This window comes from Sus scrofa, chromosome X, assembly GCF_054392235.1.
Source record: "Sus scrofa isolate SSC_HxYL_T2T_F1_AM1 chromosome X, Sscrofa_HxYL_maternal_Yorkshire_Landrace_v2.0, whole genome shotgun sequence".
In the NCBI taxonomy this organism is placed as follows: domain Eukaryota; kingdom Metazoa; phylum Chordata; class Mammalia; order Artiodactyla; family Suidae; genus Sus; species Sus scrofa.
Genome location: NC_139401.1, coordinates 84,511,563 through 85,664,995, shown reverse-complemented (window position 1 = coordinate 85,664,995; position 1,153,433 = coordinate 84,511,563). Strand labels below are relative to the sequence as shown.

The 1,153,433-nt window shown below is 34.9% G+C and overlaps 3 protein-coding genes and 1 non-coding gene across 56 annotated transcripts; 3 read left to right on the top strand and 1 right to left on the bottom strand.

Moving 5' to 3' along the window:
* The first annotated feature begins 72,600 nt into the window (after positions 1–72,600).
* On the top strand, positions 72,601–72,707 carry LOC146394693 (U6 spliceosomal RNA). Its single transcript, XR_014835980.1, has one exon. It is a non-coding gene; the product is annotated as a U6 spliceosomal RNA (small nuclear RNA).
* A 248,730-nt stretch (positions 72,708–321,437) lies between these two features.
* On the bottom strand, positions 321,438–1,050,033 carry PCDH11X (protocadherin 11 X-linked). Of its 50 annotated transcripts, XM_085006452.1 has the most exons (10): positions 1,047,925–1,048,021; positions 1,047,328–1,047,607; positions 1,046,698–1,046,856; positions 1,002,545–1,003,128; positions 972,267–974,762; positions 728,958–729,038; positions 680,074–680,103; positions 545,045–545,243; positions 447,805–447,828; positions 321,438–326,310 (listed from the first exon to the last, which is right to left on the bottom strand). In XM_085006452.1, the coding sequence occupies exons 4-10, from the start codon at positions 1,003,082–1,003,084 to the stop codon at positions 325,628–325,630; spliced, it is 4,053 nt and encodes a 1,350-aa protein (XP_084862578.1). In that variant the 5' UTR covers positions 1,003,085–1,003,128; positions 1,046,698–1,046,856; positions 1,047,328–1,047,607; positions 1,047,925–1,048,021; the 3' UTR covers positions 321,438–325,627. The 50 variants fall into 50 exon arrangements, with proteins under 50 accessions (XP_084862578.1, XP_084862596.1, XP_020936070.1 ...); XM_085006470.1 differs by lacking the exons at positions 1,047,328–1,047,607; positions 1,047,925–1,048,021 and adding an exon at positions 1,049,724–1,050,033 and having other exon boundaries at positions 680,066–680,103; positions 1,046,698–1,046,914; XM_021080411.2 differs by lacking the exons at positions 1,047,328–1,047,607; positions 1,047,925–1,048,021 and adding an exon at positions 1,049,724–1,050,033 and having other exon boundaries at positions 1,046,698–1,046,914.
* LOC146394692 (endogenous retrovirus group 3 member 1 Env polyprotein-like) lies at positions 589,272–600,630 on the top strand. Of its 4 annotated transcripts, none has more exons than XM_085006492.1 (3): positions 589,272–589,546; positions 592,206–592,446; positions 597,937–600,630. In XM_085006492.1, exon 3 carries the CDS (start codon positions 598,330–598,332, stop codon positions 599,494–599,496), a length of 1,167 nt encoding a protein of 388 aa, XP_084862618.1. In that variant the 5' UTR covers positions 589,272–589,546; positions 592,206–592,446; positions 597,937–598,329; the 3' UTR covers positions 599,497–600,630. The 4 variants fall into 4 exon arrangements, with proteins under 4 accessions (XP_084862618.1, XP_084862620.1, XP_084862617.1 ...); XM_085006494.1 differs by having other exon boundaries at positions 589,455–589,546; positions 597,971–600,630; XM_085006491.1 differs by lacking the exon at positions 589,272–589,546 and having other exon boundaries at positions 591,976–592,446.
* LOC146394691 (uncharacterized) lies at positions 1,049,311–1,060,124 on the top strand. The gene is made up of 3 exons (XM_085006978.1): positions 1,049,311–1,049,466; positions 1,049,556–1,050,309; positions 1,055,273–1,060,124. The coding sequence occupies exons 1-2, from the start codon at positions 1,049,311–1,049,313 to the stop codon at positions 1,050,270–1,050,272; spliced, it is 873 nt and encodes a 290-aa protein (XP_084863104.1). The 3' UTR covers positions 1,050,273–1,050,309; positions 1,055,273–1,060,124.
* Positions 1,060,125–1,153,433: the final 93,309 nt, after the last annotated feature.

Sequence of the window (1,153,433 nt, the reverse complement as noted above, 5' to 3'; positions counted from 1 at the left end):
TGTCTTGCCCACATGGTCCACTTGCAATTGGATACTACTTCCTGAAAATGTGTAAAGGGATAGTTTCCATTGTGGCTCAGTAGAAACAAACCCAACTAGTATCCACAAGGATGTGGGCTGGATCCCTGGCCTCACTCAGTGGGTTAAGAATTTGGTTTTGCCACAAACTGTGGTGTAGGTTGCAGATGCAACTTGGATCTGGAATTGCTGTGGCTGTGGTGAAGGCTCACAGCTGCAGCTCCAATATGATCCCTAGCCTGGGAACTTCCACATGTTGCTGATGCAGACCTAAAAAGAAAAAAAAAAAAGGAATTCCCATCATGGCTCAGTGGTTAACAAACCCGACTAGTATCCATGGGGATGTGCGTTCGATCCCTGGCCTCACTCAGTGGGTTAAGGAACTGGCATTGCTGTGTGCTGTGGTATAGGTTGCAGATGTGGCTTGGATCCCGACTTGCTGTGGCTGTGGTGTAGGCCAGCAGCTACAGCTCTGATTCAACCCCTAGCCTGGGAACATCCATATGCTGTGGGTGCAGTTCCTAAAAAGACAAAAAAGACAAAAGACAAAAAAAAATGTAAGGGGAAAACTGAGGATAGAGTCAATCATTCTTTACTTAATTCTTCATTCTTATTCCTTTTAATCCAGGAAAGGAATCAACAGGTTAGACAAAGCATTGCATACATTCAGCAGAGCAGAAGTCAGGAGTTAGATAAAATGTTATCTAGTGATCACACTTTTATAATCAAGGTTTAAGGGGGAAAGAAATAAGGCGAAAGAACTGCTTACAAATCCCCACTTGTCAGACATCATTCCATTTCTATGGGATTAAGGGTGAAGGTCCATCTTCTGTAAATTCTTCATGCTGACATATGGCATCATAGTCTCAGAGTAGAAGATGTCACCCTGGATCTGTAACATATCTTTGCTGACAACTTTAGTTGCCCACTTACATTATGGGCAGAGCAAGCTATAATCATTTTGATGCCCACAGAGATATAGATTATTATGAGCAATAATATTAATCTCATTTTCTCGAGGCCAATTCTTGGAATTGTGCTAGCTATAGAATCAGTACTGCTCAAAATGGAGCAGCGTATGTCATTGCTACACTCTGGTCATAACGCAGCTAGCTTTTTCCCTCTGGTGGCAGTTACAGTATCTTTAAAATAACTCAGGAATGTGCATCAGACACTGAGTCTTTGACTCTATTGCTCTAATCGTTAACTTCCTGAGCTTACTCTTTTGTGACCCTGGGAGACCTCAGCTTTTCTACAAACAAGAGGCAGGAAACATGGAGAGGCCTTGTACTTGGGGCAGAGGGGGATGAGGCGCACAGCGTTCTGCCCAGTTTCAACACTACAGCTGGTAAACCAATACTATAGGCAGATAGGGTAAGAGGTCCCCAGGGGAAGAAAACCAGGCATAGCTTTCTTAAGGTAAGAGAAGTCATTTTAGGCCTAGGCCATTTTGTGATCTAAGCCTGGCCACAATGCTTGCTCATAAAAAAGAACAGGTCTCAGTAGTGATGATTTTAAGGGAACTAAAGAATGTGGGAAAATATTTCTGTGCCAGGCCAGAGAAATATCAGTGTCAATAAATCAGTCACTAAGACTCCCAGTTCTGACACACATTGTTGAACTGTTTTGCAGAGTCCAAACTCCCTCTAACAGTTGGCCACCAGACTAACTGGAGCTAGAGAATTTATGATGCTGACTTTGCTGGCCCTTGTGACTTCAACTGGCTAGAACCTAGATTCTACCAAACTTTTCCCCAATTCTATGTTAAATTCCTCTTTGCACAAGTCTCTTCATGAATAACCATGCTCCCTTAGCTTTTTCCTATTGGGAAAGATCCCTGGTCGTCTCTTTATCTGTTATAAATAATAAATCCTTCCTTCTCCCACTCCGACTTGGTTGTGTATTTTTGTTCAACAGCCACCAAGATGTGAACCTAGTTTTGGGGTAACAATATCCCAACTAATGGAATAAGGTTCACCAAAAAGTGGAATATGTTGAAAAACTTTGATGCCGAGATTAGTTTAATGTAAAATCCAAAAACATTAACATGAAAATGATAATACCATAAGTGTTTACCTGAAATATCAGATCAAAGACTGCCAGAGATTTTTAAAGTGTATAAAATGATTGTTTTTCTCCTCTTGAGTTTAGCAAAGAGATTATACCTAATCTTCCTCTGACTATAAAAATAATAAAATATTTGATAATATCCTCAAAGAAATAAATGATATCTAGAATCAATAAGAGGGCTTTGGTAAACTGTTGTACAACCAGGTCCTATAGCATTAATAACCTCTTTAGCACCTTGCTTATCTAGGTATGTCTAGATGTGAAAGCAGTCATTAGCAACCACACAAAAGCAGCCACAAGATATTAGGATATTGAAAGTAATTTTCAGGATTATATCATTAACAAAGATGGGGAAAGTGACATAGAAAATGTATTCAGTAATTTGAAATAGGGGAATAAGGTAATTTGCATGACTTACATTGTGTTACCCTTTTAAAAAAGGAGAGCTAATCCCCTCCATAATATTTTCTTTTCTTAAGAACAAGATATGAAAAAATGCATCTTTTTACTTTCACCTTGAATCTTCTTAGCTAATCTTGACAAATTTGAAGATATGAATTGTATCAGTAACTCATGTTTCCAGAAAAAAAGTTAAAACAAGGACCATACAAAACTTAAGAAAAAAAAAGTTTGACTATTACCATAACTTAGACATTTTTGATATGTATTGAGCATTTGTTGTGCTCCAGATAATGTAATAAAGGCTTTATTTATCATATTTATTTATCTTTTTAACCTTGGAAATAATCCTATGAGATGGCATTAGTAATTCCAATTTTCAGATAATGAAACAGAAAGTTTACATACTTTCCTAAATTGATGTCAGTACTATAACCCATTGGTACTGAGCTTCAGAGCCAGGCCTCATAAATACTATGTGATATAAGAGGCTAAGCCTTTCTTAAGATGACACATGTTTAAAAGTGCAGTTGAACCAACTGCTATTTCAAGGACATTTCTAGATTTTCTAGTAGGGATGCCTACTTGAAATTTTAATTAATTTACTTATTTTGATGGTGATTATGGTAGAAGATTTAGAAAAAAATTCTGTTTTGGGATAAATAGTGTAATGGCCTCCCATTTATTTTAATGCAAAGTCAAAATCCTGTCCTAGAATGAGGAACTTAATTACTTGAGTCATTAACTACCTAAGTACCTGCTTTCTAGTTAAGACCTTAATTTTTGAGTAGAGTAATGTAAAAATGTCTAGTGTGACCTGAATTGCTGCTTTAAGAAGTGGGCAGATATTGTTTACTGAAGGTAGAGAAGAATTTCCTTTTCTCCTGAAGGGGGGCGGGCAGGGAAGGAGATTGAATGTGAGGATTCTGGAAGGAGAAGACAGGGTTAAGGCAAATCCAGGAAGTGAGTTTAAATAACTCTTCCTTGCACAAGGAAACAAGTGAGGAAAGGCAGACTGAAATAACCAATTGGAAAGGTTCCTGTGGTAGGCACTAGCCAATAAATATGAGATAAAATATAACATGCACTTCTTGGTGATTTTTCTCCTCTTTGCCATTTTTATTATTTTGTTCCCAAACCTCTATATGAACAATATTGTGAAATAAAATTCATATTTTATGGCAAGACAAGAAAAATGTAAACATAAAAAATTTTCTCTGCCAATTCGTACCCAAGAACTGTGTTCACCTTTTGGCAGACAATAAGCCAAGAGACACAACCAAACTGAAGATGAGGAGAAGGAAGTATTTATTATTTTCAGCAAATAAGGAGAACACCAGGGATCTTTCCCCAAGCAGTGTCTACCTGAAAAGCAAAATTTGTGAGGTTTTAAGCTAAGGGTACATAAATATTCATGAAGGGACTTGAGCAGAGGAGAATTCAGCATAGAATTGGGGCAAATGTTGACAGAGTCCAAGTTTTAGTTGTTTGAAGTCACAAAGGTCAACATCATCATCATTCCATCCTCCACCTGGGTAGGAGCCTTAGTTCCCACAGAACTCAAAGACCTGTCTCTGATTGTTAAGTATATCCCCTAAGGAGGAACAAGGACATTTTTATCACTGAACTATTGTTTCTCTGACTGCTTTTGCTTTGTTACTGCATTCCCTCACTTCCCTTAAGATCATTGATTACTGAGACCTGTTCAAGGGCAAGCATTGTGGCCACAAAATGGCTTAGTTGAAAATAGCTTCTATGTGTGATTGGGTCATTTTGCTGCACCACAGAAATAGGCACAACATTGTAAATTAACAATACTTTAATTAAAAATAAAGTAAAATAACTTATGAAAAAAAATTTCCCCTGAAAGAAAGAAAGAAAATGGCTTCTCTTATGGCAAGAAATCCATGCCTGGTTCTCTTTCTCTGGTGACCCTCAAATCTATCTGCTTACATTTTGACCTCTTGTTTCCCCTCTATTGTGCATTATGTATCTACATTCTGCATTGACCAAACCTTCCCCATTGGCAGAAATACCTACTCAACCATAAAGAGCAACATTCCTACAGCATTCACAAGACAACTCCTTAAAAGATAGCATTCCTTTTTTGATCTTGTAAGGGGCTACTGACGCTTAGGTATGGATTGTGTAAACTGTTAATAGTACATCATTTTATGTACTCTGTCTCAAAAAACTTATATAACTGTGCCTTGACTTCTAATGAGTAGAATAATTCTCAGAGCTTTCTGAGATGCTGTTTCCGGGTTATAATCCTCACAATTTAGCTCAAATAAAATTTTCCATTGTTTTCTTGGATTGATTAATTAATTTTTTTCATCAACAATACTTATATATCACTTACTGTGTATAACCACTGTTCTTAATGCTCACTTAGGATTAGCCCACTTAATTGTCGAGGCAGGGCTATGATACAGATACTAGTGTCTTCTTCATTTTACAATAAGGAAAATAAGGCACAAAGAGTTCCCTCAAGTTTCACAGCTCATAAGTGGCCAAGCTGGGATTAGAAATAATCTGTTGTTACTGAACTCAGATTTGACTGCTCCCCTCTCAAAATCCTGTAATCTGAGAGGCAAGTGTCAATAGAAAGGAAAGACACTTTAATCAGAAAAGCCAGCCATCTGGGGAGAAGGCAGACTCATGTCTGAGGCCAACTCCCAAGATTCTTCTTAGCCATGGCAGTTTCGAAAGGGAAAATGGTTGGGGGAAGAATCTCAGTGAATCAAGGCAGAAGGTTGGATTCTGCATCATTTTCCACTGAGTGCAGACCGGCTGACTCTCTCTTAAGATCTTATCTTGCCCATGTGATTTGCCTGCAGGATCCCTGAGGCAGGTGTTGGGGGTGAAGAGCTAGTCATTCTTTAGCTACTTAATTCTTCTTTTACTTCTTTTTATCTAGGAAAAGAATCAATAGGTTAATTAGGTTCTTTCAAAGTTAGAGGGGAAAATAAATGGGCAAACAAGAAAGAAGCAAAAGAGCTGTTTTCACTGTCAGTACCCACATGCTTAAACAGAATGCTTCAGTAATTCTCAAAGAAATTTGCTATCTTCTACATCTTAGAATTACCCAAGATTAAGGACAGTAAGGGTGAGGCACTTTTCCACACTGGAGTGAAGTGGCACTGGAAAAGAAAAAGGACCCTGGAAAAAAGAAGCCTAGAGCAACTGTCTAGAGGAAAATATAAGTGACAACCAGGGTGAATTTGATAAACATATAAATATTTCCCAGGAATGATCAGAAATCCTGGGGAAATAATGCCATAGAGGACAACTTCTTATAGTCTGGTAAAGTGGAGAATGGGGTTAATTTGGGTATATACTAAAGGGAATTTCTAAGGACTAGAGAACTTGGAACTTGGCAGCATTCCAAAAACATAAATTTAATTTATTAGGTTTTTTTTTTACCTTCTGAAGGGTGCTTGGCTGGGCAATGTCAAGTTTTGCTGGGCACCTCTATTTTTTGGGGGGAGGGGTTTCTGCTTTAAGCCTTCCCTCTACCCCACACACATACCGCACCACCATGGCTTGCATGTCTTGGATATTGCAAATAGTACTTCAGTGAACATTGGCGTGCAGCACATGTGAGTTTTATGTCCTGTTTTGGGGAAAAGGGCAAGCACTGTTCACTTGGAATTAGACCATTTAATCATTAGGGGAGGCCTATGAGATAGGTATTTTCTGCTCCTTTCTCAAACTTCTTCAGCCTAACATAGTATGCCATAGTGCCATATTTTGGAGTAACATGTTCTGAACCCTGTCAGTTGGCATGTATATCAATCCTTTGGCATATTAAGTGTTAATATTAAGAGAATTTATTGAACAGTTTTCGTATTGAGATCCTAGTGCCGTGTAGCTGTGTATCTGTACATCTTGCTTACCAGTTCAATATGTATTTTTTTTGGCTGCATCCATGGCTCATGGAAGTTCCTGGGTCAGGGATTGAATCTGAAACATAGCTGTGACCTATGCTGTGGCAATGCTGAATCCTTTAACCCACTGCACTGGGCCAGGGATTAAACCCATGCTCCACAGTGACCCAAGAAGCTGCAATCAGATTCTCCACAAACTTTGCCACAGCAGGAGCTCCCCCTTTCAATTTTTGTCTGCAATGTCTCCAAGAATTCAGAGCATATATTTTTAAACAGCTTCTTAATTAATTATTTGTCGAAACACAAAATTCAACTGAGTAAATTTTTGCATTGAAGTACAGTTGATTTACAATGTGTCAATTTCTGCTGTATATCAAAGTGATTCAGTTATACATATATATATATACTATTTTATATTTTTCCCATTATGATTTATCACAGTATATTGAATATAGTTCCCTGTGCTATACCATAGCACCTTGTTTATGGATTCTATACACAATAGTTTGCATATGCTAACCTTAAATTTCCACTCCATCCCTCTCTCCCACCCCTGGCAACCACAAGCCTGTTTTCTATGTCTGTGAGTCTGTTTTTGTTTAGTAAGTTCATTTGTGTCACATTTAAGATTCCCCATGTAAGTGATATCATATATTTGTCTTTTTCTGTCTGACTTACCTCACCTAGTATAATACTCTCTATGTCCATCAATGTTGCTGCAAATGCTATTATTTCATTCTGGGTTTTTATTTATTTATTTATTTTTTTGTCTTTTTAGGGTTGCACCCATGGCATATGGAGGTTTCCAGGCTAGTGGTCCAATCGGAACTACAGCTTCTGGCCTATGCCACAGCCACAGCAACCAGGATCTGAGCCACATCTGCAAACTACACGATAGATCATGGCAACGCTAGATCCTTAACCCACTAGAAAGGTCAGGGATCGAACCCTCAACCTCATGGTTCCTAGTCAGATTTGTTCCTGCTTCACCACAATGGGAACTCCTTCTTTCATATTTTTTATGGCTGAGTGATATTCCATCCTATACATGTACTACAACTCTGTCCAGGATGTACCATCCTCTAACCATGGACATTTAGGTTGCTTCCAAATCGTGACTATTGTAAATAGTGTTGCAATGAATATTGGGGTGCATCTTTTCAAATTATGTTTTTCTCCAGAAATATGCTCAGATGGTTCTATATTTAGTTTTCTGAGGTACCTCCGTACTGTTTTCCACAGTGGTTGGAAAACACTCCTGCCATCGAAGATTAGGGTTAGGGGTTAGGGTTCTTTTTCTATGCATCCTCTTCAGCATTTTCAACTGAGTAAATTTTAAAGATTTTATTGGCTTTATTGAACAATTCATGAATCAAGCAGTATCCAATGTAGCAGATAGAAAGAACTCCAAGAACATGCACAAAATGAAAGATTTTTATAGGTAGAAAGGAGCAGGAACAAGGAAATTATACTAGACAAAAAAAAGCTGGTTGCGTATTTCAAGGTCAATTTCTTTTAAGGGGTGACAAGGGTTTATCAGGCAGATTGTTTCTCTAAAGCTGACTAGGCAATTTCTGATTGACTAGTCTAAGATTCCATTTCTGGGAGAGCTGAAACTATAATTTAATTGGTTTGATGACATGGGGCTTAGCATAAACAACTCCATTTTGGACCTGTTTTCTTATTTTTAACATCATCTTTTATTCTAACCAACATCAAACAAATTTTTCTATTTGCTACACAGTCTTTCTGGTATCTGTTTCATCAGATTTGCCTACTCTTCATCTTCTTTAGCTACCACCTTATAGTTCCTGGGTGGATTCAGATAACATCATAAGAGTGTAACATCTCTGTTGGCACTCTTCCTTTAGTACTACATTAAGACCATTTAGTCAATATCCACACCTGACTTGCTCTGTGATCAATTACACCTTTTTTCTGTTTGCTTTGTATTTCTGATACTTTCTGATGTTATAGTACTTATGACTCTAAATAGGTATCCTCTCAGTGAGAGAAGTTTCATTTATTAGATTGTATAATTTATATAAACTTCTTTCCTTATGCTTGTCAAGCAAAGTAAAAACGAACAATAAACCAAAAAATCCTTGTTAATCCCTGTACAAAGAAACTATTTGCAGAAAGAGAATGCAAGTTTTTAATTTAAGATTTAACTTATTAATTCAATATTTATTACACACTTATTACATACAGGCAGTTTAAACTACATGATCCCCAGTTTCATGGAACATATTTTCTAGTGGTAATAACCTCATTTATGCATTCACACTTACAATTTGTCTAAAACTGTACTGCACTGGAGGCACAGAAAGAAGTAAATAAGAAATTTAAAGATCTTGCCCTCCTGAAATTATATTCTAGCAAGGGAAGACATATGATAAGTAGGAGACCAACAAATTAAAAATATTTCACAGGTTATAAGTGCTATGCAAAGACAAAGCAGGGTGAGTGCTTTTCTTTTCTTTTTTTTTTGTCTTTTTGCTATTTCTTTGGGCCGCTCCCGCGGCATATGGAGGTTCCCAGGCTAGGGGTCTAATCCGAGCTGTGGCTGCCAGCCTACGCCAGAGCCACAGCAACGCGGGATCCGAGGCGCGTCTGCAACCTATACCACAGCTCATGGCAACGCCTGATCCTTAACTCACTGAGCAAGGTCAGGGACCGCAACCTCATGGTTCCTAGTCGGATTCGTTAACCACTGAGCCACGATGGGAACTCCCCCCCCTTTTTTTTTTCTATGAGTGCTTTACAAATAAACATATGTGATATAAGCAAAGTTTTATTGACTTATTTCCAAAGAGGGAACACTACATTGGAAATTCTAAAATATCATCTCCTTAAAGAAAGTGAGTGCATGGTACTTTTGCTCATAGCTTGAGTTAGGAAGCTTTTAGATTGAGATATGAGAGGCCAGGCTAAGCTCTGGATTGACTGATTTCCTAAGACAAAGGTAGATGCAACAGAGTCAATGAAAATGTTATGAGACAAAAGACATCCTGTGATTAGATTTCTTGGTGAAAGTGGGGCTGTTCTAATCCCTCAACCCCTTTGGCCATCCTGTCCAGACCATAAGGTTAGCCACAGAATAATTCTTACTGCAGTTCTACACTAGTTCTACACAGATATTACTAGATAAGGTCATTGCTTCAGAAACAACAGTCCAGAGTTGGACTGGAATTTGACCTTTATGCTCTTTATGAGTCGTTGGATCATTTGATATGATATTAGTGGCACAGCATCATGCAAAACTCTTGAGTACTCACCTGCCAATAACAACACACATAAAGACTAACAGGAAAGTAAGGGTAAAATTTACATGGACTGTTATGAGTCCATGATGCAAATGAATAAACCCAGGGGAAGAAAACAAGCTCCCAAGTAGCCAGGTCCTTTAATTTAGAGATTGATTGTTATAATAATTTGACACTAATACATATCTGAATGCAACGCTAGGCACCATCTTGGCTAATAGAGAAGCTAAAATTATTCACTTGTCCATTATCTCTTGGAGCAAAAGAATTAGATGTGTTTTGAGCCTTGAGAGCTATGGAAATAACATTTGCAACTGCAGCTACAGTTGTTGATAATTGTCTGACCATTCTATAAATCACTATTTGGATGATGGGCATAAAGGTGAAATAGTGAATTTTTTGTGTAATTTTCTACAGAAGCCTTTATTTTTTATGTTACTGGGCTCATACCTCACTGAGAAATGGTCCATATGGTATATATTGGTCTGGAATATATAAAGTCTCTGACAATCATCCCATATATATGTCAGGTGTATATGTGGTAAACAAAGAAAGAGCTTGGTGCACATAAAACATAGTCTGCTTGTGGGGTATATATTCTACTATGGGTTAATGTGTTGTTTAACATGACAGGAGTGCTGCAGGTAACTTCCTAGGTGATGCCAAATAATTTCTATAAAGCAGGTTGGATTCTTTCTGAAGAAAACAAGTAGACTACTATAGAAAAAATACAATTAATATTTAATCCTACTCCTGTTGTATTTCTGGCCCCTATGGACAGTGCTGTAATTATTTTTGCAGCAGTTTTATGGTCCATGATCAGGGTCCAATTTTTATATGACTGGATGCTGAAGTTAATAAAGCGAGGATATTTCTAATTGCAGAAGTGTCCAGCAAAAGAAATATGAGTCTAACATGTTTATGGGAATGCCAATTAGATAGTTTAAGCTCTTAAAAGAGTAAAATTTCTATATATAGAAATGAATACAAGCAAACAGATCAATGCATTTTAAAAAACGTAACACATTCATATAACCGGCATCTAGATATAGAAGCAGAATATACAGCAGCATCCTAGAATTTCTGCTTATGTGCTCTTTCAGTCACCATTCCCCCTCCAGGATAACATCATCTTAGATAATTACTATAAAGTAAATAGCCTTATACCCACCATCCAGGTCAAGGGCTAGAATTTTGCCCTTCCATTTGCCCCATTTCAACCACAGTCATTTCCTCCTATCATATAGTCATCGTTTTTTTTTCTCTCTCTCTTTTTTTTTTTTTTGGCTGAGCCAATGGCATGAGGAAGTTCCCAAGTCAGGATTGAACCAACGCCTCAGTGCCAGAGCAGTAACCAGAGCCACAGAAGTGATAATACTTGATCCTTAATCTGCTAAGCCAACAGGGAATTTCATTTCTTTCATGTTTTTAAAGGTTTTATCACCCAAGGGTGCAACTGTAGCTGACACTATAGCTTAATCTTCTCCAATTAAAGGACATTCAGTATAGCTTTTAAGTCACTTTTACTCAATAGATGCCCCCTCTACAGATTTTACTTTCTTAAAATTTATGTAAGAACATAGGTTTGAGTTGCCAGTGTTTCCAGTCTAGAATTTTCTGCTTGTGTCATCATAAAGCAGTTCAGCAAGTTTCCTTGTATTTTCTGCAAATAGGCAGCTGGATTCTGAGGTATGATCAGAGTCAGATGCAATCCCTGTGACAAGGCTATTAGTGGTGTTTTGTTGTTTCATTGGGAGGCACATGCCTATTTTTCACACTTTTTTTTTTTTTTTTTTTAACATTAGCAGCTTTTGATCCTCAATGCCTAGATCCATTGGGGGTTGCAAATGGCAATATTCTAATTTTATCATTTTGTTTGCTTTTATACTCTAAAATAATTTTATAAGAAAGCATTCCTGTTCATCTAATGTTTGGTTATTCAGCGGTACAGTTTATGCAGTTTATGTAGGAAAGGCAGGGTAAATGCATGATTCTTTCATTTTATTTACAGAGTTTTCAGATAATGAATTTGTGCTCTGTCATTTTCAAAAGATAAAAAATTATTTTTAAAATTCTTATAAAATCATAGATTTAAACTTATTTAATAGTTTTTAATCCATTTCAATCTTATCCTTTTTGAGATACAACCTATATATTGTTTGGCCAATGGAGTCTCTTCAAGTTGGCACTTTGGTCTTTTTGACATGACCTTCATAGTCTTTGGTACCTTCCTTACTATCTGACAGGTCAAAGGGCTCCAGACTCATCTTGTACATTCTCTGATCCAGAACATGAATTAACCATTTCTCTAAGAAGTTTCCTTTATAGTACATGCACTTTCTGTAATGGAGCAAGACCCTATGGGGCCTTCCCAGCACAGACACCTCCCCCACATCCTCTGCTTTACCTCCTCTCTGAAGATAAAAGTATCTGATGCACATTTCCTGAATTGCTTTACAAATGCGAACATCCGGAACATCCACTACCACCACCACCACCAAATGGAATATGTTAACTACTTGATGACCATGGGCACATAGCTCCCAGGCCTCCTGATGCTTAAGGACTGATAACATTAACCCTTGTGATACCTCCCCATTACCTCACCATCAGCCAATGAAAAAATTGCACAGAAGCTGATCACTTACCCTGTGACTCCCCTCCCTCACCTGGCTTAAAAAAGTGCTTTACAGGAGTTTCAGTTGTGGCTCAGCACGTTACAAACCCAACTAGTATCCATGAGGATGTGGGTCTGATCCCTGGCCTCTCTCAGTGGGTTTAAGGATCTTCCATTTCTATGAGCTGTGGCATAGGCTGCAAATGCAGCTCAGATCCTGAGTTTCTGTGACTGTGGCTATGGCCAGCAGCTGCAGTTCTGATTCAACACCTAGCCTGGGAACTTCCATATGCTGCAGGTGCAGCCCTTAAAAAAGGCAAAAAAAAAAAAAAAAAAACCTTTACAATTTTGTTCTTGGAGTTCAAGGATTTTGGGAGAGTAACACGTGCCACCCATCTCCTTACAGTACCTGCAATAAAACTTTCTCTGTTCCAAACTCCAGCATTTCAGTTTGTTTGGCTTTACTGTGCTTTGGGGACTTAAACTTGTGTTAACATTTCTGGTACATGAAATGGGAATTAACTTCATGGTCTGGGCACTAGGAATGCTCATTGCTAATAGGTTGTTCATTGTTTCTAGGCATTTTCATACAAAGGAGTTGTAGTAAGGTCAATAAATTCTGCTATCTGAGATAATTTAGTTCATGTTAAAGAATCACCTTCTAAGGGTGGAATGAAATCTACAATATTGCCAGTCTGATTTTTTTTTTTTTTGTCTTTTTGCTATTTCTTGGGCTGCTCCCGCGGCATATGGAGGTTCCCAAGCTAGGGCTCTGATCGGAGCTGTAGCCACCGGCCTACGCCAGAGCCACAGCAACGCGGGATCCCAGCCACATCTGCGACCCACACCACAGCTCACAGCAACGCCGGATCCTTAACCCACTGAGCGAGGCCAGGGATCGAACCTGCAACCTCATGGTTCCTAGTCGGATTTGTCAACTACTGAGCCACGACGGGAACTCCCTGATAATTTGTTTGTTTCTATTTGTGGTTGTTATTATTGTTTGGTTCATTTTTTTGTGTTTATGGAATATTTTATATATAATGACTTCTACTTTTTTCCATTATAGCTGGTTTACAGTGTTCCATCAATTTTCCACTGTACAGCATGGTGAGCTAATCACACATACATGTATACATTCTTTTTTCTCACACTGTCATGCTCCATCACCAGTGATCAGACACAGTCCCCAGTGCTACACAGCAGGATCCCACTGCCAATCCATTCCAAAGGCAATAGTCTGTATCCATCAACCAAAAAGAAAATCATGGACTTGGAGAATAGACTTGTTTTTTTCTTTTTTCTTTCTTTTTTTTTTTTTGAATGTCCCCTTAATAGAGTGTATGGGCTGTCTAAAGGAATTTTCTAGTAAGTATACATGAGAAATAGGCTATTTTCAGACAGAATATAGACAACATGTTTTACTGAGAATAGCAGTATTAAAAGTTGTATAGTAAAGAATAATAATATATGAAGACGAAAATGTAAATGTCTCATGAGATGTAAGCTGGCTTTCTAAGAAAGTATTGTTTTTTCGTTTTGTTTTGTTTTTGTTTTTTGCTTTTTTTTCCCTTCTGTAAATAGCAAAGAGGGACTGTTAGTTTGAAGGAAGAGCCCAAAAGTATGTTAATAGAGGCCACCAGAAATTTGTTGCAGCTGCCATAGTCTTAAGGTAACTGGGGTATCAAGAAAAAGACTGTAGTAAGCTATGAGTCTTTGGTGGTTTCTATTTGTTTTAGATAGAACACCAGAGGCCTGATCAGCTTATTCCTGAATAGGGTGAAAGGCTTGCAGTAGTAAGGAAGACCTGGGGGAAGGGCTTGTTGAAAAGCCAACTTTAGTTTGCAAAGTTCTTGTTCACGTTTGGGATCCAAATGGAGGACTTTTTCAATGAGATTTAGCTAGGTGATAAAAAGAAAAGTAATGAAAAATGTTGGAACCTCTATCTATAATAGCCAAGAAGATCTAGACATGCTCTGAGCTGTCTTTGAGTAACTGGCTTAGGAAAGCTTTGGATAGCTTATAGTTGATCACAGATAAGAGACTGACTCCTCTGGGTAGATAATGCTCCAAATAATGAACATTTTGCTGACAAAATTGTAATTTTTCTTTGGCAATTTCTATTGTTTATGGGCTAAGAGTTCGAAAGTACATAGAACACATTTTAGATACTTTATTTTTGGAGCTTAGTAAAATATCATCAACATATTGTATGAGGGGAAAGTTATAAAACAAACAAAAAACCTTGTGATTCTTGACATCCTGATTAAGAACCTATAAAAATAAGTAAGAATCTCAGTGAATCCCGAGAACATGAGATATAATGTTCCTCCCAAGTGAAGGAAAACAAATATTCACTGTCTGAAAAAATTAGGACATTAAAAAAAGGCAGAAAATATTTCCTCAACTGTAAAATAAATGGCCTTGGCTGGATCATGAAAAGAGTAGCATTTCTCTTTAGCACTATTGGAAAGCAGGCTGTAGCCATTCTTGCGATAGCCTTAGGACCTTGAATGCATCTGAACTCTTGTTTATTGAGTTTCTTAACAGACAGGTCAGGATTATTATATGTGCTTGTGCAAACTATGGGTCTTATTTTGTTTAGCCCATCTATTGTAGGCCTTAGTCCTTCTTTTCCCTAGAGTATTTTATACATGTTGTGGTATTGGTATGGATGGGTGAAACTGAACATTGATGGGCTTAGTATCATCAATTCTGCCAATATACATAGAATTTTTAATCCATCTGAAACAGTTTTATCCTGGAAATCTTCAAATTTGATCTGACTTAAGCACAAGGATACCAGTAAGCCTGGGTCCAAATTAGCTATGGTATGATTATGACTTGAAAAATCTCTGGGAATTTCAGGTAGCCTATCAAATTAATTTGATTGGTTTGATGTCACAAAAGATACCTGTTTCTCAGTCAAAAGACCAAGGGTAATTTGCTGGGAAATAGGAATTGGCTGATATTTCTTGTGATGGTTCTACTTGGCAAAATTGACTCTAAGGAAGATGAACGTGTTTAGGGAACCATTGAGTGAAACTTCCAGGCATGATAAAAACTGCTCACCTGAGTTGTCTCACAACAGAAGACCCCTACAAGGAACATGGTGCTCTCCTGAAGACTAACTAGGAGAATTTGAAAGGGGCCAATAGGAAGTAGGAGACAACCAACCTCCCAGAATCCTTGGCACTGGAATCTTGGCTGAGAAATACCTGTGCCACCAGGAAGGACCCTGGGTCAGACCAAATATGGGCCAAGCAAGATGAATGGCTAGAGAGAACTCAGAAACTAAACCCATTTCCATAAAACCTGAGACTGTGAGCCATGGGACAGAAAAGTTCTGGGTTCTCTCACACTGCTGCTCTCTGCTTGGGCACCCTTCCCAATAAAGTCTTTTGCTTTGTCAGCATATGTGTCTCCTCAGATGGACAATTAATTTCTGAGTGCGGGACAAAAGCCCATGCTGGGGCCCTGGAAGGGGTTTCCCTTCCTGCTACAATTGTACATAGTATAGGTTTATTGTGCAAAATGTGGGAACTGTAACTATAAGTGAACTTAGCCATCAATAGTTAATGACAAATCTTGTAACTTTAAGGGAAAAATTGGAATGTTGGTGCTACATCCTTTTTTTATGGTACCTTATTTTTATCAGATTTGTCCTTGCCTATTAATTTTTGGCCAGTGCTGGGAAGTTCTTTGTTTAGTATTCATTTGATTTATAGTAATAGCAAGCATCCTAATCAGTGGAGATTTTGTGGAAGAAAACGAGAGGACATGGAACCCTTCTATTGTTTTATTTGTAAACCTATTATCTTATTTTGCATTTTTCTCAAAACAAGTTTGTTTTTTTCATAAGACCTTTTCAGAAATATCTAAATGCTATAGATATGTTAGGTGGTCTATTTCCCTATTTTTAGCTTAAAACTTGAAAGGAAATAAAATATACCACCCCAAAATATGTCTCTAACATAAGTTTTATCGTGAGATGATTATTTTTAAGAAACAGCACTCAAAAGAGGAGGATTGAAAACCAAGTAGGTTTTACTTTCTGAAAGAGACATTTACATTTATAAGGGAAATCTCCATTTGTAAAGGTATTTCCTTCACTGTACCTGGAAGAGGAGGATGATTAAATCTCTAAAAATTCTTATCAAATGGGGAAGACAGCAACTTAGATATGCATAACAACCTTACTGCTGTTTGCTGTACTTTTCCTGGTAATGCCCATAACTGGCTCCTCTAGCTTCTTACCCAACATCTTCTTTTGTCTTTAGCTAAAGTTTGTATTTAAGGTGTGATGACTTGGGTCTTTTCAAGAAGTTACTCAGTTTTCCTGGGTATCTCCCAGTTTATACAGGAGATACACGTCTTAGTAAACTTCTGTTTATTTTTTTTTCTCCTGTTGATCCCTTTTATTACAGGGGGTTTCATCCAGTAACTTAGAAGGGTAGAGGGAAAATTATTTTTCCTCTCCTATAGACTGTTCACAACAATAACAACAATAATAACAGTGTAGCATAAGCATCTGACTCTCTATCTATCCTGAAATGTTACCTGAAGACATTGAAAAGACATTCATTAAAATCTTGGATGGATTTGATAGAATTTGTACCAGAATGATAGAATTGCATTGTTTCCTTGGTCCCTGCCCCACTGCAGCAAAACATTGAAACAGTAGGCATGTTAAAATTTTATTAAAGTGAAAGTACATTTTCAGAGAGAGAGAGAGAGAGAGTGTGAGAGAGTTTGTGCGGGCTGCCCCACCTTTCTTTACAATTATTTTTATATCCCCATGCTGTGGACTTGAGTGGGGACCTGATTATTCCCACCTTGGACCACTTATTCTTCCCGGCCCAGCACACTCTCTGTGCTGTAAGAGCTGAGTGTTTGTTGATCTCTGTATGCGGGTGCTTTTTGACACTCTGACTGGTTTCAGGCAGGTTGCCTCATCTGCATGGGCAACAAGTGATATAGAGGTGGAGTGAGGAGTCCACATACCTTTCCTAGTTGTGATTAGAAAGGAACAGACAGGTTGCTTGAGGTGGGTGAGAGGGCATTACAATGAGACGTGATAAGGGTCTGGTAATTCTTGTCTTGGCCAGAGGCTTTTGGTTTAATCTCCTTGAATGGGACTTGAAGCCTATAACGGATTTGTCTATTTGTTTTTTGTTTGCTTGCAAGACTGGAATACTGTCTACTCTTTTTTTTTTTTCCTTCTGTCAATTGAATTAAAATTTATTTAATAGGGAAATGAACAGATCATAAAATATTTTATGACTTTTAACAAATGTATACACTCAAGTAACCAACACCTCAATCAGATATAATTTTTTTCCAAAACTACAGAACTCTTTCTTAGGCCTCATTCCAGTCAGTTCTCATCCAACACTGCTCTGATTCCTATTGCCAAATACTATTTTTACCTCTTCTTTAAAATAAAATAGGTGAAATTACATGAGTTCACACCATTTTGTGTCTGGGTTCTTTTACTCAGTATGTTTTTGAATTTTATCTGTTTTTCTGCCGAAATCATTAATTTTGCATTTTATCTATTTTTTTCTGCCTGAATCATTAATGGAATCTCTTTAACCCTGAATAATATTCCATTGTATGGATATACCATGATGTGTTTATCCATGTTTATCCATTCTTCTGTTGATAAACATCTGGATTGTTTGCATTTTTGAATTAATAAAAATACAGCTGCTTTAAACATTCTTATACAGGGCATTTTATATATGTATATTGTCTACTAAATAGTGGAAACACAAGTATAATTTTCAGAAAGGACTGTCACATATCTTATGTTTTCTCTAGTATCTGTTCTGTTCAGTGGACCTCAGAAAATAGCTAAATTCTTTGCAAGGTCCTTCCAATTTACTTTGTTGAGCCAGGTTTTTTGTATGAATGTCCTACTAACATATGTACTAGTTGTTAAAGGCCAAAGGAAGCTGAGGTTTTAGATTCCCAATATTATTTAAATTCTCCAATAAATACCTTTCTTTGCTCTTAGCATTGAAGAAAATCCTTGATTATTTCTCTTAACTCAGACTGAGGCAGAAGTCTAAAATCTACCTGAAAAAGTTTACCTTTGTGTTTTAGCATTCTTACTATTAAAGAAAATTGTGGTTTGAGTACAGTATCAGAGATGGAAGATGATTAGAGATGGGGAAGTCAGGGGAAAAGGGATGAGAATTTGGATGAAATGGAGGAGAAAGTTCACTTGAGACTGGGGAAGTGTAAAAGGAGGAAGAAATTTTATTTGATAAGGGCAATGACTAGATGAACAGGGTTACAATGGATCCAAAAGTCAGATTGTTTTAATGTTTTTACATTTTCATTAACAGTGATGAAATAATCCTTTGATGAAACTGAAGCCAGAGATATATGGTTCCCAGGCTGAGCAACTGAAATCTATTCCCTGTGAATAGATACTACAAGATAAAGATTATAGCAGTAGCAAGGAGGAGCTGCATCCTGCTTGGATAAAAGATAGAGACCACCTATATATCATTCTTGAGGTCAAGACCCCCAGAAATATACAATAAAACTTACAGAAAGATTCCTCAGGAGTCAGAGAAAGGAGTGGCACCAGATCATGGTACATCCTGTCAACTTCCAGAAATCCTTGCGCTAGACTCCATCTTGGCTAAAGATGCACAAACACATTAGGCCAAATGTGGGTTCCAGGCCAGATGAAGCAAGATGATTGCCCAGAGGAAGCCCAGAAGGACTGCCCCCATTTAAGTGGTTTAAACAACTTCCAAAGCATGTGTTGCTCTCTTCCTCTTTTGCTCTTTCTGTCTCTGCCCCCCTCCCCAACAGAGCCTGCCTGTGCTCTCTCCACACCTATCTCCTCTCTCTTCTGTCTTAATAAAGACTTATTTGCTTCACTACTCTCAATCTCCTTGCCAAATTCTTTCTCCAGAAGGACAAGTACTGGGGACCTATATAAAGTGGTTAGGGTTCAACAATTTCATTCCACAGCCACCTTAGAACAAAACTATTTTTTTTATCAGAATTTCATTTAGAGTATTTTTTATACAAATTTTAAAAAGTAGACCATTGAATGGAGTATATAGTTTGGACTAAAATGACTCAAAGTATGTTGATAATGGTTAGTTGGATGTATTACTTCTGCATCTTATATCTTGGGTTCCTTACCAGCAGCTAGCCATCTCTAGCCACAGACCTAATAACATATGTACTCTGAAAGATCTAGTGTTTGATGGTTTTGTCACAGAAATGAGTTGAAGAAAAAAAAAAGACCTTTTAATGCTTTTGGATGGTGACACAAGGCATACATCCTCCACTAAAAGACAATTGCCTGGCAAAATCTTGAACTTGTCAGCCCTCAGAACAAGTTTTTGGTCAATTATTTACAGGCTTATGTGGGTTTACCTTCCTATCATCTTTTTTAACCTAATAGGTAAATGGTGTTCATGACAAGGAAAGACAAATTTGAGATTAGATGAAAAACACAATTTCTAGGTAGACAAATATGATGAGAACAACAATGAATTTAATGAGTGACATCAAATTTTCCTGGAATAAAATGAAATCCAGTTCTCAAGACCTTCAGCAAAATTGTTTCTTATAGCCATATTGGGGCTCCTTTATTTGAGTTGAGTTGGGATCTTCATGTGGAAGAGGTACAAAAGGCTTGAATATATACACAGAGATGGTATGGATCAAGAGCTCTACTCTAAGGCAGGGGTCTTGTAGTGGAAACTTGGTCATACATAGTATGGGCATCCCCATTCTCAAAGTAATAGTTATGTAATGAAATGAGAAAATTGAGTTTTATTGGCTTACTTTTTTTTTTTTTTTTTAATAAGGCTGCTTCTGCAACATATGGAAGTTCCGGGGCTAAGGGTCAAATCAGAGCTGCAGCTGCCAGCCTATGCCGCAGCCATAGCAACACCAGATCTGAGCCACATATGTGAGCTACCCTGTAGCTTGTGGCAATGCCAATCCTTAAGCCACTGAGTGAGGTCAGGGATTGAACCCACATCCTCACAGACACGATGTCAGTCTCTTAACGCACTAAGCCATAACGAGAACTCCTTGGCTTCCTTCAGTAAGAGAACATCATACTGATAATTTTGAGATGATGTTTTTAGAAAGTGAGCATTTCTTGCTTATGGATTTTCAGTCTTCATTAGTTTGGCCAGAGAATTTTTAAGTAAAGATATTTCATAAAAGTCTTTAGAGAATGATGTCAAATTCAGTGTGAGTCTTTGGATTGGGTGACTTCATAATGTAAAGATTGATATAAGTGTGGACAAGTTCTGGGATAAGTCCTGCCTTAGACTGTGGCACCTGAATGATTTGATTAGCTCAGGCTGTAAACAGGGCATTGATAAAGGAAGCTAGCCTGGGTGAGAGTATCTTATGTGTAGTCTAAACTTTGATGAATCTGTAAATAGAAAATAGAGTTCCTTGCTTTCTATATAAATAATGGTCCATGGGAGTTCCCATCATGGTGCAGTGGAAGCAAATCTGACTAGGAACCATGAGGTTGCGAGATCAATCCCTGGCCTCGCTCAGTGGGTTAAGGATCCAGCTTTGCAATGAGCTGTGGTATAGGTCACAGATGCAGCTTGGATCTGGCATTGCTGTGGCTGTGGTATTGGCTGGCAGCTACAGCTCTGATTAGACCCCTAGCCTGGGAACCTCCATATGCCATGGGTGCAGCCCTGAAAAGACAAAAAAAAAAAAAAGATTGATCCATGAATACATACACAAACACAAAACACACACACTCATACATGACAAAGACAAAGATGAATTTCTGGAAGTATTATACAAGTTACAGGACATTCTGCTGTTGTAATTGCACAAATGATAGGGATGTCTATTTGATTCATCCAGAGTTAGAAATTGAAGTAATCAGGGGGAATCTATGGACTATTTTGGATAGTTGCTTATGGAAGTCCTCTGAGAAAGTGAAATTTGAGCAGACACCTAAATATTTTGAAGGAGGGAGACTTTCACATATCTGTTGTAAGAATATTCTAGGCATATTAACCCAGTGAAGATCAGAGTGGCTATAGTGAGCAAGGGATAGAGTAGTAGCAGATGAGGTCAATGTTAGACAGAAGCTCAGTCCAGCAGGGTCTTGTCAGCCATGGTAAAGACTTTCAATTTTACTCTGATATTAGTGGGGAAATTACCAGAATGTTTTGAGAAGAGGACTGATGTGATCTGCCTTACATGATTTATTTATTTATTTATTTTATAATTTATTTATTTTTCTGCTGTACAGCATGGGAACAAGATACGCTTACATGTATACATTTTTTTTCCCACCCTTCGTTCTGTTACAATATAAGTATCTAGACATAGTTCTCAATGCTATTCAGCAGGATCTCATTGTAAATCCATTCTAAGTTGTATCAGATAACCCCAAGCTCCCGATCCCTCCCACTCCCTCCTTCTCCTCCTGGCAGGCCACAAGTCTATTCTCCACATCCATGATTTTCTTTTCTGTGGAAATGTTCATTTGTGCTGGATATTAGATTCCAGTTATAAGTGAAATCAGGGAGTTCCCGTCGTGGCGCAGTGGTTAACGAATCCGACTAGGAACCATGAGGTTGCGGGTTCAGTCCCTGCCCTTGCTCAGTGGGTTAACGATCCGGCGTTGCCGTGAGCTGTGGTGTAGGTTGCAGACGCGGCTCGGATCCCGCATTGCTGTGGCTCTGGCGTAGGCAGGTGGCTACAGCTCCGATTCAACCCCCTAGCCTGGGAACCTCCATATGCCGTGGGAGCGGCCCAAGAAATAGCAACAACAACAACAACAACAACAACAACAAAAATAAGTGAAATCATATGGCATTTGTCTTTTTCTTTCTGACTTATTTCACTCAGTATGAGAGTTTCTAGTTCCACCCATGTTGCTACAAATGTTATTATGTCGTTCTTTTTTATGGCTGAGTAGTATTCTATTGTGTATATATACCACCTCTTCAGAATCCAATCATCTGTCAATGGACATCTGTCCATGTCTTGGCTATTATGAATAGTGCTGCAATGAACATGTGGGTGCATGTGTCTCTTTTAAGTAGAGTTTTGTCCGGATAGATGCCCAAGAGTGGGATTGCAGGGTCAAATGGAAGTTCTATGTATAGATTTATAAGGTATCTCCAAACTGTTCTCCATAGTGGCTGTACCAGTTTACATTCCCACCAACAGTGCAGGAGGGTTCCCTTTTCTCCACAGCCCCTCCAGCACTTGTTATTTGTGGATTTATTAATGATGGCCATTCTGACTGGTGTGAGGTGGTATCTCATGGTAGTTTTGATTTGCATTTCTCTAATAATCAGGGATGTTGAGCATTTTTTCATGTGTTTGCTGGCCATCTGTATATCTTCCTTGGAGAACAGTCTATTCAGGTCTTTTGCCCATTTTTACATTGGTTGATTGGCTTTTTTGCTGTTGAGTGATATAAGTTGCTTGTATATTCTAGAGATTAAGCCCTTGTCAGTTGCATCGTTCAAAACTATTTTCTCCCATTCTGAAGGTTGTCTTTTTGTTTTCTTTTGGGTTTCCTTTGCTGTGCAAAAGCTTTTCAGTTTCATTAGGTCCCACTGGTTTATTTTCGTTCTGATTTCTGTCGCTTTGGGAGACTGACCTGAGAAAATATTCATGATGTTGATGTCAGAGAGTGTTTTGCCTATGTTCTCTTCTAGGAGTTTGATGGTGTCTTGGCTTATATTTAAGTCTTTCAGCCATTTGGAGTTTATTTTTGTGCATGGTGTGAGGGTGTGTTCTAGTTTCATTGCTTTGCATGCAGCTGTCCAGGTTTCCCAGCAATGCTTGCTGAATAGACTTTCCCTTTCCCATTTGATGTTCTTGCCTCCTTTGTCAAAGATTAATTGACCATAGGTGTCAGGGTTTATTTCCGGGTTCTCTGTTCTGTTCCATTGTTCTGTCTGTCTGTTTTGATACCAGTACCACACTGTCTTGATGACTGTGGCTTTGTCATATTGCTTGAAGTCTGGGAGAGTTATGCCCCCTGCTTGGTTTTTGTTTCTCAGTATTTCTGTGGCAATTCTGGGTCTTTGGTGGTTCCATATGAATTTTTGGATTGTTTGTTCTAGTTCTGTGAAAAATGTCCTGGGTAATTTGATAGGGACTGCATTGAATCTGTAGATTGCTTTGGGTAGTATGGCCATTTTTACAATATTGATTTTTCCAATCCATGAACATGGAATATCTTTCCATTTCATTACATCTTCTTTAATTTCTTTGATTAAAGTTTTATAGTTCTCGGCATATAGGTCCTTTACCTCCTTGGTCAGGTGTATTCTGAGGTATTTGATTTTTTGAGGTGCAATTTTAAAAGGTATTGTATTTTCGTATTCCTTTTCTAATATTTCATTGTTGGTATACAGAAATGTGACTGATTTCTGAATGTTAATCTTATATCCTGCTATTTTGCTGAATTTATTAATCAGTTCAAGTAGTTTTGGGGTTGAGTCCTTGGGGTTTTCTATGTATAGTATCATGTCATCTGCATACAGTAACAGTTTTATCTCTTCTCTTCCTATTTGAATGCCTTTTATTTCTTTTGTTTTTCTGATTGCTGTGGCTAGGACTTCCAGTATGATGTTGAATAACAGTGGTGAGAGTGGGCATCCTTGTCTTGTTCCAGATTTTAGTGGGAAGGCTTTCAGTTTTTCTCCATTGAGTATTATACTTGCTGTGGGTTTGTCATAAATGGCTTTGATTATGTTCAGGAATGTTCCCTCTATACCAACCTTGGCAAGAGTCTTGATCATGCATGGATGTTGGACTTTGTCAGATGCTTTTTCTGCATATATTGAGATGATCATATGGTTTTTGACTTTTCTTTTGTTAATGTTGTGTATGACGTTGATTGATTTGCGTATGTATGTTGAACCATCCTTGTGAACCTGGGATGAACCCTACCTGGTCATGGTGTATGATCTTTTTGATATATTGTTGGATTTGGTTGGCTAAAATTTTGTTGAGAATTTTTTCATCTATATTCATCAAAGATATTGGCCGATAGTTTTCTTTTTTGGTGTTATCTTTGTCTGGTTTTGGAATTAGGGTGATTATGGGGAGCCGAAAAGATGCAAAGAGCTGAGGAAGGGAGCTTGTCTGAATGGTACAAAACCGAGGGCAGGCTCCTAATCAGAAAAAAGGACCTTGCCTGATGGCAAAAAAACCCGAAGGCAGGTTCCTAACCAAGGAAGAGGGCTCACCTGAACAGTACATGCTGAAGGTGGGCTTCTGGTCAGGATAAAAGCCTGCCTCTACGGTACAAGCCAAGGGCAGGCCTCAGGTTACACGGCTCTCATGTTGATATCGATGGGAAATAATTGGGGCTTTCCTGGGAAAACAATTTCCATGTTTGTGCCGGAGAACATGGATTGTTTCTCGGGTGACCTAGTCTTTCCTGTTGTTTTATTTGTTATTCAGTTTTCCTCAGTCTTTCCTGATTATTTGCTTATTATTCTTATTTCCCATTCTTATTTTCCTGTGGTGATTTGTGATTTAACAAAATTACAATAATAATATAATAAGAATTTCATCCTGAAGGACTTTCCCCTATTTAAATCCAACTTAATTAAAAACATAGTGTTCATCTACTAACCAGTTATACAGTAAACTTTAGAGTTAGGGTTTTAATGAGATTCATAGAAGTTAGACATATATTATTCTTGATCAAAAGAAACCCAGCTGTGAGATTTGTCCTTGATTTTAGAAACTTTTAATGGTAGCTAGCTAAGTTGATTTGTATTTTCTCACACTGTCTCCCTGCCAAGGACATTTTGAAGATAGACACTAGTCTAAAAATGAGATTTTTTTGTTTGTGACTTCTTCAGCTTGTGGGAATTGGCTGGCCATGAGATGATTTGTGCTGGGTCTCCTCTTTCCCATATTATATGTTCATGTCTTTTTGTCCTTGAATTGTACTCACTAAATTTAGTTAAACTGAAGATTTTAAAACATGACATATTGCTACTGTACCATGTGATCAAAAAACAAAGCCTAATAGTTAACCAATGTACTTTTAACACTATGATGCAATCTGTAGTTAAAAAAAACTGTCTATATAATCAACCACTTATGCCAATAAAATTTGAGCAGTCCAGCGCCCTGAAAGAAGGGACAAAGAAGCTGTCTCCGTCTCTTTTGCCAACACTGTCCATCTCCTATAGGGATGTATACACCCTGGCTGACAAACCTGGTTGTTGGAGCTGGCATCATAGAATGTCTTTGGGAGTATTCCTCTTCTTCAACCTTTTGAAAAAGTTTATGGAGGATGGGTACCAGATCCTCTTTATACGTTTGGTAGAATTCACCTGTGAAGCCTTCTCGTCCTGGACTTTTATTTGTAGGGAGTGTTTTTATGACGTCTTCAATTTCATTTTTAGTGATCGGTCTGTTCAGTTGGTCTGTTTCTTCTTGATTCAGTTTTGGCAGGCTGTAAGATTCTAGAAAATTGTCCATTTCTTCCAGATTGTCAAATTTGTTGGCATATAGTTGTTCATAGCATTCTCTTATGGTATTTTTATTTCTGCAGAATCCGTTGTGATTTCTCCTTTTTCCTTTCTAATTTTGTTTATTTGGGTTCTTTCTCTCCTCTTCTTAGTGAGTCTAGCCAGGGGTTTGTCAATTTTGTTTACCTTTGCAAAGAACAAGCTCTTGGTTTTATTAATTTTCTATATTGTTTTTTGAATCTCTATTTTATTGATTTCCTCTTTGATCTTTATAATTTCCTTCCTTCTGTTGACTTTAGGTCTTTTCTGTTCTTCTTTTTCTAATTCATTTAGGTGGAGGGTTAAGTTGTCGATTTGGGATCTTTCTTCTTTTTTGAGAAAGGCCTGCATTGCTACAAATTTCCCTCTGAGCACTGCTTTTGCAGCGTCCCATAGATTTTGAGAGGTTGTGTCTTCATTATCATTTGTCTCCAGGTATTTTTTAATTTCCTTTTTGATTTCCTCATAGACCCATTGGTTTTTTAGTAGCATATTGTTTAGTCTCCATGTAGTAGGTTTTCTCATTTCTTTTCCTGTGGTTGATTTCTAGTTTCATGCCATTGTGGTCAGAGAAGACACTTGAAATAACTTCTGTGCTTCTAAATTTGTTGAGGTTAGCTTTGTGTCCCAATATGTGGTCAATTCTTGAGAATGTTCCATGTTCACTTGAGAAGAATGTGTATTCTGATTGTTTTGGATGTAGTGTCCTGAAGATATCAATTAAGTCTAACTTTTCTATTGTTTTCTTTAGGATCTCTGTTGCTTTATTGGTTTTCTGTCTAGAGGATCTGTCCATTGATGTGAGGGGGGTATTAGGGTCTCCTACTCTGATTGTATTCTCATCAATATCTCCCTTTATGTCTGTTAATATTTGTTGTATGTCAATTTCTGCCTTTATGTCTGTTAATATTTGTTGTATGTATCTGGGTGCTCCTGTATTTGGGGCATATATGTTGACAATAGTAATATCCTCTTCTTGGATGGATCCCTGAATCATTAAATACTGCCCTACTTTGTCTTTCTTTATGTCTTTTGTTTTAAAGTCTACTTTGTCTTATATGAGTATGGCAACTCCTGCTTTCCTGTCATGTCTATTGCCAAGATATATTTTTACACACCCCTTCACTTTGAATCTATATGTGTCCTTTGTCCTAAGGTGTGTTTCTTGCAGGCAGCACACGGAAGGTTTTTGCTTTTTTATCCACTCAGCCACTCTGTGTCTTTTGATTGGAGCATTCAGTCCATTGACATTTAAGGTGTTAATTGATAGATGATTATTTATTGCAGTTTTAATCCTCGTGTTCCAGTTGATTCTATGATCTCAATTCTTCCTTTCTTTTTTTGGTTAGATGGTCTCCAATTATTTTCTGCTTGAGTGTTTTTCTTTTCTTTTCTTTTCTTTTTTTGCCGTTTCTTGGGCCACTCCCGCAGCATATGGAGATTCCCAGGCTAGGGGTCTAATCAGAGCTGTAGCTGCCAGCCTACGCCAGAGCCACAGCAATGCAGGATCTGAGCCACATCTGCGACCTACACCACAGCTCACAGCAATGCCAGATCGTTAACCCACTGAGCAAGGGCAGGGACCGAACCTGCAACCTCACGGTTCCTAGTTGGATTCGTTAACCACTGTACCATGACGGGAACTCCCTGTTTTTCTTGTCACTATTTGCAAATGCAATGTTTGGTTTTGATTTGTGGTTTCCCTGTTTTTAAAGAATGCTAACCCCTTCCTGTAATTATATCTTCTAGCCTGATGGTCCTGTAGGTTCAAACACTTCATTACTATACTAAAATTAAGAAGAGAAACAGACAAAAAGAAAAATAAATAAATAAAAGAAAAAAAATTTTAAAAAGAGAATTTATTTCCTCACATCCCTTGACCACATTTTATGATTTTGATGACTCTTTTTTTTAAATTTTATTTTGTTTTAAAAATGTTCATGATTGAATCCATATGCTGGCGTATCTGAGTGACTGCTCCCTGATTGTGGCTTCCTCAATCCTTTCTTTTTGGTTTAGAGAAGCCCTTTCAATATTTCTTTTAGCCTGTGTTTTGTATTGCTGTATTCTTTTAGCTTTTGTTTGTTGGAAAAAAAATTTTATTTCTCCTTCTATTTTAAATGATATTCTTGCTGGATAGAGTATTCTAGGTTGCATTTTTTTTTCCTTTTAGCACTTTAAATATCTCTTGCCATTCCCTCCTGGCCTGTAGAGTTTCTGTAGAGAAATCAGCTGATAACCTTATGGGGGTTCCCTTATAGATAACATTTTGCTTTTCTCTTGCTGCCTTTAGGATCCTCTCTTTATCATTAACTTTTGCCATTTTTATTATGATGTATCTTGGTGTGGGTCTATTTGGGTTCAACTTGTTTGGGGCCCTCTGTGCTTCCTGTATCTTAACTCAGTATCCTTTAGATTTGGGAGGTTTCCAGCGATAATTTCTTCAAATATATTTTCTATCCCCTTATCTTTTTCTGCTCCTTCTGGAATTCCTTTTATGCATAGATTGGCCTGCTTTATATTATCCCATAGGTCTCTTATATTGATTTCATGTTTTTTCATTTGGTTTTCTGTCTGCTGTCCTATTTGGGTGATTTCTATTATTCTATCTTCCACATCACTAATTTGTTCTTCTGCATTATTTATTCTGGTTTTTACTGCCCTTAGTTCAATCTGTATCTCTGCCAATGAATTTTCTAATTTTTCTTGGCTCCTCCTATATTTTCTAGTTCCTTTCTGAGGGAGTCTGAATTACTGTTCATATTGTCTCTTAATTCCTTCAGTATTTTCACTCTTTCCCTTTTGAACTCCAAGTCTGTCAGACTGCAGAGGTCTGTTTTCATTGTTGGCTGTTTTAGGTGATATCTCCTGTTGGTTAACTGGGGGTGGATTCTCAGCTTCTTCATCTTGCTTGTTGTTTTCTTTTTCTTGGTTGAGTTGTACTCCCCGTGGCCAGGCAGCATTTGCCTTGGTACTGCTGTGGAATGTTTCCTGGGGGCTGGCATTGTTGGTCATCTTCTTTGAGGCAGTGTGGGTTTTCTTGGGGGTGGGCAGGGCTGACAGGGTCTCTCTGAAGCAAAGGAGGACTTCCTGAGGGCAGATAGGACTAGGAGGTCTGCACTGCGATGGAAGCAGATTTCATGTGGCTGGGCAGAGCTTGCTCTGGTGTTACTGGGCTGTGGGGCTCTTCTAGGGGGCTGGTGGTGCTGGTAAGCTGTTCCACGGTAGTGCAGCACCCCCCAAGGGCAGGAGCAGCCAGCTGGGCCGCTGAGAACCCACAGGGCTTTTCCCCAGGGCAGCAGGGATTGGCAGGATCACATGGCAATGGAGGAAGATTTGCATGGCCAGGCCGAGCTTGTACTAGCTTTTCTGGGCTGCAGGCCTTTTCCTGGGGGCTGGTGGTGCTGGGTGCTGCTCTACGGGCGTGTAGCCCCTCCAGAAGGCAGGCAGGCCAGGGCAGGGAAAGCCCCTGCAGTGGTCAGCTTCCTGCAAATGGTGAGGCCAGGCCGCCAGAATGGCAGGCAGCCTCAGGTCCGGCATGTGCGCACAGGGTAGGGGGAGGGGGGATGCACTGGGAAGCACAGCTTTCTGGTAGCTGGTAGGCCAGTGAGCTCACTGTGGTGTGGGGAGTATTCTATGGTGGCCCACCCATCTTCCTCCCCACTCCCCAACACTGGCACCTTGTCTCTCCTGCAGTTCTAGCTCTTCTCCCAGGTTCCATCTGATGTGGATTTCCACCCCCCAGCCCTTAGTGTATTGCACCATGCACCTGCAACACTCAGCTTCCTAGTCTCCCAGGCAGTCTCTGCCCTGAGAACTGGACAGACCGGTTCCTTATCACCCAAGCAGTCTCAGCACCACACACCCCAGCCCATTCCCAGGGACTAACCTCCAGAGCCGAGGTCTCGGTGCCCAGCCCCACCCAAGAGTCTTGGCTTTTGGTGACTGGGCCAGTAGTTCAGATGATCTGTTTAGTTCTCACTCTGCTCTTCGGAGCTCAGACTTACTACTGCACTCTTCTCTGCATCTGGAGATCTCTCCGATTCAGTTGATCTTTCCGTTGAGTAGGTGACTTTCCAGGGTGTGGGATCCTTTTCTCCTCCACAGTTCCCTTTTGGGAGTGCCCATCCAGCCCCAATTCCCCTTCTCTCACTCTCCTCTTTTCTCTTGTTTTACCCAGTTATGTCATGAGATTCTTGTCATTATTGGAGTTTAGGTTCTTCTGTTAGCAATTAATTGCTGTTCTGTGCAAGTTGTTTAACCTGTAGATGTTTTTTTTTTGTTGTTGTTGTGTTTGTGGGAGAGGGCAAACGTGTCCCCCTACTCTTCTGCCATCTTGCCTCATCCAAGTTCTGCCTTACATGTTAAATAGACGACTCTGTTGTATTAAGAACGATTCTTAAGAGAATCGTTAAGATGTGTACATATCAGAGTGTCAACTGGAAAACCATGGCATGATCTAAGAGTTCATTGCAGAGATTACTGGGGTATGGATAAGGTTAGGGAAACAAAAATGAGTTGATGAAACATCCACCAAACATCAGTAGTAGAAAAACATTACCTACCACTCTGTGCTGAATAGTATACATTTGTCACTTCTGATTCACTCTTCTCCCCACAACTTTGTGTTCTAAGGACCTGATCTATATAAACTGCAGTCAACAGCCTATCTTGTCATATAGCCTCTCATTAGGTTTGGCAGATGGGTGGCAATGGTTAAGAAGCCCAAGAAACAAGCATAAGAGTATTCATGCTCCTCAGCCAATTCCACTTTCCACCACCCTCACCCTCAACCCCAACAACCTTTACTGGGGCAAATTTTAGCAGTGGTTGCATTTCTCTAGGATCACAGCTATTTCAGATAGCTCTTTATATAGCTACTTCTTCTGGTTACCCTCTCTTACTAGCTCAGTGGTTTTGCTTCATCCCTTGTTAATTTCCACATACCCTAACCACAACTTTGTGAATAGTAATAATGCCATTATTAAACTGCCATCAAATTCCCAATTTGAATGTGCCCTTTCCTGATGAGACCAATGCATCCCAGCCCTGAAGTGACAATGTTGGAAAGTGTTACTGGACCCCAAAGAGTTACAACTGATAGGAGCTGTAATCCTAGAGGAACGTAGCCTTTGCTAAAATGTTGAAATGGTAGAAAAGGAGAGAAGGCCATATACCTCCTGACTTTTCTCTATTTCTACCATCCAATCTCTTGTTAATGCCTCCCATTGGTGGAATCCAACTTGAAGTTCAAGGGTAAGACAGCCCAGGTTATGCTGTCAATATAAGTCAGCCCCCAATATAGCAAACTGCAATCATAAAGGTAGAGAATGATTCTGCAAGAGACAAAGGGAAATTAATCATCTAAGGAAACTATTATAATAACCTAGATATAAAATATACAATATAATTACAAATTGTGATAGGAACTATGATGCAAATAAATCTGGTGATGATACAGAATAACAGAAGGAACCTATTTTTTTTTTTAAAGTTAGAGAAAGCTTTTTTGAAAGGTAGCATTTGGGTCAAGACTTGAATAATAAGATTGAGCTAGTTTTGCATAGAGCTTGAAGAAGAATATTCTAGGCAGAGGAAACTGGAAAGGCAAAGACCTGGTGGTTGCAAATGAATTGAAACATTTATGGAACAGTCCTAAATTTTTCTGGAGCTTAGAATAAGGAATGAGGATATAGTTTCTATCTATAAAACACCTATGTTCTCTGTAAAAAGAAATCTGCCATTGAGCCTTGGTAATCTCACAGAATCATTTCTACCATAGTCACAGTACTCCTTATTGTAAAGAGAAAGGAATGCTTCTCTCAATGGGGGAAGAGTCAATGCCACATTATAAGAAGAGCATACAAGATGAGAAATTTTGTTACAACCCATCCTGGGAAACACAATCTACCTCAGTTTGCCAGCTAATGGTAAAGAATGTTACTGCATTTGCTATGAGAATTAAATATAAGATTCTTGGAACATTATAAGTATCCAACAAATATCAATTACCCTTTAAAAAAAGATAGGAATCCAACTTTGAATTGTGGCACAAGTTAAAATTCTGTTCCTTACAGCTTATTTTGATACATTAAAATTTATGTCTTATTTCATCACCAAGTTACCTTTGATGGTCTTTTTTTTTTTTTTTTTTTTTTTTTGTCTTTTTGCCATTTCTAGGGCCGCTTCCACGGCATATGGAGATTCCCAGGCTAGGGGTCTAATCGGAGCCGTAGCCACTGGCCTACGCCAGAGCCACAGCAATGCGGAATTCGAGCCGTATCTGCTACCTACACCACAGCTCACGGCAATGCCAGATCATTAACCCACTGAGCAAGGCCAGGGATCGAACCCGCAACCTCATGGTTCCTAGTCGGATTCGTTAACCATTGCACCACGATGGGAACTCCACCTTTGATTTTTTTTCTCTTCTCTTTAAAATGTTAATGTTACTGCAGAAACTCGGATGCAAGAATTTTTTTTTCTAGTTAGAATAATTTTTGATCTGGCAATGGAAAATTACCATGTCTTAATTTCTCCTCTTAAATAGAAAGAATACATGCACTTGATGCTAACTGAATATTTTTCAAACTTTTAATAGGAGATACAGCAGAAACAATCATACCTAGAGCTAATTGTTGTGGAAAGCAGCCATGGTGTGACCTGCCGTCCTTCCTCAGGATCACCCGATTAGTTTCCTGGGCCTAGAACACTGCCCTCTTTGGAAGTCAGATGCTGAGCTGTCACTTGGCCCCAGATTCTTCTTATTATTAGGAGAAATCTTTCTCTTACTCTTGGTATTCAGCAAACTTCCTTATACTACCATGTCATATGGCAGCTAACCAGCCCCACCAGTACATCTGCCCCTTGTAGAAAGGGAACAGTATTTGGCTGCAAGCACCAGAAGGGTGTATGCAGTCCATTGCCCTGTGTGGGCTACTAGGAGGAATCCACCGGCCATGGGAGACTAGCAAATATACAGATACTGATCTTGCTGTGTATCTTCTCCTTTTATGAGTAAATAATTTTTCCAACAAGCACCAATACATTTTCTTATATGTAGAACTCTGAATAAGCCAATTTAAGAGAAAAGTTTTTGCATGGATATCAAAAAATGCAACTAATGAAAAGAATAGTACACTTGTTTGTTATATATTTGTCATTTATTATACAAATATTTATTAAGTATCTACTATATGCTAGGTCTATTCTGGGTCCTTGGGATGAGTGGTAACAAAACAAAGGACTTACCTTCATGGAGTTTAATTTCTAATGAGGATGACAGACAATAAGCAATAAAGAGATTAATATCTAGTAAAGTGTCAAACAGTAATGAGTGCTATGAGTAAAGGTAAAACAGAGCAGAGTATATGTTTGACTAATTTAGGGTTGTTGGGGTGGCTTTTCTTAAAAGACTACATTTGAGTAAATTATAACATTAGGTACAAGTTCAATTAAAGTTACCAAAACTAGCCACCACCATAAATATAGAGATCAGAAATTGTGTAAAAAATACAATCCAAAAACAAAGAGCTTGCTGTTAGAAATGCAACTGATCAAAGCTTTTCTTATTACTCCAAAGGAGTTAGAACAGTGGTTCTCAGTTGGCTGCACATTTGAATCACCTGGGGAGCTTTAAAATTTACAGATGTCTGAATCTCACCCCTAGAAATTGATTTCATTGGACTAGGGAGCAGCCTGTGAATTAAAGTTTTTAAAAGCTCCCCAGTTGATTATAACGTGCAGCCAAGGTTGAGAACCATTGAATTCTAGTGTTCTAGAAACTACACCTGAAATTGATATATTTAACTTTAATCACTTCTACCCATTCCCATCTGCTTTCTGATGAAGATACTAATCATCAGTAAAGTGGACAAAATGTAGGCAAAGTCTGTAGAAGGATATAAGGATGCTTAGGTCATTATCTTGAAACATTCAACATTAGCTACACTGCAAACTTGCTTTTTTCCAATACAGAAGCAATAACATTGAAGCAGAATCTAACACTTTAGATTGCTTCCACATGTCTAGAATATCCTAAATTATGTCTGCTTCATTTTATTCAGATACAAAAGACCAAAACAATAAACTTATCCATCTTACTATTATCATTGTTCTTCCTCTTGAGTTTAGCTCAAGGGTTTTAAGGACATAGTATTCATTCAGATCTTTGAAAAATTTTGCACCAGTCTAAAAATCCAAAAGTCTGTAGTCTCAAAAAGGTCATTTTTTTTCTTTCTGTTTTTGGCCACCATTGCAGCATATGGAAGTTCCCGGGCCAGGGTTTGGTCCTGTGCCATAGCAGCAAATGGGTGGCTGCAGTGACAATGTAAGATCCTAAACCACTGTACCACCAGGGAATTCCAGTTTTTTTTTTTTTTTTCTCCCAAGGAAAATAATGAAGCTGTTCTTATTCACCTACGATCAAAACTCTAGAGCCCACATGGCTAAAGTATCATTGCAGACAAGTCATCTGCCACACTTAAAGCTTGCGCAGTTTTCAAAATCTGTATTCACATGTTTGAGAAAAGTGGCTTGAAGAGAGGCAGCACCTGGTTTAAACTTGCATCATTAGCTCTAACTTTCTGAGTAATCATTTCAATCAGGCATAGGATAGAAACCAAATTAACTCTAATATTCCAGTGGGTGGGAGGAAAATATAGATAACAGCTGTTTTTTCTATAGTCTTCTTGAACAAAGAGATTCACTGAAAGCTTTTTGGTATTCTAGAAACATGTCCAGAGTATACTATAAACTAAATAAATGAGGCAGTCTCTTATTAGCATCTCTATTCAACTAAATGTGTGCTGCCAAGAAAGTAACAGAAAACCATATTTTAAAGTATACCATGAATACATCTTATAGGATATTTTTTGGATAGATCATATGATTATTTTGAATAAAAAGAAAACCTTATCTCTACAAATGTGCTTTGGTGTCAAAAGAAGTGAAGTTAAAAATGTAAACATATAATCATTTCTAATAGTACCCATCATGGTCTTTAAAATGTCATACATAGACTGTACTTATTTTTAAACCAATTAATAACCTTTCATTTTCAACTAGTTAATTCAAAGTAAGTCCTTTTTTTTTTTTTTTTTTTTTAAGACTATTTTGAGCTTAGTTAGTAAAGTGCTAGGAAGTTCCTTTGCTATTCTGACTGTATCCCTCTCCTGGTGTGCAAACAAGACATTTTGCAGCTAAGCAACTGGATTCTCTAGATTCTTTCTTCCCATCTCTTTACCTGGGAACTAAAGTTTTCCAAATTCATTACCTATAAAACATATTCAGAACATTAACTAAAAACTGTAGCCTTTTCCAAACCAAAATATAATACTCTAGAAAATTTTTTCTTCTACTATGAGTTGACAGTAATAGCAGCATCTGGATGAGAAAATTAACAATTATTGATCACCTATTCATTTTATTATTTTTATAACATAGGTGAGGAAACTAAGACTCAGAAATTTAGCTTGTCTAAGGTCACATAGTCTGTAAGTGATGGAAATAATATTCAAACCCAGGTCATTCTGACTCTGAGGCCAAAATTCATGCTCCTTCATCTGTAACACATTATCTTTGGATCTATTTTTAATTTTTTTTTAATTAAAGTATAGTTGATTTACAATTTTGGGTTAGTTTCAGGTGTATAGCAAAGTGATTCAGCTATATGTGTGTGTGTGTGTGTGTGTGTGTGTGTGTATTCTTTTTCAGATTCTTTTCATTATAGGTTTATTACAAGATAGTGAATATCCTTCCCTGTGCTATACAGTAGGTCCTTGTTGTTTATCTATATTATATATAATATGGTGTATATGTTAATCCCAACCTCCTAATTTATCCCCCCCCACAATCTTTCCCCTTTTGTAATCATAAATTCATTTTGTATGTCTGTGAGTATATTTCTGGTTTGTAAATAAGTTCATTTGTGTCATTCCTTTTTTTTTTTTAGATTCCACACGTAATTGATATCATATGATATTTGTCTTTCTTTGTCTGATCTACTTCAGTTAATATAATAATTTCTATGTCCATCCAAGTTTCTGCAAATAAGATCTGTTTTTAACCTCACTGACAAGGCTAGAGGTGGAGTGGGAGGGAAGAAGTGGGGACATAAACACACATCACCTTTGGAATTTCAAAACTGGTTCTATTTTATCCCCCATCAATCCTGTTATGTCCTCATATGTAAGTTAAAGTGTGCTGTGAGAGACCATTTTCTTCACCTTGGATTCCAGTTTTGTCTACTGCATCTTTAAGAACAAAAATCTTTGATCCTTTACTTTTTTCTCAGCATTGCTTCCACAAAATTGAGGTCTAACTTATTTCAAATATCATTAGTGATAGTTCTTTTTGTTAGGTACAGATATTAGAGCAAGTAATGAAGTATTTGAAGCCTGTGCATACATACTCACAGGATTTCTCTCAAATTTGAGTGAAGCCAGTAGGATTATATTAAGAGAAGTAATCATCAGTAGATGAAACTACATCTAGGCATTCTTTTCCCTGAATCATTGACTGAAACTTTCCATAGGAAGTAAAAAGAAATAGTTCAATATATTTTATTTTTTATTAAAATATAGTTGGTTTACAGTACAATTTTCTACTGTACAGCAAAGTGACCTAGTTGCATATATATATATGTATGTGTATACACACACACACACACACACACACACACACACACACACACACATTCTTTTTCTCACATTATCCTCTACCATGCTCCATCACAGGTGACTAGATATGGTTCCCAGTGCTATACAGCAGAATCTCATTGCTTATCCATTCCAAAGCAATAGTTTGCATCTATTAACCCCAGATTCTCAGTCCATCCCACTCCTTCCCTCTTGGCAACCACAAGTCTGTTCTCCAAGTCCATGAATTTCTTTTCTGTGGAAAGGTTTATTTGTGCCATATATTAGATTCCAGATACAACTGATATCATATGGTATTTGTGTTTCTCTTTCTGACTTACTTCACCTAGTATGAGAGTCTCTAGTTCCATCCCTGTTGCTGCAAATGGCATTATTTTGTTCTTTTTTATGGCTAAGTAGTATTCCATTATGTATATTCACATCTTCTTAATCTATTCATCCATTGATTGACATTCAGGTTGTTTCCATGTCTTGGCTATTGTGAATAGTGCTTCAATGAACATATAGGTGCATGTATCTTATTATGGAAAGTTTTGTCTGGATATATGCCCAAGAGTGGGATTTCTGAGTCATGTGGTAGTTCTATATTTAGTTTTCTGAGGTACCTCCATACTGTTTTCCATAGTGGTTGTACAAATTTATATTCCCACCAACAGTGCAGGAGGGTTCCCTTTTCTCCACTATCATGTTTGATCACAAGTTATTGTATATAATTCCCTGAGCTATGCAGCAGAACCTCATTGTGTTCAATATATTTTCTATGAATTCCAAGAACATAACTGAATACAATTATATGAATTACTAAGAAATTAGTATTCTGTGTTATATAAATATATTAAAAATGCATTAACCAGTAAAATGTTCTAATAATATAAAGGGCCTAAATTTAATACCTCTGTGTCAAGTTTTTCCTTTTCAAATACAAATTTTTTTTTGGCATGAATAAGTTAGAGTGAATAAGATTAAACATTTGACTAGATTAATAAAAACATTTAGTTACAAAATATGTTGCTGTGTTTTATAAATAAAAGTCAAAACACTTCCAATGAAATAATGCAAATATTCACACGGCAAGCTTCTAAAGTGGTGCATATGCTGACCTTTCAAATTAAATTTTATTATAAACAAAGCTGAAACCATATTAACTTGTAGCAATGGTGACTAGGAGACACATTCTCATCTTATCCTTTATTTAGTATGATAATTTTTTTCTGTAATTCAATAAAATCACCCTAGGTTTTAAGTTTTTTTTCTTTCACATTTTTTCAAGTTGCTGTGAATTTACTCTCTCTGGAACTGTAAAACCACACAGCCAATTTTATCTTTTTAATATGAATAGCACACTCACATGTTTCAAAATTCAAAACATGAAAAGATGTATAATGATAATTTTCTGCTTCTGTCCCTGGCTGCCCATATTATTATTATTTGGTTTATGTCTTTCTGGGCATATTTTTTTTAAAAAAAGTTCATGCATAAATACCTAATCTCACTCCTCTTTCTTTTACACAAATAGTAGTATACTAATCACACTCTTCTATATCTAGTTTTCCACTTATAATTTGGAGATCTTTCTAGATCCACATATAAAATACTCCTTCATTCTATTTTATGGATATGCAAAGTTCCATTTTACAAATATATCCTATACTGATAATTTATTTATTACTTTCTTGATGATTGCAAGTAGGCCTTTAATACATGTATAACTATGTCTGTAGAATAAATTTCTTGAAGGAAATTGCTAGGTATATTGTTAAATGCAATTATAACTTGCTAACTTGGTTTTCACAGAAGTTGTCTCAATTAATGCCCTCTCTAATAATGTATGTGGTATTCCTCACCCTGAATCCAACATGTCTTTACCAGTCTTATAACTAATTCCTTTGGCTGCTCATCTCAAATTCTGGCATCATCTTTGACAACTCCTTTCACTTATACACCACATCAAATTCATCAGGCACTCTTGTTGGCTCTACCGTCACACACTGTATAGACAATCTGACCACTTTTTATACCTCCACCCTGGTCCAATCCACAACGAACTCTCATTTGGATAACTGCAGTTGACTTATTACTGGCTTTCCTATATCAGTCTCAAGCCCCTACATTCTCCTCTCCTTAGAACATCTGAGAGATCTTTTAAAAACTTAAGCCTAATCATTATACATTCCTTGCTAAGAAAACCTTCACTTGCTTGCAGTATGACTCAGAACAATTACCAAAAACTTTAAAATGTGACTCTTTATGATTTGACTATTTATATGAGACAAATCTAGCTATTGTACAGTCTTGGGACATTTGATCTTTTATCTCAGTTTATCTTTAACATCTGCTTCTTTCTGCTATTTCTCTATGCAGATCTATGGCCTAATAAGTAATGTCCTGGTTATCAATGTTTATGGCCTAAAAAGTAATGTCCTGGTTTATTTTTAAGATTCTCAAATTAGCAGTCTACAAACGTATTAATTTAAATTATAAGGAAAGAATCCTATTGGTTTGCCTATAATGGGGAGGGGCTATGGATTTGGCATAAGCAATCTCTCAGCCTGGGATATGAAGCCTATTTCCAAAGGAAGGATCCTGGATGTGGCAGATATACCTAACATATCTACCATAGCCTGAAACATACTAGCAAATAATGTTCACTCCTGTAATTTTTTTTCAATTAAAACTTTCACATATTTTTATAGAGTTCTCTCAGAAAACCTTTGCATTTTAATATGCCTTTATCTCAAAAGAGCAAATGTCAGAAAAATAAGGCTTTGAAACATTTAGGAAAAAGAGAAATAGCCTTAAGGATAGAGAAGTTTCATTTAATTTTTTATAAACTCCATTGACTCTATGAATTGATAGCCACTAAAATGAAAAAAATATGCTATGTGTTTGATTTTCACAAAAATATACAAGGCTCTCATTGGCTTTTGCAGTGTGGTTTTGGTTTAATGTTGCCTAGAAGTAGGGGAATGAAAGGAGATGATCTTTTAGAGTAATTTCTGATCCCAATGCTTTAGATGTAATTTAAAATATGTATTGTAAAATATTTGTTATCCAAAAGCATAAACAATGATAAAATACACCTCCACTTACTAGCTTAAAAAATAAAATTCCACTAATACAGTTGAAAGCCCCTTTGTTCTCTTATATGATTACTTGCCCCTTCAATTCTCCACACTTGCCCTTATCTTGACATCAGGGTAACCCCTATTCTGAATTTCTTTTCATTATACATTTTTTAGGGAAAAAAAGACAACTACTCATCATTATAGATTTGTTTTCTTCTGCATCAGTGTATTTTATCAGAATATATTTATCTTCCTTTCTCTTTTAATTAAAAAACATGTTTTTAAATTAGCTTTACTCACTTCTTACCATTAAAAAAAACTTTTTTATAAAACAAAAATGTGACAATGACTCTCAAAGAAACATAAAATCATCTATTGGTTATTGTTCCTTTTTTGGTTCCAGCTTAAATGAAAGTAGGATAGACCAAAGCAGTTTATTGGACTGACTGAGATTTATCTTTTCCACTTATTGGGTGAGATGTGATAACTCAGGAGAGGCAATAAGAGGAGTTGGTAATTGAAATTTTGTCTGTCCTGTGAGATAAATGAAATTTCTTATTCCAACACCCCCATACAAATATCATTTTTTTTTTCATAATATAAGGACTTGGCTCTCATTTGTCTTTATTCTTTTGGTAAAAGTTTTATTTTTGGTTCTGTTTTGTTTTAAGATTTATAATCAGTAAAAGTAAATTGTTTTACATAAATATGTTGTACTTTTCAAATCTTTGATTGCTGGTTTAGCATAGAGAACATTTTTTAGTATTATTTCTGGTATTATTATTTTTTAAATCCCAAACTCATTAACTTACTGAACTGCTTCATTCATGTTGCCATTGTTTCCTTGGCTTGGGCAAAGAAATCAGATTTCTGTTTTTAGTGACAAATAGTTAAGAGTAACAAAAATATTAAAAGAGAGGCAAAATATGTGCTTTACAGATATGAAGAGGTTTTTAAAATTATTACTATAGTTATGTCTTGTGAAAGGCTTTAACCAAGATATACCAAAGACATTCTAAATTGGGATTTTCACATAAACAAGACCTCATTTTCTTTTGCAAGTTTTTTTTTCAGCTTCCAAGAAAAAATGTCCAATTTTTCTGCTATTTGGAATGTCTATTTTTAACATACAATTTTCATTTTTGATCATATGGATAAACTTTAAGTTTGTCAAAGATAAGTTTCCAGTTTGGCACATAAGGAGCTTAGAATTCACAACTAATCTAACAAGTAAACAGCTGACCAAACTGAAAAATCGATAACTCTCCTTAGATCTCTCAGAGAAGTGAGGTTACAGAGCAAACTGCTGTCCCCAAAATTGGAGAGCCAGATAAGCAGATAGAGAAAATCACAATTTAAAAGAGTGGAAACTTGCAAGCAGAAACCTCCATAGGAATTAATATCAGGAAAGGAAAACTTGAGCTGTAATTGAATTGCTGCAGGCTTGGTGTGGACAATTCTGAGAATTAAAAGCTCCAGGGGAACCCAGTCATAGGTAGTGTCCCCACACTTTTGTGAGTTTTACCTCTGAGAACTCTACCAAGACTTCACAGTGAATATTAGAGAAAAATGTATGCTTGTGGTAGGTGTAGACAAACAGCCATTTTGAAATATGCCATAGCATTCTGTTCTTCCAAATAAAGCCTGCACTCAGAAGAAATTATTTTACCAAAATTTAACCTGCTGGATTTTACCAAAAGCTAATCTAACAAGAAGAAAAGAAATATCCAACTGTAACTTCCCTTAGCCTTTCATGTGGGGAGAGGGGAATGCCCAATTCCAGCCCCCTTTAGCTATCCTATTCCACATAAGAGGGGGAAAAAATAAAATTAGAAGCATTGTTGAAGTTCATAGTCCAGGGCACAGGCTCAACAAAAGACAGACCTAATCATAGGACTATACAATGTTTCTCTTATCGATACACCTTACTGCTATATTACTAAAAGAATATTTACATTTATTTACATCTTTTACCAAGTACATCATGACCATATTTTAAAAAAAAAAAAGATATACAGAAGGCATAAGGCATAGTTTGTAGAGACTTATAAATAAGCCTCAGAGTCAGATATAGAAGTGATGCCAGAATGATCAGATTAGGAATTTTAAAAAATAATATGTTAAATGCTTTAATGTAAAAAGTAGACAATATGCAAGAACAGATGGATAATGTAAAGAGAGAAATGAAAATTCTAAAAAAGAATCATAAAGAAACACTGGAGACCAAAAACACTGTAACAGAAATGAAGACTATCTTTTATGGGGTCATTCGTACACTAGACATGACTAGGGGAAGAATCTCTGAGCTTGAGAATGGAAACTTACAAAACTGAGAAGCATAGAAGAAAAGAAAAGACTGAAAAAAAAAAAACCAGAATGGAATATACAAAAACGATGTGACAACAACAAAATGAGTAACACGTGTAGTTGGAATATAAGGAGAAGAAAGAAGGGAACACAAGAAATATTTCAAAAGGTAATTATTGAGTATTTCCTCAAAATAATGTCAGATATGAAACCACAGCTTCAGGAACATTAGAGACCACCAAGCAGGATAAATGTAAACAAACAAACAAACAAAAAACAGTACCTAGGCATATCATATTAAAAATTTCAAAATTCAAAGATAAAGAGAAATATTGAAAGATGCTAGATGAAAAAAAACACCATATTTATAAAAGAGCAAAGATAAGAATTATATCCAGCTTCTCAGACACCATACAAACAAGAAGGTATTTAAAGTATTGAGTGAAATATTTGAAAGGTTGAGAGATAAAAACCCAACAACCTAGAATTCTGTCTCCCGCAAAGTTTATCCTTAAAAGTGAAGAAATTAAAATTTTCTCAGACAAACGAACATTGAGGGAATTGTTGCCATTACACATGCTTTTTGAGAAATATTGAATGAAAGTCTTCAGAGGAAAGGAAAATGGCATAGGTCAGAAACAGAATCTACTACATAAAGAAATAAAGAACTTTATGTAGTATTTCTATATAAAGAAATGAATAAATGAAGGTAAAACTAAAAAGTTTTTTTTTTTGTCTTTTTAAGGCTGCACCTGTGGCATATGGAGGTTCCCAGGCAAGGGTCCAGTTTCCAGTTGGAGCTGTAGCTGCTGGCCTACACCATAGCCACAGCATCACAGGACAAGAAAATTAAAAAAATTTTAAATTTATTATATATATTCTTATGTATACCTAGGTATAAGTGGAGTGAATGACAGGAATAATACAAGGCAAGGGAGATAGGTATTACAAATATTTTGTTACTATATGATATTTTCACTACACATGAAGTGGTATTAGTATTATTTAAAGTGGACTTGGATTGATTGTAAATGTAAATTACAAACTCTAGGTCATCCAATGAAAAAAGGTAGTGTTGGCAATGGTTTTTTGAGTATGACATCTAAACACAAGCAACAAAGCAAAAAAATAAATAAAATAAACAAGTGGAACTACATCAAACAAAAATGCTTCTACACAGCAAGAGAATAAATTGACAAAACTAAAAGATAACCTACAGAATAAGAAAAAAATATTTGCAAACTGTATATTTGATAAAGTGTTAATATCCAAAATATATAAAGAAGTCATACAACCCAATAGCAAAAGGGCCCAAATAATTCAATTTAAAAAGGACAAATGGGAGTTCCTGTCATGGTGCAGTGGTTAATAAATCCGACTAGGAACCATGAGGTTGCCAGTTTGATCCCTGGCCTCATTCAGTGGGTTAAGGATCTGGTGTTGCCATGAGCTGTGGTGTAGGTTGAAGACACAGCTTGGATCTAGCATTGCTGTGGCTGTGGCATAGGCTGGCAGCTACAGCTCCGATCAGACCCCTAGCCTGGGAACCTCCATATGCTGTGGGCACAGACCTAGAAGAGACAAAAAAAAAAAAAAAAAAAAAAAGGACAAATGATCTAAATAGGCATTTCTTCCAAAGACTATATATGAATGGCCAAGAGGTACATGGATACATGCTCAACATCACTAGCTAGTAGGGAAATGCAAATCAAAACCACAATGAACTATCACTTCACACCTGTCAGAATGGCCATGATGAAAAAGGCAAGAGTTATGGATATGGAGAAAAGGGAACCCATGTGCGCAGTTGGGATTGTAAACTGGTACAGCCACTATCAAAAATAGTATGGAAGATCATTTTTAAGATTAAAAATAGAACTGCCATATGATCCAGCAATTCCTCTTCTGGGAATATATCCAAAGGAAACAAAAACACTAGAAAAGATATCTCCATGCCCATGTTCATAGCAGCATTTAAAAAACATAGAAATTCTGCCATTTGCAACAAAGTGGAGGGAACTTGAGAGAATTATACTAAGTCAAACAGTAAAAAACAAATACTGTATGAGCTCACCTGTATGTAGATTCTAAAACAAAAAAAGTATATGAAACTCATAGAAAAGGAGATCAGGTGTGTGGTTACTAAAGTTGAGAGTTATGGAGAGAGAGAATTGGAGGAAAGTGGTCAAAAAGTACAAACTTCCAGTTGTAAGATAAATAAGTACTAGGAATGTAAAGCTGTTGAGAGACTAAATCCTAAGAGTTCTCATCAAAAGGAAAGATTTTTTTTTCTTCTTGCTTAGCTTTTTCTTCTTACTGTATCTATATGAGATGATGAATGCTAACTAAATATATTGTGGTAATAATTTAACAATATATGTAAGTCAAACAATTATGCTGTTACACCTTAAACTTATACAGTGGTATATATGCCATTTATATCTCAATAAAACTGGGGAAAAGTTTTAAAAAGTAGTATGATTGAAATGGTAAAAAAATGAGAGAAAGTGGAACCATACAAAGTAATTAAAACCACAAAAATCAGAGAAATTGTGGAATATAAAAATGGAGCAAAGGACAAAGGCAACAACTAGGAAACTGTAATGAATGTTGTAAATATAAATCCACTATCATAGTTGGAAACTTTAGCAATCTTCTATCAGACTACCTACCAATAGTCACCCGAAGTGTTAGTGGTTTAAATATACCAATTAAAGGACAAAGATCATGGCAGTGGACCAAAAAATAAGACCTAAATTCCAAAAAAAAAAAAACCTTTAATTTTTTTTTGTGTGTGTCTTTTGTCCTTTTAGGGCTGCACCCATGGCACATGGAGGTTCCCAGGCTAGGGGTCCAATTGGAGCTGTAGTTGCCAGCCTACACCAGAGCCACAGCAACTCCAGATCCGAGCCGTATCTGCGACCTACACCAACAGCTCATGGCAACGCCAGATCCTTAACCCACTGAGTGAGGCCAGGAATCAAACCTGCAACTTCATGGTTCCTAGTGGGATTTGTTTCTGCTGTGCCACAACGGGAACTCCTAAATTTTAAATATATATATATATATATAAATATATATATATATCTGTGTGTTATATATGTTTTTTGTGTATATATATATATATATAATATAAATGTTAAAATTAAAGAGATGAAGAAAAACATACCATGATAACGCTAATCAAAATAAGCCAGTATTAGTTATATTCATTTCATACATAACAGACTTCAAATCAAGAAAAACTATCAGGGGTAAAGAGGAGTATTGCTTAATAACAAAGAAGTCAATACTCTAAGAAGACATATCAATTCTTAATATGTATGCACCTAACAGCAGAACATCAAAGTACATGAGGCAAAAACTGACAGAATTGCAAGGAGAAATAAATGAATCCACTATCATAGTTGGAAACTTTAGCACTCTTCTATCAGATATGGACAGAATGAGCAAACAGAAAATTAGTAAGGACATGACTGCTCACCAGCACAATCAAGTGGAAATAATTGACATCTATAGACCACTTCATCCAATAGCAGCAGATTATATGTTCTTCTCAAGCTCATATGGAACATACCTTAGGATGGACCACATTCTGGGCCACAAAAAAAACCTTACCAAATTTAAAAGAATGGAAATCATACAATGAATACTCTCAGAGCACAGTGAAATTAAACTGGAAGTTAATATGAGAATGATGGCTGGAAAATCCCCTAATACTTGGAGATTAAATAGCATACTTCTAAATAACATATGGGTAAAAGAAGATCTCAAATTTTGAAATATTTTGAATTAAAAGAAGATGAAAATGAAATGTTAGCAAGTTATTTGGTGCATTTTGACCAAGTGATGCTAAAGTTTATATGGAGAGGCAAAAGATTCAGAATAGCCAATTCAATACTGAAGGAGAAGAACAAAGTCAGAGGACTGACAGTACTTGACTTCAAGACTTGCTATAAAACTGTGTTTATCAAGACAATACAGTATTGGTGATAAATAGACAAATATGTTAATGGAACAGAATAGAGAGCCCAGAAAAAGATACAAACAAATATAGTCAACTTATTTTTGGCAAAGGAGCAAAAACGATATAATGGAGCAAAGATAGTCTTTTCAGTTGTGCTGGGACAATTAGACATTCACATGATCCATACACACACACCCCAAAAGAAGAATGTAGACACAGACTTTAAACTCTTCACAAAAATAACTCAAAATGTTTACAGACTTAAATGTAAAGTGCAGAACTATAGAACTCCTAGATATTGGAGAAAACCTATATGACCTTGGGTATGGTGATGACTTTTTAGATATGACACCAAAGGATAGATCTGTGATATAAATAACTGATAAGCCAAACTTCATTAAAATTAAAAACTTCTGCTCTGTGAAAGACAATGCCAAAAGAATGAGAAGACAAGCCACAGAGGGAAAAGTTATAGCAAAAGATACATCTGTTAAAGAACTGCTATCCAAAATATAAAAGGACTGGTAATACTTAGTAATAGGAAAATGAACATTCAAAGTTAAAAAAAATGGGCAAAAGACCTTAATAGACACTTTGCCAAAGATGAAACACAAAAAGATAAACACATAAAAAGATATTCAACATCATATGTCATTAGAGAATTCCAAATTAAAACAACAGCAAGATCAGACCTATTGGAATAGCCAAGATCTGAAACACTGAAACCACCATTGAAAATGAAACTTTTTTTAAAAACAAGACAAATATATATATATATATATATTTTTTTTTTTTTAATTTTTTGTTGTTATTTCTCCAATACATTTTTTTTTCTACTGTACAGCATGGTGACCCAGTTACATATACATGTATACACTGTTTTTTTCTCCCAAACCCATACTCCTATCATATGATCCAGCAGTCATGCTCTTTGGTATTTACCCAAATGAACTGAAAATTATGTCAACACAAAAACCTGCCCACATATATTCATTCAACTTTATTCGTAATCACAAAATTTTAGAAATAATGATGATATCCTTTAGTAGGTTAGTGGATTAATAAACTGTTGTACATCCAAACAAAGGAATATTATTTCTTGCTAAGGGAAATGGGCTATTAAGCCATGAAAAGCCATGGAGAAAGCTTAAATACATATTACTAATTGAAAGAAGCCAGTCTGAAAAGGCTACATACTGTATGATTTCAATTATATGACATTCTGGAAAAGGCAAAACTATGGAGACAGTGGTTGTCAGAGATTAGGTAGGACTGAAGGATTACTAGTCAGAGTAGAGAGGATTTTTAGGGCAGTGAAAATCCTTTGTATGATACCATGATGGATTTATGTCCTTATACATTTGTCAAAACCCATAGAATCTACACCAGCAGTAAACTCTAATGTAATCTATGGACTTTGGGTGATAATGACATGCCAATATAGGTTCATTGATTGTAACAAATCCACCACTCTAGTGTGTAAGGAAGATTGTGTAGGCACAGGGGAGAAATGAGAACTCTATGTACTTTCCACTCAATTCCTCTTTGAACATAGAACTACTCTAAAATAAAGTTTACTAATTAAAAACATTATCAAAGGAAAATAAGTCCACCTCAATTCCTTATTTCTAAAACAAGAAGAGATAGAATTATCGCACTTATCAGAAGATGATGTTTACAGCAATAACTTTGTTATTCATGCTGTAATTAAAATTCTGCCTGTCAGTTATTTTGGCCATGATTTATCTACAAACTTTCAGATTCATGATCCATTTTCTAAAACTTGGCTAATCAAAAACTCAATAATTGAAGCCCAGCTGGCAGTGGACACTTGGATGATAAGTGCTTCTATAATATGACCCCAAAGGAATTGTTATGTCATTTAACTGTTCAGGCAACACTAGTATCTACCATTCAAAATGGCCATCACCATTGGATTAAGTGGCATGTAGAGAATATGGCCCTCTGATTATTAGCAAGAGATGTGATGTAGCATAATCAGCCAATGGTTATACTTAAGGTGAATTCAGAAGTCAGAAACAAGAATAGTTCAAAATCAGTTTAATCTTACCTCAACAAAAATAATTGCAAAAATATAATAAAAGATATTTGAGATACACACAGAAACATCAGCTAGAAAGAGAGTTATTTTAGATAGAAATGCTTCCTTTGTTTTCAGAGAGAAACATTCTCTCTATCTGTGTTTTTAGGAAATAGAATGATTTCTCTGTCCTGTCCATGAAAAGGACAATGTATAGATGCAAAAGTATATAGAAACAAAAGGCCAAGATTTTTTGTGTCAATATGGCATTAAGACCTGAAACAACCTGCTTAGATCACTATATAGAAACATACACATTACCTCAAAGTATTTTGGCAAAAGTTCAGTTGCAGAGAATGAAATCAATTTGCCCACTTTAAGCAGAAAAGGATTTATTAAAGGGTGTGACTTTCAGACTTATTAGGAAGGTTGAAAAACTAGAATTTAGATTAAGCTTTCAGGAAAAATTTCAAGAGGGATATTGTAGAACTAAACCACCAAGGAAGAATAAGAATAAGAAACCTCCTGTTAAGTTTTCACTGCATGAGTTATGGACCTGCTTCCCAGTAAAACTGGTGAAAATTATATATATTTTTAATCTTTAGAAATGATCTTAAGGGCACACAGAAAATGGAGAAACATTTATTCAAGAAAACCTACTAAAGCACAGTAAGAACAGCAAATGTCTGTGTCATTTCAACTATAACACACTCCCTCTCAACTCAGCATAGCAAGAACTCTACTCAAGACAAGCATAATCAAGAATAGGGCTTGATCTCCCTCTTAGCTACCAGGTGGAGAGCTGTGGTACCTTCCCAGAAGGGGACAGGACATCAACATTTCTCATCATACTCTTTAGGTACTTGTCACAAAGATTAAGCTTTTGGATAGTACAGCTGAAAAGTGAAGGTTTTCTTCTTCCATTCATCTGCCACTCATAGGAAAGAAGCTCTATATTGAGCACAGTGTACTAAAAATACTAGAGCCTCACTTGACCTTTCCCAGCTCAATCATATAGTGGAGATTCTTCACCTGGAGAGGCATACTGAGAAGAACAGAGGCTACAACCAACCCTCTCTTCTGAGTACCTACCTCTAAGTGCAGGAATGTCATTCAGAGACAAAGTACCCTACCCACACCATTGTGATCCCAAAGTGCACAAACCCAAGGCTGCAATTTCTGAAGACAAACATAAATGGCTTCACATCAAGGGGGGCATAGCCATCACTAAAATAATTCAGACAATAATTCAGACAATAACTCAGCAAATAAAGAATCAACTAGCAATAACAAACCCTGAACACAGGGAGAGTCTAGTACCCAGAGTTGCCACAATATACTACCTAAAATGTCCAGTTTCCCACAAGAAGTTATGAGACATGCAAAAATCAGGAAAGTCTGACCCAAATATTAGGGGAAAAAAGCAAGGACAGAAACTGCCTGTAAGAGTAACCAGGTTTCAGTTTCACAGAGACATATTTCAAAGCAGCCACTGTATATATGTTCAAAGTAAAGGAAATCATGCTTAAAGAAGTATAACAATATATGATCCCAATGTTTTATCAAATGGAGAATATAAAGAGATAGAAGTTATCTTTCAATTATTTTTTTTCCATCTTAACCATGAGGTCTCTGTTCTAATATTACCTTCTTCACTGGTCTTGCCTGAACACCCAGTAAAAAATAGCACCCTACTATCCACTCTCTCCTTTATACCGGCTTTCTTTTTCTTCATACGACCTGTTACCATCTCACATGTTATATGATTACTTCTTTATTTATATAATTTATCCATCATTGGATTATAGGGATTTTTGTTTTTCAGCACCCTGTACTGTTTGCTATACAGTGCCTGGAACATGGTCAGCACTCAACATATATTTCTCAAATGTATGAAATAATTCCTCACTAAAATTGGAGAAAAGGCTGAGTGCAGAACAGAAATTCTTACTTAGAGAGGGCAAAGGGAATCCCCTAAAGTGGACCAGATTAATACACAAAATATTGAAATTAATTACTTGACTTCAAAACACAATTGTAGCATTTCACCTATGTGGGTAAACCAGTTTGGGTGAAAATTAGCCATGTCATTTTTCTCTATCATGTAGTAACCTCCGCCACATGAATCCAGAGAAACTTACAAGAACTACAAAATTACTTCTGGGAATTTCAGAGGAGCCAGACCTGCAGACCTTCATATTTGAGCTATTTCTGTCCATGTAACTGATGACCATGTTTGGAAACCTGTTCATCATTGTGGCTACTATCTCTGATTCCCAGGCCCACATTCTCTTACAAGATGCTCTCCAACTAGTCCTTCACATGCTCTCCAATTAGTCCTTTGTAGACATCTGTTTCACGCATACCACCATCCCAAAGATGCTACTGAATATCTAGACACAGAGAAAAGTCATAGCCTATGCTGGTTGCATCACAAAGGTTTATCTTTGCCATATTCTTAGCAGGGTTGGATGACTTTCTCTTGACCATGATGGCCTATGACTACTTCATGGCCATCTACCACCCCCTGCAAGACACGGTCATCATGGACCCCCATCTGGTTCTGCATTCTTTGTTTTGTTTTGTTTTTAATATTAACTTATTAACTCACCTCTACCCTTCTACTATAGTTCAGTTTATTGTACATTGCCTAAGTCTGCTTTGACTATACAGGGCACCTACATCTGACAATATGCTGCCACAAGCTATCCTCTTACCCAATTCATAGTCTCTCCATTTATCCAAACAAGTCAATTCTCTAATATTTCTTCTACATGAACAAAACAAGAAAAAATAATAATAAGGAACTCGTGCCATTGTACCACACTTTTCAACAGAAGCTTTGAACATCTTCCCGCTCCTTTCCTTTCACGCCACAAATCAAAATGAGATAGCATTCTAGCTTACTTTAAAATGTGTCACCTCTTCCTGGAGTCCCCGTCGTGGCTCAGTGGTTAAGGAAACCGACTAGGAACCATGAGGTTGCAGGTTCGATCCTTGGCCTTGCTCAGTGGGTTAAAGATCCAGCGTTGCCGTGAGCTGTGGTGTAGGTCGCAGACGTAGCTCGGATCCCACATTGCTGTGCCTCTGGGGTAGGCTGGCCGCTACAGCTCCAACTCGACCCCTAGCCTGGGAACCTCCATATGCCGTGGGTGCTGCCCAAGAAATGGCAAAAAAAAAAAAAAAAAAGATAAAATTTGTCACCTCTTCCAGCTGTTGCTTCATCTTCCTAACCTGAAACTACTTATCTCCAGCTATAACTTCATGAACTCCCGATTGAAAGCAACTTACCAATGCTTTTGAATAAAATATTTATCTTTTCAAATGTTTGTGATGGGCAAGATGATGCTTATATAATGTCTAGGTTAATTGGACAGAGTCTTTACAGAGAACTAATGTTTGGGACAAAATTTAACCTCCAATTTAGCAGGTTTTGTCAAAAGATCACAGTTAAAATTTCGACTCCACATACAAGAAAGATCATACAGTATTTGTCTATCTCTGTCTGACACTTAGAATAATGCCCTCAAGATCCACCCATGTGGCCATATTTGACAAGATTTCCTTCTTTTATAGCTGAATAATAAATATCCTATTCTATATATAAACCAAACTTCCTTTATCCATTCATCCATTGATAGACACTTAGGTTGTACAGATACCTTGGCTATTGTAAATAATACTACAATGAACATGGGAGTGAGAATATCTTGTCAATTAAATGTCTTCATTTTCTTCAGATAAATGCCCAGAAATGAAATTGTTGTATATGATTGTAGTTCTAGTGTTTTTTTTTTTTTTTTGTCTTTTGTTGTTGTTGTTGTTGTTGTTGTTGTTGCTATTTCTTGGGCCGCTTCCGCGGCATATGGAGGTTCCCAGGCTACGGGTTGAATCGGAGCTGTAGCCACCAGCCTACGCCAGAGCCACAGCAACTCGGGATCCGAGCCGCGTCTGCAACTACACCACAGCTCACGGCAACGCCGGATCATTAACCCACTGAGCAAGGGCAGGGATCGAACCCGCAACCTCATGGTTCCTAGTCGGATTCGTTAACCACTGCGCCACGACGGGAACTCCTGTAGTTCTAGTTTTAATTTTTTGAGGGATCCCCATCATGTGTTCTATAGTGGCTATACCAAATTAAATTCCCACCAACAGTGCACAACAGTTCCCTTTTCTTCACATCTTTACCAACTTTTATTATTTCTTGTCTTTTCGATAATAGCCAACTAACACATATGGTCTGTGGTTGGTTGAATCCATGCATGTGGAGGAACTGCATATACAAAGGGCCAACTATAAATTATAGGCTGATTTAACCCTCGAGATGTTTAAGGGTCAATTGTCCAATAGAAAATGGGCTCAGAGTCTTAAACACCATTTATTGCAGCATTACTCACTAGAGCCAATATGTAGAACCAAGACAAGTGTCCATCAACAAATAAATGGATTGTTGTCTATACACACAATGGGATATTATTCAGCTATAGATATTTGGGGTTATTTATTTCTGGACTATAAAATTTTATTTCATTGATATATATATCTATCTATATATATCTATCCTCATACCAGCACCACACTGTTTTGATTGTTGTAGCTTTATAAGTTTTTTCTTTTTTTTCTTTTTATTCCTTTTTTTTATATTTATTTCCCCAATACAATTTTTTTTCTTCTACCCAGTTACACATACATGTACACATTCTATTTATTTTTTTCTTTTTAAATTAAGATATGACATACATAAAATTCACTATTTTAATGTGTACAAGTCAATGATTTTTACTATATCACAAAATGTGCAATTGTCACAGTTACCTAAACCCAGAATGTTTTTGCCACTCCAAAAATATACCTCAAAAACACTCACAGTCATTCCCATTCCCACCTTTTCCTACTCCTGGCAACCACTCACCTGGCAACTGCTTTCTATTTCTATGTATTTACCTATTCTGGACATTTCATGTAAATAGCAATCATATAATATGCAACCTTCTGTCTGGTTTCTTTCAAATAGTATAATATTTGGGGAGTTCATTCACATTGCAGCATGTGCGAGTAGTTCATTCCCTATTATTTTTTAATAATATCCTATTATATGGATATATCCAGTTTATCCATTATCAGTTCATATACATTTGAGTATTATTTAGCTTTTATGAATACGGCTGCTGAAAACATTTGTGTATGAAATTTTGCATGAACGTAATTTTTAAATTTAGGGAATTTTACCTCAGAGTAGTATTGTTGGTTCATTTTGTAACACTACCCCTAAATTTTTGAGGATTACTTATCACTTTCACAAATGGTGTGCCTTTTTACATTCACTCCGGCATATATAATGGTTCTACTTTCTCTGGTTCTTGCCAATATATTTTGTGGTCTGTCTTTCTGATTATAGCCATCTTACTTTGTGAAGTGACATCTTATTATAATTTTTCCATTGCATTTCCTTCATGACTAATGATGTTGAGCATCATCATTTGTGTTTGAGTCATTTGTATCTTTTTTGAAGAAATGTCTATTCAAATATTAGCCCATTTTAAAAATATTTTTTTGGTTTTTTGTTTGCCTTTGTTGAGTCATGTGTTTTTTTAAAAAAATACATAAATTTTCAGTACAAGTCCCTTATTTCATATATGATTTGCAAATATTTTCTCCCATTTTGTGGACTGTCTTTTTACTTTCTTGATTGTATCCTTGGATCTACAAATGTTTTTAATTTTGATGAAGTCCAATTGGTCTATTTTTTATTTGGTTACTTGTATTTTAGGCGTTATATCAAAGAAACCACTGCCAAATACAAGGTCACAGAGATTTGTTTCTATGATTTTTATGTTCTGTAGTTTTATCTCTTAAATGTTGGTCTTTGATCCATGTTGTGGTAATCATTGTGTATGGTAATATGCACCAATACAACTTCATTATTTTGCACATGGATATCCAGGTGTCCCAGCACCATTTCTTTGAAAGACTAATCTTTCTCCTTTAAATTATCTTGGCACCCTCGTTAAGTAGCAATTGACCATAGATTTATTGGTTTATTTCTGGAATCTCAATTTGATTCCATTGATATATACATCTATTCTTATTCTAGCACCACATTATCCTGATTATTATAGTTAATTAGAAATCAGGAAGTATAAATCTTCCAGCCTTGCTCTTATTTTTCAAGATTATTATGCATATTCTGGGTCCCATGTATTTCCACATGAATTTTTAGTATCAGTTTATCAATTTCTACAAAGAAAAAAAAGTTGGGATTCTAATTGTACTTGCCTTGACTCTTTAGTTAAGTTTGGGAAGTACTGCCATCTGATCAGTAATAACTGTACTGATCCATGTACATGAGCTCTCTTTCCATTTATTTAGATATTTTACAATTTCTTTCAAAAGTATTTTGTATTTTTCACTGTATAACACTTCTGCCCCTTCTTTGAATTTATTCCTGTGTTTGTTATTCTTTTTGATACTTGTAAGTGGAATTGCTTTTTTAATTTTATTTTCAGATGATTTATTACTACAGTATAGAAACACAATTGATTTTTATATTGATCTTGTATCCTGCAATGCTAATTAATTTTTTATTAGCTCTTAACAATATTCTTTTTTTTTCAGATTCCAAGGAATTTTCTGGGTACAAGACTTTATCATCTGAAAATACTGATAGTATAAATTTTCCACTTCTAATCTGGATACTTTTAATTTTCTTTTCCTGCCAAAATGTCCTGACTAGAACCCCTAAAGGCAATGTTAAACAGAAGTGGTTAGAGTAAACATCCTCTTGTCTTGTTTTTTAATTTTAGAGGAAAGTATCATATCCTTCAACATTATATATGATTCCAGCTGTGGGGTTTCATAGGTCTTTCTCAGGTTGAGGAAGTTCCCTTCTATTCTTAGTTTGTTGAGTGTTTTTTTTAAACTATTTTACTAAGACATGATTGACATGGAAAAAGCTGTATATATTTAATATGTATAACTTGTTAAGTTTGGAGATAAGCATATAGCCATAAAACTATCACCACCATCAAGGTCATAGACATATCCATCACTCTTCAAAATTTCCTCCAAATTTCTTCATTATTTTGTGTATGTGGTAAGAAAACTTATCTTTCCATAAGAAAGATTTTAAGTATAAATGCAATATTGGATATGGGCATTAGGCTATATAACAGATCTCCAGAATTTATCTTGCACAACTGAAATTTTGTGCCCTTTGATCATCACCTCCTATTTCCCCCTCCTCCCAGCCTCTGGAAACCACCTTTGTACAATGTGATTTTATGAGTTTGACATTTTATATTTTACATAAGTGAGACCATGTCTGGTTTATTTTAATTAGTATAGTGTCCTCTAGCTTTATACATGCTGTTGCAAATGGTAGGTAGGATTTACTTCTGTCTCATGGCTGAATAATATTCCATTGTATGGACATATTACATTTTCTTTATCAAATAATCTGTTGATGGACATTTAGGTTGTTTCCATATCTTAACTATTGTGAATAATGTACTAGTAAACATGGAGTGCGGGCATCTCTTTGAAATATTGATTTCAATTCCTTTGGATAAATATATAGAACTGGAATTGCCAGATCATATGGTAGTACTATTTTTAATTTTTTGAGGAAACTCCATACATTCCATGGTAGCTGCACTATTTTCAGTCCCACCAATAGTATGCAAAGGTTCCATTTCCTCTGTATCCTCACCAACACTTGTCATATATATTTTAATATATTTTATATGTATAAAATAGCTATTCAAGCACATGTGAAGTGGTATCCCATCACTGTGGTTTTGATTTGCATTTCCCTGATGATTAGTAACATTAAAAATTTTTCATATACCTTTGGCCATTTTTATGTCTCCTTTGGAGATATATCTATTCAAATTATTAACCCATTTTTTAATCTGATTATTGGTTATTTTTCCTATCAAGCTGTAGGCATTCCTTATATATTTTGGAGATTAATCCCTTATCAGCTATATGGTATGTAAATACTTTGTTCTGTTCTATCGATTGCCTTTTCACTCTTTTTATTTTTTTTTTGTTTGGTATTTTGGGGTTATTTTGGTGGTGTTGTTTTTTGTTGTGCAGAAACTTTTTACTTTGAGGTAGTCCAATTGTTTATTTTTGTTTTAATTGCCCATGCTTTTGGTATCATAGCCATGATATCATTGTCAAGACCATTGTCATGAAACTTTCCCATATGTTTTCTTTGAGGAGTTGTATATTTTCAGGTCTTATATTTATCTTACATATATCTTTCATATATTCTAAGTTGATTTCTTTTTTTTTTTTTTTTTTTGTATTGTGTATGTTAGGGTTCAATAGCTTTCAATGGATATCCAGTTTTTCCAACATTATTCATTGAAGTCTGTTATTTCCCTATTGTGTATCTTGGCATATTTGTCAAAGACCAGGCGATCATATATGTAGGTATTTATTTCTGGAGTCTCAAATCTGTTCTATTGATATATGTGTCTATCTTTATGCCAGTACCATGCAGTTTTGAGTAATATAGTTTTGTAATATACTTTGCAATATACTTTGAAATAAGATGTATAATACCTCCAGCTGTGTTCCTTTTATCAAGATTGCTTCAGCTGTTAATGATCTTATATTTCCATATGAATTTTAGATTTTTTTCTAATTATGTTAAAATGAATTGGGGATTTCTATGGGGATTATATTGGATCATAGATCCCTTTGGGTAGTCTGGACATTTTAATAATTTTAAGTCTTGTATTTCATTAACACTGAATGTCTTTCAATGTGTATCTTGTTTAAATTCTTTCATCAATGTTTTGTAGTTTTCAGTATACGAGTCTTTCACTTCCCTAGTTATATTTATTTCCAAGTATTTTATTGTGGTTGGTGCTATTGTAAATGGAATTGTTTTCATAATTTTCTTTTCAGATAATTTTTGTTACTATATGGAAATAAAACTGATTTTTTTGTTTTATTTTGTTTTTTAGGGCTGCACCATGGCATTTGGAAGTTCCCAGGCTAGGGGTTGAATCAGAGGTATAGCTGCTGGCCTACACCACAGCCACAGCAATGCCAGATCCAAGCCCCATCTGTGACCTACACCACAGATCATGGGAATGACTGATCCTTTTCTTTTTTTTTTGTCTTTTTTTTTTTTTTTTTTTTTTGCTATTTCTTGGGCCGCTCCCACGGCATATGGAGGTTCCCAGGCTAGGGGTCTAATCAGAGCCATAGCCACTGGCCTATGCCAGAGCCGCAGCAATGCGGGATCCGAGCCGCATCTGCAACCTACACCACAGCTCACAGCAACGCAGGATCGTTAACCCACTGAGCAAGGGCAGGGACTGAACCCACAACCTCGTGGTTCCTAGTCAAATTCGTTAACCACTGCGCCACGACGGGAACTCCAGGATGACTGATCCTTAACCCACTGCATGGGCCAGGGATCAAACCCTTGTTCTCATGGATACTAATCTGGTTCATTACCACTGAGCCACAAAAGGAAGTCCCAAAATTGATTTTTAAATATTAATTTTATATCTTGCCACTTTTCTGAATTGATTTAATATTTATTTATTTATTATTTATTTATTAATTGATTTATTAATAAAATTTAATTTATAAAGTCTAAGATTTTTTACATAAATATTTTATTTTAATAATTACAATCTAGAAAAGTTAAAAGTAGCCAATAGAAGATAAAAATCATCTATAATTCCCTCACTCAAATTCAATTATTGATAGCATTTGGGAGGAAATTTTATTCTTATATTCCTATCTTTCATTCTTATAAATATTTTTACTTGATAGTGGTTATAATTTACATCTTTATTTTTTCAATTTACTTTAAATTATAAGCATTTCACAATGATATTCCATTATCTTAAAAACAATGACTATATAATATTCTGTAAAGTAAATGAACCTCTATTTATTTAACCATTCCTCTCCACACATTATTTTACTGTTTTCATCAATTTTTTACCATTATTAAAAATGTTGTAATAATCCCACCCATGCCCATAAATTGTTTTTTGTAATTTTTTCCCTTGGGATAGATTCTTTTTTTTTTTTAATCTTCCAAATGTTATTTTATTTAACATTTATTACAGTCATTGTTTTAATACCTACATCTGTTCTTTTTTTATTTTATTTTTATTTTTAAAATTTTTTTTTTTAATTTTATTTTTTCCTGCTGTCCAGCATGGGGATCAAGTTTTTTCCCCCACCCTTTGTTCTGTTGCAATATGAATATCTAGACATAGTTCTCAATGCTACTCAGCAGGATCTCCTTGTAAATCTATTCTAAGTTGTGTCCCATAACCCCAAGCTCCCGATCCCTCCCACTCCCTCCCTCTAATGGAATGTGCTGAGTCTGAGAGCTTATAATTTATTTAAAATTATTAATTATTTAAAATTATATATATATATTTAAATTTATATTTATTTAGATTTTTTTTTTAATTTGGACATATGTTTGGCTTTTTTAACAATTTTTTTTCCTTGACAGCGATCTCTGGACAGAGATGCTCTGTCTAACAGAGACCGTTAGCCACATGTACCTATTTAAATATAAACTAAAATTAAATGAAATTAAAAAATACAGTTCTTTAGATACATCACTTTCATTTCATTTGCTCAAAAAACTGTTTTTTAAGTGAAAAACTAGGAGTTACTCTATTGGACAGCACAAATATATAACATTCTCATCATTGCAGAAAGTTCTATTTGACAGCTTTTCTCCAATAAATAGTGTGGTTATAGAAACAATCCTAAAATCTTCTTGGCTTTTACAAATACATCATCACATAGATTCTAGAACAGGGAAAATCAATATTAAATGTGTCACATGAATGAAATATTAGAATAGTTACACAGTTATAAAATCCCCCTTTCCGCTATTTGGAGAGAGAGGAGAGAAACATCCATCAAATAACCACACAAACAAAACTAAAATAAACTGTCAAGTTCTATGAAGGAGAAATACATATTAATACAGAATCACTAATAAAATTATTTAATCTAATCAATAAGATCAAGGAAAATTTCAATGAGGAATTGATGATTAAATAGAGTTTGTATATCAGTGGGGGAGGGTTGGTTTGGGAGATTTCTAGGCAGAGAGAAAAGCATCTGTAAATGCTGGTGGCATATATGAAAAATTGAAAGAAAACCAGCATTATCTGAGCAAGGATACTAGGGAAGAATGTGATGCAAGGAGAGGTAAAGGCTAGACTATATACAATCTGTGGCCAATGTTAATTTTTTTCCCCTAAGAGAATTAGGAGTCATTGTAATGTTTTTAGCAACTGGGTGACAATAAAATTTGCATTTTGCATTTTGTAACACTCTTTCCAGGTACAGAGTAGAAAATATATTGGAGAGGGAAAAGAGTAGGTGGGATTTTATCAGTCATTAGTCCTGCTGGGAAAAGATAATAGCTTGGAAATATTTTACAATTGGAGATGTGTAAAAGTTGACCTATTTGAGATATTTAGGATGCAAAATCTACAGAACTTGATGGTGGTTTGGAGAGGAAAAATGAGGAGGAGGAAGATTGTCAAGGCTGATCCAATGCTTAAAACTTTGCCCAGTGAAAGTATAGTGCAACAAAATAAGAAAAACTATATTTGGATTGCATAGAGATAGATCATAAGTTCAGTGTGGATATAATGAATTCACGTGACTTTGAGACGACTTAAGAGGAGATACAGAGTAGGTAGTTTACATCTAATATTTATTTATCACTTAAACTGAAAAAGGGCTTCAGGCCACTTATAAGATAATAATACATTTTTATTTTATATATATTATATATATATATGAAAGAGAGATAAAGAAAACAATAGAAAAATTCAATAAAACTAAAAGCTGGTTCTTTGAAGAGATAAATAAAGTTGATAAACCATTCATAAACCTTTAACCAGACTCACCAAGAAAAAAAATGGAAAGGGCTTACATCAATAAAATTAGAAATGAAAAAGGAGAAGTTACAACTGATGCCATGGAAATACAAAGGATCATAAGAGACTACTACAAGCAGCTATATATCAATGAAATGTACAGTTTAGAAGAAATGGCCAAATTCTTAGAAATCTTCCAAGACTTAGCAAGGAAAAAATAGAAAATATGAACACCAATTACAAATATTAAAATTGAAACTGTGATTTAAAAAATTCCAACGAACAAAAGCCCAGGATCAGATGGCTTCACAGGCAAATAATAGCGAACAAAGAGTTAACACCTATCCTTCTGAAACTATTGCAAAAAATTACAGACAAACACTCACAAATTCATTCTATGAGGATACCATCATTCAGACAAATATACCAAATATACCAAAAAAAAAAGAAAATACAAAAAAAGCTGAGAAAATTAAAGCCAATATCACTGATGAACATATATGCACAAATCTTCAACAAAATACTAGCAAACCAAATGCAACAATACATTAAAAAGATCATGATCAATCGAAATTTATCCCAAGGATACAAGGATTCTTCGATATCCACAAATCATTCAGTGTGATACACTGTGTTAACAAACTGAAGAATAAAAACCACAAGGTCATCACAATAGATGAAGGAAAAACTTTTGACAGAATTTAACACCTATTTATGATTAAAAAAAAAAAAGAAATTAAGCACAAAGGGAACTTACCTCAACATAATAAAGGCCATATACGACAAATCCACAGCTAACACCATACTCAATAGTAAAAAGTTGAAAGTATTTCTGCTAAGATCAGGAACAAAACAAGGATGTCCATCCTCACCACTGTACCTCAATGTAGTTTTGGAAGTACTAGCCACAACACTCAGAGAAGAAAAAGAAATAAAAGGAATCCAAATTTGAAAAGGAGTAACACTGTCACTGTTTGTAGATGACATGATATTGTACATAGAAAACCTTAAAGATGCTACCAGAAAACTACAAGGGCTCATCAGTGAATTTAATAAAGTTTCAGGATATGAAATTAATATACAGAGATCTCTTGCATTATTACACACTTACAATGAAAGATCAGAAATGGAAATCAAGGAAACAATCCCATTTACCATGACATCAAAAAGAATAAACTAAGGAGGCAAAAAAACTACGCTGAAAAATATAAGATACTAGTGAAAGATGACACAAATTGGAAAATATATCATATATCAATTGGAAGAATTAGTTTTGTCAAAATGACTATACTATCAAAGGCAATCTACAGATTCAAAGCAATCTCTATCAAATTACCAATAGCATTTTATATAGAACTAGAACAAAAATTTTTAAATCTGTATGGAAACACAAAAGACCCTGAATAGCCAAAGCAATCCTGGGGAGAAAAATGAAGCTGGAGGCATCAGGCTCCTTGACTTCACACTCTACTACAAAGTTACAGTCTTCAAAACAGAATGGTACTGGTACAAGAACAGTCATACAGATCAGTGGAACAGGATAGAAAGCTCAGAAATAAGCCCACACAATTATGGTCAATTAATCTTTGACAAAGTAGGCAAAATATACAGTGGAGAAAAGACAGTCTCTTCAACAAATGGTGCTGGGAAAACTGCACAGCTACCTGTAAAAGAATGAAATTAGAACATTCTCTAACACCATACAAAAAAAAAAAACAACCTCCAAATTGATTAAAGACCTAAATGTAAGACCAGATAATGTGCAACACTTAGAGGGAAACATCAGCAGAACACTCTTTAACAGCAATATATTTTTGGACCTATCTGATAGAATAATGAAAATAAAAATAAAAATAAATGATTGGGACCTAATTAAACTTAAAAGATTTTTAACAAGGAAAACCACAAACAAAATGAAAATACAAGACACAGAATGAAAAAAAAACTGTCAAATGATGCAATGGACAAGGAATTAATCTTCAAAATATACTAACACATGCAACTTAATATCAAAAGCAATAAACAAACAACCCAATCAAAAAATGGGCTAAGATCTAAATAGACATTTCTCCAAAGAAGACATACATATGGTCAAAAAACACATGAAAAGGAGTTCCCGTCATGGCACAGTGGTTAATGAATCCGACTAGGAACCATGAGGTAGCTGGTTCGATCCCTGGCCTTGCCCAGTGGGTTAAGGATCCAGCATTGCCATGAGCTGTGGTGTAGGTCACAGATGCGGCTCAGATTCCTGCATTGCTGTGGCTGTGGTGTAGGCCAGCTCTACATCTCTGATTCGACCCCTAGCCTGGGAATCTCCATATGCCACAGGAGCGGCCCAAGAAATGGCAAAAAGACAAAAAAAAAAAACAAAACAAACAAAAAAAAACATATGAAAAGATGCTCAACATTATTAATTATTAGACAAATGTAAATGTAACCTAAAATGAGGCATCACCTCATACTGGTCAGAATGGACATCATCAAAAAGTCTACAAACAATAAATGCTGGAGAGGGTGTATAGAAGAGGGAACCCCCTTACACTTTTGGTAGGAATGTAAACTGGTACAACCACTATGGAGAAGAGTATGGAGGTACCTCTGAAAACTAAATATAGAACTACTATATGACCCAGCAATCCCACTCCTGGGCATATAACCAAATAAAACTCTCATTGAAAAATATACAATAACCAAGACAGTGTGATACTGGCATAAGAAGAGACATATAGATGAATGGAATAGAATTGGAAGTCCATAAACAAACCATACATCTATGCTAAATTGACTTTTGACAGAGTGCCAAAACCATTCAATAGAAAGGAATAATAGTCTTTTCCAAATACTGATGCTAAGACAACTGGATGTTCTTGAGAAAAAGAATGAATTTGGATCCTTACATTACACCCTATACAAAAAACTAACTCAAAGTGCATCAAAGACCTAAATGTAAGGGCTAACACTACATTTAAATGCAGTGTTAAATGTAAGGGTTAAAACCTTAGAAGAAAGCTAAGGAGTAAAGTCTTTGTGACCCTATATTAGGTAATAGTTTCTGAGATATGATGCCTAAAATCTTGAGAAAGAGAATAGGTATATTGAACCTCATTAAAATTAAAAATATAATGTATGCTTTAAAGGACACTATCAAGAAAAAGACATCCCAGAAAATGGAAATAACATTTGAAATCATATATCTGGTAAGGGTCTAGCAGTTCAGAATGTACATAAGATGCTGTCTGTTCAATAATGAAAAGATGACCCAATTAATAAATGGGAAAATAATTTAAGTAGATATTTCTCCAGATACGTAAATGGCCCATAAATGCATGAAAATGCGACCAACATCATTACCAATCAGAAAAATGCAAATCAAACAATGAGTTAATATTTCACACCCACTAGGGTAGGTATAATATAAAAATGGAAATAACAAGTGTTGAAGAGGATGTGGAGAAAATGGAACCCTCATATATTACTGGTGGGAAAGTAAAGTAGTGCAAGCACTGCAGAAAAACAGTTTTGCCGTTTCTTAAATAATCAAACATAAGGTTACTACATGACCACCGATTCACAGATGACTTTTACCTGATTGTAGTTTCTTACATTCTATCCTATGTTATGCTGATTTTTTTTAATTGAAAGGATTTTGAATTTTGTTAAATGCTTTTTCTGCAGCGATTGGGATGATCATGTGGTTTTTATCCTTTATCAGTTTGGTATGTTATGTTAATTTCAGATGCTAAACAGTCTTAATTCCTGGTATAAATTCCACTTGATTGTTGCATATGTTCTATTTTATAGGCTGCTGGATTTATTTTGCTAGTATTTTCTCCAGATATTAGGGTAACACTGGCTTCATAGACATTATTGAAAACTCTTCCCTACACCTCTAATTTTTTGGAACAGCTTGTGAAAAATTGGTGTTAATTTTTTTTGATGTTTGGTAGAATTCAACAGTGAAGCCATTTGCCCCAGGATTTTCTGTGTGGAACTTTAAAAAAATCAATGATTTGATAAATAATTTGATCTCTTTTGTGTGATTTCATATCTGTTTTATTTTGGTATTTTGTGTATATCTAGGGATTTGTCCATTTTATGTTGGCATAAGATTGTTCATAGTATTCCCATATAACCTTTGATTTTTATAAGATTGTTACATCCCTTCTTTCATGTCTGATTTTATTAATTTTATTTTATCTTTTTCTCTTAGTCAGTCTAGGTAAAATGTTGTCCATTTTGATGATGTTTTCCAAAAAATCAATTTTTTTTTTGGCTGCGCCTCTGTCATGTGGAACTTTCTGGACCAGGTATTGAACTCACACCAGACCAGCAACACTATCCTCTGCAGTGACAACATGGGATCCTTAACCTACTGTGCCATAAGGTAACACCCTCAGAAACCCAACTTTTAATTTCACTGTTGGGTTTTATTTCTTTAATTTCTGCTCTATTTTAAAATATTCTTCTGTTTCCTTTTCATTTGGTTTGCTCTTCTTTCTTCTAGTTCATTAAGGTGTGAGACTAGGCTATTTCCTTATTTACTTTATGTCTAATTCTTTGATCCATTATTGAATGTGGGATATTGAGGTTTATAAGTATTATTTTTAAGCTGATTATTTCCTCCTTTGATTATGACAGTTTTTGATTCATGTATTTTGGGCCTCTGTTGTTAGGTGCATATATTATTAAAATTACCTTCTATTCGTGTTCAACTGATCCTTTTATTAATATGAAATGTCCTTCTTTACAGCAAAAAAAAATTTGTCTTAAAGATAATTTTTGTCAATATTAATTTAGCCATTGCAAATCTCTTTTGCCAACTGTTTAAATAGTGTATATTTTTTTAGCCTTTTACATTCAAGCTAGTTGTGTTCTTGTTTCTAAAGTGTTTCTGTACACAGGATATAATTAGATAACGTTTTTGTAACAATTCTTCCAATTACTGCCATTTGGTTGGAGAGTTAGTCCACTTACATTAAGTGTAATTACTGAAAATAAAACATTTGAAATAAATGGGAGAGTGCTAATGAGTTCCTATTTAAGAGCAAAATAAAATCAGAGTAAGTAGGAGGACAGCTATATTAAAATAAGCACAGGTAGTTCCCATCATGGCTTAGTGGTAATAAAACCAACTAGTATCCATGAAGACATGGGTTCAACCCCAGCCTTGCTCAGTGGGTTTAAGTCTCCTGCATTGCCATGAGCTATGGTGTAGGTTGCAGACACAGCTCAGTTCTGATGTAGGCCTGCAGCTACAGCACAGATTTGCCCCCTAGCCTGGAACTTTCATATGCTGGCCCTAAAAAGACAAAAAAAAAGGCACAGTTATCAATGAATTTGGAAAAAACAAAGCAATGAGAAAATTAATAAAATGTAAAGCTGGGTCTTTGATAAAAATCAATAAAATTGATGAATGTCTGCAATATTGACAAAAATAAGTGAGACAAAACACAGACCAATAATATCGTCAATGTAATAGAAGATTTCACTAGAGAGCCTACAACTATTAGAAGGATAAAAAGGGAAATATTATGAAAATTCAGGATAGTTAAGTCAAAAACTCAGAAGAACTAGACCACTTTCTCAAAAATCACAGACTGCTAAAACACAACCAAGATGGATCACATAGTGTAAATGTTTCATAACATTTAAAGAATGAAATTGGTAATTATAGCGTTCCTACAAAATAGATTTTTAGGCCCATATGGTTTCATTGGAGAATATCACCAAATATTTTAAGCAGAATTAATACCAAAATTACACAATCTCTTGCAGAGGATATTGAAGAGGATGGAACATTTCCCTACTCATTTTATATACTACAACAATATTGAATTAAACAAAATATGATAAAATTCTAGACCAATATCTGTCATTAAAGTAGATTTAAAACTCTTCAACTAAATAACAGTAAACTGAATCCAGCTGTGTATAAAAAGACTCACACCATAACCAAGTGGGATTTATTTTAGTTATGCAAGGCTTTCATTATAATTGATATCAATTATATCAATCATTATAAAAATATAATCTGACATATCAACAGACTAAAGAAGAAATATCATAAAATCATATAAATTGATGCATAAAAAGCATTAGACATAATCCAATACCCACTCATGTTAAACACTTTCAACACATCAGGACAATGCAATAGCCTCAACTTATAAGAATTTATGACTGGGGGACTTCCTGAGCTGGGGATTAAGATGGAATAGAAGGACAGGAGCTCAACTTCTCTCATAAAAACAACAAAACTACAACCAAATCCTGAACAACCTTCAAACGAATGGACTGGAAACTTTCAAAAAAATATCCTATTCCAGAAGAAAAATGGGAGGCCACATCAAGAGGTAGGAGGGGTGAATATGCAATATAAGCAACCCCATACCTGACAGGTAGGAAGCCTACAGATTGGAAAGTAACTGTATCACAGAGACTCACCTACAGGAGAGTTCTGAGTCTCACATCAAGTCCCTGTGCCTGGGGAATCTGACACAGGGAGAAAGAGCCCCAAGAGCATCTGCCATTGAAGGCCAGTGGGACTTGTACAGGATCTCCATGGGACTGGGGGAAACAGAGACCCTGTTCTTGAAAGGCACACACAGGCTTTCATGTGCACTGGGTCCCAGGGCAAAGCAGAGGCTCCATAGGAATCTGGGTTGGACCAGACTGCAGTTCTTGGAGGATCTTCTGGGAAAACAGGGGGTTACTGTGGCTCATTATGGGGGAAGGACATTGGAGGCAAAACTCTCAGGAATATTCATTAGTGTGTGTTTCTGTACAGGTGGCTATTTTGGGAAAATCTGGCCCCACCCATCAGAGCTGAGAAGCCCCAGGCCAAACAATAATCCATGTGGGATCACAGCCCCACCCATCAGTAAACAGGCTGCCTAAAGACACCCCAGCCACACAGCTGCCTCTAATCTCACCCAGAGACAAAGCCCAACCCTCCAGAGGGATAAGAATCTTCCCCACCTACCAGTGGGCAGATACCAATGCCTACAGCAAGCCCTCCTACCAACTTCAGCCACAAGGGAGGCAGACATCAGAAGTAAGAGAAGCTACAACTCTATTGTCTGCAAAAAGGACACCAAACCAAAACCTATAAAAATGAAAAGGCAGAGAACTATAACTCAGATAAGGGAGAGAGAAAAAAAAAACATAAAAAAGCTAAGTGATCTGGAGATTATCAGCCTCCAGGAAAAAGACTTTAGACTGATGATGCTAAAGATGATGGAAGATTTTGGAAATAAACTGGAGACAGACTGATAATTTACAGCAAACACTAAGCAAAGAAATACAAGATTTAAAACTTAAGCAAGCAAAATACAATAACTGAAATAAAAAAATTCATTAGAAGCAACTAACAGCAGAATATAGGAGGCAGAAGAACGAATAAGCGAGGTGGAGAACAGATTAGTGGAAATAACTGATGTGGAACAGAAAAGAAAAGAGAAAAAGATTGAAAACAAATGAAGAGAGTCTCAGAGAACTCTGGGACAATGTCAAATGCACCAACACCATATCATAGGGGTGCCAGAAGGAGAAGAGAGAGAGAAAGGGACAGAAAAAAATATTGGAAGAGATAATAGCTGAAAATTTCCCTAGCATGGGAAAGGAACTACTTGCTCAAATCCAAGAAGCACAATGAGTACCATATAAAATAAAGCAAAGGAGGAACACCCCAAGACACATATTACTCAACCTGACCAAAATTAAAGACAAAGAGAAAATCTTGAAAGCAGCTAGGGAAAAGAAACAAATAACATACAAGGGAGCCCTGATAATGTCATTGGCAGATTTTTTTTCAGCAGAAGCTCTGCAGGCCAGAAGGGAATGGCATGATATACCTAACATGATGAAAGGAAAAAACCTCCAACCAAGATTTCTTTACCCAGCAAGGTTCTCATTCAAATTTGAAGGAGGACTCAAAACTTTTACAGATAAGCAAAAGCTAAGAGAATTCAGCAACATAAAACCAGCTTTGCAACAAATACTAAAGGAACTTCATTAGGCAGAAAAGAAAAGGTAACAACTAGAAACAAAAATACCACAAATGACAAGACTCATCAGTAAAGGCAAATATACAGTAAAGATAGGAAATCACCCACACACAATTATGATACCAAAACCATAAATCATGAGAAGAGGAGTGTATAAATGCAGGACAATAGAGATGCACTTGCAATTAAGAGACCAACAAATTAAAACAATCTCTTATATATATAGATTCCTATATCAAAACTTCAGAGTAACTGCAAACCAAAAATATGCAATTGATACACACATAAATAAGGAAAAATCAACTCAAATACAATACTAAATGTAATCATCAAAACACAAGAGAAGAAAACAAGAGAAGAAGGGAAGAAAAAAGAGCAACAAAAACAAATCCAAGACAGTTAATACAATGGCAATGAAAAACATACTTATCCATAATTACCTTAAACGTAAATGGACTAAATGCCCCAACCGAAAGACAGACTGGCTGAATGGATACAAAAACAAGATCCATATATATGCTGTCTTCAAGAGACCCACTAAGGACACATAGAAATTGAAAGTGAGAGGATGGAAGAAAATATTCCATGCAAATGGGAATCAAAAGAAAGCTGGAGTAGCAACACTCATATCAAACAAAATAGACCTTAAAATAAAGGAAGGACATTACTTCATGATCAAAGGATCACTCCAAGAAGATATAACAACTGAAAATATATATGCACCCAACATAGGATCAGCACAATTTATAAGGCAACTGATAACAGCCTTAAATGGAGAAATTGACAATAACAAAATAATAGTGATTTTAACACCCCATTTACAGCAATGGACAGATCATCCAGACAGAAAATCAATAAGGAAACACAGGTCCTGAATGAAGCATTAGACCAGATGGACTTAATAGATATTTATAGGACATTCCATCACAAATCAGCAGAATACACATTCTTCTCAGGTGCACACAGAACATTCTCTAGGATTGATAACATTCTGGGCCATAAATCAAGCCTCAGGCACTTTAAGAAAATTTGAAATCATATCAAACATCTTTTCCTACCACAATGCTTACGTGACTGGAAATCAAAAACAAGAAAAAAACTGCAAAAAACACAAACACGTGGAGACTAAACAACATGCTACTAAACAACCAATGGATCACTGAAGAAATCAAAGAGGAAATAAAAAATACCTAGAAGCAAATGACAACAAAGATATGACACTCAAAAACCTGTGGGAATCATCAAAAGCTGTTCTAAGAGGGAAGTTTATAGCAATACAAGCCTACCTCAGGAAATAAGAAAAAGCTCAAATAAACTACCTAACTTTACATCTAAATCAGCTAGAGGGAGAAGAACAGGCAAGACCTAAAGTTAGTAGAAGAAAAGAAATCATAAAGATCAGAGCAGAAATCAATGAACTAGAAATGAAGAAAACAATAGAAAAGATCAAGGAAACGAAAAGCTGGTTCTTTGAGAAGATCAACAAATTTGATAAACCCTTAGCCAGAATATCAAGAAAAAAGAGAGGACTCAAATCAATAAAACTAGAAATGAAAAAGAAGATACAATGGACATCACAAAAATACAAAGGACCATAAGAGACTACTACACACAACTATATGCCAATAAAATGGAAAACCTAGAAGAAATGGACAAATTCTTAGAAAAGTACAAGCTTCCAAGACTAAATCAAGACAAAACAGAAAAGATAAGAGACCAATCACAAGTACCAAAATTGACACTGTGATTTTATAACTTCCAACAAACAAAAGTCCAGGACCAGATGGCTTCACAAGAGAATGCTATCAATCAGAGAAGAGTTAAGACATATTCTTCTGAAATTATTTCAAAAAAATTGCAGAGAAAGGAACACTCCCAAACTCATTCTATGAGGCCATCATCACCCTGATACCGAAACCAGACAAAGACACCACAAAAAAAGAAAATTACAGGCCAATTTCACATAGATGCAAACATCCTCAACAAAATACTAGCAAAACGAATCCAACAATACATTAAAAGGACTGTACATCATGATCAAGTGGGATTTATCCCAGGGATGCAAGTGTTCTTCAATATCCACAAATCCATCAGTGTGATATACCACATTAACAAACTGAAGAATAAAAACCATAAGGTCCTCTTAATAGACTCAGAAAAAGCCTTTGACAAAATCCAAAACCCATTTCTGATAAAAACCCTTCAGAAAGTGGGCATGGAGGGAACCTACTTCAACATCATAAAGGCCATATACAACAAACACGAAGCAAACATTATTCTCAATGGGAAAAGCTGAAAGAATTCCCATTGAGATCAGGAACAAGGCAAGGATGTCCACTCCCACCACTACAATTGCACAGAGATTTGGAAGTCCCTGCCATGGCAATCAGAGAAGTTAAAAGAAATAAAAGGAATCCAAATTGGAAAAGAAGAAATAAAACTATCACTATTTGCAGATGACATGATACTATACCTAGAAAACCCTAAAGACTCTACCAGAAAACTGTTGGAGCTCATCAATGAATTTGGCAAAATTTTAGGATATAAAGTTACTACACAGAAATTGACTGCATTTCTATATACTAATAATGAAAGATAAGAAAGAGAAATTTGGGAAACAATCCCAATTACCATCACATCAGAAAGAATAGAATACTTAGGAATAAACCTACCTAAAGAGACAAATGACCTGTTCTCTGAAAACAATAAGATGCTGATGAAAGAAATCAAAGATGACACAAACAAATGGAAAGACATACTATGCTCTTGGATTGTAAGAATCAATATTATCAAAATGACTATACTACCCAAGGCAATCTACAAATTCAATGCAATCCCTATCAAATTACCAAGGACATTTTTCACAGAACTCGCACAAAATATTTTAAGTCTTGGAAACACAAAAGATCCGGAATAGCCAAATAGCCACACTGAGAAAGAAAAATGGAGCTGGTGGAATCAGGCCCCCTGACTTCAGATTATACTACAAAGCTACAGTAATCAAAATTATATGGTACTGGCACAAAGACAGTAATATAGATCAGTAGAAGAGGATAGAAAGCCCGGAATTAAACCCATGTACCTACAGTCAACTAGTCTATGACAAAGGAAACCAGAACATAAAATGGAGAAAAGACAACTTCTTCAATGAGTGGTGCTGGGAAAACTGGACATCCACATGTAAAAGAATGAAATTAGAACACTTCCTAACATCATACACAAAAATAAACTCAAAATGGATTAAAGACCTAAACATAAGACAAGATACTATAAAACTCTTAGAGGAAAACAGGCCAAACACTCTCTGACAGAAACCAGAGAAACATCTCAGATCCACCTCCTAATGATAATAAAAAAGTAAATAAATAAACAAATGGAACTTAATTAAACTTAAAAGTTTCTTCACAGCAAAGTAAAACCTAAACAAAACAAAAAGACAACCCACAGAATGGGAGAAAATAGTTGCAAATGAAGTGACTGACAAGAGATTAATCTCCAAAATTTATAACACCTTCTGCAGCTTAATACCAATATAAAAACAATACCATCGAAAAATGAGCAGAAGATCTAAACAGACAATTCTCCAAAGAAGACATACAGATGGCCAAAAAAACACATGAAAAGATGTCAACATCACTCATCATTAGAGGAATGCAAATCAAAACCACTCTGAGGTACCACCTTACACCAGCCAGAATGGCCATCATCAAAATGTCTACAAACAATAAGTGCTGGAGAGGGTGTGGAGTCAAGGGAACCCTATTACCCTGTTGGTGGGGATGTAAATTGTTACAACCTCTGTGGAAAATAATATGGAGATTCCTCAGAAAACTAAACATAGAATTACCATTTGATCTAGCAATCCCACTCCTGGGCATCTATCCAGAGAAACCATGACTCGAAAAGATACATGAACTCCAATGTTCATTGCAGCAATATATACAATAGCCAAGACCTGGAAACAACCTAAATGTCCATCCACAGGGGAGTGGATAAATAAGATGTGGTACATATACACAATGGAATATTATTAAGCCATTGAAAGGAAAGAAATAATAGCATTTTCAGCAATATGGATGGACCTAAAAATTATCATGCTAAGTGAAGTCAGTCAGACGGTGAGACCCCAACATCAAGTGCTATCACTTAACACGTGGAATCTAAAAAAAGGACACAATGAACTTTGCAGAACAGATACTGACTCAAAGACTTTGAAAAACTTATGGTTTCCAAATGACACAGGTTGTGGTGTGGGAGGATGCACTGAGGGTTTGGGATGGAAATGCTATAAAATTTGTTTGTGATGATAGTTGTACAACTATAAATGTAATAAAATTCATTGAGTAAAAAAGAACTTATGACTGTATATGTAACTAACATCTGCTTATGGTGACATACTAAACACCCTCAAAATCAGAATAGAAGCCAAAGATATCAATCTCATTACTCATATTTAATATATTACTGGAAGTTTTAGCTACTACAAAAAGGCAAGAAAAAGATGGGAAATAGAGATAAAACTTCCTATTGCAGATGAGATGATTATTTACATTAAAAAATCACAAAGAACTAACAACAGAAAAATACAAAAAAAAAAAGTCCCAGAGCAACATATAAGATCAACAGACAGGAGTTCCCATCATGGCTCAGCAGAAATTAATCTGACTAGCATCTATTCGGACTCAGGTTCAATCTCTGTCCTCCCTCAGTGGGTTAAGGATCTGGCACTGCCTTGAGCTGTGGTGTAGGCCACAGACACAGCTTGGATCTGGCGTTGTTGTGGCTGTGATGTAGGCCAGTGGCTGCAGCTCTGATTCATCCATATTCCACAAATGCAGCCCTTAAAAAAAAAATCAACATGCAAAAATCAATTGCTGTTCTCACTTCAGCCGCACATATACTAACATTGGGACAATGCAGAAAAGATTAGCATGTCCCTTTTGCAAGGGTGTAACACAAAGTCATGAAGATTTCCCTATTTAAAGAAAAATATATCAACTGCTTATACACTAGCAATACATAAATACTTATACATTAACTTAGGTAGTTAACACTAAAAATGTAAAAATGCTTATGCACTTAAAATGAATGTGAGCAAACCAAAATTTAAAACATAATAGAGTTTACAATTTTCTCCCCAAGTTTAAATACTTATGTATACCCTTAACAAAACATGTAAGGGATCTGTATTCTAAAAATTATAAAATTTTGCTGAATAAAATCAAATAAATGGAGAAACATACCCTGTTCATGGATCAGAAGACTCAACATAGTAAAGATATCATTTCTTTCCAATTGGCCCCCAAATACAGCCATTCCATGCACAAAAATGCTTAATTTTTTTTTTAGGCATTGTATAGTATCCTATAATAGTAGCTATTATTATTTTTTAGAATTTTCTCCTTTCTTATTAACATTTTTATTGGGACAAACAATGTTTCATCCCCTTTTTGTACATATAATTTTTCACATATACACCTGTATATCTCTATCAGAGATAACTAGAATAAGAATTGCTTGCCCAGAAAGTGTGCCCATTTAAAATCCTGATAGATACTGCAAAATTATCCTCCAGAAAATTGTGTAAGACTGTACATTTGTCCAAACTATAACAAACTTTAATATTAAAGATTTTTAACACTGTTAAATGATGAATTTAAAATGGTATCTCATCCTTTTCATTTTCATTCCCCTAATTACTGTATGGTTGAGCATTTTCATGTTTATCGGCCATATGTATTTTCTCTTCTCTGAAATGCCTGTTGACTTTAAGACTTTTTTTCTTTTGAATGTTTTGGTAGAATTCTCCATATATTTTGAATACTAATCCCTTATTTGTTATATAAGCTGGGAATATTTTCTTAGTCTTGTACTTACCTTTTAATTTGTGTATAGTGTATTTTGGCATACAGATTATTTTGTTTCTTTTAATTCTACATAGTTAACCTTGTCCTTCATTCTTTTATATGTCCTTTGTTTTGTGTTTTGCTTAGTTATACCTTCTATCAGAAGACTATAATGATTTTTCCTAAATATTGTTTGAATAACTTTATATGCTTTTAAATGAAGCTTTGATCTTTATTCTATCTACAATTAGTTGTGAATTTTGGAAAGTAGGCTCTATGGCAGGGACTACAAAATTGTTGCAGTAAAGACTATCTTATCCAGTGCCAATGAAAAATAAGTGGAAGTTGTTGGTTTGGGCTTCCTTTAAAGCTCCTTACAGTAGGAATTAGTGTCTTGTCTTTTATGAGCATCTTTTCCTCTTCTTCTACTTCCTCCTTCCTGCCTTAAATCCCATCTGGGACTATGAAGTACACTTGAAGATCAATGCTAGAGTTATGGTAGTAGAACAGAGTGATAGCTGGAGTTTGAGTCCTGGGTAATTGTAAAGGCACCATATCAGCCAAGAGCAGCCTGTCTCTGAACTTGAGAAATAATTAGTTTATATAAGTCACTGCTATTTTATATTTTTTTACATACATAAACAAATTCTATCTGATATAGATTTTGGCATTTGTAAATGGAATGCAGCAAGTAACAGAACTTAAACACAGAACTGGCTCAATAGAAGAAATGTGGAGCTGTATATTAAAGAACTCAGATTTAGCAGTCTTATAAACTGGAAAGTCCTATAAGGAAGTGACAAAAACATTTGGTTGATAGGTTCCCTGCTTTTCCTTGGGAAGTAGACCATGTGACAACTGAAATTTTAGTATTAGACAGGATAGTAAGAAAAATGTGTAGTTTGCATATGCCATGCTCTTTTATGACACTTTTAGCAAAGCCCTTTCCTGACATAGATGAATTCCTACTAGAGCTAGACATGCTGGCATTTCTGTTAAGAGGGAAGCTCTACTAAAGGAGGAAACTCTTGCTGAAGTGAATGATGTCAGTTCACAAGAGTCTTGTGATTAGAAATTTTGCTGGTTTGAAAAAGCCAATTGAGCATTTTTTCATGTGCTCGTTGGCCATCTGTACATCTTCCTTGGAAAAATGTCTATTCAGGTCTTTTGCCCATTTTTCTATTGGGTTGTCGGCTTTTTTGCTGTTGAGTTGTATAAGTTTGCTTGTATATTCTAGAGATTAAGCCCTTGTCGGTTGCATCATTTGAAAATATTTCTCCCATTCCGTAAGTTGTCTTTTTGTTTTCTTTTTGGTTTCCTTTGCTATGCAAAAGCTTGTCAGTTTGATTAGGTCCCATTGGTGTATTTTTGCTCTTATTTCTGTTGCTTTGGGAGACTGACCTAAGAAAATATTCATGAGGTTGATGTCAGAGAGTGTTTTGCCTATGTTCTCTTCTAGGAGTTTGATGGTGTCTTGGCTTATATTTAAGTCTTTCAGCCATTTGGAGTTTATTTTTGTACATGGTGTGAGGGTGTGTTCTAGTTTCATTGCTTTGCATGCAGCTGTCCAGGTTTCCCAGCAATACTTACTGAAAAGACTGTCTTTTCCCCATCTTATGTTCTTGTCTCCTTTGTCAAAGATGAATTGACCATAAGTGTCTGGGTTTATTTCTGGGTCCTCTATTCTGTTCCATTGATCTGTATGTCTGTATTGGTACAAGTACCACACTATCTTGATGACCATGGCTTTGTAACATTGCCTGAAGTCTGGGAGAGTTTTGCCTCCTGATTGGCTTTTGTTCCTCAGAATTGTTTTGGCATTCTGGGTCTTTTGTGGTTCCATATGAATTTTTGGATTGTTTGTTCTAGTTCTGAGAAAAATGTCATGGGTAATTTGATAGGGATTGCATTGAATCTGTAGATCACTTTGGGTAGTATGGTCACTTTCACAATATTAATTTTTCCAACCCAGCAGCATGGAATATCTTTCCATTTCTTTACATCTTCTTTAATTTCCTTGAATAATGTTTTACAGTTCTCAGCATATAGGTCCTTTGCCTCCTTGGTCAGGTGTATTCCCAGGTATTTGATTTTTGGGGGTGCAATTTTAAAAGGTATTTTTGTATTCCTTTTCTAATATTTCATTTTTAGTATACAGAAATGTGACTGATTTCTGAATGTTAATTTTATATTCTGCTACATTGCTGAATTTGTTGATCATTTCAAGTAATTTTTGGGTTGAATCCTTAGGGTTTTCAATATATAGTATCATGTCATCTGCATACAGTGACAGTTTTACCTCTTCTCTTCCAATTTGGATGCCTTTTATATCTTTTGTTTGTCTGATTGCTGTGGCTAGGACTTCCAATACTATGTTGAATAACAGTGGTGTGAGTGGGCATGCCTGTCTTCTTCCAGATTTGAGTGGGAAGGCTTTCAGCTTTTCTCCATTGAGTATTATATCAGCTGTGGATTTGTCATAAATGTCTCGATATCACTGATTATTAGAGAAATGCAAATCAAAACTACCACAAGATACCACCTCATACCAGTCAGAATGGCCGTCATTAATAAATTCATAAATAACAAATGCTGGAGGGTGCGTGGAGAAAAGGGAACCCTCCTGCACTGTTGGATGGAATGTAAGCTGGTACAACCACTATGGAGAACAGTATGGATGTACCTTGGAAATCTACACATAGAAGTGACATATAACCCAGCAATACCACTCTTGGACATATATCTGGACAAAACGTTCCATAAAATAGACACACACACCCACATGTTCATTGCAGCACTATTCACAATAACCAAGACATGGAAACAACTCAAATGTCCATTGAGAGATGATTAGATTAGGAAGATGTGATATATATACACAATGGAATACTATTCAGCCATAAAACAAAAATGAAATAATGCCATTTGCAGCAACGTGGATGCAACTAGAGACTCTCATACTGAGTGAAGTAAGTCAGAAAGAGAAATACAAATACCATATGATATCACTTATATCTGGAATCTAATATAGCGCACAAATGAACCTTTCCACAGAAAAGAAAATCATGGACTGGGAGAATAGACTTGTGGTTGCCAAGGGGTATGGGGAAGGAGTGGGGTGGATTGGAAGGTTGGGGTTAATGGATGCAAACTATTGCCTTTGAAATGGATTGGCAATGAGATACTGCTGTGTAGCACTGGGAACTATGTCTAGTCACTTATGATGGAGCATGATAATGCAAGAAAATAGAGTGTACACATGTATGTATAACTGTGTCACCATGCTGTACAGTAGAAAAAAAATGTATTGAGGAAATAATTTTAAAAAATTAAATTAAAAAAAATCTTGGAGTTCCCATCGTGTCGCAGTGGTTAACGAATCCGACTAGGAACCATGAGGTTGCAGGTTCGGTCCCTGCCCTTGCTCAGTGGTTTAACGATCCAGTGTTGCCGTGAGCTGTGGTGTAGGTTGCAGACGCGGCTTGGATCCCACGTTGCTGTGGCTCTGGCGTAGGCTGGCAGCCACAGCTTGGATTAGACCCCTAGCCTGGGAACCTCCATATGCCGCGGGAGTGGCCCAAGAAATAGCAAAAAGACAAAAAAAAAAAAAAAAAAACTTATTAAAAAATAAACCCAATTGTATTTGTACCACAAAATAAAAGAGCTTTAAGATGGTGCCTACCAAACAGTATCCTTATCAGGAGATGAGATTGAGGCACTAAACTTTAAGGCACCTTCTGTTACATGTTGTCTAGAAGAAAGTAAGTCTAGCAGCAAATATCAGAATAATGTTTTATTTCTGATGCAAATACTATCTAATGTAAGTAGTTTTGTTTCAGTAAAATTTTAATTGGGCAGTTCCCATTGTGGCTCAGTGGTTATAGAATCTGACGAAGAACCATGAGGTTGTGGGTTCGATCCCTGACCTTGCTCAGTGGGTTAAAGATCCAACGTTGCTGTGAGCTGTGGTATAGGTCACAGATGTGGCTCCGATCCCGCATTGCTGTGACTGTGGCATAGGTCGGTGGCTACAGCTCTGATTAGACTCCTAGCCTGGGAACCTCCATATGCTGCAGGTTTGGCCCTAAAAAGACAGAAAAAAAAAAGAAAAAAATTTAACTGGTTTATTCTTTTGTTTGTTTTGTTTTTGTTTAAATTTTTTATTATAGTTGATTTACTGTGTTCTGTCAATTTCTGCTGTCCAGCAAAGTTACACAGTTATACTACATATATATATACATTCTTTTCCTCATAATGTCTTCCTATATGTTAGCATTGTATCCAGCCAGATCATTTCTTTCTTTGTCTCTTTTCTTGTTGTCTTCAATATACTCTTTGTTTATTTGTTTAACCAAGAGTAGTTAGTAATCATCTTAAAATTGTGTGTGTGTGCAAAGTGTGTTTTATTGGTCATTCAGATGCTACAATTTTGTGTAATTTTTAGATTTATTGGGTTTTGGTCAGATACTGTGACCTGTTAAGATATTTTATTTTTTGGAATATTCTGAGTTTTTTTTTTTTTTTTTTTTTTGCTTTGTTCATTCATCAAAAAAATTTATTGAGATACTAACTTATGCCAGTTATTGTATAAGATGTTAGGAAAATAAGGATGAGTATTACATGGTTGCCAGTGCTCCCTTCTGCCTCATGTAGTCTACATTTCACCCTTCCCCTGTGTCTGTGTGGAGAACTCTCATTCTTTAAAATTTGTGTAAATTTGAGAGTACATTCTTCCAGACAAAATCCAATAATAATGTTTCAATCTTTGGAGTCTTATGACACTTTAAAATACTTGTACATTATTATATTCATTTTTAACTCTTGAATGTATAGTAAATGCTTGTCAAAAGAGGATAAACATTATTTAAAATATGTCTGATCACATTTTAGCAAGGGGACCAATGCTTAAACAACCAATTTAAATGTGTTAAGTGCTAAAACCACAGCACATGCAATGTGCTATGGAAATATAGATGGGCATGAGATTAGGATTGATTCTTCTTGATTGGCGAGGACATAGAATAGTTTCCTAGAGAAGGTAGTGTCTAGGCTATTAATTCCTAAGTGGAGTAGGGATATATTCTCTGCCAAGGGAATGGAATGGCCAAAAGTAAGGGTATGTTCTAGTGTTTAAGGGGGATAAGGTGATGGGGAAAAAAGGTGCATTTGAGAGATGCTTAAAAGGGAGTCTCGGCCAAGTGTTTAAAAGTTTTGCTGGGGAATTTGAAGTTGATCCTATAAACAAAATAGAACCATCAAAATTGTTCTAGATTTGTTAAAGTTTAGTTGTGAAACTAAATAGACAAAGGAATACTCATTATTTAAAGTTTATTACATCAGCATACCTGATTTTACAATGAAACTTCTACAAAGTATGACACTCATGTTTTTCCCTCAAAGTATAGCAGAATTCTGTTGTTTCTGTTTAAAGTCTTAATTTACTCTTGGGCATAACAAATTGAATTTCATACCAGGCCTTAACTTTAGCAATGACAGAAACAAAGGAGATTAATATTCAAAAGTGATAGCTTACTAAAGATTGTTCAACTGAATAATTTAAGGATTAGAAAATACCTATGGATTATTTTGTGTCTGGCCAAACATTTTAGAGGTTGAATAGCTTATATATTCCCATTTTATTCTAAAATTGCAAATGTATCTTGAAGTATATCACATGGAAATATATAGTGACCATATGTGTGTTGTTGGTTTGAATCTAACCATCTTTCACCTTTTATTCAAGACTCCTATCTACTGATCCCCCATCTCCCTACCTTTACTCCTTATCCAATTTCCATATACTTCTAACCTCATACAATTCTACAAAAATATAACACAAAGTTCCTGCTGTGGCTCAGTGGATTAAGGATCTAGAATTGTTTCTGAGATGATGTAGATTCAATCCTCAGCTGGGCACAGTGGGTTAAGGATCTGTCATTGCCACAGCTATGGCATAGGTCCCAGCTGCAGCTTGAATTCCATCCCTTGCCCAGGAACTTCCAGATGCCATGGACACAGCTGGAAAAAAAGAAAAAAAAAAAAAGAAAAGAAATTTAATGCTTAAAGGTACCTTGAGAAGTTAAGTCACATAGTGTTTAGAGGCAGGCTGTTGTGATTAATGATTGCCCAATACAAACTACCCTTCAATCCAGTGTTGCTTGTCACTTTACAACCAATCCATGGGACTTGAAGATCGCTGGCAATAATGAGCCAGAAGTGAATTCATAACACAAGCTCTGGTAATTTCTTAGGAAAAAGTTTGATATCAATTTTTTTCTTTTGAGTAGGTAGTTGTGAAATAATGTATGGAAAACAATGATTCTCAAATACTTTCTCTTCCTTGAAGATAAATAGGTATGCCTGAGAATAGAAATACTGCTATTGTAGGCACTTTAATAAATGAAAAAAGCCATTTATACACAGAACTATTGACATTAGTTTGTTAAAAAGAGTTTAAGTGAGCTCCTCTGCCAGTTTAAATTCTTATCAACTATGTATTTGTGGGATTAGTATTCATCTGGGTATTCTCTTCAAAATACACCCATATACCTAGAATGAACATGCTGTAATTATACACTCAGATAATAGAAAATAAGATAATACCATGAATAAGGCTTCAAAAGCCACAACTAAATTATACAAACAGTTCCTCTAGGCCTATGCTCCTCCAAATATAATCTGGGACATAACTTTTCCTTGCTACATTCCAAATCATCTCACATGTGCTATTGTAAAAATTTGAATAATTAGGTCACTGGAAGCCCAAAGGGAGGCCGGATATTAGAGACAAGTTTGTCTTGCACTCTGTACGTTTTGGGAAAAGAAAAGCCCCTCATTTTTCTTTTAATTCAGTAAAATATTTCAGTTTGGGTCACATGACTGCACTAAAGTGGATTTCAGTGTTGTATGTACTCTTCTCTGGGGAGCCATTCATAAAATGCTTTTTTGGTTCTTCTTTCCTCTTTCCACAATACAAACTAGTGAAGTGCATTTTTAAAATCAAAACATCAGACTGCAAAGAATATGTGCTCTGAAACAAATGTGTCTGAGGAAAACAATTTAAAACATTCTTTCTCTACCATCTGGGCTGGCGTCCTGCCAAAACAGGAAATAGGTGATTTACCCTTAATGCCTTCCTATCTGCAGATGCCTACTGATATTTCAGAACTTTCAAAAAAAAAATCTTCATGTTCTGGACTTTACCCTAATTCTGTTTCCTATTACCTTTCATAAAAGCTCCTTTTGCTATGATCAGTCCTCTTCCATCCTACTATGCAATGGTGAATGTTAGTCTCTGCAGACATGATACATTATGTATTAGGATGCATTCAATAACAAGAACAGACAATCCAACCTAAAGAATAATCTCTCATAACCAAAGGTTCAGAGTCAGGAAGGATTTCAAGGTATGCTCAATGTTGTCATTGGGGATCCAGGTTATAACTCTCTTTTGGCTTTGTTACGTTATGAGTAGTATTTGTAGTGCAGTAGTATTATGTCAGCTTAGCTAAACTAAAATTATGTGTCTCAGAATTTCCTCCCCTGCATAGTTATGAGTTAGGGAGAGTCACAAGTCCTTTTGTGTGAGATTTAGAAGGCTGAAATATAGTAGCAGCCAAAGGACTTTTATGTTTGGAAGATTGATGCATAGACACCAGGTGTTGTTGCAATTCGCACATGTTGCTTATCTACTAACTAATCATTTGGCAGGGGGCAGGGGTAGGCCTTCAACCATTTCTCCTCCCTCTGGACTCTTAAGGTTCTGTGACCACTGAGCCAGATGAATACTCCCTTGATGGAAGGGAACCAGTTACTTCTGCATGATGCCCACATCATTGAGATGAGCAGCAGTTGAGAGACCCACATGAGATCCTATCCATCTTCATGGGTTCCAGCTTCCCCTTGCTCTTTCTCACTTCATATTCATCCCCTTCTCAGCTGCCTTCCCTCCATATTTCAAGCTCCAGCACCTAATATAAACTTAACAGACTTAAAGAGACTGTTTAATAAGGTTCCATAATTGCATATGCATAAGGTCAAATATATATATATATATATATATATATATATACACACACACACACACATATACATATATATATGTGTGTGTGTATTCTTGGTATTTATTGTTGGTATATTCTTGGGCTGTACCCCACAAGTCTAGAAGGCCTGTATTTGCCCAGACTCAAGACCACAGAAAGAGCCTGGAGTCAGCAACAGAGATATCAGTAAGGGGAACTTACTCTTCTGAAGCAAGGTCCTGTAACAACACCCCATTATTTAAAGCTGACAGTGGGCAGGACTAGGTGGAAGTCTTTGCTCCCAGAAGGAATAGGGAGACCACCAATTATGGGGGGAATTGAAGTCAGATTGGCTCATCAGTTACAGCCCTCTTACCCCTTCTTAGCCTGGCTAACTACCTTATTGGGGGCCAGGTATTCCCTTTGTTAAACTATCAAAGGGGAGCCATTCTGATCTAAAGCAGAGAAGCCCCCCCCATCACGCTTTTGATAAGCTATCTAAAGACTAGAACAATACTAGCTGGGGCCTGGGGCATATATGTAGACATTTACTGATTAGGCTCTATGATTAAGAGGGAAGGCCAGTTGTGTGAGTAAGTGTATGCTAATCAGGGATTGGTTGAGCTGGGGATGGACAGAGCCAGAGAACAGCCATTTTAAGTGGCCTGAACACTTGAATATATATATAAATGTATAAATGTATGTAAAAGCACTTCCTGATGGTGGTTCAGTTTCTCTGATAAAATGCTGACTAATACAGCCTTGCTTTTATTGTAGGATGATTGTAATTGTATGTACAAGTGAAAAAAGAACAGATGTGGCACAAGATTTCATAAACTGGAAAATATGAAAGTCCAGGATGTTGATAAACATACAATAAACATTTTGTTGTTCTTGCAAGGGCTTAAAAGACACTGCTATGAACTAAAAATGTTTGAAGTAAAAACTGTAGAAGGACTCTATGGTAAAAGAGCAGGTGCAGTGAAAGAGAAGCAGTGTAGTGTAGTGGCTAACTCATCAGCTCTTGCATCAGATTTCTTGGGTCTAAACTCTGGCTCCAACCCTTACTGGCTATGTTACCTTAGACACATTATTGAACATTTCTGAGTCTTTCTTTTCTCAGTTTTAATATGCATGTAATGATAGTATCTTTATTGGATTGTTGTAAAGATGAGATAATATGCACGATGCAGAGAAAGCATTCAATAGATACTAGCTATAATAATCATAATGATGATAATAACCATAATAACTTTTATCCATTATTATATTACCTTGAGCAACCCTAAATAGTGTGAGGAAGGGGAGCTTCCCAGTATTACTAAAAATCAAAGAAAAATAAAACCCACAATTTCACAATAAGAATATAAATTAAATACTGTGTTTTCAAAAAAAGCTCATTTTATTTTAGACTGTATCAACACCCTACCTTCTTCCCAAGCAATGATCTGATATAAATCATGTATAACTCAGAATGTAGGCACAATTGGTATGACATGATATGTGCAAATAAATTCATCGTTCAGGTCATTAAAGATAATTGACTTCATTGTCCTGGCATTTAAAAATTTCTACAGAAAATGCATTTCCTTATTGTCTACATTGGAGATGGACTTCCACAATTCTACCTTGGTGTGCTCCTGCTATCTATTGTTAAGGAACTTACAGTCTTGTTGGAGTATGCATTAAAAGTTACAAAGCATTACAAGATAATACATTATCGCATGCCAATTGAAAAATAAAAGTTGCATTTTAATCACTTAAAAAAGAGGAACCAGTTGTGAACTTAAGTTGTTAGGGAAAGGTATTTAATGGTGATGAAATTGCAGCAAGTGTTAAAGTCCAAGTTGGATATGGACAGGTGAGGGATCATATAAAATAAAGTTTTGGAAATTGAATGCACTTCACATAATCTGAAAACACATTGTTTAATGTTGAACACAGGGAAGACAAAGTTTCATTTCTATGACCTACATTCTAGGAAAATAAAGCATTTCAAAATAGACAGTAGCTTTTTGAATTTGAGAGAGACAAGAAATAAATGATGTGAAATACTAAAGAAAGGAGCAACAAACTTGATGTCAGCAGGTTTTGGCTCAAGACCATGTTCTGGCACTTGACTACCAATAACGTTAAGGAAAGTTATCTAGTATTTGCAAGCCACTGTTTGCTTAACTGTGAAATAAAGGGACAACAATAGCTTCTTCATAAGGTTGCTGAGAGGGTCATATGAGCAAATGTGTGTAAACAGCAAGCACTGTAATTATGCAAGCTGCAAAGTTAAATTAATATTGTCTATTTCCTTCCCACAAGCTGTTGCTGCTGAGACAACCTTCTACAATTAGACTTTCCTATGTAAGTGGCACAAACCAATCAATCCAAGATATAATTCTAGTAATCTGGATGCACAAACACAAGAAAGGTGCTTTATCCAACTACAAAACAAGTAGAAGTAAGTTTGAGGATTTGTTTTAAAGAGATGATGGGTTTGTTAAGCCTTTCTCACATGTGTTCCCAAATTGCCCTTGGGCTCAATACTAGATACTTGGCATGGATTAGGAATATGGAATATTTTCATGAAGAGAGGTTTCCCTATGGAAACCAATTGGACCGTAAGAGTTCTGAATTGCAACTTTGGTTTATTAGCACTGTGCTGCAACCTGTTGAGGGAAGATGGAAGTTGGCAGAAAGAATATAGGACAAACATGTTTGATACCTATGGGATGGAAAAAGATAGCTCTTTATAGACTGAAATCTCACTGTAGAAACTTTGAAGTTGACATCTTCTGTCTGAGTTGTAACATGAGGGAATAAGTAGCTAATACTCTTCTCTAGGTTTCCAAAGATAATAATCTATTCCTTAAGTATACTTAGATTTCAGTAAAAACCAAAACAAACAAACAAAAAACTACTCTACCAGTATTGTAAGGAGGAAGGCTCCTGGCACATAGTATGAGCCCCTTTTGAGGCTTTATTTGTTCAATTAATAAATTATGCAATTGGGAGATACTGAATATAAATAAGTGAGTTTGGCTAGAGGGATGAAGAAAGGATTCTTGTGGTTGAAAGAGAGGACATTGGTGGGTTGTTTCTTCCCTTTCCTGCATTAGTCCTCAGCTTATCTTTTAATATCTTCTTTGAACTAAGGGGTATTTAGTAGTTGGTGGTTTACTATCTAAATACTTGGGGAGTTTCCAGATAAGTTTTTGTTATGCATTAGTTTGGGTAATTTTTATTGCCTTATAGTCAAGTTTCTTCTGTTACATATAATCTGTTACTAAGTTTACCCAGTTATTTTTTCCAGTCAAATATTGAATATTTTAGCCTTAGAGGCTCCATTTGGTACTTTTCATGGTTTTAATTTCTTCACTGAGTGTCCCTATTTATAGTCTCATTATGTTCAAGTTTTCTTTTAAACCTTTGAACAAATTCATGATAGCTATTTTAAAGTCTTTATCTGCTAATTCCATCATCTCTGGCATTTCTGGGTCACTTTATTTTGATCAATTTTTCTTGTAATAGGTCACTTTTTTTTCTGCATTTTTGCTTATCAATAATTTTTTTGTGTTGAACATTATGGCTGTTACATAGATGAGTGTTGAATGTCTGCATTTTATTATCTTCATTAACAGAATGTTAAATTTGTTTTGGCATAAAGTTCACTTATTTGAGGATGAGCTTTACCCTTTTGAGGCTTGTTTTTTAAGCTATTTTAGGGTGAGCCTAAGGTGGCCTTTAATCTATAACTAAATTAGCTGTATTCATAAAGTATGGCCTTTTGAGGTCGCTACTGAACTATCATGTGTTCAAAAATGTCTCTCCATCCTTAATGGTCAACAATCACACATTCCCCAGCCCTTTGGGAGCTCTGGTAATTGCTCACCTCATAGTTCCCAGGTGGTTATATTTCTTCACATAGCTGCTCTTTCCTCAGTTGGTATTCTTGTTCAGCCTGGAAGACTCACTGTGCTCCTTCAAATACACAATTTAGTATTTGGCCAAAAAACAAAACAACAACAGAAGAATTGGCCAGGAACTCAATGTGTCTCCTGTGCAGATTTATAGAGCTCTTTCTGTGTATAGCTCTCCTCTCAGATACTCTGCCCTGTAAATTCCAGTCACTTCAGTAGTCCAGAGTTCTAATCCCTGTCTCTTTATATCTTTAAGATAACAGTGCTCTCTTGGGGCTTCTTTTTCCTGTACTATCATCTAGAGAGTGTACAAAAACTAAAAGCTGGAGAGATCATGGGATTTACCTTGATTCCCTTCTTTCAGGGTTCACTGTCCTTTGCCAGCTGCTGTCCAATATCTGGAAAAGTTATTTCATATATTTCTTTCTGTTTCATTGTTGTTTAAAGGGAGAAGACTATTTCAGAACTAGCTGCTCTATCACAGCCAGAAATGGAAGTTTGAATCACTCCTCAAAATAAATATTTTAAGTTCAGTATTAATGTGACAACTTAAATCAGTGAGGAAAATGTAGATATACAATAAGTGATGTTGAGACAACTGTGCTGCCATCTGGAACAAAAAGTCAAATTGTATCCTTCCTTCAATTCTCATGTCAAAATAAATTTCTGATGGATCAAAATTGAAATGTAAATAAATGGAATTTTTTAAATTTGCAAAAATGGAAGAATTAAAGATACTTCATGTTGGGATGTACTTTTCTTCTAGAAGATATTTAACTATGAAAAATTTTAAAATACAAAAAAATTGAGAGGATAGTATAATGACTCACCGGGCACCTATATCCCAGCTTCAACAATTTACCACCCAGGGCCAGTTTTGTTTCAGCTATATTCAGCATTTCCAATCCCCACCATTCCCCCTACCACACACACAGAAGAGATTATACTGAAGCAAATTTAGACACCACATAATTTTAACCATAAATATTCCAGTGTGTGTATGTCAAAGATAAGGCCTCATTAAAAATACAAACTTTGAAATTTTATCATACCTAAAAATTTAAATGTCTCATTGTGATAAAAATTTTCATTGTCTAATTTTTTTTCCTTTTATTATTTCTTCAAATCAGGATCCAAAGGTCATTTGTTTTATAGGTTTCTATTTTTCCCCTCCTTATTTTTTTTTTCCCTTGGCATTTATTTGTTGAACCAACCAGGTAATTTGCCCTATAGCACTTCCCCCCATTCTGGATTTTACGTTGCATTCCTCTGATGTTATTTAACTGGTGCTTCTGTCCTTTGCATTATAAACAGGTGGTTAGTTCTAGAGGCCTTAATCAAATTCAGGTTCAAAATTTTGGCAAGAAGAGGTTTTAGATTTTATAGACTTCATCAGAATAAAAAGAATGCCTAGATGTCTTTAGGGATGAGATTGATCTACGGATTGAAACATTGTTGGTTTGATCCACCCAATATGAAGTCACTCATCAGGATCGCCCACTGCTTTAACAGCCATTATCATAATTGCCTAGGTGTAAAAATGATGATATCTATAATTGCTTCATTTATTAGCTAGAAAGTCTCTGTGAAGGAAAATTTCCCTCATCAACTAGAGTTGATGGTACTGTTTGTGTTGTGGATGTGGGATAAATTCTTGATTTTCCCACCTTTTTCAGGTGTCAGAATAAGATTAATTCCCTAGCATCCTCCAAAGGTGGTCAATGAGATTGTTACACTACCATGGACTCATACATTTTAATATATTTGATGTGTTTCAATGGTTGCAGTCATTTTTCTTTTTGATGCTCAAATTTTACCATATTTATCCAGTTGAGAGTCCTTTCAAATTGGTTAGAGCTCCTGATTCATGTTGCCATCACCCCAGTAGTGTTTAATGGTTTCCTTGCTTACTTATTATGAGAAAGTGTTTTAAGTACATTTTATACATTTCCTACAGCATACGAATTAGCCATTTTCCAAAGACCGTGCTTCATTTAAGTGGAAAATGGTATTTAGAGAACACAATCTATGAGATTATTGATATTGAGTTGGTTAAGGTTTCTGGGTTTTTTCCTCATTGGATAGAGTTGAGAAATGTGCATCATTTAAGAGAAAATATATTATTACAAAAGTGTTAGATATAGTGATAACTCATTCAAATATAGGATCACAGTTTTCTCTTTTTTTTATTTTTTGGTCTTTTTGCCATTTCTTGGGCCGCTCCTGTGGCATATGGAAGTTCCCAGGCTAGGGATCTAATCCGAGCTGTGGCTGCCGGCCTATGCCAGAGCCACAGCAACGCAGGATCCGAGCCGCGTCTGCAACCTACACCACAGCTCGCGGCAACGCCAGATTGTTAACCCACTGAGCAAGGGCAGGGACAGAACCCGCAACCTCATGGTTCCTAGTCGGATTCGTTAACCACTGTGCCACGACGGGAACTCCAGTTTTCTCTTTTTTTTAACTGAACTTCTTTGATTCTACTTTTGTCTAATTTTCCCCCTTAAGCTGAAAGTCCTAACAACATTGCTTTTTTACTTTAAAATGTTGTCTGATATTTTCAGAATGAAATACTATTGCTTTAAAAATTATGGTTTATTTGTAGTTATTTTGTCATTAATACATGTCCCAGTTATATAGTCAAAATTCTCTATTATAAACTTAGATATTTCTTTCTAGTGTACTTAAATCACCAACTCTACACAGTTTAGTTCATTTTTATTTCAATTAAAGAAACACTAAGCTCTATTTAGAGCCTGTGTTTTTATAAAATTTTGATTATGTTTTGCTTTTTAATTATGCAAAATATATTCCAGGATCCTCAAATCAAATTCACAACACTAGGTGTATTCAGAGAATTCTAGCATCTATCCTATCACTTTCCCTTTCTTTCACTCTGGCTAATATGTGTATTTTTTTTTGATTATCTTACATTAAAAAATTGTTGCTTTTTAATATATGTATGTGAATCCATACTTTACTTTTATTTGAAATATTAACATATAATACACAATTTTCTCTTCCTTGCTTTTCTTCACTTAGTAATTCCTAGAAATCACTGCATTGTAGTAGAGATGATTCTCTTTTATTTTTTCTAATTGAGATATAACATTATCATTTCAGGTGTAACATGATGCTCTGATATTTGTGTATACTTGAAATGATCACCGCAATAAGTCTAGTTAACCTCCATCACCAATATAGTTACAAAGTTTTTCTTGTGATGAGAAATTGTAAGAATTACTCTTTTAGCAAATTTTAAATATGCAGTAGGGTATTATTAACTACAGTCACCATGCTGTACATTATATTCCCATGACGTATTTATTTTATAACTGAAAGTTTGTACTTTTGTCTCTCTTAACACATTTCCCACAACCCCACCCCCACTTCTGGTAACCACCAATCATTTCTCTGTATCTATGAACCTTTTTTGTGTGTATTAAGGATTCCACATATAAGTGAGATCATTATTTCTGTTTCTCTGACTTATTTCACTAAACCTAATGTTCTCAATGTCCATTCATGTTGTGAAAAATGGTGAGATTTTGTCCTTTTTAATGTCTGAATAATCTTCCATTTTGTGTCAGTGTGTCTGAGTGTGTGTTATAAATTTCTTTATTCATTCATCCATAGATGATCACATAGGTTATTTCTATGTATTGACTACTGTAAATAATGCTGCTATAATGAAAATTGGAGTACTTACATCTTTTTTTTTTGGCTGTGCCATAGCAGTGACAACACTGGATCCTTAATCTGCTGAGCCATCAGGGAAATCCAGGACTGCTTATATCTTTTTGAGTTAATGTGATCTCCATATGATTTTGTCCTTTTATGGCAGAATAGTATTCCTTTGTGTGTGTGTGTGTGTGTGTGTGTGTGTGTGTATGTCACATCTTAATCCATTCATTTGTCTTGGCTACTGTGAATAGTGCCCCAATGAACATATGGGTGCATATATTTTTTCCAATGAGTTCTGTCTAAATATATGCCCAGGAGTAGGATTGCTGGGTGGTATGGTTGTTCTATATTTAGTTTTCTGAAGTATTTCTATACTGTTTTCCATGGCAGTTGTACCAATTTACATTCCCACCAACAGTGAAGGAGGATTCACTTCTCTCCACATCCTCTACAGCATTTGTTGTTTGTTGATTTGTTAATGATGTCCACTCAAACTGGTGTGAGGTAGTACCTCATTGTTCTTTTGATTTGCATTTCTCTAATTTTTTTAATGATATTGAGCATTTTTTCATGTGCCTACTGGCCATCTGTATGTCTTCTTTGGAGAAATGTCTATTCAGGCCTTCTGCCCAATTTTCAGTTGGGTTGTTTGTTTTTTGTTGTCGAGTTGTATGAGTTGTTTGCATATTTTGGAGATTAAACCTTTGTCAGTTGAATAATTTGGAAAATGTTCTTCCATTCTGTGGGTTGTCTTTTTTTAAAAAATGGTTTCTGCTGGGAGCCATTCGTAAAGGTCTGCCTACTGACAAAGTCCAGGAGACTGAGGACCCCAGACTGCACAGCACGTCTGGGAAAGCGACAGTCCTGCTTCTTCTTGTCTGCCTGCTTATGCTGTTAATAAAAGCTGTGAGAGCTGGGAAATTGCTGTCAAATAAAGTTCCCCAAAAAAAAGATCCCAGGGGGGTAAACGTCGGGGCCTAGTGCTTACCCACAAATTCTTACTGTCCCCTTGTTCTGTGATCATCATCCACTTCTGAGTTTCCCCCTTTTTTCTATAGAGACCCTAATAGAATGCTTTCATATTTACACTGTTACTGTTTAACCTGTGGAAAACCCTGGAGACAAAAGAGAGGCTTGAGGCACAGATCTCTTCATGGTCCAGCAGGTAGTTCTTTTCTTTGCTAGGGACTAGTTGATGAATAGGGTAGATATTGGGCCTTAGTTATAGAAAAACTTGTGCGGTTTGCACCATGTAATTGAATACAGGTCAGGAAATTACCTACTTTCAGTCAATTGTATATTGCTATGCCTGGCCTGTTGGTCCAAACTTAAGGAGTGTCAATGCTATGGCTTCTAGTTCTTTGAGAATCAAATAACCTTTGATATATATGATTAACTTTACTAATAGAATACAGTTTGGCCTTAGGTTTTAGACATATAAAAATATGTTTAATTATAAAATTAATAAGTTTGTGCTTTTAATACCCACAAAGTTAGATCATTAACATGAGTACATTTAATTCTAAAAAGTCAAGTAGAAAGTACAAAAAAGAGCATTGTTTGTGTTCCCAAATGTACCTGGTCATGTACTGGGTCATAAGGTAACATTTGACAGAGTGGAAAGTTAAAAAATATCACCAGATGTATAACGCATGACTTGGGTTTATTTCTGGGCTTTCTATCCTGTTACATTGATCTATATTTCTGTTTTTGTGCCAGTACCATTCTGTTTTGTTTTTGTTTTTGTTTTTTGCCTTTTTCTCTTTTTTCAGTGCTGGGAGACAAGTTTCAAGAATGGAATCCACCTGATGACAAAATCCAGGGGATTCAGAAGACGGGAGTCCACCTGATAACAAAGTCCAGGGGACTCTGAAGAAAGGAATCTGCCTGATGACAAAGTCCAGGAGATTCTGAAGAAGGCTCTGCAAAACGGCATATCCACCAGGCCTTGAAACCCCCACCAGGCATTAGAGACCAGTGCCTGGAGATACATACCTTTGGCTTCTGTTTTTTGGTTTTAATAATTGATCCATGCCTTGCTTACTGTGCCTTAACTCTGTGTTCTTTTTGCCTTAAGAAAGGAATTTATTATTCGCCATTTAAGCTTCAACCTATTTTTGTTTGTTAGCCTTTAGTTTATCTTTGGAGCTATGGCTCCGTGCTGTCTACTTCCAAAATAATAGCTTCTGGGGAGTTTCTGTTTTTTCATATGAAGATTTTAGATAATATTGGCATGCTTTATTTAGGCAGCACAATTATTTAGTTTTTACAATATAGTATGTAGGCATTAGGAATTGACGATTATTACTACTTTATTGTATAAGTATAAAAATCTATCATAATGTTAGAAGTTAAAGTAAGATTGTTGCTAGGTAGTAAACAGACATTTGTGTTAAAGGACAATGAGGTGTACGTGACATTTACAAGGTTGTTTGTGACCTGTCTGTGCCTCTAGCTTTCTGCTTGTTTACTCTTTAATGGGTTTATGGTGTACTTTCCCCGATCCAGGTGACTTTTTCTATATTTACACTTAATCTGTAATCCTGGAACAGTTATGAGATATTGATCTTTTTTGCTGATGTAAGTTTTAAGTTTTTTCCCTATATAAGCTGCTGCTGTTCACCAATAAATTTGAGACTGCTTGAGCACTACTCGAGAGTGTGCGCATCTCTGTTATTCCTGCACCTGCCACCCCTCCTCTTTGGGAAATCCCCTGACCACCAGGGCAGAACCCTGGGATTTCAGGGCTGCACCGTCAGCATATGGAGGTTCCCAGGCTAGGGGTCAAATCGGAGCTGTAGCCTCTGGCATATGACATAGCCACAGCAACACAGAATCCAAGCCTCGTCTGTGACCCATACCACAGCTTACAGCGACCCCAGATCCTTAACCCACTGAGCAAGGCCAGGGATCCAACCTGCCACCTCATGGATGCTAGTTGGGTTCATTAACCACTGAGCCATGACAGGAACTCCAGTACCATTCTGTTTTGATGACTGTAGCTTTGTAGTAGAGTTTGAAGTCAGGGAGCCTGATTCCTCCCTTTCTGTTTTTTCTTTTCAGTATGCTTTGGCTATTCAAGGGCTCTTGTGTTTCCATACAGATTTTAAAATATTTTGTTCTATTTCTTTAAAGAATGTCATTCATAATTTGATAAGTATTGCATTGAGTCTGTAAATTGCTTTATGTAGTATTGCATTTTGACTATACCGATTCTTCCAATCCAAGAGCATGGTATTTTTCTCCATCTATTTGTGTCTTTGATTTCTTTCATCAATGTCTTACAGTTTTCAGAGTACAAGTCTTTTGTCTCTTTAGGTAGGTTTATTCCTAGGTATTTTATTCTTTTTAATGCAATGGTAATGGGGCAGTTTCCATAATTTCTGTTTCTGATATTTCATTATTAGTATGTAGTAACACAATCAATTTCTATGTATTAATTTTTTATCCTGATACTTTACCAAATTAATTGATGAGCTCTAATAGTTTTCTGCTAGTGCCTTTAGGATTTTCTAGGTATAGAATCATGACATCTACAAATAGTAGAAACTTCTTTTCTAATTTGGATTCCTTTTACTTATTTTTCTTCTACAAACATCTAGAAACTTATTTTCTAATTTGGATTCCTTTTACTTATTTTTCTTCTCTGATTGCTATGGCTAGGTCTTCCAAGACTAGGTTGAATAACATTGGTGAAATAGGAAATCCTTGTCTTGTTCCTGATCTTAGTGAAAATTCTCTCAGTTTTTTACCATTGAGAATGATGTTAGCTGTGGGTTTGTCATAAATGGCTTTTATTATATTGAGGTAGTTCCCCTCTATGCCAACACTCTGGAGAGTTTTGATCAGGAATGGGTGTTGAATTTTGTCAAAAGCTTTTTCTGCATCTATTGAGATGATCATATGGTTTTTATTTTTCAGTTTGTTGATGTGGTTTATCACATTGATAAGTTTGTAGATATTGAAGAATCCTTGCATCCCTGGAATAAATCCCACTTGATCATGGCATATGATCTTTTTAATGTATATTTGTGTGTGGTTTGATAATATTTTGTTGAGGATTTTTGCACCTATGTTTGTTCATCAGTGATATTGGTCTGCAATTTTCTTTTTTGTGGTATCTTTGTCTGATTTTGGTATCAGGGAATTGGTGGCTTCATAGAATGAGCTTGGGAGTGTTCCTTCCTCTGCAATTTTTTGGAAGTTTCAGAAGAGGTGTTAATTCTTCTCTGAATGTTTGGTAGAACTCAGCTGAGGTGCCATCAGGTCCTGGACTTTTGTTTTTTGAAGGTTTTTTAATCACATTTTCAATTTCAGTACTTGTGATTGGTTTATACATATTTTCTGTTTCTTCCCAGAAAAGCTTTTGACCTCCCCATCGAATCTGAATGAGAGCTTTGCTGGATAAAGTATTCTTGGTTATAGGTTCCTCCCTTTCGTTATCTCAAATATATTTTGCCACTCCCTCTGTCCTGTAGAGTTTCTGCTGAAATATCAGCTGTTATAATTATGGAGTTTCCCTTATATGTGATTTGTTTCTTTTCCCTCATGGCTTTTAATATTTTTTCTTTGAACTTAATTTCTGTCAGTTTGATTAGTATGTGTCTTGCTGTGTTTATTCTTGAATTCTATGTTCTTCCACTTGAGTGAGTGTTTTCTTTCTCATATTTAGGAAATTTTCAGTTATAATCTCTTCAAGTATTTCCTATGGCCCTTTCTCTATCTCTTCTCCTTCTGGAACCCCTATGATGTGAATGTTGTTATGTTTAATGTTGTCCCAGAGGTCTTTTAGACTCTCCTTGGTTTTTTCATTCTTTTTTCTTTCTTCTTTTCTGCAGCAGTGATTGCCACCACTCTGTTTTCCACCTCACGTATTCTTTCTTCTGCTTCCATTAATCTGATATTGGTTCCTTCTTGATTATTTTTCATTTCAGCTATTGTGCTAGTCATCTTTCTCTTAAAATCCTCTAGCTCTTTGTTAAACATTGCTTTTCAGTTCTCCATCTGTGTTTCCATTCTTTTTACAAGATCTTGGATCATCTTTACTATCATCACTCTGAATTCTTTTTCAGGTAAATTGACTATCTCCTCATCATTTAGTGGCTTCTGTGTGATTTTGTCTTATTCCTTTGTCTGAAAATTGCTTCTTTATTGTTTCACAGTGTCTACTTTCTGTTTATCATCCCCTTGAGAGTTGATATATAGATGTTTAAGCAGGTGCCCAGTCTTGGAGTTCTCAGGGGTGGTAGCTTTTTACATGTACCTAGAGCATGTATTGGGAGCACTTGTATCACACTTCTCCTGTAGCTGGGTGGCTGATAGGGATAGTGTCTGTGAGGCAGGTGGCAGTGATTCACCATACTGAGGATGGCTTTTGTAGCTCACAGGGTCTCTTAGGGCCCCTCCTGCTAGCAGGTAGCTTTCAGGGCTATTTTTTTGTATCTTGCAATGTCAGCAGTTTCTCTTGCCACCCCTCCCTTTGCTGGGAAGTTTGTAAGGACTTCTCTCTGTAGGTATAAGAGCAGGTGCCACTGTTCTGCTCATACTCCCCTTGCTTGGCCACTCTAGGGATCTCTTTCTAAAGTCCAGGGTCAGGGGGCTTCTCCCTAATTGTTGCTCAAAAGTTGTCTCTGTAGCACAGGATGTGTGTTTCTAGCATTCCTTCCCCCTGCCTTGCTGCTGGTAAGAGTGCTCTCTGTAGCCAACGTGGATCAGAATGTGGGTTAATGGCCTCCCCTGGCTCCCTTGGTGTGGAACAAGTGCCACTGATGTAGGCTTTCACAGGGCCACTGGCAGGGGCCCTGTATCTTGTGCCTTACACCAGTTGGACAGTCTGTAGCACCATCAGGCAGCAGGCACCAGCAGCCCTCTCATGGCAATGACACTGTCACCAGCCTCTCTTCTACTGCTGATTGGGTGCTGCTGGTGCAAGCCTCTATAGATTCTCTGGGCAGGGCCAAGATGCCTGTGTTTTCCCTGATTTCAAAGGGGATGGGCACCATTACCAGCAGCTCTTCTGGCACAGGTTGGGCTCAACTAGTTGGGGAGCCACCAGAAGGAACCAGAAACTTGTGTTATTCCTCCAGGTAGTTACTCCACCTGCTCTAAGAGGTTTGTAGCCCTAAGGGTAGGACTGCTTCCCAGCCATTGCTAGGCAGCCACTGCAGCTAAGTCATTCCCTGAGCTGAAGCAGGCAGTGTCCTTCAGTTTGAGAAAGTGGGTTCAGGGAACAAGGCTGTAGTGGTGGATCCTGCCACTTCCTTCCAGCACCCCCAAACAATGGCATCTAGTCTCTAAGCCTGACTGGGTTACCTCCACTTAGATGCTCTTCATTATGGTTGCCCTATACTCTAGTCCTTCCAGGCTGTTTCTGCACAGCCAACCCTGTTTTTTTTCTCCACATAGCCAGCCCCACTTCTTTCTTTGGGTCTGATCTTTAAGACCAAATTTTAGTTCCCAACATCCTCTGGCACCTGCCTATGGTTGCCCATTGCCCGTAGCACTGACCATTTGTGGAGGACTGATACTTTTTAACTGCTTCACACCATTTGTCTAGAGTTCTTCTTCCATTTTTGGCTAATCTTGCTGGTGGGGGAACTTCCTGGGGTGCTGGAGCTACTCCTTTTCCTAGCTCCCTCCTGGGAGAGTAGGTCTGATCTCATTTCCTTTTGCTTCTTTTTCTCTTGTTCTTTCTTCTTTCTTTTGTCCTATCTGGTTTTATAACGTTTTTCTTGTTATATCATAATATTGAAGTTTTCTGTCAGCTTTTTGTAAATTTCTTGTGCAAATATTTCCACATGTAGTTGTATTTTCAATGTATTTGTGGGAGTAGGTGAGCCTTATGTTCTGTTTATCTGCCGTCTTAGACCCTCCTCTAGCAAAAACTTTCAATACTAGTTTTTCTTCAGTATTTCACCGTTTTTTTGTTTAATTTAAATTACTCTATACTTAATGCTCTTTTCCTTTAAAAAAAATCACTTTTATCTGATAATTCATATTTCCACAATAGCTTTTCAAAAAATCACCTTTATCTTTACCCATCCTTTCATTTAAAAATGTATTTGCGGAGTTCCCGTCGTGGCGCAGTGGTTGACGAATCCGACTAGGAACCATGAGGTTGCGGGTTCGGTCCCTGCCCTTGCTCAGTGGGTTAACGATCCGGCGTTGCCGTGAGCTGTGGTGTAGGTTGCAGACGCGGCTCGGATCCCGCGTTGCTGTGGCTCTGGCGTAGGCCGGTGCTACAGCTCCGATTCAACCCCTAGCCTGGGAACCTCCATATGCCGCGGGAGCGGGCCAAGAAATAGCAACAACAACAGCAACAAACAACAAACGACAAAAGACAAAAAAAAAAAAAAAAAATGTATTTGCTTTTACTATACCATTGGATCTGAGTTTTATGTCTTGAAAAATTAAACTATAGAAAGTGTTTTCTGTTTGTTTTTAGTTACTGTCAATTTCTCCCATTGAGATAATTGTGTAGCACAGTTAGGTCCTTCTTGAGTTATGAAAATTAACAGAATATACACTTTTTGTTGTAAACTACACTATAAAGTTCACCAAGAAGCCAACCAGTAGCCAGTTCAATCTATTAAACTGTCAGTCTTATATGAGCTAAAAAAAATACCTCAAGGAATATGCAAGTTAAAGGTTATAGTAAAACCCTCATAGAAAAGCTAATTTAAAACTATGAAATTGTTTGCTTTTTCATTATCACTTGGCCATGTTTTCTTGTAATATGTACTTTGGTGGAACTGTTTACCAGACACTCTGGCCTGTGATAGTTGTCTGCCACATTGTTTGTGCAACTGATGTGAACTGATTTGACCAGAAATGTATTTTAATCTTAAGTATTCAGTGAAAATATTCAAGTTCATAAAATAGATATTTGATTGTTAACAGAAGCTATCACTGGGAGATGGGATTATAGGTGAATTTAATTTTCTTCCTTACATTATTATATATTCTTCATATTTTCTATCAGGTACATGAATCACATAAGAAATTTTTTGAAAATTCACCCACAGCAATAAATGTTTTATTTTAAAAAAATTAAAGCCTTCTAATGTAATCTGAAACTTATTTTCTCACTCAGAGGCAGATAACTCAGAAAACTTTGTTATCTGAATGAGAATCTAATTAAGTAGATAACTGTTTTGTATACCCCACCACTGTCTGACTTGGAATGGATTTCTGCAGTAGCTGGAGCATTTGATGGGGAATAACATCTGCATTGGAAGAATAACCTATCATTTGGTGTAAGGGTCCTATGTGCCAAGCAAGCTATTACCCAGAAGTGCATGCAAGTTTACCTCCAATTTCATATTTGAAAGGGGACTATGCCAGCTGCTGTTAACAAATATCCTAATACATGGATGCATGTACACTTTTTGTTGATCAAGCAACCCATTTTTATTTTTTTGTTTGTTTAGCACCTGCTTTTTAAAACTAACTCTTAAAAGATGCAATGACTTACAATAAACTGTACATATTTAAAGTATACAGTTTGGTGTTTGGACATATCAATGTACCTGTGGAACTATCACCACAATCAACATAGTAAAAATATACATCACCCACAAAATTTCCCTCATGTCCCCATAGAATCCCTCATTTTTAACCTTCCTCATCTTCTCCTACTCAAGGTAGCCAGTAGTCTTCTTTCTACAACTATAGGTTAGTTTGCATTTACCAGAATTTTACATAAATGCAATCAAATAATATGTATTATTTTGCTGTTTTCTGGTTTATTCCACTTAGCATAATTATTTTGAGATTAATCCATGTTCCTGTGTGCTTTTGATCATGGTCTGAAAGGATATTTTCCATGACTTGAAGCCTTTTAAGTTTGTTTTGATTTGGTTTATGACCCTTAATGTGATCTATCTTGGTAAATGCTCCATGCATGTATTCTATTTTTGTTGCATTGAGGGTTTGTTAAATGCCAACTCTATCAAATTAGTTGATTATACTGTTGAAATCTACTATCTTGTTGATTTTATGTTTTCTCATTCTATCAATTAATATGAAGCTTATCTTTCTTTGTTAACTCTTACTTCATGTGGAGACTTTCTAAAGCAAACAGCAGCACAGGTATTCTGGAGATCTTATTTTAACTTTCTAGGCTTATATATTTTTCTAAGAACTAGAACTAAAAGTACATATTCTCTAGTTAATCTAAATATGACTACAGGAACATAGACGTTCAAGAAACAATTCATCAAGGTTATACAGTTGACCCTTTAAAAATATGGTTTTGAACTGCATGGGTCCACTTGTATGTGGATTTCTTTAATGAAATATCTGCTACAGTACTACACAATCTGTGATTGGTTGACTCTGCAGATGCAGAACCACTTATATAGAGGGCTGACTGTAAGTTATATGTGGAATTTTGACTGTATGGAAGGCTTGCCATCTCTAACCCCCACATTATTCAAGGGTCTACTACAGTTTTCAAACAAATATAACAAAATACTCTTAAATTTGACTGTTTATGACTTGGAGAAAATAAGCTATTTTCAAATAACTATTTTAGATGACAGGTTCAAACCACTATTTTGATTATATTTTTCCTCTGACAAATAAAATTTACAGTGTCATTTTTTGATATGTATACATTTTTCACAGGAATGTCTTATATTTAATAAGGAAACTCCTCAACCACTTAGGCTTCTCCCCAACACCTGCTCTGAATCCTTCCATCTCTTATCCTCCCAATTTCCTATTTCCTATTCCTATTCCAAGCCTACTTTTGAACACTGATGAAATGATGGCACATAGAGAAACAAGGAGCTAGAAATTATGGAAGGGTTTAGCCAAAGAAGTAATCTACAAAATGAAAGTCAGAAAAAGAGGTAAAGAATTGAGGGAATGGGGGGGAATTCCAAATAGAATTAAAGAGATAAACATTTTTGAGTTTTTCACAAAGTTCTTGGTCTTTTTTCTACAACTTTATTCTTTTCCAGTGAACTAAAAAATGACAGACTGAATAAAATTAATTTATATTAAATTATATGATTATTTTACCATTTTAAAAATTCGTCCATTTAGCAAAAATTATCAAGCATCAGTGACATCAGCAAAATGTCAGACTAGTAAATTCTAGACCTTCATTCTCACATGAGAACAATTACAATGTGAAAAAGCAGAGTTTCCATTGTGGCTCAGAGGGTTAAGAACCCAACATAGTGTCCATGAAGATGTGAGTTCCACCCTTGACCATGCTCAGTGGGTTAAGGATCTGGAGTTGCCACAAGCTGTGGTGTAGGTCATAGATGCAGCTCAGATCTAGTGTTGCTATGGCTGTGGTGTAGGCCTGCAGCTACAGCTCTGATTTGACCTCTACCCTGGGAACTTACATATGCTGCAGGTGCAGCCCAAAAAGAAAAAAAATAAATAAAAAATATTGACTAGCTAAAGTAACTTCATAGGAGCTCTAGAGAAAAGTCAAAGATCTACAGCAACCAAAAAAAGGCCCAATAAAGACAAAACCACATTCAAAATGATAGAAAATTTCTTAATGTTTTATGTTGCCCCACACCTTCCTCTACATGGCTTGCTCTTGGTCTGCAGATGTCAACCAATTCTGAATTAATATATAGATGAAGTATAAGACAGAAAAACTAAGTTTCAATAAATTTTAAAAGGCTGATGGGGTTCCCATTGTGGTGTGGTTCTGAATCCAACTAGGAACCATGAGGTTGCAGGTTCAATCCCTGGCCTTGCTCAGTGGGTTAAGGATCTGGTGTGGCCATGAGCTGTGGTGTAGGTGGCAGACATGGCTCAGATGTGGCATTGCTGTGGCTCTTGAGTAGGCCAGCAGCAACAGCTCCGATTAGACCCCTAGCCTGAGAACCTCCATATGCTGCAGGTGCGGCCCTAAAAAGACAAAAGACAAAAAAAAAAAAGGCTGAAAACATACAAAGTGTAGTTTATAATCATAGTGAAATAAATGCATACACAAATAACAGAGAAACTGGAAAATTCAAAAATATGTAGAAAATAAAAATCACACACTTAAATAACCAGTGGGTTAAATAAAAATCACAGGCTATATTAGAAAATAATTTGTTACAATTCTAAATGAAAACACAACATACCAAAATTTACAGAATGCAGTAAAAATGGTGCTGAGAGGGAAATTTATAGATAGAAACACAAGAACAAAAAAAGAGAAAAATCTTAAATTGACAACCTAATTTTATGACCTGTGAATTGAAAAAGAACTTCAAACTAAACCTACAACTAGCATAAGATAGAAAATAATAAAGATTGGAGTAGAAAAAAACAAAATAGAAAAAAATAGGGAAATTTAACAAAACCAAAATTTTGTCCTTCAAAATGATCCACAAAATTGTTAAAACTAACAACATTGACTAAGAAAAAAATAAATAATAATTTACTAAAACCAGAAAGAAAAGTGGGGATATTTCTAGCAAATCATCACAAACAAAAAGGATCATAAAAAAGTACTATGAACAGCTGTGCACCAACAAATTTGATCATGCATATGAATTGGACAAACTCCTATAAACATACAATTTACCAAAAGCAAGATCATAAAGAAATAGAAAAGTTGAGAAGACCTATAAGTAGTATGGAAGTTCATCAGTAATCAAAAACCATGCAGCAACAACAAAGAGTGGATTAGATGACTTCATTGATGAATTCTTTAAAAAAATTTAAAAAGTTTATATAAAGCCTTCTCAAACTCTTCCCCAAAATTGAAGGGGATTACTTCTTAACTCATTCTATGAGGCCAGCAATACCATGACACCAAATCCAGACAAAGACATTACATAAAAGAAAACTATAGACCAATGTACGTTTTGAATATATATGAAAAAGTTCTCAACAGAATACAAGCAAATCAAATTCTGCAGTATATTAAAAAGACTATACACCATGGCCACATGATAGTTTTGCCTGGACTGCTAGCATGGTATAACATACAGAAATCAATCAATGTAATTCACCACATTAAGAGAATGAAGTGGGGAAAATTATCATCTCAAAGGATGACCAAAAAAAAGAATTTGACAAAATTCAATACACTTTCATGATAAAAAAAATGGACAAACTATGAAAGGAAGGAAACTACATCAAGATAATTATAGTCCATATATGAAAAACCCACAGCAAACCCATCATTCTCAGTGGTAAAAGACTGGAAACTTTTCCTGTAAGATCAGAAACAAGACAAAAATGGCTGCATTTACCACTTCTATTCAATATAGTGTTAAGGAGAACCCATTGTGGCTAAGAGGATTAGGAATCTGAATAGCATCCATGATGATGCAGGTTTGATCCCTTGGCTTTGCTCAGTGGGTTAGGGATCTGGCATTGCCGTGAGCTGTGGTGTAGGTCACAGATGTGGCCCAGATCCTGCCTGCTATGGCTGTGGCATAGTCTGGCAGCTGCTGCTCCAATTCAACTGCTAGTATAGGAACTTCTATATGCCTCAGGTGTGGCCCTAAAATCAAAAACAAACAAACAAAAACAAAAACGATGTAGTGTTGGAATTTCTAACAAGAGCAATAATCAACAAAAAGAATGAAAAAACATCAAAGTTGAAAAGGAAGAAGAAAAAATATTTTTGTTTTCAGATGACATGATATTATATGTAGAAAACAATAAATGTTCCATAAAATACTATTGGATCCAATTATGAATTCAGCAACATTTCTGGGTACAAAATCAAAGCAAAAAGTAAGTTGTATTTCTGTACATTAAAAAATGGTGGACAAAGTGAAAAAGAAATTTAAAAATTCTATTTTCAATAGCATCAAAAATTATAAAATAGAAATAAACTTAACCAAGGAAGCAAAAGACTTGTACACTGAAAACTGCAAAACATGGCTGAAATAAATTTGAAAAGACATAAATATATGAAGCAATAGCCCATATCAGATCTATGGGTTGGAAGGCATAATTTTAAGATGTCAATACTCCATGAAGCAATCTACATACTCCACTCAAAGCAAAACTTACCACAGTCCTGCTATCTTTTTGCCAAAATAGAAAAAAAAAAAACTATCCAAAAATTCATAGGGAATCTCAAAGATATCAGAAATAAAATTATTGAAACAATCAATAAAGAGAAACAAATTTGCAGGATTCACACCTCCTGATTTCAAAATGTGCTACAAAGCTACAGTAATCATACAGTGCGGTACTGGAAAAAAGACACATAGACCAATGGGATAGAATAGAAAGCCCAGAAATAAACCCTCACATATATAGTGAAATGATTTTTGACAAGATGCCAAAATCATTCAGCAGGAGAAAGAATAGTCTTTTCAAGAATGGTTCCAGGAAAACTGTATATCCGTATGAAAAGAATGACTTGGACCCTTACATTACACCATATAAAAATTTAATTTGAAATGGACCAAAGAGCTAAACAAAGATCTAAAAGTATAAAACTATTGACAAAAACATAGGAGGAGTACTTCATGGCAGTGCATTTGGCAAGATTTATTGGTGATAACACTAAAGCAAGGCAATAAAAAAAAATAATGGATTTCATCAAAATGGAAAACTTTTTGGAAGTTCCTGTGTGGTGCAGCAGATTAAGGATCTGGTGTGGCACAGGTCACGACTGTGGTTTGGTTTTGATCCCTGGCCCAGTACCCACATGCCCCAGGTGCAGCCAAAAAACAAAAAAACAAAACAAAACAAAAATACCTTTGTACATAAAAGGAAAATATCAAGGAAATGACAAGGCAACCCAAGGTGGCAGAAAATATGTGTAGCTCATATATCTGATAAGGAATAATTAGCCAGAATATGTAAAGAACTTCTACCCCTTAACAATAATAAAACAACCTAATTTAAAATAGGGGAGTGGGCTCAAATAGACAGTTCTCTAAAGATACACAGTAGTTAATAAGCATATGAAAAGATGCTGAACATCGTCATAACTAGGGAAATGGTCATCAGAACAAGATATCTCTCAACACATATTATTATTATTTTTAAAACAATGATAATTAAAAACAGCTGTTGACAAGGATGTGGAGAAATGGGAAACCTTGGCCTTGTGGATGGGAATGTAAAATTATACTGAAATACAGTATGATAGTTCCTCGAAAACTTAAACATCAAATTACCATATAATCCATATAATCCATCAATTCTGCTTCTTGGTATATAACCCAAAGAACTGAAAGCAGAGACTCAAACAAATATTTGTACAACAGTGTTCATAGCAGAAATATTCCCAATTATCAGCACAATTACCAACAGCCCAAAGTGAAAACAATCCAAGCTCCCACAGATGAATGGGTAGTTAATATTTGCTGTGCATCTATACACGATGGGATATTTCTCTGGGGCAAAAAAATAATGCATTAATGATTCACCCAATAATATGGATAAATTTCAAAACCTTATGCTGAGAAAAGAAAGCCAAACACAGAAGAGTACCTACTGTGTGATTTCATTTATTTGAATTTCAAGAAGAGGAAGAATTAATAATAAATGATAGAAATGAAGACGGGGTGGAGTGGGAATTGACAGGGATGTGGGAAATTTTGAATACTAATATTCATAGCAACATTATGCATAACAGCCATATGTGGAAAAAACCCAAATGTCCATTTTGGACGATGGATAATCAACATTTGGCATACACATATAATGCAATATTATTCTGTCTTAAAAAGAAATGAAATTCTGATACATGCTAAATGAATCTTGAAAATATTATGCTAAGTGAAATAATTCATCCATAAAAGGACAAATATTGTATGATTCCACTCACATGAGGCACATAGAAGAGTCAAATTCATAGAGACAGAAAGTAGAATGGTGGTTATTACAATGGGGCTAGTGAGAGAGGGAAATGGGTAATTATTTTTTAATGGGTATGTTTGGGATGATGAGAAAGACCTCAAAATGGGTAGTGGTTAATACTTGCACAATAGTGTGAATTTACTTAATACTGCTTAGCTGTTACACTTAAAATGGTTTAAAGTTAAATTTTATGCTATACGTATCTTACCATATTAAAAAATTATAAAATACTTACTATACTCTGTATCATATATTTTATTGGGCACTGGACCCAAAGAGGTCACAGTCTTTTGGGTAAAATGGAACTATATGCCTCTATATACATATTATATATATGATATTACACTATATTTTTCTCATGGTATCTTCTTGACAAGAAATTTACATTAAGAAAGGGATAAAAAAAGAATACATCAATTTGATCATTTCCTATTTCCTATTCATAAAATCTATCCCAAGGAAAAATTTTATGATTGGCTGATCATTCATTTACCATCAAGTTCATAGTTGTGTGGTACTAAATTGCTTTCTTATAAGAGAGATTCTTACTCTGCATTATCTGTAAATGTTTCTCTAGGGAAATAGTACCACAGGAAAAACAGAATAAATTTAGGATCAAACAACAAAATATATAGGTGCCTTTACTGCACATGGACCCAGGATATATATGCAGGTATATAATATTATGTTAAAACAATTCTTTCTGAAATGTATTTGACATCATTCAAACTGATGCAAACATGTTGTGAAACTGCAACATTAAATTTTCAAGACAGAACACTTACCAGCTGACATGTTAACACTATTTCAACAATTAAATATTTTAATCAAACATTGCACTTTAACAACTTAAAACAAATAGTTATTAGGGCTAAAATTGTTGCCAAATACAGAAAGGATGGGTCTTAGGAAAAGTAATTCTTTGCATTATACCCAATTAAATTGATAAATTTATGTAGTCCTCCAAAATGTGAATGGATCAACACCTTAGAGTATGAATTATCTGACTTGGCCATCGACAGTGATCAAATTAATCACTATAGTCAGTGTAGACAAAGTCAATAACTCCTGCTCCAAGAGGAAAGAACTTAATCTCCCGATGCCACCAAACGTTCATAAATCCACCTGAATCCAGTAGATGAAAGGTAAAACGACAGAAGAGAATATATTGCCAACATATTATATCATCCAGGGAATCATAGAAGCTTTTCAGGACTCACCAAGAGGATTTGCAAAACATAAGGCTCTGCCCTCTGATTTGTAACTACAAGCAGTATTACAATACTGTAGTCATTTTTTTCCTATAGTCTTATATTTCATGAATTAAAAGATGTAGTCTTTTAATGTAGTCTAATAAATGATGAATTTGATGAGTGTAAATATGCAGAAGCACATTTTTTATTTTGCAATTCCTAGTGCTGCACATTCATAACTTTTACTTGTGATTTCATAAATATGTATAGCTCTATAGAGATGGAGCTAACAGATAACACTTGGTCCTGGTATATTCATAAACATAAACATATGACATCACTTCTCCATTGAACATTCAATATCATTTTTTTATGTCTCTGGTTATAAAGTACTTTGTTATTTACATGCCAAGATTTAAATTATCCTTCAAGTAATAGTATGTAAATATTATGATACATGAATGTGTAACAGAAAGTTTTTTCTTGATGAAGTATTTTCCCCAACTTGGTAGTTTTTGAAGTTTTTTTAAAAAGAATCTTTAGCTCAAATTTCATTCTTCGGCCCAGAGATTCTTTTCTTTAGGAGAGAATCACTTTGTCATGCTATAGGCCTATTTTTTTCTTAATACATAAGGATAAAATAATGCAAGCAGTGCATAAGGTTTACCACGGAAATAAAGTCTGCCCTATACCCTGACCTTCAGTCTCTTGGCTTCTTGTGTATTTTTTCAAGATATTCTATGCCTATACAAACATATTAGCATGTAGCTCCTTCTGTTTTACTCAAATTGCTGCATATTATACATGTTGTTCTACATCTGGCTTTTAAATGGAGCACAAATTTCTTGGAAGTCTTTCCATATGTAAATATAGGTCTCCCTCATTACTTATAATAGCAAATGAAAAATCTATTATATGTTTACCACAATTTATTTAACAATTTCTGTACCACTGTTTGCCAATAGTTAGTTAATTTGGTACGTTATATCAACAGAGGAAGACATGACACAAAAATGAGTCATTGGATTTAGTGTCAAACATTGTCTAGTAACTGTGACTTTGGAAATGTCCCTATGTAGTTATAGAGATAAGAAAGTGTTGGACATAATCCCTGCCCTCAAGCACCTCATAAACCATTCAGAAGGAAAGATATAGATATATGAAATTGAAAATAATATAATACTGGATGGCTAAGTAATAAATAAACTATATTAAATTGTTCCTACCATGTTAATAAAACAATAGAGATGCTATGTGTGGTTAAGAAATATTATCACTGTTAGCTAAATTTATTTTTCCTTAGGGAGATAAGTTTTGAGATGGTACTTAAAATGGACCTCAAGCATGAGGGCTTTAAATAGACACAGAAGAGGGAAAGGACACTCACTCTGGGAGGGATAATCAATTATTTACCATATTTCATATCATGATATTTGAGGAATTTACATTATTAATTGCAGCCTCTCACTTTTTAAAAAATAATTTTCTCTTCAAATTTTATTTGCACGTGGAATATGTTTTCAGTGTTTGACTCAGAAACAGATTATTACCAACTCCTTTCCCCCTCTATTAATCCCCACAAATTTCCTTATTTGAGACAGCAATCAAGTAATAATTTTTATATTTTATTTTATTTTATTTTATTTTATTTTATTTTATTTTATTTTATTTTATTTTATTTTATTTTATTTTATTTTGTCTTTTTAGGGCCACACCTGTGGCATATGGAGGTTCCTAGCAACAGCTGCCAGTCTGCACCACAGCCACAGCAATGTGGGATCTGAGCCATGTCTGCGACCTACACCATAGCTCACAGCAATGCTGGATCCTTAATCCCCTGAGTGAGGCCAGGGATCGAACCCGCAACCTCATGGTTCCTAGTTGGATTCGTTTCCACTGTGCCATGACAGGAGTTCCTACTCCTAAGCAATAATTTTTAAATTCAACAAGAAAAAGTTTACAAATATTCTTTACTGTTATAAGAATCACACTATCTTAAGCACAAATGTTATAATGAAAATACCTTCATAACAAGTATTCAGTTTAAGTAACAGGATACGTATATATTGGATTAAAGGAAACATCTGTGATGACTTAATTCTAATGTAGTTATCTACTTAAATTCAACTATTAGTGATACTAGAAATTACATTTCAAGGCTACTATAGACTTTTTCCCCAAATCACAACCTCTTTCTTTCTCTTTTACAGATTATAGTTACATATGTAGTGAATCAAAAATGAACCTAAACATGCAGGTTTTTATGTTTTTTATAGTTATGTTCAGAATGGTATTTGTTTCTACGAGGAATTGAATTTTTATTATACACTTTGAAGAAGTAAATATCAAATGCAGCTTTTGTATGAACCATATACCTGAAAAACAGTTTTCAGCTCAAAAATTTTGGGAAATTTGGGGGTAAAGTTAAAGAGTATTTTTTAATTCAATTATTTATTTTGAGATACAAGTTACTAGCAGTTGTAAGATATAATATGGAGATATGTAATGTACCCTTTACCCAGTTTTCCCCAATGATAATGTCTTGCAAAACTACAGTACAGGAGTTCCCATTGTGGTGCAGCAGAAACAAATCCGTCTAGTACCCATGAGGATGCAGGTTCAATCCCTAGCCTAGCTCAGTGGGTTGGAGGGGATCCGGCATTTCCATGAGCTGTGGTGTAGGTCACAAATGCAGTTTGGATCTGACATTGCTGTGGCTGTGGCGTAGGCCGGCAGCTGTAGCTCCGATTAGACCCCTAGTCTGGGAACCTCCATATGCTGTGGTTGTGGCCCTAAAAAGCAAAATAATAATAGTAATAATAATAATAATAATAAATGGGATTATATAGCATGTGACTTCATGGGATTGCCCTTTTTTTCACTCAGTATACTTCCTTGGAGATTCATCTAAGTAGTTGTGTGTATCATCAATATTTTGTTCCTTCTTTTTATTGCTGAATAATAGTTTGTCATATAGATGTAGAATGATTTGTTTAACCATTCACCCACTGAAAGACATTTCATTGATTGCAAATTGGGGCTATTATGAATAAAACAGTGATAAACATTCTTGTATAAATTTTTGTGTAAACAAAGTGATCTTCATGTCTCTGGGATAAATGCCCCAGAGGAAAATTGCTGAGTGATCTGGTACTTTCATGTTTGATATATATATATATATATATATATATATTTTTTTTTTTTTAAAGAAACTACCATACTATTTGTTAGAGTGACTGTACCATATTACATTGCTACCAGCCATGTATGATTAGTGCAGTTTCTCATCTTTACCAGCCTTTAGTGGTGCCATTATTTTTGTAAATTTTAACTTCTCTCATAGATTTGTGATAATATTTCACTGTAGTTTCAATTTGCTTTTTCCTAATGGCTAATGGTGTTGATATTTTATCATGTGCTAATCTGCAATTTGTATGTTTCTTTGGGAAAATGTCTCTTCATGTAGTTTGTCAATTTTCTAATACATTGTTTTTCAATATTACATTGTATTACATAGTCTAGATATTTGTCCTTTGTTGGATATATGGATTGCAAATATTTTCTCCCAATCTGTAGTTTGTCTTGTCATCCTCATCAAGAGATTTGCAAAGCAAAAGTTTGAGCAAGTTCGTTATTAGCATAAAGGAATATCGTTGATTATATATAGTGTGTTGATCTTGAATTCTGAAACCTGATAGAAATGCTGTTTTTATTAATAAAAATTCCTTGTGGTTTTCTATGTAGACAATCATGTTGTCTCCAAAGAAGGAAAGTTTATTAACTCTAATAGATTTTTTCTATATACCTAATCATGTTATTGCCATATATAACTTTTTCTTCTTTTTCAATCTGGGTGTCTTTTATTTATTTTTCTTACTTTGTTACAGTGGCTAGAACTTCCAGTTCTATTTTGAACAAAAGTTAAAAGTATGGACACTTAATATTTTCCTGATCTTAGGGGGAAAGAATTACATTTTTCAGCATTAAATATTATGATAGCTATAGGTGTTTTCTAGATGCTCTTTATCAAGTTGAGAAAATTTACCCTTATGGTCCTAGTTTGCCAGGAATTACCATTATACATGGCATAGGTTTTGTTAAATGACTTTTTGGTGTGTATCAATCGTTACGATCATGTTTTCCTTTTGTAGCCTATTGATATGGTGGATTATATGGAAACAGCTTTGACTACCTGAAATAAATTCTATTTTGTCATAGTATATAATTCTTTTTATATATTGCTGGATTCAATTTGATAAAATTTTGTTGAGGACTTTGCATCTATATGAGATATTGGTTTATAAATTTCCTTTTTTCTTTTTTTTCTTGTTTTTGGGGGATACTAACTTTTGTTTTGATAAAAGAATGATACCAGCCTCATTAAGTAAGAAAATATTCCCTCCTCTTCTATTTTCTAGAAGATATTAGTGTACAATTGGTGTTAATGTTAATACTTCTTAAAATGTTTGGAAGAATTACACATTGAAATCATCTGGACATTAAGATTTCCTTTGGGGAAATTTTAATTACAAATTTAATTTATTTAAATGTTATAGGCCTATTCAGATTATCTATTTTGTCTCATCTGAGCTTGGGTAATTTATGGTTTTTAAGAAATTTGTTCATTTCTTCTAAGTTGTCCAACTTAGGAACTTAAAATTTTTCATAGTTTCCTCATATTATCTTTTTAATGGGTCTATAGTCACATCCCTATCTCATTCATAATATTTGTGATTTGCATTTTTCTTATCTTTTTATTAGAAATTTATTAAAGTTAATTATTTTATTGAATCATTTAGTCAATCATAAAATTGAATAATTTTATTAAGTATCTTTAATAATAGTTGCTTTCTTCTACTAGCTTTAGGTCTATTTTTCTCTTTCTTTTTCTAGTTTCTTAAGATACAAACTTGAATTATTATTTTGAGACGTTTCTTCTTTTCTACTGAAAGAATTTAGCACTATAAAATTTCCTCCCAGCACTTACTAAACTGTATTCCACAAACTTTAATTTTTATGCTTTCATTTTCATTAAGTTCAATCAATTTTTTTCTTACAAATACATACGTAATATTTATTTATTTATTTATTTATATTTTTCCACTGTACAGCATGGGGACCAAGTTACTCATACATGTATACATACTTTTTTCCACAATCTATTTTTTTATAGTTTTACCTGTAGCGTATGGAAGTTCCCAGGCCAGGGATTGAATCTGAGCCACAGCTATGACCTATGCTGCAGCTGCAGCAACATTGAATTCTTTAACCCACTGCACCAGGCTGGGGCTCAAACCCACACCTCTACCATGACCTGAGTGCAGATGAAAGATTTTTAATAAAATGAATAATGAAGAGCAGCATAAGGAAACAATGAGGTAATTATTGTCTAATAATTACCTCAATTAATTATTGTCTAATTACCTCATTTTTTTCTTATGCTGCTCTTCATATTCTCTTTATTTACCAAGTACTTGCCTCTTAGCAATTGGAAAATTATTAAAAGTAAACCTGTAAAAAGTTTCCAACCTGGATAAAAAAATACGTGGTCAATATTTTAAAATTTTTTCCTCGTTTAAATATTGACATATTTCATTAAAACCTGAAATTTTACCCCCTTTGCCCTATTCTTTAAAAAGTCATAGCATCTCAATATCATTCATTTACAAATCATGAATTATCTTCTGAAGCATATGAGTTACATTTGAGATAACAATGTACCTATTAAGTTTTATCTCCAAACATATATTTTATATTCACCTTTACTTAGCGTTCTCTGTTAAATGCCATTTATGTTATTTCTCTCATTTATTTATTCTAAACAGAGTAATTTTGTTACTTCCAAATCTTTGTCCATAGCATTCTTTTTACATAGAATTCCTATACTTATCTTCTGGGTCAATCCATGTCAAATTCTTTCTTCAAGTTCAAGCTAAGATAACACAACTTCTGGGATGTGTTTATCATTAAGCATGTACTCACTTTATCCATTAATTTGACTGTATTTGTACAATATTTAGGATGAAAGTAATATTCACCAAGCACTTTGTTTTATGTTTTAATATATTCCTCTTGTGTTGAACTCATCTCCAGTATCCATGTTTTATCTCATTGACTATAAAATTTTTCAAAGAATAGTAAAGAATGTTTCTATTTTAATGACATGTGATTCATTTCTCACTTTTCAGTTAATGCTAATGACACCATCATTTACCATTTCTTCCAAGATTAAAAAAAGTTACTTCCTCTTTTACTCTCATTCTCCTTATCCACTCAGCAGAATCATATTTTATCATTGACTCTGCAGATGAAATATATTTAATTACTACTATTTTCCTGAAAGAATCTCTTTCCTCTTAGATTCTGAGACACTATTCTTCTGGTTCTCCTCTTACTTTATTAGTTACCTTTTCTCAGTCATGTCCACTGACACCTTTTAACCTTCTAGACCACTGTACATTGCATAAAATAAGGTTCAATTCTCTTACTCTTCTTTTTCCCAGATTCCCTACCTAGATCAATGACTTTGAAACTTTTTATTGGAGTTCCCATCGTGGCACAGTGGTTAACAAATCCGACTAGGAAACATGAGGTTGAGGGTTCGATCCCTGCCCTTGCTCAGTGGGTTAAGAGTCTGGCGTTGCCGTGAGCTGTGGTGTAGGTTGCAGACATGGCTTGGATCCCATGTTGCTGTGACTTTGGTGTAGGCCAGCGGCTACAGCTCTGATTTAACCCCTAGCCTGGGAACCTCCATATACCACGGGAGCGGCCCAAGAAATGGCAAAAAGACAAAAAATAAAAAATAAAATGAAACTTTTTACTGTAGCCTACACTAAAAAATACATTTTCCATTGGGTAGTTGGCTTTTTTTGCTGTTGAGTTGTGTAAGTTGCTTGTATATTCTAGAGATTAAGCCCTTGTCCATTGCATCATTTGAAAATATTTTCACCCATTCTGTAAGTTGTCTTTTTGTTTTCTTTTTAGTTTCCTTTGCTGTGCAAAAGCTTGTCAGTTTGATTAGGTCCCATTGGTTTATTTTTGCTCTGATTTCTGTTGCCTTGGGCGACTGACCTGAGAAAATATTCATGAGGTTGATGTCAGAGAGTGTTTTGCCTATGTTCTCTTCCAAGAGCTTGATGGTGTCTTGACTTATATTTGAGTCTTTCAGCCATTTTGAGTTTATTTTTGTGCATGGTGTGAGGGTGTGTTCTAATTTCATGGCTTTGCATGCAGCTGCCCAGGTTTCCCAGCAATGCTTGCTGAATAGACTTTCTTTTTCCCATTTTATGTTCTTGCCTCCTTTGTCAAAGATTAATTGACCATAGGTGTCAGGAGTGAAATAAGTCAGAAAGACAAAGACAAATATCATATGACATCACTTATAACTGGAATCTAATATCCAGCACAAATGAACATTTCCACAGAAAAGAAAATCATGGACTTGGAGAATAGACTTGTGGCTGCCCAGGAGGATAGGGAGGGAGTGGGAGGGATTGGGAGTTTGGGGTTATCAGATGCAAACTATTGCTCTTGGAATGGATTTACAATGAGATCCTGCTGTGTAGCACTGAGAACCATGTCTAGATACTTACATCACAAAAGAACAATGGAAGGAAAAAAATGTTTACATGTATGTGTAACTTGGTCCCCATGATGTACAGCGGAAAAAATAAATAAAAAATAAAATAAAAGAAAAAAAGAAAAAAATACATTTTATGTCCTGATGGAGCATATATATACATACACAATCATAAAGTATAATTTCAGTAAACCATACTTATCCATACAAAGGATGCTGAACTCTAATCTTTTCTATACTATTTTTTATTCTATTGTATTTTATTTTAAAAAACTATTGTCACAAGTCACTCAATTTATTTATCAATGTTGCTACTCACAATACCCCAGGAATTAGCATCTGTTTTCATGATTTTATATATACCATAATATACTATCTATACGTCAGTGATTCCCTAACTTACCTGTCCTAGAACAACCTATCACCAAGCCCCAGATTGATTTATCTAGTTTCATTCTTGACTTTCAACCTGAAATTCTACTAGAGCATCTCAAAATTAAAATATCCAAAATGCAGTTCTTGATTTCTCTGTTACCTCCACTAACTCATTCATCCTGAATATGACACAACAAAACATTAGCACTAATCCTACCAGCTTAAACCCCAAATTTAGCATTATTTGATTTTATTCTTTTCTTTACAACCCCCCATATTTCCTTAATTATGTCTTGCCCACCATTCTTAAAAATGTATTAGAAAACAATCCACTTCCCCGATTCCAATATTGAAATGATTTGTCAATATACTATCATCTTTCATAAAGACTACTGCAATAAAATTTCAACTAATCTTCCTACTGACATCATTGTGCTCCACAATCTATAGCATCTAAAGAGAGCTTTTAAAAATGTAAATTGGGTTATGTTACTTATCTACTTAAAACATATCCTTTTGCAATTAAAATTCTATTTGCTTACCAGGTGTTTTACTTTCAGTTCCCTAGAAAAGAGAACATGAGACAAAATCTTATTTATTAGCAATTTACCTGGGAGTGCAATCCCAGGGAAACACAAGTGAAGCAGAAGTGATACAGGGAAGAAGCAAAAGCAGGTATGAGGGTGTGCATTACCAAACTAGCCAAAGTTTTCTAACAAGTGAAGCAGATTTCTCTGCTAACAATAGTCTTGCTCAGTCTCTTAAAACATCTTTGCAAAGGTTGCATGAACCTACTGTGTGTCATAAAGGTCCATCTTGGGAGAAGAAGAATTTATTTTCCATTTTTTAAACTTTTATCAATGAGGTATGAACTCACCCCACTTATAGTTTGCATCCTCTAAGTTCACTAGAAACCTGCAAGAGAAGACAAAAACTCCACAGGTTCATTCCAGCCAACGAACAGGCAAATATTCCTGTTTTACCAGTTAATGTCATGATTGGTGATGTTTGACCTGCAGCAGTAGAAACAGTGGCTACAGTAAGTTGGCTATATATGGGAACAGTACAAGCCCTTGCTAGGCCTGCTCCAGTCAGAAAGCAAGACCAAGTCATAGATCTGGGATAATCCTTAAATTAAGGCACTAACACATGGTTTATAAGGGTTTTTATTAGCAGTAGAAGTAGTCAAGTGTAGTTGATTTACGATGTTTCTTCAGGTTCTATTGTACAGCAAAGTGGCCCAATCATACCCATTTCCATGTGCTGCACAGTGGGGTCCCATTGCCTATCCATTCCAAATATAATAGCTTACATTCAAAACACCCCCAAAATTCCCATCCAGCATACTTCCTCCCCTTCCCCCATGGGAACCCCAAGTTTTCTTTCCTGGGCCATGCTCTGTTTCTGTTTTATTAGATAGGATCATCTGTTCCATATTTTAGATTCCACAAATAAGTGATATCCTATGGTATTTGTCTTTTTCTTTCTGACTTATTTCACTTAGTATGAGAGGCTCTAGTTCCATCCATGTTGCTGCAAATGGCATTAGTTGGGTTGCCATTGTGTTATGTCACTTAAGAATGAGTAATATTCCATTCCATTCCATATATATGTACCACATCTTCTTAATCCATTAATCTGTTGATGGACATTTAGGTTGTTTCCATGTCTTGGCTATTGCGAATAGGGCTGCTATGAACATAGGGGTGCATGTATTTTTTTGAATGAAAGTTTTGTCCAGATATATGCCCAGCAGTGGATTTACTAGATCATATGGTAGTTCTATATTTGGTTTTCTGATGCACCTTCATACTGTTTTCCATAGTGGTTGTACCAATTTACATTCCCACCAACAGTGGAGGAAGGTACCTTCTTCTCCACACCCTCTCCAGCATTTGTTATTTATTGATTTGTTAGTGATGACCATTCTGACTGGTGTGAGGTGGTACCTCATTGTAGTTTTGATTTGCATTTCTCTAATAATTAGTGATATTGAGCATTTTTTCATATGCCAGTTGGCTATCCATATGTCTTCTTTGGAGAAATGTTTATTTAGGTCTTCTGCCCATTTTTCAATTGGTCTTTGTTATATTTTTATTTTTTTGCTATTGAGTTGCATTAGTTGTTTGTATATTTTGGAAATTAGGCCTTTGTCTGTTGCATCATTGGCAAAGATTTTTCTCCCATTCTGTAGGTTGTCTTTTCAGTTTTAGGTCCCATTGGTTTATTTGTGTCTTTATTGTCATTATTCTAGGAGGTGGATCAAATGAGATGTTGCTGTGATTTATGTCAAAGTGTTTTGTCTATGTTTTTCTCTAGGAGATTTATAGTGTCTGGTCTTATATTTAGGTCTTTAATCCATTTTGAGTTTATTTTTGTATGGTGTTAGATAGTGTTCTACTTTCATTCTTTTCAATGTAGCTTTCCAGTTTTCCCAGCATTATTATAGAAGATACTTTTTTCCACTCTACGTTCTTTCCTCCTTTGTGAATTGATAAGGTCTTAATTGATGTAATTTTTGCCTTTTTCTTGACTTTCATCTTTACCACAGTTCCTCTCATGCACTATTCTTTGGCTACACCGTCCCTCAAGGTAGCAGAATTTGTACATGCTGTAGAATATTTTCACTTCCTTTTTGCTCTGTGGAGAATATTTACCAAGTATTTGCATGGTTAGCACCATCTTGTCGCTTATAACTCAATTCAACACCATCTCCTCAAAGACCATTCTAGATTCCAAAGATAAAAATCGCTTACTGGGAGTTCCTGTCGTGGTGCAGTGGTTAACGAATCCGACTAGGAACCATGGGGTTGCAAGTTCGGTCCCTGCCCTTTGCTCAGTGAATTGACGATCCGCGTTGCTGTGAGCTGTGGTGTGGGTTGCAGACGCAGCTCGGATCCCGTGTTGCTGTGGCTCTGGCATAGACTGGCCTCTACAGCTCCAATAGGACCCCTAGCCTGGGAACCTCCCATATGCCACGGGAGCAGCCCAAGAAATGGCAAAAAGACAAAAAGACAAAAAAAAAAAAAAACAAAACGCTTACTAGTAACTTCCCAAAATGTTACCTTGATTTATTTTCTCTAAGGCATTTATCACAATCTTGTTTATTTATGTGTTTGTTTATTTTTGTTTCTTCTACCCCTAGAACACAACTCTATGCAAATAATGATATTATTTTTCCTGTTTACTGCTGCATTCATAGTACTTATATCATATCTGTCATGTAGTAGTTATTATCATAAACCTCTATATTTTAAGTGGTATTAATGTTTTTCTAGTGGATACATGGTAGGGCCCTTAGATTCCCTCTCATGACCAAGGCATTCTTTCTTTCATCTGCTGGGAATGTTGGCACTGATTACTTATTTTGAGCCCTGCCCTGTTAATTGCTCTTTGCTAAAGGAAGATGTCTCACCAAGGTCATATCTCCTCCCTAAAGGTAGCCTGCATCCCATCACAGGTTAATGCAGGAGTAAAAAGACCTGGCCCTATTGTCTCACTGCAAGTTTGTAAGGGGGCGGTGCCATTCCAAGTTCAGCTTTTCTCCTAAGATTGGATGTGGCCTCTGCTGCTACCATATCACAGTTATATTTCTTCCTCTACCCTGACTTGCTTCCTACATTCTGTTTCAAGGTTGTTTCCAAGAGCATTTCGCAATAAACCTCCTCAATGTAATACTCTGTCTGAGTCTGTTTCCTAGGGTACTTGACATAAGGCAGCTACTTCGGAAATATTTTTAAAAATCTAGATTGTCCGTTTCAACTACCATTGTCCTAGTCTAAGTTTTATCACTTTCCACTTTGATTATTTCAACAGCCTCCAAATTGTTCTTTTGTCATATACCTTGTCTCCACCATGAACCTCTTACTGCTTCCAAAATTTTATTGGGTCCTGGAACCCTCTGCAAATATGATAAAGTTCTTTTCTGGTCCACAACCCCACCATATCAAATAAGTATATTTTGCATCTATATATACGTTGTTAAATACAATTTTCTTGGCCTAGGACCTCCAAAAAGTCATCTATGGAACCTAACTTAAGAACTTTTGTTCAAAAGGTGAAATTAGAGTACCTGGCAAAATATGCAATTACTTAAGCACTCTATTTTCTAAGATAAACAGAGCAGTAAAATTATTTTCTATATTTATTTATTTACTCTCTTTTTTGTTTACTTGTTTTTCTTTGGCTATCTGATCGACACTGAAAATCATCCAAGGAAAAGAACAGAATGCCATGATAAAAGAAGGAAGATAACTTCAAAAGGTGAGAAAAGGAAGTAATGCCCTTGGCCAAAAAAAAGGGGGGTGGGAATTCCCTTAGAAAAATATTTAATTTTTAAAAATTAAGATATAGTTGATGTATGCATTATATTCATTTCAGGTGTATAACATAATGATTTGATATATGTATACATTGCAAAATGATCACCACAAAAACCCTGGTTAATACCCATTACCTCACATAATTACAATTTTTTCCTTAGGATGAGTTTTTTTTGTTTGTTTTTTTTTTTTTTTTTTTTTTTTTTGGCTGCATCCATGGTATACGGAAGTTCTTGGGCCAGGGACTGAACCCACAACACAGGTGTGACCTATACCACAGCTGCAGAAACACCAGATATTTAACCTGCTGTGCCACAATGATAATTTTTTTTTTTTTTTTTTGTCTTTTTGCTATTTCTTGGGCAGCTCCCGTGGCATATGGAGGTTCCCAGGCTAGGGGTCTAATTGGAGCTGTAGCCGCCGGCCCACGCTAGAGCCACAGCAATGCAGGATCCGAGCCACGTCTGCAACCTACATCACAGCTCACGGCAACGCCAGGTGGTTAATCCACTGAGCAAGGGCAGGGATCGAACCCGCAACCTCATGGTTCCTAGTCAGATTCGTTAACCACTGCGACACGACGGCAACTCCCACAATGATAAATTTTGAGATCTACTTTCTTAGCAATTTTTGAATATACAATAAAGTATTATTAACTGTAGTTATCATGCTGTACATTACATTCCCAGTACTTATTTTATAACTGGAAGTTTGTACCTTTAGACCCCTTCACCCATTTCACCATTTTTCCCCAAACCTCCAAATCTGACAACCAGCAATCTCTTCTCTATGAGTTCAGTTTTTTGCTTTTGTTTCTGTTTTTAAGATTCCACTATAAGTGAGATCATGAAGTATTTGGTATTTGTCTTTTTCTGATTGACATATTTCACTTAGCATAATGCCCTTAGGGTCCAACCATGTTGTCACATGGATTTACCCTTATAAATCCTTCTAGGTTTTTCTTTTAAGAGGATATTTCTCTCTGAAAGAGATTGATAATACAATAGATATCCTAATTTTTCTTTTTTTTGGTTGTGCCCACAGGGCCAGGGATTGAACCATAGCAGTGACCTGCACCACAGCAGTGACAACTGAGCAGTGACAATACTGGATCCTTAACCTGCTGAGCCACCAGGGAACTCCAATTCTAATTAAATTTAAAATCCTTTTAAATCAGTAAATAATTTGTCTCCTAGAAATTATGTATAATGTAAAATCAAGAGAATTCTGTGAATGCAGGTGAACATTTAAAATACCTAATCAAATTAGTTAAAATCAATATAGTTACAATAAACATAACAGGCCAGGTTTGCTTACCAAGAATGAGAAGGCAGAACAATTTACTCATTAAAGTTAATACAGTGGTATGTTGAGCACTGAAGTATATGGATGATTGATTCATAGTCATTGACTATCAATGAAAATCTTCTGATTATTATATAAGGATATTGAGACCTAATTTAGTTTTTACTATGAAGATCAACTCTTTAGATACCAAATTCATTACAAAATTACTCAAGTCCATCCTTTTTAATTTTTAACATGTTGAGAAATTTTGTAAATAATGCACATCTTAATAATAACTTCATACATTTATTATACTTTCATTAGGCATTGGGAAGTTTGCTATATATTTAAATCAATTATCCCATTTAATCTTCACAACTACCCTGAAAAGTAGTTTTATACCCCATATTACTGTTGAAGAAAGGCTTAGTGATTATGCAATTTGCCTAAAATCACACAGGGAGTAAGTGAAGAGCCAAGGATCAAGCTCAAGGCTATTGTATATCACATAAAAAATCCTTTAAAATAATCTACACACACATTCAATTGCTTATAACATACATTTTATGATCCTTATGTCAGTTAACCATTGCTTATAATGAAAAACTTCAAAACTTAGTGGCTTAAAATAAAAATCATTTATTTGTTCACAATGCTGAGAACTAGAAATTTGCACTAGACTCAACCATGGTAGCTTATCTCTGCTCTATGAGCTATTGGTTGGACTCAATACTAAGTGCAGGGCCACAAGTGGTATAGTTGGAATGACTGATTTTACTGGCTCTCTATTCCCACATAGTCTGTCATCATTCAACTGATGAGCTTGGTTTTGGTCAAATGGTGACAGCATTCCTAGAGGGAGAAAATGGCAGTTCTAAGGCCTTCTGAAGCCTAAGCTTAAAATGAGCACCACATTAGTTCTGTCTCATTCAATTAGTCAAAACAAGTCACAAAGCCAGAGCAAATCCACAGGGCTTAGAAATAGATTCTGTCTTTATGGAAGGAGATGAAACTAATTTGTGATCATTTGTTATTTACTAAATTACTGTTAGCAATAATGAGAAATACCTTTTAATAATTACTTGATATTTAATGTAGTAATCAAAATAAAGATTCTTGAAATGATCACTATGAAAAAATAGCTAAGAAATGCTAAAATTGGTGAATTTTAGATTGGTGAATGTAGACATAAATGTAATTATTTTGTTCAGCAGAAGCAATAAAGGGTTCTTAGGAATATACGCTCTAGCAAAGTACTTTTTTTAAAATTTTAGTCTTATTTTTGAAGCAATTTGTGAAAATACATCTTTTATTATTAGCTTCTAGTACTCAAGAAAAAAGCCATAGGATTTCAAATTTATCACTGCTTTCTGATAGAGTTGTAAATTATTTAAAATTTTTTCACCCTCAGAATGCCCAATTGAATGCATTGAGGGAATACATTCAGGGATAAAAACAGAAAGTTTCAACAACTGATGCAATTATCTTACCAAGTTAAAGAGAATCATGGCTTTCTCTAAACATTTTAAACTTAGGAGTTTCACTTTTTAAATTCTCCAGTAGGTCAAAACAGAGCAGCTGACAAAAATCAGTGTTAAAAAATATAACTCATTTTCTTCACAGAATGTAAAAAATGCATAAAATGTTAATGTAGAAATATTGCCAGACTTTTTATTTCCCTTTTAGAAATAGTTTTCTGCTAAAATAAATGAAAACATTTGGTACTAAGTAACTTAGCAGTTGGCAAGACAATATTGCTTTGTTTGTTTTCCAATAATTAAGACTAGGCATTCAGATTTCTATTAGAATTCTCTTCCTGGGGTTAAAAAAGAACTTTGTTTATAAAGTCAAATACCGAGCTTTCTTTTCAGCCTGAGTATTGACTTCTTCCTTTGTCTAACAGAGCACAGTAACTTTTACATCAGGAGAAAAATACCAAGCAAAGGATAATCAAACTGATAAATTGCTGTACTTGTTCTTTATTTATTGACTATCAGAGTCTAGTCAAGATCCAATTAAAGCCCAAAATAAAAGAGGAAAATAGCAATAGATCAGCAAATACACAAAACTTCTTCTGGAGTCTAAAGAGAGAGCTTTTGTTGTGGTACCTTATGCTTAACCATTTGTGAAAAATATATATGTTACCTTCTCACTCTACCTAATGAACAGATTTTACTTTGTTGAATATCTTAAACTCGATTAATGTTAGTAATTTCCAACTGACATTAGCCATGCCCACAATATGTGTCCTTTCCGGTGGCAGATACTCTGATCACTTACCTTGGTTTTTGTTACCTAGAATAGTTAGTACCAAGAGCATAGAAGAGCTATGTGAAAACTCTTGATGAAAAATTTTTGTTTTTTTCAGGGAACATAATTTACTAAAAAACATCAAGCATTTTGCAAACTTAGGCTGGATAACAATCACATTGTAAGAGTAATACAATTAATATTCGTAGAATACAGGCCTTATACTGGGAACTGGGAGCTGGGAATATATATATTAGAATATACATATTGTCACATTTTAATTTAATCCTCCCATTCCTCCAATCCTCCCAGTTCCTCTAATCTTTGTACTTTCCTATATTTTTGTCTTTGTGTGTGTGTGTTGATCTCTTTTGATGGGGCAAAGAATTTCATTAACTATGAGTGAAGCATGCATAGGGAAAATAAAGTGACTGTGATGAGAATCAGATATTTCTAAATTTTTAAATTATTTAATTAAAGATGTCCTATCTTTGTATTACTTGCATTTGATTAATATATTGATTCAAATAGCTCTTCAAGATTAAAAAGGAGAGAAAGAAAATATTTCCTGACATATCCAGATAATAATGTGGTAAAAGGTCTTTTAAAAGCTATAATCACCTGGAGTTCCCATCGTGGCTCAGCAGTAACAAACCTAACTATTATCTACTAGGATGTGGGTTCCATCCCTGGCCCCACTCAGTGGGTTAAGGATTTGGTGTTGCCGTAGCCACAGTGTAGGCTGCAACAGTGGCTCAGATCCGTTATTGTTGTGGCTGTGGCATAGGCTGGCAGCTACAGCTCCAGTTGCACACCTAGCCTGGGAACTTCTATATACCAAAGGTGCAGCCCTAAAAAAAAAAAATTATAGTCAATATTCTTTGTTCACTACTGTAAACACATATTAGTGTAGATTATATTAAGCATACAATTCCACTTATAAATTATTACTTATTTTATGGCTTTTCTCAAAACACATATAATTCTAAATGCCAACTTTACATATAGAACCTGCTTCAATAGCACGTACACTTTGATATTTTAAATGTCAGCAGCCCATTTTTGATGAGCAGCTAAACAATTCTAAAACAGCATGTACATTTAAAAAAACAGAAAAAATCTGTGTGCAAAGTCCCCTTAACATTTCATTTGACTGCATAAAAAGTGGCTTTTGTTAAAAATAGTAAGTTGAAAAAGAGCTAGCCAGTATCCCTTTCAAATCTATAATGTACTAGTAAATTTTACCATAATATATTTTAACTACTAAAGACTCACTTATGCCCAAACACAAAAAGAATATTAATGTGAACACTGGAAGATTGAATATGAGCATCAGAATGATGTTCTTTTCCTGTAGATATTATATCATATGAACAGATGGCCTGCCTTTTTTTTTTTTTTTTTTTGCAGAAGAGCATTTCTATTGCCACACAAAGTACTCATAACTGAAAAGTACTCATGGTATAACTGGAGCCAGAGGGAGAAGATCTGAGTTGTAGTTTGAACTACTTCTTCATTTTACATGTTTGACCTACGGTGAGTTAGGGTTAGAAACTGAAGAAATTTGGGAAGTGTGGATAACACCACATTAGAGGATCTTTAAATTGATTAAGTGAACCATAATGAACATTTTTTAAAGAAATAAATAAGAATACAGCAAAGTAAGAAATATTGAGATGCCCCACACATAGCAAGTATACATACTGTGTGAAAGTATTGCTTCAGTTATATAGATGTCTTGTGGTTTGCCAGCGTGTAGGATCAACCTTTCTCCAAAAAACAATTTGGTTCAAGTGTTGAGACATCAAGAAGATATATGAAAAGTTTTATTATTCACATAGAGGGGCTTTCTGTGAATAGAAAGACAGATACCCAAGTGTATCCAAAATGGCTTGAGTGAAAGGATGGGCAAGTGTCTTTGTCTTTAATTGTGATTTGGGGGTGGGGTTAAGAGTGAGGAAAATTTGCACTTCCCTCTGTCATCAAAGAGAATGTGCATACTTTTTCAATCAGCCTTCCCAGATTTTTGGAAGAAGAAAAATGGGAGTAGTTGGGCTTTCAAGTTCTTATGGTCGAACATCAAAATGGTGAGAATTTTTATTATAATGGATACATATGTGTATACCTGGCCATTTCTTATTGACATGTGCTATCAAAAATATGCACATGTAACTTCTATTATTATGCAGTTTTCACCACATGATATTCAGAAAAATAAGGCCAATATAATGTTTACATATTTGAACTCTGGAAGGATGTTGTGTGGGTAGAGTTCCAATGCCAATCCTTTGTCTTTTTTTTTGTCTTTTGTATTTTTAGGTCCACACCCATGGCATATGGAGGTTCCCAGGCTAGGGATCGCATATAAGGTATAGCCGCTGGCCTATGCCACAGCCACAGCAAAACTAGATCCGAGCCGCATCTGCAGCCTACACCACAGCTACATGTGCATATTTTTGATAGCACTTGTCAATAAGAAATGGACAGATATACACATATGTATCCATCATGGCAACACTGGATCCTTAACCCATGGAGAAATACCAGGGATCGAACCCTCATCCTCATGGATACTAGTAGGGTTTGTTAACCACTGAGCCAGGACGGGAACTCAACCATTCCTTTGTCTTTAATCTTATAGGTTCATACATTTCCAAAGTTACTCAGGTCAGCAACTTCCCACACCCTCTTCAGTCAGGTTATGTTAGATTTTGTTGTCACAGTTACATTTCATCCTGTCCTTCAAGTTGGTATTTTAAAATGTGCACATGTTAGGGTTTACTCTTTGTGCTATAAAGTTATATGGACCTGATAAGTGGATAATGTCATGTATCTACCACTAGATACATGATAATATCAACACCTTAAAAAAAATTCTCCTATGGTTTACTTAGTCCCTCTCCTCCACCTCAAATCTTGGACAACCAGTGATCAGTTAACCATCTCTATAGTTTTTGTTGTTGTCGTTGTTGTTTTGTTTTCTAGAGTGCTATGTAAATAGAATCATACGGTATGTAGCCTTCTCATGCTGGATTCTTTTACTGAGCAATAGACATTTAGAATTCATCCATGTTGGAGAGTGGGTTAATAGCTTGTTCCTTTTAAACATTGAAGTATAACATAGCATGCATGTACTAGTTTGTTTATCTATTCATCTATTGAAGAACATTTTGGGTGCTCCCAGTTTTTGGTGATCATGAATAAACACTATAAACATTTATGTGCAAGTTTTTATGTGGACATAAGTTTTCAAATCAGTTGGGTAAGTATCTAAGAGTTCACTTACTAGATTGCATGGTAAGACTATGTTTAGCTTTGTAAAAAACTGCTTAACTGTTTTCCAAAGTAGCTGTATCATTTTACATTCAAACCAGAAATGAGTGAGAGTTACTGTTGCTCCACATCCTTGCCAGCAATTAATATTTTCAGATATTTGGTATTTAAATCATTTAAATGGGTGTATAGTGATGTCTCCTTGCTTTAATTTTAATTTCCTTAATGGCAAATGATGTTGAGCATTTTTTATGTGTTTATATCCCAACTTTACTATTTTTTTACTTATTTATTTATTTTTGAAGTATAGATGATGTACAATATTATATAATTCACAGACATACAATATAGTGATTCACAATTTTTAAAGGTTATACTCCATTCGTAGTTATAAAATATTGGCTATATTCTCTGCATTGTACAATATATCTTTGTAGCTTATTTTGTACATAATAGTTTGTAGCTATTAATCCTCCACCCCTCCTTTTTGCCCCTCTCTGCTTCCCTCTCCCCACTAGTAACCACCAGTTTGTTCTTTATATCTGTGAGTCTGCTTTTTTTGTTATATTCACTAGTTTGTGGTAGTTTTTAAGATTCCAAACCACATATAAATGATACCATACAATATTTGTCTTTGACTTATTTCAATTAGCATAATGCTTTCCAAATCCATCCATGTTGCTGCAAATGGCAAATGTCATTCTTTTTTATGGTTGAGTAGTATACCATTGTGTGTATAAACTACATTGATCTTAGGATGCTTCCATATCTTGGTGATTGTAAATAATGCTGCTATTTACATTGGGGTGCATGTATCCTTTTAAATTAGAATTTTTGTGTTTTTTTCCAGATCTATACCCAGGAGTGAAATTGCTGGATCATGTAGTAGTTCTATTTTAAATTGTTTGAGAAACCTTGATACTGTTTTCTGAGTGGCTATACCAATTTACATCCACACCAAAAGTGTATGAGGGTTCCCATTATTCCACATCTTTACCAATATTTATAAACTCAAAATGGATTAAAGACCTAAATATAAGACTGGATACTATAAAGTCTACATATCTTCTTTTGTGAATTGTTCAGGTGTTCTGACTTTTTTTCATTTTTTTTTTTCTGCTTTTTAGGGCCACACCACCAGCACATGGAAGTTCCCAGGATAGGGGTTGAATTGGAGCTGCAGCTGCTGGCCTACACCACAGCCACAGCAATGCCAGATCTCTGAGCCTCATCTGCAACCTACACCTCAGTTCACAGCAACACCAGATCCTTAACCCACTGAGTGAAGCCAGGGATCAAACCTACATCCTCATGGATACTAGTTGGGTTAATTACCACTGAACCACAATGGGAACTCCATGTTCCCCATTTTTAAATGGGTTATTTGCTTCCTTGTTGTTGAGTTTTAACAGTTTTTTATATATTTTGGATCTAAGTCCCTTATCAGATCTATGTTTTACAAATCATTTCTCCTTGTCTGTGGCTTGTTTTTTCATTCTCTAAAGGTATCTTTCATAGAGCAGAAATTTTCATTTTAATAAAGTCCAACTTAGCAATTTGTTGTGTTGTTGTTGTTGTTGTTGTTTTGTTTTTTGCTTTTTAGGGCTGCACCCATGACATATGGAAGTTCCCGGGCTAGGAGTCTAATCAGAGCTACAGCTGCCAGCTTACACCACAGCCAGAGCAATGCCAGATCCAAGTCGTGTCTGTGACCTACACCACAGCTCTCCACAATGCCGGATCCTTAACCCACTGAGTGAGGCCAGGGATCAAACCCACAAACTCATGGTTCCTAGTCGGATTCATTTCTGCTGTGCCATAATGGGAACTCCCAGCAATTTGTTCTTTTATGTGTCATGCTTTTAGTATTATATATGAATACTTATCACTAAAGCCAAAGTCACACAGATTTTATCCTATATTTTCATTTAGAAACTTTATAGTTTTGCATTTACCTTTAGATCTGTGAAAAGTGCATGCTAAGCTGGTATTCCAACACTGCATGGATGCTTTCTATTCAATATTTGAAAATCCTCATTTTAAAGTCTTTGACCAGTCTATCACAAGGACTGTTTTCTTAATACTTCGTTCTACATGTATCATAAGCTCAAACCATTTTCCTAGCTCCTCTCTCTCTTTTTTTATGTTCATTTATAGCATCTAAAAGCTATAGACCACTTATCATGTGCTAATAACTGCTAGAAGTACTTTCTAAGTAGTAACAATTTTGATTCTTACTAAATCCTATGTATTAATTGCTATTGTTCTTCTCATTTTACCAAGGTAGAAATTGAAGCACAAAGAATTTAAGCAACCTTGCCATGGCTATATATTGAATTAATGGTAAAGTTAGAGTTTAAACCTAGTCCTGTTTTTCTTAACTAGTCTAGTATAATAAAAATTATGCTATGATAACATAATAAAGTAATAACATTTTAAGGTGGCTAATATAAATGATATATAATTTCAAATATAATGATTTAAGATAAACTTTTTCAGTGAATAAATGTGCCAGGTATTAAATATACGTTTTCTGTTCATATGCAACGTTCATAAGAATTGACCATATTCTAGATCATAAAGCAAGTTTCAACAATTTTCTTCTTTTTTTTTTTTTTTTTTTTTTTTTGGTCTTTTTGTCTTTTGGGAGCTGCACTAGTGGCATATGGAGGTTCCCAGGCTAGGGGTCCAGTTGGAGCTGTAGCTGCTGGCCTACACTGCAGCCACAGCAACATGGGATCTGACCCACATCTGTGACCTACACTACAGCTCATGGCAATGCTGGATCCTTAACCCACCAAATGAGGCCAGGAATTGAACTCACATCCTCATTGATACTAGTCAGGTTTGTTAACCACTGCACCATGACAGGAACTCCAAGTTTCAACAATTTTCAAAGACTCAAATCTTACAGCAATATGTTCTTTGACCACAGTAAATTTAAACTATAACCCTGTAACAAGAAGCTAAATACAAATTTCCCTTTTGGTTTTAACATAAGCACTATACTTCTAAAGGACCCCATGGATAATGGAAACAATCACAATGTGGATTATAAGATACCTTAACCTGGATGATAATAGATATATGACTTCTAAAATCTTGTGGAATAGAGTTAAAAGTTTGAATAGGAGGAATTTTAAAACATTAAATATATATTTTAGAAATTGATAAAGCTGAAAATCAGTTTTCTAAGCACCTATCACAAGGAGTTATAAAAATAACAAAATTAATCCAAAATCAAGTAAAATAAAACAAAAAGTTAAAGAGCAGATATTGGTGAAACAGAAAACAAAAGAAAAATGACGCTGAAAGCTGTATCTTTGGAGAAATTTATTGAAAGTTCTAGTGAGCTAGTCAGGGGGAGAAAACAGAAAGCACAAATAAAATCAGAAATGAAAAAAATATATCACTACAGAATAAACATACCTTGAAAATATCATAAATTGTGGACTTCATGTCAATTAATTAAAAAGTTAACCTAAAAAATGCAAATTCTTGGATAGCACAGCTTTCCATGCTGGGTACAAGAAGGAATAGAGAATACTAAAGGAATTGAAACTGTAATTAAACCATTATCATGAAGAAAACGCCTAGCCCAAATTGTTCCACTAGTGAATTATAAAATATTACAAGAAATAACACCAATCACAAACTCTTCCTAAGAACAAGAAAACCAGAAACACTACCTAACCCAGACTGTTTTATTAAACCCTGTTGATATCAAAACACTTTAGGAAATTTACATAATAGGACAATTAACAACACAAATAAGATATACAGTAATGAATAACAATACAGAAAATAATACAACCACCACCTCACAAAGTAGAAATTACAGGCAATACAAGTAAGAATAGAACACATTAATAATAGCTAATTTTAGTGCATCTCTCAAAGTGAGGACAAATCAAGTTGACAAAAATAAAGAATTTGGAAGAATTAAACAATAAAACAAATAAAATAGATTTTATAGGTATATATCAAACAATATACTTGAGCAGTAGCAGATATATCTTTTCCTATAGTTCACATAGAATATTTACATAAATCGACAATATATTAGGTCAGAAAGAATGTCTCCATAAATTCCACAAATGAAAAGCCATACAAATTATATTCTCTGGTCACAATGCAATAAAGTTAGAAATTTATGACAAAAAAAAAGAGCCCTGGAGTTCCCGTCATGGTGCAGTGGTTAACAAACCCGACTAGGAACCATGAGGTTGCGGGTTCGGTCCCTGCCCTTGCTCAGTGGGTTAACCATCCAGCGTTGCCGTGAGCTTTGGTGTAGGTTGCAGACACGGCTCAGATCCCACGTTGCTGTGGCTCTGGTGAAGGCTGGTGGCTACAGCTCCGATTAGACCCCTAGCCCGGGAACCTCCACATGTGACAGGAAGCGGCCCTAGAAAAGGCAAAAAGATTAAAAAAAAAAAAAAAAAAAAAGCCCTTCCAGTTCAAAAATATATAAATGTGTGAGTGAAAATAACTTTTGAGTAAAATATGAAATACAGCCCAAAACTACCTGTTCAAAGGGACAATCAGAATGTATTACAGGAAACGAACTATATACGTTAAAAGGACATGGATTATTTGGAAGAAAGAAATGGAGAAGAGATACTGAACAAATATTAACTGAAAGGAAGTTGATGAGTTATATTAATATTGTATTAAAGTGAATTGAGACAGAATATTGTATTAGAAAAAATGATGAGAGGAACAATTCACCAGAGAGAGTTCAATTTTAATCTTATATGCAGCTGATAAAAAATAGACTATAAAAATATGACGCAAACTATAGTATTACAAAGAAAAATTGAAAAATCCACAATTATAAAGATTTTAACATATTTCTTTCAGAAATTGATAGATCAAGCAGATGAAAAATGGGTATGAATTTAAAAGATTTGAATATTATTTGGCATGCTTGACTTTGATATGTAAAAGTCATTAAACCCACAAACAATGATTCCATCAATGTGAAGCGTCTTTTATTAAATAGTTATGACCTCTCTTACCACTTTCCTCACTCTTCCCAAGGTGAGACCATTTGATATCTGATTATTGACTTTGTGTAAAGACCTATGTAAGCATTGTCCAGACTTTTACTTTATTTACCTTTTGGGACCCAAAATGTGTCCAGAGGACACACATTTTCTGCTCCTCTGCCCACACAGGGTAGGGACTGAAGTGTTATATTATTGCTTTATCCTGAATGGGGTAAGCATTAGGAAGCTCACTTTGCCCCAGTCATTAGCCATATTCTCCTATGTCATGTTTACCAATATCAGAAGTTATAATTTATTAATGACAATTTTTTTCTCTGTATTTTAAGGGAAGAACACATGCTATATATTGGACCTTCCCAAGATCCTAATAATAACATTGAGAAAATATACAATGGTTTCAAAACAAATATAATTTACTGAAATACATGACCTTGAACAAGATCACAAAGTCTAGATTTGCTATTATACAAACGTTATAGTCTAGCTGTACTGGAGTTAACTTAGAAACCAAGTACAAAATGATTTTTTTTTAACTTCCTTATACATCTGGAGCAAAGAAATAAGAAAATATAGATTTTATGTATCTTATAGGTCATAAAAGAAATATCAATGCAAGTTAGAAAAATATGTAGAATAACTATAAAAAATTTATTCCTGATGGAATGCCGCTAATGCAGCATATTGGACAATTTATATATTTCCTTTTTACATTATAAAAAGAAAGAAAATTTGAAAATCAGTAAATTAATCATCCTATTTCAGGAAGTTAGGAATAGGAAAATTGACTAAACCTAAGCAGATAAAAGAAAGAGGATAATGCAAGAGAATAAATTAACAAAACAGATGAATAAAAAAATTATCCCCAGATAAATAATTCAAATTGAATTCATAATTACACAATATGATATGAAACTTTAAATGTCAACTTTTTGTTTCCAATTAAATCAAAATTAGTAAGTATTCCCACTTTGAAATATATGTCTTTATATTTGTAATCTCCATTATCAAACATTCTTGCATTACAATACCTGCTTATATTTTACATTAGTGAAGAAAGTATGTGAAAGTTGATTAAAAAATATATATCCAGATTTCCTTTTGTGGCTCAGAAGGTTAAGAACCTGACTTTTTTCTTTTACTCTAAATATATTTATTTATATATTTTTTAATGTAATGATTTTATTTTTTTTTTTCCATTATAGCTGGTTTAGAGTATTCTATCAATTTTGTTCATTGAGCACTATTCACAATAGCCAAGACATGGAAACAACCCAAGTGTCCATTTGACAGATGATTGGATTAGGAAGATGTGGTATATATACACAATGGAATGAATACTACTCAGCCATTAAAAAGTACAAAATAATGCCATTTGCAGCAACATGGATGGAACTAGAGACTCTCATCCTGAGTGAAGTAAGTCAGAAAGAGAAAGACAAATACCATATGATATCACATATCTGGAATCTAATATATGGCAAAAATGAACCTTTCTACAGAAAAGAACCTGACTCATCCATGAGGATGTGGGTTTGATCCCTGGCCTTGGTCAGCAGGTTAAGAATCTGGCATTGTTGTGGCTGTGGCATATGCTGGCAGCTACAGCTCTGACTCAACCCCTAGCCCTGGAATTTCCATATGCCATGAGTTTGGCCCTAAAAACAAAAACAAACAAACAAACAAAAAATCTATCCTCTTAGTGTGCTTGTTAGGCTTTCTTGTCCCCTTTCCACCTGGAATTTGAAACCATGAAAATCTCCTTTAGATTGAGTTAAAAATGTTCCTGGGAAAATGAGATTTGAAGCAATTAATTGCCAAAATGAAATAAACTTGACTCTATTTTTACTTAAGGAGTGTAAAGAGAATCATATTGATCTGTTTCCCTGTGGAAATATTATATGAAAACAGATCTCCAAACAGAAAACACCAATATCATATATAAAGGCCACACAATGTAAAGATGCACAGTATGTTTTTTTAGATTGGGTCCCCTAAAACAGAACTGAAATGCAAGATTGTTTTCTTTCTTTCTTCCTTTTTCTTTCTTTCTTCCTTTCTTTCTTTCTTTCTTTTTCTTTCTGTCTGTCTGTCTTTCTGTCTGTCTGTCTGTCTGTCTGTCTGTCTTTCTTTCTTTCTTTCTTTCTTTCTTTCTTTCTTTCTCTTCTTCTCCTTCTCCTTCTTCCTCTTCCTCTTCCTCTTCTTCTCCTTCTTCTTCTTCTTGAGTTCATGCTAGGGCTACATGTAAGGTAATGAGGGAAGTGGGATAAGGAAAGAAAAGAGCTATACAAAGATGTCCTTTTAGATGAAGTTTTGCCTCAATCTGATCCTGTGGGGTCATCTATAATTCAAATTTCACCACAGACTCATGCCGCCCCTGCTTGAGGCAAGAGAGTGAAGCTTTTACAGGCCTATGCCATTAACTAAGTGTTGACCTGGGTAAAGAATATAACATAGGCTCCTCTGCTGGAACTGGCTCCATTCTTTCAAGGCCAAACTTCCAGTTAAGGTTTTAGGTAAAAGCTGTTATCACAGGCAGCAGATGGTAAAAGAGATCTCCAGGCCATCAACAAAATCTGTGTAAAAGTTAAAGATAATACAGTAAAGGGAAAACATATTTTTGAAATGTTCAATTTTACAAGAAAAAAAATGGAATTAAGGTGATAATGCAGTAACTCCAGTTTTTACCAATTATATAAGCATACTTTTTTTTTTTTTTTGCTTTTCCAGGCCACACCTGAAGTGTATGCAAGTTCCCAGGCTAGGGGTCGAATTGGAGCTGGGAGCTACACCTATCAGCCATAGCCACAGCAACAGTGGGATCCAAGGCACATCTGTGACCTGCAACACAGCTCATGGCAATGCTGGGTCCTTAACCTACTGAGAGAGAGCAGGGATATAACCCACATCCTCATGGATGGTAGTCAGGTTTGTAACCCACAGAGCCACAGCAGGAACTCCCAGGAATTACTTTTTAATAATGCAAAAGAGGAGTTCCAGCTGTGGCACAGTGGGTTAAGGATACTGCATTTTCTCTGGCTGTGCAGATTCGATCCCTGGCCTCTTGCCTGGCACACTAGGTTAAGGATCTGGCTTTGCTGCAACTGATGTGTAGGTGGCAGTTGTGGCTTGGATTCGACCCCTGACCTGGGCATTTCCATTTGCTATACGGTGTGGCTAAAAAAGGAAAGAAAAAGAAAAAAAGATTCTTAGATGTTTAATAACCTGCACTATTCAGAGCTAGATTAAAGCTTTGTTCATAACACCTTCTCAAAATTAGTTATTTAAATCAAGTTTTGTGTAAGTGTAGTGCTGAATGGTAGTGAGAAGCAAGGTCTTTCTAGGTCCAACCTAACACTTAGGGAGTTCTCACTCCTCTGAGTGTTCCCATTACTCTCTTAGAGTACTTTTATTCATTTAACCATCCCAAAACACTTCTACAACTCTACTATATGCAACATACTATGATCACTGTGAGAAATATGAGGAAAAAGTAAGAGGGATTATACTGGTTAGGAACTCACAGATCAGTGAAGGAAAAACAACTAAAATGGACTGAATGCCAGAATAGAAATAGGACTAAGTATTACTGGAACAAAGAGAAAAAAAGCCACAATTCTTAGATATCACATTTCTGAATATCTGTGATATCTGTTATTCAGTGTGTCCATCATTGCAGTTTTCTGGTACAGCAATTCTTTAGGGTGTCTCTTGCTTGGCAATTCTATGAGTGTATGACTCAGTAAATAGGTTTTGTAAGCTGAGAAATTCTAATTCTTTCTTTCACTTCATAATTTTCAAGTTAAATTGACTCCTTTCCCCCCCAGTATTCTGTAACTACTACAGATGATTCTAACTCTATTTGGGTTTCTTAAAAATACTTGTTCTCTTTCTATGAATATCTCCCTTGAAATGGCATAAAGATACTTTTAGACTAATACCAACTGAAAAACAGACACAAAAAGAACACCTCTATATCAGGTATGTTTTTTTGTTTATAAGCAATAGGAAGTTCAATACAAAATAATTTTTAAAAGTAAATGGTATATATGGCAGTGTTGTCAAACCCAAGAAACATGACCAATCTACTAACAGTGAGCATTCCTAGCACTGAGACTATGAAGTTGAAATCCCATTTCACATACTAGAAATGTGTACCTGACACAAGTGAGGCCAAACAAACTGAAAAACTCAGATTTTGGAGCAGAGAAAGGTTTATTGCAAGGGTCTTGAAAGAACAGACGGCTTATGCTCTAAAGACCAGAACTCCACAAGGGTTTCAGGGAAGTTTTTGAAGGAAGAACTAGGGGCAGGGGAGGGCTTCAAAATGTGTAACCTTCCTCTGATTGGTTGGTGGTGAGGTCATAGGGTGGCGTTCCAGGAATCTCAATCATAAGCCTTCTGGTTCCAAAAATTCTGGGGTCAAGTGCCTGTGTTCAGCCTGGAGTTTTCATCCACATCTGGGTGGAGGCCTTAGTTCCTTTAGAAGAACTCCAGAACAGGTATCAGATTGTTATGCACATTCCTGAAGAGGAACCAGGCTTTTATTGTTTCTTTCTGCATTTCCTCCCTTCCCTGATTAGCAACTATTTGAATCTGCCCTTTGGAACTCAGGGAAGGTCTAGAAGGCTGAAAACCTTTTTCCTACAAAGAAAACAGAGGACCTGCAAAGGCTTTTGTGCACAGGAGGGCCTCCCAGTGTCCTGCTTGTTTTCAGGGTTAGAGAGGGTGGGCCGCAGGGTTGGTTAGATCCAGTGATTTATGATGCCATGAGGATTACAGCTGTAATTTCCTGTAATTATCTCGGCTATTCCATTCTGTTATGTTGGCTTTATTTTCAGGCTGGCTACTTTCATTGTAGCTGAGTGGCTGACAACTGCTCCCAGATTTACATGCTTCATTTTTTTCCTCAAGAGGGAAAGAAGCATGTCTCCTCTAAATATTGAATGAAAGCCCTAGATTCACCTCTCACCATACTCTTGCTGAAACTCAGCCTCTGTCCACCCATCTCAAATAGAAATGCTGAGACAGAGTTTTGGGTGAAGGAGAAAAATATACTTTATTGCTTTGCTAGGCAAAGGAGGATACAGCTGGCTAATGCCTAAAAGACCTTGCCCTCCTTTGGGAGAGAATAGGAGATGGTCTTCTAGTTTGGAAGTGAAAAATAGGGCCACAGATAAGAATCATGGTAGGTGCAAGTTTGCATTCTTCAAAGCTGTTGTTTAGTGGCCCTGTGACTGGTTCTGGTGGTCCTCCTTCTTTGTAGAATGAAGAATGCTTCATCAAGTAGTTAACATCTTCCATTTGCTGGGTTTTAATTCAGAATAACTCAAAGATATTGTTATGTGTATCCCTTGAGGGGGAACCAGGACCCTTCCCCAAATCTATACTATTTTTTCTTGATTGCTCCACCCTTGTCTTGTCTCAGCATTCACTCCCTTCCCTGATTTGCAACTGTTTAAACCTACCCTTTGGAACTCAGGGAAAGTCATGGAGGCTGAATCTTATTCCATAAAAACAAGAAATGGGAGACATGAAGGCTTTCATGCCCAGGAACCATACAGGGCCCTGCTCAGTTTGAATACTTCATAGTCATATGCCCACACTAAACAAATGATATTTGCAAAGTAATTAACAAAAAAAATCAAATTCCTTTGCTGGAACTAGGTGTAGGGTTAATCTCACCTAAATCAAACAGCTTCAACAAAATGAAAAGGGATAAAGTGCACATTAAAGCAGTGACCAATCTGCTGAATACAATGTGACATAGTATCTCATACATACTAAGTACTCAACAAATTTGTTTTACTTTATTTAATTTACCTTACAAATCTAAAGCTTTCAACATTAAGGAGAAAACAAATTCATTCAGGGGTTTTTATGCCAGGAAAAAAAAAATCTTCAAAGGGAATAAAATCCTTTATAATTATAAAATGCTGCATAAATGCAAACTATGGATTAAAAATTCTGTGATTTGATTTATGAACCTAGTGTTCTCCTTGTGTTTTGATGCCAATTCATTTCAAGTGTAGGAGGAAAAAACATTCTGAAGACAGGTGGGTGTCTTGGTGGGTGGCATGGCATGGTATTTCCCAATGGAACATATTTTTAGTCTCTGATTCTCTACATTACCCATCAGTGTGGAGAATCTTCTTCTGAGTAGGCATTTTCAATTTCCTTTTCAATCTGTGCCCTTAACCGATACTTTTGCTCCTTATGACATGATATTGAGCTTTGACATTTTGTAGTTCTTGTGTTAAATATTTTATAATATTGTATCATGGTCAGTAGAGTCAAGTGAAGGCTCTGATGCACCATACAAATGCCGGGAAATTCTGTTTTATGTGAGAATGCTTATAATACCATATCGTTACTCAACACTCATTTCCCTGAAGTTTCCTGCTGATTTATTCTGAAATCATTAAGAAAGGAGTAGTCATTAGATTGTACTTTTATTTTCTTTATATAATTGCTTAAATGTGTCACTTATGATTTGCTTAAGGGTAAAATCAAACATAGTAATTTTTCCTGACAACCCAAGTTTGAAAACTTCAAGTCAATGCAAATAGAGTATTTATAACAAATTATTTTAGGCAAGCACCTTCTGAAGAAGATTCAATGAATTTCAGCCTTTAGGAATTTTGAGCTATTAGGAAGTCTGGAATAGCACCAATAAAACACAAACACTTATAGTCAAATCTTATTTCCGATGCTGCTAAATGGGAACTTACAGCTTAACATAATAGGCAATTCAGCATATAAATGTGTCCCATAAAAGCAAGATGTTTGGCAGTTCAAAACAGTAAATGTTAACCTTCGGGCAGGCTGTTACTGAGGTGTTAAAGGCCCCTGAAATTTTAATGAAGTTGTTTATGCTAAGAATTTCCTGCACTAAGTATCTTGGCTGAGTTTACCCACTCCCAATCTCATTCCAAACAACAGAAGGAGACATTCAAAAAGTTAGGCCTGAAGTAACTGACCTTTTCATTGGATTTCAGCAAAAGTTTTATTGTCAACCTTTTCCCTTAACTTTTATGTTTATGTCTGTCATCTGTTCTGGTAACTCTCAAAGCACATTTTAGCGGCAGTCTATTCCCCAGGACGAAGAGGAGGAATGAGGACTGAAATGTCTCTCTTAACCTGGAGAGCCATTTTCAATGCAAGTACATCGCAACTTTTTTTTTTTTTTTTTTTTTTTTTAAGAATCTAAATAATACAGATATGGCTTTATTTCTTTCTCATTTTTCTAAGCAGATTCAGACCATGGTCACATATACCCAAGAGACCTCTGCCAGTTGCTCTAACCCTCAGGAGAGATAGAACTATCTTGACAGTGGAATTCATTGAAAGGGGAACCCAATTTAAATTGGCTGAATCAGGTCTCCAGAGAAGATTCTTCCATGTGGATAGAAATTCTTAAAAACTTCATAATACCAAGCAAAAAATGTCCAGACTCTCTGAAGCCATTTATACTGTTTACAGGCCATTTCTCATCAAATTTTGTCTTGTTTATCTGAGTCCTCACTGGCCTATTAGTTCTCTTAATGACATCAAGCAGGACCCTATGGGGCTCCTGGGCACCAAATCCTTTCTGGGTCTCCCATTTCTTATTTTTAGGAAATGGGCTTCATTCAGCCTCCATGGCCTTCCGTGAGTTTTAAGGAAGGGGATGCAAAGACAAGGGAGGAACAGTCAAGAAACAATAGTACAGATTTGGGGCAGGATCCTCGTTGCCTCTCAAGGGATACACATAATGATGTAGGCATCTTATACACCTAAAAGAAAAGTTATATTCCTTATGCTCCTTTTAGAAATGAATAGTTTAAAAATTGAACAGCTTGGAGCCCTTGTGCTTCTCCCTCATTTGACCACACCCTAAACACAATCACCTGTAAACTAAAGAATAGGGACCCTGAGCACAATTGACTATGGGTTAAAGATTATTAGCACATGTGTTTTAGGAACATTCTCAGTTATAATATCTGATCAATATGTCCTTTTCACAAGTACTGTTATTCTAGGCAATAACACAGAAGACCATGACCAGGGTAATTCCGAGATCTCCTGATGCCATTTTTGATGACTAAGATTCCCCTGAAGAAAGAAGTGTACATTTTTGCCCTAACACTGATTTTTATCCAGAACCCTGTTTTTCACCTTTTTACTATAAAACTACCTGCAATTCTTCCCTGAAAGAGGGCACAGTCTTTAGGGCATTAGCCTGCTGTGGCCTCCTTTGCCTGACAAAGTAATAAAAGCTATTTTTTTCTCCTTCACCCAAAACTCTTTCTCCACATTTCTATTTGGCAATAGTAGACAGAGACTGAGTTTCAGCAACATTAACAATCTTACTGATCTTTTTCTCTATCTTTAGCTGGCTCCTCTTATCTTAAATTTAGACATTCTCTCAATTTTGCCCTAGTCCCTCTTTGCCTTTGTTTTTTCTTTCTTTGTCCATTTATTCCATTTTCTCCCAGAGTTTCAGTTATACATATCAAAATTGACCCCCCCAAATATGTGTATTAACCCTCACTTGAGTTCAGATATAATCTACAGCTTTCACTGCTTCTCACTACTTATATAGGTTATTACTAAATTTAATTATTCCAAAACTTAACATACCACTTTTCTTTGAAAGACAGCATTATGAGAAAGCCATGAGCCTCAAATGATGTCATTTCTGCTAAAGCCCATGATACTGAAAGGATGAAAATGCAACCTGACCCTCCCAGAACCCAGGAAGTTAATAAGAAGCTCTAAATGCCCTTGAATTCCAGACCCTGTTCCCTATAGGTAAAAGATCATACTTCTTGCTGTTTTAGGGCTTGCTTTCTGTACAAAACTATGTGGAAGGGGAAAAACAGGCCCCTGAGTACATGCCTCTAGGCATGAAACTTCTTGAAACTGCTTGAGATAACAGGGAAAAGGGTTCCTAACTGCTTGTTTGGCTTCTGTAAAGCTGCTTGCATAAGATAAAAGGAGGAGAAGTTAATCGCTAAACCAACCCCAGTAAGATCGGCTGCGCCATAAAATGTTGAAAATCCTGGTAAACATATCTTGGCGACAATATGTCTCCCCCGCCCAGGAACAAGCCCAAACACGTAACTCCAGAACAATTTAAAACTAATTGGTCCACGAAGCACGGGCTCGCGAAGTTTTAAAATGATTGGTTTGTGATATTTTGAAATGATTGGTTTGTGAAGCGCGGGCTTTGTTGTGAATCCCATAAAAACTGTCCTGACTCCGCACTCGGGGCCGCAGTCCTCTACCCCTGCGTGGCGTACGACTGTGGGCCCCAGCGCGCTTGGAATAAAAATCCTCTTGCTGTTTGCATCAAGACCGCTTCTCGTGAGTGATTTGGGGTGTCGCCTCCTCCGAGTCCGGATGAGGGGGATTTTCACTCGACTGGCCTTTTCAATACCAAACCTAGATTTAATGCCTGATCTAATTGCAGTTTTTCCCTCTCCTAGAAATGTAATCTTAATGGACCAGTCTGGAATTTTCTGTCATCTACCAGTAAGGTCATCTGTCACATGCTTCTCCATCCCCCAGAGGAAGAAGTAGCAATCTGCATGATGAATCCCTTTCTTTCCTTCCATTTCCCCCCAAAAAAGATGTACTAGCCTAAAAATAACCCTTTCTTTCATTTTGTTAATACCATCTTGTCCACCCTCTTTCTGACTATAACAATTTCCCATTTCTAACTCAGAAATCTCTTAGAGTTGCTAGATGTGATGTTTCCCAACTCTTGAATCATTAATACAGCCAATTAGATCTTCACATCTTAAGATTTAATAAATTGAAATATATATATATATATTTGCCTTTTATGGCTGCACTCATGGCATATGGAGGTTCCTATACTAGGGGTCAAATTGGATCTGTAGCTGCTGGCCTACACCACAACAGCAATGCAGGATCTGAGCCACATCTGTGACCTACAACAGAGGTTATAGCAACACCGGATCCTTAACCCACTGAGTAAGGCCAGGTATCAAACCCACAATCTCATGGATGCTAGTCAGATTTGTTAACTGCTGAGGCATGACAGGAACTCCTCTTTTTTTTTGAATTTTATTTTTTTAAACACTAGTAAATAATAAGAAAATAACTGCTATTGTTCTATGCTTTATGTAAAATAAAGCATTAAACTATTACAACATTTTGAAGAAGGTACTATTTTTACCATCATTCCCATTTTACAGATAAGGAAACTGAGGCAAAGAAATTTTCAATGACTACCTATGGCCATACAGCTGGTAAATAGTAGAGTCAGGATTTGAACTTGAAAAATCTAACACTAGGGTCCTTGTTGTTAACTACTGTTTTGTTGTATTGCATGATTTCCCTTACCATTTTCTACTGATTTTACCTCTGTTCCCCTCACATCAAACCTTGTAATCATTTTTTACTTTTTCTTATCACTCCCTAGCTCTCTTCTCACATCAGATCTATTCCTAAATGAGCAATTCTTGTATTTCTCCACTTCAGGATTGTTTTTATTTTATGTTAGAGAGTGAACTCAGTTTATTTGCCTGATTCCAGCCTTTCTCCATTCAAATTCAGGAGTGGGGAGATTAATTTTCCTACAGCACAGCTCTAATAGAATTTCTAATAGTTTCTTTCTACTTAAGAAAAAAGAAAAACAGGAACAAAACAGACTCCTCCAGCTGAAATTCATAGCATCCCCAAAATGTGGCTCCAACCTGCATTTCTAAGCATATTTATTATGTTTCCAGTGCATGAGATCCATGCTTCAGCCATGTTGGACTGCTCATTCCTGTTTTTGGTAACCTCCTCATCTAATTCTATCCCTAATTTCATAGGTGTTAATTTTGTAGTCTTTACACACAACAAATATAACCTGTCTGTTAGAACTACCTTTCCTAATTACAACTCAGCTGCTAGCACTATTGAGCTCCAATACATAGGCTCAATCCTGTCCATTTTAGGGGCCAGAACAAAACAATCCTATTGATATATGAAGATTGCTATTTTGTGGTAAAAATATAAACAGACAATAACTAACTATGAAAAGAGATATGAATGGCCATTAACAAATAAAATATCCAGTATTGTTTGTGGTGAAAATTAATATTGAGGGAGTTCCCATTATGGCTCAGCAGTAACAAACTTGACTAGTATCCATGAGGATGCAGATTTGATCCCTGGCATCACTCAGGGGTTAAATGATCTGGCATTGCCATGAGCTGTGGTGAAGTTCACAGACATGGCTTGGATCTGGCATTTCTGTGGCTGTGGTATAGGCTAATAGCTATATCTCCAATTCATCCCCTAGCCTGGGAACTTCCATATGCCACAGGAGCAACCCTAAAAGAAAAAAATATATATATTAATATTGAAACCATAGCCAACATTATATGAGATGGTCAGCTTCATAAACTTGTGATGGGAATTGTATGTATATTTTTTAATGTGTCACTACAAATTTTATTCAGAAACACATCTTTGTTGCCTTTGTTGTTTAAAAAATTCCCATTAAGAGCTAGTCTGATCAATCAACTACACTTTCTAGCAGACAGAGTAAAATGGGTTGGGACATAAGAATATATGCACAATATTCATTTAATATTCACTTGTCAGTGTCAGGCACTGTGTTAGACACCAGAGATATAAACTACAACATTATTTATATAACAATATATTATAAACATTTACATACTACTTTCAAAGCACCATATGGATATACCAAAATTTATTTATTTAACATTGCACTAATATTGGACCTTAGAGTTACCACAATATAATTTATACATATATTTACATACATTTTGTGTATTTCCTGATTACATACACAAAATATTCTCCTATAATAAGATAAACCACAACAAAGCATTTTAAAATATAATTTTAATATCAAAAGGTTTTTTGGTATATTTTTGTGTCAATAAATATAACCATAAAAATAAAGAGTACAGGGTATTTTATTTGTATACCTTGATACAAATATGGTTCTCATCATTTTGCAACCTTTCCTTTTCAATTTTCAATATATCTTAAAGAGCTTTCTATCTCTGCACATATAAATCTGAATAATTTCAATAGAATGGATATGCCATATTTAACTTAGTGATTGTTATTGTAATTAATATATTTTTTGTTTTCCATTATAGGCTTTTGTTTTAAATTGATCAATTGCTTTCTCCAAATGTTGTGTCCATTTAAATTCCTTTCATAGAAGGTCAGCTGTACAGCAGCAATGTTCAAGAGGGCAATGGTCCAGTCAAATTATTGTGCAAGTGAGAACCTCTCTCTCCATATTTGGTACCAAGATAGTATGCATACTCAGATTTTAGAAGGATGTTGACTAAAAATTCAACAGTGATTTTTTTTATGGGTTGGGACATAAGAATATTTTACATATCACACCATGCTCATACTTCTTCCACAAATGGCTGTTTGTTGAGGTAGAATGACTAAAAGTTCCCCAAATATGTCCATGTTGTAATTCCTAGAACTGGTGTGTATGCTAACTATGTGGCAAAAGGGACTATACAGAAGTAATTAAGGTTAGGATATTAAGGTAAAGAGATTATCCCAAATTATCTGGGTGGTCCCCACCTAATCAAATGAATTTTTAAAAGGAGATAACATGAGTTTCTATTGCTGCTCAGTAGAAACGAACCTGACTAGTATCCATGAGGATTCTGGTTCCATCTCTGGCCCTGCACAATGTGTTAAGGATCCTGTTTGTCATGAGATGTGGTGTAGGTCACAGATGTGGCTAGTATCTAGCATTGCTGTGGCTGAGTGTAGGCCAGCAGCTGCAGTTCTGATTCGACGCCTGGCCTGGGAACTTCCATATGCCACGCATGCGGCCCTAAAAAAATTAAATGATATAAAATAAATAAATAAAAGGAAAGAACACTTCCCACCTGTGTTCAAAGGGAGATGTGCAATAATACAAGATTTGACATTAATGGTTTTTAATATGGGAGAGGGGGAGCACACATCAAGGAAGTGAATAACCTTCAGAAGCTGGAAGAGAGTTCTCTCCTAGAGCCTCTGGAAAGGAATGCAACCTTGCTGACACCTTGATTTCAGTTGAGTGAGATCCATGTTAGATTTATGACTCATAGAACTATAAGATGATAAATTTGTGTTATTTTAAGCTAGTAAGTTTGTGGTTATTTGTTATGGCTGCAATAGGAAAAATATATTTGTTGAATATAAATTCAAAGTATAGATACACAAAAAGAAATAAAAAATCAATTTTAATTTCACACTCAGATATAACTACCATTATATATCTATGTGTGTGTGTGTATATGTTATACACATATGTGTATATGTATAAAGCATTTTCCTTTATAAATATAATATATAATAATAACATAAATAATACCTGGTCCAAGCTACCATTAGCTCTCATTTGAATTGTATTTTGATAATCTCTAAATTTTCTCCCTGCATCCATATTTGCCCTGCTAGTATATTCACCATAGAGCAGGCAGAATTATCCTTTACAAATATATATCAGTCATCATATAAAGATATCCTCTTTCTTTCAGAATAAAAGATAAATTCCTGGAGTTCCCATCATGTCCCAGCAGTTAATGAACTGGGCTAGTATCCATGAGGTCACAGGTTCAATCTCAGGCCTTGCTCAGTAAGTTAAGGATCCAGTGTTTCCGTGAGCTGTAGTGTAGGTCATAGATGAGATTTGGATGTGGCATTGCTGTGGCTGTGTCATAGGTCAGCCACTATAGCTCCTATTTGACCCCTAGCTGGGGAACTTGTATATGTCATGGGTGTAGCCCTAAAAAAGAAAAAAAAAATAACAAAAACAGCTAAATTCCTCACAGTTTTTTCTTAGTCTCTAGAAAGATGTGGCCCTTGGCTGCTTCTCTGATCTCATTTCCTATTGCTATTTGTCTCAGTCATTCCACTCCAGCCATAATAACCTCCATGTGTTTTTTTTTTTTTCCCCAATACCAATCATGTTCATAAAACTGGACCTTTCCATTCTCTGATTCTTTTGCCTAGGACGTTTTTCCTAAAGAGGTCTTTATGGTTCTATTTCATTCCCCTTAGGCTCCTACTCAAACATCATCTAGTCCAGTAGCTGTCCATGACCTCCCTCTATAAAATAACACTGTTTTCCCCATATTATCTATCCCCTTACCCTGCTTTATTTCTCATAGTGGCAGACCGTGTTAAAAGAATAGTGTTCCAATGCATTTCAAAATGATCATTTTTCTACTCCTCCTGCCAGAAGCACAAAGGAATTTTCCCTCTAATATTTACTATGAAAAACTGGTGGAGCTCCTAGAAGTAAATACTACAAAAATTTGGGGCCCCCACCTCTAATGACTCAGTCCCCTTGAATTTTTCACTCTCAGAGTGTCCACTGAGCCTCCAGCAACTCATCAATTACAGTACAGGTTTTCTACCCCAGCACTGCTTTCCTTTTTGACTTCAGGTCATGAGCCTCTGTGCTGATAAGCTGTGACTCTTGTATTCACTTGTCTGTCTCTCCTATTTAGGGGGCGGCAGTTTGCCCTGTGTCCTACTTTTGCTTATAGATACAAGAAGAGTTATTGATTTTTCAGGCTGTTAGCCCAGAGGGTCAACTTCTAAGTGCCTTACATGTGGAGCTGGAAATCAGAAGTCAATAAAGGGTTTTGAAATCCAAGCCAATTGCTTTATATTTCAATATCCTCTTCTGTGAGTTTTTTAAAAAATTGTCTTTCAAAAAAAATTGTCTTTCAATAACATGAAATTGATCAAGAATTTATTTTTTTCACAGAGAGTACATGGGTTAAACAATCTTTAGTGTATGTATTTCCAATAAGCCCTTTTGGATATCTTCACACATGAATGAAGACTTATTGGGGTATAAAATTCAAGTGTGATAACTTTCACTCATCAAAACTCTGTAAACCTTGTTTTGTGAATCAAATATTTTTATCATTTTTAAATGATCTATTTGTATAATTTTATAACAATGCTATACTGTTTTGATGATAATGGCTTTATGATACATTTAATAGCATTTTTTAATTATTTTATTGAATATACTAGGGCATGTATTATGTTATATAATCTTTTAAATTATTTTAAACTAAATTTAAAAATTCCAGCCACAAACAATTTTATTCTAAATGAAAAAGCATTAAATTCGTAAAGTAATTATCAGAATTAATATTTTCATTGTATTTACTTCCTTTGTAAAAACATGGCACTCTTTTCTTTTTGTTCTGATATGATTTTGTGTTCTTCAATTTTATTTTTTGTTAACATTTTTATTGAGATACAATTCACATCCCATACAACTTATCCATTTAAGTTACAATTTAATGACTTTTAGTATATTCACAGGGTTGTGCAACCACTACCACAATCAATTTTAGAATATTTTATTTATCTCCCAAAGAAGCATTATACACTTTAGCTACCTTCCTACAATCCTCCCATCTACCCTAGACTCAGGGAACCATTAATACTCTGTCTCTATGGGTTTACCTATTCTGGTTATTCAATATAAATGGAATTATATGATGTATGTTCTTTTGTGACAGTTTTTTTTCTCTTAATATAATGTTTTCAATGTTCAAAGGAGTTGTAGTATGTATCAGTATTTCATTTTTCTTATTGCTGATCAATATTCCATTGTATAGACATGCCACAATTTGGTTATACATTCATCATTTGTTGGATGTTTGGACTGTTTTCACTCTTTGGTTATTATGAATATTATGACATCCATGCGGAAATTTTCATGTGGTCATATGTTATCATCTTTCTTGAGTACATAACTAGGAGAAAAATTGTTGAGCCTTATGGTACATCTATGTTTACACTTTTGAAGAACTGCCAGACTGCCAAAGTGTCTGCATCATTTTATCATTTTACATTCCCACCAGGAGTACATAAGGGTTCTAGTTTTTCCACATCCTTGTCAACACTTAGATTTTTTTTTTTTTTTTTTTGGCTGTGCCCACAGTATGTGGAAGTTCCCAGGCCAGGGATTGAATCCACAACACAGCAGGGACCTGAGCCACAGCAGCGACAATTCCAGATCCTTAACCTGGGAATTCCCAACACTTTTTCCTTTTTTTCTTCTTTTTACGTTTGCACCTGTGGCACATGGAAGTTCCCAGGCAAGGGGTCAAATTGGAGGTGCAGCAGAGGCCTATACCACAGCCATGACAACACTAGATCTGAGCTGCATCTGTGAGCTATGCTGCAGTCTGTGGCAATGCTGGATCCTTAACTGACTGAGCAAGGCCAGGGGTTGTACCTGCATTCTCACAGTGTTAGGTTCTTAAAACACTGAGCCACTGAGCCACATAGGAACTCCTATTTTTTTTATTATAGCAATTCTATTGGTTGTGAAGTGGTTTTGATTTGCATTATCCTAGTAATTATTGATATTGAGAATCAATAGGTTGCCTTTTTGGATTTTTTCATGATTTCCTTTGCTGTGCAAAAGCTTATAAGTTTGATTAGGTCCCATGGGTTTATTCTTGTTTTTATTTCTGTTGCCTTGGGAGACTGACCTATGAAAACATTTGTCCAGTTGATGTCATAAAATATTTTACCTATGTTCTCTTCTAGGAGTTTTAAGGTGTCTTATCTTATGTTTATATCTTTAAGCCATGTCGAGTTTATTTTTATGCATGGAGTGAGGGTGTGTTCTAGTTTCACTTATTTACATGCAATTGTCCAGTTTTCCCAGCACCACTTTCTGAAGAGATTTTTTTCCCATTTTATATACTTGCCTCCTTGGTCAAAGATAATTGAAGTAAAATTGTCAGTATATGCAGATGAAATGATACTATAAATAGAAAACCCTAAGATTCCACACAAAAACTACTTGAACTGATCAATGAATTGATCAAAGTAGCAGGATACAAGATTAACAATCAGATATTGGCTGCATTTCTGTATACTGACAATTCAATGTTAGAAAGGAAGACAAAAATACAATAATTTAAAATAACACCCCCCAAAATTAAATACAGAGGAATAAACCTGACCAAGGAGGTGAAAGTCTTATATGCAGAGAACTACAAAACATTAATCAAGGAATTTAAAGAGGATTCAAAGAAATGGAAAGATATTCCGTGCTCCTGAATTGGAAGAATTATAATGTTAAAATGGCCATACTATCCAAAGCAATTTACAGATTTAATGCAATCCCTATCAAATACCCCATGACAGAACTTGAACAAACAATCAAAAAATTTGTATGGAACCATGAAAGACCCAGAATTGCCAAAGGAATCCAGAGGGGGAAAAAACCAATTAGGAGGCAGAACTGTCCCAGACCTCAGACAATATTACAAAGCTACAGTGATCAAGACAATATGGTACTGGTTCAAAAATAGACAATACAGAGGAATGGAGCAGAATAGAGAGCCCTGAAATAAATCCATACATCTATGGTCAATTAATCTCTGTATTTATTGAAGCCACTGAACCACAGCCCAGATTCTCATTGTATTTTTGTTTGTTTAGCCCTGCCACTCTTCCAGATATAAGATTTGTTTATATAGATGTTCCATAAATTATTTACCATTATTTAGATTGACCTATGGCTGTGATAGATTTCCCATACCTATGGAAATTTCATTCAACAAACTATTCTAGTAAGAACATGACGACTGCATAATTGAACTTTATACAGTGATGTTCTACATATTTATTTGCAATAATCAGCTCATTGTAGCTTATTCAGATGAAGGGCATACGAAAAATGTTTATTGAATGGGTTTCTAACTGCATTTTTCCTGAAAGAAATTTCTTCATTATTGGTTGCTGACTATTCTCACTCACTCTCATTGTTATTATTCCTTCCTAATGTGCAAATTTTCCTATCTTTGGTTAGTGTGAACCTCTTCAAGTTGACTTTTGACGGTTTATTTTTTGACATAATCCTAATAGTTTTTGATAGTTTACTAGCTTTCAAACATGAAATCCTAAGGTCATTTTGTACATTTCCTAATCCATACTGGAAATAGCTATTTCTCTAAGAATCTCTTCTTTTAGTAGAACATGATAATTATAGACTACTCTCTTGATGCTAGGAGTCCTCACTGAAAGTGAGTTGGTTGTTTCTTCCATTTCACTACATAAGACCTTTATACAATATTAAATAACAGGTCTGAAAAATGATGAACTTTGTTTTGTCTCTGACTTTAATGGTAATGTTTTAAAGTGGTAGCATTAATTAGGTGAAATGCTTGCTGCCTATTTCTTTTTTTTTTTTTTTTTTGTCTTTTTGCTATTTCTTGGACCGCTCCCACGGCATATGGAGGTTCCCAGTCTAGGGGTCCAATCTGAGCTGTAGCCACCGGCCTTCACCAGAGCCACAGCAATGCGGGATCCAAGCCACGTCTGCAACCTACACCACAGTTCACGGCAACGCTGGATCAGTAACCCACTGAGCAAGGGCAGGGATTGAACCAGCAACCTCATGGTTCCTAGTGGGATTCGTTAACCACTGTGCCACGACGGGAACTCCATTGCCTTTATCAGGTTAATGGAGTTCCTTGCATACACATTTTGGTAGATAACCTTTATCAGATTAGTCGAAGTTGCTTTCTGTGTTTATGTTGTGGAAACAAATTTTTACCTTGAATATGTATCAAATCTTAACTGAATGCTTATATCTATTATTACAATCATAGATTCTTCAGAAGTCACTTTATATGCTTTATTGGATTAATATATTTTCTGACCTTAAAAGATCTTTGCTTTTTGGAAAAAAACTTTGATAAATATATTTTAACCTGCTGGAAAATTATATTTCTTCATCTTTTGTGTAGAATTTCCATATCTATATTCATAATTGACATTTGCCTATAATTGTCTTTCTTATACTAATTTTCCTCCCAAATATATTAGAGATGTATTTTTCTACTTCTGAAATTTTTTTTTAATATGGGGATTATTATTCTTTTTTGTCTAGTAAAAATAATCTGGAAATTTTATGTTTCTGCTTTCAATTATTGATTAAATTCTATTTATCTTGTTTCATTTTTGGTCAAGTTTACTAATTTGTTTTTTGAGATTTTCATCTCATTTCATTTCAAATATTGGATAAATTTGTTCCTAGTAGTATCTAATAAACTATTTTTTTTTCTTTTAGGGCCACCTCTGGTGGCATATGGAGGTTCCCAGGATAGGGGTCAAAGCAGAGCTACAGCTCCCAGCCTACACCACAGCCCAGAGCAGGATCTGAGCCATGCTATGGCCTACACCACAACCCAGAGCAACTCTGGATCCTTAACCCACTGAGCGAGGCCAGGGATCAAACCCACAACCTCATGATTACTGGTTGGATTCTTTTCTGCTGTGCCACAATGGGAACTCCTCTAATGAACTTTTGATATCTATACTGCCCTTCCCATTACACTCCCCTTTTTTCTTTAATTCTATGTATTTATATCTTCTATTTCTTAATTATCGGTGTCTATTTTTAATATTTTCAAAGAATAAGGTTTTTCTTTGTTGATATTTATTTTAAATTAATTATTATTTTTACCTTTGTTGTTTTTCTTTTTCTTCTCTATTTACATCTAGTTTCCATATTTATGTCTCTAAGTTGAATGTTTTAATCATGTATTTTCAAAATTTCTTTTTTTAAAAAATTTAATTTGTCTATAAATTGTCCTCTAAATAGCAATTTAGTGGATCCACTAGATTTTTTGTGGTGCTCATTAGCATTCAGATCTAAATATTGTGTAATTTCTAACATAATTTCCCCTTTAATTCATTATTTATTTATAAGGGCATTTTAAAGTTTCCAAATATTTTTCAACTATCATCATATTTTGTTTACTTGCATTGTGGTCAGAGGATGTTATTTGTATTATGTAAATTTTATAACTTGTACTTCCTTTGGACAATTATGTGTTTTCATTCATGATCCCCGTGTACTGTAGTTGAAATATATATTCTGTATTTGGAAGGTCTGAATATATATACATGTATTCTTTTTCATATTTCCTTCCATTATAGTTTATTACAAAATATTGTATATAGTTCCCTTTGGCACACAGTAATTCCTTGTTATTTATCTATTTTATATATAGTAGTTTTGTAATTTGTACCTGCTAATCCCAAACTCCTAATTTATCCCTCCCTTCCCTCGCTTTTCCCTTTTATAATAATTAATTAATTTGTTTTTGAAGTTAGTACATACATTTCCTTTTTTTTTTTTTTTTTTCTTTTTATAGTCTAAACTGAGGCATATGGAAGTTCCCCAGCTAGTGGTCAAATTGGAGCCACAGCTATAAGCTTACACTGTAGCCAGAGCAACACAGGATCTGAATCACATCTGCAACTGATGCTACAGCTTATGGAAACACCAGACCCTTATCCCACTGAAAAAAGCCAGGGATCAAGCCAAATCCTCACAGACACCATGTCAGTTTATTAACCCACTGAGCCACAATGGGAACTTGTCTGTTTCTGTTTTGTAAATAGGCTCATTTGTATCATATTTTAGATCCTACATATAAGTGATATCATATGATATTCATCTTTTTCTGTCTGACTTGTTTCACTTAGTATGATAATCCATCCATGTTGCTGCAAATGGCATTATTTCATTCTTTTTTATGGCTGAGTAATATTCATATATATATACACACACACACACCACATCTTCTTTATCCATTCATCGGTTGATAGATATTTATGTTGCTTCCATGTCCTGGCTATTGTAAATATTTCTACAGTGAACATTGGTATGTATGTATCTCCTCAAATTGGAGTTTTCTCCAGATATGTGCCTTGGAATGGGATTGATGGATCAAATGATAAGTCCATTTTTAGTTTTTTGAGGAACCTCCATACTGATTTTCATACTGGCTGCACCAATTTACATTCCAATCAGCAATGTAGGAGAGTTCCCTTTTCTCCACACCCTCCCCAGCATTTATTGTTTGTAGATTTTTTTTTTTTTTTTTTGATCAGGGCTATTCTGACTGGTATGAGGTGATAGTTCATTGTAGCTTTGATTTGCATTTCTCTAACAATTAGTGATGCTGAGCATCCTTTCATGTGCCTACATCTGTATGTGATTTTTGAAATGTCTCTTTAGGTCTTCTACCCATTTTTATTTTTTTTTTAAATATTTTAAATTAAAAAAATTTTAGCTATGCCTGTGGCATTAAGAATTTCCCAGGCCAGGCTGCACCACAGCAGTGACCCAAGCCACTGCAGTGACAATGCTGGTTCCCTAACCTGCTGAGCCACAAGATAACTCTTCTGTCCATTTTTTAATTAGGTTGCTTTTTGTTGTTGTTGTTACTGAGTTGTACAAGCTGTTTGTGTATCTTGGAAATTAAGTGCTTGTCCCTCGCATCATTTGCAAATACTTTCTCCCAGTCTGTTGTTCATGGTCTCCTTTGCTGTGCAAAATTTTATAAATTTGGTTAGATCCCATTTGTTTATTTTTGCTTTTATTTCTATTGCCTTGAGAGACTGACCTAAGAAAACAATGCCACAATTTATGTTAGAGAATGTTTTGCCTACATTCCCTTCTAGGAGTTTTATGGTACCATGTCATGTATTTAAGTCTTTGGTCCATTTTGAGTTTATTTTGTGTACTATATAGGGAATGTTCTAACTTCATTGATTTCCATGTGATTGTACAGTTTTCCCAACACCACTTGCTGAAGAAACTGTCTTCTTTTTTGTAATTGACCATAGTTGTGTGGGTAAGCCAATACCCTTTTGTCCTATGACAAATATGTTTTCAATTCATTATCTCACATTAAGGTAAATGTATCTATACCTGCTTAAACTGTTACCAATTCAATAATATTTATATGTTAATAAAAATCAAACCCCAATGTTTAGAGGTAAAAATATAGAATTTGAAGCATTATCCCCTATAAGCCTTCATCTTCTTTGAATTATTTTATTCAAAGTCATCACTTACAAAGTTTAGAGACAAAACCATCCCTCTGAAATGAAAGGGCATCTTCAATTGCCATTAAAATTCTTCTTTCTGTACTCTGTTTTTGGTTGCTTCATATTTCATCACCAAAGATTACTTCTTTTGCCTTCCATTATCAATTCCATATAAAATATCTCTCTTTACAGAACTATAAAAAATAATAAACAGTAACCCCTCTTAAATAGAAGATGAGAATGGGGAGGATAGTAGAGCCCAAGAAGAAGAAGACTCCTCTTCTTTCCTGGCAACAACTTAGCCAATGAAAAGCCATAGATTCTTTGCCTACTCTAACCCTCCTAGCTTCCTTTTTCCCTCCATAAAAACTTTTCTCCCTTGATGTATGGGGACTTGCATGTGGCTTACCATGAATTGCAATTCTTAGCTAATCCTGAATAAACACATTTTGCTGGAGGAATAACTGGCAGTCTACTTGTTTTAGGTCAACCGAATTGAGGAGCTTAGTTTCTGGGTTAGTAGGTAAATATGTATTATAGGTATTTACTATAGATGAACCTATATTATTACCGTTTGCTCATGGAAGTTGCAGAAAAACTGTTGAGGAGAATAAGAATATTATATGTAGTCTAATTTAGTGAGTACCAGCTTGGGTATTGAAATTAGACAGACCTAGATGAAAGGTACAAGCATTTCTCAGCGATAGTGTGGGCTCAGTTCCAAACTACTACAATAAAAGGAATATCAGAGTAAAGTGAGTAATATGAACTTTTTTGCTTCCCAATACACACAAAAGTAATGTTTATACTGTACTGTAGTCTATACTAAGTATGAAATGGCATTATGTCCTTAAAAAAATGTACATACCTAATATTAAAAATGGTTTGTTGTTAAAAGACGCTAACCACCGTCTGAGCCTTAAGCAAACCATAATGTCTTGGCTGGTGTAGGGTCTTGTCTCCATATTGATAGCTACTGACTGATTACAGTGGTGGTTGTTGAGGTTGGAGAGGCTGTGGCAATTTCTTAAAATAAGACAACACTGAACTTTGCTGCCCCGATCAACTCTTCCTTTCACAAACAATTTCTATGTACCACGCCACATTGTTTGATAGGATTTTATCCACAGCAGAACTTCTTTAAAAATTGGACTCACTCCTCTCAAACCCTGCTGCTACTTTCCACTAAGTTTACATAATATTCTAAATCCTTTGTTGTCATTTCAGTCATCTTCATGGCATCTTCACCTGTAGTAGATTCCACTTCCAGAAACCACTTTCTTTGTTACATAAGAAGCAACTCCTCATCTGTTAAAGTTTTATATTTATAACAAACATAGATAAGACATTGAAAGTTAGCAATATGTGGCACAGACATATGAATTGAGGAAATACTGTTGGAAAAATTGTGCCAATTGACCTGCAACACACCTTAAATTTGAAAACCCTTCAGTATCTTCACAGTGCAATAACATATCCTTTTTAGAGGTATGATGTTGAGCAAATCTTTTTAACACTCTTATCTCATAGGAGTGTTAAATAAAATAATGTATGCACAGTACTGGGCAAATAGTAAGAACACAGTAAATGTTAACCAAAACAAAACAAAAAAATGATTCCAATGAAAACTGTAGAGTGCACCTGAATTCTGTAGTATTAGATTGGGTCTTTAATCACTTGAACTTTATTTTCCATAGCTAAAATAATTTATTTGTAAACTATTCTTTCAGATGAAAAAATTAAGTAATGTCTACAATACCTCAGACCCTCAAGCAAAATTCCCTTGATTTTATGTGCTTGAATTTTTCATATAAACTCTGTGTCAGAACTCTGCCAATGGTGAAGTTACATGCTGGCCTTCTTGGTTCAGTTTTGCATTCTTGTTCATATATTCAATAAATAACAATTTATCTAATATTTACTCTGTCCCATGACTGTATGATTTGTGACTACTAAAAAGTTGTCCCTGCTTTCAAGGTATGCGCAGGTTTAGTAGAGAAGGCAGATGAGTAAACAACTAATGATAACAAAATTTATGTGTATGCAAATAACTTGTTATAGAAAGTGCAAGTGACAAATATAAAAGATTTTGACCCAAGTCATGATAATAATTAATGTGGGATAGTAAGATTCATAAACTTTGTCTTATGTACAGTAGTAGGATGATAGAGTAAAACATAGGGAGAAGGGTGCCAACTTGACCTCTTACCCACAATGGAATATGACAGAGCCAAACTATTTTGTCACTATTAGCTGTGTGATTATAAGCCCTACTTTCCCTTCTGTAAATTGGGAGAATACAATTTTCATTTTAATAGACTTATTCTTTCACCAAACAAATATTTATTAAATCCATATTCTGCTAGGTGGTGTGGTAGGTGGTAAATTAAATAATACACTTGATATGTAGCAGGCCCTGTATAAAAGACAATGATGTAAGCAGGACCTTGAGTGGTAATAATCAGATAACAATAATAATAGTTATAATTTATTGAATATTATCTATGTGATTAGTTGCATCACTTTTGGATACTGACAATGACCAATGGAAATAGTTAGATGTATTTGAAGTGCTAGTCTAGTATTTACCTTCATTATTTGGAAATATTTCCCACAATTCCCAGTATCAATGTTAATAATAGTATTCATAATATTATTATAAAAATTATAGAAGCTGTATATTATATTTAACTACATTCTTATGGATTAATATAAATTCAATATTAACCATATTAATGCTATTTGATACATTAAATAACATAATGTTTATATTATAAGTATTAATATTTCCCTTATATAAGTGAGTTAACAGAAAAGTGAGCCTTTCTCCCTAAAGAAATACTGCTTTGCTGAAGCTGATCCTGACATTTCTTCTAATGGAACATGTTGCTTTTGATAAAAATTTTAGCCTCTTAACTAAAGACATAAATTCAAATCTATTTTTTTTTTTTAGGGCTACAGTTGCAGCATATAGATGTTCCTGAGCTAATGGTTGAATCAGAGCTATAGCTATCAGCCTACACCACTGCCACAGCAATGCCAGATCTGAGCCACATCTGTGACCTACACCACAGCTCATGACAACTCCTGATCCTTAACCCACTGAGTGAGGTCAAGGATTGAACCCATATACTCATAGATACTAGTCAGGTTCATTTCCTCTGAGCCATAATTGGAACTCTTCAAGTCTGAAATTTAATTTCATTTTAAGGAGCATAATATTTGGGATAGTTGTTAGTGGTTGCAGATTCCTACCCAATTTCCCTGAATTTGTCATTTAAATGGATAATCTGGAGGAAAAGGAACTGGAAAATATTATAACCCTATCTAGCATTTTCATTGTTTTTAGCCAATATTGTATATTTTATTGGTCTGTTCACTTTTCTACATATTTTTCAAGTAAGAAATTTTAATTCTAAACATAATAGAGGCTAACATTTTAGAAGGAATTATCTCTTTTTGAAATCCTTATCCTCAAGTATACTGCTACAAATCTTTTCACATGTAAGTAAATCAAAGCCTTTTATACAATATGTATATTTTTTTAAAAATACAAAATTCTGTGCAAGATATTCACACTGAGTTATATAAAGATAATTTTAGATTATGATTTCAAGATAAATGAAAGAATGTGTCAATATGAAATATTTGCACAAGCAAAATTAAAGAACTTCCAGGATCTCTGAAGATTTTTCCTTTATTATTAAAACACACTCTACTGGAAATAAATTATTGTCAAAGGTTTTCCGACTTTATTGTGGTTCCTGAAAAATCCATTGCTGTTGAGTGGTTGTAATATTTAAGGAATCTAAATTAAATGATAACACCAGATTACTATTAAATCCCAATTACTATAAAAACAAAAATAATTATCAGAAATCAACTTCCTTTACCAAAATTTAAATGTCTTCACATTTATTTGATTATGAATAATAAAAACTTTATTTAGAGCATAAATTTGCAAACATTGTGAAGAATCTGTTTTAGGCTTTGGGGAATTCATAGTCTCTTTGCCAAGCTACTATTCACCCCTACCACTGTAGTGTTAAGTAACCAGACAAAATACATATGCAAATGAGCATGGATGTGTTCTAATAAAGCTTTATCAACACTGAAATTTGAATTTCATATAATTTTTGTCTTAAAATATTAAAATTTTTTCAAACAATTGGTGTAAAGATATTGTCATGATATATCTATACCTATAAGTGCTGTTGATACAGATATAGATATATAATTTCTGCTCACATTTCATTGGCCAAACCAGGCATGTGACTATACAAAACTTAAGAAATTTGGGAAAATGCAATTTTAATGTGTCCCTGGAAAGGAGTCTGAGATAGGTAGTGTAGAACACTAAGGATTACTGTGAATTATTTATGGGGATATCTGAAGCCAAAATATCAAAGTAAAAAAAGGAAAGTCTCAATGACTTTTTTTTTCTTTTTAAGGCCACACCTGCAGCATGTGGAAGATCCTGGGCAAGGGATTGAATCAGAGCTGAAGCTGGGGCCTTCACCACAGCCACTGCAATACCAAATCTGAGCCACATCTGTGAATTATGCAGCAACTTGTGTCAATGCAAGTTCATTAACCCACTGAGTCAGGGCAGGGATTGAACCCACAACCTCATGGAGACAACATTGGGTCTTTAACCCACTGAGCCTCAATGGGAATTCCCTGTTTTGTTTTGTTTTTTTTTTTTTAATTCCCTAAAAAACAGACTTCACTTTTCAGACTTTGAGTACATCCAATCTTTTGATCAGACCACAATAAGAGATAAGTTTATTTCATTATATAAACTCAGTCACAGGTGCATTTGGCACAGCATTTTCTATCCTAAATATTAGAGGTAGTACAGACAAAAGATAAAGAGTTGTGGTGATTACAACAAAGGAAATGGTAAGTTTAGAGTACATCATAAATTCATTTTTTATGTTTAGAAGAACCTCATATTTTCCTCTTCTTTGCTTTAATATATCTTGTTTACATTTCACAATTTTCAAACTTTATAAAACATAACACTGTGCATAAAAATCACCTAAGGGACATTCCACTTGTGGTGCAGCAGAAAGGAATCCAACTAGTATGCATGAAGATGTGGTTCAATTCCCAGCTTCTCTCAGTGGGTCAGGGATCTGGCATTGCAATGAGCTGTGGTGTAGGTTGCAGTTGAGGCTCAGATCCTGCATTGCTGTAGCTGTGGCATAGGCCAACAGCTGTAGCTCCAATTTGACTCCTAGCCTAGGAACTTCCATGTGCTGTGGGTGCAGCCCTAAATAGCAAAAATAAAAATAATCAGCTCAGGTCCTTATTATGTATGCAGCTACTGGGCCCTACTCTATTAAATCTGTGGTGGGTCTCAGAAATCTATACTTTTAATAAGCTTTCCTGATTATTCTGAAGTGGGTGTTCTATGCAAACCCCATTTATAAATGAAGAAAAATGGAGTAACTAGATTCAAAGTAATCCCAGTATTTCTGAATTATTTTGCAGTGAAAACCTTTATTAATAATAAAATTCATATCCCACATACATAAATAAATAACTTATAAGACATAGCATAATTCATCTTAAAACAGCAGTTATGAGTAAAAATTATTTACTAGAAAAATGGATCACATTTTGGATCTAATATATTAGCTGTTGAATTAAATGTATCACCTTCTGTGTAAGATATATCATGTATTGGATAAGTTATAGAATCTGCTGAATTAGATATTCTGCTTGAATCTGTTACATCACCTCTTGAACCAGAAACACTACCTTCTAAATTAGATACACAACTTGCTGAATCTAATCTATAATTCACTAAATCAAAGTTAACACCCACTGATTCATAAGTATTGAAATGAATCTATTCTCAGGTTTCGTGTATGTTTAAAGAACTAATGAATGCCCTACATCATTCTTCTTTCAGGTTTTACTTGAAGAAGCCCCTAGAGACATTCATTTTGTTTTAATGCTTTAAGAATTTCATCAATTTACTTCTACTTGGTGTATTTAAGGCCACCAGTTATCTGGAGAAAGAGAAGGTATATCTTTGAATGAATTATGGAAATATATATTATTAGTTAAGGAATCTAAACAAATACACTATATGGTAAGTTCTATTTACTCTTGCTACTTTTGTGCTATGCAAAGATCATATTTAAAATGTAGGAAATGAGCAGAAACTTACATGCTATATCACTTATATTTAAACAAGTGATATTTTGATCTGTAGAGACCCTCTAGATAGGGTTGTGACTAGTTTAAAATTCAGATTGAATGAGGTAAATTTGATCAATATGTTTAAATATTGGAAATGTTTTTAATGTGGTGAAAATCACATTTGAAATAAATATGATTATAAATTCAGACCTATTGCATTTGGCTAAAATGAAATCTACTTACAAAATCTATTGGCCCCTGCATAACATGTATAATGGTCTTCTAATTATTGTAGACTACTTAGACTTAGCATAAATCTCAATAACATCCTGTAATTTTTGTGTGATTTTTTGTAGAATATAATAATTAATTGATGGGAGTTCCCTGGCAGTTTAGTGGGTTAAGGATCTAGTGTTGTCACTGCTGAGGCTCAGGTCACTGCTATGCTGTAAATTCAATCCTTGGTTAGAGAATTTCCACAAGAATTAATTGATGTATTTAAGTAAAATGATTATAATAAATATTTCCTCAAATATATCACTTGCTATATAATTATTCTGTCATAGTCAATGTTTAATAATTTGCTTTTTTTTTTGAACTATTTTAAAACATCATTCTCTAATGACAAAATCTAGGGTTATCCTACTTTCTAAAATTTATACATGACCTTCAAACATCATTTTAAACAGGAAACATGAACAACTTTATGATTAAAATATAATTTTAAAGAAAGCAAAATAATTTCACCTTGTTATACTCCCTTTTCATTTTTGTTATAAATTATTTTTCTAGAAAAAGTGAAAACACAAATAAGCCACTTTAAAATAGAATCATGAAAAGTCTCATGACTCAGAGATTACTATTTTCATTACTCAGATATATCCTATGAAAATATATACATTGAAAATATTCTTGAAGTCATTTTAACAGGCATCACAATCTGAGATTTATTTGACATGTTAAAACTTTTCATGTCTATACTTTGTAACTTAGTTACTTCTCATGGCATCTTGTGAGTTAGGACAGGAAAGTCTGATATTACCTCTCCCATTTTATATATGCAGAAAAGATAAAGACATTTTTCATGTTGACATATTGGAAATATCTTAAGTAGGCTGCTTGATCTGTTAAAAAAACTCATTATATAATTAAAGTATAAAAAGTCAAAAATGAATCATTCTTATTTTTTGAGACAAATACTCTTCTTTCTTCATCAGGTTTGTGCTTTTTAAAAAATATTCTACTTAGTTTATTTACAAGTGTGAGGATAACAACTTTCTCCTTATATTTCCCGAATTAATTTCATAAATCAACCTTAATTTTACTATAACTCAATCTCACCTTCTAAAAATTCCCTTCCAACTTGCAGGTTCTCTGAAATCCTCTTATATTCACTGAGAAATGTAGTACTGGATCTATATCATGATTGGGGAAATCCAGAGGCATAAGAGATTAGAATCCAAAGTACTAGCAGATATATTCATCCACTCTGGTGAGTTTTTTCAACAGGAATGTCCAAAGATTAAGTACTATATAATCTATCTAAATTGTGAAAAAAACTACAGAAGAAGACTGATAGAGTGGAAGTGAATTAGTCAAATCTAGGATAAAGTCAATATCAGATCCATACTGCCAATTCTTTCTTCTGATAACATTCCTTTTGGAAGAAAATTACCTATTTTTATTTAATTAATTACTTTCTTATCCCATTCTTTAACACTCAAGTTTAACATTGAAATTGCACATCAACTGAGTGTTTAAAAAATCCTTGTATTCCCAGGAGATAAAATACTAGGAAATACTTAAGCATAATGATAGGTCAGATAGAGTATTCAAATAAAAGTTAGAAAACCTGGTTCCCAATGCTTAACTTATAACCATATAATTTCAAGGAGGTCACCTCACATTTCCAGGCTTCATCTACTAAATAGAATTAAGTATTTAATCCTCCTGAACATTGTAAGATATTATGAAGATTAATTACATCCCATTAAGCAAAGATTTTGAAGTTCTTATAATAGAAGGGAGGAGATATATAAGTATAAGGACTACTTTTAAAAGTTACATGGCAGAAATAATAAAAACCCATCACAATAATAAAAAAATCAGATTTTCACAAATTCTATTATTCTGTTGTTCTGAATTATTGTAAAATTCTTATCTTAATTTATAATGGATGAAGTATTTATTGAGAGACTGAATAACCACTTGAGTGACTAGTGCTCAGAGGCAAAGGAGATGTATGATAAAAGACAAGTCTGGAGAAAGAAAGACCAATCAAAGTCTTGGACGCCATGATGACAACATTGTTCTTTAGCCTAAGAAGCACTTGAAAGTTTTTTAGCAGAAAAAAATAAATAAATCAGATTTGCATTCAATAAATTTTATTCTGTCTTCAGTGTGGAAAATTGATTTCTGGTAGACAAGAGTAGATACAGTGAAATTAATTTGGAAATCACAGAAGGCATTTCAGTGAGAGGTGATGGGGAACTTTTCTTAAATCGTATTAATAGAAATGATGAGAAGTGGATCAAATACTAGATTTCTTGAGTGAAGGATGTCAGGGTGATCAGATGATCATAAAGATAAATATCAATTATAAAATGTTCAGATTAGTTTGAATAGATGGTTCATGTGTATTCATGATAATGTAAATAAGCAAATAAATTAAGAGAGTAATACATGGGCCATTTCTGATAGATTTTCATGAAGCAAATATTCAGTCTGATGTTGCTTAAAAGTACATAAAATTTTGAAGTTCCCCTATGGTGCAGTGGGTTAAGGATCTGGCATTGTCACAGCAGTAGCTCAAATAGTTGCTGTAGCATAGGTTTTATCCCTGGCCTGGGAACTTCCAAATCCTATATGTGTGGTTAAAAAGTACATAGAATACTTGAAAATAGAGGAAAGGAAAGGGAAACAATCTCTAGAATCTCCCTATCAAAGGGAGGGAGTGCAGGATCAACTGCTGATGTTGACAATCACAGGAAATAGTCCTGAGAGCTCCCTGGAGAAAGAGGAATGGCAGGAGCCAGTCATGACCCCCACCATGACCACCACCAAGAAAGCAATCCTGTGAACTGTGAATCACTACCAAGATTCACACAAACCCTATCAACAACAACCACCCAGCCTCAAGGGAGATAATGCAGTACCACTGCTCCCATCACATGCTCTAGATACACATGAGCCACTAACACCTCTGCAAACTTCAAGACAAGGCAACAATCATGGCATCTACATACCTGTCAGCAAGGGGACAGTAAGTATAGAAGGTTCAAAATTATGAGATGACAAAGAAATAAACTTCAGACAAAGGAAGAAGACAAAAACACACAAAAACAAAAAATGAAGAGGAGATAGGTACTCTACTGAAAAAGAATTCAGAGTGATGATAGTAAAGATGATCTAAGACTTTGGAAAAAAGATGGAGATACAGAGAAGTTATGATAAGTTTTTAACAAAGAGCTACAGGACCTAAAGAACAAGCAAACTAAGATGGATAGCATAATATCTGAAATGAAGAATACACGAGAAGGAATCAACAACAGGATAACAGAGACAGAAAATCGAATAAGTGATGTAGAAGACAGAATGGTGGAGATCACTGCCACAGAAAAAAATAAAGAGAAAATGATGAAAAGAACTGAGGAGAGCCTAAGAGATCTATGGGACAATATTAAATGTACCAACATTTGCGTCATAGGGGTTCCAGAAGAAGAAGAGAGAAAAAAATGCCCAACAAAATTTCTGAAGAGATTATAGCTGAAAATTTCCCTAATATGGGAAAGGAGACACTCATTCAAGTTGAGGAAACACAGAGGATTCCACACAGGATGAACCCAAATAGAAACACAGCAAGACACATACTATTCAAATTGACAAAAATTAAATACAAAGAAAAAATATTAAAGCAACAAGGGAAGAGAAAAAACACATATAAAGGAACCCCCATAAGGATAACAGCCAATCTTTCAGCAGAGACTCTGCAAGCTAGAAGGGAGTAGCAAGATATATTTAAGGTGATGAAGTAGAGGAACCTAGAACCAAGAATACTATAACCAGCAAGGCTCTCATTAGAGGAGATTTGAAGGAGAGATCAAAAGATTTTTAGACAAACAAAATCTAAAAAAATTCTGAAACTCCAAAACAGATCTCCAGCAACTACCAAAGGAACTTCACTAAACAGAAAAGAAAAAGCCACAACTAGAAACAAGAAAATTTAAAAAGAGAAAAATCAGTGGTAAAGAAAAAGATAATATAAAGGAAGAAAATAACACTTCAGCAAAAAATGATATCAAAACTAGCGGACATGAGAAGAGGAGAAGACAAATGCAGAACATCAAAAATACATTGGAAAATAGGAGAACCTTGAACCAGAATAATAAGTACAATAGATACACAGATAAAAAAAAAAAAATCCAAACATGACACTAAAGAGAGTCATCAAACCACAAGAGAAGACAAAAGAAAGGAAGTGGAAAAAAAGGCCCAAAGTAACAATTCAAAGCAATTAACAAAATGGCAATAAATATTTACTTATCCATAATTACACTGAATGTAAATGAATTAAATGATCCAACCAAAAGACATAGACTGGCTAAATGGTTACAAAAACAAGACCTATATATATGCTGTTTACAAAAGACCCACTTCAGACCCAAGGACAGACACATAGAAACTGAAAGTGAGAGGATGGAAGAAGATATTACATGCAAATGGAAATCAAAGGAAAGCAGGAGTAGCAATACTCATATCAGACAAAATAGACTTTAAAATAAAGAAAATCACAAGAGACAAAGACGAACACTACCTAATAATTAAAAGATCAATCCAAGAAGAAGAAGAAGTAACAATTTAAATATATATGCACCTAACATAGGATCACCTCAATATATAAGGCAACTGGTGATAGCCATAACAAGAGAAATCAACAGCAACACAATAATAGCAGGGGACTTTAACACCCCACTTACATCAAGACACAAATCATCCAGACAGAGAATCAACAAGGAAACATAGGCCTTAAATGACACTCTAGACTGGTTAGATTTAACTGATATTTATAGAACATTCCATCCCAAAGCAACGGAATATATAGTCTTCTCAAGTGCACATGGAACATTCTCCATGTTAGAACACACTTTGCACCACAGATCAAGCCTTGCTAAATTTTAAAAAGTTGAAATTATCCCATGCATTTTATCCAACCATAATTCTATGAGACTAGAAATCTACAAGAAAAAAATAGCAAAAACACAAACTCCTTGAAGCTAAAAAATATGCTACTGATCCTAAAATACCTATATGGATCATTGAAGAAATCAAAGAGGAAATCAAAAGATACTTAGAGACAAAAGACATTGAAGATACAATAACCCAAACCTATGGGACACAGTAAAAGCAGTTCTGGGAGGAAAGGTTAGAGCAATAAAATCTTACCTCAAGAAAGAAGAAAAAGCTCAAATAAACAACATAACCTTGCACCTAAAACAATTAGAAAAGGAAGAAGAGACAAAGCCCAAAATTAGTAGAAGGAAAGATATCATAAAGATCAGAGCAGAAATAAATGTAATAGAGGCAAAGAAAACAATAGAGAAGATCAATGAAACCAAAATTTGATTCTTTGAAAAGACCAACAAAATTGATAACCCTTTAACCAGACTAATCAAGAAAAAAAGGGAGAGAGCTAAAATCAATAAAATTAGAAATGAAAAAGGAGAAATTGCAACTGTCTACACAGAAATACAAAGGATCATAATATACTATTATAACGAACTATATGCCAATAAACTGGACAAGCTAGAAGAAATGGGACAGATTCTTACAAAGGTACAACCTACTAAGGCTGAACCAGGAAGCAATTGAAAATATGAACAAATCAATTGCAAGTACCAAAATTGAATATGTGATTATAAACCTTCCAAAACACAAAAGTCCAGGAATTGATGGCTGCACAGGTGAATTCTATCAAGAATTCAGAGATGAGTTAACACCTATTCTTCTGAAATTCTTTCAAAAAATAGCAGAGGAAGATATACTCCCAAGCTCATTCTATGAGGCCACGATCACCCTGATACCAAAACCAAAAATACTACAAAAAAGAAAATTATAGACCAATATCACTAATGAACATAGACGCAAAAATCCTCAGCAAAATACTAGCAAACTGAATCCAAGTATATATTAAAAGGATACACCAATGAACAAGTAGGATGAAGGATTATTTGATATCTGCAAATCTATCAATGTGATACACCACATCAACAAACTGAAGAATAAAAACCAAATGATCATCTCAATAGATGCAGAAAAGTCTTTTGACAATATTCAACACTTGTTTCTGATAAAAATGCTCCAGAGTGTGGGGATAGAGGGAACCTATCTAAAAATAATACAAAATATATATGAAAAACCAACAGCTAACATCATTCTCAATGGTGAAAAATTGAAAACATTCCCACGAAGATCAAGAACAAGACAAGGATGTCCATTTCACCATTATTATTCAACATAATTTTGGAAGTTCTAGACACAGCAATCAGAGAAGAAAAGGTAATAGAAGGAATCCAAATTGGAAAAGAAGTAAAACTACCACTGTTTGTAGATGATATGATGCTATACTTAGAAAAACCTGAAGACAGAATCAGAAAACTCTTAGAACTCATCAATGAATTTGGCAAAGCTGCAGGCTACAAAATTAATACACAGAAATCAATTGCATTTCTTTATACAAATAATGAAAGATCAGAAAGAGAAATCAGCAGTTCCCATTGTGGCTCAGTGGAAACAAATCTGATTAGCATCCATGATGACACAGGTTCACTTCCTGACCTTGCTCAGTGGGTTAAGTATCCAGCCTTACCTTGAGCTGTGGTGTAGTTTGCAGTTGCAGCTTGGATTTGGTGTTGCTATGGCTATGGCATAGGCTGGTGGCTGCAGCTCGAATTCAACCCCTAGCCTGGGAACCTCCATATGCTGCAGGTACAGCCCTTAAAAAGATAAAAAAAAAAAGAAAGAAAGAAAGAAAGAAAGAAAGAAAGAAAGAAAGAAAAATCAGAGAAAAAATGCCATGTACAATGACATCAAAATGAATAAAGTATCTAGAAAAAAAGACAAAAAGACATATACCTAAAGAGATAAAAGAACTATACTCTAAAAACTATAAAACATTGATGAAAGAAATCAAAGACAACATGAACAGCTGGAAGATTACACTATGTTCTTGGATCAATATTATCAAAATGACTATACTACTCAATGCAATCTACAGATTCAATGCATCCCTATCAAATTACCAAAGACATTCTTCACAGAACTAGAATATTTTAAAACTTATATGGAATCATGAGACCCCGAAAAGCCAAAGCAACATTGAAAAAGAAAAACAAGGGGAGAGCAAGGCTTAGGAACTTTCTGGGCTCTGTCACTCATTAGATGTGTGACTTTGAGGAAAGCCATTTTACCTTCCTGAGCTTTAGTTTCTGGAGTTCCCATCATGGCTCAGTGCTTAATGAATCCAACTAGGAACCATGAGATTACTGGTTCAATCCCTGGCCTCACTCACTGGGTTAAGGATCCGGCATTGCCATGAGCTGTGGTGTAGGTTGCAGTCATGGCTCAGATCCCACTTTGCTGTGGCTCTGGCATAGGCCAGTGGTTACAGCTCCAATTGGACCCCTAGTTGGGATCCTCCATATGCCATGGGTGCAGCCCTAGAAAAGACAAAAGAGAAAGAAAGAAAGAAAGAAAGAAAGAAAGAAAGAAAGAAAGAAAGAAAGAAAGAAAGAAAGAAAGAAGAAAGAAAAGAAGGGAAGAATCAAGCTTCATGCCTTTAGACAATACTACAAAGGTACAGCCATCTGAACAATATGGTACTGGTACAAAAACAGAAATATAGTCAATGGAACAGAACAGAAAGGCTAGACATAAACCCAGGTAGCTATGGACAACTAATGACAAAGGAGGAAAGAACACACAGTGCCAGAAAGATAGCCACTTCAATAAATGGTGCTGTGGACCTGGAAAGCTACACTGAAAATAATGAAAGTAGAACACTATATACCACCATATCCAAAAATAAACTCAAAATAGATTAAAGACCTAAATATAAGGCCAGACACTATAAATCTCCTAGAGGAAAACATAGGCAAAATGCTCTTTGACATAAATCACAGCAATATCTTGTTTGATCCACCTCCTAGAATAATGACAAAACACAAATAAACCAATGGGACCTAACCAAACTCAAATGCTTTTGCACAGTAAAAGAAACCATTAAAAAACTGAAAAGACAATCCACAGAATCGGAGAAAATCTTTGCCAATGATGCAACAGACAAGGGCCTAATCTCCAAAATATACAAAAAACTCATGCAACTAAACAACAAAAACCAAAACCTAATTGAAAAATGGGCAGAAGACCTAAATAGACATTTTTCCAAAGAAGACATATGGATGGCCAACTGGCATATGAAAAAATGCTCAATATCACTAATTATTAGAGAAGTGCAAATCAAAACTACGAGGTACCACCTCACACCTGTCAGAATGGCCATAATTAATAAATCCACAAATAACAAATGCTGGAGAGGGTATGGAGAAAAATGTACCTTCCTCCACAGCTGGTGGGAATGTAAATTGGTACAATCATTATGGGAAACAGTATGGAGGTGTCTCAGAAAACTATAGAACTACCATATGAACTAGCAATCCCACTCCTGAGCATATATCTGGACAAAACTTTCATTGAAAAAGACACATGCACCCCTATGTTCATAGCAGCCCTTTTCACAATAGCCAAGACATGGAAACAACCTAAATGTCCATCAACAGATGAATGGATTAAGAAGATGTGGTACATATGTACAATGGAATATTAGTCATAAAAAGACAAACTAATGCCATTTGCAGGAACATGGATGGATCTAGAGTCTCAATACTAAGTGAAGTAAGCCAGAAAGAAAAAAGACAATTACCATATGATATCACTTATTTGTGGAATCTAAAATATGGAACAGATGATCTTATCTAAAAATAACAAACAAACCAGCAAACAAATAAGAGAAAGAGATCATGGCCAAGAAGAGCAGACTTGGGTTCCAGGTGGGGGGGGAGGGGAGGGAGTGGGATGGATAGGCATTTGGGCAGTTTTGGGGATGCAAACTGTTATATTTGGCATGGAAGGGCAATGAGAATCTACTGTATAGCACAGGGAAATGTGTGTGATTGGGTCACTTTGTTGTACAACAGAACTTGATGAAACATTGTTAATCATCTATACTTTAATACTGAAGTAGATAAAAATAAAGCACATAAAAATATGACAAAAGAAGTAAAAAAGTACATAAAAATATGACCAAGAAAATTCAAGATGGGTTATTACATAGCTGAAAAAATAGAATTTAATAAAAAGCATAAAGCATAGGAATTATGATAAAAGGAACAATTGAACAGGAAGATATATCTATTATAAGCTCATGCCCCTAACAGTGCAGTCTATAAACTTTCACTAAACAGTGACAGAACTTTAGAGAAACAGCTAAATCAACAATTTAAATGTAGAATTTGACACATCTTTGTAGAAACCCTAAAAATAAATCTGTTTTATATGTACTCTGTGGGTGTGTTTGTATGTGTGTGTACACATATAACCTTCCCGAGATGAAAATATTTTCAAGCATACACAGAATATTTAAAATAATAGAATACATATTATTGTCATATAAAAAGCCTCCATGAATCCCTAAAGATAAGTGTGATAACATTAAAATCAATAATAATGAAGGCATAGCTTAATATCACAAGTTAGAAACTGATAATAACATATTCATAAATAACCTATGGCTTGAAAAGGGAATCAAAATAGTCAAGAAATATTTTTGCTGAGACCAGCTCAGTAGGTGAGGGCTGAAGAACCAGTGCTGTGAAATTTAAGAAAAAGTTAACATAAAATATGACACAGAGATATTTATCTTAATTAAAGGTGGGAACCAACCAGAGATTCTCAGTCTCAGGGACCAAGAGTGCTGCCTCAAGAAACCACACTGCTTTTATTGTGCTCTTTAGGATTACATCAAGTGAGGAGGTGGTTGTAGGTGCAGGTTTAGCTCTTTTATTATTTTTAAAAGTTCTTTTATTATTTTAAAAGTCATATAGCTGGTAGATGGTTAAGCTTTTATTCTGACCTTTAGGCATTTAACAATCATTAGCATTGAGGAAGCTTGGCCTTACCTGTTTATGGGTAGCATCTAGAGAATCATCATTGTGCTTCAGCAAAGGGCATGCCTATCTGTGGCAACAAGGAGTGCCTAAGTTTGCAACTCATTCTCCTTGCTGATGCATATTCTGCTAATGACCACTCATAAACACCCTGAGACCATGAGGTTCTTCTTTCTCTTATTTAATCATGCTGTGCAAACGGCATGCCAGTCTGCACAGACCAAGGCATTATGTCCTCATTCAGCTGACCACATGAATAACTTATACCTTTTGGTCTTTGTTCTTAAGCTTAAGTTATTTACTGACACTATGACTGTTTTTCAAGCAGGAATATGGGGTAAAGTAAAGCAGGACAAGGTGGAGTTTTCAGCATAGAAAATAGAAGCAAAGAGGCTGAGAAAATATTGTAGAAACATGTCTCCCGACATATTTTAAACTGAGTGATAATGAAAACACTAATTGTCAAAATTTGTATCTCAGAGCTAAGCAATTGTTAGAGAAAACATTGTACTGTAGGAGAAAATGTCTCAATAAAAATGTAGAAAGGTGAGACCCTGGCCATGATGACCAAGCAAAGTCTAGCCAACTGTCCCAACCACCCCTCCCCCACACATCTGCTTCTGTAAATTTGTTTCTGCATCTACTACCTTGCCTGATGTCACTCCGGTCCTACTAGCCGAGCATGGACCCAGAAGAAGTAGCCCATAAAAGCCTTGTGAAACCCTTCTTCTGGGCTCAGACTCTGGAGATCGATCTCCTCTGAGCCCGCCGGCATAATAAACCTGAGTTCTCCAACTCTCCAAGTGCTCGCTTGGTTTCTCGCTGGGTAAAAGAGCTGAGCCACTGCAGACACAGAGCTGCTGGAGCTGGTACACTACAGCCACAGGGCTGTTGCCAGAGCTGATACGCTGCAGTGCAGGGCTGCTGGGTAGCTGCTGTAACATTTCTGCTTATATTTTATAAAGAAGCAAAGATGGCTGTCACATCCCGCTGCTGATAAGAGGTCAAGTTGACACCTTTCTCCCTATATTTCACTGTATCATCCTAATATTATACATAAGATAATGTTTATGAATCTTACTACTCCACACTAATTATCATGTCTTAGGTCAACATTTTTTTATAATATTTATCAAGAACATTATCTCCACCTATTCTTTTTTCCCCTTGAAATCTTTTTCTTCCCTTGGGGGGAAAAAAAATTCCGACCTTTTAAACAAACTGCCCCCCACTTCTTATCACCTTTTTCCCCACTTGTTGAAAGGCCAAAGGGAATTTCTAATCTCAATCTACCCAAATGTCCCTCTTGTATGGACTCTCTTTCAAACTGTGCCATATTCCTAGTAATACTTACTATCTTTTCAACAATTCAAGGACAAACCCAGCACCTCTTCATACCAGTCTTCCAAATCCTGACCACATTAACAAATCAATCTTATTGCTGGTTATGTCAACATTGTGCCTGTATACAAAGCCCTGTCCAACAAGGAGAAGCTTGGACATTGCTTAGTAAAAAATGAGCTTCTATGTAAATCAAATAGGACCAATGGTGTCTAATTTATACCTGTTAAAGGAGAACATTAATACTTTCCATCAGATAAATCAGCTTTATTGGACTACTCTATTCCCAGGATTTGGAGATTGGTTTTTAACAGGATATACACAAGTGTGCTTACATTTGTTCTCTTCTGCTTATTCATCCTTTTCTAATTAATATTCTCTTCTGTTGCAGATCTCATACCACTCAGCTATTAAGCTGTATCTTCTCTTCACTGTCATCAACTCTACTTTTAATATTTAAAATTTCCTGTAAAATTTTATACAGGGGAAATGGAGGTGATCAGAGTATGCCACCCCAAAATATGCCACATTGGTACAATTATTTTGAGCTGAAGGGAAATGAAAATAGGAAGACACAGGAAAAATTCTCTTCCTACTGTCTTAAAACAGGTATAAAGATTTTTCTTGAATATTTATTATACTTCCAGATACTCCAGTATAACTATATCATGGGTCAACTGCAGTCCAAAGGCCTAATCCAGTTTATTGACTGATTTTGTGATTAAAACTTATAGGAACAGAGCCACACACATTCATTGATTTTATATTAAAAAAGCAGAGCGGACAGAGTTGAGCAGTTTCAGTAAAGCCTCAAATATTTACTATCTGGCCTTTTAAGGAAAACTTTCCCAATTTCTTTACTAGATCATCAGAATTTCTAAAGAAGAAACCCTATTGATGGTGTGGAAAGTAACATAATGTCTCTTCTATCAAAGGAAATCTTGGTTACTCCATTTTGCTCCAGTTTCATATGAATCAACCCTGTGACCCCCTTCCTCTTTACCTCTTTTCCCAGTAACAATTTGTTTCAAATTAGCCAACCAGGAAGAATGTGCACCCTGACCTGACCAATGGGAAGGGGACAGGTAAATCACCTTAATTAGGGATAAATAGGGGAGGGTCCTTTGTTCGGTGTGTGTGCTTTTTGGAGTACCGCACCCTTCTACAGAAGTAAAGAGCCTTGTTGAGATCTCCCCATGTTCATGCGTCTCATTTTTCAACACTGATGATCCAAGCCATGTCCCCAACAATGGGAAAGCTTATAAAATCTCTATTGATAATATTATTTGACCTCTTTCTATTCATTGGCAGAAAAATAATTTATTCAAACATAATGGAATGAAATTGAAAAATAAAATTTAACATACATCTTCAAAAGTTTCTAATCTACACATATATATATAACAAATAGACAAACCTGCAAATAAACAATTGCTTGTACATAAGAACAATGTTTGTGTCAATCTAGTAAAAAAATAGCTTACCTTTGTGAGCTGATAACCAAAAAAAAACATAGACTATATTGCAAGTTGGTCTAAACAATATATTTTTTGCTCTAATGTCCTTATTAATTTCAAGTTTATAATCTGTTCAAAAATTTGAAGTTTTATCAACTTTCATAGCCTTCTCAGGAATCTCTCAAGGGATTCTCTTAGCCTTTTTTTGGAGAATTGTGATTCCAATATCAAAGTTTTGTCTAATACCAATTTATTCTATTTCTCTTTTCTCATTTTGACCTTAATTAGATTGTTTGTTTTTAATTATCTCCTCTAAGCCACACAACAAAATTTACATTTTTTTTTTTGGTTTTAATCATGCATATTTTGATGTCTTCCTAAGCTTGTCTGAAAGTTGTTCTGAGGACCCATGCTTATCTTTTAACATATATTTAATAAAAATTGTGTGAGTTGAGTTTACTCTTCAAAATAAACATTACTATTTTGGCTTCTAGGAGTCTTAACATCCTTATCAAGGACATAAGGCCTAAATCTTAGGGTCTCTGTCAAATTTTTTAGCCTTAGTTCCTATCACTTTTATGTAGAATTTGTTATTAGACTCAATATGTCTGTCCTTGGGGTGCTTAGCAAATGAACACAGAAAGCACTTTTAATTAAAACAGAAGAGATGGAGTGGGAAGTTGGGGTTAAGAGATGTAAGCTCTTATACATGGAGAGGATAAACAGGTCCTACTGTATAGCACAGAGAACTATAGTCAGTATTCTATGATAAACCATAATGGAAAAGAATATTTTGTAAAAATAGTGTATGTATACGTATGACTGAATCACTTTGTGGTACAACAGAAATAAATACAACATTGTGAATCAAGTATACTTCGATTAAAAAAAAGAAAACATGAGTTCCTGTCATGACTCAGTGGTTAATGAATCCAATTACGAACCACAAGGTTGCGGCCTTGCTCATTTGGTTAAGGATCCGGCATTGCCGTGAGCTGTGATGTAGGTCACAGACGTGGCTTAGATCCTGTGTTGCTGTGGCTCTGGCATCGGCCAGCAGCTACAGTTCCAATTGGACCCCTAGCTTGGGAACCTCCATATGCCATGGGAGCAGCCCTAGAAAAGGCAAAAAGACAAAAAAAGAAAAAAGAAAACAATGAACATTTCTTACTTGTAATGGGCAAGGTGACAGAGAGATAGCTTTCAAAGCACTGTCTATCCGAACATCAAAATCATGGAAGTTTTAAGCTAAGAGTTTATGCATATTCATGAAAGGGCAGGTGTAAACTTGCATGTAGAGGTGGAGTTCCAGATGTGTTGCACTGTGCAAAAATATGCTCAAACATATGTTCAAAAATGGCAGCAAACCACACCCTGGGGGCAAAGATTTTAGCCTTAAAATGAGGCAAATTTTACTTACTCTAGGTTGACAAAATCCAGGCACCCAGTTGATTGAAGTCACAAGGGTCAGCAAATTTCAGAATCATTATTCCTTAGTCTCCCATTAGATAGTTATGAAACAGGAGGAAAGAAGAAAGGACACAACCCTTAAGAATGACATTGCCATTGGGGATATGACAAGAACTGATTAGCACTAACTAGGGCCAAGATGGCAGATGATTTGAATTCCAGTAGAACTTGAGCCACATTAGAAGATAGTTGTAATACATTAGTGTGCTAAATTACATGCCACAGGTACCATGGTAGTTTCAAGGCCAACCATAAAAGGCCATAAAAGTGGGCAGTGGCCCAATTCCTGGAAATCCACTCTTTCCCCTTATATAGTTGGAATAATCCTCCCACTAATTATCCTATGTAATTACCAAGGCCATTAAAAATTTACCACCCAATATTTTAGGCTGCTCATTTGCCTTTTGAGATTGACCACTTTCTGTCTATGGGATGTGGATCTTCAAGGCTGCTCTCACCTGCTGAGATGGCCTACACTCTATCATCAATAAAGCTACTGCTTATCTATCACTTTGCTTCTTCCTGGATTCCTTCTGTACTAAGACATGAAGAAACTTAACTTCAGTAAGTCTTGAGACCAAGTGTGTGATTTTAATTAAAGGACAGTGGGTTCAAGTCCCAGTCTAGGTTTTGGCTGTGTTAGAGTCCCAGAGCATGGGTCTGAGTCCCAATCTGGGTTGTGTGGTTTCATTTGATTGCTCAAGGCAGTTTGTATCCTAGAAAACAACTCCAGAAGCACCTCAAGTACTTCAGGCTGATGTTTATTTTTGAGTCAGAACTGAGAGAATTTATGACTGATTTATTATCTTAGCTATGGTTACTTCTCTTACCTGAACAGTTGTTTGTTGCTTCATTCTTTGTTCTTTTTAAAATCATTAATCATAGAAACCTATTCTTGTTCCAAATGAAGACCAAGGAGGCCACAGTTCACCTTTTTCCCAATCATCATTAAAGGGAACACAAAAGGGTTCTGAAATTCATATTCCAGTTCTCAATATTTTTGCCCATCACATGTTACAATTTATCTAATCGTCAGATATTTGACTTCTGCAAGATGTCTCTGGTTTAAACCCATCCCTTCATTATTACTGTCTCACTAACAAATTTATATTCCAGGCATTTGAAGTATTTGCAGGTTTTGGTCTCACAACAACTCTTTCATACTCTTTGACTGTTCTCTCTGCTATGAAAGTATTTCCTTTTCTGCTTCTCTTACTCTTCCCCTTATCAAATTCCTAGCCTGAATTCTAACCTTTCTCCATGAAGCTCTCTTTGACCAGGCCCCCACTACCCACAAGTCAGAGTTGGAATGTACATCTTTGTGATGTTCACATATATCATAGTACTAATTAATCCATATTTTAAAAGATAATGATGTCTAGTACTTAGTACTAATGCACCAGGCACTACTCTAATTTCTATGTAGTAATTCATTTATCTTCATAAATCCACAATGAACTAGATACCTTTATTTATTTACTTATTTTAATTTTATTTATTTATTTATTTTTTTAGGTAAGGAAACTGCAACACAGACAGCTTAATTAATTTTCCCAAGATCAAAGAACTAGTTAGTAGCAGAGCTCCAAATGGACCTAAGGAGCCTTAACTCAAGGTCCTTGTTTTTAATAATTTTCTACACTATTGTGCTTGTCTATCTTCCCCTCCAAAAGATAAGGGTATCAGTTTTGTTACTTTTATCACAATCCACTATAGATACTGTGTAAAAAATAAAAGACCAGTAAATATTTTTTTAACTAATCAATGGATGGGTGGATATTTGTGAGGTTTAAGGACATATCTGTCTTGAATCTTATACTATTATTATAAAAATAAATTATCTTCATGGATATCTCCCCTTAACTAATGGGGCCTGGTTTTGTTTTGAGAGACATAGCAGAGTTTAACCAAAGAAAGCATGGCAATATAGATGCACAAGAACTGTAAAAGATTCCATCATGCTCTTGTATATGGCTTTTGTGAATATGAACAGAAAATCTTCCAAATGCTAAATACCCCATTGATCCAACTTAAATTATTGCTTCATGGAAATGCATGCATCACACACACACACATGAGTGTGCACACAGAGACTATTCATATTACCCTTGTTCCTCTGGGGTATATCATACTTTAGACAAGCAGTGGTCTGGCTAGAAGATGGAATTATTCTGAAATCCAATATGATTCTGGGCTCTGAAGTAATTATATTCCTTGCTTTTTCTAGATCCTAAGTCATTCATATTTATTTTCAATTTTGCCATTTCTTTCATCAGTTGATGTAATAGTTGCCTTTGTTATGACTGAAAATATACTAGTGTCCCTAATGCTGACCATATTCCACTTCATCTCTCCCATCAACACTGCCACATAGAGTCTGGCCCCACTGTTGCTTTAATAATAGTTCATGATCATTTCTCCTTACTTATTTCACTACTACCACAATGATTATCCAAATTATAATTGTCCCTCTGTGATTAGAGATTTTGTGTTTTCTCAAAAGTGAACATGTGCTTCTAGTTTTACAAATACTTCTCAAGAGACTTTGAACAAGACACATTGGGATGGGACTTCAACAAGTGATTCTCAAATTGATTCTGGTTCAAGTAGCCTGTGGGTCATACTTTGAGGAACATTTGAATAAAGCATATTTGAAAAGCATTATCTGGCATAAGCTCCTTCTTTACTGTTTGGTCAAAGACTAAATTAGGTTTAGGAACAGAATTCCTGGCTCTTTTCTACATCCTGGGGAGTTTACTTCATACTCAAATTACCCACTTTATAATTTGGTAATACTATATGTCTCTTAAATTTATTTAAAAGACTTTGGTGTTTGATAAGTGTCCAGTTCAGTCCAACAAGCTCTTTGTCTGATCATATTTTAAAGACTGGAAGATATGATGTGGTGGCCCTGAAAAAGCTAGTACCATAAGTCCAATTTCAATTCCTCCATAAATTTCTTAATGCTTAATAACATAACTGCTTTCGACTTGTGCACAATCTACAGTTCATGAACTTGAGGGACAAAACCAAATACATATAAACTGTAAAACTCAGCAGTCAAATGGAAGAATTTAGACAGAGAAAATATAAATCCAAGGCAATAAGAACCTTAGAATTATTTAACTTTGATGACCATTTCCATTCTTATTACAGAATAGTGTTAAAGTACATTTAATCTGTTTTATTTATGACTATTCTACCAAATTAGTGTTTCTATTTTGTTCACTGTATTTTTTTTTAGATTGATAAACACTTTTTTTTTTTTTTTATTTTTGGTCAACATTCCCTTTCATCTCCCTTCTTCCTTCTGAGTTCAACTTCCTTTTTCCTGAGGGATATGGGTCTATGGGTCTGTAGGTCATTAACTAATGATCTGTGAGTAGTAAACTATCTCAGTTTTTGTTTAGCTGGGTTTAGAGTTTAAGTTAAACTTATTTTCCCTGTAGGTATTATTTTATGTTTATCTGGACTCTACTTCCTCAGTTGAAAATTTTGTTCTCATTTTAGTTGTTTTACCTGTGTGTATTCAGTGATCTCCAACCTGATATTTAAACTATGCCTCTGTTCCCATAAATCCTCCATACCAGATGAAATAGAAACCAGTACTTTGGGTAGATCCAAGACAAGTCAGTTCTTTGCAAAGAAACTCCATTCTTTTTCTTCACTCCTGAGGGAGTAAGCCGGAATTGGGGGACTTGCTCCCAACCAAGCTACATTATGCTTGGGACAGGATGGGTTGTGAACAAATAGTTGCTCTGTTTGTAATAACATGACCTCTCATTGCACAAAACACCCTCTGGCATTCCACCAACTGTATTTAGAATGTAATTTGAAATTTTCTCATTTTTGATTCTGTTCAAAATATTGTACTATAATTGAGGAATATTAATATAAATTTCTCTATACATTCATTGGCAAAAATGTATTATATAGATCCATATATTCTCTGTGTCCAAAAAGTTTTAGTATTTAAAAAAAAAACAACTCTATACATTATTTTAAGAATGTTAACCAGGGATAAATTCTGCAGACTATTAGTATTTTTTGAAATCTTTTTCAGATTCTTATGGGAATATGGTATAATTGTATTTCACTTTTAGTTGATCTCTCTTTTCACTGTGACTGCTTTTAAGTTCTAATCTTTATGCTTGCACTTTTATAGTTTCACTAAAATAATTTTGAGTGAATTCTTTATTTTTTTAGTGTACATTGCTCTTCTTATTTCTAAGGATTTATTCATTTGTTTAACAAACACATATTACATACCTAATTCTTTCTAGGTTGAGTTCTACATGCTGGTGATACAGTAATAACCAAAACAGACAAAAACACATTTCTCTTTTGGAGTTTCAATTATTCATGTGTTTGATCATTTCTGGAAAATTTTCAATGATGATATTTTCAAATATGGACTCCCATTAATTGTCTCAGATCTGTCTTTTTGAGTCTCTGATTAAAAATATTTTAAATTCTCTTATTTTTTCACATGTATTATATTCTCTTTCATGTTTTGTCATTCTTTGACACTTGGTATTGCATTATGACTATGTCTTCAGATCTTGTTGCGGAAACCACAAAAACCGTGGCAACGGAAGGAGACAAACAGCACTCGGAGATATGGAAAAGCAAGGTTTATTCAGCACCGGTGCAGGCTCAGAGGAGTCACCTCCAGAGTCTGAGTACCAGGTCTTTGTTCTCAGTAACTTTTATACACTACAAGGTCTTGATTTTCCCATGTAAGCATCCCGGACCTCCCCCATCCCCAAGCAGACAGTGTTCCTCCCTAAGAAACTGAGCAAGCAAGGTTACAGAAGCAGAACTGATAAGCAATGCTGGGTACCTGATTAGCAGGGCTGCTGGCTTGGACAGAGAGCGCACAGTTGTTACATTATTACAAGAAGTGTGGCATAGTGATTAGCACAGCTGGAAAGACTTGCAGCTGCCTTCTTAGCTGGGGGGGTTGTTCTTTAGTTAAAACTCCATTTCAATCTAACTTATGATTCAGCAATATTTTATTCAACTATATTTAATCAACTTTTAAACAGATCCTTTCAGTTTGATATTTTTATTTTATATTTTTATTTTAAATTTTATTATTTCACATTGTTTTACTGAAATAAAATTTACATACAAAAAATGCATAGATCTTAATTGTTTATTTGTATAAACTTTTACAGTTGACTTCATCTGTAGAATCCCCTCCCAAAGTAAGTTGAAGAAAATTCCCATGTTTTAGAAAATTCCTTTATACTCCTTCCTGGTAGACATTGGCATGGATTAGTCTTATCTGTTCTTGTACTTTACATAAATATAATGGTACTGTGTGTATGTGGGGGAGGGTAGTTTGGGAGAAGAGAGTGTACTTTTTTTTCTTTTTATTCCTGCACCTGTGGTATATGGGCATATGGAATTTTATGGGCTAGGGTTTTAATTGCAGCTATAGTTGCCAGCCTATGCCACAGACACATCAACACCAGTTCCTAGGCAAATATACCACCTATGCTGCAGCCTGTAATAACATCAGGTCCTTAACCCTCTGCATGAGGCCAGGGATTGAACCCTCATCCTTACACACACTATGTTGGGTTCTTAACCTGCTGAGCCACAGAGGGCATGGAGGACAGACTTATTGTTGCCAAGGGGGAGGGGGAGGGAATGGGATGGGCTGGGAATTTGGGGTTAATAGATGCAAAGTATTGCCTTTGGAATGGATAAGCAATGATATCTTGCTCTATTAGCACTGGCAACTATATCTAGTCACATATGATGGCGCATGATACTGTGAGAAAAAAAGAATGTATACATATTATGTGTAATTGGGTCACTTGCTGTATAATAGAAAATTGACAGAACACTGTAAACCAGCTATAATGGAAAAAATAAAAATCATTATAAAAATATAAAAACCACAAAGATTTGAAAAAAAAAAAAAAAGTCAATGGATTAGGCTTTGAATCATATCTGAAAAATCCCTTCATGGCAACACCTAGATAAATCTTTGATGAAATAACTAGAAAAAGGTGTGTATATGCAAATAGATGGCAATGCCCTCCCTTCCACCCTTCAAATCTTATGAGAATATCTTTTGTAGTCTTTCCTAAATGAAATCAAACTAGAACCGGGGGTTGTTGGAGCTGTAGTTCAGCTTAGCCAAGTTGACACATCAAAAAGCCTATGCAACTCCTTATCATTTGGTCTCTGCCATTTCTTTTCTGCGGTAGTGTACTGGCCAAGTAAGTTGCAGGGCCAAACTATATAGAAGTGGAGGTGTACTAGTTTTATCTAATGATAGAGAGGAGTGAAAAAGTACCTGTGGACTTTTTAATTACCATATTCTTTCTTCAGGTCATGAATTATTTATATCCACATCAAAAGGAGACTATCCTGGGAGGGACTGACATATATCAGTTAAAAATCCTTTAAAACTGTTAATATGCCTCCTATATGAGGGAGATTCCAGACAGTGAGTCTGAAATTGCTCTCTCTTTCCCTTGGACCTTCTGTACTGACTGCCACTAGTGGACAAAAAGCTTCAGTTCATGTCAATGGGCTTTCATGCTGAGCATGACTGTCCCTTCTTGACCACCTGTCTGACAGACTTTGGACTTGCTTAGCTAACTTCCACAGGCACATCAGATTCCTTGTAACAAATAAATAAGTATGCATATATGATCTTTTAGCAGTTCTATTTCTCTAGTTCCAACCTGACTGATAGAGAATTTGGGCAGCAATAGGTAGCTAATACAGATTTTTGTTTGTGTAGTGGAATGCTACCATAAGAAGTACCTAAAATTGTAAGAATATCTTTGAATAGTTCAATAGCCAGAGGCTGGGGGACTTTTTAAGAACACAATAGGAGTTCCCGTTGTGGCTCAGTGGTTAACGAATCCGACTAGGAACCATGAGGTTGCGGGTTTGATCCCTGGTCTTGCTCAGTGGGTTAAGGATTGGGCGTTGCCGTGAGCAGTGGTGTAGGTTGCAGACTCGGCTTGGATCCCGTGTTGCTGTGGCCGTGGTGTAGGCGGTCGGCTACAGCTCTGATTAGACCCCTAGCCTGAGAACCTCCATATGCCATGGGAGTGGCCCAAGAAATGGCCAAAAAAAAAAAAAAAAAAAAAGAACACAATAAAGCCTAAATCGCGATAAACAGACATTTAGAAATCTAGACTTGGAGGACAGTACTGGTAAGGACTCAGAAAAAAGAGAGGAACATAATATTAGAAAGTAGAGGAAGGCAAGACTGGTGTTTTATAGTAGCAAGAGCTTAGCAGAATTGTGACTTTGAATTATGTGGAAAAACTTTTAAGTGGTAATTAGTTTTTGACTGAAAAAAAGTTGGAATTATATTTTATTTGGGGACCTTACTGAGGAATATAACCTCGGAGACAGCCTCTCAGATAGTTTTAAGGAAGAATTCAATATGTGAGGGAGGAGCTAGGATATATGGGAGTTTCTGCTGGAAAAAAAAAAAAGTAGTTGAACATCAAAATATTACTGCTAATCACAAAAAATAGGCATCTCAAGTTAATGATTTTAATGCTTTTCTACATATAGGAAGATGCAAGAGTCTGGAATCATTGAAAATATTCCTTAGATACGCATCTTAGCTATCCAGGGCCAGTATCCTTTTTCTCTTCATCCTGAATCCCCTCAAGGTGCACTGTTGGTAGGCAGCTGCACTGCCCAGTGGACTGATGGCAGACAACATTTGTTTTTTACAGAAATGACAGGCAACATTTTTTTGCCCACATAGTTAAGAAGATTTCCAAATAAAGTGTTGAAGACACAGCATGATTTTTCTTATTGCTTAGAGTAAAATGTAAGAGAAAGGAGGTAAATCAAGGGAAGAACTGTTATACCAAAAGGAATCAGGATTTGATGATTTTGGAAAGTTCAGCCAATGGAGATGGCACTAAATTAAGACACTAAATTAAGAGAAAGTGTACTCCAGAGAAAAGGCTGAGGATAAATCTATAACCCTTTCCTGAAACCCAAGACAGATCTAACATCAGAGTATTTAATCATACAAAAGCTTCTTTAACGAGATTAAGGGTGTGCCTCACAGATCCCTTCAACTATCTGAGAGGACTTCTTGGAAGTTTAAGGCCATTCTCTCCCATCCATCTCAACAGGAGTCAGAATTAGGGAAGGGATTATCCTGAAAAAAGCTGCCAGTTTTTCTTTGGTATAATGGAATGAATCCTTATGAAATACATGGAATGCTCACAAAGTTCCTAGGAAATTAATTTAGCAGAAACACTGCCAGCTTATAATAAAAGAGACAGGGACAATTAAAAATGGGGGGAAAAAAAGTATCTCTTGGACCCCTAAAATTCTACTGGAGGAGCACAGACTGCACTACAAATAAATGGTACTTCACATGAAAAAGGAAGGATGATTCAGAAATACCCCTCTTTCTCTTCCCCCAAGAAGAGAGCCAAGAGCCACAATGGATTAGTCCTTGAACCTGATGAAGGAACTTTGGCTGAGTTTGTCTGGATTACATAACTGCCTTGGAGCAATGACTGTTTTCATCTTCTCTTTGCCCCTCATTAGAACTGGGATATCTATTACTGTTATTCTTTGTTTTTCCCACTACTGAAGTTTGGGTATTGTATTAGTCTGGGTTCCCCAGAGGAAAAAATAGAACCATTAACATTAGTATATATATAGTATATCAATATATGTATCTATAAGGATATAGATGTATACTATATGTATAAATATAGTATGCATATATATGTGCATGTGTATATACATATATATACATATACATATATATATATATCTCCTCATGGCCCAGTCTAGTTAGCATATAAAATTAACCATCATAGGATCATCATAGATGCATGGAGGACAGATAATTTGTCTCACATTTCCACAAGACGGAGGGTAAATTTTCTCAGAAACAAAATCTATGAGCCTTATTTACACTTGGTTTAGATTTATATGATGAGTTTTTGAACTTTGACTTAATGCAATGGTATGAAACTTTTGGTGCTCTTGGAATGAGGTGAACATATTTTGTATGTGAGAGACATAAATCATTGGAGATCAGAGAGTGGGCTTTGGCAAGGCTATACTAAGAAAACCTCTAATGATTGATGCCTTATAAAATGCCCTTCCCTTAAGTGTGGCAAAACTTCTGACTTGCTTCTAGCCAATAGAATATGGCAAACATGATGTGGAAGTCACCAAGACATGATAATATTATGTTATATTATATTATATTATTATATCATAGAGTGCCTTAGCTGAGTGAAAAAGAGATTCTCTCTCTGACTTGAAGTAGAGGAGTAATTTGGTACATAGCAACAGATTACTGATATTTTGATAAACATATAGATTTTTTTTCAGTTTCTACATTTATCCAGATATTTAATCTTTCTCTTGTTCTTCATTCCTTCCTGCAGTTCTGGAATTCCCTGTTTCCATCTGTATCTTCAGCCAAAAAAACTTCTTTTATTATTTCTTATAGGACAGATCTTGCTGCAGACAAATTGTTCTATATTTCATCTGACTCAAAATGTCTTTAACTTCTCTTTCATTAAGAAATTTACTATTGAGGTATAATTTCATACAATAAAATACATATATTTAATTATACAGTTCAATTAATTTAACATGTGCATACAACCATTTAATGTATCACCATAAGCATGATATAATACCTTTTCATCATGCCAAAAGTTTTCCATTTGCCCCTTTCCATTAAATCTCTGCTTCCCATCCCAGGAAGCAGGTCTACCTTCTATCAATGGATTAGAATCATCTTTCTTAGAGTTTTTTTTTTTTTTTCCTATTTAAAGCCACATAGCATATGGAAATTCCCAGACTAGATGCCGTATTGGACCTGCAGCTGAGAGCCTATGCCATAGTCACAGCAATGCAGGATCCGAGCAGCATCTGTGAACTACACCACAGCTTGCAGCTATGACAGATACTTAACCCACTGAGCAAGGCCTGGGATTGAAACTACATACTCATGGATACTAGTCAGGTTCTTAACCCACTGAGCCAGAAAAGGAACTCCCATTCCTAGAGTTTTATATAAATTAAACCTTGCAGCATATTCCCTCTTGTGCTTGGTAAATTGTGATCCTGAGGGCCATAAATGTTGTATATATCAGAAGTTTGCTCATTATTACTGAGTAGCTTTCTTTTTTTGTGGATATTACATAATTTATCTATTCTCTTGTTGATGGATGTTTTGGTAGTTTCCAGTTTTTCCCTATTAGGACTAAAACTACTATTCACATTCATGAATAAGTCTACCATGGATTTATATTTTATATATCTTGAGTAAATACCTAAGAATAGAGTTACTGAGTCATAGTGAGTATGTTTAAATTAAGAGATGAGTAGGATATTTCCCAAAATGTTGTACTATATTCTATTCCCATAAGCATTATTATGAGAAACATCATAGCTTATCCTTGTTAACACAAAGTATTTTCTGGTATATTTTATTTTAATTTTTCTAATGGGTGTATAGTATCATGTCATTTTAGTTTTAATTTACATTTCCCTGATGACTAATAACATTAACCACTGTGGTAGGCAGAATAATATTCCAAAAATATCTACATCCTAATCCCTGGAGCTAGAATATTTACCTTACATTGCAAAAGGGACTGTACATGTGTGATTAAGGATTAAGGAACTTCAGGAGTTCCTCGGTGGCTCAGCAGTTAAGGATCTGGCATTGTCACTGCTGTGGTATGAGTTCAGTCCCTGGCCCAGGGATTTCTCTATGTCCCAGGCACATCCCCCTCCCCCAAAAAAAAGAAAAAGAAAGAATTAAGGACCTTGAGATGAGTTTATTTTCGATTAGCTGAGTGGGTCCAATCTAATTATATGAATCCTTAAAAATGGAGACTCTTTCCTAGCTGAGGTCAGGATCAGAGGGAGATAATGGCTACAGAAGGATGATTAAAGAGATAGGCTACTGACTTTGAAAATGGAAAAGGGGGCCATGCATCAAGGAATGTGGAAGTCTTTAGAAGCTGAAAAAAGAAGTCTAGGATGTAGTGCAGCCTTGTGTATATATATTAATTTTAGTCCAAGTAGACCCATGTAGATTTCTAACCTACATAACTATAAGATAATAAATTTCTGTTGCTTTAAACTGCTAAATTTATGGCCAATTAGCATATCAGTAATAGGAAATTAATGCAAGCATGTTTTATTATGATGCTTATTTGCCAACCATATATCTTCTTTGGTCAAGTGTCTATTTAAATATTTTATCCAAATATTAAGTTGTTTGAATTTTTATAACTGGGTTTTATAATTACTGGACACAAGTCCTTTGTTAAACACATTGTGTTTGTTTCCTATTGCTAAACAAATTATAAATTTCCAACTTATATCGACACAAATGTACTATCTCACAATGTCCACAGGCCAGGAATTTCTGAAGGGCTTAAGTGGGTCTGCTTTTCAAGCTATAATTAAAGGTGTTGGCTGGGACTGTGATTCTCATCAAAGGATCAATGTTATCTTCCATGCTCACTGGTTGTTGGAAAAAAATCATTTCCTTGTGGGTATATGACTGTAGTCCCTATTTTCTTGCTAGCTGTCTTCCAGAGACCATCCATAGCCTCCACAGACAATTTAAAACATATATGTGTTCTTTCTTTCAGGCCAGCAAGAGAATGTCTGCTTCTGTTTTTTGTTTCTTTTAAAGGTTCACCCACTTTATTACATCAGACCTTCCCAGGATATCCTTCCTTTTGTTTAATTCAAAATGAACTGATTGGTAACCTAACTATAGAAATGATGCCCTTTCATATACATTTGTCTTCTCTACACATAAGGGAAGGTAATTATACAAGATGTGTACCACAGGGGGTGAGGATGGAAGGTGCAGCATCAGAGAATTCTGCCTATCCTACATAAATATTGCAAAGACTTCCTCTCCAGCTCTGACTTCTCTTTTCATTTTAAAATAGTTTCTTCAGAGTTCCCTTCGTGGCTCAGGGGAAATGAATTTGACTATTATCCACGAGGATGCAAGTTCGATCCCTGACCTCACTCAGTGGGTTAAGGATCCAGCATGCTGTGAGCTGTGGTGTAGGTCGCAGATATGGCTCAGATCTGACATTGCTGTGGCTGTGGCTGTGGCGTATGTCAGCAACTACAGCTCTGATTCAACCCCTAGCCTGAGAACTTCCATATGCCATGGGTACGGACCTAAAGATTATTAAAAAAAAAAAAGTTTCTTCAAAGAGCATTTTTTTTCTTATTATTGAGGCATATTAATACATATTAATTTCAGATGTAAAATATAATGATTTATATTTGCATATATTGTTAAGTGATGACAACAAAACATCTAGTTAACTTTCATCACCATTACAGGGCTTTTCTTTCTCATGATGAGAATTTTTAAGATATATTGGTGACTTTCAAAAATTTGATACAGTATTATTTACCATAGTCACCACATTGTACATTACATTCCCATGACTTGTTTATATTATAAATAGAAGTTTCTACAATTTGATTCCCTTGGACATATTTCTCCCATCCCCCAACCTCCCCACCACCAGAAAACACCAATCTATTAACAGTATATATAAGTATTCTAAAAAAATGATTAGATTCCACATATAACTGAGATCATGACAATGTTTTTCACAGTTTGATTTATTTAACTTAGGATAATGCCCTTGAGGTCCATTAACACTGTGAATTGCAAAATATCCTCTCGTTTAAGGCTAAATAATGTTGCATTGTGTATGTATGTTTGTGTGTGCATGCCATATTTTTTTATTCATTAATTTTCTTTTTTGATATTTAATTTTATTTCTTTTTTGTTTTAATGATTTTTATTTTTTCCATTACAGCTGGTTTACAGTGTTCTGTCAGTTTTCAACTGTATAGCAAGGTGACCCAGTCACACATACATGTATACATTCTTTTTTCTCACATTATCCTGCTCCATCATAAGTGACTAGATACAGTTGCAAGTGCTATACAGGAGGATCTCATTGTTTATCCATTCCAAAGGCATTAGTTTGGATCTATTAACCCCAAATTCCCAGTCCACCCCACTCTCTCCTTCACCCCCTTAGTAACCACAAGTCTACTCTCCATGTTCATGATTTTCTTTCCTGTGGAAAGTTTCATTTATGCCATATATTAGATTTCAGATATAAGTGATATCATATGGTATTTGTCTCTATCTTTCTGACTTACTTCATTTAGAATGAGAGTCTCTAGTTTATTCCATGTTGGTGCAAATAGCATTATTTTGTTCTTTTTATGGCTGAGTAGCATTCCATTGTGTATATATACATCTTCTTAATCCATTCATCAATTGATGGACATTTAGGTGGTTTCCATGTCTTGGCTATTCTGAATAGTGCTGCAATGAATATACGGGTGCATGTGTCTTTTTCAAAGAAAGTTTTGTCTGGATATATGCCAAAGAGTGGGATGGCTGGGTCATATGATAGTTCTCTATATAGTTTTCTAAGGTACTGCCATACTTTTTTCCATAGTGGTTGTACGAATTTACATTCCCACCAACAGTTCAGGAGGGTTCCCTTTTCTCCATAACCCCTCCAGCATTTATTTGTGAACTTATTAATGATGACCATTCTGACTAGTGTGAAATGGTACCTCATAGTGGTTTTGATGTGCATTTCTCTACTAATCAGGGATGTTGAGCATATTTTTATGTGCTGATTGGCCATCTGTATATCTCCTTTAGAGAAATGTCTATTCAGGTCTTTTGCCCATTTTTCAATTAGGTTGTTGGTTTCTTTTGCTGTTGAGTCGTATAAGTTGTTTGTTTATTTTAGAGATTAAGCTCTTATCAGTTGCATCATTTGAAACTATTTTCTCCCATTCTGTAAGTTGTCTTCTTCTTCTTTTTTTTTTTATGGTTTCCTTTGGTGTGCAAAAGCTTGTCAGTTTTATTAGGTCCCATTGCTTTATTTTTGCTTTTATGTCTGTTGCCTTGGGAGACTGGCCTGAGAAAACATTTGTAAGGTTGATGTCACAGAATGTTTTGCCTGTGTTCTCTTCCAGGAGTTTGATGGTGTCTTGTCTTATATTTAAGTCTTTCAGCCATTTTGAGTTTCTTTTTGTACATAATGTGAGGGTGTGCTCCAGTTTCATTCATTTACATGTAGCTGTCCAGGTTTCCCAGCACCACTTGTTGAAAAGATTGTCTTTTTCCCATTTTATATTCCTGCCTCCTTTGTCAAAGATTAATTGGCCATAGGTGTCTGGGTTTATTTCTGGGTTCTCTATTCTGTTCCATTGGTTTGTATGTCTGTTTTGGTACCAGTACCACACACTCTTGATGACCGTGGCTGTGGAATATTGCCTGAAGTCTGAGAGAGTTATGCCTCCTGCTCGGTTTTTGTCCCTCAGGATTTCTTTTGCAATTCTGAGTCTTTTGTTCTTCCATATAAATGTTTGGATTGTTTGTTCAAGTTCTGTGAAAAATGTCATGGGTAATTTGATAGTGATTGCATTGAATCTGTAGATAGCTTTGGGGAGTATGGCCATTTTTACAATATCAATTGTTCCAACCCAGGAGCATGGAATATCTTTCCATTTCTTTACATATTCTTTAATTTCCTTGATTAATGTTTTGTAGTTCTTGGCATATAAGTCCTTTACCTCCTTGGTCAGGTGTGTTCCCAGGTATTTGAATTTTTGGCGGGATATTTTAAAATGTGTTGTGTTTTTGTATTCCTTTTCTAATATTTCATTGTTTGTATACAGAAGTGTGACTTCTGAATGTTAATCTTGTATCCTGCTACATTGCTGAATTTTTGGATCAGTTTGGGTAGTTTTCGGGTTGAGTCCTTAGGGTTTTCTATGTATAGTATCATGTCATCTGCATACAGTGATAGTTTTACCTCTTCTCTTCCAATTTGAATACATTTTATTTCTTTTGTTTGTCTGATTGCTATGGCTAAGTCTTCCAATACTGTGTTGAATAGCAGTGGTGAGAGTGGACATCCTTGTCTTGTTCCAGATTTTAATGGGAAATCTGTCAGCTTTTCTCCATTGAGTATTACATTTGCTGTGGGTTTGTCATAAATGACTTTTACGATGTTAAGGTATGTTCCTTCTATACCCACTTTGGTAAGAGTTTTTATCATGAATGGATGTTGGACTTTGCCAAATGCTCTTTCTGCATTTATTGAGATGTTCATGTGTTTTTTCACTTTTCTTCTGTTAATGTGGTGTATGACGTTGATTGATTTGCATATGTTGAACCATCCTTGTGCACCTGGGGTGAATCCCACCTGATCATGGCATATGATCTTTTTTATATGTTGTTGGATTCAGTAGGCTAAAATTTTGTTGAGAATTTTTTCATCTATATTCATCAAAGATATTGGCCTATAGTTTTCTTTTTTGGTAGCATATTTGTCTGGTTTGGGGATTAGGGTGATGGTGGCATCATAGAATGTCTTTGGGAGTGCTCCTTCTTCTTAAACCTTTTGAAAAAGTTTAAGGAGGATGGGTATAAGTTCCTCTTTGTATGTTTGGTAGAATTCTCCTGTGAAGCCATCTGGCCCCAGACTTTTATTTGTAGGGAATATTTTTATGACATAGTCAATGTCATTTCTAGTGATCAGTGTGTTCAGTTGATCTATTTCTTCTTGATTCAGTGTTGGCAGGCTGTAACTCTCTAGAAAGTTGTCCATTTCTTCTAGGTTGTCAAATATGTTGGCATACAATTGTTCATAGTATTCTCTCATGGTTTTTTGTATTCCTGCAGTATCCGTTTGACTTCTCCTTTTTAATTTCTTCTTTTGTTTATTTGGGTTCTTCCTCTCCTCTTTTTGGTGAGTCTGGCCAGAAGTTTGTCAATTTTGTTTACCTTTTCAAAGAACCAGCTCTTGATTTTAATGATCATTTCTATTGTTTTTTGAATCTCTATTTTATTGATTCCTCTCTGAGCTTTATGATTTCTTTCCTTCTTCTGACTTTATGTTTTATTTGTTCTTCTTTTTCTAATTCATTTAGGTGGTGGGTTAAGTTGTCAGTTTGAGAATTTTCTTCTTTTTTGAAGAAGGCCTGTATTGCTATCAATTTCCCTCTGACCACTGCTTTCATGACATCCCATAGATTTTGAATGGTTGTGTCTTCATTATCATTTGTCTCAAGGTATTTTTTTAAATTTCCTTCTTGATTTCCTCATTGACCCATTGGTTATTTAGTAGCATGTTGTTTAGTCTCCATGTGGTTAGTTTTTTTCTCATTTCTTTTCCTGTGGTTGATTTCTAGTTTCATACCATTGTGGTCAGAGAAGATACTTGAAATAATTTCTACACTCTTAAATTTGTTGAGGTTAGCTTTTTATCCCAGTATGAGATTGATCCTTGAGAATGTGCCATCTACAATTGAGAAGAACGTATATTCTGATTTTTTTGGATGTAATGCCCTGAAAATGTCAATGAAGGCTAACTTTTCTATAGTGTCATTTAGGATCTCCAATGCCTTAATGATTTTCTGTCTAGAGAATCTGTCCATGGATGTGAGTGATATGTTAAAATCTCCTACTATGACTGTATTCCCATCTATTTTTCCTTTTATGTCTGTTAGTATTTGTTGTAAGTATCTGGGTGCTCCTATATTTGGGGCATATATGTAGACAATTGTAATATCCTCTTCTTGAATGGATCCTTTTACCTTTAAATAGTGTCCTTCTTTGTCTTTCCATGAGGCCTTCATTTTAAAGTCTATTTTGTCTGATATGAGTACTGCAACTCCTGCTTTCCTGTCTTGTCCATTGGTCTGAAATGTCTTTTCCCATGGCTTCACTTTCAATCTATATGTGTCTTTTGCCCTAAGGTAAGTCTCTTGTTGACAGCAGATTGTAGGTTTTTGCTTTTTTAGCCAATCTGCCACTACGTGCATTTTGGTTGGAGCATTTAGTCCATTGACATTTAAGGTAATTATTGATAGTTATGTAGTGATTAACATTTTAAATCTTGTTTTCCAGTTGATTCTGTTTCTCCTTGCTTCCTTTCTTTTTTTGGTTGGATGATTTCCATTTATTTTATCCCTGTCCACTTTTCTTTTTAGTTTTTGTGAATGTATTGTTTGGTTTTGATTTGTGGTTGCCCTGTTTTTTAAGTATGTTAACCCCTTCCTGTATCTGCTGCTTTTGCCTGATAGTCATATAGGCTCAAATGCATTATCAAAAAAATAAATAAAGTCTCAATTTTCTTACTTTCCTTCCCCACATTCTATGATTTTGAAGTCCTTTTTTAACATTCTATTTGTCCTTTGGTATTCCTTGTGTTTATCATCACTTTTACAGTAGTTTTTTTTTTTTTTTTTTTTTTTTTCCACTTTTGGATCCATATGCTGGCTTATTTAAGTGATTGCTTGCCAATTGTGGTTTCCTCCATCCTATTTCTTCTTACTTCTTTTTTTTTTTTTTTAAGATAAGCCCTTTCAGTATTTCTTTTAGAATGGGTTTAGTACTGCTTTAGTCTTTTAGCTTTTGTTTGTTGGAAAAATTCTTTATTTCCCCTTCTATTTTAAATGATATTCTTGCTGGCTAGAGTATTCTAGACTGCAAGTTTTTTCCTTTCAGTACTTTGAAGATATTGTGCCACTCTCTTCTGGCTTGTAGAATTTTTGTAGAGAAATCAGCTGATAGCCTTATGTGGGTTTCATTATAATTAATGTTTAGTTTTTCTCTTGCTGCCTTTAGAATCCTCTCTTTGTCTTTAAATTTGCTGTTTTTATTATAATATGTCTTGGTGTGGGCCTATTTGGGTTCAACTTGTTTGGGGCTTTCTGTGCTTCCTGTACCTTTATATCATTTTCTTCTAGATTTGAAAAGTTTTCAGACATAATTACTTCAAATGTATTTTCAATACCTTCTTTATCTTCTCCTTCTTGAATTCCTATTCTGCATAGACTGGCCTGCTTTATATTACCCCATAGATCTCTTATAGTGCTTTTGTGTTTTTTTCATTTGGTTTTCTGTCTGTTGTCCTGACTGGATGATTTCCATTATTCTGTCTTCCAAGTCACAAGTTCATTCTTCTGCATTATTCATTCTGATATTTAGTTCTTCACTCAGTTTGCATCTCTGCAAAATGAATTTTCTAATTTTCCTATGTTCCTTCTCATATTTTCTAGTTCCTTTCTAAAGAAATTTTCATTACTGTTCATATCCACTCTTAATTCCTTAATATCCAGCCTTAATTCCTTCAGTATATTCACTATTTCCCTTTGGAACTCAATTTCTGTCAGACTGCAAAGGTCTGTTTCATTGTTTGCTGCTTCACGTGAATTCTCCTGTTCTTTTAACTGGGAATGGTTTCTGAACTTCTTTATCTTGCTTATTTATTTATTTGTTTATTTTATCTGCAGGTTTAGAGAAGCCAAACTATAGTCTTGGAGGGCTACTTCCATTCAAGTGCATCCCTTTATATTTTGTGGTGAGTTGCTATTTATTTTTTGGAATGGGAGTTTGGATATTTGCTGTCTCTTTCTTCAGTGTGAGCAGGCTGTTATCCCCAGGGTGCTGAGTGTGTTTCAAGGGGAAGAAGGCAATGGGTAGGGCTACTAATCAGATCCAGGTTGCTCATCTCTTAACAGCAGTAAGGACCTGCAGGAAGGTGGCACAGGCTATTCCTAGTTGCAGGGCTCTGGGAAGTGGTAATGAGCTTAGACAGATTTGCTAGGTGCCCAGAGCATTTGGCAGTGGCAGTAGCAGGGTGAGTTCCAAGGGGAGTGAGAGCAACAACAGGTGGTATTTGTTTGCAATGCCCTCCTCTGAGGTGATTGGGGCCACAAGTCATACCTGTTCACAGACCCCTAGTGGTAGCAGGCCATGCCCACCTCTGGAGTCAGTCATAATTGTGTTGATTTGCCCCCCACCAACTGTAGACCATGCAAGAAGCACCCTGTCCTAATTAGCCCCCCACAGGAGGTGCTGCAAAGGCTGCTCCTAATTGTAGGATCCTGGAATGTGACAGTTATCAAGCATGTGGGTATTGCCCAGAGCATTTGGCAATGGCAGCACCAGGGCAGGTATGCTACCAGAAGAGTGAGAGCATAAACAGGTGATGTTCAGTCACAATACCTTCTTCTGTGGTGGCCTCTGAGGTGGTTGGGACTGCAAGTGGTGCCTCTTCATGGACCCCTAGTGGTGGCAGGCCATGCCCACCTCTGGAGTCAGAGACAACTGACTTTGCCCCTTCCACCTGTGAACCATGCAAGAAGAACCCCATCCTGCTTAGCCCATGCAGGAGGTTCTGCACAGGCTGTTCCTAGTTGCAGGGTCTTGGGAAGGGACAGTGATCAAGTGTCTGGGCACTGTCCAGAGTGTTTGGCAGTGTCAGCACCAGGGTGGATGCGTTCCCAGGGGGATGAGAGCAACAGTGGGTGGTGCTAGGTTGTAGTGCTGTTTTTTTTCCAACCCCTGATGTGACTGGGGCTGCAGGTGGAGCCCACTCACAGGCCCTCATTGGTGGCAGGCCATGCCTCTCTCTGGCCTCTGAGACAACCATTGAGGTGTGTCCCTGCCTCTTGTAGATCACAGAAGAGGCACTGTGTCACAATTATCCCCCACTCTTTAGCCCACACAAGAGTTGCCTGGCCACCCTAGCCCGCACAAGAAGCTCCCAGTCTCCTGTAGACTAAACAAGTGGCTTCTCACCATCTGTAGCCTGTGCCAGAGGTGCCCCACCCTCTGAAAACCCATGTGCATGTGCACAGAGATTCCTATGGCAATCCACCCCTCTTCCTCTCACCCTCCCCAACAATGGTGCCTTGCTTCTCCTATGGGCCCAGACCTCCTCCCAGGTTCTCTCATCTGTGGTGTTACACTCTCCAGCCCATAGCTCTCTGCTCTTCAGCCTGTGGTATGCTCCTTAGCTCCTCAGGCTGTCCCCACACAGCCAACCCTAGCCCTCTCCCCAGAACTGACCTCCAGATCCTGAGTCTCCGCACCTAGCCCCACAGCATCTCAGGCTGTGGTGTCTGGGGCTGTGGTGCAGATGATCTGTGAGGCTCTCACTCTACTTTGCCTTCCTCAGTCCAGCTGCTGCACTTTTCTCAGCAACTTTAAGGTCCCTCCATCTTGGCTGATCTCCAGGTCGGTCGGTTAGGTGGCTTCCCAGGGTGTGGGTTCCTTTTCTCTTTCACAGCTCCCTTTCAAGAATGCTAATCCCATCCTGTTTCATTTCTTTCTCTGTCTCTCTTTTTTTCTTTTATTCTATGCCATTATATCAAGAGTTTCTTGCCCTTTTTGGAGGTTTAAGTTCCTTTGCCTGGGTTCAGTAGATGTTCTGTGCAAATAGTTTTACATGTAGATTTTTTTTTAATGTGTTTGTGGGAGAAGATGAGTGCAAAGTCTTACTCCTCTGTCATCTTGATCCTTCCTATTCATTCATTTTCAATAGACACAAATCGTTTCCCTATCTTGGCTATTGTAAACAATGTGGCAATATTCATGTGAGTTCATATAGCCCATATAGGTTTTTGAGTTAGTGTTCATTTTTTTTTTTTGGATAAATACTTGTATGTAAAATTGCTGGATAATATGATAGTTCCATTTTTATTTTATTTTATTTTATTTTATTTTATTTTATTTTATTTTATTTTATTTATTTTATTTTTTGGCTGCACCCACAGCATATGGAAGTTCCTGGGTCAGGGTTTGAACCCATGGTATAGCAGTGACCCAAGTTGCTGTAATGACAACACTGGATCCTTAACCTGATGCACAAAGAACACCTTGTCTTTTTGATTATTTCTATAATAATTGTACTAATATACGTTCCTACCAACAGTTGTCCACATCCTCATCAATACTTGTTATCTTTTGTCTTTTTCATAATAGTCATTCTAACAAGTGTGAAGTGATATCTCATTGTGGTTTTGACATACTGTTCTCTGATAATTATTGCTGTTGAGTACCTTTTCATAGACCTGTTGACTCTGTGTATGTTTTCTTTTTTTCAAAGAATGAGCTTTCAGTTTCATTGATCTTTTCCAGTGTTTTTCAGTTTCTTATTTATTTCTGGTCTAATCTTTACAATTATTTTCCATGTACTAACCTTGGGTTTTGCTGGTTCTTTTTATATATAATTCTTTTAGATGTATCTCATTGTGGTTTTGACTTGAATTTATTGATTATTAGTGATGTTGAACACATTGTCATGTACTGTTAGCAGTCTATATGTCTTCTTTGGAAAAATTCCTATTTGGATTCTTTTCTCATTTTTAATTTCTTTTTTTATTGCTATTGAGTTGTATGAGTTCTTTATGTATTTTGTATAATAATCCCTTATAAATATATTATTTTATTTTATTTTATTTTATTTATTTTTATTTTTATTTGTCTTTTCTAGGGCTGTACCCATGGCATATGGAGTTTCCCAGGTTAGGGGTCAAATTGGAACTGTTTCTGCCTGCCTATGCCACAGCCACAAAAACACAGGATCTGTGCCATGTTTGTGACCTACACCACAGCTCACAGCAACACTGAATCCTTAATGCACTGAGCGAGGACAGGGATCGAACCTGCAACATCATGTTCCTAGTTGGATTCATTAACCACTGAGCAACAATGGGAATGCCTAGATGTATGATTTTAAAATATTTTTTTCCATTCAGTAGTTTGTCTTTTCATTTTGTTGCTGGTTTCCTTTGCTCTCCAGAAGCTTTTAACTTACTGTAGCTCCATTAATTTATTTTTGCTTTTGATGCCTTTCCTTTTGGTGTTAGGTCCAAAAAAATCATTGCCAATACCAATGTCAAGAACCTTATTGCCTAAGTTTTATTCTAAGAGGTTTAAGGTTTAGGGTCGATATTAAAATCTGAAATCCATTTTGAGTTAATTTTTGTGTATAGTGTTATATAGATAGATAGTTCATTTTTATTTTATTGCATGTGTCTGGTTTTCCAAACACAATTTGTTGAAGAAAATGTCCTTTACCCATTGTATATTCTTTCCTCCCTTGTCGTAAATTAATTGGCATATTTTCATGATGTTGTTTCTGGCTTCTCTATTATGTTCTATTTATCTATGTATCTATTTTTATGCCAATATCATACCATTTTAATTAATATGGTTTTGAATATACAGATTTTTAACCTCCTTGGTTGAATTTATGCCAGGGTATTTTATTCCTTTCGGTGTAGTGTATAGAATCACAAAAGATTTACGTATACTGCTTTTGTATCCTAAAACTTTTCGAATTCATTTATTAGTATAATAGGTGTTTTTGGAGTCTTTAAGATTCTCTCTCTGTAATATCATGCAATTTCCAAATAGTGACAGTTTTAGTTCTTCCTTTCCAATTTGGATGCATTTTATTTCTTTTTCTTGCATAATTGCTCTAAGACTTCCAATTTTACATTGAATAAATGTAGTAAGAGTATACCACTGGCACAGTGGTGCAAGTGTAGTGTCTGGTTCCTGACCTTAGAGGAAAATCTTTCAGTTTTTCAGCATTGAGTGTGTTAACTGTGGGCTTGTTGTATATGGCTTTTATTATTATTATTTTATGTTCAGACATGTTCCTTCTATTACCACTTTGTTGAGTGTTTTTCATAAATGGATGTTCAATTTTGTCAAGTTAATTTCTACATCTTATGAGATGATCATAAGATTTGTATCCTTCATTTTGTTAAAATGGTGTATACTGTTGATTGATGTAAGAATATTGAATCATCTATGTATACTTGAAGTAAATCTCACTTGATCATGGTGTATGATATTTTAGTTTATTGTTGAATTTGGTTTGCTAATATTTTTGAGGATTTTTGCATGTATCTTCTTCAGAATTTTTGACCTATAATTTCCTTTTCTTATGTTGTGCTTGTCTGGTTTTAACAGGGTAATGCTGGCTTCATAGAATTAACTTGGAAATATTTCCTTCACTTCTATTTTTGGAAGAGTTTGAGAATGAATGGTATTAATCCTTATTGAATGTTTGGTGGAATTCACCAGTGAAGCCATCTGGCCCCAGACATTTGTTTGTTGGAAGTTTTTGGTTCAATCTTCTTACTAGTGATCTGTCTATTCAAATTTTTAATTTTATATTTCTTCATAATTTTGATTAGTTTCACACAATTAATTTATCCATTTCTTCTAAGTTGTCTAATTTGTTAGTGTATAATTGTTCATAGTAGCCTTTTTTGATTATATTTTTGTGATATCAGTTGAGGCATCTTCTCTTTCATTTCTGACTTTATTTTTTTGGGTCCTTTCTATTTTTCTTGGTGAGTCTAGCTAAGTTTTATCAATTTTGTTTATCTTTTTATGAAAGCAGCTCTTGGTTTCTTTGATCTTTTTTCTTTTTTTTTTATGTGTGTGTATGTGTGTATTTTACTGTTTATCTGAGATTTTTTTTTCTTTCTTGTGGTAGGCATTTGTAGCTATGAACTTTCCTCTTAGAATGGCTTTTTCTGGATCATATAAGTTTTGGTATGTTGCATGTCCAGTTTAATTTTTCATAAGAGCTTTTTTAAATTCTCTTTTGATTTCTTTGTTGACCTACTGGTTGTTCAGAAGCATGTAGGTTAATCTCCACATATTTGTAATTGATTTCCAGCTTCATACCATTGTGGTTGGAAGAGATTGTTGGTATATTTTCAATCTTCTTAAATTTTAAAAACTTGTTTTGTGACCTAATATGTTATCTAACCAGGAGAATGTTTCATGTGCACCTGATAATATGTATTCTGTTACTTTTGGATGAAATGTTTTGTATACATATGTTAAGCCTATCCAGTCTAATGTGTTTTTTAAAACCAATGTTTCCTTTTTGGTTTTCTGTCTGGACGATCTATCCATTGATATAAGTAGGGTCTTAAACTCCTCCACTATTATCGTACTATTGTCTATTTCTCCTTTACGTCTGTTAATATTTTCTTTACATATTTAAGTGCTTTTATGTTGAGAGCATAAATATTTACAAATGCTATGTCTTTTTGTTGTTTTGACCCCTTTAGGATTATGTAATGCCTTTCTTTGTCTCTTATGACTGTCTTTGTTTTAAAGTCTATTTTGTCTGATATAACTACCCCATCTTTCTTTAGGTTTCTATTTTAATATAAAATATTTTTCCATCCCTTACATCTGGAGTGGTTCTTTTATAGACAGCATATAGCTCGGTCTTGTTTATTTAATCTATTCAGCCACTCCATGTTTCTTGATTGGAGAAATCAATCTGCTTACATTTAAAAAAAATATGGAATGATATGTATTTATTGCTATTGTGTTTTTTCTGGCTGTTTTATATTTCCTTTGCTCCTTTCACCTTCTCTTTCTCACCTTCTTTGTAATCTAAAGACTTCCTTTCATGTATGCTTAGATTCCCTTCTCATTATCTTTTTGAATCTGCTATATATTTTTGCTTTATTATTACCATGAGGCTTACATAGAGCAGCTCATATTTATAACAGTCTATTTTAAGTTGATATCATCTTAATTTTGAATGCATTCTAAAGTTCTATATTTTTACTCTTGCCCCCTGCAATATTTTATGTCTTTGGTATAAAAGACACACTTTACATCATTTTTTTGGGGGAAATTCTTTAACTACTTATTGTAGTATCAATTATTTTTACTGCTTTTTGCTTCTAACCTTCATAGTAGCTTTTTAAGTGATTAATCAACTACTTTTACCATGTATTTACCTTTACAAGTGAGGTTTATAATTTTATGTTTTCTTGTTACTAATTAATGCTTTTTTCAACTTAAAGAAGTCCCATTAACATATCTTGCAAGCCAGTTTACTGGTGATGAATTCCTTTAACTTTTGCTTGTCTGGAAAACTCTTTATCTCTCCTTCAATTTTAAATAAATTTGCTGAGTAGAGTATGCTGTGTTGGAAATTATTTTCTTGTAGCACTTTGAATATATTGTGCTACCTCCTTCTGGCCTGCAAAATTTCTCCTGGAAAATCCTCTCATTGTCTAATGAGAGGGCCCTGTACATGATGAGCTGTTTCTCTCTTGCTGTTTTTAAGACTCTTTTCTCTTCTTTAACTTTTGACATTTTAATTATAATGTATCTTTCTGTGAGTTTCTTTGGGTTTATGTATGTAAGTATGTATGTATGTATGTATGTATGTATGTATGTATATATTTTGATATTTCTGGGCTTTCTGGGTCTGTATGTTTCCTTCTTTAGGTTAGGAAATTTTTCAGCCATTATTTCTTCAAATAAGTTTGCTGCCCCTTTCTTTCTCTCTTCTCATTATGTAACCCTTATAATATAATGTGAATTTTAGTTTGCTTGATAATTTATGTAGGTTCCTTAAGCTATATTCTATTTTTGTCATTCTTTTTCTAACTTTACTGCTGTGATTCCATGAGTCCCTTTGCCCTATCTTTAAGTTCACTGATCCTTTCTTCTACTTCATCTGGTCATCTATTGAACCCCTCTAGTGTATTTTCAGTTCAGTTCATCAGAGCCAGGTGATCAAGGAAATATCCTCTGGGCAGCAATTGCAAAAAATCAGTGTAGCGGATTTAAAAACTGGGGCACCATACACATTTAAAATCCCCTCTCTTGAGTAATCTGGTGCTCTGAAGCATGACAGAAGGGAAAGTGCAAAGAGTGCCCACTCTCCAAGGTCTCAGGAAAGCCTTCGGATATGTGTTTAATTAAAAGTCTGTACCTAGGGCTGCAGCTATGAAGATAAACCAATAAGCTTCTATTACAGAAAGGTTGAACACCTGAGTTTGCTTCCTCTTGCTGTGTCCTGGTGGTTATAGCTGTTTAAGAACTCTTTCTCCATTGGTTACAGTCCTGTAAAACTTGCAAGCATAAGTCCCACTGACCACCAGAACCAGGTAATGTAGAAATACCCACTGGTAGCAGCTAGAATAATCAAGACAGAGAGAAGGGTATAAGCTTCTTTTTGGAAGATACCATAGAACTGGAGTGATGTGGAATGAAAATGCAAAGATTGTCCCCATTAGACTCCATTCCCTGAAGGCACCTTCTTAAGCCCCTATAAGTTTACCAAATCAGAAGCCTTTCTCTCAGGTCAAAGCTCATAGATAAACAAATAAGCTTCATTATTAGAAAGATTTAGCATTTCAGTCACTATCTTCAGTTCCCTGAGAGTGATAGTCTCGTAAGAACTGTCCCTCCAATTATTATATTCCCAGGAATATAAGCCCTCTTGGCCTCCAGATCCAAGTAATAAAACATCATCTTTAGGTGGAAGCCACAAAAACAAGGTCATCAGATGTAAAACCCAGGGCACCAAATCTGTGTAGAAGCTCATATGTACTGGCACCGTAAAATGTAGAAGTGGGAGAGCATGAAGATGGTTCCCACTGGCTGGAAAGAACAGTGAGGGAGTGCAAAAATGGCTTCTACTGCAAAAAGAAAAAAAAAAGAAAAGAAAAAAGTGCAAGTAGAATATAAATTAAAAAAAAAAAAAAAGGGTGGTACCACCGGCTTTAACAAGGCAGAGGGAAAGCAGTAAAATGTGTCCCCAACAGCCTCTGTCATCAGAGAATATCCCAGAAGGCTTCTGTTCATCAAAACAATGCTTTAAATTTAACAAATGAGTCTCTTTCAGATAATGTCTAGCACCTTTTAAAGTGTTGCTTCTGTGCTAGGCCCTGGATCATGCGATTCTGTGCACAAATCCTTCACAAGCCATTTCTCAGTTCACTACAGGCCCAAAGGTCTTATAGATATAAGTCCCATTGGTCTTCAAAGCTAGCTGTTTGGGGTACTTGTCTCTCAGGTGCTGTTATTAAAAGTTAGGATATCCTAACTGTAACTGCAATGTATACATCTAAGGATGACCTGACCCCCTTGCTGTACAGTGGGAAAATAATAAAAAAAAAAAAAAAAAAAAAAAGTTAGGATATCCAATGTGTGGTTCAAACCCTTTGCTCCTCAGAAAGAAGTTCAAGGTTTTGAGTTCCCTCCCAATTGTTAGTTACAATGTCAGGGCTGGGGTTTATGATGAGGTTATGTCTCAGCCTTTCCTACCTAATTCAGTGTGTTTTCTCTCTCATTAGCCCAATGTAAAGGGGTCAATTCACCAGTTTTTAGGCTTTTATTTCAGAGGAAATTGTTCTATATATAGCTGTAGATTTGGTGTGTCTGTGGGAGGAGGTCATTCCAGGATCTTCTTACCTCACCATCTTGAACCAGAGTTTTAGATTATATAGAGAAGATTTTCCTAATTTTTGTAAAAGGCTTCTTTTTTTTTTTTAACACTTATGGTTTTGCTTTTGTATATAACTTGTAAAATCTTTATTTATCCAAATTCATAAATATTTGCCTTATTTTTCTAAAAATCTCAGTATTTTAATATTTTATTTAGATCTATGAATTATTTAAAGTTCTTTTTCCTTGCATGGTGTGAATTAAAGGTTGATGTAGAATAAAAATATGGTTAACCAGTAATTCCAACACCACTTATTAAAAATATCATTTCCACATTAAATTACCTGTATTCCTCTAAAAAAATTAAATTGATCTTATTTGAATACTAAGCAAAAGAACCCAAGCTGAAAAGGCTACATACTGTATAGTTCCATTTATGTGACATTCTCAAAAAGGAAAAACTAGGAAGATAGTGAAAAATCAGGTATAGCCAGGGGCTCAGGTGGTGGGAGGGAAGGAAGAATGAATAGGTCTAGGTTGAGCACAGGGGAGTTTTAGGGCATTAAAAATATTCTTATGATCCTACAATGGTAAATGTATGTGTATTAACAATGTGTTTCTAATGCTTTGATATCTGGGACCTAGCTGACACTGGAAAGATTGGCTCTCCCAAGGCTAACCAATTCTCAGAGATAGAAAGTGATCCTCCTGTGAGCATATGTTTCACATGGAAACAAATCAATCCATAGCCCATACTCCAACTTCCTTATTTATCATGCTTTCATAGGGCTCTCACACTCTTGGCCACTACCTATTTGCCCTTATCACCACAGGGGCAAATACCAGACAATTAAAAACATCCTTTATACCACAAAGTTGGCTGAAATTATCCAAACCAGCCAATTCTAAAGTGTCTTACTCTGTCTCATCAGTTCCTTCCCATGGAAATTATAATAAAGGCTCTTGCCCATGTTTTTCCCTATTCCTTTTGCCTTCTGACTCACCCTGGTGCTTCTCTGTGTGACCTCTTTTGGTAATATGTGCCACTTCTGCTTGGGAACTATGAGTTACAAATTGTCTTTTCAATGAAAGTTGTCTCCTGGTCTACTGGCCCATACCATACCCAAATAAAAACAAAACATACATTTTAAAACACATATTGTACATTTGTCAAAACTCATATGTACAACATAGAGTGAACTCTAATGGAGAGAGTTTAGTTAATAATACTTGTCAATGGAGTTCCCGTCGTGGCGCAGTGGTTAACGAATCCGACTAGGAACCATGAGGTTGCGGGTTCGGTCCCTGCCCTTGCTCAGTGGGTTAACGATCCGGCGTTGCCGTGAGCTGTGGTGTAGGTCGCAGACGCGGCTCGGATCCCGCGTTGCTGTGGCTCTGGCGTAGGCCGGTGGCTACAGCTCCGATTTGACCCCTAGCCTGGGAACCTCCATATGCCGCGGGAGCGGCCCGAGAAATAGCAACAACAACAACAAAAAGACAAAAGACAAAAAAAAAAAAAATAAACCAAAAAAAAAAACAAAAAAAAAAACTTGTCAATAGTACTAGCTCATCAATAGTAATAAAGACACTATAGTAATGCAACATGTAAATAATAGGGGAAAACATGTATGTTGGGGTGGTTGAGGGAATATATATATAAAGTATATGGATATACTTTCCGCTCAATTTTTAGTAAACCTAAACTCAGAAATAAAATCCATTAATTGTAAAAAAAGAGTTTACTTCAAGATTCTTGCATTGGTTCTATTGAAATATATGTATACCTGCTATTTGACTTTAAGTCAATATTTTTCACTTCGTTTCCTAAAGTAAAAATGCCAAAGAAATAGTTGGCCTGTGACTTTCCTCATTTTTTTTTAGCATTTTAAACTAAATGATAAAATGAAAGTAGAAAGAGCAGCAAACCAGTTGTACTTTAGTTCCAAATGTGCTGAATTTGGCCCAAATACTTTAGAGAAATAAAACTCGAGAAATAAATCCAGCAAGTTTAAGGCAATTGGGATTACCAAAGGAAAAATGGACCAATTCTGCCTACACAATTGTGTGTCTTATTGAAAGAAACCAAATGTAATTATATAACTATGTATGTCTCTGTAGTTTTCCATTACTAACATACATTCCTATTATACCAGAAAATTCATCATCATAAGTACTTTCATTGGGTCAACCTGGTGCATGTAAATATTTGGAAAACATGAATAAACTGGGATTTAAAAATTCTAAACATCTTATATAATATATTCCTCCATTTATGTTCTCTGTTAATTCCTTTTTCTATCCACTTCCTAGAACCTTCTTCCACAGTAATCATTGTTATTTCCTCACATATATTTCTTTTTTAGAGAGAAGGGATTCTTCTTAGAATTTATAGAAACCAATGATTTCTGCCATTGTTTTTTATGCTCATTTCATACTTCCAAGAAAATAGGGTCGAGGAAGAATTTAAAGAAAAAGAGACTTATTGTTTGCTGTTAAGAGTGCTCGACTTTGTATGTCTCCTCTTTCTGGCTATATAACTTCATATTGTAGTAATATTCCCTTAGATATGGTTGTATTTCTTTGGAAAGTCTTCAGGACTGTTATAAGATATGTATTTTATCTACATGATGCAAGTGGTATAAAGAAGTTAACTAACATTTTTCTAATATGGAGTATTCAGTGAAACTGAATATCTAGATATCAAATTATTACACATTGTTGAGATGTAGCTCTAGTACAATGAGTATAGATAAATGGAAATATTTCAGAACCATGAAATGAAACAATTTATGACTTTGTAAAGAAGGTTTTTTAATTCTTGGATAACTAGCAATATGAATAAATTTAATTATTGGTAAATAAAATTGTTTCTGGAAATATGTAAATAAACATCCTTGATGAAGCACTATAATTAAAAAATATAGCATGACATTTGGTTAAGCTTATTTTAAGGACATAAAGCTTTATGTAAAACATATAAATTGAAAAGCAAGAACAATTTTCAGGCATGGGGACAGGTTGGACATAATGTTTGATGATATGTTTTCCCATAGATGTCCTAACATAGAACTAATACTCACTATGTGGATAGGAGTCTTTTCTTTACAAACTCAGCTCCTGTCCTAGGGTAGAATTGAAGTGTGGGACAGAAACCTTAACTCAAGAGCCAGCAATCTGTCTCAAAGAAACATTGGAAGAACATAATGCAATTTGACATTAGGAAATCTTGCTTTGCACTACTCATGTTAGTTGTACAAAAGAAGGCTGGATAAAGAACAGGGAGAAGACAAATTCATCCCACCCCTGATTTATACACATGGAGGATTCTTTCTACATTTCTCTAATACACTTTTTTAGTAATAGTGTTTTAGGGCAAAATCAGCCCATTCTTATAGCAGAGAAAACTTGTTGTTTACCAATACCCATTCTCTTCTTCCTTTAACAAAGAAAACTCGCAACTTTTATTTTGACACATACTCAGGTGAAGAACATATTTCCTAGCTTCCTTTGTATTTTGGTGTTTTCAAGTGACAATGTTATGCTATTTCTGGGACATGCACTTAAAAAGAAATGGATTTGCCTCCCTTGACCCTTACATTTTCTGTAAGCTGGAGTGCAAGCATGACAGGAAGTCATGGATTCCACCTTGTGGTTTAACATGATTCCTTCAAGACTTCCTAAAATACACATGGGATATCTTCCACCTAAAAAAAATCTGCATGGTGAAAGAAATTTGGAAAATGTTGGATCAAAGTTAATATGAATACACATACAAACACACGTATACACATATATTTATAAAAACAGCTTTCATCATGCTAATATGAATTGTAATTCTCCGATACAGGGATGTAGTATGCTGTGCATTTAAAATTTCATAAAACGTGGAACCATATTTTTAGAGAATTTTAAAATTTGGAGAAAACTAGCAAAATACTGCTCAAAAAAGATATAGTAGAACCACTCCATTTGGCAGGCATATTGTCTGTCCATCACAGAACTGAAGAGAAAATTTCAATGGTATTCCAAGGAAAAAGAAAGATAGATATTCTCAGAGTAGCTACGATAACGCTCTACCAAATAGTTAAATATTCAGTTTATTGGACTTAGGGGGAATAATATTTGCAATACACTGGACACCATACAAAAAAGTATATATAAATCTATATCTATATATATACATACACACTCACACATAGTAGGTACATACTTTTGTATAAATATAAACACATGTATACACAAATATAGATATAGATAGTGTCTGCCTGTACTTATAAAACTTCTTTAAAGTAGGCCTTATTGAACCCATTTTATAGCTGAGAAAACTAATTCTCATTTAATGACATTAAAATGATATGGGTAACATCACTAGCAGGAATGAAAAGAGACAATATTATGCATATTATTAAAGTCCCTCTAGCAAACTCTTAAATATATCTGACCTGCCTTTCACTGAGTGAATTATGTAAAATTGTGAGCCCCTGGAACCTAGCAATAGATACCTTCTTGGATCACTACTATAATAGATAATAAAGGGGGATTTAGAGGAAGGAAAATGAGGCAAAGCAGTTCTGATGGCAAAATACTATAGCAGATGGAGGTGGTGGTTAAGGTCTTGGTAAACAAGATCCCAGCCATTGGATCCTAGAAAACAAGGAAGTACATAAAACACAATTTTGCTTTAGATGAGTCCAAATAGTTGCCAGTCCCTATGTACAAACAAAATCCCAGCAAACTGTTAATCCCATTTTTGATTTTTCATACTTGCTTCTTTTTTAAGAATATTCATTTAGTTAAATAATAGACCATTTGGTGACTTTAAGATACCTAGTTTGTTAATTAAGCATATTGATCTGTTTCCTGAGTTTATGGGTTTGTGAAAAATTGATTTGTGTGACACATACATGGGTCCTCTTGGCAGTTTAATTATTTTCTGTATGAAACCTATTGATGTACAATTAAAGAGTACTTCTTGGAGTATGTATTATGCAGTGATTACACTTTCAGTTAGTATCTTGTAACTTGCCTTATTCACTTGTAAAATGTACATGAATATTCAAATAAACACTCACATATACCCACACACGTTTCAGTTTAAATTAGTGCATCCATTCAAAAAGAACTCACTACCTTGTTATACATTATGAAGACAGAATTAAAGTCCAGTCTTTGTTCCCAAAGTATACCTGGGGAGTAATCATGTAAACTCATAACTATAGAATAAATAAAACCTTCTATAATAGAAATATATCACATGGTATGTGAGAGGGAACAATTGTTCCTCACTGGGAAGGATTTAGGAAAGAAGTAATATTTGAACTGGATGATTAGCATTTCAACAAAATTTAAAGGTCATCTAAATAGAGGAAAGAGTGTTGTAGGTCTATGTTTGTAAAACTACAAAAAATCTGATGAATCTAGTGATATAATTAAACTTTACATTCTTAAACATGAGTAATTTTGAATCAAAAAATCTTTAGATCACAGTCATGAATGCTAATTTTTTCTTCATAATATTTTGACTCCTTGGTTAAAATATAGCATCATATAATGAAACAATAGAAGTGTCACACTTAGTTAATATATTGTGTTGCCCATTCATTATATTATACTATCCTTTGAATTTGAGATCTAGAAATAATGCCTTGTACATTTACAATTTGATTTAATCAATACAAATATTTATTGTGGTTCAGTTATGCATTCAGAACTGAGCAAGATATGATAAAGAAAGAAAACTTAATACATGTTCTCAGCATTGATTATCTTACTATCTATTTGTTGGAAGCAAACTTAACATATATGTAATAATCAGAGAATATAAAGCCCTAATCCAATAGTTAACATTCATAGCTGCTACTTTCAAGACTTAGATTAAATTGCAAGATATTTTGGAGAAGAAAAACCATGATATAATGGAAAGAACACTGGACCAAACATCAAAAACTCAGATCCAGCCTTAGTTTTTTTACTAAATTATTGTGTGACCTTGGAAATTTGTTTAGATGATCTTTAATTCTCTTCCAGATATAATATTCTAATACAGACAAAATTTTAGTTCAGTTGTTGAATGTACCAATACTGATAAAATATTGATTTGTTTTAAAGTCAGTACTATAGGGTGCTAAACCATGGGTGCTCTTGGCCAACTGAGGAAATAAACTTAACAATCAGAGATTAGGAAGATGCATGTCATTTGTGTGGAACACAATGGAGTTTGTGTTATGACCAAAGGTAAGATAAGGTTATAAAATTGGTCTAGACTCAGAAAATACATACTAATATTAATACTAATCAGATAGGGCAGTATTTAGGTTGTATTTGGGGCAGAGATGCCAGACACAGAGAGACTAACTAGAATGAAATTGTGCTAATCTAGGAAGGAGCTACTGAGATTCTGGACTAGAGCACAAGCAGGGGAAGTAGAGAAAAATAGGTGAATTTGAGATATCTTTTGGAGAAAATGGACAAGGCAAGACTTAAAGGTAAGTGAAAAATCAATAGTCATCTTGAGATTTCTAGTTTGAGATGCTAAGGAATAGAGGCATTGCTGACAAAATAGGATAATTAAACAGCATGAAAGGAGACATAAAGTGTGCCTTCATACTTATGGGGTTTGAGGTAATGATATAAAAAACCAAAAAGGAGAAGCAGGCAGTTGAAAATATGGGCATGGTACACAAATGAGAAAGAAATCAGGGCTAGAAATATAAATTGGAGATCCATAAAGTCATCAGAATAAAAATCATTATTGAGGTATAAATTGTTAAGTTCACCAATAATAACAGTAGCTAACATGTACTGAAGATACTGGTTTTAGCATCTCATGTGTATTAAAACTCACACATGAGTTTAAACTTCATTTAAACCTTACAGCTCATTTAAACCTCACAATGAACCTATAAGTTAGATATTATTACAAACCACTTTAGAGAAGAGAAAACCGAGACAAAGAGAAGTTGATTAGCTTGTCCCAGGTCACAGCTGGGCCATATGATCCAGAGTCTATACTATTAAGTATGTGAGAGTGAATAAAGTTTGAAAAGAGGAGGAAGATTGAGAACTACCACAATTATAGAACAAGAGGAATGAATAATCCAAGGGAGTAGGAAGAGATTAGGAAACGTGCTGTATCAAGAATTCTGCTATTAAGTTGTATGAGTTCCTTATATATTTTGTGCATATATATGATGGGGTAAAAGACCTGAATATATTATTTCTGAAAAAAAGAAAACATACACAGAGTCAACAGGTCTATGAAAAGGTACTCAACAGCAATAATTATCAGAGAACAGTATGTCAAAACCACAATGAGATATCACTTCACACTTGTTAGAATGACTATTATGAAAAAGACAAAAGATAACAAGTATTGATGAGGATGTGGACAACTGTTGGTAGGAATGTATATTAGTACAATTATTATAGAAAACAGCATAAAAGTTCCTCGAAAAATTAAAAATAGAGAATATCCTTCAGTAATTCTGCATATGAAGATATATCAAAAGTAAATTAAATCTGAGTCTTGAAACCATAAGTGTCAGCATTATTTGTAATGACTAAGATATGGTAACAACCTAAGAAGCAGACATTAAGAATAGTAGTTGTTTTTCTTTTCTGTGGAAAGGTTCATTTGTGCCATATATTAGATACCAGATATAAGTGATATCATATGGTATTTGTCTTTCTCTTTCTGACTTACTTCACTCAGTATGAGATTCTCTAGACCCTGATGTGTAGCACTGGGAACTATGTCTAGTCACTTATGATGGAGCATGATAATGTGAGGAAAAAAAGAAAGTATACATGTATGTGTAACTTGATCACCATGTTGTACAGTAGAAAAAAAAATAATGTATTGGGGAGTTCCCGTCGTGGAGCAGTGGTTAACGAATCCGACTAGGAACCATGAGGTTGCAGGTTCGATCCCTGCCCTTGCTCAGTGGGTTAACGATGCAGCATTGCTGTGAGCTGTGGTGTAGGTTGCAGATGCGGCTCGGATCCCGTGTTGCTGTGGCTCTGGTGTAGTCCAGCAGCTTCAGCTCTGATTAGACCCCTAGCCTGGGAACCTCCATATGCTGTGGGAGCGGCCCAAGAAATGGCAAAAAGACAAAAAAAGACAAAAAAAAAATAATGTATTAGGGATATAAAAAATAAATAAAAAGAATAGTAGTTGGAAGGAACAGTGGGGAGGGAGAACTGAGGACATGTTGGTCAAAAAATACAAACTTTTAGCTATGCAGGGCTAATAATATCTAGAAATCTAATGTACAGCATGGTAACTATAGTTAACAATAGTATATTGCATGCTTGCTTATTAAGACGGAAGATCTTAAATGTTTTCACCACAGACATACACACAAAGAAAAATAATAATCATGTGTGGTGATGGATATATGTTAGCTTGATTTCAGTGATCATTCCACAATATATTCATACAGCAAAACATCAAGTTGCATACCTTAAACATACACAATTCCTATTTGTCAATTATACCTCAATTAATTTGGGAGGAAAGGGATGCTGCAGTTAATTCGGGATAGGGGACAGAAATGTACAAATCTGTATGTATGGTAAGTTGCATTTCCCAAAGTACTGATACAGATAAGAAGTACTAAAGAATAACAAAGATGGAGAAATTCTTTATGAGCTAAATTGTAAACAGAAAAGTATTAAGAGGGAGAATTATATTGAGCCTTGTAAAATGAGTGTCTGAGAGATGTCTAAATGATTGATGAAAAATGAAAAGACTATGAACTAAAGTACAAATGTAATATATCAGTTAACTATTGACATAATAATGGTGTTTAACAAAGCACTTCGAGAGTCAGTAGCCTAAAACAGCAATCATTTATTCTCACTCATGCATTTGTGGATCAACTAGAAGTTGGCTGTTTTCCCCAAAGTTTGGCTGGCCTTGGCCATGAGCTGCATCTTCCTTGTACCAGCAGGAGAACCAAAATATCAGGGTGACAGTAGAAACACAGGAGGAAATGCCTGACCTTGCAAGTACACTTCAAGCCTTTGCTCATATGATGTCTGCTTGTGTCAAATCTTCTAACATCACCTGGATAAAGCAGGTTAATGGCCAAGTTCAAAGTCAAATGGTGGATGAATTATAAGGAACTAGAAAATTATGTTAAAAGAGTATGGATTCAAGACAGCTGAAGATTAAAGACAATAATTCAATCTACTACAATAAGAATGCACAAGCCATTTGTAGGCCTGTGATTTTCAGGCCACTTTGAATGATTCAAAAGATTCTTAGAAAAATCATTTAGAATGATAAATTGGGGCCACACAGTGGAAATCAATGAATGTCAGGCTGAGCAATTTGTGTCTTATGGAGAACCATAAAATTTGTGTCTTATGGAGAACAATATTTGTGTCTTATGGAGAACCAGTTAAGATTGATGAGCATTGTAAGGGCTTTACGAGAGTGATATTTTATGAAGATTGTCCTAGAAGTGTTATTTAAACATGATGAGAATGGAGAAAAACTATGGTATGGGAAACCAGATAGGGAACAGAAACTCTAATCATAAGAAAGCTGAAATGGTTATACTGATATCTAAGAAAGTAGAATTCAGGACAATGTATACTAAAACAGAGAAAGAGAAATATTTCACCATAGCAAAAGAGTCAATTTATCAAGACATCCTTAACATATATTTAATATATGCAATTAACAAATAACAATTTCAAATATGAAATAAAGTATAATTGAAGTATTGGGAGAAATAAACTTAATTATATTTGAATATTCCCACATTCTTATTCCAGGAATTGATAGAACAGGTAAATAGAAAATCATGATGTAGAAGACTTGAACTAGACTGTCAGCCATTTTAAACTAATTTCCATAGATATAATAATAAATCCAACAAAAGAAAATCATTCTTTTCAAGAACAAATGGAAAATCCACTAAGGTATACAATATCATTTGACATAAACAAGCCTCATTTTAAGAAGTTGAAATCATGTAGGCTATGTTCTCTGGCCAAAATTCAACTAAATTAGAAATCAAAATGGATAAGCAATGAAATCCTTCTGTATAGCACTGGGAATTATATCTAGTCACTTGTGAGGGAGCATGATGGAGGATACATGAGGAAAAGAATGTATATACATATATATATATATATATATGTATATACATATGTGACTGGGTCACTTTGCTGTACAGTAGAAAATTGACAAAACACTTTAAATCAACTATAGTGGAAAAAATAAAAATTATTTAAGAAATGAAAAATGAAATCACAAAAAAAGGTATATGGAAAATATTAATATTTTGAAATTAAGCAACATACTTGCAAATAACCCATGTATCAAAGATGAAATTAAAAGAAAATTGAGAAATTTTTTTGACTTAAATGATATTGAAAATTACATATCAAAATGTGCAGGATGCAGCTGGAGGAATAATTACAGGAAAATATATAGCTCTACATGCTTACATTAGAAACAATATTTAAAAAAATAAATGATTTGTAGATACTTGCTTGTGAATAAGATGTGGTAAAAGGTAACGGATTTGTTCTCCCAACTAAAACAACAACAAAAAGTCAGCCCAAAATATATGACTTGTGCTTGTTTCCATCTGCCTGACTGAAAAACCTCACTATTCACAGGGAATTGGGTATGGGCCGGCCTACCCAAATACTAACAGAAAATAAGTGCAGGAAATGTATTCAATTCCACTGATCACCACAGGAAGGTAAATTAAAACCACAATAATATTTAGAATGCTTAAAATAAAAAAGAATGACAACATTAAATGTTGGCAAATATGCAGAACAACTAGAGCTATCATAGATTGAAGATGGGAGTGTAAATTGTTTAACTAAATTGGAAAGTCAGCTGTCAATTTCTCCTAAAGTTGGACATAATGCTACCTTATGACTCAGAAGTTCTTCCAGGTATTTACTCAAGAGAAATTTAAAAAAATATATGTACACAAAAACACTTGTACAAGACTGTTTATAGCAACTTTATACCTTAATAGCCCCCAATAAGAGACAACTCAAATAACCATCAACAGAGGAATAAATTTAAAAACTGTGGCCCATGCATACAATGAAATGCCCCTCAGTAATGAAAAGCAATAAATTATTGTTACATACAAAATACAGGTGACTGAGAAACATCAGGCTGAAAAAAAGCTGTACAAAGAAAAGTACACACTGTATGATTCCATTTATCTAAACTTTTGGAACATAAAAAAACTTATCTGTAGTAAAAACAAAAAAAATCAAAACAGGAGTTTTCTAGGAGTGGGACTGAGTTTGGAAAGGGTGAAAATAATCTTTCTTGGGTGATGGAAATGTTCAATGATAATTATTCAACTGTAAAAATCATACTATACCTGCAAGATCTATCATTTTCTCACATACGTAAACTATACTTCAATTAAAAAATACTTTATTTCTTTTTTTAGCCCCACCCATGGCATGCAGAAGTACCAGGAACACAGATTGAACCCATGCCATAGCAGTAACCCAAGCTACTGCAGTGACAATGCCAGGTCCTTAACCTGCTGAGCCACAAGGGAATTCCAAAAAATAGTTTTAAAATGATTGACAAAATCTCTTTCAGAAAGGTGGTATTTGAAAAATTGATAGGGAGTCTTTTCTTTTTGTGAAAAGAAAGTCAGAATTAAATATAACAAAGTTGGAATATTCAGGAGTGTCAAATACCTCACCATTGACATCACCAAATGAACACCTTAGAATAACTGGCTTTCTGAGGGTAGAATTTTTATCTGTCCTATTTTATTTAGTTTTGGTGCAGGACTTGATGTATAGTCATTGCTCAATAAATATATATTGAGTGAATTAATGCCATTGAAGTTGAAGCAGATAGCATATGAAGAAAAGTCACTGGATTTCCAAAAGCCAGTAACCAATATATTTTGAAAGAACAATTTAAATAGAATGATGGACTTGAAATAAATCTATTCTTTAATAAACAAATATTGTATATTGAATCTACATAGGAAAGATGTGTAACATTTGAATTTCAAGTAACATGGAGAGAAATGTTCCATATTTTACTAAGATGTTCACTTGGTAAATCAAATTAAACTTGACATTGAGTAAAAGAAAAATGATTATGTCACCTATATGAAGTTATAGAATGAATGAAATGTATATGTTCATACATATAAATTACTATAGTAGATTGTATGTGCAGTTTGGACTGCAATTTTGACAGTTGTAAATCTCTGGTTACAAAACTGGTCCCACTGAAGGGACCTTGTAGAGATCCTTTAATGCTAAATTGATTCTGGAGCAAGAATGCGTAGTACTAAATTTAAGAACAGTCCCATCTGAAGGAAGAGGCAGTTGTGAGTTATCTTGATGTCCATTTTACAAACATAAGAAATAATGTTACTTAAAAACTATGTACTTGTTAAGATTTTACAATTCCAACTGGCCACTTATAAGAATAAAAGATAAAATGTAAATGAAGTATAAGTAATTCAACTACTTGGTGCTTGCAGATCTAAAAAAAATTAGTGGGAGAGATGGTTAAAATCAAGGTTTGATACAACTGCTGATTTCAATTATATATGATATAATTGGAACTCATTGAGTTATTAATGCATTTCTTTAAGAATAAATGAATTAATCTCTGAACTCTACCAGAGGGAGAAGAAAAAACTGGCTGCTACGAAATAGGAAGAAACATTCTTGTCACCATTGTTTTGGAAAGAGCATTTCCCACCCAACAAAAAGTGATGACTTTGGGAAATTATCATGGGTTTAAACTCTGCAATATATGCAAAACTGATCATAAAAAATCCGACAGCAGTCATCTGTCAAAATCTGAGCCACGCTAAGAATGGTGAAAGGGAGAGTAGGATGGTAGGGATTGAGAAAGTTGTTTCTCAAGACTTTGTGCAGTTTTTGTGGGCCTGAATTAAGAAATCATGAAAAAGTAAATAAAGAGGAATTGGAATATTGTTACTATGAGTCTAGCACACTACAATTTATTTACATTTTGCAGTGATTTTGACAATATTAAGATGAAATATATTCATTTCCCTTAGGAAGAAGAATACAGATACGGTCTCCAAATATTTTTGGAATACAAGAAAAAGAATTAACTCTCTGCAAAAGGCTTTTTCTTGATTTGAAGAATAATTTGCTGATTGTCATTTGTATTTTATGATCCCTAAGCATAATTATAAGATAGGTACTCTGTATGCATATAGCTTTTGATATACCTTTGTTGTATGCAAGGATGGTGTTTATTCACACACATCAGAAATCCACCATAAAGTTTATTTCTGATGGGATGAAACTTGAAATAATTGCTTTCATTTCTTTCAAAAATTGCTGGAAAAGTCCAGGTTCATCTCACCATTTACTGTTTTAAAGCAGTGACAAGAAAAATGGTATGTTCCTGGAGAGAAATATATCATCAATGATAAATAATCCCAAACTCAGTCAAGCAAGTAATGCATTACAGGTCAAAAACTACACCCCTGACGAAACTGGACATGCAGGTAATACACCACATGTCATATTTGAAGGAAGGAATGCTTTTTCTACTACTATATTCTCAACAAATTGTAGTACTTGCTGACATAGAGATATGAAGGATTTGCAGAGATAGAGGAATGCATTTACAGGTAATATGAAATGTAGCACAACAAAAAAGGAATGCAATTAGCATTCCAAACTCATGAGGAACATTAGCCAAACAATAAATCATGGTGGAATTTAATTATAAATGATAGTAAATGTTCACCATAACCAAAGATTTTCCTATGGGCAGAAAAGACTCCAAATTCAATGTCAATAAACTTGCATTTGATATTGGTTGAAAGGACAGGGAGAGGAGATTCTTCATTTTTTATTTAAACTCATTGCATTTCTCCTCTATCTATTTGACTATAGATGAATTCATTATGGATATAATAATATACTCCTATTCTCACTCTACTCAACTAATATAGCTGCAAAAGTAATGGTGAGGATATTACTTTTAGTATTTAATTGTTTAAACAAATAGAGCTAAGGTACTGAATAAAAAGATCTAGATATAGAGGTTATCTATAACAGTTCTCTTTCCAACCAAAAACTCATTGTATTTCACTGAATAGATTGGTGAACAAGATGATTCTATTTTTTTTTTCCATGCAAAGCCTAGAATACAGCCGTATGGAATAATTTCACAGATTTGAGGCATACCAGATGTTTCTGCTAATCTGTTTTGGCAGAATCACCTTGTAAATCACTAGTCATATTTCCACATTTTTAGAAACCATATGATTGATATGTTTTATCATCTAAAAAATCTGGAAATAAATGGGAAAGATGGCTTCTGCAGAATTTATGCACTTTCCCTGCAGAAAATTCCTAGAACCACCTGCAAAACTGAGAGAGGCTTAGAATTAAGTGTTAAATTATGCTTGCCTGTTATTACTGAAAAAAGCAAAATGTAGAAGCAACAGGAATGCAGAACTTTTATAACTAACCCATAGACAGTTTTTGCCCCTAAACAGGGTTTTAAATATACAACATAACTAATGTCATCCTAAAAACAGGACTATGGAATTAATACTAAGTTACAAAAGAGGGATCTTAAGCATAGATAGGTTAAAGCCATGATTAGAAGCTAGAAAAACCTGGTTCCAGTATCTGTATTCTTAACCTTTATACTACACTATTAGAAGTTAAAATACTGAGGAAGTTAAAGTACAGGAGAAATAAAATACAGGAGACAGTAAGAGAGAAATGTCAGTAGAGACTGATTCACCACTCTAAGAGCAGTTAACACCACATGGTGCAAAAGCCACTAGGGTTTCACTGTATTACCTCCTGGAAATAATGGGGCAACAACAGTGGTTTGTTGGGCTCCAAGTACACTACAGATGCTTTCACAAAGCGATTTATTTCATGAAATCTGTATAGTCCCACAAAGTGGGTTAAGACCTTGCCAGTAATGCAAATAAATGAATTTGAATCTGGGACCATTTGACATCAAAAAACATTATAACTTCTCATAGATAATGCTGATCAGTGAAATAAATGCTTTTCACTGTTTTCTCTCTCCATGAATGGCCATGGGTGCTCAAAAGAAAATGAAATTTTTTACTGTGTTAATGAAGATAGGATATGCATAAAAGCAGTTTATATAGTTTTTCCTAATACCCCAGAACCTGATTTAACCTAATTTAATTCAACAAGTATTTACCGATGTCTTATATAATTAAGATACCAAATTAAATTTTTCAGCAGAAATAAAAACTGGACAGCCTATCTTCAGAAAGCTTATAATTTATTGAAGGAGTTAAGACAACTGTGCAAAAAAAAAAAGCTACATAAGAGGATAGATATTTTCAAAATAAAGTGAAAAATGTCATGAGGATACATCTGGATTTAGAATGACAGAATGAAGAGATTTCTCTATCTTTATTCTCTGATAATCACTCCCAAATGAGAAAATGAAAACACAGACTCCATATTTGATGAAATCCGGATCAAACTCCATCAAACCCCAACATATGAAGGTGGAAAGTAGAAGAGAGATTGTAATTGACTCAGCAATGCTAATAAAAATCCACATACTTGTCTTCTGGATGAAAAACAGATCCAGAGATGGGAAGAGAAAGGGGTCAGTCTAGGCTAAGAGCTTTTATTTGTATTTTTGCCTCTGGCCTTGAAATCCTAAAGGTGAACCTGAGTTGAATTACATGGAATATTATTGTATTTGGGACAAGTTTAAAGGTGTAGAAAGACTGAATAATAGCTACAAAAAACACTAATCAAGTGAAATATGATATATTATTTGAAGAAGTAAACATTCACTTAGTAGCAAAAATATAAGTGAAATGTTTATATTGGACTCAATTCACACATTTGGTGACTTTCTCTGTGACTAGGGAATAAGAAGAGGAAAAAAAAAAAACAAATGTAAATTGAGGATTAGCCAAAATACACTCTAAAATATAGCTTAAAAGAGCACATTTTTAGCTTATGCAGTTTCTTTCTTATATATATTTTTTTACTATTTATGTGGAATATGTAAACTGAATATAATTGATTTTTATTAATGCACTCATATTCTTAACAATGTATTTTGAATGTTTTCTCATATTGCTAAATACTCTTCTTTTTTTTTCTTTTTAGGGCCACACCTGCAATATATGGAAGTTCCCAGGTTAGCAGTTGAATAGGAGCTACAGCTGCTGGCCTATGCCACAGCAACAGCAACTTGGGATCCAAGCTGCATTTGTTACCTACACCTTGACTCACACCATGTTAAATATTCTTATGTGTTAAGGTATAATTTATGTAAAAACCCATATAACTGATGTGTTATGAGTTTCGACAATTGTATACACCTATGTAAGAGCTAACCACACGAAGTTATAGTACAGTTTCATGGCCCCAGAAAGTTCCCTCCAGTCACTTTCCACTTCACTCACCTCGTCCTCACCTGAGCAACCATTTCCTAATTTTTTTGTGTGTTTTTAGAGCTGCATCCATGGCATATGGAAGTTCCCAGGCTAGGGGTCAAATTGGAGCTGTAGCCACTGGCCTGCTCCACAGACATAGCAACACCACGTCTGAGCCGCATCTGTGATCTACACCACAGCTCACAACAACACCAGATCCCTAACCCACTAACCGAGGCCAGGGATCAAATATATGTCCTCATGGATACTAGTAAGATTCATTTCCGCTGAGCCATGACAGGAACTCTAACCATTTTCTAATTTTTATGACCACAGTTCAGCTATGCCTGTTCTTGTATTTAATATAAATTGAATCATACAATGTGTACTCCTGAGTCTGGCATCTTTTACTCAATATCAGTTTTCTAAGACTCGCCCATACTCTTTCATGTAACTGTAATTTTTTTTTCTACTTTTTATTACTGAATAGTATTCTTTTGTATGACTACATCCAGTTTGATCTCCCACATTTTTTTTTTTTTGGACATATGCACACAATTCTTTTTTGTTTTTTCTTTTTAAGGCCACTTCCTAGGCTAGGGGGTTGAATCATAGCTGCAGCTGCTGGCCTATGCTACAGCTTGCTGCAGTGCTGGATCCTTAACCCACTGAGTGAGGCCAGGGATCAAACCTGCATCCTCATGGGTACTAGTTGGACTCTTAACCAGCTGAGCCACAATGGGAACTCCCACGTAATTCTTATTTCTATCATAAACTTTAAGAGCAGAAAGTGTCAGCATTGTCTATCCCAGCACATAACACCTCATGCCTACTTTCATATTGACTATTATGTTTTTCTTTTTCCAGAGTATGAAAATATGACTAATTAGGAAGTCTACATATTTGCTGCTAAAATGATTAAAATAAAATCTGTGTTATGAATACAGTTAAATCAACATAAACCCAAATGTTCCATGATAATCTCCTGTATTAAATTGAATTTTGCTTGTTTTGAAACTAGACCAAAAAATATATATGAAAATAAGTTTTTAATATATATTTTACTGTTTAAAAATTTTAGCTTAATATTATCATTTGGTGAAATTGACTACTTTTTGTTTAGTGCACATTTCTATGAATTTTAAGACATGTAGAGGTTTATGTAACTAGCACCACAATCAGATTAGAGAACATTTACCTCTATCATCCCGCAAATTTGTATCTTGCTACCTCTTTATAGCCTACTCTTCCTCCACCTCTAACCCATGAAAAGCAGTAATCTGTTCTTTATCACTCTAATTTTGTCATTTCAAGTATGTTATATAAGTGGAAACCTACAGTTCATAACCTTTGAAAACTAGTTATTTCACTCAGCATAATGCCTTTGAGATTCATCCAAGTCATTCTGTGTATTATTGGTTTGTTCCTTTGTATTGAGTAGTGTTCAATTGTATGATTGTAACAAACTTTATCCATTCACTTGTTGAAGGACATTGGGGCTGCTCCCAGCTTTTGGCTGTTTGAATAAAGCTACTATAAAATATACTAGGAACTTTGGACAATTCTTTATCTTGTCTGAGTATCAGTTCCCTCATCTATAAAATAGAGATAATATTAGTAATCACCTCTCAAGTTCCCATCATGGCACAGCAGAAATGAATCCAACTAGGAACCATGAGGTTGCGGGTTCAATCCCTGGCCTTGCCCAGTGGGTTAAGGATCCTGTGTTGATGTGAGCTGTGGTGTAGGTCACAGATGTGGCTCAGATCTGGCATTGCTGTGTCTGTGACATAGGCCAGCAGCTGTAGCTCTGATTTGACCCTGAGCCTGGGAACCTCCATATATTGCAGGTGCAGCCCTAAAAAGCAATAAATAAATAAATAAATAATCAAATTATAGTGAATATAAAGCATACTATGAATTTTAAAAATTCAAATAATTACTAATAAAAATATATGACAATGCAAAATTGAACTGCAAATCGGGTGTCCCTTATTTTCTACTTTTGCAGCTGACTTTTTAAAATGACTATTGCAAAACATTACATATATCCTTATTTATGTCATTTCATTAGTTTCTGTCTCTCAGTAGATAAGTTCCAGTTTTTTCATCCTGCAGCATTAGTTACCAATCCATAAGTTGAGCCATCTAAAAAGTTGATAAATATTCATTTAATACTTTCAATATGTTACACAAGGCACAAAATTAATGAGCACTATGGAAAAGAATGGATAAATTTGAGAGAAATTGCAAATAAGTAAAAGGACTTGGAAAGTTTTTGCATATAAGGGGTGACAATCAAAAAGGAATAAAATGAGGTTTTGAGTCTAATAATTGAAAAATCATAGATATAGATAGGTCAGAAATGAGGGGTTGATAAAGAGAAGGTAATCAGAGGTGATCACATTAGGTGTAAAAACCACTAATTCACAAAAGTAGTCAGCAAGAGAGAGTATAAAAGGAAATAAAAAAGAACAAGAAGCCAGTTAATAAGATGGCATTATTAAGTTCTTATGTATCAATAATTACCTATAAATGTAAATTATTTTAATTCCTCAATCAAAAGGCACAGAGTGACTGAATGGATTTAAAAAAAAAAAAAGACCCAAATGTATGCTGCCTACAAAAGACTTACCTCAGCTTTAAGGACTCACACAGATTCAAAGTAAGAGATGGTAAATAATGATATTTCATGCAAGTAGAAATCCAAAAGAAGCTATACTTATATCAGACAAAATGGAATTTAATGCAAAAATGGTAAAAATATCATTATATAATGATAAGGCATAAACTCATTAAGAAGGAATAATAATCACAAATATATATGCACCCAGCATCAGAGCAACTAAATATATTAAGCAAATACTAGCAAATCCGAAGGGAGAGATAGATGACAACACAACAATCATAGGACACTTTAATACCCATTTTCAGCAATAGATAAGTCATCCAGACAGAAAGTCAACATGGAAATGTTGGACTTGAACCATACTTTCAGATAAAATGGACCTAATAACTATATAGAGGGCACTTCAACCAACAGCAGCAGAATATATATTCCTCTTAGAGGGAATGTAAATTGGTGCAGCCACTGTAGTAAACAGTATGAAAGGTCATAAAAAATTAAAAATAGACATACCATACAATCTGGCAATCCCACTTCTGGATATATATCCAAAAAATTGAAATAGGATATCAAAAATGTATCTGCACCTCCATGATTATTGCAGCATTATTCACAGTAGCCCAGATATGGAGATAACCAAAGCATCCATCAATAGATGAAAGGATAAAAAAATGTGGTATGTGTGTGAATAACTGGGATATCATTCAGCTATAAGAAAAAAGAACATCCTGTATTTTGCAATTACATGGATAGATCTTGAGGACGTTACACTGAGATGTCACAGAAAGAAAAATGCTGTATGCTCTTATTTATATGTGGAATCTAAAAAATCCAAACTCATATAAGCAGAGAGTAAAATAGTAGTTACCAGGGGCTGGGGAGTTGGACAACTGGGGAGAAGTGGGACAAAGAGTACAAACTTGCAGTTAGAAAATGAATAAATTCTGGAGATGTAATACAGAGTATTGTGATTATAATTAACAATATTGTATCATATGCTATCAAATTACTAAGAGACTAGATTTTAAATACTCATACCATAAAAAAGAAATGATAATTATGTGACATGATGGAAATATTAGCTAACACTACAATGGTATTCATATTGCAATATATAAATGTATCAAATCAACTCATTGTACACCTTAATCTTAGACAATGTTATATATTAATTATATCTTAATTAAAAATTTTTCTAATGAGGATCAAGTTGTCAGATTTATCAAATAAAATGCATGATGACCAGTTAAATTAGAGTCAGATAAACTGATTTTTAGAATGGGGCATATATTTACTAATTTGTATGAAATATATTTATACTAAAAATTATTCATGAGTTATAAAACTCAAATATAACTAAGCACCTTTTGTTTAACCTGGAAACCCTGGAGTATTACGAAATTTGTTCAGCCCTGGGTGTCTCCAAAAGTTTAAGCAATATTAGATTATCTTACTAATCTAAGATAAAGTAAGAACTGGAAGAGAAACAGAGTAGAAGAAAGGGTAAAAATGAGCAATGGATTTGAAAAAAATGTAAAATATGAAAAAAATAAAGTCTGAGATAAATAAAATGACATATGTGGTTGGTATACATCATCATTAACCTGGGAGAGGACCTTATGGGATTCACTCAACAAATGTTTGTTAAGCAGTCTTAAGATGGCTAGTACCTGGTTAGTTCTCAGGGAGACTTTACAAGGGTGAGATACTTGTCATGGAGAATTATTTACAAGTTATAGACTGCAGATATCAAACTAAATAAATATATACAGTATTTGCCTCAGTTTACCTACGGAATAAATATACTGGTCAATGTTAAAGATGAAAATACTGAATAGCTGAGATAACGCCTAAACACATATAGTGCCCCAACTCATACATAGTGAAACTAGACCATAGGTTTCCTGATTGCAACTTTTTTTAACCTAGACTTTGATACTTCAGTAATTGATGGAGGGAAAAAAAAAATCAAAGAACAGAAGGAGAGAATTTGATATCTCCATCACGTAGATGAGATACAACATGATCTTCAGAGTTTAATTTCTGGTGGCAGGATATAAATAGTCTGAGAAAAACAATTAAGCCAGGATAATGATTATCCGGTAAGCTTCACCAAATAGAAATCATGCTTCAATTCAATTTTTTATCCTCAGAACTGAGTATAAAACCTTGCACTTACTAGTTGCTCAATACATACTCACTGAAATAAAACAAGTAATATTTTCCTTATTTATAGTAGATACTATGGAGAAAGCCATAATTCAAAAACTACATGCATGCCAATGTTCATTGCAGTACTATTTACAGTAGCAAAGACAAGGAAGCAACCTAAATGCCCATCAACAGAGGAATGGATAAAGATGTGATATATATACCAAATGGAATTTACTCAATGGAATTACTCAGCCATAAAAAAGAATGAAATAATGACATTTGCAGCAACATGGATGGACCTAGAGATTATCACACTAAAAGAAGTAAAAGACAAATATCATATATCATTTATATGTGGTATCTAAAAAAAGATGTTATAAAAGAACTTTTTTATTTTTTAATTTTTATTTATTTATTTATTGCTTTTTGGGACTACACATGTGGCATATGGAAGTTCCCAGGCTAAGGGGTTGAATCAGAGCTACAGCTGATGGCCTACGCCATAGCCACAACCACAGCAATGCATAATTGAGCCGTGTCTGTGACCTACACCACAGGTCATAGCAACATCAGATCCTTAACCCACTGAGCAAGGCCAGGGATCTAACTTGCATCCTCATGGATACTGGTTGGATTCCTTTCCCCTGTGCTACAATGGGAACTCCCAAAAGAGCTTGTTTATAAACCAGAAACAGACTCAGATTTAGAAATCAAACTTGTGTTATCAAAGGGGAAACATGGGAGGGAAGAATAAATTAAGAAGTTTTAATTAACACATACACACTATTATATATAAAATAGATGATAATGGCCTACTATATAGCACAGGCACAGGGAATTATACTCAATATTTTATAACCTATATGGGAAAAGAATCTCAAAAAGAGTGCATATATGTATATGTATAGCTGATTCACTTTGCTGTCCACCTGAAACTAACACAAAACTGTAAATCAACTCTACCCCAATAAAATTTTAAAAAATTAAAATAAAAAGGACATGAAAAAAGTTCCCATCAACATAATCAGACATTTTGCAGTACTAACAACTAGCTCAATAAAAAACACAAAAAGCTCTGAAAGATAAATTTAAATTTAAATATATATATATGTGTATCAGCTATGAAAGATTCATGGTCCTCAGACCAAAAGGCAGACATTTAACAATTAAATAGGACTTCTGAAGCTATTTTGAGTAAACGTATTATTTTGAAAATAAACACATCTAAAAGATTTTTTAAAAATCAAATCCAGGAGTTCCCGTCGTGGCACAGTGGTTAATGAATCCGACTAGGAACCATAAGGTTGCGGGTTCGGTCCCTGCCCTTGCTCAGTGGGTTAACGATCTGGCGTTGCTGTGAGCTGTGGTGTAGGTTGCAGACGCGGCTCGGATCCCGTGTTGCTGTGGCTCTGGTGTAGGCTGGTGGCTACAGCTCCAATTAGACCCCTAGCCTGGGAATCTCCATATGCCACAGGAGCGGCCTAAGAAATAGCAAAAAGACAAAAAAAAAAAAAAAAAAAAATCAAATCCAAAAGAAGGTATACAAACTGTTGAGACATCAAGCATATACCTTCTTTCTTATTTTATCTATGAGATACATAAGGTTTTATCCAAAACTGGAGGGATAAAGTATGCTTTGGCTGGAAAGGGTGACAGTTCCATTTACAATAATGAACAGCTGTTTGAAAATTTAAGTATGTCCTTATTATGTCTGAAGCCAAAGAAAGACCTGAAGGCAGTCTGAATCCTCATTTGTCAGACTCAAGAGGTAATTCCATTAATGACTTTAAGTCCAAACTTTATACCATGTGTTTTAAGGATCACTTGGTCAGACAATTTCCTAAGGACAACAGAGAAAAAAATGGCTAAGTGCAAGTGAAAATGACATTAGCATCAACCCTCCTCTACAGTGAATCTAGCAGTATCTTTTCCTGGTGGACCATTTCTTTTGTGAGCACTGGCTAATCAACAACTACCTCAAAAGAGTAGTCTTGATTAGCACCGAATTCTAGTCTACAAAAGGTAAAAAAGGTAACAGTAACCATTGGAAAATTTCTTGCCATTTTTGTAACATAGCATTTGGTTTATTTCAGCTTCTAACCTGAAAAGTTTTGATGATGTAGGAAGTATGAGAAAACTTGAATCATTTCTTACAGGCCTGTAGCTGTGGCAGAAACCTAGAAGAATCTTGGGCAAGAATACAGCAGATGTTGCTTTTGCAAAGACCATGATAATCTCATTTACTTGAGAAACATAATTACAGTTCCAAAGATCAAATATTGATTATTTTACTTCACAGATGTATTATGTATATGGCATTGAAGACACAGTTGCATCTAGTTACTAAAATCCCTCCCTTATTGCACATAGAAGGAAACACACATCTTTGGGAACACTCTTTGTTGCTAATGTTATTAATATGGGACAGGCTATTCAACAAATGACCATCGAGAAACTCCACTCCTAGCAGGGAACTAATGATGCTTCAATACTGGGCAACACTATTTGTTAGAAACAGCTGTTCAGTATGGAATTTCTCATGTGGAAGTTAAGACTATTCTACACTATACACAAAAGATTCCACCAATTAGGGCTTCTTCACTGCCACACAAGCAAAATGAGAAACAGATTTAGAATGTAGTTGTTTAAATGTGTGCATGAAGACTGCCAGATTTCAAATCCCAGCCTTACTATTTAATGGCTGCATAAGTTTGCACCTCTCACTGTCTCAATTTCTTCATTGTAAGTGGAAATAATATTAAATCTATTTCATAGATCTATAGTGAGAACTAAGTGAGATAATTTACGTGAAATTCTCAGCACAGTGAAGCTCAATTCATGTTAGCTTTCATCATTATTGTTATTATCATTATAAAACACCTATGTGCCACACGTCATGCTAAGCATTTTACATTTCTTAATTTTTTCAATACTCACAAACACCTCATCAGACCAATATTATTCATTGTTTTGCCAAATAAGTCCTTTGCTCTCAAGCCAAAAATATCGACTTTGTTTAACACACACACCTGCAAAATGTGTAGGAAACAGGATGATTCCAGTGATCAACATAGCAGACATACCATGCTGCTTCTGCTGGGATGAATCAAATATAACCTTTTTTTCTTTTTTTTTTTTTTTCATATTTTGATCACACTGCTCAAGAGAGACTTCAATTAGTTAAGCTTGGATTTTTACCACAATTTGCCTAAGGAAGGGATGGGAGCCCTGATCAACATTCCCATAAAGGAGTTCCCATTGTGTCTCAGGGGTTAAAAACTCAACATAGTGTCCATGAGGATATGGGTTTGATCCCTGGCCTCGCTCAGTGGGTTATGAATCTGGTGCTGCCACAACCTGTGGTGTAGGTCAAAGATGTAGCTCTGATCTGGTGGTGTTGTGGCTGTAGCGAAGGCCTCAGCTGAAGCTCCAATTCAACCCCAGCCCTGGGAACTTCCATATGCCACAGGTGTGACCATAAAAAGAAAAAAGAAGAAAAAAATATTCCCATTAAAAACTAATCACAATGGGGAACAAGTAATTAAAGGAAGTCATGGGGATGTTACTTGAAGAAGACAAAGGATGATAGATAGCCACTGAGAGAAAGTTTTTAGGAACCATATTCCAAAAGAATTTTGTGTTTTCACCTTTAAGGAGTGCCAAGATCAGCTCAGCAGGATGGGTCTGAAGAATGGGTGCTGTGAAACTAAAGGAAAAAAGTTAACATAAAACAAGACACAGAGACATTTATCTTAAGTAAAGGTGGGAACCGGGGGACTCAAGGTCTCAGGGACCAAGAGCCCTGTCTCAAGAAACCACACAGCTTTTATTGTGTTTTTCAGGATTATGTCAAGTGAGAAGGGGGTTGTAGGTGCAGGATATAGGTTTTTTTTAAGTTATTTTAAAAGTCACATAGTTGGTTGCTGATTAAGCTATTATTCTGACCTTTAGGCATTTAACAATCATTAGCATTTGAGGAAGCTTGGCATCAGCTATCTATGCATAGCATTCTAGAGAATCACCATTGTTCTTCTTCTGCATATCTATCTGCAGCAACCCAGAGTGCCTAGGTTTGCACCTTGGTTCTCCTTGCTAATGCATATCCTGCTAATGACCCCTCATAAACCCCTTGGGACCATGGGGCTCCTCTTTTATTCTTAAGAGGACATATCATGCTGTGCAAATGGCTTGCCAATATGCACAGGTCTGGAGTGCCTAGACCAATGCATTAAGTCCTCATTCAGCTGACCCTATGAATAACTTATGCCTTTAGGTCTTTGTTCTTAAGCTTAAGTCATTTACCAGCACTATGACTATTTTCCAAGCAGGAAGATGGGGTAAAGTGAAGCAGGACAAGATGGAGTTTTCAGCAAAAGGGCTAAGAAAATATTGTAGAAACATGTCTCACGACAAAGGAGCGAATAAAGTGTTGAATAAAAGAAGATGCCACAATAGACAGTGTGCAAGTCCAGGCTAGTCAGTAGTGTCAGTGATATGTGAGAATCCACTGTGAGAGATTTCTCTTGGAAATTCTGAATTTTCTGAAATTCTGATAAATTCCTTTAACATTTCTTCTGGAGAATGAAAAATCTCCAGTGAAGATTTTATAAATTTGCCTTTAGTTTGCGTGAATAGAGGTATATTGTTATAGACTTCTCACAATATCTTAGAGGCTGTGCAAACAAAAATCTTGATAGGAACAATTTTTTTTTTTATTGGAGTATACTTGATTTACAATGTTGTGTTTGATAGGACCAATTTTTTATGGAGATTATAGATGAGGTTTCTTACCCTTTAAAACATTAATTTTCCTAGTACTTTCAAATGGCATTTAATTGTTCCTGTAACTAATCATGAACCTAAGATGAAAAGCTATCAAATTGCCAATTTCTTAAAATACCAAAATCCAAAATCACTAGTGGAAGTGATAGTAACAGAAATTGTCTAAATATACAAACACCTAATAATAAGTTTCTAACTTTATTGAAGGTATCTATTGATAAACATCAAAATATTACATATAAAATTATGTGCATGATTTAGTCAATTTGCATGAAATACTGCCCACTCTCTTTGAGAGGAGATAGAGACTAGGCCAACTGAACAATAAAACTTTCATAAAATAACCAGAACTTCAGTAGGAACTGGTTTGGGGCATTTTTTTTCTTATTACTTTTTTTCTTTTTCTGGTAAAGTAATTGAAGCAAGTTTTCTTTCAAAGCCATATTTTTTGACTATTGAAATGCTTTGCAGTATCATTTTTTTATTGTGGGTTTTTCTCATTGCTTGGCATTTCATTCCAGTCTTTTAGAATGTGTTGCGGCACCCATCTTAAGTTAACAGTACATCTAGTATAATAGGGAAGTCTTATGACAACATTTAGTTTCCACAAACTCAAAGACTGCTGTAACTCTATCTTTTGCACCTGCTTGGAGAGAAATGAAAGGTAACTTTATTCAGCTCTGAGGAAGGGACAATTTCCTCTAAAGGAAAGTTTCATCTATTTCAATAGCACTTACTCTAAATAGTCATAAAGGAGGAATGATTTTACAGTTATATAATATAGTGTCACTTTAAGCCAGACACAGATGTTTTAAATTAAAGTGGTCCATTTATAGAAGCACAAAACTAAAGAAAGCTTTTAAATGATAGGGTGACAGACAATGTACTTATCAATAAGCCCACTTCAGAAACCTTAGGTGCATTCCCACTATAAAAGACAAACCTTTTACAATGTATACACATCATAATATTTCTAAAAATGTGGGGTTCAAAACTGCTAGCACTTAAGACCACTTGCTTCCAGAAATAAAGCCTTGGTTGTTCAATAAACCTCCTCTGAGCACTGTATTTCAGTCCTGCTCATAATTTGGATTTAAAAACATCAAAATGGGAAAAATCATGAAATAGTACCATTATCAGCGTAATGAAATTGTCCAGTAAAAAAGATCCATTTACATTTGTATTAAGTGAGGAGGTCAGGCATCCTCCATAGTCAATAATATTTATCAAACTGGCCTTGTCAGAAATTTCTACCATTAGCCAATTCCTTATGTTAAAGCATTATTATCTGAGAGGAAGCAGAACATTCAGCCGTTAAATGTAAACCTTAGACTGGTTTAAAGAAATTATACACAACTCAGGTGTATTTTCTTTTTATTAAGATGCTATTAATATAAAATGAAACTGACCATCTTAAAGTGAATAATTTAATGACATGTAGTATATTTACAGTGTTGTGCAACTACAACCTCTACCTAGTTCCAAATATTTTCATCACCCCAGATTAACATCCAACACACATTAAACAGTTCCCTATTCTCCCTTTCTCTAACCTCAGGAGCCACCAACTTGATTTTGATATCCATGGATATACCCAGTCTTGGTATTTCATATAAATTGAATTGCGCATTATGTAACCTTTTGCTTTTGGCCTCTTTCACTTAGGATAAATATTTTCAAGGTTATGGAATGTAACAGTACTTCTTTCTTTTTAAGATTGAATATTTTATATTTTAGGTATATATCACAATTTCTTTCTCCATTCAACCATTTATGGACATTTGAGTTGCTTCAAACTTTTGTCTGTTGTGAATAATGCTATTGTGATCGTTTGTGTACAAGTATTTTTTGAGTACATATTTTCAATTCTTTTGAATATACACCTAGAAGGAGAATTGCTGAGTCATATGGTATTTATATTTTAATTTTTGAGAATCTCCAAACTTCACCATAGCAACTAAACAGTTTTACAGTATAATTGGCAATGTAAGAGGTAGTTGCAGTTTGTCTAAATCATTGGCAACATTAGTAATTTTTGCATTAAAAAATATATTACAGCCATCCTAGTGGGAGTGGTGTCTCACTCTGGTTTTGATTTCCATTTACCTAATGACTAATGATGTTGAATATCTTTTCATGTATTTGTTTGTCATTTGCAGATCTTTGGAAAAATATCTATCAAGCCCTTAAATGGTTATCTTATGTTGTTTGGTTTTTGTTTTATTGAACTATGAGTTTAAATTGAGTTGTTCAACATTTGTAATTGAGTTATAAGAATTCTTTATATATCTAGACACTAGACTCTTATTAGATACAAGATTTGCAAATAATTTCTCCCCTTCTGTAGGTTGTCTTTCACTTTCTTGATAATATCCTCTGATGCACAAAATGTTTTTAATTTTGAGGAAGTCATTTACTTATTTTTTATTTTGTTGTGTTTTTGGCATCATGTCTAAGAATTAATTGTCATATCCAAGGTAATGAAAAGCATGAAAACCTCTATTTTCTTTTAGAGGTTTTAGAGTATTAGCTTCTATATTTAGGTCTTTGATCAATTTTGAGTTATTTTTGTTTATGAGAGATGTCGCTCCAACTTCATTATTTTGCATGTGAATATCAGGTTGTTTGAGCAACATTTGTTAAAGAGACAGTTCTTTCTTCACTGAATGATCTTGGCAGGAATGTTGAAAATCAATTTATCAGGTATATATGAGATTATTTCTGGCTTCCCAATCTTATTCTATTGGTCCCTATGTCTGTCTTTAGGCCAGTACCATACTGTTTTGATTACTGCAGCTTTGTAGTCAGTTTTGAAATCAGGAAGTGTGGGTTCTCCAACTTTGTTCTTTTTCATGATTTTTCTTTTTTTTGGATTTGAGATCCCTTCTAATTACATATGGTTTTGATGAATGGGTTTTCCATTTCTTTTTTCTTTTCTTTTTTTTTTTTTTTGTCTTTTTGCCATTTTTAGGGCTGTTCCTGCTGCATATAGAAGTTACCAGGCTAGGGGTCTAATCAGAGCTGTAGCTGCCAGCACACACCAGAGCCACAGCAATGTGGTAATCCAAGCCACATCTGCAACCTACACCACAGCTCACCACAATGTCAGATCCTTAACCCACTGAGCAAGGCCAGGGATCAAACCTGTAACCTCATGGTTCCTATTTGGATTTGTTAACCACTGAGCCATGATGGGAACTCCAACTTTTCCATTTCTGAAAAAAAAGTCTTTTAAAACTTTGTTGGGGATTGTATTGAATCCTTACCTCATTTTGGGTAGTATTACCATCTGAATACCATTAAATCTTCTACTCCATTAACACAGGATGTTTTTCCATTTATTTTTCTCTTTAATTTCTTAAGCTAAGTTTTGGAATTTTCCATGTTCAAGGCTCTCACCTCCTCAGTTGAATTTATTCCTAGTTATTTTATTTCATACATGTATTATAAATGGAATTATTTTCTTAATTTCTTTTTCAGAGTGTTCATTGCTTATTGGCATATAAAAAGAGAAATGATATTTATATGTTGACCTTTTATCCAGGAACTTTTCTGAATTCATTATTAACTCTAGTGACTTTGTAGATCTTATGAGATTTTCAATATATGGGATCACATTATCTGTGAGTCAGTTAAGATTTGATAGGAGCCTGAAAAGTAAAACAAGGAAGAAAATGTCTACAAAATAGAGGTACAGAGATGTTAGCCTTATGCGGGATGCCACAATTAGAATAGAATAAGGAGATTAAGAAGGCAGAAATAAAACATTAGACATCTAAAAAGTGTACAGAAAACAAAGAGTAAAAAAAAAAGAAGACTAAAGTAATTTGAAAAGTCTGTTTTTTATACTTCACAATCTATTCAATATCCAGGTTTATTCACAGCAGAAAAGAAAGACCTCATTTAATCAAAATTATTGTAAGGATGATGCTTAGAAAAATGTTTTTATTGTAACAAAGACTTCATTTTCTGAGGGTCAACCAAGTCAAATTCTTAAATTTTGCCTGCATATATTTTATAGCCTTAAACATATAGATTACTATGTTTTATTTCAGTTGTTATTTCAATTCAATCTTTCCAAGCTGCCTCATGGAAAGCAATATGGAATTAAAATATGCCTACATTTTGAAGAATTTTGTGATAGATAGTATTTTAAAATTTTCCCACCAATTCAATTTCAAAAGTTTCAACTGTTTCTATTTTGATACTCATGAAAAGAAATCCAAGGCTATAATCCTCAGTTTCAGAAGTGCTTTTATTTTTTAGTCATGTCTGAAAAATGAGGAGCAGGAAATGATCCAAGCATAGGTCATTCTAATCTACCACTCAATTTCAACCTCATCATAAATGAATGTTGGTAGATGAAATAAATTGCCATTTTGATCATTGGATTTTCACCTGCCAGACTGATTATATTGATTTTCCTTTTTAATCCTGTTCTTTAATGTACTTAGTTACTACATCAAGTACTGCTTGAACTAGAAGTATAGTTTCTTTCTGGACATCTTAATCTCAGTCTTAACCCACATCTAATCTATCACCAAGTCCTGCAATTTCCACTTTCAAAATATACTCCATAAGTCCATTTCTTTATCTTCTACAGTCACCAGCCTAGGACAGGCCACCCTCATCTCTCGGCTAGATTTTTAAATAGCCTCAAATTTGATCTTTCTGCATCCAAATCCCCTTGTCTTCCAATTCCATTCTCAATGCAACCATTAGAGTAATCTTTCAAAAATGTAAATCAGATAATTCCACTGTCCCCTTTAATCCACAATACCTTTCCCCTTCACACTTAGAATTTAACATCCAAACATCTTACTACAATTTATAAACTCTGCATGATCTGAACCTTCACTGACTTTATCATATTTTCTCCTACTACTTCCTCCCTCACACTAAATGAATAGGTAAACTTGTTCAACCCATCTGTTAAGGTCTCAGCTCTAATTCAACTTCCTAAAGCAGAACTTCCTTGACAATCTGATCAAAATTGGTCTCCTAATCCATTTCTCCGCCATGTTATTCTTTTTTTAAATATTATCCTGTTCTTTTCCATAGAAGTTTTATCACAATATTTATTTATTTATAAATACTAGATTGTATGTGCTATGAAAGCAAAACCCTCTATTGATTAATCATCACTCTACAATCTGTAAACAGGTATATTTTAAATTGCCCACTGTATAAATAACTTTTATTTTGTTAATGAAAAAGTGTCATCTTAACTTTATTTCCTCCCATTTAATTCCTATTTTCTTCCATAAATATTATCCTTTCTCTTGAATGTTTAATATCATCTACTCAACTATTCCTTTCCCCTCTGTAGTGCATAGGCTTAGATAACCTTTAGCAACACAAAATTGAAATCTTATCCCTTCTTGTCAAGACTTGCCTTTATTTCTCAGCCTCTGCTTTATCTGCTCTTCTCAGCTAGATACTTTCAATCTGCAAGCTTGATATCAGTGACCTTAGCTTAGCTTCTGGTAATGCAAATAGTAATAGCTATTCATAAATATGTTGCTTCCCCTCTCCCACATCTTACTTCCAAACAACCTAGAAACAGGCTCATTGATGGATACTCTTGGATTCATTGATTGCCCTGAATTCACAGTTAGATTGTCCATCCCCATGTTAATTCATTCAATACATCTCGGTCTCTGCCTTGGCCTATGTTTGTTAATTCTCACAGATGATTTTTTTTTCTGTCAACTTCTTATTCTAGTACTGGGGTCCTACCACATCTTTTGTTAACTGACTTGTCTCCTTGCTATTCCCACTCACTTGTACCCTAGCTTTACTAGAACTAGAGACTTATACATTTGCTCAAAGGCCTAGGGAATGAAGATTTTTTGGTCTTTTACTTTTCATGAAAAAATATTCTGGATAAGAGCTGGCCACTCCTTAATAGTCCTACATTTGAGATACTTTTGTTTGAGTGATTTCCTCAGGACCAATTTCAAAAATCATTATTGAGACTTCAGTGGGTGGCACAATTAATCTCACCACCAAGCCCATTAATCCTGTTATAAAGTTCTTCCTGTCTCTGGCTTACTGTTCATCCAAAGTTCTTTAAAATAATATGTAATCATCCCCTCTACTTTGGTGACATCAATCCATTCAAAGTATTTGTAATCTGATTCCTTCCTCCATCTCAATACTAAAACTATTCTCTGGAATGATCTCTAAATGATAAAACCAAATAATTAGTTCTCATTAAAATTGATTTCCCTGCAGTAGTGGACTAACCAAACCATTTTTATTGAAGTGCTCGTAAACTTTATTTGTGACCATTCCTTACTATTTTTTCTTCTCACCTTTTCAACTGAGCTTTTGTTGCTTTTCTAATAACTCATTTTTTTCTCCTGCTCCCTAAATCATTATTTTATCACAGTTTCCTTAGAAATTTATCTTAATTATCCCATTTATGTGAGGTCAATGTATTTAGTTAAAACCTTGCTGGGACATTTTTCTAATATTTCTCTTCGATAGCTGATTATTCGTATTTTGATGTTCCACCAAGACCTCATTCTCAATTTCAAAGAGTTTAATCCATAATCTTATGCCCCAAATCTCAATTCTGTTAATGGTTACCATTCCGTTTTTCAGTTTTGAAACTTTAGAAGTATTTATATCTTTCTTCATTACTCCAAACATCCAACTATTCAATAAGCATTATTACAATGTTTCTCATATAATACTCTAAATCCAGAGTACATTCCAGAAACCTGGTTCAATCTTTCATAATACATGCATTGTCTACATAAATATCTACTAATAGTTTCCTTCATTTCAATAATATTTGCTCTAGGGCAGTCATCTCCCAATTACTCAAAATAACCCACAAGATTTCTAGAGAGAAAATCAGAGATTTGATTTATATTAATTTGATATCTTAAAAATAAGAAAGAAATTTATTTTGTATCAATATTTAACATCTGTATTGACACAGGCCTCCAAGTCAATTCATATGTACATGTTTATTTGACAATGCCAGGAGGCATGTTATATCAAAGGAGAAGTACCACAATTTAGAGAGGTTGATGCCTTCACTCTTCATTTTTCTTCAGCTTTTATTGGATATTGTGGTATACTCATTCCAGTTCAGTGGATTTAAATATTATATCATCTATTTTTAATGATATGAATAATCAAACATTGGCCAAGGGCCTAAAAATGTTGGGAGGATGAAATTGAGGATTTAAAATTATATTAATATTTCAAATACAATGGATAATATGAAAATGCAGCAGACACTTCTAGAAGCAGCACTACTGCAGTCTCATTAAAAGGTAAAAATGACAATAACTGGACAAATATAAGAAGTAATAGAAAATTTGCTAATGTAGCAAAAACATTTAAATATATATTTATGTCCATTACTGTTAATGATGAACCTTTCCCTAGATGTGTATGTGCTTTGAGATAGTGGTTAGTGCTAATACAAAGAATCACAGTTAAGAAATAAATGTTATAGAAGTATTTATATCATTTAAATTTCATCCTTCTTAAATTTTTATTTTTGAGTTGCTTTATAATATGCATAAGTAGTACAACAGGAAATACACATACTTTATAACCAAATAATTATCTGTATTTCAGAAAGAACATAATCAAATAGTTTTTACTGATAAGAGTACATGACCAAAAAAAAAAAAAAAATAGATACCACTGTTCTAGTGTATCTTTCATATCATGAATTGATTATTCTTTCTGAAACACTATTTAAGTCCTTCTATTTCCATGTTAAAAGTGTCCAAAATTTTCCCATTTTTTATCAAATAAAGTATAACACTTGAGAAAGGCTTCTAGTGTCTAGTTCCAGTTAATATTTCAACTTTTTAAACATTTTCTATCAATAGATAATTTGATGCATGTTAGAAGTCACCAACTATTGGGTTAAGACCCAGCATAGTGTCCATCAGGATGTGGGTTTGATCCCTGGCCTCGCTCAGTGTGTTAAGGATCTGGTATTCCTGCAAGCTGTGACACAGGTTGCAGATTTGGCCTGGATCTGGCATTGCCTTGGCTGTGCCATATACTGGCAGCTGCAGCTCAGTTTCGACCCCTGGCACCAGGAACTTCCATATACTGCAGCTGTGGCTGTAAAAAGAAAAAAAAAAATAAAAGAAATCACAAACTATGAAGCCAAATCTGCCCCCATAGACCTTGATAATTTGATACTCACATTATTGAGTTACACAGGATTATTTAAAAATTACTTTATTTCATTGCCTAAAGTCATATTGTTCAGAAACACCTGAATTTTTGGCTTGTTTTAAATATCAAAAATGTGCCAATAGTGGGCTTTTATTCGTGAATTGCAGCAGGAAGCTGAAGCTGAGCAGCAGATGTTCCCTTTGAACAAAACATGTAATCTCTAAGACATCAAATTTGCAATGTCTCTCCTTTATCTCCGTAACTCTAAGGCCAAGTATCAATTGATATTTCTTACCATGTTTTTGCTATGGTAAAATAAATATTGGCAAAGATTGTAATGTCTTAAGAGAATAGGAAGAGAGTAAGTACATATGCATATGGATGAGAAGAATTTTCTCAGTAATCTAGGCATTTTTATATCCTAACCTCTATTCTAGATGAAGAGACAGCTCAACATTCTAGAAATAAAGTTTAGACTTCTCATTCTTGTGTTTTTATTCATGCTGATTTCTCTACCCAGGGAAATTTCTTCTTTATCTTTAATAGTTATGTAATGTTTCTGTTTTTTCACTATAGATGTTTGGACCTTCCATGTGAGCTTTCAGTTCTATAACAATTAAAACTTTGCAAGGTATTAGTTGTGAGATATTGAACGCCCCACAGAAGGTATAGAATGGTCCCAAGTAGTCCTCACCCTTAAAGAAGAAAACAGGAGATCATCAGCTAGGACAGAACTCTGGTCCATCTAGAGGCAAAAGCATAGAAGGGTTGGAGATGCCTGAGGCCGAGTTGCTATCTGAAAACTGATCTCTAGGCTGCATGGTAAAAGATAATCTTGGACTTAAACTCTAAGGTGAGACCCTATAGGGAAGGCTTATTGGTCCTAGTTCAATGGTCTATATAACTTCTAGAAATAGAGTAAGAAGCAAATCATTTCTAGAGGAATGGTTCCCCATCTCCATTTAGAACTACAATTTACAAGTAGTAAAGTCTTATCAATTAAATATAATGCATTAAAAAAAAACAAACCACTATTACAGAAAGTAAGTAGAGGGAAAAGAGAAACTAACAGATTTAGAGCCCTAATGACTTCAGTTATTGGATTGTAGATACAGAATATAGATCAGCTATGCATATAATGGTTAAAAAAATAAAGAAAATAATCACAAAAGTCACCAATCAACTCTAAAGTATGAGATGGACATACAACTTCAAAGCACAAATGGAACTTCTGTATATGAAAGACAATATAATACTCAAAAAAAAAAAATACATCATCTGACAGGAGAAAGTGTAGGCTAGATAACTAAAAACAATTAAGTAGAAGATGTACCAGTAGAAGTTACCCAAATAACAGCTCATAAAAATAAGGATATGGCAAATTTTTTATAAAAAATGTGAAAATATTTGGAGATTTGAATTTAAATATCTTGCATAAGTCTAATAAAAATCACAAAATGAGAGATATGGATAATTACAGGAGAGGCAAGATTTAAGGAGATAATGGCTAAATTTCCAGAACTGATGAAAACAAGAATCCATAAGTCCAGAAATCACATCATATCCAAGCATCCAGAAAGGACAGAACATCTAAAAAGGAACAATAATTATAATTGCAACAGCATCTTGAAATATTCAAGCTAGAATATAGCTAAATCATATCTTCAAAGTTCTGAGAAAGAATAACTCAATCTAGACTATCATACCATATTAGATTTCCAGTAATTGCTCTAAATGATTTTTTTCCTTCCTATAACTATTTTTTTGTATAGCCCTCTCATACATTAACTCTAGAGTTGATCTTGTGAACTGTTTTGACCAATAAGACATTGTCAAATCTAAGGATTAAAAGCCATTGGTAATTGAAGCTTTGCCTTTTGCTTCTGGGAACTCAACATCTAATCATATGAGGAAGTCTAGGATAGCTTACTAAAAGATCAAACTATGTGGACTCATTCCAAGTAAGGTCCTCCTAGACCTATTGTGGCAAAGTAATACCCTTCCACCTCCAGCAATGATATTCACATCCTAAACTATGGAATATGTGAATATGCTACCTTACAAAGGAAAAATGACTTTGCATACAGATATGATTAAGATAAAGGCCTTGAGATGGAGATATTATCCTGGTTTATCTGAGTGGATCTAATGTCATTACAAGGTTCCTTAAAAGAGTCAAAGAAGAAATGAGAAAAGAAAAGAAGAGATTAGATAGATAGGTAGATAGAAAGAGAGAGAGAGAGAGAGACATTTGAAGATCCTATACTGCTATAATACTGGCTTTGAAGACAGAAGAAGGGGCCACAAGTCAAGGAAAGCAAGCAGCCTCCAGAAGCTAGAAAAGGCAAGGAAATAGATTTTTCCCTAGAGCCTCCAGAAGGCTCTGCTAACACATTGATTTTAGCCCAGTAGGATCCACTTTGGACTTCTGAGCTCCAAATCTGTGAGGTAATAAATTTGGGTTATTTAAAATTACTAAGTTTGTGGGTGTTCCCATTTGGCACAGCAGAAATGCATCTGACTAGTATCCATGAGGATGTGGGTTCAATCCCTGGTCTCACTCACTGGGTCAGGGATCTGGTATTGCTGCAAGCTGTGATGCCCCTGGTGTGGCCCTAAAAAACTAAAAAAAAAAGAAAAACAAAATGAAAAAAAGAAACTACTAACATGTATTAATTTTTACAGTAACAATGAGAGACTAATACATAAGTGTTTCTCAAACAGGGATAATTTTCCTTCCCAGGGGACATTTGTCTGCAGACACTTTTGGTTGTCACAACTTTGGAAGTTCCATTGTCATCTAAAAAATAGAAGCAATGTATACTTCTCAACATCTTATAATACATATGAAAGTCCCTCCAGACACAGAACTATCCTATTCAAAAAGTCAATACTGTTGTGGTTTGTTAATCCTACCCTAGACCAACAAGCTCATACTGATCAATAAGCTAAATGTAGCTATATAAATGAGCCCCAGATAGGATTAACAGAAGAAACTTCTGGCTGAACACAGCCCAAATTTGAGACTTAGAAACAACACCAAATAAAATAAATGGTGTTTTGCTATATAGCAGTAGATAACTTATACACACACCCAGGAAATCAATATATTAAATATATGGGTAGAAAAAGACACTTTTAGATGAACAAAAAAGTGAGCTTACCAACAAGAGACCTGTACTAAATTAACTACTTAAGAATGAGCAAATGACGTCAGAAGAATAGTCTGAGGTTCATAATAGTGATCAAATAAATAAAATGATAAACAGGTATATAAATCCAAAGGTTATAAATTAATAAAATTATTTATAAAATAATAAAAAAAGTATCATGTGGATCAGGATCACAGATATTTGAGGATAAAGTATTCTAAGTTCTTTGTATTGTTCAGAAAGTGATATAAAGTAAATATACCTTTTTATATCTATTTTGTTCTACAATGCTAAGAGGAAAATTTATGGCTATAAATATTTACAATAAAAAGGAAGATAGGTCTCAGATGAGCAAACTTACTTTACATTTTAATGAAAGAGAAAAGAACAAAATTAACCCAAAGCCAGCAGAGGGAAAAATATGAAAGATACAGATAGAAATAAACAAAATAGACAATGGAAAAACGAGAAAAATAAATATTTGGTTCATAGAAGATATCAACAAAATTGAGAAATCTTTAGCAAGAGTAAGTTAGAAAAAAAGGACAAATCTCAAATAGCTAAAATTGCAAATAAAAGTGGGAAAACTATACCTATGGAAATTAAAAGGATTATAAGAAAGTACCATGAACAACTATGCAAAATATTGGATAACCTAGATGAAATGGACAAAATCTAGGAATATACTACATACCAAAGCTGAATCATGAAGACAGAAAATCTGAACTAACCTATAACTAGCAGGGGCATTGAGTCCATAATCAAAAACTTCTCTGAAAAGAAAACCTCAGGATCAGATGGTTTAACTGGTGAATTCTAACACGTATTTAAAGAATAATTACCACCATTCCTACTTAAACTCTTCCCAAAAAATGAGGAGAAGGGAACAAGTCCAAAATTATCCTAATAGTCCAACATTACCCTGATACCAAAGCAAAAGACACTGCAAGAAAAGGAAATTATAGGTCAATATCTCTGTGATATGATATTAGAAAAGTCCTTAATAAAATACTAGCAATCAGAATTCAACAGCAAGTTAAAAAGAATATCCACTGTGCCCAAGTGGGATTTTGTCCAGGAATGCAAAGGTGGCCCAATATAAGTAAATCAAACAATACACTAGTTATCAGAATAAAGAGGAAAAAAAAAAAAACCCATGTGATCGTGTCAATTGATGCAGAAATAGCATTTGACAAAACTCTATACATTTGCATTATAATACAAAAAAAACCATACAAGGAATAGAAAATATTACAACATAATAAAGGCTGTATATAAAAAGTCCACATTTCTCATAATACTGAAGATGAAATACTGAAATCTTGCTTCTAAGATCAGGAACAAAACAAGGATGGCTGCTTTTGCCACTTCTGTTCAATAGTACAGTAATCTCAGAGTGAGCAATTTGGAAAAAACAAAAAACAAATGAAAGACATCAAAAATGGAAACAAAGAAGTGAAATTATCTCTGCAGATGATATGATCTTATATTCAGATTCCTAAAGACGTCACAGAAAAACTATTAGAAGTGATAAATTCAGCAAAGTTTCAGGATACAAAATCAACAGACAAAAATCAATTTCATTCTTATGCACTAAAAATTTACAATAAAAAAAGAAATTAAGAGGGCAATTCACTTCTCAGTAGCATAAAAAAAGCATCAAAAAGTATGTACTAGCATAAAAACAGATGTATAGATTGGTGGAATAGAATACTGAGCACAGAAATAAAACATCACTTATAAGATCAAATAGTTTTCAGAAAAAGTGCCAAGATGATTCAGTGGGGGAAAGAATAGTAATTTCCACAAATGGATATTACATGCAAAGTATGAATTTATACTTGTACATTATACCTAAGAGAAAAATTAACTCAAACTGGATCAAAGACTTAAACATAAGAGCTAAATCTATAAAATTCTAAAAAGACAACTCTATTAGTTGCTAGGGCTGCCATAAAAAAATACCATTGACTGGATGGCTGTTATGACAGAAATTAATTTTCTTATAGTTCTGGAGGCCAGAAGCCCAAGATCAAGGTGTTAGCAGGTTTGGTTTTTACTGAGGTCTCTTTCCGTTGTTTGAAGATGGCTGCCACTTTGCTATGTCCTGATATTGTCAGTCCTCTGATTTGTTCTATTCTGTATGCAAGCACAACATTGGTATGCTCTTGGAATACCCTAATCTCCTCTTCTTGTAAGGATACAAGTAAGATTGGATTAGGGCCAAGCCTTAAGGCTGAATTTTACTTAGTTACTTCTTTAAAGTCTGTCTCCAAATGCAGTCACATTCTAAAAGTGCAAGAGTTGAGGGCTTCAAGATATGACTTCTAGGGGTAAAAAAAAGTTCATAACAAAAACATTGAGGAAAAGATTCATAGCATTGGATTTGGCAATGATTTTTTTGGATGAAACATCAAAAGCATATGCAATAAAAGAAAAAATATGTAAATTGGACCACATCAAAATGGAAAACCTTTGTCTATCAAAGGATTCAATCAACAAAGTGAAAAAACAACCCAGGAATAGGAGATAGTGTTTGTAAATGATGTATTTGATAAGCTCTTACTATCTTGAACATATAAAAAACTCCTACAAGTCAACAATGTCAAAAACAAAACAACTAAGTTAAAAAATGAACAAGGTATTTGAACAGAGAGTTTTCCAAGGAAGATACACAAATTCCCAATACACACAGAAAAGGATGTTCAACAGGAGTAACTGTTAGGGAAATGCAAACCAAAACCACAATAAGATATCACCTCCTACATATTAGAATGATTACTATAAAAAAAACACAAGGGTTGGAGAGGATGTAGGGAAATTGGAATACATGTGCTGTTAATGGGAACGTAAAGTGGTGCAATCATTTTGGAAAACAATATGCTATGGAATGAATATTTGGGTCCCCATAAAATTTACATGTTAAAACCCTAATTCATGGTGTAATGGTATCCAGAGATGGAGCATTTGAGAGATAATTAGGTCATGAGAGTGAAGCCCTCATAATAGAATCAGTGCCCTTATAAGAAGAGATAAGATAGAGCTTGTTTCCCTCCTTCTCTCTCTGCTATGTGAAGATACAAGAAGACATTCCTTAGCAAACCAGAAATAGGACCCCTCTAGAAATTGAATTGGCTGGCACCTTATCTTGGACTTCCCAGCTTTCGTAAATATGAGAAATAAATATTTGGGTTTTTAGCCACCCAGTCTATAGAATTTTTGTAGAGCAACCCAAGCTAAGTAAGGCATGGTTGTTCCTCAAAAAATTAAAGATAGAATTATCATACAATCTAGCAATTCCATTTCTGGGTATATACTCAAAAGAATTGAAAGCAAGGTCTTAAAGAGGATGTTTGTATAGCCATAACATTGGTAGCATCATTCACAGTAACCAAATGTGGAAGTAGTCCATATATGAATGAATGGGCAGATGAATGAGATATGACATATAAATTCAATTACAAATTGGATATATGTATAAAAGAAAAAAGATCTAAATAAATGAAAATATATTCATTGTTCATGGACATGGAAACTCAATTTTATCAAGATGTCAATTATTACTGCTTCAACTATAGGTTCAATTCAATCCCAGTCAAAAACCCAGCTATTTATTGTGTTGATATCCACAAACTGATTCCAAAGTTTATATAGAAAGGCAAAAGACCCAGAATGGCCAACACAGTATTGAGGAAGAACAAAATCAGAGGAATGAAATTATGCAACTTCAGGACTTACTATAAAGCTATAGTAATCAAGACAATGTGGTATTGGTGAAAGAACAGACCAATAGATCAATGGAACAGAATAGACAATCCAGAAATAGAGCAACACAAATATAATCAACTGACTTTTGACAAAGTTGCAAAGGCAATAAAATGAAGAAAAGATTGTCTTTTCATTTGTCTAACAAATGGTATTAGAACAACTGGACACCCACCTGCAAGAAAAATAATAATTATAAAAATTTACTCAAAATAGATAATAGGCCTAAATGCCAAGTGCAAAATTATAAAACTCCTCAAAGGCAACATAGGAGATAATTTAGATGACCTTGAGTTTGCCAATGACTTTTTAGATACAAAACCAACACAGTTCATTAAAAGAAATAACTGAAAAGCTGGACTTCATTAAAATTAAAAACTTATGTTCTGTGAAAGAAATTGTCAAAAGAATGAGAAAACAAGTCACAGTCTTGTCTTCGCACATCCAATAAGACAAGTATTTTAGTACTTTAATAATTTATTGCTTAGTTCAAGTCTATGTTTCTGACTTTAATAGATTTCTCATTAAAATTAGTTTGGAGTATGGAAAACAAAAAAATTAATAAATTATAATTATTACTACTTAGTGAATATTAAGTATTTCATTGTATTCTAAGTAAATGTCACAAATAATATAAATGCCATTTGAAAATGAATTCATCAAATCTTTCTAGGCTTGGAAGATATATCATCCTTAGTAGTGATTCTGCCAGTTAACGAGGTACTGAGGGGCAGATTCACTAGTCATATGACACTGAAAACCTACCTGCCACTCAAATATGACTATCTTTGGAGTCCATAGTTGATTCCAGAGATTATACAGAAAGATTGAGTTAAACCTGAGAAAATTTTAGAAAAGCCATGCTGTCCCCAGAGATTTTGTGATGGTGGTTTTGGAGCTGATATGAAAGCCCTAATAATCCAGATGTGCCTCAAGTATTTGGATTTCCTTTGATAATTTTTATAGTGTAGACAGAATTCTTGATTTTATGATGACTTTATAAAGTGTAGACCATTCTGTACTTATGGAATAGGGGATTAGTGTTTTTGCAGTTATTGTATATAACCTAGTACCAACTTAAACTATGCAATAATGAATAATCAGTTGAGGCCGTAATTCCAAGTAGCACATTTTAATGTCTTTCTATATTTTGGTATCATCACATTCCTCTTGTGTCCTAAAGAAGTTGTACTGGCCATAGATATGTCTATTTAAAATATTTTTGTTTTTCCATTTACCCACCTGCATTTGTTCTAGCAGAAAGAATGATTAATTTTAGATACATGTGAAAATTACTTAAATCAAAGCTGACTTTATTAAATCAAAAGCTTATGCTCTATAAAAGATAATGTCAAAAGGATTAGAAGACAAGCCATATATGGGAGAAATATTTGTAAAAGACATTTCTTACAAAGGATTTGTATCCATAATTATACCAACTCTTAATACTTAACAAAAAGAAAATGAAAAACTCAATTAAAAATTGGGCAAAATATCAGAACAGACAGCTTACAAAGGAACTATACAGATGAAAAATATGAATGTGAAAAGCTGCTCCACATCATGTCACCAAAGATTTGAAAATATAACATGAGATCATAACACACCTATTAAAACGGCCCAAATCCAAAGTAATAACAATACCAAATGCTGGTGAGGATGTGCAGTTACAGGAACTCTCACTCATTGCTGATGGGAATGTAAAATGGTACAAACACTTTGGAAGACAGTTTAGCAGATTCTTACAAAATTAAACATTCTCTTCCCATATGATTCAGCAATCATGCTCATTGGTCTTTACCCAAATGATTGAAAACTTAGGCTAATTTAAAAACCTGTAAATGAATATTTAGAGCCAAAAGCATTTGGCATTTAATTGCCAAAGCTTGGAACCCACCAAGATGTCCTTCAGTGAGTAAATGAAAAAAATGTGGTGCACCTAAACAATGGAGTATCATTCAGTGCTATAAAGATGAGCTATCAAGACATACAAAGACATAAAGGAAAATTAAATACATATTATTAAGTTAAGAAAGCCATTTTTAAAGGGCTAAGTACTGTGTAACTCCAACTATATTTTGGAAAACAAAAACCTATGGGACAATAAAAAGTTCAGTGGTTGCCGAGGGTAAGGGGTGAATGAACAGGCAGAACAAAGAAAAATTTAAGGCAGAAAAACTTATTCTGTATAATACTGCAATGGTGTGTAATTATCATCGTTCTTTTGTCCACATTCATAGAATGTATACCAAGAATGAACCCTAATGAAACTGTGAACTTTGGCTAATAATGGCATGTCAATGTAGATTCATTAATTGTAATAACTGTACCACTCTGGTATGGTATGTTGATAGTAGGAGAGGCTATGTGTGTTGGGGGTTGAGGGAGTCTATGGGGGAGTTCTGTGTACTTTCTAAGTTTTACTATGAACCTAAAACTTCTCTAAATTAAAGTATACTAAAGTGGAACAAACATAAAATAACTCATGTGCCATTAATAAATATGTTGTTTAATCTTCAAATTTTTGAGGATTTTCCGTCTATTTGTTATTGTTATAGTTTCATTCCTTTGTGGTATGAGCATATACAGTGTATGATTTCTATTCTTTTAAATTTTTTGTTCTGGCCAATAATGTCATCTATCTTGGTGAATATTCTATATGAACTTGAGAAGAATATATATTCTGACATTGTTGGATGGAGTGTTCTATAAGTGTCAATTTGTTTAAGCTGATTGACAGTAACATTCAAGCCAACTGTATCTTTACTGATATCCTGTCTACTTGGTATATCAATTACAAAAGGAGGTATTAAAGTCTCCAACCATAATAGGGGATTTGTCTATATACCTTTTAGTCTTTCTGCAGGTTGTGCAGGCAACCATCACCTTGGTAGGAAGTGGGATTGGAGATGGACCAGCTAGGGGTAGAGCCAGGTGTAAGGTCAGGTTTCCTTTCTGCTCAGTGGCTGTCAGCATCCTTTTGTGGGTGGGGTTGTATCCCAAGTTGCTGAAGCAGAAGCCCTGAGGGTCAGGTCCAAGCTTCCTTTGTTCCCTTTAAGTATAGGGTTTTACTTCTCCCAGCACCGGAAGGCCTGCTCCAGAGAGGAGCAGTGCTGAAGCAAGAGGAGCTGGTGTGGGCACTCATCATAGTTCAGGGCATGAGCTGCTGCGGCTGCTCAGCTGTCGTCAGAGATTGGGGCTCCTTCTGATGCACTGCCTGTATAAACATTAATTACTTTAAATTACTTCCTATTTATTTATTTTGACAGAAGAAATAATTTTTCCTTCATTAAAACATAGAAGTTGTTTTTTTTTTTTTAAATATTGGAACCCGTAAATAAAGATTTGTGATAGTTATTAAGAAGTTTAACTAACAAATTCTGCTGCAAGGAGCCAGGAAGCTGTCACAGGCAATTCTCAGATGCCTGCGTCATGGTTGGAGAACAGTGTTTCTTTTCACACCCCTCCCTCAGTATTACATCACCAAAAGCAGCTCCTACAGGTCAGTTTCCCAGTATGAGGCAAGCAGTCCTTGCCGCAAATGGGATTTAGCAACCTCACAATCTAGGTGAGCACATTAAAAAAAAAAAAAGAGGCGGAGTTCCCGTCGTGTTGCAGTGGAAATGAATCTGACTAGGAACCATGAGGTTGCAGGTTGGATCCTTGGCCTCGCTCAGTGGGTTAAGGATCCAGCATTTCCATGAGCTGTGGTATAAGGTCACAGACGTGGCTAGGATCCTGCGTTGCTGTGGCTGTGGTGTAGGTGGCTGGCTACAGCTCTGAACAATTTCCTAGCATGGGAACCTCAATATGCCACAGGTACGGCCCTAAAAAAAAAAAAAAAAAAAAGGTGGCCAAAAATTCATAGAGACTTTGTCCACCTTGAACTCCTCAAGAAGTTCTTTTATCTTATCGGGACATACTGCCTATCCTCATCTTCCTATTTGGCATTAGCATTTATAGTTCTGGTAGATTATCTCAAGCTTTTGAAGACAAGCTGTTATATATGTGGTAATGACATATTTTTTAAAAGGATATGAAACCAAAACATCAATAAGGAAAATCTGAAGTACATTTGATGTAACTACTTCTAATTGAGAACCACCAGGGTTCAGGGTTCACAGTGAGATGGTAAATGTTGATACAACTATGCCAGTTGTTCTTGACCACTATCTCTTCTGAATGACTGGACATCTGTTCCTATTAGTTGGTGTGCCTGTCATACCTTTTGATAAATATATAGTATATCATCCTTATATATATGCAAACTGAAAGAAGAACACTTAACTTCATTTTTTTTCATTGTATTTTGGACCAGAAAGTGTTTCAAAGGCTGCATTTTTGCTTTCCTGCACAAAATCTGGGAATCCAGAAGATGCTTGATCACATATTCATTTGATAAGTGTCTCCTGTTATTTGGAGTTGCTAGCATCCTGCTATAGTATGACATAGTTAGCTAGCTTCTGAAGGATTGAAATGTAACTGAAATACAAGGTTTTCATTCTTTCACTATATGAATCGGTCTTATAATAATAATTTCTCCTTTTTCAGCAACTGTTGCAGGTATAAAGCTTAGGAGATTAAAGTATCAAAGTCACATCTTCTGTTTCTAATACCATTTGATAGACAGCTTTCTGAAAATCTGTCAGAGAACAATACACCATCCAGTCTTCCTTCTTAGGCAATTGATCCTGGATTAGCATATGAGATACCATCCAGACATCTTACTTTGCAAGCTTTTGCATAGCCCTTCACCAGTACATTACAATGTTCTGTCAATTTCTGCAAAAAATTTCTTATTGTAAATCAACTATAATAAAAAATATTTTAAAATTTCTGCTATAGAGCAAAATGACCTTGTTATACATATATATATATATAAAATACATATATATATGTATATTCTTTTTCTCACATATCCTGCATCATGTTTCATCACAAGTGACTTGATATAGTTCCCTGTGCCATACAGCAGGACCTCACTGCTAATCCATTCCAAATGCAATAGTTTACATCTACTAAGCCCAAACTCCCAGATCATCCCACTCCCTCCCCCTCCCCCTTGGCAACCATAAGTCTATTCTCTATGTCCATGAGTTTGTTTCTGTTCTGTAGATAGGTTCATTTGTGCCATACATTAGATTCCAGATATAAGTGATATCATACAGTATTTGTCTTTCTATTTCTGACTTACTTCACTTAGTATGAGAAACTCTATTTCAATCTATGTTGCTGCAAATGGCATTAGTTTGTGTTTGTTCTTTTTTATTGTGCCAGGGGTAGGGTTTATGTTGAAAGTGTTCCTTTGTCTTTCCTAACCATTTTGATAGGTGTGTTCTCTGGTTTTCCTGGTGTGTAGTAGTTGTTCAGCTTGCTTCAGGATTTCTTTTAGTGGTATTGTTCTGTGTGTAGCTATACATTCACTGTGGCCATGGGAGGAGGTGAGTTCAAGAGCCTCCTGTGTTGCCATCTCCCTCTACTCCCCTCCTATAGCCTTTTTTGATTTAAATTCCATATTGTTTAATATTTGTTTAGCCCCCTTCCTCTTTTCCTTACTATTTGCATGGAATATATTTTTCCATCATTTCACTTTCAATTTATTTGTGTATTTGGAACTAAAGTGAGTGTGGATTTTGTAGAATTGGTTCAGTTGTTTTAATCCATGTTGTCAATCTTCATCTTTTGACTGGAAATTTTGTCTTTTGTCTTTTTGTTGTTGTTGTTGTTGTTGTTGTTGTTGTTGTTGTTGCTATTTCTTGGGCCGCTCCCGCTGCATATGGAGGTTCCCAGGCTAGGGGTTGAATCGGAGCTGTAGCCACCAGCCTACGCCAGAGCCACAGCAACGCGGGATCCGAGCCGCATCTGCAACCTACACCACAGCTCACAGAAACGCCGGATCATTAACCCACTGAGCAAGGGCAGGGACCGAACCCGCAACCTCATGGTTCCTAGTCGGATTCGTTAACCACTGCACCACGACGGGAACTCCTTGACTGGAAATTTTAATCCATTTACCTGAAAGTATTTACTAATAAGGAGGGATTTCTGCAGTTTTTCTATTTTTTAGTATGTGCTTGTAGCTTTTTTGTGCCTCATTTTCTGCATTATTGTCTTTCACTGTTAGTTGATATATTTTTTTTGTAGTCAACATTTAAATTCCCTTCCCATTTCTTTTTTGTGTATTCTATAGATGTTTTCTTTTTGGTTAGTATGGGGATAATATTTTACATCCTTAAATTATAAAACTATAATTTATTTTTTTAGCAGGTTAACTTCAATTATATGCAAAAACACTGCTTCTACCCATATTGCTCCATCTCCACTCCCTTTCAGTTATTAATGACATAAAAATATATCTTTATACATTATGTGTCTTAAAGTAAACTAATAATTACTTTTACACATTAGTCTCCTAAGTAGAAAACAAAAAGTGGGAGTTACAAAGCAAAGTACAATAACTTTAACTTTTATAATTTTCTATGTCTTTATCAGATGTCTTCATGTCTTCATATGTCTAATCCCCTGTTATTTCAATCTGAAGGACTCCCCTTAGCATTTCTTGCAGGGTTGGTCCAATGGTAATGAACTCCTTCAGCTTTCGTTTATCTGAAATATCTTAACTATTGTCTCATTTTTGAAGGATAATTTTACCGGATAAAAAAATTCTTGGTTGAATTTTTTTGCCTCAGTTTTTATATGTTTCAGTTCTAAAATTACCATCTGGTTCTTCTTTATAACTTCTATTTCTTTCCTGAAATTTTCAATTTTTTATTTGTTTTGAGCATATTTGTAATTGCTTGTTGATACATTTTTTGATGACTGATTTAAAATATTTGTCAGATAATTCTAACATGTCTTTCATCTCGGTATTCACATGTTTTGATTATTTTTCCATTTAAGTTGAGATTTTTCTGGTTCTTGTTATATTGTGTGAATTTCAAATGAAGCTTGAATATTTGGGGTATCATGTTATGAGATTCTAGATCTTATTTCAACTTTGTTTTACCTAGGTTTCTCTACACACGCCAACTGAAGAATAGCAGGGGAGCTAGCCCTTGGAAGTAGAAGTCCAGTTTCCTTACCTGGTTTCCATTGACAGCCAAAGGGCAAAGGTCTCCCTGTTATAGCTGTGTAGGATTTGGTATTCTGGCTACCCTCATATGTTCCACTGATATATCTCTCCATGTGAAAGGCAGGATTGTCTTGTTACCACTCCCCAGATGGCTTCTACCGACACAGGTGAGAGGGTGGCCTTGTTAATTTTGGGCCAATATAAATATCCTGACTCTCTAATAAGACATCACTCTGACACCACTCCAGTACAGAGGGGTAGGAGTGTCTTTTTTTTCTGCATCTATTGGCATTTCTGAGTTCCAGGTTTCTTAAACTCTAAATATTGGATATAAGAGATAAAAAGAAATCCAAGAACTGACCACCATGTCTTTCTTTGGGTTTTAAGATCCCCAACCAGTCTGACCTTCTCTATTTTTTATTTGTTTTGTATAAATTCTTAGTATATTTGTGCTTACTGAAAGACTAAGGAAAAGAAGGTCTAGTGTATTGTCCTAGAAGCATTTTTTTAATCTATCAAGATCTTCATACATTATTTGTCCTCCTTTTCTCTTAATCTGTTAAATGACCTTTATTGATTTTTTTAAATGTTAATTTTTTGTATTCTTTGAATAAACCCTATGTGGTTTTATATTAGTATCATTTTAATATATTTTGTATTCAATATTCTAATATTTTGTTGCAGATATTTTAATCTCTATTTTTAGAAGAGATTGATTTACATTTCTCCATTTTTGGAAATCTTCTTGGCATGTTTTAGTATCTAGGATACTTTGACCTCTTAAAAATTAGTAAAAACAAGCTCTCTTTTTTAATATTTTGTGGAAGAATTTATGTATGAGTACTGTAATTTCATTCTTAATTTTACGATATAGCAATTTGGACCTGAAGTTTACTGTGTAAGAAAGTTTTTAATAATGGAAACAATATTTACTTTTAGGGACTTTTAGATCATGTTTTTATCAGTTTTAATAAGTTTTATTTTTTAAAACTGTTCATAATATCTTACTGAAATTTGTAGGGTCTTTTGTTATGTCTCATTTCATTTATTATGTTTGTAATTAGTAACTCTTTTAGAAAAAAATTTATGATGTTTAATTTTGTATGCCTTGTGTTAGTGTTCTTTTACTTTCTGTTATGTACTGCTTGTTTGTATCCCTGCCTCAAATTCATTTGTTGAAGTATTAACCCTCAATTTGGCTGTATTTGGGGATGGGGCTTCCAAGAAACTAATTAAGATTAAATAATATCATAAGAGTGGGGCCTAGATACAATAGGATTATTGCCCTTGTAAGAAGAGGTCCCAGAGAGCTTTCTCTCTCTGAACCAAGCACAAAGAGGTGATGCAAGCACACAATGAGAAGGCAGCTGTCAAGAAACCAGAAAGAGCCCTCACAAGAGGTTAAAAATCTTCTGGACCTTGATCTTGGACTTTACAGCCTTCAGTACTGTAAGAAAATTAATTCCTATTGTTCAATCCATGCAGTCTGTGATATTTTGTTAGGGAAGCATGGACAGACTAAGACACTGTCATAAAATTACTAAAAAGGTAGCAGCTTAAAACAATACAAATCTATTTTTTCACACTTCTTTAAATCAGAAGTCTGGGTGGACTTTACTGTTTTGTTTTCTTTTACTCTTGGTATCACATGGCTAAAATTAGGGATAGAGGTTCTTTGTTTTACACCAGTAGCAATAAAAAAATAATCTAATATATTTTCTCAGTTCCAAAAGGGTATTATACTATAAAAAAAAAATCTAAAAATGTGAGAACAGCTTCGTAAAAGGTTTGAGTAGAGCCTGGATGATTTTTTTAAGGACTTTATAAAAAATGTCTAAATTCCTTTGAGCAGATTGTTTGTCAAACTGTTCTCCAAATTGGTTCTACCATTATACATTCCTACCCAAAATATATGAACATTGTAATTAGCCTTCTATGTTTTTTATGATGTTTTTAAAATATGGCTCCTTGTTTTCTGAAACCTGGTGGATCTCATTGGCTCCCTCACTTTGGGGCTTTGTCTTAGAAGGGAAATTTTGTTGGTAAGTTCATATGGCCCTCCTGCTCCATGATCTAACTATAATTTCTTTGTGCTTACCTCTGAATGTCCTATATAATGAAATTCCTATACATGCTAAAAAGTAAAAACAAGACAAAATAAAAACTGTTTGTAGACACTAATCATTTATCAATTCTATAAGGGGAACTAAGGTATGTTTCTGACATATTATAATTGAGCATTATAAAAACACCAAATAAATATATATTAAATTATATACCTGAAAAAAAGTGTTTATTATCCATGTGACAATAAACATGCAACATTTATGCTACCTTTTCTAAAAAGGAAATCCTTTATTTATTACATTTTAATAAACTATAAATCTCATTGTTAAATCATCATGTAAACATGAGAAGACATTTTTCAGGGCTTTGTCTTTTGACATATTATAGCACATTTGCTTAAATCTCTTAGGAACAATTTTCCTTTGGTATTGACCCTATAAAATATGTGATATAGGCACTTTAAAGTAACACACAAAAGAGAAAAGGAGAATGTTCAGCAAAATTTCTGAACATTTGCCCTGAACTTGTTAAAATATTAATAAATACATTAAATCTATAACAATTAGGTTGGGAGTTTTTTTTCCATTTGGAAAGTTTTATTTAGAAGGATTCAGAGGCATACAACATTAATGTTTGTGGCTGTGGAAGCAGTTAAGGATTTTATTATAGAGATTACTTCCCATAATCAGCTGCATGCATACTCCAAATAATGAGCAACTACACTTTTCCATTAGGTCAGTCAAAATTAGGATACATTTCTGAATTTTATCTTATAAATAGTAATTTCTATATGTTATCCCAGACCCACTGTTTAAACATAGAAAAATATATGACTTATCATTAATGTTATTTACTAAAGAATGTTATCAGCCACTTTCAACTCCTGGAGATAAGGAAAACTCTACTGATTGGATTCATTCTTATTTTCTAAAATGTGTGCCAAAACTCTCTGATTTCAGTAGCAGAGAATAGTCTAGAAAATGATTATTCTTTTCCAAATAAGTCTATCCTTTTATCACATTGAAAACATCGTTTCAAACATTTGGGACACTCTCTTAAATTGATAGCTAACATTTATTATAAACACATCATATTTATCTTCAAAAATTAAAACTCCTTGAGGTCAGGAAGCATGTTTTTTACTTGTTTTTCTTATTCAGCATATGGAAAAACATTGTTTATTAGTTCCTCCCCCCCAAAAGTGTTGGACTTGCTATATGCTAAAGACAAGGAAATTATCCTATTTTTGTAAAAGCATACTCTGACATGAGAGCATAGTCACATGTGTCCTAAAGGTACAGTACAACTGATGAAATAATTTTAAAAATTGTTTCCATATCATATAAGTATGAGGGTAATTTAAATCTGATTGTTGAATCTAAAAAGAGATACCTCTTGTATGGCAATAATGGTGAATTAACACTTAACTACTGCCAGGGGAAATGATAGGTATTTTTCAAGTATACTTTGAGGCACACATAATTATCCCCACTTTATTTTATTTATTTATTTATTTTTATTATTATTTTTTTTTCTTTTTAGGGCTGAACCTATGGCATATGGAAGTTCCCAGGCTAGGGGTTGAATCAGAGCTGTAGCTGCCCATCTATGCCACAGCTACAGCAATGCCAGAGCTGTGTCTGTGACCCACACCACATCTTAACAGATTGAACCTGCATCCTCATGGATACTAGTCAGATTCATTCCACTGAACCACCACAGGAACTCCTATCTTCACATTACAAGTTAAAAAATCAGGTAGAGACGTTATGAAACTTTTAAAAATCTTTCAGCCAGTCAGTGGCAGAAATTGACTTCAAATCCAGATAATTTTCTGGCTTCAATGTGAACTCTTTTAATCTCCATACTGCACTGCCATCTCACTGAATGAGATGAACTCAGACCATACAATTGGACTGATTATGAAGAACTGGAGTCTTACACAATAGCACAATAACCTGATTCCTCAAGTACCAAATTTACTCAATATTCTGTCACATATCTAGCAGAAGAACCTATTTTATAACTCTCTATCAAAGAGTGACTATAATTTAGTATGTTACTAAAACAATACCTGGTACTAATTTAGTACCTTACTAAAATAATATCTTTTTCAATAGGCAAAGGAATGCAATTCGTTAAAACTCTATGGTCCAAGGACCAACTTTAACCCTAAGAAAGTATAACTCAGTATCAATTGCCTGTGTTCCACTTTGCCACATTCATCTGATTCTTACTTGAGATTCCATCTGCAGAAACTTGACATCTGTTTCTTTGTAGCTACAAAGAAAATGTATCCACATGTTCATATAAACAATTTGGAGTGGGAATAATTTATCACAGTGAGCACAAGCTGTGACTTCAGCCATGGCATCCATAAGAATGTGTGAAATAAAAATAACTCTCTGATTTCCCAATAGAATTTGACAATTTTATTGCTATCATTTATTTTCAAAATTTTTCATATAGATTAACTTAAATCATATTCTTGACAAAGAATCACTGATGCTGACAAGTCAGTACCAAAGAACATGAGAATCATTTCAAATTTAAGGCATTAAAAAAATTAAAATTCATAGTACAGTGAGGACTAAGTAAATGCAAATAAAATATATTGTGCAAAGAGCTAAGTAGGATTATCCTTTGGTTTAGGCCATATAGCAACTATATGCTTATCTTACATATCTATATTAATTCCATGAAATCTTTCATTTGATGAAAGAAACAGGTGTGTGTGGGATTCACAAATGACACTAATATCAGGATAGAAACTTAAAATTCTGCTAACATGAGAAGTAACTGAAAATAGTCTTTATTATTTGATAATCTTTATTTTAACTTAAAAGGAACAATCTGAGTCCTCTTAAATATGTCTAGGTAGATTCCATATGACATGTATTACTGATAATTAAAAATCTCCACTAGAAGTTTCAGGATTAACTAAGCACCAAAGGGCATTGGAAGAAAAATCCCTTCCCCGGTTTTGGGAGGGAATTGAGGTGGGAGTAGCATGTGAACCAGAGAAAACATCAGGAATTCTGATACCTTTTGAGGTTGCTATTTAGATCCATTATGGGAATAAGTATAACATAAGTGCACTGATGTATAATACAGTTACACAAGACTTGAAAGAAATCATGTTCTGGGACAGATTTCTTAAATATCATCATGACTGCCAGCAGAAGTGCTACAGTTCTTTAAGCTATGATTCCACACTGCCAGGTATGCCATTATTATAACATTGATCTCATAATATTAGTATGTTGGATAGGGTAGGAGAAGTTTATTAAAATTATAAAAGCTAGTTGATACTTCCTCAGGTTTAAAATACAGTCTACTGTTACTGGTTTAGCACAAATGCAAGGACACTTTATTGGACAGATGCTATAATAAGAATTTGAGGCTATTTAGCCTGCAGAGTCTTACAAAGCCTATGAAGTATAAGGATCTAGAGTATTTTCAATACAGAAATAACCCCCATGGCCATAGAGTCATCAAAGTCTTCAACCATATTAGAATACTTACGGTAACTGGTGAGCAGAGGGGAATTTCACTGGGCACACAAGCTGGGTGGTGGTGAGGCTGAATGGTATAGAGCAGGAGAAGGGGAATAGGGAGAAGATAGAATAAGGAGAGAGTCATGTGAATGATAGGTGTATATAAGAAATGTGGGGCCATTTTCATAAGAGTCCAAATTTGAATAGAATAAAAAATATACAGAGAAAATGTCTGCCATGTGGTATAAAACTCCTTAAAGAAACTTTAAAGATCAACATATTTTCTAAGGTTGTTGGACAGAGGCATTTATAAGTTTTTGTATAAGGGAGAGCATGCTTGGAAGTGGGACCAAGCAGATGGACAGATGGAGCCTGCTTCATTGGTACATGGGAGAGAGCACACATTAAAAAAAAATGCCAGTCCTTGGCAACTTTCCTCATATACATCATGTCTTGATTTAATGGTGTTTTACCTAAGGTTTATAAGCAAAATCTTAAGAGTCACTTAACATATTTTAAAATTGTTAAAAATGCTATATAATTTACTCAGTGAGAGGGAACATGTCCCACTTCCTCCCAGCTAACCATAAGCTCCCACTGTTCTGCAAGTTCTAGCTGTACACACAGCCCAGAATTGTTCTCTTAGATAATTAAACAGGGTGAAATGACAGGTGGGACTTGGATGGACTTTGAACTTACAGCTGAAACTCTAGGACTCTATACCAGCTGAATAATGTACATAAGTAATTTACTTAACTTTCCAATAATGTGACCCCCCCAACAATCTTAGCTGTTAAATATTTTGCATCTCATATAACATCATTGTAGGAGGTTTTTGCTCAAGTATTACATCTCTATTCCCAAACCACCACATGCACACTCACACACATGCACATACACATGCATGTACATACTGAGGACTGTGCTAAGAGGTTTGTGTTTAACTTTCCAAGCTGAGATTGACAAAAATCATCTACAGAATTGCGTCCTATTAATGGCTGAATTACAACACAAGTTTAACTCCCAGCCTCACAAGGCATCTGCTCTTAAAGTGAAATAATTGATTGGGAAGGAATAGAATTCAGATAGTTGGAATGTGATGTGTATTAAGACCCCGATGAAGCTAGGGACATTGAGCCCCTAAATCCTGATGAGTCTTCTTTGTCAGTAGAGTCAGTCTTTCCAGCCTCAGTGAAAAAGGCCTCTCCACCTCTAGTGGAAAGAGCCTCCCCAGCATTTTCTAAGGAGATTAACCATGCATTGCCTGAGTATTCTAAAATTCTCACCTGAGATAGTTGCCATGCAAGACAATGCTGATTCCCCTTAGAACCTACTGCCACCATCGCTCTTTGCTTCTAGGTCTATAACTATATTCAGGTCCCAAGGACCCATAAAGGGCAGGTATGAAGTATGATCCATGATGGGATGCATGACCCTTCAAAAGAACTACTTGATTTTTCTAATTTTAACAAACATAAATCCAGAGAACTTATATGGAAATAGATACTAAGAGTTGACATAATTTTGGAAGGAACATAATCATGGAAGACTGAATTTATGGAAATGGATTCACTAGGAAGAGATACTACATTCAATATTGTAGCTTGGGGAATTAGAGTGGACCCTATTAGTTTGGCTATTTAGCTAAAACATGGGCTAAAACCTGGTTGGAACAGTGAATTGGAAATGCCACACCACCCTTAGTTTAATGTAGAAGAAGGGATTCAGAAGCTTAGGGAGATTAGAATGTTAGAGTAGATTTGTCATTTAAAACTTATTCACCTCTCTGGAAAGATCCAGAAGAAATACAATTCATCATCACTGCGAAAAACAAATTTATGTCATGAGCTTTGACAGCCTTGAAGAGCTTCATAATCATTCTTCTCTGTAGGCCAGAACTTACAGTGAGAATTGTGGTCCCTGAATTGGGAAACTTAAATGCAATAGGAGTGATAGACTTGTGGGTTGGCAGAGGCTTAAGTGGAAGCACTCAAATTCTAAAGTCAAGGTGGGCATGGTTACCAGAATGGGCAGCAGATTTAAAGCATCAATTAGAATAGTCCTATTCATGCAGACGTATGGTATTGGCTAATTGGTAATGGTGTCCTAAAAGTAAAATAGATAGATAGAATGCCTACTAAATTCTTTCTTGACCTGTATACAGAAAACTTCTAGATTGAGCAAACAAAATCTAACTTGAATCATAGAGAGTCATGGCCCATCAATTAATTCTCAGACTTGAGCTAGTTTACATACCTAAAGACCTTTGAATGAAGTGGGAGGCAGATCCCCTTGAGGATGGACCTAGGTAGACTGCCAACACTGTTAAACTTTATCCCAGCATTTCTCCAAAGGACTGACAGTCTTTTACCAGGATAACTGTGAATTGGGAGGAAAAATAATCAGAACTTAGATGCTGACTCTGACCTGACATTGATTCCAGGAAGTCAATATCACTGTGGTCCACCAGTCAGAGTAGAAGCTCATGTAGGTCAGGGGATCAATGGAGTTTTAGCTCAGGTCAATCCCATGGTGGGCCAAATGAGTTTCCTGACCAAACTTGTAATTATCTCCCCAGTTCCAGAATTCATCATTGGAATAGGCATAGTTAACACTTGGCAGAATCCCTGCAATGGTTCCCTGACCTATGAAATGAGGGCTACGATGGTGTAAAAGGCCAACTGGAAGCCACTAGAACTGCTTCTACCTAGAAAATAGTAAACCAAAATCAAAACCACATTTGTGGAGGAATTTCAGAGATTAGTGTCACTGTCAAGAACTTGAAGGATACAGGGTTGGTGATTCCCACCACATCCCCATTCAATTTGCCTATTTAGCCTGTAGAGATGACAGATAGATCTTAGAAAAAGACAGTGAATTATCATAAGTTTAACCAGCTAGTAATTCCCATTGCAGCTGCTGTACCAGATGTGGTTTCATTGCCTGAATAGATTAACACATCCCCTCATAACTGATATGCAGCTGTTGATTTGTTAAAGGCTTTTTCTCCATACATATTAATAAAGATGACCAGATGCAATTTTCTTTCAGCTGGCAAGGCCAGAAATATATATTTACTGCCCTATTTTAGAGGTATATCAACTCTCTGGTCCTATATCATTATTTAGTTCATATGGATCTTAGTCTCCTTTCCCTTCTGTAAGTTATCACATTGCTCCATTACATATAAAATTATGCTGATTGAATGTAGTAAACACGAAGCAACAACCTACTTATTAGCAAGAGATTTGCAATGGAGAGGATTAAGACGGCAGAATAGAAGGACTGGAGCTCAATTTCTCTCCTAAAAATGACAAAATTCACAACTAAAGACTGAGCAATCTCCATCCAAATGGCCTGGAAACCTTAAAAAAGATACCCTACTCCAGAAGAAAAAGAGGAGGCCACATCAAGAGGTAGAAGGGGTGATTTCATGATATAAACAACCCCATACCTCCTGGGTGGGAAGCTCCACAGACTGAAAACTAACTGGTTCACAGAAACTCACCTACAGGAGTGAGAGTTCTTAGCCCCACATCAAACCCTCACCTGTGGGGATCTGGCACTGGAAGAAAGAGCCCCCAAAGCATCTGGCATTGAAGGCCAGTGGGGCTTGTGCACAACAGCTCCACAGGACTGGGGGAAACAGAGACCCCAGTCTTAAAAGGTGCACATGGACTTTCACGTGCACTGGATCCCAGGGCAGAGCGAGGTCTCCATAGGAATCTGGGTTAAACCTGACTGCAGTTCTTGGAGGTCATCCAGAGAAAACAGGGGTGAATGTGGCTTGTTGTGAGGGAGGGACATTGAAGGCAAAGCTCTCGGGAATATTCAGCAGCATGCCTTTCTCTGGAGGTGGCCATTTTGGGAAAATCTGGCCCACCCATCAGTCATCCAGAGAAGCCCCAGGGCAAACAACAATCCAGGTGGGATCACAGCTCCACCCCTCAGTAAACAGGCTATCCAAAGACCCCTCAGGCACACAGCTGCCTCTAATCCAATCTAGAGACTAAGTTCCACTGACCAGAGGGATTAGAATCAGCTCCATCTACCAGTGGGCAGGCATCAGCCCCTCCCATCAGGAATCCTACAGCAAGCCCCCAGACCAACTTCAGCCACAAGGGGGGCGACACCAGAAGTAAGAGAGGCTACAGCTCTATTATCTATAAAAAGTTCACCACACCAAAAAACAATAAAAATGAAAAGACAGAGAACTATAACTCAGATGAGGGAAAAAGGAAAAACCCCAAAAAAACAGCTAAGTGAGGAGGAGATTCTTAGCCTCCAGGAAAAAGACTTTAGACTGTTGATGCTGAAGATGATGCAAGACATTGGAAATAAGCTGGAGGCAGAGATGGATAACTTACAGGAAACACTGACCAAAGGGATACAAGATATAAAACTGAAACAAGAAGAGATGCAAAATACAACAACTGAAATAAAAAACTCACTAGAAGCAGCTAACAGCAGACTACAGGAGGCAGAAGAACAAATAAGCAAGGTGGAGGACAGATTAGTGGAAATTATGGATGTGGAACAGAAAAGAGAAAAAAGATTGAAAACAAATGAAGAGAGTCTCAGAGAACTCTGGGACAATGCTAAACACACCAACATCCATGTTATTGGGGTGCCAGAAGGAGAAGAGAGAGAGAAGGGGACAGAAAAAATATTCGAAGAGATAATAGCTGAAAACTTCCCTCACATGGGGAAGGAATCACTCACTCAAATCCAGGAAGCACAAGTAGCATATAAAATAAACCCAAGGAGGAACACCCCGAGACACATATTAATCAAACTGACCAAAATTAAAGACAAAGAGAACACATTGAAAGCAGCTAGGGAAAAGAAACAAGTAACATACAAGGGAACCCCAATAAGGTTATCAGCAGATTTTTTGGCAGAAACTCTGCAGGCCAGAAGGGAGTGGCATGATACACTTAACGTGATGAAAGGAAAAAACCTCCAACCAAGATTACTTCACTCAGATTTGAAGGAGAAATCAAAAGCTTCACAGATAAGCAAAAGTTGAGAGAATTCAGCAACACTAAACCAGCCTTACAACAAATACTAAAGGAACTTCTCTAGGCAGAAAAGAAAAGACAGCAACAGGAAACAAAAATTCCACACATGACAAGGCTCACCAGTAAAGGTATATATATAGTAAAGATATGAAATCATCCATGCACAATTATACCACCAAAATCAGAAATCATGAGAAGAGGTGGATACAAATGCAGGATACTGGAGATGAACTTGCAATTACGAGAACAACAACTTAAAACAATCTCATATACACATAAACTCATATCAAACTAAAAATCTACAATTGATACACAAACAAGGAATCTGGAGAAGAAATATATCTCATAGTAAATAAGTGCATAATCCACCATGAAGGGGGTCATTTGACATCATTCTTGGAATGCTGAAGTCTCCTTAGGTCTGATTCTGATTTCCTCTCCATCAAAGAATTTATGATAATTATAATTAAATAATGCAACTGTACAATTAAATAATATGGTTCTACAATTGTATTATTAATAACCATTTTTCTCCATGGTACAATGTAAGGTCTATAATGTCTTGTTTATCACATCACTTAGAATGGTGTAATGCCTATATTGAAGAATCAATAAGATGTAACAAATTGTGAGGAGGTATTTATATAGTTACACTGTTTTTTAACCAATTTATGCATTTTATATTTTACTTATTTTCAGAGGGTGTATTATTTTTGTTATTCTTACCAGTTGTTATTCTTTTTATTATGCTATATAAAATATTTAATGGTATATATGGCTTTCTTTATAAATTTTAGTTGCATAATGTGACAATTTTAATATAATGCTAATTTTTAAAGAAAAAAATTGAAATGTAATAGATAATACTAAATAGTAAGGATGAAAGCCATACAAAATGGGATAAATTGTAGAATAAATTTCCTATTTGTCTCAGCATATTTTTCATTCCACTTCTCCAGAGGAAGTCACTTAATCTGTTTCTTAAGATCCATGATACGATAATCTGTGTGAATGTAATTGTGTTTAAAATACATACAAATTGTATGTATTTTATTCTGTAAAAAATAAAAATAAAATTTCAGAATAAAAAAAGAGATTTGCTTGTCAGATGATGGGAAATTAAGAAAAATCTTAGAGGTTGTCTATTTCAGTGAAATTTCTAAGAGTCCCATGTTGTGGGGTATGTTGAACTGTCTCTTTAAAGATGATGAATGAGGAATTCCTGCTGTGGTGCAATGGGTTAAAAATTTGATTTCAGCAGCTTGGCTCAGGGCTGAGGTATGGATTTGATTCCAGCCTAACACAGTGGTTTAAAGGATCTAGCTTGCCGCAGCTATGGCATTAGCTGCAGCTGTGGCTATAATTCAATCCCTGTTTAGAGATTTTGAGACACCCCTATAGGTTAATTTTAGTGTAGGCCCTTAGGATTTTGTAACAAAGTTGTGCCATCCTCCCATCCTCTTCAAGTAAGCATTCTTCTTTTGAGAATTTTTGTGTATGTACCTGCTACTGGGCCTTAATAGAGGCTGAATGCAATCATGGGCCACCAAGTTACCATGTGATCTGAGCTTTCCATCATGAACTGGGTGCTATTTGATTCACCAAGATGTACAATTGTGCATGCACAGGAGAACTCTGTTATCAAATGGAAATGGTTTATAAGTAATTGGGCCAGAGCAAGTCCTAAGGTTATAAATTACATAAAGAAGTGGCTCAGATGCCCATGGTCCCCACTCCTGCTACACTGCTATCTCTCTCCCAGTCTATACCTCTGGCCTCATGGGAAGGTCACTACCAACAGTTGACAGAGGAAGAAAAGACTCAGGACTGGTTTACAGAGGGTTGTGCATGAAATTTAGGTATTATCCCCAAGTGGACAGCTACAGTATTACAGCTCCTTTCTGGGATATCCTTGAAGGGTAGTGGTAAAGAAAAATTATGCTAGTGGACAGATATTTGAGTAGTGTTTTCCTTGGAAGGATATATGGCTATATATGCAATTATATATTGATTTCTGGGTTATGGCCAATGTTTGGCTGGATGGTCTGGGACTTGGAAGGAGCATGATTGGAAAATTGATGACAAAGAAATTTGAGAAAGAGGTATGTATATAGATGTCTCTGAATAGACAAAAAATGTGAAGATAATTTTGTCCCTTGTGAATGCTTATCACAAGGTGATCTCACTAGAGACAGATTTTAATAATCAAGTGAATAGGACAACCTATTTTGCGGGTATCAGTCAGGCTTTTTCCCCAGATACTGCTGTCATCACCCAATAGGATCATGAACAAATTGGCTGTTATGGAAGAAATGGAAGGTATGCATGTGCTCAGCAACATGAAATTCAACTCAGCAAGGATGACCTGTGTATAGCCACTGCCGAGTCCCCAATCTGTCAGTACAGAGACCAACAATGAATCTCCTGTATGACAGAAACCTTGAGAGTAATCAGCCAGCCAGTTACCTGGGCCAGGTTGATTACATTGGACCACTTCCATTATGAAAGGGGCAATGTTTTGTTCTTATTGGAATAGATACTCTGAATATAGATTTGCCTTCCATGCATGCAATACCTTTGTCAAAACTACCATATGAGGACTTACAGAATGTCTTGTCCACTATCAGGTCATTCTACACACCATTGCTTCTGATCAAGGAACTCACTTCACAGTAAGTAAAGTGTGACAATGGGTCCATGCTCATGGAATTCACTGGTCTTACCATGTTCTTCACTTATCCTGAGGAAGATGGCCTGATAGAGTGGTGGAATAGCCTTTTGAAGACTGAGTGACAGTGCCAGCTAAGTGGAAATACCTTGAAGGGCTGGAGAAAGATTCTCTAGAAGGCTGCATGTGCTACAAATTGCATCCAATATATGGTGTTTCTCTCACAGCCAGGTTTCACAGGTCCAGGAATAAAGGAGTGGAACTGACATTAGACACTACTACCCTATTGACCTACTGGCAAAATTTTTGCTTCCTCTGCCTGTCTCCTTCTGCTTTTCAGGAATAGTGGTTTTAGTTCCGAAGAGAGAAATGCTTTCAGCATGAAGTACATCAATGACTCCATTGAACTAAAAGTTAAAACTGACTCTCAGCCACTCTGGGATTCTTATTGCTCTGAAAGAACAGGTAAAGTACAACATTATAGTGTTGGCTAGAGTGATTGATCCTGATTACCAAAGGGATATTGGACTACTATTTCGGGTGGAGGTAAATTGTGTTTCCAATACAGGGGCTCTCACCACATCTCTTAGCATTACTGTGCTCTTTGATTAAGATAAATTCAGAACTACAGCAATCCAATCTAGGTAGGATTACTAATGGCTCAGACCCTTCAGGAATAAAGTTTGGCTCACCCACCAGGTGAAGAACCACAACCAGCTGAAGTGCTTGCTGAAGGCAAAGGGAATACATACAGATAGTGGGAAAAGATAGTTATAAATACCAGTTATAATCACAAGACCAGTAACAGAAATGAACACTGTGATTGTCACGAATATTTTCTTCTTATTTTGTTATGAATATCTTTGTGTGTGTATGTGTATATATATGTAAAGTCTTTGTTACTTCTCTGTTATTTACTTATGTATCATAAAATATATAGAATTGAAATCATATTTAAGTGTTGTTAATCTTACATCATATTATAGATGTCAAGGACTTTACCTTCTTTTCTGAGAAAGGGGTTAGTGCATTCTTGGTCATAAAGCATAGTTGTATCATGTTAAGCAGAATTATAACATTGTTATTGTCCCTTTTTTGACATTAACTATAGTTTAAAAAGACAAATATTGGTGCCAAGTCAACAGGGGTTGTCTTGTGATGTTCAAGTTTATATGTCAACATTACTTGGCCACAGCCTCGCCAGAAATTTGATCAAACATTTTGGGTATGCTTGTGAAGGCATTTCTGAATCCAATCAGTTGAAGACATCAATAAAACTAAAATCCTGACTTTCCTTTGAGTAAGAGGATACTCCTTTTGCCTGACTGCTTTCAAGCTGTGACATGGTTTTTATTCAGCCTTCAGACCAGAACTAAAACATCAGTTCTTCCTAGGTCTCAAAACTTTCTGGTTTTTGGACTGAAAGTATGCCATTGGTTTCCCTGGTTTTCAAGCATTTGGACTTGAACTGGAACTACACCATTGACTCTTGTGGGTCTCCAGCTTGCCTGCTAAAGATTTGGGGACTATCATGCTTACATTTTATATATATATATATATCCATTATATCTATTTACCTATATCTATCTCTCTACCTACCTACGTACCTACCTATCAATCTTATTTGTTTTGTTTCTTTGGAGAACCCTGACTAATACAAGGACAATTGTTATTTTGTGACTATCCATTATCTATATATCTTATTTTTCTAATGGAATCTAAATTTTTCTTTCAAAAACCACCCTTACCCTTCTCTCATTTGTATGGCTGTAGTCAAGATGATGCCGTCTCCCACTGTAGAATAGTGCACTAACTCATGCTTAGCTAATCAGATGCTCATAGTAATTGGTTCAGGAATGAGAACTCGACCCAGTTTAGACTGGTTATAGTCATGCCTGGGACTTTTTTAGAAACAGTGAAAAAAAAGTGGCTCTCTTTCCACTGAGATGCTAATTTCTTTTTTTCTTTTTTTTATTTATTATTATTTTTTTTTCCCACTGTACAGCAAGGGGATCAAGTTATCCTTACATGTATACATTACAATTACATTTTTTTCCCCACCCTTTGTTCTGTTGCAACATGAGTATCTAGACAAAGTTCTCAATGCTATTCAGCAGGATCACCTTGTAAATCTATTCTAAGTTGTGTCTGATAAGCCCAAGCTCCCAATCCCTCCCACTCCCTCCCCCTCCCATCAGGCAGCCACAGGCCATATATGACAAACCCACAGCAAACATCATTCTCAATGGTGAAAAGCTGAAAGAAATTCCTGCTGAGATCAGGAACAAGACAAGGATGTCTGTTCTCACCACTACTCCTCAACATAGTTCTGGAAGTCATAGCCACAGCAATCAGAGAAGTAAAAGAAATAAAAGGAATCTAAATGGGAAAGGAAGAAGCAAAACTATCACTATTTGCAGATGACATGATACTACACCTAGAGAATCCTAAAGACTCTACCAGAAAACTGTTAGAGCTCATCCATGAAATTGGCAAAGTCGCAGGATACAAAATCAATACACAGAAATGGATGGCATTTCTATACACTAACAATGAAAGGGCAGAAAAGGAAATTAGGGAAGCAATCCTGTTTACCATCATATCCGAAAGAATAAAATACCCAGGAGTAAACCTACCTAAAGAGACAAAAGACCTGGACTCTGAAAACTCTAAGACACTGATGAAAGAAATCAAAGATGACACAAATAGATGGAAAGATATCCTATGCTCATGGATTGGAAGAGTTAATATTATCAAAATGACTATACTACCTAAGGCAATCTGCAGATTCAATGAAATCCCTATCAAAGTACCAAGGACATTTTTCACAGAACTCGAACAAAATATTTTAAAGTTTGTTTAGAAGCACAAAAGACCCAGAATAGCCAAAGATATCTTGAAAAAGAAAAGTGGAGCTGGAGGAATCAGGCTCCTGGACTTCAGACTATACTACAAAGCAGCAATCCTCAAAACCATAGGGTATTGGCACGAAGACATACATATAGATCAGTGGAACAAGAGAGAAGGCCCAGCATTAAACCCACACTCCTACAGCCAACTATCTATGACAAAGGTGGCAAGAATATACAATGGAGAAAGGACAGCTTCTTCAATAAGTGGTGCTGGGAAAACTGGACAGCCACATGGCAAAGAATGAAATTAGAACACTCCCTAACACCATACACAAAAATAAACTCCAAATGGATTGAAGACCTAGATATAAGACCAGACACTATAAACCTCTTAGAGGAAAACATAGGCCAAACACAGTCTGACATAAACCAAGCAACATCTCAGATCCACCAATCAGAGTATTGACAACAAAAACAAAAATAAACAAATGGTACCTAATCAAACTTAAAAGTTTCTGCACAGCAAAGGAAACCTGAAACAACACGAAAAGACAAAAGGACAACCCACAGAATGGGAGTGAATCAACTGACAAGGGATTAATCTCCAAAATTTACAAACAACTTCTGCAGCTCCATACCAAAAAAACAAACAACCCCATCCAAAAATGGGCAGAAGATCTAAACAGACAGTTCTCCAAAGAAGACATACAGATGGCCAACAAACACATGAAAAGATGTTCAACATCACTCATTATTAGAGAGATGCCAATCAAAACCACTCTGAGGTACCACCTTGTACCAGCCAGAAAGGCCATCATCCAAAAGTCTACAAACAATAAGTGCTGGAGAGGGTGTGGAGAAAAAGGAACCCTAGTACACTGTTGGCGGGATTGTAAATTGGTGCAATCACTGTGGAAAGCAGTATGGAGATTCCTCAGAAAACTAAACATAGAACTACCATTTGATCCAGCAATCCCACTCCTGGGCATCTATCTAAAGAAAACCATGACTAGCAAGGACACATGTACTCCGATGTTCATTGCAGCACTCTTTTCAATAGCCAAGACATGGAAACAACCTAAATGTCCATTGACAGAGAAGTGGATCAAGAAGAAGTGGTACATATACACAATGGAATATGACTCAGCCATTAAAAGGAATGAAATACCGGCATTTTTTGCAACATGGATGGACCTAGAAACTATCATGCTGAGTGAAGTCAGCCATACAATGAGGCACCAACATCAAATGCTTTCACTGACATGTGGAGTTTGAAAAAAGGACAGACTGACATTCTTTGCACAAGAGATGCTGACTCACAGACATTGAAAAACGTATGGTCTCTGGAGGAGACAGTTTGGGAGGTAGGGGGATGTGCTTGGGCTGTGGGATGGAAATCCTGTGAAATCAGATTGTGATGATCATTACACAACTACAGATGTGGTAAATTTATTTAAGTAATAAAAAAAAGAATTCACTCAGTAGAGAGATTAATAAATGGAACATGGTACAAAGAACAGACAAATAGAGCTCCCTTATTTTGTAGTTGTCTTTTCTAGTTGCAGGGGACGCATTCTTCCTCAGAAGAGCTCAAGTTATTGGCATTAATATGAGGAAAAATATGGAAAATTTGGGATAGGGCTTCCATTGAAAACCAAAAGATGAGCAGAAGTATTGTCAGATTTAACAGACTGAACTATAACATTGTCCCTATGTTATGGACTGTCAAGGCTTTTGGGAACCCCTGTAGCAGTTGCCCATGGATTTTCAGTTTGGTGTTCTTCCATTAAAGGGACACAGCTATTCTTTTGCTTCTTGATGTTTTCTTTGTTTCTTATTTTCCTCCTTCTCTGCATTGGCTATCTTAATATCTGTTCAGCATATTTTCTCCCCTGATGTTAACCAGATATACTATGCATAACTCACCATATTTCATAATTCTAAATTTATCTTATATAATTTTTTAAAAAACTGTGTGTAACATGATCATCCTAAAACAATCTCCTACTTACACAAATTTTTTGCTTACTTATAATTTTGACCAACGCATGAACTTTAGTTGAATGATTTTTTTTCATGGTCCTTCTTGCCTCTTCATCCCCCTGTACATGCTTTTAGCCTCAGCTCTCTCTATTGACTGTGCCATCATCCTGAGAGTTCTGGTTTATATTTTTTAAAAAGAGAATGTTACTGGTCTGGTTTATCCAGACTAGTCGTGTTTTGTCACCTCATAGGCTTCTGGTAAGTTTAGAGAATGACTTGTAAAAATCAAATGACTACTCATAATCTAATACCTAATAACTAAGTGATAGTTTTGTAGAAGTATAAAGTGGACATCATGTGACCTGAACATAATAAAGAAAAAACTGGGGGTCACCTCCCCTAGCAGGGGAAAGACTTAGACCTAGTAGGTACTGTGATTGACTAACCGAGGGCACTTATGATTTAAATAAATTAACACAGATAACCCAACTTTATTTCTGAAATGACTCTCAGTTATTTCCATTTTCATTCTAATCAATAGTGTCTTAGTTTACACCTTCTTATCATCTCTTATCTGGGCCTTCTCTAACTTGTATATTGCCTCTGGTCTCTTCTCCATTCCAAACTATCTTCCACATTGATTTAGGGCTTTCCTTTCTAAAATCCATGTTAAATTACATAAGTATCTTGTACAGTACATTTAATGACAATAAAAGCTAGTATTTTAAAGTGCTATATATACCCTATTCATTTAATATGCAGAGTTTTTTTATCCTTTTAAAGTAATAGATTACTATTATTATCCTCACCTACATATAAATATATTGATGCTCAGAAATGTTAATATGTTCAACAAAATGAAGTTAATTAATAGTGAAACTAGGATATAAGCTTGTTTTTATTAATCACAGTATCATTTCAATATTTATAATTTATACTCTGTCTTATAGAAATTCTCAACAGCTGCAGAAATAAGTTCAAAATCCTCATACACTCATTCATAGTTCTTCATAACTTTCCTCAGCTGACATTGAGAGGTTTGTTTTTTTCCTTTTTCCTCATGTGCCTGCCCTTCATTTAACAATACTGAACTTCTTGCAGTTTCCTAAATATGTTCCTTTTAAAAAGTATTCCTGTTCATTACCTATATCTTGGGCTGAATATGTTTAAATGACACAATTCTGAGTTCCTTCTAGCATGAATTTTAGTACTAGTTAAAAAATAAATATCCAGAACTCTCTTGTGCCTGGAATATGGAGCCTGTGATAGACATGATTCTAACTCACCCTTTCAGCCCTAAGATTCCCATACTCTGGTTATTCAATTAAATATTAACCTAGATATGACTGTGTACAGCTGTACTTAAAATCTCAAGTCAGTTATTTTAATAAACAGAGGTTATCTGGGATACCTGAACCAAACAAGTCCTTTATCTATTTATTAGGGCCACACTCACAGTATATGTAAGTTCCCAGGCTAGGGATCTAATCAAAGCCACAGCTGCTGGCCTATGCCCCAGCCATGGCAACACAAGAACTAAGCCACATCTGTGACCTATGCTCAGCTTGTGGCAATGCTGGATCCTTAACCCACTGATCCAGGCCAGGGATCAAACCCACATCCTCATGGTGATAATGTTGGGTCCTTAACCCACAGAGCCACAAAGGGAACTCCCGATCAAGTTCTTTAAAAGCAGAACATTTTCTCCAGCTGATGGCAGAATGACTTCACAGTTTTCAAGCAGGAGGATTTAATGGGCCTGATGTTGCTGGCTTAGAAGATGAAGGGGACAATATGGAAGGATCAGAGATTGGTTTCTAGGACAAAGAGTGACCCCAGACTAACAGCCTTTAAGGAAGTGGGAACCTCAGTCCTAAAACTCCATGGAGTTAAATTTTGCCAACAAGTTGAATGAGCTATAGGCAGATATTTTCTCTGACCATCTAGATCATAACTCAGCATTGATAACACTTTGATTCCAATCTTGTTATCACAAGCGGAGCAGAGAACCCAATGGTGCCATGTCAGACTTCTGAACTAGACAATTGTGAGCTAAAAAATAATGGATGCTGTTTTAAACTGCTAAGTTTGTGGTAACATGCTATGCAGCAGTAGAAAACAACTACAGAGTTGAATTGAGTTTTGCTAATGAGTTGTATTCAGGTAAGATTTAGAAGGCAGAAATCAGGCATAGGCCCTCTAAAATGGCTTTTCAGTTTTCTGGTTGGCAAAAATTGACTGTAGAGATGTCATTGCTCAATTTCCAGTTTCATTTAAGTGTCATTTAGCACAATAATAATGGCTAGGCTCAATATTTCTAAATCATCATTAGCATTGAGACAAATAGTGGCTGTCATAATTTCTAGATTCTATATTTCAGTGTCCAGACAGATGCAGCATTTGTAGCAAGAATCATAGTTTCCTGAACAGTCTTCCTTATCCCTGGATCATAGCTACAATGGAGTTACATTAAAGTTCATAACTTAAGGAATCACCTCCTGATTCTCCACCTTTCTATTTATGATTAAAAAAAAATATTAGTGCTTCTAATATGTCTGTTCCGAGGAGTACGAGGTGCCATTACTGATGGTCCAGTCTTGAGCTTCAACCTCCAAATCTTGCAATAACCTTATAAATACTTAATTTACTATATTAAGCCCCTTTTTACTTAAAATATTTGGGACAGTTTCTATTACCTAATACAAGCCCTAACAGATAAACTGTTTTGTACTAGAAGTAACTGCAAGCAATAAAACTTCAAGATTGGGAATTTGGGATTGGTTATCTGACCTGATTGGTTATAAAAGCAGTGATAATTGTGTTACTATTAGAGAATGCATCACTGTTAGTTCATAGCAAACAGTGGCAAATCATTATGTAAATTTTCACTGGCGACTGTAATAAGGAGGTATTAATGATACACTGTTATTGTTGGAATGAGGGATATAAGGTTTGTAGATTATATGTCTATTTCTGACTGTACCTGAGGGCTTAAGGAAATAAAATGGCAAGTTCAGGCTTATATATTCTTGGTTTGGGAATTCTACTTTCAGCTAAAATCTCCATAGGGGCCTGAGATACCATAGGATAAAGGATTCCCACTGGCTACTAGCAGAAGCCTACATAAATCCTATTTATAGAACAGCTCCCTTATGTTATAGCCACAAGGTAAGTTCAGATTAACAGTAAGCATGGGTATACAACAAACTCACTTTAAATATAAAGACACATACAGATAAAGAGTAAATGGATGAAGAAAATAATACTATCGTAACATTTATCAAATAAAGTGGAATAGATAAATTCATTTTTGACAGAGAATATTTCACAGGAAGGAGTTATTAGGGATAAAGAAGGGCATTAAATAATAATTATGGAGTTGATTGTCCAAGAAGACATAACAACACAAAGTGTTAGCACCTGTGTTAGAGCTCCCCAAAGAAACAAGTTTGGGGTTAGTAGATACAAGCTATTACATTTAGAATGGACAAGCAATGAGATCCTACTTTATAGTGCAGGGAACTATATGTAGTCCCTTGGGATAGACCATGATGGAAGATAATTTAAGAAAGGAAATGTATATATATGTATGACTGAGTCACTTTGCTCTACAGCAGAAAGTGGCACAACTTTGTAAATCAACTATACTTCAATAAAAGTTTAAAAAATGAAAAAAAAATAGAATGAAATAGTGGTGTAATTCCAGTCTGAGTTTAAAAGCTTTAGAACTAAGGGAGCTGATCTTATAAATCCCAGTCCAAGAGCAGAAAAAAAACAAAGACAAAAACAAAAAACCCATAGTCTTAAATCAAACAGGTAGGCAGAAAGAACAAGAAATGAATTCTTCCTTCTTCCTTTTGCTTTATTCAGGCCCTCAATGTATTGAATGATGCCCACTCACATTGTGAAGGGCATTCTACTTTATTGAGTCCACCATATAAATGCTACTCTCATGTGGAAAAAACCTTTGCAGACACACTCACAAATAATATTTAATCTGAGGACTCCTTGGCCCAGTTACTGATTGTCAGTTTGGCAGCCATATGCATCTCCTTAAACCATATTTAATCTCCAAATAAAGACAGCAATGAGGTCATAATGCCACCTAACATGATACAACTATTCTTCTGTCCACAGAAAATGAAAAACTGTCCTTGAGTGATATTAATTCTTCTCCTTGATATCTTGTAACAAAAATATTATAATGTAAAATTAAAAATATTTAAACATTATCATACATAATCATTATGTCTTGTTACATAACATGGGATTAAGAAAAGGAAGAAAACAAAGATAATTGTTATACAAGCATATTAATAACAAAAGAATGCTAAGCACCCTTTTGACAAAAATAGAATGAAATTAGAAATTAATAACAAAAAGAAAATTGGAAAAGTAAAAATTAAGCAACACAGACCTGAGCAAAAAAAGGGTCAAAGAAGAAATTGAAGGGATATCATAAAATATTACAAAAAAATTAAAACAAACACTGCAAAATTTATGAGATGCTATAAAAGCAGTACTAGGAGGAAAGTTTATAGTTATAAATGCCTACACTAAAAGAGAAAAATATGAAACAATCAAAGTTAATTCTTCAAGTAGCTAGTAAAAGAAGAACATATTAAGCCCAAAATTAGCAGAAAGAAGGAATAATAAAGACTATAGTAGAAGTAAATTAAATAGAGAACAGGAAAAAAATAGACAAAAGCCAATGAGCCAAAAGTCGATTTTTAGAAAAGTAAATTAAAATTGACCAATATTCAGCTAGAATAACTGAGGGAAAAGAAGAGGAAAACTCAAATAAAATCAAGAATGAAAGAAGAGACATCAAATCGATACCACAGAAATATCAAGGGTTATGATAATATTGTAAACAATTATAAGCCAACAAATGAGTAACCTGGAAGAAATGGATAAATTATTTGCAGTATATAGCCTACTAAAACTGGATCATGAAAAATAAAAAAAAAAAATCTTAATGACAAATAACAAGTAAAGACATTGAATTAGTAATCCAAACCTCCCAACAAAGAAAATCCAAGACCAGAGAGCTTTACTTGTGAATGCTAACAAACATTTAAAGAGGAATTATTGGGAGTTCCCATTGGCTCAGCAGAAACAAATCTGACTAGCATCCATGAGAATGCAGGTTTGATCCCTGACGTTGCTCAGTGGGTTAAATGTTCTGGCACTGCCCTAAGCTGTGGTATAGGTTGCAGGCACGGCTTGGATCTGGTGTTGCAGTGGCTGTGGTGTAGGCCAGCGGCTAGAGCTCCAAGTTGACCCTTAGCCTGGGAACCTCCATAAGCCATGAGCACAGCCCTAAAAAGACAAAAAAAAAGAGAGAGAAAATTATTGAAAATCCTTCTCAAACCATTCAAAAAAATGATGAGGAGGAAACACATCGAAACATTATATGAGGCTGTCGCGAGACATGTTTTTCCAATCTTCTTGCTTGATTATCCACCCATAGCCCCTTATCATGTGATCTCATCGAAAGAGTAAAATAAAAGCGGTGTAGTTCCTTGAGGTAGGGCTCTTGGTTCTAGAGACCTTGAGTCCCCCGGGTTCCCACCTTTACTATCTCTGTGTTTTGTTTTGTGTTGGCTCTTTCCTTAAGTTCCACAGCACAGCTGGTCTCAGTATGTGGCTATCATTACCCTGATACAAAACCAGATAAAGAAAATGACCGACCAATATTGTTGATGAGTATATACGTGAAAGTCCTCAACAAAATATTAGCAAGCCAATTTCAATAGCACATTAGAAAGATAATAAAACATAATCAAGTGTGATTCATCTCTAGGGTGCAAAGGTGGTTCAATATATGCAAATCAATTAATATGATAGCATGACTATCTCAATGAATACAGAAAAATATTAGATAAAATTTAACACATATGTTAAAATCTTTTAACAGACTAGGTATAGAAGATCTGTATCTCAACCAAATAAAGGACATATATAACAAACCCACAGTTAACATCATATCAAATGGTGAATAACTGAACCATTTCCTCTAAGATCTGGAATAAGACATAGATGTATAGTCTCACCACCTTTATTCAAAATAGTGCTGGAAGTCATAGAGCATTTAAGCAAGAAAAATAAGTAAAAGACCTCCGGATTGGAATGGAAGAAGTAAAATTATCTCTGTTTAGAGATGACATGATCTTATATATAGAAAATTCTATAGGTTTCACAAAAAAACATCTCTAGAATGAATTGTGTAGTTTCAGGATAAACCAAATCAATACAAAAAAATTAGTTGCATTTCTACACATTAACAATGAAGTATCCAAAAAAGAAATCAAGAAAACCATCTCACTTATAATAACACCAAAAAGAATAAAACACTTATGAATAAACTTAACTAAGGAAGTGCAAAACTTGTACACTGAAAACTACAGAACATTGATAAAAGAAATTAAAGAAGGCATAAATAAGTGGAAAGATATCCCATGTTCATAGATTGAAAGACTCAATATTTCCATACTAGCCAATGTGATCTACAGAGTCAATGCTATCCCCAACAAATTTCCAGTGGCATTTTTATAGAAATACAAAAAAATTTACTAAAATCCATATGTAACTGTAAAAGACTGTTACTAGCCAAAGCAATCTGAGAAAGAAAAAACCCTGGAGAGATCAAACTTCCTTATTTGAAAATATAACACAAATATTGACATAATCAAAATTACAGAATAAGAGTTTTCTTTGACCACCCCAACATCAATAATTTTGAAATCACCCATATGCCTTTGTGGAAGTCTGAGAGGCCAGCAGAGAAGCTCTAGCACATGGCTGAAAAAAAAAATCTGCTCCTTGTGGCACAGTGGGTTAAGGATCTGGCATTTTCACTGCAGTGGCTTATGTTTGATCACTGGCCCAGGAAATTTCACGTGCTGTGAGTATGCTCCCCCCCCCACCACACACACACAAAAATCTGAGATTGAACACATTGACGAGAGTAAACGGAATAGTTTCATTTTACCCATGTCACACTCTTCCCCAAGCTGATAAAGCTCAGTGCAAATAGAAACTTTTGGCCTGTGATTTCCAACATTGGGGATAGAAAAATGTGTGAGTGAATGTCCAGCTTCCCCAGCCATTGAGAACTTTGATACCTTACTTTCAACAGTGGCTAGATTGTCCACATAGAAAATCAATAGGGAAAAATGAACCTGTAAAAACACTATAGATCAAATTAACTAACAGAGATAAACAGAAGCAAAATATGCATCCTTCTCAAGTATATATAGAATATTCTCCAGGAAAATTATATGTTAGTTCACAAAACAAATTATAGGAATTTTAAGAAGATGAAATCATACCAAGTATCTTTCCAACTGCAGTGGTATGAAACTAGAAATCAATGGCATAAGAAAAACTGAAAAATTCATAATTGTGTGGAAATTAAATAATACAATCCTGAAAAACTAATGGGTCAAAAAAATCAAAAGGGAAATCAAGAAATATCTTGAAACGAATAAAGCTATAAACACAACACACCAAAATTTATGAGATGCAGCAAAAGCATCTAAGTGGGAAGTTTACAGTGATAAATGTGTAACATTAAGAAAAGAAAGATCTGAAATAATCAACCTAACTTTTGAAACCATCTGGTCCTGGGCCTTTCTTTTTTGGGAGGTTTTTGATTACTGGCTTAATCTCCTTACTCATTATTATTTTGTTCTGATTTTCTATTTCTCTGTGATTCGGTTTTGTTCAGTTTTATGTTTCTAGGAATTTATCCATTTCTTCAAGTTCATCCAATTTGTTGGTGTATAACTAACTGCTCATACTAGTCTCTTCTGATCCTATGCATTTCTGCAGTATCAGTTGTATTCTCTCCTCTTTCATGTCTGATTTTATTTATTTGAGTCTTTTCTTGGTCTGGTCAAAGGTTTGTCAGTTTTGTCTATCTTTTCAAAAAAACAGCTCTTGTTTCATTTGTCTTTTTAATATTTTTTATTCATTTCTATTTTATTTTTCTTCATCTTTGTTATTTCCTTTCTTCTGCTAAATTGGACTAAGTTTCTTCTTATTTTTCTAGTTCCTTGAGGTGTTAAGTTAGTTAACTCCAAAGTTACAGTAATGAAGTTAGTGTGATACTTATATAAGACTATACATAAAGATCAATTGAATAGAATTAAGAGATCAGAAATAAATCCACATATACATGATTAATTGATTTATAGTAAGGTGCCAAGACCATTCAATGTGGAAAAAAGTATGCAATAAATGGTGCTGGTAAAAAATGGATATCTAAATGCAAAAGAATGAAATTGAATCCTTACTTTACACCACATACAAAAAAAACCCACAAAACCTCAAGGAGTTCCATTGTTTCTCAGAGAGTTTAGAACACAACTAGTATCCATGAGGATGTGGGTTCAATCCTTGGCCTCACACAATGGGTTTAAGGACACAGAATTGCTGTGAGCTGTAGTGTAGATCACAGATGTGGCTCAGATCTGCCATTGCTATGGCTGTGGCATAGGTCAGCAGCTGCAGCTCTGATTAGAACCTTAGCCTGGGAACTTCCATATGCTGCAGGTGCAACCCTAAAAAAAAATAAATAAATAAAATAAAATAATTTAAAAATTAAAAGAAACAAAAAAAAACTCAAAATGAATTAAAGACCTAATTGTAAGAGCTGGACACTAAACTCTTAGAGGAAATCACAGGGAGCAAGTCATGATGACTTTTTATTTAGCAATGATTTCTTAAATATGACATTTAGAACAGAAGTAATAAAAGAAAAATAAATAAATTGTCTTCACTAAAATTAAGAAATTTTAGAACAAATCATACTATCAAGAGAGGGGAAAAAACCCAAACAATGGGAGAAAATATTTATAAATAATATATCTGATAATGAATTAATATCCAGAATATATAGAAACTAAACACAAAAACAAAAAAGTAAATTAAAGAATGAGCAAAGGACTTCAGCAGACATTTTTCTAAACAATATATACAAAAGACTTATAAGTACAACTCAACAGCAAAAAAATCCAACAACCCAATTAAAAAAATGAGCAGAAGATCTGAATAATCATTTTTCCAAAGAACATATACAGATGGCCAACAGGCACATGAAAAAAGTTCTCTACATAATTAATTTTTAGGGAAATGCAAAACAAAATTACAATGAAGCACCATCTCACACCAGTCAGAATGGCCATCATTAACAAGACAACAAATAACAAATGCAGGAGAGGGTGTGAAGAAAAGGGTACCCTCCTGCACTGTTGGTGGAAATGTGTAAATTGGTACAACAACTATGGAAAACAGTATGGAGGTACCTCAGAAAACTAAATATAGAACTACCATATGACCAAACAATCCCACTCTTGGGCATATATCCAGACAAAACTTGAAAAAGATACATTCACCCCCAATGTTCATTGCAGCACTATTCACAATAGCCAAGACATGGAAACAACCCAAATGTCCATCTACAGATGAATGGATTAGAGGATGTGGTGCATATATACAATGGAATATTACTCAGCCACAAAAAGAACAAAATAATGCCATTTGCAGCAACATGAATGGAACTAGCAACTCTCATACTAAGTGAAATAAGTCAGAAATAGAAAGACAAATACCATATGACATTGGTTATATCTGGAATCTAATATATAACACAAATGAAACTACCTACAGAAAAGAAACAAATTCATGGACTTGGGAACAGACTTGTGGTTGCCAAGGGGGAGAGGGAGAGTGTGGGATGGATGGGAAGTTTGGGGTTAATAGATGCAAACTATTGCATTTGGAGTGGATAAGCATTCAGATCCTGCTGCATAGCACAGGGAACTATATCTAATCACTTGTGATGGAACATGATGGAGGATAATGTGAGAAAAAGAATGCATGTGTGTGTGTGTGTGTGTGTGTGTGTATAAATCTATATATGACTGGGTCACTTTGCTGTACTGCAGAAATTGACAGAACATTGTAAATCAACTAATTGAAAAAATAAAAATCTTAAAAAGTAAAATAAAATAAAATTAGAATAAAAGACTTATAAGCACATGAAAATATACTTAATATTATTAGTCATTAGGGAATACAAACAAAAGCTTCAATGCACTATAGCAATCAGATAAAAGAAATAAAAGGAATCCAAATTGGCAAGGAAGAAGTAAAACCATCACTTTTTGCAAACAGCATGCTCTTATACATAGAAAATATTACTATTTTCTACGCCACCAAAAAACTCCTAGACACATATTTAGCAATATTCCAGAAATACCCTCAAATATGTAACTCCAATGTCATTTCTTTATTATATATAACAGATTTGATTTTTTCTGGCAGAAAAAAAAATAGAAATTAACGCTTTTTCAAAATTGGGTTAAAACCTGTAAACTCATTTCACTCCAATAACTTACATGGTCTCTTTAGGCAATTCAGTCAGTCTCTATTTATAATACTCAAATATCTGTTTTAATTTTTAGTGTTCTACCTTCTTCCTTTTGCTCTTTTCTCATACAGCTATTGTATATGTTTGGAAGGAAGTTAGACAGGGCACTAAAATTTTATATGATTTCTTGCACCTTTAAGGAGCCCTTTGGATACACATTGGCCTCTCTGGATCTTTGTTTATCTGAGATGCTTCCTAGATTTGTGAGTGCTGAAATGAAACTGGTCTAATCCGCCTTCCCAGAGGTTATGTGCTGCACCTACTTGTGAAGCTCATATTCTTGGACATTGACCCTTGATCTCTAAGCCTCTCTTCATTGCAATCCCAAGTGCCCAAAGTGCTCCATTAACCTTAAGTAACACCCTTGATGGGTCACAGTGGAACATCTGTTCAAGCTACAGGGAACTGGGGATTTTGCCACAGACTTAGCAAATTGTTTGCCTAATAATTACACCTCAATATTTCAGGTTAAAATTTGTGTTGATACTAGGGGAATGTGGAGATTATTCTAGAGGTTTGTAGTCTCTTCCCAGTGTGCCAGTAGTTCTAATCTTTTCATCCCATCTGATTTTTCCATCCCTATCTATTTGTCCTAGTAGGAGTAATGAAAATCCTAGCATCTGATCTCCTATTTCTCCTTTCTCAGTTTTCTTCCCCAGAATTTACTGGAACCTGAATGAGCTGGCTTTCTTCTTCTTCTTTTTTTTTTTTTTTCATCTTGAGCTACTGTTACATAAAACTCTATAGTCAAGTCAACTGTCTGCCTCTTGATTTCTTAAATGGGAGCTAAAGTTGTTTAAACAATCCTTTCATCCTTACTGATCTTCAACAACCCTTATCTTGCTACATAATTTGAGAATGTCAATTTTGACATTCTGGTTGATCAAAGAAATTGATTATGTTGTTTAAGGAAATTTCCTTCCTGAAAGACTAGGAGTTGGAAGGCTGCAAATTGACAGTGTTCAAAGGAAGAAAGAATGAATTTAATTAGTTTAATTTTTCTAAAATACAATTCAGAGGATACTGAGAAATACTCCTGCATGAAAAAAAATGGGCAGATATGAACAGCGCCAAATCACACAGATTTATATGATTCAAAGAAAAAAGTACATTATGAGTGATTTCAGTTTTTGTTACTTGTTATAAATCACATCATATTAAACTATGATTACTTTATTGATATGATATATTTTTCAATGATGGGGAAGGCAGATGAATAAGACAAGCACATAGGCTTAACTAATCTCAGGACCTGAAGTAATCTCACTTTTAGCATAAGGCAGATGGTTCAGGTCATTCCAAAACATTGAATGCTGTTTATTATTTGTGCCCTAATGAGACCTGGGTGACTCAGGAGTCCTAGTAGGATACTGATGTAAAGTTATACTAGTGGGTAGGGATAGGTAGAGTTTTATTGTAGAAAGAGAAGAAATGAAAATTAAATATGGAAAGAATGAATTTAGAAGAAAAATGGGAAGATGTAGCATTTTAGAAAAACAGTAGAGAACTGAAAACAAAGATCATATCATTCTACCAGGTACCAGATGAAATTCTAACTTATAAACACACCAATCAATTTAGCTGAATTCTTGGCACCAATTTTTCTGATTCAATGATATCCAAAATGATATGTAAACACTTAGTTTTCTATTCAATAGCTTACCAGCTGGCTAAATTTTCCAAAGTTAAGTCTTCTGTTTTGTTCATTTTTCTGCTAGTGCCTTCTATTTCCACACCCATTCTAAGTATTTTGAATTATTGCCTTACCATGGGTTTTCTGTACTGCACAATATTTCTGATTTTAAATTATCACCTTCAATTTGAACTGGTAATTCCAACATCACTTTATTTGGCCTTCTCACTAATAAATTGATCCCATCCACCTGTCAGATCTGGCACAATAGCAAAACGATGATGAGCCAAAAATTCATCCTGATTACTATGGATCTAATTACTGGCATTATACAGCCTAAAAAGATATAGCAATTAAGATAATGTGGCATTTTTTAATAAGAATAGATCAGTGAAATAGAATAAAGGATCTAGAGTCCAGAAAAAGACCCATAGAAAGTCATCTGATTTACTTCAAAGATAATACATTAGAATAATGGGGTATGAATCTTCCTTTCAACAGATTGAGCCACCTGAGTATTAAAAAATGGCAGCCTTTTTTTGATCAGAATGGGAGGACAGATATGATAAAGTCAGCTGTGGTTAGAAGGAAATATTTTCTCTTCCAATGTTATACAATAACTGTAACATGCCCTAAGGATCACTTCTTTGAGACACTACTACTTTCTCACTATTGACACCCCGAGGCCAGATTTTCTATTTTTTGTTAGTAGAGAAACCCAAATGCTAATCTTTTCTCACCGCTTGCCAGTAACAAAATCCTTATTAAACTGTGCTGCTTCTAATCTAACCTCAGATACAGCAGCCACTCTAAAACTGATACATGCTTCCTTTAGACTGAACTCAGAATCCTTCAGCAGTAAACCAAACTATACAAAAAAAAAACACTTTCCTCTACCATCTTGTTAAATGACATTCTACAGGTTTTCTAAAATGCCCTTCCTTTGTGGTGAGTCAATAAACCTGACTTTGTCAGGCTGTTGGCTTGTTTCTACTGATCTTTAACAGGACTTTGTAAGCTCTAAATGTGAAATGTAGAACTAAAAATCATTTAGAATATAACATGGAAAAATATCTTAATGTATTTATAAAATGGAAAAATGGCACTAGTCATAAAGGAAATCATTAACAGTCTGAAGTACATTAAAATGAACTTATTTTAATCAAAACATGCCATTAAGAGAAAGAAAAATGCAAGCCAGAGTATGACTGAATATTTGAAATACATTTAATTAATAATATATGTTATAGACAAAGGTGCTTATGTCAATAATACATAAAAATTTTCTAGAAATTAATGACAGACATACAACCTAATAGGAAAATGGGAAATAGACTTATGGAAGCTAATTGTAAAGAGAATATTTACATTTTAAAACTGTTCATGTCATGAGGTTGCAGGTTTGATCCCTGGCCTTGCTCAATGGGTTAAGGATCTGGTGTTGCTGTGAGCTGTGGTGTAGGTTACAGACATGGCTCAGATCTGGTATCACTGTGGCTTTGATTTGGGCCAACAGCTACAGCTTCGATTCAACCCATAGCCTGGGAACCTCTATATGCCATGGGTGCAGCCCTAAAAGTAATAATAATAATAAAAATAATAAAACTGTTTATAAGCTTCTATTAAAACTGACTATATGCATAACCTTTGAACAGCAGCTCCACTCCTGAGTATATGACCAACAGAAATGAATGCATATAAGCACCAGATGGAAAATGCAAATATGTCCATAGCACAATTGTTAATAATATCTAGAAACTAGATAGGACCCTAATGTCCATTAAGAGTGGAATGAGCCAACAAGAAGTTTTACTGGCAGAAGATAGATACAATGGAATACAATGAAGAATTTAAAAAGGACAAAATGTCCCCAAATGCAACAACATGGATGAACTTCACAAATATAATGGCAAACCAAAAAAGTGAGTAATAAGAAAATACATACTTTATGATTCAATTGATAAAAATTACAAAAAGATGCAAAATAAGACTTCAGTGTTAAAAAGAAAATGGGAATAATGATAGGTATGAGACATAAAGAAGGCTCAGATACTGGAAGTAATCCAATGTTTATTGGCTTAGTCAATTCATTCACCTGCACAATTATAATTTAGTAAACTTACTATATATATGTTATTCTTTGTTCTGATACCTGTTTTAAAAAGAGGAAGGGCAGTTAGTTACAGAGAGGAGGTAATTCACAACTCCAGTCAGGAAACGGTGAAGACAATAATGAGTCTGTAAAATTGAGAGAGAGAGAGATTCTCAGTTCCCAAGATGCATCTCACAATTTCTTTCACTGTCAGTTGTACAAAACAAGACTGAAATGAGAGGGTTTATCTGGGAAGTGACAGGAGAATTGAGGTTTTTCTGGGCGATTTCTCAGTCATTACTGGGTTACTAGGACATTTGGAGTGAATTGGCAGAGCATGAAAAGAATAAATTGCACAGAATTTCCCATGGTTTGAACCTAATCTGGTATGCTTGAGTTGGGGTTTCTGCAAGGTTATCATCTGGACAAACCACCCAAAAAGAGTAGATGACATCAAGTCTCTGATTGATTTGAATATGTGAATTCCTACCCCACAGCAGAAAAATTTGCAGACAATGATCAGGAGAGGGATGGGACCTATGTCAAATGCGAAAAAAAAATGTGTAGAAACTAAGTACCTCTATTGTTCTGTTACGGCTGCCAAAACAATATTACACACTTGGTAGTTTAAATAACAAAGTTTACATTTTTTCTCTTTCTTTTTTTTTGGGGTGTGTGTGGGGTGTGCAAACCCTTGGCAATATGGAAGTTACTGGGCCAGGGATTGAACACAGGCCACAACTGCAACCTATGCCACAGTTGCAGTGATGTTGGATACTTAACCCACTGCACTGGGCCAGGAATCAAACCTGCACCTCCACAGAGACCCACACCCTGCAGTTGGATCTTTAACCCTCTGTGCCATAGTGGAAACTCCAGACATTCATTTTCTGAAAAGAAGCCTGAGCTAAAGTTGTTGGCAGGGTTGTTTATATATGAAGGCTTTCTTCTTTGCATATAGATGGCTTTCTTTTCCATGTGTTCAGAGTTGATATTCCCTCTGTGTGTGGCTGTGTCCTAATTTCCTTTTCTTATAAAGATGCAAGTCATTGGATTAAAGCCCAACCCAATGTCATCATTTAACTTGAATGACCTCTTTAAAGTCTCTGTCTCCAAAGAGTCTCATTCTGAAATATAGTGTTAGGACTTTTTGTTCTTTAATTTATTTTTTATTTTTAGGGCCATACTTGTGGAAGTTCCCAGGCTAGTGGTCAAATCGGAGCTAAAGCTACTGGCTATGCCACAGTCACAGCAATGCAGGATCCAAGCCATACCTGCAACCTACACCACAGCTCACAGCAGTGCTGGATACTTAACCCACTGAGTGAGGCCAGGGATCAAACCTGCATCCTCATGGATACTAGTTGGAGCAGTTATCATTGAGCCACAATGGGAACTCCCAGTATTAGGACTTTAACATACAAATTTGAGGGGAAAGGACACAATTTAGTATGTAACACTATGTTTGTTCATTAAGTAATTAATGTAAAAATCCGTATAATTATTTAAAAATTAACTTTAACATTAATCGTGTAGTTATGCCCATGAAAATGTCAACCATCATGTTAAAACAAAGGAACTGACACAAACCTAAGTGAGTACAGACATTTGAAACCTGTTTAGTTACTCTTATGGACTGAATTGTGTCCCATCAAAAATCATATGTTCAAATTCTAAACCCAATATGACTGTATTTGGAGACAATGCCTTTAAAAAGGTGATTAAGAGGTTGACAAAGATAACATCTAATTTGGAATAATGCAAGTTTGCTTCAAAACGCCCCCACTCTGGGCAAGTCTTTCCATGTGCAGAGAAGGGAAAACATACACTTAACGGGAATGAAGCCACCATGGGCCTGAACCCCAGGGCTTCTGCTCCAGAAACTTGGGATCAGACCCCTCCCCCAATAGACTGGTGATGGCCACTGAGCAGAGGGTAAGTCCTGCCTCACCCCCAGAGTCAGCTCTAGCCTTTCCATCTCCAGGCCCATACACTGCCAAGGTGACAGCTGGCAGCATATCCTGAGGAAATATGTGACTTGCATCCATGTCAAATCCATCTATCCCACAAAAATATTGGGCACACACAGTCTGTATAAAAATGCTCTCACATAAGAATACCTCCTCAAGAATACAATAGGTAACTGTTTCTCCTAAATTCATAGGGGCAGAGAAAGGAAAAGAAAGCAAAGTAAGCAAAGAAAGCAAAATAAAAAGGCAGAGCAACTACTCTCGATTGAAAGAACAAGAGAAAAATCCCTGAGGAAAAATAATGAAACAGAAAGAAATAATTTACCAAATGAAGGATTCAAAGTATTGGTAATAGGAGTTCTTTCTGTGGCACAACATGATCAGCAGAGTCTCTGGAGCACTGGGATGCAGGTTCAATCCCTAGTCCAGCACAGTGGGTTAAGGATTTGGTGTTGCTACAATCGTGACACAAGTCACAACTGGAGCTTGGATTTTATTCCTGGCCTGAGAACTCCATATGATACAGGGTGGGAAAAAACGAAAACAACAACAACAACAACATAGTGATAATAAAAATGTTAATTGAATTAGAGAAAGAATTGATATAAATAATGAAAACTTCGACAACAAAGTAGAAAATATAAAGAAGATCCATTCAGAAATGAATAATTTAATAGATGGAATAAAAAAATACACTAGAAGGAATGAATAATATACTAAGTGACACAGAAGAATGCATAAGTGATCTGAAAGATAGGATAATTGAAATTAACTAATCAAAATATCAAAAAGAGAGACAAATTTTAGAAACTGAAAGCAATTTAATAAATCTCTAGAATAACATTAATCATATCAACATTCACATTACAGTGACCCAAGGAGAAAAAGAGAGAGTGAAGGGAACTGAAAAAAATATTTGAGGAAATTCTGAATGAAAACTTCCCAAACGTGAAGAACAAAACATATATCTAGATACAGGAAGCAAAGAAGGTCCCAGTCAAGGTGAAACAGACTTATACCAAGACATACCATAATGAAAATGGCAAAATTTATATATAAAGAGAATTCTAAAGGTGTCAAGAGAACTGTCAGTTACAAGGGAATTCTCATAAGGCTTTCAGCTCTCTTGTCTTGGGAAATTTTGCAGGCAAGAATGAAGTGGCATGATATAGTCAAAGTGCTGAAAAAGAAAAGCCTATAGCTCAGCATACTCTACCTAGAAAGTTTATCAACTAGAGCAGAAAGAAAAATAAAGAAATTCTCAGACAAGTAAAAAATAATAATTTATCAATATTAAACCTACCCCTAAAAAAGGTTGAATGGCATTCTCTAAGTGGAGAAGGAAGAATCTATAGGAAAGGCAAATATATAGTAAGAACTGAGGATCAGCCACTTAAATAAGTCAATATAAAGATTAAAAGACAAAAAATTATAGGAAAACTATAACTACAATAATGATTTAAAGAATAAACATGAAGATGTAAAACATGACATCAAAAACAAGAATCATGGGGAAGGGTTGTAAAAAGTATAGATCTTCAAGAATATATTTGAGCCTAAATGATTATTGGTTTAAAACAAATAGGTATAGGTCTATATATATGAACCCCATGCTAACTCAAAATCAAAACTTTTCAATAGATATGCAAAAACTAAAAAGAAAGGAACATAAGCATACTAGTAAAGAAAAACATCAACCCAAAATAGAAGAAACATAAAGAATGAGAACTGAATGGAGAACTACAAAAACAACTGTAAATCAAGTAACAAAATACATACTTATTAATAATTACATTGACAATAATGTCAATGGCCTAAATTCTCCAATCAAAAAAAATAGGGTAGCTGATTAGATAAATCAACAAGACCCTTCTATATGCTGCTTAGAAGAGACTGACTTCAGAGCTAAGCAAACATACAGAATGAAAGTGCAGGGATAGAAACATATTTCTTGCAGAGAGAAGTGACAAGAAAGTGAGGGTAGCAATACTCACATCAAATAAAATAGACTTTAAAACAAAGACTATAATGAAAGACATAGAAGGGCATTATATAATGCTAAAGGGATCAACAACACAAGAGGGGGAAAGTTTTGCACATTAACATATATTCACCAAATAGAGGAGCACCTACATATATACAGCACATATGAACAGACATAAAAGGAGGTATAGAAAATAATACGGTAATAGTAGGAGACTTTAACACTACACTTACATCAATGTATGTCACTTATAGACATAAAATTGATAAGACAACAGTGATCTCAAATCACACAATAGATTAGTTGGATTTATAGATATCTGTAGGACATTACATCCAAAACCAGCAGAATCTAGCTTCTTTTCAAGTGCACATTGAATGTTCTCCAGGATTGGTCACATGCTAGGCCACAAAACAAGTTGCAACAAATTTAAGGGAATAGAAATGATATCAAACAATTTTTTGACCAGAACAATGTGAAAAATAAATTATAGGAAGGACAATGGGAAAATAACAAACATGTGGAAACTAAACTGCATGCTACTAAAAAACCAATGGGTCAATGAAAGAAATCAATGATGAAATAAGAAAATACAAATGAAGACAATTGAAAATGGAAAAACAATACTCCAAAATCTACAGGAGGATGGATAAAAATCTATGGGAGGATGGAGCAAAAACTAGAAGAAAATTTAGGGCAATACAGGCCTACTCAAGAAACAAGGAAAATCTTGATTAAACAACCTAAAGTACCACCAAAAGGAAATAGAAAAGGAGAGCAAAGCCCAAAGTCAGCAGAAGGAAGGAAATAAAAAAGATCAGAGAGGAAATAAACAAAATAGAGATTAAAAATAACAATATCAATAAAACCAATAGCTAATTTTCTGAAAAGATAAACTAAATTGATATACTTTTAGCCAGGCTCATGAAGAATAAAAGAGAATATAAATAAACAAAATAAGAAATGAAATAAAAGAAATTAAAAACTGATACCACAGAGATACAAAAAATCATGAGAGGGGTTCCCATTGTGGCAAAGCAGAAACAAATCCGACTAGTAACCATGAGGTTGCAGGTTCAATCCCTGGCCTCACTCAGTGGGTTAAGGATCTGGTGTTTTGTGAACTGTGGTGTAGATCACAGACACAGATCAGATCCTGCGTTCCTGTGGCTGTGGTGTATGCTGGCAGCTGTGGCTCCAATTTGACCACTAACCTGAAAAAAAATCATGAGAGAATATTACAGTTATATGCAAACGAATCGGAACCTAGAAGAAATTGACAAATTACTAGAAACATACAATCCTCTATAAAAGTGAATCAAGAAGAAAGAATTTGAAGAGACCAAACACTAGTAATTTAAGAAATGCCTAACATGCAAAGTTCATGATCAGAGAGCTTCATAGGGGAATTCTACCAATCATATAAAGAACTATGACATATCCCTTTCAAATTATTCAAAAAAAAATTAAACAAGAGGAACACTTCCAAATTCATTCTATCAGGCCACCATTATTACCCTGATACCAAAACCAGACAAAGACACTATAAAAAAATAAAATTACAAGCCAATACCATTGATGGGTATAGATGCAAAAGTCTTCAAAATATATTAGCAAACAAAATCAAACAATATATAGAAAGGATAATACTTCATAATCAAGTTCCAGTAATGCAAGTTTCAATATTCACAAATAAATTAATATGAAGCATCACATTAACAAAAGGGAGGACAAAAATCACATGCTCATCTCCATAGATGCAGAAAAAGCATTTGACAAAATTCAACATCCATTCATAATAAAAATTCTCATCAAAGTGAGTATAGAAGCAACGTATCTCAATATAGTAAAGGCCATTTATGAAACTGCTAATATCATATTCAATGGTGACAAGATGAAAGCACTTCCTCTAAGTTTAGGAACAAGACAAAGATTCCTACTCTTGCCACTACTATATAACATAAAATTCAAAGTTCTAGCCACAGTAGTAAGATAAGAAAAGGAAAAAAAAGACATCCAAATTGGAAGGGGAAAAGTAAAACTGTCACTGTTTGCAGACAAGATACTTTATATAGAAAATCTTAAGGTCTCCACACAAAAACTATTGGAGCTAAAAAATAAATTCAGCAAATTTGCAGGATGAAAGGTTAATATATGGAAATCTGTGATTTTCCTATACATTAATATTGAACTATCAGAAAGAGATAATAAAATGTCCTGTTTGTAATCACATCAAAACGAATAAAATATCTAGGAATAAGCTTAACAAATGTGGTGGAAAATATGTACATACTCTTTAAACTATAAAACATTGGAGCACCTGTCATGGCTTAGCAGTAATGAACCTAATTTGTATCCAGGAGGATGTGGGTTTTATCCCTGGGTCTGCTCAGTGGGTTAAGGATCTGGCATTGCTGTGAGCTGTGGTGTAGGTCACAAATGTGGCTTGGATCCTGCATGCTGTGGCTGTGGCTGTGGCATAGACTGGCAACCTTAGCTCTGGTTCAGCCCCTAGCCTGGGAACTTCCATATGCTGTGGGTGCAGCTCTAAAAAAGGAAAAAAAAAAACAAAAAAACTATAAAACATTGATAAAGAAAAATGAAGATAATACAAAAATGGAAAAATATCCTGTGTTTTTGCATTGGATTGGAAGAAGTAATATTGTCAAAATGATGTAATACTGAAGGAAATCTACAGACTTAACATAATCCTTATCAAAATACACATGAACTAGAACAAATAATCCTAAAATTCATGTGGAACCACAGAAGACCCAAATAACAATGCCAATCTTGAGAAAGAACACAGCTGGATGTATCACCCTCTTAGTTTTCATATTGTACTACAAAGTTACAGTAATTAAAACAGCATGGTAATGGCACAAAAAAGACACATAGGTCAATGAATAATAGAAAGCCCAGAAATTAACCCATGCACCTATGGCCAATTAATCTATGATAAAGGAGGCAGGAATATACCAATGGAAAGAAGATAGTCTCTTCAATAAATAGTGGTGGGAAAACTACAGCTACATGTAAAAGGATGAAATTAGAACACTCTCTAACACCATACATAAAATAAACTCAAAATTGATTAAAGACCTTAATGTGTGATGTTAAACCATAAAACTCCTAGAAGAGAACATAGAACACTTACATAAATTATAGTAATATTTATTTGGATTTGTCCCTAGGGCAAAAGAAATAAAAGCAAAAATAAATAAATGGGACCTATTTAAACTTAAAAGCTTCTGCACAGCAAAGAATACCATCAGCAAAATGAAAAGACAACCTATGGAATAGGGGAAAATATTTGCCAATGATATTACCAACAAGAGTTTAATATCCAAAATATATAAACAGCTCATACAACTCAATATCAAAAAAAAAAAAAAAGTTGAAAAATGGGCAAAAGACCTGATTACACATTTTCCAAAAAAGACATAAAGATGGCTAACAGGCACATGAAAAGATGCTCAAAATCATTATTTATTAGAAAAATGCAAATTAAAACACTAATGAGCTATCATCTCACATCAGTCAGAATGGCTATTTTCAAGAAATTTCCAAATAATAAGTGTTGACGAAGATATGAAAAAAATAACTCTCAAGAACTGTTGGTGGGAATGCCAATCAGTGCAGTTACTATGGAAAACAGTATAGAGGTTCTTCAAAAAGCTAAAAATAGAAATACCATATGATCAGAGTTCCCATCCTGGTGCAGCGGAAATGAATCTGACCAGGAACCATGAGGTTGTGGATTCGATTCCTGGCCTCGCTCAGTAGGTTGAGGATCTCGTGTTGCCATGAGCTGTGGTGTAGTTCGCATATGTGGCTAAGATCTAGCATTGCTATAGCTCTGGCGTAGGCCAGCAGCTGTAGCTCCAATTGGACCCCTAGCCTGGGAACCTCCATATGCCACAGGTGCGGCCCTAAAAAAACACAAAAGACAAAAAGACCAAAAAAAAAAAAAATACCATATAATCTAGAAATTCCACTCCTGGTTATATATCCAGAAGAAAAATTAAAGCTCTAATTTCAAAAGACACATGCATCCTCAATGTTCATGGCAGCAAAATATAGAAGCAATGCAAGGGTCTGTCCATTAGCAGATGATTTGATAAAAATATGGTGTACACACACACACAGACACACACACACAGACACACACAGGAACATTACATAGCCCTAAAAAAAGAATTAAATTCTGCCATTGACAGCAATGTGGATGGACTTAGGGAATAACATACTTAGTGAAGTGAGTCAGGTAGAGAAAGATTAATACTGTATACCACTCATATGTAGAATCTAAAAATTAAAAGAAACAAATTTATACAGCAAAGAAACAGACTCATAGATATAGAAAAAAAAAACCAGTGGACATCATTAGTAGGGAGAGGAAATGAGGGAGGAGCAAGATAGGGGTATGGGATTAAAAGATTCAAACTACTATGCATAAAGCAAATAAGTAACCAAGATATGTTGTATAGCACAGGGAATTTTAGCTATTATCTTATTATAACATTTAATGGAAAATTTTCTGTAAAAATACTGAATCACTATGCTGCACATCTAAAATTAATATAATATTTAAATCAACTATAATTCAATTGAAAAAAGAAGAACTTAAGGTTAAGTGAGAGTATAAGGATGAGACCCTAATCCAATAGGACTGATGTCCTTATAAGAAGAGGCATAGGGGTTTATACACAAAAGGCCATTTGAGGACGTAGTGAGAAGATGGTCATTGCAAAGCAAAGGAAAGAGCATACATGAAAAAATGACTCTACCAACAATGTGATCTTGGACTTAAAGTCTTTAGAACTGTGAGAAACTAATTTTCTGTTGTTTAAAGCACCCAATATTTTGTTGTGGCAAACCTAGAGGACTAATTCAATTAGCCAAATATATTCAATTTACATTTCACAGGGGATCATGAAAAGCAAATGCTTAAATAAGAAACAGAATTGGAAAGTAAGTTCTAGGGATATCAGAGTTTTCCAGCTCATAATTGGATATTGTTGCCTTGACTTTTTTGATCAAAGTGGCTATACTTGGGTTAAAACACCTGCAAATTCTCTCTCTGGACAAACCCACAACAAATCATTGAAATTCAGCCCTCTGTTTAGTTCAAGGTAGTGAATCTCAACCTCATGAACAATGAGTTGCTGCACTTTATACCTCTTTCAGTAAGAAATATACACAATTTTTGTTGGATTTTAAAAAATTTAGGCAATATAGTGTGTATTTGCATTTACTTCTACCTGTTTATCTATCAAGTGACCAATAATGCTGCCCTCTTTGATGAAAGCCCAGAAATAAAACCTCCCTACAGTGACAAGTTTTAAAGTGAGAAACTTCTGCCACTCGGGCTTTAGCATCCACTCAACAGATCCAACTTTTCTTTAAACATCACAGTGCTTCCTGAGATACTCCCTATAACCCACTCACTGAGAAAAAAAAATAATAATTGAGCCTACTTAGCAGATTGTTCTACATGATATGCTGTCATCAGCAGAATGTAGCACTGAAGAAGATAACGGAAGGAACCAAGCCACTTCTCCCACCTCTACCCCACTCCCACCTCACCCCCAACCGAGAGGGCAGAATTTTAGCAGTACTTTAAGTATTTTATTCTACATAAAAGTTGGACAAAGACATGGATATACACTGATTCATAAGTTGTAGTTAATGATTTTGCTGTACTAGGGATTCGAAGATTCTAATAGAGAAGGTTTAATTTATCCTATGATGTTTTTGCAGAAAACTGAAAGCAGTAAGTGTGTCAATCAAGTGGCTATTTGATGAAAGAACATACCAAAGTCAATGTGTATAATTCATAAGATGTTTCCTTAAGGAGGGCTCCCTTCCAATGAGATAAATGGGGGACTGAAATCTAGCCTGTACTTTCCTCACTAAGCTAATCTTCTGATAAAGAGCTGCATAATGCTGAAGGAAGCACGACTTTTCTAATTTGTCTTCCTTTTTGTAATTTTTTCACCCAGAAGGGGAACTTCTTTGAAATAGGTTTCTATAGAAACACAATGAGAAAAGGATTTGAGTGCAAATAGTTTATTTAGAAGATGATTTAAGTAACAGCAGCAGGGAGGGGGAAAAGTAAGACAGAAGAAAAGTAAACCGCTAAAGTTAACATTACCAAACCTGTCATTGGTGTGGTAATTGCAGTTTAATCCCACTGAGGATCTCTGAGACAGTGAGGAATGCACTTCTTAGTTACACCAACTGAGGAGTGAGAGACCTGGGATATTTATCCACTAACTTCCATTTCCATATTGAAGAACTGCTTTTAAATAACTAAGATAAACACAGATCCCTTGCTCACCTGCATATACATGCACTATGAGTATGAAATAAATCTTTTCCATTTTAGGAATTTAAAATGTGCACGTGGTTATATTAATTAATTGTCATTGATATAGTATTTTAATGTGTAATTAAAGCACATATTATTTGTACACACTACTATTGACAGATATTTATATACTTTCCAGATTTGGGCCATTATGAAAAGTGCTGTAACTTGCAGTTAGATGTTAAGATTTTGCCTTCATTCATGATGATTTGCAGTCTATTATGTACCTAATGTATACTTTAGAAAATAATGCTTTCATTCACTATTTGGTATGATTTTTCAAGCTTATGACTCATGTCTTCAATTCTAATAAAATATGACTACTATCTCTTCAAAAATGCTGTTATGTCATTTCCTCCATTCTCTATATTAGGAATGTCTTTCAGCCATAAAATTGATCTCAAACTATTCTCTGCTTCTTAGTTTATTTTTCATAGTTTAAATAAATGTATTGTCCCATAATGTATTCTTTTCTAATTCTTCAGTACTGTCTTCTAATCCTTTATTCATCTGAGTTCTAAATATATCAGCTCTAATTTTATTTTGTTTTTTAACTAAAATGTTTATTACCATAGATAGCTATTTTTGATTTATAACCTTTCTTTTTTGTTTAATGATTTATTGATATTTTTTGAATATCAACTTTTCCATTTTCCATGATAGATAATAAATATATTCATTTTAAAGTCATTTTCAGATTGTTTTATTTCTGTTTCCTCAGAAGTGAATTCTTCTGATTCTGGTTTGTTTTCTATTACACATGCTGTTAGTTTCACTTTTGTGTGTTGATATTTTAGGGCTTTTTTTTCCTTTTAACAGTTGTACCTGTGGCATATGGAAGTTCCTAGGCTAGGGGTTGAATTGGAGCTGCAGCTACTGGCCTATGCCACAGCCATGGCAATGCAAGATTCAAGCCACATCAGCAACCTATGCTGCAACGTTCAGCAACACTGGATCCTTAACCCACTGAGCAAGGCCATGGATCCACATCCTCACAGACACTACGTCCGTCAGGTTCTTAACCCATTAAGACACAATGGGAACTCCCTGGGTATTGATTTTTTTTAAAAAAAGAGTCATTTTGAGTGGGAATTTCTTCTTGTCTCATAGTTTTATAGTTGATTATATCTAGTCTATGCGGGTACAGCATAAGAAATAAGTTATATATTGACAGAAATTTTTTTCCTGACAAAGAACATAAACACTAAGCCCAGGACAACAGGCACATTGTCCTGATTCCAGGCTCTCTGCTTTCGCCTACATCCTTAGAAGAGAAGTTTAATATTATCTGAAGATATAGAAAGTGGTAGCAGATTTTTAAATTTATTCATGCTCTACTTGGCCCAAAGTGTCATACAATGAGCTTACTATATGGGTATGATTTTATTCAAATTAACACATGGGAATTTAGTTTTCAGATTTTTCTTTCTTCTATTCTTCTGTCCAGGTGACCTGAAGTATCAGCCTCTATTATCCTGTGTCTGTTGGAGGGGGGTGAGGGAAGGTTGTTATTATTTCTCTTCAATAGGCATCTTAAATTAATATTGAATATTGCTAGGTTTTTGATATGTTACAAATCCATTCTCTATCATATTTATGGAGTGTAAATATAAGGACTTGAAAGAGAACTAGTATCATCTAGGCTTAAATCATTACTCTATGTTTAATCTTTAGTTCTCTTCAATGTTTGAATTACAGAAGTTGAAACAATCTCTACCTACTGTACAATGTATGTATCTAGTTTTATAAAGCAACTATTCAAAACAAATTTGTTATAACATTTTTACCTGAATCTTGCAATCTGCGCTGATAGCTATTTCGGTAACATGTTGTTACCAAAAGGTGAATATCAATTGTGAGTATGTACATTTATGCACATATAAAAGATGAACTGTTTGGACTTATCTTTTGCAGATTTCAAAGGAAAGTTCTCTTCCCTCCTTTCTAAGACACACACACACACATACATACATACACACACTCCTACTTTTCATGTGGCTAACTGTCCTGTCACCATCACTATATGTGCTCACTAGGCTATGAGGGAATCAATATATTTTTGGAAGACCATAATTATTTTATGCTGACTTCCTCCACTTAGCATCATAGGATTTGTTTAGAATGCTCTATAGAAATAGAATTTATGTGCTCTGATTCACATCAACATGAGTTCCATATTTTTCCTTTTTTAATTGGAAATACTTTTTGTTAAATACTTCTAGTTTTGTACCATGCAAAAAGAAAAGAGTATACCAGAGCAAGATGAAATTGTATATCAGAGCAAGATAAATAGCAAGATATATATATATAAAAAAATCTTAGTAATCAGATGTTGTCTTTGCAGTCAGCATGTGGCATGAACAATAAGAAAGAGCAACTTTAAATATAGTTATTTAGTAGAGCAAGATATGAAAAATGTATGAAAAACTTGCTTAAAAATTTAAGTGACAGAAACCCTATATTAGGCCATTTTGTTAGTTATAAAGAATGCAAAATGATGAAACTATTAATCTGTGTTACTATGATAATTATCAGTGGCTGCTTTTAAAATAGTGGAAGAATTGTCAACATTGGCCTATGTATTTGAATGGCAATAATTGACTGGGGCCGAGTAGCAGTTGTACTGTCAGGGCGAAACATGTGCTCTCTAGCTTATCATAATCTTCCCTACTCCTTGCAATTTTGTCACCGAGGGTAAGATTTTAAATTACCTTTTGACATATTACCTTGATTCAAATAGGGTAATAATATGCTACTCATGAGTTAAATAAACATTTCGAGGATGAAAGAGTTATCAGGAAAATAACCAATCCGAAGTCTCCATAAGGAAAAAATAATGTACAAAAGTAGTAGCTAATTTTTAAGGTAGTAATATATTTTACAAAAATATAAAATTTTTAAAAATAATCTTTCCATTCATAATTTGTGATTAAGTTTAATAATCATGTGATCTATTCATTTATGAATCTTCAGAGGTCAGTGACAATTTCAAATAATGTTTCTAGATTATAGAATCATTAAGGATATATTGTGCTCATAAAGGACTTGCACCCTTCCATTGGGGTAATAATTATAGGAATGTTCAGCTATTTGTCTATTGAGTGGACTGGCCAGTCCAGTTTGGGTTCCTCTTTGTCCCTCAAGCAAAGACTTTTCAATAATTTCTACCTCTTTTGATCCATATGTAAATCATTTTTCTCAGATAAGAGGCATGATGAATCCTACATTATGCAGGAGATAAGTTTTAGAATATTTTGAGTTGTTAATAACTCACCCATGTTCCTTAACATTGGTGATCTCTTTTAATGATCCTGGAGAGGATAGCCAGGATAGTAGTAAAATGAAAATTGGCCACTTACTAATAGCATAGATGGTGAAACTCATGGTTAAAATGATTATCCATGGAGTTTAAATTGTGTGCTCTCCCTGGACATAATTACTGTAGGTAATCAAAATCCTGCTGTGTGACTTCCTTAGCCTAAGTACTATATACAACTTTTTAATCATGTTGTCAACATCAATTTATTTCTTGCTCTTAGAAAAAAAGCATATATAAAAGCTTTGTTATAATGTAATAACTCACTTTGGTTGTCTCAGTGTGTTTTTAAGATGTAAATTTTTTTCAGATGATTTCTGAAGCCAGGTAACTCAAAAGTAGATTTTTATAATACCCTGTCAAAATTACTTAATGTCTACTTTAGATCAGAACATACTGCATCTTATTTGTAGAAAAAAAATATTTTTGAAATAACAAAATATTAGATCTGTGTATCTAAAAGGATAGCTTGAGCACATTTTTTTTTTTAACTTTAGAAGTATATGTGAGAACTTACAAAAAAGCTACCTTTCTTCTAAAGTTTGAGTACTATTTGGCTATGTAGTCTTTTACAAATTACAAAGTGTCCTTGGATCAGCAAGATTTAACGGCAGCTTCCTTGTACTACACTCACTTTAAGGGATAGAATCTCCTCAAAATATAGAACTTGGGAATGCTATTCAATCATGTTCCCTAAAATATAGCTATCAATTGATGAACTCAGATGTCACTCATAACATCAGCATTTTGAATACCCTCAAATAGAATGGAAAATATGAAATAAATACAAGGGTCATCAATACACAAAAATTCTGATATAGGATAGAGCTGACTTGGGGTTGAAGAATATGCCTTAGTTAAGCTCAACTTCTGCTCTTTTGTCAGTCATTCTCCATAGTGCTGGCCTTAAACTCTGGAATATTCCCCATTTGCAATTTCCTTCTTGGTTCTATGTGAAATGAGTGCTGGGGAATATGTTCTTCCCAGCCTTCTTTCTAAATATCGATGGTTCAAAGTACATTTTAAAACTCAAAAAATAGATATTTTAGTGCTAATTTCTGACATCTTTAGTACTAAACGTCCTAAAAAATTAGTGATGTTTTCTGGTCTGTATAGGAAGAATCAACATCATACATGTCAAGCCACATGTAAAAGAATGAAATTAGAACACTTCCTAACACCAGAAACAAAAATAAATGGATTAAAAACCTAAATATAAGACAAGATACTATAAAACACTTAGAGGAAAACATAGGCCAAAGACTCTCCAACATAAACCACAGCAACATCTTCTCAGATCCACCTCCTAGAGAATGACAATAAAAACAAAAAATAAACAAATGGGACTTAATTAAAGGTAAAAGTTTCTGCATAGCAAAGGAAACCCTAAACAAAATAAAAGGACAAACCACAGAATGGGAGAAAATATTTGCAAATGAAGTGACTGACAAGGGATTAATCTCCAAAATTTATAAACACTGTCTGCAGCTCCATACCAAAAAAACAAACAACCCCATCCAAAAATGGGCAGAAGATCTAAACAGACAGTTCTCCAAAGAAGACATACCAATGGCTAAAAAAACACATGAAAAGATATTCAACATCACTAGTTATTAGAGAAATATAAATCAAAACCACTATTAGGTACCACCTTACACTGGCCAGAATAGTGTCAAAATGTCTACAAACAATAAATGTTGGAGAGGATGTGGAGAAAAGTGAACCCTACTACACTATTGCTGAGAATGTAAATTGGTGCAACCTCTGTGGAAAACAGTGTGGAGATTCCTCAGAAAACTACAAAAAGTATTACCATTTGCTCTAGCAATTCCACTCCTGGGCATCTATCCAGAGAAAACCATGACTCGAAAAGATACATGTACTCTAATGTTCATTGCAGCACTTATACGATATCTAAGACATGGAAACAACCTAAATGTCCATTGACAGAGGAGTGGATAAATAAGTGGTACATATACACAATGGAATATTACTCAGCCATTAAAAGGAAACAAGTAATGACATTTGCAGCAATATGGATGGACCTAGAAATTATCATGCTAAGTGAAGTTAGTCAGACAGTGAGACACCAACATCAAATGCTATCACTTACATGTGGAATCTGAAAAAAGGACACGATGAACTTCTTTGCAGAACAGATATTGACTCACAGACTCTGAAAAATTTGTGGTTTCCAAAGGAGACGTTTTGGGGGGTGGGGGAATGCACTGGGGGTTTGGGATGGAAATGCTATAAAATTAGGCTTTGATGATTTGCACAAATATAAATGCAATAAAATTCATTGAGTAATATAAAAAAATCATACATGTCAATTTTCATTAGTTATTTACATTAAAGTATCCCAATAAAAGTACCATTAGGTATTGTTCTGAAACTAGAGTTCATTTGGTCAAACCAAAAAGTAAAAATCACCTGGAAAACCTAGACAAAAAGAATTGTTGACAGGAGAGCAAATTTTACCAAATGTAAAGTTACCATGTTTCATTAAATGTGTGACATTGGCATATAAATAGATACTTGGATCAATGGAAGAAATTTCTTACGAAATAAAAAATGGAAATGATGTGACCTAAAACAAATAGATTGCCATGTTTTTCTTCAGTAAAAATTGGCTCATAAGCATGCAGCAGAGAATTGCAATGCAGAGTCTGCCACCATGGCAAGCCATGGGCAAGATCCTGCATTGTAAATGAAGGAGAAAGCTTTTATAGAGAGTAAAAGGAAGCAAGGAGGGCTATAGGAAACCAAGAGCCCATAGCTTTTCATTGGCTGAAAATAATCAATACTACTCATTGTATAAAGCATTTTAATGTGTTTTTTTTTTTCATTATGTGTAGCTAAAATTATGTTAGCTGATATAGAAGGCTTACTTCTGGGTGAAATAACTGAAATTCCTGCCCTGACTTATTTCAGTGATTTAGTTATAATAAATTAAATCTTAGAAGAAATTGGGAAAGATTGTTGGCATATTGATTTTGTAAGATGCTTTAACTTTTGGGGGGGTAAATGGGTAGAACTCATTTTAAAGATGAGAAAACTGAGGCTCAGAGAAGTTAGGTTACTTGTCTCTGGTTACACAATTGTTAGGTAAGATTATGGGATTGGGAGCAAGATTTCTGGCAATTAGTCCAGCACCTACTACATTTTACTGTATTTGATTCAGGTGGTCATTAACACATACTTATTAAATACCTATTTTATGCTAGCACAGGCCTAAGTGCTTAAGAAACAACAATAAAAGAGAGAGGATTTATACCCTCAAGGAGACCAGAGTCTAGAGGAAAAGATAATTAGTAGAAAATTGAAATGCTGTGTGACATGTGCATTAAAAACAATAGTATAAAAAAACAAGAAGAGTATATAAGCATGAATGGGTTAGGATGGGGATGTGAATGTAAGAAATCAGGAAAGGCTTCCTCAAGAACCTGACACTTCAATTGAGTCTTGAGTAACCAGTAAAAATAATCTGAGTGGGAAAACAGAAGAATAATCATTGAAGGAAATATCACTGGCAAAAACATACAGACAAGAAAGACATATACACAGGAAAATTCAAATTGTTATGGGTATGTAGCCAGAGATAAGAGTGGTGGAAAAAACAGGAGTTATCCCACTATACTTTGTATACTTTGTTGAATCATTATCCTGAGGATGGTATAAAGGATGAAAAATTACCCATCTGTGATTTTCTAAAAAGAGTAATTTAATAGCAGGCAAGGGTTAGGACTGGAAATAGAATTATCAGAAAGCAAACAATTTTTTTAAAAAAAGTGATGAACATTGACTTAAGGCAGTTACAATGAAGATGGCAAAAATGAGGTCTGAGGAATTTTTATGAATTAGATTTCACAGGATTTCATGGCAGAATGGATGCAGGTGATGAGGAAAATGGAAGCATCTAGAATGAATCACAGGGTCTTGGAAACATGAGTGGATTGTGCCACTCATGTTTGTGCCACTATTGATATGGGGGGAAATCAAGGAGCTATGGTGATAAAATGCCAAGTTCACTTTTTAATTTAACAGCTTGAAAATTATTCTCTTTTAGAAATAGACTTTATTTCTTAGGAAAATTTTGGATTCATAGTGAAATTGGGCATAAATTATAAAGATTTTTCATAACCCTCTGCTTCCACACGGAACAACTTCTGCAATTATCAACATCCTTCATCAGAGTGGTACCTTTGTTACAATTGATGAACCTACAGTTTACGTTAGGATTCATTCTTGAAATTGTAAATTCTATGGGTTTGGACAAGTATAATAATGTTTCCACTATTATGGTATCATACAGATTAGTCCCACTGCTCTAAAAATCCTCTGTGTTTTATCTATTCTTCCTTTTTCACCTCCAAACCGCTTATTTTTTTTAAAGTATTGCCTTAGTTTTGCCTTTTCAAAATGTCATATCATTGGAATTATGTAGTATATAACCCTTGCAGATTTACTTATTTCACCCAGCAATGTGCATTCATGTTTCCTTCATGTTTTTCATGACTCAGTAGCTCTTATTTTTTTAGAGTTGAATAAAATTCCATTTTCTAAATGTACCAGAATTTATCTATTTATCTACTTAAGTACATCTTGGTTTCTTCCAAGTTGTGGCAATTATGAATAAAACAACTATAAATATCCATGGTTTTATGTGAATGTTTTCATATCCTTTGATAAGTACCATGGAGTGTGATTATGGCTGATAAGAATATATTTATTTTTGTAAGAAACTGTCAAATTATCTTCCAAAGTCGCTGTATCATTTTGCATTTCCACCCAGTCATTAGCAATTGGTGGTGTCAGTGGTCTGGATTTTGACCATTCTAATAGGTGGATAGTGGTATCTCATTGTTGCTTTAAAGTGCATTTCTCTGATGACATAGAATACAGTGCATTTTTTCAATGTTTATTTGACATCTGAATATCTTCTTTGGTGAATATCTTCTTTTGGTGAAGTGTCTATTAAGGTCTTTGGCTCATTTCTTAATCAGGTTGTTTGTTTACTTACTGTTGAGTTTTGACTGTTCTTTGAGTATTTTGGATACATGTCCTTTATCACGAGTCTTTTGCAAATATTTTCTCCGTCTGTAACATATATTTTTATTCTCCTGACAGTGTCATTGCAAAGCAGGAATTTGTATTTTTAATGAATTCCTTCTTATTGATTCTTTCTTTCAAGGATCATGCCTTTGGTGTTTCTTCTAAAAAATCATTGCCAACCTCGAGGTCATCGAGATTTTTTTTCTTATGTTCACTTTTCAGAGTTTTATAATTTTTCATTTAAATTTAGGTCTGGGATCCATCCTAGGTTAATTTTTTGTGAGGGGGTGGAAGATCTGTGCTTAGATTCTTTTTCTTTTTTTTTTTTTTTTTGGAAATTTCTGTGTCAAATTGTTCTAGTACAAAACTTTTAAAAAGCTATTTTTTTTCCTCCATTGTATAGCCTTTGCTCTTTTGTCAAAAGTAAGTTGATTATATTTATGTGGGTCTATTTCTGAGCTCTCTATTATATTCCATTGATCTCTTTGTCACTTCTTAAACCTGAACCACACTATATTTATTATTATTTTTTAATAGTTATTTCCCAATACAATTTTTTTCCTACTGTACAACATGGTGACCCAATTATACATTCATATACACATTCTGTTTTCGCACATTATAATGCTCTATCATAAGTGACTAGATATAGTTCCCAGTGCTACACAGCAGGATATCACTGCTAATCCATTACAAAGGCAATAGTTTGTATCTATTAACCACAAGCTCCCCAACCACCCCATTCCCTCCCACTCTGCCTTGGCAACCACAAGTCTATTCTCCTAGTCCATGATTTTCTTTTCTGTGGAAAGGTACATTTGTGCCTTATATTAGATTCCAGATAGAAGCGATATCATATGGTATTTGTCTTTCCCTTTCTGACTGACTTCACTCAGTATGAGAGTCTCTAGTTCCATCCGTGTTGCTGCAAGTGGCATTATTTTGTTCATGATTATGGCTGAGTAGTATTCCATCTTCCTAATCCAATCATCTGTGAATGGACATTTGGGTTGTTTCCATGTCTTGGCTATTGTGAATAGTGCTGCAATGAACATGCCGGTGCATGTGTCTTTTTTAAGGAACGTTTTGTCCGGATATATGCCCAAGAGTGGAATTTCTGGGTCATATGGTAGTTCTAGGTATAGATTTCTAAAGTATCTCCACAGTGGTTGTACCAGCTTGCATTCCCACCAACAGTGCAGGGGGGTTCCCTTTTCTCCACACTCCCTCCAGCTTTTGTTACTTCTGGAATTATGAATGATGGCCATTCTGACTGGTGTGAGGTGGTATCTCATGGTAGTTTTGATTTGCATTTCTCTAATAATCAGGGGTGTTGAGCATTTTTTCATGCTTTTTGGCCATCTGTATATCTTCCTTGGAAAAATGTCTATTCAGGTCTTTTGTCCATTTTTCCATCAGGTTGTTGGCTTTTTTGCTGTTGAGTTGTATAAGTTGCTTGTATATTCTAGGGATTAAGCCCTTGTCAGTTGCATCATTTGAAAATATTACTCCCATTCTGTAAGTTGTCTTTTTGTTTTCTTTTTGGTTTCTTTTGCTATGCAAAATCTTGTCACCTTGATTAGGTCCCATTGGTATATTTTTGTTTTTATTTCTGTTGCTTTGGGAGGCTGACCTGAGAAAATATTTTTAAGGTTGATGTCAGAGAATGTTTTTCCTATGTTCTCTTCCAGGAGTTTGATGGTGTCTTATCTTCTATTTAAGTCTTTCAGCCATTTAGAGTTTATTTTCATGCATGGTGTGAGGGTGTGCTCTAGTTTCATTGATTTGCATGCAGCTGTCCAGGTTTCCAAACAATACTTGCTGAAAAGATTGTCTATTTCCCATTTTATGTTCTTGCCTCCTTTGTCCAAAATTAATTGACCATAGGTGTCTGTGTTTATTTCTGGGTTCTCTATTCTGTTCCATTGGTTTGTACATCTGTTTTAGTATCAGTACCACACTGTCTTGATGACTGTACCTTTGTAATATTGCCTGTAGTCTGGGAGAGTCATGCCTCCTGCTTGGTTTTTGTTCCTCAGAATTGCTTTGGCATATAAATGTTTGAATTGTTTGTTCTAGTTCTGTGAAAAATGTCATGGGTAATTTGATAGGGATTGCATTGAATCTGTAGATTGCTTTGGGGAGTATGGCCATTTTTACAATATTAATTGTTCCGACCCAACAGCATGGAATATCCATTTCTTTCTTTACATCTTCCTTAATTTCCTTGATTAATGTTTTACTATATAAGCATATAAGTCCTTTACCTCCTTGGTCAGGTGTATACCCCCATATTTGATTTTTTGGGGTGCAATTTTAAAAGGTGTATTTTTATATTCATTTTCTAATATTTCATTGTTAGTATACAGGAATGTAACTGATTTCTGAATGAAAATTGTATATCCTGCTAGTTTGCTGAATTTGTGAATCCGTTCAAGTAGTTTTTGGGTTGCGTCTTTAGGGTTTTCTGTGTGTATTAAGAATCATGTCATCTGTATAGAGTGACAGTTTTACATCTTCTCTTCCTATTGGATGACTTTTATTTATTTATTTATTTTGTTTGTTTGTTTGTTTGTTTGTCTGATTGCTGTGGCTAGGACTTCCAGTACTGTGTTGAATAACAGCAGTAATAGTGGGCATCCTTGTCTTGTTCCAGATTTTAGTGGGAAGGCTTTCAGCTTTTCTCCATTGAGTATTATATTTGCTGTGGGTTTGCCATAAAAATGGTTTTGATTATGTTAAGGTATGTTCCCTCCATACCCACTTTGGTAAGAGTTTTTATCATGAATGGATGTTGGACTTTGTCTAATGCTTTCTCTGCATCTATTGAGGTGATCATGTGGTTTTTTACTTTTCTTTTGTTAATGTGGTGTATGACGTTGATTGATTTGCATATGTTGAACCATCCTTGTGCACCTGGGGTGAATCCTACCTGGTCGTGGTGTATGATCTTTTTTATATGTTGTTGGATTCAGTTGGCTAAAATTTTGTTGAGAATTTCTGCGTGTATATTCACCAAAGATATTGGCCTATAATTTTCTTTTTTGATAGTATCTTTGGCTTTGATATTAGAGTGATGGTGGCTTCTTAGAGTATCTTTGGGTTTATTCCTTCTTCCTCAATCTTTTGCAAAAGTTTAAGGAGGATGGATATAATTTCCTCTTTGTTTGTTTGGTATATTTTGCCTGTAAAGCCATCTGGCCCTGGACTCTTATTTGCAGGGAGTATTTTTATACACATTCAATTTCATTTCTAGTGATCAGTGTGTTCAGTTGATCTATTTCTTCTTGATTCAGTGTTGGCAGGCTGTAGGTCTCTAGAAAGTGTCCATTTCTTCTAGGTTGTCAAATTTGTTGTCATACAATTGTTCATAGTATTCTCATGATTTTTTGTATTTCTGTAGTATCAGTTGCGACTTCTCCTTTTTCATTTCTTCTTTTGTTTATTTGGGTTTTTTCTCTCCTCTTCCTGGTGAGTCTAGCCAGAGGTTTGTCAATTTTGCATACCTTTACAAAGAACAAGCTCTTGGTTTTATTGATTGTCTTTTTAATCTCTATTTTATTGATTTCCTCTTTGATCTTTATGATTTCCTTCCTTCAGCTGATTTAGGTTTTGTTTGTTCTTTTTCTACTTCATTTAGTTGGTGGGTTAAGTTGTTAGTTCGAGATTTTTCTTCTTTTTGGAGGAAGGCCTGTATTGCTATCAATTTCCCTCTGACCACTGCTTTCATGGCATCCCATATATTTTGAATGGATATGTCTTCCTTATCATTTGTCTCAAGGTATTTTTTAATTTCCTTCTTGATTTCCTCATTGACCCATTGGTTTTTTAGTAGCATGTTGTTTAGTCCCCATGTAGTAAGTTTTTTTCTCATTTCTTTTCCTGTGGTTGATTTCTAGTTTCATACCATTGTGGTCAGAGAAGATACTTGAAATAACTTCTATACTCTTAAATATGTTGAGGTTAGCTTTTTGTCCCAGTATGAGATTGATCCTTGAGATGTTCCATCTACACTTGAGAAGAATATATATTCTGATTTTTTTTTTGGGGGGGTGTAATGTCCTGAAAATGTCAATGAAGTCTAACTTTTCTATTGTGTCCTTTAGGATCTCCGTTGCCTTATTGATTTTCTGTCTAGAGGATCTGTCCATGGATATAAGTGGGGTGTTAATGTCTCCTAGTATGACTGTATTCCCATCAATTTCTCCTTTTATGTCTGTTAATATTCGGTTTGTAGGTATCTGGGTGCTCCTATATTAGAGACATATATATTAACGATTGTATTATCCTCTTCTTGAATGGATCTTGTAACCATTAAATCGTGCCCTACTTTGTCTTTACGGCCTTCGTTTTTTAAAGTCTGCTTTGTCTGATATGAGTATTGCAACTCCTGCTTTCCTGTCCCCTCACTTTCAATCTACATGTGTCCTTTACCCTGAGGTGAGTTTCTTGTAGGCAGCAAATTGAAAGTTTTTTCTTTTTATTCAATCTGCCACTCTCTGTCTCTTGATTGGAGGATTCAGTCCATTGACATTTAAGCTGATTATTGATAGATACATATTTATTGCCATTTTAAAACTTGTTTTCCAGTTGATTCTGTGTTTCTCTTATCTTTTCTTTTTTTAGTTGGATGGTTTCCATTTATTTTATGCTTGAGTACTTTTTGTTTCAGTTTTTGTGAATGTATTTTTTGGTTTTGATTAGTGGTTGCCCTGTTTTTAAAGCACATTAAGCCCTTCCTATATCTGCTTGCTTCTGCCTGATAGTCATATAGACTCAGATATCATTAAAATAAAAAACAAGAATCTATATTTTCTTACTTTTCTTCCCCACATTGTATGATTTTGATGTCTTTTTTTTTTTAAGATCTTCATGTTTAGATCTGTATGTTGCCTTATTTAAGTGACTGCTTTGCAATTGTGGCTTCCTCCATCCTAATTCCTCTTTTCTCTCTCTTTTTTAATTTAGAGAAGCTCTGCTGGGGCCAGCTCAGCAGGATGGGGCTGAAGAACGGGTGCTGTGGAACTTAAGGAAAAATAGTTAACATAAAACAAGACACAGAGACATCCATCTTAAGTAGAGGTGGGAGCCGGGGACTCAAGGTCTCAGGGACCAAGAGCGCCCTGCCTCAAGAAACCACACTGCTTTTATTGTGAGATCAAGTGAGGAGTGGCTATGGGTGGATGATACAGGGTTTGTTTACTATTATATAAGTTCTTTTACTATTTAAAAAGCCACTTAGGTGGTAAAGGGTTAAGCTCTTACTCTGACCTCTAGGAACATAACAGTTCTTAAGCTTAAGTCACTTATGCCTTTAGGTCTTTGCTCTTAAGCTTAAGTCATTTACCAGCACTGTGACTGTTTTTCCAAGAAGGAAGATGGGATAAAGTAAGACAAGAAGATGGGATAAAGTAAAGAAGGACAAGATGGAGTTTTCAAGGAAACATGTCTTGCAACATCTCCCCCTTTTTGTTTTTGTGGGAAGACAAAAATAGGTCTTGAAACTTTTTTCATTTCTTCTTGAATTATTCGCTTAGACAGAACATAGTCCAAGTTAAGTCTCAGAGTTCAAGTTTTAAGTCTCACATGGAACTCCTCGGGCTTCTGCTGTGCATAGACTGACCAGCTTCCACGGGCAGCCAGAGCAGGGCTTAGCACTCTGATGATGGCAAAGGGAGTCTCTGGAACTTGACCATGAAGATTCTCAAGGTGCTGTACAGCCTCCCCGGTGTCCATGTCAGCAGCAGATGCAACCTTCTTCACTCTGATGTGATGGATCCATGGGGCAATACCCACAACCTTTATAGCAGTTGGGCTTGCTATGCGACCCTCAGTTTACAAATTTTAATAAATAGCCACAAAGAATGTATCAAAGCCCATATCCCTACACCGACTACCTGAGTTAAAAATCTGCCTTAATTCCCTCCTTTGAGTTGGAGACTCTAACTGTGGGAAAAGGGGTGATGACCGCTCTAACTTCTTCCTGCTGAAAAGGGGCATCGTTAGGGAAAGGAGTTAGGTCTCCACTCATGGAATGGTCAAGTGGGCTTTGATACATTGCTTTGGATACCTCAAAGAAATATTTTCACCAGGAGGAGGAGGTCAGCGGGTTCCACAGGGCAGCTCCAAAAGCTGGAGCTGGATTGGACAGCTCATGAATCTATTGATGATGATCTAGCAGGGAATTAGACACATTCTGTGAACAATCAGGAATACAACATTTAGATTTTATAATAGCACAGGTAACTCATGATTCTTCTGATTTCTCTGGCTGGTTATGAAACATTTGTATGCCTTGGTCAGCATGCAATGGAAAGCTACCTTATGTCCTTTTGAACAGTATGATTTATGGCACCACCTTACTTTTAAAGTTAACTTACTCAAATATATTCTAAACAGTCCCCACCATGTTCAAAATTCTCTTCTCAATGTCCACTTGCCACACACCTTGTATCACTTTCTGTATCCGTATTAGTCTGTCCCTTATTTTCCAACCAGAGCAATCAGCTGAAGACAGACTATCTTTCTTTTGCCTTAATAAGATGCAATTCCATTCCTCATTCCTTCTATATTGAAAACACACTCATTCTAATTTTCTAAAACAACCATGGACTTTCCTTTATAATTTCTAAAAACAAGTTTTTCTTATAGAGACCATTTCAGGGTGGCACTGATCATATTGGTTAATCATTCTAAAGACCTTTAGTTTCTGTTTAGTAACTGATGTTTCAGTGTCTCATTTGACTTCTGTTAAACCTAGGTATGATAAGATATTATACCTAATGTTGATAACTGTAACAACGTGTATGTAGTTACCTTCCATATTTTAAGAATTTCTAAAAGAGGAGTTGGACTCTGAAACAATCGGAAAGGTATTGAGAAAAGAAAACAGATTCCCAGTCACAACTCAAAGGTTGTGTAAAGAATGTTTGTAACCGGCTTGCCAGAAATATAAATGTGGCAGATTCATGAGGGAGGGGCCCAGGACTGGAGAGGAGGACTGAAAAGTGGCTCTGTATTCCTACATTTAGAGTCACCCAGGGCTGAATGGTGATAAGGACAGGAGCCATTATGGAAATGTTCTATCAGTCTTGATCCTAGCCTGAGGGGTCAATCACAGAGACCTTCGTCTTCAGGGGCAATCCCTCTTCCAGTATCTGAGTCTTGGAGCATTCCCATTTAAAGGGTCCCTCTTTTCCTCAGAGGAAACAGACTCTGGGCATAGGTCTCTGCCCTAGTCCTCTCACCTTGGAAACTCCCAGGTTGACTCCCTGTAGCGCCATAACTAGAGCCTCAGCCTTTTCTCAGTCTCTCTTCTTGTTCTCCTTTCATTCTTCCTGGCCCCAATTATAACATACTCTGAGGAGGTGCTCCAGATCCTGATCAGGGCCAAAAGCCAATTTTTGGAGCTTTCTCCATATATCTGGCACCGACTGAGCTATGAATTTATCCTTAAGAATTATTTGGCCCTCCATTGTTTCTGGGTTCCTTTGTATGTTTTCTCAATGCCCTTCTGAGTCTTGCTAAGAAAGCTGATGGACTATCTTGTTAAACCTTCAATAGTTTTTAATGGGTTTTACTCATGAGGCTTTTAATCCCTGTACTATACAGGTAATAAAATGATTTCTATGCCAGTTGTGAGAATAATCACTGTGATGGAGAGCTAGGTTTCAGCTTCTCAGGTTAGATGTTTGATTTGACCTCAAGTGGGAAGATGAGCCCTTATCATCTCCTTCTGGTGTCTAGAGTCGAGGGATGCTTCACAAGCTTGCTCATGATATGGTTTGATTCTTCTATATGGCCCTTCTCTAATTGTTCTTGGACAAGATCACTTAAAACCTTTAATTTTTCTGAAGAAAGAGGCCACTGCTCAACCCAAACTGGTTTTTCTGTAGTCCATTTCAGTCGACTAGGTTCAGGAGAAACATAATTATTTTTATAAGCAGTGGCCGCTAATGAAAAGGCCGATATCCCAAACCAGATTTGTCCATTTTAATCTCAGAGTCAATAGGTTCCACTCTCCCCTGATGATGTCTTCCTAATCCCAATACAGGAATGTAACCCTGTTTCTGCAACATTTTTTGGCTTTGATGACTATATTGATCTACTGGCGGTAAGTAAATTTCTGCATGCCACTGTTGTAATAAATCTCTTCCCCATAGATTGATAGGGAGTTGAGCAACATAAGGTTTCAATCTAGCTGGCTGCCCATCTGGTCCTTCACAATTAAGCCATTGGGCACTCTTTTTGAGACCCTCTGCTTTTCCTAACCCAGTGACTTCAATATCAGCTGGCTGAAGAGGCCAGGTGTCTGGCCAATGTAAATGGCTAATGATTGAAACATCAGCACCAGTATCAATCAATCCTCTAAAAGACTTCCCATTTATGATAACTTGACAAGTGGGTCGTTCCTCTAGGACCTTTTCTGATAAAAACACTCCTGCCCCTCCTGTGATATTGAATCTCTTCTGTCTAAAATTATTCCTGTCTTTTTTCTTCTGGACTCTAGGTAAAATTAAGAGTTGAGCAATCCCATCCCCTTTTGTAATTTTCCAAGGAATTGCAGTGGAAACCATCACTTGTACTTTATCATCCCCACTATTATCCAATATCCTGGTATGAACTTGAATTCCTTGTTCTGTTAGCTCTGCCCTTCCTATTATCAATCCTATTGTATCTGATGGTAATGGATTTTCCAATTTGGTTGTAATAGAAGTAGGAGTTTCACTAGGAAGGAGAATTAAATCCTGTAAACTAGGGAGATCTACTGTGATGTTGAACTCTGGTGCAGAGCGTAGTTCCAGGGAGTCTGGCTCTTGTTCTGAATGGGGAATGCTTCCTTGGTTGACGGGGCTGGAAGATTGCCCCAAGGGTAGTTTCCCAACAAGGGGGTTCCATCTTTATGAAAGATGGACTGGCACTGGTTAGCCCAGTGATTTCCTTTATTACATCTTGGACATAGTCTGGGCTATTTATTATTGTTACTAGAAGGTGCTGAAGCTCCATGAAAGAAAAGTCGGGCTCGTGGAAGAGCACGACATTGTTTTTTAATATGTCCTGTCTTGCCACAATTAAAACATTTTCCTGAAAATTTGTCTTTAACTTTTAAATTAGCCATTGCTTGGGCTAGCATTGAGGCCTTAAAGGACTCTGTCCCCACTTCCTGACAGGCTTTAATATTGGGCGCCACTTGCCGGGGCCAGCTCAGCAGGATCGGGCTGAAGAATGGGTGCTGTGAAACTTAAGGAAAAAGAGTTAACATAAAACAAGACACAGAGACATTTATCTTAAGTAAAGATGGGAACCGGGGACTTAAGGTCTCAGGGACCAAGAGCCCCCTGCCTCAAGAAACCACACTGCTTTTATTGTGAGATTAAGTGAGGAGTGGTTATGGGTGGATGATACAGGGTTTGTTTACTATTATATAAGTTCTTTTACTATTTAAAAAGCCACTTAGGTGGTAAAGGGTTAAGCTCTTACTCTGACCTCTAGGAACATAACAGTTCTTAAGCTTAAGTCACTTATGCCTTTAGGTCTTTGCTCTTAAGCTTAAGTCATTTACCAGCACTGTGACTGTTTTTCCAAGAAGGAAGATGGGATAAAGTAAGACAAGAAGATGGGATAAAGTAAAGAAGGACAAGATGGAGTTTTCAAGGAAACATGTCTTGCAACAACATCCCATCCCTTTTGCCATATTCTATTGGTTAAAATCAAGTCACAGGTACTGCCAGTAATTAAGAACAGGGAATTCCATCAAAGAATAAACAATAGGTGGTGGAGGTCACAGAGTCTACCATAAATTCTATTACACTAGGGAGTTTGTTAGGAATGCAATTTTAGAGGCTGAATCCCAGAACTTCTGAATCAGAAAATCTGGGGATAAGACCTAGGTATCTGTATTGAAATAATCCTTGTAGATTATTCTGATGCATGCTCAAGTTTGAGAATCATTGAAATGACCTATCTCACCCTCACTGAATTGAAATTCTAACCTTGTCATATATTTTTTAGAAATAGCTCATTGTCTATCAATCTGTTTTCCCCTTCCTCTATAGTTATATATCCTCCACTTTTCAATTAGGCACATGGCTATCAAAAGTAAATATTTTTCATCTTTTGACTTACTTTGTACTTGGTGTGACTAGGTTACTACTTTCTGAGTAGAAGTTGTGTTTGTGACTTTTCAGAAAATAAAGGAAGGATTTTTTTCCCCCCTTATTTTCTCCTTTCCTCTTTCTTACTGAGTGGAATCCAGGTTGAATGACGAGCTGAAGTCACTACATTGGATCAAAAATGACCTTGAAAATGAAGACTGAATAAGAGAAGACAGAAGTCAGTATCACTAACACAGTGGCATTGCATACCAGCATTGAATTTTTTCCACCGGACAAATGAGAGAAGTTAAATTGCCTCTTTTTGAACCACTGATGTTTTGGATTTCTTGCAGTTTAACTTAATCCTAGCCAACATTATGTATGTACTTGGGTCTATTTCTGGACCCTCTAATCTTTCCCTTTCAGAGATTTATTTTTCTATTTCTGTCTTAGAGTCATATCTTAAGGAGTAAATAGTAAATTTTAACATCTGGTGAGGCAAGTCACTCTCCTTATTACTCTTCTTTTTCAAAAATACTTACTTGAACTTTAAAATAATTTGATGTAGATTCTCAAAATAATAACACCATTGGGATTATTACTTGATGACTAAAGAAATGTATTGACTTATGAAGTAATGATATTTTGATGGTATTATATCTTCCCATCTGAGAATATGGCTTTTGTGTCCACTTACAGATTTGGTTTTATGATTTTCTTTGAAACTTTAAAGATTTATTCATATAGACCCTGCTTTATTCCTATTAAATTTATTCCAGTATATTTTGTGGTGATATTATTGTGAATAAGTTTTTTTTCTACTTTTAATTGAGTAGTCTACAGAAAAGCTATTGACCTTTAAAAAATATTTTTTACTCTTTAATTTGATTTCAAGTATGTCAAGTTGTCTTACTATTTTCACTATTTTTCAGAAGAGTGTAAATTCCTAGAACATTTAATAAATAACAATTTTTCAATATTTATTGAAAATAAGTTTTTCTTTAATTTTTTAAGATTTATACTAAAACTTTCATTTTATCATCTTATTGCACTATATAAAATCTCCAAAAATGTTGAATAATAGTGATGATAGCATGTATTTGTCTTTTTCTGACAATAATGGAAATTAGTATTTCATTATTATTTATGTCTGTTGTTAGTTTTATTATAAAATGTATTCCATATTTTGTAGTTCCTTTAATTTCCATTTATCTACATTTTTATTTGAGTTGGCTGTTTAATTTCAATATCTATTGATATATTCATATATTTTCCTCTTTAATTTATTGGCAAAGTGAATTCTGTTGATAGGTTTTCTAAAGAAAAGCCAAATTTTACATATACAGTGTAAAATATACTCTGTCATCATGGTATATTTGTACATTGTTCTCCTCATTTATTGCTTAATTTGAAAGACTAAATATTTTTTAGATTTTTTTACTTTATGTATAATTTAAATTTGTTTAACATTTTCTCCTTTTGTGTTACTTTGGAGCTTTAATATTTAAGTAGCCAAGTTTTGTTAGTTTCATAAACTGGATTATGGATATTTTTTTTACAGATGGTGTAGGGGAGCAAAAGTTTGCATCACCAAAATGTATCTTTGGCATGAAGATTCATTTAGGTTTATTATTTTAAGGTGCAAAAGGCTCAGGAAGAAACTTTGAGCTTCTCCTTAACTGCTTAAAAGAATGTAGATTGAAGACATATTTTAAGAAGTGTGCTATCATCATAGATAATTATAGTATGAACTGGGTGTGTAGACATGGAGGAAACTAGCAAAATCCATTTGTTAAAATTCCTTTCTGTGTCCCATTGTCTCTGCCCGGTCTAGTAAACATTAGTTTACCAAACATTTGCTTTTCCATCTCCATGTGATTTGCCTTCTTCCCTTTGAAGACCCAAAACACTATTGTCAACAAAATTCAGCTTCTGTCTGTGGTGCCACATTGAAACCCAGAGACAGAGTTTTGGGTAAAGGAGAAAAGTATACCTTTATTGCTTTGCCAGGCAAGGGGAGCCACAGTAGGCTAATGCCTTAAAGACTGTGCCCCCTTTGGAAGGGGTTAGGGGGTGGTTTTATAGTATGGGGAGTAGAATAAGGATCAGGGTAGAGGAAAGCTTGCTTTGTCTTTCAAAGCTGGTGTTTAGCGTCCCCAGGACTGGTTCTGGGGGGGTCCTCCTTCTTCCCCAATGAAGAATGTTTCATCAAGTAGTTCTTTGTTGGATGTTTTAGTTCTATGAAAGGCTCAAAGATATTGTTATGTATATTCATTGAGGAGAAACCAGAACCTGTCCCAAGGCTGCACTGCTCCTCCCTGGTCTCTGCATCCCCTCCCTTCCCTGATTAGCAACTGCCCCTTGGAACTCAAGGAAGGTCATGGAGGCTGAGATTTATTCCCTAAAAACAAGAAATGTAGGACACAGAAATGCTTGTGTGCCTAGGAACCACACAGGGCACTAGCTTGGTTACACTATCCCCAATATCCTCCTTTGTCTTTAGTTGAAAATGATATTTAAGAGTTTCAGCCATTTTGGTGAATTACTCAGTTTTCCTGCATTGTTCCCATGTATATATGTTATTATACTTTTGTTAGATATTCTCCTCTTAATCTGTCTCATATCAATTTAATTCTTACAGCAACCAGAAGAACCTAGAAGCATAAAGGAAAATATTTTCCTCCTTAGCAATGGAATGAGTTTCAAAAAATTAGGAGTTTTATATGTCTTAAAAGTTATATATAGTTGAAAGGGAAAACATCTATGTCTAGTCACTTTTTCAATAGGTTGGTCTTTAATTTCCTCTCTTCTGTATTATGAGATTACTTTTATTTCTAGGTATTGTACATTTCTTTGGTCAATTTTGGTAATTTACATTTACAATGAAATAATTTATTTCCTTCAGATTTTAAAATTATTGTAGTAGTGTTCCACATTAAAATTTTTAATAACTTCCATATCCATGATTATATATTTTCTTATTTCTTATGTGATATATTGCTACTTTATTATCCTTACTAATTTTAGATAGAGTGCTATCTTCTTTATTTGTTTTATTTAAGAATTAACCTTTGATTTCATTTGCCATTTCTTCAATTTTTAAGATTAAATTTTAGGGAAATGGATTCCAGGATAGCATTGTGAGGAGCTTGCTCCAATAAAACAACCATAATTGGTAAAAAGTCATTAAAAAGTAAAAGCAACCATATAAAGTCTCTGGAAATTGTTCTAAGTGTGATAGAGCCACAGTTTCATCAGTCCCTGTCTCACTATAGCAAAACGTTGGAATGGCAGACATTTTACAAATTTATTAAAGTGAAAGTACATTTTCAGAGAGAGGAAGAACTAATGTTCACAGAAGTTAAAAAAGAGAACCTGTCTTACTCTGCAATTGTCTTTGTACCCCACAATGTGGACCTGAGTAGAGACCCAATTTCTCCTGCCCCAGCCCCTAATGCCATGCATAAGAGCTGAGTGTTTTTTTTTATCTTGTGTGGGCCATATTTGATCTTCTGATGGTCTTGGGTGGGATACCTTATTTGCGTGGGAACAAGTTATATAGAGGCAGGGTGAGGAATGGCTGACATTCCTTCTCTAGTAGGCAGTGAGCAGCCCAGTTTGGTCAAGGTGGGGGAAGGGGCATTACAATGAGATATGGCCAGGGGCTTTGGGGTTTAGTCTCCTTGAAGGGGACTCAAAGCCTATAACATACCCCCCTCTTTTTCTTGAGGGCCAAGTCTTCTTCCCCTTTGAATACTCTGCTCATGTCTAACTACCTGCCTATTTCCCTCTATGGCATTTGGGAACTCAGACTATAAGGGAAAGGGGCCAATAACTGCTCTAGCTGCTTCCTGCTGAACAGGGGCATTGTAGGGCTCTGGTTTCCCTCTGCCTGTTCTCTGTCAGGGCATTTCTGAAGAGGGAGGTGTGGCTTCTTGGGATGGCTTGTTCCAATGTTGTTGAGGTGTTTACTGGTTGATATCCCCATTGAATTATCCTTTGGAGACTTGCTTGTTGTATTCTAGAAGAAACAAACCTAACAAGCAGATTAAAAGTCGAGGCCAAATATAAGCAAGGGAATTATTGTAAAGTAATGAAGCCACTTAATGCAGTTATATATTTAATGTAGGTGTAACAGACACAGTCAGAAACAACTGGAGAAGTCACGGTTTGAATGTTAATAGACAAAAGAAATTTCATTTTTTGAACAGGCATGAAACATAATTTGGACCTGGCATTTTGGGGATAAACGTTTCTAGGTAGTTAGTTGTCTACTTTTATCTAAGTAGATTTAGACTTTAACCATCAATATGGTATTGACTAATAAATAACACGAGCTATTTGTCATCATATGTTTTTATCTTTTCATTATTACAAGAGGGGCCCTTGAAAATGTAAGGTCACATCTCCCAGCTGCCAGCTGATGTTGCTTTGAGAATGGCTAGTGACATCAAGTGTGTATAAACCTTAAGTTCTTAGCAATACAAGCATTTGTCTAAAATTACTCCCAAAATAGTATCTGATATTACCTTGGATGTCTGAAACACAGCTATTTCATTTTGTCTTAATTTTATTTTTCTCCTAAATGGCTAAAGCAGATGTCACTGTTAATGATTTTATTGTTTTCCTAGACATGAGAAGAAGCAAGAATTTGGGCTCATAAAAATCTTTACCTGAAAATATCTATATTGTTCCATCAGTTTTTCCAGAGCATAGAGTACCTCATTTTTGAACTCCACCCTGAATTCCTTTCAGGGGGTGTTGAGGGAGCAGCTACAGTGGTTCATGATTTAATCCATGTAGAGGCATGTGGCAAGTGTCAATCTCCAGTTCACAGGGATCCCACTGGTCACAAGTTTGACCATGATTTTGGGAGACATTTCATGACCATTTTGTCCCACAGTGCTAGGAATGCTCACTCCCAGGTCAGGTGAAGATTTCATTGGCAGGTCACTCAATGTGCTGTTAATGGACTAGGCCTTATTAACAGTATCCAAAATTCTCTGGACCACCTATTTTACTAGTCTGTTATGGTCAAGGAAATTATACCCTCTTGTTGCATTTTCTCATATCTAGAGTTACACTGATCTCATATGAAACTGTATATTATTTCAGAGACTCAATTATAAATTTGGCTATGTAAGAAATAACAGTTTTGTAAATACAGTTACTAGAAAATAGTATAGTTGGTAGTATTAGTAAAATTATAAATAGAAATTTAAGTCAAGAGCTTTTACCAAATGCAGGCCAGTATATCCCAGTTCACCTGGCTTTGTCTGTTCTTTCTTTTTAAGGGAAATTATATATTGGCTTTGTCCATAGTAATATGAATAGTGGCCTGAACAAAATTATATTTTTCCTAGAATAAATTACCAAAGGGCTGACTAATAACAGCCATGCAGAGAAGAAACCCACCAAAGTAAATCATAAGTACTAGCTGTGAGTAATTGACTGCAAACCAAACAATTAGATTGATTTTTAAAACTCACATAGGATCATGCCCATGATAGAAAGCATTTGATTTGTGTATAAAACAAAAAGAAACCAAGAAGAAAAGTAACCATATGGTCATGTCTGGCAGTCTTGGGATAGCTGTCTATTTCTGAGGTAGTCTTTATTGTCCTGGCATTTGCATTTTTCTTTTTCTTATTTGAACATTATTTTGAGTTTGGAGTTCACTGTATAGACCAGTCCAAAGCAAGGCCCTTCTTAAGAGAGAAATATAAATTTGAGTTAATTTTTCAATTTCTTTGTGCATGAGGCCCTTAAGAATACCTAAAAAGAAACCTTTTATCTCACTTGGAGACAGTCTTTCAAATGATACCCTTCCCAGTACATATAGGGCATCTGATATAGATTATAGCAATCAGCTTCAAAAACACACCTAGAATATTTTCTTTAAAATTCAATTAAATTTTACAGTAATGTAACATAGAAACAAAGAACTATCCAGGGTGAGTTTCTAGACACTAAACAGTAAACTCAGTAACCTTAGAAGAAAATTCATGGTCAAGGTCAGAGCAGATAATATTTACATTTCAGGAGACAGTTTTTATTTACCTAATACAGCTGAAGAACCCAGAGGACTTGAATTTTTGGAGGGACCAGGCAATGAAAAAGGAATTCTTTTTTTCTTTTCTTTAGGGCCATATCTGTGGCATATGGAAGTTCCCAGGCTAGAGGTCAAACCAGAGCTTCTGCTGCTGGCCTACACCACATCCACAGCAATGCAAGATCCAAGCCATGTCTGTGACCTACACCACAGCTCACAGAAACACAGGATCCTTAACCCATTGAATAAGGCCAGGGATAAAACCCACATTCTCTCCAGCATCCTCATGAATACTAGTTGGATTCATTCCCGCTGAGCCACAGTGGGAACTCTAAGGAAAAATTTTTTAATTTTACCCACAGATGTAAATAGACAAATTGTTGCTCTTCATTAAGTAACTCAAAAGGAAAAGTTTCTTCTTTTTTTTTTTGTCTTTTGTCTTTTTAGGACTGCATCCTTGAAACATTGAAGTTCCCAGGCTAGGGGTCAAATCAGAATTATAGCTGCTGGCCTACACCATAGCCACAGCATCTTGGGATCCAAACCACATCTGCAACCTACACTACAGCTCATGGCAATGCTGGATCCTTAACCCACTGAGCAAGGTCAGGGACTTAACCCACATCCTCATGGATACTGGTCAGATTCGTTAACTGCTGGGACAAAACGGGAACTCCAGAAAGGTTTCTTATATCTGAAAAACAAAGATCAAAAGCCAGTGATATGTTAAACAAAAGTCACAAAATTATAATCATACTTAGCTGTTTTTATCCCACTTGTTAATTTTGTTCCGTACAACTCCATTTTTTTTATTAGTTTTGTTGATATTGCCTGATGATTGAGGACAATAGTAACTGATAATTTTAAGAAGTCTGTGAGGAAAAAAAATTTGTCTTATATTACTTGTCCAGAAAAACAGGTGTCTTGATTCCTGGAAATTATAGAAAGTATACCCCAAATGGAAAACACATTTTTAATCATTTTTGTGGGGGCCTCAGCCCTATAGCTAGGGCCTGGCCCACACTGCAGCATCAGCAGCATGGGGTGGGTGGTTCCCAGGAGTGGGTGCTAGCGCACCCACCAAGGCCCAGTCCCCAGTCATTTGTCCTGCTGCATGCTCACCTCAGGCTGCCATGGCTTGGTGAGTGAGGTGGACAATGCGGTAGCAGCAGCAAGAAAAAGTTCAGTACCTCCCATTTATACATCCCCCCATGAATAGCCAGTCTTAGGTGGAAGATGGAGAGCAAACCCTCTAGGGAGGAGGGATTCCTGTCTTGATCTGGGTATAGAGCACCATTAATATGTTAGAGTCATGGTTTTCTCAGTCCCTGTCTCACTGTAGCAAAGCATTGGAACAGTGGACATTTTACACATGTATTAAAGTAAAAATACATCTCAGAGAGAGAGAACTTGCATGCAGGTTAAAAAAGAGGGCCTGACTTGCCCTGAAATTGTCTTTATATCCATAATGTGGACCTGAGTGGAGACCCATTTCTCCTGCCCCAGCCCCCTTTGCCATGCGTAAGAGCTGAGTGTTTATGATCTTATGTGGGCCATATTAGATCTTCTGATTGGTCTTGGGTGGGATACCTTATTTGCATGGGGAACAGATTATATAGAGACAGGGTGAGGAATAGGTCACATTCCTTCCCTAGTAGGGAGTGAGCAGCATAGTTTGATCAAGGTGGGGGGAAGGGCATTAAAATGAGACGTGTCCAGGGGCTTTGGGGTTTAATCTCCTTGAAGGGGACTTGAAGCCTATAACAAGGGCATATAATAATTTTTTTTCAAGAAAATCTACTAAATCTTGATAAGAGCAGAATGTATATGTGGAATTTGAGCCACAACCCACACCCTGTCTCCAACTTCAGCTCATCATGTTGGGAGATACACTCATAGTGGAATCAGCCAAGAATACAGGATTCTCTACCCATCATCAACTTCCAGTCTTGTGTTACAAGGTCTTCCAGGGATGGAAGGGCTACAAGTATGTCTTACCTATCTTTGTTCTGTGTTGCAGAAGCTCTATTCAAGGCAAGACTAATTTTGGGAATCCCTTCCTCCACCCAGGCCTCACTCATGGGGTGTTAGCTCTTCTCTTGGTATGGTAGGTCAAGAATACTGGGATTTATTTACCTTCACTTCAGATTACTTATAATGTTGGAATTCTTTAGTAAGGAGGCAAACTGAGAAATCCAGAAGCTGCCATCCACTTTGAGCATGAAACAGGAATGTCTGAAAGTAATAAGCTACTATCAGCATCACAAAGTCTGGAGCAATGGCTGAAAGATTTTACACAATGATAGAGACAAGTTGTTAAGAACAGAAAATTCTGAATCTCACCCCTTTATCAGGCTATATTTAGAAGAGATTGTGGGGATGTTTAAGCCTAGGAAATGCATTGAAGACAATGCAAATTTTGGTGATAAGCAATTCTGAGGACACTGCTAGACCCATGAGAACAAAAAGACAAACCATAGACCAGCTGGAACTTTAGCAGAGACAATCAGAGAAAGAGACAGCCATAAAGACACTTCTGGGGTTAAAATAAGAGAGAAGGACCACTGTATGGACACAGACGCAGTTAGTTGGAAATAGGAATTGGTGGTAGGAGCTTGTGGAAATTTTGTTTGAGTTGATCACTTTTTCCTGTTAAAATAAGGAGCAATATTGTCAGTCAAGGATGAAAGTTAGTCATTTAGAAGAGTAGAAGAAAAATATACACTAATATGATACAGCTGTTGGGCAGCATTAAGGTCCACTTGAGGTAAAAGTACAGTAACTTAAAGTTCTGACATTTAACAGTCAAACATTTCTTTTTTTGATACTGTTTTCTTCTTTTACTTCCCCCAAACTACTCTTGCTGTTTTTTCTATTATCTCTACTTTGCTGTATTAATTCATTATATTGTTGCCTCTTTTATTTGTATCTCATCTCACCTCAAATATCTTCTCAAAGACACCTTCTAAGATTGTTGAGAATTTGGCTAAACTACCATGATAATGCTGCCTCAGCATTTTCACATGGCTAATTGGGCTACAGGGGCCTTGAACTGACACTAGACTCACTAACAAGTGCATGCCATAGATAATGGCCTTCGGATTCACAAGGAAGTATAAATTCTTTCTTCTCAATGGTCTCTTCTGACTCCCAACTCCTTCTTCTTATGCACCTCTTAGGTAAGACCTAAAATCCACTTTTTTTTTGGTTCGAATTGACATATCTTACCTTAGTTCAGGAACCTGAGAAGCATTCCAACCATGAACTTTACCAAAGGCAAATGTCCCAAGTCCTGGTGCTCACTCTCTGACTGTACCCTGACTTGAGCTTCCCATGTGGACTCTGAGATGTGCTTGCTACATCTTCCTGGGCCTGTGAGTAATAACCTCATCTATTTCACTTTCACTTGTGGTTTTTGTTGAACTGGTAGCTCACCATCAGACATCACAAGGCTTTACCTAACAAATGTAATTTGAACAAAAATCACAAAAAACTAGTTCTGTGTCTGACTAAATCAAACCTATTCCATCTAGCCTAATTTATTCATCACAACTCCATTCACTTTAACAGTGATTGTTTCATTAGGGACATGTGACCTTGTTTTGACCCAGAAAATAGTCAGCTAGGAGGTACCTGAGAAAGATTTTTCTCATTCCTGAAATATCTCCTTTTCTTTCTGTGGATGTTGCTATGTCTACATGTGACAATAAAATGGCAGCCATCTTCTTATTCCCAGCCTGAAGATAAAGCCAACAAAAAATAGTAGGTAAAACAAAGAGAATTAACAAAGAAGCAAAGTTAGAGCCTGGATGTACCGTATCTGAAACTCACTTGCCTTAGGATATGGTGTTAAGTTGAATAATGAAATTTCTCATTTTGAAGTTATTTGAGTCAGGGTTTTCTATTATATGAAGCTAAAAGCATCTTAATTAATACACATCCTAGGTAAAGGGTCAGCCTCTGTCACATTACCTTGTTTGGTTTTCCTCACTTATAACTACCAGACATTCTCTAATAAATGTATGTGTATTCTTATGTATTGCCTGTCTCCTACATATCATTTGTTCCCAAGCTCCATAAGAGCAGAAACCTTTTTTCATCTCATAATTGTATCTTCTGTGCCTAGAACAGTGCTTTCTATCTCATAGGCACTGATTAAATACCTACTGAATTATGAATTCTCTTTCAAGCGTGTTTTTCTTATTTCCTTCCCTGCCTCACTACCTCATTCTCTAAATATTTGTTTCTCTAAGTTCTTCCCTTTACTGCTTTCTTCTTCACTAATAATGTCATAGGCGTAAAACTTTAGTCATAATATAATGGCCATGATCAGGTTAGGTGTTTGAAAATACCCGTCAACATTTCCTCAATTCCAATGGGATGAGAGACCCTTGTATTCTTCAGGTGACTAAAAACTTCACTTCATCAGGTGGTTAGATTTCAAGGATCTCAGGGCTGAGAAACCCTCTCTAGGGCAGAGAAGGGTTAACTAGTCCATTCTTCTTTATTGTGCTTCCCCATTGAATAGAAAGAAGTAATAGCCTAGTGAGGTGAATTTTATATGTGTTACTCCAGAGGAAAAATTTTTTACTTCGTTTCTTTATCATTTAGCTTCTCCCTTCTTCAGCCAAATTTCTCAAGTCACATATTGCCATGATTCTACAAAATTTACCTATATTAACCCCATTTCAAAAATTAGAAAATGGAGGCTTAAAAATTATCCCATGGAGGAGATCCCATGGGGCTCAGCTGGTTAAGGATCCAGTGTTGTCACTGCAGTGGCTTGGGTCACTGCTCTGGCATAGGTTCGATCACTGGCCTGAGAACTTCTGCATGCTGTGGGTGCCACCAAAAAAAAAATTGCCCCATAGTAAGTAATCTAGATTTTAAGCAGAATTTGTATGGTTTTAGAATATAACCACTAAATAAATACTGGAGGCATAATTCTAGATAAGCTCACCTACACATCAAAAGAAACATCTTTCAAAACCTAAATATGGAATGGAATGGCACTTCATCAGGCCTAATCTTGTATGATGATCTTAGGTAAGGTATTTTTTTTGAAGTTAAAATCTATATTAGAGTTCTCCAGAACTCTATATGGAGAGACAGAGACAGACAGACAGAGATAGAGACAGACACAGAGAGGGTGCTTTTAAGAAATTGGTTCACATAGTTGTGGAGGCTGGAAAGTTCAAAATCTGAAGGTACCATGGCAGGCTGGAGACCCAAGGAAGCATTGATGTTATAGCTCAAATCTGAAGGCAGTCTGCTAACAGAATTCCCCCTTTCTTAGAGAAAAGTCAGTAGATTTTCTCTTAGGGCCTTCAACTGTTTGTATGAGGCTGACCCACATTATAGAGGATAATCTGCATTATCCAAAGTTTTCTTATTTAAAAGTTTATCTTATATAAAAAGTGCCTTGACAATAACATCTAGACCAATGTTTGACCAAATATCTTGCAAGATGACCTACCAAAGTTGACACATAAAATCAACTATCACAGAATATCAGTACTCTGCCTTCGTTTCCTACCAAATTTAATTGCTGGAACTGACTTTGTTGTAAAATCAGGTGTGACTTTTTTTTTTTCTCTTTTATGGTGGCACCTGCAGCATATGGAAGTTCCCAGGCTAGGGGTCAAATTGGACCTGCAGCTACAGGCCTATACCACAGCCACAGAAACACCAGATATAAGCAATATCTGTGACCTACGCTGCTGCTTGCAACAACCCTTGATCCTTAATATACAGACCGAGACCAGTGATGGAACCCATATCCTCACAGAGACAATGTCAGATCTTTAACCCACTGAGTCACAAAAGGAATTCCCTACTGTGACTTTTTTTAACCAGAGACACAGACAATGAGATTTTCTAAATAGAGTGCATTTCCTGGATTTTTCCACTTGCTCAGTAATACTGAAGATAAGCATATTAGGATGATTGGATACTTTTTCTAATTGGATTGATGGCAAGACAAGTACTTTGTATCCTTACTATTTATGTTTAAAGTTCAGCTTCTTTCAATGTCATTCTCGGTTAAGAAACAGATGTGTGTAGGAAAATCTTTCTTGACATGCTACTGGACACACTAGTTAATTATATGAGGACTTGATGCCTAATCTTTAAATGAATGCTCCCTTCTAGGCATGTGACTGAAATGTAACATGTAGGACAATAACTTTAAGTACTGGAAATGGGCAGTGTATGACTTAGCCCCTTAGTTTCATTGCATTTGACCATATGAATGCTTTCATAGAAAATATATAGTGACACACATTATCATCTTTGTGCCTAAAAGGCAATCAAGTGTCATCCAGTAATTGATTTTTTTTCTCTTCCTATGAATAAAGAATGTAGTGGAAAAAATTTACCTTGGGCTATCACAGTGTAATTTGCTCTATAAATTTGAAATGTTCTTATGGAAGCATTCTAAATTGAAAGCAGCAACTTTTTCCCTTTAGTTCATGAAAAATCACTTCACTCTCCCACTTTGAGTGTATTGTTTGGTAATAAATTTTTCTAACTTCCAGATATATGGTGCCAAAGAGCCAATTGGTTTATGCGTAAAATTTAAAAAGACTTAAGAAAAGGGCTAACAGTTTTCTTTCATTAGATAGATCTTTGATAGCATTTTTCCCTTGACAATATCTGGTGAATATCCCCTAGTAGATAAGCTTAAGCTTCAAAGCACCAATCTATCACATAATAATAAATTTATCTATACTTCTTCACAACTCCAAGACAAGTAAGACAAATTAGAATCCAGTAATTCTTGTTCCCAACCCTAGAAACAGGGTATATTTTCTTATCGTATTTGTTCTCTGTGTGTTTAGGTGCTCAGTGTCTTCTTCTACTTGCCATTATAAAAGGAAACACCTGTTTTCCACCTCCTTCTGTGTTTTTTCTTTTCTTGTGTGTCTCCTTTACTTTTCACACAGAGTACTTCACCTCTTATACTTTTAGTCACAGAATGTGTGCAAGGTTTTGTCCACACCAAGCAATTCTCTACTACACCAGCTGGGTGTGCTACAATTCAACTCAATCCTGATACTATCTATCCAGAGATAGCATCAGATTCCATATGTTAAGTCTTCAGTCCTACAAGACTGTCCCACCCACCTCCAACTTTAGACACCAATGGTAAGCATAGACTGTTACCTGTGCTTCTGACTGACCAGCTACAGATTGGAGGTGCCTATTCCTCAGGTTCCATTAATTTGCTGCAGTGGCTCACAGAACTCAGATTTGAAAAATGATTTAAAGTAAAATAAAACCTTTAACTGTTGAATTAGCATGCACATACAATAAATAATTACATTTATTTTTCATACCTTTATTAATACCTATATTAATGAATAGGAAAGCATGCAATACAGAATGTGATATTGAACAATTAATACATATTTGCCACTGGACTACATACTGCCACTCTCGGCCATACAATATCCAACCTTCTTACTTTCAAAGCATGGCTTGAGCTGCTTTGGAAAGCTGTTCACTTTCAGATGCTCTATGATGTCACAGAGGAGGAATCTTCTCAAAATACAAACATAAATACATATTTCATTAAATTCCAAGTATTTTAAGCAGAGATAGCATAAATTTCACATATTTTATTTGTAAAAGTATCACATACAGTCACTAAAAAAAATTGCCTTCATTTCTCTTTTCATTTGTGCACACACATTTTTCTGAGTGGCATTTTCATTGCTACTTCTACTCATGTCAACTTGCACTGCTTTTAAAAACCATATTTACTGAAAGCACATGGATGGTTAGTGTAAGAAAGCCACTATAAATGAATATTTTAAGGCCTCTGCCTAAAATTGCTCTGGTGTGGTAATTGGCACGTTAGTGTAAGAAGGTTCCTATCCAAATATAGTTCAGCTTCTCTTGCTCCCATGTTTTCCAGGGCAATTGTGCCAGTTGGAAATAGCCAAAATAGTGTCTGATGATTGCAAGAAAAAGTTTATCTAAAAATAACTTATAAAACTTTGTTTAGAACAAATATGATAGAAGATGAGAAATGATAACCATAGTAGAAAACATATATCAGAAGAATATAAAAAAAAAGCTCAAACAGATGTTCATAAATGTGGATTAGAAGATATATGCACATTCAGCCTTAATATAAACAGCAAAAAAACCCTAATGTCAAAATATTCATGTGGATAAATCAATTTTCCCATCACTGAAAAGGACTTTTTTTTTTAATGAGTGACATGATTCCATTTTAAGGACCGCAGAATTTGTGACTTTTTAGTCTATTTTTCTCCACTTTAATAAAAGTGTGTGACAAATATTAGTTTGAGAAGGCAGAGGCTCTTCATAATTGTCACAATACACGATAGCACTAATTGTTTAACAATCATTTATTTCTAACCAAATTTACATTATCAGAAATAAAATGTTAAATAATTAAATGAGACTACACAAAATGTACTCTCTAATTTATCACATTGTTGTACCATATGTAAGTTTGTTTTTAATACACTGACACAGTATTAGCTAAAACTTGAGGATAAAGTTCAAGGAAAAAATATGTATGCACTTAGCACATAAGATACAGTGTTTCAATACATACTTATAGATGTGGTATATTTATGTTATAACTAGTAAATTAATAATCACATGTAATTGAATATGGCCACAATATAGAATCAGTCTGACTGAATGTCTTATTATCATGCTTGTCATTTAATTCAAAGTTCTTATTTCCAACTAAATCAAATGCTACTTTTTTCAAGGGAAATATTTTTTGACTGGTGGTAAAATAAGACTGTTTGGAGTACTGGGACTAAATTTTTTGTACATTAAAAAAGCCACCTGTGAGCTTTGTCAACCTCCAGCTCTATCCATCCATTCAAAGAAAGAATTTGCAATGTGATGAGAAATATCTCATCAGTCTGAAACCTTGGAAGTTACAGGTTGCCAAGGCCAGACCTAGAGGAAGCTTAAGAAGAGAATGCATAGGGGACAATAACTGGGCTCACACCCCTTGCCTCTTTGGCTTCTTTGAGCCTGCTTCCAATCAAAGCCTCTCTGGTACAGACCCAGAAGAGGGTGCCCAGTCATTTAATATTCTAAACACAATCTAAGTCTGACTAATCAGAATTAGAAAGGGCAATAAAAGCATATTTGTTCATTCCTATAACTCTAGGAAAGGTATCAAAACTTCACAAATTTCTACATATGAGGATTTAAAAGCCAGCCATATAACTCAATAAATCACACTATGGGGAAAAAAAAATCTAACTTTGGATTCTAGTCTGATTTTCATTAACATAGATAGTAACTGTTCATGCTGCAGACATATTTAATAGACTTTTCAGTTTCTCCTTTTTATCTCCTTTTTTATTTGTTTCCTTGTGTGTGTATATCTTTACCAATAATGTGGAGAGAAAAATATGTGGAAATGACTAAAATTGAAGAAAAACTTCTCACATTATCTTTGCAAGTTTTAGAGAAAGAAAAAATTTCTAAAATCTACCGGAAGCATTGATTTTGTCATTCTGGGTTTCTTTATCTTCCCCAGGTCTAAAATCTTCATCACCAACCATAGCAGCAATAATACCAACACATATACATGGTTTTATCTCAATCAACTTTCAAACAGCATAAGTCCTTCCAGATTTACATGCAACTTGAATACCAGGATGCTCCAGGTTCTTTTGAACATTAACAAACACAAAGGAGGAAAAAAATCAATAATTCTAATTAATTTGAAATTTTGGTAATTAAACTCTAGTAGTTAAAAGTTAAGAAGTTCTACACACCAAATCAGACTTGATTTAAAGAGCTTCGTAATGGGAACAATATATTCTCAAAACGTTACGTGACCTGCTGGGGACATGAAGAGAAGCTTTTACAACATTCAGTAGAAACTTTCACCAATGAAATTATGTGAAATTTACCACAGTTAATAATACAACATTTACACACAATTTAATCATAAATTACATATCTTCAAGTTGCACATTACAAAGTCTACATCTAATTTAATCAAGAAGAAATATTCACCACCCCCCAAAATCCAGCAAAAACATCAATTGTCTGTTGGTTTAGTGTAATACTGAAACAAGACATTTTCTCAGTTTTGCTATGGGGGAAAACTAAGTTGATGGTGTTTCTGTAAATTGATGAAATGTGCACACAGAAGATCACAGCCAGTGAAGAGGATAAAGAATAAAATAAAGAACAATAACAGAAGGAAGTTAATATTCCCTAGGAATACTCATGTATTCTTTGTTTAGAATGACATATTTTGTTTCATATGTGAGATTTTGTTAGTTGTGTGTGTGTGTGTGTGTGTGTGTGTGTGTTATTGGGGTATTTATTATCTACCCCAAGAGCCAGTCATGAACCTCATTTCTCCCTCTGCACATTTCTTTAAAATTCTATACAGTAACATGTTTGATGTAGATTTATAGTTATATCCCTTGAAAAGTTCCTTCCTGACTTTCATGTTGTTATCAGTGGTTTTCTTCAGTAGGTTGAGCTAGAATGACAAAAATCCCTTAGTCTTATAAGTGTAGTATGTGATTTTATCTACAGGTATATTTATTTGAATTAGGTGTTGAATATATCCACCTTCTTTGTGATTTTATAGGCTGTTATATACAAATTTCAGAAGATCAAGACCCAATTAATAGTGGAATATAGACTTAAGATGACAGATGCAACATGATTTCTGATGCACTACATACTAAACTACAAAGACAAATTAATTAAAAAAAGAAAGGGGCCCTTTTTAGCAAATAATTGCCTAATTTGGGCACAGTTATTGCACTTCAATGTCTCGAACTCTACTAAAGAGTAGAGAAATAGGTTATAGACATAAATCTATAAAATTTGTATATGATCTTTACTGAGAATATATATAGAAATTATATCAACAATATATTATTAAAATAAAGGTAGAAAACATAAAAAAAGAGACAAAAAATAAGAGATATTTACATTCCCTACTGTTCATTTTTGTAGAAAAACTAATAAAAAGTAAAGACAACAACAAATACAAACAAAAATACAAACAAAAATGCTACCTTACTTATACCTTCTAATGCTTTTTAAACAAAAGTTTAGATGGAATAACGGTACTGTTGGAAAATCAGATGTTGCTAGTTTTCCATTAGCTATGTACTGGGTCCACAAAAACCAGAATGGAAAAAATTCAGTAATATTGCACATGTTGGTAAAAATAAATGAAAAATTACAGCGCATCAGAAACAATATATACTATATATTGACATCTGTCATGATAAGCCTTTCTGTACAAAGTTGTGTGTCTTTTTTCTTTCTTCTTAAATACACATTCTGAATTAATAAAATTATAAATTTATTTATTTTTTTTAGTTTTGACTAAGGGCCTAGCTCTAGACTTGATTCTGGTATAGGTTCTATTTACACAGCTATTTACAAATCTAACAATTTTAAGTAGTCATTGAAATTGGATCTTAAACTTTGATTATATACAACTTGGAAAATGTGAAGTAGCTGTTTTAGTTTTATAAGGGATGTTCTTCCATAATGGGGGACTCACCCCTAGAGGGTCTGGCCTGTTGGCCTGGAGTGAAGGTTGTCAAAGGAATGACTTTAATTGAATCATCACTAGGATGAAGTCTTTCAGACATGGTGTAAAACTGAGATCTTGCACTACCTTGTAATCCCTGGTTGAGAGAATTAAGTCCATCAGGGCTAGCACCTTGCCCCCAACCTTGCTGCAGACCCATTTGTGGTTGTGCAGGACTGCGATGGAGGGCAGCAGCCTGTGGCAGAGGAGGGCTGTGCTGGATGGCCACAGCCTGTGCCAGGGTAGGGCTGTAGTGCAGGGCTGAGGCCTGTGCTGGTGGGGGACTGTGGCGAAGAGGAGTAGCCTTGGCTAGAGGTGGACTGTGGTGGAGAGCAGAAGTGTGTGCCAATGGAGGGCTGTGGCACAGAGTGATAGTCTGGGTCACAGGAGGGCTGTGGCAGAGGGCAACGGTCTGTGTCACTGGAGGGCTGCGGTGGCGAAGAGTGGTCTGTGTCATGGGCGGGCTGTGGCATAGACCAGAGGCCTGTGTCTGTTGAGGGCTGGAGTGGGTCAGAGAAGCTGGCATCCAGCAGGCATCAGAGTGCCCCAAGATGAGACATTCTTGAGTGCAGTTGTCAGAGGCCTCTTCCACAGTTGGTTCAACAGTTATCTCTGCCCCTGTTAGGGTGGGAAACAAATGATAAAATTTATATTTCAAAGGTATATTTTGATGAGCTACTTGAAAATGTCAGATTGTTACAGGAAAATTTAATAACCTATATAAAAATGCACCAGAGACTTCCAATAGTTTCACAATTAGTATTAAATTGTCAAGAAATAGTTCTTACAGTAATATAAATAACCAGGAGTAAGAGGATGTGTCTCCTTTTTATAATTAGGATATTTTGACCTTGTCTCCCAAATGTAGATATTTTAAATAGTTTGTGACTATGAATGGAAACTTTGGTCTTTGATGTTTACACACAGGTCAGGTGAAATATGGTCCTAACCAACACAGAGAGCATGAGTGAAATTAATGGAGAAACCAGTCAGAGAAACATGTAATGATCTAACCAATTATAGTGAATGGTTTTGCTTAAAAATCTAATTAATTAATCTGAGAATAAATCTAAGAATAAATTAGGTTAATTTGGAAACATATTTTATTGGACTCTAAGATATGCCTTTTAGTTTCAGGAGTGAAATATAGCTATAATTATCTCAAAGACAATTGATTTCTGTATTCCACATTTTCTGAAATCATGATAAATCTGAGTTTAGCAGCATAATAAATTGCAGAGCCAAAATACTTAGCTTTAAATTATAATACTTTTTAAAACTCCTTTATAAGGTTTCTGTAAAGTTTTCAAATGCCAGTAGTAAAATACATAAGTATACTATATAAAGACAAGTAGAAATAGCTATATCAATATAAAAGTTGACTTTAGAGCAAGGCATGTTATTAGCTATAATTAAAACATGATTTAAAAAAATAATTTCTCTAAGACACGACAATCATAAAATTTAAAAATAAATCCTCAATAGGATATGGATTCCAGGTGCTATCATTATCATATCACACTTAAAACCAAAGAATAGGATGTATCAGGAGAGATTCTAGGTGGGACTAATTTTCTCCATTAGATAACCGTTTACCTTTCTGCATTTACAAGACACTTGAAAACTCCCTATGAAATTAACACTTAAAATATTTTATATTTTTGCACAATTACATTTGAGAAGTAGTTGAGAAGGTAGAATTTTATGTATTTTGTGTGATATTAAATCATAAAGGTATGCATGGAAATATATAAACACACAAAAACTATATTTAAAAAAATTTAATTTCCTCACCATCAGAAAAGCACATGATCTGGCAGTCTTAAATTTTATAGCAAAAGAATATATCACAGTTTCAAGATTGAGTTATTTGCCCCTTTTTGATGAGGAAATTTTCTTCCATAGACTTGCCCATTCTAAATATGTAATATAAATAGAATCTTTTAAATGTAGTCTTTTGTGACTGACCTATTTCTTTTAGCATAATGTTCTTAAAGGTTCTTCCATGTTGTAGCATGGGTCAGCACTTCAATTCTTTTTTTATTGCTCATAAGTTTACTTTGGATAATTATACCACATTTTATCTATCTACTCATCAGTTCATGGACATTTGGGTTGTTTACAATTTTTGCCTATCATGACTAATGCTGTTATGAACATTTGTGTAAAAATTGTTGGGTAAACACATTCATTTCTCTTAAGAATGTACATATTGTGGAGTTGCTGAGTCATTTGGCAACTTTATGTTTAATTTTGAGGAACTACCAAACTGTTTTCCAAATTGACTGCACAATTTTACATTACCACCAGACATATATGACAGTTCCAATTCCTCTACTCACTTTCTACAGAAACTCAGTTTAGACTTTGCAGATTTTTATAGGGGTTGTATTTAATCTAAAGATCAATTTGTTGCATATTGCACTTTAACAGTATCATCTTCCTACCTTTGAACATGAGATGTCTTTCCACTCACCTATATATTTAATTTCTTTGAGTAGTTATATCAAATTTTTCAAAGTAAAAACCTTGAACTCCTTTTGTTAAATTTGCTAATTACTTTATTCCATTGTATGGGATTGTTTTCTTAATTTCCCTTTTGGAATGTTTATTGCTAGAATATGGAAATATACTTGATTTTTATATATTTCTCTTAAAGCCTATATAACACTGCTGAGCTTGATTAATAGTTTTAACAGGTTTTTGGTGATATAGAGATAGTTTTGCTTCATTCTTTGCAATATTAATGCCTTTTATATATTTTCTTGTCTAATTGTCCTGGCTCAAACCTCCAGTATAATGTTTAATAGCTGTGATGAAAGCATACATCCTATATTTGTTCTTGATCTCAGGGGAAAATATAGAGTATTTCATGATTAAAGTGATTTAATGATGTAATTCTTTTTTTTTTTTTTTTTTTTTTTTTGTCTTTTGTTGTTGTTATTTCTTGGGCCGCTCCCTCGGCATATGGAGGTTCCCAGGCTAGGGGTCTAATCGGAGCTGTAGCCACCGGCCTACGCCAGAGCTACAGCAACGCGGGATCCGAGCCGCGTCTGCAACCTACACCACAGCTCACGGCAACGCCGGACCGTTAACCCACTGAGCAAGGGCAGGGACCGAACCCGCAACCTCATGGTTCCTAGTCGGATTCGTTAACCACTGCGCCACGACGGGAACTCCCTAATGATGTAATTCTTTTAATAATTCTTCTTGTGATTATTTTCCTTGAGCAATTGATTATCTAAGAGCATGTGGTTTAAGTTTCCCATACATGGTAATTTTCCAAATTTGTCTGTGTTATTTATTTCTAATTTCATCCCATTGTGGTCAGAGAATATACTCTGCATGAATATAATTCTTTCAATTCATCAAAGCATATTTTATAGCATTCTATCCTGTAGAATGGTACATGTGTACTTAAAGAGACTATATAGTCTGCTCTTATTCGATAGTGTTCTATTGATGTCTGTTAGGTCTAATAGAGTACTGCTAACTTCTATTTCTTCTGTAGTTTCCTACATTGTTGTTCTATTACAGAAAGTGGTACTTTTTTATAATTTGGAAGCTTATTTTATTCTTTATTAATTAAAAAAATATAGTTTATTTATAATGTGCCAATTTCTGCTGTTCAGCAAAGTGATGCAGTTATACATATATACATTCTTTTTTAATATTCTTGCCATCATGGTCTATCCTAGAAGATTGGATATAGTTTCCTGGGCTATATGGTAGAACCTTGTTTGTCCTTTCTAAATGTAATAGTTTGTATCTAGAAAGTAGGATATTTAAATCTCCAACAGTTATTACTGAATTGTCTATTTTGTCCCTTCAATTCTGACAGTTTTTGCTTCATGAGTCTTAGAGCACTGTTGTTAGATGCATATATGTTTATAATTATTATATGTTCTTGATAACTTGGCTCTTTTATCATGATAAAATATCCCTCTTTATCTCTAGTAACATTAATAACATTTTTAAAGTGTATTTAATTTAAATAAGTCTGATATTAATGTAGTTACTCTATCATGATTTCTGTGTGCATGATATAACTTTTTCTGTCATTTCCTTTTATTTATTTATTTATTTGTCTTTTTGCCTTTTCTAGGGCTGCTCCTGTGGCATATGGAGTTTCCCAGGCTAGGGGTCCAATCAGAGCTAGAGCTGCCGCCCTACACCAGAGCCACAGCAACACGGGATCCAAGCCACGTCTGCGACCTACACCACAGCCCACAGCAACGCTGGATCCTGAGCAAGGCCAGGGATCAAACCCACAACTTCATGGTTCCTAGTTGGATTCATTAACCACTGAGCCACAATGGGAACTCCATTCTGTCAATTCATATTTAACCTATTGTAGCTTTGAAACCAAGGTCTGCAACCTGTAGGCATATATTTAGATTTGATTTTTTTTTATTCAGTCTTACAATTCCTGCCTTGTTTGCCCTGGTTAATCCATTCATTTTTCACTGTTATTATTGATACAGTAAATTTAGATCTACCATATTGCTTTTTGCTTGCTATGTGTTTCATGCCTTTTTTTGTTACTCTATTTTTCCTTTATAGCTTTTTTTTGCATTAAGTGAATAATTTCTAGTGTAATGTTGTAATTATTTTAATGATTTTTCCACTATATGTGTACATATAATTAGAATGTATATAATGTTATATGTAAATATGTATACATATACACAAATATGCATGTGTTTGAGTGTGCGTTTGCATATGCTATTCTCTTATATGTCTAGGTCTTGTGGTATTAACTTATTAGAATTACTTCAGATTTATTATGAGTTAATTTCAGTGAGATAAAAATATTACTCCTGTATACCTGTATTCATTCTTCTTTTTATTATTCATTTATATATGTATATATACTATACATATATCACATAGTTATGTATGTAGAAGAAGCTCAATGTATTCTTATAATGATTACTTTATGTGTTTTTTTATTTTAGTGAAACTGAAGCAAGCATGGGAGTGTAAGTACCTAATTTTAAATTATTTTTTATTAAACTTCTCACTTGCCATTTCTAGTTATCTTCACTTGTTTTCTTGTTCCTGTGTATTTTGAGTTACCATCTCGTGTTGTTTTGTTTCTCCAATTCAATTTTGCTCCTACCCACCTCTTTTATACTGGTATTGTGTGTGTGTATATATGTATTAATTCTATATATATATAGAATTTTAATAATGCTGTTATAAACATGGGCATACAAATATCTTTGTACCCTGCTTTCACTTGTTTGTATACCCAAAGATGAAATTGCTATGTTATATGGTAATTCTATATATAATTTTTTTGGGGAATCACCATATATTTTATAGAGCAGTTGCACCATTTTATATTACCACTAGCAATACACAAGGGTTCTAGTTGCTTTCTATTTCAATGAATGTCACTAAAATATTGTTTTTTTATGGCCACACCCATTGTATATGGAATTTCCCTAGCCAATTACCCTGAAACTTATTATTTTCTTTTGTTTTTAATAACAGACATCCTAATATGTATTAAGTGGCATCTCATTGTGGTTTTGATTAGAACTTCCTTAATGACTAGGGATGTGCAGAATGTTTTCATTTTCTTATTTTCCATTTGTATATTGTGTTTAGAGAAATGTCTATCAAATTCTTTGTCCATTTTTTAAATGGGTTGTTTGGGTATTTGTTTGTTTTGGTGTGTGCCAAAACCTTTTCACAAGCTACAACAAATTGTAAGCATATACCCTGAGCTACTAAATGTAATTCTTATACTCAATTAAATGGACAGATTTTTCACAATACTGTGTGTACAGTTTATGAAAATACTGTTTTTAGTTAAATTTTTTTAATCTCAGAATTCAAGATACCTTGGTGAAAATCCTAGTTTTAATTAAATCGTTTTATAATAAGCTTTATTTTTATATAAGTACAAAAAAATTCACTACTAGTGAATCAATATTAGATAAATACACAAAAACAGAAGTGTATTTAATATTTTAAGACTTTTTATTTCAATGAATGCCACTAAAATATTCTTTTTTTAGTGGCCACATCCATTGTATATGAAATTTCCTGGGCCAGTGATTGAATCTGAGCTGCAGCTTCAAACCTTAACCCACTACATGGGGCCAGGAATCAAACCCATACCTCCACAGTGACCCAAGCTGCTACAGTCAGATTCTTAATGCACTGCACCACAGTGGGAACTCCACTAAAATATTCTTTTAAATGTATTTCCTTCAGTGGAATATACTATCTTCCTTAATATTATTGACACCATTTACTTAGCTTAACAGATTATTTCCCAAAGAAGATAGTACAAGACATGCACAGATTAACTCAATGCAAGTTCAAAATAACATACATTGTGAATTAGTAGCATTCAAATTAATTACACTCAAAACAGCATTCTCTGAGGGCTTTTGTAACTCATTAAGAACATTTAACTTTGAAGACATAAATATTTTTCCTAGGGAAATATATTATCTTTGAATAGCACCAAAATACACTGTGGATATCACTGTAGTCTTCTATGGGGAAAATGTGATGTAGTCATATTGTTAATCATTTTATTATGTTGAAAAGTCAATTTGAACTAACGTTATGATTCAAGTGATGGCTAAAATTTTAGCCAATATGCACAGTATTGGGAAAATGAAATATACAACAGGGTAATAAAAATACTTATCTACAAAGAATATATTGCACAGAAGATTGACCCAATATCTCTCTTTGGAAATCATTTACAAGAGAACTGTTACCATCTGCATTTGTTGACAAGGAGTGAGGAAAATGTCAGTATACTGAAATATATTTTTAGCACAATGAAATGAAGATCACCATTAATGGGTAATTCATCTGTTTTGTCTCGGAAAGAAAATGTGCTCTTACGAGGTTAAATAAATTCATTTGGATAATCTTTTCCTTCATTCTAAATGCTTATACTTATTTGACCTTTAAATTGCTTTAGAGTACTATCTATTAACATGTATTTATTTAATCAGCTGATATATGTGTTTTAAGAAACAGAGGAATAAATTCCAATCTTTCAAAATTCAGATAAGTTAATAGATGTGATTAAATGTGCTCTTGTGATGCTCCCTATCATTCTCTAACCTTTATCAATTTGAAGACAAATAATATTTTATAGACATTTTCCTAAGTGCTATTCCAAAACTGAATTGAATCTTCATTATAAAGAAATCTCCAATCAAAATGTTCCATTTAATGTATCTGCTAATCTCTCAGACTAAATTGCACATGATAGGTTTTGCAGGTCCCTGCTACCTGAGTGCCCTGCAGGCCCCAGGTTTGCCACCCGAGTGGTTGTTGCTGCCACCACCAGGCCCATGCTGCTGGAGGCCCACCAAGGAGCTGCCACTGCTGCCAGGGATGGAGCCTAGATCTTGAATTGAGCACAGCAACGTGCAGCACCTCTGCACAGGGCCACCTAGCAAGCTGAGGTGTCCACATAGTTGCTTCAAATGAGGAACACAGGCCTCAAATGCAGGGAGTGAGGCCTCTGCATGCGACCCCCTATAAGTGCGTGAAACCAGACTAAATGTCAAGGAAAAAAAGGGTGGAATAACGTCATATTGGGATTGTAAAAAATATATTCAACTATCAGGATTTTAAAATTTTCTTTGAGATGGGATTAAGATGGCAGAATAGGACTGGAGCTCAACTTCTCTCCTAAAAATGACAAAATTCACAACTAAAGACTGAGCAGTCTTCACTCAAATGGACCAGAAACCTTAAAAAAGATATCCTACTCCAGAAGAAAAAGAGGAGGCTACATCAAGAGGTAGAAGGGATGATTTCATGATATAAACAACCCAATACCTCCTGGGTGGGAAGCCCAAAGACTGGAAACTAACTGGTTCACAGAAACTCACCTACAGGAGTGAGTTTTGAGCCCCACATCAAACTCTCATGTGTGGGGATCTGGCACTGGGAAAAAGAGCCCCCAAAGCATCTGGCATTGAAGGCCAGTGGGGCTTGTGCACAACAGTTCCACAGGACTGGGGGAAACAGAGACCCCAGTCTTAAAAGGCGCACACAGACTTTCACATGCACTGGGTACCAGGGCAGAGCGAGGTCTCCTTGGGAATCTGGGTCAAACCTGACTGCAGTTCTTGGAGGACATCCTGGGAAAACAGGGGTGAACCTGGCTTGTTGTGAGAGAGGGACATTGAAGGCAAAGCTCTCGGGAATATTCAGCAGCATGCCTTTCTCTGGAGGTGGCCATTTTGGGAAAATCTGGCCCACCCATCAGTCAGCACTGAGAAGCCCCAGGGCAAACAACAATCCAGGTGGGACCACAGCCCTGCCTCTCAGTAAACAGGCTGCCTAAAGACCCCTCAGGCACACAGCTGCCTCCAATCCCATCCAGATACTAAGCCCCACCCACCAGAGGGATTAGAATCAGCACCATGTACCAGTGGGCAGGCATCAGCCCCTCCTATCAGGAAGCCTACAGCAAGCCCCCAGACCAAATTCAGCCACAAGGGGGGCAGACACATGAAGTATAGGGGCTACAACTCTTGTATAGATAAAAAGGTCACCACACCAAAAACCTGTAACAATGAAAAGACAGAGAACTATAATTCAGATGAGGGAGAAAGGAAAAACCCTAGAAAAACAGCTAAGTGAGGAGGAGATTCTTAGCCTCCAGGAAAAAGACTTTAGACTGTTGATGCTGAAGATGATGTAAGACATTGGAAATAAACTGGAGGCAAAGATGGATAACTTACAGGAAACACTGACCAAAGGGATACAAGATATAAAACTGAAACAAGAAGAGATGCAATATACAACAACTGAAATAAAAAACTCACTAGAAGCAGCTAACAGCAGACTACAGGAGGCAGAAGAACGAATAAGCAAGGTGGAGGACAGATTAGTGGAAATTATGGATGTGGAACAGAAAAGAGAAAAAAGATTGAAAACAAATGAAGAGAGTCTCAGAGAACTCTGGGACAATGTGAAACGCACCAACATCTGTATTATAGGGGTGCCAGAAGGAGAAGAGAAAGAGAAGGGGACAGAAAAAATATTCGAAGAGATAATAGCTGAAAATTTCCCTCACATGGGGAAGGAATCACTCCCTCAAATCCAGGAAGCACAACAAGGACCATATAAAATAAACCCAAGGAGGAATACCCTGAGACACATATTAATCAAACTGACCAAAATTAAAGGCAAAGAGAAAATCTTGAAAGCAACTAGGGAAAAGAAACAAATAATATACAAGGGAATCCTGATAAGGTTATCAGCAGATTTTTTGGCAGAAACTCTGCAGGTCAGAAGGGAGTGGCATGATATACTTAACGTGATGAAAGGAAAAAACCTCCAACCAAGACTGCTTTACCCAGCAAGGCTCTCATTCAGATTTGAAGGAGAAATCAAAAGCTTGACAGATAAGCAAAAGTTGAGAGAATTCAGCAACACTAAACCAGCCTTACCACAAATACTAAAGGAACTTCTCTAGGCAGAAAAGAAAAGAAGCAACAGGAAACAAAAATACCACAAATGAAGAGGCTCAACCAATAAAGGTATATATAAAGAAAAGATAAGAAATAATCCATGCACAATTATACCACCAAAATCAGAAATCATGAGAAGAGGAGTGTACAAATGCAGGACACTAGAGATGAATTTGCAATTAAGAGAACAAGAACTTAAAAATCTCATGTATATATAGACTCTTATATCAAAATTCCAGAATAACTGCATACCAAAAATCTACAATTGATAAACAAACTAAGAAAAATCACCTCAAGTACAATGCTAAAGATAGTCATCAAACCAGAAGAGGAGAGAACAAGAGAAGAAGGGAAGAAAAAAGAGAAACAAAAACAAATACAAAGCAATTAATAAAATGGCAACAAGAACATACATATAAATAATTACCTTAAATATTAATGGACTAAATGCTCCAACCAAAAGACATAGACTGGCTCAATGGATACAAAAACAAGATCCATATATATGCTGTCTTCAAGAGAGCCACTTCACTGCCAGGGACACATACAAATTGAAAGTGAGAGGATGGAAGAAAATACTCCATGCAAATGGGGATCAAAAGAAAGCTGGAGTAGCAATACTCATATCAGACAAAAAAGACTTTAAAATGAAGACTATTTTTAGGCACAAGGAAGGGCATTACATAATGATCAATGTATCAATCCAAGAAGAAGATATAACAATTTTAAATATCTACATACCCAACATAGGTTCACCACAACATATAAGGCAACTGCTAACAACATTAAAAGGACAAATCAACAATAACACAATCATAGTGGGGGACTTTAACATCCCACTTACATAAATGGACAGATCAACCAGACAGAAAATCAACAAGGAAACATAGGCCCTGAATGAAGCATTAAACCAGATGGACTTAATAGATATTTATAGGACATTCCATTACAAATCAGCAAAATACACATTCTTCTCAAGTGCACATGGAACATTCTTTAAGATCGATCACATCCTGGGCTACAAATCCAACCTCGGTAACTTTAAGAAAATTGAAATCATATCAAGCATCTTTACCAACCACAATGCTAAATGACTGGATTATATCAACCACAAGAAAAAAAACTGCAAAAACCACAAACACGTGGAGACTAAACAACATGCTACTAAACAACCAATGGATCACTGAAGAAATCAAAGAGGAAATTAGAAAATACCTAGAAGCAAATGGCAACAAAGATACAACACTCCAAAACCTATGGGATGCAACAAAAGCAGTTCTAAGAAGAAAGATTATAGCAATACAAGCCCACCTCAGGAAATAAGAAAAAGCTCAAATAAACAAGCTAACTTCACATCGAAAGCAGCTGGAGAGAGAAAAACAGACAAGACCTAAAGTTAGTAGAAAGAAAGAAATCATAAAGATCAGAGCAGAAATCAATGAAATAGAAACAAAGAAAACCATAGAAAAGGTCAATGAAATGAAAAGCTGGTTCTTTGAAAAGATCAATAAAATTGATAAACCCCTAGCCAGACTTATCAAGCAAAAAGGAGAGAAGACTCAAATCAATAAAATTAGAAATGAAAAAGGAGAAGTAACAACAGGACATCACAGAAATGCAAAGCATCATAAGAAACTACTATATGCAACTATATGCCAATAAAACAGAAAATCTAGAAGAAATGGACAAATTCTTAGAAAAGTACAATCTTCCAAGACTAAGCCAAGACAAAATAGAAAAGATGAAGGGACCAATCACAAGTACTGAAATTGAAACTGTGATTAAAAAACTTCCAACAAACAAAAGTCCAGGACCAGATGGCTTCACTGGCAAATTCTATCAAACATTTAGAGAAGAGCTAACACCTCTCCTTCTGAAACTATTTCAAAAAATTGCAGAGGAAGGGGTACTCCCAAACTCACTTTATGAGGCCACCATCACCCTGATACCAAAACCAGACAAAGATACCACAAAAAAAGAAAACTACAGGCCAATTTCACTGACGAACACCAATGCAAAAATCTTCAACAAAATCCTAGCACACTGCATCCAACAATACATTAAAAGGACTGTACATCATGATCTGGTGGGATTTATCCCAAGCATACAAATGTTCTTTGATATCTGCAAATCCATCAGTATGATACACCACATTAACAAACTGAAGAATAAATACCATATGATCCTCTCAATAGATGCAGAAAAAGCCTTTGACAAAATCCAACACCCATTTCTGATAAAAACCCTTCAGAAAGTGGGCATAGAGGGAACCTACCTCAACATGATAAAGGCCATATATGACAAACCCACAGCAAACATCATTCTCAATGGTGAAAAGCTGAAAGAATTCCTGCTGAGATCAGGAACAAGACAAGGATGTCCACTCTTGCCACTACTATTCAGCATAGCTTTGGAAGTCCTAGCCATAGCAATCAGAGAAGTAAAAGAAATAAAAGGAATCCAAATGGGAAAGGAAGAAGTAAAACTATCCCTACTTGCAGATGACATGATACTATACCTAGAGAATCCTAAAGACTCTACCAGAAAACTGTTAGAGCTCATCCATGAATTTGGCAAAGTCGCAGGATACAAAATCAATACACAGAAATGGATGGCAATTCTATACACTAACAATGAAAGAGCAGAAAAGGAAATTAGGGAAGCAATTCTGTTTACCATCACATCTGAAAGAATCAAATCCCTAGGAGTAAACCTACCTAAAGAGACAATAGACCTGCACTCTGAAAACTATAAGCCACTGATGAAAGAAATCAAAGATGACACAAATAGATGGAACAATATACCATGCTTGTGGATTGGAAGAGTTAATATTATCAAAATGATGATACTACCTAAGGCAAGCTACAGATTCAGTGCAATCCCTATCAAATTACCCATGACATTTTTCACAGAACTCAATCAAAATATCTTAAGGTTTGTTTGGAAGTACAAAAGACCCAGAATAGCCAAAGACATCCTGAAAAAGAAAAATGGAGCTGGAGGAATCAGGCTCCCGGACCTCAGACTATACTACAAAGCAACAATCATCAAAACCGTATGGTACTGGCACAAAGACAGACATATAGATCAGTGGAACAAGAGAGAAGGCCCAGCATTAAACCCACACTTCTACAGCCAACTATCTATGACAAAGGTGGCAAGAATATACAATGGAGAAATGACAGTTTGTTCAATAAGTGGTGCTGGGAAAACTGGACAGCTACATGGAAAAGAATGAAATTAGAACACTCCATAACACCATACACAAAAATAAACTCCAAATGGATTAAAGACCTAGGTATAAGACTAGACACTATAAAACTCTTAGAGGAAAACATAGGCCAAACACACTCTGACATAAATGACAACATCTTCTCTGATCCGCCTCTTAGAGCATTGATGATAAAAACAAAAATAAACAAATGGTACTTAATCAAACTTAAAAGTTTCTGCACAGCAAAGGAAAACCCTAAACAAAACAAAAAGACAACCCACAGAATGGGAGAAAATCTTTGCAAATGAATATACTGAGAAGGGATTATCTCCAAAATTTATGAACACCTTCTGCAACTCCATACCAAAAAAACAAACAACCCCATCCAAAAATGGGCAGAAGATCTAAACAGACAGTTCTCCAAAGAAGACTTGCAGATGACCAAAAAACACATGAAAAGATGTTCAACATCACTCATTATTAGAGAAATGCAAATTAAAACTACTTGGAGGTACCACCTTACACCAACTAGAATGGCCATCATTCAAAAGTCTACAAACAATAAGTGCTGGAGAGGGTGTGGAGAAAAAGGAACCCTAGTACACTGTTGGCGGGATTGTAAATTGGTGCAATCACTGTGGAAAGCAGTATGGAGATTCCTCAGAAAACTAAACATAGAACTACCATTTGATCCAGCAATCCCACTCCTGGGCATCTATCTAAAGAAAACCATGACTAGCAAGGACACATGTACTCCGATGTTCATTGCAGCACTCTTTTCAATAGCCAAGACATGGAAACAACCTAAATGTCCATTGACAGAGAAGTGGATCAAGAAGAAGTGGTACATATACACAATGGAATATGACTCAGCCATTAAAAGGAATGAAATACCGGCATTTTTTGCAACATGGATGGACCTAGAAACTATCATGCTAAATGAAGTCAGCCATACAATGAGTCACCAACATCAAATGCTTTCACTGGCATGTGGAATCTGAAAAAAGGACTGACTGAACTTCTTTGTAGAACAGATGCTGAGTCACAGACATTGAAAAACGTATGGTCTCTGGAGGAGACAGTTTGGGAGGTAGGGGGATGTGCTTGGGCTGTGGGATGGAAATCCTTTGAAACTGGATTGTTATTATCATTATACAACTACAGATATGATAAATTCATTTCAGTAATAAATAAATAAATTGCACATGATATATTTCTTATACAGGTCATTTGATTAGTTTTCAAGGCTGAAATTCTCATATAAAAAATGAGATGTTGTAAATTTGTTTTGATAGTTTATTCCCTTACTCTTTCAGTAGCTTCTCAATTGTACTACTAAATAGTTTCAATGTCATGTTTTAGGGAAAATGAGGTTGTAATTGATATATTTATTTCAGCAAAAAAAATTACTGTCCTCAATAGTTCATCATTTGGTCTTCCCAAGTGAATAACTGAATAATTTACAACTTGTCTAATGGGACAACAGTTCAGTGTTGAGTTTAATGTGGTCCATAGTAAAGGAATTTGAAACATCCAACCCAGATTTTCACTTTTTTTTTTTTGCTTCTTACGGCCACACCGGTAACATATCAAAGTTCCCAGGCTAGGGGTCAAATAGGAGCTACAGATGCTGGCCTATGCCACAGCCACAGCCACATGGGATCCAAACCACATCTGTAAACTACACCACAGCTTGTGGCAATGCCTGATCCTTAACCCACTGAAGAAGGCCAGGAATCGAACTCACATCCTCATGGATACTAGGCAGGTTCATAACCCACTGAACCACAGTAGGAATCCTCAGATTTTCACTTTTTATTTAGAGTTTTGTGTGACTTAGTTTCCACTAATAATGCTGAAGATAATCTATTGCAAATCGATACCTTCAACCTATTCATGTAAGTGAATTTAGCCAGAGTAGTAAAAGGATACACTAGAAACAAATATCACTAGATAAGTGACCTTATTTTCACCTGGCATCTCTCCAATATCCACTGAGACTTGTTGAGAACACATTGAGTGAAGTTACCATCACCAAGATAATAACTGGGGACCATAAGAGTAAGCAAATATCAGAGTTCCCATCGTGGCTCAGTGGATAACGAATCCAACTAGGAACCATTAGGTTGAGGGTTCGATCCCTGGCCTTGCTCAGTGGGTTAAGGATCTGGCGTTGCCGTGAGCTGTGGTGTAGGTTGCAGATGTGACTCAGATCCTGCGTTGCTGTGGCTCTGGCATAAGCCGGCGGCTACAGCTCCGATTAGACCCCTAGCCTGGAACCTCCATATGCTGTGGCAGCGGCCCTAGAAATGGCAAAAAAAAAAAAGAATAAGCAAATATCTCGAAATTGTCAAGGTTGGAAAGCTTACTATGAAAATATCATTAGATTTGGCTACCTTACAACTATAATACAGTTATACTCTATACTTTATGACACTAAATTGTTTATTCTACACCAGACCTTTAATCAATCCAGGGTTCCATAATCACATGTTTCAAATTTAGACTCCCCAGTGTTTTATTCTTATATAACTTAAAGTCTAAATGAAATAAGTTACCTAGCTTAACAAAGAGCGGGTTTTAAATTAAGCAAATATTTAATATTAAAACCTAAGATTGCATTTAGAATAAAATGATGAAAGAAGCAATATTTTTTACAAAATGAAACAGTCTATAATTGCAAAGATATTTTTCTCATTTCAAAATACTGCACAAACATGACCACATAGCTCGTGATGTCAACAACCATGAAACAATGAAAATTGACTTTCATTTGCTATAGCATTTCTGATTAATCAACAAATCTAGCAGTTTTTATATTATCAGGTTATTAGGACCTCAGCAAAATGATGGTGACAATCTTATACTGGTTCAGTTAACAATATACACCAAGATATCTCCATTTTCCCTTTAAAAGTGCTATTTGATGAAAATAGCAATTCAAGCCTGGTATGAAAAGAAAATCCTCTAAATTGCAGCAGCAACCAAAAATAACCCCATGTATAATATCATTGAAAAAATTTGTTTGTGGTTATCTGCAATACTTTGAAAGAATTAAAACTGATTTGTTAACATAAATTGACACACTGTAATAAAATGACTTGTAATATCTCTTATTTCAAAATTCTGTGATATATTCTGCATCAAGTGACTGCAAAATATTTTGAACATGCAAATCTATCCAAAACTAAGACGGAATGCACATAAATTTCACATTTTTAATTACTTTATTCCTTTATATTTTATCATTTTATTAAAATAGTGCAGGAGTTCCAGTCATGGCACAGTGGTTAAGGAATCTGACCAGGAACCATAAGGTTGTGGGTTCGATCCATGGCATCACTCAGTAGGTTAAGGATCCGGCATTGCTGTGAGCTGTGGTGTAGGTCGCAGATGTGACTTGGATCTGGCATTGCTGTGGCTCTGGCATAGGCCAGCTGCTAAGTCTCTGATTAGACCCTTAGCCTGGGAACCTCCATATGCCCAAGGTGCAGCCCTCAAAAGACAAAAAAAAAAAAAATAGTGCACACGTACTTGTTGAAGGGGCAATGACATTTTGGTGCAAGATGTTATCAAGTTGGGAGTGTTGTAATGCAAAGTATATCCAAAAAGCATTATTTGTATTTGGCTTTTGTAATTGGGAAGAGAAACATTTTGTTTTCTGGAGGGTTAGGGGAGAATTTTTTATTACTCTTTAGGAGTTTGATTGATAGCCTGAACTTAGTATCTACCCAAGTTCAAAGCAAACAAGGCCATTGCCTTGGTATGACTTTTAATATTTTTTTAGTTTAATGAAGAATCTATCCGACTTGTAGATTTTCCTTTTAGAAGATGGAAAAAGTGGCTTTTGGTCAATCGCTACAGATGTATCAAAGATATAGAAAATTATTAGTGATCAATAAGTGTAGCCTATACTATTCATCCAATAAACTTGGTCTATTTGTGCTAATGAAGTGGGCTTGGTAAAAAAACTATTGCTTATTCTATAAAGCAGGAAGCCTGTGTTTACTTAGATTAGGAAAACTGGGACACAGCTGCCTTGTGTAAGAACTCATTTGGCAAAATCTTCACACTTCAGTTTCAATCCATTTTTTGAATATATCTTATAAGAAATAGAAATTGTTCTCCATTTAAAAATTAATAATGCCACCATTATAAACTTCCCTTATTCTAAACTCTGAGAATTTCTTGCAAGCACATTACATTCTTCGAATAATGAGTTGTTTTAGAATACCAAATCATTAATAATAAATTCTGTCAGTATATTTATTAGCAATGGCTACAATAGTTAAACATATTAATATATATTATTTCTGAAACTCAGGGGTGACTATTAACATAAAACCAACCATTCATGACATTTTAGTGATATTTGGGGAAATATTTGTTCAAGTATTTTCTATTATTTATTCAAGAATTATTTTTGCAAAAGCAAGAGTTAATATTAGTGAGTAAAGAGATATATAATCAATTGATATTTTAAAATGCAATTGATATTTTTAAAAACATGCCATTTAAATACGCCTTTCAACATAATCTACAGTATTGGTATCTTTGGCATCGATATAAAGAGTAAGAAGTACAAGAAAAAATATACTGAAAAGTATATTTTAAAGATACTGAAAAAGCACCATTTCATGCTTATTAAAAAACAAGTGCTGTCTGTCATATATAATACTATCAAACATTACTTAAAGATATATGTAGAAAGAAAACTCAGATATCTAAATGCCTTTGGACATTCCATTTAAATAGTTTTATTTCTATAAAATTGATTTTTATACTGAAAATATATACATGTACAACAGAGGAAATGTGAGCTATTACTATCATCATTGCTAACCATTTATGATCTGAAGAAAGCAAAGGATGTCTTCCTCTAATGATGCTCTTTGAATAAGGCAGTAATAAAACTCAGGATAAACAGTCATGGCACCATATTTTCCCACTGCTGGGATCACCTCTAGGTTATTCTGGGTTAGGATTTGGAAATGTCAAAGTATATAATGAAACAAATGTGAAAATATTTATCCTAAAGTAAATTTGAATAAATTGATTTAAATTTCTCTAGGGGCAATATTCTTACTCCTGTTACAATGATGAACTATTTTCCATAATAGTTGGGTATGAGTTAACCATTTGGTATTAAATATTACATATTATTTGAATGCAGTTTTCAATGAATTCTGATTTACCTTGGCCAAATATTCTGCATGTGAGCATTTATTCGGTATTTTGTATTTTAATTAGCTAAGTTCATTATGTTCCTGATGTCAATATGTTGATTGCACTTGAGTGAGAGAAATAAAATGTTAGTTTTCTCTTTGGAAGCAGAGAATGCCTAGTACCTGGTTTGCTATTTGTGCTTGTACTGAGTTGCATATATTTTAGAGGTAGGTCTTTGAAAAAATAATGCTTTATATAATTTTGAACTAATAATGTTTGTACACTTTAATTGGTCAGGAGGTAAGTCTAATTGCTTGCTTTTACTAATGCAGACGTCATAACTGTACTGGAAGTGTCACAGGAAGCATTTTGTTTCAAACTGTTTTTTCAAAAATGGCAACTGGTGTTCCAGTTGTATTATACATATAGACTCAATACACTATCTGAAGTTCTATAATGAAGAGCATTAGAATGTTTGTACAGATGTAAGAAGGGCAAGCAATGAATCAAATTTAGTCTAACGAACTATAACTTTGATGTTTGCACTGCAGACAACTTGCTTTCGAATTACTCTGTACAAGATTTCAAAGGCAAGGTGTGTGCCATAAAAACATATAGAGAAGCATGGAGATAGTCTTCATTCAAATGACACTCTTCCTTCACAGAAACTGAAATTTAATTAACCATGTAGATAAACTGTTCTAATGTAACAGACTAATCATATTTCTTACAAAATGGCTGAAGAGATAGAAAAAATTAGATTACCTTAAAATGTACCTGATCCAAATATATGCATGTAATTTATAAATGACAGCCAATTTAACTACTTTATTTAACAGGAAGATGGTAAATAAGTTATGGGTTGAGTTAACAAAATCAAAGACGGTGTGCGTGTGTGTGTGTGTGTGTGTGTTCGTAAAATAGAGAAGATGTGATTGTAGTTGTCATGGAAGAGAGCACAGTATCCATAGAGGTCTTGGGGTGATGGAAATAAGTGAAGGAAAGGACAGAAATAGGTACAGAGAGATTGGTAGTGAGCTGGTGTGAATAGTCCTCTGGATAGTTAATTGGAATGTAAAGTGAAGGGAAAGGTTCCCAAGGCAGTATTCTTTCTCGATTGAGGAAAATGCACCAAAAATTATCATGAAAATAGACGGAACATGTGAATTGTATATATGATGGCAGATTAAGATAGAATATAAAGCAACACTCCCTGAATTAAGCAGCATACTTAATTCAATACATTTTTTTCCTGAAATTGTTTTTCCTCACTATAAACATGTATCTTCCTTTCCAAATATGGATTTTACTGTAATACATACATACACAACTTAAGCACAATTAAGTACATACACATGAACTTTCTTTTAGTAAGTAAAGGAGGAAGGATTAACCCCATATTTTAAACTGTCATTAACTCACTAAATTCTCTAGGGATTCAGTTGTACAAAGGCTATAAAGATGGACCTGCATTTACTCACTATAGCAACAAAACTTTGGTCTCAAAATAATCGTTAAGAAACCAGGTTCATGATAATGCTTTTATTCCTACCATCAGACGCTAAGGTGCTATGCTTATTATGTTAACTGGGGTATGGCATATTATTTCTTTATTAAAACAAAGAAAATTAATATTGGAGAGGAAGAAAGTTATTTGATAAAAACTGTTCTGATAATTGAATAAAGAAAATCTGAAAGATATTAATTATATTTATAATTTAAATCAAATATTTAAAATGTCTATATTTTCTCTTTACCACTTTTCTGGGAAGCTTAAGCAATGATCCAATAATAATCATGATATTAAACCCTGCAGGCACATTATAAGACAGACATTATAATGTTATTATAATTAATATAAATATCACAGTTAACAGAGAGTATTTCAAGACCATGTTCTTATATTTAATCCAAAGGATTTTAAGAGTGCTTCTTAACTAAGGCTGACAGATTTGACAAATAAAAGTACAAGATCCCCAGTAAAACTTGAATTTCGTATAAAATACAACTAATTTGCTAGTTTAAGTATGCCTCATGCAATATTTAGACCTACTTATACTAAAAAATATTGTTTATCTGAAGTACAAATTTATCTGAACATCCTGTATTTTATCTGACAGTCTAATTCTTGATATAATGCTCTAATGTGTCCATGAGTTTTTTGTAAGCACATAATAACCACAAACAACATTAATGGTATTTTACTTTCAATTACATGTTAAAAAGATGACTTAACCCCTGTATATGCATAGTAGGCAAATTTTTAAATAATAATGTTACAATACATTTCTTATATACATCCTAACATTATAAACCACATATTTTATGGGGAAAGAGAAGAACTGCCTTCTTAATATTAAATGCTCCAATTAAATCACAGGTCTTGATAAACACTTTCTTTTTTTAACTTATTAAATCAGACCAGCCCCTTCCCTACTCTCAGAAAAATTTGTTCCATTTTCCAGGGAATATATTATATTATTCCAGCAAAGACATATTGAATAATGAGTATTTATTTAGTTCTAATATTTCTGATACTGATGGAGACTAGACCACAGAGAACATACTGGTAAATCTGTTGCTTTTCATTTTGTGGTGCAATCTATTTTAGCAAGTGAGTTAAAAAAAAAAAAAAAAAGAGATGTTTAAGGAAATACATGTAGTTATTCTGGTCATCTTAATATTAACTAATAGGAATTCCTGTAGTGGCACAGTGGAGATGAATCCAACTAGGAACCACGAGGTTGTGGGTTTGATCCCTGGATTCACTCAGTGGGTTAAGGATCTGGCATTGCCATGAGCTGTGGTGTAGGTCACAGATGCGGCTGGGATCTGGTGTTGCTGTGGCTCTGGCATAAGCTGATAGCTGTAGCTCCAATTAGACCCCTAGTCTGGGAACTTCAATATGCCGCAGGTGTGGCCCTAAAAAAAGACAAAAAAAATTAACTAATAAATGATGATTCATGTATGAATATTACTGTACTATTCAAAGTTAGCAGGGGAGAAGATTTGAGAGCCTTGTTGAAGAAAGTCATGGATTTATACTGAGATAGTCATACTTCTTGCTTGGCCCTGCCTGTGACCAAGGATCAACATTCATAAGAAAGACAAACCAAATTTTGAACGTTTATCACACGAGGTACAAGAAGATTTTTGAGCTATTGTAAAATGAAAATGTGTTATAAACATAAGTGATAATAAGTACCTATATTATTTATTTTTACCAATGATATTAAAAATAAAATTGTATCTGAACAAAACAGTAAGTATAAAGTATGGTTATATTTTTGTATTCATCCAAAAATTGTTGCAATTTAAACCCGGAATACATTTTTCCCAAGTTTTGAATCATCTACGGATTTCACAGAGCAATAATTATATAATAGAAATATAATGGATTTTTGAAGTAGACATTTCATGATATTGTGTGGTTTCATAACTTGTAAAATAAAACTCACTATTAAAACTATAATATTTTATCAAATCGATTTGACATAGTCAATACTATACTATTATAGAACTCTTGAAAATATGCTTTATACTTTAATGATTACATATTAAAAAGTTTTTATAGCTCTGTGGTGATTCATGCTATTTACTTAGGAAAAAAAATATATATTTTCAAAACCTAAATTGCTCTACAATATTACACCTCTAGGAACAATACAATGCAGGCAGTTTTCAATACTCCGCTACTGAGTATATTCCCAGCTAGTGTCATCAATTATTTATAATATCATAGAGTTAGTAAAATATAATTGAAATCAATTTTATGTCTCTTAACTGAGCACATTTTGGATATCATATAATTTAGAAAACTTTATTAGATTCCATTAGTCATGTTCCAAAGAATACAAACACAACTAACATGGAAAATATATCTTAACATTTATACCACCAGTGTTTCACATTTACTCCATTCAAAATAATGGTGAAATAGATATCATACATATATATTTAAATACATGCATATGTATGCCCACAATTAATTATATTTTGAAGTTACTATCTTATTGGCATTTTAAAATTTATTTTATGTACATTTAACTGCATATATTATCAAATATAATAATTACTTCCTTTCATTTAAAAACAAGTATTCTTTATTGCTCATTGAAAATTTAGATCAGGAGATCCCGTCGTGGCTCAGTGGTTAACGAATCCAGCTATGAACCATGCGGTTGAGGGTTCAATCCCTGGCCTCACTCAGTGGGTTAAGGATCTGGCGTTGCTGTGAGCTGTGGTGTAGGTCACAGACGTGGCTCGGATCCCACGTTGCTGTGGCTCTGGAGTAGGCTGGCGGCTATAGCTCCCATTAGACCCCTAGCCTGGGAACCTCCATGTGCTGCAGGAAGCAGCCCTAGAAAAGGCAAAAAGACAAAAAAAAAGAAACAAAGAACAACAAAAAAGAAAATTTAGATCAATCTCATCAAAATTAAAAGTCATCAAAATGATGGAAGTTTATTTATTTACCCAAGTGAGTATAAAGAGGTGTAGGTAGATATGAATGTTTTAAAATATATGGTAATGACTTATACAATAAAAAGGGTAAAAAAAAGTGACATACTTTTATTATTAGTTGCACCAAAAGTATAGACATAAAATGAAACATTCTTTGAAAGAAAAATTTAGTATTTTAAATGAAGAGGGAATGCCTAGGCAAACTGATAAAGAGAAATAATATGAACACTACAATTTTCACATCAATCTGAGGAAAAAAATGTTTTGAATTACAGATATTTTAATCCTCTTTGATAAAGAAAATTATTTCAAATATGTAATAATGCTAAATAGTACAATCCAGATTTCATAGTGCCCTTACCCAATCTAACAGTGTACAAGTGTGTTTCTGTATATTGTCCAATGTTTCTGAAAAACAGTTTAGATGTTTTGTATTAGAAAAGTGCATTGTATCTCATTGGTTTATTTTTGCTTTTAGTTGTGTTGCTTTGGGAGACTGACCTGAGAAAACCTTTGTAAGGTTGATGTCAGAGAATGTTTTGCCTATGTTCTCTTCTAGGAGTTTAATGGTGTTTTGTCTTATGTTTAAGTCTTTAAGCCATTTTAAGTTTATTTTTGTGGATGGTGTGAGGGCGTGTTCTAGTTTCATTGATTTACATACAGCAGCCGGTTTTCCTAGCACCACTGAAAAGATGATTTTTTCCCATTTTATATTCTTGCTTCCTTTGTTGAAGATTAATTGACCATGGGTGTCCAGGTTTATTTCTGGGTTCTCTATTCTGTTCCATTGGTCTGTCTGTTTTGGTACCAGTACCACACTATCTTGATGACTGTGGCTTTGTAATAGTGCCTGAAGTCTGGGAGAGTTATGCCTCCTGCTTGGTTTTGTTCCTCAGAATTGCTTTGGCAATTCTGGGCCTTTTGTGATTCCATATAAATTTTTGGGTTGTTTGTTTGAGTGCTGTGAAAAATGTCATTGGTAATTTGATAGGGATTGCATTGAATCTGTAGATTGCTTTGTGTAGTATGGCAATTTTTATGATATTAATTCTTCCAATCCAGGAGCATAGAATATCTTTCCATTTCTTTACATCTTCTTTAATTTCCTTGATTAATGTTTTATAGTTCTCAGCATATAAGTCTTTCACCTCCTTGGTCAGGTTTATCCCAAGGTATTTAATTTTTGGGGGTGCAATATTTAAAGGTATTGTTTCTTGTATTCCTTTTCTAATATTTCATTGTTAGTATACAGAAATGTGATCAATTTCTGATTGTTAATAATCAAACTGATGAGATTTTGCACAGCAAAGGAAACCTTAAAAAAAAAACACGGAGTTCCCGTCGTGGCGCAGTGGTTAACGAATCCGACTAGGAACCATGAGGTTGCGGGTTCGGTCCCTGCCCTTGCTCAGTGGGTTAACGATCCGGCGTTGCCGTGAGCTGTGGTGTAGGTTGCAGACGCGGCTCGGATCCTGCATTGCTGTGCCTCTGGCGTAGGCCGGTGGCTACAGCTCCGATTCGACCCCTAGCCTGGGAACCTCCATATGCCGCGAGAGCGGCCCAAGAAATAGCAACAACAAGAACAACAACAACTAAAGACAAAAAGACAAAAAAAAAAAAAAAAAAAAAAAAAAAACACAACTTACAGAATGGGAGAAAATAGTTTCAAATGATGCAACTGGCAGGGCTTAATCTCTAAAATATACAAACAATTTATACAAGTCAACAGCAAAAAAACCAACAACCCAATGGAAAAATGGGCAAAAGACCTGAATAGACATTTCTCCAAAGAAGATATACAGATTGCCAACAAGCACATGAAAAAATGCTCAACATCCCTGATTATTAGAGAAATGCAAATCAAAACTACCATGAGATACCACCTCACACCAGTCAGAATGGCCATCATTAATAAGTCCATGAATAACAAGTGCTGGAAATGGTGTGGAGAAAAGGAAACCCTCCTACACTGGTGGTGGGAATGTAAATTGGTAAAACCATAGTGGAAAACAGTACAGAGGTACCTGAGAAAACTAAACATAGAACTACCATATGACCCAGCAATCCCACTCTTGGGCGTATATCTGGACAAAACTTTGAAAAAGACACATGCACCTGCATGTTCATTGCAGCTCTATTCCCAATAGTCAAGACATGGAACAACCTCAATGTCCATTGACAGGTGAATAGATTAAGAAGATGTAGTGTGTATATACACAATGGAATACTACTCAGCCATAAAAAAGAATGAAATGATGCCATTTGCAGCAACATGGATGGAAATAAAAACTCTCATACTAAGTGAAGTAAGTCGGAAAGAGAGAGGCAAATACCATACGATATCACTTATATCTGGTATCTAATATATGGCACAAATGAACCTTTCCACAGAAAAGAAACTCATGGACTTGGAAAACAAACTTGGGGTTGCCAAGGGGGAGGGGGAGGGAGTGGGATGGACTGGGAATCTGGGGTTAATAAATGCAAACTATTGCCTTTGGACTGGATAAGCAATGAGATCCTGCTCTATAGCATTGGGAACTATACCTAGTCACTTATGATGGGGCATGATGAGAAAAATAATGTATGTATGTTGTAAGACTGGGTCACTTTGCTGTACAATAAAGAATTGACAGAACATTGTAAGCCAGAATAATGGAAAAAATAAAAATCATTTTTAAAAAAGTGGATTGTATTGTATTTTTAGTTGGTTACATCCTTAAAGTGAAGCTTTGAAGAGTAAAAGTAACTTTTCATGAGAGAGTCATCACTTAACACTTTGAAAATAGTTCACCAGTTATAAGAGTTAAACATTTATTCATATGGATGTGAAAATACTATAGGTACTAGGTGTAAAAAATATACATTGTAATATGACAAAATACACAATAATAGCAAACACAGAAGATAAAGGTATTTCTGACATTCTAAAATGTATAAAAAGAGAGAGATTGCACTTGTATATGCAATGGCAGAAGTTGATCAAAATTACTCAGGCAATCTACAAAACTTCCTTCCAGGGAGATCAACTAGTTTATGTCAGTGCATGATACTTATAATCACAGGGGCACTATGTATAAAAATGAGGAGTCAAGATTAAGAATTCTGCATCAAATAGGACCAAAAAGACAAAATTTACTTTTGAGGGCTCTTTGCTTCTTTACCACACAGATACTAGTTAATCACCCAGAGGAGGATTATTTCCTAATTCTGCTCTGAACATACATCTGAAGGAATTTGTTGAGGGGGTTGTTATTAAATGAACACTGTAAAAATATAAATTGTATTTAGGCTAGAAGTACAATGACATCGTTCATTTCAGTCAACTCTACATAAGCATAATAGTAGATATCAGTTTTCTGAATAGCAAGACATTAGTAATGAAACTATGGTAATACATTACTCTATAAAATCAATTGTATCCTAAGATGAAAGAAGGAAATGAAGGCTGCCAAAAAGTCCACTTTTCATATCACTTTTTTAATAAATTATATTTCTTTCATTTTAAAAAATAGTTAAAAATTAAAAGCAAAACCTAAAAAGTGTTAAAATGTTTTGGTGGCAGCAACAATGGAAGTATAAATTCTAAAAGATAATATAAGAGAAAATATAGCCTATAATACAGTCAATTTGGCATGGATAAGATAGTTTAAGTAAATTATATATGAAATCTTCAAATTATGAATTCTTTTATTAACATAAAAATATATCTATGTGTAGGAGAAAATGTCCCAATAAAAAGGTAGAAAGGAGAGACTCCAGCCATTTTGACTAAGCAAAGTCCAGCCAACTGCCCTAACCACACCTCCCTCACACATCTGCTTCTGTAAATTTGTTTCCACATCTACTACTTTGCCTGACATCAGTCCGGTCCAACTAGCCAAGCATGGACCCAGAAGAAGTAGCCCATAAAAGCCTTGTGAAACCGTTCTTCAGGGCTCAGACTCTGGAGAGCTATCTCCTCTGAACCCGCCGGCATAATAAACCTGAGTTCTCCAACTCTCCGAGTGCTTGCTTGGTTTCTTGCCAGGTAAAAGAGCTGATACACTGCAGCCACAGAGCTGCTGGAGTTAGTACACTACAGCCACAGGGCTGTCACTAGAGCTGGTACGCTGTGGTACAGCGCTGCTGGGTAGCTGCTGTAACATATGTATTCATATATAATTATTTTTCATTGTGCATAAGTCCAAATTTAAGCAACTTGAAATGTAAATAGATATAATGCTTGATTATTTGTAATAAGCAAGCTAAATAAAATGATGAACTGTTGAAAAACTGAAGGTCTGCCTTTCTTATATTTTCAGAATTCTGGAATATTTAATTTGTCTAAAATACCAAAAAATGTACTTTTGCACTTATATTAAAAGTATGACCATATGCTTGAAGACATTTTTCTCAATAGTCTCCCAGTTTCCAAGTAAATATTCATATTAGCTGGCTCAACCAAACTTCTAAGGGGTAAGAAAAATAACTGTTTAACCAAATACAGGATAATTTTATAAATAATCTTCAAATATTGACAACCTCCCTATCCAGGCATCTAATATGAAAAGACTACCTGTCAAAAGTATAAACTTTTTAAATTTAAAAAGAGTCACTGAAATAATTTAAACAAATATTTAGCTCAGTAGTTAGTCAATCTAATCACTTAATGCCTATGCCTATGCACTTGATATGGGGAAAAGAACAACTAAGTCAATTAATTCCACTAGATGATGATATTAAAAGACTTGAAGGGCATTTTCAATAGTTGAAAATTAACTGAAAGGTTTACTATATTACTTTGAGAGAATGAATTAATGATTTCTTCTATATATTCTATTCATGAGTCAAGAATATGAGAGGATCTTAAAAGCATAATTTGAATTTTGGCTAAGTATTTTCATATTCCCACTCCATGAAACCCAATATTCCCACCTTAATTATCTCAGCACTTGGGTATTATCAGGTTGAGTTAATGCATCATGATGAAGACATTTCATGTTTATTGGTCTTGGTAAATTGAATATAAATCATCATAGTGAAAAGCTTCTATGTTATATAAAGAAAATGTAACTATTTCTCTCTAAAATAACTTGGAGGTGAAATAGTCAGACCACCACTCACTAATTTCACTTAAACTTTCAGTGCTGAATTTAAGAAAAAGCACTTCATTTTGAATATAACAGTGTAGTTAATAGCTTTGAAAATTTACTTCCTAGGGCATGACAAGAATGCTTTTAGCACATGAAAGTGAATGTTTTTTTCCAAAGAAAATAGAAACCAATTTACCTTAACTCTCCATATTATGATGCAAATAATTTAGAAGTTATTCCTATCCTTCAAAGTTGGTATGCATTGCACTATATTTACAGTATGGGAAAGGATTTATGCATTCTAAATACTATAAGTATATCAGGAAGAGACATACAAAGTCTTAAATGGGACACACAAATTACACCTAACAACACTCATATATTAAACTGTAGTTTTTCCTTTGGAATATGGAATGCTCAATTTTAACCAAGATAATCTGTGTAAAAGTGGCCTAATTTGTATTCTGCGACTATTTCTATTATTCTCCTCTTAAGCACATATTTATCATCATGGAAAATATAGCCAATTTTCCTCATATTAGAATCCTACAAATCTTTACCTTATTCTCTTATTACATTGATTGTTATTATTTCCAAGGAATTGACAAAATTTAGAGATAAAATGGGTTTTGTGTGAAATAGATATGTCAGTTCTATGTAACTGAATTTACTGAAAGGAGTTTGATGAAAATGTCTTGACTTCTTAACAAGCATGAATAAAAACTTCAGTTCATTTTTAAGTGTATTGTGATGTAAATTATTATCACTGTTACATTATAAATGCTTCATATGGTTCACTACATGTTGAATGAATATCCTTCCAGACCTCAAGGATGAGCACATCAATTTTTAGTAGACCCTATAGAGGGAATGAGACTGAATAATGACACTTTTTCTGTATTATTTTATTTTATTAAGGATTGTTCAATAAAAGCCAGATTGATTACTTTTACTCCAACCCCAATTCCCTTAAATAAAATGATTTATTTCTTCTTTTGTAAAGAATTGAAGATACCTTGAAGATTATGTTGTCTAATTGCAGAATAGGAAACCAAGGCAAAGAAAAGTTAAATGTACTGCCAATAGTCACAGATCTAATTAGTGATAGTGTTCTGGGGGCTGCTGGGGCAGCTGCCCCGCGGCCGCAGTGTATCAGCTCTAGCGACAGCCCTGTGGCTATAGTGTACCAGCTCCAGCAGCTCAGCAGAGCTGGTACACTACCTATAGTTTGCAATAGGAAGTTTAATGGTATCAGCTCTTTTACTTGGCAAGAAACCAAGCAAGCACTCAGAGAGTTGGAGAACTCAGGTTTATTATGCTGGCGGGCTCAGAGGAGATAGCTCTCCAGAGTCTGAGCCCTGAAGAAGGGTTTCACAAGGCTTTTATGGGCTACCTCTTCCAGATCATGCTTGGCAAACTGGAGTGAGGTCAGGCAAGGTAGTAGATGTGGAAGCAAATTTACAGAAGCAGATGTGTGGGGGAGGGGTGGTTAGGGGCAATTGGCTTAGGGGTGGTTAGGGGACTTTGCTTAGTCATCATGGCCAGGGTCTCTCCTTTCTACCTTTTTATTGGGACATTTTCTCCTACAATAGAGATAGGCCTAAAAGTTTATTCTCATTATTCTCAATTCATCATTTTTTATTTATTTATTTATTTATTTTTTTGGTCTTTTTGCCATTTCTTTGGGCGGCTCCCACGGCATATGGAGGTTCCCAGGCTAGGGGTCCAATTGGAGCTGTAGCCACTGGCCTACACCAGAGCCACAGCAACGCAGGATCCGAGCCGCGTCTGCAACCTACACCACAGCTCAAGACAACGCCGGATCGTTAACCCACTGAGCAAGGGCAGGGACCGAACCCGCAACCTCATGGTTCCTAGTCGGATTCGTTAACCACTGCGCCATGAAGGGAACTCCTATTGTTTATTTATTTATTTATTTATTTATTTTTTCCATCATTTTTTAATTACCTTTAGTTCTTGTGGGGTAGTGAGCACAACATGTAATGAGCAATATTCTCTATTCAAAAGCATTAAAATTCACATTTTAAAAGGTAGAATCATTTTTTTAGCATTCACATTAGAATACAATGTTTCAGAAGTACATCACAGTCTGTGTTCTTATTCTTTCTGGAAAATAATGTGAATTCATTTTCTTAATTCTTGAACTTCATTTTTAAAATCTGCATTCTATTTCCCTAATTTACTTTCACTCTTCTATAAGAGATTACATAATTGTGATACAAATAAAATAGTAACAATATTTAAATCTCTGGAAGAAAAAAAAACCACTCCTAAATTTTAGGCATAAAATCATAAAATTGAATAAGTCTTGAGATCAGAATATAGACAGTCAAGCATTTCATCACTTCCTTTTCCTCTCTTTGGAACATAAGGCACAAGCAGCCAATTATTAGCTGTATTTGATACTTCTCTATAGCTCATGGATGTCATGTAACAGGTGCCTGTTAAGAACTGCTCTTAATTAACTCTCATAAAAATCAAAGAATATGGAAAACACGCTTCTGATTTATAGTTTGCAATAGAAGTTTAATGGTAAGAAGAATTAGTTTTTAAGCTATCAATTATTTTAACTTTATTTCAACTATATCAACTATTGTTACATAGTGACAATTGTCTATTTACCTCCATTAGAATGTTGAGGGTGGCTATTTAAGTCTAATTTTGAAGACTTATTTACATATAAACTCTAAATTTTATCTACATGAACATAATGAAAATTAAAGTCTTAATTTAGTTATTTTTTCACACGGTGTCAAATACCATTTAACTGAGAATTTTATATTCACTGTTCTTTTGCTTGATGTTATGGTTTCCAAATATTATTTTAACTTAACCTATTTATACTGGTCCCATTCCATATTTCTCCAACCTCTCTGCTCAGCCTAGTTATAAGGACTTAAAACAAAAAGTGGCTGGTGGTGGTGGTGGATGAGTTTAAGCCTTCAAGGAATACAGATAATTTCTCAGTAGTGACTCCTATTAAAACCTAGCTTAAATCAAATGAAATTACCAGATCATATATAATGTTATTTTTCTACTAGAATAGGCATTGCTGTGACTCATCATAGCAATTCTTATATATAGCGCCTCTCATAAGTCAATAATATTTACAATGACAAGTAGTTAATTAAGAAGACAGATTGCTCTCTTCATAAGGAAAAAGAAGGCATTGTACATAAGATTTTGAGTTATAGTTCAAGTGACTCTAGATAATTTTACTGCATCTTATTGTACCAAATATCAACTCCACACTCCTCCATTAAATAATTTTTCTTTACACTAATTTAATATTTAATTATTATTATTTTTTAAATTTTCATTTATTTTGAAATGAATTACATTTTAATTTACTAAAATATTAATTTAATAATCATTAAATATTTAATGGAGAATAATAACTATGTTTGTGTGTTCTGACCTTAAAACTAAACAGAGAAGTTGCACACTGCTTTTTATAATACATATATGGAAATTGTAAGCATCTGCTCAAAATCCTCCCAGAAAGAACAGTCAAGGAAGTAAATAGGAACTAACATCTCATCCTCATTTTGAGCTTCACATGGTATATGTGCCTGGGAATAAAAGCAATGATGAGTTCTATTTTTATAAAACCTTTAAATTAACTCTGCCATTTATTTGAAAAATGTGAGGTAATAAATGTAAGTTCTGAAAATTTGCCAAATATGTTCTTTATTATATTTAGTATTCAATTAGTATGTGCCAATTAAAACAAAGAGGTCTTGTAAGGAGTGTGAAATATCTGTCTGTTTATTATTTGTTCTCTGCTCTTATTTATTTTCTAACCTGCTTTCTCAAGAAAATGCTATTTATATTCTATACTTAATCATTATAGCCCACTACTTTCATTCTAGTTCATGTTAGCAGAATATATTCATCAAAAATGATCAGATTTGAAAAGATAGGTGTAGATTCTTACAGGGAATAATTTATCATAGCTATGAACAAGCTTCCCACCAATTGGGCTATTTGAGAGTTGAAGGATGAAAATGTAATTTTGGAGTACTCTGTGGTAGGATGATTAGAAAATGGAGAAAAATGAAGTTAAGGTTTCCCAATATTGATTTGATTACATTTTAAAACCCTTCCCTCTCTGCTTCCATGAGGCTATAATGATCAGTAAGTTCACTGAATTTATTTTGCATGCAGTGAAGAACTGTAGTTTAATAATGGCACCTCAAAGGGGTAAACTTGATTGACAGTGAGTAATTTAGCTGTTCAGAAATACCATTGCTTCACAAGGGGATTACAAGCTATTAATCAATAGACTAACACAGTCAAGTGATTCATGTTAGACAATACATTTTTTTCTCTCTCAATATACTATTTATAATTATATTTAATAAAATAAGAATTAATATATTTCCAAGATATGGAAATGATAATCATTAACTAAGTTTTTCTAGAAAGGAATGCAATAAGAATGTGCATGTAAAATTCAATGGAGAAATATTTTTTATTGCATATATTAAATTTAAACTACATGATTTTAAAACAGTATACAAATGTAAGTTGAATGATACATTTGAGTTTTTGCAAAACTTAAATGATTACTTCTCGAGTTAAATTGGTGTCAAACATGTAAAATAGCATAATACATTGTGCTATATTTCAATGAATATGTGATTTCAAGTGTTAATTTATTCAAAAGGAATAAAAATATAATGGAGGGCATTCAATACAATAGAGCTACTAAAAATAAAATTTCAGAGAATGGTTAATGACATCGGAAGAGCTAATGGTAAAATATTAAGTTTAAAAAATAAAGACATCAAGTTTATGATCCCAATGTTTTAAAACCAAATAAACAACAATATTGATATTTAAAAAAAGGATTGGAATAAATCAAAGTGTCACATCAACATTTTAACAGTAGTTATGCCTAAGTGATTTTTATTTGCAAAGTTTTAAGGTTTTTCTACATGTTTAGTATTTTCTACAATTTATAAGCATTTATTGATGTATGGACAAAATAAAATTTAAAACACACATACATGTATGTTTTTGTGTGTTGCTGCATGACACAGTACTCAACTGATAGTTTGATCCTCAATACAAGATTAATAACATTTATTAAAAACCAAGTTCATGCTAAATGCAGTTTCTGATATATTTCATGTGATATTTTATTTAGCTATTATTGTCAACCTATAAAAGTAGGTAAGTTTTTTTTATTGTATCAGATGAGGAAACTAAAAATGAAGAGGTTAAATAAAATTGAAAGGCCAGACAACTAATTAAGTGACTAAAACATGTTTTAAAATACATTGCCTAAGGCTCAAAATCTTATGCACTTTCCATTTTGGCATAATGCCTCTGCAGGGATTACTGAGTGAATTGTATTAGGAATATGTAACATTTCATCACTTCTTTCCTTTGAAACTGAAGACCAATAATGAACAAGGAAGAGAGATTTTAACTAATGCAAATTCCATGAGCAAATTTGAAGGAAGGGTTAAAATATGCTATTTTCATTATTTTCTAACATGAAAGTATTGAGAATCATTGAAAATTAAAGACAATTCAATTCAATAATCATATGATATTGTCATTTAAAATGAGAAAAATATTTAAGTTTTACTTTGCTTCAGACTGGGAATTTAGACATTCATAACTAGCCAGAAATATATTTAAAAGACATGTAAATAATCTGTCCTATAACTGGCCAGGTTTTTTTTGAATGTTTCATTTTTGACCCTTTCTCACTTTCATTTTAAAATATTTTGTGCAATTACAATGCTTTAGGTTGTATGCTCTTTTCAAAATTCAGAATAAAGTGGTGCTAGTCATAATGAAATCTTATTTAAAGATTCTGGTGTTTTAATATAGTTTTTAAAAAGTTTCAGAGATAAGTTTTAATATGTCACTCATAAAAGGCAGCTCTTCTTGTGACAGACCTATAGTTTTACTCTGCTATTCTTCATGGATATTTCTTAGCATTGGTAAAGGGTGATTTCCAAGTCTAGCTTCAAGAATATCTTAGAGTAATTCCAATAATATTTAAAACATCATTGAAATCTACAAAATACTCAGCACTTTAAGAAACACAAATAAATCAATATCAGTGGGATACAAGAATTCAAAAAAAGTTGAAAATATTTTTAAATGGTTTAAAAAGGGGGAATAGGAGTTCCCATCATGGCTCAGTGCTTAACAAATCCAACTAGGAACCATGAGTTTGCAGGTTCTATCCCTGGCCTTGCTCAGTGGGTTAAGGATCTGGCATTGCTGTGAGCTGTGGTGTAGGTTGCAGACATGGATTGTATCCTGTGTTGCTGTGGCTCTGGTATAGGCCAGTGGCTACAGCTCTGATCTGACCCCTAGCCTGGGAATCTCCATGTGCCATGGGGAGGGGCTCTAGAAAAGGCAAAAAGACAAAAAAAGTGGGGGGGACTATTTAAGTTTAAATGAAAATTAAAAGCTCAATTTTGTTAAAATATTTACTTTTAAAATACTTAAAAATGAAGTGAAAGTACTTATTTTAACTTTTTATATAGTAGAAATATAGGCATGTTTTAGAAGGAGGAATAAGTAACATCAATGCATTAGTTTGACCTCATTCCTCTGGGTAACAATGTATATTCATTCAGGTTGCTCTTCAGAGCTTATATTTCTAAATTTGGATTTAATTAATCTATGCTTAAACAGATATGTATGCATGTTTGCTTAAATAACAACATTTATTTGTCATTCTATTTTTCATTTCTTTCTATGTTAATTGCAATTCTAGAAGAGCTCATGTTAACTCACTTTTTCAATGAAATTTTAATAGAACAAATTGATTCGTTATGCTTTCACTGACATTTGGCCCTTGCACATTCTCAAATATATTTCACTTCACTATGTAAAGTTTAAATGATATAAAATATAGTAAATAACTCCATATTCTACTTTCTTCTATCTTCTAGAGTACATATATAATATTGGATTAATGTTTTGATTAATCAGTTTGGATTTTGTATAGCTGATTACTAAGTAATATTTAGACCAAAATAACAGCAATAACCTTGTTTTGGGGTAGAAAATTTCCTGTCAATTTCATTTGGATATAAACATTGTATACAAAATAACACTCAACAGAGTAACTTTTCCAAAGATCTCTGGTACATCTGAAATGTAGATTTATTCTTGTTTAAAGTAAGCTAAGCATATTATTTGTATTTTTAAAATGGCACATTTAACAAACAGCAATACCAATTAGTCATAAACAATTAGGAACATACATTACATTATGTAGTATTTCAATTCCTTTTTCTTAATTCTGCAAATAATTTTTTCTCATACATTTTCCAAAGCACTCATCACAATGAATATAATTTTCAGAAATTTTGTTAACATTTCTTTTTCCATGCAAAGCCTCTGAGTTATTTGCAAAACATCCAAAAGTCTTCACACACATCTCCAAGTTCCTACTGATTACTTTGAATTAATGACAACTAAAATAAACTACCTGCTGAATGGAAAATTTGGCAAAAATTATCCAATTTGGATTTTAGTTATTACCCTAAAATTAAATTATAATGTGTTCACATAGCCTATATTAAAAAAATTATATGATTCATAATTTCTCAAAAATTTAATGCTGCAAATAAGCTAAAAACCTAGCAAGGGTAATTATATTTGACTGTTGTTTAACATGACAACTAACTAAAAAGTGCATGTGACTAACTAATCAAGAACTATTAATCAAGATAAGATAACACCAACTTCTCCTTGTGGAAAGTTAACATAATGTCTTTTCTCTCAAAGGAAAACTTGGTTGCTCCATTTTGCTCTGGTTTCAACTGAAACATCTTCCTGTGACCCCCCTCCTCTTTCTCTCTTCTCCCAGTAACAATTTGTTTCAAATTAGCCAACTGGGAAGAATGTGCACCCTGACCTGACCAATGGGAAGGGGACAGGTACATCACCTGTGTAAGGGATAAATAGGGGAGTGTCCTTGGTTCAGCGCAGGTGCTTTTTGGAGTACCCGTGACCTTCTGCAGAAGTAAAGAGCCTTGTCAAGATCTCCCCATGTTCATGTGTCTCATTTTTTGATGTTGATGATCTGAGCCTTGTCCCCAACATCCTGAAGCTAGCTATAATTCTTTAACTACTAAAACAAGTATAAGTAAAACACAGGTCTATAGGATGGCAAATGTATTTTAATAGGAAGTTAATCATCTCAAATTGGTTCTCACCTTTTCTACATACATTTTAAAATAACACTTTTCTCATGAGTATCAGTATCATTTGTGATACATTAAAAGTTATTTATCTTATCACCTGGGTCCAGTAAAGCATGCCAAGTCACCCAAAGTTGAGTGCAATGGTGGATGGACTTAATTTGTTTTCTTGTTTCCATTCAGTACTTCAAATACTTAATAAGTCTTGGTCTAATTTACCCTTAACTTGTCCCTTCCCCATGAACTATATATTTCCAGATAGTTAGAAAAATATTTGATACATTCTTTCATATTATGGTGTTAGTAACATTGTATCAACTCTTCTAAGAGCATGTGATTTTTTAAAAGATGATTCATCTCTTCAATTCAGCAAATTGATATAATTTCTAAAAAAAGTCTGTGAAACAAAATACAGAACTCATAAGAAAATGGGCATGTAGGAGAAAATGTCCCAATAAAATGTAGAAAGGAGAGACCCCAGCCATGATGACTAAGCAAAGTCTAGCCAACTGCCCCAACCAGTCCTCCCCCATGCATCTGCTTCTGTAAATTTGTTTCTGTATCTACTACCTTGCCTGACGTCACTCCAGTCCAACTAGCCAAGCTTGGACCCAGAAGACATAGCCCATAAAAGCCTTGTGAAACCCTTCTTCAGGGCTCAGACTCTGGAGAGCTATCTCCTCTGAGCCTGCTGGCGTAATAAACCTGAGTTCTCCAACTCTCCGAGTGCTCGCTTGGTTTCTTGCCGGGTAAGAGAGCTGATCCACTACAGCCACAAAGCTGCCGGAGCTGGTACATTACAGCCACAGGGCTGTCGCCAGAGCTGATATGCTGCAGCGCAGGGCTGATGGGTATCTGCCGTAACAGGCAGGAAAGAAAAGATGGAATGAATGTTATGATAGAAGCATGTACAAGGAAAGGGCACTGCCAAGATTAAAGTGTGATATTTCAAATACAGAGTCACCTGAGAAACACACATGTATTTAGGTAAAGGGACTTTCTAGGATCCGCTAATACACTATCTTATGAATTAAGACTTCTTAATGATCATTTACCTGTGTCAAAGACAGAACCTTGCTAAAATTGACTGGTATGGTAATGCAAATGTTATGCAAAGAGTAAGTAGTGGTTTTGAAATAAGAGTTTTAACTAAAGAACAACCCCCCTTGGCTAAAAAGGCAGCTGCAAGCCTTTCCAGCAATGCTCATCGCTATACCACTCTTCTTGTAATAATGTAACAACTGTGTGCCCTATGTCCAAGCTAGCAGCCCTGCTAATCATGTACCCAGCATTGCTTAACAGTTCTGCTTCTGTAACCTTGCTTGCTCAGTTTCTTAGGGAGGAAAACTGTCTGCTTGGGGAAGGGGGCGGAGGTCCGGAATGCTTACATAGGAAAATCAAGACCTTGTAATGTATAAAAGTTACTGAGAACAAAGACCTGGTGCTCAGACTCTGGAGGTGACTCCTCTGAGCTTGCACTGGTGCTGAATAAACCTTGCTTTTCCATATCTCCGTGTGCTGTTTGTCTCCTTCCACTGCCACGGTTTTTGCGGTTTCCGCAACAGTTTTGCAAGAGAAATTATGTCTATGGAAATGCAGTAGTGCTACTTATAAAAAGTGATTTTTATTTAAAGTCCTCAGTCTTCTCCAAACCTCAAGTACTAAGTGAATTTTCAAATATTCTGCTGAAGTCTTTAACCTATAAATTCATGTTTTTGGTTACATCAAAATCATAGTACTATCATGTGCAAAAAACATTAAGCATTTTTCTGCTAAAATTTCAAATCAATCAGGAAAAGGTGAAGTTAAAAAATAATTTTCATCATAAACCTAATTTTTTTATCACAATGCCTGGATGGCATCATAATAGATCCTATATAATTATCTAAAACACATGCTAAAGGTCAAATATTTCTTTCACATCTAAAACTTACTCTTGAAAGAACCCTGCCACACCAAACAAAGCCTCAGAGATATAACCTTGGTAAATCTTTTCTGCTGTTTGGGCCACAATTTTCCTTTCTTTAAAAATGCAAATGTAGAACTAGATGATCTCTAAGTTCCTTTGTTATGCTAATATAATTTAATGAAGTTTTTAAAACCTTATGAGGCACCTATCTTGAGTTGGGTATTGTTCTAGGCATTGTAGAAACAAAGATAAATGTCACAGGAATCCTGCCATTAAGGCCCTGATATTCTAATGGAGAACACAAGTATGTAAGCTAATAATTACATTCAACGATTCTAATTCAAGAACTGACAGAACATTGAAAATCAATTATAATAAAAAATTAAATTAAAAAAAGAAGTATTTTTAAGGGCTAAGGGAACAAAGAGAGGTCTAATACAGAGTGAAAGGTTTTGTGTGAAATGCAATATTAGCAATGGGAAGGGCTGGCCTGTAGAAAGGCACACAGGCATGAAAGTAAATCTCCTTTGTAGGACTGTTCATAGTTTGTAGTTGGAGGAGAAAAGGGCATGCAGGAAGAGATGAGGAGATTACTCTGACAGAATGCAAGGGACAAATTATAAGATACTTGAAGTATTTCAGTCATTTTATTATAGGCTTCAAATCCCCTTGAAAGAGATTAAACCCCAAAACCTCTGGCCAAGACAAGAATTACCAGACACTTATCATCCCACATGTCTTATTGTAATGCCCCTTCCCCCATCTTGAGCAACATGGACTACTTCTTCCTACTCTCTACTAGGAAAGGTATGTGGCCCGTTCCTCACCTCGCCTTGTATATAACCTGTTCCCCATGAAAATAAGGTATCCTGCCTGAGATCAATCAGAAGATCAAATATTCCCACATACAATGACCAGTCAACACTCAGCTCTTACACAATCACAGTGGGCCCAGGTGGGAAGAATCAGTGGGCCGGGGTAGAAAGAACCAGATCCCCACTCAGGTCCACAGTATGGGGATATAAGAAAAACCTATTCGTAAAATTGGGCCAGTCCCTGCTTGCAGGGTGGCCTGCTCTCTTTGAGGGCATAAATAAATTTGCTGTACACTTTGTTCCTGCAAACTTGATTCATCTTGATTGCAGTCTCCAAGGCAACCTACAGTGGCAGCGTTTTCATTCTGGTGAAGGCAAATCAAGGGATGGCCCCTTAAAGCATGTAATGAGAGCTCTAAATTTTGACCTGAGATGCTGTTGTTTTAAGAGGATTCCCTTCAGCTCTGACCAGCTGCCATTTGGATCCCAATGGAATGCTCCAGCTTAGAAAGACTTCCTGCCTCTATTCCTAATGCCACTTCAAGAGGGTTCCCTTTGGTACTGACGCAGCCCGACCAATGCCTCTATCCCAGCACCAGCTCTGCTGCAGCACTTCACAGCTGGAACGCTCCAACCTAAAGAGTTTGTTTACATCCCTAAAGCCTGCAGCCTCAATTCCTTGCTTCCAGTGGGCAAGAACCAAAAGAAATAGCCCAGAAATGTAACAATTTCATGTAGGCATTAAGAGAAGTGATATTAAATTGAAAAATTAGGTGCAGAAAAGTGCTATAGGATAAAGAATAGCTGATTTGTCTGAAATGGAAGATTATTGAAGGGGTGATAGTTGAATATGCATGTTTGAACTGTGTAATTGATATATATACCCTTTTAATTCTAAAGGTTTATAATTTTTGAGCTAGGCTAAGCTCAGACTAGAGAGCCTTGAATGCCAAGCTAAATTGAAGCATTTATTTACTTATTGAAGTATTGACTTACAATATTATGTTAGTTTGAGGTGCACAACATACTGATTTGATATTTTTATACATTATAAAATGATCACTATGGTAAATCTAGCTACCATCTGTCACCATGCAAAATTATTACAATATTATTAACTATATTCCTTATGCTGTACATTATTTACTTTATAAATGGAAGTTTGTGCCTCCCTATCTCCCTCACTAATTTCACTCATTTTCCCCCCATGTCCTCCCTTCTGGTGACCACCAGTTCTCTGTATTTTTACCTCTGTTTCTGTTTGGTTATGTTTGTTCATTTTTTTTCTATTTTAGATTCCACATATAAATGAAATCATATGATGTTTGACTTACTTTAAAGTCGAGTATTTTTATTTATTTATTTTATTTTTATTTTTTGACCACAATCAAGGCATGTGGAAGTTCCTGTGCCAAGGATCAAACCCAAGCCTAGGCAGTAACAGCACTGAATCCTTAACTGCTAGGCTACTGGGACACTACTAAAGTAGAGCATTTAAATTGAGAAATAAAATATTTCCTATTATATAAGTAAACAAAGGATGTTGCAGCCATCAAGGCCTCACATTACAGCCACCCTGACAGTAAGCCCTGAGGGAACTCAAGATGGAGAATTACAGGCTGCCCACTGCAAAGCGCATCCAGCAATCAGCCACTGCAGACCCCCACCCTACCCCCACCTGCTCCCCCACCATGGTGCACCCTGAGGAAACTCAGGTAAAGAAAACACAGGATACTGGCCCCAGATATCTGAGTTGTATATCAAAGGAATGATTTCAGTGAGCCCAGTCTCTTGCATCTTCCCATATACAGAAAAGTGCTTAACTTGATATATCTGGGTTTTTTAAATTAACAGTAATCCTTTGATGTTCTGACTACCTGTGTTTTTGTTGCAAAAACTTCTATATATATCCAAGCTCCCTGCCCCTTGACTCTTCAGAATAGTTTTCTGAGCCTGTCCTGGGCTTGAAGTCCTCAGAAAGTCCACCAAATAAAACATAACTCTCAACTTTTAGGTTATACTTTTTTTTTTCAGTCAACAAGATGTAAATAATGCAAAGACTTTAGCTATTTCTAATTTAAGGACAAAGGAGTAAAAAAAAGTAAAAGCAATTAAAAAACTGCTTTTATTTTCCTTAATATGTAAAAATACATTGAGGAGTGGAATGCAAAATGTTCTTGAATTGCAACAATTAAAACATAATATATGATGTATACATGTAAGGATAACCTGACCCCCTTGCTGTACAGTGGGAAAATTAAAAAAAAAAAAAAAACCCTAAAGACCAAAAAAAAAAAATAAAATAAAATAATATATGTTTTATGGAACTCACAGGTCATCTGAATAGCCAGTTCACTTTGCTACACTGATGGGGGCACTTTGGTGGAAAATGCTGAGAAGAATCAGGATAGCTGATGTTTAAGGTATATTCTGCTTCTAAAATAGATTGTTGTATGATTGCAAGACTGTTCTTTGTTTTGTAACAGTGAGGACCTAATACTCATTGCATGGGAATAAAATTTACTCTGGATGAAGAGGGAAATATTTCCAGTAATGATAAACTGAGATGATAAATATATTGAACTCACACACCTTATTCTCTGTTACTTCTGCAATTCATCCATAGTCTCAATTTTGAATAATATAAAAGGTTGTTTGCAGGTTTATTTAGCATTCCAAAAATGTATACAATTCTGGTCATGCCTCTTATTTGTAACTACATAAAACAGAAAAGAAATCTAGATATTAAAAAAAGTTTACTACATTACAACAGAAAAAAAGTCAACCCTTTATTTAATAGTACATTTAATTCTTTTAAAAATTACCATTTTTTTATTTATTCAAAAGGATATATGTTCTTTATTCTCTTTTGCCATCATAAAAAGAATGTCAGGGAAAGATTAAATAAATCATTAAAGTTGGGTTCAGAACAGATAAACCACAGAAAATAGGTGCTAATAAGTGTGATAAATATATATTTTTCTAAAGGAGGATTTCACAAAGGAACTTAAGAAACCTGAATTCAGATATCACAAATTTGAAAATGTTCATCAGTTTACATAACTTCTAATTTTATCATTCCAGAACTAATTTGCATACACTAAGAAAATGGGTTGAAACTCAAAATAAACACCAGAGAGAGACACTTAATTTCAGATTGGACAGTATTTCCTAGCATTGAACCCAAATCAAAATATTGTCTAAGTAAGCAGCAAATGAAATAAAATGAAAATTCACTTCATGTTCAAAATGAAAGAAGTAATGTATATGAAAGTCTTTATAAACTATAAATGACTGCTCTAAAATAAGGCAATGTAACATATTAAATTAAAATTTAAATTAGGGAAGCAAAGTCTAATTATAAATATGTAGTTTCTGAATTGAATATTGGTTTGAGATTTGGCAATTACACCTTAGTATTCCTCATAATGTTCTGAAGGCAGGGTTTTGGACCTCTGTGTCACTTTACTTTGTGAGAATATAGGAGTTTTAATTTTTTTTATTGTATCTAGCTCTATTGTGGTCAGATTATATGGTGCCTATTTTAAAATATTGAATGGCAAAACAAAAAGGCTGACTACTTAATTGGAGAATATATTTGCAAATGATATATCTGATAAGGGTTTAATATACAAAATATACAATTAACCCATATAATTCAATATAAAAAAACTTGATTAAAAAATTGACAGAGGGGGAGTTCTCGTCGTGGTGCAGTGGTTAACGAATCCGACTAGGAACCATGAAGTTGTGGGTTCGGTCCCTGCCCTTGCTCAGTGGGTTAACGATCTGGCGTTGCCGTGAGCTATGGTGTAGGTTGCAGACACAGCTTGGATCCCGCGTTGCTGTGGCTCTGGCGAAGGCTGGTGGCTACAGCTCCAATTGGACCCCTAGCCTGGGAACCTCCATATGCCAAGGGAGCGGCCCAAGAAATGGCAAAAAAAAAAAAAGACAAAAAAAAAAATTGACAGAGGGCCTGAATATACATTTTTTTCCAAAGAGGACATAGAGATGGTCAACAGACAAATGAAAAGATGTTCAACATCACTAATCATCAGGGAGTTGCAAATTAAAAGCACAATGAGATATCAGCCCACACCTATTAAAATGGATATAATGAAAAGGACAACAAATAGCAAGTATTGGCCAGAATGTGAAGAAAAAGGACCACTCTTGCACTGTTGGTGAGAATGTAAATTGATACAGCCACTCTGGAAAACAGTATGGAGGTTCCTTGAAAAATTAAAAATAGGACTACCATATAATCCAGAAATTTCATTATTGATATTTCAAAAACAGTAATTCAAAAAGATATATGCACAACAGTATTCACTGCAGCATTTATTTATAATAGCTGATATGAAAGCAACCTAAGTGTCCATCTGTAGATGAATGGATAAAGAAGATAGATATATAATGGAATATTAGTCATAGAAAAATGAAATATTGCCAATAAAGACAACAACAAAACATAGATCTATCTAGGGCATATCAGACTAAGTGAAATAAGTCAGACAGAGCAAGACAAATACTATATGAAATCACTTATATGAAGAATCTAAAAAACAAAACAAGCAAACAAAACAAAACAAAACAAAACAGGTTCATAGATACAGAGAACAAATGGGTGGTTACCAGAGGGTAGGGGAATATGGTGTTGAAACAAGTGAAAGGATTAAGAGTTACAAACCTTCAGTTACAAAATAAATAAGCCAGGGGATGTGATATACAGCATAATGAATATGGTCAATAATATTGTAATAACTTTGGGGACAGATGGTTACTAGACTTATGCTGTTGATCATTTCATAATGTATGCAAATGTCAAATCGCTCTTTAGTACACCTGCAACTAATATAATGTACATCAACTATATTTCCATCGAGCAATAAAATATTGAGTGGTACACTTTAAACCTTATTTGAATAAATGACAATTACATTCTCTTTCCACACATTAATGATATGGATTAGACATTTCTTAAGATATTCTCACCTTTTGGTTTATTTTGTGACTGTTGCTTCATTTAAAGTGGGTATAGAGGGAACATTCCTGAATATAATCAAAGCCATTTATGATAAACCCACAGCAAATATAATCCTCAATGGGGAAAAACTGAAAGCCTTCTCACTCAAATCTGGAACAAGACAGGGATGCCCACTCTCACCACTGCTCTTCAACATCGTTTTGGAAGTCTTAGCCACAGCAATTAGACAAACAAAAGAAATAAAAGGCATCCATATAGGAAGAGAAGAGATCAAACTGTCACTGTATGCAGATGACATGATACGATACATAGAAAACCCTAAGGACTCAACCCCAAAACTACTTGAACCGATTAATAAATTCAGCAAAGTAGCAGGATATAAGATGAACATTCAGAAGTCAGTTGCATTTCTGTATACCAGCAATGAAACATTAGAAAAGGAATACAAAAACACAATACCTTTTAAAATTGCACCTCACAAAATCAAATACCTCGGAATACACCTGACCAAGGAGGTAAAGGACCTATATGCCGAGAACTATAAAACTTCAATCAAAGAAATCAAAGAAGATGCAAAGAAATGGAAAGATATTCCTTGTTCCTGGATTGGGAAAATCAATATTGTGAAAATGGCCATACTACCCAAAGCAATCTACACATTCAATGCAATCCCTATCAAATTACCCATGACATTTTGCACAGAACTAGAACAAACAATCCAAACATTTATATGCAACCACAAAAGACCCAGAATCGCCAAAGCAATCCTGAGAAACAAAAACCAAGCAGGAGGCATAACTCTCCCAGACTTCAAGAAATACTACAAAGCCACAGGCATCAAAACACTGTGGTACTGGTATCAAAACAGACAGACAGACCAATGGACCCGAATAGAGAACCCGGAAATAATCCCGGACACCTATGGTCAATTAATCTTTGACAAGGGAGGCAGGAACATCAAATGGGAAAAGGAAAGTCTATTCAGCAAGCATTGCTGGGAAACCTGGACAGCTGTATGCAAAGCAATGAAACTAGAACACACCCTCACACCATGCACAAAAATAAACTCAAAATGGCTGAAAGACTTAAATATATGACAGGACACCATCAAACTCCTAGAAGAAAACATAGGCAAAACACTCTCTGACATCAACATCATGAATATTTTCTCAGGTCAGTCTCCCAAAGCAATAGAAAGTAGAGCAAAAATAATCCCATGGGACCTCATCAAACTGAAAAGCTTTTGCACAGCAAAGGAAACCAAAAAGAAAACAAAAAGACAACCTTCAGAATGGGAGAAAATAGTTTCAAATGATGCTACTGACAAGGGCTTAATCTCTAGAATATATAAGCAACTTATACAACCCAACAGCAAAAAAGCCAATCAATCAATGGAAAAATGGGCAAAAGAACTGAATAGACATTTCTCCAAAGAAGATATACAGATGGCCAACAAACACATGAAAAAATGCTCAACATCGCTGATTATAAGAGAAATGCAAATCAAAACTACCATGAGATACCACCTCACACCAGTCAGAATGGCCATCATTAATAAATCCACAAATAACAAGTGCTGGAGGGGCTGTGGAGAAAAGGGAACCCTCCTGCACTGTTGGTGGGAATGTAAACTGGTACAGCCACTATGGAGAACAGTTTGGAGATACCTTAGAAATCTATACATAGAACTTCCATACGACCCCGCAATCCCACTCTTGGGCATCTATCCGGACAAAACTCTACTTAAAAGAGACACGTGCACCCGCATGTTCATTGCAGCACTATTCACAATAGCCAGGACATGGAAACAACCCAAATGTCCATCGACAGAGGATTGGATTTGGAAGAGGTTGTATACATACACAATGGAATACTACTCAGCCATAAAAAAGAATGACATAATGCCATTTGCAGCAACATGGATGGAACTAGAGAATCTCATACTGAGTGAAATGAGCCAGAAAGACAAAGACAAATACCATATGATATCACTTATAACTGGAATCTAATATCCAGCACAAATGAACATCACCTCAGAAAAGAAAATCATGGACTTGGAGAAGAGACTTGTGGCTGCCTGATGGGAGGGGGAGGGAGTGGGAGGGATCAGGGGCTTGGGCTTATCAGACACAACTTAGAATAGATTTACAAGGAGATCCTGCTGAATAGCATTGAGAACTATGTCTAGATACTCATGTTGCAACAGAAGAAAGGCTGGGGGAAAAACTGTAATTGTAATGTATACATGTAAGGATAACCTGACCCCCTTGCTGTACAGTGGGAAAGTAAAAAAAAAAAAAAAGGAAACATGACTCTTTCAAATATTTGTAGAAATCAGATACTCTCACTAGTTCTTCATATTCTGAATGAAAAAAAAAATGCGGGAGTGGTTTTATAATCCAGACCTAAAAAATATTTTTTTTTGAATGATGAAATAATGTGCTGAGGAATTTTGATATCTTTCGATGAGTAATCATGTTCAGGATCATTACTAACAGAATTAGTTGAAAATTTTCATTTTTCTTCTGTACCAAGAAGTATCTAGAAAGATGGCTCTCCAGATAGTAAAATGATATTTGCTTTATTGCATTTTTAAAGATCATGTGTTCTTTTTTTGAGAACTGCATTGAACTTTGTAGATTTCTGACACTCAAGAAGCTTTAATTATTTTATATAGAATACTAGTCACCAGAAAAAAGTGACAATCTTTTTTTAAATGGTGAAAGGATTCTATTTGTTGATTTTATTTTGTATACTTTCACAGAAAGTAACATTCATCTAAAAGGAGAATGTTAGGTATCTCATATAAATTGGTTTCAAATGATTCTCTTACAGATTATTTTTAAGAAGCATATGTAGAGCCACAAGATTTTGACTCATTATGATCTCTTATGAAAAAATTATAAAAAAATTATAATGTTATTTTCATTATAATTTTATTAAAATTCATGGACCCTTTAAAAGGTGCCATGAGGTTGCAGATTTCATCCCAGGCCTCAGTCAGTGGGTTAAGGATCTGGCATTGCTGTGAGCTGTTGTGTAGGTTGCAAATGTGGCTCAGATCTGGCATTGCTGCAACTGTGGTATAGCCTGGCAGCTGTAGCTCCGATTTGACCCCTAGCCTGGGAACCTCCATATACCACAGGTGTGGCCCTAAGAAAACAAAAAAGAAAAAGAAAATTTGAAGCAGTAGAGATTGGTTCAGGAGGTTTAAGGAAAGAAGCCATCTCAATAACATCAAAGAGCAAGGTGAAGCAGCAAATCCTAATATGGAAGCTGTAGCAAGATATTCAGAAGATCTAGCTAATTAATGAAGATGTCTACATAAACATTAGATTTTCAATGCAGACAAAATAGACTTCTAATGGAAAAAGATGCCATCTAGGACTTTCATAGCTAGAAAGAATTCAATACCTGAACTTCAAAGTTTCGAAGGACAGGCTCACTCTCTTGATGAGAGCTAATTTAACCGAGCAAGGCCCTGTGGGGCTCCTGGGCACTTTTTGTGTCTCCCATGTCTTGTTTTTAGGAAATGGGCCTAATTCAGCCTCCATGGCCTTCCCTGAGTTTCAAGGGACAGGTTCAGACAGTTGCTGATCAGGGAAGGAAGGGGCTGCAAAGACAAGGGAGGAACAGTAAAGAAACAATAGTTCAGCTTTGGGGCAGGACTCTGGTTCCCTCTCAAGGGATACACATAATGATGTAGGCATCTTATATACCTAAGAGAAAAGTTATATTCCTTATGCTTCTTTAGAAATTAATACTTTACAATTGAACAGCTTAGAGTCCTTCCTTGTCCTTCTCCCTGGCTTAATTGCACCCTAAACACATTCACCTGTAAACTAAAGATTAGGCACTCTGAGCACAATTGCCTGTGGGTTAAAGATTATTACCACATGATATTTTTCAGGAACTTTCCTAGTTTGTTCTAATTTCTGATCAATATGCCCTTTTTGTAAGTACTGTTATTCTAGGCAATAACCCAGAAGACCACCATCATGAACATCTCCTGGCTCCAGCTTTGATGACTAAGATTCCCCCAAAGGAAGAAGAATGCATGTTTGTCTCAATCCTGATTCCTATCTGAAAACCTGTTTCTCTCCTTTTTACTATAAAATTCCCCACAATTCTTCCCAAATGGAGGGCACAGTCTTTAAGGCATTAGCCTGTTGTGCTTCCTTTGCCCGGCAAAGCAATAAAAATTATCTTTTTCTCCTTTACCCATAACTCTCTGTGTTTCAATCTGGTACTGGTAAACAGAGGCCAAATTTTGGCAACTCTAATGCAGTTGGTGACTAAGTTGAAGTCAGTGTTAATTCACCACTCTGAAAATCTGTTGCAAGACATGTTTTTATAATATTTTCTTAGCCTCTTGGCTGAAAACTCCATCTTGTCCTTCCTTACTTTGTCCCGTCTTCCTGCTTGAGAAACAGTCACGGTGATGGTAAATGACTTAAGCTTAAGAACAAAGACCTAAAGGCATGGGTTATTCATGGGGTCAGCTGAATGAGGACATAATACATTGGTCTAGGCATGCCAGACCTGTGCATATTGGCATGCCATTTGCACAAGCATGATATGTCCTCTAAAGAATAAGAGAAAGAGGAACCTCATGGCCAAGTGGTTTATGAGTTGTAGTTAGCAGAATATGCATTAGCAAAGAGAACCAAGGTGCAAACCTAGGCTCACAGGGTTGCTGCAAATAGGCATGCCCTTTGCGGAAGCACAGTGAGGATTCTCTCTGAGTATAGATAGCTAACTCAAATGCTAATGATTCCTAAATGCCTAAAGTTTAGAGTAAAAGTTTAACCATCTACCAGCTAAGTGACTTTTAAAATAATAAAAGAACTTATAAAATAATTAAAAAAAACACCTATATCCTGCACCTACAACCCCCTTTTCACTTGATGTAATCCTCAAGAGCACAATAAAAGCAGTGTGGTTTCTTGAGGCAGGGCTCTTGGTCCCTGAGACCTTGAGTCCCCTGGTTCCCACCTTTACTTAAGATAAATGTCTCTGTGTCTTGTTTTATGTTAACTTTTTTTCCCTTAAGTTCCACAGCACCCGTTCTTTAGCCCCATCCTGCTGAGCTGGTCTCGGCAAAAATCCTTAAAAATTATGCTGAATCTACTCTGCTCATGCTCTATAAATGGAAAACAAAGCCTGGATGACAGTGTATCTGTTTAACCATGGTTAACTGAATATTTAAACTGACTATTGAGACCTCCTACTCAGAAAAAAAATGATTCCTGGAGTTCCTGTCATGGCTCAGTGGTTATTGAATCCAACTAGGAACCACGAGTTTGTGGGTTCGATCCCTGGTCTTGCTCAGTGCGTTAAGGATCTGGCATTGCCATGAGCTGTGGTGGAGGTCACAGATGTGGCTCGGATCCCACATTGCTGTGGCTCTGGCATAAGCTGGTGGTTACAGCTCTGATTAGACCCCTAGCCTGGGAACCTCCATATGCCACGGGAGCGGCTCTGGAAAAGGCAAAAAGAAATAAAAAAGAAAAAAATGATTCCTTTCAAAATATTACTACTGATTGACAATGCACCTGTTCACCCAAGAGCTCTGATGAAGATAGACAATGAGGTTAATATTCTTTTCATGCCTGCTAACATAACATCCAGGAGTGATTTCAACTTTCAAGTCATTATTTAATAAATACATTTCATAAGGCCATAGCTTCCATATATAGTGATTCTTCAGATGGAACTGGGCAAAGCAGATTGAAAGCCTTCTGAAAAGGATTCACCATTCTAGATACCATTAAGAACATTCATAATTTATGGAGGATGTCAAAGTATCAGCAGTAACAGGAGTTTGGAAGAAGCTGATACCAACTCTCATGGTTGACTTTGAAGGGTTCAAAATTTACGTAAGTGGAGAAAATAACTGCAGGTGAGGTGGAAATAGCAAGATAACTTGAATAAGAAGTGTGACCTGAAGATGTGACTAAATTGCTGCAGTCTCATGGTAAAACTTTAAAGGATGAGGAGATGCTTCTTATGGAGCAAAAAAAGTGGGTCTGGAGATGGAAACTGTTCCTGCTGAAGATGCTATAAAGATTTTTGAGGAGTTCCCATTGTGCCACGGTAGAAACGAATCTGACTAGGAACCATGAGGTTGCGGGGTAGATCCCTGGCCTCACTCAGGGGGTCGAGGAGACAGCATTGCTGTGAGCTGTGGTGTAGTCACAGACATGGCTCAGATCTGGTGTTGTTGTGGCTGTGGCATAGGCCAGTGGCTACAGCTCCAATTAGACCCCTAGCCTGTGTCCCTCTATATGCCATGAGTACAGCCCTAAAAAGACAAAAAGACAAAAAAAAAAAAAAAAGAAAAAAAAAAGATTTTTGAAATGACAAAGGATTTTGAATATTACATAAACTTAGTTGATAAAGTAGGGACAGGGTTTGAGAGGATCGACTCCAATTTTGAAAGAAGTTCTACTGTGCGTAAAATGGTATCAAACAACACTGCATTGTTTTTTTTTTTTAATAGACTTATCAGTCCCTAAATAATTTAGAAATAAAAATAGATCTAAATTGGATTTTCTCATGTAATCAAATATTAGTCAATTAGAAATTGAAGCAAAAATAGGAATATTAACATGTAGTACAATATGATACCAGTAAGGATACATATTTGAAAACACGACTTTACGTAGAATGATCTTAAGTTAACGAATATATCTTCTCAAGTCTTTCCTAGCCTAGAACTGTTTTGCACAGAATTGACAAAAGCTTTTGCCTTTTAAAAGGTGTCATATTGGCTAGGTGAATAAGAAATGTCTCAGAGGTCCATCCTTTCAACTTGATATTAAATCATTATAAAGTATTTTGTTTTATAGGGTTTGATATGCTGTTTCTCTGGTGAGTTTGTCCTTCCCATAATCTTTTTTATGTTAACATTTCAATCTCCCCAGAAAAGTTTTATCTGTATGGATCTCACTGGTAATGAAGTTAAGGTAGATGTTTCACATTTTTTTTAATATAGAAAAATAGACTACGATGGCTTAGTAGTTTTAACAAGGATTTGTGTAGCCTCAAAATTATTTCATTTCAATAGCAGTACTTAATTTTTTTCTGAAATTATCTGAACAAATAAAAATATTTACATATCACTATTTATTAAAGATTCTTAATATGATTTGGTGTTAATATTAACAAATCACACTCCTCCCACAATCTATCTGGTACATATGTTGAAACCATGGCAACTATTATTATATAAATCTTTATATTTGAAAAAAAATGAGTCTCATTAGGATTAGTCACTAAAATTTTCAATATTTATAATCTTCTGGCTTTGCTATATAGCTTAGTGAGGCAATGATTAGTGTTTGTTTCTATAGTCTTTTGACTAAAGATACACAGTAGCAGTTAATAAATTTCTCATAAGGAATACCTAGTTGTACCAGCTAAAATTTTACTCTTGAAACATTACTGTTCTACAAAATACCATATAAGAAGCTTGTACAATCTTTACAAGCTTATATTATGGAGACTATTACACTACATGTCTTAAGGAGCTTCTAAGAAGTTCAGGAAAGCTTAAGAATATAGTGTGAATATCTTTGTTTAAAAATTGGTTATAAAAGTTCTAAAGCCAGAGTCTGATAATTTATTATAATTTCAAAAGTCTTCTAAAATACACATAAGTATAATTTTTCTTTTCTCCTACTATAGATTATAAAAGTATTCACACTACATGGTAAGCTTTGGTTACATAGACCACAGAAATGTTACATTTACATAATGTAATTAGTGACTATTGTCATCTGCTTCAGGTCTTATAAAATCATAACCTTTTCAAGATTTCTACCTAGACAGGCCCATTTGAAATACAATCTGACCTACCCCTAAAAGTCAACTTGCAAAATCTCTACCTCTGCTCTATATTTTCCATAGCTCTTGTCACCTTCTAACATATTACAAAATTATTTCTTAAGCTTATTGTTTATTTTTTCTCTTTCACTACTAAAATATAAGTTCATAGAGGGCAGTACATTTTCTTTTCTGTTTTGTCCTCTGATAGAATCCAGTCACCAGGAATAGGGCCTGGTATAGCGCATCCCAATAATCCTTATTAAAGAAATTTTTATTATAAATATAAAATTATGTTATCGCATCACAAGTATTAGGGCTATATTTTGTATTATTCCTCTTTTTAATTTTCCCTCTCAAAGGCATTTTAGTATCATTCTATCTTGACTATGATGTCCTTCTCAAGGATTCCAAACAAACTTCTCATTCCTTTCTAAATAGTTTTTAATGTTTAAAATTTTAAAAGCAGCAGACATTTCCTTGCTAAATATATTACTCCTCAACTTACTCCCAGTCTCTTTTAATATATTCTTAAATCTCACTGTATCCTAACGTGAACATCTTTTCATGTTCTATGTTGTATCTTACTTGAACCTGATTTGTATCTTTTATTCCATTTCTGCTATTTCCTGATTTATTTTCCTCCATCCAACTAATCACTTCTTGCCTCTACTCTCTACTCCCATAAATATCTAAGTACAACATAGCTTTATTTGGTGATAATTATAGTATGGTCTGTGTTAGTATACTCTATTTAGTAAACAATATTTTTTTTAAATGAAAGTTAGAGCTACTTCTCATATTTGAATAGTAAAGATATCATTAAGTCTAATTTCTTTAGGATAAAAAAATTGTAACTGAATTTATTTAATCATTTCAGTTTGCAAAGAGTTTCTTTTTTTTGTTTGTTTTTGTCTTTTGTCTTTTTAGGGCACACCTGCAGCATATGGAGATTCCCAGGCTAGGGGTCTAATCAGAGCTGTTGCTAATGGCCTACGCCAGAGCCATAGTAATGCCAGATCAGAGCCACTTCTGCAACATGTACTACAGCTCATGGCAATGCCGGATCCTTAACCTGCTGAGTGAGGCCAAGGATTGAACCCACAACCTCATGGTTCCTAGTTGGATTTGTTTCCACTGTGCCATGACGGGAACTCCTCAGTCTGCAAAGAGTTTCTTATTGATGTCCTCATTCCCCTTTTATTGAACATTTTGGGAGAATGCACACTATATTTATCAATAGCCAAGCTTTATGGACAGTAGCTAAATAATGGAAAATGAAATATAAAAGGACAGACCAGATACTCTCAAGTTACTCTAGGGTCTATCAAAATTAAACTATATTTCTATAGGTATATCTTTCTTTCATGAAATTCCATATACTAGACCTTGTTTTCCCCAGTGTCTACTTTGTCCCTGTACTAGGTGCCTCTGTGGTATCATTACTAGTACATTACTGCAGTGTGACAGAAAATCTCATTTATCCTTAGAATACCTGTGAAAAATAGGTATATGTTATCCACATTAGTTAAATTAATGAACACAAAGAACTTTTCTTTTCCCATCCCTCAGGCACATTGTTAGGCCATGGTCTTTAATGCTTTCCTCTCTGAAAAAGATAATTGACTTTATTTTTTTGACAATATAAAACTCTCGCTAAACTCAGAAAAGCTCACAGCTAAGAATGATTACATAAGTGGGTCATTTGCTTAATATTAATACCTTCAAGTCAAGTTCTCTGATCTATCAGGTATTCTCAAATGTGCTTTTTTTCAGTCTCAGAATAAATATTTACCTGCTTATTTAATATATTCATGAAAACCCTCAATTTTTCATAAAATCTTGTTGAGCAGATTTTCAGAGCATGACATATGTTAATAACAGATAAGCCAGCTTAAGAAAATAATATGTAGGAACATATTTATGAATCAAACAAATTCACTAAAGATATGCATACAAAGTTCATATCTTCTTTAGAAAATATCGCATTTCTGTTAGTGATTTATATCACAGAAAATTATGGAGAATGTAACTTTGCCATCTAAAGTTAAAAAAAAATGAGATCACTGAAATTCTGATAAAGTCATAGCTTTGGCATTTTGATAATACCTGTGGATGTCTTACCCTTTGTTTTTGGTACACCAGGGATAGAGTTTTATTTATAGAGTTAATTTTAAGACATTATGTTTAGTCCTAAATCCTCAAAAGAAAACTCAGAGGAGTTCAATTAAGACCCTGTGTGTGTCTACACATTTTTAAATTGGCATTTTATTTTATTTTATTTTTTGTCTTTTCTAGGGCCACACCCGTGGCACATGGAAGTTCCCAGGCTAGGGGTATAATCGGAGCTGTAGCTGCCGGCCTGCACCAGAGCCACAGCAACACAGGATCCAAGCTGCATCTGTGACCTACACCACAGCTCACAGCAACACTGGATCCTTAACCCACTGAGCAAAGTCAGGGATTGAACTCACAACCTCATGGTTCCTAGTCGGATTACCTAACCACTGAGCCATGATGGGAACTCCTAAATTGGCATTTAATTCTACTAAATTTATCTTTATATCATCCATCTATCTATTTTTAGTCTCAAGGAAACTTCTCCATTTCTAGTGTTTTTCTCACATGTGAAAGTGTCACAGATGTGTTCTCCCAACATAATAGTTTTGGGGATAATGTGTTAACTTGAGAATTTTAAAAAATACATTTTACTTCTGCTTTTGCTACCAATATACTTTTAAGACCAATTGAAATTGGTACTATATATTACTTTCCATCCATAAAAGAATAATTTAAAATGCTTTACTTAGAACAAAAAAAAAAAAAAAAAAAAAGAAAGAAAGAAAAGAGAAAATGAGCTAAAAATAGTTGATTCACATATTCAAAACCTAAGTGATATCATATTCTATCTTTAGGTTATTTGAGGCCGAGAAATGCCTGGTAGACCTTTCTAAAATTCTGCAATCTTAGTCTTTAAGCATGGAATCATTGTGAAGCCTGAATGTGACTTAAGTATTAAGAGACCATATGGTCTTTGAAAAGGATACACATGACATAGTATTAGAAAAGTAGCATTATTAGCACCCATCTTTGGGATATCTCCTGTGTGATAGCTATACATTTTATCTATTACAGGAGAAAGGCTTAATGTTCTTTTTAGTTAGTATATTGACAACAATCCGGGGTCTGTTCTGGTGGGAGTAGGTGTTCTTTCCCAGCCTTCTCAAGAGGGTTTGCCTTTGTACATGTCATAGGTAAAAGGAGAAGTCAAGCTAATTTTTCAAAATAGTCAATAGTTGAATGATTTTGCACCTTATTGAAATAACTTCTATTTCCCCCATAGATGAAGACTAGTTAGGAGTTCTAATATATACCTTGATTTGGGGGTTCAAAGAATAATAAAGAAAAAAATTTTAATCTTAAATTTTAATCTTTAATTTAATCTTAATTTTTTTTCTTTTTGTCTGGATTGAAAGCTAATTTTCAGGAGTTACCATCGTGGCTCAGTGGTTAACAAATCCAGCTAATATCCATGAGGATGTGGGTTTGATCCCTGGCCTCGCTCAGTGGGTTAAGGATCTGGCATTGCCATAAGCTGTGGTGTAGGTTGCAGATATGGCTTGGATCTGGCATTGCTCTGGCTGTGGCATAGGCCGGTGGCTAGAGCTCTGATTCAACCCCTAGCCTGGGAAACTCCATATGCCATGAGTGCCGTCCTAAAAAAAAAGAAAGAAAGAAAGCTAATTTTCAGGTTCAAAAGTTTCTTTCCTTTTCCTTTTTTTTTTTTTTTTTTTTTTTTAAGAGGAAAATGTGGTGGTGGAATATTTCAATCAAATCACTTGTTTTAATATCCTTAAGTCTATTATATATATTTTATTTACAAAACCAAGTTTCACAAAAAAGATAGTCCTTGCTAAAGCACAGTATCTTGTAGAGAAGTCTTTTGACTATATATTCCCAATAAATCCTTATATAATTTTCAATTATTATTTCTACAAAAAATCAATTATTGTTTCTACGAAATCCAGAAAAGATTGATCAACAATGATGGACGCCATTATTGGATCAAGTTATATATACTTCGTTTTCTTTTTTCATTCATGAACAGATCACAGAACCTGTATTTATTTACTTTTACTTCTTCAAAAAATATCTCTTCATTGGCATTCCATAGTACATAGTTTAAAAAATGTTGATCACTACTTATACACCCTTGAGTGGGCTAATTCTAATTTCCTTTTCTTCAACCAATGAATCCCAGAAAAAGGATGTATGATCTGTTTTGGCTACTTATATCTAATTATTCACTATTTTAAATTTGTTAATCCTATACATATTCATTGCCATCCCGATGCTACTCTGGGCAAGAGTCTAGACTGACTATTGCTTCCTTAGTTGTTCTTTTTACTATGGTATAAGGGCTGTACTGCATTACCAAGATTCATGAACACAAATAACAGAGAAATAAAAATCTGTTAAGCTCTAATAGTGGTAATGGCACTAAAACATATAGATTGAATGGACTGTGATTAGCATTTCTCTGAAAGGTATCACAGCACATTCTGCTGTTTGAACAACACTTGCAGCCTGGAATAAATTTAAATTAATGCTGGAAACCCTGACTAATGCATTTAGTATGAATAACCCATCAAAAAAACAAGCAATGTTGTTTTGCTCGTTACATCAACACAGATTGCACACTAATCACTGCCTGTTCTGTAAACATCAATCCAACTGTGTTCCTTTCTCCTGATTTCTTTAAAAAAAATTCATCTGATAAACACATAAAAAGGGCAGCTTTCCACAATGTTTAGTATAATGCTTCAGGAAAAAGTGGTGTATTGAGTTCTACCCATTAATCCAGCCAGCAATCTAAATGTAACATAGGACTTCATTTTTTTTAAGGTATGTGGATCTGATTATTGCATCATTCAGTGATTCCCTCTGTGACCTTTATCAATCCTGTACTAATCTTTCATCAGTTAATAATGTAAAAAATGTTAAGGCTTAAACTGGGCATAATTTCCTAAGTCTCGATGATGATGCTCTTACTTTATCACCCAAGTTACATATATCTTTATAGGTAGTGGGTTTAAGGATAAAGACTGTTTTTCTTTGACCCTCAAAATTGTACAAACATTACTTCCTCTTTTCTTAGAGATCTTAAAATAAAAATTCAAATTCTTATTAAAACACGGATAGATACAGTCTTTTCAGAGGTATATGAAAATGGGTTGAACAAGAATTTAACTAAGAATTCCTGTCACAATTTAGGACTCATTAAATGTGTGTGAATTGTGCATGCATGTGTATGTCTGTCTGTGTCTGTGGGTGTGTAATTTTAATTGTCTTAAAAGGAAACTTTAATTTTGTTAGATGCTTTTTGTGACCCTTTGTTCTTGGAAAAACAATCAAATTCCTTTCACTAATGAAAGAGACCTCCTTTTTGTTTTATTTTCTCTTGTTTTTGTTTTTTGGCCACACCCATGGCATGCAGAAGTTCTTGAGCCTGGGATTTAATCCACACTACAGCACCAACCAGAGTCACAGCAGTGAGAATGCCTGACCCTTAACCTGCTGAGCCACCAGGGAAAAGGAGGTCCCTAAAGACACTTGATTTTACCACTAGTTTCATAATCATCAATCTCATTCCTCTTTTGATTAGTATCTAGGGCTAGGAGAACATTTAGAGGTAGTCCTCACACTCTCCTTTCACTTTCACCTATTCATCTGGGAATAGGGAATGGCTTTCAAGCTTGAAGACCCATCAGGAAAACTGTCAGATTATGGTTCATTCCATTCACTTATGCATTCTTACATTCATTCAAAATAAATCAGTGATTGATTTTTAAATATGCTTGACATTACTGACTAAAAGAAGGGAATCTTGTTTTATAAATGAAGTACAATACAGATAATTGGGTTAAAAATTTACTTGGATCTTAAAGGAATGAATGAATGTCATTCCAAAGACATGGTCAATTTTATTAGATAACTTCTCTTGGGCAGGATTCTTGAGTAGATGAATATATTTTGCATATTGATCTTTTTAAAAGTGTTTGCTTTTTAAGTGTAGTGATAAGTTTTTTTAAAGTAAATTAACTTTAGAGTTAATTTTCCAGCCTGTATTAAATAGCTCTAGTCAGTTTGTCAAAATGTCCAGCATTTTAAAATAGGTTCTAAGCTTTCTAAAGATATTGGAGTCATACTACATGTAATTTAAAAAGAAAAAAAATGTGTCCAGTGATTCCAAATATCTTTTATGGGAAATTGTACTCATTAATACTTTCAAAAGAAGACACTGGTTTAATTTTTACATATTACATTAAATTTTAAAATATCTTCATTTATGCATGTGATCTGTGCATTTCTATGATTTATCACAAAAATACTTGAATCTTGTATTCTGTCTAATAAGGAATTATATAAAACTTCCTTTCAAGCTTTACATGCATCAAAGATGTTACATGAGATATTACACTGCTTATTTAGGTAAATATAGGAAGATTTCAATGATAATGTTGTAATGTAACATTATTATTATAATGTTATAAACATTTTAAAATTTGCATGTCAAGTTTGCCACAGCTTAAAACCAAAAAGTTCAATTTTTACCAGTAGAATGAAAATTTCTTGTTTCACTCTGAATCTGAACATAGCATATGCACTGGCTATCTCTCTGATTAAAATCTACTTGATTTATATTTTTACTTATGACTTCAGGATTTTCCATTAAGAATGTCTTTCTCTCTCTAACAAATTATGCAGCATGAAAACTCCAATTTTCAGGAAATGTAGGGTTTTAAAAAATCACTGACTTCTTCTTTTCCTCACTTGGCTTCCACCATCTTCATTACTCCTAAAAGTAGCTACTGATCATAGAAGTGGGACCATTTATCAAATACTACAGGTGATAAAAGAAGAAAGGAAGGAAATGCTAAAGTCAGTCTATGGATGTAAACCTCCTGTGATGAATTAAGAACGACTTTTATTTCAAGGACAGGTACTGTCCTCAAAGTTCAGATGCTGACCTATTGTATTCTGACATCTGAGAAATATTTAGCTACAAGAAACAACAGGAAATCTGTACCCCAAGTACTCTTAATTCCATTTCTTAATTTTGTATCCCAATTCCTAGGTCACTTTAAAGTGCTCTGTGCTTTATCTTCTTATTAAAAAAAAAATTAGAACAAAAAAATGGAGATGACCCAATGAATGGATTCTATTCTCTAGCTAGAGTTACATTATCATTATAATATTTTTCCTTTAAATGGTTATTAATTAAATTTTAGACTGGCTTCAAGAAAGGTTATGGTTAGGATGTTTTAAAGGCAAGATTGATAGAGAATATATTAACTTTTCAATTAGCAGTTGTGTACCTGATTCCATGTTTTTCTAAAAAATCTTATTTTTCATAATCTTATGCAGTAGCACTTTTGTGAATAGCTTTAATTATTTTTATCTTTTTCTTGACATCACAACTATATTTATGAAGGAAAAAACAGGCAGCTTCTTATTAAGTTGAAAAAGAAAACATAATTAGTGAAGGAAAAGTTAGCAATTATTGAAAAGAGACTTCACAATGGATATAAAGGATATGATAATATTAATCATAATGCCACATAGAAATTGAGTTTAAGTTTGCTTTTATGGTTTTGAGACATAATAAATATTTTATGAAGATTCTCTACAGTTTCCATTTAAGGACTCTTTTCTGGCACTGTTATTCATTAACTGAATGAAGAAAACCTTTACAAGGTTGCTTCTCATTGTCAGATTTACTTTTGTTTTAAATTTTATTTTTTCCATCATAGTTGATTACAGCATTCTATCAATTTCTACTGTACAGCAAAGTGACCCAGTCATATATATATATAAATACTTTTTCTCCCTTTTCCTCTATCATGTTCCATCACAAGTGACTAGATATAGTTCCCTGTGCTATACAGAAGGATCTCATTGCTTATCCACTCCAAAGGCAATAGTTTGCACCTATTAACCCCAAACTCCTTTTGGGTAGGTGCAGAGTATAGATCAATTACAAAAATCATGGCGTTCTTCAGCAGAAAACAAGGTCCTGGTCAGGGACATGAGTACAAACCATGTACTGGACTTTAGGCATTCCAATACACATTCTAAAGGTGACATTCTCTTAACTATCTATCCTGCTGTTAAGTTAACTGTGGTCACTTATCAGACCTCAAGGGAATGGCAAAGAACAAAATGGCAATAGATTGAAACAAATGTCTGTTACAGGGACAGAACATGAAGAAGATACATTTAACCTGTATTTAGCTGTAGAAAAGAAAAGGGCAAAACGACCCTGAAAACTAAACACAAATCTTTTTATAGTGATATAAAAATAAGGATGAAATAACTGAAAGGCAAGAGTGGATACTCATATTGGAAAATAACATGTCAGAAATCAGAGGATAAGCCAGATAAATATTGTTGCCTTAGTTTTACCATACTATGCATTTATGGATGCTCCTTCTGGGAAATGAATAAGTAAATTTCAGATTTTGGGTGAGAGACATAGAGCAAATTTGGACATCAGACAGGTTTATACTGCCTAGGTAGTTAATTTATGGCATGATGTGTTATGCTTCAGATTGTAAACCTTTTTCACAACCCCAGAGCAATTTGAAGAAAGAAGGGAACAATATTTTCCCAGAGGATAATTTTCCATAAATCAGTAAAGATAAAAGTAGTACCTGGGTACTGAGGTGTCGTGATATTTAAAATAGAACTCTATAATACTTAATACATGAAAACAGAATTTTGGTCCAATGTATGCTTGCATTTGAAGCCATATTCCAGAAGTTCTAGAATCATTTTTTTCCCTCCATAGTAACTATTTACTAACATGCTTTCTATCTTCCCTCTTAGAGATATGGAAAAAGATCTGATTTGGGATCTGAAAATAGCTTGTTTTAATTCAAAATGAAGTCATTGAAAAAGAATAAAGAAACAAGACCTATTTCATTTGGGGAAAATGCTACAAATAAACATTAAAAACAAATCATGTTGAATTGTGAGGTCAAGGACATTTTTGAAAATAAGAACAAGAAAAAAGGGGCAAGTGTTAGATTCAGGATGTAAGAAAAGTGACGGTGATGAAAGACAGAACTTTGTGATGGTGTGAGATATTAAGTACCAGAGAGGCTAACTGATTCATTGCTGCAAAATCTCTTTCCTTGAAAATCTTTAAAAGAGAAGGTTGTGCTCATTAGGGCACATGCTCACTCCCTTAGGGAGGCCATGTGAACTTTACAGGCAGAGTACCAAAGCAGAAATGGAGGAAATTGGAGAAGATCCCCGCCACTGAGTCCCAGGGTGAACTTGAACTTGATGGTCACAAAGTTAAGATTTTGATAGCAGTAGTTAATGTCAAATTTCAATCTTTATCCAAGATGTCTTTTTTTTGATATGTTAAAAAATGTCTAATATTACTCCATCTATTTATAGAAAGAAAATGTAGCTCACAGCTATCTAGCACATTATGAGGGAAAAATAATGATATAAGTAGATAAAACATTTGTGGACCAATTTAATAATAGGAACTTTTAGAGACAGACCAACTATAATTCTGTGTATATCTAGAGAAGGATTCAAAAGAGCCTGTGGGCAGAGTAGTAAGCAAAAGAGGTGACTCATCCAAACTAATAAATATCATCATTTTGGTCACAAAGCAGTGCATCATTGAGAAAAGTTGATATGACATTGGATGGCAGTGACAAAATAGATTGCCTGATACTGTGATGTCATTCTGGGGGAGAAGACTTTAAAATGAGACATCTTTTAAGGGCCTTGCATATTTACACAATGTCTACATAAGCCGAACAATACTCCGGACCAAACCATCTGCAACCAAATTTTATAGTTTTCTAAAACAGCCTGAGAAGTTTTACTTTGCTACCTTCAGCAGTTTTGCCCCCAAATACAACATTTAATTAAGGATCATTAAAATAGTGCAGAAGGCTTGACCGTTGTTTCCTTTCCTGTATATTTAGCTCACTCACTGATTGGTCCATCTATGGCAGAGCTGTCAGAGAGCCTGACTTTCTGAATGGTCAAAATCTTAACTACAAAGAACAACTCTTGAATACATTTTATTTAAGTGGTGTCAAGTTCTGGAAAAAGTATAAGAATTATAAGTCAGACAGACCTGAGCTTGATTCTCTGTTTTGGCACTGAAGAATTTTTGATCTTGGGAAAGTTAATTAGCTCTCCTAGAGTCCCTTATCCCCTTTTCCTTAAGCTGCAGAGTAAATGTATTTCTTATCCATCACAAAGACTATTTTGAAAATTAGACATAATGTATGTAAATTGTTTAACATGGGACCTGGAAAATGAATAAAATAACATTTATTATAACTATAATAAATATTTATGTTGATTCTTTTCTATTTCTTGCCCTCATTCCCAAGATATTTGTATTTATCAACAATTTTTTCTAAACAATGAGTCATTTTCACAAGTGGTATCTAATTATCCCATTTCCTCTATCATTCATATAATTAGAAGCAAATGAACTGCTCCTTCCTCCCACAGGGCAAAGAAAACACTTAATACTTGGCAGTATCACTTCCCAACTGTTATAGTACAAATTCAACTCTACAAAGATATAGCTGTTGACATTATTGTCATCTCTGATCACAAATCCGCAAAAAGCCAAAAAAAAAAAAATTCATGCAAAGAACAAGCTTTTCCTATTAATATATACTTCAAGGGGACATATGAAAGCAAAGAGATAGTGGAGGGGATAAAGGGAGAATATAATACTGTAAAAATGACATGCTGAAAAAGAAATGCATTATTTGAATATACTGGGACTATTAATTAATGGTAAAGATATCACTTTGATTGATTTTCCTGTCATATGTCAAAAAAAAAAAAACCCAAAGAATGTGATGTCATTATGGTATTTCTACTTTCTGATGGCAACAACAAATGGAGCTAGGTTAATATGCCTTTTGATAGATGAGTCTACAGTCATTAATATTTTTTATCTCTAGCAAAGAAATAATTAATTATACTTAAGCACTCTGGAAGACAGAGAGTAGTACCAGCTTAATCATAAAGTAAAATAAAGACAAAGAACATATTACCTGGTGTTAGGGGAAGAAGAAGGTCATGATTTGATACAGATGATAAATCTGTTTGCTTCTATATTAGAAGAATAAACACGTTTGGCTTTGATATGAATGAGTTAACACCCAGTTCTGTATGAGCTTGAATGAGTTATCCAGGTTCTCTGTACATAGTTCATCTGCCAATACATGGTATAAAGCACTTGACATGCATTATTTTATGTATTCTTATACAAAATGAAGTTGCTAATATTATGATCCTCGTTTTACAAATGAGGAAATGGGTTCAGAGTGTCTAAGAGCTTGCCCAAGGTCACGCAGTTAGTAGGCAGTAGTAGCAGGATCAGAAATCCTACTGAATGCTCCATGCAAGATTTGTTTCGTACTAGCAAAGTCCACTTTTACTAATATGCTGTCAGAAAGTCTTCAACAGGTCACCCAAGGATATAATGCTAAAGGGCCCGATCACTCTAGCTTTTGGAAAATTGAAGAAATAGGCCTTATTTACATAAGTCAAAAGGGTACCTAGACCAAGTGGAGAATGTAAAACATCAGCTCCCTTCCATAGTGATGAAAGGTACGTAGTAATGTCCTTCTAAGAAGACTCAGTTGAATTGCTCTAGATCATATTTCCTAGCAATCACTGGACTGAGCCTAGAGAGTATGTGTATATTCTACACACACACACACACACACACACACACACATAGTTGTGATTGTGTCTTATAAAAATATTTTATAACATCAATCTTTATGCATATATCTAAAAGGCAGTTGCTACTAAGAAGCATGTAATAAGAATGTCCACATGATAGGTAAAGAGAAAATAAACATGAAAAGAAAGAAATTCCAAAAAGAGATAATAGATAACAGCATTTTACTTCTCAATTTGGATGAGTTTACAAATGTTCTTTAAGATAAAAATCCAGTTAAACTAAAAGAAATTTAGTTAAGACAAACAAGTTTAGGGCAGATAGGAAATAACTTGTTTTTTGAAAAATATTGAAACTGTGTGACAGCTTTCACATACTCATTTGTTTAAAACAATTTATAGTATGAGAGTAATAAAAAAAAGCAAGAAAACATGGGATTAATCTATCATCTTAGTTCAAACAATTTTCAGAATTGGAGGTGAGAAAATGGAGGTGAGAATTCCAGTGATTGGAAATATTGTCATTGCTTTGTAATATCTTTAAAAAAACCCATCAAAGAATCAGATTATAGGGGGCATATTAACAAATTGTGTGTGTGCAAAGGATTTTTTTTTTTCAAAGTAGGGAAGGGATTCTATTAAATTAGGTTTCAATATTCAAGAAGAAGTCTGCCCAAAGTTTCATGTCTGTAGATATTTCATTTCAAAACTTTAATGGTATAAAGTAGGGTTGAGAAGAGAAAAGAGAAGGAGGAAAAGGCTTCAGAGAAATGACTGAATTAAAGTGAATATTTTAGAAAATAAATGTAACTTTTAAACTTTCATAGACTTTCAGTAGTATATAAAAATATAAATCTTATAAGATAAAATTTCTTGGAGTTCCCCCTGTCACACAGTGGGTTAAGAATCCTACTGAAGCAGCTTGGGTCACTGCAGAGGTGCGAGTTCAACTCCTGGCCTGGAGGTGGGTTAAGGATTTGGCATTGCTGCAGCTGTGGAGTACTTTGCAGTTGCAGCTCAGATTCCATTCCTGGCCCAGGAACTTCTAAATGCCACTGTTGTGGCAATAAAAAAAAAAAATCTAATATCTTGAAAAGAACAAATGCCACTTAAAATGAGTAGTTGTTTTTATACAGTAGGCTAGTCCCAATGTTACGTATTTGAGACTAGTGTCCTGGGGTACAGCATTTCCTTTGAAATTTAGTTCACACTCTTAATTTTCTTGTCTCGAAGTTTTTTTTTTTCCCATCTAACATAAAATGATTCATGTTTGAATGATCACAAAGGCTAAGGAAAGTTTATACCATTACTTGTTTTACAAAACGGATGACATTCTGACATAGCTATGAGTAAATGATGACAATTTTCTCTAGAGCCTGAATTGTTCCACAAAGAGATCTCTGATGATGCTCCAATTCACTTTTGAAATATGACATACATATATATGTGTACTCACACACATGCACATATGTACACACGTAACTCATATACTCAAACCTTAAAATGCACACACACACACACACACACACGTAGACAATGAAATAGCAAGGAGATGAAAAGCTATGGGATAAGCAGAAGATAGGAAGGTTTTGAATAATTCAAACAGTTGTATCAGTTCTCCAATTTTCCCTCAATAGTTAATAGATCTTGGGTACTTGGAGACATTATCTAGTTCATTCTCAGCCTGGACAGTACCTCATATAAATCAACCCAGGCTTAGTTTCTCACAATTTTCTACTGAAGCTCATTTTCTTATTTGGCAAGAATCATTGTCAGAAAACAAGCAGCCTTGCTTAACCTAGATCCCCTTATCTTGCACTTATATTGCACAGTCAGACCCTTTTTTCTCAGTCTGTCCTGAGGATGGCAGATGACAAATGTTAGAAAGTTGATAGTTTCTGACATGAATCTTCATTATTTAGATAGTTGTTTTTAGGGTTTATGTTGTTGGGTTTTTTGTTTGCTATTGTTGTGTATTTTGTTTTGCATTATAGGAGGAAATTAAGACAAGAATTGGGAAATCTGAATGTTTGTAGGACAGATACTGATCCCTATTAAGAGTTTCCTTAGAGGAAGATAATGTTGACTGAGTACAGAGATCAATTCTTCCATACATAGATGAGATGCAGTAGCTGAGAAGTTCTGACTGGCCCATGCAAAGAGAAAGAGGATGCCATGGAGACAGAAAAAGCTGTGTTGTGTATGATAATATTTTTGCGATGAGAAAAAAAAAAAAGAATAAAATCTGACAAAGCCTGGAGGTAAATCCTTAGAAAAATCTTTCCTAAAGGGCCAATAAGCTACATCTTAGCATAAAATTGAAAGGACACAGGCAGGGAGAAAACCAAACAAAACTCTATGAGTTTTCATAAGAAAAGTAGAAGAATATCTCATGCTATATGTGCTATTCCCCTTTTATAATCTAATAAGAATTTGTTTTATTTAATTACTATGAATAATGAAACATTTCTTACCAACAAATATCAATAAATAAGGATGATTAAAAAATGCAATGCAAACACATACTTGAGACAAAGAAACACTAATAAAACTTGAAACTCTAAACTATTTGTAATGAACCTACATGTGATTCAGTAATGCTTTTTCCTATCTCAGGATTTTTTTTTAAACCAACCTCAGCATTGTGTACTAAAAAAGTTTTTGTTGTTGTTGTTGTGTGAGCTATAAGAAATTTTTCAAAATACTTTTCTCCCTTAGAAGGTAAATCCTATTCTGCCCCTGTTCCACCACTGTTAACAATACAAAGCTCATAAATCAAATTCTAATCAAGCTGAAAAATCCCAATTTTATTTCTTTATTTCCCCAGGGAGTTGCAGGACGTTTCACAGAATCTTTCATTTTCTAAAATTGTGATATCAACATTTTTGTTTAGTCCTGCTCCTTTTTCATTTAGAATCACCATCTTCTCTCTGTTTCCTTTCTAAAATTCATGTGCTTTTTCAATCTCCTGTGACTAGAAATATTTTGAGCTTAGCAATCAATTTGGCACAAACATGATTGTGAGGGATTAATAGCCCTTCAATTCAATAGGCAGAATTTTGTTCACACAGCCAAAAAGATATTAATCAGTCACTTCTTTAAATTTGTTCCAAGGCTGGTGAAATTCTCAAGACTTCACTTAGCAAAAGAGAAATTTATAGGGAGATATAGGCCTATGGGTCTTTCCTCTTTACTAAACAGGATACAGACATTTACTGAATGATGAATAGTACAATATTGCAAGAAAAAAATTTCTTTTTCATTTGGTCTGTTGCTTCATTAGGCATATTTGCAAATTAAAGGAATTTTCCAATAGAAAATATCAGATATGTGTATTTAAGTGGGAAATGCATAATATTTTTTCTTGTTAGGTAAATGTGCAATATTTACTTAGGCCAAAGGTTTATTACTGTTATTCTACAGAAAAACTGACACCCCCTTCAATATGATGGGTAACTTCTTCAGATAAGGAGATTTCAATTTGACTAACTCCCCCTTCTTTAAATTCACATTAGGAGATTGGACATTGAATTGTTGATTTACTAACTTACGGTGTTTGAAAGATTTTCATTACAAAATAGTGAGAAATAAGGACTAAACTAGTAAATAAATGAAAAATATCTTCATGACATATTTTCCCCAAAACACTTGCCATAACGGCTGAATTTTCCATTAATTAATAAGATTGGTTTAATAATGTCATTTGAAGATTCACTTTTTCACATGAGACAAAGCCATGCCTGTGGCAATAATTAAAATCAATTTTGAAGGACAAGAGTGATTTATAAGTATTAATTTTGTATATCACTTCAAACAGTTAAACTAGATGTTCTTAAATAATTATAATAAAAACTGATTTGATAGCACTAAATCTTATCTGATTTTATTCAGCCTCATTAATTAAAATGCTAGTGGGAATGTAAGATGGTACAGCTGCTTTAGAAAACAGTTGGGCAGTTCCCTAAAATGTTAACAAAAGAGTTACTATAAAACCTAGCAAATTCCACACCGAGGCATATACCAAATATAAAGGAAAACATATATCTATATAGAGAATTATACATGAATGTTTGTAGCAGCATTACTCATAATACCCAAAAAGTGGAAACAAGCCAAATACCCATCAACTCATGAATGGATAAACAAAAGGTGGTATTGTCGTACAATGGGATATTATTCAGTCTTTAAAAAAAAAAAAAAAGAATGGAGTACTGATACATGCTACTATATGGATGAGCCTTGAAAATATTATGCTAAATAAAACAAGACAGACCACATATTGTATGATTCCATTTACATTAAAAATAGGCCAATAGACTTGTGGTTGCCCAGGGGGAGGGGGAGGGAGTGGGGTGGTTGGGGATCTTGGGGTTAATAGATTCAAACTATTGCCTTTGGAATGGATTAACAATGAGATCCTGCTGTGTAGCACTGGGAAGTATGTCCAGTCACTTATGATAGAGTATAATAATGTGAGAAAATACAATGTGTACACATATGTGTAACTGGGTCACCTTGCTGTACAGTAAAAAAAAAATTATATTGGGGAAATAACTATTAAAATAATAATAATAATTACAAAACAAAAGAAAATAAAAAAATAAGTAACATCTGGAAAAAAAAAATAGGCCAATAGAGACAGAAAGTAGACACTGGTTGCCTAGAGTTAAGAGTGTACCCAAAGAGGGGAGTTCCCATTGTGGCTCAGAGGTTTTCAAGCCCAACTAGTATCAGTGAGCATGCAGGTTCTATCCCTGGCCTTGCTCAGTGGTTAAGGATCTGGTGTTGCCATGAGCTGTGGTGTAGGTCACAGACACAGCTTGAATCCTGCATTGCTATGGCTGTGGTGTAGGCTGGCAGCTGAAGCTCCTATTCAACTGCTAGTTTGGGAACATCCCCCCTCCCTGAATAAAAGGAGTGGGCACAAAAAATCTTTTACAGGGTGATGAAAATATCCTAAAACTAGATTGTGGTGATGGTTAAACAATTCTGTAAATTTGCTAAAAATCATTGACTTGTATACTCAAAATGGGTGAATTCTATGGCATGTAAATTTTACTTCAAAAAATCTGTAAAACAAAGATGAAACATTAAAAAAACACAATGTAAGGAAACATGATAATAAGAACATAAAATGAAAAAAAAGCACTTTTCAAACTGAAAAGTTCAAATGAAGGGAATAAGAGTATCTAAATAAGTGACTTTTCAGAAGATTTACCCTTGTTCCAAGTCTGGGTGTTTCAGGTCTTCAATAGCTACAATAATCACACATTGAAATTTTTATGATCACAAAAACCTTATGAAGTGTCCATATTAAGTGGTGGCCATACTTCTAATATTTGTATTATTGTATACTACAAAATATTAAGGACTTCCTCATTACACTTTTTTTTATCAATTCCACAAATGTTATTTCTCCATTTGTATTCTCCATTTGTATCATTATTTTTGATAGTAACATTTTTAGCACTTTCACAATATTAAGGTTGTTACTTTCTTAACAACAAAAGCTACTATCCATTATTGGTCAAAACAATTTGCCTTTTTTTTAGAAGGAAGGGGCAAAACATCAAGTTAGTCAAGTTGCACATGGTATGTGTACAGATGTATGATTAAAAAATGCATTCACCTTAGTCTCCACTTTTCTTTGTATTTTAACATAGTAAGCATGAGAATACATGATGTTTTATAAATAAAAAAGAGATAATTTGTACTGAGTAAACACCATCCTAATTACTTTAAATCATTGTTTATCTATTAATTAATTCTCATAGCTAAAACATATTAAGGGCTTAATATATACTAGGCACTTTTCTAAACATGTTATATACATCATCCTATATCTAATCTTTTCCATGAAGTAGGTATTAATAGCATGACAGATGAGAAACCTGAGGCACAATTAAGTAACTTCCCAAGACCACGCTAATCAGTATAGAGCTAAGAATAAAATTCAGTAGTCTGACTGCAAAGCCATGGGTTTAACCATTGCTTAATGTTGCCTCCCACTTCCTATTAAATTTTCAAGCTCACATTTCAAAATAATCCAAAAAAGTTTGATTTAATAAATGTACTATAAAAAATCACTTTTCCCATTGTGCTTCAGCACTCTGTACACCCACTGTGAGATGATGGCTCAGTTTTATGGCCCATAGTTACAAAGATACTAACTATAGTTTTAATTAAACATTTTCCTTTCTTTCATGTATCACCCTTTAAACATTCCTCTAGTAATTTCTTCCTAGTTAAATAATTTAGTTCTCAGGAGAAACTCATCTCAATTCCATATTTCAAAAACCCAGTCCCCTCAAGACATTTTAGTTGGTTCTCTAAAAATGTTTTAACAGAGGAAAAGAATTCTGAAGAACTCAATATATTTAGCCCCCAAATGGTTCCCAGTATTAACATGCTACTATTGTCTACTGATCTTGGAAACGTTGTACTCATCAAAGACTATTCACTTTCTAGTTATATATCTCTTTCCTTCATAAGAGAAAGCCTAATTCAATTCAATGAACCACAGTGAAAAGATAATATTCTTTTACTTTCCAAAGCACTGGTAAATGGACAGGTATCTGTGTGAATGTGTTGATGCCTCAAAGAAATAGACTACTATATTATGTTAGTATGTCCTTCACCTAGCAGATGGTATGTGAAATCAGCTTCATGGGTGAAGAGGCTTCTAAAGATTCTAATTTGTAATCCATTGCTTTAACATGAAGTAATACATACCCAGGGAAGAGGTTCCCCACAACAGCATTTTTTTTTTTTTTTTTTGGCTGTGCCCCTGGCATTCAGAGGTTTCTGGGCCAGGGATGGAACCCAAACCACTGAAGCGACCTGAGCCACAGCAGTGACAGAACTGGATCCTTAACCCGCTGAGCCACCAGGAACTCCCCAACAACAACATTTTATAATGACCCATATTTCTAGGAATACCCTTAAAAAGAAGTACAGAAAAGCAATAGACATCACTACACAGTGTCATAGGTAAAGGCCTTGTTGGATTTCTGGTAAGTTTGCCATCAAGAAGCTAGACTTATCATAGTTTTAGGCACACCTGCCCCCCATATTCCAGTAGTGTAGAGGTTCCTTGAAAACTTTTGAGTCCACTATGTACACAGTCAAGAAGCAAAGAATACAATGTAGAGTTTCAGAGGATTTTTTTTAATGCTGTTTGAAATTATTTCTTAGAAAATATAGAGAAATCTTACCACACAGAGAATCCTATTTCTGTTCTCTCTCACTAAGATGCTTCAAGGCAGAAGTACACTGATTTGGGACTAGGTTTCAGAATAATCCATTTCAGTTAATTTCTGTTTTGTCCATCCAAGGACTAATAATGCTAATAGCGATGATAGGAATGGTAGATATGACAGATTTAGATAGCACTCTCTTACAGGCACACTGCTTAGTGTTTGTTAAAGGACCCCTGCTTGCACTAAGTTCAATATAATCACAATCCACTTTGCACCTGAAACATACTAGGCTAATAACTAATAAATACTTAAATTCGGACTAGCTCTCCCAAAGCTTCACTCTCCTTTCCAACGTTGATTATTTGAATGTTGCCTATTTACTCATTACTACTTAAGAATGGGATTTTGAATTTTTTTTTTTTTTTATTTTGGCTGTGCCCATGGCATGCAGAAGTTCCCCAGTCAGGGATTGAGCCCACGTCACAGCAGCATCAAAGCCGGATTCTTAACCAGCTGAGCAGCCAGGGAGCTCTGGGAATTCTGAATTTTATGAGTCCCTGTTGTCCCTTTTAATATAAGTAACTGCCAGCAACATGTTCCAACAATGCTCTGCAATTGTCTCTGTCTGGGGTCAGTATAATTACTGGGATTCCTAAAATCTCCCAGCAGCTATAGGAATGACTTTCAGACCTGGATCACAGATAAGAGCAATTTTCAAGTATCCTCATCTCTCCAGAAGAGATGGCACCAGAATGTGTATTAGACACAAACAAAGACACAACATCCCGTGAGAAACTATAATCACTACAGGCTTTCCTTTTGTATTCCTAAATTGCATCTGGGGAATTGGCCTGCAGCACCACCCAGCACACTCTGTGTTGCTGTCTGCTGTCTGAACATTCAGCAACTTTAAAAGGTATTGCTAAATGTGCACTTTTTAGAGATAAACACTTAAGATAATTGAAAGCCTGAGAATGAATTTCCATAATTTAAGAATACCTTTCATGCTCAGTAATTGAAAAGCAGAGTGAATCTGATGTCTTTGGGGAAGGTGTACTTAAAAATCGAGATGAGTTAGGATAATATGAAATGAATTTCTTAACAATCTTATAAAAAGCACAAGCAGGAGAGTTCTATTGAGAGAACTTGTACCTTCTGGAACTGCCCAAGATACAGTCTGTTAATCCAGGGAGGCATTGTTAACATTTAGCCAGATTCACCTCAATCCCTGAATCACTCCAAGACGATAAGTATGGTTGCTCTCATAGCACAGTTACTTTTTCAAGGCCTTCTCAGGGCCATTTCAGTGGCTTGAAAATAGGAAGTAATGCACTAAATGCTCTTAGGTTGCATCTTCCTGATTAAGAAAAGTAGAGATTTGAGGCAATTATTGTATCAGGATAATTTAGACAAAACCCTTTCCCCAAATTTATACTGAGAGCTAATTTAAAAGATTCAGAAACTGGCATTTGCAAGACTGTTGCCCTTTTATGTAATTCTTTTAACCATATTGATCAGCTCAAGTGTTTCTCTTATTTCCAAGTTGTCATTCAGGAACAGCGGAAAACAGGCTTTATTCATTATCACTAAAGGAATGAAATAATCAACTGAGAACAACCCTATAGACAAGATATTATAGCCTGGCGGTGGTTCCTATTAGTTAGATATTTCAATGTTGTCCTCAGTGAGATATAAATTCCAATTACATTAAGATTTAGGTTTGTTTTGGAGTTCTTGTTGTGGCACAGTGGAAGCGAATCTGACTAGGAACCATGAGGTTGAGGGTTTGATCTCTGGCCCCTCTCAGTTGGTCAAGGATCCAGCATTGCCATGAGCTGTGGTATAGGTCTCAGATCGGGCATTGCTGTGGCTCTGGTGTAGGCTGGCGGCTACAGCTCTGATTCAACCCCTAGCCTGGGAACTTCCACATGCCATGGGTGCAGCCCTAAAAAGCAAAGCAAAAAAAAAAAAAAAAAAAAAAAAAAAGGATTTAGGTTTGTTTTGAAGCAGGAAATTATAAATAATTTCGTATACCCTCAAGTTCTTTACTTCATGTTTACTTTCATACAAGCATGACAGTTATAAAATTATACATTAAAATGTCTGAAAAGAAAACATATTGTCTCATTATTATATATCCTTTAATTTTTGACATGAGATTCTGGCTAAAACTGTTTATTTTAAATTGTGACATATTTCATTGGGAGTCTCAAAAAAAGGGAGAAGACATTTTAAAGGCTCAAAAAAGAATATGACTTAAGAAAATTTACAGGTTTACCTCAAAGATCAATAATTACTTTTTACCTACTAGTGTTTCTATATGCTGCACAAAGAAGCTTTTATGAATTTGATCTTTGTCTAACCAAATGATTCTTTATGCAGGGGTGAGAATGGAAACTAATAGCTATTAAGCACCTCCTATATTCCAGGATCTAAATTAAGAACCAGGTCACCTAACTTCCAGCCCAGCCCCATGTTTTTTTCCCATTTGCCATTGTTCATTTTCTTGAAATGCAGAAGTAATAAATAAGAAAAATATCACAGAGGCAATATTAGCTCTTATAACGAATGACTAGGAAGCTGTCGTCCATAAGTATGTAGGCTGCTCTCAAATAATACTTATCTAAAAGAAAAGGAGACTCTGAAACAAAAACCGTTTTGCAGAATTATAATCAGAATATGTCTCAAAAAAGGAAACAAATATTTCTTGTCACTATTATTAGCACTTTTTTTTTTAATCTGACATTTTTGTCCTTAGAGAAGCAGGATATCCAGATTCCCAAGTTATAATTTATATGAAGAAACTGTAGGTCTAGTGCTAGGCTGTCAATCACTGTAGCTCTTACATGTAGGCAAATCTGATATACTCATTCTGCCCACCCCCACCCAACCCTCATATACACAGCACAATTTCCATCCCATCACTTCAGCTAAGAAGCAAATCTGACAATTTATTACAGCCCTCCTGCACCAGATAATGGTCCAATTGATGGTATGTGACAGAGCAGCTTAACTTCAAGAGCTGCTGCCACTTTCTATAACTGCTGTCGCTTTTGCTTTCCTCAGCTTCACCTTAGTAAACGATTTCCTTGCTATTGCTTAAATTTTAATATGTCTTGTTTCCCTTGGAAATTGCTATGAAAGTGAATAAAAATAGGTGCTTGTGAAGTTTTTTTTCTCCCAACATATACACTGACTTTTGTCTAACATAACTATAGAAGCAGAGCAGTGGTTAACACCAGACATTTTTTTTTTTTTCCTAGCCAATATGAATAAATGGGCACTATCTTTATCTTCTCAAAACTCTTAAATTTTTAAGTGATATAATCTATTAAGGCAGAAGAAAAAAGTGTTAAAATTTCATTTTTTGATCTCAATATTGAATAAAACTAGCTGTTCTTTAGGCAATTTAAAAACATGTTTCCACTTATTTGTATGTACAAAACAATTTTCAGGCATGTGTTAAAATTCCAGCTAAATTTCTGTTCCAAATGCTACGTTAAATTTTGCTCTAATTTTAGTGATTTTATTCTTTTTTCTTTTTTTGGCCTCACCTGCAGCACGCAGAAGTTCCCAGATCAGGTATCAAACCTGCACCACAGCAGCAACCCAAGCTACAACAGTGACCATGCCTGATCCTTAATCCACTGAGCCACCAAGGAACTCCAGTTATTTTATTCTTATATTGATTTAGTACAATGATTTTTGGTAATTTTTTTTTGTCTTTTCTAGGGCCGCACCCACAGCATATGGAGGTTCCCAGGCTAGAAGTCCAATCAGAGCTGTAGTGGCTGGCCTACCCCGCAGCCACAGCAACACAGGATCTGAGTCTTGTCTTCGACCTGCACCACAGCTCACGGCAATGCCGGATCCTTAACCCACTGAGCGAGGCCAGGGATCGAACCTGCAACCTTATGGTTCCTATTGGATTTGTTAACCACTGAGCCACGATGGGAACTCCATGATTTAGTATAATGATTTTTATGTCAATCTCAGCTTTACATCATTTGTAAAATATCCATAAAATTTATACATTCTGAGAGGACTGGTATGTGCTGGAGGTCCTGTGTTACAATGTTAGTATTCTTGTTTCTTTTGCAATATCTCTTCCACTTTTAGTTTCTTTTGAATCCACAGGCTTTAGGGATCATGATAGCTCAGAGCAGTGCTTTCCCCAGTAAAGGCTGTTGTTGCAGCCCTGCCTCTTCACTGCTACTCCAACATCAGTTAAACATCAGTTTACACATAAAAGTTTTTAAGTGCCAATCAAATATTTAATACCCATATGGAAACCTAGATGATTTAACAGAAGTTTGTGCCAGGCATTTGGATTTTAAATGAATAAAGTGTAAGTTTCTAAAGAAATTTGTCTAACTTAAAAATCTGTATTTCTCATTGTAAGAAATCAATCTAGTCAGCTTTCACTAGTCTGGCCCAACAGAGGACTGTCACAAGGCTAATCCATAAGGGATCTCTATTTAGTTTGGGAATGCATTTTGGACACGGCATTTCATTTTTTTGCAATTGAATGTTTTCTTATTTGGAGCACTCAATTCAAAGTGATTATAAAAGTGCAATTCTGAAACTGTTGAAAAGCTGCTCTGATTTACAGGTCCAGAACTATCCTCCATCCCACCTCATGCTCATATTCCCTGTTTTCTGCATAAGTCCACCAGGTATCTCTCAGGCCTCTATATTGTTATATGTTTCAGGCATCTTACAGTTTGTAGGATCTCTCTTAGCTCAGCCCTGATGGAAAACACAGGCTTTTGCCACTTTTCCTCAAGGGAGAACAACCAGAAATAAATTCACCCTCTCCATTATGTTTTCTGCCTTTGCAGATGAGGATAGGCATTGATGTTGTAAAAAGGAAAATAAAAGGTAGAAGAAATCACACGCTTTTTATAGATGAAAGTAACTTTTTTCCCCAAAATTAAACACTAGTAATCAGATCGATAAAAGGGTCCTGATTCCTGGAATTGAAATTACTTGAAAGATAAATTGTTTGGATAAGCATATGAAAAAGCGGAATACAATTTCTTTAAAACATTTTATAACTTCATTAGATTTTTAAGCCTAATTTTCACTGAGTATCAATTACAAGAAAAGTGTTTTAAGCCACAAAAATGTTCATAAATAAATAATCTCTATAAAGATTCAATAACTGCGTTAGAAATGTGTTGCAAGAGTTCCCGTCGTGGCTCAGCAGTTAACGAACCTGACTAGCATCCATGAGGATGTGGGTTAAGGATTCAGTGTTGCCATGAGCTGTGGTGTAGTTTGAAGATGGCTTGGATCCCGCATTGCTGTGGCTATGGTGTAGGCAAGCAGCTACAGCGCTGATTTGGCCCCTAGCCTGGGAACCTCCATATGCTGCAAGTGCGGCCCTAAAAAGACAAAAAGACAAGAAAAAGAAAAAGAAATGGGTTTCAAAGCAAATCCAATGAGGAGCTGTATTCATAATTGAAGAAAATTATACATGTTACAGTGACCAAAACTAGTATGATAAAGGCCAGAGGAAGATTGAAATCACTGCCCTTCTTCAAAGTTATTTCTAAAGTACATTATTAGTGATGGCAATAACTATCCACTGATTTTCAGAAACTCCAAAGAGTGAGGCATTTTCATTTATTTTATTCTTTTTTTTTTAATCCAGAGCTTATATCTGGGCAAAAATTACTACAATATAAAATTGGATATTTGATTGTTTTACAGTTATTTGTATGCACTAAAGAGAAATAAATCTAAATTAATTGATATCATACTGATAATTAATAATTTTTCCCTCCAATAGCCATAAATCTCAAGACAAATTTCATGGAACATTTTAATTTTGAATTAAAAAATTGTTTTTTATTGTATTAAAGAGATTTAGATTTAATGAAAGAAGATAAGATATAAAAGAAACTAGAATAAAGCAATTAGGAGATATTTAGTAGATTTAGGGAGAATTTTTAGAGCAGTAAAACAGTATAAGTATCTGTAGATTTCTTTTCAGGAAGATTATAAAGAATTTCCCAGAAAAAAATGCTATTTTTTTCTTTCTTTTTTTTTTTTTTTTTTTGTCGTTTTAGGGTCACACCCCTTAAAATGGCATATGGAAGTTCCCATGCTGGGGGTGAATCTGAGCTGCAGCTGCTGGCCTATGCGACAACCACAGAAACGCAGGATCCTTAACCCACTGAGCAGGGCCATGGATCAAACCTATGTCCTCATGGATACTAGTTGATTTGTTACCACTGAGCCGCAATGGGAACTCCCTATGCTATTTTTTAAGATCCCCAAGTTATCTCTAGAATACAGCCAACATACTTTGAATTTTGCTACAATATCTAATTTATTGCTGAGGTGCAATATATATTAAGGAACTACTCAGTTTTGCAAAGAGACTGCTTCTGTTCATATTAAAGATTTTATCTTCCACTGGGAATTTTACACTGCTTTATGTTTATATTTTTTCCTGTCTGTAAATGTAATCTTTACTTTCAAGATATAAGCATTTTGTATCTATAAGTTTGATCTTTACTTTTAAGTATTTTATGATTAAAGTGCTATATATTAAATTTTTTGGTCTTTTTTTGTCTTTTTAGGGCCGAACTCATGGCATATGGAGGTTCCCAGGCTAGGGGTCCAATCGGAGCTGTAGCCATGGCCTACACCAGAGCCACAGCAACATGGGATCTGAGCTGTGTCTGCAACCTACACCACAGCTCATGGCAATGCCAGATCCTTAACCCACTGAGCGAGGCAAGGGATTGAACTTGTGTCCTCATGGATGCTAGTCGGGTTCATTAACTGCTGATCCATTACAGGAACTCCAAAAAGTGCTATATATTAAGAAGTATGCAATACACAAAGTTTGTAACAGTTTCATAATCACTTTTTTTTTTTTTTTACCAACTTAGTACATTATAAGGCTAACTCTGTAACAAATAATCAGGCTTGAAGTTTCATTCTTGTGTCATGGTATTTATTTTTAACAAACTGGGCACCAGAATTTTTGAGGAAAAAAGCTCTACTGCAATAATGTAGCAGATTTGTTTTAAACTATCAAATGTCTGTATATTTAGTTATAATACACCGCATTCTGTTAGTGAAACACAGGTGTCTCTAAAGAGTGGGTAATTTGGCATACCATATGTGATGCCATGCTGTCCCAATAGGGTAACATCTTTGCTATAGAAACTTTGCAATTTAGCATTATGCTTCTGTTACTTTTGTAGGTTGGCTAATTTTGCTTAACTTAAGGCAAACTAAACTATTTCTTTTAAAGAGCATACATTCAAAAAAATAACTTTAAAAGAGAAAAGGAAAACTCTCAGGACATGCTTAATTTGCGGACATCTGAGATAATGGTGCAAATGTAAAAGTACCATTATACTCTAAGAAAATGTTTATTATATTTTGCAGTTTAAATCAGCAAAGATGTGTCTTTGCTTATTGACAAAACAATGAATTAAAAAATGAAAAGAACTAATTAAATGAACGTTTGACTTTTCTCCCACAAAACAAATTAGTCAGACTTTTTGTCACCCCGTAGATATTATTCTTAAGTGCATAGAACACCTAAGGGCATAGCAATCTTTACAAAATCATATCAAATTAAATTTAAATAACTTGGAATATTGATATATTTGGCAAATAATGAGGTATTTGTCTACTCATGTGTATATCTATCTTTCTGTATCTGTCTAGTTATAACACCAACAAGATTATTCTTTATTATGATAATGATTTGAAACAAAACAATATTAAATGTTTTAAAGATAGATCAAATAATCAAATTGTTTCCTTATTTATTTATTTACTTATCTGTTTTTTTAGGGCCGCACCCCATGGCATAGGGAGGTTCCCAGGCTAGGGGTGGAATTGGAGCCATAGCCACTGGCTTATGCTACAGCAACAGCAACACCAGATCCTACTCTGCAGCTTGTGGCAACCCCGGATACTTAACCCACTGAGTGGGGCCAGGGATCAAACCCACATCCTCATGGATACTAGTTGGGTTCTTAACCCGCTGAGCCCCATCTGGAACTCCTAGTTTCCATTTTTATAATTACTAAGTATATATAAACATTTCAATCAAAAATTTGTATTTTGGACGATTCATCTTTTGACTATCGAATCCCAGTGTCTAAATCCTAGTGAACAACAGACATTAATGCTATACCTTAAAAAAAAAAAAAGAGTAGTTTAGATTTATCTTATGCTCTGTACTTTAAAGTTAATTTCAATTCAACCAACACTTACTGATGTCCTACTATGTGCAAGGCATTAGGGTATTTGCAAGGAGTACAGCATTCAATTAAGAATGATCTCTATCTTCCTGAAGCTTCCCATCTAGTGATTAATAGGCAAAAATTTTTAGAAAAGATGTTTAAGTTGAATGTGATAAACATTATATTAGTGCAACAAAGACTCTCTCCTCTACGTAAATTTGGTCAGTTTCTGCTAATCCCTTTTTCAATATTGCCTAATTTCTTGTGCTTTGTCCTCAGGCTTGCATTGCTAAATATTAGCAAGAATTTCCCATCTTCTAATCTAATCACCCTAGCCTGCCTTCAGCAAGAAGGGCAAAACAATGCCCTCAAAATTAGAGAGACAAACAGGCAACTTATCAGAACAGAAACCTACAAGCAAAAACCAATGTGGAAACCAGTGCCATAGGAGGAATATCTAAAGTGTAATTGAGAAATTGCCGGATATTCAATGCAAACAAGTCTGAGAGATAAAATCTCCAGCAGGATCCAGCTACTGGGGCGGGGAGTGCAACACTTTTTGAGTATTACCATCTGGAGCTCTACCAAGTTTTCGCAGTGAGAAAACCCCCCTGGGTCTTTTGGTTGGGGGAAGGGGAAAAAGAATCATTTTAAAAGATGCCACAATATTCTGTTCTTCTTAACAAGACCTGCATTTAAGAGAAACTATTTAAATATTTAACCAGAGTTTAACCTGCTGGGATTTTATCAGAGCCTAACCAATTTAGGGGAAGGGAAATACTCAAATTTGCTGCTATAGACATTTAAATGGGACAAGGGAAATACAAAACTCCAACACACTTTAGCCATCTTGTCCCTCCAAAGAGGAGTGGGGAAGCTGAGAAATATTGTGAAGTTTAAGGTCCGGAGGCCCAGGCTCACTAAAAGACTAACACCTAATAATAAGACTACAGAACACTTTTCCTCCCTCTATACTTTTCTGCCACATTAATGAAGAACTATTTATAGTCTGTCATATCCAGCTATCAAGAAAAATATTACAAGGCATACTAAAAGGCAAAAAACGCAGTTAGAAGCAACAGAACAATCGTCTGAACTAGACACAGCAGGGATGTTGGAATTATCAGACTAGTAATTTAAAATAACTATGATTAATATATAAAAGGTTCTAATGGATAAACTAGCGAGCATGCAAGAACAGATGGTCAATGCTAGCAAAGAGATGGAAAGAATGAAAAGGAAATAGTAGAGATCAAAACACTGAAACAGAAATGAAGAATAATGAAGAATATCTCTGATAGGCTTGATAGTAGCCTGGACACAGCTGAGGAAAAAAAAAATCTCTGAGTTTATTTTAGCTGCTATGATAGGGGTCCATATAGGATACGGTGAGAGCACAGAGGAAAGAGTATTCAATTCAACCTGGTGGGGTGGTGTCATGGAAAGCACTGTAAAAGGAATTGACTTCTGAGCTGTGGGTTGAAAGATGAGAAGTGTTTTTAAAAGGACATTCTAAACAAAGTAGTATATAAACCAACAGTGAAGCTAAGTGTATTATTAAGTGTACTTTAAATTATTTGGATTCTTTAAAGCATTTGAGTTGAGGGACAAGTGAAGAAATAAGTGTAGAGAGACAGATTGTACACAGATCATGGAAGACTTGTTAGGCTAAGCAGTTTGCATTAGATGATAAAAGAAAATGGTAAAAGAGAAAAAGTGCTGCCTCAATATATAAAGTTTTTATACAAATATTATAGGAACTTCATTGTTAAAAAGTTGTATGATATAATGAGCAAAAGACTAGAATAGAGTATGAAAAATCAGAGTTTAAATATCAATCATTCTATTTAATAACTATATGGCCACAGGAGATTTACCTAACATCTTTGAATCTCAGTTTGCATATTGACAACTTAAATTGCTTAGATATTGTGGACATAGCACTGATGCAATGGTATTTTTGTATCTGGCAGGGTCATCAACTGCAGAATGGCAAATTTCAGTCTAAAGATAACAGCTGTAAAATGAGAACCTGGAAGGCAAATGATTATGTTCAGTTTTACTGACAATACAGGTGAATAATTCCCAAGTTTGATGCATTTACAGATACCTCAGGTTAAAGAAAAAAGCTCTTACCAGTATTCAGGGCCTGAGCATTATTCTAGAAAGAGAACATAGCTGTAGACCAACGCATTTTCTTGAATGCATTATGTGAATTCAGTATTGCCAGTGAGAAAGGATGGATTACAATGGTGCTGGCCTATAATATTCACTGGAGAAATCAAGGTGAATTTAAAAACAAAAAACAAAAAACAAAAACAAATGTCAGCCTCTCTCTACTGAAACGAAGTGAAAGGTGAACTGTTCATACATATGGTATGACAGCCCCACTAACATATACTTCATTTTTCGTAGGATAAACTGACAGTGACATTTAATACTCCTAACAGGGGATAGATGTTCTGATCTGTGAAACCGCTTGGTAGTTCATGCAGCAAAGACAAAAGTGCAGTGATATCGTCTTGAAAGGCCAGGACAAAATATATCTCCTGAATGACAAATGACATGAAAAGGACTTAGAAGGATTATATTTGCATGATCTTCAGGTTATTTTATAATAATAGGTTCTGAACAATATATACCACTTTACTATTTCTTGTACAATATTTTGACCCTCATTTTCTTTAAGAAAATTGTTGAATTTTTAAGATGTGGTTTTCCAACTCCCTTTAGAATAGATGAATGGGTAAAATAGCAAAATGAATTTTTTGGTTGAGTTATGTGTTTGACACTTCAGCATATGCTTCTCATTTTTTTTTTTGCATTATATTACTTAGCCTTGTGAAAGGAAAGAAAATAACCTTTTTATAAAATGTTGGCAAATAGGGTTATAAAAATCAAGGGGACAAACATTATGTAGGTTTTACTGCTTTAGTTTTCTATTTGCTGTGCTATGTGGAATCTAAGTACAGAATAAAATTTTCCCATCTTTTTTGGTTGCAAAGATGGATTTTGTAATGGAAATGAACATACTACTGCTTTATTGACTTCTAATGAGACCAAGACAGGGGTGTGAACTGTCTTTTTATTATATTGGAATGCCAATATTGTTTATTTATGACAGTTTGATGTTCTTAATGAAATAAGATTTTAGAGGGTTTTTTTTTAAGTTAACCTTGAAATCAAAAATAAAATATCTCACTGAATATATTATATTCTCACATAATAAAGTCTGTATTTATGACCTTTTAATATGTGCAATATACATCCATATATCCACATTACAAATATAGCTTATATAGACACTTTGGAAATGTACTTTGTTTCACATGATTCTGATTTTATTTTATTATGATTATTATTATTTTATTTTTAGGGCTGCACCCACAGCGTATGGAAGTTCCCAGGCTAGAGGTCGAATCAGAGCCGCAGCCACAGCCATCTAGGGGTGGAATTCAGCTAAGGGTCGAATTGGCTGCCAGCCACAGCCACAGTCACAGCAAGGCAGGATCCAAGCCATGTCTGTGACCTACACTTCAGCTCACAGCAATGCCAGACCCTTAACCCACTGAGTGAGGCAAGGGATTGACCCCGCATCCTCATGGATACTAGTTGGATTCATTACCGCTGAGCCACAATGGGAACGCCCGATTCTGATTTTAAAAGAAAAGATTATAAATCATTATTAGCTTACATTTAGAGATATCAAATCCTATTCAATATTTAAATATTGGGATCTCAATTGTGTTTTATAAAGTTGTTTGCAGATTCTAGAACCTTTCCACAGCTCTAAACTATGTACTAGTAAGTAGGCTTTTTGGGAAATGGAAGCAGAGATTATTCTACAAAACAGAAAGATTACGAAATTCTCTTCATGGTCCTCTCTGGAAAATTAGTCCCTAAAATACTTGCCTCAAAAGTTCCACATCACCCAGAATCTACACTTTCATAATTTTCACATATGCAGCTTAACAAATGACATACAGATTGACAAATACATCTTCTATGACCCATATATTTAAGAGCATGTTATTGTCAGGGCTGTAACTAATGGCATTCTGAAGGCTTATTTTCCAGATCAATCACGGTAAGGTTAAGGAACCTACAGAAGGACACACAGATGTATTGGGATTTAAATATTTAAATGTTCTGCCTAGCTCACTAAGCCATGCTGGCTTGGTGGGAAGCAACTCCTGGGATAACATTAGTACTTATGAAATGCCTCAACGCAGATGTACACAGATGATTTTCAGAGGGCATAGCTATATTCTGAGACAGCTGAAACATAGTAGGCACTATTTTCATATTAACAAACCATCTTCACTACCCCTATGGTGTGACAATGTGTAAACATGGACTGAAAATCCCAAAATATGAAGAGTTAGGAGCAGCCTAATTAATTTCACATCTGAGTCACTGAGAAATACAGCCTAGTATGTTCACAGTCCTTTCAGCTTTGATAATGAGTCCATTATCTCCCATCCAAGTCTCATGACATTCCAGACAGTAAAGCACAGGTGGGGCTGATCATTCCCGTCTGATATTGAAGCAGCCAAACTACATACAACATATGTGATTTTCCTCAAAATAAATGGCACAAAAAGAGCTAGGAAGAAAATGCCCATCTCTAGGTTCCCACCCTCTGACACTTTGAAGTTCATGTAAAGCTGACGTTGTAACCTATTATTAGGGCTAAAAGAAGACATCAGCTTTACATATATAGCATGTTTTCAATTATCAAAACACATCTGTTTATTTTACTGAAACTCCAGAACAGATGTTATGGCTAAATAGAAGCACTGATTAATTAATTAATCTGGTCTTATATGTTTTCTGCAGGAAAGATAGAGAAGGTGTGACATCTCCACTATAGTGTTAGCTTGTATAGTCTGCATCTACAATCTAAACAAAATACTTTTTATGGGCAGACTGGGATCTGAAACCTATTTTTGCCCTCATTGTGCACCAATTTTGGGACATCTTTGCCGCCTGGATTTCTAATCAATGACACGATAAGAGTTTGGATTCAGGGAGTTCCCGTCGTGGCTCAGTGGTTAACGAATCGATTGGAACCATGAGGTCACAGGTTCGATCCCTGGCCTTGCTCAGTGGGTTAAGGATCTAGCATTGCCATAAGCTGTTATGTAGGTCACAGACGTGGCTCAGACCCCATGTTGCTGTGGCTCTGGCATAAGCCGGTGTCTACAGTTCTGATTAGACCCCTAGTCTGGGAACCTCCATGTGCCATGGTGTGGCCCTAGAAAAGGAAAAAAAAAAATAATAATAATAAAATAAAATAAAATAAAAATAAATAAAAACAAAGAGTTTGGCTTCAGAAGACCAATGAACAAAAAAAGCAGCTTTCTCCAAAGCATGTATGTTTCACTCTAAAAAATTGTGATAGAGCAAAACACTAAAATGATTATCTGAAGTGATGCAATATATGTGGAAAGTTATTTGAATACTTGGTACCTAGCTATTCTGTAGTTAGGATAGTATCACAATAAAGGTTGTTATGCTTGCAAAAGAGACTTCAATTTAATTGAATCAAAGCAATTTATTTGTATAAACTGCTATTGTAAAAATACTCTTTTTTAATGATATAGATTACGTGAAAGTTTAAGTGGCATATTATTTTATTGTAGGAGTATAAGTAGCATATAATCCTACAAGGTGTACCCAGAGGCTCAGAACCAATTAAGAAAAATTAATAAATGAATACAATTTTTAAAAATTAAAAAGCTAATTCATCACAGCTCATTTTACTTTTCACAAACAGCTAAAATAAAGTAGGCTTGAGGATAAAACCTAAACTTAAAAAGAGCATGGCTTGTCACCACTAAAGACTGCAATTTTTCCAGTTAGTGTATATTTTGCTATATTAAATTAAAAACTGATGAGTTTCCTGACATTTAGATGCAGATATTGCCAACGCATGCCACACAAATCACACTGTTAATAGAGACTTAATATATGATGTTGGCAAACTAAGTCTCTTATGTTAAGCCACTCGAACTATATAACGTAGTCCTGGAAATGCAACATGCGGAGGAATGTCCAATATTTTCTTTATTACATTTGTTGTTTACATTACAACAAAGATTCTAGAATTTTCAAAGTGCTATTTATTATGTACCTTACATTCTTTTGTCCTTCTTTCTCTTCCAGTTTCTCTTTTAAACTATTTGAATGAAATTTGAATTACGATTCTGGCAGTCATTTATATGTTACAATTTAAAATAAACTTTAATAGAAAAAATATACTCACGTACACTTTTCTCAACTATCTCCACCTTTCAAAAGAACTGTTTAGGTTTTTCTGAGTCAGCCTGCCCCGGGGAGGAGCCTCTTGGGTTTCCAATGGCCCTGCTACCCGCCCAAGCCCCCAGGGGGTGCAGAGACCTAGTGGACCAGCTGCATAGGACTGCCAGCTCCAGGCAGGACCCCCTGCTGCCCAGAAAAGCTGCAACAAGCCTGGCTGAGTCGGGAAAAGATCTCAGACGGTCTTTCTGAGTCGGGCTGCCCTGGGGAGGAGCCTCTTGGGTTTCCAGCGGCCCTGCTACCCGCCCAAGCCCCCAGGGGGTGCCCCACCCCCACGGAATAGCTGATCAGCACCACCAGTCCCCTAGAAGAGCCCCTGCAGCCCAGAAAAGCTGCAACAAGCTTGGCCAGACTCTGAAAAGATCTGCCTACATTCTCAGGCTGTCCATCTGAGTTGGGCTGCCCTAGGGAAGAGCCTCTCAGGTTCTCAGTGACCCAGATAGCTGCTCCAGCTACCAGGGGGTGCTGCACTCCTGAGCAACAGCTGCCCAACACCACAAACCCCCTGCAAGAACCCCACAGCCTAAAAACACCAGAGCAAGCTCTGCATGACCAAGTGAAATCTGCTACCATCGTGGGGTGGACCTCCCAGTCCTGTCTGCCCTCAGGAAGTCCTCCTTTGCTTCAAAGAAACACTGTTAGCCCCATCAACACTCCAGAAAAGCCACACTGCCTCAAAAAAGATTGACCAACAACGCCAGCCCTCAGGAAATAATCCACGGCAGTGACAAGGCAAGCACTGCCCGATCACAGAGAGTACAACTCCCTCAGGAGAAAGAAAACAACAAGCAAGATGAACAAGCTGAGAAACCACCCCCAGTCAAACCATCAGGAGAACTCACCTAAAACAGTCAACAATGAAACAGATCTCTGCAGTCAGACAGACCTGGAGTTCAAAAGAGAAATAGTGAAAATACTGAAGGAATTAAGAGAAGATATGAACAGTAATGCAGATAAGAACTAGAAAATATAAGGAGGAGCCAAGAAAAACTAGAACATTCATTTGCAGAGATGCAAACTGAACTAAGGACAGTAAAAACCAGAATGAATAATGCAGAAGAATGAATCAGTCATATGGAAGATAGAATAATGGAAATCACTCAATCCAGTCAACAGACAGAAAACCGAATCAAAAAACTGGAAAGCAATATAAGAGACCTATGGGATAATATAAAGCAGGCCAATCTACGCATAATAGGAATTCCCGAAGGAGTAGAAAAAGATAAGGGGATGGAAAATATATTTGAAGAAATTATCGATGGAAACTTCCCAAATCTAAAGGACACTGGGTTCAAGATACAGGAAGCACAGAGGGCCCCAAACAAACTGAACCCAAACAGACCCACACCAAGACACATCATAATAAAAATGGCAAAAGTTAGTGATAAAGAGAGGATCCTAAAGGCAGCAAGAGAAAAACAGAATGTTACCTACAAAGGAACCGCCATAAGATTATCAGCTGATTTCTCTACAGAAATACTACAGGCCAGGAGGGAATGGCAAGAGATATTTAAAGTGCTACAGGGGAAAAATATGCAACCTAGAATACTCTATCCAGCAAGAATATCATTTAAAAGAGAAGGGGAAATAAAAATTTTTCCCAACAAACAAAAACTTAAAGAATACAGCAACACAAAACCCAGGTTAAAGGAAATATTGAAAGGGCATCTCTAAACCAAAAAGAAAGGAAGGAAAGGAAAGAAAAAAGAAAAGAAAAAAAAAAAAGAAGAAGAAGAAGAGGAAGACCTAGGACTGAGGAAACCACAATCAGAGAGCAGTCACTCAAATATGCCAGCATACAGATTTAATCATGAACATGCTTCAAACAAAATAAAATTAAAAAGAAAAAATAAAAAAGAGTCATCAAAACCATAAAATGTGGGCAAGGGATGTTAGGAAATAAACAGACCCTTTTTGTTTGTTTGTTTGTATGTTTCTCTTCTTAATTTTAATATAGTAATGAAGTGTTTGAACTTACAGGACCATCAGGCTAAAACACACAATTATGGGAAGGGGTTAGCATACTTAAAAAACAGGGCAACCACAAGCCAAAACCAAATATTGCATTTGCAAAAAATGAAAAAAAAAATACACTCAAGCAGATAATAACAGGAGACCATCCAACCAAAAAAAAGAAAAAAAAAAAAAAAAAAAAAAAGAAAAAGAAAGGAAGAATGCAGAACCATAGAATCAACTGGAACACGAGGTTCAAATGGCAATAAATAATCATCTATCAATTATCACCTTAAATGTCAATGGACTGAATGCCCCAATCAAAAGGCACAGAGTGGCTGAGTGGATAAAAAGGCAAAAACCTTCAATATGCTGCCTACAAGAAACTCACCTTAGGACAAAAGATACATATAGATTGAAAGTGAAAGGGTGGGGAAAAATATTTCACGCCAATAGACATGACAGAAAAGCAGGAGTCACAACACTCATATCAGACAAAATACACTTTAAAACAAAAGACATAAATAAAGACAAAAAAGGACACTACTTAATGATTAAGGGATCCATCCAAGGAGAGGATGTTACTATCATCAACATATATGCCCCAAATACAGGAGCACCCAGATACATACAACAAATATTAACAGACATAAAGGGAGATATTGATGAGAATACAATCAGAGTAGGAGACCTAAATACCCCCCTCACATCAATGCACAGATCCTCTAGGCAGAAAACCAATAAAGCAACAGAGATCCTAAAGGAAACAATAGAAAAGTTAGACTTAACTAATATCTTCAGGACACTACATCCAAAACAATCAGAATACACATTCTTCTCAAATGCTCATGGAACATTCTCAAGAATCGACCACATATTGGGACACAAAGCGAATCTCAATAAATTTAGGAGCATAGAAATTATCTCAAGTATCTTCTCTGACCACAATGCCATGAAATTAGAAACCAACCATGGGAAAAGAAAGACAAAAAACTACTACATGGAGACTAAACAACATGCTACCAAAAAACCAATGGGCCCAATGAGGAAATCAAGAAGGAAATTAAAAACTACCTTGAAACAAATGATAATGAAGACACAACCTCTCAAAATCTATGGGATACTGCAAAAGCAGTGCTCAGAGGGAAATTTATAGCAATCCAGGCCTTTCTCAAAAAAGAAGAAAGATCCCAAATGGACAACTTAACCCTCCACCTAAATGAATTAGAAAAAGAAGAACAAAAAAGTCCTAAAGTCAGCAGAAGGAAGGAAATTATAAAGATCAAAGAAGAAATCAATAAAATAGAGACTCAAAAAACCATAGAGAAAATTAATAAAACCAAGAGCTGGTTCTTTGAAAAGGTGAACAAAATTGACTAACCCCTGGCCAGACTCACTAAAAAGAGGAGAGAAAGAACCCAAATAACCAAAATTAGAAATGAAAAAGGAGAAATCACAACGGATACAGCAGAAATACAAAAAACCATAAGAGAATACTATGAACAACTATACGGCAACAAGTTTGACAATCTGGAAGAAATGGACAATTTTCTAGAATCTTACAGCCTGCCAAAACTGAATCAAGTAGAAACAGACCAACTGAACAGACCGATCAATAGAAATGAAATTGAAGAGGTCATAAAATCACTCCCTACAAATAAAAGTCCAGGACCAGATGGCTTCACAGGGGAATTCTATCAAACATATAAAGAGGAATTGGTGCCCATCCTCCTGAAACTCTTCCAAAAGGTTGAAGAAGAAGGAATACTCCCAAAGACATTCTATGAGGCCACCATCACCCTCATTCCAAAACCAGACAGAGATACCACCAAAAAAGAAAACTATCGGCCAATATCATTGATGAATATAGATGCAAAAATTCTCAACAAAATCTTAGCCAACCGAATCCAACAACATACCAAAAAAATTATACACCATGACCAGGTTGGGTTCATCCCAGGTTCACAAGGATGGTTCAACATACGCAAATCAATCAGCATCATACACCACATTAACAAAAAAAAAGTCAAAAATCATATGATCATCTCAATAGATGCAGAAAACGCTTTTGACAAAGTCCAACATCCATTCATGATCAAGACCCTCGCCAAAGTGGGAACATTCCTGAATATAATCAAAGCCATTTATGATAAACCCACAGCAAATATAATCCTCAATGGGGAGAAACTGAAAGCCTTCTCACTCAAATCTGGAACAAGACAGGGATGCCCACTCTCACCACTGCTCTTCGACATCGTTTTGGAAGTCTTAGCCACAGCAATTAGACAAACAAAAGAAATAAAAGGCATCCATATAGGAAGAGAAGAGATCAAACTGTCACTGTATGCAGATGACATGATACTATACATAGAAAACCCTAAGGACTCAACCCCAAAACTACTTGAACCGATTAATAAATTCAGCAAAGTAGCAGGATATAAGATGAACATTCAGAAGTCAGTTGCATTTCTGTATACCAGCAATGAAACATTAGAAAAGGAATACAAAAACACAATACCTTTTAAAATTGCACCTCACAAAATCAAATACCTCGGAATACACCTGACCAAGGAGGTAAAGGACCTATATGCCGAGAACTATAAAACTTTAATCAAAGAAATCAAAGAAGATGCAAAGAAATGGAAAGATATTCCATGTTCCTGGATTGGGAAAATCAATATTGTAAAAATGGCCATACTACCCAAAGCAATCTACACATTCAATGCAATCCCTATCAAATTACCCATGACATTTTGCAGAGCACTAGAACAAACAATCCAAACATTTATATGCAACCACAAAAGACCCAGAATCGCCAAAGCAATCCTGAGAAACAAAAACCAAGCAGGAGGCATAACTCTCCCAGACTTCAAGAAACACTACAAAGCCACAGGCATCAAAACACTGTGGTACTGGTATCAAAACAGACAGACAGACCAATGGAACAGAATAGAGAACCCGGAAATAAACCCTGACACCTATGGTCAATTAATCTTTGACAAGGGAGGCAAGACCATCAAATGGGAAAAAGAAAGTCTATTCAGCAAGCATTGCTGGGAAACCTGGACAGCTGTATGCAAAGCAATGAAACGAGAACACACCCTCACACCATGCACAAAAATAAACTCCAAATGGCTGAAAGACTTAAATATACGACAGGACACCATCAAACTCCGAGAAGAAAACATAGGCAAAACACTCTCTGACATCAACCTCATGAATATTTTCTCAGGTCAGTCTCCCAAAGCAATAGAAAGTAGAGCAAAAATAATCCCATGGGACCTCATCAAACTGAAAAGCTTTTGCACAGCAAAGGAAACTCAAAAGAAAACAAAAAGACAACTTACAGAATGGGAGAAAACAGTTTCAAATGATGCAACCGACAAGGGCTTAATCTCTAGAATATATAAACAAGTTATACAACCCAACAGCAAAAAAGCCAACAACGCAATGAAAAAATGGGCAAAAGACCTGAATAGACATTTCTCCAAAGAAGATATACAGATGGCCAACAAACACATGAAAAAATGCTCAACATTGCTGGTTATAAGAGAAATGCAAATCAAAACTACCATGAGATACCACCTCACACCAGTCAGAATGGCCATCATTAATAAATCCACAAATAACAAGTGCTGGAGGGGCTGTGGAGAAAAGGGAACCCTCCTGCACTGTTGGTGGGAATGTAAACTGGTACAGCCACTATGGAGAACAGTTTGGAGATACCTTAGAAATCTATACATAGAACTTCCATACGACCCTGCAATCCCACTCTTGGGCATCTATCCGGACAAAGCTCTACTTAAAAGAGACACGTGCACCCGCATGTTCATTGCAGCACTATTCACAATAGCCAGGACATGGAAACAACCCAAATGTCCATCGACAGAGGATTGGATTCGGAAGAGGTTGTATACATACACAATGGAATACTACTCAGCCATAAAAAAGAATGACATAATGCCATTTGCAGCAACATGGATGGAACTAGAGAATCTCATACCGAGTGAAATGAGCCAGAAAGACAAAGACAAATACCATATGATATCACTTATAACTGGAATCTAATATCCAGCACAAATGAACATCACCTCAGAAAAGAAAATCATGGACTTGGAGAAGAGACTTGTGGCTGCCTGATGGGAGGGGGAGGGAGTGGGAGGGATCAGGGGCTTGGGCTTATCAGACACAACTTAGAATAGATTTACAAGGAGATCCTGCTGAATAGCATTGAGAACTATGTCTAGATACTCATGTTGCAACAGAAGAAAGGGTGGGGGAAAAATGTAATTGTAATGTATACATGTAAGGATAACCTGACCCCCTTGCTGTACAGTGGGAAAATAAAAAAATTATTAAAAAAAAAAGAACTGTTTAACTTCATACTAAAATATATCACAAAATAAATCACAAGAAGCTTTACAAGATGCTTCTGAGGTCTGTTTTGTTTTTTTTGGTTGATATTTTTGTAATTTATTACAGTCATTCAATTGTCAAAACTCCCAGTTTAAAATTCCCTAAGACTCTGCATCAAAAATCATAGTTGTCATTAATTTCTTTTCTATTTGTCATTTCAGAAAATGTGCCAAAGCCTGAATGGCTCAGTGAAGACTGAATTTCTGTCTCTCTCCTAAAAGAAGGTCTCCAAGGCAGGCACAGTGGTGAGACAGGGCACATGCCATTTCTGTATTGTGTATTTAATAGAGAACTGTGGTCTCTGGGGCCCCTCTCTGTGATATCTGGCTTAAGTTCTACTGGAGACAAGTTCATTATAAATACATAGACAGATTTTTCATGATCATTGATGTGAAATGTAGCATTATACTTCCTAGAGGTTTATAATTTCAACCTGCATCCATCATCACACATAGGTTTTATTAATTGTAAATACTTGTTTTTGCCATAAATCTAAAAGCATCATCATTATAAATACAGGGAGGAAAAATACTCCAGAGTATGAGATAAAGATATGTGGAGAAAAAAATCTATAGAAGTTTAAGTAGTACAAATTATATTTGATGTTTTATTGCTGCAAAGTACATGATTAAATTGTCTACTCTAAAGAAAATCCATGTCTTTATTTCACTGCCAATTTGTTTCTGATGCTCTTGTTACTCTTAATTCTTTTGTATAAGTTCTTAGCACCAGAAGTACTGAGAATGTATTGACCACCATTTCACCTACTAGTATCAGTTCTAAAGAAATTATTATGTTTATGTGTCGGCAAAACTTTTTTCTACTTTTGTGCAGTCCAAGGACTGGCATTACTTTACCATGGTCACAAAGTTGATTTGCCTGAATTGAAGACCAATTTTATTTGCAAAAGCTATTATGTTATTGTTTTTGCTGTTATGATTAATAGTACTTTAATAATTATTAGAGAACTGTAAGTGTTAAAAATAATATGCCAGAATGAAAACTTACTATGTTCAAATAAGATCATATTGTTTTGTATAGTAGCTTGCGTGAGGATATGAGTGACTTGAAGGATATACATAAAATTTCTGTGGCATGACTCCTGTTATTTCAATAAATGAAATGGGCTAGAATTTGAAAGATTAAAAGGGTGGAGATGCGTGGGAGTTCCTGTCATGGCTCAGCGGTAACGAACCCAACTAGTATCCATGTTAGATCCCTGGCCCTGCTCATTGGGTTAAGGATTCAGCATTGCCATGAGCTGTGGTTCAGATCATAGACATGGCTTGGATCCCACATTGCTGTTGCTGTAGCATAGACTGGAAGCTGAAGCTCTGCTTTGATCTCTAGCCTGGGAACTTCCATATGCTGTGTTTGCAGCCCTAAAAGACTTAAAAAAAGGGTGGAGATGCAGATTTTTCAAAACCATTAAATATTTTTCACAGTAAGAACAGAACAGAGTAAGACAGAAAAGGGTATATTATTTCAGTTTAGCTCTATGAAGATCTGGGAAAAAAAAAAGGAGGGATGGAAATAACTGTAGAATTTGCTTAAGTAAACTCACAAAGTTTGACCCTGCCCAGGAGGAAAAATAAACATTGTGAGAGAAGGGATAAGGACATATATATTTTGTAATAAATGAATATGAAAGTGTAAATATGTCCAAGTTTCTAGGTTAAGGTCTTTAAGAAGCCATTGTTTTCCCCAAGCCTGATGTGGTCATTGCCTGTGTGGCCATTTTGGCTATGATAGCCATTTTGTCTCAAAGCTGGTGGGTGACTTTCACCAGGATACAATGCCAGAAAAGTCATATCCTTATGTCTTTATTTTTTTCAGACATAGGAGTAATCGGTAGAGTCTAAAAGTGAGTGAAAAAAATTCATTCACATTTATATTTCTTTTGTGTGTGTGTGTGTGTGTATGTGTGTCTTTTTTGTCTTTTTAGGGCCGTACTCATGGCATATGGAAGTTCCTGAGCCAGGGGTCAAATTGGAGCTACAGCTGCCATCCTACACCACAACTGCAGCAACACTGGATCTGAGCCCTAACTTTGACCTACACCACAGCTCTTGGCAATGCCAGATCCTTAACCCACTGAGCGAGGCCAGGGATCAAACCTGCATCCTCATGGATCCTAGTCGGTTTCTTAACCCGCTGAGCCACAATGGGAACTCCATCACATTTATATTTCTGGTGGTATAAGACCACCATAACTATGATCATAATAAATGCCAATCTATTGTGATACTAAAAAATAATTATTCCAGTCTGATGTTTACAGGTTAAAAGTCTAAGTCAACAAAGTTAAACCATTAGTTTGGATTTAAAACTATGCTATAAGACAGAATATTTTAAAATGTTCACTTAATGCGAGTGTGTGCCCATGTCCAAGGTCTGGGAGCATCTGGCCATTTGGAACAGGTATAAATTAGCTTGTGTATGAAATCATCCCCACGGAGCTTCAGGTGTAATTTTCTGGAATGTTGAGCTGGAATAAGTTGTTCCAAATAACAATCTTGAAAATTGGTCATATCATACGTGATTGTTCTTTCTTTCCTTCATGCCCAGGTAAAAATAAACTCTAGGGAAATCCATATATTATGGCTTCTGAAACAAGTGTCATTTCTGTAGATCAGAGTTTGTAGGGTATATATATGCTCTGTAGCAATAAGAGTTTTATTACATCTAGATTTAAACTGATTATGCCTTTTTCTGTAGCACACACTGAAACCATTTCGAATAAAACTTAGAATTACAAACAATAGCTTCTTCAAGCCTGCCCCGAGTCTAACAATCAAAGATTTAGAGCTTTCTAGTAGTTAACCAGCTTAAAAATGTAAATTCAACCTTAGCTATTGTACATGAACCATATATGTATTTATAAGACTTCTCTAATTGTACCTTGCTAAAGAAATAGACAAATGATTGCTACAATTGGACAAAAATACACTGAGCAAGTATTTATTAAAAAGCTCCTATGTGCCAGGTACTGTTATAGCCAGGTGGGAAGCATCAGTGAATAACACAGACCAGAACACAGCTATCACAGAGTTTTCATTCTAGTGAACTTACATTCAAATGACTCAAGAAAAAATTCCTCTGCTAATACTCACACACTAAACAGTACTCTCCAAAGAATAGAGGCCTCTTGTCATTTCTTACAACCTGTACCTTTAGAAGAAATTACTGATGCTATGAGGTTAACCAAGGAGATGATTTTATGATTTGGTTCTAATAAAACATTAACCAGATTCACCCCTTACTGATATTCAGAATTTGAGATTAATTGGGAGGTAATTCAATCACATCATTACGGGGTGTTCATTGAAGGATGAATTATTCTTGTCAGTGGTACATACACATCATTAGTGTGCCAATATTAAGAGTCCTAGAGAAACATATTAGTTCATAGGAGTCAGATTTAAAAGGCCTTCTTATTTCTCCAGAGCAGAAAACTCTTTTCATAACTATATCTTCACTTACTATATTATATTGAAATTATCTATTTTTGAATCTAAATCTGTGTTAGTACCAGAGATTGCAATATACTTATTTCTGAACCTGAAGGTCTTACCACAATGCCTGACACAGCATAAAGGCTCAGAATTGCTAACTGAGTTATTACTGAACAAGAAATTATCTTACTCTTTTTAAAATGAAGATTTAAATATCATTTATAAATAGCCACCATTTAAAAATCTTACCTCTATATGTTGTTTTTCTGTATAAAGAAAAAACTTGGCATAATTAAGTACTAAAATACTTAGCATTTTATAACAATATTAGAAAACTGCATTACAAACTTTATTAGCTCAAATACAAGATGAAAAAGGCATGTGATCAGTGACCTCAATGGAACATAACTATGCCTCCAAGGAGACATGTGATAATGTCTAGAGTTTAGTTGTCACAACTCCGGGGAGGGGAAGGATTATTACTTGTATCAGCTGGAAGAGAATAGAGGCTACAGATGCTTCTCTACATTCTACAATGTACAGGATAGCCCCCAACTCCCCAGCAAAGGGCTATCTAGCCCAAAATGTTAATTGTGCCAATGGTGAGCAATCCTGCATTAGATAAATGCAGGCTAAAATGACAGGAAATAGAATTCTAACATAGCTTGTCAATATCTAGCTGACAATAGTAACTAAACATTTCAGTGACTATCAGTGAAAAACTGGTAAGGTGGTAAACAACTTTATTTTATTTTTGACAGCTATTATAAATGTTTTTGGCTGAGTTCCAAAGGCAGCTGTTTTGTTTATTTATTGCAAAATGGTGGTGGTGGGTCTGCAGGAAGTCAGTACTTTCTTATAGATAGAATTCTAGATAAAAGGTCAATGAGACTTTTCTCCTCTAAGTGAACACTAACTCTGGAAGATCTTAGGAGGTCACATAGTTTCTGGGCCTCAGTTTTTTTTGTGCCACCTGCTTTTGATCAGTAAGTCCTCGATAACCTACTCCTTTCCTCTATGATGGCACTGTCCAACAAAAATATGAGAGACATGGATACATAACACATATGTAATTTTTCTTCTGCACCATGTGGAACTTCCTGGGCCAGTGATCAGACCTGCACCAGAGCAGTGACCTGAACCCATGCTGTGACAATGCCGGATCCTTAACCCACTGTGCCACAAGGGAATTCTGACATATATGTAATTTAAATTCATTTTGTACATAGAAAGCCGACTTGGGATTGCCAAGGGGGAGAGAGGATGGGGGAAGGATGGATTGGGAGTTTGGGATAGTAGATGCAAACTATTGTAGATGGAATGGATAAATATCAAAGTCCTACTGCATAGCACAGGGAACTATATTCAATATGTTGTAATAAACCAAAATGGAAAGGAATATGAAAAAGAATATAATATGTATAATTGAATGAGTTTGCTGTACAGCAGAAATTAACACAACATTTTAAATCAACTATACTTCAATAACATAAATTTTAAAATAAAATTATCTCATAGCTCCATTTAAAACAGGTGAAATTCATTTTAATATTATACTTTATTCAATATGATATATCCAAAGTTTTATTATCAGTTCAACTGCAATCAAAATGAAAAACTATTCAGATATTTTACATTTTACATTAGTTTTTAATATTAAGTCTTTAAAAGCACATATTTGTTTTATACTTAGAGAACATATTAATTTGAGCTAGCAACATCACAAGAATTCAGCAGCCACATGTTGCTAGTGATTACCATATTGGACAGTACAGGCCTAGATATTAAAACCTGACTCTTAAATTTGCCCACGGGGGTTCGAAGAAAGAGAAAGGAAAAATACCAGAAATCATCAGTGTTATCACTATTAACAAGATTTAGTGGTTCCCTCTAATTGCTTTTAAGTGACTCTTGTGATTATACCTAGAAACATAGCAACTTTTTCTTTTAATCTTAGGGCATTATTAGGTAAATAGGTATTCCATAAAGTAATCTGGAATTTTTGTTTTAGATCTGATGAAAGTTGGGATGGGTGTGTTCATGTAGAACTGTGTGTTTTAAGATATTTTCTGGTTATTGCAGCCAGAGATAGTAACTAAACAAATGCAATCTGAGTCATAAGTCTGTAAGGGCAGAAAAATTAACAGTATTAAGTACTATCCTCTGCAATCTTCTCTTTTTCATATCCTTTCCAAAATGTTTAATTACCAAATTGGGAAGGTGTTCCTTTCTTTCTTTCTTTGCTTTTTAGGGCCACACCCACAGCCTATGGAGGTTCCCAAGCTAGGGGTCGAATCAGAGCTACAGCTGCCAGGCTACGCCACAGCCACAGCAACATCAGAGCTGAGCCGTGTCTGCAGCTTACACCACAGCTTACAGCAACGCCAGATCCTTTAACCCACTGAGAGAGGCCAGGGATGGAACCTGAGGCCTCATGGATGCTAGTCAGATTCGTTTCCACTGAGCCACAATAGGAACTCTGAAGTTGTATTTTTTTAAGTTCAAGTTAAACAAAAAAGTAGAAAGCATATTTCTTGGAATTGAAAAATTCCATGTATTTGTCATGTCATTGAAGCTTTGTTAAAGAAAGCACTTTATCCACAATCATATGGGGTTCTGAACATTCACAATATAATACTCTAATTTAAAACTTACGAGGATTATATGACTGTTGGAAAAATGCAATACAGTATCTCTAAAAGGGTATACTAAAATTCTTTTTGACACCATGATGATATTACTACTGTTTAAAGATTAAAAGACACATGCTAAAAATGTTGTTCTCAATTTGTGCACTTAATTGTGTGAGCAAAGATAAAAAATCAGAAATATTTGGTAAATTTATTTGCTCATATCAATATATTTGCATAAGTAAAATAGTTCTCCAGGGAAAAAAATTAAATGGATGAGGCAGAAAAAATAAATGAACTATGATGTAATTGTGTTTAGAGCATACTGGGTAAAATTATTACTATATTTTCTCAAAAAGAAGAATTTGAATATAGGAGTATACAGTTTTTTAATTAACTTTGGGATTAAATTGGAGTATATAAGAATTACTTTATTTTCAATACCTTTGGCTTGTATGCCAATTGTCTTTAGTTTTTATGAGCAACTAGTAAATATCGAACATTTACAATATGACAGGTGTTTTGCAAATAAGAGTTTTAACATAGTGCTGTCCCACATTATGGATAAAGAAATCAAAAGTATTAGAGTTTCAGATTCTAAAGATTAAGGTGATAAATAGCAGTCATAAGTTTCCTGCTTCTTATTTAATATATTTGCATCAGATTATTTTCATGAAATCCTTGAAGAATGGAGAGATTTATAAGATTTAATAAATTTACAATGTTTTCCATGTTAAATATAATGCCTTCTGTATCATTTAATCTGTGAATTTTGCCCATCTCTATATCCCAGTTAACAGTCAAAATAGGTAATTTATATTTTCTTATACTCTGAGTATTTGGGGAATAATGCCACTTTACTTAATAATAGCAATTAAAGTACTTCATATCTTGCTGTTAAACTGGGAAAAATGCATCAAGATAGTTAACACAAACTCTATACCCTGTTCTGCATTCTGACAGCACTTTTCAATCTCATATTCCAGTACGAGGAAAAAGCAGTCCCAGAAGGCAAGCTTGAATCTTATGTTCTACTACATAAAGAATTAGTACTCAGTCCCTCCATCCAACCCAGTTTTAATAAAGCTACCCAAATCCTCTTGGCTGAATCTTTGGCAGGAGGGCATAATCAAAGTACTCAGTTTTGTACTTGCTAATTCAATAGGCAGCCTGAAAAGGCTTTCAGTTCTACATTTAATGGGATAAATAAGGCTTTTTACATATTTTCAATTTTTACTCGACAGAAAAATGTTTCAAGAGCTACAACAAGACTTTCTTCTCTCATAAAAAAAATGTTTCTTCTAAGTTTAACATTAACTGACCATTTCATCAATCTTTCTATTATGCAAGTTTACATTTTAGGAGAAAATAATATAAACTTTATTATCACAAATAATTGAAACTTTGATTATTAAAAATAATAAATTTCAGGGCTTAAAAATAGCTTCAATTTTTATTAACTTTATAGAAAAATTTGTATTTAAATAGACTAAATTGACTCATCTTGTTATACAATTTACCCTTTTCTTACTATTAAAGGCACAATTAGTCTTCATTGTCAATGTGCTTATGATATGTGAAAAAATATGAGCATGTTTGACATAATAACTGAAGACTTCCTGAACTTTTCCTGTGTTACTATCATTAATCACTAATTTTTCTGGGGTAAATTCACTACTATATGTTTATGTCGGCTATCTTTTTAAATAGCCTTAACAATTTTATTCATATGACCAATGAAAAAGTGTTCCAAATACAATATGATTTTTACTATTATAATTATTTAAAACTTCAAAAACATTTTTATTTGATAAATGCATTAACCATTTGCAAGTTGAAAATTCATACTTTGATAAAAATCAGGCAGTTTTAATACAATTCAAGGGTGATCATCTAAAATGTCTTGAAATTATACACACATTGGTTTTTATATAAAGTCTCTATTTTACATAGAAATCTTTTTTAAAGTACTAATTTATGGAAACATATGGAATTTCCTTCAAATATATTATTTAATATGTATCAATATAACACATTAATTGATCTGATTAATCTTAGAAGTTCAGTTGTCCAAAATTGAACCTTGTCAATAAGAAAGTTCATGAAACTTGTGCAATAGTATTGTAACTAATCTACCTTCAGAACTTGACTGTGATGACCAAGATAAGAGAAAATCCAACTAGAATTGAGATCCATCACCTTAACTCCCCTTACACACTATGAAATGCTAATATGATATCATGTAGACAGAGGTAAACAGAGCCTATATATGAATGACGATAAGGTTCTCCAACATAGGTTATCTCCAAAGACCCAGTATTTCTTATCCTAGGATGATCGCTATGCTGGGCATGGGAAAGAAACAAAACAAGTAAAACAAAGCAGATATTAATATCAAGGTAATTTTTGTACCTGGCTATAGTAGAAACTTGCCCAACAAATGATTGATAATTTTAAGTCAGTCATCCCTATTCCCTTATATTTTAATGGTGCTTTATGACTTCACATTATTTTTTTACAAGTACAAAAATGGGTTCATCTTTCACCACTTGAATGGTAATTTAAGTGTTTTCTTTCTTCTTCTTCATTTTTTCTTTTTTATGGCCCATACCCAAGGCATATGGAAGTTCCTGGGCCAGGGATTGAACCTGAGCTACAGCTGTGAACTATGCCACAGCTGTGGCAAAACCAGGTCCTTTAGCCGACCGTGCAAGGCTGGGGACCCAACCCATGCTTCTGCAGTGACCTGAGCCACTGCAGTCAGATTCTTAACCCACTGTGCCACAAAAGGAACTCCAAGGCTTTCCTTAATTTTGCACACAGCTATGATCCCTGAAGTCTACTTTAGTGCTCTTTCTACTGAATCATTCTCCTTTCCTAAGCTAATCAGTAATGCTTAGAGGGTTATGGTTACATAGTACACTACTACGTCACTGCTTCTTTAGTAGTTTACATTCTCTGGCAAAAAATAATATAAAGTCAGAAATAACTACACTGGAATAGACACTTTGATTTCTAGGCAACATGTCAAATGCAAAATACTGCTTAAGTGTTTAAACCAACTATCTATAAAGTAGCCATTTCTCCTATGGAGTGGATTACAAAAGAATAAAATAAAAGATAATGTGCTTTCTCAAGTTAGGGATTTAAACTTAACTGGTGCTTATGTGCACACAGGACCAAGGCTATTACAAGGAGGAGTTTGAATTTCCAATCAATTACAAGTTTCCTTATAATCATAACTTTTTACAAGAATAAATGGGCTAGACAAAGTGATGCAGACCAATTTCATGAAAATATCTAAATGTCAATTTCCCTAACTAATCTTATACATAAATGAAATGATTTTTAAATGGATCATGACATTTACATGACTACAACTAAAAAGAGGCCTTATTAAGGACTGGTCATCTACATAATCAGTACATTTTTAACAAGAAACATTATTTTCCCAATAAGCAAATAAAAGCTATTTTTAGGCTCATTCAGGCACTTTAAGTGACTTTCTGAGACTTCATTTCACTGAAAAAAAATCAAGTAAATAACACTAAACTGATGGAGAAAACTTCATTTTCTTCTAAACACTAAGTGAAATTAGCATTTTATGGAATGAAAACCTTTAAGCTAAAAGCGCCATTTCTCCACCTAACCCCAATTTCAAAAAAAAAGATTTTCAAAGGATATTATTTAAAGTTCTTGTAACTGAGGGAAATAGAATGAAATGAATAAACTTATGTGTATAAATATGTACTGAATCATATTCTGATAAAATAGAGGTATCTAAATATTTTGTGATAAATTCTTGTGCAAAATATGCCTCTATAACATGTGACTAGTGGAGTTCCTATCGTGGTGCAGCGGAAATGAATCTGACTAGGAAACATGAGGTTGCCAGTCTTGCTCAGTGGGTTAAGGATCTAGCATTGCCGTGAGCTATGGTCTAGGTCGCAGATGCAGCTTGGATCCTGCGTTGCTGTGGCTGTGGCATAGGCAGGCAGCTGAGCTCCATTTGACCCCTAGCCTGGAATCTCTGTATGCTGTGGGTGCAACCCTAAAAAGCAAAAAAAAAAAAAAAAAAAAGTGTGAGTAGCATTTAATTTATACAGTTCTGAATCATCATCTAAATCATCCATCTGTAGGTGAAGTTCTCACGCAGTCACTAACACATTCATTTCTAATACCATTAAATGTACATTTCAAGGTTAGGGATAACTTCTGATGACAAAAAAAAGAAGTACTTCTAACTGTACCAGTTTTCCTACATTATGTCTTCATACCTTCCCTTCTCTCTACCCACCCACCTATAGATATCAATTGCAGTTCCTGGAAGATACTAGTTTCAGATTAATCTCATTATACGGCCAAAAACTGTTATGCTACTTTAAGCTCAAAACATATTCCAATTTGACACCCACTCATGATATGGCTTCATGTAGAGTATAGTCATCTAACTAACCCTTCTAACTCTGACTCAGAATTTCCATAGATACTTGGCATATGCGTTTAAAGGAAGCCATAAAATAGAAACAGTAAAAATGGCTCAGTATGTTGTTCTGCCAGCTATAGACAGTCATGAAATGACAGTACGAAATGTATCTGTAACATTGCATATGCATAGCTCTATTTATTCAAAGGTAGTTCTTATCTTGTGGGATAGGAAATCGAACCCAGAATTTCTTAATTTAAAAATTATTAAAATTATGTGAAATAATTTAAAATCAAGCATCCATTCTGTTTTGTTTTGTTTTAGAAGATGTCTTTCAAATTATCACATTATTTGTGTCCTCTATAATTTATTCAGGAACAGTAAAACAAAATGGGAAAAGCAGGAACAGTAGAATAAAATGGGAAAACAATTCATAACAGTATTGACTGGGTTTGAACTGTGAGACTGCTACTTAAAGTCTTGAGGCACAGAGAAATTAAGTGACTTGTCCCAATGAAAAACAGTAAGTGGCATTATCTATCAAATATCATTGCCAATAATCTATTCAAGTCAGAGTTGTAGTATTTTTACTACTAATAATTGATATAGTGACAATAAATAGATAATATTATACAGTTTTCTGTCAAATGGTCTGTAACTACTACCTCACCCTTTAAAATATACTATATTCATGTAGTCAGAGCATGGAAATATGCAAATCGTATAGCTAAGTACTTGAACACAGGAGTTTAAAAATGTTATGTGTTGTAGTACTGTATAGAAAGCTGGAATATGTTACAGAGTTCTAGTTAGAAACTGAATAAGAGAGCAAAAGAAATGGATACAATTCCTGATTTTGAAGATGGCTAGGTCACGGGATCCAGTGAATTTCTCTTAACGTCACAATGGATTACCAGATGAATATCTCACTGAAAATCACATATGTCCTCTCCTTCATATTACCCCAGAGCACTAGGTAGGATAACTGTTCAGTCTTGATTGTTTTTAGACCAAGGCCCCATCTTATTCATGTTTATATTTTCACATCTTTTGCCAACTCACTTATAATTCAATGCCAAAATTGTACAACTCAGCAAAAACAAAGATGTGAAAGTATTCAGGAGATTTTAGAGGGATTTAATCCATTAACACAGTTGAAAGTATAATGTTACGTCGGTACAATTTAATGAGGGAAAGAATAGTCTTTTTAACAAATTCTGCTCTGTATCCACATAGAAAAGGATGAAAATGGACCCCCTACCTAAAACCACGTATAAAATTAACTCTAAGTACATTATAGACTTAAATATAAGATCTAAACCTATATATATCTTAGAAGAAAACATTGCAGCAAATTGAAATCTTGGATTTGGCAATAGTTTCTTAGATGTGCTACCAAAAGTACAAACAACAACAACAGCAACAAAATTGGATTTCATCAAATTAAAAAAAATTGACAAAAGTTCTATTAAAAGAATGAAAAAATAAATGTGGGGAGAAAATACTTGTAAATCACATGTTTTATAAGGGAGTATATCCAGAATATATAGAGAACTCTTACAACTCAACAATAAAAAACAGGCAACCCAATTAAAAATGATCAAAGAATTAGAAGACATTTATACAGAGAAAATATACAAGTGGTCAATAAGCACACAAAAAGACACTCAACATTATTAGTCATTAGGAAAATTCAAGTCAAAGTCAGGAGATATTACTTTATACCCATTATAATGGCTATGATAAAAGAAACATGATAATAATGTCAGAGAAAATGTGGAGCAACTTGAAACTTCATGAAGTGCTGACAGGAATGTAAAATAATGCTTTGGAAAATGGTTTTGCCATCTCAAAAAGTTAAGTATAAAGTTACTATATAACCCAATAATTCCAATCCTGTGTATACTTCAAAGAAATTTAAAAACATATACAATTGGTGATAGCAGCATTATTCATAATAGACAAAAATTGAGAAACAACCCAAATATCCATCAAGTGATAAGATGCTAAACAATATGTGACATATCCATACTATGAGATCTTATCAATAAAACACTACTGATCTGTATGCTTAAAATACTTAAGATGGTATATTTTATGTCCTTGTTTTTATTTTTAGGGCCCCACCCATGGCACATGCAAGTTCCCAGGCTAGGGGTCAAACCGGAGCTGTAACTCCAGCCTATGCCACAGTAACAGCAATGCTGGATCTGAGCCATGCCTGTGACCTACCCTGCAGCAATGCTGGATCCAGGGATTGAACCTGCAACCTCATGGATATTAGTTGAGTTCATTACTGCTGAGCCACAACTCAGGAACTCCTACTTTCTTTTTTTTTGGGGGGGGGGGTCTTTTTGGGGCTGCACTCATGGCATATGGAGGTTCCCAGGCTAGGGGTTGAATCAGAGCTGTAGCTGCTAGCTTACGGCACAGGCACAGCAATGCAGGATCTGAGCCACTTCTGCAACCTACACCACAGCTCACAGCAATGCCAGATCCTTAACCCACTGAGCGAGGCCAGAGATCAAACCTGCATCCTCATGGATGCTAGTCAGGTTCATTAAGCCATGATGGGAATGCCCTATGTCATATGGTTTATGTCACAGTTAAAAAAAAATGAAATTAAAGTATTGATACACATGCTACTAGAGGGATGAACCTTGAAAGCATTATGCTAAGTGAAAGAAGACAGATTCCAAATAAATAATTTCATTTATATTAAATGTCCAGAGTAGGCAAATCAATAAGGACAGAAGATAGATTAATGGTTGCTTATCTCCAGGAGTGTGGAGTGGAGCAATATGGAGTCACTGCTAATGGGTATAGGGTTTCTTTCTGGGGTGACAAAAACATTCTAAAGTTAAATTGTGGTGATGGTTACACAACTCTGTGAATATATAAAACCCATTAAATGATTATTTCAGTGGTAAAATTATAAAATAAGATTTTTGATATTAAAATAAAAAATACATATAAAAATGTTTTCTTATGTTCTCCACCTTCCATAATGAAACATATTAATGTTAAATTAGTAGCATCATCTAAGTACATAATTTAAAAAATGATATAATTTCTGTTAGATTTAGGGGTGATGAATTTTAGCAATATGTTGCATGTAATTTTATGAATAAAATAAATTATAGAATATACGACACTGAAATGTATAATTTATATAAATTAAATGGAAAATATATATAACCGAAAGAACACAGGACTTATTCAGAGTATGTTGTCAGAACCTCTGAGTTTTGAGCCTTCATAAACTATAGATATAGATATTGCAATGCTGAAGAAGTACTTTTCTCTTTATGTTCTCTCATTTCTCCTTCAATGCAAAACTGTTCATATGCCTCATGATGATTAAAAATTAATATTTGCATCACATGTGAAATAATGAGACAAATGATTCCTATGCAAGCAGCAGGCAATCTGTTGTTCAAGTGGCAACACAACTACATCTTCATTGCAGGAACTGTGTCTTTGAAGAATGATTTAAACTCCAAAGAATTGTAAAATGCCATTTTCCCAGTAATTCTTCACTACCTCTGACTAGTCTGTGTAAAAAACCATCAATTGTTTAGCTGCAAGGAATATCAAACAAGCCATGTGCCACAATCATAACAATTCTTTGTCTTTATGAAACACATGTATCTGTGTTAATTTATAAATTCATTTTGTCATTTAAAAAATATAATCTGGATTATTGTAATGTCATAGATAAAGCCTACAGGAAGCAGAAAACTTAGTTTCAGTTCAGCTGTGTGTCATAACCGCAGGGAATTTCATAAATACCCTATCTATCACTGAAGAGTAAAAAGAGATATTTAATTTACATGTTTCACATCTTCCCTCAAAATATTTCATACACTAAAAAGTATCAAAGGATGAGATAGGATAGGAAATACTGTTTACTGTTTAGTGTCAGATTCTTAATTCAGATGTAATATAGCATTCCCATGGATGTTAAAATGCACATGCTGCTGCCTGATTCTTAAAAAGATATTCTCTATAACTAACAATCAAGTTGAGACTATTTATAAGAGATCTACACACAAAACTGTAAAGACTAAGAAAAACAAGTAAAGGAAGAACATCCCTACAATTTAATAGAACATATATAGGTATGAGTTACTATAACCATAGATTTATATGCATAAATTATAAATTTCTATCAAGACTTAGCATTAATTTTAATGTATGTAAAATATGTAAATTAACCTTGTTGCCTACTTATCACCTTTAGGGTTAAGACATTAATTAAGTTAAAAGGGAAAGTAGCTTAGTTAAAGATAAATGCTAATTGCACTCAATTATAAGAATAGAGGGCTCAAACTATATTTAACAGTTATAAGCTTCTTTGATAAACTCATTAAGAAGTATCTCTCTTATTTTTTAATTTAAGACATATATGCCTGAAAATACTGACAATGATAAAGCAATAGAATTACATGAGCAGATTTATTTTTAAAATTCATAGGAAAAAAAATATTTCATGGATTAATGAAAACAAGCAGTATCCCTTTTATTTATTTATATTTGGAATAAAAATAAAATAAAATGAACTTTGCCTAAAAGCTAGGCAGGCATCAAGTATAATTTGCATTCGGAGAAATAATAATGGTAAATAATGCTGTTCTCATATTAGCATAATATTGAACCTTTATGATGTCCAAAAGACAGTGCTATGTTCTCTGTAAGCATTAATTAATTAAATCCTCATTACACTCTATGAAATTGTTGTATATTGGTATTTATAATTTATGAATGAGGAAACTGTGACTCTAGGAGCCTAAATGGGTGTGGCTAAGAAGAAAAGTAAGGGTTTATAATTTGAAAGGCTAATCTAGGAAATACCTTTATAACAAGTCAGACTGTAAATTGTGGAATAGATCATTTAAAATCAATCAGGATTTAATATCCTAAAAACCTGAATGAACCTGGAATGTCAGAAATCACCCCAATTTCCAAAATAGTTCTTAGCTTTCTTGGATATAGCTCAAAGGTCAAAGTTATTGAAACTCCTTTATTAAAAGTATATGTAGACATCTTTTAAGCATAGTAATGCATTAAAAGTTGTTTTTAAAAGAGTAAAGAGTGGTTTGGTAAGCAGAATAAAGCCCCAACCCCCAAGATGTCTAAATTAAATCCTTGGAATCTTTACAAAAGTTATATTATATGACAAGTGGGAAGTAAGATTGTGGGTGGAATTAAGATTGTTCATCAGATGATCTTAAGAGATCCTAGATTATCCCAGTGGACCCAACCTTGTCACAAATATCCTTAAGTGAGGGAAAGGGTAGAAGAGTCAAAACCAGAGAGATGATACTGTGAGAGAAACTCAACCAGCCCTTGCTGGCTTTGAAAATGGAAAGGGGTCATAAGCCAAGGAATGCTGGTAGTTTCTAGAAACTAAGAAAAGGCAAGAAAATGGATTCTTCTTTACAGGCTCCAGAATGCTACACAGTCCCACCAATGCCTTGATTTTATCTAAGTGACTGTCATTTTTCATCTTTGCCTTTGGACAATGTAAAATAATATACTTATTATGTTTTAAGACACAAAAGATTGCAGTAATTTATTACAGCATCTGTAAGAAACTAATACAAAAATACAACCCACAGAGTGGGAGAAAATATTTGCAAATGCATCGACTGATAAGGGATTAATCTCCAATTTTTTTTTTTTTTGTCTTTTGTCTTTTTTAGGGCCATATCCATGGCATATGGAGGTTCCTAGGCTAGGGGTCTAATTGGAGCTGTTGCTGCTGGCCTATGCCAGAGCCATGGCGATGTCAGATCCAAGCCACATCTGTAACCTACACCACAGCTCAGGGCAATGCTGGGTCCTTAACCCACTGAGCGAGGCCAGGGATCAAACCCGCAGCCTCGTAGTTCCTAGTCAGATTCATTTCCTCTGTGCCACGATGGGAACTCATTTTTTTTATATATCCAAAATTTATAAACACCCAACCCCATCAAAACATGGGCAGAAGATCTAAACAGACAAGTCTCCAAAGAAGACATACGGATGGCCAAAAAACACATGAAAAGATGTTCAACATCACTCATGATTAGAGACATGCAAATCAAAACCACTATGCTTTACCACCTTGCATCAGCCAGAATTACCCTCATCAAAAAGTCTACAAACAATAAGTGCTGGAGAGGGTGTGGAAAAAAGGGAACCCTATTACACTGTTGGTGGGAATGTAAATTGTTGCAACCTCTGTGGAAAACAGTATGGAGATTCCTCAGAAAACCAAAAATAGAACTACCATTTGATCCAGCAATCCCACACCTGGGCATTTATCCAAAGAAAACTATGACTCAAATAGACACATGTATTCCAATATTCATTTCAGCACTATATGCAATAGCCAAGACATGGAAACAACCTAAATGTCCATCGACAGAGGAATAGATAAAGAAGTTGTGGTACACAATGGAATATTAATCAGCCATTAAAAGGAAAGAAATAATAGCACTTGCAGCAACATGGATGGACATAGAAATTATCATGCTAAGTGAAGTCAGTCAGACAGTGAGACAACAACATCAAATGTTATCACTTACATGTGGAATCTGAAAAAAGGACAGACTGACTTTCTTTGCAGAACAGATACTGCCTCACAGACTTTGAAAATCTTATGGTTTCCAAATGAGACAGGTTGGTGGGTGGGGGGATGCACCTAGGGTTTGGGATAGACGTGCTATAAAGTTTGGTTGTGATGATTGCTGTACACCTATAAATGTAATATGATTCATTAAATAATTTTAAAAAGTAAAACAACCAAAAAAATAAAAAATAAAAAAAGAAGACATGAATGAATGGCAAAAAAAACCAAAATAGTACAAGTGGAAAGTTGCTCAATCTGCTTATTGTTCTAGTAATCTTATGTGCTATCCAATATGTTGCTCACAAATATTCAGTAGAAGCCTGTTAAGACATTGATTTTGAAAACAGAGAAGGTATGCAAGATACCTTGAAAGACTGATAAAATTTACATCCATGTATCTATATCTGCATCTATATCTATCTCTCTCTATATATATATCATTTATATATATGTCATATATATTATTTATATCCCAGTATATCTCCAAATCTAATAGCCAAATTAATATTCAGGAATTAACTTGCCATTACTAAAGCTTCATTCCAAAAGTATTTCTACCATTTTCTACCTGCTTGCTTATTTATATTAAAAACTAATAGGTTTAACATTCTCTTTTCCTTCAAACTCCTGAAGGAAAAATGCTATTTGATATGAATTATCTTGGTTATTTATGTAACTATTAAGTTTAATTTTTTAAAGAAAACTTAAAAATTAAATTAGAAAATGTAACCTTATTTCTTGTTACTACCTGAATGGACAGCATTCTTGGAAACATTAATCATATGAAAATTATGAACTTGTTAAATGGATAAATTCTTAATAAGCAGTAACATTTAATCAATTTAAAGATATTAAAAAATGTCTTTTTTTATTTTTTGGCATGTGGAAGTTCCTTGGCTAGGGATTGAAGCTGCTACAGTGACAGTGCTGGATCCTCTGCACCACCAGGGAACTCCCAAAATATGCCAAACTACTTTTGTTCTAGTTCTTTTGATTTTGTTTTATATATAATTTTCAGACTAAGGTACAGCGTACAAGAATGATATCAAGATATCTCATAATCCTTACCTATTCATTATTTTCCTTTATTTATAAGGACCTTCTCATAATGAGATGTATGAATTTATTCTAAAATTGACCTTTTATTCAGAAAAAAAGTCATTTTCAATGATCATTACAGATCTACCAGCTCTGCAAGGAAAAAAAAAAAACTCAATAAACTGACTTTGATCTATAAAATTGGATTTAAATGAGTATTTTCTTTATTAAATATATGTAATGTCAAAACTATTTAAAAATTAATTTTCTTTTGTGTAAATGATCTCGAAATGTATGCAATTCCAAAGAACATTAGAAAAAAATAGAGCAGCTATTATTGATTTAACTTCACCATTACTGTCAATGATCTTGAACCTATATTCTGTTTTACCTTCTGAAAAATTTTATATATCCTGTAACCTCAGTAAGTGTATTTTAACACCAACTTTCTCTCTGATGTTATTTTTACACATATTCTCACATTTTTGATAAATCCGTACTTTTTATTCTGTGCTATTTTAAGAATCCACATTAATTAGTACCATAAACATGAATATTTGTTGAACCATAGATCTCAGTTCATTATGAAAAATTTTTCTCTGATCTGCTATATTCTTATATTCGATCACTATAAATAATGAAAATAAACTAATTCAGTATATAATTATTTATTAATAATTAAATAATCTATATGAGGTAATTAATACATAATTTATTAATGAATATTAATTCATTATGAGCCAGGCACACTATTCCAGGCATTAGAGATACATCAGTGAACATGATAATAAGGCTATTCTTAGCTAATAAAATAATAGAATTTATTAAAAATAACATAAATGTAGTCCAATTCTTTTATTTCCTCATTTCACAATTTAAATTGTGGAAAACTGTTCACAGAGTATTGAGCACCTGTTTCATTGAAAGCTAAATTTTATATTGTCACAATAGTTCACAAGATATAAGATTTTTAAGCACTAAGATAGTTTTATAATTAAATTTTGATGGTGAAAACAATTAGCTTAGAAGGCATACAGAATTAGGCTCAAAATCTTGCTTCAACATTATCTTTGTGAAATGGTCAAGAAATTGTATTTTGACTTTTGCTTTTTCATCTGTAACCTGAAGATAATATCTACCATGTGAGGATTAAAAGATACTGAATTTAGAACTATATATTCAGTTAAAGATTGCTATTATTTTAGCTTTTTATTTCTAATGGTATACCTTAACTAGTAGAAAAATAGACTTTATCATATTTTAATATTACAATAGATGAAATGTATCCAATAAATGTAATCATACTTAAAACTGATTCAATGGGTGGTGTCAGCTAGCATTGTAGTGTAAGTAATTCACAAAATCCTCTCTTTCATGAAAACACTGGCCAAAATACCACAACCATTTTTTTTTCAGAACTCTTGAAACTGCCAAAGCCTTAAGCAAGCCAGAGCATTTATTCAAGAAAAATGACTGAACAGCAAGGTTTGGCATGTTTTAACTTATACTAGACCCATTCTCAATCATTCAGCTTGAGTAGCCTTGAAAAACAACAGCCCACATTCTGGGGGCAGCTTGGTAGCCCCTGGAGAAAGTAGAATGGAATTGAAGCTATTTGAAAAGCTTCATTCCCAAAGAGTTGTTATTATATTATCAGTTTTGTGATCCCCTGTAAGACCTAGTTTTAGAATGATACAGAGCTCACCTAGTTCTAAAAGCCTTCTTCCAGAGAGCTGTTGTTGAAAATAATTACAGGCTAGTGTTTTAACATTTCAGCTTCCTGGGGGGCAGGGAGATAGATAACAGTTGGAGTATACAATAGATTTACCAAAAGCTTAAGAGAAAAGATGGGGGATGAAATTTCAACAGGGGATTTGATAAGCCACAATACATTCTCGGGTAGCTACAAACACACATGGGAAGGCCTCGTTACATTCTCAGGAAGGACCTGATAAAGCCCTCAACTTTTGCCTCTGGCTAACTTTGAGGCTCTGTATAAGTCCAAGTAAAAGCTAAGACAGAGATTTAAAGTGCCTGGCTGAGTGTTAAAGACATGCTCAACAGACACAAAGATCTTCTCAGCAAAGGCTAGGAGATTTGTAGTTCAAGGCATTTAAGGAAAGCACTGTCCAATCATCAGCTTACTAGATAGTTATGCAGGTAAATTTTTCAGTGGCTGCACATAACAAATTAGGCAATAAAGAGATTAAAGACATCTATATTGGAAGAGAAGTAAAACTCTCTTTTCACAGATGAGATAATGTTGTATACAGAAAATCCAAATACACAAAAATACTATTAGAGTTAATAAATAATTTAGCAAAGTTGTAGGATATAAGATAAACATAGAAAAGTCAATTTTTATACACTAGCCATGAGCTACTTGGAAATAAAATTTAAAAAACAGTTCTATTCACAAAAAAATAATAAAATGCTTAGAAATATATTAACAAAGGAAGTGCAAAACTTTAAAAACTGAAAAACAGTGAAAAATTATAAAGAAAATTTAAATAAATTGAAAGATATTTGTGTTCATGGATTAGAAGACTTAATATTATTAAAATGGTAACACTTCTTAAATTGATCTACATAGCCAACACAATTTTTATTAAAATCTGTGCTGATTCTTTTAAGAAATTGACTTGCCATCCTTAAAGTTCTTATGGAACTTTAAGAGATCCAGATTAGCCAAAATAATCTTTAAGAGGAAGAACAAATTTGGAGGAATTCTTTCTGATTCCAAAACTTATAGCAAAATTATAATAATCAAGACACTGTGGCACAATCATGACATGTAGATTAATGGACCACAATTTCATTCCAGAAATAAACCCATTCACTTTGCTCAGTTTTTGAAATGAATGCCAAGATAGTTCGATGGGTAAGGAATAGTCTTTTCAACAAATGCTGCTGGAAAAATTTGATCTACACGTACCAAAAAAAAAATGAAGTTGAACCCTTATCTCACACCATATCCAAACTTTAACTCAAAATGAATCAAAGATAAATGTAAGAGCTAAAAACTATAAAGTTTTTTGAAGAAAACATGGGTGCAATTCTTAAAGATTTCGTAATAGATATTGATAACTTGATATAAAACCTAAGCATAATCAGCCAAATTAAAAATAGATGAATAGGAGTTCCTGTTGTGGTGCAGTGGAAACGAATCTGACTAGGAACTATGAGGTTATGGGTTCGATCCTTGGCTTTGCTCAGTGGGTTAAGGATCCAGCGTTGCTATGGCTGTGGTGTAGGCTGGCAGCTACAGCTCCAATTCGACCCCTAGCCTGGCAACTTCCATATGCCATGGATGTGGCCCTAAAAAGAAAAAAAAATATGAATAAAAGATCATACAACTTCACCAAGTGGGTTTCATCCTAAGTTCACAAGGATGGTTTAACATATGCAAATAAATCAACATCATATACCACATCAACAGAAAAATCAAAAACCACATGATCATCTCAATAAATGCAGAAGAAACATTTGACAAAATACAACATCCAATTTTGATAAAAATTCTTACCATGGTGGGTATAGAGGGAACATATAATAAAAGGCATTTATTACAACCCACAGCCAATATAATATTCAATGGTTAAAAGCTGAAAGACTTCCTGCTAAAATCTGGAACAGGACAAGAATGGTCACTCTCACCACTTTTATTCAACATTGTATTGGAAGTCCTAGCTGCAGCAATCAGACAAACAAAAGAAATCGAAAGCATCCAAATAGGAAGAGAAGAGGTAAAATTGTCACTCTATGCAGATGACATGATACAATATATAGAAAACCCTAAGGATTCCACACAAAAACTATTTGAACTGATCAACAAAGTAGCAGGATACAAGATTAACATTCAGAAATCAGTTGCATTTCTGCATACTAACAATGAAATATTAGAAAAGGAATATGAAAATGCAATACCTTTTAAAATAACACCCCCAAAAATTAAATATCTGGGAATAAACCTGACAAAGGAGGTGAAAGACATATGCTGAGAACCATAAAACATTAATCAAGGAAATTAAAGATGATTCAAAGAAATGGAAAGCTATCCCATGCTCCTGGAATGGAATAATTAATATCATTAAAATAGCCATACTACCCAAAGCAATCTACCAGATTCAATATATTCCCTACCAAATTACCCATGATATTTTTCACAGAACTAGAAAAAAATCCAAAAATTTATATGGAACCACAAAAGACCCAAAATTGCCAAAGCAATCCTGAGGGAAAAACGAACAAACAAAAAAACAAACAGTAGGCATAACTCTCCAAGACTTTAGACAATACTAAAAAGCTGCAGTAATCAAGACAGTGTGGTACTGGTACAAAAACAGACATACAGACCAAAGAAATGGAATGGCGAGCCCAGAAATAAACCCAGACACTTATGGTCAATTAATTTTGACAAAGTGGGCAAGAACATAAAATGAGAAAAAGACAGTCTCTTCAGCAAATGGGGCTGGGAAAACAGGACAGCTGCATGTAAATCAATGAAACTAGAACACACGCTCACACCATGCATAAAAATAAACTCAAAGTGACTTAAAGACTTAAACATTAAGACAAGACACCATCAAATCCTAGAAGTGAACATAGGCAAAACATTCTCTGACATCAACCCTACAAATATTTTCTTAGGTCAATCTCACAAAACAACAGAAATAAAAACAAAAGTAAACCAATGGGACCTAATCAAACTTAAAAGTTTTTGCACAGCAAAGGAAGCCATAAAAAAAAAAGGGGGACAACCTACAGAATTAAAAAAAAATAGTTGCAAACGATGCAATCCAAAAGGGCTTAATCACCAATATATACAAAGAACTCATACAACTCAACACCAAAAAAACAGAAAACCCAATTGAAAAATGGGCAAAAGACCTAGACATTTCTCCAAAGAAGGCATACAGATGGTCAACGGGCATATGAAAAAAAATGCTGAATATCACTAATTATTAGAGAAATGCAAATCAAAAGTACAATGAGGTACTACCTCACACTGGTCATAATAGTTATCATTAACAAGGCTACAGATGACAAATGCTGGAGAGTGTGTGGAGAAAGGGAACCTTGTTGCACTGTTGATGGGAATGTAAATGGATACAACCACTATGGAAAACGGTATGGAAGCACCTCAGAAAACTAAATATAGAACTACCATATGATCCAGAAATCCCACTCCTGGATATATATGGATATATATATATATATATATATATATATATATATATATCTCATTTAAAAAGATTCATGCACCCCTATGTTCATTGCAGCACCATTCACAGCAGCCAAGACATGGAAACAACTTAAATGTCCATCAACATATAAGTGGATTAAGAAGATGTGATACATATACACAATAGAATATACTACTCAGTCATAAAAAGAACAAGATAATGCCATTTGCAGCAACATAGATGGAACTAGAGATTCTCATACTAAGTAAAGTAAGTTAGAAAAAGAAAGATACCATATGGTATCACCTATATGTGGAATCTAAAATATGGCACAGATGAACCTATCTGTGGAACAGAAACAGACTCACAGACAGGGATAGCAGACTTGTGGTTGCCAAGGGGGAGGTGGAGGGGGAGGGAGTGGGATGGACTGGGAGTTTGGGGTTAATAGATACAAACTGTTACATTAAGAATGGATAGGCAATGAGGTCCTATGGCAAAGCACAGGGAGCTATGTCCAATCACTTGTGATGGAACATGATGAAAAATAATATGCAAAAGAGAATGTATATACATATATGACTGGGTCAATTTGCTGTACAGCAGAAATTGACAGATCAGTGTAAATCAACTATAATAGTTTTTAAAGTTTTTAAATAGATGAATAAGATTTCATCAAAATGACTTTTGTACTTCAAAGGACAATATCAAGAAAATAAAAAGACAACCTACAAAATGAGAGGACTTATTTGCAGATCACATCTTATATGTTATTAACATCCAGAATTTAGAAAGAATACTTACAACTCAATATTATTATCTCAATAAAAACATTAAATCAACATATTATAGTTCTGCTATATAAGCATTCAAAGAGCAAACATTTATAATAATTGTATTTAAGGGAAAATTGAAAAGTTGAAGAAATTACAACATATATTACAGCTAAAACTCATAACAATGCAACAAATTCTTTAAAATCAGGATGTGTTAATTAGTCAAAAAAATTTTATAATTTTATAATTTTATAATTTCCAGTAGAGAAAGTATTAATTAATAAGTAAATTCTAAAAGCAAGCAAATTTGCATGGTATAATGCTGATTTTTAATTTCCATTAGGGTGTAAATAAGAATTATTATTATAATATTATCATAGATAAAATGCATGAAAATATAAAAGAACATATGGAATAAATAAAGCTTTGGTAGTATTTTCTTTTTAAAACTGCATTTTTTTGAGCATCAAGTAATTATAATAAAATATTAAGCTTAGGAGGTCATAGCGCTAACCTCAAAAATGAATTAAATCAGGCCAAGCAGTTACTGATAACTATGGAAAAGGAATGATTTTAGATTTGAGCAATCAGATTACCAAGTTAAGTAGTTCTATTATCTGACTCTAAATCAATCCTGATGGTTTTAGCAGCTTGAAAAATGTGGAAGAATATGCAAAAGTATATATGATTAAAAACTAGGTTTGTTTATACAGTTTTAAACAAAATTCCAATATCATTTCTCATGATGAAACTTACATACTATTTTGCTTTTTAAATGAAATGCAGTCTTATAGGAGGCATGCAAGAGTACATTCTCAAAGTGATCTATTCAGGCAGACTATGGCTAATACTTTCTGCATCTGAATATTTTGATAAAATGTTGTAAAATGTATGTTTTTCCCTAGAAATTCCATTCAAAATTTATCTCTATGTTATCCTAAAGCAAAGTCCTACATAGAATACCGTAGAACAATAATATTAAAAAATCTTAATTTCACATATTTATGAATAAATAGTTTCACCTCTGCCTCTAACTTCCATCTATAACTATGACTATACTAGTAAATTCCTCCCATGTCATCCCTTGCCTATTGGGGAGAGATTAGAGGATGAAGGAAGGGAATTAATATAGTGCCTGGCATGTACCAGATGCTCAAGAAAGATTGTCGAATAAGCTGTCAAGAGGTCTGTGAATGGGAGGGTTGGGAGAAAAAGGTAGGACTGTGTAAGCCTTTTAGGGAACTCTTTATTCTCAAGGTGCATTAACATTAAAGGAACAATAGGACTATATCTACTAATATAAGCCAGTTTGATGAATAACTGTTAGAGGAAATCATGTAAACACCTATTTAAAAATAACCCATTGTTTGAAAGTGATAGACTTCATCTGTTGCAACTTTGAAATGTGAACTTTGAAATGTGAACTTTGAAATGTGAACAATGTTTTATATCTGCTCATTAAAAGTTGGTGATTATTATCATTATCATCAAAATGGATATTTTAAAAAAGATAATAGCGATGACTTAATGCCATACATCCTGCATTCTGCAATCATCTTTTCTTTCAAGAGCTATATGTAAATTAATGACAACAGAATCACTCTAGAATTGAAAATTTTGTAAAACTAACCAAGAGTAACAGTAATTTCCAAAGTGCTCTATGAGAACTAATTTCAGTATTTCAACTAAACATTTTTACTAGAAATGTTTAGAACTAATCTTGCCACAAATTACACAGATATTCAGGCATAAAAATTAAAATGAAGCCTATTTCTTTGATTAATGAGTAGTCATATGTTTTGTCCTAAACTGTATGGCCTCAGGTTTATAGTTATATGTTTGATATACTATAATTTCTTGGATCTTTATTTTGGAATGATGATCATTTTCAAAATACCTTGCCAAATTTGTTTCTGGCACACAGCACTGCTTAAAGTCATTTTTTAACCTGCGAAGTCTAGGAAATACACCCTATGAATATGTAGACCATGAATACCACATGTATACATCTATTATATAAATATTTTAGATTTGTTTAGGAGATTACAGGCTCTTATTTCATGTTCTTAGAAGTTCACAATCTTACATTCACGTTACCATGGTAAATTATATTACTAATCTCTTAAAATTAAAGTACCACATTTTTTTTATGAACTGGACGAAAGAAACTTTAGCCTACTGGCTCCAGTTCTGGTAGTGATTCATACTGATTATTATAAAACCGTATACAATACATGTTTTGAAATCATCCATGCTCCAAGATGAGCAAGCATCAATCAATGTTCTCTACTGAGGACTTCTCTTGAAAACTACTCAAGAATTTCAAGAACAAATTGCAGTGGGTTGTGGCTCTTAAGAACCTCAAACATAGGACACAAAGTCTACAATTCAAAGTGCTGACTTTGATCTATGCAGCCCTTTTGCCGCTTCACATTGGACATTTTTTTATCCCTCATGGCAGCAAAGATCAACAAGAGTATCTTTCCCAAATGTTTCCTTTTTTCTTTGAAATTTGACCAGCCAGGGGGAAAATATTCTCAGATGGATAAGTATAAATTCAAGGACTTTGAGGGTTTTTTTTTTTGTTTGTTTTTCATCAAGGTATAATATCAATCCAGTGTATACCAAGCCCCCCCCCCCTTTTTTTTCTCTACAGCCCAATCCCAAATCCTTAGTCTTTGAGAGGGATCTGAAATTGTTTTGATATAGTATCCACTGGTCTCAGGTAGCTACTGAGCTCTTAAAATGTGGCTAGTTGGAATTGAGATGTGCTTTACACATAAAACGCATGCCAGATTTCAAGATTTACTATGAAAAGAAATGTAAACTATCTCATTAATAATTTTATATTAATTACATGTTGGAATAATGATATTTTGCATAATGATATCTTGGGTTAAATAAAATATATTACTAAAATTGATTTCACCTTTTTTTTTGTTTTGCTTTTTTAAATGTAGCCCCTAGACAATTTAAAATTACATGAGTCTCTTATAATATTTCCACTTGACAGTGCTGATCAAAATCAATAGTAATAAATCACTTGATATTCAAGACTCCTGGGTTATATTCTCAGATCAACAATTTACCTAATGAGAAAATGGCCTTTTCAACAATCAATTGCTCTGTGTGTGTGCGTACTAGAAAAAAACACCATTTGTAAAGTTATGTTTCAACCAAAAATTTCTGCCTCATGGTAGACCCAGCTTTTGATAAGACATCTGCAAAGTCAAAAAAATGTAATATTTTGTCATTTTACTGTGTCGGTCAAATAGTATCAATTTCAAGACAATGTAATAGAAGTGATGTGTATTAAATTTATGCTTTATGAAATGAGGATTACTATTTTAATTAGCTGTAGCAGAAATAATGCTTATGGCTCATTTAAATGTTTGAGCCATGATTTGCTAATGAGCAGCTGACTATATGTCACTTACCAATACCATTTATTTCTCCTACATAGATCTTTAAAAGAACAGTAGTATAAACCCAGAGTATGAAGTTTAACAAATGCATTTTCTACTTACAAATTATACATGGTTTCAAAGCTATGCCAAGAGGTTTTAATCAGAATTATCAGACTGTAGTACCTCACCCATTTTCTAACTTTCATACACTGCATGGCCTCAAAAAGATACTAATTTTTCTTCCCTAGTCTACTTTTGCATGATAAATAATATTACATTTGTTTCTTTTTTCCTTCATTATAAATAAACTAAAAAAGCAATATAATTTTATTATAAAGCACATTTGTTATAGTTCTATGTGTCAATGTATAATATATAATATGGTGGAATGAACTTATATATTATCTAAAGAAGGCAATTTTAGATGGTAAAATATGCAAATGCTTCATAAGACAAGTTCTTTTACAAGTATTGTTCTATGACATTCATAAACTATTGTCAATTATTAGTAATTTAATACAAAACTAACAAAAAGGTATAGTGATTTTGTCATTTGTCTGAAAATTTAGGCAGATACTAAATTAGCATGAAGTGATTAATATTATGGCCAATGCTATAAATTTTTCATTTGAAACTTACATCATGCATTTTCATTAACTCTGGGCCATGAAAATAGATACCTTGTGAAAAGACAATACTTTTTTACTAATTGCCATATGAAAAACTCCACATGTATCAGGCACGAGGATGAATTATATTTTATATTCACAAATTCTTATTAACTAAGTAGTTGGATGAAGATAAGTGAGGGGATTCATTTGGCTGAGAGATAATTCAATTTCCTAGTCTCTCCTAGAAGCTTCCACCTCAACCTGTTTTCCCCAACAATCTCATCCCTAAACAGTTTCTCCAGACTCAAATTCAACATTCCAAGTCTAAAGTAATGAACTTCTAAATTACAGCTGAATCTTGAGTACTGACAATAAATATAGAAACCTAGCTCAAGAAGAGACCTCCGAGACTTATCTAAGGGCCAAGAGGGTAAAAGTTATGTAATAAAATACTGTAAAGATATGCAAACAATCAGCTTAGATAGCTGAGTGTTACTGTGGACAACAAATGATTGCAGGTAGACAAAATCACTGGCATTCTATTGCTCAAACCCTAGACCTCAATGAAAACAGAAAATGTAATTAATATATTATATCTGAAACTCTTATTCTTATGTTAAACCATGTCCATGTCCACAAAAAAAGAAATTACACTTACAAATTCAAAGAATTATTAGAGTATTACATTATAAATGTTTATTAATATACATTTTCCTCAGGAGGAGGTACAGAAGAATTTGTTCTGAATGATTTGACAAGTATGTGTTTGCAATTTCTTCCATGCGGACAAGTAAAGCACACCAGAATTAGATATAATTCTCTTACTACTAAGAATTCACATGTATATATCTAATTTACTATGAGGGGAAGAGCCTGTGTATTTTCATATTTAAAAAAAAATTCAATGTCATCCTTGGTAATCAGTCAGACTTCAATAGAAAAGCTAAATGCATGAAATAATCTTAGTTTTAGAAATTTGTGATTAGGGTCACAGAGGGCTTTTTCCTCTTTTATGCTGACATTTAATTACATGAAATATGCTGAAGAAATTGTATTATGTGAGTTAAATAATAGCAAGTCTACTCAAATGAGCTGATGATGGAAAGTGGATATACAAGATATAGTATGAAAATTATCATAAAATATAGCCACAAAAGGCACTATGGTGTTTCAGTGCAGCTCAGAGTAAGATCCCAGATGCATTATGAATATACTAAATAAATAGCTTTCAATTACAGCAAAATTTAAAATATGGGTTTAATTGCAATGATCATTACTTATTTGTGTATTGATGAAAGTTCAAAAATCTAAATAATAGTGTTTTATACAGATATAGTGCTTTAAAATTATCAAATGAATTTTTATATTAATTAACCTTCCTTTGCCTCAGTTTCTACCTCTGCAAAAAATAGATAAGATGATAGAATTTACACATAGAAGTGGTGTAGATTATGACATTTGTTGATTATTGTGGCAGTGTATAGAAAATAGTATATACGCTGTTTCGGATTTTTTGTTTCTTATTCTTATTCTTTTTCTTACTATTATATTCATATGTTTCAGCAACATGACTTCTCTTTAAGGCTTAAGCATAATTATGATTATTACATTTTTTTTTAATAAAGGAAAAAAGAAATGAAGACTCTTAAGTTTAAAGGCTTGGCCAAGTGTAAGCATCTAGTCAGGTCATTAGACATCAAGATGTCCCAGCTCACATTCAAATGCTCATTCCACTATACCTCTGAATAATTATGATCAAAACATTTTGACTTTGTATCACAACCACAAATACATCTCTATGATGATTATATAGCTGTAGAATCTGAACAGTATCTATCAGAGGATACCTAAAAATTAATGAGGAGAGAAAAACAATGAAAAGTACATACAATGCTTCCACTTTCCCTTGAATAACCCATGTTAACCATTTAATAATTAAGACTTTCCTGAGGAGTAAAATATTTAGCTTGAAACTTCGCTATTTAGAGGATGGTCAAAAATGTATCATGGATGTTAGAAGTAATTATATAAGATCACAAGAGAACTACTCCAATGCAATATAAAAAGACCAAGGCAACATTGCAAAAACATTTAAAATATCAAAAAATAATAAAGATTGCTATTAGTACTAATGATATGTGAAAAGTAAAGATTAAAGAGCAAGTTCCTTACATAACAAATTAGATTTTTATGACTGATTTCAGAAAAATTTATTCTTTGTTATTTCCTCTTGGAAAAAATATATGAAGTGAAATGATACATTGTCTTAAACAACAATGAAACAATAAGATAGATCCATCCTGAAGTATGAAGTAGACAGTAAAGAAAAGAGAGCATATACACAGAGAAAACAAATAGATTTGGAACATTCAAAATACCCTGCAGCATTGTAAAACTTTATAAGCACAATACAATTATATACATTTTAACTGACTGCTTAAACTCCAGGTTTAAAGATAGCTGTTTTCTGTGACCATATCTTAACTTAGTATAGATTTGTGTGTAATCTCCATATTTTAATTTGGCAAAGAAATGCATATTATTTACTGGTTCACAATGAATGCAAACTTTGATTATTTTGTTATGTGTATATACAGCATATACAGTTTAGATATCAATTTTGAATGAAAATATAGAAAAGCAGAATTATATCTTTATTGCATCCTCAGACAAAATCCTGAATATGCTTACACTGTCAGAGGAGAAAAATTAAATTCATAGGTAATTTGAAAGTAACTATGGTAAGTCAAAAATAACTATAGGGCCACATTAACATCTAAAAATTAATTATACATAACTTGGAAAAAGCATCCAGTTATATCCAACTGACTGAATACCTTTCTTAGATATCAGTTTGTTTTAAGCATACTAAAAACGTATTTGAAGCAAACAGTTGAAATTGCAATGTTTTATGAAAAACAAACACAAAATCATTTTAAAATGAAACATGCACCGTGGTTATGACTTGTGTTGATTTCTACTGTACCTTTCTTTAGTCCAGGAATGAAAGCTAAAAAGAGAGTTTGATAAAATTAAATACAATAAATATTTTCTCTTATTCCCAACACATTATATTAATTTACTTAAATAAATGTAAATTGTAATACATTGCAATATATTTTCAACTTCATTTTGCAGATAATGTGATAACTAAGATAGATAAGGTAGAATATGATAACCCATAAAAACCTGTCTCCTGTAGTGTGTTTTTCTAAAGTCAGATCAAGCCTATGCTGACCTCTTAGGAAGTAATGATTGGTCCTTCTCCTAAAGCCATGTATTATTGAACTCAATATTTTTGCAAGAACTCAATAGATTTTTCTCACTTACTTTCTATGGTAACAAAGTATAGTCTCTACTAAAACTTCAGTTTTAATCATGGAACCTCCTATAGGAAGTGTAGTATAAGGAAAACATTGTTGCTTTTCCTCCAAGTCTGATATGGAAAAAATAATGGGAAAAAATTACCAGACACTAACATGATTAAGACACTTTAAAAAAATAATACAGCTATTTTCACAACTAAAATTTCACTTATTTCTCACCATTAGAAATGGAGGATTTGAGATCATTATAGTTATTATCCAGATAAATTCCAGCATTGCATTATTAAGCGACTTCTTTCAAAACACTGTAAGATAATGCTTGGCCTAAAACAAATAGCAAAGTCTATTATATATTTATAAACACTTGAATATGTGTTGATTTGGACAAATGACTCTCAGTTTTATTATTTGTAAAATTTTAAAGCCAAGAGTAAAAATTATTTTCTGATATGTTTAATAACATGCGTATAAGAATAAAAATTTTTAAGATAAACATTTTGAACTTGTTTAAAATCTATTTTGAATAAAATTCAAATGTTATGAAACTAAAAATGTATGAAATGTTTAGAGAGAAGCAATAGGTCAGGGATAGACAGAACAATGGAGGTGAAAGTAATGTTTCTACACAATAATATGGATTAATGAGAGAGCAATGCACAGCATTGTAAGTGTCGACATATACACGACACATTTATTTTTCATCATAAAGTGTTTCATCTATAAGCAATGTAATTTAATGGTAATACGAGTTGAAGCATAAAATAAAAAAAAAACAGTTCTTTTTCAAGACACATTAGGTAAGACTGATCTTCTAAATACAATTCTTCAACCCTGCACCACTCAAGTAATGGTTTTACTTCAATGATAAGTATCTCTCTCTCACATTCACACACACAATATTTCAATTTGTTAATGGAATTGATGATCAATTCCTTAATATCTAATGTACTAGAGTGAAAAAGAAAACCTGCCTTAAGCAGAGAAATAATGAAGTGCTTGCTTTCATTTTTAAGGCTAATTTCAGTGTGGTCCAGACCTTAGTTAATAAAATCTTTTCTAATTTGGTAACTGAAAGGGTCAGAAAAAACATAAATGTGCTTGGTCTAGACTTATTTCTAAGGATAAGGAGGCACAAATAAAAGATGTAAAACAAGTGACATGGAAACAATGAAAAAGAAAACAAACATTTTAAAAACTTATCCCAGGAGACACTTAGCTTCCAAGCTGAAAAATGAAAATTGGTTTATAAACCAATACAGTCAAATATTGATCAATTTTCCTTAAAATTCAGGACAATAAGCAGATTCTGAATAAAATTTTCAGCTCTGAAGATACTTAAATTCATCACATGAAAAATAGTCAAAAAGGGTCACATTTTCCCACTCTAAAGCAATATAAGTTCTCATATGCTAACACGATATCAATAGTCATTATAATTACAAAAATTTTTTGCATAAAGTCCATCTCCAAATGCATCCCTAAATACCAATTGCTTCATAAAGTTTAAAGGTTTATCACTGATATTTTTGAAGCATCCACATTTCTCAAGATTTTTCCAAGATCAAAGTAAGCATAGCCTTTGTCATTTGAGATACTAGGATCAATGTCAATCACTATACCAGCAATGATTTTTTTTTTTACTAATTAATCCAACCAGTTATATTAGAATGACTGTATAATTTATGTGTAACTGAAAGTGAAATTTTACTAATAAAATGAATATATTTGGAGCTCCTGTCATGGCTCAGTGGAAATGAATCTGACTAGCGTCCATATGGATGCAGGTTCGATCTCTGACCTTGCTCAGTGGGTTAAGGATCCAGGGACAGCTCCTATTCAACCCCTAGCCTGGGTACTTCCATATGCTCTGGGTGCGGCCCTAAAAAGACAAAAAATAAATAAAATAAAATAATGAATATATTTAATAAGATGCATTAGCTTTTACCAATAAAATTGTTTTCCAGATAAGTATTCAACAATTTAATATATTAATTAATAAATTAAAACACAATTAATAGTTCAGGTTTCATTATTTTTATTTACACATGCAATAATAATATAAAAATTTAACTTTGTGTAAGTGCTTACTTTGAAACATACTTGAGGTTTTTATATTACTTTCTAAATTTATACCTCAAACAAAATCTTTAGCAAAGTAACATGAATAATTAATTAGTAAACAGCATAAATTACTGGGATTCTTGTACTACAAAGTTTAAATTAAGGAAACACATTTTATAGTAAGAAATGCAGCTTCTACATAAGTCACATAAAATTACAAAAATTTTTCACAATAACAATACCCAAAAATGTTGTATTACTCTCTGCAAATGTATTTTAACATTTTGTTCATAATCCTAACAGGAGTGTTTAAATACTCAACAAGCAATAAGTGTTGTGCATGTGTGAAAATATCTGGATAAGTGTGAAAGAATTACTGATAAATAATACTTAGTAGCTTAAAGGTCAACAGAGCTCACCACAAAATTGAGAGTGTTGGCTTAATGTTTGTTGATCAAGTATCATGTATCAATCTATAACTGCCATTTACTTCAATAAAGTAATAATGATTATAGTTGATTTATTATGTATAATTTTTAAAGTCACATAATAAAGCTACTTCAATGAAATTTCTGAAAGATCATAATGTAGAGGATTAATAAGATTTGATAACTTCTTTTCTTTTTCTTTTTTTTTGGCAGTGCCTGAGGCATGTGGAAGTTCCCAGGCCAGGGACTGGACTAGTGCAACAGTAGCGACAACACTGGATCTTTAAGGGAATTCTAGATTTGAGAGCATTTTTAAGGTATTCATTTGGAGATAATCAGCTCTATTTATCAATAGAGTCAATTGAAGGATAATGTGTTCTATAAGTATTAAGTAAATATTTAAATGTTTCTTTATTTAATACATTGCCATGTCTCCTCCTTAACTCAGCTATGCATCATCTATGTCTTCTCATTAACTCAGTACTTTGCACTGCTTATTATGCTTCCAAAACAGGAAAAAAAAAAAAAAAAAGATAAGTGAAGATCCAATTCACCTAAAACTCAACATGGATTCTAAGTTATTATGGACTAGCTTTTTTTTTTTTTTTTTTTTTTTTTGGCCTTTTTGGGCCACACCTGCAGCATATGGAAGCTCCCAGGCTAGGGATCAAAGCACAGCTGCAGCTGCCAGCCTATGCCATAGCCACAGCAACATGGGATCCAAGCCACATTTGTGACCTACACCATGGCTCACAGCAATTCTGGATCCTTAACCCACTAAGCAGGGCCAGGGATTGAACACCCTTCCTCATGGATTCTAGTCGTTACCACTGAGCCATGAATGGAACACCCTATTATGGACTAACTTTTGAGAACAAGTTCCTCATTTATTTTCTTATGCCAAGCCACACAGGGTTTTGCACTGAAGGTCACAGCAGAATCAGTATAAAAATAAAAATACTGAACTTTGCAATGCCAAATTAATAGGCTGATACCTGCTTTTCTTTGAATAGTGCTAATTTTAAAGCATTCTACAAGATGTGCCAAGACGATCCAATTCTTCTTGATGTAGAATTCAAATCACCCCAGTGCATCTCCTGTTGATTGCAAAACTAATAATCTATGGCTTTATTGTACTTATGTAGATAACCTCAAGTATATTTCAAAGTAGGCACTTACACAAAATTAAATTTTTATATTATTATTGCATGTGTAAAAAAAATAATGAAACCTGAACCACACAAATAGTGAAATTCAAATCAAATTTTCTGTTCAAATTGTGTGAAAGGTTAAGGCTGCAAATGCAAAATCTACAAGGTGATTAGTATAATGATTATTTTATTTATAACATGAGCAGTGTTGCAAATATAAACTAAATTTCTCATCTCTGTATATTAAAATTTGCATCCATATACCTTTGGGTCTTGAGTTTCAATAAGTTAGTTTACTCCTGGATCAAGAAATATTCATTACCTGTAGTTGTATAATGATCATAACAATCCAATTTCATAGGATTTCCAACTACAGATGTGATAAATTCATTTAGTAATAAAAAAAATTTAAAAAAAGAAATATTCATTAACAAATTGACAACTAAATATAGAGACTAAAACTTAGAAATTCAACTCTTTTCACTAAATATGCAGTTACTATTTTCTACAATAATATAATTTTGCTTGACCAAACTCATGCTGTGCCACACCAAATGGCTCCTCTTCCTTTTTAGCTTAGAGTGGTACATATTTTTAAATTTCTGAAGTTAACACATTTTTTTCTGAATTGTAATGAATATTACAAAGGCTTTCTAATTCATAAACTATTGGCTATATTTTCTGCCTTTTAATTCAGGGGATATTTTTCAGGCCACAGCTTAGACTTGTATGTCTATTAAAATTCCTCTAGTTAACTCATTTTTCCTATGCATCACAAAATCTTTCTAATCCATAATCAATTGGTTTTCTGACCTTTTATTTAGGGGATGTCTTTGGGACCACTAAAAGATAATACTTTCAAGTGTCATTTTCTTTTTCATGTTGACAGTGTTTAAGCACAGATGTACAACTTAAATTTTTTTTTTGGCCATGCCTGTGGCATATGGAAGTACTCGGGCCAGGGATCAAACCTGCGCCACAGATGCAACCCAAGCTGCTGCAGTGACAAGGCTGGATCCTTAACCCACTGTTCCACAAGAGAACTATAAGGTAAAATTTAAATTTTATCTAGTATAAAATAAGTTCACAGGCCATGGACCTAAGCCCATTGACTCAATGTTTGACTCAACATTCTCAGTATACATATGAGGTTAAAAAAAATGAAATGACTTAAAATGTACAAACATACAACTAGAAGATACATAAGGTATAGAAATCTAAGGCTTAGTATACTAGTTACAGTAAAAATAATGTACTTCAAAACTAAGAGACTAGGTCATAAATCTTCTCACCTCAAAAAAGAAATGATAATTATATGTGACATGATCGAGGTATTAGCTAAAGTTTCAGTGGTAATCATATTGCAAAATGTGAATATATCAAATCAACACATTTCACACTTTAAACTTACACAAGGTTATAAGTCAATTAATAAATAAAAGGAAGTGAAATTACTTATCTTAGAGCCACGTAACTAATTAAAGGAAGTAGAGTTAGGACTCACGTTTTCTCTACTGAAGAAGTCACACTCTATGAAATATTTTATTGATGGTTTATTGATCATTTCCAAGAGATGGAAAAAATATGTGTATCAAAACCTATTTAGTCAAGACAAACATTACAGGAAGTATCAAAAAAAATCAGTGCTTTTAGAATATATTCAGGGGAAATTCCAATGTAGATGAATAAGAAATGTTATTTACCTTTCTATGTACACACCAATTGACAAGGGCAAAATAAGAGAAGAGCATACTTTCAGAATCAAAATCTTGGGAGTTCCCATTGTGGCTCATCAGAGATGAATCCAACTAGTCTCACTAAGCAGGCTAAGGATCCTGTGTTGCCGTGATCCTGTGTTGCCATGAACTCCACAGGGTATTTTGTCTTTTCACATGAATATACCCATTATTAAAAATATTAAGCTCTGCACACCATTTAAGGTACAGTTCAGAAACAAAGAGATTTCATTGGAGAAACATTTATATTTATATTTATATTTATATATAATATACATAATAGAAACAAGGAAAGGAAATAGGGCATAAAATTAACATTTCAAAACCTGCTTTAATTCTTTGGACAGAGGTTGATACACTTTTATACAAGGAAGCATAATTTTAAAATCCATAAGAAACTATTTTCAATAATATTCTATTTTTGACTGTCAATAAATACTGCATAGCTTTCCAAAACAATATTCTATTAATTTCACTTTAAAATTCTGTGCCAAATGAGAAAGATTGTAAACATTATTTATTGATAGTATTTTTTTCTCCCAATGCATCAATATAGAGAGATGTGTCTGGATGGACTAAGAAAATTTCAAATAAATTGGTTATTTTATGATGTATCTCAATATTTACATATCACATATTTAGGTAGATAAAATGACTGAAAGAAAAAGTATGGTGTTGGAAGTGTAATCTGACTTGATGATTCTCTTTTTTTTTTTTCATTTTTCCTCTTCATTTTTAAATTTTATTTATTTTTGAAATTACTCAATGAATTTTATTACATTTGTAGGTGTACAACAATCATCACAACACAATTTTATAGAATTTCCATCCCAAACCCCCAGCCCATCTCCCCACCCCCCAAGCTGTCTCCTTTGGAAACCATGATTTTTTCAAATTGTGGTTTCCAAACTGTGAGTCAGTATCTGTTCTGCAAAGAAGTTCACTGTGTCCTTTTTTTAGATTTCACATGTAAGTGATAGCATTTGATGTTGGTGTCTCACTGTCCGACTGACTTCACCTAGCGTGATAATTTCTAGGTCCATCCATGTTACTACAAATGCCATTATTTTCTTTCCTTTCAATGGCTGAGTAATATTCTGTTGTGTATGTATACAACATCTTTATCCACTCCTCTGTCAAAGGACATTTAGGTTGTTTCCATGTCTTAGCTATTGTATATAGTGTTTCAATGAACACTGGAGAAAATGTGTATTTTCGAGTCTTGGCTATTGCATATAGAGTGCTGCAATGAACATACGGGTGCATGTATCTTTTTCAATGAAAGTTTTGTCTGGATGTGTGCCCAGGAGTGGGGTTGCTGGGCCATATGGTGGTTCTATATTTAGTTTTTTGAGGTATTTCCACAATTTTTTCCTTAGTAGTGCTTGTACCAATTTAAACTCCCATGAAGAGTGTTGGAGGACTTGATGATTCTAAGCCAGAGACAAAGAGGATGGATGAGTATCCCAGAGGACAAGGTACAGTGGTTGAAACGTCATTATAAAATCTTGTATATCACAAATAACAGAATGTAGGGTTCCTAAATTTTGTCATATTAAGGCTTTTATACCCAAACTGTCTCTTCGAGAAATTAAAGAAGTAGAGAGGGTTGGAATTGACATATACCATAAGATCTACAAATAGATCGATACCAAGGACCTACAGTATAGCACAGGGATTCTCTTTATACATATGCTTTCATCTTCTCATATGCTATGCTAGCACCTAGGAAGTTGTGATTTCCTGTAATCACAGTGAATTAATACCAGCTTAGTCATAATACCAAGTTGGTAATTTTAAATAATTGGAGATTTTTTGTTTGTTTTCTATTTTCTATCCTTTCTCTCTTATATATATTTTATTGGGACTTTTGTGACAGTATAATCAAAAGCTTTGGCAGAAATTTTCATTCTTGGAACTGACTAGCTATTCATCAGTTGTATTTTAACATTGGAGAAAGGAGTTAAATTTGAAGCAATAAGTCATTTCTTAAAAAACAGTTTCAGGCTAATTTTATCCTTTCAACAATTTAAGGCATTGTAGCGAAGACAAATGACAAATAAATGTATTGCAAGACTTATATTTCCATTAGGACAGTAAAATGAAATGAAATCCAAATTCATGTTTGCTTGATACCAAAAGAAGTATTTTTTTACGTTTAGATGTAAACTATTTTAAAATCTAGTAATTAATGACAATATCCACAGGTAATTTTTATTCATAAAATTATTTTATATTTCAAATGTCAAATTAGTTTTAAATCTCAAATGTCAGTGGATAAACCTGACATATGGAAGTCTGGATAGAGAACTTAGGAATAAATAAGAAGAGACATTTTCCATATGGTGAAGCATTGGTTATCACCAATGTGGGGAACCAATCTTCTTAGATGATATGTTGATAAATACTTTTGTCAGCAAAGAACAAAGAGTAAAAGACAGTGCCACAAACATTAAGAGGAAATGAAAAGTAGAAGCAAGCTATTTCAAACTAAATTAAATAAAAATTTATATGGAAGACAGAGGAATAGAAGGACTGGAGCCAACTTCTCTCCTAAAAACAACAAAATTGACAACTAAAGGCTGAGCAATCTCCACTCAAATGGACTGGAAACCTAAAAAAGATACCCTACTCCAGAAGAAAAAGAGGAGGACACATCAAGAGGTAGGAGGGGTGATTTCACGATATAAACAACTCCATACCTCAGGAGTGGGAAGCACCACAGACTGGAAAGTAACTGCTTCACAGAGACTCACCTACAGGAGTGAGAGTTCTTAGCCCCACATCAAACCCTCACCTGTGGGGATCTGGCACTGGAAGAAAGAGCCCCCAAAGCATCTGGCATTGAAGGCCAGTGGGGCTTGTGCACAACAGCTCCACAGGACTGGGGGAAACAGAGACCCCAGTCTTAAAAGGTACACATGGACTTTCACGTGCACTGGATCCCAGGGCAGAGCGAGGTCTCCATAGGAATCTGGGTTAAACCTGACTGCAGTTCTTGGAGGTCATCCAGAGAAAACAGGGGTGAATGTGGCTTGTTGTGAGGGAGGGACATTGAAGGCAAAGCTCTTGGGAATACTCAGCAGCTGCCTTTCTCTGGAGGTGGCCATTTTGGGAAAATCTGGCCCACCCATCAGTCATCCTGAGAAGCCCCAGGGCAAACAACAATCCAGTTGGGATCACAGCCATACCCATCAGTAAACAGGCTATCCAAAGACCCCTCAGGCACACAGCTGCCTCTAATCCCATCCAGAGACTAAGTTCCGCCCACCAGAGGATTAGAATCGGCTCCACCTACCAGTGGGCAGGCCTCAGTCCCTCCCATCAGGAAGCCTACAGCAAGCCCCCAGACCAAATTCAGCCACAAGGGGGGCAGACACCAGAAGTAATTGAGGCTACAACTCTATTATCTGTAAAAAAGGTTACCACACCAAAAACCTATAAAAATGAAAAGACAGAGAACTATAACTCAGATGAGAGGGAAAGGAAAAACCCCAGAAAATCAGCTAAGCGAGGAGGAGATTCTCAGCCTCCAGGAAAAAGACTTTAGACTGTTGATGCTGAAGATGATGCAAGACATTGGAAATAAACTGGAGGCAAAGATGGATAACTTACAGGAAACACTGACCAAAGGGATACAAGATATAAAACTGAAACAAGAAGAGATGCAAAATACAACAACTGAAATAAAAAACTCACTAGAAGCAGCTAACAGCAGAATATAGGAGGCAGAAAAACGAATAAGTGAGGTGGAGGACAGATTAGTGGAAATTATGGATGTGGAACAGAAAAGAGAAAAAAGATTGAAAACAAATGAAGAGAGTCTCAGAGAACTCTGGGACAATGTGAAACGCACCAACATCCGTATTATAGGGGTGCCAGAAGGAGAAGAGAGAGAGAAGGGGACAGAAAAAATATTCGAAGAGATAATAGCTGAAAACTTCCCTCACATGGGAAAGGAACCGCTCACTCAAATCCAGGAAGCACAATGAGGACCATATAAAATAAACCCAAGGAGGAATACCCTGAGACACATATTAATCAAACTGACCAAAATTAAAGACAAAGAGAACATTTTGAAAGCAACTAGGGAAAAGAAACAAGTAACATACAAGGGAACCCCAATAAGGTTATCAGCAGATTTTTCAGCAGAAACTCTGCAGGCCAGAAGGGAGTGGCATTATATACTTAACGTGATGAAAGGAAACAACCTCCAACCAAGACTGCTTTACCCAGCAAGGCTCTCATTCAGATTTGAAGGAGAAATCCAAAGATTGACAGATAAGCAAAAGTTGAGAGAATTCAGCAACACTAAACCAGCCTTACCACAAATACTAAAGGAACTTCTCTAGGCAGAAAAGAAAAGAAGCAACAGGAAACAAAAATTCCACAAATGACAAGGCTCACCAGTAAAGGTATATATATAGTAAAGATATGAAATCATCCATGCACAATTATACCACCAAAATCAGAAATCATGAGAAGAGGAGTGTACAAATGCAGGACACTGGAGATGCACTTGCAATTAAGAGAACAACAACTTAAAACAATCTCATATACATATAGACTCTTATATCAAAACTTCAGAATAACTGCAAACCAAAAATCTACCATTGATATACAAACAAGGAATCTCTGGAGAAGAAACATATCTCATAGTAAATAAGTGCATAATCCACCATGAAGGGGGTCATTTGACATCATTCTTGGAATGCTGAAGTCTCCTTAGGTCTGATTCTGATTCCCTCTCCATCAAAGAATTTATGATAATTATAATTAAATAATGCAACTGTATAATTAAATAATATAGTTCTACAATTGTATTATTAATAACCATTTCTCTCCATGGTACAATGTAAGATCTATAATGTCTTGTTTATCACATCACCTAGAATGGTGTAATGCCTATATTGAAGAATCAATAAGATGTAACAAATTGTGAGGACATATTTATATAGTTACACTGTTTTTTAACCAATTTATGCATTTTATATTTTACTTATTTTCAGAGGGTGTATTATTTTTTTTATTCTTACCAGTTAATTTATTCTTTTTATTATGCTATATAAAATATTTAATGGTATATAAGGCTTTCTTCTTTATAAATTTATAAATTTTAGTTGCATAATATACACAATTTTAATATAATGCTAATTTTTAAAGAAAAATTGAAATGTAATAGATAACTCCAGAGGGAGTCACTTAATCTGTTTCTTAAGATCTATGATATAATAATCTGTGTGAATGTAATTGTGTTTAAATGTATGTGTTTTATTCTGTAAAAAGTAAAAATAAAATTTCAGAATAAAAAAAAATTTATATGTACAGGAAGAGGAGGAAGAGGAGGAAGGACATATTTTATCAGTATGACAGATTAACTCACTGCACAAGCCATGTTAAAAGGTTTTTTGAATAAACCAAATGCTATCTGCCTTAGAAATCATCTGCACTTCATGATTAGAAGACACAGATTCAAGGTAAAAGCTCTTTGAATACTCAAAATATAAATGTTATATATTTGGTGTTTGCAAAAGGAAAACATATCACTTGGAGATAAAATATTACCTAAGATCTACTTTTTACACAATAAGGAAAGAAATATAAATCTTTCCTATAGTATAAGTTTGATTCTATATTCACTTGAGTTCCTAAGTATTAATCTCTCCCTTTACTTTAGCTAAGTTTCTTCAAACACAAATTGATAATGTTTTTGCTAGCCAGGTTGGGGAATCCATACATGAATTGTGTCAAATATGCCGATTAGTATTGCTAAGAATCTGACTGCAATTTGGCCTAAGAAAATCTAAACCATGACCAGACAAGGCATTTATTTAAAATGTATTTCAGACCTATCTAGTCCTCTAATGCTCATTGTACTCAAAACATTATGACACAAGGATGTTCAAGAAAGGACAATTACAATATTCTAAGCATGTCCCTTGATCCCTGATCCTTAAGTAGTAATACTTTCCTATTTTGTTTCTATGCTTGTACTGGATCATATAGAGAAGTAACCAGTATTCACTCATTTACATGGTTACAATTTACTGAAAAGTGATTCTACTATATGTTTTTTAAATAGAATTAAATTCAAGTTCTACATGAACTTTGTAAAATTGAAAGGAAAATTCAGTAATCAAATTCAATACCCAAACCACAACGTATGTTTCCAACAACACAATACTCAATTATTCCGAGCTTTCCTCTCTAATTTGAAATATTATACCTAGATTTCTATTGTCAAGAGAAAGAGAAACATATTGATATTTTAAATAATGAATGCTAATTGATTTAGATCTAAGAATAGAGGGCTTTTTTTTCTACTAGAACAATTTTGCTTGTTTTTTTTTTTTTTTTTAAGAATATAGATTATCCCTAAAGTTTGGCTAAGTTAAAAGATGAATATGATATGCGGTTTTGAACTAAATATACATGAATTTGTAATTATTTTCTTTAAACTTTACTTCCTATAAAATTTAATTGATAACATCAAAAAGAATCAAAGCTAGTGTACCATTACATATTTGCAACTTAAAACCATATGTAATTATCAATAAACTCTGAAGACCTATCACAAAATGCTTTCATTTTGAAAAATAGGCACTTTCAGGAATGGACACACAATATTCCTGACTATCATATTGCTCTTTAATTCAAATAATTTAAATGAGATACATTGGAAATAAGATATAATTCACAATTAATCATATAATCTGAATCAAGGATTAGGAGCCATAAATATTTAACAGAATGCAGTACTGATACTAATAAACATGATGTCACTAAACCTAAAAATATTAATAAGTATGCATGTGTGATGACAAAAAAAAAAATTCTCAGAAAACAAATCCTTTACATAGGGGAAATATGTTCAGGCCATATATAATCAAAAATCCAAACATATCCTGAGCTAAAATGATACAATACATTTAAGAGCATGTAATAATTTATTAATACATTCAATATTTTTGATCACTTTTTTGGTTTAAGACTAAGTTCAGTATGACATATTTAGGAAAAGATTATACAAAGAACAACCTAGAATAGCATCTGGCACTGTTAAGTACTTGACAAATATTTGTTAAGTCAATGAAAAAATGTTGAATGTTTGAATGTCAATATGCCACAATCCCCCTGTGACTCTTATTCCAGCTCAGCGAAAAATAACAAAACCAAATCTAAGGATGAGAGAAAAAAGTCTATATTGTATGCCCATATCTAACCTATTTCTTATCGTTTTGGGGCAAATTTTCTAAATGGCCTTTTTTTTCAGATTTTGTATAATCTATTTCTGTTATAATGAACATCTTTTGACATTACTGCCTTGGTTTACCAAGTCATGAATTCTCCACCAATAAGAGCTTCTGGAACTCTCATCTTTCATGATTTTTAACCTTCAAAGAAGAAAGATACTTTTTACCGACTCTACTTGTTTAGAGGGAATTCCCAAATCTGAAATATAAAATAAAGCATCTCTGACATTCATTAAAACAAAAACATTTACCCTCTTTAGAGAGAGAGGACAAGATGGCGGAGGAGTAGGGGGACACGCTCGCCCTCTCCCACAAACACAACAAAAAAAGCACATCTACAGAATAAATGACTCACACAGAACAGCAACCAATCGCTGGCAGAGGAACCTAAACTCCAATAACAGCAAGAAGTTCGTGACATTACTGGGCAGAACGGGAGAAAAGAGGAGAGTGAGAGAAGGTGAATCTGAGCAGGATGGGCGCTCCCGAAAGGGAACTGCGGAGAAGAAAGGGATTCCACACCTTGGAAACTCACCTACACGGGGGAAAGATCAAGTGAACCGGAGGAATCTCCAGATGCAGAGAAGAGTGTAGCAGTAAGTTGGAGTACTGAAAAGCCGATCAAGAACCGAATGGACCGTCTGAACTACAGGCACAGTCAACAAAAACTGAGACGCCTGGGTGGGGGCTGGGCACCGAGTCCTCGGCTCCAGAGGTTAGTCCCTGGGCTGGGGGGGGGGGGCAAAGCAGAAACTGCTTGGGAGGTCTAGAAACCAATGGATGGGGCAGAGACTGCCTGGGAGACTAGAAAACAAAGCTGTCCGGCAGAGGAAGGGAACAATACTCTAGGGGCGGGGAAGTGGAAAGCCGCATCAGAGGGAACCTGGGAGAAGAGCCTGGTCTGCGCCCATGCTGGGGAGGGGAGAGAAGGGGTGGGTCTCCATAGAATACCCCCCACACCACAGCAAGCTGACAGGCCTGCTAGCTAGCTGAAAGCTGTGCTTCCCAGTGCATTCCCTCCCCCCACCCCCGCCACCCCCTATGCTCTCACCGAACCTGGGGCTGCCTGCCATCCAGGAGTGCTGGCCTCAACAATTGCCTGAAGCCTACCACCGCAGGGGCTGTCCCTGCACAGGCCTGCTTGCCCTTTGGAGGGTCTACACTTCCGCAGAGTAGCACCAAACACCACCAGCCCCCGAGAAAAAGCCTGCAGCCCAGAAAAGCTAGAACAAGCCTAGCCAGGCCATGAATAGATCTGCCTAATCCTCGGATGGTTTTTCTGAGTCGGGCTGCCCCAGGGAGGAGCCTCTTCGGTTTCCAACGGCCCTTCTACCCACCCAAGCCCCCAGGGGGTGCCCTAGTGGATCAGCTGCATAGGACTGCCAGCTCCAGGAAGGACCCCCTGCAGCCCAGAAAAGCTGCAACAAGCTTGGCCAGACTCTGAAAAGATCTGCCTACATTCTCAGGCTGTCCATCTGAGTTGGGCTGCCCTAGGGAAGAGCCTCTCAGGTTCTCAGTGACCCAGATAGCTGCTCCAGCCCCCAAGGGGGTGATGCACTCCTGAGGAACAGCTACCCAACTCCACCAACCCCCTGCAAGAACCCCACAGCCTAAAAACACCAGAGCAAGCTCTGCATGACCAAGTAAAATCTGCTACCATCGTGGGGTGGACCTCCCAGTCCTGTCTGCCCTCAGGAAGTCCTCCTTTGCTTCAAAGAAACACTGTTAGCCCCATCAACACTCCAGAAAAGCCACACTGCCTCAAAAGAGATTGACCAACAACGCCAGCCCTCAGGAAATAATCCACGGCAGTGACAAGGCAAACACTGCCCGATCACAGAGAGTACAACTCCCTCAGGAGAAAGAAAACAACAAGCAAGATGAACAAGCTGAGAAACCACCCCCAGTCAAACCATCAGGAGAACTCACCTAAAACAGTCAACAATGAAACAGATCTTTGCAGTCTGACAGACCTGGAGTTCAAAAGAGAAATAGTGAAAATACTGAAGGAATTAAGAGAAGATATGAACAGTAATACAGACTCCCTCAGAAAGGAACTAGAAAATATAAGGAGGAGCCAAGAAAAACTACAACATTCAGTTGCAGAGATGCAAACGGAACTAAGGGCAGTAAAAACCAGAATGAATAATGCAGAAGAATGAATCAGTCATATGGAAGATAGAATAATGGAAATCACTCACTCCGGTCAACACACAGAAAACCAAATGAAGAAACAGGAAAGCAATATAAGAGACCTATGGGATAATATAAAGCAGGCCAATCTACACATAATAGGAATTCCCGAAGGAGTAGAAAAAGATAAGGGGATGGGAAATATATTTGAAGAAATTATCGATGGAAACTTCCCAAATCTAAAGGACACTGGGTTCAAGATACAGGAAGCACAGAGGGCCCCAAACAAACTGAACCCAAACAGACCCACACCAAGACACATCAAAATAAAAATGGCAAAAATTAGTGATAAAGAGAGGATCCTAAAGGCAGCAAGAGAAAAACAGAATGTTACCTACAAGGGAACCCCCATAAGAAGATCAGCTGATTTCTCTACAGAAACACTACAGGCCAGGAGGGAATGGCAAGAGATATTTAAAGTGCTACAGGGAAAAAAAAATGCAACCTAGAATACTCTATCCAGCAAGAATATCATTTAAAAGAGAAGGGAAAATAAAAATTTTTCCCAACAGACAAAAACTTAAAGAATACAGCAACACAAAACCCAGGTTAAAGGAAATATTGAAAGGGCTTCTCTAAACCAAAAAGAAAGGAAGGAAAGGGAAGAAAAAAGAAAAGAAAAAAAAAAAAAGAAGAAGAGGAGGAGGAAGAACTAGGACTGAGGAAACCACAATCAGAGAGCAGTCACTCAAATAAGCCAGCATACAGATTTAATCATGAACATGCTTCAGACAAAATAAAATTAAAAAGAAAAAAATAGAGTCATCAAAACCATAAAATGTGGGCAAGGGATGTTAGGAAGTAAATAACCCTTTTTGTTTGTTTGTTTGTATGTTTTTCTTCTTAATTTCAATATAGTAATGAAGTGTTTGAACTTACAGGACCATCAGGCTAAAACACACAATTATGGGAAGGGGTTAGCATACTTAAAAAACAGGGCAACCACAAGCCAAAACCAAATATTGCATTTGCAAAAAATGAAAAAAAAAATACACTCAAGCAGATAATAACAGGAGACCATCCAACCAAAAAAAAGAAAAAAAAAAAAAAAAAAAAAGAAAAAGAAAGGAAGAATGCAGAACCATAGAATCAACTGGAACACGAGGTTCAAATGGCAATAAATAATCATCTATCAATTATCACCTTAAATGTCAATGGACTGAATGCCCCAATCAAAAGACATAGAGTGGCTGAGTGAATAAAAAGGCAAAAACCTTCAATATGCTGCCTACAAGAAACTCACCTTAGGACAAAAGATACATATAGATTGAAAGTGAAAGGGTGGGGAAAATATTTCACGCCAATAGACATGACAGAAAAGCAGGAGTCCCAACGCTCATATCAGAAAAAATAGACTTTAAAAGGAGTCACAACGCTCATATCAGACAAAATAGACTTTAAAACAAAAGACATAAAGAAAGACAAAAAAGGACACTACTTAATGACTAAGGGATCCATCCAAGGAGAGGATGTTACTATCATCAACATATATGCCCCAAATACAGGAGCACCCAGATACATACAACAAATATTAACAGACATAAAGGGAGATATTGATGAGAATACAATCAGAGTAGGAGACCTAAATACCCCCCTCACATCAATGCACAGATCCTCTAGGTAGAAAACCAATAAAGCAACAGAGATCCTAAAGGAAACAATAGAAAAGTTAGACTTAACTAATATCTTCAGGACACTACATCCAAAACAATCAGAATACACATTCTTCTCAAATGCTCATGGAACAATTCTCAAGAATCGACCACATATTGGGACACAAAGCGAATCTCAATAAATTTAGGAGCATAGAAATTATCTCAAGTATCTTCTCTGACCACAATGCCATGAAATTAGAAACCAACCATGGGAAAAGAAAGACAAAACACTACTACATGGAGACTAAACAACATGCTACTAAAAAACCAATGGGCCCAATGAGGAAATCAAGAAGAAAATTAAAAACTACCTTGAAACAAATGATAATGAAGACACAACCTCTCAAAATCTATGGGATGCTGCGAAAGCAGTGCTCAGAGGGAAATTTATAGCAATCCAGGCCTTTCTCAAAAAAGAAGAAAGATCCCAAATGGACAACTTAACCCTCCACCTAAATGAATTAGAAAAAGAAGAACAAAAAAGTCCTAAAGTCAGCAGAAGGAAGGAAATTATAAAGATCAAAGAAGAAATCAATAAAATAGAGACTCAAAAAACCATAGAGAAAATTAATAAAACCAAGAGCTGGTTCTTTGAAAAGGTGAACAAAATTGACAAACCCCTGGCCAGACTCACTAAAAAGAGGAGAGAAAGAACCCAAATAACCAACATTAGAAATGAAAAAGGAGAAATCACAACGGATACAGCAGAAATACAAAAACCCATAAGAAAATACTATGAACAACTGTACGGCAACAAGTTTGACAATCTGGAAGAAATGGACAATTTTCTAGAATCTTACAGCCTGCCAAAACTGAATCAAGTAGAAACAGACCAACTGAACAGACCGATCAATAGAAATGAAATTGAAGAGGTCATAAAATCACTCCCTACAAATAAAAGTCCAGGACCAGATGGCTTCACAGGGGAATTCTATCAAACATATAAAGAGGAATTGGTGCCCATCCTCCTGAAACTCTTCCAAAAGGTTGAAGAAGAAGGAATACTCCCAAAGACATTCTATGAGGCCACCATCACCCTCATTCCAAAACCAGACAGAGATACCACCAAAAAAGAAAACTATCGGCCAATATCATTGATGAATATAGATGCAAAAATTCTCAACAAAATCTTAGCCAACCGAATCCAACAACATACCAAAAAAATTATACACCATGACCAGGTTGGGTTCATCCCAGGTTCACAAGGATGGTTCAACATACGCAAATCAATCAGCATCATACACCACAGTAACAAAAAAAAAGTCAAAAATCATATGATCATCTCAATAGACACAGAAAACGCATTTGACAGTCCAACATCCATTCATGATCAAGACCCTCGCCAAAGTGGGTATAGAGGGAACATTCCTGAATATAATCAAAGCCATTTATGATAAACCCACAGCAAATATAATCCTCAATGGGAAAAAACTGAAAGCCTTCTCACTCAAATCTGGAACAAGACAGGGATGCCCACTCTCACCACTGCTCTTCAACATCGTTTTGGAAGTCCTAGCCACAGCAATTAGACAAACAAAGGAAATAAAAGGCATTCATATAGGAAGAGAAGAGATCAAACTGTCACTGTATGCAGATGACATGATTCTATACCTAGAAAACCCTAAGGACTCAACCCCAAAACTCCTTGAACTGATTAATAAATTCAGCAAAGTAGCAGGATATAAGATGAACATTCAGAAGTCAGTTGCATTTCTGTATACCAGCAATGAAACATTAGAAAAGGAATACAAAAATACGATACCTTTTAAAATTGTACCACACAAAATCAAATACCTCGGAATACACCTGACCAAGGAGGTAAAGGACCTATATGCCGAGAACTATAAAACCTTAATCAAAGAAATCAAAGAAGATGTAAAGAAATGGAAAGATATTCCATGTTCCTGGATTGGGAAAATCAATATTGTGAAAATGGCTATTCTACCCAAAGCAATCTACACATTCAATGCAATCCCTATCAAATTACCCATGACATTTTGCAGAGAACTAGAACAAACAATCCAAACATTTATATGCAACCACAAAAGACCCAGAATCACCAAAGCAATCCTGAGAAACAAAAACCAAGCAGGAGGCATAACTCTCCCAGACTTCAAGAAACACTACAAAGCCACAGGCATCAAAACACTGTGGTACTGGTATCAAAACAGACAGACAGACCAATGGAACAGAATAGAGAACCCGGAAATAAACCCTGACACCTATGGTCAATTAATCTTTGACAAGGGAGGCAAGACCATCAAATGGGAAAAAGAAAGTCTATTCAGCAAGCATTGCTGGGAAACCTGGACAGCAACATGCAAAGCAATGAAACGAGAACACACCCTCACACCATGCACAAAAATAAACTCCAAATGGCTGAAAGACTTAAATATACGACAGGACACCATCAAACTCCGAGAAGAAAACATAGGCAAAACACTCTCTGACATCAACATCATGAATATTTTCTCAGGTCAGTCTCCCAAAGCAATAGAAAGTAGAGCAAAAATAATCCCATGGGACCTCATCAAACTGAAAAGCTTTTGCACAGCAAAGGAAACCCAAAAGAAAACAAAAAGACAACCTTCAGAATGGGAGAAAATAGTTTCAAATGATGCTACTGACAAGGGCTTAATCTCTAGAATATATAAACAACTTATACAACCCAACAGCAAAAAAGCCAATCAATCAATGGAAAAATGGGCAAAAGACCTGAATAGACATTTCTCCAAAGAAGATATACAGATGGCCAGCAAACACATGAAAAAATGCTCAACATCGCTGATTATAAGAGAAATGCAAATCAAAACTACCATGAGATACCACCTCACACCAGTCAGAATGGCCATCATTAACAAATCCACAAATAACAAGTGCTGGAGGGGCTGTGGAGAAAAGGGAACCCTCCTGCACTGCTGGTGGGAATGTAAACTGGTACAGCCACTATGGAGAACAGTTTGGAGATACCTTAGAAATCTATACATAGAACTTCCATATGACCCCGCAATCCCACTCTTGGGCATCTATCCAGACAAAGCTCTACTTAAAAGAGACACGTGCACCCGCTTGTTCATTGCAGCACTATTCACAATAGCCAAGACATGGAAACAACCCAAATGTCCATTGACAGAGGATTGGATTCAGAAGAGGTTGTATACATACACAATGGAATACTACTCAGCCATAAAAAAGAATGACATAATGCCATTCGCAGCAACATGGATGGAACTAGAGACTCTCATCCTGAGTGAAATGAGCCAGAAAGACAAAGACAAATACCATATGATATCACTTATAACTGGAATCTAATATCCAGCACAAATGAACATCTCCTCAGAAAAGAAAATCATGGACTTGGAGAAGAGACTTGTGGTTGCCTAATGGGAGGGGGAGGGAGTGGGAGGGATCGGAAGCTTGGGCCTATCAGACACAATTTAGAATAGATTTACAAGGAGATCCTGCTGAATAGCATTGAGAACTATGTCTAGATACTCATGTTGCAACAGAAGAAAGGCTGGGGGGAAAATGTAATGTATACATGTAAGGATAACCTGACCCCCTTGCTGTACAGTGGGAAAATTAAAAAAAAAAAAATTTCCCATTTATTATGTTTCAGGCCTTGCTTTGTATTGAGAATATTTTGGTGGAAAAAAAAGAACATCGTCCCTGATCACCTGGCACTTAAATTTTTTTAAAAAATATGTATCTATGTACCACATCTTCTTTATCCACTCCTCTGTTGATGGACATTTAGGTTGTTTCTGTTTCTTGGCTATTGAAAATAGTGGTGCAATGAACATTGAAGTACATGTGTCTTGGCGAGTCATGGTTTTCTCTGGATAGATGCCCAGGAGTGGGATTGCTGGATTAAATGGTAGTTCTATTTTTGGTTTTCTGAGGAAGCTCCATACTGTTTTCCCCAGTGGTTGCACCAATTTACAATCCCACCAACAGTGTACTAGGGTTCCTTTTTCTCCACACCATCTCCAGCACTTATTGTTTGTAGACTTTTTGATGATGGCCATTCTGGCTGGTATTAAGTGGTACCTCAGAGTGGTTTTGATTTGAGCATGAGTATTTTTTAACATCTTTTCATGTGTTTTGTGGCCATCCATATGTTTTCTTTGCAGAATTTTCTGTTTAGATCTTCTGCCTATTTTTTGATGGGGTTTGTTTTTTTTGGTATTGAGCTACAGAAGGTGTTTATAAATTTTGGAGATAATCCCTTCTCAGTAGATTCATTTGCAATTATTTTCTCCCATTCTGTGTGTTATCTTTTTGTTTTGTTTAGGGTTTCCTTTGCTGTGTAGAAACTTTTAAGTTTAACTAAGTCTCATTTGTTTATTTTTGTTTTTATTATCATTAGTCTAAGAGGTAGATCTGAGAAGATGTTGCAGTCGTTTATGTCAGAGAATATTTACAATGGAATATTACTCAGCCATTAAAAGGAAAAAATAATGGCACTTGCAGCAACATGGATGGACCTAGAAATTTTCATGCTAAGTAAAGTCAGTCAGATAATGAGACACCAACATCAAATGCTATCACTTATACGTGGAATCTAAAAAAAAATGACACAATGAACTTCTTTGCAGAACAGATACTGCGTCATAGACTTTGAAAAACTTACGGTTTCCAAATGAGACAGGTTGTAGAGTGGGGGGATGCACTGAGGGCTTGGGATGGAAATGCTATAAAATTTGGCTGTGATGAGTGTTGCACAACTTTAAAAAATATATGTATTTAGTAGAAGACATGCTGATGTGAGGCTTCTATTTAGCATTTTTGAGTAGTTTTGTCATTCTCCCATTGGTATGCTGTCTAAATGGCTTAACCTCAGTGAGTCACTTTATTCTTTTAGACTTATTTTTTGATGCACATATTTTTTTGTTAAAGTATAGTTGATTTACAATGTTGTGCCAATTTCTGCCACACAGCAAGGTGACCAAGTCATATATATATATATATATATAGATCACAGAACATCAACTTAATGGAACTATTATTGGTACTTTAAACTTTAGAATATGTTCAAACAGCTAAAAGCTCTTTAGGGTTAGGGTTAGGGTTAGGGTTAGGGTTAGGGTATGTACTGTTATCATTTAAAATGTTAATATTACAAGGGTCGAAAGACTAGAGCCCATGCAAATTTCACCTGATTTGCAGGTATGTGCAATCGCTTTACAAGCTTTAAGAATATAAATATTTTAAATATGATTTCAAATGGAAGAAATGCCTTCTTTGGTTTTCAAAAAGACATTCAATCATAGACTGTCTTAGCTGAAGCAATTATTAAAAAATAGTTTATATGACAATAGAGAAGTGTCTAAAAATGCTATAAGTAGTACCATAAATTAGAAATAGAATTTTATTCTGTTGACTAAACCTTGGGATGGATTCCATTTTATGATGTTTGAACTTGATAGCATTTTTAAAGTATCTAAGTTTGATACAGAGTAGAAAGATAACTCATCCAGTTTTCAAACATCTATGACTATACTCCTTACTTGGTATGTAACGTCTACTGACTTAAAAGTATTTTGCAAGTTAATACATGTTTATATTTCAAACAATTAAGACAAGAGTTGATCATCTTATATTTTCATAAAACAACATTAATTAGGACCAAATTCATAATAGATATTCATGACTATAATACTTGCTATCACTTCTATATACTGCGATTCTGTGGTGTGCACGAGTACAAATGAAATGTTTATTGCACAGCAACAAAACTAAGTCATTTCTCTTGTTTCCGCTGACTTAGCAATCAAGGAAGTCACTTGGTCATTATAATTAATGTATAATCCTAAATTAATATTTAATACTGCATAAGCTATATCATTACCGGTCACATTTATAAGAGATTTAAGAGAGGAACTTGTGTACCTCAAATACTATTATAAATATTGACATCTCTATAAATATTCAGCATAATTATAATTCTATATGGGTCATTCTTTAAGTATGTCAGGAAACTTGTAAAAGAGGGGCAGAAGAGAATAACAAAAAATGAGGTTATAGAAGTAAAAGAAGGAAGACATAGAAATACCCCCCAAATTGTATTGTTTCATATTCCATTACATATCTTATATTACTTATGTGTATGTATATACATACAAAATTTTGTTTTGTTTTTAGATCTTAGCTTTTGTGTGTTTGTTTGTTTTCTGCCATGCCCATGTCATACAGAAGTTTTCACGCCAAGACCAGAACAGTGACCTGAGCCATAGCAGTGATAACACTGGATGCTTAACCTGTCGAGCAATAAGGGAACTCCAGACATCATCTTAGTTTTGCACCATTGTGCTCAAAGATCATCTGTATACTCTGTCAGGATGGATTCATCTCTCTTCTTACAAGGAATTTTTATTGTAGATGTTAAGGAACTCAGAAAATGAGTAGTTAAACCTGCCCAAGCTTACAAAGCTGTTAATATTTGGACACAGACAATCTGATCTTGATAACTATATTCTTTCTTTTGATAAATGTTTTGTTTTGATAAATGAGTCTACACATGGATCAATATGCTCAGAAAATATTTATGTTGGATGTAATATATGTATATTTATCTATCAAGTTATTTATATAATCTATCTCCACATATTCATACATAGATAATATTACTACACATTAGAATTCACACTTTCATGTGCACTAAAATATTTATAACAGTTCTTCAATTTTCACATCAGTTCTATGAATATCCTAAGATTCATAAAAATATTATTGTATAATTAGCAGACAAAATTTTAATATTTATATGAGTAATTAATGATCGCCTTCCTGTTTCCTTTATATTGAGAATTTTTAAATCATTTAATTTAGCTCAAGAAGAATTTGATGTGATTAAAGGAAAATTTTGCTTTTCATCTGCCTAGTAAAGTATTTTGTGATCCTCAAACAAATACTGTTAAATAGTCGAACATAAGCAAAGTAGAATGCCAGAAACTTGTGGGTATTTCATTAAATTAGTCACTATTAATCAAGTTTCTCTGCTTTTCTCATGAAGCCTTTTCTGTTACATTTAGGCTAACAAAGGTTTGAGAATGGGCCTACTTAGTAAACATATTTTCTTCCTTTGTGACAAAAAGAACTGATGACATCAGTGATAAAACTTTACCTTCATTCTCACCAGAACTCAAATGGTAAATGATTAGAAGGTATTTTGAGTTTATCTGTTTAAATAATGGTTCTCTAATTTGCTTACATTTGTAACCAACTGGATAACTTTGCAAAAGTATCATTTCCGGCTCTGTTCCATTCCCAGAGTAAATGATAATATTGGCTTAGGGTAAATGATTAGAAGGTATTTTGAGTTTATCTGTTTAAATAATGGTTCTCTAATTTGCTTACATTTGTAACCAACTGGATAACTTTGCAAAAGTATCATTTCCGGCTCTGTTCCATTCCCAGAGTAAATGATAATATTGGCTTAGAGTGGGACATGCCATCAACATACTTTTTGCTTATTTTATTGTGGTAAAAATATATGTAACATAAAAATTTACTGGAAAAGAATTTCCATTAACATGATCCCGCAGGTGATGCACTTACACATGAAAATTTGAGATGCCTTTAACTACTCTAAAAACCATTCTTTTGTACTTATTTCATTCAAAACCTTTAATTTGTGATTAAAGCCTGGTTCTACAGTCATGTAGCAGTCAAGTAATTGTGAAGGATTTATGCAAATTGCAAACAAAATTATTTAGATATTAGAATGATGCAGTATTGTCTTTCACCACAATTTCAGTTTGGGTATGTAAATACAGTGCTAAACTGGGGTGAAATCCATCCACAACTGGATGTCTTGTTTTGATATAGCACATATCCTAACATGAATGAACCAAAAACTTTTTCAACAGATCTCTACTTAACCAATCCACTGGTCAAACAAACTTCATTTCTCTCTTCATGAATAAGACATATTGACTTGTCGACCTCAGAAAGCTTCATATCCCCAATTAAGATGATACTTTATAGTATGTGTCCAATCACTTTTTTCCTGCCAAAATGAATTTTATGCTTAGGAAAAGTTAGAAATGAGTTCCTGGATATGTTTATATCAGCTGCACTTGTTCTTAAATTTATTTAGTTTAATTAAAATCTTATGTCAACTAATAAAATATGAATATAAAGTAATTGTGTCAAAGAAGATTAAATTGAACTTTTTAGAAAGACTCTTTAAAGGCAAGTTGCACAAAGACTTGCCATAGAATTGTATCTGAGCAAGATAACTGCAGAAGATTCAGAAAAGGTACCATAAAATTCTGGAAGCATTTTTGGTCTTTGTGATTTAATTCTTGGTGTGTGTACATGAACATATATTTATATGAAGCAAAAGTTCCCAATGATCTGGAACAGACACAATTTAATAAATTCTATCTTTGTCATTTTAGGAACTCTATAATAAATGTTATTTATTCAATGTGAGACCAAATAATAATTTTTAAAGTTATATAATTATATATTTCCAATTAAAAAAAACACTACAATACACTTTTATTTGCTATACATACTATATGCCAAGAACTCTCTTTTTGCATGCATTTTATTCAACAGCTAAGTTTGTAAATACTACTTCATTCTTATATAATGGATGAGGAAATTGAGGTTCAGATAAGAAGATGAGGGGCAGATGTGAGATTGATACGAAGAAGTTTTTGACTCTTGAGACCTTTGTGGGCTTAATCACTACATGACAATATTCCTCCACAATGTTCCCTGGCAGAACACAAGGCAAGCTCTCATGTAAGATTCCAATACAATTTTGTGACTGGTTTTTAGCCTAAGTGCTACATTTTACGTAACTTTGTACAGATAACCTATTCTTCAACCTCAATTTCACATTTGTATAAATGAGTGTCTATGTCTATTAATTTAAACGCTCACTTTGGAATTGAAATTTTTTTTTCCTTTTTTGGCAACACAGGATCCTTAACCCACTGCACTGGACTGGGGATTGAACCTTTGCCTCCACAGAGACAAGCCAGATCATTAACATCCTGCAGCACAGCAGGAACTCCTGAAAAATTTTTGTAATACTCATCAGTGAGTAATTTTTTAATTAGTAGGTTGACCAGAGACACATTTTATCCTTATTCTCTTGGTTTATATCTCTTTTTAGTCTTCTATCTCACATGAGAATATCTCCCTGACAATGGTATGGACTCAAATATAACAATTCAATTTAATAGTTTATTAAAATCTGTGGTAGAGAAGATTGAAGCTGTTATATTAGAAGTTAATAAGAAAGTGTTTATACTTTCCAAATATCTTGCTTTCCCCTGCTTCTGTTTAGTTGATTATAATTATCTGTTCATATTATCTATACATGAAATGTCCAAGTACAATACCTGTGCTATTTGCTAAGATTTTTCTCTAAAAGGAAAATTCTACACCTTACTTGTAGGTTAAGATTGTAATCCATCACGAATGAGCAAAAGATTCAGAGTATGGCTATGCTGATCTTTCTGTTCTGAACCAATTTAGTTAGCAGATGAATGTCAAACATATATTTGTTAAACATGGCAAATACAAGTAATGACTTATGGTTCATTTGAAGAGGAGTTTAGAAAAGTCCTATATACTACATCACATTTAAATGATGCCTATCTGAGGAATGTCAAAGCCATCTGCAAATGAGCAGATTTACTTATGAGAGTAATTCTAAAATGATCTGAAAATCTGTTGCTATATATTTTATTTATTTATTTATTTATTTATTTTTCCATTGTACAGCATGGGGACCAAATTATACATACATGTATACATAATTTTTCCTCCCATTGTTGTGTTGTGAACTAAGTATCTAGTATCATAGTTCTCAGTGCTACATGTTGCTATATATTTTAAAACATAAGGCTTTTACTAGTTAATGGACAATAAAATTCAGGCTATAGGAAATTACTGAAATCAATTAACTAAGCCAATACTTACATATACTATGTACAGAATTTTGTCTTTCAAAATTCTCAGATTAGGAATGGTTAAATCCTACTCCCTACCCCCCAACTTATTTGGCCTATAAATTCAGTTTCTTTAGTCCTCACTTTAAAAGAGAGGGGAAATTACATATGATAAATTCATGACAACCTTGTGTAATATTCTAGTTTACATGTGCTAACTCCTAGGTGTATTTAATATGGAAAAGAACCACATTATTTGTACACTAAGAGGAGAGGCTTGACTTGACCTCGAATCAAATACTGGGTGATATTCAGGAAGTAAAAAGTATTCTTAATTCTACTCCATAATTCCTTGAAAGTTGTCTTTCTAAGATTAACAATCTAGGTGTTATTGGAGTTCCCTGGTGGCTTAGTGGGTTAAGGATGTGGCATTGTCACTGCTGTGGCTCTGGTTATATCTGTGGTACAGATGCAATCCCTGGCCCGGAAACTTCCCCATGCCTCAGCTATGGCCAAAAAACACAAAAATGTAGATGTTATTAAGTAATTATGCAAAATGTAAAATCTGTCTTGGCTTTGGTGAAATGTTGGACCATTGTAAGTAGCTTTTGGTGGGAAAGAACTCTCTGTAGGAGGCCCCTTTTGTCTTATCACCCAGGCAACCTTAGGCTCATCTACAGTCCTAGCATGCCTTTCAAATCTTAATCACACAATATCTTGCCTAACTTGTCCATTCTTTCCATAGATCAAAGAAGTAGAAATGAAAAATAAGTGATTAAAGAAGACCAGACCTCTTACCTAGCTTTCCCTTCAGTAATCCTGTGACAAACCATGTGATCAAGAGAGCACAGAAGTAGACCAGCCTGCATGACAAGCTACAAACAGTAGGGGATAGTGATGACGCTGAGCCCTATCTGAATGATTAATTGAGATTACTTCTCTTTTCTCCCTTTAAAATTTTTCATGACCAAGCAGAATCTTCTGAGGTGGTTTTCAGGGGACATTGAGCCCATCATCTCTCCAGATTGCCACTATTCTAATGAAGAGAAACTTTGCTTTCTATTGCTTGCCTCTCTCCAGTATTGGTTTTTGAGTGTCCGTTAGCCGGATGTGATTCAGTAAAACAATGACAAAAACAGATAATATAAGGTTAAATTAAGAACTTTATTGAAGTCAAAGGCATTTGATAATATGTTTTATTCCTTCAGGTTTATCATAGAATCAGAGAGTAGGGATGAAATAATAATTCTCCTAATCCAGTCTGCAAGGCTGAATTTTGGTTTGCTCTCTTAATTATTCTCAGGAGACATGACTCCATAATTTCCCAAAGATACTTTGTGCAATAGTCTTACTCTAAAAAAACAGTTTCTTAGAGCTTGTATAATCTCTGAATTTAATTCAACGTCCTTTTCTATACTTAGTGAAAATAAAGAACTTCAAACTCTCTTTTCATAAATCTTAAAATAACTGAAATTTTTAAAATCACTTTTCAGCCTTTCCCTCCCCAATTCCTTAAAGCTTTTCTAATGGGTTATGTTTTCTTACCCTGAATGGTTTGGGGTTTTTTGCTCTACTCTGAATACTAGTTTGTTGTTGTTTTTAAACAGTCTTCATAATTCATAGTGCCCCAAACCCTAACCATCTCTCAGTTGTAAAGGAATGATAGCAAAGCTCTTCTCTTTTATGTGGACTGTTACTTATAAGATTTATACTTTTCTAACTTGATCCAAAGTATGTGATCCTACTTCTTTGTTGCAAATTTAAGTTTGGGTGTCATAAAAATCTGTGCCATAATTTGGTGATATTTAAATCATTTCACCTAAAAAATGTTCATTTTATCACATAATGAAATAGATAGTAGATTTATTACACATGACTAGTGGATAAGAAAATTACTTTAGCTGCATCCCTTATTCTGTGCTTACAAAAAATTAAACAAATAAAAATTCCCCTAATTACATCAGATCTAACTTCAATTTTTTCTTCGGTTATCTGAGTTTTTCTGAATAGTCTTTAAATTAAGGTTACCCTTAATCATAAGCACTTTAACTGTATCCAAGATCTGAATATTACACCTTTCATAATCAGATTCTCTAACATGTTAGTTAATGAATTTACCACTGAATCTTTGATTCATTTAGGATGCATGCTATTCAGTTTTAGAAAGTGGCTTCTAAGCTGTTCTTTCCCTGTTACACCTTATGGCTAAATCTCAGTCTTATTTGGTGTGAACTATTGAAATCTATGTTGGCATTAATTTGTATTTTGCAGCAATTTTAAACAATTTTGTGGTATTTTAAAATATGGAATTGGAGTTCTCTGGTGGACTAGCAGTGAAATGATCTGGGGTTGTCATGGCTGTGGTGCAGGATCAAACCCTGCTGCAGGAACTTCCACATACCATTGGTATGTCCAAAAAATTAAAAATAAATAATAAGAAAATGAAATCTCACAAATTGTAAGAGATCATTGGAAGAATTGTCTATAAAGGAAAAGTTAACATTTAACATTATTTAAGATTAAAATTGAGATTTGTACCTGAGAATCTAACGGGAAAAGCATATTAGTTTGTCATAATAAAAGCAAGTGAAATTAAAATTTAAAAAGCTATCACAGCATTATAATTAAGTATTATCAAGTAGAAATGACTATTTAAAAAGTAACATTTCATACTCCACGCTCTTATATTATATCCTGTCGTTTACAACACTTTTTGGCTTATTGTTTTAAAAAATTCTTTAGTCTTCAAAGTTTGTGAATATGGTGTTCTTTTTGGAATCATTTCGTTTTAAATGTCTCTAATGCATAAGTAGATGCACAAAGAAGAAGGAGGCCAGAGGAAGGAAAGGAGGAAGAGAGGGAAGGAGGAAAAGAGAGAGTTGAAATTTCTATGTTGAAATACTTTTACACACTTAAAACTGAACTCTCAAGAAATTCCCAAAATATCTGTTTAAAATGCTTGAAGGAATGTTTATTTAAATAGCATCTGTCTTTAAATGTAAATAAGAAAACTCTTCAAGCGAGTTTTTTATTTTTAAACTCAGGTACTTTTTTATACTCTTCCAAATATCTGCTTCTAGACTATAATGGTTTTAGTATTAGGTGATCTGATCAACAGCCACTCAGAAAAGCTGCATTTTTAAAAATCATTATAAGAAACAAGATTCCATGGCTCTGATTCAGTATGTAGTCTGTCTATATTCTTCCAGATTTAGGCCACACATTGTGGTCCTTTTAAGCTCTGGTATCTTATTTCAATAAAACACAAATGGTCACAATCCAAGGTGATTGCTAGGACAATACAAGAGCTAAATTATTTTTATTATCACTGCCAATCGGTTTTATTACCTTTAGAGATGTGATCCTAGAAACACTCCTCTTTCCTTCTTTATTCTTATGGCAGTTTATAACCTCAGTTTAATTATGTAAATGCTGTTAATCCACAATAGCACCGAAGAAGGCCAGATGAAGCCTGTTTTATATTTACAGTCTGATATGCATTGAAAAGCCAGGTTTCTCCTGAGTGTTTCGTTAACAGAAAAATACATAATAAAAAAAAAACCGCATGTATGTCTACTTGTCTCATGACATATATGCTAAAGTGCATCAGATTTCCCTCCATGAATGTTTGACGCATAATTCCCTTTTTTTTTCTTTTTCTTTCTTTTTTTGAGGTTTTTAGGGCTGCACCTGCAGCATATGGAGGTTCCCAGGCTAGGGGCTGAATCAGAGCTACTGCTGCTGGCCTGTGCCACAGCCACAACAACACCAGATCTAAGCTGAGTCTGCGACCTACACCACAGCTCAGGGCAACGCCAGATCCTTAACCCACTGAACAAAGGCAGGGATCGAACATGCAACCTCCTGGTTCCTTGTCAGATTCATTTCTGCTGTGCCACAATGGGAACTCCTGCAAACTGTATTTTAATCAAGGCCTATATCAGCATCCTTTCCCACTATCCAGTTCTTTCAAACTAATTTTAAGTTCCAGTTGCTTTCTTATAGGAATAGCTTATGTGTACAACAATCATATGTATTACATACCACCTAAGAAAAATTCTGCACCTGTTGCAAGATTTTTTTCCATTTAAAACCATGGACCATTCCACGTGAGAAATCTCTTCTGTTTCTTTAAAAGCCTCAAAGGCAATAACAACACATTGCCAGAGCAAATGATACAATTAAAGCCAGTGAAATTAATTAATAAGCAGTTGCTAAGTTTAAAGAGAGAAGGGAGGGAACACATGGACAATTAGCAAATTAATTATAGTCATATTTACATCTCTATTATTAAGGTCAGTTATATATTTATTTTAAGTAAGGTGATTTAGCCATCATTATCAGTTTGACATTCCAAACTTACATTTACCTTTCTTTTTTTTTTCTTTTTTTTTTTTAAAGAGCCGTGCCTGCATCATATGGAGGTTCCCAGGCTAGGGGTCTAATTGGAGCTGTTGCCTCCAGCCTACACCAGAGCCACAGCATCACGAGATCCAAGCTGAGTCTGCGACCTACATCACAGCTCATGGCAATGCCGGATCCTTAACCCACTGAGTGAGGCCAGGGATCAAACGCGCAACCTCATGGCTCCTAATTGGATTCGTTTCTGCTGTGCCACACAGGGAACTCCACAAACTTACATTTAACTTTCAAGTATATGGATTTTTCTGGGTATGGATTCATTCAAGGGATTCATTACAGAATTTTACTGACACTTGTAGAAAAGATATGAAATTTTCCTGAAATGATTATGTGATTATTTTTAAGTAGAACTGTAAACAGAATCATGACTTATTATTTTGCTCACCACTCATTCCTATTGTTGATGTTGAGCTTGAGCCATTATATAAAACATACATACATACACTATATTTGTCTCTCTATTTTTTAAATGCTATGTATATATTTTAAGTTACTTAGTGTCTCATTAATAACAGCACCATGAATTTTTCAAAGTCCTTCTTTGAATAGTCTTATCTAAAACTCCCATATTTTCTCCCCATGTTGTTTCAGCCATGTTGTTAACCATGTTATTGGCAGCAAGGCCAAATGTTTACTTTTCCTCAACACTTATACTTGGGGGTTTGAATTGGCTTTGTACTCAATCTCACACACTCTATGAAAGTTAATTGCAATTATAGATTCTAAATGGCAATATATTAGCAACCTGAATAAAACCTTTGCTCCAACTCACACTCAAATTTGATGATTACCTTGTTCTTGATAAGAAAATGTTAGGTGACAAATTTGGACACAAATTATTTTAGAATTAAGAAAAGACATAAAGTCTTATTATAACCAGATTAAATGACTTACCATATTATTTTTTATAGGTAGACAGTTGAGACATATCAAACAGAATGTTCACAATGTTCAGGTTTTCTTCATTAAAAAGACTTACACACAGCTGTTTGATACTCACAGATAGACAACAACAAATAGAAAAAAGTGCAATGTATGAGTTAGCCAGTGGTGAGCTATTAAGCATTATAAGGGACACCTTATTACTGCTGGCTTTTGTTAGTTTTCAGTGATACATTGTCGATGTTGTAATAACTATAGAAAGCAATGAAATATCAGACGTAGTGCTTATTTTAATCCCTCGGGTAGTAAGTATACCCACAAGTTTATGCAAGCTGGGGGATTGGTTGTAAGATATTACCATGTAGAAATACTAGATATTTAATCAGGAGAATTCAGGATTTGGGGTATATGTCTGATTTCTCAATTTATTAATTTTTACCTAACTTTTTTTTTTAATCTTTTTAGGGCCACACCTGCAGCATACATAAGTTCCCAGGCTAGGGATCAAATCAGAGCTGTAGCTACAGCCTACACCACAGCCACAGCAATGCAGGATCTGAGCCACATCTGTGACCTATACCGCAGCTCACAATAATGCAGGTCCTTAAGCCACTGAGCAAGGCCAGGGATCAAACCCATGTCCTCATGGGTCCTGATGGATGCTAGTTGGGTTCATTAGCTGCTGAGCCACAATGGGAACTCCTGCCTAACTTTTCTTAAAACTTATATTAAATTCGTGTTTCACAAGGGATGTTGTCTACTATATGTATTACTTTAATGACAATATATGTCAGCTATTTCTATATTATAGTTTCTATTATTATTTTATTATTTTGTTCATTCATTTAGAATTTACTCTTTTTGTCATTCAACTTTATACATGCAGAGTTTTTTGTTTGTACCATTTAAAATGACCTAAAATTTAAAATTTTAGTTTTACTTACTACAAAAGTTCTTCTTACTTAGCATTACAAAAAAAAATGCTATTACTTTAAAAAATTGTTGAAGATCCTTTAGTTTTGTTATCCTCCAAGTTATTTTCACTATGAATTGGGAGTTTTAATGTGTGTTTTGTCTCATGGTAATTTTTTTCCTAAATTAGTACTGGACAACCTATCAAAAATATGAGGAAGTTCAAATTTTTAGTATGGCCATACACTATTACTTAAGGTTTCCATTTATTACTATGTTTTTAAAAACTTAGTCTATTTTTTTACCATTTAAATTTTATTCACTATGAGTAAAGATATTTAATACAGTCTGCCAAAGACTGACACTTAAACAGTTTTGCCTTTTTGTTCCCTTCAGCTATGCCAATGAAAAGAGTAGTATCATTTTATTATGAAATTTTGCCATGACTTTTGAAAAATATATGTGTGGCACTTATAAAAGATAGTTTATTCATGTTCTTTTCATTCAGCTTCTTTTTGTTGGATCAAATGTAAAGCAGCTTACTGGTAAATGGCAAAAGTCTACTTGCACATCATCGAATGTGCAAGTATAGTTAGAAAAATATATAGATAATAGAAGATAAAATTTAAGTTAAAATATATCTGTAAAATATAGATATATGCATTGTGTGGTTTTAAAAGAGGAAAAAGTGATGAAACAGATTCTCCTTGTATGCACAATATGAAGCTAACTCTAGACAAAGTTAGTTTGCTTTTGGTGTTTTTTTTTTTTCCATTTTTTTAAGTTTTATTGAAGTGTAGTTGATTTACAATGTTGTGATCATTTCTGCTGTACAACAGTGATTCCATTCTACATGCAGATTTTTGTGTTCTCTTGCTTCCATGAGTCTGCTGTGTGTTCACTGTTTTACCACTACTCACATCATTGATGCTGTTTGATCATGAAAGACATGTATGTGTCAAGTTGCACCTTATTCTTAAATCTCAATATATCAATAAAAATGACAAAAACAATCATGTATCAACAATGCAGCTAATAAGTTTCAAGGACTATACCATGAGCTTTATATACATTGTGTCATTTGATTTGCATATCTACCCACTGAGGCAGGCATTATTAGATCCATTTTACAGGCAAGTCAACATTCACTTTCAGGACTGATTCCAAAACTCATGTGCCCTTCACAATTGTAATTGAAGAACATCTGAGGAATGTATTACAAAGTTCCATAACACTGGCATTTGGCAACACACCATGGACTCCTACCATGGATGTTCTCAGAACATAAAATCTAAGAGAAAGATGTAAGGCTTATGGAACAGTTTTGAGCTGTCTTACATCTCCTTCATATGTTCACAATACTTTATTTATGTATGATAAAAGGTGAATATTCCACACTGAGAAAGTAGACCTCTACAGAATACTCCCAAAATGTATATCAGTCTTCTAGACCTACAAGAAAGAAGGCTGAATATTATTTATTTATTATTACTATTACTACTCTAAACAATGTCTTATTTATATGCTAACTGCTTATTTCCTTGCTACTTTTGGTTGCTTGGTAAAGACAAATTAAGGAAAGAGATATTAAAGCTTTAAAACACTAAATAGTTTATAAACTTATTTTTGGATAAGTATATTTTTGGCTTATATTCCCTTAATGATTACAGTGACAGTTTCTAACAAACAAACAGAAAAATAAAAACCCAAACATACTAGCTGCAAAAACCACTGCTACAAAATCTCTCCCCTACCATTAACTACTGCAGAAATGAAATGAAAGTAGTTCATTTATTGTCTATTCTTGTTAAACCAAACTCCAATTTGCTGTGCCCAAATCCATATTAATGGATTTACAGCATGCTTTGGTGTAATATAACATGCCTTAGTGTATCTCAACCGAAATTGTGTTGAAGATAATTTAATTGAAAATTAAGCCTTAATTGACTTAAAGCATGAAAATGAAATAAATACATTTTGAAAACTTATGAAAGTTTGCTCACCAGGTTTTCCTGTGTATTCTTCTAAAGATTTAGAGCTCTAATTATAAAACTTCATAGCCAAGAGTAATAAAACAAGTATAATGATGCTGTCAATATAATGAGTACTTATTTTTATTAAATAATTATATTTTAATTTTATTTAGCTGTAATATTTCTAGATAAATAAACACTGAACCCCCATTTTAACAAGGAGTGCCCACAGAAATTAGAATCATGTTCTGGCAGGATTTCTTAAGCAACTTTTTTCCATGCATATTCCACAAGTAATTATTCATCTCCTACTAGTCATCAAGCACTGAACTAACTACCAAAGGATAAGTAGAAAAAAAAAAAAAAAAGAAAAGAAAAGGGAGTGTTTGGGGCTATATTGCATTTATTAACACGTGATGGAATTTTTACATTCTTAAAGAGATGGTTTTGATGTCACTCATATATAGGAATACCACATACTGGAGAATAAAACTTTAAAATGGCAAACAGATTTAAAGTAGAGCTTGATGGAGTTCCCATCGTGGCTCAGTGGTTAACGAATCTGACTAGGAACCATGAGGTTGCGGGTTCGATCCCTGGCCTTGCTCAGTGGGTTGAGGATCCAGCGTTGCCGTGAGCTGTGGTGTGGGTCACAGATGTGGCTTAGATCCCGCGTTGCTGTGGCTCTGGAGAAGGCCAGTGGCTACAGCTCTGATTGGACCCCTAGCCTGGGAGCCTCCATATGCCGCGGGAGCAGCCCTCAAAAAGCAAAAAGACAAATAAATAAATAAATAAATAAAGTAGAGCTTGATGTGTAAAATTTAATCTATGAAATCTTTTCAACCAGTCTACACACTATTTCTGTGAAAAGCCACTGATATAAATATTCAGCTGGTTATAAGAAAAACTGGTCAGAAGTATGGTGCCACATGATTTGTAATCAATTAAAAATTCTAAACTTGACAATAAAAATTTTAAATGAATTTGAAACAAATGCAAAGTTGAAAACTTGGAAACAACAATAGTACCAATTCTGGTACAAAAATTAAAAGGAATCATTAACTATGATAAAACAAGCAATTCATTATTACTTGAGAGATGATTTAAGGATAAACAATAAGGCCCTACTATATAGCACAGGGAACTATATTCAATATGCTATAATAAACCATAATGGAAAGGAACATGAAAAAGAATATATATATGTATAAGTGAAACACTTTCCTGTATAGTAGAAATTAACGCAAAATTATAAATAAACTATTCTTCAATAAAGTAAATTTAAAAAAAGAAAGATGTTTTATTCATACTTGTTGGGTGGTGCATTTCTGGGCCAATCAAATATTAATTTTTTTAAAATCCACTTTTTAATTTATATTAAAATATGTTTAAAAATCTAATTAATTACTAGGCTAATCCAAATTTAATTGAAGATTTAGAAGTATTTCTTTTATAGTGTTTCTTTAAAGGAAATTTTTCAAAAATTATTTAGGATTATAATCTTATCTAATTTTCAGAAGAGTGGAAACAGATGGACTCCTAGACTTAAACTAATTAATTTTCATGAAGGTAATACACAGTAAGATAATTCAGTTCTTTTTTTTTTTTTTTCTTTTTTTTGTCTTTTTGCCTTTTCTAGGGCCGCTTCCGCGGTATATGGAGGTTCCCAGGCTAGGGGTCAAATTCGAGATGTACCACCGGCCTACACCAGAGCCACAGCAACGTGGGATCCGAGCCGCGTCTGCAACCTACACCACAGCTCACGGCAATGCTGGATCCTTAACCCGCTGAACAAGGCCAGGGGCCGAACCCGAAACCTCATGGTTCCTAGTTGGATTCGTTAACTGCTGAGCCACGACAGGAACTCCTAATTCAGTTCTTAAGCAATATGCAACTTCCCAAATTACTGGCTTGATTCTATATTGTAAGTTGGTGATTTTCAGGCAGAAAAGGATATGGGCGGACTGAGAATTTGTTCTCTCTTCATTTGAAGATAATGTGATTAAGGTGGCTGAGTGTTGAATTACTAGACATATCACACATGATAAATAATAATATCTTGATGATAACGCCTCCTACCTATCCCAAAAATAAATATATTTAAGTTCTGTGTGTTTACAAATGCTTCAATTACCTTTAACTACATTTTCCCACTTCCCTTCTCTTAAATTTGATGAAATTCTGCTAAATCCTAAAAGTTTTCCTTTTTATCTTGAAGCTAACTCAATGACAGTTTCATCTATGGAAGAAAAAAAAGTCCCCTTTAAAGCACCATTATCTAAAGGTCAGATACCTTCAGTGGAAAGTGTCCTATATACAAACAAATTTTCTAAATGCATTACTTCTATCACATAAAACATCAACAAAACATTTTCTTCACAAGGATGGAGACTTAGAGCTAAATGTATTGAACAAAATATGGGGAAAAGCCACCGCTTTCAGTTAGTTTTTGAGGGAGAGTGTAAGGAATCTTGTACTTTTCCTTTTATTCCCAAAATATATTATATAATGGAGGCAAAATTGGCTTTTTTAATGTCTTTATCTTAAAAAAAAAGAAAGAATGTCTCCTATAGGTAAATCTGCATTTTGTAAAGTCAGTAGAAAACTAAGTACAATGGAATTCACTTTACCTTTTAATTCTAAGCATTAATTATTTAGAGAAGAAATTTCAAAGTTTTGAGAATACAAAGATGTATTATCTTAATAGTCAACACTATAAAACATATGCTGTTGTGCATTACAGATGGATCCAGAATTATAAATCTGACTTTTTTTATGTATTATATATAGTGCAGCCTCTGACTAATGACAATGAACCACGTATGACAAAATACAATGATGATACGTTGTACTTTCAGACTATTTCTAACAAATATTTTAAACCAGTCTTCCACAACAGAAATAATACAATTTTGTTCCTCTGTGACTTTTAGATATACTTCTAACACACTGATGAATATAGACCTAAGATTGATGGCAGTAGAGGTTGTAAATTACTTTTAAAGGGGAAGTGTTGAAAGTTCGACCACAGAGCCAAGATATCTACAGCCACAGAGACCAAACTCTTTGAAGTTAAACTGTTCTATCAGCAAGCTACCTCTTCCTGGAACATAATTAGTGCAAAAACATGGAAATTATTATCATAAAAGAAATGAACACTCTAAAGTAAAATGGATAAACTGCTCAATTGACACTGGAAATGAAAATCCTCATCAAACAACTGTGCCAAACTACTGAATAAACATGTAATCAATTGCCATGGGAAATTAATTCTTAACTGCTATTTTTCCCATTTAATATTTTTTCTTCTGAATCTTATTTAGCCTTATCTCCATCCTCAGATAAAAATAGAACATGAAAAGTTCAAAAATGGAATCAGAATAGAAATATTATGCATATTAGGATGAACCATCACAAATTGTGAACTTTCATAAGAAGGCCTAATATTTGGCCGAATACCATTTAGAGGATGTTTTAACAATGGATGCTCACAGTACAATAAGCTCAAAGCTATTTAATTTTAACCCCAGAAAGAAGTCATTGATAACTGTTCTCCAAAGACATTAATACAGATGGTAAGTCTCATATTCTCATATGAAACATACTTCATGCTTCTATACAGAAAGAGGCTGCTGAAACTGAAAGGGCTTTTCTCTTTTTGAACAATGTCCTGGAAGTTTTAAGAAAACTTATTATGGAGGAAGAAAAGTCATCACTTCCTTTTCTTCCACCTCAACAAACCTGAGTGTGATATTATCTGTCAGTGAAGCTCACCAGGCGGTGATTCTAACAGGAACTTCAGAGAATCTGGGTAGAGAGGAGGTGTAATTTGAGAGAGCCCATCTGTTATCTTGACTGCGTCCCCTAGAGGCACATTACCTCTCTGATAATCCAGGATTTCTCTTACCCCATCAGGAATAGAAGACTACCACCAAGGGCTTGGGTATAAAAGCCTCTAAAACTCCATCAGTCTCAGTGTTTTCATTTTCCAGGTGTGTATTATTCTTTTAAAATTACACTAACTCCCTGACATTGGCTTTCACTGACCTATTTAATTCCTAAAAGGTGTGTATGGCAGATACTACACAGATAATAGAGTTATCTCTGATATTAATCATCAGGCTGCTAGCTGCCACATGTGCTTTCTGGGCAGGATGATTCTGTAGGAGGGTCTCTGTGCCTTCCTAGGGCTAATAGACTTCTCAAGCTGTTTCTTTTTTATATACCAGTTGTCACTTTCAGAACTTCTTTTGCTTCCTATGCCCCAGGAGTTTCTTTTCAGATACTCTTGGAATTTTCATCGGTCAAAGTCATTTTTGTAATATAGGTGAAAGGGGAAAGCCACATAGCATTCTGAGTTAACTTCTGAATAAACGCAAAAGGTTATTTATTCTGTTATTGGCCACTGAGGAGAAAATTATTTTCTGTATAAACTAACATTTTTATTTTTGTCTTAAAATTCAGGACCCAAAACCCCAGCATTGGGAGTCATCCAGAATGTATTTGGTTGGACCCAGGCATTATCTAGTTCAGGACATATTTAATTCAGTAGCCTTGATAGAATTGTGACTAGGCTTATGCAGCGTTATCCTCTCTTGCCTTATTGAAAGTCAGAGTATCCAAGTCCATCTGCTCCAGATTCACCCTACCATATGTGTTATGAAAGCTCTCCTGCCCGAGAAGAGAGGGTGAAACTATAAATACACAGGTGCCTTGACAGCTGTGGCACAAGCTGGATTTATTTAGTTCATGTTAATTATGCCATCTAAGAAGCTAAAGGGCTAAATTTTCAGATGGCACAACAGTACCAGCATGATCACTGAAACAAAATAAATACATAAACGTATGAGAGTTGGCAATACTAAAAGAAGAGGCATTTTTATAAATAGAAATGAATAAAGGCATGGTGTTCAAGGCATTCAACTACCTGTTCTAGCTGGATGGGTGGGAGGGGCCGTCTCATGATGGGTTATAAAAAAGTTTTGCCCAGAATGTCATTTCAAAGGCAAAGAAGAAAATCAAGAGGGACACCAGAAAAGGGAGGCTGTGACAACTTTTGCTTGCACGTGCTCCTGCCTTCCTCCATTATCTCCAGATAGTACAGTCGGGAAGAGAAAAACGTCACTCTCACCTGGGTGGGCTGGATGGGAAGATAACAAACAGAGGGGCAAACAGAAGGGAAAGCACAGGAATGAATACAAAGCAATCCACTGCCACATCACTCAGCCTGCTATAAACACAGATGCACAGTTCAATTCATGCTAATAAGGTCCATCAGTTCCCAGAGAAAAATCATTGTCTCTTCCTTTATGATGCACGTACATGTTCTGCATGAGTTTTATTATGATTCTGAAGGTAGCACTGCAAGAAATGTTGCTATATAATTTGTATACTTGTATGAGAAGCTGCAATGGCATCAGTAAATGCTAATTTGAGGCACATAAATAAAATTCTGCATATCAAGTTTAGTCTCAAACCCATTCAACAGTATAGTTAAAAACTCTAATAACAAGCTCAATTTGATTACAATTATGAAAAAATTGGATTTCTTAGGATAGAATATGAACACATGCCAAAAGTCTTAAAGCAAAGATACTACTACTTTAGATTATATATCTTCTTATGCCTCCACATATCTATGATGCTACTAACTGAATTTTATGTAGCACAGCTCCATAGTTCACAGGCCCTACTTATGGCTATTCTTTGAAACAGTGACTATTTATACACAGTTTTCAGAAAGGTGTTTCCCATTTGAAGATAGTTGTTTATGATAATAATATTAAATAACACTTATGAGTACTTATACTCTTCCAGGTATACTATTTAAACCTAGCAACAGCATTTAAAGTAAGCATCATTTTCCTTATTTTCTAGATTAACAAACTGAGGATCTAAGGTTTTAAATTATTTGTGAATTTTAAAAGTCTGATTACTCTGAGAAGTGGAATATAAAACCATGGTTGTCTGCATTCTTAGGTATATTTAGGTATACCTAACTTTTAGGTATATTGGTCAATAGGCCAGAGGAAAAAGAAACCTCAGAACATGATTGATTTGAAGTTTATGAAATAAATCTGCAGGGTTACTGTTATTTCTTTCTGTCCCAGGATATATGGGCTATTTTGTTTTCTGAAATAGTAGAGGTGATTTTTTTTTTTAACTAAAAAGAATTTAGAACATTAGAGCTCTTCATATTGTCTTCCAAATGGCTTTTGTGGTGTGTGTGTGCGTGTGTGTGTGTGAATGTAAAGAATGATAGGGAAAAGTACTAGAATAATTGTCTTTCAACCTTCTCCCATTTCATTAACACTTAAATCTTGCTTTCTTAAAGAAGAAGGATAAGCAAAAAGCTAAAAGGGAGTAGGGAGAAAAGAAGGGAGGGAATAAAAGGTTTTGCCTTTTCGGTCGGTAGTGAAGTGGAAGAGAAAGAAAAGACATTTTCCTAATAAGTTTAATTTTCTTCTTTAATATTATTATGAAAAATAAAGTGGCAAGGGTTCTGAAAACTAGCCGATACCAAAATAAATTATCTGTGTTACTTTGGGCCAGGCATTATATACATCATATTTAAATATCTATGTTTATAAAATACATAAACTTGGACCAGACCATTTAAAGGGCTCCTTCCAAATAAAATTATATTATTTTCTCTAATATTTTCACTTTAATTTTAATATAAAATACTATTGAAAAAGAGTATATTGAAGATAAGTCACACCCTGTTTTCACCATTTAAACTTATTTCATATTTTCAACTTCATGAATATAAAGTAATGTTTAATAATATCCTAAAATAGTATTACTTTATGTAACAATATTGAGCATTGATTAGTTATGATTTTTTTTTTTTGGCTGTCCCCATAGCATAAGGAATTCCCTGCCCATGGATGAATCCAAGCCACAACCACGGCAACGGTTTCCATTGTGGCAATGTTGGATCTGTCAGATCCTTAACCCACTGTGCTACAGTGGGAACTCCATGATATTAGGTATGATATTGTTAAAAACGAGTATCTTATTCCTTACACTTGCTTTTAGCTTCTCCATGAAAGTGTAGTTTGATGCAAATTTTTCATTATTTTGAAATATATGTCAGTCCTAAATACATAATCCCAAAGTAAGGTAAGCCAAATTGTTATTAAAATACTCATGAAATTGATGAAAATACATTTTGTAGTCATTTTAGGTTGCTCTTTCTCTACCTTGCATTGCCCTTTTAAGATAGGACAGTAATGTTTCAAATTGCTTGCAGCAATGCCTGAAGCCTAGAACTATTGAAATATACTTCTAGCTCTGTAAATATTACTTATGCTCTATTTACCAGTAGTAGAACATTTTGGTCAATTCCATTATACTTTGAGGTTAATAGGTATCTATTGATTATTTAATAGCTTAATCATAACAATAGAAAAATGAATGCAACAGCTAAAAGAAGCAACATACTAATAAAATCATAATCTTTTGTCAAAATACATTCTTGATTTCTGTTCTTTCAAAATGTTTTCCTCAAACTCTTGCAACTTCTCTGCTTCCCTTTTAGCAAACCCTTCAAAATAAGTGTCTATGCCAGTTGTATCCAATTTCTCTCCTCTCATCTGTCTTGAACTCATTGATCCAGACTTTCACTTCCAACACTACTCTGAAAATTCTATCAAGGTACAAATAACTTCTGTGGTGCTAAAATAAAATAGTTAATCCTCAGATCTAATTTTACTTGACAGATCCCATTTTCTTGACTTTATGTTTGATACTGTTCCTGTGGCTTCCAGTACCCCTGACTTTTAGTTTTTCTCTTACATCATCCTGTTTTTCTCATTCTACTGTGCTGATTTCTTCTGACCTCCTCCACATCTAAAGGTTGGGATGTTCTAGGAATCAGGTCTCAGACCCTTTCCCTTCTCCATCTATGCTCATTCCCTAGGTGATGTCATCCATCTTCAAGGCTTCAATTCCATCTGTACACTCTTAACTCTAAGCCAAGGCATCTGGCCTAAAATCCAACCTTGTATATCTTGGTGCCTACTTAACATCTCTATCTGCATGTGAAAGAGGCAGTGCAAAGCCAATATTCCCCTCCCCCATGGAAATTTCCTTTAACCTTAAACTTGCTTCTTCCACAATCTTTACCATTTCAATTACAAAAATACAAACTTCCATATCCTTGGGTCAAAAAATTGGACTACCTTTGGTTTCTCCATGGTTCTTAAATTGCATATCTGATATATTGGTAATTTGATCAACTTTACCTTCAAAATATACCTACAATCTGACAACTATCCTCTAAATACACTGCTACCATCCTAGTATAAACTGTAACTCCTCTGAATTGTTATTTTTTTCTTCCAGTTTTATTGAGTTAGAATTCATATACCACACTGTATAAGTTTAAGGTGTACAGCATACATGATTTGACTTAACATATATCATGAAATAATTATCACTAGTGAACATCCATCATCTCCTATAAATACAAAGTTAAAGAAAGAGAAAAAAATTTTCCTTGTCATGAGAACTCAGTGTTTTCTCTCTAACGACTTTCATATATAACATACAGCAGTGTTCATTATATTTATCATGTTGTACTTTACATCCCTCAAACTCGTTTAACTTATAACTGGATGTTTGATCACCTTCATCCAATTTTCCACTCTCCCCACTGCCTCCTCTGGTAACTACAAATCTGATCTCTTTTTCTATGAGTTTCTTTGTTTTTGAAGTATAATTGACTTACAACACTATGTTAGTTCCTGTTAAACAACATATTAATACAATATTTCTATAGATTTCAAAATAGTCACACGGTCAGTCTAGTTGTTCTTCACCATAAAAGATATTCTATAGTTATTGAATGTATTCCCCACACTATACATTTCATAGCCCTGATTCATTGATTTTTTAACTGGCAGTTTGTATCTCCTAATCTTCCTCAAGTATTTCTTTACTCCTCTCATATCCCTACCCTCTGGCAACAACATGCTTGTTTTTGGTTTGGTTTGGTTTGGTTTGGTTTTTAATTACTCAATGAATTTTATTGCATTTATACTTGTACAATGATCTCCACCACACAATTTTACAGCATTTCCATTCCAAACCCCCAGGGTGCCCCCCCATCCCCTAACCTGTCTAATTTGGAAAACATAAGTTTTTCAAAGTTTGTGAATCAGTATCTTTCTGATATTTTGTTGTTAGTATATAGAAATTCAGTCTTTCTTTCTTTTTTTTTTTTTTTTTTTTTTGTATCCATTGAGCCAGTCTATGTCTTTTGGTAGGGGCATTTAGTCCATTTTCATTTAAGGCAATTATTGATATGTATGTTCTTATTGACATTTTATTAATTGCCTTGGATTTGTTTTCGTTGCTCTTTTTAGTTCCCTCTCCTCTCCTCTTGTGGTTTGATGACTCTCTTTAATGTTGTATTTGAGTTGATTTTTCTTATTTGTGTATGTATCAATTGTAGATTTTTGGTTTGCAGTTACCCTGAAGTTTTGATATAGGAGTCTATATATATAAGAGATTGTTTTAAGTTGTTGGTCTCTTAATTGTAAGTGCATCTCCAAGTGTCCTGCATTCGTACCCTCCTCTTCTCACGATTTCTGATTTTTGTAGCATATTTTTGCATGGATGATTTCCTACCTTGGCTGTATATATGCCCTTACTGGTGAGCCTTGTCATTTGTGGAATTTTTGTTTCTGATAGTGGCCTTTTCTTTTCTGCCTAGAGAAGTTCCTTTAGTATTTGTTGTAACGCTGGTTTAGTGTTGTTCAATTCTCTTAGCTTTTTTATCTATAAAGCTTTTGATTTCTCCTTCAAATCTGAAGGAGATCCTTGCTGGGTGAAGTAATCTTGGTTGGGGTTTTTTTCCCTTTATCATGTTAAGTATATTATGCCACTCCATTCTGGCCTGCAGAGTTTCTGCTGAAAAATCTGCTGATAACCTTATTGGGGTTCCCTTGTGTGTTATTTGTTTGTTTTCCTTAGCTGCTTTCAATATTTTCTTTTTGTCTTTAATTTCGGTTATTTTGATTAATATGTGTCTTGGGGTGTTCCTCCTTGGGTTTATTTTATATGATACTCGTGCTTCCTGGATTTGAGTGAGTGGTTCCTTTCCCATGTTAGGGAAATTTTCAGCTATTATCTCTTGAAATATTTTTTCTCTCCCTTTTCCTTCTGACACCCTTATAATACAGATGATGGTGCATTTAACATTGTCCCAGAGTTCTCTGAGACTCCTTATTTCTTTTCAATCTTTTTTCTCTTTTCTGTTTCACATCAGTGATTTCCAATAGTCTGTCCTCCACCTTGCTTATTCGTTCTTCTACCTCCTATATTCTGCCATTGGTTGCTTCTAATGAATTTTTTTTTCTTTCAGTTATTGTATTTTTCAAAATTGATACACACATAGAATGTGGTCTCTGTTTCCCCCAGTCCTGTGGAGCTCCTGCACAAGCCCCACTGGCCTTCAATGCCACATGCTCCAGGGGCTCTTTTTCCCAATGCAGATCCCCAGGCATGGATACCTGACATGGGGCTCAGAACTCTCAGTCTTATAGGTGAGTCTCTGTGATAAAGTTACTTTCCAGTCTGTGTGCTTCTCACCCATTGGGTATGGGGTTGCTTATATCACATAATCCCCCATCCTACTTCTTGATGTGGCCTCCTCTTTGTCTTCTGAAATAGGACATCTTTTTGAAGGTTTCCAGTCCATTTGTTAGAAGGTTGTCCAGCATTTGGTTGTAATTTTGTTGTTATTATGAGGAAAGTAAGCTCCAGTCCTTCTATTCTGCCATCTTAATCTCATCTGGATTATTGTAATATTTTCTAACTGGTCTCCTTGTTTTTTTTTTTTTTTTGTCACATTCAGTCTGTTCTCCAAAGAGTAGTCAGAGTGATCATCTTAAACATTAAATCATGCCATTTAACTGCTCAAGGCCCTCCTTTGAGAGTTATCCTAGACTCACATCTCCATGCTGATAATAGTTTGTTTGAGGAGCCACTGCTGAAACCTGCTTGCAGTTGTTTCAACACTTCAAGAAGCCATCAAATCACATCACCTCTGCAGAGACAGCTGTACCAGTGGGCCAGCATCTCCTCAAAGGTTGAAGTCTCAAGGCCACAGAATCCTCCTCTATGCTCATGGATATCAGAACCAACTGAGAAGCACCTCCTTCTCACAGAGTTGTAGTTCTATCCAAAATGAGGCAAGCCCAGTATAGCCTATGTTTATCACTGATTATAACTAAAATCTCTGAAAAATATTTAAAAAGCAACTAATTGAGGATGCAGAAATATAACTAAAAAGAGGGAAAATGGTAGAGAGGAATCAAAATATGAAGTACTCTATTCAGGAATGAAATTCCCTGTACTTTTTTTCTCTTTTGTCTCATGGATTTGCCCATAGGGTCCCAGTTGCAAAGCTGGGCAGAGGTGTAGAGCTGACAGCTAACTTACCAGTAGAAATGAAGTCTTTTTGGCCAGAGGAGCCAGAAAAAGGTCAGAGAAAGTTAGCCAAGTCCTAGAAACATAAATTTAAACAAAGAGACTCCCTGACTGTGCATGAACCCACACAAATCACAGGCTTACCTTTGAGCTGGATAAGTTATAAACAAGACTTAAAGCAGATTAACTAAGGAATTTGAGAACTGAACCATGATATCAAGGCATACATTTGAGGTATTGTGGGTTTGGTTCCAGACTACTACAATAAAATGAGTATTGCAATAATGTTTTTGGTTTCCCTATGAACATAAAATTTGTTTACACTATAGTCTAGTCTATTGAGTTGCAATAATTACATTATGTTTTTTTTAAAGTATGTCTTTGTTAATAATGCTTTATTGCTAAAAAATGTTAACAATCATCTGAGCCTTCAATGACCCAGAAGTTTTGCAATGATAACATCACAGATCATTGATCACAGACCACCATAACAAATATTACAATAATATTTAAAAAGTTTAAAATATTGAAAGAATTACCAAAATGTGACACAGAGATACAAAGTGAGCAAATGCCATTGGAAAAATTGTGTCAATGGACTTGCTTAATGCAGAGTTGCCATAAACCTTCAATTTGTAAAAAAGGTAACATCTGTCAAGCACAGTAAAGTAAAGCACAATAAAACGAAATACCTCTGTAAACTACAACCTAAGCCTCAACTAACCCTTGAGGCACACATGTACTAGACTAATCAAAGCTTCATAGCAAATCCTATAAAAATTGAAATTTTTTTTACAAGTTGAGATTAGAACAACCGTCTGCTAAACAAACAAGTAAAAACAAAAAACAAAACAAAACAAAAACAGCATTATTCAGAAAATTGAAATAAGGTCCAGGATCTATACATACAAAATTTGACATTAAAAAGACTTACAAAAATGTGACCAATTCTAAAGACTTAGGAGGAGTTCCCATCATGGCTCAGTGGTAATGAAACTAACTAGTATCCATGAGGGTGTGGGTTCAATCCCTGGCCTCACTCAGTGGGTTAAGGATCTGGCATTGCTATGAGCTGTGGTGTAGGTTTCAGAAATGGCTTGGATCTGGTGTTGTTATGGCTGTGGTGTAGGCTGGCAGCTGTAGCTCCAATTGGACCCCTAACCTGGGAACTTACATATGCTGCAAGTGTGACACTAAGAGACAAAATAATAATAATAATAAAATAAAGACTTAGGAAAAGAAAATTAACAGAAGCCAACACTGAAAAGATTCCAGTATTAGAATTATCAAACATTTTAAAGCAGTGAATTATCAAACATTTTAAAGCGGTATCCCCATGAGATACATCGAAAGGTAGAATATCTATTTCTTTCATTGAAGTAGAATCTATGAAAAATATCTAAATGAAAATTTTAGCACTGAAAATACAAAATATAAAATAAGCAATTTATTTAATGTGATCAATAACAGAATGGAGATGATAGGATTCAACAGAATTGAATTAAATTAATGGAAATTATCCAATCAAAGAACAGAAAAAATATATATAAAAAGAATGAAAAATTCCTTAAGGAACAACAGTACAATCTCAAGAATTCTAAAATATATGTCTTTGGAGTCTCAGAAGGAGAAGAGAAGAAGATCAATGCAGAAAAAATATTTGAAGAAATAAGGGCCAAAAACATCCATATTTGATGAAAGATATAAAATTACAGATTCAAGAAGCTCTGCAGACACTCAATCACAATAAACTCAAAGAAAACAATGCCCAGACACATTCTAATTAAACTACTAAAAGCAACAGACTATAAAATACTTTTGAAAACAGCCAGAGAAAAAACAATGCATTACAATCAGTGAATAATGATTCAAATTACAACTTATTTTTGACTAAAAACCATGGAGGCCAGAAGACAATGGGTCAGCATCTTAAAAGGATGAAATAAAATAGTCACTAATTCAACATTTTATGTACATGGAAAATCTTCTTCAGGGTAAAGGATAAACAAAGACATTTATAAAATAAAGGGAAACTCAAAAAAGTCATTGTTGATAGACTTGCTTCAAGAAATGCTAAAAGAAATTTTTCAGGGAGTTCCCGTCGTGGCGCAGTGGTTAACGAATCCGACTAGGAACCATGAGGTTTCGGGTTCGGTCCCTGCCCTTGCTCAGCGGGTTAACGATCCGGTGTTGCCGTGAGCTGTGGTGTAGGTTGCAGACGTGGCTCGGATCCTGCGTTGCTGTGGCTCTGGCGTAGGCTGGTGGCTACAGCTCCGATTGGACCCCTAGCCTGGGAACCTCCATATGCCGCGGGAGCGGCCCAAGAAATAGCAACAACAACAACAAAAGACAAAAAAAATAAATAAATAAATTAATTAATTAATTAATTAATTAAAAAAAAAAGAAATTTTTCAGCTAAAAAGAAATGATATAAACTTGAATTTATTAAATCTCTTTCTTGAAAGAATATATTTTTTACAATTATATTTCACTATTATAGTAATAAGAGGTTCATTTGAAGTCCAGTAGAGAGTATTTTCAGGAATGAAGGAAGAGCTAGAAAAACAGTGAATATATGGGTAAATATAAAATTCTATTTTCTTAAGTTCTTTAAAATAAATATGCCCATTGAAATAAATTTATATAGATTTAACATTTATAATGTGCCATTTTATTATAATTATAATATTTGTCATTTTATTAATATGACAATCGTAATGAAAAGTTTGAAAGAGGAGAGGAGAAGGAACTTACATGACTGGATAACCCCACATTTTTCATGAAGTGATAAAATGTAAATCTGAGTAGACTGTTAAATGTTAGATATGTACATTATAAAGCCTAGAGCAAGCACTAAGAAATAATACAAGAGGTACAACCAAAAGTCAGTAGGTAAATTAAACTGGAATATGAAAATATAGTCAAAGAATCCAAAGGCAAAAAAAAGGGGGGGGGAGAAAGAAATATATAAGTGAAGAAACAAACAGAAAACAAATAATATAATGGTAGAATTAAATATAATTATATCAATAAATACATCAAAATAAATAGCTGCAACACATTTATTAAGAGCTCGTCAGGTTGCATTTAAAAAAAAGATTCAAGCATATTCTGTCAGCAAGAAACATACTTTAAACATAAAGATACAGATAAAAGTTGAAAGATGAAAAAAAATATGCCATGCAAATAATCAAAAGGAAACTGTAATGACTACATTAATATCAGAAACAGTAGTCTTCAGAACAAGGAATACAACCATGGATAAAGGGAAAAATTATATAATAATGAAAGGATCAATTCACCAAGAAGACTTAACATTTATATGTTCTATGCAATGAAGCTTTGAAATACATGAAACCAAATGGAGTAGAACTGGAAAGAGAAATAAGCAAGTCACTTCTAAATAATACATGGGCCAAAATGAAAGTTTCAAGGGAAATTAGAAAATTTTTTGCTGAATGAAAATAAAATCACAAACACCACAATTTGTAAGATTTAGCTAAAGCTGTGGTTAAGAGTTTAAAACATTAAATATCACAAATATAAAATATGACAGTTCTCAATTCCATGTTCTAAGTTTCCACCCTACGAAATGAGAGCACTAATTGCAATTAAAGCAAGCAAAAAGAAGCAAATAACAAAAAAAAAAAAAAAAAAAAAAATAGAAATCAGCAAAATTGAAAACAAAAAATAATAGAAAAAATAATGAAACCAAAAGCTGGCTATTTGAAAGGCCCAATGTGGGAGAAAATAAAAAGAGGCAATAAACAGGATATTGTAAATATTACATTACTGTGTAAATATACTTTTACTTCTGGCAACATAAATCTATGGACAAGATGACCAAAGTTACCCTCTGTTTTCTGTAGAATTGATGAAAATCAGTATAGTTATGTAAGCCAAGTGATGGATAAGCCATGATCATGGAAACTGTCTTTATTGGTTATCAAAACTTTATGGTCTAGTACTGTGTAGCAGAGAATTAGAAACAAAATTTGCAAAACTATGGGATCTCATTCCACACATTAAAGAAAAAAATTTCTTAAAGCATAATTGACTGGGAAAATATGTAGTAATGGTTTTTTCCTAATATGGAGCTGCAGCTGTCAAAGGCCAATTTGAACCACTTGAAAAATTCAGATTGTGTTAAGGATAAATGTACACAATCTATAAATCTACGTGTATTCCAAACAGATGACATTTTTGGTCTTCATTTTTTCTAAATAAAAAGATACAATATACACAATATTACAAATGAATAATAGACCTGAAACTATGGAAAATATCTGGGAAGTCATTATAAAATAAATATGATTTCAGATTTAATAAAGAAAGAGGTGGAGTTCCCATTGTGGTGCAGGGGAAATGAATCCAACTAGAAACCATGAGGTTACAGGTTTGATCCCTGGCCTTGCTCAGTGGGTTAAGGATCCCACATTGCTGTGAGCTGTGGTGTAAGTTGCAGACACGGTTCGGATCTGGTGTTGCTGTGGCTATGGCTTAGGCCGGCGGCTACAGCTCCGATTTGACCCCTAGCCTGGGAAGCTCCATATGCCACAGGTGCAACCCCCTCCCAAAAAAAAAAGAAAAAAAAAGAAAAAAAAAAGAGATGATAGCTGTGAAAGCCTTGGTTCCACATACTTTGGTGACTTAAAAGGTGATCACAATGCCTTTCCATAACCATAAAAGAGCCTTTCATAAACAGTCTCAAAAGTTAATGGGGAAAGGAATAATGTCATACATATTTTATCAAAGAAATTTTTAAAATAAAACTATAAGCACATTTACTTTTCTTAAAATTGTTTGTTTTTTGTTCCTCTCACCATTGCACTGGGTCCCTTTTCAATATAAACTTTCCTCTAAAAATGGAATTTACTCTGAATGTGTCTGCAAATACTAACACTGCGATAGCAGAGCACCTGATAAATTAAATTTATCAGGCTTTGTAGAATGTTGGATGTTTTCACTGATTAGAATCTGGCTTGTAGCCCCAAGAACCTACATCCATGAAAAGGCATTTGTCTGTCAATTTTCCCCCAGTAAACAAATTATTAAATGAATTTTACAGTAAGTGAATGTAGAGAAACAGCAGCGGGAAAGTTAGTGGAAAGCTATGAATCCCCTGCTAAATAGATCATAAAATGTCTTCTGGTGCCATTTTCTCACTCTTTGAAATATGTCACACTGCACTAAAAAATGAAATTTACATAGCTATCATTTCCGTTGTAGTACCTTATGGAGACAGCACAAGGTAATTTGATGCCATTCTAGGTGAATAATATGAATAATGTATAGCAAATCTCATGGGGACTAATCTCGTGTTATTCAAGGTTAAGAATTCCTTTCTCCCTTCCTTTGAGGTTTATTGGCCTGATTATCTGAAGAACATTCTGATCTTCTTGCCTACTGCAAAAATAGCAGTTTCTGTCATTATTTACAAATTGTAATTTAAAAAAAAAAATCAACAAAAGCCAGATCTGGTAAAAATTTTATCACTCGAATTCTAGTTGTATGCCTGAAGAATTATTTTCATTTCCAACAATATAGTGGTTTCTATTATGTTCTGAAAATGCAAACTGGAGAGTGAGAATAATGTATTTTAGAGTGCCCTAAATGTGCAGAAAGTGCTTAGCAAATTCCTAAAATTCGCCTTACTTTACTAACATTTTTTTCTAAGTGAATAATTCATCATTATCAAAGGATAGGAGACACCTAAAGTTTGCTATCAAAACCCCAAGATATGGATTACTTATCATTTAAATATCACAGCAAGCCTCTAAATAAAATATTACTCAAAAAATCAGGAAATTATATCTTCCTTCACTTCCAAGAAAAAAATAATAATAATACATTTGAAATGCAGGTACACTTTTGTGATTATCTGGCCATTTTTACTTTATGATTATCTCTCATTACGGATAATCAAGAGTTTGCTCTATTTTGATGCTTTTGTCTCAGCAGGCAAAAAAACTTCATAGTCATTATTCCACATTCCTAAACTGGGTGAAACAACTTGTAACATCAAAAGTGTTAAGGAGATATCTGGCTTTGGGTGACAGAAGCATAAGCAAGTAGTTGACATATTTCAAAGAGTGAGAAAATGGCACCAGAAGGTTTATCTAAGAAATATACCTCAGTGGAAAGTTAGTTGAATTTTATTCTCCATCATATTAAGAACATAAACATCCTTGTCCAACTAGGTCAAAAGACTGTTATATTAAAAATGAGTAAACTGGAGTTACCCTGTGGCACAGTGAGTTAAGGATCTGGTGATGTCACTGCAGTGGCTTGGGCCACTGCTGTTGTACAGGTTCAGTCACCAGCCCAGGAATTTCCAAATGTCTAGGACATGGTCAGAAAAAAAAAAATGAGTAAAATGAACACACCACACATAGTAAGCCAGTTTGTTGGGAGTGGGTTATTCAAAGCTTAGCCTTCTAGTATATGAAATACAAAGAGATTTTTACATAAGAGATGAAAAAGACAAAAATTAGAAGGAAAAAAAGAAAACTGTGTGACCATGGCTGTAAGCCAAAGTGATTTGGTGGTTGTTCAATACTAATTAAACACATAGGCAATGAGTTAAACCTCTGCATTATTTACAGCCTATAAGAGTTTCATGGTCTCCTTAACCAGTCATTATTGCCTTTAAATTTAGGGTAAGCGAGGAGCAAAAATAAAATTTAACAAAAATTACATGTATAGATTAGAACTCTCTAAACATTGAAATATATTTTTCAAATTTATATTGAATATTCCCTATGTGTCTTTCCTGAAAGAAAATTAGAATAAAATTCTATTTCAGTATTGCAAGTAATAAAAAGATCTGCTTGTAAGCTAGTAGAGCATATCCATAATTCAAATACTGACACATTTGGGAGCCATGCCAGCTGCAACCAATGCAGAGCACATATCTTTTGTTCTAATGCTAACAAAATTTATAAAAATCTAAGAGAATAATATCAGTTTGGCAGCTATGTGCCTGGTAAGACATCATCACTATAATAGGAAAAAATATGTAAGTAGCACTGGAAACTCTGTCTAGTCATTTATGAAGGAAACTTAATATGAGAAAAAAGAATGTATACATGTATGTGTAGCTGGGTCCCCATGCTGTACAGTAGAAAAAATATATAATAAATGATAAAAAAATAAAAATAAGAAAATTTTAAAAATTATAACAGTAGTTGACATATTTTAAAGAAATTATTAATACTTTGGAAATAACTCATACAATATGCAAAAACTAATATTTATTTGCTTTTTACAATTCAACTAACCCTGTTCATTAAATTCTACTGGGGGTTTATTTATTGCTACCTTTATTTCAACAAATTATTAATTTGTCTACTGATGGCATTTATCACATGCTTAATGCATACTACACCATCACTCAGAAAAGGACTACAACAGCTAAAAAAAACACCCACCTCTGTCACTGCTAAAATCAGTGAGATGCATTTATATGAAATGAAGTAATTGTCCAGTATACTTAAGTTATAATTATGAGATGATGTTAAAACTCAAAAAAAAAAAAGCCACTAAAGTGGCTTGGATCCTGAAAACCCAATAAATTATGTACAACTTTGATTTATATTTAACAAATATTCAGTTACTAGAATAAATAGAAGCACCAGGTTTAATGTTCTCAAAGAGAAATATGCACACACACATAAAAAAAACCCAGAGGAATCAACTTTCTAATTTCCATTCTCAATTAAGCCCAGATCTTCTTTTTAAACATATGCCTTATTTTTCTTCTCTTTTTAATTGGACATCTATACACTAAATATTGATAAGTTTACTTAAGAAAACAAATACACACATGCTTAAACAGCATACCTGTGGCTTTTAATTGGTTAGAAAACATTAGAAATATTTTGAATTCAAGTCACTTGGGAAGCTTTTTTATACATATATTCAGTACAGCACAGTAAGAAAAACAAAACAATGTTTACTTTTCTTTTTTTTTCATTTTTTTATTACTCAAATGAATTTATCACATCTGTAGTTGTATAATGATCATAACAATCTGATTTCGCAGGATTTCCATCCCACAGCCCAGGCCCATCCCCCCACCCCAACAATGTTTACTTTTCTATAAGCACATATTAAAGCAATTATTCCAATCATACAAAGTGAAAAATAACTATGGATCTTTAGTTTTTCCTAATAAGATAAAGCTTTGGAAATCATTTTTTCTAGTAAGTGAATTGTAGAATGTCAATATTTTTAATTGAAGAATTTGGAATTTGAGCCATTTCACCTATGAGTTAAAACACATTCAACATAAATTGTGACCTGTAATTCACACTTGCATGATTGCTGTTTAGCAATGTATCTAAATAGGCTAAACATACCTCTCATATTTATAAATTCTCTTTCTTTTATAAAATTCCATACAATTCAGCTTTAAAGTCACTAAAATAATTTCTCTTGGAAATGTTTTTAAATTTTGTACACTGTATCTTCTTGATTAATTCAATGCACATACATGATGACTTGTATTTTAGAATATATGAAAAATTTTCATTTCATATTTTTGAGTCAATAAAATACTATTATTTCTTTTTTAGAAAATATATTTAATATTCAGAAAGGACAACTGATATGCTTGTGTTTTCATTAGGGATTAGTAGTCTAACTCATATTAAGAAATTAAATTTTGTTAGTGATGTAAAGGTACATTAATATAATGAAGTAAAGGTCCATCATCTCTTGGAAATTATTTTAATAAATAAATGATAAGCACATCTATGTTCACCCATATAAGGTAAATTATCTCTTGTAGGAAGTTAAGTGGTCCTCCTAAAAGCAGAAGTGTAACTGAGAGTAGAGCACTCTCCTCTGATGTAGATGCACCCTGCTGCCATCTCAGTAAAGTGTGAATGAGAAATTACTAACAAGTTACAAAACTTTTGCTCAGTGACATCTGCTTCAGAGAAAAAAACAAAAGCTAAAATTATGTAGCAAAGCTTTAAAGAGTACTATGTTTCATTCCAAAGCCCCATGCTTGTGGAGAAAACTTCTTTCGTGTTCAGTCTAGCATTATTGATCAGAACTGAGAATTGATACTAAAATAAAGGACAGCAAATTATACACTATAACCAAAATAAATGCTGAGAAATATTATTGCCTTTTGGAAATCAATTTCTCAATTTGGAGGCCATTGACTGGCTGAGAATAAAAGTTCCACTATGGCTGCTTATGTTATTCTTTGGATAAGAATTTCATCCTCGGTCTCAAGATTTGAGATCATGCTGGAATGGCCATGTGACTTTTGTTGGCTAAGAGTGGTTTTTCATCTGTAACTTTTTAGAATAAAATAATAATAATAATGTTTCCCTGAAAGAGTTGGTGATGTCTTTACTTCTTTCTCAATCCATAATCAATGTGTACATGCAGACATCAAAAATCTAGAAATAAGCATTTATGTCAGGTTTATTTAATAATTAATAACAAAGGTATTGGAATCGGATATACCACTAGTTCCATCATGTTCTAATGATATAACTTGGGCAACCTGTTTAACTTGTGTAAACCTCAGTTTAATAACCTTTAAATTTGAGATATTAAATACTATCCTATATGTTTGTTCCTGAGAATAAATCCTAGTGCCTTAATCAGAGTAAAAACATGATAAAAGGCACTGATATCATTATTAATTAGTGGTTAATAGCAATATTCAAACATTTAGTTTGTCCTATTTGTCGTATTTTCCACAATTACCTCTTGATTCATTCTATTATGGTATATTAAGAAAATATGAATTGAGAGACCATACATAAGCCTATTGGATATACTTTGTAGTAAGACATTTCTTAGAAAAGTATGTCCATCAATATTTGATTTCTCTCAAAGAGAGACAGCAACAGAATTTGTTGTGTTCTTGAGAAAATAATAAATATATAGATAGATCCAAAGGTTTCCAAGTTCTACTTAATAAATTCTGGGTTGTTTATGCTGTAGGAAATAATATAAGATTATTTATTATAACTTTCATGAATTTCTCTGTATAACAATAGCAAATCAACATGGGGGCCTGAATCAGGAAAAATAAAACTTGGTTTCAATAACAAAGAAACAAGCCCCAGGTAAAAAGAATGATCAAAATGAATATATGATTACCCATAATTGGCAATTTATATTGAATACCTCTTAACTAGGTCATCTAAAAATTAAAAAGAACTAATGAAAATGATATTGGTTATTTGCACTTTGGTAGGTAGAAAGGCTAGGTTTTAAAACTGAAATTTAGGTAGAATTTTCTGATCAATATCCCTAAATCTATTGTCATATCATGTTGCTCCAAACAAAAAATAATGATTCATTAAATAAGAAAAGTATCTATATTGAATATATAGTGAGGACTTAATAAAAAATTCTTTTAAAAAGTCACTCTTTGGAATTTTTAAAGGAGAGATGATACTGTTACAAATTTTTTAAAAATTGTTGTTGTTTAGTTGTTTCTAGTACTATATTACTTTTTAGGAAAACAAAAAGGTTATTCAAGAAAAAGAGAAAAATAAGTAGGACAATGAAAGGTGAATATATATAGTGATTTTTTGTTTGGACTTTTTGTCTTTTAGGGCTATTCTCATGGCATAGGGATGTTCCCAGGCTAGGGGCCAATCAGAGCTGTAGCTGCTGGGATACAGCAATGTGGGATCAGAGCCATATCTGCAAGCTATACTACAACTCACGGCAATGCCAGATCCTTAACCCACTGAGCAAGGCCAGGGATCGAACCCGTGTCCTCATGGATGCTAGTTGGGTTCGTTAACTACTGAGCCAAGATGGAAACTCCAAAATGTTCTTTTTTTTTAATATATAGTGATTGAATGTAAAATTTGATTAAAATATATTTTCATTGAGCTAAATATAATGTTATGAGGCAACTTTTAATTTCTACTTTGATATGTAAAGAGTTTGTGACCTTATAAGAAAAATCTGAACAAGCTGAAGATCAATCACTTTTCTTTTCAGAAAAGTAAGGTTGTAGGGCAAACTGCCATCCCCAAATCTGGAAAGATAGGCAAAACCAGAGTCACAGGTCACCTCTGCATACCTGGAGCAGAAGTGTCTAGAGTAATAAACTAATAAAAACACTTGAGTGGTAATTTTGAAGAAATTCTGGAAGTTAAGTGTGAACTATTCTGAGAATGAAAAACTCCTGAAGACCCTAATTTCTGGTGAGGATTTCACATTTCATGGACTTTATCCCTATGAAGACCACCATGTTGTCAAGATGAAGATCTGGGAAAATCCCTTTGTGGCTCTGGCTAGGGCAAGGAAGAGTTATCATTGTGAAATATACCCAGATTCTTCTCCAGGACAAAGGCCTACTATCCAGGGGAAAAGACATTACCAAAGTCTCATCTCTGCTGGAGGAAGGACATTTCTTCCACTCCAATCTCCTCTAGCCTGACCCAAGAGGTTAATGGGCAGAGCTACACTACTTGAGAAACATTGTGAAGTCACAGCCATGAGATGTAGACTCCCTAAAAGATTAAAATTTAAACATAATATTATAAAATACTCTTACTCCCCCATACTTTACCACTACAATCAATAGTATTTGGAAACACTGAAGTAAAATAGTATTGGATTATAGCTGAAGGAATTGCAAGAAAGACTCGCTGAGGAGGAGTACTTCTGGAAACCTAGAGTCAAAGGAAGAGACAAAAACAAGTACAATAGTAGAACTTGAAACCTCTGAAGCCTACAGATACAGCAAATACTAAACACATTGAAATCTTAGCCAAATTAATATAAGTCCTTATAAAAGAGGCCTGTTTACCTCAGTTCCCATTACCCAACATGTCCAACTATTAACAAAAAGCAACAAGGCATCCCAAAAAACAAGCAAAAATATAGGCTATAGAGAGAAGGAAATCACCAGAATAAGACTCAGATAAGACATAAATATTAAAATTATCAATAAGGAAATTTAAAATAACTGTGGGTAAGAACAGAAAGAACTCAAACTAAGTAATGAAAAAGGAGAAATCTCAATGAATACTGCAGAAATACAAAAAAGGAAAAAACTGAGAATACTATGAACTATTATATGCCAACAAATTTGACAACCCAGAAGAAATGGACAAATTTCTAAAGACATACAGCATGGCAAAAGAGAAACAAGAAGAAATGATCAATTGACTGATCATTAAAAATGATCCTTAGAAATGAAATTGAATATGAAATAAAAACACTCCCTACAAATAAAAGTCCAGGACCAGATAGGCTTCACAGGCAAATTCTACCAAGGACAAAAAGAACTTGAGCCCATCCTTCTTAAATTTTCCAAAAGATTGAAGAAGAAGGAACACTCCCAAACACATTCTATGAACCCACCATCACTCTAAAACTAAAACCAGACAAAGATAGTACCAAAAAAGAAAATTATAGACTAATAATGATGCATATAGAAGCAAAAATTCTCAACAAAATTTTAGCCAACCAAATCCAACAACATATAAAAAAGATCATACACTACGACCAAGTGGGATTCATCACGAGTTCACAAGGATGGTTCAACATATGCAAATAAATCAATGTCCTACACCACATTATCAAAAGAAAAGTCGAAAACCACATGATCATTTCAATAGATGCAGAAAAAGCATTTGACCAAGTCCAACATGCATTTATGATAAAAACTCTTACCAAAGTGTGCATAGAGTGAACATAACTTAGCATAATCAAAGCCATTTATGATAAACCCAGAGCCAATATAATGCTCAATGGAGAAAGGCTGAAGCCTTCCCACTAAAATCTGGAATGAGACAAGGATGCCCACTCTCATTACTTTTATTCAACATAGTTTTGGAAGTCCTAGCCACAGCAATCAGACAAACAAAAGAAATAAAAGTTATCCAAATTGGAAGAGAAGAGATAAGATTATCACTGCCGGCTAATCAAATGATACTATATCTAGAAAACACTGATTCCATGCAAAAACTACAAAAACAGATCAATGAATTCAGCAAATTAGTAGGATACAAGATTAACCTTTAGAAATCAGTTGCTTTTCTGTATACTAAAAATGAAATATTAGAAAAAGAATATAGGGAGTGGGGGGATGTGCTTGGGTTATGGGATGGAAATCTTGTGAAATTGGATTGTTATGATCATTATGCAACTACAGATGTGATAAATTCATTTGAGTAATAAAAAAATTTTTTTAAAAAGAAAAGGAATATAAAAGTATAATACCTTTAAAAATCATACCTCCCCCCAAAAAAATACATGGGAATAAACCTGACCAAGGAAGTGAAAGACATATTCTGAGAACTATAAAACCACAATCAAGGAAATTAAAGGGGATTCAAAGAAATATAAAGATATTCCATGCTCCTTGATTGGAAGAAATAATGCTGTTAAAATGGCTATACTACCCAAAGCAATCTACAAATTCAATTCCTGTCAAATTACCTGTGATATTTTTCACAGAACTAGAATAAACAATCCAAAAATTTATGTAGAACCATAAAAGACCCAGAATTGTGAAAGCAATCCTGAGGGGGTAAAAAAAAACCAGGAGTCATAACTCTCCCAGACAGACCATATTACAAAGCAACAGTAATCAAGACAGTGTGACACTGGTACAAAAACAGACATACAGACCAATGGAACAGAATAGAGAACCTAGAGATAAACCCAGACACCTATGGTCAATTAATCTTTGACAAAGGAGGCAATAATATAAAATGGGAAAAAGACCATATTTTCAGCAAGTGGTGTTGGGAAACCTGGACAGCTGCATACAAATAAATGAAACTGGAATACACCCTCACATCACACATAAAAATAAACTCAAAATGGCTGAAACACTTAAATGTAAGACAAGACACCATAAAACTCCTAGAAGAGAACATAGGCAAAATATTCTCTGACATCAACCTTACAAATGTTTTCTCAGGTCAGTCTCCCAAGACAATGAAATAAAAGCAAAAATAAACCAATGGAACTTAATCAAACTGACAAGCTTTTGCACAGCCAAGGAAACCAAAAAGAAACCAAAAAGACAACTTACATAATGGGAGAAAATAGTGTCAAATGATGCAATGGACAAGGGCTTAATCTCTTGAATATACAAGAAATTTATACAACTCGACAGCAAAAAACCCAACAACCCAATTGAATAATGGGCAGAAGACCTGAATGGACATTACTCCAAAGAAGATATACAGATGGCCAACAGGTACATGAAAAAATGCTCAACATCACTAATGATTAGAGAAACGCAAATCAAAACTACAACAAAGTACCAACTCACACTGGTCAGAATGGCCATCATTAAAAGCTAACAAATAACAAATGCTGGAGAGGGTATGGAGAAAAGGGTGCCCTTCTTCACTGTTGGTGGGAATGTAAGTTGGTATAACCACTATGGAAAGGAGTATGGAGGTACCTCAGAAAACTAAATATTAAATTACCATATGATCAAATAATCCCACTCCTGTGCATTTATCCAGACAAAACGTTCATTGAAAAAGATATAAGCACCCCTATGGTCATTGCAGTACTGTTCACAATAGCCAAGACATGTAAACAGTGTAAATGTCCATTGACAGATGAATGGATTAAGAAGATATGTTATATATACACAATGGAATTCTATTCAGCCATAAAAAAGAACAAAATAATGTCACTTGCAGCAACATGGATGGAACTAGAGACTCTCGTACTAATTGAAGTCAGAAAGATAAAGACAAGTACCAGTGAAATGGAGTTTTAACTAAAGAACAACCCCCCCTTGGCTAAGAAGGCAGCTGCAGGCCTTTCCAGCTATGCTCCTCACTATACCACCCTTCTTGTAATAATGTAACAACTGTGTGCTCTCTGTCCAAGCCAGCAGCCCTGCTCTTTAGGTACCCAGCATTGCTTATCAGTTCTGCTTCTGTAACCTTGCTTGCTCAGTTTCTTAGGGAGGAACACTGTCTGCTTGGGGATGGGGGAGGTCTGGGATGCTTACATGGGAAAATCCAGACCTTGTAGTGTATAAAAGTTACTGAGAACAAAGACCTGGTGCTCAGACTCTGGAGGTGACTCCTGTGAGCCCGCACCAGTGCTGAATAAACCTTGCTTTTCCATATCTCCAAGTGATGTTTGTCTCCTTCCGTTACCACAGTTTTTGTGGCTTCCACAACATTTTGGTGCATTGGCCGGGAAGCCGACAACCGAGCTGGCCTCTTGTGCCACTGTTGTCAGGGATCCAGGGGAGGCAACGGTTGCTGGCCAGGTGACAGGTGGATAGTGCACACCAGCCATTTTGCCAGATCCAGACCCTCACTCGGGCCATGCTGGCCTTGGCCCACACCGCTTCCCAAACGGACTCAGAGGAGAGTGGAAATGGGTTCCAGGACAGGACATCAGACTGGTGAGTGCCCCGGGGACATCTGCCCAAGTCAGGACCCGCCATACGGCGGAAGGAGAGACTGATCACCTCTCAGTGACCAAAGGGTCACTCAGGTCAGGGTTTGCTCCCTTGGGATTGGGAGGCTTGTCAATTCTGGTGTGTGTGTGTGTGTGTGAGTGACTGGAGAGAACAAGAGCCTGTGCTCCACCGTCCTTGGACTACAGAGCCAGAGTGAGTTCTAACCTGCAGTTCCGCGGCGACCTCATACGGCTTATGGTGGCTCTCTTCAGGGGGATCCTGATGTTGGGGTTTGTTTATACAGTCCCACCTATGCTAAGAGGCGTCTGAAATATCTCCTCTGGGGGAGTGGTCAGGCGGACGAAGCGATTGTTACCTGAGGCTTTGCCCTCACTGTCTTGCGTCACCGGCACAGGGTGGGACTTCACACAATGGGTAAATCGGCTTCCAAGCCCACTGTCTTAGAGTATATGGTTAAGAATTTTAAGAAAGGATTTTCTAGAGATTATGGTGTTAAGCTGAGTCCTGGAAAACTGTGTACCCTCTAGGCCCTAGAGTGGCCCTCTTTTGGTGTTGGCTGGCCTCCGGAAGGGACCTTAGATGTGTTCACAGTTACAGCAGTATATAATGTTATAGCAGGAGACCCTGGACACCCAGACCAATTTCCATATATTGATCAATGGTTGGAAATTGCCTATTTGAGGCCCCCATGGGTTTGGTTCTGCACCACAGACCAGGGACAGTGTAAGGTGCTAGTAGCCCAGTCCAAGAAGAAAACCTTGTCTCAAAAGAAGGAGCCACCTATTTATCAAGGGGAACCTGAGGACTCGCCCCCCTATGCCACCACCTTATGTGCTGCCGGCCCCACCTCCAGGAGCCGAAGGTCCCCAGATGCCAGATAGCCCACCGCCTTCTGTTTCTCCTCCTGCTTCTGCTTCTGAAGTTCCTGAGGTGATATCACCCCCACAGCCAGATTCTCCAGAACCTATGAGCAGGCGTCTCCATTCAGCTCAGGGAGCAGACACTCCAGCATTACAAATGCCCTTACGGGAGACACACGGGGACCACAGCAAGTCGCCCCCGATGGGACCATACAAGAGGGGGGACGTTTTTATTATTACCAGCGCTTTTCCACTGCTGATCTCCTCAACTGGAAACACCATACTCCCTCATATTCTGAAAAGCCTCAGGTGCTGATTGATCTCTTAGAATTCATTTTCCAGACACACTGTCCCCCCTGGGTAGACTGCTGGCAACTCCTTTTTACTCTATTTGACACTGAAGAGCACTGGCGAATTGTAACAGAAGCCCAAAAATGGCTTCAGGCCAATGCGGGGGGTCGAGCAGACTTGGCAAACTGGGTGAGGGAAGCCTTCCCAGAAAAAAACCCCACTGGGACTATGACACTGGGGAAGGGAAACGTAACCTAGGGAGGTGCCGGCAGGCCTTCCTACAGGGGGCAAAAGCTGGGGCTAAAAAGCCCACTAATATAGCTAAGATCAGTGAGATACTACAAGAGCCGAATGAAAGCCCAGCCAAATTCTATGAGAGACTATGTGAGGCTTTCCAAACCTACACCCCTTTTGATCCCGAGGCCCCTGAGAACCAACGGATGATAAATGCTGCTTTTGTAGGACAAGCCCAATCAGATATCCGTACAAAGCTACAGAAATTAGAAGGATTTGCAGGAGAGAATGCCACTAAACTGTTGGAAATAGCCAACAAGGTTTTTATTAACTGAGACCAGGTGGCCCGCCGTGATGCAGAAAAGAGAATGAAACAAAAAGTGACTCTTCTGGCAGCTGCTCTGTCAAAACCGGTGCCCCCAGTGGGACCACCCTGTAGGGGACTAGGCACAAGGCCAGGGAAAAAGGAGTCCCCTGGAACATGACCAATGTGCTTACTGCAAAGGAAAGGGACATTGGAAAAATGATTGCCCCAACTGTCCTGAGAAAAAGACCAAGGCCCCACCTAGCCGGTACCCATCTGAGCCATTCAGCACCAACCTGATCAGCCTAGCTGAGTCTGATTAGGGGGGACCAGGCTCTCTCCAACTGGGCCCCCGAGAGCCTATGGTCAGAATTCAAGTAGGGGGCCGCCCCATAGACTTTATGGTTGACACAGGTGCCAAACTTTCTGTGGTTACACAACCTGTGGCTCCCCTCTCGGGGAAAGAAACCACCATTGTTGGGGCCACAGGTAACCAAACCCACAGGCCCTTCTGTGGTCCTCAACGATGTCGGTTAGGAGGCCATGAAGTAATACATGAATTTCTTTACCTGCCTGACTGCCCAGTCCCCCTGATGGGAAGAGACCTGCTGGCTAAAATGGGGACACAAATTTCCTTTTCTACTGATGGATCGGCCCAACTTAAATTGACAGAACCCCCCTCTCCTTTAATCATGGCTGTTGCTATAAAAAGGGAAGAGAAATGGCTCTTGTACTCTTCCCCTTCAGAAATGGGGACCGTTCCCCCAGAACTAGAGACTAAATACCCATTGGTTTGGGCTGAAGGAAACCCACCAGGACTGGCAAAACGCCATGCTCCTGTCTTAATTGATCTAAAACCCGGAGCTCAACCGGTAAAGCTACGGCAATACTCAATTCCCAGAGAAGCTCGACTGGAAATCCAGGTTCACCTGGATAGGCTGCTTCAGCATGGACTGTTAATAAAATGTCAGTCCCCTTGGACCACCCCTTTACTGCCCATGAAAAAAAAATGGGAACACAGGACTACCGCCCAGTACAGGACTTGAGAGCCATAAATGAAGCAACAGTCACATTACACCTGTCCGTCCCTAACCCATATACCCTTTTAGGGCTGATCCCCTCCACTGCTGAGTGGTTTACTTGCCTGGACTTAAAAGACGCTTTTTATCTGCCTCCGGGTGGCACCTGCCAGTCAGCCCTTGTTTGCTTTTGAATGGGAGAACCCACATACAGGGACAAAGGAACAGCTCACCTGGACTAGACTCCCACAAGGATTCAAAAACTCTCCCACTCTTTTTAGTGGCACCTTAGCTGCTGACCTGGCTGAATTTCCTGGACAAAAACTGGGCTGTGTTTTGCTACAGTATGTTGACGACCTCTTACTAGCTGGCACCATGGAGGCTCAGTGCCTAGAGGGAACAAGAGCTCTCCTTTCCCTACTGATGGAGGCCGGGTATCGGGTATCAAAAAAAAAGGCACAAATCTGCAAAAAACAAGTCAAGTATCTGGGCTTCAACATCATGCAGGGCCGACGAATGCTGGGGACTGAAAGAAAGCAGGCAGTTTGTGCCATTCCTGTCCCTACCACCCGCCAGAAGGTTTGTGAGTTCCTAGGGGCAGCAGGATTCTGCCGGATATGGATCCCCGGGTTTTCAGACCTGGCCAGGCCTCTGTATGAGGCTCTAAAAGGGGAAGAAAAGGCTCCCCTTAAATGGGGACCAAGCCAGGAGACAGCATTTCAGACAATCAAAACCAAACTCACTGAGGCTCCAGCCTTGGGACTTCCTGATGTAACCAGAGAATTTAACCTTTTGTTCATGAGAAAAATGGGATGGCTTTGGGAGTCTTAACTCAAGAATTGGGGCCTTGACAGAGGCCAGTGGCATATCTGTCTAAACAAATTGACTCAGTTGCTGCCGGATGCCCTCCCTGCCTCCGAGCACTGGCAGCTACCACCTTGTTGGTAAGAGAGGCTGACAAGTTGACCCTGGGTCAAAACCTCAATGTTAAAGTCTCACACTCAGTTGTAACCCTAATGGATACCAGGGGCCACCATTGGCTCACACATGCACGAATGACTCAATATCAAGGGTTACTATGTGAAAATCCATGAGTAAAACTGGAGGTTATACAAACTCTGAACTCAGCCACTTTTCTGCCAGATGAAGCGGGGCCCCCAGACCATAACTGCCTGGAGGTACTAGATGAGGTGTTTTCCAGCAGGCCTGACTTGACTGATAAACCACTCCAAAATCCTGACCTGGTTTTATATACTGATGGCAGCAGCTTTATGGAGGATGGAAAAAGGATGGCAGGATATGCTGTGGTATCTGACTTAAAAGTGATAGAAGCAGAGGTGCTTCCTCAAGGCTGGTCAGCACAGAGAGAAGAATTATGGGCCTTAATCAGAGCACTGGAACTCAGCCAAGACCAGCGAGTTAATATCTATACCGATTCACGATATGCCTTTGCAACTTTACATGTACATGGAGCTTATATAAAGAAAGAGGGCTCCTCACTGCTGAAGGAAAGGGAATTAAAAACCAGGCTGAAATCTTAAAGCTCCTAGAGGCAGTATGGAAACCTAAAGAAGTTGCAGTTATCCACTGTAAAGGCCACCAAAAGTGGGATGACCCAGTGACAAAAGGAAACCGTAGTGCTGATACAGCTGCCAGACAGGCAGCCCGGGGACAACAGCCAGACAAACCTAAGGTCTTGCTGGCCCCAGAAGTGCCAGCTGTCTCCAGATATTCTCCAGAGGAAGAAAAATGGATAAGGGAGGAAGGAGGAACTAAATCTAAAATGGGATGGTGGGTCACACGGGACCACCGAGTTTACATTCCAGAACAGCTGGCCTACAAACTAGTCCACCAAGAGCATAAGCTAACCCACATGGGCAAAACTGCCTTGGAAACCCTACTGGGCCGGTACTATCTCATTGCTCATCTTCCTGCACTCTGCTCCTCTGTCTCCCAAAGATGCATAACCTGTTTACAGAATAATGCCTGCCAGGGGCCCCACAGACCAGCTGGGGCACAACACTGTGGACTGTCCCCATTTGAGGATATAAAAGTGGACTTCACTGAGGTCACCCCTAGTGAGGGGTACAAATATTTACTAGTTTTTATCTGTACTTTTTCAGGATGGGTAGAGGCCTTCCCTACCCGACTAAAAAGGCAAGGGAAGTAAGTAACCAAGGCACTCCTGAGAGACATTATTCCCAGATATGGAATGCCTCTGACCATCGGGTCAGATAATGGACCGGCATTTGTGGCTGAAACAGTACAACAGGTGGCAAAAGCTTTACAGATCCGATGGAAACTACATTCTGCATATCGCCCTCAAAGTTCAGGGAAAGTAGAACACATGAACTGAACCCTTAAACAGACCCTGGTAAAGTTATGTCAGGAAACTGGCTTGCCCTGGATAGACATGTTGCCGGTGGCCCTCTTAAAAGTGAGATGCTCTCCCCGAGCGGGAATAGGATTCTCGCCATTTGAAATCTTATATGGAAGGCCACCTCCACTAATCAGTTTAAAAGGAAACACCAGGGAGTTGGGAGACTTGGAATTACATAAACAATTACAAGGACTGGGGCTCACTATTTCTCGGATACATAAATGGGTCACAGACAGAATACCTGTGTCCTTAGGTATAACAGTACACCCCCACAAGCCGGGGGACCAGGTGTGGATAAAGGACTGGAAAAAGGAGCCTTTGAGGCCGGTATGGAAGGGCCCCTATACTGTAATTCTAACCACCCCCCACTGCTCTTAAAGTAACAGGAATAGATGCTTGGATCCATCATTCTAGAGTAAAACCAGCTGGCACAGCTGACGACCTTGGAGAGTGGGAGACTGCCCTCTATCCGGAGAGACCTCTTCACCTGACAATACAGAGAAGAAGATGACGATCTCAAAGCCCTGCTCTGACCACACCGGAAGCTGGTCAGTCAACGCACGGCTCAAGCTTGAGGAATCGGCAGCCTGGTAAAATAAACTGCCTTACCTCCCTTCCACACGAGACTCTCTAACTGCCATATACTGTTATCTTATGACCAACATGTATGTTTGCTGCCTGTTGCTGTTAATCTGGTCCCCTTTGGTTCTGTCAGGATCCATGTCCTCATGTGACCCGTACATTCGAGTGACCCGATCAGATCAAGGGGTTACATGGACTTTGCTTTACTCCACTCATTTCTCCTGTTCCGGAGAAATTCATGGAAGTTGTATTCACAACAGGACCACTTATTCTGTCAACAGGGGGACCAATATACTTGCTTTGATCCACGATACTCACCAACTGAAGAATGGTTAGAAGTCCGGCGCTCTCATAAATCAGGGCAGCTAATTAATCGAACCCAAATTACCAACCCCAAGTTGCCAATATCAATATTTTTTGATGCCTGTGAAGCTATGAATGGGTCATGGACTTCTACTAGACCATGTGGAAGCCCATCATGGAAAAGAGAATATAGGCTCCAGCATAAATATATGTGCTGGGGGACCACCTGGAGTGATTGCCTGGAATGCACTTACTGGAGCTGTGTGGCCTGGGCAACCTGGAATAAGGGAGACAAAACAGCTGTCCTTCAAAAGGGTACAGCCTCTCCAGACTGCCAGACTAAAGCTTGTAACCCAGTTAATTTCACTATTTTCAATTCCAGTGAGCCCAAATGGAAGGAGGGTTTCAAAATAAGCATTCACATTGACAGAAGAGGCCTTGACCCTGGAGCTGTGCTACATTTCCAGAGAATCACGTTTGTGCTCCAAGCTGCCTCTCACAGCATCTTTCATTCCTTTTATGAAGAGATAAGAAACACCCCACCTCCCATTCCGGCCACAACTAAGAACTTGTTCTTAGCCCTGGCAGAAACTATTGCACAAACTCTCAAGGTCTCCTCTTGTTATGTATGCGGGGGAACGAACACAGGAGACCACTGGCCTTGGCAAGCCAGAGAACTGGACCCATTAGAGCCTCATAATGAGACTGCATACCCCCAACTCACCAATGGGGTATGGCTCCTCAGAACTGCTATTATAGGGAAAAATTGTCTTGCGAGGTGGGGAGGACAGTTTAATGTTTCAGTTCGAGGCCTAACATGTTTAGGCCTAAGGTATTATAATCTGACTGCCCGAAAGACTCAATGGTGGTCATCCTCCAATCTCTCAGAGCCCAAACCTAATCCCTGTCTAACTTTTCCCTCCTTTGACAAGCCTGGGAAGATATCAGTGCTAATATCCAGTGGCGGGCACCAAAGGGATTATATTGGATTTGTGAAAAAATGGCCTATTCCATACTCCCCCCAAATTAGGCTGGGGCATGTGTACTGGAAATAATCAGACCTTCCTTCTTCCTGCTCCCACTGTCACTAGGGGACCAACTGGGGGTTCCTATATATAGGGCACAGGGTGCCCAGAGAGACTGGAGGGCTCTCCAAATTGGAGACTGGAAAGATGATAAATGGCCCCCAGAACGGATAATTCAATATTATGGACCTGCCCCCTGGGCAGAGAATGGCTCTTGGGGGTATCGCACCCCTATCTATATGCTGAACCGCATCATCAGACTACAGGCGGTTTTGGAACTTATAACAAATGACACTGCAAGGGCCTTGACTATATTGGCCCAACAACAAACTAAAATGCACAATGCAATCTACCAAAATCGCTTGGCCTTGGATTATTTACTTGCTTCTGAAGGAGGGGTTTGTGGGAAATTTAACTTAAGTAATTGCTGTCTACAAATAGATGACACTGGAAAGGTGGTAGAAGAAATTGCTGACCGCATGACTAAACTTGCCCATGTATCTGTACAAACTTGGAAAGGATGAGATGCAGACAGTCTCTTTGGTAAATGGTTCTCTTGGTTGGGAGGAATTAAGACAATGGTCAAAATAGTCAGGGTTATACTCACAGGGTGCCTGCTTGTTCCCTGCCTTGTACCTCTCCTGATAAATATTATAAAAGGTTTTATAAAAACCATGGTTAAAAGAAAAACAGCCTCCCACCTGCTACTTATTAGAGGCTATCAAAGGGTTATGACTCATGATGATCTGTAAAGGGTGCAGATGCACCCTGAACATCAAGAGGGGGGAATGAAATGGAGTTTTAACTAAAGAACAACCCCCCCCCCCTTGGCTAAGAAGGCAGCTGCAGGCCTTTCCAGCTGTGCTAATCACGTTACCACCCTTCTTGTAATAATGTAACAACTGTGTGCTCCCTCTCCAAGCCAGCACCCCTGCTCTTTAGGTACCCAGCATTGCTTATCAGTTCTGCTTCTGTAACCTTGCTTGCTCAGTTTCTTAGGGAGGAACACTGTCTGCTTGGGGATGGGGGAGGTCTGGGATGCTTACATGGGAAAATCCAGACCTTGTAGTGTATAAAAGTTACTGAGAACAAAGACCTGGTGCTCAGACTCTGGAGGTGACTCCTTTGAGCCCGCACCAGTGCTGAATAAACCTTGCTTTTCCATATCTCCAAGTGCTGTTTGTCTCCTTCCATTACCACAGTTTTTGCGGTTTCCGCAACACCATATGATATCAGTATATCTGGAACCTAATATATGGCATAAATGAAACTATCTACAGAAAAGAAACAAACTCATGGACATGGTGAACAGACTTGTGGTTGCCAAGTGGGAGGGGTAGGGTGTGGGATGGACTGGGAGTTTAGGGTTAGCAGATGCAAACTATTGCATTTGGAGTGGATAAGCAATGAGATCCTTCTGTATAGCATAGGGAACCATACCTAGTCATTTGCGATGGAACATGATGGAGGATAATGTGCAGAAAAAGAATCCATATAGGTCACTTTGCTGTACAGCAAAATTTGACAGAACAATGTAAATCAACTACAATAAAAATAAATCTAAAAAAATAATAAAATTGCTGTGGTCAACATATTAAGGATTCTAATAGAAAAAAAATGGACAACATATAAAAACAAATGGTTGTTGAATACATGGAGAAGCAAACTCTAAGAAAAATCAAGAGGAATTGCTAGAAAACAAAAACACTGTAACAGGGGAATTCCCACTGTGGCACAGTGGGTTAAGAATCCAACTGCAGCAGCTCAGGTCCCTTCATAGGCATGGGTTCAATTCCTGGCCCCGCCCAGTGGGTTAAAGGATCAACATTACCCCATCTGCAGTGTAGGTCCAGGAAAGTCTGTGTGCCATGAGCGCAACCATAAAAACAAAAAAACCAACAAAAAAATCCCACTGTAACAGAAATGAAGTATGCTTTTGATGGGCTGATCAGTAACCTCCATGTGGCTGAACAAAGATTGGGTGAATTTGAAGACTTGTCAGTGGAAATATGTGGCTCAAAAATGACAATGATGAGTACATGTAAAAGGGATGTAAAAGTCAACCTGAATAAGCACCCAATGTCCAAGGATGGAATAATTTGAGCAACAAAATAAAGTTGAATTGATATATAACCTTTAGTATAAAATATATATCCATGAGTCCATACTAGATATAAGGAAGGGATAAATAAACAGAGGAGATAAGAGGAATCTCTCCAATAGAATAATTACAAATAATTTATGTAAGCACTCTGCCCTCAAGGAAGTGTAACTTCTTAATCCTGAAGTGTGAGCTGTCCAGAGCATACAAAGAGAAAAGAAGAGAAACTTTACAGTGAATAAATCTGAAGAACACTACCTAAGCCAAGTGATCAACATTAATATCCTCAGTGATAAGTCATGTGGATAATGTGTAATCTTGATATGATGTGGTGACAATGGTACTTATATCCATTGGCTTCCTCCCTAAATCCCACCAACTCACCCCAATCATGAGGAAAGAATCAAAGAAATCCTAATTGTGGGACATTCTACAAAAATATCTGAGCAATAATCCTCAAAATGTCCTCAAAAGCAAAACAAAAAATCTGAGACACTGTCACAGCCAAGAGGAGCCTAAGGAGACAACTAAGTGCAATGTGGTATCTCAGATTAGATCCTGGGCCAGAAAATGACATGAGGTAAAAACTAGACCATGGACTTTAGTAAATAAGAATGGATCTATGTTGATTCATTAATTATAACAAATGGGCCATACAAATGCCAGATATTCATGATGGGAAATTGGGTGCAGGTTATATGGGAATTCTCTGTTCTAGTTTCCCAATAATTTTGTAAACCTAAAATATCTTTTAAAAGTGAATTTAAAAAATATTTTAAAAATATTAGACTGCCAAATACTACATTCTAATTATTTAAACACAAACATCTCTTACCCTAGGTTCCTTTGTTATTTAGAGTACTGAAAATAAGGACTCTTTGCTAATTTACAGAGTAAGATTTCACCTAACTTTGCAATCCAGACACTTGCCATTTCTGAGTGTATGTTCCTGCTAGAAAATGTAAGAGCTATACAATTCATACCTACTTATAGAATTGAAATATAATACTTTTTATTGAAGGGTAAGTCATCTCTGTAATAAAAGAGAGTATATTCTACAAGACATGTAGATTAAAAAAAAAAGGTTGGCTGCCACTTCAGTAAACAGAATATTACTTGCCATCAAGCCATCATCACTTGCCATGAAGCCTCTGCACTCCCCCCACCCCACCCCCAGACTATGTACCCTAAGGGGAATTCAGGATGGATAAAAACAGGATATTGACCTTTAAGTAGTTAAGATGAATATTTAAGGAATAATTTCAATGAGCACAGACTCTTGCATCTTCCCACACACAAAAACACTAAAATCATTAACTTGAGATGTCTGTTTTCTATGATTAGCAGTAATCTTTTAATGTTCCAATATATCTTTTTTTTAGCAAAAACTCCTATATATCCTGACTTCTGCCTTACCTCCTTGGAACATTTTCTCAAAGCTGAGAGGTTGTCTCCTAGGCTATAGTCCTCAGTAAGATTTGTAAATAAAACATAACCAGTAAATTTTAGGTTGTGTACTTTTTTTCAGTCAACATATGTATCACATGAGTTAAAATATGATTATGTTTGAAAGAGAAAAATGAATATTATCCTACATATAAATATAGAGAAACAATTATTGGACTAAAGGAGAAATAGACAATAAGCTTTATGAAGTTTAATGTTGGCTTTTGCTTCGTTTGGTCCAGTTACTAAAACAATGTCAGCCATGTATTAATTGAACAATGAATATATGTTAAATGAATGAATGAACACTATAGTAAAATGATGGATTATCAGCACAGTTTTGGAAATAATTAGATATATATTGAATAAAGTTGTTAGATCTGTTTCTCTAGAAGTTCAGAACCATAAAATAATATAAACAGACTCCGTTCTCTTCTACTGCTCTCCTCTCTCTCCTTGATTAACCATCCAGAATAATATAAAATATCAGAGCTGAGTTCTCTATATTATTTAGTGATATATGCCTTTTCTCAAATGGGCTCTAGGGAATTTGGAGTGCTTTTAAATGGCAGGATTTGTCTCATTCTTTTTCTAAACTAGGAAAAATTCCCTAAGATATAGTATATTATCAACAAAGTAATTCTGACTAATTGATGGCAAGATAAGTCAGAGTGTGAACAATTCCTCTAGCGACATCTGAGAGGTGGCTGTAATTATGTCATGTATATATTATTACTATTTAAAGATTCAATTAGTCAAATGTGAATGACTCAATCATCAAAGTATTGAAGGACCTATATGTTCTGGGTGTCAACACTACTAGATAACCACTACTGATCTGTATCTTTTTCACCTAGCAGTGGTCAAAATTTTTCTTCCCACCATAACCAAAACCAAAAAGGTGAGGAAGAAATCTAATACAGCAAAGTGAAATAAATTAAAAAGAGAAATAAAACATAAAGGCACATTTAAATTAATCTAGAAGTGATAGCAAAGCAACACAAATGCTATCACCTTGCTTCTTCATGGGCCACAATTTTGGATCTGTTATACAGTAAACAACACAAAGAAAGAAACAGTAGTAACATTTTTTTGTTTACTATCAGTTTATCTGATTAATCATCTGAGATAGCATGTTTAATTTGTGTTTCCTGTTAACTCTTAACTGCCTTGAAAAATAAGTACAACCATGTAATTTTGCCAATTTATTCAATAGAAATATGTATGACTAATAGAAATATATGTCCGAAGTGTCTTCATAGCATTGAACTACTCAAATTTTCTCTGACAATTTCTTGCAATGTAGTGTATTTAAAAATCTTTCTGCTTCATATTTTTATTAGCTTTAAAATTAGTTATAGAAAACAACCAGGAGTAAAGAAAACCACTGAGGTTATTTAAACTGTAATCTGCTGATTTTATCCACTTCCACAGCTAATTATAGAATATAAATGGCTTTGTTTGTTTATTTGTTTGTTTATGGCTCCACCAAAAACATATGGAAGTGCCTGGGCCAAGAACTGAATTCCAGCTGCAGCTGAACTGGTATAGCAATGCCAAATCCTTTAACCCACTGTGCCAGGCTGGGATCAAACCAACACCTCCAAAGCAACCCCAGCTGCTGCAGTCAGAACCACTGCACCACAGCAGGAATTCCATAAATGGCTTTTTTGAATTGTCTTTTTCTTACTAACTAATACTACATAGATATACATTGTTGTGTGTGTGTGTGTGTGTGTGTGTGTGTGTGTGTGTACATGTCTTTTTGTCTTTTTGGGGCCACACCCTTGGCATATGGAGGTTCCCAGGCTAGGGGTCTAATCAGAGCTGTAGCTGCCAGCCTACACCACAGCCACAGCAATGCCATATCCAAGCCACATCTGTGACCTACACCACAGCTCATGGCAATGCCAGATCCTTAACCCACTGAGCGAGGCCAGAGATCAAATATGTAACCTCATGGTTCCTAGTCAGATTCATTTCCACTGCGCCATGATGGGAACTTCTACATTGCTTTTTAGAGATACTGCAAATACCTCTTTCTTACTCCCAAAGCAGAGAATTTTTATTTTAATAAAAGACCAGTATCCTTCGATGTCATCAAATACCTGCCGATCCCTCAAGAAAGCACTACTACTATGTATGCAGATTCTCTTATGTTTCATTGTCTCATAACTTTTTGGCATTGTTGATTTCAAAATAGCTCTTCTAAAATTCTAGTATGCCCCTACTATATTTTATAATAATAAATATCAGGCTTGGACTTATGGATATACAGGCAAATAAGTCCTTAAAGGTCTTAAGCCAAACTGGCATAAGTTAATGATAATAACAAATTATATTTTCCTTTATATCATAAAGGAATTGACTATCTCTCATCAAAGCCATCTTTTCCTCACCCCCTTTCTTATTCTCCTTTTCTTGCAGATGTAGCATTAAAATTCTCTTACCGGATACTGCAGGGGCAATTCTGCATGAAGGATACCATTTGAGTACCAATTTCACATTGAAAAGATGATAAGAATATATCTTTTGTCTCTGTGCAACTAATTCTCAACATTGACAGTATGTTGCCAAGAATGTCACTCTCTATATTTACCAGGAAAATGACTATCTCTACCTAAACACCTGGAGGTATGCCTCTCAGCAAGCAATGGGAAGAGAAGAGATAATCACGCTTGATCACCCCTAAGTGTGATTCTCTTCCCTTAATTACATTCCTTCCTACCAGTTTCCCCAATAACAATGATAGGGGGAAAAAAAAACCTGAAATGCATAAAGGATGGCTTATTTAAAAATAAATTATACTGATGCCATTAGAGGGAGGGAAGCCTTTATTCCATCATGGATACATCTTTGTCTTTCTAAATTCCTTATGAAGTAAATAAAGCTATTACTACAGTCTTATTTCTAGTTTAAACTCTGCTATCACCAGTCCTATGTGTAAATATATGTTTATTTTAAAGTATTAAAAGATAAGTCTTTTAAAGTGCTGGGAAAAAGATAGATATTTCACACTTCAAAGCATAAGTCTTGAATAAGCAATTTCTTGGCATTAATTTTCAGTAAATACAAATGTTGAGTCCACTAATTGAAATAGAATAAGCACAAGCAAAATGATGTAGAGTAAAGCAATTAACTAAGAGTAATGTTAATCAAATAGACTTAAGGACCAAATCTTCATTTGAGTTTAGCCATTGTTACTTTTAACCTAATTTTTAACAAAGCATAATTTCAATTTAATGCATTCATTATAACATAATTTTGTGAACCATGGAGTTTGAAATTTTTTTGTATTCCAGACCTAAGGGAGAAAAACCCTGCATATCATTTCAACCAAATGGCATTGTCTCATTACAATCTACTTGCCATATCTACACTATACTTCCATTAATATACATAATTTGGATGAATTATTCATCAACATAGACTGTATCCTTAGAATAAAATAGTTATAGCAACAAGAAAACAGTGCTTTATAACCTGTATACCTCTTGAACTCAAAGCAATCAAGAGCAGAGGAAGTTTACCATTTTGATGTGGTCTTTAAATAGAATGTCAAACAAAGTTCTAGCTTGAATATTGTTTGGTATGTTTATGTCTATATGAGATAGCTGCTATTTAAAATTGTCCTCTGCTGACCTATGACAACATCAGGCACATTATTTGATGACACATAATTTAGGTTAATTCTAAAAACGTGTTTGGTATTGTAAATAGCATCTCTCAAATTGGTCCTGCATGATTAAAATAAGTATAGCCACAATCAAAGAAGTCATGGTAGCAAAATAAATTCTATCAAAGTATTTTAAAACTTCTTTTGAATTAGTAAATGATATCTTTTTCCCCTATTCTTCCGTAAGTATGTAGTACATAATATATCATTGTAATATTGGCATTTCCTAGCTTAAATATAATTAGCCAGGAATCTTTTAAAAAATATTTTAATGCCAAACATGTTTTATCTAGATAAAAATCTATATAGATTTATATAAAACATAATGCTGTAAAAATTTTGATAAAAAAGACATTTCTCATAATTACATATATTCTAGTAAACTATGGCAAACACTAACATTTGGGGTGTTTCTTCTGTTTTCTGTATGAGTTTAACAATGCAAATTAATTTTGATGCATCCAATTTTATATAATTGGGAAATTGAGAATTTCCTTTTAAAAACATGAAGTAATTGGTAAAGCTCTAATATATACAAAAGTAATAATGATAAAGAGAAATTTTTATAGCCAAAATTAATATTCTGGTGAACACATGTTAAAACATGGTAAGATATTCTATCTCACTCATAAATATGGAAAATTATACTCAAACATCAATGAGATGTTTTTCACATATCATTTTGGCAAAATTAAACACACTAATAATATCCAGTGTCTGCAAAAGTGTAAAGAAAGTGCAAACTCATACACATTTAGTGGGATCATAAACTAGCTTATCCTTTATGTTAGGTAGCTCAGTAATATCTACCAATATATTTTTTAAAGAATATACATTAAGAAAAGATAAATGGGGAGGAAAATTTGGTACATTCAATACACATATATGCAAGTTTTGTTTTTAAGACTATATAAATAACCTGAAAGTAAATAAGAAAATATTATAGACAAATCAGCAATATTTCTAAATAGGAAATCCTCAGAAGGAACAAACTGTAATAACTTAAGAATTTTTGAAAAAGTACTCAATCTTATTAGTAAACAAGGAAGTGCACATAAAAACAAAAACAGGTACCATTTTTCACATATCAGATTTGAAAAATTAAAATAAAAAATATGAGAGTGGATATATTGGCATTTATTATTCTCTTTATTTCTTAATAATTCCAGTATTCCAATTATCTTCTAAAAAAGAACCAGAGAGACCATTTATTTACTGGAGTGGACTGGTCTGAGAATACGAAATGGTTAATGAGACTTCCTCTAACTGAGTAAACTAAAACCTATGTCCTTTCTTTATCAAGCCAAAGACAACTGATTCTTGAAAGGGATTATGGAATTTGTGAAATCAGATGCAAGACAATTTCATGTATGTTCATCATTCTGTGGAGGGGGTTCATTACTTGAATCTGATTAGAAAAGTATCCACTGTTAATATTAACACTTACTGAGTTGTTTTTGAGTATATCAGATATGGTGCTAAATGCTTATGTCATTTAATCTTGAAAGCAATCCAGTGGGGTAGGAATTATCATTATATACATTTATACAAAGGAAGACACTTGATGGAGCACAAGTAAATAACTTCCTCAAAGTCACAACTATATATCATCCTAAAATGCACATTTCTATTCTTCATAGGAAGTATTGGGGCAATAATAGAATATTATTTGAAAATTTTTCTAACCCAACAAATCAATTGTGTCCTTTAAAATTCTTCAGTTTTGAATTTGCTTAGACAAAATGGCAGAAGCCAGGCTGGCTATATTATATGTACTTATGTCCATTCTCCAATATCTGCCTACCTCACCCAGCCACTGGATCAAGTAGTAAAATTTAGTGATTAATTTCAAAGACCAATCTATGGCCTAGCTACTCACAATTCTACTTGAAGTCGGCTAGAAAAAGAGTTCCAAAGATACGTAACCAGAAAGACAGGAAGTTGTAATCTATTTGCATTTCTGCTACTTATTTTTTTCCTTAGAAAATCTTCCTCTTTAGAAAAGAATAAGGTTCCTACTCCTATACATACAACTTGAAGATAAACAACAAATGGTATTATATTTTTACTGTAGATTAAAACTTGAAGGTATAGGAAAGCTAAATCTCATACATAGATTTTTGTTAATTAGCTAGGAGAGTATATATATATTTGAAATTTTCATTCTACATTTCCATGTGACCCAGCTAAAGACAACTTCTCTATATAGGTAACTTGAACTTCAATGAGGGTAGATTGAAAGCCCATTCATTCATTCATTCATTTCTGAGAATGGTGAAATATGTAAGTATTTTAAAATATGGTTCTATTTTCTTTTTTAACTTTTGATTCCTCTGAGGGTAGAAACATAGTTTTGTTAGATTTTTGACCTAAGTATTAGTAGTAAAAGTAGGTTAGGTCAATTAGAAAATGTACAAATATTACATGGCATTTATAAATTTATTTTTATCAAAAGGAATTATGTTTTTAATATTAAACTTGAAGACTTCTTTGTTAAATTCTGCTAGTATTTCCATTTTGCAGAATTAATTACAATCATCATCTTAAAGAAAAGCTAGCGATTCAAATCAAATGAATTACTCAGTCCTATTTACCATTTTTGAAAATTATGGCTCAAACCAAGAAAATTAAATCCCACAAAAGAAAGGTGAAAATGTGAGTCACTTTGATTTTTTTGTTAGATTTTATGAGACAAAGATTTGCTTATCATCAAGTCTCCTATTTTCCTGATTACAATCTCATTTCACTTGCCCTTGATAAGACATGTTTGCAGTGACCTCCAGCTTGTTAAATATTCAGCAGAAAGTTTATGGACTTTCCCATAACCTTGATTAAAAGCCTTTTGGGAAACTAAATGCTGAAACAAGAACTTTATTTGAAAAGCAACTTGAGTGCTCCATGCTGATTTCAGTTTCACTAATAGTACTTATAATCAGCAGTCACTGGCATAAAATGAGGCCAGAGGTAAAATATGGAAAAGCAACATTTCTCTTCTTATGAGTTACTGTAGTAGCAGAATAAATGAGGTATTTACAGCTTGATTTAACAAGCAGAAGAGATTTATTTTTAAAGTCATGGGAGGAATACATGAAGTGAGTTACAAATTCACATTCTACAAAATAAATAGACAGTGTATATCCCACTCATATCTCTGCACATGCATATAAGCAGATACTTAGGTAGGTATCAAATATGCAACAACTCATGATGTTTTGAACCAAAATAAATAGGAGGTTCATAGATTTTTAAGTTGATTGTATATAAATTAATAATTTAGACTGATTTGATCTCATATAAAAGCCAGGGAAATTTCTAAGATTTGAGGAAGCTTCATTATTTCAAGACAGACAGCAATCTTCTGCCCAAATGTCCAAGTCATCTTTATCTTAAATTGGATAAAAATGGACTCATTATATTTTATTTGTGATTTACAGTTTATCATTTCTTTGATGTGTTACTTTGTTCTGGAAGCTATTATCAGTAACTCAAAGGCATTGTCATAAGATTTCCTGGATTTAAATGCACTATTCACCTTTAATTATAATCTATAAAAATCTGGTACACTTAGTTTTCAACCTGCTGCTTTGTTTTTGTTATTATATATATAAAATATGTTACTAAAATGATTCACCACTATATCACTGCCTTCGATAAATACTTGGATTGAAAAAGGGAATCTAGAAGCTCAGAAGAAGCAATTTTTATATAATGTTCAAAAAACAGATGTCAGTACCATAGCTTGATCTTCTTAAGGCATATTTTAGCTATAATTTTTATTTCCTTTATTTATCCTTCTTTTTACAAATCAGCTTCCTACCCAAAGAATTTCTTTCTTACAGTATTTATTGTTGATATTTGTTACGTAGGTTTTAATGCAAAACCCGCCACTAGTTTTCAACTGAGTTATAAAATAAGCAGAACAGAAAAAAAATTTATAGATAATGACATTTAAGGCATTATTAGTAATTTTTGAAATTCCTTTGAAATATCATTCAGCAATCAACCCCTCAAGTAATGTTGACATCAAAATTAAATCATAATCTCAGAGAAAAAAATGGCTTTGTTGTTTAATATTGAGTTATCAAGAAGTAATAATGCTTACTAGCTATCATTATGTAATGCACATTTTTAAATGGAAAATATTATATCAAACTAAAATCTTCACAGACTTAAAAAAAACCTATCACAGGAAGGCCACCATCATTTCTAGAGAAAATTTCAGATTACCTTGGGTTTTAAACATGATGAATAGCCTAACTTAGATTAAAGTATGCCATAGCTGTAACCAGATCCATAGCAGTGACAATGTCAGATCCTTAATCCACTGAGCCACTAGAGAATTCCAAGACTTTTAAGTACATAAATTACAAATAATCCATTAAACCAAAGTGACGACAATGGGAGTGACCTCTGAATTAGTCTTTGGATGGTAAGTATTAAGGGTATCAGAAATTGTGTTTGAAACTCTACCAAGAATTCAACCTAACTTCATCACATTAATGGCCTGAGAACAAAATAGAAGTTCTTGGATCATATTGTATGTGTCTGATTACTTAGAAACTATTTTAATGGATTTTAAAATATATTAAAGTTACTTGGCTTCAGTATTATGTCATATATCCAATATAAGTCTTTAATATAATATTTTCATGGGCTCTTTAAGTATATCTTTCCAGAGATAACACAAAATATAAAACATAATTGAAAAAAAAATATGTGTGTGTATTTGTGTTGTAAAGAGTACCTAATTGCTCCCAGTGAGAAACTATATTTACGCAAGGGTATTCGTTACTTTCTCTTATCTGTACTATATCCTCTAACAAAAATACAATCATTAAACATTATTACTAGGCCTGTGCTGAATAAACTGATTATTTCATGGTATATTAAAAAAGAAAGCAGTGTATAATTAACTTTGTCTTTAACTACATACATCATCCCTTCCTACCCAAATGAAATCTAGTGAAATAAAAATCTCTATTCACCAACCCACAGGTGGGAGGTAAGGCTTATCATTAACCCATAAAAAGCATAAGCCCTCAGCAGGTTTATAGGGAGAAAAGTGTATATTTTTCATCCCAATATTTAGCTAGGTAATATTTTCTCCAACTAATGAAAAAAACAAACAAACAAAAAACAACAACAACAACAAAAAAAACGCTGAATGAAACACATTTGCCAAAATTATATGAAGGCACATGTATATCATCTTATATGTGCCTAAGAAGCAAATTGTGAAATTTGGTGTTATTAAGTGAAGATCTAAGGAAAGCTGTGTGGTCAAAATAACCACAGGATAAAAACATAAAAGTCAAGAAGGCAGTGGGCAATGGTGGAATAGTGTCCTTCATGAGCCCATTCTATTTGTCAGATAATAAATGTAGACAATTAATATTTTACCAACTCCTCCCTCCATTCTTAAAGCCGCACCAGAGTGTCACCTGTATTTGTGAATTAATTATTACATGAAAAATAATTTTGATAGGTTAAGTTACCTTTTAAGTGTTAAAATGGAAAAAATAAATATTTTTCAGTTATAATGGTTTTCCTTAGGTAATACTTTTTACTGCAAGCACCCTAACATTTATCAGAATTCTCTAGGAAATGTTCTATCTTCCTAAATTTATACATGATTGATTCAGTACCTATGAATTACTTACAAGAAGTCAACATGTATAGTACCATAGTTCAATGATATTAAAAAAAAAAAAGTTGTATGGCTGCCTTTGATCTCTGAAAATATTTCCTTTATTTTCTCTAATATTTCTTAAAGTTATATCACATCTTTTTGTCTACCAGTTAAGGCTTAAGCCGGTGAGTAAGATATTCTCCTAGGTATTTGGCTGGTGAGTTTTTAAGGTACTTAAGGTTTTCACCCTCATCTTGAAGTTATTGTATATTTAACACTACATACCATTTTGTTAGCTAAAAAAGAAAGTTCAAATTCAATCTTTGGGATGAAAAACAAGTATTAATGATAGTTGTTATTCAACAGAAATAAATTAAGATAATATAACAGTAAAAAAGTAGAGAATTTTATTGCCACTTAAGTGGAATATATTATGTATGGGAAAAATTGAACCACAAAACTATAGAGCTATTCCAAGCCTGTTATTTTACAAATATGTAACAAGGGCCTAAAGTAAATAACTGACCTCTTCAAGGTCACAAAGAGTTATTGACAGAATCTAGACTATATCTCAGATCCCCTTATCCCTAACTATGTTCTTTCCATGGAATATACAGTACCAAGTATATGTGTATCTATTAACTTCATAACAAAATTATTCTTTCCTTCAAAAACAGGAAGGAGTAACTTAAAGAGGACAATAAGGATTAATTTATGTATCCATCTAAGGACCATTTACTTTTCCATGCACATGAATATTTCTCTTAAAAGCCATTTCTATATTTGCTTAAGGATATAGATTAAAGAAAAAGGAGAAAGAATATAAATGAGGCATTATCATTTAATCTACAGTAATTTGTCAAAACTGCAAATCATGGCTTCAAGAACTCTCATGCATGTCTCACACTATCTTTGTTAGATAATTACTCATTATAAATCAGCACAGGCTGAAGTCTAATAGGGCATCCAGCATTCCAGATATAGAACATTTCTTTACTAATATCAAGATTAAATACTTTAAATCAAATTTCATTGATTAAAAACATATTTTTGTACTCACCTATGACTTTTTTTTGTATAAAGAAATGGTATTTTGCTATGGATTTACTTGCAATAAATCACCTTAAAATATTCCAATAAAATGACTTGGCCTCATATAATACAGCCATTGTACAGAGCATTCAAGAAATATAATTTACTAAGAAATGCTTTCGTAATGGAGCAAAAGCATGGGGCTGCCATGTTTATACAATAAAAACATAATATTAAAGATGGTTTATATCTCTGAAATGGTGGAAGTTATAAAAATGGCAAGCATTCTTTTTATTTCTTCCTGTTGAGAGAGTTTGTTTGCTTTATGTTCAATCCTTACCCTGGGGAGGAATATTTATTTGCACTTATGCCTATGGAGTGTGAGGGTAGGCCTGATTTACAAATTAGCAGTAACATATTCTCAACTGATCTCTTCTAACATATCAGCCCACCCACTTACAAAGCAAAGTATACAGTCTATAAATTTCAACATGACCATCATACTTTTGACTGATTACCATTGAGGCTGCTGTTAAGATCATAAGCTATTCATCTCTGGGAAAAGTTCTGATAATTTAAAAATTCTAAAATAATTTTAAATAAATAAAGCAATTAATATATTTTAAGCTCTATGAAGTTTTAATTCAAATAAGTCACAATGGTGAATAGAACTTGGCTGCTTTTAATTTCTACCGTGGAATAGAAAAAGCCATATACCATGAGAGATGAAAACACATCTGCCTACAATTTCCCTCAAAATCTATATTCAGAAAACATCATGCATGCTAAAAACACAGACTTCCTTTCATTTTATGTCCATTAGACTTGAGGCATAGAGCCTCTAAAACAAACTGAGGGGGGAGAGTACAGGGAAAGATTGCAAAGAAAATGAATGATGATAATAAAACACTATGCAAGACCAAATAATCAGTCAATAATTCTTCACTCTTTCAAACCAAACTGGGATATTTTAGTAAGCAATGAAATAAAGAAAGAAATAAAATTCACACATAATCAGCAGTTACCCAATTAAAGTTCTTATCATAGAATACATCCACATTGAATTGCTAAGCAAATATATTCTCTCAAAACTATTAGGACTTTAACAACAGGACATTTCTTTTTTATGACTTAGTCAACATAAACAAAAAGCAGATTATTCTGGATACAGGCAAAAGTAGTCAAATAAAACAGCCCAGGAGTTCTCCTGTGGCACATTGAGTTAAGGATCCAGCATTGTCATTGCAGTGGCTTGGGTCACTGCTGTGGTATGGGTTCAGTCCCTGGCCTGGGAACTTTCACATGCCTTGGGTTATGTCAAAAAAAAAAAAAAAAAAGCCCAGCACCCTACATTCAATAGAAAACTCTTTGCATTTACTTGTCATTTTCTTGACTTCCTTTATGCACCTTCTCTATGCTGATAATAGCTCACAGAAATCAGATCAACACTAGCAATGATCCAGAAGGAGTCTTAATCAGCTTGTGTGTAATGGGAAACTTAATGACTTCATGTGCATATAAGATGTTTGCTGACTGGATTAGTTGACTGGGCAGCTAGTCTACTTTGCTAATGCCCACTCTGCCTTCTTGTTCTCATTAGTTTCCCAGAAATGGACAGCCTGTATAGAGCTGCACACCTAGAATAAAAAGAGCATTTATCCTCACCTAGATGATGTGACATGGTGACATATAAATAGAATATTTTGTTTTTGAAATAGAAATTGTCTGAAATATAAGATGTTGTGTATACTTCTGTGTGTGTGTGTGTGTGTGTGTGTGTGTGTGTGTGTGAAGAGACAGTAGGAGAGAAAATCTTTTGGTTGAAGAATCGAGTGAGTATACACTAACACTTCAAAACTGTCTAGAATGTTTTTCTACACTCAGTACAAGACTTATCTCAAAGCGTATATAAAGTAAACTCGATACAGTAAATTTTGATATATCTGAAAATATAACAGAACCTTCACTGAGGCTTTTACACAGATCATCGTGAGTTATTTTAATGTCTTAATACTTCATGGCCAGTTGCTGCACTGCTCTATCTCAATTTTGGTCAGCTACTCAACACATTTGTTCGAAATCTGCTATTCAAAGTGCAGTTACCAGACTAGCAGGATCAACATTGCCTGGGAGCTTGTTAGAAATACAGAATCTCAGGTTCCCATACCAGACTATTGTGTCTACATTTTAAAAAGATCTCCAGGTGGTGTGTGTACACACTGCACTTTGGAAAGTACTGTGTGAGAATGTGCATTATCTCAAGAAAAAAATCCTGGTAAATGCCATAAATATGTATATATATAAACTCAGACACATGTACACATACTTTTTTTTAATACAATAATGCTATGAGACAGTCATTATTATTATTGCCCTTTTAAAGATGAGGAAAACTGAGGCACAGGGACCTTAAATGTCTTGCCAAATGTCATATCACTAGTGAGTTGCAGGACTGAGAGTCTAACCAAGAAGCCTGGTTTCATTGTAAGAGATTGCTTTTCTTCATAACTAATTATTTAATCATACATATTACAACAGCTACTAGGCTCACTTATAGATATGAGATTAAAACAGAAATGGGAGAGGACAAAACATACCTGATCTTCATCTTAATGTATTTTTTTAATCTTAGAGTTAATATTCTGCAATTTCAGGAAAAAAAAGAAAAACCTTCTGGGAGTGGTAAACAAAGAAAATCAATGTCTTTTAAAGTCAAGTTTTCTTAAGGTCTTAGCTTGAATTTGCTCCAATATTTCTTTCTTTTTGCAAAAATAGTATTGCTGAAACTGCTTAAAAATTCAGTTTAAAATGTGTGATTAGTTTCACCTATGCAGTGGTCGTTCTCTCTCTGTCCTGAAATCAATCTGCTTTTTACCTATATTGAGTGATAATGTATAGACAGATTCACTTCAGACTATTGAGCATTATGGGCTCTTCCTTGATGAAAGTTTTGTTTTTTTGTTTTTTTGTTTTTTGTTTTTTTTTTCTGCTTAGCCACAGTTCATAGCCTTTGAAACCCAGAGGGGATATTTCAAAGAGTTACATGGGTATTGAATTGGGTTCAGTGTGTTTAAGATCTTTGGATTTCAGATATTATATTTTAGAAGCTAAGCTGTTCTGCGAAAAGGTAATGGCTAATTCTTTCAGAAGGGAAGTCTTAATAGTTCAATATGATGGCAATTTTAATTGGAATTTCATTATTTGGACTTAACTCTGGTTGAATCTCCAAACTCCAATTTTCTACTTGAATAAAAACAGATATTAGTGTGAAGTTTTTGATATATCCCATTTTCCTGCCCAATTCAATTCAGAATCAACATTAAGAGGAGGGGACAAAATATTAGAAAACATTAGTATTGCAATGTTTGCAATTGTTCTAAACTTGTAAAACTACCTGTTATAGAAAATGATGTCCTAAAGAAAATGATTAAACAATAACAGCTGAATAAAAAGCATGATGATCCAACAACTGAGAAGGCTTTTTGTGCATTCTTATTTCAAAAACATCTCTGATCAGCTCTTCATCCTTGTAACTAGAGTCTGAATTAAGCAAAGAATCCCTGAATTCCTTGTTAATATTTAACTCAGTCTTAAATAATTTGCCACATTAAAGATTAATTTGCTACATTTCTTTAACAGGCCTTAGACAACATGTATATGCCTTTGTAAAATCGACTCCTCCTTCAAATCAAAGCCAAGAAGTACTTATGCATTATGAGGACATACATTTTTGCCAAGAGATAGGCAAGGTGTATTTAAATAGAACTATCAGTCAGGAAAGAATTGCGCAATTCAGTTTTAGATTAATTTACATGCACAGATCTACATGCGAGTAAATTTGATCTGATCCCTACTCTGGAAAACTAGCCCATTAAAACAAAAATAATCATGTGCCAGTGAGTCCTGCACCACTGACAAGCCAAAGAATAGGAGTAAAATCTTAAAAAAAATCACATTTTACATATTTAATTTTGAGCTCTAAAAATAATATTGTTTTTGAGACACAAAAGTATTTTTCAACATGACTATCTCAATCCAGAGATTTAACTTCCATGCCATCAATTTAGTATAAAGACAAGCAAATAGACTTCATAGTTAAGACAAACTTCAGGTAGTTTAAAAGTTTCAGCAAAGTGCAGCTCCTTTTTAGCAGGATTTAGTTTTCCTGCTTTTCTCTCCAGTTCTAATCATTGTCCATAAAAGACTATTAAAATGTTTTTTCCAAACATTTTTACTATACAGCACACTATTAATTCAAAATCACTATCAAAATCTATCAAAATCACTTATTTTCCTGTTAATTGTAACTTCATCATTCTGCTAGGATATTGAAGTAGGGTAGACTAACAAGAATTTTGGAATGGAGGAAGAGTTGGGTTTTCAGCAGAATGGATGAGGGATATATTTAGATATTTATTCTTTGTTTCACTCCCTTGAGATTCTTTTTATGTACTTTTCACCATGTTCAGAGGAAATTTACCTTCTACAATTCATTTTTAATCCCAATTTGCTCTGTAGGTAGTATGTATACACACATACACACATACACACACAATCAAAACTGTATCTATGTTAGATAATTATGGTAAAGATTACTTAGCTTTCCTGACATAGCAATCATTAACATTCAGCATGTTTGCAGTTTCCTTATAAAATTTTCACTAGTTAGCAGTAATAATAATTTTAGAAATTATCAGTCCATATTGTTCAAATTGTCTTTCAGTTTTAGAAGATGTTAAATGGGAACCTTTAAAAATTTTTAATACAAGGCCTCATTACATATAGAAAAAAAATTTTACATGTGTATATATTATAACATTCCCCTGGAGGGGTGGTAAATATTTAAATTTTATACTTGTCTATTCTCAACAAGTTGCTTCATTTAAGTTACAAAAATAGCTGCTTACCAACATTAGTGACTCTTCTAGTTTAGAACGTGATGAACATTAAATTTTAGTTTAGGACAGTGAGCTATTGCTTAAAAGGTCTAATGCTCAATTCTCTCATTTGCATAATGAGGGAGTTGGACTAAATGGCATTAAGGTCCCTTAGAGCTCTGAAATTCAAAGACTATATAAATGCCAAAATCTGAACATGTACATTTTGGGATTTTAATAGTTGCAAAATTATGACCCTAGAAGGGACCTTAGAGATCAGTATAATACCCTTATTTTATAGCTAAGGAAAAAAAGACAGAGTGAGGTGAAAAAGCCTGTCCAAGGCCACATAGCTAGTTAATTATGAATTAGAGCCCTGTAATCTGCAAAATAATGGTCTAAACAGGATGATATCTGTGGTCTGTGGTAAAAATATTTCATGAATAGTAATTACAAAATGAATTATTAAAATAAAACTATTAGTCAACATCCAACTTTTTGTAAAGTATGATTTACATAGATACCCCAAAGTTATTTATTTATTTATTTCAGCCACACTTGTGGCATATGGAAGTTCCTGAGCCAGGGGTCAAATCCAGGCTGCAGCTGTGGCCTATGCCATAGCCTCAGCAATGCCCTATCCAAGCTGCATCTGTGACTATGCCACAGCTTGTAGCAATGCCATATCTTTAACCCACTCAGTGAGGCCATGGATTGAACACGCATCTCACAGAGACAATAGACCCTTAACCCATTGAGCCACAATAGGAACTCACCCAAAACAATATTAAAAATCATCCACTTTCTCATTGCTTTTAAGAGCTATGCACATAATAGGGGAAGACATTTCTGAGAAAAATGATAAATTTATAAAGGCTAATTTCACCTATACCACTTAGAAGAACTTTTTAATGTAACCTGCAATTTTTTCCAACATAAGATTGATAGAAATAAGGTGCCAGGCAATTATTTACTTTGTTTTTATTTTAGTGGAACTGGGACTACAATTACTGAAATTATTGATTAAAATAGGGGAAAAAATTGGTTCAACAAACACTGTCACTTTATTCTCTGTTGGGAATCTTCATCATTCAATAAAGTTGTAAATTGACAAATTACAGAAATCATGGTAAGACAACCTATCTATAATTATTCATTATTTAATGATTTCCTTGATATACTCACTAGCCGTTGAGTGTTCTGTTGATGAAAGCTGTTATAAGAACTGCAAGTTACTGTGCAACTTAAAAGTGTTGTGGGGACAAAACATATTACTATAATGTTTCTCATTCATTAAAATCTATAAATTATTTTAAAATAAGAAATCAGTATGTGGCTAACTCTTCTAAACAGGCCAAGTCACCCAAAAGTTGATTGTATTATCTTTCAAAGAACTACAAAAAAGAACAAATGGCAAACATACTTGTCTTATAGGCAAAGAGAAGTGAGAAGTGAGAGTAAAAGAAGTAGAAGAAAGACAGAAGAAGGTCATAAAAAGAACTACCTCATGGCTCATATATAATATAAATATAAATGTCAAATGAATTTATTATATGGTGTAGGTAGCTTAATAAAAATTTAGATGCAAAGGAAGGCTTATTGTGAAGATAAGGCCACATTTTCTATGTCACTGAAGGTGGTTTTTCAAGCGTACTGACATTCCAGACCTAATGGCATTGGCTTTCAATTGGCAGCTTGTGCCAAGCCCCTAGTGCTTGTCATTTTCAAACAGAAAAGACAAGATAAGAGATTGCTTTACTTAGAGTGGCCTGCTTTTGAGTGATAAACTTCTATCTAATCCATATTATATATAAGATACTAAAGATACACTCATCTTAGTGGCTCTCACCCAAATGGAATCCTGTAAATGTCTTCAAATTTCCAACTTTAGATGTACACTTTTCATTTTGATCTGTGACTTTTGTGACTTTTATTTTTTAAGATCATCCCTAGTATAAATCCTTCATTGCCTTCACAAAGCCTAGATATTCCAAATGAGATGTCATTTTTCGATTGGTCTGTATGGTGATTGCATTTCCTCCATAGGAAAGTTTGATATGATAGGATAGTATAAGATTTGTTTCACCCATTTTCTTATTATGGTATATATTTTAGCTTTCCTAAATTTGAACAGAAAAAAAAAATTGACTTTTCAAAGGCCTGTCAGTTGAAGGGGTAAAATTAATACATATTACAGAGCATCTGCCACTAGATAACTGTTTTTATCTGCCTAAGCTCATTTAGTATACAGACTACTATCAAGTGTGCCTTATTCTTTCCCAAGCAATGGCAGACAGCTGAATTCTTGGGTGGAACCATTCTTTCTCATCTATTTATATACTCTATTATTTACATAATACATCAGGGACTAAAATAAGCAAGAAGTCACAGGCAGTATTCATGACCGAAGTGATTGTGAGAATGAATAAAAGTGACTTTGATGTTATTGGTAGCTTAAAAAAAAGATTACTCTATGTGAAGGATTTTTTTTTTAATTTCAATAGAAGTATAAAGCTATAAGTTGTTGTCTACTGGCAAGGCACTGAAAGTTAGCAGGCATTTGTCTTATACCTTCAGAATCCAGGAGCATTGAGTTCAGTCCCTTTCTCCAAGTGGGGCGTAATTAATAGAATTGATAGTTGGTAATGTCACGCCTTAGAAATGCTGGATGATTTATCTTTCAAAACTGATGATTTCAGGTTTCTTGAGTTGATTCAAATTATTTTACTTTTCCCTCCCTGGAATGACACTCCTATATGGGCTAAGAATGAGCACAGTTTTAGAAAACTATCTTTCAAATACCTAGCCAGCAGAGACAAAATTGGCCTGGGTGGATAATTAACCATTAAAAGGAGCATAACTTCTCTTTCTTAGATTAAACACATTTCTTATTTAACAAAATGATGGCATTCGATTTTATTTTGTTGTAATATAGGAATGGATGTGTGGCTTCCCTCAAAAACGCATTAAAAAATATTGGAGGGCTTATGAAGTCAAAGTTCCTGGGTATTTGGCAACAGCAAAAGTAACTAACCTTTATATGAGTAATATTTGCTAAATTGTAGATTTAGATGAATTTCTGTAACATCTTCTGGAAAAGTAAGGGCTACTGACCCCTAAAATATATAAACCATTATTACTCTTCTTTCTAACCATCTGAATGGTATTATTTCATTGAATTTTTCAGATGAATAATTAACACGGTGCTAGTTTATCATATTTGCCTGAAAAAAATACTTGAGTAGTTTCATTTTGTCTTTAGATATCTGACTCAAAATGCTTTTAATTATAAAGGGCTGGGTTTTAATGATCCATTATTAGATGATCCTTTTAAATGTTCTTAGTTTTTTTTTAATTTTACCAATTTCTACATTTAGAATTAGATATTCAACCAATCAAACATTCAACTAATATATACCATAGTGTTATTCATGTCAAGAGTCTCAGCAGAACAAGACAATTTGGCATTTCTCTGAATAGTACTCTAGTCAATCAAACTAGTCTCTCACTTTCTATACCAATTAATTAGATTACTGGTAAAGGATCAATCAAAATGTGTTGTCAGGGAAAGATTAATCACTTCCTTTTTTGTGAATTAATTAGTACCACATTAGAGTGCTTAGCAAACCTGATCTAGTGAAAGAAAAATGAATGTCAAAGAGATGTGTTAACCTAAGAGATATGCTAACAGAGAGATTCATCATTTTTAAATTAATGATAAAATATATTCCTCTTTATTTTAAATATAGAAATTCTTTAGCCCTAAGTGCTCTTGGAATTCTATTTTTTTTTAATTTTGCGTCAGAGAAATGAATAAAGCAAAAGCAAAACCTTACAGAATATTTTTTTAATTTGATGAAATTTTACACATATTTTGTTACTTTAAGTTCAAGTTTTAGATTCTAGATCAACTATAACACTTTCAGATAGAGTGACATCATGTGTGAAATGACCACATCCAATGAATAAGTTTCCAAAAATGCAGAGGATGTAACTTTTGCAGTTGAAAAACATTAAAACACGGGTTAAATGAAGTTTTTTTTTCCTCTTCATTTAGGAGGATTTTCTCTGAAAATGGACTATTAACTGAAGACTGATGTGAATCTCTTTAGTAACTTTTTTTTTCACCATTTATCTTCCAAAGAAACATGGATGTTGTCTATGATCTGTCAAATCATAATATGCCAGCAGATGATTACAAAGTTAGAAGTAGTTACCCTTTTTATGCCATCTTACCCATTGTGGGAGAGTAGAAATGGAGTATCTAAGGGAAAACAAGTACACACATTCTGACTTCATGTGTATGAACTACACAGAAATCTCTGAAGTTTAACATGGTAGACCCTGGCTAATATTTCCATGTGTCTCAGAATATTGTCTGAATTATTATATCAGAGCCATGTTTTACAAAAGAAAGTTGGGAAGTATTTTTAAGTCTTCTCTTCCTAAATTATATTTTGCCTGATGCTGCTTGTAAATAAATAGGTATGAACACAGGGCTATGTGTAATTTAGTGTGTTTAGAGTAGTCCCAATAGGATCACACTGTCCTCAGATCTCTCAATTAATACTATATCTCACTCTCATCTTCTGAGATGGCCCACCCTCTGTCTATGGCATGGGAATCTTTCTCAATAAACCTGCTTTCACTTAAAAAAATAGCTTGACATATAAAATTCTCAGCAGTACACAGTCACACTCTATTGTCTACTAGGGCCACAGTCTTATGTGTTGCCACAAGATTCTCTGAAAATGCAAAGACTTAACCTGTGATGACAGCATTCACAGTAACCCAGCATCAACCAATAATGCTACTTATGGGCTGGATTTCTGTTTATGTTTTTACCTAATTAGCTAGCTTCAAAGAACAGTGTGCCTTTGAAATGGTACATAGAATTTGAAGAGGTTATGATAGGAGCAAAGCTCTGGGACGTAGGTTATTAACCGAGGAAAAAAAAAACTTCATTGAATGGCATTAAGCAACCCTCATACCAAAGGCTAAAGTCAGGAGATTGCCACTGTGAAATTTAAAAATTTAAAGAGCCTTGAAATGGAATGAGATAGAATGTTTTACTAAACCTGCTTTCTGAAGGAGAAATAATTGGACTGAGTTTGCTTGTTTCTTCTTTATCTTTAAAAGGAAAGTTAATATTCTTGACAAAAGACTCAAGAGAATGGATAATATAATTTCTTCATCTAATCAGAAGATTTTTATCAACCTGGGAACTATATTTTAAACTAGTATTAATAAATCCCTCTAGAAACTTTTGGAGAAAATCTTATTCATAAAAGTTGCATTTCTATCCATTTTTGTGAACTTACAAAGAATTTCCAGAACTATGTATTATTTTGGGTGATTCATTAGCATGAAAGAAAGCAGACTGAAGATGTAATGCATTTAAAAATATGAAATGAGCACTGCATAAATTAATTCTATTGCTTAAGGAACACATTTATTTCCTCTAACAGTTTACATTCTTATTTGTAGTGCTATTGACTAACACTGCATGGTTTATTGGCTCCATATCACAAAACCCATTATTATGTACTATTTCAGAGCTATAGGGCTTCTTTTTAAAGAATCAAAGTACCTTATAATCTGTAATAGCCTAAAGAGATTATTTTGCTATGGCAAATTTTGCATCAGCTATTTTTTTTTCCTTTTAGTCAAAACAGAACACACATGCATATGTTAAAAATCTCACTGGTATGCCACATTAAGATAATAGAATTTTCATGTATGGTGTGAGGTTGTGCTCTAATTTCATTGATTTGCATTCTGCTGTCCAGGTTTCCCAGCACCACTTGCTGAAAAGACTGTCTTTTTCCCATTTTATATTCTTGCTTCCTTTGTCAAAGATTAATTGACCATAGGTATCTGCGTTTATTTCTGGGTTCTCTATACTGTTCCATTCGTCTGTCTGTCTGTTTTGGTACCAGTACCACACTGTCTTGATGACTGTAGCTTTGTAATATTACCTGAAGTCTAGGAGAGTTATGCCTCCTGCTTGGTCTTTGTTCCTCAGGATTGCTTTGGCAATTCTGGGTCTTTTGTGGTTCCATGTAGATTTTTGGACTGTTTGCTCTAGTTCTGTGAGAAATGTCATAGGTAATTTGATAAGGATTGCATTGAATCTGTAGATTGCATTGGTGAGTATGGCCTTTTTTACAATATTAATTATTCCCAACCCAGGAGCATGGAATATCTTTATGTTTCCTTACATCTTCTTTAATTTCCTTGATTAATGTTTTATAGTTCTCGGCATATAGGTCCTTTACCTCCTTGGTCAGGAGTATTCCCAGGTATTTGATTTTTTGGGGTGCAATTTTAAAAGGTGTTGTATTTTTGTATCCTTTTCTAATATTTCATTGGTATATAGAAATGCAACTGACTTCTGAATGTTAATCTTATATGCTGCTACTTTGCTGAATTTATTGATCAGTTCAAGGAGTTTTTGGGTTGAGTCCTTAGGGTTTTCTATATATAGTATCATGTCATCTGCATACAGTGACAATTTTACCTCTTCTCTTCCAGTTTGGATGTCTTTTATTTCTTTTGTTTATCTGATTGCTGTGTCTATGACTTCCAATACTGTGTTGAATGAGAGTGGTGAGAGTGGGTATCCTTGTCTTCTTCCAGATTTTAATGGGAAGGCTTTCAGCTTTTCTCCATTGAGTACTATATTTGCTGTGGGCTTGTCGTGAATGGCTTTTATTATGTTAAGGTATGTTCCCTCTCTACCCACTTTGGTAAGAGTTTTTATCATGAGTGGATGTTGCATTTTGTCAAATGCTTTTTCTGCATCTATTGAGATGATCATGTAGTTTTTGACTTTTGTTAATGTGGTGTATGACATTGATTGATTTGTGTATGTTGAAAATAAACTCAAAATGGATGAAAGACATATATAAGACAAGACACCATCAAACTCCTGAAAGAGAACATAGGCAAAACACTCTCTGACATCAGCCTTATGAATATTTTTTCAGGCCAGTCTCCCAAAGCAACAGAAATAAGAGAAAAATAAGCCAATGGGACCTAATCAAACTGACAAGCTTTTGCATAGCAAAGGAAACCAAAAAGAAAACAAAAAGACAACTTACAGAATGGGAGAAAATAGTTTCAAATGATGCAACTGACAAGGGCCTAATCTCTGGAACATACAAGCAACTTACACAACTCAACAGCAAAAAAGACAACAATCCAATTGAAAATTGGGCAAAAGACCTGAGTAGACATTTTTCTAAAGACGTGCAGATGGCCAACAAGCACATGAAAAAATGCTCAACATCCCTGATTATTAGCGAAATGCAAATCAAAACTACCACAAGATACCACCTCACACCAGTCAGAATGGCCATCATCAATAAGTCCACAAATAACAAGTGCTGGAGGGGGTGTGGAGAAAAGGGAACCCTCCCGCACTCTTGGTGGGAATGTAAGCTGGTACAACCACTATGGAGAACGGTATGGAGGTACCTTAGAAAACTACACATAGAACTACCATATGACCCAGCCATCCCACTCTTGGGCATATATCCAGACAAAACTTTCCTTGAAAAAGACACATGCACCCGCATGTTCATTGCAGCACTATTCACAATAGCCAAGACATGGAAACAACCCAAATTATATAAATTGACAGACAATTGGATTCAGAAGATGTGGTATATACACACAATGGAATACTACTCAGCCATAAAAAAGAACAAAATAATGCCATTTGTAGCAACATGGGTGGAACTAGAGACTCTCATCCTGAGTGAAGTAAGTCAGAAAGAGAAAGACAAATACCATGTGATATCACTTGTATGTGGAATCTAATATATGGTACAAATGAACCTTTCCACAGAAAAGAAAATTATGGACTTGGAGAATAGATTTGTGATTGCCAAGGGGGAGGGGGAGGGAGTGTGGTGGATGGGGAGCTTGGCATTAATAGATGTAGACTATTGCTTGTGGAATGGATTAGCAATGAGATCCTGCTGTGTAGCACTGTGAAATATGTCTAGTCACTTATAATGGAGCATGATAATGTGCAAAAGTAGAATGTGTACATGTATATGTAACTGTGTCATCATGCTATACAGTAGAAAAAAAATTGTATTGGGGAAATAACAATTTAAAATAAGATAATAGAATTTTATTTAAAGTGAAATATTGTGCTTACTGTACTTGTATTAAGGTTCTTTACTAAGGTCCTATTATTGTCCAAAATGGACAGAATTCTCTTGGAATATGGTTTAGAAGGAAGTTTCTGATTTAGTGAGAGAAGGATAATTAAAGGAATATCCATTTTCATACAAATCTAACAATATTTATGGGTTAATGTTTATTTTATTTTTTTTTTGCTATGAACAATATTAGCCACCCTCTCCCAACAGATATAGTCACAGTTATGTATTTCTATCAGAAGTCATTATGTCATGTTGTACATAAGTAAATTAAAGGTAGATTAGTGTTGCATATTATAGAATTTTTCATTCTCAGAATTAACACAGATAAATTGCTTTAAGTATAAAATTGAATATAGAGATAGGTGTTTAGGACTTCTAAAAAGTCTCTAAAATGTGCATATTGAAAACAACTTTAATATCCAGTGTCTTATTTGTAAGAAAGAAAAATGTTGTTATACTGTCATTGCTTTTGTATGTTTAGTCTTTGATTACCTCCTGATGTTTAATCTATATCTTTCCCTTTTTTTTTTTTTGAGTTTTCTAACGGTAGGGGGTTAGAACACAATGATGGGGAAGACATTTTGTTTTTAAAACTAGATGTTTATTTAAATTATATATTCACACAATCCCTTATGCTCAAAATAGCTTTTTAAAATGTCTATTTAATGTGAATTTATTTTATATGTTTATATTAGTTATTTGATCCATTTTTTTCATATATTTTTAGATACCTATGGCTCTTCTCTATCACATATGTGGTATGCTCTTTTGGACTTACACAGGTTTATGTACATAAAGCATATCTGAGGCAAATTATAATTCTTTGAATACAAGAATCTTCTGAGATATGTAAACCTTATCAAATTTGTATTTCCTAAAATTATGAAGTAGGGATATTTAAGATACAAATTTAATGGAGTTCTCTATTTAGTATCAAATTCATGATCCTTTTTAAGAGTTCAAGATCTTTGGATTGTGTAAAATATAGCCTTTATGCTTTCAGTCTGGAGACCAAATCTGAATGTCTTTCTAAACAGTAACCTGGCTTAAGGTATGTGGTTTCAACACATTATTGAAAACCTCAGACCAATTCCTTTACATTGGAGTCAGGATCACTTATTTACTCAAAAAAAAGAATTAATTTTCTATGGTTCTTATCTCTATTAAAAATTAAATCTTAAAAATAATTTATATGGATTATAAAAATAGTTTATTAGTGCACAAGTAAATGAATAAAATAAAGCTACTGATTATCTACATATAAATACATATATATGTATAGGTAAATAGAAAATTCTATCTATGCATAAACAAAATGACTATATTAAATTTCATAATAAATTTCAAAGTAGATATGATCACATATTTCAAAAATTATAAACTAACTGCTGCATATATGCCTTCCACCTGATTCTGTATTTTTACCTTCTAAAAAATGTTTTCCTAGGATAATTAAACGGCAAGTGTTACTATGGCTACAACTGTTTGACTTGCAAATACAATAAGCCATTCATACAGCAGGACTAGGGATGTATCACTTACCAGATTCAGGATCAGAGTTGCCATCCCCTTCAGTGCGATTGTTGGGTGCAGCATGATCAAAGTACTCCTCCTGAGGATAGCCAAGGGGCAAGGCATGGGATGTGCTGGGAAGGCTGCCTGTATCATGGTCTCCCAGTCCGCCATCACTGCTGCTTTCCTGAGAGCCTTCTGGTAGGTGAAATGTGACACGCCGCTGGGACTGAAAGGAAGACAGAAAATTACAGGGTTTCAGCTATGATCTGAATATTTGCTTAATGCATCCAATTTAGAAAATGTATTATTTTAGCTATCTAGTGAAGTCACAGTAACATTATCTTGAGTTGTGAACAATTTCAGGCTTTTGTGAATAGTCAGCTCTGTGTTCAAACCTGCTTCACCTAGCAGCAGAATTGCTTTTATTATATTTTTAAACAAGGCACATTCAGTTGCAGAAAAAAAGTCAACTTCTTCTAAAGCAAGAGGCTGTCACCTATGTAGACATTTGAGTAAATTGGAAATTCTGATTATCATTTGAACATGGCTTTATTTAACTATAATTTGACAACAATTCATTTTTTGAATAATAAGCATGAATAAATATAACAAAACTTTATTTCTGTATCTGTAAGATTCTGGCAGGGTGAAACAGTAAATAATAATTCAAATTTATTCAATCATGTAAGCTTATGAATTAAAGGTACAAATCATCTTTTCAAAGAATCTTAGGGGCAGGATTTTGAATTGGAATTCATTTAAATCAATTCTATACTCTAAAAAATAAAAAATAATCACACGATGGAAAACAGTTGATAATTATAAAAGCAAACTATAGGTATTGTGAATTGAACTTTGGCACTTGCCATTAGGCTCTACATGGATTAAATGAGCCACTGCAGCTACCAACCTGACCTGCAGCACCCCCTAAGCAGAACTCAGGGTGAAAATCTGGAAAAACTAGAACAGGTCTTCAGATAGTTGGAGATTTTTAGAAGAGTTTATGTGTCCAATTCTTGCATCTCCTCATATCTAGAAAAACACTAAAATTCTTCATGGTGATGTCTGCTTCTTGCAACCTTCGGCAGAAAACACATTTTGTAAAATGTGTGTATGGCTGCATGCACCTTCCCCTCACCTATATCATATCCTGATATTCCAGGTAAGGAATATTCCCCCTTTCCTCTTTGGGGCAGCATTTCAGAGCTATCTGAAATACTGCCACATTGGCTGTAGTTAATATAAAACAAAGGATGTCATGGTCATTTGTGAATGTAGTCACCTCCAAGGGTGAAAGCTGGTGAGTCCTACAGGCTGTGAAAACTCAGGATACTGGCCCTGATAGCAGAGGTGCATATGAAAGAAATAATTTCAGTAAGTTCAGGCCTCTTTTGTGTTCCCACTACCTGCCCTTTGTTGCAAAAACTCCTATATATCCTAGCTCCTCCCTCACCACCTCAGAGGGGAACAGTTTCTCAGGGCTACCTGAGATGCTGTCTCCTGGGCTTAAGTCCTAATTTTGCCTCAAATAAAAATTAACTCTCAACATTCAGGTCGCACATATTTTTAAGTCAACAATATCCTTTCTGATAGTAATTATAGCAGAATATAAAAAACAGATACATGCCAGCATATAAAGACAAAGCATTTGGTTCATGGCATCCAGGAATGTGATAATTCCACTAGATGCAGCAGTAGATGATTTTTTTTTCAGCATTACTATATGTGAACTAGTCACCACAATTAGCCCTGATAACAGACCTCACCTCTTGGTATTCAGACCCTTATGGACTTCTCTACCACAATAAATATGAGTAGACCCTATGTAGAAAACCTTGCAGCTTCTACCTTGCTCCCTTAGAATATTCATTTAGGAAACTCAGCTTCCTTGTCTGACTACTGGGAGACTGCCATACTGTGAGGAAGCTCAAGCTGGCCACGTGGACGGACTCTCTAGAAAGAAAGTATAATAACCAGAGAGGCCCAGCTATTCAGGTAGCAAGCGTATATATGAAGAATCTATTCTTAACTTCAGAGCTTATGGCCTCATTTGGAGCCATCTATCCCAGCCATCTCCAGACATTTGAGCCACCTTGAGATACCAGTTATGGTGGAGCAGAGAGAGCAATCTCTCCTATTACTACGTAAATTCCTGAACTAGAAAATGTAAAGTACAACTGATTTTTGTTTTATGCTCCAAAGATTAATGATAGTTTGCCATACAGCAATAGATCAACCAAAACACTTAACTACTAGTAGTATAAAAGGTGCAATTTAGAGATGATTAAGAAATTTATACATATCAAAGGGCACATGTAATTAATTAGGTACTAGAAATTTCCATGACAGAATGCATATATTTTCACAAGTTCAGTTTAACAGTCAGCCATTTCTTTAGGTAGAAATATGAAAACATTTGAAGATCATTGCTATAGTCTGCTTATGTCCTCTAAAAATTCATATGTTTAATCCTAATCAACATAATGGCATTTGGAGGTGCAGCCTTCAGGAAGTGATTAGGTTATAAGGATGGATCTTTCATTAATGGGATTAGTGTCCTTAGAAAAGCAGCCCTAGAGACCTCCTTCTCCCCTTCCACCATGTGAGGACAGAGTGAGATAATTTTATCAGTCCAGCAAAGCTGCATTTGACTGTTCTCTCTCTGAGAAACTATAAACTCATTTAGTTATAGTTAAACTTTATTTAATTCCAAAACTTATTTATAGTTGTTAATATATTTTCAGCCACTCCAAGATATAAACATTTATGATTACAAACTTTTTTAAAAATGTAAGACCTGAAAAACAGGAAATGTTACATTGTAGACATTTATCTACAATTAGCTATTATATCTAACTTAAAGTCAAGATAATACTTAACACATAAAAAATCATTGTAGGGGAGTTCCCATCATGGCACAGCAGAAATGAATCCAATTAGGAACCATGAGGTTGCGGGTTCGATCCCTGGCCTTGCTCAGGGGTTAAAGATTGAGCATTGCTGTGAGCTGTGGTGTAGGTCACAGATGAAGCTCGGATCTGGTGTTGCTTTGGCTCTGGCATAGGCCTGAGGCTACAGCTCCAATTAGACTCCTAGCCTTGCAACTTCCATATGCCATGGGTGCGGCCCTAAAAGGAAAAAAAGACAAAAAAAATCATTGTATATAAAATAGGCCTGTTTAGTGTGAGACTAATTTACAGTTGCTTCCACTACAATGCTTAACTGTTGAGATATTTTAATTTTCAGTGAAGACATAAGTAATATATTTCAAGTATTTTTATCATTAAATTTTTCAAAGCATTAGAAAATTCATCCTATAATCTGCATTTCTTGTTTTTAGCTCAAATCAGTCAAAATCCCAGAATGTACAAATGCTCAGAAATAATATTGGTGTCACCTAGGTGAATCATTTACAGGCTAACTATCAAATTCCCAACATTCTTGGAAATGGGATTAGGATGGCGGACTAGAAGAACTGGAGCTCAACTTCTCTCCTAAAAACAACAAAATTCATAACTAAAGACTGAGCAATCTTCAACCAAATGGACTGGAAACCTTAAAAAAAAGATATCCAAATCCAGAAGAAAAAGAGGAATCCACACCAAAGGGTAGGAGGGGCAATTATGTGATATAAGCAACCCCATAACTCCCAGGTGGGAAGCCACACAGACTGGAAACTAACTGGTTCACAGAGACTCACCTACAAGAGTGAGAGTTCTGATCCCTACATCAAACTCCCACATATGGGGATCTGGCACTGGGAGAAAGAGACCGCAGAGCATCTGGCACTGAAGGCTAGTGGGGCTCATGTAAAAGGAATTCCACAGGACTTGGGGAAATGGAGATCCCATTCTTAAAAGGTGCACACAGACTTTCACGTGCACTGAGTCCCAGGGCAAAGCAATGTCTCCATAGGAATCTGGGTTAAACCTGACTGTAATTCTTGGAGGACCTCCTGGGAAAACAGGGGTGAATGTGGCTTCATGTGCAGGAAGGACATTGGAAGCAAAGCTCTCAGGAATATTCAGCAGCATGCCTTTCTCTGGAGGTGGCCATTTTGGGAAAATCTGGCCCACCCATCAGTCAGCTGCTGAAAAGCCCCAGGCCAAAAAACAATAATACAGGTGGGAACACAGCCCCCCCCATCAGGAAACAGGCTACCAAAAGACCCCCCAGGCACACAGCCACCTCTAATCCCATCCAGAGACAAAGCCCCACCCACCAGAAGGATTAGAATCAGCTCCACCTACCAGTTGGCAGACATCAGTCCCTCCCATCAGGAAGCCTACAGCAAGCCCCCATACTGATTTCAGCCATAGGGGTGCAGACACCAGAGGTACAAAAGGCTACAACTCTATTATCTATAAAAAGGTCATCACACCAAAAACCTATAAAAATGAAAAGACAGAGAACTATAACACAGATGAGGGAGAAAGGAAAAACCCCAGAAAAACAGCTAAGTTATGAGGAGATTCTCAGCTTTCAGGAAAAAAACTTTAGACTGTTGATGCTAAAGATGATGCAAGACATTGGAAATAAACTGGAGGCAAAGATGGATAACTTACAGGAAACACTGACCAAAGGGATACAAGATATAAAACTGAAACAAGAAGAGATGCAAAATAAAATAACTGAAATAAAAAATTCACTAGCAGCAGCTAACAGCAGAATACAGGAGGCAGAAGAATGAATAAGTGAGGTGGAGGACAGATTAGTAGAAATTATGGATGCAGAACAGAAAAGAGAAAAAAGATTGAAAACAAATGAAGAGAGTCTCAGAGAATTCTGGTACAACGTTAAACACACCAACATCCATATTATAGAGGTGGCAGAAGGAGAAGAGAGAGCAAAAGGGACAGAAAATATATTGAAAGAGATAATAGCTCGAAACTTCCCTCACATGGGAAAGGAACCACTCACTCAAATCCAGGAAGCACAACGAGGACCATATAAAATAAACCCAAGGAGGAATACCCCAAGACACATTATTAATCAAACTGACCAAAATTAAAGACAAAGAGAACATTTTCAAAGCAGCTAGGGAAAAGAAACAAGTAACATACAAGGGAACCCTGATAAGGTTATCGGCAGATTTTTCAGCAGAAACTCTGCAGGCCAGAAGGGAGTGGCATGATATACTTAACGTGATGAAAGGAAAAAAACTCCAATCAAGATTGCTTTAACCAGCAAGGTTCTCATTCAGATTTGAAGGAGAAATCAAAAGCTTCACAGATAAGCAAAAGTTAAGAGAATTAATCAACACTAAACCAGTCTTACAACAAATACTAAAGGAACTTCTCTAGGCAGAAAAGAAAAGACAGCAACAGGAAACAAAAATACCACAAATGACAAGGCTCACCAGTAAAGGTATATATATAGAAAAGATACGAAATCATCCATGCACAATTATGCCACCAAAATCAGAAATCATGAGAAGAGGTGGGGCAGGGCACTGGAGATGCACTTGAAAATAAGAGAAAAACAACTTAAAACAATCTCATATATATATAGCCTCTTATTTCAAACCTTCAGAATTACCGCAAACCAAAAATCTACAATTGATACGCAAACAAATAAGAAAAAACAACTCAAATACAACGCTAAAGAGAGTCATCAAACCAGAAGAGGAGAGAACAAGAGAAGAAGGGAAGAAAAAAGAGCAACAAAAACAAATCCAAAGCAATTAATAAAATGGCAATAAGAACATCCATATCAATAATTACCTTATATGTTGATGGACTAAACGCCCCAACCAAAATACACAGGCTGGCTGAATGGATACAAAAATGAGACCCATATATATGCTGTCTTCAGAGACCCACTTCACTTCTAGGGACACATATAAATTGAAAGTGAGAGGATGGAAGAAAATATTCCATGCAAATGGGAATCAAAAGAAAGCTGGAGTAGCAATATTCATATCAGACAAAATAGACTTTAAAGTGAAGAATATTTTAAGGGACAAAGAAGGACATTACATAATGATCAAAGGATCAATCCAAGAAGAAGATACAATAATTTTAAATATCTACACACCCAACATAGGTTCACCACAATATATAAGGCAACTGCTAGCAACATTAAAAGGACAAATCAACAATAACACAATCATAGTGGGGGACTTTAACACCCCACTTACAGCAATGGACAGATCATCCAGACAGAAATTCAATAAGGAAACACAGGCCCTGAATGAAGCATTAGACCAGATGGACTTAATAGATATGTATAGGACATTCCATCCAAAAGCAACAGAATACACATTCTTCTCAAGTGCACATGGAACATTCTTTAAGATCGATCACATCCTGGGCTACAAATCCAACCTCGGTAACTTTAAGAAAATTGAAATCATGTCAAGCATCTTTTCCAACCACAATACTACACAACTGGATTATATCAGCCACAAGAAAAAAACTGCAAAAACCACAAACATGTGGAGACTAAACAACATGCTACTAAACAACCAATGGATCACTGAAGAAATCAAAGAGGAAATTAGAAAATACCTAGCAGCAAATGACAACAAAGATACAACACTCCAAAACCTATGGGATGCAACAAAAGCAGTTCTAAGAAGAAAGATTATAGCAATACAAGCCCACCTCAGGAAACAAGAAAAAGCTCAAATAAACAAGCTAACTTCACATCGAAAGCAGCTGGAGAGAGAAGAACAGACAAGACCTAAAGTTAGTAGAAGGAAAGAAATCATAAAGATCAGAGCAGAAATCAATGAAATAGAAACAAAGAAAACCATAGAAAAGATCAATGAAATGAAAAGCTGGTTCTTTGAAAAGATCAACCAAATGATAAACCCTTAGCCAGACTTATCAAGAAAAAAGAGAGAAGACGCAAATCAATAAAATTAGAAATGAAAAAGGAGAAGTAACAATGGACATCACAGAAATACAAAGGATCATAAGAGGCCACAATATGCAACTATATGCCAATAAAACAGAAAATCTAGAAGAAATGGACAAATTCTTAGAAAAGTACAATCTTCCAAGACTAAGCCAAGACAAAATAGAAAAGATGAATGGGCCAATCACAAGAACTAAAATTGAAACTGCGATTAAAAAACTCCAAAACACCATAGTCCAGGACCAGATGGCTTCACTGGCGAATTCTATCAAACATTTAGAGATGAGCTAACACCTCTCCTTCTGAAACTATTTCAAAAATTTTCAGAGGAAAGGATACTCCCAAACTCATTCTATGAGGGCACGATCACCCTGATACCAAAACCAGACAAAGATACCACAAAAAAAGAAAATTACAGGCCAATTTCACTGACGAACACCGATGCAAAAATCCTCAACAAAATCCTAGCACACTGCATCCAACAATACATTAGAAGGACTGTACATCATGATCTGGTGGGATTTATCCCAAACATACAAATGTTCTTTGATATCTGCAAATCCATCAGTATGATACATCACATTAACAAACTGAAGAAAAACCATATGATCCTCTCAATAGACATGGAAAAAGCTTTTGACAGAATCCAATACCCATATATGATAAAATCCCTTCAGAAAGTGGGCATAGAGGGAACCTACCTCAACATGATAAAGGCCATATATGACAAACCCACAGCAAACATCATTCTCAATGGTGAAAAGCTGAAAGAATTCCTGCTGAGATCAGGAACAAGACAAGGATGTCCACTCTTGCCACTACTATTCAGCATAGTTTCCGAAGTCCTAGCCACAGCAATCAGAGAAGTAAAAGAAATAAAAGGAATCCAAATGGGAAAGGAAGAAGTAAAACTATCCCTATTTGCAGATGACATGATACTATACCTAGAGAATCCTAAAGACTCTACCAGAAAACTGTTAGAGCTCATCCATGAATTTGGCAAAGTCGCAGGATACAAAATCAATACACAGAAATGGATGGCATTTCTATACACTAACAATGAAAGAGCAGAAAAGGAAATTAGGGAAGCAATCCTGTTTACCATCACATCCGGAAGAATCAAATACCTAGGAGTAAACCTACCTAAAGAGACAATAGACCTGCACTCTGAAAACTATAAGCCACTGATGAAAGAAATCAAAGATGACACAAATAGATGGGAGGAAATACCATGCCCATGGATTGGAAGAGTCAGTATTATCAAAATGACTATACTACCTAAGGCAATCTGCAGATTGAATGCAATCCCTATCAAATTACCCATGACATTTTTCACAGAACTCGAACAGAAGATTTTAAAGTTTGTTTGGAAGCGCAAAAGACCCAGAATAGCCAAAGCCATCCTGAAAAAGAAAAATGGAGCTGGAGGAATCAGGCTCCTGGTCTTCAGACTATACTACAAAGCAACAATCATCAAAACCATATGGTACTGGCACAAAGACAGAAATATATATCAGTGGAACAGGATAAAAGCCCAGAATTAAACCCACACACCTACAGCCAACTAACCTATGACAAAGGAGCCAAGAAGATACAATGGAGAAAGGACAGCTTGTTCAGTAATTTTGCTGGGAAAACTGGACAGCCACGTGGAAAAGAATGAAATTAGAACACTCCCTAAATCATACACAAAAATAATCTCAAAATGGATGAAAGACCTAGACATAAGACCAGACACTGTAAAACTCTTAGAGGAAAACATAGGCCAAACCCTCTCTGACATAAACGAAGCGTCTTCTTCTCAGATCCACATCTTAGAGTAATGACAGTAAAAACAAAAATAAACAAATGGGACTTAATTAAACTTAAATGTTTATGCACAGCAAAGAAAACTCTCAACAAAATGAAAAGACGACCCACAGAATGGGAGAAAATCTTTGCAAATGAATCAACTGACAAGGGATTAATCTCCCGAATTTATAAACACCTTCTGTAGCTCCATACAAAAAAAAAAAAAAAAAAAAAAAAAAAAAAAAAAAACAAACAACCCCATCCAAAAATGGGCAAAAGATCTAAATGGACAGTTCTCCAAAGAAGAGATACAGATTCCCAACAAACACATGAAAAGATGTTCAACATCACTCATTATTAGAGAAATGCTAATCAAAACACTATGAGGTACCATGTTATACCAGCCAGAATGGCCATCATCCAAAAGTCTACCAACAATAAATGCTGGAGACGGTGTGGAGAAAAAGGAACCCTAGTACACTGTTGCTGGGATTGTAAATTGGTACAACCACTGTGGAAAAGAGTATGGAGCTTCCTCAGAAAACTAAACATAGAACTCCCCTTTGATCCAGCAATCCCACTCCTGGGCATCTATCCAGAGAAAACCATGACTTGCAAAGTCACGTGTATTCCGATGTTCATTGCAGCACTACTTTCAATAGCCAAGACATGGAAATAACCTAAACGTCCATTGACAGAGGAGTGGATCAAGAAGATTCTGTACATATACATAATGGAATATTACTCAGCCTTTAAAAGGAAGGAAATACCAGCATTTTTAGCAGCATGGATGGACCTAGCAATTATCATGCTAAATGAAGTCAGCCATACAATGAGACAGCAACATCCAATGCTTTCACTGCCATGTGGAATCTGAAAAAAGGACAGACTGACCTTCTTTGCAGAACAGATACTTACTCACAGACTTTGAAAAACTGATGGTCTCCAAAGGAGACAGTTTGGGGGCTGGGGGGACGTGCTTGGGTTGTGAGATGGAAATCATATAAAATTGGATTGTGATGATCATTGTACAACTACAAATGTAATAAATTCATTGAGTAATAAAAAAATTCCCAGCATTCTTATTTCCATTATGCATCATGAATGTATAATTCCATATTAAACAACTGGTGAATGTCCTTACATTTCCATAACATGATTAAGTATCATTTTAGAAAGGTTAATCTGGCAGCAGAGAGGCTGCATACAGATAGGCCAGCCTGTGAATTTCATTATGGAACACTTGAGTATCATGTTCTAGAGGGCTCATTAGAACTACCTGTCAAAGTTTTCAAACTAATCATACAACCTTGCATTTCCCCTGACTCCAATTCTAATACAGCATGACCCAGCCTACCTTAGATTCACTGCCATTACCAGAAACTCTGATTAGAAAGGTTAATCCTAGATAAGGTTATTATTTTTAAAAGATTACCATATGCAGGGTTGTTTTTGATTTATATATAAAATATTCTTGATATCAAGCTATTTAACATATTTTAAGCATCTGAATTCCCAGATTCTATAATAATCAACAGCTTCATTCTGAATGTCAAAGGTTGCCTGCATTTTCCCATGGATCCTGTCTCTTAGCAAAAGAACTTATAATTACTCAACATATTATAAAGTAAAATGTGAAAATATCTTAGAAACTCGAAATTTTCACCAGCATTACATTGTCAGCACATATATCTCATGTGTAGATTCATAATTCCCAGTGTAGAAATTCCCAGATGACATATTTTACCATAGGCCTTTATTACTTGACACTATACTTGTAGTCATAAAATCTACTTTTTTAACTCAAGTTATCTTGCAGGATAGATCAGTTCACCTGATTGTTTTTTCACTGATCCATTTCATAAAATTCGAAAGGTCTGTCTCTTTTCTCATTTTCTCCTTCACATTATGTTTTTGAATTTTTTACCCTTCAAGATTTTTACTGTTTTTTAATACCATAGTTTATTACTAGCATGTGGAGGACGTTTTTCATGAGGCTTAATTTTCCAAGAATCACATATTCTCTTAGCCCTGATTATTTTGCCATTAATATTTTTTGCACTTGATAATTACTAAAATTTATTTTATTTCTTTAATTTTTAACAAATGAGTCAGATATATTCACTTGATAATTAGAAGACTATGTGGCTTGCCTCAAGAGCATTTTCCTTGAGTCATGTATGATTTGTTTCCACTCAATCAAAATGGAAATAATTTGTAGTTAGGTACCATAAATGTTCTGCTTTACAGAATGTTGTTGATTGGAAATTATTAAATTAGTCATTTGCAGGGTTTTGTGAATTTGAATTTACAAGTGTTTGAGAAAATACAACTGTGTGACAAGCAGTTAAAATAGAACAAAATGGAAATGAACATGCTTTGAAAGTGGCATGTGTCCAAAAATGATATTAAGTAATATTAAAACTAGATGCTAAAATTGACAGCAGACCATTGCAATGGTTTCTAAGACAGAACCAAAGTATTCATTAAAACAATTTTTAAATAAATTAAAAAATAAAAGAAATAGAGGAAACATCTCAACATTGTTTTTGGTTCTAATCACATGTAGATTTAGTGATTTACATCCAAATATATAAATCATCATAGGACCTTCATTAACCAGAGGAAGTTATATGGTATCCTCAAAACTATTCAAAAAGCGATCATGCCAGGAAGTAAGAAAGAAAAGAAAAGGCATGCAAAATGCTAAATATGTATCCATAAATTCATGTTCAGAATCATATCTACCTTAACTCAGCTTTTATATTTAATTTCAACACTTTTGGTTATTTGATTCTCCAGCTCAAAATGTAATAGAACTCTTGGTAGCAGCTGGAAATGAAAACATTGACAGAAGGTGAAATTTCTACCAATTATTACTAGATCTTGTGAGAATTAACATACCTCTTTTCTATCAAAGCAGGTCTTGGTTACTCTATTTTGTTTCTGCTTCATATGAGACACTGTCCTCCACCACCTTCTTTCCCTCTTTTCCCAGTAACAATTTGTTTCAAATTAGCCTGCCAAGACCTGACCTAACCAATGGGAAGGGGACAGACATACCACCTGTGTTAGGGATAAATGGGGGGGGTCTTCCCTCTTTTGCGCACACTATTTGAGCATTCATGCCTTTCTACAGAAGAGTCTTGTCAAGATCTCCCCATGTTCATGTGTCTTACTTTCAGACACTGACGTTCTGAGCCAGAGTCACTTTTCCCCAAAAATTTGTCTTCTGTAGCTATATAGAATGTGTGATTCCTCTACCTGACAAGCCTTCCAGTGTTTGAAGATATTTAAATTTCATATAGTCTATTCCAAACTACAAGCCCCATCTTAATTTGGTATCTGTAAGGGAGCAGAATTTGCCACCCTGAAATATGTCTTCTTGGCATATTATTTTAAACTTTCTAGCTTCTGAGTAAACATGGGAGAATCTCTGAAAACCAAGATGGAGTTACTCTTTTAGAAAAAACATTTTCATTTGTAAGGGAAAATTTCCATTTGTAATGGAGTCTCCCTCACTAGGGATGACTAAATCTTTAGAAACTCCTATCAATGGAGAAGTCACTCAAATTTGCATAAGGAACTTATTTATTGTGCCTTTCCTGGTCACCTCCCATAATAGACTTTCCCCACCCTCAACACCCTCTTTTCTCTTTAGTTTGGAGATGATATTTAAGGTGGTGGCTGTAGCCATTTGGGCAAGTTACTCAGTTATACTGTATACATGTTAGTAAACTTTTGTGTGATTTTTCCACTGTTATCTGTCGCATGTCAATTTCATTCTTAAGCCAGCTAAAAAACCTAGAAGGTTAAAGGAAAATTTCTTCCTCCCCAACACATCATTTTCAGACAGTTTAGCATTTTACTAACAATTTTCCTTTTTGCTCATGTAGTTTATTTACATAATTAACAAATTCAGTCCTTAAGTATTTAACCTTCTATTCTTGGTGATAATATGTGCTTGGGAGATAATGGATTTATAGATCATATATCATACAAAAAATCATTTTATTTTTCATAATATTAGTCAATATTTAATATTTTCAAGTTGTTAAATTGTTTGGAAATGTGTTTCCAAGACAGAAGCCCCAAGTTTTGTTTTTAATGGTGCTTTGTCTCTGTTGTGACTTCTTTATATTTGTGAAAAAAGTATTCTATTGCCATTGTTACACAACATGTCTGCTTAATTGATGGATTTTAAACAAACCAAATGTCATTCAAGCAATAGATGGTTTCTGACTCAAATTATATAGGTTGGAATCATTATGTAGTATGTAGTATGTAGTGAAAGACAAAAAGCTGGCATTGCCATTATCTTAGGTAGGATAGGATAGGGAGTTGGACCCAGGTGACTCAGGCCATTTAGTATTACCACAAACAGGAGGCCTGTGATCAAAGAATAAGGACATGCCCAGATACCAGAGGCATGTTCATTGGAGAGTACTTCCCTATAACCTATTCCCCATATGGATAAGGCACCTTGCACAAAAACAATTAGAGGATGAAAAATGTGCCCCCATACAGAGATCAAACAATACTCAGCCCTTACACGAGGTGCAGGGAGGCTGGGACAGGAAATATTGGTGGTCCTGGGGTAGGAGAAATTGGGCCCACAGTCAAGTCTGAAGCATGGTGATATAAGGGAAGACCCAGTTGTGAGTAGAGCCAGTCCCTACTTCAGGGCAGCCTGCTCTCTCTGAGGGCATGAATAAATTTGTCATACACTCCTGAGAACTTGATTTGAACTTGATTGCAATCTCCAAAGCAACTCAGAGTGGCAGTGTTTTTCTTTCAGGAGATGGACCAGGAATGCCCCCCCTTAAAAGCACCCTAATGAAAGCTGTAACTTTTGACCTAAGGCATTGTTGTTTTAAGGGGACACTGCCACGCCTGCCTAGAAAGCCTGCCTGCCTCCATCCCTAACATTGCGTTGGTTCTGATGTGACAGAACCACTGCCTCTATCCCAGCACTGCTGCAACATTTCCCAGCTGGAACAGGTTCCCTGACAGATGGCCCACCACTCCAAATCTTTGCTGAATGTATGCAAGAAATGAGAGAAATAACACAGAGAGATGTAACATTCTACTGCATAAACACTTGGAACAAACTATTCTCTTATTTAATGTTGGTAGAAATCAATCAAGAAAGTAGGTGTTGGTAATCAAATACCAGTTTAAAAATAATAATGAGTTAGAAAACTTCATAATAAAATTGAAGAGTGTGCACATAAGCTAGCATGGTAATAATTTGTTTAGTGTGTTCTACCAAACATTGGTAACCTGTCTACTTTAGACTCTTTCAAGTGTAAGTAAGGCATGTTTAACTTCATCTTCTTTACCTGGTGCTCATCACAGTACATCAAAAACAACTATACTCATGGAAAATGTGTCACATCTTAGAAATTAACATGAGATTAAAAGACCAATATTTCCCTTGAACACTTGATACTCTTGAAAAAATATTTAGAGTTCTATAATTCCCATTAATAATCAAAGAGTAAATTAAAATAGAGTCATCTTCCAGCAACAACTGTCAGTGATGGAAGATATCAGTAAGCAATGTAGGGGTGAATATAGTTGAGGGTGGAGAGAAGCAGAATTGCAAAGACTTAGTATCTCTGGTAGTGCCATACTCTTTTGTTGTGCAACTCTTTATACTGAAGTATTTTTCTAAAAGCAGACCTCCCTCTTTTTTTTTTAAGATACAAAGTAGAACACCCCTACATTCTGTCTAACACACACACACACACACACACACACACACACACACACACACACACACACAAATAGTATTAAAAATAACTTCAAAGTGATCTACAAGTTAAAAAGTTGGGGAAAAAATGATTATGCTACTGTCCCAGGAGAAAATCTATATGGCAGTATCCTTTCATTGCTTTTAAAAAGTTATATTCACATATTTCTTAAATACATATAAACTGGGAGGATGAAATAGATACTAGTGAAATATTTCATCTCCTAACCCCAAACCCACAAATCAATCTTATACATATATGTTAAATATAGTATTTAGATCTATTATAATGTTACTTTGGTTGCCTTTCTTTGTATTTGGGAATTAGGGAGAATAAAGCATGTGAATTCAGTAAAACTGATAGCTAGCTAAGGTAATCAGCTATTCAGTGGTTTTTGGAAACAACTAGATACACACAAATGACCTAGTTGATGTGGTAATAATGCAGATTCCAGGGCTCCAACCCTCAAATATTCTGATTGAGAAGGTCTAAGGTAGGACTCAGATGTTGAGTTATATAATCCCTTGACTGCAATTTCAGGGAGAAAAGAGGAAAAGAAGGAGTTTTGAATAGAGAGTTTGTTTGACATTTTAAAATAAATTGAGCTCAGAATAATGAGACTCTAACACCAGACTGTAATCTGATTAGGAAAATTTTAGAAAATCATTATTTCATAATTTTTAAACAATAGACATCTCTACTTGTGACAATATTGTATTTAATCCCATCTGCTACCTTGACATGCAGGGACTGATACACCAAGACAATTCATAGTGAATCTACTGAAGGGAAGCAAAATTTACCACCCCAAAATATATTTCTGTGGCATAAGGATTATTTTAGGCTGATTATCTTTAAGAAACATCAGACACAGGAGAAGCTCTGAAAACTAAGTAGAAGTTACCCTTTTCTAAAAGACATTTACAGAGTTCCCATTGTGGTTTAGCAGATTAAAAACTCAACATAGTATCCATGAGGATGTGGGTTCCATCCCTGGCCTCACTCAGTGGGTTAAGGATCTGGCATTACCCTAAACTGCTGTGTAGGTCACAGATGCAGTTTGAGTCCATCTTGCTGTGGCTGTGGCTTAGCCCTCAGCTGCAGCTCCAATTAAATCCCTAATCCAGGAACTATTATATGCCTCAGGTGCAGCCCTAAAAAGAAAAAGAAAAAGAAAAAGAAAAAAACATTTACATTAACGGGAGAGATTTCCATTTGTAAGGGTGGCACCCTCCCAGTGTCAGAAAGAGAAGGATGGATAACTTAGTCTCTAGAAACTCCTATCAATGAAAGAAGCTGACTTAAATCTGCATAACAACCATACCTTCTTTAACTGTCCTTTTCCTGAAAACTTCTCATTAACTGCCCTCCTCCCCCACAAGATTTTTTTTTTTTTCTTTAGCTGGAGATGGTATTTAAGGTTATTTCTTGGACCATTTTGGAGAGTTACTCAGTTTTCCTAGGCATCTCCCATGTATACAGAAGGTATACATGTTACTAAATTTCTGTTTTTCTCCTGTTAATCTGGTTTTTGATGAGGAGGTCTCAGCCAGGAACCCAGAAGGATAGAAGGAAATCTATTTTTCTTCCAACTCATGATGAGAAAAACAACTTTTGTTTTTCTTAGTTGCTGCCTAGGCATTTTACAGTATGATAACCCTGCTCACACCCAGAGTCTATAAACATTTAGATAAGAAGTTGAGTTTAGGATTCTCCCTCTAAGTTTCCACCTCGCTTTTCTTATGGCATCTTTTAAAATAACCACTTATGGAGTGCCCTTGTGGTGCAGTGGGTTAAGGATCTGGTGTTGTCACTGTAGAAGCTTGAGTCACTACTATGGCACAGGTTAGATCCTTGGCCTGGGAACTTCCACATGCCATGGGCATAGCCAAAGAAGTAAAAATAAAATGAAATAGCAACTTTAGTTAAGCCTAGAAAAAGTTAGTGACCTCCACCCCAAACACGTTATAAGCAACAGGTTCTTGCTACCCTAATTTCTAGCTCACTAGTGACCTGGGACAAAGGACCACCCTTCTGTCAACTCACTGAACCCTCCTCTGGCCCCTTATTCTGGGATCTGCAAGTAATAAATACTGTGACTTTACTTCCTTTGTGTGAGTGTATTGAAATTGTCCCTTCAAACAGAAAAACACCATAGTTTTTACCTCTCCAAACTGGGAGCTCAGATGCTGAGGGAGCTTTATGCCACCACATGTGGGTGGATGATACTCCCTCATTTAGCAAGTCATAATCTCTATATTCTTCATTCAATATACCAGTTTCAGCTTCCCAGCACACCCCAAAACTACAAAATGAAAACTTCTAAACTCGAATCATTACTTTCTACCAATCAAAAATATACATACCCAAAAGAATGTCTTTTTTAACCTTACAAAACTGGTCATTCCAAAACATTTGAAAGCATTAGTGGTAACATTTCTGGGATTTCTGTTGTCCAAATACTCTCTTTGTAGGTCATAAATGCATTGTATTGATCAAAGAAATCATGATTACTGACAATTTGTAATCTATTGAATAATTAAGTTCTATAATACTTAAGAATGATAAGATTAAAAATCAAAATTGGCTCTGAAGCATGAACATATTTACTCACAGGAATTCTGATTAATTATATTTGTATATATTTTTAAGTCACTATATCTATTTAACCACATAGTTTTATCAGCTTTTTTTAATTCATTTTAATTAATACCTACTGCTAGAATGACTTTGCATTCAGGAAATGTAATATAAAATTATGTTTTTATAACTTGATCATGCTCACATACAGTACTGTTCTGAATTTAAAAAAGGATGATTCCAAAGGTACTATATGTATTAAAATATATTTTCAGATTATTTATATGTATGAATGATAGAATAACACAATTTCTATTTAATAACCACATTAATTATTATTTGGTACAGTCTTTATAATACAAAATTCTTCTTCACTGAAGATAAGTTCAGTGATAAAATTGTTAAAATTAAATATATGAATTTGACACCATTGAGGAAAAAATTTTGCTATGATATGTTTGTACTTAGAAGTTCTATGAGCTCTCCAGTGTTGAAACAACTTCATTTATAATACTCTGAACTAAATATGACTCCAGGTTCAATACTGAATTCAACTAGTGTTCAAATTCAATGAATCTTCCAAAAGTTCTTACTTCTGAAGTGCATTCTACAATTTGGCTTAAGATACACAAATGGAAAAGATTAGATCCTACAGAATACATTGGGTCCCATTTTACAATGTTAAATGAGGAGTTTTATCTCTAGATATCTGATGTTCCTATGAGATTTTGAAATAATGCCTTTTAGTGCTTTCCACATCTGCCCCGTCAATCCTTCAGTAAGTGAACAACACATTGAATAATTATAGTTGTACCTAGAAATCATATAGAATATTTCCTTGGATGTCTGAAAGTGTTTTTAGTATTACTGATTCCCAACATTACTGAGCAATGATCTATTTTGAAAAGAATGATTTTGAACATATTTTCAAATCTTTAAGTAAAAGGTAAATAGCTTAGGAGTAAATGACAAAAGGATCAGGCTTAAGAACTGGTGACAGACACTTTAGGAATTGGCATTAGGTAATAACATTTAAATTCAGACAGAATATTAAAATTTAAATATTGTAGCATTAAGTTATTGCCATAAATAAGTAAAAAGATTTCTTTTTATTATTTTTTTTCAAAAAGTAGTACTGAAAAGAGTTCTAGCACTATTTTACTGAAAGGAAAACAATGTAGTAGACACCTAAGATTTGCTTCCATTTGACATCAGCCCATGTAAAATATTTTGCTAATCAAGATTTCACTTTCACTTAGCAACCACCTGCAACCAGGCAACTTAAAATCCTTCACAGCTTCCTGATGGAAACATGGCACAAAAGAATTAATTTAACTCCATTGTTGAAAGATGAATTTGCTGTATATTATGTTTCTGGATATTTTGGGTTCAACAGCTTCATGGAACCACAAATCTTCAAATTTGTTCAGTGTGTTTAGGTTAATTAGGTTAGTTTTCATGGTCCTCTAAAATAGCCTAGCTATGAACCTACTCAAATTTTGTTGTAGTAATAAACCAAAATAATTACATCACTTTGAGAAAATAAGATAAATAAATTGATGGTAAAATGTTTAAGTTTAGAAGTTGGTCATAAGAAATGGGATAAATTCAAATTAAAGACAATTGTTCACCACACAATTCATTTTAAAAACAAGCTTGAAATGTCTATTTGTAGTTCATTTTACAGAACGGATTTCACTTGGATTTAAATGAGAACAAAAAAATATATGTTGTGATGTTTAAACTTTAAAATATGACTTCAGGGGATTTCCTGTTGTGGTGCAGTGGAAATGAATCCAACTAGTACCCATGAGGATGTGGGTTCAATCCCTGGCCTCACTCAGTGGGTTGGGGAATCTGGCATTGCTGTGAGTTGTGGTGTAGGTCACAGACAAGGCTTGGATCCTGCATTGCTGTGGCTGTGGCATAGGCTGGTGGCAGTAGCTCTGATTCAACCCCGAGCCTGGGAACTTCCATATGCTGTAGGTGCAACCCTAAAAAGCAAAAAATAAAAATAAAATAAGGAGTTCCTGTCATGGTGCAGCAGAAATGAATCCGACTATGAACCATGACGTTACAGGGTTGATCACTGGCCTCACTCAGTGGGTTAAGGATCCAGCATTGCCATAAGCTATGGTGTAGGTCAGACATGGCAAGAATCTGGCATTGCTATGGCTGTGGCATAGGCCAGCAGCTATAGCTCCAATTACACCACTAGCCTGGGAAACTCCATATGCCATGGGTGCGGCCCTAAAAAAGACAGAAAAAAAAAAAGACAAAAAAATAAATAAAATAAAATAAACTATGACTTAAGTCTTAATAAGCAAGAAAAGGACAGAAAAGATATAATCTTGAAGTTACATAAGATACACACACAAAACATGATTTTCAAATATTCAAGTATATCAATATGTCTTATTTTCCTTCTGGAGTTAGACATTTCTCCAAGGAAGATGTGCAGATGGCCAACAAGCACATGAAAAAATGCTCAACATCCCTGATTATTAGCGAAATGCAAATCAAAACTACCACAAGATACCACCTCACACCAGTCAGAATGGCCATCATCAATAAGTCCACAAATAACAAGTGCTGGAGGGGGTGTGGAGAAAAGGGAACCCTCCCGCACTCTTGGTGGGAATGTAAGCTGGTACAACCACTATGGAGAACGGTATGGAGGTACCTTAGAAAACTACACATAGAACTACCATATGACCCAGCCATCCCACTCTTGGGCATATATCCAGACAAAACTTTCCTTGAAAAAGACACATGCACCCGCATGTTCATTGCAGCACTATTCACAATAGCCAAGACATGGAAACAACCCAAATTATATAAATTGACAGACAATTGGATTCAGAAGATGTGGTATATACACACAATGGAATACTACTCAGCCATAAAAAAGAACAAAATAATGCCATTTGTAGCAACATGGGTGGAACTAGAGACTCTCATCCTGAGTGAAGTAAGTCAGAAAGAGAAAGACAAATACCATGTGATATCACTTGTATGTGGAATCTAATATATGGTACAAATGAACCTTTCCACAGAAAAGAAAATTATGGACTTGGAGAATAGATTTGTGATTGCCAAGGGGGAGGGGGAGGGAGTGTGGTGGATGGGGAGCTTGGCATTAATAGATGTAGACTATTGCTTGTGGAATGGATTAGCAATGAGATCCTGCTGTGTAGCACTGTGAAATATGTCTAGTCACTTATAATGGAGCATGATAATGTGCAAAAGTAGAATGTGTACATGTATATGTAACTGTGTCACCATGCTATACAGTAGAAAAAAAAATTGTATGGGGAAATAACAATTCAAAAAATAAATAAATAAGTATTAAAAAAATAAATGGTCACCATTAAAAAAAAAGAAAAAGAAAAAAGTTAGAAGTCACACACTCCTTGATTTCAAAATTTATTAAAAGCTACAGTAATCAAAATGGTATATTATTGGCATAAAGACAGATATAAAGACCAATGATCAGAATAAACTTATAGAATAAATAATACCAGAAATAAACCTTCACATATATGGTCAAGTGATTTTCAAGAAGGGTGCCAAAAACATTTAATGTGAAATGGACAGTCTTTTCCGCAATGGTGTTGGAAAATATTGATATCCACATGAAAAATAATGCAGGTAGACTTTTACCTTACACCATATACAAAAATTAACTCAGAAGTGGATCAAAGACCTAAACATAAAAGGTAAAATTATTAAATTCTTAGAAGAAAATGTAGGGGCAAAACTTCATGATCTTGGACTTTGCAATGATTTCTTGGATATAGTGACAAAAGTACAGACAACAAAAGAATAAATAAATTGGGCTACATCAAAATGCAAAACTGCATCAAAAGACACAAAAAGTAGAATGAACACCTATGAACTTTATACTTAAAAGTGATTAAGGAGGTAAAGTTAATGTTATTTATGTTTTATCATAATTTTTGTAAAGCTTACAGTGGAAGACCACAAATGTTCAGAGAGGAGAGAGCTGTATAAAATAGGACAGTAAAAAAGAATCAAAAAACTAATAAACCAGGGATTTTCAAGATGCTAGGAACTGAGAACAACCACTTGATATTGGTAATCACTGGCTTCCTTTAAGAAAATAAAATGACAAAATTCTGAAAAATAATTCCAGGATTTAAGGCATTTAATAGTTACTGTCTTTTAGCAGTAACTATGGAAAGATCTTTTAAATAATTCGAAGGCAAAAGTGAAGAATTTGTGCATAAGGCTGAAGGAAAAGCAGGGTTTAAGATATTTAGAATTATTTTTTTTTAAATAATGACTTCATCATGCATAAAGATACAGAAAGACCAAATGGAATAATGACTTAAAGATGCAAAATGGGGGAATTGAAAGGTGAGATGTTCCTTAAAGACAGGAGCAAGAAAAGACAGTAAAAAGAAAGATTCAATAATATTCCCAAGTGTAGAGGAGGAAAAGTGAGAGAAACCCAAGTTTTAAATTATCTTAATCTTCCTAAGAAAGTAATTGAGATAATATCCAGCATTGCTGTGAGCTGTGGTGTAGGTCTCAGACATGGCTCGGATCCTGCATTGCTGTGGCTCTGGCATAGGCCAGCGGCTACAGCTCCAATTAGACCCCTAGCCTGGGTACCTCCATATGCCCCAGGTGCGGCCCTAGAAAAGACAAAAGACAAAAAAAAAAAAAAAAAAAAAAAAAAAAAGAAAGAGATAATAAGAGGACTAATAAAAATATCACCCAGAGGCACCAAGAGCCCTGACAGTGTGATTTTGCAGTGCTCCCAGACAGGTCATTTTAAGAAACATATTTTCCAGCTGTTCTTGGAAATCTGTGAACAGAAGAACAAAATACTTACTTTCACATGATTCAACCCATTCATTTTAATATCCACGACACTTTAGTGACCTAACAAAGACCTACAGTGCCCAGAATGGTGCCCAGAGCACACAGACACTAAACAGAGCTTGTTGACTGATTAATGGTACAATGTCTTTTTAAATGTGTGTGATGTAATAGGAGACAACAAAAAAAAAAGTTAGAAGAAGGCAGTTTTTCTGGTACTTTTTTTTTAAACTACAAAATGAATGGGAGAAATTTAAGCTTTATTTTAGACCAGACATACTGAAACAGGATCTTTTTTTTTTTTTTTTTTTTTTTGGTCATTTTTTGCTATTTCTTTGGGCCGCTCCCGCGGCATATGGAGGTTCCCAGGCTAGGGGTCGAATCGGAGCCACAGCCACTGGCCTACGCCAGAGCCACAGCAACGTGGGATCCGAGCCGCGTCTGCAACCTTCACCACAGCTCACGGCAACGCCGGATCCTTAACCCACTGAGCAAGGGCAGGGACCGAACCCGCCACCTCATGGTTCCTAGTCGGATTTGTTAACCACTGCGCCACGACGGGAACTCCTGAAACAGGATCTTGAGTTGAAAGATGTCCAATATTTTTCTCAGCTATATTTTTAAATAATCCCATTTTAGAATTGCTTACCTGATTTATGGACATCCATTTAGATAAGCTCAATTTCTAGAAAAGACTGTTCTATTCATCCGTCTCACATGTAATATATTGGGCAAATTCAAAATATTTTGAGTATTAAAATGTTTGTCTTTCAAGTGTTCTTGAAATAGAAATGAAATAATGCTATTGCCATAAAATAATTTCTCAGTGTAAGTGAAAAGTATTATCAGAAAAGCAAGAGATAAAGCTATATTTTACTTTCACAAAGTGATAAAAGGTCAAAAAAAAAAGAAACAATTAGAATCTATACGGTTTTAAAATAAGGTATATTTTAAGCTTTATAAAACTTCAGATCTTCAAATTCTGATAATTTGAAAAAAAAATTTCCTAAGGAGTGAGAAAATAAGGACCCTAGCAATGAAATTTGATTGAAGGTTTTCTTTTTTTAATGCTTACACTAATAGATTTCTTTAGCTCTTATAGACAGCTCATTTAAAAAGATATATTATGTATGTACTGGGTGCAAGGCACTGAGGAGGACCAGAATGACTTTTTTTTTTTTTAATGGAGTGATATTGTGTTGTAAGAAACAGAAAATAAGTAGATTCTATGATGAATATCCTATCTATAATATTTTTTATATGATAGAATAATTCCCTTGAGGAGAGGCTATCTGGTAATACTTTTGTGTGCTTATTCCAGTAAGATCTAGTTACTATGCACAGAACCCAAAATGCATAGATTTCTTATACTTTCAGGCACCAAATTATACATATTTTAGTTCATGTGCTTACTCTGCATATCTTAAATGGCAGAGCCAATCAAATCTACTGTGTTATGAAATGAATCAGATGTTGTCAGCTAGAAACATTGATTTTTGATCCACTAAATTTTATCGAGACATGAACTTTGCCTTAAACTAAAGTTTAACATCAATTAGTTTGCTTTTATTGTACTGTGTAAGAAATTGAATATAACAATCCAAGCAGTTCATTGTGTATATGTACCAAGGGATACATTTATCCTTAATTGTTGTGAGAAATCTACTTAGATGTTTTAAGCTAATGTAGTACCTTATAGAGTTTTAATTACAATACATTCTCACAATGCTTTTCCTTTCCCATGATCAATAACTTTAAATAATGAGATCCCAAATTTGACTTTATTAGGAATGATTATAAACAGCCAATCCCTTCTGCACATCCCAAAAGGTAGAGATAATCCACTCACACAAAACGTATGTTCATCACCTCCATTCTTAAATTAATCACATGAATATATACTTTTTCTAACAAAGTGCAGTTAGTACCAAAGAACACAAATGAGATCTGGTGAAAAATAGATATTCCTGCCCCAAGCATGAGGCACCACCACAGAACAATATGTGACAATCAATTTACAGAGAAAACATACACTTTAGCTACTGCCTTTGAATGACAGCCTTTCACAGGAATCAGATTATAAGGCTGAAGGACTGCAAGTTAGTGAGAATTGATGAAACCATAAATGTCCTTGCTTTATTAAGACTCTACAGCCTGAAGTATAAACTTCCTGTAAGACTAACAGCAGAGCTCTTAGGAGCAGAATTTGTAATAAATGAGTAGAAGAACCTATAGATCTCAGATTCTAGATTGTAAAAGAAAATAAGAGGAAATAATGGAGGTGGGATAAAATGTCATTCTGTTTGCCCAAGATCACACCTTTGTCTCTATCTATGAACATAATAGGGTATTTTCTTGTAGCTGTGTGTCCCCAGATAGTGTTGTTAGTAACTTTAGAGCCAGGAGGAATACTGAATTTCTTTAAGTCACAATACAAAACATGGCTGATTATGGAGAGACAAAGAAATATCCCAATAATCATATACCTGTGTTAGAATAAAGTTCAGTAAAGCAAATGACCAGAAGTGTATAACATAAATTATATATATATATATATATACACACACACACACATATATATAACTTACCAGAAGTATTATAACATTTTTTTTTCATACAAGCTTGACATTCTAGTACTTAAAAGGATCTGGAAATGGGCAAAAATACAGATTATACCTTAAATAAATTCACCCCTTGAACATCTTTGTGTCTTCAATAACACAAAGGTTATATCTTCTCACCATTTTGTGTGAGGCATATAATAGGTAGTCAAACTTCTTTGTTGAATACATGAATAAATGTATATACATATGTAAGTATGTGTGTGTGTATATACATAGGCATATATGTATATAAAGAGGCTCTAGAATCTTTCCCTACTCTGCAACTTTAATAATTGCCTCTATCCAATGACTTTCAAATATTTGCCTTCAGCCTAGTCAGATGTTACTTTTGAGATTTAAACATATTTTTTTCCAACTACATATTAGGAAATGTTCAACTTACTGCTCATAAACATTTCAAAATCACCATATCCAAAACTATAATCCACATTGCCCTTGTCCCAGATTTCTCCTTGTACTTCTATTTCATATTCCTTGTTGTTCTTTGACCTTGGCCCCATAAATAAGACATTACCAATTCTTATCCATTCTACACGCTCTACATGCCCCAAATATCTCCCTGCCCACCCCCATCAGACCTTTTGATTTATTCCTACAGTTTTAGCCTGTGACTAAAACTCTATCTGCAGATAAAAATATAAATAAATAAAAATAAATAACATTCATCCTTGAAAGTTAGTTTTCAACATTTTCTTTCTTTCTTTTTTTTTTTTTTGTCTTTTGTCTCTTTTGTTGTTGTTGTTGTTATTGTTGCTATTTCTTGGGCCGCTCCCGCAGCATATGGAGGTTCCCAGGCTAGGGGTTGAATCAGAGCTGTAGCCACCGGCCTACGCCAGAGCCACAGCAACGCGGGATCTGAGCCGCGTCTGCAACCTACACCACAGCTCACGGCAACGCCGGATCGTTAACCCACTGAGCAAGGGCAGGGACCGAACCCGCAACCTCATGGTTCCTAGTCGGATTCGTTAACCACTGCGCCACGACGGGAACTCCAGTTTTCAACATTTTCAATTTGCTTAAGTATTATAAAACAGGTAGAATACTTTAAAACTATAAAATAAAATTAAGAAAAACATGTATAATTAAAAAGATTAATGCAGATAATTCAGGAAAATAGAAACTGGATTGATTTTTTTTTTTTCCAAAGTGGATAACTGGGGTAAAGAGTTACATCCTGCAGACTTCCTATTGTGGCTTAGCAGGTTAAGAATCTGACTAGTGTCCATGAGAATGTGGGTTTGATCACTCACCTGGTTCAGTTGGGTAGGGATCTGCCATTGCCACAAGCTATGTTGTAGCTGTGGCTGTGCCTATGGCATAGGCCAGCAGCTTATCGCTCTGATTCAGCCCCTAGCCTGGGAATATCCTTACGCTGCAGGTGTGGCCAAATTATATCCTGAATTATAAGAGTTAATGACAAAGACAATATTAAGACATGAACAGTTTTTTTTTATCTTTTTACATTCCTCCAGCTCTGCAATTTTGGTAATCACATTCTACAGCATTTTAAAAATGAAGCAAAGGAAACACCAGGACTTCTAATTAATGGCCTATTTTTCTGTTTTTAGAAAAATCTAGCAAATAATGATTTTGGTGTTTCATTCAGCAAAAAAATGGACTAAACTCCACTGAAAATAAAATTGTATTTTTCAAATTTTGTTCCTTCCTGAGACACCTACATTTGGCACTCAGCTCTTCCTACATTCACTGTTCCATAGGAGCCACCATTCCCTTCAAAGAGAAGCATTTCCTGTTGATTTTAACAATGATGCTCTCCATTATAGTCAATGAATCATCCAGAGTGGGCATCTTTATGTACATGATCTTTGGGTAATAGTAATTTGTACGTAAATGGCAAGCACTGTAAGTAGATATCTAGAGGAACTGACGTGGCCAAAGACCCTACTCTAAAGATCACAGAAATTCCGCAGTAAAATACCCTGTGGCATAATTATTAATGGTTTGGTCATATTTACTCTCTTAGCATTGAAAGATATATAGTTTAAGCTATTTCATTTTCTTACTCAGTGATTATGGAAACAATAACAAGATAACACAATAAAAAAAGTCATCACCTCCTATAAAAAAGATACCACCCAAATCAAACTTGTTTTCTACTTTCACTCATGCTACTATGTTCTTGTCACATTTATTGTTTCCTGTATCAAGAGGATATTGATTTTAAATTTTATTATGACAAAGTGATTCTACTCTAAACTGTGTTGTAACTATAGGGGAAATATTTTGAAGAGTGAGTCACTTAATAATTCTAAGCTTAGGATAGTTAACTTAATGGAATTTATATGACATATAGCCAGGCATATTAGAGCTACATTTGGTATTTTTCTTCTTCAAATAATTCAACATTAGGTAATTATATACCACATTTTTAGAGACATGGAACTTTTTAGTGTTGTTAATGGATCCTTTTTATAAAGCAATATAAATTCTAGTTTCTTTGCTAGCAAAGCAAGGCCAGTCTGTGGATAAAGTAAATGAATTCCTATTGCATCAAAGAAGCAGAAAAAAATGTTACATACAACCTTTGCTTTGCTCTCCAAATTATCTCCTAGGTTTCTCTCTAGGGAATAAAAGTTGAAGCATTTCCCAGGAGCACTGCCATAGAAGGAACTCCTGGTGGTCTAATCAAAAGAGAAAACAAGAGCTATTCTTTCATTCTATATATGAATTGCTTGGCTGGCCAGCTGAAATACGAGGCTATAGAAATAGCAACACTTGGGTGTATTTAAGGCAACATTTACAGTCTTTTTGAATTCACAAGGATTATATGGAGATTGCTGAAATTGTATATTTGCACAGTCCCGAGATCAGGTAGCCTACTTCTCTGATGGCAGTGATCAGTTACAAATGTTCCAAAAATACTGCAATATGAATGTATATTCTCTTCTCATATCCCTCTAAGTGGATTCTCAGGCTCCTAGTGCTTGCTCTTGATCAAACTAGGTATCTGTGAGCCAGATATAGAACACGAAATTTGCAAAAAATGCAAGGAGTCTCAGAAATTTACAATTTAAACTCTATTAATAAATGAAGAAACCATTCACAATGTCATGTTTTAATAATTTATTGTGGTAATAATAATTGAAAGTGTATCTTTTATTTGTAACCTTCAGATAGTGAAGAGTTTTTTATTTCTTTTGTTTTTGCATTATTTTTAATATAGGAGATTCTCCTTCAACACCTTTTTTTTTTAAAGTAATCAGCCTAGATTTTATCAGAGGTCAAGGGAGATAAAGACTATAAAAATAGCTGTTCCTTTTAGAAAGCAAAAATCAATAAAAATTACTAATTAATTAGAACTCTAATTACAGAGTAGCATAAATAGGGAGAATTTATTTCAATGATACTGCTATTGTTTACAACATCTTGCTGTTTCTTTTTCAGATTAATCTTCAGCACTAGGTTATAAGCCACATAAGGTCATTGTCATTATTTTACTGATTGACCTCACATTTATCAAGGCTTTTAAAACTACCACGCTGAGCTCCTTTCTTTCACTGGGTATCTACTGTTTGATGGTTTTCCTTTATTAAAAGTTCAACTAATTTCAACCATTTTATTTTCTCTTTAACTACATATGTCAACACTGATGCTTGTCTTAGTGATAAAAAAAATCCTATATTCAATCCTTAATTTATATAAAATGTGCAAGATATAGTTCATAATAAGGAGAGATTAATGGAGTACAAAAAGCACTAGATTGTGAATTGAGAGACTCATATTTCTGTTCTAGTTCTAGTTCATGTAAATCCAGGTAATCAAAACATGACATCAGTTTTCTTATCTGTCAAATGACAGGGTTAGGTCAGTCTATAACTTTTAATATCCTTCTCCTCTCTAAAATTTTATGGCTTTTGCAGAAATAGGTTAACACTCAGCACAAGCCCAAATTAATTTAAAATGAAGGTCAACAAATGGAGTGTGAACAAAATATTCCACAACCTTAAAATTAATATTTCTTATTACATAAAGTAGAAAAATCTTGACAATAATAAAGAATGCTACTCTGTCCAATTTAAGGCAAGTGGAAATAAATTTCTTCTCAATTGATGGTATGTCATCTAGTTGGATTGAGTTACTCTCCCCAATTTCCCACTGTCTAAAAATAAGGATTTCTATATAGACACTTTGCAGTTCATCTCTGTAAACTATGTGATGCTTTATAGGCAACATTTACATATGTAATGATCTTAAGGAACCATAACATCCTTTCAGTAAATCAATAGTTTATATGCCAAGAATTAGGAGTGAATGAACCTCTCCTACACCCAATACCATGGAAGTTCCACTTCAGTCAGATTTTCCCAGATGAAGGGAGAAATCACAGTGGAGAATTATGAAGGCAGTTGAATAAAAAGGCACTTCACCTCAAATAACTGTGATTCACATGATACTTGCAGTAAAAGAGCATGTAACGTTTGATGATTATGTTAGAAAATATGGCCTAAGCTCAGTGTACATTATTCAAATGTAAAAAAAATATAATTAGTATTATATCATAAATAACATTGATAACACTTAGGATGAAATTGTATATAGCATAATTACATATCTTACAAAATTACTCAACTTGAATTTTAAAAGAGAGCTAAAGAAACAGAGAAAAACTTACTATTAAATGCACATTATAGACTTAGATGAAACAAAATATTATTTAATACTATTAAATATCATTAGTTTACATGAAGTTAAATTAGGTCATCCTTTAGTTGAACCCAGTCTGAGTTATTCTTGGGCAGTTTATTCTGAAGGAAAGGAAACTTGAAACTATTTATTTGTGAATGAACACAAAAGACCTTTGTGGGGGTAGAAAGTAATTGAAAGGATGGTTCAGAAAAAGTGAGCCTTGTAAAATAGAGGTAATTTTAATTCTTGAAACAGATGTACCTGATTAGGAATCATTGTCTCTTAGGACTGAAGAACAATAAAACTGTGATCACAGTTAAGTAAACATTGTGCCAAACAAAGGTTACTCAGAAGTTTGAAATCAGCTCATAAATTCTTTCTTCCTCTTTGAATTGCAAAGTAGTCTGTATAAGTTCAAAAGCTGCCATCAGGGAAATGGAAAACTTAGAGAAACATGCCAATTTTCATTGTCTATCAGTGCACAAATATTTCATGACAAAAGAAGAGAATAATGGATGATATGGGTAGAATGGATATGTTTTGAAGTACAATAGCATAAAAATAAGTGTAACAACAGAATAAATGGTCACAGGTCTACAATTTTTACACATCTACTGATAAGCTATTCTGGTTCATTTGTATTCTAGTTATAAATGTTGGTCTATAGGAATTTATATGAAATACAATTTTTTTTGTGAAGTTAGGAAAGAAATAGCAAATGTTTTAAGACATTAATAAAATCACTACATAGAAACATAAATTATATTTGTCAGGAAAGATAGGCCATAGTTGCAATTATTATGCAATTTATTTTTGAGTCTTTTTTCAAATTTATTTATATAATTAACTTAATCATCAACTAAAATCCATAAAAAAGTCATTCATGTTTATTCAACAAATATTTATTCATCATCTACTGTGTGTTAGAAATGGTCATTTGCAGTGAGGATATATTAATTAAAAACAAAATAATTTCTGGTCTGATAGAACTAATATTCTGATGCAGGAATCCAAATAATGAATATATAAATCATTATATAGCCTAAACAATGACAATTTTAATTTGTATATTTACATTTTAAAAGTCATGAGAAAATTTAATTCTTAGGTAAGCACACAATAACTTTAATCTTCTAAATATAACTTTTAATGTACATTTTACAAAGATCTAAGCAAAAAGTTACCATGTTTGAGATCCTGTGAGCTCTACCAGCTACAGCCATATGCACTGTGCTGCAATTATGCACTAACCCTCATATATTTAAGATGCTCAGAATTTTTTAGAATGAATGATTCAGTTTAGGAGAGCAACTGGGCAGAAAAATGTGACTGCTGCCAAGAATCCAATGGTGCTGACTATGATCAATGTCCCAAACTTTATGTGTCCATTATCATTTGGTGAGTTTGATTTCTAGGAGTTAAAACATCTCATAGATGAACAGTTTTAATACATGAATTGATTTTTGAAGTTTACTGAAGAGAAAGTAGTGCAGCATATTTGTTGAGTTTCTGGGCTTGTTGAGTCAAAGAGACCAGAATTATAATCCTACTTCTTCCATGTACTAGCTTAGCAGAGCTCTTGGCTTAAAATATTTAATATTTATTTTTGTATTTTGTTTTAGTTTCCTTTTGATTTTGTGAACAAGCTAGGGTTAAATAACTGGTTCCTGGTAGGTGACAGATTCACCATCATAGGTTGTCAGACATGAAGTGACAAGTCTCCTTCAAGTGCTTAAAACAAACCTCTTTTCTTGACCTTGAGGAATCCAGGTGAGAATATTGTGCAAAAGAACAGATAAGTATTAGAGTAGGGTTGGGGAGAGCGGGTACTATAAATTACCCTAACAAGAAAGCTCATGACTCTGAAGTGAAAATGGGGCTCTGACTGACATCAGCCATTGTTATCTTTTTAAATTTGTCTCTGGCTCGAATGTGTGTCTTCCTGTTTCATGTCATCTCTAAGGCCGTAACCTAATATAATGTTTATCTTCAAAGATAGCATTAAGCCCCAGATCGATGCCACTTAAAGAAAAGAATGAAAATATGGATTATCTTTGATTTGCAAAGCTTTAATAAAAGACTCAAATATTTTTGTGGAATCTACTATGCTTATACTACAATGCAGATTATAAAGTTTTTTTTTTCTTAGATAAAAAGATACATTTTTCCCAAAGGTATGTTATTAAAAAAGGAAGATCTAGGAGATCGTAAAGGATGATGTAGATTTGATCCCATGGCATCTAGCAGTCCTAGATCTTCAGCTGCAAACAGTGGAAAATACATTGTGACACAAGCCGGGTGTCATAAATTTGTGTATAAAACGTAGATATAAATAGCTTGGAGTGTTTCTGAGGGTTAGCTGCTTTCCTTTACGCAAAGATGTACTCAGGAAATCCATTTCTACTGAGAAACCTCTCAGATTCTAGACCAGGATTTCAAAAGCCCTTTATTTCATTCTTTGCCTTATAACTGCTAGAAAATTTGTTGCATTAGAAGATTGTAAAAGCATCTGAAGGGAAAAAATCCTCTTTACTATTAGTGTCATGTTTAACATCAAACATTTCATTACATCAAACTATGTGAATATATAATGACATTTCATTTTCTACAATTTTTAAAATTACTTAATGGGTTACTTGTCTATGAACAAGTTGTTTATATGATTGTTGATTAATCTGACATTTATCACTAGCAGTAACATGGTTTATGGCTGAACTTGGCCACACATGCAAAAATATGGTCATATATGCAAATAACTAAAAAATATATTTTATAAAGCAAGGTGCAGCTGTAATTCAATATATAATTAATGACTTAAAAGAGAATTTTAAGTGTATCTAAAATTAGGAAAGATTATTTTAGCACAAAAGACACATAGGTAGATACTTCAGGTGACTAATTTGAAAGTGATTTAATAAAACTAGTCTTTTACCCTTAATTAACATAAAGTTAGTATAAAATCAATTAGAAAGGATCTTATCTAAGTGAATGCTACACAAAACATTTTCTGTGGGAAAAATATGTTATAGGTCATTTTCCTTTAAGGTTTAAATACCTGTAGAAAGATGCCTATTGAAAACTGTGATGTAACAGTGAATTGAAGCATTATCTATTCATATTATAATTAAATGTCTATGACTGCCACAATAAGAATGGACTAAGATGTGCCCCTTGACTGGAATGAATTATTGAACATCAAGAAAACAAACCCAATAGAATTTGGGAGGATATATAATTGTTTTGTAAGACATCAGGATACACAAACATTTATTTCTTCAATATTTATTATAGTCTACTATGTATGCTTATGTTTTCACTTAAAGATTTAATTCTATGTGTCATAGGTACATTTTTTTAATACAAAGTCTTACTTTCTCAGAAGATAGATAAGGTTATTGGTTCTTGAATCTGTGAGATTTTATTGATATTATGAGAAGAGGAGGCTTGGAAAGTAGAAATAACTTCTATTGCACAGAGGATACACCTAGTGACTGAGTATTCTATTATTGCAAAGTTTAAAGGATTATAAGCCTTGAGGTGTAAAATGAGGTAAAAATGTTTTGCTCTAACAAATAATCCATGAATCCCCATCTGAGTTGTTCACTGACATTAAACAGCATTGCTATTTTACAGGAGAATATGACTGACTGATAAGAATTCTGACCTTTCCTTTTCCTCTTTCTTTCCCCCACAACGAAAATGGTCTACTTCAAAATGTCATGGAAGGTATAAGAACTTAATCTTGAACCTGTCATGAGCAGATAGATTCATTGGCAATATAGCACTGGTAGTTTTTAATGTACATCTAAGAATTCCATTAGTGTTTGTTGCTTCGATTAAATACAGAAAAAGACCCATAACCTGTAATTAGAAATTCAAAACAACATTTTTAAAAGATGTAGTTCTATGCATATTCTCCTTCATACTTTAGGATTCTTTTGAAATATTGGTAATTCACACATTATAATCTAGTCTTTAGAATACAGATTCTAACCCTTCAATACTATTCAAATATGTGCTCAGAAGTAACTAATCAGTTATGAATATCACATCTACTGTGTTCACTTATTCTGGAAGATAATGAATGAGTTTATTTTGTTGAGTTGTAGAGTAACTCCAAAGGACAGATGCAGATGTCAAAAATAACTTGTTGAATTTCTATAACATGAAAAAGAAAATAAATAACTATTAACTATGAACTTATTTTATAAAGCAGTTCTATTTTGAGATTTCTTCTTCTGAGATTACTACAGTTTTTGAAATTAATCTATGTTAAAATCATAAATTAAGAGCATTGTGGATTTAATAAAATACCTTGAAGGCATTTCTTTAAAGATTTTTTAAGGCCATTTCTAATATTCTGATAGTGTTTAAAAATATTTGTATTGTATAGTTGGGGATATTGGTAGAAAAGGTATAAAGCTTTGTATCTAAGTGAGTTTTTCTGTGGTTTTGTCTTTGTAATCCCTTCAAATTTATTACTTTCAAGCTAATGAGTTCTATGTGAAAGTACTTCACAACTAGTTTACCTGTATCCATTTCAAAGTGACTTTTGATGATTTGTCTGTTTGTAAGGGGTAGTAGTCATAGTTGAATTCAGTCATGTTATTGAAAAGCAAGTAGCTAGATACAAAAGAAAACTCATGCACCAAACTGAACAGATGTTTATTTCTGTTTTCACTCTCTTCTCAATGAAGCTGTGTTATTATATCTTCATGTTCAATATTATTTAGTCAATAAGATTTATAAACTCCCTGTTCTTCAAAGAGCTCAAAAACTGAACCAAGTGGAACAGAACTACTAAACATCCAGAGACATATGGAAAAATCAAAAGAAAGTGGAGAAGGAATAATGGAAAACAATGAAAACAAAGAGATGAAGGGCAAACATTTCCGCCTTTTGATCTTACTAAAGTAGGAACAATTTGTGGGAGGAATTAGTCCTATTCCTGCCTCCTGAAGAGATAGTAGACAGCACTTTATTAGCTTCCTGGATTATCTTCCCAGATTTATGCTCATTATATTATTTTTAAATTTCTATTTAACATTAATAATTTCAATATTATTTGTTGTTATTACTTCTACCATGGTCTTTTTTCTCATTTTTGAATAATTTTTTGAATAAGAAAAATGAGCTTATTGTATAAACTTGGGTGCTGAGAAAGAACCTAGGAGTAGCTTATTTTATTTGTCAAAATGTTCTTGACAAACGAATCTGTTTTATTTCCTTATCAAATGTCATTAGTTTTCTTTGCCTCAGTGATATGTTTATAAAATCCATGGAAGTTATTGTAACCAATAGCATTCTATAGTACAGTTGTGGGAAATGTAAAAAACAAGATTTTATTCTTGCCAATATCTAGCATTACATACAAATTTATTTTGAAATATTAATCACATCTCTGCCATAAAGTGGAAGAAAACAGCAGGGAGAATTTTAAGGGAGAATTGAGACTGAGAGAAAACATATAGAATATGCTTCTCTCTCTGCCTTGACTTGCTATATAACTTTGATAAAATAATGTAATACCCATATGGTTAATTTATTTATAAAACAGAATTAACAGTACTTTCTTCTTGCTGCCTCATCAATAATTAAACAGTACCCTTAATTTTCTTCTAAAGGCCTGAGGAAAGGGCCAGATGGACATAATCCTCAGATATCATAATTTGTTAGCTTTATATTCTGTATATCAGAAATGATTCAGGAGTTCCCATTGTGGCTCAGCAGTAACAAACCTGACTAGTATCCATGATGACGCAGGATCAATCACTGGCCTTGTTCAGTGGGTTAAGTATCCAGCATTGCCCTGAATTGTGGTGTAGGTTGCAGACACAGCTTGGATCCCGCATGGCTGTGGCTGTGGCATAGGCTGGCAGCTGTAGCTCTGATTCGAACCCTAACCTGAGAACTTCCATATGCCGCACATGCAGCCCCAAAAAGCAAAAAAGAAAAAAGAAAAAAAGGAAAAAAGTATTCATTTATCAAATCTCAATTATATACAGAAAACAAGTTTTATATGCTAAAACTTAAGGAGCCAAGGAACTTTTTGCTCAGGAGCAAAAAAAATCATGTAATTCAACTTCAAGGAATTCACAACCTGATGTAGGGGTAGAATACATAAAGTTTCTCATGTAGCTAGATTCTTAAACACAATTAGATTCACATCATACAGACTCAAGACCCAATTCGGTTTATATATAATGCATAATTGAATGTCCAAAAATATTTAATGCTACTGAAGTAGGTATTAAATTTGGTAGCATTATTTTCCTATTTTTTTATTAAAACCATTTTAAAATGTATAAAAATGCACTGTGGATTTGTTAAACTATAAACAAGATCGATCAGCAAATTCAAAATGAATTTGATAACACTAAAAGTTTTATCTAATGTGATTTTTTTTCCCTAAAGACAAAGTCTTTTTTACATAAAGAATGATACCTAGAGATAAAGCCTTAGATAAAACATTTCTTGTATGTCCCCTAATTTTCACATTCAATATGAGTGATTCAAAGTGTTATTACAAGTTTAAAATTTATTGTTTCCTTTCCCCACCCTTCAGTGTAATATAACTTATTTTCCTAAAAGGTGAGGTGAAAACCTATTCTAAAAGCAAGTCTGAATTTCTAAGTGCTTTTGATTTATTTCCAAAGTGATAGAACCGTATAGGTTTATATCATTAAAGCTCAACTGGTTTCTGCTAAATTCTATTTTATCTAACACTCAACAAGGCAGATAGAATCTCCAAAATTCATCAAATTTTATTTTTTTATTTTTATTTACTTATTTTTTGGTCTTTTTTGTCTTTTTAGGGCCGCACACATGGCATATGGAGGTTCCCAGGCTAGAGGTCTAATTGAAACTGTTGCTGCTGGCCTACACCAGAGCCACAGCAACACCAGATCCAAGCCGCATCTGCAACCTATACCACAGTACATGGCAACGCCGGATCCTTAACCCACTGAGTACGGCGAGGGATCAAACCCACAATGTCATGGTTCCTAGTTGGATTCGTTTCCGCTGCGCCATGACAGGAACCCCAATTCATCCAATTTTAAACTTTGGTCTTCCAAATGGCTTTGATGAAAACCATCTTGAAAATAGACATTGCCTGAAATCTGTCTACTACACATTTACAATGAGACAGTTATTTGAATTTCAATTAAAGATGTTTAGCACCAAGCCAACTTTAGCAAATAGAGTCTTCATCCTGATTCTGATGAAATAAAACATGCAATTTAATTAGAAATATTCTCACATTTAGCCACTTGCTAAGCTTGGAAAATGTTTGTTTAGCTACTAAAGAGCATGAAATAGATATAATCCAATAATCATGAAAGATAAAAAAATAATATAATTATCTTCAAATTTTTTTGTTAATTTTGAATTTCTTAACAAGGCAAATAAATTTAAGTTATAGCCTTGATCAGCAACTGGTGATTATGAATGGAGAGAAAGCAAACCAAACACTACAAAATCAGTGTTAATACCTGAGCTTTAGGATATCTACTTATATGGCCCAGACATTTATTGCAGAAGAATTGGTAACACTATGAATTAATAATTTGATCTAATTATTATGGGCTATTTATAAATATTTAACATGCTTACATTTTTCTATATTTCTAAGCCAAATTAAGACCACTATAGCGGGGTCTAAATCCAACAATTATCCAAGGCAGAAGAGTATTACATATTGGAGTGCTACCAATATTTGGCAAAGAATTAACTTTATTTTTTTAAATTTTTTTATATTTTTGCATTTTTTGTCTTTTCTAGGGCCATACCCATGGCATGTGGAGGTTCCCAGGCTAGGGGTCTAAGCAGAGCTCTAGCCTCCAACCTACACCAGAGCCACAGCAATGCCAGATCCGAGCCATGTCTGGGACCTACATCAAAGGTCATGACAACGCCAGATCCTTAACCCACTGAGCAAGGCCAGGGATCAAACCTGCAACCTCATGGTTCCTAGTCAGATTCATTAACCACTGAGCCATGATGGGAACTCCAGAATTAACTTTATGTGTGTGATCTTATGAACTTGCTTTCTCTCTTATGAGAGAAAATTAACTATAGATTTTCTACTTAATGTGCTTGTAATTGTTTCTACATGAATTTCTTTAATCTCCATGTCCAGATTACCCAATTTTCAAAGAAGGGGTATGGTGATAGTACTCCCCAGCTGCAAATTTTGCACTTTGCTTTTACAACTGGACTTAAGAATACAGAGTGTAGCTAGATTCTCTAAAACAGTAGAAGATAAATTATTAACTTTTCCTAACTGAGAAGTAAGAAGTTCACATAATGGATTAATTGTGGTTAATTATTCGAATAAGAAGCTTCCATGTGAAAAGACTGTCAACCTGGTTTAATGTTTTCTTTGAAAAAAAAACCGATGTGGCTCTGCCAAAATTGAATCGTGCCTTCTTTGTGTGTATATAGACTTTTGATTCAAGAACCTTTTTAAAGCAAACTGCACAGGCAAAAATAATTCTAATTGTTAGATATGGAAATATAGACCTAAATGGGGTGGGGCAATATAATATAGAAGTTAAGAATATTTGTTTGTAGTCTAATCAAAGAACTGAGTTGGAGAATGAAATATTTATTAGCTGTGTGACCTGAGGCAAGTGTGTTTTACTCTTTAAGCTATTTTCCTCATCTTTTGGGGAACAAATACTGTATTTTAAAATTACATATTCATGTCCCAAAAGGTTTTTCGTTCATAAGCTTTTAATTGTGTCTACATTCCTTAGCATGGTTCCTAGCATATACTAAATACTATAAATGGTCTATATAGATATACTATTCACTTTTCCATAGTAAATCACCACCTTTTATACATTTACCCATATTTAACAACCTTAAGAAACCCTTAAGATGAGTTCTCTGGAATCAAGACTGGTTATAGCAATTAATCTCTGCGAATCTACTCTAATTACTCAGATTTACTTGCTTCCTACTCTCTCATATAAATGATAGGCTGTCATATCAATTATTATCTTTATTTCACAATTTATTTACATTGTATTACATCTTCAAATTTTCATGTATCTTGAATGATTATGAACTTGACTCCAGTTGGAAACTTGTCTTATTTAGCCCTATATTTCTAGGGCCAAGAGCAATGACTGAATACATTGAGGACATTCAATAGTTTGTTGAATGAATGACCTATGGATGTTAGCCTTTTTTCCAGTGATGTTACTGAAGACAATATATTTCCTTTCTCTAAAAAATGAATGACTGAAACCATAAGTCTGTTAACTTTTCAAAGAGAATGAGAACTCACACATACTGATTATCTACCATGATCAAGGCACTGGACTAGGTTCTTCATAAAGAACTTGTGGAATTCAACAATATGCCAGAAGTAGTGTAAGGCATTGTGGAGAGTAAGGTGACAGCCTCCCAGTTAGCAAATACAAATTTCCTATCTTAAAAGCCAAGGGCAGAAAATGCATCACCCTACTTACTGAAGCAACTTCAGTGTTCCCTCTATTTCCAGTTATTTTTTGGCATTATAAAAAAGATGGTTCTATTCTGAACTGCCAAATATGAATAGCTTGAATAGGATCAAACTCATTATTTGTGCAAAAGCTGAAGAATACCTTCATATATCCATTTATTTTTGGAGAAATTCATTGTCACTTGGAATGAGATGTCAAATATTTTGAGTCCATTGACCCGTTCTTAATGTAAATATAAAGCTAAGAGAGCATTGTGAGGAAGAGAATCCAAAAGTGTGTTCTATGAATTGTATGGTCTAGTTGAGTTAATGGGATCATAGCCTCTCTATTTTCTTTCTTTTTTTTTTAATTTATTTATTTATTTTTCCACTGTACAGCATGGGAGCCAAGATACATGCATACATTTTTTTCCACCCTTTGTTCTGCTACAATATAAGTATCTAGACATAATTCTCAGTGCTACTCAGCAGGATCTCATTGTAAATTCCATTCCAAGTTGTATACAATAACCCTAAGCTCCCAATCCCTCCCACTCCCTCCCTCTCCCCCCAGGCAGCCAAGAGTCTATTCTCCAGGTCCATGATTTTCTTTTCTGTGGAAATGTTCATTTGTGCAGTATATTAGATTCCAGTTATAAGTGATATCATGTGGTATTTGTCTTTCTCTTTCTGACATTTTACTCAGTATGAGAGTCTCTAGTTCCAACCATGTTGCTATAAATGGTATTATGTCATTCTTTTTATGGCTGAGTAGTATTCCATTGTGTATATATACCACATCTTCCAACGTTGTTGAACAGATTGCCTCAAAATCTTAATTAGCTACAAATAGCTAAGTATGTTGATGAAGTTGTCCATGAATTATACATACCATAAATGTGATAAATGTTTCCAAATTGTGAAAACTTTGAGCGAATTTGATGTAGAGCAATTGTGCAGCATACAGTTTTCACTATAGCACACATGGTGAAAGTCAATGAATTCATAGTTGAACCAAAAAAAAAATCCTAACAAAAATATTTTGGAAATATACTGTTGATTTGAATGAAAAATTTTCATATGTTGTCAGAAATTAGGTTTGGACATTTCAAGTTTGAGATAATGTGAATAATCAATAATTAATTAACTAAATATTTTGGATATACTTGTCATGTATATAAAATAAGTTTTTTAATTATTTATTTTCAGAGTCATGAAATACCTAGGGTTTTCTTTCATAAATGTTAACTACATCAGCATTACAACTGAGCCTTGCAAGTTTTTTCAAGATTCAATCTGATTATGACCTTGAAGTCACCTTTGTTTCAAAATAATTTTGTGTGTATGTTCTCGATGGATTTAATTGGAAAATAAACATTCCCTGCATGTGAAAAATAATATAAGAATAAATTAAATGATTTTAATGTTAATTGTCATTATATAATTGTGACATATTTAGACAACAGTTTCCTTATAACTATAATGTAATGACCATAAACAAAATCACTAAGATTATTTCTGAGGTTGTTATCTTGTGGTATGCATAATTTACAAGCATTTAAAGTATGGTCTACTCATTAATCTCCAAATCATAACACAGCTTTGCTAATTGACCAGTACTGGCTAATATGAAGATTCTAGTCTTATTTCTATGCCAAGCATGGCACAAATATAGATCAACAAAAACAAAATTTAAATGAGGTTAAATAGAGATATTAGATATTAACTGTCAAAGAATAATGACTATTATGAATGTTTTACAAAAACACACTCTTACACTTGGTGTCTATCTACTCACACACATATACAAACATTTATAAGATACTGGCTAGAAATAAATGATCTCATGATAGTGAAGTTTCTGGCTAACTAGCAAAGTACATTTAAAGAAACTCCTGCAAAGTTTCTGGTAGATGCTTTCTGTTACTCATTTTAAGTGTGATTTTCACACAGTTTTGAAAACTCAAGCATGTTGGTCTGCTCCATTAACAGATGGAGTGTTATTGATCTAATACTTGCAGATTAGAGAGGAGCTCATTTTCACTCTTAAGATTTGTTATCATTTGGTTGTTTCTAGTCCAACAATGGATTGGAAAACATGTCTATGCATCAAAGCCCATTCAAGATGAATACATTTCAATTTCCTACAAATGCCTTGATTTTCACTTATTTCCAGGCAAGTTTCAGGAATCAAAGCCTGGAGCACATTACTTTTAGATTCATGATTATAGATACAAGCATGATTTACACATAAGAAGCTACTTACAAGTGAACAAAATAGAAAAGCAATCTCTCTTGTAGAATCAAGATTCATGTGAAGTCTAAAAGTATGGACTTTGGTGTTCATCTGGAATTGAAAATAGTTATTTTCATGTCTTGGGATCAAAAAAAAATTTTACTCAAGGTGTAAAAAATTTTACATCAAGGTGGCCACATGCATCCAATGTTGGGAAAATAATTTATGGTCTTCAAACTGAAAAAAAAGAAGGGGGTTATAACATGTCAGGAATAGATAGTGAAATTTGTTTTTTTCCCTAACTGGATCTGATTGACCCTAAGCCCGTAATTCTGAAAGAAACAAATGCTATATTCAGAGCCTGAACTGCAAATGGAAGCTTTCCAATGCAGTTAAATCTCAAAAGCACAAAACATATTCCAGGTCAATTTTCAACACTGATGATAATTTGCAGGTTATTTATAAAGGTAAAGGACTGTAATATTTTTCTGTCACTAAAGATGTTAATAAACACATCTTAATTTAATTTTACTTTCTAGAAATATCAAAGATAATTTCTAATGCTAACTGGGTATCAAAAGATTGAATGGAATGGAAGGTATTTAAACCAAATTGGACAAATTGTCAGGTGAAACTAAACAAGCAATCTATCTGTGCTGACTACAACCTGCATTCAGAATATGAAAACTGCTCAATGCCCACCTTCCCTCAGGAAGTATCTCAAAGGGAGTTCTTTCAATATCTTTACTTATCTAGCTGCATATTACACTTCAAGTGAATTTCTAAATAGTGAAAAATGTTTGCCAAAGCAACCTTCCAGAAATTGAATGCTTGATAAAACATTAGTTCTTCTGTGCAAAAGACTTTTTCAAACAGGTAGGAATGATTTAATCACTCTATAACTCACATACAGACATTGATTGTCAGTTGTATAACATAAGCAACAAAAAAAAAAAAAGGGAAAAAACAAAGTCTTTTCATGTAAAAATCTTGGGATTTAAATCTCTTGCAATTCAAATCCTTAATACGTATTAATTCATTTAATCCTCACAAAATGCTATTCGTCAGGTACAAGCATCATCATTCTCATTTTGCAGTTATGAAATTCAATCACAGAAGTTTTGAATAACTTGAGTTTTTATCGCTAATTCCTGGTGAAGCTGGGCATGAAAATAGCAGTTTCAAACAAAAGGAAGGGCACTAAATTAATTCTCTGTGCTGCCTCCCATGTACATGTCACATAGATTTTCCATTTCCATGATAACATTTCTTATTGGCTAAGTTCCTCTGAACACCTAGACAGAAACCTAAGTTGGTAAGTTTCATTTGGTCTAACCCAGTAGTTCTCAATTTTAATGTGCATCAGAATAATCTGTAGGCCTATAAAAATATCTACTTTTGGACCCCAACCCTGGAGTCTGATTCAGTTGGTCCAGTATGGGGCCTGAGAATGTGCATTTAGACTCAGTTCCCAAATGCTGCTGTTGGTCCAGGAACTATAATTTGAGAATCATTGGTCTACTAACCCAACCCAACCCATTGCTTAGGAAGAAACACAATATTTAAGTACATGATAAGGGTAAATGATAGCATTTAGTTCAAGAACTTGCCAGGACATATTAGTAAATCAAAGCCAATAATTTTCATTACAGATTTATTTTTTCTTCACTGACAGACAATGTATACCAGGACTGAGTAGTGATCATACTACTTTAAGAAATACATAGGAGACCAAATTAAAATGCCAAAGATCCTAATCTTATGCTCTTATTATAACATTTGTACTCTTTACATCCCAAGAGACCTACACACACACACATACACACACACACACACACACACACAAAACAAAGATTTGGGAAAATAAGATAAAAATACAATCTGACTGTTCTTATTAAGGGTGAAGCTGCCTTTGATACCAATTAAAAAAATGCCTTTATCAAAATAAATGAAATACTCATTTGGAAAGTACTTACTTGCTTTTTTAATTTCTGTTGTTCATATGTCTTATTAGAGTGAATATTAATGTCATTTTTTTCAAGAAATGTAGGTGACTCCAACTCTTAAATGTTAGTTGATTATTAGCAAATGGTAGTGATTTCACTATAACTATATTAACAGGGCATTTTAAAAAACAGTATAATTGTAAATTTCACATTGGAAATAACAAAACCCTAGTTATGGTACATGTTATAATTAATGTGTGCCAGAAAATACTACTTATATGAATGTCTGTCATTCATGGAACACTGAATTTAACAAGGAGGTATACAAAAGAAATGGAAAATAAGATCCCTAATCACAATTGATTTCAGTTAAAGAAGTAATGCTGTAAGTAAGCAGATTAAATTAGAAAAACTGAGCTCATCTAGCTTGAGAGAAAGTGTATTAAAGACTGTGGATGAGTGAAAGATTGATTAGGGAAGGCTTTATAGAGGAAGTGGCTTTAAAGTCAGATTTTAAAGAAAAACATAGATGGCTAAGAAGGAAAAGGATCATTGAATAAAATATGTGGTAACTCAATTTCCTCTATACATTTTTTTTCTCTCTCTCTCCATATATCTATCTATATAGATAGATAGATAAATTTCCTAGAAGTGTGCAGTCTTGTGCTAGCTGACTATACTAGCTGTGATATATCACACATATACATATCTAGTTTCATTTCTCTTAGGCAAATGACTAGGGTAAAATGACTGGGTCATATAATAGGAGTACGTTTAACTTTTTAAGAAGCTATCAAATCGCTTCCCAGCATATTTCAATTTACATTCCTACCAGCAATATATGAGCGTTCCATATGCTCCACATCTTAACTAAGAGCTTTTAATTTTAAGTATTACAACTGTTGTTTTATATTGCATTTCCCGAATGACTAGGGATGTGCATATTTTAATGTACTTATTTGCCATCCATACATCTTTGGTGAAGTGTCTGTTTAAATTGTTTTGACCATTTTAAATTGTTATTATCTTATTACCAAGTTATGAGAGTTTCTAAATATATATTTCTGGATACAAGTCCTTTATCAAATATGAGATTTGCAAATAAATTCTCTTTCTGTGGCTTGTCTTTTTATTCTCTTAAGAATGTCTTAAAAAGTTGAAATTCTTAATTTTGATGAGGCACAATTAATCTTTTTGTTTACATGTGTGTGTTTCTTATAAGGAAAGATCTTGGGTTTCTTCTAGAAAGTTTATGGTTTTAGGTTTAACATTTAGGTTGATGATACACTTTGAGTTTATTTTAGTTTATTGATACATGTTGTGAGATATGAATTGACATCATTTCACATGTGATTATCCAGATATTCCAGCACAATGTATTGGCAAGAATATAATTTCTCCACTGAAATTTTTTATACCTTTGGTAAAGGTCACGAGACATGTTTCTACAATATTTTCTTAGCCTCTTTGCTGAAAACTCTATCTTGTCCTGCTTTACTTTACCCCAACTTCCTGCTTGAAAAACAGTTGCAGTGATGGTGAATGACTTAAGCTTAAGAACAAAGACCTAAAGGCATAAGTTATTCATAGGGTCAGCTGAATGAGGACTGAATGCGCTGGTCTTGGCAAGCGGTGCCCAACGTGGGGCAGACAGACAGGCACGAAGAATGAAGGACCGTGACTACAGCAGAAATTTTATTCACTGGAAGTGCTGTGGAGCCCTGAGGAGAAGGGAGGAATTTTGCATGGCCACGCTAAAGAAATCCTGCAGATGCATTCCCTCTCTCAGGTATTTATGGGGTAACATGGGAAATAAGGTAATTGCAGGAAACTATAGTCCTTACATTTCTTTGTTAGGACAATTCCTTAAAAAAGGTGGTGCAAAAATAAATGAAAGGAAGCTTTTGGAACTTTTTCAGACTATTGAGAAACATTGTGACTGGTTTTTTACATTAGATATGTTAGATTTAAAGATGTGGGAAAGCATGGGAACGGAATTTAGGATATTGCATGATGAGGGCGTTCCAATTCCTGTGTCTATTTGGAGTACTTGGAGCTTAATTAAATCAGTTTTAGAAACTCTACAGATCATGGAGGACTTAGAGGAGGAGGAAGAAGGAGAGTTTACACCTTTGTTGGAGGAGCCTAAATATGCAGTCCCTGAACAAAATTATCATAGAGAATATTTGGCTCCTGAGCCTTCGGCTCCAAATTTTGATTTTGATATTCCTCCATTGCCTCCTATGAGGAGCGAGGTGACGAGGACTGGTCAAGCCTCTATTTTTAGGGTTGCAAAGAAAATGGGTGCTATCCCTGAACGCCATCTATCATCCATTCAACAGGGAATTTTACAGGCTCAAAGGGAAGGCAATTTGGAGTCCGTACATTTAGCCTTTCCAGTAACTGTCAGGGAAACAGTGACTCCAGGCATTGATCCTGCCAACCCTGATGGAGTTTATGAGTTCATTCATGAGCCCTTTCCTTTTAAAATTCTTAAAGAATTAAAACAGGCCATTCAAAACTATGGTGTAAATTCTCCCTTTACGAAAGGAATCGTGCAGGGAGTAGCTGAAGGAAATCATATGATTCCTGCTGATTGGCATAACTTAACCCGTGCTGGTGCTATCACCTAGTGAATACTTGCAATTTAAGTCTTGGACAATTATGGTTTGGGAATATTGGCCTTTTCATTAGTGGCCACTGCTTGTAAAAATAATTATGCTTCTCCTGAACCTATTCGATTAAAATGGACAACAGAAAAACCGGTTTGGGTTGAGCAGTGGCCTCTTTCTTCAGAAAAATTAAAGGTTTTAAATGATCTTGTCCAAGAACAATTAGAGAAGGGCCATATAAAAGAATCCTTCAGTCCTTGGAATTCACCAGTGTTTGTTATAAAGAAAAAAATCAGGAAAATGGAGATTGTTAACAGATTTAAGAGGTGTAAATGCTGTAATTCAGCCTATGAGTGCCCTTCAACCAGGCCTTCCATCTCCTAGTATGATACCAGCTGACTGGCTGTTAATTATCCTGGACTTAAAAGACTGCTTTTTCACAATTCCTTTACACCCAGAAGATAAGGAAAAATTTGCCTTTTCAGTGCCAGTGATAAACAGTATAGCCCCTAGAAAGCCTTATCAATGGAAGGTCCTACGTCAAGGTATGTTAAACAGCCCTACCTTTTGTCAGTATTATGTGGCTTCAGTTGTTGAGCCGGTCCGAAGACAATGTCCTAAATGCTATATTGTTCACTATATGAATGATATACTTTGCGCTGCACCCTCTCGGGAGTAGCTAGCTGACTGAGGTTTTTCAATGCTTGCAACCCTGTCTAAAAGGAGCGGGATTGATTATTGCTCCTGAAAAGATTCAAATGAAAAGTCCATATCAATATCTGGGAACTGTGATTGAACATACCACTGTTCACCCTCAAAAGGTAGAATTGAGAAGAGATCAAATTTCTACATTAAATGATTTACAAAAACTGTTAGGAGGTATTAATTGTCTCCAACCTTGTTTGGGGATTCCTAAGTCAAATCTTTTCTCCTTACTTAGGGGAGATTCTAAATTAAACAGTCCCCACTCTCTAACTGTGGAAGCAGAAAGGGAGCTAAAAAAGGTTGAAAGTAAAATACAAAACTCCCAACTAAGTCGGGTCAATCTAAAACAGCCCATTCAGTTAGTAATTATACCTTCTCCTCATTCTCCCACAGGAAATATACTCGAGTGGCTTTTTCTTCCCAATAATGTCATGAAATCTTTGTCTCCATACCTGGACCTGATAGCACAACTTATTCTAAAAGGTCATACTTGTTGTGTACAAATGTCTAGAAAAGATTTGAATAATGTAATTGTTAGTTTAACTGTTAAGGAAATCCAAAATTGTTTTCAAAACCATATAGTTTGGCAAATTGCATTTGCAGATTATGTAGGATCAATAGATAATCATTATCCAAAAAAAACACTATTTTACAATTTAGAAAGCTAACTCAATGGATTCTTCTCAAAAAAGTGAAGGATTCACCCATCATTATGAAATGGAGTTTTAACTAAAGAACAACCCCCCCTTGGCTAAGAAGACAGCTGCAAGCCTTTCCAGCTGTGCTAATCACGTTGCCACCCTTCTTGTAATAATGTAACAACTGTGTGCTCTCTGTCCAAGCCAGCAGCCCTGCTCTTTAGGTACCCAGCATTGCTTATCAGTTCTGCTTCTGTAACCTTGCTTGCTCAGTTTCTTAGGGAGGAACACTGTCTGCTTGGGGATGGGGGAGGTCTGGGATGCTTACATGGGAAAATCCAGACCTTGTAGTGTATAAAAGTTACTGAGAACAAAGACCTGGTGCTCAGACTCTGGAGGTGACTCCTCTGAGCCCGCACCAGTGCTGAATAAACCTTGCTTTTCCATATCTCCGAGTGCTGTTTGTCTCCTTCCGTTGCTATGGTTTTTGCAGTTTCTGCAACATTTTGGTGCATTGGCCGGGAAGTCGACAACCGAGCTAGCCTCTTGTGCCACCATTGTCGGGGAACCAGGGGAGGCCACGGTCGCTGGCCCGGTGACAGGTGGTGGATAGCGCGCACCCGCCATTTTGCCGGATCCAGACCCTCACTCGGGCCGTGGCCTTGGCCCACACCGCTTCCCGAATGGACTCAGAAGGAGAGTGGAAACAGGTTCCTGGACAGGACGTCAGACTGGTGAGTGCCCCGGGGACATCTGCCCAAGTCAGGACCCGCCATACGGCGGAAGGAGAGACTGATCACCTCTCAGTGACCAAAGGGTCACTCAGGTCAGGGTTTGCTCCCTTGGGATTGGGAGGCTTGTCAATTCTGGTGTGTGTGTGTGTGTGTGAGTGACTGGAGAGAACAAGAGCCTGTGCTCCACCGTCCTTGGACTACAGAGCCAGAGTGAGTTCTAACCTGCAGTTCCGCGGCGACCTCATACGGCTTATGGTGGCCCTCTTCAGGGGGATCCTGATGTTGGGGTTTGTTTATACAGTCCCACCTATGCTAAGAGGCGTCTGAAATATCTCCTCTGGGGGAGTGGTCAGGCGGACGAAGCGATTGTTACCTGAGGCTTTGCCCTCACTGTTTGTCTTGCGTCACCGGCACAGGGTGGGACTTCACACAATGGGTAAATCGGCTTCCAAGCCCACTGTCTTAGAGTATATGGTTAAGAATTTTAAGAAAGGATTTTCTAGAGATTATGGTGTTAAGCTGAGTCCTGGAAAACTGTGTACCCTCTAGGCCCTAGAGTGGCCCTCTTTTGGTGTTGGCTGGCCTCCGGAAGGGACCTTAGATGTGTTCACAGTTACAGCAGTATATAATGTTATAGCAGGAGACCCTGGACACCCAGACCAATTTCCATATATTGATCAATGGTTGGAAATTGCCTATTTGAGGCCCCCATGGGTTTGGTTCTGCACCACAGACCAGGGACAGTGTAAGGTGCTAGTAGCCCAGTCCAAGAAGAAAACCTTGTCTCAAAAGAAGGAGCCACCTATTTATCAAGGGGAACCTGAGGACTCGCCCCCCTATGCCACCACCTTATGTGCTGCCGGCCCCACCTCCAGGAGCCGAAGGTCCCCAGATGCCAGATAGCCCACCGCCTTCTGTTTCTCCTCCTGCTTCTGCTTCTGAAGTTCCTGAGGTGATATCACCCCCACAGCCAGATTCTCCAGAACCTATGAGCAGGCGTCTCCATTCAGCTCAGGGAGCAGACACTCCAGCATTACAAATGCCCTTACGGGAGACACACGGGGACCACAGCAAGTCGCCCCCGATGGGACCATACAAGAGGGGGGACGTTTTTATTATTACCAGCGCTTTTCCACTGCTGATCTCCTCAACTGGAAACACCATACTCCCTCATATTCTGAAAAGCCTCAGGTGCTGATTGATCTCTTAGAATTCATTTTCCAGACACACTGTCCCCCCTGGGTAGACTGCTGGCAACTCCTTTTTACTCTATTTGACACTGAAGAGCACTGGCGAATTGTAACAGAAGCCCAAAAATGGCTTCAGGCCAATGCGGGGGGTCGAGCAGACTTGGCAAACTGGGTGAGGGAAGCCTTCCCAGAAAAAAACCCCACTGGGACTATGACACTGGGGAAGGGAAACGTAACCTAGGGAGGTGCCGGCAGGCCTTCCTACAGGGGGCAAAAGCTGGGGCTAAAAAGCCCACTAATATAGCTAAGATCAGTGAGATACTACAAGAGCCGAATGAAAGCCCAGCCAAATTCTATGAGAGACTATGTGAGGCTTTCCAAACCTACACCCCTTTTGATCCCGAGGCCCCTGAGAACCAACGGATGATAAATGCTGCTTTTGTAGGACAAGCCCAATCAGATATCCGTACAAAGCTACAGAAATTAGAAGGATTTGCAGGAGAGAATGCCACTAAACTGTTGGAAATAGCCAACAAGGTTTTTATTAACTGAGACCAGGTGGCCCGCCGTGATGCAGAAAAGAGAATGAAACAAAAAGTGACTCTTCTGGCAGCTGCTCTGTCAAAACCGGTGCCCCCAGTGGGACCACCCTGTAGGGGACTAGGCACAAGGCCAGGGAAAAAGGAGTCCCCTGGAACATGACCAATGTGCTTACTGCAAAGGAAAGGGACATTGGAAAAATGATTGCCCCAACTGTCCTGAGAAAAAGACCAAGGCCCCACCTAGCCGGTACCCATCTGAGCCATTCAGCACCAACCTGATCAGCCTAGCTGAGTCTGATTAGGGGGGACCAGGCTCTCTCCAACTGGGCCCCCGAGAGCCTATGGTCAGAATTCAAGTAGGGGGCCGCCCCATAGACTTTATGGTTGACACAGGTGCCAAACTTTCTGTGGTTACACAACCTGTGGCTCCCCTCTCGGGGAAAGAAACCACCATTGTTGGGGCCACAGGTAACCAAACCCACAGGCCCTTCTGTGGTCCTCAACGATGTCGGTTAGGAGGCCATGAAGTAATACATGAATTTCTTTACCTGCCTGACTGCCCAGTCCCCCTGATGGGAAGAGACCTGCTGGCTAAAATGGGGACACAAATTTCCTTTTCTACTGATGGATCGGCCCAACTTAAATTGACAGAACCCCCCTCTCCTTTAATCATGGCTGTTGCTATAAAAAGGGAAGAGAAATGGCTCTTGTACTCTTCCCCTTCAGAAATGGGGACCGTTCCCCCAGAACTAGAGACTAAATACCCATTGGTTTGGGCTGAAGGAAACCCACCAGGACTGGCAAAACGCCATGCTCCTGTCTTAATTGATCTAAAACCCGGAGCTCAACCGGTAAAGCTACGGCAATACTCAATTCCCAGAGAAGCTCGACTGGAAATCCAGGTTCACCTGGATAGGCTGCTTCAGCATGGACTGTTAATAAAATGTCAGTCCCCTTGGACCACCCCTTTACTGCCCATGAAAAAAAAATGGGAACACAGGACTACCGCCCAGTACAGGACTTGAGAGCCATAAATGAAGCAACAGTCACATTACACCTGTCCGTCCCTAACCCATATACCCTTTTAGGGCTGATCCCCTCCACTGCTGAGTGGTTTACTTGCCTGGACTTAAAAGACGCTTTTTATCTGCCTCCGGGTGGCACCTGCCAGTCAGCCCTTGTTTGCTTTTGAATGGGAGAACCCACATACAGGGACAAAGGAACAGCTCACCTGGACTAGACTCCCACAAGGATTCAAAAACTCTCCCACTCTTTTTAGTGGCACCTTAGCTGCTGACCTGGCTGAATTTCCTGGACAAAAACTGGGCTGTGTTTTGCTACAGTATGTTGACGACCTCTTACTAGCTGGCACCATGGAGGCTCAGTGCCTAGAGGGAACAAGAGCTCTCCTTTCCCTACTGATGGAGGCCGGGTATCGGGTATCAAAAAAAAAGGCACAAATCTGCAAAAAACAAGTCAAGTATCTGGGCTTCAACATCATGCAGGGCCGACGAATGCTGGGGACTGAAAGAAAGCAGGCAGTTTGTGCCATTCCTGTCCCTACCACCCGCCAGAAGGTTTGTGAGTTCCTAGGGGCAGCAGGATTCTGCCGGATATGGATCCCCGGGTTTTCAGACCTGGCCAGGCCTCTGTATGAGGCTCTAAAAGGGGAAGAAAAGGCTCCCCTTAAATGGGGACCAAGCCAGGAGACAGCATTTCAGACAATCAAAACCAAACTCACTGAGGCTCCAGCCTTGGGACTTCCTGATGTAACCAGAGAATTTAACCTTTTGTTCATGAGAAAAATGGGATGGCTTTGGGAGTCTTAACTCAAGAATTGGGGCCTTGACAGAGGCCAGTGGCATATCTGTCTAAACAAATTGACTCAGTTGCTGCCGGATGCCCTCCCTGCCTCCGAGCACTGGCAGCTACCACCTTGTTGGTAAGAGAGGCTGACAAGTTGACCCTGGGTCAAAACCTCAATGTTAAAGTCTCACACTCAGTTGTAACCCTAATGGATACCAGGGGCCACCATTGGCTCACACATGCACGAATGACTCAATATCAAGGGTTACTATGTGAAAATCCATGAGTAAAACTGGAGGTTATACAAACTCTGAACTCAGCCACTTTTCTGCCAGATGAAGCGGGGCCCCCAGACCATAACTGCCTGGAGGTACTAGATGAGGTGTTTTCCAGCAGGCCTGACTTGACTGATAAACCACTCCAAAATCCTGACCTGGTTTTATATACTGATGGCAGCAGCTTTATGGAGGATGGAAAAAGGATGGCAGGATATGCTGTGGTATCTGACTTAAAAGTGATAGAAGCAGAGGTGCTTCCTCAAGGCTGGTCAGCACAGAGAGAAGAATTATGGGCCTTAATCAGAGCACTGGAACTCAGCCAAGACCAGCGAGTTAATATCTATACCGATTCACGATATGCCTTTGCAACTTTACATGTACATGGAGCTTATATAAAGAAAGAGGGCTCCTCACTGCTGAAGGAAAGGGAATTAAAAACCAGGCTGAAATCTTAAAGCTCCTAGAGGCAGTATGGAAACCTAAAGAAGTTGCAGTTATCCACTGTAAAGGCCACCAAAAGTGGGATGACCCAGTGACAAAAGGAAACCGTAGTGCTGATACAGCTGCCAGACAGGCAGCCCGGGGACAACAGCCAGACAAACCTAAGGTCTTGCTGGCCCCAGAAGTGCCAGCTGTCTCCAGATATTCTCCAGAGGAAGAAAAATGGATAAGGGAGGAAGGAGGAACTAAATCTAAAATGGGATGGTGGGTCACACGGGACCACCGAGTTTACATTCCAGAACAGCTGGCCTACAAACTAGTCCACCAAGAGCATAAGCTAACCCACATGGGCAAAACTGCCTTGGAAACCCTACTGGGCCGGTACTATCTCATTGCTCATCTTCCTGCACTCTGCTCCTCTGTCTCCCAAAGATGCATAACCTGTTTACAGAATAATGCCTGCCAGGGGCCCCACAGACCAGCTGGGGCACAACACTGTGGACTGTCCCCATTTGAGGATATAAAAGTGGACTTCACTGAGGTCACCCCTAGTGAGGGGTACAAATATTTACTAGTTTTTATCTGTACTTTTTCAGGATGGGTAGAGGCCTTCCCTACCCGACTAAAAAGGCAAGGGAAGTAAGTAACCAAGGCACTCCTGAGAGACATTATTCCCAGATATGGAATGCCTCTGACCATCGGGTCAGATAATGGACCGGCATTTGTGGCTGAAACAGTACAACAGGTGGCAAAAGCTTTACAGATCCGATGGAAACTACATTCTGCATATCGCCCTCAAAGTTCAGGGAAAGTAGAACACATGAACTGAACCCTTAAACAGACCCTGGTAAAGTTATGTCAGGAAACTGGCTTGCCCTGGATAGACATGTTGCCGGTGGCCCTCTTAAAAGTGAGATGCTCTCCCCGAGCGGGAATAGGATTCTCGCCATTTGAAATCTTATATGGAAGGCCACCTCCACTAATCAGTTTAAAAGGAAACACCAGGGAGTTGGGAGACTTGGAATTACATAAACAATTACAAGGACTGGGGCTCACTATTTCTCGGATACATAAATGGGTCACAGACAGAATACCTGTGTCCTTAGGTATAACAGTACACCCCCACAAGCCGGGGGACCAGGTGTGGATAAAGGACTGGAAAAAGGAGCCTTTGAGGCCGGTATGGAAGGGCCCCTATACTGTAATTCTAACCACCCCCCACTGCTCTTAAAGTAACAGGAATAGATGCTTGGATCCATCATTCTAGAGTAAAACCAGCTGGCACAGCTGACGACCTTGGAGAGTGGGAGACTGCCCTCTATCCGGAGAGACCTCTTCACCTGACAATACAGAGAAGAAGATGACGATCTCAAAGCCCTGCTCTGACCACACCGGAAGCTGGTCAGTCAACGCACGGCTCAAGCTTGAGGAATCGGCAGCCTGGTAAAATAAACTGCCTTACCTCCCTTCCACACGAGACTCTCTAACTGCCATATACTGTTATCTTATGACCAACATGTATGTTTGCTGCCTGTTGCTGTTAATCTGGTCCCCTTTGGTTCTGTCAGGATCCATGTCCTCATGTGACCCGTACATTCGAGTGACCCGATCAGATCAAGGGGTTACATGGACTTTGCTTTACTCCACTCATTTCTCCTGTTCCGGAGAAATTCATGGAAGTTGTATTCACAACAGGACCACTTATTCTGTCAACAGGGGGACCAATATACTTGCTTTGATCCACGATACTCACCAACTGAAGAATGGTTAGAAGTCCGGCGCTCTCATAAATCAGGGCAGCTAATTAATCGAACCCAAATTACCAACCCCAAGTTGCCAATATCAATATTTTTTGATGCCTGTGAAGCTATGAATGGGTCATGGACTTCTACTAGACCATGTGGAAGCCCATCATGGAAAAGAGAATATAGGCTCCAGCATAAATATATGTGCTGGGGGACCACCTGGAGTGATTGCCTGGAATGCACTTACTGGAGCTGTGTGGCCTGGGCAACCTGGAATAAGGGAGACAAAACAGCTGTCCTTCAAAAGGGTACAGCCTCTCCAGACTGCCAGACTAAAGCTTGTAACCCAGTTAATTTCACTATTTTCAATTCCAGTGAGCCCAAATGGAAGGAGGGTTTCAAAATAAGCATTCACATTGACAGAAGAGGCCTTGACCCTGGAGCTGTGCTACATTTCCAGAGAATCACGTTTGTGCTCCAAGCTGCCTCTCACAGCATCTTTCATTCCTTTTATGAAGAGATAAGAAACACCCCACCTCCCATTCCGGCCACAACTAAGAACTTGTTCTTAGCCCTGGCAGAAACTATTGCACAAACTCTCAAGGTCTCCTCTTGTTATGTATGCGGGGGAACGAACACAGGAGACCACTGGCCTTGGCAAGCCAGAGAACTGGACCCATTAGAGCCTCATAATGAGACTGCATACCCCCAACTCACCAATGGGGTATGGCTCCTCAGAACTGCTATTATAGGGAAAAATTGTCTTGCGAGGTGGGGAGGACAGTTTAATGTTTCAGTTCGAGGCCTAACATGTTTAGGCCTAAGGTATTATAATCTGACTGCCCGAAAGACTCAATGGTGGTCATCCTCCAATCTCTCAGAGCCCAAACCTAATCCCTGTCTAACTTTTCCCTCCTTTGACAAGCCTGGGAAGATATCAGTGCTAATATCCAGTGGCGGGCACCAAAGGGATTATATTGGATTTGTGAAAAAATGGCCTATTCCATACTCCCCCCAAATTAGGCTGGGGCATGTGTACTGGAAATAATCAGACCTTCCTTCTTCCTGCTCCCACTGTCACTAGGGGACCAACTGGGGGTTCCTATATATAGGGCACAGGGTGCCCAGAGAGACTGGAGGGCTCTCCAAATTGGAGACTGGAAAGATGATAAATGGCCCCCAGAACGGATAATTCAATATTATGGACCTGCCCCCTGGGCAGAGAATGGCTCTTGGGGGTATCGCACCCCTATCTATATGCTGAACCGCATCATCAGACTACAGGCGGTTTTGGAACTTATAACAAATGACACTGCAAGGGCCTTGACTATATTGGCCCAACAACAAACTAAAATGCACAATGCAATCTACCAAAATCGCTTGGCCTTGGATTATTTACTTGCTTCTGAAGGAGGGGTTTGTGGGAAATTTAACTTAAGTAATTGCTGTCTACAAATAGATGACACTGGAAAGGTGGTAGAAGAAATTGCTGACCGCATGACTAAACTTGCCCATGTATCTGTACAAACTTGGAAAGGATGAGATGCAGACAGTCTCTTTGGTAAATGGTTCTCTTGGTTGGGAGGAATTAAGACAATGGTCAAAATAGTCAGGGTTATACTCACAGGGTGCCTGCTTGTTCCCTGCCTTGTACCTCTCCTGATAAATATTATAAAAGGTTTTATAAAAACCATGGTTAAAAGAAAAACAGCCTCCCACCTGCTACTTATTAGAGGCTATCAAAGGGTTATGACTCATGATGATCTGTAAAGGGTGCAGATGCACCCTGAACATCAAGAGGGGGGAATGAAATGGAGTTTTAACTAAAGAACAACCCCCCCCCTTGGCTAAGAAGGCAGCTGCAGGCCTTTCCAGCTGTGCTAATCACGTTACCACCCTTCTTGTAATAATGTAACAACTGTGTGCTCCCTCTCCAAGCCAGCACCCCTGCTCTTTAGGTACCCAGCATTGCTTATCAGTTCTGCTTCTGTAACCTTGCTTGCTCAGTTTCTTAGGGAGGAACACTGTCTGCTTGGGGATGGGGGAGGTCTGGGATGCTTACATGGGAAAATCCAGACCTTGTAGTGTATAAAAGTTACTGAGAACAAAGACCTGGTGCTCAGACTCTGGAGGTGACTCCTCTGAGCCCGCACCAGTGCTGAATAAACCTTGCTTTTCCATATCTCCGAGTGCTGTTTGTCTCCTTCCGTTGCTATGGTTTTTGCAGTTTCCGCAACAATTAAAGCCCCCGTGATCTTTACTGTTGGGACTAGTAAAGGGAAGGTAGGATATGTGGCTAATCAATCTAAAATTATAAAAATACCTGGCCTTTCCGCCCAACAGCCTGAATTAACTGCTGTAATCCATGCCTTGAGGTACTATCCTGAGCCAACCAATATTCTTTCTGATTTGGCATATGTAGTTCATACCCCCAAAATGATTGAAACCACTACCATTAAACAAATTTACCCATCTTGTTATTTGACTTGTTTACAGAATTACAAACTGATGTAAGGGAAAGAAGACATCCATTTTATATTACTCATATCAGAGCACATACTAACTTACCTGGGCCTCTAGTTGCAGAAAATAAAGAAATTGACTGCTTGATGACACCTGTGTTACAGGAAGATCAACATTTTCATGATTTAACACATGTAAATGTTCAAGGCCTTAAAAAGAGATTTGGAATAACATGGGCTAAAGCTAAGACAATTGTCCATCAATGTCCTGCAGGTCAAATTATTAACAATCCTTCTCAATCTGAGCCTGGAGTTAACCCTAGGGGACTTGTCCCAAATGCTCTCTGGTAGATGGATGTTACTAATTATTCATCTTTTGGAAAACTGTCATTTATTCATGTGTGTATTGACACTTACTCTAAATTGATTTGGGCTACTGCTCAATCTGGTGAATCTACTAAACATGTTATTCATCATTTATATGCCTGTTTTGCAGTTATGGGCCTGCCACAAGCAATTAAAACTGATAATGGTCCAGCTTATATCAGTTCTCAACTTAAAATATTCCTGAATACATGGCATATTGCTCACTCCACTGGCCTCCCTTACAGCCCCCAAGGACAGGCTGTTGTGGAACGAGCCAATTTATATGTAAAACAGGCTCTTCAAAAACAAAAAGGGGGAGACACAGAAATAGTTGTCACAACAAACACTTTTAAACAAAACCTTATTCACTTTAAATTTTTTTAAATTTGGCCTCTGACGAAAAAATGGCTGCAGAAAGACATTTTAATACAGAATGAAATAAAATTAACTTTCCTCAGGCTGAACAGCCCTTGATTTGGTGGCAGCATCCATTAACAAATGTCTGGTCCCTGGGAAAACTTATTACATGGGGTAGGGGATATGCTTGTATTTCACCAGGTCATGGATTACATCATGTTTGGATTCCATCAAGAAGAATCAAACCATATCATGAACGAGCCCATGAAGCATCCCTCAGCTCTGGACCCCAGAAGAAGGATGATGGATGAAAACATACTGAAGAGACCCAGATTCATGATTTGGGATCCAGAGCTGCCCAACATGGATATGGCAGCGATGTCTGTGACACCAACTCTTGTGTTGCTGCCACAAACCCAAAGGGCTCATCTTCCCACTTGGGGTCAGATAAAACATCTAACCCAAGAAGCTGAAAATCTGCTAAGAAGAAAAGGAAAGCCTCTCACCCAAATAATTTGGTCCTAACTGTCTTTACTTTGGTTTCTATCACAGTGAGTATTCCCTTAGCAGCAGCAGGAGAAACTAATTATACTTACTGGGCCTATATCCCCAACCCTCCTTTATTGAGATCTGTGGAATGGGGTGAGGCTCCAGTGCATATATATTTATCTATTAATGATTTATCCTGAGTCCCTGGGCTGGAGGATGACAAACAGCCCTATTTTAAAAAGGAAGAAGGGACACCTTTTAATCAAATTTTAGGGTTTAAAAATTAGCTGATTTGTATTGGAAAAGAAACCTTATGTTTAACTCCTGAACCTCAAATGTGGTTTTCAGGAAATTTAGATATGCCCACTAGTGAAGATGTACATTTAGTTACAGGCTGGAGTTTTGCTTACCATCAGGTGAAACCAGTTAATATGGGGATGTCTGACAGGCCTTTATGTCCCTTAAAAAGGACAGATAACTTCAAGAGGATGAAAAATCAAATTCATTGGAATATATGCAGGGCAACGGAGGGGGTCATACTGCTTAATGGTTCCTATGGAACTGTATGGGATTGGTCCTCTAAGGGGAAGCCGATTCCTGTCTATATGGGCCATCAACCTCTGTGTTCTGTTAATGAATTACTCTCTTGGATGGTCTCCAGCCAATCAGACCAACAAAAAATAATAACTAAAGCCAAAAGCCCCATACATTGGAAAGATTCAGGTCTTGTGCCTCCCTATGCTCAATTTGATAATAGCAAGTCTCAAATTGACTTGTGGAAGATTACTCTTAACTTTAAAAATACTCAAACCTGGGATGGAAATTATACTTATAAAAAGTCAAAAAGGAAAATGAATTAATCTTTTACTTCTTATTGTGTTACTCCCTATGAGTACAATTCTAGTGTAACATCATGGAAACAAATTAAGAAACATTTATGAGGTCACTCAGTTAAGTTGACTCTGGATATATAAAAAACTGCAGACTAGAGTCCTGAGTATTCAAAAGGCATCTCTACAAAATGTACCTCATAAAGAGGTAATGGATATTATTCTGAAAGATTTAAAAATAATTAATCCTTCAAAATGGTTTAAAGATTTTGGTGTAGGAATAATCTGATCATTAATTGCATTTCTAGGATTCTTAATAATTTTCTATTTAGTCTATAGATGCACAAAGTGAACAATCCAAGAAGTAAGGAAGAAAGAAGTTGCAAGATCTACTTTTGCCCTCCTGCAAAAACAAAAAGGGGGAGATGTCACAAGACATGTTTCTACAATATTTTCTTAGCCTCTTTGCTGAAAACTCTATCTTGTCCTGCTTTACTTTACCCCAACTTCCTGCTTGAAAAACAGTTGCAGTGATGGTGAATGACTTAAGCTTAAGAACAAAGACCTAAAGGCATAAGTTATTCATAGGGTCAGCTGAATGAGGACTGAATGTGCTGGTCTTGGAAGGTAAAAATCAGTTATTTATACTTGTAAGTATATTACTGGACTCTCCATTCCATTACTCTGATCTATTTGGGTTTTTTCCCCAAAAACCATACTGTATTGATTACTGTAGCATTAATGTCTTGAAATCACATAACGTCTTTCAACATTGTTTTTATTTTTCAAAGTTTCTTATGTTGTTCTAGTTTTTTTTAGCATTCTCATATGAATTTTAAAATCATCTTGCCAATTTCTACAAATAAAAAAGGGAAACCTACAGACTTTTGATTGAAATTTGAGAGAAAGTATAAGTCATTTGGGAAAAATTGACATCTTGACAATATTGAGAATTTCAATCTATGATTGATATTTTGGTTATTCTTTGCTAGTATATAGGAATGCAGTCAACATTTGTATATTGATCTTATATCCTACAGCCTTGGTGAAGTCACTTGTTAGTTCTAGCAGGTTTTGAGTATGATTTTTTGACATTTGTGAAGAAAGCTTTCTCTTTCCAATATTATTTCTTTTTCTTACCTTAAGTATTGACTAATACCTTCACTATAAGTTAAAATTGAAGTGGTGAGAAGGAAAATTCTTGCCTTGTTCCTGATCCTAGGAAGAAATTGTTCAGTATTACATTACTCTGTATGATGTTAACCACAGGTTTTCATAGATATCTTTTATCAAACTGCAAAATGTCTCTTCTTTTTCCTCATCTATTGCAAATCTCTTTTATAACAAGCCAGTGCTGGATTTTGTCTAATTCTTTCTCTGTATTGATTGAGATGTTCATATGGTTTTCCTTTTTAAATCTGTTAGTATTGTGAATTAGACTGATTAATTTTGAATTTTTAAACCAATCCTACATACCAGGGACAAGCCCCACTTATTCATGACATATTATCCTGTTACTATATTTATGTTATTGCATTTGATTCACTAAATTAAACTTTTGTTAAGAGTTTTCACATGTATGTTCATGAAGAATATTGGTGTGCAAGTTTCCTTGTTGTCTAATATCTGTTTCTGGTGTTGATATCAGAATTTCAGCCTCAAAGAATGATTTGGGATATATTCTTTCCTATTCAATTATATCAGTATTTGTACAGAAATAATATTGTTTAGGTTTTAAGTAGAATTCCCTAATGAAGCCATCCAAGCATGTAGTATTCTTTCTCAAAAGATTCTTTTTAACTGCAAATTCAATTTCTTTAATTGATATAAAGCTATTCAGGTTTTCTATTTCTTCCTGAGTGGGCTTTGATTTTTTTGAAACAATTTTTATATTTTATCAAAGTTACCAAATGTATAAGTATACATATTAATACTTCCCTTGTATACTTCATACATCTGTAGAATCTGTAGTGATGTCATCTTTCAGAATCCTGATATTAGGAAGTTGTGTCTTCCTTTTTTTTCTGCTCAGTCTGGTTACAGTTTTATGGATTTTACTAATTTTCTCAAAGATCAAGCTTTTGCTTTCACTAATTTCTCCATTGTTTTTCTCTTTTCTATTTCATTGGTCTACTCTCTAATTGTTATTATCTCTTTTCTGCTTAATTCATGTTTCTCTTACTAATTTTTTTTTTAGGACCACACCTATGGCATATGGAAGTTCCCAGGCTAAGGGTCGAATTGGAGCAGCAGCTGCTGGCCTACACCACAGCCATAGCAACACCAGATCTGAGCTGCTTCTGTGATCTACACCACAGCTTGAGGTAACACCAGATCCTTAACCCACTGAGTGAGGCTAAGAATTGAACACACATCCTCATGGGGAGGATGAGCCACAATGGGAACTCCTTAATGTGGAAGCTTAGACAGTGTTTCTTTTCTGATATAAGAATTCTATGCTATTAATTTCCCTTTAACACTACCATGGGACTCAAGCCTCAAGACTCCCTTGACTCATAATTCTAGAAAAGTTGACTTCAAGAGTCCATTGTACTCTGCCTGGATTCCTTCTCCCTGTGCTACAGCATAGAAATGTTACCTGGGAAGTAATCTAAAGCAATAGCAGAAATCACCTTGTTTGTTTTCTATCTCTTAGCATCACTATCCTTGTAACTTATGTATAATATCTTGAGAACTATTGCTTTATACATTTGTTTGTATATGTTTGAGACCAAATGATTTTATTACTTGTTTTTATTTAAATATAATTATTACCTTAAATATCTGGGTTTCTGAAAAAAGTTAAAAATAGGGCACTTTTAGGAACATATTACATGATTCAGAAGCACTTGATTTCTGTCTAAGAAATGTTTACAGGTGATCTTATTTACATCTTAATCACCAATATCTTGTTTGCTCAAAAGTCTTTCTGTGGGAGAAGTGTTCCTTAAGGAGGATTAAAATATATTTTGATGATATATCCTAGTTGAATAGAAGTCTCACTAAGTGTACCAATATAAGGTGCATACTATGTTGATAATTTGAGATGTCTTCAATAATTAAATTTTGCAGAAGCTGCCAGGAAATGAAATAAAATGATGAAATTAATTGTTTATTTTTCAGAATAAAAATTATCAATTATCATACAATGGATATTATTTTATCAAGTAACAAAAAGCACATGGAAGACTTGCAGGTAGTATAAAGGAAGGCTTTTATGTGTTATTTCTAATAAACCCCTTCAGAACTTCAGAATATAGCTTAATATATCATCACTTAGACAGCCCAAGTGCAGGTGACAAATGAGAAATGTTGAGGGTAATTGAGCACTGCAAATCCTCACAATATATTGACATAGGATTATTTATTACAGTTGCTTTTGAAATTATATAATTCAAGCATTCAAAATGTTCAAGGGCTTCCGAATTCATTCTTTGACCCAGTAATATAAATTTTCAGGTCTAATGCTAAGCTCTATCTTTCTACAGTATAATGATTTCTCTCAAACATGGCCTTTGAATACATGTGATAATGGGCTGAAGCTATATAGGATATACATGCTCTGGTTTTTCAGAACATTGAAACAGATATTTTAGGAGACTGATGAGGGGCAACTATATGCCAATAAAATGGAAAACCTAGATGAAATGGACAACTTCTTAGAAAAGTACAATCTTCCAAGACTAAGCCAAGACAAAATAGAAAAGATGAATGGACCAATCATAAGAACTAAAATTGAAACTGTGATTAAAAAACTTCCAACAAACAAAAGTCCAGGACCAGATGGCTTCACAGGCGAATTCCATCAAAAATTTAGAGAAGAGCTAACACCTCTCCTTCTGAAACTATTTCAAAAAATTGCAGAGGAAGGGATACTCCCAAACTCACTCTATGAGGCCACCATCACCCTGATACCAAAACCAGACAAAGATTCCACAAAAAACACACTACATGCCAATTTCACTGATGAACATAGATGCAAACATCCTCAACAAAATACTAGCAAACCACCTCCAACAATACATTAAAAGGACTGTACATCATGCTCAAGTGGGATTTATCCCAGGGATGCAAGGGTTCTTCAATATCCACAAATCAATCAGTATGATACACCACATTAACAAACTGAAGAATAAATACCATATGATCCGCTCAATAGACACGGAAAAAGCCTTTGACAGAATCCAACACCCATTTCTGATAAAAACCCTTCAGAAAGTGGGTGTAACGGGAACCTACCTCAACATGATAAAGGCCATATATGACAAACCCAAAGCAAACATCATTCTCAATGGTGAAAAGCTGAAAGAATTCCTGCTGAGATCAGGAACAAGACAAGGATGTCCACTCTTGCCACTACTATTCAGCATAGTTTCCGAAGTCCTAGCCATAGCAATCAGAGAGGTAAAAGAAATAAAAGGAATCCAAATGGGAAAGGAAGAAGTAAAACTATCCCTATTTGCAGATGACATGATACTATACCTAGAGAATCCTAAAGACTCTACCAGAAAACTCTTAGAGCTCATCCATGAAATTGGCAAAGTCGCAGGATACAAAATCAATACACAGAAATGGATGGCATTTCTATACACTAACAATGAAAGAGCAGAAAAGGAAATTAGGGAAGCAATCCTGTTTACCATCACATCCGGAAGAATCAAATACCTAGGAGTAAACCTACCTAAAGAGACAATAGACCTGTACTCTGAAAACTCTAAGACGCTGATGAAAGAAATCAAAGTTGACACAAATAGATGGAAAGATATACCATGCTCTTGGATTGGAAGAGTTAATATTATCAAAATGACTATACTACCTAAGGCAATCTACAGATTCAATGCAATCCCTATCAAAGTACCAAGGACATTTTTCACAGAACTCAATCAAAATATTTTAAAGTTTGTTTGGAAGCACAAAAGACCCAGAATAGCCAAAGACATCCTGAGAAAGAAAAATGGAGCTTGAGGAATCAATCTCCCTGACTTCAGACTATACTACAAAGCAACAATCCTCAAAACCATGTGGTACTGGCACAAAGACAGAAATATATATCAGTGGAACAGGACAGAAAGCCCAGAATTAAACCCACACACCTACAGCCAACTAACCTATGACAAAGGAGGCAAGAATATAAATGGAGAAAGGACAGCTTGTTCAATAAGTGGTGCTGGGAAAACTGGACAGCCACATGGCAAAGAATGAAATTAGAACACTCCCTAACACCATAAAAACAAACTCCAAATGGATTAAATACCTAAATATAAGACCAGACACTATAAAACTCTTAGAGGAAAACATAGGCCAAACACTCTCTGACATAAACCGCAGCAACATCTTCTCAGATCCACCTCTCAGAGTATTGACAACAAAAACAAAAATAAACAAATGGTACCTACTCAAACTTCAAAGTTCCTGTGCAGCAAAGGAAACCCTAAACAACACAAAAAGACAACCCACAGAATGGGAGAAAATCTTTGCCAGGAATCAACTGGGAAGGAATTAATCTCCACAACTTATAAACACCTTCTGCAGCTCAATATCAAAAAATCAAACAACCCCATCCAAAAATGGGCAGAGGATCTAAACAGACAGTTCTCCAAAGAAGACATACAGATGGCTGAGAAACACATTAAAAGATCTTCAACATCACTCATTATTAGAGAAATGCAAATCAAAATCACTCTGAGGTACCACCTTACACCAGCCAGAATGGCCATCACCAAAAAGTCTACAAACAATAAGTGTTGGCTGGAGATGGTGTGGAGAAAAAGGAACCCTATTACACTGTTGGTGGGACTGTAAATTGGTGCAACCACTGTGGAAAACAGTATGGAGTTTCCTCAGAAAACTAAACATAGAACTACCATTTGATCCAGCAATCCCACTCCTGGGTATCTATCCACAGAAAACCATGACACATATACTCCGATGTTCAATGCAGCTCTATTTGATATAGCCAAGACATGGAAACAACCTAAATGTCCATTGACAGAGGAGTGGATCAAGAAGAAGTGGTATATATACACAATGGAATATGACTCAGCCATTAAAAAGAACGAAATACCAGCATTTTTTTGCAACATGGATGGACCTAGAAACTATCATGCTAAGTGAAGTCAGCCAGACAATGAGACACCAACATCAAATGCTTTCACTGACATGTGGAATCTGAAAAAAGGACAGGCTGAACTTCTTTGCAGAACAGATGCTGAGTCATAGACATTGAAAAACTTATGGTCTCCAGAGGAGACAGTTTGGGGGGTGGGGGGATGTGCTTGGGCTCTGGGATGGAAATCCTATGAAATCAGATTGTTATACAACTACAGATGTGATAAATTCATTTGAGTAATTAAAAAAATAATGTAAAATAAGAGTGATAAGGGACTTCATATTGGAATATTTCATAAATCTTTATTACATCTGCAAATTTTGATATGAAGATTTGATATTTCCAGTAATTTCCACAAGTTTTTTTGCTAATTTTCCAGGAGATTCTGACTTTTCACATACTGATAATAAACATGGAAAAGATAAATAAGAGTTTTAGGTTTGGGGGCAGTCTTCCCTAGAGAAAAGTTGAGAAATAAAAATTCCTAATGGCCTTCAGTCAATGCTCCTATCATTTTCTTTTCCTTTGTATATTGATAAACATTTATCAAAAATAATTGAATATTACATGTTACAGAGTAAAATAATGAAGGCCACAAGTTGCCCATATTAATCATTTTGGCTGATAGTTATTTTCCAAAAATTCTACAAAATTATCTCTTATCCTAGAATTTCCTCTAGAAAACTGCCACTCTACCAACCAAATCCCTCTTCTCAAATCTGAGTGGGTCATTGTGACTTCTTCCACTTATAGACATAAAAGAAATGATGCTATATGAATTCCAATGCTAGGTCATAAAAATACTGTGCACTTCCACTTGCTCTGCTGTTAGATCCATAAGCTCTCCCATAAGCAACCTGATTTCCCCAAGGCTGCCATACTGCAAGGAAGTCCAACTTACTCCACATGGAGAAGCCTGGAGTCTACATGAAGAAAGAGCTGTCCTGCTAGTCTCTAGCTCTTTCAGTCACCTCTTTTATCTCTCACCAACTTCTGACTGCAACCACATGAAAGCCTCCAAGCCAGAACCCTCTAGTCCAGCCCTTCTCAAATTCCTGACTCATAGATACTATGAAACATTAAAAAAAATGATGTCATTTTAAGCCACTGAGTTTTGGAGTGATTTGTAACATAGAAATAGATAATCAAAACACACATTCCTTTGATTTATTTTAAAACATTGACATGTTTTGCTGTTATCAATTATAAATACTGTGGTATTAATTACTCTGAGCAGCAGTTGACTCTAAAGGGAATTAATGGGGGGAGTTCCCATCGTGGCTCAGTGGTTAACAAATCTGACTAGGAACCATGAGGTTGCAGGTTCCATCCCTGGCCTTGCTCAGTGGATTAAGGATCCAGCATTGCTGTGAGCTGTGGTATAGATTGCAGACACAGCTTGGATCCCGTGTTGCTGTGGCTCTGGCGTATGTTGGCGTCTACAGCTCTGATTCGACCCCTAGCCTGGGAACCTCCATATGCCCCAGGAGCAGCCCAAGAAAATGGCAAAAAGACAAAAAAAATTTTTTTAAATAAATAAATAAAGGGAATTAATGGGGGAAAGTTTAGCCTTGATAAGAATGTGGAGCTCGGGAAAATTCTGGAGCAATGGATGAAACTAATATAAGAAGGCTTTGGGCAATGAGGGTACAACATGAGGACAGGTGCTAGATTAAGGGATGTATTGGAGGCAGAGATAAGATTTGTCTGCTAAACCAAAGTGTTATTAAAGTATGTCAGGGTTATGCTGACTGTGCATTTGCCAAGCTGTAAAGTTACCTGAGGCACAGTTATGATATGCTTTCTCTATATCACAGGAAGAAATTGGAGCAATACAAGAAGACAAATGGGACTTTTTTCTCTCATTGAGTGAAAACATCATTTAAAATCAATTTTGCTACTTAAATTGGACAGATTTCCTAAAATGTATTAAATTATTGTTTTCCATGATGTTAGAATTATTTACGTAGAGACTATTTTAAAATAATAGTGATTGTACTCATATTAATGCTTTTTGAAATTTATACATAATTTGGTGAGAAAAGCAAGAGTTAATGGCTACTATCATTTCTTTTCTATTTTCAATTACTTGATTTAAGATCAGAGAGTGAATGGTGTGAGCAAGAGTGAGTCCTTACTTCTTGAATCCTTAGCCATAAAATGTTGCCAAATTTGGGAGTAAATGAGACCATCCCTAAAGATGTTGGTTGCTCAGTTTCTCTCCTTCCCAACCAAATATCCTTTTGTCCCAGAGAATTGAAGTATGTAAATAATGGCACTCAAGGTGATGGTGATAAATATTATTATATACTACACAGTTAATTTTTCCATATTAGGACCTTAACTCAGCAATAATTTTTAGATAAATATTACTTAAGATAGTCTCTCTTACTGTTTCCTGGAGTCATTGAAAGAAAAATAGAAGAATGTCACTGAGTTATTTCAGTAACTCTACAGAGTGCCTGTGACGTTCTGAAGCTCTAAATGAAGGTAAATTTATCTGACCTATGAAATCGGATTGTTTGCTCTATTGGTACTGCAAAGAGGGATTGCCAAGTTGATTTATAAGTACTGTGGACACCACCAAATTAGTGCACTGCCTTCTAGCAACAGGTTGTCAGGTTTACACAGAAGACCCTGTACACTGGGGTGGCCGTGGCCTCATGTGTGACCTGAGCGCTCTAGCTGACAGGGAAGAGCAAGAATCACTGACTTTAGCACATCATGTTAAAACCCTGAACTATACTAGAAATGCCATACTCCTGCTCATCAAAAAAAAGTATATGAGGGTTTCTTTTATGTGCCTACCTTTTATAAGCCAAGATCTTCTCTCTAGTCCCATCCTAAACTGCTAGCTTAAAACAGAAACACATTATTCATTGTTATCAAGATAATTTTAATAAAGAAATACAGAGTATATAAGCTAGGCAATATACTACTAATGATCTAAAACTACACTCTCGAATATTGATTGACTTTATTTTTAACATAATTAATTTTCCTGGGTTGGCCTTAAGGATGTTATTAAAGCCTGGAAAAATTGAAAAAGGCATAAAGTAATTCCATTTCATTTCTACTAGTATAATGAAGAGAAATCCAGATATTTAAAAGAGATGGATTTGACACTTTTAGAAGCAGGTGAATCTGATAAGAGGGATCTTAGGGCATGATAATAAACCTCCCTTCCCCAGAGGCACACAACTGTGTTCCTAGTAAAATGTCAGGATCTGCAATTTGAGAGGAATGGACTATACTACAAGATAAGCACATAACATTCTCCCATACAGGGATCCACTAGGCCACCAGAGAAGAGACATGCATGGAAGGCAGGTTTCAAGAATGGATCTGTGGATTTATTGCTTCCTTATTCATATTACAGTGGGAGGTAAATGACAACTCCTATAGTCACTCTTCTTTCTGGTCCTACAACAATTTGAATGCCAGCCTATATAAACAGTATAACACCAGGGGGAAGAAATCATAGTCTGATAGCTTTTAGTTTTTATAATGTATCATACTTTTGACTCTCTATAAGAAAAGCCTTATTTCCATTCTAAAAGAAACACTGTGATATTTTCTGTTCACAGAAGCATAGTGATAGCATTAAATAGAAAGAAATGGGCTTTTTCCCCATGAAACCTTTATGAAGTGTTTGTTTATTATAATGCACTTGCTTTTTAATTGGTTGATTTCTTGCTTAAACAAGCAAATAACCTAGAAAGGATAGTGCCATTACTCAGCAACTAAACGAAGTAGCTGTAAACGTATCATCAATTTCAAGTTAATAGTCTTTCCCAGTGATGCCAATGAAAGGACAATATGGAACCGAAAGAGGAAACCAAGCTTGCTTTTCCACAGATCTAAAGGACATAGCACCACTAAAAGAGGAGCTGAGATAAAATAGTATTAATCAGCATGCTCTTTGCCATTTCAGCTTTACTATAGCTCTATGGCTTCAAGCTATTTTTCCCTTGTCTCTGTCATTCTTTTGTCCTTAAAATGACAGTATTCCTGTTGCAATAAATTTTAATTAGTGCTGTTAATATATTGTTATTAATAGCATTTGAACTAGTATTGTTAGGAAATGACTCTTGTAACTAATTTTTTGTCAAGAAGTATTTTTAGAGTTATCTGTTTTTATGATGCGTCATACAGTTAGCCCTCCACACCTGGGGGTTCTGCATTCATGAATTCAACCAACCAACTGTGGATAGAAAATGTTTGGAAAAAAAATTCTGGAAAGTTCCAAAAAACAAACTTAACTTTGCCTTGGGCAGTGACTATTTACATAACATTTACATTGCGTTTACAACTATTTACATGGCATTTACATTGTATTTACAACTATCTACATAGCATTTACATTGTATTAGATATTATAAGTAATCTAGAGATAATTTAAAGTATACAGAGGCTGTGTGTAGGTTATATGCAAATACTAAGCCATTTTATATAAAGGATTTGAGCATTTTTGGAATTTGATATATGTGGGGATTCTGGAATCAATCCTTCATGGATACTGAGAGATTATTTTATATATTTGTACTTGGATGAGTAGAAACTTGATAAAATTAAATTAAGACATAAAGACTTCATAAAGATCTAAGCCTATATTCACATCTTTATTATTAAGCCCACGTTTTTCTTATGTTCTTTGTATGGTATTTAACCCCTTTCAGCCTCAGTTTTGCCATCTGTAAAACACTGATGAAAGTAATCTTCTTTGGTTCTTCTGAATTATATGAAATAAGGAAGAGAAAGTACATAGTAAATACTGAGTAAATGTTTATTTTTGTTTTTGTAGTTGCTATTGTTAGTGTTCCTCCTCATACATATTTGGTTCAGTCACTATGCATTTGAAGAATACTGCATATAATTCTGGAAAATGTTAGTAGTAATTACCTAGGGTCAAGCTAGTTATAATTAAGGTAATACTGAATATATAGTACTCTTTATTTCTGATAAATGGTTATATGTGCACACGTGTTAAATACATAGGATCAAATTCTTATAGTGTATAACTGACTAAATTGGCCATCAGAGAATATCAACAGAAAGTTATCAGGTAATAATTATAATTTAAAAGGTTATATATCAACAAAATATATATGTTTCTGCTACAAAATCTTAAAAATAGAAAATATTTTTATGCTATGTGTGCAATTATGTGAAAGTTACATGTGAATATAGTCAAAAACTAGAACATTAAAAAAACTTGATGTTTGAATAATGGGTATAACAAGACTGAAAGTAAATTTTTCCTTTCATCCTAATATTTTCATATATTGCTAGAATAACCTATGTATAATAAACCATAAAAATTAGTTGAAAAATCTGTAATACCATTTACTTGCTTGTGATATGAAAGCTAGTGATATGATTTATTCATCATATATTCTCCATATGGTTGATTTGGTTCAACAAACGTGTGTGTGTGTGAGAGATAGATATCTGTCTGCCCATAGATAACTCTCTGCCCATTTCCTCTCAACATTGTTAAGTTCTGTAACAACAGCAGGGGACAAGGACAATACATTTCAGAGAGATTATACAGGCAGGTGTAAAACTCAGAGTATAAAAGGCAGAATTTTGTCTACTACAATGATTGTTCATATTTTATATTTCTCACATGCAGTATTTGTGTACCATTCATAAAACTGAACTTCATGAGAGTAGATAAAATGAGATGTTTTTGCCTTAAGTACATATAGAATATATCACATACTTTTTGGTAATTAACCCAAATCCATAAATTGTAGTAACAATTCTGGTAGTGCATGGTACCTTTAATTAAATTACTAAACATAGATGAATATTGGTTTGAATTATACCATAATGCTCACTTAGCAAAAATGGAAAAAAATGCATAATATTTTAAGAAAGCACACGGGGAGTTCCTGTTGTGGCTCAGTTGTTAACAAACCCAACTAGTATCCATGAGGACATGGGTTTGATCCCTAACCTCACTCAGTGGGTTAAGGATCCAGTGGTTGCTGTGAGCTGTGGTGTAGGTCACACATTCAGCTCAGATCCCACATTGCTATGGCTGTGGCATAGGCCAGCGGCTACAGCTCTGATTAAACCCCTAGCCTGGGAACCTCCATATGCCATGGGAGCAGCCCTCAAAAGACAAGAGACAAAAAAAAAAAAAAAAAGAAAGAAAGCACAGGGAAGGTTACAAATAAATGGCAACATGTCAAAATGTATTCTGTATTCACTAGTACACAAATCAAAAAAGTCTTGTTCTACTAATCAGCATTACTTTGCATTTTCAAATTTTAATTTGTCATTGACAATAATAGCAGCTCTCATCTATACAGCATTCATAATATGCCAGACTTTGGGCTAACCACTTTACATGTTAAAATCTCAATTCATTTTCTTGATAACCCTATCTAAGGTAGATAGACATGATTATCTGCATTTAACAGAAAATAACTTGACTACATAATTCTTAATTCTGAGGTCACTGTCTCATTCTTACTAAGTAGAAACCTGGATCTTAAAATTTGATCTAAATTATTTAATTCCATACTTTGTTATCTCACTGATTTTTAAACACCATGTTCAAAGCTGCCATGCATTAATATGTGTTTATCTTGAGCAATTAAAATTTAAGTTGACAATTTTGCAGGGTGGTTTTGGGATACGTATTGTAGACTGGCATATATGATACATGACCAACTGAAAAAGGAAGGTGGACTTAACCACGCACTCTCAAGATGGTCAAGAGCCCCACGTAAAGCTCTACAGTACCAAATGTGGAGATAAAAATGCAAAATTCAGGTGGTGATTAAAGTTATCTAAATATTTCCACAAAAGGTTTTGAAGGTTAATAGAATCTTTTGGTTTAGTCACAGCTCTGTCACATAGCAATGAGGCTGCTTTCAAATCGTGTGCAAAATTGGGCTATTTTTAAAGAGAATTTACATTTTTTAACAAATATAAAGAATTTGCATTTTTTTTAATAAAGTAGACAATGCATACTACTACTAGTATGTTAGGAAAAAGCATTATATAAAGATAATGATAGTTTCATTAACTAGAACTTTTCATGGTATAGAGCCTGTGAAGTCTTTACATGACCATGGGTTTCTTGGTCTTCAAGGATGTTAACAGTTTCCTCACCCTCTCACTGATCGCTAAAACTGATGAAGAAATGAAAATTACAGAATTCTTTGCATTTTCCTTGGATGGTATTCATTTCAATTTGTTCTTGTAAAGTCCATTTTTCTCTAATGATAGAGATAATGTAAGACTTACTGAGATTTTAGGTTATCATACTTTAAATCAGCCCTTTCTACTCCAAGGAGTTTTGAAATAATAAAGATGCTGACCTACACCCAAGAAGAGGATGTCAAACACTAATCTCACACCATTGTAAGAGTAACAAGTATCCAGCAGGAGAAGCAAAAAGATGTATGCAAATAAACCTCAACTATCCAATCTCTGTATTTCAACAGGCAACTTAGAGTCTGGCTGCACAATCATAGACAGGACAAATTTCTCAGCAAAACTGCTCCCCCCTGACTATTCCTATTTTTGTTTTTGCATTTGCATGTGTTTTTTGATTGCTAGATTTCATAAGCAAGACTTTTCTGGTTGACAACTGTCACAAAGCATGGCAAAATAAAGTTTGGGTATGGTACATGGAGTTTTCAGGAATGTGGCAAATTCCAAGTCAAGGGATAAAAATATATCAATTTCAAAATGCAGATAAGCAATAAAAACATGAGGAAAGCATTTTCATCCAGATGGTATATTCTGATGGAACAATTTTATTCAAAGCGCATTTTATCCATAGGCATCATGATGCAAAATTGATTGCCCTAAATTTTTCTTAGGACCAAAGAAATATGGCATTATAGAAGTAATTTTTCACTATGGATTTAAGCATGGAAAAGGTCAAAAATAAGTTAACAATAATCAGAGAAATTGTACTTCAGTTGCTACTACTACTGTCGCTACCTCTACTACAACTACTACTAATAAGAATAACTAACATTTAATAGGAAGTATTGTATGTTGAGATCTTTTATGTCTATTGATATATTTAATGCTCTCAGTAATCAGAGGAGGCACTTACCATCACCAGTTTGGAAAACTGAATTTTAAAGGAGTTAGTCCACTACTGGGCACATATCCTTTGAAGACTGTAATTCAAAAAGATACATGCACACCTATATTCATAGCAGCATTATTTACACTGGCCAAGACATGGAAGCAACCTAAATGTCCACTGACAGATGAATGGGTAAAGAAGATATGGTACACATATACAATGGAATATTATTCAGCCATAAAAAAAATATTGCCATTTGCAGCAATATGGATGGACCTAGGGATTATCATACGAAGGAAAGTAAGTCAGAAAAAGACAAATATCACATGGTATCACCTATATATAGAATCTAAAATATGACACACATGAACTTATTTATAAAACAGAAGTAGACTCACAGACATAGAAAACAAATATATGGTTTCCAAAGGAGATGGCAGTTGGGGTGTGCAGAGGAAATAAACAAATAAATTAGGAGATTGGGAATAACATATACATACTACTATGTATAAAATAAATACACAACAAGGACTTAATATATAGCACATGGAACTACACTCAATGTCTTATAATGATGTAAAATGGAAAAGAATCTGAAAACATAAATATACATACATATATATATAAAACAATATATGATTTGTATATAAAACTAAATCACTTTGTTATACTCCTAAAGCTAATAAAACATTGGAAATTAACTGTACTTCAATGAAAAATAGTTAAAAAAAAAAGAAGCTATGTAACTTGCTAAATTTCAAATAGCCAGTAAATAGAATAGCCAGCATCTATCTAACCTCAGGTATGTCTAATGCTAAATGTGTAGGCTTTTCTCCTATACTAAACTGTCTTCTACACTGAAGTATTAGAAGAAGAAAAGAAAAGATTTGATGATCTGCTTAGATTTGCTATGGATTATAAATCTTGATTCAAAATATTCTATAGGGAGTTCCCATCATGGCGCAGTGGAAACAAATCTGACTAGGAACCATGAGGTTGCAGGTTCGATCCCTGGCCTTGCTCAGTGGGTTAAGGATCTGGCCTTGCTGTGAGCTGTGGTATAGTGCACAGATGTGGCTTGGATGCCACGTTGCTGTGGCTCTGGCATAGGCCGGCAACTGTAGCTCCAATTTGACCCCTAGCCTGGGAACCTCCATATGCCATGGCTGCAGCCCTAAAAAGCCAAAAAAAAAAAAAAATTATATAGATGTTTACTTAGTGCTTTTGTAACCAGACAATCATTACAACTGAGAAATAACTAGGATATTTTACAGACTACTAAAAAATATTCTCAATAATTATTGTCAATTTATGACTCTGATACATTGTGAAAAGTGGAGCAGTATTAGAAAGATTCAAACAAACAAGCAAACAAAAACTATTCTTTTAACAAACAGAAACCTAAAGTATAATCTAAAGTTTGAGACCCTTTAAGGAAATTATTAGATTGATGAAGAAATCTGAGGCAAGGCTGTGGAAATACACTTTATAAATTAAAAGAGGATAACTAAAGAATTTCTGAAGACATAGCAAAGACATCTGTCAGTATGTCTTCAATTAATTGTTACTCCTGGAGAAGTAACTTAACAATTTTACAGATGACTTTCTCCTTTTCTATCCTTGACTGGTTCTTCAGTGAGTATGGGGACTATATGAGAATAAAATTTCAGGAAGAAAGTTCCTTGGTTTAGCAGAACTAGGAGAAGAGTTTCCAAAATCTTCCAATTTTAAATCCCTTAAAACTTAAAACACATAGTAACTTCACTTTTCTCAAAATTCTTTCTGATATCAGTCTCAGAACTGTTTTGACCCCAGTAAATTATTTGTAATGAGTCCCAAATTAAAGAAATGAATAATATTAGGTTAAAATAACAAAAACAAACTTGATATCACTGTTTTAATAATTTCACAATAGTATCTTTCACAATGACACTAAAAATCCTTAATAATGTTTAAGTTTCTAAACTGAATGGATTATTGGGTGTATAATCACAGATGTCTTTTCATGAAAACAAGTTTCACATTATTTTAAGAAGAGAAAAACATTACATCATATTTTAAATTGTCTTGGATATAAAGAAGACACTAATTTGAGAACTCCTTTTGAAAATTAAATTTTGGCTAACTGATTAATCAAATTCAACATTTACTGTTCTATTTAGAGAGATGTCTAGATTTCTCTGCATCTTAAGCAATATCTGATGGGATTATGGAAACTAGTTTCAATGTGTCAGCAGAGATGAAGAAGGATATATAATGATTTCTCTGGTTTATATGATTTTTTAAAATGAAATCAGAGGACACTGATGGAAGTGAGTAAAAGTCTTTAAAGATATGATATAGGTGCACAATGTTTAATTTACAATCTCTATAAAGATAGCTTCAAAGTACTGTCATTATTCAAGAGTAATTTAAAAAAAAAAATTCCTTAAATAAGAGCATTTATAGGCCTGAGGAAGCACTTCCCCATGCTATAGAGAGATAGAGAAAAATAAATTTTCTGTCTCCGTCAACCCTTCCTACTGTCTACGTATATGCACTCCAAATGAGCAAGTCAAACCATTTTTATTTAACACTTATTTGGAAAATACAAAGTTCCTAAAGCACTTTTAGCACAACTATTCATAACCCCCACCCTTCCTACCCCTTATCAATTGATAACCTACTCCACTGTAGTAAAATAAAAGGTCATTATATACTAATTCCCTTATTTTGCTTTCTTCTATCTATTCAAATATCTCTACTTTTACATACCCTGGTATCATCCCAGTGGTGTCACAAAGAAAGACTGACTATTACCCTGTTCCTCACCTCTCTCATATTCCCCCATGTATGTGGGTATCTGACCCAACTGATGCTAAAACAAAATTCTAGTCAATTCCAGAACAAGCCGTGCACTGTTATTTACATCTTGCTATTACTAATGCCCTCCCTTCTGCTTCTCTTCCTAGAAAATGACTTATTATTCTTCAAATTCAACTCAAATATGCATCCTTCCATGATTTTCTGACATGTCATGACAGTCATTCACACAAGAATCTTTACCTAGCATTTGGTAATTTTTAGAGAAAACATTAAATATATTGTTTTATCATTTGCAGTTTCTTTGTCTTCCTCTCATACTATTATGAGTTTTTCTAAAGCACTATGACCTGCTTGTTCATAATCTCCAGATTCCAGTATAGTTCTAGGCACAAAAGTTTCTCAGAAAATTTGATGATTAAGTCATATGGGATTCAGCACTTCCCTTGACATTAGCAGGGCACCAATAATTCATTCTATCAACTAAAGCAATGCTTGCATTGTATTCACTTGCCAAGTTCATCTGAGTAAAAAAAAAAAAAAAAAAAAAAAAAAAAATGAAGTACAGTTTTGTTTTGGTTGCCATACTTTCATTAATTGCCAGAGTTGTTCTCTCAGCTCTCCACTTGGTTTTGGCTAAGAAGGTCTAAATTCTGGTCAATTCCAGAGCAAGCCGTGCACTTGCATCAATAAGTGAAAGAAAAAAAAAAAAAGTCCCCAAATGAAATGATTCTATTATTTCCACTATGGATGTTCTGGTTCAAGGTCCCTTTGCAGAGGCCAGTTCTATGCAACTGAAATTATTCTGGTGATTCCAGTCAATAATTAAGCAAGCAATCTAGGTCTAGCTAGCAAACAAAACAAAACCAAAAAAAAAAAAAAAAAAAAAAAAAAAAACAGCTTTTAAGAAAAGGGAATTTGAAATATCTAAACAGGCTCTCTGTTGATTAAAACTTATCAGACAGATGCCAGTCTTACTAGGGACTTCATGTTATATAGATCTGGCATGAGTAAATGGTACATGTTACAGACTATTTTAGTACGGCATAGAGGGTACAGCTAATGTCATTGTGCATCCATGTGCATCTATAAAAATTCAAAGATTTGAGAGGTGTGTAGCAATTCAACTTGTTCAGGGCTCTCTGGGAGGTATACGTATTGATTCCACTCTTCCTGCAGCATGAGCTTCCCGGGGGCATGGATGGAGATTTGCAAAATTCAGGCCAGTACTTGAAAGGAAAAGAAATTAAATGGAAACCCAAGTCGTGGCATATTATAAGGTGTTCAAATTTACACATATTGAAATCTTCACCTGTGGAGGTTTTTATGGAAACACTGATTTACCTGGTCTCCAAACATTTCACTTTTCATGCTTCAGAGACTGGTAAACAGTCTTATGCCCTATTTTTTTAATCTTATGACCTATTTACATAATTGAGTATCTCAATGTTTAAGGTATTGTCAAAAAAATCCAGTGTTCTGTAATAATGTATTTAGTAAGATTGTGCAAAGAGTAGTATCATTTGAATAAAATTATACAAGTATAATTTGTTCAAGGAAACAATGCTTAGAAGATATTCTAATGTAAGGATCACAAGAAATTAATCAAATAGTTTATTTTTTTATATTTCCCTTTTTATTTTTTATTTTTATAATGATTTTTATTTTTTCCGTTATAGTTGGTTTACAGTGCTCTGTCAATTTCTACTGTATAGCAAAGTGACTCAGTCTCACGCACACATACACACTCTTTTTCTTACATTATCAGCCATCATGTTCCATCACTAGTGACTAGATATAGTTCCCTGTGTTATACAGCAGGATCTCATTGCTTATCTACTCCAAATGCTATAGTTTGCATCTATTAACCCCAGACTCCATGTGATGTCAGTGTGTAATGATGGAAGAAACATAACTTTTGCCCAGATAGATGTAGGTTTGTCTTCTCAGAACATCAGTCAGTAACTAGCTGTGTGACATTTGCTGAGTTTCTCAGCCTCTCTAAGGTTCTGTTTCTTCATCTGTGAAGAGAGCTAAAAGTAACTACCTACCTTTAGCTAAAGTATTTTGTAATGTCCTGTCACACAGTAGGTACTCAATAAATGTTAATTTCCATATTTCTTACCAAAAACAAAACCAGCCAAAACCAAAACCAAAACAAACAAAACAAACCTACATACTGTGGAATTACAGACCACGGAGGTGCTGTCTTTGTCCCTCCATTGCTACTGTCACTGATCTGCCTTGGTTCTCCTAAGTCAGGACTAATGAAAAACTCTTGTCACTGGGAGAACATGGACAATGGTCAATATACAACAAACTAGCCATTAATGAAGAAACTGTCATGTAGGGAATAGCAGCATGAAGAAAATCAGGAGATCATCATTGACAGCTCTAAATATTTGACAAAATAAGTCCATGTCACCAGCACACACTGGGGGAAGCCTCTTTTGCTGAACAAGAGTTAGGTATTGCAGGCCTTAGAGGTATTCTCCTTAATTTCCCTCATTCAAGGATATGTACTATTAAAAAAAAAAAAAGGCCTTGTATAGAAAAATGATCTAAAATAAAGGAAAACAATGGATAATGCAAAATTTCCACTTGAATGTAAATTTATAACTGTTAAGGTGATTGGTGGCTGGTGAAAAATTCATTCTAATTTCTAAGGTTTTGAGCAACTGCTTGGCATTCCTGCAAATGGAAAACTAATTGAAGCAGGCACCTGCTTTTTTTTTTTTTTCTATAGTGTTATTATGAAGTAACTTATTTGAAAATAATATAATATTTGTGTCGGTTACACTATTAGTTTGGGTAATAGATTAGTCAAAACATTTTTTCCAGGGGACTTAATGTCTTGCTTTCACATGTAAGTTAATATAAAAATTTAAGCTACTTTAATTTAAAGGAAACTGGCACTGGAATAAAACTACTTTATGAAATATAAAACATCTGCACTAATAAAAGTTTTTCATACTATATACAAACTCCTCTTTGAACTTGTCAGTGATATTAATGTCTCCATTTTCCTATTTTTGCTCTACAACTTTTCTAAAGGATAGAACTACTTCATGCCAAACATTCCACTGTACTATAAAAAAGAAGGTATACAACTTTGTTTTGTGGGAGGCAAATAAAATAGAAAAATTAGTTTATTATGTAACAGTTCCATAACCACTATCAGAAAACAGTCAGTGCATAGGCAGATCTGACCCTTTTATCGCAAAGGACACCAAGACATCCTTTTACATTGTAAAGATGCAGAATTTGGTTATGCATAACAATTTGAAACCAATAGTTTATTTGACAATGCTTAGATTATCTAATCTACTCAGAGCAGATACTGTTGCCCTATTTTCTCAATAAATAATAACCATTATTTCTTTTCTATACAACAAAGAAAATAATCCTATTCTATGGAAAAACTGTTAATATCATCCTGCTGCTTCTTAATCATACATTTCAGACATCTTATCTATACGTCATATAAAATGAGGAAAAAGGACTATATCTTTTCTTTCCATTAAAAAAAATAATAGAAGACCTGAATTCCCACATTAAAATTGTAAAACTGAATGTTAGGAACAAAAATGTGTCACAGACATTGTAATTGCTTCCTTTCTGGAATGCATGAGGCCAATAGGAGTAGTACTGAGATAAATCTTGTGAGCTACTGGGAAAAAATGTGATTTCATTGCTTTTCTAAAGAATTTACTTTTAATTGCCAAATGTTGTGGCTCCTTATTTTAACTGAACAATGTCAATATTTAAGTACTAGAGCTTTGGTATATTTTTTTCTTCTAATTTTTGAACTATGTATTTAAACAATAATTCCCTCTGCTGATGGTACATCAAGTGAGATTACAAAATAATCAGAAAAAGAAAGACAAGAAATAATGAATGCAAAATTCCTCTACTTAGAAAACAAGCAATTAACTAATGTAGAACACCACTGGTTTTAGGAGGTTGACTCCACCTTGAAATGGATTCAAGGTGAAAATAAAACTAACTTGAAAGTAGAAAAGAGCATACTATAATTAAATATCCACAATGTTTCTTGTAGGTTTTATGCATTATTTTCTTATTTTAGAAAACTGAGAGCTTGGTATCTTCTTTATTTTACATTTCTATTTTTCTTCAATATTTCATGTATAAAAGTTTATTCCCCATCTACTTTTCTTCTAATAGAAATAAAGTGAATTCAAAGTTTTGTTGAGGTCAAAGTCACTCTAGATAAAATCACTTAGGTTTTGGGAGGATAAGAGACATTTCAAATATGATGATGTTTATAAAAGTGCAAAGTCCCTATTTCTAAATTTAATTACACCTAAGTTGCCTGATCAAACCTTCTTCTTAAGCCACGATACAACTTGAACAGAAGAGCAATTCATGAGAGGGTACTGGAAATGACAGAGAAAAATATGCAGAGTCAGGTCATAAGCAAAGTTGAATAGAGTAGTATATAAGAAACAACAAAAACAAGTAACTCTAGTGACCTGGGAGGAGAAAAACAGGGCAGGGGATACATGTAAGAAAACAGGGGAGTTCCCTTGTTGCTCAGCATGTTAAAGATCTGGCATTGTCACTGTAGGCTTGGGTTGCTGCTGTGGTGTAGGTTTGATCCCTGGCCCAGGAACTTCCACATGCTACAGGCACAGCAAAAAAAGAAAAAAAAAAAATAGAAAAAAGAAAACAGGAATGGTAGTTTGACTGAGGGGTAGAAGCTGGAATATCTGGAAATTGAGCCAGACTTTTCTATTCCTTAAATAATAATAATAATACAATTTTAAAAATGCTAATTTGCACAATTGAGAAACAGGTGTTTAGAAAGCAACAGAGAAGCAAATCTAGCTCAGTATTAAATAGGAAATTTCTGCAATATAAGTAGCTTCATTTTGTCGCAACTGTCATGAGCTTGGAGAAATTTCTCTGGCAGTGAAAGGTGCACTGTTAGCAAGTGCTTTCCTTTGTATTCTTAGTGGAAAGAAAGTCCCATTTTATTTGACATGGTTGGATTACAGGCTTGCATTTTTGTTTGTTTGTTTTAAATTTGTTTATTTTGCTATGGTAAAAAATATATAACGTAAAATTTAGCATTTTTAACTGTAAAATTCAGTGGCATTAAGGACATTTACATTATTGTGCAAGCACCACCACTGTCCCATATCCAAAACTTTTTCATCTTCCCAAACAAAACCCCCAAACCAATTAAACAGTAACTCTTCATTCTTCTCCCACCTCCACCTCCCAGTGCTTGACAACAACATTCTGCTTTCAAGATCTATGAATTTGACTACTCTAGGTACCTCATACATGTGAATTGATACAGAATTTTTTTTCCCTTTGTGAAAGGCTTACTTAATTTAGCATAATGTTTTCAAGGTTCCTCCATGTTGTAGCATATGTCAGAATTTCCTTCCTTTTTAAGGCTGAAAAATCTTTCATTATATGTATATACCACATTTTGTTTTTATATTTGTCCACTGAAATTTCATTATATTTATCCACAAGAAATTTCTCTATATTGTGGATTTTCCTTCTGCTATTGATTCTATTTTCATTCCATTGTGATGGAAAAAAAATACTTTGTGTAATTGCAGTCTTTAAAATAATTTTGACTTATCTTGAGGCCTAACATATTACCTTTCCTGGAGAACGCTCCATATGCTCTTGAGAAAAATGTGTTTTCTGCTGTTGATGGGTAGAATGTTCTGTACATGTCTGTCCTTTCCAAATTTCTATAGTGCTGTTCAAGTTCTCTGTTTCTATATTGGTCTTCTGGTCATTCCAGGTTTGAGTTCTTAAATTTCTTGCTCTTATTAGCTAGTTTGGTAAGGTCTGTTGCATAGCTTAACCCAGAAATACAACACATTACTAACAAATGGATTCACATCTTGAAAATGATCAATTTTTCTATTCTTGTGCAGTTTTGAATTATCATCTACTATTAGCTTTCAACATTTATTTATACAGAATTTTCTCCTTATTAAAGTATTAACCTAATCAGTGCTACTGTACACAATGCCACACATGGTTTCTATGTTCTCCATCTTCAGAGAAGCTTCCTTCCAAACATCCATAAAGCTCTGCTTCAGCATCAAACAACTCAATACCTACTTCCTTAGGAACTGTAATGAAAGCATTCTAAATAATAAATGTGCTTTGTTGCTTCACATTTAAATAAAAGTGGCATGCAAAGATAACATCTTATTGTTGTTTCAAAGAGGGTTGGTTATAAGTGTGTAGAATTATGTCTCTACCCAGTTGGGAGCACCTTTCAGTCTGCTGTGCTCCAAATGATCACTACATACAAAGCTTATGGAATATTGACAATAAAGCAAAACTTATCTATAACATATCACAAATAATTAAAAAACAGACAATTACCATTGTCATCTATCTTTGCTGTTGTTCAAAATTCTTCCCCCACAAAAATTTTCCTTACTCATTTATGTTGGTTAAATGTTATTGTGGATAAGTACAACCAAAAAAGCAAGAAATAAGTGTGGTGACAAAGTTTAAATGCATATCACTTAATCACATTTCACTGTATTAGTAACATACAAGTATGCACCAGCTCTTGCTCTAGGTAGATTCCGCTTTAAAAGTTTTTGAGTAGCAAAGGTGTGACGATAAAGTAAAAGAAAATTGATATGTTTAAGTGGTGTTATGGAGTGGACAGTATCTTCAAAAAGTTCATATATTGAAACCATAACCCCCAACATGACTATTTGGAGATGTAGCCTTTACGGAAGTATATGGTTAAAAGAAATCATAAGTTTAGCGTCTTAGTTCAATAGAACATGTGTCCTTATTAGAAGAGGAAGAGACACCACAAATCTTTCTCTACATGTATGCTCAGAAAAGAGAACATGTGAAAAGAGAGTTCTTATCAGAAACCAACCCTGAGAAGCACCTTGATCTTGGAAATCTATCCTCTAGAAAAATAAATCTAGAAAATAAATTCTTATTGTTTAAGCCACCCAGCCCGTGGTTTTGTTATAGCAGACCTAGCAGCAGATTCTTGGCTGCCTATGTGTGGCACCATTCTCAATAATTTGGGGGTTTCTTGAGGATTTTTTTCTGAGTATTTTATGTAATCTGCTGCTAAGTGCAGACTTATTAAAATATACCAAATTAACAGGAAATTTTTATTTAATTGGGTGAAGGCCAGCAGATGAGAGTATACCAGATTGCTTTCAAATATTCCTGTTTTCAATATCATCTCCTGGGAAATATAAAAAAAAATTGATGCAGGATTATATTCTTTTCAATCATGGCTAACCTAAGAGGGCTAAGAAACTGTCATTTTTCTAAGTTTATCTCAATTTGACATCATCTTGTCTTCATTTCAAATTCATGAGAAGAATTGACCAAGGTAACAGTTGTATTTTATTACTCTTTGATCAAAGATTATTATGACTTTTAACATAATGAGTATTATAGTAAAGTAGAAGATAGGGCAGACAGAGGTCAGAACATAAGGATGGTTATTCTGTTCCTGACAGTATGGTGTTTTGTGTGTCAGTGAATCTGACTTAATACTCCTAAACCTTATTTTCATCATCTGAAAAATGGGGGTGGGTGGGTAAACTAGATAATCCCTAAAGATTTCCCCAGTTCTGATAATATAATATCGTAAGATTAATGTTCTTCTTACATAATGTGCTCTCTTCATTTTGTTTGAAATGAATTACACCAGTCATAAACAAACACATCTAAGATACATGGGGACATCAGAAGTAGCATGTTTCTACCATTAGATTTTTTTTTTCAATTTCACAAATGCATGTCAATTAAAAACAAAATTAATATATCTATTCATCATTTTGTCAACTTAATACATTCCAGTGAATTTGAGTCAGATTCTGTTTCTGCTTAATACTTTGGATTTTAAAGTTTTCAATGATAGCAAGATCTTCATTTTTATATATCACATTATTTTATAGATCACATTCTCTAAATGAATGCAGTATTTAAAAGCCTTCAGTAAAACCAATTTACTTCATCATTTTGGTCAACATTGAGTCCATAGCTAAACTGGGAAACATAATGAAAGAAGTTTGCAGGTATCTAATTAATGTTATTAATTTAACTAGCCAACCATAAGGACCCTAGGTAGATATAACCTAAATATAACACAGGCATAAAATTCTGTTTTTGTTATTCACCTTTATATATTCTCCATGTTTGTTTTCCCTAAACATCACTGCTGACAAAATTTCTCATTCCACTGGAAATTAAGGGTTTTCATGCTCATACCATAAAATATCTCATCTTAGTCATTTAAAACTCATGTTATAGTGTAATAAATATCTGACTCATTTAAGCACTGTTTATTTTATGAGGCGTGATTCTAAAACACTAGTATTAATGGCATTAAAAGAGGCTGTTTTGGATTGTATTTGAAAACGTTAGTGTCAGTTATATTCATGGGAGGGAAAAGCAGCTTCTCACTATGGGATTACTATGTAAAAATGATCTTTAAAAAATGAGAATGAAATTGTACTTCTTAAAAGCCTTAATAATAGCACTTCTTAGATATCTTGGAGCCCAAGAAACATTTAAACACATGCTTACAGGTGCCAAACAAGAGCAAATATAATAATAGTCTGAGACATAAAATGAGACTTGTACACAAGGCAGGCATTCACTATGAGATAGTGTTTCTTTAAATGATATGGACTTATACACTGTCAAGATTGTTCCTTTGGTCAGATTTAACTCACTTAGGGGTTCTCTAGGATACTATGTAAATGATCATCTTAGAGGGGGAGATATAAAAATCCACTGAATTTTAGAATTCTATATGGAAATGCTGACACTTCCCTTCCTGAAGTTTTGTCAATCATTTCCTTTGCAATGCTCTTACTTTGCTCTGTTCCATTCTATTATCTTCTTGCATAAGAGTGAAATTTTTGACTCTTTTTCTTGCCATCATGTCATTAAAATAGTACTGTGCTAGGGTTCATAATTGTTATCTTCTTCTTCCATGCGTTCTTCTTGGGTAATTTCATCTATTTCAACGACTTCAAATACTATATATTCTGTCATGACTCCCACTACTCTATCTCCAAGATCAAATTCTCTCAGAACATGACCTGTATTTTAATTGCCTCCAGACCATCTTTATCATGATATCCTTCAATTCTATCAAAGTAATGTCTCCAAAACCATATCCATTACCTTCTGACTCAAGTTTTTTCCTTCCCCATCTTACTTGTGTTGAAATCACAACTTAGCTAGAAACTATTGTACCATTATCAAATTTTTACTTGTCCCATATTCAGTCAATAATTTTTCAACTTTCTATCCCTTATGTCTCTTCTGAATTCATTCTCTATCTATTCTTACTATTAGAGCCATGGTTTAGGCTTTTAAGAAATTTATTATGTCCATATGTACTTAGCTTACTCCAATTCTTGTTCCATACAGCTGCTAGAATTATTTTTTTAAACCCAAATCTGGTCATATCACTGGGGATCTTAGAGGGTCCTAAGGGTGCTATATTGCTGAAAGGATAAGTTTCAGTTTTCTTAGTATGATATACAAGGCCCTTCATAATCTATGGTAACCTCATACTTTAAGCTCTAGCCTATTTAAAACAAAACAAAAAGTGCTCCAACTAACACATTCTGATTTTATATTCCTTTATCTTAAAATTATGGAGTGAAAAGTGACTTCTAGCATGACATCTAAGGAACTCCATAGACTTGTTCACCAGTGAAACTGTTCAAAATTACGGAAGAACAGCCATTTTAAGTCTCTGGAAATATACTAAGACATCCAAAAAATGATGAAATATTTATTCAAGATAACCTACTCAAATTTGGTAAAAACAGCAAGAATCTTAGTATCTGAATGAAGACCCATATATTCCCTTCCTCTCTTGTCTCAGCAAGACCAAAACTCCATTGTATCCTGGGACAGCCAAGATCACAGGGCTCCTTTTCTCCTAGCTTCCAGTCATAGTAACTCTTTCTGGGATGGTCAAAAGGTTAGCATTTCTCATCCAGGCCCTGGCTTCCTATTGATGAGGCAAAGTTACAAGTGAATACAGCTGAGAAGTAGGGCCTGCCTTATTTCACCAAGCTCTCATTCATCAAATGGAGGCTCTATTTTGGACTGGACCCCTCTAAGAATATTAGGGTCTCAATCTGCCCTACTCTGGCTTGTAAGGTTCCATGGTTCCATGCCCAGAGAGGAAAATTGAGAAGGTTTGAAGCAACTGTGACTACCCGTTCCTTCCTTCATCAAGCCCTCACCATCTAAAGCAAGAGCCTCACTCAAAGAGAAGTGCAACAGCCCAAAAATGGACGCCTTCACTGTTGAATTCTACCAAACATTTCGAAGAATAATAACACTGGTTCTTCACAAACACTCCCCCAAAAGTGGAAGCACAGGGAACACTTCCAAACTCATTGTATGAGGACTACATTACTTTGAAACTAAAAACAGATGAAAATATCACAAGAAAAACTACAGACCAGTATTTTTAATGACTATAGACACAAAAATTCTGGCAAAATACTAGAAAACCAATACAGCAACATATAAAAATAATTATACAACATGACCAAATGGGATTTATCCCAGGAATGCAAAAGTGTTTCAACACACAAAAATCAATCATATGCTACATCAATTAGGGAAAAGAACAAAATCCAATATCATGTTCATAGATGTGGAGAAAAAAATTTTTGATATAATCCAATATCTTTTTATGGAAAGATACTCAACAAATTAGGGCTAAAAAGGAACTTCCTCACTCTAATAAAGGGCATATATGAAAAACCCACATCTAACATTGTCATTTATGGCAAAAAAAAATTGGATATTTCCCACTAAGACCAGGAATATAACTATGATGTCCACTCTTGCCACTTCTATCAACACAGTTCTAGAGATTCTTGCTTGATCAATTATGCAAAATGCTAAGTAAAATAGGTAAATGAAATACATCCAGATTGGAAAGAAAGAAATAAAACTATCTCTATTCACGGAGGACGTGATCTTGTATATAGAAAATCTTAACCCAATAAAAATAATTAGAACTAATAAAAAGGTTCAGCAACACTGCAGAATACAAGATCAACATATAAAAAATCTGTTTTCATCAATTATTTTTTGTTTGTTTTCAGATATCACAAATATAAATAATATCATATAAACAATATATTACACTTTTGGACATTATCATTTTTCAATGCTTTCTTGGTTCTATACTTGCTTGCAGTTCAGAGTTTATTTTACAGTTTTCCTTATAAATCATATTTCTGCATTTGCCCTTTGCAAAATTTAAGCTATTCATACTTATTTTCTTTATTTTTTTTGTTTCAGTAAAAGTTTTCTTATTCATAAAACTACAATTATCTATTTATTCCAATTGATTAACAAACACAATAGCTGACTTCCTTTTAGGTAGTTACCATTTTTAGCTTCAAATGAATAGTTTAAAATACCTGAATGAGTAGTAGAAAACTTCAAAACTTCTCTGACTCCATAAGCTTTTACAGTGTGAGATGTTTCACTGTACAAATCTCAAGATCGTAATAGCATCATACTCACTGAAGATGGCAGGCATATGCTTCTCTGAGGCCTTGAATCTAACAATTACTATCCATTTTTATGTATCTCCACACAGTAGTACTCTGACAGGATGCTTTTGTTTTACAACTGAAAACACTAAGGTATTTTTTATGAGAACTAGCATATAGCACTTATGGAACAATAGTTTATAAAAAATTTCTCTGCAGTCGCTGTGGGGCCACTTATTTTTCCTTAAGACCACAGCTCCTAAAATGTATGAAGAAAATTGGAATATCCATTACTGCAGAATGTTGGAATGACTGGAGAAGCTGTGTCCTTAACTAATGGGCATAGTCCGTAAAAGGGACTTAATAGCAGATTGGAGTAAAAGTTATTAATACTGCTTGAGCTGCTATCAGAGCAAAATTAAGATTTTTTTAAATATATTATTAAAATTATGATTTGTCTATTTTATAGTTTTTTCACATTTCCAAAGAAATTGCAAACATAGTACAGATAGTTTCCCTACTCCACACACATTTTTCCCTCTTACATTACTATGATACATTTTGCCACAACTAATAAACCAATATATTATATACTATTATTAACTAATTTATGCTTCATTTGGATTTCCTTAGTTTTTACCCAATGCCCTTTTCTGTCCCAGGAGCTCATCCAGGCTTCCACATTGTATTTGGTTATCATGTCTCCTTAGACTCCTCCTGGCTCTAAGTTTGTCAGACTTTGTTTTTTGTTTTTATTTGTTGCCAGACCATGGCATGTAAAAGTTCCCAGGCTGGGAATCTAACCCATGCCACAGTTGTGCCAGATGCTGGATCCTTACTTGCTCTGCCATATGGGAACTTCCATCAGACTTTGTTTTTGATGACATTGATAATTTTGAGTATTACTGATTAGGTATTTTATAGAATATCCCTCAATTCAGGGAAAACTTTTTTTTTTGGCTCCACTTACAGCATATGGAAGTTCCCAGGATAGGAGTCAAATCAGAACTGTAGCTCCCAGCTTACACCACAGCCACAGCAATGCAGGATCAGAGCCATGTCTGCGACCTACACCACAGCTCATGGCAATGCCAGATTCTTTAGCCACTGATAGAGGCTAGGGATCCAACCTGCATCCTCATGTATACTAGTTGGGTTCATTACCACTGAGCCACAATGGAAACTCCCAATTTGGGGAAAATTTTATATTTTTAAACTCAGATTTCATAGCAAAGGACAAAAAGTTGTGTTTCAACATGTAATATAGCCTTTGACAATGTGTTTACAGTTTTAGTTTTAAGTTCAAAGGCAACCAGGTAAGTTATATAAATCTTCAACTTTCAATTCTAGGCCTAGATATGTCAATATTAACTGATTAGACACAAGCTTCTAAAGAATATTAAAAGCTGGGCCTTTTATGTTTTAATTGTATTTGATTTATATTAGACTGCCATACCAAGCTTTTTTTTTTTTTTTTTTTTTGTCTTTTTTTTTTTTTTTGTCTTTTTGCCTTTTCTAGGGCTGCTCCTGCAGCATATGGAGGTTCCCAGGCTAGGGGTCCAACCGGAGCTGTAGCCACCGGCCTAATGCCAGAGCCACAGCAACTCAGGATCCGAGCCACGTCTGCAACCTACACCACAGCTCAAGGCAACGCTGGATCCTTAACCCACTGAGTAAGGCCAGGGATCGAACCCGTGACCTCATGGTGCCTAGTCGGATTCGTTCACCACTGAGCCATGACGGGAAATCCCCAAACATTTTTCATTAGATGGTTGCATTCTTTCCTTTTTATCTGTTTTTCATTTGTCCTTTTTACCATATGATTGAAAAGTTATCTTGGCATAAAGATATATCATGGCTAGAAATATAATTAGAACTATACAAGGAAGTACGAAATGCTGAACAAAATTCCCAGCTTCTCAGAACCTGTTTTTATACCCTTGACATTTTAAAAGAAATACATAAATCACAATGAAAATAAACTTAAAGCAGTGATTTATTCCCCAAATAACTTTTCAGGTTATGTTCTTTAATCCTAGGGGATTCATCGCAATATCGTACAATTTGTATACCTAATCTACCTCGGTATACCCTATTTGGTTTGGCCATATTAACTCTGACACCACTACTACTTTAATGTATTTATTGTTATAATAATTGTTTTGTTAATGTGTAAATGATAATCTAATGATTAACAAAGCAGTATGTAATTATTTACATTTATTTTCTGTAAAAATTTTGTCACTAAATTTAATGCTTTCAGTTTTACTGATTCAGCCTTATTTTATATAAAGTGGTAGCATGGCCATCAGGGTTTATTCCTTTTCACCCAATAATTAATTCAGAATATAAATATTTTGGGGAAAGTGTGACCAAGCAGTTTATCAACTAATTGATGAGATGGTATTCTAAAAATGGAAGAAAATGAGTTAATTATTATATCTCAATTTACCCATTTCCAAAATAAGCATCACATTTGCCCTCATGATGTATCTAGTAAGAGGAGCAAGAACTGGCCAATTAGAGGACTCTGAAATCCTTAGAACAAAATACACACCTAAAATGAAATAAAATATGTCTTTATTATAACTAGAAAGGAATCAAGTTTGAAAGGTTATTATATCCATTATAATTCCAAAGCGACTAATTAAATTTTATTCCATGTTGTATTAAGTTTTACTTTTCGACACCCTGGAATATTTTATTTAATTAAAAAATATGTTGTATGCCACTCACCACACACAGCTTTTCTTAAACTTGGCATCAAAAATGACATTTTGGTGTCACTGAGACCTGCCTGCTACTTCAGAATTCTCACTTTATTTTCCATAGAAGAAATTTTCATGTAATGAAATCTTATCTGGTGCAAGTTCATGGTCAATTACAGCTTGGGTCATTGTTAACCCACTTAAGAACATTGAGAAATCCAAAAGATGTTTCGAGAAATTCATGGAATATAACATATAATACATAATTAATTTTTTTTTTTTCCTGTCAGCTCAACTTTACCTAGGCATGTAGACATATAATGTTGTTCCTTCTTGAGGAGTTTTAGTCATAAGATATGATAACCATGATACAAGAACCAATACAGTTGTTCACAAACACTTAAAGGAAAAGAACATTCTAATTTGATTGGCTCACTAAGATTGTTTGGTAGTGAGTGGTTATTGCCGACACAGCAGAGGAGTGCACTGGCTGTAATTATAGTATTGGATAGTTTAACAAATAAATTTTCACATTCCTAAACATTTAGCAAGTATTTTCTCTTTTCTTTCTTTCCAGGGATACATTTAAAAATCTCTGCACAGATGTGTGTATGTATAGCACAACAACTGCCTTGGCGAAAGGCTCTTTCTGAATGGTTCTGTTATGATCTTCTGTCTCTGCTGAATGGTTCTGTTATGATCTTCTGTCTCTGGTTGTTGATTCATAAAATAAATATGATTCTTTCTTGGTTTTATTAAGCAGTCCCTTTCTTGTTAATTACTCTGTTCAAATCACTTTATGTTTCATTAAGGTCAACAAATGGAAGGAATTAAATAAATTATTCATGTTGTACCCTTTCTGTAGCTCTCTTTTCTTGACTCTTCAGTACTTTGAATACCAATAAATAATGAAGCAGTTTTCATCTTTGCCTGTTTTTCTTAACAGTGACTGTGTGTAATTATGTGTGTTGGAGGGTATGTGGTTTTGTGGTACTGTGCACCAACAGTAAAGATTTCATGACAAGAGGTAGGAAGACATTATCTTCCTTGAACATTTTCTTTCTGATTTTTCTTAATTTCTTTCCCAGAAAATTGTAGCTACAGCAGCTAACTGTTTCATTTAAATATCTAGAGATGTGTTTTTTTAAATCATACTCTATGTGCCAAACTCCAAAAGGTCTCCTGAATTTTTTCAAGTAGAATAGAACAAGAGGTAACTTGACCTAGCAAGTAGTACATAGAAATGACTTCCATGAAAATTGCATAAGTAGAAGCAAAATGAGAGTGAGAGCATGTAAAGGACAGTGTGCAAGTAAAGTGCTCCAGCGACATGCAAATCCACTAAAGATCTTTCCAATTTATAAATTCCCCATTGTTTTCAGTAAAAGTTATCTATTGACTGTTAGGGCACTTAAATACTCTTTCTAAAGTGAAAATTTCTTTTTTTCCCTGCATAGAATCTGAAAACCGTTCATGTATTGATAAGCAAGTTCAACCACCTTATTACTTCTAAGAGGCAAATGATTCTCTGCATTGATAATCCAGAGAGACAAGATTAAATTCTATGTTTTCTTTATCTAGTATGTTATAACTTTATATGGAAAACCCAGTATTATATATAATGGCCTATCTTTTATTGGAATGCATATGACCATCTACTAGTACTTAACCAAAGAGATATACCTCAATACATTCTTTCTATTCAGAGCTGATTTTCCAGAAAGTCTCTAGGGTAGACTAATAAAGAAAATCAATTATTCTAGTTTTCACTGGCATTCATGTTTTCAGAACAGTAAGAAATACTAAGCCTGCATCATTTTTTGTTTGTTTGTAAAAAGAGAGGCAATGTACTTTCTCTTGAACTTGCAGGTCGAAGAACTTGAGTACATGAATACCTGGTTAAAATGAATTTGTTTGACAGTTCTAAAAACAAATTAGCCTTATCACCACTAATATAATCAACAATACACCATAACACTGTCTTCTATGAATCTAAATCGGTAACTGCATTTTCAAATGAACTCACTCTCAAGGATGAGTATTTTACACAAAATTGCAAAACAGCCTCATATGAAGATTTTCAAATCTATCTTGTTGCTATCTATGACACTATATTTACCTACATATCCTCAATGTAAATACATGTCTGATAACCAAAAATATCCAAAAGCAAAAATAAGAGACTTTTCTATTTCTTAGAAATGAAACAATGTAGTTGAAGAAGTTTATATCACATTTTACTTAAAAAACTCCAAATATGCAATTTTGTTTGATTATATCTGACTTTTTTTCCCACTAGAACAACATCATCATCATATTTCTGAGCACTTGATAAAATAAATACTAGTAACTACAGATAAAATAAATACCGTGTAACTACAGATAAACTGGAGAAGAAGGAACAAAGCTTTCAGACCTTCATTTGTGTTCCAGCTCTACTGTTAGTAAATCAGACAAAACATTTTCTGTCTAGTTCCAATCACTAATGGACATGTCAGATGGATATCCTCTCTTTCCTGGTTTCCTCCTTCTATTCAATTTTTTTTTCATAACCCTTCAGTAATTTCCCTTAGAAAAATCATCCTGGAATTCAAATGATAAGATCAAAGACACTCTCTGTTACTTGATGCCTGCTGTCAGGCAGTCTTAGTCTCTACTTTGAGCATGATGAGAATAAAAGTTCTGACCAAAATTGCAAATGGCAACCTCCTGAAGTCATTATTCATAAGTAGTTTTACATACAGAAGGCAGTGGCTCCCTAAGTGATACATCAGAGGAATGGAGGGGAGAAAGCCAACTTGTCAAATAATGACCATTTCCACCTCAACACTTTCATACCCACAGTATCTCATAATGACTAACTACTGTTGTTAGAGATTCAGCCAGTGCATTTAGAGCAATCTTTTTTGGGGGAGGGGTGGAGACTGTGCCCATGGAGCCACTGCAGTGACAAAACTGGATCCTTAACCCATTGAGCCACCAGGGAACTCCATTTAGAGCAATTCTGAAAGAAAATGTAATTTTACCTGAAGGGGTGGAAATTAAGCCAAAATATGAGGCATGGGATTATAAAGAAGAAAGCTAAATAGCTAGAATCCTATGAGATGTAAAGCATTTGAGTGAAAGAAAGGCCATTATAAAGGGAGGAGATAGAGCAGAACTAAAGACAAACTTGGTCTATTGCAAACTTTCTATCATCTTCCTGAGAGGAAATGTCATTGAGCCACCAAGCAACAGATTTTGGTTCTAGTCTTGCCTCTGATATAAGCCAGTTGTTCCCTTCATTTTCTAAGCCTTAAATTCTTCATCTGTAAAATGATGCCAGTGCAGCAGATGATCTTTAAATTATCCACCTGCTTTAAGGTTTCATAAGAGACACCTCAAAAAACTTCTCTATTTCTTAATTGGGCTAAATATGCTTCACAGGAAATGAACACTCCTCAAAGTGAATAGGCTTTGTCATAGTTTATAATCTGCTTTTGTAACTACAGCTCTGCCTCTGCTGATGTTCAACACAGCAGGGAGATGAATCACATCAGATGTTCAATTGCCTACAATAACATATTGTCCTTTCCTATAACAAGTGCCCCATGAAATACTCAAACAAAAGTTTCCTTTGTGAAGAAGGAAAAATGTAAAGCTATTTTTAATTTCTCATTCTAATATTACTTACGCTCTCCTACTTTGAGCTTTCACACTTAATTATACCAGTAAACACGGTAAAGAGGTGTAGAAGTCAGGTGTTGCCTGACGAGAAGTGCTAAGCTTGTGAATATGTAATAAATAGGTCCTGCATTGGGGGCTGAGAAGATGATGTATTTTTTCATATCAAAAATCATAAATTTAGTATTAGCATTTTTTAAAAGTGTTTAAAGACTTTGCCTTAGGATTAGGTAAATAATGTCATTCAAAATATTCAGGAATTTTCTCTTTTTCCTAATAAGAATGGACAGTCCATCAGAAATAACTCATTTTGAAATATTTATGACAGGACTTGAAAGTTTATTGAAAGGTAATCTGATCTCCTACAGCTTTGGCTGCAACCACCAGGCCACTTTTGATTATTTCTGCATACCAGGAAGTCAATTAGAATTACAGCAATCACTTTCTCATTTCTAACTTATGGAAAGTTGCTCATCTGTCTCCAGAAGCAGTCAGGGAAATGTACAGTATGTCTACTAACATGTAATCAAAATTTCAGCTTAGAACTAAGAGTGACAATGGAGATCAAAATGGGATCAAATTCAATTTGTAGAAAGAAAGGGCAGTGTGTATCTATCAAACTATTGAGAAATTAACAAATTAGTGTAATTTGTGTAGCAAAGGCACACATTTTCTGAGATTTTGGAGGGACTTTTATCTATTTGTGAGGAAACAATTTGCTGTGGTACCATAAGTCTTGTTTAAGGACATTCACAGAGTAAAGAGAAAGGTACTGCAAAACTTGCCTGAGGTAGACAATCATCTCTCCTGTTTGGCTATGGTTCTTAAAGTATTGGTCACATATTTAATATGGATACCTCCAAACCCAATCATAAAGATTGTCAAGAGGTAAATATGCTACCACTAAAGAATAGGTAGGAAGACTCCATTTTTCTTTACCATTTTATCACAATTATCAGTTTTTCATAGTAGAGACCAAGAACTAAGAATGGAGTACAGATAGGACGATGCAGATAAAAAGTTGGGAGCAAAAAGAACCATGCCATGGGGCACACCTGGAATAAGACAGAATGATTCTAACCCAGTTGACTGGACACCCAGAGCAGTTGCATGAAAGCACCAGGCAGATTGAAAGGTAGGACTCACCAGAGACAATAAGTCTATTTTGGTGAATTTTTCCTGGATTGAGCCATAACCGTATTTGTCACGAGACATGTTTCTACAATATTTTCTTAGCCTCTTTGCTGAAAACTCCATCATGTCCTGCTTTACTTTACCCCATCTTCCTGCTTGGAAAACAGTCACAGTGCTGCTAAATGACTTAGGCTTAAGAACAAAGACCTAAAGGCATAAGTTATACATAGGGTCAGCTGAATGAGGACTTAATGCGTTGGTCTAGGCAAGCTGGACCTGGGCAGATTGGCACACCATTTGCACAGCATGATACGTCCTCTTAAGAATAAAAGAGGAGCCCCATGGCCCCAAGGTGTTTATGAGGGGTCATTAGCAGGATATGCATTAGCAAGGAGAACTGAGGTGCAAACCTAGGCATGCAAGGTTGCTGCAGATAGGCGTGCAGTCTGCAGAAGCACAATGGTGATTCTCTAGATGCTATGCATACATAGCTGATGCCAAGCTTCCTCAAATGCTAATGATTGTTAAATGCCTAAAGGTCAGAGTAAAAGCTTAATCAGCAACTGGCTATGTGACTTTTAAAATAACTTAAAAAAAACCTATATCCTGCACCTACAACCCCCTTCTCACTTGACATAATCCTGAAAAACACAATAAAAGCTGTGTGCTTTCTTGAGGCAGGGTTCTTGGTCCCTGAGACCTTGAGTCCCCCAATTCCCACCTTTACTTAAGATAAATATCTCTGTGTCTTGTTTTATGTTTAATTTTTTCCTTAAGTTTCACAGCACCCGTTCTTCAGCCCCATCCTGCTGAGCTGGTCTTGGCACCTATTGAGGTCACCAGCAAAATATTAGTATAAGTTTATTTTGTGAGTTCCTTGATTGTCTAGTGGTTAGGGTTCAGTGCTTTCACTGCTGCCACCTGGGTTCCATCCCTGGTCTTGGAACTGAGATCCCACCTCAACCCACTGCTTGCTGAGGCAAAAAAAAAAAAAAAAAAAAAAAAAATTATTCTACATACGTTTAAAACTTATAGTGTATAAGTTGCATGCCAGATATTTCAGATAGATTTCTGACAACCTATTCTAAAGTTTTAAACTTGTTCTAAGCTTTTCTTGTAAAGTTACTACTGATTCTTGGATAGGAAATTTCCCATGCTTTTTCCTGCTATTCCTAGAATACACTTCCTTTTCTGTTATCTTCCTTACTCTTTTGCTTTTCACTCCCTATAAAGAACCATTACTCTTCTTCACAATCAATCCAGTATCTACAAGAGGAATTTAGTGAAAAAATAAGTTAGTAATGGGAATATGTATTTTTTCTTCTTGAAGAAGGAAGAGATGGAAGAAGACAGGTGAAAATTAAAGAAAGGTATTGGAGTTTTTGAAAGGAAACCAGAAAAAGAAGGAAACAGAAAAAATTGGGGAAATAAGAGAAAGAAAGGGAAGTCAGAGCCTCATATTGCCACAGGCCCATTTCCATGTTTTCCACTTATCTCACAATACTAAAAATAAAATAAAAATTAAATAAAAAACCCTTAGGTTTACTCTGACTGATCAGCTCACTATGTTTGCCCCATCTACCATCCAAATCCAAAAATCACAGCAGCTCTACTGGAGAAATTGTGGCTAAAAGAGATTTCCAGTAGGCAGAATTTATAAGCAAGAAACATTTACTATAAATTTTCACCCAGACATTTGTTGGCAAGCCTCTCTTCCTTTGTTCCTTTTTTCAGTTCTAAAGGAAGAGTGGGCAGCAGAATTTCATCATGGAAAACAATCAAGGTAACTTAAGAGTCATATAAAGGACAGACGTAGAAACTATCCTTCTTTCCTTACAACTCTGAGATCCAAGGAAGGGATTGCATTTACATAATGGAAAAGGTCATTTCTTCAAGAAAAGGAAATCTTTTGTCTATCATTTCATTCATCCATTCAAAAACCCCACCCCTGCCATCCCCATTGTCTAATCCCTTCCCTGGATTTCATGTTGAGAATGTGAGAAAAAAAAGATGCTTCCCACATTTGGACTGTATATGACTCTAAAATACCAAAATTGTTTTCTATGATGAAGCATTGCTGTGTTCTTTTCCCTCAGAACTGAAAAATAGGTCTAGGGAAGAGACGTTTGCCAACATTTCTGGATGAAATCTATAGTAAATACTGCTTGCTTGCAATTCTGTCCACTGCAAATCTCTATTAACCACAATTTGTCCATTTTACCACTAGAGAGAGGATTGGCATTCATGATTCCCCCCAGTTGGTGAAACTCATTTTGACCTAGACTACTAGAAAAAGGTTTCAAGAATATATTGCTTATGGTTTTAGTGTTAACTACTCTATATTGTATTGTAATGCTTTAAAAATGATGGAACATGTGATAACTATTAAGTTTAACCAAGTAGAACCCCTTTCTCGCTCACTCTGATTTAAAAACAGCAACTTTACTGCACAAAATTCTCACTCCCTGATGTAAGGAGTCAGTCTGAAACAGCGGGGACAAAAAGCAGGCAACCACAGCTGTGTCTTTTAATTGCCTAGGGATAGCTCTGTTGAATGCGTGGTTTCAGATCTATTTTTCAAATTCTGTCCTTTTCACAGAAATAAATAGTGCAGTGTAACTGTACTTTCAAAGAGCTGAATTACAGATGCAGGAAAGGAGGTGAAATTCATCTGAGTTCCACACTGCTTTTCACTTAGGAAGCTCATATGTTGCCTCTAAAAAAGCATTGTCAAGATTCAGTAAAATTTCATATATACTAATTGCAGCAGTATACATTGTCATAAGGTCACACTGTAGACTAAGTCATGATTTGGATGTATTTACAAAAGTCAGAAATCATTTCTCTGATGCTTTCGTCCAAGATAGGGTTTTTTTCTACCTCTGCGCATTCAGGTACAAAAACTACTGTGTGATTCCTTTCCAAAGATGAAAAATAAAAGTGAAGTATATAATTTTAGTAATAGTTTAAGGAATTTTTTCAAAAAGAGGAAATAACAAAACTAAAAACTAATTATCTTTAATATATTTTAAGCAACACAGAGTAATTAGTTCTTTTGGCTAGCTTAAGATCCCATAACCATTTTTTATCCTGTATCGGTTGCATGCATAGGCTTTAAAAGGTTGGAATTGGGTTAGAGCAGATGTGCATTATATTTTACTGAACATTGAAAGTTACAAATATGGTGTATCCATCTGTGAGTTCTCTCTATATGGTAAGAGGGTGAGTTTTCTGTGATTTCAACAACAAGGAGCATTTTATTTTTTTTCTGAAATTATTGTTAATTATTTAAAGCTACTAGACATGAATCTAGGCCACAGGATATATATCTCTTTGCCCTAGACACACACATACACAGACTTATTAATTATTCCCCAAGCAAGAATGTTTGGAAAGACAATGTTGTAACAGTATCTTTAAATAAATGAAAACTTCTTTCTCAGTTCATCTTTCATCCACTAATTACACACTCCATGTAAATTACTTTGAGGCTCTAAAAGTATAAATCATATAACTAATAAATACATGGTGGTACATTGTTCTTACTACTATGCAAATGTAACCACTATGCAATAACTTTGCATACTGAAATAATGTGGTTGATAAAATGCATCCAATGACTTCAATCAGATTTATTTCTTTTGAAAATATTTTCACGCTTAGTTATGCCATTGGTTAGTCATTGCAAAATATTAAACTTACTACAGACAAACATGACAACATAGGAGGACAGTTTCCTCAAAAACCCTTGATTTTATTCTTTTTACAAAGAACAAATTCAATTTCTCCACACGTCAACACATTGATATGCTTTCTATAAAATTACTGAAAGTATCTTTATTATGACTTTCCTTGATGGTTCCAAAATGACCGTATGTGCTATTTAAGTAGTGGAATCTGAATTAAGGTTAAAAAATGTGCTTGTGGAGCCAGATGTTAGAAGTCAATTATTCTTCCTTGGTTATTTCATTGAATAGCTTTGGCAATGCATTTTTAACCACCAAATCAATCTGTGGAAGTGGTATACTAATCATAACATCTTTCCAATCATGGTGGAAGAAATAACCACTGATTTGTAATAGCTTGTAAAAATTAGCATATTTTATGTCTGACCATCTCTAATATATATATATATGTGCAAACTGAAGGTAAATAGAATATGAAAGTGTAATATGAAAGTGTAATTAATGCTCATTAATTTGATTCATTAATAGTTTTATTAGTTACTTTGATCATAATCAAATTATAATTGTTAAAGCAAATAATCAATCAAAACTGGAGCTATATTTAATGAGAATTTTAAATGTCATCTCTGTCATTGCTACTACTACCCGTATATAAAAGAAGTGTTTTAGACCAATGTGTTTCAGATTTTTGTCTATGACTCAGTTCCTTTAAAAATTTGTTAAAAGAGGAGTTCCCGTCGTGGCGCAGTGGTTAACGAATCCGACTAGGAACAATGAGGTTGCGGGTTCGGTCCCTGCCCTTGCTCAGTGGGTTAACGATCCGGCGTTGCCTTGAGCTGTGGTGTAGGTTGCAGATGCGACTCGGATCCCGCGTTGCTGTGGCTCTGGCGTAGGCCAGTGGCTACAGCTCCGATTCAACCCCTAGCCTGGGAACCTCCATATGCCGCGGGAGCGGCCCAAGAAATAGCAACAACAACAACAACAACAAAAGACAAAAAGACAGAAAAAAAAAAAAATTTGTTAAAAGAAAATATGATTTGGGAAAGCCTAAATAAATGATAAACTTCCCTTGGAAATCTTTTTAGATAAGATGACATATCTATGAAACTTTTTATATGAAGAATTATGATATATATTAATTAGCTAAAAGAAAAAATGTATTGGCTTCTGTGTATTAAATTATGCTCTTTCACTAGATTGTAGCTCCAATTACCAAGTCCATATAAAATATAGCTGCACTTTTTAAGCTGAATCTAAGTATCTGACCTCATCATAATGATTTGATATTTATGTATATGTGAATATCTTCAGAAACTCTTTTTTGTTCTCATGCAATAGTACTCATTTCTTAATTTGCTAAAATCTATTAAAATAATATTTACCCTTTCCATTTTAAGTACATTTGTTCATCTTCATCAGTACATAAGTGAAAGCTGAAATAAACTGGGCTGTAATTTAAATCATGAAAATGCAGTTAATTAACTTACTTATTCTTCAGGAGCTATGCATTAGCTCTTGTTACATCACTTTGGAAAAACAGAATCTGATTTCCAACAACAAAAAAGCAACTTTAATAAATATTCACCTTGATGTCACATGTTGTGTTCACTGAGAAGATAGAAAATATGATTCCATATGTGATTTTAAGTACATAGACAGAAATTCAGATAAAAACTTTACTGTAATCAATACATTTATTAACAACCTGTATTTTAATATGTTTTTATTTTAGTAAACATTTTAATTATATGAATCAAAAACTAATACTACGCTTTGAAGGAAATAGATCTATTATCCAATAAATAAGGAGCAGCTATAAAATATAAAAATTGAACCAAGTTAAGATTAAGCAAAAACTCTATTTGATACTTTCAGTATTAAATTTTTTAAAATAAAAAATTCAGGAGTTCCTGTCATGGCCCAGTGGTTAATGAGTCTGACTAGAACCATGAGGTTGAGGGTTCAATCTCTGGCTTTGCTCAGTGGGTTAAGGATCCGGGGTTGCTGTGAGCGGTAGTGTAGGCTGCAGAAGTGGCTCAGATTCCGCGTTGCTGTGGCTCTGGCATAGGCCAGTAGTTACAGCTCTGATTAGACTCCTAGCCTGGGAACCTCCATTTGCCTCAGGAGTGGCCCTAGAAAAGACAAAAAAAAAAAAAAAAAGAAAATATTCATATAATCTAAATTAAGACAAACATTTTCAGTATTTTAGTTGATGATTCAAAGTTCCTAAATAAATAGAAATTATAATGGGATCAAATGCAGAGTGGTTACCTTTAATATACCATCCATCAGTTTCTCCTTTACATTACAGAAATATTGATCAAATGATAGTTTATAAAATTAATAAAATATGTTCATATTCATGATACTCTCCTAAAAACATTTTGAAATTCAGACTGGGAGTGTTTCCTAGGATAATATAAAATCTGGTACATGATTTTGAAAGATGGAATTAAAATTAAAAAAATATCAACCCAAAAAACAAAGAGCTGTTTAATGTATTTCCTATGATTTTTATTTTTTACGCTGACAATAAAATTTAACCAGTGTAAATACCACAGCATATGCAAAGAAACAATGGCTTCCCTGATTAATGGTAAAAATAAGTACTTTTTAATTGTGGATTTTATTTATACTACCTTAGCGATCCCACTATCTTCCAGTGACCAAGCACAACCTTTCAGATTGTAGAGCCCACTGACTACAATCCCAGACCTCTCACAGGAGAGCTAAGTTTCCCATAAGTAGACACGAATTTTTGACTTTGCAATCTCCTTGTCAAAAAGGAAAGTGCATTTCTAAGCCTAGTAATACCTTAAATCCAATAGCACAGACTTATTTTAGTAGAACCAGTTAGTTATCTGTTTATTGTGTAGAGAATAAAGCTTGGAGAATAATATTGGGTAAGAATATGTTGACAGGAAGATTTAGAGGAGGAGATGGGGGGAGAAGAATTCTAGAATCCAGGATATTGTCCAAATAGTGTTGGATCCTTTGGGACATCCAACACAAGTATCTGTGCTGTTGGTTGACTGAACGAATGAGGACATCTAAGTGCTGAAGTAGAAAGGCAGATGGTGGAAACTGAAAAGGATCTATGTTGGGACAGGTAAAACAGAACTAGTGTATTCACATTCTAATTTTTACTGACAGCCAATTACAAAAACAAGCTACTAGTTTGGTATCCACTGTTTTAAAGTCGTGCAAGTACAGTGCATTGAATCACGCTCTCACTACTACTACTAATAATAGCTAAAATGCTTAGTGCTTCTACATGCCAGGCACTGTTACAATTAATTTTAGAGACCCTAACTTATTTATTTATTTATTTATTTTTATTTTTTGTATTTTTAGGGCCACACGCACAGCATATGGAGGTTCCCAGGCTAGGAGTCGAATTGGAGCTACAGCTGCTGGCCTATGCCATGGCCACAGCAATGCCAGATCTGAGCCACATCTGCCACCTACACCATATTTCACAACAATGCGGTCCTTAACCCACTGAGAGAGACTAGGGATGGAACCTGCAACCTCATGGTTACTAGTCAGATTTGTTTCTGCTGTGCCAGTACGGGAACTCCCTGAACTTATTTAATACACACTTATTTAATCCTTACAACAACCCAAAGAAGTAAGCATGATTATTATCTTCATTTCACCTCCTTGAAAACCACCTTATTTGATCACTTAAAATGCTTTCATGTTTGTAGGTATGAGATAGTTCAAAGGGAACCAATATCTGTAGATTATAACACCCTTCTTGTTATATTATCAGATTTTCAGTCTTGGGTACATTTTCTTTTTTAAAATCTTCAAATAAAACTAAAAAATAAACTAGATTCTCTAATAAGACTCTCCAGACTTGGAAACTAGTAAGATCATTTAGAAAAAATGTACCTTTGTATAAGCATCAGTTTGTAAGTACAAAAGTCCATTTAATTTAGAATGAGATGAATGACCTCTCTTAAAGAGTCTATCCACACTGTAGCCATTCACTTTTCTGTTATTATTTATTTATTTATTTATTCTTTTACTTTCGAACTGCATTTGAAGCATTAAGAGGAACAATACGTAACATTCCATTCTATTTTGCAAAATGATGAGTGGAGTTTTGGCCAACCATCAATACACCTCAATTAAGGTCTGAATCTTCCATGAATGCTGGAATATTTTTGTGCACCAACAATCAAGAATTTTTTTCTAGGCTCATTAAAGAAAGCAAAGCAAAAATGACCTAGGTGCAATAAAGCAGTGTAGAAAAGACTTTTCTTTTTCTAGTAAATATTTCAGATATATATGAATAGAAAATAGATAATTTAGGTCAAATATGCTTTCTTGTTTTCAATTTTAGTTCTATGACCAAACTCAAAGCATAAAGTTACATTATTACATACATGGATTGACTTGCTGCTTCTCTTAAAATATGCTGCAGTCTATCAAAAAATCCATACTGTATAATAACATGGGGCCAGTACAATAGATTTTGTTAGCATATCTATGGCACACTGCCTATTGATATCCTAATAATAATAATAATAATAATAATAATAATAATAAAACAATTGGACACTGAATGTTATCTTTCATCACAGTAAAAAAGATCTGTGGGTGTGTCTCCCTTGCAATATCACTATAGATTGAATGTATGCAATTTGAAGTTATTTGGAGTGAGAAAGAAAAGGGAAAAAGCAAAGACAAGTGCTTTTAGTGTCTATGAGCCTCCAGATACCACAGTTCACTAGCTACCCAAATTGTTTTCAGGCAGTTTGGCATATCTCATCAAGCCCTTCAGATTAAATTTGAAATACAGTCCCAGATGTGAAAAGATAGTATTTCATACACTAGATCCCAGAGTTCCCACTCGTTTTTACACAAACTTCTGCAAAAAGCCATTGAGAGTTGACACCATATTATCCCCCAAATAAAATCTCTATATTGCATAAGAATATATCCTGCTCAAACATAAAAATAAACTGTGTTTTTTTAGGCAGTAGAAATATTCTTGTGCACAAAAAATTTTAGCTTCCTTTAAAGCTTCTGAACAGAGTGGCCCTGCCTTTCAGCAAAAATTGTTCTTATCCTGTGTTAGCTGGCTGTCACTGTGTACCTATCAGGAGGAGGCTCAGTAATATTTCTTTCTCCCATTCTTACAACTATCCTAAATTGTGGACATTCATTGTAGATTAAAATATTGTTATTTGATGTCTTTTGTTCTGGGGCTGTGTAAGAGAATAGACCTTACAACAGGTATAAGCATAATTTTTCTTTTTGCGTTAAATTATAATTGCTTAAAAAGCACATAGTGATTTACAATATCTAACAGCATGATTCAGTCTTACATATATTCTCTTCCATATGTGAAGCTTTGATTTTTTTTTCTGAAAATACAATTAAAAGACAAAATCTTAGAGCTAGCAGGGATAAATATGAGCCATTATGATGGTTAGTACTATCTAACTTTCTCCCAAATATAGTGAAAGATAACAAGAATATTTAATATTGGCCACAAAATTTACATTAAAAGATTGATTTATATTAATAATAACTGGCTAAATTGACTATCAATAGAACTCTAAATAGAATTCGCATATAATGTCTTAATTTGAATTTTTTTAGGAAAAAATTAAGTACAATAATCATTTTAAAATGTTAAATTCAGTCAGTTAGTGCTTGTGGAGAGAGTCTAAAAACTTGAACCCACTAAAAGAAACATGGGTAATTTAGTCAACTAATAGAAAAAAGTAACTTGTCTAAGATGAGAAGTTTGAAATCAGTTAATAAACATTGTGCATTGTTTATAAAAAAGAAAATACAATGAAATAAATATATCTTCCATAATTTCATACTTCATGTACAAGGAAAAATTTAATCTAAAGAGTCCAAAATATAGACCTCAAATAAAATAATTTATATAAAGCTGTGTGGCTAGTGAAAGGTGAATGAATGGAATAAATATGCATATATGCTGGCTATATTACATGATGATATAGCATTTTGTATGGCCAGATATGCAGAACTGCTCATCAGATCATGAAAAGTGGCAACCTCTTTGTATAAGAAAAGAAGGTGATTTGTGGAACTAGAAATGGAATCATGTCTGGAAACTGTCTCCCATAACCCCAAATGTAGCATAAATTGGTTAATCTATTCAGTTTAAAATACCTGCTTTCATGGGAGTTCCCATCGTGGCTCAGCGGAAACGAATCTGACTAGTATCCATGAGGACACAGGTTCGATCCCTGGCCTCGCTCAGTGGGTTAACGATCCAGCACTGCTGTGAGGTGTGGTGTAGGTCACAGATGAGGCTCAGATCTGTCGTGGCTGTGGCTGTGATGTAGGCCAGCGGCTATGCTCTGATTCGACCCCTGGCCTGGGAACCTCCATATGCCATACATGCAGCCCTAAAAACACAAAAAAAATTTAAATTAAAAAATAAAATAAAATACCCACTTTTATATGGTAGTAAGTATTGCCAAATGGGTTGCTAAAACAATTAATCTCAATTGGAATTATGCAGGGAGCTTAGGATATGGATTCTCTTATCTTGTCAGTTTAATATTTGCTCACGTCCTGGCTCTCCTACCATATGATCCTGCAATCCCTCTCCTGAGCATATATCCTGCAAAAAACATTATTTGAAAAGATACATTCACCCCAATGTTTATATCAGCACTATTCACAATAGTCAAAAGAATGAAAACAACCTAAGTGTAATTCGACAGATAAATTGATAAAGAAAATATAGTATATGTGTATATGGATATACAATGGGATATTACTCAGCCATACAAAGAATGAAATAATGCCATTTGCAGCAACATGGATGGATGTAGAGATTATATTACTAAGTGAAGTAAGCCAGACAAAGACAAAAAAAATATGATATCACTTATACATGGAATCTAAAAAAAAAGGATACAAATGGGGAGTTCTCATTGTGCCTCAGCAGGTTACAAACCCGACTAGCATCCAAGGGGATGCAGGTTGGATCCCTAACCTTACTCAGTGGATTAAGGATCCAGTGTTGCTATGAGTTGTGGCGTAGATCACAGATGTGGCTCGGATCCTGCATTGCTGTGGCTGTGGCATACGCTGGTAGCTGCAACTCAGATTCAAACCCTAGACTGGGGACTTCCATATGTCACAGGTGCAGCCCTAAAAAGCAAATCAAAAGATAAATAAATAAAAATTTAAATAAAATTTAAAAGGATACAAATGAACTTATTTACAGAACAGAAACAGACTCACAGACATAGAAAACAGACTTGTAGTTACCAAAAGGGATAGCAGGGGTGGGGAGGGGATAAATTAGGAGTTTAGGATTAACATATACACAATACTATATATAAAGTAGATAATCAGCAAAGATCTATCGCATAGCACAGGGAACTGTACTCAATATTTTATAATAATCTATAATAGAAGAGAATGTAAAAACAAAGAATGTATATTTATATATATATATTATATATAGAAATCTGAATCACTTTGCTGTACACTTGAAACTGACACAACATTGTAAATCAAATATATTTCAATTAATTTTTTTAAAAAGAAATTACCGCTTTCAAAAAGAGAGATCTGCCTCTCATATCATACTGAGTCTTCAAATCCCAGCTTCACATACTTCCTGGTACATGGTATGTGCATAATAAGTTTGAACCAGTGGTATATCTAGAGGCAGAGAGAAATTTTTTTTTTTTAATTTTGGTCTGCTTTTTCTAATATCAGGAGACTAAGATTGATTTTATGTGTCTTTTTAAATGTAGAATAGATTCACAATTTCAGCATTACAGATAATAGTATTTATAATTTTCCAATAATGGGGGTTCCTGTGATGGCTCAGAGGAAACAAACCTGATTAACATCCATGAAGATGCAGGTTCCATCCCTGGACTTACTCAGTGGGTTAAGGATCCAGCATTGCCGTGAGCTGTGTTGTAGGTTGCCAGTGCAGCTCAGATCTTACATTGCTGTGGCTGTGGTGTAGGCTGGCGGCTACATCTCCAATTCAACCTCTAGCCTGGGAACCTCCATATGCCTTGGGTGTGGTCCTAAAAAGACCAAAAAAAAAAAAAAAATTCTAATAGTATGTCCATGCCTTCCCACCAGAAATGGCGGAACTAATTTTTATATTAGTTTTATATTGGAATTATCATGTAGGGAGCTAGGGATATGTATTTTCTTGTCAGTTTAATATTTAGCTAAATATACATTTAGTTTAATTATTATATTTACATATAATCCATGTATAACTTTACACTCGGCCTTCAGTATCTGAAGTTCTGCATCCTTGAATTCAACCAACCATGTGTTGTGTAGTACTATAATATGTATTTATTGAAAAGAATCTGCACATAAGTGTAGCCACACAATTCAATTAATTTCTATTAAGAACAAGTGAATTAGGGATATTGACCTAATAACTACCTCATAATTTCGATTCAATTGCAATGAGGATTGTGTGTTCAAGGGTCAACTGTAATACTGAACCGTATCTTCTTTCAGTCCTTATTTTTATTAAATTTTATGATTTTAAATTCTATATCCTTTTCAAAAATTGAACTAGGGTATTATTTTTGGAGGACATTACATATATGAAGTTTAAAATCCTTTAAATTTTATAATTTTATCTATTTTTGAATATGAACTCTATCAAATTTCAACTCTAAGAGCAGAAATACATTTTAAATTTAGTAATTTATTATGTATTTTTCAAGCAATCATTTACTGGACAGCTCCCATGTAATGAATTAACTCCACAAACATTATTGTAGAAATGCTGGCCCTCTCCCACTTCCCTCCTTCTCTTAGTTTTCCTTTTCTTCCTCTATCCCCTACTGCTCCCTCTTCTTTCTTCCTGTCCTCCTCTAACTCTTCCCTTTCTTCTTCTTTCTTCTCAGAGAAATTCCAGACCAAAAAGTTTAAATGAGTTGACTATCTATATAGTTATATATATCCATATCTATCTATATGTCTATCTATATATTATTATATAGTTATATCTATCTATACCTATCTATATATCTGTATATCTACATATCTTCACATAGATATATATCTAAAGATATCTAGATATATATATCTAGATATCTATATATATCATCTAGATATATATAGATAGATGTAGATATATATAGTGATATAAATATATCAGATAAATTCTATGTATATATTAATGTAAATGTGGCAATTTAACAACTAGCTCAGTTCCTGACACACAGTGAGACTTCCATAAATGTTAAATGAATGGATGAATTTGAGTCCCCATAGCATACATGATAATGTGTATTTATACAGAACAGCTTCATTCTTATCTGCTACCAGTTTAGTCTAAGAATATGAAGCTAAAATACAGGATCCAGATGAGTTGAAAATATGGGATAATTGTTAGGTCAGTATCCATAATTCACATATTCTTAATTTGGCCTCACTGTTTGAAGGAAAAGCCATGTAACAAGGGAGTCAGAAAACCCAGTCACCAGAGATTATAATTTTATGCTTCATAATTTAGGACTTTTAGATTAATCAATGTTAATTTTCCCTGTAAATTGTATATAATTCAATCACACTGATATATGTTCTTGTTTCAAATTGACTATTTACTTTTATTAATCCAACTTTGCAGCTTTTACTGCCAGCTGCATAAGATTGCTTTAATTTTTTAACCACCAATTTTTTTCCCATAATGTGTATAAGCAAACATACATAAACTAAATTAGAAAGATAGAAATACAGATGCTTGACCTTATGTAAATAATCCTTGATTCAGAAATGGAAAGGAGGTTAAGTTGCTATGGAGATAAGCAGCAGTAGGACTAATAGAAACAGCCAGTAAGACATCGAGAAGCAAGCTCTGTTGGTTTATCATCTTCTAGTCAATGAGTTTAGGACACAAATGGTCCTCATTCATCACCATCACAGATACTTAAAATTCAGTTAGTTAAAAAAAAAAAGGTGCTCATATTTACAAGAGTATAGAGGAAACTGGTTCTGAACTTGAAACCTATTTTTTCAATTCCTTGATTCATTTGCTCAAAACAATTTTTATTCTTCCTATCTCATAGATTTATGTTGGGCAGTAATATTAGATGAGATCTCAAGTTTTTCCCACATTTGATACTACAATCAATAAATAAAGAACTTTTAACTCAAATGTCAAAATAAAAAAATCTATTAAATTAAATAGCTTTGTATTTCAAAGGATTGTTTGTCCAAAGTATCCTATTTGTTTTCCCATTTTCTACCAGTTTTTAGTTTTATAGAATCTCATGTTTGTAATCACTTAATTTGGAGCAAAATTTTCTTGACATTTAACTAAAAATGTGGAAGAAACTGAACTGGAAAATAAAGTATACAAAAAAATTCTTGAGTAAAATGTTACAATGACTTTTTATTTGATATCCTAAATCTATCAGCTCTGCAGTGACCTTCGTTGAAATTTCAATATTTTGAATAACTAAAAATGTGAAAAATTAGCTGGACAATAGCCATTCATATATCACCAAATATATGCCAACTAATATAGGATCCAAGTAGCATATTGCCAAGTAAAAGTTACTTTGTTAAGCTATGTTTATTATGGTGCACATCAGCTTTGAGAATGAAGTGAAAAGTTAATTATCATTGTTGTTATTCACCTGCCCCTTAGAGTAGAAGAAAGGGATAATAAACTAGTCAGTAAATATTTAAGGTATGTTTAACTTATATTTGTTGAGCAAGTCATAGTAAATAAACACTGGACTGGGATTCTGAAGGCCTAGGCTTAATTCTTGACTCTTCTACTAAGAGACATGGTTTTTTTTTGTTGTTTTTTTTTGTTTGTTTGTTTGTTTGTTTTTTTGTCTTTTAGCTATTTCTTTGGGCCGCTCCGGCGTCATATGGAGGTTCCCAGGCTGGGGGTCTAATTGGAGCTGTAGCTGCCAGCCTACGCCAGAGCCACAGCAATGCTGGATCCGAGCCGCGTCTGCAACCTACACCACAGCTCATGGCAATGCCAGATCCTTAACCCACTGAGCAAGGCCAGGGACCAAACCCGCAACCTCATGGTTCCTAGTTGGATTCGCTAACCACTGCGCCACCACGGGAACTCCAGACATGGTTTTTTAAAGTGAAGTATAGCTGATTTACAGTGTTGTGTTAATTTCTGCTGTACAGCAAAGAAATTCAGTCATATATACATTCAATTTTCTTTTTTGCCATTACTATCACAGGATATTAAATATAATTCCCTGTGCTATACAGTAGGACCTTGTTTATCCAGTCTATACATAATAGTTTGTATCTGCTAATCCCAAACCCCAATCCTTGCCTACCTTCCCCTCCCCCTTGGCAACCACAAGTCTGTTATCTATGTTTGTGAGTCTATTTCTGTTTTGTTAAGACATACAATTTTGAGAAAGTTACTCAATCTTTGGGCCTTGGTTTACCCATGAGTGAAATAAAATTATTGGATTTTACTCTATCTAAATATACTTCCAGTTATTAAATGTTAATATTCTACTAGAAATCTAGACAACTGGAAGTCAATTTTCTAGTTTTATATTTTTTCATTAATTTATTGAAAAGTGACTTCAAAGTCTTTAATTATATTTTCAATTTAGTCAAAACATGTATATATAGAATTATGAAAAGATTATTAATTAACTTAAGACACTTCTAAATAAGAGAAATAAAAATGACTTGTATCTACATATCATCATATGTGTGAATAAAAAGTGAACTGATCAAACACTGAACAAAATTTTTCCATATAGCATGATTATTGACATGCTTCTAAAATTAACATCACAATTTCTGAACAATTTTTCCACTTTTCAGTAGAAATATTTTGATATGATATAGGCATAGCTTGAAGGAAAAAGAAGGGAAAGATAAGAATGTGGCATTATGAAAAGTTAAAGTCCAATGAAGAGAATTATCGGAAGCGAAAAGAAAATTGAAGTGACTGAAAAACTGAAAAATTACTTAAATTAATTTAGTTTAAGATATGGTTAATAGGGAGTTCCCGTCGTGGCGCAGTGGTTAACGAATCCGACTAGGAACCATGAGGTGGCGGGTTCGGTCCCTGCCCTTGCTCAGTGGGTTAACGATCCGGCGTTGCCATGAGCTGTGGTGTAGGTTGCAGACGTGGCTCGGATCCCGCGTTGCTGTGGCTCTGGCGTAGGCCGGTGGCTACAGCTCCGATTCGACCCCTAGCCTGGGAACCTCCATATGCCGCGGGAGTGGCTCACGTAAAGGCAAAAAGACAAAAAAAAAAAAAAAAAAAAAGAATGATGGCATCCCCAAAACAACTTGAACTTACTCATGGTTGTGAAAAAAAAAAAAAAAAAAAAAAAAAAAACGATATGGTTAATAGAACATCATGTAATTAACAGATACTGGCTTTTCTGATTTCAATCCCAGCATATTCACAATTTATGCTGCTCGTATAAATAATGAAAAAGGTCAAACTACTTATGAGTACAGATATGGCCATAAACCAAAGACTGAGATGAACTGTGTATTTAAAATTGCATTGAAAATGCTTTCACTATAATATGTAAATGGATATTACTTTCAATAATTACAAACATATCTTTTTCAATCACTGTTAGTCATTTCAAAATGTAACAATTACATTCAAATTATGTCTGTTTTTAGTTAGATTCTTTCCACCAGTCAAATGTGAAAATCCAAGCTATTGTTAGTCTTAAAACTAGTATGTGTGTGTATATATATATATAAAGTTCCATTTGACAATGGTGATTCATCTAAATTTTGAAATTCAGTATATGCTTTTATTTTTATTTATTTGCTTATTTGGTCACACCTATGGCATGTGGAAGTTCTTGGGCCAGGGATCAAACCCATGCCACATGAGCAACCTGAGCTGCTGCAGTGACAACACCAGATCCTTAACCTGCTGAGCCACAAGGGAACTTCTTGGTTTATGCTTTTAGAAATTATTTTATTTCTGTTTAATTACTACAAATCATTTCAATGTATTTTATTGGCACATTGATTTATGTAAAATAATTTATTTTAAAATGATATATCTTAAAAGGTAAAAAGCTAGATAGAAATCCAATACATTGAATTCAAACAGGGTATGCTTTGTATTATAGTAAGTTGAGTTTTCTACTTAGGAAAAAAGACTTCTTAGGAGGAAAATAATACTTGCTCTAATAAAGTAAAATATAACTTAAGACAAATCTATAATCCCTTAGGATAGTTCTTTCCCAGTGGATTAATAATTCCCAACTATTATTCTATCACACATGAGTTTCCTTCCTCTTGACCTGACGACATATAGTTTAATTTGTGTCCTAACAGGTGATCAGTGAACTAAATTGTGATAGTTTTTCAATGACCAATGTCTGAATTGTTTCTTTTTGTTGTTGTTGTTGTCTTTTTGTCTTTTTAGTGCTGCACCCGTGGCATATGGAGGTTTCCAGCTACAGCAATGCAGGATCTGAGCTGCGTCTGTGACCTACACCACAGCTCACAGCAACACTGGATCCTTAACCCACTCAGCAAGGCTGGGGATCGAACCTGTGTCCTCATGGATAATAGTCAGATTTGTTTCCGCTGAGCCACGATTGAAACTCCTGAATTGTGTTTCTGATGAGAGAAAACTTTGAGTCTACTCTTGAGCGCTTATTCAATATACTTAAGATCCCCTACTTGAAAATGTATATAGTTCTTGTCAAGTCACACACCTCCAAAGGAGAGATTTAAAGTTGGAGTTGAATAATATTCAGATCTGAATAATATCCCTTCTTTTCAAACTTCCAATCTCTTAAGCCACAACTCCTCAAATTTCAATGACTGCTTACTGTAAGAGCACAGAATATATTTTCTTAACAGTTGTTGTATATTTTAAGCAAAACAAGATGAGATAGTTTCAAACAATGAGAGTAGCAGCATGGAATTAGAAAGCAATAATAGGAAGTTATGCACTATAGATTCCATCTATTGAGAATATTCTTATCTATAGTGAAAGCATATTATAAAATAAACTTAGGCAAAAGCATATAGAATATAAAATAAAAATGACATTGTTTGCTTTTTCTTGATAATGTTGATAAAAATATGCTCTAAATAAATATTAACCTAAACATGGTTAGTGCTAGTATATTAAGCTATCAACAGAGACACTGAAATAGCAGTAATATTCTCTGTAAGAAAAAGTATTAATAATAGTGTTGTAACAATTCAATACACAATGAATACATCTCTCAAAAATATTGCTATCACATAAGTAGATTTTATATATTGAATAGTATGTGCTAGGCAGATAATAACACTTATTTTAAAAGGTTCTATATCTAAGAAATTTCTCTAGTCCTCTAATACACTGCCAAGAATACATCAAGTATTTATGGGATGCCATTCATATTTAAACAGATTTCGTGAAAACAGCCACTTGAATAATGAGTGCACAGTGAAAGATGAAGGATTCACAGTTCACACTCTTTAGGTAAAAGCAGTATAATCTTAGTTTTTTATACATTCTTTAAATAGGTCAAAGAGTACTCACATACCTCATCTGTTTACTGAGCATTATTTCATGCATGCTTAATGTTCCCTTGCCATCCAGTTCTTAAGTACTTCTCTTGTTACTATTGCCTTTAATTCATCCTCATCATTCATTGAGCTCCACTTTCAGCTGGCTACCTTCTACTCTGATTATTTCCCTGCTGTCTTTCCTGTCTAACAAAGCTTTTTTTTTCTCCAGTGGTACTACAATATAATCACAGGAAGAATGGATATGTTATTCAGCTATTATGTGTTTATAGATTTCAAATGAATATACTTAATACACTATTATGTTGAACTGGGAGAGTGTCAGGAAGCAACACTATTTCAATACTTCATTCGAGAACAACAAAATAGGGAAATTATACATACTGTATTTGTTATTTGGATCAGCCTAAATGGGCACATCACTATCCTTACTTAAACCTAGACTTGAGATCTAGTATGCAGTAATCATTATATAATATTTTAAATATTACCATATTGCAAGATTGAGGAAACAATTCTAACTGGGCTCTATTAACCAGGGATTGAATAAACCTATTGAAAGCATGTGCTGCCTTTTTGGAAAGTTTTACATTATTTACAATCACACATGCATATATTCAGCAGGGTTGATTAACCTCATTGGAAAATATGTTACTGGCCATTGCTTGCCTTTTCTGTAGCTACTGTTTCTATATTTTTCATAAATAAAATTAGGGCTCTATTTTAATAAAATTCAGAAAAAGACCAATCAATTCAATTTTTTTCACAATGAAACTTGATATTTTATATAGAGACTTTGCCACAGAAACCAAGACAATTTACTAAATTTAATTTGCTAAATTTAAATTAAAGGCAGTAAGAATGGAATAAAGTAGTTCTTAAAGTTAGCTATGTATTTGAAACATCTAGGGAGCTTATAAAAATACCAATGCCTGAGCGCTACCCCAGAGATGCTGATATAATTGGTTGAGATGCAAACTAGGCATTTCTGTTTTTCAAAGGTCCCTAGGTGATTCTCACCTGCAGCCAGAGTTGAGAAGCACTTCAAAAACTCCCCCCTTACTTGCAAATCACTGTGCAGTAAGCCATGTTAACTGAAGACCATAAGGACAAACAACTGGACTAATTAAGCATGTACTAGCTACTTGTTTCACAAAGCCCAACAAAAGCCAAAAATCTTACCCACTAGGAATTTTCTTTCACTAAGTTAAAATGCATTGGTTTCTGCCATGGAATGTGATTTATTTAGTTAGTTTTTTTCCTGTTGCAGGTGGCTTATTTGCTCAGTCTTCTAATGGAATTTCCTGTTTTGCAATAGTCACTGCAATTTTTATGGATAATCCAAAGCATAATGTTTTAAATCAATTTAACACACAGACAACTTTACACAGGCATTATAGAGATGGTATCTTCTCATCAATAAAAATGATACAGAACCTGTTCCAGAGTTACACAATAAAAAATTTCCAGCCATCACCTTTATTATAGAATATGAAACAGATCTCAGAGACAGTTTTTTAAATGCTGGAGATTTACAGCATTTCATTCACAACTGCTTACTATTGAAAAGACTGAAGGTCAGTATTTGAGATTTGCTCAACTACACATGTTGTTTTCACAAAAGTAAGAAGGATAATCTGTCATGTTAGTCAAGAGATGCACCCTTTGAAGCATTGTGCACTTCAAGGAGAAAACCCAGCTCTTAAATCAATGTTTAAAGTATATTTGGATAACAATAGCTCTCATTCATAAATAATAAAACAAGCTGTTAAAGTGTATCTGATAAATACCTTAGGCCAAGAGGAGTCAAATATAATGGGAAGGGGTATGCCATTTGAACAGAATAAAAATACAATGGCTTATATGACTGACAGAAACTCAAAAGAGACCAAAATGTAGTTACTAAAAAACATAAACAAGAAGCCATTATATTTGAAAGAAAAGTTAGTGAATTTATGGAAGCTTTTATCTCTAAATGGAGAAGATTTACAGAATACCTAAGTACAATATGAGTGTAATTTATTTTTATTCAAAAAGAATATTCTGTAACAGGTTGTGACAGTAAATTAAGCTAGCTATATCAGATTGAATTTTTGGTTTACATATCTATTCTCTTTACTATACAGGGGGGTTCTTTGAGGTCAAAGAAACTCATTCTTTAGATATTTTAGATATTTAGATATTTTCATCACCAAGCAGAGTCTATGCATTAACATAGAAGCCATTCCATATATATTTGTTAAATAAATGACAATTTTTAATTAAATATTTACTAAGTTTCAAGTAGTTTGTTAGGCATAGACTAAAGGAAAATATATGACATCTTGAATTATTAGTTCTTTATATCTCAGTATTAGAGTGTAGAATTTATCACTCTAATGTCTCTAAAGCATAAAAGTTAATCTTAGAAACTTCTTTTAGGCAATAAAGAAACAATTCAAGTAAATTAGAACAACTAGTTTCACAGGGATCCTCAATAAATCAGTGAAGAAAATGACTAACATACTCATGATTTTTTGGTAAAATAACACCTGGTGATTAAATTCTTAGAGATTTTAAGAGAGGACAAGATGGCGGAGGAGTAGGGGGACACGCTCGCCCTCTCCCACAAACACAACAAAAAAAAGCACATCTACAGAAGAAATGACTCGCACAGAACAGCAACCAATCGCTGGCAGAGGAACCTAAACTCCAATAACGGCAAGAAGTTCGTGACATTATTGGGCAGAACGGGAGAAAAGAGGAGAGTGAGAGAAGGTGAATCCGAGCGGGACGGGTGCTCCCGAAAGGGAACTGTGGAGGAGAAAGGGATCCCGCACCCTGGAAAGTCACCTACCAGGGGAAAGATCAAGTGAACCGGAGGAATCTCCAGATGCAGAGAAGAGTGTAGCAGTAAGTTGGAGTATGGAAAAGCCGATCAAGAACCCAACGGACCATCTGAACTACGGGCACAGTCACCAAAAATTGAGACACCTGGGTGGGGGCTGGGCACCGAGACCTCTCCTCCGAAGGTTAATCCCTGAGAAAGGGCCGGGGGACACCTCGGGGGGGGGGGGGTTGGGCACCGAGACCTCGGCTCCAGAGATTAGTCCACGGGCTAGGGGGGCGGGGCAGAGCGGAAAATGCTTGGGAGGTCTAGAAACCATTTGACGGGGCAGAGACTGCCTGGGAGACTAGAAAACAAAGCATTTGCAGTTTTTGCAGAGGAAGGGAGCAATACTCTAGGGGCGGGGAAGTGGAAAGCCACATCAGAGGGAACCTGGGAGAAGAGCCTGGTCTGTGCCCATGCTGGGGAGGGGAGAGAAGGGGTGGGTCCCCATAGAATACCCCCCACGCCACAGCAAGCTTACAGGCCCGCTAGCTAGCTGAAAGCTGTGCTTCCCAGTGCATCCCCTACCCCCACCCCCACCATGCCCTACACTCTCACCCGACCTGGGGCTGCCTGCCATCCAGGAGTGCTGGCCTCAACAATTGCCTGAAGCCTACCACCGCAGGGGCTGTCCCTGCACAGGCCTGCTTGCCCTTTGGAGGGTCTACACTTCCGCAGAGTAGCACCAAACACCACCAGTCCCCGAGAAAAGGCCTGCAGCCCAGAAAAGCTAGAACAAGCTTAGCCAGGCTGTGAATAGATCGGCCTAATTCTCCGACGGTTTTTCTCGGTTTTTCTGAGTCGGGTTGCCCTGGGGAGGAGCCTTTTAGGTTTCCAACGGCACTGCTACCCGCCCAAGCCCCCAGGGGGTGCTCTAGTGGACCAGCTGCATAGGACTGCCAGCTCCAGGCAGGACCCCCTGCAGCCCAGAAAAGCTGCAACAAGCCTGGCCGAGTCGGGAAAAGATCTCAGATGGTTTTTCTGAGCTGGGCTGCCCTAGGGAGGAGCCTCTTGGGTCTCCAACAGCCCTGCTACCCGCCCAAGCCCCCAGGGGGTGCCCCACTCCCGTGAAATAACTGCTCAGCACCACCAGCCCCTTGGAAGAGCCCCTGCAGCCCAGAAAAGCTGCAACAAGCTCGGCCAGACTGTGAAAAGATCCCCCTACATTCTCAGGCCGTCCTTCTGAGTTGGGCTGCCCTAGGGAAGAGCCTCTTAGGTTCTAAGTGACCCAGATAGCTGCTCCAGCCCCCAGGGGGTGCTGCACCCCTGAAGAGCAGCTGCCCAACACCGCCAACCCCCTGCAAGAACCCCACAGCCTAAAAACACCAGAGCAAGCTCTGAATGACCAAGTGAAATCTGCTACCATCGTGGGGTGGACCTCCCAGTCCTGTCTGCCCTCAGGAAGTCCTCCTTTGCTTCAAAGAAACACTGTTAGCCCATCAACACTCCAGAAAAGCCACACTGCCTCAAAAAAGATTGACCAACGACGCCAGCCCTCAGGAAATATTCCACGGCAGTGACAAGGCAAACACTGCCCGATCACAGAGAGTACAACTCCCTCAGGAGAAAGAAAACAACAAGCAAGATGAACAAGCTGAGAAACCACCCCCAGTCAAACCATCAGGAGAACTCACCTAAAACAGTCAACAATGAAATAGATCTCTGCAGTCTGACAGACCTGGAGTTCAAAAGAGAAGTAGTGAAAATACTGAAGGAATTAAGAGAAAATATGAACAGTAATGCAGATACCCTCAGAAAGGAACTAGAAAATATAAGGAGGAGCCAAGAAAAACTAGAACATTCATTTGCAGAGATGCAAACTGAACTAGGGGCAGTAAAAACCAGAATGAATAATGCAGAAGAACGAATCAGTGATATGGAAGATAGAATAATGGAAATCACTCAATCTGGTCAACAGACAGAAAACCGAATCAAAAAACTGGAAAGCAATATAAGAGACCCATGGGATAATATAAAGCGGGCCAATCTACGCATAATAGGAATTCCAGAAGGAGTAGAAAAAGATAAGGGGGTGGAAAATATATTTGAAGAAATTATCGATGGAAACTTCCCAAATCTAAAGGATACTGGGTTCAAGATACAAGAAGCACAGAGGGCCCCAAAGAAACTGAACCCAAACAGACCCACACCAAGACACATCATAATAAAAATGGCAAAAGTTAGTGATAAAGAGAGGATCCTAAAGGCAGCAAGAGAAAAACAGAATGTTACCTACAAAGGAACCGCCATAAGATTATCAGCTGATTTCTCTACAGAGACACTACAGGCCAGGAGGGAATGGCAAGAGATATTTAAAGTGCTACAGGGAAAAAAAATGCAACCTAGAATACTCTATCCAGCAAGAATATCATTTAAAAGAGAAGGGGAAATAAAAATTTTTCCCAACAAACAAAAACTTAAAGAATACAGCAACACAAAACCCAGGTTAAAGGAAATATTGAAAGGGCTTCTCTAAACCAAAAAGAAAGGAAGGAAAGGGAAGAAAAAAGAAAAGAAAAAAAAAAAAAGAAGAAGAGGAGGAGGAAGAACTAGGACTGAGGAAACCACAATCAGAGAGCAGTCACTCAAATAAGCCAGCATACAGATTTAATCATGAACATGCTTCAAACAAAATAAAATTAAAAAGAAAAAAATAAAAGAGTCATCAAAACCATAAAATGTGGGCAAGGGATGTAAGGAGGTAAATAACCCTTTTTGTTTGTATGTATGTTTCTCTTCTTAATTTTAATATAATAATGAAGTGTTTGAACTTACAGGACCATCAGGCTAAAACACACAATTATGGGAAGGGGTTAGCATACTTAAAAAACAGGGCAACCACAAGCCAAAACCAAATATTGCATTTGCAAAAAATGAAAAAAAAAATACACTCAAGCAGATAATAACAGGAGACCATCCAACCCCCCAAAAAAAAAAAGAAAAAAAAAAGAAAAAGAAAGGAAGAATGGAGAACCATAGAATCAACTGGAACACGAGGTTCAAATGGCAATAAATAATCATCTATCAATTATCACCTTAAATGTCAATGGACTGAATGCCCCAATCAAAAGACACAGAGTGGCTGAGTGGATAAAAAGGCAAAAACCTTCAATATGCTGCCTACAAGAAACTCACCTTAGGACAAAAGATACATATAGATTGAAAGTGAAAGGGTGGGGAAAAATATTTCACGCCAATAGACATGACAGAAAAGCAGGAGTCGCAACGCTCATATCAGACAAAATAGACTTTAAAACAAAGGACGTAAAGAAAGACAAAGAAGGACACTATTTAATGATTAAGGGATCCATCCAAGGAGAGGATGTTACTATTGTCAACATATATGCCCCAAATATAGGAGCACCCAGATACATACAACAAATATTAACAGACATAAAGGGAGATATTGATGAGAATACAATCATAGTGGGAGACATTAATACCCCCCTCACATCAATGGACAGATCCTCTAGGCAGAAAACCAATAAAGCAACAGAGATCCTAAAGGAAACAATAGAAAAGTTAGACTTAATGGATAGCTTCAGGACACTACATCCAAAAAAAGCAGAATACACATTCTTCTCAAATGCTCATGGAACATTCTCAAGAATCGACCACATACTGGGACACAAAGCTAGTCTCAATAAATTTAGGAGCGTAGAAATTATCTCAAGTATCTTCTCTGGCCACAATGCCATGAAATTAGAAATCAACCATGGGAAAAGGAAAGAGAAAAAACCTACTACATGGAGACTAAACAACATGCTACTAAAAAACCAATGGGTCAATGAGGAAATCAAGAAGCAAATTAAAAAATACCTTGAAACAAATGATAATGAAGACACAACCTCTCAAAATCTATGGGATGCTGCGAAAGCAGTGCTCAGAGGGAAATTTATAGCAATACAGGCCTTTCTCAAAAAAGAAGACAGATCCCAAATGGACAACTTAACCCTCCACCTAAATGAATTAGAAAAAGAAGAACAAAAAAGTCCTAAAGTCAGCAGAAGGAAGGAAATTATAAAGATCAAAGAAGAAATCAATAAAATAGAGACTCAAAAAACCATAGAGAAAATTAATAAAACCAAGAGCTGGTTCTTTGAAAAGGTGAACAAAATTGACAAACCCCTGGCCAGACTCACTAAAAAGAGGAGAGAAAGAACCCAAATAACCAACATTAGAAATGAAAAAGGAGAAATCACAGCGGATACAGCAGAAATACAAAAACCCATAAGAAAATACTATGAACAACTGTACGGCAACAAGTTTGACAATCTGGAAGAAATGGACAATTTTCTAGAATCTTACAGCCTGCCAAAACTGAATCAAGTAGAAACAGACCAACTGAACAGACCGATCACTAGAAATGAAATTGAAGAGGTCATAAAATCACTCCCTACAAATAAAAGTCCAGGACCACATGGCTTCACAGGTGAATTTTATCAAACCTATAAAGAGGAATTGGTGCCCATCCTCCTGAAACTCTTCCAAAAGGTTGAAGAAGAAGGAATACTCCCAAAGACATTCTATGAGGCCACCATCACCCTCATTCCAAAACCAGGCAGAGATACCACCAAAAAAGAAAACTATCGCCCAATATCATTGATGAATATAGATGCAAAAATTCTCAACAAAATCTTAGCCAACCGAATCCAACAACATACCAAAAAAATTATACACCATGACCAGGTTGGGTTCATCCCAGGTTCACAAGGATGGTTCAACATACGCAAATCAATCAGCATCATACACCACAGTAACAAAAAAAAAGTCAAAAATCATATGATCATCTCAATAGACGCAGAAAATGCATTTGACAAAGTCCAACATCCATTCATGATCAAGACCCTCGCCAAAGTGGGTATAGAGGGAACATTCCTGAATATAATCAAAGCCATTTATGATAAACCCACAGCAAAGATAATCCTCAATGGGGAAAAACTGAAAGCCTTCTCACTCAACTCTGGAACAAGACAGGGATGCCCACTCTCACCACTGCTCTTCAACATCGTTTTGGAAGTCTTAGCCACAGCAATTAGACAAACAAAAGAAATAAAAGGCATCCATATAGGAAGAGAAGAGGTAAATCTGTTGCTGTATGCAGATGACATGATACTATACATAGAAAACCCTAAGGACTCAACCCCAAAACTACTTGAACTGATTAATAAATTCAGCAAAGTAGCAGGATATAAGATGAACATTCAGAAGTCAGTTGCATTTCTGTATACCAGCAATGAAACATTAGAAAAGGAATACAAAAATATGATACCCTTTAAAATTGTACCTCACAAAATCAAATACCTCGGAATACACCTGACCAAGGAGGTAAAGGACCTATATGCCGAGAACTATAAAACTTTAATCAAAGAAATCAAAGAAGATGCAAAGAAATGGAAAGATATTCCATGTTCCTGGATTGGGAAAATCAATATTGTGAAAATGGCCATACTACCCAAAGCAATCTACAGATTCAATACAATCCCTATCAAATTACCCATGACATTTTGCACAGAACTAGAACAAACAATCCAAACATTTAGATGGAACCACAAAAGACCCAGAATCGCCAAAGCAATCCTGAGAAACAAAGACCAAGCAGGAGGCATAACTCTCCCAGACTTCAAGAAATACTACAAAGCCACAGTCATCAAAACAGTGTGGTACCGGTACCAAAACAGACAGACAGACCAATGGAACAGAATAGAGAATCCGGAAATAAACCCGGACACCTATGGTCCATTAATCTTTGACAAGGGAGGCAAGAACATAAAATGGGAAAAGGAAAGTCTATTCAGCAAGAATTGCTGGGAAACCTGGACAGCAACATGCAAAGCAATGAAACTAGAACACACCCTCACACCATGCACAAAAATAAACTCCAAATGGCTGAAAGACTTAAATATACGACAGGACACCATCAAACTCCGAGAAGAAAACATAGGCAAAACACTCTCTGACATCAACCTCATGAATATTTTCTCAGGTCAGTCTCCCAAAGCAATAGAAATTAGAGCAAAAATAAACCCATGGGACCTCATCAAACTGAAAAGCTTTTGCACAGCAAAGGAAACCAAAAAGAAAACAAAAAGACAACTTACAGAATGGGAGAAAACAGTTTCAAATGATGCAACCGACAAGGGCTTAATCTCTAGAATATATAAGCAACTTATACAACTCAACAGCAAAAAAACCAATCAATCAATGAAAAAATGGGCATAAGACCTGAATAGACATTTCTCCAAAGAAGATACACAGATGGCCAACAAACACATGAAAAAATGCTCAACATCGCTGGTTATAAGAGAAATGCCAATCAAAACTACCATGAGATACCACCTCACACCAGTCAGAATGGCCATCATTAAGAAGTCCACAAATAACAAGTGCTGGAGGGGCTGTGGAGAAAAGGGAACCCTCCTGCACTGCTGGTGGGAATGTCAACTGGTACAGCCACTATGGAGAACAGTTTGGGGATACCTTAGAAATCTATACATAGAACTTCCATATGACCCTACAATCCCACTCTTGGGCACCTATCCAGACAAAACTCTACTTAAGAGAGACACATGCACCCACATGTTCATTGCAGCACTATTCACAATAGCCAGGACATGGAAACAATCCAAATGTCCATCAACAAATGATTGGATGAGGAAGAAGTGGTATATATACACAATGGAATACTACTCAGCCATAAAAAAGAATGACATAATGCCATTTGCAGCAACGTGGATGGAACTAGAGACTCTCATAGTGAGTGAAATGAGCCAGAAAGACAAAGGCAAATACCATATGATATCACTTATAACTGGAATCTAATATCCAGCACAAATGAACATCTCCTCAGAAAAGAAAATCATGGACTTGGAGAAGAGACTTGAGGTTGCCTGATGGGAGGGGGAGGGAGTGGGAGGGATCGGGAGCTTGGGCTTATCAGACACAACCTAGAATAGATTTACAAGGAGATCCTGCTGAATAGCATTGAGAACTATGTCTAGATACTCATGTTGCAACAGAAGAAAGAGTGGGGGAAAAACTTTAATTGCAATGTATACATGTAAGGATAACCTGACCCCCTTGCTGTACAGTGGGAAAATATAAAAAAAAAAAAAAAAAAAAAAACAACAAAAAATAAATTCTTAGAGATTTCCTTGTGAGTTCCCTGTGAGTTAAGTAGAATATGTAGCCACATTAAAAATTAAATGCATGATGATGGGTGAATATATGAGAAGTAAAAGAATGCAAGGAAATATGCCAAAGATAATGTATCTTACCTAATGGTCACAAGATATGAGAATTTAAAATCTCAATTCTTATTTATAAATGTCTCAGTGTCTAACTCAGCAACTACTGCTAACTCCATTGAAGAAACATGTGCTCAGAAGAAAACCTCTCAACCTTTCAGTATTAACGTTGCTTGATAAAAAAGAGAGATGATTCTAAGTCACTATTGCAGAGGTCTCTACTTACACTGCACTCTTAGGTCCAGATATTTTGTCATAGAAAAAGACAAAATATTTGAATCAGTACTGTCATGCATTGCCAGACTTATTCCATTTCCATAGGTCCAATGGACTTATACCATTTCTCTCACCATTAGTGTGTTTGTAACACTATGGGGTCTTTCAAAGACAGATCCCCTCCTTCATATCCTCTACTTTAGCTCCTCTTTGAAGTACCTAGATAATAGTATCTGATACACATTTCCTGAGTTGTTTTACAGATGTGAACCTCCACCACCACCACCAAATGGGAGATGTTAACAGTTTGAGGAGGATGAATACTTATCCCCCAGACCTCTTAAGCCTGAGGGTCGATAATGTTAACCCCCATGATACTGCCTGTTACCTCACCATCAGCCAATCAGAGAACTATGCAGCTGATCACATACCCTGCAAACTTCTTTCCTCAACTGACCTTTAAAAGTGCTCTCCTAGGGGAGTTCCCGTCGTGGCGCAGTGGTTAACGAATCCGACTAGGAACCATGAGGTTGAGGGTTCGGTCCCTGCCCTTGCTCAGTGGGTCAACGATCCGGCATTGCTGTGAGCTGTGGTGTAGGTTGCAGATGTGGCTCGGATCCCGCGTTGCTGTGGCTCTGGCGTAGGCCAGTGGCTACAGCTCCGATTCGACCCCTAGCCTGGGAACCTTCATATGCCGCGGGAGTGGCCCAAAGAAATAGCAAAAAAAAAAAAAAAAAAAAAAAAAGACAAAAAAAAAAAAAGTGCTCTCCTAGAAGTCTGTTTCTGTTGTACAAACAGGCTCTGAAAACAAACTTATGGCTACCAAAGGGGACATGTGGGAGAGAATGGACTGAGGGTTGGGACTGGCATATACACACTGTGGTATATGGAATGACTGCCCGAAAGGGACCTGTTGTATAACAAAGAGGACTCTACTCAATATGCTTTAATAATCTATATGGGAAAACAATCTGAAAAAGAATGGATGTATGTATACGTATAACTGAATCACTTCATTGTATAGCAGAAACTATCACATTGTCAATCAACTATACTTCAATAAAAGCTTAAAAAATTCAATTATAATGAAAACAAAATGCTTTCTTGAAATCCACGGTGGAGTTCAAGTGTTTTCAGCGCTAGTTGTCCTGAACCCCTTGCTTACTGCTGCCCTACAACATATGCTGCACTTTCCTTCACCACAACCTGGTAAGATTGACTTTACTGTGCATAGACAAGCAGACCCAGACTTTGATTTGGTATAAAACACTTGTTCTAGTCCTCAAACTATAAAACATACAATACATATATGAGATAAGATAAAGGAGTTTCTGATGGCTGAAAGATACAATGAAAGTCTATGAATGTTATTACTACAAAGCTTACAAAATTATGAATATTAGAAAATGATGAAAAACTGGTATCATTGCAAAAGAATATGGTATAACACATGTGAATATGACTAGTTTATTCAGGAGAAACTGAAAAAGAATCTGTCCCCTACCAGTGGCAAGAAAGCAATTGATCATGGAATAACTAAGTCTTAGCTCGAGCATGGAGAAATACATATGATTAAATGGAATAAACATGATTTGTCTAGTAGTCCAAAAGAGAGTGGTCAGCAGATACCTCTATAGCAATTGTACTGGCAAACTTTATTAGAAAAAAATATCCAGTAAACTGCCCAAGAAAGTTTCTCCTGCTAGTTACTTTCAGAAGTCAAAAGATATGATGGAGTTCCTCTCATGGCTCAGTGGAAACAAATCTGACTAGTATCCATGAGGACACAGTTTCAATCCCTGGCCTCGCTCAGTGGGTTAAGGATCCGGTGTTGTGGTGAGCTATGGTATAGGTCACATATGTGGCCCGGTCTGGCATTGCTGTGACTGTGGTGTAGGCCAGCAGCTAAAGCTTTGATTCGACCCCTAGCCTGGGAACCTCCATACGGTGTGGGTGCAGCCTTGAAAAGACAAAAAGAAAAGAAAAAAGAAATCAAAAGATATGAATTAAGAAGGTGATATACTTGACATGAAAGCAATACAGTAAAATAATGCTACTTCAATTAAAACAATAAATAAATAAGAAGTAAACTTAAAAAACAAAACTATAAATGGGTGAATTATATCTCCGACAAAGCTGTTAAACCAAAGCAAGATGAAAATAAATCCTTTTCTCCTAAAATAGGGGAATTTGCATTTCAAAGTTGTTATTAATTTAGCAGTGAGGACATGAATGTCACTGTTTCTAAATAAGAAAATCTAGGTTTAGAATAGAATTGTAATTGTTTTAATTGTTTGGTTGAGATCAGAGATATAAATCCTAAACAAAACTCTATAGTTGGCAGTATCAATTTCAGTGTTTTAGTTGTTGAATTAGCCATAGACAGTAACAGACAAGGCTTCTAAATCATGTACTGAGTTAGATGGCATTGAATGAACAAAAACAAGGACTTTCAAGAGTTGCTAGGAAAAAAAAAAAAAAAAAGGAATGGAAAACTGCCCAATCTGTAAAAATGGAAAGAGTACATATGAGAAGGTCTGAACTTGTAGCTATGCCTAACAATATTGTAAAGCTGAAGACCTGGGAATAGTGTATTTAATACCCATAAGAGTGCTATTCAAATAAACTTTTAAATTGCTTTCTTATTTTCTAAGGCTTTGAATAAAATATATTTCAAAACTTTTTAAAACCTTGACTTATTTTACTTAAGATGTCACTGTCTATTGTTTCCCATACATACAGAATAGGGCATTGAGCTGAAATGAATATGTATGGTTTTATTTCAGAACATCCTCAATAGTGTGCTCTACACAGAGTGAAAACATCTGTTTCTCAGAGATATAATGGGTGAATTTTGATGCTTCAAGGTGAGACAATGGTAGGTATGAAGGCTTGGAACATTTTCAAGGGAGGTTTAGAGTTTGCAGTAGTAATGAGAAAGGAGATGCAATGTGATCATATAGCTTCTCTCCCCCACCTGCACCTTGTCCATTTTTTTGGCATTAGAACAAAGAAAAATAATATTTTTAAAGAAATAAAGAGTCCAAATTGGACAGCTTAGTCACTTGGGACCTTAAAGAAAAAAAATATGTGGAAAAATATTCAGAGCGTCAGAGGGATTTTGTTTTTTGTTTTTTGTTTTTTGTTTTTTTTTGGCTTTTTAGGGCTGCACCCACAGCATATGAAGGTTCCCAGGCTAGGGGTCTAATTGGAGCTGTAGCCACTGGCCTACGCCAGAGCCACAGCAACGCGGGATCAGAGCCGCTTCTGTGATCTACACCCCAGCTCACAGCAGTGACGGATCCTTAACCCATTGAGCGAGGCCAGGGATCTAACCAGAAACCTCATGGTTCCTGTTGGATTCATTAACCACTGAGCCACGACAGGAACTCCAAGAGCATCAGAGTTTTAAAAAGAAGATACCTCGCGTCATTGATTTTCCCAGGATACTTCCATGCACACCAAAGAACAGGATTACAACTGCCTGAATTAAGGCTAAGGCATAGTTCATCATTCGTGATACATATTTCTTTCTGTTTCACGTGAAGTCAGAGGACCCCAAAAAGAAGCTTTTTAAATCTTGTGTAATCAAGCATTTCCAATTACATTAGTAGAATACTCCACATTTTATTCTAGAAAATTAGTTTCCCTGGGACTAGCTCAGTTCTGTTAAACTCTTATCAAAATTTGGAAATTAAAAATAAGATAAATATACTAAGTGTTTATAAAAAGTGAAATATGATAATGTGTTCGTGATGGGGTTCAAGGCAGGCCATCCCAAGATATGTACTTTGGCATATTGATTATTTTGAATTAAAGTAACTTAAGAAACAGGAAGTGCAAGAGGGACATTCTGACCCTCCTTTGTCCCCCTAAAAGCAGGAAATAAATCTCTAAGGTGAAAAATATCCTCCCTGTACAAGGAGAAAGCTAGAGATCCTCATTACTGGAGACAGAGAATCAGAGCTGAGAAGGCTATAAACAAACCTTGTTACTTCTTTACTAATTTTACTATACCAAGCCCAAATCCCCCTGTCTTGTCAATTCTTCATAAATTTTTTCTTTGTCTAAAAGGCACAAAAGCTGCCTGCTTTGTTCATTTCTTTAAGCATTATATTATTTTATGAGCTCCCATACATATGAAATTAGTTTTTGTCCAATTAATTTATCTTATGCCAATCTAATCATTACAGCAGCCATAGAACCTAGAAAATATAAAGGGAAAAGATCCCCTCTCCTACACTAGAAATTGAAAGGATACAGAAGAAATATGTACTTGATTAATATGAGCTCCCAATTCAGGTGTGAACATTATACTTATATACAGAGAAGGATGGACAGATTGCAGAAGGCTTTCTGGAAGAAACGTTTCCAGAAATACTGAGAGAGGAGCTACGTTCAAAATGGCAAATGTAACAGAACGTCTGGAAGTAGTAAGCAGAAAATCTTGGGCAAACGACAAAAGGTTTATATTTTAATTGGAAGTAAAGATAATAAATTATAGCAAAGAATGTGTAATGGGAAAATGCAGTTAATACAGATGATTCCATCAATTTAGTAGTGAGTTACAGCAATAGCTAAAGAGGATACAGTCTACTTGGGGAAGGGGGTGATTACTTCGTATTTATTTTCCTTGACAAATATCATTTGCATATTTTTTTTTTTTTCTTTTTACGGTCATACCTGCAGCATATGGAAGTTCCTGGGCTAGGGATCTAATTAGGGCTATAGCTTGAGGCCTATGTCACAACCACAGCAATGCGAGATCTGAGCCACTTCTCTGACCAACACCACAGCTTGCAGCAATGCCAGATCCTTAATTCACTGAACGAAGCCAGGCATCTGACCCGCATCCTCATGGACACCATGTTGGGTCTTAACCCGCTGAGTCACAAAGGGAACTCCCACTTATGTATCTTTAAAGGAAAAATGGAAATGACATGTAGAAAGACACTAAAGAGCTAGATATTACAATACAATAATTGAAAGGGAATATATGAGACTAGAAAGGAACTCAGAAATATAGTGGGGTTACAAAGACAGCTTCTATTTTAGCATAGTAGGACCAAAATTACTCTGCTGACAACTCAGGGTTGGAAATTTTATAAGGGATTTGAAGATGGTCAAAACGTTTTGTGACAGTCATTCAAGGCCCAGGGCAGAAAGTTAATGAAAAAAGAATTAAAAGACTTCTGAACAACATCTAGAACACCAACAGGAGCTGAATACAATGAATGTGTAGTACGCTAGATTATTCAGCACGATTTTGTGGGGGTTTTTTGCCAAAGAGTGTTCAGTGGCCTGTGGAGAATACAATCTGTGAGGGGACAACAGTTGGAAATCGGCACTACAAACAGTAATAAGCCAAGGATGGCAATGATGAGATAAGGAAAGAAATGTAACCAGGAAGGAATTTTATAAAGCAGGATGAACAATTGGAGGATCCAACGAAGGGAAAATTCAAGTTAACCAGATAGGATAACACAAGGCAAATAATAAAGTTATGATCATAGAAAAAGAAGACAATGTTCAAAATCATGGAGTCCTTGTAATCACATGAAAATAAGATCCAGGGAATGCACATATGTACATGTAGGTGCCACAAAGTCGACAAACCTAGGAACAAAAATCAACAAAATTAAAAAACAAAGCAACAAAAACAAGCACGTAAGGCAAAACAGATATTTATTTGTGAAGATATCTGAATTAACACTGAATGTCAGGTGTAAACAGAAGTCTTGAGTAAGCATTAGAAGGGGAATCCAAAGATCAAACCAGAGATGTCCTTCAAATTTGCCACTAACCAAGTTTTTAGTCACTACCAACTGAGTTAAATAATCTATTCTAAAGCAAAATAAGAAGCTGTTAAGACCACAAAACTCAGTGTGCCTATAGTACAATGTCCCTGGAATATCGTATCTATGGAATATATGTAGGAAAAAGGCAAATAGGTTTGCTTGTAGGTGGTAATGCTAAATTAGAGCTCTTAGTGCTATTTAATTTTTTCATCGCATTTACATTCAATTGAATGTTTGATAAGGATAATGGCTTAGTATAAAAGAAATAGCATTCATAATTGCTGTAGATTTAACTTCATGCATTCACTAGATTATCATGCTCCAAAAAATATGTATGAAAATAATCCTTGACTAGAGCCAAGGCATGTTGATACATCTCTTCAGAAATATACCTTTAGAATTAGTTCCATTTGGGGCTAATATTTAAGAAATATCTCACTATGCCATGTCTTATTCAAATTCCTAAGCTATACATTGAGGACAATTTATAATGAAATTTCTCAACATTTCTGGATTGTTGAAGAGGATAAGGGAAGAAGTGCCTTGGAGACACCAGTAAAATGGTTACTTTACTATATGTTCCTTCAAATATTCTCATTGTCTCCCTCTTCTTCGTGTTGTCTTCCAGCAAATGGCAACACAAATGACAGGGGTCTGGAAGAAGAGAAGCCAATGACAGAAAATGGCTTTTATTTGCTTTTTTTACTATAGCTATTCTTTCTGATACCCTCTAGCCTAGTCTGAAAGAAGCCACTTTGTAAATTTACCTCAGGCAAATATAAAGAAATAAGAAATATACTCCTTTGAGAATCTGTCAGTTCTGTTTCTGCCATCTTCAGTTTAGCACTTTGGTGAACATACTCTTTAACAAGCATGACCATTTGTGCAAACCCTGAGGGCAATTTAGACTTAGGCTTAACCAAAGGGGAGGGATCTTGAATAAAAATGTCTAGATGGAAATTTTCAGGTTAGTACTAAGGGAGCCAGTTTGTGTTTAAGCAAGACATGTTTGTTTGTTTGTTTTAATATTAACCAGGTTCGAAAAATTGTACTTCTCTCTTTTAGTTGAAAATCAAGTTTACTATCACTAATTTATTCAATCACAGGTCAGTATGTGTTGAAACGTGTTTTCCTTTCAATTAACTCTTAGCCCTCCCACACTAAAGAATGAAAGAACAATGGAGTGTGGCATTTGCTTTTATTCTCCTCTTTGAATGCCAATAGCTTCTCTGTGAAATAGTCTTTTAGGAGGGAGGTAGAAAAACACGTCTATCTGTAACATAAGCCTCTGATTGCAATCTGAAACTAGTCCTCTTTGTTGGGCCTCTGAAGTCATTTAAACGTAAATAGATGGGGAAGTAATTGAGAAATTATAGGTCCTTTGATGTTTGAGAATCTAACCAACAATAAGCATTCATTTAGATACTTCATGCTTAACCAAGATAATGAGTGGCCCAATTTTTTTTTTTTTTAACAAATGCAGGAACCTTATTTTTTTCACTTATCACAAATGAACATAAAAGTCATATTTTATAATTTATATTTAAAAAACCTATAGGTGAAGTTCAGGAGTTCAAGAGATTAATTCAACTTTTATGGAAACATTTGTAATAAATCTAAAGTTAATGAATATTCTGACACTTAATATATTTAAGGTTTATAGCTTCTTGAATTTAATATCCAAAATACCCTTCAAATGTATACATAAGTGCAATGAAACAAAAATAAAGGGCATTAGAAGACAGACCTAATCTCCATGGTATATGTTAACCATATTATGTTAGGCTAGGTATAGAATGGGTATAGTCTAGTGAAAACGGCTTGATGAGGGGTCTGTAACATCATCAGAGTGGACAGAAGTAGAAATTTTTTTAAATATATTCTTTCAGAAATATCTTCAAACATTAAATATGTTCAAGATAATTACTAAAATATAATAAAATAAATACTTTGAGATAAAAGAAGTATTTGCTTTATTTCTTTTTGCTTTTTAGGGCTGCACCTGCAGCATATGTAAGTTCCCAGGCTAGGGGTCCAGTAGGAGCTACAGTTGCCAGCCTACATCACAACCACAGCAACACAGGATCCAAGCTGCATCTGCAGCCTACACCACAGCTCACAGCAATGCCAGACCCTTAACCCACTGAGCAAGGCCAGGGATTGAACCTGCATTCCCATGGATACTAGTCAGGTTCATAATCTGCTGAGTCACAACAGGAACTCCTATGATTTCAAGTTTTTTTCTTGGTTACAAAAGGTATTTTTGTAAGCCAGATTGGCTGGCTTCAAACCATGGCTCTTCTACTTGTAAGATCTGTAATCTTAGGCAAGTCACTTAAACTTTCTGTACCCCGGTTTCCTAATCTGCAAAATAGTTTATAAGATTATTGTTAGAACTAAATATGTAGTAGGTATAAACATGTAGATGTAGAAGAATTCTTATATACATATACGCACTTATATGTATACACACACACACACACACACACACACACACACACACACACACACACATAGTGCTTGGAACAGTGCAAGCACACTATAAGTAAGTTAATTTTACTATGTTTACTTTGGTATAGAAAGGTAGTGGGGAAAATGACCAAGTGCTCACAGCTGTCCCTTTCTTATCCTCTGCTTTGAGACAGAAGGGAAGGGGTCAGGGCACAGCAATTAAAAGAATGACACAGCCATTGATAAAAACAGGATAGGACAAAAACTGGTTAGAACCAACCAGGCCCAAGATGGCAGAAGAGTTAAATTCTGGGAGCCCTTGAGTCTCATTATGCACTCATTGAAATACATTAGCATGCTAGGTGACACACTCACATGACGAGACTGATCATAAAAGGCCAAAAAGTGGGCAGTGGCCCAGTTCCTGGAAATCCTGCCCCTTCCCCAAAATAGTTGGAATAATCCTCCCATTTATTTACCTATGAAATTAACCCAATTCATAAAAACTAAAAACTCTGTATTCTAGAGTTGTCTTTCACTTTCTGAGATGGCCCACTTTCTGACGATGGAGTGTGTGCCTCCCTGAATAAATCTGCCTTCAATCTAATTCAGCTTACTCTTGAGTTCTTACCTGTGCAAAGCCTTGAACTTCACTTGACAACCCGACCCAGGGACTTACCAAACACCTAGAATATGACCATTCTCTCACTCCCTTCTCTTTCTCCTATAACACTTTGTCTTGACCAAGCTTTATCAGATATCTCTCCTTCCTATAGGGTCCTGAGCTCTGCTTGCTCCCAAGAAATGAGCAAACACTAAAAATGTGGACCACGTCCCCTTTATCAAGGTCTCCTGGGAATCAGCAAGACAATTTCTTGGTGGACCCCATCGGTCATTTATCTGGCTTGTCTAGTTTCTTCTTAGAAGATTCTGCTTACCCCTTTCTACTTTAAAAAGCGAAACACCTGGAGTTCCCATCATGGCTCAGTGTAACGAATCTGGCTAGGAACCATGAGGTTGCAGTTTGATCCCTGGCCTTGCTCAGTAGGTTAAGGATCCGGCATTGCCATGAGCTGTGGTGTAGGTCACAGACGCCTTCTCTCTATTTGGAATAAAAACATTCTGTAAGTCTAGGATTTGCTTTTATTTGACCAAAAAAGCTATCCTTCACTGAAAACTACATTTTCCATTGTTCCTGATATTATGATTATATTACTGTTTTAATATTCACTATAGAACTGTTTTATATTAAAATTGTATGACCCAGGTGTTTTCTGAACAGGAAAATAAATTCACCTGATAATGCTGTACACAGAGACCTAATTTTTTAAAACAAAAACACTTTTCTATTTATAGAATAACTACACTAGACAAAATTGGCCCATATTTCTATTCTTCCAAATTCCAAATTTGAAATAACTGAGCAACAGGGGCATTTCTAAATGTACCAGAGTGTTGGAACACCTAAAATTTGTAGAGCTTCAATCTCTCTCTCTCTCTTTCACTTTATATAGCTACTGACACTTTATTACCCTTGATTCTCTCTTTTTTTTTTTTTTTTTTTGCTTTTTAGGGCCGCACCCACAGCATATGGAGATTCCCAGGCCAGGTGTCCAATCAGAGCTGCAGCTGATGGCCTATGCCACAGCCACACCACAGCTCACAGCAATGCTAAATCCTTAACCCACTGAGCAAGGCCAAGGATCAAACCCTCAAGCTCATGGTTCCTAGTCAGATTCATTTCCACTGTGCCATGACAGGAACTCCTGTTTCCCTCCTTTTAATTGGAGAATTTTTCTATGACCTTTTGCTTTCTGGGAGGATTTAACTCTTAAAAAGTCATCACTCTAAGGTCACAGTGATAAGACAGTTGAGCCCAGCATTTGAAAACTCTCGAAAAGGTATACTGAGTGAAAATTCTCTAATGATGTTATTTTAGATTATCTCTCAAACAGTAATGAAAATGTATTTTGACATTTTAGTCAGGCTCCATTTTCAGGTAACTTTCACATCTGATAAAGCCATCCAGGGCTAACAGAGTACTTCTGGCATAGCCTAGACCACCCTTTGGCAAGTTCTTTTTCAAAGACAAAATTTGATTGCTCAAACTAGCACGGGCTAACTCATCTTTAAATAGCTCAGATTTAACCTAGCATACAGTTATGGCAGCATTTTTGTTCCTGAGATAGATAGCATTTAAGGTTTACTGAATTTAACTTCCAAAATATATTCCATCAGAAGTTTAAGGGAAATCCACTTCTTTTAACCTCAAAACATGAAGAGGAAACCAAGGTACACATTCTATTAAACAAATATCAGTAAACTGCTAAAAAACTGTTTATATTTAGTGATGGTGCAGTTTAACCAATGAAGTAATTAAAATTCAACAGTATGTGTGACATAAATTATTTTTTAATAGTAGAAATCCAAGTTTTCCTAGAAAGACTGTTCATAAATATGTGAGCAAAATTTAAATTTTTCACATCAAAGGAGGCAAAAATACACAGTGAGGAAAAGATAACCTCTTCAATACATGATATTGGGAAAACTGGACAGCTACATGTAAAAGAATCAAAGTAAAATAAGCTCAAAATCAACTAAAGGCTTAAATGTAAGACCTGACACCATAAAATTTCTAGAAGAAAATAGTGACAGTATACATTTTGACATAGGTCTTAGCAATACCTTGGTATGTGGGAGGTATGCTATCTTCTCAGACAAGGTAAACAAAAGCAAAAATAAGCAAATGGGAGTACATCAAAAGCTTTTGTACAGCAAAGGAAGCCATCAACCAAATGAAAAGGCAACTTACCGAATGAGAATATATTTTCAAAAAACTGATAAGGTGTTAATATACAAAATATACAAAGAACTCATACAACTCAATGTCAAGAAAACAAACAACCCAGTTAAAAATGGGCAGAGGAACACAATAGACATTTTTCAGCAAAGACATACAGATGGCTAACAGACATGAAAATATGCTTTATATCACTAATCATTGAGGAGATACAAATCAAAACCACAATGAGATACCACGTCACACCTCTCAGAATGGCAATCATCAAGAGAAAACAAATAACAAGTGTTGGTGGGGATGTATAGAAAAGGGAATCCTCATGCACTTCTGGTAGGAATGTAATTGGTGCAGTCACTAGGGAAAATTGTATGGAGGTTCCTCATAAAATTAAAAATAGAACTGCTGTATGATCCAGCAATCTCACTTCTGAGTATTTATACAGAATACTAATACACTAATTTAAACAAATACACTAATTTAAAAAGATATATGCACCTTAATGCTCATTGCAGCATTGTTTACAATAGCCAAGATGTGGAAGCAACGTAAGTCTCCATCAATAGATGAATGGATAAAAATGTGGCATATGTATAAGTGTAATACTATTCAGGTATTAAAAAAAGAAATCATGCCATTTGCACAACATAGATGAATCTAGAGGATATTTTGCTAAGTTGAATAAATCAGACTGAGAAAGACAAATACTATATGATCTCATATGTGGAATCTAAAAAACAAACAAAAAAAAAACCCAAAAATATAGAGACTGAAAGGATGGTTGCCAGAGGGGAGAGAATTGGGTGAAATAGGTGAAAGGGATTAAGAGGTATTAAGCTCCAGCTTTTAAAATAAAAGTCATCGGATGTAATATACAGCATAAAGGATATGGTCAGTAATATTGTAGTAACTTTATATGGTTACAGATGGTTACAAGACTTGTGTAGTCATCATTTTATAATGTATGCAAATGTAAAATCACTGTGTAATACATCAAAACTATCATAATATTGTACATCAACTATCTTTCATTAAAATTTTTTTCACATTGAAAGATTACATTCTAAAGCCCAGTTTCTCAGAGAATATCAATTTATTGATTAATCATGTTTAGTTTACAGTATTTTTCTCTATGACCTTATCAGACATCATCATGCTTCATATTCACTCACTTTTGCTGTCACTGTTAAATTGTGAATTTTGATGGTCCCTTTTATTGCTAAAATTTATCATAAAATAACTATTACTAGAGCATTCACAAAGTGATGTCAGTAGTATGCTGTTTTGGCACAGTTGGAAAAGAAAGTGTTGGTGAAAAATAAAATAAGACTTGAAAACTGCTTCTAGGACTGTGTAAATGATACAAAAGGTAGAGACAGCTCAGCTTGAAGCTCTTTCAAGGCAGAACTACAACATATGTCATCTTAAATACTTATAATTTTAACTCCACTAAGTAGCTACTGTAGCTTCAGAAATTTAAGAAAAATATAGCACAACATACTTTGAAATCAATTTTCTTTGAAACTTACAGTCTTACCTTTCCTGCCCTTTTCCCCTCGGATTTCCGCTGATTTAGGATAAAATGGAGGCAAAGGAAGCAAAGGAAAACAAAACAAAACAAAAACAAAAACAAAAAATCAGCTCTAATTTGTTACTGCAAATATATTTTTTTAAAAAGCATGTCAATATTCCCAGTGCAATAATACACAATTTTGCACTTCTTTTTTTTTTTTTAATTTTGTTGTTGTTGTTGTTGTTGTTGTTGTTGCTATTTCTTGGGCCGCTCCCCGCGGCATATGGAGGTTCCCAGGCTAGGGGTCGAATCGGAGCTGTAGCCACCGGCCTACGCCAGAGCCACAGCAACGCGGGATCCGAGCCGCGTCTGCAACCTACACCACAGCTCACAGCAACGCCGGATCGTTAACCCACTGAGCAAGGGCAGGGACCGAACCTGCAACCTCATGATTCCTAGTCGGATTCGTTAACCACTGTGCCACAACGGGAACTCCCAATTTTGCACTTCTAATGAAACTATTTTCATCTGTTGAACTCTACAGCTGTTTTAGTAAAAAGGTATAACAATATTACAAATCTCATGCAACAATATGAAGACCCATATAAAAAGCGTCAATGAGCATCAAAAAAAAAATTATGTGCTTAGCTCACATAGGCATTTGTCATGAAAAAGCTTCTTTCCAATTAGATATTCTCTTATTCTCCATCCATTTTTAAATGAATGAGTTTTTAATCTCAAGCATGGACACAATTTTTTTAAAAAAGAACTATGCTTGTTGGAGAGTCATGAATTAAGAATAAATATAAATATCTATGAGGCTTTGGGTACTGTCTTTAAATGTTAATTTTGGTGGGTCTTAGGAGCACCTTAATTCATTTCTGTTCAACTAAATCCTTTTTGCAGCCATCCTGGCAAAGTCATTTCATTCATTTTTTTATATAAGACTTCTTTATTTACCCCCATCCAACCTCAGGAAATGGATTTAAATTGATTTGGAAGACTCCAGAAGACTTTAGGTCATTTGTCCCTTGGATTCATGTTCCTTTATAGAGGATGAATATGTCCCATGATAAATGCATTACATGTATAATATTTCTAGCAAATAATGCTCCCCAAAATTTTCTCCTCAAATTTTATCTCAGTTCCTTTTCATTGCTACAGTAATGCAAAAGTTTATGTGAGAGCTTTATAGAATCTGAAGAATCACAGAAAATTGGTGAGGAGATAGGGTTGATTTTGAAATAAGTATAAATACAAAGAGAGATACAATAAATATAGCAAAAGGATGAATGATGTTGGGTTGTTGTTTGATCTCAGTTCAAATCTATTTGTTCCCTCCAAAATTAAGTTGTTTTGATCTGTACAGCAGAATTTAATACAACATTGTAAATCATCTATACTTTAGTAAAATAAAATTAAAAAAATACATTTCTAGAAATTCCCTGGTGACCTGGTGTTTAAGGATCTGGAGTTGTCACCACAGTGGCTCGGGTCACTGCTGTGACCTGGGTTCAATCTCTGGCCCAGGAACTTCCTCACGCTATAGGTATGGCTCTAAATAAATAAACAAATAAATAAATAACATGAGGAAGCAACTGTGGCAAGGGGGCATTAAGCATGCCAATACTGTATCAATACCCAGAGTCTGTGAGGATCATCTGAGGGTGTTCAGTCTTGGCAACATGATTCTGCTGATCTAAATAGCTCTCTGAAGACCTTGGGGTATTAGCTCCTTCCTAGGAAGACAGATCTCTGCTTAGCAGTGGTGAAAACTGTTCAGTGACCCTGGGGAAGGTTATCATCTTGCCCACCAGTATCAGTGCTTTCATTTCCTAATGACGTCCTTTAGCAACAAGGTAGTTTCATCTTTGTGTCAGTAGTTGGACATCAGTTCTCAGTTGGTTAAGCTCTCCCTCCCCAGAACCATCTCATAAAAAGGTACACCTCAACTAAATTTGGACTTTATTCCTTTCCTCTTGCCCTTTGCTTGGAACAATAGTGTGATTAACCTACCATTGGTGTGGAATATGTTCTTTCTTTATTGGCTTATTAAGGGACATTATCTTGTATGCTATAGATTTGCAAAATTTTTGTGATTTTTATGATTCCCACAGTGGACTTGTGTTAAATAAAATATTGGCAAAGACAATTTCAGTCTTTGAGCAAAATTTGCCTTGAAACAAAACAAAGACTCTATAGTTTGTTATCCAATGGCTTATTCTCAGACTAAAAAGGGTATATATTTTAATATAAGTTGAATTTCCAAAACTGACATTGAGGCAGATATGCCGACATAGGCACAATTCTATTGTCTAAGGAAATCAAAATATGTGTTTTTTCCTTCCACTTTGGGTAGTTATTTTTAGTTTAAGATAATGGTATTGTTCTTATAAGTTGATCAAATTCAATCAGCAGAGTTAACATTCTACTTGTCTGTGAAGGTGTATCCTGAGGATAATACCTTGAGTAATCTCTTTCAAGAAAATGTCCTTGGGTTTTAATGTCTTTAAACAATTGGTATTTACAACTCTTTATCATGACTAATAATGCTTAAATCATAGGTTTTAATTTTCAACTTTCCAACAGAAATAATATCATGGACAAAAAAAAACCTCAAATGTTTATCCATATCTAAGACTATAACATTAAAAAGTATCATTGTCTACTTTGCAAAACCACAATGGGTCTTTTTTTATATTTGCTCCATTAGAATTTACTTTCAAGAACAAAGTAGATTTTTGTTCGATGTTTTACCACTACTGAGCAATCCAAACTCCTTAGCAAATCAAGTGAAGATAAGGAACTGTTAATTATATCTATCTTGATAAGTTAGAAAAAGTAATGACAATACCTAAGGTTAGTCAACATACTGAGGAGAGCACCTCTTTACCACTGCAGTGAAAAAATGCAACTCCAGGAGTTCCTGAGTACAGTGGGTTAAGTATCCGCCATTGCAGCAACTGTGGCATACATAGGTCACAGATGCAGCTCAGATTCGATCTCTGGCTCAGGTTTCATGTGCTGTGGGTGTAGCCAAAACTCTAGGATATGTGTTTATTTCCCTAAATTATACATTTTAATTAAGAGCACTGCCTATGCTGTGTTATTTTGCCCTTATCTGAGAAATTCTATTGAGAAAAGCTTAAAATAAATCAAGTGGGAAATATAAAATCATAGTCTTTGCATTTTCCAAACCACATAGACACAACACAATCTGTCACCTATTGCATGACAACAAGACAAGCATTAGAATTAAAAGAAAGCACAGAAATATATCGGCAGGCATGTGAGTAGGTTGGCATATTGACACCAAAGTTGATGATAGAAACATTTAAAAAATTTATTCTAGAAGCAGGAAAAACATGCTGAAAAGCAACTTCTATTTTATTGGTGACATGAATTTTTATCTCATTATAAAAATGACCCAAAAATGACCAACATTAAATCAACAAAATCATTGTCCAGACTAAATTATGTATAGTGGGGGAAGGAAAAAAGTTCATTAGTCTGAATGTTACAGGCTCAGAATTTTCTATAATATACATTAGTCATGTAGTTTCATACATTCCTACTAACCTCATGATATGAATAAATTTTAACTCTTACTACCAGTAAATGAACATTGCTCCTATTATATCTAATCTTCTAGATTGATAGAGTTGATTGACACTAATGAAAAAGAAGGGACAAGTTATAGGGTACAAGAGAAGCAACAAAGTTTGTTATTATCAAAGGTATGATCCAACTAAGAGAGCATTTTAAATTTTAACCAGCTCTCTCTCAGTGGAAAATGGTGGCAGACAAGTCACCACAGTGAAGAGTTATTCAAGTATACACTGAGGCTATAGCTGTATTGGCATAATGGAAAGAAATAAGATCAAATAATTTTGGTATTTCTCATATCCACGTGCCTTTGTGTTTTAGCTTTACCTGTTTTAGGCCTGTGCATTCAAAATGAACACAAGGACAAAGGGTGAGGTCAATACAAGAAGAGACCTAGAACCCAAGAGTATTGCCACCACACAGTCTTTCTGAGAAGTCATAATTCATTCTTTTACCCATCTCCAGGTCTACTTTTTTTTTTCCCCCACACCTACAGCAAGTGGAAGTACCCAGACCAGGGATCAAACACATGCCACAGCAGCAACAGTGACCCGAGCCTCGCCAGTGACAATGCCAACTTTTAGCTCACTGAGTCACATAGGAACTCCCAGATTTACCACTTTTCCTTTTCTTACTTGTGTAAAGTATAGCTGTTAACTTCACTCTGGCTTCATATAGCTGCTAACTTCACTCTGGCTTCATGTAGGATATTCCTGAGTATTGCTGCTGCTTATAGAGCAGCTATCCGCTTGAACACAACTATTAGGAATTTTGGATCACCAAGACTAATAATAGAGGGAGCAAGACTAGAGTCAGAAGTCAAGGAAGCCACATCTCTAAGAACAGGTAATAGAAAGAAGAAACCTATTACAGAGCAAAGATATCAGAGCTTATTCTAAATCACTACCCTGCCTGCTGTTTAGGAAAGAAATAGAACAGAATATATATAGGAGGCAATGCATTCTATCAGCACAGATTTATTTTTAAAAGATTGTTACAATTATCACTCAATAAAACATTAACCGTCACTAAATTTTTGTCAGTTGAATCAAGTGCAATAGCAACTTGATATGTCCTTTAACAGTCAAGATTTAACAAAAAGCACTTAAAATGACATCAGGAGCATAGCAATTGCACTTTTTCTGAATGGCATAGTCAAAATGAAAATATTTATGACTGTGTATCCATAGAATATCTTGAATAAATATTTGTCTAAAAATGGACTCAATGGAGGAAGAAATTTTTTTTTTATCCTTGTATGTGCATGTGTGTGTATAACATAACAAATTATAAGTCTATGGAATCAGATTTCTAATACTATACCCTGTGGAATACCCACCGCTCCCCCAACTGACACTTAAAAAATATCAGAACTTTAAGTGTAATTTTTACTTGGTTTAAATAATATAACTACCACTGCCTCATTTATTTTTTTAGTAGGTAGGTCATCTGACATTATATTTCAGAACTTCATTCAGTTATCGACTTACAGTGCAGTTGGCTTTAAAGGAAAGATACTGGTGAATCTCAACATGTGATGTTTGTTTACTACCTATTTTCATTCTGAAATGTAAACAACTGTTTCAAAAGAACACATTTATGAGAATGTATCTCATAAATCTTATGTAAACATCATATCCAAGTTTTTGCATGGGTATATGTTTTCATTTCTCTTGGGCATATACCCAGGAGTGGAATAGCTCTATGTTTAATCATTTGAGAAAATGCCAGACTGTTTAACAAAGAAGTTGCATAATTTCAAACTCAGTAAAATCAGTAGTGTACAAGGGTTCAGATTTCTCCACATCCTTGCCAACAAGGTAATTTATTTTTAATTCCTTAACCTTAGAATTAAAGAATGTCTAAATATTAAAATTAAATATTACATATTAGAATATTTAGAATTAAATTCCCATCTGAATACTTTTAAAATATATACTGGGATCCAAAGTTAGTTTAATTAGATCAGTAAAATTATGTAGCATGGGAGTTCCCGTCATGGCTCAGCAGTAAACAAACCTGACTAGCATCTATGAGGACGCATGTTTTATCCCTGGTCTCACTCAGTGGGTTAAGGATCTGGTGTTGCCATGAACTGTGGTGTAGGTCACAGATGCAGCTCGGATCCCATGTTGCTGTGGCTGTGGTGTAGGCCAGCAGCTACAGCTCCAATTGGACCCCTAATCTGGGAACCTCCATATGCCATGGGTGTGGCCCTAAAAAAAATACAAAAAAAATATTATATAGTGTGAACTATTCTACTATATAAGCTTAATGTACTCTTCTATGGTACTGAGATACCAGTGAACAAATTGTCCAACTCATCCATTCAGAGGGTTGAAAAGTTATCAATTCCATGCCATGAATTTACACATAATTTGAAATACATGTGTCAAATCGGAGATTCCCTCTGCTAAAGTGAATGAAACTTAAAAATGGTTGTCAAATTATTATTTATTCAAATCCACCTACTGTATAGTGTATCACTGTTAAAGTCTGACAGAACATTTGGAAGAAGACATAGGATATCATGGGACAATGCCATTGCATTTGCTGAGTTATGTGGGAAAGGGATTGAGAGTACTGGATTAAATCCAGTTGAAATGATTTTTCAAGGGTCCTGAATCTTGGAATTGGAACATGGAGAGATTATAAAAGTACCAGAATGAGAGTCAAACTAAGGGGGGGGGGCAGGGGGGAAGCAATGCTTTATACAAGATTGATGCTGGAATCAATCTAGCAAAGCTAAACAAGAATAAAATATTCTCAAAATGACCTAGAAGCAGAATATTATGAATGATACCAAATTCCCAGTTTCTTATCAGAAGAGAGGGTTGACATGGATTACTACTGAACTTACTCTCACATAATCTTTCTGGTTTATTCAAAACTCTACTCTTTCCTTGAAACATTCTTATACTATGAGAATAACAAAACAATGTGACAGACACATCTGCCTTCTTGAAAACATTGTAACAAAAACAAAGTGACAGACACATCTGCCTTCTTAAAATATTGCATGTCTGTGGGAACAAAGTTCCATCTTTAATTGTTTGAATTTTGTATAAAGATACCTTTGTCTAGACATAAGCAATTGTCTCCAATATCACTTTAAATTACAGATCACTTTAATGTGTCATTCCTGTAAAATGTAAAAATCTGAGAATGTTGCATTGTGTCTATTAAAGCTTGTATATGATTACACAATGAACATCAAAGTAATAAAGTGATTGTGAGAATAAACACCAGAATACAAATGATTTTTCTTAATTACAAGAAGGAAAACATTTTTTATTTATTTTCTTTTTTTTTTTTTTTATTTTCCCACTGTACAGCAAGGGGGTCAGGTTATCCTTACATGTATACATTGCAATTAAAGTTTTTCCCCCACTCTTTCTTCTGTTGCAACATGAGTATCTAGACATAGTTCTCAATGCTATTCAGCAGGATCTCCTTGTAAATCTATTCTAGGTTGTGTCTGATAAGCCCAAGCTCCCGATCCCTCCCACTCCCTCCCCCTCCCATCAGGCAACCTCAAGTCTCTTCTCCAAGTCCATGATTTTCTTTTCTGAGGAGATGTTCATTTGTGCTGGATATTAGATTCCAGTTATAAGTGATATCATATGGTATTTGCCTTTGTCTTTCTGGCTCATTTCACTCACTATGAGAGTCTCTAGTTCCATCCACGTTGCTGCAAATGGCATTATGTCATTCTTTTTTATGGCTGAGTAGTATTCCATTGTGTATATATACCACTTCTTCCTCATCCAATCATTTGTTGATGGACATTTGGATTGTTTCCATGTCCTGGCTATTGTGAATAGTGCTGCAATGAACATGTGGGTGCATGTGTCTCTCTTAAGTAGAGTTTTGTCTGGATAGGTGCCCAAGAGTGGGATTGTAGGGTCATATGGAAGTTCTATGTATAGATTTCTAAGGTATCTCCAAACTGTTCTCCATAGTGGCTGTACCAGTTGACATTCCCACCAGCAGTGCAGGAGGGTTCCCTTTTCTCCACAGCCCCTCCAGCACTTGTTATTTGTGGACTTCTTAATGATGGCCATTCTGACTGGTGTGAGGTGGTATCTCATGGTAGTTTTGATTGGCATTTCTCTTATAACCAGCGATGTTGAGCATTTTTTCATGTGTTTGTTGGCCATCTGTGTATCTTCTTTGGAGAAATGTCTATTCAGGTCTTATGCCCATTTTTTCATTGATTGATTGGTTTTTTTGCTGTTGAGTTGTATAAGTTGCTTATATATTCTAGAGATTAAGCCCTTGTCGGTTGCATCATTTGAAACTGTTTTCTCCCATTCTGTAAGTTGTCTTTTTGTTTTCTTTTTGGTTTCCTTTGCTGTGCAAAAGCTTTTCAGTTTGATGAGGTCCCATGGGTTTATTTTTGCTCTAATTTCTATTGCTTTGGGAGACTGACCTGAGAAAATATTCATGAGGTTGATGTCAGAGAGTGTTTTGCCTATGTTTTCTTCTCGGAGTTTGATGGTGTCCTGTCGTATATTTAAGTCTTTCAGCCATTTGGAGTTTATTTTTGTGCATGGTGTGAGGGTGTGTTCTAGTTTCATTGCTTTGCATGTTGCTGTCCAGGTTTCCCAGCAATTCTTGCTGAATAGACTTTCCTTTTCCCATTTTATGTTCTTGCCTCCCTTGTCAAAGATTAATGGACCATAGGTGTCCGGGTTTATTTCCGGATTCTCTATTCTGTTCCATTGGTCTGTCTGTCTGTTTTGGTACCGGTACCACACTGTTTTGATGACTGTGGCTTTGTATTTCTTGAAGTCTGGGAGAGTGATGCCTCCTGCTTGGTCTTTGTTTCTCAGGATTGCTTTGGCGATTCTGGGTCTTTTGTGGTTCCATCTAAATGTTTGGATTGTTTGTTCTAGTTCTGTGCAAAATGTCATGGGTAATTTGATAGGGATTGCATTGAATGTGTAGATTGCTTTGGGTAGTATGGCCATTTTCACAATATTGATTTTTCCAATCCAGGAACATGGAATATCTTTCCATTTCTTTACATCTTCTTTGATTTCTTTGATTAAAGTTTTATAGTTCTCGGCATATAGGTCCTTTACCTCTTTGGTCAGGTGTATTCCGAGGTATTTGATTTTGTGAGGTACAATTTTAAAAGGTATCGTATTTTTGTATTCCTTTTCTAATGTTTCATTGCTGGTATACAGAAATGCAACTGACTTCTGAATGTTCATCTTATATCCTGCTACTTTGCTGAATTTATTAATCAGTTCAAGTAGTTTTGGGGTTGAGTCCTTAGGGTTTTCTATGTATAGTATCATGTCATCTGCATACAGCAACAGTTTTACCTCTTCTCTTCCTATATGGATGCCTTTTATTTCTTTTGTTTGTCTAATTGCTGTGGCTAGGACTTCCAAAAATATGTTGAAGAGCAGTGGTGAGAGTGGGCATCCCTGTCTTGTTCCAGATTTGAGTGAGAAGGCTTTCAGTTTTTCCCCATTGAGGATTATCTTTGCTGTGGGTTTATCATAAATGGCTTTGATTATATTCAGGAATGTTCCCTCTATACCCACTTTGGCGAGGGTCTTGATCATGAATGGATGTTGGACTTTGTCAAATGCGTTTTCTGTGTCTATTGAGATGATCATATGATTTTTGACTTTTTTTTTTTGTTACTGTGGTGTATGATGCTGATTGATTTGCGTATGTTGAACCATCCTTGTGAACCTGGGATGAACCCAACCTAGTCATGGTGTATAATTTTTTTGGTATGTTGTTGGATTCGGTTGGCTAAGATTTTGTTGAGAATTTTTGCATCTATATTCATCAATGATATTGGCCGATAGTTTTCTTTTTTGGTGGTATCTCTGCCTGGTTTTGGAATGAGGGTGATGGTGGCCTCATAGAATGTCTTTGGGAGTATTCCTTCTTCTTCAACCTTTTGGAAGAGTTTCAGGAGGATGGGCACCAATTCCTCTTTATAGGTTTGATAAAATTCACCTGTGAAGCCATGTGGTCCTGGACTTTTATTTGTAGGGAGTGATTTTATGACCTCTTCAATTTCATTTCTAGTGATTGGTCTGTTCAGTTGGTCTGTTTCTACTTGTTTCAGTTTTGGCAGGCTGTAAGATTCTAGAAAATTGTCCATTTCTTCCAGATTGTCAAACTTGTTGCCGTACAGTTGTTCATAGTATTTTCTTATGGGTTTTTGTATTTCTGCTGTATCCGCTGTGATTTCTCCTTTTTCATTTCTAATGTTGGTTATTTGGGTTCTTTCTCTCCTCTTTTTAGTGAGTCTGGCCAGGGGTTTGTCAATTTTGTTCACCTTTTCAAAGAACCAGCTCTTGGTTTTATTAATTTTCTCTATTGTTTTTTGAGTCTCTATTTTATTGATTTTTTCTTTGATCTTTATAATTTCCTTCCTTCTGCTGACTTTAGGACTTTTTTGTTCTTCTTTTTCTAATTCGTTTAGGTGGAGGCGGAAAACATTTTTTAAAGTGCAGTATCTACCATCCACTTAATTCTGTGAATGCCTGCTTTTTATATTAGATGAAAGAATGACTTATGAGAACTATGATAAGAAGTAAAAATTTAAAAGTGACCTATTTACCTGCCTTTATATCAAACTCTGATAAAAAAAGGGTATTTTAAAATAGTATTATTAGTTCAACTGCATTGATTTAAAAGTAAGGTTAATTCTTACCTCCTTTGTCATAGATTAGTTGGCTGTAGGTGTGTGGGTTTAATTCTGGGCTTTTATCCTGTTCCACTGATATATATTTCTGTCTTTGTGCCAGTACCATATGGTTTTGATGATTGTTGCTTTGTAGTATAGTCTGAAGACCAGGAGCCTGATTCCTCCAGCTCCATTTTTCTTTTTCAGGATGGCTTTGGCTATTCTGGGTCTTTTGCGCTTCCAAACAAACTTTAAAATCTTCTGTTCGAGTTCTGTGAAAAATGTCATGGGTAATTTGATAGGGATTGCATTCAATCTGCAGATTGCCTTAGGTAGTATAGTCATTTTGATAATACTGACTCTTCCAATCCATGGGCATGGTATTTCCTCCCATCTATTTGTGTCATCTTTGATTTCTTTCATCAGTGGCTTATAGTTTTCAGAGTGCAGGTCTATTGTCTCTTTAGGTAGGTTTACTCCTAGGTATTTGATTCTTCCGGATGTGATGGTAAACAGGATTGCTTCCCTAATTTCCTTTTCTGCTCTTTCATTGTTAGTGTATAGAAATGCCATCCATTTCTGTGTATTGATTTTGTATCCTGCGACTTTGCCAAATTCATGGATGAGCTCTAACAGTTTTCTGGTAGAGTCTTTAGGATTCTCTAGGTATAGTATCATGTCATCTGCAAATAGGGATAGTTTTACTTCTTCCTTTCCCATTTGGATTCCTTTTATTTCTTTTACTTCTCTGATTGCTGTGGCTAGGACTTCGGAAACTATGCTGAATAGTAGTGGCAAGAGTGGACATCCTTGTCTTGTTCCTGATCTCAGCAGGAATTCTTTCAGCTTTTCACCATTGAGAATGATGTTTGCTGTGGGTTTGTCATATATGGCCTTTATCATGTTGAGGTAGGTTCCCTCTATGCCCACTTTCTGAAGGGATTTTATCATAAATGGGTATTGGATTCTGTCAAAAGCTTTTTCCATGTCTATTGAGAGGATCATATGGTTTTTCTTCAGTTTGTTAATGTGATGTATCATACTGATGGATTTGCAGATATCAAAGAACATTTGTATGTTTGGGATAAATCCCACCAGATCATGATGTACAGTCCTTCTAATGTATTGTTGGATGCAGTGTGCTAGGATTTTGTTGAGGATTTTTGCATCGGTGTTCGTCAGTGAAATTGGCCTGTAATTTTCTTTTTTTGTGGTATCTTTGTCTGGTTTTGGTATCAGGGTGATCGTGCCCTCATAGAATGAGTTTGGGAGTATCCTTTCCTCTGAAAATTTTTGAAATAGTTTCAGAAGGAGAGGTGTTAGCTCATCTCTAAATGTTTGATAGAATTCGCCAGTGAAGCCATCTGGTCCTGGACTATGGTGTTTTGGAGTTTTTTAATCGCAGTTTCAATTTTAGTTCTTGTGATTGGCCCATTCATCTTTTCTATTTTGTCTTGGCTTAGTCTTGGAAGATTGTACTTTTCTAAGAATTTGTCCATTTCTTCTAGATTTTCTGTTTTATTGGCATATAGTTGCATATTGTGGCCTCTTATGATCCTTTGTATTTCTGTGATGTCCATTGTTACTTCTCCTTTTTCATTTCTAATTTTATTGATTTGCGTCTTCTCTCTTTTTTCTTGATAAGTCTGGCTAAGGGTTTATCATTTGGTTGATCTTTTCAAAGAACCAGCTTTTCATTTCATTGATCTTTTCTATGGTTTTCTTTGTTTCTATTTCATTGATTTCTGCTCTGATCTTTATGATTTCTTTCCTTCTACTAACTTTAGGTCTTGTCTGTTCTTCTCTCTCCAGCTGCTTTCGATGTGAAGTTAGCTTGTTTATTTGAGCTTTTTCTTGTTTCCTGAGGTGGGCTTGTATTGCTATAATCTTTCTTCTTAGAACTGCTTTTGTTGCATCCCATAGGTTTTGGAGTGTTGTATCTTTGTTGTCATTTGCTGCTAGGTATTTTCTAATTTCCTCTTTGATTTCTTCAGTGATCCATTGGTTGTTTAGTAGCATGTTGTTTAGTCTCCACATGTTTGTGGTTTTTGCAGTTTTTTTCTTGTGGCTGATATAATCCAGTTGTGTAGTATTGTGGTTGGAAAAGATGCTTGACATGATTTCAATTTTCTTAAAGTTACCGAGGTTGGATTTGTAGCCCAGGATGTGATCGATCTTAAAGAATGTTCCATGTGCACTTGAGAAGAATGTGTATTCTGTTGCTTTTGGATGGAATGTCCTATACATATCTATTAAGTCCATCTGGTCTAATGCTTCATTCAGGGCCTGTGTTTCCTTATTGAATTTCTGTCTGGATGATCTGTCCATTGCTGTAAGTGGGGTGTTAAAGTCCCCCACTATGATTGTGTTATTGTTGATTTGTCCTTTTAATGTTGCTAGCAGTTGCCTTATATATTGTGGTGAACCTATGTTGGGTGTGTAGATATTTAAAATTATTGTATCTTCTTCTTGGATTGATCCTTTGATCATTATGTAATGTCCTTCTTTGTCCCTTAAAATATTCTTCACTTTAAAGTCTATTTTGTCTGATATGAATATTGCTACTCCAGCTTTCTTTTGATTCCCATTTGCATGGAATATTTTCTTCCATCCTCTCACTTTCAATTTATATGTGTCCCTAGAAGTGAAGTGGGTCTCTGAAGACAGCATATATATGGGTCTCATTTTTGTATCCATTCAGCCAGCCTGTGTATTTTGGTTGGGGCGTTTAGTCCATCAACATTTAAGGTAATTATTGATATGGATGTTCTTATTGCCATTTTATTAATTGCTTTGGATTTGTTTTTGTTGCTCTTTTTTCTTCCCTTCTTCTCTTGTTCTCTCCTCTTCTGGTTTGATGACTCTCTTTAGCGTTGTATTTGAGTTGTTTTTTCTTATTTGTTTGCGTATCAATTGTAGATTTTTGGTTTGCGGTAATTCTGAAGGTTTGAAATAAGAGGCTATATATATATGAGATTGTTTTAAGTTGTTTTTCTCTTATTTTCAAGTGCATCTCCAGTGCCCTGCCCCACCTCTTCTCATGATTTCTGATTTTGGTGGCATAATTGTGCATGGATGATTTCGTATCTTTTCTATATATATACCTTTACTGGTGAGCCTTGTCATTTGTGGTATTTTTGTTTCCTGTTGCTGTCTTTTCTTAAAAGTTTCTGCACAGCAATGGAAACCCTAAACAAAACAAAAAGACAACCCACCAAGTGGGAGAAAATCTTTGCAAATGATTCAACTGACAAGGGATTAGTCTCCAAATTTTATAAACACCTCCTGCAGCTCAATACCAAAACAACAAACAACCCCATCAAAAAATGGGCAGAAGATCTAAACAGTCAATTCTCCAGAGAAGACATACAAATGGTCAAAAAACACATGAAAAGATGTTCAACATCACTCATCATTAGAGAAATGCAAATAAAAACCACTATGAGTTACCTCCTTACACCAGCCAGAATGGCCATCATCAAAAAGTCTACAAACGGTAAGTGCTGGGGAGGACGTGGAGAAAAAGGAACTCTAGTACACTGTTGGTGGGATTGTAAATTGGTACAACTACTGTGGAAAATAGTATGGAGATTCCTCAGAAAACTAAACATAGAACTACCATGTGATCCAGCAATCCCACTCCTGAGCATCTATCCAGAGAAGACCATGACTCGCAAAGACATATGTACTCCGATGGTCATTGCAGCACTATTTGCAATAGCCAAGACATGGAACAACCTAAATGTCCATCGACAGAAGAGTGGATCAAGAAGATGTGGTACAGGGAGTTCCCATCATGGCTCAGTGTTTAACAAATCCGACTAGGAACCATGAGGTTGTGGGCTCGATCCCTGGCCTCGCTCAATGGCTTAAGGATCTGGTGTTGCTGTGAGCTGTGGTGTAGGTCATAGATGTGGCTCGGATCCCGAGTTGCTGTGGCTCTGGTGAAGGCCAGCAGCTACAGCTCCAATTAGACCCCTAGCCTGGGAATCTCCATATGCCACAGGAGCAGCCCTAGAAAAGGCAAAAAAGAAGTTGTTGTGCATATACACAATGGAATATGACTCAGCCATTAAAAGGAATGAAATACCTGCATTTTTAGCAACTTGGATGGACCTAGAAATTATCATGCTAAGTGAAGTCAGCCATACAATGAGACACCAACATCAAATGCTTTCGCTGACATGTAGAATCTGAAAAAAGGACAGAATGAACATCTTTGCAGAACAGATGCTGACTCACAGAATTTGAAAAACTTATGGTCTCCAAAGAAGTCAGTTTTGGTGGTGGGGGGATGTGCTGAGGTTTTGGGATGGAAATGGTATAAAATTGGATTGTGATGGTAATTGTACAACTACAAATGTAATAAATTCATTGAGTAATAAAAGATGCAAAAAAATAAAGTGAAAGTTAAATTCTAATATGAGCTTACAGGAATACTAGTCTAATATGAGCTTATATGAATACTAGTCATAGTTAAGCATAGGACATTTCTGGGGTTTGTTTGTTTATTTGTTTTTGTTTTTTGCTTTTTGTTTTTTGACAAGCCTGCAGCAAATGGAAGTTACTAGGCCAGGAATTGAACCTGTGCCATAGCAGTTATCCAAGCTGCTACAGGGACAATTCCAGATCCTTAATCTGTTGCAATCCAAGAGAACTCAAAATATATGACTTTCTGATTTTGACTGAAACTAAGCTATAGTTACATTCCTTTTAATATATCCTTCAGCTTTAGTTTTAATTTAATACTGCCTAGTTTACTTCAGACTAAGTTATTATAATTATCTGATACACATTGTCATTTCTTATTTATTTCCTGTGTGGAAAAACTATTCTCTTCTGGCATTATCATATAGTTTTCCTAAAATTCAAGGTCCTTCATTTTTCCCCAGTTGAATTCATAGTTTGTAGGTTTGTGAGGTGTCATTATGACACTATCAAATGGAATGAAATATAATAGCTTTAGTGGATAGAGTAGCGTCCTCCAACAATTCATCACTCCAAACTCAAAATTTGATCTTATATAGGGTCTTTGTAGATGTTAGTTAAGGATCTTGAGAGGAAATCATCCTGGATTTAGAGATGCTCTAAAGCCAATGATTGGTTTCCTTATTAGATGGAAATAAACACAGACAGAAAAAAGTTGGCTAAGTGATGGTGGAGCAGAAACTGAAGTGGTGCAGCTACAAGCTAAGGAATGCCAAAGTTTGCCAGGTGCCCCCAGAAGCTGAAAGAAGCAGGGGAAAATTCTTCCCTGGTGATTTCAGATGGAGCATGGCATGGTGGACACCACGATTTCAGAATTATAGCATACAGAATTATGAAAGAATAGATTTCTGTTGTTTTAACCCAATTTTTTGGTTATTCATTATGGTAATCCTAGTTAAAAATACAATTAGCTAAGGGAATATACTCCCATTTCAGGAAAAGAATACACTAGGTTATAAAATAAATTGTTCTATTTCATGATTTATCAAATAAAAATGCATTGAAAGGTCACTGAACACAAATCACTATATTTCATATAATATGTAAGTTTTTGGAGGACTGGGGTGATTATAAGTAAGTATATAATACGATAGAAATAACATATCTGATTTTGAATAGCCAGATATAGGTTCCAGTTTCAGATAACCCACTCATTTGTGAAACATTTAGCAGAAGCCTATTTGGTACTATGTACAAATGTTCTAACTTATAGAAAAATGAATGGGAAAAGGCCCTTGCCCTAAAGAATCTCACGATTTAATAGGGAAGCCAGACAGAGACATTGATAATTACAATATTAAGTGTTATAATGGGCAGATGAATAAAATACTATTATACCACAGGGAGTAAAAAGTTGTGTGACACTGAGCAAGTCCCTTGAACACTCTGAATCTGTTTATTAATCTGTAAAATGGAGATAACAATAACAGTTCATATCCCTCTTACCTTCTGAGATTATTTGGAAGGTCAGATAAAATTCTCTTCCTCCTCAGCCCTCCTTTCTTCTTTCTTCTTCTCTCCCAACTGTTTTGGACATCTACTATTTTTAAGACTCCTATGAATCAGACTGTATCTTAGGTATTCAATATACATTATCTGAATTAATCCTTAAAATAGTTCATCATGTTAAATACAATTTTGCTATTGTTACATGTGTGGAAATTGAGGTACAGAGACTTATACAATGTACTCAAACTGAATAAACTGCAAATCAGGAAGGAAATATTTCACTCAGTTGGGAGAGAAGAAGAAAGAAGAAAGGAGGGCTGAGGAGTAAGAGAATTTTATCTGACTTTCCAAATAATCTCAGAAGGTAAGAGGAATATGAATTGTTATTGTTATCTCGATTTTACAGATTCATAAACAGATTCAGAGTGTTCAAGGGACTTGCTCAGTGTCACACAGCTGTTGTAAGTCTTAGGTATAAATGCATCAAGAATAAATACTATACTGCTGGAAGTTAATGTCCTATGTGCCCCGATAACTAGCAACAAATAAATTAGATGATGAATAATGTTTCAAATATGTATGAATAATTCCAAATAGATAAATAATACATATCCCTATAGTACTGTTTCCTTTTTTTTTTTTTTTTTTTTTTTTTGTCTTTTTGCCTTTTCTAGGGTTGCACCCACAGCATATGGAGGTCCCCAGGCTAGGGGTTCAATTGGAGCTGTAGCTGCTGGCCTTCACCAGAGCCACAGCAACTCGGGATCCGAGCCGTATCTGCAGGCTACAACACAGCTCACGGCAACACTGGATCCTTAACCCACTGAGCAAGGCCAGAGATCGAACCCGCAACCTCATGGTTCCTAGTTGGATTCGTTAGCCACTGAGCCACGATGGGAACTCCAGTACTGTTTCCTAACTAATGATTATCTATGCTAAAGAAAGAACATCCAGGTATGTTCTCCACAGAAGCCATTTGCATTGATTTTAACATGAGGCAATTTACATTTGTATTTACCTACTGGGTTTCTCTAAATTAATTTTTCCTCAAAACTTTACAATAACATTTATATTAATTGTTAGAATATTCAGTGTTTTTACATATGGAAGTAACATGGCCAGCTGCATAATCTGGAGCTTTTAGTATTAGTTTATTTTCTATAATGTAGGCAAAATACTAAATTGTATAATTGGCCAATTTTACAATTCAACCCTTTTAATTCTTTGTTCAATTTCTATCTAGTTAATTCAGATGCATTATATGTAAAGAGATCATCTTATTTGTGGAGAAAAGACCAAGGATTCACAATCTAACTCCCCTTCAGGGTAAGGACTACTCAGTATGACAATGATGGGAAAGGCACAGCCTAGAATGATTTTTTTTTTTTTTTTTTGGCGGTGTTTGCAGTATGTGGAAATTCCTGGGCCAGGGGTCAAAACTGCACCACAGCAGTGACCCAGGTGGCTACAGTGCAGTGACAATGCTGAATCCTTAACCTGCTGCACCATAAAAAAATCTCCTAGAGTGAATTTTTGTTTCCTATATCATTTCTAACTTATTCATTCATTTATTCACCAGGCTTGTTACCAAGATACAGTGATTGCAAAGATAGAAAGAATTATCTTTGCCCTTACAGAGATTATACTCTTCATAAGGGAATAGAGATAAGAATATATATAATTACTGATAGGTTTCCAGAAGGACAGAGACAGACCCCCCCCTACACACCCCCCCCCTAATGTGGCTGTTCACCCTGGAGATCTGCTGTGGACAACCTCTCCCAGAATGAGGACACTCAAGTTAGGCTGCAAGAAACAATGGCCTGCAAAAAACTACTGCCTGCATAGATTAGCCACCTACAAGGATTAACTGCCCTCTGCCATGGGACTCGACCCCCTACCCCTCCCTTGACTTTCCGCTCCTCCTTCTTCATTGTTCCTGCCACCAGTTCCTGCCATAAACTCCAACCACAGATTCCTGTCACAGATCTTTTATAAGCCTAGTATCTCCTCACAGTTGCTGCTGGCACCATCTTGAGCTCAGCCTGTCCCCTTCTGATGGCTTAATAAATCCCTGTTGCTTTACCAACTTGGCCTTGCATGTTCTTGCCTTGACAAACCTAACAATTATAATACTTGTGATCTCAAAATAGTTCATCACTTTTTTTCAATAATAGAGGTATCCTAGTATAATTTTCTTTCCCAGAGAATAATTTCTAAACATTTAGTTATAGCTTTAGCAGAGATAAAGAGTGAACATTAATTAAAGGCACAACTGAATATTTACCATAGCTAAATTCTAATATCTGTGATGCTGCCTAATTTCTATAACACAGAAATAAAAGCACTCCTCCTGAGTGATCCATGAAGTCTTGAATTATCAAAGCCTTACATTAAAACTACATAAGATGGGGTCTGAGTTTTATTTAAAAAGGTATTTCATTCCCCTAGAGGCTCATCTGCCTTAGGCATCTTCCCAGTATTTAGCTCTTAAAATATCTAAAATATTTTAAGCTTGTACATGTTTTACTGCTTTGTGAATCTATCATGTAGATTTTCATTTTTTTCCAATTTACTACATTGACATTGTTATTTTCAGGTTCCAATTCAACATAAAACAGCTGATGTTTCCATTTATCTCTCTGGCTGGGTTTATTCTCAGCAGAACTCTGTATTCAGGACATTTTTATTTTTATGATTGGTTATTTATGGTTAGTATTTTTAGAAGAATGAGAAAGTTGTAATTCTTTGGGAGCTTTAAGTATAGAATTTTATCAGTCAACAAATATTTATTGAGCATCTACTATGTGATAGGCATAGTATTTCGGATCATGTGCTCTGGAAGCAGACTGCCTGGCTCAAAAGTCATCTCTACCACTTATTAACTGTGTGACCTTGGGCAAGTTACTTAACTATTCTGTTTGGTGCTTGAACTTGTCTATCTGTAAAACACTGAGAATAAAAATAGCAGCTACATGATAGGGTGTTGTGAGGGCTAATTGAATCAATACAATAGAGTACTTATCATCATATGGTAAGCTCTCAACAAATACTGTCTTTTATTGTTAATATCATCACCATTATTTTAACCATGCACTGTGTAAACCTTGTGAACACTATAAAACAAGAAAGAATCTTAGCAATCTACTGACCAAGTCAGCTACTAAAAAATGCTTAAGGGATGATCCATGAATTAATTGCTGATATATATGAAAATGCCTTGAGTAGTTGCAAAAGACTGTGAGAGGGAAAACTTTTGCTTTGGGGTCCCAAGTGAATCGCTATCTCATGAAAATGAATTATACAAAACTGTATAATACTAATCTAGTTTTCCTGAGGCATATAAAATAAAGTCCCAGTTAAAAAAAAATCAAACATTTTATTCAGCTAGTGACTATGGTCCAAAAGTAAAAAGCTAAGTTTATTAAGGGTTTTAAACATTTATAAATCTCTAGAGCCATGAGACTTAATGCATGGCCCTTAATGTGAAATCAAGTAGTGAGGCAGAGGTTTCTATCTTGGGCTCATGGGATCAGAATTTGGCCCAGATGATGAGCTTTTTATCATTTTCATTCTAATTGTGGCTCATCTTGAAATGATTAGATCTATTGTTAGAGACTTTGTCAGCACTAAGGATGAAGTGATTAATGGAAAATTCAGTATAATTCCTTTAGATATATGTCTAAAATCTCAATTGAGTCCTGGACCCACATTACTAAGTGATTAAAGAAATTGTAATTGCCACCCTTTATTCACATCCATCACCTGACTAGGAATTAATCATGCAAGCAAAGAACAGCAGAAATCAAAATATTTCATAACTGATACTGTACAGACAGATAGCAAAACTTAAAAATGGGCTATATGAACAATGCTTGATACTATAAGCCAGAACAAAAGTAAGTAATTAGAAATGCTGTAATGAAATCTGGCTTGAAGTTCCTGCTATGGCACAATGGAATCAACAGCATCTCTGGAACACTGGGATCAGATTTGATCCCTGGCCTGAAAGAGTGGATTAAGAATCCAGCACTGCTGCAGCTGCAGCATAGGTTACAGATGTGGCTCAGATCTAATCTCTGGCTTGGGAACTCTGTATACTGCTGGACAGCCAAAAAAAAAAAAAAAAAAAATCTGGCTTACTTTCAGATGAGGGTAAAATTTACCATTGGGAGCATCAAATTTTTTTCTTTCACTGTTATGGAAACCTTAATTATTTATTTTTACTCCAAAAAAAGGGTAGAAAATGAATTTCAGTCAGCGCTTCCTGAAGTTTTATCTTGATAGTATGCTGTTCCTAGGTGAGTTACCACTCTGACATTTTTTGTTCATCACAAAGACATGTTTCCAAGTTGTAGCATGTCAACATGAAAAGATCAGGACTGGCCCACTGTTTCTCTAAAAAAGGTCATGGCTAAAATAAGTAGAATTTAATGTAGTAATTTCCTTGGAATGAAAATATATCAAAACAAGATTAAAGTGAAAGGGGAAAGTTCTACTAGTTGAAAAAATACAGTGGTATGATTAGAGTTTTAGAGAATTCTGACAAATATTTAAAGAAGAGTTAATTCCAGGTATATTTCAAGTAAAATAAGAGGAGAAATGCCTCCCAATTCATGTATAAGGGTATTATTATGCTGACACCAACACTAGATAAAAACAGTATAAAAATAAAACTACCAACCAATATCTCTCATGAGTGTAGAAGCAAAAATCCTAAACAAAATATTAGCAAATCAAATTCAACAATGTAAAAAAATAATTATACCCCATGCTCAAGAGCATCTCAGGTGAGTAAGGACTTGTTCAACATTGGAGTAACAATGTAAACCACCACATGAACAGGCTAAGGAGGAAAATCATATGGTCCTATAAATTGATGCTGAAAAAGCATTTGGTTATGATCAAAAAGACAAGAGATAACACATATTGGCAAGGATGTGAAGAAAAGGGAACACTCCAACACTATTGGTAAGAATGTAAATTGATGCAGCCACTATAGAAAAGAGTATAGAAATTCCTCAAAAAAATTACCAAAAACACAATCCTTAAAGGTAAAAGAGATTGATTTTATTTCATCAAAATTTAACATGTTTGATTTATGAGACCCTTTGAAGAGGAAGTAAAAAGAAGCGACCATTTGGGAAAATATATTTACAATTCATGTATCTGACAAAGGAATAGTATCTACAGCATATAAAGAACTCTCAAAATGCAACAGTAAAAAAAGTTCAAGCAATCCATTTAGAACATAAACAAAAGGTATGAACAACTATTCCCTTGAAGAGGATATATTGATAGCAAATCAAAGGATATTCAACATTATTAGTATCTTAAATTTCAGCTGCAATAAATAAATACCATAAACTGGGCAGCTTATACACAACAAATATTTATTTCTCACAATTCTGGAGGCTGTGAAGTCCAAGATTTTGGTGATTTGGTTTCTGGGGAGGGGCTGCTTCCTGGTCCACAGGAGGTAGCTCCTTGCTGTATTTTCTCATGATGAAAGGGCAAAGAAGCTTTTTTGGGCATCTTTTATAAGGACACTAATTCCACTGAGGACTCTGGCCTCATGACCTAAACACCTTCAGAAGGCTGGCATTTCAGCATATGAATTGGGGTGGGGCACAAACATTCACGCCATAGCAACTAGCCATCAGGGAAATATAAATTTAAACAACAATGAAAGAGCATTACACATCTATCAGATAGCTAAAGTTAAAAAAAAAAAAAAAAGTAACACTACCAAATACTGGAGAGATTGCAAAGAAAACGGATTACTCGGTCATTGTTGATGGGGATAAAAATGGTATAGACACTGTGGAAAAAAAATATGACAGTTTCTTATAAAACTAAACATGTGACCCAGCAATTACACTTTGGAACACTTATCCCAGAGAAACTAAAGCTTATATCTACATCCAAATTTGAGCACTAATATTGATTGCAGCTTAATTCATAATAGCCAAAATTGGAAACAGCTCAGAAACCCATCAATAAGTGAATGGTTAGACAAACCTATGGCATATCCATGCCATGGAATGCTGCTCAGCAATAAAAAGGAATGAACAATTGATACATGCAACAACTTGAATGAACTTCTGGGGAATTATGCTGAGTGAAAAAGTCAACCCCTAAAGGTTTCGAACTGTATGATTTGATTTATATACATTCTTAAAAATCACAAAATTGTAAAAATTGAAAACAGATTAAGTATGGGGAGAAGTGGTATGAGGGAGATGAATATGCTTATAATAAGGCAACAGGAAGGAAGGAAGGTTTTGGTGATAGAACAGTCAGTTTCTTCTCTGTGGTGGTAGATACATGAACACATACCTATGATAAGTTTGTACAGAACTACAAACATGCACACAAAAGCAAATGAGTGTATGTAAATCTAATAAAATCTAAATGAGGTTGGTGGATTATGTTAAAGTCGCTATCCTGGTTTTGATCTTATGTTAGAGTATTGCAAGATGTTACCATTGGGAGAAAACCGGTAAAGGATATAGGGGAACTCCCTGTATTATAATCTACAATTTCATTTTTGTTTTGTATTGTTTTGTTTTACTACCTTTTTAAATTTTTAAATTTTTATTTTTTTATATAATGATTTTTTCCATCATAGCTGGTTTACAGTGTTCTATCAATTTTCTGCTATACAGCATGCTGACACAGTTACACATACATGTATATACTCTTTTTTATCACATTATCATGCCCCATCATAAATGAATAGACATAGTTCCAAGTGCTACATGGCAGGATCTCATTGCTAATCCATTCCAAAGGCAATAGTCTGCATCTATTAACCCCAAGTTCCCAATCCATCCCACTCCCTTCGCTCCCCCTTGGCAACCACAAGTCTATATCTAGAATTACCTCAATAAAAATTACAATTTAAAAACCCAAGCTTACTTGAGTTTAAAAAGAGAATAATTAAGGAAAAGCAGAATTTTTAGAAGCCAATAAGTTGCTAAGTCTGGGACAAAACATACTGGCTATAAACATTTTCTCTGGTGCAAAAACCTTCTTTTTACAGGTATGTCTAATTTTTACAGTTATAACAAATTTTTAGTAACTGGAGTTTTTTTAATGCTCAGTTATTTTAAAGAAATGACAAGGGAAACTAAAACATGGAAAATGAAATAAGATATAACCATGAAACTGGAAAGACCTCATAATGGGAAATATATTGGATTTGGACACCATTGTAGCAAACTTTTCATGTGTGTTATAAATGGACAAGATTAAATATGTTAAGAAGAATATATTGTTTTTCATAAGTCACTACACACCATTTCTTTGTTGATGTATTCATTTCATTTTTTCTAATTTTATCTAGCAGTTTGTAAAAGAAAAAAATATATCTCCACTTTTTTTTAGAGCTATACTCATTTGTGTTGGTCCTCACAGCCAGCCAACAGGCCTTCTTTATTATTTTTTGCAAGGTGACTGTAATTTATAATAACTCTGTTCAAAATATGACGGGATTAATTTGGATCACTATTCTCATTTATATTTAAATGCATACCATTAAATCAGTGCATCTTTATCATTACTATTTCAGTATCAGCTCCTGTATATCATCACATGAATATATACTAAGCAACATTTTTCTTAAGCAGAGTAACCTGCATTAAAAATGTATACACGAACTATCCTCTTACTCATAATTTCAAGATTTTTGCTGAGATTAATTAAAAAAAAAACCCTTAGGCCAGCATTAAACTGTAGATGTTTGACGTGGAGACATTTTTTAGCCTGGTTCTAATCTTGCCAAATTGTAAACTTCAATTGAGAAAAGTTGACTGTTTAAAAAAATCATAATTCTACAGCAACTTCTACAAACAGAATTGTATAATTTTCCATTAGGAGAGCCACATATTTGACAATTATACAAACATTATAAATAGGAAAATTTACCAAGTGATTATTAAAAATGAAAAAATTAAATTTAAAATGCAAACTTTAAAACTTAAGCGGCAAGGGTAAATTTTATGGTATATCTAATTATACTTCATTGAAACTGTAAACATTTTAATGACAATGTAGGTAGTGTATTGTGCTGGGCAGAAATCAAAGTTGACCTCCAATTATCTCACCCCTGTCTAAGCCCCTGTACTTTGATGGTGCTTAGAATGTGTGAGATATCACACTCATGATTATGTCATATGACCAAAAGGAAATTATCTTGGTTGGATCTCCTATTCACAAGAGCCCTTTAAAAGCAGAGCGTTTTCTCCAGCTGGTCAAAGAAAAGGAAATCAGAGCGATGCAGAGCAGGTGTTCTGGAAGAAAACAAGCAATGCTGTTGTGAACTGCTTATGTTGAAAGTCACATATCAAGGAATTGTGGGTGGATTCTAGAGTTGAACCCAGCCAACAACTAGCAGATAAATGAGGGCTACAGTCCTACAACCTCAAGCAAATGAATTTTGACAACAACTGATATGCTTACAAGAGGGCTTTGAGCCCCAGATGAGAATTACTGCCCTGGTCCATGCCTTAGTTTCAGCCCAGTGAGTCCCTGAGCAGAGAATCCGGTCATTCTGTGCCTGGACTTCCAACCTACAGAAACTGTCAGATAATAAATTTGTGTGTGTTTTTTTAAGCTACTAAGTAATGTGTTAGTCAGCAAGAGAAAGCTAATAAATGGTTATACAAGTATTCACTGGAACATTATTTCAACTTTGTTGTAAATTTGAACATTCTTTTAATTAAATGTTGAGATAAGAAGAAAAAAATCTAAAAGGGTGAGCAATATTGGCAAAGTGGCTTGTTAATCTTCACAACAATAAGCTTTGGTCTCAGTGGAAAAATAAAGGTTTCTACTTACTAATCTCAGGCATAATTCATCTGAGCATGTGTAGAGGGTGCAGATACCAGTAATGGAAGATAATAAATAGCTATAGTGCATGGTGCATGATGAAAGAGAAATAAAGTGCTCTGAGTTACATTACAACGTTTAATCAGACAGTTGGGTCAGTAAATGTATGAGCTAAAGGTTTGCACATCAATCTCCCTACTTGTCTGGAAAGAGAGTAATGTGCATTGTCAGTGATATAGAACTGCATGATTCAGTGAAGATCATTTTAAAAGTCTCAGAGACAAAAAAAAAAATTCATTTCAATTCCAGTTTCTCCATATCAGCACTTTTAAGTTAATTTTCATGATTAGGTATATTAAAACTGATTGAAAGTGAATTTACCATGGATATTGAAAAGCATATGTGCTTCCCATTTGAAACCAGTTTACTTCTCTATAGAATGGGTTTTAAAGTTGGTATCTGTGTAGCACCAACTATCTATGTTACTGCTAATCTATGCCTAGTGGACCCCCAAACCACAATCTATATGTGAATTAACTAAACAATGAAAAAAATGGGAGTTCAAGTCATGGCTCAGCGGAAACGAATCTGACTAGCATCCATGAGGGTGCAGGTTTGATCCCTGGCCTTGCTCAGTGGGTTAAGGATCTGGCATTGCTGCGAGCTGTGGTGTAGGTCGCAGACACAGCTCAGATCTGTAATTGCTGTGGCCATGGCATAGGCCGGTGGCTACAGCTCCAATTTTACCCCTAGCCTGGGAACCTCCATATGGTGTGGGTGTGGCCCTAAAAAGGCAAAAGACAAAAAGGAAAAAATGGCCAAATATCATTCCTCACAGAATCCTTTTGGATAACAGACTGCATATTAAAGGCAAAATACTGGTTTCATATTCTTGCTGCTTGAATCAATATTTAAGGAGTGACCCACTCACTTCATAAACTCTTATTCCAAGTTCCAATATGTGAGATATGTGGAAAATAAATGAATGAGGAATGAATGATGGATGGAAATAAAGGCAGATGATATCTGATGAGATGAAGCGAAATGACTACAAGATAAATAAAGCACATATTTTAAAGACTTGCAGAAGATAATAGCTATATATCTCTGGATAGAAAGGAAATATAAAAAGCAAGCCAACTAATTTATTTTTCTAAAATAATAACTGGAACATTTTGTCGTTAAGAACCTATGAATCACCAGCAGTGTGCAGTATTTATAAATTTTAAAATGCCATTTATTGAGCACTTACTACTTACTAAGCACAGCACTTTACATGCATTTTATAGGCAGTATTTATGTAATGGTAAGAGTTAGGTACAACTGTTTTCCCAATCTAGCCTACCTAATTGTATAGATGGACAATAGCAACAACAATTATAAACAACAACAGCAAAACACTAGAATGCATGAGCACTTACTGAAGATCAGACATTATTAGAAGCCCTTATGTTATTATCTATATTACCTCATTTAATCTGGGCACTAACCCAAAGAGATAGTTTATTTTTAACTTCACTATATAGATGAAGAAACTGTAGCTCAGAGATGTTACATAACTCACCCCAAATTAGTCACCTTGTAAATGGCAGGAATGACTTCATTGTATATCTGCTGAATTCTGTTAATCATCATGCATAAAGCCAGCTTGCCTATTGAATATGATATCTACAAATAACAATGTTGTATAATATGACCATAGACAATTAGATGTCTACGTAAAATATTCACAGTACGCACATACAAATTATTGGCCTTTATTTTAATCTTATAATTCTCAAGCAAGATAAGAAGTCAAAAGTTTTCAAGATAACAGAGTATCTTTTTTCAATGTTTTAGTTTTCAAAAATTTCTGCAGAAAAGCATCACCCTGTCAGTACCTGTCAGGTTTCTCTTTTTACTAGCTCAATTCTTATTAGCTTCTTGGGAAATAATTTTTAGCTTTTAAAATTTTTTGTGTCTTCTTTAACTTGTATATGTTTTCCCAGTCACTAACCCATTCTTTAATCTTTCTAGTGGGGCGTCTTGGCAGTCAGGTGAAATTTTGGAAACTCAGAAACAAGTTAGTGCATCATGAGAGAAATGGGTTAGGAAGGTAACACAAGGGACACTTCTATAACTTTTAAAATCATTATTAAGAAAAACAAAAAATAATTAGTTTCATTTTTTATCTCTTCATTCTCTCAAAATGCAAACAAATATAGATCATTTCCAAAATTATTTTTCATAAAAAAATCACTTTCCCATGTCTGAGTTTCAAATCCCATTCATTAATATTAGTTAGTCAGGACTAAAGTAGGGAGTCTGGAATTATTTCTCAGATCTCAGCTGACCAGACTTTAACTTGATTAATCCCCATCATACATGAATTCTTTGATCTTTAGATGTTTAAAGCAGTTACAGTACTTAAATCTATTTAGCAAGTAATTAAAAGACCAAAAGTCTCAAATTTCTTTGTTAAAATTATGAGACAGAATATATGTAATAGAAATTGTTAGCTCTCTAGTATATAGAATGTAAAGAAAATATTATCACTATTTACCTTAGCACATGGAAATATCAGAATAAGGTAATGCAGTGGAAATTGGCTAGGTCATCTAAGCTCATATCATCTGTTTGTTCTGAAGAAAACATTAATTCAATCTTGACAAGTTTTTCAGAGGAAAAAAAAACAAAAACAAAAACAAATCCTGCACAGAGCTGTACAGGCAGGATGATGGTGACTTCTGAAGTACATTGCAAGCTATTGTTTGATCAACAATCATTTAATTTTGAGATGCAGTTCAAGCAAGTGCAAAGCTGGATTCCTCTCAACATGATCCCACTACATGGGCATCCAAATTGGTTCTTTAAATAAGTTGGCCCCTTATTCCATTTTCTCTCCCTTGCGGGAGAAGGAATATAAGGACAGCTTTGAATGGTGGAGGGTTGCTCTGCTGGCTTTATCAAAGCTCTAGAGCTACAAACCATCGTTGCCACTTTCTACGGCAATGATAATAAAATAATCAAGTCCACTGCAGAAAATTTTGAGAGGTCATACCAGCTTCAAAAGCAAAATTAGAACTCCTGGATTAAAAGGCAGAAAATACTTTCCAGTTTATTTATTTATTCTGTCTCATACTATCATTTACACTATACTCTCCTTAACTAAAAATATTTGGATTAAAGAGCCTTATTTATCAAAACTCTTACATAATTAAGAATTAACATTGTCACTAAAATCATAACCCAGACCTGACAGCTAGAATTCAGAGCAACCCAATCATGCAAAGCCTCAGGGAGTCTCAGGGTTACTTTTGAAAATCCAAGAATATAACCAAGAATCATCTATATAAGCAAGCTACTGGATTCCTGGACTGTAATATAGTTATAAAAAAGAAAAGGACATATTTTGGTCTTGGATTTCTTTTTCTTTTTTATTGTATTCATGTGTACTTTCAATTAAAAATCATACTTCTGAAGTTTCTTCCTAATGTATTAGAATATAGTTTGAAGATATATAACATAAAAAATTTTTGTCCTTTCCAATTAAAACCACACATGGGAAAAGGAATTCTTTTATTATTTTTTAATGAACCAGTTCTTAAAAAAGACATTGTTTAACCAATGATAAATTTTTTCCTTCTGAGAATTTGATTAAAACTCATTGGTTCCTCCAAGGCCCACTTACTAAAGTGACAGTTTTCTCCAAATGTAAATGCTGACAATACAAAAAGAAAAAGAAAAAAGAAAAAGAAAAGTGGTTTTGCAGCTAGAATAAGAACAATAATCCTTTCTATTATTCATTCTTTCACTTAGAGCAAACAATGTGATATTCTATGTGTTCTGTGAGCTTTGTCATAAAGATGAATGATAAAACTACCTTATATGTTAGATTTGATACTGTCTGGTTAGAACTAGTCCATTGAGTACATGTCGTCATGCTTTATTAATGCATAGCTCTGCATAGGATATTGCCCCCTGAATCTCCTCTGGTATGGTTGTGAGTGGCCCTTCTTTCTCCACCCTGGTAGCTGATCACCCTCTCAAACCTACCTCTGTAGTTATCACTTTCTCTGCATGCTCTGACTAGCCAGTCTTTTCTTTGTAGGTAAATTTTAATTTAGTACAACTATTGAAATGCCATAGGCAGGTAAAAATAAAAATTGTTCTACCCAATGCTGTAGAGCTTATGCCAATTAACAGCAAATGATGTATTTGAAAAGGACATATTTTTCTGAGAAAAGAAGCAAGTGATTCTCCCATTTTAGACATTTAATTATAACAATATTATTGAACTATCTGGATTGCCTTGGCTCCTTGAAGGCATCCTCAAATGTGAGGTCTAGAGATATTGCATTATTCTGTGAAAGTAAGTCAAGTTGTTAAAACTATGTGAGTGTTGCCACAGAAAATTGAAACCGCTATGTCTTCACATAGCCATAAACTTGGATTTCTCTTCCATTTGGGAGAACTGCTTTTTTCAAAATCAGTGACTACTGAAAAAAGAATGAAGTATTTTGTTAAAAATGTAATAAAGGTAAAATTGAAACACCACACTACTCTTTCATCATAGACCCACAGTAGCCTTTATTAGTTAAGATTCAGACACACTTGAAATATTTGTGGGTAGTATAACTATTCTATGAAATCAAAAATTCCCATAGCTTTAATAAATATTCTTAATTATATTGGTTTCAAATAAGAAATATATATATATATACATAAATTCAAAAATGAAAATAATTTTCTCTTTGAACTAAAACACACACACAGGTTGATTAGTTCCAATAACGATTTGAATTAGCCTTACACAATAAATCTCAGAATAAAATAGAAAAAACTTAACTAAAAACTGAAAAATAAAGTATTAGGAATTGAGAAATATATACTACCATATTCATAGGTATTTTAATTTTATAGTTAAGCAATGAATTTTGCTCTGACCTTGCATGACAAGTAAAACACAAAGAAACAGCTAAGTAACCACCAAGACCTAAGACATATTGTTCCAGAAGTTTAAAAGTTGCATATTAAATTAATATTATGTAAAGCATTACATATACATAATACTTATATATTATTTAACAAGTTAGAAAATATACATGCTACTAAGTAGTAAGTATGAGAATAGAGAAAGAAATAAACATAATCAATGAGGTCACGGTTTATCATCATAGCATGATATTACCAAATATAAGGAAGCAATCCATAATATGAGTTGTTTCCTAAGATAGTACAACTGAGTGAGGCTCTAGGAGGCATCAAGTTGCGTTTAGGCTTCAGGGAACTGGAAGAAGCAACCAGTGGGAATAGGTGAGGAGTTGGGATGGAGTCAAATGTAAATGCTGAACTATATTTAGGGCTTGCCTGAGTGTCAGTATTAGCAACTTTTCTCTTAGTCAACCATAGATTTGTTGTACATATTTCTATATGGCCTGGGAAAAAAAATGAGTGAATGCATGCACCTGCACGTGAACATGTGCAGTTCCTCCAAGGGCAATAAAATTATCTTAATTGGCAAATAGATTTGTGTGCACTAGCCTTTAGAGAGTTACAAGTAAGAGAAATATTCTATATTTCTAAGAATTTTAGAAGAAACTTTTATATTTTTCATATACAAAGGACATTTGGGGTATCTTTCAAAACTTGGAAGATGTAATTGACAAAGTTGAAGAGTGCACCATCTAGTGGTTCAGTGCAGTACATGACAATATCCCCTAGGACTAGACAATATCCCCTAGGACTCTTGTTTGGCAATTATTTCAGTTATGTGTCCCTTCTATCTAACTCAATTACCACTTCCCATTCTATTCCATTTTTTTAAGATAAATAATCACAATTAACACAGCCTTTATAATATCCACCACCATAAATCTGTTCTATCACTGTCCATCTTAAACTACAGAAATTTTGCATGAAAGACACCTGATTCCCACAACAATAATGGCAATGATATAGATCATGGTCCAAGAATGGATGAATCCCAAATGCATTCATCCATCTGTCCTCACAAAATTTATAATACAGTTGGAGCACTCTGTAGACTTTTGCTCTCCTCATAGTTTCTCAAATAACCAAGTATGTGGTCTATTTTGGAAGTTGCTCTGCATAGTCACATTGGACTGAAATGAGAGTCTTCTTTGTTTACTCCAGCCCAAAGATGTACTCAAGAGATTCATAATGGCCCCATGAACCTTTTCACAATAATACAGCATTATGGGTTGGGACTTCCCATGGCCAAGTGGTATCCTTGGGGAGAAGTTTATCATAATAGCCTATGTCCATAGGACTTAAAATTGACCTCTATCTAGTTATTTCTTATTTTACAAACATTTTCATACATCAGATGATCCTTTTTGTATTTTTAAGATTCTCATTCAACTAATTGTTAATGACTAACAAACAGAAAACACATATTTAACTGTACTGGAATGTCCTTATATTTCTACACAGCTGCCAAGGGTAAATATAGACATATTAAAGTCCTTCATAGGCCTAATACAAACAATAAACTGCCAAGCACTTGGTCTCCCTAATCCAGAATGGAATTTCCCCGTTCACCCACTTAGCCTCCTACTGACATTTTTTATTACTGTTATTAGAATTATTTGAAACAATGGGGTGGAAAAAAAGGAATGAACTTTTCAGGGATGCTCTTTCTTCCAGATAATCTGGAGGTTTTTTGTCTTAGATCTTAAGCTACAGAATAGCAAACATTACACACAAGAGTTCCAAATTATTTTTAAATGAATGAAGCTTTTCCCCACTAGCTAGCTTTTTCACTTAGTAACTAATGAAAAGGAGCTTATTTCTAATTCTCTTCTGCTACCTCAAAATAGGCACATTTGGGAAAAACAGAAAAAATAAGATGTTCTTCTCTATTAAGACAGAATTAATGAAGAGAATTAGAGTCCTCTTTCTATTTCTACGCTGGATGAAGTTACTAAACATAGACAAATTTTCCACTAAAAGTGAAGTATTTACTGAAAACCGCTTAAAGTTGCTACCATTGTTCTCCAAATTTGCAGATGTTAGTGAAGAATTGCAGTGATTTGACTGCTTATTCCCTGTTGCCACCTTCTGTACCTTCAGACCATATTCTATAGGTGTGGCAGGTTTAAAATAAGTCCCTGAAACAGTGACTAATGCACTTCATGGCCTTTTTGCACAGCCATATTCTCTTGCGGTAAGACTAGCAACAGAGAATCAAATTGGAATATCCCTGCAGGGTCTGGCTTCTTTGGAATATTTGTTGACAGTGGCAGAACATTTGTCAACAGCTCTGGCAAGTTGTACAGAAACTTCTTCCTGTTGTCTCTTTGTCACTGAAAAGTAATGGAACAAGTTCTTTGGACACCAACTCAATTGGTTGCTCTAGCCAACCAATATTGGCCAAACCAAGATGACTTCTGGGCAGAGAAATGTGCTTGCATTCCAACATGAGAGATATCTAAGTTTATGTGCATAGATAGCAACTCTTTAGGACAAAATTGGGTATTAAAAACAAAAATCAGACAATAAGAAAACAACTCCAGTTCCAGGAGACAGTATGAGTATCACTGCTCAAACTGTCTGAAGGTTATGTTTTCACTTTATCTGGTGTACTAATTACAAGAAATTAAAGAATTTGTCTTTTTCTGCACATGGATATTGTGCTAAAACAATTTTGCTTATACTTCAAATGGTTTTCAAATATTTTTAGCATGAATGTATGTCAGAATAAGACCAGGATTTTTGCCTTACAAAGATGGGATATACTCACTTTCAGATTATCCAAATTTTTTGTGATTACCCTCCAATGACTTTAATTATCCAGTGTAATCCCCAGGACATTAGTTCAAAGCAGTAGTCATCAACATTTCTGTGTTTTTCAACTTGAAAGTGGTTTTAATACACTTTTATAAGGTATTATAAACTATGCCTAACTAGGCATTTGTTGTTTTAGAAGTCATTTCCTGGGGTGCTCAGACATTATTTTTCAATAAAGTGAGATTGTAAAATAAAAATCACATAATTTCACTCACTGACTATATCAGGCCCTAGGCTGCACAACTGAGGTCATGCTCTAAGAAATAAATAAGCTTACTTACAATTTCCTTCTATTTTTTATTTCAGCTTACCCAGAATAAATATTAAAATCTTATATTAGACTTGTCAGAGACCTGAAGGGCTAATAACTTAATATAAAATTGGAAAAGCCATGATATAATTATACCCAGAAAAAATCTTATGTCACTTCTGCCACTCCTCTGATATTAGCTAACAATTTATTTCAGGTGCTGTCATGAAAGTTTCAATTCTCGAGTTTTTTTCCTCTCTAGGCTGTTAATGCATCCTGACATTATTAATGGCTCCCTTATGGAATCACACAGTAAGCTGAAAGCACAACTCTCTAGGCGTTAGCATTTATATCTCAAAATCACTTAGCAGAGAAGAAAACAAATCTAAACTCTTGTGTGCCAAGCAATCCTACCACTCAGTTATCTTTTGGGATTATCTGAAAAGAAAAATGAGATCTTGGCAAATGACAGGAGACCTAATGGCTACTGTGTGTTGTCCTTATGATCTGATTGCTACTCCCCCCCCCCCCCCCACAGAGGCCATTTTTGGACGAATTTCCCCACTTTACAGCTCAAGTGAATATTCCCTTTTTTCTTTTTCTTCTATCCTAATCATACTCATCTCTGAAGGCATATCAGTTTTTATTTCTTTTTCTCTTTTTTTCCAGCTATACCCACAGCATAGGGAAATTCCTGGGCTAGGGGTTGAATCTAACTAACCACAGCCACAGCAATGCCAGATCCAAACCACATCTGTGACTTCTGCCACAGCTTGTGGCAACACCGTATCCTCAACCCACTTAGCTAAGTGAGGCCAGGGATTGAACCCACATCCTCATAGACACTAGGTTGAGTTCTTATCCTGCTGAGAGTGAGATATGAGTCACAGTGAGAACTCATATCAGCTAGGTTGAGTTCTTATCCTGCTGAGAGTGTGATATGGGTCACAGTGAGAACTCATATCAGCTTTTCTAAGAAGCTTTACTGGGTACTAAAGCACACATCAGTCATACCAATCCATGATTCCTACATTATCTTAAGTCTGTGATACATGATTTTAGTTAGCTCTTGATTAAAACAGATTTGTGATTTCTTTCTTTTTTTTTTTTTTTAAGGGCCTCACTTGCAGCATATGGAAGTTCCAAGGCTAGTGGTCGAATTGGAGCCACAGCTGCTGGCCTATACCACAGCCACAGCAACACCAGATCCGAGCCGCATCTGCAGTCTACACCATAGCTCATGGCAACATGAGATCCTTAACCCACTAAGCAAGGCCAGGGATCAAACCTGCGTCCTCATGGATCCTAGTGGGGTTTGTTAACCTCTGAGCCACAAAGGGAACTCCACATTTATGAGTTTTAATGCGACTTTTTTTTCCCACACCAAGGCATAGGTTTGTTGGAAAAAAGTTGCCTTTGAGTATCTATATATCTCCTAGCTCATACAATGCACACCTGAGAATCTGATAAATTGCTTTGGGTGAGATGTCTATATGAATTGATAAAGTCTCTCATAGTGAAGGAATTAATTACTACTTTTCAGTGAAAAAAAAAAAAAGGCTATTACTAGTCCTTGAAGATAAATAAAGCAAGCAGCCCAGATAAAGTCCCTTTTAAAATGTCAAAAAAAAAAAAAAAAAAAAAGATTCAAGGAATAATAACAGCTGCTGTTTTAGAGCTTTGACTATGTCCTATCACTCATCCAGCTGTTTCACATGCATTGTTGAATTTAATCCTTCCAACAGCCCAAGCACACAGGTATGGTGTTATCTCCATTTTCCTGAGGAGAAAGCCAAGACTTAGAAATTAACTAGTTTGTCCATTGTTGTATAGTTAGTAAAAATGGGATTAAGATCCAAACCTCAGTGTGACTGTTTACAAAGCCCATGTATTTTAAGCTTGGAGTATGTTTTACTGTCTCCCCAGAGTGAAACTGAATTCAATGGAGAGCAAGTAAATGCAGAATATCTGCTTTCAAATTTGAATATAAATAGAATCACAGGTGCAGAATTTAAGAGATACCCTGAGGTCTCCCTGCCTGGATCCCTTTTCTTCTGGCAGTTCAAAAGCAGTATCTGAATCTCTCATTTGAGTGTGACTGAAACTTACCTTCTCATTTTGACATATTTAGTAAAGGAGGAAAGAGAAACCGAGGGAAGTACTCTCTGCTAAACCCTTGTACTTAACCTTCAAAGTTACTTGGTATGCACAAGGTTAGCTGACTGTATGTACCAAAGCTGCTGAACTGAAGCCCCATTGAAAAGAGCAGGTCCACAAATTTCTTATGCATTGTTTAAGATTACAAATGACTGAATAGCAATGCCAGGTATGGGAGTTTCTAAACATAGCCCAAATATAAAGTCTTGAATTCATGTTAGAATTTTTAGATTCTATATCTACTTCTTTTACTTTCATATTGTCACTTGAAGTTCTGTACCTCTAGCAGAAAAGTTTAAGTTTATTCTTTTTATTTATTAAATAGCTTGATCTCAATTTAAAAAAAGGAGGCTAGGAATGAGCGGCTAAAAGAAAAGTCTATTCTTAGTCCCTGCTATTGGGACAAACATAAATTACTCCTTCGGTTACTGTTGTCTTTTTTTTTTTTTTTTTTTTGTCTTTTTAGGGCCGCACCTGCGGCATATGGAAGTTCCCAGGCTAGGGGTCAAATGGGAGCTCTGGCCTATGCCAGAGCCACAGCAACACCAGATCCTTAACCCACTGAGCGAGGCCAGAGATCAAACCCACAACCTCATAGCTCCTAGTCGGATTCATTTCCGCTGCACCACGATGAGAACTCCCATGTTGTCTTCTAAGTATACCATTATTTAGTCTGTTGCTGAGCCCTGCTGGTACGTATCTGGTGGCTTTTCCTTTAAAAAGCAGTTCAACCTCAAGATTTTTAGATTAATTACAGATTGTTTAAATTCTCTTTGCACAAATCAAATTGTAGTATCTGTACAATATATTTCCTTAAACTCAATATATATTCACTTAACAAGCTTCTTTTACCCTTTCTGTAATATGATTACAGGAATTCAACAATATGTAAAAGGAGTACCAGAAGTGAAAAAACATGTTTGTTGCCCATAATGTGCCCATATATTATTATAAGACTAGTAGAAGATAGTAACAGTACATCAAATAACTAATGAATATTTAATTTTCTTATATATTGTCTGAACCCCCAAATTTAAGTACCTATTTCCTCTGTCTTGCAAGGATTTTAAATATATTCTATGTATCTGTTAGAGAACATGGAAAACATCATTAACTTCTTTGAGGCTGTTATAGGATTCAAATCCTCTTTAAGGAAATTAAACACAAAAGCCTCTGACCATGTCTCATTATAATGCTCCTTCCACCACCTTGACCAGCCTGGGCTTCTCACTCCCTACTAGGGAAGGAACATCACCCAATCCTCACCCTGCCACTCTATAACCTGTTTTCCATGCAAATAAATATTAGGCATATCCAGAAGCATTGTCACATTCTCTTAAAGAATATATTTCTGAACAGAAAATAAACTTGGGTGAATACAAATGACTGTAATTTATTGAAATTTGCATCAAGTTTATAGATCTTGACACATTAAGTAATGCCGGGGTGGAAAAAAAGAAGAAAAACAACAGAAAGAGGAGTTAAAACTAGCATATTTCATAGGATCAATGCAGGGATCAGGTGTTACATTTGGTAATGAAATAAGCAGAGGAAATCTGGGGAAAAGCCAAAGAGTAAAATTTAAATGCAGACATTCTAGGTGTACTCTTAGAGGGAAGTTGGATATTTATGCATCTTGGTGTATATGACAGGAGGGACAATAATATATACAGTCACTTGTAAACTTGCTGATGCTCAAAATTAATACTTTACCTATTCAATATTAAAACTAAATGTGTCCTTAAATTATATTTACAGTATAGATTAACTGGGAGCATTTCCTTGTCTGCTTCAAAAATTTCTTCTAAGGATTAAAATTTTAAAATACAGGCCATTTAAGAGCTCACCTGTTTTGGCCTCTTTACTTCTGAATCTTTTAATGTGCTTCCATGATGAAAGTTCAGAATCCAAATATTACAAAAGACACAAGGTGTATGTGTGTGTGTGTGTGTGTGTGTGTTTAATATTCCCAAAAGGTTATTTTTAAGTTCTTCTGAATTTGGGGTTCAACTGACTTTTCAGTACCTCACAATCAAGAATGATTTTTGATCTTAAAATATTTCCCTCATGTACTTGTTCCCCAAAATGAAAGTTCTCAAGGTAATCCAGTTCAAACTAAAATTGATCCAATTCAAATTAAAATTTTTTCTGTTGATATTGAGACAACTTTGTTAATCAGGACAGAATCTTGAGAGAGAGAAAAATATTGTAGAAAGAAATTACTATGTAAAACAGGAGATCCAGTTTCCAACTCTATCGCTTAATACCTGTGTGAGGTCGTGATATAATAACTATTACTACTGATAGAGGGTTTGCTGAATACAAAGAACTGTGCTTAGGAGTTCCCGTCATGGTGCAGTGGTTAACGAATCCGACTAGGAACCATGAGGTTGCGGGTTCAGTCCCTGCCCTTGCTCAGTGGGTTAATGATCCGGCGTTGCCGTGAGCTGTGGTGTAGGTTGCAGACGCGGCTCGGATCCCGCGTTGCTGTGGCTCTGGAGTAGGCTGGCAGCTACAGCTCCAATTGGACCCCTAGCCCGGGAACCACCACATGCCGCAGGGGCGGCCCAAGAAATAGTAAAAAAAAAAAGACAAAAAAACAAAAAAAACAAAACAAAGAACTGTGCTTAAAAAAAAAAAAAAAAAAGCAAATGTGCCATTGATCCTAATTTCAGTATTACCATTCTACTCTTTTGAATTCCAGGTCCAATGCTACCATCAACCAGAAATCTTTCAGGATTTCGACTCCCAGTCAAATGCAATCATTTTTGCATGATTATAGTATTGTCATTTATTCAAATATTTAGCACCTATTTATTTCCATTTCATTTTATAGTTAGTGGTTAGCACATTTTTTTTTTTTTTCTTACTAGACTGTGAGCTACTGGAAGACAAGGCCTGCATTATTTTTTCCCTTTTTCTGTTTTCATGGTTGTATATCTGGTACTTGCCTCAGGACTTCGCACAAATACTCAATAAATACTTTTTTTGAATTATTGTGTTAAGTGACAATAAAGCAAGGAAGAAATAGTATAAACAGCTTTACTTTGGAAAATATTAGACCAAACAGGCAGAATGAGACATATGGCACAAATAATTTATTTACCTTCATTTAGAGCAAAATGCATTTTGTACAGGTGTAAATTATATCACCTCAGAAGAGCTAACTCTCAAAGACGTTTTTATTAGAATATTCAAAGAAAAAATTTGCATTTGACATGTTGTAAAACTCCCTTTCAAAATAACAACAGAGCTTTTAAAAGTTGTTATAATAGAAAAAAAATCAACAGGAGCCCAATATGTTTCCATGCTACATATTAACAACAATGTCAAACACTCAGAGGTGATACAACGGAGGGGGAAGGGCAATTGCATGGGTGGAGAACACCCACAGAATTCTCAAAGCACCCCTGACTAGCTAAGACATAACCATTTTAGACAGAGCAAAGGTAAATGATGGCTAGGGCGTCTGTTCTGTGATTGAGTACCACTTTTAAGGGGTTGCTGGAGTTGTTCATGTAATTATTTTCTTGTAGGTAGAAATGCAAGTGTAACATGCCTTTGAAGCTCAAAAAAAAAAAATCTGCAATATTTTTTTACCACCCTTTCCTCATAAACTATCCTCTCCTTAGCGCATGAGGGAGAAGGTATGCTAGTGGATAAGTGACCCCAATGTTGTCTTCAAGTATCTTAAGCCTGAATATGCATCACTGCCTCAAAGAAGATTCAGCATAGATGTGGGGCTAAATATTCATCTTCCCTAACTGTCAACATAACTCAATTAGATACTTGTCCTATGGTCAGTGGGTGAGGAGGATGGGGGGCTAGGATGCGGAGGGGTTGCCTGTCTTATTTCTTGCATCACAATTCTTGAGACCCTCCTTACAACAACCAATTTTTTCTACACATGAAGGACCCCTTAAACTTGTACAAAGTTATGTATCAATTATATCTCAATAAAGCTGAAAGACAGTGACCCAAGAGGTCCTCATAATTATCTCTCATGGTACAAATAACACGTGCACTAAAGTGGCAAGGCAGATCACTAAATCCTCTCTTTGTGTACCTTCAGTATTTATGCCTAGAAAGCAGGTTCTCCTTTTTGAAAATATACAGAATATAAAAGTGGTTCACATATAAGCAGATACTTTAGAAATAATCTGCCCTAAAAATTAGTTTATAGAGTATTTTAAGAGATCACTTGATAGTATCAGGCAAATTAGTTACAGTTGATTTTTTTAAAGTAGCTTTAATTAAGATGTCAATTACTGGGGCCTCCAAGTGGCAGTTCATTTGATCATGCTTCAGATTTAGCTTCACAGACCAAGAACACTGATAGAATTCTGAAGAGTAGCAGTGATGATGGATGGAAAGTAGGACAGTCAGCTTTGCTTCATGGGTCTCTTGTTCTGTTAGGTCCCACCATTTGACTCTTTGCCAAAGAAGGGCAGAGTTTAATGAATTAGTTGTTTTGGAGGCTAAGTAATCTTCCTCTTTAGAGACTTTAAAACAAAAAGAGAAACCTCTCTGTGAGATGACCTGGGATGAAAAGAGGGTAGCATAGACTTTTTGAGAGTGGATAAGTAAATGAATAAAATTGCATTTAATTATAAAATACTGATTTGTGGCCTGGAGCATATGTATATGATTAAATATATATTTATATATAATATAATTAACACATTGAATATTTACTATGTGCCAAACATTGTATTAAGAACTTACAGGTCATACACACATATGTATATTCTCTATAAATTCCTGATAAAAGAGACATACTATTATTGTCATGACAAATGATGAAAATACAGCTCAGATCTATTAATAGTTTGGAAAAGTTTACATAACTAGTCAGCAGCAATGCTGATATTTAAACCTAGTCTTATCTGAACCCAAAGTGCAAACTCATCCAACATGACATATTGCCTCTTCAAGAAAAGTGTGATTGAATACCAGGGTTTAAGGGGGAGAAGAATACTGTGCCTGGCACTGAAGAACTCTTAGTGAATTCAAGATACTACACACTAGGTGTGGAGTCATGAGTTGAAAACCATCCCTGCTCTATGAGAACTAACATTGTAGTGGGAGACTAAGACACGGGCACAGATATTTGAAATGTAACCCTGTGTGTGATTGAAGAAACCTTGAGAGGTACAGACAGGGCTAGGTGAGCCCAGAGAACAGAGAGCTAATAGCCCTTTGGGTGAATTGAAAAGTATCTCACATGGTACCTTAAAGGTGAGTATTATGCAAATGAGGAGTAAGGGAGAAGCATTGTTTGGAAAATGAGAAATAAATACAAATAATCGGGTAGGGAATAATAAGAAAATCAAAGGAAGAGTAAAGAGTCTAGTTTAACTGAAAAATAAATAGGCATTAAGCAATTAGCCAGAAATAAAAGTATAGAAAGACCAGAAAGAAAGTGGGGGCCAAGACATGGAGAAGTATGGATGTAACTAACTAAACTTCTTTTCCTGAGTTATGAGAGACAGCTGAAGATTTGTAAAGTAGGAGTCTCCATATGGACCATCCAATCAGAATTGGGATTCAGGATGAAAATAGGTAGCTCTCTGAGAACAGATGGATAAGAGAAATCCAGGAGAGAGGGGAGGAGATGGAGTTTTATAGCAGTAGTCCAGGTGATGTGTTTTTGCAGCTTTATCATAAAGGATATGCAGATGAAATATGTTTGCAAACTCACTCTGATGAATTCTTTCTAGATAAATCTGACCAAAGATCTTTGTAGAAACCTGGTGAGAGTTTTAGTATGAGTACAAAGTCTTTAGTTGTCCTACTTATTTTTCAAAAACTTTAGTTAACAACAAAAAAAGAGCTCTATATCATAGAGGAAGGCTGACAACTGCAAAGGGATCAGGATGATCTACAATGTATGCTAATAGGAATTATCAGCAGGAAATAGCAGCAGAGGAGAAGGATGATCTACACCAAAGTCAAATAAAACAGGAAGCAAAACAAAAAAGGAAAATCTTTAGTGTCGGAGGCATGCAAACTGCTAAATCGCTCTAGCATTGCTTCCCTGACATACTAACATTAAATGAGGCAATTTGACATTGTTGCATGTGAGACAAAAGATATTCTAAACAAACAAGCCCTAGAATGACAGATGTACTATTCAGATTTTTATCTGTCAAAATCATGATGTGAAATACTTCCACATCACATTAAGGAAATTTTTGTCTATATATATATATTGCATATAGTCATATATATATTCCTTAAAAAACATGCACATGTGTGTATATATATACACACATATATGTACATATACATGATTTTACATATATATATATAAAACATTTATGCTGGAAATCGAGTTGGTCTAATGATTTGTTCATAGGATAGACCTATAGATGAGATTTTGATATAGTTTACTTTTATCTTTATTAATTTTTAACTTAGCACTAGATTACATCAGCAAATGTATTAAAGTGACTTAGAGACTTTACACATTTGTTACTATGGGTCTGACCAAACTTAGCAATGTTTCCTCCAATAGAATTTCTTTAATTTCGGGGTGTTCCCCTCATGGCTCAGCGGAAACGAATTTGACTAGCATCCATGAGGGTGCAGGTTCAATTCCTGGCCTCTCTCAGTGGGTTAAGGATCTGGCATTGCTTTGAGCTGTGGTGTAGGTCATGGATGTGGCTCGGATCTAGCATTGCTGTGGCTGTGGTGTAGGCCAGTGACTACAGTTCTGATTCGACCCTTGGCCTGAGAACCTCTATATGCCACGGGTGAGGCCCTAAAAAGACAAAAAAAAAGAATTTCTTTAATTTGCTTACATTAGTTTTAGAGAAACCAATGTATAAACTTGAATCAACTGCAATTTTTTTCCTTCAGGATATCTCCTATCAAAACAAAGAGGCATGGACATATGATGTCTGGCAATTATCTAGTTTTGCTTTATAGATACTTCTGAAGGTTGTCAGCACACTGAACTCCAGGAGATGAAAACCAGCTCTCCCTTGGTCCTGAAATGATCTGTAACTTATCTGGGAATATTTTAAGATGCCTAGTCATCTCACTGGGAATTGAATGTGCTAGAGTGGATCGTGGACACATGAATGTTCATGTTTGCTAATGCCAATGTCACTTGCCCAACTAACATACCTGAAATTTTTCCTTGCTTTTTGTTTTACTTTCCAATTTGTAAATGCAATTGGAGAAAAAAAAATTGGATATCTGCATATTGAGCATTTATTGTGTGCTTGCTTTAGAATCTATTGTGTTAACTTTCATGACAATTCTATAAGAAAATATAAATATCCTCATATTACAAATGTGGAAACAGTGATAAAGTATCTGTGGATTTTATACTTTATCACTGGCCCCAGGCTTCACATACAGTTAACAGGAGGGCCATTGGCTGGAGTCTTTTCTACAAAGAGAACCCAATAATATGGTTTCCTGACCATACATATCAGCACTGCTTAAACAACTTCTTCACAGAATCCCTCCCATCAGTTCAGTACTTTTGGCTCCTGAAAGGTAGTCCAAATTTGTGGTGTTCCCCCTCAAGCACTCTAAATTGTTATCGACAACTGTCCTTTGAGGATCACACACTCATCAGTCCCCCATATCTGAATGATGCTCCCCCCAAATCCAAGCTCTTCCGAATTTGATGTTTATTCATCCCCCATCTGGCCTACATTTAACTTCTAACATGCTTTACTTGTGAGGCCACATGATAAATGAACCAAGTGATGAGATTTCAGTACTTTGATTTCATTGTCATCAAAAAGGTTTCATCTGTAATTACAGATACAATTTATTTTTCTTGGGTGCTGGGCATTGCTAGAGGACTCGTGCAGGCTGTCAAGTCATAATCTGGACTCCATGTAAAGAAATGCTTAATATGAAAACAATTAATATGAATAATGTATGAAAAAATTCATCTTTGATTTCTTCCTTATATTTTTGAAAACTGAGACTCTATATATTTTATTCATTTGAATTGCTATTGAACCAAATGCTGTTTTAAGTCTATTTTCTATTTTAAAGCTTAATAACCAGTAGATATTAATATCATAGTTAGTAACTTCTTTTCAAAACCGGTTGCCAATATTTTGCAGTCTAAGTGCTCCAGAAGAATGGCCCCCATCTGATGCAGTGTGTGTGAATTCATCTGCCGTGGGCACAAGTCTTTTACCTGTCAATATGGCACAAATTTGTTACATTGCTGAGATTCACTAAAATGCCATGGGGATCAGTGGAATGCCAGGTCACACATGGGAAGCATATTTATTGAAGAGACATCCTCTGTGAATATAGGCAGTATATGGTTGGGGACAAATCATGGACTTTAGAATCAAAACATTTATATTTGAATCTTTCTTACTAAAACTTGCAAGCTGGGCAAACTCTATTTAACTTCTCTGAGCCCCAGTTTCCTCAACTAAAAAAAACCAATAACACCTCAAAAAAGCTGTTATAGGGACTGAAATAAAGGAAATTACTGTAGAGCACCTAACATGATGCCTTTTGTGCTGACATAAAAATAAAATTTATTAACAATTAAAAGTACTCACACCACTACAGCACTAAAGGTAAAGGACAATGGCTAAATCTGAGGACTCTGGTGAGGGAACAATGTTGAATATTTTCCATATGTTTGAAAATAAAACCTTTATGTAATATGACATTAAGGCTTTTTAAAAAAAATTAGGCTTCCTATTGTGTAAAGACTTACATCTAAAATTGGCATGATGTTAAAGTCTTCCACAAAATAACCCTTGAAGATGAAAATAAGCCACAAATGTTCCCAGATTAAGTTTTGGAAACATTCTGATGTCAGATCTTTGCATGGTAATCATTAGCTTACATTCCCATAGAACATATACTTTTCTCTACAACATCAAGAAATCTAACAATAACATAAAAAAACACTTCCTGAATCTCCAGCCAAAAGATAAGTGCTTTGGGCTTTGAGGAAAACATGAATTATGAAGCATGTGTGGATCAAAATTTTTTATTTAAATGCACATATATCTTAAAAGCATTATCAAAAATATCATCTAATGTGAAATCAAGGCTGACAAATAAGGAAGTTAATGGTATGTGTACCTTAGAAATTGTTTTGTGGTTTCATGACCCCAATGAATTTTTTTCAAGATACTTTGGCTGCTAATGAAGAAACATTATAAGTGGCCCCACTGAGTAGATACATATTGAAATCAGTACAAAATGCTGCCTAAGTGTAGTCTAACATTTCATGATTCAATTATGCAGTCTAGGAAGGCAGTTTTCTAGAATTATCTTTTTTTTTTTTCCTTGCAAGAGAAGGAACATTAGTATTGAACATTAGTATTGAACATTAACCTGAGCATCTAAACTTTCCTTTAGGGTTGCTTTATTTAAAAACAAAACAAAAAACCCAAACTTATGTGATTTACTCTATCAATAGTTGTAGGCCATTTACAATATGAAAGAATTATAAGAGTTGATTTTACTTTATAAAAACTGATTAACCAAAGCCCTGTGGATTTCCTAACCATGCTGTGGTAAAATATAAGATTAGTGTAGCAATTCCTTCATCAAATGAATTTACTGTTAACATATTGAATTAGTGATCCTGTTAGACACTATTCCAAGATTACAAGGTAATTCTTTAAAACTGTAGGCATTCTTGCATTCTATGACTGTTAATTAGCCTTTCTCATCCTGCAGAAAGATTTTCATTAAGGATTACCATCAAAGATTTAATATTTCTAAAAATTGTGCTTTTCTTATAATTTTAAAACCTTATAGGCTTTAGGGCTTGTATGTCTTATTGCTCTTTTATTTTCATTCCAGTATCATAAAAGGGTCATTTTATTTTATCATATGCAAATATGTGCAGGTGTTCTAGCTGAATAGAAAATTATGTTTGACACCATAAAAGAGAATCCTTTAAAATATTTCTTGTCCCAGGGACCACTTTCTATTATTAATGTTCATTCTTGATGAAAAATTATCACATAGTTGTTAAAAGAGGAGTTTTAGAGCCAGACCCAGGGAATCTGGATCCTGTCTTTGGTACTCGCCAGCATCTTTCTGTGCCCCAAATTACTCATTTATAAAATAGGGTCAATAATAATAATAGGTTTACTAATGGTTATAAGTTTGTAATGAGAATTGAGTTATTGCTTTCATTGCTTAAAAGACTATCTGGTATATAGTAAGTATGTATAGATTTTGTTAAATAAAAGAAATAAATTCCATTGCCACATATGACTTCCATCATCTTTCCAATGTCAAAGTTTGTTCTACTTTTCTTATTTCTCTGGTATCACTTCACACTGTTTGCACAATTTTACTTTCTTCCTGTGCTAAGGGTCAACTATGCTTCTTGTGGAGATATGAATCCCTAGCTGTGGGAATGAAAATTTGGGGAATTATGGAGCTCCATGGTGGTTCAATGGGTTAAGGATCTGATGTTGTCACTACTGTGGCTCTGGCTTCTGCTGTGGCATAGATTTGATCCCTGGCCCAGGGAACTTGTAGATGCTGCAGGTGCAGCCAAAAAAAAGAAAAAAAAGATTTGGGGAATTACTGTCAAGCAATGGGTCCATCCCCCACCCTCACATATTCCACAACATTTGCCTAATACTATGGTTCTGAGCTACTTATTTCTCAATGAATATGAATATGTCAAGATCACAATATATATGGATTTAATGAAGTACAGTGGTAGCCAAATTAATGTTTATATTCATAATAAGACTGCCTTCAGAGTGTTTTCACAAGCAAAGTTATTGTTATTGAAAGTCATATAAAACCAGGAAAAAGGTTCACCTCACAAATATACTAGTTTTATTTTGTTTCAAATGTTTGACAGATCATTATTTATTTTTAGACCTGCTGGCACATTGAGAATTGTAACTTATAATAAGAAGGGACAGAGAAGGTGATTGGGTGGGAAGAATTTATTATGCAAGGGGAAAAGATCAAGTCATTATAAAATGCTTCATTACAAAAAAAGTAAGAATTCCATACACACTGGCATGTGCAAAGCTGGTCAACAGCCATTTCTGAGTAGCAATTTCCCCTAGTACTACGCAGATGCTAGGATGTTAGCTACAGTGAATGTTTGCGACCACATTGCTATCCCCTTCACATTAAAAACTGCTATGGGTCATTTGATTTGTTTTCCAATGTTATTTCAAAGTCACGTTAATTTAAAAAAAAATCTAACTTGGAACTTCAGGACATGCATCGTAGGTGTGTACATAAATATTTTATATAGATTCTAATAAAAATGCTAAAGGAAGTGGACTTACAAGGATATTTCTTGTACAGAAATGGAAATTCTCATTCTGATTTTCTTTACTCAAAGAAGTTGACCTATTTTACAGTTCATGAGTTATTTTAATTAGTTGAATAGTTGGCCTTTACAGCTAAAAGCCATTCTGCTTTATGGGACACCATTGTAATATTTGCCATTTAAAAGAAATAAACCCTCCAAGTCACTATCTGTATCATGAATTTTAATTAATTGTTATCTGAATGGTTGAGTCAGGCATTATCAAAGAGTTTAAAGATTTCATTGGAGGAATAGAAATAATTTGATTTTCAGGTTGCACTTTAGTTTTAGTAGTTTCTATTTTCAGATTGTTGCTTTTGAAATCCCACAAATGAGTACTAAATATCTTACTAAATGTATTTCATAAGAAACCGTAAAAGCTTATTCATAAAACACATATTTTCTTTAAACTTTTCAGAGGCAAGCACAGTTTGTAATTACAAATGAGGTGGAAAACTCCCTATCTCTGTCATATTCATAGTAATACTACCCAGTGTAATCCACCGCGTTGTGGCACATCTTAATTTTCAACTGAAGTCTCAGGCAGTAAAGACAGTCAAAGCTGTCAGATACCTAAAAGATGAACCTAATAAAAGAGCCTGAAGGAAAAGGACCCACTATATAAGAAAAAACTGTGTCTCCAACAAGATTTTTTAAGGTTGTAAACAAACGAAAGAATCAGTAATTGGTAAGAAATTAGTAGAGTTAATTATATTGCACTCCATTTGGTTGGATACAATCAGGAAAAACTAGCTAGATAAAAAATATTGCCCATAGAGCAGAAACTTATAGAGGAAGAGTGTTAATAATAATGTATAATTTCATCTGACATATAGCTAACCTAGTCCTACCTCATTTTACCCTAGTAGTTCAAATTTTTGGACCTTAAAAATACATGTTTTAGGAATTCTCGTCATGGCTCAGTGGTTAACTACTCTGACTAGGAACCATGAGGTTGCAGGTTCGATCCCTAGCCTCACTCAGTGGGTTAAGGATCCGGCATTGCTGTGAGCTGTGGTGTAGGTCGCAGGCGCTGCTTGGATCTGGCCTTGCTGTGCCATAGGCCGGCAGCTACAGCTTCAATTAGACCCCTAGCCTGGGAACCTCCATATGCCACGGGTGCAGCCCTAGAAAAGACAAATATATACATATTTGTCTATATATATATATGCATATTTTTAAATTTTGTACTTTTCCTCAAAACTGCTATTTTGAAGACTATAGCTTCTTAAGGATATAGATGTGGATTTTATCACTGTGTATTCAACATCCTCATCAATTTTCTTGAGAACATATCAAAGATTCAAGACTGGCAAGTCATTTTGAAATCTGGCAAAACTTCATGAATTCAGATATGAGTAATTTAAAACTAGTAGCAATTTGGACAGCTCCCGGGTTGCAATGAACCTTTATTTAATTAATTGTTTCTTCCCATAGTGCATGTATTATTTCTGCAGCTCTTCTAAAGTGCATAAATTAACAAATTAACTCAGTAAAATAGGGTGTTATTATTATAGAACACATGATGTTCATGAATTTCAGAAGCACTCATGAAGTAAAGAAATAATAAATAACAACAATGTGATTCTATTTTCATCCCACTTGGGTTGTTTTCTAATGCTGTAGATATATATTTACATAGCTACCTTTTCAAGGTTTATATCCTTTGTAGCACATAGAAGACATTTTAAAATAACTCGATAGAAGATAATTTATGGTTATTAATTTGGTACAGAGGAGTCAGATTCAGGACCTCTATGTTATTAACAACAGTAAGTTAACCAGCCACAGAATAACAAATAGCATACAAATGTTTAGATTGGTCTCCTCACTTTATTTTTAGATTCCCTTTAGGCCCCTATGAGGAAAATAAATTTGACTGGATTTGTTAGTCACATTTTGAGATATCGTGATTGAAATGAATTCTTTAAAAATAACTTATAAGCCAATTTCCTTTAAAATTCAAACTGGATTGTTTTAGGGAGGATTTACTAAAATATGCTTAAATAGTATAAAATCAAATTGTCCTATATTATGCTAAAACTTATTTAAGTCATATTATGAAACCTCAGTTCTCAATTTTTTTTTCATTCCATGACCTCACAATTAGATTTAAACATCAGTGGAATAGACAGTTATTTAGAAGATACTGGTAGAGGAATGTTTGTACCTCCAACAAATAAACTATCCCCACTATTATCAAACCATACTAGGAAGAAATATGTATTTCCTGTCATATTTTCCACACTAAAGCCCACCACAGAATCACCTAAAGAAACTTCATGGAACACACATCAAGAAATACAACCTAAGAATATTTTTATGCGTTCATAAAAATCAATTAGAGAGGAAATCAAGTGTTCCCTTCATACCTGTGGTTGGGGATGAGTCCAGATCTCCACAGTAGTTGTCTCTTTCATGGGAGTGTGAGATCGTATAGCCTCCTTCATTGGCTTTAGAAAGGGAAAAAAATAGAAGTATTTTTAAATGGTTTGTTACAAGTAAAAAACATAGTGCATTGCACGCATGCATGAAATACAGGAAAGTAAAACAATGCCTGGGTAAATATCTCTTTTTCTTTCTCGACATCATAGTTATTGAGGACTTACAATGTGATAAGTACAGCTTAAGGTACTGGGAATAAACAAGAGGAAAAAAAAGAAGAAAAGAAATTCCTCTTCTCATGGAGCTTATATTCCAGTGTTACTGTTAAGAATTCCATTAAGATATGACTGGGATTGTGGAGGACAGTTTAAAATATTTCAATGGCTAAAATTTTAAGCTGGAAAGACTTTCAGTCCAATGCTTTCACAACTCAATTGCATCAACAGCTTGTATTTGTGAATTTTCAGTGTCTGAAATTAAAATCTATCCTGTGTTTGCCACCAAATCACAAATTTTATATCATATAAATATATTTAATAGTTATTATAAATGCCAAGAAATTTATGAACCAATGCATAGATACTAGCATACCACATCAGAATAATTATCAAGGTCTTGAAAAGACAATATCTATATCTATTTCACTTTCCTCAGGACAGAGAGAATATGCTCTGTTTTAAAAATATTGAATGTATACTATACACATTTTCTGTATATGTGATTTTAGTATATAAGGTAGAGGGTTTTGTTAAAAAGTTATCATTTTTATCTACCCAAGGAAGAAAAGCCAGCTCAGTGATTATTGGAAGCTCTTGGGTTATAATAGCAGAATATAGAATTTAGTAGTAATCATAGAGATCTGATGTCACACTTTCAGGACTTTGTACTGATGTTTGGTATATTGCCAATTAGAGTTATGCAATTATTACTTAACAGGGTTTTTGAAGGGGAGCATATTTGCCACCCCAAGTATGTCTCTTTGACATAAAGATTATTTTAGGCCTTTTCTTTTTTTGGCTGCACCATGGCATATGGAAGTTCCTGGGCCATAGATCAAATCTAAGCCTCAGCTGTGACCTACACCATAGCTGTGGCAACACCAGATCCTTCACCGGCTGCACTGGGCTGAGGACTGAACCCACAACTCAGCAGCGACCAGAGCCACTACAAAGTCAATGCCAGATCCTTAACCGGCTGTGCTACAGCAGGAACTCCTAACCTGATTGTTTTTAAGAAACAGTTGACAGGAAAAAAGCTCTGAAAACCAAGAGAATATCTTTTGTAAAGGGTATGTACATTTGTGAGGGAGATCTCCATTTGTAAGGATGTCTTCCTCTCTTTACCAAGAAGAGAAGGATGACTGAATCTCTAGAAACTTTTTCGTCAGTGGAGAAGGTAACAGATCTAAATCTTCATAACAACCTTAACCTTGATTATTGTGCTTTCATCATAGCCTTCCATGGTTCCCACCCCCAGCATCTTCTTTTGTCTTTAGCTTAAGATGGTATTTAAGGTGGTGGCTTGGGCCATTTCAGAGATTTACTCAGTTTTCCTGAGTATCTCTCATGTATACAGGAAGTGTACATATTACTAAACCTCTGTTTGTTTTTATCCTGTTAATCTGTCTTTTATTATGAGGTGGGCAACGGGAGGTCGCAGCCAAGTGCCCAAAAGGGTAGAGGGAAAATTATTTTTCCTTCCCCACAGTTTCAAGTGTCCATATATTGCCTTACCATGACAGTTTATTTTTTATATTTTTATTACTTGTGCATGCCCATTATATCAGATCAAGAAGAGACAATCAGATTTGGAACATCACATTTTGAAGGCCCATTTGAACAATAATTATTTTGTTGTCAAATGACAAACTTTATTTATTATGCAATGACACTATAGCTGTGAGTAAGGGAATGCAATATACATTGATATTATCAGACTAAGCACTCATCACAATATTCCAAATCAAAGGAAATAACAGAAGAATTAGGAAATAGAAAAGAAATGTCTCATCATAGAAGAATTTTGTCACAAACATAAATGAAAATGAGTGACTAAAGTAAGTTTCTAAAAAGCTAATTTGTTGGTCAAGCAGAGAGAACCACCTACTGATGATGAGTTATTAAATCATGTTTGCTTACAACAACCAAAGAAATATGTCTAGAGAAAATAAACTTCAGACAATTAACATTTCACCAAGTACAGTTACTCAAAAAGTTGAGGATATTGAGAGCAACATTAGTGGTGAATTTAAAAAAAAAAGGGGGGGCAAATAATATTGAGTGGTTTTCCTTGTTGTCTTCCCGAATTAACAGATGTTACCAACAATGTTCAATTGCTGTTACTTGGGGAAGCAATAGCAAGTTTGAAGTGACTGAAGAATTAGCCTCTATGAATGGATTGTCTGTGTGGAACATAACAGGCAAGAATATTTTCAAAGAATCTGAGAAGACATTAATTTAGTAAGACCTGATGTGGGATATCTTAAGTTGTGTTACAACTAATGATGGGTAAAATATATATATTGTGCAGAAAAAAATACTTTAGCTGGGTAAATATACAAGGTTTAGGGAAGTGTAAAGTGATCAAAGCCTATGGTTATTTATTGTATTATACATCAGCAGGTCCTTTGTGCAAAATGTTTGAGTCTATTATGTGTTATTGAACCAGGACTTTCAATAGTGAACTTCATTTACTATTGGTAATGGAACCATTGCCATTCTCTATTTGTCAAAAATGCAAGCTGAATATCCTGACTTGCCCTCAGGATGGCAAAGGTTTATTGAGATTTTTTGAGTCCAAAGCCAAGACTGAAATTTTGCTGAATAAGAAGTCACACCCTTGACCACTATTATCAACCAGTGAATCACTCTGGCAATTAGTTTTTGTTGTAGATTTGATAAAGTCTCAATAAATTAATCTATAAATTAAGGTGAAACAGTGCTTATACACAAAACTTATACTGCAGTAAAGTCATTTTGATGACAACTAAAATTTCTTGAATCATAAGTAATGTTCAGTCACTTTGTACATTCCAGACTTGTAGAAGTTAAAAAAGAAGCAAAACCTTCATTTGTGTCAAAACACAAATTTGCAGTAGATTGTGATAAATATGGAATTGAGAAGCTTTTACCAAATTTTCAATTAGAAATGATTACTCTTCAATATAATGACATGCTAAATAGCAAATATGAAGAAAATAATCTAATAGAATTTTTCACATACCTTCCAAGAGATAGATAGTGTTGAGGTAAAACTACATGCTTGTGGATTGGTGTCAGTATTTGGAAGAAACTATCTGTGTGAAAAGACATTTTCAGAGATCAGATACACAAGTCCATTCATTTCATTATTGGTTCTCTATTATGTAAAAAAATTATACTCATTATTATGAGATATGGAGACTTGAATATCAGTAATTAAAATTTTGTGGAAATTTGGCTTCTCTTTTGTTATATATAAGTACCTACTCTGGACCTCTATTGAAAAAGTTTTCAGACCATTAATCTAGAAGGAGAAAAAAAACTAATAACTATGATTAATGGACAAGTTTATGGAATCAATAAAGTCTGGTAAACAGTTGATGCAGAGGGTGAAGAAGAGATTATTTTGGCAAAGAGCAATATGGTCTAAGGTAGGGAAACCCAGGATGTGTTCTGTATTACTGGGGAGCCATGAGGATGTAGCTGAATAATGGGACAAATAATTGAGCAAGTGAATTAAAAACATACTCCTAATGGGCTTGTGAAGTGAGCTGGTGATTTTATAGTTATACACTAAGCAAAGCCAAAACACTCAAATGTATTTGATCAAAGTCTCCTCTGCTACAGGAATTTCTAAACAGATTTGTGCTCAGGTCTCAGATTTAACTTTATTTTTAAACTAAGTATTAGAGTTGCATTTCCTATGCACATTTTAAGCAGCTGTTTTTAAAATTTTCTGTCAATTGTGAGCAGTTTTATGTCTGTCTAGGAGGCCCTCTGTCAAATGTATAATGCCACATAGTAGGGGAGCAAAATTTGCCACTCCAAAATGTGTCTGACTGAAGGATTAATTTAAGCTGATTATTTCTAAGAAACAGAAAACCCAGGAAGTTTTTCTTGTTACCTCCTGTTTAACTTCCTAGAAGAATTTAGATAAAGGACTTATTCCACAAATAGAGCTATCACCAGAGATATTTGCAAAGAATATGGACTACTTGAGATAGGGGAAACTCCACAAGGCTTAGAGATCAGAGTCCAATGTGTGTTCCATCCTCTCCACATGGCCCAGGAAACATTTGTTTACCAAACATATTATTTTTCATCTCCACGCAAATTGCCTTCCTCCACTTTGAACTCCCAAACCGCTACTACCAACATCCTCCTTTGTCTACAGCTGAAGATGATGAGGATTTCAGCCATTTTGGTGAGTTACTCAGTTTTCCTAGGTCGTTTTCATGTATACATGTTATTAAAATTTTGTTTGATTTTTCTTCTGTTATCAGTCTTATGTTAATTTAATCCTTAGATGAGCCAGAAGATCTTAGAAGGGTAGAGGAAAGTTTTTTCCTCCCTGACAACATTCAAATATCTGTTGAATTAAATAGGGATGGTGTTTTAAATGGGTAAGTGCTTAAGGCTATGCAGCTGTGTCTTGTCCATTTAAATTTGGAAACTAAACATCCCCATAGAATAATATACTTCAATAGTCAAATATTAGGAAAAGTTTATTGAATTTTATTGTACAAAAATGACAGTTTAAAGGTAAAATAGTACTCCCACCCCTAACAATGTTTTTCCCATTACTTCTCCTTCTTCCATCAAATCCCACAGTTTTAACACTAATAACTAGGAAATCATCTAAAAAAAAATAGCTCTAACATACAAAACTGCTGGGGATGAATTATAGTGCAAGTGAGAGAAATGACAATTCTAAGAAGTATTAATGCTCAAAACATTTCTGCTTGACTTTTTTAAGAAAATGAAATATGGTTCATTGTTGACACCTGAGAAATAGAATGTAGATCTACATTTCTGTTTCCTTACAGGCACCACATACTGAACCAAAATGTATCATCCCTTTTATGGAATCAGATGTCAAGCTGTCAAGTAAAGAATAAAGTGCTTTATAATAATCACCACCTTTATAGATTTAAGCCTCATTCGAATGCCGTTCATATTAAGACTGCTCAAAAGTGAAAAGTGAGAAGTATGTCTTACCATTGATCTTAAAGAGTTTTGAGAAGTGTCACTGGCATTATGGCTAAAAATAAAAAATAATACTTCCAAGAGAAAAATGGATAGATATTGGATTTCCTTATCATTCTTGACTCAGATATTACTAGTACATAGTTTACATGTTGAACACATTTATTTATTTATTTATTTATTTATTTATTTATTTATTTTTGTCTTTTTAGGGCCACACCTGCAGCACATGGAAGTTCCCAGGCTAGGGGTCTAATTGAAGCTGTAGCTGCCGACCTACACCAGAGCCACAGCAACACCAGATCTGAGCCGCGTCTGCGACCTACACCACAGCTCACGGCAATGCGGGATCCTCAACCCACTGAGCAAGGCCGGGGATCGAACCCACAACCTCATGGTTCCTAGTCGGATTCCTTTCCACTCCACCATGATGGAACCTCCCACATGTTGAACACATTTAAAACTAATATTTTACCAGTGATGCCCTATTGGTCTAATGAAATAGTCATATGTGAATGAAAAAAAAAAGGCCATTTATTTTATTTCTTCTTTCAGAATCCAGAAATTTCGTGGCTTAAAAAGTTGTCTATAGGAGTTCCCGTCGTGGCGCAGTGGTTAGCGAATCCGACTAGGAACCATGAGGTTGCAGGTTCGGTCCCTGCCCTTGCTCAGTGGGTCAACGATCCGGCATTGCTGTGAGCTGTGGTGTAGGTTGCAGACGCGGCTCGGATCCCGCGTTGCTGTGGCTCTGGTGTAGGCCGGTGGCTACAGCTCCGATTCGACCCCTAGCCTGGGGACCTCCATATGCCATGGGAGCAGCCCAAAGAAATAGCAAAAAGAGAAAAAAAAAAAAAAGTTGTCTATAGTCTGCTTCAATGATTTTATCTGTGATTGTGGGAAGAGTCTGGCTAATAAGGAGCAATGATTCAGAGTAAATGCCTGAAGCTCTACTAAATCTCTCTCAATTTTTTTGTCTGGGGCAAGAAGTAAGGCAATTTTCAGCCAAATTTCCATTCACGAATGTGAATTATAGCTCAAAATATATACAGTGATAGACATTTGTGATAAATGGGAAAATATTTTCAGCTTCCAAAGAATTTAGTCTTTCAAAAAAAATAATAGACTGTTAGAGGTGACCTAAAAAAAGTAAAATTCACTTCCCCAAATATAACTGCCTTGTGGAAAAAAAAAAGCTTAAGACCTTTTACCTGGTCTTCCTAAATGTTTTTCTGACAGTGTCACACAGAATCTGAGCTTTGGAGACTTAACATATTAACTGCATTCCTTAACCTAATTTCCAAACTACTGGGTTAGGTAAACCCAAACTGATTCTGTGATAATTTTAAGGTGACATGTGGAATGCATCCTTTATTCTTCCTCTTGGGAAATTTTACTGCCACTTAAATCTAATGGTAAGAAAATCACAGTTGAATAAGATAAAGATATTTCTGACCACAGTCTCAGCATTACATTATTGTTTCAAAGCTTAGGAGAAAGAGAATCCAGAGGAGCTTCAGTGACTCAGCAATTACATTTCTTTCTCAAATGTAGCAGATGTTCCACTAGAAATATAAGTATGCTTCCATTTTCTTGATAATCCACTAGAAATATAAGTATGCTTCCATTTTCTTGATAATCATACATCTCAGATTTTGCAGAAGTATGACATTCTGAATTGTCACAATCATTCTTTTATTTTAGCTACCAAAGACTACAAGTGAGCTTAACTAATATATTATTGTTATTTTATTGCCATATATTTTACATATTGACAGGATAGGGAAATAAGTCCTCTCAAAACAGCATATGTGGAGTTCCAGTTGTGGCCCAGAGGAAACAAATCCAACTAGGAACCATGAGGTTGCGGGTTCAGTCCCTGGCCTTGCTCAGTGGGTTAACAATCTGGCGTTGCCGTGAGCTGTGGTGTAGGTTGCAGATGCTGCTCAGATCCCCCGTCACTGTGGCTGTGGTATAGGCCAGCAGCTACAGCTCCAATTAGACCCCTAGCCAGGGAACCTCCATATGCCTCAAGTGTGCCCCCCCAAAAAAAGCAAATAAAAAGAAAAAAAAAGCATATGAGACATTTTTTTGGAGAGTCTTATGTAATATCTACCACAATGATATATGCCTAAAGCCTTGTAACTATGTAGGTAATACTTCTGGTGATGACATTTATAAAATCTTTCCCTTATTCTCATTTGCTTCTTTAAAATAAATCAAAATCTTAAAACTATGGTGATATTTACAAGTATCAAGAATAATTTGATCCTTATTTTTGCCTATGATATATTTAGTGAAGGATTTCATGTTAAAATCCTTGGCAAAACATCAACTTATAATTTTTGTAATAAATTATAGGGAACATTTCAATGGCAGTGAATGCACTCTGGAGATTTCTTGAAATAGGACAAATCCCTTAGTTAACTCCTACTATCCTTGGTGTTTCTTACTTAAGTCCTTCTGCATGCCTTTCTGTCTGACAATTAGCAAAGTGTAGGCAATATCTATGGAGGAAAAGATAGGTGTTTAAGGAGTTCCCGTCGTGGTGCAGTGGTTAGCGAATCCGACTAGGAACCATGAGGTTGCGGGTTCGATCTTTGCCCTTGCTCAGTGGGTTAAAGATCCGGCGTTGCCGTGAGCTGTGGTGTAGGTTGCAGACGCGGCGCGGATTCCACGTTGCTGTGGCTCTGGAGTAGGCCGGTGGCTACAGCTCCGATTCGACCCCTAGCCTGGGAACCTCCATATGCCGCGGGAGTGGCCCAAAGAAATAGCAAAATAAAAGACAAAAAAAAAAAAGAAAAAAAAAAAAGACAGGTGTTTAAGAGAAATGAACATCTACTCAGCAATATGATTCAATAGTGGAAAAGGCAGGGCCTCTGGAATCTGCATCTGGCTCTCTATCTTACTAGTTTAACAAATGGTCAAATTAAAGATGACTCTCAGTTTCAACATCTATGAAATGAGTATAGTAATATGAGCCTCTTAGGATTATTGTATTATACTGAGTTACTATAGCAAAGTGCCAGGCCCTTTATAAGTACCCCCTTCACTTGAGCTATTATTATGGATATATCTTCCCTAATCACATGAAGTGGAAACCAACTAGAGCCATCCACCTCTTTCTCTCTTTCTCGCTCCTTCTCCCCCTCTCTTTCACCTCAACATTTTTGAAACTAGAAATTCCCATTATTTATAAAATGTTTTTGTATATTTGAAATATTAAAATTACCAATGGCTTCAATAAAATATCACAGTTATGTGATGGTTGAGGATGGAGGGATTATTCTTTAGTTTTTCCAATTATTGCATAACTTCTTATTTGGGGAGACATCTTTTGATTATGGATAATATTCTTTAGTTTTTCCAATTATTGCATAACTTCATATTTGGGGAGACATCTTTTGATTATGGATAAATTCCTCTTAGCCACATAAAAATAAATATTTGTGAATTTAGTTAGCATTCCAACAGCAAGTTGGTTTACAGAACTGGAGAGTTCCTGAAATCTTGAAAATCTGAGAACAAATATTAATCATATTTATGAATGCCTAAAGATAGACAAAGCCAAACTGACTATTGAATTTTTAAATGAATTGACTAATTAAAATGTTATAGAATGGTTGTAAATTTGCTTAAAATTCAATGAAATTTATTTGGATTGAGGCGAAAAGGAGAGGGGTTGATGTGAATAAATTTAAAGATGGAATTTGATATTTGGTATTCATTAAAATTTTCAGGTCTCCTTAAAATATTGTTTCCTAAAAGTACTGTATAGATAACATGCTTGAAGAAATATGACACATTTTTTCTAATAAGTTATACAGAGTAAAATGTTCCCATATAAACTCACAAACTAAATTTTATCATATTTTTGGAGATACGGCCAGGCCAGAAAATACACAATTTACTAGTACACAATTTACCTTTCCATAAGGTAACTGGGACACATTTGTCAGAATTAAAGGGTAAGAAAACCTATGCTTATCAGCATTCTGGCATAGATAGCATAATGTGGATCTGGAACATGTTATGCCTTATGATTAATCCTCCTTTATTGTTTGATCTTTTTTTCTTTGTTTATTTTGCTTTTTACTTGTACCTTGATATTAAGAGACATGGGTTTATAAAATTAAAGCACACATTTGATAGAGGTAGATGGAATGGTGTAGAAAAGATTTAATACCAGGTTAACATAAAATTTATTTTAAGATTACATATATTTTTCTAGGATAGCTGCTATCATCAAAGCTACATTGATGAGGGTTTAAGGAAAACAGTGTTGGATTATTCCATGTGCATGTCCAGTATTTTCCATACTGGACTGAGTCCCTCAGAAGTGGTTTGGCATCAAAAGAATATGCTGATCTTCCTTCTGGTTGTAGATCAACCTAAGCAAAATGTGGCAAAAGAAGGGGAGTAGTTTGGAAGAAGTATATCATTTACCCATAAGGATTCCAAGGGTTCTGCCAAAAGTAAATAGCTATTTTGAAATTGTCTTCAAGGGTAACAAATCACCAGGTGGAAAAATCAACAAGCTTGGAACACTTAATTAGACCTATTATCTTAATCATCAACAAGTCAAGTGTATGCTTGTGTGTCTAGGAAAAGGGGAATGTTATAAAAGGGGGATGAATTAACACTTAGAAAGCTCAGAGGTTTAACAAAACCTGACATGAGATTTGCCAGATGGTTTGGTACCAGACTGTAAAACTTGAAACTAATCTTCGTTTAAGAGTTTTAATGTTTGTATCTCTCCTATAAAGCCTCTTGCTCTTCTACTATGGTGATTCTGCAAAATTATAGATCAGGCTCCAGAACAGCTTCTATGAACAGAGTCTCCTTAAATCTCAGCTAAACTAAGCAAGAAGATTACATGTTATTATGATGTAGCACAGCAGGATTTTTCCCCAGCAAACATAATGGTGTAAAAAAGGATAAAGCTATCACTCTGTGCAAAGAGGTCATCCATAGAGGAACAATGCTTTCACACAGATTATATGTACATGTTGAAATGTTCACACTGCAAAAGCTTTTTCTTAATGTTTGTTTGAAGAGATCCAATCCTGACAAGCAGCCAGACCTAGATAACAAGACCCAGTGATCATAGCTCTATGAGATGGCCTACCCCAGATGCTTGGGAGAGATTGTATGTCACAGACATTACTGGAAAAAAGATAAAGGATAAAGTATATTATTTATTTCTTAGGTAATTTATGTTTAGTCCCAACTTAATTTTATTTGAAGAAGAAGACGTTATCAATTTTACATAATTTAAGCTTACTACACATTAAAAATATGTATTCTGATAAACATGCAAAGTACCAAAAGAGTAATACACAGAACTATAATTGTGTATGTATTTTCATATTTCAATATTCTTACTGAGGAATTCCTATTATGGCTCAGCAGGTTAAGAACCCAACATAGCGTCCATGAGGATGCAGGTTTGATCCCTGGCCTCACTCAAAGGGTTAAGGATCTGGCATTACTACAAGCTGGGGTGTAGGTCAGATGTGGTTCAGAACCAGTGTTGCCATGGTTGTGTTATAGGTTGCAGGTGCAGCTCCAATTCAACCCCTGGCCTGGGAACTTACATATGCCACAGGTGCAGCTGTAAAAAGGAAAAATAAATTTCTATGGAAAGCCTATATTAAAAGGTATATGCCATAATAACAAGCCTCAAATATGCAGAAGAGTTATGCCATCATCAGATTTTTAACATCAGATCATTTGAGCTTTCATTTCTTAAATATCAACACTTATCAAAAAATAACAGTAAATTATTAACACTTTAAAAGAATAATTTATGTGTGCATATTCATGAGATTATTTCTTGCTTTCACCTCTCTGAGAATGGCTGGAAATCACTCCTCAAAGTAGACACAGATATTTCAAACTAATGGCTACCAATTATTTTTCTAGAACTAGGCCCTAATAAAGGCACGAGTGTGCACAAGGACACACACACACACATGCATACACACACACTACTAGAAACTTCATTTAGTCCTCATTTCGAAGTAATTATTGTTGCAGTCACCATAAATTCCTAAGAATACACAATATAAGTAGCATCTGGGCTAATCTCTTAAATGTGGTTTCAAACTAGTTAAAGGTGGAAAGCAATAAAAACTATTCTAAACTTATGATGCAGAAATAATAATTACACATTTTCAAATATTTTATAAATTGTTGGTGCAAGGGTAGAGGTAGTGGTAAAGCTTTGTTTAAAATAATTTTTTTTCCAGTAGTAATTGAAAGAACTCAAAAGAGTGAGATTAATTGATTATTTAGCAGCCTAATATAGGGCCATTTTTATATAAACATTAATTTTTATATTTTTTCTAAGAAGTATCAGAGCAGAATTAATTCATGTGTTTATTGAACATTTTTAAACAAGCGTCTTTCACTTGGAAATATTTCCATGCATAAATCCCTTTAATGGAGAAATATATGATAATTTATTATGTTATAGCAATGTTTAATTTGAAATTAAAAGTATTATTTTGTAGTTGGAAAGAAAAATACAGTTAAGTTTGGCCAAATATATCCTTAAAATACTAAATGTGATTGCAATCAATCAAAAATTATAATGTTTCTATTATTCATAGAAATAAATACAGTACAGATGAGGCTAAACTTCTAAAGATTTAACTATGCCCCACAATGAAAACATGACACATTAAGAAGAGTTTAGGTTATTGGAATCATTCTTGTCTCCAATAGAGCAACTCTACTGTGTATAAACTAGATGTCATCATGAAGAGGATCTGCTGTATATCAATAGTACTAATATCCACATCACCCCACAATCTATGGTAAAGATGAATTAACCATATTCCACAATACACACACACAAAATAATGTCATCGCTGCCATCGGTCTTTAATCTTGCCAGAAGTCTTCCTAATGATTATGCTAACCGAAGAAATATTTTTCATTTACATATTAAAATCTGGATTGGTAATTCCTAAATGTTAAACATGTCTGCCCTTAACCACACATGAATTATAATTGTATCATCTGTACATACTCTAACTTATCATTCAGACATGAATATGATGACACCAATTATTTAGAGAATGGAATTATCAAGTTTTTCTTCTGTAGTTTTCCCTGTGAACACAAAATCTATGCAAAAAAAGCTTATCAGAGAGCTGGTGGCCACAGCAATTATGAATTAGCTTTCTTCTCCCCAAATCAAATTACAAGTCAAAAATTAAATAATTAACAAATTTTTGTCTCCTAATGTCAGGACATTAGGTTCAAGTGTGGGACAGAGAGGGAACAGGCTTATTTCATTATGGAAATCATGATTCCCCTCAACATTTATATCATAAGGCACAAAAAGGGACTTCTTCTCAACATTAGAATTTAGTGAAGTTATGTTAAAAATTTAGAAACTCTGTTTTCAACTCCAATCAAGATGTATATGCTAGGTAGAAAAAAAAAGTCTTACTAGATTTCTTGTCCAAAAGAAAATTGTCTTGTGAGATTGCTATCATGAAAGTCTTCTGAATTTTTCAAAGATTCACTTATATTAAATTATTTGGCAACATAAACATGGCCAAATAGGGACCCCCCCATTGCTACTGTGAGAACTTGGCTATGTAAGTACAAATTCAATACTAAAGAGTTAAAAACAATCCATTTAGACATACTATTTAAGCTATTAATTAAAATTGGTTTTCAGCACCAAAAGCTTACTAATTTTAAAACCACTCATCAGTACTGCTTTCAAAAGATATGTATCTCCAATCTCTAGATTGATATCAATAAGCCAGTAATGAACTGTTAAGACAATTTCTACAATTAAAAAATGTGCTAGACTAAGGTATTGGTAAGTCTAATTTCCTTTTGTAAGAAACTACAAAATATGCATTATGATTATATTAAAGCCCTTCACATAAAAATTACATTTCTAACTCCCCAAGAGATCCTTCTAGGAATCTCAAGTGATATGCTAAAAAAATATATTGACCTGAATTAGTCTATAACCTACATCGACCAGCTAAAAGCCTGAAACAAATAAATGGAGGAATGGAGAGTTATTCAAATAAGTAAGAATGGAAAAATAGTAACTATAATTAGTGAGGAAAGAAAGAAGTTAAGCTATCCAAAATATGTCAGGAAATAATTTAGGCAAAATAGAGATGTGACTTCTATAATTGGATACCTATCCTAAGCAATTATCTATTGAATTTAGAAAGGAAGTTGGGGAAAGAGGTAATATTCCAATGTCAACAATGAAAACAAAACAGAGGCCATATTAGCTTAATTAGAGCAAATTTACCTTGACCAAAACAAAAGGAATAATAAGCAAATATGAAAATGGAATTTTAAAATTAGAGTTAATTTACAAAGGGTAGAAAAATTAGCACTAGTTATCTTTGCATCAGAGCATTAGGAAAGATTTACATATTATAACATTATAATAAAAATAACTAAAACATCAACAAAACACCAGCACCACAATTATATCTCTTTATAATAGAGTTTCTAAACCTAAGCTAGATTAAAATCTGAGGTTTATTTCACAGTTGATTTCATAATAAATTGTCTTTAAGGACTAGTTAAAATAGGAGAAGTAAAGCTGAATGATCTATATTTCTGAGAAAGAAAACATTTCAAATATTGAGATCACTGTAATATTATTTTCCTATCAAGTGTATTGAGGAAATATTTATTTACTACACTCACTGGAATTTTATTTTAAAAGAATGCACACTCATTATATCCATACATGGGAACAATATTGAGACTGATGAGAAAGACCAGAATGTTGAAATCCTTTTAAAGTCATGGGAAAATGCAATTGCTTGGCAGTGTTGACTGGGTACAGTGATTGCAGAAGTAAACTAAATTAATAGAAAAAGTTTTAAGCTACTATTTCTTTCTTTTTTTTTCTTGTTTGCTTTTTAGGGCCGCACCTGTGGCATATGAAGGTTCTCAGGCTAGGGGTTGAATTGGAGCTGAAGCTGCCAGCCTACACCATAGCCACAGCAACACAGGATACGAGCCACATCTGCGACTTACACCAGAGCTCACAGCAATGCCTGATCCTTAACCCACTGATCAAGGTCAGGGATTGAACTCATACCTCATTGTTCCTAGTCAGATTCATTACTGCTTAGCCACGTTGGGAACTCCTATTTCTTTTTCTTTTTTTTTGTCTTTTTAGGGCTGCACCTGTGGCATATGGAGGTTCCCAGGCTAAGGGTTGAATTGGAGCTGTAGCCGCTGGCATATACTGCAGCCACAGAAACACCAGATCTGGGCCTTCTCTGACCTACACCACAGCTCACAGAAATGCCGGATCCTTAACCCACTGAGCAATGCCAGGGATGGAATCTGCATCTTCATGGATGCTAGTTAGATATGTTTCCACTGAGCCATGACGGGAACTCCTTAAGCGACAATTTCTTAAGCTGCCTACTTCACCCTAAGCCTAACATGAGTAAATAATATGTCAAAAAGAGGTTTTCAAAAAACATAAGAACATAAAGATTCTTCTAGTTAAAGACCTACATATAATATTTTGTTTTAAATATTTAATCAGTTTGACTTTGTAATAAGATTTTTTGATATATAAATAGTTTGAATAGATAGGTAAAAATAACACAATTTATGAAGACAGGTTTTAGAATCACACATATCTGAATCAGTTGCCATTTGTGCATGCTAACTTGTTCTAAAACCTTTTACAAGTTAGTTAACTTACCAAATCTCAATTTCCTCGTCCTTAAAAAGGAGAATGAAAACACTTCTCTCACGGGATTGGTATTAGGATTGAACAGACCTGTGTCCACAGCAATTAATGTATCACCTGGAATGTATCATTAGTATACAGTATATGCTGCCATATATTTCATGTCAGTCAAAAGCAAATATAATCACTTACATTGTAAATCAACATTTGAGCATAAGAGGGTCTATTTTAGCTTCCTATAGAGTCCACGAAGGAAGAAAATCATAGTCCAATACAGTGCTTGAATTATTACATATCACTTCTTTGAGCATGACTTACTAACAATTTACATCTCATTATGTATAATATCACCTGCAAGACAGACTATGAAGCAGCCTCAGGCTATGTAACTGACCTTATTTCCCTTTGTCCTAGCTCATACTGACCCACCCACACTGTCCTTACTGCTCTTTTAATGTATAGCCAAGTTCTGGGCCCTTGTTCTTTGAATGTGAAAATATTTTCCTCTAGATTTCTATATGGCTCAATTCCTTGTTGCTTTCAGATCTTTGACCAAATGTCATAGCCTCATATATTTAAATTTGCAATTCCTCAATATGCTCTCACAATTTTTAACTTCATTCTCTATTTTATCCAATAGTACTTCTCAGCATCTTGACTATATTAGTTTTCTAAGGCTGCTGTAACAAGTTATCATAATCTTGACTGCTTGAAACAACAGAAAATTCTTTCACAGTTTTGGAGGTCATAAATTCAAAATCAAGGTTTTGGCAGAATTGCTTCCCTCTGGAGGTTCTGAGGGAAAATCTGTACCACATATCCTCTCTCCTGGCCTCTGATAACTACTGGTAACCTTTGGCATTCCTTGGTTTGAGGCTGCATAACTCCAATCTCTGCCACATTCACATGGCCTTCTTTCTGTGTCTGTCTTCCCCTATTCTTATAAGGACATCTGTCACTGGCTTTAGAATCTCCCCCTCTCAATCCATAATGGTCTTATCTGCAAAGACTCTTTTTCCAAATAAGGGTCACATTTACAGGTACTGAGGATTAAGACTTGGATATATCTTTCTCAAGGACACATATTAACCTGCTAGATTAATTTTCTATATAAGTTTATCAATCTATCAATCTATTGATTGATCTATCAACTGATCTATCTATTAATTCTTAGTCTTCCCACTAGAATGTTGCCCATGACAAGAATTAAAAATGTTTTGTTTAAATTTGTGCCTTCGACAATTTCTGGCGCAAAGTAGGAGTTTAATAAATATGTGTTGAATAAATAGAAGAAGAAAATGTGGATGAGACAGGGGTTATCAAGATAATTGAAGCCAAAAATAGAAAAGGAAAGGGAAAGAGAATTTGAAAAAGGGGTAAGACTGTGTTAAGAAATACAGAAAAGAGTGGAGCCCCTGAAGTCAAAGTACTTACATGAGAAAGAAAGGAAAAGAAAAGAAAAGGAAAAAAAGAAAATAATTTTCACTTCATTCCCTAGAGTAGTGACTAGTATTGGTAATTTATTTGTTAGCAATGAGCAAGTTGATATTAAGACTGTGGGGTAAGGAGAGACAGGATTATGTCCTTTAATTAACTCAATCAGCATTAACTGAGAAACCACTACATGCCAGACAGAGTTGTAGGATGTAGAGTAAAAGATAGCTGTCTAAGATTGGGTCTTCATTATTATATGATGTTTGATAAGTTCTCATTCAATATCATTGTCTCAAGGATTTAGAGACATTTGAAAAACTGACTAATATACCACCCTCATTTTCATTAAGATATTAAGTATTTTACAGACACAGCCAAAATACTGTGTCAAGAATAAGAGCTGAAAATAAAAGCGTTAGCTAGATTATACTAAAATGGATATGATTACACTAAAAAAGTCAGATATAAAAATATTGTATAAAATGTTAAATTAAATTATCAAATTATATACTAAGAAGAAAAAATAAATATCTTTAGTAATATATACTTTAAAAATATGATTGGGGATGTTCCCGTCATGGAGCAGTGGAAATGAATCCAACTAGGAACCATGAGGTTGTGGGTTTGATCCCTGACCTTGCTCGATGGGTTAAGAATCCGGTGTTGCTATGAGCTGTGGTGTAGATCACAGACGTGGCTTGAATCTGGCATTGCTGTGGCTGAGGTGTAGGCCTGCAGCTGTAGCTCCTATTTGACCCCTAGCCTGGGAACTTCCGTATGGGGCACGTGCAGCCCTAAAAAGCAAAAATAATAATAATAATAAATATATATATATATATATGAGATTGGCATTAAAAATAAAGTTGCATCCGCTAATTAAATAAGACATACTTTCTAGACCAAGAGATCATCAACAGAGGAATTTGCTACAGTGCCAAAATACAGAATTCTAAAAATCATTTCTAAAATGTGGATGTAATAGGCTGACAAAAATTTCATCATTAATAGCTCAGTATCTGTATAATATCTGCACAAATAATAAATGCAATTCTACTGTTTAAATTATAAATATCCTTGCTCCCCAAAACTATTTCTATAGGATCTTAATACAGATTATATATTTATGCCAAGTACTAAAATAATTAAATATATTTATATTAAATATGTTTAATATATTTATGTTAAATATAATTTATATTTATATATAAATTTATATATTCAATATATTTACATTAAATATATATTCAATATATTTAGTATAACACTACTTTTAAGATTGCTTACAGGTTTTAGAATTGTAGTCAAGTAGCTAGATTAAGATCACTTACATTTATGGCTTAATGCTAACCACATTTGAGCATGCAAATTTATATTCTAAGTATACATAATCATGGTAAAAATCACACAAATATGTGATCATATTGAAGACCTATTACTGTAAAGATTTTCTATTGTTCAAATTTCTCCCTTGTAAATGTCATAAAATCAATGCCTTTAGCATCTCCTTTGAGATCACTTTTGCATATAAACTTATTACATGTGGATGTCTTTTTAAGTTGCCTAAAAAGTAGAAACTTGCAAAGATGCTTCATTTAACATACTTTCTTAGAAGAATCTAGAAAGAAGAAAGGCAGGCAGGGAAACTAGGGGATAACTCCTCGTAGTTCTGTCTTATCATTACCCCAGTTACCCCATTTGGGGTATCTACTCACAGCTTTCTCAACCTCTGACACATAGGTTTTAGGAATTCCTACTCTATCCAATGGGTAAATATGAGTATAAAATCCACCCTTGGAAGGAGATGAGAATTATTTCAATTAGATGGTTAGACTCCTGGGCTTATAAGAAATTTATGTAATCAGTTCTCATCTATGTTTCACTCTCCCTAGGCACCTCATCCAAGTTCTCACCTTTTGCTCCCTATTTACAATTACTATAAAAATTGATACAGGGGATTTTTAAGTCTATGCTAACACAGAGAAGAACAAATATCCCCATGTTTATATTCAAGATTAGCCTTGGTTTAGAACAAAGAAAAGTCACTTGAAACTTCATCCCAGACTAGAAACAAACCAATCATGCTATTTAATAAAGCTCTGGTAATATTTTAAATCAAATTTTCAGAAGTATCTGCATTTTCTCCTCTGTTGAAATGCAAACCTATACTTGCAGACTATTTTGCAGCATGTATTCTTTCAAAAGTCCTGGTAGAATTATAAGACAGCACAAAAATTCTATTTTACACCAAATTTTAAAATATTATGATCCACATGTTACTTTTGGAATAATTTCATTATTTGCTTAGATGTTGACAGTATTTCCTATCACCACTTTAAATTAACTTCATTAAAAATTCAGCCTTTTGTGGTAGGCACATTAATGACCCCTCAAACATGTCCACATCCTAAACACTGAATTTGTGAACATTTAACTTTCTGATTAGATTAAATGTCTTGAAGTGCAAAGATTACCCTGGATTATCATGGTGGGTGCAATGTAATCTCAAGGGTCCTTATGAAGTAAAAAAGGAAGAAGGAGAGTCAGAAAAAGAGATGTAAAGGGGAAAGCAGAAGTCAAATTGATGTCGCCATGAGCCAAAGAATGTGGGCAGCATTTAGGAGCTGGAAAAGGCAAGAAAAGAGATTCACTCCAAGAGCTTCTGAAAGGAATATAGGCCTGCTAACACCTTGATTTCAGCCTCATAAGTACCATTCTGGGCTCCCAATGTCCAGAACTGTAAAATAATTTTTTAAAATTGTTTTAAGCCATTGGTGTTGTGGCATATATTACGGTAAAAACAGGAAACAAATATACCCGCTAAGTGTTAAGTTCAAACCATTGATATTCTGAAATGTGTAAATATATAGGATAGACACAAAACATTAAAAAATGCAACTGCAGCCTTGAAAATACTGGCTAGTGCTGACATATTGGGACCTAAGAAAATTCAATGGCTTTTGTAATATCTACATCTCTACCAAAGTTCAAAATACATAAAATCTCATGAGAATAGATCACCAACAATCTGTGCAGGACACTAAAGACAAGGATGCTTAAGACGAACATTCATTTACTCATTTATTCAATAAATATGTAATGAACACCTGTACTAGGAACTGTACACTGCTCCACATGCTTGAGATACAAATGTGAATAAGGCCATCAAGATCTCTGTCCTCATGGAGATTATATGCTATAGGAGGAATGAAAAACAATAAATAAACAAAATACATAGTCTATTATATTGTGCTGTGGGACAAAATTTAATACAAGTCAGAGGGATAGAAACTTCCAGAGAGTATGGTTGCTATTTTACATAGAGCAATCAAGGAAGGTCTCATTGACTTTGAGTAGAGACTTAAATAGGAAGTGAAAAAAGCAAGCCACAGCGATATCTAGGGAAAAGCAAATAAAACAGCAAGAACAATGTTCCTGACAGAGAAACATATTTGGTGTGCTAGATGTGTCTAATGAATAGCAAAGAGACCAGTGTAGTTAAAGTATAATGATTATGGAGGATAGATATATATGAGATTAGAGAAGAGACACAAGGCCTATATGATTGTATGGGGTCTTTCAAACCATTATAAGTACAATGATGTTTATTCCAAATGAGTGATAAGAAGTCAGAAAACTTTAAACTGAGGAGAGACCTCATCAGACATGAGTTTTTAATGGATTTCTCTAGATGCCATGTAAATGAATTTGAGGACAAGGAAAATGTAGGGACACCTGTTAGAAAGCCATTTTAACAATCCAGGATAGAGATGATGGTGGCTTGCACAAGGGTGGTAGCAATGAAAGAGTCAAAGCTGTCTGGATTCTATCTGTCTTAAGGGTAGCACCCAAAGAAGTTGTTGGTGTGATAGATACAGAGGAGTCAAGATTGATACCAAAGGTTTTGCAGGAATGGCTGAGATGGCAAAGCCTCAGCAAGAACAGATTTGGAGGAAGGGAATCAGGAGTTGAATCCGGCATATTAAGTTAGAAACACCTATAAGACATCAGGTGGAGACTCTGGAGTTTAGGGGAGAAGGATGATCGAGGGATATACATTTGGAAGTCAGCAGTGTGTAGATGTTATTTAAGCCAGGAGAGAGTATAAGCTCACCAAGAATGTGTGACTCAAGAGGAAAGAGAAGTGGTTTGAGGACTGAGCCCTGGCCACTGCAATGTAGAGAGGCTGGGGAGACGAAGATTCAGCAACAGACACTTAGAATGAGTGTCTTTGGGGTTAGAGCGGCAATATAAAATAACAAAATGTCAGGGGGTACCAGAGATGTGGCCCCCACCAAGAAAAAAAAAAAAAAAAGGAGTGTACGGTCTAGGAAGCCAATGGAAGAAAGTAATTCAAGTAGGAATGAGTGACCAACTGAACCAAATGCTGTAGGCAGGTGAAGTAAGGTAAGAATTTTGAACTGATTACTATATATAGCCACAGAGAGATAAATACTGATCTTGCTATAGCTACTTCAGTCAAGTGGTAAGGGAAACTCCTGACTAAAGGGGATAAGATATCTGTCAGGCTCTCCAAACGTTTTTCACATTTCTTCAACTATATTACCTCTAATTGCTTTCTGAATAAGCTCAAAAGGATACCATGATAGAAGCATGGATTCTTTTTTAACACTGCCTATTGCATTAAATAAGCTATATACACAAAGTAATAAGCACTTTCCTGATGAGAAACTGTGACTTCAAACCAAAGCTCTTTCAATAAAACTGCACTATTTTTTTTCACTGCCTTTCTTTCTCCACATCATTCTAATTATACGGCTGAGCAGTTTAAATGTGTTTTTTTAATACATGTGTCTTTATAGTCAATGATAATATGGTTTTGTATTCATTTTTTGAAATTCAGATGGATTACAATTTTGAAATGTTTTTGTCATCATTAGAGGTGGATATATAGAACATGATGGAGGATAATGCAAAAAAAGAATGTATGTATATGTATAACTGGGTCCCTTTACTGTATAGTAGAAAATGACAGAACATTGCAAATCAACTATAAAACAAAATTTTTTAAAAAATGAAATAAGTGCAGTCCTTCTGAAAATAAAATAAAATAAAATAAATGGAAAACAAAAAATGCTCCTGAAAAGAGGGTTACTTGAAATAGTTTTGCTTTTGTAAAATTAAAACTGATAGTTTTATGTCTTTATATCCTTCATAAAATGGCATACTATAAATATTAATATTCACTTGCCTTAAACCGCCAATATCATTTTACTTATATGTACAAAATGAAATGGAAAATTAAAGAAATAATTCAAGTACTTTAAGATTAAAAAAAACTATTCAGGTTTACCAGCTTCTAAGTGAATGTTGTGTTTTTGACCCAATCTTAAGTTTCTGTCAGCAGGAGAGTTTTACCTAGTTCATGGAGAAATTTTCATTATATACTGAGAGTTAATAAAGCAGTTTTCAAAAACAAAATAAAAAATATCCAGCTTTTACTTCTGTTCATTATAAATTTCAGGGAATATGATCTTTTAGCTTGGATTAGTTAAATTGTTTCATTCTTCTACCTCCTGTACATGGGAAAACATGAGTTATTCTTGATTGGGAAACTTAGTATACATACACGGAAAAGCTGATGGAAAAAAAGAGTTAGTATTTGAAAACATTTCATCTGGAATCCATGTGTTTAATTAGTATTAATAATGGCAATGAAAAAATCCTTGACTATTTTTCATAAAATGTTTCATTTAATCCTGAAATAGTCTCTGACTTCAACTTGAAAGAAAAAAACCCTTTTCTTTATAATTTTTATTCTTAATGATGTGAATTTTGTTTGACTTGTAGTATGTGGTAAAATCCATTATTTAAATCATTAGATGAAGTCTTTTTGAACTTGGGAAATATCTGTCTACACGAAGGAATATTAAGCCTCATCCTTGATAAATAAACATGAAGCTCAATGTATGTGAATTTTTGAATAAAACTTAGAACCTGAAAACCATGGAATATCGGATATAGGAAGCGAAAACTGCACAAATATCTGTTGAATATTAAGCAAGGTAAACAATCAAATTAGAGATGAAGTATTTTTAAATATACCTTTCCAAATTGCATGAAGTTGCCATAATATTTTGCCATTTTCAAAAATTTTATTTTATTTTATTTTATTTTAGGGGAGTGTCTTTTTAGGGCCAACCCCACAGTATATGGAGTTTCCCAGGCTAAGGGTCAAATCAAAGATGTACCTTCCAGCCTACACCACAGCCACAGCGACATGCTATCTGAGCTGTGTCTGCAATCTACACCATAGCTCACAGCAACGCTGGATACTTAACCCGATGAGTGGGGCCAGGGATCGAACCGGTGTCCTCATGGGTCCCTTCGGGTTCGTTACCACTGAGCCATGATAGGAACTCTAATTTTCAAAAATTTGGAGTCTGAAGACATACCATTAGGTCACTGCTTTAAATAATACAGAATAATATCACAAGAATATGAATACCAAATAAATGCATGTTTAATTCTTGAGATATGTCTGAAGCTAGATGTAATTCTATGGCTATAGAATATCTGAAGCAAGAAAGAATAGATGCAAATAATTAACATAAATTGAATTTCTATAGCCATCCTAGTTTATTGAACAATATTCAATGGTTATTCCCTGTGTTATTGAAACACACCACTGTGTGTTAAACAACAAGCTGCAAATTCCAGACATTATTCTTCAATTTTCATTATTTTGAGAGTCACTAGATCCTTCGAGATTGTACCAAGGATTTAAGTGCTTTCATTCTACCTGAGATTCCTACTATCCACAAAATAGATTTCAAATTATTTCTGTAAAAATGTCTTTTGTTCTGTAATTGTGAATTTTATATTTAAAATAATGGGGAAGTAAATCAATCTGAATTCTTTTCACAATTCACTTATCCATGGCTTATAGTCTTTCTTTGAAATGAATGAAGACTCCATGGAAAGACAGTCATGCAGTTGTGGTGAGTGGCTGGTGAGAGGTGTTAAGAGTAAACCAAAACAAAACAACTATTAAGTACTATTATCAAATATAGAACATTTTGAAAATTATACATATATATATATGTGTGTGGATCCATAAATAAAAAATCCTTCAAGTGATTGCGATTGCATACAATCCCTACCACCTTCTAAGAATACATACCAAAAAACTGGTTCAACTAAATCATTCCAGGTTTTGTTTGAATATTGCACTGAAATTCAGGATTACATTTGTGCTTTGAACACATCAAAATGTTCCCAAAACATATATGAACAAGCCCCAAAGGATAAAATTTACTTGGTTGAATAATGACAAACTTAAATGGCCCCATCACTCAACTAATTTATAAGTTACACTGTCTTTTAGAAAACAGACCACCTCCAGCATGAGAGGGTTGTAGATCATCTCAATTCTGGATTCTAGAATTGAGAACTCCAAAAGAATTCCCAAGGATGCTTTTGTAATAAAGTCATGTGCCACTGTCTATAGGCTGTGTTTTTAACTTCTGTTTTCTAAGAGCTAGGCTCATTACCTATAAAAGAAATTCTCCAAAGAAATGTAATCACAAGGCACAATGTCCCAAATTAAGTTTGGATTAAAAATCACTTGAATCATTTGGTTTATAGCTTGGAACAGCTGCTAGTTACAGTGAGGGTTGTGACTGCCTCCCCACCTCCTCAGCCCCCCAAAAAGATATGGAAGTCTATCCTAAGTGTTTGTGGTGTATGGGATAGAGAATATTAGAGAACATGGCAGAAGGTCTTAGATAGGGATATCATATCTCCATGTATATAATTTTATTCTCTTCTTCCACTCCCATGTAAAAGTAGTAGAGAGCTTGAATTACAGAACTGCATGTGGTTTTATGAGCAAGGATATAAAGGTTAACTTTTCAAAGTTGGCAAATATTCTGCAAGTTGAATTTGGATCTCATTCTTGAAACAATATTCCCTACTATATTGCGTATGGCTGTATGCATTGGCAGGTGTTGCAGGAATTGAAGGAAGTTAAATTTGGAAGATTAAGGAAGCTTTACTTTTCAAGCATCTCAGCACATTGCCTGAAAATATCTACAAGCCAGTGATTTGACTAATCCATTAAATTCCTTTGGCATGTTCAGTGAGGATTTTAAAGCTCTACTGAAATCCAATACAATGAATAATAAGAATCAAGTCAAAAGTATCCCTAAATCTACTCATTTTTGTCCAGACCCAATCTGAGAAGGCTGTTCCTAAGTACATCCTAAATTTTTGGAAACCAAAGTGACATTCCAGTGATGAACCATATGCCAGCTGCTTTTGTTCATTTTGCTTCTTCCAGTAAATTTGTAGCAAGTCAGTGTGTTATAGTGGAAGAGTACACAAAAAAATCAGAAGTTTGGATTTAGTTTTATTTTGCCACTAACTTTTTCTGTGGTTTTAAGGCAGTCACTTTGACTGTTAAATAGAAAAATTACAATGTTTTACCAAAGGAGGAAACCAATCTGAAAAATTTGCCTTCATGGAATTATAGATTGGAAAGTTCTTTTTTGGGAGATTTTAGGTTATCACAGAGGCATATGAATACATGCATATTTTTGTTTATATGTGTGTCCTTTTCAGAAGAGAGGATATCTTACTCATTTAGCAATAATTTTATTTATTATCCCTACCTGTTTCAAAAAGTTAGAAAATTTTAACTAAAAGTGCCTAATATTTGAATCGGTTTTTTGGTCTAATTATTATTTTTTAAATTTTATTTTATTATTATTAACTTATAGTGGATTTACAATGTTTAATCAAGTTCTGGTGTACAACAAAGTGACCCAATCACACACATTTCCCTATGCTGTACAATAGGACCAATCTTGAAATACTGTTTTTTAGGGTTTTTTTTTTTTGTCTTTTTGCTATTTCTTTGGGCCGCTCCGCGGCATATGGAGGTTCCCAGGCTAGGGGTCAAATCAGAGTTGTAGCCACCAGCCTACGCCAGAGCCACAGCAACACGGGATCTGAGCCGTGTCTGCAACCTACACCACAGCTCACGGCAACGCCGGATCGTTAATCCACTGAGCAAGGGCAGGGAGTGTACCCGCAACCTCATGGTTCCTAGTCGGATTCGTTAACCACTGCGCCACGACGGCAACTCCTTGAAATACTGTTAATTTACAATGTTCTGTTACTTTCAGCTGTACAGCAGTGATTCAGTTAATATGTACATATATACATACAATTTTTCAGATTCTTTTCCATTATGGGTTACTACACAATATTGCATATGGTTCTCTGTGATATACAGTAGGACCTTGTTGGTTATTGATCTAACATATGAATCTTACAGACTTGGTAGGGCCATTTAATTAATCATCCAAAAGTATATTATTCTTCATGGCTTTCTTGCAAAATTAGATTTTCCACTCCTGTACACTGAAGTATGTGCTAGGCTATGGCAGTTTTGCCGGGAAGCTACAGATAAACAATATCTACTTTTCTTCTCCCTGAATGATTAAATGACACTTTTAAAGTTCTGTACCTTTTAAATGCTTTTATGCTGAAAATAAGTTTCTTAGGATTATTCTATTGTGGTTAGCCACATTTAATAGTTGCTGGGAAACTATCATTTTTCATTACTGAAGTACTAAGAGCTATGAAGTTATAATTTTGCATGCTTTTTTAGATAAAAAATGGTTAAGGCTCTAGATCTTAACATCAGGAAAGAAGCATTTATTTTGGATACTTTTAAGGACTTAACTATATGCATCCAAGAGGACTCAGAAATATAGGTGAAAGATGGATGGTATGCAAAAATATATATTTTATCATAGATTTGGGAGATGCAATAAAATCTGTCATTCTTAGACAATTAGATCTTTTTTTTCTTTCTAATTAATGGCCACACCCACAGCATATGGAAGTTCCCTGGCCAGGGATTGAATCTGAGCCAGGGCCAGATCCTTTAACCCACTGTGACATAGAGGGAACTCCCAATTAGATCTTTTAAAATCACTTTCTAATTTTCAGCATATAATTGTCTCAAATCTACATTTCCAACTATGTCTTAGCTCTTTATCCAGTATTTGATGCTCTACATTTTCTGATTCTCACATGCATGTGCCAGGAGACCTATAACCTATCAAAAACAACTCATCAATGCTCAGCCATTCCCTGTTTTCCCATACCCATCATGTTTCGTATCATTTTCAAGCAGTGGCAAAATCTTTGGTAGCCTCTACTCCAAAAATGTGAACTCATATTCAAGAAAGGCTCTAGTAAAATCATCACATTCTCTTCCAAGCCATATAACAACATTTTTACCTTTTGCTCTGTTTACCCCTTTTTGCTTATTTAAAGCTGGGCTTTATGAGTTTGTTACCTCCTTGTATTACTAATTTTAATCACTCTTGTCTATAGTCTCTTGTTTATAGGATCACCTTTGACACTAAAATAAAAGTACCTTTCCCCCAGTTTCCTTCCAAGATTCTGTGGACTATTGCATTTGTCCTTCTCCTTAAATAGATGTGCTCTGATCTTTATTCTCATTTTACCAAAGCTTCTGTTTAGGTTGAATGATTAGTTTACATTACATTTTTCATTTTTTTCATTTTATTTTTATATTGGTTTATAATGTTATATAAGTTTCACATGTAAACACTATATTTCTATTTCCGTATACACTGCAGAATTACAAATATATTTGGAAATCACAGATTTGAAAATCAGACTTTCCAGGAAAAATAACTTGTGCCAATTAAATAGGAAAATAGAGACTCTTAAATATTTATTTTTCTACATGTCCACTACCCTGGTGTACATTGAAATCATCCCTAGTGTGTGACATAATCAATTTTGACTAGTTATTTTCAAGAGGGAATGAATTAATATTATTTGACTTGTCAGATTATGTCATTATCACTTCTAACAAGTTCATAAGCAATAAGAAGACATTTAAAACAATTACCTCAAACAAATAAGCAAATGAAATTAATGGCTCTTTTCAACTTCTGAAAAATCACACAGTAGGGTCTATTTCATGGTTGAACAAGACTTTAGCACTGAGGTCAGTACAGACCTACCTGCAATAAGTCCTAGACTATTAGGATATATCATCTAAATGCAATCTAATTTCAAATTCAATACCCTGTATTGCTTACTGTTTTAGGACCTCTGGAAAGAAAGATTAATTCATTTCCTGGCACTATTTAGTTAAAATATTTCTTCAATTAAAAACTAAAGTTAGGGAATATGATTTGAGATATTCTATCTGGCCATAGAAGATTAAAACAATAGAATAATTATAAAGATAATTTCTTTAAAATTATGAACAATTTCAATTATAAGGTACTGAGATAATTTTCCATAGAATTCAAACATAAATCTGTCAATCATTTGGATATTTTGTGGAAAACGATCTTCTGAAGAAAGTTGGTAACCATAATTATATGGACAATTGCCTTAAATAACTTTGGAATAAACATACAATATCCAGTGACTGCAATATTTCCAAACATGTAAAGATAAGACTTATTCATTTTAAACATAGAAGGAAATCTATATTCCTTTAAGAACACTTTTCAGGTATTTTCTAAGCAACTGATTTTCTTTGGAACTCATCTGCTGCCCAGATCAGTCTTCCACATTTAATCAGCAGTAACTATGTGCTGAAATTTACAATGCGGATTAAACATTTTGCTCATGAGGTATTTTGTTTTGTTTTGCTTCTCTTCCACTGAACTTTGAGCAATGGTACATATAGTTTCACTAGAAATCTAAGGTCAATTAAAATTCTTAACTAACATCTCAATGAAGCCAACAGACCTTGGTGATAAAAGTATAAACAAGAACTATTTAAGGAAATTCCCATAACCTGACAAAGGCTAACTATAAAATAAGCCACAGCTAGCATCATACTTAATGGTGCAAGAATAAATTATTCCTTACTAAGGTCAAAAATATTTGATCCTGTACTTCAACATTGTACTGGAGAGCCTAGCTAGAACAATTAGGCAAGAAATAGTAATAAGTGGCATCCAGGTTGGAAAGGAAGAAGTGTGGCTACTTCTATTTGAAGATGATGGGGTTTTGTATACAGAAAATCCTAACTGAATTTCTTTATAGTAGCAATTCCTATCCAAAAAAGAAATTAAGAAAATAATTCCACTTATAATAGCATCTAAAATATAAAATACCAATAAATTTATCAAAAAAGTGAAAAACTTATACAGTGAAAATTCAAAACTCTGTTGAAATACATCAAAGATATACTAAATAAATGGAAAGATAGCCCATGTTCATGGATCTTACACTTAATATTGTTAATATGGCAAAAATTATTCAAATTGATCTACAGATTCAACATAATCCCTATCATAGTTCCAACTGTATCATTTAGAAGAACTTGACAAGTTGATCTTAAAATTTATAGGGTAACTGAAAGAAGTAAGCCAAAACAATCTTGAAAATGAAAAATAATTTTAAAACTTCCTACAAAGCAAGATTATCACAAAAGTCCAGTACTAAAAATAAGAGAAATATATATCAACAGAGCATAATTAAGAGTCCATAAATACACCTTCACATTTTCAGTCAATTCCTTTTGGACAAGTGTCCAAGAACAACTCAATAGGAAAAAACAGTTTTCTCAGCAAATGTTGCTAGAAAACCAGATATCCACATACAAAAAAAAAAAAAAAAAAAATTGGACTCCTTTCTCACACCATATGAAAAAATTAACTCAAAATAGATCATAGACCTTAATTTAAGACCTAAAACTTTGAACTCATAAAAAAACACAGGAGGAAATTTTCATGACTTTAGATTAGGCAAAGCCTAAGATGTTATACTAAGAGCACAAGTATAAAAGAAAAAATTAAATTGGAATTCATCAAAACTAAAAACTTTTTTGCTCTAAATTATACCACAAATAAAGTGAAAAAACAATACCCCAAAATATGGAAAAATTTGTAAATTATATATGTGAGGTAGAGAAATTGGAACTCTCAAACATTGCTAATGGGAATGTAAAATAGTACAGGTGCTCAAGACAATAGTTTTGCTCAAAACGAGTTATGATATCACTGACCCATCAATTCCCCTTCTAGAGAATTGAAAACATATGTCCATACAAAAACTTGTACACAAATGAATGCTCACAGAGCACTATTCATAATAGTCATATGTGGAAGTAGTCTAAATGACCATCAACTGATGAATGGGTAAAAATTGTGGTATATACATACAATGAAATATTACTCAGCCATGAAAAGGATGAAGTACTGAATACATGCCAAATGCATGAACCTTGAAAATATTGTGTTAGTGAAAGAAGTCAGACACAAAAGACCACTTATTATTTAGTTACTTTTTATATAAAATGTCCAGAATAGGCCCATCTATAGAGATAGAAACATCACTGGTTGCCTAGGCATATTGGGATTTGGTTAGTGACTGCTAATTGATACCGGGTTTCTTTTTGGAGTGATAAGAATGCTTTAAAATCCTTTGTGATGACAGTTGCTTTGTAAATATACCCCCCAAAACTTTGAATTGTACACTTTAAATGAATGAATTTTACAGCATGTTACCTGTATTTCAAAAAAGCTGTTGTAAAAATAATTCTTAAAAATGTATTCAGCATTCATTCAATGATCATTTTTTTGAGAACCCACTTTTAATTTCTCAATATTATGTGCACATTAGAATCACCCAAAGTGCATTTAAAAATCCCAACATCCAGACACTCGCCCAGACCAATTCTAAAAATTACTGGGGGAAGGAATAAGGTTATCAATATTTTTAATGCTTTTGACCAAATACTATGCACAGCCAAGATCAAGAACCACATTGTAAATGTAAAGAACACTTCCAGGCACTGAACTAAAAAATGACTCTGAACCTCAGTTCCTTTATTTGTAAAATCAGCATAATAATATTTGTGCTTAGTATTAGAAGTGAGAATTTGTATGAGAAAGTACTTTTTGACCATAAAAAAAAAAAAAAATGAAAACAATCAGGTTTTAAAAGGAAATGTTAGTGGTAAAATCTAGGTCTTGAGTATACTGATATCTACTATTAAATTCTTAAACTCAATGTTAAATTCTTTTCCGTATGTGTAAAAATTTTCATTTCTCCGCACTTGGAACAAAGTTTGAGAACTGATTCTATTACAGGGACTGATATATTTTCTTACATTTCCATTTTTATTTGAACTGTCCTTTAGTAACTTTAGATTTTCTATTTGACTACAGAACTAAACTTCTGTGGATGCATAATTTTTATACATATATTTTATATAATATAGTATGGCTAGAAAAACATAGATAAATTGTAAAATATTCATAAAATTAATATTTTCCCTTAAATTTATCCTTAATATCTAGGTAGGAAAAGATAGTAATTGTTTATACAGCTTAGCCCTATTTTGAGACAGTTAATAGGGACAACTTTGTTAGGAATTGAGGGTGATAAGAAATATATAGAGAAGCACTGTTATTTTATTTCTTTGTCCATATAGAATCAAGAACATGATTTTCTAGTCTTTCATTAGCAAGATGACCCTTCAAACTTTTCCTCATCTTTTGAATGAAATTACTGGACAGATGATATCTAAAATAACTTTCAATGCTACCACTCAATGATTTTATGGTACAAAATAGAAACCTGGTCCTTTATCCTCAAAACTACAAAGAATGGGCACACTCACAAGTTTATTTTCTGCCAACATTTTGGAACATACATAGTTTAAGGGATTATCATGTACTCCAAATTTGTTGCAAAGTAAGCAACAGTGTTAACCTTTGCACCACAGGCTGATGTCGTCCTCATCCTAGAAGCTCTAACTTGTTTTCTTTCTTTAATAATGCCATTCAGGGAGTTCCCGTTGTGGCGCAGTGGTTAACGAATCCGACTAGGAACCATGAGGTTGCGGGTTCGGTCCCTGCCCTTGCTCAGTGGGTCAAGGATCCGGCATTGCCGTGAGCTGTGGTGTAGGTTGCAGATGCGGCTCGGATCCTGCGTTGCTGTGGCTCTGGCGTAGGCCAGTGGCTACAGCTCCGATTCGACCCCTAGCCTGGGAACCTCCATATGCCGCCAGAGCGGCCCAAAGCAATAGCAAAAAGACAAAAAAAATATATAATAATAATAATAATAATAATAATGCCATTCAGAATGCATTGGATATGTACTTTTCCATTTTCTATTATACAGTGACTAATTTTATTTAAACATTTATAAAGCAGATTGTAGTGATATCACACCCTCTATATGTTTCCAATTGCCCTATTTTTAGAAGAGGAAGAAGATAAACAAGAGATTATGGTAAGAAACCACAAAATAACAAAACAGGTAACAAGATCTTTCCAGGAATTTCACTAGGTGGCCAAAGTCATCTACCATTGAAAAGCAAAAAAATATCTATTCCCGATTTTCTATGACTTGGCTTTTGTTTTCATCCTAAGACAACATAGGAAAATAGTTGTTACAGGAACATGAATAAAAGGCAAAATTTATAACACAAAATTTGATTTTTACTCTTTTAAGAAACATACAATTCCCTGAAATTAAATATGACATACTTTCCTCTAAAGTAGATACTTAAAAAAAGAACTTTTACTGAAATAAACTATTATTATATGTCTATTTTCAACTGAAGCATGAATAAATATTTCTTTTAATGATTCTTCGACTTGAGAGTCTCTAGCTTATTTATTTTCTGATTTAGACTAAAATTGTTCATCTGTAGTGTCATTCAATGTCTGTTTCAAAAGTTCTTCAGAGAAGATTCTCTGTCAGCAATATAACTTCCAATTTTATAGTTTTTAGAGAATCCTTTTAATACATACTCTGAGGGTTAATATGGCACTTCATATTGAGGGAGGAAAAGGAAACAAAAATTAGCAGGTAAAACTACAGCATACAATTGAGGTTAAGATGTTTTAGTAAAAAGATATGCGGGTGCGGGTTTAAATAACAGGAAAATGATCACTTTAATGTTCATAAAAAGGAGAGTTGCCAACATAATAATGAATAGAATTCATCAATTTACAGCCATTGGTGACATTTTCTGTTGTCATTCAGCAAAATAATTGCCTCTTTTGTCAGATGAATTTCTTACAACAGAAACATTACAGGAAATTCTAATTGGGCAAAAAAAGTTTTGATATTTAAAAACTTCTGCTTGAACATTTTTTTGATATATGGGTGCTCAGATGATTTCAGTGGGATTTATTAGCAAAAGCTAATTTATTAGCAAGAGCTCCATGTGAAATACTATACAAAAATATAGGATTGTAAGGTCTGTGGAAAACCCACATAAAGGGTTTGTAAAATTAAAATTTATTTTCTGCTATTCAAAGGCATAATCATAACTGTATCTACTCAAAATCATTATGTATCAGAAATAACATCAAACTATATGTAGAATATCATTTTACAAAAATAAGGTTGATGAAGTAATTACATTAACATAATAAAAATGTGTATTTTCTGAACATGATCTCATAAGTACTAATGTATAACAATGATGACTTTTTTCCTTTAAAATACATTTTATGGATGTATGATGAAATAAAACAAAACAGTGGCTTTAGAACTTTAATAAAAGAAATATATGATATACAAAGAAAAAAATGGAAACAATTTATATTTAATTATTAATATTACTGTATATTACATTTAGCTATCTTTATTTAAAACAGATTTTCATAAGTTTACACAATAGAAGTAATGTCATTTGCAAATCCTATCAGCACAGTAACTAAAAAAATCAGGTAAATGTCCTTCAGCCAATGTTGAGCATTCAAGCCTTTCTGTAATGCAAATGATATAACGTTATTAGTTTGCCTTTCTGGCCAAATTCCCTTTGCAAATCCTGTGTCTAGTGATAGTCACATAATCCTTTTAGGAATTTCATGAAAAAATTATTTCCTGCCATGAACGATGCATTTATAACAGGAGGTACTACAAATGCAAAAGTGCGAACAATGATTTTTCATTAGCTGGAAAGCCATCTTCAAGGATTTAAACATAACACAGACATATTACCAAGGCAATCATAGGGCACGTAACTACTCAAATCTGAACATGGACCAGTTCTAAATTGCTTTAAAATCAATAATATATATCAATGGTCATAATTACGGAACATCAGAAGCAATGTAGGGTTGTATATAATTATGGTACATCCATGGCACTTTACAGCAAAGCCAATTGCCTCTTGGACTGAATCTCTCACTTGTGCTGGCTAATCCTGTTTAAGTGGAGCATTACATATGTAATAGAGCAAGAAAAAAAGATAGATTTTATAATGACAAATACCCTGTACAGAGATCAAAATCCCATAGGCAAGATGACTTGAGAATACATTAAGGGTTTTGCAGAAGCTGCTTTATTTGAGGGAGTCCATGTGCACTGTCAACAATATCAATCAAATAGAAAATCAGATTGTAATTTCAACTCATTTTCATCCTTAAAATATACATAGAGATCACTGCTTATCACAGCATCTTTAAATTACAGAGATTTTACATTGAGTCCACAATAACACTCTGCATTATTATATATAAAGAACTCTTTGTAATAACTATTTATGATTTTTTAAATTTTTTCTTTTCTCTCTCTTTTTTTTTTTGCTTTTTAGGGCCACACCCACAGCATATGGAGGTTCTCAGGCTAGGGGTCGAATCAGAGCTACATCTGCCAGCCTATACCACAACCACAGCAACATCAGATCTGAGCCGCACCTGCGAACTACACCACAGTTCATGGCAACGCCAGATCCTTAACCCACTGAGTGAGGCCAGGGATTGAACCCACGACCTCATGGTTCTTAGTAGATTCATTTCCACTGCACCATGATGGGAACTCTCTATGATATTTTTAAATTATATGCTTTACTTTTTATCAAGTCAATGACTTAATCCTAAAATATCTTGTGAGGATAATTTATTTATCATACATCATACTAATGGACTTCTTGCATCAAACTTACAAGGAATACTACTTTTTATTTAACTCAAGAATTTTTTTTGGTGAGATGTATTAGTATTTGTTTTAAGCAATTGTCTTTACTTTTTATCTTATTCACATATTCACATTTATATTGCTTTTTCATGTATATTCCCTCCAAAGTTTTCATTCAAGAACATTCATAAATACATCATTCATTTCTTTCATATCTCAGACAATTTCTAATGAAACCATACATAGAAAAATATAATTGCTTATACTTAGTAAGACAAATGAAAAATAGTTATCTTAATTTTATAACTTCACTTATTTAGCTGGTAGCATATCCCTTCTTAACTAATTTTCTACTTTGCCCCCTACATATAAGCTAAAATGTACTTTTCTAATGTTATAACCCAAAAATAAAATCCTTATGTTTAGGAGTTCCCATCGTGGCTCAGTGGTTAATGAATCCTACTAGGAACCATGAGGTTGCAGGTTCAATCACTGGCCTCGCTCAGTGGGTTAGGGATCCAGCATTGCCATGAGGTGTGGTGTGGGTCGCAGATACGCTCAGTCCCATGTTGCTGTAGCTCTGGAGTAGGCCAGCAGCTACATCTCCGATTCGACTCCTAGCCTGGGAACCTCCATATGCCATGGGTGTGGCCCAGGAAAAAGACAAAAAAGACCAAAAAAAAAAAAGTCCTTATGTTTACTAAACCAAAATAAAACAAAACAAGCAACAACAATAAAAAAAACATATGTTTTTATTAGTATATGTCAGTAACCAGAAGACAATGCCATAAATATTATTACTAACTTTTTGCAAGGTGCAGGTATCATTGCAGAGTACTTGAAAACCAAATAATAATACTAATAAAAAGTACTTTCCAGAGTTCCTGTTGTGGCTCAGCAGGCTAAGAACCCAACATAGTGTCAATAAGATGCAGGTTTGATCCCTGGCCTTGTTCAGTAGGCTAAGGATCTAGTGCTGCCACAAGCTGCAGTATAGGTCATAGATGTGGCTTAGACATGATATTGTTATGACTGTGGCGTAGGCCTGCAGCAGCTCCAATTTAACCCCTGGCCTGGGAAATGCAATGTGCCACAGGTTGCAGATGACATGATGCTGTACCTAGAGAACCCAAAAGACTCTACCAGAAAACTGTTAGAGCTCATCCATGAAAGTGGCAAAGTTGCAGGATACAAAATTAATACACAGAAATCGATGGCATTTCTACACGCTAACAATGAAAAAGCGGAAAGAGAAATTAGGGAAGCAATCCCCTTTATCATCGCATCCAAAAGAATCAAATACCTAGGAGTAAACCTACCTGAAGAGACAAAAGACCTTTCTCTGAAAACTATAAGACACTGATGAAAGAAATCAAAGGTGACACAAATAGATGGAAAGACATACCAAGCTCTTGGATTGGAAAAGTCAATATTATCAAAATGACTATACTACCTAAGGCAAGCTACAGATTCAATGCAATCCCTATCAAATTACCAAGGACATTTTTCACAGAACTCAAACAAAATATATTTAAGTTTGTTTGGAAGCACTAAAGACCCAGAATAGCCAAAGACATCCTGAGAAAGAAAAATGGAGCTTGAGGAATCAGGCTCCCTGACTTCAGACTATACTACAAAGCAACAATCCTCAAAACCACATGGTACCGGCACAAAGACAGACATATAGATCAGTGGAACAGGATAGAAAGCCCAGAATTCAACCCACGCACCTACAGTCAACTAACCTATGACAAATGAGGCAAGAATATACAATGGAGAAAGAACAGCTTGTTTAATAAGTGGTGCTGGGAAAACTGGACAGCCACATGGCAAAGAATGAAATAGAACACTCCCTAACACCATACACAAAAACAAACTCCAAATGGATTAAAGACCTAAATATAAGACCAGACACTATAAAACTCTTAGAGGAAAACATAGGCCAAACCCTCTCTGACATAAACCACAGCAACATCTTCTCAGATCCACCTCTTAGAGTGGTGGATAAAATAAAACAAAAATAAACAAATGGGACCTAATCAAACTTACGAGTTTCTGCACAGCAAAGGAAACCCTAAACAATAGGAAAAGACAACACACAGAATGGGAGAAAATCTTTGCCAATGAATCAACTGACAAGGGATTAATCTCCACAATTTATAAACACCTTCTGCAGCTCAATACAAAAAAAAAAAAAACAAACAACCCCATCCAAAAATGGGCAGAGGAGAAACACATTAAAAGATGTTCAACATCACTCATTATTGCATTATTAGAGAAATGCAAATCAAAACTACTCTGAGGTACCACCTTACACCAGCCAGAAAGACCATCATCAAAAAGTCTACAAACCATAAGTGCTGGAGACAGTGTGGAGAAAAAGGAACCCTAGTACACTGTTGGTGGAAATGTAAATTGGTGCAACCACTGTGGAAAGCAGTATGGAGTTTCCTTAGAAAAGTAAAAATAGAACTACCCTTTGATCCAGGAATCCCACTCCTGGGCATCTATCCAGAGAAAACCATGACTTGCAAAGACACGTGTACTCTAATGTTCATTGCAGCACTCTTTGCAATAACCAAGACATGGAAACAACCTGAATGTCCATTGACAGAGGAGTGGATCAAGAAGTGGTACATATACACAATGGAATATGACTCAGCCATTAAAAAGAACGAAATACCAGCATTTTTTGCAACAAGGATGGACCTAGTAATTACTATGCTAAGTGAAGGCAGCCATACAATGAGACACCAACATCAAATGCTTTCACAGACATGTGGAATTTGAAAAAAGGACAGACTGAACTTCTTTGCAAAACAGATGCTGAGTCACAGACATTGAAAAACTTATGGTCTCCAGAGGAGACAGTTTGTGGAGTGGGGGGATGTGCTTGGGTTATGGGATGGAAATCCTGTGAAATTGGATTGTTATGATCATTATATAACTACAGATGTGATAAATTCATTTGAGTAATAAAAAAAATGAAAAAAAGTATTTTGCTGAGAATGAAATAATGCCATTTTCCACAACATGGATGGTTGTAGAAATTATAGTCTTAAGTCAGAAAGAAAAATACAACTATCATATGATATCACATATACAGAATCTAAAATACAACATAAATCAACATATCTATGAAACAAAAATAGAATCATATATAGAGAGAACAGAGTTATGATTGCCAAGTGGGGTGGGAAAAGGAAGGACTAGAAGTTTGTGATTAGCAGAGGCAAACTATAATATATAGGATGGATAAAGAAAAAGGTCCTACTGTATAGCACATGGAACTATATTCTATATCCTGTGATAAACCATAATGGAAAAGAATATGAAAAAGAATATACATATAAAGTTCCTACTGTGGCACAGTGGGTTAAAGATCTGGCATAGTTGCAGCTGTGGCTTGGACTTGATCCTTGGCCCAGGAACTTCCATATGCCACAAGTGTGGCCACAAAAAAGAATACATATAATTGTGTCATTTTGCTGGACAGCAGAAATTAACACAACATTGTAAATTAGTACTTCAATAAATGTTTTTAAGTTAACAATAGGAGAAAATAATAAAGACAAATTATTTACATACTCTGTAAACTCATGACATGGGAAGTCAAATCTTTATTCATAGTTTCTCTGTTCTGGTGTTGAAAAGTAAAGGAAATGAAAGACATTCTTAGGTATTATTACCTGTATTTCTCTGTCTCTCTTTCTCTTACTTATTACAAGGTTAAGAATGGTTATCTTTGAGTGGTGGAAGTATGGATGATTGTGTTCCATTCATGTTTGTGTATTTTCCTAGTTCTTTTCATAAAAAACATTTATGCTTATTGTCAGAAAGGTATTTTCCTCATAATTTGTCAACTTAAACACATCTTACTACTAAGTTAAATTTCAGAGGATTGTAAACAATATAATCCAATTATTAAAGTTTTCAATTTGTGTCAAGATTATTCATTTATATTTAGAAAGTACAGTCTGTCTAGATGATAACTTAATTTTTTAAAATCCTGAAATTACTAAAGCTTTTGATTATTTTGTCATGTAAAACTAAAGCCAATTTCGTAAATTGCCATCTTTTTGTTCCCAAGATTGAGTTATCCACCAAATTCCTTTGTATTTTCTCTCAATAATTCTTCTCTATACTGAGAACATACTGACACTTTTGTTTTTTATTCTTCTGAGCAACAAAACCTTTATTGTTACAGTTTCTGCAATCTTTATTTTCTTTTTAAAAAACATTTGATTGAAATAAAGTTGACTTACAATGCTGTATTAGTTTAGGTGTACAGCAAAGTGATTCAATTATACATATATAAACATATGCATTCTTTTTTTTATATTCTCTTCCATTGTAAGTTACTACAAGATTTTTGAGTAAAATTCCATGTACTATACAGTAGGTCTTTGTTGTTTATTTTATATATGATAGTGTGTATATTTTAATCCCAAACTTCTACTTCATCAAACAAAATAACAGATTGATTATAAACTATACAGACTGTTACCAAATGAACTATGAAAACTTTAAAAAATAATAATATGATGAGCTTATTGTATACAAACCAGGAATTCATAATGCCATCCTTCTTCACTAAGAAGGATGTTTTTCTCCACTAAGCACCTGTTAAACTTTTTGCAGTGACTCCCATGAGAACCTAGCAAAACCATGCTCCTACATGCATATCTGAATTTAACAGCAGACCAAGAGGTTCCACATATGTATTAACCCACAGCTAATATTTCCAAACTTTATTCATTATTACTTCATGTATTCCTGTATATTATTTAGCCTAAATCCCTTCTAAAGTATCTGTACTTTCAAATATTTAAATTAGAAGGGCAAGAATGTGATTAGCATGTTAATTTGATAGAGGCTACAAAATCCATGAGATAATAAGTTCTTTTTATAATATGTACTTGCTTTTGTCCTCGAAATCTCAGAGGCATTTAGCGCAGAAAAATGGAGGAAAATAAAATGAGTGTGGTTCAGTAAAATATGAAAAAAATTCTATTCTAGAGAAGATTCTAAAGTGCATTACTATTCGAGCAGTCTTAAAACCCAAGCTAATGATCATAAAGATAAATAAGGTGAATAGAGCCAATTATCTATGAAATAAATTTCTTGTGAAATACAACTATATTAGCATTTAAATTTTATAAACTATTAAAAAGTATTCTTGATATTCCCTAATCCAGAACAGAAAGACATTGATGAACTGGTTCTTAATATATAATTCATTCTCTTCCATGTTATAAGTAACAAATATTATTACTGCTATTGTTCAAATATTTATTTACATTACAAGAATGAACACAATAAAAACTATAAAAGAAAATTTATATAATGAAAATAAAAATTTAGTAATACAAAATATATTTATGTTTTAATTGAGTTTCTGAATAATGCTGATCATCAGAACAATAGCCAAAAAAGCAAATATTTGAGTCTGTCAACATTTATTTCTTTTTAATGTAAACATCATTTTTAACAGAAAAAAAGCATATTGCTAGAGACTACTTCATTTTAAATGGTACCCTGATGTGCTTTAAAATTGTTTTACTATAACAATTGACCATGTAACAACTTTCTTTTACACTATGTCATTTTTATTTAGTTAATAGACCAATGATTCTAGCTTTTGCCATTAAATGGTTCTACATCCTCCACTTTTGCTCTCACCTAATAAGTAATGGCAAATAATTCTAAATCTCAATAGGGAAAATAAGTAGACTATTTGTAAGTTGTTGATGGTGCAATTAAACCAGTACCTATGATGATCAGCAGAAGAATGGTAGAAAACAAACCTGGTTATTTAGTAAGTTTAAGGTGAGGGATGGTAGGGCCTTTATCTTAGTAATAGGAAACTGGTTTAATTCAGACACTCATAAAAGACACAATCCTACACACCAGAGAAATGCCTTTTGGTATACGTCTCGAAGCTTAGGAGATTGGGTAGATGACTTGTGCTGAGTTTGGAAAATGTGGTTTGGAAAATGTGCTCTAATGGTCTTTTAAATAATTAGATCTCTGCTTTGATACAGAACATACTACAGCCATTTGATTTTGTATTCTGGAGATAGATTTTTAGGGGTGGTAATGCATTATTTAAATAAATTAGTAAAATGCAAAGGCCCTAAGGCAGCTTCAACCAACAGAAAGGCAGAGGTGGCTGGAGGTATATGAGCTTGGAAGGCAGAAGGAAGATGAAGCCAGAGAGGTCACTGGAGAGGATACAGATTGTGTTAAGGCCCTATGCCCCCTTGAAGACTATATCTATTTTTTATTTTTATTTAATTTTATTTTTAAATAATTTTTAAAATTGAAGTATAGTTGATTTACAATGCTATGTTAGTTTCAGGTGCATAGCAAAGTGATTCAGTTATACATATGTTTTTCATTTTTCACATTTTTTCACCTTTTTTCACCTATAGGTTATTACAAAATATTGTGTATAGTTCTCTGTGCTATACAATACATCCTTGTTTATCTATTTTACATATAATAGTGTATATATGTTAATCCTAAACTCCTAATTTATCCCTCCCCTGACCCTTTCCCCTTTGGTAACCATAAGTTTGTTTTCTATGTCTGTGAGTCTTTTTCAGTTTTGTAAATTAAGTTCATTTGTATCATTGTTTTAGATTCTACATATAAGTGATATCATATGGTATTTGTCTTTCTCTTTGTGACTTCAATTAGTATGATAATCTCTAGATCCATACATGTTGTTGCAAATGGCATTATTTTATTTTTTATGACAGAGTGATAGTCCATAATTTTATATATATATTACATCTCATATGGTAAGAAACCCTGAGTGTTCTCAACAGGAATGATATCATCTTAATTAAAGTTTATCACAGTCATTCTGGCTACTGTGTAAAAAACTGACATGAAAAGCCAGGAGTAATAGCTGAAAGACTAATTAGGAGGCTGCTGAAGTCATCCAGGTGCAAGTAAGTGGAGGCTTGGACTGGAGTGGTAGTGATAAAAGTGATAAAATGTGAGAAGTTTCTAGGTATATTTTCTCCCAAAAAAGAGGGGGTGGATTTTAGACAAAGTGAATGTGGGTATGAAAGACAAAAGACAGAGAGTGACTTCAAAGTTTTGGGTTTGAGCAACTTGAAAGATGGTGTTGACACTTGCTAATCTAAGAAGATTACTACTGAAAAACCAGGTATAGCGATAAAATGCTTACTTGGAGGAGTTTTAGAATTATTTCATCTCAATTTAGCCTAGGGTTAAGCCTTCTTGACATTGTGGTCCTTTGGTCCTCCCCAGAAGTATTTTCTTATGAGAAAGTAACAGATAAAGAGAATATATTCCCTTCAACCTGTATACTCGAGAGTGAAAGGCAGTGTTTACATAGCATATACCATACCAGCAGGTATAAACCACATTGGCCCAGAAAAACTAACAAAAGTAGATTAAGACAAAGACTAACTACTTGGAATTTAATTTGTTATGTACCAAATAGAATTGTTCTTCAAGACATAGAAGAGATTCTATATAGGAATGCCTTAAATACCTTTTTCTGAAGTATCTTAAATCACTTAAACTATCTTAATACAATTATATAACAATTGATCAATAATGGAAGGAAATTTGAGAAAACAGGGGGTCAGGTTTCCTACTTTCCAACCAATATATAGGTAGATGTATTTACATTTACAAATACATGGCTAGCCATAGCAGATTTTGTTCATCAAAGTTGAGTAACATATTTATAGTACAGCTCTTACATAGTTTTTTTAAACCTAAATATTTTGATGCTTTATTTATAGTTAGGCTGGTCGTTTATGTTCTACTTTAAAAACTTTTCCATGGCCATTAATTTTTGGTGTTTTTGGTATATCTACTTTACTGTGGTTTGTTGCTATGGTGCTTCTATCTTTCTTTGTGAATGCTTTCATCAAAAAGAATGAATTAATTTGTAATAAAACAGCTTTATAGACAAGAGCACTTTGTTCTTATTACTTCTGTTATATCTGTTGATTCTTATAAAATTAGTGTTGGTATTAAACTATATAGTCCTTACAAAAACCCTAGATTTATTTAGTGATAGAATTCTTATACTCCCTGCCATGTTCACAATCCCAATACAAATCTGTCCATTGCTAGCCTCCCACTTACAATGAATGGAGGAAATCCTTTAAATAATAAAAACAATACAATATTTTAAATATAAATAAATAGCATGAAAAAAAATAACCCCATTCTACAGATAAATTGCCTACGAAAGAAGTGTCTTGGATTTCAATACACCCCTAATATTCTTAAATTTGCTCTTACATTATTTCTTTCTCAACTTAATAAAATAAACCACAACAGGAGTTCCTGTTGTGACTCAGCAGTAATGAACCTGACTAGTATTCATGAGAATGTGGGTTCAATCCCTGGCCTCACTCAGTGGGTTAAGGATCTGGCTTTGCCATGACCTGTGGTGTAGGTCACAGACACAGCTTGAATCTGGTATTGCTGTGGCTGTGGTGTTGCTGTGGTCAGCAGCTACAGCTCCGATTCGACCCCTAGCCTGGGAACTTCCATATGCCGCAAGTGCGGCCCTAAAAACCAAAACCAAAACAAAACAAAACCAAAAACACAACAAATCGCTGGAAAACAATCACTACTTTCAAGCAGCATACAAAGTCCAATGAGACTCTGTTTTATAGGATTATCTTCCTTTTATATACAGCATATAGGATAACATCACAGTCTAAGATAGGAATGGCATTTTATTTCAGTTGGATTTGGTTCATGAAAATGAAAATTCCACATAAAGGAAAGGTACAGATGCATCCTCCTGTGTGTCAAATATCAGACTTTTTATAGTGATATAGTGATATAGATTTTAATATGTCCCCCAAGTACATCTTTGGGAGAAAAATGTATTCTCAAAAGAATTTCAACATATTTTATTAGGAATAATAATAATATTACTATTACCAAAACAGATGCAATGAATCTTTACATTTTTTAAACTTTTTTCATGAAACTTGAAGAAAGCTTTGCTATTATGAAGTGGGCTTCATAAGATTATCCTATCTGTATTTTGTGGCTATGTATATACATAAACATACAAAAACATTCATATATTTTAAATAAGCAAAGGCTCTTGAAATAAATGTTTAAAGTGTAATTCTAAAGCACATTGTCTTTATGACTTTCTTTCCACCATTCAAAACATTTTAGTATTCCAAGTACTCATGAAGTGTTCCTGAAGTGTAACTGAAGCTAAACAAGCAAAATATCAATCTGCTCCAGTACATAAAAATTTGGAAATGTTTCCTACATTGAGCTACAATTGAAAAGTATATAAAATTAAAGTATTTTTACTAGACTATGTGGCTAATACTAAAAATAAATTAAAAAATTGGTAACATTTTAATCACTTTCTGGTATAATATTGGAAGAAACTATTCAAATATTTTTTTAAAAATGCGTTCATTGATGTTTGTAAAGGCATTTCTTTACTACAGTGAAGTCCTCTTAATCACCAGCACAAATTCTTTCATGTTTTAAGTATATTCTGCCTCATTGGCATGTCTGCACAATCAATACATCTGTTAGTACGTCATGATGCCATTCAAAAGCTATGATGCCAGAGTCAAAAGATACAGAACCAAAAAAAAAAGGTGAGCTTTCAGAGCACATATACTGAAATATATTCTGTTTGCATCAACTATACGTTTTTCTTACTTTCTCTTGTAATGCCTTTGTAGTATCTTATCTATTACTTTCATGAGATTTGCCTCCTAAAATTTTAGATCTAGAATGTCAAAAGTAAATACCATATTAAACTGTTTCAAGTTTTCAGAGAAATAGTTCTATAGAAATTTATTGGATTGATAAAATAACTATTAGTATGTAAATAAACTCTAAGATTTGCTTGTGAATGTGAAAAACCTTTTTCTTCAGCCATGCCTACAAATAGGATAAAATAAATGTAATAATAATAAATATTAAATCTTAATAAATACTAAAGTGAAGCTTTGTTATTCACTTTTTATCTCTAAAATTAGCAGCACAGTAAGACAGATTATAGATTGACAGCTTCTGTTTCAAACCCAAATTATACTAAAAAATAAATATAATACATCATTTTAACAAAATAAAGAAAAAATTTATAGCTAAGATCATTCTTAAAGATGAAAGAATAAATGCCTTTCCTCTGAGATTGGGGACAAGGCAAGAATGCTTACTATCATCACTTTTATTCAACACGTGTGGAAGTTATAGCAATTAGGATAAAGCAACAATCAAGCAAAATAGAAGAATAAAGATCAGAGAGAGAGAGAAAACTAGAACTGCTCTTATCAGCAAATGATGTGTGCTTACATGAAACATCTTGGAGCCTACAAAACAATGATAAGGATTAATAAATAAATTTAGTGACATTGTAAGTTACAAGATTAATACACATAAATCAATTGTATTCTTATATAGAAACACAAAATAACTATAACTTGAATAATAAAAAACCACATAGACGGTAATGCCAAACAACATAAAACACCTTAGGAATAAATCTAACAAAGTTACCTATGATTTCTACATTAAAAATCAGAAAATATTTTCAAGGTAAATTTAATAAGATCTACATAATTGAGAGTTCCCATCATGGCTCAGTAGAAACAAATCTGGCTAATATTTATGAAGACACAGGTTCGATCCCTGGCCTTGCTCAGTGGGTTAAGGATACGGCGTTGCCATAAGCCATGGTGTAGGTCACAGACGCAGCTCAGATCTGGTGTTCCTGTGGCTGTGGTGTTGCTGTGGTTGGCAGCTGCAGCTCCAATTCAACCCCTAGCCTGGGAAACTCCTTATCATATGCCACAGGTGCAGCCCTAAAAAAAAAAAAAAAAAAAAAAAAAAAAAACTACATAATTGAAATGTATATTATGTTCATGGATCTGTTTAGACAAAACTTTGAAATAGCAAAAATGGCCCTCAACTGATGAACTGACAATAAAATGTGTTTAGTCTGTACAATGGAATACTATTCAGTAATAAAATGGAATAAAGTGCATTCTACAACATGGATAAACCTTGACATCAACACAGTAACTGAAAGAAGTCAGGCATTTAAAAAAAAAGAGACATATTTGTATGACTCCATATGTATAAACTTCTTGAGAATACAAACTAAAATATAGTTACAGAGGAGTTCCCTTTGTGGCTCAGTGGTTAACAAACCCGACTAGCATCCATGAGGATGCAGGTTTGATCCCTGGCCTCCCTCAGTGGGTTAAGCTCCTATTTGACCCCTAGCCTGGGAACCTTCATATGCCATGGGTACAGCCCTAGAAAGACAAAAATAAATAAATAAACAAATAAATAAATAAATAAATATGGTTACAGAAACCAGATCAGTGGTTGCTCAGGTTAAGGTTGAGGGAAGAGGAAGGTATTATAAGAGGAATGTAGATACTTTTGATTATGATGAATATGTTAACTTTCTTGACTGTGGCAATGCTTTCTTTCATACATGTCAAAAATGATCAAATTATACTTTACAAATTTTAAATATTATCCAAAGTGACTTCCTGAAATTATTCTTACAGATGACCCTATAAAGAAAAAATAATTAAGTGGCCGAAGAACATGTAATGTGAAATAAAAAATAATTTGCTAATGTATATTTTATGTAAATATAGATGTGCCTACATTAGACATGCTAAGTGGTTCTGATGTATTCTATCATAAATCCTATTCCTGAATATTAAAAATTTCAGTGAGGAGTGTAAATATATAGTAGGAGAAAAAAAAAAAAAACCTTGAGAAGGTTTTTGCTAGGACGACAATACCATTTTTAAAGTAGATTTTTAGAAATTTTATAAGTAGTTTTTCATGCACACAATAACATTCCATAGTCTCTTCCGTGCTAATGGAAAACCAGTTGGTGTATTTTCAAGAGCATTAAATAACTAAAATGCCCTAACAAGTTGCTCTCTTCTGAAGCTAAAGAGAAAATAGGAACATAAAACTTTGCTTATTTAATATATAATGGTGTAAAAATAGGGTAAAGGCAGAGTTTAGAATGTCAAATTCAAATTACATAATACAGTAAATTTCATTACAATCTGGGCACTTAGGTGACCTTATTGTAGCAGCTGTTTAGATTCAATATTGAGTAATTTTAAGATTAATTGAATTTCTTAGATTTGTATTTCTAAAATTGCCTCTTACCTAAGTAACTTTTTTGGGATGAATGTTCCATTCAATAAATTTTGCCACGATCTCTCAAACTAACTGCTACTACCTGCCTACATTTTTGTTTGTTCATTTTTGTTATTGCTTCGTGTCTGCTTGGGCCTTGCCTGTGCCTGCTATGTATCCAATTAACAAAGTAAAAAAAAAAAAAAAAAAAAAAAAAAGGTTTCCTAATATCTAGGATTGTCCTACCAGCCTTCCCTTCATCTGAAGTTTTATCACCTTAGAAAAGTTACTTTGTTTCATTCTTTTACTAAACACTATTCAAAAGAGATATCGTAAACTTCAAATATAAGCCATATATGAAATTTTAAATTTTCTAGTAGCCACATTAGAAAAACCAAAAAAAACAGGTGAAGATAACTTTAATAATACATTTTCTTTAACCCAATATATACAAAAATCATTTTAAAGTGTAATAGATATGAAAGCTATTAATAAGATTTTTTGGTACTAATCTTTTAATATCCAGTATGTATTTTACATTCATAGTGCATCTCAATTCAGACGGTTGTCATTTCAAATGTTCAATAGCCACTTGGGGCTAGAGGTTTCTAGCCCAGATTTCAAAGGTTTTAGGAACTCTTCCTGGCCTGAAGTCCCTGAAATATGTTACAGCATTTACTATGTACAAGTCATAACATTAGGTGTTACAAAAAAAGCAGACACAGAGCCTAGAATTGAAAAGAAAACATTGTACAACTGTATTATTCTACCATTAACTTATAAAAATGTGTCCTTCCTTGTATTTATCTAAAAATCTATGATTCATTAAATACTGCCAACATTAAAAAAATTCTGTTATTTTGCCTGAAAATAAGAGTAGAAAAATGTGTCATTGTCGTTAATCATAGCTCTGACACTTCTCCAGTGTTCTGCTCCAAAGTTGTCAGCTTGCCTTTGGCAATCGTAGTAACTTCCCTCTTGATACATAGGCATACAGCAAATTAATCAATGATTTATTGCTGGAAGAAGTTAAACTGCCATCAAGTTCTCTGCAGGATATGAGAAAGACCTGGGAACACCTTGCCAATAGATTAAAGAATAGCAGGATTTACAAGAAAAGTTCCTCATTTTTCTTTTCCCCACCCCTTCAATTATTTGTCATTGTACTGTCAAGCTTTACTGGCCCAAAGCCCAGTCAAAAAAAATGTCTTCTTTTAGAGTACACATTAAAGTAGAATCTGAAAAGAAGTCCCCTGGGAATGAAATTTGAAAAGTTTTCCCCAAAACTCTGAAGATATAAGGTTATTCAGAAAATGTTGCAATTAGAGATTATGATCAAATAAGATTTGTTTTATCAAGTTGTATTATATTTAAAAAGATAAAAAATTACTTTAGACCTAAAGTAGTTCAGTGGTTCCATTCACAGTTTTGTTTCTGCTGAAGGTTTTAAAAATTTATAATCCCAAACTCCAATTTCTTCCTTTTCAGATTAAAATAGTAGTCATTATAATAGAGCCTCAAATAATAGCTATCTCTTTTCCATTTAAAAGAAATCAAAATGTACCCTCATAACATGTATCTTTACATCTATTAGCAACATTCTATGAGTATATATTACCAAAGCAATAGTTTTACTTCTAAATTATCCACACCTCAAATTCTATGTGGCATTTATAGTATATTAACAGGTCTTCTACAATTTTAGAGTGTTTTTAGACAAGGAACTAAGAATTACCAGGGGAATTCTGCAACGTGGACATGCCCCCAAAGTCCACCCCAAAGTGCTTAGTGTTGTTTTTACAGAAAAAAAGAAACAAGCATTTTGGAAAATAAAGACCTTAATTAATAGGAAAAAAACCGTTGTTCTCTATTGTTCCTTTTTGGGAAACATTTTGACTTTTGGCTACAGCATGAGTTGCACATATATAAGGGCTCTAACTTTGCTCCACTATCTCCAAAAAGCAAGCAATTGTGTGCAGCAGTGTTTTCCAGTTTAATAGACTACCAGGGTGACAGAAAAGATTGTTGTACCTGACTAGAATGTCTTTAGGGATTTTCAGTTGTCCAAATTAAATTTCAAAATAATAGTTCAGTTTTTATTGGCCTATTCTTCATCATAGGCAGGAAGGAAAGAGGAATATACTAAAACATCCACTAAATGTGATGTTTATGAAAAAATATTACTCATGTCAGTTCTATTGAATGTTTCCTAGGTCTTATGATTTGGATGAGGGAAAAAAATATTCAGGGGTTGTCTGTTACGTGCAAAGCACATTTGCACGGCACTAGACCAGAGGCAATATAACAATTTAATGCTTCTGCAGTCTCCAAATGGATATATTACACATTAAAAAAATAAAAACATTGGAACAGCTTGACATTTTTATTTGAAAAATAGCTTCTAAGCATGTAGAATGGAACCATCTTTCAAGAGATTATAAAACTGCTGAAAAAAAAGCATTATTAAGTCATCACAAATGTATTCAACAGTCCAATGGAATGGGGAATTCTGGAGCTATACAAAGTTAAATCTGACTCTCAAGTCTCTATTTCCAAAGGAAATTAATGAATTTTTACAGTGATAGTTTAAATGAATAAGACCAGGTCATTAATCTGCTTATTTACAAATTTTAAGTACCTGCCTGTGTCAGGCATTGATAGACATAAAGTTTATGATACTGTTACAACTGAAATTATTGAATGGAAGTTTCAATCTGCCACCTCTAATTAAAATGCTCACATAAAAAATCTAGCTACACTTATATATTTTTTCAATAAGTAATTTAGCTATTTTCTACATACACAATTTATAAAGAAAGAAATCTTATTTGATACAAGAGCCTTTTGCTAATATATTTTTAAGTCTCTGGGAAACATTGCTTTCACTTGCAATGTCAGATGATTTCCATGAAGTCTAAATTCTGTTCTATAGTTTCCTCCTCACTATAAAAAGCAAAATAAATAATAGAAAGAAAACAAGTAACAACTGTAGATATTCGGGTTGATAAATATTCATCAAGTAACTACAGCAAAACTTCTCTGAAAGTTCCAATTCTTTTTTAATCTGTTTGAGGGCTGTCCTCACATTTTTTGATTCCCTTTGTTTATATTTAATTAATATAAAATTGGAGCCATTGTATATGTATTTGAATTAAATACAAGCAGTTATTTACTTTGCACAATCACTCACTGTCAACAAGTGATGTTCATTTGAAAGCCAAGTTTATTGCCCACACTGACACTATGGTGATTATGCAATGATTTTAAATAGATAAAGCAATGAAAAATGATGGATCAATAGTGCTCAGCAGAATAAATGATGGGTAGAATGGTGGTATAGTTTGGTAGTTCCCCAAAGATGTTTATATATACTCCAATGACACCATGCCATTTAGATTTTCTAAATGCAACAGGCAATTCTGTAGATCTAGTTCAAAGTTAGAAGTTTAAATCAACTGGCCAAAGTCATACACAGAAAATTAGCAATGCTTAAATTTCTAACATAGTCCATGTATTGTTCCATCCCTTTCTACTGATTTCATGAAGAACAAAGAAAAATTCAGAGGTAAAGAACGTAGTCCAGTGAAAGCCTAGGAGTAATAACATTAGGATGGCTGTCTATAGGGAATTATGGAATAAGAGGAGAACAAATCTGAAATGTTGAGTGATACTGTCTGAAAATGTCAAAGTGCAAAACTACCCAATAACCAAAGGAGAGCAGCCAAGGATAACTAAATTTGTAATGGTATTTTAAAGCACCACATATAGGCACAACATTGCAAACCAACTATAATTGAAAAACACACAAAAAAACCCAAAACACATATTTGTTTATGTTCAGAGTAGGGCAACAGCTTTCCTGAAATGAGCATTGTAAAGTACATATTCCATGACTTTTTTTCTTTTCTTTCCTTCCCTTTGATTAACTGAACTTATTTGAGGATTTTGACTTGTTCTGTGTTACTCTATCCATAACTGGCTGAAACAACTTTTGCAGACATCAGTGTCCTGGACTGTAAAAAGCACAACACTAAAGTATGAGTTCTGTGTTATCATTTCAAAATGATGCTCAGATTATGTTCTGAAAAAAACAATGTTTCTGAAGTAGATTTGAATTCTATTGGCTTCTGGGAGACAATGAAAACTCTAGGAAATTGGTTTTCCTTTCCTACTATAGAAAAGAAAAAAAATCTTTTGGCAATTGAAGTGGCTTCTCTGGAGTTTGTCCTGTGAATTTATTGGTACAACTGTTAAAACACTGGGGCCAGAACCGAAATTTACTAACATAATAGGAATATTCAGGGCATTCACTTGTTTTTATTGTCAGTATTAATTTGCATCTTGAGATCAGCATGCAGTCCCCTCACAGAGTAATCCCCTTTTCTTGATTTTAAAATTTCTATAGTAATAATGGCAGATTTTTCTCTATAATCCAAATAATATTTTTTAAAAAACTCATAACATTGGAAGGTATATTTTTGATGAGTGTTTTAAAAATATAAACTCTGCACATGTGAAAAAAGCAGAGATAAACATATATCAAGGCAACCAGTTCCTATACATCATACAAAAGAATCAGTAATGATCTTAAACCGTAAAATTAATATATAATTCATTATTTTTGAAATCATTTGTAACAATAATATGTTGTATTTTATCAAACTTTTTGAACATGTGAAGAAGGAAGGAAAAAGAAAATGGAAATTAGGAAAAGTAGGGTGGAGCAAGTAAGTCGTATAGAATTTTAAGTGCATCTGTGTGTGTGTGTAAAATTTAGTGTAACGTTTTGAAGTAAAGATTGGAACCATCCTATATGACTGCCAAGAATAAGAAAATTAAAGGAAAGTAAAATAGGATGTGACATGATCCAGTAATTCACTGCCAAAAAGTTATTTGTATTTGTGAAACAGATTAAGTATTTTAAAGATATAGTGTGTAGGCATGCCTGTGTATGTAATTGTAGGTGTGTGAGTCATAAGAACCTATGCCCAAGTATTTCAGTTAAACACTAAAACTATGAAATACTTTGGTTGCCATATTGTACTTTGATGATTTCAGTCATGAGAATAGATTCATTTAATCCCTATCTCTGTACTTGATCTACAAAGAACAAGGCTACTAGATTATTTAAAGTACCTTGTATACATGCTCATACTAGGACAGGGATGTTTTATAGTTATCTGGTGAATTTGAGACAATCTCTAAAATGTATTCAGCTAAACTTACACAACTAGTTTTTAATGTAAAATTTTATAAAATTATGTACTTCTCCCTTGTCTCATAAGACTTACCCAAACATAGAAAATAGTATTTACCAAATGATGCAGAACTTTATGGAGTAAAGAGTCACATCTTAAAACTTACATATAGTATTAGGTCAGAAGCAATATTCAACATAGGCAGCTAGAAACATGTTCTGAAATATAGAACTATATTCAAATTTAACTTTGTTGGGTTCCCTTAGAATATGTATCACTGCTGTAACTTGGCTTTCCAGACTATTATATACATAATGAATGTATTGTAGAAATATTGTAATCAAAATTAGTTTTAAAATGCTAATTATTTAACTTGAGCCTATGGATTTATAAATATAAAATGCTAATGCGATTGATATGAGAGAAAAATGATATCTCAAAGCCAAGATTGGGTTTAAATGGTCTTTTTGTTGTATCAAACTTACAAACAATACGGAATTTAAAATGGGAAAGGAAAAATTTCATCTTCAATGTAGCCTATAGCTTTAATTTTTAGAACTAAAACATTGTCTTTGTCTGGCTTAAATTAAGATGTGATAATCTCTTGACAGCAATCCCTTGTTTTGCCTTTATGTTTTTTAATAAACTAAATAATTTATCATGTTCCTCTTCACACTTGCTGATCCAGCAATATGTCAAGATGTGATCTCTTAATAACATAGCATACTAATGTGCAATGTTAACACTTTAGCAAATGTCATAAACAGTGAAAAATAAAATCTTAAATTAAAAAAATCTATGCAACATTCAATATTACTGATTACCAATATAATCCTGCATGCATTTCAGATCAAATTTCAATTAATTTAATTCACTTGTATAAGAAGAATGTTAAAAATGGGCTAAGTTAAATCAAGTCAGCATAGTTTTCTACTCTCCACCTGTCTCTCCTTCTTTAATAATAACAATAACGGACTTTCTGTTGTGGCTCAGCAGAAATGAACCCAACTAGTATTCATGAAGCTGTGGGTTTGATCCCTGGCCCTGCTTAGGTCACAGACACCACAGCTCGGATCTGCCATTGCTGTGGCTGTGGCGCATAGGCTGGCAGCTGCAGCTCTGATTCAACCCTAGCCTGGGAACTTCCATATGCCTCGGGTACAACCCTAAAAAAAAAAAAAAAAACTATAATAAGTTTATAGAGGATGGTATTGGATCCAGACACAAATTAAACAGAATGATGGTGATTTATTCCCAAGTAAAATGAATGATAAGCTATTAATGAGTAAAAATATATATTACCCATATCAGCTATTTTTATAGCTTTATTTATATACTCATTAACTTTTTCTCTGTATTCATAAAAGCAAAATACATGTTTACTACTATATATTCATTTAATGTCAATTTTCTCAGGAACCTCTTAGACTGAATGCTAAGAGGGGAGAAGAATCACTGACTAAATATGCACTAACCCTAAATAAATGATTTGGGAGCATCCATGCATTGCAGTACAGAACTGATTGTTTTTAAGAACATTGTTCATAGGGCGTTGAGGGGAGGATAAATTCACGGGAGAAATAACATGGAGGGAAGAGGAGCTACTTGTTCTGTAAATTTAAATGCAAGGTTTTTATTTCTTAAGACTTTTGATTTTTCATGAGTGGGTGTTTGGAACACAAGAAAAAAAATTATAAAAGGATCTTCATTTAAAGATTAGGAAAAAGTGATGTAAAAGCACAGTCATTATTTTTATTTTTATTCACTGTTTTATTTCATTCACTGTTCCTGGGTAAATTACACAAGAACGCTAAAAAACATCTCTTTTAGTGTGTCCTGCTTTAATAAAATCTACAGCTAGTGAAGTCTTAGAAATAACTTCATTTAAAGGTAAGCATACTTTAACTATATGATAGAGTATAGCAAAAAAATATGTAACAAAATTTTAAATATGTGTTTGAACAGAGATAAAAAATCTACTTTTTGAAAATTAATACTGAAAAAACATCTTTTGGAATAATCGTTGAACTCATAAATGCCTCCTGTTCATTATATTCATAAGTATGACAAATACAAACATGCATAAATATACATACTCACACATGTAAATGTGCACAGATATGTTTTTTCCATATATACATATATTTATTTTTATTTTATTTATTTTTTTTTTGTCTTTTTGCCATTTCTTGGGCCGCTCCCGCGGCATATGGAGGTTCCCAGGCTAGGGGTCTAATCGGAGCCATAGCCACCAGCCTACGCCAGAGCCACAGCAACGCAGGATCCGAGCCGCGTCTGCAACCTACACCACAGCTCACAGCAACGCCAGGTGCTCAACCCACTGAGCAAGGCCAGGGATCGAACCCGCAAACTCATGGTTCCTAGTCAGATTCGTTAACCACTGCGCCACCACGGGAACTCCTATACATATATTTATATTTTGCATTTCAAGATTCTATTTTTTTTTTTTTTTGGCTTTTTGTCTCTTTAAGGCCACACTCGTGGCATATGGAGCTTCCCAGGTTAGGGTTCTAATTGGAGCTGTAGCCTCTGGCCTACGCCACAGCCACAGCAACACAGGATCTGAGCCGCATCTGTGACCTACATCACAGCTCATAGCAATGCCGTACTCTATTTTTGAAGACATTTTAAAATGCAGAAAGTATTTACATATGTACTTTAAAAGTTATTCTTTTTTCAATATGTATTAATCCTGATTGTTTTTTCCTTTCATGTTTTCTCTCTGAGGTCAAAGAAAACATGAAAGGAGTCAAGGAGCATGGATAATAGGTTATCTCAACCCTTACTTAAAAGTGATTATATAAACGCAGTAGGGTAGGCTAAAACAAGAATGAATAAATGGGAATGATATAAATTGTCCCCTCTTTGTTGTTAGATAATAGATCCTAAACAGTATTTTAATATTAAAGTGTATGTATATCAATTCTCTGCTGAGTCATGCCACATAAACACTAGTGTGTATACTGTGTTTAATTATTAACATTTTCAATAAGTTTGTGAAAAGTGACAGCCACAGTGCACAGATTAACTGTCTTTCTCATAAACATTTCTTATTTCTGTCTTCTGTATAAAAAGTTCATAGAGAACTACAGGTTTTATTTGAGTAAGATACATGGGCCTACAGCTGTCATTCTGATTAAAACTTTAAGTGAAGTAAAATTGACTTTTTTTCTAAAAGCACCAAATATTATCTGCAGATAATGTTAGGGACTTAAAATGGAAAAAAAAAAACTGAGCTGAATTTTCATGAAAAATCAAAATGTTCATTCACTGCATCTACATTTACCAATCAAAGAGGAGAGGTGAAAATAATCTCTTTGTAAGTGCATTCTCAAGGACATGCACCATGATACTGCTATTAACAATTAGCCAAAGCATTTGCATCCAGATTGAACATTTTGCTCCATCCAATAAAATTCAAATGTGTTGTGCATGTGTGAAATGCCTAGAAAGACTGTTGGTGAAAAAATAAAGCTGATGATAGACCTTACTCTAATATATTTTTGTTACACACTATCCTAAATGTGTTAGAAAAATGGAATCTTGGCATAATTATTTTTGCATATAAATGCTGTTCAATACATTATGCATATGATTAGAGAAACTAATTAGATAGATTAACATTAAAATAAATATTTGCATTTGAGGATAATACTACAAATGATTGCCCATAACATATTATAATTATATTGTGTTCCTTTAATTTCAGGGTTGGGATACATTAGACATTTCTTTAAGCCAAGACTAGTATAAGGACTAAAAATTACAATGTGCTTTGACACTCTAGGCTATTTCGATATCCAGAGAGTATAACATATACCACATTTGATACTATATTTCCAATGCACATATTAAAGGATATTTCCCCTCAAGTGCCTATGCTGCAACAATTTATTGAAATGAAAATAGATTCTGATGTTAGAGTAAAACTGAGGGCATGCCTGTTTTTATAACATGGCATGCCACTAAAGAGCTTTCAGGAAACATGCTGAGTGAAAGAAGCTAGCAACAAAGACTCTGTATTGCTTGATTCTATTTGCATGAAATGCTCAGAATAGACAAATCTATAAAGACAGACAGCAGCTGGGTCGGGGGGGGGGTAGGAGGGGTGACTAGTAATAGATACTGTACTTCTTTTTAGAGTGAAGAACAGATTCTAAAATTAATTGTGATGAGGATTGCACAACTCTGTGCATGTAATAAAAAAGGTTGAATTGTATACTCAATGGGTAAATGGTATGGTATGTAATTTATATCTCAATAAATCTATTCCCACCGAAAAGGACTTCGTATACTCCAGTATATAGGGAAACATCTTATGAGATGCCTTTATGCTTCATTGCCTGCGAAACTAAGGACAACGTAATTTACAACCATTAAAGTCACTTCAAGTTGACCTTTGCTACTGCATACATTCTTCAACTTGAATTGCAAGCTCTCCAAGGTGACTTTTTTAAGGGACCAAAAAAAAAAAAAAAAAAAAATTTTTCCTTCATTCTACAGTTTAACAAAAACCAACTCATTTTATAATTACATTTCCTATACACACACGTATAGCAATATAGGTACACATGTTTTGGTATACACAGTCGTCTATATATATATTTGCATATAGTATAAGAAAAATGACCTGTAGAAGGAAAAGGAAGACCTGTTAGAAGATTCATTTTCCTGTTAGGAAGTTTTTTTTTTTTTTTTTTTTTTAGGAGTAAGGAAAATAGAAGCCACTCACCCGATTACCCCCTCCCCAAACCCTGCCAAGTTAATATGGCATGTAGCAAAAAAAGGGACCCTTTTTTAAAAAGTAAATAAGCTGATATCATTCCTCTGCTTAAAAACCATCAAAGGATTTCTCATTTCACTCTGATTAGGCTCTACAACAGGGGTTTCAGCAGGCCAACAGTTTTTGCAAAGAGACAGATAGTAAATATTTTGGCATTACAGAGCCCTAAGGTGCATATTGCAATTGCTCAATTCAGCACTTGTGGGACTAAAGCAGCCATAAGCAGCACAGAAAATGAGCATGACTGGGTGCCAATAAAACTTTATCTATGAAACTGAAATTTGAATTTCATAAGATTTTTACATGTGAAGTAATATTTTTCTTGGGATTTTTTTTCCTGGCTTTTTAAAAATCTAAAAACCAGTCTGAGCTCTTGGGCTGTCTAAAAACAGGCCTAGTTTGCAGACTCCTGCTGTCTCTCTTGCCCTGTCCCTTACTCCTCTGCTCCTAGGAAATGATTTAGGTTGACTCAAGAGATGCTCTTCATCTTTCTGTCTACATCAGGCATATGGCAGGGGATGGGGGTGGGGTTGGGGGGGATGCCTTGTAATCTTGTTCCTTCTGCAGGTAATCCACTTAGCCCAGACAATCACAAGGTTGACTCTCTCCTCTCTCTCACATCTTTGCTCATTTGTCACCCACAATATCCACAACAAGGTGTTTGGCTTATTTCTTTGCTTTGCTAATGAGCAGTGCTTATGAGCTAATGTGGGACTAATTAGCATTTCAGTGTAATTTGAACATATAAGAAGACTACTTTGACACATGCTTCTAATTTGTAACTGAAAACCAATTATTGACTGAATAATTACAAGTGAGCAACCTATCACCTGCTCCCAAATATTTTTGTTTAGAGCTAATGACATTTTTGCTAATGTCATCTTCAAATGACACTATGTGTATTATTGGCTGTTATTTCTTTCTCATTACCAAAGATTGAAAGCTCAGATTTTCTTCACCAAGATTATAATTTTCATTGTAATTACTCTATTCAGAAGGCAGATCCTCCAATTGATTTCATGTATTCCACTACTAGTACAGCTGCTACCAGCACACACACACACACACACACACACACACACACACACAAATACACACATATGTACACTATAATCACAGAACTAAAGTCTAAATTATGGGGTAGGTACAACTTGTCTTGTACTAGTACACTGTTCTTTCCAGGAGATATATGATAATTTCCTTGGGCAGTGTTCAAAATAATATTTTTATTGAAATATAAACCCTACTCGTTCATAAGACCTTGAGGGACATATTCTAGCACTCTTACTGGAATAATAAAGCAGAATATTACTGAAATGTAGAGCCTTACTTAGGAAAAAAATTAAGGCTTTCACACAGGACTTTTTATTGCACAAAATCATCATGGCCTATAGAGTAAAAAGCACTTGTTATTATATTTGAAGAAATTATTCATTCTTGGATAGGATTTCATTGAATGGAAATAATGCATTTAATTAAGCTATCATTGTGACAGATTGGATGTGATGAGACAATGAACAACGCTAATCTCCATTTTAGTTAAGCTACATTGAAGAGAAGGACAGATACAGGATAATAATGAACTTTGGACTTAGAGAAAACAAATCACAAAATTACATTATAAAATACATTACATGCTGTCTTATTAGTTCACAATAAAATGAAGTACCCAAATCCTAGCAGACTATCATACTTTAATAGAATGGAAACACTCCGGGTTATCTTATTTTTATTTCCAAATATTTGTTACTTTGTAATAGCAAAAACATCCCTTCTTCTGAGAAAATATTTGTTTCTTTTTTGGGGGAGGGTGGCTGTTTTTCCAAAACACATTATCATAACTATTAGTTCTATTATGAAGAATGTATAATTCATTTCCAGAATGTACATACTGTTCCTTTCTGAAACAATCTGTCCATCTATACAAATGGACCACAAGTATTGTTTTTATATCCTTTGGTGTGTGGCTTCTAATAAAAATACATCTATCAAAATAACAAGAAACTTCATAACTTCCTATCATACAAGTTATACATGGAATTTAAAAATAAGTTTTTTAAAAGTATCTAAAGTTTATTAAGATCAATGTGAACAAAACTTTTGGACTTGATAGTAGCAAAATATAATCATTCACAATTTGTAGAGAAAGTTACAACCAGTCAGCACAATGGCATTAGACAATGTTGTAAGTTAATTACCATGATTTTTAAAGTAAAAAACCTACTTAATGTGATTATATTCTCTACATATATAAATCAGTGTACAATGTCATTAATTGAGGAATTATTTTACATGAAATTGAAATAAAGCTAAGTGCTTTTCCTTTTAAGAGGCCCTCAAAAACTCAAAATCAGGAATATTGAATTTGTGTTGTTTTGCTTTTAAACATGCACTTATTGGACAACAATTTTAAATGTTAAGAAATGTCAGATTTTTAAATTATTAATTGAAAAAGATATGAATTATTCTTAATCCAAAAGTTTATTTTTCTTATTAATTCTTTAGAGCAAACTGTGAATAAAGTTGGAAATTAAAAAATAATAATTATGCCATGTCACAGTAGGTTATTTTCTCCCAGAGTGAAGAAGAAGTTTCTAACTCTTGCTGTGTCTCATGTAAGTAAATCCCCCTTAACCTTTACTTATTTTTCTGTCTTTTTATTTAACGTTTGAATCCATAAAAAATTTACTCTGACCTTAAGGCTTTGAAAGGTAAAATGAACACTGTACATATTTTTAAATTCAATAAATATTAATAACACCTTAATAGAATAAAACTATTGACTTTTGAAATGATGTGATATAAGACATTAGAAAATCATCTTGTCCAGACACTGATTCAGTAAGATTGATTCACATATATACTGTGATTCATACGTGTGTTGTTTTCAATATTATGAGAACATTCTGAGAAGTGGAATGTATTTTGCACTCATGACTGATTTTCTCTAAGAAGTTTGTAAAAGATTAGAAAATATTCTAACTTTATATTTGAACACTACATTATGATTATTTCAGCTCTAAAAATCTGAAAATGACCTCAATTTCTCCAGCTCAAAACTACTCCTCAGTTGATGAATATAACATATGATATTTTTGAAGCAATAATTTGTTTCTCCCAATCTCCATGAAAACAATATAATCATTCATTTATTCAACAAATATTTAGGAATAACTATCACATACCAGGTATTCTGTTTATTCCAAGAGATTTACAGGTAAACAAAGTAGATATAGTTACAGTCTTAATGAAGTTTTTTTAAGCAAGGAAGACTATTTATTCACATTAGGATAGAGAAAGCATTCCAATATACAGTCCAAATAAACATGTATGTGTTTCTTCTATATATTTCCACAGATAATTATATTCTACAAGCAGTAACATGGCATCTGTGCACTAAAAGAATTAATGTTATTTTTGCAATAATAACCCAAAGAAGAATCTTGCCAATATGTATAACATTTTAATGAAGAAATAAATCACCAAAGTTCAAAACTTTGTTCTGATTTTTCTAGTATTATATAAACGTATATATTAAATATATTTTATATTCTTATAGAAAGATGTATATAATATTAAGAAACCTGAACTTAAATTTGAAAATATCTATAAATATATATGAGCCATATTACTCATCAAATGGTTATACTCTAACAGTACAAACTTATATTAAAGAACAGAGACAGGATTAAGATGAGAGAATAGAAGGATTGGAGCTCACCTTCTCATAAAAACAACAACATTACAATCAAACGCTGAACAACCATCAAACAAATGGACTGGAAACCTTAAAAAAAAAATCCTACTTCAGAAGACAAAGAGGAGGCCACATCAAGAGGTAGGAGGGGCAACTACTTGATATAAGCAACCCCATACTTCCCGGGTGGGAAGCCCACAGACTGGAAAGTAACTATATCACAGAGACTCACCTATGAGTGAGAGTTCTGAACCCTATATCAGGTATCCATGCCTGGGGATCTGGCACTGGAAGAAGAGTCCCCGGAGCATCTGGCATTGAAGGACAGTGGGGCTTGTGTGCAGGAGCTCCATGGTACTGGGGGAAATGGAGACACAGACTTTCACGTGCACTGGGTCCCAGGGCAAAGCAAAGTCTCCATGGGAATCTGGGTCAAACCTGACTGCAGTTCTTGGAGGACATCCTGGGAAAACAGGGAGTGACTGTGGCTAATTGTGGGGGAAGGACACTGGAGGCAAAACTCTCAAGAATATCCATCAGGGTATCTTCCTCTAGAGGTGGCCATTTTGGGAAAATTTGGCCACACCCATCAGCACTGAGAAGCACCAGGCCAAGTAAAAATCCAGGTCAGATCAGAGCTCCACCCACCAGTAAACAGGCTGCCTAAAGACCTTCTAGGTGCACATCTGCTCTAATCTCTGCCAGAGACAAAGCCCCAACCACCTGTGGGAGAAGAATAAGCCCCACCTACCAGTGGGCAGGCACCAGTACCTCCCATCAGGAAGCTTACAGCAAGCCCTCATACCAACTTCAGCCACAAGGGGGGCAGACATCAGAAGTAAGAGAGCCTACAACTCTATTTTCTGCAAAAAGGGGACCACCTCAAAAACCTATAAAAATTAAAATGCAGAGAACTATAACTCAGATAAGGGAGCAAGAAAAAAAACCCAGAAAAACAGCTAAATGATCCAGAGATTATCAGCCTCCAAGAAAAAGACTTTAGACTGATGATGCTGAAGATGATGCAAGACATTGGAAATAAACTGGAGGCAAGGGTGGATAATTTATAGCAAACACAAAGCAAAGAAATACAAGATTTAAAACTTAAGCAAGCAGAGATGCAAAATATAATAACTGAAAGAAAAAATTCATTAGAAGCAACCAATGGCAGAATACAAGAGGCAGAAGAACAAATAAGCGAGGTTGAGGACAGATTATTGGAAATCACTGATGTGAAACAGAAAAGAGATAAAAGATTGAAAAGAAATAAGGAGTCTCAGAGAACTCTGGGACAATGTTAAATGCACCAACATCTGTATTATAAGGGTGTCAGAAGGAGAAGAGAGAGGAAAAGGGAGAGAAAAAATATTTCAAGAGATAATAGCTGAAAACTTCCCTATATGGGAAAGGAACCACTCACTCAAATCAAGGAAGCATGAGTATCATATAAAATAAACCCAAGGAAAAACACCCCAAGACACATTTTAATCAAACTGACCAAAATTAAAGACAAAAAGAAAATATTGAAAGCAGCTAAGGAAAACAAACAAATAACACACAAGGGAACTCCAATAAGGTTATCAGCAGATTTTTCAGCAGAAACTCTGCAGGCCAGAATGGAGTGGCATAATATACTTAACATGATGAAGGGAAAAAACCCCTAACAAAGATTACTTTACCCAGCAAAGATCTCCTTCAGATTTGAAGGAGAAATCAAAAGCTTTATAGATAAAAAAGCTAAGAGAATTGAACAACACTAAACCAGTGTTACAACAAATACTAAAGGAACTTCTCTAGGCAGAAAAGAAAAGGCCACTATCAGAAACAAAAATTTTACAAATGACAACGCTCACCAGTAAAGGCATATATACAGCCAAGGTAGGAAATCATCCATTTAAAAATATGCTACAAAAATCAGAAATCGTGAGAAGAGGAGGGTACGAATGCAGGACACTTGGAGATGCACTTGCAATTAAGAGACCAACAACTTAAAACAATCTTGTATATATATAGACTCCTATATCAAAACTTCAGGGTAACTGCAAACCAAAAATCTACAATTGATACATACACAAATAAGAAAAATCAACTCAAATACAACATTAAAGAGAGTCATCAAACCACAAGAGGAGAGAAGAAGAGAAGGGAAGAAAAAAGAGTAGCAAAAACAAATCCAAGGCGATTAATAAAATGTCAACAAGAACATACATATCAATAATTACCTTAAATGAAAATGGACTAAATGTCCCTACCAAAAGACATAGACTGGCTCAATGGATATAAAAACAAGATCCATATATATGCTACCTTCAAGAGACCCACTTCACTTCTAGGGACACACAAATTGAAACTGAAAGGATGGAAGAAAATATTCCATGCAAATGGGAATCAAAAGAAAGCTGGAGTAGCAATACACATATCAGAAATAATAGACCTTAAAATAAAGAATAGTCTAAGAGACAAGGAAGGACACTACATAATGATCATAGGATCAATCCAATAACAAGGTATAACAATTGTAAATATACATACACCCAACATAGGATCACCTCAATATATAAGGCAACTGCTAACAGCCTTAAAAGGACAAATTGACAATAGTACAATAATACTGTGGGACTTTAACACACCACTTACAGCAATGGACAGATCATCCAGACATAAAATCAACAGGGAAACGCAGGCCCTGAAGGAAGCATTAGCCAGATGGACTTAATAGATATTTATAGGTCATTCTATCCAAAAGCAGCCTACCACATATTCTTCTCAAGTGCACATGGGACATTCTCTAAGAGTGATCACATCCTGGGCAACAAATCAAGCCTCAGTAACTTTAAGAAAATTGAAATCATATCAAGCATCTTTTCCTACCATAACGCTCTATGACTGGAAATCAACAACAAGAAAAAAACTGCAAAAAACACAAACACATGGAGACTAAACATGCTACTAAACAACCAATGGATCACTGAAGAAATCAAAGAAGAAATTAGAAAATACCTAGAAGCAAATGACAACAAAGATACGATACTCTAAAACCTGTGGGGTGCATAGGAAAGTTTATAGCAACACAAACCCACCTCAGCAAACAAGAAAAAGCTCAAATAAACAAGCTAACTTTACATCTAAAGCAGCTCCAGAGAGAAGAACAGGTAAGACCTAAAGTTAGAAGGAAAGAAATCATAAAGATCGGAGCAGAAATCAATGAAATAGAAACGAAAAAAAAACCGTAGAAAAGATCAATGAAACGAAAAGCTGGTTCTTTGAAAAGATCAACAAAATTGATAAACCCTTAGCCAGTCTTATCAAGCAAAAAAGAGAGAGGACTCAAATCAATAAAATTAGAAATGAAAAAGAAGTAACAATGGACATCACAGAAATATAAAGGATCATAAAAGACTACTACATGCAACATTACTCCAATAAAACGAACAACCTAGAAGAAATGGACAAATTCTTAGAAAAGTACAATCTTCCAAGTCTAAACCAAGATGAAATAGAAAAGATGAATGGACCAATCACAAGTACTGAAATTGAAACTCTTATCAAAAAACATCCAAACAAACAAAAGTACAGGACCAGATGGCTTCACAGGTGAATTCTATCAAACGTTTAGAGAAGAGTTAACACCTATTCTTCTGAAAGTTTTCCAGAAAACTGCATAGGAAGGGATACTCCCAAACTCATTCTATGAGGCCACCATCACCCTGATACCAAAACCAGACAAAGATACCACAAAAAAAGAAAATTACAAGCCAGTTTCACTGATGAACATAGATGCAAAAATCCTCAACAAAATTCTAGCAAACCAAATTCAACAATACATTAAAAAGATTGTACAGCATGATCATGTGATTGATCAAGGATTTATCCCAGGGATGCAACAATACTTCAACATCTGCAAATCAATCAGTATGATACACCACATTAACAAACTGAAGAAGAAAAACCATATGATCCTCTCAATAGACACGGGAAAAGCCTTTGACAAAATCCAACACCCATTTCTGACAAAAACCCTTCAGAAAGTGGGCATAGAGGGAACCTACCTCAACATAATAAAGGCCATATATGACAAACCCAGAGCTAACATTATTCTCAATGGTGAAAAGCTGTAAGAATTCCTGCTGAGATCAGGAACAAGAGAAGGAGGTCTGCTCTCACCACTACTATTCAACATAGTTTTAGAAGTCCTAGACACATCAATCAGTGAAGAAAAAGAAATAAACAGAATCGAAATTGTAAAGGAAGAAGTAAAACTATCCCTATTTGCAGATGACATGATACTATACCTAGGAAATCCTAAAGATGCTACCATAAAACTGTTAGATTTCATTTACGAATTTGGGAAAGTCAAAGGATACAAAATTAATACACAGAAATTGACTGCATTTTTATATACTAACAACAAAATATTAGAAAGATAAATTAGGGAAATGATCCCTTTTACCATCACATCAAAAAGAATAAAATACTTAGGAATAAACCTACCTAAAGAGACAAAAGACCTATACTCCAAGAACTATTAAGATGCTGATGAAAGAAATCAAAGATGACAGAAATAGGTGGAAAGACATACTATGCTCTTGAATTGGAAGAGTCAATATTATCAAAATGATCAGACGACCCAAGGCAATCTACAGATTCAATGCAATCCCTGTCAAATTACCAAGGGCATTTTTCACAGAACTCAAACAAAATATTTTAAAGTTTGTTTGGAAGCACAAAAGACCCAGAATAGCCAAAGACATCCTGAAAAAGAAAAATGGAGCTGGAGGAATCAGGCTCCTGGACTTCAGACTATACAAAAAAGCAGCAGTCAAAAGGTACTGTCACAAAGACAGAAATACAGATCAGTGGAACAGGATATAAAGCCCAGAATTAAACCAACACACCTACAGTTAACAACTCTGTGACAAAGGAGGCAAGAACATACAATGGAAAAAAGACAGCCCCTTCAATTAGTGGTGTTGGGAAAACTGGACAGCCACATGTAAAAGAATGAAATTAGGACACTTCCTAATATCACACACAAAAATGAACTCAAAATGGATTAAAGACCTAAATATAAGACCAGATACTATAAAATTTTTATAAGAAAACATAGGCCAAACAGTCTCTTGCATATATCAAATGTTATCTTCTCAGATCCACCTCCTAGAGTAATGACAATAAAAACAAAATAAACAAATGGGACTTAAGTAAACCTAAAAGTTTCTGCATAGCAAAGGAAACACTTTAAAAATAATAACAACAACAACAAAACGAAAAAACAACCCACAGAATGGGAGAAAATAGTTGCAAATGAAACGATTGACAAGGGATTAATCTCCAAATTTTATAAACACCTTCTGCAGCTCAATACCAAAAAAACCAAAAACCCCACTTAAAAATGGGCAGAAGGAGTTCCCGTTGTGGCACAGTGGTTAACGAATCCGACTAAGAACCATGAGGTGGCGGGTTCAGTCCCTGCCCTTGCTCAGTGGGTTAATGATCTGGCCTTGCTGTGAGCTGTGGTGTAGGTTGCAGACGTGGCTCGGATCCCGCATTGCTGTGGCTCTGGCATAGGCCAGTGGCTACAGCTCCGATTCAACCCCTAGCCTGGGAACCTCCATATGCCGCAGGAGCGGCCCAAGAAATGGCAAAAAGACAAAAAAAAAAAAAAAAAAATGGGCAGAAGATCTAAACAGGCAGTTTTCTAAAGAAGACATACAGGTGGCCAAAAAGCACATGAAAAGATGTTCAATATCACTCATTATTAGAGAAATGCAAATCAAAACCACTATTTGATACCACCTTACACCAGCCAGAATTGCCAGCATCAAAAAGTCTGCAAACAATAAATGCTGGACAGGGTGTCGAGCAAAGGGAACCCTATTACACTGTTGGTGGGAAGGTAAATTGGTGCAATAACTGTGGAAAACAGCATGGAGATTCCTCAGAAAACTAAACATAGAATTACCATTTGATCCAGCAATCCCACTCCTGAGCAACTATCCAGAGAAAACTATGACTTGAAAAGATACATGTACTCCAATGTTCATTGCAGCACTATTTGCAATAGCCAAGACATGAAAACAACCTAGATGTCCATCAACAGAGGAGTGGATAAAGAAGATGTGGTACACATACACATTGGAATATTACTCAGCCATTGAAAGGAAAGTAATAACAGCATTTGCAGCAACATGGATGGATCTAGAAATTATCATGCTAAGTGAAGTTAGATAGTGAGACACCAACATTAAATGCTATCACTGACATGTGGAATCTAAAAAAAGGACACAATGAACTTCTTTGCAGAACAGATACTGACTCACAGACTTTGAAAAACTTATGATTTCCAAAGGAGACAGGTTGGGGGATCAGGGGATACACTGAGGGTTTGGGATGGAAATGCCATAAAATTTGGTCTTTATGATTGTTGTACAAGTATAATTGTAACAAAATTCACTAAAAAAACTAAAAAGAGCAAAAAAAAGCAAAACAAAAGAAAATATAAAACAAATCCAAGATCCAACTATATAGTGCCTACTAAAGACTCACCTAAGGACGTATATAGGCTGAAAGGTGAATGGATGGAAGAAGATATTCAATAAAAATTTATATTTTTAAAAGAACAAATGAGCTATACTCGATAAATCAAAACTGTTCATAGAAACAAAGTCCATTTTATAATGATAAAGGGGTCAATTCACAAAAAGATTAAAAAATGTAAGTATATAAGCACCCAACACTGGAACAACTTAATATATAAATTAAACATTAACAGAATTGAAGAGAAAAATAATCAGAATGTAAACTTCAATATAATGAAGGCTATGTATGACAAGACATCATGTTCAATGGTGAAGAGTTGAATCATGTCCCCAAAGATCAAGAACAATTATGCAAAATATATCTATTTTTCCTAAAGTGGAAGATTTGATATTTTTCCAATGTTCATAACATCCAAAGCAACTTATAAATTCAGTGCAATTGCTATTAAAATTTCGATGGCATATTTCACATAAAATATAAAACAATGTAAAAATTCATGTGGATTCACAAATGACTTCAAATGACCAAAATAACATTTAGCAAGAACAAAGCTGTTGGTATCACAGTTCCTGATTTCAAATTATATCACACAGCTCTAGTAATATAAACAGCATTGTGCTGGTATGAAAACAGACACTAAGACCAATAGAACAGGAAAGATATCCTAGAAATAAATCCACACATCTTTGGTCAACTAATCTTTGACAAGGCACCAAAAATATACAATGGAGAAGACATTGCCCTTCAATAAATTGCTTAGGGAAAACTGGATATCTACATGCAAAAAAATGAAATTGGACCATTAACACAAACACAAAAAAACACATCTATTCAAAATTACTTAAACACCTAAAGATATATCGTTAAACTATAAAATTTCTAGAAGATAGTATAAAGAATATTGTAGGGCTCCTTCTCTTTGGTCTTCTTGGCAATGATTTTTTGATTTTTGCACCAGAGGCCCAGACAATAAAAGCAAAAATAAACAAGTGAGAATATATCACACTATGAAGTTTCTGCACAGCAAAGAAAACAACCTACTAAATGATAAGGCAACTAATGGAATGGAAAAAATTTGCAAAATAATATCTGTGTGTATTTATAGATATATATACACATATATATGGGTTATATGCATTCTTAATATTCCTAACATATTTGGAGAATAAAATTATTTATATGTTTATATACATATACATTATATACATATGCATACATATTCAGTATATGTCTATATGTATTATATATATAATATGTTAATATCCAATATATATCAGGAAGGCATGCAACCCAATATCAAATGCACCAATAACATGATTAAAAAGTAGCAAGGGATTCAAATAGGCATTTTTCCAAAGAACACATACAAATGGCTAGCAAGTGTATAAAAATATGCTTAATATCACAAATCATCAGGGAAATGCAAATCAAAACCATACTGAGATATAAACCCAAATCTATTTTGATGTTTTATATCAAAAAGACCAAAGATTAGTTTGCGTGGGAATGTGCAAAGAATATCTGCTCTTTGTTCTATTTATTCTATTGGTTGAAATGTAAATTGGTATAGCAATTACATAAAACAGTATGAAGTTTCCTCAAAAAAATTAAAAATTGAACTACCACATTATATTGCAATCCCACTTGTGAATATATATATGAAAGTAATGAAATCAGTATCTCAATGAGATTGCTGCACTTCCATGTTCACTTCATCATTATTCGTAATAGCAAGATTGGAAACAACCTAAGAAGAATAAAGAGAATGTGAGATTATGTATACATATATATGTGTATGTGTATGTATGGTGTATGTATATATAAAATATATATAGTTTATATATGTATATATATTTATATATGTGCAATATATATATATACATAAATATATACAAACACAAGATAAAATGGTATTCTACCTTAAAAATAAGGATATCTGCCATTTTTGACAAAACGTTTGAAGCTGCAGGACATGACACTAAGTGAAGTATACAAGGCAGAAAGAGAAATACTGAATGAGCTCGCTTTATATGGAATCTAAAAACATCAAACTCAGCCACTAGAAAGAAAGCCCTGTCATTTTGGAAAACATAGATGAACATTGAGGACATTATTCTAAGTGAGATAATTCACACAGAAAGACAAACATTGCATGATAATACTTTTTGTGGAAACTAAAATCCAAATTCATAAAAAATAATAAAATGGTGGTTACCAGGGGCTGATGGTATTGTATAGAAAAAATGATGATTAACATTACAAACTTGTAATGAGTGCTAATACCTAGAGATATAATGCACAGTATAGTGAATATAGACAACAATAGTGTATTCTAATAATCTAGCTTGCCATGGGACTAGATCTTAATTATTTTAACCACCAAAAAAGAAAAATAAATTGGTATAGCCATTGTGGATAACAGTGTGAAAATTATATGATGTGATAGAGGTACTATCACTATACTTACATTTATATTACAGTATAAAAATATATCAAATAAATATGTTTTACTTCTTAAATTTATTGTTATGTCAAATATATTTCAATACATTTTAAAATAAAACAAAAAATTTAAAAAGTCAAAGTTACAGTAACACAGAATTGAATGGTGGTGAGAAATGGGTGCTGGGCGTGAGAAAATGGGCGGTGCTGGTCAAAGGGTACACACTTTCAGTTATGAGTAATTTCTGGAAATCTAATATATAGTATGGTAACTGTAGTTATTAATAATGTGTACTTGAAATTTGATAAGAATAATTCTCAAGTGTTCTCAACGTGCAAAAAAAAGGAATAATTATGTGAGGTAAAAGATACATTAACTAACCTGATTGTGGTCATCTTTTTACAATGTATACATATACCCAAACATTATGCTTTGTCCCATGTAAAGGCTCATCAACGGGTGCCCACGGCAGAGGAGAATCCTAGAAAATCAAATAGATTAGATTGCCTGTTCAGTAGAGAATAATCAATCTCTTTTCCTCAGGGATCGTTGTCATCATTCAATGGGCTCATGAGCAAACTGGATATGGTAGATGGCTTGGATGATAGAGAGGGTGTGGAGAAAAGGGAACCCTATTGTTGGTGGGAAGGTAAATTGGTGCAATAACTGTGGAAAACAGCATGGAGATTCCTCAGAAAACTAAACATAGAATTACCATTTGATCCAGCAATCCCACTCCTGAGCAACTATCCAGAGAAAACTATGACTTGAAAAGATACATGTACTCCAATGTTCATTGCAGCACTATTTGCAATAGCCAAGACATGAAAACAACCTAGATGTCCATCAACAGAGGAGTGGATAAAGAAGATGTGGTACACATACACATTGGAATATTACTCAGCCATTGAAAGGAAAGTAATAACAGCATTTGCAGCAACATGGATGGATCTAGAAATTATCATGCTAAGTGAAGTTAGATAGTGAGACACCAACATTAAATGCTATCACTGACATGTGGAATCTAAAAAAAGGACACAATGAACTTCTTTGCAGAACAGATACTGACTCACAGACTTTGAAAAACTTATGATTTCCAAAGGAGACAAGTTGGAGTGTGGGGGTTGCACTGGGGGTTTGGGATGGAAATGCTATAAAATTTGGTTGTGATGATCGTTGTACAAATATAAATGTAATAAAATTCATTGAGTAATAAAAAAGTAATGGCACAAAAAATAATGATGGTAAGGAATTAATTAGAAATATATATTATATAAGGTATTTATTTCTACATAAGAACTGGATGAAAATAATGATTTCATTATTTTTATTAATTTACTTATTTTCTGGATATATCATGCAACATCAATTCCAACAATGACAACTCTAATAGCTATAATATATTGTGCTTGGGTTCTTAAGTAGGTATGTTTGGAAGATTATATTCTTTTTTAAATTTTTTAATTTAATTGTATTTTATTTTATTGTCTTTTAGGGCAGCAGGTGTGGCATACGGAAGTTCCCAGGCTAGTGTTGAATAGGAGCTAAGGCTTCCAGCCTAAGGCACAGCTACAGCAACGCCAGATCCGAGCCACACTCACAGCAATGCCGCAACATTAACCCACTGAGCAGAGTGTCAGGGATCAAACCACATCCTCATGGATACTAGGTGGGTTCATTTCCACTGAGCCACAACAAGAACTCCAGATTATACTCTTCTAATATTGATTATATCACCTGTAAAAATATGTCCTTTTAATAGCAAATCCTTGTATCAGCAAATGTGAAATGAATTTTGATAATGTGTTCTTTTCGATTATTCATTTAATTTGTGAAAAATATTTTCTGATGACGCAGGAATCATCTTAAAGAACTAATACTGAGAGATTTCAGGTAAATACCTTATTTTTTTAGTTATCTGGGTCTTCCTTCCCTGCCCAAGGCACACACAATTCCTAGAACATTACCTGTTCGTTCAAGTGTGCTGCTAAGTGACTGAAACCCCAGGAGAATGATTTTAGAGATGTCAGATCAATGCTTTATTTTCTCTTTCTGTAAGTACTAGTTAGCTCAGACTCCCAGGAGAATGTTTTACATTTCTATGGCATTTAATATTCTCAAGTTGCTTTCACATTTATTATAGTTAACAGCAACACCTTATTTGGTGGATCCATTGGTGCCAGAATTTTGAAGACTAGAGATTTTAAGAAGTTACAAAACATCACACACCACATAGAGAATGTTTATTTATTCTTTTTAAAAAACCATATCCCCACTTCTACATGAGTCTTGTCTGATTCAATAATCACAATAACAGTAACATAAAACTAAAAGTTCTACACTGATAATATTTTACACTTGGATTGGAGGTATGTAACTAAAGGGGAAAAAGAAAGAGGAAAGTGTAACTATGTGGCTGCTTCTGATGCATTATTTAAATTATTTATTTAAACCCTGCCTTATTCCACAGAGAATTTAACACTCATATTTCAATTACCAAAATAAACTCACAGCATAATTATAATCAAATACAATAAAGGTAATCAGTCTAATTCAACAGTGGAAGAAATAAAACAAATGAATCCAGTAATAGGGAGATTCAAAATTTTTTCAGTTTAGGTCAGTCACTCAGCATCAACTTCTCTATATTGAAAAAATATGAGAATATTAATAAATATGAGAATATTATAGATACTTATTAATATTTATAATATATAATTTAATAACTATACATTTTAATAATAAACACTGGCTTGGCAATGAATACATAAGATAAAACATATATGCTTCCTAGAAGCAGTAATTAATTAGGCCCACATATCTCATTTTATCATATCATCCTGAAAAAGTTTTTATTTATCACATGGAATTAGTTTTCAAACAATTATGAACTTTTCTGTATCAGATATGCCCATTAAGAAAGGTTAAAATGAAAAAGAAAAGACTTGGATTAGAACTGAATCAGATAATATATTTATCAAAATCTTGCTACTTGGCAACAAAACTTAGCTACTTTTGTTTGAAATACTGACATCATTAACAGTGAAACTTTTGTTTACATAGTTCAAACAATATGAAAAAAGGGTATTCCTCCTAAACTGTGATTTTTAATGTATTATTCTTTAAATTACATTATGTCACACTTTAACCTCTTTGCGCTTAAAATCTAACTGAATCACATACACACACACGCGCATCTTCATTCTGCTGAAAATTTTATTTCAAATCAAAAGAGGGAGTATTTTACCGTCGATGTTTAATTAAAAATCTGTGATTATTATGATCTTAGGTTGCTGTGGCTGTGGTGTAGGCTGACTGCTATAGCTCCAATTGGACCCCTAGCCTGGGAAACTCCATATGCTGCTGATGCAGCCCTAAAAAGCAAAAGAAAAAAAAATAGCTAGTAGGGCTCTGGACAGCTTCTCTGAGGATGCTGAAACCTGAAGTGTGAGAAGAATGGCAAGTGTCCTGGCAAGAAAGCATAGCAAGGGCAAAGGCACTAAGGCAGGACAAAGCTTGCCTTTTTGCATAAAAATAAAAAAAATTTAAAAAGGAAGCCAGTGTGCCTGGAATATACATACCAAGGAGGAAAAGGGAATGAAATAGGTTAATGACAGACAAGAGTCAGTAAAATCATGTAGGGTATTATAGATGAGTTAAGATTTGTTGCTTATTCTAAATGCACTGGAAGGTCACCATAATCTGATTTATATTTTTCAACATCACTCTAGCTATTCTGAAAAGAATGTAATTGTAAAGAGATGTGAGAATTATAGTTGAAGAGACTGCTTAAGAGATCAGTACAATGATGCGTGGTGGGTGGACAATGGCTGGATTAATGTTGAAGCAGTGTAGATGGTAAGAAGTTGATGAGTAAGACAATTTTGAGGCAGAATCAATAGGGTTTGATTTTCAGATAGAATGGAGGTTGGATAGTGGAAATAGAGATAAATTGAGCTGATGTTCCTACTATTTATTGATAAAGGGAAGATGAAGAAGTAACCAGGTTTGGCACAGTAGAATAGCAGTTAAATTCTAGGATACCTGTGACTTATGCCAGTGTGGATATAAAGTAGGCAGTTAGATACACATGTTTAGAGATGAAGAAGTGTCATCAGCATATAGATACTATTTAATGCCCTAGGGAATAATAACATTGAGAGAAATCACGGGGGAAAAGTAGAAAGTAGTCTAGCATTGATATCTGAGGAAAGACAATATTTACAGGTTTAGTAGATGCTGTGACGATGGATTTTATGGTTCCTGCTCACAAAGAACTTACAGGCTTACAGTCTAATTATATGTGTGTGTGTGTGTGTGTGTGTATATATATATATATATATAAAATCACTGGATTATGATAAACTGAGGAACAGCAACGATATACTGTGGCAGATAAGACAGAAGGAAAGGAATATTCTTATAGGTGGGATAGGTGGGGAAAATCAAAGGACAATGTTGGGTAGATAAAGTTGATGTGGTATTAAAGAAAAAAGTTATACAGGGCAACATGCCAAGGTGACAGGCATAAATGGAAGAGATATCAGGTGAGAATAAATTTTCCCAAAAATAAGTATACAGGACAAAGTTGTTCACATTACAGGAACCATAGGTCGTCCAACTGGTTAAAGTATAGGGTGAATGAAGGGTGATACTTTGAGGTTATAATTTTCTTAAATGTAAGCATTAAGTACTCAAGAGTATCACTTGGGCTTCATTCTCACTATACCACCATTTAATGTGATATCCGTTGATTCTTTTTATTTTGTTCTTTGTAGAGGTAATTTCTAGCCGGGTTCACAAATATAATAAGCATGTTAAGTACAAAAGAAACACTCAGAATTATGAACTACAGAATTCTTATCTTAGAAACCATTTTGAAACTAGTTACAAGCAGACCAAGAAAACAACCTGTTCAAAATTCAATAATCTCAGAAATTGTTTCCAAAGTAGTCTCATGTTTATTTCAGGCATAGGAATAATATTGTGGCTAAAATTCTAATTGGATTTTGTTTTTCAAGAGGTGACTGCTTCTTTTATATTCATTTGCTCTTTGAAGATTGATGTCATAAAGGGCCTTTCTACCTCCTTTTCAAATTATTTGTTTATGAATTTGGCATTTTTATTTAATTTTTTTTGAATTTTGCTTTCTTGTAGGGGGGAAAAAGGTGGATCATAAAGGCATATTCTACTGTGATTTTACCCTTTATATTTAAATTTTTTTTTTTTTTTTTTGTCTTTTTGCCATTTCTTGGGCCACTCCCGCGGCATATGGAGGTTCCCAGGCTAGGGGTGGAATCGGAGCTGTAGCCACCGGCCTACGCCAGAGCCACAGCAACGCGGGATCCGAGCCATGTCTGCAACCTACACCACAGCTCACGGCAACGCCGGATCGTTAACCCACTGAGCAAGGGCAGGGACTGAACCCGCCACCTCATGGTTCCTAGTCGGATTCATTAACCACTGCGCCACGACGGGAACTCCTATATTTAAAATTAAAAGTATATATAATGAAATTTAGGAAAAGTATTACTTTCTTCTAATCATATAACCCCTATATAATTATACAATGTTCTGCTTTATTTGATTTCTAATTATTTAAAGGAAAATAATAGTGAAAAGGTAAAATCACTTAAGAAAGGAAAAAAATGATGCTATCATTGTTTGAATACAGGAATTATCTTTTGCCCCAACTATTTAATTGTTCCTAAAGAACTGCAAGAGATAAGAGAAGCATCATGTAACACGTGATACACAGATTAGGGAAAATATGCATTCTGAGTATAGACACCGTAGTAACTTGATATAACATTTATAAAGACCTAAATTACTTGAGTGTCAAGGTTAATTTAAAAAGTTAGAAGATGTGTTTTAAAATGAATATCATGTTATTAAAATTATAACAAGTAACATTATCATAAAAAATATTAAATAAATTAGCTTATTGGCCAAGGCTACATGTTCATACAATCAAGACAATGTAGTACGGTCAGAAAATTAATAATTGAATAGAGTGAAATAAATGCTTGAATGTGTACTAGACCTCTGAAATACTTTTCTTTTAAATAAAGTCTACATGATTAAAAGGTGTCATAATCCACTGTGCACACTCTACACATAATGAATCCTTTGGAGAACTCTATGTTATTAATTTTTTCATCTCAAGCATTTATGCCTAAGACAAAACTATGTTCAAATAAATTCCCTTTTCACCAATCATAGTCATGTTATAATTGTCACTTCATGAAGGATAAGCCATTTTCTGCAATAAGACATTAGCCCCCAAATTCATATGGTCTGCCTTCATTCGTGGCTCTTAAAGGTATCACTAAACATATAAAGCTTGAGATCCAAAAATATAAAATATGAATTTGACAATTAGCATCTAAAATTACTTCACTAGAAATGAAATTCTACCTATTCTTTTTTTTTTTTTTTTTTTTTTTTTTTGTCTTTTCTAGGGCTGCACCCACGGCAAATGGAGATTCCCAATCAGAAACATAGCCCCCGACCTACACCAGAGCCACAGCAACGCTGGATCTGAGCCTGCATCTGTGACCCACACCACAGCTCATGGTAATGCTGGACCCTTAAACCACTGAGTGAGGCCAGGGATCGAACCTGAAACCTCATGGATCCTAGTAGGATTCATTAACCACTGAGTCACGATGGGAATTCCAAATTCTACCTCTTCTTAAACTCCAATTTAACTATACTTATTTTTTGTTGTTGTTGTTTACCCAAGCGTCTAAGGAAAGTTAGGAAAAGGTGCCATTCTACGATAGATTATCTTTACTTCATAGTACATATTATGGATAACTTTGGATATTTAGAAAAATATCCTAGTATACTCTCCCTGCCCCTTTTCTTCTTATTCCATTGTGACACTGTATTTTGAAGCAGTTTTCTGATATATCATATCGATGGACCTGATGATCAAGACTGCAAAAGTACTTTTTTCCCTCAAAAAGTACAAAAAGACAAAAATACTACTATGTGAAAGCCTCCAGTTTTATTTTGTAAAAAATTAAATTCCGTTACAGATAAACAAAGAAATGTATATATTTAAAATGTATAAATAAATCTTAGCTATCTGACATATACTTAAGAGCACAGACAGTTTGCCAAGCAAGGTACTACCCATTAAATCTGTCTTGAATGCATGTATTCTTTAAAGAAGTTTATTTGGAAATAATAGAAATAATAAGTAAAAACAATCGGCTCTACTTCTAATGAGTTGACTTTGTTTTAGGAGGCTACTGAATTGCATTAGGCCTTCCACAATCCCACCTCCATTTTTCTGATTTCCTATCTATTCTAAAAAAGTACTTTTTGTTAATGTGGAATATTGACATCCAATACTATACTCCAAAAAGTTAATACCACATAGGCAATTTGCTGCTAATGTCTGGTTCTACCATGTAAATTTTAAAAATAAATTATAAGATTTTCTCAATACTTTGCATTAGAACTGAACTGAAAACTATGCATGCCTAGCTTGCACACAAAATTCAATAAATTTTGGAATGTAATAAATTTGAAAGAAAATGTAGAATTATTAATTTTTAATGATATAGGTTTAATTCATATTCTAAAGCACATGTGGAGGAGGGCTGTGAAGTGGAGGCTGGCCAGGCAAGACTTCACAGAAATGGAGATGGCAGCTAAGAGGTTGATATCATTGTTTTCTGATTTTGAGGTCTCAAAGGATGCTTAGAAAGGAATGAATAAATGTCTATATTCTACCCTCTTTCCTTCTTGTGGGCTTGGAGTTTTTAGACTGAAGAGATCTCAAGCTGCTAGTAAAACAGAAAACCGTATTTTAATTCCAGCACTTACAGTCTTGTTTAGTTACATGTCAGCTGAATTTTTTTCATTTCGATATCTTGGTTTGCCCTCTCTAAATGAAACTTTTTTATGAAACATTAGGATAATGTACATTTTTATGGCAGGAAAACCAAAATTGCATTGTTTCTAAAGGGCATGTGGCTCCATAAAGCTGTTGGTGGTAGATCTGTGTTGTAGGTTGGAAATCTATAGCTAAAGTAATCTGTGGCTCAAGAAATAAGGTAGGTGCCAAGTACCTGCATATAAATGGGACATTTGTGGCTGTTAAGAGACTACTGTTTTAAAACAGCAGCATGCATGGCCATCCATCCATTTGACATTTATATAGCCCAGCTCTAATCTCAATGTTCCCTGCATGTGGAACAGCAAGAGCCATAAATGTTATTACACATTGCTCATTAATATGCAAAGGTGAACCTGTATACTCAGTGCATATTACTTCAGCTTGTTAATGAGCACTTCATGGACTGTGTAACTGCTGAACTACATTTTGATAGAAACATTGAGTTGTTTCTTCAGACCTTATGTTTCAACATGTCTGTTCTCACTTTGATGTATAAATTAGAGCACTACATTGAAGGGACCCAGGGGTTACTAGAGATGTTGAATCTTTCCTGAGAAAATGAATATAGCTCTCTTAAAATGCACTTCGGAGGCAGTTTTTCTTCCTCTATTTAATGCAAGAAGACTTTCTACTGCCACAGAAATCAACCCCTATATTTCTAATTACTTTTATTTTCTTTATTTAGCACAAAATTAACTTACCACCTTTCCCATGCATGACATGAAGGAATAAGATACTGAAATTTGAAAAACAACTTCCACTAGTATCTACAGATCTTTTCGTATTTGTTCTCCTGGAGAACATTTGTGTAAATGTGATATTACTTTTGAGGATTTTTCCTTCTTTTTGCAAGTCTAAAGACATAAAAGGATATAACTATAGAAAACTTAGAAATCAACAAGTTCCAATATATAACCCAACAATCCTACTCTTGGGCATATATCCAGACAAAACTTTCCTTGAAAAACATACACACACCAATATTACTGCAGCACTATTCACAATAGCCAAGACATGGAAAAAACCCAAATGTCCATCATAGATGAACTGATTAAGATGTGGTATATATACACAATGGAATACTACTCAGCCATAAAAAAGAACAAAATAATGCCATTTGCAGCAACATGGATTGAACTAGAGACTCATACTGAGTGAAGTAAGTCAGAAAGAGAAAGAAAAATACCATATGCTATCACTTATATCTGGAATCTAATATATGGCCAAATGAACCTTTCCACAGAAAAGAAACTCATGGACTTGGAGAACAGACTTCTGTTTGCCAAGGGGGAGGGAGAGGGAGTGGGATGGACTAGGAGTTTGGGGTTAATAGATGCAAACTAATGCATTTGGAGTGGATAAGCAATGAGGTCCTGCTATGTATGTAGCACAAGGAACTATATCTAGTCACTTATGGTTGGACAAGATGGAGGATAATGAGAAAAAGAATATATATATATATATATATGATATCTATATATATATGCATGACTGGGTCACTTTGCTGTACAGTAGAAATTGACAGAGCATTGTAAATCAACTACAATGGAAAAAGTAAAAATCATAAAAAAAAAGAAATCAACAAATTCCAAGCCTTCATTTTAGAGAGGAGACAAATTCAGGTGACTATGGAGGTCCAGATTTTCCCAGACCCACACAGGTAATTCCTACATGGGATTCCTAATATTCAGGATAGTATTTTTGTACTATAGAACACTGCCCTTCTAACAATAAGTTTTTGGCCACACCGACATATGGAAGTTTCTAGGCCAGGAATCGAACATGTGCCATAGCAGCAACCCAAGCCACTGCAATGACAATGCCAGCTGTGCAACCCACTGGGCTACAAAGAGCTGACATTGAATTTTTTTTTTTTTTTTTTTTTTTTTTGCTTTTTTCTAGGACCACACTCATGGCATATGGAAGTTTCCAGGCTAGGGATTGAACTGGAGCTGCAGCTGCCGGCCTACACCACAGCTCATGCAAATGCAGGACCTTTAAGCCATGGAGCAAGGCCAGGGGTCAAACCCGCATCCTCATGGATCCTAGTCGGGTTCATTACCCCTGAGCCATGACAAGAACTCTGATATTTTTAATGATAAAATACATGTGTTGCAAGAAGAAAACAGCTAGATTGATTTTCTAAAACTTTCCTGTCCTGTAGCTTTCTATATCTGTCTACAACAGCATTAATGCCAATGTATTAGTATTGGTTTTGGCCCCCATTGCTATTAAAAGTTAAAATGGGTTGATTGATAACCCAAAAAGATCATAGAAAAGGCTGCTTCTTGATTCTCTTTACTTCAATAACTTAATCTTGATGCCATCATGAGTCAATTTTAAAGTTAAAAACTTTTAAAATTAAATCAACTGTTACAGGCTACAAGAAAAACATGCCTTCAAGATAATAAATGAAGGCAAGACCTATGTCTTTAATAGGTTAATCCCAGCTTTAGGCAAATTCTCAAGAGAAATTAAAAAATGTATTTCAAATATTCACTTCTAAGTGTTAAAAAGTAAAGTGTTGAAGAGCTGATTTTTTAAGCTACAACTCTTAAAAAATATTGCTGCAGAATAATACATTTTAAATTATAAGCAACTATCTGAGAAACTCTGAATCCGAGATTATAAGACAATCGTAACTCCTAGATTGATAACATTACACAATAGTGATTTTGTAGAAATCCCTCCTTGTTAAACATATGTTTTCTCATACTCCTTGAAGCTTGAAGAATAATAAAACTTTATTACTCTTGCAAAACTTGTGATGCATGAAAAATATAAGTATTTTCCTTCATTCAACACATTTTAATCGTCAAAATAAGGAATTTTTTAATCTAGTTTACATAGATAACTCTAATATTAGGTAGTGATAATGATGAGTGATAAATGGTACTGGAGTTCGGTGAATAGAAAGGTCACTTCCAGCTATTATAAGTGAAAAGAATTCATGGAAGAAGTTTAGCTTAAAATAAAAAAAAAAAAAAAACCTTGGGGAGTTCCCTGGTTAAAGTATTTTAGATAAAAATAATCTACCACTGGTATTAATACCTAGCACCAAAAATACAAAATATAAATCATTGTCTTCTTTAAAGTTAAGTGATTTACACTGAAACAACTTGAGCAATGCTTCAAGGAATCTCCAAATGATTAAGTTCAAAAATTAATTATTAGAACTCAGATGTCCTGACAAAAAACATAAAGGAGAAAAATGGCTGAACAAATTAATAGCAAAGATTTTCTTAACTCATGATTAGAAGTTTAATAACAGTGAATTAACCCAAATGGAGTATCATGGTGGAATAAACAAGAGAAGTAAATAATTTTTTAAATAATAAAAATGATAACAATGACATATGAAAACATTATAATAAATCTCTTTAGCTGAAAAATTAACATGCCTATTCAAATTATCTACAAATGAGAATAGTAGCAATTATATGATCAAAATCATTAATATTTCAGTTCATTTGCTTTTCATATTGAAAGAAAAAACAAAATACCAAACATTTCTTCTACTTTGGGGGAAATCACTTATTATTTATTTATTATTTAAAATTAAAATTATTTATTATTTAAAATTAAATTATTATTTAAAATTATTATTTAAAATAAAAATTTTAAAGTAGTATGACAAGATAACAACTGTAAAGTAATATTTCTTACCACAATCTTATCCTACTCTCAGATACTATTTTTTTGTTTGTTATTTTTGTCTATTTTATTCTTTTAGGGCCGCACCCATGGCTTATGGAGGTTCCCAGGCTAGGAATCTAATTGGAGCTGTTGCTGCTGGCCTACACCAGAGCCACAGCAACGCCAGATCCAAGCCACATTGGCGACCTACACCACAGGTCACAGAAACACCAGATCCTTAACCCACTGGGCAAGGCCAGGGATTGAACCCGCAACCTCATGGTTCCTAGTGGGATTCGTTTCTTCTGCTCCATGACGGGAATTCCCCCCAGATACTATTTGTCAAACCTCCCACAACCCTACAAGTTCACCATGATCTATCGGTCTTCTGCACAAATAGAAGACATCTAGCCTATCCTGACCATGTGTACGTATCTCTCCTACTAAATTATCAGCTCCATAAGAGCAAGGATTATAGCTTTTATATACATATTTGCATTCCCAACAATGATTGGTTGAGTGATAATCAGTGCCAGTGCAGTTTAGGGAAATGAGCATTAGAGAGAGGGTTGCAAGACACATATTAGCCCCAGTTCTGTCATTAAGTATGTGGTTTGGGAATTCCCCTCATGGCTCAGCAGAAACGAATCCAAAGAATAACCATGAGGTTAGGGGTTAGATCCCTGGCCTCGTTTAGTGGGTTAAGGATCCTGCGTTGCTGTGAGCTGTGGTGTAGGTTGCAGACACTGCTCAGATCCCGCATTGCTGTGGCTGTGGCGTAGGCCATTGGCTACAGCTCCGATTCGACCCCTAGCCTGGGAACCTCCATATGCCACAGTGTGGCCTTAAAAAAATATATATATATATGATTTGGAAAAATTTCTTTCTTACCAATAGCCAGAAGCATTAAGTTAAGATAGGAAAATTTTAGGTGGATACATTTTTTTTTTTTTTTTTTTTTTTTGTCTCTTTGACATTTCTTGGGCCGCTCCCGCAGCACATGGAGGTTCCCAGGCTAGGGGTTGAATCGGAGCTGTAGCCACCGGCCTACGCCAGAGCCACAGCAACGTGGGATCCGAGCCACGTCTGCAACCCACACCACAGCTCACAGCAACGCCGGATCGTTAACCCACTGAGCAAGGCCAGGGACCAAACCCGCAACCTCATGGTTCCTAGTTGGATTCGTTAACCACTGTGCCATGACGGGAACTCCAGGTAGATACATTTTTAAAATCATTTTTACTCAGAGTATTCAGGTGTTTTGGAAAAAAATGCTAACTTTTAAGTAGTTAAAAAAAGGTAGAAAATTCTTTAAAATTGAGTTTTAAGTGATTTAAAGCCAGCTTGGAATGTTTAAAGCTAATATAGAGCTAACTTTCATAGCCTCCAAACCTACAGAGAGAGTGTTAGTAATAAAATATCACTGACGCAAATTACACTAAATTAGACTCATAATTATTATTATTATGTTTTTGTCAAGAAGCCTAAGAATACAGACACTCTTTTCAGGTGAAAATATTTTCTGTTTGTTGAGCTACCAAAGTCCCAGAATACCCCAGATGCTGGCTGGATTTATACATTGCCTGCCTTAAGAAATGTTATCTGTACGCCCTGGTTCCACTAAGAAAACAAAGTAGAATTTGACAGGGATATTTAGAGTTGTCAAAAATATGTCTTCTGAAATTCAATATTTTCTCTTTGATTTTTTTAGATATCTAGTCTATACTCGCATACCTCCTGTGAACTCCTAATCTAGGATTTTATTTTTCTCTTTCTTTGGGCGATCCTAAGATTTCTTACTCCAACTGAATTTCTTAGAGTACATGAAAAATTCTCTTCATTTTCATAAGCTGGAATTTCCAATAAGTTTTATCTACAAGTATAAGCTTAAAATTAAAACCCTTTTAAAAGTTATGATTAATTTATATTTAGAGGCTAATCAAAGTATTAAAAATAGCCATTTGAATTATGAAGTAACTTAGAAAAGATTAACTGCTAAAAAGAATTGCAGTTCCAAATGAAATTTCAACTAACTTCACCCTACTTAAAACCCATAATAGTAATTAAACATTTTATATAGCATTATTCAATGCTTAGAAATATAAATTTTAGATTAATCTTAGATAATTCTGACCATAATTACCTTTACATTTTAATTCTATGTCCTTTAATCTAATAGCTTATTCAAAAACTAAAGGAATGACATATTTTATAGCAAGGTTAACACTTGGTAGTTCAAAGGATAGAGGTTGTGTTTACAAATGCATTATTGGAATTCTATTTAAAAATTATTTCCTTCCATAGTCTGCTATAAAAAAGTTTTGTGGTAAAGGTCAGAATTGGAAACAGAGCATTCTGCATTATATTCATACCATAATGGTAAAACATTAATCTATATTGATAGATTGAGGGACAGTTTTTATCATATTGAAGTATGGAAGGTAAAACAATGCAGCAGAAAACTAACCTCAGGATGATAGTGTTTTTTATTTTTCTAAGACTCTGCTAAACATTTGTTTCCGTTCCATTCTTAATACTCTGAATTAATGCATGTTGATTTAAAATACAGTGTCTTCCCAAGGCAGTCAGACTTGGAAATACTACATTCCCTTTATTCCTTTTCTTATCACAATGCTAAATTCTCCTGAGTGAGCTTAGCTGAATACGCTCACCAGTCTATTGCCATTGCAACACCATAATATAAAAGGGGAATAAACTAGAGAACTAAATTGTCTTATATTTCTCCTTTGATACCAATGCAGACATTGTGAGCGAATCTATGTTTTGAACCCGGTATCTTTTCAGGGATGGATATTGAACAGTGTGATGCTTACAAAGTAAGTCACAACTAAGACTCCATTATTAAGTCTTACTCTCTGGATTTGTCAAAGAACTCTGCTTCCTAATAATCAGAATCATGTTTTCTCTTTATCAGTTCATATTACTTATACACAAAGACATTTTGTAAAATATTAACACCAACAAGTTAATCTGACCAGTAATTTTCTATGCATATTGTAAAGGTTACTAGATCAAGGAACTTACACTTTTTTAAACTGGGTAATATGACATTCTGGCTGTCTATCCAAATATTATTTTTCAGTTATTCCATACCTTAATTGAGCTTTGCCTTTATAACTCTTCATTTGACTACCACTCCTCTCCCTTCTGCTAAAAATACTATCTTAAGACTACCCTACTTACAGCTTTTTTGTGGGAAAGTGTTTGTTATGAACAAAATTAAAATTGTGGTTTATGATATGAAGTTACATATTTTTTTGGCCACAGCTACAGCATGTGGAAGTTCCCGGGCCAGGGATGAAACCCATGCCACAGCAGTGATCTGAGCCGCTGCAGTGACAATGCCATATCCTTAACCTGCTGCACTGCAAGGGAAGTCCTGAAATGATGTGTGTGTGTGTGTGTGTGTGTGTGTGTGTGTGTGTGTGTGTGTGTGTGTGTGTGTGCGTGTTTAAGAAAAACAATGCTTGATATTTTGCAGTATCCACTGAAATAACTAGAGAAGGTTTGAGTTATTCTACAGCAAGAGCTGGGAAAAAGAGAAAAGAAAGTGACAAGTTAGGCTCGGCAGTGCAAGGATGGCCAGGCTAGCTTGTGGGCTAGGAAGCTGAAAGCAAGTGTCGATACACACTGCAAGGTTCTTGCACTAATTTTCTGCTTCAAGTTTTTACTTCGGATCTGACCTATGCCTACATTCAACAGCCATTCAATTCAAATAGCAACTTTTAATATTGTGAATGACTTGGCCTCAGTAATTTACTGTCCTTCAGCTAACACGAAGGTAAAATACTTACTCTCTTTTTAAAGGTGTTAGATTTCATGAGTTAACAGTGCTTTAAAGATGAAAGTGTTTAATATTACTAACAAATACATATATATATATATATACATACATAATGAAATGAATAAAGAAGTGTATAAAAAATACAGCAGTTGTGACATTAGTTCCTCACATACATGTTAAAAGTTACTCATGGAGATTTAGGCAATGGATCCCATTAACATCACAGAGTGTCACACAGCTAAATCCCAACAAACAGCTTAGAAAATGTAAGTGATATCCTGTTAACTATAGAATTAATTCAGTGTTTGAATTTGTTTAAGGAGATAAATCACTAAATAATAATAAGGCTCTTTTTATTTTCTCTAATTTGAAAATTTTTATGATAATGTATTAATCAGCAAGTATTTGAAGAATTCCCAGTCCTTTACTATGGTATCATAAACTTATTAAGAGAAATAATTATTCATAAAGTATTTGGATTAGCTTATATTTGATAAAAATATAGTGTGTGCTACCAATTTTGCTTGATATTCTCATACTTCTTACATTGCAGAAATTACTTTGCTAAGATTGCAAGAATATTTACAACAGCAACAATGAAAAAGATAAAGTGTCTAGGAATAAACATAACTGAAATTGTGCAATGGTAATAAGAAAAATCTTTAAAATATTTCAGGAGTTCCCATTGTGGCACGTTGGGTTAAGAATCGACGGCAGTGGCTCAGGTTACCGCAGAGGTGCTGGCCTGATGCAGTGGGTTAAAGGATCCCATGTTACTGCAGCTGCAGCATAGGTCACAGCTGTGGCTCTGATTCAATCCCTGGCCCAGGAACTTCCATATGCTTCAGGTATGGCCATAACATTAAACAAAACAAAACACTCAAAATAAAAAAACTTCAGCACACAAACTTAAAGTGGAACAAAGGAAAAGACATGCTATAATCTTGGATAGGAAGGCTCAACCTCATAAAGCAGATGCTTCTCCCTAAATTAATATTAAATTTGATATAATTCCCAAAACAATAGTAACATTTTTCTAGAACTAGATAAATTGATTTTTCAAGTTCATTTGACCCAACAATCACACTTATGGGAATATGTATGAATGATATCTGTGCACTGTTATTTCTGTTATTTATTATAGCACTCTTTACCATTTTAAAATTATAATAAAATCCTGGTATCCATCTACAGGGGATTATTTATAACAACTAGGATTCATTCTATGAATATTTACTTATCTCTACATAAGGAAACTCTGGAGGCATACATAAGAAAACTGAAAATCATTGCTTATAGAGGCAAAGATAAATGGGATAGGCAGGGACTGGCATGGAAATAAGGTTTCTAGACGTGTACCTTTTTACATGGTTTTGATTTCTGAACCATTCAAATACATTACCTATTTAAACCCCAAAAAGCTAAATTAAAAAAGTTAAACACTAGAAAAAAAGGGCAAGGGTACAGAATATACATTCTACTAAGTGCTGCTCATGGTTGTCTTACTAATATGGTGGAAATGTTTTAAGAATATATTTGATTTAATGATAATTTGGAATCAATCTAGAGTTCAGCCATCATTTTTCTTTGTCTCTTTGTAACTTGGGGCTGGTTTTCAGAGAAATTATAGAGAAGATCACTTCTTTTTACCTAAACATCATACCATAGTGCACACTGCAATTTGTTTTGATGGCTATGGTAAGCAGTACAAAACCATGGACAATTTTATTTTATTTTTTTTTTTTGGCTTTTTGGCTTTTTGGCTTTTCTAGGGCCGCTGCCGTGGCACATGGAGGTTCCCAGGCTAGGGGTTGAATCAGAGCTGTAGCCACCAGCCTATGCCAGAGCCACAGCAACACTGGACCAGAGCCGTGACTGCAACCTACATCACAGCTCACGGCAACGCTGGATCCTTAACCCATGGAGCAAGGCCAGGGACCGAACCCGCAACCTCATGGTTCCTAGTTGGATTCATTAACCACTGAGCCACGATGGGAACTCCCCTGGACAATTTTTTTTTATTAGGTAAATATAAACAGATCTTCACTGAGTGATAGCAGGAGACATAGCAATGGATTAAATGATTGAGTTTTGTATAAAAGTGTGGCACTGGCCCCTGTTCTCAAGGTGCTAACAGCCTAAATTTACTCAAAACACTTACTGCCTACCTTCTGTGGGTCAAAAACTGTGCTTTTTCCTTTTCCTACAATTATTGCAGGCAGAAGATTTCACAGAATTCAGAAGTGGAAGAATAAAGAATTTAGCAACCACAGTTTCACTGAGATTAAGGTTACTCAATTTGGGGGAATTTTATTCAAAAGATTAAAATGATTAATGTAGCTCAGCATATGACTTGCAATTGAAGACACCTGGCTCACAGCTTGCTGTAAGTTTGATACATGAGGTTCTTCGGCATTTACTGCCATGAAGTTTGAAGGGAGCGTACTGAAAAGAAGACACAGCAATAAACTTTTGGCAATAATTTCTCTCTCACAGTTTCTGCCAAGCTGGAAAGAAATGTCATTTATATTTCTTAATTGGATCCATTTCCAAACAAATACAGACTTTCTGTAAAAGTTTCTAAACAGCTGTACACATGGAATTAATAACACAATGCACTTAGCAAGCCAAGTTGTGAACAAACAATTCAAACCAGGAAATGACAAAAAAAATCCAAGAACAAAAAGTGATTAGGGTATGAGAGCAGCTTTTGGAGATGTTTCTGTAAAATAGATATGACTTACAAGGTAGTAGTTTCCTTGATGTGGCCAATATGACTCAGTGTTATGATTTTAGGAACACACAGATCCATATGTATATGCAATGATCAAATAAAAGAGGGCATTTGGAGCTTTATGGGACTAGCACAGCTTGCTCAGTTGATTTCTGGCAATCCTAAGTACATTTCTAGAATTGTCTCTGTGCTTTAACAATGGGTAAGATCCAAGCTAGTGGCCCCAGGGAAGAAAAATATGAAGAGCAAATTCAAACATGATGTTTCAGTTTAGTTGTTTGGTTTAAATGGCTAACTACATATATATCTAAATAAGAGTTTATAAAATTTAATAAAAAAAGAAATAGTCATATCTTATTAGTTCTCTGTGCCTACTTTCGAAACACATTTACTGAGGACTTGATATTAGAATTGAATCTAAATCCACCTAAATTTGTTCCTGTTCTCAAGTTCTGACCACACAACTTCACAACATAAAATGTAGTTTTTCACTACTTTGATTAGTATGTGAGAAAATGCTCGTACAAGAGAGAAAAAAAGTAAATCCTTAAGATCAATGGACATTATCTGCTACATTACCTTTTTTCTTAAACATCTATGCTTTAGAATTGATTTAATTTAATATAAATAAAATATATTTAGATAGAATATATAATATACAATAAATATATACAATGTTTATTTGAATGTTTATTATATATTATGTATAGGGAGATAGCACAACTAAAATAAAGATTCGTGTCTTGAAACTCCATGAAGTTCTACTTAACTCATTTTTAGCTATCTAGTCATAATCTATAATCTTATATATTAACAGAGTATTAATTCTGCTAAATAATGAATTTCTCACATGGATATACACTATTATTAGAGATGTAAAGTTCTTGAAAGGAAATGAAAAGAAAAAAGAAAATTTGTTGATGTTAAGGGGAACAGTGCAGTGAAAGGTAGTTCCTTGCTTCTTCCGTGAGGACTTTTTAAAGTTTGCTTTCTAATCTGAGATGAGAAACTAAATAAAATTAAAGACAGATTGAAGCATCATCATCAATATTTTATACCTTCTTATTAATTAAAATGTTATCAAAAGACAAACATCTCTAATAATGATTGACTTGTGTTTGGCAGCTGTATTAAGATTCAGTTCCCTGTTAAATCTAAATTCTCTCAGATTTTCATCCTACCACCCCCCCAACACATGGATACCACTCTGGGCCCGCTAACTATGTGTAGCTTGGCTGCTCAGTCTTCTCACAGAAACTCTGTAAGAGAAAGGAGATGTAATATCTTCAAAGCGTCTTGTTAAATTAGCTCAGAACAGTGAAAGGAGCTCATATATAGAATGGATCTCTATTTCTTCCATCCATGAATCAGTAGATATTCTCTTGATTATTTAAAATTTGAACGAAGATTAATCTGGCAAGTGACTCTATTATAGAATGTATTAAATATTATTTTAATTCTAGCTTATCATTCTTTTAAAATATATTGCAAGGAAAATTCCTTGTTCTTGATGCCCACTGTGATAACTTATGTTGGTGACTAATTCTGTTATTTGCAATTTTATAATATTTTTTATATCATGGATTTCAAGATTTTGCTGAAAATGTGAAACATCTTAGATTTTTCTGACAAGATATACATAATGGTTGGCCTAAAAACATTCAATGATCCACTTTGTCCAGGAAATTGAATTAAAAAGCAATTTTGAGTCAACACTATTGCCATTTAAAGAACATTTCAAAGATTTTCCAGGAAAAGGGAAGATTTCCCAATGTAAAGATCTCTGGCTTGTCAAGATCCATAAGCAATTTCACAATGTATACAAATTTAATTATTAAACAGCACAAAGTCACTACTGTTGAAGTGTAGGGCACATGTTCAGATATGATAAACTACCAAGTAACTGCTCGATTAAGATTTCTTATTTTTTTAAACTTTGAATTAGATTTATTTTAGGACTACAGAGATCACTACATGAAAAAGAGGTTACTTCTAGATAGGAAACCCCACTAAAATTATAGTAAGAGGGCGAAATATAAATTTCATCACTTGGGATGTACCATACTAATGCCAAAATGAAATTCTTTCATTTTTTTAAATACACATTAAAAGGTATAAAATTTTAGGGATCTATATTTATAAACAACAACTTAGAATATTATGAAGTAAATAAGTTATTATTGGAGAATAAAAATATATTTTGTATTAAGAATTGAATTATGAAGACATATAGTACAACGTTTCATAAAAGTAACCAGATACAAAAAACCAGGCAAAGAGGCAAAGGGAAGACATAAAATACAGAAAAATGTGAAAAATAGAGGGTTCTGGGAGAGCAAATGCACTAGCTTTTATCAAACACTAATGGTAATCTAGATATTTCTGTGGTGAAAATGACGTGAGAAGACAGGGATTGAAAAGATATCAAACTGAGTGAGTTTCAAGTATAGAGATTTAGGATTTGACTTTGCATTTTCATTAGAATGAAACCCCACCCCCACCCCCAGAATTCAGTTAGTCTATGTTCATTTGGTGATACTGAAAGAGTTACCATATATACTGTAATGAAAAGGCTTTGCTCTTGGAAAAAACACCTTTAATCTAAGCATTGATAATAATGTGTGTGTGTTTGTGTGTGTATGTGTGTGCCATTGCAAGCAATCCAATCAAAAATGTATTTTAATATTTTTAATCTCTAGATTTTAGAAATTATTATAATACTAATTTTAAAACACTCTCTATAAGCATATTTTCAAAAACATTCAAAATTTTCTTTTGGAGTTCCCATCGTGGCGCAGTGGTTAACGAATCCAACTAGGAACCATGAGGTTGCGGGTTCAATCCCTGCCCTTGCTCAGTGGGTTGGGGATCCGGCGTTGCCGTGAGCTGTGGTGTGGGTTGCAGACGCGGCTCGGATCCCACGTTGCTGTGGCTCTGGCATAGGCCTGCGGCTACAGCTCTGATTAGACCCCTAGCCTGGGAACCTCCATACGCCACGGGAGCGGCCCAAGAAATAGCAAAAAAAAAAAAAAAGACAAAAAAAAAATTCTTTCTAAAGCTAGGAAATAATTGTGAAGGCACAGCATATTGTTCTGGAGAATTCTGCTGGCAAAATCAAACTGTTCTAAATGTTGAATTGCTAGGGGCTGGGAGAACTGGAAAGTATGATCTTCCAATTGGCATAGAGCCTAGTAATGGAGATGATAGAGTAGTTGGAAATTATAAGGAGTCTCAAATTGGCCTAGGGTAAAAAATGAGGGAGAAACAAGACATATTTCCAACACCCTGATCTTTTGTGTCTTCCTTTAGAAAGAAAAAAAGGGCTAGTACTCAAATAGAGCTAGATATCCTCAAAGTTAGATATGAGCAATTACATCCAAGTAACATAAGCGTATCATAGGGCATCAAAGGACTTTGTAACAAGGGATGATGAGTCAAAGTATAATTTTTATTTTAAATATACACTATAAATAGATTCAGTAATGATTATTAAACTTATCTCTATTTTATGTATATATTTCAAATATTTTTTTCAAAGCAAAGGTTTGATAAGATGTTATGGTCTCTCTCTTTTTGGTTATTTAAGCCACTATCTGTGGGATGTTCAACAACTATGGTGAGTATTTTTGAAGAAATGATATAAATAAGTGGAAAGGAATAAAGTTTTATGAATAAAAATTCATAGCAATTTAGATTTATTCAAAAGAGGTAGATTTATGACAAAAATAAAGTCATGAGTTTAAGCAAATGTGTACCAAATTATTTATGCCAAATAATAACCTAACTAAGTGAGGAATGTGGACATTTTAATACACAGGACCAAAATGACTTTAAAAATTTTTGGAGAGTAAATCTCTTTCATATCATCATATGTTTGTCCTACAAATACTGATAACACTGGAAAATTGAGTTACTTTCTGATAAATCTGCCTCCTTTTTGGCTCACTAGACACTTGGCATCCTTGGTGGCAATCTACAACTCATTTTGCAAGGCTACTGCTTTTCACACTGAGATATTCCTAAAGCTTAGAGTTGAAGGGCTGGGTGCACATAAATGACCCTCTACAGTGATTAGGTAAGAAATCATATGAGACATTTGCGCTTATTTAGTTTTCATAGGGGGAACTTTGTCCTAAGAATAAGCATAGTTTCACTGAGAGAATTCTTACTATCACTACAAAACCCACCTGTCCCTATCTTAAATGGTCTATTCAAATATGGCACAACTCACATTGTTATAGTAATAAATTTCTTCTCTAGCTCAAACTGCACATAACATTATTTCATAGTTAATAATGATTTCTTCTTGCTAAAATGGTTACCTGGTTTAAAAGAGAAAAACAGCAAAATGACTCCTATGCATTAAATCACATTTTCAAATGGATTCTTCTCACTCTTCAACATGTGAAGATGAAAACTCAGTCCCTTGGCACACAATAGTCACAATTCTCCATATCCCTGGGGATCACTGCTAGCTCCATTTGCATTCCTTAGAGAAAGATTAATGTCTTCATCAATCTTGTCTTGTCAGGTCCTGAAGGATATAACTTACATTTCCTTGTCTGCTAACATATTGGTCAATTATGTAATCACATCAACCTACCTAGATTTGAGAGTAATTATGTATAGAGCTGAAAAATGCAAAAATAGACATATATGACAACAGAGAAGACAAGAAGTCTGAGAACAAATCTATACTGGCAGCCTAATCTGGGAATTAAAATGGAATATGCAAACAGTTGTAAGGATGTACTTCACAGCCTTCTGCTATCATTGTTGGATTCTTAACTGCAGTCTTCTAAATTGACTTCCTGTTCTAAGAACTAGAAATCTCTGAACCATTTGATCGACCATAGGAAAAAAAAAAGAAAAAGCAAAAACCCCACTAAAGCATTACTACGTATGTTAATACGATAGCAACTCAATTTATTCAAGTGCTGATCAATGCTAAACAATCAGACAGGTTCATGAATTATGTATTTCAAAACAAACAAACAAACAAACAAACAAACCCTGGTGCTTCTTAGTGGAATGTCACAAGGTTAACCAACCAGTAGACATGAGTTCCCTTGGGCAAAATTTCAGATGCAGTTACTACTCCAGTCAATGGAAGAACAATAGCAAAATAGAGCTTTGTTTGAAATACATAATGAACTGCTTTCATAAACCTCACCCTTCAGAAATCATTATATATGAGAGTTTGATACTGCAAACAATTATCAGACCTCCATTTGTCTGGCAGTATCATCTCTTGTTGCTTTGTCTATTCCTTAACTATGTCTCAGTAATTATTGATAGCACACTTGTCATAGATTGCCCTGTGTTAGCAATTAAATGCATTAGCAATTAAAAAAACTTGTTATGTATTTCCTACTTCAGGGATTTCTAGTCTATCTTGATTCTGTCTCCATTTCTCAGTAATGGTTACTTCTGAAAAACGTGAAGGCCTAGCCTCCACTTTCTTGTGTCTGACTCACTCATGTAACTATTTTCCCACTTTTCATTTTTATATGCATTCATGTCAGTAGCCCTTTATGCTACCATTTTAAAATCCAGGGCAATTACCTTTGAAGATGAAGTTGGAATATCAGTATCAAAACTGGCATTTGTCTAGGTGTTTTTTTTGTTTGCTTTGTTTTGTTTTGTTTTTTAGGGTCACACCTGCCACATATGGAGAGTCCCAGGCCAGGAGTCTAATTGGAGCTACAGCTGCCAGCCTACACCACAGCCATAACAATGCCAGATCCGAGACACATCTGGGACCTACACCAGAACTCATGGCAAATTCCTGTTCCTTAGCCCACTAAGCGAGGCCAGGGATTTAACCCACAACGTGATGGTTCCTAGTTGGATTTGTTTCCACTGTGCCAGGACGGAAACTCCTGTCTAGGTGTTTGTAAAAGCTGTGGACTGATTAGATTAGAAACATGAACTCAAATAGAACCCATTTTTGCAAGGAGTTCCTCTCATGCAGTCCTTATTACTGGAAGCATTGCTGCTGTACAGAACCTTCGAAAAATTGCATTGCTGGTTTATCATGCCCTCAATAAAATGGTAGCAATGTATCTAAAGCTGTATCTGAAAGTGTTCAATTATCTGTATAGCTCTTTATACACTCAATTGTAAATCTTGACATTTCTAACATCTACCACTCTTAGCAATGCCATTAAATCAGAGTCTATTCTTTCCAAATGTGGTTCAAAATAGAGACGTGTATTTTAGACATCCCCCATAAGCTGAGTTCAAGAGACTATGAAACATTAAAAACATAATGACTCTAATACCATATAATTTCCTGTAACTATAATAGGCAAAAATGATTTAACATCTACCCACATTCATGTTATTCAGAAATCAAATGAGTATATAATATTTAAATTGTTATTTAAGAAGATTACATATTCTTCAATTTAATGAATGGATACCATAATTCTCTTTGTATTAAAGAATATTATTGTCTCCTATATTATATGTATAGTTATACCAGAGCATATAATTGTCTTGTGAATGTTTTATATTCAAGGTATACAATTAGAAAACCAATATTGGAGTTCCCGTCGTGGCGCAGTGGTTAACGAATCCGACTAGGAACCATGAGGTTGCGGGTTCGGTCCCTGCCCTTGCTCAGTGGGTTAACGATCCGGCGTTGCCGTGAGCTGTGGTGTAGGTTGCAGATGCGGCTCGGATCCCACGTTGCTGTGGCTCTGGCGTAGGCCAGTGGCTGCAGCTCCGATTCAACCCCTAGCCTGGGAACCTCCATATGCCGCGGGAGCGGCCCAAGAAATAGCAACAACAACAACAACAAAAAGACAAAAGACAAAAAAAAAAAAAAAAAAAAAAAAAAAAAAAAGAAAACCAATATGTTTATCTGTAAATATCTGAAAGGATCATTGCACACTGCCTAATAACAAGAAGTTATCTTCAGCTGTTCAGATGAGCTGTCTCCTCATTCCAAAACTTATCCTAGGTTTTGTTTTGTTTTGGTAATTTCCTCTTTTCTGGTAGCTGAGCATAAGAATTTGAAAATAGCATTAGGATACTAATGTATGAATGGGTTACCTTTAAGATGGTGGTATTTTGTGGAACTGTCCAAAGATCTCCAAATTTGATGGATATGCCAAAAAAAATTAATAGTCCTAAGGAGGTAGAGGGAAAGAAATCCCAATTCTAATAGAATTGAGGAAAAATAATATAAAAAATTATTGGAGTATTTTCCAATCAGTTCACAGAAACACACTCTGCACTAGGGAAATCCAGTCAGTTACTCTATACTTGGGCATTCTGATTTGAGTCTATATATTTCCCAGATGTATGTTGGCTCCTCCAATCACACACTAGCTAATAAATTGAAAGTGTCTTTGAGCTTTAGAGCATAATTTTGGGGAACAGTAATAAGCAAAAGTAATTTCTCTTCTTATAGCCTGTTTCCTACTTATTTAAAATGAGAATTGTCAGATAATTCAAGGACTAACTAAATGAGTAGACATGCATAATGATTTCCCAGGACGAGTTCAAAGTAGTGAAAAAAGGAGAATTCCTTAAAGGAAGAATATTTAACACTTAATCTAAAATAATGACATAATTGGTAACATTGTTTTTTAAAAAAAACTGCTGCAACTATTAAGATAATTGAAAACAACATTCAAAGAAAAAAGGTGTTGCTCAGAATTACATAGCCTAATAGTTCTATAACCATGCAAATTTATTAAATCCACTTAATCTCTTACTTTAAGTATAGTTTTATAATAATATATATTTCCTTATTTACTTCTACTGAATATAGCTGACGTAACTTCAAATTTCCATGAAATTTACCCAAACTGGAAATTTCACACTCAAAATTATTGGCGCTTTAGGAGAACCCAAGCAATCAAGACCTTATTTATGCGGTTAAATTGCTGACTAAGCAAGTAAGAAATTTCAAACTAATTAAAATCAACATTCTTTTACTCCCATTAATCATACAGCATAATCATTATTTGCCATTTCATGTACATACTTGGAGGGCAAAACAGCAGTAGATATGCTATGAAATGAGTACCTTTTTTAGCTGGCTCACTGATAATTCCAACATTAAATGATGAAAAATTTCAACAAACATTTGGAAATAAGTATCATGATTTGATTAGATATGAATCATGTTCAAATATGTCTGTCATAAAATATACTTGATATATTAAAATAAAGAAATGTGTGTGGTTGTCTTTCTCATAATTCCAAAACACCTAAAAAAGGAAAAATACCTTGTGCTTTTGAGTGCAAACATATATGAAATGCAAGGGGCAAAATGAGCATGTCCTCAGAAAAAATTTGTTTTAAGTTTATTTATTATTTTGAAGTTCAGGTAGCTCCTTATCATTAAAAGACAAACTTTTCATAAGCATCATTTCCAATTAGGCAGTTATCATCATTTTTATGGCCTAAAAAATAATCCCCTTTAGAATGTACTGTAAGGAGAGGTGGAGTCCTTAATTGATTCTTAAGTTTTTGGATCCTTAAAAGCATATTTAATGTTAATACACATGCGATTAATAACAGTAATTTTATAATAATATATAATATTAAAATCCATAAATAGTGTATTCCTTTGCCTTTGATATTATGTTTTAATCAGCCATAATATAAAATAATCAGTTTCAATTAGCCTTCAAAGAATATCTTCCTTACTACTTTTGTTATAGGAAAGAGCTGTCCAACAAAAACGTAAGACTTATGTAATTTCTAAGAGCCACAGTAGAGGAAGCAAGAAGACATAGGTGAAATTTATTGAATATATTCAGCCTAATATATCTAAAATATTTTTGTTTCAATATGCAATCAAGGAGATTGAGAAGTACAGACTATTAAGTATAAAATAAGCTACCTAGATATATTGGGGAATGTAGCAAATGTTTTATAATAACTATAAATTGAGTATAATCTTAAAAAATTGTGAATCACTAAACTGTACAACTATAATTTATATAACATTGTACATCAACTATTCTTCAATAAAATTTTTAAATATCATCTATAAGATATTTTTACATTCTTTTATCCATACTAAGTGATCAAAATCTGGTAAATATTTTACACTGAGAACACATCTCAATTCAGATTAACTGTACTTCAAGTGCTCAATAGCCATACATGACTACTAGATACCATACTTGCCAGCAGAGGTGGAAAAGATCTCCTACAAAGGTATTATACTTTGGATAAATATAAGTGAATTAAGCCTATAAAGTCCCAGCTCTGTGATATTTTTGTTTTTCTTTCTTGCAGAGGTGCTATTGGAAAAAGAAAAAAAAAATTCTGACACAACTTAACATTCTTTCTTTAGTTTTCAAAGTCTCAATATGCCAGATGGTAGAATTTCTGTGGACTTTTTTTTTTTTTTCTTTTGCTTCTACAATATAAGGGTGGGGGTTGTAAAAGATTTAACATAGCTGAGCACATACTTTTAAGTAATGGCAGAATTCCAGGGTAAAAGAACACAGGCAGCCATAGCATGTGGGTGGCATTTTTTTTTTTTTTTTTTTTTTTTTTTTTTTTTTTTTTTTTTGGCCACCACATTAAGCGAATTTAGCGAATGAATTTCTACCACAAGAGGAGTCAGATTGGGGGTGATGGTGAGGTTATTTTAACTCCAGTCTGCATAACATACTGAAAGGTTAATTTTAACTCCAAACAATTAGTGCTACATGTAGCAAATAATATTTATCTTATACCAATAAAGAAACCTCTGGTCAAATGAGTACTTGACTCAGATGGTATTAAAGAAAGTAAGCTAAGTTCGCTCATAAACACACTATAGCTTCAAGCAATTATATAACTATTTCCACTGATGTGCCATTATGTAATGACTCTTTTAAAAACTCTCTTAAGTCATGATGAGTTCCAACTCTGGTAGTCCAACTAAGTGCCTGCGATCCTCTAGAGATGCAATTACTGCATACTAGCTAAAGACACCCCCAAATTTTCTTATTGCTATAATCAAATCTCTTTTAATTTGATATGTATAAATTATTAAAGTTAAAATCTTTGATCTCTTGTTAATATTAGACTATTTTAATGAAACAAAATGTTCAGAAGTAAATTCAATCATATTAACTGAATTCTTCCAAATTCTCCAAAAAACTAGGCTCCAGAAAACTTTATTAAAAACGGGTGACCACAAAAATGTTTGAGTAAATTACATAAATAAAGTAAGCTACTCCAGTGGTTTTACCAAGCGCTTCTTTCCACTGCAAGATTCCTTTTGTAAAGTAGGTATCACATATTTACACTTTCAACTCAGGTAAAACAAAATTTAATTTGGGCTTGAGAAGGAGGCCTTATAAGTTTAAAAAGGAATGTAAAGTCTAACACAAACCAAAATAATGGTTATATAAACTTGTAGTGTTCCTTTGACCTATTTAATGCAGATATAAGTAACAGTGTTGTGTAAGGGAAACAAATACTTAAATTTGTAGATTTCCTACTTTGTACATTACATGACCATGTATGTGAAAATTCTTCACATATTTAAAAGAGAAAAGGTCCTTTTTTTTTTTTCTGGAGTTTAAAACAATCCAGAATAAGCGTTATTTAGATTAGTTTTCAAAAGTCAAATATACCCTGAAGTTAAAATTTTGTGTTTGCTTCAATTTATTTCTTGGATTTATTCTGCAGTATTCTTTTTTTTTTAATTTTTATAAAGGGTGATTTATTATCACTAAGTCTGCAAAAGAACATACACCTTCAATTTTGCTTAAAGCAAGAATTTGCAAGTGATGATTATAAAAGTGACAGCTAAATTATTTCAGTAAGAAAAATTAAATAAAACAATAGAGATAATGCAATATGACTGTGATAGTTTTGCCTGCACATATTTTTTTTTTATTTTCCCACTGTACAGCAAGGGGATCAAGTTATCCTTACATGTATATATTACAATTACATTTTTTTTCCCCACCTTTTGTTCTTTTGCAACATGAGTATCTAGACATAGTTCTCATTGCTATTCAGCAGGATCTCCTTGTAAATCAATTCTAAGTTGTGTCTGATAAGCCCAAACTCCCGATCCCTCCCACCCCTCCCCCTCCCATCAGGCAACCACAAGTCTCTTCTCCAAGTCCATGATTTTCTTTTCTGTGGAAAGGTTCATTTGTGCTGGATATTAGATTCCAGTTATAAGTGATATCATATGGTATTTGTCTTTGTCTTTCTGGCTCATTTCACTCACTATGAGAGTCTCTAGTTCTATCCATGTTGCTGCGAATGGCATTATGTCATTCTTTTTTATGGCTGAGTAGTATTCCATTGTGTATATATACCACTTCTTCCTCATCTGATCATCTGTTGATGGACATTTGGGTTGCAAATAGTGCTGCAATGAACATGCAGGTGCATGTGCCTCTTTTAAGTAGAGTTTTGTCCGGATAGATGCCCAAGAGTGGGATTGCGGGGTCATATGGAAGTTCTATGTATAGATTTCTAAGGTATCTCCAAACTGTTCTCCATAGTGGCTGTACCAGTTGACATTCCCACCAGCAGTGCAGGAGGGTTCCCTTTTCTCCACACCCCCTCCAGCACTTGTTATTTCTGGACTTCTTAATGATGGCCATTCTGACTGGTGTGAGGTGGTATCTCATGGTAGTTTTGATTGGCATTTCTCTTATGATCAGCGATGTTGAGCATTTCCTCATGTGTTTGCTGGCCATCTGTATATCTTCCTTGGAGAAATGTCTATTCAGGTCTTTTGCCCATTTTTTCATTGATTGATTGGCTTTTTTGCTGTTGGGGTGTATAAGTTGTTTGTATATTCTAGAGATTAAGCCCTTGTCCGTTGCATCATTTGAAACTGTTTTCTCCCATTCTGTAAGTTGTCTTTTTGTTTTCTTTTGGGTTTCCTTTGCTGTGCAAAAGCTTGTCAGTTTGATGAGGTCCCATGGGTTTATTTTTGCTCTAATTTCTATTGCTTTGGGAGACTGACCTGAGAAAATATTCATGAGGTTGATGTCAGAGAGTGTTTTGCCTATGTTTTCTTCTCGGAGTTTGATGGTGTCCTGTCATATATTTAAGTCTTTCAGCCATTTGGAGTTTATTTTTGTGCATGGTGTGAGGGTGTGTTCTCGTTTCATTGCTTTGCATGTTGCTGTCCAGGTTTCCCAGCAATGCTTGCTGAATAGACTTTCTTTTTCCCATTTGATGGTCTTGCCTCCCTTGTCAAAGATTAATGGACCATAGGTGTCAGGGTTTATTTCCGGGTTCTCTATTCTGTTCCATTGGTCTGTCTGTCTGTTTTGATACCAGTACCACACTGTTTTGATGACTGTGGCTCTGTAGTATTTCTTGAAGTCTGGGAGAGTTATGCCTCCTGCTTGGTTTTTGTTTCTCAGGATTGCTTTGGCGATTCTGGGTCTTTTGTGGTTCCATCTAAATGTTTGGATTGTTTGTTCTAGTTCTGTGCAAAATGTCATGGGTAATTTGATAGGGATTGTATTGAATCTGTAGATTGCTTTGGGTAGTATGGCCATTTTCACAATATTGATTTTCCCAATCCAGGATCATGGAATATCTTTCCATTTCTTTACATCTTCTTTGATTTCTTTGATTAAAGTTTTATAGTTCTCGGCATATAGGTCCTTTACCTCCTTGGTCAGGTGTATTCCGAGGTATTTGATTTTGTGAGGTGCAATTTTAAAAGGTATTGTGTTTTTGTATTCCTTTTCTAATGTTTCATTGCTGGTATACAGAAATGCAACTGACTTCTGAATGTTCATCTTATATCCTGCTACTTTGCTGAATTTATTAATCAGTTCAAGTAGTTTTGGGGTTGAGTCCTTAGGGTTTTCTAGGTATAGTATCATGTCATCTGCATACAGTGACAGTTTGATCTCTTCTCTTCCTATTTGGATGCCTTTCATTTCTTTTGTTTGTCTAATTGCTGTGGCTAGGACTTCCAAAAATATGTTGAAGAGCAGTGGTGAGAGTGGGCATCCCTGTCTTGTTCCAGAGTTGAGTGAGAAGGCTTTCAGTTTTTCCCCATTGAGGATTATCTTTGCTGTGGGTTTATCATAAATGGCTTTGATTATATTCAGGAATGTTCCCTCTATACCCACTTTGGCGAGGGTCTTGATCATGAATGGATGTTGGACTTTGTCAAATACGTTTTCTGCGTCTATTGAGATGATCATATGATTTTTGACTTTTCTTTTGTTAATGTGGTGTATGATGCTGATTGATTTGCGTATGTTGAACCATCCTTGTGAACCTGGGATGAACCCAACCTGGTCATGGTGTATAAGTTTTTTGGTATGTTGTTGGATTCGGTTGGCTAAGATTTTGTTGAGAATTTTTGCATCTATATTCATCAATGATATTGGGCGATAGTTTTCTTTTTTGGTGGTATCTCTGCCTGGTTGTGGAATGAGGGTGATGGTGGCATCATAGAATATCTTTGGGAGTATTCCTTCTTCTTCAACCTTTTGGAAGAGTTTCAGGAGGATGGGCACCAATTCCTCTTTATATGTTTGATAGAATTTGCCTGTGAAGCCATCTGGTCCTGGACTTTTATTTGTAGGGAGTGTTTTCATGAAATCTTCAATTTCATTTCTAGTGATCGGTCTGTTCAGTTGGTCTGTTTCTACTTGATTCAGTTTTGGCAGGCTGTAAGTCTCCAGAAAGTTATACATGTCTTCTAGGTTGTCCACTTTGTTGGCATATAGTTGTTCATAGTATTTTCTTATGGGTTTTTGTATTTCTGCTGTATCCATTGTGATTTCTCCTTTTTCATTTATAATTTTGGTTATTTGGGTTCTTTCTCTCCTCTTCTTAGTTAGTCTAGCCAGGGGTTTGTCAATTTTGTTCACCTTTTCAAAGAACAAGCTCTTGGTTTTATTAATTTTCTCTATGGTTTTTTGAATCTCTATTTTATTGATTTCTTCTTTGATCTTTATAATTTCCTTCCTTCTGCTGACTTCAGGTGTTTTCTGTTCTTCTTTTTCTAATTCATTTAGGTGGAGGGTTAAGTTGTCAATTTGGGATCTTTCTTCTTTTTTGAGAAAGGCCTGTATTGCTATGAACGTCCCTCTGAGCACTGCTTTTGCAGCATCCCATAGATTTTCAGAGGTTGTGTCTTCATTATCATTTGTTTCAAGGTATTTTTTATTTTCCTTCTTGATTTACTCATTGACCTATTGGTTTTTTAGTAGCATGTTGTTTAGTCTCCATGTAGTAGGTTTTTTCTCTTTCCTTTTCCCATGGTTGATTTCTAATTTCATGGCATTGTGGTCAGAGAAGATACTTGAGATAATTTCTACGCTCCTAAATTTACTGAGGTTAGCTTTGTGTCCCAATATGTGGTCCATTCTTGAGAATGTTCCATGAGCATTTGAGAAGAATGTGTATTCTGATTGTTTTGGATGTAGTGTCCTGAAGATATTAGTTACGTCTAACTTTTCTATTGTTTCCTTTAGGATCTCTGTTGCTTTATTGGTTTTCTGCCTAGAGGATCTGTGCATTGATGTGAGGGGGGTATTTAGGTCTCCTACTCTGATTGTATTCTCATCAATATCTCCCTTTATGTCTGTTAATATTTGTTGTATGTATCTGGGTGCTCCTGTATTTGGGGCATATATGTTGATGATAGTAACATTCTCTCCTTGGATGGATCCCTTAATCATTAAGTAGTGTCCTTCTTTGTCTTTCTTTATGTCTTTTGTTTTAAAGTCTATTTTGTCTGATATGAGTGTTGCAACTCCTGCTTTTCTGTCATGTCTATTGGCGTGAAATATTTTTTCCCACCCTTTCACTTTCAATCTATATATATCCTTTGCCCTAAGGTGAGTTTCTTGTATTGTAGGCAGCATATTGAAGGTTTTTGCCTTTTTATCCACTCAGCCACTCTGTGTCTTTTGATTGGGGCATTCAGTCCATTGACATTTAAGGTGATAATTGATAGATGATTATTTATTGCCATCTTGAACCTCGTGTTCCAGTTGATTCTATGGTTCTCCATTCTTCTTTTTTTTTTTTTTTTTTTGGTTGGATGATCTCCTGTTGTTATCTGCTTGAGTGTTGTTGTTTTTTTTAATCATTTTTTGGGAATGCAATATTTGGTTTTGGCTTGTGGTTGCCCTGTTTTTGAAGTATGCTAACCCCTTCCTATAATTGTGTGTTTTAGCCTGATGGTCCTGTAACTTCAAACACTTCATTACTATATTAAAATTAAGAAGAGAAACATACAAACAAACAAACAAAAAGGGTTATTTATTTCCTAACATCCCTTGCCCACATTTTATGATTTTGATGACTCTTTTTTTTCCTTTTAATTTTATTATATTTGAAGCATGTTCTTGATTAAATCTGTATGCTGGCTTATTTGAGTGACTGCTCTCTGATTGCGGTTTCCTCAGTCCTAGTTCTTCCTCTTCTTCTTCTTCTTTTTTTCCTTTTCTTTTCCTTTTTCTTCCCTTTCCTTCCTTTCTTTTCGGTTTAGAGAAGCCCTTTCAATATTTCTTTCAGCCTGGATTTTGTGCTGCTGTATTCTTTTAGTTTTTGTTTGTTGAAAAAAATTTTTATTTCCCCTTCTATTTTAAATGATATTCTTGCTGGATAGAGTATTCCAGGTTGCATATTTCTTCCTTTTAGCACTTTAAGTATCTCTTGCCATTCCCTCCTGGCCTGTAGTGTTTCTGTAGAGAAATCAGCTGATAATCTTATGGGGGTTCCCTTGTAGGTAACATTCTGCTTTTCTCTTGCTCCCTTTAGGATCCTCTCTTTATCACTAACTTTTGCCATTTTTACTATGATGTGTCTTGGTGTGGGTCTATTTGGGTTCAATTTGTTTGGGGCCCTCTGTGCTTCCTGTACCTTGAACCCAGTATCCTTTAGATTTGGGAAGTTTCCATCGATAATTTCTTCAAATATATTTTCCATCCCCTTATCTTTTTCTACTCCTTCTGGAATTCCTATTATGTGTAGATTGGCCAGCTTTATATTATCCCATAGGTCTCTTATATTGCTTTCCAGTTTTTTGATTCAGTTTTCTGTCTGCTGACCTGATTGAGTGATTTCCATTATTCTATCTTCCATATCACTGATTCGTTCTTCTGCATTATTCATTCTGGTTTTTACTGCCCCTAGTTCAGTTTGCATCTCTGCAAATGAATGTTGTAGTTTTTCTTGGCTCCTCCTTATATTTTCCAGTTCCTTTCTGAGGGCGTATGCATTACTGCTCCTATCTTCTCTTCATTCCTTCAGTATTTTCACTATTTCTCTTTTGAACTCCAGGTCTGTCAGACTGCAGAGATCTGTTTCATTGTTGACTGTTTTGGGTAAGTTCTCCTGTTGGTTTGACTGGGGGTGGTTTCTCAGCTTCTTCATCTTGCTTGTTGTTTTCTTTCTCATGAGGGAGTTGTACTCTCCGTGATCAGGCAGTGTTTGCCTTGTCACTGCCGTGGAATATTTCCTGAGGGCTGGCGTTGTTGGTCAATCTTTTTTGAGGCAGTGTGGCTTTTCTGGAGTGTTTATGGGGCTAACAGGGTTTCTTTGAAGGAAAGGAGGACTTCCTGAGGGCAGACAGGACTGGGAGGTCCACACCACGATGGTAGCAGATTTCACTCGGTCAGGCAGAGCTTGCTCTGGTGTTTTTAGGCTGTGGGGTTCTTGCAGGGGGTTGGCAGTGTTGGGCAGCTCTTCCTCAGGAGTGCAGCACCCCCTGGGGGCTGGAGCAGCTATCTGGGTCACTGAGAACCCAAGAGGCTCTTCCCTAGGGCAAGCCAACTCAGGACGGTCTGAGAATGTAGGCGGATCTTTTCACAGTCTGGCCAAGCTTGTTGTAGCTTTTCTGTGCTGCAGGGGGTCCTGCAGAGATCTGGCAGTCCTCTGCAGCTGTTCCTCAAGAGTGCAGCTCCCCCCGAGGGCTGTAGCAGCTAGCTGGGCCACTGAAAACCCAAGAGGCTCTTCCTCAGGGCAGCCCGACTCAGAAAGACCTTCTGAGAATTAGGCAGATCTTTTCACGGCCCAGTCAGGCTTGTTGTAGCTTTTCTAGGGTTCAGGGGTCCTGCCTGGAGCTGGCAGTCCTGTGCCATTGTTCCGCGGGAGTGCAGCTCCTCCAAAGAGCTGGAGCGACTACCTGGGCCACTGTGAACCCAAGAAGCTCTTTCCTGAGAGCAGACCGACTCGGAAAGACTGTCTGAGATTAAGCAGATCTTTTCACGGCCTGGCTGGGCTTGTTCTAGCTTTTCTGGGCTGCAGGCCTTTTCTCAGTGGCTGGTGGTGTTTGGTGCTTCTCCGCGGGGGGGGGAAGCCCCTCCAAAGGGCAAGCAGACCTGTGCAGGGACAGCCCCTGTGGTGGTAGGCTTCAGACAATTTTTGAGGCCAGCCCTCCTGGATGGCAGGCAGCCCCAGGTCTGTGAGTGCATAGGAGGTGGTGGGGGTGGGGGGAGGGGATACACTGGGAAGCACAGCTTTCCAATAGCTAGTGGGCCCGTAAGCTTGCTGTGGCATGGGGGGTATTCTATGGGGACCCACCCCTTCTTCTCTCCCCTCCCCAACACGGGTGCAGACCCAGCTCTTCTCCCAGGTTTCCTCTGATGTGGCTTTCCACTTCCCCGCCCCTAGAGTATTGCTCTCTTTCCCTGCGACAGCTTTGCTTTCTAGTCTCCCAGGCAGTCTCTGCTCCGTCAAACTTGACCGACCGGTTTCTAGACCTCCCAAGTAGTCTCCGCTCCACCCCACCCCCCCAGCCCTTTCCCAGGGACTAACCTCCAGAGCCCCCACCCAGGCATCTCAATTTTTGGTGACTGTGCCCGTTGTTCAGATGGTCCATTCAGTTCTTGATCAGCTTTTCAGAACTCCAACTTACTGCTACAGTCTTCTCTGCATCTGGAGATTCCTCTGGTTCATTTGATCTTTCCCCCGAGTAGGTGACTTTCCAGGGTGCAGGATCCCTTTCTCCTACGCAGGTCCCTTTTGGGAGCGCCCATCCAGCTTGGATTCACCTTCTGTCATTCTCCTCTTTTCTCTTGTTTTACCTAGTAATGTCACAAACTTCTTGCTTTTATTGGAGTTTAGGTTCTTTTGCCAGCGATTGGTTGCTGTTCTGTGCGAGTCATTTATCCTGTAGATGTGTTTTTTTGTTGTTGTGTTTGTGGGAGAGGGCGAGCATGTCCCCCTACTCTTCTGCCTTCTTGCCCCCTCCCTCCTATTCTGCAGTATTCTTAAATGGGCATACAGCTTCATTTAAGTGCAACTTTCAAGGTTGGAATATACTTCTCTTAACCAATAATGTGAGCTAAAATCCCATTGCAATAAGGTTTTTATGAAACACAGTTTCAGCACTTAGTGAAATTTAAAAATAAGTAATATATAGTAAACCAAAGCATCACACTCCAAAATATATAAACTCATACAACTAAACAAAACAAAAAAAAACACAACCAAAATATGTGCAGAAAATCTAAGTAGACATTTCTCCAAAAAAGGCATATGGATGGCCATTAGGCACATAAAAAGATGCTAAACATCATAAATTATTAGAGAAATGCACATAATAACTATAATGAGGTATCACTTCACATCAGTCAGACTGGCCATCATTAATAAGTCCACAAATAACAAATGCTGGAAAGGATGTGAAGAAAAGGGGACCATCCTAAACTGTTGATGGTAATTTAAATTGGTACAACCACTATGGAAAACAGTATGGATGTTCCTCAGAAAACTAAATATAGAACTATTGTATGATCCAGCAATCCCACCCCTGGGCATATATCCAGACAAAACTATAATTCAAAAAGATACATACACACCATGTTCATTGCAGCACTATTCACAATAGCAAAGAAATGGAAACCATGTAAATGTCCATCAACATATAAATGGATTAAGAAGATGTGGTACATATATACAATGGAACACTACTCAGCCATAAAAAAGAACAAAATAAGGCCATTCATAGCAACACAGATATAACTAGAGATTATTATACTAAGTGAAGTAAGTCAGAAATAGAAGGACAAATGCCATATGATATCACTTATACGTGAAATATATGGCACAAATTAACCTATCCACAAAACAGAAACAGACTCCCAGACATGGAGAACAGACTTGTGGTTGCCAAGTGGGGAGGGGGGAAGAAGTGGGATGGACTGGGAGTTTGGGGTTAGCAGATGCAAACTATTATGTTTAGAATGGATAAGCAATGAGGTCCTACTGTATAGCACAGGGAACTCTATCCAACTTCCCAGGATGGACTATGATGTAAAATAATATTTAAAAAAGGATGTAATATTTTTAAAAAGACCGAGTTACTTTGCTAGCAGAAATTGACACAACATTGTAAATCAACTGCACTTTAATAATAATAATAAAAAAAGAATTGCATGGTCCACATAAATTTCTGGTGGTTCTTGCCAGTTCTGACACAGTTCCATCCAACCATATATTTCCTAGATAAATGCATCATAACTGACAAGATACCCTTTTCTAATATTACAGTATTAGGGTTAACTCTGATCATTTGTAGTGTTAATATCATCTAGGCATTCAACCACAACCTTGGCCTTGTCATCTACGCACTGCTGTGGTCCTGAACTATTTTAAATCTGCATTCCTCTAAAATTATTTAGTAAATACAAATTGTTATCATATAATAACATCTAAAGACCAAATATTTTGAATTGCTTAACAATGTCTATTATTTTCCCTTATTACTTTTTACAATTATTTATAGTCTTTATAAACATTAAATATGTGAGAAAGTATCATCTTTTATAAACACAGAAGAAATAAATGTGTCCAATTTTACTTTTCAAATTGAAACAACTGCATTTCATCATTTTCTTGAGAATGTAGAATGCCTTGGTATCAGCCAATGTCAACAAAATCAAAGAACCTTAGCATTTTAGACTGAGAAATGCACTGGATAAAAATCTAACCAACACCCTCACTTGAAAGATAAGGAAATGATGTTAGTAGAGTTGAGAAGTCCTTTTCAAGGTCACACTAGTTAGAAGCTGTGGCTATACTAGGCAACAAGTGATCCAATCGTGAAGTCAAGACACAACATTTGTTGTTTAGATTACTCTGAAATTAACAAATCTTGATGGTTCACATCAATTATCTTAAACATAGTAGTTAGATTTCTTTAATTTGTGGTAAATATATTGACTTAAAATGGACAGCTATCAGGACTTGTTTTTTCAAAATGGTTTCCAATTGTGTGGAAATACATACAGAAAATTGACAGCCAGTTTCTTTTTTCATTTATACATAACACTAGTGCTCTCAAAGATGAATGCAAACTTTCATATCTAATATACTTCATTCTTTTACTATTTGATGAGATTTAATTCCTCATATATCAAAATTTACATATTCAGTTATATGTTTCAATTAAATTATAAAATTACACAGCTGCTTCTCTAAATTCTGCATAATTATGCCATTAATATTTCTGTATTTGTGAAGTTAACACCTAGCTTTTTTAAGATAGTGAATAAAAAGTTTAAAAGCCTAAAAAAGCTGCTAATTGTCAGAATATATTTTTTTCCACTTATTATCAACCAGAGATTAATAGCACATCCCATCACTTGTTAATGTCTCTAATTACTGACAATAAAATTTTGTATACTCTCCTAAAGCATTTCAAATTTTACCTTAAACAATAATTCAGATTTATATAGCTCTTAGTCATGTACTAACTTTCACATGCACTGAAATTACTCCAATTCATTTGCCCACTTGATTTAAGTATCAATAATTGACATTTCTTTTTTATGATTTTTATTGTTTCCACTACAGTTGATTTACAGTGTTCTGTCAATTTCTGCTGTACAGCAAAATGACCCAGTCATACACACACACACACACACAAACATATATACTTTTTCTGAACAAAAGCAATACTCCTAAGTCCACTCATCTTTTTAATATGACTTATAGAATATTTAATTTGACTATCCTATCACTTAACTACTCCATATTATCCTTGTGACAATAAGAGCAAAGTATTAACTTCATTTCTATTGGGCATTCAAATGATTTTACTTAATACATACTTCGACAATTTACATAGTTATGTCAAAGAAATACAGAAGTCTCTTGGAGATTGCTAGTTTAATCTATTGAGGAAATAATAATTTCTCAAAGTTTAGGTGTATGTATATGCAAAGATATGACCTATATGGAAATATGCTGGAGTTCCGTCATGGCACAGTGGTTAACAAATCTGACTAGGAACCATGAGGTTGCAGGTTCGATCCCTGCCCTTGCTCAGTGGGTTAACGATCCGGCTTTGGCATTGCTGTGAGCTGTGGTGTAGGTCGCAGACGTGGCTCGGATCCTGTGTTGCTGTGGCTCTGGCGTAGGCCGGCAGCTACAGCTCTGATTAGACCCCTAGTCTGGGAACCTCCATATGCCATGGGAAGCGGCCCTAGAAAAGGCAAAAAGACAAAATAAATAAATAAATAAATAAAATGATCTAAAAAAAAAAAAAAGAAAAGAAAAGAAATATGCTTACTATAAACTGAACAAAGTCTTCATTAAGTGTTTGAAACCTACCCGATCGTATTTCCTCTCTATCTCCCAACTCCTCAAATGTGTGAGAGCAGATTGGTGTCAGACAGACCTGAGTTTCTGTCCTGACTTTGTCACAATAGATACGTGACGCTGGGAAAACTGTTAAATAATCCTAGGTCTCAGTTTCTCCATCAGTGAAACAAGGATAGTAAATAATACCTGCCATAGAGGATTTAACAAAGATAAAATTGAATAAATAATGTGAGACACTCAGCTTGTTAGGTATTTTTACATTTTCTAATCAAGCCTTTTCTTGTAGTATTCATAAGATGAATAGACTTCATCTATTATGACATTATTTGAGTGGCTGCTGCAAATTAAATAGACATCATGTAATAGTCATCCCTTAAGAAGTTCAGTTCTTACCTCTTCTATAAAACTAATCTCCTTGTAATGTATACATGCAAGGATAACCTGACCCCCTTGCTGTACAGTGGGAAAATAAAAAAAATTATTAAAAAAAAAAACTAATCTCCAATTCTCTGTGTATGTGTGCATGTGTGTGTGTATGTCTTATTGGCTCAGCTAAAGCTGTTCTTTATTATGTTATTTTCTAATTTCCAGTGCCTTACATATTAGTGCTTAATTATATATTAGATCATATTAATGATGATGTGTCAGTGCGCATTTTATCTTCCCAATTAGACTGTAAGTTGTTAGTGAAATTGGAGTGAGTTATAGATCTCTCTTGTAGCCCACACTGATTAGCCACATAGTAAGCACTTAATTGATCAACACTAGATGAATTATGTATTTGATACCAGCTCTCCATCTCTCACTCTTCATATATCATTGTCATATGCATCTCTACAATAGAAAATGAATTTTGAGAGCAAAACATGCACAGGTGTATATGAGATACAGGCGCTTCAATTTGCTGACATGTTTTCGTTCAGAATGAATCTCTCTTCCTCTGTCTCTCAGTTTCCTGATAAAGTATTCAAGTAGGGGTGTGTCAAGGTTTTCTGGGCCCTGAAAATTATGTGAGAGCCACTTTTTAGTATCTTAGTATTATTATTTTAATAATATTATTTTTGAAAATAATAATATTATTTTACAAAAACATATGACCACGGAACACATTGACAGGAAAGCAACACCTTCTTGGACTTGAAATGAATGGTGTGTTTTTGTTGGCGTCAAAGTAAATCCTTTGTATCCAAGAGTGAATCCTCGTTAAATTTCCCAAACTGTGCTGTCATCACCAAACTTTTCTACTCAAAGATAACATGATGTTGAAGGGAAATTTTTTTCAGCTAAATTGTTGCTCTCATTTGACTCTTTTTAGTACCAGTTTAATTTTATCATTTTAACCAATACAATATCAACATGAGCAGCAAATATCAAGTTATTAATCGAAGATACTGCATTTGCTTCCCATCACTACTGTAAAAAAAAAAACTATAGATTTATTGTTTAAAACAACACAACTTTATTATCTTATTGTTCTGGAGGTCAGTCATCTTAAATGGATCTCATGGACATAAAATCAAGATATCAGCAGGACTGCATTCCTTTCTGGAAGCTCTGTTTCCTTGCCTTTTCCAGCTTCTAGAGGCCACCCACATTCTTTGAATCATGGTTCCCCAGCAATTTCATAGTCAATAGTGTTGGGCTGAGTCTTTGTCACACTACCATCCCTGGTTCTCCCTCTTCTGCCTCCCTCTTCTACTTTTAAGGATAATCCATAACAATTTTCCTAGTTTAAAGTCAGTCGAAGATCAGTTTAACTACATCTGCAACCATAATTTTCCTTTGCAATGAATCCTAACATATTCGCAATTACCAGAGAGTAGAATGTGGAACTCCTTGGGAGGCTATTATTTTGCCCACCACAACATTATTTGGGAAATAATTGAGCAATAATTAGAATTCATTTGTGTAAATTGGTCACAAAATAAATAATATAGATTACAGTTTCTGGTCAGAGATTCATTCCTTTATTCATCAAATACAATTACTTCTATTAGCAGTAGTTCTATAAAGTTGCCGTGAATGCTGAATTAATCAATACTGAATTGTTATTCCCAGGAGAAGCATGCGTATATATATTTATATTTTATATATATATATATACACACACACACACACACATATATATTCTTAAAGCCTGAAATACAATTATTATATTCTATTTATTTTACAAAGGAGGAAATGACATTCATACATGTTAACTTGTCTGAGGACAAACATTAGCAGTTACTATAGTTGAAATTTAAATCCCATTCAGCTGGCCCTAGCCAAAGCATCTTACACTGCACTGCACTGCTTCCACTGGCCCCATCTTCCAATCATTTTTTAGAGCTGAAACAAGGCAGAGTGGCACCTGATGGGTCTCAGCAAAGAATATGAACACCAGCCATTCAAAATTTTCACATCTCTGCATGTCCACAAATGACTGTGAAAACATCACAAGTATTGATTTAGGGGGTACAAATAAATTTTAGTGAGAAAGTGTATTCGCAAATACAGACTCTGCAAATAATGAAGACCAGCTCTATTTTCTAAGCATCTCTGTGTACTAAGAAATGTTCTAGGTTCTAGGAAGAGAGACATATTCCTTGATCTCATAACACATACGGTAAATCAAACAAGTATTTATGGGAGTTCCCATCGTGGCTCAGTGGTTAGCAAATCCCACTAGGAACCATGAGATTGCGGGTTCCATCCCTGGCCTTGCTCAGTAGGTTAAGTTTCCGGCGTTGCCATGAGCTGTGGTGTAGGTCGCAGATGCAGCTTGGATCCTGTGTTGCTGTGGCTCTGGAGTAGGCTGGCGGCTATAGCTCCAATTGGACCCCTAGCCTGGGAACTTCCATATGCCACAGGTGTGACCCTAGAAAATACAAAATGCCAAAAAAAAAAAAAAAAAGGTATGTACAGTTGAAAACTGACAGAACACTGTAAACCAGCTATAATGGAAAAAAATAAAAATCATTATATAAATTTTTTTAAATAAAAAAAGAGTTTTAGCTACAAAATTTGAATCCAGGTTTTACAAATTTCAATCCTTCTTTGTTTCAAATAAAACATAGTTGGATTTGTTAAAAAAAAAAAAAAATCTGGCGTTGCCATGGACTGTGGTATAGGTTGCAGATGCGGCTTGGATCTGGCGTTGCTGTGGCTCTGGCATCCAGCGGCTCCAGCTCCTGTTCAGCGCCTAGCCTGGGAACTTCCATATGCATGGTTGCTGCCCTAAAAAGACAAAAAAAAAAAAAAAAAAAAGAAAAGAAAAGAAAAGAAATGTAACTTACATTACATGACTGGATGGAGATGGCAGCTAACACTATGGTGGGAATTACTTTGCAATGTATAAATGTATCAAATCGACATTTGTACAACTTAAGCTTACACAATGTTGTATGCCAATTATATCTCATAAATATAATATGAAACCTTAGAACAGAAAAAGGACATTAGGTAAAAACTAAGGATATCTGAATAAAGCAGAATCTTTAGCTAATGATAGTAAAAAAAAAAAAAAAAAGAAAGAAAGTATTTAGATAGATAGATAGATACAGTACCATGAAAGTTCTATATGGGTATATATGCGTGTGTACAAGATCATGAAAGAGCTACAACTGGACCAAGATCTCCAGAAATGCAAATATTTTAGAATACACTGAATGACAATGCCAATGAAATGGCCATTAATCTCATTTTCCCTAACCTTGAACAATTTCATTTTCTCTTACTATTCCCAGCAAGTAGGCTTAGTAGAAAAAGAAAATAAATAAATAAATAAGGCTTAACACAACTCTGAAGAATTAGCATAGTCAGCTGCTCAGCTGAGCAAAAGTTTTAATGTAAAGTACTGTTAATTAGAAGAGTGGTACCATGCTATACAGACATAGTTGCTGTTTCTTTTTATAACTGTCCTCATTCTGCCAAAAATCCTAAGAATCACTCATTAGCAGCCTTAAAACAACTTGTATCTAGTACCCTCTGCAAATATTACAAGCAGGTCTCAAGAAAACTTACCTAAATCAACAACACTGGTAAATACATGCCTAATGTTGAATTTCAAAAAGTAAAACAAATGATGCCTAAAATGAGTATATTATCTGTACAAGTAAAAAAACGAAGAAGAGAAAGGAAGGATTTAAGCTTTCTGTACTATTGAGATTCATTTGCAATAGATAAAACATTTTATAAATATTTTGCAATGTGAGCAGATCTTTGCAATGCTTAAACTGAAATATTGTAAGGATGCCAAATCTTCCAGCATCTTCATTGAAAAAAAAAAAAAGAAAAGAAAAGAAAAAAAAAGACCCTGAAGTTCAATTTTCAGTAAATAAAAAGACAAATTTATTCATAACTATGATTGTTATAAAAATTAAAGGTGAAGGCTTAGCAATACATATACTTCTGCTCAAACAGCAAATGAGAATATAATTTTTGTAAAGTGTGCAGGAAAGAGACAAAATAGTTTTACTAATCTATTGCATTCACAGGGAAAAGTACTCTACTTTGTTTCCAGGAATAAGCATAGCACTCATGAGAGCAGTAATAATAATATTTATAAGGCACTCATTTTCCTTACTGAGGCACTCAAAATGTGACAGTTTAAATACGATCATAACTAAAACTTTAACATTTTAATTACTAAGTGAAAAATTGTGGAAATGATTAAATTAAGTTTTGGGGGATCCAAAGTCTTAACAGAAATAAAATTATTCCTGAGTTTGTCAGATTAAATGTATTTAGCACTAAGCTTTAGTTTAAATTCCTTAAGAACCAAGCATAGATATATCCTTATGTGTTTCTTACGTTTTAGGAGTTTTTGAACTATATGCTACAATGGAATTTATGTGATCAATTTCTTTTCACTTAATGTCTTCTCTCTTTCCTTCCTTCCTCCTTACCCTCCTTCCTTTCATCCTTCCTTCTCTCTCTTTCTGTTTTTGAAACATTTACTATAAGCAGCCAACAGAAATAAGGACATCTATGGAAGCAATCAAAAACACTTTCTTCCAAATGATATTCTCAGTATTATATAGTTCTATATTGGTGGAACTAGAAGGAAATAAATTACATGGAGTTCACCGTCCTGAATTTACGGTTAAGGAAATTGAAGCCCATGAAGTGGAAACAATTTTGCAACTATAACATTGTGATTCAACAATAGAACTAAAGCTGGGATGAATATTTCCTTACTTCTGCTCCGGTGTTCCTTCGATTGCATTATGGTGTCTTCTATATAAGGACAGGGATGCGCTAACTGCTCACTATGGTCCAAGGGTCATGCAAAGGCTATGATCGTGGGCCTGGCTCACCTCTTTGTACTCAAGGTTTCCAGATAAGGTTTAAAATGATAGTAATTAGAATTTAATTTTAGACATGCTGATGACTAAGATATGTATGAACTTACAAAAGAAATTTGCATGGTAGAGTAATTGTCTTCTGGACATGGTAGCAGACAGATGTAAATAGCTATATATGTCAGAAAAAGACTCTTGTCATAATACTTACCATCAATAAAAGATGAGAATGCTTAATGGCTATAGGGAGTTTTGAATAGCTGTCTGGGATAGTGTATAAACTCTCGGAGGGCCAGTAACAATTTTGTCTTGCTCACTATTATTCCCTTGTACCTAGCACAATTCTTGGCACATGATGCTAAAGAGTTTTGTTGTTTGAATGATATGCATGAAAAGGTATATGAAGAAGAAAAAAGACAATGAGCCTATTTCATTGAACATTAGTATTTTAGAATATAGAGGGGTTTTGTGAAGTTATTTCTAATATTTCAAGTGAAAAGAGCTTTCTTTATCAAATAAATCTATTTTTCCCCAAAGATTTTCAGCCCATACTTCTTTTTTTGTTTGTTTGTTTATTTGTTTGCTTTTTTAGGGCTGGACACTCAGCATATGGAGGTTCCCAGGCTAGGGGTCTAATCCGAGCTACAGCTGTCAGCCTATGCCACAGCCACAGCAACGCCAGATCCTTAACCCACTGAGCAAGGACAGGGATCAAACCCGCAACCTCATGGTTCCCAGTCAGATTTATTTCCGCTGCGCCACGACGGGAGCTCCCATGCCCATACTTCTAATACACTAAGTCTAACTTTGTAACTAGGAGATCATGTGAAAGCACAGGGGAAGATTTTTGTGTATTTTGAGTGCCAGAAAATAAAAACTGAGAATCTAGAAATTTTGAGTAAATCCAGCTGGGCAGATGTCAATTTTACTGTATTTATGTATTCAGCTCAGAATATTGTGTTAGCTGGCAGGAAACAAAAAAGCCAAATGCCAATAAAAATCAATGACTCAAACTGGGTTTTACTGAAATAATACAATTTGAAGATTTTTACATATTTGGTGAGGGAAACTTCAGTCCCACAAGGCTATGGGGCTCCAGTTATTTTTCCCTTTTGGTGTAATTCTGCCTTTATGACACTGATCCTTTCCCAACCATTTTAATACATCTATTCCACATTGTGAGCATCCAAGTCTGATCTCAATAAAATCCAACAGAGGAACCACTTAATTGATCACAGACCTGACTGGCAAAATTCCCAAACAGTTTATAGCTGAGTCCTTTGCTTTCTTTCTGGGTAATAAACATTGGCTTCTTACTACATTGCACTAGGAATGACTTCTAAGTTTGGCTTATCTTCATTTGATGAAGATGATTATGAACAGTTGCTGTGGTCTCTCATTGGTTTTCTCTCAGAGACAGGGAAAATGTTAGAAACAGAATTCATGTAAAATGATGCATAACCTTTTTAGAGGTCATAAACCTACTGTCATTGGAACAATGTTTGAGCTAGAAGCTAACATATTTCCTTACACAGACTTCCTTTCTCTTCATCTTTTATCAGCAAGTCTCTCTAACTCCTCCTTTGTCTATTCAGATAATCAGTTGTAGTTACAAGGATGGTACCACATGTCTTTCAACTGGATTGTTTTCACGGAAGTCTTACTATTCCTTCATTTCCATAATAAAGAATGAGATACCAACAAAAAGTCACACACACCTTCCCATAGCCTCTCATTATAAATATACTATCCACTATACCTTTGTACACCAGTACCTGATACAGTGGAAAGAGAGTCACAGTGTAAAATGAATACATCTGAAACTTGGATTTGTTTTTCCCCTTGGGGAAATTAATCACACTGAAATTCCATTTGCCCATTTGTAAAATGAAAAAGTGGATAGTAACTCTTATTTAATTTTTGTAGGGATTAAATCAGATTTTTTGAATGTGGTTGGAATTTGTTCAACTCTTACCAGTTCATTTCATGGTTCTTGATTTTTTTTTAAGTAGAATGACCTTTGAACAGAAATTTTATTTGTCTATGAAAACTAAAATTCCCTTGAAAAAAGTTAAATTTGCTCAAAGAAAAAATAAATATCTACAGTAATATAAAGTCTGAGTAATTTCTGAAAGTTTGTTGCTTTACTTCAATACAGTTTTAGGGCTACACCTGTGGCATATGGAAGTTCCCAGGCTAGGGGTCAAATTAGAGCTTAAGCTGCCAGCCTACACCACAGCCACGCAAGATCTGAGCTGTGTCTGCAACCTACACCACAGCTTGCGGCAATGCCAGATCCTTGACCCATTGATCGAGGTCAAGGATCCAACCCATGTCTTCATGGATACTAGTAGGATTCTTAACCTGCTGCACTACAACCGGAACTCCCTCAACATGGTTTTTCAAATGTGATACTGAGATGCCACAGAGGGGAATATGATTTGTTCATTCAAACAGAAATCCCATACAAAGTATTTTCTCAGAATAGGCATAACCTAAATCAGTGCCTCTCAGAGCTGAACCCGAGACCCATCTGCAGTCAAAGGTGCTGAGGTTCCTACTTATAATACAGTTTTCTGAACATTACCCATGGCCTACCAAATCTACATGTTATCAAGATTCTCAGGTGATTTTTCTGAATGCTAAAACTTTGAGACCCACTGACCTAAGGAAATAAATGATTAGTTATTTTATCATTCTTATTAAGGACTTTATGAGATTTAAGTAAAAACTAGAAAGGTTATTTCAAGGATCTTTGAATCTTGAGTCCAGCATTGCATGAGGGAGAAAATAACCCCATTTTGTAATTACTACTAAGAATGCAAGTACCACCATGCATATATTATGTAACTTTGTTTTACTTCATGTTTGATATAGATTTTTCCTTATAAGACCTATCTCCTTTGAGTACATAAATAGAGAGACAGAATTGGGAAGTGTTGCTAAGATGAGTAAATTCAGTGGTTGTGATGTCACACCACACAATTGTTTATAACTCCAGGGTAAATAGAAGTAAGAGCAATGCAAAGCTATTAGGAAAGAAAACAAATAAAGGAGGAAAGAAAAGCAATTTTTCTAATATAGAAAGTAAAACAATGATTTTAGCTGGAATTAACACCATTCCAAATTAATAGATGATTCATTACTTATTAAATTAAATATTGGATAAAAGTGCATTATATGTAAAAATATTGATTATTTAGAAGAGGAATGGATGATCTCTTGCATTGTTTCCATCCCTGCTTTCTATTTCTATAACTGCAATTTCACAAAGAGATGTTTTCCAATAAACTAAATTGAGTGGACAATAGGTGAATAAATAAAAGAGTATTGTTCAAATAACATAAAAGACCCACGGGTAGTGGAGAATGACAACTGAAATACACCAAGAAAGATAAACTATTATAGGATACATCAATACATTTAAAGTTTTTAAAACTCAGTGTGTGCAATAGGAAACATGGATGTTTGTTTTTCCTCTTCTATTTCAGACGTAAGTTCATTTAAAGTTCCTAAAAATAGTAAAACTTTCATAGCATAATTTACTTTATATCTGAAGCTAAATTATGTCTTTTAATTTTGCCCCATTTTAACTTTATTGGAATACAGAATAATTGCTGTTATTTCTGTTGTTTTCCAATGTCCAATGTCATAGTTTGCTTTTAAAAGATTTTCCATTACAGAAGTATTATAATTAATGGCTAACAAGAGAAAGAGTTTAATATAAAGTAGCACCATGGCAAAGAGGAATCAAAGAGATAGGTGTTTCTTGTGGATCCAGCAAACACCTGAATCAAAATTATACTTTTATTATGCTCCCCGGATAATTCTTATTCAGTTTTTTATAGATGATGCTTTGAGAAACATACCAATGGAAATAAAGTAGCTTTCAATGAGCAGATGAAAATGACATCTTAAGAAAATAAATGAACCTATTGAGCATCAAATTGTATTCTATTATACATATGCAAAGCATTTGGAAATAGCACCTTAACATTGTCCTGTACATATTAATAGCTTTTGCCGCAGCTGGATTGGTCTACATTACTCTCAACTGCTACAGTTCCAAAATGGGTACAGCCTCTCAGCACATCTCAGACAGCTGTTTTCCTATACAAAAGAAACCACTCCCACCTTTCTTGAAACATCTAGATTAATTGTCCCATCATCAATGAGTCTACTTACCTTATCTAGTCTCCTACTGCATCTGAAAAACTGACCCTCCAGCAAATAACCATCAGATACCCACTGATCTCACCATTTGCCCTGCATCTGTTCACACAGACAAATCTACTCCCTCTATCACCTCCAGTTTCCTCTATAATTGCTCTGCAGATAATTAGAAAAGAAAAAGTGGGTAAGCTAGATAAACTATGGTTATATAGCCTATTTTGTTATCACTCCTTTTATCAGTTGGCTTTTTAGGTTCCACTCATTCTATTAGATATAGGATGATTAATGTCTGCCTCATTTTTGGCATTGGTTCAAAGTCAAAGCATGTTACACAATTTTCTTTAAGAAGGACATTGCCGCTCTTCCCTGATCTCAGTAGGCAGAGTCTATCTGGTGCTATTTTATTTCCGAATAATTTCTGATAATTTATTTTACATCAATGGCCATGTCTTGAAAAAGTCAAAATTTATTTGAGGCCTGAAAATTTATAATAATTGGATTTTGCAAATTTGATAAACCATTATCCTTAAGCATGTCTTACTGCATATCAGACAATTCTTCATGGCACTCTAACTGCTTTAGATTCAGTCTTCTTAGACACTGTAAACTTATTTTTTAAACTATATGCATAAGAAATTGATTTTAAAGGAAGTATAGATATTTAAGCATTTATCATTTGACTGTGCCTTTAAGGATTCAATAACTGAACAGATAAATAGTGGCTAAAGTAAGCATGCTTAGAAAAGAAAACAAGTTTGACTCATAGCAATGGCAGGTTTATAGTAACAATTGTAACAATTAGCATCAGATACACAGCTTCTCTTCCACAGGAGAATGACTGATAGAGATAATCACAGGGATGATATCAGATGAAACTGAGTCCAATATACTTTTCTAAGAGCAGGAAGCTTACATTATTTATTACTGAGTATACTTTTTCTAAGTGGATGGATGTATACTAAATTAAATGTATCCATTAGGCAATTGAATTCAGCAGCAGCAATTTTAAAACAATTACATCTTCTCTTTTTAGGTAAATATTCATGTAGGTACCTCTGAAGAAGAAGATATAGGGAACAGCAGTTCTGAGGATATTCAAGTTTTATTTGATAGTAATAGTATTAACGTAGATATGCAGATATACCCTCTCATACATAATTGAATTTCATGCTAAGAAAGAGCAGAATAATGGGGGAGTTCCCATTGTGGCTCAGCGGAAACAAATCTGTCTAGCATCCTTGAGGACACAGGTTCAATCCCTGACCTTACTCAGTGGGTTAGGGATCTGACATTGCTGTGAGCTGTGGTGTAGTTTGCAGATCCAGCTCGGATCTGGCATCACCGTAGCTGTGGTGTAGGCCAGCAGCTACAGCTCTGATTCGACCCCTAGCCTAGGAACCTCCATAAGCCATGGGTACGGCCTTAAAAAGACAAAAAAAGAGAATGGAGGAGGCAAGAAAGTTTTTACTTGGAACTTGCCTCCATATCACTGTCTTTGTGTCTATAACAGCAATCCTCAACTTTGGCTGCACATTGGAATTTCTTGGGAATTTCCTAAAAGATATACTATTGGGCCCTTAGTCCTTCTAATTAGTAGCTACAGTTGAAAATCACTGATCTTGTCAACTATAACAAGCTCCAGTGCTCTTTCTTTTTGTCCTCATATTGTCTGGAAATAGTATATACTAATGCCTCTCAAGGACCATGGTTCCAGCTCTGGCTCCATCATTTGCCTTATCCATGAACAATTCATTTAACTTGTCTGGAATTCTTTCTTAAGGGTTAAAGTTTTTTCAGTGTTTTAAATTGAGAGTTAACCAGGGTATGGAAGAAATTGTTTCAAAAACTAGCTAATCCATTTTTTTAGAGGCAAACATTTTCTCAGGGATGCAATTTTAGTACTTGCAACACTCTGTACCTATGAATAAAACAGAAAAGCCTAATTGGATCAAGGGAAGTGCTTAGATATTCAATGAGTTGTGCATATCACAATGCATATGCAAGCAGAAGAGATGCATTTAGCTGTGGCTAGAATATGTTTATCAAATGATGAGTAAATAGACATTAAATGCCTGTGAAATAGTTAAGCAGAAAGTCTAAGTAGTAGCTATCCCCATGCTTACACAGTTATTATAAAATTATCATGTTGAAGAGGTCTAAATTGTAGGATTATAATCTAGGATCAGAGATCTGCTTTGTTCTCCCATCATAAAAATTAATGCCTCATTTGCAGGTATGATATTTCCTCTAATATGACATTTATATAATTTTTAAAAATTGAAAATGAGGAATCAACATAGAACACTTAGTTGCTAGAATTGCTTTGGTTTAGAATTCATTTGCTATATGAATATCTACCCACATATTATAAGGATATATAGGCCTAAAACCATTCTAATTTTATGATTCTTCCTTGCCCTTTATTAGGTGAAAATGAAATTCTGAATACACAGAAGCAGTGAGGTGTACTAAAAATATCGTTGGACCTGTTAGCACTCTAGAAAAGTAAAATACCTTCTAGAATTTCAGAATTCTCATTTTTCAGTGGAGATTAATAATCCCTGTCTCAGCTAATTCACAGGGGTTTTGAGGATCAAATAATGTAACATATGGGAAAGTCCTGTATAAACATTAAGTAGTATCATCCTCATGCTTGTTTTTTGCTACATAATATTTATTGTCAAGAAGTATGTATCAGAATTTTACTGTTTATATTATTTAAAAAATTTTAGAACTTTAAATTAGACATTTTGTTTTCAAGTACAAAACTAATGCACTCATGTCATAACAGCCAAATCTTTATTAGACACAGGGAATCAGCATTTTAATAGCTTTTAATAGTTCTATAGCAGCACCATATTACAAGCTTAGGTTTAACTTAGATCCAAAACCTAATTCTATAACCTTTGGATTTTTATATTTTACCAACACTTAATAGCCTGTATTTTTCTTACTCCTCCAAGAGTCTGCCACTGTTAATGATGACGGAAAGCATTCAGAGATGAAAGAAATATATGCACCTTGATTGAACTGTGATATCAAATTCAAATACCCATAAAGCCAGTATTTTAAATTTCTTAGTTATCTTTTTACTGTAAATCTGAATTCTGGTAAAAATTCATAAGCATAAACACACATGTACCTGAACACTTAAATTTGAAATATAATACCAATATCAACAACTAAGTATAGTATCTCTTGTCCAAAATGTTTTTTAAAGGTATGTCTTACAAGTAAAAGAGAATTTGGCTGTGGTCATTGTATAAGCACTGAGACCCATGCATGTTTATAGACTAATTAGGCACACTATTTGAAAATTAAACACATACACATATATGTTTATGTATATATAACTGATTTTATTCAAGCATTTGCAACCTCTAATAGCTCATCTAAGTAAGTTTATAAAATATACCTCTCACCACCAGGGCTTTCACTTTTAGGCATCAGTAGTCACTGATAAAAATAGAAACGTAGATGTCTAATTGGGAAACATCCATCCATTAGCCACCAGATTCTAGAGAACTGAGTTACAGCGCAGAGGCCCAAGAGAAGTGGACCAAGATCCCTGCCAAGACTTGAATATTTAAGACAACACGGAAATGAGAAAAGCAGCAGAGCTACAGGAGGAATTGAAGCATATTAAATACACTCTGCAATTTTATTATATGTGGCTGTGAAATTATCAACTATCATTATGATTAAAAAATAATTTCAACTGCAAAGGCAAAATAGTTGGCTTCAGAATTGGATCTACAATATAATGAGCAAAATGCCTATTCTCTAAAAAGTGCCAGTACTCATTTAGTCACTTATCTATAAAGATGAGCTATAAATCATACCCTCAATATATGTAGATGGTATAACTTTATAAAAATGAGCTATGCTATATAACTTCGAGATGAACATATGGCAAACAATGTAAATTCAGAACTGAAAAATCAATTTTCAAAGATTGCTCTGTTAGTTTTTGACAAGTGAGCTAAACACCATTTATGTTCCTTATTTTATTTATTTTGTTTGTTTTTTGTAGTTTTCAGTCCCAGTTCAATAATAAAATGAAAGCTTGGTGTAAACTGAAAGACATTTCTCAATACCTGAAAAATATCAAGATAATACTATTTCCAATTGTCAAAGTAAAATTAGTTTCAATATCAAGCTCGCCAGTGCTAAATGCTAAAGGCTGTCAAATTTGCTATGATTTTTTATACATACTACAAGTTATCTTTAACCACATTAAGCAGAAAACTCCTATGGCAGGATTCTGTGCCTGTGTCACTTACTGGTCAAATAGAACTAGCTCCCTCTTAGCTGGGACAAAAAGAAGCCTCATAATAAAGAGTAGAAATTGACCCTCCAATAGATTTAAAGCAGAGAATTTGTAGACCATCTCTATAAATATAGACATCAATATGCACATATAATCCCCTGTATAAAAGAAAAGCTACTCATAATTTCCTTTAATGTTGGCTAATTTCTTAAAATCATTTTTACAGAAAAGAATATCATGCTTCCTTTTTCACTTCAGAGTCCATTTTAATGTTTGGAAAACCTACCTTATTGCATTCAAGTGTAATTTACACCTAAAAACATAACTATATAACTTTGACCAAAATGAAGAATAAGGTCATAAATGCAGTATAACAATATAAATGCATATGAAAGAAAAAAATGTTATTGCTTGAAACATAAAAAAACTTTTCCATATAAATGAAGAATATTCAAGTCTTGTGCATGTTATTTCTTCAGTAAAATATCAAAAAAATTCAAGTAGCTTAATTTTTAGAATAGGAATGCAAATTTTAAAAGTTCAATCTAAATACATGAATATTAATTTAAATGACTGCTAACATGGTTGTTATGTAAAGCTCAAGACAGGCATGATAGAAATATACTCAGTTAAAGTAGCATAATGATATTTGTTTACATTTCAAATAACCTACAGAAGATTCATAGTCTTTTCCATTCCAGACACTTTCCACAGTGTCTGGTTTAATTTCAATACTGACTTTCCATTTAAAAATAAAATTCTAAATCGGTTGTCAATGAATGGTTCTTAAATTGATCTTTTTCTAATGACACATAATAATAATATGGTCTTGCAATGTGTATACTAATATGTATCAAGTGGCAGTATAAATCAAAGTAAAATAAAAGAACTTAGTTCAAATTTTTTTCAGACATATTTATCAGTATATTTCATGCCAACATATCCCTTTAAGTCTATTTGCTCTTCACAGCCACCCTCATCTGGGAAAAGTTAAAGCAATGATTGCTTTAAAAATTCCACTTTACCTTTTCTGGAATAAGAAATGCAAGGCTTTGGGCATACCAGTTTGGTGCTCTTGATAACCACACAATGGGTATTTCATATTAGTTGAAAGACAAATTCCCCTTCTCTAAAGTATACTTTATACACTTTGATAATCTCTTTTGAGCAACTCGTTTCCTTTAAAATATTTGTTTTGTATTCAGTTTCAAAGGCTAAATGAAAAATCACACTGAGCTTACTTTTTTTTAAGTACCTCTCCCTTGAACTGCAGGAGTAACAATAACTACATGAAACTGGGCATAATGTGGAAAATTCTTACTGATGAGGCTTTGAATGATGATGCAAAAGTTTTCATATGAAATACGTCATTGGACTCCCACAAAACCCTGTAGGTTGGGTGTATGTCATCTCCATGGGATATTTTAATAGATGAAGTGACTGAAAAGGTTAAAAAACCGGGACATGACAAGAACACTGACCTTGTTAATTTCTTGTAAATTGCATTTCTTTACTTCTAGGTCCAAAATAGAGCTAAAGAGATAAAAAGCTAAGATGAATTTACACTTGTAAATGATTTAGGAACGAATGAGGCATTTATAGAAGCTCTTGACACACTTCAAATTATCCTCATAGCAATGCTGAACATTGAAAGGTTAAACATTTTCAATTAAACAGTTGTCTGTGAAGGGGAATCAGGAGGATAGGTCTAGTTCTACAAAGTAGGAGTTCTGTGATCTTGGCCAAGTTTCTTATTTTTTTAAATTATTTTTGAGTTTTCATTTTCTCATTTGGAAAATGGGAATAGCAGTACCAACCTCAACTAAATATTCTGAAAATTTAAATGATGTAGTAAGTGCAGATGAAAACACTTAGCATGGAGTTCCCATCGTGGCTCAGTGGTTAACGAATCTGACTAGGAACCATGGGGTTGTGGGTTCGATCCCTGGCCTTGCTCAGTCGACGATGCAGCTCGGATCCTGTGCTGCTGTGGCTCTGGCATAGGCTGGCAGCTATAGCTCCGATTAGACCGCTAGCCTGGGAACCTCTGTATGCCTTGGGAGCGGCCCTAGAAAAGGCAAAAAGACAAGAAAAGAAAACACTTAGGCAAGAAACTTTAAAAAGCTGTTAGACTTTCATTTCAATGTTTGCTCTGCCTTTTGCCTCTTATCTGAAAAGTATTTACCATAAAAATCCTAGTTAACCAAACATCTTAGGGTTTTATGATTTTCAAAACATCCCTGATCACACCATATTATGAAATTTTTAATAATTACAGAAATATAGGTCACCAATTATGAATTACCACTATGAAGAATACAAAATCTTATAAATCTGATATAAAGTCAATTTCATAACTATTTTTAAAAATAATAGGTTGATTTCTGGGGTTTATTTTCATATCATTGCCTGTTAACGTAGTTTGTGACCCTGTGTTTTATCATGCACTTAAAGCATATATTCAATATGCCAATTAAAAATAAATTGTCTTCTGTTAGTGTAATAACAAGACGGGAGATTTGAGAAACACCTGAGATGTAATAAAGTGTTCCTAATACCTTTCTAAATTCAGATTACAACTCAAGTATGTAAATACATGATTGGTATTATAATTAATATTAGCACACATGAAATAAATTCTGTGAATAAAAATGCATTTACCACTCAGTGAACATGTATTAATAAATCTTTCTTTTCACAGTGGAAAAATATTTCTACACCTAATTCCAGCAGTAAAAATACAATGGGAGTTCCCATCATGGCTCAGCAGAAACAAATCTGACTAGTAAACATGAGGACGCAGGATTGACCCCTGGCCTCGTTCAGTGGGTTGAGGATCCCACCAGCGTTGCCAGTGAGCTGTGGTATAGGTTGCAGACACGGCTCGGATCTGGTGTTCCTATGGCTGTGGTATAGGCCAGTGGCTACAGTTCTGAACTCTGATTCAACCCCTAGTCTGGGAACTTCCATATGCTGCAGGTGTGGCCCTAAAAAGAAAAAAAAAGAATCTATTTTTCAAATTATTTCGTGACTTTAATTCAAAGAAAAAGTCCATAGTAAATAATAAAATTTTCTTGCTTCATAAAGCTTTGTTAGTGTATACACTAGGAAGCCTAAATAGAGAGGGGAAATCTAGGAATTCCATGGGAAACAAAATTTTTGGAGAATCAAAATTATAAATATAATGAAGTTCAAATACATCACAATAGACAGAATATAATCTGCAAAATTGTGATGTTAACATAAGATGTTTACTATGGTTTAGAAAGAAAAATATAAACTAAGTTAAATAAAGACAAATCTAAACTTAAGTTGATTAGAATTTTAAGGAATATGTCTGTCTGAGAGTTTAGTTTCTACTCTACTTATGTAGCCTTAGTATATATAAATCCAGAACTAAACAGAGAGAGAGAGAATGATTTATAACTGGGCTATACATATGATGCTGTTTTTCATAGTTTTTTTCCCTCAGAATTGAATGATATATTCACCATGATTTTTTATTCCTCTGAATTATAATCTATTAAAAAGGGCAAATCAATAAATGAAGACTTGAAAAACAGCACACATTTATATATCCTTTCCAAAACAAATAATTTCAATGACTAGTATCACCAATTCCAACAAAACCCGCTTACATATAAATATAATTTAATAAATGGTCCTTCATAAGAATATTCCTCATTTTTTCCTGCAATAATAAACAGTTTTCAAAAATACTGTACCTACCAGTGTCTTTAATCATACAGAATCTAAATTCCAAAACATGCGTCAATGCACAATATATAAAACAAGCAGGTTTGCTAAGACAGCACAAATAGGGGATAGAACATTCATTCCAACTCTTCTGTGCTACTTAAGAGGATAAGAATGATGTGAGGAGCAAACTTGGAAGAAGAAAGAAAACAGGATTTTCCCACGTTGTTACCCTCAATGTGTAGGTGATGGCTTTCAATTTGGAGCTGGATGGAGAGACTAAAGCAGAAGGTTTTGTGAGATTGTTGAATTGAAAGTGTTCAAAATAGAGTTTACATTTTTTAAAGTGTTTGCATTTTAGTATCTGAACAGATTTATTGAGATATAATTTTAAAAGCCATAAAGTTCACTTTTTAAATGTATAATTCATTGGTTTTTTTGTGTGTATTCAATTTTGTGCAATTATCGGCACTATCAAACATGTTCTTTTGGTTATTCACTTGAATGCTTAGAATTATTTACCCAGGATCACTCTAGCTTCTTATCAAACTTTAATATCCTTTAGCTTTAGAAACTCCTACCCTAACAGCCATCTGAAACTTTGGGGATTTGTTGAGACCAATATTGTACAATCTTAAGAATGAAATCCCAAACATCCTTACATCTTCCCATACAGCTAGAAAGAAGAATGTAGATTTGCCTATTTTTCATTGTATTTTACAGGTACAGTAAAAATATGAATGTCAATATACACATATATATGTGTCTCAACCATTGGTGATATTTTTTCCCAATCGTAAATAATAAACACCTAATTAACATATAGGTGCATTTCCGTCAGCTTGGCACTTAAAACATACTGTGTTGGAAATCCTTTCTGGGTCATTTATCATTACACAATCATAAAGAAACATTTTCTTTTTTTTTTTTTTTTTTTGTCTTTTTGTCTTTTCCAGGGCTGCACCTGCAGCACATGGAGATTCCCAGCCTAGGGGTCCAAGGAGAGCTGTAGCTGCCAGCCTACGCCAGAGCCACAGCAACGTGGGATCCAAGCCACGTCTGTGACCCACACCACAGCTCACAGCAACGCTGGATCCTTAACCCACTGAGCAAGGCCATGGGTAGAACCCACAACTCCATTGTTCCTAGTCGGATTCGTTAACCACTGAGCCACGACGGGAACTCCAGGAAACCTATTCTGAAGCATCGATGGTTTTTACATTAAATGTTTAACAGCAATTTCAATTATCCAATTTTCAGTAGTAAAGAGGTAATGACAATTGTAAACCAACACTGGAGATATAGAAAAGAGACATTAGGACAGAAAGATTTGTCATATGTTGATGAACGAAAGGGGACGAAATGGATAAAAGTATCCCACTGGTTAAGTGTTTGGAATTGAATGGGTAGTAACGTTCTCAAACTATATTCTATATGTTGCATCCGATTGTCTATTCTTTCATCCACCCATTTATCCCTCCATTCATCCATCCTTTAACTTATGAGTCAACTCTATTGAATTGAGGAATGTTAATTTCTTTCTTTCTTTCTTTCTTTCTTTCTTTCTTTCTTTCTTTCTTTCTTTCTTTCTTTCTTTCTTTCTTTTTCTTTTCCTTTCTTGGTCATTTTAGGGATGTACCGAGGGCATATAGAAGTTCCCAGGCTAGGGGTTGAAGCAGAGCTGCAGCTGCCAGCCTATGCCACAGCCACAGCAATGCCAGATCCGAGCTGCATCTGCGACCTATGCCACAGCTCACAGAAATACTGGATCCTTAACCCACTGAACGACGCCAAAGATTGAACTTTATGGATAATAGTCGGTTTCTTGACCTGTCTGAGCCACAACGGGAACTCCCTGGAATGCTAATTTTCATGCTATAGAAATTTGTATGAATAAACTCAAACATTTATTGTATCAAAAAAAAGGATGTCATCTAATAGTGTTGACACAAACAAAAGAAATGGGGCATCATGTTATGAAGTTCTTTCAACAAATATTTCTTGCATTAGAATGTGAACCAGGGAGTTCCCACTGTCATTCAGTGGTAACAAACCCAACTAGTATCCATGAGGAGGCAGCTTTGATCCTTGGCCCCACTCCATGGTTTAAGGATCTGGTATTGCCATGAGCTCTGGTGTAAATCACGCATGTGGCTCAGATCCTGTGTTGCTGTGGCTGTGGTTGTAGGCTGGCAGCTGAAGCTGCCATTTGACCCGTAGCCTAGGAATTTCCATATGCTGTGGATGTGGCCCTAAAAAAGCAAAAAAAAAAAAAAAAAAAAAAAAAACGTGAGCCAAAAAACTTGGTCCAAAGTGGTGTCACATTGGGTTCCAGTGTAATCTGAGGCAGAAATTGTAAGGAAATTATAAATTAACTCCAACATGCAATGGAGCATTTATTTTACTTCAAAATGTTTATTTGCTTATCTAGTGGGTACTCTTCTAGGTACTTGGTATTTAAAGATATATGTCATAAGCCTTGCATTTGAGGGGTTTATAGTCTACTTTCCTGGTACTTAAATTAAATACCATTTATGGTAAATAAAGTACTATTATTAATAACTCCATTTAAAAAGATGAGGAAACTGAGGCACAGAACAATTTCCTGATTTGGCCCAAGTCACACAGCTAGAAAGTGTCAAGGAGTAAAAATTCAAGCCTAAACAATCTAGCCCCAGAGTCCACTCTTTTTAAAAATGGGCTCTATACATAGCGTTTTCTACAGTGAATACTTAATAAGTGAAAAAGTATAAGAACATAATTCCAGTAGCCTATGAATTTTATCCTGGGAAATCATTCTACAATCTTTCAAGTTTATGCCAATAAAATGATAAGCAATAAAAGAAAAGACATAACTTCAATTTATTTTAGTATCTTGCCACATGCTATGAAAATGTTTTTCTCGAAGTATGAATTCCAGCTTTCCTAAGGAAAAATAATTTTATTTCTTACAGCTATAACAATGTATGTTTTTAGGTCATCAAAATTTTGGTATGTCTATATCAATAAAAGTTCTATTTTGATGCCAAATTTTTGATAAATTTGAAAATAAACCACACCAGCAGTCATTGGTGCTAAGATAAACTTAATATGATGAATAAAATATTTTTAAATTGCACTGAATAATTTTGTGTAATGAATTATGGAAATATTATAATAAATATGAAAGAAACAATCTTTATAGTCAATATAAAACATTGGTGATATATTTAGTTTTAAATAAAAAATGCATATCTCTCTACAGATATTGGTCTTTTCCATCTATGAATGCAATTTGAACCCTTTAAAGGCTTAATTCACTATTGCTATAATAGAAATTCGAACAATGTGAATCTCTTTAATTTCAGAGGAGATACCTTAAAACTGCATTCAATGTGAAATTATAATGGCTAATGCCATAAAATAAATTTATTTTCTAATAGATATTTTCACATGGCACTTTTAATCAAAAAAAGTGTTACTTTTAACCAAAAAATTCAGACATTTTGCCACATTTAGCTTCTTTGGGTAAGAAACTGTGCAAAAAGAAGGTATTTTCATTTTTAGTATTTCATATAACTAAGCTTTGAAGTCTTTGGTACTGAATATCTGGCTCATAAATGTTAAGTGCCTTGAATTTACTCATTGAAACTGAATAACTTGGTCTTTAAGAAAGAGCTATTTTTTTTTCATTTAGTTTGAGCTTATCATATAAAATGGAGGCCCTGTAGTCTCAAAATTTTAATGAATATTTGAGAGAAAGAACATTTTGAATATGGCCCAAGTGAATAAGTAGCTGTTGAGAAAGAGAAGAAAATTTTTTTTTCTTGAAAAGCAAAGTTTCATATCACCTTACAAGGAATAATGATTCGTATTTTGAAATGATGTTTTCAGATGATCACATGACTCCTCCAAACCTCAGTAAATAGGTCTATCAGTCATTTCTTCTGAATTATGAAAGTCCTGAATTTGAAGACATTCACAAGCATGATATATAACTAGGTAAAAATCAACATCTGATATTGATTTGGTTTTGTTTCTTGTTTTCGTCTTTTTGCCTTTTCTAGGGCCGCTCCCACAGCACATGGAGGTTTTCAGGCTAAGGGTCTAATTGGAGCTGTAGCCCCCGGCCTACGCCAGAGCCACAGCAACGCGGGACCCGAGCCGCGTCTGCGACCTACACCACAGCTCACGGCAACGCCAGATCCTTAACCCACTGAGCAAGGCCAGGGGTAGAACCCACAACTCCATCGTTCCTAGTCGGATTCGTTAACCACTGAGCCAAGACAGGAACTCCAACATCTGATGTTGAGATAAATAGTAGAACTTTAGCCTGACCTGAAAAAAAAAGTAGTTAACAAATATTCTTTTCCCTCTATACATCTGAATGCAGTGATTCCATCCACCTTGCACTTAAGGTTCATCCACAAAAGGACTGTGTGAGCAAAGTGGTTCCTGTGCATATATCTACTTTGATTTTGACAATTCATTGAGCTGGATAATGCCTGCCTTTTTGGGGCTGTTAAAACCTTCTTTTCTAGCTGCTCAAAAACACATTGTGTGAATGTTTCTAAATCTGACTTCCGAAAATCTGTCTCTGTATTCTTTTTACCACAATGGGTTTCAAATTTCTGTCTGATAAAAGAGAAGATGTGGGAAACTATTTACTCTGACTTCTAAGAAACAACAACAACAAAAGAAAAAATATGATTCACCCTTCTAGACGTTATCTGGAAGTGCAAGCCATAAATATACTCTAAGTTACACTTTGCCACATATCAGCCTTTAACATATGGCACAAATCCCAGATCAAGTAAAATTATAACTAGTCAAAGAGTCAAAGTAGATAAATAACAGATAAATTAAAATGTACTGATTATTTAAAAAACTGGAAGGTGTATCAATCCTGACACCCAGTAGTGACCCAGTCTAGGTGTACAAAACAAGATCAATCAAGACAAAAAGAGAATGGCTGAGGCGGAAGCCCAGTTTTTCCATGTTACGCACATGGAGTATAGTGTACAAAAATGTTTACGTTTCAAGGCATATAATAAAACTGAAATACAAATAAAATTATTTCCATATATAAATTGTGCAGTATTATTTTACTATAATCACTATATATATTTCCTTTAGCCTTATAATGCATATTATAACAGAGGATATATCATGCAAAGAAGAAAACCTGGTTTGTTTTTTTTTTAACTTTTTTTTTACTTTTTTTTTTTTGCTTTTTAAGTCTGCACCTGAGGCATATGGAGGTTCCCAGGCTAGGGTCCTAATCAGACCTACAGCTGCCAGCCTATGCCACAGCCACAGCAACGCCGCCAGATCTGAGCCACATTTGCGACCCACACCACAGCTCACGGCAACTCTGGCTCCTCAACCCACTGAGCGAGGTCAGGGATCGAACCTGCAACCTCATGGTTCCTAATCATACTCTCCCCCACTGAGCCACGAAGAGAACTCCCCAAAAAACATTTAAATGTAAGACATCATTGCAAAGATATCTTGTTACTTTTATAAGCAGAGATTAGTTGGCTCCAAGATACCACTGTCAGTATATCTTTAGTAGCAGTGGTTATGAAGAGAGTGAAGCATATTAGGAAGGGATATTTTATTAGTATTCCTCCAAAATAAAATTCCTGAAGTATAGTTCTGACTCTCCAACCCCTAAATCATAAATGTCAACAGAGCTCCTTTACTTAGATCCAAGACCTAAATCTAGCACTTCTCCAAATTTTTCCAACTCTTCATTTTTTTAATTTAATTTTTATTTTATGTTAGAGTATAGTTGATTTACAATGTTGTGTTAGTTTCAAGTGTACAGTAAAGTATATATACATATTCAGCTATGCATATACATATATCCATTCTTTTTCAGATTCATTTCCCATACAGGTTGTTATAGAATATTGAGTAGAGTTCCCTGTGCTATACAGTGAGTTCTTATTGATTATTTTATATATAGTAGTGTGTATATATAATCTCCCAAATTCTAACTTATCCCTCCCTCCCCACCACATTTTCCCTTTGATAAGCATACGTTTGTTTTCAAAGTCTACAAGTCTGTTTCTGTTTTGCAAATAAGTTCATTTGTATCATTTTTTAAGACTCTGCATAAAAGTTATATCATATGATGTTTGTCTTTCACTGTCTGACTTCACTTAGTATTCTAATATCTAGTTGCATCCACTTTGCTGCAAATGGCATTATTTCATTCTTTTTTATGGCTGAGTAGTATTCCACTGTATATAGGTACCACATCATCTCTATCCATTCCTCTGTAGAATACAGTGCTGGTTGTACAGTGGTGAGTGTAGCTGCCTTCCAACAAGTCTATTTCATATATTTAATCCAATAAAACTGAACTAGTCTATATATATATCAATGTACACCAGAAATGTCCTGCTTTTGTGCCTTTTATGGTTTTGTTCTTACTTCTTAAACACATTTTTCCTCATGACTCACATGCCTAAACTTGATCTTTCTACAACCTGCTCAAGTGCCACCTGAACTAAGAATACTTCTCTTGCCCAAATATTTCCTTCTTTTGGTCTCCTATGGCTTAGACTTTCAATTTCCTTTCTGGAATCAATCAGTTTCTCCCTCAATTTATAGTTATTGGCCTACATTTCTTATTTCCCCTAATTTGACTATGTACCTCCTAAGGGCAGGCACCAGATGTAATTCATATTTATATTTCCTAGAGCTTTAGACACTGTGAACTCTTTCAGTACTCACACATTATTTATTAGAGCAAAAACATCAAGAAAACAGTGTTGTCATTTTTGAATATGTATTATCAGTTCTGTCAAGATTTGACTTAAAGCTTATCTATCTTGGTTATTGCTAAATATCAAGTTAGAGACCATGTAGCTTTCTCTTTAAGAATCTGTTCTGTAATTCAGTGAAAGAAATAATGAGAGGGCTGAGAACACACGACCACATAGATATGATTACATACCACATACATTATTTGATGCAAATAAAGAAGTCCTTAAATAATTCATTTTTCTACCCAATTCTTTGACTTTTAGCCCCACTGTACCTACATTACTCAGAAAACATTGTAGTGGTAACTCTTGACTAAGTCACAAGACATTTCTCTTAATAATAAGAATTCAACAGTGGGTCTTGACCATAGATTGCTAAGAAACACAAGGTTTAAGATTTGAAAACTCAAGAGGATAGATGCAAACATGGTTGTGAGCAGGTAACCTACATGTAAAGAATAACAACTGCAACAAATACAACAAAAAGCTGTGTACTCCAGTGTATAAGGTGAATAAAAGCAAACTCAAAGTCAAATGCTAAAAGTTTACATATTTTAATTGCCACATATTTAGGCCCTAAAAGTTTATCTTTACTTATCAATACAGTAAAGCCATGGAAAATTTCTGCCCTTCTATTACCTACCTCATTAGTTATGTATTAAGAAATCCAGGAAACTTTTTTTTAAACTACATATGCCCATTAAATATGCAGATATAGGATCACATTATTTATCTTGAAAGGGAGGCCTTGGCAAGATTATAGAGCATTTAGAACTAAATTTATTTCTGGAAAATAAATCAAAATGAAAACAAATCCTCTAAACAGTAGTAAATATATTCATCTCAACTCAGCCCTCAGTTCCTGTAGGTGAAAACTTTCATAGACAAAAGAGTCATCAGAATTACTATCACAATTCTAGAGAGATTTTGCTAATTCTTTTAAAGTCCATTTTATTAGTTGGAAAAATAAATATTTTAAAAAGTCAAATCCTGATTTAATAAGTGACGGATTTGAATAAATTACATCTTTCCCATGTTCAAAGAACTTTAAATGAATTTCACTACAATCCATTGCCAGGCAACTAGGCTCTATCCTTAGGAATTTCAACAACATACCTATGTTAAATTGACAAGTTAAACAAATACTTTATTGAGTATTTCAGCCTTGCAAGATGTTAAATAAGTGGGATTTTTCTCATTAACTCTATCAATCATCTATAAATATGAGACTATACATACCTAATACATTGATGCTGCTGTTTTAAACCTCAAGAAAGTTATGTGTATAATAGCATGTTTGTCAGTGAAGCTCAAACCATTTAAAGGCAAATTAAAATTTTATATTAGGGTTTGTAGATGATTGAACTTCTATGGGTATTATATGTCACTTTGATAAATTGACAACTTTCTATTTCTGTGAAGTTTTTTTCATACAGAGAACATTTGCTTATAAATTATAGCAGCCAAGGGATTTTCATTCTGCATATATTAATTTCCTTTTCCTAGCTCTGGGTTTTAGGTCTATCACTATGGAGCAATGGCCCATGAAAGCTTGAGAGGGAAAAATCATTTAGTACTCTGGTGAAGGGCTGAGAGAATATCAGTATATCTATTTTGGAAAAATGTTCATTCCTAAACACAAGCTTTGAAATATTTTAGAAAGTATGAGCCTTATAGGATAACAACCCTGACAACCTGCTGGAGATTTTTTAAGCCCTCAGCTGTGTATATAGATTCAATGTTTTACACCTCAGTCCTCTATTGTATACTCAACCATTACATACTTGCACTGACAGGGAAACAAATAGAGCAAAAACCACTAATTGCAGAAATTTCAATGAAACTTCACCGAAAAAAAGCCAATAAAAGTAAAATGTGATAAAGGACTTTTTGTATATTCAAGTGCTATTGTTCTTACAGGCCAATATACCAATTTCTAAAAAATAATATACTTGCTTACTTTTAAACTAGATATGTATTAATATGTAATTATCATCATTCCTTTCAAGAAGAAAGCTAGGGCATCTTTCTCCAGTAACAATATAAAATATCTAATATATGAAACACACATAATTATATGTAGGTCAGCTACAGCTGTATCATAAAATCACTAAAATGTGCTACTAAAAAATGAGCAACATGGATTTCCTGTCATGGCACAGCGGAATCGAATCCTACTAGCAACCATGAGGTTGCAGATTCCATCCCTGACCTTGCTCAGTGGGTTAAGGATCTGGCGTTGCCGTGAGCTGTGGTGTAGGTCACAGATGCAGGTCAGATCCCACATTGCTGTGGCTGTGGTGTAGGCCAGCAGCTACAGCTCCGATTAGACCCCTAGCCTGGGAACACCCATATGCCGCAGGTGCGGCCCTAAAAAGACAAAAGACAAAAAAAAAAAAAAAAGGAGCAACTACTATATAGCTTTCTGAACCACCATATTTTTTTTAGTTATTTGCATATGGAAAGATCTACTCAATAGCAAAATGTAGTTCATTGATAGAAAATTAGTGTATGTATGTTACTATAAAAACCTATGGCAGGTGTCCATTAGAAGAAAACAATAAATTATACCACTTGTCAAAAGTTTTTGCACTCAGAGATGATGTTTCACAAACTATGTGTTTTAATGAGTCATACAATATTTTATATAGAGAAATCTTCAGAAAGATACGCTTAATACAGATTAATTTTCCACTAAGAATTATGCCTCTATTAATAAAATTAAATATGCTTAGGTGATAAATTTATTCAAGACAAAAATTCTGATCATTTAGTAAAGTACGTGCGTGACAGCACCCTACTCCACAGTATATTTTAATTTAATAACTTAAGATATAGGCTACTTATAGACAGGGTTGTTTCTTAATTTTGAACATTAAACTATTTTTTTTTTTTTTTTTTTGTCTTTTTGCTATTTCTTTGGGCTGCTCCCGCAGCATATGGAGGTTCCCAGGCTAGGGGTCGAATCGGAGTTGTAGCCACTGGCCTATGCCAGAGCCACAGCAATGCGGGATCCGAGCCGCGTCTGCAACCTATACCACAGCTCACGGCAACGCCGGATCGTCAACCCACTGAGCAAGGGCAGGGACCGAACCCGCAACCTCATGGTTCCTAGTCGGATTCGTTAACCACTGCGCCACGACGCGAACTCCTGAACATTAAACTTTAATGGATTAAATGGGAAATATTCACACTCATGTTCTTATCACATAGTATTTTAATTAACAGTAAATTTAGATAACATATGCTTTAGAATTACATCACATTCATTAAAATTGGTATATCAGTAAACATTGTGGGATCAAAATTAGTGAAAAGTTGTTTTGTTTTTTACCCCCCCCACAGCATGTGGAAGTTCCAACCCACGCCACAGCAGTGACCCAAGCCACTGCAGTGACAACTCGGGATCCTTAACCTGATGTGCCACAAGATTAACGCCAGTGAAGAGTTTTTTAAAAACCCTAATACTCGTCATTTATATGTTACTGATTCACCCTTTTACAACTACAAAATATATACATGATATATTAAAATCAATTAAAATGCAAGTAACAGAACCTGGAATTATTTACTCCTTTATTGATCTAACTACATAAACATGTTACCTTACATTATCTTTTTTAATGTGAAAATTTAGGGAGAAGTAGACACCCTGGACTGTGATTTCAAAACTATGCATGTTTGTATAACTAAGTTATGTTGTGGTTTGCATTAGATGATTATGAGACAAAATATCAAGACCAAACAGAAAAATGTTCTTATGAAACAGTACCAGTAAGGTGGTTGCATAAGAAAATAACTTAAGGTTTTATATTTTGTGGTCTACTATATAAACAGGTATACCTTTCAAAGAGTCTTTCTTTTTAAATGATTAAAAGCATGAGCAGTAACTCCTAAAATATCCAAAATACTGAACCATAGCTTTGCCTTAATGGCAAAATCTTAAAACCATTGAAAAAGGAATTGTTCTATGTTGCAAGACATGTTTCCTTGAAAACTCCATCTTGTCCTTCTTTACTTTATCCCATCTTCTTGTCTTACTTTATCCCATCTTCCTTCTTGGAAAAACAGTCACAGTGCTGGTAAATGACTTAAGCTTAAGAGCAAAGACCTAAAGGCATAAATGACTTATGTGCCTAGAGGTCAGAGTAAGAGCTTAACCCTTTACCACCTAAGTGGCTTTCTAAACAAACCCTGTATCATCCACCCATAGCCACTCCTCACTTAATCTCACAATAAAAGCAGTGTGGTTTCTTGAGGCAGTGCTCTTGGTCCCTGAGATCTGGAGTTCCCCGGTGCTCTTGGTCCCTGAGACCCTGAGTCCCGCGCTCTTGGTCCCTGAGACCTTGAGTCCCCCGGCTCCCACCTTTACTTAAGATAAATGTCTCTGTGTCTTGTTTTATGTTAACTATTTTTCCTTAAGTTCCACAGCACCCGTTCTTCCCCATCCTGCTGAGCTGGCCCCGGCAGTTCTATATTTTCAAAATGCATTATTTTTTGGTAAAATCTTTGCCCCATCAGAAAATAGTATAAAAATGTGAAACATCTCAGTTACTATTTATAAATACTAAAAGGTTAAAATCTACTTGTTGCACCTCTTTATGTCTTTTTTTTTCTTTTTTATTTTTTCTTTTTTTTGGTCTTTTTGCCTTTTCTAGGGCTACTCCCATAGCATATGGAGGGTTCCCAGGCTAGGGGTCTAATCAGAGCCGTAGCTGCCGGCCTATGCCAGAGGCACAGCAACTCAGGATCCGAGCCACGTCTGTGAACTACACCACAGCTCACAGCAACGCCGGATCCTTAACCCACTGAGCAAGGCCAGGGATTGAACCCACAACTCCATCGTTCCTAGTCGGATTCGTTAACCACTGAGCCACGACGGGAACTCCTCTTTATGTCTTATTGGCATGATTTATCAATATTAATAGGGACCCTGGTGTGAAATGGACAAACAAATCAGGTAAGATTTCTCTTTATGTAATAGGTAATAAAATAAGGTTACACCATGAGAAATTATAATGAATTAAAGGTGCATTAAAAAACATTTTCTCTTGATATTCAGAAACACTTAGTGCTACTTAAAGGCAATAACAGTTTCATAATGTAATCCTTCTCCTGTATTTCTTTGCAAAGAAAACTCCTAAAATAGCATATGCTACAATACGTTTAAAGAATAACTTGCCTAAAGTCAGATTGAATTGGTAATGTTAAGGGAATAGATATGTTAATCCCTCAAATATAGTGGACCTGGGAAAATTATGGCACAGGAATCTGAATGATATTGGCAGCCCCCAAATCTTATATCCATTATAAATGCATGATCTCCTCCAATTTCTGATGATTTCACAAATTTTAGATTTTTAACTACATAAAGGGAGGGATTTCAGCCTCATTTGAGTGTCCAAAATGAAATAGAGATGAGTGAACTGAGATGGAAAGGCAGCTAAAAGGGACGAGGCGGGGGAGAGGATTTGAATGTATAAAGTAACTGATTATGTTCATTTAATTACCTGTGGGAGGGGGTAATAAAAGGCGCTTTGTACTTTGAATATAATCTTTAAGCACTTCATAATCAGTAAACTTGCTCTGATAGTGCTCTGCTAAGGAGCAGAGTCACTGAAGTCTCCTTTATTTGATAGTCGTCCCTATCCTATCCTGCAGCAGAAGTGCATTTTACCCACAAACTAAGCCAGATTCTCGTAATGCATAAGCTGCTCCTGGGGAGTGTAATAATCATTTCTGGCAGCTACATTAACCCTTTCAGGCGCTGAAGAAATAATTTTCAATGGTACCCTCTGGCCCACCAAAAAGACAAGAAAATGTCAAAACCAACAGTGTGTGTAGGTTGCTCACAATGGCTCATTGAACCTCTACTCCAATCTGGCATAATTTGTAGTCTAAGCAAAAAGATCTCAAAATGAGAGGACAGACAGCTTGTTGTTGCTCTGGCTGGGTTGGGGAGTCTCCTTTGCACCAATCTTTACACCTGTTGAGTCCTAGGGAAACTATTTAGAGAACAAGAATTTAGAAAGTTATTCGTGAGTATTTTAGTTTCATGGGGTTCAAAAAGAGGAAATGTGAAAAAGAACTCATCATGATAATTTATAGAGAAGAGCATAGAGTTTAGTTTAGATGAGAAGGAAAGGAGGTGACGCTAAACAGAAGTGACTCACATTGGTAAACTGAAGGATGGTTTTATAGGGCTATTCTACACTACTGTAAGGACCTTGGGTTCTACTCTAAATGAGATGGGGAGTTTTGGAAATTTGAATTGAAGAATTAGCTGACTTTCTTTTTAACCATCTCTCTCTGGAGACTCTTTTGAAAAGAGAGTGTGGGAAAGAAAGTGGGAAAATAAGCAGACAATTACAGAAGACCATTGAAATAATTCAGATAAACGAAAATGGTGGTTCAGACTAGGGTACAAAGAGTAAAGGTGGTGGGAAATTGTTTAATAAATTCTAAGTCTGATTTAAAGGCACAAGTAGTAAGCTTAAAAACAATGATTAAAATTTTCAAGTTGGCCCTAATCTTTGCTGTCACTATCTTACAGAATATGAGATATGTAATGGGACCCATAGAGAGGCTTTGGAGAATTTTCAGCCAGTTTTCAGAGACTTCCCTCACTGTGATCTTTAAATCAATTTTAACATTTACTTTTGTTTTCCTTAATTAGTTAATAAGCTTTTGATGGCACTAACTGTGCAGGGAGTTTACACTAGACACTATGAGATAATATAATAATAATATTTAGAAAACTCTGTACTTAGACTGGAGTGGGAAGGCTAGATGATAGGAAAGCTGGTTCAGGTCTATAATTTTTAGCAAAAAAATCCATTAAATATTAAAAATGCATAACTCAGATGGTAAGAAATTTAGGTAGTTGCTTTTCTTGCAATTCAATGTCATTGAAATTTATAACAATAACTTTGATCTCATATTCCGGCTAAAACATTGAATGTTAAGTCAGTCCCCTCTGGAATATTATAGTTTAGTTTATATAAGTGACTGTCAGATACTTTATATTTTTGCAGCTATATTATAAGATTATATGGATTTTATAATGCCTCTTTCATGCATGGACTAACCACTAAGCATAATTGATAAATCTAATATAGATGAATGAAAAGAGGAGTTATATGGTATCACTTTCATGCTTCTCTTGCTATACCATATACAAGATCTAATAAACCTAATTTATGACTCATATTTCTGTCTTTCTTAGTGATAATACTCACGGTCCCTAGGGCTATTTAACTAGTTCTGCGTATTTCCTATTCTTCAACTAAGAAGCAATCAGTGAAAATTGCTTTGCCCCCCTATCCTCTATATTATTTGGCTTCTGTACAGCTAGTAGATGGAAATTTAGCTACTATGAGGGCATTTAGATACCAATTAGGAGTTTTCTTATACAGATCAACAAGCCCCTTGGTGATTGTATTCCAGTGAAATAAGAAAGCTAAATTTTATTAGATCATACCAATAATCACCATGTTGCTATGGCAATGACACTATCATTGGGACACATGCATGTATAAATATAATATGCAAATAACACATTATATATATGCACACACTTAATGTTTGCACCGTGTGTGTAAATACACATGTATACATTGTGTATAATGTGAATATACCCACACACACTGATTTTCACGCAAGAAAGAAAGCATATTCCTCAGGAAAAGGTAAGACATGTTCACAAAAATGGCAATATGTAACCCTGATGACTGTGAAAAATAAATGCTCATCACAGTTTTATTTCCATGAAATAAAGGTCAGAGGTTAATTAAACAGGCTAAATTCCAAGTGGATACAATTCTTCCCTTTGAGCCTAGAAGTGTTACTTTGTGGCTTCAGGGTAGCCATTTGCCTCCCTGCATCTGCATTCTAGTCAGGGAATAAGACCACCAGGTAAGAACTACACTCATTTTGAAGCAGATACAACTTCTGCCCTCACATGAAGGAAGAAGAAAAAATCAGGTGATAGAGTAGAATCACAAGGCATCTTTTCTTCCTTCCACCCATGCCCTACCCTATTAAGAACTATAGTACTCAGAAATATGCTCACAGTGATTTAATGCTTAAGATTGGAAAGGTATTCTTCCTCCAAGTTCTAAGGGAAATCCATGAAGATACTATTTTGCTTCCTTCATATTGTTTGTTAAACCCATGCAATTTTATCTCAAGACTAGATAAGGAGTGTTCTTTGAGTCCAGGGGGAAGTGTATCCCCAGTTACACTCACATCTTTTTCCTAAATAGATGATTTAACAATTTGCTAAGTGGTCAGCAAACTTTTTTATGTAAAGGGATAGACCATAAACAATTTAGGCTTTGTGGACCATATGGTTTCTGTTTCAACTACTCAACTCTGCCATTGAATTGTGAAAGCAGACACAGAAGACATATAAATGAATCTGGCTATGTTCCAATAAAACTTTACTTATGGGCACTGAGATTTTGATTCCATCTAATTTTCACACATCATGAAACACTATCCTTCTTTTGATTATCTCAACTTTTAAAAAATGTAGGAACAATTCTTAGCTCATAGGCAGGCTGGTTGTAGCTCAGGAGTCATAGTTTGTTAACCCCAGATTTACAGTCCCCGAGGTCCTCTCTTGCACATGTAAGATTATGACTAGAAGTAGAGTGGAAATGAAAGAGAGGCAATGGGATATATCTTTTCATTTCCAACAGGATGGGAGATAAAATATACTATGTGTGTGTGTACATGCATGTTTCTGCACACACAACACAGTTAGACTCTAAATGAGGCATGATGGAATTCCCATCGTGACACAGCCGAAACGAATCCAGCTAGTATCCATGAGGATGCAGGTTCGATCCCTCGATTGGTAGGTTAGGGATCTCACATTGCTGTGGCTATGGTGTAGGCCAGCAATTTTAGCTCCAATTCAACCCCTACCATGGGAACTTCCATATGCCATGGGTGTGGCCATAAAATAAATAAATAAATAAGGCATGGCTATACATTAACGCAACTGATTATTAACAAACTTAACAGAACGTACATATCTGAGTAAAAGCCATTTCCAAGTAGTTATCTTGAGAAGCTATATCCATTACTCACAAGGAGAATTCCATTGCTCACACCATTTTTGGAATGTTTGATTTCAAATTGTATTTCAAGGTAATTGCTATGAAGGCAATGGCATTTCAGACTCTACATTCTCATATATTTGTTTAAACACTGGTAATATTACCTTTGCAATAATGTCTTACTTGGTGATGCACAACATGAATTATAACTCCATTTATAATTCCATCAAGGTATGAATATTGATTTATTCATTCTTTTAACTAACTTCTTAAATTATTACTATTGACACATACTTATTTAGTAAATACTTTGAAAAGCAATCTTTAATATAATTTGAGGTTGAGACTCAACAAATGGATAATGGTTTCAGCTAGTCATTCTCTATTCATTTCTATGGTAAACCCTTTACAAGACTCCATTGGCTCTGGCAGAAGACAGTAAGAATAAGACAAACAGATGCCCAATAATGACTATGGTATGGTGTAGTATAGATATTGTACTATCTATGTAGTTACCTTAACCTAAAAATTTTCCTGCTTTTTTATGGTTGTTGGCATCCATACATTTCATAACCTGGTAAAGTATAAATATCTACTATTTTGTATAAAATATAAATATTTATTTACTATTAAGGGTATGCAATATAACATTTCCATTAAATCTAGAGGATTTTTCTCTGTGGGCATATGGAACTATACCAGGTTTAGCTTTTTAAATCCACAAGTGATTTTTAAGAAGGGATTTTATAAAGTAAGGCATAGATTAATTTAAGTACTTAAACTGATTGTCCTCAGTTCTGTTCAAATACTGGTATACATTTATACTTCCAAGAAGACCACATTTGCAAAAGTTACTTTTAAAACCTTCTTTCAAATTATTAAAAACATTTTATGTAAGTTCAGTTTTCTACATTTTATTTTCAAGAGAAAAACAACTTCTTATAGACTCCAAGAGAATATGGTTCCTAAAGCAGTACAGATGTGCAGAACAATTTTACATATGGGTTAACTTCTCTTTGCCCATTTAAGGAAGCATCATATATTCACAGCTGGAATTTCATTAGTAAAAGGTCTTCTAGGGTAAAACCAGCTGCCATTTTACTGTCTCCCAAAGACAAGCCACTCAGCAGCACATCAAAACATTACAACACTAAACAAAAATAACACATGGTCTTTATGAACACACAGCTGTTCAGTATATTCACCACCAATTCATTATTTTCATATAAAGCAAAGAATCAAATTGTGTCTGAAGTTTTTAGAATAAAAACGATATGTGCTAGATTTACCTATTAGGTTGTAATGGACACATATATCAAGGTTACCTTTTTAAAGCTATCATAAAAAAATAAGAATTACTTCTTGGATATTAGAAGTTTCACAGGGTGACTTTAAAATGTATTGGAACTACTGTATAGGCAAAATATTTGACCAAGAGTCAGGAGGCATAGATTCTAAGGCTGGCTCTATTGCTAACACGATTTTTGACTTTGGGCAAGTCATTGTTGTTCTTTGGGTTTTAATGGCTTCATCTCTAAGACTATGGTTTTCACTAATAATTTTCGGTCTTTTTTTTTTTTTTTTTTTAAGGGCTGCAATTCTGGCATATGTAAGTTTCCAGGCTAGAGGTCAAACTGGAGCTACAGCTGCTAGCCACAGCCACAGCCATGAAGGATCCAAGCCATATCTGCAACCTACACCACAACTCATGGCAATGGCGGATCCCTAACAAACCTGAGCAAGGCCAGCGATTGATGGATAGAACCCGCATCCTCATAGTTACTAGTCACATTCGCCACGTTCCTTACTGCGATTCTTTTTTTTTTTTCTCAGAGCTGTAACCACTGGCCTATGCCAGAGCCACAGCAACGTGGGATCCGAGCTGCGTCTGCAACCTACACCACAGCTCACGGCAACACTGGATCCTTAACCCAGTGAGTGAGGCCAGGGATCAAACCTGCAACCTCATGGTTCCTAGTCGGATTCGCCAACCACTGAGCCATGATGGGAACTCCAGAAAACGTTATTTTTCATCACATTGAAAACGCACATTCCTGTCATAGTACTCTTTGCTGAGAAATTCCAAGATATCAGTATACTTAAAATATTGAAATACTTAGGAATTTCTATTTTTTTTAAAGGTTGTACCCATGGCGTATGGAAGTTCCCAGGCTAGGGGTCTGATCAGAGCTGTAGTGGCTGGCCTACACCACAGCCACAGCAACACCAGATCCTTAACCCACTGAACAAGGCCAGGGATCAAACCAGTGTCCTCGTGGATACTAGTCGGTTTGGTTACTGCTGAGCCACAACAGGAATGCCTCAAGAATTTCTTGTAATTACATCATAATTTCATTTTATTTTAAATACTTCATAAAAGATTAATGTGAAAAGTTTCTGTAAATTTTTCAACATAATCCCACCCCAAAATACAGTTAGCTCCATTTTAAATATATATTGAAAAAGTTTGTCTGAATATTAGTAAATATTATTAAATGTTTGGGTAAAATTATAGCTTTCAAAAATTATTTTTCTATAAGAATGTTTTATAATATTACTTGTAAGAGAAAAATTAATTTTTCAATAAGCAATTTCTTAAGCTAAAATGCAATTAATTATGTGCAGAATATAATCTAACTTTTGTGGAAAACTTTGTAGTAAATGATTAAAGATAAGTACATCTGAACATTCATATGAAGATAGGAGGAAAGTAAATGGACTGTTTTGAGGCAGAAATAAATCAATAATAAAATATTCCATTTTACTTTTAGCACGATGATGGCATTCCCTCAGTATATCATATGTAAGAAGCCACATACATTTCATTATTCTATGCTATTTTGTTACTTATTATATTTAAGCTTTAGGATAGAATATCTTATTAAAAATTAAAGTTCAAAGACATAAAATTATGCTTTCAGAACGGGACCACAAAATATCTTGCTTAATTTTTCCAAATAACAATTGTTTTTTTAATATTTCCATTATTCTTACCTGGAAGCTAGGAGAAATGCACTAGAATATTTCTTTTGAAGGGAATTCTAATCATAACTATGTCCAATCTTAATGATGGGAATAAACTTAGACTTTTTAATATAGTTAGTATAAAGGAGATAGAGAATTTATTCCTTATCCATAAACACAGTTATATTTCCTGTATTCACATTTGGCTACATTATTGTTTGTGTAACATAAATTATTGGTGGGATTAGCCTGCTTATTTTGTTTTGGGTTTGTTCCTTTTGTTTTCTTTTTTTTTTTATTTTCCCACTGTACAGCAAGGGGATCAAATTATCCTTACATGTATACATTACAATTACATTTTTTTCCCCACCCTTTGTTCTGTTGCAACATGAGTATCTAGACAAAGTTCTCAATGCTACTCAGCAGGATCTCCTTGTAAATCTATTCTAAGTTGTGTCTGATACGCTTTTCTTTATCAGTGCCTACCAAGCATCAAACATATATCCATAAAATGGCCTAGGCAGAGTTTTGCTCACGTTTACTTATTTCCTGAAGAGGACAAATTAGTGTTGATTTATTTGTAAATATACTTTACTTTTGATCAGTACAATGATTTGTGTCATTTGTGTAATAATATATATTTAATCTACTGATAAATGTACCAAAGGGAAATTTAACATATTCATTAGGAAACAAGACTCTAATTAATATAATTAATATAACTTTCAATGTAAGAGAAACAACACATAAAATTCCATTTTATTTTTTGTATACAGTAATACCTCAATTAACTACAACTCATTTTTCACATACAGATTTGCCAAATGCCAGTGGACTACTGGGTTCTAGTTAACTGAGTTATTTACATTAATTAAGGAACATCACTTCAGAGTACCCTATGTATGCTCTAGCCATTGTCATACATAATCATTACTTTCTCACCTGGGGAGGGTAGAACCTGTTTGCCTCTCAACTGTCTTATGTTTTTCAGTCATGAAAACTGGCTAGCTAAGAGAACCAGAGCCAATGTTAGACTTTTGTTTTTTCACTTTATATTTTTTTTACAATGTTGTCACTGCCAAGCTGCTTACTCTGAACTAATGGGAGCAAGCCTGCTACTCCTATAGCCTTAATCCAAGAACATGCAGTTTCGGTAAGGATTAAAAAAAAAAGAAAGAAAGAAACGCTAAGGGAGAAAGATATGCCCTGCTGGATTATTTGAATGAACACGAGCAATGAAATCTCAATTATCATAAATGGGTCACTCTTCTCTCCATCGGATTCTGTGAATAACTTCTTTTTCTTTGGCCACACATGTAGCATGTGGAAATTCTTGGCCAGGGGTAGAACTCGTGCCACAGCAATTACAATATTGGATCCTTCACCCACTGTGCCACAAGGGAACACCCAACTCTCCATCCTCAAGCAGAACCAATGCTAATTTTATATTCTTCAAGTAAAAGTTTGCAGCTCTCATTTTTTATGAAACTCCAGTCTCTCCACTCTTTGAACCTTGTGAATTTTGGAAGAATTATTTTAACTTTTCTTTTAACATTATGCTTTTTTATGTGACTTCTTTAATAACAAAGTTGAGGGGTTTTTTTGTTTGTTTGTTTTTTGTTTTTTTTTTTAAGAGGAGGGAGAGACAGAGACCTCCCTCTTCCTATTTATTTATTTATTTATTTATTTATTTTTGCTTTTTGGGCCTCACCTGTGGCATATGGAAGTTCCCAGGCTAGGGGTTGAAATCTGAGCTACAGCAGCTGGCCTGTGCTATAGCAACAGCAACGGGGGATCCAAGCTGCATCTGTGACCTATACCACAGCTCAAGGCAACACCAGCCAGGTCCCTGAACGGGGCCCAGGATGGAGCCTGTGCATCCTTACGGATACTAGTTGGATTCGTTTTTCACTGCACCACAATGGGAACTCCAAGTTGAGTATTTTGATGTGGCCTCTTTCTGAGCATATTGCTCTGATTGAAGTTTCATGAGAAACATAGTTGTCTTCCTAAAAAAAAAATGGTAATTAAGATTGCAAGCAAATATCAACACACAGATTTGAGTGTTTTGGTGGTTGATCCCGGGATTCTCTTTGGGGGGTATCCCATCTTAAAGAACTGCGCTGCATAAAATGATGAAAAGCATTAAATGAAAAACTAATTTATCAAAATACCATAGTCACCAACATGCCAGTTAACTGAAGTGTTACTGTATTATTCTTTTACAAAAATGTGCTATCAATCAGGAAACAGATTTACTGATACCTAGTAAATGCTCAGTACTGTATTAGCCATGGAAATCAAACATATAAATCTTAACCATCAAGAAGCTTATAACTTGGTTGGAGAGAAAACTATTATGTCAGAGGACAACACAAATATAAATACATAAATTATCTGCACACACACACACACGCAGTCACTCAAAATCTTATGATACATACTTAAAAGAAATGATTAGTTTGAATGGACTAAAACTACAAAGTTAAGATACAGTAGAATTGTGTGAGAATTTTGTAGTATAAACAAATACCATGATAGGAATACAGAAACAAAAATGGAGATGATAAAGCAAAATAATTACAAAATCATTTAAGCCATGTATTATTCTTTCATTGAAGAAAGATTGAAATGCAACATGTCAATGGCCTATGCTTCTGTTGAGCTTCCATTTTAAAGCAGGACAGATACAGAGTAAGTCTACAATATACATATTATATACTTTTATTTTGGTGAAATATACACAACATAAAATTACCAGTATAGAATACATAGTTCAGTGACATTCATTTGCAGTGTTGTGCAGCCATCACCACCACTCAGTTCCAGAACTTTTTCATCACTTCAAATGGAAACCACATATCCATTAAGCAGTCAGTCCCCATTCCTTCATCTCCCAGGCCACAGACAATCACTAATTCTCTTTTCTTTTCTATAGTATTGACTATACTGGGTGTTCCATATAAAGGGAATCATACAGTGTATAGGCTCTTATGACTGGTTTCTTTCTCATAGCATAATGTTTTCATGTTTCAGCCATATTGTGCATGTAGAAGTATTTCATTTCTTTTTTATGAATGAATAAAATTCCATTTTATGGATAAACCACATTTTGCTTATCTATTCATCACTCAGTGGACATTTGGGTTGTTTGTAACTTTTGGCTGTTGTTAACAGCATATATATTAATCAATGTATTGGATGTATATGATAAAAACAGTAATCACATACACACAAACATACCTATACACATATATGCAAGCATTTTATTTTTCTGCTTATATTGATAATTAGTCTTTTGTCTAGGCAATCTTGATTTTAAAAAAAATAATGAGGAAAGCTAGCTTTTTCGTGTGGAATGTTCTGAGAACAGTAGGACATGGGTTTAAATGGACAGTCTGAAGGTGTATTAATGTAGTGTTTCTGCTCACAATCTAAGTATTAAAGTTAGACAAGACACCACCTCCTAAATCAAGATATACCTTTGGTGTAAATATAGATCTTATAGTCATTTTTGAAAAACTTTTTCCCATACATTTTTCTCCCTGTGGACTGTCATTAAAATTATAGAATTTCAAAAGCTCATCTGTTTGTAATTTTACTTTACTTCATATAAACTTACAATATATTCTGGCGCTTTCAACTCCTTAGTTCATATTTTTCTATTTTTAAAAACAGTCAATATCTTTGCAGTAATCTTCAGTAGTAAAAGAATAGTTAAATATAAACTTACATCCTAAATCAAAAGTTCTCAAGTAAAGAAAAGAAGAGGTAGTTATAGACATAGAATTTATGTTCATCTTCTTCAAGATTCACTAATGAAAACTAAAGTAAAAAGCACAGTGCAATAATTGGAAGAATGTATCAGAGGATCAGTATACACAAATAAGCACAGTAACTAACAGAAACTATTATTCTAGACATTAATAATAAATATAAGTGAAATCAGATGAATTAGCATAAAGGAAAATCACTCCTACAGCCAAGGGGAAGAGAAGAAGACCCTAACAGACCTATTTGTTTATATTTCCCTGAAAGTAGCCTTGTTAAAGCAGCTTTGTCAGCCTTCCTGCAGATTTTCAGGTCCTGAAGAAAATTAGGTTTTCCTAATTCCATCAGCTTTGTATTTGTCAATTCGCAGGAACACAACTTTAATGTACTGGCATCCCCCTCCATCTCTTTTTCTCAAAGAAGCAGAGAGAGAAGCCAAGATTGTAATCTGAATTTTAGCAGAATTCATAGAATGAAGTTTTTTAAAATATGTATATCATTCATTTAACCTGCAGCTTTCCATCTGCAAAAGGATAATTCAAAACACTGGTAGTCATAGCAACTTTAATCTTTGAAATAAATCACAGTCCTTTTAGGTGAGGAAAAAGTTAATAGAATATACACTGTTCAAATTTAAGTTTGACTGCTAAAAGCATTAGGTAATATTTGTTCAAAGTTACTTTTCATAAAATACAGGCCATTCTGTTAACATACCACATTGTGAAACTAATTAACAAGAACACAGTCTCGCAGTCTCGGCAAATTTGTTCATCTGAAAAGACTACAAACTTCAACAAATTTCACCTTATTGTACTCAGTATGTTCATCTTTGCAAACAGATCTAAGCTGGCTTGTAAAATGTTTAGTTATTCCTGCAAACAAACATTGGTAAAACTTTTGCGTGGCCAATGCCATCTCTGATTTAATGACTTCTATTTATTCTTTCTTTTTTTTTTTGTCTTTTTGTCTTTTGTCTTTTTTGTTGTTGTTGTTGTTGTTGTTGTTGTTGTTATTGTTGCTATTTCTTGGGCCGCTCCCGCGGCATATGGAGGTTCCCAGGCTAGGGGTTGAATCGGAGCTGTAGCCACCGGCCTACGCCAGAGCCACAGCAACGCTGGATCCCAGCCACATCTGCAACCTACACCACAGCTCACAGCAACGCCGGATGGTTAACCCACTGAGCAAGGGCAGGGACCGAACCCGCAACCTCATGGTTCCTAGTCGGATTCGTTAATCACTGCGCCACGACAGGAACTCCTATTTATTCTTGATAACAAGGGTTCTACCACTATTTTCACTTTTACAGTTCCAGGGCCAAGCCCAATATCTAGCATATGATGTTTTCATTAAATGTTTGATGCATGTATAAATTAATTAATGAAAAACATAAGTTATTGCTTCCAAGTTCTACCCTTAAATAGATCCCTATTAACAATAGTATAGGGAGTTCCCGTCATGGAGCAGCAGAAAAGAATCAGAATAGGAACAATGAGGTTGCGGGTTTGATCCCTGGCCTTGCTCAGTGGGTTAAAGATCTGGCATTGCCATGAGCTATGGTGTAGGTCACAGACGCAGCTTGGATCTAGCATTGCTGTGGTTCTGGTGTAGGCTGGCTGCTATAGCTCTGATTAGACCCTTAGCCTGGGAATCTTCACATGCCACAGGTGTGGCCTTAAAAAGACAAACAAAAAACAAAAAACAAAAAAACAATAGTATAGAAGTAGCTCTATAAAATTAAAAGAATGGCATTTAATGTTGATAAGACCTGAGATGAGTCCTTGCTCCATCATTTATTAGCTGTGTTGTTTTAGTCATTCAACCTCAGTTACTTCATCTAAAATATAGAGATAATAATAAGAATTGTCCCATAAGGTCATTGATAAGCTGGAACAAAATAGTACTTCTCAACCTATGAGCACAGAGTTAAGTGTAATAGAGGATATTGCTTGGAAGATGGTGGTGGTGGAAGTTATTGAAACTTCCAGAATGCCCATAGAAAAACAGACAGAGCAACTAGATTGCAAAACCAAAATACTGGGACAATATTTACAACTGAACTAAGTGACAAGGTATTCCCATGATTCTCAAAATAAAAGTCGTTGAGGAAAAATCACCAATAATTATAAGACCAGCATTTTATCAAGGTCTGTGCAGGAAGAAGCAGAAGCAACAGGGTTACTAAACAGGAAAATCCCAAAATAGCAAAGAAGTATTCAGTGGAGAGCACAGTGAACAAAATTGAGAGAGCAGCTGAAGTTGATAAGGCTTTAGCTCACTCCAAAAGTAAGTGTGAAAACCAACATTTGTAATGGAAGGGACTGCAGTACTGTACCCTAACAAACTTTTGAAAATGACCAGTCAGAGGTCCCTTCCAGGACAGGGTGCTACACTGAGACAAAACTTCTGGGTGTGAAATCACTAAAGGGACAAGAGTGACAAAGGAAAAAGAAAGTCTAAATAAAGTGGGTGAAGAAAATACCATTATATCTCAGAAAGGAAACCATCTTTTTTTTTTTTTTTTTTTTTTTGGTCTTTGTGCCTTTTCTAGGGCCACTTCCCAGGGCATATCGAGGTTCCCAGGCTAGGGGTCTAATCGGAGCTGTAACCTCCGGCCTATGCCACAGCCACAGCAACACAGGATCTGAGCTGCGTCTGCGACCTACACCACAGCTCGTGGCAATGATGGATCCTTAACCCACTGAGCAAGGCCAGGGATCAAACCCACAACCTCATGGTTCCTGGTCGGATTCGTTAACCACTATGCCACGACGGGAACTCCAATCATCTTTTTTTTTTTTCTTTTTTTTTTTTTAGCACAACGATAGTGAAGTGAGTTCTGTGAAGTGAGACCTACTTGTGTATGTAGCTCCCATGAGCTACCCTGTATACTGCTTCCTTCTAAAAGTTCAAGAAATCTAATGATTCTACATAAGAATGAACAATCAAATAATATTGGGGTAAGCATCGTACAAAGTTGCTATAAGACAAAAGAAAATAAGGAGTGGAATAACATTCTTACAGTTCATAGAAATGGATTAAAACTATAACTTGCTATTTTCAGATAAGCTAAAAGACATTAAAATTGTATAATACATGAAAGAACAATGAAATGTAGACTTATAAATTGTAAAAAAAAATCAAGGTGACAGAAGACAGGAGAAAATAGAAACAAAAGAAGAATTCATTTCAGAAATGTTCCTTCTAAACTTAAAGAAACAGAAAAATAAACATAAAAGATAATTAAAGGCCAAATGGAGGAAAAAACTTTACAAACAAAAAAGACATTTAAAAAAGAGATGACCATGATTTAATAGAATGTGTCAGTTATTGAAAGCAGGTAAAGAATATCCAATACACAAATAATAGGACTCACTGAAGAAGAAAATTAAATTGAAGGAACAGAACAAACACAAACTGAAGGAAAAAAAAAAAAAGAAACTACACATGCCTGAAAATGTTAACCCAGAATGACCAATACATTATATTTTTGCTGAAAAACACTAGAATTAACAAAAGAGGGAAAAAAATATTAAAATACCTATGTGTGATTTATTACAGAATGAAACATATTTTCATGAGACTTTTCAGTAGTAACTATGCCAGAAGGAAATGGAGCATATGGTGATTTTATATCTAGTAAAACTATTATAAAAAACATAAACCATGTTTATCAATATGGAAGTGCTCAGGAATATTGTTTCCATGAGTGGTCCATGATTCCCTTGGATAATAAATTTCAGACAACCAAAAGACTGGAGAGACTTAAAAAATAGACACTAGTACTAAGCATCAAGCAAGCATAAAGTTATTGTAGAATGAAGACTAAATTCAAACTAAAAGAGAAGGTAGCAACTATTTTTAAAAGAGTGTACAATGAGGGAGAATAGCCCAAGATATTTTTAACTCTTTTCAATGATTAGTCTTATTAGTATATGTACTATTATTATTTTGAAATGATTGAAGTGAAGAAGTGTAAGAAGTGTATGAAGCAAATAATAATCAGAGACTATTCTGATTTTTTCATAACTTATGTCCCTGAGAACGAGGATTATAGATCTTAAAGAAAGAAGGTACAGATTTATATGACATTATGTTGAAAATTTTTCAGTCCTGAATTTGAAATCTCAGTGTAAATCTATGAAGTGTTTTTATCCTTAAATATATAGATGTCTGTGTATACACATACATACACACACATTTCATATCTCTGTCCACTCAAAAGACTTAAAAGAATGACCCAACCAAGAGCAATGAAGATCCTTAACATCTATATTATGATTTCAAAATATTACTCACTTAAAAAATAAAAAACACCTTCTTGGAATAATGGCACATTTAAGATCTAAAACAAAATATACAAGGTAATCTTAAAACATTTTATCTTACCAGATGACAAATACCTGTCAAAATTATTAGGATCTTGCCAAAAGAACTCGAGAGCCAACTTGAAGAGATGCTCACTGGCCAGAAATTGGACAATATGAGCATAAATAAGAATAAGAATTATAATTCAATGAAACACATCAAATATGTTTAAATCTATAAATTCATAATGATACAAAAATAATCTACTTGGTCTTGACAGAATCAATTCGCCAGCTTAGAAACTGGTAAGTAGAGTGAAATAATCACACCTTTATCTTCCTTTTTTTTATGTGAATTGTACCACTAGGCAACCAAATAATAGATGAGGGGTAGCATTTCTTTTATTCAGGAAAATAAATAAAAAGCAAAGGAGTTCTCTTTTGGCAAAGCAGGTTAAGGATCCATTGTCACTGCAGTGGCTAGGGTGGTGTGGGTTGGATCCCTGGCATGGGAACTTCCACATGCCATGGGTGGGGCCATAAATAAATAAATATCAATAATAGAATTGTAATAAAATTATGATGCAACCACAGTGTAATAATGGGTTTGGGCACTGGACATTTCTTTCGTTCTTTTTTTTTGTTTATTGTTTTTTGTTGTTTGTTTTTTTGGGCTATACCTGTGGCATATGGAAGGTCCCAGGCTAGGGGTTGAATCAGAGCTGTAGCTGTCAGCCTACGTCAGAGTCACAGCAATGTGGGATCCCAGCCATGTCTGCGACCTACACCACAGCTCACAGTAATTCCAATCCTTCACCCACTTAGCGAGGCCAGGAATCAAACCTGTGTCCTCATGAATATTAGTCAGGTTCATTAACCACTAAGCCATGATGGGAACTCCTGAACATTTCTTATATAACATAAAAGATACAATCAAAAGATAAAGTAATGAGGTCCTACTGTGCAGCACAGAGAACTATATCCAGTCTCGGGATAGAACATGATGGAAGATAATATGAGAAAAAGAATGTATATAGGTGTATGACTGGGTTGCTATGCTGTATAGCAGAAATTGACACGACATTATAAATCAAGTATACTATAATAAAAATTTTTTAGAAAAGATAAAGAAGACATTATTTTCCCTGTTCTTTCTGCTAACTACAGCTCAAAACACTAAACATTATATGTAAAATAAACATGAGAGAACTAAAGACTCTCATACTGAGTGAAGTAAGTCAGAGAAAGACAGATACCATATGATATCACTTATATGTAGAGTCTAAAATATGGCACAAATGATCTATCTACAAACCAGAAAAGATCATGGACATGTAGGACAGACTCATATTTGCCGGGTGAGGGGGTGCAGCGAGGGAGTGAGATGGATTAGGAGTCTCAGGTTAGCAGATGAAAACTCTTCAATTTGGAGTGGACAGGCAATAAGATCCTGTTCCCTATACAGCATAGGGAACTGTATATCTAACCACTTGTGACAGAACATGATAGAGGATAATGTGAGAAAAAGAATGGGTCATTTTGCTGTAGAGCACAAATTGATAGAACACTGTAAATTAGTCATAATAAAAATTTTTTTAATCAATTAAAAAAAAATAGTGTCTAAAAGTTGGAGAGAGGGCAGACCAGTGGCCAGGGACCTCAGAACCCAAAAATGGTGAGGCCCTGAGTTTTCTTTTTGCCTCATGTATCCAGACTGCATACTGGAGAAATCAGTAACCTGGAAATACCAACAGACATAGAAAAAATATATAAAACCCATCAAAAGCCTGCTCTCAGTAACCAAAGTTCCTGGAAAGGGACAGCTTAGCCAGAAAGAAATTGTTAGACAACAACCTCTTGACTCCTGCTGAACACTACAGAAAAAAATGTGACACCATCCTTACACACACTAGCTTAGCACAAGCCCTAGTTTCCCACCATTACCAAGTTGTAACAAAGTGCTTTAATTGCTGTCCCTGTCACTGCCGCCTTGTAGAAAACATAAAGATAAATGACCTCATTTTTAAATGGTATTTGTTGGGACAGTTTACACTGCTTATACTCAGGAATATTTACTACTCTTTTGAGTCATTCTGATGTTCAGATACTGCTTCAGTCATGCAATATATCTTTTTTTTTTTTTTGAGAATCTTTATCCAAGAGCAAAGTTTATTTCCACACCTATTTTTGTCTCTTCATAAATATCCTTCAATATTTGCTTTTCAATTCTGCAGTACAGTCTTGTACTTCCTTGGTTATTTTTGCTCTGAATCTTACATTTTGTTACTATTATGTAAATTGTATACCTTTACAAACTACAATTTGCATTTGTGACCACCTTGTAAAGTTTTCACTGATTATGTCTACATTGGTTATAAACCCATTCACCTTAGTAAACATTCTTCTTCATTCTAATAATTTGCAGATATTTTGAGGTATTTCTTTTTTTTAATGTTATTATTTTTATTTTTTTTACAGAATAAAACACATATATTTAAACACAATTACTGTCACACAGATTATTATATCATGGATCTTAAACAGATTAAGCGACTCCCTCTGGAGAAGTGGAATGGAAAATATGCTGAGACAAATAGGAAATTTATTCTATACTTTATCCCATTTTGTATGGCTTTCATCTTTACTATTTAGTATTAACTATTACATTTCAATTTTTCTTTAAAAATTAGTATTATATTAAAATTGTGTATATTATGCAACTAAAATTTATAAAGAAGAAAGCCTTATATACCATTAAATATTTTATATAGCATAATAAAAAGCATAACTGGTAAGAATATCAAAAATAATACACCCTCTGAAAATAAGTAAAATATAAAATGCATAAATTGGTTAAAAAACAGTGTAATTATATAGATATGTCCTCACAATTTGTTACATCTTATTGATTCTTCAATATAGGCATTACACCATTCTAGGTGATGTGATAAACAAGACATTATAGATCTTACATTGTACCATGGAGAGAAATGGTTATTACTAATACAATTGTAAAACTATATTATTTAATTGTACAGTTGCATTATTTAATTATAATTATCATAAATTCTTTGATGGAGAGGAAATCAGAATCAGACCTAAGGAGATTTCAGCATTCCAAGAATGATGTCAAATGACCCCCTTCATGGTGGATTATGCACTTATTTACTATGAGATATATTTCTTCTCCAGAGATTCCTTGTTTGTGCATCAATTGCAGATTTCTGGTTTGCAGTTATTCTGAAGTTTTGATATGAGTCTATATGTATATGAGATTGTTTTAAGTTGTTGTTCTCTTAATTGCAAGTTCATCTCCAGTGTCCTGCATTTGTACACACCTCTTCTCATGATTTCTGATTTTGGTGGTATAATTGTGCATGGATGATTTCGTATCTTTACTGTATAGATACCTTTACTGGAGAGCCTTGTCATTTGTGGAATTTTTGTTTCCTGTTGCTTCTTTTCTTTTCTGCCTAGAGAAATTCCTTTAGTATTTGTGGTAAGGCTGGTTTAGTGTTGCTGAATTCTCTCAACTTTTGCTTACCTGTGAAGGTTTTGATTTCTCCTTCAAATCTGAATGAGAGCCTTGCTGGGTAGAGTAACCTTGGTTGGAGGTTTTTTCCTTTCATCACATTAAGTATATCATGCCACTCCCTTCTGGCCTGCAGAGTTTCTGCTGAAAAATCTGCTGATAACCTTATCAGGGTTCCCTTGTATGTTACTTGTTTCTTTTCCCTAGCTGCTTTGAAAATGTTCTCTTTGTCTTTAATTTTGGTCAGTTTGATTAATAATGTGTCTTGGGGTATTCCTCCTTGGGTTTATTTTATATGGTCCTCGTTGTGCTTCTTGGATTTGAGTGAGTGGTTCCTTTCCCATGTTAGGGAAGTTTTTGGCTATTATCTCTTGGAATATTTGTTCTGTCTCCTTCTCTCTCTCTTCTCCTTCTGGCACCCCTATAATATGGATGTTGGTGCGTTTCACGTTGTCCCAGAGTTCTCTGAGACTCTCTTCATTTTGTTTTCAATCTTTTTCTCTTTTCTGTTCTGCATCTGTAATTTCCACTAATCTGTCCTCCACCTCGCTTATTCGCTTATTCGTTCTTCTGCCTCCTATATTCTGCTGTTAGCTGCTTCTAGTGAGTTTTTTATTTCATCTCTTCTTGTTTAAGTTTTATATCTTGTATCTCTTTGCTCAGTGTTTCCTGTAAGTTATCCATCTTTGCCTCCAGTTTATTTCCAATGTCTTGCATCATCTTCTACATCAACAGTCTAAAGTCTTTTTCCTGGAGGCTGAGAACCTCCTCATCACTTAGCTGATTTCCTGGGGGTTTTCCTTTCTCCCTCATCTGAGTTATAGTTCTCTGTGTTTTCATTTTTATAGGTTTTTGGTGTGGTGATCTTTTTACAGATAATAGAGTTGTAGCCTCTCTTACTTCTGATGTCTGCCCACCTTGTGGCTGAAGTCAGAATGGGGGTTGCTGTAGGTTTCCTAATGGGAGGGGCTGATGCCTGCCCACTGGTAGTGGAGCTGATTCCTATCCCTCTGGTGGGTGGGGCTTAGTCTCTGGATGGGATTAGAGGCAGCTGTGTAGCTGAGGGGTCTTTAGGCAGCCTGTTTACTGATGGGTATGGCTGTGATTCCACCTGGGTTGTTGTTTGCCCTGAGGGTTCTCAGGGCTGACTGATGGGTGGGGCCAGGTTTTCCCAAAATGGCCCCCTCCAGAGAAAGGCATGCTGCTGAATATTCCCAAGAGCTTTGCTTTCAATGTCTGTCCCTCACAACAAGCCACATTCACCCCTGTTTTCCTAGGATGTCCTCCAAGAACTGCAGCCAGGTTTGACCCAGATTCCTATGGAGACCTCGCTATGCCCTGGGATCCAGTGTACGTGAAAGTCCTTGTGTGCCTTTTAAGAATGGGGTCTCCATTTCCCCCAGTCCTGTGGCACTCCTGCACACAAGCCCCACTGGCCTTCAATGCCAGATGCTCTGGGGGCTCTTTCTTCCAGTGCCAGATCCCCACAGGTGAGGGTTTGATGTGGGGCTCAGAACTCTCACTCCTGCAGGTGAGTCTCTGTGAACCAGTTAGTTTTCAGTCTGTGGAGGTTCCCACCCTGGAGGTATGAAGTTGTTTATATCGTGAAATCACCCCTCTTACCTCTTGATGTGGCCTCCTCTTTTTCTTCTGGAGTAAGGTATCTTTTTTTAAGGCTTCTGGTCCATTTGGGTGGAGATTGCTCAGCCTTTAGTTGTGAATTTTGTTGTTTTTAGTAGAGAAGTTGAGCTCCAGTCCTTCTATTCTGCCATCTTAATCCTCCTTCCCAAGTCACACAATATATCTTTATTGAGAGCCTAATATGTATGGTTCGGGCAAAGTGCAATATGTGACAATGCTGATATTATTTATATATTTCGTAGACACATTGATGGACAGGCAGATATTATAGAAATTAATGTCATAATCACTGCCCCTAAGGAGTCCACAATATACTATGGCAGATATAAATACAAACTTATGAATTACAGTACAGTATGATAAGTACTATAAAAGGTGTGGATAAATTACTGTGGAAACATGAAAAAAGGCAGTGATTTTCTCTGCCTGTGGGACTAACTGTAGAAAACAGTTGCATTCGAGATTGTCGAAAGGACCCTGATAGATCCACATAAACATTTTTATATGTTTGTATTCTAAAAGAAATACAACATGAAATCAGATAATGTCCTTTCTCTGGAAGATTTTATAGAAATTACCTCATAAGTGAATATAAAGGATATTTTCTTACCACCAAAGTACTATTTAAGGACCTCAGTAAAGATAAATTCCCATGGTGACTATAATTTTAAAATAAAGCTCAATGAGCCCCAAACTATCTAGAGGTCCTATTTATCTCCCTCTGAAACAGTATTCTTTCTGTCAAGGGCTCTAATCATTCTATTAAAACCAAGCTTTTAGAAATAATCATAATGTAATACTGTTGATCCGGATTAATCCAACAAGTTTACCTCCACTCTTACTCATTCTTGGATATGTCGCTGTATATTACAGTTAAAATTAAAATCCGATATTATTTTACTCAAAATATTATTTATTTATTTATTTATTGTCTTTTTTTATGGCCGCACCCATGGCATATGGAGATTCCCAGGCCAGGGGTCTAATTGGAGCTGTTGCTGCCAGCCTACAGCAGAGCCACAGAAACACAGGATACGAGCCATGTCTGTGACCTACACCACAGCTCACTGCAAGCCGGATCCTTAACCCGCTGAGCGAGGCCAGGAATCCAACCCTCAAGCTCATGGTTCCTAGTCAGATTCATTCCTGCTGTGGCACGACAGGAACTCCATATTTACTTTTTTAAATTGTGTGGAATTTTAATGCTTCATTCTACTGCTTCAAAAGAGAATGTATCAATGTTTCTAGAACCCTAGATACAAATAAATTGTTTCCTAATGAAATCCTCTTATGTATGCCTTCAGTACTTGTCCCCAACTTAAAGTGGTTTAAAAGACAATGGCAAATTGTTTAAATTTAAAAAGAAATACTGAAAAAGTAAGTTATATTGACCATTTTACTGAAATAAGTATGTTATCTGTAGATAGAGTTCATAATTTTATTCTCTGTTATTTGACATGGAGATACTAGGCAGTACATGGAGAATCTATAGCAGGTGAATTCCTTAAAAATATGACAACAGAGCTGCAAAGATAAAATGAATATGATTTTAAAATATAGATTTGTTATAAGTACCTTCTATTTTGCAGATGAAATGTAATTACAAAATCTCCAAGCAGTTCATTTAATCAAATGCTGCCTAATCTCTGATCATTTGAACATATAATCAGCTTCACACTTTTGCCCACTTGAGAATTATTGATTCTTCCTATTAAAACAAATACAGATCCAGGTGATACATATTATAATTATCACAGCTAATGTGATTACTGCATATAAATTGATTACTATCATTAGGCTATGGTTATTTGTATGAGAGAGAAAAGTAAATTGTCTGTAGGGTTTTTGGAGAAAAGATTAGGCAATATATCCCTCAGCAACCAAATAAAGGGGAAAATACATTAAGTTAATATCATATATCATTATTACATATGTTTTAGTATGTATTAACTAACCATTTTCTTTCTTTTTAGGGCTGCACCCATAGCATACGGAAATTCCCAGACTAGGGGTTGAATCAGAGCTGCAGCTGCTGGCCTATGTCACAGCCACAGCAAAGCTGGACCTGAGCAGCATCTGTGACCTACACCACAGCTCAAGGCAAGGCAGTATCCTTAACCCATTGAGCAGGGACAAGGATCAGACCCACATCTTTATGGATACTAGTCAGGCTAATTACTGCTGAGCCACAACAGTTTAACCATTAACCTGACTAACCATTTTTAAATAGCAAGGTTGTAAATGACTCCAGAATGAGAAGGGTCAAGGTAAGATTGTTTTTGCTTTTGATAAATGATGTTTTTTGCTGAGAAGAAAGGAAAGTGCAAAGTGTGATGTGCATGTGGGTCACTCATTCCTGAGGTGTTGAATGGACTTTAGCTTTTTTTCCTCTTTCTCTTCTTTGTAAATTAAAAAATAAGTGTCAATATAGGTTCATCCTTGGTTTAAAAAAAGAAAAAAGAATAAAAGGACCATTCTGGTGAGGGATGTTGATGGGCTGGGGGGGTGGCGGGGTGTATATGGGAAATCACTGTATCTTAATCTCCATTTCATTGTAAGCCTAAAAGTGCACTGCTCTAAAACTACTCTTTTACATAGAGAACAGACTTGTGGTTGCAGCCAGTAATGGGGAGTGGGGAGGGAGTGGGACAGACTGGAAATTTGGGTTTAATAGATGCAAACTATTACATTTAGAATGGATGAGCAATGTGGTTTTACTGTATAGCACAGGGAACTATATCCAGTTTCTTGGGACAGACCATGATGGAAGATAATACAAGAAAAGGAACATACATATATGACTGGGACAATTTGCTGTACAGTAGAAATTGGCACGTTGTAAATCAGCCATATTTTAATTTAGCAATAAATATATTAAAAAAGAATAAGAAGGGGGAGGGCTAGATGTGGGTAAAAGAAAGGAAGAGAAAATAGAGCAAAGAGAGAGATGGCAAAATTGGAAAGAAACAAGTAGGAAAGTAAGAGGGAAAAGGGAAAATTAAAGGAAAAAGAAAGAAAAGGGAAAAGAAAATAAATATAAGTTTCTGCATAAAATATTAATCTGATGCTGTAATAATGATGCTATCTCTTGTATTATTGCTACTCAAAAGAAGTATTCTAATAAGTGAAACTCTATTCTGAGACATTTTTTCTGTGTTTTAAATTTTTTTTTTTTTTTTTTTTTTTTTGTCTTTTTGCTATTTCTTTGGGCCGCTCCAGCGGCATAGGGAGGTTCCCAGGCTAGGGGTCGAATCGGAGCTGTAGCTGCCAGCCTACACCAGAGCCACAGCAACACGGGATCCGAGCCACGTCTGCAACCTACACCACAGCTCACAGCAATGCCGGATCGTTGACCCACTAAGCAAGGGCAGGGATCGAACCCTCAACCTCATGGTTCCTAGTCGGATTTGTTAACCACTGCGCCACGACAGGAACTCCTGTGTTTTAAAATTTTAACTTCTAAAAACTCTGGGAACTTCCATATGCCACATGGGTAGTCCTAAAAAGAAAAAAAAAAAAAAACAACAATGGCTTGGATATCTTCACAGCTCATAAATTAAATAACAACAATAAAATCATCATCACACCATGGGAGAAACAAAAATGAATAAGACTTGATTTCTCTCCAAAGGAATTTACTTTTTCATTGTGAAAGTTTTATTAGAGACCACAGTATGTTTCAAAAATGTTTCAATTCTTAAACCTCAGTGAAATGCAAATTACTTAATTCATAAAAGGTTTATTACATTAATGAAAACTTCACACAAAGGAAAAACAAAATGAATCGTTGACTGAGTACTACAATAACTTTCAGTATATAATGTCTGGTTCTGAATAAAGAGTGATTTACTAGATTATGTCATAAAATTTGCTTTTATTACAAATTCTATTCTTTTTTGAAATATAAAAAGAGCCCCTTTTTGGTAATAATTAATTGCTTCAGATTTTGTATTTTTTATTTCCACAGTGGATCTCTCAGTATTTTCTTTCTTTTTGTCTTTTTTTTTTTTTTAATTTGTCTTTTTGCCTTTTCTAGGGCCACACCCACGGCACATGGAGGTTCCCAGGCTAGGGGTCTAATCGGAACTACAAGTGCAGGCCAGCCTACACCAAAGCCACAGCAACTCCAGATCCGAGCCACATCTGTGACCTACACTGCAGCTTATGGCAACACTGGATCCTTAACCCACTGAATGAGGCCAGGGATCAAACCTACAACCTCATTCATGGTTCCTAGTTGGATTTGTTTCCGCTGTGCTATGACAGGAACTCCTCAGTATTTTATTTCTTAAAATGAAAACAATTTTTACAATAATATTCTTAATATTTAGTAAAATAAAATTATGGTGGAGCTTTTTATCTTTTTTCTCATATAATGTAAAATATTCATAATGAATAGTATGAAAATTTATTATATATTTTTATAGATAAAAACTTTAAAATACAAACTTTTATATAAATAATTATGAGATTTAGTCATTGTAACCTAGTTTTACAGTGAACAGTAGATACTCACCAAGTCGAATAATGTTTAGGCCAATTTAATGTTTTTGATTAAAAACCAGTATGTCTGGCACATTATAGGTGCTCAAGAAATATTTGTTGAATATTCAATTCATTCTTTTTGTATGACATGGTTTTCATTTTAAGTCTGGCTCTATATATCATATTTCAGTTAAATTTTTTTCATGACAATATTACTGAATTGGATTGATTACATTGCATTTCATTTTGCTCAGGCAAACTTTAATATAGCCAAGAGCAAGATTTAATTACATACACCGTGATAAGAGAGAATGATGGCACCCAAAGACGTTCAAGCCCCAATCACAGAACCTAGGTAACCACATTACTTCCCATGGCACTAAAAAAAAAAAAAAAAAAAAAAAAAGAAAGAAAGAAAGAAAGGAAAAAAAAAAAAGAACTTTGCAGATGTGATTAAATTCCTGGAGATGGTGGAAGTTCCCGTTGTGGCTCATTGGGAAGGAATCCGACTAGTATCCATGAAGATGCAGGTTTGGTCTTTGGGCTTGCCCAGTAGGTCGGGGACTCTGCATTGCTGTGGCTGTGGTGTAGGCCAGTAGCTGCAGCTCTAATTTGACCCCTAGCCTGGGAACTTCCATATGCTGCTGGTGCAGCCCTAAAAAGTCAAGAAAAAAAAAATTCCTGGAGATGGGAAGATTATTCTGGATTATGAAAGTGGGCCCAATCTAATCCCATGAATTCTTAAAAGATGAAAACCTTTCTAGGTTTTCGTGGATGGAGTCAAATGGAGATATTAGGAGAAAAAGAATGACAGAGATGCAAAGTTGCTGCTTTAAAGATGGAGGAAGGGACCATGAGCCAGTCCCTATAAGAAGGTAAAACAAGGAAACAGATTCTCTCCTAGAGCCTCCATAAAGGAACATGTTTTGACTGCTAGGCTTTTAGCCCGTTGAGATCTGTGCTGGGCTTCTAATCTTCAGAAATGTAAGATTTCTTATTTGCCTTGTTTTAATCTACTGAATTTGTGATAATTTGATATGGCATCACTAGAAAATGAATATCTATACATACGATTCAGTTCCTGCATACTAACACTGACACAGCGTCATTGACATACATAGAGAATATGTTATAAAACGGTTGATTCATACATAATTTAACTTAGAGTTTGCAAATTAATGTTTCCCATTAGTTTAAATCCATATTAACTTTATCTTCCTAAGGGACTTTGAATTCTCAGGGGTTTTTTTGGTGGGCATAATTTAAACTGCTACCTCCAAAAAATTAGCAGTTGGAGCTGCCAGAATTTTTGGATGAGCTTGTCTACTTCCTTTCCTCATATCACAAAATCTACTTTCAAGAAAAGGCTGAGGTTCACTGTGTGAAATATCTTATTTGAGCTAATCACTGAAAGAAATAGATGCCCAAGGAATGGAGCCAGATAAAAAAGTGGGAGAAGAGGCATCTGCTGTCCTCACTGTGGTGGGATATATCCCTGTGGGAGGCTGAAAAACATCTGTGCTTCATGAAACTGTTTTGTGAAAGAATTATGCTTCTCCACTAGACATTTCAAGGTCTTCAAAAAGATGCATTTAAAAAAGACTATTTTCCATACTAGCATTTAACTTAGCATTTTGCTTATTTTTATTCTGAATTAATTTAAATGTTCCCACAAAATAGATTTCAAGTTAGACACGGCTTTTTTCTAGTTTTATAAAGAGTATCCCTTCCTTCTGAGATGGTAACTATGTGAACTCAGAAAACAAGAAAGAATACAAGAAGAATGTATTTGAAAGTCCAGATTTAAGGAAAACAAACAAAAAGCTCAGAGAAATCTCTAAGTTTCTGTGGGAAGATGTCAATATTCTTTGAAGAAAGCATACCTTCCAAGGAAATAGATTTTGAGTATTTTCCCTTGTATATCACAAATGAAACTTTTGAGTATGTAAACCTAGTAGACTTCCATTTCTGGTGATAGGGCAAAATAAATCACCTGAAAACTCTCCTGATACAGAACTCAGAACTGGAAGAATTGGAAGGTAAAATATGACAACACCTTAATACTAAGAACTCAAAAAGAAAAAGAAAAGGGAAAAAAAATGCTCAGAGGACTTAAAAAAAAAAAAAAGAGAGAGAGAGAGGAAAATGAGGAATTGACATAGGGGTTTCCCTGGTGATTACCACATTAGAGAAGGAGGAATTTACAGGTTCTGAAATCAAAGGGTTTGTGATTCTATTGCAAGGCCTAGTCTTAGGTGCATACTAGGTGAGGTGTGAATTGTAAAGGAGATCAGTGAATAAAGTCAAGATATTTAAAGAATTATACATAGGTTGAATTTTTTTCTTCTTCTTTTAATTACCAGCCAGAGCAATGAGATTCCAAGAATCTGTTTTTAACTTTGGCCTCTGGGTGGGAAAAAAAGTCTCTCATGAGAATTTACAAACAGACTTGTATTTTAACAGGTTGTGGTCTAAATTTATGCTATTCACATGATCAAGGGATGCCCAAAGTAAAGAGTTAAACAGTGGGTCCCCAATACATAATATTCCTGGGTTGCCTGGCAAGTTGTAAACTTGAAACTTGTTCAGAAGGATGCATGTTTGATCCAGGCAGAATAGAATTCCTACAGATAAACAATCTTTAAAGGTTATTTCCAAGTTCACAATTTCCCAGAAAAAAGAGTCAATAGCCACACAAATATCCCTGTTGTTACCTCCAGGAACTTTTGAGAGTCATTAGATAGAAGAAAAGAAATATCTTTAAATCAATCAATGAAATAACAAAATAATTTTTAAAGCATAAGCAAAGAATGAAACATGATCACAAAACACAAATAGTTTAAAAGAAATTAAACTAGTAAAAAATAAATATGTATCTATCAAAATTAAAATCTAGCAGAATATTTATTAAACAAGTGAAAATCTCAAGGGCGATATGATTCTAATGAGTAAAAAAACTATTAAAACATTTTAATAAGATAACAGTAAAAATTAGGACAGTCATGCCACATGGAGTTCACCTTATCTTAGATTTTCCCCTGATTTAAAAATAATATAACAGTCCTGCAGTTCCTGTTGTGGCTCAGTGGTTAATGAATCTGACTAGGAACCATGAGTTTGTGGGTTCTATCCCTGGCTTCGCTCAGTGGATTAAGGATCCGGCATTGCTCTGAGCTGTGGTGTAGGTTGCAGACACTGCTCAGATCCTGCATTGCTATGGCTGTGGCGTAGGCTGGTGGCTACAGCTCTGAAGCTCTGATTAGACCCTTAGCCTGGGAACCTCCATATGCCGTGGGTGTGGCCCTAGAAAAGACAAAAAAATAAATAAATTAAAAACATAAAATACTTTAACAGTCCCAAGGTTAAAGAACATCACTGACTTATACAAATCTAGATGTATATTTGTAGTTCCAAAAAATAAAAAAAAAGAAAAGCAATTTTCCACAGGAAATACACAGTAATAAATCAGGATGATTTTTAATAGTCAAATTAAAGATTTCAAATGAAACTTTAAATTTTAATAGTGCATACTTATATGATAAATATTGTCAAACATATGAGCAATTTTATGATATTTTCTGTTTACAGTTTATAATATAGTATGTATCTTTCACATGGATGTATGTTCTACATTTTATTAAATTGGCTTTAGTAGCAGTATAAATGGTTAAGTAGTAGATTAAAAATTAATGCCTATAATTTCTGACTTGATTTTTTTTCTAATTAATTCATCTTTTGTGCAACAATAGCGGGCTATAGAGGACTTACTAAGTAGCCACTCATGCTTTTTATCAGATCTTGCGATAAAAAGACAGCCAGGCCACTTAAGACACCACAACTCTAAGTCCCTGTTGAATATTTGATTTTAACAAGGACAAATAAGTTTCTGTTGGATTAAAAAAAAAAAACTTTATCTGAGGTAGTGAGGTAGTTATATGTTTGATGGAACTTGGTTCTTCTTCATTTTCCTCTTAATTCCTCATTCAGTGATTGAATGGGGAGGGAAGTACAATTTGAAAAAGAAGAAAAAACCATGTTGGTTATAGTACTGTAGAGTCCAGTATTAAACATTTACTAAATGTAATATTATTGCTACACTAAGAGCTTCTTGGAGACATGGAACAAATCTTGCTTAATATTTATACCCAGAGCCTAGCAAAAATTTTCAAATATAGTAGGCACTCAATGATATTTACTGAATTAATAAATCAATAATTCCAACTCTTATTTCCTTCCTTTTTTAATAGAAAATAAATAGTAATGCAGTTTTATTATTTTTACATAGACCCTTCATCAAGGCAACACAAAATACTGTATAAAATCCCTAGCTCAAATTATCACTTGTTAAAATTGCTTTCCTAAGATAGCCATTAAGAGATATAATTAAAGAGATAGAAGAAACCTTGAATACTATTTAGAAATCACTCAAATGGGGTGTGATTGGTCAAGAAGCATCACTGCTATTTGGGTCAGCTTGACTCTGAGAGACATGTTGCCTATCACTGGTGGAGATGTGTGAGGAGGGCAGTTCAGAAAGCAAGAATGGCTTAATCCAGGGTCCTGGGACTATTTTTGAAAGATAAATATTTCTGGTTCAGGTTAGAGCTGTCAGCTTTTTAAATGGTAACATTTCTACTCCACATCTTGCTTTCATTCAATTCAATTTTGCCTTAAATATGGGGTAAACAGCCACAGCTATCTTTAATTCTTAGAAATTAGAGACCAAGCATGTTCTTGCTAATTTTAAACCAGGGCAATTCAGGATAGGATATATCACTTAGTAAACTTGGTGCCTCCTCAGTTTCTGATGTAGCCCTCTAATCATTGACTATTAAGAACTTCAGTTCTTATTTGTTGAGCCAGAATTTGAAAAATTGTATTGATTCATTGCTTTTTAAAAAATGTTTGCCTTCAGACAGAATATCTGACAATTGATTGGCTGCTATATGACTCTTGCTATTCAGTAATTAACATTTGGCTACATGTCCATTGGCTGTAAAGATAAAGCATTTTCAAATTTTTGTATTTCTTTTTTTTAAGATTTTTATTTAAATTTTTGTATGTCAATTATTGGTAGGAACATGTACGATGACTACAGTTCCAAACAATTTATAATCACTTTATAGAGAAATACAAACATCTTTTTTGTGTCATAAAGACAACTGTACACTCTCTGGGAAAAAAAAGTCAAAAGAAGGGGAACAGCATAGAACAGGGTAAAGATCCCCAATGTGGTAGCAAAGACTTAGATTTTAGTCCCAGCCCTGTTATTAATGTTGCATGTCTTTGAGCGAGTCGTTTAGATTCCCTGAGTTTCTGTTTCCTTATCTATAAGATGATATGCTCTATTTTCATGGTACAAATAATGTAATATGAATGTTATTGAAAGGAAGGAGAAACAGAAATACAGTAAAGAAGACAGCATAAAAAGTAATAGCCTGTCCTTCTTCTTATCTTGCACTGACACTTTAGCAAAAGTATTAAGGTGCCTTTAATAGTTTTAAGCCATACAAATTATTACACATTAATTTAAACCCCAGAAGACTAACTGCCCAATTCATATTCTACATCTTGCCAAATAGCAGATATGCTCTTTTAGAATTTGTGTCATCTCACTCTCAAGAAAAAACCTACTGATTTTTATCATGGTTATTTATTCAAAACCAATATCCTTCCCATGTTTGTTACAGACACATAAACAAGATATCATTAGTATACCATGTTTTCAATCTAAATTCTATCTGTATGATGTTAAAACAGTTTCCCAATAATGCATTCAGAGTTATAGGAAATTCAATATCTTTGATTTGTTGTTAAATTTTAAACTGACAAAACTGCCCTTTATGGAAGGCTTATATTGTATAATAAATTCAGACATGAAGTACTAAATTACACATACCATAAGCCTCAAATCATAAGAGGTATCTCTAGAATTATACTATGGCCTAAGATATTGGAAAAAATCCTGGAAATTGAGAAAAATGATGGCAGCTGCTCTCACTGATGCTGGAGCCAAACCAAACTGCAATGTCTACAGCGCCCTGGGCCCTCTCTTTATCACCATCTCCAAAACCAGAGGTCATGGGTTTGAGATGAATAAGCACAATGTCATGAGGAAGTCTGAGCAGTGATGAGAGGAAGAGATTGAGACTCAGGCAGACAAGCAGTGGCATAACAGCTGCCCACAGAGTATAAGTAGAGATAAATAGGACAATCACTATTTCACCTATTCTAGAATCATCCCTTATGCACCTATTATGTGCCAGGCACTGATGGGTGCTGTTGATACAAAAATGGATTAGACCCAACCTTGCTTATCAGAGAGCTCCCTTTACAGCAAGTGAAGCTGAGACACATAAATATTAAATAATTTAGTGTTGATAGGTGTTACAATAAAGCTATGTGCAAAAAGTGATTGGTAGCCCAGGAAAAGAATCAACTGCCAAAGAGGCTCAGGAAACTCTCCACGAGGGGACTGTCACATGATTTGGCACTTAGTAGAAGAATAGAAATTTTCTACTTGGAGGAGGGAGTCAAAGCAAGTATAGGCAAAGAAAAGTACAGGTAAAAGAAAGGGACAGGAAAAAGCACTAAGGCTAAAGGGACCAGGTGTAGTGTTCTAAGCTAGAGCTCATGGTGTATATATTGTAGAGGCAGGAGGATAAGAAAAAGTAGACATGGGAGTTCCTGTTGTGGCGCAGTGGTTAACAAACCCAACTAGGAACCATGAGGTTGCAGGTTCGATCCCTGGCCTTGCTCAGTGGGTTAAGGATCTGGCATTGCCGTGAGCTGTGGTGTAGGTCTCAGATGCAGTTCAGATCCTGTGTTGCTGTGGCTCTGGAGTAGGCCAGCAGCTACAGCTCCGATTAGACCCCCAGCCTGGGAACCTCCATATGCCGGAGGTGAGGTCCTAGAAAAGAAAAAAAAGATGCGCGCGCGCACACACACACACACACACACGCATAAAGAAAAGTAGAAATGAAGTAACTAGAAAAGTAGATTGGAACCAGGTGATGAAATTTCTCATCTGCCATGTCAGAGGGTCTGCCACGTTAAAAGGAAGTCAACAGGATTTATAAAGAAGTGGTTTTTACAATGGTGTAGCTGGGGAAAGTGTGGAGTGGTAACTTGATAGGGAGGACTGCCACAATGAAGGGGGAAATGCTAATTAGAAGACTTGGGTTACAATGGTCTAGCCAAAGATTGAAAATCTAGATGCTTTCAAAGTCCTGACAAATAATGCAATTGTGAACCTGGACCACACCGACACCGACCCCGTACCCTGGGCATTACATTAAAGTAAATAAATACATAAACTATCCTGATAAGCTTCACTTAGGTTTAAATTTGCTTTAGGGATGCCAGTTTTTTGTTTTTTTTTTTTAATCAGATATAGGAGAAGGGAGGATAACATTTTAAATTATGTAATGGAGAAATGAGGAATGAAAAAGAGATAATGAATTCCAGATCTACTTGAGTGGTGAATAGAACTGTTCCAGCTATTTCTGAATCACTAAGAAATTAGAATATACACTAAAAATGCCATAATGTATGCTTACTGACTCCATCCAGTAATGGCTAAGCAAAGAGTAAGAGAGAAAACCCTGCCCCTTATGAACTGTCAGTGGCAAAAAATTCTGGGTACTTATAGGTATAAGTCAATCCCATTTTTTTACGGACGCACGCATGGCACAAGGAAGTTCTTCCATAGGGATTGAACACATGCCTCCATAGTGACCCAAACACTGCAGTCAGGTTCTTAAACCACTGCACCACAGTGGAAACCTCAAATAGATGCCATTAAAAAAATACTGAAACCATAGCTTCGTCTTAGAAATAAAGAAAATTGCTTAGCCTTAGTCAGATGGTGTTTTATTTTTTACATTATCTATTTCTTAAGATGGACAGTGGCTAAATTAAGCAATTGGGCAAAAAAAAAAAAAAAAAAAGCAAGCAAACAAACAAAACCTATGCTAGAGCAGTGATAGAGACCAAAATGACTATATCATTAAAAGTTATTTTCAGATTTCCCTCTGTGGGGCAGTGGGTTAAGAATCCTACTGCAGTGGCTCAGGTCACTGAGGAGGCACAAGTTTGATCCACAGCACAGCACAGTGGATTAAAAGATCTGGCATTGCTTCAGCTGCAGCATTAGCTATGGCTCAGATTCAATCCCTAGCCCGGGAACTTCCATATGCCATGGGTGTAGACATTAAAAAACAAAAGTTATTTTCAATTGCAATTTTTCTATAAGTTTAAGTAATTAATCCTTCACTTTGATCTATTTCTAAACAGGCATATTATCTACAACCATGTGTGGCAGGAAAGATTGCAGACATGGAGTCTACTTAAGAGTTGGAGTAAGGGAAACATAAATGAGGAAGTGCAGAGACAATTCTAAGAGTTGAATAATTTCTGGACAAAACAATAATTCTAATGGATAATAAGAATAGTGGATTGAATACAGGTGGTTATCTCAAAACCAAAGTGGAATGTTAAAATGATTTTCCTCACTTAAGCTAACCTGATCATAAATTATTACTGAGGTAATATGGATAAATATCTTAAAATTACTGTATTTTATTTTAAAAAGCACCATATGCAATTCTGATACATTTAAGCACACAATTAAGATGCATTTCCTGCTTTCAAAAATGACTGCAATTTACATGTATCACTTACATAGACATAGTAAGGCTCGTATATGTCAGGTGATTAATGAATAGGTTAAGTGAACAGTAGACAGCATAATAGAATGAATAGAATGGCAAACTTCGTATTAGAAGACTGATATAATACACTTAACAAAAAATCCAAGAGCCGAGTGAGAATTTATAAATTCTTGATCATACCACAGCTGACCACTTGTTGTGCAACCTTAGGTAAGACACTAAATCTCTGTGTTCAGATTCCTCTCTTGTGAAGAAGGCCTAATTGCAAACCAAGAGTTCCTTTTAACAAACAGTCTATCACTCAATGCACTTGTAAAAAGGGAGAAAAAAATGTCTGGTCTTGAAGTAATTTGGATAAAAAATTAAATTACCCCAAGCTAAAAATCAAAGACTTTTATGTCTATAAGAAAGGAAATAATTCTGCCTTCAAAAATTACATCTGATCATTTTCTCTCTGTCAAAGCAAAAATGCAATTAATAGCCAAGGGTCGAAAATTCAAAAGACTCCAAGAGCCGAGTAAACATCATAAATATAGGAAGTCTCCCAAACACAAGATAATTTGAGATGATGGGGTCTATGACCAATAAGAGAATACATATCTCCCAATCTCATATTCAATTCCTTTTTTTCTTAACATTGTCAAAGCTCATCTTTGACCAGCATGCCATAAGATTGGGACCTCTGAACCCAAAGTCATCTATTATTAATGGTCTTAAAGTATATTTTTTCACTTAGTAGTCATATTGCTTTACACAAGTCAGTAAACTATCTTATCAATGGCCAGTTTATTCCTCATTTTATCTGATGCTGTCAACTGCATCTACCGCATTGGCTCACTCTCTCCTCTTTGATCACTTGGCTCCCCAGATACCACATACTTAGGCTTTCTTCTGAGCCACTCCTCATGTTTGGCTAGTTCATCTTCTTCTCCCAGATCCCCAAATTTTGGAGAACTTTGTTTCTTCCCCTCTGTCTCTACACATCTGCTCCTTTAGTGATATCCAATCTCTCATCTTTAAATAACAGCAATAGGAGTTTCCTTCGTGGCTTAGTGGTTAACGAATCCAACTAGGAACAGTGAGGTTGTGGGTTCAATCCCTGGCCTCGCTCAGTGGGTTAAAGATCTGGCAATGCCATGAGCTGTGGTGTAGGTCACAGATGTGGCTCAGATCCTGTGTTCCTGTGGCTCTGGTGTAGGCCAGCAGCTACAGTTCCAATAGACCCCTGGCCTGAGAACCTCCATATGCTGCAGGTGTGGCCCTAAAAAGATGAAAATAAATAAATAACAGCAATATTCTGTCAACCAACACATTTATATTTCCAGACCAGACTTTTCTCCCAAACTCCAGATTCCTATATCTAACTGACCATTTAACATCTTGGCATGAATGTCTAATAGACATTTCAAACTTAAGATATCTCAAACTGAAATCCTGTTCTCTTCCACAAATGTGCCTCACTTGGATGCTTTTCAATTTCAGTTAATAGGAACTCTATTATTTCAGTTACCGAAGCCAAAAATCTTGGTGTTATCTTGACATCTCTATTTTTCTCACACCTTACATCTTAGTCTGTCAGGGCATCATCCTAATTTTACTTTCAAATAAATATATAAAATCTAACTTCTTTTCAGCAACTTCACTGTTTCCATCATGTTCCAGAGCACTAGCTTCTCTCCTGGGGATTGCTGCAATAGGTCTCTGCTTGTACCCTTACCCCACAGACACTACTCTCAACACACAAGCCAAAGCGATCCTTTCAAAATCCAAGTAAAATGATTTCACTCCTCTGGCCAAAGCCTGCCACAACTCCCTGTTTTACACCAAGTTAAGCCATTGTCCTCACAGTGGCTTCTTATATGGACCTTAAAAATTTCTCCCCAGCCACCATCAACATCCCCTCCCCTCACGTCCTTGCCCCTAAATATCTCCCCTCAGTTCAAGCTGCCTTAGCTACACTGGCCTCCTTATAGTTCCTTGAACATTCTTGTCATGTTTTCAGGTAAGGACCTAATTATTCCCTCTAGGTGGAAAATTCGTCCTTAAATACTTACTTTAACTCCCTCTCCACATTTAATATTGTCTCAACTGTCACCTTCTAAATGAATCAAACCTTGACCACCTACAAAACTGCCACACACACACCCCACAAGCCCTGGTCCTTCTAACCCCATTTACACTGCTCTAAAACGGCTATCACATTCTCTATAATTTAGTAATTTGATTAACATTTAATATTTTCTCTTCCCTTGCTAGACTGAAAGTGCTATAAAGACAGACAGCTTTTATTGTTCATCTCAAGCATCTAGAAGAATGCCTGGGCCAAAAATACTCAGAAAATATTTATTATGGCCTATTAAATTATCATAAAAGGCAATTTATCAGATAATTTATGTTTAATTTTTAGAGTTTTGGTATTATTTTTAGAATAATTATCAAAAAAGTAAGCAAAATCAAAGAGAGGGTTAAATGCATTCTATGTGTCAGTCACTGTGCTAAGATATTTACATATATTATCCCATTTTATCCTCATGACAATCAAGTCAGAATGTTATAATGGATCCTGTTTTCCAATAACAAAACCAGAGTCAAATAAGTTGTAAGTTCCATAGTCAAGTTTTGAACCCACGGTCACTTAAAATCTACGATGTTCAAAAAGAACTTGTACGTCATATATTCTTTAATATTATTACTATACCAATATCCAATAAATCATGAAAAGGTAAGGATTACTGGTCATGAGGTTGAGGTACAATTAATCAAAGTCATCAATTTAAATTTTAACATTTCTTTTAAAGATTTTCTCATATTATAGAAAAAAATTTCTTCATATTTGTAAAAAGGCTTCCACTACTATAAAATTAAGAATAGGGAATTTATACAAATGGGAAATACCCTTAATAGAGAAGCTTCACAAAATATCTGTTAACTTTACTTTTAAAGTATGGCTTACATATAGCTAACAGTTTGTCTATGCTGACATAGAATAGTATATGAAAAGTCATACTAAAACAGTAAAACAAGTTTTCTTCCAGTTTCAATAAAGCTTTCAATGCTTAAATTTTAACAGATCAGCTACTTGAAGAAATATCAAGGGCTTGTCTGATTGCTTCTGTTCACTGTCAGAACTCTGCCAACGAGTTTTCAGAACAGGCAAAAAAATGTGTCACTTAAGAGGCTAATGCATTAAGTGTACAAGACAAAGTGTTCACCAAGGGAGAAGTAACTGTTTTCAAGAAGAAGCACCTGTGTTATCATTAGAGGTAAAATCCCTCATGATCATATGGCCACTTATATCAGAAATTCAGCCACCTTAACTTCAGTGTACAATTTATCTTCCAGACTGGATTCATTGTTTACATAACTGACAAAAGTGTCTGGATTAGACCTTATTCACATGCTGAAAACTGAGTAACGTGTTTGTACAGATATAAACGACTCTAAAGCCCCCCTCAACAACAGAAGTCAATGTCCTTTTCAACCTTGCTAAAACACCAGGATGCACTGAAACACTTAATTGAATTGTTTCGTTTTACTAAAGTATGCAAAGTTGTTCAGTTTCTTCTCTTTTTTTTTTGTAATAATCATGACCTCAGCCTCTCATAAATGAATTTGCTGCTCCCTTTGAAGAGTAAGATCAAGAAAAATCCCCAAAGTGCAAAATCAAAAAGAAAGCTTTTTTTGCTTACTTGAACTGTACATCTTGTCTTACTGTTGCTTTAATGTTTTCTTAAATAATGAAAATTAGTACAGAATAGGTAGTTATGCTTTTTTCTCCCTTACTTATTCTTGTAAGCAAAAACATTTATGAGAATTTCAGTGATTTTTAAGATTATGGTAATACTAAGTATCATTTGCATGACACTACAGTTTACAATGCCCTGAACCTTCACTTGCATTTGGACATTACAGTCCATTCAAAATTTGAAAGTAACTGACACTCATTGGAAACTTTTGGTGTCAAACACTGTGGTAGGTACACTCATCATATCACATCATTTTACTCTCAATGAAATAGGTACTGTTATACCCCAATTTTTAGATACAGAAACAGAGTCACATAAATCAAGTAAATCACAGACGACCACATAACTAATTAGGGAAAGAAGTAGAATTCATACCCTCAAAGGTTCTACTTTTAGAAAGTATTCTCAATTGCACTTATAAATTAAGCACTTTCTCCCATTTTGTTAATCTATGATCCAAAGGATCGTTGTGGTTTTGCATCATGTTTTATGGCATTTGATTCTTTAAAAAGCAGCATAATAATCAAACTGCCTTTATTGAGTATCTGCTACATATTGCACTATGAAATTTACTTAATTGTTAATCTTCACTGGAACTATGCTAGAGGTATTATTACACTTATTTTGTGAATGAGAAAACTGAGGCTCAGTGAGGTTAAATAAATTATCCCAGGTCACACAGCAAGAATTGGCAGAATCAGGGTTCCAGGCCACTGTCTTTCCACCAGACCATAGTGCCAAACAGGAAGACTCTTCTTTGATCATCCTTACTACCTAGATGCTCAGTTAATTCTAAGCAATGTGTCTTGTACTTTCTAACAGGACACTATGTTTTAAAGCAATCACAACTATTTCATATCTAATAAGACATTATTTTCCAAGAAATTGCATGTGAAAAGAACAAAATTTTGTTTGGATACTAATTGGTACAGGGAAAGCTGCTTTGACATGTGGATATATTTGTAATGTTGCCTTTGGGCTTGCAAATTATTCTTTTCTAGAGTCAACAAAATGCAAATATAATTAAACTACCCTTTCTGAGGTGATCACTTTTTAACCAACTATTTTTTATATCATCAACTACATTCCTTTGGGTAATAACAGGTTATCTGGTATTATGCAATTATGCTGTATAGTATTTTAATTAAAAGATGTTATCACTAAATACTTAAACATTCTGTGTCTGCCAGAACCTATAATCATTATGCAAATGAAAGGGAGTAGGGAAAAAAATACACATCTTTTCTGTTTACATTTCAATTAGATTGTGAAAGTTCATTGCTGAAACTGAAGATTTCACATTTTCTAACAGATATAAAAAGTCAGACATGCCCTTTTTTAGTTCTAAGCTACATTGAATTCTACCAACATTAATTAAAGTTGAATAATTTCATGTTATATATTTATATGTATATGCTGTATTTGAATCCACAAAGTCCAACTGAACTAGGTCACCCACTTTTAGATTTATAAAAATATGGTGTCATAAATCACAATGTTTTATTGTAATATTTCAATGCAGCATTGTGAACCAGATCCTTCCAAATGGATAAGTTTTTTCTGGAGTTGAAAATAACGTTTCTTAGAAGAGTTTTTGGGTTATCAGGATATGTGATAATAACCTAGAATGGTAAATGGTTAAGCACGGCTGTAATATGTCATGTTAAAGTCCTATCAGCCTCAAGACAATTAAGCTAAGACTGCCTAAGAGGAGATGTACAAGAGAAATAAAAAAATACTTTTACTGTCAAAAGAGCTCTGGTCTAGAATCAGGGACATGAAATTGATGTTGTACACAAACTAGCTGTGAGATCTTGTGCAACACTCTTTACTTGCTTGGGACTCAGTTGCTTTAAACAGTTAAATGGGATAACAAAGTAAAGAAAAAAAAAGCAGATGTAGTAGTGTTTTAAGAGAGGAAATACTATACACAAACTTAAGGTATTTTATTCTTATTTTGTTATTTATTACTGAAGATATATTGCATATAAATACTTAATGGAATGAACACATTAGAAATTAGAAAAACGGTAACATGACACAGAAGGAACTATAAGGAAAAGTGAACACCCTATCTGAAATCCATTCTCCAGAAATCACCACTGCTAACAATTTCTTATTTTACAAGATTTTTAAAAATCAATGCTAAAGCTCTATTTGAGTGGAGAGTTCAGTTTTTAAATCAGCTCATATTTGAAGGCTTGCCTTTCCAACCCAATTCACAACTCTGAATTCTAATTTACTTTGTAATTCAGATATGGGGGCCAGGGGGAAAAGCAAATAGATTATATTCAAAAGACCCTGTTTGAGCTGGGTTGCTGGATAAAAAGGGGAAACTTTTGAGTATAAATTTCTTATCACTAAAATCGGAATAATATTTCTTCTCAAAGATGTTAATGAAATAAGAATTTGAACATGCTTTCTAAACTATAAGTGAAAATTAAGTTGCTATTATCAATATAGTTTTTAGAAAGGTTAAATATTGGTCTTTCTAAATAGGGACAATGGGATAAAGTATGCCCAAATTCAAGATGCCTATTCATGTCATATTGTTAAGGGGTTCTGCCTCTGTTCTACTTTGTCAGCTCTCTGGGAATGTTGAAAGCTGACTATGAAATAAGGAAATGTTTCTTTTTATCTCTTTTTCCCACAGGATTCTTAACCATACAGTCTGTTCACACCCTTCCAGTAAGTACTCACAGGTAACTGAGAAAACAAAAGAGGAGATAGAAAAGAAACTGACATAAAAACAGTTCCCCCCTGGACTTCTCGTCGTGGCCCAGTGGTTAACGAATCCGACTAGGAACCATGGGGTTGCGGGTTCCATCCCTGGCCTTGCTCATTGGGTCGATGATCTGGCGTTGCCATGAGCTGTGGTGTGGGTTGCAGACATGGCTCTGACCTGGCGTTGCTGTGCCATGGTGTAGGCCTGCAGCTACAGCTCTGATTAGACCCCTAGCCTGGGAACCTCCATATGCCCCAGGAGCAGCCCTAGAAAAAGGCAAAAAGACCAAAAAAACCAAAAACAAAATAAAATAGTTCCCCCTAAAAATCTTTCTTTTCTTTTCTTTTTTTTTTTTTTTTTTTTTTTGTCTTTTGTCCTTTTTGGGGCTGTATCCACGGCATATGGACGTTCCCAGGCTAGGAGTCCAATCAGAGCTGTAGCTGCAGGCCTACACCATGGCACAACAACGCCAGGTCAGAGCCATGTCTGCGACCCACACCACAGCTCATGGCAATGCCAGATCATCGACCCAATGAGCAAGGCCAGGGATGGAACCCGCAACCCCATGGTTCCTAATCAGATTCATTTCCGCTGTGCCTTGATGGGAAATCCCCAAAATCTTTCTTAAATTTAATTTCCCTTCACCCAACAAACTGTCAAATGAAATAGGAAAAAGTATAGGATAAAATCTTGAGGTGAGAAACACATCTTCTCTATACTCTAGGAAAGAAAGTTCTGAATAAGTTAATTTACCTCCAAAACCACCAAATAGTCATGCATTCAATTCTACAGAATGTGGCCTTCTAAAACTTCAAGAGAACCAAAAGTACCATTCTATAGACTTCCATTCCCTTATAAGTCAATGTGTTTGACTTCAGAAAGTGTAACAGTTGCTTAAAGGACTTTCTTAACTGAAGCAGAACCTTTATTAAGAGGTAGATACAAGGAAACAGAAAGTGGAAAATCAGTTCTTTGTAACCTGAAGCAAGGAAATCAGGTTCTATGAATTGTGGAACTGACTCTGTAGTTTTTGGCAAGTCCCCTAATTGTTTGGTCCTTTTCTTATTCAACTATAAATTAACTCACAAGTGTGTATAGAAGGCACTGAACTTAATGCTTGCTGTCATTACATGGCCTCTAAATCTTATTTTGGCCATGAATGCAGAGGGAAAGAAGAATGTCAAAACCAAGTCTACAAGGACCTATCAGCATGCTTAACATAAAAGAATGATAAATTGTGTTTGTGTAAATGTCTATTTCTACTCTTGTGTGCCCTCAAATGTAACTTACTCACAAATTGAATAAAATAAAGAACAATCTTCCTAGCCGCTATAATTTTATTTATCATCCTATATTCTTCTTTCCCATTCACTGTCCTTCATTTTATATTATCTTCAACTCTCATTATAATTCGTTAAAATAGAGGATTAGCATAACTTTGCATCCACATTCATTCCCTCTATTTGCAATAACTTTAAATGCATCCTCAGTTTTTTTTTTTTTTTAAAGAGCAGGATGCATTTTAAACTACTGAAAACAAAAGCGAGTAGAATGTTTCCCATTTTTATGCATCTTTAAAATGTTAAGACTACTTCAAATTCAGTATCTGTCATCGTTATATAAAAACATCTGTATGAAAGATAGAAACTCAGTGACCCACAAATTATAGCTAGACTTGGCACCATTTAAACTAAATATAAGCAGTTTTTTTCAGCTCAGGCCTTATCTCTTTCTCCTGTTTTCAAGAGCTATCTACTGTTGCTGAAGATCCTAAGGGTCCAGGCTTGTACCCTGTTCATTACAGGTCATCTCACATTGCATGTTGCTGGACCACAGAGGAACATATATGAGATGACCGGTGATCTAGCAAAATCTTTCAGTTCTCTAAACAAAGCACATGTAAGTGCTGCTGATTGAGAAAAGCCTAGAAGAGAAAACCACAGTTTAGCAAGAGCATTTAAGTAGAAAAGAGGATGTAAAAACTTTTAAATTCAATGAGAATGAAGCTCTATAGCATAACCATCATGATTCTTTCTTAAGTGGCCTTCATGCAGCCATAGTAACTAAGTTTTCAAAGTAAAAGGGCTTTTGTTCATTAATATAACATGGTCTAATCATATTAGCATTCAACATATATTTATGCTAGCTAAAAATCGGGATGAAGCCTTGTAGTATAAGAGTCTTAGGCAGGACTTGACAACTTAAAGTCAACTTACTAATAAAAAGTAAATATTGTGAAAGTTTTACTTTTTTAACAAAAATCAGGTTGAACTTCTCTGAATCAATTCAAGGAGAAAAGAAGCAAGGCTTATGGATTTGTTACTGTTGCTATTGATGTTATCAATAAGATGCTAATAGAAATGCATTTTCTGTCTAGTTGGAACAATGCCACTTTATACTGACATGTACCTTATTAGCATTTCTAATATTTTTCATTATTATATTAGCTTATATGTCAAGATTGAGAGCTACAATAATGTTCCTTACAATGTCTACTTTTCTATAATGCTGCCTTTCACACATATAATAAGCATTAATCTTATATTCGTATAGATGTCAACGTGACCCATGTTATCAAAACTACATAGTAGAACTTCATAAGAAACAACCTGACTTCCTGACCCAAGTAGTAGTGATATAGCAAACCAATCTTATCTGGTTCTTCATTTATTAATAGACCATTAAGAAATATACCAATATCTGGATACACTGATTCTCCCAGTGCTGTAGAAAAATAAAACCTATTGGTAAGATACTAAATTGCATGGAGAAACAAGATTCAAATTTCAAGGAGAGCAGGCAACTTGTATTTGTGTCTAGACCTCTAATGAGAAATTAATAGTGGATGCTGACTTTCTGATTTTTTTCCTTCTGTGATAACTTTCTCTGAAATTAAAAGGGCCGAAGTGTAACTAACACAGGTTCCCTGGAAATTATTTAACTACCAAGTGTACCAATTCATTTTATTTTAGTTAAAATATATAATCTGGAAGTTCCTGTTTTGGTGCAATGGAAACAAATCACACCAGTATCCATGAGGATGTGAGTTTGATACCTGGCCTTGCTCAGTGGATCAGAGATCGGGCATTGCCGTGAGCTATGGTGTAGGTCACAGATGTGGCTCAGATCCTGCATGGCTGTGGCTGTGACTGTGGTTGTGGCCGGCAGCTGTAGCTCTGATTCAGCCCCTAGCCTGGGACCTTCTATATGCCACAAGTGTGGCCCTAAAAAGCAAAAAACAAAAAACTAAAAAAACAAATCTGATACCTCTTCAAGGTTCTTTTGCATCTCCTTCATTTAGATTGTGACTGGAATCTCCACTGATAGATATGTACCAAAGCAAATGGTTTTTTCCTTCCAATATAGTTACACAAACAATGCACCAAAAGAACTGTTGTTGCCTAGTTTTATTTATTTATTTACTTATTTGTTTACTTATTATGCCAGCTTTATAGTTTTTCAAAGTTGAAAAATAGTAACTTTTTTTCAGTAAAAATGAGAAATCATTAAATTAACCTAAGAAAAGGGATAAACAGAAAAATATTACTTGTTGCTGAACTTTAGTCAAGAAAAAGTCATAAAATGCTTTTGTTCAATCTATCTCAAACATTATGTGCCATAAAAGAATCAAGTGTTATTACCTTTATACTAAAATACTACTGATTAATAACTAATCCATTGTCACATCAACTCTCATTTGCAACAAACTTATCTAACTCATTTAAAATATATTTGGAGCATATATTCTTTGGTATTGGGTAGATATTCTGGAAAGTTTGCCACAGAGTGAATTTCCAGGAAGCCTATTTCTGTACAAAAAGCAATGGCAAAGGGGTAGAACATGTTACTGGTGTACTTAAGGGAGATTTGTTTTTGGCATCCAGCTCTGATGACTAACAGAACTTGGAAGAAATATGGAAGAACAAGGTATCAACAGTTACAACACTCATGATACTAACATAGTAGCAGCCATACCAATGAGCAGCAGGCAAGGGCTCTTCAAAGAGCAACCAGAACCTTTCTTTCCCACCAGTGTTAATGGTCATCTATAATAATGAAAGCATAAGAAATTCCCAAACCCTTAGCCGAGAATCATCAGAAAATGAAATTTTTTTCTCCATGGCTTTATTTATTCAATGAGAGGAAAATTCATACATATTGATTAACTGTTTATTATGTCATTATTGGATGGGGACAATTATAAAAAAACAAAAAAAATGACATCAGAAGTCATATGAATTTCATTGAAAATTTTGTCTTGTAAAAAATAAATTTCAGGAGTTTCTATTGTGGCAGAGTGGAAACAAATCCGACTAGTATCCATGAGGACGTGGGTTCTATCCCTGGCCTCACTCAGTGGGTTAAGGACCCATCATTGCTATGAGCCGTGGTGTAGGCTGCAGACACGGCTCGGATCCAGCATTGCTGTGGCTATGGCTGTGGCGTAGGCCAGCAGCTATAGCTCTGATCTGACCCCTAGTCTGGGAACTTCCATATGCCACAGATAGATGCGGGCCTAAAAAAAAGCAAAAAAAAAAAAAAAACAAAAAAAACCCTTTAAATTAAAAAAAAAAAAAAAAAATTCCAGGAAATTGGGATATTTCATGCACCAAGGAGGAAAACATTCAACACATAACATTGATTTGCAATAGAAATTCATTAAAAATCACATAGAAGAATGGAAAGACTATTCTCCAAGCCTGCAGAAAATGAAGTCCACGCAAATGCTGTTGGACTTTGAGTAGAGCTCCTGTCCTGCTGTTTTAAATTGTTTCGAATAGTAGTCTCACACAGTGTTCCATAATAAGCAGCAGTTGTAGTTGTACTGAGTTGTAGTTGTACTGACTTTTGAGATGGCTTTCACTCCAGTGGCAGAGGTTGTTTTATAGTCTAGGTACACTCACATTTAACACAGTGCCCTGAGAGTAAAAATAATAAACCATGGTTGGCTAGTTATCATTTCTACCTGAAAAATGAAGATCCGTTATTTACTGATACTTAGGATTTAGTCATAAATGCCTAGCGCTGAAAAGCTACAAAAATGTCTAGATCTCCTTTCAAAAAAAATAATAAGGTTGCGCAGAGCAATTTTAACTTCCTTATATCTCTCTATATATAGGAGTGATTTCACAAGTCTCCTTTAATGTAATATCCCATTTTTCAAGATGTGAAAACCAATTCTGAATTTTTAAAAGAAAATTTTAACCTGGATAAAATGTATTCATATTCCAAGGACTATTCTAAATTCTGTGATTAAAGAAGGAACAAAGTAGACAATAATCACATGGAGCTTACATCTTAATGGAGAGAGCAAAGACTCCCCTCATGACTATGTATTTTAAAATATTTTGTGTTTTGAAATATACTTTGAAATGTAGAAATATATTTTGGTCTTGAAATATGTTCTGTGAGAACTTAATATGGTAGTATAAATTGCCAAGTCATTCAATCCTGTCTGATGTGTCCTTTTCAACCTTCTTCTCCTCTGAGGTTTCTCTTTAGTGGTCCACTTACAAAGCACTCCTATTCCTGTCAAATACACCTACATTTCTCTTCATCACTCACTTACCAGTGTTAAGGAACTCCTAAACACTGACTGGAATGGCCTGCCTTGGCCAGGCATGATAATAACCACTTGCATGAGCTGTCTCACAAGAGGAGGCCCTAATAAGGAAAATGGTGCTGTCACAGGAAAACTAATGGGCGGGGCCAAAAGGAAGGAGGAGATGCCAGCCTATAATATGTCCTCCAACCTCCCAGAAGCCCTCACACTGGAATCTATCTTGGCTGAGAGAGACGCACCTGTTGCCAGGAAAGGCCCTGAGTCAGACCAAATACTGGCACGAACAGGATGATTGGCCAGAGAGAACCCAGAAACTAACTTCATTACCATAAAACTTGAGACTGCAAGCCATGAGGCAGAGCAGTTCTCCTGGGTTCCCTCACCCTGCTGCTTTCCACCCAGGCATTCGTACAGATATATTTTGCTTTGTTAGCACTTGCGTCTCCTTGGACAATTCATTTCCAAGTGTGAAAAAAGAGCCCACTCCCAAGGGGCCCTGGAAGGCCTCCCCCCTTCCTACAACACTGCTTTGTTCTTTTTCTCTCTGCCTATGAAAAGGCTACCCAGCTTTTTAAGCAATGGTGATATAAGTAATTTAAATTCTACCTCATCCTTAAAATCCTTCCAATTACTTCAGCCTTTATTTCTTCCTCCTCTGAACTTTTATAATACCAACTAATTAAATAATTATTGTTCTTTTCTAGTTAAATTCTCAAATATTAAACCATTACATTATATTTGGAGTGGATCTTTTTTTCTTTTTAGAGCCACACCTCCAGGATATGGAAGTTTCCAGGTTAGAGGTCAAGTCAGAGCTGCAGCTACCAGCCTACGCCACATCCATAGCAACAGCAGATTCAAGCTGTGTCTGGGACCACAGTTCGGGGCAACACAGGATCCTTAACCCACTGAGCAGGGCCAGGGATTGAACGCTCATCCGTATGGATACTAGTCAGAGTTGTTACCACTGCACTACAATGGGAACACTTCTGGAATGGATTTTAAAGATCTTCTAATCTAATTTCATTTTACAGCAGAGAAAACTGGGTCCTAGAGGCTGAATAATTTACTCACAGTCACCTAGGTTATAAACGCAGAACTGGGTCTGAAACCTTAGCACTTTATTCCCGGTGAAGTTTTTTTCACTCCACCAAACTGCTTATACACTTTTATTTTAATTTTTTTCCTGGTCACTAATCTATGTTTTATAATAATAAGATGCAAGCAAATTCCAAATGCGTTAGGCTATGATAATATCTCTCAGGTTAGCTCATTTATTTAGAATGCACAGTAGTTTCTATTGCAGATTTTTCTTCCTACATCTGCCTCTGAAAAATCCTTGGAAACTTTTATCTGATTAACTGTTTTAGTTAAAATTGACTGTTTTAGTCATTTCCTGTGCTTGTTTAGCTGCTGTTGTTTAAACTCATCTTTGTAAGAATCTTCCTCAAGGTAATCAACCCCCAGAGGTCATACATAATACCTTCTTACTGCTCCCTCCTTTCCCTTTAAACTTCAAACGACAGCTCCACCATATTATTGCCATCTCCATGTTGCCCATGTGATGGGCAAATCTTCAACTTCTATTTAAACACAGCTTTTTCCTTTTTGTTTGCTTTGCTTGCTGCTTTTATTGTGTCTATTTTTTTACTGGCATTTCTTTTCTTTAAATAGATAATATTGGTAGGAAAACTAAAGATTTCATTTAAAAATAATTTTATTCTAATAACAATTAAAAACTCACAGATAAAGCACAGCACTGGAAGCTAAGAATCCAAGAATAGTAAGACTCTTTACAAGTCAGTGAAATATATAAACAGAGCAAGTACCTGAGGTTTACTTCTAGGATATTCTAAAATGAAGGTTGCCATCTTGCAAAATTCAAAACATCTCAGAAGCCTCAGGGGTCTAGAATAGGAAGGTGATGTGGGTTGAGTGGAATGACTTAAGAATTCCTTAGTGGTCAGCTCTGATTTTAGAGATAGAAGCAGAATTGCCTTCTGATTTCCGGATATTTGGATAATTGGGAAGATACTAGCAGGTTACCGTAGTTATTAGATGTACCCAGAGAGACTTAGTTACCTAAGAGAGACTTAGTTACCTAGAGAGACTTAGTTACCTAAAGAGACTATGGTTTAAGGTAACCATATCCCACATACCAATCAGAGAATTGGAAGTGATTAGATTCAGTCATTTTGGTACCTTTTCCATGCCAGGGCCTGAGGCAAAATAACTCTATGTGCTACCAAAAGAGTGATAAGAGGAAGGAATTGCTAACACAGAACCCTGCCTTGTAGTTCCATGGATAAAAACCTTTATAGGCCTTTCCTCCTCCCTAAGATTTCCTTTCTTTTAAACCCCTCAGTGCAAAATTATATTTATGTCTTTAATAAAATTATATTTTAAATCATTAACTGAAAAATTAGATCAATTTCAATCTGCAAAATTATCAGTTGCATCTAAAACAACCAAATCGAATATAGGAGTTGTCAAACATAAATCTCCACCAACTACTAAATGTCTGGAAAAATAATGTAATTTTTTGTAGAGGATATTTATATAAAACATATCATGAAAGTGCACAAATATTCCTTAAGTGTGAATAGAGAGAAATGGATGACTTCTATCCTCCCTATTCTTAGATTGCTTCTTACCTATGAACTGGAAGAGGACCCTGTGGGGCCCTTTGGGGTACAAATCTTTTCCCTAACCAATTTTCTTTTCTGTAGGAAATAGGTCTCATTCAGCCTCCTTGACCTTTCCCGAATTCCAAAGGGTAGGTTCAAATAGCTGATAATCAAGGGAAGGGAGGGGATGCAGAGACAAAGGAGGAGCAGTCCAGAAACAATACTGCTGCCTTGGGGCAGGGTCCTGGTTCCTCCTCAAGGAAAATGCATAACAAGAGTTCCTGTTGTGGCTCAGTGGTTAACCAATCCGACTAGGAACCATGAGGTTGTGGGTTTGATCTCTGGCCTCTCTCAGTGGGTTAAGGATCTGGTGTTGCTGTTAGCTGTGGTATAGGTCTAAGATGTGGCTCAGATCCTGCATTGCTGTGGCTGTGGTGTAGGCCGGCAGCTACAGCTCCAATTAAACCCCTAGTCTGGGAACCTCCGTATGCCTCAGATGCAGCCCTAGAAAAGACAAAAACAAAAACAAAAAAAAACAAAAAAACAAAAAAAAAAAAACTGCATAACAATGTCTTTTAGTTCTTCTGCAGGAAATAAGTCCTAACCAGGTGGAGGATGGTAACTTCAGGCTGAGCACAAGATTCCTGGAGCATTGCCCTGTTACCTCATCACTAACCAGTCAGAAGAAAGTTACACAACCTGCAGTCTTCACCCCAAATGTTGACTATAAACCCCCCTGCTCCCTGCCAAACTATCAGGGAATTCCAGGTTTTGGGGCATCCAATTCTCCTTGCTCGGCCCTGCAATAAACTGTTCTTTACTCCAAACGCCAACGTTCTGGTTTGTTTGGCTTGATGTGAGTTGGTCATAGGAACTTGCATTCAGTAACACCTACAGTTTCTTGTGTTCTATTTGCATCAAGATTTTCACCTAGGTAAGGTCTAATCAACTATTTACGGGACCTGAATAGACCTGTTTTAGACTGCTATATTCCTCCTCCCACCACACACACACATACACATACACACACTTCCCCCTAATTTGCAAGCACAAGTGCACGCACATACAAAAACTTTTAGTGTTGACATTTTTATAGAAGGTCCCAGCTTAAGTAAAAACTCTTCCTGGGGAATAGGCTGATAGCATGTTTTTTTTTTTATGGTAACTGTACCCCCTAGTTGACCACTACGCAAAATCAACTTTGTGCATACCGGCACCTGGGGTTTATCCTCACCCTCTATAGATATGATTGCATTAGGTGTTTCAGAATCAAATTTCATTCTCTAAACCCCAATAATTAACACATGCATTCAGGTAGGAGTGCAGAACACATAAAGTGAAGATTGTTTTAATGTCCAACTTCAGAGATTTTAACCGGGCCTATTTTATTAAACACCTAGAAGTACACCTTAATATCATATGGATGCAATTTGAATAAGAATCAAAAGAAGAAGAAAAGAAGAATTGATCAGAGAGAAGGTAAAAGAATGAATTCATAATTAATAAGATGCAAATCACTGCTAAATTTTAAAAATGAACATTGCTTCAACCTGTGCTTTACTTAAAAAGAGATGACAAGATTTTCCGAATTGAACATTTCAAATACTAGAAAATAAAACAAAGGAATAGATTTGAATCCAAATCCAAACTCCAGACATGAATCATGGGTGAGAGAAGCACACTTCCCCTGTAATTTTTACGGTCATTCACTATACCTGCAGTCAAATACAATACGGCTATTTTTTTTTTTTTTAACCTTGTGTGAGATTTCAAGATTTTTCAGTTAAAAATTGGTTAAGAACAAGATCATGTTACTGAGAAAGCTTCTTCAGCATCATTACATTAATTGGATAATGTTTAAATTATAATATCCCCAACACTAAGAGTATGCATAAAAAGCAAAGTTTGACATCTAGTTAGAGCAAAATAATGTGGATGGGCACTTACAAACTGCCTCCTAGATATGTGATTCTGGCCTGGTGATGTAATCTATATGTATTCCTTTTTTGTCAAATGGAAACAACAATAATACCTGTAGCAAAAGGAGTATTGTAGGGATTGTGAGGACTGCAGTCAATATAAAATACCCAAACATCCTAGTGTACTAAATAAAATAGCTAAGAGTATTCAATTTCAATGGGAGATTTTTTTTTATGTGCACACATAGATAATCTTCCTCATCCAGTGTGTTTGTTGTGTACTTCATTTAAAAATATTTTATAGGTATAGCACCTACAAACTAAAAATTGTGTAGCTACTTCCAGAATAATCGATTCATACAAAAAGTAGTTCATCCTAAATGTTTAAACTGAAGTCTGGTGACACAACTAGGAATGGGTGAGAGGTATGGAAAATCCAAAGTGAGTTTGGAAACATGAAGCAATTTCAAAGCAGCTAAAGATTGTTTCATCCTACTATTACCTAAACTTAGGAGACGAATTTCAGTTTTTGAGAAAGGGTAAGATAATTCATTCTCTATAATAAACTGTAAATTTGCCATTATTTTGAACTTATAATAGTTATCAAATATGATATGAACAGGCTGCATTTTCAGAATATCAGAAAATACATTTTTTCACCCTTGGAAATTTGAGATTTATTATAATGTACTTGTCTTCTGATTTAAAACGATGTTTAAATAATAGAGTACATTCCTTCAAGGTTAATACAAGGATATTGTAAAATTAGGAATTTCACTTAGGGGTTATGTTTGACTTTAGTTGTAAAGGCCAGAGTTATTTCTATTTCCTTCTCACCACCATAAAATCTTAATCTTTCAGTTTCGACTGTTAGCACATGACTGCAAGGCAAATTAACATGGCATTCTAGTGTTGCTGCAATATTTATTTGCATATTTTATGGATGAGGTTTAAAGTTTTATTCCTGAAAGGTCATAAAGTAGAAATAAAAATTAGTTACTTCATACAGAGTTTTTCACCTTATCACCAGGAATAATAGCATTTTTCTTTAAGCTTGAGAGATTAATTTTCCATAGGGGCAGTGTATTTTTAAAAATCTGATTATTTCCAATGTATATGAAAACACTGACATCATCCTGACATTTTAAAAGATAAACATAACTCCTATGAAGACAGAAAAAAAGAAAAAGTGAGATAGCTGCATTTAATATAAAGAATTTCAGAGAATAGGGGTTTTAAGTACGATTTTATAGAACTATGTGTCAGGTTATGGTTTTGAACTAATTATTGATGTGATTACTTAATGGATCGATGTATTTGATTTGTGTTTGTAAAACCATTAATTTTAATAGTATTAAATGTCTTTTTTAAAGTTCCACAAAAGGATTATTTTCTGCCAACTAATGGTAACATTATGCTAAATAATAAAAACACTAATTTCATATTATGTGGATTGGTTAAATGTGTAAGTCCACTTCAAAAGTAAATCCATACATAATTCTTTCATTATTACCAGGGGATTTTAAGGGATCAACTAAAATAAAATTTGTGTTCTATAAGAATATTTCCCTTCCAATCTATTATCCACAGATAGAGCCAGTGTATAAAATGAGGAAATATCAAAGAATTATTTGATGTTACATAATGATGCACTTCATGATTTATTTGAAAAATTACTTCCTTCATATATTTTATATTTCTTTTTTTTTTTTTTTTTTTTTTGTCTTTGGTCTTTGTTGTTGTTGTTGCTATTTCTTGGGCCGCTCCCGCGGCATATGGAGGTTCCCAGGCTAGGGGTTGAGTCGGAGCTGTAGCCACCGGCCTACTCCAGAGCCACAGCAACGCTGGATCCGAGCCGCATCTGCAACCTACACCACAGCTCACAGCAACGCCGGATGGTTAACCCACTGAGCAAGGGCAGGGACCGAACCCGCAACCTCATGGTTCCTAGTCGGATTCGTTAACCACTGCGCCACGACGGGAACTCCTATATTTCTTAATATTTAAAAAATTATTAATGTATAGATTTTTAGGGTGAAAATGCCTATTGTCTGGATTGAAATACAAGCTTTTTCTTTCTTTTTGTCTTTTCTAGGCCCGCACCCACAGCATATGGAGGTTCCCAGGCTAGGGGTTGAATCGGCCTACATCAGAGCCACAGCAACACCAGATCATTAATCCACTGAGTGAGGTCAGGGATCGAACCGTCAACCTCATGGTTCCTAGTCGTATTTGTTAACCACTGAGCCATGATGGGAACTCCAATACAAGCATTTTTAACAGTTTTTGAGGTGCTACTGACCATTTCCTTTAGCCACAACAGTTTCAGTGTAGCTATGTTTACTTATTAAAATCGCAAACTAAACTGTTTTGGTGAGTGCTCCTTATTTAAATTCAGTCATTTCACACATTAGTATCAATTTCGTCTTTTGTGTGTAGAATAGTTAACTAATTCTATCACAATGTGATCAAGGAAGTTGTATATTAAAAGGGCAAAGCTGTTGTTAAGTCTGTTACTAAGCACTGAACCAAAACAATAGCAACTACAACAAAAGTCCATGAAGGCATATCATTTTGGATCACACAGTTCTAAAAGGAGAAAAACAGATAAGCAAGGTAAGGTGTAATCACAGATGGTTCTCTCTGTTTATGTCAAATATTTTAATGGTTATATCAAAAACTGGAAATAAGCCTTTAGACTTGCAGTTCTTTGTTTTTCAGCCTGAAAGAAATATAGAGTATCATGGTTAACATATTTTTTGTTTTTTAAGTCTGTCAACAATATTTTTCTGTTTTCAAATGTCAAATGTGAAATACTCATAGATTAAAAATTACATCATTAGCTTAATACACTAGTTGCAAAATACATTTAAGCAACTATTTGTGTATGCATCAAATATAATTTTAACCCCCAAATATACCAATTGAAACTTTTGCTTTAACAGTAGTTTTAAGTCTTCAAAAAAATATAAACAAGGAAATGCCATAATACGGAAAAATATATTGAAAGTTTTCTAATCAAAATTACTTCCTTCGTGTATTTTATGTCTCAATATTTAAAAAATTATTACTTTATATATATATTTTTTTGTCTTTTGTCTTTTTAGGGCCACACCCGCGGCATATTGAGGTTCCCAGGCTAAGGGTCTAATTGGAGCTGTAGCCAGCGGCCTACACCACAGCCACAGCACGGCCAGATCCTTAACCCACTGAGCGAGGCCAGGGATCGAACCTGCAACTTCATGGTTCCTAGCCGGATTTGTTAACCACTGAGCCATGATGGGAACTCCCCTATTAATGTATAAATTTTTTGAGTGAACTCAAAATATAAGCTTTTTGACAATTTTTGAGGTGCTGGAGACCACTACATTTCACAAGTTTCTATCCAGCTATATTTTCCTATTAGAATTTCAAACAATTGTTTTTGTGAGTACTTCTTACCAATAAATAAACAGAATATCTTTTTAAAAGTTAAATGTTTTGTTGTCTAACTCAAGTATGATTTAATAATGTGATTTTAGTGAAATGATTTAAATTTACTAATTTCTAAAATATGTAGTTGTAACAGCTTTATTGAGATATAATTGTTGCCTGATAAATCATCCACAAAGTGCACAATTTGATAAGCTTTGAAATATGTATACATCCTTGAAACCAAGAGCACAAAATAGTGAACATACTCATCACTCTACATGATCCCTGCTACTTCCCACTCTGCAGGTAACTACTATTTCATGCTTTTTGCCATTATAGGATAGTTTACAGTTTCTACAATTTTATGTAAATAGGCCAAAGAGTGTGTACTCTTTTTTTTTTCTGGATTCTTCCACTCAGCATAATTGAGATTCTTCCATATTATACATGCATCTTTAATTTGTTTCTTTCTTATTGCTAAGTAATATTCTATTGTATGGGTATATCAATGTGTGTTTTTCCATTCACTAGCTGATGGACATTTTTGAGTTTACCATTTTTGACCATAACAAATTAAGCTGCTAGAAATATTTCTATTCAAATCTTTGTAGAGACATAAACTTTCATTTATCTGGGATAAATAGTCATGAGGGAATGGCTAGATCAAATGGCAGGTGTATAATTTATCATTTTAAGAAACTTCCAAGATGTTTACCAAAGTGTTTGAACCACTTGCATTTCAACTAGCAGTATTCCAGTTCATCCATCCACACCCCACCAACCCTTGGTCAATAATTGATCAGTATGGTCAGTTTTTAACATTTTTAACATTTTAACTATCTCTCTCTCTCTTTTTTTTTTTTTTTTTTTTTTTTTTTTGTCTTTTCAGGGCTGAACCCATGGCATATGAAAGTTCCCAGGCTGGAGTGGAATCAGAGCTGCAGCTGCGGGCCTACACCACAGCCACAGCAACACGAGATCCAAGCCACGTCTGCAACCTGCACCACAGCTCATGGCAACACCAGACCCTTAGCCTACTGAGCGAGGTCAGGGATCAAACCTGCATCCTCATGGATACTCACTGGGTTCATTACTCCTGAACCACAATGGGAACTCCTAGATCATGATTTCTGATATGATATTTAATGACACTGCCTAATCCAAAGTCATAAATTTTTCTCCCACTCTTTTTTCTAAATGTTTCATATTATTAGGTTTTATGTTTAAGTCTATGATCTATTTTGAGTTAATGTCCATGTTGTCATGGATCAACATTATTATTATTATTATTATTTTGTCTTTTTAGGGCTGTGCATGAGGCATATGGAGGTCCCCAGGCTAAGGGTTGAATCAGAGTTGAAGTCGCTGGCCTACACCACCCACACCCACAGCAACGCCAGATCCGAGCTGCATCTGTGACCTACACCACAGCTCATGGCACCACCATATCCTTAGCCCTCTGAGCAATGCCAGGGATCAAACCCACAATCTCATGGTTACTAGTTGGATTCATTTACACTGAGCCTTGACGGGAATTCCTGGATCAACATTCTTTTTTTGCACCTTCATATCCATCTTTTTCAGCACAATTTATTGAAAATATTATCCTTATTTAAATTACCTTTGCACTTTTATCAAAATTCAGTTATCTATGTAGGTTTATTTCTGGAGTCTCTTTTCTATTCCACTGCTCTAAGTGTCTCTCCTACCAATACTACATGCATTTCTTTACTATAACTTTCCAATAGGTCTTAAAGTTTGAACTGTTGTCTAAATTTATTTGATTTTCTTTTTTGTTTGTTTCCAGTTTCATTGGTTTTGGTATCTATTATTTTATATATATCTTTATTATTTCCTTTTTTTCTGATTACTTTGAGTTTAATTTTTTTTTTCCAGTTAAAGTAGAGCATGAGGTCACTGATTTTACACTTTGCATCTTTTCTAATTAAAGCACAATAAATGTCCTCCTATTTCCTCATTTAGTATCATGCCACAAATCCTGATAAACTGTTTTCGGTTTCATTCAGTTCAAAACATTTTCTTCTTAGAGCTATGGTTTATTTATAAGTGTGTTATTTGGTTTTCAATTATTTGAATACATTTTCCAGAAGTCCTTTCCTATTGATGCATACTTTAATTCCACTGACCACGGAATACATTCTGAACGACTGGAATTCTTTAAAGTTACTGAAAAAAAAAAGTTTTATACTCCATAGTCTATCTTAGTAAACTCTCTGGCAGCACTTGGAAAGAATGTTTTCTGTTGGGTGGAGTGTTCAATAAATTCCATCAGGTCAAATTGGCTGATAATGATGTTCAAGTCTAGAACATCCTATCTGATTATCATTTTATTTGTTATATCAATTAATGAGAGAGGAGTATTGAAATCCCTCATTAAAATTGTTCATTTTTCATATCTTTCTGCAATTCTATCAGTTTTGCTTCATGTATTTTGAAGTTATATATTTGGGTGCATAAACATGTAGTATTATTATGTCCTTTGGAAGAATCAATGTCTTTATTATTATGAAATATCTTTATCCCTACTAGTATTCTTTACTCTGAAATCTATTTTTCTGATATTTTGATTATTATTTGAATAGTATATAATGTTTCATCATTTTACTTTTAACCTATTTCTATCCTTATGTTTAAAATGCATTTTTTATAGACAGAGTTACAGTAGCCAGTTTTTAAAATCAAATCTGACAGTCCCTTCATTTTAATTGAGGTGCTTAGACTCATTACTTTTAATTTTATTGTTGATATATTCAGGATTGAGTTAATAATTTTTCTGTTTGTTTTCTATTTGTCCCTTGTTCTCATTTTCCTTTTTCTGCCTTCTTTTATTTTTATTTTTATTTTTAAATTCTTTTTTTTTGATCTTTAGGGCCACACCTGTGGCATATGGAAGTTCCCAAGCTACGCCACAGCCAGACCAAAGCGGGATCTGACCCGCAACTGTGACCTACACTATAGCTCATGGCAACACCAGATCCCCGACCCACTGAGCAAGGCCAGGAATGGAACCTGAGTCCTCATGGATACTAGTCGGATTCATTTCCACTGCACCACAAAGGGAACTCCTCTGCCTTCTTTTAGATTGAACATTTCTATGATTCAATTTTGTCCTCTTTTTTTGTCTTTTAGATATTTTTAAACTATTATTTAATTGGTTGCTTTATAATTAATTTTATACATCTTTAACTTATCACAGATTATTTTCAATTGGTATTGTACTAATTCACATGTAATATAAAAATTTACAATGATATACTATTTTCCTTTCCTAATCTTTAGCTATTATTGAAATACCTTTTAGATTTTACTTGTATGTGCTATGATCCATGCAATATATTGTCATTCATTTTGTGTAGTCAAGTTACCTAAAAAGAGAGTTAAGTTACAACAAAATACCTTATATATTTGCCCTGTAATCATCATTTCTAGTGCTCTACATTCCTTTATATACATTCACATTTTTGTCTTATATTTTTTCTTCCTGCTTGAAGAACTCCCTTTAATATTTCTTGTAATGCATGTCTGTGGGTAATAAATTCTTTTAGCTTTTATATGTCAATGATATCTTTCTTTATTTTGCCTTTAGGTTTAAAGTATATTTTTTAAAAAAAATAAATAGCTGGGTATAATTTTTTTTTCTTTTAGCACCTCAATGGTGTTCCTCCACCATCTTCTCATTTGTATTGTTTCAGATAAGAAGCCTGCTTTCATCTTTGCTACTGTCTACATAATGTGTCTCATTTGTCTAGCTGCTTTTGAATTTTCTTTATCACTGATTTTGAGAAATTTTATTATGAATTTGCTGTAGTTTTTCATTTTTCTTTTGCTTGATGTTCACTAACCTTGACTTCGCGAGTTAAAAACTGTCATGAGATTTGGAAAATATTGCTGTTATTAATTCAAATTTTTTTTTTGTTCCACACCTTCTTTCCTTCTTGGACTCCAGTTCCTCACATATAAAGCTGTTTAAAGCAGTCCCACAGCTCAATTACTCTTTTTATCACATATGTGTATATATATATATTTTTTTTTTTTTTTCTTTTTTGTCTTTTGTCTTTTTAGGGCCACACCTGTGGCATATGGAAGTTCCCAGGGTAGGGGTCTAATCAGTGCTACAGCTGCTGGCCTATACCACAGCCACAGCAACACCAGATCCGAACCGCATCTGTGATCTACACCACAGCTCGTGGCAACACCGGATCCTTAACCCACTGAGTGAGGCCAGGGGTTGAAGCTGCAACCCTATGGTTCCTAGTCGGATTTGTTTCTGCTGCACCACAACGGGAACTCCACTCTTTTTATCACTTTAAATTTATTTCTCTGTATTTTATCTTGGATAATTTGTATTGCAATTTCTTCATATTAACTAATCTTTCTTCTTCCAAGTCTAATCACATGTTAATCCTATCCTGTGCCATTTTTCCATCTCTTACACTGTAGCTTTTATCTATAGAAGTTTTATTTGAGTTTTTAAAATATCTTCCAAATCTAAACTTAGCATTTTGAACATATAGAATACACTTATAATACATTTTCAAAGTGTCATTTTATGCTAATTCTCACATCTATGTCAGTATTGCGTCAGTTTCTATTGTTTGATTGTTCTCCTCATTATGCTATGTTTCTCTGCTTTTGTGTATGCCTGAAATCTTTCTTTGGATTCCATTTATTTTGCATTCACTTTTCTGTATGTTGGATGTTTTTCTAGTCCCATAAATATTATTGCACTTTTACTAGTATGCACTTAAGTTACTCGGAAATAGTTTGATCCTTTTAAGTCTTCCTTTTATTATTTGCTAGATAGAGCAAAAGTAATATGCCATTGAGATCTAGTTAGTCCCTACTGCTAATCATGACCTTCCTGAGAATTCTACTCAATGCCCCAGAAGTATGAATTTTTTCAGTTTGGCTAGTGGGAACAAGTACTATTCCCAACTTATATAAGCACCTGGCACCATTCTATAATACTACCAGATGGTTTTTCACTGGCCTCAAATGGTTTCCTCACACATACACTGATGGGTGAACTGATGAATATCTGAGGGAGATGCTCTACTGATTCTCAGGGTTTCCTTGTAGTGTAGCTCTCTTCTTTTCAACACTGTGTCTGGAAACTCTAGACCCCTTGGTCTCTTTGGATTCTCATCCCTGTCTCCTCATTTCAGGGAGTTTCCAGGCTCCATTTGGATTACCTCTCCCTGTATTGTGTCTTGAGGAAACTCCCTCAAGATTGAAACTGTGGTAATCATTTCCTGTCTCTAATGGAACACTGTCCTTCATTTCCTGAGGTTCACAGTTTCGTAGATGTTCACAGTTTTGTTATATATATATATATATATTTGTGTGTGTGTCTGTCTGTCTCTCTCCCTCCTTCTCTCTCTCTTTGGGTTGTTTCAGATGATAAGGTAAAAGCTGATTCCCTTTACTCCATCTTGGGCTGAGGCAGAAGTAATTTCAAAACCCTCAACTGTGCTTCTAAGGATGTACCTTGTACAAATATGCAGATTCCAATTTAGAAATTTCAAGCTACTCTAACTCCTCAAAACTTTAGCTTTTAAAGGGAAATTATAGGAGTTCCCGTCGTGGCGCAGTGGTTAACGAATCCGACTAGGAACCATGAGGTTGCGGGTTCAGTCCCTGGCCTTGCTCAGTGGGTTAACAATCTGGCGTTGCCGTGAGCTGTGGTGTAGGTTGCAGATGCGGCTCGGATCCCGCGTTGCTGTGGCTCTGGTGTAGGCCGGTGGCTACAGCTCTGATTGGACCCCTAGCCTGGGAATCTCCATATGCCGCGGGAGCGGCCCAAGACCAAGAAATAGCAAAAAAAAAGACAAAAAAAAAAAAAAAAAAAGGGAAATTATAGCAACTTTGATTCAAGACAATATTTATTTATGCATATTATCATTCTTTTGAAAATTTGACATGAAGATGAATACATAATAGAAGCTTATGCGTTTTTTGAAGAGATTGACACAGTTTCATTTTATCATGTTCTAGTGCTAGTGCTAGTTTTCACAATATGAGAAGAATTGTATAACAAATGACCAATTTCAAATTAACGGTGACTTTATTGGGCCAACTGGACAAATAATAATACATAATGAATTCGATTAAATTCCATGAGGCATAAAGTTCTTATTTGCATGAGGAAATTGAGCTTAATTTTTAAAAAATTGATGAAGAAAAGAAAAATGGCTGAAATTATACAGTATGTTGAAATTATACTACAGATGAAGGAAAATCGCATATAGACACTAAAGGCAAAGAGTGATACTGTAATGCTTTAAACAATGAGACTAATAAATGTAATCACTACTATGCATATTAGAGTCAGAGGATTATTGAAAGTAATACAAGATTATCAAATATGTTTTCTCATATTATTTTTTTAGATTCATAAAAATGTGGATAAAAAAATTAATAAAACTGATAGCAGTAATTTCACAAGTGGCCAATATTTAGACCTCCTAAATGGTGTTGCATTCATTCGAACTAAATGATATTTCACTTTTATCATGATGCATAAATTTTGGACATTTAATATTTGTTCCTATGTATGATGCACTTTATTGATTATAGAGTAAATATTCTTCTGACTTTAATCAACAGGTATATTCATTTTACAAACTGCATAAGATAACTGGACAGATAGCATTTAAGAGGAAGACAAAGAATTTCATGTACTATATAAGAAAAGTATATTTAAATCCTACTATGCTTCTGAAAGTATAACAGTACAGTATTGGTGCTTAGTATTATTTAAAAGGAAAAACTGTAATATAGACTGAGTTACAGAAGATGCTCTTTCTATTGTTTTACTTTTTATTATGTATATGGACCGTTGAATGAAAAAATTCAGTGAGTTTAAAGTCATCCTTACAAAATCTGTATATATATATATATATATATATATATATATAGTCTTAGAAAGATGGATTCATATTGTATTAGGTGGCATTATATAATCAGATATATAGACTTTCAATCTATACTATTAAAAACCTTTATAATTTAACAAAAATTATTCTTTTGCCAATTGTGACTGAATAAAATACTTGTCATTATCTAAATAATTACAAAAACATATACCATATTTAAGCTTATTGAAATAACAGTTAACAGTTAATTCTAACAAAGTAGGAAAATAGTAAGCATCCTCACTGAATATCCTAAAAAGAGATAAAATATTAAGCCTATCCAATTATCATTTTCTTAATAACACTTCATTACTCATAAACAATGAATTTTACTTATGCAAGGCTTGAGTAATACAAAAATCTGGCCTACATCTGAACTTAAATAATAAATCAATCAGAAATCATTCTTTTCAGGATTCTTAAACACCAAAACCAAACAAAAAACTTCAAATGTTATCTTCAAGTTAATGGCAAATGGCAAGACTCATAGACAAGGACCCTTTCCAATGTTATTCAAATTATACTTTCTAAGGGGCAGGTTATATATTTCAAAGAGGAGCTAGATGTTTCAAAAACATGAAAGTTAAGAATGAAAATACAATTGTGATTTGTAGGAGCTTGAGATAATTGTAAAAGGTCAAATATGATTCTGAGTGTGTGAATCAGCTGAATGTGAAGAAGGGCTAACATTACTCAGGAAAATCTAACTTTCATCTCAGAGGACTACCAGTTACTATTTAACTACTTTCCAATTTTTAGGCACTGTTGATTGAAGAGAAACATTATCTCAGTAGATCCCATTCTACTGAAACAACCCATACATAGCTGGATTCCTGGATCTTACATAGCTTGATTGAAAAACATAGGGCACCTGGACAGAACAAAGAAACTGATACTTCGCCACTCCCCAAAACAGCAGTAATCAAGAAAAAGGTGACAGAGTTTTAGTAGATATGGTAGATATTATCAGTATTAATACACTATGGAGATTTAATTCTGTATTATTAAATGAATAGGAACACACTGATAATATAAAATAGCATATACTTTTAGGAATTAATGCTGCTTAAGAGAAGTAATTTATCTTTAGAATAAGTGACATTATAGTGGGGGACATTTCAGTATAAAGAGTGGTATACTAAAATTAGAAGAAAATACTTTAGCTATCTATAAAAACTGAAATATTTTCTTTTATCTCTTTCTTATTTCATGATGTCCCTTTCACTTATTTCTTTAGAAACATTTTTTCACCGAATAACTCTTAAAACTTCTGTAGTAGATTTTTTCCAGTAACAGACATTTCTTATATCTATAGGCACGATAAATTGAAAATATGTTACAGTATTCTCTCTCACTTGCATAGTTTATCTTTTTATACAATGTTTTTTTTTTAAACTCGAATTTCTTAGGCTTTGTAAATAATTGGGATGACACATCTTGTGGAGATATTTTCTACCCGAATTAGCATACATTGAAAAATACTTGTTTCCCTTTCAAATTTCTGGTCTTCATTAAGCTGTGTCTGTTGAATTTCATTGCTTTGTTACTTTTTTGAGTTGCATCTTACAAAATGAACTGTTGTCCTAAAAGCCCAATGTCTCTCTTTGTTCATTTTCCAGCTTTAAGATGATTTAAACACAGTGTTATTTCAGTTTAAATTTACTGACAGATCTACAGTGGGATTCCAGTCTAACTTCTTTCATTAGTCTAGGACTCTCAGGTGGGAAAACACATAATTCAGTAAAGAGCAACCAAAAGTCCTTCATTGAGGAAAAAACAATGACTATGGTTTTCATTGGATTGGTGACATGTGAACGCAAACACTTTGATGGATAGAACAAAGTTATTAGGATTTTGTGTAAAGTATTAATTGAATTAGTATGTCCCAAAGTGAAATTTTAAAATCATATATTGACTTAAAATCTAACTTAAATTGTTTCCATATAGTTCTAAAGAACTGGATAGGGTCTTCCTAGCTTATTTTAGCATAGCCCAGAGAGACATGAAGAACATATCCTATAACTAATGTCTATAAACCTTACTACAGTCAGAAGTAATCTAGGCAACAGTGGAGTGTTGTGCCAAGAATTTCCAGTTATAGCAGGAAACAAAGGGTGACCTCTAAGTCTCAGGGGAAAAAAGGCCACATTCTCAGAAAGAGCAGATTATCTTTTTAAAACATTAAAACTAGAGGCATTACATCTTTAATTGTGGGTACTATTCTAACTCAGGCTGGAGGAACTCAGGCTGAAGTTTTCCCCTAATGCTGGTAAAATTTGAATGGCACTAATCAATGATTCTTATCATTTGGGCTGTGCAATTCTTTCACAATAACATTTCCATGGTTAGGAACAATGAACAAAGGAAACAGCAAAGAGTAAGATGAACACATTTTCCATCTTAAAAGGAAATAAAGATTTAAACAGCTGAGGTGAAATATTTAGCTATCTTTTAAGAAAAGAATGTGTCTGGGTGTCTGGGATGCTAGCTCTATTGTTGTCCTGATTAACAGGCTTAGGATGTTTTCTTTGGACGGATACATATCTTTAACGACAACTTTCTATCTTTTTGCTATCATCCTTTCTCTAAAGCACACTTGACAAAAGGGCCATTAATAATGTTTCTACTCAGAAACCTGATTATTTCGTGTGATTTGTGTTTATTGCTCACATGTTATAGCTAGAAACTTTTTGAAGGGGAGAATTTAACACTGATTTCAAGCAATTTCCTTAGGCATGTCTGACACCTAAAATATTCACTTATTCACACCAACTATCCCATTCAGCAATTCTTATTCACTGACAAATTTAGAAATAATTGTTTACTACCTAAGCAGTTCATAAATATGCATTGATTTTTATCAACAAACTAGGAAACTAGAGTATATTTTAACAAAAATGCATCTAAATATATCAGGATTACTAACTCACATTAATGCTGTCTTTTCCTATATAAGCTGGAGTCTTTTTTCTTAGAGAAATTTGTTTTAAAATATATCAAGTGTGGAAATATCTTCAAATATTTGCATAGAAAACAGTGCTAAATCATGCTTGAAATAATGTAGGTATTTATTATTATAATGCCTATATTATAATAAAAATCCACCAGCATGAAATAATATTATACATATAAACATCCTCTAATATTTTTACTACACATTTTAGGAAGTCATGGTCAATGAGTAGCCCCTTCTCTCTCCAAAGGAAATGATTTTGTCTGGTTGTGTCTGAATGTTCTGAATACGGCTTGTTAATTACTTCAGTCTTGGAATTGGCTCTAATCAGGAATTAAGAAGTGGCAACTGCTTTGCAAGGTACAAGTCTGCTTTTACCAGTTAGAGGGGATTTTCAAAATAGGTAAATCAAGGCCTCACTTGATGATCCTAAAACAATCTTATATTCAAGAGAATGATGTTTAGGAAATCAAGAATTGAAATCATGTTTTTCATGACAGCATTTTTCTTGACATCTGCAAAAAAATGCATTGTTTCAAAATTGATCATTAAAGGAGGATTTTCTATCCAAAGGTGATGGATCAAGAGTAACAACAGGAGGTGTATAATTCCAGAAGCCCTACACTCCTATAAGACTTGTAGGGAGAAAGGCAGGGAGCAAGCATACAAGCAATCTATACCTCCTATTTGAAATGTTACTTGTAATTAAATCATTAATTTAATAGGATGATTATAAGATATTTTACATTATTAAGTAGATACTATTTAATGATGGGTACTGTTTCATCCCAGAGTAGCTCTAGAAATTATCTTTTTTTTTTCTTTTTCTCTGTCTCTGTCCTCCACATGGTTCTCCATACCTGTGTTTCTCTTTTCCCCATCATCATGTTCTCCCTGCCTTTTCACTCTTTTCTCTTTTGTTGTAGATTCTCTCTGCCTCTCTCTATGTATCCCAGATTTTTTCTCCACCTGTCATTCTTTCTTTTTTAATTTATTTTTTATTGTAGTTGATTTATAACATTGTGTTAGTTTCTGGTATATAGCAAAGTATTCAGTTATACATAGCCATTCTTTTTTCATATTCTTTTCCATTATGGTTTATTACAGGGTATTGAATATAGTTCTTTATGCTATACAGTAGTGTGTTGTTTATCATCACTCTTTTTAACTTTACCTCTCTATCCCACCTCCACCATCTTCCCCATGTTTCTCCACTTCATCTTTACTGTACTCCTTTCCCTCTGTCTCCCCTCCTACCCCGCCTCTCTCTTTCTTCTTTTTCTCTCTCCCTGTTTCTCTGGCCAAAAATCACAAAACTTCATGGTATTTTTTGTCTTTTTTTTTTTTTTAACACACAATCATATATGGTGTTCTACAGCAACAATTTTTGTTTGACTCAGCTTTGGTCAGGGACAGATCATAAAACAGTAAAATGGTATATTTTTCTATTGAGTGGAAAAATTTTAACCCCCTAAAATATGACTTTTCTGTGGGATTCAATTGCATTCACCAAACATGGAAAAATTTTCAGACATCTTTTGCTGAATCCAATCCTGAATGAAAGACTGGATAATGAACATCTAAAATGTTTTCTTTTGCAGCTAGAGATATTTAAATAAATCATTAAAAAAACAACAACAACAACAAAAAAAAAACCCCGGGAGTTCCCGTCGTGGCGCAGCGGTTAATGAATCCAACTAAGAACCATGAGGTTGCGAGTTCGATCCCTGCCCTTGCTCAGTGGGTTGAGGACCCGGCGTTGCTGTGAGCTGTGGTGTAGGTCACAGACGTGGCTCGGATCCAGCGTTGCTGTGGCTCTGGTGTAGGCTGGCAGCTACAGCTCCAATTAGACCCCTAGCCTGGGAACCTCCCATATGCCGCAGGAGCAGCCCAAGAAATAGCAAAAGGACAAACAAACAAACAACAACAACAACAAACAACAACAAAAAACAAAAAACCCACAGGAGTAGCCTTAGCATTAATACCATTAATACAGTACAACCTACTATGAACTTCTTCAACAAAATCCTTTGTAAGTGGCCATCTGGCCTTTGATGTTTAAATTCCAGTATTGGGAATCTAACTACCTCATTAGATAGCTCAGTCCATTCTATTAGAAAATTCTGCCTTCTAATGAAATAAAATCTGTCTGTGTAAACTCCCCTCATAGGTTACTACTAATTACTCCTAGTACATTAGCACAATGTTTTCAACATAATTAATTCTGCTTTTCAAAATTTGTTTTTATGGCAGCCCAACATGCACATACTTTTACTGCATCTTATTATATAAAAGTTAATTGAAACGAACTGAAAAAGTTTCCATGGTTTTCTTTCATGCCGATTTATGTTGACAGTTAATTTAAGATTAAGGATCACACATGCAATTTTGTAAGAAAAAAAGACAAGTGAAAATGTTACCCATAATGAACCCCAAAGACTAAATTCAGTTAAGTTCCACTTTCCTAAACACTGTTTCTGAATATTTCATCTGGGATTCTTTGGACTTTGAAATGTTATATACTTAGAGATCTACATCTACCTGAGAATAACCATAGAGTGGCACACAGAATTTCCCCATCTGCATATAAATTTTATGCTTAGATTTTCATGTCTGAACATTATAACCACAAAGAAATTTACATTATAATGACCAATCCTGGGAAGACACTAGGCCAGCTTCAGAGTTTATCCACCATGCCCTCTGGTGCCAGCATCAAGGGCCAAATTAAAGCATCAAACTTATTTGCAAGTCCAAATGAATAGTTCTCTTTATGAAAAACAGAACCCTAAATGGGCTGCAGGGGCACCAGCTCTGTTGCATCTGGTAGTTAAGGGTGACTGAAGCCACTTCTCACTTACAGCAACTACAAGTTGGATCCCAAAGTTTCCTTTTCTTCTCATCAAAAAAAAAAAAAAAAAAAAAAAGAAAAGAAAAAGAAAGAAATTAGAAATGTTTCTTTAAAGAGGATCTCTTATTTTGTCTCTAGTCTTTTTTCTAAGTATCTTTCCCTCCTATATTGTCTAATCTGTTATTTTTCAGAATTATATATCTTTCCATAGTTCCTGAGGGAATATTTTCTTTTATTCTTTTACTAATCTTCTCTCTCTCTCTCACATACACATACACAGAACAATTTACCACTACTATCAGATAAGCTTTGAAATTTCGCCAATTTTTAATATTTAAAATGAATTTCTACCCATCTCTACCAAGTTTCTTCTATCACTTTAATGCATTAAATATTCTATACTTCAGAGTTATCTGAAGACATGTGAGCGGATCTAACATATTTAAAAGAGTGTTCTGGCCTGAAGAAACTGCTCCTATTGGGGTCTTTTTTTTTTCTTGTCTAATTCCTGGATTTATTCTAAATGATTATATTTATTAATTATTAACTAGTTTTCCTACTACTAAAGTTGGAAGCAAGTTGGCTTCCAACTTGCTTTCTGTCATTTCTAACATTCTCTTTTTAAATAGATCCCTCCACTCTCCTCAGTGATTATTTGTGATCCTGTAAAGTAGCTGAAGAACACAGAATCATCAACATATCATGAATTTGTATAATGCTGATAGAAGTAAAGCAGTACTAAAAACTAACCAACTTTCTGGGAACCCAAATCTCTAGAGTCAACTAAATCTTTACCACATATCTGTCCATAAAGAATCTTGGAATCTGAAAGACTGAAGTTATTAACCGTGCTAATTCCAATTTCACTCCCTTTTTACTTTCTCTACTATGAAGTTAATTTTACAAATTGCCCCAGATTTCTATTTTTATAGCATGTTTGAATCTTTTATAAGTGTACTGGTAATAATGCTATTTGTTTTGCTGACAATATAGCCATAGTAATCAATAAAGATAGTTAAAACTGGATTTCTCTAGCCAGACTGCCTGGGCTTGAATCCTAGCTCCATTACTTAATAGGTGGATGATCTTGGGCAATTTAGTGTTTCTGGGCTTTAGTTTTGTTTTCTTTTAACCTAGAAAATAGGGATATAAAGAAATGTATTTCATAGGACTATTGTGTTACACATATTCAAGTGCTTAAATTAATACTTGGTACATAGTAAGAACTCAATAAACTCTATTATTCCTCTTTAGAGTCTCTCTGTACATGACCTTCAGATGGACTGTTAATGTAATATGTTAGCTAAAACTAAATATAAACCAAATAATTCACACCAACTATCAAAATGATTAAGGTGATTTTATGAAACAGGACATTTCAGCTTTCAGGAAAAAAATCCATTAAATAGAATTAATTGATTTGTCAGAATTTGAATTTATTACTTCATCTTATAATTCAAATTTACTAAATTGTATATGAAATAGGCTGTTCATTACCTTCTAAGCTAGGCGCCATTTAATCAGACTCAGCTGATAGTTTTCAAGTTCTCTAACTCAAAAACATTTTTTTTAATATCCTAAAACATCTATATATAGGGGATTCATAAACAAAAAAACAAAATTTTATGTAAATGCACGAACCTAAATATTTGATTTATTTGCTCCTGTTTAAATTTTGTTCACATGCTTATACAATTCATTTGTTCCCCTAATCTACCAATGGCATTTGATTAATTCTATGACATCCAGGAGCAGTGAATTCTTTAAGTTGAAATATGCTACTTAATGTCAGTTTCAAGGATAATTTCAGATCACGATACTTAAAAAGAAGTCAACATCCTTTTGTATAATTTTCAGAGCATGTATCAGTCATTATGAACTCTTACCCATGACATTTACATTCTCAGCTAGGATATACCAGCCATTCATTTCCATCTATAAAGATGTTTGCTGACACATCAAACCACTAATTGTTGAATTGCAATTTGAGGCTGTCTCAAAGTGTACTGTCTGGGTAAACTCCTTAAATTTAAAGTTCAGTAAATGTAATAAAATCCTTATTTCCTTCCTCTCAGACAAATATTTGCATTCGATTTAAAATTTAAAGTTCAGTAAATGTAATAAAATCCTTATTTCCTTCCTCTCAGACAAATATTTGCATTTGATTTAGGCTACATTTTTTTTTCTTATTTACAGTAATCATTATATATTTCATGTCTGATAAAATTAATCATAGCCCTTTTAGCAAAGAAACTACTCTTTATATAATATATACGAATAAATGATGCTCTTCAGCATGATGTTTTTACTATAGGTGCGTGCAAAGAATACAAACCACATGAGCCAAGTTTCATTAGGTTGTTCATTTTACAAAACCCCAGGATAAATAGTTTAGTCTTTTTTATATGCATAGTGAGGGAAGTGTTACTCACTGCAGCAGTCAGGAACATATTCACAGGCTGCTATCAGTAGTGAGTAGAGATAAGGGGAATCACTGAAATAAACCTTGAAACTTAATTTCCAGTTTAAGTGTCTATTAGTCTCAACTTTTTTATTTTTAACTGAAAAATAGGTGCTCGACAGAACACTGTAAACCAGCTATAATGGAAAAAATAAAAGTCATTATAGATGAAAAAAGTAAACAAAAAAAGTTTTTTCCCCGACTTCTCTCTCTGCCAGCGGCCATTTGCAATGGGGGAAATTCTCAGAAAGGTTACTACGGATAGTAAAGGTATACTGCATGAGCTGAGACAAGTCATTTGACTTTTCTGGTTGCCTGAGATTCCTTATCAATAAAGTGAAGAAATATGATAGGAAAGCTCTTCATATTCATAGGTTCCAGGGATTACAACCTGAACATCTTTGGGAGGACATTTTTCATCATAGTAGAACATGTAGTTTTTACATCAAAGCCCACAAAATATGAATTAGTTTTTCGTTTCTATTAATTCAATTATTTGGTTTTTTTGATTTAGGATTTCCAGAAAGTGTTCTCTTTCAGAGTCTATATGAAATTACAGATCCTCTGAATCTGGTTTAAGAGTAAGTAGGAGATACTTTACATCTCTTGCTTTTGATGATGGTTACATGCTGCAAAAGTGTTTTTAAACTCTGAAAGATATTTACCAGAGGCCTAAGATTCTGTCATTGACAATATCTTAAGAATTTCTACCATAATCTCAAAATAGAGCATGGACTCTAGAGCTAAACTGACTGGGTTTAAATCTGATCTTTACCACTCATGCTATGCTTTAGTTTCTTAATCTGTAAAACAGAATCCAAAATATTACCTAAATGAGATAATATATGTCAATAGAACAGAACCTGGTACACAGTAAAGTGCTATATACATGTTACTTTAGTTCTTATTAACAAGTTATGATAAATGTTGAAATTATCTATTTAAAATGTTTAATACAATGCATTATTAATATAATAGATCTTGACTGATTTCACAACTACTAATTATATTATAGAACACAGCCTCACTTAAAAATGGAAATTGTATATGTGCATGTGTAATGCAAAATATGGGACTTTAAAAAGCCATTTCTATAAGATAGAAAACACTGAATCAGAAATGGCTGAAATATCTGCTATTATCATCAAAATGTAAGAGGATAGATTATTTCTAAGGAGAGAGATTCATTGGGGGCAAGTTTGTAAATGAGAAATTCATTCATAGAGGAATCACCACTGGAGGCTCTGTGGCAACTTTTATTATATTTTTTTGGGTGATACTTTGACTTTGTCTAGAAATCCATACAGCCAAAAGCATTTGTATATCTAGAATTTTTCAAGTATGTGCTATTTACAAACACTCAGATTATGAAATTACAGACTAATTAGTGTAACTGGCTATTCAGGGCTCAACTGAGGTTTACCTAAAATTATAGGTCTGCTAATGAGAGAATCTACATGATTCCAAGATTCCCTAAGATAGAATTTTTCAAATTATGAACTCAGTAACAGTAAAATTAGAGTTAGTGGGAGACAAAAATTTAAGGCAAAAGCAAGATAAATTCAGGAATTTTTTTTCTACAAATATATTTTTTCTCATCACTTATGTTTATATAAAAATGTAAATAATAAATGCAGTCTAAAATGTCTCAATTGTCAAGAAAGTGTCACAAAGCAAGTTATAACAGTTGCAATAAAGACCAAAACTTTTAAATTTTTTGTAGGGTGCCAGGCAATTCGGGAACGTTTTTCATGTTCACTTTCTTTCTAAAGTGAAAGAAGTATACTGATTGAGCAACACTCCTTTTACAACTTCATTGCCTTTTCTTTTCAATTGTTTACTGCATGCAAAATATAAGTTTGAATTATTTAGCATAGAAGAGACTTATTGAGGGCTCCAGAGAAAATGTTTCTGGCGCAATATAATGCATCTCTATTTTATCCACCATTGCACAGAACATCTATAAATGGCCCCAGTGCTTGCACAGTTCTATAGGGCTCATTCCCATTATCCCTGAGCTGTGGTTATTCCAAATGCTCTGCTAATCATTCTGTGTTCTAACATGCTCTGGAGGAAAATCTAAATGTTCCCACAAAGTCGAAGTGGAGTCCCACTAATGAAATTAAGCAAAGGGAATAAAATGTGTTTGTGTCAATGAAGACCCCTTAAGCTAGACTTTGGAAGGTAATGCACATAGATTATTCAGTAGAAAAGCTTTTAATTAGTGTTACTTTACACTTACTTCATAAAGGGCAAAAATAATCAACACAGTCCATCAGGATTGTTGAATGTGTAACTAAGCAAGTTTTCAACAAGCTGGGTTCACATCACTTATCTACTTGAAAAGTACATGAAAGGTAATTTAAAAAAAGTCACAAGAAGTGTCTAATCAAGTTCTTTTGGAGGAAACATACCTTGTTCCTTTAATATTTATAATAAGAGTTTTTTTTTTTAACCAAATTTCATTCCATTTCTTTCTACTGTGTATTTCTTTCTCTTCCTGATTGGGTTCTCTTTTTCTCAGTGCCTCACTCTTTAGCTCTGGTTGTGGAGTGTAAAATGCATTGAAAACAACAATTTCCAAAAGCTTTGTTGAGGACATAATGACAGAGAAAAAATATGCAAATACTCTGCCTCTGCCTCAACATTGATTTCTAACCAGCCTGAAGGGTTAACGTAATTGCTTTAATGGACAATTGTCTACAGCTTGGAAACTTGAATCAACCCACACCACTCTTTAACTGCAGTGCCCAAAACATTATTGATTCAAATATTGTCTCTAAAAACAAAGATAATCCTTTTTTGAGACTTCAAATTGAATTTAAAGACTGTGTGTAAGTGACACTAGGTCAGTGCTGCCATTAGCTGAATGCCAATTGACCTTGACATTTTAAACAGGCAATTGGTAGTGAGTGACTCACCAGAGAACAGCTCATTATTTAGTGCCATCTCTTACTGAACTGACTCGATTCTGACCTGAGGAGTTTTCTTCTGCACCTGAGCAGTGTAGAATTACAGACCCTTACTGAATTGAAAAGTAATCTCTTCCTTTGTAGTTTCTAATTTTCTGACTTTCTTTTTTTCAGTTTCCCTGAAGGGTTTTTATCCTCTCCTATGGGTGATATTCTATCTACACTGCCTCAGTGGGAAGTACTGCACTTCTCTTAAGTCTATATTGTCCTGAATACTATTCTGTGGATTAGAATTTTTCTTGAAATTTGAAAAGAAAGAGACAGAACTAGAATACCAGTTATGAGAGTTCCCGTCGTGGCACAGTGGGTAACGAATCTGACTAGGAACCATGAGGTTGTGGGTTCAAACCCTGGCCTCACTCAGTGGGTTAAGGATGTGGCTTGCAGTGAGCTGTGGTGTAGGTCGCAGACGGGGCTTGGATCCCACATTGCTGTGGCTCTGGCATAGGCCAGCGGCTACAGCTCTGATTAGACCCCTAGCCTGGGAACCTCCATATGCCACAGGTGCGGCCCTCGAAAAGACCAAAAAAATAAATAAATAAAATAGAATACCAGTGATTATTTGAAGAAGTCATTTATCATGAAGTCATGGTAAATTTAAAAAGAAAATCTCATACATGAGATACAACTTTGGTTGATTTTCCAGGAGGGTTTAATAAAGCAAAAATTCCCTGAAGAAATTGAGAGTTTTCCATGATTAAAAGTGGAAAACCCTCCATTAGAACAAAATGTGAAAAAAAAAAATTTTGGAGTAATTATCCCCACAGCAGTATTCCTTGAACACATTTCAGACCCAGTAGAATGCCTCTTGATCAACTACATCTTGATCTACACCAAGCTCATAATTATCTTTCATCATTAGCTGTCTTCCTTCTTTTATACTCCAATGTTTAGGTGTCAAGTAATGTATCTTTTGTGCTGTAATAATTATGCACGCACACGCACACGCACACGCACACACACACACACACACACACACACAACAATGAGACTTTCGATTGACTATTTACTAAGTAGTGATTTCCTTGGGAAGGCCAAACAGCAGACTTAAATGTGGTAATAATATACCACAATAAAAGCAGTCAGGTAAAAAAGTAACAAACAGTAAGATTTCTTCTCTCTACAGGACGTTTAGGAATAAACATGTATTTGATTCTTTATGTTCATTTGCTAATATATCAAAGAACAATGAAAAAAAAATTAACAATATAAGTAGGATACAGCAAAGCAAACAATTTTTAATTAAATACCCTACTAACAGAAAGGAACTTACAGTTAGAACTTCATTTCACTAGAATTTTCTGAATAGGATCTCAGTTCTCTATGCAGTTTACAATGGGAAACTAGCAAAAAGTTTGTATGTTTGCTGACAGGAATATAGTAGCTTCAAGATTTCTAGAAAAATATTTTGGGTTTTATATATAGAATATTCTCTTACTAATTATACATCACTTTCCCAGATTAAGATGATTCTAATTGAATGTTTTATAGAATTATAATTTAATGTATATATTAAAACACATACTTCATAAAAGATTCTCATAAGTTTAAGTTAAATAATTTAGTTCCTTTATTGTATAATGCACATATATTTTATGAATACAGAATACTATTATAAATATGTTGCCTTGTTATTTTATCATAAAGTTTAAAGATTCCCTATAAATATTAAGAAATACTTTTAGTTCAACCTATCTATCATAATCCTAGAGTCAAATTCTAATATCTGTAACTTCTAACAGTACAAAACTCTGATAAATGATTTTAATTGTTTTAGATGAATATACTCTACAGGTTGCAGCTAGTACTGTTTGGTTGTGTGTTATAGAAGATAAGGTGATTTGAGAAATGAGTTATGAATTTCAGATTAGAGCCAGATCATGGAAGATCTTAAATGCATGATGAGGAAGTTTGAACTCTCTTTACTAAGTGGTAAGTTGGGAATAAAGGATGACATTATCAGAATATGACTATGGGAGGATGATTCTCATACCAATTGGTTGGATAGGCTGCAGAGGACATAGCTTGGAGCCAGGAAAATCATTTAGGAAATTATTTAAATATTTAAGATTAAAGGTAATGAAAGTGTATATTTTACTTCAACACAAAAAAATTTACCAAAAATAAGAAAATAAGGACCTGAATTAAGATGGCAGTACTGGTAATAGAAATATGTGAGCTATTTTGAACTTGAAAACAAGAGAACTTGGAATTAGTTAGATATGAACAGCATGAAGTAGCTTTATTACTTTTATTTCAAAGGTCTCAGAAACCCATTGCTTGTGATTAATTTTCATTTATTTCATATTGTAAAAATGAATAGACACATAAACATCTTAACAAAAATTATGAATATATAGACATCCCAAATTAACTATTTTTATACAAATGAATACATCTTGGCTATATGACTATTGTGCATTTGGATCCCTATATGTAAATAACTCACATAATTATAAAGCCTTGAATTAAGAGCTGTAAAGATTACTTACATTTACTTCAATAATGCTTTAACTCAATGCTAACTTCAGAAAATTATATTGTCACTTATTTTGTGCAAAAGCAACTTAAATTGAAAGATAAAACAAGTTGCAGGAAAGCAAAGTTAAAGGAAATCTCACTGGCCTGATTCTGTATATTTAATGTTTTTATATTGTAACTATCAGTGATGAAGAAACTCTCTTTAGAGAATATAGATGATGGATGGCTGAAGTTTGAGTTTGGATTATTATTTCCATAAGGTTACCTGCTTACACCATGTTTGGAGAGAAATATTTGAATGTTTCATACTTCAGCAGTTGAAAATAAATCTCCTTAAAATTACGTATATACACACTGAAATGTCTAAACTCCAATTATTTATCCTGAAGTTTGTTTATTTTTACTTGATATTTCATTAAAATGTTAATTTATGTTATTTTTATCATAATTTTAGTATATTTCAATTGAATTTACAAAGTTTTTACAGAATTTGTTCTGTCTTTTGTACATTTTTTATTTTAAATAATTTTATTTTTTCCATTATTGCTGGTTTAGTGTTCTGTCAATTTTCTATTGTACAGCAAGGTGACCTAGTCACATATACATATGTACATTCTTTTTCCTCACATTATCCTCCGTCATGCTCCATCATAAGTGACTAGATATAGTTCCCAGTGCTATACAGAAGGATCTCATTGCTTATCCATTCCAAAGGCAATAGTTTGCATCTATTAACCCCAAATTCCCAGTCTATCCCATTCCCTCTCCCTCCCCCTTTGCAACCACAAGTCTATTCTCCAAGTCCATGATTTTCTTTTCTATGGAAAAGTTCCTTTGTGCCATATATTAGATTCCAGATATAAGTGATATCATATGGTATTTGTCTCTCTTTCTGACAAATTTCACTCAGGTGAGAGTCTCTAGTTCCATCCATGTTGCTGCAAATGGCATTATTTTGTCCTTTTTTATGGCTGAGTAGTATTCCATTGTGTATATATACCACATCTTCTTAATCCATTCATTCATCGATGGACATTTAGGTTGTTTCCTATCCATGTCTTTTAGATTCAATTTGTGAAGTTCTAACCCTTGGAATAATTTTAGAGCTATATTCACAACAGTTGTGGCCTCCATATCTCCTTGCTTTCTTCTTTTGTTATCAAAATCAACTAGACAACTTTTTCCAAAGTAATTAACATCCTTGGCTGAATAGTAAAAGCTATGAAAATCTTTTAAAAGTTGTTATATATAAGAGGAAAAAGTCACTAAATTCATGGATTGTGCAACTTATGATTGTTTATTGAACTGTTAACTCATCTAGGGCAACCACTATATATATATATATATATATATATATATATATGCATTGTAGTCCAAGCACCCAAAATTTAGTATAAATAGATCCCCAATATATACCTTAGTTGTTTTTGAATGACTCACAATAATCCAGGTATTTTTCAATCCAACAAAATGTGTATCATCAAACAACAATTTTGCTTCATTCTTTCCATGGGGCAGATTTATCTTTAGAAGTTCAAACAATCGGTAGAGATATAGAAAGTGTAAAGTACCATAAATATTTTGTGATATTTTTGGAATGTTGACTTTAATCATTGAAAATTTCTAAATGATTTGACTGGACGCTTTAAAAGTCTGGTTACATGCTAAGTGAAATAACTCCAAAAAAGTATTATATCTTCAAAATCATTTTAAACATTAACTAATTAGTTATGGAGTGATATGGTTCACAGAACTGGGATATTTTCAACTGCCTACAAAAATCATGATTCATAAATCAATCTATTTTAAGTATAGCCACTTCTTTAAAATTACTGTTTCAGGACATTTAATTTCATTATTTAATTCACTCTTTAATTTCATAATTTTAATTCCTATTTTCTCGGTAGGTTAACAAGTGTTATAAATACAGTGGTTAAATTTACAAAAGTCTAAAGTATGAAAAATAAAGTTCTCATAATACTGCAGTTCCTTTTTACTTGTTCCATCATGCTTAAATATAAAACACTAAGTGAAAATGATGTGAAGATGTAGCAAAAAAACATTAAAGACACGTATTTCAGTGGAAAAGAATTGCATTAATATAATAAATTTTTCTAACGGAAATGTTGTACATCATTCAATTTTCATAAATTGAAATAAATATTACAAAATTTGTAATCACATCTGTTCATCTAATAATTTTTTTTTTTTTTTTGTCTTTTTGCCTTTTTCCAGGGCCACTTCCCGTGGCATATGGAGGTTCCCAGGCTAGGGCTCTAATCAGAGCTGTAGCCGCCGGCCTATGCCAGAGCCACAGCAATGTGGGATCTGAGCCCCATCTGCTACCTACGCCACAGCTCACTGGCAATGCTGGATCCTTAACCCACTGAGCAAGGCCAGGGATCGAACCCACAACCTCATGGTTCCTAGTTGGATTTGTTAACCACTGCACCACAACAGGAACTCCATGTTCATCTAATAATTTTATGTAACTTTTACTAAACAATGTTACCAGAAAAGCTCAATTTACATGTAATCAAGTGTCCCAAGTATTCCCCAAAATATTGCAATGCACATGGTTATATGCTCTGCCTAAGTAATACTACAGAACATATGCAAATTATTTTTTATGTTCCCATAATACAAAAAAAATCTAGATGCTTGGAGCCACCAAGAATTTTAGCATTCCACTGACAAAGCACTATTCATCTAACCTATTAGATATTTATACTGAGTATATAGAAACATGTAAGACAAAAGCAGGAGACCCTATAGTTTAACTGACACCAGGTTTAATGCAAATGAGATTCTTCCTCTTTCCTTTTTGAATATTTATTTTATAGACTATAGTTTACTTATGAATAGGTAGCCTTATCTTCTCAGTAGAGCTAAAATTGCTGTTCGATAGTAATGAAGTCTAATATTCTGTTCCTATCTCTTGCAGAGTTAACTGTTGGACTAAATCTTTCATTAATTTAGCAAGAGAGCATACAATGGTATATTTTGTTTATTCTTTCTTCACCTGAGTTAGAAATAAAATGAAAACTCCCTGAAGAATTGATGGTATGTAAAATGAATTACCTAGAGTCCACTTCATTTCCAGAGACTAATTGATTAAAATAACTGTATTTAGATCTTAAGAGATCATTTTCATTCAACAGCTTTGTGATAGGCAGAATACTAAAATGCCCCTCTCTCAAGTTATACATCAAAGTCTCTGGGACTGTGAATGTGATGAGATATCTGCGATGTGTTAAATGGCAAAAGAAATTTTGCAGATTCAATTAAGGTTACTAATCAATTGGCTTAGAGTTCAACAAAAAGGATGAACTAGGTGGGCCTAATCTAATTACAATACCCTTTAAAAGTAGGTAATTTTCATTAGCTGACAGCAGAAGATGTCAGAGATTCAAAATGTGAGAAGGATTCAACACTTGAGAGGTATTTCTTTTGCAGAGATGGAGGGGACCTTGGACTAAGGACCTAAGAGTGGCCTCTAGATACTGAGAAGGGTCCCTAGCTGACAGTCAGCAAGAAAATGGGAACTCAGCCCAGGAACTAAATTTTTCCACAACCCGAATGAGCTTGGAAACAAATTCTTCCCCAGAGACTCCAGATAAAAGGCAGCCTGGTCAACACCTTGTTTTTGACTTTGTGAGACCTTAGGCAAAGAACCCAGTCAAACCTGCCTGAACTTCTAACCTACATAATTGTGAGATAATAAGTGAGTAGTTTTAAGCTGCTAAGTTAGTGATAATTTACTACACAACCACAGACACTAATACAGCATTCAATTTTTTATAGATAAGAAAACTGAGTCTCAGAGAAGTCTACAAATATAAATTGATGTGCTTACACTTCCTTCTTCATATTCCACCGAACACACTTGGTTTGTGTTCCTTTATTGGCAACTGTGCGAATCCCACAAAACAAAGATATCCAATGATTTTTAAATAGTCAAGTGGCCATAAAAAGCTGACAAGGAAATAATACACAAATTACTGAGTTATCAAATGTATTAATGTGGGAATTGTTATATATCTCCTTACTCTAATTAATTGAAACAACTTTCCTTTTAGCCTTGGTGGTAATAAACTGATTATACTCCCTTTTTTTAATAGGTCCAAACTCTTTGGGTGTCCAAAATATCTTTTCTACATATATATTCAATTAATTATTTAAAAATAACCTCTAGAAATAAGCTTAATTACTCTGACTTAACTAGTTTCATTATTTCATATTGAATGAATATGCAAAGTCCCTATGTGTTTGCAAATTTCAGAAATAAATATAAAATCAACTATCTTTGTATAGACCTAAATAAAATTAATGGAGTTTCAGTAATACTATTAAGGAAGAGAAACCACTGATGTGATTCTGAAGTCTGTCACTTGCTTGACTTGGAAGTGTTCTAAATAGTTTGTCAGGGATAAGAAAAATATCAAACTATGGTTATATTAGAATTCTTCAGCCAACTAAAGTGGAAAAATTAAAATAAGCCTTCAGAATGTGTCCAAACACCAGTTTATTTGACACTGCGTGTGTGTGTGTGTGAATGTATATTTATGAATGCTTCTTGGCATTATCACTGATAAAGCAAGTAATATGAACCGAGAAGGTAGGTTAGTGTCTTGGAAAAAAAATCGCTGAACTAGGTAGCAGTCAGGAGATTTGATTAGACTGTCATGAATCCTATTTCCCAGTCTGCATTCTCTGTAATTCACCTTCCACTTTATGGGTACATTTTACTGGTGGGCCTAATTAAGCCACATTTTCTCATATATAAGATTTTATTCTTTTCAGTTATAAATCCTATCCTCTTCCATAATTATAACGCTTATAATGGTCACAGCACTATAATGCTTAAGGTTATAACAAGAATGCACCTAGAATTTTTAGTCAGTGGAACTTGAGTCTGACCTACCTTCCCTTTGATTCTACACTCCTTTGACACAAATTGTTCTATTTTATTCAAATTGTTCTCGGTTTGTCTTTAAGATCTGGAATTTACAGTTTTATGGACCATGACACAGAATGGTTTGATTTTTGTGGAAATAAATCATTATTTTTGAGAAAATTCTTTCTACTGTTATCCACATCTGTATTTTGGTGCCTGGTAGACATGACCACACTGGTAGGCTTTGTGCCAAGTGCACTGGTTACATTAACTGAGTACATTTATCTATAATAGTTATTTTGTTGAGTCAAGTATGAGCATTTGATCTGATGAGATTAAATTTATTTTTTAAGTAAAGCAATAAACATAATTAATTCTGTATATGTCAGCTTCAATGTTCCAAAGTCAGGATTGCAGTGAGACAAGGAGGTTTCTTCATCAGGGTACTTGCAGGCCCTGGAGACTTAATATTCTCAAATTTTGTGCCCTCGGTGCCTCATTCGCCTCAAATTAGTCCTGGCTTTGTAATGTACATTAACCAATTTTTATGTTATTTAATTATACATAATTTTTTCTGATCAGATGCTATATTCAGTGACAATAGCAGGCATATAAAATTGCCATGTATGTATGCATTTTCAAAATTTGAAAAAAAAGGACAAAAGTGTAATATCTTTACAAAGTGTATTTGAAAGTACTACTAAATATGCTCAACAAATTCTTTCAAATGTTAGAACATTTATTTTGATATAAATAACAAGGTAATAGTTTTATTCTTGGACATTGGAAGTAGATTTTAACTAAAATAATCAGAAAGGATCATGTATATGTAGTAATAGTAAAGAAAGGATTTAATTGGATTAGCATTATAGTACCTTTGGCATTTTGTGATTTTACTTCCAAATAAATAAGCTTAAAGCTTATAAACTTACAAAAAGCTGTCTTTGAAATTCAGACAATGAGCTTTTATTAATTTAGAATTTCTGAAACAGAAACATGGCTTCAAAACCTTCCAAAGTAGTCTAGCTTTTGTTCTATTTTTAGACTTCCTAAAACAAATTTCAAATTAGTAATAGTTGCATGAGGTCCATATTGAACTATTTTGATAGTGTTTTATGAATTTTATCTCATAATGATGTATGGTACCAAAAAAAAAGCCAAACTGCTTTATACTTCATTAATTAAACAAAGTAATTATGATTTAGGGAATAAGGTGATAATGACATTTTAAATAAAGTTTAGACATTTTCATATAAAACAAAATATACATTTGACATGGTGAACTTTGCAAACTAGGCAATGATACTGGTAAATGTGATCTGATATAAAAATCTTTCCAATATTTTCTTCTTGGATGTTTTTCTGTTCTTATAGATTGTCATGTAATGTCCTCTGTGAGGTTTGCAAGTGTCAATAATAGGATGTTACTTATTTAAAGAAGTCAAATATTATTTATCTAGAAGCTTGTGAAGATGTTCTTTTCATGTTTATTTTGGTGAATATTTATTTGAAGAATTAAGGACTTGCTGAAAACTGTGTATGGATGTTTCTCCCCAAGGAAACTTGAAATTTCCTATAGTAACATTTCACTGTACATGCAAATCACCAAGTTCAAAAAAGGATGGTGTTTTTGGCTATGCCTATAAAAGGAATGTATGCCATGGTTCAATGCTAGTGTCAGCCTTCTAATTTCCTCTCTTCCCACTTTAGGTAGACTTTACTGGGAAGTAATAAGGCCCAGCAAGGGAAAGATAAGTGTTGTTATTTTTATTGCTTCACATAAAATAAAACCTTATTATGGTGATATCCATAGACAAGCCAGAGATAGAAAGGCCAGTGTGCTCATAAGCAGTCCTTTCAGATTAGTTGGAACATTTTGTTTCACTGACAGATGCTGTTTTAAAAAAAAATGTATATTCCAGGGATCATATCTTAGTGAATCTGGCTTAAATAGCTGAGTACTACTGGGCAATAACTCTCTGCAAGCCAAAAATGGAAAGTGTTATAAAGAAGACATTACTACAGAGTAAAATTACCTTAAAATTGGCAACCTAATCATATAATGTGCCACCTTCACAGACAAATTAAAAAATGGATGTGACGTACCAGTTTCCAAGTTCTCTCTTGAGCTGAAGTTTTCAACTATTTATTAGGCAATACCAGGTAAGATTCTGAATCTAGTGAGGCATCAAAAAGATTGCTAAATTTGATTTTTATTTTAGCCTGAATTACACTCCTTTGAAGTTACCAAGCCATAAGAAATGCCTGCACCTTCTTTCACTGTATCAGTGAGACTTTTTTAAACCAGCAAGACACTGCAAAAGTTTTAAGTGGATTCCTTCAATATTATGAGCTGCTGTATATATTTTTAATGCATTTTCCTTTGGATGCATTGAGTTTCTCATGATTATGAATGTTTAAAAGATGGGACATATTAGCAACATATGAGCTACCAAATGTGACAGAAGCAGAGGTATCAGAAAGACAAGTTGATATTTTACAAAGTAGTTGTGGATGGAAGCATCTAATTGTTCAGATTGAACTTTGTCTTTAAATTTCTCATTTGAAACTTATTTTTTCCCAAAAAGGTTCTTTAGCTAATTGAGAACAATCACATTTCCACTGAGATTTAATTTGAATATAAATCTTGGAAAAAACCGTTCATTTGGAATAGCTTGTTTTGAATAGGTTGTATAAAACTGCCTCTTCTCAAAGAAATGACTTTACAATGTGCTATTTTCTACTTAATTTTGAATATTTTGTACAGCTTTAGAATTACACAATTATGTATGATTGAAGAACTGGTAAAGAAATGGGTCACTATGCTGTACAGCAAAATTGACACAATACTGTAAATCAACTATACTCTAATAAAAAAAAAAAACTAAAGTGAATAAAGTTGTCCTTTACATTGGCAATATATTACATTTGATTTTTTAAAATATAAATTGAAAAAAATATCTATACTAGTTAAGACCATGTCAGCTTGCAAATCTATATTTTTCTATTACAATACATGTAGGTGAAGGTATGTTTGTGTGTGTGTGTGTGTTGAGAGTGATGTGTACTTGTAGGTGTATGTGGGTACCAATGGTTGGTCTTTGGAAAATTAACAGAAATAGAGAAATTCAGAAGCCATTCAACAAATAAAAATTAAGTACCAGATTCACCTTACCTGTATCTAAAGATCTGTTATTTACAAAACTACTAAAATCAGTTTAATATTTGCTCACACTTTAAAATTATACTTATAAAAATGGTTGTATAGTATACATGATTTTTATACTTCAACTTGCCATATTATTTTACTTTATTTTAAAAGTAAAATTACAAACTATACATTGTCTGAATATCATTGAGTTGGTGGAGCTCCTAAAGTTTATTTCTTGGCAATGTACACTGAGACTATTAGCACCTTAATGGTGAAAATGCTTTTCCAGTAAAATTATCCTTGATTTTCTTCAAGGAGACATATCCTTGTTAAAAAAAGAACAATAAAAGAGCAATGATAATATTTGTTCCAAAAGTAGTTTTCTGTTTGATTTTTAAGTAGGGATTTAATAATCATTTTACCTGTCACTTACTATGAATCTAACTATATCATTATTCTTTTTTGATTTAATGAGTTATTATTACTATGTTAAACAAATAAATAAACAAATAAAAAAAACCCTAAGTGACCATATGATGAAAACTGAGCTAGTTACTAGAGGTACAGAACTAATACAGACATTTTGTCTGCCATCAAAAAGCTCAGTCTAGGAGTTCCCGTCGTGGCGCAGTGGTTAACGAATCCGACTAGGAACCATGAGGTTGCGGGTTCGGTCCCTGCCCTTGCTCAGTGGGTTAACGATCCGGCGTTGCCGTGAGCTGTGGTGTAGGTTGCAGACGCGGCTCGGATCCCGCGTTGCTGTGGCTCTGGCGTAGGCCAGTGGCTACAGCTCCGATTGGACCCCTAGCCTGGGAACCTCCATATGCCGCGGGAGCGGCCCAAAGAAATAGCAAAAAAAAAAAAGACAAAAAAAAAAAAAAAAAGCTCAGTCTAGTGAGTAAGCTTATTAATGAACAATGTTTCAGATATGTAAATAAGGATTCATTTAATGGAGGTATTAATATCTCTGCACATTCAAATCATCTGTTAAGCTAATAAAATAAATATAGCTAGGCATCAATTCAGACTTACTCTATCAGAATCTCTTGGGAGAGATTCTGACCTCCACATGCAATTTTAATGCACAGACAGTGTTATGAATCATTGGTCTAGACAGTGATCAAATAAAAAATCATTTTTAACAGAATGGTTAATAAAATGGGTCAATGATGATTCAGCTTGTTTGTCCCATTCTAAAAATGGGAGAGGGTGAAGTCTGCTTTACTCTAAGTAAAAACAAATTGGCAAAATACTGAAGAATCTTCAATATAAAATTGCTTATTAGATAGTTTAATTCTCTATGTCCAACATAGAAAACAAAGACTTCATTATGTTTAATTATAGTAAAATGATATTTAAAGTTATATCTACATATTGGTGATATGTTAATATCAGCTTCTAGAGCTACTTGTAAGCAAAAGATGTCTTCTCTATCACGATATTAAATAGACAGTGTTATACTTTTTCTTAGCTTTTAATATACTAGTCTTTATTTTGAATATGGCCCAACAATTTAAAGATATTAAATGTACATTGAAAATTGCACCCTGAATTGCAATTTTTCGAAGTGAATTCTCTTAGTTTTGAGATATAAAATTAACAAGTAGATCATTACATATATAAAGATTAAGAACTAATGGGTTGATATGCTCCTATCGCAAGACATGTTTCTACAATATTTTCTTAGCCTCTTTGCTGAAAACTCTATATTGTCCTGTTTTACTTTACCCCATCTTCCTGCTTGGAAAACAGTCACAGTGCTGCTAAATGACTTAAGCTTAAGGACAAAGACCTAAAGGCTTAAGTTATTCATAGGGTCAGCTGAATGAGGACTTAATGCATTGGTCTAGGCACTCCAGACCTGTGCATATTGGCAAGCCATTTGCACAGCATGATACATCCTCTTAAGAATAAAAGAGGAGCCCTATGGCCCCAAGGTGTTTATGAGGGGTCATTAGCAGGATATGCATTAGCAAAGAAGAACCGAGGTGCAAACCTAGGCACACTGGGGTGCTGCAGATAGGCATGCAGTCTGCAGAAGCACAATGGAGATTCTCTAGATGCTATGCATACATAGCTGATGCCAAGCTTCCTCAAATGCTAATGATTGTTAAATGCCTAAAGGTCAGAGTAAAAGCTTAATCAGCAACCTGCTATGTGACTTTTAAAATAACTTAAAAAAAACCTATATCCTGCACCTAAAACCCCCTTCTCACTTGACATAATCCTAAAAAGCACAATAAAAGCTGTGTGGATTCTTGAGGCAGGGCTCTTGAGTCCCCCAGTTCCCACCTTTACTTAAGATAAATGTCTCTGTGTCTTATGTTAACTTTTTTCCTTAAGTTTCACAGCACCCATTCTTCAGCCCCATCCTGCTGAGCTGGTCTTGGCATGCTCCTGGATTGGAAACATTATTATTGTTAAAATGACCACAGTACTCAAAGCAATCTACAGATCTAATGTGATCTCTATCAAATTACCCATGACATTTTTCACATAACTAGAACAAATACTCCTAAAATTCATATGGAACCACAAAAAAGGAACAAGCAAACAAAAAACCAAAATGGAATTGCCGAAGCAATCCTGAGGAAAAAAGAACAAATCTGGAAGCATAACCCTCTCAGACTTCAGATAATACTACAAAGCTACAGAAATCAAACAGTGTGGTACTGGCACAAAAACAGACATATATGTATATATAAATCAATGGTACAAAATAGAGAGTCAGTAATAAACTCCTGCACCTAGGGTCAATTAATGTTTGACAAAAGAGGCCAAGAATATACGATAGAGAAAAGACAGTCTCCTCAGCAAGTGGTATTAGGAAAGCTGACAGCCTCATGTAAATCAATAAAATTAGAACACTCCCTCACACCATATAAAAGAATAAACTCAAATAGTCTAAAGACCTAAACGTAAGATATGTCTGACACCTAAAACTCCTAGAAGAAAACATACACAGAACATTATCTGACAGAAGTTGTGACAATATTTTTATTAGCTCAGTCTTCCAAGGCAAAAGAAATAAATGCAAAAATAAAAGTTCTTGGCACATGCCTAGCCTCTAGGAAATTTTCAAAATATAATAGTTGTCTATTCAAACCAGTCTTTGAATTACTCAACTGTTAAATGAAGAAGTCATTTATAATCATTTATAAAGTTGCAAATATAATAATAATCAGCTATTATTTTCATTCTATTAAGAATATTTCAAACAGAAAATCAGGAAAAAAATTGTTGAATTATTGGAATGGGGAGGGGTCACACGGAAGGAAAGAAGATATTACCTGTTTTGAACTTCAATAATTTGAGTGAATGGTGACTCAATTAGTTGATACAGATAATGAGCCAGATTTGGAAAAAGGAAGTCAGAGGGAATTGATGCCATTTGGAGAACATTGAGTTTGAGGATCCATGGACCACTGATGGGAAGATGTCCATAGAGAAGTTTTGTATATCTGTCAAAATTGCAGGGAGAGGTAGGGACTATATATGGGGATTAGAACTCATCAGGATATAGGTCACATATGAAAAATCAGGGAGAGTATAAAGTGATGAGAACAATAAATGAAGGATATCATTCTAAGAAAAATAAACACTGATGCCATGGACAGATGATGAAGTACCCACTCACATACAGAAAATAAAATTGTTAGAAGGCAGAAGAAAAATCAGAGAAGAATATAATCATGGAGGCCAAGAAAACAGAAATCCAAAAGGAGTGAATGAATGAGGAAAAGTGTCAAATGAAGGAGAAAGAAACACAAATGAAAAATGTCTTTTGAGTTTAGTAAATAGGAAGCCACTGCAAACTAGATGAAAAATGTGAGTAGTAAGCAGATGTTACATTTTAAGGAATAAATGGGAATTGAAGAAGTATAGATAATAAATGTAATCCTGCCATTTGAGAAGGATATACAAGAAACAGTGTTCCAAAAATAAATATCAAAACTCCTTTAGTCTGGTATTTATTGCCTCCTCAAAGTTATCCATAATATAGTCCCAACATATCTTCCTAAATTTACCTCAAAGGTAGATGAAAACCCTTTTCTAAAAATATGACATGTACTTTAGGTCATTTAATTGCTACTGATTTCGACTTCTTCCTCTCCATATTTCCAAACCATACTTTAAAAACTAAATCATGTTCATTCTCCTCCATGATTCTCTCTCATTCTACCTGAGCTCACAGTGGTTTCTCTCTTCAAACATAAAATAAAAATTACTTCTATACTGCTTTGTATTTTAGGTATTAATTTTCATGGGCGTACAATTTATGGGTCTCAATAATGTGTTTTCAATCTTAAAACCAGTCTTCGAATTACTCAATTGTTAAATGAAGAAATCATTTATAATCATTTATAAAGTCTCAAAATTGTCAGAATTCTGTCATTTTATTTTATTTTATATATATATTTTTGCTTTTTAGGGGTGCACTCCCAGCATATAGAGGTTCCCAGGCTAGTGGTCTAATTGGAACTATAGCTTCAGCCTATGCCACAGCCACAGCAACATCAGATCCTAGTCGCATCTGCATACTACACCACAGCTCGCGGCAATGCGAGTGGGATCCTTATCCCACTGAGCGAGACCAGGTATACAACCCACAACTTCATGGTTCCTAGTTGTTTCTGCTGCATCATGACTGGAACTCCCTGTCATTTTAAATAATATACAATTTTTAATAATAAACAATTTTAAATTATAAGCTGATGATTAGAAAAAAATTAGAGATGTATTTATCAAAATGCTAAAAGGGGTTAATTTTGAATAGCAGGCTTATAAAATGATTCCTTTTTCCATCACTGTATTTTTTTCTTTTTTTTAAACTTCTATCATAAAATTTTATAGACAGAAAAATTAAGTGTAGTAGAAATAAAATAATTGTGTTCCTGAGCTGAAAATCTATAAACTATTCATTTGAAATTTTATGGATGTGCAATTTGATTTGCTAAACCAATATAAACAACTTAGCATTCCAGGTGTGATGGAAATAAAACACTTTAACTAAAAAATTATTTAATAGATTCTAAACAATGTATAATATAAAGTTTCAAAAAGCTTTTTAGGCAATTTAGTTTCCATAGCATATGAATTCCAATTATGTTGAACCTGGACTCTATTAAAATTTCATCTTAATGTTTTACTTCTGGATACCTATTTTAATTAGAACTATGCTTTGTAAGATAGTCATTCATGTATATGGAGATAATAAGGTAAAATGGCTAATATTAAAATCACATATTAAGTCAGATTCTTATCATTATATTATAAACTTTCCCCTCTAAAATTGTTTATTCATAGTTTCAAGAATAAACAGTCTTGCTCATATCTCCCTATGCCTAAGGAAAAAGAATGTGAAAAAAGATAAGTATATATTTAATGCCATGCATAAAAACTTGAATTTTCTGAGTTTTTAAACTACATCTGAACAGAGGCATTTTGGGTCCTATGCCAGAGGCAGAACAGTGGACAGGAAATGACTTGAAACTGAGAGGCCAATCTTGGTAAAATTCCAGACAGGCCGCATATCAGTTGCCTGAGCCTGAGCAAATCAGTGAAATTCTGAGACTCAGTCTCTCAATTTGATTTGCAGTGTGAGGATGACCCTAAAGATATCTTGTTCATTAGGTAGTTGGGTGGATTAGCTGAGACAATCAATGAAGGGTCTTAGCACTTAGTAAGTGCCTGTTATGTGCCAGTCACATTTTATAGGATATCTCTTTTAGTTTTCACAACCTTATGAGTTTGACGTTATTATAGTCATTTTAATGGATGAAGATCCCCAGACTCAGAAACATTAAAAAGTGTTATGCAAGACCCAACAGCTAAAGACCATTACGTCATGGTTAAAGCCCACATTGCCTGATTTGGAAGCTAATCCCCTTCCTACTGCTCCAATGTGCCTATCCAGAGTAGGCAAGAACAGTTTCCCCCCCCCCACTTTTTTTTGAGAAGACTCACTATAGCACTATCATTTCCAAAATGGCTCTTACATGTCACTGAAAGCTGTCTCAGCTTCCTTAATTAAATGCCATACAAACCCATGGTTTTAAATAATTTGATCTCATGTGTTTCTAAACTATACTAAGAAATACTTGGTATAGCTTAGTTCAAGAGTTACAAAGTGCACTTTAGAAACACAGGAGTCTCCCAGTCTCCCCACATAATCACAAGCTGGCCACTTTGGGAACTTGCATAAAATATTAATAGAGCATTTGTAATCAAGAACTCATCGTTTTCAGTGTCTTGTGAGGGAAGAAACCTGAGTGTAGAGCATTTTTAAAGACTTGTTTAGTTTTACTGATAATAATTATCACATGTAAATCTCTCATTTTTCAAATACTATTTGAAACATCATCTAAGGTTCTGAAAAACCCATCATCTTCATTTTGCACGTGAAGAAATTGAGTCTCAGAGATGGTTAAGTGATCTTCCAAGGTCATAGCAGATTTACTACAGAGTAAAGTTTAAACTTCAATCACTGATTCCTACAACAGTTTTATTTTTATTAGTTTCGCTTTTTCCACAATTTTAATACTATTCAGTATCACTTCATATAGCAGTTATTCAGGGCACAAAGTTATCACAGACTAAATAGGTTGGGTATGCAGTGGTAAGAATCTTGAACTGGAAGTCAGGAGCTTAACACTCATGACCTGATTCTTTAAAAATCTAACTGTAGGACCTAGGGCAAATCACTCTCACATTTGGGAGTCTAATCTTCTTCATCTAACGTTTTATGATTCTAACACTAAATTAGTGTTGTCAATAGTTTTCGACAAACTTTATTTCCAACAGCCACATTTAAAAATTCATTCACCTACAACTGAAAGGATTTTGAAGTTAACGTTACTGCCTAGAGCAATACTCAATAACTCTGCTCAGGCTCCTGTAAAGAACACACATGATAGGGTTCAAAAGGCAAGATTGCTGTCTGGGTCAGCTTTAGTTAAGCAGTTAATAAAAAATATGGTTGTCTAGATTCTTAATTTGAAATAGCTGTGATGTAGGGAAGGCACAATTAAATTGTTTAAATTGAGCTTAGGCAAATTTTAGAAGCTCCCTGAGACCCAGTTTGTTTGTTTGTTTGTCTTTAAGGGGTATGATATCAATAACATCTATCTCACTGTATTGTTCCAAATATTAGATGAGTTCATCAATGTGGAACAGACTTACATTTATTAAGTGTCTACTTTATGCCAGACACTGTACAATGCACGTTTTTATACCTAATGTCTTCAAATCCTCACTTAACAATCCATTTAACTGGAAAATATGGTACAGCCTAATATTATTCCCAGTGCCTAGAAGGCACTCGCCAAATTTTCCTTGAACTATACCTTCCTAATTTCCTCTTTTCCCTTCATCTTTATTTTCAGAAGTTAATGTATCATGGGCATCTGATATATATATATATATATATATATATATATATATTCCCTGATTGTTATTAAGGAATTAATGCAGCTTCCTAAGTGCTAAACTGTTCCCATTTGAAAAAAAAAAGTATTACGTAATATAATTTAGGACATATTGGTCACTGTTAAAAATTAGTGTTCCTTTAGCTACATATGAATTGGCAAAACTAGGAAGCATGATCTAGAAACAAAATACTTTTTCAAGTTTTCCTATGTAATCCAAAGTTATTCATTCTAAATGACTAAAAGAAATTCATAATGTATTTGAGTTGATAATTTTAAATACTTTTTATAACTATCTGGTGGTCCATATTTGATATATATTTCTGGTTATTTCCAATACATCTCATATGGTTTATTAGGGATTCATAACTATACTGAATATTACAATGATCCTTTTTATTATAAATTGATATAGAAATTAATTTATATTTGGTGACACACATATATACTCTTCTCTCTCAAACTCATCTTATGGCTCACCAAACTGCAGGACATTAGAATAATATGTTTTAAATGTTGCAAAGGTGGAATGGAAAGGGAACTTTCAAAGTTCAGTTCAGTTAAACACTTTTTGAATAGTTGCTATTTTCAAAGTTTATTCAGGAGTTCATATATTGAGAGTGGAAATAGATGGAAGAAGAGAGTCTTCTTTGTCTATCCTATTTGCATTTTTCCAACTGATCTATTCACAGGGAATTATGCCCCATAGCTTCCAGAATGAGCGTGGTACTTGCTAAGCTTATGAAAATCTTGTAACGAGAGTCGTCTAAAAGATCATGTCTGAGTTTAAATACTTGTGGATGAGTCCAGGAAGGGGCAAAAAGAGTTGGGAAAATGTACACCAGTTTACAGCTGAGAAGAAATTTAATGAGAAGGTGGTAAAAGTGAAGAACCTCTGAACTTCAAAACAAGAGTTGTGGGGGCCATAACTCTGCCAGACATGACGTAGAGAGGAAGGAGAACTTGAGAGTTACTTAGATCTAACCACGGAGCCTCAGCTTCTCCTGGCCACTTACTCTGAGATAAAGAACTGTTATATGTAAGGTGACTAGCACACTGCCTGACATAAAATAGATGCTCAATAAAGTTTGGTTCTACTGTCTGCCAAATAGTAGAAGCGGACTAGGATATCGCATAATCTCTGAAATAGAAGCAGGTCACAGATGTAACAATATAGCCCATAAAGGTTATAGGAAATAATACAGATCTGGGAATTAGATGGTCAGCATAATATAACCAGAAGAGTAAAAAGTATTTTCAACTATTCAAGTAAATGTCTAAGTAACTGAAGTTTTTCTCCTATTGGATTGACAGAGTTTGGATAAGAGACCAGACACATGTTCCTATCTGAATATGGGGCTGCAAAAGTTTCCCAGAGAATAGAGAGGACAGACTTACAGCATATTCCCTTTATGCAATAAGAGGATAAGTATCTCTCAGTGGGTCCAATACTTCCCATGCTTATATATGAAAGTCCACCTTGGGTTCTAACACATTTTAGTAGCCAGGCCAACCTGAAGAAGAAAGGAAATGCTGACAACTCTATTTTCAGAATTTTCTCTTAGGTTTTCATATGAGAAGGGATATGGAATTTTTCTCTATGAAAAGTAAAATGCACCATGAAATTTAAAATTTCATACACACATGCTAAGACAGTTATGGTAGGAATACAGTTAAGGCAGATTTAGCATATAGCTGTGGTAATTTTTGAGTTAGACTGATTTTACATAGGATTGTTCCCAAGAAATAAATCATAGTAAAAAATAATGTTTTTTGGCTCTAACAAATTAAAAGTGAATAATATGAATAATAATCTTCCCTCTGCCATGATAGAAGCACTTCAAAAATATATAAAAAAAACATACAAATATGAAGAGAATGTTTGTTCAGTAGAAATGTGGCAATGTGTTACTCATGTTATTGAGTCCTTAGCCTTGTCTTTATATCCAATCTTCCACTTTATTACCAGTTTATATTATATTCTCCAGGGATATGTACTGAAGAAAGTAGCCACTGACTTTAACTTGAAGAATGTTAGTAATTGCTTTTATTTTATATGGGAAAGTTGGAAAACTCTCAATGATTATAACTGAGCTAAAAAAACATGTGCCTACTCATGATTATGTTTATTCACTTTACATAAGGAGGTGAAATAAATAATGAGTGGTAGAATGGAACCATCATCAGGTAGAATGGAAATGTTTTATAGTAATTCCAGCATCCCAATATAAGACTATTTAGCAAATATATGAAAGACAAACCAAAACAAAACCCCAAAACCCAAGGATGTTTCCTGCATGACACTTAGAAAGTTTTTTCTGTTACATTAAGGACAAAAGAAAAAAGGGCTAATGTGAGAACTATGTGGTTTATTTTCATCTATTTCTAGGAAGCAGGTGGCATACTTGTTTCCAGTATATGTGCCAAGAAGTGCATTACTTAAAGATGTGTGTGTGTGTGCATACAACATAGGGATATATGGTTTCTGAATTTTCAGAGTAGCTCTATCATGTTATAATTTCGTTATTATCTACATTTAATATCTCATGGTTTTCTGCGTCTATGCTGTTTTGACAAATTTAATAAATTTGACTTTCAATATGAGGTGAAAGGGATAAAATGATTTCTATCTAGGATGACCATTTTATCTCAGTACTTCTGTGACAGTTTTTATATATATACGAGCACATTTTTTTTTTTGGCCACACTCGTGGCATGTAGAAGTTCCAAGGCCAGGGATCAAACCTACACCACAGCAGTGACCTGAGCCACAGCAGTGACAATGCCAGGTCCTTAACCTGCTGAGCCACCAGGGAACACCTAAACAAGCACATTTTAACCAGAGTTCCCAATATCTGTTACCATTCACTAGAAAAATTTCCTCTGAGAAGAAAAACACATTTTTTCTTGCCATATTTGAAAGAAATGTCACATTGAGATGCTTCTTTTGCTAAAATGCCTAAACGCAGTATGTGGTTCTTCAGTATATGGACTACATTAAGATCAACGAATGGGGTAAAATTTTCCATTGATACTTTTCATTTTAAGTGCAACCTCTGGACAGGAAATAAAATAAGAATCAAAGTATCTAAGGTAATTATTTTAAAATATTCTAGGATTAATGGAGAAAAATGATATGACATCAATTTTGCTGGAAATAGTTTCCAGAAACTACTGTTTGAAAAGTTTTATGACCTACTCATTTATTGACACATTTAATTTTACAAGAATTATGTAAGGTTAATGTTAAGAAACAGAAAAGAGAAGGTCCTGCTGGGGCACACTAATATTGTCTTGGGAGCCCTAGGACATGGATTCAATTCTCAGCCCGGCACAGTGGGCTAAGGATCTGGTGTTGCCACAGCTGCAGCTCAGTTCGAGGCTGTTACTTGGATCCGATCTTTGGCCTGGGAGCTCCATATGCCGCGGGGTGGCAAAAAAACAAAAAGAAAAAAAAAGAAAAAAGAAACAGAAAAGATATTGAAGAAAGAAATATCCAGGCTTCTTCCATTTTTAATAAAATCATAGGTAGCACTCTGATTTTTATCATATTCCATTTTAAAAAGTATGTTTTCTTGCCTTATTTCCACAATTACATTTCCAACTCTCTGACCATGGCTTATTTTTGTTGTCCACACAGAAGAATCTTAACCAATGGAAGTGCTCAATATAATTCTGGTAAATTGTTCAGATTTGTGGAAGCATAAAAGTACATAACATAGTCAAGGAAAAAGGGTAGTAGGCATGACAAAAATATAGGGTGCATGGAGTAGTAGGAGATAAGGATGAGCAAATAGACTTGGTTAAAATTGTAAAATCCTTGAAAAATACAGTAATGGTTTTTATTCTATATGCTATTGGGAAAGCCTTGGAAGATTTTCCCCCATAGGCTTCACTTGATTAGATCTGTTTTAGAAAAAAGTATTATGGGTACAGGATAGAAAATAAATTGGACAAATGAAGGTAACAAGCAGAACGACCTATTAGTAGTGGAGCTGGTAACTCATAATGAAGACCTAAATAAGGAAGTGGCGGAGTTCCTGTCGTGGCGCAGTTGTTAACGAATCCAACTAGGAACCACGAGGTTGTGGGTTTCATCCCTGGCCTTGTTCAGTGGGTGAAGGATCCAGCGTTGCCGTGAGCTGTGGTGTAGTTCACAGACGTGGCTCGGATCCCGCGTTGTTGTGGCTCTGGGGTAGGCTCCGATTCGACCCCTAGCCTGAGAACCTCCATATGCTGCGGGAGCAGCCCAAGAAATAGCAAAAAGACAAAACAAACAAATAAAAATAAAGAAGTGGCAAAGGAGAAAATGTCCAAAGCACTGTAGAGGCAAGATTAAAAGTATTTGGTTACTATTTGGATGTGACTCAGGAAAATGTTGATGACTTTAAGATACTTCCTGAAATGGGTTAAGTATATGCTTGCTCAGTTCAGATTTCAAGAGATTTGGAAAGAGTATCTACTTACTACATACTTGTAAGGTACTCTACTAGTGATGTTCACACACACACAAACACACACACACTCCTAATTATTATGATAAAACATTTTAATTTTTCTCAATTTTTTTAACATTGTATACTCAGGGATTTTCTGCTCTAGAAAAACTGAAAGTTTTTTTTTAACATAATTTTCTCGGATAAAGGGATTTTTACACTACTAGCAACCAGGGGAATTCTTTTATTGTCCCACATCCCTACCTACCCTTTATAACCCACCCTTCACCATAACCACCATTATTCTCTACATTGCTTTGTTCATAGGAGGAGTTTGAGAAATATTCAACTAATCTCACTTGAACTCATGGTAAACTCCATTATCTAGTATGTTTTATGAAAAATAGTAGTTAATAAGTAGCACCATATTACCAATGCTCAAAGTATTTGAATACAATAAAATGCACAGAGCTAAAAACTTTAGTGAATATGAATCATTTCTATATACTTCACTGCTTTGGGTTAATTGGAAAAGACCAGTAATCTCCCAATGTTAGTGACGAAGAATGAGAATATATAAAGTTCCAGTTCATACAACTCAGATAACAAGACATACCCTGAAACTGTAGGATGTTAATGTACTAAAATGTATTTTAGGATCCCTGATGATGTTAATGAAATTGGTAGCCTCTACTGTACTGAAGCAGCACTTCAAAAAATATCAGAAGATTTGTTATTGGAATGCAGAAACAACTTTATTTGTATGTATTTCACTTAATACAGATTACACACACTTTATGCACTGAAAATACCTCAAATACAACCAGTGTTAGTATCAACATGTATTCTAGTTGAAAGATGCTCTATGATTTTCACTCTAATATATTCACACATAAACCTGTTATTGACTTTTTTAAATTACAGCTACAAGTAAAGCAAAAACAAAATTTTAAGAAAGAATGTTTGTGAATGCTCTTGCATTTTAAATCTTCACAATTTTAATGTTACTTTGCACAGCTTTTCCTCAATTGCAGTTCTTAATACTAACTCCATTTAAAAGCAGAAATGACAATAAATTGTACACATTACCCAATCAAAAAACTGAATCTATCCTCACAAATATTTCCATGAATTAGGTCAATCCACAGTCCACACTGAGCCATTTATAAAAGTGTATTTTGTATTTACATACATAGATAATATGTATGCCTATATATGATAATGGTAAATCCATATCTTAGCATTTGATAGAAACATTAACACACAAAGTTGCAGATTTATGAAACTGAAAATCTGACATTGTACAGAGAACTAAGAGAGAATTACTTATTTCATTTTTGGTTTCAGAAGTGTTGAAATTAAGTAAGGTATTAATGCAAATAAGGAGGGTTAATCTAATGGATTCTTTTCTATATGTTTTTGATATACCAGCTGAGCAGAAGTTGACCATTACTGCAGGCAAATTTATCTTAGCTTTTTTGTATACAAACAAAGCAGAATCTACACTGGTACTTACATAGGAAAAAATGGTTTAATTTTTAATGTATAATTTAATGTTACTGGATCTGTGATCTTTTAGAAAACAGGGGAACTGTTACATTTGAGGCAAATAATCTGATTGAAATTATTTAAAAACACATGAGCACATATTCAGAATCACTGGATAGGACAGGTATTTTATTAAAGAAAAGGTGCTGTATAAGATGACATAAGGGATAAAGGATGGTTAAAGTGTGTAAGTGAAGCATGAGTTTAAAAGAAGAGAGAATAACTTTGTAAATGTAGATGTATGATCTCTGAACAAGTTGTCTTTAGGTTAAAGTTTATATTATTTTTTCTGCTAGAAATTTGAAAAACCTAAATACACACATATACATGCAAATGTATGTGTGCTTATACATACTCTAACCCATTTTAATCCCACTGTATTAGAATTACATAAAGATCAAATCAAAATGAATTTTCCTCTGGTTTGACAATTAGGTCTCTTAATTTTTTTTTTTTTTTTTTTTTTGCCTTTTCTAGGGCCGCTCCTGTGGTATATGGAGTTCCCGAACTAGGGGACTAATCGGAGCTGTAGCCACCGGCCTACACCAGAGCCACATCAACTCGGGATCCGAGCCATGTCTGCAACCACAGCTCACGGCAATGCCGGATCGTTAATCCACTGAGCAAGGCCAGGGATCGAACCTGCAACCTCATGGTTCCTAGTCAGATTCGTTAACCACTGCACCATGATGGGAACTCCTAGGTGTCTTAATTTTAAGACTTTGGTATGTTTGTCTTTTAAGTCTCACACCTAAAAAGAATTGTTATGTACCTCATCATTTCTATAATTGGTATGCATTTTGAAATAAATATGTGTATAGTCTTACAAACAACTACAATTTATATATGTAAAGTTGAATTATAGTACCGTGAAGAATTTTGTTGTTAAATGTTATCAACTGCTCTAGTGTCAGATAATACTTTTCTAGAGCACGTCAATTTTTTTCTCCTATCTAAAATGAAATGATTATAATATTATTTTGTAGTACTAGATAAAATCTGCAGCTTTATAAAGTCAAACAATTTGTCAGGTAGACAAAATATTCCCATGTTCACTGAACATGCTTCCAGATATTTTGGTATCATGTAGACAAAGCTATGATACCTGAAGGAGAACTGAGCACCTTCTCTTGAATAATTATATTTGTGTGAAAAATGTAATTATTCAATTTGAACATCATAAATAATTTATGTAATTTTTTACCAAAAGGGACCCAATACATGATTATAAGTGAGTGATCAAATAAATAAAATTAATAATGAAATATAATTTCTCATTTAGGAATTCTTAAACTAGTTTTCCAAAGTCCATGCAATGTTTGTGAGTTTTTTTCTTCCTTGATTATGAGATTATATCTGTGTTTACATGCCAAAAGAGCTGGTTAGATTTGTGTGTGTGGGGGGAATTACTCTGAGGCTGTGACACTGAACAACTATTTGAGCTGTATATTTGAATTATTGGACACATGTTTATGTAAGTTGATAGTATTTATAATCAATTCTGTTTAGTTAAAAGTATCATTGAAATGGTGATCTGCACTGATTTTGAAATTGAGATTAAAACTGGTATGTGATAAGACAAGTAAATACATTTTAAAATTTATTTTATGAATTTCTGAAAATGACTTTCACCAGTGCTGAACATTCATTTATTTCTAACTACTACCAAATAGAGTAAAATTGGTATTAAATTTTCTCTAAGTATCTAATGAAAACATTATTTTGTTATCCAATGTTTTTACCAAGTATTAAGACAAAAAGGAAAATGCTTTTAAAATGCATTTCAAGGAGAATAGCATTTTATGAAGTAAATCAATGAATAATTAATAAATACAAGGCTCCAGGACAAAGGACACAAGTGCAAGTATTTCCAGAATATACATTGAAATACCTCATTTTCCTTACTGTGTTATTTTGACTAGCTGAAACATAATAGAATGTGATTTTTTTCACTTCACCAAAAAAGGCTTACTCCTAATTGGATGGTACCAGTGTATGTGTAGATAATTAAATATAATTAATCACTTAAAAAAGGACAGTTAAAACAATTTTAATTGAGAAGATCTAGAATATGAAAAAGGTGGCGTTCCCACTGTGCCTCAGTGGTAACAAATCCAACTAGTATCTGTGAGGATGGAATCCTGGCCTAACTCAGTGGGTTAAGGATTCAGCGTAACTGTTACTGTGTCCCGTGGTGCAAGGTCGCAGACATGGCTGGATCCTTCATTGCTGTGGCTGTGCAGCTCCAATTGGACCCCTAGCCTGGGAACTTCTATATGCCGCATGTGCAGCCCTAAAAAGACAAAAAAAGAAAAAGAAAAAGAAAAAGGTAAGAGTTGCTTATGAGACTTTTTGGAAATAATTAGATAACTTGAATGTTCATTCCAAGGGAAGTTTTGGCTGATATTAAGAAAGGATTCTTAATCAGGCGCTGTGGTGCAATGGGTAGCGTATTGGACTTCTTGATGGTATTCTTTTTAATGAAAAAGCTTTTTCATCAAGATTGGGTATTTTAACTGAGGGGAGATTAGTCTTATGATGGAGATATATAGTATGTCTCTGTATTATGCCATCAACTAATTAGGCTACACTATTACATAATGTCTAATCATATATTTATAAAATAAATAATATGCATAATAAATAACCACTATGTGTAAAAAAGTTCTTCAAGTATAGTTTAAAATAAAAAAGAACAGAATATGTCTGTAATTTTAAAGTGCACCAACTCCAGAGGTTAAACAGAATTACTAAGCAAGTTATAAAGAAAAACTCACTGGTATAGCTTAAAATAAAAACAAAGATCTAAAATCCTCCATTCAAAATCTACCCACAATTTTAAAAAGCCTACTCCAAATTCTAAATAGCACATAAAACCACGGTATGAACACCCATAATGTATGAAAAAATAAATTGCACAATAGTTCTTTTTTAAAATACTAGTTATACACAACACACACAGCTTTATATTACTGCAGCACCTTTGAATATCTTAGAAACCTAAATCTAAACAATATTTAAAGTAGACAAAAACTAAGTTACATAAAACCTAAGGAAAACTGTCTATTACACAAGAGCACCTATAGGAAGCTTTTACAGATTGTGGCTTAAATTTATATAAGATTATTTAGTAGAGCTGTTTGTCCTGAAGCACTTCTGCTGAAATCAGGCTTTTTATCACACCTAGCTAGATGCACAATTACAAAAGCTAATTAAACAGTGAAAAGTGCAGGTGACAAACTGTAGAATGAGACAATATTATTTTGTGTCAAAATAAAAAGATTAGTAACTATTGTACAAAATAATGATTGATTGAATCTTAATTCAACTTTTAAAAATTATTCTAGAGTATAGGTGTTCTCAGTAATGATGTGGACATGACAGTCAGCAGAGAAAACAGAAGTATATATAAAGGATTTATTATTGGACAGAATTTAAATTGCTTTATAACTTTTTCAATTTAAATCATTGAAAGTAAAATTAATTTACGAGATGTAATGGCTTGAATATTCTACTTCTAAAAATAAACTTTTACATTTAATGTAAAATAAGAAAACGTATTTCAGCAGCTTTTTTCAAAAAAAGACCACCATGAATTTTAATCAAATTTGAGTGCCTATAGGGGTGAAAGTGTACAGGCCATTGTAGTTCATCAATTAGTCCCTAAAAGTTTATTTTATGACTAGTCTTAAAATTTGCTTTCCTTTTGTTTTTCTCTATACACTGACTAGAATAAGAACAACAGAGACAGTCAAGGACACTTCATTGAGAATATTCCAGGAGTCTATTACAACAAGAGATGGGAAGATATCTGAGACCTTGTAGGCCAAACATGTAACAACAAAAATATTTAAATTAAAAGTTTCATCAAATCAACTGATAAGAAGGAAACAAGTAGGAAAATGCATGTTTTTGTTTTCTCTAGCTTTTGTCTAAAACTAGTTTCAATGCCATCCATCTTATTCTCCAATAATATTATTTCCATAAGCATAAGCAAAGGACAGATCAAAGGTAGTTAATAATCAAAAGCAGAATCCATTTTCATCTATGGCCAAATTCTAAATACAGTTAAATCTCAGTCATTATTGGTTTATATGGGTAAATATTTTAGCCTCAAAGAGCAGGAACGAAATCAGTTTAGAAGTTCCTTTCTCACACAAGTTGTATTCTGAGAGATGGAATCACTTGCAGCTTTAAAAATAAAGTTTCTATTTTCATCTTCTGCAAAGATGACACCCATAAAAATATTGAGGAATTTTTTTTTAGAGATTCTGGATAACTCTTTCAACACACTTTCATCTTCATATACACAAAGGAGTGATTAGGAATTTTCCTTATTACAGTCAGAAAGGAAAAGGTCACAGAAGCAGAAGAAAAATGAGATATTCTCCTCTAGCTCACAAAATGTGCAGAAAAGGAGACAAGCATGGCCATTACACAGGCATTTAAAATGTGTTTATATAATAATTACATATACAAATGGTCATGAAGCCACAGTAGTCTGTCACAGGACAAGTGAAATATTGATTCATTTTCTTGGGCATCATCATTTTGTTCACAATTAAATTGAGACTACGAATTTTACTCTTAGTACATCTTGGTGCCTGCAGGGTACTAACTCTAAGGGCATAGTAAATTGGCTCAATTTTGACATTCCTTGAAATGATTTGAATTAAACTGAAATATTTATCAGGAAAAAATGGGGGAGGAATTTCAAAATTATTCTATATGAATAACTTTCACAAAGGTAAAGTTTAATTTTAAGTATTATTATACAATAGTTATTTATAAGTATGTAACACAATATTGTAATTTATAAGACATATCTCACTACCAGTAAAAAAGTTACACTCAGTCATTATAATTAACTAAGTAATGTTTAAAAAGCCAGATAGCAAGCATGTTCAAGGAACTTGACGTTATTAGAGGTACTAATTCTGTACTGAGTAAATGGGAATGTTGAATTTTAACAAAAATCTTTTCAAAATCCTGCCCATTTATTAAATATCCAAGAATTACACTAATCAAAAATGCTAAATAGAGCATAAACCTCTTCTAAACACCTTTACACCACAGAACAAGTAATACACTAATTTAATGTACATACATATAGACCAAATCCTACTCACACTTTGCAAGATAAAATGTAACACAATGAAGCATTTGAATGAGAAGTCAGGAAACATATGTCATGATTATAAGGGTCCTTTATACTCCCTTTTTTTTCCCTGAAAAATCATGTTTTTAAAATATTCTGTTAGTACTAGTACTGTTATTAAGTTATAAGCAGCTTAAAGAATACAGTGTAAAATTGGGACAGCATTCCTTCCTCAATAAATTTAATGTACACCCAATTTGAGGCATTTAGTCATTTGTGTAGGAAAGTAATTAATCAAAATGGTGTGAAGGATGAGATAAAGGGCAAATTACTCAAAGTAAAGAAATACATTCAGTAATTTGATGTCAGAGAAATAAATCTATTTAGCTTCAACTTTAGTATCTTACATTTTTCTAGGTAGTTTCAAAATTAAGATAAAATCTTTCAAAATATCCTATTTAAACCGTTGACTCTACTCTCATATGTCTAGAATTATGAGACTACTCTCATATGACTAGAATTATGTCATTATGTAAGATATATCAATACTTTTTTCCCAAAATATTGGGGAGTATAAAGAACTTTTACATTCTCCTTTTGATAGATTAAAAATAGATAAAGCTTCTTTTTCAGTATTTAAAGAAAAAGGAAACATGATCACAACAAAAATATCTTTAATGATTAAAGTAGTGGAACAACATGATTTCAATCAACATAAAAAACATTAAAGTTATTTTATATCAGCTAACTTTTAAGAAAAGTGATGGATAATTATAATTATTTTTTCAACACTATATAATGAGAATATTTTCAAAAAAATGTGCTAAAGTGTTTTGTTGTTGTTGTTTGCTTTTGGTATTAAGGAAAATCTCTTGCCCTGGATACCTTTCAGAGGGTAGCTTGGATAGTTCAGCTTCACTTCCAAACTCCCAGAGATGATCTTTAAATTCTTCAGCAATCAGACAGGGCAAGTAATTCCATGTTTTGTGATTGATATATTAACCATCAGTTTGTACAGCAAGACACATTATATCACACTCATTGACATTCAGAGCAAGCAAATGGAGACACAGCATGATAAAATTCTTTTATTATACTGCACTGTTTCTTCCACAAATTTTAAATTTCCATTGCAAGATTATAGCTAAAATGAGCACAAGGCTCAGTGGGACAAAATTTTTAAGGTGGTTTTTGTTTTGCTTGCCTTTATAGTGGGAAATTCAGGTTACGAAATTAATGATCTTAGCCAAATTTTGAAATCACAAATCATTGGAATTTTTTGGAAGGAGAATGGAATTATGTTGTTCCTAGAAAGTTATATCTCACTGTAGATTTCAATAGTTGGTGTCCTGGAATCAGTCTAGGACAAGAAAAATAAAATGTTATCAAAATCAGATGGTTTTGTTCTAGGAGTATTAGTTGCCAAGCATGCTACACGGCTAAAATTCACATTACTAAAATACAGACGCATAAAAATCAAAGTTATGGGATTTAACAGTAGTGAATACCAATCCTACTCCAAGCTAACTCAGACTCCTCTTACCATTTTGAATCCATGTATAATATCTACATTCATATAATGGTGAATTTTTTCTTTGAAATGAAATACCTCAAATACATGTGACACTGTGCTAAGACAGTGACTTGTACATAGAAGTTCCTTTCAAAGTAATAAGTTCATTTTTATTCTCTTATTTTTGAAATATATACCTTCACAATATTATAATGTGACAGCTTTGTTAAGCAAGACTTGGTTTTGGCATTATATCTCTTTTATACAACAATTATCAAAATTGATTCTAAATGATTATTCTTACTGTTTTTCTAGAGTTGCACCAACCAAACAATATCTGCTTGCTCTGAAAAACGTTAACAGAAAGTAAAGAGTAATATCATCTTCCAAATTTCATTTTTTTTTTTTTTGTCTTTTTAGGGCTGCACCACGGCATATGGAGGTTCCCAGGCTAGGAGTCAAATCAGAGATGCAGCTGCCAACCTACACCACAGCCACGGCAACACCAGATCTGAGCCATGTCTGCAACCTACACCACAGCTCACAGCACACCAGATTCTTAACCCACTGAATGGGGCCAGGGGTTGAAATCGTGTCCTCATGGATACTAGTCAGGTTTATTACCACTGAAGCCACAACGGGAACTCCTCACATTTTTAATTTCTACTACTATATAAAAATGCCTTCCAGAATATCTGTAAAAATTTACATCAAAAGGAGAATCCATCATATTCCCCAGGTATATATGGCTTTATGCAATAGATACATTTCTATCTGATGAATGTACCATATTTTTTCAGAACATAGGTCAGAAAAAAAAAACTATAAAATGTATTTGATTCCATTTTTAAAACATGAAATTTCTGATAAATCACCTTATATTTTATAGCCTACTAGAACCATTTCATTTCTTCACTTTCATATTTCTGTTCAAAGGGGTAATGAACTAAAAGTAAATATCACCCTAAACCATCGTTTTGAAAATGCACTTCTCACGTTGTTTAAAATCAATTGAATATAATTCTGCCTTCTGTTAACAGTAGTATTTTATTCCACTGTCAGAATTTCCTTAAGGGGCAATGAATTTTATTGGCTGACACTTTTCCCCATTTTGTAGGATGTTTCTTTAAAAAGGACACACCTACTGTATTTGAATTTTTATAAATACATGAGTTCATTTTCAGTGCTTACTTACCTTATTAGCATTCTGTAACATCAGTGAATATAAGATGCCTCTCCTGGCATTAATCAGAAATTGAAGTGTGTATAGAAAGGGTGAAGGACATTGCAAATGTAGCACAAAATACAAGGATTCAAATTATTTTTAGTATCATATTAGTCTGCCTAAGTTCACTAATCCATGTCCAGAAAATATTTAGTAATTAATCCAAAACATCTGTGAACCAATAACATAAAATGTACAATTTACCTTTTTTAAGATGTGAGAAAATAGAATACATCATCTGAGAACTCACTGATTCCAGGATAGTCCTTTTAACTAATAAAAACCCAATAATAGTCAAGAATTTATTTTTATTAGCATTTACTTTCCGTATTTTGCCTATGTCATTAAGTTATTGTCCCATTTCTTAGCTAAATAAAATGGCATAATGAAAAAAATTAATTTTATTTACTTTTTCAGGATTAAAAAATATTCAAAAAGGTAATAAAAGAGGAAGATATTTGAAAAACACCTCAATTTTTTCCTTTGTCTATGTTATAAACAAAAACACACCATGATGAGATGTTAGGCATCTATGTTTGCCACCCATTTAAGATCCATCTTGGTCAGAAAACACAGGGCTGCTGTGAACTGTAAAAATAAACTCATTCTAAGCATAACAGAACTCTCCACAAAAAGAGTAGGGTTCTATTTTGCCATTTGCAATAGCATAATTATGAACCTATCGTAAAAAAATGCACGCACAACTGAATTAGTACCTTACTTTCTTTTCACTGTGTGATTAAGAGAGAAAGGTCAATGTTATTGTGTAATTTAATCGTGCATATCCTTGCGTGATGTTAATTCCTAAAACCATTGCCTAAATTATGGTAAATTGTTTTCATTGTTATTTTAAATCCTGATAGACTTCTTTAATATCTCTAACTTTGGTGAGAGGGAACCTATTTTGACTCTCACGTTACTACCATTTTATTAAGCCTGAATGGGTTTCCAGAAGTCTTTATTCACTGAAACTTAGATGAAGAAGACCTTGTTAGGAGTAACACAGATGAAATAATAAAGTCAACATGTGGTGTTGACTTTGATAGAAAAAATAAAATTTCATCACTTGACTTCATTAACGTAATAACCTTACTTAAATCATTTAATTATGAATTTCTAGATACATTTTAATTCATTTCTCCATAGAATACAGATAAAAAGGACTGTATAAACTTGTTTTCATAAATTTATTGGGTTTTAAATTATCATATACAGATTTATTGGGTCTTAATATGCTCATATTTCCCTCAGGCCCATTAGAGAAAGCAAGCATACTTCATTTTCCAAAAATCATTATCTTTTAAGAATGTCTACTGAAGGGTTCTCAATACCTTGCATAGATATGCAAGTACTCAAATAGATATCTAAAATAGAAACCTCATATATATTTCATCCTCTGGCTTGGAGATAAAAGTGAGTAGCATGACTTCATTTTCCTAATCACATTTTTGCTACATGGTGTCAATGCAGATTTGATGAACTAGAGTAATGGTGAGCTCCTAATCTGAAAATGACACTCTCTTTTCATTGTGGTGGTTTGAGGAAATGGTGGGTAGGGAGAATATCTTGATGTTATTTGATTATCTTGGGTAGACACATATTTCCCCAAGTGAAGCTGGAAGTCTCAGCACCATTAAGATCTGCTTATCAGATTCCAAAAGGCTTTACTGTGATGTATCTAGCCCTGACTCTTCTGCCCTCATGCACACAATTATTACTGAGGACAGTGTCATGACCCTTTATTTTGGAGTTTTTCCAGGATATTCTCTAGCAAGAGGTGTCACACTGCCATCTACAAACAACACTTCCCCTATTATAATCATCGTTCTGCACCCAATTTTCCTATAATCAGGAGTCATTTTATTCTGATTTTCTGCCAAACTTAAAATGAATCCATGTTTCTCTTAGGATATTTCTGTAGAATATGATCGTTTTGATCCCATGATGAATCAGTAGATTCTGTAAAGCCCCTACTTCAACTGAAAATAATTTTTAAAAATAAAATAAAGTTAGAAAGATCAGTTAGAAACTTGGATTACCTACCGGTCTGGTGTGCACAGACACAGGGGTCTTGAAAGTTGTCACTGGATAGCTGCACTCAGAAACACTGTAGGGATCAGAACTGCTGGAGGAACACTTGGAGATGGAATCACAGCCCACGAAGGTGTTATCAAGAGGCAGTTCCTGGATGATGTGGTGCTTCGAATTCAGGGGAGTTTCTGGCTGGATCTGGAAGGTAGGCTGTGGAGAGGCAGATTTGTAGTGCCGGGCCAAATCGGGGCTGTCAGGCTTGAAAGTAGTAGGTGTAGTGCCCCAGTTGTACTTGCCCATGGTTTGCTCTTCCAGCTCAATGGGAAGGTCTAGTGTGATGCTGCTTCTATTGTTGTCAGCATCATCCGCCTTAGCTTCTTCGATAGTGACAAAGTTAAGCAGCAAGTTCTTAGGTGCATGCTTCTTCTTCTTCTTCTTCTTTTTCTTCATCATTATCATCTGCCTGTTTTCTGGGTTTGGAGTAACCCATTCAGAATTCTGCTTGTTTTTCTGAGCAGCCTTAAGGTGTGGTGATTGCTGGCATCTTACTACAGCAGTGATGAAAATAACAAGGATGACAGTTATGGTGCCAGCCACAATGGCAACCACTATCTTGACATAGTCACTGGATGGTGAGGATGCATCAGTTGTCTCAATATTTTGGGTCACTGGTGTTTCAATGTTTTTGCGCACCAATTCATAAATCAGTGTAGCATTGGTCACTGACTCATTCACAAATAGATTGACATTTACAACATTGAAGAGAGAATCAGGTTGTCCTAAGTCCTTAGCTTTGACTACCAATCTGTGTAAACCAAGGTCTGCAAAGACACATTTCTCCTTCAGTGTAATGTTGCCTGAAGTTTGGTCAATTATAAATAGACCTTTTGTGTTTCCTCCTACCATGCTATAACGAAGCTCTGCATTCATGCCAGTGTCATTGTCAATAGCAACTACTGTGAAGACCACTGTACCTGGATTAGTGGATGGTGGAACCAGTTCAAAAGAGTAGTTGGAAGACGGGACAACAAAAACTGGTTTGTTGTCATTAACATCAACCACATTTATGGTGACTTTGGCAGTTGAAGAACGTGATATCCTACCACCATCCTCAGCTTTTACATAGAAAGTATAAGATTCCTGTTTTTCTCTATCAAATGAGATATTTGGTTGGATGACACCAGTTTGTGGATCAATGGTGAAGTCATCATTTGCATCTAAAATGGAGAGAATGACTGCAGAATTTTCTCCATAATCAGGATCAGTTACTGTGATTAGTCCTACTGTGCCATGTCTTGGAAGGTTTTCTGGAACATAGAAGTTGTACTCATTGTGCGTGAAAACTGGACTGTTGTCATTCTGATCAAGAACAGTCACAAGGACCGTGGCATTGGTCATTAAAGGTGGCATCCCATTATCTTTTGCTAGAACTGTGAATGAATATTTTTCCTGTTTTTCTCTATCCAGTTTCTTCACTGCGGTCAGAATGCCTGTACGATGATCCAAGTTGAATTCAGATGGAGCATCAAAGCCTAGCAGGTAATTTATCTCAGCATTACGCCCACTGTCTGCATCCATTGCACTTATTTTTGTCAATTGGGTGCCAGGAGAGTTATTCTCAGGAACAGAAAGACTTAGGAAAGGCTGAGTGAAAACTGGAGCATTGTCATTTTCATCTTTTACTTTGATGAGGAGCATGGATGACTGATTCAAAGGAGGTTTGCCAGCATCTGCAGCCAGTAATTTAATGGCATATTCTCTTGTGGACTCATAATCAAGATATGCAGCAGTCTCTAGAAGGAACTGATTACTGAATACTGGCCTTAATCTGAAAGGGACCTCATGGTCTGTAAAGCATGACACCCTACCATTATGGTCAGCATCCTTATCTGTCACAGTTATGAGAGCAATTTTGGTGTTGAGTGGAGCGTTTTCTGAAAGAACCACAGTGCCATTGATGGGATTGATGATGTATCTTATGTCAATTGATGGGATATTATCATTGATATCTGTAACATTGACTAGCACCATTGCTCTTGCTGGCGTCAATCCACCATCACTTGCTAAAACAAGTAATTTGTGATTTGGTGATTCCTCCCTATCCAGTGGTTCTTTAATTGTTATAAGTCCAGTAGTGGAGTTGAGGTGGAACAGCTTCTTGGCCATGTTGGAGATTAGATTGCTGAAATAGAAGTGAATCTTGGCGTTTTCACCTATGTCGGCATCTGTGGCATGGAGCTGTGTCACTGAAGAACCTACAGGAGCATTTTCTGGTATACTGACTTCAATTTCATTCTCCTTGAAGACTGGGCGGTTATCATTTGTATCAGCAACACTTACTTGCAAAATAGCAGTACTGGATCTTTGAGGAAAGCCACCATCTTCAACCTTTATTTTCATTACATATGTATCTTTCTCTTCCCTGTCTAACTCCTTTTGAACTATCAGCTGTGGCATCTTCTCTCCTTCTGGTGTTTCAATGACATCAAGCCCAAAAATACTTTGACCCTAGAAAACAGAGAATGAAATACTTTAGCTTATTATATTATTATTATTTTATTATTTGTAATAGTTATTTCTCCAATTTTTTTCTACTGTACAGCATGGTGACCCAGTTACACATACATATACGCATTCTATTTTCGCACATTATCACGCTCCATCATAAGTGTCTAGACATAGTTCCCAGTGCTACACAGCAGGATCTCATTGCTAATCCATTCCAAAAGCAATAGTCTGCATCTATTAACCCCAAGCTCTCCAACCACCCCGCTCCCTCCCCCTCTCCCTTGGCAACCACAAATCTATTCTGCAAGTCCATGATTTTCTTTTCTGCAGAAAGGTTCATTTGTGCCTTATATTAGATTCCAGATATAAGTGATATCATATGGTATTTGTCTTTCTCTTTCTGACTTACTTGTCTTTTTAATGAGACCAGTTTTCAATTTCTTGAAGCCACATGACATAGCATCAGCTAGAAATAAGTGAGTGCCAGAGACTTCAGTTTTAAGTCTTAACTTTGTCTATAACTAATTTTGTGACCACAAACAAGTTGCTTAACTTCTCCAGACATTTGTGAAATTAGAGTCGTGCTAGATGTTCTGAGGGCTTTTCAGGCCATAGCATTTTATGGTGATAAATGTAACTCTTTTATGTGAACTATTAAAGATTTCAGAAGCAAGAAGTATGAAGAATTTTAAGAATTGTCACTAAGTTTCACATGAGGAACAAAGTTATAAGTGAGTTAACCATGGTTACTTCAAATGAATTAAAATATCTTATTGTAGATTTAGTTGTCTGGGACAGTTTTTGACCACCAAAGTAACAATCAAGTATAAAATAATTATCTCAAAGAACATATATCACATGTAATAAATACAGGTAAAACCTTTGGCATGGGGAGAAAATATGCAAACACTGTTAAGAATAAAACCTTAAGTAAAATACATAGACTTTCCTTCCCCCCCATAGAAACAGGAGTTAAAATGAAATTTTCTTGGAGATTAACAACACAATGCTATTTACTTTCTTATTTTTAAGGAACAGACACGATGGACTGAAATTCACATGCCACAATGTCAAAATGGAAGATATAGCTTGGAACAGTTATCTATAGTCTCTTCTTGCCTGTAAGGTCAGATTATGGGAATGTTTAAAATAAATCTCCACTGGTTCAAAACCATCAAGGAAGTGGTTCAATTAATAAAAAAAAAAACTCTAAAATACTTAAGGTGCTTGGGCTCTCTTAAGAGACTTTTCAGCATACAGTTAAGCTTTAAAAATAGTCAAATAAAATAATTTTGATAAAGTCCAATTTATCAAAAGACAATAAAAAAATTTTAAGTCCCTCCTCTGAACTGCAGTAAGATGAGCCCTACACACATAAATAGTGACCTTGCTAGCTGATTGAGGAATAGTGTTGACAGGCTCTCAGGGGCAGTCCTATCCAATGTTACTTGCAGCACTTTGACAGAAATGATTAAGATAAAAAGCTACTGGAGGCTATGAAGAAAAGATCAAAAGATTTTAAAATTCCTAATACATGAGTGATTTATGAACCGTTATGTATACACACACACATAACCATACACTACAATTTTTAATTCACCCATATATTTTTTAACAGAAAACTTGCTGGCATGTGGTGAAGATCAGTTATTCAGATCTCATTTACATGCTCTGTTTGAAGAATGGGATAATATCTGAGGGTTTTCCCCATAGTTTTTTCATACCAGTGTCTAAAACAAGATCCTAAAAGTTGGAAACAAATGAACAATATCAGGTTTTCAGGGATCACTACAATATGGTGAGATTACATGGTCATATTATTTTTTTTAACTTACCAAGGTGTAATAATTGCTTACATATAATCTAGTACAATACTCAAGTACAACTACCTTTTTCGTAGTGAATTGCCTGAAGATATTTCAGCATTTTTTGTTATTTTTTTAATGTGTGTTTAGATTCACTTCCACTTTTATTCAAATCCAGAACCATAATATATCTTGAAGGAAAAATTAAATATTTATTACAAAATTTAAGTTGGCATTTCAGAGATATTAATTAAAGTCATCATTATGCTTCCATGTAATTTAAAAAATTTTTCATATGACGTAAACGGTGTGTATTAATTTTGTTTTTAATTTGTAAACTAAAATGAGCATTCTATTAATATTTTATTCATATAAATCAATAAAAAATCTGCCTTTATTTGCCAAGGGAAATATTTTTCATATCTATTGACAAGTGTGAAAATTAGCAAACTATAATCTATTCTTCAGATTTTTATTTCAAGAAAAACAGTATTTTACAACAACATTAAATATAGACATAATGTTAACTTTAATGATAACGTCATCTAAATAAACTTAGTGATTAATGATAGTTTCATTTTTGTAATTATATTTCAAAAGCCTTTTTTTTGTCTTTTTGCCATTTCTTGGGCTGCTCCCACAGCATATGGAGGTTCCCAGGCTAGGGGTCAAATCAGAGCTGTAGCTTCCGGCCCTCACCAGAGCCACAGCAACGCGGGATCTGAGCCGTGTCTGCAACCTACACCACAGCTCATGGCAACACTGGATCCTTAACCCACTGAGCAAAGCTAGGGATCGAACCTGCAACCTCATGGTTCCTAGTCGGATTCGTTAACCACTGAGCCACGATGGGAACTCCCTCAAAAGGCTTTTAGGAAGGTTCAAATCTAGAATGTCTTATTTATGAGTAGAAAAAATAGTTTCTGAATTGCACTTCACAAAAATGCATGGCACTTAATAAAATTTTCTTAATTCTTGGCATGTCAATATTCAGTGGCTAATACAGTCACAGCATTCTTCTAGTCACTGGGGATATGATGGTGAGTAAAAATATTTTACTAATGTAATGGAAATTAAATTTTAGCTAAGAGGAGAGAAAATCAATAGCAATCTAAGTATGTACTGATGTTGATACTAATAGATTCATGTTAGTTGAGAATAATTACATCTTTAATAAGAGATATAAAGGTAGATTATAAAGTATTATTAGAGGTTATATAAAGGGAAACTGGCATATATAATATAGTATTAAAAGAACAGGTAAATATCTTAAGTTCTTGAGTTTTGGACTCAATTGTCCAGTTTATGTGGGTAGTGATTACTGCATTGGACAGCACAGATATAGAATTTGGCAATCATTACACCAAGTTCTACTGGACTGGACTGTTTTAAGATCTCATATTTTTCTTTAACAAAAATCTGTGTTTAGTCAGGTGATTGGGTTCATACTCCCTGCTCAGATATTTAGAGCTCTACAAATAACTTGCTGGCTTGCATATTTAAATTTAATATTGTCCAAGAAATTCGAAGAGGAGTTGCCCACATGTAAGACATAAATACTTTTCAACAAAGTTTTGGCTATATACATAAGTTTGATGCCAAAGTGTGGTACCAATATGAGCTTACTACCATTATTGAATAACTATATCAAGGACATTCCTTTGTCTTGTTTCTTTAGGAATAAAGAACGACTAACACCTGGATCCAACATTAGTTCTATCCCATGTCAATTTGCTCAGCGGAAACTCAAAGCCACAGGAACAATGAAAAAAACTGAAGGCCTTTGCCATATTTGAAACTATGACATGAAAACAATGGGAAAAGTGAAAAAGGAAAATGAAGATATACAGCTCCTTAATTCATCACCTTGCTAACTTTAGCATAGATGTGTCCTATATGTTAAAAAAAAAAAAAGTTAGAAGTTTGGGATAATTGACCTGTAGTATACTAAATTCCAAACCTACTTAAAATTATTTCCCTTTGTTTATAGGGACAAACAGCCTGAAAAAACCCTTTGTTATCTCTCCCAAATGGTCTTTCTTTGGTGATAGCACTGGCTATCATTCACATGTGTGTATCTCTTAGTAATATACTTAAACCCTTTGTTATCTCTCCCAAATGGTCTTTCTTTGGTGATAGCACTGGCTATCATTCACATGTGTGTATCTCTTAGTAATATACTTAAACCTGTATTACACTAATGGATGCAAGTCTAGAATAAAATGGCATCAAGCTTCCTTCATATGTGTAATCTCTAAGGACATAACACCCAGTGTGTACAAAAACATTAAATAAGTATTTGTTAGATGAAGAAATGCATGAATTAAAAGGATGAGTCCTATTTTAAAACATAAAAAGAGAAAGAGCAGAGTTTGGTTAGCAGAGTTTTTAACTTTCAGTCTGTGCTGGAATAGGAATATATTGTTTTTGGATTTTTTTTTGGTTTTTTTTTTGGTTTTTGTTTTTTCTTTTTAGGGCCGCACCCGCAGCATATGGAGGTTCCCAGGCTAGGGGTCTAATGGGAGCTGTTGCTGCTGCCCTACACCAGAGCCACAGCAGCGCGGGATCCGAGCCGCTCTGTAACCTACACCACAGCTCACGGAAACGCCGGATCCTTAACCCACTGAGTGAGGCCAGGGTTTGAACCCACAGCCTCATGGTTCTTAGTCGGATTCGTTTCCGCTGTGCCAGCACGGGAATATATTGTAATTGTTGACTTAGGTTGTCCTTTTCTTTACTTTAATTTCGAAATTATTTTATAAAACAACTGCTTTTTTTTCTGATAGGGATATAATAAGCTTCAGTGTCACTCTCTGGTAAAAAGTTAAAACCTGGTTGTAAACCTTTATTTTCAGAAGAAATAATGATAAGTACTTAGTGTGGTAAGTGGCCAGTGTAGTACTTATAAAATACAAAACCCTACATCTGTCAAACACACATATGTACTAATAAGAGAGAAAACAAAAACTCAGAGAAGAAAACAACATATTATATGAATTGGATGCAACACGTTATATGTTGATTTTGGATCCTGATATCTTAAACTAGTTTGATTTCAAGTACACAAAATTACCAATTCCAGTTCAGGTTAAGAAAAAATTACAGGCTTTCTAATAACTTCATGTAATTACAAAAAACTTAATTTCATTTATGAGTGATATTTCTTCCTAAATTTAAAAATAAGCTTTGAGCTGGCATATTCAGCACAATAATTGGTGAAATAAGCAAGGTATTATTAAGCTCATCTGAGACTTTAGTTCTTTGTAGGGATTTGTAAAATCAAGGAAGAGAATGTTGGTTTTGGATATGAAATTCCCAAGAGAAATATTTTTGCTTTTGAAAAAAATGAATAAGGAATTTCCCCTGCCAAATTAAAAGCAATTTTTTGGCCTACTGCTCTGGGAAAGAATTAACTGAACCATTGTACTAAACTTTTTTGACATATGCATGTGCAAGACACCAACCACTTCATTGCCTATTGGAAGGTAATAAATAACACAGCACTTCCAGAGCTATAAATCTAGTACAGTTGCCCAGAAAATGCATACAGTGCCAGTAAGTACTAAAAATAGTTCCAAAGAGATTGGATTCTAAAACTGATTAAATAAAACCTGTTTACTCTGAAGATCGAGGAATGCTGGGGAAAGACTAAAAATTTATTTCTGAGCTTTACCACTGCTGATTCACCAAGAACCAACCTGACTTTAAAAAAAAAAGTTGTTTTTTTCTTTCTGTTGCTGACACACCTTTGGGTCAGTGAAACTCAAGGACATAGTTTCAAATGGATAAAACCACAGAGATATGTCTATTTTAGAAAAGAGTAGGAAAATAAATTTAGTATTCCCAATACAAATGTAATGGGTACTATAATAAATTTCCTTTAATTCCATTAAAAATTTTATTGGTTTGCTATAGGGTGCCTAGAACTACTGAAGAGAATAGCAACTGTTTCTGAAATATTCAGCTTTGTGATGTCATTTAGATTCTATGCACTATTTCCAAAACATTTCTTTTAGCTTTCATTTGTAGCACTGTCAAGGGAAATATAATAAAAATGGATTACAAGTAAAATGACCTGAGCCATTAGTCACACATTTGATGATAACTTTGAAATCACCAAGTCCTTACCTACTTTAAAGTTAAATTATGGAGAGTCATGTTTTTTTTAAGAAAATATCAACTCTCTTTGGAAGAAATGAATTTACAAGAAATCACTAATAGCATTGGCTTTCACTTTTGCAAAGCTATGCACAAGGTTTAGTATATACACATGTTTATTTTATCTATTTGATATTTACCAAAGACTATTTAGTAGAACAATGATATTTATAGCATATGGTTCTTTTTTTAAACGTTAGTCCCAAGAAAAGTAATTCCTAACGCTGCCTTATTTCCCCTCTATTTCATCAGATTTCAACACTAGGAACAGTGTGTTTGTTTTTTCTCTTTGACAAAGGAGTAGGTACTCAGGAAGGTCATTGAAAATGATAGCATCTTGATACTAACTTCTGTCTTCATATGTACTCCTCCCTTAATTCAGGATTTTTTTTTTGTGATACATGGTAAATACTATCGATTTCCTTTTTTATGACCATGTGTCCCTGTCATTATTCTGTGTCCTCCAACTGAGAGAATAATCAAACTACTTGATCATATTATTTGGAATAAGTATTCAGATTGAAAAAAATATTTTTAGCTATGCCAATGACATGTGAAAGTTCTCATGCCCCTATAATGACAATGCACTGTCCCACAAGGGAACTCCCCAGATTGAAATGTTTTAAAGGGTTAACTTAAATTCATAATGTTATGGGTTGGAACAAAGGCAATTTAATTGAAGATATCAGGGTGGTTATATCCATGAGAACAGGTGGATGTTGAAACAAATCCATTCATCAGGTTTCCATTTTTTCAGTCTATTCTTCACTTAGTTTTGAAAAGCCAAATTTTCCACTTTCAGACAAAAAGGGAAAATCTTAAACAATTGACTAAATATGAGATATATATAAATGAAACAAAAGACATAATCTGATTGATTCTAACATCTCAGGAAGAAACAAATCATTTTTTACCAGCATGTATAATAATTCAGCATTCTCTTTCTTACTTGTTCCATTTCCTGCTAGCTCACTTTCTCTCTCTCTCTGTGCAGATTTTAACACTTGCAAAGACTAAGCATGCCTTACCATATTAAAAAATACTCTTCAATACTAGATAAATGTTTAAAATACAAATTGGACTTGATCCCAGAGATTTTAATGTTTTACATTTTATTTGAAAATATTTTAAGGAATACATTTTCAAGCATGTGATTTTAATCACTAACTGCTTTTAATTGAAAAGACTTGCAAAACAAATGAAATGTCACTCCTAATTGTTGTTAATCAGCTCTTTTTAGCAACTGCTTCTCTTGTGCTCAAGTTAGATTAGCTGGTTTCATAAGAAAACAAGAACACAGTATACTGAATCACTGAATACCAGTACTAGAAGGAACTTCAGATATCATCTAGCCTTCCTTCTTCTCCTTTTACAAAAAGGACAATGAGACTCAGTGAGATTAGGTGACTTGCTCATGATCACACAACTAGTTTACTGCAGAGCCAGATCTGAAAGCCAAGTCTCTTGATTTTGAGTTCAATAGTTTTAACTATGGTTAACTCTGAAAAGGGAGGCCTTACTGATGCTGGCAAGAATTCTTGTACTATGGAGAGTTCTTGGACATGAGATAATCATCAGGTAATCATTATCCAAAAAAGAGCAAAACAAAACAAACAAAACTGTTCCTTAATCCACTTTGAGCCTCTGACAAAGAGTTTTCTTCTTTGTTCCCTTCAAATCTATTTTACCACCCTAAGGAGTAATATTTACTGAAAAAAGAAAGCAAAGAAATACCTTCTAAAATATAAAAAGTTACATTATTTCTATACATAAAGAAGGGTCAGATTCTCAAAATGGCATTCATCAATACTTTTTTTTACATTTTTATTTTTTTAATAAAATGATTTTTATTTTTATCCATTATAGCTGGTTTACAGTATTCTGTCAATTTTATACTGTACAGCATGGTAACACAGTTACATATACATGACTTCCCATGTGGCTCACATCATCATTACTTTTTTAAAATAATCAATATAAATCTTCTATATTTCATGGAATATTTTCTTAAATTTCTCTTTTAAAAAATAGTAAAAAACACTTTCTGGAAGACAATCCAAAAGCTTTTTACGTTGCTACATACTTCACTTGAACTATTGTTTAAAATAAATAAGGTAAAGACCTTATGGTTAACTTTAATTAAAATTCATGATTATGTCAAACCATATCAAAAGTTTAGTCATCAAAAAATGGAAATATGATCTTTTACTAATAGAAACTCTTGCAAACCTGGTTGCTTATCAGGAAGATAAAATTCAAGATGCTTCTGGTCCAATATGTCAGAGAAAACATCAGGTAAAAACAGTCAGTACATAAGGTAAGTCTGGGGGTCAGGAAAGATACTGTTAGAAAATCTAAGGTCTTATGAACACATTTTATCTTTTAAGTCTCAGAGCTTCTTGAGTGGTTATAACTCTGATTGGTTTTACCCTCTGAACTGTGAAAAGTTCTAAATCAATTTCTGTTGGACTTAATCTTCAAAGCCTAGAAATCCAAAAAGGGATTTCAGTTGCTACACCATATGGGAAGGCCATGTCTTCTGTGTGTCAGGATATCTGAATATTGATTAAACAAATGTCGTAATAAAGATGGTGGCAACTTTTCTTGAGAGAAGTTAAGTCAATGACAAAGTTGTCCATGAATTACATGCTCTTGAAAATGGGTAAACATTGCAAGAATAAATCAACTCCTTTGCTCTCTGACCTATGCTTTTCTGTTTTAATTTAAGGACGAGAGGAACTCATGCACATTTGCCTAAGTGTTTTTATGATTTCTGTTTTCGAAGGAAGAACCACGTCTTCTGAGATCATTTCTGATTCTTCATTATTGCCCATGTTTTCATGAAGAAACGTGAAGCCCAGATCGCTGACATTAAGCAATTCATGGGTACCATTTTTATATCATCAAATAAGTGATCATCATCATAAAATTCATTGTTTTCATCACCAGCAGTATCATCATTATTGCTATTATCGTCATTATAGTCATCATTATCATGATTTTTGTAGTAATTTTCCTTCTCTGAAGGCACTACCTTTTCCGAACAACTGACACGAACAGTCCCATAGGCCAAAACAGGTATCTTTTACATAAAAACAGAAGGAACCAACAAAGTCAAAATTAATTTTAATATCTATTCACTTTGAAAGCTAAACTACATAAGCTAGTGCTAACTAAATGAGTAATTAGCATAGTAGGTGACAAAAATACTTTTTTGCTGCTACCTTCCAATAAAAAAAAAAAAATCATGACTTCTTAAAGTAGCTTCTTGGTGTGAAAAAAGCCATCAGTGTTCTATAAGCCTAACTATGTTTATATATTGAAGGAGCCTTAACCTACTCAAATTTACTAGATGTATTTAATATCAGCAAATACTATACCCCATGGCACTTATTCCAGGGCTGATTTAAATTATGTATGGGATCATTTTGAATTAGGAAAGACCATGGTATTTTTCAGACTACTAGTAATTATTTTTCCCTCAAGTGCACTGAATCACACTTTTTAATTAGAGCATCAATACCCTATAAAATTTAACTCCATCTAGAGAATAGTAATGTTTATAAAAGTCTCCAAAATTAAGGTGATGCCTTGAAAAGCAGAACTAGTATTTTTATGCTGCAACATCTAACAACTATGTCAATCAAGCAAGCATCTGAAAATTCCAGCCTTATTATGTTAATTAGTTCTTTACAGACACAGCCAATGACAAACTTAATGAAATTGGTCCCCGTTTTACACATTAAAGCATAGACATTTTTGGAGTTCCCTTGTGGTACAATGGATTAAGTACTGGGTGTTGTCATTGCAGCGGCCCCAGTCACTGCTGTGGCACAGGTTTGATCCCTGGCCTGGGAACTTCCACATGCCAGGGGGTACAGCTATTAATTAACTAATTAACTAATTAAGCATAGATATTTTCAATGATGAATATAGCAGTCTAGATAAAATTATTATAGACATTAGGTTAAAATATATTTTTATGTCCCACAATACTAAAAGAAAAGAATAATAAAACTGAAGCTCTAAGAATATTTGACCATAAATAAATCCATTAGTAAAACATTGGCTTAATAAATGCTTCTTTTAATAAGATAGTCATATTAGTGCTATCATGCAACAATGAAGACTGTGTTCCATTCATATACTGTGTCTTCAATCAGTTCTTAATTTGTCTAATACTAGAAAAATGTTAATTTTTAGCATTTCTTATCCTTAATGATAACAATTTTTTTCAAAGCTTACTATTTTAACTGTAATAAGTTTAAGTATTTTAACTAATAGTTCTTATATGACCATGAAATCAAGTCAGAAAAATAATGTTTTACTAATGAAAAGAATAAATTTACTTTACTAGCTGAGCTCCTATAATTTATAACATTTTGCAAACATACTCATACATATTAATTTTATCCTTCTAATTTTTATTCTGATTAGAAATTCAGTTGGTAAAGTACTCAAACATTTGTTTAATATAAAATTCAATTTATAAAGTGAGATTTTGTTAGGGCTGATAATAAATGTGTTTTCTTGATATATAATAAAACAATAAATAAATAGTGAAATACCTTTGTGTAATTAATGAATTTTTACCACTTGAAATTAGAACACCATCTCTCACGCTACTTTGCTTCCCCTTAAGTTATATACATAAGAAAGTAACTTCTACATTGAAAATTAATTATAACATTTTACAAATTATAAAAAGCACTATTATTTCATAAAAGCTCTATCAAAGGTGCTAACACTTTTTTGTGTGCTAATACTTTCCCACTTATGAATCCTAAGGTTTAAGAAACTGTTAAAATTGCATTTACTGTTTAAACATCTATGAAGTATTTTCTCATCTGGAAGTACTCATCATTTGAAGGTTTGGGGAAGTGTTCCAAACCATGATATGTCCTTGGAGTTACAAAAAGGGACAAAATCTACTCCTACCACACTACAACATGCAAGGATGGGCTAAAGCTGTAATTCTCTGCTGAGGAAATTTTACCCCATCCCACTCCACCCTGACACATACAGGGGATGTTTAGCAAACTTTGGAAATATTTTAGGTTGTCACATCTAGTCAGGAGGGTGCTACTGGGACCTAGAGTGTAGAGGCCAGGTATACTAATAATCCTCATACAATGCACAGGACACCCCGTACTGTCCTACCCTACCTCACAAGAAAGAATTTTCTATCTCTAAATGTCAATAGTATCAAGGTCAAGAAACCCTGGGCCAACACTTTGAGAATTACAATGCTAAAAGAAAAAGACTAAATTGTGTCCAAATACAAGGTTTTACTCTGAAATATGTGTAATTACAATTATATTTGTAGGGTCTAGCAAATAAATAATCAGGAGAGCCTCAGAAATATAAATGGAAAGAAATTAATTACATTTGGTCATTAGAATCATTTGTACAACCATCACTTTTCTATGACAGTAAGCTGAATAGAAACATATTTTTGTATAGGCTATCCCTGTCTTGTGGTTAATTATACTATCAAAAACCCTAATGTCACCACTAATACCTAATTTTATGAAAGTGCAAATGATTTAAAATGTTTCTAAGAGGAGAAGCTTTTGACTTTGATTATTTGCATGCTAAGCCAGAATAGCAGCAAACTTATTTCTCTTTGTGACCAATGGATGTACTATTTAAAAGTTCCAAGGTTTATACAATAGCTTCAAATTACAGGTGGTAAAAATCAATACACTTTTAAAATACAATGCTTGAAATTAAGCGAATCCAACTAGTGTCTAATGATCAGATCATCTAGCTATAGAACCGGAGAAATCTGATATTTGATTATCAACTATTTTTTTTTTAATTTTTTTACTGCTATACCTGTAGCATATAGAAATTCCCAGGCTAGGGTCACATTGGAGCTGGAGCTGCAGGTCTACACCACAGCCGCGGCAACGCCGGATCCAAGCCGCATCTATGCCGCAGCTTGTGGCAATGCTGGATTCCGAGCCCATTGAGTGAAGCCAGGGATCGAACCCACATCCTAACAGAAATTAGTTGGGTTCTTAACCCACTCACTCACAACAGGAATTCCAACCAAGTAAAATTTTAAAATCAGGTTTTGATTCAGGTTCTAAGACATATTGGCATTCAATTAGAGCTAAATCTATAGATAACAAAGAAAAACTGAACATATGGAAAATATTATATATACATAGAAGACATTATTTATCTGATATGGATAAATGTGTAACTATTGCACATTTATATTAATTTAAATCTAATACTGTTTATTATTTTTCAATGAAAATTATACATATATTTGATCTGTGACAATATCATGAAAGATCAAAGTGGTTTAAATTTCTAGGTTTTTATAGATTTTTTCATAATACTATGATCTAATTCTTAGAGTTACATGCACTGCTTAGTGATTTATTAATGTACAGTCAATAAACATATGCTTATGACAAAATATAAGAAATTTTTCACACCTCAATATATATCTTAATTAATTTGCATCATATTGAGTAATAATGGATAACCCAATGAACAGTACAGGAAAAGATGAGGGCATGACAGCAGAATTATCACTGTTTTCAGTCTACCAGAAAGCTGCTCTAGTTTATCCTTTATTTATTATAATAATGCTTTCCCCTTATTCTACTAAAAGAGCTATCATAAATGTCAAAGATATGACAATTCGTGACAGTTAAGGATTATAAAATAAATATTCCAAAATATAAAGTTAGTAGAAAGGAATTTTTAGTATAATCCTCTTTTGAATTGGGGCATTTTAGTGGTTTCACTTCCCTTTAAAGACTTACATTAAATAAAGTTTACCAATTAAGGTCATAAATAAGCAAAGGTATTTTCAGTCCTCATGCAGCAACAAGTCTTAGTTTAAAAGGGTGGGATGAGAAGACAAAAAGAAGTACAATTTAACTGTAATATGAAAATACTATATATTTGGAAAGTCACAGGTCTTGATAATATTTTTAGAATAAAATAGTCTTAAAATAGAGTTCTAAACTATAATGCCTATGAGTACTATCTGGAGCATTAATAGGTTACTTTATTTTATTTATTTTATTTATTTATTTATTTATTTATTTTGTCTTTTTTGTTGTTGTTGCTATTTCTTGGGCGGCTCCCGCGGCATATGGAGGTTCCCAGGCTAGGGGTCGAATCGGAGCTGTAGCCACCGGCCTAGGCCAGAGCCACAGCAACGCGGGATCCGAGCCGCGTCTGCAACCTACACCACAGCTCACGGCAACGCTGGATCGTCAACCCACTGAGCAAGGGCAGGGACCGAACCCGCAACCTCATGGTTCCTAGTCGGATTCGTTAACCACCGCGCCACGACGGGAACTCCTAATAGGTTACTTTGATTAAAAATGATAATTGGGCAATTTGGTAAAAATTGGAAAATTATTTTTTGGCGTGACTAAAAATTAATAAAGAGCTCATATGTCAAAGCCCTTATATATATTTCCCCTCTGGAAATCAAAGCAGAACATAAACTTGTAAGTATCTACAGCCTCTGTATGTTTTCACAACCTCAGTAAACAAATAGCTAGAAGAAAAAAATGTTTTAAAGAAACTTACAACTACCAAAAAATCTTCAAAGGGAATGTAGCTAAACCAAAAAAAAAAAAAAAAAAAAAAGTTAAAAGAGGAAATTCTTTATCAATGATGCCCAATACATTGAGGTTTGTGGCACCTACAAAGTTTGAAATTCCCTTTAAAAATTTCTGCTGTTCTAAATAAGCACACCAATTTGCTTTGACCTATCTTCTTAGAAGAGAGAATATGCTGTTCCTTGTAAAATATTCTATATGTAATAAAAACCAAGGACAAGGGTGCTAAACACTGATCTGAGCTAAAGAGGAGAGTATACTAATAACATGGCAAAAGGTCTAATGGACACGTGAGTTTATCCAATCCCATGAATAATTCTGGAATGTAAAAAGGCTTTCTGGGAGTCTCCTCTTTTTTAATTGAAGTACAGTTGATTTACAATATTGCATTAGTTTCAGCTGTACAGTCTGGGAGTCTTGATACACTTTTGCTGAGGTAGAAAAATTTTAGGAAGTATTTTTAAAGTATCTTGAAGAAAAATAAAATGTAATGGGAATATGATTCACTCAGATTTGATTAACTACAGAATAACAAAGTACTGGTTATAGTTCAGAATGAATAACTTAGAGAATTATGATCAATTATACTCATGCACATAAAGACATGCACAAGATGCCTCAGTATTAAAGCGGTGCTCAGGTGATTGACTTTGAAGTTATGTTTTGACTATTAAACTCTAATTTAATGTAATCACAATTTTTCAAAAATTTGACAACACTGGAATATGTATTTTTGAAATATAGTAACACTCTATCGATAGTAGACAGGTAAACATTTAATAAATACTGTTTTTAACTTCTGAAAAAAGACGTTCTTCTCTGATCAAAATCATTTGTGATTTGGTAAACTGCCAAGGGGTGGAAGAAGAACACTTAATTAACATAAAGTTAAGGAATTAATAATTAATCAATTTGCGTTTTAAAACATCATTATTCTAAAATCAAATGTATACTATTAAACCACTGTATTTTTTAACTAACTGAACTCTTACACCATGTTTTGTTTTTAACTTCATTTTTATTATCATCAGAATTATTTAGCTTTGTAGCAACTGCTGCTAACTCTATTAACTAGATATTTGAATATAATTCAATTATTTTTTATTAGTGACTATGCTAAAATATTCAGCCAATCTCTAGGAATTAAAGAGAGGTTTCAAAATAAACATACTTGAAATGTGTTTACTAGTTCATTGAATAACTTCGCTTTTCATGGATAATGTCATATAAAAATCAGTAATCCTGATATGTGCAAATGAATTTTAAAATAAAATTCTACATCACATCTGGTTTAATGACTCAATCTGTATAGAACAGTCTAGGATTAAACTTTAAATGTATCGGAGTTCCCATCATGGCTTAGTGGTTAATGAATCCAACTAGGAACCATGAGGTTGCAGGTTCGATCCCTGGCCTTGCTCAGTGGGTTAAGGATCCCGCTTTGCCGTGAGCTGTGGTGTAGGTTGCAGATGCAGCTGTGGCTCTGGCGTAGGCCGGCGGCTACAGCTCCGTTTTGACCCCTAGCCTGGGAACCTCCATATGCCACGGGAGCGGCCCATGAAAAGGCAAAAAGACAAAAAAAAAAAAAAAATTTTAAATGTATCTTTAGAAAAATGATTAGCTGGACTAGAATCATATAGAGGCACTCTCAAGTCACCATCAGAATATACTTGATATATTTACTATATAATATATAGTTATCCTATATATAATAAAATTTTCTGATGGTGACAAGTTCCCATATTTATATATTTAAAAATATGTATATCTAATACATATATGTATAATCTTCAAAACCCTGACTGAAATCCAGGCAAACTGATGAAGAAAACCAAAGCATATGATGCAAAAATAATTAAATGATTATTGGTGACATCATGTTTTTTTAATGTTAGTGAGTGGAGAAACAGCAACATAGTACAATTTGATAGTGCATTCATAGTATCAGTTACTCTCAAATCAGTAAAATAAAGGTAAATATAAACTATTCTGTTAAAATTATTTATGAAGACTATTCCATGCTAATAAAATCACTATTCCTCTCCTAGAAAAACCACTCAAGGTTCTTATCTACAACTTTATTCTTAGTTTGAAGAGAACTGCAAGAGTCAGAAAGAGAAGGACAAATACCATATGATATCACTTATATCTGGAATCTAATAAACATACAAATGCACCTTTCTACAGAAAAGAAACTCATGAACTTGAAAAACAGACTTGTGGTTGCCAAGGCAGACAGGGAGGGAGTGGGATGGACTAAGTTCGGGGTTAGTACATGCAAACTATTGCATTTGGAGTGGATAATCAATGAGATCTGCTGTATAGCACAGGAAACTATATCTAGTCACTTGTGATGTAACATGATGGGGAATAATGTGAGAAAAATAATATATATATATTCTTTTACATGTATATTCTTTTATATATATATATATTCTGGGTCACTTTGCTGTACAGCAGAAATTGACAGAACATTGTAAATCAAGTATAAGAGAAAAATAAAAATCTTAAAAAAAAAAGAAGTGCTGGAGGTTTTCTAACTCATTAACTATTTAGGCTATACTCAAATGGCCCCTAGATAAATAGCTATTTAATGAAAACTGTAGAAAAGGAGAAATGGGATAACATTTAACTTAAAACCTTGTTTAGAACCATGGCCAGAAGTCTAAGCCCTCCTAATTTTTATGAGTGAAAGCTTGGAAGCAAAGATCAGATAGTGTTCATATAGTTGAATAATGATTAAGGACATCTTATGTCCAAAATAAAAGAATTTTTAATACAGTTACATCTGTTTTCCATGCCATTCTCTTGCCTATTTAGCTTTAACGAACACTATGTGAGATGAATAATGTCAGCTCAGAAAAGGATTCATCCTATATAAATTTTAGGATAGCATATGCTGCCAGATAATTCTTCACAAGCTAATCTTATGCCAGTTGAGCTAACTCAGAATTGTTCACCTGAGAATGTTCAGCTAAAATAAGTGGAGAATCCAGTTTGAGTATGTGCAAGTACTAGTTTACTTCACTGATGTTATGCAGGAAGTGGCAGCTCTCTGGCTCAAGGTTTTTCAGACCTTCAGGAAGACGTGGAAACATAAAATGGCAAAGAAGAAATTAATCTAGGTATTTTGGGTTTTCTGCATTGTGAATATATATCCTGTTGTCCCTGTTTAATTATTGAGTAACACCTTTCACTTTCAAAATTGTCCTTATTTGGAGGATAAATTATGTGGTTACTCTCATTTTATATACAATGAAAATAGTTAAGAGAAAATCAGATGAGGAAAAAGTAGAGGTAAAAAAAATACACAAAAAGATATACAGAAAGAACTCAATGATAATTCTTTTAATCTACAATTTGTCCACTGTCTCTGTGGAAATCATTTGAGAAAACAACACTTGAAATTACTACAAATATTGCCTAAGAAATAATCAAAATAAGCAGCCATCTTTTAAAGCAACTACTAATAACTGCAACTAGGTCAGCAGATCCAATTATTTGTGAAATGGAAATTGCTAAACGTGTGAAAGCACAGAGTTATGCAGTCAATTATTTGTGGAGAAGAAAACAATGAGAAAATCTTTCAATATCACACTAACAAAATACAAAAGCTATTGTTAGTAAAAAGAATTGTCATTAATTCAGTGTGGCAATGCACTGTAAATATGGGTAAATCAACTATCACTAACTCATTGGAGCAATCAAGTTTAAGAAAGCTTAACAGCTGCAGCACATGAAACAATTGCCAATAAACTGTGTAGCAAAGAATGAAGTTATGTAAGGCAATAGTTTATGTTCACTTTCAGCTGTATCTAATTAATAAACTATACCTTAAAATGGGGAAAAAACACAAAAATAATTGCTTTGCCAAATTCCACAGTTGTCTGCTAATATCAGGATGTTATTTGGTAAAATGCTATTTTTATATTAATCAATACCCAAATAAGGCTAGGCACTAATTTTTGGGGTATGTAGAAGATTATCCCAGATAGGAGTCAATTTTTTTTTTTGCCTCAAACCTTTAACAGTTCAGATTATAGAAGACCAGATATATTTAAAGTCAAGCATCAAACAAATGAAATTTTTAATTACTTTAAATTACTTAAATTCGCCATAGTATGGTTATATTTATGTAGCCAAATACAGCTCAAGAAGTCATGTCTGTTAGATAGCAAAGAAATCATATTTCTAAGAGTTAAAGAGATTAAACTCTCAGTTTTATTAATCTACCCATTTTGCATGTAAACTGGTTTTCTAGGTGAGACCTCTAGCTTTATAAAAAAATCCATTCATTATAAGAGTTAGTTATTTGATTTTAAGCATTATTTGAAGGACTAAGGCAAAACTCTAGACAGTTACATGTGCCTGAGAACTCAAGATGGGTTTTCTGGAGAGAATAGATTTCAGAGTAATGTCTAGAATCCTAAAAGCTACAGATGGATAAACTAGTTCAGCCTAAATAGAAGCCAGACAACAATGTTCCAACTAAGTGCCATATATACCAGCCCCAATGAGGAAATTCTCACTTTTTCAGTCCCACGAGTTTAGGGGCATTCTAGTTAAAGGTGCATTCTCATACAGTGGCTTCCAAAGGCTTAAAAATAAGATGAGTCATTGCTACTACTTCAACTTAATTGGAATCTAGGATAATGATGTATTTTAAGGGATGATATGATGTTAAAGGAAATGATAGGGCTATCTGTAGCTGATCCTTTAGGAATCACTTTCCTCGCAGTAAAATTAAAGGTCTGAATTGCCTCCTGAAACTCACAAAATCTGTTAAATATTTAAGTCCTCAGAGAAAAATCAGAGTGATACCACTAAATCAAGAATATAATAATCGACGTCAGAGTCTTACCTTTTTGTGTATTCAACCAACCTAAGTAGCCTTCATTTTATATCTATTTATTTATTTATTGAAAGGAGTTGAATATCTGAGGTAATTGAATATTCATTAGTTTGTAACTAAACGTGATATTTTCCAGGTTTTTGTTAGCTACATGCACTCTCATATTCATTCATACAATCATTCAGAGACTTCAATAAAGCACTATGTTCAACTAAAAGTAATAAAGTTCTAAACTGCTTTATTTATAATCCATTAATTTTCTTATTTATGCATCCCTGGATTGTCTAGAGCATCACTTTGTTCTTCTGTTAACTATTTACTTAATTATTTTCCTTACTGACAGCAAAATTCTTCTTGACCCTGACTAAGCCATTTTAAATCAATGTTTCTAAGTAAACTCTCGTCCTCAGAGAATATAATGGCCATCTTCATAAGCCAGGAAAACATACTAGTATCCATGAAAGGCTAATTCTAGCATATCTCCTGCAAGAAAAATGATATTTAAAACTTATTTAGGAGTTCCCATAGTGGCTCAGTGGCTAATGAACCTGACTAGTATTCATGAGGATGCGGGTTCGATCACTGATGTGTTAAGGATCTGGCATTGCCATGAGCTGTGGTGTAGGTTGCAGAAATGGCTCGGATCCCATGTTGCCATGGCTGTGGCATAGGCCAGCAGCTACAGCTCCAATTCAATCTCTAGCCTGGGAACCTCCATATGCCATGGGTGCAGCCCTAAATAGACAAAAGACCAAAAATAAATAAATAAATAAATAAATAAAGCCTATTTAATTTAGCATGATTAAAAACTCTAAAATTCAAAATTTTTATTACATATCTCTCCTACAGAATCCACTGCAAAAAGACAATCGCTATTGACTCACGAGGAAAAAAAAGAGGAAAATAGAAAGAAAAAATTTCAGTGTGCAAAAAAGAAAAGACAAGATAGGACATCTTATTTTTTAAAATGGCGTATGAATGAGATGTAAATAAAGCAATTGCAGATGGTAGAAGCTGTATATGAGAAAGTATTCACATTAGCAGTATCATAGTCATATGGAGGGCCAGGAGGATGGAAAGACTAATGAAGAGAAGGAAACATTTGATCCAAGAGACAAGTTAAAGAAGGTAAGTTGAAGTTTGTTTTAAATTGAACTAGGTCCAGAAATAAATGCAGAACCAGTGCATTGATTGAGAAAGAAAGAATGTTGTCATATTTTTCTCTGCATACATATATAACATATATATGAAAAGTTTAGGTTGTAAAATAAGCTTTTTAAAGAGCATAAAGCATAATTTCAGAAAAACTGGGGAAGACTATAATTAATCTTAAATTATAGAGCAAAACCAATAACTATTGTTTATAGAACAGTTTAAGGCACTAAGCAAATTTTATATTTTTCTTATTTCATTAATTTTATAATATCCCTGTCTGCTGGATAAGGACAATTTTAATTTTTCCATTGTATAGGAGGGAAACTGGAATCATAGATAACATGTTTGAGAATTAAGGTAATAGAAAGACTCATGGAATTAACTCACAGGAATTAACATTTTCATCAAAAAGACTATTTCCAGGAGTTCCTGCTGTGACTCAGTGGGAACGAACCCAACTAGTATCCATGAGGATTCAGGTTAGACCCTTGGCCTCACTCAGCAGGTTAAGGGGTGTGTTGAGCTGTGGCATAGGCCAGTAGCTACAGCAGTGCTGATTTGACCCCTAGCCTGGGAACTTCCATATGCTGTGTGTGAAGCCCTAAAAAAAAAAGACAAAAAGTAAATAAAAAGATTTTATTTGCAGTCTCAAAACTGTTTTGCAGATAAACACTGGCAGAAAGCATCACTGCCATACTTGCTGATCTTCTAAAAAATAAAATGTCATAAATTAATGAAGGTGCTAAATAAAAATCTACTAAAAGTAGACTGGGAAATTTTAACTTTTCTGAAACTGTGAAGATTTGCTTAATGTCAGAATGAGCAATTTAAAATAAAATGTATTTTAAATGTAATAAATATGCTTTCTTCCTTACTATCGTTAATGTAGAAATATATTCCCCATAATGCCGTAATGTCCCTAATAAAGCTCCTTGGTCACAGTGACTATTTTTCAAACGTATTTTATCCCTCAAGATTTTGTACACTGGGCACTAAGTAAGTATATGTTAAATTAGATGACAGGAATTAGACTAAGAAAATATTTAGTACAACAATATTCCACTTTTTAGAGCTATACTTCATTCTGTTGGAAAGGCTTCAAACAATTAAATTCCATATTCAAAATAAGCAAAAGGATCAGAAATGTTCATGAGAATATCCTCCATAAAATAAAACTCCTGAGTAAAAGAGATCTCAAGGACGAATGTAAATTAGGTTAGATAACCCAAAATTTCATCTTATATATTCAACTTTTAAAACTCCTTCTCTTGTTGAATAAAACAAAGTTTAAAATTACTTTTTTCAAAATTCTTGTATTTGTATTTCCTATTATGTAACTTTGTACTACTTTTCTTAGTTTACCTGCAAGTTTACAGACGTCTACACACAGTGATTAAGATTTAATACCACTAATGAACAGATAAAGAATATGTGGTACATATGTACACATACTGGACTATAGCTAGAATATTACTCAGCCATAAAAAGAATGAAATAATGCCATTTGCAGCAACATGGATGGACCTAGAGACTCTCATACTAAGTGAACTTTAAGTCAGAAAGAGAAAGACAAATACCATACATAGATATCACTTATATCTGGGATCTAATAGACAGCACAAATGAACATTTCCACAGAAAGAAAATCATGGACTTGGAGAATAGACTTGTGGTTTCCAAGAGAGAGGGGTATGGAGTGAGATGGACTGAGAATTTGGGATTAATAGATGCAAACTATTGCCTTTGGAATGGATTAGCAATGAGATCCTGCTGTGTAGCACTGGGAACTATGTCTAATCACTTATAATGGAGCATGATAATGTGCGAAAATAGAATGTGTACATGTATGTGTAACTGGGTCACCATGCTGTACAGTAGAAAAAAATTGTATTGGGGAAATAACTACTAAAAAATAATAATAATAAAACAAAACAAAACGTATAATACCACTAAACATTTTAAAGGAGAGAAATAGGTTTCTTATGACTGATAATCTAGAATTACATCTTATATTTCACAACAAATGAAAAGTATATGGATGACTATAGTTTTATTGTTTTAGTTACTAAAAGACATATTTCTGTTTGCATACACTTGGATATTATATTTTGATGCATTGAGCTCTCTAGTAATGAACATTTAACTTTTATGGATAAAATACATTGTCACATAATTGCAGAATAATGTTGGTGGAGATTTTTAATTTCTGCAAGCAAAAGAGCAATACATAAAGAACATTTCAAAAATAGTTACTTAAGCACTATGTCATAATTACATTGAACCTAATACTTTACTTCCTCTGGCACCTTCTACCGGCATTCAGAAGCTAAAAGACACTTAGACAAAGATATACTGAAATTTAATTTGTGGTCAAAGCAATTTATTTGATCTATTATGCTATTGAATTACTCACACATTTTTATTGAGTTATGAAGATGACTGTTAACTAATAAATGCAAAGAGAGCATTTATGGCATTTGATTTTGAAATGAGAATTATCTTTCATACGAAATTTACATTTTTGCTAAAGAATAATTTATTCAAAATTGGTCCAAATTCACACAAAAGCATAATGCTATATAAATTATTTTACTGCTCAAATTAAATCAAAATAAGAAATTTCCCCCAAAATGACCTTATTGCTTTATCATCACTTCTGAAGAAGTTATTACCTTTGGTACAAAAATTTTACTGATCCATCAATTTTTTTGGTCTAAGATTCAATGAAAGATCATACTTCAGAGTGTTGTTATATAGTCAGTATATAGTGGTGTAGACAAAAAGAATAATTTATGCTGAACTAACTACCCACATTGGAACAAACATTCATTATCTTAGATTATTAGTATTGATCAGAATTATGAGAGCCAAGTAGATCTGTATAGCCATACCTCATGTTTTCATTAAAGAGTCCTATACCAAAGAATTTTGTCTTGTATAAATGTATATTTATTTAGCTTTTAAGTAATTCCCTTTGGCAGACACAAAATTAAACATCAAATTGTTTTTTATTTAGAGAGAGTGAATAATGGAATAACAACAGATGAAATAAACCTGTAACTAATTTTAATTGACATAAAATTTAGACATTTCTTATAGTTATCATCAGGTCAAAGGGCAGAATGTGAGTAAATTAATCAAACTTGGGGACACATTTGCTGTTCAGAATCTCATTTTATAAATTCTAGAATTGAGCTATCTGAAATGTCCTACATATATGTGGTTTATGTGGAACTATTAATAACGTGTATTTAATAAAAGGCATTAGTGGGCTATGAGTATTAACCAAGACTCTGATAATAGCAATGAAATCAAAAGTTACTTAATCCTATTAGTGTCACACTCTCATTTTAATAAGACCTGACAGCATTAATAAAGATCCGTTCATGAAGAGAGTGAGCCTCATGTTGTCATTTTTCCCTACTGGATGTGCACTTTGATAACCTTCCGCTTTCAGGGACCTAATGGTCATTAGCATTTGATTGTCATCTCTTTTGCTTTTTAGCACAGATCAAAAATGTTAATCTGCACGTCATGGAATTCAGATAATATAAAATGAAGTTATCTTAAAGCCGAAAGGATGGACTTCCAAATAATACTTTATTTTATAGTTGGAAAAATGGAGGAAATCTCTATATTCAAACTTTATCTCCAAAATATATTATTTGATGTCTCATTCTTGGCAATTTAGTATTCAAGATTACTAAATATAATGGTAGATAAGTTTTTCACAATTTGAATTTTCTAATCCCAGATTTTAAAGAAAATCTAAATCTAATCTTAGTTTCTTAAGTAAATCCAAGCTCTTGATCAACAGGGAAGATGTTTGGTTCTCATTTATTCCATATATAGTTGTGAGTCTTGGCCAATCACATCCACCCAGTTTATTTAGTTTTAAAAGTAAAGACCAAATGTATCTTATTTTAAATAAAATAGAAACAAGGGCCCAAACCTTGATGATGTGAAAAGACTCCTCAAGACTGAATTTTTTTTGAAGTGGATGGAAAGATGAGGATGCTTTATGAGATGGGCAAAAATGTGTTGAAGGCTTTGCGTGGGGTCACCAGTCTGAAAAAAACTTGATCTTCATGATGCTCTGCCAGCACAGTCAACTTTTGAAACATTGTCACCCCTGCCTCGAGGGGCCCAATCAACACACTGTCACTGGGCTAGTATAGAAATACTACTGTTGATACATGTGAGGGAAGAGGAAAATCTGAAGCAGAAAATGAAGATATATGTAGCATCATTACACAAACTAATTTCCCCTGAGTTCCAACCATGGGAAGAAGTAGGTCCCTGTGGTTTGTATCCATATCCTGAGTCAGACTAGGTGCTTGAAGTATATTTCTATTTGTGAAAATACTGGCTTCCCTGACAAGTCTTTGAATATGAAAAAAAGCTTTATAAATAACAGGACATCAGAATAATACAATGGAATTTAAAGAAATACTGTAATTTCCTACTCCTGGACAACAACTCTATCAAATACTACAAGGACTTAATTGTATATATACAGATGCAGATAATTATATATATATATATATATATGTTACACACTGTGTACATTTGTATGTATAGTGTATACATTGTATATAATATATATTTTATAAGATATATAAAATGACATATATACATCTATGTGTGTGTCTATATAGAATATATGTGGATATAAATCTTTAGCATAAGTAGTTCAAATTAAGGGAAATGATATCAAAATATCATGGGGAATTCTCATTATTATATGTCTTTACTTGAAACAGGGAAAAGAGGTTTCACTTCTAGATTTTAAGTGACAGTTCACATCAGAAACTTTTATAGATGAATCATTTTTTTCTTTAGAGTAACCTAATTTTTCAAAAAATTGAAAATTAACCTTGCCAAGGTCACATAAATAAGTTTTATTTTAACATAATTTTCTTTTTACAAAGCAGAATCACTTGGTGATCATGTTATTCATTTCTCACTTTCTTTTTCTTTTTTTCTTCTTCCTTCCTGTTAAGTCATGAACTTGCTATGATCTACCCCAAAGGTTTGTCTGCCTGCCTTTCTGTGTATCAATCAAATCTAAGAGTCAGAAGACCTTATTCTGGTTCCCAGTTCTATAATTTACTGGTCATATGATCATAAATGAAATAAATTATTACTCTTTCTGACTCCTATATATTTTTCCATTTTAAATACTTAAAATGTGGGATAATAATGCTTTCCATGTTTATGTCAAGGCACACCTTATATCATAAAAATGCATAAATTAAATAAAAAATCTATTAAAGTTTTGAAGATTAATACTGTAAATTTTGTCTTATGCTACTTTTTATTATATACATTTTGATATATTTATCAAATGCTTTTATTATAAGGTAATTATCTTAAGTCAGTTAACATAGAATTGTCAATAGCAAGAACATTTCATGTGTAAATTGACCTAATTTTTCCTAGAATTTTTCTCTATATCATCCCTTTGTTATCTGAACTTTTCATATAAATTTTATATTTCCTTAGTTAAGATAAAGTGTGATTTTGCTAGTTTTGTCTATTCAACAAAAATAGAATAATATTAATGAAATTCTCATCTTATTCTACAGGACTGAGGGCCTTTACATTATTATGGTTGGCCTACTTATTTTCAAATTAACATTTATTAAAGTTTATGGATGAATCATAACATATTTCTTTTCTTTCTTTTTATTTAAACTCCCTATCCACCCCCCCCCCCCACCAAGCGAACGTACCACCTTCATGCATGATAAGACCTTCTTGTAAGTCAAAGGGCACTCAGTTAACCCATGTCATGACCTTCTGAAAGCCCAGGGCTATGCTTTGTGTTTCATACTCATTATTTTTAACAAGCGGTCAGGACAGTATTTGCCCATGGGGCCATACAAATGCTCTAGTACTTTTAGGTACATCATATAGTTCACTTTTGGCTTATCACACACTCTAAAATAGGATGAAATTTTAGAGCATATCTATTTCTAAGACTCATCTAAGAACCTCTAGTGAGTCTGCCTTTATGTCACTTGCTGAAAATCTTTGAAAGAAGTTCAAATGAAAATAGATTTTAACGAACTGAAATTAAGCTAGTGGGTTTGTTTTATGTGAATTTGTTAAGCAGCTTTTAAGACAAATCAGAAATATCTTTAGTTAACATGCCCTGAGGGAGATATGACAAAATTATTCTTTGAGTAAAGCTTTGAATTTCAAAATAACATTTTTGTTAGGATGGTTGGGTGGAGAGACCCTATTACCACTTCCTGATTTAAATCTGTTAAGGTCCCATTTTGCTTTTAACCTGTCAATTTCCAATTTCCAAACAAACTTCTTCTTTGTTTAGGCTCTGCTCTCCAATACGGTAGCCACTTACCACATGTGGCTATTAAAATTAAGATTAAGAAAAATTAAACATTCAGTTCTAACCACATTTCAAGTACTGAACAGCTACATGTGGCCAGTAGCTACCATATTGGATACCACAGATTATAGAACTTCCTTCATCACTGCAGAAAGTTCTATTGGACAGTGTGTTTTTTCAGAGATAGTATCCACTCAGCTACACAACTTATTATTTAAAGTAATAAGCCTCACATTTCTATAAACAGTCGAATGTTTCAAAGCATCTCCAAAAATCTTCTATGCATCTACCCTGTACTTAGTGCTTATTCTTCCCAATTTATATCATCATCCTTATATTATGACTGAAGAAACTAAAAGTCAGCAAGATTAAGCTGGAGATGGCTTGTTAGTTGGTGGTAAGCACAAAGCTGTGATCCTTATCTTTCTGACTCCTGCATGTTTTTCCATTTCATTAGATAAGGAGTTTCCATTGCAGAGACGTTACCTAAAGATGCTAATTTAAAAATCAGCAATCCCTTTTCAGATTTTACTTTTTATATTCACACATAAATCTGCATTTCACTTGAAATCACTCAAAAGATCTGTAGAGTTTGATTTCTGAATGTATTTATAAACAAATATATCTTCACAACATATCAGCATCATCTAAGCAGTCTTCCAATATTGTTCATCCTCCAAGCTAAGACCTTCAGCTGATATACCTCACCATATCTTATTTATGCGTTCTTTGAACATTTTTAACATTAGTCACTATGATAATCATAATATGGTACTGAATAGTCAGAAAATGTTTATAAAACTTTGAAAATCCCTTGGCCATATCTGTACTATATCTGCACATTTGTTCTTTTACCATTTGCCAAGATCATTCAGGTACACTGTATTATTTCACTGTATTATTTCACAGCCAAATCAGAGTTTTCTACTACTCTATATACCATATAGGTAATCATCCATTCACTTGGTAAGTGCAGGCCCTCTGCACATATTTCAAAAAATACCAAATATTCCATCTATTCTTCCCTTTGTATTATCCACCCCAAGACCCAAATCATACCAGAATGGTTTCTTCAGGTTAACTGAAGCTTTTTGGCTAAAAAACTTACTTTACAGTAAATGAGTGTTCTGTGATTTCAAAGAATTGGAACAAAATGAAATTATTTAATATTAACACATGGCTAAAATATAATCTCATTTTGTGACTCAGGAGATACTTAAAGATCTTGCCTTGACTTGAAATTAACATAAAAAATATTTGTTATTACTCCACATATGTGTAGAAATGCTAGTAATAACATGTTCTAAAATAAATTTATTTGGTATCTTTTCAAATAGCAAGATAATGCTTTCTGTCTAAAGTAATAACTAGGAAAAACTGAGAGGTTTGTAGATTCATTCTTGACATTTAGATTTGCTTGTTTAGGCCATGTTTGAGACAGAATCATGACTAGACAGATTAAAAGTAAGATATTGGGTAGGATATTGATTTGTAAACAGCAAGGCTGAGCTCCTTATCCAACCCCTATAACAGATTGTTAGTGGAAATACAAACAACTGCTTGAAAATGAATATACATAAAATGAAGATTCATAAACCCCATGCAATTGCAAAAACTGCATTGATAAATTTTCTACACTATGCTTTGATTAAACTGAAAAATTGTGGTGATGGCTTACTCAAAAATTACTCAAATTCACCAGGGGTTTGGGATGGAAATGATATAAAATAGGGTTGTGATGATCGATGTACAGCTATAAATGTAATAAAATTCACTGAAAAAAAAAAGATACGCTAAGATCCTTTTTTTTTCCCTTTTAAAAAATGAGCTATATTTAACAAAGTATTTTTAAAACACACCTTAATTAGATGATAGTTTTGAACTCCGTTTATTCCTGTGTCAGGATCAATGGCCGCTGGGAGAGCATACCGAGAATTTATAGCCGAGTTCTCTGGAATTGATATGTTGATAACTGTTGCTGGGAATAAAGGTGCATTATCATTTATATCTTCTATCAGAAAACGTATCTTAACCAGTCTAAATATTTCATCAGGCAGAACGGCGACCTCCACCTCATAAAAGCAATGAGCATCCACCACGATACCAGCACATAATTTCTCACGATCAATGCGAGCTCCAGTAGTGAAGATCTCACCAGTACCCTCTTCAATTCGAATCAGTGGCACATCCCCAGTCTTATACACTAGCTTGAACTGCATAGGAGTTGTTAGGGACCTGTCTGGAATTAGCGACAAGTTGAGGTCTTTCAGCAAGTCGCCTATTAGGACGTTTTCTGGCATTTCTTCCCGGATAGTGTAGTTCTTCTCCTGGGCGCCAGATTGAAATACGATGCATGCTAACAGGACCGCAAATATATACGTCCCGGACAACAAGTCCATACCAGGCTCGATTGCACTAGTTCCTTCTATCAGTCCACAGAGAACTGTCAAAGAGAAAAGACCAAAAGAAAGAGAAGACAAAGAGGAAGAGGAAGAAGAAATTATTAAAGCCAAGCATTAAATGTATGTTAAATACTGTTTTAAATTAAAATCATTAAATGAAAATACTAGCACAATAGACACTGTTAAATAAACTAATGACAGGTTTGCTTTGAATCTGATATTATGCATTTTTTATTAAGATGAAAGGTAAATTAAGCAAGATACCTTGATTAATTAAGAGACCCAGAGTATTTATAAAGGTGTTCACTACATAAAAATATATATATAAATATATAAAAGATAAAATATATAAAAGATAATCTTATAACCAGGTAGTTAAAAGTAATAAAAATAATTTAAGACATTTAATTCAATAGTTAATGAAAAGTAAAGGGCTATTTGTTATTAACAACAAAAAAATAATCATTTACTCCATTATAATATGGTTTTCAAATGCAATTTTTCTGTATGTAGTGAATGTTTTATAGAGTATTCCATGTGTTCAGCTCTGGGCATCAAAATATAAATATTGATCTAGATTAAGAAGTCTGGATTAAAGAAAGAGGAATCATGTAAAAAGGGGATTAAAGTTATTCTATGGGTAAGAGGAACAAGAATAGGCTTACAATTACAGAGAGGCAACTTTCGGATCAACAAAAACAAGTGCCTATTAAAGCATTCTGGAAAAATGTTTTCAGGAGATACTGAATTCCATATATTTGAAAGAACTGAGAGAAGCCATATCATCAGTTTAGATCTACATATTTATGATTTGTTAGACAACATCCAAACATTCAATAAGAGAACTGGATTAGAAGACATCACAACTCTGGGAATTTGTTTATAGATTGCATGAAGAAGTCCATGTGGAAATGAGTTTTCACATCTATAAACTGACATAAGAATTACCCAGATACAAGCAACAGCTTGACTAGGGTTTAAAAATAAGAACGGCATTTTAAAAGACTTTACCAAGAGTCAAAAAACAAACAACATCTCTGGCTGCTTCCCCCCCCCCCCTTTGCTTATTATTTTCCGTTCACTGAAATTTGCCTTTTTTTTTTTTTTTTTTTTTGTATTTTTAGGGCCGCACTCACAGTTCATGGAGGTTCCCAGGCTAAGGGTTCAGTCGAGCTGTAGCTTATGGCCTACATCACAGTCACAGCAATGCAGGATCCAAACCGTATCTGTGACCTACACCACAGCTCAGAGCAATGTCGGATCCTTAACCCCGCTGAGTGAGGCCAGGGATCGAACCCTCAGACTTGGGATACTAATTGAATTCATTACCCCTGAACCATGATGAGAACTGTGAAATCTGCCATTTTATTTTAGTTCTCTAGTTCTTCTGAAAAAATTCAATAAGGCATTTTTATTTCTTTATAATTTGCAAATTTTGTTTTCAATTTCCTTTATTAATTCTCAATTACACTTCTCGATTTGATTTGTTGGATACAGTCTCAATTTCATACATTAAATATCTTTTAATATCTAGTATATGAAATATTTTAATACATTTCTTGATGTTATTTGTAGGTAATATACTATATAAAAACAAAGTGAAATTTGTATTTCACTACATTAAACCCTATCAGATATTTTATTTTTATAATTAAGTAGGGATTAATGCAGCTATCAGGTCATTCATAAGTTTTAAAGGATCAGCTGACAGATAGCCATTTAAAAATCCATTACTTAAAACTATTAATTCATATAGGTGTCTAATTAAAGAAGTGCTCATTTTTTCTTGGTAATTGATAACCAGTTAAAAAATTTACAAAAATTTTATTAATAGTTCTAAAAACAGGAGGACTCATGAAATGGTATAAATAATTTACTACAGATATTACTGATTAGGCCAGACATTGTATTACATTAAATAACTTTAGAAACTGTGCATATTGACAGTCCTGAAGACACAAAACTAGGGAGAAAGACCCAGTCCGGTATGCCCTCAGGAAGTCCTCCTTTGCTTCAAAGAAACACTGTTAGCCCCATCAACACACCAGAAAAGCCACACTGCCTCAAAAAAGATTGACCAACAACGCCAGCCCTCAGGAAATATTCCACGGCAGTGACAAGGCAAACACTGCCTGATCACAGAGAGTACAACTCCCTCAGGAGAAAGAAAACAACAAGCAAGATGAAGAAGCTGAGAAACCACCCCCAGTCAAACCAACAAGACAACTCACCTAAAGCAGCCAACAATGAAACAGATCTCTGCAGTCAGACAGACCTGGAGCTCAAAAGAGAAATAGTGAAAATACTGAAGGAATTAAGAGAAGATATGAACAGTAATGCAGATACCCTCAGAAAGGAACTAGAAAATATAAGGAGGAGCCAAGAAAAACTAGAACATTCATTTGCAGAGATGCAAACGGAACTAAGGGCAGTAAAAACCAGAATGAATAATGCAGAAGAACGAATCAATGATATGGAAGATAGAATAATGGAAATCACTCAATCTAGTCAACAGACAGAAAACTGAATCAAAAAACTGGAAAGCAATATAAGAGACCTATGGGATAATATAAAGCAGGCCAATCTACGCATAATAGGAATTCCAGAAGGAGTAGAAAAAGATAAGTGAATGGAAAATATATTTGAAGAAATTATCACTGGAAACTTCCCAAATCTAAAGGATACTGGATTCAAGATACAAGAAGCACGGAGGGCCCCAAACAAACTGAACCCAAACAGACCCACACCAAGACACATCATAATAAAAATGGCAAAAGTTAGTGATAAAGAGAGGATCCTAAAGGGAGCAAGAGAAAAGCAGAATGTTACCTACAAGGGAACTGCCATAAGGTTATCAGCTGATTTCTCTACAGAGACACTACAGGCCAGGAGGGAATGGCAAGAGGTATTTAAAGTGCTACAAGGAAAAAATATGCAACCTAGAATACTCTATCCAGCAAGAATATCACTTAAAATAGAAGGGGAAATAAAATTTTTTTCCAACAAACAAAAACTTAAAGAATACAGCAACACAAAACCAAGGTTAAAGGAAATATTGAAAGGGCTTCTCTAAACCAAAAAGAAAGGAAGGAAAGGGAAGAAAAAAGAAAAGAAAAAAAAAAGAAGAAGAGGAAGAACTAGGACTGAGGAAACCGCAATCAGAGAGCAGTCACTCAAATAAGCCAGCATACAGATTTAATCATGAACATGCTTCAAACAAAATAAAATTAAAAAGAAAAAAATAAAAAAGAGTCATCAAAACCATAAAATGTGGGCAAGGGATGTTAGGAAGTAAATGGCTAAAACACACAATTATGGGAAGGGGTTAGCATACTTAAAAAACAGGGCAACCACAAGCCAAAACCAAATATTGCATTTGCAAAAAATGAAAAAAAAATACACTCAAGGAGATAATAACAGGAGACCATCCAACCAAAGAAAAAAGGAAGAATGGAGAACCATAGAATCAACTGGAACACGAGGTTCAAATGGCAATAAATAATCATCTATCAATTATCACCTTAAATGTCAATGGACTGAATGCCCCAATCAAAAGACACAGAGTGGCTGAGTGGATAAAAAGGCAAAAACCTTCAATATGCTGCCTACAAGAAACTCACGTAGGACAAAAGATACATATAGATTGAAAGTGAAAGGGTGGGGAAAAATATTTCACGCCAATAGACATGACAGAAAAGCAGGAGTCGCAACGCTCATATCAGACAAAATAGACTTTAAAACAAAAGACATAAAGAAAGACAAAGAAGGACACCACTTAATGATTAAGGGATCCATCCAAGGAGAGAATGTTACTATCATCAACATATATGCCCCAAATACAGGAGCACCCAGATACATACAACAAATATTAACAGACATAAAGGGAGATATTGATGAGAATACAATCAGAGTAGGAGACATTAATACCCCCCTCACATCAATGGACAGATCCTCTAGATAGAAAACCAATAAAGCAACAGAGATCCTAAAGGAAACAATAGAAAAGTTAGACTTAATGGATATCTTCAGGACACTACATCCAAAAAAAGCAGAATACACATTCTTCTCAAATGCTCATGGAACATTCTCAAGAATCGACCACATATTGGGACATAAAGCGAATCTCAATAAATTTAGGAGCATAGAAATTATCTCAAGTATCTTCTCTGACCACAATGCCATGAAATTAGAAATCAACCATGGGAAAAGCAAAGAGAAAAAACCTACTACATGGAGACTAAACAACATGATACTAAAAAACCAATAGGTCAATGAGGAAATCCAGAGGGAAATTAAAAACTACCTTGAAACAAATGATAATGAAGACACAACCTCTCAAAATCTATGGGATGCTGCGAAAGCAGTGCTCAGAGGGAAATTTATAGCAATACAGGCCTTTCTCAAAAAAGAAGAAAGATCCCAAATTGACAACTTAACTCTCCACCTAAATGAATTAGAAAAAGAAGAACAGAAAAGTCCTAAAGTCAGCAGAAGGAAAGAAATTATAAAGATCAAAGAAAAAATCAATAAAATAGAGACTCAAAAACAATAGAGAAAATTAATAAAACCAAGAGCTGGTTCTTTGAAAAGGTGAACAAAATTGACAAACCCCTGGCCAGACTCACTAAAAAGAGGAGAGAAAGAACCCAAATCACCAAAATTATAAATGAAAAAGGAGAAATCACAACGGATACAGCAGAAATAGAAAAACCCATAAGAGAATACTATGAACAACTATACGGCAACAAGTTTGACAATCTGGAAGAAATGGACAATTTTCTAGAATCTTACAGCCTGCCAAAACTGAATCAAGTAGAAACAGATCAACTGAACAGACCGATCACTAGAAATGAAATTGAAGAGGTCATAAAATCACTCCCTACAAATAAAAGTCCAGGACCAGATGGCTTCACAGGTGAATTCTATCAAACATATGAAGAGGAATTGGTGCCCATCCTCCTGAAACTCTTTCAAAAGGTTGAAGAAGAAGGAATACTCCCAAAGACATTCTATGAGGCCACCATCACCCTCATTCCAAAACCAGGCAGAGATACCACCAAAAAAGAAAACTATCGCCCAATATCATTGATGAATATAGATGCAAAAATTCTCAACAAAATCTTAGCCAACTGAATCCAACAACATACCAAAAAAATCATACACCATGACCAGGTTGGGTTCGTCCCAGGTTCACAAGGATGGTTCAACATACGCAAATCAATCAGCATCATACACCACATTAACAAAAGCAAAGTCAAAAACCATATGATCATCTCAATAGACGCAGAAAACGCATTTGACAAAGTCCAACATCCATTCATGATCAAGACCCTCGCCAAAGTGGGTATAGAGGGAATATTCCTGAACATAATCAAAGCCATTTATGGTAAACCCACAGCAAATATAATCCTCAATGGAGAAAACTGAAAGCCTTCTCACTCAAATCTGGAACAAGACAGGGATGCCCACTCTCACCACTGCTCTTCAACATAGTTTTGGAAGTACTAGCCACAGCAATTAGACAAACAAAAGAAATAAAAGGCATCCATATAGGAAGAGAAGAAATAAAACTGTCACTGTATGCAGCTGACATGATACTATACATAGAAAACCCTAAGGACTCAACCCCAAAACTACTTGAACTGATTAATAAATTCAGCAAAGTAGCAGGATATAAGATGAACATTCAGAAGTCAGTGGCATTTCTGTATACCAGCAATGAAATATTAGAAAAGGAATACAAAAATACAATACCTTTTAAAATTGTACCTCACAAAATCAAATACCTCGGAATACACCTGACCAAGGAGGTAAAGGACCTATATGCCGAGAACTATAAAACTTTAATTGAAGAAATCAAGAAGATGTAAAGAAATGGAAAGATATTCCATGTTCCTGGATTGGGAAAATCAATATTGTGAAAATGGCCATACTACCCAAAGCAATCTACAGATTCAATGCAATCCCTATCAAATTACCCATGACATTTTGCACAGAACTAGAACAAACAATCCAAACATTTAGATGGAACAACAAAAGACCCAGAATCGCCAAAGCAATCCTGAGAAACAAAAACCAAGCAGGAGGCATAACTCTCCCAGACTTCAAGAAATACTACAGAGCTACAGTCATCAAAACAGTGTGGTACTGGTATCAAAACAGACAGACAGACCAATGGACCCGAATAGAGAACCCGGAAATAAACCCTGACACCTATGGTCCATTAATCTTTGACAAGGGAGGCAAGAACATAAAACGGGAAAAAGAAAGTCTATTCAGCAAGCATTGCTGGGAAACCTGGACAGCAACATGCAAAGCAATGAAACTAGAACACACCCTCACACCATGCACAAAAATAAACTCCAAATGGCTGAAAGACTTACATATATGACAGGACACCATCAAACTCCGAGAAGAAAACATAGGCAAAACACTCTCTGACATCAACCTCATGAATATTTTCTCAGGTCGGTCTCCCAAAGCAATAGAAATTAGAGCAAAAATAAACCCATGGGACCTCATCAAACCAACAAGTTTTTGCACAGCAAAGGAAACCCAAAAGAAAACAAAAAGACAACTTTCAGAATGGGAGAAAACAGTTTCAAATGATGCAACGGACAAGGGCTTAATCTCTAGAATATACAAACAACTTATACACCCCAACAGCAAAAAAGCCAATCAATCAATGAAAAAATGGGCAAAAGACCTGAATAGACATTTCTCCAAGGAAGATATACAGATGGCCAGCAAACACATGAGGAAATGCTCAACATCGCTGATCATAAGAGAAATGCCAATCAAAACTACCATGAGATACCACCTCACACCAGTCAGAATGGCCATCATTAAGAAGTCCACAAATAACAAGTGCTGGAGGGGCTGTGGAGAAAAGGAAACCCTCCTGCACTGCTGGTGGGAATGTAAACTGGTACAGCCACTATGGAGAACAGTTTGGAGATACCTTAGAAATCTATACATAGAACTTCCATATGACCCCACAAGCCCACTCTTGGGCATCTATCCGGACAAAACTCTACTCAAAAGAGACACATGCACCCGCATGTTCATTGCAGCACTATTCACAATAGCCAGGACATGGAAACAATCCAAATGTCCATCAACAGATGATTGGATTCGGAAGAGGTGGTATATATACACAATGGAATACTACTCAGCCATAAAAAAGAAGGACATAATGCCATTTGCAGCAACATGGATGGAACTAGAGACTCTCATAGTGAGTGAAATAAGCCAGAAAGACAAAGACAAATACCATATGATATCACTTATAACTGGAATCTAATATCCAGCACAAATGAACATCTCCTCAGAAAGGAAAGTGATGGACTTGGAGAAGAGACTTGTGGCTGCCCGATGGGAGGGGGAGGGAGTGGGAGGGATCGGGAGCTTGGGGTTATCAGACACAGAATAGATTTACAGGGAGATCCTGCTGAATAGCATTGAGATCTTTGTCTAGATACTCATGTTGCAACAGAAGAAAGGGTGGGGGAAAAAATGTAATTGTAATGTATACATGTAAGGATAACCTGACCCCCTTGCTGTACAGTGGGAAAAAAAAAAAAGTAGGGAGAAAGAAACTTTACTATTTGCAATCAGTAATAGAATAAATGCATTTGTTTCAACAACTGAGATAGTTTGGGTCATGAATAGAACCAAGAAATGAGCTAAAGAGACTTGAAGCATCTCATTTCATAAATTTTTATCACAGAATTAAAAATTACATATTATGGGTCCAACCTGTTTCCTATAACTGGTTTTATTTATTGAAAAATGTTAAGTATAATAGTAAATATTGGGTAATGCTGAAGACATCTTCTATCTTAGTAAACAACACAAAAAGACTTGCCTGTGGTATTTTTAGCATCATTTACTCAATGATGAGCTTTGGGATTACATAATATAAAAACCTTTTCAAGATTCATTCTCTTGTGAATTACTGGGCTTATATTCCTTATGAATATGAGAATATAAATACCTCATTTTTACTTACTATGAGTTAATATGCATACATATACGTGTCCTATTGTGAATCTAGGACATCTAAAAGAATTTGAGTGTCTATGTGAGTAATTTTATAAATACTATGCAAACATAGGAGTTCCCATCATGGTGCAGCGGTTAACCAATCCAACTAGGAACCATGAGGTTGCGGGTTCGATCCCTGCCCCTGCTCAGTGGGTTAACGATCCGGGGTTGCCGTGAGCTGTGGTGTAGGTTGCAGACGCGGCTCGGATCCCGTGTTGCTGTGGCTCTGGCGTAGGCCGGCGGCTACAGCTCCGATTAGACCCCTTGCCTGGGAATCTCCATATGCCATGGGAGTGGCCCAAAGAAATAGCAAAAAGACAATAAATAAATAAATAAATAAATAAATAAATACTATGTAAACATAAGCAAAAATAAAAATGAGACAGTGATGATTCAAATTAAAACTACCACTCTGTTCTTATCTTACTCATAGGTATTACACATTATTACAACTGGCAGAAGAATACTACAGACCATTAATTTAAAAACATTGCATGAATGTTGCAATACCTCTACACAAGAGGAGGGATTAAGAAAGTGACCTAATTCTAAGCAATTCCCCTCTCCCACTCCATTCTAAGTATGTTCTACTCTACCTTTAATAACAGCATCAAAAAAACATTTTAAAATGTTTCATCACAAAATTCTTTCAGAGGTTTTTAAAACCAGGAAAAAAATTGTGAAAAAATAACTGAATTTTTAAAATTTAGGCAAATATACATACTGCAAATCTAGAAGGAATATTTACTGTCTAGTTAGTAAGTAGTTTCATGAAAGTGTAGTCACATTTTGAACAAATATTTAAGCAATTTGTATACGCCAGTCACTGTTGCGAGCACTGATAATAAATCAGTGAACAAAACAGGCAAAAACCTTTGCTTTCACCGAGTTTATATCTGATAATATAAATATTCCGAATGTCTTTGATTCAGTTTTCAACCAATGTATAACAAAGCCAACTCGGCCTCCATCAGGATGTTCAATCCCTGGCTTCACTCAGTGGGCTGAGGATCCGGCGTTGCCATGAGCTGTGGTGTAGGTCGCAGATGCAGCTTGGATCTGGCGTTGCTATGTCTGTGGTGTAGGCTGGCAGCTACAGCTCTGATTCAACAATTAGCCTGGGAACCTCTGTATGCCACAGATGCAGCCCTAAAAAGACAAAAAATAAAATAAATAAATAAATAAATATGGGTATCAAGAGTCAGTGCTTAATTTTAGAAAGATGATTAATTTAACTCAGATATTCAGGGAATATGCACATACCTTTACCTGGCTCTAATTTTCTCTCTCATGAACAAATGATAACTTTAGGAGTTCCAGTCTTTACTCAGAGGTTAACGAACCTGATTAGTATCCATGAGGATGCGGGTTTGATCCCTGGCCTCGGCTCAGTGGGTTAAGGATCCAGCATTTCCATGAGCTGCGGTGTAGGTCGCAGACGCATCTCAGATTCCGTGTTGCTGTGGTTCTGGTGTAGGTCAGCAGCTGCAGCTCCAATTTGACCCCTAGCCTGGGAACCTCCATATGCCACAAGTGTGGCCCTACAAATCCAAAAAACCCCACAAAACTTTAAATTTCTTTACTGTTCTCCCAACATCCCACTGCTACTATTGTGTATGGTTTAGTTTGGAAGTTAATAAGGAAGGTACAATGAAAGCAGATACAGAGACAAATTTTTCATCAAGTTTTAGCAGTGCCAGCATTATTTAAGTGATGTTTTTACAGGCAATATGTGGTGAGGGTTGGGTAGGCAATAGTCATAGTTGGAGGGACAGAATCATGAAAATCAGAGAAAGCAAAAGCAGAAACAAAATAAAAGGAACTCTGAAAGTTTAAGATATGAAAAGCAAAAATGCAAGTTTGTTTTATAGTCTCTGAGCAATTTAGTTCTAAAAAGGTAAGTAGGTAGGGGAACTAAGTCCTTACTCTATGCAATTCTAAAGATTTCAAACCATAAAAGTGATATCCAAATGGTTTGTCAGGATTCCAATGCACCATTCCCTGACATACTTGTTACACTTTCCTTCATTATAGTGCTATCCTTAATTTGTAATATACTTAATTCTATATGAATGAGTGGCTTACAGACTTCAAAAACAAATTATTAAAAATAGTACAAATTTGGGTATTATATGAAAATAAGAAATAATCTATACATTGCCTGTGATCCCAACTCCACTTGGTTCTCATTCTAATTACTTTAATGTCCCAGGAAGTGAAAAATGCACAATTAAACAGCCATAATGTATTATATAGTTATATGTCCTCATTCTCATGCACAAAGTTTCTTTCACAGACTGGGAAAACAGTAAGGTAGTTCTTCAGGTTGACAGGAAGGAATCTAGGACGTTGCAAGAAAAGTCACCACATCTGGAGAAAAACAAACTGGAGTAACTGAGAAACTCAGTATTTTCAAAGGGACTGACCACAACAAATAGAATGGGGTAAGTGCATTGGCTGTCCTGTCTGACATGACTATTTCCTATGCATTCTAAAAATTTAAATGTCAGAATGAAAGATTAAATAGTATAACTTTAATTCTATAAAACTGATATTTTTATTAAATTTTATTCCAAAAAGAGCTCATTTATTGTATTACTTTTTAAATGGGTCTGATTTCCACATTTGGGTCTAATTTTCTCCAAGAAGTGGATTCCATCAATATTGCTTTCTTCTCTGAAATGTTTATATTTTATTTATTCATTCTAACAACAATTAGTGCAGTGTTCTCTAAGAGACCTTCAATTCTGTTAATAATCAATGCTCAAATATCACTTATAAGATAATTTATGAAGGCTACTTTTCTATATTAATTTTCTGGATTGTTGATATATGACTTAGGGAGCCTTGATAAAAGGCTTTACAGATTAATCAAGCAAGAGACATATTCCATATGGCAAAATTATAATGCTTGTCTATCATCATGTATCTTTTTATCACCTTGGGGTGAATTTAATCATGATTATTTCAGCGTCTACTACTTACTGTAAAATTTTTGGTCTATAGGTAACATATTATCATAACAAATAGTTTTTAGATTCACTGAGGTTAAAAGGATAATCTCCATTTGATATAGTATTTTAATTGCTCTAAATTCAAATCAGTTATTTCATAACAACTACATGTTTCATATGAATCTCTATAGGCATTAATTTACATATTAAATGTATATATCAACTAGAGAGTACTTTCACACTCTATAGATCCTCTAGATGGTTATGTTTTTAAGATCATGTTTTATACAGGTAAATAAATGGGATAAATTTTTTACTTTACCGAGAATTTATGGGTTTTTAGATATGTAAGGATAAGTGATTACTTTTATTAATTCCTGTCCTGAAGAATTAATAAAACAGTGTAGGTCTAAACAGAAAAAAAATAAGTGATGACCTAGTATATTTTTTATTTGTATCAGCTGTTAATTTATCAAACTTGTGATGCAATAAAATCAACAGTTAAAAGCAAATGATATCTTGGAAGCAGTGTTGAAAACAAGATCCCAGCTGATAGTCTGAAAAATGAATCAAGGTAAGATATTAGTTATTAGAAGATGAATAGTATCTATCAACCTATTGTTCCAAGGACCGGGGAGATGACTTTCATCCTTAATAGCTGTATTCATTCACCCAGGGAGACAAAGAAGCTTTTCCTGGTAAGATGAATTTAGGGTGACATAAATCCTCAATCAGTGGCTGCACATCATAGACCACTAAGCAAAAATGACATAGTAACTTTTAAGAAACCAATCTTGCTACTTGGTTAATCAACTGCTTAATAACAAGTGCTTCAGTGTAAAGGTTCAGCAAGAATCCCTTCTCTTTTTATCCTTATTCTTTGACACATATTTTAATATTATTTCTGTGATTTTCACTTTGTGTCACCTCAAAACCAAAACAAACTGGATGACAGGTTAAAAACGATGACATCAATGAATCAATGGGTAGAAAAACACTTGAACCATAAATGGGACATACAAAGGCTACATTTTGATACATTTAATTTAGGGCAGAACAGTAATAACATAGAATTCTAGCTTTAAAAACTGAATTAGCATTTACGAATTATATTAAACACTACTTCTTGTCAGTTCTTAATTTGCACAACAAATTCACATTCTGGGGTTAGCCCCATTTTCATGAAGGAATTTTTTTTCTATAACAAATACAGTTCAAATGCATTTATAAATAGCTCATACAAGACAAATTGTAAATGTTAGTATTTCTACTATTTTTCCTTTCTCTTTCTTTTAAGTTTTCACATGAGGAAAAGTCTTGTTTTAGAAACATCCCTAGGAGTTCCCGTCGTGGCACAGTGGTTAACGAATCCGACTAGGAACCATGAGGTTGCGGGTTCGATCCCTGCCCTTGCTCAGTGGGTTAACGATCCGGCGTTGCCCTGAGCTGTGGTGTAGGTTGCAGACGCGGCTCGGATCCCGCGTTGCTGTGGCTCTGGCGTAGGCCAGTGGCTACAGCTCCGATTCGACCCCTAGCCTGGGAACCTCCATATGCCGCGGGAGCGGCTCAAGAAATAGCAAAAAAAAAAAAAAAAAAAGAAAAAAAAAAAGAAATAGAAATATCCCTAGAACGTGTAGTGAGTTATTATTTCAATTTTGTCTTACCTCATTTTAATTCCAAATATAAATATAATTCTAATCATTCAAATTTCAATTTGGGCATTCAAAAAGACTATGCTAAGGTTGGGAAATCCTTATTTTAGAGATCTGTTGGGTCCTGTCTCAATATTACATGTATATCTGAATGTATATCTGAAAGTGTATGAAACGGTCAGTTGTATATTGGATGCTTTTATGTGTAAAAACCTAAATAATCCCTAAAGATTTAGTCTTTAAAAAACAGAAATTTAGGAATAAAATTCATATTTCATGAAAATAAATTGAAATGATTATATAGATCCATAATGTTTTATAGTGTCATCCTTTAGTCTGCTTGCAAATGAATTATTTCAAATATATAACAAAATTTATTAGTAGGCCTTTATACTCAGTTTAGCAATGAATGGGCACTGTGCCAAATACTTAAATGCTTAAGAAATATTTACTAGGTCTTTGGATTTCCAAGTTTTTTGTTTCGCACTCTTTTTTTCAAGATCCTATTACTACAAGGACTGGCAAAGATTCTAAGACAACAGAAATTCTATACAACAACTTGAAGTATTCATTGTATTTTACTAAAAAACCCTACATTTTTCTAATAAGAGTGTATTTTAAGTACAATCTTCTCCTGCAGGTATTTTCATTACAAATTACACTAAATTGTATTTAAGCAAGCAATTTTCCCAACTATAAGTACAAAAAATATTTAAATTAATTAACAAATCCAATACATTTTCAAAGTATTGTAGACTACTTTTATTGAATTTTTCTATCATGGTTTCTACTTTGGAGTACTACAAATTCCACTTAGCTTCATAAAAGAATCAAAAGCAATTACTTTCATCATTAGACTTCATTCACTATACTCCATTCTCTCCCACCGTAAGTGAAGAGTCTTCCCTCTACACAGTAATAGGCTCACATGTTGGAGGAAGAATTTTATGCTACTTTTTTATAAATGTACATTAACCTCTAAGTGACTTTAACTTTCAAATAGGAAGGCGAGAATAAACAAGTTACATTTCCACAGAGTTGGATACAGTTTTGTTCTTTGGACTAGCAAATGATAGCCAAATCCTCATTGTGGAATATTCATGAGATAGCTCATTTTTATGTTTAAAATGGTCATCTTCATGTTCCACTGTGGGTATATCCTTGTATGTGAGTGTGTGTGCGCACATGCTCACATGCACAAGGGCACAGACTGTTTCAATGCAAATTGCCAATTGAGATGCCAATACATAAGACAATAGTTGAAATCCAAGTGGTGTAGTCAGAATTACTCTCATACTAAGGCAGTCTCCACATGCAATACTTTCGCTGTGTCCCACACTAATACACAAGGAGACCAAATAGATATTTTATTTAGGCATTTGCTGTCACTGCTATTTTTTAAATTTAGTTCTTGCCCTGCTCATGAAAAATATAACGTGGATTTTACTTATTTAGGAAAGTTTGTGAAAAAACTTAAATTTATCTTCTGAAAAATAGATTTCACATTTGTTTCGACAAAGTTTTTCAAATAAAGACATCATTCTTCCTATTAGGTACACAAATTATTTGTGTTACTTTATCTCGAAAATATTTTTGGATTTTAGAATTACAACTCACATTGTGATGATTTCAACTTGAAATAGAGTATGAAATAGGTGAAAAATGGCCATTGTCTTATTTTAAATAAGGTAAATCACAATTTCTGTATAGGTGATAAATACATAATATTGTCCTCACATTTTCTTATTATTCCAAGAAATATTTGAAATATTGAAAAGACTATTTCCTCTGCAAAGGTATTCAAACCTTAAAGGAGATAATAGAAGGAGCTATCACAACCAGAACTATCTCACACTTGCTGTACCTGGTATTCACTCTAGGAAATTATGATCACATGCTGCATTAATCCTTCCTATAAATTGACAGTCCTGGAAAATGAAGGCCAGTGCTATTTACCGTAAAATTGCTTTGTATCAAGACTTGATATTATAGATGGCAAAAGAACAAAAATTAGAAGCAAATGTGATTATGCCTTGGAAGAAAAAAGGAGATTTTTTTTCCACTCTATAGTCATATTTAGACTATAAGCACTAGGTGCTGTGCAGTTCAGTGTAGTCCTCCTGGCCATATGTAACCATAACAATTAAATGAAAATAAAAAATCCAATTGTTTAGTTGCACTAGGCACATTTCAAGTGTTCAATAGGCTAATGTGGCTAAGGGCTACAATTTTGGATGCTGCAGGTTATAGAGTGTTTCTATCATGGCAGAAAGTTCTACTAGACAGTACTGATCTAAAGCAAGAGGAAAATAATCTTGAGCTATGCATGCATCTAGGAAAGTGAAATGATGGCTGAGGTACCTGATTCATAGGCAGGGAACAAAAAAGGATAAAATGGGATTATGTGGTAAAATTTATTATTGAATCATTTAGTAAGGAAGCTATGTTATGATATCAAATCTTGAAACTATTATTAGACAGTGGATATTTTTATAGATTGGCAACTTGCTAATTCAAGGACAAACAATCAAATTTCCCCTCATTTTAAATTAGAAATCAAACTGCTTAGATCACCTGAGAGAAAAAAGTATGCAGTTTTAGTTATAAATAGTACCTTAAATTATTTTCACAAAACATTATATGATCCCCATAAAACCTAGAAGAAATACTATATAAATAAATGTGCTGTATCTGAGACACTAAAATTATGAAGATGCAATATACCAAGACAACTACCCACTTGATAGTTTTCAGTATATTGTGTAGGGTCAACAGAGTGTGGGGTACTCACCATGTTTTCCTGACTTATGTAACATCATCATAATCTTATATGGATAATACGAAGAATATAATGCATGATAGAAATCATTAAGTCTTCAAGAACTTCAGACAGGAAACTGAAGGGCACAGTATAAAGATCCTAGTATACAACTATATAAGTTTGTCTCACTTTATAATATCAGAAGTGCATGCATACTGTAAGTATCTACAATAGAGGACCATGCAATGCAAGCAACTGTTTTATAATATACCTAATTACCATTTTACTTTTACTTTCAATACCTCTCTATTGTCACCAAGTCCATATTGCTCCCTTCCTTCTCTGAACACACAGAGCACTGAATTAGCTGGTATAGTTTACAAATTTCCTCATACTTCTATTGTTGTGCAGACAACTCTCGACCTCCAAGTCCTACATAGTGCTGGATAGTCTTAACAAATGCTGATTTTTAATTTTTATGTGTTTATATATATTATATATACATACACTTTAAGAAATAACATTTAGGAGTTCCCGTCGTGGCGCAGTGGTTAACGAATCCGACTGGGAACCATGAGGTTGCGGGTTCGATCCCTGCCCTTGCTCAGTGGGTTAAGGATCCAGCGTTGCCATGAGCTGTGGTGTAGGTCGCAGATGCGGCTCGGATCCAGCGTTGCTGTGGCTCTGGAGTAGGCCGGTGGCTACAGCTACGATTCGACCCCAGCCTGGGAACCTCCATATGCCGCGGGAGCGGCCCAAGAAATGGCAAAAAGACAAAAAAAAAAAAAAAAAAAAAAAAAGAAAGAAAGAAATACCATTTAATAAATAATAGGCTCTGAGAGTTTAAAAACTTAGACAAAGTAATTTAAACCACTAGTAAAAGCCTTTATCCCCTGAAATGGAAATGGAATCCTTCCTTTTCTCTGTGCAATAGCTAGTCAGGCTCCTAATCTCTCAGTCTCTCTCTCTCTTTTTGTCTTTTTTGGGCCACACCAGTGGCACAAGGAGGTTCCCAGGCTAGGGGTCAAATCAGAGCTGCTGCTGCCGGCCTGCACCACAGCTTACAGCAAGGCGGGATCCTTAAACACTGAGTGAGGTCAGGGATCAAACCTGCATCTTCATGGATGCTAGTCAGATTCATTTCCACTGAGCCATGATGGGAACTCCCTCCTAGTCTCTTTTGTCCAGAATTCCTATTTCTTATAAGTGAGTTATTCCCAAACTTAATCTTATTGTCTTTAAATCCTATTTGGAAAAAAGTAAACAAATAGAAGCAATGAGTGGAGGAAGATTTAACTTTCTAATTTTTTTGAAATATTTATATAATAAGTTTAACAATTTATTACATTATATATAAAACAGTAAATTAGCCTGGGCATTTTTTTGTGCATAAGGTATTATTTTTTTACACTATATAATGTTTCTGTAATGGCTTTTCATTTACTTATTACTTATTTCCTTCTCATATGTCAATAGGTTAACATGTCAATGTCAAAGTATGCTCTTTAAAAGGGCATGATTTTATCCAATATTACTTTCAAAGTAGGTATTGAGTTGACAGACTCAAAAAAAACTAGAGAAAAATAGAACTTTTATTTCTGTTTTGTGCCATATTTATGAGAAAATGTAAAATCAATTTTTCTTAGTCCTTATCAAGCGTATGAAAAAATACTTCATTGATAGCCAATTCCACCATGCTCACACAAAATCATTTTATAGAAGCACTATAAAAATACACTTTTGGTTTGAGCTTCTTGTTTTAAAAATGAAAATTTATCTTTAAGCAGAATGAGCCAAAAGACCCTATATGGATCCATACTTGCTACTGTTGTAATGACCTGACTTCAGACAAATCATTGATTCAGGGATTCACATACATTGTAGCAAGGCCATTCATTTAGAGCTATTGTTGAATATACTGGACATGGAAATTGAGACAAACATTCATTTCTCTACTTAAAAATCAAAGTCACAAAAATGTTATTATATCCAACTATAAACTGCTCTGGCACAACGAAATTTAAAAAAGATATATTTAAGATTTTGTAGCATGAGCTATGGAGATGGATCACCTGCTTTTGAATCCACCATCCACTACTTATTAGTTTTATAACTTCATGAGTGTTTCAAAAAAATTCTGTCTCATTAAAAAATAGAGATAACAGTAGCATCTACCTCATAGTGTTATTATGAAGACTGAATGAATTAACATATGTAGAACACTTAGAACAGTTCCTGGAACCAAAGAGGTATTGTATGTGTTTGCAATCGTTGTCAATATTAAACTGAAGAAAATAAACAAAAGTGTATATTCTGTACTCAGAAAGGCAAATAAATAAGTCTAATCCCATGGGAGAAAAAAATCGACTTGAATTCTGGTACTAACTTGCCTTTAAATAGCTATGACTTTGGACAAGTCATTTAATCATCTGTGCCTCACCTTCTTCATTACAGTGAGTAGGATTGAGGTTCACCTAGAAGATCTTTTCTTGTTTTAGCATTTTATGATTGAAATAAGCTTTCATCATAAATCTCTAGTCATTTGCCTAATGGATCTCAATTATACGGAATGCTACAGCTTTAAAAAATTTTATATCACAATTCCATGTATAAATCCAAAATATTGTTTAGTTACCATCTGCATATTTCATGTAATCATGCTTGATTTAAAATTATGTTTATAAGGTTTAAAGACTATGCCTTTTTTCCTATAGTAGTGATTTTATGGTTGTTTCTAGCTTGGCAACAAATAATTTTTCATATAATTTAGAATGGAAACCTTGTTTTAAAAGAGTATTTTAATTATTATTTTCCATTTTCAAAGTTTTTTGGTAATAAACTTTCTCCTCAAATTTTTATATCTCTTGATAACATTTTCAAAAAGGATATACTGCAATGACATTTATCTTTAGATATTACTATGATATGATTAGTTTTCAAATGCATAAATTGGCCAATTTATGCCTTTGATGAACTAGGCAATATATATTGATTCATAGGATGATTTTAATTTACATTTGATTTTTTTAAGAACAAATATCAGAGAAAGTGGGAGTTTATTTTCACCAATAATTATAATACATTTTGAATCCCTATAATCTAGCACTGTGTTTAAAATATTGAATTAAACAAATCTCACAAAATCAAATGATTTTTTTTGCAGTAGCATTTCCAACTAAAATGTCACCATGATTTTGTATTGAAAATGATAAAAATTCAACTTCTATAAAGTTGATCACTTTAAAATTAAAAAGATAATTAAAACCTGTTACAGCTGACAACTACGACATTGCACCTTCAAAATTTTCCACTAGTTACAGCTGCTAATTTTTAAGAGGAACTGTTAAAGTGAGTCAGATTTGACATGAGGATAGCATCTCCACCTCTTTTTTTATTCAGAAGAAGCTTTTTAAAAACAAAACATTTCTAAATATATTATCTATCCAACCAGTACTTTTTTTATTGACTACTTTTACTTTTTTAATGATGGAAAGTAAATACTAATTATTTTGTAAAACAAAATATACAACTAAAACCAATACAATAACTGAAAACAAAACAAAACAAAACAAAAACTAAATGTGTTACCTATTAAGATCTACAGAATCTAAACTCGGCCTAGCATTCAAAGATCCTTAATTAGTTGCATCTAACATATGTCCTTCTTATCAATTTATAAGCCATGACTTCCCCTCTTTAGCCAAGACAACACCCATCTTCTAGCCATAACATTTTCCACATCTCTGATAGTTAAGGTCATCATCTGCTTTTCACAACTCATTTCCTCTAAGAAAATTTCACATATTAACATCACATGGGGAATATCTGAATAAGCATAAGCATAAGGGTAAAGGATAATGCTAAATGTACGTGCTTAAGGGACTTTTAGTTAAAATGTGGCTACTATGGAGAAGGCAGTCAACAAAGTCATGGAGGAGTCTTTTTTTTTTTTTTAACTTTAATTTGGAAAAAAAACTCTTTAATAGTTATTGTGTGTCATGTGCATTTGAATAGCACATTCCCTAACTTATCTATTCTTTCTTCTTCATCCTGTAAAGGTGTACAGAATATTGTTTTGAACTGAATGTTTTATTTAATAATTTTTTTTAACCTTGTTTTAACTTGGCTTTGATATCTTAATGGTAAACTACCACTAAGACAATGGGGACCATACCTCCTAATTTTTTTTTTTTTTTTTTTTTTTTTTTTTTGTAATTCTACTCTACTATCTCAAGTCCTTTTGAAAGCAAACCTGGTACAAACGTCAGGTCTTTAAAACATTGTGTGCATATTAAGGAGTAATAAAGAATAGGACTGAATCAGCCTACCAATAATTAAACTACAAATGGTCTTTTTCATAATAGTTTGTAAACCCAAGATGTTTATAAATGTACTAACATTGTGGCAAGTTATATTCCGACTACCTGCAAGGGCCTTGAACAAATTCAGGAAGGACTGCAAGGCACTATGGAAACTAGGAGGAGCAGAGAGTATGAAAAGGTCTATGGAGGAAAAGTGAAAAGAATGGGAATACTAAGGAGAGCCAAGGAATGATTTTGAGTATTGGGATGGACTAGGAGAATGAGAAGTCTTCCTAAAATCTAGGCAGGACAAGGATAGATGAAAACTATCCGGGCAAGTCGAAGATGAGGAACCTAATGAGTGTGTAGAAACTTGGAAGTTCATAGAAACTTAAATGCCCAGTGAAGAATTTGGTGAAACTAATGAACTGAGAATGACTTCAATGAATGGGAGACTTGACAGATTGAAAAGAACAGGGAAGGGGTGATTTGATAGATCTGGAAGGTCTTAGGCCCCAGTGAAGGTGGATCTGAGTACCTGACGGGAATGGTGGGAAAAGATGGAGGGATGATGGAGATAACAGAAGGGAACAATGAAGATAATGATGCAAAAACTAAAAGAAGCTTGTTTAAATTTCTTCTGCCATAGGTAAATATTAAATTACAGGAGAAATTTTGCACTGACTTTCCTCTTTCAGGAATGTCAGGGGTGGCAGTGGGTAAGGGCATAGTACATACTTTACCTTCTTCTTCTGCCATGTGGAAAAGAAAAACTGAGAATGGGAATTTGTGACAATGAACTTAAATTATTTCAAAATATAAAATATATTGTACTACTTTATTGCAATGCTGTTTAGTACTGTGAGAAGGTTGAGGGACTGCACCAGAGGACATATTAGTCACTGAGTCTACAAACTTAAATGATTTTTGAAAAATTTAATACTTCCCATGACACTTTGAACATTATTTAAAATTTCATTTAATTCAATAGAATTTAAAAAGTTTTAAACACTTAAATGAAGATAGGGGTATAGACTTCTAGCTTGGTTAATCAAATCATCATCTTATCAGTACAAGAAATCCCATATATTTATTCATTAGAAAAATCCCATTTGCTAGTTTGATATATGTTATTGAATACCTTCTAAGTACCAGGCATTGGAAATGCAAAAATAAGGAAGAACAGTCCCTGTAGCTAGGGTGCTCATGGTCTACAAAGGAGGTAACTGTTCTGAAAGTAGGTTTTTCTGTAATTTATCAGTACATGGATAACTAATGGTCCTAATGATACCTCTATATGATCCAAAAGGGCCTTTATATCTTCATAGGTTACCATCAATCAGGCTAGAGTTTATTTTCTTTTCTCAGAATTGATTCTTTAGAAATTTACAATACACTGATGGTGTACATGGTCATCCAAGTCAATATAAATATTTACTATAATTTGGGATGTTTTGATTGTTGCTGTTTTACATCTCTCCCCACATGATATCAATCAGTATATTAGAATATATTCCTAGAATATATATGTTCCCTTTCCCCGCATCCATTCTCTCTGTTAACATTTTAAGCTTGACACAAATCTTTTAAGGAAAAGAAAAGTATTTAATGCATATGTGCAAAGAAGTTATGGCAACTTATTACATATTTCTATTGCATTTTAAGTTTTATATTGGTGTTGCAAAAATTTATAGATTAAATGGCAATTGATTAGAATGATATTAATATAAATGTTCTTCAGGGGATAATTATTTACATTGTAAATGGCTATAATTTAAACTTAATAAATGGGAAATGGGAATCCTCTAATTCCAGAAACGTGTCACACATTGATTTTTCCATCAAACCTTTCTAGAGCAGTGCTATGCAACAGAATTTTCTGTGATGATAAAAATAGCCTATACCTCCATGGTCCAATATGGTAGCCACAAATGGCTATTAAACACTTGAAATGTGGCTAGTGCAACTGAAAAAATGAATTCTTAATTTTATTTAATTTTAACTAATTTTTAAGTATCTAATTGCTACTAACTACAGTATTGAACAACACTCTACAGAGACACTTCATATTCTGTATTTAATTTAAGATATGCATGACTTACATATGGAAAATGCATTTTGTTAGGATTCCCCATGCTTTTATTCATCCGTCCAGCCTTCAAGCCATCCATCCATTGATCCATCCAGTTGAGTTTTAATTTTGAAGCACCCTCAGTAGTTAAAGCACTATGTTAAGTTTATATAATAGAGGGGCTTTCCATTAGGTTAAATTTTTACCTTAGGGGAGATAAGACAGGACTTGTACAAAGATAAATAATACTGTACATTGAATAAGCTAACTGACAAAGGAAAGAGCAGCTTGCTATCCAAAGAACACTTTTGGATAATGGAGTTAGGAAGAGATTCTTGGAGTTAAATGTTTTTGATAAGTGGTTGCAAGGCACAAGAAAGATTATAAGGGAAAGAATTTGCATGATAGCAAAGTCTGAAGTTTAGACTGAAATGTGGGGATAAGAAAAAAGGGATATTCCAAGGCTTTTTAAGTCTGAATGACTGGAAAATTTTGTGTCAAAACAGATAGTCAGGAGAATGAACATGTTTTGTAGGAAAATGTTGAGGTTAAATAAGAGAATGTATTTTAATCTAAGATATTTATGAAAGTTTTTGATTATAAAAATTTGTTATAAAACTTAATTTAAAATGAGTTAAAATTTTAGCCATCAAACTAACTCTATATGTTAAAATTGTTATTGTACAAATGATAAATAAGATCAGTGGGGAGGTTTGATATCATTTACCTAAACTTCCATCTTGTTCTCCAAAGACTAAATATTAAGATAGCTACAGTAAGAACAGCCAAACACAAACATATGTGTACTGTCTCTTAATTCTTATATAAAATTCCTATTGGGCAGTACCAGATAACCTAAGCTATACAAAATTTTTTCCATGCAATAGGAGAGTGCCTTAAATTCCTCAGAAAGCAAAGATCAAAACACTTTGAGGAAGTAGACATCCTTCTAATGTGATGTAGGCAGCTAATCAAATGCCATAAATATAGAACCCAACTGATGGCTTTACTGCTGCCATATCTATCACACATTGCTTTCGGACATAAATTTATAAACCTGCATTAAATTTGAATAAAAGTGAACATTTATCTGCACACCTCATTGTTAGTTTCATTTTGCTTCTCTCAATTAATATTCACTGTTTCAACCAAAAAATACTTTTTGCTTCCTTTGCAAATAGAGAATTAAAGAATTCATTGGGTCAATTTGCTGTATAGCAAAAATTGACAGAAGATTGTAAATCAACTATAATAGAAAAAATAAAAATTTTTAAAAAGTGAAGATTTCCATAGTTTGAATAAATATGATTTTAAATAAAGATCAGGTATTTAATATCAAAACTTAATTAATTTGAATGTACTCTGAAGTGGGGGAAATAATTGGGGTTTTATTTTTGCCTTTAATAAAGCCTGAGGCTGTAACAGGCTGAAGTTATTTTCACAGCTGAATTTTTTTCTCTGGATTTACAGAGCTAACAGATATGGTGTTTTCTTTTGAGAAAATTCTGATTTCCAGAAATTTAAATAATGTGAGTGCTCATTTCTTCCATTAATAAGAAATTTGAAAGTTGACGAGTTGTAGATTTTAAATATTTTATGAACTGTTCAGGTGCACTTTATGACTTAGGGGCTATGCCTATGTAGGGAATTTTCTTCCTACCAGAATGATATATGAGGATCAAGAGGTTGTGAATATACAGTCTGCTGACACATGGATTCTTCTGGAAGTTCTGCTGTCTAATAAAAAGTATCTCTATTAGCTTGTCCACCCAATAGTACGTTGGTGAATGAATTAAAATACCACTTTTCTGATCTCCCCCGTGCCCCCTCGCATACACACACACACACACCACAGAAATCACAATTTCTTACACTCAAACACACTATTTTTATTCTTAATTAAGAGTATAAATGACAAATGTCTGAGGACTGAATCATATTTATCTATTCAAATTACTTTTAGTTCCTGGTAATGCAACACATCAATGTGCCTAATTCACTCCAAACAAAACGTTAAACATAACTGGCTATGAGATTAGCTTTAATAGTAATTGACTTGATGGTACATTTAGGATACGCATATTTTATGTAGCGATGTAGTTTCTCTGGAATTCAATATGAAGTTGCTTTATACCATAGAAGCCGAAATATAGCTAACTACAATTGACCTCCTCTCAAAGAATAGCTTCTGCCCTGATAAATTGTTACAATAAAACTAGAATGGCTAATACTTAATGCTTTCGGTTCCTCCATTTTAATCCTGCTAGCCAATGACTACTAATAAACTTGTATAATTGCAAAGTGAAGCAAAAATTACTTAAAGCAAAAATTACTTAAGCACATTTATTGTAGGAAAATTGGATATTGGGTGAAAAACCAAATTTCAGGTACAGCTTTACTAAGATGAACTACCTTCCAAGAGTTGTCTAGCAATACCAACAGTAGTGTGCACTGTACAGAACAGCAAGAGATTATGCAAATTTTCAGGTGCAGGAAGAAAATAAGAGATTACAATAATATCACTGGATGTTTGAAAGGTTAATAGAAAGCAATATACTACTTCCATAAGTTACTTTCTTCTGGTTGGCCAAAATATTTTCACCAGATCAGATGAAATTCCATAATATTTTCCATGAGGTTCTGAGAACTTACCAAAGAAAACATGGAATAAAACAAACATTCTTTTTTTTTTTTTTTTTTTTTTTTTTTACGGCTGCACCTAAGTTCCCATGCTAGGGGTTGAATAGGAGTTGCAGCTGCAGACCTACCCCACAGCCACAGCAACTCGGGATCTGAGTCACATCTGTGATCTATAGCACAGCTTACCACAACAGCTCACTGTAATGCCAGATCCTTAACCCTTTGAGCGAGGAGACCAGGGATTGAACCCACATCCTCATGGGTACTAGTCAGGTTTGTTACCACTGAGCCACAATGGGAACTCCAACAAATGCTTAAAAGAACTGTCTTTCATAACTATTTCTAGGTGTAAGAAAAAGTTATTCTAATGACTTTAGAGTTGAGACAGTCAACCACATAGCTAAAGGAGGTTGAAAGGTATGACCTAAAATTTTGCTAATACACAAGAAAATCAGATAAAGATGACTAGGGAGAGAGGAAACTAACTTATCAGCTATAGGAAACAGACTGGGCTCTCTTCCTCAACAGTCTCCATTAGATAGGCATCTTCAGTGGTTGATTCAACCTTATGCATTAATTTATCAGTTCCAGTCACTGCCTGCCTTAGATATTGATTCTCCCTATTCAATTTTACATCAGTAAAATTTACTAAGAAGTTTCTGTTAAAAGTTAAACTTTTTGAACTTTGTTGTATTAGAAGTATTTATCTCATTGCTTCTCTCTGATCATTAGATGCATAGGTCTATGAGACCACATCCTTGGTATTTTTGATAGTAGAAAACCTTCCTCCTTACTCATATTTCACAGACGCTATGAGTAAAATGTGGTTTACCCTCTGCTCTTCTGCACATGTTCAGATATGATTGCATGAATCCAGTTGGTAAGAGAAAACGGGAAACTAGACACTAGCCCCTGTCAATATCAAAAAAATTATGAAAAATAGATAATCAACAGAAATACACTGTATAGCACAGGGAATTATAGCCATTACCTTGTAATAACTTTTACTGGAGTACTAATCTGTAAAAATACTGAATCACAATGGTGTATCCTTGAAACTAATATTATAAAGCAACTATAATTTTAAAAAAAGAAAAAAAGTTTATGAATGTTTTGTTGTATTTTTTTCTATACTCAGTAATTGTGGTCAAGTACCAATTCCACATTGCCTATTATCTTTCTACCAGTTTAAGCCTCAACCTAAACTCAAATTTTAACTTGCTTATGCATATTTAATTTGCACAGAGAGATTTAGTTCAGTAAGATTAAAATTCCCATTACCTAGGTGCTTTATTAGTTGAAAAGTAATAGGAAAAGAAATTCCCACAGGTGAGGTAACTGAAATTTATACTCCTTGTGACTTGTCATCTTGAGAAAAGTTTCTTTTGTAGTTTCAGATTTCTGTGGGCTACAATTTTTTAAACAGGTGTAGAGTGGAGATTATGACAAATCTGCACTTAAGAGAATTTAAGATATCTAAAAGAATTGTCACAACCATGAAAGGTGAGAAACATAAAATGCTCATGCTCTCATTTTAAAACAAAACAACTTTTTTTCTTGTGGAAATCAAACCCTTTAAGTTGTTGTGCTTTAGCAAATACAAGACATTCCTTCACCTTCATTCTCTTTATTCTTCTAGCAAGATTTTCTGGCATACCCCAAGACAAGACAGAAAAACATAAGTATTTCATCCCAATTTTCAAAAACTAATAAAGTTTTAGACTATTCATTATGAGATCAAAATGCTCGACCATCTGTCTTTACAAAGGCAATCAATTTAAATCAAGTTTGAATAGTAACCTTTCTTTTGCCCCTCAGTTATAGTCCTGCTGATCTCCCCACTTTGCAGTCCTTTAAATTATTCACATAAAATGTACTAAATTATTCAAGAAAAATGTCCTAGGTACTTCACTTATCCAATGTCACTTTCATATTACCGAGTCTTGTTTTCCCTTTATTAGAGGGAGGGGTAAACATTCTGTTTCTTTTGCCCTATATCTTTTGTCTTGATCACTTAATTTAGTGTGAACCTGCTCTAAATATAATACATGTAACCAATGAAAATTACTCTGGTAAATATAATGGTTCTATTCTAATATTAGAGCCTTAGAATATTTGAAATTCCTTTTTAAAATAAGTTAGTACAAATACTGATTAAAAATACACTCATATGTATATGTATGTATGTATATGTGTATATATTTAATATGTATATATGAAATATACAATATCTAAAGTCAAAAGAAGCAAGTGTCTAATTTAAAGAATGCCAGAAAACTGTATGATGAAACTAAAGTTTGTGGAGAAAGAATTTGGGACCTCAAAAATTCATCTTCTGTGTAGAAGTCACTACAAATAAAGAATATTCTTTGTCAGCTTAAGCAATGTTAATGTGGTATGATCTCCCTTTTTACAAATGCAAGTCTTTTCACACTCTTGGTAAGATTAATCTTAATTATTTAAAAAATTTTTTTTAAATTTTTGTTATAGTGGATATACAATGTTCTGTCAATTTCCACTGTACAGCAAAGTGACCGAGTCATACATATATCTACATTCTTTTTCTCATAGTGTCTTTATCATGTTCTATCACAAGTGATTGGATGTAGTTCCCCGTGCTATACACACATTGTTTATCCATTGTAAATGTAATAGTTTGCACTAATAACACCCAAATCCCAGTTCATCCTATTTGCCCATTCCTTGGCAACCATGAATCTGTTCTCCATGTCTGTGAGTCTGTTTCTGTTCTGTAGATAGGTTCATCAGTAGTGACTTAGGATTTCTTTTGCTAGCACTGCCACCAAGTCAAGAAGTCGAAGATTTATATTATTTACCTAACTATTATTAAACAGACTTTATACATTACAAAACATGTTTATGTGTTCACTTATTATAAACAAAACTTAGCAATGTCTTAGAATTAGAATCTAGATCAAGATTATCAAGGGGATCACCCACTAAATGGTTTGTATGAAAATATAATTCTAGGCAAAATAGGAAAGGTACTTGATGGCAAATGGTTTTGTTAATTTAACTTTTTCTCAGGAATTGAATTTTCTCAATTTTCTGATAATGGGCTAAACAAATACATGAACGTCTCATTCCACATGTTTCTATAATCTCTATTAAACTAAAACCACTATAAATCTCCTGTAAAATGAACTAAATATCATCTTCTGATCCAACTGCTTAGCTTCTTATTAGAAAAATGTCTACTCATTCAATAAGTAATTGAATTGGAAAATAGATTTGCTTCATACTACATCTCATGGAAACTGATGTTTCATAATTGGATAATATGCACTAAGGACATTAAATGGAACAATGTTTCCATTTTAGGAACTTATATGAAAATTAAATCAGAAGTCCCAACTTTACAAATCTCACTTTCTCCAGAGATATGCATTATTCATAAAGATTTCTCCAACAGTAATTTTTACTTAAGCCTCATGTAAAGATCTTGAAAAATCTGCATATGTGAAAAGTATATTCAGGAAATATTGGTTCATTGGTGCCAATTCTTTTGAAAAATTCATAAAAATTGTTTAAAAAGTCTGGATTGCCATTTTGTTGTGATTCCAAATGTTCTTTATCTACAAGAATTCCATAGAACATGAAATAGCAGTGCTATATATATATGTAAAGTGGTTCTTGTCATTTAAAATTAACCAGGGAAGAAGTAAGAACAAGTTTAAGATTGTTTAAATATATCATTAACTTATTAGAAAAAAGTTAAGCTTATTTAAAATTTATTATCTATAAATCTTTAATAATATATTTATTGGTTTATCAGAGAAAATTCTATTTTAAAATATATAGGTATAGATAAACATTTATATTTAATAAAACTTTAAAATTTATCCTTCTTACTAATATTTAATGCCACTTTGAAACTTGGGAATTCTAGTGTTCATAAATACCTAGGCAGAATATATGAATATATGAAATTTATATCATAAATTTTAAGATATTTGTGTGTGTATATTTGGATTTTAGAGAAGTGAGGCTATTTTTTCAAGATTTTAAAAATCACAATAATATAAAAACTCATAGTCTGCCTACAGAATAAGAGTCCACTTAGGCAAAATTCCACCCTGCTAAGCTTCCCTGTTTGTAGGTATCAAGCAGAGGCATCTGTATTCATCTATGTTCTCTGATTTACACTGCATGTGCATCATTACTGCATGATAATAATATTAATTACAAAAAAATCTGACAAAACATTTTAACTTTTGACTGATCTTTTTTTTTTATTTTTTATTTTTGTCTTTTTGCCATTTCTGGGCCACTCCCGCGGCATATGGAGGTTCCCAGGCTAGGGGTCCAATCGGAGCTATAGCTGCCAGCCTACACCAGAGCCACAGCAACACGGGATCCGAGCCATGTCTGGGACCTACACCACAGCTCAAGGCAACACCGGATCGTCAACCCATTGAGCAAGGGCAGGGATCGAACCCGCAACCTCATGGTTCCTAGTCGGATTCGTTAACCACTGAGCCACGACGGGAACTCCTCTTTTTTTTTAATGTTGTCTTTTTAGAGCCACACTTGTGGCGTATGGAGGTTCCCAGGCTAGGGGTCAAATCGGAGCTGTAGCCTCCAGCCTACACCACAGCCACAGCAACACCAGATCTGAACCGCCTCTGCGACCTACACTACAGCTCACACGGCAACACTGGATCTTTAACCCACTGAGTGAGGCCAGGGATCAAATATGCATCCTCATGGATACTAGTCAGATTCATTTCCACTGAGCCACGATGGGAACTCCTTGACTGATCTTTGATCAATGTGCTTGACTCATGGTTTTCCATCCTGGCTGATCAGCCCTAAGGTCATGATTAAATAATAAGGAACTGCTGTATTGTATTTGTCTAAAGAAGAAATACAGACTGAGTTATTTGGACAATAAGTCTAATGCTCATATAAAAATAAAACTAGCAGTTAATTTGAAAATTCAGTTAAAATAATAAACTATAATTCTATACAGATTAATTTTGGGTTCAATTGAGTTTTAAGTGGTTTAAGAGAATGTTAGTGATTTAGCTGTTTAATGCTGAAAGAAAGACATTATATCCTTCTGGTATTAATCCTAGCATTATGTATAAGGATTTCTGAACAGAGACTAGACTTGAAGGCTTTATTTTAACTTGGGGTAGTCTAAGCAAATCCATTAAAAATAAAATTGCTACATGCCTCTACATCAAAGCTGTCAAATTTCAAATACAAATTAAATAAAAATGCAACCATCTTTGATGAGAAAGATCATAAGCCATCTATAATTTTAACTTTTAAACTGATTATATAATCTACAACAAAAATGGAATTATCAAACGATAAAGTCTAGGTTTTAAATTAGACTAGTAAGTATGTGTCCATTTTCCAGGCTATAACTGAATTGTTAATGACAGGTGACTTTTTAGATTGATTATTTATCCTACAATTAAGATGTCCAGAAAGAAAAAAAAACCTTAATATTTAGTTTGACTGATATAGTTTCTTGTTTCCTCAAGGCATGCTGTTCTACAGCTCTAATACAACTAATAAAACTGAGAAATGGCTATAATTTTAAACATGTCTGAAGAGAAATAAAATATTCACATACATAGTCATTATTAACATAGTTAAATGATACTTCAAAAATGTAGATAAAAATAAACTCTATCATTGCAGTTAAAAATCTGGTCTGTGAAGTAAAAAATATCTGACATAGTCATTGACTCTCTGTTGAACTTTGGGCAAGTCCAATTTCCATATTTATAACATGGAAATAGTTAGAATACCTCCTACCTCACAGGGGTACTAATGTAGATATCTAAGATAAAGGTAACTAAATAATAGAGGAGGCTTCTGATTATTTTTAACCAACATATATGTAATATATACATATACACACATGTATATATATATAAAATCAGAAACCTCCTTTAGTATTTAGTATATATACAGAGTGATTATCAAATGTGCAATATATACATAGTACAAATATATATATGCAGTGATTATCAAGTGTGCAATAAATAATAGCTGTGAGTAAATATGCATTTATATTGTAATCATTTTGGTTAATGACTTGGATTTTTCAGTTATTAAAACTTGTTAGTTTTGAGAATCAGCTTATCAAGTAAGCCTTTTGTAGAAGAAGCGCTGAGAAAATTTTTGTCCCCTTTTAGTCATTTAACAGTTTCCAACTTTACCTGTTTGTCTTGAGGAGCTTTTGAAAGGAAAAGATTCGTCTACGTTGACTTTTTTACCACATAACTAGTATTTCCAAATTTATCTGTATAATAGTTCCATAACAGTCATGGTATTAAAAAATTACACCTAAAATTTTTCTCTGTAATTCAAATTGACATCCAAATTATTTCTTTAAAGAATTTCAGAGTTTATGCTATGGAGAAAAATAGACGGCTCTGATTTAAAAAAAAAAAAAAAAGTCAACAGGGGTTCCCGTTATGGCTCAGCGGAAATGAATCTGACTAGGAACCATGAGGTTTCCGCTTCGATCCCTGGCCTCGCTCAGTGGGTAAAGGATCCAGCATTGCGGTGAGCTGTGATGTAGGCCGCAGACGTGGCTCAGATCTGGCATTGTTGTGGCTCTGGCGTAGGCTGGAGGCAACAGAACCCATTAGACCCCTGGCCTGGGAACCTCCATATGCCGCGGGTATGGCCTTAAAAAGACAAAAAGACCAAAAAAAAAAGTAACAAATCGTAGACCAATAACTATGGAAGATAAAATGCTATTGACCATTCATAATGAAAAGTCTTTAAATTTTGAAAGAAAAAAGATATAATCTTAGTTATGTAAAATAAATTATCATCCAAACAAGTATAACTAGAGCAAAATATGACTGAGGTTTCTGGATTTTAGACTATTTCCTTATATTTAATCAAAAGTCATTAATTTATATTTTGAAAAGCAGCATGACCTTTGAAGGTGTGTTTCCTAAGCCAAAGTTTACAATTCCACTCCATTTAATCTATTAAAAGGCTAACATGTTAGACATTTTTAGCAGGAAAGCAAACACCTCTAAAATAAACAGGGAAAATATTTAATTTTCAGTAAATAAACAAAACAAAGTTTAATAAATTAAATCATTCATAGAGTTTATGAAACATTAAAACTAATGTATTTTGGAGTCCTAGAAATAGAGGCATGCTATTAAAGTTAAGATGACTATAAAACTGTTTTTATGTCATTTTTTTCAAAATAAAATTCTTGGATTCAATACAGATGTGTGTTGCAACACAGCAGAGTATTACAGTGAAATTTCAGTCAACATTAAATTGCAGCATTAAAACTCATGTAGAAGATATATCTAATATTCAAGTTGGTAAATTCTTTAAAATATGTAATATTACCTTATAAAATGTAGGGCTTTTTTCATAAAATTTGTCAATGAGTTAACGTCTTTACCTTATTCAAAAAGAATCACCATTTTTGCTACTTAATACACTTTTGTTTCATATTTACTATCCAAATCTGTAACCAAAATTAATAGTAGCACTTTGGAACATTTCAGGCTATATGATCATTACACGTCTAATTTTGTATTATTTATGTAAGCCGTTTTACTATGGTAAAAGATGTGACAGTATGATATAGTGAAAAGAAGGCTGGCCAGAGAGACCTAAAGTCTACTCTATTCTGTCATTAACTACCTTTTGTGACCTTGGGCAAGTCACTTAACAAGAAGTAGAGGAGTTCCTGCTGTGGTGCAGCAGGTTAAGGATCCAGCATTGTTGCAACTGTGGTGTAGGGCAGAACTGCTGCTCGGATTTTACCCCTGGCCTGGGAACTTCTATAATCCATGGGTGAGAACAACAACAACAAAAAAAAATGTAAGCTGGAAAACAGCAAAACTTAAGTGTAACTGATCACATTAAACAGTCTATGTGTCTTATTAAGTTATTTTAGAAAAAGTGCAAGGTATGTACAAAGACCAAAAGTCCCCAAGGATGACCTTCTTAAGCAAAAGAAACGAGCAGACGAACAAACAAAAAAGCCCCAAACTGAATAAACAAGAGATTCAAGGATATTATATAGTGTCTACGAATATGTTTCACTGAGATGTCCCTACTTTCTCTAGCTGGAAGCACTAATAATGAGAAAAGAAGGACAATCCTAGCAGCAAACAAATTATTTTCATCAACACTGCCAGTTATGAGTTATCTCAGTATACTGCTAGTTCTATTAAGCTTGAGTATCTCATAACCTTCGCATTTTTGTCTTCAGCGAAAGGTTAACCCTAAGCTATAGTCCAAATCTAAAAAATACTTCCTTTCTCCTCCTTTGTTAAAAATTTTACATCATTGCATAATAATTCACGGATAAGTTATCTACAACCAGTGACCCAATCTATTTAGCATAGTGAAAGCTCATGGAATTTGATGTTACTCCTAACTTGATGGTCTTAGGCAAGCTTAATTTAGCTAATTCTGGACTACACTGATTCTTCACTTAAAAAAAATAAAAGAAAAAAAGAAAGAAAAGAAAGAAAAGGGGGATAAAAATGTCTGCGCCACCTAACTAACTAGGTTGTCTGGAGTGTTAAGGGATTTTAAGTGAAGTCATTTGTCAGGTACAAATTCACAAAAAAATATTAATTTTAAGTAGAGGAAACTGCAATAAGGATAGTGTTTGTCTTTCATATCCAGTAGCACTTTGGCAGAATATGTGTCATCGCTTATACTTTTAAGTCTACTAATTATCTCATGAGATTCATTAAAGAAACTAAACAGGGTTTGCTTCTCTGACAACAAAAGATATTTTTGTAATACCTTCTAATAATCTAGTTCTTCCAAGGGAAAACAAGTATGATCTCCCAGTGGGTAAAACTATTCACCCCACGTGGTTAACTACTATTACAAAAATCTATCTTACAGAAATGCTTAAATGTAATTCAAATAAAATGAGAAATCGAAACCTCCCAAAGCTCCAGGTTGCAAGCATTGCCAGAACTTAGGCAGAGCAATACACCTTAGTTTGTGATTTAACATTCCATATCTAAGCCAACCCATAGCCATAATAGATTTCCATTTTTTTTTCTTCCAAACTCTCTCCCTCCAGACCTATTTTAACAAATATTTTTATCTTTTCTGAGAAAGAAAACTCTAGGAACTTGGCTCTTGTGTCTGAGCCTATTTTAAATTGGTACTAAATCCTCATTTTTTTTCCCTAAAACGGTTTATCAGATTTATCCATCCTGGTAGTCTTTTTTTGTTCAATATGATCACATCCTTATTTCCCAGTCCACTATGACTGTTGTGCACTTGCATATCTGTGTTACATGTTTGAAATTACTAAAGCCAGTAATATTATCCTAATTATGCCAGATAAGATCCAATGAGTGCTCATTACGAGTTTCTAATACAAATTCAAAATTTTTAAAGGATTAAATATTATAAACATATAGTTAATTGTTTTCCTTTGATTTACAGCCTTAATCATATTTGAACCTGAAATTTGAGTACAGACTGATGGAATGAATATTGTTCCAGTGATCATTAGAATAAGGATCTAGTACTATCTTTACAGGTATGTGGCTGTAAGGAATAAAAAACAAAAATAAAACAACCTGTCTGTGTGGCTTTCTTCGTGTATCAAAATGGTCTAGTACCTGTTTCATAGAACTCTTGTGAGATTCAGATGAGATAAAATCTGTAAAACCCTAAAGTGCAAAGAAAACTTTTCTTTTTTTTTTTTTTTTTTTTTGGCTATTTTAGGGCTGCACGCAAGGCATTTGGAAGTTCTTGGTCTGCTCCCGCGGCATATGGAGGTTTCCAGGCTAGGGGCCAAATTGGAGCTGTAGCCGCTGGCCTATACCACAGCAACAGCAACACCAGATCTGACTGTGATCTACGCCACAGCTCACGGCAAGGCCGGATCCTTAACCCACTGAGAGGGGCCAGGGATCAAACCTGCAGCCTCATGGATATTAGTCAGGTTTGTTAACTGCTGAGTCATGAAGGTACTCCAAGAAAACAATTTTTAAATGATCATGTAATCATTCACATAGTTAAAATCCTGATGGTAGTGCCTTTCATACTTCCTGAGGAGTGCTATTTCAGTTAATTTCTTAAGATTTAATGCAAAGACTCATGATGAATCCACTGTGGGTTTTTTTTTTTGTAAATTATTAGTTTCATTTTGTTTTCAAAACCTTAGTTATTTCAATTACTGGCAAGGCATGTTCTTAAACAATTTTGTAGCTATCATTAGTGTTTGATAGAAAGGAGATATAAAATGTGAAGACATTTTCAAAGAAAGTATTAAACATATCCCCAAGAGTGTCTTCCACTTTTTTGAATGATGATGCTTCCTTGAGTTGTCAAATCTCCATCCTGGAACCTAACTTAACTTGGAAATCTATTTTTTTTCTAATGAATATAATCTACCCATTTCCTTAGTAATGCTATTACTAGCTTTTGCAATCCTATCATATTAATAGCAATTATAAGTACTGTCAACATTTAATGTACATTAAATAGCTTTATTTACTGGCCAATTGCATTTAATCTTCACTGATATCTATTTTAAATTTTTACCGACTTACTAAAATTTGTCCAGTTAATCAATATTTTCCTCTAACTGAAAAAAAATCTCATTTTTTAAAAAAAATATATCCACATTGCTTCTGAAAGAGTAAAAAGGAAAAATGACCTAAAGTTATACTACTGGGTTTTATTACTCTAATTAACAACACTTTAACGTTTTTAGCACTTCTAATATTTGTTAGATTAGTCCAAGAAATTATCTCATTTTTTCCAGTTGTTATGATCCTGAAGTAGTGTGGTTTTTTAACATCATATGAATTTTATACAATATTTGAGTTCCAATGCCATTGTAAATTAACATAGTTTTTTTTTTTCTCATCCTGTCTTAAGTCTTGACAGGCATATTTTCATAGAAGTGATATCTCTACTTCCTATAGAGCAAGTTTCCATTTTCTATTCCTTGAAAATAGAAGAGGTCTGTTATTTCTCATCTGTTTTTTGTTCTGTTTTGTTTTGGGATTTCTTTTCCTTTTTATGTATTTTGGAGTTTCCTCTTTAAAAATATATATATATTTTGCCTGCCATATAAAAATATATATATATTTGCCTTCCTCAGGCACATGGAAATAGTCTATGCTTAACATTATTAAATAATGTTAAGAGTAATGAAATCCAGGCAATTTTGGCAGACATCCAAGCTCATTTAGCACTTACAAAAACCATTCTAATCCACTTGGCACTTTAGTTCACTGGGATCCTCAAGTTACCACCAAACAAGCTCTTCTGTTGCTATTAAAGTATCAGAGCTTAGAAAAGACTAATATAGTTTCATTAGGAAGGCAGTAGCTGCTGAATCCCAATGCCACAATTAAGACATGAATCCCAGCTTTGAAGTGACAGTTTTTTCAGTTGATTCCCTACCTCTGCCAAAACCACAACTGTGCCTCCTAACAAACACAGTTTAAACACTTACAACTTGATTTATCTCAATAGCTGCTTTCAATGTTTTTTGTTTTAATTTGACACTGGTTCCATACCCAGATGTACTACACATTAAAAAAAAAAAAAAGGAACTATGAAGATTTCCTAAGTGGATTATGAATGAAAATTTAGCTTAGATTGAATGGCTTTCTGCTGTAGTCTACGATCAAAATCTAGGTGTAAAGTGGTGTCTAATCCACCATTTGTTCCTGCTTTGAGGGGGGCTTGGGGGGGGGTAGCAAATATAAAATAACCTCTACCAGGTCTCTTTTGTCGTTGTTCCTGCCCTGAAAAATGTCAGAGACCAGCAAGCAACTTTGTTTTATTCTGAACTACAGTTTCAACTGATCTAAGTTACATCAAAGGTTAAAATCAAATTTAATATCCAAATGAAAAAATTGTATATCATTTTACTTTTTAAATATTTCATTATTTGCAAAAGAGCTACACTGAATCTTTTTTAAAAATCTGTTACCTTTCACCCTTTTCATGCTTGTTTACCAGACTAAGTATTAACCCCCTGTCGCTCAGTGTGGTCTTAGAAGCAGCAGCATCTACATCCCCAGAGAACTTGTCAGAAATGCAGAATTTCAGGCCCCAGCTAGAATCTACTGAATCAGAATCTGCACTTTAATAGGGTTCTCAGATGAATGGTAGGCACATTAAAGTTTGAGAAGCACAGAAATAGAATATAACTTCCTAGAAATTGGAGTTTAAAATAACAAGTCATCAGCAGTGACAGTGATTGATTAGAAGTTGTGTATTGGCTCTATTTCTTTCTCAAGTACTTAGATTCTGTTATAGCTAACCTGCTACATATATTTTTAGAATTGGCCTTATATTCCCATAATTGTTTACTCTTGTATGCAATTCTAAGGCATTCAGAAGCTTTAAGGTATTTAATGGATTCAAACGCCCTTCCTCAAATAATCCTACTTTGCACTCATTCACTTTATAAAATGGCTAGCATATATTGTAACTGTTTTATCTTATGATGTTAAAACTGAATTCATGGGCTAAGTAAAGTTGCAGGAGAAGGGATGCTGTAAGAATCATGTAGCCTGACTGAAGGCTAAAATATCAGTGTTACACGGAGCAATTTTTTTTTCCTGGCGTAAACAGAAAAACAATGGAAATTCTGCCTGATGACCATAAAGCAAGCTCCTGTGTAGAAAAGTTTTATCCTGTTTGTGTGTGCTTATTACCCATTGCTAAGCTTCTTTTAAAAATTTTAATGTGTTCACATTTTTTTGAAGATTTTTGATCCACGTAAAACCAGCAAACAAGTATCAAGTAACAGTTAAGGTATCCCAAAAGTTGCATATTTCACCCTAAACTGAAAACCAGGCCCTATCACCTAAAACTCTGGCAGTGCTCTTCCCTATTTGATTTTCTTCATTTTTCTCTTCCTTTCCCTCTGTCACAAAGTAAAATAAAGCAGTTTAAGGTTATTTACAGAAGAAAGGAAAGCTTTACTTTGGCTTGTTTTGCCTGCCTACTTTGCCTGATCCCTAACACACACAACCACTTGACATGAGCAATAAGATCATGCAACAGACTAAAGTTCAGAAAATTCATTTAAAATCTTTCTCAAATTATATTTAAACCTTCAGGAAAATGTAAATTTAAGTCCTTAGGTAAATTCATTCGTACATTTCTTGCTGTCTTAAGTAAATGTGCTTTTCAAGTCATTTTTATTTTTATTTTTTATTTTTAAAATATTTTTTGCCTTTTTTGCCTTTTCTAGGGCCGCACCCATGGCATGTGGAGGTTCCCAGGCTAGGGGGTCTAATCGGAGCTGTACCTACTGGCCTACACCAGAGCCACAGCAATGCAGGATCCAGGATCCGAGCTGTGTCTGCGACCTACACGACAGATCATGGCAACGCTGGATCTGTAACCCACTGAGCGAGGCCACTGATGGAACCCGCAACCTCATGGTTCCTAGTTGGATTCATTAACCACTGAGCCATGACAGGAACTCCTCAAGTCACTTTTAAAGAGTTAAAATATTTACATACTTTAGAACATTAATGCTTCAGTCTTCACTCTGCCTTCATGTCAAGACTACATTTTTCATGTTTTATAACATAATATGCACAATAGAGTTTTTTTTAAAATAATCTAAGTTTTTTTTAAAAAGGCTTGAAAATACGGCATTTTCCTTTTTTTTTTTTTTTTTTTTTTTTTTTTTCTTTTTACTGCAGAACCAGGGGCATATGGAAGTTCCTGGGCTAGGGGTCGAATAGGAACTGCAGCTTCCAGCCTATGCCACAGCCACAGCAACGCCAGATCCTTAACCTACTGAGTGAGGCCAGGGATTGAACCTGAAGCCTCACAGACACTATGTCGAGTTTAACCCTCTGAGCCACAATGGGAACTCCAAAATATAGTATTTTCTATATCTAAGTCAGATTGAGAAATTGTCTAGTTTAATAAAGCCAAAGAAATGAAGTCCTGGACATATTTAACTTTCTGATAAGGTATAGGACTATTACTACATTTGAGCAAAGTAGGGAAGAGGAAGGGTTGTAAATTAATTAATGTTATCACCCAATACCTTACATGAGTTCCCCACATTTTGGGGACAATGCCTTTGTGATGAACTTTAAGGGCCATCTTCTCAACCCATCCTAACAACCACATTTGAAATACTGCAATGCTGGACAAACAACATTTTAGATATGGATGGTTAATGAACTGTTGTGTTGAAACTGGGAATACCTGCAGAGCCAAGGGACCAGGAAGGAATATATGGTACAGCTTTCTGTAAAACATCATATAACTTTTTTCCCCATTGGAAAGGGCCTGGAAATAATTTCAAATTTCTTCATCTTACTTTTGGGAAAACTGTATTCCAGGGAAATGAAGTTATTTGTCTAAGGTCACTCTCTGGATACTAATAAAATATAAATCATAAAATACCTTGTGTTCACACAATTTACATAAACCTCTGCTCTTATTTACTGTACTAAAAACCATGAGAAAAAGGAGTTTACAATCCTGAAGAGAATAGAAAATGAGTTGCGTATTGGGAGCTTAATGTCCTTTGGTTGATATTATACAAACCTACACATAAGTGATTTCCAAAGATATTTTGCTTCAAAGACGGCATGTCAGAAGGAAAATGCTATTTGAAAATAAATGTCAAATATTCTCTAAAATAAATCATATATAAAAATAGATATCCTAAAAGGAAAATGAATCAGGCAACAACACTAAATACTTGCCACATCAAGTAAACTTTATGGAGTGTCATTAACTGGGTCATAATTTGAATTATTCTTGTAAATAAAAAAGAGGAAGTGCATGAGCATTTTTGAACATGTAAATTTCAATAGTATATTTTATCACATATTATTTACATGTATAGTGCACAAACACTCTGAAGGAGAGGAGAATGACACAATTAGTTAATTGTTAGAATTTTTGAATATATTTGAATATACTTGGAAATTTTTATTTTTTAAATCAAGAAGCATTTTGGTTTTTAGTCTTCTTTTTAACATTAAGAACTTTGAGGAAATATACTCAAAGAAATGAGAGGTAAGGCAAGGTGTTGGGAAAAGCCCCCTTTGGAAATCAAAAATCTTGTATAGGTGTCCCCTCTTATTAATGAGAAAGCCTTAGAGATAGGATTTCACCTGTCTGACCTTCAGTTTCTCCACTGAAAAAATAGGTATAACTGTGCTTTTTCTATTCATAAAGGTTTTTATGAGATTAAAATAATATATTTACTTTTAAAAGTATAGAAAGTAGAGAATACTGTATGAATTAAACTAAGAGAATGAATTAAAACAAGAAGGTAGAAAAAAATGTTTTGTTTTCATTTCATACGATGACAAGAAATGAATTGTAAAATAGGTAAAATCTCAACTTGCATTCTAATCACCTTAAGATTTAAAAAATGAATTTTCATATAGTTTAATTAAAATCCATCACTAAATTAGTTTTATTGTTGTTACGTTAAAGAATGTTAGATTAATAAAATTAGTTTTTATTGAAGAGAGAAAAATCTTCTCCCAGGATTTTCTCTCTTCCTTCTTTTGTCTTTCCTCTTTTTGTTTTCTCAAATCTACGTATTTAAGATGAGCAGATTAGGTGGAAAAAAATCATTCTTTCAGATCTGGGCTGGAAATGACAACTATAGCCATTGTCACTCTTAGTTTCAAATTTTATTATACTGATTTGATGCTTATACATTAAAGACAATTAAAAGGGCAGTTTAAATCCTTGATCAGTTGAGGATGTCTAGAGTGCAAAAGATAATGGAAGCATTTATGGTTTCTGCCAAATCACTCTTCTAATTCAAAAACCATAATTGAAAAAAATTCTTTATGCAATTTATTTTTACTGTTTGATAATGAGAATGCAGCCTTTCCACAGATGTAACCAAACCTCAAGACACTTCATCCTAAAATAGCTTTCTCCATGTGATATACCTGTGCTTTACAATTAATGCTTCACAGGGCCTAAATCTTGAGGGACAATGGCATACAGGTCATTTGACATTTTGTCTTAGCAAAAAATGACCACATTTTGGGGACAGTGCCTTTGTGATGAACTTCCAGTGAAAAATAGCACCATTTCAAACTGTGTTAGATTAATTTAAACAATGCAAGCCAGTCTGGAATATCAAGGCATCTTACCTAGTTTTTTTCATCCTGGATACCAAATGATCAATAAAGCCTTCAGATAACAGAACTCTTCTCAGACTATGATATGTAATTTGAATGTTATAAAGTCAATCCAATTAAATGTACTTATAAATTTTTTTCCAAAGGTAAAATTTACACGTCATTGATGATAGAATGTATCATCTATTTTTAACAGTATGCTCTTTCTTACTTCCCCAATTACAACATTGAGCTAACCTCAGTGCATGTGGAATTTGTGAACTGCCCATTTCCATACATACAAAAATAACTTTCTATGAATGAATACAGTAAAAAACAAGGGTTCCTTTGCCAATGAAGATTGACATAGTAACTGTATTTTTGTATGAGCATGCTTTGACAAAGGCCTTAAAAGTGTGTGTGTGTGTGTGTGTGTGGTGTGTTACAGGGCGTCTGAGGACGCCCTCTGCCCCCTCAAAAATAATTAAATTCGAGCCACTTGGACAATCCTACATTGCAAAAAAAGAGAAGGGAATAAAAACAAGAAACTTTCACTGAAAACATAAAAAGAATGATCCATGGGAAGAGGACACAGCAGAAAGGATCAGATGCAGAGAAACAGTTTAAGGAGTGTGTGGTGAGAAATTCAGAAAAGGTAGACATACTCCCCAAAATACAATATTTAAATCCCTAGATGTAACCAAAGGAAAACAGACATTTGTAGGCATAATAAAAAATATAAGAAATCTGAGAAATTACACTCTAAATCTTTTTGGAAATAAAACAGCAAAAGACAAACAGCAAGAAATCTTGATGAGGAAAACTTGACAAATCTGTAAGTTTGAGGTAGACACTCACTGGCTCCTTTTTTTGTTTGTTTGTTTGTTTTAACTTCTTTGAGGTCACTGAAGGGGAGGAGTCCAAGGTGGCTAGTGGAAAGGAAGAAGTAAAATGGGAATGAGTGGAGAAATTATCTAGGCAATGCAGGGAAGAAGCACTGAGGGAAGACTGATAGGAAAAGGAGAAAGAGTAGAGATAGAGCTGTGTGCTAATGTCTAAAAGGAGGAAAAAGCCAAGATTAAGGACGTCTAATTGTTGGTACAGAAATGAGCTCAAGTGGATAAGGGTGGGAGAGATAATATAGGGGCTCAGATATGATGTGGAGAGGTGTGTGGAAAATGGAGTGCAGTGAGCATAAGTATGCTTGCAAGTGGCTGAAGGAGCTTACTCCAATGGTGGAAGATGGGGAGTTTGGAGGGCTGAGTGGGGAAAGTGAGATGAACATAAAGATATAACTGTAGAGATGATTATGACAAAAGAGAAATTCTCTTTCCAACATAACATTCCCTACTTTTGTAGTTCTTCTGCTGTACCTTAGCCCCTCTTCATTCATCTGTCCTCTTTTCTGGATGTTACATTATTTTCTTAACTTATTTGCCTCTATTCTCTATTCCAATGCATTAGTTTATCCAAATATACATTTAAAGACAACAAAAATGTTTCTATTGTGTGCCCCCTACTGCCCAATTTTCTCACCCTGTTTTGCTGTTTTTAACACATCTACTTTGAAAAATCTTCAAAGTGACCTATGCCTACAAAATACACACAAACCTCCTAATTCCACAATGGGGCATCAAGCCCCCACACCTTTCCTTACTTAGTTTATATCAGGCTCTTTCAGGTCTACTTCCTGACTAGCCATTGCCTAGGAATGCCTATTTTTCAAAGCCAGAGAGACACCTTCTTTATGAATCTTTTCTCAACCTCTTAGCAAAAATTAATTCCTCCCTCCATAATGTTCAATTAGAACATTAATCACACTGTATCATAAATTTGTCAGTCTCCTGGCTCACAGAGGCTCAAGCTACCTTTCCAAGTTCTTTTGTATTCCTGGATCCTAGCATGTTGTCTGGCACAGTAGGTGACTAATTAATGTTTGCAGATTCTTTGGTGAATAAACAAACAGGTGACACCTCCTTTAAAATACATGAAGCAAGATTACTGGAGAAAATTAGACTTCAAAATTTCATCCCCTGAATAATTCCCCTTGCCATTAGTAGAAAATGCGGCGGCCATACATATTTTGTCAATTTATTTTAAAGTCAGTGCTTTATATAGAGTCTCCTTGTTCCTGTGCTTCCCCTCCCTTCCCCAAGAACCTTATAAATGCTGGCTAAAGTCTGTCGTGGACTGCTTACACTGAGAAAAGGAGAATTTTCTGCCTTCTAAATCCTGTACCAGATTTCTTCCTGCCACCAGCATGCTGGAAGTTCTCTATCAGGAATTTCTATCTAACCAAGAACATAAAGTTTTGAATACCAAAAGAAGAAATAAGGTGACAACTGCAGTCTCTTATGCCAGGGCTCCACAGTCCTTGGGCATCCATCAGACTCGCATTCGGGTGATTTAAAAAAAAAAAAAAAAAAAAAAAGGTTCCTTTCAACCCTTAGCGAATGAGTTAACTCTAGAAAATGAATGTGCTTTTATGCTTGGTCTGAGTTTCCTTCCTATCCCTGTATTTCAAACGCACAGCAACTTTAAGTTTGCTGCCTGTGCTGATTAAGTCAAATAAAGGAAGCCTTCCATCCAAGGGAAGAAAACAAAACCGGAGATTTATAAAACCGAAGTCTTTGCTCCTGCTCACTTTTCCCCCAAATCCCCCACCTGCCTCCAAACCAAAATACTCAGTAGGTAAACGGTTTGTAGAGTTTTCCTAGGGAAGCAGTTTGCTGTAATTTCCTTGGTAAGGAAACTCAGCTCCGAGGCCCAGATGCCTCCACATGCCCTGCCTCTGTCCTCCTCTCTCCTCCAACTCCCACCCCTTGCCCTGTGCAACCTTCTCCACCTGCGCGATGTGGTCCTTCTCCCGGAGCTAAAGAAAGAATTGTCTGCAATCTGGGGAAACGGATTAGCCTCCAATTCGGGAAAGCAGGGTGTTGCTCTTTAAAATGAGAAGAGCAAACTCCGAAGGGGCGCCGCAGCGGGCTTCGGTCTTGTAAAATCCCATTACTGAAGCTTCCCAATGTAGCGCGCCGGTCTCTAGAAGCGACTGCGCAGCCTTATCATAAAGAGGACGGTGGCATCTCACCTGCGGCAGCAGCTCCTAGAGCCTTTGCGCAACTTCCAATTTCCAGTCCCTCTCAATAAGGGGACTCTCCATCCTGCGCCAGCGCCTCCGATTGTCCCCTTCCCCCTTCGCACCATTTCTTTGGGAAGACAACCCTCTTCGCCTTCTAGGGAGCTTGCTCTGTTGAAGGCAGAGACAGCCATAGGATTTTAAGGATGCCGGTCTTCACATCCTCCTTCTTTATCACCCGGGGAAGAGAGAAAACAGCGGAAATTTAAAACTGGTAACTATTATTATTTCCTCTGAAGAACCTGCCCTCTAGAATGCCGCTAAATGAGTATGTTCACAGTGGATTGTGAAGGTGCGAACTGAAAAGAGGAAAGAACAGGGAGGGGGGCGCAGGGGAGGGACAGTGAAAAGGAGGAAAGGAGGGCGGGAAAATCCTAAATCTGTGTCGGATTCAGGGGTTCCCAACCGGCCGCGGCCCGCGCCGCAATAACCTCCCCTGCCCGGGTTGCCTCCGCGCGCCTCTGGGGAGCGAGTGAGCGGGAAGGAGGAGCCGAGAGAGAGCGCGGGAAGGAAACCGAGAACCGAGGGCGGCTGCGCACTGGGAGCGCGCGGAGCAGGGCTGCTCGCGCTCCCGGTCAGAACCTGCTGCTCCTCTTCCTCCTCTCTGCCCGCCGAGCCGTTCCCGGGCTGACATCATTGTCAGGAGGGGCTGCCAGTGCAAAGGCGAGTGGAGAAGGAGACTCGGGCCTCGCCGGCGGAGGCGCTCCCTTGCCGCTTGGCAGGCGCAGCGCGGTGGCGGCCAGACTCGGCCCGCGTTGAGCTGCGCGTGGCAATTCTTAATTTAGCGGAGGGAGAAACGTATCTTTAGACTTTAGCGCGTCCATCTCAGTTCATTCGTCAGAACCGCCCGCACACTGTCCGCCTTCCTCCGGTGAACCAGACAAAGGCAAGAAAGCGGGAACAAGTACAGATACTATTATTACTTTGACTTGCTTTCACGTGTCCCCCTCCCGCACCCCCATCCCTGACCACGGAAGGACAGCCCTGAGGCTATTTCCTGCCCTGGCTGTTTCAAACAAGGTCAAGAGTAGAATTGCAATTGCATTTAGTCTTCATAAAGTTCAGAAGGTGCCTGCAAGTACCCGATTTGGTGGTTTTTGCTGTTTTCTTTTTGAGTCACTCCTGTTATAACCTTTTATGGAAGGGGAGAGAGTCGCTTTAGTCTTAAAGCGCCGTTACCTTCTCCGGTGTTTCGCTCCGTGTCCAGGATTCTTCTCCGTACGCTCCTCAGGTTGTTTCCTTGTTGCCGTGCTCAGAGCCCGCCTGTGGCTCCTCTAACACCACCATCCCCCTCCCCATACTTCCTGCCCCTGTCCCCGCCTATCCCAGGTTTTCAGCGCTTTCCGTCACACGCTTTCCTTCGCACAGCAACTGCTCCTATGCCAGGTTTCAACACAACCTTGGGATGTTTCCACACAAGGACTCGTTTTGTTTTGCTCTTCTTATTTAATTTTATTTATTCTTTTGTCCTAGCCCTTCTTGCTTTCAAGTCTTTGCTTTGTGGGTGTGTGCCGCAGTGGCGCAAGTTCCCAGCCATCCCCTCCAATCCATCCAACATTTTGGAAGGGCACCCCGTTCAGAGATTCGAAGGCCCGCCCGCAGAGGCGCTCGCACACGCACTCCACACGCACACCCCAGTGCCCCGCACCCCAAACCGCAAAGGCGGCCAAAACACTGAAGGGCGGAGTAATTCATTCGGGAAGAGGAGAGGCCGTTTTCGGTGGAGCTCTATAAAATCTTTCCTTTGGAGAGGAAAGGAAGTGGTTGGAGCTATACACTCTTGGAAAGTGACATCCTCTCCTCGCCCCCCCCCCTTATTTTTTTGCAGAGGGAGGATGTCGCTTTGAGGCTAAGCGCTCACGTGCAAGTTGTGCCTCCAACCAAGGGTAGACTGCCGCTCCGCTTTTCTAAGTCTGTAAAGAAAAGACCCATTTGCGGCTTTGCGCTTTGCAAAAGTCACCTTTTCCGATTACGCTCTTAAGAGGTATTCATCATCGCGAAAGGGGGCTGTTTCACGGCCACGCGCTTAAAAAAAGAAATAATTCCTTTGGGGAATCCATAAAATGTTTTGAGGTTCTAGCTTAGTAAACGTCATTCATTTATGGGATAGGTAGGCGGGTTTTGGCAAAGGGATGAAAAGTCATTTCTTTAGAGAAAGAGGAACCCCCCCTTTTTTGATGAGAAAATGGTTCCGTTTATTGGCAACGCGATTATAAGAACTTCCTTTTTAAAAATATGAGCAGAAATTTTCCACACCTACCATCTCCACATCCAGCGGGTGCTGGCTGAGCACAGCCCCAAAAGTAACGAGGGAAGGAAGGGCGGGGAGGCGAGCGGTGGGCGGAATGGCACCGGGGGCCCGGGGCGCTCTGCGCTCTCCTTCTCTCTGCGCCAAGGGTCGGGCCCTCAAGGATTAGAACCAGCCTGGCAGGGATCCAGACCGGAGCCCCCAGAGATTGAAGCGCAGCGAGGCCAGACCACGCGCCAATTCCGAGACGGTTCCGGGCTTGCGGCATTGCCCCTCAGCTCAGACCGCTTTGCTAGGTTCACCCGAGAGTACGGGACATGATCTTTTCTCAATCCCCTGCCCCAACCATAGAGTTTGTCTCAGCTTCGCTGAAGCTGGCTGCCTCCGTTAAATTGAAAGACCTTTTAGCACCGCCAATGTGGGGGAAATTCACGCGCGGACACTTTTCTGACAGAAGTGACAGTTTTCGCAAAGTAACCAAGCCAAGCCGACTGGTGGCTGCGCTAAAAAAAATATTCTAGCTGCGCTCTCCTCCGGGGTTTGCTCTTTCTCTTATCTCTAGGGAGGCGATGGGGGAAGGGTAAGGGAGGACACAGGAAGCGTCTCTAAAACCGCTCTGTGGTCACTGGCAAAACACCAAGAGCAGACATCAGGAAGCCTCCGCGCAGCAAGTGCGGGACTCACGCTTCACACACCGCGCACATTTCTGGCACCCGGACCGGATACTTACCTTGTTGTCGAAGCCACTAGAGTAGAAATGAGGTGGGAAATGAAAAAGAGAAAAGCTTCCGCTAGCTCCACGGAGACTGCGATTGCCGTAGCGGGGCTCTGCCGCCACAGCTCGCAGTCCGCGGAGCAGCTGGAGTCGCGAAGGCTTCCTTTGAGGATTTTTGGGACGCCCGGATCGCCTGGGCTGCCTTTGTCGCCGCTATCACTGCCACTCTGCGCCCTCTGTTCCGCTCGCTTTCTGCTTTGCCGCGCGGGCCGCCTTGTGCAGCTCGGGCTCACGGCTCCTCCCGCCCTGACAGTTCGCCGACTGCAAGGAGCCAGTGCCGAGCCAGCCCTTTTCAATGGCGAGGGGGAGGGACTAGATAGAGGGGGAAAAGCGGGAAGGGGGTTGAGCGAGTGGAGGGCGGACAGGGGGGAGAAAAGTGAACCAGTGCCCGGGCCGCCTGCTGGGAGGGGATGGCGCAGCACCAACTGCTGGGTACCCCCCTCTGGTCCCCACTCCCTGCACCCCACATCTTCGGCTGCTCCGGGGGCGGCTCCTCTCGGCTAACGCTGAACCAGGGAAGAAGGGCGGGGGCTAGATGGAGGTAAGCTTAAGAAGTTGCTGTTTGCCGCCCCAATAAGGCGGCAGGAAGCGTGCTGGAGGCACCCTTGCGTGCGGGACCCGCTGCTGGGAAAAACGCGCCGCTTTCGTGCTTCTCGCTTTGCAGAGCAAAAATCGAGGACAGGGACTGCTCCACTCGATCCTCCGCTGGCTGCTCTCTGAGGCCTCCCTTTAAGTTTAACTCATTCACATTATCTTACAGAAGTTTTATTTTTCTTGTTATGTGTGCTTTGCTCTCCATCCGCTGACCACCCTGACCCCAGCTAGAGAACAAGCATCCGGCAGCACCATTTTATCATACAAAGGGTACTTAGACCAATGGAAGCAAGGGCAGAAGCCGGGCAAAGCCACAGTTGGAGCCGGGAGACCGTGTCTGCATATATCATACTCAGCTGTGAGCCGGGTCTGGTACCACGATTGCCTTCTGTCCTACTGGGGATGGCGGAGAGAAGGGTTAGGGTGGAGACCTAACGTTTGGCTAACCCAGAGAGCAAGTACGGGTGAGTGTAAGCAGGTCGAAGGCTTTGGGCTGCTTTAGTGGGGTCCAGCCGCTTCGCTGCCAGGGACCGTGCAGCATTGCGGGCGTGTACAGCGCGTTTTGAGGTGGAAAAGGATGCAGATGAGGGAGGAACCCAGCCGCAGGACTAGTGCTTGCCAGCGCTCTCTGGCTGCGTAGTCAGCGACGCCCGGGCAGGCATCGGAGTGTCAAGTCTTCCAAGACCACTAAAGCGAACTGGGGCATTGTGGTTGGTTTCTGGCTCGGATATGTCGTGGGTATGTAGAAGCAGGGCTAATTCCTCCGTCCCTGTAGTGGGATTAAAAGCAAATAGCAACCACAAACAAAACCTTCCATGCTGGTCTACTCTGATTCTTGCTCCAAGGAGCAAGTCCTAAATTTACCCAGAGGCCAGAGAATGAACCAGGTGAATTCTTTAAATTCCTCTCCAGAAAAGTGCAGGGTTTTAAGCGAAAAATCCATTTTCCATGCCTAATCAATAGAAAACTTATCTTTCTAGTGCTCCGCTTTGTTTTTGAAAAGAGGAGGCTCTCTTTCCTGAAATAAAAGGAGGAAAAGTAGATAATGTTTTCGGGCACCAAGAGCACAGTATCCATTTTTATTTCCTTCTACTGAATGGAAGGCGGAATGCATCTGCATAGGGGTAGAACATCAAGAAGGAAAAATTTTGCAAATTATCGTGAGTAGATTTTATCTAGTAGCTTCTTCATGGAAAGTTGTTTTTATTGACGGACAGATCTTTCTTTTTTCCCCAGTATGTCTCTCTCCTTCTTCATAACTGCCTTCTTTTCAATTCCTGGTGTTTTTAAAGGTTAAAACCCAGGTTCAAATAATCCTCACATCACCTTTTTATTTTTCCTTTTGCTTTTTTTTTTCACCTAAAGTCACTGCTGGGAGCGATGTTAGCACCACAGTTCAGTGCAGTCTGTGTGAAAGAGGACTCAAGGAAGGATTTACTATTACATTTCATTCCTCCTGTAACTCTGCCTCTGTTATTCACAGTATTCAGCACAGGCATGGTCCTCTTCTTTAGAGCTAGGGGATGTTTTGGAGCTGAAACCAGAAGCTGTCAAATAGTTACAGCTTACAGTTCTGACTCTTGGGGTTTGCACTGCTGTATAAGACTCAGTCATAGGTGATGGCAGGAATTCAATGAAAATAAAATCAGTGATTGATCTAGGAAGGTGTGGCAAAGCCATGCCATGGAGGCACTCTCAGGGCACTACTAATCATTCATAACATCCACATTAGACATGTCCATCTAAACCCAAGGCAGGGGGAGAGAACTATTCAGTGACTGTTATGAAGTATTTAAAGTCCTCATCATGACAGATTCGTGAGATTTATATTATTATCCACATTTTACAGTTCCTGAAACTGAAGCTCACAGACAGGTAATTTGCACAAGACCATGGAGCTAAAGAGTAGCAGACTCTGTATTTTTATTCAGTGTTTACTCCTAAATTCAGCTACATGATAACTTTATAATGAATCTGGATTCTTCACAACATTTAGTTTTAAGTGTATGGTCCAATAGAAAATGATCTCTGTAGAGTAGAAGCATCACTTACAGACCAAGGAGACTACTAGTTGAAGGAAGCAACCAAGAAAATCATGAGAAATTCAGTTTGTTGATAAAACTGATAGAAATCCACATCTGAAAATAATGAAAAAAAAGTTCTCATTTTCTCTTCTCATTGTTCTGTCTGATGGTGGCACCAATGAGCAATGGAATAACCAAAAGCAAGGACACCTGGCCAAAGCTGTCCACCTGGTGCTCTAACTCTAAAAGGACTGATGAGAATTCTATTTTGCTTGGTTACAGAGAGGACTCCTTGACTGAATGCCTTTTATGCACCATTTGCATTATACACATTGTCTTATTAATCCTTAAAATCATTCCATGAGATAGGTATCATTAGCTTCATTTTTTTTTTAACAAATAAGGAAAACAAAGACTCACTGAGACTAGGTAAAATGTCCAAGGTTATATAGCTATAAAATATATGAGCTGGAAAATTCAAACCCGTGTCATTTCCAGTCCACTGTGCTGACCCTCAGCATATGGTTCCCAGATTGTGTGATTACACATTTTTAGAATTTGCATTATATCAAAAAATTTATAATTAACTAAAGGAAACTTTAGGAATTTGTTTTTTGGAGGAGATGTCATGAAATAAGCTATATTTATTGCATGTGTTTGTTGAGTGTTCCAATTTGGAACTTCAACTAGGGTACCACTAAGATCAGAAAAGGAAAATTATGGTAATGTGTACCCTATAAACATGGAACCATATGTCCAATCTCTGATGATTAAACTATACAGCCATTATATACTTAGAGAATGGCTCATACAAGATAATTAAAACACTTCAGTTGAGTTAAGATGTTTCTCAGGCCAGTGAGAATCAATTAAAACTGAGAAATAATGTGTTAATCTAAAGAAAAGTTTCATCAGACTTAGTGAAAGAAGTTTCAAAGCAATGAGCATTGGTAACACTTTGTTACATTGGTAACACATGTACATTTTCATCTCACTGACAAAACCACCCTTGATATGAGATTGATGAAGTTAATCAAATACTCTGAGATTTCAGTGCCCTATGCACTGAAACACGCCTTATAAATCATTTTACCATCTGATTGTGATTTGCCTTCCCATGTACTCTGTCTAGAGAGAGAATGCACAGGTCTTGCAGATGGATGAGAATGAGTACTTTGCGCCACATGCCAGTTATTTTGCATCACATTTCATTCATTTTTATGTTGTCCACAACAACTTGCACTTACATTGCACACAAATGTTACAATCAAAAAATCATCATTGTTATTGAGAAAATAGGTGGATGTATGGACACGAAACTGTAAGAATGGATACATTACATTTTTCATGATATTTTTCATATTTATTGTTAGCCATCAACAACAACAGCAATTAGTAGGAGGCAGTGAAGCCCAATGATTAAGAAAAGAACTAGTTTTAAACTAAATTTGGAATTCTGGCTCTGGCATTTTCTAGTTGTGTGGCTGTAGGCAAATTAATCTGTAGACTTGTACTGTGTAATACAGCCACCAGTCACATGTGGCTATTGAGTATGTGAAACTTGACTACCCAAATTGTGATGGGCTGTGAATACAAAGTACACACCCGGTTTTGAAGAGTTAACACATGTACCTACACACATATATGAAATATATAATCAATATTTTATATAAATTGCATATGAAATGATAATATTTGGACTAACTGGTTAAATGAAATATCATTAAATAATTTAATCTGCTTATTTTCAATATTTTAATGGGTTACTAGAAAATTTAAAATTACATATGTGGCTTGAATTATACTTTTGTTGCAGGGCGCTATCCTAAAAAGCTTCAGTTTCTTCATCTACAACTAATCTTTTTCAGCTCAAATTGTTATATTGATATTTAAATAAAATAATGCACCTCAGATGCTTAGCACAGGGCCTGACATTTAGTTTAAAAGTTGCCACTCTCCAAGATTTAGGACATAAAGATGAGTAAAATTAAAAAACAAAGTCCATAAACTTGAATGGGTTAGGGACTGCTCAAAGAGAAAAGCTTTAGTTACAAATTAGTTTTCTTTAACTCAAGTGAAATCATTCTACCTTTCCCTCTAAAAACAAGGGCAAACATACAGTTGTGGGGGGGGAAGGACAATATTTGCGACATATAAAAATAATACTGCGTGTGCAAGTGTTTTGAAGAGTTAAAAGTACTTTCTCAATTCCAAGCGTTTTTACTATAGTAAGTTGCAAGGCACTTTTATATTTAATTGGAAGATATTTCTAGTGTTGAGAAATTCAAGTCAAAAATGAAAATAAGACTGAAACTGGTGCAGGTACACATAAAGCAAGTGAATTTCTGCAGAAGATCCAGAAATAGAAGAAACTTGGTAGTCACAGAGTTCTGTTTTCAGTAGTTCAGCAGCAGAAATACTGTACTTAGCTAATTACAAAAATGCATAGCTCCACTGGAGACACTAGAGGGTGCTATTAGTGAGCGTTTAGAAGGATAAATAAAATCTTCCAACACCCTTCCCCCCCTCCACTGCTATAGATTATAAGAATTTGAAAAGGGCATACCTGCGAAACGAAACTAACACTTCTCCATTCCTTCCTGAACATGACTTGCATCTGTTTTCTTTTTTTAGTCCTGAGGCTGGCCTTACAGCTTTCCTAAAATAATAAAATATTAGAAATTTGCTATAGTACTTAGGCAAATAATTTGGAAAAGTTTGAAATGTTTCCCTGTTCTGAGAAAAACACTTTACTAGAGCCCAAAGAGGGGAATACACAGGAAAGGGCTTTCAATGAAGGAAAGACTCCAACAACCTCTGCAATTAAGTATGGGTGAGACGATTTTTTGGTTATCATTCCATATAAGATTTTTTTTTTCTCTCTAGGCTTGAACGGCTACACATGTGCAGCTGAATTTCTTTCAGAGAAGCCTGGGTATTATGACCTTATGTATATAGCTCAACTCTGCTGAAGCACTGAGTTCTGATTAACGCAATTAAATGAGTAAAGGTACGTGGTGTTGTCCTCAAGGTTGCAGTTTCCTACTAAAGAACACACTTCTCCTTACTGTACTCTCTCTCTTTTTTTTTTTTTTTTAACAGATGAATAGTTGCAAACTGTACCACATAAGGCCTGTATTGTGATGGAAGCACATGAGCAGGGAAAATTATCCTGTCTTTTAAAGCGTAGAAGGATCAGAATGCTATTAATGATTTCTATCCTTCTTGTTTCCTTAGGACAGGCTTTAGCTTGAGTTATCCAGATGTTGCTTGGTGAGGTGAAAGATTCAGAGAGATTTTGATTGCTGAGGAAAGCAGATTCCTTTTTGTTGTTTCTTTTAATGTCGAGATTGAATTTTTTTCCATCCTACCAAAATTCCTATGTGGTCATGTCTTCAGCAAATAGGCATTAGCTACTGTTCTAAAATTTAGGACATACACACACCTATTAAAACAATCACATAATGTTTCCAAAGCAATATATTGGGATTGATAAAAATATACATTTTAAAAGAACCCTGGACTAATCCCATACCACTCTGAGCCTTCTTTACTTTTTAAGCCTCTTTATTTCTATTACAAGATATTACTATGAAGTACGTAGATTTAACTTTTGTATGGTTTCCGAAATCAGTTATATTTTCTGATGTATGATAACAAATATATGAAGCATTTCATTGAAACATGTAAGAAAACTGCTTTATGTTTTTTATTAACAACCATGGCTGTGGTTTAGTCAACATAGTGTTTAATAGATGGCTACTTTGAGCTATTTTTCATTGACCGGTGTAATGAGGACATCCCATTTTAAGTGATTAGACATGCAGTTAGATAATCAACATAGGGCTTCTGTTTTAAGATTGAATAGTTTTTATTTCGTCATTACTTAAACTTAGCTGAATGTCAGTTTCTTTGGATAAGATATGAAGAACAAGAATTCTTAGTTGCCAAAATGCAGCTGGTCCCAACTATTCCTTTTAGATTTCCTGTCACATAAGGTGAAAAATGGTGATTCATTTTACTTTTACACCAAAAAATAAAAAGCCAATGTCTTGAATTTTTCAATTAATTTTCCTTTCTTGACTAACTTCTAAATAAAGTGAAACACAGATGGAGTCTGGCACAGTATTTATCCTATCGTGGTTATCTTTTTTGACAGGCTAGATAGGGAAGGAAAAGTGTTTGGAACATAGAATGGTTCCTTTAAGGGAAAAAAAGAAGTGTGCCTAAAATTGGCAATGAAAATAAAGTGTTGTTGTTGGATTCCTTCCACTGTGAATATATTTATTTTTTGGTCCCACACACAGCATGTGGACGTTCCCAGGCCGGGGATTGAACCCACGCCACTGCATTGACAACGTGGAATCCTTAACCACTAGGCCACCAGGAAACTCCCATGATTATTGTTAATATTAGGAGCCATCTTCCCTAGATCTGTTGCTGGAGCTCAAAGTGCTAAAGGACTTTCCCTTCAGACTGAACCTAATCCCGTCATACTGAAGAATCCTTTGAAATTTCCACCTTGTCAACTGATGGGTTTTTTAATTTGATCTCTTTCAGACCCACTGTTCAGTGTTCTAGTAGTGAATCCAACAAATCTAAGTTTTACTCCAAGTCCACTTAGTACGCACTGCATAGGACCACTGTGCAGGCTCTGATACTCAGTTGGAGTATTCGAATCCTGCCTAGTTTCCACCAGTCCATGTCCCTGGTGCCATAGGCTCTGTATCAATGAAATATTACCTTCTTGGCTGGGGGTCATGATCCCAACAGGAACACTTTCTTAAAACTTCCCTGTAAATACCAAAATAACTCATGACTCTGGCCTCACATTTTGTTTTACATTCTTGGGCCATTTATTCTATGGAAGATGCTGAAGTGGGTAGGCTATGTTGGTAAGCCTTTTGCAGTTCATCACAATAAGTAATGATATGTTATTCAAAGATGTTTATTATTCTTGAAAAGTGCAACTGAATTAACACCCACACTTCTACTCCCATCAATTACAAATTATTCTCCAAAAATAACCATAGGGATATAACAATCATAAAAAAATTACAAATAAAATATCAGAAAATATGAAATTAACTTTGTCATAAACTTATTAAATGACAGAAGTTTCCAAATGTCCTATGAATTATTAAAATGTACCCCTTTTCACAAGGATCACGTGAGGTGGGGAGCCTGAGCGGATTTCTGAAAAGGGGATAATATTTTAAAATACATTTACAAGTTAAGATGTATGGTAAGTAAATGTCAATTAGTGACACAGACAATGAAATATGTACCTCCAAATTTAGTCAAGAACCTCAAGAATTATGTACTTATTATATTGAAAGTATTAAACTGTGTTTGTCAGCTGTTGTTCTCAACTTACATTTCATAGAGAATTAAATAGTTTGTTCTAAATTAACTTTTATTTTTAACTCTGTGTCATTCTAGTCTCTTCTTCTAAGGTCTTTCTGGGTTAACAATGCACAAAAATAATATAAATTAAAATTTTCTCTGCTTGCTTGTTATACTTTACAGAACAACTAGGCATGAGATGAAGTCGACTGGCAAAGTTGTCAAACATCTTTATTGTTACATTAGATTTGTTCTAACAAGAAGCTATAAATTATAGTTCAATAAAATCTTAACAAAATTAACTTGGCTTAATTTTGCTGTTCAACTAATAATAAATGAAAAGACATTTCAAAACTAGAAGACAGTCTTTTTCGTCCAAAGCATGTGTGTCTCCAAGAGGAGGAGGAAGAGAAGGGGTATGAAGAATAGGCAAACTCAGGGTCCTCAAATGCTAATTTGAGAGTAGTGTGGGGGGAAGTGGAAGTGATAATAAAAAGGGAATTGAAGTCACCATTCTCTTCACAATAACTTTCACAGGGCAGACTCTGGAAAGAAACAAAGGGAGTTATCAGTTAGCCATGGAGAGATAGGGATCCATGTTTGAACCATGTCCCTAAGGCCCTCTTTACTTTGAGCTTCCCGGGCCAGAGTGCCAGCAGGATAGTGGAAGTAGAAGTATAAGTAGGAGGGGAAATGACAATGAGAGTGTGTGTGCTGAAGCCCTTTAAAGGGCAGCATAGAATAAATTTGGAGTTAGGGGAGGAGGGAGGAGGGGTGCTGCCCAGAGGGGAAACAGGTTTATTTGGAATAGGACAGCCTATGTCTTTAATATGGGTAGTGACTCTTCAGCAGTGGCCTATGCAGAGTTTACTCAAACTAGGAACCCTTTTGAAATAGTATGAAAAATGTTGCTAAGTAGTTGTTTGTTTGTTTGCTTTTTACATCCACACCCACAGTATGTGAAAATTCACAGGCCAGGGATTGAATCCAAGCCACACAGCTGCAACCTATGCCCAGCTGCAGCAATGGCAGATCCTTAACCGACTGCACCAGTCAGGAATTTGAACCTGTGCCTCTGCAAGGCCCAGAGCCATCGAAGTCAGATTCTTAACCCGCTGTGCCACAGTAGGAACTCTGCCACTAAGCAGTTTTAAAAGCACCTTTCAGCTCTTCAAACCTATTTGCCCCATGTGATGGGGTTAATCCCTCTGCATATAGCAATGTCATGCTATTAACATTCATGTTACCCTTGTATGCTGTTGCCCAAAGCAGACTAGACTCCATTTCAAAACTGGGGATAGAAAGATCAATTTATGGTTATGGAAATTAAAAGGAATAAATTGAAGAAATCTGTGCATTGTAGCACAATGAGAGATTTTGTTGTAACTATTTTTTGCCATAATATATTCATTTTTTGTATTGAACTTGCCTAGAATACAATTTTAATTTAACAGTCTCTCATAATTTTTTTTTGAGGGGGCTATATTTTTGCATCTTGATATGACAGGAACAAAAACAGCTCTGGTGTGTTTTATGTAAGAGTCTAGAAAGCTTAGATTCAGTTTGTGATTCTGTGGCATTCTAGATGCAGAACATTTGATAAGTTACTTAAACTCTCTAAATTCCAATTTCAGTAACTGTGTACTGAGAAATATAATTATCTTGGGAATCGTTTTGTGGAATAAATGAGATAATGAATATAAACACAGCTAATGGAGTACCTGACACAGATAGTTTAATGTAGTTGAATGCTCCAATAGATTTAGACTTCATTACACATCTAAAAGCAGTCACTGAGGTAAAAGAAAATGGGAGTTGGTGATTGCTTTATTATTCATCAACTAGTTTTTTAGTTCATTTATTCATTCATACACAAATATTTAATGAAGACCTGTATATTTAAGGCACATTTTAGGTAAATTAATTTCTTCAAGAGTCTTTCCATCTCACATGCATTTTATAGATCTAGATGATGAGTTATATAATGCTGAGTACAACCCCATTAATTGAGGGAGGAAGGGAGAATGGATTGATAACTTCAGTTCATTTGCAGAAAATAAATATCTCCCTTCTACCCCACCTCTAACATATAATTTACATCTTTCCTGGGGAACCATTTGTCCTTAAACACACTCCAAAATTGAAATTAATTCTTTGTATTATGTATGTGTGTGTATACACATGTATGTATAGATAGATGAATAGATTAGATAGATGGATGATAGATAGATAATTTTGAAAAAGCAGGTTGTCACACTTTAGACTATTTGAGCAGCCACACAGTGATCAAATGACTGATATAAACAGAAGAAGATTTACTACACAGCAAATCAGGTTTTAGCTTAAGGTACCTCACTTGCATAGACATCTTCCGAGGCCTGATACGAGAAAATCATCATATGAAAAGATAAATGACATGCAGCCAAAAATGTTGCGAAAAAAGTATTACAGAGGTATATCAAACAGTTTATTAGTACACATATATGACACTTGCAATTTTTATAACATCAGCTTTTATAAATCTGTCATTTGTTGTGATTATTTTTGTCTATAAATTACTATTTTGTTTATAGCAAATTTTGTATTAGTAATTTTTTTTTTCTGTGTGTGTGTGTGTGTGTCTCTGGACTGCACCCACGGCATATGAAAGTTCCCAGTGGTCGAATCAGAGCTACAGCTGCCAGCTTACGCCGCAACCACAGCAATCCAAATCCAAGCCACATCTGTGATCTACACCACAGCTCATGGCAACGCCGAATCCTTAACCCAATGAGCAAGGCCAGGGATCGAACCCACAACCTCATGGTTCCTAGTCGAATTCATTTCCACTGTGCACCACCGGAACTCTGCAGTATTAGTAATTTTGTATCTTTTTGTTAAAGAGTGTCCCTGTGTATAAGCTTCAGTCTCCACAATACCAGGTTTCATCCCCTATTTATTCATGCCAAATACTTCCCTCTTGGATTTCCTTGCTGGCCTAGCGGGTTAAGGATCTGGCATTGTTACTGCTGTGGCTCAGGTCACTTCTGTGGCATGGGTTTGATCCATGGCCTGGGAACTTCCACATGTCACAGAAAAAAAGAATAAAAAATACTTGCCTTTTATTCTTCTGAAAGACATAAAAAATACCATTAAAAATAGAATTTAAGTTACAGGCTTGGGTCTTTATTGCATAGTTTAATTTAAACCTACAAAATGACTTCAATTTTTGATTCTGAAAAATTTTTACTCATTTCTATAGCCTTCTGGAATATGATTCTTAGCCACATCAGCAATTAAGGGAAAATAAAAAACAAAATTTCCACACATTTATGGAAGAGATTTCAGTCCTTTCATTAAAGGACAAAAAGCCTACAATCCATACAATATGGAGCCTTGTAAACTAGGAGTTGCCCTTATTGTCTTGGAAATTGTAAGATTTGTACAGGTTTTGGACTTTTGGTTATAGGACATTTTTCTTCTCAGATAATCATCTGTCATGTTTAAAGAATATATGAAATTCATGAGAAATCAAATGAAATGGAATTTTGTATTGAACATAAAATAGAAAACTATCAAATAAATCTTACTTTTGAGTTCTGTGATGACAATCCTCCCTTGGATTAGATTTTTTCCACTTTGAACTGCTAAGTATAGTATATTTCACCCAAAAGGAACATTAGTCAAACTTCAAAACTTTTCTTCAGAACAGCTGTCATTTTTGCTTATTTTTAAATGACAAGGGATAGGAAGCAATGCAATAATTTTATCCACTCCAATTGAAATTCTGTGCTGTTATTTACAATCTGCTCTAAGAAGAAAAAAATGGAATTATAAATTATAGACTAAATTAAAGTGAATGGGATTCTTTTATGAAAATACAGAGTAATTAGATTTTAGCAGATAATAATAGCCCATGAATCTCTTAATTGTTTTTATGTTTGTTGTAAAACTACACATATTTTTCAATTGGAAAAATGGTTGCTACTTGTATAAGAGAAAGAGCAGCTTGAAATTTGTTCAGAAGGAACATTTTTTAGTTAAAATGTGATTAAATCTTGAGTTTTCCCCCTTGGGGAAGTTCCTGTAAGTAAAGTATGTGTTTAGAGGTATAGCTGAAGATCTATTAGTTAATAATGATGAACAAGTGTGATACCTACATATGCATATGATCCTGCTTGCTCCTTTTAAAAAAAATAACATTAGCGATGGGTTTCCTTTAAGATCAAAAAATAGACATTCGTTAGAGGTTTGGTTAATGGCAAAGAGCCTCAATGTGGGTGGAAACAAAATGTTTTTTTCTGTACAAAATTAACTGGCCTATATGTGACTCAAATCCACGGCCTTGGATTCATTAGCACAATGCTCTAACTAATTAAACTAATGAATCTCAAAATCCCAAGTTTGAAAGAATAAGGTTCTTCTTTAACTTGGCTTGTTAAAACAGATACAGACAATTAAGCAAGGATGCCAAAAATGTGCTAACACTTCCTGAGATCACAATAACAATAAGGAGAAAGAATTGTCTTTCTTTTCCTCCTGGTACTTGTTCATACACACAGAGAATGTCAAAAGTTAGCACTCAGTACTCTACTGGCCAAATGTTGATAATACTAATACAAGTGAAGGATGATAGGGGGAACACAAACTAAATTGGAAACCTAAGAAACTTATTAAGCTTTCTATTCTGAAACATTTGATGCTGAATCAAAGGTCATGCACCACCAAATTTAGTGTTAGGGGATCAACAAATCTAAATAGGGCAATTAATTTTTTGGCTCATTTACCATTTCAATGATTTTAATACTCAGGGCAAGAAGAGTGAGAACTGATCCATCGGTTTGCTGATTAAGCTACCTGAAAGATTCATTACACAACCACATAACCCTTGCTAAATCTTATTACCTCAATGATACATTTACTTAGGATGGTGTTTTCTAAAGCATGTTCCTTGAATTTGTAATTAATATTAGCTTTAAAGGCTCTGAGTTGTATTGCAGCAAAGTAGATTCAACATTTTATAACCCCAAATTTCCCCAAATTAATTACCTGTGGAGTCTGTCTTTTTTCTTTTCTTTTTATTATTGCTCTGTTGAACTCATTTTTTTTTTTATTTTCCCACTGTACAGCAAAGGGATCAAGTTATCCTTACATGTATACATTACAATTACATTTTTCCCCCCATCTTTGTTCTGTTGCAACATGACTATCTAGACAAAGTTCTCAATGCTATTCAGCAGGATCTCCCTGTAAATCTATTCTAAGTTGTGTCTGATAAGCCCAAGCTCTCGATCTCTCCCACTCCCTCCCCCTCCCATCAGGCAGCCACAAGTCTTTTCTCCAAGTCCATGATTTTCTTTTCTGTGGAAAGGTTCATTTGTGCTGGATATTAGATTCCAGTTATAAGTGATATCATATGGTATTTGTCTTTGTCTTTCTGGCTCATTTCACTCACTATGAGAGTCTCTAGTTCCATCCATGTTGCTGCAAATGGCATTATGTCCTTCTTTTTTATGGCTGAGTAGTATTCCATTGTGTATATATACCACCTCTTCCGAATCCAATCATCTGTTGATGGACATTTGGATTGTTTCCATGTCCTGGCTATTGTGAATAGTGCTGCAATGAACATGCGGGTGCATGTGTCTCTTTTAAGTAGAGCTTTGTCCGGATAGATGCCCAAGAGTGGGCTTGCAGGGTCATATGGAAGTATTATGTATAGATTTCTAAGGTATCTCCAAACTGTTCTCCATAGTGGCTGTACCAGTTGACATTCCCACCAGCAGTGCAGGAGGGTTCCCTTTTCTCCACACCCCCTCTAGCACTTGTTATTTCTGGACTTCTTAATGATGGCCATTCTGACTGGTGTGAGGTGGTATCTCATGGTAGTTTTGATTGGCATTTCTCTTATGATCAGCGATGTTGAGCATTTCCTCATGTGTTTGCTGGCCATCTGTATATCTTCCTTGGAGAAATGTCTATTCATGTCTTTTGCCCATTTTTTCATTGATTGATTGGCTTTTTTGCTGTTGGGGTGTATAAGTTGTTTGTATATTCTAGAGATTAAGCCCTTGTCCGTTGCATCATTTGAAACTGTTTTCTCCCATTCTGAAAGTTGTCTTTTGTTTTCTTTTGGGTTTCCTTTGCTGTGCAAAAGCTTGTCAGTTTGATGAGGTCCCATGGGTTTATTTTTGCTCTAATTTCTATTGCTTTGGGAGACTGACCTGAGAAAATATTCATGAGGTTGATGTCAGAGAGTGTTTTGCCTATGTTTTCTTCTCGGAGTTTGATGGTGTCCTGTCATATATGTAAGTCTTTCAGCCATTTGGAGTTTATTTTTGTGCATGGTGTGAGGGTGTGTTCTAGTTTCATTGCTTTGCATGCAGCTGTCCAGGTTTCCCAGCAATGCTTGCTGAATAGACTTTCTTTTTCCCGTTTTATGTTCTTGCCTCCCTTGTCAAAGATTAATGGACCATAGGTGTCAGGGTTTATTTCCGGGTTCTCTATTCGGGTCCATTGGTCTGTCTGTCTGTTTTGATACCAGTACCACACTGTCTTGATGACTGTGGCTTTGTAATATTGCTTGAAGTCTGGGAGAGTTATGCCTCCTGCTTGGTTCTTGGTTCTCAGGATTGCTTTGGCGATTCTGGGTCTTTTGTTGTTCCACATAAATGTTTGGATTGTTTGTTCTAGTTCTGTGAAAAATGTTATGGGTAATTTGATAGGGATTGCATTGAATGTGTAGATTGCTTTGGGTAGTATGGCCATTTTTACAATATTGATTTTCCCAATCCATGAACAAGGAATATCTTTCCATTTCTTTACATCTTCTTTGATTTCTTTGATTAAAGTTTTATAGTTCTCGGCTTATAGGTCCTTTAACCTCTTTGGTCAGGTGTATTCCGAGGTATTTGATTTTGTGAGGTGCAATTATAAAAGGTATCGTATTTTGTGGAATTGTGATCTTTTAAAGTATGAAAATCAAAGGACAGATAACACAAATGAAAAAAACATTACCATAAAAGTATGGGATTTACTTCCTATTCTAGTCTTAGATAATAAAAAAAAATTCTATATAAAATAACTGAATAGATCCTTTCAGTTGTCATAATTTTAAATATGCACTTGAAATTGAAAGACATATTCATGATTATCTATCTGCTCCACATATTTTTACACTGTATTCCTCGGAATCCTAGGACAAGAGAGATGCCTGAGAAGCTAAGGTGTGAGGTGCAGTGAGAAATAAGCTTGTTGGGAAAGACCCTGGGTCATCCTTATTTAGAATTGCTTTTTTTTGTTTGTTCATTTGTTTTCCTGATGTAGATATGGGTTCCACTTCATATTTTGAATGAAGTCAGAGTTCTGCTGCTAAAAAATGAAAAGCAACTTAAAAAAAATCATTGATCTAGGCCATCATCCTCATTTTACTGTTGAGAAAACTGAGGCCCTGTGGATTTTAATAACTTATTTATGAGCATACCCATTTACTGAGTGGCAGAATAAATTGTTCATCAAAGTAAATAACTAGGATATATTTACTATTCCTTATATTTATACATTATTTTGAACTTTTCAAAACAGCTTTATGTCTTATTTGATTTGATCTTCAGGAAATAACAGTATTTACTGGTTAAAGAAAACTTTAGTTCAGTTTTAGACATAAGGAGATGAGGTTGAAAGAGATAAAACCGCCAGGGTTGTACAACATTATTGGCAGAGACAGGATGAAAACTAAGTTCTTGTCACACCCAGGGGTTTGCCCTAAATCATAGTTTTTTTGTTTGTTTGTTTGTTTTTTGCTTTTTAGGGCTGCACCTGAGGCAGATGGAAGTTTCCAGGCTAAGGGTAGAATCAGAGCAACACAGCAACCTAGGGTCCGAGCTGCATCTGTGACCTACACCATAGCTCACAGCAACACCGGATATTGAACCCACTGAGCAGAGCCAGGGATCAAACTCGTGTCCTCATGGATATAAGGTGGGTTGGTTACTGCTGAGCCACAACAGGGACTCCATAGTTTGTTCTAATAGCGGTTTGTCTACAAAGTGCCAATTTACACAGATGTGACACATGCCCTTACAAAATGCTTATCAGAAGTCCATGATGCTGTCACTATAGACTCTCTGAACTCACTGAGAACTTTAAAATATCTAGGCTCACTTTCCCATTTTATCGATGAAGAAACTGAAACTCAGGCTAAATAAAAGGGCTCAAATTAAAATCCACACATTCTAAATTCAAGCTAGCATTTTTTTCCTAATAAACTGTATTGCATCTTAAATGACAAATATATGCAGACCAGTGAAAATACGCATTCTTGCCAGAGTTCCAGCCACCTTGTTTTTAATTATTTAGTTCCTCTGTCTTACAGTGCCAAAAGACCTCGCTGCAATAAACTTACGGATCCTCTAAAATAGGTGTGATAAGCCCTTTCATGATTTGCAATGACCCTAAAGAATAAAGAAATGCTAATGTTTGAGGAGGGGTTATGGTCATGTGCTATTTGCATAAAATAGTAATTTTCTTGGTCAATTTCTGTGAGAGCTTTCAAGTGAATAAGTTCATATCTACTTTTCCATCCAGTAGAGAGATTGTCTCCATGTTTCTAAAGGAGGCATCACTTCACTAGAAGTTTAACTCCTCTGAAATGTAAATAAATTTCCTTTTAGTTCCTAGATAATTCATACTCTAGGATTGTGCTTATTAAAACAATTGTTTTTTTCTAAATCTCTACTAGATCTATTGAAAGTATTTTTCAGGAGTTTCCCTTCTGGAGCATTGGAAACGAATCCTACTAATATCCATGAGGATGTGGATTTGATCCCTGGCCTCATGCGGTGGGTGGGGGATCCTGTGTTGCTGTGAGCTGTGGTGTAGGCCAGCAAATGCAGCTCTGATTTGACCCCTAGCCTGGGAACTTCTATATGACGTAGGTGTGGCCCTAAAAACCAAAACAAACAAACAAACAAACAAAAAAACAACAAAAAAAGTATTTTTCATGGTTACTATATGTACTCTGTTTCTATTATTATGTCACCTCAGATGCCTTCTTAATGGTAGAACCTCTTTCACAAATACATTTGCAAGAGATAATAATCTTAGCAGCATTTATATACTTTTCAATTGACCATTGTCTATGTTGGAATTTAGCAACTACATTTTTGCCAGTAAAGAGTAAACAGGAAAAACAAAAGCTATTCTCATGGGTTCGTGGCTTTTCACTTATTTGAAATTAAATTAAGCAATTATTGAAGAAGATCCATTTGAATGATGTAGTTCTTTGTGGAAAAACATGTCTCCAGTAACAGAAATAAATTAGGCATAGAGGTATACTCCAGATCAACAATTATGTACAAATTATTACCAATAATAGATTAGAAATTTTCAAATATAGGGAAACAATGATTAGAATTTAGGAGAAGGTGAAAAGGAGATAGGTTATGAAGATAAGGTCTCTTCAGTAAATACTGTTGGACAGGGCAGGAAGGGTTCTAAAAAAATTAAGAAGCCAAAGGGAAAGGGCAATAACACTTGACCCCTAGAAGGTATAGCTCAGGACTGCTATGTATGGTTGTGCGGTTCTTCACAGCACAAGTGATTTACTACCAGGATAAGTGGGGACTTAAATTGAAGATGAGCATTCTAAGAGTTTTTCTTTTATAGGAAGGACTACTATGGCAGCCAGAATTTTAAAGATACCTCTCTTCAGTGGAAACTTAAATGAAGGCCTAAAAAAGAATAAGTCCGCATGACTCATTGACCCACCTAGACCTAGACCTGCAGTCTCCACTTTATTGGACCTCCACAGGTGAAACAACCAAGCCCATGAAATTGTTGACTTTCCAAGGACAAAGACAGCCCCAAGGAGAAAGTTAAATTTTTATACTATGATCTCAACCACCATCCCAGACCCATAGAACTCAGCACATGACCCTCTGCCTATAAAACCTGATTCTCTCACCATGGGGGGCTCTGAGTTCCTCTTGCTTAGGGCTCCCAGCCACTCTGCTAGGCAATAAATCTTGCTTGAGATCTCACTGCTCTGGTCAACTGTTTTTCTTCCCCCCCCCGCCCCCCTGCTCTCTAACACCCTCCACTCCTGAATCCTGCTCAAAATTTTAATGCCCTAGCTATTCAATCAAACATTTATCTAGATTCTATCATGAAGGGATTTAGCAGATGCAATTAAAGTCCCAAGTCAATAGAACATAAAATACAGATATTATCTAGGTGGGTCTGACCTAATCACATGATCTCTTTAAAAGCAGAGAATTTTCTCCTGCTGGTCACAAAAGAGAAAGTGACAAATCCAAAGCACATGAGAAATTCAGAATGCTTTTTCTGGCTTTGAATATGTAAGGTATTGTATGAGAAGGAATACAGATAGCCATTAGGAGCTGAGAGCAGCCATAAGCCAACAAGGAAACAGGAACCTCAGTCCTATAACCTTAAGGAACTGGATTCTGCTAACCACCTGAATGAGCTCAGAAGCAGATTCTTCCCAAAACCTGTACTAAAAGAACACAGATTTGCCAGCATTTTGGTTTCAGCCTTGTGAACCCTTAGCAGAGAACCCAGTCTAGTCCACATAGATTTCTGACCCATAGACCTATGAGATAAAAATAGATGTTGCTTTAAGGATCTATATTTGTGGCAATATATGATAGCAATAGAAAAACCAATATAAACGCCTTCAAAAAATCATATGAAGATGCTCTATGAGCTAATGGCAGCTCCCTTTATAGCTTTATGGCCAAGTTCTTCAGAAAAGCAGGATAAAGTCACATCCTATCACATGACTTTCTTTTGATTCTCATCCCAAATACCATTGCTTTCAGGGGCAGTTGTGACAATTGTCAATGCAACTACTGACCTGAAAAACTCAATCACAAGTAGAAGGTTATTTGTTCCCATACTTATTTTCTCTTTCAATTTCATTTCCCTTTTCACCTTTAATCTCTTCCACAGAACATCATTAAGAGTGACTTTGTGGCAAAGCAGTTAATGAGGCTAATTTTTCCATAAACAGATTTATTAGGTAAGACTTTTAATTGTGAATGTCACTAGGTGCTTCTTAGAACTAGCATCCTGTTTATTGAAAAGAGGTAATAATTCATTAGGGCTCTGGTTGGGCAGTGCAGTATGTTTAAAGTGACCAGAGGGTATAAGGTTTGATTCCTAGCCTTGTAAACTAAAAACCAAAGCCTTGTAACTAATAACCTTTCTGAAATAAAAGAGGTCAGAACCCTTATGATTCATCACACAGATGTTTCAAGAAAAAGAAAAAAAAAGTGGTTGAGAGGATACTGTTGAAATATTTTCTATTATAACAAAAATGCAACTTTGCCATCCTACTGTGGACTTAAACTACTATAAGCTAACTTATATGTTGTATTTTATTTTACTTTTGTGCATTCATAGGCTAGCCTTTCCAGTTTTCCCCAAGTGTCATAGCAGTTCAAAGTATAATAATAAAATTGGAGAAGAACTCCATTTAACCCTATTAATTATAAAGTTCTAGTTATCTCAGCATCATTTTGGATACAAAAACAAAAATCAAACCAAAACAAGTGAAAAAACAGTAGTGTTACATGAAATGTTATGAACAGAATTTATTTGCTTCCTTAGTGTATTTTATTGTATTTATATTTTGTCAGATTTAGAGATTTCAAATTTCCTGAGAAAATGCTAAAATACGAACTCCTGAAATATGAACTCCTGTGGCTGCAAACATGTCCAACTTATGAACAGTTTATTTGTTTGTTGTTTTAGACTTGAATAGAGTACAGATCTAGCAGTAGCCTGCTGATTTTTATAACTTAATGCACTCGAAAGAAAAAATAATTTTGTCACCTAAGGCCATAATCTCTAATGAAATGGATGAAAATGGAAGTTTCATATATGCTATGACTAGGTGAAGATAAATTTTATAATAAACGAAGTGCTATTACGGCAAAGGCAGTAGTTGTTCTGTTATGTAATGATCACTAGTCATTATGTCTAAATTATTATGCATTCTAAAATAGAAGTGATGTTACCTAAAATGTCACACTCAGGCTGGATGGACTCAGGCAGGGTCTAAAATAACACATTCATATACTCAGACATGTAAAGTGCTTGCCCTGAAACTTTTACCATTCATGAGTTCTTATTTAAATATCATTCCTTATTTCTAGGATTCAGTGACTAGCTTGTTTTCTGAATCAGTATCATTTATCTACTATATGTGTGTCTCCATTTCATTTCATCTAAACTACCATTTAGAAATAGAAAATGTAGCAATATTCAAGAGAAGATACTTTATCTCTCTAATAAACACACCCTAGAGTAATGTGATGTTGGATTACGTTTGGTTTGGCCTATAAATATTGACTATTAATATGGAATGGTGAAAGAAATAATTCTTCTCTGTCTCTATGAACAGAATATGAAAAATTTTGAAGTCTTATTCCTTAATATTTAGATTTACCACTACGGGGCAGTCATAACAACTAAAATAGTAAACTACATGTGCTTTTTGTGACTTTCAAACAAAACTGCATGTGCTTGAATTCAGAGAAAAATATATGTATAATCATTTTTCTGAGATCCTGAAAATTTGTAGCTCTTTTTGCTAATGGATTTTTAGGGGGTTGGTTTGTTTATTACCCATTAGTTTATTTTTTGCTTATTCTTAGCATTCCTTCCTTCTAAAATTACTCTTCAGTTACAACCAAATTGAAATATCAAAGTAATTATTTGTCATTATTTTTTAAAACTGAAATCCTGATCCAGAAAATGTCAGATAGTGAATGGAAACCAATCTACATTTTCTTTTTTTTTTTTAATTTTTTATTTTATTTTCCCACTGTACAGCAAGGGGGTCAGGTTATCCTTACATGTATACATTACAATTACAGTTTTTCCCCCACTATTTCTTCTGTTGCAACATGAGTATCTAGACATACTTCTCAATGCTATTCAGCGGGATCTCCTTGTAAATCTATTCTAGGTTGTGTCTGATAACCCCAAGCTCCCGATCCCTCCCACTCCCTCCCCCTCCCATCAGGCAACCACAAGTCTCTTCTCCAAGTCCATGATTTTCTCTTCTGAGGAGATGTTCATTTGTGCTGGATATTAGATTCCAGTTATAAGTGATATCATATGGTATTTGTCTTTGTCTTTCTGGCTCATTTCACTCAGGATGAGAGTCTCTAGTTCCATCCATGTTGCTGCAAATGGCATGATGTCATCCTTTTTTATGGCTGAGTAGTATTCCATTGTGTATATATACCACTTCTTCCTAATACAATCCTCTGTCGATGGACATTTGGATTGTTTCCATGTCCTGGCTATTGTGAATAGTGCTGCAATGAACATGCGGGTGCATGTGTCTCTTTTAAGTAGAGCTTTGTCCGGATAGATGCCCAAGAGTGGGATTGCAGGGTCATATGGAAGTTCTATGTATAGATTTCTAAGGTATCTCCAAACTGTTCTCCATAGTGGCTGTACCAGTTGACATTCCCACCAGCAGTGCAGGAGGGTTTCCTTTTCTCCACAGCCCCTCCAGCACTTGTTATTTGTGGATTTATTAATGATGGCCATTCTTACTGGTGTGAGGTGGTATCTCATGGTAGTTTTGATTTGCATTTCTCTTATAATCAGCGATGTTGAGCATTTTTTAAGTGCTGCATCTACTTTCTTCTGCACCATCTAAGACATAAGCAGAGATGTTGATAAAGATGTTACCATTATTCTCTTGAAATTTATTATAAATTTGGGCTAAAGAGAATTGGTAATATTCTGTGTTACCACAGTAGTTATGTTAGAGAATTATTTCCAAGCATAGAGCTGACAGAATTTTTATGACAAATGCCAACTTTGAATGGATTTTTCAGTATAATGACAATGTCAACTGCAGAGATAAGCAGATAACTCCACAGACAGGTGGAGAATAAAATTGGAATATCCAAAAGCAGGCAATAGTAAGGGAAGTTTGATAGCTAATAAGGAGACCAGCCATGGGATATTAGGGAGTAAGATTTTTTTAGGAAGACAACTAGCAAGAGTAACTTAAACTCTAACCCTTGAGTTACTGGAGTAGTCAAGATCACAGGGCAAAATATAGAATCATTTATCAAAATTATACTAAAATATCCTTGATCTTCAAAATAAAAAAAAAATCACTTGTCAGGGCATAAAGTCAGCATTAGATCTCTCCTAGCCAAAGATGAGATTGATTTAATAATTAGGGCATGGCTAAGTCAGTAGTTAAAGGGGAAAATAGCTGAATCTGAGGAGGAAAAGGACCTATAAAGAAGAAACCAGCTTTAAGTGTCAAAGTATTTACAAAAGTGTTTCTTAACCTTGGAACTACTGACATTTGGGATTGGGTAATTCCTCATTGTGGGGGCTTTTTTAGGCAGAATAAGATATTTAGCATCTACATCCTTGACATCTACTCTACTAGATGCCAGTAGCACTCCCCTTTCCCCAGATGTGACATCCAAAAACATCTCCAAAAGTTGCAAAATGTCCCTTGAGAGGTAAAACTGCCCCAGGTAGGGAATCACTTGTCTAGAGTACAGGATATCCTCATTCTGCTCTAGGAAAAGAAGCCTAAACATATCTCTGAAGAGTTTGAAGTGGAGAGCAGGAGGCTGTTTCTGAGCACCAATAAAAGAGACTTTAAAGTCCCACTGAAAAGTGTCCTTAAAGTGGTCTGGTATTTGCCCTTGAATATTAATACAAATGTTAGTGACCACAATGACTAATTATATCTTACCAATATATTTTTTTGTTGTGTAAGATATTATTCTTTATAAGGTCAACGGGAGAGGTACAGTTACCAATTAACTTGATATTTAAGATGGCAAATCAACTTCAGTCTATAAATACACAAGTAATAATATTAAAGAAAGTGGTTTAATAGGCATTGCACATATTTTAAGGCAAGTTACTATAGGAGAAAAATATAATATTTTATAATTGTCCACAAGAAGCCTACAATTTTATATGTACATTTAAGATATGATCCCATAAATTTTAAATACTAATATTTTTACAAGGTAAAGAAATTGATTAATTACAAAATTAATGGCAATATAAGTTATAAATTCAGAAGAGTAAGGATTTTAAAAGTAGAGGGCAGATTTTGGAGAGTTTTGGAGCCATATGGCAAAGACTTATTGAAAAATGTTGAGTATAAGAACTACTCTTCAGGACATTAGATTGATAGTGATTAGTATAATGAATTAGGAGTAGAGCAGGAGAGGGTACAGAAAGAAAGCTTTGTTAGGTTAGTGTAGTAATCCAATGGTGAGAAGAAAAAAGATGAGCTGCTAGTACGGTAGCAATGGACATTAAAAGGAGGTAACTGATGAAAGATTTGATAGGACCTGAACAAGGGGCATATAAAGTGTAGAAGTTGACTGAGGGTTTTAGTTCAGATATCTAGTTGACGATGGTGATGTTAATGGAAATGAAAACTCAGGGATAGACAGCTGGATTTCAGGGAAAGGCTAACATCAGTATTCAATAAGCTATGAGAAAAAGCAGGCATTTATAGGATTGTGTCCAGTTTTTAAAAAAATATCTATTAGTTGTGAAGCTTGGAAAAATCTCCAGAAGAACTGGAGATGTATGCTTTCTATGTGCCAGGTACTATTCCACATGTTATGTCTGTATTAACTAATTAAAACCTCTTAATAACCCTATAGGGTAGATAAGTTATTGTCTTTATTTTGCATATGAGGAAACTGAGGCACAGAGATGTTAGGTTATTTGTTCAAGTTCACATAGCAAGATGTGAACTGTGAGAGGAAACATGAAAAGAAGAAAGAGCAGAGCTGGAGAAAACTTTTTGATGTAGACTGGATGTTTGTATCCCCACCGAATTCATATGTTGAACTCCTACCCCCCCCCCCCACAATGTGATGGTATTTAAGAGATTGAGCTTCTGGGAGGAGATTAGGTCCCTAAGATAGAGTCCTAAATGGGATTAGTGCCCTTTTAAAAGAGACCCCAGAGAGCTACCCAGTTGAAGCAGCCCAAATGAACTGACACCTATCAATATAACTTTAGAGGCTGAAGGAAGACAGTGAGTCTTAAAAGTGGTTCATGAAGGACTGATACAAATGGTAGGAGATATACTATGATAGTGTAGCATCATGTAAGTTGAGAGGATGTCAAGAAAGAGTTGGAAAGTAATGTGAAATGCCTCAGTAAGGCCAGGAAGTATTGGATTTATTTTTCTCTTCAAAAACCTGTTGGTAACATGAGGTAGTCAAGTTTTAATAGTTTCTCTAATTCAAACTCTTTTCTCTTTTAGATTGCTCAGCTATTTAGTTTGAATTAGTGAAGTGTTAATAGTAATAGTAATGATTAACTCAGTCATTCTGCTATATACCATGGTTTTTGAGTAAACCAGAGAGAGCTTAAAAAAAAGATATAGATACAGATATAAATTAAGGTGTATATTTCTTAGCTAATATATTGAAATGTTAATATATTTTTGATTAGCACAAGTAGGGGGAAAAGAAAGGAATAGGGCAGTTATGGTCTTCGTATTCAAATATAGCTCCAGACATGTAAAACCAAATATTGATGTGTTTTTCAAGACCCACCATTGTGGACTTTCTATGTGATTGCCCCCACTCACTGATATGGATAAGAGGAAATTAACTGTGTACATACCCTGTACACTCAATTTGTTTTATGCAAAGCCTTTTACCTGTCAGTTCTCATTTTCTATTCTTGGAGCATGTTGTCATGCCTCAGTTAGAGCTGATTCTTAGGTCCTAAAGAAAAATTTCCTTTTGATTCTTAAGAATATTTAAAAGGTGTAGTTTTTGCCCTAAGTTGTTTTAAGATGCTCGACACTCTCAGATGTGTTTTGTTACTCATTACAATTTTTCCTGAGAAAGCAGGTAATCCATGTACAGGTGTGATCTGTGTAATTTTGTAATCCTAAACAAAAGCCTTTTCATTCACTGTAGCTCTCGTTACTGTAAACCAAATCCTTTTTTTTGGATGTGCATTCATAGCTCCTGTCAACATCAATGGGTATCATATGTGTTTTGATAAAGGAAATTTCTGGTTAAATTATCTTTCTAGTCTCCATATCTGAACTTAGATGGGTGGCTCTGGATCAGAGGAGGTATACTTTGTATGTGAAATTTCTAAAATATCTTTATAGTTATTATAATTCATAATCCTCTCTATTTTCCCCAAAAGGCTAAATTTCATTTGGTTTTAGAACAGTTCTGCTTATTAATTTATCACTTGTCTTTTCAAGTATACATGGCAGCGGTAACTCTGTAGTAAATATAATAGATAGGTAAACACACACACACACATGCACACACACACACATGCACATGCACACGTACACACACACAGAAATATATCTGCCTTCTAGGACGTTTAGTCCTAGAAATAATTTTCTGTGTTTATGTAAGAGAAAGAGAGAAATAAGGAAGAAGAACATAACAATCACAAATATTTGGGTACATTATGGTAGTAAAGAATTAGAGAAATTATATATCTTATAGAGTTTTATTTTTTCCCTTATGGGTTGGGGCAAGAAAGAATGCTAAAAGAAAGCAGGTGGTAATAGCATGAGAAAGAGAGCATCACAGAGAAGAGTGAAGGGCAAGGACAGGAATTAAAGGCCATGCCCAAAGGGTGAAGAGTATATTGTCAGTCATGCCTAGTTTGTAGGACTCCTTGCCTTGCTTTTCTCCAAGTGGAAATTGTACACTGACAGGAGAGAGATTTCATGAAATAAATCTCCTCCCTTTTGTTAGCTGGCTTATCCATTGCAAAAATTGTGCATTGTATTACTATTCAGTAGTTCAGAACTACTGCTACCTCATCCTTCCAAATAATGACTATAGAAATCTTGGAGTAACAAGCATGATTTGTCTGCTTATGTAAAAACATCAGTGCCATCTTCATGCTGTGGCCAAATGGCTGCAGGCTATTTCATCAGCAGCTTTATCACACTCACATTTTCATATTACAAAGTCTGAATTACCTCACGGGAACCCATTTATTCCCAGTGATTTTCTTGTTATTGTTGATCTTGTTCATCTTTGTTCTCCCTGACTGAACTGGCTTATGGAACTGGACAGCTGGAATATGTTAGAGAGCAGACTGCTCAGAGAAACAAAATTGTTCCTTTTGAAAAATTTCCAAGGATGACTGGAAGATCTTAAGGCCCCTTTCAGCTCAGAAAGACTATAATTCCACATCTAGTACTGTTGTCTTCTATTTGAATTTATATTCCTTCATCAAGAATAGTGCTTTCTGGAAGCAGCTTATTAAATTGGTATTTTTTTTTCTCTGTGAATGCCCTTGGTGACTACTGAGACCATGGAAAATAAAAACAGTGTAGTAAAGAAATTATATTAATTAAATTTTTTTCAGAATATATTTTTGGAACTTCATAGGTCTGTTAACCTGGAACTCCTCTTTGTGGTCCCTATCCCCAACCCATGCTAGAAGGTAATTTCCTTAATAGCATTATCAGGAAATTTTTTTATAAGGCTATGTCCTTTCTGGTTAAAAGACCTTTAACTAAGAAGAGAGAGATGTTTTATATTTCAGGGAAATACTATAAGTCAGTGTTAATGGAAATTTTTTTCTTGTTAAAAATAAAACATGTAACTATGATATCTTTTTTTAGTTTTATATTTTACCATGATTAATATTCTAGTGCATTCATTTAGGTCTTGCTAGAGCTAAAAATAAATGCTTAGTAAATTTGATGCTTCCTGAGTTTATGGCATGACTGACTTCTTTGTACTTACCAACATTCATTAAAACCGTACTTCCCTGTAAGAAGCTCTGAAAACAGATTCTTTTGTCCTTTTATGCATTTTTTTTCTATTGTCTCCTTCACTCAGGAGGTAGGTAAGCTGTTCTTGCTTAGTAATTCTGTTGAAATATGATATTTACTATTATTATATACAGTGCTTGAAGAGTAAAGAACAAATCCTATAGGATGACCTCCTAGAAAGTTTTATCCTGATCTCATCAGCTTTGCATTCAAGGTCTATGAAAACAGCTTACCAAATATGTGGCTTATAACTGTTTGGATAGCTCTTTCTGCCAGCAGATGCTTTATAAGTCAGCTCACACCCTGTATAGACCATGATTTTTGGTGCCAGATAGCCTTCACACATCCCTATCACTGGTACCAGCAATTCTTTATACTTAGGCTCTGTAGTGTAATAATTCACTGCTGACTGGCAGTGGAGTCATACCATATCAGCTTTCAAAAATCTCCTCTTAATAACTGCTATGTATTATTCAATTAGCATTGTTTCATAATTAATACTCTGTGACCACTCCATCTACTAGTATCATGATGATAATTTCCTGCTCACACATGACATAATATAGATATTTTCAAATGAGTTTCTATCCAACGTTATGGTTTTTGAAGCAGGTGTCACCTTACTACTCAAAACTGTGATGAAGGGTAAATAATGCTTGCTTTATAATCTTGTATGTCTAACCAACAGGGAAAAAAAAGAGCCACCATTTACTAATTTTTCAAGATGGCTAGAAGAGGTATTATAAAATAATTACACTCTTTTTTTGTGAGTGGTTAGTGGCTTTACAGAATCAGATGTTCAGTATCATAAAGAGCTCATTTTGTCCACCATGCTAATTTCACAGATGCAAAAACTAAGGTTCAGGTAATTTATATTCTCTAGTTAGTGTCAGGTTGGGTATGGAAGCCAGCACTTTTGACTCTCAATCAAAAATCTTTTAACATGAAGCTAGTTTTCATCATCACATATTACAGAGCTATACTGGGTCATATGGTGCACCTGCAATGTAAAACTACTGAAATATTCATTCTGGTGATTAAAAGGCTGCTTTGGAAGTTGTTACTTTGTATCCTGTAGTGGGCTTAAAGGGCATACAATTTCATACACCATCAGATTTATAATGTAAAATAAAACTAGTAAATAATATCACTAATGTTATTATTTCAAATTATTGGGCCCCAGAACAAAAAGAGGTCACCTTACTCATGCAAGTGCTTTGAATACAATTGCTTCACAAATGTGAATTGGTAGCACTACCTTCTATTAGCTAAAAAATAAATAGTTCCCTGGGGAAAGAGATCTCCTTTTATGCCCTTCCCCCAAATTTGAGCAATGCAGGGAGTACTAGTGTATTACACATGTATCATTCAGCTGTTGGATGATTGTTTTTAGATTAAGGGGATCAATATGTGTATATGAGTGAGAACAGTGTTGGTGTGTCATAAATTCTATGTCTGTATGTTTTTCAAATAATGGCTGAGAACATGGACTCTGGAGTGAGATTGCATGGATGCAAATTCTGGTTTCACCATTTACTTCTTGTGTTACTTTTCCCTCTATTTGCTCTCTTTGCCTCAATTTTCTGGTCTATAAAATGGGAATATCAATGAGTATATACTATAGGTTATTTGTAAGGATATGAGTTAATATATATAAAACACTTAGAACAGTACTTGGCACATAAAGAGCACATTATAAATGTTAGACATTACCATAGTTATATGCTTCGTATCTTAATGTTATTCATGTATTAGTATATTCATTCGTCCAAAATATCATTTGGACCCCTTCTCTGTTTGACTCATGATGAAGATACAGTTATTGTGGGAAGCAGGCAAATAAATAAGTAGTCTGCAGTGTCATTAATGATACGCTGTGGGGATTACAGTGTGTTCAGGGAGCACATTCAAAAGCCACCTTCCCTGTGTGCGTATGTATATGCATGGGAAGGGACTGAAAGAGGGTGTTGGTGAGCATAGTGGATGAAAGATAATGGCTCAAAGAAGACTTCCTGGATAAAGTTCATTCAGGCTGAAAGAAAAAGCATGAATAAGAGTTTGGATGGGGTGAGAAAGATGGAAGAAAGAGCAAATTCATAAGAAAAGAGACTCTAGAGAAACCCAATAAAATGAAGAGGAATGAAATAATTTCAGGATGGCTGGGACAGAGCATAAGGTGGAAACTGAATATGAATAAGGGTGAAGAGCTAGATAGGGATGGGATCAGATGACCACGATGACCTGAAAGTTAAGATAATATGTTGGGGGGAGAGAAAGGAGAGTCAGTTGACTATTTTAACATGGGGAATGAAATATAAAATAAAGATAGAAAGATAGAATTAGTATGTTGAAAATATTACCTTAACTGCAACGTGAAAAATAGAATTAAATTGGGTAAAGCTGGAGATGAGACCATGTAGAATAAGTTGTAGTAGTGAAAGTGAGAGATGATGACAGCCGATACAAGGGAAGAAGAAATAAGACTGAATGGAAGGAAATTTCAGACTATTTAATAGATTGAATCAATGGAATTAGAAAATAGATTGGATGTAGGGATTGGGAAGAGTTAGATATGACTCTCAAGTTATTGGCTTGGGCAACTAGACAGCTGGTGTACTGTCCACTGATGTAAGGAAGGCACAAAAAGGAGCATATTTGGGGGATGGAGGCCATCATTTTAGGTTTATCCATACTTGGAGATATGAGGTGAGCAGCTGGATATGCCGTCTGGGGTTTGGAGGAGAGATTAAGGCTGGAGATTTGGGAGTCATTTGTGCAGAGATGGCATGTGAAACCATGAAAAAAAATGAGATGGCCCTGAGAGAATGTATAAGCCTACAAGAAAAAATGGTTTATGATAGAGCAAAGGGTTCTAAACCTTTTTGTTCCATTAATGCCTTCAGCAGTCTGGTGAAGCCTACAGGAACTCCTTTCAGAATTACATTTCCTAATTATATAATTGTGTGTATTTGCCAGTGTATATGATACATAGGCATAAACATACACATATTATACTACATAATTATATATTTAATATTAGTAATATAATTTAGTATACAATAATACTATAATTATAGATTATATTGAAAATAAAGTTCTCTAAATATTTAAAATCTTTTGTTATAAAAATATATGTACTTTTTATTGACAAATAATGATCACCATAACTTCAAAGTAATGAAGACTCCAAATGATAATATGGGATATTTTTAACAACAGTGATGCAATATGAAATTATCTGATTTCTATAGGTGACTAAGCTATGGATACTATTCATAATGTTTTGATTTTTTGAAGATAATAATTTCATTTAAACTCTAAGAGGTTAATGAAAATAACGATGTAATTCTCCCCCATCCAAATCACATGAATACTATCCTTAGGCTTTTAGGGGTCTGTAGACTCCAGATTATCAGTAAATTAGAGCTCTGATAAACAGTGATACTTACGGGAATGGGCTGAGTAGGAGAAGCTCAGAAAGGAGGCCACATTCGAGGTTGAGTGGTGTTTTTAGAAGGGGGAGAGGAGGAGATGAACTAGTAGAATTACTAAAAAATGCTTTGAATTTCCAAAGTAAAATGCCTTCCAGAAAAAAATAATATCTATTTCAAGATCAAGAAGTCTGCAATAGTACAGCCCTTTCTAGGTTAGCGGTGTGCCTCATCTGCTTTTGTGTTATAGTTTCTCTGCTTCACTTCACTCCCTCTTGCTTAAGATACATTACATTCCTTTTTTTTTTTTTTTTTTGGCTTTTTAGGGCTGTACCCATGGCATATGGAAGTTCCAGGCTAGGGGTCTAATCAGAGCCACAGCTGCCAGCCTACACCACAGCCACAGCAAGGTGGGATCCGAGCTGCATCTGCGACTTACACCACAGCTCATGGCAATACCAGATCCCTGAACAACTGAGCAAGGCCAGGTATTGAACCCGCATCCTCATGGATACTAGTCTGATTCATTTCTGCTGCACCACTGTGGGAAATGCCTTGAAGGTGAACATAAACCTCTTGGAATATTTTTTTTTCTTATACACTTCGATATGACCTCAGTAAGTTTTAGTTTTTGATTAGGCCACTTTTTATAACCTCCTCATCCTCATTGTAATCTCCAATTCACAGTTTTTTTCCTCTATATTATTGAAGCTTTTTCTGCATTAGATGAGACTCCAGGTTAAAACAAGCAAGAAGTGTATAAAACTATGCTTCCTGGGAATTCCCTTCATGTCTCAGTGGTTAACTAACTCAACTAGGATCCACGAGGATGGAGGTTCAATCCCTGGCCTTGTTCAGTAGGTTAAGGATCTGGTGTTGCTGTGAGCTGTGGTGTAGGTCACAGACATGGCTTGGATCTGGCTTTGCTGTGGCTGTGGTGTAGGATATCAGCAGCGGCTCCATTTTGAGTTTGAGGACTGCCCTTCTGCTGATTTGAATACACACCTTACCTGTTGCATCTCTCACAAGCATCCTATCTTAATAAATCTATTTCTTCCCTATCACTTTGTCTCTCACTGAACTCTTTCTACACAGAGGCATAAAGAATCTGAACCTCATTAAGTCCGGACACTGGGTGAGTGATTCTAATTTATAACTGTGGGTTTAAGTCCCAATCTGGGTTTTGGCTGGATTCTAGTCCCAGCACATGGGTTCAATCCCAATCTGGGTTCGAGTCCCAGCATGTGGGTTTGAGTCCCAATCTGGATTCCGGCTAGGTTCAAGCCATTAGTGCTGTCAGTTTCAGTACCTGTTTCATGAAGTTACTAGGAAGATAAAAAGAGTCAATATATATAAATTTAAGATGAGGCCTGGCACAGAATAAACACTTAATAAATGTTTGCTATCATAGTATGCCAAAAAAACTTCATCTTTTTTTGAACATGAATCTGCTCTATCTAAACTATGTGGTAACTAGGTTTTGTGGGCTGAATGGCAGCCCTCAAAAAGACAGATTCATTCCTTGATGCTGGAACATGTGACTCTTATCTTATATGGCAAGAGTGAATATAACCTTACATGACAGAAAAATGTGATTAAGAATTTTGAGAGGAGATTATTCCAGATTATCTCAGTGGGTCCTAAATCCAATGACAAGGGTCCTTTTTAGAATGAGGCAGAAGAACATTAAACAGACAGATTGAGAAGCAATATGACCATGGAGGCAAAGCCAAAAGTCATACGATAAGAAAAAAATCCTGGAGCCCAGAAGCTGAAAATGGCAAAGAACAGATTCTCTTTTGGAGACTTCTGGGTAAGCACAGTCCTGAGGATACCTTGATGTCAGACTTCTGGCCTCCATAGCTGAGAAAAAATAAGTATCTTTTGTTTTAAACCACTATGTTTGCAATAATTTGTTATGACAGTCCTAGTGAAACGGAGCAGGGCCCTGTGGGGCTCCTGAGCACACAAGCCTTTCTGTATCCACCATTTCTTTCTTTCTTTCTTTCTTTTTTTCTTTTTTTTTTGTCTTTTGTCTTTTTAGGGCCACATCCCAGGCTAGGGGTATAATTGGAGCTGTTGCTCCGGCCTACACCAGAGCCACAGCAATGCCAGATCTGAGCTGCCTCTGCGACCTACAACACAGCTCATGGCAATGCCAGATCCTTAACCGGCGAAGCCAGGGATTGAACCCACAACCTCATGTTTCCTAGTTGGATTCATTTCCGCTGTACCACAATGGGAACTTCCCCCCCCCCCGCCATTTCTTGCTTTTAGGGAATAAACTTCAGCCTCCATGACTTTCCCTGAGTTCCAAAGGGCAGGTTCAAACAGTTGCTCATCAGGGAAGGGAGGGAATGCAGAGACCAGAGAGGAGCAGTCACGAAACAATAGTGCAGCCTTGGGCAGAGTCCTGGTCCCTCCTCTGGGAATATAGATAAAAATAGCTTTGAGTTCCTCAGCAGAACTAAAACCCCCAACAAATGGAAGATGGTATTGAAGCATTCTTTATTCCAGAAAGAAGTCCACCAGACCACTGAAAAACAATGCAAACTTACCAGTTCCCTGATCTGTATCTGGGGCCCTATTTTTCACTCCCAAAACTATAAAACCACCTCCCAAAATCTCCTAGGGGAGACACAGTCTTCAAGGCATTAGCCTGCTGTGACCCTCCTTTGCCTGGCAAGCAATAAAGCTATTTTTTCTCCTTCACCCAAAACTTTGTCTGTTCATGAGTAGAGGCCGAGTTCCGGCAAGACTAGGAAGTTAACACACCCAAACAAGTTGTTTAGCTTACTTGTGTTTCTTTGACTAGCTCTTCTTTTTAACCTTATGCTAAGCATTCTGTTTGATTTTTTTCCCCTCTCAACTGACTGTCTGCAGCATTTTTTGACTGGTAGAGGGAAATAGCTCCAGTGTTGACTTTTTTCAACACAATGAAAAAAGTTTAGACCTTACTCTGATTATTATCATTACCATCAACATTATCATTTTTAGTTAACAAAGAGCTACAATTTGTTTGGAAAGTGCACATCATGCTAGTTTATACTTTATTCCTTGACATAATTGCCTTTCTTCTTTTTTTCTTCCTCACTTACTTTTGGTAGATATTGATTTAAGTCCTCACCATCCCATCTGTTTTCTCTGTTACTCCTCCACCTTTGAATCCATTTATAAGGAGATCAACCACCATATTTTTTCAGTCAATTTTAGTGTCTTGCATCATAATATTTTTCACATAGATGCTAATTTGATCCATAGATTAAATCTGAGGTAGTCATGTCAGAATTATTGTCACTTTTTTTAGGATGAGGAAACAGACTTAGAAAGGCAGAAGAAGCAGAGCTAGGCTTTAAACCAGGTTCATTGTTTTTTTTCTGTCACACCGAATTTACTGTTGTAGCCCTGTGCTCTTCTAACTTTTGTGGTCACATAAATCATCAGGGGACCTGGTTAAAATACAGGTTATGATTCTGTATGTCTGGCATAGGACCTGAAATTCTGCATTTCTCTTAACATCTCAGGTGATGCCTATGCTACTGTTTTGTGGAACACACTTTGAGTAGCAAGGAGGATTTAATTGATATTTATAATAAACACTAGAAGCCAAAACTGTGAAATTATAAAATCTATAACTTTAAACTTTATATGCTGGTTCATGGCCACATGTTTGCAAAGCAAAAGAAAATTATAGATATTTGGATGTCAAAAATTCAAGTATAAACATTTTTACAAGTGCTACAAGCTTTCTTCTTGTGATGTTTTTCAGTTATTTTGTGAAAGATGCCCCATAAAAATGAGACATTTATCATGTGTTTTTTTATAAAGACCATATTATTCATATACAAAATTCTGATTATACATACTATGAATAAAAACAGATATGGCATTTAAACACTTACAGAACAAATCAATAATACTGTATTTTTTTAACTTGGAAGATTAGCTGTTCATTGAGCCCATTTGCCATTTATGAAGTATTGTGTTAGTATTGCATTACTTTACATATTATTTTAATATGACTTGGAGCAGTAGGGTGTATAATTGTTTGAATGTTTCTTTCCACTGACTGCAAGCATTGCTTCTTTCTGCACCTGAGAAAGTGTTTTCTTCCACCTGACACTTAAGGAGCAAATTTCCAGTCATTTGGCAATAAATGTATACAATTTAGAACACATCTCACTCATATGATTAGGATTTAAAATGAAGCAGATTGTCAAATAATATTAGGACAGCAGATGCACAAGGACAACTGTCTTCTCATTATTCTGCATTCTATTATGCACTCATCTTGTTTTTATTCTTTCTTTCTCTTTTTCTTTCTCTCTCTCTCCGTGCCCCCATCTATCTCTTTCTATCTCTGTCTCACTAAGATCCTTGAAGTAAATTAAACCAATGAATCAGTTTTTCCTCTCATCAAGACTAGAGAATCAAGAAAGTGACTAAAAGAAAAAGACCCTTTCTCTGTTTTCCCTGTAATTTCAATTATTAATATGTAGTGGGAAAGGATCTTGAAAGTTGAACCTAAAGTAAGGACTTACAGTACCCTGCAGAAAAAAGTCAAGTATTTCTGAGCAACAATAATACATTCACTTGAGAAATGGTGGACATTATTTTTTACATTTAGAAAAAGATGTTCCTTCAAAATCTACATGAGTAGGACATCACTCAGCCATGATTGAAGGTTATGTCCATGAGTCTTTGTACAAGAGTATTTTCTTCTTCAACTCATTGTCACTAGGGAAACAGTGGCTCTAAAACTCTAGCAAGCTTAAAAGTTATTGAGTGTCAATGAATACATCCTATATTTAACCTGATATTTTCATCCCTACACCCAATTTGAAAAAAAAATATTTTTCCCATTGGTATCTATCTTTGCTATTTTTTTTTTTCTTCAGGAGGGCAAAGTCTTATATAGTGAGACCTTTCATTTCTAAATATTTAACTACTAGTGTAGTGGCATACACAGGGCATATGAAAAGATATGGGAAAAAGGCTTCCATATGTTCCATATATTATAAGAAGAAGAAAACTCCCCTTTTTGAATTTAAAAATTTGAAATAAAAATATTCAGTCTCCTGAACTAATTTGTTTGTACCTAACTGCTGCTTTGTTCACCTACATGAGAGTGTTTTGAAAGATGGAAAATAAGATTCTTTACTGTATTGATATAGATTTGTCTTCGCTCCCAAAAAGATCTCAGTCAGATGGAAAGGGGAGACAGGCTTTTAAAATGTCCTAGATTCAAAATGAATAGTAGGATCCATCTGGTAGCAGGAAAAAAGAAAATGATTCTGAAATAGATGTTGCTGCACCAACTCTGACATGCAAATACTTATTTCTTTCTAAATATACACGATCGAGAGTAAAGTGTTAACAATTCCTCATGTTATTTATTTATCTTAAAATGCATACGTTTGTAAATTATTAATCTGTGCCTATTCTTAGACTCTAATTCATGACATTTACATCACTAATAAACTTTGTATAATATTTTAATAGATAACTTATTTGACAGGGAGAACTTATTATAGAAATGAAAGATTGTTAAAAGGGCAAATTTTCCATCAGCATTAAGCAAAAATAAATTTCTTGTTGTTATGAATTTCAAATAATACTAAAAGTATGCATTCACATGCCAGAATAATAAGATCATTTTGATCTTAGTTAATTAGGGAGCAGAAAGGACAGAGATTAATCCTGATCTCTGTCACTGGTTTCCTTTGTGACTATGGCCACACATTTCCTGTCTTCTTTTTATAGTTAAGATAATAATAAGCCTAATCTTTCTCAGAAGGATTTTATATAAAAGCACACTACTTCCCTCCTTTTAACACTCACCGAATTTTCCTGGAGGGAATAAAGGGCTCCAAGTCATCAAATTTACAATGAATGAAATGCAGATGCCTCCAAATCTTGGGTACATCAGGTCAAGGCTCCTGTTGACCATGAAAGATTTAGCTTCAATATAAGAACATATACTGATAGAAGAAGAGGAGACAAAACTCAGGTAAGATAGAAACTTAAGGGATTATTTTTGAAGAAAAATAGTTCTAAGGGACCCAGAAAAGACATTTACACTGTCCTTCTCCAAAGCCAGGAACAATGTCTTATTTAACTTTCTATTCAGAAAGTCTAACATAGTACTTGGCACATAGTAATCTTTTAATAAATTTTTGTTGTACGGAATTGAGAACAAAAATTAAACTTTTTGAATTAGCTAGGGAGGACTTTTATTTTGAGAAAAACGTTTCAGGAGACCATTTTCGTATTGAATTAGTTGGAGGTTGGCATAGCAGATGTTAATCATTGTACTTGGAAATTAGGCGTTTTTGTAAAATGAAGCAATATGTTGCTAAATTTGTCAATTTCCTTCCTTTATGGAATACATGGCATTGATTGCTGTCAGCTCCTTCATCCTTTGAGTAATATTAAACAAAATGTACTAGTGTACCAACTCTGACTATATAGGAAAGAGAAAACCTAGGCATTTGCTAGAACATTCAAAATAAATAATGTCTTTGAAATTAACGGTAGTTTGTAACCTCTATTAGTTAGCATACAATTTTGATATCTGACACCACTTCACAAATTACAGGCAGGACCTTAGATGGAGAATAGTTTAAAAATCTGCTGGTATGGGAACTTCACTCAAATTTAAAGAAAGCAAGGAAAGGAATAGAGACTAGTAGAGATGTCTTTCCAGCTTTTGAGAGCAAGTAAAGAGTAGTCACTTGTGAAAGACACTACTTCTCCTATGGAAGACACAAGCATTAGAGTGTCATTCCAGTCACTATATTTGTGTATGTGACATTTCCTTGAATTCCTAGCAGAGGTCATATTCCAGAGGAGAAATTATCTCTTTTTGTATGATGCCACAAAGTCTCCATTATTGTGGATGCCAAGTTCTGTGGTTGTCCAACACATCTAGGTGCCATAATGTTGCAAATGGGTGGAAAATCTAAGGTAGGACACTCTCGTTATGAAGAAAAAGGATTTTCTTGAAAATATTAATCACTGCCTCTTTTAGGAAACATTTTCAACTTTTCCTGTAATTTCCTTATATTAGTTAGGAAATGTTGGGTTATATTGTGGTAAAAAAACAAATCTTGATCTCAGTAGCTTAAAACAAAGTTTCTTCTTTGCTCAGACCTGTTCTCCTGTGAGTTCAGGCAACTCCACGAATCAGTTTGGCCTCCATGTGTTGTCTTGGCATTCTGGATTGCTTATGGCAACTCTATGTTAAGACAGTTTCTACAATTACAGTAATGGGGAAGGAGCAGGGAAGAAAGTAAACCACCAACACATTTTATTTGGCAAAGCATGTTTATATAGCCAAATTTATGGCTATTTTTGGATGGACAGACATTCCATTGTTTCAAAATTTTCCTAGATTGTTAATGGTCTGTTCCACCATATAACAATAGCCTAACGAAAGTACACTAACACTGCCTAATGTAGCTAATCACAGAAAACTATTGCACGTCACACAGTGTCCATTCTCAATATTGTCTTTTTCTAAGCTTAATGTATATGTTCTGTCTTGGAAGTGATTATTGCAGCTATTTTTCACATTCTTGTGCATTTTGGTCTTGTTTCAAGAACTCCAACCCTCCTCACAACTTTTTCCATTGAACTATCATTACATTTTTCTTTTAAGCTTACATTTACTGTTTTAGTTCTTCATTTATTAGGAGTTTAATGGATCTTTTGTAATCAGTGCTATTATTTTATTAAGATTTATTAAAAAATTTGTTTGCTTTTCACAATTTGCATAGTGTTTCAGTGGACTACTCAAACCTGTTTTTCCCTACAGCACCTTTCCTTTTCCATGAGTGATTTTGCAGACTGTGAATTTCACTTAATAATGCACATTTTGGAGTATCTGTAGTAACTCAACTGGTTAAGAACCTGACATAGTGTCCTTGAGGATGCAGGTTCAATCCCTGGCCTCACTCTATGGGTTAAGGATCCAGCATTGCTGCAAGCTGCAGTGTAGGTTGCAGATGCAGCTTGGATCTAGTGTTGCTGTGGTTGTGTTGTAGACAGGCAACTGCAGCTCCAATTCAACCCCTAGCCTGGGAACTTCCATATGCCACAGGTGCAGCCATTTAAAAAAAATAAATAATGCACTTATTGCTTATAGCAGAAATGCTAGGTTTGTATTCATTGCTGTACCAGTACTAGGGAAGTAAGTATAATCAGGATGAGGATGTAGAAGGGGTTTTGCTCTAGTAACTATTCCATATCAGGTTTGAGGTGCACATTCTAGGTCACTATATAAATCAAAGAGGCTCTGGAGATTTTTAGTAGCATTAGGGTAGTCCAGAACTTTGTTTAATAATCAACTGTTTCACAATGGTTTTGATGCCCATTCCATTGTTTCACTGTGTTACTCTATATGGAAAGGATCTGCCTGTGCCAAAATACCAGGTAATTAATACTTGCATTTTATTTATTTTTATTTATTTTTTTGTCTTTTGTCCTAAGAAAGGGCCTAACCTTAGGCATATGGAGGTTCCCAGGCTGTGGCTGAATCAGAGCTGTAGCTGCTGGCCTACCCCACGGCCACAGCAAAGTGGGATCTGAGCCGCATTTGCGACCTACACCACACACAGCTCACGGCAATGCTGGATCCTTAACCCATTATGTAAACCAGGGATTTAACCTGTATCTTCATAGATAATAATTGGGCTCGTTAACTACTGAGCCATGGTGGAAACCCCAACCTTTGCATTTTAATATAACATCCTTTTGTCACATTAAGGCAAAAGTGCTTGTAAATTGGGAATTTTGCCCCTTGTATTAGGGTTAAGTAAAGAGATTCATGCCATTTTTTACATGGAGGATTACTCCAATGAGAAATGGTCCCTTAAAATTAATGCAGAATCTATGTCATTCTTATCTCTGATCTGATCTCTATACATACAACTTCACTGGTTTGAGAAGCTACCTTTCAGTTAAAAAAAAAAAAGAAAAGGATTTTGTTTAAATGTAAAGATATAATACTGGTCAAATGCTATTAATGTAGTAATAGTTAATTAAGTTCAAGGAATTTTCACAAAGATCTTTAAAATTTAACTCCTTACTTAAAAGAGTTAAGAGTCACTTTTATACTGATTCCCCTTAGTAAAAGGATGTGAATATATTTGACAGTCACTGGAAGTTCTGTGAGGGCTGTTACTGTCTATACAGAGGCTCTTGCAAACCCCCATCACATCTAGTATGGGATCATGTTCAAGGTGATCATGATACACATTTTTTTGGTAGTGAAAATTTGAGGAAGATGAAATAGGAAGTATTTTCAATTAAAATTGCTGTTGATTATATACAAAAGCTTAAAATTAAAAGCATGGGATATACTTAAACATCATATTCCATCTCTGTCTCTAATTTCTCTTTGGGAAAGAAAATGATGTGTGCACTAAACTAGAGTACATTTGAAATTGTTACACAGAAGAATTCCTGTAACCTGCACATCTGTATGTCAGATATGCCACAGCTGTATAACGTGAAACCTTCCCAGAGAGAGATTTATTCAACTTTTGCTTTTTCGGGATTCTGTAGCCCAGGTAGAAGGGATATCAAAAATGGTTGGGAATGATTTATTGTAAAACAAAGTCCTTGACTACTAAACTAGATAGTAGCACTAGGAAAGCTGCCACAATTTTATGAGATGAAAGTAAAATAAGAGGTGAACAAGCCTTGGAGTTCTCAAAGGTCCCTTCATCAGTTACCACTTTCATACTGGGGAAACGCTCTTATTCCTCCAAAGCAGTTGCACTCAATGTTTTTCTCTGCCACACACATAAAAACACTTCACTGTTAAAATATTAGAGCCTTAGTGAAAAATTCTTTGCAAGGTACTTTGGCTTTAAAGAAAGGTTTGAGGAAATAGTATACATGAAGAGCTGTTTATTTGTAGTTATTGCTCTAGAGGGTAAGCCAATTCCTATTAGAGGTTACCAATTAGTGTTTTAGATGGAAGATGCTATCAAAAATAACAGCAACATTTTGATATTTAACAGATTCTGTAGGAATACACATTGAATGTCTAACATACAGCATTGCAGTTGTTCTCTTTTGGTATACATGATGTAGTAAATCAAATTGCTTTTAGAAAAAAGTTTCAGGCATAAGAGACAGGAATTCTGAACCTTATTTGTAAATTGGGAATAATATTTATTTCCTCACAGTTTGGCTGAGAAAGCAAATAGGATAATATATATTAATATGCTTTGTGAAATGTAGAACGTTCAGCAGATATTAATTCTAATTCCAATGTCAAGTACAAAGAGCATTATTACTCTTTTAAATTTTAGTGAATGTTCTTTATTCCAGTGTGAGAGAAGAATATCTTCCCTCAGCCCTCCACCAATTGCACAGATTTTCTGGTGAAATTAGGTGTCTATGCCATTTGATCACTAATAGAGAAAAAAATATATATATAGTCAATAGAATATCCATTTTGTGAAAGGGAGAGGGAATAAAACTGGAGCTAATCCCAGCCATCTGAGGCATTTTTCAAGAGATGGCTTCATTTTTACCTGTAACTAGAATTCTATTTATGTTGTTATGTATTTCTGAACAAATATAAGGAATCAAGGGGAAAAAAATTGTTCTCTGGCTTGCTTTACTTTAGTCCTTCTATTTGGCTTTCTGGATCCTTCTTCCCTGGGGGAAAATTTCCAAGAAATTTATCATCACTCTGATTATTCATCCTCTGGGGTAATGTATAAAAGGTCTCAAGGTATGAACAAGAAAAATAACACTGAAACAATTTTAAAATTAATATATCTTTCAAGTATATAACTTTGTCTTAATTAACCATGATTTGAACTTATCGGTTGAATCACTTCAGGGAATAAAGGATAAAATAATTATAATTTCTAAAGCATAAGTATATTTGAACATTTGAATTGCTATTTCATCAAATTTAACAATTTACATTTCTTTGGCATGAATTATACTGTTCTGAATTTAGTTACTGAAATAATTTAGTTTTTCTAATAATATCTGTGTGTGAATATGTCTGTGTGTGTTTATCATCAGCACTCAAAATTTTTGACACATACTCAAATTAAATATCTGGACACGTATTATAATACATATTACATTATTTTAAGCTACCTATTCATAGATGTGAAAAAATTGATTTTCATTTTATTAGTAGAATTAAAGTTTCAGTTCTTTCTCTTTTCCTCAATTAATTTAATTCCTATTGTGACTCTACCAAAATTAGAGACTCTGGAATGTGTTATTTTTCAGCCTTATGATTCTATTAATATCTGTATTAGTAAAGCATATACAGAGTTTGGATACAAAAATAAATGTTTTTCAGTCATTAAGAAAGAAAAAATTGAAATAATTATTTACTTGGATTGGGAAAAAAAGATATTATCCTATACTCTTTTTTTTTTTTAATGGCTGCACCCAAGGCAAATGGAAGTTCCCAGGCCACAGATTGAATCTGAGCTCCAACTGTCACCAGAGCTCCAGCTGTGGCAATGACAAATCCTTTAATCCACCGCACCTGGGCTAGGAATGGAAACCTAATCTCCACAGCAACCTGAGCTGCAGTCCGATTCGTAACCAGCTGCACTAGCATGGAAACTACTATATACTCTTTCTTTATTTCAATGTTGGCAAAAGGTGTTATGCTGATCAAAAGCTTGACAGCCTGCCAAAACTGAATCAAGAAGAAACAGACCAACTGAACAGACCGATCACTAGAAATGACATTGAAGATGTCATAAAAAGACATCCTACAAATAAAAGTCCAGGACAAGATGGCTTCACAGGCGAATTCTATCAAACATATAAAGAGGATCTGGTGTCCATCCTCCATAAACTTTTTCAAAAGGTTGAAGAAGAAGGAACACTCCCAAAGACATCTATTATGCCACCATCACCCTAAGTCCAAAACCAGGCAAAGATACCACCAAAAAAGAAAACTATCAGCCAATAGCATTGATGAATATAGACACAAAAATTCTCAACAAAATCTTAGCCAACTGAATCCAACAACATATCAAAAAGATCATACACCATGACAAAGTAGGGTTCATCCCAGGTTCACAAGGATGGTTCAACAAACACAAATCAATCAACGTCATACACCACATTAACAAAAAAAAGGTCAAAAATCATATGATCATCTCAATAGACGCAGAAAACGCATTTGACAAAGTCCAACATCCATTCATGATCACAACTCTCGCCAAAGTGGATATAGAGGGAACATTCCTGAACATAATAAAAGCCATTTATGATAAACCCACACCAAATATAATCCTCAATGGAGAAAACTGAAAGCCTTCTCACTCAAATCTGGAACAAGACAGGGATGCCCACTCTCACCACTGCTCTTCAACATAGTTTTGGAAGTCCTGGCCACAGCAATTAGACAAACAAAAGAAACAAAAGGCATCCATATAGGAAGAGAAGAGATCAAACTGTCACTGTATGCAGATGACATGACACTATACGTAGAAAACCCTAAGGACTCAACCCCAAAACTCCTTGAACTGATTAATAAATTCAGCAAAGTAGCAGGATATAAGATGAACATTCAGAAGTCAGTTGCATTTCTGTATACCAGCAATGAAACATTAGAAAAGGAATACAAAAATACAATACCTTTTAAAATTGCACCTCACAAAATCAAATACCTCGGAATACACCTGACCAAGGAGGTAAAGGACCTATAAGCCGAGAACTATAAAACTTTAATCAAAGAACTCAAAGAAGATGTAAAGAAATGGAAAGATATTCCATGTTCCTGGATTGGAAAAATCAATATTGTGAAAATGGCCATACTACCCAAAGCAATCTACAGATTCAATACAATCCCTATCAAATTACCCATGACATTTTTCACAGAACTAGAACAAACAATCCAAACATTTATATGGAACAACAAAAGACCCAGAATCGCCAAAGCAATCCTGAGAAACAAAAACCAAGCAGGAGGCATAACTCTCCCAGACTTCAAGAAATACTACAAAGCCACAGTCATCAAAACAGTGTGGTACCGGTACCAAAACAGACAGACAGACCAATGGACCTGAATAGAGAATCCGGAAATAAACCCGGACACCTATGGTCCATTAATCTTTGACAAGGGAGGCAAGAACATAAAATGGGAAAAGGAAAGTCTATTCAGCAAGCATTGCTGGGAAACCTGGACAGCTGCATGCAAAGCAATGAAACTAGAACACACCCTCACACCATGCACAAAAATAAACTCCAAATGGCTGAAAGAGTTAAATATACGACAGGACACCATCAAACTCCGAGAAGAAAACATAGGCAAAACACTCTCTGACATCAACCTCATGAATATTTTCTCAGGTCAGTCTCCCAAAGCAATAGAAATTAGAGCAAAAATAAACCCATGGGACATAATCAAACCAACAAGTTTTTGCACAGCAAAGGAAACCCAAAAGAAAACAAAAAGACAACTTTCAGAATGGGAGAAAATAGTTTCAAATGATGCAACCAACAAGGGCTTAATCTCTAAAATATATAAACAACTTATACACCCCAACAGCAAAAAAGCCAATCAATCAATGGAAAAATGGGGAAAAGACCAGAATAGATTGTTCTCCAAGGAAGATATACAGATGGCCAATAAGCACATGGAAAAATGCTCAACATCGCTGATTATAAGAGAAATGCAAATCAAAACTACCATGAGATACCACCTCACACCAGTCAGAATGGCCATCATTAAGAAGTCCAGAAATAACAAGTGCTGGAGGGGGTGTGGAGAAAAGGGAACCCTCCTGCACTGCTGGTGGGAATGTCAACTGGTACAGCCACTATGGAGAACAGTTTGGAGATACCTTAGAAATCTATACATAGAACTTCCATACAACCCAGCAATCTCACTCTTGGGCACATATCCAGGCAAGAGTTTCCTTGAAGAAGACACATGCACCCGCATGTTCATTGCAGCACTATTCACAATAGCCAAGACATGGAAGCAACCTAAATGTCCATCGACAGATGATTGTATTAGGAAGAAGTGGTATATATACACAATGGATACTACTCAACAATAAAAAGGAATGACATAATGCCATTTGCAGCAACATGGATGGAACTAGAGACTCTCATACTGAGTGAAATGAGCCAGAAAGACAAAGACAAATACCATATGATATCACTTATAACTGGAATCTAATATCCAGCACAAATGAACCTTTCCACAGAAAAGAAAACCATGGACTTGTAGAATAGACTTGTGGCTGCCCAGGGGGAGAAGGAGGGAATGGGAGGGATTGGGAACTTGAGGTTATTGGATACAACTTGGAGTGAATGTAAAATGAGATCCTGCTGAGTAGCATGGTGAACTATGTCTAGATACTTATATTGCAACAGAACAAAGGGTGGAAAAAAATGTATACCTGTAAATGTATCTTGGCCCCCATGCTGTACAGCAGAAAAATAAATTAATTAATTAAAAAATTGTTTGCAACTATTAAGAAAAAAAGCTTGCATAATGATTGATTCCCTCTACCTTGGATGTAACATCATAAATAAGCACTGTGATCAGAAAGATCAGTGAGTATGTTTTCATTATCCTACTCAATTTCATTTCCCTCTTGGTCCAGTTGAACTTTTTATTGGGAGAAGATATGGCAATAGGGACTTTCATAGTATGTTGCACATTGTAAGTTCTCAATATATTCATCACACAGATGTAAAATTCCTCTAATAAATGCCTTCCTTCCCGTGTCCTACATCATAACACAGACATTCATGTTAATATATGTATATGAAAATGTAAGTGTCCAAATGCAAAATTATTTCATCATTACTTGAGTTATGTGATTGTAGTGGATAGTCAGGAAACAACTTTTAGGGAATGCAGTGTCTGTGGTAAGTTGTGCAGTAGAATGATATATTTGAGTTCTGTAAAAAGAAGAGATAATTTCAGTACTTCATATCAGTGTGGAAAGCACTCCTGTGAGAGCCATGTAAAAGCTGTGCAGAAAGTGGAAGTGCAGGAATATCAAACAGGAAAAAAGTCAACTGACAGTAGTCATGTCAGTAAAAATTAAAGATATATTTTATCTAGGATATTTGAAACAATTTGATTTTTTTACCATTATCTTACTGACTCTTGTCCATGAATTTATTTTTAATGTAAAATACAAGTAGTAAGTTTATATACTGTTACTAAAATCAGATCTTATAAACTATTTTTACATATTGAGTTAAGAACATGGTATCCCTTAGGACATTTTGTATTGATCATAACAATGGAGGAGGATCATATTTCTGTAGCTATCACTCTTTATACAGTGTATTTCTATTTTTCTCATCTGTAAATTAGATCTTAAGTTACCTTCATTGTGCGGTAAAGTTAAAGTAAGGTAATATATGTAAATTGCATAGCCAATGACTGGTGGTCACTAAATTGGAGCTGTAGTCACCATCATCATCTCTTCATCATCTTTTTCAAATGTCAAAGAATATATTTTCATCGTGTTTTATTCGTGATCTTTTCTTAAGTCTCACTATATATTTGTAAATTTATCATTCTTTTAATTCTTTAACATACCTTCCTTTAAACTTTTTCCTTCTCTGTTCCTACTTCTCCAATAGAAGTTGTCAAATTTATTTATTTATTTATTTTTGGCTGTTCTTGCAGCATGAAGAAATTCCTAGGACCGGGATCGAACCACAGCATTGACCTAAGCCACTGCATTGACAATGTATGATCCTTAACCCACTGCACCACAAGGGAACTCCGAAGTGGCCAAACTTAGTGTAGTATGGATGCTGCAAATCCCAGTGTATATAATATAAGGATATCAGAGTAAGTAAGATTCTTTGTTTTTGTTATTTTCTAGAGTAATTCACAGTCAATGATGACCTTTTTCCTGTTCCTGGGCCTTAAATGACAGCATAGATAAGAGTTTAGTTTATTTTTTTCCCCTCCTGAAGTGAAATACCTCACATTTACTTGTCTTTAAATTTTTCTTGAGACTTATCTGATGCTTCTTGTCAACTCAGTCATGTTATAGCTTCTCATGGTTTAATACACCCATATGAATTGTCTTTTTTTTTTCTTTTTCCATTTGACTCTGTGCCATTTAAATTACCTGAGGGGTAGGACACAAAGCTGTATGACAACACATTCTGTGATGCAGATTTGTCCTAAAATAATTTAAGACAGGAGTGTCTTCAAATAGAATATAAGGCCACACATGTGCTTTCCTCTGAGAAATGCTGTAACTTCTCCCCTGTCCTCATACACCCTTTGTGGATGGCTCTCTTAAAAATGGCTCCATCCTTAATTTTCTGTACAGTGAATGTGTTAAGCAAATTTTAGAATGCTTTAGGTCCTAATGGCTTCCCCAGGTTCAAGAGAACCTTTCTAATCATTGAAGACCCAGATTAAATTTCATTTTCTCTGAGAACAACTTGATTCCTCAAGGCAATTAAAATTTCCCTCATTCTCCCACTGCTCCCTGCCCACACTTTAGTTGTAGCATCAGATTAATGCACTTGTCCTCACAATAGTTAACACAGTGCCTAGAAAAAAAAAACACTCAATACATATGTGTGAACAAATTTTTAAAAATGAATGAGACAAATGCTTAATGGAAAGATTTTATCTTAAGCCCCAAATACTTCATCAGGGAATTCTTAATAAGATCTGTGTGTGAGTTGGTTTGTTAAGAATGGGCAGTGTGAGGAGTTAAGAGAGTCAAGAGATGTTTCCCATCCAAATGAGAGGGGAGTTCTCTGTTGGAGAGAAGTGTAGAAAGGAAAGGTCAATAATTCTTACAGTTTTACTTAGAGCCTGCCTTAACTAAACCACACCTCTGCAAATCTAACCATGAGAAACTCTTACCTTGTATAGGATCAGATGTGAACTAGGAGTTGCTATTGATATGAAGAAAATATAAAACATAGACACAAACATATTAAGAAAAAAACAAGTGACAAAATTTAAAGCTGCAATATTTTGATTTGTTAATATCCATTTAGAAGGATTCATTTCTTTGGTAAAGAAGTTATGGTTTAAATTGTTATAAAGTATAGTATGAAATATTAAAAATTTTGAGTACAAATATTACATAAAATTTTAAGGTCATAATATTGCTCTTGGATGAATGTCTGTCCCTCAGATGCATGGTTTTCTGCTTATCCATCCATTGTGGGGATTTTGGCAGAAGGTTCTTTTTTTTCTTTTTCTTTAGCAGTTTATCAGAAGAACAGAGTTGTTTTAGGTAGGTTAATATCTTTCTGAGTGACAAATGCCCATGACTTTATTCCTATGTGCCCACAACTGTTTTGATTATAGAGCAATCTTTTCTATGAGATTTTCATTCAATTTTTCTTTTATTAGAAATAAAATAGATCATTTTTCTACTTGAGGATTACCATAAGGAATGACATTCAGTTATAGAGCTAAAACTTGATAATAAAGCATAGCTGATATAGAGACAAATATATGTAATGTTGAATATTACATATGGAAATAAAGAAAAAGCACATTTAGGATTGTGGGTGGGAAACACTGAAGCATAATTAACATACATTTTAATATTTCAGAGAAAACGTAAATTCCTGGTACTAAGTCACTCATAGAGTTTTGAACATTTTGGTTATGCTGCCCTGAGGTGTTCCAACCTTAACTGTCCTAATCTTAACCGAATTTCTGGTTCCATAAGCCTTTTCAAAACAATTTTCAGGCTCCAGCGGCATTTTTCCAAAATTAACACGTGGAAGGTAAAGTATAATTAGTAGAGAGTGTGTGGTTTTCTCCCTACCTGCACTTTCAGAGCATTTTCCATGCTTCTAGTATCAGTCTACCTCATCCCAGTAGGAACAAACAGCCCATTTTATTCTCTCTTGATTTGAATCATATGGCCCATCGTTATGAATGAATGGCTACCTGTGTGGCATGATATGAAAACTTCTGACATGCCACTTAATTTCTTAATATCTCCAGTGTACTCCCTGCTGGTATTCTTGACAGTGTCCTTTATTATCATTCCTGTTGTAATTTTGAACAAACATTTTAACTTTTATTAGCTGCAGTGGTTTTGTATGAATAGTGAAGGTAATAAGAGCTATTCTTATGTTCAAAGGAGAGTATTTGTATGAAATGTTTAGAAAACCTATAAATGTGGTAATAACAACAGTAATTATAACTACAGCAAATGTGAGAATTGTTCCTTTTTTTTTTTATTTTTGTGGAAGACATTACTACTCACCAGCCTTTTTGATTCTTTTCCCTTTCAAGGTATGATTGAAGATTGGGGCTTCTCTTCTACTTTGAAAACAGGTATAGCCACTAGAGTTGCCTTGAGCAGCAAATAAAATGTGAGCAAAAGTTATGAGTATTACTTCCAAGTGGAGACCCTAAAAATGTGCATCTTATTATCCCTATAACTCCCAATGTCAAAGTAAATGGCAATGGTCCAGATGGTGGATATTCAGTCAAACTGTGTCCCTGAGTGAGGACCACGTGGAGCAGAGCATCCCTCCTTAGTCCACATGTGATATGAGGAAAAAACAAACTACTGCTTTTAAGCCAGTGAGATTTTGGTGTTATCTTTTTATCATACTATATATTATTCTATCCTGATTGGTTTAATATTATTAATTTCAGGCTTTCATTTTATTGAGTATTTTTTATTGTGGTAAAATATACTTGAACCGAGATGTTCTTCCATTCATGTGTTGTTTAATTTCTTTCAGCAATATTTTATTGTTTTCAGTGTACAATTCTTTCATCTACATGGTTAAGTTTATCCTTAAGTATTGTATTCTTTTTTTATACATTATTTTTTATTAGAACAAAATAAATATACAGGCCTTAAAGATTACCATTTTAACCAATTTTAAATGCACAGTTCAGTGGCATTAAGTATATTCTCATTGTTGTGCAACCATCACCATTGTACATCTCTAAAACTTTTTTTGTCACCACAAACTGAAACTTTGTGCCAATTAAATAATAACTCTTTCTTTCCCTCACCTTCACCCCGTTGTTACTACTCTGCTACTTTTTGTCTATATGAATTTGACTACTCTGGGAAGTTCATATAACAGAAACCATATAATATCTGTCTTTCATGACTGGCTTATTTCACTTAGCATAATGTCTTTAAGATTCATTTATGTTGTAATATGTCAAAATTTCATTCTTTTTTAAGGTATACCACATTTACTTATCCATTCAAATGTTGATAGACCCCTGGGTTACTTCTACCTTTTGATAATTGTGAATAATGATACTATACTATATGAACATGAGTATCATGCTTTCAATTTTTGGAGGCATATATCTAGAAGTGGAATTGTTGGATCATATAATTCTATGTTTAATTTTTTTAGGAATTGTCATATCATTTTCCAGAGTGCCTGCACCATTTTACATTTCCATCAGCTTTGCAAAAGCGTTCCAGTTTCCCCCTATCTTTACCAACATTTAACTTTTTTCTTTCTTTCTTCCTTCCTCCTTCCCTTCCTTTCTTTCAATAGATGTCACAAGCTATGCTAAGCTGGTAGAGAGGTAGAGAGAGCACACTGAGCTGTTAGATGCCACATTAGCCCATTACAACAACAAGCCAAAAATGAAAGAGTAAAGCCTATAATCACTTATCCTGATAGTATAAGCAAGAGGTTAAAACCAGAAGTGCCACCTTCTGATCCTTGTCTGTGACCTACACCACAGCCGGATCCCTGACCCACTGAGAGAGGTCAGGGATCAAACTCACATCCTCATGGATACTAGTCGGATTCATTTCCGCTGTGCCACAACAGGAACTTCCCATATATTGCTTTTCTGATTTTCTCTTTTTTTAAATTTTATTGAAGTATAGTTGATTTACAAAGTTGTGATAATTTCTGCTATAAAACAGTGATTCAGTTATACATGAACACACTGCTTTTCTTTACTTCTTTCCCCATTCTTTCCTTTAGCTCTCTGAGAATTTTTAAAACAATTGTTCAAAAGTATGTATTTAGTAATCCTGATGCCTCTGTTTCTTCAGTGGTGGTTTCTGCTACTTGGGTTTTTTTTTTTTTTTCAATGGGCCATATGTTCAAGTTTCTTTTTATGCATTATGATTTTTGTTGTTCAAAATTGGGTTTTTGAAAAAATAGCCATTTATTCCAGTCTATTTGCTGGAAATGTCCTTTACTAATTAGTTGTACATTTGCTACAAGCCTTATATTAGCCTCAAGGTGAAAACTTAAAGTGCATTCATACCTTTTTTGACCATGCTTCTTGTTTGGCCTGTGTGTTGCTTTTCACACCCCTCCCCAATACATAGATTCTTTTAAATGTCTTAATTTCCCAAAGAGTTTCACCTGAGCTTGTCCTCAAGGCCTCTGATGGTCTATTATACCCTTTCTATAATCTCTTGGCCCAGGGATTATGGTTTTCCTGCAGGTCTGTGGTTTTCCTACTGCTTTTATAAGCAGCGTCCACTGTTTTCTGCTGCTTCTCAGCCTGAGATATGAGTTACATTATGTCTTTCCAACTGAGTTCTGAGTTAGGCAAAACAGAGACCAGTCCTTCAGGTGGCCTCCGGACACGTTAGAATATTGCAAATAAGGTCGTCTTTTCCCTCCAATTTAAGGTAGAGAATTGAAAACTGGGCTAGAGCTTTTGGCAGACAAAGATCAAGTTGCATCAGGGAGGGAACAGAGTAAGAGAAAGCAAAAGTGCTCTGAATTTTCCTTTTCCTTTGAATGTTGCTTTTCATAATAGGACGTTTGCCTGGTTGCTGAAGAATTTTGTTTCCCAAAGCACCTGCAAGGTTATTTTAGCCTGTTTTTTATTTTTTATTTTATTTTTGTTGTTGTTTGTTTTCATCTATCAAAGGGAAAACAAGGGCTTGGAGCTTCATAGTCTGCCATTTTGCTTGAGTATTTATTTATTGATTAAAAAACTTAATTCTGTCATCTATGTATTTATTATATCACTCTGCTTTTTCAACTGTAACTTATATTATTAATATTGAACAAGACTGAACCAAGTTCAAAAGCCTATGGCAGACCTCTAGAAAGCTCTCTCCACTTTTGTCGTTGATACGATAACTAATATGCTTTTAAGACCAATTGCCCACTGAGTTAGAAATTCCTCTAACCCTGTTACCTAGGTCACATTTTTTCACTTGTCTCATTTTTTTTGCTTTAATTAAGATAATAGAGAATTTTTCTGATCTACTAATTTTGTAACTCAATTAAAAAGAAATTTGTTTTCCCTGGCTCTCACCCCCATTTCTTGCCTTCTAGTGATAACTGATTTCTTTGGCATGTTATCTTAAACTATGCATGTAATAATCTTTTTTATTTTGCCATCAATTTCAACTCTTAGAGTTCTTCTTCAAACCTGCTCCTTCCCAAGTTTTCTTCATTTCATGTATGGCAACTCCATGTTTCCAGATGTTCATGCTCCAAATTATAGTCATTCTTGACTCCTCTATTTCTCTAATACCCTACATTTAATCCATAGTAATTGTGCTTCCATAGCCATTCTAAAGACTAGGTTGAACATGGTCAATTTTTGTTAAAGGTTTCAATCATTTCTATTTTACATACAGGTTCTTCTAGGTGAAATCAACCAAATAAGACAGTATCCCTTACTGTTTTCACAAAGATCTTTAACAAGTGAACATTTCTTTAGTCTTTATAAGACTTGTGATTATTTCTTTTGCCTCTCCCACTTCTCTTGGATCACATCATATAATAATAAATTTACTGGATATTTCATTTTCTGGTGAATGGAATTATTATATAATGCCATATTTTTACACTTTCACAAATAAATATATTTAGAACAAAAGAGTTTTAAAATTTTTATTTCAAGTAATTTATTTTAAATTATAGGCAATTGCTGACAAAATGGATTTTTGGCAGTCTGTAAGATTAGCTTACCTTCAATGTTTAAAAATATTGCATCTGTTTTGTTTGCTCATACTATTATATTTATGTACATTGACATAATCCCTAATGCACTATGATTGAGCAAGAGTTAGTATTCTATTGGTGCAGAGATTTGAAATTAACTAATGAAACTAATAGTCCTGAGACTATTGTGAATCTGAAAGATAATAAGGTAGAGTTATGAGAACAAGCACATTGTGAGGAATTCAAGTATTACTTCCAGGAAGAGAAAGTGTAGAGTGATGGTTGTTCTTTCCTTGCTAAGACATGAGTGACTATGGGATAAAAGAGATAAATGATCACATGGATTATTATAATTGTAAATTTAGAACAACAGTTGTGGCAGCAGCTTTCACTTTGATTTTTAGCAAAACATGACAGTAATTGACAATATTTGATAAACAGAGATCCTTAATTAAGCAATTGAATTAAATGTCTCTATAAACCAGGGAGAGGCCACATAGTGTAGAAGTTAGAGCTCAGGCTTTTGAAACAGACTATCTGGGTTCAAATACTCAGAAAAGTTAGTTACTAATGCAGTTTCCATTTTGTAGACAAGAGAGGTAATGCTTAGACATTTAGGCCTAAGTCTTATTGGCAGTGGCAGAGCATGACCTTAGAACTCCAGCTTTTTGAATTAGAGCTCATACTTTGAAACCAGTATTTGATTTTTCGAACATATGGCATACTTTCATAGCCCCATGTCTTTATTGATGTTGTTTATTCTCCCTAGAATATTTTTCGCCAGGTTTCCTTTTCTGAATTCTTCACTCTCTTTCTTTATATATATATATATATATATATATATATATATATATATATGTCTTATTTTATTTCTTTAAAACAACTACATATATTTGAATTAGAGCTTGATTTTTTCATATATATAGTGAAATGATTTCTATGGTAAATCTAATCAACATATTCATCTTTTCACACATTTACCATTTTTTATGTGTGTTGAGAGTGCTTGAAGTTTCCTCTCTTAGCAAATTTCCAGTATATAATACAGTATGGTTAACTATAGTAAATAAAAATGTAAGAGCTCCCTGATGGCTCATTGGGTTAAAGATTTAGCATTTTCAATGCTACGGCACAGGTTTGATCCTTGGCCAGGGAACCTCTGCATGCCACAGTTGCAGCCAAAAACTCCTTTTAAAACAGTAAATTTAATCAAGGAGGTGAAATATAGGTACACTGAAAACTATAAAGCATTGATGAAATAAATTGAAGAAGACACAAATAAATGAAGATATTCCATATTCATGGATTGGAAGAATTAATGTTAAAAATGTCCATACCGCTGAAAGCAATATACAGATTTAGTGCAATCCTTATCAAAATTTTAAAGGCACTTTTTATAGAAATAGAATAAGCAATTCTAAAATCCATATGGAACCACAAAAGATCCTGAAAAACCAAGGCAATCTTGAGAAAGAAGAACAAACTAGGAGGCACTGCCCTTCCTGATTTCAAATTATGTTACAAAGCTCATAGTAATCAAAATGGTATGGTACTGGCAAAAAAACCCTACACATAGACAATTAAACAAAATCGAAAGTCCAGAAATAAAGCCAAGTATATATAGTTAACTAATTTTTGACAAAGCCACCAAGAATAAACAATGGGGAAAAGACAGTCTCTTCAAAAAATGGTGTTACGGCTCTTTACCTGCTCACACTTCAGTTATCATTCCCATTTTGCTTCAATTCTGGATTACCACAATTCTCAATTCTATTATCAAAGATTATTTTTGCATATTTAAAAATATATAAATAGGATTATATGTTATATGTTCTTTTGTGTCTGGATTTTTTTTGGTTCAGTCTTATGTTTGTGAGATTCATCCTCAATCTGCCATTGTGTGTAGCAGTATAGTTCACTATTTTTTATAACTGCATATTAATCCATTGTATATTTCAATTCCTTCTTCTAATCTACTATTTATGGATATTTAGGGTTTTTTCATCATTTTCTATCATAAATAGTGTTTTTATAACCATTATTTTACATGTCTTTTTGCACATGTATCTACTACCACAATATTTTCTTAAACACTATGCTATTCTAATATTTATCATGGAATTACATTATTACATTACTATGATTCAGGCTTTCTTTATCTTCTAGCAAGCAAAAGAAAAAATAGAAAATGTGTTCTATATCTTCTTATAATTTCTTTTTTCTAAAAATAGCTATTTCTATTAATAGTATGACTTGAAGATTTGAACAATCAGAAAGTATTTGGTTGGTACATCCTTAGCTGTGACATCCACTTTTTGGATAGCAAAGAGATAATCATACAATTCCACAAATGTAAAAATGGAATAAATATTTGAAAGCCAACTATTTATTCCATAGGGAAGGTAATTCATAGTTCTTTGAATTATGAAGTAATCTGGATATTTATTACTATTAAAGGCATTGTCATAGAGCAAGAACTCATGTTGTATAAGTTTATAAATGAGTTTAAAGCTTTAGAGACTAAGAATTTTCTAATTTGAATAGGTTATAAATAATAAATATTGTCTAAATAAGCTTTTCTGAAGGAATACAATTTATGGAAAATAATTTGGTGATTCCTTAATTTGAAAGACACTTGAATACCAAGCAATACTAGACTTGACTGGACCATCTAGTTTGCATCAGTAAGCTTATAAAGTCAAGTCATGTGGAAGCTGAGACTAGTTTACTGATTATAATAGCTTGGATCAGGACAAACTATGCTCAGCACTGGGACATTGCCTTGTATAAATAACCATTTTATTTTATATCACTTCTAACCCCATGATCCTGGATCATTATTGTTCTCTGCCCTTTGAAACAGCTTTACACAGTTTACTCCTTTATGCAGTTTCAGAGCTTTATTTAGAACTCAAGTTCACCTATGAAGATCTTTTAACTCATTTATATAGTTGACCTATAGTAAGAATTCTCTCAAATATTAGTATTTTCTTGCCTCCCTCCCTCAGCATCCCAAATATCTTGCAGAACTAAGGTTTCTGCTTATCTTCCTAGTATTAATATGCATAATGGCTGACCAATGGAGAAGGCAAATGAGTAGCTTTTGATAAATGTGTATTATTATGTCCCTGGTTGTATTAATGATAGAGTAGTTACCTTTGGTGTATTCCCTATTACTTGCAGAGAAAAATAAAATTCTTTAGGAAAACATTCTAAATGAAGCCATTCTCTCTCTCTCTCATCTACTTATATGGTAAAGTTATATGGAAACCAAGAATAAGGGACAACTTTTATAAGGTCTCAAATTTTAACAGTTTCTACTTCTAAATACACTAGTAAATGAATGAATTAAAGCCTAACCTCAGTATTTCAATTTACATCAAACATTCATTATTTTGGAGTTTGATTTTGAGATGTTTCATTATATGCTTTTTTGGAAAGGTAAATTACGTCTTTATTTATGGTTGAAGTCAGTATATATTTGGTTGAAATTGGATCCTGACTTTTTAAAACATTATGCAACATTATACATCGACAGCCAGAAATTTCATCCTATAGGTCAACACTAATAAGAAATTAAATTTTAAAGATATCATAAACCAATATATGTCATCTGAACAGATGTTTTCACTTTACTTATCTCAAACAATAGAGACTCTTTAAAGCTTTATTGAATTCAGCTATGGAAAGAAAGATCCAATAATACCTTGTATTATTACATGTAAAATGGCAATAGATTATGATGTTGCTTTCTGTTCCTTCAAGATAATCTGAGCATTGAACTGCTGTTTATTTCCAAAGGTGATATAAGCAAAAGATGTTAAACATGAATGATTTCACAAGGTTTTAGTTCTATACATGACAAAAATTATCAAATTATTATCAAAAATTGCATATTATCCTTACAAATTATTTACATATTGTTGTATTAGCTTCCTAGTGTTGCCTTAACAAAGTGTCACAAACTAATAGCTTAAAATAACATTAATTTATTTTCTCACAGTTCTGTAGGGTAGAAATCTAAAATCAAGGTGTTGGCAGGGCCATTCTTTCAACAAAACATCTTTTTTTGCCTATTCCAGCTTCTGGTAACCCCAGGTGTTTTGTGGCTTGTGGAAGCATAATCTGTCTCTATCATCACATGGCTGTCTTTTTGTGTGTCTTTCCCCATCTTATAAGGACACCAGTCATACTGGCTTAAGAACCCTTTTCAAGAATGACTTCATTTTACCTTATCCTCTGTGACTTTAATTTTCAAATATGTTCATATTCTGAGGCATTAGATATTAAGAATTCAATACATCTTTTAGGAGTGATACAATTCAAGCCACAACAGTCCACCTGTGTACCCCTAAAAATCACATTCTTCTTATGTGCAAGATATATTCACACAATCTCCAGATCCCTCAAAATTGTAACACATCCTAGCATCAACTAATGTAAATATAATCAACACAGAAAGTTCCAAATTTACCTTGTAAATCATCTAAATAAGGTATGAATGAGATCTGAGTATGATTCATGTTGGATCAAAATTCCTCTCTATCTGAGGAATTTCCTGTAAAACCAGAAAACAAGAAAACAATTCAACTGCTTCCAAAATATAGTGGTAGAACAGACATAGGATAGACATTCCCATTTCCAAAGGGAAAAATGGAAAGGAAAGAGATTGTGGGAACCAAGCAAGTCCAAAACCCAATAGGACAAATTTCACTAGATTTCAATTCCTGAGAAATATTATAAATGACTTAATGCTCAGTCCTCTGGGCCTTCCAGAAGTCTAAAACTAATGTGTAGGCAGGGTCATGTTGCCTCCAAAGCCTCTAGGGGAGGACCCTTCCTTGCCTATTTCAGCTTCTGGTAGCCCCAGTGTTTCTTGGCTTGTAGCCACATAAGTCTAATCTCTGCTTCTATCTTCCTATGGCCATCTACTTTTTGAATATGTCTTTTTACTTCTCATAAGGACCCTGGTCATATTAGGTTAAGGGTTCATCCTAATCCAATATACTTCATGTTAACTTAGCAAGTTACATTGCAATAACTTTATTTCCAAATATGGTCACATTTTGAGGTACTGTTGTTTGAGGCTTCAACATATCTTTTGGAGAGATACAATTCAACCCATAACAACGTACGAACTGTGAAATGAGCCCTAAAATTTAACAATATTTCAGTGCTTTGAGTTGTTTTTATATCATATATATGGTGCTGCTAATATCCATTACTTTACTTTTCCTATCCTGGTGCATTTATAAGTGAATAATCAGCATTTTCAGCATGTATTCAAGAGTCAGATAGATTTTAAAAGATTAAAGATTCCAAAAACGTTTTCAGCAGTGGAAGTTACAGTATAGTATTTCAGACATCATATGAGCTAATGGGTCAACTTAGAAGACCATATTTTAAAAGGAAGACATGATTTAAGTAGAAGTGTTTTTCTTCAGATGTTAGCCTTTCAAACAGTAGAAAAATTTAACCCATATTTCCAGATTTATTTTTCTCCTCCAAAAGGTGGTATATTAGTTTTCAATTGCTACATAACAAATTATCACAAACTTAGAGGTTTAAAACCACATTCATTTTTTTAATCTCAAAATTCTGTAGGTCGGAAATCTGACACAGCCGGGCTGAGTTGTCTGCTCACTCTATAATCAAGGTATTGGTCAGGCTAAGTCCTCACCTGGAAGTTCTGGGGAAGTATCTGCTTTCATGCCCCTTCAGATTGTTGATAGAATGCTGTTCTTCTTCTTCTTTTTCTTAGAGTATAGTTGATTTACAGGATTGTGTCAATTTCTTCTGTACAGCATAGTGACCCAGTCATACATATATACACATTATTTTATTCATACTATCTTCCATTATGTTCTACCCCAAGAGATTGGATATAGTTGCTTGTGCTATACAGTAGTTCCTTTTGGTCATAGACTGAGGTCCTTATTTTTTTCAGGCTGTCCGTTTGGGGAGATTCTCAGCTAAACAGGCCACTTCATATTCCTAGTTAAGTCCATGACCTCCAGGAATAGCATGTTCTTTCCCATGTTTCAAATTTCTGACTTCTTCCTTTGTCTGGAAAAATAGCCAGAAAAGGACTTCTCATTGTGGCTCAGCAGGTTAAGAACCTGACTAGTATCTATGAGAATGCAGTTTCGATACCTGACCTCACTCAGTGGATTAAGGATCCTGTGTTGTCACAATCTGCATCATAGGTCACAGATGCGGCTTGGATCCAGTGTTGCTGTGGCTGTGGTGTAGGCTATCAGCTGCAGTTCTGATTAGACTCCTAGCCTGGGAACTCTCATATGCCACAGCTGGGGACCTAAGAAGAAGAAGAAGAAGAAGAAAAAAGAAAAACACCTTTTTCTTTTAAAGGGCTCATTTGATTAAATGAGGCTCACTTTGATAATTTCCCTATTTAAAGTTAACTGTGTCATATAAGCTAATCATTGAGGGTAAAATTCCTTACATTTACAATCTCAGGTTTTATGCAATGTGTGTGCATTGAGGGCAGTAAGTCTTGGGGTCCAACTTTGAATTCTGCTCCTATAATTTAGCAGCTGATATTTCATGTTATTATTTGTTTTAGAAAGAGGAGTGATTTTAGTGGGAAGTCTTTCAGCTTTCCTCCATTGAGTATCATATTTGCTGTGGGTTTGGCATAAATGGCTTTTATTATGATAAGATCTGTTCCCTCGATACCCACTTTGGTAAGAGTTTTTATCATCAGTGGATGTTGGACTTTGTCAAATGCTTTCTCTACATCTATTGAGATAATCATGTGGTTTTTGACTTTTATTTTGTTAATGTGGTGTATGACGTTGATTGATTTGTGTATGAAGAACCATCCTTGTGCACCTGGGATGAATTCCACTTGGTCGTGGTGTATGATCTTTTTTATATACTGTTGGATTCGGTTGGCTATAATTTTGTTGAGAATTTTTGTGTCTATATTCATCAAAGGTATTGGCCTATAGTTTTCTTTTTTGGTGGTATCTTTGTCTGGTTTTGGAATTAGGGTGATGGTGGCAACATAGAATGTCTTTGGGAGTGTTCCTTCTTCAACCTTTTGAAAAAGTTTAAGGAGGATGGGTATAAGTTCCTCTTTATATGTGCAGTAGAATTCGGCTGTGAAGCCCTCTGGTCCTGGACTTTTTTTTGTAGGGAGTATTTTTATGACATATTCAATTTCATTTATAGGGATCTGTCTGTTCAGTTGATCTATTTCTTCTTGATTCAGTTTTGGCAGGCTGTAAGTTTCCAGAAATTTGACCATTTCTTCTAGGTTGTCAAATTTGTTGGCATACAATTGTTCATAGTATTCTCTCATGTTTTTTTTGTATTTCTGCAGTATCCACTGTGACTTCTCCTTTTTCATTTCTTATTTTGTTTATTTGGGTTTTTTTCTCTCCTCTTCTTGGTGAGTTTAGCCAGAGGTCTGTCAATTTTGTTTACTTTTTCAAAGAACCAGCTCGGTTTTATTGATTTCTTCTGTTGCTTTTTAAATCTCTATTTTATTGATTTCCTCTTTGATTTTTATAATTTCCTTCCTTCAGCTGACTTTAGGCTTCGTTTGTTCGTCATTTTCTAATTCATTTAGGTGATGGGTTAAGTTGTTGATTTGAGATTTTTTTTTCTTTTTTGAGGAAGGCCTGTATTGCTATGAATTTCCCTCTGAGAACTGCTTTTGTGTTATCCCATAGATTTTGAGTGGATATGTCTTCATTTTCATTTGTCTGAAGGTTTTTTTTTTCTTTTTTTAAATTATTTTATTTTATTTTATTTTATTTTTTGTCTTTTTGCTATTTCTTGGGCTGCCCCTGCGGCATATGGAGGTTCCCAGGCTAGGGGTCGAATCGGAGCCATAGCCACTGGCCTATGCCAGAGCCACAGCAACGAGGGATCTGAGCCGTGTCTGCAACCTACACCACAGCTCACAGCAACGCCGGATCGTTAACCCACTGAGCAAGAGCAGGGACCGAACCCGCAACCTCATGGTTCCTAGTCGGATTCGTTAACCACTGCGCCACATCGGGAACTCCTGAAGGTGTTTTTTAATTTCTTGATTTCCTCACTGACCCACTGGCTTTTTAGTAGCATGTTGTTTAGTCTCCATGTAGTAAATTTTTTCTCATTTCTTTTTCTATCGTTGGTTTCTGGTTTCATGCAGTTGTGGTCAGAGAATATACTTGAAATAATTTCTATATTCTTAAATTTGTTGAGGTTTGCTCTGCACCCCAATATGTGATCACTTCTTGAGAATGTTCCATGTGCACTTGAGAAGAATGTATACTCTGATTTTTTTGGATGTAATGGCCTGAAAATGTCAATTAAGTCTAACTTTTCTATTGTGTCCTTTAGGATTGCCTTATGGATTTTCTGTCTAGAGGATGTGTCCATTGCTATGAGTGTGGTGTTAACGTCTCCTGCTATGATTGTATTCCCATTGATTTCTCCTTTTATGTCTGTTAGCATTTATTGGAGGTATCTGGGTGCTCCTATATTAGGGGCATATATATTGACGATTGTAATATCCTCTTCTTGAATGGATCCTTTATGCATTAAATAGTGTCTTTGTCTTTCTTTATGGCCTTCGCTTTAAAGTCTATCTTGTCTGATATGAATATTGCAACTCCTGCTTTCCTGTCTTGTCCATTGGCATGAAATATCTTTTCCCATCCCCTCACTTTCAATCTATAGGTGTCCTTTGCTGTAAGGAGAGTTTCTTGGAGACAGCAAATTGTAGGTTTTTGCTTTTTTATCCAATCTGCCACTCTGTGTCTTTTGATTGGAGGATTCAGTCCATTGACATTTAAGGTGATTATTGATAGATATATATTTATTGCCATTTTAAACCTTGTTTTCCAGTTGATTCTATGTTCCCCTTTTCTTCTTTTCTTTTTTGGGTTGGATGGTTTCCATTTATTTTATGCTTAAGTACTTTTCTTTTCAGTTTTTGTGAATGAAATGTTTGGCTTTGATTCCTTGTTTTCCCTATATTTTTTTTTTGTCTTTTCAGAACCACACCCATGGCATATGGAGGTTCCCAGGCTAGGGGTCTAATCAGAGCTGTAGCCTCTGGCCTACACCATAGCCACAGCAACTTGGGATCTGAGCCATGTCTTCGACCTACACCACAACTCATAGCAACACCGGTTCCTTAACCCACTGAGCAAGGCCAGGGATCAAACCAGCAACCTCATGGTTCCTAGTCAGATTTGTTTCTGCTGTGCCACAAAGGGAACTCCAATGCCCTATTTTTTAAGCTTGTTAAGCCCTTCCTATATCTGCTTGCTTTTGCCTGATAGTCATATAGGATCAGATACATCATTAAAATAAAACAATAATATATTGTCTTACACTCTTTCCCCACATTGTATGATTTTGATGTCTCTTTTTTTTTTTAAACACCTTCATATTTAGATCTGTATGTTGGCTTATTTAAGTCATTGCTTTCTAATTGTGGTTACCTCCATCCTAATTCTTCTTTTTCTCTTTTTCTCTTCTCTCCCTTTTTTAATTTAGAGAAGCCCTTTCGATATTTCTTTTAGAATGGATTTTGTATTGCTATACTCTTTTAACTTTTGTTTGTTGGAGAAATTCTTTATTTCCCCTTATAATGTAGATAATTATCTTGCTGGATAGAGTATTCTAGGTTGCAAATTTTTTTTCCTTTCAGCACTTTAAATATATCTTGCCACTCCCTTCTGGCCTGTAGTGTTTCTGTAGAGAAATCACCAGATAGCCTTATGGGGGTACAGTTATAATTAATGCTTTGCTTTTCTCTTGATGACTTTAGAATCCTCTCTTTATCTTTAATTTTTGCCATTTTTATTATAATATGTCTTGGTGTGGGCCTGTTTGGGTTCAGCTTATTTGGGGCCCTCTGTGCTTCCTCCATCTTGATATCAGTTTCCTTTAGATTTGGAAAGTTTTTAGCCATAAATTTCTTCAAATATATTTTCAATTCCCTATTATTTTTCTTCTCCTTCTGGAATTCCTATTGTGTGTAGATTGTCCTGCGCTATATTATCCCATAGATCTCTTATATTGCTTTCATGTTTTTTTATTTGGTTTTCTGTCTGCTATCCTGATTGGGTAATTTCCATTATTTTATCTTCCATGTCACTAATACATTCCCTCTGCATTATTAATTCTGCTCTTTATTGCCTTTAGCTCAGTTTGCATCTCTGCTGCAAATGAATTTTCTAGTTTTTCTTGGCTCCTCCCTATATTTTATAGTTCCTTTCAAAGGATTCTGCATTATTGTTCATATCCTCTTTTAATTTCTTCAGTATTTTCACTATCTCCCTTTTGACCTCCAAGTCTATCAGACTGCAGAGGTCTGTTTCATTGTTGACTGCTTTAGGTGAGTTCTCCTGTTCCTTTAAGTGAGAATGGTTTCTGTGCTTCCTCATCTTGCTTGTGTTTTTCTTTTTCCGTGAGTTTGGGAAAGCCAAACTGTAGTCTTGTAAGGCTACTTCTATTTAAGAATATCCCTTTCTGTTTTTTTGGGGGGTTATTATTTATTTTTGGTGTGGGAGTTTGAATATTTGCTGTCTCTTTCTTCAGTGTGAGCAGGCTGTTGTTCCCAGGCTGCTCAGTGTGTTTTCAGGGAAAAGGAGGCAATGGGTAGGGTCAGCAGTCAGTGAATGGTCATTGGGCTTTCAAAAGCAAGGACCTCCGGAGCCTGAGTCTCATCACCCAGCCCACACCCAAGCATTTCAGGCTGTGGTGTCCAGGCCAGTGGTTCAGATGCTCTGTGCAGCTCTCACTCTGCTTTGCTGTTCTCAGTCCAGGTGCTGCATTTTTCTTGGCAAATTTGAGATCCCACGGCACTCATTCTGCTTTTCTGCTCTCAGTCCAGCTGCTGTGCTTTTCTCAGTGATGTTGGGGTCCTGCTAACTCATCTGATCATCCATCAGTTAGGTGGCTTCCCCGGAAGTTGGTTCCTTTTCTCCTTCGCAGCTCCCTTTTGGGAATGCTAGCCCCATCCTGATTCCTTTTCTCTTTTTTTCTTTTGTTCTACCCAGTTATGTCAAGAGTTTCTTGACCTTTTTGGACATGTAAGTTCTTCTACCAGCATTCAGTTGATGTTCTGTGTGAGTAGTTTCACATGTAGATGTGTTTATTTGATGTGTTTGTGGGAGAAGGTGTGCACAACCTCTTACTCAACCATCTTACTCTGCCCCCTACATTGGATATAATTGAAAGAGATATGTGTAAAAATAGTTTGGAGCCATATCTTGAAGTACATTAAATACAAAATTGTGGAGCCATTTTAAGTTTTAATTATGCTCAGGTCAGAATGAAATAGATGGGATTAAGATGGCAGAATAGAAGGACTAGAGCTCAACTTCTCTCCTAAAAACAACACAATTCACAGATAAAGGCTGAGCAGTCTTCAACCAAATAGACCAGAAATATTAAAAAAGATATCCTACCTCAGAAGACAAAGAGAAGTCCAAATCAAGAGGTAGGAGGGGCAATTATGTGATATAAACAATGCTGTACATCCTGGGTGGGAAGCCCCACAGACTGGAAACTAACTGGTTCACAGAGACTCACCTAGGAAGTGAGAGTTCTGAGCCCCACAACTTTCATGTGTGGGGATCTGACACTGGGAGAAAGATCCCATGGAGCATCTGGTGTTGAAGGCCAGTGGGGTTGTGCACAGGTGCACCAGAGGACTGGGGGAAATGGAGACACCATTACTAAAAGGTACACACAGACTTTCACATGCACTGGGAATATTCAGCAGTGTGCCTTTCTCTGGAGGTGGCCACTTTGGGAAAATCTGGCCACACCCATCAGCATAGAGAAGCCCCAGGGAAAACAACAATGCAGGCAAGATCACAGACCCGCCCCTCAGTTAACAGGCTGCCTAAAGACACCTCAGGCACACTGCCACCTCTAATCCATGCAGAGACAACGATTACTTTACCCAGCAATGCTCTCATTCAGATTTGAAGGAGAAATCAAAACCTTCACAGATAAGAAAAAGCTGAGAGAATTCAGCAACACTAAACCAGCCTTACAACAAATATTAAAGGAACTTCTCTAGTCAGAAAAGACAAGACAGCAACAGGAAACAAAAATTCTACAAATAACAAGGCTCACAAGTAAAGGTATATATACTGTAAAGATACAAAATCATCCATGCACAATTATGACACCAAAATCAGAAATCGTGAGAAGAGGAGAGTACAAATGCAGGACACTGGAGATGCACTTGCAATTAAGAGACCAACAGCTTAAAACAATCTCATATACATAAAGACTCTTATATCAAAACTTCAGAGTAACTGCAAACCAAAAATCTACAATTGATACACAAACAAATAAGAAAAATCAACTCAAATACAACACTAAAGAGAGTCATCAAAACACAAGAGGAGAGAACAAGACAAGAAGGGAAGAAAAAAGAGCAACAAAACCAAATCCAAAACAACTAACAATATGGCAATATAAACATACATATCAATCATTACCTTAAATGTTAATGGACTAAATGCCCCAACCAAAAGACATAGACTGGCCGAATGGATACAAAAACAAGACCCACATAGATGCTGTCTTCAAGAGACCCACTTCACCTCCAGGGACACATTCAAATTGACAGTGAGAGGATGGAAGAAAATATTTCATGCAAACGGGGATCCAAAGAAAGCTGGAGTAGCAATACTCATATCAGACAAAATAGACTTTAAAATGAAGACTATTTTCAGGGACAAGGAAGGTCACTACCTAATGATCAAAGGATCAATCCAAGAAGAACATACAACAGTTTAAAATATCTACACACCCAACATAGGTTCACCACAATATATAAGGCAACTGCTAACAACCTTAAAAGGGCAAATCGACAATAACACAATAATAGTGGGGGAATTTAACACTCCACTTGCAGCAGTGGACAGATCATCCAGACAGAAAACCAATAAGGAAACACAGGCCCTGAATGAAGCATTAGACCAGATGGACTTAATAGATATTTATAGGACATTCCATCCAAAAGCAACAGAATACACATTCTTCTCAAGTGCACATGGAACATTCCCTAAGATTGATCACATCCTGGGCAACAAATCAAGCCTCGGTAACTTTAAGAAAATTGAAATCATATCAAGCATCTTTTCCGACCACAATGCTATAGGACTGGACATCAACAACAAGAAAAATAATGCAAAAAACACAATCACGTGGAGATGAAATAACATGCTACTAACAATCAACGGATCACTGAAGAAATCAAGGAGGAAATTAAAAAATACCTAGAAGCAAATGCCAACAAAGATACGACACTCCAAAACCTATGGGATGCGGCAAAAGCAGATCTAAGAGGAAAGTTTATAGCAATACAAGCCCACCTCAGGAAGGAAGAAAAAGCTCAAATAAACAAGCTAACTTTACATTGAAAGCAGCTCGAGAGAGGAGAACAGACAACACCTAAAGTTAGTAGAAGGAAAGAAATCATAAAGATCAGAGCAGAAATCAATGAAATAGAAATGAAGAAAACCACAGAAAGGATCAATGAAACAAAAAGCTGGTTCTTTGAAAAGATCAACAAAATTGATAAACCCTTATCCAGACTGATCAAGAAAAATCGAGAGAGGACTCAAATCAATAAAATTAGAAATGAACAAGGAGAAGTTACCATGGACATCACAGAAATACAAAGGATCATAAGACATTATTATATTCAGTTATATACCAATAAAACAGAAAACCTGGAAGAAGTGGACAAATTCTTAGGCAAGTACAATCTTCCAAGACTAAACCAAGGTGAAATAGAAAAGATGAAGGGACCAATCACAAGTACTGAAATTGAAACTGTGATTAAAAAATTTCCAACAAACAAAAGTCCAGGACCAGATGGCTTCACAGGAGATTTCTGTCGAACATTTAGAGAAGAGATGACACCTATCCTTCTGAAAGTATTCCAAAAAACCGCAGAGGGAGGGGCACTCCCAAATGCATTTTATGAGGCCACCATCACCCTGATACCAAAACCAGACAAAGATACCACAAAAAAAGAAAATTACAGGCCAATTTCACTGATGAACATAGATGCAGAATTCCTCAACAAAATATTAGCAAACCACCTCCAACAATACATTAAAAGGATTGTACATCATGATCAAGTGGGATTCATCCCAGGGATGCAAGGGTTCTGCAATATCCACAAATCAATCAGTCGGAGAGACCACATTAACAAACTGAAGAATAAAAACCATATGATCCTCTCAATAGACGCAGAAAAAGCCTTTGACAAAATCCAACACCCATTTCTGGAAAAAAAACCCTCAGAAAGTGGACATAGAGGGAACCTACCTCAACATAATAAGGGCCATATATGACAAACCCACAGCTAACATCATTCTCAATGGTGAAAAGCTGAAGGAATTCCCGCTGAGATCAGGAACAAGACAAGGATGTCTGCTCTTGCCACTACTATTCAACATAGTTTTGGAAGTCCTAGCCACAGCAACCAGAGAAGAAAAAGAAATAAAAGGAATCCAAATTGGAAAGGAGGAAGTAAAACTATCCCTATTTGCAGATGACATGATACTATACCTAGAGAATCCTAAAGACTCTACCAGAAAACTGTTAGAGCTCATCCGTGAATATGGCAAAGTCGCAGGATGCAAAATTAATACACAGAAATCGATGGCATTTCTATATACTAACAATGAAAGAGCAGAAGGAGAAATTAAGGAAGCAATCCCGTTTACCATCGCATCCAAGAGAATAAAATACCTGTGAGTAAACCTACCTAAAGAGACAAAAGACCTGTGCTCTGAAAACTATAAGACACTGATGAAAGAAATCAAAGGTGACACAAACAAATGGAAAGACATACCATGCTCTTGGATTGGAAGAGTCAACATCATCAAAATGACTGTACTACCCAAGGCAATCTACAGATTCAATGCAATCCCTATCAAATTACCAAGGACATTTGTCACAGAACTTGAAGAAAACATTTTAAAGTTTGTTTGGAAGCACAAAAGACCCAGAATAGCCAAAGACATCCTGAAAAAGAAAAATGGAGCTGGAGGAATCAGGCTCCGGGACTTCAGACTATATGACAAAGCAACAGTCATCAAAACCATGTGGTCCTGGCACAAAGTCAGAAATCGTGATCAGTGGAACAGGATAGAAAGCCCAGAGTCAAACCCACTGACCTACAGCCAACTAATCTATGACAAAGGAGGCAAGAAGATACAATGGAGAAAGGACAGCTTGTTCAATAAGTGGTGGTGGGAAAGCTGGACAGCCACTTGGAAAAGAATGAAATTAGAACACTCCCTAACACCACACACAAAAAACAAACTCAAAATGGATCAAAGACCTAAATGTAAGACCAGATACTATAAAACTCTTAGAGGAAAACATAGGCCAAACCTTCTCTGACATAAACGACAGCAACATCTTCTCAGATCCACCTCTTAGAGTATTGACAGTAAAAACAAAAATAAACAAATGGGACTTCATTAAACCTAAAAGTTTCTGCACAGCAAAGGAAACCCTAAACAGAATGGAAAGACAACCCACAGAATGGGAGAAAGTCTTTGCAAATGAATCGACTGACAAGGGATTAATCTCCACAATTTTTGAATACCTCTGCAGCTCCATACCAAAACAGCAAACAACCCCATCCAAAAATGGGCAGAAGATCTAAACAGACAGTTCTCCAAAGAAGACATGCAGATGGCCAAAAAACACATGAAAAGATGTTCAACATCACTCATCATTAGAGACATGCAAATCAAAACCACTATGAGGTACCTCCCTATACCAGCCAGATTGGCCATCATCAAAAATTCTACAAACAGTAAGTGCTGGAAAGGGTGTGGAGAAAAAGGAACCCTAGTACACTGTTGGTGGGAATGTCAATTGGTGCAACCACTGTGGAAAGCAGTATGGAGATTCCTCAGAAAATTAAATGTAGAACTACGCTTTGATCCAGGAATCCCACTCCTGGGCATCTATCCAGAGAAAACCATGACTCCAAAAGACACATGTACTCCAGTGTTCATTGCAGCACTATTTGCAATAGCCAAGACATGGAAACCACCTAAATGTCCATCGACAGAGGAATGGATATAAAAGATGTGGTACATATGCACAATGGAATGTGACTCAGTCATTAAAAAGATCGAAATAACGGCATTTTTAGCAACATGGATGGACCTAGAAATTATCATGCTACGTGAAGTCAGTCAGACAGTGAGACACCAACTTCAAATGCTATCACTGACATGTGGAATCTGAAAAAAGGACACAATGAACTTCTTTGCAGAACAGATACCGACTCGCAGACTTAGAAAAACTTATGGTTTCCAAAGGAGAGAGGTTGTGGGGTGGGGGTATGCTGGGGGTGTGGGATGGAAATGTTGTAAAATTGGGTTGTGATGATCACTGTACAACTATTAATGTAATAAAATCACTAAGTAATATGAAAAATTAAAGGAAAAATGAAAAAAAAGACAATCCACAGAGTGGGAGAAAATCTTTGCCAATTAAGAAACTGACGTGGGTTTAATATCCAAAACATAAAAATATCTCAAACAGTCTCATTTCGAAAAAACATACAACCCTATCCAAAAAATGGGCAGAAGCTCTAAATTGATATTTCTCCGTAGAAGACAGACAGCTGGCTAAAAAATCAATAACATGAAATGTGCTCAACATCACTAATTATTAGAGAAATGCAAATCAAATCTACACTTAGTTACCACCTCACACCAGTCTGTTGGCCATCATTAATAATTCTACAAATAACAAATTCTAGAGAAATTGCGGAGAAAAGGAAACACTCTGACACTGTTGATGGGAATGCGAATTGGTGCAATCACTATGGAGGACAGTATAGAGTTTCCTTAAATAGCTAAATATAGTACTACCATATGATCCAGCAGTGTCACTCTTGGTAGTATATTCAGAAAAAACTATAATTTGAAAAGGTACATGCATCCCCTTGTTCACTGCAATACTATTTGCAATAGCCAAGACATGGAGGAAACCTAAGTGTGCACTAACAGAAGGTTGAATAAAGAAGAAGTGGTATATATATGCAATGGAATATTATTCAGCCATAAAGAATGAATGAAATACTGACATTTCTAGCAACATGGATGAACCTAGAGATTATCACACTGAGAGCAGTAAGTCAGACAGAGAAAGACAAATATCACATGATCATACTTATATGTGGAATCTAATAAAAATGATACAAAAGAACCTATTATAAACAGAAGCACAGGTTTCAAAAGCAATCTTATGGTTACCATAGGGGAAATTGTGTGGGAGGAGGGGGAATTGAGAGGAAGGAAATAACATATGCACTAGTGTATAAAGTATATTGTTTATACTTATACAAGAATATATAAGCTATACAAGAATCCCTATAGCTCAGGGAAATCTACTCAGTAGTTTGTAGTGACCTATATGGGAAAAAAAAATATATATGTATATATATATACCCCCACCACACACACATATATATCTGATTCACTTTGCTGCACACTTGAAACTAATAAAACTTTGTAAGTCAACTATATTCCAATAAAATTTTAAAAATAACAAAATAAATTTTCTATTTGTACTGAAAATTTCTATTATACTGCATCACTTAACAAAATTAGACAATTTAACCGAATCTTACCAAATATATTTGGGATTCCTTTGGGACACACAACAGCAGCTTTTAAAACAAAAGTAAGTTACTTATTAAATCAGTCCAAAATGCTCACAAATGCCTGCTGCTTCTTCCATGTGATTCACTGCAGAGTGAGTAGTAGCAAAAATTTATATATTTGATGTTTGTTAACAATTCTCCAGAGCTGTCAGTCAGTTATTTAAAACTTTTTAATGTTCTACTGCCTGAAAAAAGTTATATATGCTTTATATGTGGACTATATATATTTATCTCATATACATACTCATACATAATTTCCTATTTTTAACTCAATATCATAAATACCAGTTTTATTTTATAATACTATGAAGGGTTTTATTTTCATATGTTTATTCCATTAGTACTAAAAATAAGGGAATTTGCTGCATTTTTATTATAATTCCCTTACTGTATATTTACTTTCTTATGGTTACAACTGAAATGTGGAAATGAATGATTATTTATTTTATCTGAAAAATACATTTGCACTTAAACTGCCCTTCTCCAGTTGACTTGTACAATCTGTGAAATCATCATTAAAAATAAGTTAATGTGTTCATATATTGCCTTCCCCAATGGAACACAAAATAATCAGCATTCAAGATTTCAAACTTGGATTTCCCATCATCACTCAGTGGTTAACAAATCCAGCTAGGAACCATGAGGTTGAGGGTTCAATCCCTGGCCTTGCTCAGTGGGTTAAGGATCTGGCATTGCCTGAGCTGTGGTGTAGTTCACAGACATGGCTTGGATCCTGTGTTGCTGTGGCTCTGGTGTAGGCCAGAGGCTACAGCTCTGATTATACCGCTAGACCTCCATATGCCGCAGGAGCAGCCCTAGAAAAGGCAAAAAGACAAAAAATAAAAAAGACTTCAAACTCACTTCTCTTACTGTGTACCACTGTCCTCATAATTCATGATAATTCAAAAATATGTTATTGACTCTAATATAAATAAAAGAAACAAATCCTTGCCTGGCAGGAATCCACAAAACAGGAGAAGACTTAATTCTTTCAGTATTTTACAACACTGTGTTCCAGCATTCAGAATCATTTTCTAGCTTGCTGGCCTAGTAGCCTGGTTTCCTCTTGTTTTAAGACAAGACAATACTCACACAGAGGCCAGATGGTTTTGAGATTTGTTCCAAGACTCATTCTGACCAGGCCTCTTGGCCAGACATCTCATTCCACTGTGTAATTTAGTGTGACCTAAGCTGATGGTCAAAACCCTGCTGCAGCCAAGCACAGAAACACCACCTGAGTTTGATTTAATATTATCTAAGAGGACATGAGTTTTACATTTCTTACAAAAGCAATAAATACCCCAACTTTGATTTTTCTGATAATTTGGAAATATGTCTTTTACTTTGAACATAAGTAAGAAATAGTTCAAATACTAAAAACAGGAAGAAAAAAATGCCTAATGTAGTTTTTTTAATTTATAGAATTTTTTCTTTCAGCATCCATACTTATGAATGAAATGAGTGATTATTTTTCCAAACACTTCATTCCACTTTTAATTTATACAACATCTCATTACCATGGCTTCTAAATTTTGTAGAGAAAGAAATAAAGATTGTCATCAAAAAGGGCTCAGGGAGTTCCCACTGTGACACAGTGGATTAAGAATCTGACTGCAGCGGCACAGCTTGCAGCTGCAGCTCAGAGTAAATCTCTAGTCTGGGAATTTCCATGTGCCACAGGTGTGGCCATAAAAAGAAAAAAGGGGGGAGGGTGATCAGACCTATCACAGAGCAATCAAATGTATCGCACTCTAAGAAAGGAAAAGATGACTACACCAAGCATGTAGATGGCCTACAGATTGAACAAAAATGTAAACTAGGCAAATAATTTGACCTATAGATTATCTATCAATATTTAACTTCAATAGTTGCATTCTAGGAATTAAGGCATAATGAGTACTTTGAAAGATTCAAAGAAAATCGAGAATACCAAGAGCTGCCTAAAATATGAAGGACGTGCTAAAATGGTTTGGTAATTGTATTTTTCATGTTCAAAATATTTTTACCTTATATGACAGTTTCATAGGTGCAATATCTGGACAAGAGATCAGTAGATCATGTCAAATTAAAATGACTAGAAGAAACACACTTTGAGGAGAAAAAAAGATTGTCAGGACTGTTCTAGAGAGAAATGTTTAGACATACCAAGAGATGACTTTAGCACTATACAGAGTGTGATGACACTCCATCACCTCTAAGTAGAAAGAATGGATCAAGGATTCCTAATAGTTCAAAGGGACCTTGCCAAGTCCAACTACCTGGCTGAATTGGAAACAAAAATCCTTCCTGGATCATGTTTTTTTTAAACTTTTAACCCCAAGGGGCCATCTCATACTTCTTTAGTAGTTTTACAGACGAGAAAATGAGGCTTAGTATGTTTAAATTACTTTCCCATATCCAGAGAGATGAATGAGAGTGAGAAATGGGATTTGAATACAAGACTTCTTCTGGCCCTGGGCTTGGGCAATGAATCAAGAAAACTCAGTTCTCACATTAACTAGACCTACTGCTCCTGGATAAGTTATTTCCTTCCTTGGAGTCTCAAACATAAAACTGGATGAAAGTACTTTAAAAGAGTCATTAATTCAGTCAACAAGTATTAATTGCATACCTTTTATGTATATTAGGCAATTTGGGAGGACTGGAGCTATAGCATTTAACAAGAGATGCACTGTCCATAACTTCATGGAGCTTAGATTCTAGTGGGGAAGAAAGACTGATGGAGAGAAAAATGAACAAATATATAGACAGACAGATATACAAAATATACTGGTGAATAACAAGTACTATGCCAATAATTAAAATGTGTGCTAAGGGTAGTTACTCTACATTGAGTGGGTAGTTACTCCATATTGAGTGGTCTGGAAGACCTCTCTGAGAAAGTGACATTTTAAAATGGCAACCATTTATATACAGCTTCTTTGTGTCCTAATATTAACAAATATAATCCCCTAAATAATTGCATGTGGTGTATACTTTTGAAGAAATTTTATAGGTGAATAAACTAATCATATAATTGAATTAACTTGCTCAAGGTCATATAGTTAAGTGAGAATTACAGCAGAGTTTTGAACTCAGGCTGCACACATTTATATTTCAATGAAATATAATTGACATAAAACACTAACTTTAAGGTGTTCAATGTGTTGATTTGATCCATTTATGTACTGCAATACGATCACTACCATAGCATTAGCTAATAACTCTGCCGCATAATTATCATTTCTTTTTTGTGGTGGGAACAATTAACATCTAGTTGCTCAGCAACTTTGACATTTTATCTTTTTTTTTTTTCTTTTTTGGCTGTGCTGTGGCATATGGAGTTCTCAGGCCAGGAATCAGATCCAAACTGCAGTTGCAACTTAGGTCACAGCTGTGGCAAGGCCAGATCTTTAACCCACTGTGCTGGGCTGGGGATAGAACTTGTGTCCCAATGCTCCCAAGACACTGCTGATCCCGTTGCACCACAGCAGGAACTCCACAACTTTGATATTTATTAATACAGTATTATTGACTATAATTTTAGTCTGGCTGACTGACATCTAATAGCAAGGAAGATCCGGCTATGTAAAGACAGGAGGGAAGAACATGCCAGGATAGAGGAAACAGCTTGTGCAAAAGCCCTTGGACAGAAATGGACTTAGTGGATTTAAAGAGCAGAAGGAAAGCCAGTAGGAATGAAGAAAAATTAGCAAGGAAGAAAGTAATGGGATATGCTTGGAGAGATAAACAGGATCCAGAGCATGTTGAATTAAATACTTTACATTTGAATGGCTTTTTGCAATTTAGAAAGCATTCTCAAAAAAATTATCTCATGGAATCATCACATCATTCTTATGAGTGAAAACTTTCTTGTGCATGCTTAAAGATTGGGAAATGCATGCTTTGAGAGGTACAAAAATGCATACTAGCTCACAAAACTAACAGAGGAGGGTCTGTTACTCAAACCAAATTCTATCTGACTTTGGGTGTAGTAATCAATTTATAAATATAACACCACTTCTACAGTATTATATAAGATAGTGGCAAAAGTCTTTTTCTGATTTAAAATGTATTGTGAAATCTTTAAGGAAACAGGCAAGCTAGAGAAAGAAAGAAAGAAAGGGTAGTTATTCTTTTTTTTTTTTTTTAATGAGCACTAGTGTTTTTTTCTTTTTTTTTCTTTTTTAGTTAAAGTATAGTTGATTTAAAATATTGTGTCAATTTAGTTATTCTTGTGGCAAATTTAAGTTTGTTCCCCCAATTGTCACCATGCATATATTACTCTGAAAAATCCCTTTTGACCTCTCTGTTCTGTCCTACTTTGCTTTCTTTTTTTTACTATCCCTTCTCCCCAACATCTCAAAAGAAATATGGGGGAAATTTGAAGACTTTCATGATAAAAATTTATAACTGGACAAAGGGAATGTTTCCAAGATGCTGGATTTTTATGATTCTAGGCATAAGCCCGTGCAGGCAAAAAAGGCAATTTTACCAGTACATTAAGAACTTATTAGGGTAAGACAGTGTTGAAATGTGGATTTGAGCTAGGGAAAAACCCTTTCCACTCCAAATTCTTATTACTCTAACTCATAACAGTCTAATTGAGAGATGGCTAGGAAAAAAAATATAGAATAGAGGCAAGGGTGATTCTATGCTTTGTGATATATAAATCTACATCTCACAGTTAATTTTAGTTTATTCAAAAGCCCTTCTTTTAATATTATTCATGATTGAATATGGAAGGAAAAAAGGTAATCTGCCTCAAGTCGCTGAATTGCTCTTAGAGATCAATTTAGAGAGTTAACAAATGGTACAGAAATCCTTTCTGACATATCATTTATGAACAGAGAATTGAGAAAAACAGCATGGGTCAGTGGAAAGAGTACTATCTGAGGAATCAGGATATGTGAATGATTTTCTGCAAAAGTACTAGGAGACCCTGGGCAAGTTAAACACAAACAAGCAAAACACAAACATGATCATTGACAACTGAGAAGGCCAGGAGCAGCAAGAAGGTTAGTGTAAAAACAAACCACCCATGTTTATTAGCAGTGTCATTTGTGCCTTGAGGAAACAGTGAAGCTTGTGCCATTCACCACTATTTTCCCATATTTTTGTTTTAAGGCATTTTCTAAAATTCGATGTAATACATCTAAAGGCAATTTACACAAATAAAATTTTGAAGATGCCCCTAGGCTACTGAAAGGCAGAAGCTTAGGATAGGTATCAATGCCGACAGCAATTTTTATCAGAAGATTCATGTAACTTCTATTGAACACAAATATATTGACAAAAAAAAATATCTTTCAACATTGTAAACAAAACCAGTTTCCTTCTTTCAAATAGTCCCAAAACTTCCTTTATTACTTGTACTTAAGAACCTTGTACTGTGTTAACTCCTGTTTGCCAAAGAATGTATGAAAACACTTGAGGATACTTGTAACGAGCTTTCTCAAGATAGTGTAACTTTTAATAGAGCAATTGGTAACTGTGACTTGTTAATGCCAAAGGACTTTTATTCCAACTGTAAAATCAAATCCATAATTTGGAAAAGAGTAACACAGTGCTTTTCTACAAATAAAGAGAATCGATTAATATATGAGACCAATGTTCACTCTTCTTCACCAAACTCTTTGAGCTAATAAAATCTAATTTTCACTAAGGTGTTAGTGTCTCAGTATGTTATCTCTCCCTTCAGTAATTGCATTTGAAAATTGCTCCTTTGGTATAATGAGATTCTGTCACTCTCAAAACCCCCAAAATTAGTATATCAGTAATGCATGGATGAAAAACCTATATATTATAAAATCACCATTTAAAATAAAAAGCAAAAGTACAACTCAATTGGTTCTACAAGAGTTTTTTGTATTTTCTGTATATTTGATATATTCTAACTATAGTACAGTATCAAGGCTGGCCTTAGAGGCAAGCAAAAAAAAAAAAAAAAAAAATGAGAGTTACCAAATATTTCACCATCTACACTTAAATCCTTAAATCCTGATTAAAAAACTCTGGCACCTTAGGGTTCTTCTTTTAGGCTGTAAGTTACCTGAGCCAATATATGAGAGGAATTTAGACAACTATAAAATACTACTAGTGGTGTTATAGCGGGCAGATAGTTAGGCATGAACAGAGAAGTGGGGCATGGGGCCAGATGGCAGGAATCCAAGCATCATGCAAACAGCAGGGTCCTGGGCAGACAAAGAAACGCCAGAACCTGCAGACTGATAGAAAACCACACCTTTTGAGGTGATAAGTGCCTTAGAGACAGATGAAGAAAAGTGGAAAAGGCTACAGGTAATCTGTTGTTCATTATGCCCTCATTACAATAAAATTAGCTATGCAGATAAGAAGTACCCATTATACACTGACACAATGTCACTTCCGATAAAATCAAATAAGGACAAAAATCGCTCCTCTCTTTGGGAAGCTGAAGCTGGGATAAAAATTAAGGAATAAAACTCCCAAATCCCACAGTCCCAGTGAAATTCCCACCCATGCAATTGGATGCCCATATAACTAGTGGGCCAAATATGAAAAGCAGCTGCTCACCTCTCTGCCCACCACTCCTTAAGAGGTGTATTCCTCACTTAAATAAATCCTCACAATTTCCTCTGAATTCCTTGAGAAAAGAACCTAACCTTTGAGAATGGTGACACAATCAGAGGATTAATTTAGCAGATTAACCCAAAAATATGTATTGCCAATTTAGGAGAAATGTAGCTATACATAGGTAAATTTTGACTGTAAAGTGATGAAGTATGGAAAAGCCAAAGCAAGTAAGACACTGCCTAGGCTGAATTTGGTGGAGAGTGAAATTTTTTGACTAGTAAACACTTGCTGGCTTGCTTTGTATCAGGAGAATCATTTTAAGTTGTGTGTTCATTGTAACAATTTTTAATAATACAGCAAGGTGTAAAAGAATGAAATCCCCAAAGCCCTATTTACCCTCTTAATTTTATCACCCAGGGGTAACTGGCATCTTAGATAGTTTGGAGTGTGTATTTCAGTTGGTAGACTTTTGAATTGATCTGTAAATACAGACTCTTATTAAGAAAAGGCTCCTGCTTTTACATGACTATTGACCATTCTACCTATAAAACACAGGTAAGATATCCTCAAATATGAAAGTCATTATGATGCTGGAGAATACAGAGCAATAAACACTTCATTAAAGAGCAAAGTATTCTCACTATGTCTAAAAGGTGTGGGTGCTTAATTAAATGGGGGGGCATAAACATGACTTGTGTGTAGCTCTGCCATCTGCTTCAGTGTTGGTAATTAAACTGCTTTAGAAATATCTTGATGATTAAACACTTTCCTCTGATTTAATAAAACCACCAGGGCAAGTACTGCAATAAAATAACTAAGAGGATGACTAGAGCAATAGCTTTTTAGGGCAACTGGGAAGAGATCACATAAAAATGAAGCAAAAGCTCTGGGAGTCAATGGGAGATACAGATATGGAAGACAAAACAATACTTCGTTAGCTTTGCATAATTATAATTTTTGTTGCCTGTAGAAACAGCTCTCAACATATTAAGCAATCATATGCAATTTAATTGACTTTTGTATTGTATGCCTTCTTTAATCTTTATCGGATAATTAACTGACTGCTTGTATTCGGCACCCAAAGAAATGTCTGAGTTTTAAATTAAAATATTGCAAAAGTTCACAAAAGTTTCTAACAGGCTAAGAGTATGTAAAAAGAAAAATAGCCAGTTTAGAGAAAGTAGAATCAATTGTGGGATTTTGATTTATGAGGCACAAAATTCATTTTATTAAGCTTCACAGGAGTCAGTGTTTCTTTCATTTTTGATACCTAACGAATACACAGTCTTAATTTTATGTTGTACGAAATATTCAAATGCATTAAAAAACAAATATTTTTATCTTTCGAACAATATATTTCATGTCCTAAGGCAAACTTCTCCATAGTCTCAAATATTTATAGTCCCTAAATAACCACAACAAAATTGTGTTTGGAGGGAGGGGCAATGATTACCATGTCTCATGTGGCTATTAAATTCCTTTCTCTTGTTTTCCTGAAAGGCACCTAATGTAAAATGGCACACATTTCCCATCATTTCAAATGTAATGGGGACTCTTGGTCATATTTAAATAAAATAATCATCTCTAAACAATTTAAAAATGAAAATTTGATACAACTATCTGGTAACCTAAAGATAGATGAAAATCTAACTATCACTAAAATACAACAAATTCCCTCTATATAGATCTGGAGTTGGAAAATTCACTCAGTGATTTGTGATCAATTCAAAATTGTTTGTTACCTCTGCAAGAAGAAAAGCATAGACCAACATGAAGGCAACTTAAGCAAAGAGAATTCCAAGCTTATCACCAAAGCAGGAGTAACAATAAATACACCTGTATATGTCCCTATAAACACTGGAGTGATTGAATCTTAACTCCTTTCATAACTGTACTAATGGTATGACTATGGGTTCTTTTTTTCAAATTATGTGTACTTTTTCCCCTCTTTTTACTCCATCTAGCAGTAGTTGAGTACTGTGACCAGTCATAAGTCACTGAAATATTAACAGCTGAACTACAATTTAGCAGTGGTAATAGTTCCTTCAAATGAAAAGAAAAAATATGTTTTTTAATTAAACTGTGTGCAAGTTATTACAAATATATAGTTGTTGTTGTTGTTTTTATGTCTTTTTGTTTTTTCTAGGGCTGCTCCCATGGCATATGGAGATTCCCAGGCCAGGGGTCTAATCTGAGCTGTAGCCGCCAGCCTATGCCAGAGCCATAGCAACATGGGATCCAAGCCACGTCTGTGACCTACACCACAGCTCAGGCAACGCCGGATCCTTAATCCACTGAGCAAGGCCAGGGATCGAACCCACAACCTCATGGTTCCTAATCAGATTCGTTAACCACTGTGCCACGACAGGAACTCCAACAAATATATAGTTGTTGAATGCATACTAAATAAAGCAATTGGCACAGGTGATTGTCCTAAATAAAGGAGGGTAAAATTTCAGCTGTGCCACAACTACCTTTTCCTTACTAGTGCTTAAACTGATATTTGTTTTAATCTAGAAGTCCTAGATTTTTCAGTGTTTCTTTGTATTCTTTTTTTTTTAAACCAAGATTGAGGTTTTTTCCCAGTGATTATTCTATGCAATTTTTATTTATTTTTTCCACTGTACAGCTTGGGGACCAAGTTACACACACATGTATACATACTTTTTCCTCCCATTGTTGTGTTGCGATGTAAGTATCTAGATACAGTTCTTAATGCTACACAGCAGGATCTCATTGCTAATCATTACAAGAGCAATAGTTTGCATCCATTAACCCCAACCTTCCAATCCCTCCCACTCCCTCCCTCTCCCTCCAGGCAGCCACAAGTCTATTCTCCAAGTCCATGATTTTCTTTTCTGTGGAAAGGTTCATTTGTGCTGTATATTAGATTCCAGATAGAAGTGATGTTATATAGTATTTGTCTTTCACTTTCTGACTTATTTAACTTAGTATGAAAGTATCTAGTTCCATCCATGTTGCTGCAAATGGCATTATATTGTTCTTTTTATGGCTGAGTAATATTCCATTGTGTCTATATACAACTTCTTCCTAATACAATCATCTGTCAATGGACATTTGGGTTGTTTCCATGTCTTGGCTATTGTGAATAGTGCTGCAATGAACATGTAGGTGCATGTGTCTTTTTTAAGGATGGTTTTGTCCAGATATATGCCCAAGAGTGGGACTGCTAGGTCATATGGTAGTTCTATGTATAGATTTCTGAAGTACCTCCATACTGTTCTCCATAGTGGCTATACCAGCTTACATTCCCACCAACAGTGCAGGAGGGTTCCCTTTTCTCTACACCCCCTTCAGAATTTAATTATTGGTGCCTACAATTACAATAATTTGTTCCTGAATTTAGTATATCTTCATTAAAATTTAAAGAATTATTATAAGCATATACATATGGCATGGCAATTTCATTTTCATTCTATGGATTGATTGTTTTGTCCCATTATATACAAATAAGGCTTCAGACTCTAAGAATGATAAAAGTAACTAAAATACAAAGCACACAGATGCTGAAATATGTTTATGAGGTTCTAGTTGTCCTTTTATTCTCCTTTACTGCTCTACCTTTCTTTTTGATACTTATTTTTTGTTCTGTATTAGAGTAATTCCACATGTCATTTCATCATATCAAAGGCTATCAAGTCTGATGGAAAAATGGAATGTTTATAACTCAAAATCTTAAGTCAAACAAGATTACTATTTTAGAAAAATAGAATTGTAATATAACACATTTTATTGAATCCTTTGAGGCAAACAACTTACTGAAAATGGAGATTTCATCTATTAAGCCATTCTTTATCAAGGATATAAAGTATTGTTCTAAAGAATATATATGTTATCTAGGATTTAGAAATGCCTCATATTTGTGTTTACAAATTAATTAACTTTATGATTCAGAAAAACAAAATGCCACAATTCAGTGCTCCAGTAATTGCTTTAACCTGTTATCTGACACAACAAAATAAGCTGGTGTTAAGTAAATATGTGATATATTTTCACATATAGATTAATCTTAATTGTCTCTGCTAGCCCAAGGAGGCATGTGAAAATTAGACATGACCTGAAGCCTCTGCCAATCCACCAAATAAGCTCCTCTATTACCTTCATTGGAAGAAAAGTATGAAATTGAAATATATTTGACAAAACTGAATTTTAACTCCTATTTACAGAAGTGCTAATAAAGTGACCAGAAGTAGAGCAAATTTGAATTATCAATCTGTAGACTAAACAAATCACCACTAGATTTATCTTAATTTATGGAATGATTCATTTCACACTTCTCATGTATAGTCCCACTTGTGTTCACTCTCTAGAAACAGTTCTTGGAAGATATACTATAAGAGAATGGAAATCAAACCTGGAAATATTTAGTTTTTTTTTTAAGACTGAGATCAAACTTTATATAACTCTGTTTTGGGTAGGAAGAGTAGCAGTCAGTCAAGAAGTTCTCCAAAGGAGTATATGTAAACTTTTGGAATGAACATTCTGGCAGATAGACTACCAGTTAGTCAATTAATTCATGGTATATAGAATGGCTTTTAGTGAAATTAGTGAGAAAGTTAGTGTATTTCTCCACAAGGATGGTGTCTTTTTTGCTTTCATACAGAAAGTAACTGCCAAATGAAATATTCAGTAGTTTGCTTTCTATTCTGAAATGTTTAAAGAACAGTCAAATTACAATTAGAGGTTAAGAAAGTTCATTTCCCCAAGTTATTTTTCCATGAGTGTACTCAAATGGAAAATTGTATTTTAAAAATTGTGTATATGCTTTGGCTCAGGTTACAATAAAACAGTTTCTTTCTCTAGTAAAAATGAAGATATACACTTACACATACATTGTGAGTTCTTTATGAACATGCTCTAGAAAAAAATGATTTTGCTTTCATTTTGAATTGAAAAATAAGTGTCCTTTCTCTTAGTATGTTAGAATCATGTTGGACAAGTGTATAATTTTTACCATTTACATAAAGTAAGAGGTTTTTTAAATATAAAAATTTCAAAATAAATAATTTTAAAGGGACACTCTGCTTTTCCTATCATGTAAGTATCATATTTAGAATTGTACTTCTCACAATTTTTCTTTTAGATTGTCACATCCAGTGTTCAATTTTAAACCTTTCTTTTTTCAAAGGCATTTACCTACATTTGATTATAGTTGAAATAAAGAGAATTTCCATATACAGCTTTGTAGTATATTTAATAACACAACATACAGAAGGTTGAAAGGAAAAACACTACTGTGTTCCAAATGAAAAATTAGTTTATAAGAGCAACTACACCAATTTTTTTTGGCTTTTTGGGCTGCACCTGTGGTATTTGGAGGTTCCCAGGATAGGGGTTGAATTGGAGCTGTAGCTGCCAGCCTGTGCTGCAGCCACAGCAATGTCAGATCCAAGCCGCATCTGTGACCTACAGCCACAGCAATGCCAGATCCTTAACCCAAGGAGCGAGGCCAGGGATACAACCTGCAACCTTGTAGTTACTAGTCAGATTTGTTTCCTCTGAGCCATGACGGGAACTCCATACACCAACAGTTTTGAGGGAAGTACTTCTTGGATTAAAAAGAATCTATAAGTCCAGAATCCAATGAGAAAGTTGGTCTCAAAGTCTCCAAATGATAAGACAGCATTATAATTTTTAAAAAAGAATCCCAAATGCATTAAATATCAGAGCAAATGTGTGACTTATGTAAATTCATGCTTGCTCTGGTAGACATTTTTCCACAATTTTAGTTGTAATAGACTGTTATTCCTTTTTAACTTCTATGATTTAACCTAGAAACTAATCTTTTCACTTTACAAAAATAACTTCAATTGGTGGGAAAAAGTGAAGAATATTATAATTCTTCCTAAAGCAGCTTGCAAACTTTGGGTTTTTAATTATTATATCATCATATTCCAGTCACAGATCTAAGGACAGGTTCAATGGCTATTCAGCAGAGATGGGATTCCTAAACTGGTTCTTAAACACAAATAGAAAAAAAATCAGCAGATTGATCCTTGAACTTCAAAAATTATAAGGAAAAACCAGAATATTGCAATTAAATTCAAATCTACATAAAATGTTGCCCAGTATAAGGATAATTCAAAGGAAAGCAAAATGAGTATCCCACAGAATTCATATAGTTTTAACATTATATTATTTAACATTGTTAACATTATTTAACATTATTAACATAATTTAACATTATATTATTTTTAACATTATTCCATTGTGTTTCCCATAGGAATTTTTTTTTCCCGCTGTACAGCAAGGGGGTCAGGTTATCCTTAGATGTATACATTGCAGTTACAGTTTTTTCCCCCACCCTTTCTTCTGTTGCAACATGAGTATCTAGACATAGTTCTCAATGCTATTCAGCAGGATCTCCTTGTAAATCTATTCTAGGTTGTGTCTGATAACCCCAAGCTCCCGATCCCTCCTACTCCCTCCCCTCCCATCAGGCAACCACAAGTCTCTTCTCCAAGTCCATGATTTTCTTTTCTGAGATGTTCATTTGTGCTGGCTATTAGATTCCAGTTACAAGTGATATCATATGGTATTTGTCTTTGTCTTTCTGGCTCATTTCACTCAGTATGAGATTCTCTAGTTCCATCCATGTTGCTGCAAATGGCATTATGTCATCCTTTTTTATGGCTGAGTAGTATTCCATTGTGTATATATACCACATCTTCCGAATCCAATCATCTGTCGATGGACATTTGGGTTGTTTCCATGTCCTGGCTATTGTGAATAGTGCTGCAATGAACATGCGGGTGCATGTGTCTCTTTTAAGTAGAGCTTTGTCCGGAGGAATTTTTGATATACAAAGCTGGAGAGTTCTACTTAATTTATTTTGAAAGATCTGTGTCCATTGAATGTCTATGCAAAAATGTCTTATCAACTAATTTTTGAATATTTTGTATTGAAGTCTCTATCTTCAAAATCATTTTCTATTTATCAAGTAAGTTGCATAAAGTTATTAAAGTATAACAGATTTCAGTTAATAGTAATGAACCAATGTTAAATTCTTAGTTTTGACAAAGGTACCAAGGTGATGTAAGATGTTAACAATGAGGGAAATTAGTTGAAGGAGGTATAGGTATAGGACATGCTACAATTTGTGTAACTTTTCTATGAATCTAAAATTATTCCAAAATAAAATGTCTAGATAAAATTACTCTTACAGACTTAAATGTAAAATGCAAAACTCTAAAACTCATAAAAGATAACATAGGAGAAAATCTGAAAGACCTTGGGTCAGACAATGACTTTTTAGTACAACACCAAAGGAATGATCCACAAAGAAACCATTGATAAGATAGACTTTATTAAAATTAAAAACACTGCTCTGCAAAAGGACAAGAGAATGTGAGGACAAGTCACAGACTGGAGGAAAATATTTGCAAAAGATGCATTTGATAAAGGACTGTTATCCAAAATATACAAAGAACACTTAAAATTCAGTGATAAGAAAATAATCAACTCAAGGTTTTGTTCGTTACTCTTTTTCTGATTCATTTAGTGGTAGGTTAAGTTATCAGTTTGAGATTTTTTTTTCTTTTTTGAGGAAGGCCTGTATTGCTATGAATTTTCCTCTAAGCACTGCTTTTGTGGCATCCAATAGGTTTTGAATGGTTGTGTCTTCATTATCATTTGTCTCCAGGTATTTTTTAATTTCCTTCTTGATTTCCTCATTGACCCATTGGTTTTTTAGTAGCATGTTTGTTTCATCTCCTTGTCGTTAGTTTTTCCTCATTTTTTTCCTGTGGTCAAATTCTAGTTTCATGCCATTATGGTCAGAGAAGATACTTGAAATAATTTCTGTACTCTTAAATTTGTTGAGGTTAGCTTTGTGCCCCAGTATGTGATTGATCCTTGAGAATGTTTCATGTGCACTTGAGAAGAATGTATGTTCTGATTTTCTTTGGATGTGATGTCCTGAAAATGTCAATTAAATATAACTTTTCTATAGTGTCATTTAGGATCTCTGTTGCCTTATTGATTTTCTGTCTAGAGGATCTGTCATTTGAAGTGAGTGGAGTCTCCTACTATGATTGTATTCCCATCAATTTCTGCTTTTATGTCTGTTAGTATTTGTTGTAGGTATCTGGGTGCTCCTATAGTAGGGGTATATATATTGACAATTGTAATATCATCTTCTTGAATGTATCCTTTAACCATTAAATAGTGTTATTCTTTGTCTTGCTTTATGGCCTTCATTTTAGAGTCCATTTTGTCTGATATGAGTATTTTTACTCCTGCTTTCCTGTTTTGTCCATTGACATGAAATATCTTTTCCCATCCCTTCACTTTCAATCTATATGTGTGCTTTGCCCTAAGGTGAGTCTCTTGTAGACAGCAATTTGTAGGTTTTTTCTTTTTTATCCAATCTTCCACTCTGTGTCTTTTGATTGGAGTATTTAGTCCACTGACATTTAAGACAATTATTCATATCTATGTATTTATTGCCATTTTAAACCTTGTCTTGCAGTTGATTCTATGTTTATCTTTCCTCCTTTCTTTTTTTGGTTGTATGATTTCCATTTATTTTATTCTTGTGTACTTTTCTCTTTAGTGTTTGTGAACGTAATATTTGGTTTTGATTTGTGGTTGCCCTGTTTTTTAACTATGTTTACCCCTTTCTGTATCTGCTTGCTTTAGCCTGATAGTCATATAGGCTCAAACACATCATTAAAAAAAAAAGAGTCTCGATTTTCTTACTTTCATTCCCCACATTCTATGATTTTAAATTCCCTTTTTAACATCTTCATGTTTTCCTTTTCCGTTCTTTGTGTTTATCATCACTTTTACAGTAGATTTTTTCCCAATTTTAGATATGAATGCTGGCTTATTTAAGTGATTGCTTTCCAATTGTGGTATCCTCCATCCTATTTCTTCTTTCTTCTTTTTTTATTTAGAGAAGTCCTTTCAGTATTTCTTTTAGAATGGGTTTAGTATGGCTGTACTCTTTTAGCTTTTCTTTGTGGGAGAAATTCTTTATTTCTCTATTTTAAATGACATTCTTGCTGGATAGAGTATTCTGGGATGCAAATTTTTTCCTTTCAGAATTTCGAATATATCCTGCCACTCTCTTATGACCTGTAGGGTTTCTGTAGAGAAATCAGCTGATAGCTTTATGGGGGTTCCCTTATAATTAATGATTTGTTTTTCTCTTGCTGCCTTTAGAATCCTATCTTTATCTTTTGCCATTTTTATTACAATATGTCTTGGTGTGGGCCTATTTGGGATCAACTTGTTTGGGGCCCTCTGTACTTCCTGTATCTTGATATCAGTTTCCTTTAGATTTAGAAAGTTTTCAGACATAATTACTTCAAATGTATTTTCAATGCCCTTTTTCTTCTCCTTCTAGAATTCCTATTATGCATAGATTGGCCCACTTCATATTATCCCATAGATCTCTTATATTGCTTCTGTGTTTTTGCATTTGATCGAATAATCTTTGACAAAGGAAGAAGGAATATAAAATGGGGAAAAGTCTGTCTTTTCAGCAAATGGTGCTGTGAAAACCGGGGACAGCCACATGTAAATCAATGAAACTGGAACACATATTCACACCATGCACAAAAATAAACTCAAAATGGCTGAAAGACTTATAAGACAAGACACCATCAAACTCCTAGAAGAGAACATAGGTAAAACATTCTGTGACATCAGGTCAGTCTCGCAAGGCAACAGAAATAAAAACAACCATAAACCAATGGGACCTAATCAAACTGAAAGGCTTTTGCACAGCAAAGGAAACCATAAAAAAAGAGACAACTTAAAGAATGGGAGAAAATAGTTTCAAATGATGCAACTGACAAAAGTTTAATCTCTAAAATATACAAACGACTTACACAACTCAACAGCAAAAACACCAACTCAATTTAAAAATGGGCAAAAGACCTGAATAGACATTTCTCCAAAGAAGATATACAGATGGCCAAAAAGCAAATGAAAAAATGCTCAACATCCCTGATTATTAGAGAAAAGCAAATCAAAACTACTTTGAGGTACCACCTCACACCAGTCAGAATTGCCATCATTAATAAGTCTACAAATCACAAACTCTGGAGGAAGTGTGAAGAAAAGGGAACCCTCCTGCACTGTTAGTGGGAATGTAAATTGGTGCAACCACTATGGAAAACACTATGGAAGTACCTTAGAAAACTATACATAGAACTACCATATGACCCAGCAATCCCACTCTTGGGCATATATCTGAACAAAACTATCCTTAAAAAAGACATATGCACCCAAATGTTCATTGCAGCACTATTCACAATAGCCAAGACATGGAAAAAATCTAAATGTCCATCAAAAGATGACTGGATTAGGAAGAAGTAGTATATATACACAATGGAATACTACTCAGCCATAAAAAGAACAACAAAATGCCATTTGCAGCAACATGGATGGAACTAGAGACTCATACTGAGTGAAGTAAGTCAGAAAGTGAAAGACAAATACCATATATCGCTTATATCTGGAATCTAATATTCAGCAGAAATGAACCTTTCCACAGAAAAGAAAATCATGAACTTGGAGAACAGATTTGTGGTTGCCAAGGGTGAGGGGAAGGGAGTGGGATGGACTGGGAATTTGGGGTTAATAGATGCAAACTCTTGCCTTTGGAATGGATAATCAATGAGATCCTGCTGTATAACACTGGAAACTATAGCTGGTCACTTATGATGGAGCATGATAATGTGAGAAAAAAATGTGTATATGTGTGTGTGTGTGTGTGTGTGTGTGTGTGTGTGTGTGAGACTGTGTCACCTTGATATACAGTAGAAAACTGACAGAACACTGTAAACCAGATATAATGGAAAAAATAAAATCATAAAAAATTTTTCAAAAATCAAAAAAGATAAAATAATCAACTCAAAAACAATTTATAGAATTTAACAGATACCTCACCAAAGAAGATATAAAGGTGGCAAATAAGCATACAAAAAGATGTTCCACATCACATGTCATCAGGAAAATGCAAATTAAAATGAGATACACACTTCTTAAAATGGCCAAAATCTGGAGCACTGATAATACCAAATGCTGGTAAGGATGTGTAGCAACAGGAACATTTATTTATTGCTGGGGGAATGTAAAATGTTACCTACACTCACTTTGGTAGACAATTTGGTAGTCTTCTTTCAAAAAACTAAACATAATATTACCATATGATCTAGAAATTATGCCCTCTGGTTTTTACTCAAAGGATTTGAAAACTTATGTCCACACAAAATCTCGCACATGGATGTTTATTGCAGCCTTATTCATATTTGCCAGAGTTACAAATAATCAAGATGTCCTTCAGTAGGTGAATGGAAAAATAAACTGTAGTACATCCAGACAACATAATATTACTCAGCACTAAAAAGAAATCATCTATTAACCATGAAAAAAACATTGAAAAACCTTAAATGTCTATTACTAAGTGAAAGAAGCCAATATGAAAATGCTACATAGCATATAATTCCTACTATATAACATTTTGGAAAAGGCAAAACTATGGAAATAGTAAAAAGATAAGTGTTTACCAGGGATGGTATAGGGAGATGGATGAATAGGCAGAGCATGAAGGATTTTAGGACCACTAAGCTATTCTATAGGATACTATAATGATGGATATATGTCATTATATTTTAATCCAAATGTTTAGGATATCTGATACCAAGAGTGAACCCTAAGATTAACTATGGAATTTTGGTGGCTATGTTGTATCAATGTAAGTGGGTTCATCAACTGTAACAAACATATGCCTCTAATGAGGGACGTTAATAATGGGGAAAGCTATTCATGTGCTGGAGCAGGACTATATGGGAAATCTCTGTGCTTTTCTCCCATTTTTGTGGTGAACCTAAAACTACTCTTAAAAAAAAAGTTGTGTATGAACTGAATATTTGTATGCCTTCCAAATTCTATATTGAAACCCCAACCCTCAAAAGTGATGGTATTAGTAAGTGGTATTTGGGGAGGTTATTGGGACATGAGGGTGGAGCCTTCAGGAATGGGACTAATTCTCTTATAAGAGAGATCTCTCAAAGTTCCCTAGCCTCTTCAACCATGTGAAGACAAAGTCAGAAGACATAAGCTATGGACCAGGAAGAGAACCTTACCATGCTAGTGCCTTGATCCTGGACTTTCCAGCCTCTAGAACTGTGAGATATGTATTTCTGTTGTTTATAAAAGACCCAGTCTGTGTTATTTTGTTACAGCAGCTAAAACAGCCTCATAACAAAACAATCACTCTTATAAACAAAAAATCCATTGCCCCAAACAATAGGAACCCCTCTGTGAGAAGAAAATTCCTAATAATGTATTAATTTGACATTCTAAGGAAAAATCAAAGCTATTTGAAGATAATGTAACCTATTCATGTTGGGAAAAGGGAGGAATAGCCAAATGTACCAAGGAAACTCAAACTGCAAGAAGCCCACACAGATCATAGATATTTGTTCTCAGAGACTCAGTCCAAAAACAAGTAAAAAACTAAGGAGTTTTTACCATGAATGCAAAAAATAAAATCCTGTAAAGAGTATTGGCCTTGATAAAAACTGTACTTATTATTCTCACTAATCCCTCTTGAGAACTTGTGTGATTTTTGCATACTGGAGTAGAAATGTGTTTTTGTATTTAGATGTCGTCTTGATCATTCATTTATAAAAGTAAATATCTTTGACATAATTCTAGCTAATTTTACCTTTTTCACATTTTAGAAAAATGCACAGCATTTTCATCCTGCCAGGAATCTCGATTTTCTATTGTGTATAACTACTTCAGAGTTAAAATCATTCTTAATAATTTTTGATTCATTAGCCATAAAGTTAATTTTTCAAAATATATTCATTAAGTACCTACTACGTGTCAGAGACTGTTATAGGTGCTTGGGATCTAGTGGTCAGCAAAAGATAATACAACAAAAACACTTGCCCTCAGTGGAGGTTACAATCTATTCACATGGTTCCTAACTAGTAATGAGAAAATATAACAAGGAAATGGTTTCACTAAAATTCAATCAAGCTCATACCTTTAGCCTCTTTTACAGAGAAACCTAAGAAATAGTTTTATTTTTCCATGTTAAGGAACACCTTATTGTAGCATTGCAGTAAAAGACACTTGAGAGTAGCTTGTTTATGCCATGCAATGAAGTATCTAACAAGACAGTATCACTGTAAAAGTCCCCTTTTTATAGACTGAGCTCTGATAAAGGACAATCAGTATTTGAGATCACCCTATGTACTTATAAATAATGCATGGAGCTCTATTTGCTATTCATGCTTAGTTTGAAATTGTTCTCATTAACCCTTGAGTGGTAGATTATCAGATCTGAAGTGTTTTGCATGTTGGGATAAATTGGTTTCCCTTTCTTCAGTATCTCATTCAATTGTGTATTTTGACATGCTTCTCTTTATCTTACTATTAATTCATCCACTTTCTTTTTCTTGCACATACATTTCTCAGTTCAATCATACATGAGTAAACCATACTGATGACAGTGCATAGCAAATTAATGCTTTCAATTTGGTTTAAAACAACTAGAAAGGAAGAGAAAAAAAATTCCCCAATCCATTCAAAGCTCACATTCTCTACATCTTCCAAAGGAGGAACTTTAGCCCCAAGTTTATTTTCATTTCCCAGAGAATTATTTTGGACATCATAAGACCTATTTTTTGGTCTTTAACATTTCAGTATTGAAAGCATGACAGATTTTACTTTGCTTCTGGTTACTGCTCCCAATTACCACCCTCCTAAAAACTTTCAAAATAATTTTTTTAAAGCATAAGGTCCACATATCTATATAGAGAAATAAGTTCAAGTACCTCATCCAACTTATTAGCTTTGGGATCTTGGGTTAAACACTTAACTACCAGTTCTTTAACACCATGGATCCACTGAATAAAAGTACAAAGAGAAGAAATAGAGATCACTGTAGAAATTAATGGTTGCAAGTGGCAAATTTTAAGAGAAGTCAAATTAAACAAAATGACTCTTAGAGAAGGTATGTGATATATAGACATTCCAAAACAATAAACTGCATCTTCACAAAAATACAAAAGAGTACTAATTTCCACAGAATGATCAGTTATAAATTCCTCTTACAATGACTTTTCTTCCTCTGATTTTGTACAAGTAATAGAGAGAATATAAATTTTCCATTCATGATTGTTGCAAAATAATGCTGGCTTTTCAAACATATGGCTTTAAATATAGAGAGTAATCAGTAAATGAATTAATGTAGATTTTAATGCTATCTGTATAATTTAAGATAGTGTGCACATTGACATTAAAAGTGCAAAACAAAACAAAAAATTGAGACAGTGTAATTAGGAAAATGAGCAGATCTTCACTAGAGAGGTTTATCTTTTTTTGCACCACTTTGAACCCTCAAAACCCCAGAGCTATTTGGTCAATATTTATACTAGTGGTTAGAATAACCATTTATCATTTAGTTCATTGAGCTACCCTGGGGCATTTTTACTTATAAAAAGGGAGAACTGCACAGTGGTTTTTTCATCTTGTTGCTATGAATTTGGAGGTTATTTTATAAATGCTATTTCTTAAGTAAAAAATTGTTTTAAAAAGTCAGTTGGTCTTTCACAAACACCTTGTCAGTTCTTCAAAAACTTAAGCATAGAATTACAATATGACATTACTTTGCTGTGCAACAGCAATTAACACAACATTGTAAATCAACCATATGTCAATAATAAAAATAAAAATATAGTTAAAATATAACCATGGATTTGACTCCTAGGTATATGTCCAAGAGAACTGAAGACATAAGTTGACATCAAAACTTGAACATGAATATTCATAGCAGCATTATTCATAATAATAAAAAATGGATAAAAATGAATGTCCATCAACTTATGAATGGATAAATAAAATATGGAATATCTATGCAATGGAATATCCCTTGATGTTAAAAAGTAATGAACTACTGGAGTTCTCCCTGTGGGACTGTGGGTTAAGAATCTGACCGCAGTGGCTTGGGTATCTGCAGAGGTGAGGGTTCTAGCCCTTGTTCAGGAGCTTCCATATGTTGTGTGTGTGGCCATAAGAAAAAGTAATGAACTACTGGTATATGCTATAATATTAATGAACCTTGCAAACATTATACTAAGTGAGAGAATCCAGGTACCAAAAGATCTCATACTGTTTGATGTTATTTATATGAAAAGTCTAGAATAGGCAAACTATAGAGAAAGAGAGTACATTTGTGGTTGCCAGGGTCTGAGGGGAGGAGGGAATGGAAAATGATTCTTATGAAAATGTTTAGAACTAGGTAGTGGTGATGAATGCACAACTTTGTGAATATGCTAAAAAACTATAAATTGTGAACTTTAAAAGGGTGAATTTTACAATCTGTAAATTATATCTCAATATATAAATATTATGTCATTTGAAAGCACAATATACAAAATAAAGCTCATTTGGTTCCCCTATTTACCAGTTGTGTGGATTTAGGCAAATTACCAAGCCTCTCTGAGTTTCAATTTTTGTCATCTGCATAAAGGGGACAAATAATATCAAATATGCAAATTTATTGTGAAGTGATAAAATATGAAAATCTTGAGATGCATTAAATACTAAATAAGTGGAGCTATTACTAAAAACATTGTCATTATTACCATCATTTTCAAATCCAGGACTAGAAAGGGGCTCAGAAGTCTTCCACTCCTTTAATTGACTAATGAAATGTCCTCATCTTCCTGCCCTGTATTCTTTCTCTTTATGATACATATGTACATATATGCTACTGAAAATCAATAAAAAATGCAGGTATATGTATACACATGCACATTACTAACATACTAACATACATGTGTAAAATAATATCTAAATGATGGTTTGTATCTAATAATGAGTAGTTATATTTTTTCAATATACTGGCTATCATTGCTGTGGGACATCTTCCAATGACACTATTCATATCTCAAAAGGCCACACCTCCTTAAAATATAAACTGTCCATGTATGCAGATCATGGGACTTCTTTGGATGTCAATAAAGATGTAGTCCACAATGGGCTACACTGATTTACCCTTAATTTACTGAAATAAGAACTAGTAAGTATTTTTTAGTTGTCTACATTTAAGCATAGTCAGAGACTAGTATTTTTATTTTTCTAGTCATTACATTTTTAAGAATGTTACTACTGAGAAATTAAATATTGCCTGCCATATCAGTAAACAAAAGATGTCAGAGTCATCAGGGATTGCAGCCACCTCCAATGGTCAACCACTGAGCCCTTAGGGAACTCAGGATGTGAGAACACAGTATACAGTCCCCAGATAGCTGATATACATATCAAAGGAATGATTTCAGTAAGCCCAGACCTTTGCATCTTCCCCTACACAGAAAAAAATTCCTTAACTTGAGATATCTAGTTTTCTTTTATTAACAGTAATCTTTTGAAGTTCCCACTACCTGGCCTTTGTTGCAAAACTCCTATATATCCTAGCTCCCCCCATCTCCTCTAGCAGTTTCTCAGGCTTACTTGAGATGCTGCCTCCCAGCCTTAAGACCTCATTTTTCCTCAAATAAAACTTAACTCTCAAATTTTAGGTTGTGCATATTTTTTAAGTCAATACTATCTTAGCATTTATATGACAACATATTAAAATTATATGGCCATTTATTCTTAGGACAAGATAGTTCAAAAAATGGTCTACCTATTTTCTAGGTTTCCCTAACCAGTTGAAAAAGTATATTATTTCTAGAACACCTACTTGAAACTAAGCATATTTAATATATAATAATACTAATTATATGCAGCAATTATTGTTAGAATTATTAAATTATTGTTAAATTATTTTTAGAATTAGATTTTATTAAATTAGATTTACTGAGTGAAGTTACCATGCATTTACTGTATACAACTTTGCTAAGAACTTTAAATGAAATAATGTTCATAAAGTACTTAGCAAAGATGTAAATACCATATTGTTCTTCTATAATGATACTTTATGTTTAATGCTTTACAGTTTTATTTTTTTATATAGTTATTTTTAAAACTGTAATCAATTGTTATTTCCTCAATACATTTTTTTTCTACTGTAGAACATGGTCACCCAGTTACACCTACATGTATAAAAGAGATTTCATATATATGACCTTACTTAGTAGTACAAAATTCTCATGAGAATGGTGAATAATGCTGTATTAATTTAATACATTCTATATTCAAGTACATTATTTTTGTTACAAATAGCTAATGATACATATTCAGTACATTTCCCTTTTCACAGGTGGAAAGATTGAGATATACAAAACCAGATGACTTAAATATGGATGCTCAGAGTGAATTGGATATGAAAGTTCTCTCTTTTTTGGAATTTTCTTGCTGAAAGGTGTAGTTAACTGAAAGCAACATGAACTGAATCCTTGACATCTTAAAAGGAAAAGACAAAGAACATCAAACATTGAAAAAAGGGCATGATCCTGATATGAATATAAGAATGGTAATGGCATTCTAATCTGGTGTTAAACAGAGCCTATAGAACATTCAGAGGTAAAATACACTCTCATCTCTGATATTTTTCTTTACACACAGCATTTCTGAAAATCACAGATAAGGAGTATATCAATTTTAATGATGGATAGAGGCAGTAGTTTCACTACTACCCAGAGATTCATCTCATTAGATTCCAGCCCAAATCCCTGTGGGAATCACTATGGCAAAGCAACAAGAATATTGTGTTCTGGAAGGTGGGGTTGGGTTTCGAGTAGTTCAGAATTTTAAATGAAGTATATGGTTTGTGGAGGAGAGTGGGAAAGAAATCAGTAATACAGCTCGGACCAGGAATCCTCCTGTGGCTCAGTGGGTTAAAGGTCTGGTATTTTCACTGCAGAGGCTTGGGCAGCTGCTATGCTGCAGGTTCAATCCCTGGCCTGGGAAATTCTGTATGCCACAATGCAGCCAAAACAGAAAAAAAAAAAAAAATATATATATATATATATATATATATATATATATATATAGAGAGAGAGAGAGAGAGAGAGAGAGAGAGAGAGAGAAAGAGAGCACTTGGATTAGACAGATAGGCTTAGTATGCTAAACTAATTAATTAGGTTTTATTCTAAAGAGAGGGTTGTGATATTCTATGGAATGTTAATAGGTGTTTCAATGAAAGAAAGAGGATTCTGTTGTTCAGTATGTTTGGAAAATGCTAGATTAAATACTTCAGCATTTCCCAGAGCCTTGAATATGCCTACATGTATTGTCAATTGCCAAAGGAAATGTTCTAATACTCAAATGGTGTTCCCAAACACAGCACTAGTACCCTCAGTTGCATATGATGGTAAAGATCAGCATTGTGTTCTCAGTGTCTGGCATATATTAGGTACTCAATAAATATCTGTTATGCGAATGAGTGAATAATTGACTAGCTGAATGATCAGTAGATATTCCATAAATATTTTTTGAACTTAATTTTGAAAAAGAGAAGTCAGCTTAAGAAACTGATATAAAGGGTGAGAGGGAGAGAGAAGTCAATAACAAGAAGGAGACCAATTCCCAGAATTTGAAGTGTGAGAAGAAGGTAGCCCATTTATCATTATGATTCACTGCATCTTGGTCTCCTGCTCCCTAAGTATCTGCTACAGCTCATCACCATTACCGCCCTATTCTCCCTTTAATCTTTTGTCTCCCATACATTTTCTTCCAATTTTCCCTGTATATTTGCCCACCTTGTAAGAAAATTAACATGAGATTTTTCCTCTCAGTTGTCCCATAGTTATGGGCAAGCTCCATCAGTCATGATTTACTAGTTTCCTGATCTCTTCTGAAATGCTGAACACATTTCTGGCCCAATGTTTCTCAATGACATATGAAAGCAAGTAGAAACTTTCTGACATTTGCTGTTTTAGACTATCCTCCAGTTTTTAAGGATCTAGTTCCCTGTGTAAATCCCTTTATGCTTAAAATACCTAGAATAATTTCTTTTCGTTTTCTACCTTGATTGATAGAACCACATTTTTTGGATGAAGAAACTGAGGCTCAGAGAATTTAATTAACCTGTCCAAAATTATATGGACATAATAATAGCTACAGTAACAATCATTTTAACTTAAATTTTAAAACTCATCTCTAATTGTTAGAGAAATGGAAATCAAAACTACAATGCAGTACCACCTCACACTGGTCAGAATGGCCATCTTTAACAAGTCAACAAATAGCAAATGCTGGAGAGGCTGTGGAGAAAAGCACACCCTCCTACATTGTTCCTGGAAATATAAATTGATACAACCACTATGGAAAACAGTATGGAAGTATCTCAGAAAACTAAATATAGGACTACCATATGATCCAACAATCTCAGGATATATGCCAATATCCTGGGCATATATCCAGACAAAACATTCATCCAAAAAGATATATGCACCCCTATGTTCATCACAGCACTTTTCACAATAGCCAAGACATGGAAACAACCTAAATGTCCATCAACAGATGAATGGATTAAGAAGATGTGGTATGTATATACAATGTAATACTATTCAGCCATAAAACAGACAAAATAATGCCATTTTGGGCAACATGGATGGAACTGGACATTCTCATACTAGGTGAAGTAAATCAGACAGATAACCCTATGGTAGCACTTATATGTGGAATCTAAAATATATCACAGATGATCCTATCTACAAAATGGAAATAGGCCATGGGCATGGAGAGAAGACTTGTGGTTCCCAGCGGGGAGGAGGAAGGGAGTGGGATGAATGGGGAGTTTGGGGTTGGTGGATGCAAACTGTAACATCTGGAATGATGGGCAAGGGGGTTCTACTGCACAGCACAGGGAGCTGTGTGTGATTGGGTCACTTTGTTGTACAACAGAAATCAAAGAAACATCGTAAATCAAGTATAATAAAAAAAGAGAGTGAGAAAATAAAAGGCTTGTTCCTAAAATCCAAATTAGAACAGTAATTTAACTTCCATCTTAGATTCCATGGACCATTATTGTAATTACTCTCTTACCTATATCCTGAACTACCTTGACCTTCTATGCCTCCAACATACTCATATCACTAAATTTGTCTTTCTTCCCTGTACCAAACTTAAGGAGCTGAATACAAAAAAATAGGAAAATATTCAATCATGCTGATTGCTTTTACTTTAAATTTATGAACACAAACCTTAAGCAATTCCTTAGTGCAGCCTGGCAGTCATATTCAATTCCATTGTCAGTAAACTTTCTCAAATCTCTAAGGCGACTATATATCACCTTCTTAGTTCTTCTCAAACACCTAGCACATCTTCCCTCTTCTTTTTCTTGACTAAAGCCCTTGCTTCTTGTTCACTACATAGTACAAACAGAAAAAAATTGTCTTTAATTTCCCCTATTGTATCGACCATACTATTGTCCTGCAGACCCATATATTCTGCCTTGTCCTTATCATAAGTGAATGACTCCACCTGCTCACTGAATCTTACCCACTCCTGACCCAAAATTTCATGACTACAATCATCCTGCAAGTATTGCTTTCTCATCTAAATCAACAAACAAACATAGTTTAATATTTCTCATTTTTCTAAAAGCTCTCTGTTAGGAAAGATAGTCATTTCAGCTTGTCAACTTTTGCATGGTCATATAAGAGCAGCCTTGGGCCTGGAACATTTCCTTGCAAAGACATAAAGAACCCTCACAGCCTGTACTGGGCATACATCATTGTTTGGGAATTTCTTTCCCTGTTCAGGCATTGATGTATGCTTTGCTTTACTTAGGTATGAAGCACATGGCACTTGGCCAACCCCACTGCTATATTTGTTGCCAGTGGGGACAACTGCAGCACAATTTAGGGTGTGTATAGGTACACCAACATGTTGGCTTTTGAGTGGTTCTGCTGGCCGTGAAGGACAAATGCATTGCAAGGGGATGGATCTTGTGCATTCTCTCTAGATAAACACTGTACCACTGTGACTGGTGTGCATGTTGTCTGTTCTCAGTGACCTCAATTCATGCACTGGTCTCTTCCTTGGGTGGCACTTTTGTTATAGTCTATATAACCTTTTAACCTTGGCTGCACTCATGTTTTATTCTATCTTGTGGTACTGCCTGACCACCCAATGAACAATGAAACACCCTCCCATGGTTCCAGCGTGCAGAGTCAAAATCTTTATTGAGAGTAATCCCTTCATAAAATTAATTGCTCTACATACATGCCTCTATTTCACTTGAGAAGCCACTTTTTAAAAAAAAAAAAGATCTTAAAATCAGTTCCTAGAGGAAATGACAAAAACAGCAAGAACAAAGTGACATAATCAATATGATTACACAATTTGAATTTATTCAGTGCTCTAATGAATACTATAATAATGAACACCCAAAAGTTCAAATATTAAAAGCTTATTTTATATCAGATACTGTAACAAGCTTTTGACATAAATCATTTTCACTAACTCTCATATTAATTTTATAAGTAGGACATTGTGATTGACCTCATTTTATAGATGATGAAAAAAAGACACACCGAATATCACTTACATGCCCAAGATCATGCAGCTATTAAGTGGGGGAGCTGAAATTTGAACCACAGCAATGCGACTCCAGAGTTTTTGCTCTTTAACCATTACCCTCTACTGTGAATGTATAACAACTTTTCCTTTCAACCTCTCATTGTTCTTGCTGAGCTTGAAATTCAAGCAGATTGAGCTGAGCCAAATATAGCTCACCTCTGCTTCCCAATAAGTTCTTGATATCACAAGCTAAATTAGGAGCTTTTTCCACAATTAAGATATAAGGAAAACTTTATTAACTACCAACTAAGATGCCAATTAAGGACCATGTGTTTGAAAGCCTAGAGAACACTCAGAAGTGCTGACAGTAGATGTGAGAGCAAGTAGGTATTTAACATTTAGTAGCATTCTTTCTTTTATGCTCTGTGTTCAAAACGAATTCAGTGACATGGGTTCAAGCAATAAGATTCCATGACTTCCCTACAAAAAAATTTTGAAAGTATTGTTTAATTAATTCAGATGCAAAGACATTAGAGCTGAGTGCATAGATTCAAAATGCCTAATTTTTATCACTTTTTAAGATTACCTGTCATAATTAGGACCTCTCTAAGTTTTCTGTGATTCAGCTTTATATTTTCTTGAATAACTTTATTGAAACAAATGCCAACTCAGATCATCAAGGAAGTAATTTGGGGTAAATATTCTACTTAAAAACAAATGTAAGTTACTTGAAAATTATGCTTGTAGTACAGTCAGAGATTGTTGTTTTGGTAAACTAGTTTTATTTTATAACATTTGAGTATGTAGGAGTTTTAGTTATCCATTTGATATGTAAATGAAAAATTGACCATTGATTAGAAAATGACATTTTAATTTAGATGAATATTTATGCAGTAGCATATGGCTCAAAATGCCTGCCAAAGAAGTCTGTTAACAGAAGCTAATAACTTGTGAAGCACATGAAGTTTGTTTATAAAAGCCCTCTTTTGGGAGTTCCCATCATGGCACAGCAGCAATGAATCTGACTAGGAACCATGAGGTTGTGGGTTCGATCCCTGCCCTTGCTCAGTGGGTTAACGATCCGGCGTTGCCGTGAGCTGTGGTGTAAGTCGCAGACATGGCTCGGATCCTGTGTTGCTGTGGCTGTGGTGTAGGCCAGCAGCTGTAGCTCTGATAAGACCCCTAGCCTTGGAACCTCCATATGCCACAGGTGTGGCCCTAAAAAGACAAAAAAAAAAAAAAAAAAAAAAAAAAAGAAAGCCCTGTTTTGGTGGTATGAAGCCAAAAGCACATCTTTTCTTTCCTCTCTAGGTAATTTGAAATATACAGAGCAGGTTTTATCACAAAGTATTCCATTACTTCTCTGCAATCAATAAGGTCTTTCCAACAAAGTACTTTTTTGTGATTACCCTTTTATAAAAAGGTTATTTTGCACTGCAGTATGAAACCTCATTATGTACAGTACATTGCTCTCATCCTGTTTGAACAATAGTTTGGAGACTTCTAATGACTCAGGTGTTGTATGCAAGTGTTCCAGTATTTAGCAGCAACACTTCATAATGTCAGTATGACTCTGGCACTTCTGTTTTAATGAATAAGGTCTTCAATATACCTTACCTTATACTGAGTTTTCAGTAATATTTTTGAGAGGATCAGTTCTGCTTGAGCTGTTACTCTTTAAAAAGTTCACACATAATGATGTCACAGTTTTATGCCTTACAACTAGATTCCTCTTCATTATAAGCATATTATCTAGATAATAGGATATAATTGCTAAATGAGTTTAGAGAAAATAGGTGTTTTTTAAGAGCTAGGAGAAGTGAATTTTCACCTACTTATTTCTTCCATAGAGGAGAAAATGTAGTGGTACAAGTGTTGGCATTTGCACCTTGTATTTGGTTTTATCTATAAAGAGAAACCTGAATATCCAACACAGGTTTTGAAATATAAACACATGTTTCAAAGATTTTCCATGACCAAATATTCTGCAGCAAAATATAAAATTTCAGTTCCATGAAGTGGACATCACACCATGGTGCACAGTAAGTACAACAAAACTGTTCTTCTGAGATCCCTAATGATATTTTAAACTACTAACTCTTAGTCACAGAGTATATAATTGATGCTATATTCACACATTTTGGGATATATAGTGGAAATGTATAAAAATATTTGGAAGAAACTACAGAAGAAAATCATTTTATTGTTACAAAATATATTCATATTACTAAGCTGCAAATTTTACCTTCCGTTGGCATAGAGGATTATCAATCCATTGCTTCCAAAGCAGCTCTAGGTGTCAAAGTTATGAAAAAATTTTGATCAAAAATCCTGTGAAATTTTGTATCCTTTGACCAACATCAGCAAAGTTCAGTTATGCAAGGTAGATAAGTTCTAATGTATATAGCATTGTGATTACAGTTAACTATGCTCTATTGTATATTTGAAATGTGCTAAGAAGGTAGATCTTATATTAAGTCTTTTTATTACCCCTTCACACAAATATACATCTATACACAAAAGAAAATGGTAATATGTGGTGGTGATGGATGTATTATTTTGCTTGATTGTGGTGATCCTTTCGCAATGTATATATATCAAAACATAGGTTGTACATGTTAAACTTATACACAGTCTATGTGTCAATTATATTTCAATAAAGCTGTTAAAAAATCTTGTGATAGAAAAGGAATACATTGTCTTAGCCCTCTTTGATGCCTAAGAAATAAATGTATCACTCTTTGCATGAGTATGCTCAATGTTGCTATGGATTTCAAAATGTATCTTTATTTATACCTATCATCTTTTTTTCTTCCTGTCTCAGAGAAAACATCTGGTTTCTTTCTTTTGAAGGCCCTATATTTCTTCTTTTTTCACTTTTGATATTTCTTATTCTTGCTCTCTCACCTGCCTTTTCCTTAATTTGTTTTCTATCTCTCACTTGACATCAAATCTTTTGCCTTCATTATGAAAACAAATTCGAGATGTCCCCACTCAAAAATGAAAACAAAACCAAAAACTCCCTAAATCCTCAGATTCCTCAAGGTACAATGTCTTTTTCTCTTTTTAATTTCCCAATTCATTTTTCTACTGTACAACATGGTGACCCAGTTACACATACATGTATACATTCTTTTTTCTCATATTATCATGCCCCATCATAAGTAACTAGACTTAGTTCCCAGTGAGTGCTACACAGCAGGATCTCATTGCTAATCTATTCCAAAGGCAATAGTCTGCATCTATTAACCCCAAACTCCCAATCCATTGCATTCCCTTCTCCTCCCCCTTGACAACCACAAGTCTATTCTCCAAGTCCATGATTTTCTTTTCTGTGGAAAGGTTCCTTTGTGCTGTATGTTAGATTCTAAATATAAGTGATATCATATGGTACTTGTCTTTCACTTTCTGACTTATTTCACTTAGTATGAGAGTCTCTAGTTCCATCCATGTTGCTTCAATAGGCATTATTTTGTTCTTTTTTATGGCTGAGTAATATTCCATTGTGTATATATACCACATCTTCCGAATCCAATCATCTGTCAATGGACATTTGGATTATTTCCATGTCTTGGTTATTGTGAATAGTGCCACAATGAACATGCAGGTGCATGTGTCTTTTTCAAGGAAACTCTTGTCCAGATATATGCCCAAGAGTGGGACTGCTGGGTCATATGGTAGTTCTATGTATAGATTTCTGAGGTACCTCCATACTGTTCTCCATAGTGGCTGTACCAGCTTACATTCCCACCAATGGTGCAGGAGGGTTTCCTTTTTTCCACATCCCCTCTATCATTTGTTATTTGTGGACCTGATGATGGCCATTCTGACTGGTGTGAGGTGGTATCTCACAAATATTTTTTCAGGTTAGTCTCCCAAAGCAACAGAAATAAAGAAAAAATAAACCAATGGGACCTAATCAAACTGACAAGCTTTTTTACACAGCGAAGGAAACCAAAAAGAAACCAAAGAGACAACTTACATAATGGGAGAAAATAGTGTCAAATGATGCAACTGACAAGGGCTTAATCTCTAAAATATACAAGAAATTTATACAACACAACAGCAAAAAAGCCAACAACCTAATGGAAAAATGTGCAAAAGACCTGAATAGACATTTCTCCAAGGAATATATACAGATGGCCAACAAGCATATGAAAAAATGCTCAACATCACTGATTATTAGAGAAATGCAAATAAAACTACAATGTCTTTTTCAATTCCCTTCATTTCAAGATTCTCAAAAGAATTATCTTCCATTACCCAAATCATTCTATAAATCCTTCCCATGCCTCTCTAACTAAAGTATGCTATGGCACTCAAAGCTCAATAGCTAAAAAACCCAGTAGCATTCCTCATTATTTATCTTAGGTTCTGTTATTTAATTTAAATTTCTTGACTCCTTCTTGGCTCTTGCAATTATGTATACTCTCCTAGCTTTTGTATTCCTACTCCTCTGACCATTCCCTCTCATTCTCATGTACTTATATGCAGTCTGCCTTTCTGTTCACATGTCCTCCTCCTATGAAAGCATGCTGTTTCTTTGGATTTTTTTTTTCCTTAGCTCTCTTCTCTATACATAACGAACATGTAAACTGAAGTCTTTATACCAAGCATGATTCATAGATGTGATTTGTTTGTTGAGAATTCAAATTGAGCATGTGTTCTCTAGGTTACCACTGTGTTGTAACTGACTTATTTTGCATTCTTATTTTTATCAGCCAGTTTCAAATACCTTTTCTTTCACATCTTTAGTCTCATATAATCTCTTGAGTTTTAAATCCACATTTTAAACTCTGGGCTACCCATTTCCATTTCTATATCTTAGTATCTAAAGCTATACTTCTAAACATCAACTTAGCTTCCCCCTTTTCAAACTCTTCTTTCCAATTTTCTTAATTTATGCTGTAAGTGTCAATATCTTCCCATTTCCTATCTTCACATTGGCTTAGGCTTGAAACTTCAGTGTCATCTTCGATTCATTCTTTGCCACACACAAAAGCGATTATTTTTCAGATCATGTTGATCCAAGTTCTGTAACACATTTTTGCATTGATTCTTACTCTTCATTCCCACAGCAAGTATCCTAGGTTAGGTTTTCACTGCCTCTCCTCTCTATCAATGCAATAGCATTTCTATGAATTGAACTGGGTCCCATGGAAAGCATTTGATGAAATATCAAATGTTTAAGCTGGGGTAAAGTAGATAGCCTTGAAAGCTACCTTTAAGTATCTGAAAAGTTGTAATGTAGAAAAGTGATTATAATTATTCTATATAGTCTTCAAGAAAGCCAGGGCCCCAGGGCAGAAGTGTATGGAATTTGGGGGGTCAGTATAAAGATGTTTTGGAGTTCCTGTTGCTCAGTGGTAATGAACCCAACTAGTATCCACGAGGATGCGGGTTTGATCCCTGGCCTGGATCAGTGGCCTAAAGGATCCTGCATTGCTGTGGCTGTGGTGTAGGCCAGCAGCTGTGGCTCTAACTCAACCCCTAACCTGGGAACTTCCATATGCCATGTCCTAAAAAGACAAAAAAAAAAAAAAGAAAAAACCTTTTTTTTCAGATATTTATTTAAGGAAGTAAACTCCCTTTTACTCTTAGATATTTGAGCCCAGGCTGGAAGACAAGTCAGGGATGTTGGAGAGGGATTACATTACTTTGAAGATTCCTTCTTATCTATGAATTTAAGATCAATAATAGATTGTCAAATCAGCAAATCCAAATTACCTGTAAAAATCTTAGGATGATATTTCTTCATTGTTTAAACTGTCAATGACTATGGAGGCCATGAGTCAACTTCTTTGAAGATTCAGCTGTTATGATAACTCTTTCTAAAGAAGGAGCAGTAGTTTAAAAAATTTTCAGAACATAAGGGTAGAAATTGCC

Excerpts from the sequence above, each read along its gene's own strand:
- LOC146394692 (XM_085006492.1), top strand. The coding sequence starts at position 598,330 with ATGGACTTTGCTTTACTCCACTCATTTCTCCTGTTCCGGAGAAATTCA.
- PCDH11X (XM_021080411.2), bottom strand. The coding sequence starts at position 1,003,084 with ATGGACTTGTTGTCCGGGACGTATATATTTGCGGTCCTGTTAGCATGC. Across the intron at positions 729,039-972,266 it reads TGTCTGTGCACACCAGACCG|CCAATGAAGGAGGCTATACG; the intron begins GTAGGTAATCCA and ends CCCTTTCTAAAG. Across the intron at positions 326,311-447,804 it reads CATTCCTGGACTAAAGAAAG|GGGCAGAGATAACTGTTGAA; the intron begins GTACAGTAGAAA and ends CCACCCTAACAG.
- LOC146394691 (XM_085006978.1), top strand. The coding sequence starts at position 1,049,311 with ATGATCTTTTCTCAATCCCCTGCCCCAACCATAGAGTTTGTCTCAGCT. Across the intron at positions 1,049,467-1,049,555 it reads GAAGTGACAGTTTTCGCAAA|GGAGGCGATGGGGGAAGGGT; the intron begins GTAACCAAGCCA and ends TCTTATCTCTAG.